This window comes from Triturus cristatus, chromosome 4_1 (assembly GCF_964204655.1).
Source record: "Triturus cristatus chromosome 4_1, aTriCri1.1, whole genome shotgun sequence".
Classification (NCBI taxonomy): domain Eukaryota; kingdom Metazoa; phylum Chordata; class Amphibia; order Caudata; family Salamandridae; genus Triturus; species Triturus cristatus.
This window is the reverse complement of record NC_140585.1, coordinates 1,247,467,020-1,248,620,452: the sequence shown is the minus strand read 5'-3', so window position 1 is coordinate 1,248,620,452 and position 1,153,433 is coordinate 1,247,467,020. Positions and strand designations below refer to the sequence as shown.

General features: G+C 45.9%; 2 protein-coding genes and 1 long non-coding RNA gene across 5 annotated transcripts; 2 read left to right on the top strand and 1 right to left on the bottom strand.

Moving 5' to 3' along the window:
* The first annotated feature begins 83,725 nt into the window (after window positions 1–83,725).
* Window positions 83,726–115,727, top strand: LOC146856514 (cell division cycle-associated protein 7-like). Of its 3 annotated transcripts, none has more exons than XM_085654677.1 (9): window positions 83,726–83,869; window positions 84,850–84,972; window positions 85,870–86,178; window positions 87,626–87,706; window positions 92,120–92,290; window positions 92,597–92,740; window positions 93,295–93,442; window positions 113,778–113,914; window positions 115,263–115,727. In XM_085654677.1, exons 1-8 carry the CDS (start codon window positions 83,846–83,848, stop codon window positions 113,810–113,812), a joined length of 1,035 nt encoding a protein of 344 aa, XP_085510803.1. In that variant the 5' UTR covers window positions 83,726–83,845; the 3' UTR covers window positions 113,813–113,914; window positions 115,263–115,727. The 3 variants fall into 3 exon arrangements, with proteins under 3 accessions (XP_085510803.1, XP_085510805.1, XP_085510804.1); XM_085654678.1 differs by having other exon boundaries at window positions 83,829–83,869; window positions 84,853–84,972; XM_085654679.1 differs by lacking the exon at window positions 84,850–84,972 and having other exon boundaries at window positions 83,821–83,869.
* A 235,343-nt stretch (window positions 115,728–351,070) lies between these two features.
* SP1 (Sp1 transcription factor) lies at window positions 351,071–443,755 on the bottom strand. The gene is made up of 6 exons (XM_085654676.1): window positions 443,622–443,755; window positions 433,166–433,344; window positions 430,260–431,718; window positions 398,276–398,438; window positions 385,379–385,578; window positions 351,071–351,669 (listed from the first exon to the last, which is right to left on the bottom strand). Exons 1-6 carry the CDS (start codon window positions 443,626–443,628, stop codon window positions 351,359–351,361), a joined length of 2,319 nt encoding a protein of 772 aa, XP_085510802.1. The 5' UTR covers window positions 443,629–443,755; the 3' UTR covers window positions 351,071–351,358.
* Window positions 443,756–444,130: 375 nt separating this feature from the next.
* On the top strand, window positions 444,131–1,085,333 carry LOC146856512 (uncharacterized). Its single transcript, XR_014981504.1, has 7 exons — window positions 444,131–444,485; window positions 502,547–502,594; window positions 563,666–563,736; window positions 788,352–788,395; window positions 867,125–867,175; window positions 1,081,731–1,081,792; window positions 1,085,233–1,085,333. It is a non-coding gene; the product is annotated as an uncharacterized LOC146856512 (long non-coding RNA).
* The last annotated feature ends 68,100 nt before the right edge of the window (window positions 1,085,334–1,153,433 follow it).

The window sequence follows — 1,153,433 nt, the reverse complement described above, 5'->3', positions numbered from 1 at the left end:
TTCCCTAGGCCTAGGCCTATCCTATTTCCGTGACAGTGGTCCTTATACCACTTACTTAGTATATGGTTTGCGTGGCCCCTAGGGCCTAACTGTATTACTTACCTGTGTGACTTAATGTATGCTTGAATAAGACTGTGTTGTACTTACCTCGAATCTCATAAAGAGTGCTGAGGGTTTGACTAGAATAAATACACTTTATTTTATATATATATATATCTGTTGTGGTGTCCTTTCATTTGGTATTCAAGGGGTTACAAATGGTATAACAGCTGGCTTCACATGCCATTCAGAGTTTAGCCTAAGACTGCTCTTGTCCATGCTACCACTAGGATAGCTGGTCTATAAGGTTGACTTTACAACCAATCACCATAAGGGTTGTTTGGACTGATACAGGGTGTACACTAGAATTAGTGACATCATATATCTGGCCAACTTCTCACAGGGATGATTAAGGATGGAGGCTTGTACCTCTGGCTTAAATCCGGATATTCTTAGCCAAGCATGGCGACGGAGGAGGACGCTAGTATTAATGGCCCTGGAAGCTGTGTCTGCTGCATCTAAGGCACAGCGTATAGAGGTGTTAGTGATTGTCTTACCCTCTTGAATTAATTCATTGGCCCTAGTTTTATATTTTTCAGGGAGGTGGTGTATTATGTTTTCCAATTCATCATAATGTGCCCTATCATATCTGGTCAATAGTACTTGGGTGTTGGCGATACGCCATATATTGGCTGCCTGTGACGCAGTGCGCTTTCCTGATGCGTCCAGTAGCTTTGACTCTTTGTCAGGTGGTGGTGCTTCGCCTGACGCCTGGGAATTTGTTCTTTTTCGTGCAGTGGAAACCACTAGGGAATCTAGTGGCGCTGGCCCTTTGATATAGGCGGGATCTGTGGGGGCAGCTTTGTATTTTTTTTTCTATGCGTAGGTTAATGACCCTGGCCCTAACTGGGTCTTTAAAAACCTCTGGCGCATGCTTTACCACCCCCTTAAGCATAGGTAGTATGGAGGTAGACCTATGTGTGGTATCAAATGTGTCGAGGAGGAAATCCTCCTCCACTGGGTCAGTGTGCAACTCTACCCCGTGATAGTGTGCCGCCCTTTGAAGTAGATGGTGGAACCCTAATGAGTCTTCCGGTGGAGATGGCCTGGAAGGGTAAAGGTCATCTTGGGGGACGTCGGGGATATCTGGGTTATTGTAGTCGTCCCATGGGTCTGGGGATCCTGTAGGGGTGGGGTCTTGGGGCACATCCCCTATATCGTGATATGGGTCCCCCTGATCATCATCATCTGGAGACGGGGTCGGAGAGCGATGAGGTGGGGGTGGAGAGGGCGGAGGGGGGTGAGGTGGAGAGGGTGGAGGAGGTGGGGAAGGTATTCTGAAAGGAGAGGTAGCAGAGTCCTTCTTCTTTGGAGGTGGAGGCGGAGCTGGTTTGTCCAAATGTCTCTTTTTGGAAGAGAGTGCCAAATGTCCAGTTTTTGGATCCTTGGTGAGAGTCTTTTGCAAGGGATCCGGTGTAAATAGTTCCTGTGAAAGTGTTTGGTCCGTCGGCGTCAAAGACGTCAGGGCCGATGTCTTTTTAGGCTTTTCTGTGCTAGTGTGCTTAGCACCGGATTTGGGAAGCTCCGATTTCTTGGTCGGCGCCGAGATGGACTTCGGCTTGGAAGTGTCGGTGCCGAGGGCCTTATGGGGTTTGGTCGTTACCGAAGATTGGTCGGTACGGAAGCGCTGGGTTTCGACCCCGAGGGCTTCGGTGTGGAGCTCGGTGTCGAGGTAGAGGCCGGTTTCTTTTTCGGTGCCGAAGTGTGTTTCTCTGCACCGCTGCAGGCTGGCTCGAGCCCAAGCCGCCGGAAGGCTTATTTGGCTTCTTCACCGGACCCGAAGGTGGGGTGTGTGAAGCAGTGTCTCTGGTCTTGCCTAGGCCCGGAGGCGAAGGCGTGACCGAAGCCTTTTTGGGTGTTGGCGCGGGTGTGGGGGGGTATATTACTCACGACCCTCTGCGCCGGAGTGATGTCCTCCACATCTGAGTCGTCGACCTCGGAAGCACTGACGAGGTCCTCTTCGGTGCGCTGCTGTCCCGGATCTTCGATGTCGTCTCCGAAGATATCGACTGGAACAGAGGTCGAGGAGTGTGTCATGTTTCATCTGGCTCGTCGGTCCCGAATAGTCTTTTTCGTTCTGAAAGACTTACAGGCCGGACAGTCTTGAGCCTCGTGTTCAGGGGAGAGGCAGCAGTTGCATACCTCATGAAGATCGGTGTGGGGGAATTTGGACCCACATCGAGGGCACTTCTTGAATGGAGTTCTTTCCATCAGCCGGGACCGGAGCCTGGGTAGGCCCGAAGGCCGCCGTCGACGACTGGAACCGAAGATTTGTCGATGAGAAGGTGCGTTGATTGAGGAGATCGCGATCGAAACAATACCGCGATGTGAGGTGAGGATTCCACTTCGATCGTCGAACTGGAAAATGTTCGGAACCGGAGCGCGAAGATTACATCCGAGCCCGATGGCGGAAAAAAACAATCTGAGGATGGAGCCGAAGCCCATGCGCAATACGATCCAAAGGAGGAGTCACCGACCTCGTGACTTCCAAAGACTTTCCAAGAGGAAAAACAAACTGCAAACATCCAGGCCCAACACCAGATGGCGATCTATGCAAAAGTGTGTAATCTGCAGCTCATATGCCTCGAACACTTAAGACTGTCATTTCCCAAGGCCTTAAGGTTACAGCACAGGTACAGCAAGTTCAGCAGGACTCAGCACATTCTGCAGGCTACTATTGAGTAAGCCTGGGCAGAGTTCGCAGAGTTCCACTAAGTGCAAAAAAAACTCAGCCGTGCTACACGGAGCTCTGCGAGCGGCGGAGTGCGTTAGATAAAATGCTGTATACGATGATTTTCAGTGCCGGTGTTTGTTCGCACTGTGCAATCATCGTGCACGGCACCATGAACAGCGCAAGCGAGCGCTGCTTCCTTTCTGCTGCTCGAGTAGATTTTTTATGCGAGATGCAGCTTTCTCAATGCAGACAGTTTCTCAACGCGAGCGATCGGGAGAATACCACTCACAATGAGAAATCTGACCGCCCACATTGAGAAATCTCGCAGGAAGGTTGATTTTCCACACTCGGTCTCGCCAACTTGACATTGACGATTGTGAACGAGGACAAATCTCGCCAGATGGTGGATTTTCCTCACTCGCCAACTTGGCGTTGATGAGCGCGAGTGAGGAAAAAAAACTCAGTGAGCTCCGCATAACACGGAGTGCGGGAAAACTCTGCAAACTCCACGAGCAGAGCAGAGTTCACAGCCCAGGGTTACTATTGAGTGTCAGAAAATGAAACCTGAAACAAGATGGATTCCACAACATTTGAGAAGTCTGAAAAAATCAGTCCATTAAACCTTGATGATCCAATAACAATGGACTATTGCTGTTAAGGGAGTAGTCCAGGCCAGAGCTTTCTTAATCAAATAAGATAATATGAAATCCACTTTGGCCGAATTTGTTTTAAACACTTTTGGTTAATTATTGTAATGTAATCGCCACTGAACTAAAAATCCTTTAAACATAAGAGGTTCTCCTGTAAAATTTCTGAGTAGGTGCCATTTCTCCCAATCCTTGGAACTGTAACAAGTGATGTAGTAGAAAGCACTGCAGGGCAATTGTAGTAAATATTCCAAGTGGATATTCTTTCCTACTGCCAGGTTTGAAGATGTTATTTAACAAGAAAGAACTTTCTTGCCACGCAATCTTTAGATCTTCTAGAATTGTTTTTAATGGCTTGAACCATAGCTGATCGTGGATTAATGTCAGAATCCATGTCTCACAGGCCGGCCTTGCAAACTGTCTCAACTCTGCTACCTGGGTACACTTGAGACAGGTTCTGATGATATTCCACCAATCTTCTGTCTTGGTGGCAGTGTCAGTGAGCATGGTTGTAGAGACCACAGCCTGATCTTCTCAGGGGAAAATTAGATTAAGGGATTTGGGACAGGGAGAAAACAACACCCTGCTGTGGCACCTCGTCTACTGGATGCAGTGTGGAGATCAGTCATTAACGGAAATTCAATTGAATGACTTACAGTATAGGTGCAAGATTGTTTTGAGGCATAAGGTAGAATTAAATAAAGGATGCAGATAGTTTTCATAGATTGTTTATATTAAACAGTGAACAGACTTACCCCATGCTTCTGGTAAGTGGCAGATAACAAAACCGGAAAAAATACTGGAAGCCCCTCTCCGGGTTTGGGAGAACAGAAGATAGTAATGTGAACAGCAGGGTGTTAATAACAGGTTATTCTCAAGATAAGGCAAAGCCACGCAGTCCTAAAGAGAAGAAATATGAACAGGGAGGGGGAAATCAATGTACAAGAAACACTAATGGTGGATAAACTGAGAGCAGAAACTTTGCAATACTGTAAGTTGTGAGCCACTGAAGATTTCCCGCTGCCTCTATTTAAAGTCACCCAAAAATAATTGCCTTATCCTGTTTATGGTTAGAGTATCTCTGTTTGGTTCTTTGATTTAGGTTGTAATGACAACATTTCCCTATCAATCATAGCCTCCACAAGCCCATCTGCCACCTTCTCGAACCTGGCCCAGGTCTTGGTCTACATGTCTCATTTTTCTGTGCTTTTCTCACATGAATACAGTTACTGGTAATCGTTTCTCTCTTGCTGCTAACCTGGCTAATCTTGAGAACTCTGTTTCACAGTTTCCTGACAGTAGCTCCGTTTCGTCACTGGGTGCACGGATCTTAGTGTGTAGACAGCATTGACTATCTTTATTCCCCTTCCGTGGACTCCTGCCTTGAGAATACCTCTTTCTTTTCTTAATCAGCAACTGGTGTGCCTGGGTTGGCTTATGACTTTTGGTGTGGGGCGCATGGGATATAATACAGGGACAGAGTGTGATGAGAAACTGCAGGACTTTAGTGAATAGCACATTCTTGCTCTCCATCCCCATCAAGGCACCCTGCCTTCCAACTCGACTGCTGGCTGGCTCGCCTCACAGCCATCTGAGTGCAGTGATAGTGTAACAGCTGAGACCAGCAGGAGGAGCCCAAACAACTCAGAGGAGTTGTGGATTAGGCTTTGTTGTCCAAGGGGCAGCAACGGGTATGGAGAGATCAGATATGCAACATGGCCTGGAAAGCGCTGCCTCTTTGTCTAAACGGGCTCTCCGTACTTCTCAAGGTTCGCACTGGCACACTCTTCGGAGTATCTGTGCGTGCTACAAATTTAAATAACATAACATAACATAAGAGAGTAAGTATGTGTTAGTATCTGTATGAATAAGTGAGGTGGTATGTGTATAACTGTATAGTGTGTAAATTGCAGTATGATTGAGCAACAAACAGGGTAAGGAAAACAAACGCACTTTTTAACGCAGGTTTGAGCATCTCTTCCTGGAATATCCCCGGAAAAACACAGGAGAAATTAGCCTTAATTATTGAAGACCGACCTGGGATTGTGGCCTTACAAGAAACTTGGTCAACAACAACTTTTGACCAACAAGACTATTACGTATATGATATCCCTGCAGTGCAGGTTGTACGGGGTCATGCGAAAGGCGGGATAGCAATTCTTCTTAATGAAGACTTTAAGTGGGACCAAGAAATTATCCCAATACATTCAAAGAACTTTCAATGTACTAAGGTCAAATTTGGGATTGACCCACTAGAAGCTTTGAAAGATCTCCTCATCTTTTATGTCTATATCCCCCCCCCACATCCCCCCCCCGGGTCAAAAATGGATGCACTAGCATCAGAAATATTCGAGGGAATCAAAAAGGCAGTAGACGGACAAGGCTATCCGTCAGTCTTCATAATGGGCGACCTCAATGGAAAAATATTGAACGATTTACTCGAAAAATGGGCAAACTGTGAAAAAGAAGAAGCCCTTGCAATTCCCACTCCTCTATTCCCCAAAGACAACAAAGCTGACAAAAGAGGTAAAATCTTGCTAGATTGACTCCCAATGCTAAACGGAGTAATACTAAATGGCAACGTAGGAGATATTCTGGCAACATCCACAAGACAAGGGAACTTCAGCTCCTCAACTCTGGACTATATGATCTGTAGCTTGGATCTGTTCGGTTCTGTTTCATACCTTAAAATTAATTTCGCACCGGGAAGTGACCATGCAATTCTTCAATTAGCTACAGAGTGGAAAACACAACTTACATCCTCAGGCCACATTATGTACTCTCAAAGTACAGTCTTAGTGAACTAGGCCCAAGGACGGATATTGTGGAATTCAAGGACACTCAATAAAATTATTAACGCAATTGAGATGGATCAACCATTACAGACAATGCACTCTACAAACCCGATAACAAACTTTGAAGTAGTCATCAAACATTTGGTACAATCTTTGCAGGAAAATCTGAAGAAACAGGGGCCAAGAGTGAAACAAAACAAAAGATGTAACTCAGACACTAATGCAACGGAATTATATAAATTAATAAGGTTGCAATTCCTCCAATACTCTGTATTAAAACAACTAGAAATCAACAACTTAAAAAAACAGCGCAGGAGAGAAAAAGAAAAAACGGAAAGAAAGTAAGGATAAAAACTGGATCGACATACAGTTAGCAGCAAAACAGAATAACCAACGTGCATACTGGAATGTAATCGCCAAGAAATAGGCACAAAAAAATCACTACAAGCTATCCCAGTACCCCCTACAGAATGGGAAACATACTTAACCAATTTATATAAATTAAATAACAGTTCAGAAAGTACGAACGGAATCGCAAGTAATCCTGGAGTAAATACTTTAGATAATGGAGCTCCATCTTCCTCTCTAATTGAGCTATATATAAAAAAGGCAAGAACGTCAGGAGCAAAGGGTCCGGATCAAATTCCAATTAAGGTCCTCCAAAACAATCCCAAAGAATAGAGTAAGTTCTTAGCTCCCCTCTTTCGCCATATCTTTGACACAGGGGAAATTCCAAAATCTTGGAAGGGGAGCATTGTAATCCCAATACATAAGAAGGGCTCAAGGTTGCTACCCGGCAACTACAGGCAGATAGCTCTCCTGGACGCAACAGGAAAGATTTTTGCCGTAGCAGTACTAGAACATCTTAAAGACTGAGCATTTTCATCAGGTCTAATTCCTTTATATCAAGCCGGGTTCAGACCAAAACACCTGATCACTGATAACATTGCAGTGTTGCAAACAATAATCGATAAATATGTACCTTAAAATCTCAGGCCATGTACGCTGCTTTCGTTGACTTTACGACTGCATTTGATAGGGTGGACAGAGGAACACTCTGGAGAAAACTGCGTAAAATGGGTATCCCGGAGAACCTACTTAACGTAATAACATCACTATACTCCGGAACTTGGTGTCAAGTCTAAATGGGGAGGGAGAAGGGTCTCACAAGCCCAATACCTACACCAAACGGCCTCAAACAAGAATGCTTTCTCGCTCCTTTACTGTTTTCCCTATATCTCAGTGATCTGCCCGAAAATTTCAAACAAATCTGCAACTTTCCACCTAAAATTGCCTATCATAAAATCCACACCATGATGTATGCAGACGATGTAGTCATCTTAGATCTAACTCTATTTGGCCTACAAAGGAATCTGCAAACACTCTATAAAATACATGGAAGAAAATTACTTAATACCGAACACCACAAAAACAAAAATAGTTCCATTTTCGGGAAGGAAACAGTGTGTCAACTACAACTGGACTCTAGGGGGAAAAAGGCTGGAAGTGTCAAACGAATATACCTACTTAGGGAGAATCTTTTCTAAATCCCTGCAACACTTGCTTCATATACAGAATCTGAACCAGAAAGTCGACGTACATGTGGGAGCACTTGTACTATTATATGCCTCGACCGGTCAAAGGCATTTTTCCTCTCTTCTTCAGGTATACAGTGCTAAGATCCCACCAGTACTATCATACTCTCTTGAATACATTCCACTAAGTCAACGGAAACATCTGGACCTCAAAGAAGGGAAAGTCCTCCGGAAACTCACAAAGATGTCTCAAGCTGTACGGTTACAAGCTCTCCGCCGACATTTGAACAAGGATCGCCGAAATATGTATTTTGTAGGAACGTCTCAATTGCTTTTAAATTATCAAATGTTAATATTAATTTGTTGAAATCTTGGACTCCTGCCCAGTTGAAGCTCTTTTTAAAACATGTAACACCAAGGTTAAGCTTTGAACTTGACTTTCAGCATTGTTCCAAATTGTCACTGTATAAAAAATATGCTGAAACAATTGTTTATAAGAAAATACAGCAGTATATCTATTTTAACTTAAAGCACGGTGTCAGGCTATCGATTATATCACTCCGGCTCGGCATTCTTCCTCTAAAATCTTTTACCTATAAGTGGCTCCCAAAAGAAAAAACTAGTATTTACTGCAACTTATGTAATGACGGGGAGCAAGATCTGGAATACATGTTATTTGCTTGCCCAAATGGGACAGTTGAACAAGCAAGATAAAGGTTAATACAACCAATTCACACAAACTGTAAAATTAATTTGGTTCAGAACTTGATCTCGCTTTGTAAGATACCGCCAAATAAATTTGTATGTTACAATTTATTTACATTTTTTAAATCTTTTTTAACTTTGTATTAGAACAACTTTTATTATCTTAATGCAATATTTTAAAGGAAACTCTTATGTATTAAATATTTGTTGTTCTCAGTAGAGAACTAAATCAAATAAAATAAACTTGTGTATGAGTGCATATATCAGCGGCTGTATTGATGAGTGACTGCATGTATGAGTGACTATGGGTGAGTGGGGGTGTTATATTCCATATAGGTACCCTAAATAGGAGCGGGTAACACTGCAACCTTTCACCTATATCCTTCCCTACATTACATACATAATGGTTCATGGGGACTGACCTTTTACCTAGATACAACACTGCATTCAGAACACAAGTTTTTCCCTGGTTCGATACTCATACATTATGCATGAGGCTTTTTGGAAGCACAGCAGGACTCACAGGATGAACATCTCCTATATAATATCTATGTTAAAGTTCAAGCCCGACGTCATCCTTTAAGCCGACACAGTAACACAGCAAGGTAGGACACTGGGGAGACCTGTGGGTAAATATACTTCTTGTCTTGCTTAGAGAGACAGAGGAGACCGTGACTTCCCGGCTGACACACTGACCAGAAACGCTGAGGTTCCTGCATGCAGATGCACCAGCTAGAAGTGGTCTAACATCCCTCGCGGGGTGTCCAACTCAAGACCAGGACGGGGTCCCACATTCTCTAATTCTCAGGTAATGCGGTGGACTAGACCTTAGAGGGATTCTTGGCATAACACATACACAGATGCTAGGTACCTTTAGGTACATCTAGTTAGGGAGGCATCTTAGGAGTACTCACTTTATCATGTATTCTATGTACTTGTATATATTCATGATTACTGCAAAATGGTAGAACTGTACCATCCTTTTACTTTCATAGTATTGCTAACCATATATCTCTGCTGTCTAATAGTTGTTGCAGCTTATATATTCTACATTAGAATAACAGCTGTTCAATAAATACTTATTGAAACGCGCATACTGTTTATTCTGTGTATCTCTGAGACGAACTTAGTGAGCACGAGTGACTGAGCGAAAAGTAGTACATTGTTTCCACGATCCTGAGGGATCAGGGTTGTCATGTACTCAGGCTGCCAGAAACCATTCTCTCCCCAATAAGAGGAGATTATAGTCGCACTGTGAGCTAGCTAATGCAAACAGGCTAACGTATCCGGTGGGGGTGCACGGAATCAGTCTGCACCAAACCCACAGTTTATGTTATCCGAAACGCGCAGATCCTGTATAGGATATATAGGAACTACACAACAGATGTGTGTGTAGACCTATGAATCATTGAGTGGGTTTTTACTAACTGGTATTGGTGTATCTATGGTTTTGAGAACAGTAGTCTGTATTTTAGAGTAGGAGTATGAAAGGTTATATATTAGGGTATGAGGAGGTGCATCAGATATTAAGTGGATGATGTCATCAGTGATGTCATTTGAGATGTCATCAGTGATGTCACTGACCATGTCATGAGTGATGTAATATGTGACATCATCAGGAGTGCATTGCAGGGGCACGAGTTAAAGGCTGAATTTCTCTGGCTTTGTACGAGTGAAATGTCAGCCTAACTATGACGCCCCTGAAACCTGTAGTTTTTTCAGTGAATTTCTAAGGTTTCTAAAATGCTAATTCCTGACTATAACGTCCCTGAAACCTGTGTTTTTTTCAGTGAATTTCTAAGGTATTTCAAATGCTAATTACTAACTATAATGTCCCTGAAAGCTGTGGTTTTTTTCAGTTAATTTCAAAGGTTTTTTAAATGCTAATTTCTAACTATAATGTCCCTGAAACCTATGGGTTTTTCAGTGAATTTCTATGGTTTTTTAAATGCTAATTTCTAACTATAAAGTCCCTGAAACCTGAGTTTTTTTCAGTGAATTTCTATGTTTTTTAATCTAGCAGTCATGTTTGCAGAGTGGTGGAGAAAGGGGGCTGGGCCCCTAACCAGCGCTCAGGAATTCCGCTGCGTAGGACTTTCAGGAGGTACCAGTGGGGCTTCTTGGCCCCCAAAGTCCCTCAGGAGTAAAGTGGACTTCATCCCCCAACCCGTAGTGTGCCAGGAGGCGCGTTTGCAGAGTGGTGGGAAAAGGGGGCATGGCCTCCGAAGACCTCTTAGCAATCCCACTGTGTGAGACTTACTGGAGGTAACAGGAGCTGTCCTTTTGGGCCAACCACCCCTCCTATTACCTCCTGTAAGTCCCACACAGCAGCATTGGTAAGTTCTCATAGCAGGCCGTGCCCCCTTTGCCCACCAGTCTGCAAACAAGCTCCCTGGCGCGCTCTTGAATGGCGATTGAAAACCCTTGCCTCCTGAGGTTACTTGGGGCCAACTAGCCCACCTGATACCTCCAGAAAGCCCAAGATAGTGGGATTGCTGAGAGGTGGACACAGGCCATGCCCCCTTTCTCCACCACCAGGGATGTGGAATTCCTATAGCCTGACGCCCGGTACATATTGTTTGGGGTCAAGGGCAACACATTTTCATGTGTATTTTGTCCTTGGGACATGTAGGCCCAACCCCCTACAGCACAAATCCTTTGGATGGCAGTTTACAGTTACACATTATAGATCAGGGAAAGGCATTGCCTGCATTTAAGGTAATATTTGTGTCCATGTGTTAATGCTGTTCAAACTTGTACTTATGGTTCATTAATGCAAAGCCTTTATTATTAGGTTGAGCGCTATAAGTAAATGTTGTAAGGTCAGACTGCACTGCTAACAGTGGTTCCAGTAAAAAAGCGTGTACACACGTTTTCAATGTCTAGCAATATGAGGCTATGTATACTGCTCCCAGAATGCTCTGTCATAGATGTAAATATTTGCAGAAGCTTGAAAGCAAGATTGATGATGTTTTGCTTTCAAAATAAAATGTTCAAAAAAAAGTGCAAAAAGATTTTGCTATACTATTGTAAAATTGTAGGTACCATTTCTTTGCAACAGCATTTAGTAAAATGTGTTGATGTATACTAACATTTTCCAAAAATATTCATAATGGAAAATCAGTGTGACCAGTTTTAATAAGATTATAGGAAACACAATTAAACAAGCATTGGTAAAGCCAGTAGGTCTGAAATTGTTGGTCAGCCTTTTGGTTTTGTCACCGCATGACTTGTTTTGACATGGTTTTTGTAAAATCTTATTGGTGTGGGAGCTGCTGGGCATCACGATTATAACAAACATTGGCAAAAACAAAATTAATTCTGGTCTCAAAAAGCACACATTGCTACAGTAGTTGCTTTTGAGCAAAACAAGTGTTGATATGTTCGTTGTGAAGAACAGAATGTGGTCACTCATAGTGAAGCAGAGAAATGGAGATAGAGAATTTTAATAAACACAAACGGTCATGTTTAATGCCAAGCCTAATTAGGGGCCCAATTATTAAATAAAGTCTCAAAAGTGCACCCATGTCCTTGCATTAAGAGCAGATATACTACTTTTGTGAATTTACACAAATTTACACAAGTAGGCCAAGACATAGTACTCCTAGAAAATATCTGTGAATTGCATTTCAGCATGAGCAAATATCCAGGTGTAGGTTTGCTCATGCAAAAATCTGAGTGTTTGCAAGTTCACTTTCCCTCCAACCACTTTTCGAAATCCTGGAAGAAGTTTTAGGTCTGCCATTGTCAGGAGCAAATTTCCAACCTTTCTCAGTATGGGAAAAGATTAGAGAAGAGTTGGTGAAAACCCTTAAAACATGTAAGTTAGTAGGTTTGGACAGACTCAAATTATGCTTCTCTTACTTTACTGCAAAAAAAACAGCAGCCGATCATGTTACAGTAAAACACACCAAAAACTTAATTTCTCTTGTACTGCCCTTTGATATCATCACCCGTTCTACCTATCAGGGCCTGTGAAGGCCTATAATACCTGCAGTCCCTATTGTCCTTTCTATTTCTTTGCTGCTCTAGCAGTCATACTATAAGTTTACTGTGATAATTATCTTGCTTGTACATATAGTATTGTTTCATGTGTAATATTTGAATATGTATTCATTTGTATGGTTTCACACTGCGGCAGCACGTAGGCAAGCGCACGATCCGGCGAGCCGTGCTCCCAATGGCTGACGCAGCACTGTGGTTATTTCATTAGGTGCTTCATTAGCGCATTGCTTGTTTTTCCCTTTATAGATAGGTGAATAGCAGCATGGCCGCTTCCTGACGAGACCGGCGTCTTGCTTTTAAACCTGGCGTGGAGTAGGAGCGAAGAGATAGAGGATGCACCAGTGCTCTGTTCCAGTGCGTGCAGTCCTTTCAATGGAGGGTGACCAATCGCACATGCACGAGGCGCCCACAGTTTTTTCTGCACTACAGCTTGGCTCAGTATTGAATACAGAGCTCAGCACTTACCGACATAGCTCCCGCTATGCCCTCCTGGGGCTGTGATAAACTTTAAGAGCTGTGCTCTAGTGGTTACAGGCTGCTCCCTCCACCGATATCCCTCCACCGATATCCGGCTGGAGTGTATTTGAAAGTACTTGTCAAGTAGTACTTCTTAGCCTGTCTGGGATGCCCCCTCTCTCTCTCTTCCAACCTTTTGCTTATTGAAGCTTTCTGCTTTCCTGTCATGGCAGGATTTTATCAAGGTGAGTATGAAAGATATGAGAACTATGAAGATCCAAATTATTATCTCCTGGAGGGGCAGTTGGTATAAACTATTGACAGCTGCATTCAAAAGTCTGTGAATAAAGCCTTGCAGGTCACTTTGCAACCAATTAGAAGGCCTTTGAAGCACTATGGACGCCGAGAAATGAGTAGAGACAACCTAGGACCCAGTACATTCTCCAACTTGTCTACTTCTAACACAAGTAAGCCGTCCTGACCGCACAAGAAGGCCCTAGATAAATTAGCTAAGGACGCTCACCTCGACCAAAGCTATGGAGCCTGTGAACTTCATAGTTCCTCTGGCGCTGCTGCACCTCCGGATGCTCATCAAGATGATGCATCATCTCTATCTTCTAAGTTTGATCTCTCTCAAGATAAGTCCCCTCCTCAAGCGCAGAAGCGCAAACGCAAGACTTGAATCCTTGATCTGCAGGGTTCCCAGGACAGACTACTGGATTTTGACCCAGAGGAAATTGTTCAACTGAGGTCAAGGGAGTGGTGTCCCTCTTCTGGGGTGGCCGCATATGGCCAGTCCAGGTTGTGCAAGGTGTGCAAGAAGAAAGTCATAGCCTAATTACGCACATAATTCCCTCGTCCTTCCCTGCCGTGGAAGGTTGCTGACATGCCAGAAATAGATCAGCGGTCTTTATGAAGAAGTTCTCCAAAGATCCTAAGAAGGTCATCGACTGTGCTTGGTGCGGCTATCAGGACAAGGTCCTTGATTGATCCAAGCCACTGGCCAAGATCCTTGAGATGGCAGTCCAAGCTAAGGAGGCAGGATCTCCAATGGAGCTTTATACACTTATAGGTTGGACCCAGATAGCAATATGTTCTTTGGGCAATGTCAACTGTGAGATCTCCTAAGAGAGACGGCATTCCATTCTAATGCGCATTGATCCTAAACTTGCCGAATTGGCTCCGTTGGAAGCAGGTCCTCTGGCAAACGGGAAACTATTCGGAGAAAGTTTTGTTAAAGATCTACGAAATTTTGTGGCAACCTTTTCAACTCTGGACAAGCTCAGTCTTCGCTTAAAAAGGTTTTTCACACTAGCCTTTTCACCAAGGCTGAACGCTATAGAGGTCGAGCATCAGGCCGGGTATATGGCCAGGCCTCCTACAGACGTTCTCATCCCAGATGCAGAAGAGGATGGAATAACGCCAAGGATCAAAGCAACTGCTATCCTTCCAGATCCAGTTATGGTCGAGGCAGATTCCACAGAACCAACTAGCGAAGTGGAACAGCTGGGAACGCAGACTCCTCGTTTTCAGGTACCCAATATTTCCTTCCCAATTGGTGCCTGATTACAGCCAACCCTTGGATATTAAGAGACCGGGCAGGGGTTAAGGCTGGAGTTTTATGGAAAACAGATTCAGCACGTGCCTCCAGTGTTCTTTCCAACAAAAAGGCCACTTCATCAGTGCGGAGATTGTAGAGCTCTTGCATAATGAGCCGATCGTATTGACACACCCTCACCCCAAATTTTTGTCAGCACAATTTTTCTGGTGCAAAAGAAAAGGTGTGGTAGCAGATTGGTTCTGAATCTCAAACAATTCAATACTTGGGTCGTCTATGGCCATTTCAGAATGGAGGTCTTCCACCTGTTGAGGGACTTTCCACAGGAGGATTGGCTAGTCAGACTCGACCTGAAATATGCATATCTGACGGTTACTATTTTCTTACCGCACAGTTGATTTCTTCAATTCCACTGGGATGAGCATTGGTAAGAATTTGTCGCCCTTCCATTTCAGTTTTCTTCGGCCCCTTCGTGTTTCGTCAAATTAATGAGACCAGTTGTAGAATCCTCAGGCTTTAAGGTTAATAATTTACCTAGACGATCTGATCATAATGTCTCTGGATCAGGGCAAGGTCCTGCACCATCTACACCGTGACGATTCAGTTGTTGAAAGATTTGGGATTCCTCATCAATGTCCCGAAATCGAGTCTGATCGCCTCTTAATCTCTAGAATATCTGTGTTTTCAGTAGAATCGATTCAAGCCCGTCTGAAGCTTCCTACTCAAAAGATTCTGCTGATCATGAGGGAGCTGAGGTGGGCTCTCTCGTCTACAGCGGCCTCTTTAAGAGTCCAAGCGAGGGTTGTAGGGCTATTAGCATGGTCCATTCAGGTGATTTTTCCCAGTCCCCTACATTATCGGGCCCTTCAAACCTTAAAGATTCTCCATCTGCGAAAGGGTTTATTGTACTCGAAACAGATCTCCCTATCGGAGGAGGCCAGGGTAGAGATGACTTGGTGGCTGGATCATACGGAGGCCTGAACGGCACAGTAATTTCTGGCAGTGTTCCAGATATCATTATGGAATCAGACGCCAGCAGATGGTGCTGCGTAGCCAGATGTAGCCATGTTTCTACAGGTGGCCATTGGTCTCCGAAGGAGTTGCAACTACACATCATCTGCCTAGAACCTTTGACCGGGTAATTTGCAATGAAGACGTTATCTCTTCACAAGACTCAATGCTGTATTCTCCTGCAAACTGACAATACCTCTGTTGTGAGATACATAAAAAAAACTGGGGGGTACCTGGTCCCGACTCCTATCAGAGATTGCCAAAAGATTTTGGCACTTCTGTCTTTAACACAAGATATCAGTGGTAGCAGAATATATCCCAGGGAAGATGAATGTGTTGGAAGATTGAAATTTCTACTTCCTGAGAGACTCGAGCAACTGGAAGATGCATCCAAGAGTTTCTCGGGGTCTCAATCAGCAATGGTGTCCATGTGTCACAGACCTTTCTGCCTATCATCTGAACGGCCAGCTCCCGATCTTTTCAGCTGGAGGTCAGAACCCCTAGCGGTGAGCTTGGATGCGTTCCTCCAGGACTGGCAGAGGAACAGTCATTATGCCTTTGCCCCTTTCATCATGAATCTAAGAGTCATTTCTCAGATGAGATGCTTGTTGTCAGAAATGGTTTAGTAACCCTATTTTGGAGAGCTCAGCCCTGGTTCCCTTTGTTGCTGGAAATGTCATGTCAGAATCTAATTCGTATTACTGTCTTCCAGGACCATCTCATTGACCCCTTAAGATCTCTTCATCATCTAATTCTGTCAAGGCAGCTGGCTCTGATGGCTTGGGGGGTTTCGGGAGACGCTGGCAAAAGCCAAGTATTTTGAAGCCAGCTTCCTTTTATCTCAAACAATCTTGAGCTCTCAGCACTCACAATGTGCGTCAACATGGAAACAATGAGTTTGTTGGTGCGATGAACAGGGAGTGGATCCCATGGGAGCAGAATTGCACCTGAATATTAATTTCCTTTCGCAGTTGGCATATCAAGGATTGGCTTATAGGTCATTCAATACTTTTTGCTCTGCTATGTATGTGGGCCATCATCCATTAGATGGTAAACTGGTAGCTTTGTTCAGCGTGACTTCATACATCAATCGGACTCAACACAACCACCAGCCCACCTACCTTTGCCCAGCAGGGCCTGGAGTTGTACGTCTTAAACAGGGTCTGTATTTACACATGCACCACTCTTTAAGCGTGCTGCTGATGCCCCGTGCAGAGGTGGTTACCAGAGGCAATCATGCCTCCTTTTACATAGTACACTCGGGAGAGCGAGGAGCATGATTACACGCCGATTGCCAAGTAGATGTCAAAAGGGACACCAACCCAGGCACCAGTGTCTAATATAATAATCCATTTATTTTATTCTTACCCAGTGTATAATAAGGGCGATGGTGTCCCTAGGACCATTTCTTCAGTGTCTTCACAGGCTATCACTTATACTGAACTGGTTCACCCAGTAAATATTGCCCCAGGCATGCAGGACTTGCATAATTCATATATGGAGGAAGAATCTGGGATTTACCTCCTGATTGATGACAACTTCTGCGACTTCATGGATGCCTCTATACAGAGGGCAGTCTCTGAGGCAATGGCACTTTTGGAGCAAAAGCTCCTCAATATCACTGGGAGGTGTCTGCAACCCATACCTATGAGGAAAGAACCCAAAGGATCTTTCATCCTTGTACCTACAGGCCAGCCACAGGCACCACAGAAGTCAAAGAAGAAGTGCACCCACGACCCAGGGGTTGATCTGAATGCCTTTGACAGGCTGAGATGTGCTTTATTGGATCACAATACTCTGTCTGACCCTGTGGAAATTCCCCCTCAGCCAGTGCTCCCCAAAAAGCCTATCATAAGCCCGGCAGCATCTCCTGCATCCCCCACACCAGACACCAATGATTTTCCCAACTTGAATGGGGCTACGGAGCCTGACACACTCTGGTGTCCTTCTTTAGACCCCAAGCCATCTGACAGCAGCAAGAGCACAGAGGATTTAGACTCTAACATGCTCAACCCTGAAGACCTGGAGATAGAATCTGATGCCAGCAGCATTGGTTTGGGAGGGCACGATGTGGAGAATTTTACACAGGAGGAAAATGATCCGAACAGGAGAGTGTTCTGCATATAATTTGTCTAGAGCTGATGGCCGGTTCATTTGCAATGAAATGAAGGATGAGAGAGACAGCTCAATGCTGCTTCCTCCTCAAGATGGACAACGTGGCAGCAGTTCGATACATCAACCATCTGGGAGGGATTCAGTCGAAAAACCCCTATCGGACTTAGATTGGAGCTTTTGGGAGTATTGCCTCGAGAACCAGATCTCGGTCATGGCAGAACACCTTCCGGGCTCAACCTTCTAAGTGGCAGATTGGCAATCAAGGTACCTGCGGGCTCTCAGCTTATGGAAATTGAATCCTTCAGTGCTCCAGTCTATAGAATCCAGATGGGGCCCCTTCTCTGTGGACCTGTTTGCGTCCCGGATGGACCACTAAGTGGCCAGGTATTTCAGTTGGAGTGGGGATCCGACAGAGACAGCAACGGATGCCTTCCAAGAAAACTGGGCAGTGGAGACACAATATGCTTTTCCGCCATTCTTCATGATAATGGAGGACCCAAGTCAGGACACAACGAGCAAAGGTGGTGGTTATACCCCCTTTTGGAGGTCTCAAGTGTGGTTTCCAGTTCTGATGGAACTTTCTTGGGATTTTCCAATACATCTACCCTTCTTTCCAACTCTCCTCAAGGGAATCCCTGCTATCTGGTTCTAGAGGGTTCACTGCAGCTTATGGCGTGGAGTATTACCGGGGACGATGGCACATCCATTTCACACCAGGCTGCAGACTTACTCTCCAAAGCATTGGCAAGCGGCACAATCAAGAGGTATAGATAGGCCTGGTCTAAATGGATGGGTGGTGTCAGAGACACTTGGATCCTGTGGGGATGGGACTTGTCAATATCATGAACTTCCTAGCCACTTTGTGAAACGAAGGCTTTCATTACAGGTCGGTGAATTCCTTCCGTTCGGCTATCTCTGCGGGGTATCAGGTAGCCTGTGCAGATAGGGTCGGGAAAAAAGGGGGGGGCATTGCTATAATACACAGATCTCAGTTCATGGTGAGGACCGAGCTGGTGACAGTACTGGAGGCGCAGAGGCGATGACCTTTAGCATCAAAAGCAATAACACATTACTTTTTCCAGGGCTCCTTATTTACAGACCCCCTGGGGCGCGGCCCCCGTTCAGCCTTGCACTTCAGACCTTTCTTGAGTCATGCCTTGATACCTCGGCGTTCACAATCTTAGGGGACTTCTACTTCCATCTAGAAGCTAATAATGATATGGAAACAGTAACATTGATGGACAATCTTGCAGGAAATGGGCTGAAACAGATAGTATTGGGGTCCATTCACTCAGCTGGCCACATCTTAGTTGGCACACGAATAACCAGGATATAGCTCTGACAAGTGTAATACCCATACCTTGGTCAGACCATCATGTAATACTTTTTAACATTGCTAACCCTAGAACTAGTAGAGGTCAGAGGAACAGACCGCTTTTGGTCAAGTTCCGCCGTTGGAAACATATCCAACAAAATCAATTGGCAGCTTCCTTGGCAGTTAATCTCCCTAACACTAGGCTTGATACTGATGTTGCGGCAATCAATTTTGATCACTGGATCAGGTCATCTATAGATCAACTTGTCTCTGAAATAACCAAGCAGCCCAATAAGAACCAAGTATCAGCACCTTGGTATGGGGCCGAGCTCAGACACATAAAAGCCAAATGTAGGCATCTTGAGCGGCTTTGGAGGACAGACTATAGTGGAAAACACAAAAAAGTCTATAACTTGGCCCGGGAGGAATATAAGGAAGCCATTAAACTTGCAAAAGTGACCTATTATACAACAAAAATTTATGACGCCAAAAACTCCTCGAAGGAGCTTTTTAAAACAGTCGCAGCCCTATCTAAACGCCCACAGGATAGCCATTTTAAACCGGACCAAAACTTTGTGGACAAAATCGCTTCCTTCTTTCAAAATAAAGTACAGGCAGTCTATGACGAACAGAAGACTGTGACAATGGCTAGGGCTAACTATGATGATCCCCTGGCGGATAACTCCCCTCAGAGTAGCCTATCAGAGTTCTCTGTTTTAGCGGCAGAGAAAGTCAATGACTTATTACTCTCAACAAAATCTGGCTCACCCTTGTCCTCCATCAATTCTGCACCTGGTATCTGACCAAATCAGCATACATATTACCCCTCTCTTGAACGGGGTAATTAGCACTGGTGTTTACCTGCAGTTATGGAAAAAGGTTTGCATTAGGCCTATCATCAAGAAATCCACCCTGGATCCCTCTGAGGTAAAGAATTACCGCCCGATATCTTGTCTTCCTTTACTATCCAAAATTCTGGAAAAGGCTTTTAACGTAGAACTTATGAACTACCTGGATGACAGCCTACTTCTTGAATCCTCCCAACATGGCTTTAGAGCAAGACATTCCCCCGAATCAGCCTTGATAATGGCGACAGATGAAATCCGTAAATTGGTGGACGAGGGTAGCAGAGCGGTCCTCATCCTGCTTGACCGATCGGCCGTATTCGACACCATTAACCACACGGTGTTGGTGCAGCGGCTGAAGGCAGTAGGTATCAGAGGGACGGCTCTGGCACTCTTGTCATCTTTTTTGGCATCTAGGGAACAACTGATCCACTGGGAGGGACTGAAGTCTGCAAACCTGTGCCTTCCTTGTGGAGTTCCACAGGGGTCGGCTCTGTCGCCAACGCTTTTTAACATCTATGTTACCCCTCTTGCCAGATTAATCAAACAGTACTGCTTTAATCTGGTGTCATATGCGGACGACACCCAGATAGTGGTGTCGGTCTCGCAGAGGGTGGACACTATAGCGACCCAGTTCCATAGCTGTCTTACTGCAGCTATGGCTTGGATGAACGCAAACTTCCTCAAACTCAATACTGAGACTGAGGTTATTGAGTTTGGGAAGGGCCCCTCAGTTTGGAATCAACTTTGGTGGCCTGCGGAGGCTGGGAGTTGTCTAACCCCGGTGACCTAGGCTTTAAATCTGACTGTGAATTAAAGCTCGGGAAGCAAATCAATCAAGCAACCTCTGCCTGTTTTTTCACTTTCAAAGTTCTGCGCAAAATCCGGCCGTTCATCCAATTTACTCTAAGGAAAACGGTAATTGGAGCCCTTGTACTTTCCCGAATCGTTTATGGGAATGCGCTATACTTAGGTATAGACAAAGGTCAAACTGCCAAACTACAATCCCTTCAGAATGCGGCTGCCTGTGTGCTGCTTGCTCTTCTCAAATACCATCCCACGTCTACCAGCATCAGACAGCTCCACTGGCTCACCATCCCGGAAAGAGTGAAATTTAAAGCCCTCTGTCTAGTGCACAAGGCGCTATACGGAGGTGGTGCCTTGGACATCCGAAAGCTATTCTCTTGGTACAATCCTCCTCGAAGTTTGAGATCCGCCAACACAGTGCTGGTACGGGTGCCCAGAATAAAAAAGGCTAGATGGGGTGGTAAGAGCTTCTCCCATCAAGCTGCTAAGCTGTGGAACTCCCTTCCTTCACAGCTGAGACTGCAGCCCAACAGGACTATCTTCAGGAAACAGGTTAAGATCTGGTTGTTTCCGAAGTGCTCTTAAATAAATAAACATCTGGACTAGTATGAACCTATCTTAGTGCCAAGACTCCGCGGCAATCGAGCGCTCTATAAATGCATCAGTCAGTCGGTATCCCCCGACTGAGAGCCCTCCTGTCGGAGAGCATCCACTAGTCCAGAAATTACTCTGCAGTATCTTCCTATCACTTCCTCCAAAAACTGAGATACTCGGTCTTGTGGGATGTTAACAAGGTGCTCAATTTGTTTATTTCCTGGCCACAGAACAAGTATAATTCTCAAAAACAATTGTCAGTCAAATTGGCATCTCTCTGTGGTTTGACCTCTTGCAGAAGAGTGTCTGATTTCCAGGCACTAGATATCACTGGACGAGTGTTTACTCTGGAGAGAACGACATTCCATATTTCGAGACAAACGAGAACTAAGTCTTGTATAGTCTCATATCCAGCTTTTCCGGAATTTTCGAAGTGTTGTGTGATGAGATGTATCAAGGCTCACATATCTATGAAGGTGAACGGCAACTCCTTATTGCTCTCAAGAAACCACACCAAGGTGTGTCTTCTCCTACCATCGCCAGATGGGTTAGATAGGTCATGCAAGAAGTGAGCACTACCACAAAGATGTTTGCTGCACACTCTACCACGATGGCTTCTAAAGTCCCTGGGGGCATGCTTGGAAGACATTATGAACGCAGCAGATTGGTCCTCAGACTCAACGTTGCTACTTTAAAAAGCTTCCTAGTGTTTCAGCTTTGATGGCAGATAAACTTTGAACTAGCATAATCCTCACCTCCGGTCCTGACACAGAACATAACATTTCCTAGCTTTCGTAACTGAAAGTTTCAATTCTATTAAGGACACGTAGGCGAGGATAATCCTGCCCGGTTTTGAGGATCCTATCTTTCGTAATGGAAAGTTTACATTTTAAGAACACGGAGGCAACGATTATTCCACCCGGTGTCGAGGATCGACAGGTCCCCCGTGTTGATGATGAAGTCTGCACGTTAAGTAAGTAATACCTTTATCATTGCAAGTTCTTGTATTACAATACATGCAAGTTTTGGTACATGATGTGTGAATATGGTTTATCATGTTACGTCGTCACAAATGCTTTCCTAAGTACTACGGAGATTATCTCAATGCTGTCTATTGTTCACAAGGACCAATTTGAACAAACATGAATAGAGGTGGACTGTCCGGCAAGATGTTGCACGAAGTAAGAGCAGGGGGGATCGGCACGGCTCGCGGGTGAGGGGGGTTGGGTTTGCGGGGAAGGGGGGATGTGGGATCTTGAAAAAAAAACTTACCTTGACGCCGCGGGGTCCTGCGTCTTCTCTCCTGCTAACCTGTGTCCGACTCAAGGACAGAACAGGAAGCAGTCAGGCTCCCACCCCTAAGTTAATCACTGTTAGTGGTCTGAGCACCGTGACACAGCACTCAGCCAGAGACTGGATAGGGTGGGCATGTTCTCCATGCAGGCTGTAATGCAGGTTGCATGGAAAACAGGGGAGTGCGCATGACTGCTTTGGGCGGCCTTAGCAGAGGAGCCGCCACTGAGTAAGAGGTGGAGACAGCATGGACAGAGGACTACGAAAGGAGTTTTGCACCCTGATCGGATGAACTGCAGTGACATTTTTCCAAACTGTTCATGGGATTTGTAGTTTTTAAAAATAATATTATAACATGGCTGCGGTGAATAAAAAGTGAAGAAAGTAAAGCACTCCATGTCCTTAATAGAATTTACACTTTCTGTTACGAAAACTAGGAAATGTTATATTCTTGCTGATTAGACACCTCCCTTGGTTTATGCATGTCAGAATTGTGTAGTGACCATAGACCATTATAGTATGTGGCTCAGCTGTTCAGTGATATGTAAGTCAGTGATTTCTCAGATAGAAGTAGATTACTGCTGTAGATCTAGTGGGAAATTCATATCTATCTTTGAGAAAAGTTCTTACTGAATGAATATGTGTCACTAAAACCCAAATTAGGTCCTCAGGCCTATTTAGAGTGGATGTCACTACTCAATATTACATGACTTTTGGTTAAATTTCCTTTTGGAATCCTGACATCAATCACTTCAACAAAATGGAGAGAAGCATACTCCTCCTGGATGACCTGCAATATTTGCACTTTTGAATAACAGACAGATATTTATCATCATATTCCTTTATTTTGGCTCATAAAAACATAACATGCAACAGCATACAATCATATATAAATAAAACAAATGTAATCAAATAGATATATTTCCATTTAAAAAATATAAAAAATGAATATAAAGTATTTAAAACAACCTTCAGCAGTCTTAACTCTTGTATATCAAAATCGCAGGGAAACGCTAGAGAAATACAATCGTCTTTTCTTAACCATGGAGTTTCTTTGACCTAACATGCCATATAGCAAATAGGAATATACCAACTTAGAAAACAACAGGGCCACTGGTGTTTGCGCAGCATATTCTCAGTGCTGTGTGACTGGTTCTAAAGCCATAAGCATGCAGAGTGGTTTAATCCAAAGGACATGTTGCTTTCTGTAGGCTGTGCAAAAGAACATAGTCACTTTCTTTTCATTTTCCTGCCTGAGGGGTGTGGGATTCTTATAGCTCAACTTCCAGGACATATTATTTGGGGTCAATAACAACAAGCTTTCATGTTTATATTGTCCTTGGGACAAGTAGGCCCAACAACCTGCAGCACAACCCCTTTGGCTGCCAATTTATACTACCACTACATGAATCTGGAAAGAGCATTGTTTGTGGTTAAGGTAATTTGTGAACGCTGTTCGAACTTGTATTTATAGTTCATTAATGCAAAGCCTTTATTATTAGGGTGAGCGCTCTAATGAAATGTTGTAAGCTTGGACTGCACTGCTGACAGCAGCCCCAGAATTTAAGGCTAAGTATAATGCTCCCAGAATGCTCTCTGATTAGATGCAAATATTTGCAGAAGTTTGAAAGCAGGATTGATGAGTGAGTCTTTGCTTTCAAAGTAAATGTTCACAAAAAAATGAAACTAGGAAAAAAGGTTTAGCTAAGCTACTGTGAAAGTTTAAGTACCATTTCTTTGAAATATCACCTAATAAAATGTGAAGATCCATGCTAGCATTTGCAAAAATATTCATAAGGCAAATCAGTGCAACCAGTTTATTAATATGGGAAACATGAAAATAAACATTCTTTAGCAAAGCCACAACGTCTGACATTGATGATAAGCCTTTTGGTATTCTCAATGCGTGTCTTGTTTTGACATGGTTTTTGTAAAACTTTATTTTTGTGGGAGCTGCTAGGCCTCACAATTATAACAAGCATTGCCGAAAGGCAATAAAATGTATTTGCTCTCAAAAACCACACCTTGCCACACTAGTCCCTGGCACAGAACAAACTACTTTGTGTGCAGACATGCTCCTTGGGAAAGAGAAGAATGCTGTTACTTACAGTGAAGCCAGTCTATAGGTAGGTAGGTAAAGAGAGACAGAATTGTAATTTAAACAAAAAGCCCTTTGTTGACTCAAGACCTTATAAGGGGCCAAATTCTTAAATACGTGACAAAAGTGCACCCATTATGTATCCCCTTCCGCTTGTGCAGAATTACAGATTTCATGAATTCACAATAATTTACAGAAGTAGAGCAGGAAATAGTACTACTAGAAAATATTTGTGAACTGCATTTTAGCACAAGCAAATATGCATGGGTAGATTTTCTCGTGTGAAAATCTGTTGAACGTTTACAAGTTCACTTTTCCTCCAACCACTTTTTTCCCAACCGTAGAAAAAGTTTTACTTCTGCGCTCGTCAGGAGTCAATTCCAACTTTTCTTAAAGAAGAGCTGGTGAAAACCCCTAAAACATGCAAGTTATTAGATTTGCACAGACACCAAAGCGTATTCCAATCCTGGAACTTTTGGTTAACGCTACCTTCAGCTCCAGGATGTAGACCTGTGGGAAGGTAGCAAAAAGCGGGAATTACTAGAATTCACACCCTAATATATGTATGAACCCTGGGATAAGCAGAGAGGCTATAATCAGATCTCTTTTTAATGAGAATGCTGCCATAATTTATCGCTGCACTACGAGGTACCAAAGGGACATGGGGATTTTTATAAAAGCCAAGTAGATTTATGAAACAACCTGTCACATGGACAAGTAGATATTTTATTAAAATCCACACCCCTGCTGCATATTCGATCCTTCGCAAAAAAGGCTTGTTCCTATTTTCAAAATATTCAGTACTAGAAATGGAAGTCAACTTTCCCATTTAAATCAGTGCTGGGTGTGTCTGTAGCTTCGTCTTTTTATCAACTGATTGCTTCTTTGACTTGTATATGTATTAAACTTCCTGATACAAAAAATCTTTAAAAAAAGGTAAAATGTTAAATAAGGTAAATTTTATTCTCTTACATTGGTACAGACAACAGTAAAGGAATTGAATTGCATAAATAAAATGCCCACCCAGGTTACATAATGCATCATTGAGCTTATGACTAACAAGGTAACATTCCAATATGAAACAGGAAGAATGGATAATTGGAAGGAACTAACGAAGGAAACATGACTGGAAGTCAAGTGACAAGTTCTCCATGATTTATCTAAATTACATCAGCGTGCAAACTGTATATCACAGGGCATAACACCAAGCCTGGTCATGTTCCTACTGCAAGTCCTGGTCAGGGTCTCTGTCCCCTGGTTAATAAAAAATAAAGTCTAAACACAAATCTTATTACAAACACAATAAGTCAGTCTGGAGTTTTCTACCTGTCGCTCCTGCTCCAGGAAAAGACAATTCAGCCAGCACACGAAAGTCATCTGACTCAGAGTCCATTCCTTTGGAAAGGTCGGTACATCTGAGATTCCCTGGACTATCCTCAACTTCAAAGCAGGTAGAAGGCTGAGAAGGAGGCAATGCTACAACTTTGCCAGACAAGTTAGAGTCCTACAGGAGTGCCTTCTAGCCCAGTCCGAATTCCACCTGTGGTAGCTTCCCTGCTACTTCCTGAATGACCCTCTTGGGCCTCCACCCGCCCCACCACCGAGGAAACAAACCTTGCCTCCACTCCCTTGTTGAAAGTCACGCATGTTCCAGACCTGACCCCGACACTGATCTCAGATACAGAGCACGACTTCAGTTGGAGCTCAATAAATGTTTCAAGACTCTCTGGCAGTGCCTCTTCCTCCGTGCCAATCTCTTTGAACCCTTAGGGCCTTAATCACCTCAGATTCCAATGCCACCCAGGGCCCTCAGAATGTTCAATATGATTTGAATTATGAGGAGGTGACAATTAGTTGACCCCTCACTATATTGATGATACTGTATTTAGACCTTAAAAATGCTTGTGGTTAGTTGATTCTCCAGAAATGGAATTAGATTATCCACTGGAGACTCTCACCAATTAAAGCACCTTTTCTGTTGTAGCAGAATGTAAGGCAGAAGAGGTGTTGGGACTGCAATTGCTAATTTTTTTGGGGGTGGGGGGTAGTAGTGATAATCTGCTTACAGACGTTTTGCAATATGAGCCTTCAACTTCAGAGCCTTGCTCCCTTTCAATGAGGCCCTGACGGGCACTCTAACTGCGGTGAGCTCGAAGCCTTGCTTATCGTCACTGGTAAGTCACCCATCACTATACGGCTGCTCCGGGTAACCCAGCATTCTTGATTCAGTACCAAACACAAGAAAGACTCATAGTGCAGGCTTCGGCCAAAAAAGTAAAGTCCAATGCCTTTCCTACTGCCGCACCAAACAATCAAAGCGCATTGAGGCTCTTGGAAGAGGATTTTCACATCCACCACGTTCACACTATCATTTCTGAAAGCAGTCTGCCTGTTAGGTCAATACACATTCTCTCTGGGATATATTGAGCGAGATCATGCTCACCCTCCCTGAGGCGTTTTGATATTCCTCCACACAACTGTCCGCGAAGGACAATAAGTGGCCAAATATATTTTGTGGGCCGGCAGGGTACCAAAGTCTGGCCAAATGGCAACAGTGAGAGTCCAAGAGAAGGAGATGGGCAACAGATGCTACTCCTGTTACACCTTGGTTCCCTAAAAGGACGGTGGTCTCAGACAGATTTTGGACCTTCCAATCCTGAACACCTTCCTGCGGGACAAATTCAAGACAATAACTCCGACTCATGTCCTCCCTGTCCTAGATCCTGGGTCTTAAATAGAATCCTTGGACTTGTATGACATATAATTTCATGTACTCAACATGCAGTCCCATAGTTCTTTCTGGACATTTGTTGAGAGGTGAATAAGTACTTTCAGTTACTCGTCCTGCCCCTCAGCCTACCCTGTCACCACCCCCTTCCCCTTCCCCGTTATTAACAAAGGTGATGAAGGTGGTCACAGCCCTCTGTCACAGGTCGAGTGAGAGTGTGCTATACCTCGAAGACTGGCTATTTTAGGTAGGGTTAATTGAGTCAGTCACAGACCACCTGCAGATTACCCTTTTGCTCCTGTCTTCCCTGGAGTTTCCAAATCAAAGAGCAGAAATGTCACCTTCCACCAGGGCAGACGGTTCCCTCTCTAGGAGGTGATTTGGTCATGGGGTTATTCAAAGTGTTTCCCGCTACTGTAGTGAGTCTTGCAAATTCAGGACATGATAGGATGTTTCCAGCTTGACCCTGTGCTCCGGCCTGTGTAGTTCTGATGCTTATTTTATCCTGACCATGTGTATCCTGCTCATGCCCCATGCCTGATGGTACAAGCAGGATCTGCAGTGGAACCTTCACCTTCAATGGACCGAGCATTCAGGGTGCCTCCCATACAACATTCATGTGTCAGGCAAGGTGGACAGCAACACTCAATCGTGGATGAAGCATTCCAATCTGACATGCTGCAGGTCGTTCTCCCTACTCTATCTAGAGTTCCCAATTCTGACGGATGCATTAGCTCTGAGTTGGGGAGATCTCTCAGGGAGATCACATGGAAGAGTTCGAGACAAAAGGCATCTTGTCTCTGCTGGAACAGAAGCACTACATCAATATTCAGGAGCTGTGTGCCATTGTGCTAGCTCTCAAGGCCTTGCTGCTTTACACCAAACCCTGTGCTACTTCTGACAGACAAGGCCACCATGTGGTACAGTAGCAAACAGCGCGCTGGGGGCAGTGCTTAATTGGAGCCGGTGGTTGCCGATGGAGGGCACTGACACTTTTTTTCCTGCATCATTTTTGTACTTAGCACACCAGAGGAAAATTATTTAGATCGTAAAGACGGAGGAAGAGTAAGGCGGCAAAACCGTCACCAGAGGAGAAAGCTGGAACCTGCAGGAGTGAGATAAAGGGGGATGGAGTGTCTCATAGAGGATTAAAGGAGCATGAAGTGGTTTTAAAATGACCAGCTATGGTATTCTGTGCGCCAACGTGCATTTGCCGTGGCCGTTGGAGCTGAATTTCGGGCACCGGCACTCTTTCTGTCACAAATTAAGCATTAATTGGGGATTTTGTGTGCTGTTCTAGGAGACGCTGAGGCTGTGATACTGGCTGAACCTTCAAGGAATTTCCTTGACTTTCAACAATCTGGCAGTGTCTTTAAAAGCCAAGGGAACAAGCACAGAAAACATCATCTCGTCGACAATAAGTGGTGTCTTTACCCGAATGGTAGTACAAGGCGTAGTTCCCCACGAGGACTTGTACTTGATAGATCTTTTCAATATCTCTGAGAATGCTTGCTGTCAAGTCTTTTGCACTCTAGAGTTTCCACCTTACGACTCACTGGGTTCCTCCTTCTGTGAGACTCCACTCTATTTTAAGCATTCCTGTCTCAGCTGCTTTCTCCAACTGCAGATTCCTCACCTTATAAATTACCTTAGACGCCAAACTGGAGCAAAGTGATAACACTCAATAGTTCAATCCAATTTTATACTGGATCAAAAGAATAAGAAATAGGAGTGGAATAACGAGGTGTAAAGATAATAAAATGGAATATAATATAAAATAATACAACAAATACCATCTCTTGAGGCGAACATGGCAGCCGGCTAAGAGGTCCGGTCGGGAGCTCCTGAGCTCTCTAGGCAGACTCAACTGCAAAAGAGAATGAGCACTTTGTTTGGATGAGGAAAATCCTAGGTTAATACTCGTAAAACTGTAATTGGGCAGAGAACTTACCAAATATCAGGAGGCGCCTCCATGCAGGATTGGAATCGAGCAGATCCCTGCTTTGGGCGCCAGGAGAGTTCCTCGGGGCTGCATAGCCACAACGGCTGTGTGTGGGCAGAGGCAGCAGCGGAGCTGCAGTGGAGCCGGCGAGCTGCCCCCCGGGTCTCCTTCCGGGGTACTTTAGGAAGCTGTGACAATTACAGGCTAGACAGGATAGCCCTGCAGTTCGATCTAGCAGCTGGGAGGTGCGAAAGCCAGGAACCACACGCATGACTCGGGTAAGCGGCCGAGGAGGGGGTAGGAAAACTACACAGGCCCCCCACAGCTTCGTCAACACTTGGTAAAGAAAACAAGCATTTGCAATGCAATAGGTCTCGCATTTACGGGAGTTTGAGCTATTGGCATTGTAAATGACAATGCCTTTTTTTATGTTTTGGGTTTTAAAACATAAATACAGGCATTGTCATTACTAATAGCATAAACTCTCGCAAACGCGAGACCTATTGCATTGCAAATGCTTGTTTATGTTTGATCTGCTTAACTGGGACGTTGTTCTGATAATGAATTTGCTCCTCCTCTCCAGCTTTACATCGGAAGTAGGAGTACATTTGTAGCTTTCTGAAAAGCTGTCAAGCGGGGGCTCGAGTGGGCAGACTGTCACTCTTCGAGGGAAGGATGGTTGTGAGGAATGTGCGCTGCTGTTTCTCTGTTCACACAGCTCTCCATTGCTTGCTCTCAAAGCCCAATAAGGACTATGATTGAGGGGTGCATATTCTGCTTGCTCATGTTGTACCTAAACAGGACGTCCTAGATGGAGCAACAGATCTTTGACTAAACAATAAGCTCTTCAAAACAAGCCCAAAGAAGGGGGACGGCGGAGATTTCAAAAATGACAATTAAAATAATGTAAGCGTTAGTAACGGCTATAAGTCTGCCTTTTTAATCAAAGGATTTATTATAGATAAGAGAGTTTGCGCATGTGAGTGCCTTTGGGGAAATGTGTGAACGGCTGTGCAAATCTATTATTGGGTGTGCATAGATGGATATATGAGCAAGTCACTCATGGAAGGATGGTTGAATAGATAGTTGAGTATTTGCAAGAGTAAATGAGGTACAAGTATACGAGTGCATGAATGAATGAAAGGGTGGCTGAGTGCATGGACAAGCGAGTGAATATAAATGAGTGCTACCTGGGTAGATTAGTGAATTATTAGGAGAACGCATAGATCACGGACTGGTGAATGTATGGAGTGATTACTAAGTATGCGAAAATCAATGGATGAATAATTTAGTGAGTGCATGGATGGACAAGAGCGCAAGTAGAGGAGACTGGATGGTTATATATGAGTTAGTGAGTGAATGGACATATTTACAAGGATGAATGAGTGGGTGGATGAATGACTGGATGGATTACTCGATGCATAAGGTTATCCTGAGTTGTTGCAGTTTGTGGCAGAGGAAGCTACACGGTTGGTAGGATATGTAAGACGGGACAATCCAGACCAAATAACACAAGTAAAAGAGCACAGCAAGCTATTCAGAGGCTGTGTATGTGCCCCTAACACACTTTGGACCCAGCTTCATCTCTGTCACATGAACTATTGCGATGCCAACCACCTCTCATTAAGGGTTAGACTGGGTCATAACATTATTTGATCACATGTTCACTCAAACTGTAACCTCTTGACAGAGCGCACATAATTGTCACATGTGCAACTGTAATTACCATACACCGGCGGCTATCAAAATACCACCAAATTCAAGAAAAGGAAATACTGTATTTACAGGACGGGGAGTGGGGGTGGGGGGTTGTAGACAGCACAGTGAAGGGGTGATGCTAGGAAATTAATGGAGAAAGTAAAAATAGCGTAGAAGAGGAAGGATGTATGAGATCTTACCAATATTTAGTATTGTCAGAACTGAAACAATTTTAATTATGTTTAATCACATCAAAATCATTGTTTTTACTCACGGATCCTTTCATTTTTTGTGTGGAGTTTTACATAGCGCGAACTAGACACAAAGGTATCAGAGCACTTTACATGAGCACCAGTTATGTTACAGACTGATTTGAACTGCTAACCAGCATTGGCAACGCGAGTAGGTCTGGCTTGTTTGAATCGCATGTTCTGTGTGATAGGTCTGTATGCAATTGCACAATTCACAGAGGAGTGACTTAAACACTCGAAATTGTTACTGGAAGTGTGTCATTTCACATTAGAATGTCACTCATAACTGAAACCATAGAAACAATAACAAATAGGAATTAAAAAGCCAGTCTGGGAGAAGTCTGGTCTCCAGCTCTGCCCTTGCTGTCCTAGGCTTACTGTCCTATATGCCCCAGGCACGAGCATCTGTTGTGTTCTGGACACATCTGTGCACCTCAATGGCATAACATAGCCCCCCTCCTCCACCCGCCAGACCCTGGCCTAAAACCTCTTGACTGAGTCCGGAGGGGGCCCCTCCTGGTACTTTGCAGAGTGTGGGGCGTGGCTCAAGTTTTGTTACATCACGGGTGCGCCTCAAGCGCGTGCAAGGCTCCGGCACTGAAGGCGCGCGTGACATGCCTCCAGTGTGTTTGCGTGTAGCGGGTCTAAATGCACAGTTTATGTGCAAGCTGTGTGTTTATTTGTGTGTGCGCCTCTTTATGTGGCAAGGCGCCCCTTCTACTTGTATATATGGTGCGCTACGAGCCCGTGCTGGTTTGTGAAGAATTCCATCTAAGGCTGTTGAGATAATTCAGTGGCATTCATGCCACCGGATATGCCTGCAGGTCACCGGTTCCAATTCCAGGTAGATAAAAGAAGTGTGCCTAAAAGCTATTCACGTTATGATATGTGCTACATACACAGCAATTATTGAAATGAAACGCAGGGGTGCATCCTTGTGTTATATTTTAACTAGTATTTTGTATGAGTACTCGTGACCCAACAGCATGGTAGTGTTGATCGCTCATAATTTACTAACAAAAGCAAATGATATTAATGCATGTTCTAATTAAGATTGAAGTAGGTTGTCACGCTGCAAAGGAATGACTGAAGAGTTGTTGTTCAATTACACAGTCGCTCATGAAATATTTAAGTTACAAGCAGGAAGTGAGATAAGGGAGGGGGTGGCAAATGGTGTGCACTTTCGCGGCCACTTTGATGTTCTCAGTGGCCGCACGGCTCACTGAGAACATCAAAGCAGCCGCGAAAGTGATAAGCAGGCTACCAAATGGTGCGCGCGCCCGGTGCACGTGCACTGTAGTTGGCGGCCTGAAAGCACTGGTTTGCACTTCCAAATCCCCCTTTTACAAAAGCTCTCACGAGAGCAGCGCTAAAGCGCTGGCTCAGGCGAGACCTAAAAAGGCCAGGAAACATACATTCTCACTAGATTTAGACCAAGACCATAGCGAAAAACCCGGCATTAGTTACAGCTTGAGAAATAGGAATTTTACTGCAGGAAACATAGTATCAGAAAATACATGCAGAATCCCTGTTATTGTACCTGAAGTTAATAACCATGTGGGGAAACTGGGAGCGCCAAACCAGAACTTGGAAATACCCTCTATACTGGCACGAGGCAAGCAAGTAGGAACAAAAATAAAATTGATTGGGAATCTCTTCCAGTAAGCACCAAAGGCAACCTGTCTAAGTTTAAATATTAAAAGTTGACAAGCTGGGCGAAGAACTTGGGGAAAAATGAGACTGGAAATATTGAATTGGAAGAAAAACTACAAGGAGGCATAATACAAAAGAGAGAGGTACCAATGTGGTACTGGACATTGACGCTGGCTGGGGATGAGGATTTCACATTGCTTACAGAGCTATGGGGGAGGGACCTACCGACGCAGGATGTACAAGACCTATGGCAAGTATCGATGTCAGGGTTATGGTACCCAATTAAATCGGCACCTCTCTGAAAAAATCATTTATTCACAGTGCATAGAGCATACTGGACTCCAACAAAGTTAACAAAAATGAACAATCAAGAAGTGAAGGGCGATGGTGTCCCTAGGACCATTTGTTCACTGTCTTCACAGGCTATCACTTGTACTGAACTGGTTCACCCAGTATAAATTGCCCCAAGCATGCAGAACTTGCATGATTCATATATGGAGGAAGAATCTGGGACTTACCTCCCGATCGATGACGACTTCTGCGAGTTCATGGATGCCTCTATACAGAGGGCAGTTTATGGGGCAATGGCAACCTTGGAAAAAAAGCTCCTCAATATCACTGCAAGGTGCCTGCAACCCCTCACTCTGAGGGAAGAACCCAAAGGATCTTCCACCCTTGTATCTACAGGCCATCCAGAGGCACCACAGAAGTCAAAGAAGAAGTGCACCCAGGAACAAGGGGTCGATCTGAATGCCTTCAACACGCTGAAATTTGCTTTTTGGATCATAATACTCTGTCCGACCACGTGGAAATTGCCCCCCAGCCAATATTCTCCAAAAAGCCTATCATAAGCCTACCCCACGCCAGACGGCAATGATTCCCCCAACTTGGATGGGGATACGGAGCCAGACAGATCCTGGTGTTCTTCTTCAGACCCCAAGCCATCTGACAGCAGGAAGAGCACACTGGATTTAGACTCCAACATGCTCCACCCAGAAGACCTGGTGATAGAATCTGATTCCAGCAGCTTTGGTTGTGGCGCACGATGTGGAGTGCTCTGCATATCATTTGTCTAGAGCTGATGGTTGGTTCGTTCGCAATAAAATGTTGGATGAGAGAGAAAGCTCAATGCTGCGTCCTCCTCAAGAGGGACAAGGTGGCAGCAGTTCGATACATCAACCATCTGGGAGCGATTTGGTCCAAACTCCTATCAGATGTAGCTTAGAGCTTTTGGGAGTATTGCCTCGAGAACCCAATCAAAGCTTTATTTCGACATGAAATGTCATAAAAGCACAAAAGTACATAAAACACAATTTCATAAAAATACATTTTAAAAACATGTTATATAAAAAGAGAATCTGATTAATTTTTATACAATAAATATTTAAAAATGTATTAAACTTTAGCAGCTTTGAGGATAAATAGAATGATCAACTGGAGCTAGTTAGCCTCTGCCTAATCAGCCATGCCCAGCCTAAAAATGTGGCCACCCCGCAAACTATAGTAGTATATGTGTCCGTTTTGAGGATTCTCAGAGCGGCAAGGTGATCCCTTGTTCCCAACTGCAAACAAACGGGCCTAAGCCATTTCATTCTTGGTTGCGCATATGCTGGGCAAACGAAGAAAAAGTGGGAGACATTTTCAATAACACCCAAGCAAGTTAGACAATTCGGGGGAGTCTTGTGCGGGGGGTTCCACTTGCTAGTGCGATCGCGAAGGGGAAGAGTCCCAAACCTGAACTGAATGAAAAGCGATCTATCCTTGGGCTTCGTAATGAGGTCCAGATAGGGTTCTAGGAAGGGCATAGGTTTGTGCTGACGGAATGCCTCTGTCAATCTGCCAATATTTGGGTCTCTTGACTAGGGGTGGGCGGAATTTGCGTAATCGCGTTACGCAAATCTCCGCGAAACGGTAAAAAATCTCCGCGAACACGCAGAAATTCTGCGAACATGCGGAATTGCTTGTTCACGATGCTTTTTTCCTGTTCACAATCCCTGTTTGCGTGCTCGGGGAGAAATATCTCGCGAACACGCATTTTGAGAACGCGAACAAGCAAAAAATTTCGCTAAGTCGCGGAAAGCAGAATTTTGGGCAATTTCGCGTTCTCCGCGGAACGCGAAATTACCCAAATTCCGCAAATTCCGCGAGCGGAATGGAATTTACCGCCCAGGCCTACTCTTGACTCCAGTGCATCGACCCATGCCCAAAAGGCTTTTTTAGTTTCCTCCTTAGATAATTGTGCCCCCAAATCCCGGTCAGATGCGAGGCCTGTTGCGACCAGAAGCTTCTTGATGTTCGTAAGCCACTCAATTTTGGGAGCTCCTCGCAAATTCATAACCTCCCTTAGGCCGTCGGCACAGTTAGAAAGCTCAGGGGTACGCCAAAGCCGCGCCCAGTATAACAGAGGACGGAGAGTGACTAGATCTCTGATAGAGCACCTACCAAGATCGCTCAGTAATGGTTTCGTCGGTGTACCCCTTGGGAGCGATGCAAGGTCTCTAAAGAATCTATTTTCACTGGACACGTGGGCATCTACACAGCAGAAACCCCATAGTTCCGCGCCGTAAAGAGCACTGCCTACCGCCTTTGCAGCGTATATGTCCAAGAATAGAGCAATGGGTTTAGTAGTGGAGGCGCGGAATTCCTTTCCCAGGGCTCCAACTACCCGTCTATGGTTTAACACCATTTTATCGATATGGGGCTGCCACTTGAGTCTGTCAGAGATTCTAATCCCCAAATAATCGAACTCCTTGACACGCTCAAGTGGTTTCCCGTCCAAAGTCGGGGTGGATCTGAAAGATCTGGTTGGGTTAAAATAGAGGAGTTTGGTTTTGGAGGAATTGATAACAAGGCCTCTCAGCTCACAAAACAGAGAGAAGCGATCTAAAAGCTTCTGCAATCCTGCTGGTGTTTTTGATATTAGGAGCGTGTCATCCGCGAAAAGAAGGGCAGGGACTTTGTCACCTGCCAATGTCGGGACATCAGCTTCGACTTCGAGCAGATAAGAGACTATGCCGTTCACAAACAATGTGAAGAGCGTAGGTGCCAATACGCAACCTTGGCGAACCCCTCTATTCACCGTGATTTTGTCAGTTTTTTGTTCCTGAGACCCCCATCTGATGCGAGCAAAGTTATCTTCGTGCATCCGAATAAGAAGGTTTAGGATATATGGTGGGATCCCCATCTCCTCCAAGATCAGCCACAGGCGATCACGGGGAACCAGATCAAAGGCGGTCTTAAGATCGATAAACGCCAGGTAAAATGCGCCCTTACCAATAGTGACCACCTTCCAGTAAAGAAGCACTAGCCTAAAAGCCTGGTCAATTGTACTGGTGCAGGCCCTAAAGCCTGCCTGGAACTTTGTCATGATGCCGTTTTCGTCCACCCAGGAGTGGATCCTCTCCAGGAGAACCCTGCCGACCAATTTCTGTCCAGAATCTATGAGACTGATTGGGCGGTAGTTAGCTGGGTCCCCCTTAGAGCCCTTCTTGAAAATGGGAATTACTTCAGCTCCCTTCCATGATTCGGGTACTGGTGAGCCTTCCAACAGAGCATTAATAAAAATCGCAAAATACGCAGCCCGTCCATCAATGTTGGCTTTGTATAGGTCACCCGGGATACCATCTGGGCCCGGGGCCTTTGCAGATACAATTTTATTAATGGCGATCTCAACCTCTTTCTTCTCAATCCTAGAGAATAAAAAGTGATCTGGACGTGTGGCTATGGACCCCATTCGGGTGCAAGGGTCGTCCATTTGCTCCACTCCTACATATAGATTCCTAAAATGGTCAAACCATTCCCTATCCGTAATATGGTTGGGAATTTGGTCCTGGTCATAGTTAGTGGATCTTCTTACTATGGACCAAAAGAGCTCGCCGTTTTTTGAATGGCTCGCAGATTTTAAACAATCCCAACGCTGCTCTTCCTAGTCCCTCTTGGCAGAAGCAAGGGCCTGTCTATAATGCAGCCTCGCTTGCCTGACCTCTCCTGGGTTGTTAGATTTGATAGCGAGGACCAGGCTGTTTTTTTTTAATCTGCAACCCTTGTTGAACCACTTGTTTTCTGGCTTGACACTTGGTTTACATTTTTTCCTGTGATCAAGAAACAGAATAGCATTCGAGTCCATGGTTTCCTCAAAAACTTAAGTATGGCCAGCCGTGTCCCTAGATGCTATGGAGAGCCTGGCGGTCTGGTCTGCAAGGATTTTCTCCAAAGTAACTAGTTTAGTATTACACAGAATAAATTTAGGCCATTTGAGGAACCTGTTACAATTAGAGGGCAAGAGTGCCTTAGTTGTCATTTGCGCTCCGGATGAGGGGGTTTGCTCTTGTCTGTGCCACATCTCCCGCATACTGAGGGACAAAGGGTTATGGTCACTGTTGATTGATGGTATTACAATCATGTCGACAACAAGTTTCCATCCCCTCCTGTCGACCAATATGTAATCAATTCTGCTTTGGCAAGAGACCCTATTAAAAGTATTTGCACCCACTGGGTCAGAAACTGTACGTCCATTAGCAGCTCTTAGCCCGAATTCTAATGCTAGAGCATTTATTTGAATTACGACCGGGGACCATCTTTTTACAGGGTTAAGAGATAGTGAGGGAATGCCCCATCTAGTGTCCTCATCATGTGTTCCCAAGATATCGTCTATAGCAAGCGGTTCAAATGAACAATTGAGATCGCCAGCGACGAGTAGAAGAGAATCAGGGGGACAAATAGAGAGCATGCCTGAAAGGGCTGTAATAGTAGAGGATTTGGAGCCCCCTTGGGTTCCTCGGGCATAAACATTAAAAAGTTCCCATGTGTAGTCGCTCTTGGTACCTTTGATGGTAAGTTACATTATATCTGGCGTAGAGCAGCTATTAAGGGTAATCCTGAGGTTAAGTTCTGCCCTAACCCATACCATGAGTCCACCAGAGGGGCGACCGCGGCCAATTGAGGTAGCTGGTACAAAGAAACAACAAAACCCCGGCTTGTACAATGGCTCAAGGCTCCAGGTTTCCTGGAACATGCATAAATCATGTTCCTCGATGAAATCACTCCAGTCTGGGAGAGTGAGCTTGCTGCATAGACCTGCCACGTTCCAGGAAACAAGCTTGAAGTGACTAGAGAGATTTTACCGGGAAATTAAAGCACTTGGAGGGTGGTCTTGATGATAATCAGTGCTAATAATGGGCCTCTGGGGTGAAATTGTCAAAGTAGTTGGTTCTAAACCCGGGTGTTCTGATGGTATAATAAATTCGAATGTGCAGCGACCTGAGGGGGACGGGGAACTACTTAATGTACCTACATTACCCTGCAGTCAATCAACAGCCTCTAGGCTACTGTATCGATTTTCCATAGGGATGAAATCTAGTGGCGGTGAAGGTATGGGCCAGCCCCCTTGCGAAAGACCCCTACTGTTCCGGTGAACGAGCGTCCACGCATCCGTGAAGTGACCAGGGGGATAAAAATAGGTCAGGGGGAGGGCTCTGATGGATACTCCTGAACTGGGATGTCTCCAGTTACAGATGTATTCAACAGTTTTGGGGTCATTAAAATTTATTAGGATACAGTCCCCCCTTATGTTCTTTGCCAAGTGGCCTACCCATGGGACCCTTCTTACCATAAGTATTTTACTACTTTTGTGCATTGGCAGTGGTCTATTTTTGTTAAGCCAATGTACCACCCTGTTCCTCAAGGTTGTGGGGGACTCAGCTTCGTTTTTGCCCAATTCGGGGACCCCTGTTAAAATTACCACAAATGGGGAAGATTCTGGTGGCAAGTTAGGGATATTTGCCCCACTTGAAGTCCTAGGTGTAGATATCCTAACATCCTCTTTAGGCTGGAATGTGCTATGCTGTGTAGATTTCCTATGATCGGGAACTAGTATAGGCTCGTTAGTTACTGCTGGTGCCTGGCGTTCAGTGGGGACTGCTGGTTGAACATGAGGGACCATCGGGTCTTTTTCTAATCTTACATTGACCGGTGTTTTCGGAGCCCCAGATTGAAAAATATTAATCGAAGTGTCAGTCAATACCCCAAGACCACGTTCAATCCTAAGTAAGTGTTTTTCAATCTTGTGGATTCTGTCCCCCACAGGACGAAGAAGAAGCCTGATTGCGTCATATATATCATGTATATTCAATAGGTCTGAAGCCCTTCCCTCAACCACTTCGCTTGTCCCCCCAGTAACATCCTGACACACCATTCTGGTTGATAATAAGTGGGGTGGGGGAGCAACTTTATCTGCCAATGCCGCCAATAAAGGCTGCTCAGGGGCAGCAGGAGGTTTTTTCGTTTTTCCTGTGTGGCTTGCTGGATTTTGCTTTCTTTTGCTGGTCTTGCCCTTCCCACCATTAATGGGGGAACACCCTTGTTTATTTTTGGGGATTGCCCCAGGGTTTCTCTCTCGCAGCTGCCTAGTGCCAGACTCTGGGGCTATACTAAAAGGAGTCGGCAACAAACGAGGAGAAATTAACAAAGAGTCAAAGGCCATGGACTGATCTTCCAAGGGGGCAGCAGCAACTGTTCCACTGAGTGGCAAGTCCTGGCCCGTAAGATCCACATCAGAGCCCGTAGTAGCGACAAGATTAAAAGTTTGCTGTACAGGGGAACGCACGTTGGCAAGATGGCCCATGGAGGACCTCCTGGCTGCCGCAAGGTCCTGCGAAACACGGCATTCCAGGAGCATGATTTCTTGGTCAATAACACAGTTAACCTTTGAGACAAATTGGTCCATGGTTCCAGTGAGGTGTACATTAGCCACTCTGCCTTTAATATCTTTTGGTGGCATGATAGAGGCCAGGGGGTTGGTTAAAGAGGGACCAAACACAGCAAAAGTGATAAACAATAACCATCCAAATATACAACCTCAGAAAACAGTATTCCTCGTAAAAAAGCTGATGTAGTAAACCGGTCAACAGTACCTTAGCGCGTATGATGAGAGTGCAACGAAAGGGGGATTGCCCAGTCCAGTCCGCTCCGGGCAAGGACGGGCCCGCCCTTGGCCCGGGCGCTGCCCGCGCGCTGCGGTGGCACCCGGCGGCTTTTATGATGTTCCAGCACGCCCAGGTGACGTCACCCGCAGCGCCGGTTGCAGGGGATGCTGGATGGTGAAGTTCCTGAGTGCCGTTCCCCTCACGGCGTTGGAACACAAGGAAACGAGCAGAATTCCCTGGTGGCGAAGCCGTTCCCCTCACGGCGTTGTAAGAAGAGACAAGAAGCAGGACTCCCCCGCTTTTGGAACCGTTCCCCTCACGGCAGGTAAGTAACTGTACGAGTGTCACAACTCAGACAGATGCTATTTACACACATCCCATGGGGCGGGGTGCAGGGCACCGGGGCATTGTCAATAGATCTAAGCCTCTGGAAGGCCAGGCAGGGTTGGGGCAGAGTCACCCACGTGCTATGCAAAATAGCTCAGATAGACCAGATCTCGGTCATGGCAGAACACCTTCTGGGCTAAGCCTACCAAGTGGCCGTTTGGCAATGAAGGTGCTCATGGGATCTCAGCTTATGGAAATTGAATCCCTCTGTGTTCCAGGCGATAGAATCCAAATGGTGCCCCTTCTCTGTGGACCTGTTTACGTCCCGGTTGGACCACTAAGTGGTGGGGTATTTCAGTTGGAGCCCGGATCACACGGAGGCAGCAACAGATGCCTTCCAAGAAAACTGGGCAGTGGAAACAGGATATGCTTTTCCGCCATTCTTCATGATAATGTGGGACCCAAGTCAGAAGACAACGAGCGAAGGTGGTGGTAATAACTCCCTTTAGGAGGTCTCAAGTGTGGTTACCAGTTCTGATGGAACTTTCTTAGGGTTTTTCAATTCGTCTACCCCTGTTTCCAACTCTCCTCAAGGGAAACCCCGCTTTCTGGTTCCAGAGGGTTAATGCAGCTTATGAAGTGGAGGATTACCGGAGACCCTGCATTTCACACCAGGTTGCAGACTTACTCCCCAAAGCATTGGCAAGAAGCACAATCAAGATATATAGATCTGCCTGGTCCAAATGCATGGGTTGGTATCAGATTCACTTGGATCATGTGGGGATGGAACTTGTCAATATCATGAATTTCTTAGCCACTTTGTGAACCGACAGCTTGCATTACAGGTCGGTAAATTACTTCTGGTCTGCAATCTCTGCGGGGTATCCCCCGACTTAGGTTGCAAAAGGTATTGGGACCCCCACTATACAAATTACTTTACAAAAGGTCAGGGAGAAGAGAGCAAGCGACAATAAACAATCCAAAGAATAAAGCTCCCTCACGACCTAGACATTATTTCCTATACTATCAAACTCTTAATTTTTTACATAAAAAGAAAATGGGCGATTGAATAAAAAATTCTACTTACCAATACAATTTTATTTCTTTACTTTTATTTATTCTTTTTTTTATATATATTGTTCTTTTTTCATCATTATTCATTTATAGCGTTATCAAAATTATACATTTCTATTATTTACAATAAATCTCTAATACAAAAATATTTTTCTAAATAAACCCAGGTAGAGAAAAAAATATTATCATACACAACACTCATTCATACATCCACACTCCAAACACATCTCATAAATCCTAATTGTCACATTTAGGTTGGTTACAGTCTCTATGACCCTAAAAAGGGATACTACTGAATTAGTAGGATTAAAGAGGACTTGGTCGACGCGTTTTGGTGGCATAAAAAAACGTGGAAGCCACCTTCATCAGGACCCGCCACTTATCACATCAATACTTCTCAAACCCTGGGATTTCTGGATGAAAGTCTGATACTGGTATTAAGGACTTCCTGATATTACGTAAAGCAGCCACAATAGTACCATGTATGAGAATATGCCTGTGTCCCACAGATAACACCTATTTTCTTTCCAAGTGTATAGAAGTCCCTGTCCATTCACTAATTGGTTACACATGTATTCCGTATGCCTCTATATTATATCCTTTTCTGGAGTCACAATAAAATTCTTGTCTCCTAAATATCGATGGTCAACTCTGTTGCCCCCATACACGACCACGGGTAAATTACAAAGGCTTCAAAACTCTTCGCAATAACACTTCTCTAATCGGCGTGTCCGTCCTCCATTTACGTGCCTCAATCAAAAGGTATCTCCGCAAAAAATCCCACAATTTAGGGCCAACCTATGGGAGAGCATCCACTTGTCTGGAAATTACGCTGCAGTATCTGCCTATCACTTCCTCTAAAAAATCTTGTGGGATTTTAACAAGGTGCTCAATTTGTTTATTTCCTGTCCACAGAACAAGTATCTTTCTTGAAAACTATTGTCAGCCAAATTGGCATCTCTCTTAGGTTTGATCTCTTACAGAAGAGTGTCTGATGTCCGAGCACTAGACATCACTGGACGAGTCTTTACTCCAGAGAGAATTACATTCCAAATTTTGAGACAAACGAAAACTTAGTCTTGTATAGACACATATCCGGATTTTTCAGAATTTTTCGAAGTTGTGTGAAATGAGGTGTATCAATACTTACAAATCTATGAAGGAAGATCTTCATTCCCTAGGTGAACGGCAACTCCTTATTGTTCTCAAGAAACCACACTGGGGTGTGTCTTCTCCTACCATCACCAGCCAGATGGGTTAGATAGGTAATGCAAGAAGTGGACACTACCACAAAGATGTTTGCTGCACTCTCTACCAGAGGAGCCATGGCCTTTAAAGATTTCCCCTGGGGTCATGCTTGGAAGACATTATGAACGCAGAAGATTGGTCATCAGATTCGTTGTTAAAGTGTTTCTACTTTAAACAACTTCCTAATGTGGCAACTTTGATGGCAGATACATTTTGGACTAGCATAATCCTCACCTCTTTTCCTGACACAGAACATAACACTTCCTAGCTTTCGTGTTATTCTGCCCGGTTTTCAGGATCCTAGCTTTTGTAATGGGAAGTTTAAATTTTAGGGACACGGAGGCGTATTGATGATGGAATCTGTACTTTACATAAATAATACCTTTATCGTTGCAAATTCTTGAATTACAATGCAAGTTTTGGTAAATGATGTGTAAATATGGTTTATCACGTTACATCATCACAAATGCTTTCCTAAGTACTACGGACATTGTGTCAATGTTGTATATTGTTCACGAGGACCGATTCAAAGAAACAGGAATAGAGAAGGACTGTCCGGCAAGATGTTGCACGAAGTAGGAGGAGAAGACAACATGGGCAGAGGACTAGGAAGGGAGATTTACACCCTGATTGGATGAACTGTAGTGCACTTTTTCGAGAGTGTTCATGGGATTTGTAGTGTTTAAAAATTATGTTATAACATGGCTGAGATGAATAAACAGTGAAGGAAAAAAAGCACTTGGTGTGCTCAGTTGAATTTACACTTTCCGCTACGAAAACTTTAAAATGTTATCGTCTTGTAGATTAGACACCTCCCTTGGTTTATCCATGTCAGAATTGTGTAGTGCCATAGACCATTATAGTGTGTGGTTCTGCAGTTCAGTGATATATAAGTCAGTGATTTCTCAAATAAAAGTAGATTCATATCTATCTTTGAGAAAAGTTCTTACTGGTTGAATATTTGACATTAAACCCCGAATTGGGTCGTCTGGCCTATTTAGAATGGATGTCACTACCCAATATTAAATGACCTTTGGTAAAATTCCCTTTTAGAATTCTGACATCAAACACGTCAACAAAATGGAGGGTAGCATACTCCTCATGGATGATCTGCAATTTTTGCACTTTTGAAAAAGAGCCAGATATTCATCATCATATTCCTTTATTTTGGCTCATAAAAACCAACCATAAAATGCAACAGCATACAATCCTATATAAATAAAACACATGTAATCAAATAGATATATTTCCATTTAAAAATGATACAAATTAATATAAAGTATTTAAAACGACCTTCAGCAGTCTCACCTCTGGTATATTAAAATCTAAGGGCAAAGCTAGAGAAATACAATCGCCATTTCTTAACCATGGATTTTCGTACACCTCACATGCCATATAGCTGATAGGAATTTACAAACTGAGAAAACAACAAGGCCACTGGTGATTTTTCAGCATATTCTTCGTGCTGTGTGACGGTTCCTAAAGCCTATCAGTTTGCACAGTGGTTTAATCCAACCGGCATGTTGCTTTATGTAGGCTGTGCAAAAGAAAAAAGTCACTTTCTTTTTCCTGCCTCAGAGGTGTGGGATTCCTATAACGCAACTTCCAAGACATAATATTTGGTGTCAAGGACATTTGTTCATGATTTTTTTGTCCTTGGTACAAGTAGGCCCAACTCCCTGCAGCAAAACCGCTTTGGCTGCTAAGTTATTGTACCACTTTATGAATCTGTGAATGGCATTGTTTGTGGTTAAGGTAATATTTGTGCCCACGTGTGAATGCTGTTCGAACTCGTGTTTACAGTTCACATTAATGCAAAGCCTTTACTATTAGGATGAGCGCTTTAATGAAATGTTGTAAGCTTAGACTGCACTGCTGACAGCAGCCCCAGTATAAAAATGTGCACACACGTTTGAAACGTTTAACAATATGAGGCCACGTATAATGCTCTCAGAATGCTCTTTGATTAAATGCAAATATCTGCAGAAGCTTCAAAGAAGGATTGATGAGTCTTTGAAATCAAATGTTCACAAAAAAATGCAACTAGGAAAAAAGGTTTTGCTAAAATACTGTGAAAGTTTAAGTACCATTTCTTTGACATATCATCTAGTAAAATGGGTTGATCCATGCTAGCCTTTGCAAAAAATATTTATAATGCAAATCAGTGCAACCAATTTATTATTATGGGACACATGAAAATAAACAATCTTTAGCAAAGCCAATACGTTTGAAATTGATGATAAGCCTTTTGGTTTTGTCAATGTGTGTCTTGTTTTGACATGGTTTTTGTAAAATGTATTGTTGTGGGAGCTGCTAGGCCTCACCATTATAACAAGCATTGGCAAAAGGCAATAACATTTCTTTGCTCTCAAAAAGCACACCTTGCCACACTACTCTCTGGCACAGAACAAAACTACTTTATGTGCCGATATGCTCTTTGTGAAAGAGCAGAATGCTGCCACTCACAGAGAAGGCAGTCTACAGATAGGTAGGTAAAGAGAGAACTAAAACAAAAGGTCTTTGTTCACTAAAGACCTAATCAGGGGCCAAATTCTTAAATAAGTGCCAAAAGTGCACCCATTGTGTATGCCCTTCCGTTTGTAAAGATTTACAGATTTCATGAATTCACAATAATTTACAGAAGTAGGCCAGGAAATCGTACTACTAGAAAATATTTGTGAACTGCATTTTAGCGCGAGCAAATATGCATGTGTAGATTTTCTCATGTGAAAATCTGTTGAACGATTACAAGTTCACTTTTCCTCCAAACCACTTTTTTTCCCAACCGTGGAAGTTTTACTTCTGCGCTCGTCAGGAATAAATTCCAACCGTTTTCAAAGAAGAGCTGGTGAAAACCCCTAAACCATGCAAGTTATTAGGTTTGCACAGACACCAAACTGCCTTCCAACCCTGGAACTATTGGTTAACGTTACCTTCAGCTCCAGGATGTAGATCTGTCGGAAGGTGGCAAAGAGCAAGAATTGCTAGAATTCACTCCCTACTATTGTATGAACCCTGGCATAAGCAGAGAGGCTATTATCAGATCTCTTATATGAGACTGCTGCCATAATTTATCGCTGCACTATGAGGTACCAAAGGGACAAGTGGATTTTCTTAAAGGACAAGTAGATTTATGAAGCAACCTGTCACATAGACAAGTATATATTTTATTAAAATCCACACCCCTGCTGCCTATTCGATCTTCCGCAAAAAAAGGCTTGTTTCTATTTTCAAACCATTCAGTACTAGAAATGGAAGTCAACTTTCCTATTTAAATTCGTGTTGGGCGTGTCTGTAGCTTTTTCTTTTTATAAACTGATGGCTTCTTTGTCTTGTATAAATATTAAACTTCCTGATGCAAAAAATCTTTAAAACAGGTAACATTTTAAATAAAATACATTTTTATCTCTTACATCAATACAGACAACAGTAAAGGAATTGCATGGATAGAATGCTCACCCAGGTTACATAATTCAGCGTGGAGTTTAGGACTAACAAGGTAACATTCCAATATGAAACAGGAAGAAAGACTGGATAACTGGAAGGAACTAACGAAGAAAAAAAATATAAAGGAACATTTGTGATGGAGACTTTCAAGTGCAGATTCCTCACTTTTTTAATTCGCCTAGGCGCAAGCCGGGATCCTGAAGCTATTTCCAGCAATTCTTTCCATTTGCTGATAGGTGGCACCATCAGACTCCTCAATGGACTTGTGCCGTTTCTGGAAGTGATGATGCAGACCCACTTAAGGGGGCCACCCATGTGCGCTGACATTCGTTTTTTTAATGCCTTTTGATGTGATTCCAAAGCTTTGCTTCTGAACTTTGTTGATTCTTTACCAACTTCCTAAAATGTTTTTGGGGGTAACTGTGTTAGGGCTGTTACTTCTAAAGACTACAGGCTTCAAACTGTGTCACACCAGTATTTTGTTTTTAAAACAGATTTTATTGAACAGTTTTCAAAAACATCTCAGCAATTCAGCAATGCTCAATATGGCACTTATTATGCACTCATTGACAGCGCATCTGGTATGCGCTCATCCGAGTGCTGCATAGGCATAACTCATGTTGCGTCTCAATCCCCTGTTCCGCCCCCCCCCCCCTCCCCTCCCTGCGAGTCCTTGAGTCACAGTGTGTTCTGGGTGCGGGGGTGTACCTATGACTAACCTAGGCTCGCTCTCAGTGCATCATCCTGCTAACCCAATATGTATGGGTATGGGGTCTGTTGAAAATGGGAACCACCTGGGCCTTATGGCTGCTGGCTATGCTCCAATGTCAGGTACAAGGCCCTACTGATTTCCCCCTCTCTGTCTTCCTGAGTCCCTTCCCCTGGACGCTCCAGGTCATGCATGAGGACCTCCCAGGCTCTGGCCACCTCCACCTTTCGCAATCTCCTTTTGCCCTCTCTAATCAGTACTCATCCTTCAGGTCCCGCCCATTTCAGAAGTTCTTTTCTCCAAATGACTAGGCTAGGGCCTCTTGGAGTTTACCAGCTTCTGGTTATTTCACGATTTGCTAGCACAAAGGCCAGGTCCTGGAATTTACAAGTAACTTTAGTTTTAGCTGTATGGGGAAACCATCCCAACAAGCAGTGTGCCGGTAAGCAGGGGATCTCATTATCAATTACCTCACTCACCACCAGTACCACCCCTTCTCAATATTCTCGCAGGTGGGGGCAGGACCAAAACATGTGTATAATATGGGCTCGTGTTTCCCCGCAACACGGGCAGGCGCCTCCTCCACCTGGAAGGAGCGATGTATTCGCTCGGGAGTCAGATAGGCCCTGTGGAGAACATTGTAGTTTATCAATTTGAAATGCGAACTTCTGGATATCTTGGGAATACCGATCAAGATATTGTCCCAGTCCTTCTCAGGGATTGGTGTGTCTAAGTCTTCTTCCCACTGTAGTCGGAGTGCCACCAGCGGGCATAGCCCGTCCGCCCGATGCGCTCTCTAGAAACACGATATTGCCTTGATGCCTCATGACGATAGGGCTATGTAGTAACAGCCCTGTTGCTGCGGGGGGTCAGTGGATCCTGTCCTCCAGTGCCTGCGGATGGCCACCCTAACAGCATTGTGTAATAAGAAATGTCCCCCAGGCAGGTCGAACTCCGTTCGGAACCCCTCGAACGGCAGCAACTCATTATCTCTATACAGGTCACCCATTTTAGTCGCCCCGACCTCCATCCACACGTCTAGGTCCTGCCAGTTGCCTCTGTGTGGGAGGGCGTGTAGCATGGTCATCGGGATGTCTGGCGAACCTTATTGCACCTGTAAGAAGCGGATGTCAGTCATGGAGCCGCATGACATCTATCTTTAGTGTCGCTGATTTAAGCACGACTGGAAGTCAGGTGACAAATTCTCCATGATTTATCCAAATGGCAATAGGGAGCAAACAGTATCATTGGGCATAACAACAAGCTGTTCTGCTTGGGTTTTCGGATCAGATAGAACCCGCTCATCAGAGCCTCACTAACCCAGCCAGAACGTTACCCCCTCCCTAGAACCTATTTACAATCCTGCAACCACATATATCTACCACCTAAGGACAGGGGATTCCTACTATGCATACTGTTAGACCTGTCAGCCCTTTGGGTGGTCCCTCCTCATCATTATTTATTTTGTCCCACTTTTGCCTCAAACCCTGTTTGAATTTTTCCTTTTTGGGAACCACCAGACTTTTTCGTGTTGCTGCAGATTCAGGGAGCCATTTTAGCTACCCCTGAAACTTCTGTCTGAGGGCCTGGAGCACAAAATGGTGGCCACCTGTGACATCACCAGCATCCACTGGAACCTACCAGCACCTTCCAGAACATTCCAGAACCCTGTGACAGTTGGAGGCGGTTTAGAATGTTGGGAAGCTAAGAGAGAGAGTTGGCAGTTGGAGCTGGCAGTTGGCACCTGACTGGTGAGGAGTGAGCAGCAAAAACGTGAAGGAGGAAGGAGTGAAGCAGCAGGGGTGGAAACTTGTGCCTGGAGTGGGGTCCATAAACCCACCCTTGATACTAGTCCCTACTGACGGAGCCCAGCCTAGAGCCCTGTGTGGGAAGAAGTCAGAAAAACCATCCTGAGGACCTGGACAGCAGGAACAGGCCTTAGAAACAAGAGAACAGCAAGATCCTGACCTGGAAGCTGGTTTCCCTGGAGTCCGACGTCGAGTAGCCTAAGACCTGGAGCCCGAGGTGGAGAAGCGGCGCTGACTGGAAAAGCAGACGTCGTACCCGGAGCCGCCAGAGGTCGAGAGAGGGCGCCGTCAGAGGTCGTGAGGAATACCAGAGGTCGAGGAGGAAGTCACCCGAGGTCGAGTGAACGGCGTCATCGGAGGAGTGAAGTCCGCCCTCCGGAGTCGTCGGAGACCGAGGTGAAGGGTAACGGAGGTCGGGAGTGAGGATCGCACACCGGAGTCGCCGGAACCTGTGAGAATCGTGCCGGAGGTCGGGAGTGGAGGTCGCACTCCGGAGTCGCCGGAAACCTGTGAGGAGCACCGGAGGTCGGGAGTGAGGATCGCACTCCGGAGCCGCCGGAAGTCGACATCGAGGCAAGGCCGGCCGACGTCATCGAAGCCGAGGTCGCCATCGGACCGGAGCCGCCCGAAGTCGACATCGAGTAAGACTGCCCGACGCCATCGAATCGGAGGTCGAGATCGAACCGAGGCCGCTGACATCGAGACCGGAGCCGCCTGCCGGCGTCGTCAAAGAACTGACATTGTGCCGAGGCCGCCGACATCGAGCTGGAACCGCCTCACGGCATCGACACGACTCCAGCGGCGTCGGAGCATCAGAAAAAGGGCAGTAAGTGGAGTAGAGGGCGCCTAAGGCCCTGTGGAGACCTGAGAGACTGCTCTAAGGGGCTAGGGAGGTGCTGGAACCAACCTGACTGTGCCAGGGGTGAACTGGGACTAATCTAGAGAAGTTGTGTGGAGAGAGAGAGCCAGGTCTCTGGTATTTCCCCCCTTTATCTACCTCAGTTTAGGCCTCAGCCTTGACCAAGCCAGGGAGTAGACACCCCCAAGCCTTCCACATCCCCACAAGCTGTGCCTGGGCCAAATCAGCCCTTAGGAATTCAAAAGTGATCTGAATCCATGAGTGTCACTGTCAGCTTTTAAGTATTTATTAGGGGCACTGTATTTATTGTATTTAACCTATTTATTGTTCCACTGTATTTATTGGTCCACAGTATTTATTGATGCACAATATTTATTGGTTACAGTATTTATTGCCTCAGAATATTTAATTGCCTGTCTGTATTGCACTTTTATTTATGCCTTCAGTATTTATGATCACCCCTATTTATTGAATCATTAAGCCAGTATTTATTTGTCCTGCACTTTCTAAAAAGTTTGTATATTGTGATTGTTATTTATTTTCTCCAATCAGCAACTAAGAGAAAAAGCAGATAAAGAGAGTTATTTTCATAATTTTTACGGTGTAGAGTCGTTTTTGGAACGGATGCACGCATGGTTATTGTTTGGGTATGTTGTATGCTTAGCACGGAGCCTGATTCTTGACCACTCGAGCCAAGCTACCACAGTGTGTCCGGAAGACCACCACCACCCCTTCTAGTGTGGGAGTGGGTTTTCCAACACATACCAAGACCTCTTATAATCGGCGGCCTCGCGATCCCATACGGATCCAGACCTCTCTGCCCATACGACAGTATCACAAGTGGCGGCCTCGCGATTCCATACGAATCCAGACCTCTCTACCCAGACGGCAGTCTCAGCACAATCGGCGGCCTCGCGATCCCATACGGATCCAGACCTCTCTGCCCATATGACAGTATCACAAGTGGCGGCCTCGCGGTCCCATACGAACCCGGACCTCTCTACCCAGACGGCAGTCTCAGCACAATCGGCGGCCTCGCGATCCCATACGGATCCAGACCTCTCTGCCCATACGACAGTATCACAAGTGGCGGCCTCGCGGTCCCATACAAACCCAGACCTCTCTACCCAGACGGCAGTCTCAGCACAATCGGCGGCCTCGCGATCCCATACGGATCCAGACCTCTCTGCCCATACGACAGTATCACAAGTGGCGGCCTCGCGGTCCCATACGAACCCAGACCTCTCTACCCAGACGGCAGTCTCAGCACAATCGGCGGCCTCGCGATCCCATACGGATCCAGACCTCTCTGCCCATACGACAGTATCACAAGTGGCGGCCTCGTGGTCCCATACGAACCCAGACCTCTCTACCCAGACGGCAGTCTCAGCACAATCGGCGGCCTCGCGATCCCTTATGAATCCAGACCTCTCTGCCCATACAACAGTATCACAAGTGGCGGCCTCGCGATCCTATACGAATCCAGACCTCTCTACCTAGACGGCAGTCTCATACGACAGTTCATCCTATGATCACCATAACATACAAAAAGGGAATCAGTCTCACTATTCATCAGATCACACAAGGATTGCCAGTTCGAGCATAGCCTGTTCTCAGGTTCGAGGGGCTCCTCTTTCCCTTATTCAGTTACCACTTACCTGATCAGGGTTAACATCTGTTCATGTAGCCGCAGCTGACTAGAAGAATAGGCTACCCTCTTATACAAGAACACGCAGCACATGTTGGTTCACTACAAACTGGATACTTTATTACTCATTACATACACAATCACATAACATTACGATATAACACATAACCTGCAAAGAAAAGTGAAAGATTAAGTTGTAAACTCTAATAAGAAAGGGTCGACATCACCTTAGTAGTATGTAGCCTGCACTCAATGGTCATCTAGGTTCCCTTCTCGTCTGTGCCTCGGCTCGCCTGGAATCACCCTTCTCCGAGTCACTGGGACCTCTTCCTTATCGGCTACTCTCTCCTCTCTGGCTATTCTGCTAGGAAAGCATCTGTCTCTCGGTTCTTCTCCGCCTTCAAGATGGCGTCTGTCTTCCCTGGAATAAGTAGTAGCTTTACTGCTAACGGCTAGATGCCGCCTACGGACTCAACATGTAACTGCCTCAGACTTTCACTAATATAGAGGTGCGTTTCCTCATGGAAAATTCCGGCCTGTAACCTGCCGCCCACCAAATTCTTGTACCTCCCCGTACCAAGGACACGTTCCCAGCCGGCCGGCCTGATGTAGTGTCTTCGGCATGAAGAAAAATACAATCCTTCGATAAGGGCCGGCCTGAACCGGTTCTCTCCAAGCGAATAACACCTCATAACTAAAACATTACGTTTGACCTAGAAGCATCCCAAGCTGCCGGAGCAGAAAGAAAGATGGAGTCTCTCCCGTTTGAGGCCTACCAGGCCTGGATTCAGCACAGCTCCGTGAAATACCCTCACTACAGGACAGGTTATCCCTAATACTAACGAATCTATCCCCTAGGCTATGTGTGCAAGCCCTGATCTATGGGGAAGAGCACAGAATCATGTTGAAGTGCCTAGTAAATAGGCTCCATTCACTACTCTAACCCTTAGACTTGAATGATAAGAGACTGAAGTCACATTACATTATTGTTCCTCACAAGAAGGCCGGGAAAATCGAGCAGAACACAAGCCTGGCCATGTTCCTACTGCAAGTCCTGGTCAGGGTCTCTATCCACTGGTTAAGATACGATAAAGTCAAAACACAAATCTTAGTACAAACACAATAAGTCAGTCTGGAGTTTTCTCCCTGTCGCTCCTGCTCCAGGAAAAGACCATTCCGTCAGCACACAAAAGCCATCTGACTCCGAGTCCATTCCATAGGAGAAGCAGGTGCAACCGAGATTTCCTGGACTATCCTTAACTCCACAGCAGGTAGATGTCTGGAAGGAGGCAATGCTACAGCTTTGCCAGACAAGTTAGAGTCCCACAAGAATGACTTCCGGCCCAGTCCGAATTCCACCTGTGCAACTTCCCTGCAACTTCCTAAAAGACCCTGTTAGGCCTCCACCCGCCCCACCACCGAGGAAACAAACCTTGCTTCCACTCCCTTGTTGAAGGTGTTGCAGGTTCCAGACCTGACCCTGACCTCAGATACAGAGCATTACTTCAGTTGGAGCTCGATAAATATTTCAAGACTCTCCCGCAGTGCCTCATCCTCTGTGCCAATCTCTTTGAACACTTAGGGCCTTATTCACCTCAGATTTCGATGCCACCCAGGGCCTTCAGAATATTCAACATAATTTGGATTATGAGGAGGACACAATTAGTTGACCCCTCATTATATTGATGATAGACTGTATTTAGATATTAAAAATGCTTGTGATTAGTTAAATCTCCAGAGATTGAATTAGATCCTCCACTGGAGACTCCCACCAAGGAAAGCACATTTTTTGTTGTAGCAGAATGTAAGGCAGCAGAGGTGTTGGGACTGCAATTGCAAATTGGGGGAGGGGGGGGGGCGGTAGTAATGATAATGAAAATTTGCCTAGCTGTTGTGCTGGTAAATTTCAATTCTATTAAGGATACAGAGGCGAGTATTATGCCTTCTTCCTTCGCTTTATTTTAACAGCAGCCTATTTCCAACAACACAATAACCACCTACATTTCCCATGAACAATAGAGAAACAAAGTTCCAACAGGAGTCCTTCCTCACTGTCCGCACTCCAGCCAGCCAGCATAGTCCCTTCACGCTGCTTCCTCTTTCTCTATCTTCGCGCAAACCATTTCTTGTCGGTTTTCACACTTCTTGTTTGGAACCATAATTTCCTGCAAAATAGGTAGTGTCAGAGGACTGTGCTGGAACCAATTGCAGTAAAACACCAGCAAACAACACTATATGAAGAACTTCAACAACTCATTACCACTTTCTAAAGACCCATGAATGGCTTACTTACAATAGAACGGGGAGGGTCCACATCTTCAGAGGTCATTGGGCGGGCTAATTCTCACCTCCGTGTAGAATTGAAACTTACCAGCACAACAGCTAGGCAAATTTTCATTCTAAGTCAGGACTCAGATTATGCCAGTTTCCAAGCTTGTCGACTACTAGCCTTGCCGACTCCAGTACTGGTTTGAAATAAAACCTCTAAAAGGTGGAGTCAGAGGACCAATCGGCTGCGGGCATCAGATCTCCCAAGCGTGCACCTAACAAAAAAGCCTCGAAGGCCATCGCTCCTCTCGCCGAGTGAACACCAAACTGCTATGTATCGATCCCCGCCTCCTGCATCACCCAACGCACCCATCTTGCGATGGTCAGGGATAAGACTGCTCTGTACGGTTTACGTAGCGCAATGAGCAGTTTCTTCTCACCCAAAGGGCGAGTTTCCTCAGTCAATTCCTCATAAGCACAGAGGCACTGCACTACACACAGTTTAGGGGAATCCGGAAACGCTGCGTATGAAATGACCCTGGCATTACTCTTGGTCCTTGTACTTACCGTGAACGATACCCCTTCCGGGGAAAACACTCTGGCTGACATGTTCAAAGCCCTCACGTCTGAGACGCGTCTGCACGAGACCAGGCATAACAGCATTGCCAAGTTGGCCGTTACTTCCTTACGGGACAGAAACCTATTTGGTCGCCAAGAAAGAAAAAGATTCAACACCTGATTCACGTTCCCAAAGGACGGAGTTTCGAGGTTCCGGAGGGAGAGAGAGGTGAATCCCTCTGAGGAGCCGGCAAACCAAAGGGTGTTCACCAACCGGACAGTCCTGCACCATAATGTGACCAGCTGGAATCACGGACCGGGAGGTATTGATTGCCCTATAGGCCAGACCATCCTCCGCCAGACTCGCCAGAAAATTTAGGACGTGGACTACATCTGCCCCCACGGGCTCGACACTCCGTCGCACACACCAACGACGCCATCTGTGCCAGGCTGACCGGTATCTCTTGGTCGTGCTGTCTGCCCATGCCTTGGTGAGCAAGCCCTCAGCTTTTCCCAAAAGGCCTGGGAGCGACCAGCGACGCCGAAGAGCCGTCAGACCATCATCTGCAACTGTCCTTCCACTACCAGCCGATAGGGAACGAGATCGGAATTGAGGAGACTGTGAGAAAAGTGCGGGAGTCGGATTGGAAAATCCCAAGAAAGTTCCAGTAGAACCGGAAACCAGACTTGAGACCTCCACCAGAGTGTGATCAACACGACCTCCACCTGCTGGCGGCGAGGCAACGCGGACACTCGCATGATCATGGAGAATGGAGGGAAGGCATAGCCGTGCTCCCGCAGCCAGTCCTGGAGAAACGCATCCGTCACCGCCGCCTGCGGATCTGGCTGCCAACTGAAGTATTTTGGTAACTCATGATCTAGTCGTGATGCAAAAAGGTCTGTTAAGAAGGGGCCCCATTTCTCTGACAACTGAGAAAAGACCTGAGGGTACAGCTTCCACACGCTGGCATCCGGGAGGTGACGAGAGTGCCAGTCGGCCACTTCGTATTACCATCCCGGAAGGTACTCCGCCGTCACTGAGATCTGGTTGTCTAGGCAGAAGTGCCAAAAGTCCCTGGCTAGGTTCGCCACCATCCTGGATCTGGTGCCACCTAGATGTTATCCATCCTGAGAAGGACGCACGATTGTACCCTGTCTTTCGTCCAGAATTGCACCGCAAACAACCCTACCAGCAGCTCCAGGCAGTTGATGTGCAATGACTGTTCGTGAGTGGACCAGGCTCCACCCGTGAAGAACTCTCCGCACCTTGCTCCCCAACCAGAGCGACTGGCGTCGGATTCGATGACAATATCCAGAGCGGAACCAAATATGGCCTGACCATTCCACGCCTCCATGTTAGTGAGCCACCATTCCATCTCGTCCCTCACATTGTCCGTCAGAGGTATCGACTGGGAGGAGTTCAAACCCTTCCTGAGGTGATGCGCCTTCAGTCGCTGCATGGCACGGTAGTGCAAAGGCCCCGGAAAAATGTCCTCTATTGAAGAGAGAAGACCTACGAGACATGCCAGTTGGGGCAAGGAAATCTGCGTCTTCGCCAAGGTCTGGCTCAGTTTGTGCCTGATCTTAGCCATCTTCCTGACGGGGAGACTCAGATTGGAAGACACAGAGTCCACATTTAAGCCTGAAAGGGTTACAGACTGGACCGGAACCAACAGGGACTTTTTCTAGTTTATGACAAACCCCAGTCCCTGGAGAAGGTCGACCGCGGTCTTCAACTGGTTGGACAGCCTCCTGGTGGACTGATCCAGAAAGAGCATGTCATGCAAGTAGACGATCATTCGAACACCCTGCGTGCGCAGAAACTCCACCGCCGGTCTGAGAACCTCTGTGAAGCACCACGGAGCGGAGGATAGCCCGAAAAGGAGCGTGGTGAACTCGAAAACCTGCCCTTCCCACATGAACTGCAGAAAAGGCCGATGAGGGGGGAAAATAGGGACCGCCAGGTACGCGTCCTTCAGGTCGAGCTGGATCATCCAGTCGAGTGGTCTCAGCACATCTCTGAGGAGAAGTATCCTCCCCATTTTGAAGTGGCGGTAAACCACCCACTCATTGAAACTTTTCAAGTTGATGACTGGCCGCCATCGACCTTGTCGACTAAGAAAAGATTGCTGATGAAACCGCCAGGATGCTCCACTGGGAGGCAAATTTCCCCTTTGTTGAGGAGGGCGGAGACCTCTTCGCGTACCAGCTCGGTATCGCGTTGCGAGAAGGAGATGTGACGGGCCGGGTTAGCTGACGTGGACGGCCATGAAACTCCAACCTGAAGCCCTGCACCGTCTGCAGCACCCAAGCATCGCTCGAGAGGGAAACCCAAGCCGGGTAAAAAACAGCGCCACGCGCCCCCCCCACCTGCAAGCTCGCCAAGGGTATTACACTCACCTCTTCCAGCACCCTGTTGCTGGCCTCTTTGGCCTCCACAGCCACGGAACTTCTGCCCTCTGGTGGGATAGAAATTGTTAAAGCGGGTATTGTCTTGATATTGTCCTCGCCCGGAGCCTTGCCCCCTGTCAGAGTTGGAGAAGCGCCCGGTCGTGTGGCCCCCTACCACGACCGGCCCCTTGGAAAACCCGGGGAGTAAAAACCTTCCCGATATTCGACTGGGCTCTGTCAAGTGAGGCGAAAGTCGCCACAAACTATCCTAACTCTTTGACGAATGGGTGGTCAAATAAGCCCCCCGGGCCACAGCGCCTGAGTCCGAGGAAACCAGGTCACCTAACTTGGGGTCCACCTTAATTGGGAGCGACCACCTTCTCTCCGTGGAGAGCGCGCAATTCGCGTTCCCAATAAACACTATTGTGCACTGCGCCGAGCTCGAGAGAACCTCCGGGGAGATAAGGGCACCAGACACCTAGGCCTCTTCGGCCATGTCAAGAATTCTGGTGACAAGTCCCACTGCATCTAGCAGTTTGTCCTGGCACGTACACCAGGACCGACCCATGCGCTTTTTAGGGTCCAGTACGAATTTTGCTAGGAATGTTGCCATCTTGGGATCTATTTCGGGTGTTAGAGCAACCTTTCCGTCCAAACTGGGGCGGGGACACTCCGCCCGAAGGCAGTTGCGAGCGCCCTTGTCCATTGGTTTGCGCAGACAGCCTGCCACATACTGGGCCACTTTATCCCCGGGAACCCACTCCATAGACCTGGGGGGACAATGTCATCCGGGTCCAACATATCAGAGGCCCCACCTGAGGCAGGAGTGGGCGTCGGGAGCCAAGACCTAGAGGAACCCGCTTCCTCGTCCGTGTGCCCGGGGTAGACACCATTATCAAAGGGGTCAGGGGAAGCGGTGAACGGAGGCGTTGAGGTGCAGTCCGTGGGGGGCACCGGGTCAGGCTGCGGGGGCACCTGCACCAAGACAGCCTGTTTCAGACTGGCAAAAGCATCTACATCCACCCCTTGAGGACATGGTTTCTTAGCAGGGGGAGAACCAGAAGACTGAGGCGCAGGAGGGGACTTAGGGGTAACTGGCACGGGAGCAGCCCACTTGGCGCACTCTTTCGCTATCTGCGCTGACAGGCGTTGCTCCAAAGGATCCATGGCTTGGTTGACAGCCCTGTAGATGGAGTCATCCACTGCCTGGTAAAAGTCATCATCCTAGGGGAGGTACGCCAAGGGATCCTCCTACTGGTACTGATCTTGCGTCGACTGCATAGTCTTAGGTAAGTATATAGGTGTAGTACAGATAAGTAAATTAGGAGCACATGCAGCTTGGTGTTGAAAGCACTACTTTAAAGGCACTACAGGTGCTCTGTTTACAAGCTGGGAGGAAGCCCAGACAAATAAGGGTGGCCAAGGGCACACAATTAATGGGCAGAGCCCTAGGGACACAACAGCAAGGCAAGGCTGAGCTCTCACCGGGAAGCACTCGGCAGGACTCTAATGCTAGTGCCTGACTCGTGCTGCCCATAGAGAGTGCACTATGCCCCCTGGCGGCGGGAGGACCACACCGCACCTCGCAGGGAATCAGTCACGTAAGGTACGTTTGAAAACGTCCTGCGACTAAAGGGAATCTGTGCAAACAGAAAAATATACAAAGCGCTAGCAAACGCCACCAAATTAGCCAACTAACAACCCCAATAACAGGAGAATAAAGAAAAATCAAAGTATCTCCTGCTGAGCAGCAAAGAAAGAGGAAGAGGAAACAGCGTGAAGGGACTATGCTGGCTGGCTGGAGTGTGGACAGCGAGGAAGGACTCCTGTTGGAATTTGTTTCCCTATTGTTCATGGGAAATGTAGTTGGTTATTGTGTTGTTGGAAATATGCTGCTGTTAAAATAAAGTGAAGGAAGAAGGCATAATCTGAGCCTCCGGTCCTGACATAGAATCTGCTCACAGACGTTTTGCAAAGTGGGCCTTCAACTTCAGAGCCTTGCTCAATGAAGCCCTGACGGACAGGACACTCTAACTGCAGTGAGCTTGAATCCTTGCTTATCGTCACTGGTAAGTCACCCATCACTATGCGGCTTCTCCGGGTGACCCAGCATTCTTGAATCAGCATCCAACACAAGAAAGCCTCATAGTGAAGGCTTCGGCCAAAAAGAGTAAACCCAAATGCCTCTCCTACTGCCACACCCACTAATCAAAGTATATTGAGGCTCTTGAAAGAGGAGTTTCACATCCACCTCTTTCACACGGTCATTTCTGAAAGCAGTCTGCCTGTTAGGTCAATACACATTCTCTCTGGGATATAGTGAGCGAGATCATGCCCACCGCCCCTGAGGAGTTTTGAAATACCTTCACACAACAGTCCACGAAGGACAGAAAGTGGCCAAATATATTTAGTGGGACGGAAGGGTACCAAAATCTGGCCAAATGGAAACAGTGAGAGTCCAAGAGAAGGAGATGGGCAACAGATGCTACTCCTGTTACTTCGCGGTTCCCAAAAAGGACGGTGGTCTCAGACAGATTTTGGACCTACTAATCTTGAACACCTTCCTTCAGGACAAATTCAAGACACTAACTCTGACCCATGTCCTCCCTGCCCTAGATCCTGGGTCTTAAATAGAATCCTTGGACTTGTATGACATATAATTTCATGCACCCAACATGCAGTCCCATAGTTCTTTCTGGACATTTGTTGCGAGGTGAAGAAGTACTTTCAGTTCACGGTCCTGCACCTCAGCCTACCCTGTTGCCACCCCCTTCCCCTCCCCCATTATTAACAGAGATATTGGAGGTGGTCAGGGCCCACTGTCATAGTTCAAGTGAACGTGTGCTATACCTCGATGACTGGCTATTTTGTGCAGGGTTAATAGAGTCAGTCACAGACCACCTGCAGATTACCTTCTTGCTCCTGTCTTCCCTAGAGTTCCAAAATCAAAAAGCAGAAATGTCACCTTCCACCAGTCCAGAAGGATCCCACTACAGAAGGTGTTTTGGCCATGGGGTTTTTCAAAGTGTTTCCCACCTCTGTAGTGAGTCTTGGAAATTCAGAACATGATAGGAAATTTCCAGCTTGACCCTATGCTCTAGCCTACATGGTTCTGATGCATCTTTTCTCCTGACCATGTGTATCCTGCTGATGCCCCATGCCTGTTGGCACAAGCAGGATTGGCAGTGGAACCTCCGCTTTCAATGGGCTCAGCATTCTAGGTACCTCCCACACAACATTTATGTGTCAGGCAAGGCGGACAGCGACATTCAATCGCAGAGGAAGCATTCCAATCTGACAGGCCGTTCTCCCTACTCTATCTAGAGTTTACAATTGTGATGGATGCATTGGTTCTGATTTGGGGAGATCACATAGAAGGGTTAGTTGAAAGGCCTCTTGTCTATACTGGACAGAAGCCCCACATCAATATTCAGGAGCTGTGTGCCAATGTGCTGGATCTCAAGGCCTTGCTGCTTTACACCAAATCCTGTGCTAGTTCCGACAGACAAGGCTACCATGTGCTACAGCAGCAAACAGTGCGCTAGGGGCAGAGCTTAATTTGAGCCGGTGGTTGCTGATGGAGGGCACAGGCACTTATTTTTGGGGACTGGCACATTTTTTTACTGCATCATTTTTTATACTTCGCACAACAGAGGAAACTTATATAGATCGTAACGACGGAGGAAGAGTAAGACGTAAAAACCGTCACTAAAGGAGAAAGCTGGAACCTGCAGTTGTGAGATAAAGGGGGAGGGAGTGTCTCATAGAGGATTAAAGGGGTATGAGGTGGGACCAGCTATGGTATTCTGTGTGCCAACGTGTATTTGCCGTGGCCACTGGAGCAGAATTTCGGGCACCGGCACTCTTTCTGTCACAAATTAGGCACTTATGGGGGATTTTGTGTGCTGTTCTAGGAGACACTGAGGCTGTGGTAGTGGCTGAACCTTCAAGGAATTTCCTTCACTTTCACCATTTGACAGGGTCTCTAAAAGCCAGGGGGACAAGCTCAGAAAACATAATTTCCTCGACAACAAGTGGTGTCTTCACCCAAATGGTAGGACAAGGCGTAGTTCCCCACTGGCGTTTGCACTTGATAGATCTTTTCACTATCTCTGAGAATGCTCGCTGTCAAGTCTTTTAATCTCCAGAATTTCCACCTTACGACTCACTGGGTTCCTCCTTCTGTGAGACTCTAGTCTCTTTTAAGCATTCCTGTTTCTGCTGCTTTTTCCAACTGCATATTTCTCACCTTATGAATGACCTCAGATGCCAAACAGGAGCGAAGTGATATCACTCAATTGTTCAACCTAATTTGATACTGGATCAAAAGAACAAGAAATAGGAGGGGAATTCCGAGGAGTAAAGATAATAAAAAGGAATATAATATCAAATAATACAACAAATACCATCTCTTCAGGAGAACATGACGGCCGGCTAAGAGGTCCGGTCGGGAGGTCTCGAGCTCTCTAGGCAGACTCAACAGCGAAATAGAATGAGAGCTTTGTTTGGATGAGGTCAATCCTAGGTTAGTTGCATAAATACTTGTAAAAGTGTAATTGGGCAGAGAACTTACCAAATATCGGGAGGCGGCTCCTTGCAGGATTGGAATCGAGTGGACCCTTGCTTTGGGCGCCGGGAGAGTTCTCGGGGCTGCATAGCCACGACAGCTGTGTGTTGGCAGAGGCAGCAGAGGAGCTGCGGTGGAGCTGGCGAGCTGCCACCCGCGTGTTCTTTCGGGGTCCTTCAGGAAGCTGTGACAATTACAGACCAGACACCAGCAGCCCTGCAGTTCAGTCTAGAGGCTGGGAGGGGCGAAAGCGAGGAACCACGCGCATGACATGGGTAAATGGCTGGGGAGGGGTAGGAAAACTACACAGGCCACCCACAGCTCCGTCAACACTTGGTAAAGAAAAAAAGGGCAGGAAACATACATTGTCACCAGATTTAGACCAAGGCCATAGCGAAAAACGGGGCATTAGTTACTGCTCGAGAAACAGGTATTTTACTGCAGGAAACCTAGTATCAGAAAACACACGTAGAATGCCTGTTATTGAGCCTGTAGTTAATAACCATTTGGGGAAACGGGGGGCCAAACCAGAACTTGGAAATACTCTATATCGGCAAAAGGCAAGCAAGTAGGAAAAAAACAAAGAAATTACACCCTCCCTACGTTCCTTTTTCAAAGTCCAAGCCAAACAGGATTCATAAAGCACACCCGTCAGGGGCTCACAGAAAGAGTGAAGAAACAGTCCAATAACTGACGCAGACATGCAGAAGAACGACGAAATTTTGACAGGAGATTGCTGTCAGTTATAGATTTCAATCCTTAGCATTAGAAGAACCAGAGGGGACATTACCACTACAAGGGGAAGTACCACAAAGAGAGCTTCAAGATGAGGCACAACTTCTAACACAAGAACAAAGAGCACCTAGAAATTGAGAAATTTATTGAAACCTTAATCGCAGAGATGAGGGTAAACTTCGCTACATCTGAGAAGAACCATAGAAAAATACAGAGGCACTTGAAGCAAAAATCAATAGTCCAATGGATCGGGTATCAGTGGTAGAAACCTCCCTAGATAAAAATGGGAGAGAAGTAGAAGCAGGTCAAGAAGAATTACAGACCCTGAAAACAAATGAGAAGGACCTAAGAGACAACATTGAAACATTAGAAAACAACACAAGAAGGAATAATCTGAGGATCCTAAATGTTCCGGAGGAAATGGAAGGTAAAAATGTCAAACAGCTTTGTGATTAAGTTACTGAGAGAGTCTATCCCTTTGTTAGAGATAACAGTACTAGAAGACATACTAAGGGTGCATTGAGACCGTGACGTCTACGTTCGTTAGTTTGCACTACGGGTAAAACAGTATAAAAAGACTTGTCCTTTGTGCGAACATTCAGGAAGAACTGCGTTCCAGGGAGATATGGAAGATAACAAGGGCTAGGACAAACAGCACACTTGCTAGGGGGAAGAAACTTGATGAATTTGATGGCGGTTAATATACTGACATGGAATGTTAACAGCTTTAGAGTTAAAAGCAGAAAGCAAAAGGTCCTGGGATATTTAAAAGTGGTGAATAGTGAAATCATAATTCTTCAAGAAACTTACTTATTGAGGGCGGAGGGGGACGAAATTATGAAGAAGCAAATATGGGTGGACACTTCTCTCTGCACTAACCAAGCGTGCTGTGTTGAAGGAGTGGCTATTCTATTTAAAAAGCCTGTCAAGGTGTTGGTAGTGGAGGCGATTGCAGATCCAAAGGGAAGATGGGTTATAGTCAAGGTTAAAATGTTTGGTAAAATGTATATTTTGTCAGGATATTATGGTCTGAACTTAGATGATCCCGCACCACTACATTCCCTATACAGCCGACTACAAGACACCACGGCTCTTATAATCTTGGGTTGAGACTTTCACTTGCTAATAGAACCTAAGGAGGATATGTTTTCCTCCAGGAAAACATCTAATGTACCAAATATGAGTATGTGGCTGAAAAGATAAATGGAAGACCTAGGGTTGGTGAATGTTTTGGAAAAATAAAGGGTTTAAAGAGAACAAGTTCACATTTAAAAATAAAAATTATTACCTACCTATGCATTCGTCTGACCTCTTCCATTGCTAGGACGGCCGCTCTTAATTACTCCCTGTTGTTGGAGCAGACGACCAAGGCACTGGCGGCCTGATCGCGTCTCAAGTTGGCATGGTATGGCAGGTTAGCGGCGGTGAAGATGACGGTGTTACAGCGCATCCTCTATATCTTCCAAATGCTTTTTTGGAGCCCGCCGCGAGGCACGCTTCGCAAACTCCAGGGACTTCTTAATAGGTTCTTGCGGGATAATAAGAAACCACGTCTCGCGTTTGCGCATGTGACCTCCCCGAAGGCGCAGGGAGGGCTCGGCTTTCCGATCGTGAGCGCCTATTATCAGGCAACGTGTCTTCGCTTCATCACGGAATGGAACAGGCCTCTTTCCAGCAAGCACTGGAATTTTATGGATCAGACAGTGGCCGGTCGGAACATATGGCGGGAACTGTGGCTTCCGCGTCGGCACAGAGCGTGGGGGATATGCTCTTCTCCGACTCTTAAAGTTTGGGATCGATTTGCAGGCCCGAAAGGGTGGACGACTTTCCCTTCCCCTCTGTCCCCCATAGCAGATAACCCCGACTTTCCACCAGGTTGCGCATCCCAGATCTTCCAACGATGGCGGGAGGAAGGTTGCAAATGGGTGGGTGCCCTGTTCGATCTCGGGGGTGTGATTCCCTTTCCTCAGCTGCGTAGGTAATATGATTTGCTTGAGTCATCGTCATGCCTTTCACTACTCGCAGGTTGTACATTGGGTTACGCGGCCGGAGAATTTCGCGCTAATGTCTCGCCCCCTGACGTCCTTCGAAAAATGGCTGGGGTGTAAAACGGACGATCGCAAACTCATCTCTGAACTTTATGCCCTGATCACTTCACAAGCGAAGAGACACCGCACAAAAGCACAGGTCCGATGGGAAACTGACCTGGGGAGGCCCTTGTCGCACAAAGAGTGGGAACACATTTTTTACAGGGCGCACCATACTGCTTCCAACACAGCAGGGGTGGAATCTGCCTATAAGGTGGTTACTCACTGGTATTATACTCCAGTGCGCATTAAGAGTTGGGACAGCTCCAAGTCAGACCTCTGCTGGCGGGGGGGTGGTCTTGTTGGCACTTTGGTGCATCTACTTCGGCGCTGCCTCAAACTAGTGCACTATTGGACAGCAATAATTGATGATATTGATGCAGCATTCCAGATTACTCTGCCATGTATTCCCGAGCACACCTTGTTAGGTCTCCCCCATCCTAAGTTTTTTCCGCTAAAATCACTAAAGGGTAAGCAAATAGCCATGGCATTGCTGGCAGCGCGACAGGTGCTTTTAGCACATTGGGGATCGCTAACGATTCCAGACTCTCGAGACTGGATTCAGAAACTTTGGCAACTCTTAGCTATGGAGCGGTTATCACTGAGCGTAGATGGGAAGGGCAAGGACTTTGCAAAACTGTGGGCTCCCTTTTTGCAGATCCTTACCAAAGATATGAGAGAAGTCACGTGCCCGAAATATCTGCAAATTTTGCGTCTCATACCTTTAGAACCGCCAGGTGCATCCATGAATTGACTTGCTAGTTGTCTGACCAATGTATGGAGACACGAATGAAGGCTTTACCAGATCCGAACTGATGCGGAGGGAGGGTGGGTTGTGGGTTTGTTTCTTTGTTACTGTTTTTTTATATATAAAAGTGGCACTCTCACTTTGTGCCTTACTGGGTCACTATGGCATACTTTCATTGCGAGGTCGTCCTCAGGGATTGTAGACCTATAGATACGCTGTGTCCTCAGCAGTTTTCGCTCTGCCGGCGCTAGGATGTAGGCAGTTAAGCTGTGTATTTGCTTTCTTGTGGCCACGTAATAAAAATGATTGATTCTAAAAATAAAAATTATGTCCACGCTTCTAGAATAGACTTCTTTTCAGTAGATACAGGGTTAAGCAAAAATTTAAAAAACGTGGAACATACATTCTGGAGGTCATAGTCAGAAACAAATAGGAAGCGAATAAGCTTCACACCAAGAATATGGGGAAGGAAGCAGTAAACTCTTAGTCTGGAAACTAAAGACTGAGCAAAATAGAAATAGAATTTTGGCTTTTCGAATAGAGGGCCAACTTAATGTTACTACAGACGACCTAGAGATTGTGAAAGCCTTTACTCATTTTTTCCAAAACTTATACTCAGAAGATGTAGAGGTCTCAGAAGAACAAATTAATTGTTATTTGAAGAATTTAGATACCCCAACATTAAAACAGGAATATAGAGACTAAATTATGAAATAGCTTTAGAAGAAGTGATAAGATGTGATAATGAAACTAAAAAGAGGGAAAGCGGGGGCATGGCTAAGTTAAATGGCTGACTGGTCGTAATCCGTGTCAGCTCCGGACCCCCTTGGCCGCTTACACCTATTTCTGCCACGGACGGAGGGATAGATCTTGCATGCAAACAGCGGACGCATATCTGCGCTGATCTGGAGCGCAACGCCCGGTTCCGAAGTCGATGATTAGACCCGGAGCGGCCGAGTGAAGTGAGGAGGCCGCGTTCAGGTGAGCTCAGTAAAATGGCACCCTGGTGAGGTGACATCTGCGGCCTGTCTGTGCGGGCTGCTACGGGTCAGTTCGCTTGCTCAAAGATGTGTGAGATGAACCGAAATGGTTCCCCTCTCGGCAGTGAGCTCCCGTCTGGCATGAGCCCCGCGTGAGAGACAACTACGGACACCAGGGACGACCCGCTGCCTCCCAGACGCAAGCTACCGGTATGCGGTGACGCAGGGCTAAGACCGGGTGCTGCACATGAATGCGGGGGTTGATGCCACGCTGATTCCTGACTGTCCATGCCGCGAGGACTAACGGCGGCAGACTCAAGACGCCACAAAACGGGTCAGTTCTCCCCATTTTTTCTTTTCTGCTTTCTGTTGATTACCAACCCAGGGGACCTTAAGATGGCGCGGTCACGGTGACATGTTTGAAACCTGGGCCCGGTGTCATCAGCGAGTACCGCAGTAAGGCTCCGATTTTCAACTTATGTTCTGCCCCTCCTGAGGCCCACACCAAACCGCGCCACCTGCACTTGTTCACGGCTCCGGCGTTTGCACCGGGTTCAACCCCGCGTCAGGAACCTTTGAGATCGGCGGCGACAACCTGCGGAGGGTTCACGGCAGCTTCAGGCATCGCTCTGCCCTTATGCCACCCAAAATGGCACCAAACAAAATCTCCCAATACTTTACGTCGGTGGGTAAGCCCGCCCCGAGCCCGACCTAGAACAGGCGACAAGAATGGACCCCACCAGAGAGGACCTTTTAGCCTCCCTGAGATATTTCAAAACGGAGCTCTGCCAGGAAATAAAACGCGACCTACATGCCTCGATGGATCAACTTAAGGCCGACCTAACGGAGAAAATGGCGTCGCTACGCCATGATGTGGATGCGGTGGGATCACGAGTGCTGGAAGTGGAAGAACAGATGCAAACCCAGGATGCTCGTTTCACTAAAATGCACTAATCACAGCAAAACCTCCAGGCACAGCTGCACCACGTGATATTGAAGACAGAAGACCTGGAAAATAGGGCCCGGAGGGAAAACGTACGCATTCGAGACCTGGAACAGGGCGCGGAGGGTCCTGATCTCGAGGCGTTTGTGATTGGTCTCCTCGCAGACATCCTGGCACCCCGCCAACTGAAGGGGAAGCTCGACCGCGTCCACAGAGAAGGGCCCCTGCTGACGGGGGAGCGGCGCAGGACACGTGATGTTTTGGTAAAACTGCACTCGTTCAAAACAAGTGGCCATCCTCTCCGCTGCACGGAAGAAAGAAGAAACCTCCTTCCAGGGCTACAAATGCACGCTCTTTCAGGACCTGGCACCCTAAACTCTGGCGCGCAGGCAGTCATTTCAGCCTGTCACTACCAAACTATGTGAAGAAGGGATCCGTTATCGTTGGACATTTCCTTTTGGTCTCGCTTTTGATTACAATAATAAGCTGCAAAATGTCACGGAACTTCGGGAGTACCTCCGCCTTTTGGGCCTACCATATATTGAGACTGACGAGGCCTTACGACAAATGAATGATCCGAGCCAACATAGGAAAGGGACTCGATCATGGCAGACAGTAACTAAGAACAAACAACAAGCTAAGTGACTCTGAACTGGGAACTGTAGAACTTGACTGGGTACACCAGGAAGGCGCCTGAAGGCCCGCAGTGCCAACACGCTGAAGGTCACGAGCCGGTTGTTGCTGTTCAGTCCATACTTCGCTGTAGGACATTGAATACCTAAGCATGGAAGTTTTAAGACAGTACTGACATCGCTGATTGTTCTTTCCGTTCCTTTAGTATGGCGACCAGGGGGTACGGGCCTTGCTCGTTTCGCCAATAATTGCTGTACTCTCTTTACGGGAATGTCTTGCTGGGAGCCCGTTGGCTCCTGTTCTGCTTGGGTTTTCGGATCAGATAGAACCCGCTCATCAGAGCCTCACTAACCCAGCCAGAACGTTACCCCCTCCCTCTCCCTAGGGCCTATTTACAATAGGTAACCACATATATCTACCACCTAAGGACAGGGAATTCCTACTATACATACCAAGACCTCTTATAATCGGCGGCCTCGCGATCCCATACGGATCCAGACCTCTCTACCCAGACGGCAGTCTCAGCACAAGTGGCGGCCTCGCGATCCCATACGAATCCAGACCTCTCTACCCAGACGGCAGTCTCAGCACAAGTGGCTGCCTCGCGATCCCATACGAATCCAGACCTCTCTACCCAGACGGCAGTCTCAGCACAAGTGGCGGCCTCGCGATCCCATACGAATCCAGACCTCTCTACCCAGACGGCAGTCTCAGCACAAGTGGCGGCCTCGCGATCCCATACGAATCCAGACCTCTCTACCCAGACGGCAGTCTCAGCACAAGTGGCGGCCTCGCGATCCCATACGAATCCAGACCTCTCTACCCAGACGGCAGTCTCAGCACAAGTGGCGGCCTCGCGATCCCATACGAATCCAGACCTCTCTACCCAGACGGCAGTCTCAGCACAAGTGGCGGCCTCGCGATCCCATACGAATCCAGACCTCTCTACCCAGACGACAGTTCATACGACAGTTCATCCTATGATCACCATAACATACAAAAAGGGAATCAGTCTCACTATTCATCAGATCACACAAGGACTGCCAGTTCGAGCATAGCCTGTTCTCAGGTTCGAGGGGCTCCTCTTTCCCTTATTCAGTTACCACTTACCTGATCAGGGTTAACATCTGTTCATGTAGCCGCAGCTGACTAGAAGAATAGGCTACCCTCTCATACAAGAACACGCAGCACATGTTGGTTCACTACAAACTGGGTACTTTATTACTCATTACATACGCAATCACATAACATTACAATATAACACATAACCTGCAAAGAAAAGTGAAAGATTAAGTTGTGCACTCTAATAAGAAAGGGTCGACATCACCTTAGTAGTGTGTAGCCTGCACTCAGTGGTCATCTAGGTTCCCTTCTCGTCTGTGCCTCGGCTCGCCTGGAAGTCACACCTCCGCAGTCACGGATACACGTCTGCACCACTATGCGCTGTTCCCTTCACCCTTCTCCGAGTCACTGGGACCTCTTCCTTATCGGCTACTCTCTCCTCTCTGGCTATTCTGCTAGGAGAGTATCTGTCTCTCGGTTTTTCTCCGCCTCCAAGATGGCGTCTGTCTTCCCTGGAATAAGTAGTAGCTTTACTGCTAACGGCTAGATGCCGCCTACGGACTGAACATGTAACTGCTTCAGACTTTCACTAATATAGAGGTGCGTTTCCTCATGGAAAATTCCGGCCCGTAACCTGCCGCCCACCAAATTCTTGTACCTCCCCGTACCAAGGACACGTTCCCAGCCGGCCGGCCTGATGTAGTGTCTTCGGCATGAAGAAAAATACAATCCTTCGATAAGGGCCGGCCTGAACCGGTTCTCTCCAAGCGAATAACACCTCATAACTAAAACATTACATTTGACCTAGAAGCATCCCAAGCTGCCGGAGCAGAAAGAAAGATGGAGTCTCTCCCGTTTGAGGCCTACCAGGCCTGAATTCAGCACGGCTCCATGAAATACCCTCACTACAGGACAGGTTATCCCTAATACTAACAAATCTATCCCCTAGGCTATGTGTGCAAGCCCTGATCTATGGGGAAGAGCACAGGATCATGTCGAAGTGCCTAGTAAATAGGCTCCATTCACTACTCTAACCCTTAGACTTGAATGGTAAGAGACTGAAGTCACAATAAATCACCTTTCCTCACAAGAAGGCCGGGAAAATCGAGCAGAACAGCTCCTCAGCATCATTTTGTTGGAGGTTTGTGCTGTTGGATGGGGGGTGGGGTTCCCGGTGGTGGTGTAGGGTAGGCAGACACAAATACTCAGGAGGGGTGGGCCTAATTCACAAAAGAGGGGGTCTGGGCTCTTTCAGGGCTGGACGCCAAGACGGGAGGTTACTGGCTCGGGTGGGGGTTGTGCGAGTGGGTGGAGAGGGTTAGATCCGTGTAAATGGTATATATTGCGTCATGGAACGTCAAAGGTTTAAATTCGCCCCAAAAACGCCAAAAAGTATGGAAATACCTCAATGACCACCAGTTTGATGTGGTTGCACTCCAAGAAACACACCTCAAGAAATCCGAAGAAGCAAGGCTGCGCCACAAATCATACCCACTGATCTATAGGTCTTCAGAGGGCACCAAGCACAATGGGGTTACCATGCTTTTACGCAGCACAGCCAGATCCCAGCCTGAGGCTCTCAAAACTGATCGGGAGGGCAGAGTCGTGACGGTAAAGGGGAGACTCAGGGGTAAGCTTTGCACATTCATTTCCCTCTATGCCCCCAACTCGGGACAGTCATCTTTCCTGTCTACCACTCTCGACATGATAGGAGACTTCGCGGATGGGTCAGTTTTTCTTCTAGGGGATTTTAACTCAGCATGGCAGGCAGTCCTAGACAGCTCCCACACACCCCAGGCTACACCCAAAGGTTTTTCTAAAGGGGTTAAACAGAAAATGTCTCGACTCTTGGTGCACACTCAATCCTACTACCAAGGACTTCACCTAGTACTCTCACATCCACCACTCCTACTCCAGGATAGAATACATTTTTATCAGTCAGGCCCTGGTCGGCTTCCTGCGGACAGCCCAGATACTACCCCTTTCGATCTCAGACCATAGCCTAATCTCTGCTAGTCTGACTTGGGATGGAAACAGGCCGGACACGGCGCGCTGGTACTTCCCGGGCACGCTCCTTCGAGATAAAACCCTTTGCACCGAATTGCGAACCACTTCACGCTCAACTCACCTCAAGCTACCTCCCCACAAAACAATTGGGACGCCTTCAAAGCGGTGGTGCGGGGCAAATGCATACAACTCAATGCAGCTCTGAACCAACAGAGAGCGAAGGAGCGAGAAGCGCTGGATGGGGAACTGGAGCTGGTGGAAAAAGCACACAAGACCACCCCCACGCGAGCACTTCAGCGGCAACTCACAGCGCTTAGAGGCAAATTGCGCGCTATCTACAATAACAGAGCGGAGTTCACTCTGCTGAAAATGAGGCAATCAGCATACGCCCAGGGGGATAAAGTGGGGAGACACTTAGCGCGTCAACTCCGTGAGAAGAGGGAACGAGATTTCATCGGGCTATACTGGACGGGGATGGCCACATCACACACGCAGATGATCGCAAAGCCAATATCTTTGGCAAGTTTTATGGGGAACTTTACTCAGGCACCCCGCCCGACATAGCCCTGCAACAACAATACTTGGGACACAGTCGATCTTCCACATCTCTCTCCAATGACCCTAGATGACCCCATCACCGATACGGAGGTCAGACTCGCCATTGCCAAACTTAAGCTCCACAAAGCCCCGACGGGCTTACAGCACACTTTTATGTTTTATGTCGGAGCTGGTTCCACATCTTGTCATGCTTTTTAATGCAATTGCGTCCGATGTTAGGGTCTCGGACTCCATAGCCGAAGCAGTAATCTCAATGTGCCTCGTATAGGCCAATAACCCTACTCAACTTAGACGCAAAATTATACTCTGCAATCTTAGTGGCCAGGCTGAATGATCTGATGCCCATACTAATCCACGCTGATCAATCCGGCTTTATAACGGGGCGACAAACCCACGACAACATCCGTCGCACCGTACACCTAAATGAGAAGGTCTCTAAATTTAACATCCCGGCAATACTAGTGGGCCAAGAGGCCAAGAAAGCCTTCGACAGGGTGGATTGGTCATTCCTCTTCTTGACTATGCGGTGTCATGGTTCCCGGCTCGCGCAGCGCGTTACCTCTTCTGCGCATGCGGGATCGGGTAATGGTACAGGGCACGCAGCAAGCGGTTCGCGGTCTAGCCTTCCGACCGGAACCACTGCTGCGTCAACCTAGCGCTTCCGGGGGACGCCGCATAAACTGCAGCGGTTCCCGCCGAACAGCGCTTCGAATTGACGCTGCCACGGTTCCCGACGCCTCGACTTTCCAGGTTGGTGTGCATCAGGCGATGGTGTATACGCTCCGCTGAGCGTCTTTGGGCCATCACCGCATCTGAGCATTCTGGGCCTATTTCCAACTCGCGCTGGTGCGCGTCCGACTCTCTGCAGGCTCCACACAGGAGCGCCTGAACACTCAGGGGGCGCCTTGCTAACACCGTGCCAGAACACTTCAGGGGGCACCTACAGACACGTGCTGGAGCGCATACAGATTATTCACAGACAGCGCGCTGAAGAGCTTTGATTTCCATTACACCGCGCAGGCGCGCTTGCCTTTCTTTTTGCCACACAGGAGCACCTGTTACTCTCCACAGCGCCTGAACACTTCAGGGGGCACATACGAACACCGCACTGGAGCGCTTTATTTTTCCCTTTACGCCGCGCAGGAGCGCTTGCCTTTCTTTTTGCCACACAGGAGCACCTGTTACTCTCCACAGCGCCTGAACACTTCAGGGGGCACATACGAACACCGCGCTGGAGCGCTTTATTTTTCCCTTTACACCGCACAGGAGCGCTTGCTTTTCTTTTCTTCCAGCAGAGTGCTGTGTGGTACTTATGCTTTGGCGCTAGGACATCAGTTATTAATCCTCCTGTTTTCCGTGGAAGGAAGCACAGCGCGCAGGAGCGCCTATCGTTGTGGTTGCTTCCTTTTCTAGCTGTCTGTCACCAGGTAATTATCCGAGCCTGGGGCGCCTAAGAGGTAACATAGATAGGGGGGGTTGCGCGTCCCTGGTCTAACTGGTCTCCTTGTCTTCTCGTTTCCAGAGGCAAACACTAGGCGATTAGAGTCCCGGGTGATTCCTTCCACACCTCATTCTATTTCCTTTGGCTGCCTTGCCCTATCCTTCTCCATCGCCGTTGGTGTCTTTTCCCTGCTGGGGTGAGGCGGGTACGGGGGCGAGAGCTCATGTCGTCTCTGCGAGAAAACTCCGCAAGCCACAGGTGAGCCTTGTGGGGTACTAGACATGCGGAAATTCAGCTTCGGTGATAAATTCCTTCATATGGCTCGTGCGTACTATTATGTCCCGAAGTCGCGCGTGCTGGTCAATGAATGCTTGTCTCTCCCATTTGCCCTTAGCAGGGGCACTAGACAGGGCTGTGCGCTTTCCCCCCTATTATTTACCCTCAGTATCGAACCCCTGGCCGAGAGATTTCAGGCCAATGAGGAGATCTGGGGAATCCGCTTCGGTGGCACGGACCACAAAGCATCCCTCTTTGCGGATGATATCTTACTTACCCTCCAGGACCCTGCCTCCTCCCTTCAGGCAGTACAGGAAGAGCTGGCCCGTTTTGAACTAGCAGCGGGCTTTAAAGTTAACCTTACCAAATCCTCCATCCTCAACCTCACACTCTCTGATTCAGAAGCAGCGAGACTCAGGAGCCAAACACCCTTCCAATAGGAGACACTCTCCCTCCTCTACCTGGGCGTCTATCTTACGCCTAAAATTGGGGACCTTTATACAGCTAACTATCCCGCCCTAGTGTCACAGACGCAACAAGATTTTAAGAGATGGAAACCGCTCTACATTTCTTGGCTCGGGCGCATAAACGTCGTCAAAATGATAGTCATGCCGAAATTTTTATATCTCTTTCAGGCTCTCCCCATCAAGCTTCCCTGGGATTTATTGTCTTGTTTACGCTCATTGACCACCAATTTTATTTGGCAAGGAGGGAGGGCTCGTCTACCATTTCATGTGCTGCGACGACTGAAGAAGGAGGGGGGCGTGGCCCTACCAGACTTCACACTATACTATCAAGCAGCACAATTACGGGTAATATTGGAATGGTCTGCAAGGGAATCCGAGAAACACTAGCTCCATATGGACCGGGCCATAGTGGGCCGCTCTATCTGGGATGTCCTCTGGAAGCCCAAGAAAGACAGGCCGGCAAATGCCTATCTTAGCACCCCCACACGCACCACTCTTGTCGTTTGGGACCACATTACCAGAAGATGGGGATGGACCACGTTCCCCTCCCCGTACACACCACTACACTTTAACCCGGCCTTCCCCCCAGCCTTACACAAAGGGCCATTTGCTTGCTGGAAGGAGGGTGGTTGCCTTAAGCTCTCAGATCTCTTCCACAACTTTGATATACTGACGTTTGACAGCTGTAAAAGAGAATTCCAGATCCCTCACAGCGAACACTATCACTACCTCCAGATTAAACATTGGGCCACGCAACCACATATCCGGGGGGCAGCCACTAGGGGACTGACGGCCTTGGAGAGACTGGTACCGAAGGCAGGTAATATGAAGGGGGCCATTTCTTCCCTATACGCTCTGTTATTGAGTACCATACAGGCTACCCGAGCGCGCTACATGTATTTCTGGGAACAGGTGCTAGGTCGGACATCACAGGAGAAGAGTGGAAACATGTTTGGGGGGACATTTCCAGCCACAATCACTCCGTTGCACTGCGCGAGGCCCATTACAAGACACTTCTAGACTGGTACCTATACCCCACTAAATTCAAACGAATTTTCCCTGACACCTCAGATCTCTGCTGGCGGGGCTGTGGTATGCAAGGGGACTTCCGCCACATCTGGTGGGATTGCCCTAGCATTTGGCCTTTCTGGGAAGAAAGTCTCTCTCATATTAAAGAAATTCTAGGATACCCCATCTCGACGACCATAGAGGGGGCTCTATTGGGTATCAGAGATCCCGGGATGGCACATCAAACAAGAGCCGATAAGGCAATCATGTGGGCTGGACTGGGAGCGGCAAAACTTACAATCGCGGCTGCTTGGAAAAAGAAAGACGCTCCAGCCGTATCCCTATGGCACTCCTGTCTATGGAGGATACTCTACATAGAGCGTATGGCTGATATCTTCCGGGATGACTATAAGAATTTTGAATATAAATGGGGCCCATTGGTTACCTACCTGTCCCGAGGCCTGCCATCAGCGGTTTGTCCACCCTCTATAAGGGCTATGCACCTCTTCCAATTCTAAGCCCCATCAGGGGAACCAGGTAGACATACGCATTCCCCGTAGACTGGTCGAGTCCATCCTTATCTAGACGCCCACCCACAAAGCCTTCATACCACAAAACTCCTCACTATGCGGAAACCACCACCACCACTGGGGTTGGGGGGGAGGGAGGGCTTTTGGAGGTATGGGGGGGTTAGTTTATGGTTTCTTGTTCTTACGTAAGGGTGTTCCCTTGCGAATTGTGGACCTAAAATGAGCATCTTCTTTGCGGTAATATGGGGGGCGTGCATGGACCCTGAGATATTAAGCAACTGGACTGCAAATGGCTACCTTTTCTGTCCTGTGGCGTGCATGCTTACAACCCCAGTGTTGTTACACTTGACTCTGATGTTATCTAATAAAAACGAATTTTGAAAGAAAGAGGGAAAGCAGCCGGTCCGGATGCACTTCCAAACGAGTTTTAGATCTCCCTAAAGATATTACTGGGCACCTATTTTAACTAAAATGCTGAATGTAGTCTTTCTAGCAGAACAAGACTTACCAAATCATGGGATGAAGAAACCATTAGTATAATACTGAAACCGGGGAAAGACTTGAAGTGCTGTGAGTCATACAGACCAATATCGCTACTGAACAGCGATTACAAAATATATACTCAGAAACTGGCTAGAAGGCTGGGAAAGGTGATAGGTCAGTTGGTACATGGGGACGAAAAAGGCTTTATTAGAGGAAGACAACTGCATGAACCGATCTATGAACTGATCGGGGCAATAGATGTAGCTACTCAAGAGAAAATTCCCATCAGTGTTTACCTTCGACACGGCAAAAGATTTTGATATGGTCAACTGGCTTTTTATTGCACAAAGCTATTATTCATTAAGATTCAGGGGAGGAATTTTCAGAGGCAGTGAAGTCTATGTATAAGAACCCAACGGCTAAGATACTGGTCAATGGTAACCTCACTGAGGAGATACGCATTAAAGAGGCACCTGTCAAGGATGCCCACTATAACCGTTGCTCTCCAATGTATATATTGAACCCCTAGCCAGCGTAAGTAGAGCTACCCGACATATCATTGCTTTTGAGTTTCAGGCTTGGCAGAAAAATGTGGCCCTATAAGAAGATGATTTAATAATTTTTACAAGTAATTTAATAGTTTTGCTCCCAATGATAATAGATGCTTTGAAAAAAAATTGGGAAGTATCAGGATATCAAGTTAATCAACAGAAAACTGAAATTATGGAGTGGAACTCCCACAGCTATAATTCCTCAGTAAAGGATAAGATAGGATACTTAGGAGTTTTGTTGTTGAAAGACAATGATGAAATAGCCCAAGCGAATTTTAACATTAGGATGACGGAGACGAGGAAACAATTAAAAGTGTGGAGTGGCCTCCCACTCTCATTCATGGGGAGCTCTAATATGCTAAAGATGTCAATACTACCAAAATGTACTTATATCTTTAATACCATACCTCTAGAATTCAAGCTGGGCCTCAAGAGGAGCAGGAATAGCATGGAAGAAGCTAAGAAGGAAAAAATGACAAGGGGGGATTGCTAGTCTGGATTTTTATAAATATTGTCTGGCATTCCAGTTTAAAAATGTTAGACAATTACTCATGGAACGCTCTGCCTACGAACCATACCATCAAGAGGGAAGTTTCTTTCTTTATGAGTTTGGTCACCCTAAATACTTTAAAAACGGAGGCTGAAGATGCTATTTTCTGCTTATAAATTATAGTATTAAATTAGGAGACCTTTAAAAATACCATATTACAGTACCTACGCCCCAATATGGGACTCACCAGGAACTCCAGAATGTCAGAGAGATAAACAGTTGACTCCCTTGAAGGAGGCGGGAATTATAAAGTGGGGGCAGCTGGCGGAAGGAAATACTGTCATTGATTGGGAATCCCTGCCAGTAAGCACCAACGGCAACCTGTCTAAGTTTAAATATTAAAAGTTCACAAGCTGGGTTAAGAATTTGGGGAAAGATGAGACTGGAAACATCGAATTAGAGGAAAAGCTACAAGCAGGCTTAATACAAAAGAAAGAGGTATCAAAGTGGTACTGGACATTGACGTTGGTTGGGGATGAGGATTTCACATTGCCTACAGAGCTATGGGGTAGAGACCTGCCGACGCAGGATGTACAAGACCTATGGCAAGTATTGATGTCAGCGTTATGGTACACAATTAAATCTGCACCTCTCAGAAAAAATCTTTTATTCACAATGCATAGAGCATACTGGACTCCAAAAAAAGTTAACAAAGTCACGAGGTGAAGAGCTGCCCGAAAAGCGGAGAAGAAAGTGCAAACGACATTCACATGTTTCGGCAGTGTCCCCAACACCAGGCATTCTGGCACAATGTGGGTAAGATCCTTAAGGAAGTGATGAGTCAAGATATTGAGATAAGCATAGAATTTGTTAGTTTCGGGGTTATTAGTAAAAATGCTACGTTACCTACCCTAAATAACAGACAGAAAAGTTTTATCGGCTTGGAGGGAGGTAAACATAAAATGGATACTTAACAGTCCTCCAACCCTCTAGGAATGGCTAGCATCGATCCAAAGTGTTAAAAATTGGATCGTAGTAGAGCGTAAAATGAAAGAACTGTTTTTTGGGACATATGGTAACAGAAATATAAATAAGGGATTAACTAAGCATTTGGGGTAGTTACAGGGTGGGACGTCCAATGATTATGTACTTCCGCAATTGCATGGCATAATTCAAGGGAACTACTGTGGAGGCTCCATAAGTAGATCTCCCACTAAATTAATGGAACAGAAGGAAGGGCCCCCACAAGAAATAAGATCTAGGGGAAGATCCAAGATGGTAAAGTTGGAAAAAAGGGACCCTTGAATCTTCTTACCTGTTTATTGCACAAATGAGGACAAATTAAAAAATAATACCATCTCTCAATACACATTATTGAACGTTGGTTATTGAGACTGTATACCTTCTTTGTATAATGGCTGGTGTAAATTTGCTTACTTGTGAAACGTGAAACGTCTGTAATAGAATGTAATTCTTTTGTTATTATTCAAAGTCATTCTTTACACAACCACAGCAGCTGTGGATTAGTGAAGTAATATTTTTATAGACTTACTTTACTGTAGTTGTTGAATATGGTAATGTGATTTGATGTTTTGCAATATGGTTTTGATGAACTGGACCCAAAATAAAATGTAATTGCCTAACAAGGGATTATTCATTGCATGCATTGCATTGCAAATTATTGCATTTTAAAGCAGAAATCACTTCCATTGATCTGATGAAATTTCATTTTTTTTTACATTCTTTCCACAGAACAGACCCACGACTGAAATAACTCATTAGACCACTTCATATACATATAGCAGATATGCTTAAGCTGGTTGCAGCTTCATACCAACCTGTACTTGCCAATGAAAAACAACATATAACTGGATATATTAAGCAGAACACTCCACGTGTATCTAGAAAAGCTCCACTGTGCTATATAAATGGGTATGAAATGGCTTTTCTAACCAATCTAACACTCCTGTTCTCCGAACTCTTCTAAAGAAAAGCATTGTGCCTGACACAAGCATCAGAAAATTCGGCCGCCCAGCAAGATTTATTTTTTATCCGCCTAAAATCAATCTGAATCCAACAATAACCTTAACTGAAAGAAACATCAAAGTTTCTATTAAGCTCTACTCTTCCAGAGGGAGGAGAAATAGCACTTGCATTGTTTCTCCATCACTCTTTCATGCGTGATATATGTCTGAAGAAAGAGCTGTAACTTTTTTCTGTGAAAGTAAGCTATTTATCTAGAAAAGGGATGTCCCAATGAAAGCAAGAATGTTTAAAGGCACTTAGTTGACCATATGCCCAAATAAACTAGTGAGACAGAAAAGTATTCTGCATGGTAATGGAAGTGCACCAATGCCTTGAGTGCCTACCTGTACTGATGTCTGGCACCCTAATGCTGATTTGTGATACCCTCATAGTGGTGGAAGGCCACTGCATTCACCAGGAGTTAAGCAGCACTAGCACAGTGGTGGCAGCATACTGTGTAGTGATCAGTAGTAGTGAACAGGTCCTTTAACCTATATCACTGGAACAAGGCCTACAGGCTCACTCAGGTGAACGTTCCGCTGCTGTGTGCCTAACTCACCCTTGACCTACATTGGTTTGGTACGTAGCACTGCGCAACAAAGAGGTGGTGTATCTGCGCTCAGTGCATGTGTGCCTGGGAAAAGTACAATACAGGGATAATGCAGTACCAAGCAGTGCATGCATGGTGAATACATGTGCTGGAGGTATATAAGTTGGTACAGTACCTGAAGGATGTAGTGCTGCCCAATGCATGTATGATAAATGCATATGCTGGGTGTATGTGTACCTATGAGTGATAAGATACAGGAAGGATGCAGTGTGTGAACGATACATGCATGTGCTAGATTGATATGTTTCTATGAGAACAGTACATAAAAGATCCAGTGCTGGGGAGTGCATGCATGTTAAATGCATATGTTGGATGTATGTGGGCACATGAGTGGTAGGGTACGTGGAGGATACAGTACTGCGCAGTGCGTGTATGCTGTATTTATGCAATGAGCGTAAACATGCCTGTAAATGGTACAATAACTAGAGGGCCTTAAGTTCCATTTTAGAAGGCCCAGGCCTGCAGGGTAAAACATGAATAAGGAGGTAGAAGACCCCCCCGACAGATTTGTGCATTTCTTCATTACTGTAACCTGGGTGGGACACACACTGGAAAGGAGAGAGCGAATCGTCCCACTGTACACTTCATAGGGTGTTCTTTGATTCAGTGAGAGATCACAAGAAATGGGCCTAGGCACATATCAGGAAGAAGATAAGGCTTTTAAGGGAATCCTAAAGACCCGGTCTGGGGGACCTGGGAAAACCTTTTGATGCACTTATCACTATTTCCAACCTGCAGGTGTGATTTCTAGTCACTTCAATGGGCTGTATCGTGGGACTATAAGCTTTGGAGACACTCCTGGTGTGACAGACAGCTTTACAACAGGAAGAGGGAGCAGGGGAGTGGCCACTTCAAAAGAAGCAGAAGCCAAACATAAAACTTCAAGGACTCAGACCCTAAATCAAATTTTATGTTGGGAAATGAGCTATAAGAAGGGGAGTTTGAGACCCCAAAAACTGTCATCTGCCAAGTAGCAAGACGGGCTGTGTGAGGAGGTAAATCTTTGCAAGACTTCTGCACGTGACCAGGTCTGGGGGCCAAAGTGCCCTAGTCTCCATGGTGGTTGAGAGGACATCACCCAGGGAATCCAAGACCACCTGCCCTGGAGAACCAGCTCCTACCTGCTTGCCAAGACCAGTTGCACTGTGAGGGAGAGGAGAGCACTGGAGGGAGCGAAGTCTAGTCGGGAGCCCTGTTGAGTGGACTCTGAGTGAGGAAATGTCTGCTGCACCGATTGGGTCGTAGCCCGTGTGCAGGACCAATTCAGCAACCCATGTTTTCCTAGAAAAGGGCTGTCGTGTATTTAGCTGTGTCAAGTTGCGCCTCTCTGGCCGTAGCCTGTGCACAGGAGTGAGACGGCAATCCCCTATTGCCGTCTCACTCCTGTGCACAGGCACAGGAGTGAGACCCCAAGACTGCTGTAGCTCTGTACGGTAGTGAGGCGCGAACCCGTATGCCAGGAGAGGCCGCTGTAGAGAATCAAACCTACTGACTGGGTCGGAGCCCATGGACAGCGAGTTTGTGGTGACCTCATATGTTAAAGGCCGAAACTTACAGGCCGTCATCGGGAGCACTAAGGACTGCGACTAGTTCTGCAACCTCGCCAGAGAAATGAGGACGCCATGGGAGCTTCTGCGCACCATCCCCCAATTGAGGGACGCAAGGCAGGATAGTCATAACCATCTCCCATCTGGAGAGAAACTAATACTCACCCCACAGAAGAAACCGCAGAATGCCTCTGACTGCTTCAGGAGCGTGAAAGAGACTGCACCGGCTGAGTACAGCTGCCTGAGCTTAGTGCACCAACCTACCTGAACTTGGCTGAAGACATTGTGAGCACCTATGAACGGGGCGCACTCAGGAACTCCACATGCTTCACACATGTTGGTGTGGGTAAGACTGGTTTCGGGCCAGTCAGCCTCCGGGGGAACTTGCTGCTAATTTAGCATGATAGCGCTGGAACACTATTGACTTTAAGTTAGTCTTAGTGGACCATTGAGTCTCAGACTACTAGTGGGGTATGACTTGGATTTTACCAATAGTGAATGGGGAATACCCACAATTGCTAACGTGTGGAGCGGGACAGGAAACTGCCAAAGAAACACTAGGGGACAAAATTCAGGGAAGGACTGTGTAATTGCTTGTGGGTATTGTTATTTTCCATTGAGTGGGCAGTGTTAGAATATAAAAACTTCTATTTTTTTCCATAAAAGTAAGTATTTGGCTGGACATTTATTTAGTGCTGCTGCTGCGCACATTTTGAGTTGTGAGCCTGTGTTCACTATCCTGTATTCACACACCCTCCCCAACCCTCAAGGAAGCCTTGGACTGCTTGGACCACACTTACCCTGAGAGTCACATGCAGAAGGAGTACTTCGCCCAGATACTCAGAAGCTTAGTAAGTCAAGCCCAGTCCATCAAGAGTAAAAGGCCTCATCCCCATGGTTGAAACCAGTAGGCCCTGCGTGCCCCACGGGCCTCTCAAAGGGGTTCTGACACAAGCACAATACTCAAGTGTAAGGTTGGAGCATTTCGAATCCCCTTCTAATTTATAAAGGCTCCAACAGCCCAGATATAGAGCTTATTTTTATTTTTATTGAGCATGAATAAAGCGCCTATGCAGCCTACATGCTATTCAAATCAGTGTTGTTTGTGGACGAGCTAAAGTGGGGCTTGAGATCCCTGAGCACACCATGCAGTTGCATGAAGTAGCTCTTTTCCCTTACAGAAAGGATCAGACAAAGGGACAGCAGTGCATCTAGTGACCACAATATGGTGTTCAGTCGGGTACCCTTAGGGAACAAAAGTCTAGTCACCAACATATGCATGTGTTTACACTGATGGCCAGAAAAGGCTATAGACTGTTTACAGGGTACAAGTTAAACCAGGTGTCTCCTACTAGTCGATCACGGGCCACCAGTAGCTCCTAGACACCTCCAAAGTAGCTTGCAGCCTTGAATTAATTTTTAAATAATCACAGGGTCAGAGTTTTCTTTTAACATTAATGGAAGCCTGTGTTTACTTTACATTGTCATCAGGCTGTGGATAGCAGAGCCTGCTAATGCACAGTGCTCAGTTAGATTTATAGGCATGGCTGGGTCACAGAGGAGAAAACTGGAGTATTTAACTCTTATATAGAAGTCCTTGTCGTGTGAGAACAAAATTATGTTTCCGGATGCTTTTAAATGGGAAAAAACTATAATGAAAAGTTACTTTAATGATTAACTCTTCATGTTAATATTTTCCCATTTCAATGTGTCAAATTTACAAGCAGCAAGCCTTTTGCTCCCAGTGGTCAGTAGACGCTGTGACATATTTACAACTAAATGAGTCATCTTTCTATGAAACATTAAGTATTAATGTCTTCCTCCATCTAAATTAAGCCAAATATGCCTTAATGTTTATTAAGCCTATTTATTCACTTAAAAGTCATGCAATTTAAAAGAAATGTATTTTTCTGTGATAAATACGGCACCATGTCTACAGGCCACTGGAAGCAAGATAATTGGTGTTTGTAAATGTGACACTTCCATAAGGGAGAGCATTTAAATGATGAGTTTTATGGAATCCATATAAACAAAGTTAATTCTTCAGTTTAATTTTCTCAATACAGTGCCATATTTATAAGTGCACAATACAACCATTATTTAAAGTTGGAGAAAGATTTTCCATATTCTGAACATTTATTCAGAAAATGTTTCTGCAATTTAAATTTCTTTGGTTTGTGTTATCCACGTAACAGTGCCACATAAGGCAACATGTATGTCCTGTGCCACAAGTAAATACGACACATTCTCCCAGTCACCTGTACACATAGTTTCATTCATACCCACACATGTTCATACATCCCCAAAGGCCTCACTCTCACTGGCACACAAGCCAGCACTGTTATAGTGCCCTCTCGTTATACTATTTTGTTCAAACCATAGCATCTGGCTTGATGGACTTTAGGCCTAAAGTCAATAAGCTGGGAGTGAGGGTGTCTCGTAACAATGCGCAAGTAGCTTAGCCTTCAGTAGCTCACTGTGATTTTCACTGATCAGAAGTAGAAGCAGTTCTCACTAAAGAAAAATGTGGAGACCCCCAGGTTAAACCACAGATAGCTGAATTATGTTAGTTTTTCCTGACTGGGTACCAAGCATTAAAAGAAAAAAACAAAAGCAATGGATAACGAATTTGAGGACCATATTCTTCAAAATGTCAACCATCCTTCAAGGGCCATGTATTTTGCTTTTGGTCATGAGTAACTTGCACCAAAATGAACTTACCATTTGAACTCCAAAAGTTTTGTGTACTATCTGGTTTTGTTAACATTCATAACATGATCCATCTCTCCTTCCACCCCTTTGTCCATTTTTCTCCACTTAAATGTATTTTGCATAGTTCTTCCATTTCCTTCTTTTGAAACTTCTGCCTTACATTTAAGCCCCGCCACCTGGTTTCTCACATTTTTTCTAATTTCCTGTTTAATGTTCTCTCGCATATGTCACTGTTACCTTCGTCACTCGCTTTCTTTTGTTCTGTTACTTGTTCCTCAATTTGTGTTCCTCAATTTGTGTCCCATTTCATTTTACACACATCCTTCTGGCATAGATTGTTGGTGTATTCCATGATCTCTAGTACATTTTAATAATGAAATAAACAGTACGACAAATCACAGGGTGCAAATAAAAATAGGAGCGTCTCATGCATAGAGCTTTGAAACTTGAGAGTTCTGGTTGTCACTTTTTACTCAGCCTCTTTCAATTCCTTGCTGCCTCATTTCCTTTTCATACTTCGGTTTGCTAACGAGCGCTTTTGTGTCCCTACCCATAGTTTGGTTGTCATGTGTCTTTATTAGACAGCCACTTATGCCTGTAACTTACTGCTCATGCCTCCCTCACACGTTTACAATTTCCAGGGTCGCGATGTGACAGAAAATAGGCCCGGGCACCAAAATGAAAGTGCCCCTATTAATAAATTAGACAGCTAAAAAAAAGTGATCTATGTTTGCAAGCGTGGGCAGTTTTGAACTTGCATAAACCCTCCTGTATGAGTGTTTTTTAAAGTATGAAATACTTCATGGAATTGACCTACCTGCAGCCAACGTCTCACACTAAAGGGCTCTTCCCTCTACCTCGGTATTTTCCACACAATGTACCGTTGTCTGAACAAGCACCCAAAAGCAAACTATAGTACATTACCCACCAATAGAAAAAATGTATCTCTGTCGAATCTTTTCTTTGATATTCAGCCGCTCCCTTAAGATCCCCAACAGGTATTTCGCACGTCGACATCACAAGCCCGGCGGCGGCGCTAACAGAGTCATCCACCAATAGCGGCCCACTTCTAACGCGTGGGCGCGATTACGTAGTCTCCAACTATCGTCGCATGTACAGGGTCCACGACGAAAAACGTGCTGCGTCCGCCATCTTGCATTAAAGAGCAGGTGCAGGTAATCGGTGCGCGGCTTTGCGCGCGTCTTCTGCTTCCGCTGAAGCTGTTGACGTCAGCTGCTATGGTATAAAAACGAGCTTGCGAGACCTGCCCCTCTCGTGTAAGAACAAATACGGGCTTCGAAATGGGGCCAATTGTTCAAGTGAAGGTGTGTTTTAATCTCAAAGTTTTGCGTTGCAAAAGTACGTTTAGCAAGCGGTCTCTATAGTTAGCTAATGAATACAAACGAGACGCTAATGTAGTTGTTTATTTTAAGTAATTCCTAGTTTGCTTTTTGTGCCTGGTTTCGGAGTTGTCTATAAAAACGTGTCCCTCGACTATAATGTTTGCAAATCGATTTTAAAATTACATGATTATATTGACCAAATGGTCCAATTAATTGAAGGCTTCAAGCATGGCTTCAAACCTGGTGTCTTTTTACGTGTGATTTGTATGCAAGAAATTTGCTATTTTAAGTGACTCTCCAACACCGGTGCAAATAAACTGCACACAAGGGACCTTCAGAGCAAAGTCCTCCTTTTGATCCTACCTACGCTTTCCTCCTAATGTCCTAGCTCATGTGTTCACCTTTGTGGCACGACACCAACTGACTTTACCTTTATCTTCGCTTTACTACATCATTTCTTCATATCGTCTCCTTTGAGTACTTACTTTAGTTCCCCGCCGCCGCCCACATGCCTCCTTTTGTCATTTAAATAGTTCTTCTCATTTATCAGACCTCTATTTTCTAGAGCAACTATTCAATGCCGTTCTGGATTTCTAGAGTAAATTAACTTGCTTGAATGTCTATAATGACAGTTACTCGTTGCCAGTACCTTTCCTCTGTACGGACTTGGTGGTTGTAGTAAAATGTTCTGTCATCTCACTTTTGAGTGTCCCGGATCAGTTGAGTAGAGTTGGACTTTAAGAGAGCGAGAATAATTAACTGCAACCAGCAGCTGTTAGTGGGGCTGTGTAAGTAGCAGATCCACCAATGCTTGGAAAAAAACGCAGGGCAAAGTATTTGTCTTTCCTTAATTTCACCTGACTAAACTAGCGTAGTTCAGCTGCATTTTCTTGATGGACAAAGCCTAGCTTTCTACGCAAGGAAGGGGATTCATTAATTCATTTTTCCCTGTCCTTTCCCAGAAGGAGAGCTTTGACAATGAGGCTTCAGCTGCCCTCAGCTGGGTTTTCATGGATGACTCCGATGATGAACGCAACAGGACATTTTTGGGGTTTTCGGCAGATGACTTGACTGGTCTTGAAAAGGTAACGTGGTGGTTAAGTTAGGGTATTGTGCGTGCTACAATATGGAGTAATACTACTTATCTTTAATTTATTTTTAATTGCTTGGGATTTTCAGGTGGCAGTAAATTATGTGCTGGTGTGAACTATTGACTTCTTTGTTTTGTACCTTGTCTATTGCTGTATTGAGTACGAGTTCACTTGGTAAGACATCATTTATAATCGGTCCGTGGCCTGACAAAAGGAGTGGGCAGTTAAATTCAGCCTGGTAACTCACCATGATTTACTTAAACATCCATAAGAATACAAAAAGGGCTATGTTTCTTATTTTGGCACGTTTCCCTTTCACTTATGCTTTTATCTTCATGGAGGCATAAGACCGTAGATGCATCAAAAGGTTTTTATACTTGGTCTCACTAATGATAGGCTTTTGACAGTAGTCATCAAGTGTCCAAATTAAAATACATTTTATACAGTAAATATTTGATTAAAAGTGACAATGGAGCTGAAAAGACTGTCACATTTGTAACAGGAGAGATTGATTATTCATATTATATCCTTTCTTCAGTTAAATTGGCTCCTTAATTAAATTAAACATTGAAAACAGGAAATTTAACTCGTTTGTGCTGAGCTGCTGGTTGGAGGGGCGGCGGAGTCGGATCAAGATATGCCAGTTAAAAGAAAAGGAACGGTCGTCACACCTAAAACCTAATATTTGAAACCTTTACACCATTGGTGTTTAAAGTGGGCAACCGTTACGCTCCTCTTCAGTACAGCAAGGAAGAGGCAACCCTGATTGCTAAAGTGTATGTGATTTAAAAAAAAAAAAAAAAAAAAAAAAAAAAATTGTCACTAATCAACCGCTATAACCAGGTCTTTCACCTTCTACAGTTTACACTTATGTTTATTTATTTTTTTTAGTGTTTGGAGCCAGACTTCAGGAGCATGAATCTCTCCGAATCCAATGAGGAAGACCAAGTGACTGCACCGAAGCAGGAGTCCAGAAACGGTTCCAAATATTCTCTCCGGGTTGTTTTCAAGGTGCCAAAGAAGTCCAAGCGTAGTAACAGCGACGAAGAAGAAAACGCCAGACAAACTGCACTTCCTCAGTCAAGCTCAGTCACACCATCCATAGAAACAAGTGCACCTGAAAGCTCCGATTCGGAGGAAGAAAATAGCGTTAACTTCCTTGAGAAGAGGGAGAAGAATATCCAAGCTAATAAAGCTATGGTATCCTATTTGATACTCATTCCTCTTTTTGTTTTTTTTCACTTCTGTTATGTCATCATCCACCAGTAGTCTATACTTCTTGTAGTTCGTGATTAGCAAATATTTATTTCAGTGGGAAGGTTGGATGACCGATCATCATGGCTCCGTGTTTAAATTGGTGTAAAGGCCCCTTTATTGCACTCTGGGAATCCCTTGGGCAATATTATCACTTTCACAATGGATTTAGACCGTCCGTTACTATAGTGAGCACTGAGTATCCATGGAAATGTGTTGGAAGATGTGAGGATGTGTATCCGGGTTTCCGGTTTCTTGTTATATACGATTGATATGCCTACTATTCCATCCTACAGGCATGTGTATGTTTGAGTCTAAATTACCTAGGTACATTTTCCTGTTGGCTTTTTGGGTATAAATGCAGGTGTTACTTTGAAGAAGTGTGATACCTGTAGGAGTTACTCATAGCAACAAATGTTATTGGGTAGGTGTAGTTCAAGTTTGACCATTCTGGGGGTAAGATGGGTAATTCCTGCAGTCTGTGGTGGAAATATTTAGTTATTAAAGATGGTTGGAAGAAGGCTGCTGGGTTGTTTAGAGTATCTGGTGCCATTATTCACCCACTCTCCCCAATGGTATTCCTTTCTTGGGTTCTTGCCTTCTCTTCATGGCTGGAAGCGGGGCATCCAAGAGGACTACAGAGAATTGTTTGTCTGAGCAACTGGTTGAGATTCTATAAAGGGACTCAACCTCTCCACACACACTTAAACACAAGTACACTGGTAAGACTGGAGCAGCCCTGTATTTGAAAGGTGTGTGGCACCCACCTGAAGTTAGAATTACTGTCTCTTATTCGGTGCTATGACTGTAGCCAGGTCTTGTTAGCATCTCAGTGAATTAAGTCCTAGTTACATCAGGGTTGGCATGCTGTAGTGATGCAGAAAGGAATACCCCTTGGGGTATGTTTTTTATTTAAAGGATTAATTTCTTAAGGACACAAGGGAATATGAACTTTTTCACCCGGCCAGTGAGAAAATGAACATCACGAACTTAATACTTTTTTTCATCTGTCATGCCCCACCTGCGCTACAGTTAAGATTGCCATTTCCAGATCCCTCTGTTCTCTTACTGACTAATGATTACTTTGAATGAACCTGTAGAGGATAAAACCACATTTTAATAGCGTTAAAACTTACGTTTTAAGGGGTTTATCTCCCTCCCACCTTTAGCCTCAAGGTGTTGTATAAAAGGTATGTTGGTGGATATCCTTTTTTAAATTTTTTTTATGCATTGACTGCTAAAGTGTTTTTGTTTTAGTTAGGACTTTGAATATGTATTTGTTGGAGGGAGTTGTGACCCAGTTTAATAGACCGGAAAGGGATCTATTCCCTTCTGATAGTCTTCCCATTGTGGTTCCTATGCTATCTTTTAACAGGCTTCTTGTTCTTCATAGCTATCTAAACTCATGGCGGATTTAGAAAAACTACCAGGGCACCTGATTCCCAAGGATGCGGATCTTCGCGGTAGTGGCAAGGTGAGTCATGGTGCATGCAATGTACCACAATGTGGACAATTGGATGTGGGAAGAAGGTTGAGCTCTTGTTGTTAAGTCACCCTTCTACATGTCATTGCAGTTGAAGATGCTTGGTATAAATAGTGAATGCTCAAATTAGTCCTTGTTTGTTTAAATGTGCCCTTTTGGCATCTAAGCCGTCCAGCATGCTGCTTGTACCAAGCCCTCAAATGTTTGGCTAGTCTTAAAAATGGGGATGTTAATAATGTATCGGAGTAGTGTCTAATCGAGCTTTTGTTGCTCTACATAGCTGAGGTATTGGTTTACAGCAGCTAGCAGATGCTCTGCCCATACCTGTAAACGTTTAGCACTATAGACATTAATGTGTGTGTTGGTTTGAGTATTGTAGTGTTATCGTTTGCTGGAAAGTGGATTCTCTTTTCCCTTCCACCTGCAACCATCTAACAGTTGCTTCTCGGAAACATTTTTTTTTTTTTTTTTTTTGTTAAATGGAACATTGGAAATCAGTGCAACACAGCTCCACAATTGCACCATAAATTAGCACAGGATATTAGTTGGGTAGGTAAAGTCGGAAGCCGCCTGGACCAGTGGCTCTGGATCTTAAATTCACATTTGTTCAATTTCTCTATACAGACTTGGCCACATGAGCTCTCATTGTTTTTCAGACTGTGCAGAAATGTAGTAGATGATAACCTTGCACAATTAGCTTCCTAATTTTTGTTTTCCAGGAAGGTTGTAGGTAGAACTAGCAGGAAACATTGGTTTATCTGTACAGAGATGACAAAAGTTTGAAATCTTTTTGACTGATGGAAGTGGCGTTTTGTCTGGTGCACAAAGCCCAGTGGTCAGCCAAGCAAATGCTGTCCAAAGGGCTTTGATTATCTGGGTTTGTGTTTAACAATGGATGGGGATGTCTGCAACAGCCACAGTGACCAGCGTGAGCTTGCAACTTGGAAGTAAAAAGACTCTGCCTGAAGTCATTCTTGTTGTGGTCCTGCCCAACTGCTGCTTCCCTTTCCCATAGGAAGTGCACGCCCTGCCCCTTGCTACCACAGCAAGTGTTCTTGCTGATACCGCTCTAGAACCTTCCCTGCCTGTCTACCCAGCAATATGTTCCCTGCATGCAGACTTTGTTACCTAATTAAGATAAGTGTCTTTGCTTTTTTTTGTTTCAGGGGTGAGCATGCAAATACTGTGGCTGCCACCCTGCTCTCGGCTTCCCTCCTGGGTCTCGTTGGGCCCACCCATTCTTAGGATAGAACACCTGGACAAATGGGGTCTTACTGTCCGCTTCAATCAACACTTCCCTTACCACCCCCGTGTTCATCTTGCATTCTTTTAGCAGAATCTAGTATAATAATCCTTTTATTAAGAGTATCTGAGGAAAGAATGGGGCCTAGCCACTAACCTGCCACAGGACCACGGCAAACCTAGCTGTGACCAACTGGGTTTAACCAGTTTAATTACCACCTAAGCTCCACCCTGGGACCCCAGCCAATCCAAGGCTGACTATATCCTGTTGACTGGGTGTGAGTTTGCTTGGTTCTGATGCTCCGTCCATCACCACCCCCTTGTGTACTGCTATATCATGGACCATGCCACTCACCCAAAGCAACCCGGGGGTGGGCATTCTTAAGGACACCACCCCAGAAGCCCACATTGTTAGGCAGCTATAAGTAGAGGTGTATTTTAAAACCATATTACCGGTAGGTGATGGCGTAGTGGCTGAATTGTCACCTTTGAAACCATAAGACCTGGGTACTGTTTATTTTTTTTTTGTTTGTTTGTTTTGCCACTGGATTAGTGTAAATATGGTAATCCCAGCTAAGTGCTCTATTTTTAACTGGTCATTTGTGGTCTGCATATGTAATCTAGCAACTATGGAGTTTCTTTTATAAGGGCACTACCACAATTAATATTTTGGTTTATCTAGAGCAAACATTGCTCCATAACTCTCCCCACCCATCCAAGGGGTCTATTATGATGTAGGGCGGATCGCCTGCGTGGTGGTGGCGATCCGCCCTACATTATACCCCGCCTGCCACCCATTTTCCCCCTGCCATATTAGTGTGGCGTGGGGGACCCCGGCAGACGGAAAGACCATCCGCCGGTTTTCCGCCAGTTGACCAGGCGGAAAAGGGGCTGGATATGGTGGCGGTGTCTGCTAGACGGCCCCATCCATATTGGAATGGGGAGCGCTGCAGGGCTTTCCATGGCAGAGACCCCGCCATGAAAAGCCAGGAGGATTTTGCTTTCGGGGGTCCGTTGCCGTTTTATGTCTGCCACTGTCAGGAGTAAATTTCCAACATTTTTCAGTATGGGAAAAGATTAGAAAAGAGTTGGTGAAAAACCTTAACATGCAAGTTAGTAGGCTTGCACAGACTCAAAAGGGCATTCCAACCCTTGAACTATTGGTTACCACTATCTTCAGCCCCAGTATATAGACCTGCAGAAACGTACCAACTCAAGGGAATTGCTAGTATTCAAACCCTTCTATGGTACGAGCCCTGGCATAATTAGAGAGGCTTTATCAGAACTCTTACTTGAGATTGCTGCCTTAATTTGTCGCCGCATTACATGGCACAAAAGGGACAAATGGATTTTGTTACAGGACAAGTAGATTTATGAAGCATCCGGCCCCATGGACAAGTAGATATTTTATTAAATTCCACACCCCTGCGGTGGCATCCTAATGGCCGGTGTGGGAGTGCCGCACCACTAGCAGCCGATCCCAGCACCGCTAGGGTGTCCGCCTGCCATCCTAATCGGCCTCCAAGACATTTAGAAAAAATAAAGCTTCATATCGTAGTTGCAGCACATACAATGCAGTAAATCGCTTGAATAAAAGTAGCATTTCTCTTTGGAAAGTCTTATGTATTCACAATTAATTTTAACTTAGTCTAGGACCATTTAGTTCGACCAGTGCACGTAATGTAAACATTCCTGACCATATTGCGCCTTGCACTTTTGAGAACCTCCCTTGCTTCTGTCTATTTATGCAGGTCTGCAAGTTGTCAGGCCTTGCACCTTCTGCATTTGTAGCAGCTTTAGACAAAAAAAAGATTACCACTCCATTTTCTGTGGCCATCCCCTTTGTGTCTTCTAAATCGAGGGTTAAATTGTTCTTGTCATAACTAACCAGTTATAAACTGACTATCGCTTACTGATCCACGCCCTGGAGCGCTATATGAATTACTCCAAGTCTTTTCTAGTACACACATCAGTGGCTGTCTCCCAGTTTACTCTATCCTACTATTGTGCTACTGAGATGGATGTCACCATTCGTTTAATGAACAATGACTCATCGGAATTGTAGTTCAGTAATTATTCCTTTTCGAGCACATATTTTGCCTAGGAATGGTCGGTTGAAAAGGTGGTTCTATTAAATACCCGCTAGTTTCCTTCATCGGTGCCTCCTTGTGCTCGATTATAGTTAGTGTATGGGACTAATAGATGGCAGGTTTCAGTGACTTCGACCAAAGCACATTGTTACAAAATGACATCCACAACGTCAATTGGATCCAGTCATTTCATAGCAAATACTCCATTTTGCGTTGTGTACCTAAATATTTGTGTCCTACCTTTCTAATCTATTTTAGGCTGCTGTCTGATAAAGGGTGGGTGAGCATCTTGGAGGAAATAATTTAGAGCTCAGCAGGGCAACGTTGCTTCCAGTCACTACACTTATTTTCATAATTTGAAGTGCCCAGTTAATGCCTTGCTTATTTCTGTAGAATTTCAGTCTCAGTGACTGTTGGCAGTCGTATCTAGTGGTGACCCCCGGCCATCCTCCTCTTGCCCTCTTTAGCCTGACTGCTGTTGGAGTTCTTCTCAATATGCTTGAAATCTGTACATGAAGTTGTAGTTTTAATGAAACTGCCTGCTATGTGGCAAAGATTTCCCCACCCCTCATGTGCCAGTCCATCATAGGATGGTTGGCAAAACTTCTAGCGATAAGATAATTCGTGTGGAGCATTGTTTTTAATCTCTTAACCTAGGATGAATGCAAGTGCATGGTAGTGGTATGTGTTAAATGTGCAATGTAAAGACGTGCGTGGTGAAGGAAGGCATGGTAATGTCATACAACCCATTCCAAAACACCTTCACCATGCATTCCACTACGACTCACTTATATTTATTCACATTACAAAGGGAAACAGCCTTTACTCCGTTTTTGTGACCCATCGTCCTAGCCCATCTGGTAGAGCAAAATAGTGTTGTATAGAATTCTATTTATTTTTAGACTGTATTTTAGTTTTCTATTATGAGGTAAGTATGGAATGTTCCTTTGTGAACTCAATCCAGTTTCCTGCAGTTATTGTGTGAATGTCTGAATAAGGAGGGGGCTACAATTCTTGGTAATCTTTGCAAGGTCATGTTCTGTTTCTTAGGGACCATGGTTATCTGTTTCAGAAACCTAGACGCCCACCTAGAGCCTCGATGGCCAATCAAGAAGTGCGGAAGAACCCAGAGCGTGCTAGTAGGCGCCAGACCAGATCAATGGGTGGAGTTGAGCCATTGTCTCCTGAAAAGGACCAGAAGCAGCGGCTCATGAAGAGTCTGGAGTATGATCTACTGGAAGAGGTATTTACTACAAAATAATAATAGATGGGCATTGGGCAGGGGAAGTGAAAAATTAAGTTTTAAGCCCCCTGGAAGGGTGACTTTAGAAATGAGACCGTCCTAAACTACAACAGATTGTCCTTGGATTAGTTGGGCAGTTCAGTGTACATAAATGGACAACCCATTACTTCTCAACATTTTTGATCACAATTCACATGCATGCTCATTTGGATATAGGCAAATGCAGATTATTTTTTTTATGTAGTTGAGAATGGAAAGATCCCCTTTAGAAAACTGAAGTGTGATTTCCGTCCTGTCTTTCAACAGGAAGAAGCACCAAAGAAGAGAAGATCTATTAGGCCTAGTGCTCTGACTATACCACACGTGGTGAGGCCAGTGTCGGAAATTACAGAAGAAGAGCTAGATAATATTGCTTCTTCAGTACGGGACAAAATCTACCACAGCGTTCATGTAAGTAAATGCAGCCCATTTCATTCTTCAAGTGTACTTGCACCCATCACAGGGTCTATATGGTGTACCTGGTTCAAGGGAGTAAAGTCCTGAATTTTGACTTGAGGCAGATGAGCAGTCCATGTTGGGTTTTGGTTTGCATCTACAGGTAGACTTTGAATTGAGTCCCAAATGGGTAGAATCAATTATATTTGATTCAATCTTTGACAACTTTAATTGTTATCTGCTCTTGTAACAAAAATTTTGCACCCTTGAGAATTTGAGCATCTGGTAGATTTTTCATGATGTGGTGGTTAATGGAGGAAAAGACAATTGAACAAGCACAGTGACAGAATTGAGTCGAAGTAGCACTGGGCTGGCTGGTTAATTGCTGTTTGTGCTTTCTCCTCTCAAACCCCCCTCCCCCCGAATTATTTTTCTGTGCAGCATCCTGTCTGGTCAATTTTCATTTTGTTCTTACAAGATGGAACGAGGTGTAGTGTCTGCCTTCTCATTTGATTTGGTGTCGCTCACCAGGTTCCTTTTGTCTTGTTTTGGTCCCTCCTGTCCTGTAGGGTTCCACCTGCCATCAGTGCCGGCAGAAGACCACCGACACCAAAACCAACTGTAGGAACAAAGAATGTCTGGGCTTGCGTGGTCAGTTCTGCGCACCTTGCTTGCGTAATCGTTATGGTGAAGAGGTGCGGGATGCTCCTCAATCCAGTGAGTATTTACTGCTCTTAAATTTTCTACTCAAATTTAGGCCCAGTGTTCCACCTTTAGGATCAAGTAATTAAGCAATTATACCAATGACACTTGCACAGGATGCAGCTCCTGTCAGTTCAATGTGCGCAACCAGCTTTTATCCAAATTGTGAAGTTTCCAGTTTTGGGACACAAAGGGTACTGGAATGGCTTTTTGTAACAGAGTATAGAACTCCTTTTTACACCATTGACTAGTGAGCATGGATGCAGTCCTGGCTACCTATTTGTGATTCTGTCCTCTTATTCCCTTGTACTTTAGCAGTTGGTCAGTAGTGACCTGCTAAAGAGGCAAATCCTCCAGTGAGGCCGGATTCATGTAGCGTGTTAATCTATCTGCATAACAATACACTTAAGGGGAGCCTGTTGATATAGCTGGTGTTTATCCTTAAAATTCTGGCATGGACCTAGTCTTCATGAATCTGTGTTGAGCATGTCTGTTAAGTTCTTGTTTAGAATGTTGTTGCTGACATTTCCGTAGTGGTATGACTAGCATGATGTAGTCAATGATGCTGTTCTAGATGTGGGTACAAATGACTTAGCTGGATGTGCATGAATAAGCATTCCTGCATTTGATTATGGGCGACTCCTGTGTTGGTATAAAATTCAGTGGCATTTGAAGAGTGCAACTGTACTGTGAAGCTGCAGTGTGGTTGAGCTTGTACTAGTGCCATTCTAGTGGCTGTTTTAATGACTGTCAGTGCTGCTATAACTGGGTCTTTCTGATGCTTTAGAAGTCCCCGGAGAGAGATTGTGAATGGGCCCCAAAATTCTCTATCCCACTGTAGTGGGAGGCACCTGCCAGTGTGGTGGTAGAGAGTTATATAGCTATTGGAAGCCTACACAGCTATGTTGTGTGTACTCGTTATGCTAGCTGAGCTTGGTATTGCTATACAGGCTATTGCTAACTGCTTCTAAATGTAGCTGTAAAGCTCTGAGGGTCCCTGCTTTGCTTGCTGAATGCTATGTTTGTACACATGTGGCATTTGTATTGCACTTTACCCTTACTGTATACCCCCTTACTTTAAAGTGCACTATGGGAGAATGTCTGAGTAGGTACTTGGTGTTAATAGTGTAGCTTAAGAGCAGTACGTTTGCTGTGTGATTTGAAGTTGTGCTCCACACTTGTAGCTATTTTTAAGCATGCCATAAATCTGGAAGCTAGCTCATTTGCCTATACTTCCATACTTGTATTCTGGCGACTTGGTGAGGGGTTTCTCCAGTTAATTGGATGTGTGGGCTGGCCACCTGGTTTGAATAGTTTGACGAAGATAGGAAGTCTCCATTCTGCTAAGGGTAACAAAGAGTGGCAGGGTTCCACCCAGGGATATCACTGTATTGGTTCATTCAGGAGCTGGTATCTCGAAATTCATAGGGAAGTCCTAAGATCCAATGGGGAAATACTTTTTTTCTTACAAGTATGAGGTGGTCTGTAGTCTTCATTCAGCAGTTGTGGAAGCCAACCAAGTAGGGCTGTGGGAGGTCCACCTAGTAGAGGCAAATGCTGCAAACCCATTAAATCAACCAGCACTGCTTAACCACAGGACACTAGGGTCCATCCTGCGTCTGCATCATCCACTCAGGTGAGCTGCTGAATAAAGAGCACAAAAGAATACGTATCTCAGAAATAGTGTTGAAAGAATGCGATTATCTTTTGGAACGATTGGTGGTAGGTGTATAGGTCTAAGGAAAGCGTAAGGGGGACGGTAAGGGCAGGGTGCTGGCCTTAAACGCAAACACGGAAGGTGCCACCTATCCACTCTGGAATGGAAGGTTAATTAAGGAGTAAAGGGATGGGTATGCTTTACTCAAGATGGTGGTGCTGAAGGAGGGCTTTGGGATGGAAAGTAGGTGAGAGATGGGACCCATGTGCTCTGGATCAAGAAGCCAGTCCAGAGTGGTGGTATTCCATGTGAAAATACAAAGGCAGAAAACTGAAAACTAGCAACAAACTAAACAAAATAGTAATGAAAGCAAAATGATTATAGGATTCAAACAAAACAAACCTGTGGGACAGGCTGCTCAGGATTTCAGGCAAGCATTTAGGCCCACATTACAAAGTGCCCAGTGGCATCTTAGTATTACAGAAGGACCCATAGACACTTGTGCAGGCCCTGCTTTAATAGCTTGTGCTGAAACGTGTAGCGTTGTACCTGTCTCAGGGATTGTTGCCCCCCCTCAATTTGCTTTGGGACACAACCCCATGCAATTAATCTGAAATGGGAAGCACTGCCTTTTTGCACCCAACACATCCTGTGCTCTTGTAAATTGGGTCAGTTCACACTATGTATTAGATCCCCCTAGTGTGTATACCATATTTACTGTATTGGTTGTGTTGTACTGAGTGCCAGTGTTACTTGTGAGTAAAGTGGTTTATTATATGGTGTGGTTGTGCAACCGAACTGTAATAAAGGTACAATTCCATATCCAGCCATGTCAGGTTCGTTGGATAATAGTAATAGTTTGCATAGTTAATTAAAACCATTGCAATACAAACATTAAAACTTGCGTCTACATGCAAAGACAGGTTTGTTTGATAAAGCTTGGCAGCTCTGAGCCACAGCTACTCTGGAAAAGGCTACGGTTTTACAAAGGAGCAAGTTTAAAGCATCTAGAAGTATCAAAACGGGTGAATAATAAGAAAATGTGATGAAATAAAAATGTGACACCAGTTAACCATGTAACTGCTATTTCCAAAATGGGAACATATGGAGCTTAGAAGCAGTGGTTATTTGTACAACTTTGAATATGTGGGTACCTATACCAGCATGTGAATTAGAAGGCATTTTTGAAAATTACTTTTTTTTTACACACGGTCTTGTATTCGGAAGGCAGAAATGCATAGAAAGTCAATTGGCAATAACACTTGTTCTACTATTCTTTATTCCCCCTAACTCTCCTGATAAATGGTACCCCACCTGTGTGGGTGGGCGTAGTGCCCATGACCGTACATGGGATTGCTGAGCTGAAATGCATTTCCCACCACCCCACTTTTTCCCAGGTCTCCTGATTAAAACTGGTACCTCACTTGTGTGGGTGGGCCAAGTACCCGTGGCAGAAAAGGGCCCCAAACATTGTGTAGACATCAAAATTGCCATTTACAAAACTACCTGGTTTTGCAAGGGGGCACCTAGGTTTTGTCCCAGGCTCGGCGGCCGTCTAAGGAAACCTACCAAGACATTTCTGGAAACTAGACACCCAGTAGTCCGGGGAGGTATTGCTTGCATGGATCCCCCAAAGTTTTACTACTCGGAATCCCCCTGTAAACCTCCCCATTTAGCAAAACAAATCATATTTCTGTCTGGGATCACCACAGAACCACACATTTCCTACCAACCAGCGTTCCCCCTTGGGTCTCCCGAATAAAATTATACCTCACTTGTGTGTGTAGGCCACGTGTCTGCGACTGAGGAGCCAAAAACATAGGTATTGAGGGGATAGCGCACAGAATGCTAAGCGCTGTGTGTTTGTGTATATGTATGCTAAATACATTTTGAGGCACTTCTGCATTGGACACCGGCACAAGTGAGATCCTTGTTTTCGGAAGGCCAAGGGGAATGCTGTGTGGTAGGACATTCGTCTCCACCCCCCTGTCTAGGTTTCAGAAATGTCTTGGTCTGGTAGGTTTCCCGAGATGGCAGCTGAGCCAGGGACCAAAGCTCAGGTGACCCCGACCCCCCCCCCCCCCCCTTGCAAAACCAGGTCATTTTGTGATGGGTCTCATTAATGTCTCCGCAATAAGTTTTGGGTCTTTACCTGCTGCGGGTACCTGGCCCACCCACACAAGTGAGGTATCATTTTTATCAAAGACCTGGGGTAATGCTGGGTAGTATGACACTTTTCAGCTCTGTGACCCCACCACTTTCCCACTCAAATGTGAGAAATGGTTTTATTTTACCTAAAGTTGAGGGTTGCAGGGGATTCTGGGTTATAAACCCATGAGACATGCAAGTCATGCACCCCTGTACTCCGTTGTCTCCTAGTCAAAAATGTGAAGGTTTACCTAGGTGACAACTGAGCCTGAGCTAGGGCACAACATCCCCAGCTACCCATATTGACAAAGTTCTTACAAAATGCCATATTACTGCCACAAATATAAATCAGGCGCTAATTTGATGAAGGTAATCCACCACTGGTATTAGTTGGTTTTAGCAGCTCCAGAAACGCTAGCTTCTAAGCACAAATACTTATCATCAAAGTATATAAATATTGAATCCAGTCCTGCTTAAGGTGAGCCATAAAGCCACTTCAGGGCACCAACTGCTTTATGGTCCATTCACGCACAAGACTTCTATACCGCCAGCCACGGGTCCAATCAGACAGATCACTTGCACGCGCATAAACAAAGATACCGCCACAATGCAAGGGCCCATCGCATTCATACGCCAGAAGACTTAATGAGTTTGATTACATTTTACCACCTGTCAAGTGTCTGCCTCCTTCCTGAACATTACCAAACGCATGCCGAGTGAACCTTTACTAATGGCTCCCATGACAGCAACATGAGGCTCAGGATGACCGTTCTTTCATGTTCCTTTAGCGCACTCACTGTGCTAAATCCAACTCCTTCCAGTTTGTGGATGCCAGTTGGGGGGGGGGGGGGCAGAGTATGCAGCAAATCCTTTCCTCGAGTTGATCAAGCATATCTACCTTTGAAACTGAGGCGAACATGCTGGAAATTTTCCAAAGCTTTCTAAAGAGAACATCAAACTATGAAGAACGGTAGAATGTGAAACACGTTGTAGGAGAGTGGCATCAACTGCATAGTTGCCCCCAACTTTTTGCTGATGTTTTGACTGTTTTCTGACTCTAGCCAGGCTGTGGCCCTGCTATCCAGGACCCCAGCCTATCTGCTTCCTCTCTAAACTGATGTGAGGACCCTAGGTACATACCCATTGGATACTGAGGACACCCTATCAGCCCCTTGTAGATGGTACCCAGGGCACGGGTCCCTCAGAGGCCTACCAGGGGCTGCAGCACTTATTGTGCCACCCCTGGGACAGCCATACAAACTGACACCACCAGACCACTATTGTAGTCTGGGTAAGGTGGTGCTTGCACCCCTTACAGGGATATAGGTATCCTGTATCCAACTTAATACAACACATATATCCTCATAGGTCACCCCTAAGGCAGGCCTTGCTAATCCTACAAAGCAGGGTGCTGAGATGTGAGGGGGAACCCCTACCTGAGTAGGGCCCCTCTGCAACCTTCGTAAAACTATTGCTGGGTTGTTTGTAGTGCAGCCATACTCTTAACCGCCTTATAAGTAATCGCGATAGCGTGATAACGAGAGTGGCTGCACAGACCATGTCGTGTTAACATGTAGGAATCATACCCCCAATCCAGCCATGGGAGTGAGGGCATGATTCTCCCCTGCTAGAGGGGCGATATGGGAAAAGCGGCAGAATTTAGACACCAATTTAAAAGTGCACACGTAGTACAAAATGGATGCTACCCGCCACCCCCACGACTCTGGCTGCCTGTTGCTGGGCAGAACTCCAGCCACAGCAGCTGGACAATAGGGATCTTGTTGCAGGGAGGTGCTCCCACCTCCCCAGACAGACTATGTGGATTGGAACTGGGTGGGTGCACCATAGGATGTCTTTCAGACTTGCACGTAGGCTTCTCCAGTGCCTACTTCTGCATACACCGCCTCAAACCGGTTCAGGGGCATCCTGTCCCCTGCCCAGGCGGGAAAACACACAAAGGGGAGCGGGTGTAGCCACCATTTCCCGCCTGAACTCATTGGTGGGCTCTGATTTAGACACTCCCCTAATCCTTGGATAAAGGTGAATTCAGGGGCCCCAGAGCCTCAGATTAATCTTGGCCTTCACAGACTTGAACCTTCGACTTGCTGTCGCACATCTGAAAGAAGAAATCTCCCTTGGGGTAAAGGAGTTACCCCCCTGCTTGGCAGGCACCTGAAACACTGCAAGTGACCCGGTTGGAACTCCGCGGCTCCTACGGACATCGAAGACTTCTGCCTACCTTGAGGTGGGTTTCCAAGCATCCCAGAGGCCAGTGAGTGTGCACAGCAAAGCTCAGCACTGTGGGTGCGGAGATCCCCAATACCCCAGGACACCAGCCATCTCTTACACAGCACACGACCCCGAGCAGTGGGGAAGTTGTGCTTTGGCCCATTGAGCCAACCTCTCAGCATCATCTGTGCCAATGATCAACGCCCTAGCCCGCTCCGGCGACAGTGGGCGCATCTTTACGCACGCCAAATTGCTGCCTCCCGCGGTCCCTTGTCTCTCGTCTGGTGGGCCCTAGCGGAGGTCAATCTTCACTTTAAAGGGCTCCCCTGGTTGCTCCAGGCCTGCTCTACAGTCTCTCAGACTTCGTGGGTCTGCACCGTAGCTGTTTTGTAATCCTTGCGTAGGTTGCGGTTGCCAAGGCTTAGTGGATCCAATCCGGACACTAACACCGCAGCGGCATTCATCCTTCGTGGGACAGTCGCCCTCCAGAAGCTGGCCTTCCTTGAAGCCTCCTGGACCCCGTGGCTGACGATCCAAGCTACCCATCCTCTACTTGGAAGCACCTGACATTGAAGGGCTCTTTCTCCTGAGCCCCCTGGTCACTGTGCCGTGACCCAGACTCTGTCCCCTCTGCTTTCAGGTCCTTACCTTCAAGATCTACATCTTCAAAATGCACGACATCGATGCTTCACGCCAGCAGCAGTTCTTCACCCTTTTCCATTGAAAACGAGATCGCGACCCGACCTCAAACAACCTATGCACCCGGCTTCCCTGGGGCAGGTAAAAGTGGTACCTCTGTACTGTCGTGGGTGTGGGCCCTCCAAGAGCTTAACTCTAAGCTGCTGAACTTGAACTCCTGCTAGTGTTTTAATTCATGCAATTTCCAACCGCAACATTCTCCATAGGGTTTAATAGAGATCCCGACAGTAGTTTATACCACTGCCTGCGTCTCCCGTGGGCCCCCTTCCTCACTACCTTGGGTGGTTTCGTAAGGGGCCAGCGACCCTAAGTGCCCTAGGCACGGTCTGTAGAACTGTCGTGGTTCTTATACCACTTTCTTAATATATGGTTTGGTCCCCCCCGGGGCCCTATGATTCCAGTGCTATTTATTGTAACTATCAATGCTTGTTTGAATTGTATCTTTACCTCCAGTTTCATAAAGAGACTAGTGGGATTATTCTTAGAATATATACATATATTTTATATATATATATACCTGTGTGGACTACTCTTTCATTTGGAATACTCTTTCATTTGGTTATTTATGGTAAAACAATAAGCTTAACACTCCTTCAAGACTTAGCCTGAAGGCTGCTCTCCACAGCTACCACTAGGATAGTTTTCGTTAAAGGTTGTCTTTAACCTATCACCTTAAGAGTCGAATTGGACTGGTCAAGGTGTCCCCTATAACTAGTGGACCGCATATGCCAGGCCAACTTCTCACACAGGTAGTCCGACAGCGTAGCATATGTCCAATCCGTTATGTGCAGTGACTGTAATGCGCTTATCGTACAGCAAACTGAACATCTAAGTTCTGACGGAGGAGGAACATGGCAAGCAGGTCATTGACCCATATTCACTATAGTAAAATTGATGCGAGTGTGGCACCAATGGCTTTGAATCCATGGGTGAAGATAGTCATCACGTATCTGTACTGCCTTCTACCTATGTAATAATCCTGGGAAAGCACACCTACTGTAAGCTGTTCTTACCCATGTGTATCTGTCCTCATCACAATATTGACAAATCTTAATTGTCAAGCGAACCTATACTAATGCCTTCCATCCCCAGCTACTTGAAGCTCCAACGTTTGTCACGCCCCATCAAGGCATTACTGTGCTAAATCAAACTTCTTCCAGTTTGTGGATGTAAGTTGGGGTGTCGGAGCATGCGGCAAAGCCATTTCTCAAACTGAGCGAGCACATCTACCTTTGAAAATAAGGCAAACCTGCTAGGGTATATTGCCTACGTTCCCTAAGGTAAAAAGCCAAACAAATGTCCTGTGGGACTCATTCACTGACACTTTTTTGCTTTGACAGCATAAACTCAATTACTAACTTGCATCATACACTGTTTTTGTGAGAGGGTACAGGACACGATCTTGTATGATTGTTTTCACGCCTTTAACTAAAGATGTGAGTCTTCTCACAAGATATTGTCCTTTATCCCTTTTCAATAACATGGTTATGATACAAGTTAATTGAGTTTGCACACTTTCAAAACAAGTAGTCATGTTGGTGAATAAGTCCCATTTGGATATTTTGACTTGATACGCTTACTACGGTTGTCAATGGCAATTGAGTTGGTCCTTGTGTAGTATGCATAAGTTCCCTAACAATCATTACAAAATCCAGTCAAACCTTCAACATTTTGCCAAACAGGGTACTCCGTGACAACGTGGTGCATGTTCTGTCCACTAGTATGTGTAGTGTGGGGACTATAATGCACTTGTCAACTGGTGAACAGAACTACTTCGTTCTGAAAGCAGATTATGGTGTCAGTCCATAATTTCCTGAAGTAGAGGAACGAATATTCTGTGGCTGCTTGCCTAGCAAAGGAGTGGCCCACAGACAGTACAGTAGGTATCATTCACACCAATTGAAAGGTTTACTTATTGGCACTTACACCTCAGTCAATTTCCCAGTACTTTGCTCTAGTATGATACAACATAAAGCAAGTAGGTTAACAGGAGGCAGGCTTATTTGGGCACTGGGGACAGTTAACGCGCGCCTCCTGCCTCTTGCATTGCATCGAGCACACTTTACAATGCACTGGTCACTCCTTTTTGGGTGTTGCAGGAATTATATCAGCAGTGTCGCACCTGCTGCCTTGCCACGTCCTCGAACATATGAAGTGGAGGCTACTGCTTCTGTAGCAGTGAGACTTTTAATTGCAGACAAAGTCAAGGAAAGAAATGAGTCTTCCTGTGGTGGTCTGACAATAAACAACATGCGCATTGTGTTGCCATCTGGATCAGGTGAGTAAACAGTTTCTTACCAAGTGGATTTTATGACTCGCATTGTATGGCTGAAGAACCTGGTCGTTTTTGTCTCTTCCACCCATATACTTGTTGTAATCAAGTATACAGGTGGGGGGGGCGGCAGAGTGCTCTCATGAATTGTAGTGCGCACGTAGACGTCACGCCAATCTGAGAATTTGACTGCTAGTAGTTCATTGGAACGCAACGCAGTGCTCTGGGATTTCTGGAGCTTCTTTCAAACAAGCTCCTGCGGAAATCCTTTGTGGCAACAGCAAATTGTACCGCAGGCACCGTGCCAGCTTTGGAGAGTTCAGAGCTGCTCTACTCCTGTATAGAAATTATAACCTTTGTGAAGGAGTGGGTGGACACACTCCCATACAATCTTTCCTGTTACCCCCAGCATGTGAGGGCAACCTACAGGGTTTAGGGTTTTCCTTCTCTGTATACACACTCAAGCTGTACACATATCCAGTTGAGCTCTTACACAGCATGTACAGCTTGATGCCATAGCAAGCTTGTTTGCTCGGAATGTACTGCCTAAACAGCAGCTGCCCTTTATACAAGATCAAGGACTCCTCGATGGCTATATTCTTGCCAGGACTATAAACCTCTGGAAACCTGGTAGACCAATGTTCCACAACAGGCTGAATTTTGAACAACCTGTCATGGTCTGGATGGTCCCAAGGCAATGCAGCAGAATTGTCATTTAAATGCAGCATGCGCTGCTCTAGTAAACAATCTCTGCTCATGTATGGTGCAAAAAGGGGGGGTTTAACCAAACCATGCAAGTAGACCAGTAGGACAGCAAGGTTGGTTTATGCACTACCCCCACTTTGAGCGTGAGGCCCAAAAATATCTTCAGCTCCCCTAATGAAGTGGGAGTCCACTTTTGTGTCCTAGAATGAGGCACGAGAGTGCCTCCAAGCGCCCTCAAATTGTTCAGAAAACACATTCGTTTGCTGCATAATTTCATCAAGGAAGTCAACATCCAAAAAGATGGGCGTAGTCAATTGGCAAACAATTAGCCGTATCGACTTTACATCCATCATCTCCAGTGAGAGGCTGAATTTGGGGCTGATCTAAATTGGGAGGCTGCCAAGCGGGCTCGGTGTGTGCTTACCGCCACATATGCCTGCTCTCTGGGTAGGTTTAACCTGCTACTGGCCTCCCACTGCTTACTGTGCTTGCAAAAGGACAGCACGACTGACCTGGTCTCCTTCAGAATCGCTGGAAGATTAGTCATCGGTTGGAACTGCGGCGACAATCACTCCCAGATTCTGCTTCATTGTTCTCTCCCTCAAAAGCTGTCTCTGATCCTGCCTCAGAGCTGGACTCCAGAACCAGTTTTAGGGTCTGGGTAGCATCCATCCAATGATACACAATCTCTACTAGTGCCTATAAACCTTCCTTTGTAAAACACTATCCTACATACATGGCAGATGGGTTGTTTTCATGGTGTAGGTGGGTGTGTGATGTGTGCAACAGTCCGGAATGACCGTCACCTTGCCTTTCCAAAATCAGCAGGCTCTCCAAAAACATTGAGACACAAGACTACAGTAGTACTTCACCTTGCCACATTCCCATTGCAGCCTTTAGCGCTGGTGGCAGCCAGTGCGACAATCATTTTGGTGCCCCCCTTCCCATGATGTCCAATAAACATCTGTTATTCAGCGCCAAGATGCCTATGGGTGAATGTGTTTTACAAATTAACACTATGACCTCCTTGGATTCCCTCACTACCATCCAGCAAATGTGCCCCTCATCTCTCCATAGCCCCTCGCTCGCTTACATTTCATTTGTTTCAAAGCGTTTCTAATGCCTGGCTTTACTAATCCACTTAGTTATCCACATAATACAGATCTGTTCTTTCCAGCTTGCCCTCTGTGTTACTTTATGGCGTCCAACCGGCACTAGACAATAATCCGATATCTCTGTAGCAGGAACATAATCACAAGCATTCTGTTGACATTTTCTATTGCTGTTTGTGTGTTTATATAACATTTGGTGAGATCCCTTTCTACATATATAAACAAGTGATTAGTGTAGGTTTCCTTGGGGGCCAATAGCTGCCCCCAGGGAAATGGTTTGTGTGTATATTGTATCAACCAGTATACAAAAGGATACGGCGGCACTACTTGGTGAGTTTCAAAGTTTTTATTTAGCACTCAAGAGTGACTGTCGACTCATTTCGATCGCTCCCAGCAAACTTGTTCACAACAGTGTGCGCCATCTTGTGAGCAGTTAAATAACAATAGATAAACCTGGAAAACAGCTTGAAATTACATCACAGTATTTTCATATTTTCAAAACTAGTTGATATATGTGTAATAGAACCTTCAGCCTTGTATACAATATGATATAGTACATAAATCTTGTTAATTTAATCCCGTATGGAAATAAAATCCTCTGTATTGATTATCAAAAGACTCGCTAGATAGCACCTTTTCTAATTAACAAGACTGTAATAAATATCCACTATCTTAAAGTAGACCAAATGTTCAAACTCACTCTGCAAATTAGCTCTGTCTAACCATATTGAAATTTATCAAACAGCAAGTGCCTAGTGACTCTAAGTGATTACCCTGCTCACTTCCAAAAAGCGCAGCGCTATAAAAATAAATGTCATTAAATCCGAATATTCGAAAACGAGAACAGGTTGCACAACCATTCAATATAGCGAATGTAGGTCTCATTAAATAAAGGCTTAAATACCACATCATAGCCTGGTTTTAAATACCTGCATATGTGAGGTTAATTCTAAGCTTAATAGCAAGTTTCCAACAGGCAAATGGACAAAGCAACTCTTAATTTCACATCCCAATGTAATGCTGGATAAATAATCATAAATAATATATCTAGTGACCCCTAGAGCAGAACACAAGATGAATACGTAATATCCTCTAACAGACAGGTGTAAGGTTCTTCATCCATGTTAAAACCCATTGATTCTTTGCTGACTAATTCCAAAATTAATCAGGATTCAAGTTTGCGTAAATCTGTCACCTCCTTTTTCTCTTGGACTTGTCACACAACTGTTTCTTAGTTTTGAGGAGTTACTATGATGGTGGTAAGTGTCAGGCAATATGACAACTCAGGTCTTTGTTGTTAATTGCTCTGATATGTTGCAATATCGTCATATGTACTGGCAAAGTGGTACTTCCCACATGCATTTTCTCACAGGGACTATTGAGGACATGTACATCTGAGTTTGTTATGTCAAATTGCCTCTTAGCTTCCCTTTTTAAAGGGGGTCACTATCGTGGAGCAATTCTGACCGTTTTTCCAGGCCTTACATTTAGTGCATTTTCTGAAGCCTTCCTGTCTGGCTAACACCAAGTTATAAGTCTAGTACTTGTATTGTATTCGCTCCTAACTAGGTAATCTCTCATAGATTTTGGTTTCCTATTTATCATTGGTCTTTTAGGTATGCATTGGCTAGTGACTGGGGCTTCCCTTAATAGATGCCAATGTTTCTGCATAGCTTGTCGCACTTTCTGATATTCCTGATTTTATGAACCTATGCATGTGTGTGGTCCTCTTTAAGCTGGTTTTTGGAAGGGTTAAATATGGCTTTTTCTCTATCTATTCCGCGAGTCCTTTTACTTGCAGCATTTAATACTGCGTTGGAATACCCTTGTTGTTTAAATCCGAATAACATACCCTTTTCTGTTTTTTTCATATGCCACCTGTGCTACATGCCCTTTTGGCTCTATATAATTCCCCAAATGGAATACTCCTAATCCGAGGAGCGGGATGGAAGCTCTCTGCATGTACTATGGTGTTCCCTGCGGTGGGTTTCCTAAATATAGAGGTTTCCAGTCCTTCCAATCCAACAGGAATCTTTACATCTGGGAAGTCTACATGTACTGAGCTTATTTTAGCTGTACATTTAAGGTTGAGGTCCTTTTCATTAAGCTCCATCGCCAATTATTTAGCTCCCTTTCTCTGCCCTGCCACAGCACAAAGGCCATCTATGTACCTCCGCCACAAGATGGTATGTTGTAACCAATGTTCTATAGTATACCCAGAGCACCTGCTCCTCCCACCAGCCCATGTGTAAACAAGCATAACTGCAGACGAAGCAGGTGCCCATGGCTATCTCTCTGTTGCTGGTACAACTGGTTTGCAAAGATGTTTTTGGTGAGACACCACTCGATCATTTCTAGGAGCATATGATCTATAGCATACCCTGATGGTCTCATGCGTAATGAGTGTTGCACAGATCTTGCGCTATTCCTATGGTGTGTGCTTGTATACAATGTTGACACGTTTAGTCTTCAGAAGCATATTGGTATCACATTTGACATCACAAACATGTTTCAAAAAGTCAGGTATTCTTAATATGATAAAGTGCGAACTATCTAGTTTAACCCCTTGCATGCCCGCCCCTTTCCCCGCCCAGTGCCGCGCCTTCCATTAGCGGGCGGAGTTCATGACGAGCTGGACTCGTCATGGGCACAGCGCCACCGCAGCCCATGACGAGTCCAGCTCGTCATGGGCACTGAAGGGGTTAAGAAGTATCAGTTTATCTAGATTCGTTCTCAAAGGCTATTCTGGGCTGCAATTATTGGTCTACCTGGTGGTCTTTTTGTGAACTTTGGGTACCATATAAAGTAGGTTAATAGCCCTTTCCAAAAATCTAATCTGTCTGTAAAGTCTTCCTTGACTAAAATGTTATCTTCCATGTTTACAGGAATATAACAATCCCAGTCACTCAATAGTGCCATAGATTCATTCACATACATCGCATGGTCCCACAGTACTATATTGCCCCATTTATCTGAAGGTTTCATAATCACATTGTCCATATTCGATTTTCTCTATGGTTTGAAAAATCTTTCTCTGGTTAAATTGGTCCTGATTGCGTTTGGTGGTTTTAATATGTTGCAGTTCTGAGATTTTCTGAAAACTCCTCTAAATTGTCTCTTGCCATATCAGGAATGTATCTGTCTAAAGGGAGTAATGCCTCTCCTTCAATAGGGGGTTGTGGTCCAATATGAACTAAAAGATTTGTGTAGCTTATTCAGTAACCATTCCACCTTCTTGCAAGGACAGAAGATTTTCCAATACCCACGTCCGCTACTGATGGATCACTGATTCTTGATTCTGCTTAGGTCCTGTCTGCTCTTCCCATTGTAGAAGGAGATCGTTCTTTTAATGTGTGTACTTTAGTCAATTTTAGCTTCCTTATGAATTTATAAAGATCAATTCTGGTTCCAGAATAATCAGTTTTTATGGCAATAAGGAAGTCCTAATTCAAGAGCTTTTTTATATTCTTTTCAGTAAGCACAGCAGAGCTCAATTGTATAACTGTTTCGTCGTTCGTGTCTATTTGCTTTTCTCTGGATTCCGTGTGGTTTTCTCTGTAATTTCTTCTCGTGCTCAATCTTCGCCCCTGGCCACCCCTCCTTTGTTTACTCCTCTGGGTCTTCTCGCCCTCTCGTTGCTTTGAAATATTTGCGTTTGGTCCTCTTGTAAAAAAAAAAAAAAAAAAAAACTGAGCTCATCTGATATAGTGAACCTGGGTGTCACTCTCTCAACGTTGGATCTTCAGTTTCTATTCTAGATCCTGTATTAGAACTGAATTCACTGCCGGACTGGTCTTGATGTGATTTTATTTGTCTTGTACCCTCTGCCATCTCAATCAAAGCGTTTCGCAAATTTATGTATTTGCCCTCTCTGATAATCCAGGTGATCACTTAAAAAATAAATGTAGTCGCTTTTCTTTCTTTAATTCTTAACTTCTATTTATATAAATATTCTTTCCGCTCTCCTTTGAGTTTATTCTTTCTTGAGGGGCGTCCTTCTCTAGTAGTGTTCAGCTTTTTTTTTTTTTTTTTTGCACAGCCTCCTTTTATATTTCAGCATATTTAATAAAAGCAGAATCCTGCCCATCGAACTTTGTGCATGTGTTCAGCTCCCTCTTTGAGGAGATCTGGGTGAGGATTCTCATATGTTGGTGCGATCGTAATACGCAAGCCCCTAGGTACGACTTGCACATACTGCTCCAATGATGCTCTTTCTCACCAGCGTAATTTTTTTTAAATATTTCCAAAATATTCAAATGTATTCCTAAATCGTTGCAAATTGGAATTGCAGCATTTCCTTCGGTTCTATCAATTTCTGTGAACCGTTTCAGGGCTACCTGTTCTCTAGCAGCACACTCCTCTTCACTCCTACTTTGTTCAAATGTATTCACCTCGTCCAGCGCTACTAGTGTATGCAGTTCGCCTGCCGACGTCTACTGGAAGCGCTGACCAGGCTCCCACTTCTGCGAATTTGCCACTTACCTGGTAGAGGAGATCCCAAGCCTCGGGTGTCCTCAAACTCCTGCCTTAAGAATCCGCTCTCTTTGATGTTCAGGCAGTGTGATGCCAATACGCGGGGGTGCACGCCTGCCTTTTAACTACTTGTAGAACAGAGCAGCTTGCTGACATGCTTCCTGATCGTAGGTGGTGCCGTCCCGTAACAGCTTGCTGCCACACCTCTCAAATGTAGAGTTTGGATCAACTAGTATACAAAGGGATACAGTGGCACTCCTTGGTGAGTTTCAAAGTTTTTATTTAGCGCTCAGGAGTGAATGATATGTACATACAGAGAGAAGGTCCCTATCTGGCACTCACCCTCGGGATAGAAAAAAAATCTCAACTCTGCAGCAGTACCACACTCGAGTCTTTCAAGTTACTTGAAAGACTCCTAGTTCTTTCAGTTTCTTCATTTCAGAACTGAAGCATTTTCAATATGCTATGCAACAAAGTCCTAGTTGTTGCTTATTTATTTTTATGCGTCTAACAAGCACTGACTAAGCCAACAATACTGGCTTGTAGGTGTATTGTTGCTTGTTGTATTATACCTGAATGCCATGGCTAAAGTAGCAAAATACCAGTCTGGCAGAAAACTTAGCTAAGCACAGATTTTCAGCTTGTGTTAGCAACACCACTTTGAGACCCCCCAGCTTCTTTCATCACACGCAAAACCCTGATGCAGATTGAGGGGGAGGATGTGTGTGTGTTTGTCTCTCACCTGTGGCTGTCCTCTGCTCTGGTGGGGAAAACTGATGTCCGCCTCTCGACTGGCTGATGTCAAATAGGCGGGAGGGGGGTTAATAGAAGGTTGTATTTCTCGTTAAATGGGAAACCATGGCAAATTCACTGGAGGATTCCGGAGATATGATTTTTCAAAGAAAATAAATCCCTATTTTTCAGTAGTGCAATAAATATTTGTAATCTGAGTCATGGTGTAGGGTTGGCCACGACCAGTTGAATGGCTAGAAGGTCACTCTTGGGGGGGGGGGGGGGGGGGGGGCAATTCAATCGGGGGGCCAATCTGGTCCAGCCGAACAGTTGCCTCTTGGTTAAGTTGTCTCCAGTCCTATTCCAGGTCCTGTGGGAGAACCCACGAAGTCTATTTAGTGGTTCTGATGCAAGAGATGCAGCATGCTGAAAATGCTTAAGGAAGCTGTCTGGGGTCTTCTGCTAATCACAAACCGCATTAAGGAATTATCCCCGCATGGACGAAATAGCCTGTATCTCCAAGAACAGGGGAACTAATAAACAGTGAGGACGTCCTATCTATTGCCGGTCCTCGAACAGGTCTCATTTGCACCTGCTTTAGATTGAAAGAAAAGGGACAACATGCGGGCCACAGTTTAAATGCCAACAAAAAGATCACGACAAACGGACAACAGTAGCCGGGCCAATTGAACAGACCAGGAATAGTGTCCTATATCTTAGACAAGCCGTAGCAGAATTATACGAGCAAAAACGATTATATAACAGCGAAGAATGAAGGTGGAATACTAATTCCCAATACAAAAGAAGTACCGCCCAGTCATCTATAGTGGGTTGCGTTAATAAGGATAAAAGAAACATACTCAGCTGGAATTTAAAATCCAACACTGAATGAGAGAAAAACATCGATCACTGGTCTTGCTAAAGATAGCGGCACTAATTCAGCCCATCGAAACACATCGACGCATAGGACAAACACAATCCAAAGAAACGGATATCCACTTGTAGTGATAAATGGGTTTAGATCTCACAAATGTTTAATCCCCAGAGCTGTCTAAATTGGATGTGTAGCATATGACAAAGTGTAGTGTCTTTTTATGTTGCATTCTGTTATGCGGGTTCATAATAGGGTTATGTATTTTATTAGATCATTTGACTTGTTTATGAGCATGCAAGAATTGTAATTCCGTCTCATGCTCTTTTGTATGTATTTGCGAGTCACTACATGTTTTGTGATATTAGACTCCGTGTGTAGATTAGAGTGAAAATAGGGACCAATACAAACTGTTCTTAAATGTGATGAAATGTGATGAAACACATATCTTTTTATAAAATAAATGTAAATGGCTTTTTAATTTGACTGTGTGCAATGTGATTATCTTTAGACATCTAGATTGCATTAACATATGTGTTCAAGGGACTGCTAGTTGTTACTGTCTTCTGCTTCTGGCCACCCCTTTGTCCTTTAACACAGGGGTGGTGACTTTAGCATCAATGTGTCTGGTCCACAAAATGAATCCAGGTCCAATCCATCACTACAGTTTTGACTAGTCTCTTGTTTACAGTGAAATGTAACCGTTCCCTTTTAACTTGCAGCACCTTCCATGCTTGGTGACCATACTAGATAGACTCAAACTCCTGGGTCCAGCAGACTCTGGTTCAACTTTTGAGGGTCAGGACTCTTGTCTCCCAGGCTGCACCTTGATGTCCAGGGGTGATTAAGCTTCTTCGTACTGGGTTGTTAAGGTTGGAGGCTTCTCAGCTTTCATGGCCATGTGGCTGTATCAGCGAGCCAGCCGAGGGACTCTTGGGGTCACATTCTCTGTATGGCCCTCATGGGCAACTGTTCCACGAGCAGGGCACCACAGGCGCAGACTTTTCTTTTCTAGTCCAAGGTGGAGTCCAGGGGACAAAAGGGGGTGACGATGGACGGAGCATCAGAACCAATCAAACACTCACACCCAGTCAACAGATCTGGGTTTGATCCATCACCGTTCTTTAGCCCACTCTGCCACCCCAGTTCAGACATGGCCATATGTAAATTAGTCTGACCCTGTGCCTCATGGGAACAGTCCAGCCCGAACTGCCAAGCCATGCCTTCCCTGGACCGGAAACAAGCTTCCTAGGACCGGTTTCTGGCATTTCAGCCGTCTTCAGCCAGGCTTGCTTGAATCCAGTGGCAAAGTGAGCAAGGGACTCACGTCTGAGCATACCAGGGGACAGCAGGTCAGTCTGTACTTCGGTCCTTAGTGCAGATGTGGTCTGAGTGCCATTTTTATGCCCACAACTAGCTAAGAGGGATGTGACGATTAACAATACAATGGGCTACCTGGGTTCCTCCGACCTGATGTCAACTTCAATGTGAAGTGACATTTGGCTATCTGAGATTGCCCTATTCTGCCCAATCCAGAGGGGGGGGTTACACTCTAGCAGACCATGAGAAACAGTCACCAGAGGTGCCAGTCTCTACTAAAAGGAAGGCAGGCCCTTACATGTGACTATTTTTGCCCTTCAAAAGCATCTTTCCCTTTGACGCTCGCTTTTTGAGCTCACATTTCCTCTAGCCATCCTGCCGAGATGTCGTGCCTTCTTCTGCAGGTCCTTTGTTTGTCTTGAGTCTCTCACGTCTCCCCGGGATGGGAAGTAGGCTCTCGGACAGTGGCTACTAGAGACCTAGGCAACTTAAATTTAGGCAATAGTTACATTAAATTCTTCTTTATGCACAGGTAAACTGAATTGTATGATCCTAATTTTTTTTTCCTTTTAATTGCTCCTTGACCTGGTGAGACGTGTAATGGGCCTTTTGGGAAATTTTGAATAAAATATATATAATCTACTTTTAGTAACAACATGTCTGGTTTAATGCAATGATTTGTTCAATAACTTGAAGTTCTTTGGTCCCATTTAAAAGTTTGCACTGTTAAGTTGTTGGAATGTAAATCCATACTTCAATGGGATTACTGGCCTTTCCACAGTGAAAACAATGCAGGGTTTTTGTCAGGACATGTAAAGTTATTACTACACATGTCCTTTTTAATCTAATGCACCTTTCCCTTAGGAGTCAGTAGGCCTGCCTTAGGTGTAACTTAACATTAATGAGATTTGTGCTTTGCCGTGGGTTTAAATGGCAAAGTAGAGTCAGCAGTTTAAAACTGCTCTGCCAGCTGGCATTGGAGGGTTGGGAGTAATGCTTTGCTACGTCACAATCGTGGTGACACTAAGTGCTGAAATCCAAAAGGGACACTTAACTTACAGGCCCTGTGGTACCATACACTAGGGGCTTATAAGTAAGTTAATTTGAGAATTGTGGGTAAACCAATAAGACGTACACATATTAATGATCAGAGCACTGGCACTAAGGCATGTCTGGCAGGACTGTGCACCTGCAGAGTCTCAAATCCAGCAGCATCAATTCAAAGGTTTGGGTTCGTCATGGTAAAAAGAGGCATTTCCTTACTCTACTTGTGTTTCGATGCACCGTATTGATGACTCTTGCACTGGTATGCAGACTAGTGCTAAATGCTTCCATGTTGAAATCTGGCTGTGTACCTAATTCCATTGGGTTTAGTTTGGCCTGTTTATATATTAGGGAGGCTTTAACTTTATAACTTCCAGCTAAAGGAGGTTCAAAATAGAGTTAGTTGTGAATGTAGTTGATTAGGGGCATGTATCCACTGTTAAGGGATGGCATGGTCTTGGAGGGCAGCAGGCAACTGTACATGTCATATCTCCATCCTCACATGTTGGATGTACATGTTAAGTACTTTAACAATAAGAGCTCAAATGGGTACAAATGAAGAAAAAATTGCATTGGGGGTGAGCTGGGAGGTATGAAATGGTCTTGAGTGAGTGGAAGGTTTTAGAGGTTAGTTTCTGAATTTCACCGCTGATTGAATAAGTCTGACATGCTGAGACATCCCCATCCTGGCAGGGAACTTACTTAACAGTGCTTGCACCACTAGACTTTAAATGTAGTGACAATCTAGACTTGTTTTTTCAAGTTCAGCGTACACCATGCAACAAACTTCAATTAAAGTGTATTTTGGGCTAGAGATTGAGCTAGTGTTAACTTTCAAGAAATGAAAGCTGTGCATGGGACGTAATTTGGTTTAAATGCTGCATAACACATTGGGAGGAGCAGAGTGATGGGTGTAAAGCATGTCATGAACTGCTTGTTCTGGTCTTTGATTTGCTCAACAGAATGTATTAATTGAATGCATATCACTTAAGTGGCTTAAGAATTGCCGCTTGTATTAAATGTGTAAAAATACAGTGTTAAAATCTGTCCTGCTTGTGGGGACTGATGAAGATATGCTTTTTATGCAGGATTGGCAGTGCCCACCCTGTCGTGGAATATGTAACTGCAGCTTTTGTCGCCAGCGTGATGGCCGCTGTGCCACAGGCATACTTTTCCCTCTGGCACGGTACCACGGCTTCAAGGATGTTCACTCCTACCTGAAGAGGTGAGATGAAATTTAGCTTAAGGTTTGGGTTACTGGAAAGGTAATGGGACCCTCCAGCATAACTTGCGAGCAAAGATTGACAACACCCCTCTTATCCTAAACTTTAAAGTATAGATGTGTATATTGTGACCTGACCCAGTACTGTGCCTCTGATAACAGATTTTGGTGCAGGGAGGACTGCAGCAAATAAAGCCCCTTGGCCTCCTGCACGGCTCCATGTTTTCCTCTACCAGTTAGAACGGTGAGGCCAATACATGACCACCTGGACTTGGTTGTCTTTTATTTATTCATTTGTAGAGCGCATGGTTACACCAACCAGTGTGTCCCTGCGCTACGACAGACTCTGAAAGATGCGACTGCAAGTTGCACAACCTGTCTTTTGAAAGCACCTGTACTCCCCATTGCTAAACATACCAAGAACCAGGTCCTTCTGCTTTCTTTTGCCAGTGCTTCATTGTTCTTTGATACCTCATTCTCCACCAATCCAGAGATTCAATTTCATGTAATATGGCAGCCTATATGAAAATCCCAATGTGTCTAGACTGGAAAACATCAGTGCACACTAATACCAACCAATGTTAGCTCATTCCTGTAGAAAAGTAGTGGGGCGATCAGATGGGCACTCCAGAATGCCCTTGGGCACAACCACAAAGCTCTCAGTTGTGGTCTGTTATAAACCGTGATTGTAACGTGCCATGATTAAGAGTTATGGAGTTGAGACTGAAGGTCGCGACGTTACTCACGCTGGCTGGCAGTATGTGAAAATAAATAAAACATAACAAATTAAATGGGGGGGGCTTACTGAATTCAGTCCTCTCTGGTCCGGCAGTTTGGCAGCAAGGGGGTCTCTGAGCCAAATCCCCAAACCAATCCAGATGCTGCTAACCAGCATGACCAGCACTAGGATAGGCTGGAGTAGGCTGACTCGCCACTCCTACAGGCTTTGGAGGCCTGTGCCTGCTCTCCACCCAGCCATTTTAGACCACTCTGGTGGAGAGGTATAAAGAGCGCACGTCCAGCTGGCTGTTGCAAGACAGCCGGCCAAAGTGACATGCTCACTTTAAATTTTTGGTGTGCACCACTCCTTTTCCCCCTGCTGCCAGTCTACAGTGCTGGCTCCAACCCAACACTTAGGTCGGGGCTGGCCGGCTGCAGCGAAAAATAAACTGTTTTATTTTTCATGTTTGCTGTGCTGGCAGGAGGGAGGACAATGCTCCTGCTCCCTTGTGGACTCACCGCTTCTTATCCCAACCCATGGTCCTATGATCCGGAAACGAGGGCAAGTCACAAAGGGTGGGGGACTGATAACTTTCTTTAACATTTTTTTTTTGTTTTCCTTCTGTTTCAGCTTACGGGATAAAGTAGATTCTGATTGAGGAAATTCCTGGATCTCCATCATACTTCATGACGCGAACTAACCTGCTACAGTGCGATTCAGGCCAACTCAACGAGATGATCCTTTTTCGATTTATACCATTTTTTTATGTTGGACTAAATTACTGAACTGGTCTTTGACAGAGGAGTGAAGTGCAAAACTTATTTTCTCTGCACAGAAAGTGAGGCCTTCCAGAAATCCATAGGATGGTGACTTCTTGTTGGAATCACAAATTGCAACACAAGCATTATGGCCTGACATTGCAGCATCTGAGAGATGTTGAATGTTGATAGTGAGTAGGGTTACTGCTGGGTACATGTTGGGACCAGCCTGTCTTAGACTAGACCAGCTTTTATAGCACTTTCAAGTTTTTAGTGTAACATTTTTAATGTCCAGTTTTTAGTGCTGCACATTGATAATAAAGATGTGTTGAATGTGCTTGATATTTCCTTGGACTGTTGATTAGTCAGTATACATTTTTTTTAATAGCCCACTTTCAATGGATATTTTCAATTGCTCTTTGTCTTGGTCAAAGTGGTAACCTGTTTAGTCCTTTTGCTGAGGACCCAAAAAATTAAGTACTAGATAACACATGTGGCGTAGACCAAACTGTCCAGGCTTGCCAATTTACTTGAATAATGATTTTAAAATTAGGATAGAGCTGGTTTAGCTTCCATATACAATTAAGAGTTAAACACACAGGGGTAACCCTATAACCCAAGGAACCTGGGCTTCATCAATATATAAGAACAATGGTTCCGTAGGGAAGGCAAATTATTTACAATTGGAATAAATCAATTAAAGAAAATTAAACAAAACAACACAGCAAACGATGATCTAGCAAGTAATTAATAATTAAACAATAAATAATAATTCAAAAAACGAAATAATTTATTTTTTGTTTTTCAAGTGAATTTCCAATCATTCATCAACTCCTTTGAATATGTACAAAAAATCAAAAAGGCTGTATATACACTGATATTTACAAGAAAGCGACGCAGTGACAAAGTGAATAAGGTGACTTGATGTGATAGTGAAACAGTGAATATTTACAATATATGTATGTGATTATCAATAAAATACATAGAAAGTTTTTGCAAAGATTTTTTGCAAAAAAAGTCCTCAGCTGAATTCTGGATAGATAGTAATCCTTGTAAGGCACTGGTCCTAATTTTTCGTGTATACAAGGAGTTCCAATTAGTACTGGACTGTGGAACCGTCAACGTTTCGACCCTATACCGCCAGTTGTTCTATACAATCATAACGGGTCTTCTTCAGGACATGGGTGGTGTATAACAGCCTACATAAAATAAATATATATGGATCAGTATCTTTGCTGTGTTACAGGTGTAAAAACAGGGAAGGAAAGAATTTTCCCAACAACTCACCTAATTGTAGGTGATATGGCAAGTGTCCAGCAGTGTGACGTAGTTGCCGCTCAATTTCAGTCAGAAGAGACTACCTAATGACATGTGTGCACATTAGTAAGCACAACATAAATGTAGAGTTCAATTATATCACATTAGGGGCGTGTAAACATAATTTACCAGTGTTGTAGAAGATCTAGGTTCGTCTTCGTCTAGTTATTTGGTTATTTTCTTCTTAATGAGCCAGGTTTGAATCACTAAGGACATAAACGCAGATAAGGGTACTCAGAATGATGACCGGATTGCTTAAAAAAGGTAGTAAAGGAGATTCGTGGCCCACATAATGGCTCACCTGACTTCCAGGTAGATACTCTGCGTTGCGGGAGGCACGGTTATCAGGATGCGATTTCAACTAGAAAAAACCATACATAACCCACATTAAATATCACTGACCTCATGTGGTCTGTAGATATTTCAAAAACATGGTCTGTCCTAATTCCTTGCTTGGGTAAAATACAATGTGAACCTATTGGAGAGAGGTGATTCAACCCAATCGGTGCATACGCGAACTAGGTAGTGTATAATCAATCCTAAAAACATTTCTGAAGGTTCTGGCGATGAAACAACACAATCGATACATAAGAGCACGTGTCAGTGTATAATCAATCATACAGCCATATCTACCGGTTCTGGCTACTCTATATCACATAAACAGATTGGTCATCATTAAAAGATAACTACTCTGCGCGTCACACGCAACTCCTGAAGATTGTTGCTAACTTATGTTGTAGTCTCGGGCAGTCCGTCCGGAGCTAGTCACCGGCTCGAATCCGGAGCGTGTAGCAGCTAAATAGTAGCTGTTCATAGTTATAGAGACAGGGCTCTCTAACGGACCAAACGGTCTAGTTTGGGGAATGCTAAACTTGTTGGAATAATTAAATCAGATGGAGTACTCCAAATCCACTTCTAATCCAAATAGAGTATTTGTGTAATCAACCATAAAAAATATTACTAAGGGTTCTAGCGAGCGGTGCATGAGGCAGTGTAAACGCAATCATATAAACATTTCTGAAGCGTCTTGCTACTCAATATCCCATAAGCTTAACAGCCGTGATTTCGACGATAACTACTAACTGCTTAACAAGCGTCCCACAACTATCCTTAGAAATCGCTCATACCTGATGTGTAAATATATTCTTAATCTCGGGCAGTCAGTCCGGAGCACGCCACCAGCTCGAATGTAGAGCGTGCAGCAGCTAAATAGTTGCTGATCATGGAAGTAGAAACAGGACTATCGCAAAGACCAATCGGTCGAGTTAAAAAAGCCACATTAGTTAAAGTGTTAGGCTACATGGGAATTAGGTCAGACAGGGACATGATACGATTAATCAAACTTGTGCTTATAGTCAGACCAAAGTGTTTACACAGAAAACATGCTTCCACAAAAACATGCTACAGATTGGCAACATTAACAAAAATCAGCTTACGAGCATTTCATTACAGCGTTCATAAGTTTGTCAATGAAAAAATCAAAAAAACATCTTTTTACATGCTTGGACAAAATCATTGATCGAACCAACAATACAATAGATTTTCTGAAAAAAACATCGCATTGCTATTATGATAGCTGTTCTAGATAGTGCACACAGTAGTAGATCATAAGTATCCCTCAACCAATTCGAATGGACCAGTTTTAGTATAATGTAAAAGCATATAGTAGTATCATCAAGATGGTTGCTATATATAGTGTATTGCATTTGGAGCACACGTGACGTACTTATATGAGGATTCTTCAACTTTGCGTCACACCTTGGTGACTGACAAACCAATGGCGGTCATGGTATATGACTTATAAAGTATTATCAATAGACTAACATGCTCATCACAGCTAGCATGTCACTAAGATGGTTTCGACCTTGCCGTGTAAAGTATGTTCTATATGGAATAACCATAGTATGAAGATGGTGTCATTAAATATGTATTTTTCAATTGTACTTCGAATCTTTAGAAAAGGACTAAAAATCAGTACAATAATCATGACATGAAACTATGAATAGTTCTCAAAGAACCCACAAGTTTAACATGGACAGGCGAAGTGGCAATCTATAATTACCTAAAGCACAACATTCCAAGTTGTTTATTAGTCTCCTCATTTTCGTTGAGCCCTGTCTTTACAGAATCCAGAGAGTGGATCCATCTGCACTCCTTATAATTGAGCATGGAATGAATGTTACCACCCCTCGGATGCAGCCGCACCCTCTCAATTACCGTCCATCTCATACTGTCTGGTGGATGGTTGAGGCTTAGGAAATGGTCCACTAGGGGTGCCCCCAGTGTTCTGCATTTAATCCTGCTCATATGTTGCAAGATTCTACACTTGATTTTTTGTGTAGTTTGCCCTACATATACTTTATCGCATGGGCAGTAAATAGCATAAATAACGTTGTTACTATTACAATTCGTAAATGTAGGTCGCGTGTAGCTTTTTGTACCATACACAAACACCATGCCCTCTATCGATGAGACACAAGCCTTACAGTTTCCGCATTTTTTATGGCCCAAAATCGGTGGCAATGATAGTTGCGAGCGTAAGTCTGGTTTGGGGGGACTATGAAGGTAGGCACTAACCACTGTATCTTTTACACTCTTGCCACGTTTAAACGCAAATAATGGTAATTCTGTAGTCCCAATTTCTGTAGCTACCAGATTCCAATATTTAACAATTGTTTTTTTGATGGATTGGCTGTCTGGGTTAAAGGTGGTGACACAAACCATTCTATCACTCGTCTTTTCACTTTTTTTAGGCTCTAATAGAGTCTCTCGTGGGCAGTACCAGGCTCTTTTTTTGGCACGTTTCAAGAGGGTGCTAGGGTAACCTCTGTCTCTTAGCCTTTTAGTTAGAACTGTCGCTTCAGCAAAGTAATCTGTTCTCTGTGTGCAATTCCGACGCAGTCTCAGGAACTGCCCATAGGGCAGATTGTCACGGAGACTACGGGGATGGTTGGAGTTATAGCTGAGGAGAGCATTTCTCTCAATCGGTTTTCTATACAGTCCTGTATAGAGTACCCCCTCAGTCGTTTTCACATTGAGATCTAGGAAGCTTATAGTTTCACTGTTTTCACTCATTGTAAATTTGATGTCGTTGGATCTTCCATTTAGCCATTCGAAGAATGACTTAAGGGTCGTAATTGGACCGGTCCAGATCATAAAGACATCATCAATATATCTTTTCCATATACTGATGCTGTCTCTGTACGGATTATTCTCACCATATAGAAAGGCCCACTCAAAATGATTCATGTACAGATTTGCCAGGGACGGCGCATAGCTCGCGCCCATAGCAACGCCCTTGCATTGAAAAAAGTATTGGTTTTGGAACACAAAGTAATTTTTTGTCATTGCAATGTCCAACATTGCTATTAAAAAGTCAGTGGGGATTCTATGGGGAGTAGGTCTTGTATCAAGTACCTCTTGTACGACGGCAAGTGCCTCTTGTTGTGGGATGCTCGTGTACAAAGAGGACACATCAAGGGTTACCAAGAGTTGTTTCTCCTTATCAAATGGATGATCCTCTATGAACTGGATCATTTGAGTTGAATCCCGGACATAGGATTTGGTGGCAATCACAAATGGCTGCAGGAAGTAGTCAATGTATCGGTTTAAAGGTTCCAATATGGAGCCACAACCCGATACAATTGGGCGTCCTGGTGGTTTATCAAGATTCTTATGGACCTTAGGTAGAGTATAAATTGTTGGAATTCTCGGGTTAGTTTGGGTGAGAAATTTAGACTCTGGGATACTCAGAAAACCTGACTCAAGTGCCTGTACCAGTAAAGAGTCAATCAGAATTTTAATTTCGGAAGTAGGATCTTTTGTGATTGGTTGATAACTATCCCGGTCATTGAGTTGTCTTAGGATCTCGTCTATGTAATCACTTCGATTTTGTATTACAATTGAACCCCCTTTATCTGCAGCTTTAATAATTATTTGGTCGTTGTTCTTTAGGGACTGTAGGGCCAATTTTTCACTCAGTGGGATGTTATAAGGGACAAATCTAGGCTTGTCCAATGTGGACAACACTTCATGTGTAACAATTTGTTCAAAAGCTACAATTTTCTGGCTCATAGTCTGTATAGCAGGTGTAAAAGCCGAATCAGGTTTAAAAGATGTTGCTGCAATAGATCGAACACAAGGTTCTCTTTGTGCAAAAAAGTACTTTAAGCGGACCTTTCTGAAAAACTGCATCAATTCAAGTTTTACCATAAAGGGATCGGTTCTCTGAGTAGGCACAAAAGATAGCCCTTTTGAAAGAATATTATTTTCTTCTTGCGATAAAGCATATTTAGAAAGATTAATGATAGGATTGCTCTCATTTGCCGCCACCGGTTCCCTTTGGATACTATTAGGAGTCAGATCGTCTCGGATGTTGTCATCTCCGGAAGAAACATTTGTCAATAGCAAGGTCAAATTAGAATTCTCAGTAATTACAGAGTCGGACGTTGTATTAGGGGGGAGTCGGTGTTACCATCGATATGTCTGGCGTCTTGTTGAAATTTCCCCATGGTTCCCCTGGTCGTAGAATCTCACTTGTTGGTTGCCTCTTTGGGGTGGGGGATTCTGATTTCCCCTCTGGGTGTAGGCCTGTTGATTCCCGCCCCTGCCGCGATACCAACCTCTCTGCCTTTGAAAACCCCTCCCTCTGTTGGAACTCCATGGTGCGTCCCCTAAAAAAGACTGTTGTTGAGGACCTTGTGGTCTTGGTGTTGTACTTGTCGAAGCTTGCTCACTTTCTCCTTCAGAATTACTTCCAAAGGAGGAATTGGACAAGTTGGTAAACCTTCGTGGTCCCTGTCTGCTACGGTTTGTGTAGAAACCTTGATTATCCTGCTGGTAATAATCGTCTGAGATATAAGGATATGTTATCTTTTTATCATAATTTTGTATATCCTTCTGTAATTTGTCTGACTTTCTCTGTAATGTGAAGGTATGAAATTCGGCAAGTGTTTTCTCAGCCTTTTCCAAAGCTTCTTTGGCGTTTGTTAAAGTATTGTCACTCACTATTTCCCTTTTGAGATCATTAATTTCTTGGATAAGTTTTTTTGAGTATTCCAAAGCAGTTTCAACTCCAAGTACCATCCAGTATCTGGAGCAGTTATTAGAAATGAAACTAAAACCTTCTCTAAATTTAGGAATGTCAATGAAAATGGCGGGTTCGTTTCGGACTTGGAGACCTTTGGGGATAATATTGGCCTGTAGATATTTAGTCAGAAAATGTCCATGCAATCGAGTTCGTACTAACTTCTTTTCCAAGCGTTCTAATTTTGTCAATTTATCATTTAATGTTGTGTTAATAGCTGATAATTCTACTCCAAAAGCATTTGATACTCCTTGTTCAGCTATAAGTTTCGCTATGTATTCTTCAGTATATGAAAGAGTATCTGACATATTTTATTCAAAATGAATTTGTAGAAGAAAAACCCTCGCAAGCCAGCGCTTGCACAGGACAAGAGTTAAACACACAGGGGTAACCCTATAACCCAAGGAACCTGGGCTTCATCAATATATAAGAACAATGGTTCCGTAGGGAAGGCAAATTATTTACAATTGGAATAAATCAATTAAAGAAAATTAAACAAAACAACACAGCAAACGATGATCTAGCAAGTAATTAATAATTAAACAATAAATAATAATTCAAAAAACGAAATAATTTATTTTTTGTTTTTCAAGTGAATTTCCAATCATTCATCAACTCCTTTGAATATGTACAAAAAATCAAAAAGGCTGTATATACACTGATATTTACAAGAAAGCGACGCAGTGACAAAGTGAATAAGGTGACTTGATGTGATAGTGAAACAGTGAATATTTACAATATATGTATGTGATTATCAATAAAATACATAGAAAGTTTTTGCAAAGATTTTTTGCAAAAAAAGTCCTCAGCTGAATTCTGGATAGATAGTAATCCTTGTAAGGCACTGGTCCTAATTTTTCGTGTATACAAGGAGTTCCAATTAGTACTGGACTGTGGAACCGTCAACGTTTCGACCCTATACCGCCAGTTGTTCTATACAATCATAACGGGTCTTCTTCAGGACATGGGTGGTGTATAACAGCCTACATAAAATAAATATATATGGATCAGTATCTTTGCTGTGTTACAGGTGTAAAAACAGGGAAGGAAAGAATTTTCCCAACAACTCACCTAATTGTAGGTGATATGGCAAGTGTCCAGCAGTGTGACGTAGTTGCCGCTCAATTTCAGTCAGAAGAGACTACCTAATGACATGTGTGCACATTAGTAAGCACAACATAAATGTAGAGTTCAATTATATCACATTAGGGGCGTGTAAACATAATTTACCAGTGTTGTAGAAGATCTAGGTTCGTCTTCGTCTAGTTATTTGGTTATTTTCTTCTTAATGAGCCAGGTTTGAATCACTAAGGACATAAACGCAGATAAGGGTACTCAGAATGATGACCGGATTGCTTAAAAAAGGTAGTAAAGGAGATTCGTGGCCCACATAATGGCTCACCTGACTTCCAGGTAGATACTCTGCGTTGCGGGAGGCACGGTTATCAGGATGCGATTTCAACTAGAAAAAACCATACATAACCCACATTAAATATCACTGACCTCATGTGGTCTGTAGATATTTCAAAAACATGGTCTGTCCTAATTCCTTGCTTGGGTAAAATACAATGTGAACCTATTGGAGAGAGGTGATTCAACCCAATCGGTGCATACGCGAACTAGGTAGTGTATAATCAATCCTAAAAACATTTCTGAAGGTTCTGGCGATGAAACAACACAATCGATACATAAGAGCACGTGTCAGTGTATAATCAATCATACAGCCATATCTACCGGTTCTGGCTACTCTATATCACATAAACAGATTGGTCATCATTAAAAGATAACTACTCTGCGCGTCACACGCAACTCCTGAAGATTGTTGCTAACTTATGTTGTAGTCTCGGGCAGTCCGTCCGGAGCTAGTCACCGGCTCGAATCCGGAGCGTGTAGCAGCTAAATAGTAGCTGTTCATAGTTATAGAGACAGGGCTCTCTAACGGACCAAACGGTCTAGTTTGGGGAATGCTAAACTTGTTGGAATAATTAAATCAGATGGAGTACTCCAAATCCACTTCTAATCCAAATAGAGTATTTGTGTAATCAACCATAAAAAATATTACTAAGGGTTCTAGCGAGCGGTGCATGAGGCAGTGTAAACGCAATCATATAAACATTTCTGAAGCGTCTTGCTACTCAATATCCCATAAGCTTAACAGCCGTGATTTCGACGATAACTACTAACTGCTTAACAAGCGTCCCACAACTATCCTTAGAAATCGCTCATACCTGATGTGTAAATATATTCTTAATCTCGGGCAGTCAGTCCGGAGCACGCCACCAGCTCGAATGTAGAGCGTGCAGCAGCTAAATAGTTGCTGATCATGGAAGTAGAAACAGGACTATCGCAAAGACCAATCGGTCGAGTTAAAAAAGCCACATTAGTTAAAGTGTTAGGCTACATGGGGATTAGGTCAGACAGGGACATGATACGATTAATCAAACTTGTGCTTATAGTCAGACCAAAGTGTTTACACAGAAAACATGCTTCCACAAAAACATGCTACAGATTGGCAACATTAACAAAAATCAGCTTACGAGCATTTCATTACAGCGTTCATAAGTTTGTCAATGAAAAAATCAAAAAAACATCTTTTTACATGCTTGGACAAAATCATTGATCGAACCAACAATACAATAGATTTTCTGAAAAAAACATCGCATTGCTATTATGATAGCTGTTCTAGATAGTGCACACAGTAGTAGATCATAAGTATCCCTCAACCAATTCGAATGGACCAGTTTTAGTATAATGTAAAAGCATATAGTAGTATCATCAAGATGGTTGCTATATATAGTGTATTGCATTTGGAGCACACGTGACGTACTTATATGAGGATTCTTCAACTTTGCGTCACACCTTGGTGACTGACAAACCAATGGCGGTCATGGTATATGACTTATAAAGTATTATCAATAGACTAACATGCTCATCACAGCTAGCATGTCACTAAGATGGTTTCGACCTTGCCGTGTAAAGTATGTTCTATATGGAATAACCATAGTATGAAGATGGTGTCATTAAATATGTATTTTTCAATTGTACTTCGAATCTTTAGAAAAGGACTAAAAATCAGTACAATAATCATGACATGAAACTATGAATAGTTCTCAAAGAACCCACAAGTTTAACATGGACAGGCGAAGTGGCAATCTATAATTACCTAAAGCACAACATTCCAAGTTGTTTATTAGTCTCCTCATTTTCGTTGAGCCCTGTCTTTACAGAATCCAGAGAGTGGATCCATCTGCACTCCTTATAATTGAGCATGGAATGAATGTTACCACCCCTCGGATGCAGCCGCACCCTCTCAATTACCGTCCATCTCATACTGTCTGGTGGATGGTTGAGGCTTAGGAAATGGTCCACTAGGGGTGCCCCCAGTGTTCTGCATTTAATCCTGCTCATATGTTGCAAGATTCTACACTTGATTTTTTGTGTAGTTTGCCCTACATATACTTTATCGCATGGGCAGTAAATAGCATAAATAACGTTGTTACTATTACAATTCGTAAATGTAGGTCGCGTGTAGCTTTTTGTACCATACACAAACACCATGCCCTCTATCGATGAGACACAAGCCTTACAGTTTCCGCATTTTTTATGGCCCAAAATCGGTGGCAATGATAGTTGCGAGCGTAAGTCTGGTTTGGGGGGACTATGAAGGTAGGCACTAACCACTGTATCTTTTACACTCTTGCCACGTTTAAACGCAAATAATGGTAATTCTGTAGTCCCAATTTCTGTAGCTACCAGATTCCAATATTTAACAATTGTTTTTTTGATGGATTGGCTGTCTGGGTTAAAGGTGGTGACACAAACCATTCTATCACTCGTCTTTTCACTTTTTTTAGGCTCTAATAGAGTCTCTCGTGGGCAGTACCAGGCTCTTTTTTTGGCACGTTTCAAGAGGGTGCTAGGGTAACCTCTGTCTCTTAGCCTTTTAGTTAGAACTGTCGCTTCAGCAAAGTAATCTGTTCTCTGTGTGCAATTCCGACGCAGTCTCAGGAACTGCCCATAGGGCAGATTGTCACGGAGACTACGGGGATGGTTGGAGTTATAGCTGAGGAGAGCATTTCTCTCAATCGGTTTTCTATACAGTCCTGTATAGAGTACCCCCTCAGTCGTTTTCACATTGAGATCTAGGAAGCTTATAGTTTCACTGTTTTCACTCATTGTAAATTTGATGTCGTTGGATCTTCCATTTAGCCATTCGAAGAATGACTTAAGGGTCGTAATTGGACCGGTCCAGATCATAAAGACATCATCAATATATCTTTTCCATATACTGATGCTGTCTCTGTACGGATTATTCTCACCATATAGAAAGGCCCACTCAAAATGATTCATGTACAGATTTGCCAGGGACGGCGCATAGCTCGCGCCCATAGCAACGCCCTTGCATTGAAAAAAGTATTGGTTTTGGAACACAAAGTAATTTTTTGTCATTGCAATGTCCAACATTGCTATTAAAAAGTCAGTGGGGATTCTATGGGGAGTAGGTCTTGTATCAAGTACCTCTTGTACGACGGCAAGTGCCTCTTGTTGTGGGATGCTCGTGTACAAAGAGGACACATCAAGGGTTACCAAGAGTTGTTTCTCCTTATCAAATGGATGATCCTCTATGAACTGGATCATTTGAGTTGAATCCCGGACATAGGATTTGGTGGCAATCACAAATGGCTGCAGGAAGTAGTCAATGTATCGGTTTAAAGGTTCCAATATGGAGCCACAACCCGATACAATTGGGCGTCCTGGTGGTTTATCAAGATTCTTATGGACCTTAGGTAGAGTATAAATTGTTGGAATTCTCGGGTTAGTTTGGGTGAGAAATTTAGACTCTGGGATACTCAGAAAACCTGACTCAAGTGCCTGTACCAGTAAAGAGTCAATCAGAATTTTAATTTCGGAAGTAGGATCTTTTGTGATTGGTTGATAACTATCCCGGTCATTGAGTTGTCTTAGGATCTCGTCTATGTAATCACTTCGATTTTGTATTACAATTGAACCCCCTTTATCTGCAGCTTTAATAATTATTTGGTCGTTGTTCTTTAGGGACTGTAGGGCCAATTTTTCACTCAGTGGGATGTTATAAGGGACAAATCTAGGCTTGTCCAATGTGGACAACACTTCATGTGTAACAATTTGTTCAAAAGCTACAATTTTCTGGCTCATAGTCTGTATAGCAGGTGTAAAAGCCGAATCAGGTTTAAAAGATGTTGCTGCAATAGATCGAACACAAGGTTCTCTTTGTGCAAAAAAGTACTTTAAGCGGACCTTTCTGAAAAACTGCATCAATTCAAGTTTTACCATAAAGGGATCGGTTCTCTGAGTAGGCACAAAAGATAGCCCTTTTGAAAGAATATTATTTTCTTCTTGCGATAAAGCATATTTAGAAAGATTAATGATAGGATTGCTCTCATTTGCCGCCACCGGTTCCCTTTGGATACTATTAGGAGTCAGATCGTCTCGGATGTTGTCATCTCCGGAAGAAACATTTGTCAATAGCAAGGTCAAATTAGAATTCTCAGTAATTACAGAGTCGGACGTTGTATTAGGGGGAGTCGGTGTTACCATCGATATGTCTGGCGTCTTGTTGAAATTTCCCCATGGTTCCCCTGGTCGTAGAATCTCACTTGTTGGTTGCCTCTTTGGGGTGGGGGATTCTGATTTCCCCTCTGGGTGTAGGCCTGTTGATTCCCGCCCCTGCCGCGATACCAACCTCTCTGCCTTTGAAAACCCCTCCCTCTGTTGGAACTCCATGGTGCGTCCCCTAAAAAAGACTGTTGTTGAGGACCTTGTGGTCTTGGTGTTGTACTTGTCGAAGCTTGCTCACTTTCTCCTTCAGAATTACTTCCAAAGGAGGAATTGGACAAGTTGGTAAACCTTCGTGGTCCCTGTCTGCTACGGTTTGTGTAGAAACCTTGATTATCCTGCTGGTAATAATCGTCTGAGATATAAGGATATGTTATCTTTTTATCATAATTTTGTATATCCTTCTGTAATTTGTCTGACTTTCTCTGTAATGTGAAGGTATGAAATTCGGCAAGTGTTTTCTCAGCCTTTTCCAAAGCTTCTTTGGCGTTTGTTAAAGTATTGTCACTCACTATTTCCCTTTTGAGATCATTAATTTCTTGGATAAGTTTTTTTGAGTATTCCAAAGCAGTTTCAACTCCAAGTACCATCCAGTATCTGGAGCAGTTATTAGAAATGAAACTAAAACCTTCTCTAAATTTAGGAATGTCAATGAAAATGGCGGGTTCGTTTCGGACTTGGAGACCTTTGGGGATAATATTGGCCTGTAGATATTTAGTCAGAAAATGTCCATGCAATCGAGTTCGTACTAACTTCTTTTCCAAGCGTTCTAATTTTGTCAATTTATCATTTAATGTTGTGTTAATAGCTGATAATTCTACTCCAAAAGCATTTGATACTCCTTGTTCAGCTATAAGTTTCGCTATGTATTCTTCAGTATATGAAAGAGTATCTGACATATTTTATTCAAAATGAATTTGTAGAAGAAAAACCCTCGCAAGCCAGCGCTTGCACAGGACAAGAGTTAAACACACAGGGGTAACCCTATAACCCAAGGAACCTGGGCTTCATCAATATATAAGAACAATGGTTCCGTAGGGAAGGCAAATTATTTACAATTGGAATAAATCAATTAAAGAAAATTAAACAAAACAACACAGCAAACGATGATCTAGCAAGTAATTAATAATTAAACAATAAATAATAATTCAAAAAACGAAATAATTTATTTTTTGTTTTTCAAGTGAATTTCCAATCATTCATCAACTCCTTTGAATATGTACAAAAAATCAAAAAGGCTGTATATACACTGATATTTACAAGAAAGCGACGCAGTGACAAAGTGAATAAGGTGACTTGATGTGATAGTGAAACAGTGAATATTTACAATATATGTATGTGATTATCAATAAAATACATAGAAAGTTTTTGCAAAGATTTTTTGCAAAAAAAGTCCTCAGCTGAATTCTGGATAGATAGTAATCCTTGTAAGGCACTGGTCCTAATTTTTCGTGTATACAAGGAGTTCCAATTAGTACTGGACTGTGGAACCGTCAACGTTTCGACCCTATACCGCCAGTTGTTCTATACAATCATAACGGGTCTTCTTCAGGACATGGGTGGTGTATAACAGCCTACATAAAATAAATATATATGGATCAGTATCTTTGCTGTGTTACAGGTGTAAAAACAGGGAAGGAAAGAATTTTCCCAACAACTCACCTAATTGTAGGTGATATGGCAAGTGTCCAGCAGTGTGACGTAGTTGCCGCTCAATTTCAGTCAGAAGAGACTACCTAATGACATGTGTGCACATTAGTAAGCACAACATAAATGTAGAGTTCAATTATATCACATTAGGGGCGTGTAAACATAATTTACCAGTGTTGTAGAAGATCTAGGTTCGTCTTCGTCTAGTTATTTGGTTATTTTCTTCTTAATGAGCCAGGTTTGAATCACTAAGGACATAAACGCAGATAAGGGTACTCAGAATGATGACCGGATTGCTTAAAAAAGGTAGTAAAGGAGATTCGTGGCCCACATAATGGCTCACCTGACTTCCAGGTAGATACTCTGCGTTGCGGGAGGCACGGTTATCAGGATGCGATTTCAACTAGAAAAAACCATACATAACCCACATTAAATATCACTGACCTCATGTGGTCTGTAGATATTTCAAAAACATGGTCTGTCCTAATTCCTTGCTTGGGTAAAATACAATGTGAACCTATTGGAGAGAGGTGATTCAACCCAATCGGTGCATACGCGAACTAGGTAGTGTATAATCAATCCTAAAAACATTTCTGAAGGTTCTGGCGATGAAACAACACAATCGATACATAAGAGCACGTGTCAGTGTATAATCAATCATACAGCCATATCTACCGGTTCTGGCTACTCTATATCACATAAACAGATTGGTCATCATTAAAAGATAACTACTCTGCGCGTCACACGCAACTCCTGAAGATTGTTGCTAACTTATGTTGTAGTCTCGGGCAGTCCGTCCGGAGCTAGTCACCGGCTCGAATCCGGAGCGTGTAGCAGCTAAATAGTAGCTGTTCATAGTTATAGAGACAGGGCTCTCTAACGGACCAAACGGTCTAGTTTGGGGAATGCTAAACTTGTTGGAATAATTAAATCAGATGGATCAATGATTTTGTCCAAGCATGTAAAAAGATGTTTTTTTGATTTTTTCATTGACAAACTTATGAACGCTGTAATGAAATGCTCGTAAGCTGATTTTTGTTAATGTTGCCAATCTGTAGCATGTTTTTGTGGAAGCATGTTTTCTGTGTAAACACTTTGGTCTGACTATAAGCACAAGTTTGATTAATCGTATCATGTCCCTGTCTGACCTAATTCCCATGTAGCCTAACACTTTAACTAATGTGGCTTTTTTAACTCGACCGATTGGTCTTTGCGATAGTCCTGTTTCTACTTCCATGATCAGCAACTATTTAGCTGCTGCACGCTCTACATTCGAGCTGGTGGCGTGCTCCGGACTGACTGCCCGAGATTAAGAATATATTTACACATCAGGTATGAGCGATTTCTAAGGATAGTTGTGGGACGCTTGTTAAGCAGTTAGTAGTTATCGTCGAAATCACGGCTGTTAAGCTTATGGGATATTGAGTAGCAAGACGCTTCAGAAATGTTTATATGATTGCGTTTACACTGCCTCATGCACCGCTCGCTAGAACCCTTAGTAATATTTTTTATGGTTGATTACACAAATACTCTATTTGGATTAGAAGTGGATTTGGAGTACTCCATCTGATTTAATTATTCCAACAAGTTTAGCATTCCCCAAACTAGACCGTTTGGTCCGTTAGAGAGCCCTGTCTCTATAACTATGAACAGCTACTATTTAGCTGCTACACGCTCCGGATTCGAGCCGGTGACTAGCTCCGGACGGACTGCCCGAGACTACAACATAAGTTAGCAACAATCTTCAGGAGTTGCGTGTGACGCGCAGAGTAGTTATCTTTTAATGATGACCAATCTGTTTATGTGATATAGAGTAGCCAGAACCGGTAGATATGGCTGTATGATTGATTATACACTGACACGTGCTCTTATGTATCGATTGTGTTGTTTCATCGCCAGAACCTTCAGAAATGTTTTTAGGATTGATTATACACTACCTAGTTCGCGTATGCACCGATTGGGTTGAATCACCTCTCTCCAATAGGTTCACATTGTATTTTACCCAAGCAAGGAATTAGGACAGACCATGTTTTTGAAATATCTACAGACCACATGAGGTCAGTGATATTTAATGTGGGTTATGTATGGTTTTTTCTAGTTGAAATCGCATCCTGATAACCGTGCCTCCCGCAACGCAGAGTATCTACCTGGAAGTCAGGTGAGCCATTATGTGGGCCACGAATCTCCTTTACTACCTTTTTTAAGCAATCCGGTCATCATTCTGAGTACCCTTATCTGCGTTTATGTCCTTAGTGATTCAAACCTGGCTCATTAAGAAGAAAATAACCAAATAACTAGACGAAGACGAACCTAGATCTTCTACAACACTGGTAAATTATGTTTACACGCCCCTAATGTGATATAATTGAACTCTACATTTATGTTGTGCTTACTAATGTGCACACATGTCATTAGGTAGTCTCTTCTGACTGAAATTGAGCGGCAACTACGTCACACTGCTGGACACTTGCCATATCACCTACAATTAGGTGAGTTGTTGGGAAAATTCTTTCCTTCCCTGTTTTTACACCTGTAACACAGCAAAGATACTGATCCATATATATTTATTTTATGTAGGCTGTTATACACCACCCATGTCCTGAAGAAGACCCGTTATGATTGTATAGAACAACTGGCGGTATAGGGTCGAAACGTTGACGGTTCCACAGTCCAGTACTAATTGGAACTCCTTGTATACACGAAAAATTAGGACCAGTGCCTTACAAGGATTACTATCTATCCAGAATTCAGCTGAGGACTTTTTTTGCAAAAAATCTTTGCAAAAACTTTCTATGTATTTTATTGATAATCACATACATATATTGTAAATATTCACTGTTTCACTATCACATCAAGTCACCTTATTCACTTTGTCACTGCGTCGCTTTCTTGTAAATATCAGTGTATATACAGCCTTTTTGATTTTTTGTACATATTCAAAGGAGTTGATGAATGATTGGAAATTCACTTGAAAAACAAAAAATAAATTATTTCGTTTTTTGAATTATTATTTATTGTTTAATTATTAATTACTTGCTAGATCATCGTTTGCTGTGTTGTTTTGTTTAATTTTCTTTAATTGATTTATTCCAATTGTAAATAATTTGCCTTCCCTACGGAACCATTGTTCTTATATATTGATGAAGCCCAGGTTCCTTGGGTTATAGGGTTACCCCTGTGTGTTTAACTCTTGTCCTGTGCAAGCGCTGGCTTGCGAGGGTTTTTCTTCTACAAATTCATTTTGAATAAAATATGTCAGATACTCTTTCATATACTGAAGAATACATAGCGAAACTTATAGCTGAACAAGGAGTATCAAATGCTTTTGGAGTAGAATTATCAGCTATTAACACAACATTAAATGATAAATTGACAAAATTAGAACGCTTGGAAAAGAAGTTAGTACGAACTCGATTGCATGGACATTTTCTGACTAAATATCTACAGGCCAATATTATCCCCAAAGGTCTCCAAGTCCGAAACGAACCCGCCATTTTCATTGACATTCCTAAATTTAGAGAAGGTTTTAGTTTCATTTCTAATAACTGCTCCAGATACTGGATGGTACTTGGAGTTGAAACTGCTTTGGAATACTCAAAAAAACTTATCCAAGAAATTAATGATCTCAAAAGGGAAATAGTGAGTGACAATACTTTAACAAACGCCAAAGAAGCTTTGGAAAAGGCTGAGAAAACACTTGCCGAATTTCATACCTTCACATTACAGAGAAAGTCAGACAAATTACAGAAGGATATACAAAATTATGATAAAAAGATAACATATCCTTATATCTCAGACGATTATTACCAGCAGGATAATCAAGGTTTCTACACAAACCGTAGCAGACAGGGACCACGAAGGTTTACCAACTTGTCCAATTCCTCCTTTGGAAGTAATTCTGAAGGAGAAAGTGAGCAAGCTTCGACAAGTACAACACCAAGACCACAAGGTCCTCAACAACAGTCTTTTTTAGGGGACGCACCATGGAGTTCCAACAGAGGGAGGGGTTTTCAAAGGCAGAGAGGTTGGTATCGCGGCAGGGGCGGGAATCAACAGGCCTACACCCAGAGGGGAAATCAGAATCCCCCACCCCAAAGAGGCAACCAACAAGTGAGATTCTACGACCAGGGGAACCATGGGGAAATTTCAACAAGACGCCAGACATATCGATGGTAACACCGACTCCCCCTAATACAACGTCCGACTCTGTAATTACTGAGAATTCTAATTTGACCTTGCTATTGACAAATGTTTCTTCCGGAGATGACAACATCCGAGACGATCTGACTCCTAATAGTATCCAAAGGGAACCGGTGGCGGCAAATGAGAGCAATCCTATCATTAATCTTTCTAAATATGCTTTATCGCAAGAAGAAAATAATATTCTTTCAAAAGGGCTATCTTTTGTGCCTACTCAGAGAACCGATCCCTTTATGGTAAAACTTGAATTGATGCAGTTTTTCAGAAAGGTCCGCTTAAAGTACTTTTTTGCACAAAGAGAACCTTGTGTTCGATCTATTGCAGCAACATCTTTTAAACCTGATTCGGCTTTTACACCTGCTATACAGACTATGAGCCAGAAAATTGTAGCTTTTGAACAAATTGTTACACATGAAGTGTTGTCCACATTGGACAAGCCTAGATTTGTCCCTTATAACATCCCACTGAGTGAAAAATTGGCCCTACAGTCCCTAAAGAACAACGACCAAATAATTATTAAAGCTGCAGATAAAGGGGGTTCAATTGTAATACAAAATCGAAGTGATTACATAGACGAGATCCTAAGACAACTCAATGACCGGGATAGTTATCAACCAATCACAAAAGATCCTACTTCCGAAATTAAAATTCTGATTGACTCTTTACTGGTACAGGCACTTGAGTCAGGTTTTCTGAGTATCCCAGAGTCTAAATTTCTCACCCAAACTAACCCGAGAATTCCAACAATTTATACTCTACCTAAGGTCCATAAGAATCTTGATAAACCACCAGGACGCCCAATTGTATCGGGTTGTGGCTCCATATTGGAACCTTTAAACCGATACATTGACTACTTCCTGCAGCCATTTGTGATTGCCACCAAATCCTATGTCCGGGATTCAACTCAAATGATCCAGTTCATAGAGGATCATCCATTTGATAAGGAGAAACAACTCTTGGTAACCCTTGATGTGTCCTCTTTGTACACGAGCATCCCACAACAAGAGGCACTTGCCGTCGTACAAGAGGTACTTGATACAAGACCTACTCCCCATAGAATCCCCACTGACTTTTTAATAGCAATGTTGGACATTGCAATGACAAAAAATTACTTTGTGTTCCAAAACCAATACTTTTTTCAATGCAAGGGCGTTGCTATGGGCGCGAGCTATGCGCCGTCCCTGGCAAATCTGTACATGAATCATTTTGAGTGGGCCTTTCTATATGGTGAGAATAATCCGTACAGAGACAGCATCAGTATATGGAAAAGATATATTGATGATGTCTTTATGATCTGGACCGGTCCAATTACGACCCTTAAGTCATTCTTCGAATGGCTAAATGGAAGATCCAACGACATCAAATTTACAATGAGTGAAAACAGTGAAACTATAAGCTTCCTAGATCTCAATGTGAAAACGACTGAGGGGGTACTCTATACAGGACTGTATAGAAAACCGATTGAGAGAAATGCTCTCCTCAGCTATAACTCCAACCATCCCCGTAGTCTCCGTGACAATCTGCCCTATGGGCAGTTCCTGAGACTGCGTCGGAATTGCACACAGAGAACAGATTACTTTGCTGAAGCGACAGTTCTAACTAAAAGGCTAAGAGACAGAGGTTACCCTAGCACCCTCTTGAAACGTGCCAAAAAAAGAGCCTGGTACTGCCCACGAGAGACTCTATTAGAGCCTAAAAAAAGTGAAAAGACGAGTGATAGAATGGTTTGTGTCACCACCTTTAACCCAGACAGCCAATCCATCAAAAAAACAATTGTTAAATATTGGAATCTGGTAGCTACAGAAATTGGGACTACAGAATTACCATTATTTGCGTTTAAACGTGGCAAGAGTGTAAAAGATACAGTGGTTAGTGCCTACCTTCATAGTCCCCCCAAACCAGACTTACGCTCGCAACTATCATTGCCACCGATTTTGGGCCATAAAAAATGCGGAAACTGTAAGGCTTGTGTCTCATCGATAGAGGGCATGGTGTTTGTGTATGGTACAAAAAGCTACACGCGACCTACATTTACGAATTGTAATAGTAACAACGTTATTTATGCTATTTACTGCCCATGCGATAAAGTATATGTAGGGCAAACTACACAAAAAATCAAGTGTAGAATCTTGCAACATATGAGCAGGATTAAATGCAGAACACTGGGGGCACCCCTAGTGGACCATTTCCTAAGCCTCAACCATCCACCAGACAGTATGAGATGGACGGTAATTGAGAGGGTGCGGCTGCATCCGAGGGGTGGTAACATTCATTCCATGCTCAATTATAAGGAGTGCAGATGGATCCACTCTCTGGATTCTGTAAAGACAGGGCTCAACGAAAATGAGGAGACTAATAAACAACTTGGAATGTTGTGCTTTAGGTAATTATAGATTGCCACTTCGCCTGTCCATGTTAAACTTGTGGGTTCTTTGAGAACTATTCATAGTTTCATGTCATGATTATTGTACTGATTTTTAGTCCTTTTCTAAAGATTCGAAGTACAATTGAAAAATACATATTTAATGACACCATCTTCATACTATGGTTATTCCATATAGAACATACTTTACACGGCAAGGTCGAAACCATCTTAGTGACATGCTAGCTGTGATGAGCATGTTAGTCTATTGATAATACTTTATAAGTCATATACCATGACCGCCATTGGTTTGTCAGTCACCAAGGTGTGACGCAAAGTTGAAGAATCCTCATATAAGTACGTCACGTGTGCTCCAAATGCAATACACTATATATAGCAACCATCTTGATGATACTACTATATGCTTTTACATTATACTAAAACTGGTCCATTCGAATTGGTTGAGGGATACTTATGATCTACTACTGTGTGCACTATCTAGAACAGCTATCATAATAGCAATGCGATGTTTTTTTCAGAAAATCTATTGTATTGTTGGTTCGATCAATGATTTTGTCCAAGCATGTAAAAAGATGTTTTTTTGATTTTTTCATTGACAAACTTATGAACGCTGTAATGAAATGCTCGTAAGCTGATTTTTGTTAATGTTGCCAATCTGTAGCATGTTTTTGTGGAAGCATGTTTTCTGTGTAAACACTTTGGTCTGACTATAAGCACAAGTTTGATTAATCGTATCATGTCCCTGTCTGACCTAATTCCCATGTAGCCTAACACTTTAACTAATGTGGCTTTTTTAACTCGACCGATTGGTCTTTGCGATAGTCCTGTTTCTACTTCCATGATCAGCAACTATTTAGCTGCTGCACGCTCTACATTCGAGCTGGTGGCGTGCTCCGGACTGACTGCCCGAGATTAAGAATATATTTACACATCAGGTATGAGCGATTTCTAAGGATAGTTGTGGGACGCTTGTTAAGCAGTTAGTAGTTATCGTCGAAATCACGGCTGTTAAGCTTATGGGATATTGAGTAGCAAGACGCTTCAGAAATGTTTATATGATTGCGTTTACACTGCCTCATGCACCGCTCGCTAGAACCCTTAGTAATATTTTTTATGGTTGATTACACAAATACTCTATTTGGATTAGAAGTGGATTTGGAGTACTCCATCTGATTTAATTATTCCAACAAGTTTAGCATTCCCCAAACTAGACCGTTTGGTCCGTTAGAGAGCCCTGTCTCTATAACTATGAACAGCTACTATTTAGCTGCTACACGCTCCGGATTCGAGCCGGTGACTAGCTCCGGACGGACTGCCCGAGACTACAACATAAGTTAGCAACAATCTTCAGGAGTTGCGTGTGACGCGCAGAGTAGTTATCTTTTAATGATGACCAATCTGTTTATGTGATATAGAGTAGCCAGAACCGGTAGATATGGCTGTATGATTGATTATACACTGACACGTGCTCTTATGTATCGATTGTGTTGTTTCATCGCCAGAACCTTCAGAAATGTTTTTAGGATTGATTATACACTACCTAGTTCGCGTATGCACCGATTGGGTTGAATCACCTCTCTCCAATAGGTTCACATTGTATTTTACCCAAGCAAGGAATTAGGACAGACCATGTTTTTGAAATATCTACAGACCACATGAGGTCAGTGATATTTAATGTGGGTTATGTATGGTTTTTTCTAGTTGAAATCGCATCCTGATAACCGTGCCTCCCGCAACGCAGAGTATCTACCTGGAAGTCAGGTGAGCCATTATGTGGGCCACGAATCTCCTTTACTACCTTTTTTAAGCAATCCGGTCATCATTCTGAGTACCCTTATCTGCGTTTATGTCCTTAGTGATTCAAACCTGGCTCATTAAGAAGAAAATAACCAAATAACTAGACGAAGACGAACCTAGATCTTCTACAACACTGGTAAATTATGTTTACACGCCCCTAATGTGATATAATTGAACTCTACATTTATGTTGTGCTTACTAATGTGCACACATGTCATTAGGTAGTCTCTTCTGACTGAAATTGAGCGGCAACTACGTCACACTGCTGGACACTTGCCATATCACCTACAATTAGGTGAGTTGTTGGGAAAATTCTTTCCTTCCCTGTTTTTACACCTGTAACACAGCAAAGATACTGATCCATATATATTTATTTTATGTAGGCTGTTATACACCACCCATGTCCTGAAGAAGACCCGTTATGATTGTATAGAACAACTGGCGGTATAGGGTCGAAACGTTGACGGTTCCACAGTCCAGTACTAATTGGAACTCCTTGTATACACGAAAAATTAGGACCAGTGCCTTACAAGGATTACTATCTATCCAGAATTCAGCTGAGGACTTTTTTTGCAAAAAATCTTTGCAAAAACTTTCTATGTATTTTATTGATAATCACATACATATATTGTAAATATTCACTGTTTCACTATCACATCAAGTCACCTTATTCACTTTGTCACTGCGTCGCTTTCTTGTAAATATCAGTGTATATACAGCCTTTTTGATTTTTTGTACATATTCAAAGGAGTTGATGAATGATTGGAAATTCACTTGAAAAACAAAAAATAAATTATTTCGTTTTTTGAATTATTATTTATTGTTTAATTATTAATTACTTGCTAGATCATCGTTTGCTGTGTTGTTTTGTTTAATTTTCTTTAATTGATTTATTCCAATTGTAAATAATTTGCCTTCCCTACGGAACCATTGTTCTTATATATCCATATACAATTAAGGCAGCACCCTCTCATCTAGTACAGTCTTGCCTTCTGTACAGAGGAAACACAAACTATCTACTGATCAGCTGCAACACCGAAGATCTGAAGCTTTTACTGGCACTATATAACCTGTAGGTGTGTACTATTAGACATCCAGAGCAGAGACCTACCATTACAGATGTTTCTACTAGTCGGAATCTGATGCATGGTCCACTGAACATATTCTTTCACAGCTTCCACTCATGTTTTATCCGATACCGTAACCTTTTCACCAAGTGTCTGATTACAAAGCTTCTATTGAGGACTTTGAATATTTTTTTCCTAGACTTCAAGAATTTGTTCTAATGGTTATCAAGCAGTGTTCAACAAGAACATTATCGAACTGCCTGTGTACAAGATGGGCACATTGTCTAAGTCTAGTTACATTCTAAGGCAACAAAGTTCAACCATGATCCTAAACCAGTTAGCCTTGCATTGTAACCTGCTTTGCAACAACTGACTTCAAACCCTCTAGTGCAGAGGTTGTGGTTCACTTACAAGCATATAGGCTCCCTGTGCAAGTGATGTAATTGGTGTTGATGCAGTGCAAGGGACAAGATTTACATATTCTCCTTATGTCAGATTCTTATTCACAACAGCTCATTCATACTCATTCATTTGGTGAGGCCCATAACACCAACACACGTCATTCAACCAAATTCATTCAAATCTGTACACAGTATAATAAGGCGCTGGACATGTGGGTACCTTATTACCTATCAGGATTAATTTGCTTTACATTATATACACAATATAAATATCTTCAGAATCCTGACCTTAACATCAAGACACTCCACCACTTGGTCGATGGACCAATTAGTTGGACTGGTTGATGGTGAATTAGAACCAGCAAAGACACAAAGCCCAGGAAACATTTTGATATTTTCTGTAATTTAAGAACCACAAACTCCTTTCTTAGTTCAAAAGCTTATTCATCTCATCAATTAAACTCTTAAGTTGTCATTTATTATCTGAAGTTCGTTGTCAGTAAATTTATTCAAGAAAATTATTAACATTCAGAAGTTAGTCTTGGAAATTTAGGAAAATACATTGAATCATTACCAATTTGGAGATTAAGAAAGTTCAAATCAAACTGGGAGTGATCAGCATTCTCAAATGAAGGCTCCCTCGAACAGACAGTCCAGTCCTCACCAAAGGATAAAACCGGCATACAAAATACAGGATACAGCGTAGAAAGGTTTAGAATTTCAGCGAAGTCCAAACATCAATCCGGAGCATGGACCCATTCCACACTCAGACTGATAGCATAGAATTTAGGAAACCCAAAGAAATAACCCTAAAATATAGGCGACCGCGACCCAATGAAAGAACCGAACGCTGCGGCAACCAACCCTTCCTACTCCTCCAATTCTGACGACCCCAATGATTGAGAGGGTTTTATATATCCTTTCGTTGCATTACTTCATTTTAGATCTAGAATCATTAGGGCAGACCAAATGTTCTGATTGGACAGTTCTGGGTTATCAGTAGTTTGAAATTTTCCCAGTGTTAACTGGTTCTCCATAATGACTTTTCACAAAGTTCTCAAATTGACATTTTCTGTTTCATTCCAAGGTAGGGGAACAGTAACCATTTTTCTTCTCAAGGTAAAAAGTCACACGGATAGGTCTTCTCTTTGTCTCTTCCTTGATTCTCATTTGGTCATCCCTTGGCTGGCGGTCAAGTCCTGACTTTTGACCTTGACAGGGAACACTATGTCAGGAGTTCAGGCTACCTCGTGACTTCAAGAGCTATCTGGGCATGCGCAGAAGTCATAACGTGCACATGGTAGCATCTGCTTCAGAGAACGCCATCTTGGGTACTGTGGCCTAGTAGGTCCGAATGCCAACTTAAGCAAAAATAGACATGACAGTAATTAAAATATAGAAATGAGAAGTTCTGATGTTCAAACCCATACTAATCCCAATATATATTAGTATTTTCCTAGCTGTAGCAACAATTAAAGCAATGATACCTACCATTTGATAATTTTAAAGCCCAATCACAAAGCAACATAAATCATGCAATTTAACTATTTCACTATAATCTAAGGTTAGTTTGTGTACCATAGTTAATCAGTTAATTATTCTGCCATGCAATTTAGTCCCACGTATATTTCATGTTTATCAAGGTGCAAAGGTTGATTAGTAAATTTCCACTGCAAATATGTTTAAATTAATTTTACAATGATCACGTAATTAATTTCATGCAAATTAGAGGAGGTATACAAAATTTGTTTTACCTGCTCCATCAGTGTGCACATATAAAAAAATCCCTGTCTGGCTCTGGTTGACGAAGAAAGTACATAGTGGTTGTCAAAAGTTACTGGGCCACACTAGGAAGCAAAAGCTGGGCATACACGTTTGTATTACAGTATTAAATATTTGTGCCATCATGCAATGATTGTGTGGGAGGCAGCTCCACCTCCTATCAATGCGTCTCTTGGCCAATAACTGCTGTTTGCTCTCAAGGGCAATCCTACCCATCTAAGTTGCTTAAAAGCAGAGTGGAGGATGTAATACAAAAAGCTCCGCTGTTTTGTCTCTAGTTTTGCAGAGTCCTTGTTTCAAAAAGTACCAGTCTTGATGAGAGTTAAACCAGCGAAGTAAGTTCCTTAGTAGTGAGTTGGACTCCATTGCATGGGGTTGTCCACAAGCGGGAAATGTGAGTACAGCTGCAGCAAGTTGGAGTATTTTATAATCTAGTTCTCTTTGTTACGTTTCATTTTTAATTGTTTCTCAGCCACATATTTACACATTTCAACCCTATCTCTGTGATCTGAGACCTATTGCAATGCCCCACCCCCTCAACAATCTGGTGACAGCCAGTCTTCCATGGAGTAACTCTGTGTAACTCAAAGTCCACTGTACGAGCAATAAATCCATGCCTATTCAAATACTTGTATAAGAATAAGTATTTTATTTCTAACTCTACACATTCAAAGGAATAACATTCATGAGCAGTAACACAATCCCCTTGAGGGTGGGGCTCTAGTAGTTGGGGAAAATCCCTGTTCCACCTTCTCGTATACCTTGATAGGGGTTATTACCCAGTCACTGGTGGCCGCATTCTGGGAATCCTCACTAGTAGGCCATACTCTGGTGTTGCTTTTTTTTTTTACTCCTTACTAATTGGTCAAGAGTTTCTATGGTGCACAGCACCACTAGCTGTGCGACCCCCGTGATCCCAAATGTCCAGTTCTAGTCTTTACTGCTTCAGTGTTATGGAAGCATTCAGCAGTGCTGCGAGTGCACCCTCTGAGGGTGCTCCAGAGTCCCCATCCTGCTTGTCCAAGTCTGGCTTCCCGTACTTCACATGGCGGCAAGCGCAGGCGCTCTCCTTTCAGCAGTACTGCCAGTTCATTCCAGCAATCGGAGCTGCTCCCACTCAAAACACTAGGTAAGTCACTCTTCCCCTCACAGTGGGGGTATTGGGGAATTAGATCTGATGGCTCTTGACTAGAGCCCAGCAAGGGTGCAACATCTTCGGCGGCGTCCTTTTGATCCTCGGAAGGGGGCGGGTGAAATCTGTCCGGGGCAGGTCTCGGTGTGCAGTTTTAACCCACTGGTCACAGCTGTAATCTTTCTGTAAAGGCAACAACCTGAATACTTGGCTACAGTGGTACTGGCATCTCTTGGCATGCAGGGTTGTCTTGATGCACTCCGTTTTGGAGCAGACTCTTCCAGTTAAAGTGCCCTCACCATGGCTGCCCTATACTGTCCTATGTGGTTGCCAATAAAATGTAACACAAGCCTTGATGCTTTTGCCACTATGTTCAACTGTGGCCCCCGCTGGCATACAAGGTCACCGCAACGAGGTTGTGCGGGCTTGACTTAAATGGTGATCCTTAGACAGCAGCCTTTTCCTGGCATACGGGGGTTGCTTGACCGTTAATGCACATGAGTAATGACTCGGTCAGTGCACAACCATTCTTGTCACTCAGTCATCACCAAGAGGCTCCCCACTAGAGGGAGGTTCCTTTGCCTCCATTCCATCAGCAGGCAGGCCTGGGCTTCCCAAAATGTAACAGTGTCCTCCTTTTAATATACTGTTGAAGTTGCACTTGCAGTCAGTGTACTTTCACAGGACACATACACTCTTGTACTGTTACCACCAGGCTCTGTGCCACTACAGACACGCATACGTTCAGCACACATTCAGCCAGCGCACACTTGTCAGTACTGCAGCTTTTCTGTTTTGTACCAGGCTGTGCTATTTGCAAACACACACTGCCAGCACCCACTCACAACACATCACCCTTTATGTAGTGTACTTCATGTGAGAAGTTGGCCTGGCATATGCTGTCCACTAGTTATAGTGGGCACCTTGCACCAGTCCAAACAACCCTTATTGATGGTAGGTTTAAAGACAACCTTTATTGAAAGCTATCCAAGTGGGAGCTATGGCGAGCAGCCTTCAGGCAAAGTCTTGAAGGAGTGTAAAGCAGCTTGGTTTACTAGATTATAACCTCTTCAATTACTAAATGAAAGAGCCACACAGGGTATATATTTATTTCTAAACACTCTCTACTAATCCCTTTATGAGATTAGAGAGTCAAGCACACAATAATACAGTTCTAAAACGAAAGTAAATAGTAAAATATACAATGGGCCCTAGGGGCGGACTAAACCATATATTAAAGTGGTATAAGAACCACGACTTGACTAGACGCAGTGCCTAGAGCACGTAGAATTGCTGGGACCCCCCCCAGGAACCACCCAAGGTAGTGACACAGGAGACCCACGGACGTGTGCAGTGTGAGAACACAGCTGCGAGCCCCGTACTATTCTATGGGAAAGTCACGGTTGGAATTTTAGAAGTTAAGGACACTTAGGAGAGGACTTTGAGCAAACCCCTTTAGACTTGGGGTGTTCTAGGGCTAGCACCCACGGGAGCACCGATGTACTCTAGTCACCCCACTCAGGAAAGCCGGGTGCATAGGTATCAAATGGTGTTGGGAATCGTTGATTTCAATGGCAATCTGCTGCAAAGTGCTGCTGTCAGGAAGGAGAGAAGTGTCCGGTGTGATCCAAACTTGGATCGAAGAACAGAAGAACCTGAAAGCAGAGGGGACAGTCTGGGTCACTTACCAGTGACCAGGGGCACGATAGACAAATGCCCACCAATGTTGGGTGTTTCAGGTGCGAAGAGGTGAAGCTTGACTCCGCAGCCACGCGGACCAGGAGGCGTCGACTACAACCAGAAGCTGGATTCGAGCTGTCCCATGAAGGATGTCGAGTGCTGTGGAGTTGGTGCCCAGATTGGATCCAACAAGCCTTTGCAACAGCAACCCGTGCAGGAAGAGAGAAGATGCTTCTAGGTGGACCGGCAATATCCTGGGGATTCCCCAAGTGATGGAGAGTCAGGGCACGTCTGGAGCAGCCAGGTAAGCCCAATTAAAGTTGCCTTCACAAGGACCCACCAGTCGATGGACCAGGGATCGCGAAGGAACCTCAAGAGAACGCAAAGGGCCAGCTCACGGAACACTTGTGGAGTGTAGGCTGGCAATCTCCCGTGCAAATGCTGCTCGGGGTCAGGGCTACAAGTAACCCAAAGCTCTGCTGTAGGAGTCGTTTGAAAGCTGAGGCTTCTGCAAATGGTCGCGGTGTCCAGGGTTTCGGGTTGCACGGTCTTCCACGTGGGATACAGGCTTCAGAACTGCTGATTGCACAGATCGACCTCAGACCACGGAAACCCACCTCCTGTGTTGCAGAATTCTTCGAAGTCCAGCGGGAGCTTTGGAGATGCAAACCAGACAGATGCGTCTTTGGTGCCTGCCAAGCAGGGGAGTAACTCCTTTACTCCAAGGGAGATAATTCAGTCATCTAGTTCAGGGTAGATAGTTGAAGTTACAGGAGTCAGTATCGGTTTTGTCCAGGTGTAATCTAAAGTCCTGTAGCCAGGGGTTCCTTTCTTATACCCAAGGAAGGGGTTGAACAAACTCTTGGGACCCACCTATGGGAGGGTCAGGAAAGAGGGGTGTCTACACCCATTTCCTTTGTCCAGTTTCGCGCCAGAGCAGGGGCTGGTTGCCCCTGCAACCAGTTTGAACTGGACTATGCACAGGGGCACCAAATGTGCCCCCAGTGCTGAACTTCAAAGCACTCTTGGAGTGCACCCACCCAGCCCCAATACACTAAAGCCTGTCTGGGAGGTGGTGACCCCTCCCTGTGACAGGAAACTTTTGTCCAGGCCTCCCCTGCCGGAGTTTCATCCAGAAGCAGGAGGGCAGACTTGTCTGTGGCTGGCTGCATCCATTTTGTGATGCCAGGGCTCTGTTAGCTGGTACTCAGTATACCGGTGCTGTCATGTCTCTCCCTCTAGAAGGGTGGGATCATACACTCACACCAGTTACCCAGTTTCCAGCTTCAAGGTTGACTGCTCTAGCTGTTAGGTGACATCCTCTTCCTTTCCACACCCTTTCCCTCAACTGGCCACTCTAAATCTGAGTTAGAGCTGCCTGGAGGTAGAACCAAAAAAGGCATTGTGCAGGTCAGATGGCTACCGTGACTGTAACTTCCGGTCAAGAAACAGTACACCTAACTCATCATCGCAGTGACTCGTGCTGTGGCACTCTTCCATTTTTCTTTCTGCATAATCTTGGGATCTTTAGCTGCAGACCATGAACCAGAGCCAATAGCACTGCACAATCATCTCTAAGAACAGAGGGCCTCTTATGAGGTCCGTATGCTTCCGTTGCATCACTTTTTGTGACGCTGCAGTGGTGTAAAAAAAAAAAATCACACTGTGCCATATTTGCAGAGAAACACATCTATGCAGATGCGTCACTTTGTAAACCCCTCTGCTACATTATACCCGCAACAGGTATAATGTATGCAGGGTAGGCGTTTGTAACGGAGTGGGTGTCCATATGACTGCCAAACACCAGTGAAACTAGAATATGGTACTATACTAGTTTCTTTATTTATAATTGTAACAGTTCAAATAAACTTTGGTACTCCTCTGGTAGGGGTTGCTCCTTTTTCCTGCAGAAGTCTCTCAGACAAGGGGAGGGGGGGGGGGAGAAAGAAGTCAGGCCTGGTTCTACCGAATTTCCGAGGTCCCGGTATTGATGAATTATGAAACCCAAAACAAACCAATACAAGAGGGTCAGTAAGGAAGTGAAAACACTTCCTGGTGTAGGGTAGCAGGAGTGAGGGATGAAATCACCAAAACCTCCAACACCGTGCGAGCCCTATTTGTGACCTCCCTTGCATTCACCGGCCTCCCCTACCCGGGAAATCCCTGCAGTTTCGCCCGTACCTTGCTAAGCCAGCCTCCTCCTGGAGGGCGGCGGGGCAGAACGCAGTCTTGTTGGCCTCCTTGCTTGACTTCTTTGTTTGGGGCAGCGTCTCTCTCTCCCTCTTCAGTTCTTCCGGTCTCTGCAACCGCCACGCTTCGGCTTATTCTCTCAGTCCAGAATCGGCTCCTCCATACGTCCGGGTGCTCTTGCTTCTTGTTCCATCTGGTGTTTGCACTGATAGAGCGGCTGTAGGAAACATCAAAGGCCACTCCTCCGGGGACTCCTCCAATGAGTTTCCCTTAAAAGGCTCCACACTAGCCTTATTTTCATAGAAAGTGAAGTCCGTAAATCGGAATGCCACGTAGAAAACCGGTGGCCAAGCAGTTCCCTGGTCTTCCGTGGATTCCTGACTGCGTTCCTGCGCACAAAAGGCTTGTAGAAGGGTTGCAGTGGAATCTGAGATTTCACTGCAACACTTCCACGGCCCCACTGCGTCAAATCCTTAGTAAGGGGTGTTGCAGGCCTTTTCACATGGGGTTTGCCCGCATGTGAATTGACACAATGCTGGAGTTGCCTCTGCTTCCGGACATACTCCAGCAATGCGCTAGTTTTGCGCCGACAGATACGTCAGGATTTCTAACATCGATCTTATCGACAGTAAATACACGCATCCATGGTGTTGTAAGGAGGGCGCACTGAAAAGCGTTGCATCGCTGTTTTACCGCAGCAATACAACACTTTTCATAAATGAGGCTCAGAATTCAACCATAGAAATACTTCACAAAAACACCACTCCACTGCAGATCCTATAATCGGTACTAATCTCCATCCAGAGCACAAGCCTCAGGTGGGAGGACGACCATAAGGAGGAAGTGGACCCTTTGCAAGAGGCACTAATGCACAGTGGGACCAGACGACATACTCCCAGAAGTCAGTGCCAAATGCCGAAATAACGGGAAGCGTTTCTCTCCAGAGAACTCTTGCGAGCTCCAACCTCCTCCAGCCATTAAGCCTGCATGGCTTTCTGCCCACTCCGATCTCCCCAGCCCATCCTGCAAAAACACCCCCACAAAGTCAGAGGTCAACCATTTGACAGTGTTGCTCTCGACACATCTCAAACACCTGCCAATGTTCTAGCCTGCAACTGTAAACCACTTAGCACGTGGTACATGACCCCCTGCTAACACCTGTGCCACTGAATCTTATTTTAAATGAGCACGTGCGCACAGCCCTTCCTGGGGACCGGTTCTCGAGACTCCGGAGCTGTGTGGCTACGTGCAGTACAGACATTCGTGAAATTGGTCGCTACGTGCAAGGAAACAGCGCGCAGTTGCTAAGATCCCAAAGATGGACGTGTGGTATGCAGATACCAGGAATGCATAGGCATTCTTTAGGCTATGGTCAATTTTCCAAAGGAATGTACCCGCAAATTCCGTCCAGAAAAAGCTGACTGTACCCAAAGTTTACGGTAATGCAAGCCATACTAGATACCTGCAGGCCGCTTTCTCCTTTTTCTGGTGCCAGAAACTTAAACATCAAAATGTTCAGTCTGCAGGTCATTTCATCTGCATCTAACAGTAATGTCTCAGACGGTTTGCTAGTCACAAAAGACAATTTTGCTTGAACTTTTCCCACACAGGGTTTCGTCATCTACACGGTGTTCCTTGGTCCAATTAATATGACAACTAAGGGCTCTCTTGGGGTCCAGTGACCCCTCTCGCATAGGGATGCGCAGAGAAGAAAGCAGGCTGCATGATCAACTGCTTTCAAGTAGAGGCGATCCTACCTTTTACAAAATGATGCCCGAGTCAGAAGCAGCAGCTTGTCCAGAAAGAAGGCAGTATATGGTTTATGATGGTTAACTGGCAGCGCCCCAAGTTTACTGACACTGCACGTGGGAGTAATTAAGTTGAGAAAGTCAAAAAAATTGAAGGCCCCAATGTGGCATACATAACAAATGGTGCAGGAGAAATTATTTGTAAGCCCTTTCAATAAACGCATCACAACTGGTGACTTCAATAAAGAGCGAAATTCCAACGAATGTAGAAAGGCCATAGGGCAGGTGTGTAACCTTTAATCTACCCACAGCAAAGCCTTGATGGGCCAAAGATAGGACACATAGCAGTACATAAGACAATTTAGCCTGCAATGGAACAACGTGACGGTCTTCACTCAAGTGCAAAAAGAACTATTGATGGACAGAATGCAGAACAATGTCATACATTCACCCCAGTACAGTGATCTAGGCCTAAATCCATCGTTTTTTTGCTCATCATGCCGTTCCAGTTTGGATCCAGCCATATGCAAATCAGTCTTGACCCTGTGCTCAATGGAAACAGTCCAGCCAGAACTGCCAAGCCAGGTCCTCCCTGGACTGGAAACAAGCATCCTAGGACCGGTTTCAGGGTTTCACCCCTCTTCAGCCAGGATAGCTTGATTCCAGTGGCATGGAGAGCACAGGACTTATGTCTGAGCATACCCGTCCCACTCGGGGTGACAAATGCAAAAAGAACTATTGAGGCACAGGGACAGACTGATTTGCATATGGCGATGTCTGAACTGGGGTGGTGGAGTGAGCTAAAGAATGATGATGGATTAAACCCAGATCAGTTGACTGGGGGTGAGTGTTTGATTTGCTCTAACGCTCCATCCATCATCCCCTTTGGTATCGCTTTGTTTGCCCTAAGTTGGTTTTTTAACTTTTACGGCGGGAGAGACTCATAAGCTGGGACTCACCCACAGTAAACTCATGATAAAATGGACTGCATGTGGATTTCACCGGTGTCTACCTTGTGAGATAAGGCCGCTGCACTGCAGCCAGAGTAAGGGGCACCGGACTGGTTACATGTGGACACGTGTGTGCACCCATGTAAGGGCTGCACGGGGGAGATTCCTATTGTGCACAGCCCAGGAGCTGGTACAGATAGAATGGTGTGGAAGGGAAGATGCTGAGTTGGGTGATTACATGGAATAGGCTTTATAATGTGGGGAGACACATGTAAGGGATAATCGGTGTACTTTACTGTTTCACTGAAGGAACACACCATTATTCTACTATGGAGACAGAGAGCACATGGGGTAGTTTCAGTTCCCTAGGGCCTGCAAACTTCAGAAGCGCACCAAAGTACAATGTAAGTTGTGTAAAAAGAATGATTCTGCAGAGTCCAAAGCTATATCTGTACTGAGTATGGGTCATCCAGAAATGTCCCATTCCTCTAAATCGGCTCATAACCAGAGCCCGGCCCATTGTGACCCTGCCAAGCTAAATGAATTACCTTCCTCCCAAAGCTGTAGTATCGGAGGGCTAGCCCTTCGCTGCAAGGGCGAAGGTCTTCTCTCCAGGAGGAAGTGATGGGGTGAATCTGCAGGGTATCAGTCAGCAGCTGTCACTTGGCACCAGGCCTCGCACGGGCCATGAAGTCACCAGTGGGGAAGGAGGCTTTTCAGAGACCATGTGGCATGAGACCCCTGGACGACGCCATCATGAAGTATCCTAGTGGCCTGTGCAGGAAGGAGGGATTAGGGGCAGAGGGATGATGTGTGACTGCAGGATAGGGCAGAATTGCATTCCTGTCAGACCGCTCCAATTTCTCATAAAAGGTCTTGCACAGGAAGAGGAGCTCTCTCTGAGGTGTGGTCTTGCTGAGAAAGACTTGTGGTGGAGACTGGCGCCATGGGCAGTTGGAAGGAGGAACCCCCTGACTGCCCCAGCACTCTGGACTACGCCTTTGAGGGAATCCAGGGCCATTGAGAAGAAGCCTGGGCATCTGTGCAAGGAGAAGAGAGGCCCAGAAGGAGCGCCAGGTGAAAGTTGGGCGCAAGGAGCCAGTGAAGACCGCTCCTTGCTGAGTTCACCCTCTTGGAGGACAGGAAGGCAACAAAAAGTGCTTTAGATGCTTAGGGCTGGCCACCAGCAGCAAGAAGAGGCTTCGATTGTCAAATTTGGCCCCACGGGGGCTGAGATAGGCCCCCCAGAAGGTAGGTGACGATTGACCTTTCCGGGGACCGACGACAAAGCGCGCCCCTAGGGCTGCCCCTAGAAGTTGATGCCGGGGGGCACTGTCGCGCCCCACCCCCCCATGAAGGTGCCTACCGTGCCTAGGCTCTCAATCCTGGGACCCCGTGAAGTAAAGTCAGAGAGAGCGGTTCCGGGAGCCCTGGACCCCATCTCTGGGCCCTGCCGAAGAGGAAGCCGGGAAGCGCCATCGCGCTCCCCTTGAAAGTGAGTGGGGCTCAGGACCGATTCCTGGGCCCCAGGTGTCGGTGGCAAGGAGAGGGCCGTCATACTCTCCCTGCAGCAAGAGGAAGGAGGGCACTGTGCTGTCACACTCCCCCCCCCCCCCCCGAATCCCTGACCGACCGGCTGCAGCCTCTGTGTCCAGAATGAAGATCCTGCTCCCACGGCAGGAGGCACGGGTGCGGGCCAGGCAGGGAGTAGGTGAGAGCAGCCGGGGTGGGCTCCCTGAGCTGCTCTCCACCATACCTAGATGTGGGGTGCTCGGGTGGGACTAAGCACTAGGGGAAACTGAAAAGTGGCGAGAGGCCACCAACGAAGGCAGCACATCTCTCCCTGGAGCAGCGGGAGAGCCACGCTGCTCGAATATTCACAAGCTGAGGGAAAGCGCCCCATTATGCCTTGCAGGGCAGTGAAAATCAGCTTGATTTCAGTGTATGGTGAGCCTAGAAGATAGGGTCACCACCATTTGAATGCCCAGGTGCTGGGGGAGCTGCAGGAGCAACGCAGACTCCTTCAGACAAAAAGTGGAAAGTCCCTATCCGTAGTCACTGGAGACTTGAAAGATTTAACCCCTCAAGGATTCAGCCATGTTTTAAAGCTTACCTAATGCAAGAACTTTTGTTCTACAGTTTGGTGTTGATGTTTAGGACTGCACGGAGGCGTGAAAAGCAGAACGTAGATTGTCTTCATGGAGATGTTCCCTAGAGGTGTAAAGGTGCAATTGCACAGGTGGTGCATTTACATAATGTTGTTCCTTTTGGGCACTGGAAGTTGCATGCAACATGTGAAGTAATAAGTCATTTTGTTAATAAGTTGCCAGGCATCCTAGCCAGGGTGCCTGGTTGTAAATGCATAATAATGTGATTATAAATGTGATGCCTTTTAGGGGCTGTGATTGACTTGCATTGATCATGTTACCAAATTTGATAAGTACTTGTCATTCCAAGTGATGCTTAGACATGTATTCTTGCTACTGCGTTAGTTGAGCAACCAGACTGTCAGCCACTGTGATTTAAGTGTTTATACTGTAGGGTCAGTTTGAGATGCTCTCAGTCAGGATTATGTGTCACTATGGCAGATGTTCCCATTATAAATGCTTGTGGAAATAATGGAGTGGCACGCCACTGGGGTGGTGCCAGTGGGAAGGGCTCTCACTCCAGGGTATGGTCAACCAGTTGTATTTGGGGGCAAGATGATGTTCACACATGTGAGTGGTGGTACTAGATCCCCCCCCTCCTAGCGGGAGGGGGGGGAATGTTTACACAATGTCAAGAAGTATTTCCAACAGCTTATGTATATTTGTAAATTAAGGCATGGTATTGAGTAGTGTGTGTGTGTGTAATAGATGTACTCTTCCTTTTTATAAAGAAAAGTACAGACTGGACAATCAATTATTGAGTGTTACGTCAGCGTACCTATAAATGACTGTTACTAGCCCATGCCACCTCCCTTGAGAAAGCTTTAGACTGCTCTGCTACTCTCTGAGAGTCAAGCGATACAATGGGGTGTTTGGTTCCCAGTAAAGGACAAATGTAGACCCATTATTTGTGCAGGCCTCACAACTAATGCCTCATTTTCCAACATTGGTGTCTAGCGGCAGGAAACAGAGTATCCCATTCTTGTACACATTGATAGCATTTTATATGTCCAGGTTTGCCTGTTACCTATTTAGTAATGAGCAAATGATAGAGCACAAGGCCCTGAGAAAGGTTCAAAGGTTTGCTTATTTGAACTAAAAGTATGGGAAAGGAAAGCCCCAGCCCACATATGTCATGTGAAGATATTATGGTTAAATGGTAAACTGTATTGATATGACGGAGTTATGTTGATTAGAAGGTGATGGCGGGGTGGTGCTTTCCAGGAAATTATTGCATAGAAGGGTTCAAAGGGTACAGTATGGCTTTGAACACAACACTACAGACACTACACCTGCATGTGGGGGTGTCTTCTCAAAAGGTATAGGGACAGCAACTGATACCCACATCACAGATTGGGGTGTAGGGGTGGATCGGACTTTGGACTTTAGGGGGATAGGAGAGTTAGGGGGTCCTGGGAAATTCCCACGCTTTTCAAGGACAGGGTAGGTTTCCACAGAAGGGGTCCCAGCTAACCTTCCCCCGCTAAAATTTGTCTTGCCATTGGTGCAGGCCAAAACCTCTGGAAGGGTGGGGCAGGAGGTCGCTTGACCCCGGGTATTGACACCCCCGAGCTTCCCATGGTGGGGAACCAGAGAAAAAATTCCCGCGGCGGGAGGAGGGTGCCGGAGAGTTTTGTGTTCAGCAGGGCCCCCAGGTTAACTGGTGGGGAGGGTGAGCAACCCAGGGGTGGCCCATTGAATTGGGTGGCCCCAAAGGAGAGTAGTTCTTGAGCTAGGATGTGCAGTGGTAGCCCCTAGGTACTCTAGGTGGGCTAGGTAACTGACCCTGAGGAGATCTGAGAGGGGGTGATAGACTCCCTAGATTCCAGGTGAAGGGTTTATGGGGGACCCTGAGGTGTCAGGGTAGGGTAGGTTGTTACCAAAAGGAAGCAAAAGGATATCATCCTGGAGCTTGTGTTGTGAATCTGAGGTAGTGGCTGGGGCCATGCATGGCAGAGTGACCAGTCAGGTAGGTAATGGGGGGGTCGGACCCCAGGACTGGGAGCATGGGGTTGTCCTCCCAGCTGGTTGCAGAAGGCAGACATATGCATGGTATATATATATATATATATTACCTACTGGCGGTCGCCAGTAGGTAGTTATAGTTAGGACCCTGTTTCCAAAGGAAATCCGCAACATTCTATTTGGAATAACTTTGGCGCCGGTCGACGAATCCTCGCGAAATTTTCAAAATAGGTGGGGCGCTACGCTCCGCTCCTACCCTGAAAGTCTCGGGGGGATTCGTCAAGCGGGGGCTGAGAAAATAGGGGGGTCCCAAAACGCGTTTTTCCCATGCATTTTTCCATAGGACCTTTAGACACAGCTACAGCCCGAACGGCTGAACAGAGTTACTTGAAATTTGGCAGAGAGGTAGTCCTCAGGTCAAGGAAGTGCCTTTTGTAGGTCTGGTGTTAATCTGTTCAGTAGTTCCTGAGAAAATAGCATTTAAATCAATATATATATCTGTGGCAGCTTACGGTGCGCTTACCGTGCGCTTACGGTAAGCTTACCGTACGCGTACGGTGACGTGCGCGAGCGCGATTCTGATTGGCTGTGAGATCTTAGTAAACATTCGAATCGGTCGAAACCCGGAAGCGGCGGCCGCCATTTTCTCTCTCGCAGTCTGAGGGGGGGGAGGAAAAACAAAGGGAAAAAACATGTAAAGGGGCTGTTTAGACAGCTCATAACCACCTAGCCTTGATGAAGGTGTCCCCAAAGAACCCCCAAGGGCAAAGAGTAAAACAAATCGCCGATTAGGCGTACGGAAAAAAAAATAAAAAAAATAAAAATTATCCACACTCTCTCTACCCCGTGTGCAAATGGTGCCCGAAGGTCACCATTTGTACACGGCATATATAACAAATGAAAAAGTAAAAGTTTACCTTGCACAACGAAGCGCATAATATGCCCTCCATGTGCGCACGGTGCGCGAAGCGCATCGTGCGTACATGGCCCATCCATGGCCCACTTAACTGCGTAAAGTGGGCGCGCGGTGCGCAAAGCGTTAAGTGGGCGCGCACGCCATGAATGGCGTAAAGTAACTTAGCATTTAAAAAACCGTACAAATTCAATGAAAAAACCATAGGTTTCACACACGTTATAGTTAGGAATTAGCATTTAAAAAACCTTGCAAATTCACTGAAAAAACCATAGGTTTCACACATGTTCTAGTTAGCTGGACATTTTACTGATAAAAAACCTATGAAATTCCCCCGTTATAGTTAGTGCAGGCAACTATAACTCACGCAACCGCAATCCTCTGCTGATGACATATGTGTCTTTATGAAAAAAAAATATTTGTAATATATGTATAGCTAAAATTTAATGGAAGAAGACATGGGCAAATAAGTGTCTAAATACAGTATTAGCATCAGCAGAGGATTGCGGTTGCGTGAGTTATAGTTGCCTGCACTAACTATAACGGGGGAATTTCATAGGTTTTTTATCAGTAAAATGTCCAGCTAACTATAACATGTGTGAAACCTATGGTTTTTTCAGTGAATATATATATATATATATATATATATATGACAGGCGGGCCCATCTTAAAGTGTAAGGACCCCATACTTCAGAAGGGGGTGGTGGAGGCCAAGCAGGGATCGTGAGTGTCCCTGAAAAGTCTCCCAAGGTGCTGCAGGAACAGCAAGGAGGGCTCTGAGAGGTGGGACTGGGTGAAGCTGACTCAGGGCTCATGGGCTCTCTAAGGGTACTCCGGGAGGAAAGAGCGTCTCTCAGAGGTAAGGGTGCATAGGCCCTGTTCTCGCAGCGGAGAACAAGGAAAGGGTCTAGGTTCCTGGGGTAGTTTCCGTGGGGAGCTATCAATGGAGGGAATGAGCTGCAGGAGGTCTGACGAGGCATCCTCAGTGTCCCCCCCCCCCCCCGGCACTGCCAGTGTGGTGATGAGGCCGGTCTGAGGTCATATCATGGAGCCAGACCAGGGGCCAAAGGTGCTTCTCTGTAAGGGAGAAGCATGAGCGGGCTGAGCTATCTTTAGGGAAGACACTCATCCCGGAAGGGTGGTGGCAGCTAAATGACCCCAGCTACAGGCTGAGGATGAGGGTCCAGAGAGATTGCATATTTAGAGTGTGGGGACCCCAAGAGAAGGAGGGTACTGGGTAGAATAATCTCCAGAAGCGGGCCAGCTAGTGACCCAGAAGAGGCACTGTTCCCTTCTCCAGAGAGGTGGTAGGCATAGTGTTGCGTGGGCAAGGGAAGGCCTAGTTAGGCTCAGTCCATGTAGACCGTGAGTGACCTAGATGCATCTAACCTAGAGCCAGGAGGGTTCCTAGGGCAGTCTTGAGATCCCTGTAATGAGTGGAGGACTCATGGCTGGAAGAAGTAGGTGGTCTGAGCGATTAACTGGTGAGTAGAGGGGTCTGGTCAGAGCCCCTTGTCACTGGTTATCACTGACTAAGGGAAGAGTACCCATGCATAGTGGCCATTTCTTCCTTGTAGGAATCAGCTGGGCGCAGCGTGTGTGAAAAGATGGTTCTGACCATCTGAGCCACCCTGATTTTTCGCTTTTTGAAAACCTGATTTTTGAGCTTTTACTGTGGGAGAGCCTCATATGCTGGGACTCACCCACAGTAAACTCATGATAAAATGGACTGCATGTGGATTTTACCAGTGTTCGCCTTGTGAGATAAGGCCGCTGCGCTGCAGCCAGGGTAAGGGGCACCGAACTGGATACATATGGACAAGTGTGCACACGTGTTTGCACCCGTGTAAGAGCTGCCCGGTGGAGATTCCTGTTGTGCGCAGCCCAGGAGCTGCTACAGATAGAATGGTGTGGAAGGTATTATGCCAAGTTGGGTAGTGACATGGAATAGGCCTTTAAATGTGGGGAGACACATGTAAGGGATAGTCAATATGCTTTACTGTTACACTGTAGGAACACACCACTATTCCCCTATGGGGACAGAGACCACATGGGGTAGTTTCAGTTCCCTAGGGCCAACAAACTCCAGACACGCACCAAAATACACTGTAAGTTGTGTAAATAAGAGTTATTCTGCTGAGTCTAAAGCCATATATGTACTGCTTATGGGTCATCCAGAAATCTCATATTCCTGTGAATCAGCTCAAAACCAGAGCCCGGCCAGGGTTGACCCTGCCAGGCTGGATTAATTACCTTCCTCCCTTGAAAGGATGAACTCACTTTTTTGTTCCCCCGGCACGATGCGGTGGAGCGAACATGTATGTAAGAATATCTGTAACTAGCATGATGGTTTATGTAAAGATGATTCTGTATCGAATAGCAACTGGCTTGTTGTTTATGCAGTTTAAAGCATTGTTTTAAAATGCCAATAAATACAATTAAAAAAAATTACCTTCCTCCCTAAGCTGTAGCATCAGAGGCCTAGCCTTTCACTGCAAGCATTTCCAAGGGCGAAGGTCTTCTCTGCAGGAGGGAGAAATGGGGTGAAGATGCAGGGTATCAATCAGCAGCAGTCACCCGGTGCCAGGCAAGAAGTCAACAGGGGGGGAAGGGGGCTTTCAGAGACCATGTGGCATGAGACCCCTGGACATCGCCATCTTGAAGTATCCCAGAGGCCTGTGAAGGAAGGAGGTATCAGGAGCAGATAGGTGATGTGTCACCAGGATAGGGCAGAATTGCATTTTGCCAGCCCCCTCCAATTTCTCTTAAAAGGTCTTGCACAGGAAGAGGAGCTCTCTCTGAGGTGTGGTCTTGCTGAGGAAGAGTGGTGCTGGAGATTGGCGCCATAGGCAGTTGGAAGGAGGAACCCCCTGACTGCCCCGGGACTCTGGACTGCACCTTTGAGGGAGTCCAGGGCCAGTGAGAAGAAGCCTGGACCTATACGCAAGGAGAAGAGAAGCCCAGAAGGAGAGCCAGGTGAAAGTCAGGCGCAGGGAGCCAGTGAAGACAGCTCCTTGCTGAGTTCACTCTCTTGGAGGCCAGGAAGGCGACAAAAAGTGCTTCAGGTGGCTAGGGCTCATCCCCAGGAGCGAGAAGAGGCCAAGATTGTCAAAATTGGCTCCACAGGGGCTGAGATAGGCCACCAGAAGGCAGGTACTGCTGATCTTTCTGGGGACCGAAGAATAAGCGTATGGGGCTCCGCCGCCGGCCTTTGATGTGCCCCCGCGGTGGGTCTGTTCCCGGGGACTGCCTCCAGATGAAGGTGATGCCGGGGAGAACCGTCGCGCCCCCCATGAAAGTGACTACGGGGCTCAGGCTCTTTTTCCTGAGCCCCCACAAAGTAAAGTCGGGGAGCGCCGTTGCGCTCAACGTGAAATGGTTTCCAGGGACCCTAGGATCCTACCCTGGGCCCAACAAAAAAAGAAGCCGGGACTGCTGTCGCGACTCCCGTGAAGCGACTCCAGGGTCCGGGGACCCCATCTCCGGGCCCTGCCGAAGAGGAAGCCGGGGAGCATGACGGTGAAGGTGGGTGGGTTCCAGGACCATTTCTTGGACCCCGGGTGTAGGTTGCAAGGTGGGGGAAGTGCCATCACACTATCCGCAGCAAGAGGAAGGAGGGCAGAGGGCCGTCGCACTCCCCCTAAGAGGGGGGGGAGTGCTGTAACACTCCGTCGAGGCCCGCCTGACCGGCTGCAGCCTTCATGTCCAGAATGTGGAGCCGGCTCCCGCGGCAGCATGCGAGGGTGCTGGCCAGGTGGGGAGCTGGCGAGAGCAGCCAGGGGTGGGCTCCCCAAGCTGCTCTCCACCTTACCTGGATGCGGGGGCCCGGGTGGGACCGGGTCCCCGAAGAAACGGAGAAGTGGCGAGAGGCCACCAAAGAAGGCAGCGTGGCTCTTCCCGAGCAGTGGAAGAGCCACTGCTCGGATATTCACGAGCTGGGGGAAGGCGCTCCCTAATGCCTTGCAGGGCAGTGAAAATTTGCTTGATTTCAGTGTGTGGTGACCCCAGGAAGATGGGGTCACCACCATATGAATGCCTGGGTGCAGGGGGAGCTGTAGGAGTAACACAGACTCCCTCAGCCCAAAAGTGGAAAGTCCCCATCCTAAGTCACTGGAGACTTGAAAGACATACCCCTCTAGAGTACAGCCTTATTAAAGCTTACCTAATGTTAGAACTTTTGTTCTATAGTTTTGTGCTGATGTTTAGGACTGCACAGAGGGGTGAAAGACAGAATATGGATTGTTTTTGTGAAGACGTCCCGTAAAGGTGCAATTGCACAGGTCGTGCATTTGCATAATGTTGTTCCTTATGGTAACTGGAAGTCACATGCAATATGTGAAATAATAAGTATCTTGGAAGTAAGTTGCCAAGCATCTTAGCCAGGGTGCCTGGTTGGAATTGCATAATAATGTGATTATAAATGTGATTCCTTTTAGGGGCTGTGACTGACTTGGATTGATCATGTTACCAAATATGATAAGTACCTGTCATTCCAAGTGATGCTTAGACATGTATTCTTGCTACTGCGTTAGTTGAACAACCAGACTGTGATTTAAGTGTGTATACTGTATGGTCAGTTTGAGATGCTCTCAGTCAGGATTATGTGTCACTATGGCAGATGTTCCCATTATAAATGCTTGTGGAAATAATGGGGTGGGCCGCCACTGGGGTGGTGCCAGTGGGAAGGGCTCTCACTCCAGGTTATGGTCAACCAGTTGTATTTGGAGGCAAGATGATGTTCACAAATGTGAGTGGTGGTACTAGATCCCCCCTCCTTGCTGGAGGGTTGGGAATGTTTACGCAATGTCAAGAAGTATTTCCAGCAACCTATGTATATTTGTAAATTAAGGCATAGTATTGAGTAGTGTGTGTGTAATAAATGTACCCTTCCTTTTTATAATAAAAAGTACAGACTGGACAATCAATTATTGAGTGTTATTTCTGCGTAACTGTAAATGGCGATTACTACCCCTACTACAAACCACGTCCCTTGAGTAAGCCTTAGGCTACTCTGCAACGCTACCCTCTGAGAGTCACGCGACCCCCAGCGAATAAATAGGATTGAAACACCGTCGACCAATTTACTAGCGCAAACGTACGGCACACAATTATGGTTCACATAAATGTCTAAACTATGACCAATCACTGTAAATAATAATTTCTGTTGAACCATATTTTTCTGTATATATCTTTTCATCACCTTGTCACATTGCGCCCTTCGCTGTTCTCACACTTGTTCTGTCACTTGTTTCACGAGCACAATAGTGCACCAAGTCCTCCTTGGGTTGCCCTTGCAATGTATGCCCACTATCCTTGTATAAATTGTTATTCTAAATATATGATGCCAAGAGCACTTTTGAAAAACTTACTATGAGTCTCCCTCTTTCCTTCCTGTAATATTTTCTACAAACATGTTTATTTGCCTTTTTAATTGATACCGGTTGAGACATTGTTGTTTAATTTTTACCCTTGGAGAGTCAAGCGCTACAATGGGGTGTTTGGTTCCCAGTGAAGGACGAATGTAGACCCTTTATTTGTGCAGGCCACACAACTAATGCCTCGTTTTCCAACAGTGCCCATATGACGTCCTTCACAGTTTGTGATGTCCAGCCCAGTACGTAGAATGTATTCTGTCATGTCCTGTCCGCCAAAGACTGTTTCTAAGAAATAATTCGATAAGAAATTTAGAAACTGTTCAGAGAGGGCAGGCAAGATCTTGTTCACCATAATCCCAGAGGGCATGAGTGTATCTCCCCAAATTGACGATTGCATTTAGACATCTGGTGGAGGAAAACATGCTCTTGCCAAGTCCATGCCAGTTCTTTGATTCTTGTCAGTGAATGAAGATCCTGAGGGTCAGCACAATGTTCATTTTTAACTACCTTTCAGCACCTCCAATTCTGATTGCAATAACAGCACAGAATATTGGAGTGGCTAGGTGAGGGAAAGATTTGGGGATGGGAAGGGGGTCTGCTTCTTCTCTTTAACCCCTTCGCCGCGGCAGGAATTCCGCTGCGGCGCTGGGGGGGGGGTTTGGGGGCACAGCGGCGGCGCCGTGCTCATGACGGAACCACTCCGTCATGAGTCATGGGCGAGCTGTGCTCATGACGGAGTGGTTCCGTCATGACTCCGCCCACGGCGCTAATCGCCCGCACAGGCGGGGAATTAGCGCCGCGTGGGCGGAGCGGCTGCCAACGGCCGCAGCATGACGGAACCACTCCGTCATGAGCACACGGCGCCCGTGGCTCATGACGGAGTGGTTCCGTCATGAGCACGGAACGGGTTAAAATGCAACTCATATTATATTGTGTAACAATATCACCCTTTACTTATCCTTGCCTTTCTAATTTAGGGCAACACTAACGATCAGCAAATAACTGAACACATGACACATCGGTCAGTTTGTGGTTAACTTTTCATCAAACAGAATGTTAATGTTCACATAATGACTTGTATAGAACAATTACATACCGCAAAACCACCTCTGGAATCTTGCAGTGGTTCTATTTTGTAAAATTGTTTTCCTCAGCACCCTGTTAGAGAAGCAGTCACAGATGCTTTCAACTCAAATGACAACCTGTTACGGGAGCAGTAACAAAATAATGCTTCCTTTTACAAAATGCTGGTTTCTGATTTTCCTTGAAACAGTGTTCCTGTCACAATTGTGGGTAAAAACAAATCTGTCTTTTTCTTATCAGACTTTCTCACTTTTAGGTCTGTCCTTCAAAGACAAAATTATCCTAATCAAGTCTCTTTGCAGGATCCTATACAAAGAACATGCACTGCATCAAAATAACATCTCTTTTCTTTGACCTTACCTGTGCAACATTAGCAAACTAGTGTTCTCTTACTTCCTTTAGCAGTAGATTGGCACATATATGCCTTTATCAGATTAATCTATCAGGATTGTGGCTTTCTACATCAGAAGACAAAAATCATGAACCTCATGGACCTGCCTCCTTTGTTTAGTGAGTGATGGGCGTGCTGCTTCTATACAACTATATTGCTGAAAACAATATTAAAAACAACAATATTCTTAAGAATGATATTACTTATTTTAAAAAAAACAGTATTCTTGACAACCATATTTTTGCATCACGATATTTTTGAATTACAATTTCTTTCCCAGATTTCTGTCTCCCAATATTTTAAACTCGATACTTTGACTTTAATACTAGCTGGACACTGGCTAGAACTGCCACATCTGTAACACACATCCGATTTCTCCTTTCTTTTAGTAAAAGCTGATATATTGGCGTGAGAATTTTACCTGCTCACACTACACACATTCTCCACACAACTCCCATTCTTATTATTATTCTGCACAGACAATATCCACTTCTCAGATTGTTCCAAGTCTTTCGCTGTGATAATAGCAGCTTAGCATCCCCCATTCATCACAACTGTTCCAGAACTTTTCTACTCTTTACATGTACAATTAGCTGATCCCTAATCATTTCATTGGTTACGGGTCCAAAATTCTAAGTCATAGAAAATGCTCTTATTGTTGTGAGAAACTTATAGAAAGATTTCCCTTACTTTTGGCTCTTTTATAAAATTTAAACCTAGTGAACTCAATAATAGACATAGGTTTAAATCGGTATTCCATTCTTCGTAAGCATCAATATCTCCTTGTCCATTCGAAGGTATTACTTGTGACAAAGATCTGAAAACCTACAGATTATTAAGAGTGTAATAAAATGTTTTCTTCATTTCCGCACCCATCCATTTTCTGTCTTTGGCTTACATGTATGTGATAAACTCATCCTCCCATCGCACCCAAGGAATGGGAGGTTTACTTTTTAGAAATTTTTCTATAACTGCATGATACATTAAGGCCCTGATAATGATGTCGGGCGAACTCACGTCTGCCCGACACCATTCTGGAATGGGAACCGGCTGACCTCAGTGCGGTCAGAAACATCGATTTTCCTATGGGAGCTTGTGGGGCCGGCGGAAAATGCCCGCAGCATAACCTCCCATAGAAAAATAAATGTTTCCAAACATCCCTGCACCGTGTGGCAGGCACCTCACAGTGCCTGCCACACGGTGCAGGGGTGTTGAGGGGGGCACCATATGTGCCCCCCAGGGCAGTATGCGGAGGCCACGGAGGGATGGGGGCCCTGCTAGGGTACCAAAGACACTTTTCAACAGCAGTTCCATGTCAGAAAGGCTGACATAGAAGTGCTATTGGGAAGTGGCATCATAATCCTGATTGCAGAAACGCCATCCTCAAGGGATTATGAGGTCTTTCCAACCAGCCAACGGGCTCCTTGAGCGCATCGGATTCCCGTCCGGTTTAAACTCCGACCACCATTATTGTAATACGGCGGTCGGACTTTAAACCTACAATGTCGGTTGGAAAGCCTCCAACCAGCGGTCGGAGGCTTTTTGACCAACATTGTAATAAGGCCCTACCTAACTTCAACAATAGAGGCACTTACGCACAGAGGAATCACAACATCTGAAGTTTAAAATTATGGCAGTAAGTCTCAGAACAAGGAAAAAAAGGCAATAGTGACCAGAATTGTCAGAATCACCACAATTACTAGTGTACCAATCCTGTGTTAGTTCAAAGTTAGTAAACTACAGTGCTCCCATACCGTTCCACTCAGACTGTCCTAGTAGATTCGTAGTAACCTGTTGCCAAGCAATGCATCTGCAGGCCAAAACAAAGCACCTGTGTGACTTGTTGTATGGCAACACCATGTTGCCAATAGTTGCCTGGTTGTGTGTCTCCTCAAAATGACGTATTGAATTCACTGCGCATGCGTCCAACACTTCTCGTGCAGAATAAAGACAGTGTGTAGGTGACCAGCACGTGCCCCCTTTCTGAGCATGTATCGGAAATGTTGGGACACCTTTGCTGGCTGACTGAAAACAGCACGCGTCCACTTTCAAGGTGCACCGTAAAGGCACATTGGTCTCTGCAGCATGTGGATTTCAAAGAGTGCAGTAAGGGCACAAAATCATAGATACCTACATCTGAATTAATGCTTGGAACCAAAACTGTCAGCTAAACACTGTTTAGAGACAAAAGCTCTGTTGTTGAATCCAAACCAAAGCTACCAATGATGCAAACTTTATAGAAATTCAAAATAGGTTCCTGACAGATCATACCAAGTACTATAATCAAAAACACAAGACATTACAGAAAGCAGAATAAATGGCAACAAGTCAGTCAGTCATTTGCCGTATAAAACCACGAAGTTCAGAATAAAATGCAAATAATGAAGTGAGTATAATTCAGCTCAGTAAACAAATCATAATTCAGAGATCAAACTGACAGTGGTGCCTTCTAAAGATCAGGGGAGAGTGAGCCCAACATTCTCTGGGTATGCTACATGTTATAGGGCGAAATAAGGCTAATACATTTGATGTGAATGTTTAAAGGCATAGAAATCCCACCCACTTATGTTAAAGAAAAAAACAATATAGTTTAAAATCACAGTTGTCAGCACTATCTCACAGATTCATGCAATGGCGTTCCCATTCCTGGTGCTCCTGTGACACCTTAATATTCACAACAAACTGCTACAAATCAAGGTTAAGTCCTCATAAGAATCACATTGACATTGGGAAAGATATGCTATGCTAACACAGCCCGATGTACAAATTCACCCCCGCTGTGGTGGCCCTTGGGTGCATCAGGAAGCATTTGTCAAATTACTTTGAATCATGGTTGGATCCCCGACACCAAAAACAGATGTCATGCAGGTCAGAAACTAACATCTGCTTCCTAGAGGTGCAGCACAGTTTGAAAGCTGTGATCATTGGATGAGGCATCCATAAGCAACTACCACAGAAAAATGTTTTGGAAATCAGTAAAGAACCATGGGGGAAAAAAACGTATGTCCGTGCATAGGGGTTGCCCCTACATACAGCTCTATGCTGTCCCTTTAAGAGGCGGATGAGAAGCAAAGTCTGATGGTGCAAATTATTGGCACGGAGAAGCGATTATTGGACAAGTTTCTAGATCCAGTCTGTCACCAGGGGAAATTCAAAAGGTGAGAAATCTAAGGTTAGAATTATCTATCAGAATGGGTCATTTCCCTGGCACTTGTAATAATGGTCCTAGTGGTAACCAAAAAAACAGACACAAAAAGACAGCCATGCCTGAAGGTGAACACAAAAAGATTTTAAAAACAAAAAAGTTCTGTGGTTCCGGGCCCAATAGTACACGGTAGAAGCATTCCAAGCACGAGCATATGCAGTTGACACATTCTCTAAAAACTAATGTGCTTCTTTTCTGATGTAGCTTGCTTGTAGCCCCCCCATTCTCGATAGTGCACCATATAGTGCCGATATCGGCAACCCTCCCCTACAGAATAATAAGTGGCTACTTAGCACACAAATCAAATAAATCACACAACTAATGGTAAATGGCTACGTAGCACACACTTAATCAAATAAATCACACAGTACATGGTTTGGTGGAAAACAGTTTACTTCAGGTTTATTCCACAAAATAAATATGCCAACATGGTGGGTTAACTCACGGGCAATCCAATGGCAGGCAGCGATGAGAAACCTAAGCTGCCTCCCACCTGATGAGCCAAACGGCACAGTGGGCCAATCCAATTAGGTGCTACAATTTTATTTGGGGAGTTTTTTTCCCTTAAATACTGTGGACCACAAGTCCAGGATTATTGCTCACGTCTTTTCAGGGGTGGAGGGTCACGAGGCAAGCTTCCTGTTGTTCAGGCTTGCAACTGCACAAGGGACTAACGGGGCGCCGTCGCTTACACCCCAGGGCCCTGCCATAAAGACTCCTAGGGGTTTGTCATAGAGCACCCCTGCTGTGCTCCCTGAGATGGTACCTTTGTGTACCAAACTGCATACGGATCGCCTTGTAACTCCACCTGCAATACAAATAAACAATTAATATGCTCAGAACATGAAGCCAATTCTGCTGCCGGCATGCTGGATATGGGATAGGGTGGGTGACAGCATGGCCAGCGGGCAAACAAAGAGGGTGGCAACTGTGTGGGGCAGGTATAAGTACCTGTCCCAGCCCGCCAGGCGCCAGTCATGACGCGGAGTGAGCACAGAAAGTGAGGGGCTTCCCGGGGGTCCTGCAGACTAGCCTGATGGTGTGCCTGCTAGAATGTGGCACTAAGGGGCCTCCCTCTTAGGAGGGCACACTGTGTGCTGTGGGCAGCCACATAGTGCCGGATATAGGCAACCCTACCCTACAAAATGTAAATGGCTACTTAGGTTTCTGGGCTGGGGGGTCGGAGGTAGTTTTCTGGGTTGGGCGTCGGAGGTAGTTTTCTGGGTGTGGGGGGGTCAGGGGTCGTTTTCTGGGCTGGATAAGGGGTCGGGGTACTTTTCTGGGCTGGGGGTTAGGGGCTAGTGCTGGAGCAGAGTTTTCTGTTGAAAATTTATTGGGTTTTTAAGCTCCAGTTTTGTCTATATGATGAGACTTAAAATACTAATTCGTAATCATTAATTATTGGTTTTGTGTGAAAGCTTTGATTAATCAACCTGACTAACAAGGAAAACTACACGTGGGAATGCATATATGTTGCTTAATAATAATGTGCAGGTTTAATTAAATGAATGTTGCTAAGTGCTGTTTGTTTAAAGCACAAAAACGCTTTTGAAATAACGTGTATTAATGCTTTATTGTGTTGCAAAAGGCTAGATAATTACATACATATAAGGGTATTAGTGGGGTTAACACTGTTCAATCACTATGCTGTGGTAACGTTGTTTTTGTCTCTTTTAATTAAGATGGTCCGTTTTGGCCTGTGATAAAATGGCTGCCGTTTACAGCCTGTGCTCGAGTGAAAATGAGATGACGAGAGGCCTTGTTGAAAGTCACCTGACTATGGCTTCTGCTGGAGTTTTGAAAGTTTCCGTGATGACAGTGACTCCAGGCAAGCGTCCAAATAACCTTGGAGGACAAGAGAGCCACAATGAACTTTGTGATTACAGTGGTGGTTCCGAGGAAATGTGTGCGCGAAAGTAACATTTGCAAAACTCGAGTTTCCTTCTTCCGTCTTTTTATTTTTGTGATTTTTCTGAGCGGAGATTTTCCAAATGTAGCGATGCTACATCCTTTCCTGTTCGCTCTGCTCAGTGGTTCAACGGATATTCAGAACATTTTATGTTGCGTTATTTTTGAAAGATTTGCTATAAGTATTGTTAGCCTAGAGAGGGTCTAAGGCCACTTCTTCCCAAACCTGCGTTGGTGAGGATCTATGCTGTGAGGACGGCGACTCGGGAGACTTTACTGAGGGACCTGTCCTGACCCCTTATGACATTTAGCTAGACTAGGTAATTATGAGAATAATGATTTTGCTTTTGATTGACTTTCATTTGAACTAATTTAGATAAAATATCATTTATGAATTACTGTGTTGGTGATTATTTCTTGTCGATTATTGAGTACTCTATTGTGATTATTGTTGTTTAAATCATGACTCAGGACGGTATCAAACTGATCACATTGGCCTTACTGTAGATACAGGGTGTTTAGGAGTTTTCTCTCCCCAGGTTCAGTGCTGATAGAGTAATCGAGCGTATGTTAGTGAAATGGGCCCAAGCGTGTGATGAGTGTGTGTGCGTGTGTCTGTGAAATTACTCTATCCGTGGAAGTAGGGAGAATTTGTATGCCCTGATCTGCACCAATTTCCTGGTAGCAGAATTTGATGGTTTTGATTATTGTCTTGATCTGATTAGATTGCTTGTACATTGGCTTTTTGATTCATTGATTATTGATTGATGTTGGTATATGTACTAATACTATATGTTGGAGTCGTTGTATTGAGTTTTATGTAGTGCTTCTGGAACTTGGGAGCTGGTAGCAGTTCCGTAGTAGGGCAGAGGGAAGTATATACTGCTCTCGGGAAAGACGGGATTGTTGGTCCTGTACGTATGCAGGAGAAACGTGTGACCATTGAAGTTGCACGTCACATTGTCTGGGTTCGGAATCAGTGACATCGTCGTGTGTTACTATTAGGGATATATTTCTGGTATAAAAGAAGTGTGGATGGTAGCGAAGGTTATCTGTGAAACTCTGGTCTTAAGTCCCAGGGATCCGTAAGGTTCGCCGTTAAAGCTTATCGCGGGAGAAGTAATAGGTATTCTCTGAGCTTGTTTGAAGGACTGGGCAGAGGTATACACTGCTTGGTTAACGTGTGTTATAATTCTGTAGTAGGGCAGACTGTTCGCTGTTCTCGGAAAAAGCAGAATTCTGTGTGTATATACTACATTTTTCTTGTATGAATGTGCGTGAATGTATGAGCATTTAGTTGATTTTAAGACTCTTTGGAGCAGTCCTAGAGGAAACAGTTAATGAATGCATGAAAGAAGGGCAGAGTAGAGGGATGTGCTACTGTGTCAACGAGAGTATTAATTCCGTACTGGAGCAGAAGTGAGTGCTGTTTCAGGGAAAGACGGGATTCTTGTGAAATAGATTTTCTTTACTATTCTGTGGTTAGCGAAGCAGACAATGGAGATGTTTATATGTTGTAACTAATAGATTTTGTAGAATTTGACACGAAGTCTACTGAGAAGTTTTGTAAAGGAGGGGTAGACGAGTGACAGGAGACAGGAGCAGGAGCGACTGCAGCGACTGCTGACGTCAAACAGACCGCGCTCTGATTGGATATTGGATCAGAACAGTGTTCGCGCTGGGATTGGTGCGTTGGTGTGAGCCGCGCAAGGATTGGAAGGGGTACAAGGTGACGTAGACGCTCCAGGATTGGTGCGTTGGTGTGAGTCGCGCTGTTATTGGATGAAAAATCGAACTGTACAGTTGTATTACGGAAAGGGATTAGAAAGTTTTGGTAAACGCTAAAATGTATTACCAAGAAGAGAAAAAGAAGAAATCCTTGTTCGGTAAATTAAAAAGGTGGTTCGACAAGGATAAGAATGTTAAAACAAGAGAAGGTGAATTGTTACCTCCAACGAAAACGCCTGCATCCTTCATGGCTGCGAAATATGGGTATCATACCTGTATATGGTTGGACAATTGGGTTAGGTACACTAGAGAGGATGGTGTTTTGGCTTTCCCGGAACATGGTTCTTTTAATATGGCCGTGTTGAGAAATTTACGGGAAAAGATGTTGTGTCTTGACCCAAGACCAAGGCCGACAGAGTTTGAGGCGCTGGTGGAATGGGAAGATGAAGTACATGAGCGAGAAAAACAGAGGTCTGGAGGCAATTATAGGTACATGTTCGGGAGGAAATATGATCGTGAAACTCATCATGATCGAATGAGGAGATGGCGAGATGCTAGTATGTCAGAGGGATTATATCCTATGAGAACAGTTGACGAGAAGGAAGAAAGGAAGGGTACGGAAAGGGTTCCTGAGGCAGAAGTGAAAAGACATAGAGTTAATGATTATGAGGATGAGGTCTTGGATGACATGATTTACAAGAGACCACCTCCATATAGACCAGAACCCGAAGAGAGCACACCAGTTGTTTCTCCGATAAGAGATACATTGCGTATCATTGAGACAGAAGTTGTGACACCTGATTTAAGAAGTGGTAATCCTTTCAGGGAAAAAGAGAGAGAGAATCGATGTGGTGACGAGAATACGAGAGAATTAGCCAGAACTACATCGGAGCTGACTGAAAAGATTAGAGAGCTGACAAAGAATCTAGAAGCTGTTACGGTGCCTGTAACCATAGGTCCGGTTATGCCTATTTTTGATAAGCAGAGGACGGGTGAAAATGGTTTGGTGGTTCCATATGTTGGGAATAAGATAACAAGTTTGGCTGGTCCCTCAGGAGACTCAGGAAAAAGGACAGAAAGTAGTGATTTGAGACAATCCAGACATGACACATGTAGTGGAGGATTAGAGGTACAGTCTAATTCGAGATTGGATACTAGTGATACTAGTTGTTCAGGGATGCCAATTTTAGAACCACAGAGGATGCCAGAAAAAGTGGTTCCAGTGAGAAAAACTACTGAAATAACAGCTGAAGATTTGAATGATTGGATGAGAGTCCTTCAAAAGAGGGATAAAGATTCACAGGCAATTGATGTGGCCAGGTTACACATAGAATTAGAGGAGCTTGTTGTAGGGACAATTCCTACAGACATTCTAAAAAACCATCATGATGGAGAATTATTATTCATGTGCAAGAACATCACCTGGAGAGCTAAAAATACACATGACAGGTTAAGAGCAATAGCGAATGAACAAGGAGTTGACATTGATAAGGTGAAAGCATTGCAGAAGTCTTACAGGATGGATTTCACGGACAAAGATATTGAAAATCTGAATGGTGCTGGTAGAACAGGACAGATTAAGGAAATGATTGCATTGTTGCGAAAATGGGGTGATGTAGAAAAGTGGAAGGATAGGTGGTATAAGAAAAGGGAAGAATCAGTGGACAGGACTTATTCAGCATTTCCTGTGAGAGAAAAAGAGAAAACAGTGAATGCTTATCCTATGAGAGAAATACCTGGAGGAGGATATGTACATGTTCCATGGACCAGACAGGATATTTTATCATTTACGAATGATTTCCCTCGACTGAGAGAAAAGCCTGTCGAGTGGTATAGGCAGGTAGACAGGTTTGTGAAATTGTCAAAAGTGCTGTGGATTGACCTGAATAGTCTGTTTGATATAATTGTTCCAGCAGACTTGTGGGCTGAGTGTAAAATAGTTGTAAGTTGGCCTACTGAGGAATATCCAAGAGATCAGAGAACAGGAGCACCAGATTCAGAGGTAATGAGGAAGTATGATCAGGTGATTGTATACCTGAAAAGTAAAGTACCTCCAAAAGAGACAGACTGGGTTAAGATAGATCGAACACATCAGGAAGCAAAAGAATCAGTTCATGCTTTTTATGAGAGGATGATACTGGCTTTTAAACAATTCAGTGGGGATGAGCACCTGGGTGACAAGGATTTGAGTCATTTTGTATACAGATTTGTATATGGCCTGAGACCTGAAATTAGTGAGAGAATTCGGGAGCATACAGTGGACTGGCAGAGTAAGAAAATAGATGAGATTCTGAGACATGCAAAGTACTTCAGTGATGAAATTGAAGCAAAACAGAGAAAGCTGAAAGAAAAGGCAATGTGGGCACAAGTGAAGGTTGCGGAAAGACAAGAAGCACAGTTGGTGGAACAGGCAAATAATCCAGGGAATAGGCCCAGATATGCAGGAAAAGGAAAGGGGAATCTTGAGGAAGCTAAGAAAAAGTTCCCTTGTCACAACTGTGGCCAATTGGGACATTGGAGATCCGAGTGTACCAATCCACCATTAGCGAATAACGAGAGTAAACCCTTAAATCAACAGGTGCAGAACGAGGGGAATAATCAACAGCAGCAACAACAGAAGGTTGTGAGACAGCAGAGCCAAGAGCCAAAACCGCCCTTGCCGCAGAATAGAGGGTCACAAAAGTACAATCAGGATTCAGGATTCTACAATGATGAGCAGGTAAACAAACTGTTGTATTCTATCTATTGCATATTTCTATGTCTGCCTTTACCCACTCAATGCCTTTCTAGTGGAATGCTTCAGCACTGTGATGTACTACGGAATGTTGGGTGCTGATTGAAGATAAGCCACAGTTATGATGGGGCTGAGCTGCCTGCTGGCTGCTCCTGGTGGGGCTTATTCCAGGATACTTAACATCTTACAATAAATCCTCTTGAAATACCTCAACCTGTCTGGACTACATTACTACATCTTTTTGGCGACGAGGATGGGATCGTCGCCAAAAAGATGTAGTAATGTAGTTCCTGAATCCTGATTGTACTTTCCAGGATACTTAACATCTTACAATAAATCCTCTTGAAATACCTCAACCTGTCTGGACTACATTACTACACAAACCAAGGCGTTCTAACCAGGTACAACAGTATTTGTTAAAGAATGAAGGGAGTGAGTCTGAAGGTGATTATTGACGGTGCCGAGGAGAGGAGGAAGAGTGTGTTGTATTCTATGCTCAAGTCTGTAATGTAGGTAGTTGTTGTTATTATATTGCAAGTCCCGTTTGGCCGTGTTGTCAGTTTTATGCATATATCTCTGTAACATTGCAGATTTGGGATTTTCGTTCTACTTGTGCTGAGACCATCATCTTTATTCACAATTTTGTATTGGAATGGTGTAAGAACGTACCCTTGTTTTCCAATCAACTTGTTGATGTCCGCGCAGTCCGCGCGCCGATGTTTGGATTCAAAACTGGCTCTGCGTCTTCTCGAGGATCGCCATTCTGTTGCATCCGCGCATGCGCATGCGTATCCTAGCACTCGCACACGCGCGTGAATGCACATGTGCGTCAAGTAGTGTCTCGGTATGGAACATGAGCACGATCTCCATTGTCACGGCAGCTACGTCATCCGCATTTCTCGTCAGTGATTCTAAAGGATTTCCTGCTCAACGAGTGCTCTGTTTCCGTGGAAACCATTCTTGTTCGACTTCGGCTGTCAAGATCTACGAAGCAGGAAGAGTTTTGCCAACCACATATTTTTTTTTTTTTTTTTTTCCTCTTTTGCCAACCAGCAGATTTTCTTTGCAATAACAATATAGCACTTTGGGTGATATCGATTTTTTTTTAGGAAGGGTTAGTTATAGACAATTTTGATCTAAAACTGATTTATAAAGAGGTTCATTAACCAGAAGTTCTTCAACCAATCTTTTGGCTCAGAGGAGGATTTTGCTATCTTCAAAGCTGTGGATTGTTTTTTTTGTGTGTTTAATTTTCAAACAATTTTGTTTGCATTAGAGATATCTTTGTGGAGTATTTTACACTTTGTTCAAAGGGTTATACATTGTGATTTTTCACATTATTTATTTCACATTTGTTTTATTTCGATTGTTTCTTCCTAGTTCTAGTCATGTCATCCGTGCAGTCAATTAATGCACCTCCTGCATTTTTAGAAAGTCCAGGGGATCCTCCTGTTAAGTGGGATGTTTGGTTTGACGCTTTCGAAACCTATTTGGGTGCTATCGTGGCACTTAGATACCGTCCAGAAAGGAAAAAATATCTCCTTTTACATTCTCTTGGGTTCGAGGGTAGGTCACTCTTTAAGCATCTACCTGACTTGGCAGACAATGGTGTAGAATTAGATGAGTACCAAGTAACTGTATCAAAACTTAAGATTCGTTTTGACAAACAACCCAGTTTGATTGTACTTAGGCACAAGTTCTTCAAGAGAAAGCAAGCGGAAAATGAGGATGTTGATGCTTATATTTCTGTTCTTAGAAAGTTAGCTGCAGTGTGTGTATTTGAGAATTTTACTGAACAACTCATTCGTGATCAGTTTGTGTGCCATGGGAAAGATAAACAGATTAGACAAAAATTACTGTCAATGGACAATCCTACACTTGATGAAACGATAAAGGTGGCGAAGAGTATTGAGACTTCCCAAGTTTCGTTAAAAGAACTTGAGGACAAACCTCCTGACACTATAAATTTTGTGGGGGGGATGAAGAAAGACAAGAGCAAATTTAGTAAAAGTCTCAATAAGAAATTTTCTAATAGCAAACCTAATGTACCTATACCAAGCAATGTTTGTTTGCGTTGTGGTTATGCGTCACATGCTAAAGGGGGAAATTGTCCAGCTGTCAGTGCTGTTTGTAATTTTTGTAAGAAAGTGGGACATTTTGCGACTGTGTGTCTAAAGAAAAAATTTCAGAAGAAACCTGTAGCTTGTGTGGTAGAATCTGCTGATGAATCTGAAGGAGAAGTTGTGTCTGTTGTTCATCAGGTAGGTTCTGGTGAAGAAACATCTATTCCCCTCACTGGTGATCCCTCATGTTGTGTCGATCCTGTGGTGGAAATAGTTGTAGGAGATAAGAAAATCAATCTTTTGGTGGATTCTGGTGCCAGAATCACCATGATAACTCAGAAGTTATTTCATGAGACTTGGGGTAGTAGGGAATTGTTTCCCCCTGATCGCTCTCCAGTTTCTTATGAAGGACGGAAAATCGAATTGTTAGGCTTTATGGAGGATTTTTTAAGCTTCGAGGGAAGGAAGATCAGAGGAAAAATCTATGTAGCTGTCAAGGGTTTGAACATCTTGGGGTGGTTTCACCAGGGTCTTTTTGGTATGATTCTGAGACCAGGAACGAAAGAACAGGTCATGTTAGTCACCTGTGAAGAGGAATGCTCTAAGTGGAAAAATGATTTCCCTACTGTGTTCTGTAACGACCTGGGTAAAATTACTGGATTCAAACACAAAATAATTGTAAAAGAACGAGCTATTCCGATCAAACACAAGCTCAGAGGTGTTCCGTTTAGTATACGAGAAGATCTTAACAAAGAACTTAAATCTCTATGTGATAAAGGAATCATTGAACCCACAGAGTCTTCTCTCTGGTTGTCACCTTTGGTGGTTGCAAGGAAAAGGGATGGACAGTTGCGTGTGTGTGTGGACCTCAGGTCTCTCAACAAAGAGATCTGGGTTGACTCCCATCCTTTGCCTAGAATATCAGATTTGTTCACATCCATCAAAGGGGCTGCTGTATTTTCGAAATTAGACTTGGCTAGCGCCTATCATCAAATTGAGTTGCACCCTGATTCTTGTGCGCTAACAGCTTTTGTGTCTCCTCTGGGTACGTTTCAGTATCGAAGGATGCCATTTGGTCTGGCCTCTGCGGCGTCAGTCTTCCAGAGGGTTATGCAAAATATGTTAAAAGATGTCGAAGGCGTCATTGTGTTCCAGGACGATGTTCTTATCTATGCCAAGGACAACGAATCACATGATGTCATTGTCAGACGGGTTCTTGAAATATTCAAGGAGCGTGGTGTTGTATTGAAGTCTGAGAAGTGTAAATTTTCGTGTAAGGAAATAGAATATCTGGGACATATGTTATCTCATGAGGGTGTTAAGCCCAGACAAGGTTTGATTGATGCAATTTTGGAAGCGCCTGTTCCTAAGGACAAAACTGGTGTCAAGTCTTTGTTAGGTCTTCTAGAGTACTATTCGAGATTCATTCCGAACTATGCGTCTATAGTCAGGCCTATTAGTAGTCTACTTATGGGGTCGAGAAAGTTTTTGTGGTGTACAGAATGTGACCAGGCGTTTAAGGAAGTTAAGAATATTTTGAAAAACAGTGAGGCTCTTACTCCTTTTGATCCTAATCTTCCTAGCTGCATAACTGTAGATGCCAGTTTGGCAGGGTTAGGGGCAATACTTACTCAACAGGATGGTTGTGTGGAAAATACTGTGGCGTTTGCTTCTAGAGTGCTCAGAAGTGCTGAAACACAGTATTCTGTTATCGAGAAGGAATTGTTGGCCTGTTTGTGGGCTATAGACAAATATCGACCATATGTTTGGGGAAGGCGTTTCTACCTTTTTACAGATCACAAGCCATTAGTTTCTATTTTGTCTTCAGGTCCGAGTAAGTGCTGTACTCCTAGGATTACTAGAATGGTTAGTAAACTTCTGCAGTATCAATTTGAAGTTTTCCACATTTCTGGGGGAAAAAACACCAGGGCAGACTTTTTGTCTCGTTTTCCTCAGAGTAGTGGAAATAGTGAAGGAACCAGTTTTCTAGATTTGAATGATGAAGATAAGGAAGACTGTTTTGTAGCTTCATTAGATATTCCGGTTCTGGCTGTTGGTTCTGAATCTGATTGGAGGAGTGCTTTGTTAGAGGATTCTATTCTGCAAGAGGTATGCAGACTTTCAAGAGTTGGGTGGCCCAAGGAAAAATCTTTGCCCACAAATCTTCAAGCTTATTGGAAGGTTGAATCAGAGATATCTGTGGAAGATGGCTTGTTGATGAGAGGCGACAAACTTATTCCACCACATTCTTTGAGGCCCAAGATTATCAAAGAAGCGCATGAGGGACATCTAGGAATCACTCTCACTAAAAGACGTATACGTCAGGATTTTTGGTGGCCCAGTATGGATGTTGAAATTTCAACATCAGTTGAAAGCTGTGTCGTGTGTCGTACATCGGAGAAAACTATGAAAGTCATCACACCTCCTTTGCACCCTATTGAGTGTCCGTCTGGGCCTTGGGTTAAAATAGGGATTGACATTATGGGTCCTTATGAAATACTTCCTTTAGGGTTGAAGTACATTTTGGTAGTCATGGACTATACTTCAAAATGGCCAGAAATCAAAGTAGTCAGAGATGTTACCTCTTCTAGTGTTGTCAAGTTCCTAAAGGAAATATTTTTAAGGGAAGGGTTTCCACAGTATCTTGTGTCTGATAATGGGACGCAATTTCTTAGTGATGAATTTCAGTCTTTTCTAAAGCTCAGCTCTATTAAACATTTCAGGAGCTCACTCTATCACCCGCAAACGAATGGTCTTGTGGAGAGAATGAACAGGTTGTGGGTGAGTGTATCAAATGGGCTGTGAGTGGTAATCACGATGTATATAAGTCCCTTGAGAGTATGTTATGGTTTTATAGGACCACGCCTCATTCTTCGACAAAAGTTTCTCCTTTTGAGATACTTAGGGGTAGGAAGGCAAATACCAGTTTCAGACCAGGGTGGATGAGTAAATGGGTAGAATCTTTGTGTAATGTGGAGGGCATCATGGAAACGGTCAAAATCAACTCTGATATGGCTCAGAGTAAAGAAAAATCATGGTTTGACAGGAAAAGGGGTGTGAAATTTGTTGCTCTGTCTGTTGGGGATTTTGTACGCATCAAGAATCCAGTGCACACTAAGAAGGGGCATTGTAAATTTGGAAATCCTGTCAGAGTCACTCGCATTTATAATAATGCTGCCCAGGTTGAAGGGGGTTATTGGTGGAATTTATCCAGGTTGATCAAAACAAGATCTCGTCCAACATCAAATTCTACAAATGGAGAGGACAGTTCTTCCAAGCTGTCTGTGGGTCTGAGTAGGAAAAGTTCGAGGGTTCGTGTTGTTCCCCACAGGTTTCGTGATTGAAGATATGTCACTATGCATGCTATTATATAATATTGTTGCCAATGTGTTTTGGAGTTTAGGAGGTATGTGACATTATTTGTCATGACATATTGTTAAATGCTTTGTAATTTTTAGTTATAGGTCTTAGTCTGTAATGTAGGTAGTTGTTGTTATTATATTGTTCCCTTTCTTAGGAGAAAAGGAGGTATGTTGTATTCTATGCTCAATGATAATTGTCTTAAGTTTCATCTTCAGCCAGCTGAATGTGTATGTGATGTCATAAGCTGATGTCACAGGTGGAATGTGATGTGTGGCTTAGCAGACTGGCTGAAGATGAAGGTGGTTGGCAGTTCAAGAGCTGTGTAGTCTTATCAAATAAATCTACTTCAATTCAACTGTTCCAGAGTCAATTACTACAGAGTGCATACTTGGTGCAACTCTAGAAATAGACCAGGCAGGACCATTTGTAGATGGGAAAATAAATGAAGAAAGTGTTACTTTTTTAGTAGACACAGGTGCGACAAGATCAACTGTCAGGTCAGCAGATATTAGAAATCTTCCTCTCTCGGATGAAGCAATCCAAGTAGTGGGTGTAGCCAATACACAAATCAAGACACGTCTTACTGAACCAGTAAGGGTAAGAATAGGGAAATTTTCAGACATGCACAGATTTGTGGTCTGTAACACTAGTCCAGTGAACTTGTTAGGCAGGGACCTGCTATGGAAGATGAATTGTACAATTTTTTGTACTCCGGATGGAATAGCTTTTGAAACACAAGATGAGGATGTTTTGTACCGAATGACTCTAGATAATAGAGAGAGTGAAATAGTTGGTGCATATGCTGTGTTTAATCCGGAGGATTTGCCTCAAGAGCTGAGAGACACAGTGAAAAAGACAGTTTGGGATTTTACTGGAGAGGATGTGGGATTGATGAATAATGTAGATCCTGTGAAAATCTCAGTGAAAGAGGGAATTACTTATCCTAATATCCCTCAGTAAAAAATGACACCAGAAATAATTGAAGGAATAACTCCTATAATTGAGAAAATGATTCAGCAAGGAGTTTTGAGAGAACTACTGAGTAGCCCGTGTAATTCACCGATAATGGGGCTAAAGAAGCCTAATGGGAAGTTCAGGATTGTACAAGATTTGAGAAAAATTAACAAAATTGTGGTGGCATGTTGTCCCATTGTGCCAAATCCGTCAGTGATTTTGTATCAGATTCCACATGATGCTGAGTGGTACACAGTGATTGATTTGTGTCATGCTTTCTTTTCAATTCCATTGCATCATGACAGCCAGCCGATTTTTGCATTTAGGTTTGGCCAGCGTATTTTAGCATGGTGTCGAATCCCACAGGGGTACACAGAGAGTCCTTCGATATTCAATCAGTTATTGAAAAAATCATTGGAGAGTTTGATCATGCCTGAAAACTCAGTACTAGTGCAGTATATTGATGACCTACTTGTGGCATCAAAGACACGTGAAGCTTGTGAAGTAGATACTATAGCTTTACTGAATCATCTGGCAGATGGAGGGTTAAAAGTATCTCCAGCCAAATTGCAATTTTGCAAGAAAGAGGTGCATTATCTTGGACACAATATTGAAAAGGGTCTGAGAAAGGTGACTGATGACAGGATCAAAATTATCAGGGGAATGAAGGCCCCAAGGACCCAGAGGGAAGTGAGGATGTTTCTGGGGATGGTGGGTTATTGTCGTCAGTGGATTAGTAACTTCTCCCTGATAGCAAGACCACTGATTAAGCTGACAAAGAGTGAGGTAAAAGACCCATTGGAATTAGATGGAGAACAAATGGCAGCATTTGAGGAGCTGAAGAGCAGAATGTGTGAAGCCCCTGCTTTGGGTATGCCAGACTATGAAAAAGAGTTTGAGTTGTACTGCAGTGAGAGGAATGGATGTGCACTTTCAGTGTTAATCCAGAAGCATGGACAACTGAGGAGGCCTATTGCGTACTTCTCATCGACACTTGACCCTGTGGCTGTAGGTTTACCAGGTTGTTTGAAATCTGTAGCTGCAACATGCAGAAGTCTGGAACAGAGTGAGGGAATCATAATGGGATATCCTGTAAGGGTATTCATACCTCATAATGTGGCAATTCTTTTGACAAGAAGTAGAACTCAGTACATGTCACATAGTCGGCTGACTAAATATGAAAAAGTCATTCTGGGAGCATCAAATGTGACTCTTGAGAGATGTGTGAACGTGAATCCAGCAACATTGTTGCCAGATACTGAAAATGTGGGTGTGAAGACAGAAGATGATCACAATTGTTTGGATATGCTTGATTACTGTACAAAACCGAGACCAGACATAAGAGATCTTCCATTGCCTGAGAGTGATCATGTGCTGTTTGTGGATGGATCATGTCTGAGGAATGATGATGGTGTGCTGAGTGCAGCATATGCAGTGTGCAAGGTTTCAGAAGTTATGGGAGCTTCACCATTGAAAGGAGTGAAATCTGCACAAGTTGCTGAATTGGTGGCATTGACGAAAGCTTGCAAAATTGGGAAAGATCTGAGAGTGACTGTGATGACTGATAGTCAGTATGGATTTGGAGTTGTGCATGATTTTGGCCAGCTTTGGCTACAAAGAGGTTTCTTGACGTCGAGTGGGACTCCAATAAAGAATGCTGAAGTGATTGGAAAATTACTTGAGGCGATACAGCTGCCTAAAGAATTAGCAGTTGTAAAATGTGCTGCTCATGGACAAGGAGATGATTTTGTAACACTTGGAAATCGTTTTGCAAACGACATTGCACAGTATTGTGCGAAAAATAATCACTCGATTAATAGGGAACGAGAAGGGGAAATGTCTTTTTGTTCTGTGATGTTTACTAATGTCCTAGAGACGTGGGATGAGGTGAAACAGTTGCAGGATGAGGCAGGAAAGGAAGAAAAGAAAGACTGGATCAAGGCAGGTTGTGCCCCAAGAGAAACAGATCATGTTTGGGTCTATAGAGATGGTAGACCAGTCATGCCTAACTCTATGTTGTCAACAATGGCAAGGATGTATCATGGCCAGGGACATTTGGGAAGGGATCAGGTCTTTTAAACAGACTTGGTACAATGCAAAGTTCAGGATGATTGCAGAGAGCATCTGTCAAAGATGTTTGATTTGCCAGCAATTTAACACTGGGAAAAAGACAGTGGTGAGTCTGGGAACGATAGGTAGAGAAGGTGGTCCTTTTACGAGAATGCAGATTGATTTCATTGAAATGCCCCAAGTGAACAGATTGAGGTATGTTCTAGTGGTAGTCTGTTTGTTCTCGAGGTGGGTGGAGGCCTATCCGACTAGGAGAAATGATGGGATAACAGTGGCAAAGTTACTGTTAAGAGAGTTGATTCCTAGGTACGGGTTTCCAGTAACGATTGAGTCTGATAGAGGTGGACACTTCTATAATGAGCTCATGAGTTTGATTTGTGAAGCATTGAGCATACAGCAGAAGCTACATTGTGCATACAGACCAGAGGCTTCTGGCGTGGTGGAGCAGATGAATGGCACGATCAAGAACAGGATTGGTAAGATGTGTTTAGCCACTGGAATGAAATGGCCTGATGTCTTGCCTCTAGTGCTAATGACTATTAGATCTACTCCAGATAGAACTACTGGTTTAAGTCCACATGAGATTTTGATGGGACGTGCAATGCGCCATGCATTTGTACCTGTCAATAAGTTGATGACAATAACTGATGACATGATTTTGGATTACTGTAAAGGCCTGGCTGACGCAGTTCATTCTGTGTTTCACCAGGTTGGAGGAGACGCTACCACACTTGAGAAGAAGCAAGCTCATGATCTGAGTCCAGGGGACTGGGTGAGGATTAAAGTGCACAGAAGAAGAAATTGCTTGGTTCCAAGGTGGGGAAGGCCAAGACAAGTTATTCTGACTACGACAACTGCAGTGAAGTGTGCTGGTGTGAAAAACTGGGTACATGCAAGTCATACTCTGAGAGTTCCAAACCCAAAAGATGGGACTGGTAAGGAGTATTTTGAAGAGTCAGATTCCAGTGATGATGAAGAAACAGAACCAGTGAGAAAGAATCGGAATTCTGAAAGAACTGAAGGAGAAAGAGAGTTAGGTGATTCTTTCTTTCCAGGAGAAGCTTCAAGAGAAACATTGAGAGTCTCAGAAGGAAGATCAGATTCTGTAAGAGAGCCTGAAGTTCCAACAAGCAGTGGAGTAGAAAGAAGAGAAAAGAGCAGTTCCACAGAGACTACTCCTGAATCAGATGAGGAGATTGAAAAACCACTTGATATTATACCTGAAGAAGCAGGGTCAGAAGAAGATAGAGAGGGACAGATTGCGGAAGACCCCCGAGGAGGTGTAGGGAACATTCTTGATAAGCTAGGTGAAGGGACAAGTAGACAGCAAGAAGATTGCGTGTTGGAGACCCGAGGAGGGACAGAAATAGGGAAGTCTCAAACAGTGGTGGAAAAGACTGTGGAGCGAAAGAAAACTGCTGAAGAACAAGAGGCATTTGAAACAGAATCGGATGAAAGTGAGAATGAGAAATCAGAGGGTCGAGTTCTGAGAAAGAGAACTTGGATTGGAGAAAGAAATAATAAAGAAACAAGACCAAAAAAGGTTATAAGAGGAGATCTTTGGCCGAACAACAGAGTAAAGAGGCTGAGATACAGATTGACACGAGCAAATACCTCGAAAGCTGAACAAGTGAATGAGGTGTCGAGTCAGAATCCAGCAAAAGGTGAAAAAAGAAAAGAGTCGAAAGAACCAGAGAAGATCAAAAGGATAAGAAAACTTAACCAGAAGTATAGGTCGCCGGAATGGACGTACGTGGCACTGTCTGAAGGTGAAGAGGCAGAAAGTCAAGGAAATCCAGAGGAGACCGTACGAGAAGTGGTTGAGGAAGATACAGGTGAAATCCTGAAAGTAATCTTGACTGACATTGGAGAAAAGTCGGATACTGAGGATGATGTTGGAGATTTAATACAATTTGATGTTGAAGAAGATGAAGTAAAGAGTGATGAGTATCCAAATTGAGTGAACAGAAGAAATCACTTGGAGAAAAGTGAAAAGAAGAAAGACTGAAAATTAGTTGTTTGAAGTAATCCAGAGTTCTAGAAATTCCAGTAGTGGAGTAGTAGAGGCTAAGTCAAAAGACACGGTCAAAGTAGTAAAATGGCTAACATAGAGAATAACCAAAGTAGATGTGCCTTCTTAAAAAGATGGTGTGGAATGTGCTGCTGCTGTACTGGAATATTAATGCTACTATGGGGTGTATTAGCTTTATTAGTTACATTTAGAGTTACAATAGGTACATTTGAGACACAATAATACAAAAAAGGGTCTGTCGGTCTATGTGTTGAACAAGGTCAACAAAGAGATAGATGTAGATGTAAAGCATGAGAGAGAAAAACCTTAGAGTGCTAATTGGTTGTAGAGGATTTCCATCAATAACCAGTGATTGGTAGGTGTCATCATCTGGATATCCGACCTTCCCACCACTATAAACCACTCCAAGCAGGAGTATTATGTGTGGTATCGGTGTCAACCAGAGCACTTGGATAAAGCCCGGGAAGGGGGAAGAAAAGAAGACAGCGAAGTCACTGGCTTAGGCAGGATGTGCAGGTATATACCGAAAAATGATATATGAACAGTGCAGTGCAAAAAAGTGAAAAGGTTAAAAAAGGATTTAGAGGAAGAAGGTAGTTTAATACAAGATATTCCTACTAATCCTTAGTTAAAAAATGGTGCAGAAACAGCTTTTAACAAATAGGCTGTATGACAATATGGTCAACATGTTTCAGCCTGCTTGACCCCATGGTCAAATGGCTTTCGTCAGGACCTTGTAATCTATTAATTGCTACTGCAACAATAAAGTGTGAAAGAAACAATAAGTGTTTAAAATACAACCTTTTGTGGTGTATAACTTCTTCGAGCACTCAGTCTATATGAATTTATCTGTGCAAACACAAAAAAACCAGAAAGAACACAATGTAAGGTTTAGGCATTAAACATACTCTCTCAGGATGAAATAGTAAGTCTTAGGCCAGGCTCATAGCATTATCTTAAAGTGCTTACCTGGTTAGCACGAGAAGTAAGCCTCACCTCACCCGGAACTGACTCAGGTTTTGAGGAGGCCCCGCCCTATAGAAAATATGGGGGGAAGTAGAGAGACTGTTAAACCACAACGGTGGTGAGCTCTCAATTTTTAACAAAAATTAGGACCGTGTAACATAGTCCTTTTTCACGCTCTGTTAAAAGATCTGTTGTAATTTTCCCAAGCTCGCAGATATGGCAACCCAGAAGGTACAGTGTCGAATGTATGTCTGAAAGTCTGTAGAAATCGATATGAAACCGTAAACGCTCTAGCTCTACAGCTGTCAGGTTTAAAAGTTATGACATGCGATATGCGGTTTATAAATAGATCAGAGTTAAGCCAGTCCATTAGTAGTCTGGCATTAAAACGGAACACGCAGCAGTATGGATACAAAAGAAAAGAAAAGAAAAGGTCCGTTACCCTACCTCTCCGTCGGTACCTCGGAGTAGGTCTGAGCCGTATGGGAGGTAACTAGGAAACCGGATCTTCGATGTTAAAAAGACATTGAGATTCGTGGAATCGCATTCCCATTGGGCGGCCGGTGGCCAATCAATGTCGTGGTTATTACTTTCATTGTTGTTACACACGGAACCTCCAATCTATGTCCGGTTACGCTTAGAACTACAGAATGACGTCAGCGCACCAGGGAATTGTAGTTCCATCGGCAGAAAATATTAACTTTATCGATCTAGCTCGTGTGAAACGCGCAAATCACAAATCCAATGGGCATGCCAGATAAGAGCCACAAAATGTATATATACTGATAAATATATATATTAAGAGAACTGGGATCAACAGTGACAACATAGCCACAGTATGTACATGTTGCAAATGTGTAACTAGATGTCCAAAGATGAAGTTCTTGTAACTGCTTAAGGTTGCTCTTAATGACCAATGTGCGCAAGGGTGTGTGTTAGACATCGCGGAAGCTACTTATGTGCAAGGGGAGCTCTATAAAGATGTATGGCAATACGCTATGTTGATTACCCAATCTATGTGGAAAGAGAGACAAATACAGATAGCTCATGCACTATAGAGCCCAGTTGTGTCTCACAGTGAGACCCAAGGAATGTCATCATTTAAACCTTCTAGATCGCTGTGAATTCTAAAAACCCATCGTTGCTCTTTCAGAAACAAAAAGCGAGATATATCGCTGACATGAGATGGGATAAAAGGTTTTTCTAGAACTGTCCACCAGAAATCATTGGCTTGATGATTGGCCTCTTCGAAGTGGCGTGTAAGTCTCGTGTTAGTTTTTTTGCACCTGAAGGTGCTCTTATGCTCTAGCATGCGTAGTCTGACTTTCCGAGTGGTCATACCCACGTATCGGAGTTTGCAAGGACATTCAATCAAGTAAATTAAGTTCTCACTATTACAATTAGTGAAGATCCTTTGTTCCCACGGTGTTTTAGTACCTATGTCTAAAGATTTGGAATGTCTAGTTTGTGGGCATACTGAGCATGTTCCACATGGGTGGTGTACCAGTACCGCTGGTAAGTCCCACAGAGTGCCAATAGGACGTGGTCTCTCTTCTTGAGGTCTTGTGTGGACCAATTTGTCTCTGAAGTTACTTCCTCTCTTTAGGGAAAATAGGGGTGACTGTATCTTTTCTTTGCATGAGTTGAGGAGACGCCAGTGTTTCTTCACACATTTCTGAATCCCGTTGGTTAGGGTACTGAAGGTGTGGACAAAAGTTAACCGTTCTAACGGTGGTTTTGTGTAGGGAGGTTCAATTAATGCCTCTCTGTTGTTGTAAGAGGCCCGTTTGAAAGCTTTTTTAATCAGGGATTTCGGATATTTCTTCTCAATTAGTTGTTCTGTAAGATTTTTCGCATGTATCTGGTACTTATCAGATGTGGAGCAGTTGCGTCTTACACGCAGAAATTGTCCGTAAGGGAGATTGTCTCGAAGTGATTTCGGGTGTTGGCTATCATATCGGAGAAGGGAATTGCGAGACATCGGTTTTTTGTAAAGTTCACTTTCTAATCCAGTTGGAGTGCTAAAGATGGATAGATCTAAAAAAGCCAATCTTTCTTTGTGTGCTTCCACTGTGAACCTCAAAAAATTATTTCTGGTGTTCAGCCAGTGAAGAAAGGGAGAGATAGATGACAAATCTCCACGCCAAACTACAAAGATGTCATCAATGTAGCGCTTCCATAATCTGATGGAATCAAGGAAGGGGTTGTCGTGATTGAGCACGTGTGTCTGTTCGAAAGAATGCACATAAAGATTGGCTAGACTTGGAGCAAAAATGCTTCCCATGCTGGTCCCGGAGACTTGCAGGTATACAGTATCCTCGAATTTGAAAAAATTCTCTTTCATAGCCAAATGTGCAAGCGTCATAATAAAGTGTACTGGAGTGATGGAATCCAAGGGCGTATTGTTCAGGATGGAGAAGATGGTTTCAAGTGTCTCATCCTGAGGGATAGATGTATATAATGATTCTACATCAAATGATACTAAAACGTCTTTATCAATATAAAAATCTACTGTAGGTAGTAAGCGTAGGACGTCTTTAGTATCTTGTAGGTATGTTGGCATATCCTTAACCAGAGGCCGCAGGAAATGGTCCACAAAAGTGGACAAAGGTTCTAGTAGTGACCCTTGGCCCGATATAATGGGTCTTCCTGGTGGTGGACGTTGAGTTTTGTGAACTTTGGGTAAAGTATAAAAATATGGCATCACAGGATGGGGAGTATGCAGGAATGATGCTTCTTGTGAAGTGATCCAGCCGTTCGCTGACGCTTCTTCCACTGCTTCGGTGATGGCTCTTTGGATTCTCTTTGTTGGGTCCTGTTGGAGAGGTTGATAAAATCTCCTATCTGCCAGTTGTCTCATACATTCTTGACGATATATTTCAGTGTCCTGAATGACGACTAGGGCGGGGCCTCCTCAAAACCTGAGTCAGTTCCGGGTGAGGTGAGGCTTACTTCTCGTGCTAACCAGGTAAGCACTTTAAGATAATGCTATGAGCCTGGCCTAAGACTTACTATTTCATCCTGAGAGAGTATGTTTAATGCCTAAACCTTACATTGTGTTCTTTCTGGTTTTTTTGTGTTTGCACAGATAAATTCATATAGACTGAGTGCTCGAAGAAGTTATACACCACAAAAGGTTGTATTTTAAACACTTATTGTTTCTTTCACACTTTATTGTTGCAGTAGCAATTAATAGATTACAAGGTCCTGACGAAAGCAATTTGACCATGGGGTCAAGCAGGCTGAAACATGTTGACCATATTGTCATACAGCCTATTTGTTAAAAGCTGTTTCTGCACCATTTTTTAACTAAGGATTAGTAGGAATATCTTGTATTAAACTACCTTCTTCCTCTAAATCCTTTTTTAACCTTTTCACTTTTTTGCACTGCACTGTTCATATATCATTTTTCGGTATATACCTGCACATCCTGCCTGCACATCCTGCCTAAGCCAGTGACTTCGCTGTCTTCTTTTCTTCCCCCTTCCCGGGCTTTATCCAAGTGCTCTGGTTGACACCGATACCACACATAATACTCCTGCTTGGAGTGGTTTATAGTGGTGGGAAGGTCGGATATCCAGATGATGACACCTACCAATCACTGGTTATTGATGGAAATCCTCTACAACCAATTAGCACTCTAAGGTTTTTCTCTCTCATGCTTTACATCTACATCTATCTCTTTGTTGACCTTGTTCAACACATAGACCGACAGACCCTTTTTTGTATTATTGACTACTGAATAGGGGATTGAGTCTGTCCAGGTCTTTAAACATTCCCTTGGACCCTTCCTCATTTGTGTTTTGACATTTGAGACACACACAGAGAATGTGACTAATGTAGAGAAGAGTTCACAAAAGGTAGTTCCAACTAGAATTAGTAATGCTTACATACATAAAGATAGGTCAATTAATGATTTTTCTAGTAATGTTTTTTCAAAATTGCTGTATGAATACGTGAAGACAATGGAAGTTAGGGATTGCTACGTATGTATGCAGTTACCTGCATCCGTTTCAGAGGGTGTTACTTATCACCATTTACCAGCTACGTATGGAATTTCATGTAGTGTATTGAGTAGTGTTTTTTATTTGTTAGGGAAAATAGATTATGAGATGTCTAACAAAGATAATATTTTTGGGCAATTGCCTATGAACAAAAAGCTGAATCCAGCTAAAGAAGCTAATATTTTTGATGAGATTTTTATTGAAAAAGAAGAATTAACATTAGATTACATTTTTAAGAACAATTTAACTTGCAGTTTGAAAGAAGAGGAGAAGGCTTTCCTAAATATGGTGGAGGAAAGGAGAATGAGCATGCATGAGAAAGCAGGGAAATATAAAATGAGTGAGACAATTTGGGACATTGAGATGGGGAAAGAATTGAGAAATGGGGCTAGTCCAACTTTAGCTCTAGATGCACCACAGAAGGGTAAGCTATGCATTACAAGAAAGAGATCTCAATATGATACATATTTTGTTGGGACTAGTGAGTGTCATGATACATACTTCATTGCAACAGGATGGGGTTTCAAGGGAGGAGAAGATCCAGTTTTCCCAGGAGTGTATTATGTTTGTGGGAACAAGGCTTATTACAGGTTGCCTGACCATTGGTATGGCACGTGTTATGTGGGCCTGGTTTTTCCAAAGATCTTTCATATAGATAGAATAGAAGATGTAGAACATATTAATTTACTAACACGTTTTAAGAGAGAAACTTGGTCTGAAATTGTCGGTGATATTTTTGGAGCTTTAATTCCAGCAGTGGGAATTTCTTTGAATGCATATGGGATTCGGAAACTGTCAACAGTGGTGGATCGCTTATCGACAAGTACCGCTGGAGGGTTTCTTTTGGTGAATACGGAGATGATTGCCGTACGTGCCATGTCTATGCAAAATCGACTTGCCCTTGATATTCTTTTGGCCAAGGAGGGTGGGGTCTGTGGAATGCTGAAAGTTCAACATTGTTGCACTTACATTCCTGACGAAAGCAAAGACCTGAAGGTCTATATCAAAAATATTACTGATTTGCATGAAGAATTAGTACCACTGGAAGCTGAGAGTATTTGGACCAAAATAGCTAATAAAATAGTTGCTGTTAAGAGTTTTATTGCAAAAATAGGTAGTACTATTATAGGTAAGATATTGTTTCCTTTGACTTGTGTAATTGTTGCTTTATTGATACTAAGATTGGTGTGTTTGTGTTGTAAAAACAGGGGAGGGAAAAAGAAATTAATCAAAAGAAATATTGAAAAGAGAAATAAAAGGTCAAAAAGAGAACCACAAGAAATAGAATTAGAAGAATTGAGGGAGAGTGTTTACTTGGAAACGAAGAGGGATGATGAAAGGGAGTCTGGTGTGTAGTGTTGTGAAAAGAGAAAAAGACATTTTCAATTTCTCCTAAAATGGGACAAATTTTTTTTTTTTGGGTTGTTTATTTGGTGATAATATCACCAAAGGGGGGATTGCTGGAGCAGAGTTTTCTGTTGAAAATTTATTGGGTTTTTAAGCTCCAGTTTTGTCTATATGATGAGACTTAAAATACTAATTCGTAATCATTAATTATTGGTTTTGTGTGAAAGCTTTGATTTATCAACCTGACTAACAAGGAAAACTACACGTGGGAATGCATATATGTTGCTTAATAATAATGTGTAGGTTTAATTAAATGAATGTTGCTAAGTGCTGTTTGTTTAAAGCACAAAAACGCTTTTGAAATAACGTGTATTAATGCTTTATTGTGTTGCAAAAGGCTAGATAATTACATACACATAAGGGTATTAGTGGGGTTAACACTGTTCAATCACTATGCTGTGGTAACGTTGTTTTTGTCTCTTTTAATTAAGATGGTCCGTTTTGGCCTGTGATAAAATGGCTGCCGTTTACAGCCTGTGCTCGAGTGAAAATGAGATGACGAGAGGCCTTGTTGAAAGTCACCTGACTATGGCTTCTGCTGGAGTTTTGAAAGTTTCCGTGATGACAGTGACTCCAGGCAAGCGTCCAAATAACCTTGGAGGACAAGAGAGCCACAATGAACTTTGTGATTACAGTGGTGGTTCCAAGGAAATGTGTGCGCGAAAGTAACATTTGCAAAACTCGAGTTTCCTTCTTCCGTCTTTTTATTTTTGTGATTTTTCTGAGCGGAGATTTTCCAAATGTAGCGATGCTACATCCTTTCCTGCTCGCTCTGCTCAGTGGTTCAACGGATATTCAGAACATTTTATGTTGCGTTATTTTTTAAAGATTTGCTATAAGTATTGTTAGCCTAGAGAGGGTCTAAGGCCACTTCTTCCCAAACCTGCGTTGGTGAGGATCTATGCTGTGAGGACGGCGACTCGGGAGACTTTACTGAGGGACCTGTCCTGACCCCTTTATGACATTTAGCTAGACTAGGTAATTATGAGAATAATGATTTTGCTTTTGATTGACTTTCATTTGAACTAATTTAGATAAAATATCATTTATGAACGACTGTGTTGGTGATTATTTCTTGTCGATTATTGAGTACTCTATTGTGATTATTGTTGTTTAAATCATGACTCAGGACGGTATCAAACTGATCACATTGGCCTTACTGTAGATACAGGGTGTTTAGGAGTTTTCTCTCCCCAGGTTCAGTGCTGATAGAGTAATCGAGCGTATGTTAGTGAAATGGGCCCAAGCGTGTGATGAGTGTGTGTGCGTGTGTCTGTGAAATTACTCTATCCGTGGAAGTAGGGAGAATTTGTATGCCCTGATCTGCACCACTAGTTTTCAGGGTTGGGGTAGTTTTCTGGGCTGAGGGGGTTCTGGGCTAGTTTTTAGGGCTGGGTGTGTCGGAGGTCGTTTTTCAAGGCTGGGGTGTTTCGGGCTAGTTTTCAGGGTTAGCGGGTTGGAGGTAAATTCAGGGCTGGGGGGGTCGGGGCTAGTTTTCAGAGTAGGGTGTGTGGACAGAGGTCATTTTCAGGGCTGAGAGGATTGGGCTAGTTTTTAGGGCGGGGGTTGGAGGTAGTTTTCAGGGCTAGGGGGTCGGGGTAGTTTCAGGGCTGGGGAGGATCAGAGTAGTTTTCAGGGCTTGGGGACGGTTGGGTAATTTTTTTAATTAGGAGTTAGCGTATTAGGTCTAAGGGCAATGGAAGAGGTAGGGTCGTTTTAGGGACAGCGCAGGGGATGGGAGGGGGTCGGGATAGTGTTTGTTAAGGGAAAGGGTTTTAGGCCTCAAGGCAGGGGAATGGGTAGTCAGGGTAGTTTTTAGGGCTTAGGGGTAGTTTTTAGGGCTCAGGGGGGTCGGGTAGTTTTTCAAAATAGGGGTTTGGGTTTTAGACATAAGGGCAGTGGAAGGGGTTGGGGTAGTTGTAGGGAGAGCGCAAAGGGGTGGGAGGGGGTCGAGGGAGTATTTAAGGGAGGGGGTTGAGGTATTTGGACTGCAGGGCAGGGAGGGGCGCAGGGGGGGTTTTTTACTTAGGGCGGGGGAGGGGGTCGCGACCTTAGCCATGCATACCCCTTTACCATTCATGCCTTTAACACAAAATTAAGTGGTAAAGGCATGCGTGGTAAAGGAACGCGTGGTTAAGACGCATTCGTGGTTTAGGCTGTGTGGTAGAGGTATGCGTGGTTTATCCAGTATTGCCTCTATCATACAACCCACAGTTACCAGTCCTTCTAGCCGGACCAAGTCCCTATCCACCTCTGCCTGGTGTATCCAGTGCCTATCGGAGTACCCTGTGTGTTTTCACTAATGAGGCCATGCCCTATTTAACCAAAGCCCCTCTGCTTGGTGAGCTTGCACATTGCTCTATTTGCCCATCTATGGGAATGTTCGATTGCCTCCCTGGACCTGTCTTCATGCCATACCTTGTGTGAGATTATCTCGCCAAACAGCATCAAGGGACCGCCATATCTCGCAGTGCTCCATAAATTGCTGGTTTCACCCAAAGCAAACTTATTGCATTGATTAGCGAACACAGCGCCCCAAGTGAGGTGAGGTCATTGCCACCCAGGTGAATTTCTAAACTGTGGGGTGGGGATCCGCCCCAGCAAGTTTCTGCAGCAGCTTTGTGACCTAACTGTGCTGAGGCATGCTGGGGGAACCCCGCCCTGCTGTCTGAGTGCGAGACGGAGCCTCAAAGTGTCATAAGCATATGTGTTAATAAGTTATCACTTGGGGTCAACACCATTCAGTTATCTTTACCCACTTACTGCTGTTTGCTGCTTCATCGGTGGACCCCTAGGGACCAGTTTGGAACTACTGTTCTCTTCTATAACCCCAGTTCTGAGTGATATACCCTATGGTGCCCTGTGTGCAAAGTTGTGCCTTTCTGATTAGGGATTGGCTATGCCCTGTGTTTACCCCACACAGCCCAGGCCCCGAGTTTGGGGTTCAGTGGTAACCATGTGCATCCTGGCATACAACCAATGCGAATTACAAAAATGTGAGGTGGGGACCCCTCTTCCCCCCATTAGTTTCTGCTCAATTTTGGTGTTCCCCTCCAAGGGCATGGTTATATTATTAATAAGTTATTGTTTGTGATCAACACAATTCAATTATCTTTACCCACTTACCATCCATTTGTAAGACAGTACAGCACTAGCAGCAAACAGGACCCCTTGGGGAGGATAATTAATTTCCATGCCTTGGGGAGAGTAGGGTATTTTGCCAAATTGTACCAATGCATCCCTCAGGCTAGAGGCCTAGTCCTCCCCAACCCTGGCCATTTGTTAACATGTCCTCAGGGGCTGGGGCTGGTCATGCCCTTTCATGGATGCCCAGTGTTCCTCTACTGCCTAACCCAAGGCAAGGGTGGACCTGAAAACATGGGTGTTTCCCAAGGTCCCCATGAATGCACCCCTAGCACTCTGCTTCATTTCATGTTTTCATTGCCTGGAAACCCACCCCAGTCTAACTATGGTCTTTAAATACTGTGTTGCCGTGCTGGTGTGCCTACCCTAGCGTGGTAGGCTCAGCAATTCTGATACATATATTGCTAGGAGACAGACTAGCAGAAAAGCTTGTGCTGGGAAAAACGTTGGGTAAATATATGCCCAAATCATAACTGCCCTCTCCTAAATTATGAAAATGTGAAATGTTTTCAATAAACTTTGTCAGCCAATGTCCTCTAAACCTGTTCTCAAAACCTTGAGAACCCTGACCCTCTTTCCAGTGCAACCATCGTACACACCACCTGGCTGTACTGGCCATGATGCAGACGGTCTCTAACTTTAATTAGAACATTGGAATGTTGGTAGCTTCATTGAAAACAATGGAGCGCTCCGGGCTTATAATGGCTGGTATAAGCCCGGAGCTCCAACATTCCAATATGTCTTTGTTCACAGCTCTGGCTGTGAACAAAGGCTTCAGGGAGCATGAGGGGATTTGAATCCCCTCGCGCTCCCTGAAGGCTTCGTTTTATTTGTTGGAACATTCTGCCCTCTAGTGGCAGAATGTTCTAATAGCGTTATAGCCCTTCGTAGCAGGGCTATACCGGCTTTTAAAGTCCCTCTGCTTTGTTAAAGTCCCTCGCCTTCGGCTCGGGCCTTTAACGCTGCTGTGGGCCTTTAATAGCCGGTATAGCCCGCTACGGCGGGCTATAAGGCTATAGTGAAGCGTCCAGTGACAAGCACTCTTGTTTAACTGTTTTTAGGGACAGCACATTTTCCACTGATTAATCATTAAGTTTGCCTCGCACACCATTTTATTGATGCAATTCTGTTGAAACAATATTGTTCGTACTCTAGTTTCAGCGGATATTTGTCTTTTGTGCATCACCAAGTAAATTGCCTTGTTTTGTATTGACTGTACTAAGATCTTTGCAGTATATTTACATTGTCTTTTCTTTCTCTGACTGCACCATGAAAGGAGTTTGCAAGCACCAATCTCAGTATTAAAATGAATAAAAAATGTAATTTGTCTGGTGGCATTGCCTCACATTTGACCTCTGCCTTTAAAGTGCAGCACTCGTGCTCAGTCAAATACAGAGTTTAAAGGTATCTTTTATTAGCTCGGACATCCATGCCCCATCCTTTATTGATCCTATTACCTGGAAGGTGTGGTACATCCCACAGCCAGTAAACTTATGGTTGTGAACAGAAACGTGTTGTTTTATGTGAAACCCAAGCTGTTGTAGCAATCTCCTCCTGCAAATTACGCCTGGACACATTATTCGCTAGCATGCCTAATTTGTGCCCCTTGGGCTGGTTACTATTTGCCCTGACACTTTCTGATAACCAGCCGTCTCCTGTTTCTCTCAACCTGAACCTCCTTAGTATAACCCCCTACCCAAAAATAGGGGAACATGGGGGCATATTATCAAGAAACTGCGTTAAAATTATCGCTGCTTTAGCGGCAGAAAACTGCAGCTAAAGCGACGATAATGGGCATGATAATATGCCCTTGAGAATTCCCATAGAAGCCCATGTTCTGGTGTCAACATGGGCTTCTATTAGAATTCTCTGCGGCATATTATCAAGCCCATTATCGCCGCTTTAGTGGCAGTTTTCTGCCGCTAAAGCGGCGATAATTTTAACGCCGTGCTTGATAATATGCCCCTTGGTGTCCTCCAACTAATTCGTACTCTTAACAGCTAAATGAGCCCTGCTCACCCTTCAGTAAGGTTATGCGCGTTAAAGACAGCACTGTTCATATTGGGGACCCTTAAAGTAGGAGCCAGCCGACCTGTTGGGAGAACACTATGCTACTGCACCAACACTACATGGCCCATAGCATGACCATGTGTATCCATGAGATGGCACATGTTAAAGGCTTTCCTCTATGTGTCAGATCACGAGCTGGGGTCAGGGCAGGAACAGCGTGATGAGGCCAGGATAGGCATGGAATTTTATTAGCTGAAGAAGCTCTTCTTGCCGAAAGGATAAGTTGGGAAACCCTTTGCCCCTGTATCACATGTCCATTGTACACCTCCTGCCTTAAGCTTATTCCTTCATGGGGGCATTGGACTTCTGGATTTGTAACCCTATCTTACCAGACCTCTAGCATTGGAACCCCATGGATCCTGTGACTGGTTGGCACAGTGGTTTGATCTGCACTGTGGTGACTATGTAACAGTGGGGATGGGCAGGGGGCAGCCATTCCACATGAAAACCAATCATGTGCCCATAGTTCCTTCTTGTGACCCCTAACTGCTAGCTGGGCCAACCCATATGCTCCTTGTCCATTGTAATTATAGTAATTCACAGTGTAGACCACAGCAGGTGCCTTTTGCCGGACTGTGTGACAGTGTTCACATGTATGGCACTTTAACCCCATCTGCCCCCTAATTGGGGGCTAATCCCACACTATGTGCGACCCAGCTATGACCCTGGTTGATTAATCTAGAATTTAGCCAAGTTCAACTTGTTTGTTCCGGAATTATTCGTGCTTCACATGTACCAGTTATTAGTTCAAAGCAAGGAACCTCGTTTCTCAGCATCGTATACCATATCAAGGCTCCAGTTAATATAAAGTGTGTGCAAATGTGATCTGAGCACTAACACAGTGCCACGTGCGTTCTGACCTTCTGTACCGCTGTAAACACCAAGGGCCTCATTTATGAGAAGTGACGCATCGCTGCGTGAAAGCAGCGATGCGTCACTTCTCAGTGCGCCCTACTTGCAACATGATGGATGCGTCATATTTACTGTATGACGCGTCATGTCGCAAGGTGTTACAGATACATCAGTATTTCGGACATATCTGTAGGCGCAAAAGTGACGCATTGCTGGAGTGTTTCACAAAAGTGACGCAACTCCAGCAATGTGTCATTTCACATGGGGCCACGTGAAAGGGCCTGTGTCAGTCTTACGCCTGCTGTGAGACAGGTGTAAGATATTGACGCATTTGCACCCTAGAAGTGACACCGTGAAAACTCGTAGTTTTCACTGCATCACTTCTATAAAGCTTACTTACGTGGGAACGCCCACCCTGCATACATTATACCTGACGCAGGTATAATGTAGCGTAGGGGTTTACAAAGTGACGCATCTGCTTAGATGCGTCACTTTGTAAATAGCAGCAGGAGGCAAAACTTACGCAAGGCCTCATAAATAAGGCCCCAGGTGTTAAAGTTACTTGATTTATTATTACTGATCATGGAGAAAGATGAATTAGCCTTCCGTATTAAAATATGTGACCTGCGCTCAAAGGCAGGCCAAAGCAGTGAACGTTTAAGTATTTGAATGATATTACCAACTGTTAAGCCTATGTATAGCCCTCAGGACTCCCTGAAGTCCTAAATATGTTTTCAAAAGATCATATCAGAATAAAAATAACATAGTTTAAACAAGGTGAACCAGCATATATCTTTATATGATGCTGCCCTTTGACTGACATCCATTCTGAGCAGTCACCAAGACAGGAGTGCGTGTGGGGGCCCCATGTGCTGCTTTGTCTAGCGTTTGGAACTTAGTACTAGTAGTGTTCAGTTAAGCATGGAGTGATTGAATATTGGAGGAAAATTATCTGGTAAAGGGTGTTGATCCCTCTGCATTGACTGCAGCACACTACTGAATTAAAGTATCCTGTAGAAAGGAACTATTTCGCACAGGCAGTCTTAAGCGAGGGACGGTCAAAATAGTCATTTTGCTTCCGAATTTTGAGTCTCCACCCTGGCTCTTGCCCAATGGTATGTATTGCTGGACCACGGCCTGTAGTATAACGCAGTGATGTATGCCGCCTTGAGACGACTGAAGTCTGCCCCACAACATAAACCTGATTGCTAGAGGCAAAACTACTCACAGGAGACCCCTGCACGTTTGCAATTTACTTGTGAGACATTGCAGTCCCCCTGACCAAAAATACCCGTCATTTGTTATGGTTTTAAGATTTTGTCGAGGGCCGGATAAGATACATAGGGACCATCGGGAAACCGGCATTAACACAGGGATGACCTGCCGGCCCCAGCCAGGGAACGGCTCCTCGGGAAAAGCACTTGGAGGCATATTATCAGGGCTGTTGACATAATTATCGCAGCTTTTGCGGCAGTTTTCGGCCGAAAAGCGCCGATAATTATATCACATTATTTTCAAGGACACGCTAGCGCGTGTTTCCTTGTATCAACTCATGTTTTGTTCACTCCTCACTTTGCATCTCTAATGAGATGCAAAGGAGGCGTGCCTGACAAAACATCATGGGAAAATATCGCTACCCCAGCTTTGTGATATCATCAACGAGGGGTAGCGATAATTTAAATCCCGTTAACTATGCCTTAACGCAAGAATTTAACGTCTGTTAAATTCCTGACTAAGGCATAGCTAACATGGGAGGTGGATTATGGTGATGCGACCACAGGGTCGTATCACCAAGGCTATCTCCGTTTTGGGTGCAACATTGCTGGTTTTCCAACGATATTGGCCAATTTCCCTGGAATATTATCGCCCTGGAGCAATGTGTTGTTAATAACGCGTTACCAGGGTGATAAATTCCTGCGATAGACGGCGATAAATAAACAAGCGCTGAGCGCGCTTTGCGTTTATTTATCGCCGTCCTGATAAATATGCCCCTTAGATAGAAAGTATTATATAATAACATGCTGCGTTACGAAGAACAACTCATTCTCGCCGCCTTCTTATTGAAGTGTGAAGTTGTTATTTCTCCTGGCAAAGAACAACTGCCAGCTCCAGTGCCAACAGACAGGCCCCATTCTATCCTCTGGTGTGATTCTCATCTGTAAGGGCTGAATGCCGCGCTAGAAAGGTACATGGTGAGCAGCTCACTGTGCAAACTCTTGAGTTCCCTAAAACCCCCAGTCCGCAAGCAGACGATGTGCTCAGGAGCACAACATAAGGACCAGCCGGAAATATCAATCATCAGAGTTAGCCATGGAAGTGTCCACCCGTCCATTTAGAAGAGGAAAGTGGGGTACTTAAAATGTAAATATGTAACCAGGAGAATGTATTTCCAATTGACTTCTATTGAAGTAGTGAGCTGGTCACAGAGAGCTGGTCCCTGAATGCTCAAAATAATGGATTTTTTTATGTTAACATATCTCCCATCTTTAGCACCTACCCTCACAAACCTCGTCTCGTACCATACCATTAAATGTGGCAACCACTGGTTGCCCGAGTGAGTCCTCACACCGTTCAGCAGTTACTGCCACGCATGGTGGTCGAAGGATCAAACCACTGTTTTAACTCAAAGTATAACTGGGACATCTGCACTGAAAAACCGCCTTAAAGGGGCTTGTGACAACAAATGAATAAAACCCTGCCTCTGAGCTACAGCTCTTGGGCTGAAAAAGTTCTGCTCGGCTTGCCCGTCACACCCTAAAGGGTGGCACCCGCCTACCCGGGTCTGACCCGCAACCATGGCGGTACGAACAATCGCTTATATGGTGACCGACCAGCCCGGTATGCAGTGCCTACATCTTTTCATTACAAGTCACATGGGAGCCAGGGCACCTGATGGGGCTGCGAGCCACCCAGCACACTGCTCAATTGCACCCCCACACTATCAAACAGCCGATCAGAACAGTCTCTACCTTGTTCGACCAATACCTGCAAACTCCCATGGGGCCAGAAGAGGCATGTGGACACTTGTCTGTTGGTGCAGCTCTCTTTAGGGATTTGTGCAGCAGCTGTTGTGTATATTGTAGTTGAAATTGCATTTATATATAGAGCTTACTACCCCCGACAAGGCGTCAAAGCACTTTTTTGGCGAGTAGCACGCTACTACAGAACCCGAAAAGGATTAGTGGTGAATTAGTATAGGGAAATATGAAACTAATTTGAACGGTGGACATGTTAGTCTGTTATTTGGCTTGAAAAGGATAGTGGAGGGATAAAAGAGGGAAGGGTTTGCAATGGTATAGTGCTTGCTACTCCTGATAAGTGTTAAAGCGCTTTTCAGTGGGTAGAACGCTACTGCGAAACTCAAACAGGATTAGTGGGGAAATTAGTATAGAGAAATATGAAATTAATTTCAGCGGTGGACATGCAAGTTTGTTATTTGTATTGAAAAAGGATAGTGGAGGGATAGAAGAGGGAAGTGTTTGCATTTACATTGCGCTTGCTACTCCTGACGAGGTGTTTAGGCGCTTTTTGGCAGGTAGCATTCTACTCCGGAACCGAAAAAGGATTAGTGGTGAATTACTATAGGGAAATATGAAATTAATTATTTGATCAGTGGACATGTAAGTCTGTTATTTGGATTAAAAAAGGATAGTGGAAAGCTTTGTAGAGTCTTTGTATTAGAGTGTCATGGTCAACCGTGTCAAAAGCAGCTGAGAGGTCCAAGAGAAGTAGTGCAGCAACCCTGTTTCGGTTAACTGTGTTCTTAAGGTTTCCCAGAAGGCAACGAGAGCAGATTCTGTTCCTCTTCCTGGACAGAATCTTGTTTGGAAGTCTGAAAATATGGAATTATCTTCAATGAATTGTAACATCTGGGGGAATGCTACTCTTTTTATCAGTTTGCACAGGAAAGGTCCATTTGAAATTGGTCTGTAGTTGTCGGAAGTGGGTCCATGTTTGTTTTCTTTAGTAATGGGCGTATGTATGACTTTTTAGATCTTCTAGAAATATTCCGATAGTTAAGGAATTGTTGATAATTCTTCTTACTGGTGTGACAGCAGAAGTCGTTGGAAGAATTTTTTGGAAGGTTTGTGGTGGACACGGGTCAGAAGGTTTTACGTCAGGCCTGCTTGCTTTGACCAGGTCCATAAATTCATTGTGTGACATTTTTTGGAAGGAATGGAGACGTTGAGTTAGTGTACTCTTGGATTGTTGTTGTGGAAAAGGGTCGGTGCTGGTGGTTTTTCTTTGTTTTAAATAGGAGTCCAGCATGTCTGCTTTGGTTGTGTAATGATTTGCCAGTTTTGGCTGTGAATTCTTGAGTACTTGGATATATATAACAAACCTACCACTACCATGGTGTAGCTTGCTAATATCACCCTGGACTCTAGGTTTAACAGAGTGGTGTGTGGGGATGTAACAGACATTTTCATCTGGATGCCCGTCGTAGGTTCCCTTACCTCACCACCTTAAACGTGATTTAAAGCGAAGCTAAATGTCAAACAGCCTCCCCATATCCAGTTAATAGCCAAGTTACAGTTCAGTTATAATGGTGATCCCATAATGCGGTTCTAACCTGTAAATAAATAGGCTGGCTGGCTAATATGGCCGCCAGCTGACACGAAGTAAGCATGCATGAAAGGGGAGTGTCCCCCAGGTCATTTAGCTGTAAATGAATAAAAATAATTATTTCATAGGAAAGTACTCAACCACTTTCCTTAACAGGATGCTTCCTCCCTTTTTGGGTTCAACTTTATCGCACTGAGCTAGTGAATGAAACAAGGTGCTGCTGGGCTATATTCTGGCTATACTCCTTGACCGGATACTGTATTTCTGCCAAAGAACAATTTCACCATTATACAATTTAAAACTTTTACTTTTGTAGTTGCCCTGAATTTGAAAATGCACATGCCACCTGAGACCCCGAGGCTCGAACCCTTAACCTTGAAAACGAGAACCTCAGCCTACAGCCTTACCCGTGCTACAAAAGTTTATGTTTAGCATTTGAGCCGAGGTACACCTTCAGAGAATTGCAGGAGAAAACTCGGAGAAATACGAGAAAACAACAAAACTGAGGGACAGTGCCTTCCGGCGGCCATGACACCTCAAGGCACCCTAGAGAACAGCTAGACGAACAAGAGGTGCTCTTGCCCGTATATCATAAGGAAACTTCCCTTTCCGCAATTCTGAAACTCGTCCTCACCAGGCGACATACGAGAAAACAACAACACTGAGGGACTGCCAGCCGGTGGCTTCAACACGTCATGGCACCCTAGAGCATAGCTAGACGAACAGAGGTGCTCGTGCGAGGAAACTTCCCTTACCGCAATTCTGAAACTCGTCCTCACCCGGTGAGATACGAGAAAAGAACAAAACTGAGGGACAGCGCCACCCGGTGGCCTCAACACCTCATGGCCACCTAGAAGATAGACGAACAGAGGTGCTCCTCCGAGAAAACTTCCCTTACTGCAATCCTATTACAGGACCGGAGGCTTCTCTTTTGTTTGTTTTTTTGCTACTCACAGCAGCCAATTAAAACGTTTTGTATGCAAATAAAAACTACATTTCCCATGATGCTTAGTTACACATCACATCCTGCATGACCCTATAAGAGCCACCATATCCTGTTGCTGAGCCTCTTTCTTTGCTGCTCACGCAGGAGTTAAGTTGATTGCACGTTTACTTCAACTTTCATTGCAATTGTTTCCCGCTGCGATTGTTGATATTATGCTAATGAGGTGATCGCGCGTCGTGCGCTAAGTTTCTTTGAAGGCCTGCGTGGGCTGTGTGCATTTAAATCTCCCACTAGGAGCTTTGTAGACTTGCTTTCACGGCCGCTCGGGCTAAATTGATTTCACGCTTCCGCTGGGAGCAAGGGGTACCGTGCAGCTCTCGTCAACGTTTGAAGGTTGAATTGCTTGGGCTCTCCTCGCGCTTACCGCATCAGGCTTCCCTAATCTGCCAGGCGGACTTTAATTGAGAGCATCACTCGCTCCGACGTGCGTAGCCCATTTGGGCTACTTTTTAGTAGCCTTTGGGCTATGCACGCGCCCCCCATTCACTCCGGGGCTCATTAGCCTCGAGAAATTTCGCTGCACAAGATGCCTGATTTGGCTGCAAGAGTCGTCTGGCCCTGGAGTGAGCACACACTCCTTAAAACATTGGATTTTGCTCTCTCTACCCCCAGTGGGCTGCAATAACTTTTATACAGCACCTGATGAGGAGCTAGGTACCGGGGGCAGATTTACAAGCCCCATGCCCCACATTTACACCACCGCTGCGTCACTTCTGTGACGCAGTGGCAGCGTAAACCTTGCGCCTTATTTACAACGTGACGCATCTAGGGAGATGCGTCACGTTGTAAAGCTGTGCGCCACATGAAACCTGCGTTCGGTTTCATGTGGGCGTTCCGGCGCAGGGTCCAGGGTGGGCGTTCCGTCACAGGAACGCCTCGTAAAAGTGACGCAGTGAAATCTACAAGATTTCACTGAGTCACTTTTACGTCCATGCTGCGTCAAAACCCTGCGCCTGCTTGAAGTGACACAGCTTCTCAGGCATAGGGCACTGCTGAGCATTGCTGGAGCCGCGTCGCGCTTGCGACACGACTCCAGCAATGCACCACCCATACGCCACAGGATGCGACACGCATCACCCTATCCTTGCGACAGGCAATTCCCTCCCTGCGCCACCAAAAATGCGCTGCATTTACAATGCGGCGCATTTGTGGTGACGCAGGGAGGGAATTGCGTGTCGCATCTTTTCTGGCGCATCCCTGCTGATTTGCAGAGATGCGCCAGAACTCGTAAATCTGCCCCCTGGTTTTTTGTTGCGTTCCGTGGGTTGGCTCCCCCTTTTACTCCTCACAGTTTAATATATATATACCAACTGTACATCATCGATGACTGGGTTAGGTATGAGGAGGATGGTCTATATCAGGAAGAAGTGCAAGCAACTTCTCTAGAGGACAATATTGTTGAGGCTCTGGACGCCTCCGTCCAAGAGTCTGTCAACCGGGCCATTGAAAAGGCAGTACCTGGTACTGTGCAGCAAGCTTTGGCTGCTGCGTTGAAACCCATTACTAAACAGTTGGAGAAGTTTGGCAAGCGGCATGGGTTTACGGCCAACCCTCAGAAGGATGAAGCACCTGGCGAGCCTAAAGCCAAGTCATGGCCCCATTTCGGTGCTCTGGCAACACTACCTAAATCTTCTACCCCACCCATCATGGAAGATAAGGCTAAGCGTCAGGAGCGTAGAGACACTGATACTGATAGGGATACTACAGGGACAGACACCTCCGAGGAGGAGGCTCCTCCCAGGAAACGGTCACGGAAAGCAAAAAGTGTTGAGCAAGACCTGTCCCAGACCTTAAATACCCCCTGTTGGAGCCGGCCACGTGGCGTGGTCCTGTTCCCCCTCGCTCAGCTGCACGAGGTCCCATGCACCTCGGGGCTCCTCCATCTTGGATTACACGTCACTCCACGTGACCACCTCCGTGACCCTGCTCTCCCCGGCCTCGGTCCCAGCGAGGCCCGACATCGAGGCGCCCACCCCTGGCCCGGGGGATACCACGTGAGCCCTTTCCACTCCCGGCGGAGGGCCGTATCGATGGGACCCCCAACCGTCCTTCCACACCTAGGTGCGACCGCCCCACAGCTCTCTGGGGCCTGGCGCCTCTCCTGCTGGGCGTCTGGCCACGCCCTACCCGGCCGCTCCGCCCTCCTGGGCGCAAGGGTCCGGACATCAAAGGGCTCACGACCTATATCTGGGGCGACTCGACAACAAGAGGACAGTTGTATCCTGGAGTCAAGAGCCCTGCTGATCGGATCGCGGTTGACCCTACGGAGAAAGACTCTTCCTGAAACTGCCTGCTGAGCCCTGCTGACGACGTCGCGGCTCCATCGTGCTTACAAGACCTTCACAAACCTTTTGGGGCCCTGCTGACGCCGTGGCGGCCCGACCTTGTTGCAACAGACCATCAGAGCCCAGCTGACCTCGTCGCGGCTCGACCGAAGCGGAACTACCACCCGAGCCCTGCTGACGCCGTCGCGGCTCCCCATGTCCGAGCCGCTCTGAGACAGCACCCGAGGTCTGGCGCAGAGCCCTCCCGTACCGGGTTGGTACTAAGACTGTCCCGCTACCCCATTCCCTCCAAGACATTGAGACTCTTACGGGATCCCTCGATCCCACTGTACATATTGAACGTGCGCCTTTGTTTATATAAAAGAACCAAGATAAGCAACTGATACCGAGTCCTGTGTGGTGGTGTTACTGGGCCTAGTACGATTATAGGAGAAGACCCTCTACTAGGAGGCTTCTCAGCGGCGCTCGGCTATAACTTGGCGGCGGGAAGGTGCCGGAGTAGTCCCTCCGACTCCCCGGTGGTCCTCCCTCCAACATTTGGTGGCCAGCGACGGGATCCGAGCCAGACGCAATCGTACAAGCAAGTAACGCACCCACTACCTAACCATGGACGGACAAGAAGCAACCGTGGCCGCAACCTTCCAGCTGGAAAAACTGGAGGAATACACCCACAAAGAACTAAAACAATTCTGCAAAGACAAAGGGATCCCAACCACAGGATTGGGCACCAAGGAAGAAATGCAGAAAGCCCTGAAAGCCTGGGCCGAAGCCGAGGCCACTCCACCCCGCACCGAAGGGACCTCGGCCCGGGACGAAAACCTGCCGACCACAACCCCGACAGATGGGGGGCAAGGTATCCCCGAAGCCCGCCTATCCCACGAGGAAATACGAGAACGGGAGAGGGTCCGGGCACACGAAATGGACCTCGCACGACTCCGGCTGGACGGCGAGCTCCAGCTGGCGGAGAAGAAAATAGCCCTGGAGCAACTACGGCTGCAAGAGGAAATCGAGGAGAAGAAACGGCATCGGGAGCTCAAAGAGAGACGGCTAACCCTCGAGCACGAGAGGAGCCTCAAAGAACTCGAACTGAAATCCAAAACGGGGGAGACCAGCACCCCCGGGGCCCGGGACGCCCTGCCACTGACCGAGCCAAAGGTCCATATCCCCAAGGATGTCGTCAAAGAGTACTACAAGAACGACGACATCCAGCAGTGGTTCCGAGCCTACGAGGAAGCCATGATCTCCCATCGAGTACCCCGGAAGGATTGGGGTGCCGGCCTATGGGGGAGGTTCCTCAGCGAGGGCCGTGATACCCTGCTGCAACTCCCCGACGCAGTGATGACCTCCTACGATCACATGAAGGAAGCCCTACTCACCCGCTACGGACTATCAGCCGAGATGTACCGGCAGCGCTTCCGGGACTGCAAGAAGCTCCCCGGTACCACCTGGGTCGAGTACGTGGACTTCTTCAGCCGGGCTTTTGAAGGGTGGATAAAAGGGAGCAAGGTCTCCTCGTACAATGAGCTGTTCGACCTCATTGTCTGGGAGCACCTCGCCAACAACTGCTTTGTAGAACTAAGGCAACACCTCCTGGACAGTAAGTTGACCGAGCCCCGGAAGCTCGCCGCCGAAGCAGACCGATGGGTCAACACAAGGGTCCCCCGGAACCCCGTGGGGGACTACCAACGGAGTACCCCGGGACCCCCTCGCCAGCGGGGCGGAGGAGGGGGGTCCCACCGCAGCCGAGACTTCCCGGCCGGACCGCCCAGAAGCCCGCCACGAGGCCAAGCCGCCAACCACACGTCCCCGACCCTGGGCCGAAGGGGGACCGCCATCGCCCGACCAGGACCCCGACCACCAGTGACCTGCTTCGGCTGCCAGCAGACCGGCCACTATGCGAGCGACCCGGCTTGCCCCGTGAACCGACGAAACGGGACCGCTGGGCCCCCTCCCCGACAAATAGCCGCCGCTGCCCTGGGGGAAGGAGAAGAAGAGGAGGAAAACCGCGAGGACGGGTCCCCCGAGTGGGAACCGGCTGCCATGTCGCTCGTCTGCCTGGGCTCCCGAGAAATGGTGCCCCGAGCGGCCATCCCGAGCAACACCCAGAAGTACCAGCAGTGGGTCACCATCAACGGACAACGGGCCGAAGCCCTCCGGGACACTGGGGCTAGCGTGACCGCTGTCCGCTGCCACCTAGTGACCCCCGAACAAATCCTGCCACATGTCCTATGCCCGGTCCGGACCGCGGACAACACCGAAAGTATGTGCCGGATGGCCAGGATCCCCTTCGAGTGGGGAGGAGTGTCCGGCACCCTAAAAGTGACTGTCCGCGACGACGCCCCCGTGGACTGCCTCCTGGGGAATGACCTAGAGAGCTCCCCCTGGGCCCAGGTGGAACGCCGAGAGCATCTGGGGATGCTAGGGCTGCCTGAGTGGGCCTGCGCCACCACCCGGTCCATGACCGCCCAACCCGCCGCTGCCGCGGCCACCGACCAGCCTACGGGCCCAGAACTATCACCCCCCTCCGGCACGGAGGAACCCGACGATGAGGCCGGGCCGTCCGAACTGTCTCCCGACGAGGCCGCCTCCCTCAGCGAGATCCCCGAGCTGGCTCAGTGGTGCCACGATGGGGGCCCCACCCGCGAACAGTTCCATCAGGAACAGAAGGCCTGCCTGTCCCTCGAGGGGGCCCGACAGCAAGCGGCCGCCCAGGCCTCGGGGGACCCCACGGGAACCCACTGGGTCTATTGGGACAATGATTTACTATACAGCGAGCAGAAAGTCGCCGAGCTGGGAGCCGGCCGGGTGTTGGTGGTTCCCCTCCGGTTCCGGGAGTTCCTTCTGAACCTGGCGCATGACGTGCCCCTCGCCGGACACCTCGGGAGGGACAAGACTTACAGCCGTCTAGTGACCCATTTCTATTGGCCCCGAATGCGGAGAGACGTGGACCACCACTGCCGGTCCTGCCAGACCTGCCAGGCTAGCGGGAAGACTGGGGGTCGAGTTAAAGCCCCCCTCCAACGATTTCCAGCCGTCCACACCCCGTTCGAACGAGTGGGGATCGACATCGTGGGGCCCCTCGACCCCCGAACCGCCCTAGGACACCGCTTCATCCTGGTACTGGTCGACCACGCCACCCGATACCCGGAGGCCATCCCCCTCCGCACCGTGACAGCTCCTGTGGTGGGCCGGGCCCTGATGGGCATCTTCTCCAGGGTGGGGTTCCCCCGAGAAGTGGTGAGCGACAGGGGTACGAACTTTATTTCAAAATACATGAAATCCCTCTGGCAACAATGTGGGGTCACCTACAGATACAATACCCCTTACCACCCCCAGGGGAACGGACTGGTCGAGCGGTTCAACAGGACCCTAAAAGGGATGATCCGAGGTCTGGAAGAGCCCCTGCGGAGGAGGTGGGATGTCCTGCTGCCCTGCCTCCTGTTTGCCTATCGAGAGGTACCGCAGAAATCCCTGGGCTTCAGCCCCTTCGAACTGTTGTATGGGCACCCCGTCCGAGGGCCCCTCAGCCTGGTCAAGGAGGGCTGGGAGGCGAACGTCCCAGATGCCCCCCCCGACGTCTACCGGTACCTCCTGACCCTGCGGAACCAAACTCGGAAGTTCCGGGCCCTGGCAGAAGCCAACCTCGAAGCCAGCCAAGAAGACATGAAGCGCTGGTATGACGCAAACGCCTCGACCATCGAGTTCGAGCCAGGCCAGCAAGTCTGGGTCATGTCACCCGTGGACCCCTGCGCCCTGCAGGACAAGTGGACCGGGCCCTTCAAGGTGGTTGAGGGGAAGAGCCCCGTCACCTACCTAGTCGACATGGAGTCCCCGAGGAACCCCCTCCGGGTCCTGCACGCCAACCGGCTCAAGCCCCACTTTGCCCGCACTGAACTAAACCTGCTGCTGGCTACTGATGATGGGGGCGAAAGCGACTCCGAGCCCCTGCCCGACCTCCTGGGGTCCTCGAGCCAAGACGGTTCCTTAGAGGGAGTCCACCTCTCCGACACGCTGACCCCGGAACAGCGCCATGACTGCCGGAGGCTGCTGCAACCCTTCGCTGCCCTCTTCTCTCTCACGCCCGGGGTGACCCCCTGGTGCGTACACGACGTGGATACCGGGGACAGCCCCACTGTGCGACATCGCGCCTACAGGGTACCCGACCGAGTCCGGGCCTGCATACAGACCGAGGTCGCCAAGATGCTCGCCCTCGGAGTCAGTGAGCCCTCCGACAGCCCGTGGGCCAGCCCGGTGGTCTTGGTGCCGAAGGCCGCCGCCCCCGGTACTTCTCCGGAACTCCGATTTTGTGTAGACTACCGGAGCCTGAACGCAGTCACCAAGACCGACGCCCACCCCCTGCCCCGGGCAGACGAGCTGATCGATCGCTTAGGGGCCGCCCGCTACCTAAGCACCTTTGATCTCACCGCTGGGTACTGGCAGATCAAACTCACTCCCGGCGCCCAGGAACGATCCGCCTTTTCCACCCCCGATGGGCACTACCACTTTCGGGTGATGCCCTTCCGTATGAAGAACGCCCCAGCGACCTTTCAGAGGCTGGTAAACAAGGTCCTGGCCGGGCTAGAGACCTTCAGCGCGGCCTACCTCGACGACATTGCAGTCTTCAGCGACCATTGGGCCGCGCACTTGGGACACCTCGGCAAAGTCCTGGCCGCTCTCCAAAGGGCCGGGCTCACAATTAAGGCCAGCAAATGCCAGATCGGTCAAGGATCTGTGACCTATCTGGGCCACCAGGTGGGGAGTGGCCAGGTAGCGCCCCTCCAGTTGAAGGTCGATGCCATCCGGGCGTGGGAGCCCCCCGCAACACAGACCGCTGTCCGGGCCTTCTTAGGCCTCACAGGCTACTACCGGCGATTCATTAAGGATTATGGCAGCATTGTGGGCCCCCTTACGGAGCTCACTTCCAAGAAACAGCCCAAGGTGGTGCACTGGATGCCCCGCTGCCAGACCGCTTTTGAAGCCCTCAAGGCGGCCATGTGTGCTGCCCCGGTGCTACAGGCCCCTGACTACAGCAAGGAATTTGTGGTGCAGACCGACGCATCTGAGTACGGGGTCGGGGCGGTCCTCTCCCAGACGGACGCCGAGGGCCTCGACCGACCTGTGGCCTTTATCAGCCGCCGACTGCTGCCACGAGAACAGAGGTGGAGCACCATCGAGCGGGAGGCCTTCGCTGTGGTATGGGCTCTCAAGAAGCTCCGGCCCTACCTTTTCGGCACCCACTTCAGGGTCCAGACTGACCACCGGCCCTTGCGGTGGCTCATGCAAATGCGGGGCGAGAACCCCAAACTGTTGGAGCCGGCCACGTGGTGTGGTCCTGTTCCCCCCTCGCTCAGCTGCACGAGGTCCCATGCACCTCGGGGCTCCTCCATCTTGGATTACACGTCACTCCACGTGACCACCTCCGTGACCCTGCTCTCCCCGGCCTCGGTCCCAGCGAGGCCCGACATCGAGGCGCCCACCCCTGGCCCGGGGGATACCACGTGAGCCCTTTCCACTCCCGGCGGAGGGCCGTATCGATGGGACCCCCAACCGTCCTTCCACACCTAGGTGCGACCACCCCACAGCTCTCTGGGGCCTGGCGCCTCTCCTGCTGGGCGTCTGGCCGCGCCCTACCCGGCCTCTCCGCCCTCCTGGGCGCAAGGGTCCGGACATCAAAGGGCTCACGACCTATATCTGGGGCGACTCGACAACAAGAGGACAGTTGTATCCTGGAGTTAAGAGCCCTGCTGATCGGATCGCGGCTGACCCTACGGAGAAAGACTCTTCCTGAAACTGCCTGCTGAGCCCTGCTGACGACGTCGCCGCTCCATCGTGCTTACAAGACCTTCACGAACCTTTTGGGGCCCGACCTTGTTGCAACAGACCATCAGAGCCCAGCTGACCTCGTCGCGGCTCGACCGAAGAGGACCTACCACCCGAGCCCTGCTGACGCCGTCGCGGCTCCCCATGTCCGAGCCGCTCTGAGACAGCACCCGAGGTCTGAAGCAGAGCCCTCCCGTACCGGGTTGGTACTAAGACTGTCCCGCTACCCCATTCCCTCCAAGACATTGAGACTCTTACGGGATCCCTCGATCATATTGAACGTGCGCCTTTGTTTATATAAAAGAACCAAGATAAGCAACTGATACCGAGTCCTGTGTGGTGGTGTTACTGGGCCTAGTACGATTATAGGAGAAGACACTCTACTAGGAGGCTTCTCAGCGGCGCTCGGCTATAACTTGGTGGCGGGAAGGTGCCGGAGTAGTCCCTCCGACTCCCCGGTGGTCCTCCCTCCAACACCCCCTTTACTTTTAATCCGGCCGACATTGTATACCCTAGGTCGTCAGATTGGGCTCCGGACCCTGAAGTGGCAGCATATCTCCACGACAACCTGCGCAAGAGCTTCGATAAAGACGTGCGTAACAGGTTGCGTTCCGAGTGCCCTAGGCCTGATATTCCGGATAAGTTGGCGGATACGCAAGACATAGACGTAAGCCTCCTTACCTTACTAAAGAAATTCGCTAAAGACCCGAAGAAGGGAATTGATTGTGCCTGGCGCGGCTGCCAGGACAAACTTCTGGATGTGGCGGGGCCACTAGCCAAAATGTTAGAAATGGCCCTGGAAGCGAAGGAGCCTGGTGCTCCCGTAGAGCCCGATGTCCTGGCTGGGTGGACCCATAGGGCAATCTGCTTGTTGGGAAACGCCAATTGTGCTATTTCCACTGAGAGGCGAAAGTCGCTCCTCATGAGAATGGATTCTAACTTGACGGAGCTAGCTGCGGCAGAACCAGGTCCTCTGGCAGAGGGTAACCTCTTCGGTGACCGCTTCGTGAAAGACGTCTCCAAATATGTAGCTACATTCATGTCCCTTGACAAGGCCCAATCGGGCATCAAATGAGTTTTCCAGGCTGGCCTTTTTAACCAGGCCAGGCGAGGCAGAGGATGCTCGCCAGGCCGCCAGTACCATCAAGGTCCTCAACGAGGAGACTATGGCCGTGGTCGAGGTGAGTGGGACTCCACTCGTGGGGGAACTTTCTATCCCACCCGACAGCGCTTCAACAGAAAGTGCTTCAACAGAGGCGGACATCGAACTGGCTTCCAAGCTCCAGAGTCTGCAGGTAAGAGCTTCCGACACCTTTCTGTTAACCTTGGAGGGTCGTATACAGTTTTTCTATCACAATTGGGCTCTGATTTCACAGGATGCGTGGGTCCTACAGACAATTCGGGGGTTTCACCTAGATTTTTACCAGACTCCCTTTCAGGACATTCCACCCCAGCAACACTCTTTTTCCCAACTAAAGTGCGATTTTATAGATGCAGAACTCGACGCATTGCTGCAGAAACATGCAATTGCATATTGCGACAATGGTCCTGGCGGTTTTTGAAGCAATATGTTTTTGGTTCAGAAGAAAGTTAGAGGTCACAGATTGGTACTGAATCTAAGGGAATTCAACAATTTCATGACCTACAACCATTTCAAGATGGAGGGTATCCATCTCTTGACAGATCTGCTGAAGGAAGTGGAATGGATGGTCTGGTTGGATCTGAAAGACGCAAACCTGTCGATCCCTATATTTCCTCCTCACTGCCGTTTTCTACAGTTTCAGTCGCAGAACCGGTGGTTCGAATATTTGGTCCTTTCTTTCGGACATTGCTCGGCGCCGTGGTGCTTCGCCAAGGTGATGAAACCGGTGATAGCACACTTACGGGAACAGGGCGTCCGCATGATAGTGTATCTGGACGATATACTCATCATGGCTCAAACTCCAACTTTAGCTGCACATCATTTGCGCATGACCATGTCTATTCTTCAAAACTTCGGGTTTGTGATCAACGAACCCAAATCAGCTCTGTCCTGCTCAGACTATGGACTTTTTGGGGTTCGTCATAAATTCACAGACAGTCCAGTTGAGTCTTCCCCACTCCAAACTGAAAGATATCAAGAAGGAGCTTTCCACACTGCTGTCCAAACAGACGGTTTCATTGCGGGTGATTGCCAGAATAGTGGGTCTTCTGGTGTTCTCGATACAAGCGATATTTCCGGGCCCTCTTCACTACCGGGCCCTTCTGAGATTGAAGATTCAACACCTTCGGAAGGGTCTGTTCTACACAGACCGGGTTCCACTTTCCAACGAAGTGGGAGAGGAGATACAATGGTGGCTGGGCCACGTGGATGTGTGGAACGAAAGAGCCATCTTCGGCTCTCAACCAGAGGTTGTCATAGAGTTGGGCGCCAGCCGTTGGGGCAGGGGGGCGCGCTGCGGAGATATTTCCACCGGAGGTCGGTGGTCCCTGCGCGAACTCGAGCTGCATATCAATTGCCTGGAACTGTTAGCAGGGTCGTTCGCGATGCAGACACTCTCTCCCAAACAGGTCTCCTGCTGTATCCTTCTGCGGATGGACAATATATTCGCATTGAGGTATATCAACAAGTTGGGAGGCACGAGGTCATCGTTACTAGCAGAGATTGCGAAGGACTTCTGGCATTACTGCCTGCGTCATCCGATTTCGGTCATAGCGGAATACCTTCCGGGACAATCCAACATAGTAGCAGATTGGAACTCACAGTACCTCAAAGATTACAGCGACTGGCAACTCCAGCCCCAGATATTCAGTTGGTTGCAAGCGGCGTGGGGCACATGATTCCACACTGAATCGTCATCTGCAGATGTTTTTCAGCTGGAGGCCGGATCCGTTAGCAAGAGCAACGGATGAGTTTTCTCAGGACTGGTCCAAAGGTCTGAACTATGCCTTTCCCGCCTTCATCTTGATTCCGAGGGTGACCACACACGAAACACGCAGCGAGCGGAGGTAATTCTGATAACCCCACTGTGGAAGTTGCAGCCCTGGTTCCCAATACTATTGGAGATGAGCTGCGACTTCCCCAGGATGATTCCGTGGTCTTCGACGATGCTCCAGGGCCCTCATGGAGAGGTGCATCCGATGGTAGTGTCGGGCAGTTGTCCCTGATAGCCTGGAGGCTTTCAGGCAACAATGGGAAATGCCAGGGTTTTGGGACAAGGCTGCAGCCTTCATTAACCAGGCCTGGGCTCCTTCCACCAGGACGTGATATTCTTCAGCCTGGAAGGGCTGGGTTCGTTGGTGCGTGGAACAACATGTGGATCCCGTGGGGGACGAATTATCCCATGTTGTGAACTTCTTATCAGAAAAAGAGCCCGAGGGATTGGCGTACCGTTCCATTAATAACTTTAGGTCCACCATTTCCGCTGGTCATTCCCAAATAGATGGCAAACCTGTGGGTATGCACCCGGTCATTTGTAAATTGTTAAAAGGTATCCGCGTTGCGAATCCTCCCAAACCTAAATATTCTTCGTTGTGGGACGTTTCCTTAGTTCTTTCCTTATTTGATAGATGGCCAGATAATAGTTTGTTAACTAGGAAACAACTGTCATCCAAACTTGCTATGTTGCTATGTCTATCTGCCTGTCGATGTTCATCCGACGTCAAAGCTCTGGATCTTACAGGTAGAGTTTTTACTCCGAAAGGAGTTTCTTTTAATATTACTGCCATAACTAAAACATTCTCAGAAAGTGTTGATTATCATGCCTTTCCTTCTAATGCTAAGTTATGTGTGTTTCAATGCCTTAGGGACTATGAAGATTGTACTTAAACTATACGACCGAATGGTTCAGTTCAGTTGTTAATTGCGTTACATACACCTCATAAACCTGTGTCTGCAGCAACCGTAGCCAGATGGTTAACATCAGTCATGCAAGAAGCTGGTATTGATACCCAGATGTTTGGGGCACATTCTGTTCGTGGTGCCATGGCATCAAAGACTTTTATGTTGGGTTATACCATTCAAGATATTATGCGATCTGCTGACTGGTCTTCTGAGTCTACCTTTAAACAATTTTATTATAAACCGATGGGTGATATAGCTTCAGTTGTGTTTGATAAGCGTTAAACTAGCATAATCAGAAGCCTCCGGTCCTGTAATAGAATAAAAAATTAGCTAGCATTCGCACCAAGAATTTTCAATTCTATTAAGGACACGGAGGCAAGGATTATCCCACCCGGTTATATTACAATGTTTGTAATATTTGCCCATCCGTATCTTTTAAAGTCTGTTGTAGCACAAATTACGGGTCTCTATGTTTCATTCCTTTCAGGTTCCGAGAAGAAGATGGACTAGAGGTTCTTCTGGTTAAGACGAAGTTTGATTTCCAGTTTGGTTCTGGTTTCTTCCACGTTGGAGGATGGTTGTTTGGACTTAAGTTAATATTATGGACTAAATTGTTCGAGCAAAGAAAGAGGCTCAGCAACAGGATATGGGGGATCTTATGGGGTCATGCAGGATGTGATGTATAACTGAGCATCATGGGAAATGTAGTTTTTATTTGCATACAAAATGTTTTCATTGGCTGCTGTGAGTAGCAAATAAAAAAGAAAGAGAAGCATGATCCTCGCCTCCGTGTCCTTAATAGAATTGTAAATTCTTGGCGCGAATGCTAGCTAATTTTTTATTCTGAAACTCGTCCTCACCCGGCGAGATACGAGAAAACAACAAAAATGAGGCATAGTGCCACCCGGTGGCCTTAACACCTCATGGCACCCTAGAGGACAGCTGGGCAAACAAGAGGCGCTCTACCATAAGGAAACTTCCTTTACCGCAATTCTGAAACTCGTCCTCACCCGGCCAGGGACCGGTCTAACATTCTCACTTTCCGGAGTATCCTGGCGTTGGCCTGATATTTCAAAGGCCATTACATTCAGGTAACTTGTGACCTCCCTCCAAAGCTCCGGCTGATGGTGTGAGCAAAACTCGACCGTCCTTGCCAGTGAGTCAGATTAGTGCCCATATAGGCAACACCCCCCACCAAATGCCAAATAGCATGCATGATGGTTTAAATAAATCCACAACACAATTTTTGGTTGGGAATATATTGATGCAGGTTTATTTCATACAAAAGTATGCAACATGGTGGGTTATCTTACGGCATGTCCGGCAGCAAACAGGGCGCCAGAAAGGCAGGGGGAGGTATAAGTACCTTCCTCAACCCTCTGTGTGCCGGAAATGATGCGGCCCGCGCATCGGGCTGTGGGACTCCTCCCTTAGGTCCCTAAGGGGTGAAGGTGTGCCTAAGCCCTTTTAGGTGACCACGCATGAGCCGCGGGCAGCCACATTTCATCTGAATAGTGAACAGACCGTCCCACTTGGGAAGAAGCCGCAAACTCGCAGGTACTCAACCACATTTTCTGCAGCTCATCGGTCCGAGCGGTAGCGCTCACTGCAGAGCCCCAAATGTATTTCAAAATATCCTTCCATGTGTGCCGGGGTGGCGCCTAGGTCCCCGTCGGCGCTGCCAGCTCCTACAATTATCATGACCCACATTCTTCTTTCCAATGAACCAGGCCCCTACGCATAGGGTTAAATCTGAGAGAGCTGCGCCCTGGATTTGGCAGGCACTACCCACTCTTTGGCCAGGACTTAATGTCACCGCCACTGCACAGCTATTTTGGTGAGCCCAAGTAGCTCCTGGACCTCTGATGGCAGCTCCTTGAAGACGTATGGTGTGGGGTTGGTTGTGATGCAGGATAGCCACCCGCCCATCACCCCCAAACAAAGGGTGCACGGAAACATCCCACATCATAGGCAGGGTGCATGGAAACCTCCCCTTCTCAGCCCAGATACGGGGTGCATGGGAACCGCAACACCAGACCCGTAATTAAAGGAAGGGCTCTTAAGAAACCTCCACGCTGCACCAACAGATACAGGGTACATGGAAACATTCACAATGTACCCACTCAGAAAGGATGTATGGCAACCTTTGCATCCATCCCCCTCACACACGGTGGATGGAAAACTTCCCCACACACTCGCATGGAGTGCATGAAAAATTGCAGGAACGAACAGGGAGTGTGGGAAACTTTGTCTCACGCAACACGGACCAGGTGGCAGATTTACAACTTCTGGCGCATCCCTGCATATCAGCAGGGATGCGCCAATAAAGATGCGTCACGCCAAACTACCCGTGCGCCACAATGGATGCGCCGCATTTACAATGCGGCCCGCCGTGGCGCATGGATAGGCAGATACGTGACATATCTGCCGGCGTAAGGTTGGCGCAGTGCGAGAGTCGTGTCGCGGGCGTGATGCAACTCCAGCACTGTTCCAACCCGGCCTATCTCCAACATGCTGCGTCACGCCTTACGCCTGCTTCAAGCAGGCGCAAGGTTTTGACGCAGCAGTGTCAGAAAGGTGACTGAGTGAAATCTTGTAGATTTCACTGCGTCACTTTTCCGAGGCTTTCCTCTTAAGGAATGCCCACACTGTGACAGAACGCCCACATGAAACCTGACGCAGGTTTCATGTGGCGCAGTGCTTTATAACATGACGCATCTGCCTAGATGCGTCACGTAAATAAGTTGCAACGTGGCGCATGGTTTACGCCGCCGCTGCGTCACAAAAGGGACGCAACAGCGGCGTAAAAGTATCGCAAGGGGCTTGTGAATCTGCCCCATAGTGTTTTGAAAGCTTCTTTTTGACGAAAAGAGATGTACACAAGGTGCATGGAAACCTCGTGCACAGAGAGTAGGTAGGGGCTGAGGGCCGCTCTCCCACATACGTAATGCCTGGAAACAGCCCCCCCTACATATCCACACAAGGTGCATGCACACATCTCGTCGTGCCTGAATTGGAGGCAAGAAAAAAACGCCTTAAAGGATGGGCACACCTAGGGGTGAACATTACTGAGCCAAATCCTACACTTTTGGGTTCATTAATTTCCTCTCGGCTACGTAACATAGCGCAAAACTTTGAAGCAGTAGTCAAGAAATTAGACATCTGCTGGACTCAAACCCATGCTGACTAAGAAGAGCCTGCTCAATTTGTTCTACCACCACCCACGCCCGGCCATGCGTGCTCCTGAAAAGCCAGGAGGCCTTTATCATAACGTGTTTCCGTCTGGGCTCGAAGGGGGAGGCCTGAGGCTTCCAACTCACCAGAATTAATGACGAATAGATCTGCCTCCGGGCTCGATCACAACGCAATACCGGCGAACTAGGAGCAGGGTGGACAGCGGGAAAACACAAATAATGGTCCTAGTGGTAACCAAAGAAAAGGCACGAAAACACAGCTATGCCTGAAGGTGAACACAAAAAGTTTGAAAAAAACCAAGGGGCATATCTACAAGGCAGTGATAAAAAAATATGGTCGCGTTTGCGGCCGTTTTCGGGCGAAAAGTGGCGATAATTTTATCGCTATATCAGCAAGGTCACGCTATAGCGTGAATCCTTGCCTTAGCGCCTGTCTTCTGAACGCCCAGCTTCGCATCTCTAATGAGATGCAAAGTGGGCGTTCCTTCCCGAAATAACTGGAGAAATGTCGCTAAACGACATTTCTCCAATTCTCAAGGGAATCGCTAACAAGCACAGCGATAAGAAAAGTAGCGCAAACCATGGTTATCGCTACTTTCCTTACGCCTGCTTTAGTTCTGACTTAGCCATGTAATCCAATGGGAGGTGGATTACATGGCTAAGACCACCCTGCCCTATCAGCAAGGTATTGCCGGTCACAGTGCAATTATCGCTGGATTTCCAGCGATAATCACACTGTTTTCCAGCTAACGCTTTCATTTCTATCGGATTGGAGATAAGCATTGCTGATAGCACGCTATCTCCGTGATAGAAAGCAGTGATAGCCGGCGATAATTATCCTAGCGCTAAGTGCGCTTAGCGATAATTATCGCCGGCCCTTGCTGATATGCCCCTAAAATGTTTTGTGGTTCCGGGCCCAATAGTACAAGGCAGAAGCATTCCAACATGTGGATATGCAGTTGACACAATGGGGCATATGTACCAGCCCCTATTGCCACCACAATGTCACTTTTACTGACGTTGTGGTGGCGATAGGGGCTGCGCCTTATGTACAAGGCAGCGTTAAGCCACTTAATGTGGCTTAACGCTGCATTGTACATAAGCCCCCTTTCACGCTATGGTTAGCGTGCAAGGGGCGTGCAGTGGGTATTGCGGTGGGCGTTCCACCGCAACACCCTTTAATTTTGATGCTGCCCCCTATGTACAAGGGTGGTGTACATAGGAGGCAGCGCCAAAATTAAGAAATGCTTATTTCTCCTCGTTTTTCTTTTTCCATGTGTGATGCCTTGTGCAGCACACATGGAAAAAGTAAAATGGTTTGTTTACGTACAGGAAGGTGTCCCTTTTTGTACATAAACAAACCTTTAAAAAAAATGTCATTTTGTCGCTTTCATGTGTGCTGCATGAAGCATTACACATGAAAGTGACAGAATGGCATTTTAGGATTGTTTATGTGCAGGAAGGGACACTTTCCTACACATTTAAATAACCCTCCCCTGCATGCAGACACCTTTGCACTATGGTGCAAGGGTACCTGCTTTGGCGCTAAGTTGCTAAACTTAGCGCCATCGCAGGGGGAAAGGCAAAGCTGCAACACATTCTTGTAAATATGGTGCAGCTTTGCGTTTCAGAAGTGGCGGAGCGCGGCGTTACGCCAAGGAGGCTAACGCCACGCTCTGCCACTTCCTTGTACATATCCCCCAAAGTTCTTCTTTCCAGTTTATCTTGCAACTTGTTAACCTCGTGTCCTCGAAAGGGCAGCATGTTGTTCAAGTAAGCACCTAGGGGCAGATTTACAAGCCCCTTTCGCCTCACCGGTGCTTTGCTTTTTGTGACACATCAGCAGCACATTTTGCAGCCCCATATTTACAAGTGCAAAAACAACAATTGATGGACAGAATGCAGAACACTGTCATACAATCACCCCAGTACAGAGATCTGGGCCTAAATCCATTGTTTATTTGCTCACCATGCCATTCCAGTTTGAACTCAGCCATATGCAAATCAGTCTTGACCCTGTGCCCAATGGGAACAGTCCAGCCCGAACTGCCAGGCCAGGTCTTCCCTGGACTGGAAACAAGCATCCTAGGACCGGTTTCAGGGTTTCACCCCTCACCATCTCACTCACTTTCGGTGCAAACATGAAATGTTCATTTTGAAGTTGTTTGTGAGTCTAAGACAGGATGGTTTGGCCTTACTGTAGTGTGCAAATAAAACTGAGAAAGATGTACTACCTATGGATTTTTTCCTGTATGCAGGAGTTTTGTGCTGAGGTGACAATCTTGAGCGGATATTCTTTTGTTGTATGTATTTGGTGATTTTATTTCTGAGAAAAAGTGGTCCTGTTCCATGTATTGTTTTGTGGGTGATACAAAGCAGCTTGAATGTGGATCTTCTTGCAACTGATAACCAGTGTAGGGCCATCAAGGCAGGGGAGATGTGGGCTTATGACTTTACATGTAGGAGTAGTCTGGCCGCAGAGTTCTGAATTCATTGTAGTTTTTTCATAGTTGATCAAAATAATCAGTGGTAGAGGCTATTGGCGTAATTAAGTTTAGGCAGTACAAGAGAGATAGTAGCCTGGAATGTGTGTAGAAATCCTAGGTGTGGGAAGACGCATTGGAGAGTGTTCATGGTAATGAAGCTTGACCTTGCTAACTTGGGTATTCATTAATAATTTGGAATCCATAGTAATTCCAAGGTTTCTTAGTTCCTTCGAGTTGGTCCCAGATCGTCAGGGCAAGCGCATAGTGGGTCATAATTTTTGCGATCGCCACATGTGAGTATTTCAGTTTTGGAATCATTTAATTTGAGGTGGCTCCATGACACCCACTGATCAACGGCTCTGAGGCAACTGGAGATTTGATTTTCGAATGTTTATTTGGCTTTCCAGTTTAAGAAGCATTTGTGTGCCATCTGCATAGGTATGTTATGTTATGTTATATGTGGATTTATAACGCGCTCCGATAGTCAAGACTGTCCTGGCGTGGGTACGAAACTGAATCAGAGTGGTAAAAGGAGTCAGCTATTCATGGATTTGAAAGAGGTGAGTTTTAAGCAGTTTTTTAAAATTGATCAGATTGGGAGAGTGTCTGAGAGCGTCTGGCAGCGCGTTCCACATTTGAGCTCCCTTTACCGTCAGAGATTGTCCACCCAGGCTAACTCTTTTAAATCTGGGGACGACCACCTGCTTTCTGGAGGTAGATCGCAGCTGACGGGTCGGGAGGTAGAGAGTGAATCTTTTGGCTAGATAGGAAGGGCACGGTCCATTGAGGGCTTTATAAACGAGGACCAAAGTTTTAAAGCGCACTCTTTGGGCCACAGGAAGCCAGTGAAGCTCCTTCAACTGTTTGCAAACGCTGAGTCTCCTTGAGATGTTAAAAATGAGTCTCACCGTTGCATTCTGGACTACCTGTAGCTTTCTGATCAGGTAGTCAGGTGCCCCTATATAAAGGGCGTTTGAGTAGTCCAGACGGGAGAGCACCAGAGCTCTGGCTACCGTTTCTTTGGCCATTTGAGGAAGAAGGGGAAAGAATTTGCGAAGAGTGGTCAGGGTTCCAAAACACGTCCCCGCCAGTCGCGAGATCTGGTCGCGAAAACATAAGTCTGCTCCAAACCAGATACCCAGGTTCTTGGCTATCCCACTCTCTCCCGTTGGGCATGTTGATTCACTGGGCCAAATAGACTCCTTAAAGTCAGTGGGAAATTGGCCATAGAGCAGAATTTCTGTTTTATCCTCGTTGCATTTGAGGCAAGCTCTAGCTAGCCAGGCAAATACAGAGGATAGACATTGGCGTACTCCAGAGGTGCACAAGTTCTCCTTTTTCCAGGTGACGAGAAGCTGGGTGTCATCGGCGTAAGCCATAATCTTAGCACCCCAGTTCTCTGCCAGCCGGATCAAAGGAGTTAAATAAATGTTAAATAAAAGGGGACTTAAGGTCGACCCTTGGGGTACTCCAGTTTCTACCCTTCGATTAGAGGAGTGATAGGGAGGTAACCAAATCTGTTGGGTCCGGTCAGATAGGAAAGACCTGATCCATTCCAATGCCGTGCCCGAGATGCCAATGTCCTCCAGCCTAGATAGAAGCTGGAGGTGGGGCACAGTGTCGAACGCGGCAGAGAGGTCCAAAAGAATAAGGGCCGCTCTGCCGCCTCCGTCAAGGCATTCCCTGATGGCCTCTGCCATCTCCACCAATGCAGTTTCAGTACTAAAAGAGGTGCGGAAGCCTGATTGGGCCGGATGTAGAGCCTCAGAAGATTCCACGAATCTCTCAAGTTGCCGGAATGCAGCCTTCTCGCAAACTTTAGCAAGGGCTGGCAGGAGGGATATAGGCCTATAGTTAGAGGTGATCGATGGATCTGCGGAGGGTTTTTTTATCAGAGGGAGAAGTTTGGCTTGTTTCCACTTGGAGGGCAAAATTCCTGAAGTTAGGGATTCATTGACCAGGGCAGTGACCATAGGGGTAATTACTTCGGCTACTCCATTTAGGACCCTCGCAGGGCAAGGATCTATAGGTGACCCTGACTTCAGAGTTTTTAATATGGTCATAACATCTATATTTTCGACCTGAGTAAATTTGGTCATCTCTGCTTTAGCCTTAGTTACTTGGGAAAGTGAAGGAGGAGGTGGTTGGTAAATTAAGGCTAGATGAGATTGCGAGGCAAGTGGCTGGTCAGGGATATTCAGACTGTCTTGAATTTTTTGAATTTTCTCGATGAAAAAAGTGGATAGTTGCTCACACCAGTCTGTGGAGGGCGGAACTGAAGTCTTCTCTGCTACCGGGGCAGTAAAGCTTTTAACTATGGAGAAAATTTCTCGACTGTTGTTTTTAGCTTTTTGAATTCTAGACGCGTAGAATTCCCCTTTAGCTGTTTTTTTTTTTTTTTTTTTTTTTTTTGAAAAAGTTTTATTGAGCAATAATTCGGTTACAAGTACGGGCCTACAACCACCCGGGCCGGCCGCTAGGTACAGAAGGAAATCTACCCTTTAGCTGTTTTAATCGCTGCGTAGTAACTTTTTTGGGCTACACGGATTTCCGATTTAGCAATAGGACGATAGTTCTTTCTCCATATTCGCTCTAACGCCTTACATCCTATTTTTAAGATTTTTAATTGTTCAGTATACCAGGGGGAAGTGGGGGTGATCCTATGGTTGTTTTTACCTTTGCTTTTTGGTAATGACCTAATGGAGGAGTCTATCCAGGATGAGAAGTTGTCTACAGCTTCATCCAAATTTTGTGCTTTCATTGGGGTGGAGTGGGTGAGGGCCTCCACTAGATCCGGAATATTAATTCTTCTAGGGCGTTCCCCAGGCTTGGGTGTGGATGACACACGGATGTTGTTTATGAACCAGGAGAAGTGAACAGGAAAGTGGTCTGACCATGTAATGGGGTAGGGTGGATCAGCAGAGATGTTAAAGTTAGAGTATACTAAATCTAAACAATGACCCCCTTCATGAGTGGCAGATTGCACCTGTTGAGCCATCTGAGCCAAACTACAGATTTCTTTCAGCTCTTTAACTCCAGGGGCAAAGCTCGTGTCCATATGTAGGTTAAAATCTCCCAGCATTAGGAAGTGTGGGAATCTGAATGCACGTTGGATGGCGATCTCCTCCAGGGATTTGATAAAATTGCCTAGAGGACCCGGTGGGCGATAGATCAATAGTCCCCCCAGAGTAAATTGGGGGGATAGTGCTAGGGAGAATTCCATAGCTTCTCCATCCTCAATCCTTCCTGTGCATTCTATCCTCAGAGTCCACAGGTGAGCTGAAATTCATTAATCATTGCAGGTAATGACTTCATATAAATGTTGAATGCTGTTTTCCACTCACCCCCTGAGCAAATCTAGATCAAGTGATAGACTCCTCTTAGGTCTAATTTCGTGAAGATCTTCACTCCTTGAACGGCTTACAGAATGAGTGGTAAGGGGTAATGGTCCTTGTCAGTAACCAGATTTAAACTTCTGTACTCTATGCAAGGCTGGAGTTCAAGTGTTCCCTTCTCAGGTACGAAAATTTTGGATTTTAAGGCAGAAGACTTGACCTGAACTATCAGACCATTTACCAAATTAGCATCAGGGTATTCCCTTGGGGCTTGAGGTTCAGACAAGAAAAATAAATTGCCCATAAGGAACACCGGTGTCAGGTAGGATGTCAATGGCGCAGTCAAAAGGACGGTGGGGAGGTAGCTCTTTAGTTACTGAATCTTGAAATACATCCGGAAGCGAAATGGTTACTTACCAGAAGGAGTAGGTTTGCAGCCTGAATAGCTTTCCAAATTTACATGATGTGCATCTACCCTGCCATCCAGCAGCCAGGCCCGGGATCTCATCCCGTCCCCGTCCCTTTCCGCTTTTTTTTGGGAGTGTGTGCATCATAGACCACCACCCGGTGGCAAATCTATTCCCTGCGTGATGCCAGACTGCGCATTGCCAGACTGTTCCCCGGAAGCCCCCGCAAGATGTCACCATCCTCAGAGGCTCTTCTATCCTGGTATCTGTTCTCTTTGGAAATTTCCTTGTTTTGAAATGTTGCTCACCTCGCTGATTTTCTATACCCCCATTTACGGGGAGGCGGCGAATCACATGTGAACAGAGAAACATCCTCAGGCTTGGAATTACTCCTACTGGTAAGTAACCATTTGGTTTTGCAGCATGAATCCTTTTCTGAAGGCACATGTTTTGCATCTGATAACATAGCAGTGTTTGATTTCCTGGGAAGGATGGGTTGTAATGTGGACGAGTTGGCAAACAGATGTTGGAGCACTCTCTGTCCTACCTGTGATTCCTTGTTTATCTGGATGTCAACACAGTAGTGTTTTGTAAAGGTGTGTGGTTATGATCAAGTTCTGGCCATGCAGATGTGGCCAATGGGTAAGTTCACTAGGAATGCAAGGTTTGCACCCTTCTTCCTGGTTGTGTGCCCTGGGGCATGTGGTTAATTTGTTTCCTATCTTTGTATAGCATGTTTGTGTAGTTTCCACTATCCATTGTGTGATCATTCCCTTATTAAAGGTTAACTTTTGCTTGCCCTGGCAAAGGACACAGTGGGGCATATTATCAAGCCAGGCGTTAAAATTATCGCCGCTTTGGCGGCAGAAAACTGCCGCTAAAACGGCGATAATGGGCTTGATAATATGCTCAATGGAATTCCATTTGAAGCCCATGTTAGATGTCCTTCACATCCTTTACCTTTAGCTGTGTTTTGGGGGGTATTTCAGTGATGCAGATCTAAGCCCCTGCAATGCAAAAGTCGGTGTGTCTAGAATTGAGTACCCCAAGATTTCTTTATTCTGTGCTAAGATTTTGGCCCAGAATGGGCGGATCCTCGGGCAGTCCCACCAGATGTGGTGAAAATCGTCCAGAAGGCCACATCCCCTCCAGCACCTATCCCACATATTTGGAAATTGGTACCACTTTTTACTGATCTCCCTCCTCGCCAAGAGAATCAACTAAAAAATCAACTTATGTTGTAATACCAAGGGGATCACAACTCCAGCCTCTTGCTGAGCTAAGCCAAACATGATCATAGCAGGTTTTACTTCCATTGTTATTCCCAGGGTGTTAAACATTGTCTTTTACACATTTTACCAATAACTTTCCAATCTCGGGCAACTGGCGAACATGTGGACATCGTCCGCATCTCGAGCACCACACCTTCTGCATCTGGCATCCTCCTTTCCTATAGTCTTAGCCAGCTTCAGTGGGGTGCAATAGGCTCTGTGGAGGGTGAAGAAGTAATTTCTCCTTAGTAAAGCAAATTTAATCACAGAATAAAGCATGTTCATTGATACTTGTAATAATTCCTCCAACTCCATACTCGGCAAGTATCTGTCCCAGACGTGGTGTGGGGGTTTCATGTTGTCCTCCACTGCCTTTGGGAGATACTGATACCAGTATGACTCTTCCTTGCCTTAAGTTACCGAAGGTCCTTTTCTATAGGGCTTGTCACTATCTCAGTCCACCCCTTAGTTCTAAGCCACACATTCATCTGACTTTGAACCTGGCAAGTGCCCCATTTGTCAACTTCATCCAAAGGTCCCAGGATAGGACCCTACCTCGTTCGATCAGCTAACCCCAAATAATTATACCGCATTCCCTCAGGGGTTTCGCTAAACGGTCCAACAAGCATTCTGGGGTCCCTGGTGGGTCCCATACTGGTGAAAACCTGCTGTAGTACGGATCCCTGACCCATACTACACTTTAGCAGCTGCCTGCAAGCATTTTAACCGTACCTTCTTGAAGCATTTAGGAACCCAGCGCTTATATGAAAAGCCTTCCTCGCGTAGGTCAGTTAAAATAGCAATGTACATAAGACCCACTGGCGACTTAACCGGGCCAAGTAGAAGCACCCGGAAAGGCTGAGCAGTACATTAGAAAATCTGGAAGCCCTAAACCTCCTTTCTCCACTTTCCTTCTCAACTTTTTCCAAGAGAGTCTTATTCCTTTACTTGCCCAGACTAAGGAGGCAATTTTACCCTGTCTTTTAATAAGGGTTTTCTTGTCAAAGTTCGATGAAATGTTGTCAAACATAAATTTGGGTAGAATAGACCTCTTAATCAAATGTATCAATCCATGTAAAATGAAGGGAAGATTCTGCCATCTCTTCATAGTTTTATCTACCTAATTGCAGACTTTCTCCATATTTACTAATGGGGTATTCTCTGGATCCTGCGTTATATTTAGCCCAGGTATCTTACCTCCCTTGTACTTTTTATACGCTCACAGCTCTGGTTCCACAACATTATCTCTGTTTTTGACTCATTGACCTCATAACCGGATAGCTCATCAAAGCGTCTCACTTCGGACATTAACTGCATGATAGTAGATGCAGCATCTGAGGTATAAACCATTAAATCATCAGCATATAGAGCAATTGTTCTAGAAAATATGCCTATCATAAAGGGTTTTATTCCCCTGTTCAATCTCAAGCTTTGAGCATGAGGCTCGATATACAGATCAAAAAGAATGGGCGAGAGGGGACAGCCACGCCTATTTTAACTGGTGCAGTAAGATTATTATTAACCTAATCTGCTCTTTTTAATTCTCTATGAAGAGAAAAAAATGAGGACCGAAGCCATAGTTTCAGAGGCAATTGACTCAATTTCCATATTAAACTCCAATTGTGCACTATTAATCTATTCACTTGACCGGACAAACCTTCAATCAGTTAGGAAAGCAAGTCAGTATAGAGGCGTAATCATGTAGCCGCGTTTACCGAATTACCCCCTGCCATCACAGTTTTGACCTCACGTCCGAGGTAAGGAGTGGACATGGTCGAAAATCTTTCTTGCACCTGACTCGGTACTGTATTTTTCTCCCAAGGCCGATGTTGATGCAGCAGGGAGAGTTGCACTGGTTTACTGCGGCGGGTGTGCTCTATGAGCTGCGAGCCTCACAGCGTGACCTGCTTCGACGTGGTGCTGGTATATGCAGTGTCTGCAGGGCAAGTACAGCAGTCGTGGCTTGGGAGACTGCAAGGATCCAGCAGCTCTGCAGACAAGAACACAAGCATCTAGAGCCCTGAGGGAGCCTTGACCACTGGCCGGGAAAAATGGATAAACTTGCTTCTGGAACCAAACAAACAAGTATAAATAAAAACTTGGGAGCTATAAGGACAGTAGAAGAGTGGCTGAGACTGTGGGTGAGGTAAGCGCTACACCTTAAGGTCCACACACCCTTCTTAGTAGAAGCAGGTTCTGTGGGTCCCGGGGGCAGGGAGAAGCATATTAAACAGGTCAAGCCACGGATTAGTGCACAACCTCCCAAAAAACGTACAAACAAGTGTTCAGGGAGAGAATAAGCGATGTAAGCACTAAGGGCACCAGAGTCACGCCATCCCTGAGGTCCTTCTTTAAAGTGAAACTAGATTCTATGACTCACTAGAGGACCCAAAGGGAATGGCGATAAGAATTTGAAACAGAATAAGAGCATGGAGGCTAGAGGCTGAGAGGAGACAACAGTAGGCTACTAGCTTGGTAGCTAGTTGAATACACCCTATATACCGGTCGCAAATCAATTTATCCCTCTTGCGATGGCGAACTCAACATCGGATGAAGGGGATGGGAATGTAACAGACTTGGTGCATCTGGTAGAGAGGGTGGTTGTCTCATCTCCGAAACCAAAAGCTGGTAGCAGTAAACTTAATGGTTGGGAGTCAGTGCAGGACATGTTTGGTCAGTTACCACGAGAGATCAAAGATCGCTTTTCAATCTCTGAGGCGAATCAGAGGGAGTTCCAAGTGACTTGTTAAAGCCTGAAGGATAAAACAGTGGGCTTATCTCAGCACACGGAGGCACTAAAGAACAAAGTTCAGAACCTTCGTTTGACTGTCTATGAAAACACACAAGCGGCAGCTCGGTTGAAAAAAAAAAGAGCTGACAAACAAGCTGGAGAGGACATAGAAAACTCAAGGAGAAATAATATCAGAATCTTGGATGTGACTGAAGGTGCGGAAAGAGCTGATGTAAGGCTTTTTATGATAAATATTTGAACAAAACCATTCTCACAGGAAATCTCTTCTATTGAGCTCGGGCAGAAATCCAAAGGGTCCATAGAGACCAATTAGACTAAACCCAGGGCAGAAGAAACCCTGGAAAATATTAGTAAATTTCCTGTCACATTCAGTCAAAATACTGGGTTTACCTTAAAGGAAAAATCCATTCAGGCTCTGGGGGTCACTTTCAAGATCAGGTCTGATAACTCACGAGCCACAGAAGACAGACAGTGGGAACTGGACAAACGTATGGAGGACATAAGGAAAATGGGTGTTGACTGAACCATATCACCAGGTGCAAAGAGATCTACTTGATGGTAATGACTGATAAGCCGTCATAACAACTTTACTACTAACTGTCAGGGGCTGTGTCATATAGAAAGTGGTTTCCAATTGCAGAACGTGTCAGGCCACAGTCAGCCACTGCAACGGCTTCCCTTGCTTATCTGCCAGGCATCACCTATGCCGCAATCTTCACCAGACAGTGGGAAATCGTTTGATTAGTCTCTCAGTGAGTACAGGGGAAATGTGAAAGGAAGGCCGATTAAACATAGCTACTTTTCCCATCCGCTCCCCGCCTGCAGCACCGCAGGACTTTATGCTCTTGTCTGGATCTTGCACTTGTGCTATAGGCACCACAAACAGGTCCGCACCCCAGTCCTCTGCACCCTGTCCCTGAAAGAGCAGCACAGTAACACAGTTTTCAGTTCAGCTAGGTGCCTGCCCCAAACAAGCATTTCACTTGCCTGTCTCTGCTGGGGATCATGGAGGGGGTTCCATGAGACACATGTGAATCACACAGTCCAACTACGTGGCCTTTCGGATCTGCAGTTATCTACAGAGAGCAGTCGTAGAACTTCTGCGCATGCCTGCCTAGTGATACAGTCGCCCACATCAGCTTCTGCCCACCCACTGATTTTTCCACTAGAATCTGGTTAATAAATCATGTTGGGAATCATGCAAGCAACATCACTGTGAATATCCCTGTGTCTGTTTTTCAGAAATGTCCGGGGTTGGTAGGCTCTACAGGGTGCTGTCTGACACAAGCCTAAATAATGCAGACTTACTGCACGGAATCTCCCCCATCAAAAACATTTCTAGGTGGCTAGTGTGTGGATTCCCATTCAAACCCATAGATAACCCACATGTCTGATAACCTTACACTCGGAAGATGCAGAGAAACAAAATTGGGTGTAATAATGTCTTGGCAGGGATATGTTTCCGTATGAGGAAAACTGAAGGTGACTACTATGGGGCATATTAACAAGGGCTTTATCTCCGCTTTTTTGGCTTTAAAAGCCAAAGAAGCGGAGATAAAAATATCGCCCTATCAACAACAGGGTGCTAACATGCAAAATAGCATGTTAGCACCCTTTTTCACTACGCTTCACTTTGCATCTCTAATGAGATGCAAAGTGGGCGTTCCAGAGCAAAATAATAGGAGAAATGTCGCTAAGCGACATTTCTCCTATTATCAAGCTTAACGCTAACCCTGTTAGAGACAAAAAAAGCAGCTGATTTTTTACGTCTGCTAATTTTCAGACTTAGCCATGTAATCCAATGGGAGGTGGATTACATGGCTAAGTCCACCATGGGCTATCAACAAGGATATCCCTATCCTTGTAGTATTATCGCTGCATTACCAGCGATAACCTCTCAAAATGCCACTATCGCTGGATTTATTATCGCCTAGGCGGTTAGCGTTGTTAATAATGCGATAACCAGGCGATATTATCCAGCGATAGAGGGCGTTAAAAAAATTAACGCTAAGCACCCTTAGCGTTAATTTTCCCTGTTCCTTGTTAATATGCCCCTATATTTTTTGGAGAGAAGCTGAAAATGTGACCAAAGTTTTGTTCAGCACATTGTTCCAGCAAACCAATCCAGACGAGGGCACCCGATGACAGAAACGTGTGGCCAAAAGACAACTTGAACCAGCATTTCACTTGCTCAGTTTTTTCATATATCCAAAATAAACTGGATCAAGTTTATTGCCGTGGGCATTTTAGAGCCAAAGAAAACCAGTAAATGCCTTGCACGCCCATGCTTAGGAGACAATGAAGAATGAACTTGTGGGATATGTTCCTACCAGGAATGCTTGAAAGAAGTACCTTATGTTGGAAATAAATTGCTAAAAAGTTGACAAGCCTGATGTTTAACATGTTCTATTAGCCATCCAGTCAGTGCAAGAGAGCTTTGGCTTGCACCAAAAGATTCTACGTCATGCAGAACAAGAAATATGATGGGGCAGATCTACAAGAAACTAACGCAGCGCGGTGCCGCAAGTCATTTTGCTGCGCCACGCTGCTCTAGTTTTGAAGCACAGGGATGCAACATATTTACAACAATAGGTCGCATCTCTGTGCTTCCCCCTGCGCTGGCACACAAACTGCTGCCATGCACAGGTGCAGGCACCCTTGCACCATGGTGCAAGGATGCCTGCATCGTGGGGACCTTCATGCACAAAAACAATCAATGTAGGTGATTTCTTCTTCCAATGTGTGCTGTAGAATGCAGCATGCACTGAAAGAGTAAATAAACGAGGAGAAATTAAAACATTTCTCCTCGTTGCACCTCGATACGCCACACATTCTGAACCATTTCCAGATTTACGATTTCTCGTAAATCTGGAAATGCATCAGTGGACATGGGTGTAGCATGGGAACACCCACAGCAACACCCATATCACTCCCCTAACACTCAAAGTGTTGCGTGAACAGGAGCGATATTTACAAGCCTAGGTTAAGTCACGCAGGGTGACTTTACCTGTTCTTGTAAATATCACTTAGCAGGCTGCGCCACTGGTGCGTCACGCAACGTGATGCACCGGCGGCGCAAGGGGCTTGTTAATCTGCCCCTTCATTTCTGCTAGATATAACTGCAGATTCCTTATACTTAGAATATCCTAGGTGCCAGACAAGATCCAGAGATTTCCAACAGGAGTACTCCCTGTGCACCGGAAGGTGATGTCTTATGGCTTCAAATGACCTTCGTAACACACTGGATGTAACGGAATGGAGTTGGATATAAGGGCCACCAATGCACACTGGTGTCAGTTTTTTTCTTTCTGCACTTTCTGACATGGATCCAGAGCTCCGCTCCCAACTTTTGTTGTTCTTATGACTCCAAAATTTGGCCCGATTTAAAACCTCATTTTGGTATAGTATATACAGAGCCAGCTTCCTACATCCACTGGCAGAACATATCAAGGAGTGTCACCCTACAGTAACAGAATTCAAATTCCATAGGGTACAGAGAATAGGAAAGGACCCCGGGGGGGGGGGAAGTGACTTAGTCTGAGACTCTGCTAAAGAGAAACAAGATAGATCAATAAGCTAAGGTTGGTGGAGATGGGGCTGAATGTTGAAAATGTGATGCATTACTTTCTGTAGGTCCTTTTGGTCGTAAATTATTTTGGTATGACGTGTTAACATATGTGATCAGTCCACATTTTTAGGGATGGGGATGACTGGATTCCACTGACATTCTAAGTCCTGTTGAGGCTAGGGTGAGTTCAGAACTAGGGATTCTGTAATCACATAGGTATTATCCTTGTCTGGGACATATGGGAATACATATTTGCATTTATTTGTTCAGCTTTGGACATCTAATATGGAATATTCATACATCATGACTTTTATATAGGTATTTTTATATGAGTAACAGGCCTTTGAATATGGGACATTTTACCCAATTGGGTTATGCTTAGAACTGCTCTGCTACAAATCAATGTAGTTGGTGAACATACTGGGTAATTTGGGAATACCAAAATGGGTACTCAACACCTTATTTTAAATAAAGTTGCTGGGCAGTTATCCGATCAATATGTGACTTTAGCGGTTTACTCTCTGGTCTGCTCATTGTGGGAACATATTCTCTATTTAATTTTATTTCTGAAATGATATTTTACCAATTCAAAACCTGTAATATGTAGTAATCAAGCCCACATCCATGAAGTAGTTTCAGGTAGATTTATTGAAGATAGTTACAAGATGTAGGTTAGTTGTAAATAAGCCCCACCAGGAGCAGCCAGCCAGGCTCTCAGCCCATCTCCAACTGTAAGTTCCCACTCCCAACATTCCATCTTGCATCATACAGGCAGCATTCCACTGGCACATCATGAACCATAACAAACCAGGATACTACATATCCTCCTTTCTTCCAAAGAAAAACAGAAAAGAAAACTGTAACAGGTGAAGTGTAAAGAAGAAAAGCAGGAACAAGATGGAGAAGCTAGATGCACGAAAAATAGAACCAAACGAAGACAAGAAAGGCAGTGAGAGAAATAAGAAAACGTGGTTGGCAAAGTAAACTCAAAACCATTACCCCTCCTCCTTTCCATACACAAAGAGAAGAATGAAACAGAAAAAGGGACGAATGAAGAATAGAAAAAGAAACCATTAATGACTGTCCTCTGCATACCCACTGGCCAGGTAGAGATACAAGAAGGCAGCTCACATCAGGAGGAAACAAGACGACAGAGGAGAAAGGAATGCAAATACTCATTCTCCCCTGTCAAAAGCATGAAGAAAGAAATTACAAATAGAAAAATACAACTAGGCTAAAAAACTAGAACAATTGAAACGCCCAGAGTAACGTAACCCATGCACTATGGCGACTTAAACCAAAACACCCGCTAAGGGTAAAGACATTTGCTGATGCATGGGCAACCTCGAGTAGAGGTATGAATATGTGCACTGTTGAAAAAAAAACATGACCAACACTAGACACCTTAGGAAAGGTAAAACGTGCACTGCAGAGAAGGCAATAGACATATAATGTGATGTCCACCTACGGACGCACCTCGACTGGAGGTAAAAATGCCATGCACAGGATAATGGGGAATGACCCCACAACACACCTCCAGAGAGGTCAAGAGATTGTGCATAAAAAAATGCGGGACACACGTCCGCGCGACGCACCTCGACTGGAGGCAAATTGAAATGCACATGACAATGGGACAAAACCCCAAAACACACCTCGCAGAGAGGTCATTAGATGAGCATGTGCGAGTGGGACAGTAGTCCACACATAACATTGTGTACATGAGGAGGGACACTGTACACTATAATAAAGGTGAAAACACCTTGAGGAACAGACCTCGTTTGGGGAACAAAAACGTTATGCACAAATGTACAATCACCTCGTAAGGAGGTAATGACAATGTGTACCCCACACTGTGACCGAAATAGTCACGACGCCCTATAAAAATAAAAACTTAAGAACTTGCACCTCCAGAGAGGTCAAAATGTATGAGTATGCACATCAAAAAACAAAAAAAACCACACCTCACGGAGAGGTCAGACACACCTCACAGGTGAGTCAAAAGACATCGTGCATAACAGAAATAGGGTTAAACAGTGTGAACCGTAAAATGAAACGAAACACTGACAGAAATACATTTAGACTTTCGTGGTTGAACACAAATATTGAATGGTGAGATATTGACCATGGAAATGTGACTAGATGGCATCGTATGCCAAGACAGAGGAAATATACCAAAACAAGGTTTCACCATTTTTTAAAACAAATGTTCACCGCTCCAAAGGAAAGAATTCCACCTCCAATGCAAACAAGTCACTGTTGTTAAATGAAAGTCACCTGTGCTTGTGCTCCGTCAAACCTTCCAAGAAAGTTCTGCTCGTAACCTTCATTCAAAAAAAACAAAGAAAGCATGTAATTGTTGCTCCCACGGCGACTCCGCTGACAAAGTAAGCTAGAATTAACTTTATTGGCAACCCAGAGAAAGTGTGAAAAAACGTGGTTGGCAAAATGACACTCCGTGTAAGAGGAAATCATGTAGACGATTCCATACCCCAAGATGGCGCCACGCTATACCACGTCGTGCAGGGTGGTTCACGGCACGTCAGTGCCTCCAAACGCCGATGGACAAAACACGGAGCTTCCAAGAACGTCACAAGAGGCTCGTGAGCTGAACCACGCGACACCCTGGATCAGGTAAGGTGCGCAAGCACAAATTTAAATTTGAGATAGAGCGCAATTGTCAATTTTTAAGAGGCTTGAGAGAGAAAAAAACAACCATGCCATTGAACAAAATAAAACTTTACCAAGCCTACAACGTCATTCTCCTTTTGTGCAACAGGTCGGAAAGCTTTAAACTGGTCCTCAAAACAAGCCGCAAACAGTTGAAAATTGTAGAACAAACAATTGAACACTTGACTAACGCAGCACATGTAAATTGTGGGACACTTCCAGGATTACAGAGACTCCAGTGCTCACGAGGGTGCCTGTTTTCACATAAAGCCATTTACTGTTACTTGCCATTCACTGTTGCCAAATCAGAAAACATGACGCAGGTTCATGTGAAGATTACGCAAATGCAGCGCTAACGAAATGTCACACATTCGAATAAAATGAACTCCATGTTGACAGTCATAAGTAACAGCGCACTTTGCTCTGAATATTGAAAAGCACTGATAGCCTTAGATTACCATCATACTTGTTGCGCAAAAAAAACGTTAAGCATGTATTTCAGGTAGTTGTATATGTAGGTAGGCTTACCCTCTGAAGGCACAGCACAGGAAAACAGCGTTGAAGAGTGTCAGGCTTACCCTCTCTTGAGGGCACAGCACCTGACACAGGCGTTGTAGAGTGTCAGGCTTGGGCTGCAACTGAACAGACGCTGTAGGTACAGCAAACAGAGACTTGAGCTGCAGTTGAGACCGGAACTGGCACTGTAGCGTAAAGGGCGACCGTTGTAGAGGTCACTGGTGGGGCTGATGTTTGCCAGTAGTAGAGTAACCGCAGCAATAATTACAAGAGTTGCAGTAGCTTGAGAGTAGGTACTCCAGACTTGAAGATGAAGGTTTCAGAGGTAGCAGACGCAGGTTCTTTAGTTCAACTCGTCGCCAATAAATTGTAGTAATCAAGCCCACATCCATGAAGTAGTTTCAGGTAGATTTATTGAAGATAGTTACAAGATGTAGGTTAGTTGTAAATAAGCCCCACCAGGAGCAGCCAGCCAGGCGCTCAGCCCATCTCCAACTGTAAGTTCCCACTCCCAACATTCCATCTTGCATCATTCAGGCAGCATTCCACTGGCACATCATGAACCATAACAAACCAGGATACTACATAATACTGTGCCTTTTATCATTTTTACAGTTCGGCATGGACAGCACTGTGCTAGTCCTATGCTTATAGACTTTGCTGTAGAAATGGCAAAAAACTTAGGGGCATATTTTCAAGAAATCTTTCGCCACTTTAGCGGCACATATCGCCGAAAAAGCGGCAATTTTTTTATCGCACTATCAACAAGAACACGCTAACATCCTTTAGCGCTTGTTTTCTTGAGATAGCTGCCGGTTTTTTTTTTGCTTTGCATGTCAGCGATATTTATCGCTAATGACATGCAAAGTGGGCGTTCCTCACCAATACTACATGAAAACAGTCGGAAACACAACTTCACACTATTAACAGTGCGGCACCGGACCCGCAAAGCGATTAAAAAAGCCAAGCTAACCGCGGTTATCGCAGGAATTTAACACCTGTTTAAAAGTTGACTTAACCATCTTTTGTATTGGAGGTGGATTGTGTGGTTAAGTTCACACTTGTCTATTAGCAAGCTTTTCATTAGAGCTTACTAATTATCGCTTAGTTTCTCACGCTATTGCTGCTTATCGCCGTCTATCGCTGGATTTGACTTCACCTCTGATCAAAGCGTATATATAACTATACATATATAACTATAACTATCTAATCCTCGCGAAATTTTCAAAAACTAATGGGGCGGTCCGCTCAGCTCCCACCCTGAAAGTCTCGGGGTGATTCGTCAAGCGGGGGCCGAGAAAAAGGGGGGGTCCCAAAACGCGTTGTCCCCATGCATTTTTCCATAGGACCTTTAGTCGCAGCTACAGCCCGAACGGCTGAACAGAATTACGTGAAATTTGGCAGAGAGGTAGCCATAAGGTCAAGGAAGTGCCTTTTGCAGGTCTGGTGTAAATCTGTTCAGTATTTCCTGAGAAAATAGCATTTAAAAGCATATCAATATCTATACGCGCGCACCGTGCGCGCACGGTGCGCGCACCCTGCCGTGCGCGAGCGCAATTCTGATTGGTTGTTAGATGTCGGTAAACATTCGAATCGGTCGAAACCAGGAAGTGTCGGCTGCCATTTTGTCTCTCGCAGTCTGAGGGGGTGAAAAAAAAAGGTGGAGAACGTGAAAAGGGGGCAGAGTGGACAGTTCCTGACCCCCTAGCCTTGGTCAGGGGGTCACAGAAGGACCCCCAAGGGAGAAAAAAACAATTTTTATTTTTAAAAAAATCGCGGGGTGCGTGCACCGCGCGCGCACGGCACGCACTGCGAACCGTGGGGGCTCGGTGCGCGAAGCGCACCGAGCGCCCACAGCGCGTGCACGGTGCGCGCACCTCGCGATTTTTAAAAAAAAAATTATAATTCACGGTGCACGCACCGTTAAAAACCTGGAAAAAAAACCATTAATAAATAAATAACTTAGCATTTAAAAAAAACGTTCAAATTCACTGAAAAAACCATAGGTTTCACACATGTTATAGTTAGCTGGACATTTCACTCGTAAAAAACCAATGAAATTCCCCCGTTATAGTTAGTGCAGGCAACTATAACTCACGCGACCGCAATCCTCTGCTGATGACGTCAGATATTACATCACTGATGACATATGTGTCTTTATGAAAAATAAATATTTGTAATATATGTATAGCTAAAGATTAATGGAAGAAGACATGGGTAAATAAGTGTCTAAATACAGTGATGTAATATCTGACGTCATCAGCAGAGGATTGCGGTCGCGTGAGTTATCGTTGCCTGCACTAACTATAACGGGGGAATTTCATTGGTTTTTTACGAGTGAAATGTCCAGCTAACTATAACATGTGTGAAACCTATGGTTTTTTTAAGTGAATATATATATATATATATATATATATCCAACATGGACAGGATCCCAAATTTAAGGTGAGGCCACACGAAGATCAAATCAGCTCAGTTCTTTATTGAAAGTTTGCCGGCAAGCCCTTCTGAAGGCACATCATCCGTAAATCTGCCGCCAGACGCGTTTCAGGAATCACCTTTCTTCAGTGGCGTAAGTCTATGACAGCGCTGCTGTTCGTGCACCATAACTTAAATACCTGCCTCAGTGGGCGTGGCTACTTTGCCTTTTGGTTAATGTAGTGCGCAGAAATTCATTCCCAGTGGAAGCGCCGTTAAAAAGTTAAACTCGATCCTGGATGTAACATCCTTCAGGGGACCTGCCCCGCTTTATAACAGTCAATACGAGCGGAAGCCTCCACCAACCTGCCTCGGTTTCAAGCTTCACTTCGTTCCGTTTATCGCCGCACCAGGGTAGTGCAGGCGCGGACCCGCTGTATAGCGCTGGGCTTCACCTCACGACCGGGAAACGGCCGTTATTATATCCAACATGGACAGGATCCCAAATTTAAGGTGAGGCCACACGAAGATCAAATCAGCTCAGTTCTTTATTGAAAGTTTGCCGGCAAGCCCTTCTGAAGGCACATCATCCGTAAATCTGCCGCCAGACGCGTTTCAGGAATCACCTTTCTTCAGTGGCGTAAGTCTATGACAGCGCTGCTGTTCGTGCACCATAACTTAAATACCTGCCTCAGTGGGCGTGGCTACTTTGCCTTTTGGTTACTGTAGTGCGCAGAAATTCATTCCCAGTGGAAGCGCCGTTAAAAAGTTAAACTTGATCCTGGATGTAACATCCTTCAGGGGACCTGCCCCGCTTTATAACAGTCAATACGAGCGGAAGCCTCCACCAACCTGCCTCGGTTTCAAGCTTCACTTCGTTCCGTTTATCGCCGCACCAGGGTAGTGCAGGCGCGGACCCGCTGTATAGCGCTGGGCTTCACCTCACGACCGGGAAACGGCCGTTATTATATCCAACATGGACAGGATCCCAAATTTAAGGTGAGGCCACACGAAGATCAAATCAGCTCAGTTCTTTATTGAAAGTTTGCCGGCAAGCCCTTCTGAAGGCACATCATCCGTAAATCTGCCGCCAGACGCGTTTCAGGAATCACCTTTCTTCAGTGGCGTAAGTCTATGACAGCGCTGCTGTTCGTGCACCATAACTTAAATACCTGCCTCAGTGGGCGTGGCTACTTTGCCTTTTGGTTAATGTAGTGCGCAGAAATTCATTCCCAGTGGAAGCGCCGTTAAAAAGTTAAACTTGATCCTGGATGTAACATCCTTCAGGGGACCTGCCCCGCTTTATAACAGTCAATACGAGCGGAAGCCTCCACCAACCTGCCTCGGTTTCAAGCTTCACTTCGTTCCGTTTATCGCCGCACCAGGGTAGTGCAGGCGCGGACCCGCTGTATAGCGCTGGGCTTCACCTCACGACCGGGAAACGGCCGTTATTATATCCAACATGGACAGGATCCCAAATTTAAGGTGAGGCCACACGAAGATCAAATCAGCTCAGTTCTTTATTGAAAGTTTGCCGGCAAGCCCTTCTGAAGGCACATCATCCGTAAATCTGCCGCCAGACGCGTTTCAGGAATCACCTTTCTTCAGTGGCGTAAGTCTATGACAGCGCTGCTGTTCGTGCACCATAACTTAAATACCTGCCTCAGTGGGCGTGGCTACTTTGCCTTTTGGTTAATGTAGTGCGCAGAAATTCATTCCCAGTGGAAGCGCCGTTAAAAAGTTAAACTTGATCCTGGATGTAACATCCTTCAGGGGACCTGCCCCGCTTTATAACAGTCAATACGAGCGGAAGCCTCCACCAACCTGCCTCGGTTTCAAGCTTCACTTCGTTCCGTTTATCGCCGCACCAGGGTAGTGCAGGCGCGGACCCGCTGTATAGCGCTGGGCTTCACCTCACGACCGGGAAACGGCCGTTATTATATCCAACATGGACAGGATCCCAAATTTAAGGTGAGGCCACACGAAGATCAAATCAGCTCAGTTCTTTATTGAAAGTTTGCCGGCAAGCCCTTCTGAAGGCACATCATCCGTAAATCTGCCGCCAGACGCGTTTCAGGAATCACCTTTCTTCAGTGGCGTAAGTCTATGACAGCGCTGCTGTTCGTGCACCATAACTTAAATACCTGCCTCAGTGGGCGTGGCTACTTTGCCTTTTGGTTAATGTAGTGCGCAGAAATTCATTCCCAGTGGAAGCGCCGTTAAAAAGTTAAACTTGATCCTGGATGTAACATCCTTCAGGGGACCTGCCCCGCTTTATAACAGTCAATACGAGCGGAAGCCTCCACCAACCTGCCTCGGTTTCAAGCTTCACTTCGTTCCGTTTATCGCCGCACCAGGGTAGTGCAGGCGCGGACCCGCTGTATAGCGCTGGGCTTCACCTCACGACCGGGAAACGGCCGTTATTATATCCAACATGGACAGGATCCCAAATTTAAGGTGAGGCCACACGAAGATCAAATCAGCTCAGTTCTTTATTGAAAGTTTGCCGGCAAGCCCTTCTGAAGGCACATCATCCGTAAATCTGCCGCCAGACGCGTTTCAGGAATCACCTTTCTTCAGTGGCGTAAGTCTATGACAGCGCTGCTGTTCGTGCACCATAACTTAAATACCTGCCTCAGTGGGCGTGGCTACTTTGCCTTTTGGTTAATGTAGTGCGCAGAAATTCATTCCCAGTGGAAGCGCCGTTAAAAAGTTAAACTTGATCCTGGATGTAACATCCTTCAGGGGACCTGCCCCGCTTTATAACAGTCAATACGAGCGGAAGCCTCCACCAACCTGCCTCGGTTTCAAGCTTCACTTCGTTCCGTTTATCGCCGCACCAGGGTAGTGCAGGCGCGGACCCGCTGTATAGCGCTGGGCTTCACCTCACGACCGGGAAACGGCCGTTATTATATCCAACATGGACAGGATCCATATATATATATATATATATATATATATATATATTATCTACTGGCGGTCGCCAGTAGATAGTTATAGTTAGGACCGTGTTTCCATAGGAAATCCGCAACATTCTATTTGGAATAACTTTGGCGCCGATTGACGAATCCTCGCAAAATTTTCAAAATAGGTGGGGCGCTCCGCTCCGCTCCTTCCATGAAAGTCTCGGGGGGATTCGTCAAGCGGGGGCTGAGAAAAAGGGGGGTCCCAAAATGCGTTCTCCCCATGCATTTTTCCATAGGACCTTTAGTCCAAGCTACAGCCCGAACGGCTCAACAGAATTACTTGAAATTTGGCAGAGAGGTAGTCCTCAGTTCAGGGATGTGCCTTTTGCAGGTCTGGTGTAAATCTGTTCATTAGTTCCTGAGAAAATTGCAGTTAAAAGCATATATATATCTATAGGCGCGCACCGTGCGCGTACGGTAAGCTTACCGTACGCGCACGGTGACGTGCGCAATTCTGATTGGTTGTTAGATGTCAGTAAACATTCGAATCGGTCGAAATCAGGAAGTGTCGGCCGCCATTTTGTCTCTCGCAGTCCGAGGCAATGAAAAACAAAGGGGGAAAACGTGAGAAGGGGGCAGGATGGACAGGTCCGCCCCCCTTTGTCAGGGGGTCACTGGAGGACCCCCAAGGGTAAAAAAAGATATATATTTTTTTGCATAAAATTGCGGGGTGCGCGCACCGTACGCGCACGGCACGAACAACGGTACGCGCACGGTGAAAAAAAATAAAAAAATAAAAATAATACATAACTTAGCATTTCAAAAACCGTACAAATTCACTGAAAAAACCATAGGTTTCACACACGTTATAGTTAGGAATTAGCATTTAAAAAACCTTGCAAATTCACTTAAAAAACCATAGGTTTCACACATGTTATAGTTAGCTGGACATTTCACTCGTGAAAAACCATTGAAATTCCCCCGTTATAGTTAGTGCAGGCAACTATAACTCACGCGACCGCAATCCTCTGCTGATGATGTCAGATAATACATCACTGATGACATATGTGTCTTTCTGAAAAAAAAATATTTGTAATATATGTATAGCTAAAAATTAATGGAAGAAGACATGGGTAAATAAGTGTCTAAATACAGTGATGTAATATCTGACATCATCAGCAGAGGATTGCGGTCGCGTGAGTTATAGTTGCCTGCACTAACTATAACGGGGGAATTTCAATGGTTTTTCACGAGTGAAATGTCCAGCTAACTATAACATGTGTGAAACCTATGGTTTTTTAAGTGAATATATATATATATATATATATATATATATATATATATATATATATATGCAAAAAGAATGTCTATTTTATTGTGCTTTCAGCCCCATTTTGGAGATGTAACACGCTGGCTGGGCTGATGTTAGAGTGGTACTGAATGATTCGATAAAAGAAAACTTTGGATGGAAACACCATTTCATGGCTCCTACTCTATTGGATGTTTGAAGAACTGTATTTTACATGGGATAGGGTTCTCAAGAAAGTGCTTCAATATCAACTTCTTGAACTTTCTACAAAAATATTTTTTTGAACTCCTTGAGACCCTCCATTTTTGTATAGGGTTTGTTTATTAGGTATGGTCTGGGGGCAGTAAGGCCATGGAGAGGTTGAGTAATGTACTTGTTGCCTATGTGCAATTACACCTATGCGGCTGTTCTTCTGCCAATACTGCTCTTTCCAGTGATTTCCATTTATTGTCATAAGCACTAAATAGAGTAACAAGCCCATCCCTACTAAGAGTAGTGGAGAAGACAGAGGATCAACTAAGGTAGCCTTTAAGCAAATAGATTTCTGAGGTTATTGCTACAAGGAAAGCTGTCTTCCAAAAACGGTGTTGCAGGGAGGCTTTGTGAATAGGTTCAAAGGGATCCTGCATAAGACATGAAAAGTACTATGTTAAGCTCCCAGGGAGCGGAAGGATGCCTAATGGGAGGGAAAGCCTTCTACCTTTCTAAAAAAATCCTTTATCACTGGGATTTAAAAAAAGAGGTTTGTGGAGTATATTTTCTGTTGACAGTAAGTGCTGCCAGGTGAACTTTTATAGAAGAGAATTGAAAGCCAGATTTAGCCAAGTGTAGTAGGTATGGAAGAATGACATCTTTTTGGCAAGTAGTAGGATCCATGTTCTTGGAGGAACACCAAATGCAAAATCCCTTCCACTTGAAGGCATATGCGCAATGGGTGGAAGGAAGCTTAGCCTCCGTGAAGATCACCATGCACTCTTGTGGTAGGTTCAAATTTCCGTACTGCACTAGCTCAGGAGCCATGCAGCCAAATTCAAGGAAGAGAGATTGGGGTGAACTATCTGGCCCCTGAATTTCGTTAGCAGGTCTAGTCTGCATGGGAGCTCGAGATATGGGCACTGTGACCGGTGAAGCAGGTCTGTGAACCACCATTGACATGGCCACTCTGAGCTATGAGGATCATCTTGGCTCTCGACTGGGGCAGCTTGATTAGGACTGTTGGGATCAGGGGAATCGGTGGAAAGGCGTAATGAAATTTGCCAGACCAGTCGATCCATAGGGCATTGCCCAGTGTCTCTGGATGGTATTACCTTGAGACGAAGCCGCAGCATTTTTTATTATCTGCAGTGGTGAAAAAGTTGATGGTTGGGGTGCCTCACATTTGGAAGATACTTTGTATGAAATCGTCGTGCAAGACCCTTTTTTTTTCTAGAAGTCTGCTGAGAGCATCTGTCTGAATATTATGGACACCTGGGAGGTGAGTTGCCGTGAACTTCAGGTTCCTGACCAACAGCCACCTGCATATAGTCTGGGCCTCTAGTGATAAAGCTCTGGAACTCGCCCTCCCAACCCCCCAGCTTGTTTAGATAGTCATGGTGGTTGTATTGCTTGTCTAAAAAAGCAGAGCCGTGTTTGTGAATGATGGGTGAAAGGCCTTTAGCCCAAGATGAACTGTGCAGAGCTCTAGGAGATTGATGTGATAAGTCATCTCTCTCTGCGATCATGTGCCCTGAATCTGGAGGTGATACATGTGGGCTCCCATCCTAGTAGTGATGCACCAGTCACTATGGTCTGAGAGGGGACATATTGGTGAAACGGCATCCCTTGCAGGAGATTGGCTGGAAAGCACCACCAATTCAGGGACTCTTTTGCATGTATAGTCAGCTTGATCTTGTCCAACTGTTAGTTGGTCCCACTGGTCCTCAAGACATTCTTGGAGAGGCCACATGTGGAGGCGAGCATTTGGGGTGAGGAAAATGCATGAGGCCATCGAGCCGAGAAGAGATGATACTGCCCACGCATGAGAGTGTGACATTTCCGAAGGATCGATAAGAGTCGCTCCTCCAAAGGACACACTTTTGCCTGTCTGGTGTTGATGGAGGCACCCAAGTAATGCAAAGTCTGAACTGGAGTTAGCATGGACCTTTTGAGGTTGACATGAAGCCCCAACCGTTGAAGGAAATCGCAGGTCCAGTTGAAATGAAGTTGAGCTTCCTGAGAAGTTGATGCCTTTATGAGTTAATCGTCTAGGTATGGGTAGATGAAGGTTTGGTGCTTTCTAAGATGGGCTACCACCACTGCCATGCACTTTGAGAATGTTCTTTGTGCTGAATTTAGGCCAAATGGAACTTCTGTGTACTGATAATGGTTCTGCCCCACTATGAACCTTAAAAACTTTGAGTGATTTCTGGCGGTCAGAATATGAAAGCATGCATTTTGAAGGTCAAATCACCCTGGTGCATTTGGGGATAGTTTTGATGTAATGTCAGCATCCAGAACTTCTCTTGCCGAATCCACTTGTTGGCTATTTTGAGATCGAGTAAGGGTCTGAATTTGTTTTTGTCTTTCTTTTTCATCAGGGAGTACCTGGAATAAATGCCTGCCCCCTGTTGTCTGTGGGGAACGGCTTCCACTGCCTTCTTTTGTAAGAGGGTGTTGACTTCTGACCGTACCAATGTGAGATGGACATTGGACGGTTTTGGAGGAATCAATGGTGACGGAGTGGTGAACCTGAGACAATATCCATTTTGCACAGTATTCAGAACCCAGGCGTCTTTTGTGATGTTTTGCCACTCTGCCAGATAATGAGAAACGCTTTCCCCTACCGGAGTGGTTAACGGAAGAGGGGGAAGAAAAGACTCATGGCCTGGACGCTGTTGCCTGTTTGCCTGTTTGCCTCATTGAGCAGGCTGCTGGGTAGAGCATCCTCTCATCTGTTTTTGCTGTTCCTGGTACGATCTTTGCTGTTGTTGCTGAAATCTACCTGTGTACCTTCTGAGGGGGTTTTCAACCATTTCACAATAACAACAACATTGATAGGGTCTGAACGATTTTTTCAGTTCTTTTGGTCTCTCTAGACACACTGCTTTTAGATTCTCCATTTCGCTTTTCATTCTTGCCATTTCATCATCAGCATGACTTTCAAAGAGTGTGGAACCTGAGAATGGCAAGTTCTGTATGCGTTGTTGATACTCAGGCTTGAGGGATGTCAACCGGAGCCAAGCATGTCTCCTTAATGCCAATCTGTGACAGTATGCATGTGCTCCTAGCATGGAACAATTTACTGAAGCGCTAATCACCTGATTAGATACCACTGCTCCCTCGCTGACTATCTACATGAAGTCTTCTCTCTTGGAAAATGTTCAGCGGAATGCTGGATGGAGTCCCTGAGGGCTCTGTCATATCTGCCCAAGAGAGCTGTTGCACTCGCTGCCTTCATTGATGCTGCTGCAGTGCTGCAGACTTTGCAGCCTGCAGAGTCCAGTTGCATACTCTCTTTATCTGGAGGAGCAGATGATGGAGAAGTGGAGTGGTACTTCTTAGCAGCTAATATTACTACAGAGTCTGGTGGCGGATCAGAGCAGAGGAACAGGGGGTCTTGGTCCGGAGGCAGGTATTTCTTTAGTAGCCTCGATGGAACAGACTTAAGAATGGCTGGTGTAAAAAAACTGCTACATGACAGTTCTAGGAGGCCAGGGACCAGTGGTAGTAGAGATCTTGAAGTTGTATGTTGGTATGGTGTCTGAAATATCACAGATGTGGAAAGTGTTGGAACTGACATTTGTATATTCAGTTTGGTTGCTCCTTGTACCAGGCCCTCTTGGAAGGTTGTAATGTCATCTGTAGTGGTAAATATTTAAATTACCTGTACTATTTTTATGCGGTAAAGTCTAGTAAGAATAACTCAGTCAAAATAAGAGGCAGAATCTGTGGTATTAGAGGTTCTGAAAAGGGCTTTATTCCTTACAAAGGAATCATAGTTCGAACTAGGCAATCTTATTCCATCACCACGAAGGTTCAGGAAGGGATAGGCAATACATTATTGACAAGTAACAATATATATATGAAAAGCATTGCATTAAGACAGATGCAGGAGGCGTAACAGCTGATAATACAGATAAGAATACACATACGTAATGAGAATGGGCGTAATAACAGGCGTATACTAGAAACGTCATTTAAAATGATGTCACAAGTGGGTGGATCCATAAGAGAATCCTGCAGTGTCAGCAGAAATGTTTGGCAGAGATGCGCGCGCAGCCGCATAACGTGTGATTGACGTGCAACTAGAGGGTGAAGGGGAATTGACATTTAGCTCTACATGCGGAGACAAAAGTCTGGGGGGTCAGGTCAACTTAATCCCAAATCGTATCTAATATCTTTGTTTAAAGAACTGTTTTATCCAAAAGGAAAGGTCTCTCGGGCAGAATCTATTCTATACTGACTGTTAGTGCATGTACAAGCGTCTATGTGTCTACACGAGATGCGAGGGGGCAGGAATCTTCCATGGTAACAGGGGCTATGAATTACTTGCATAAAGACAGCGAGGCCAAGCTCTTTGCTCGGTAGCTGGAAGGATGTTTACCTAAACTACTAGACAGGAATGCATTGGATGAGGAGCGGAGCAGATAACTTGAAGGCTGAATACAGTTTTTGGCAGGCAACAGGCCGCGTCAGGCACCGTTAGCCGCGCAGGGAGTAGGACAAAGTTCATGGATACAGATGCAGGTCCAAGCTGGAGCATTTTAGAGGCAGAAGTAGGAAAAGGCTTGATGGTAGAATTCAGGGCCTGCTCGCCTGAACTGTAAAACGTGAAAAGTGAACCATATAAAGTCAGTGGCCAATCATATTTAGGAATGGAATATTCGACCCATTCATGGCGGAGCACAAAGAAAACATGTTGACGTTGGACGCACATGTATTTGCGTCTTCATAGCTGGAACCGGAGGGAACATACATGTACTTGTAGCATGTACATGGAGCCGTTGGGGTCTAAGATAGGGGACACAATTGACCATAAAAATTCATATTTCCTCAAGAGATAGGAGGCGGTGGAGAGTCTGATAATGTTAGAGAATATTCTCCTGTAGACATGAGGAAGTATCTGTATGTCTACAGTGAGATCTTTTTTTTTTATATATATAAAAACTTTTATTGGGTTTTAACAGCCCCATAGTGGCTAACAAAAATAGTCACATGTAGAATAGTTAGCATCACATAAACAAAGTACAATCAGCGAATCAGAGCATCTACATAAATAAGTGAGTCAGCGCTCTGTGGGCCTCCCTAGAGTTGGAACAAGGAGATGGCAAGTCAAAGGTGCAACCACTTTCCCCACACACGGCCATGCTTATGGGGACAGGCCCTTGCCTCAAACACTACTCTTTCTTGCTGGGCACACCAGTCTACACAACGGCGCCACTTTGCGACAGTCGGGGAAATGGGATTCATCCACCGTGCCACGATGACGCGCTTGGCTTTAAGGAAGGCCGTATCTAGGAAGGCTTTTTTAGCCCTGGTGCCCCCCACACCCTCCATTATACCCAAAAGGATCAGGTTGGGAGAGAGGGGTATTGTCCACCCCAGTACCTCTGACAGTTCGCTTGCTATAGCGGCCCAGTATGTTTGCATTGAAGCACAGGCCCAAACCATGTGTAAGAAAACTGCAGGTGTAGCTGCGCATCTTGGGCAGGAGGCGTCAGGGCGGAGACTGGCCCTGTGTAGAAGTGCAGGGGTTAGATATGCCATATGAAGATAGTAGGTTTGTATTAGCCTCAGTTGGGAGAATATAGTGAGCTGAAGGGGGCCATCAGGGTGTCGCGCCAGTCTGCTTCATCTAGGGGGCCCACCCAACCCTCCCACTGGGTCTGTAGATGATGGAGGGAACCAGCTGAATTCATGACAAGGGTGCAATAGATTTGCGAAATACCAGTGCACCCCAGGTTACCCATTAGGATTTTGGCTTTGAGGGGGTTAAACTTGGGGAGGAGCTCTGTGTCATGCATGTGGGCATTGACAGCGTGTCTGATCTGGAGATATTTGTAAAACTGGGAACGGGTGAGGGTGTCTGATTCTTGGAGATTGTCAAAGGAGCATATGAGTGTTCCTGACCACACGTCCCCAAGATTGAGAGATCCCAATGATATCCCATGGTCTGAAACCTGTAAGCGTTGTCACCTCCGTCAGCCAGGTGCCGTGCCATAGCGGGGTTTGTTGCGAGAGCTTACCGTCCCAATGAACATTTATTTATTTATAAAGTTTTATATAGCGCGAACAAGATACCGAAGGATATCAGAGCGCTTTACACTATGATGGAAGGAAGAACATAAATGCAATATCAACATCAGGTAGAGAGAAAAAAAAACATGAATGGTCGCAGAATGCAGGACAATTGCGCCCAGGAGGGTAATACAATAGACAGGTTTAAGCGGGCAACGAGGGGGGGGTCACAGTGTGCAGTAAAGAGGATCCGTAACAAATGGAGGTACCATGATAGTAGGAACATTGTCAACGAGCAAATGATCCTATCCCTCTTAGGGTAAGAATTTGTTCATTAGGAATCGTTTGGCTTCCAATTTGAAAGCCGTCATTGAAGATATTCTATTAGATTGGAGTGAGTGAGAGAGACTGGAGTTAGGGTATGTATAATCTGGATCATGGAGAAAAAAAATACAGATCTGTTTCCAGGTCTGTGCATCAATAATAAATACCACATTTGCATATACTTTATGGTGCTTGGAGGGTTGCAACCTACGATGGAGTCTCATATACGTCATTAAGGGTGAGGTAGTAGAGTCAGATAGGAGTTGGAAGTATATCATATGAGGTCAATGCTGTAGCCCTAGGTAAAATCTCATCTTCTCAGTCATGAAAATAATCTCCCGCGCAACCGAAACACCCCAGCTCACACAGACAACCACACAAACACACCACCAGAACATGACACCACCACCACCACCACCAAAGGGCCAAGCGCCCAACACACAAAAGTACAAATACTCCACTCAAAAACAACCAAACATGTGGTCACACATAGAAAACACCTCCATCGAGCATTCAAAAACAAAAGATTCCCCGACATCACACACAGCAATCAATACAAGAGAAAAGTAAAAAAACACCAACAAATCAGCGCAACATTGGGAGAACAAGCAAGAAACAATCCCTCTAGTCAAAAACAAGGCAAAAATGCCAGACCAAGATAACCCGTCCACACATCTAGATTCCATACAGACAAGCCAACAGCCACAGCAAATGTCCACACATTCCAAGAGACGCCCTTCCCAGCGAGCACCGACGCGCCTCGGCGGGCACCGTCGCCTGACCGCCACCCTCCCCAGGACAAGAAACGACATCTCCCAGACACAAACACGAATCCCCTCCACAACCCCGCACAGACCGACCTCCCCCCCAGCCGGACACCTCGGGGGCTCCAAAGAGAAAACACTCTCCAACTCCAGAGGCACGCCAGGCTAGGGGTACCACCCGTGTGACCATGGTCAAATGAGAGGGGATCGGGCACCGTATAGCATTGGCTATAGAGCAGGGAAACCGAGCTGCGCAAGTTCAAGCTTGTAGGCCAGATCTGACCACCCCTTTTATACCAATCATGCATGACAAGGAGCTGGGAGGCTTGATGATAGAGGAACAGGTTAGACATGCCCAGTCTGCCATCGTATGAGCCTCGTTGGCAGTGGGCTAGTGTGAGACGTGGCCTCGTGCGCCGCCATAGGAAGGTACGTGCCTCACTCTCCAGCTTGCAGAACCAGGACCTCGGGATCTGAAGAGGGATGTTAAGAAGAACATAAAGAAGGCGGGGCAAGATCATCATTTTGTATAAGGCAATCAGGCCGATCACATTAAGAGGGAGACTCTGCCAGTTAGTTAGGTACACTCTCGTCTTCTGGGTCAGTGGCTGTATGTTCAGGGCCCAGGTGAGTTTAGGGTGTAGCGCCACCCATATGCCCAAGTATTTAAAGTTTAACCTACGGAGGGGAATGTTCGACTGCCAGTCAAAACAGTCCCTTGACTGGGCCAGGGGGACCGTCACTGATTTGGCTGGGTTGATCTTAATCTCAGAGGCCCATCCGAAAGCCTCAAGGAAGTGCAGACAGTGGGGGCTGCTTTGCGCTGGATCCGCCTAGTACAAAAGGACGTCATCTGCGTAGAGGGGGATGCGGTCCTCGTGATTGGCGTATCACCTCCACCCCTCCCAGTTTGCATCATTGTGAATGAGCCGCACCAGGAGCTCCATCGCTAACACAAAAAGAAGGGGAGACAGGGGTCAGCCCTGCCTCGTGCTACGCCTAATAGGGAAGGGGTTCCGAGAGGATCCCGTTTACACACACTCGAGCCAAGGGATTGGAGTAGAGCACATCAACCATATCACAGAAGCGCAGACAGAGACCGGTACCAACCAGCACCTTGCATAGGTATTCCCAGTCCACCGTATCAAATGCCTTATCAGAGTCGACCAGGAGTAAGGCTAGGTCATGCGGCAAGGAGTGACGATGGACTAAGGCCATGTGGAGCTGTCGACTACAGTGTTGTGTGTTTCTGCCCGGCATGAAGATGAATTGGTCCAGGTGGATGAGCGCTGGCAGCACCTTTCTCAGCTTGTTTGCAAGGACGGTGGCAAAAACTTAGACTTTGCAGTTGAGTAAGGAGATGGGGTGGTAGTGTGTGCATGAGGTTGAGGGGGGCTACGTTGTTGGGATAACCACTATAGTGGCAGAGTCCAGGTCCTTTGGGAAAGAGCCAATGTGGCACACCTCTTCAAAAGGGCGAGGAGGTGGGGGAGCAGTAAGTCTCGATTTTTCAGGAGGTACGCCAAGGGGAATCCATCCGGGCCTGGGGTCTTCCCTGGGTGTAGCCCCGAGAGGGTCTCTTGGACCTCCTTTATCATGATTGGGTCATCCAGGAGTTGGGCTTCCTCCCAGGGGAGGGACCATGCCCAAAAGGCGGTCACTGGCCTCCTGGTCTCTGCCGCTCGGCACCGAGTACAGTTCCTCGTACTAACGAGCAAAGGACCGTGCAATGTCTGGCAGAGCCTGGTGCACCTGGCCCATTTCGTCCCTGAACTCTGGGACTATTCTAGTGGCCTGCTGATGAGAAGCCAATCAGTACGGCATTTTCCCATTCTCATCACCCCATCCATAGACATTGGCCGTTGTTGCGCGCCAGAGTAGTTTGGCAGCTTCTAGAGAGTGCAGGCGTATGTCCTCCCAGACGAGGCACAGCTGGCTGGAAGTAGCTTACCCTGGGTCAGAAAGAAGGTGCCGCTCCAGGTGGATGGCTTGGGCTTCCAATTATATAATAAGGGAGAGACGCTCACGCTCCTTAGTCTGGACCAAGTGTTTCACGAGTCCACTTACTCATGGCCCAGAGGGTGCTCACACGGGCCACTGATCCAGAGTTGTGGACGAAGTAGGATTGAAGCTCGGTTCTTAAACCTTGGAGAAAGGTTGGAAATACCAGGCATTAACGCGCCGCTTGGGTCGAGGTGTTTTGAGGCATTGCCCCAGTTTCAGGAGCACAGGTGAGTGTTCCGAGACCCCTCTGGGCAGTATTTTGACATGACTCAGGGATTGGCAGTCAGCTGCTTGGAGTAGGACTAGGTCGATACGTGAGTCTGTGTGATGGGAACCCGAGGTGTGTATGTGCTGCCAGAGTGTCGGGTGCCATGTTCTCCAAGCGTCGCAGAGGCCCCAGGAGGACAGCCAATCAGTAAAGAGCTTGGTCCCGGGGCATCTAGAAGCAGTGGGTCCGGTGCAGTCGAGTGTCGGTCTAGGTACGCGTTAAAGTCCCCACCCAGTACGGTAAGGCCCTGTGGGGGGCATATATGGACAAACCTATCACCCGTCTACCACCCGTCCCTCCAGAGTGCCCTAAAGTGATGTGAACCACCCTTGGGGGTCACAAGATATTCAAGAAACGACCAGGGGAAAGAAATGGCGCAGGAGAATGGCGATCCCCCTTGCTCCCTGTGTGAACCCCGTGTGAAAGACCCTATCATAGCCTTGCGGGACAGGAAGGGGCAGCGCTCACCTTGTAGGTGGGTTTCTTGCAGGAGGAAGACCTCTTGTAAGTGACGGTGGGCAAATGGGAAGACCGCCTAGCACTTGATCTGGTCCAGAAGACCGTTAACATTCCACGATAACACCTTGAATGTGGTGAGTGCAGGCATGTGGGCGTCGAAGGCAGACAGCATGCCACGCTGGAGGCCGTGGGGGCCAGGGCACTGATGCAGAAGGTCTCAGGGTGGTCCCAGGAAAGCCTAGTGTTGCGTGGTCGCGGTTGCCAGAGGGAATACTGAATGTGCTTGTATCTAGGGGAAGGAAGAGTATCTTGAACAGTCAATAAAAACAAAACCCCACTCCTCAACTCCCACCCCAGCCCATACTTCTACCCCAGAAGCATCTGTTACCCTAGAAAAACGAAACAAGAGAGTCATCATGAGCTTGTTTTGACGAGTCCACAATACGGGTGCGGTGAGCCAAAGCAGGTTTCGGATAATTAATGCCAGCTGCCACTGTCGAGTTGGTTAGTGCTTGGACTGAGCGGCAAGAAAAGGCGTTGATTGTGTCCTGTGGGCGCCGAGGCCCGCGGGCCCATGTCAGGCATTGAGCTCCTGGTCCAAGGTCGGTCTAAGTATCGACAGCGGGACAAGTCCGAATCTGGCGCTTAGGCCAAGGAGGTTTTCAGGGAGGAAGGCAGGAGGTACATGTCGCCTTCACGGTTGTCCTGGTCACCTGTCAAGTGATCCATAGGTGGAGATCTTTCAGTTTGGGGTGCTGGTGAGAGAGAGCCTGGGAGAGAGGCCGAGTGAGTTCCACCACCCTGCCTCCAAGCGTGGTGGCTTCGCCTCTGGATCAGGTCTGGGAACGAGTGACAAGGCCCGATACCTGCCCTTGGGTGCCGGTGCAGAGAGAGGGGTGCTCCCACAGCGGCCTTTCTTCTGTTAGCCACTGCCAGGTTTCATCGGGTGTGTCAAAAGAAAATGGGTTTATTTTGGAAATGACCCGGAGTCTGGTTGGGAAAAGGAGATGATATTGCAGACCCATGTTCTGAAGCTTCTACTTGATGTCTTGGAAGGATCACCTACGTTGCTGGACCTCTTTGGTGTAGTCTGGGAATATCAGGACATTATTGCACTCATATTGGGTCAGGTCAGGGGCACGCCTCACCCAGGACTGCATCCTGGTCTTGGAAATTCAGGATGTGAGCGATGATCGGTCTTGAGGCAGCACCGGGATGTGGCCTCGGTGCCAGTGAGTGGTGCGCTTTCTCCACAGCAAACCAGGAAGACAAGCGCTCTGCGGGCATCCAGGTCTTGAGAAACTTTTCAATGATGCCCGCCATTTGCTGCTGGGACCTATTTCTGACAGATTCTGTAACCCCCATGATGCGGAAATTGTTGCGCTGCGCGTGGTTCTCTGCATCTTCGGCTTGCAGTTCCGCTGAGAGTGACAGGAGTGATTATACCTGGGATTTGAGAGTTGAAACTTCGACTTCGACTGCGGAGATCCGGGACTCCGTCTCTGTGATCCTGGTTATGGCGTTGCGGAGGTACTGATGGAGCAAAGTGACGTCCATCTTCACTTCTCTGACTCTCGCCTCCACCGCTGCCTGGGAGGTTTGGATCGCTTGTAGGATGACTGCGAGATCATTGGCCGGGGCCGCAGCTTTGTCCGAGTCTGTAGGGCCTGAGGGAGGACCTCCAGAGCGGGTGGTGTAGTCGTCAATCAGCATCTGCATGGAAGCTGCGCGTGCGGCTCTGTCTTTATCCATGGCTCTGCTGCCCATGGGCCTCAGCTGTACCCGATCTTGGGTTCGAGTTACAAAGTCCGGCAGGGACACCATCCACAAAGTGGGGGGTCAGTGAGGGGCCCTCGCGTGCAGCAGGGGCCGCTTCTATTGGTAGCGTTCTCACCCGCCTCGGGTGCCAGGGAGGAGACAAGGGGGATGGCAGGTGGCGGGCACCTCTTGTAGTAGTGGGCCTCGCACCAGGTCAGGCAGCACAAAGGGCAATGAGCCTGTGGAAAGAAACTGATTTCATGCCATGGGACCACCCGTTAGTTAGGAGGGATGTGGGGCTCCGGCACCTCCAAGACGGGGGCTGCATCTTCAAATAAGCACTCATAAGTGCGATGAAGCCTGGGGGTCCGGGGGCCCGGAGGATAAGTTATCCGGTGAGGGCAGAAGGCACGAGCAGTGGGTCAACTGCCAGGTGGGCCCAGAGTCCATACAGAGGGGGGATCTCCCCAGTTCCCATGCCTTTGGTCAGTTCTCCTCTTGGCAGCCTGTTCCTTGCGGTCTGGTGAGCGGCGCAGGCCCGGGGACTGACCCTGCACCGATCCGTGCAGAGGATCAAAGGCAGCAGTTTCTAGTTGGGGGCGCCAGTGTACCCAGACACCACTCCCGCGTATCAGGCCAGGCAGGCCCCTCCTCCCCCAGGCGCCGCAGTGGGCCCACCAGCACAGCCGTGCAGGCCCCCAGGGAGGCGTCCCCAGTCAACAGTGGGGGTGGCGGGACCAGGCAGTGCGTCAAGCTGGGCCCAGCAGTCAGCCCCACAGATGGGATGGTATTTCAGTCCCCAGCCCTGCACCGATCAGTGCACAGAGGCTGGATACAGTGTTCTCTTTGGGGGGAGGCATATAAATAGCAGATTCAGGAGGGGTCTAGAACCGGTCCACGAACCCTGAAATTGTCCTCTGGATCAGGCCGGGCCTCCACCCCTACACCCCAAATCTCCTCACCGTCTGTGCAAGGGGGAGAGAAAGCAGTCGCCAGCCGTCTCACGCGGGTGGGCCCCTTGGGCAGTCCCAGGCATCAGGGCCGCCGGTTCGTCACGGCCACTGTTGCGTGGGCCCGCCGGGGCAGTGGGCAGCCCCACCCGCAGGCTGGCCTCCGGCAGGATCAGCAGCGGTCCAGCAATACTCGCGGGGGTTCCAACGATGCCCCAATATATTCCTGCTCTGTGTGCGGCCCTGCTCTGGGCGGCAGTGGCCTAGTCGATTGGAGGCAGGCCTTCTGCTGTGTCCCAGGCCCCGCCTCTCACCCTCGAAGTTGCCGGGATCCTGGGCTGCCAGGAGGTCATTGGTTGCTCCAGAAGTGTCTGCGGGTGCTCCCCCTGAGGGCCCGCCGATGTAGGCGAGAGAGGTGCAGCCAACATATGGGATGCATGGAGAATCGGGTTGGCTCACGGCGGAGCTCTCGATTCAGGCAACCGCCATGCTGGTCGTCCTGGCCACGCCCCATCTGCAGTGAGATCTTTACCTGGATCTTGTATGGTGTGACCTATGTCATGGATGGCCTTAAGATGTTGATGAGCACCTAAAACTATGATGTGTATGATGGCGAGAGCAGTGGTGCGTTCGAGAGCGCAACCTATTCTTCAGAGCTGGACTTTCTCTAGGTGGAACTGGCGCCACTGGAGGAGATGGAGAAACTGGTTGAAGTGGCAAATTTGGTTGCGGAGTTGAAGGTAATGCTGCTGGAGAAGAAGGAGATAGAAATGATGGTACCACATTGGGAGAGAGCGAATATGTTCTTGAATATTGAGAGTTTGGAAATGAATAAATTACTCTTATTTTCCTTGTCTCCTGTTCTTTCAACGTTGAGAAACTCATTGACATCTCACTATGACGTTTTAAAGTAATTTCACTCCTTGACCTCCCTCGATGTCAAGCCACTCCTCCCTGACGACGAAGCACTCCTCAACGCCGAATGCAGTCTTTGAGTCAATGGAGTATGGCCTTTCGACGTCGACTGGATTGCCTTAACGATGACCAAAGTAACTTTGTCGATCCAGTTCTCGACGACAAACAAATCTGAGTTGTACCTTGCATCGACGTTGATCCTCTCGATGCCCACCAGGACCGATGTCGTTTTTGTCCAGAAAACATATTTTCAGACCTCCCACGTCCTCTAGAGGTTGAAGAAAGAACCCTGGTGGAAGACTGACCTTCCCTTCACTCTGAGGTCCCCACTTCAGGCTGTGTTTGCTTAAATCGTCTCTCTTCAGGCCCCTGAAGGCGAATTTTCTCCTTTTCATGTAAGGTGCGCCACAAAAAGTTGCTGCACTGATGACATGTGTCAGGATCATGAGACGGTGGAAGGCAGATGATACAGACTTCATAAGGGCTGGTTTGGCCTTCTTCCTTCCACATTTTGGGCACTTGTCAAACAATAAAGGCATTTTATTTAACATACACTTCACATTTCTGTCAGAAAAGGGCAGGGAGAGACGAAAAACTTTGAATAAAGATGTTGTCACGAATATGTACTGGAGAATTTATGAGAAAAAGCCTAAAAAGGCCATGCTCAATGCTCCAGGTTCCTGTCAGCAAGAGCCGAAAAAATTAACTAAGGCAACTGCCACCTGCTGAGTATGTTGGGATACTGGTGGTATCTGGGTTCCTAAAGGCACAGACTCTATTTTTAACCATATAATGACAGCCTATGAGGCTAAACTGTCCTCCTCTCCTTCCTCTCTATCAAAACAAGCATTGGCATAGCCAATAGGTCTCACTTTTGGGACCTTATAAGTATTTAGTTATGCAGCACAATATCAGTGGGGCAACAACATTAACTGTTGCATGGTTAAACACATATAAGGTCCCAAAGGCACGGCCTATTGGCTATGCCAATGCTTGTTGTTTAATGTTGGTTTGGTGTGTAAGCACTTGGAAGAAATTTGAAAGGCGCAAGGGTGGAATTTGTATAGAGAGCGGTAGTGCTGTGGAATAGTGAGCATATGTGCACGTTTTGTTAGTTGTGTTACTCCTGCTTTGATTGGGTGGAGTACCATCGACCCAGAGGAAGTAAGAAATCTTCAGGAATAAAATTAAGTTTGAAGGTCCCGCAATGCTCATGGAAAAGCTAGATGTTCGGATAGTTCAACACTTGTCTGATTTAAAAAAAAGATATCAAAGATTTGACAAGGCTGGTGTGTTTCGAGTTGGACAATAAATGGAACAACTGTGGCGTCACTGATTGAGTCATCGCATCTGTAGAGAATGTGTTCTGTTGATGGTTAGGTGATTAAGCATGGTCTGTGGGGTTCCAGTCAAATAGGGGAATACCTGATATTAGACTGTATTATCACGTATAAAGCTCGTGAGTGTATATTTTTTCCATTTTGCTCGTCAACAATAAAACTTTAAGAAGACAATTAAATGATTATGCAACAAGTTCTAGGAGCTAAAGTAACATTTGCTATACTTTATAATGCAAATTTCCAAGGACTTATGTCATCATACAGCGCAATGAGGCCTCAGGGCGAGCTCCTTTATAAAGTCACGAACCAAAGAGGTGACTTGCAATATATCTGTGTAACTTCCGGCAGAGGACATTTAGGGGCATATCAGCAACACCCGGCGATAATTATCGCTCAGCGCTCTTAGCGTGAGGATAACTATCGCCGGGTAACGTGGATTTTTATCGCTGAGATAGCGTGCTATTAGCAACGCTTATCTCCTCAGCGATAAAAATCCTCACGCTAACTGCCTAACGTGAGATTATCGCTGGAAACCCAGCGATAATCTCACGCAATGTGGCGTTAGCTTGCTGATAGGGACTCACAAACTTAGCCATGATATCCACCTTCCATAGGATATCATGGCTAAGTCAGTCCTGAAGCAGGCGTAAGGAAAGTAGCGATAACAGGGGTTATCGCTACTTTTACTGACGCTATGCTTCATAGCGTGGGGCTTGATGATAGGAGAAATGTCGCTTTGCAACATTTCTCCTGTCATGTTAGGTCAGGAACGCCCACTTTGCATCTCATTAGAGATGCAAAGCTGGACGTTAGGAATCCTGACGCTAAAGCAAGGTTTCACGCGTTAGCGTGGCCTTGCTAATTAGGCGATAAAATTATCACCGCTTTTCGGCCGAAAACGGCCGCAAAAGCGGCGATAATTTTTTATCGCCTGCTTGTAAATATGCCCCTTTATTCTTTATTCTACATGGCCAGGCCTTCCACCTTTCCCCAACCCTCTTTGACATTTTTATTTTCTTGTTCCTTCTCATACTAGAAATATTATGACTATAATAGATTTAAAGAAAAAACGTCACATTTGTACTGTGAAAAGAATCACAGCACTGTGCAGCACAAAATTGGGGGCAAAATACATTTTAACTAGTTTACAGTAAATCACTTTTAAAAGTGGTTGTAGAGCAGAATATGTCGTGACATGGGGATGGATTATGGGTTTTGCGCAAGGAACTCCAACAGTGCAATAAATAAACGTGCTTCCATGAGTATTACTTTGAGCCAGTGACTGAACATATTCAGGGAAAATAGCTCAGAAACGAAGTACAACGGTAGTTGTTCATTTGTTACTTAAACAGCAGTTGTAATTCTGCTCAGTAGCCTGCCTTCCACATTGACTGTTGGCTCTGACAGCAGACAGTGTGAAGTCACAAATCGAATGTAATAACTTATTATAGTATATTTTAAGTATAATTTTTTTCTGACTACAGGTGGTGTCACAACAAGGCTGTAATTAGAAAAGATGGGACATATCTATGAAGTAATTGCATATTTACACATTTCATAAATGTATTTCTGGCTACCAAGGAGAAATCGAAGTCCTGGCTCAATGAAAGACACATGGGCATTTTCTCCAGCAAGAGAGCTCTGCAATCGGCTTTAGCCAGTGGAATTTGATAAGTATGTTGTCAGATTTGTTTATAATTGTGTGGCATGTAATAGCAAATGTGGTAAAGACGAGGGGGCATATTATCAAGCACGGCGGTAAAATTATTACCGCTTTAGCGGCGATAATGGGCTTGATAATATGCCGAAGAGAATTCCAATAGAAGCCCATGTTGACAGCAGAACATGGGCTTCTATGGGAATTCTCAAGGGCATATTCTCATGCCCATTATCGCCGCTTTAGCTGTTAAAGCGGCGATAATTTTAACGCCGTTTCTTGATAATATGCCCCCATGTTGTTCTAATACGTGTTGAACCGCTAAAGGGTCTTTGGTAAAAACTGACCTTGTTTGTTTGGACTGGTAAGTACAGCGTGCCATGGATGAAAGTGGGGGGGGTGAGGTAAAATTAAATATGGTAGCAGTGAAGTGAAGGGATACTGAGGATGGGGAGGGACACAGGTGCGATTGGAAAAGGAAATAGCATAAACAAGGGAAAAGGGCTAGTAGTGTGGGAGAAAGAAGGTAGGAAGGAATGGTATTGAGGAGAGAGGATGACAAACCAAAGAGAAGGAAAACATAATATCCGCAAGGTTTTATCCACTGATCCCCCCCCCCCCAACCACATTATCACTCTGCTCTTTTAGAGCACAAGAGTGAAAATGAAGGGCCTAGTGCTTACAGACGGGTAGAAAGATTGAGAGAGTAAGGAAATATCAGTGAGAAGTAACTCCCTTGGAGACACTGTCATTGGAAGAAGACAGCAGTTATTTAATTGTTTTGTGTGCCTCGTCATCCTCCTGGCTCATGCTCAGCTACTGAGTACCTACCTAATGTCGAGAGCAGACCTAGTTTGATCAAATGAGAAGCACAGTCATCTCATCTGGGAGATGCGTCACGGTGTAAAGCCCTGCACCACATGTAGGTGTTCCTGCGCAGGGGGGGGGGGGGCATTCCGGCGCAGGAACGCCTCCTAAAAGTGGCTGAGTGAAATCTACAAGATTTCACTCAGTCACTTTTAGACCCATGCTGCGTCAAATCCCTGCGCCTGCCTGAAGCAGGCATAAGGATTGACGCAGCATTAACAACATAGGGCCCCCCAGAGCATTGCTGAAGCTGCGCAACTCCAGCAATGCGCCACTTTTACGGCACAGATGCGTCATGCATCTGTGCCGTTTTTGCCCCATGGTGCGCCACATTGTAAATGCGGCGCATCCATGGTGGCGGAGCTGAGGCGCACAATAACTGGCGCATCCCTGCTGACATGCAGGGATGCGCCAGTTATTGTAAATATGCCCCATAGAATTTACAGCTTGTAAGGCTTTTGATACTCAGTAGCTAGAATGGAAAATTAACGACACAGGTACTATCACTGCCAAAACAAAGCAGGGCATCTATGGGTAACCAGATTGAATAACAGAGCCAAAGGTTTGTGAGAGGTGATGAAGTGAAGTCCGGCACGATATAACAGATTGCAGTAGACTATCAAATACACATTATTCGGCTATACGTATTTATTAAAGAAAATATGTTCTTCAAATACAGTATAAAGTCATTCAGGGGTCAAAAATATACAAACTGGGTGTGTAAATGGAGGGAGATTCATTTGAAAGTGGCTGGAAGCGGGCATTCCCTAAAATCCGCAGCTGCCCTGCCTGCCCACCTCATAATTAGCTCACCTCATTTAGACGCAGGAAGCCGCTTGATTTCTGACATTGGAGTCTCAGCCAGCTCAGCTGTCGAAAACCCCTTGCTAGCAACTTGTTTGCCTCAGGTCCGGCGGGCGAACAGCATCCGGAGGCTCGCCCATGCTTCCCTCTGAGCACCTGCTGTGAAAGTCATAGTTGCCAGAAACAGGAAAGAGCAAAAGTGACCCCATACTCAAGATGTAAATGACCAGCTTGTGAGGGTCATTGATTTTTGTTATACAGAAAAAAAGCCAACCAGGCTGCAATAAAATTGTGCTCCAGCCACTACATCATTTTCTGCCAAAATGCTTGCGCCCCCTCGCGGGCTCCTGGGGTACTTGCAGCAGGCCGTATTATTCTCTGGTGATGTTTTGAATTTTCTCTACTTGCCGGATTAATTTGACAAATGTTTGTTATCTCTCTCAGATCAGCCCCAAATTAAGTCGTTCTTTTACGCAGATAAAAAATAATAAATCCGTAAAATTAGACTTTGAACGCTCATGATTTTAGTTTTAACTGTGCGCATTAGCAATGGCGGGGGAGGGGAGGCGGAAAGGCTCGGACAGCGGAGTGCGGGCGGGGGGAGGGCATTTCCCTTGCGGGAGCGAGCAGCAACACGCGATAATTGCTGACACATGGCACCACTGCTCGCTCCCGCAAGGGAATCGCCAAACGTGCACGCGTTGCCATTGAAAGCAATGCAATGCGTGCACGTTTTGGGGCCAAATGCGAATCGATTTCAAGAAGTCTCATCCTATGCAGCACATGCGCGCTGCGTAGGCGAGACCTAAAAAGGGTTTCTGAGGGTGATTTATGCTGTTTGCTTAAACATCATGAAAGTATACGCAAAAACCTTTTTCTGGTCCTTTTTTGACTTCATGCTGAAGAATTGGGCCATTGTAGCCTGTCTAAAGTCTGCATAATCTGTCTCTTTCTTAAGTGTCTTTGCAGGCCTTTCTGAAGAACAGTGAAAGTCCACACTTAAGATATATATTGAAGAAATACTCAGGGGTCCCCACACGTGGGGGGTACTATTTAGTGCTTATAACTATAAATGGCAATCCTCAACAATAGAAGAAATATTCTGTTAGCAAGATGTTTGATTATATTATGTAGACATTGCATTTTGCATGCAGTTTATTTCACCTTCATTTTATATTCAATCTTATTTCATTTTAATTTATTTCACCTTATTTGCTTTTAATTTTAGTCAGTTTTTGGGTTGCTGTTGGGGGAGATGTGTGGGACATGACCAGAATGTTAGAGAGGGAAGGAGAGAATGTTGGTGGAGAATGAGAATGTTGTGGGGATTCTATGTGCGGAGTTGAGCTGGTGGCAGTGGGTGAGCTGGAGGCAAGCTGGCAACGTTCCTTTCTTGGCATGTACTTGTCTACTTAATGAAATATAATTCTTGGAAGACTTGCCTGTTCCATACTCTCATTTGCTGCTTTTCCAAAAATAACATTCTTCTTTTCTTCTTCTGTCCCCCACATCACGGATCCCGGGCTGTTTCAGATGCTGAACTTCTACATAGAGCCATCTGGTCTGAAAATCAATTAGTCCAAGTCTCTCTTAGTTCCAGATGTAGGGTGACAGAGGGAGCACTGGTTGGTAATCTAGTCTCCCCGTTCGCAAGCTCAGCTTTTCGTATCTGGAACTCCATATCACCCTGGAGCTAAGTCTGACTTGGAGTCTTAACCTGACACTTCTGCTGGATTAGAGAATGATAGATTTCCACAGATTCCAACATCCCGCTTAATAATAAACTCAGTAGGATAGCACATTTTAGGATAATGGTGCTGCCGCAAATCCTTTATGTCTTGCAGAGTTTTCCACTGGTCCACATATGATGGCAGGATGGGCATGCCGGACCTCCAGCTGTACTATTGCACAACTCAAATCCTGGTCCTGAATGACTGAGATGGCAGGATCCTACATTCTGAGCCGAGATTGCCCTGGTGACCCAAGATAAGATATTGGGGTTGATGTATGGGTCTCCCATTCCGCTCCCAGAGATTGTTAGGGCAGTGCTTGTGGCTTAGAGGGTAAACCGAGGCAATCACTGCATTGGGCGGGAATGTCGGCTTACCCCAGAGACCCCCCTCCAATGTGGTGCAACTTCTGACTTAACCAATGAGTAACACTTGAAGGATTTGGTAAATTATATCTAATCAGGCTCTTAAAGCTCTACATAGAGTCTCTACCAGAAATAGCGTTATCAAAGGTAAGTAACTTCTGGCTGCAGATTCCTCACCTTTTGAGTAGACACCAAACCAGTACCTATTTAGAGGTGGTTCTGTGGATGGACGCAAACCAGTAGGTCTTCCAGGACCAAGTACGCAAAATACCTCTCTGTGGACTTGACTGTCCAGACAATAATGCTCCTTGAGCGTATGGAGAAACACCCACGTAGCCACCTAGCAAATGTCTAGGACAGGGACTTCACATGCTAAAGCAGCTGTAGCGGTTTTGGCCCGCGTAGAATGAGCACACACTCCTTCACAAGGCTGCTTTTTTTGCCAGTGTGTAACAGATCTTAATGCAGAGTGCAATCCAGCTGCATCTTCTGCACTGCCTTGCCTTTTTTCCCCCCAGACAACTCAACAAAGAGCTACTCATTCACCTCATGTTCTTTTAGGACAATTTTATGTAAAAGCTCAGGACACTCTTGTAGTCTCTCCTCCTCCTTACAGCCATGAGGCAGAGCATAGAACGCAGGAAGGGGGATGGTTTGACTGATGCAGAACGGCATCACAACTTTTGGGAAGAAGGGAGCTTGTGTCCACAGAAACAGTTTGTCTGGAAAGAAGGTGGTGTACTGCGGGTTGACACACAGCGAAAAGCTCACTAACCTGCCATGCCAATGTAATGGCAACAAGGAACACTTGAGGGTAAGAAGCCATAAAAGGCAGCTGTGAAGTAGCTCAAAAGGAGTGCACATCAGAAACGTAATGGCAAAGTTAAGGTCCCAAGGTGGCATGACAAAGGGAGGGGGAGGAAACAAGTGTTTTATCCTTTTTATAAAACATAACAACCGGATACTTAAACAAAGAGGGCTGCTCCAACAACCGCAAAAAGAAAGGAACTGAATGGTACCCTTTAACTGCCCAGACCAAAGCCTTGCAGGGCCAGGAAAAAACACAAATAACAAAATGTCAGATAACTTCGCTTAGAGTGGATCTATCTACCTGGTACGTACCAAGCCTCAAACCTGTCGACCAGAGTATATAGTTTTAGTCGAGGTGCACCTGGCTACCAAGATGACATCAACCACCTCCGGAGGAAGCTCGAATGTGTTCAACTGTCGCTGCTCAATCTCCAAGCATGAAAATGGAAATTGCAAAAGCTCTGGTGCAGAACCTACCACTGCTGCTGCGACAATAAACTATGTGTGGGAGGTGGATCCCCTTCTCCCGACTCTGGTCACATTTAGCTTTCAAAACCGAACGATTTTGTTCATCTTGTTTTTGTAATTAAATCCCACCTTACTCAGTTGTAACACTTTACTCCTGTTCAAAACCTTGCCCAATGCAATTCGGGTTGTGGACCCTTCTTCAGGGGAAATGAATTGAAAATCCAAATAATAAGATCATTATAATGTCAGCTCAAAACATCCTTTTCACATTCCGGTAAGCCGATGTGCACGCAAAAGTGCAATGCAGTTTTCCCATATGTCACACAATGATATGTTGCTAAAATGTTAATTGATATGTGTCTATTTGCGAATCGAACTGCATTTCTGTGTTTAGCCCGATGTGTTTTTTAATGTGAAACCACCCTTTACCTGTGTTTAAGCAAAGAACGTGCAGAACCGACAACGTTCAATAAAACTAACAAAACACCCATTTCGTTTCTATATCACCATGACCGTACAGCCGTACTCTACGGTGCATAAATGCCTAAATACTGTATGCTCCATTGAGGAGCCCCATGGCTACATTGTGCACACGGTGTGATCAAACGTGAACCCTATGTCTCAGCATGCTACTTTGTTCACACTTACCCATTTATTCCGTGAGTTGCTGCGTGTCTCGCAAACCGTGAGCAGTTAGTGCAAGAAGGTGACTTCTGTTCTGTGATCTGCTGAGTACATGTGTATGTATGCGTCTGGCATGAGCCACGTCCTCGCGCAACGTGTGTTAGTGCCACCTTCTTAAATGTGTATTTTGCATTTGTTCTGAATGGTTGCTTGCAATATGTGCCTTTATTTAAGGTGGCAACTTGAGCCTCCTTTAAAGGAACCTGTGAAATGTTGATCACTAAACGTTTGTCTTGCTGTGTAGGTTTCTCTTCTCTTCTCTTTTTCTTGATCTGTTTCTTTGGCTCCTCCTAGTTTTTCTGTGTTTTTGATTGGTTGGTTGTTAACTGCTGGGCTTATGGCTAAAAAAAATAAATCCGCCTTGGATGTCTTCTGTCTTCCACCGCTAGTTGATGGTTGTGAGGGCAGTGCTGTATGTTTTGACATTGGTGGTCTATTCGGCGCAGCATAAGAATCTGAGACTGCTTTCTTCCAAAGATTCTGTGTTAGGGTGTTTTTGCCACCTTTTCTGTGTGTATACCTCTGCCCATATATAGACTTCATTGAGTTTGTAGTTGATTGTGTCTCTGCGGAATTCTTTAATTTTGCGTTCGTGTACTACCTTTGGGTAGGTGTCAATCTTTTTGTTAAGATCTTCCAAAACATTTTTCCATTCCTTATCTGTATGTTTCTTGGATAGCTCTTACTTGACATGATGAAATTCATCCTCTAGCGCTTTAAGTATTTTAGAGAGTGCGGCGCCCCCCCTCCCCCGGCCTTTCGGTGTTGGGGGTGTGTCGCGGGGCGATGACGCGCGCGGCGCGCCCCCAACACCGATAGGTTGATGCCTCCCCCGTGACCCGGAAGCAGCCATTTGGCTTCCGGGGCAGGGGGGCGGGACGACCGGGGTGCAGGCCCCCAGTGCGACGTGCAGCCCCCTTTCTAAGGCGCGGGGGGCGCCCTCTTGCTCCTGGCTCGCTCCCCGCGTCTTCCGTGTGCCCCACGCTCGGGGCGGATTAATTATTTCCCCACCCACCAGCCCTAAAAACAAGCTACTAAACAATGCTAGTCAGGGGTGCTAGTAAGTTTGACATAGGCCTTTTTCCCGTTGAAAGGTAGGATTGGTTGTGGTTAGTTAGGAAGGTTGTCTGCACTTAGGCTGTTATTAAACAAGGTTGTGGGTACCTAGGCCTTTTTCCCGTTATATAGCTGTGATTATGTTGTCATTAAAAAGGTAATATTGTGTGTACTTAGGCCTTTTTTCCCATTAGCACAGCATGCTTCGTATCTATATTGTTGGTTTTAGTTTAGTGTAGTTGTCCTTTAGCGAGTTCTTTTTTCTAGGTTCATCGTCATATTTATTAGGGTTGGTCAGGCGGTAAGGTCATGATCGGTGAGCAGCAATTTAAGGTCCTAAGGGGGGCGTCACCATCCACGGAGGGGTCGGCCCAGGGGGAGGGGCCACTGGTCCCTCCTAGAACTTCAGGGGCAGGAATATCCGCTAGCTGCTAAAAATGCGGGGGAGGGAGTCACGCTTTCCTTAGGCTGGTAGCCACCCCGCACATACACCATGACGTCAGCATACGATGCAAAGTGTAAGGGCCCTCCTTGTTGGTTAAATGGAGTTCACGATGCCGACGGGGTAGGCGGTCCCCTGTCGCGCATGCGCACCTCTAGGTAAGGGCGTGGTTAGTAGGACTTGACACCGGTTAGCGACCTTGCCATCCGGCCAGATATGTTAGAATGCAAAATTCAGGCAGTACTTTTAGAGAGTAAGATGAGATCCAATGAGCATTTATTGAGTATTAGATACAAATTTTCCATAAACTTTTTATGAGATACACACAGCATAGGTTTTAGAGCTATGGGTAGACCCCTTGGGATTCTTTTGACCTTGTGATATTGGATTCATGTTGTGGTGTGTAGACTTTGATTCACTTCTCTTCTTGATATATATTGCAGCTGTTTTAATAACTGTGTGGTTGTGCGTGTTTGGGAAGTGAATTGTCTGACATCCTACTCACCCCTGAGGGTCTCAAGGCGCTTAGGGGGGGTCCGCAGATCTGTTTAGCCGAAGAGCCAGGTCTTGAGGGTCTTCCTGATGGTATTCAGGGATGGGGCGTGCCTGATGTTTGCCGGTAGTTCGTTCCAGGTCTTGGCTGCAATGGGAGAGAAGGATCTTCTGCCTGCTCTGGCTCTGTGGATGCACGGGGTTTCGGCCAGTGCGAGGTTGGAAGATCGGAGGTTTCTTTTGGGTACGTGGAAGTTGATTCTGTCGTTGAGGTATTTGGGTCTGTTGTTGTGTAGGCATTTGTAGGTGTGAGTGAGGATTTTGAAAGTGACTCTTTTCTCCATGGGGAGCCAGTGGAGACTTCGTAGGTGTTGACTGATGTGTTCGTGTCAGGGGATGCCGAGGACGAGTCTGACGGCAGTGTTCTGTATTGTCTGGAGTTTGCAGAGTAGGGACTTGTTGATGCCGACGTAGAGTGCGTTTCCATAGTCTAGTCTGCTGAGGATGAGCGCGTGGGTGACTGTCTTCCTTGACTCAGGGGGGATCCACTTGAAGGTCTTGCGGAGGGTGTTGAAGCAGCTGGAGGTGAGGGCGTTGACCTGTTGGTTCATGGTGAGTGATGAGTCGAGTACGATGCCGAGGTTCTTGGCATGGTCTGACGGGGTAGGTGGGCTTCCGAGGGTGGTCAGCCACCAGGTGCTGTCCCATGCAAAAGGGGTGGTGACGAGGACTTCTGTCTTCTCGGCGTTGAGGGTCAGGCAGCTGTTGGTCATCCGGTCTGCGACGTCTTGCATTCCTTTCTGGAAGTTGTGTTTGGCAGTGGTGGGGTCTTTGGTGAGGGAGAGGATGAGCGGGGTGTCAACAGCATAGGATACGATGTGGAGGTCGTGTTGTCGGACGATGGCTTGGAGGGGGTTGAAGAGGGTGGGGCTCAGAGGAGTACAATAATGTTTCTGCTCTGTTTGCAGTTAGTTGAACAATTTCTTCTAAAGACAATCTATTCTATCTTCCAGCAGTGTGACAGCAGATCCTCCTGGGGGGGCTGCCTGATCGGCGGACAGATGCTCAAACCCAGGAGTTCTTGACACCCTAGTCTCTGGACCCAATCTGGAGCCAATAAGTGTCTTGGACTCTGTCTGTGCTAGTCGCCTTGAGAACTCGGGCAGGAGTGGAATCTGCAGAAAGGCATTCAGGAATCAGGGGTTCCATTCACGGCAGAATGCATCTCTATACTAGAGACCCCTTGGAAACCCCAACACGCAGAAGTGCTGACATTGCAAGTTTTTGGCGGTGGTGAAGAGATCAAGCCAAGGTTCCCCCATTTGCAGAAGAGATCAAGCCAAGGGTCTCCACCATTCGTGGAAGAGACCTTGCACCACCTCTGGATGTAACTGCCACTCATGATATTCCAAGACTGCTAGGTGGTTAAACACCAGAAGATTCCTTAGTAGTTCAGCCATTTCCAGAGACGTATGGCCTCCTAGTATACGGTTCATAACCCACCCGCTACATTTTGGTGGTGGTGTCTGCAAGCACCTAATCAGTCTCCGGTTGATCGATGGAAGTAAGGCTTTCAAAGCCAAACGGATAGCCCTCAGCTCCAGAAGGTTAATATAGATCTGGGCCGAAAACCGGAGGCCTTTCGTCTCCATCTCTCCCAGATGGCCGTCCCAAGCCAGAAGCAATGAATCAGTCAATAACTGTCAGCTCTGGGTGGGGCAGGGAGAGGGGTCTGCGGAGGCCCAATCGGGTCCATTTACCACTAATGTAGATCTTCTGCAGTCTCCTCCAAAATCTGAACATGGTCAGAGAGATGCCCTTCATTTGGAGTCCACCGAGACTTCAGATTCCACTGCAGAGCCTACTTATGCTTCCTTGTGTACTTGACCAGCGGGATGCAGGAGGCTATCAGTCCCAGCAGTCTCTGAGTTTACCTTACTGAAAACCAGAATAGAGGCTGGACTTTTTCCCAGTTGAAAAAACATGTGGGCTCAATGATCGGTTAAAAAGGTAAAGGTGGCCATCAATTTACGCATGTTAAAGGCGGATATTATTTGTATGCGAGACGCATATAGAGAATGCACATGTGGTAAATAAAATATTACGCTCTCAGAATTTTTCAGAATATCAATAGGATCATGCATAAAGCAAGAGGCTGAGTCTGTGGTATCAGGTTCTAAAAGGGCTTTATTCCAATAACTCGAGTCAAAGGGAGAATATTACCATCACCAAAAAAGGATCTGGAAAGGGACTCAAAAGTATTCTCAATATTCTCAAAACATTATTCACAGAGTACAGTATATATACATTTCTCAATTGTACGTAAGCAAAAGAGCAAGAGAGAATGAGATAAGAGCATGTGGGCGTGTAAGTAGGCGTGAAGGTGGGCGTCCATGTGGGCGTCCACTTGATGATAATGGGTAATTTGTCATGTGTGGGTGGATACCTGGAGGGGGTTGCGTGATCTGCTGGAATTGTACTGGAACTTTGCCTTACTTGTGCTCAACTCGAGCATGACGTGTAACTGACGTGGGGAGGGTTGCTATGCAACCGAACAAGTCTGGAAGTGAGGCCTTCAGTTAGTGAGGCCTTCAGTGTCAAGACGACCAGCACATCTTGTATTATCTGATATCCGATGTCTGGAGCAGGGACTGATTTGTGACATAGGTTGCTCATCACCAAGAGCCGATGTGGCATCTATTTCTTCATTTACTTCATTTACTGCAGAAGCCTTACATGGGGGCTATGGGCTTTTTACTGACGTGAGCTTTGCAATCTCACAAAGAGAGACAGTAGGGCTGGGCTCCCTCCTTGCAGATGGGCGCGTTCATTCCTCCTTCACCAGGCAAGAATGTGGTTTCAGTAAGAGTAAGCAGATAACCGTGCTCAATACTATCTCGGTACCTTGTGACAGGGCCCCTTTGGCTGAGGCCCAAGTGTGCAAGGCCAAGGATACGTAGCTGTAGCTTTCAGAGCGTTCTGAGGCATGAAAACCTCTTTTTGGCTCTGGCTGAGCCATAAACATGAGCTTCATGAAAATGCAGGAAAACATGATGAAAAACGTGTAGGCCTCAATACAGATTTGTCGTTTCTCTCATGGGAGACTGGATGATGGCAGGCCACGTTATAGCATAAGCATCATGATAGAAAGGCCATGGAGGGGAAATACATAGGTTACATGTATGTGCACATAAGCGTTCGGGGGGGCACATGGGGACACATAGGCCTCATAGATTTTTATTTTCCTCATTCCCTCCTTGTACCTTAGTGAACCCCCTATGTAACGTCTATGTTCATGAGACAGTCGATCTGTTCTTGCAGCATTATTTTTCCATTTTCAATGCTTTGTAAATAGGGATGTGGAACACATGCAGTAGCACACAGGCCACAAATGGCCGGGCCACACTGCAGACATAGGCAACAACTGAATATCATTAATAGTATCAACCCACAGACGGTCAACACTTTCCATCCCCAAGCCGATATTAATCCCCAGAGCCAACCGGACCATGTCCACGTGCCTGGGTCTTGATGTATGTTTTGGGCAATCTTGTGGAGCCTTGTTATTGCTTTGTATTCTTTGGCATCACCGTTGATGGATGTCATTAAGGCAAACCATGCTCCGCAAGAACCATTATGGGAGAACGGAAAAGGAGAAAGAGGCAACACTCCCTTTACCTTCTGATACGGGGGAAATCGGCCACAGACCCAGCAGTCTGTAGCATTGCTAGTCTGATGTGAATGGTGCAGCATCTGAATAAAGGTATCGTTGCGTAAGGCAAGTCGATATGATAGCTCATGGGATGGCAGATCACTAAATGTGTGCTTTATGGTATCATTAGTGGAGGAGTATAAGAGTGAGGCAATAGGAGGAAAAATAGCATGTAGTATTAAGCTGATACATATTATCGTGATGCACATCTTGCTCTTTTTTATCAATATTATTGTCCAAGATCTTATGCAAGCCAGAATACATGTTCAACCGCTTCACCACCTAGTGGACTTAATTGATCAAACGGGTTCTGACTTTTTAGATCTAAGTTTAGCTTTGTGGAAACTGCTGGGGAGTCTCCTCTAGAAAATGGTGTTCAAAATCCAAATTCAAAGTCTTTTTCCTTTGTAAAAGAGTGGTGAAGGTGCAACCATCCTTTCTGCCCTTTGACTTTAACGGCCGTCCCCGTGGTCCAGAGCACTGACTTTGGCGCCTTCCATCCAGGAGCGATGGAGTATTCTTTGACCTGGGTGTTGTCAGGGAAGGCGGCAGCAACCTGCGAACAACAAGAGAGTAGTGCAGACATCAAGGAAGCCAGGTAATCTGTCAGCATCAGTAATCTTTTAGGCATTGGAGTGCCCCACATATTTGGTGGTCTACCAAAGACCACTTCATAGGGAGATAAGCCTGTTCTAGAATGAGCTACCATTCGCATGTAAAAGAGGGCAACCGGCAGGGCTACCATCCAATCTACACCTTTGTCTGCGCAAATTTTTAATGTCTGTTTATGTCTTTCTACAAGGCCTGCTGCTTCAGGATGTCGCACACAATGGAATTTCCAGGTATACCCTAACAGAAGGGACACCTGCTTCATTAGTACCAGGACATATTTGTAACCTCTACATCTGTTTATTTGGATATAATCCATTTGGAGCACTTCAAAAGGGTGGTCAGGTGGATGGAATCCACCTTGTTCCATCGGAATGCCTTTACCTGGATTGAATTGGCAACAGATCATACATGTTCTGACCTTTTGTTTCGCTGCTGCACGCAGGTGCTTGTTGAACCATATATTCTGTAAGCTATCTATCATTGCTTTCTCTCCTAAGTGTGCAGGACTATGTGCGGTATTTATAATCACTTGTACCATCGAATCAGGAAGAAACCATGTGGATTTGCCCTTATTCATCCAACCCTGATCAGTCAGTACCCCTCCTTGTTCCGACCATTTCTTTAATTCATCTATAGTAGCATGTGTCTGTATGTCTTGTACATCCTTGGAAGGATCCCTAACTGTCATGGCTTTGGACACTTATTGAACCTGTAACTTTGTCATGTCTAGTGGGGTCTGAGCTGTCTGTTTAGCTGTTCGGTCTGCCAGATCATTGCCTTGGGAAATGGTATCTGTGGCTCTAGTATGTGCTTTACATTTTAGGATAGCTATGGCTGTTGGTAAATGTATTGCTTCCAGTAGGGCTTGAATATGGGGGCCATGCTGTATCTTGGCCCCATGAGAGGTCAAGAAACCTCTTTCTCGCCAGAGAATCGGTGTAAATGTTTACTCTCAGGTGCTTAGCTCTTATGCACGCTTGTGTCAGGGCGATGAGCTCTGCTGCTTGTGCTGACAATATGTCTATTCTTTTAGTCTCTATTATTACAGTATCAGTAGTCACTGCATATGCTGCCACTAATTCTCCCGCCCCTGTCCTCATGCATGAGCCGTCAACATATAGTGTTAGGTCGGGGTCTGGGAGTGCAACGTCTGTCAAGTCTTGTCTTGGTTTAGTCACGGTATGTATTACTTCAACACAGTCGTGTGGTGAAACGCTTTCTGTACTGGAGGGCAAAAGGGTAGCAGGATTCAGTATGTTGCATCGTCTGATCTCTATGTGTGGTTGAAATAACGTTGGCTCATAGCCTGTCAGTCTAGCTACAGTCAGGTGTTGTGTTTGTGTCCGGTTCAAGAGAACCTCTACTGCGTGTGGTACTTGTACTGTCAGAGGGTGGCCCAGCACTATCGAGTCACTTTGTCTTATGGCTAAGGCCGTTGCTGCAACTGATTTTAGGCACGCAGGCAAAGCCTGTGCTACTGGGTCTAATGTACTAGAAAAATAAGCACAGGGCTCGTGTTTTCCTGCATGATCTTGTGTTAGGACAGATAGTGCTGTTCCATCCCGCTCTGTCACAAAAAGCATAAACGATTTGTTGTAATCAGGGTTTGCTAAAACTGGTGCTTGACATAAAGCTCTCTTTAATTCTTCAAATGCCACAGTGTGTTCTTGTGTCCAAGGGAGGACTTTAGTAGAAACTGCCTCCTGTGTCGTCAACTGTATTAGTACTGTAATAAAACATGAGAAAAAGGGGAAAGCACCATACCTATTTCCTCGGCTTAATTTCTAAGGGGGCTAATTTCTAAGGGGCTTAATTTCTTAAGGGGCTAGCGGGAAGCGAAACTCCTCAGGGGCCAGCAGAAAGCCAATATTCTCCTCCTTCCCCCCCTTTTTGACAGGAGGAAATCTGAAACAGATTTCACTGCTGTCAAACACTATCAAACCCTGTGTCTTGTCAACACTATTAATCCCTGTGTGTAGCTACTGGGCGTAAGCAAAATTATAGGAGATACACAGCGTATTTGAAACGGCGAGAAATCCTTCAAATTAATATACAAACCTCATTGTGTTAGCTCATAAGCTGGCCAAATGACATCTCATATGCAAATGTCCCTATTACATGAACCTACACCAACCTGAAGTCAATATTAATGCTAGGAGGCCCTAATAGGAATGCTAAATTACCTAAATATTCGGAAAACCAAGTTTAAGAACAGTTGTTAATGTTGATAATTAATAATTCATCTGCTAAAGAAATCAGTAATTCTGCAATAATTTCCACCTATACAATAAACAGCCTAATTTAAAAACAAGTCAACTTTTGGGGCCACCACTTACAAGAATGAGCTTACTAAAGCAAACTTTAAAAAGGAAATCCTGTCAGATATTTTCTCATTACCCTAAATACCGAGCCTCATTTGTCACTCTGGGGTGGCAGTCCTTATTTAAAACAGGCCTTTCAAGAGGTAAGATGCGAGTGCACAGATCATAATGGTTCCTTAATGTCCAATCTGGAAACATATGACCGAGGCTGCCTGTCTATAAGAGAAAGGCAGTCATGTGATACATATTTAAGTCTTGCATAACTATTTACTTTTATTTCATTCATCTCCAACACCAATTAGACATACACTGATAACGTGTTGTCTGCTATTTTGACAGCATGATAAAGGTAATATCATGTCTGTGAAATTTAGTAATTGTGAACAAGTTCCAGCCAAGCGCTGTGCAAAGGTCGCCGTCGTCACGACTATCTCGGTACTGCACAGGAGAACTTTGTATTAAACGCTAAACAGACTGGTCAATACAACACAAAAACAAAACATATATAAAATACATATGCCAAGCCATCAGTATACCAAGCACAGAAAGCATAGACAATTACACTAACATATATAAATGAGCAGCGATGCGCAATTATAGTACCTACAGCTCAGAGGCGAACACTCTGGCCTGCTTAATTTGTCAGGCTTATAATCAATAACTTATTTACCTGCCCTATACACCCCCATCTGAAATCACCGTGTCAAGTCTGACACACAGAATCAGCAATAATAATCAAAAACGAAGAACACACGAACCTGTTTGTTTTCTTTTATAAAAACAGAATCAGCAATAATAATCAAAAACGAAGAACACACGAACCTGTTTGTTTTCTTTTATAAAAATGAGCTATGCATCTTCGTCAACACAATGTACCCTAATGTCCCAGACGAAGACGCACCTCTCATCTCTCCTCACAGACTTTTAACCACTGGATCATTTATCCAATGCAACTGGTGGCAGCTTGTGGCCACAATTCAAAAATGTCTGAATTTGAAAATCGTTTTTATATAGGCACATAGCCCTTAAAATTCCAAGCAAGAGCAACATTTTATTTTCCGGCCAGAAGCAATATAACAATTGCTAAAAAATAAAACAAATCTTCTCCATAGACATTTCCTCGGGGCACTGGTTTAGCACAGAATAGACCAAGGGAATCTTTCTCAACTTACATTTCTCAGCTGCCCTGTCTTATCAGAGAAGCTAAAAATAGCCCCTCAGCGCGGCCTGAGCCTGGGCTGCCAGCCAACTTTTTTGTTGTTCCGGCTGCAGGCATTACACAGATGCGATGTCAGAGAAGCTTTCTAAGCAGTGCCTCTGTTCTGCTCCTCTCACCGGCCCCCACCTACACTGGCGACGTGCGCGCTTGAAGTCCGTCACGGCTATGGAAGGGGGCAAAACTGGACCTTCATCTCCGGCGTGTGGGGAAAGAGATTAAACTGTTCGGGCGCCATTATGTGGTAAATAAAATATTACGCTCTCAGAATTTTTCAGAATATCAATAGGATCATGCATAAAGCAAGAGGCTGAGTCTGTGGTATCAGGTTCTAAAAGGGCTTTATTCCAATAACTCGAGTCAAAGGGAGAATATTACCATCACCAAAAAAGGATCTGGAAAGGGACTCAAAAGTATTCTCAATATTCTCAAAACATTATTCACAGAGTACAGTATATATACATTTCTCAATTGTACGTAAGCAAAAGAGCAAGAGAGAATGAGATAAGAGCATGTGGGCGTGTAAGTAGGCGTGAAGGTGGGCGTCCATGTGGGCGTCCACTTGATGATAATGGGTAATTTGTCATGTGTGGGTGGATACCTGGAGGGGGTTGCGTGATCTGCTGGAATTGTACTGGAACTTTGCCTTACTTGTGCTCAACTCGAGCATGACGTGTAACTGACGTGGGGAGGGTTGCTATGCAACCGAACAAGTCTGGAAGTGAGGCCTTCAGTTAGTGAGGCCTTCAGTGTCAAGACGACCAGCACATCTTGTATTATCTGATATCCGATGTCTGGAGCAGGGACTGATTTGTGACATAGGTTGCTCATCACCAAGAGCCGATGTGGCATCTATTTCTTCATTTACTTCATTTACTGCAGAAGCCTTACATGGGGGCTATGGGCTTTTTACTGACGTGAGCTTTGCAATCTCACAAAGAGAGACAGTAGGGCTGGGCTCCCTCCTTGCAGATGGGCGCGTTCATTCCTCCTTCACCAGGCAAGAATGTGGTTTCAGTAAGAGTAAGCAGATAACCGTGCTCAATACTGTCTCGGTACCTTGTGACAGGGCCCCTTTGGCTGAGGCCCAAGTGTGCAAGGCCAAGGATACGTAGCTGTAGCTTTCAGAGCGTTCTGAGGCATGAAAACCTCTTTTTGGCTCTGGCTGAGCCATAAACATGAGCTTCATGAAAATGCAGGAAAACATGATGAAAAACGTGTAGGCCTCAATACAGATTTGTCGTTTCTCTCATGGGAGACTGGATGATGGCAGGCCACGTTATAGCATAAGCATCATGATAGAAAGGCCATGGAGGGGAAATACATAGGTTACATGTATGTGCACATAAGCGTTCGGGGGGGCACATGGGGACACATAGGCCTCATAGATTTTTATTTTCCTCACACAGCGAAACATTTTAGGTGGTTTGGGCTTCCAAATTATTTGAAGTACTACTCAAGGGACACACACTCGGGGTGTTGCTATCTTGACAAGAAAAGGGGTTTATAACTTTCCTTGGTCAAGTACAGATAAGTTTGTCCGTTGGGCCATTATACAATGCTGTCCCCCCTCAGGTTCCTTTACACTTTGTTCTATTTATGGGCCAGTATTGGACAATCCAACAGTTTTTAACTGGTTACATAATGAACTAGGGCTATGGCCTCTGCCACTTATTGTATACGGGGACCTTAATATTAAGTTAGCCAGTGGGGTGATCAAAACAGACTAAAATTTACCAAGGTAGAAAACCGAAGGTTTATGTTATATCTTGGTACAGTGTGTTTCTTCCTATTTGCTTCTCCATCAGTGGAACACTGGGTGATGATGTCATGTGGAATGTTGATCTGTGAAACACACAGTTGGAGATGGGCTGAGCGCCTGGCTGGCTGCTCCTGGTGGGGCTCTTTAAGGGCTCTTCTCTGGCTCTTCACTGTCTTAACTCTGGCTCTACACTGGCTGTATACCTGATCCTGTAACTAACCTGAATAAATCATCTGAATCATACCTACCAGTGTGGACTTGATTACTACATATTTTTGGCGACGAATTTAAACTAAGAACCTGCTTCTGCTACCTCTGTAACCTTCAATTTCAAGTCTACAAGTCTGGAGTACCTACTATCAAGCTAAAGCAACTCAAGGAACTACAGCTGCGTTTATTCAAATACCTGGCACATCATAGCCCCACCAGTGACCTCTACAACGGTCGCCCTCAACTCTACAGTGCCAGTTCCGGTCTCTACTGCGGCTCAAGTCTCTGTTTGCTGTACCTACAGCGTCTGTTTAGTTGAAGATCTAGCCTGACACTCTTCAAAACTTCTGTCAGGTGCTGTGCCCTCAAGAGAGGGTAAGCCTGTGTTCTGCTGTGCCCTCAGGTGAGGGTAAGCCCAACGCCTGTGTTTTGTGCTGTGCCTTCAAAGGGTAAGCATGTGCTGTGCTGTGCTCTCGACAGAGAGGGTAATCCTGACTCTCTACAAGTTTTTTTTCATGTTCTGTGCCTTCAAAAATGGATTTTGCGCAACCAGAATTTTCAGTGCCAGCAAGAAGCGGTTGTCCTTCATACAAGCTTCCCCTTGCTACTGCTTTCCCACACGTGATTTGTATTTACATTTCAAAGGGGTTGAAAGTAAAGGAAAAATGAGGCATCGCTTGGAACAAGACATAGGGAGTTCCTTTTATCTCTAATCAGTATGCGTCCGCAGGTAATGCTGCCTTCCACGATATCGTTTGGGACATGTCACTAGTTCAAAACGCCTTGATTTTGCTGCGCAGAGTGTACAACTTTAACTATATGCCTGTCAACTTTGTCATAGCTAATCTTTACTATAATAACGCTGCCCAGACAAAACTACACCGACTTCTTCAACCAATCTGTGACGGTGGTAGGAAGTATGAGGTCAGGTCACAAAACGGGTGTCGAAATGGAAGCGCGAGCATTTCTTTAGCGTGCGCACTTACCTTTCTGATGCGCCTCCCACGGAGCCCTTGTGACATCTTGTCTTCCTGAGGGGATGTTGGAGAGCACTTGCAAGCCGGGAGCCATCCGATGCAACGTGATCGATGTGCCGCCATTTTATGTCTGGCGATTTTCTTCAGATTGTAATACATTTGCTGGTGCTCTATTCCAGCATTATGCCAACTACGTTTTAAATAAAGCTTATTGAAGCTTTACTCTGTCAAGGGAGCGCCGTCGTGGGATTGAGATTGCTGTTTTACTTTGGACTTGTAGGTACTTTTCTTTTCCGTTGACTCATATATAGACGCTCTGCAGCATTTAGATTTTCGCTTGGATTTACAAATATTTGTTTGGATGAGATAATTTTTTTTTTTTTTGTTTCAAGGTTGCTCATGTGCATAAAATATTGGCAGTGACTCGTTTTTTGAAGATAGCGTTTTTACTCGAGTGCAGCGTTGTATTGCTAAACATTGTGAAATCTTCTTTTCATTTATTCATTTGTCAATGTTCTGAGTTGCGCTGCCATCTAGTGACGTTTTCTCACATTGTGAGTTTGAAGGTCCATGGGCAATATTCTAGCATTCTGTTTTTGTATGTAATCTTGAGGGTTTAGTCTATTACAGTTTACAGTCTTTCACTTCATACAAGGTCGTGTTTTTTTTGTTACACAGTATGTGTTGTAGTTAGCTTGATGTTTTCTAAAACTACTCAGTGTCCTTTTAATTGTGTGACGAGTCAATCTCCAGAATCAGTTATGTTGTGTTTTCGTTACATGTGAGCAGTGGTCACACAGTGCACATTTTGTGTGGCAGTAGTTTTTTTTAACTTACAACACAGTGCACAATCGTGCACAATCTATGTACCTCTCCGTGAGGTGTGTTTTGGGGTTTGTCCCACTTTTGTGTCCACATTAGTTGACCTCTAGTCGAGGTGCGTCGCACGGACGTGTGTCCCGTGTTTCTAGGCACAGTTTCTTGACCTCTCCGGAGGTGTGTTGTGGGGTTTCTCCCCACTATCCTGTGCATGTTATCTTTGTCCTGTGTGTAAATCGCCCTGCGTCTCATGTTTGGACTATGTGTAATCCGCCCAGCGTCTCATGTCTTTTGTTACGTATGAGTCGCCCTGCGCTGCATTTGTTTTTTTTGTGTGTAAGCCGCCCTGCGCCTCACGTTATAGTTGTGTATAAGTCGCCCTGTGCTTCATGTTAGTATAAGCCGCCCTGCGCTTCATGTTATGTATGTATAAGTCGCCCTGCGCTTCATGTTTTTTTTTCTCTTTTGTGTGTAAGCCGCCCTGCGCATCACGTTACTGTTAATGTAAGTCGCCTTGCGCTTTAACTTCATGTTCACTGGGTGCTAAGATCTTTCTTTGTTGTTTTACCCAGTGCTGTTAAAAAAATGTTTTGTTATCTTTAATTCTACCACAGGGAAGCATGATTAATCTTACGCATTCTTCGTCTTCTCTGTCATGTTGTTCTTACTGATGTGATTGCTCTCTCGCACACCCACCTGGCCAGTTGGAGTGCAGAGGGAGTACTCATTGACGTTTTCTTTTCTCATTTGTAGAAAGGAGGATGGGAAACAAGTTAGGTTATTTGTTTCTTTAAGACCTTTGCTTGTTTTCTGTTTCCTTATGAACTTTGCTTGTTTTCTCTTTTTCTACCTTCGCTCTGTTCGCCCTTGTATCCTTCTATTTAGTTTGGTTCTTCTGAGCTCTTTATCTGATTCTTTATTTCTTTGTTTGGTTATTCGTTTGGAAGGAAGGAGGATATGTTATATCTTGGTACAGTGTGTTTCTTCCTATTTATTTCTCCATCAGTGGAACACTGGGTGATGATGTCATGTGGAATGTTGATCTGTGAAACACACAGTTGGAGATGGGCTGAGCGCCTGGCTGGCTGCTCCTGGTGGGGCTCTTTAAGGGCTCTTCTCTGGCTCTACACTGGCTGTATACCTGATCCTGTAACTAACCTGAATAAATCATCTGAATCATACCTACCAGTGTGGACTTGATTACTACATATTTATAGGTCCCTGGATAATTTAGGGGTAAATCATGGGTTGGTGGATGTAATGGTGGGGGCAGGGGGGTAGCAACTGTTCCAGCTTTACTTTCTTTTCTGCTCCTCATAGGGTGCATGTAAGGTTGATTTTTTTTTATTTCAGAAGAGTTGGTGCCAATCTCACAATTTTTTTAATTTCCTAGGGTTATTTCAGACCACAATCCACTGGTACTTGAGGTTATAATGACTTTTTCATCTACGGTGGGCTGTAGCTGGTCTTTTGGGCACTTCTGCTAGATCTAGAATATGTGAAACATATGCAGGGCTGAATCTCAGAGTTTATGGCAAAAAACCTTGGTAGTGCCCCAGCTGGAGTCTTCAAGGCTAGTCTGCAAGGTGAGACCTTGATGTATAGCGTAGAGCGACAGACAAAAGAAAAACTACAGATGTTAGACCTTTACGCGCCTTTGGCAAAAGCAGAGGCCCAATTGGTTGACTTGGTATCAACGGTGCAAGAGACAGAGACTGTCCTGCTGGAAGTGGCTGTTGCCAGAGTTGCAATCACCGATATTTCTGCAAAAAGCCACAGATAAATATATGGTTTGGTGAGAAAGGTTTTATACGTATAATGAGAGGGTAGGGCAGTTTTTGGCAAGCAGAATAAGACCACTATTTTGGAGCAGATTAAGGAAATTTGTGACCCATTGTTGGGTTTAAAATCAGACTCAGCAGGAATACGGATGGCCTTTCATCGATTTTACCAACAGATACATTCTAAGGAAGCGGACGAAATAAGCAATGGTATAGAAGGGTATTTGGCCTCACGTCTTGGAGACATTCTGAAGGTGGAAGATAGGGATTGGTTAGAGCAACCCATCTCAGAAGAAGAGGTAGGACTGGCTATCACTAATATAAAATCAGGGAAGGCCAAGGGGAAGGATCTTAAATTAGGAGAATTTTATAAAACCCTCTCTGCTATACTTAAAGGCTAAATCGGGGGACTATTTCAGCAGGTCCAGACTTGGGCTATGGCTAACATTATTGTTTTTCAAAAGAAAAATAAGCCACCTCAAGAACGAAGTTCATACTGGCCAATCACACTCATGAATAGTGATTCTAAGATTTACTCAAAAATCCTGGCGGTTCAGCTAGGGGCTGTTATCAGCCGGCTTGTCTCTCCAGTTCAGCATGGATTCATTCCGGGAAGGGGGATTACCGATCATATTCGCTGGGTTTGATGTGACTGGAACAGAACAAGACCCTATGGCATTAATACTTTTGGATGCGAAAAAAGCATTAAATAGGGTCTCCTGGTCGTATCTATGGGAGGTCCTCTATCAAAACCCTCGGGCTAAGATTTCATTGATGAGGGGGGGGGGGGGTTATTCTGAACTAGTGAATATACAACGGGGTACCAGGCAAGGTAGCCCTTGCTCCCCCTATTGTTTGCTCTGTATATCGATCCCCTTATCAGGCAAATTCAGTATAATCTGGCAATTTGTCAATAGACTCTCTTGGGGGAAGGCAAAAATTCCTGCTTATGCCGACAATTTGTCTATTGTCACCCCTGATCCTAGAAGCGCCCTTTTAGAAATTGAAAAGGAAGCTAGGAGATTTGGCAGTTTCTCAGGACATTTGTTGAATCAGGAAAAGACACAAGTGGTCATTAATAAGGAAACTGTATTTGTGGATAGACAGATGGCAGAGGCTTCGGTTTACCCAGGCGTCACTACCAAGGCAAATGTTGGAAACATTGTGGAATGCAACTTGTCCCCTCTGATACATAAAAGTAAGATGGATTTTTGGAGAAGGAACAATTTAAGACTTTCTTTGATAGAGCAGGCTAACATGATCAAATTGATGTTCCTGCCCAAAATGTTATATTTTTTTCAGGCCATTCCCCTTCAGGTGGGAAAAAAGTGGTTCAAGGAACTGGATGGGATGCTAACATGATTACTTTGGGCATATGCTAAACCTAGGAGGGCGTTAAAATGTATGACCCTTACCAGAGAACGAGGCGGATTGACAGTCTCACATCTTAAATTATTCTATTGGGCCTCAAAAATACAACAACTGGCCACCCGTTTGTAAGTGAAGGAGTTAGGGTCGGGGGTATAATAACTCCAATCGATATATGAACTATTACTTGGGGAAAAGCTTGGCGGGTGTCTTTTTCGTCAAGTTGAGTTTGGTTATTACAAGAGAGTATGGTTTAAGAGACTGGAGGCTGCATTCCATATATGGGCAAAGGCTTCGGAAAAGAGTGGGTATTGGACTCTAACTTTTATACACCTATCCATTGTAACCCTATCTTACCCATAATTTTTGGGGATTCAAGAGTTAATAGGTGGTTAATACGTGAGCCACATAGATTGGGGGACTTTGTTTCAACAGGCGCGGTAAATACATTTGAGGTTATACAGCAGAAATGTAAGCTTGATCACAATGCATTTTTTTAATACTTACAGATTCGGGACTTTTTGAATAAAAAAGGAGGAGGGGCTGATAGTGTTTTTTAAGGTAGAAATTGTTGAGATGATTATTGGTGGGGAATACTTCAATTGGAACACAAAATCATGTTTTGAACATCCTGATGCAGGACGATACGGATAAACATGCAAAAGGATGGGAAGATAAGATAAATGCACAAGCTAATGACTTGGCTAATTCTCTTGATGGGGCCCAATCTTATTTAATATTCCCTCATTTACAGGCTCAACATTTTAAAACCTGCTTTAATTTGTTTTTAACCCCAGGGAAAATAGCAAAGGGGGGGGGGGGATAACGGGCACAAGGTGCCCTAGATGTAGTGAGTATGGGGAAGATATGGTACATATGCTGGCTGGATGCCCATTGTTGGGGGGGTCTTGAAGATGAAATTACAGAGTTCCTGGTAATGGATTGGGTGTGCAAATGGCTTTATCCCCATTTGGTGCTTTTAGGGGTTCATAATGAAGTAGTACCTATTAAAGCTCAGCCTTTTATGTTTGTCAGAATGGCAGTATTGAGGCCATATTTAACAACAGCCTGTCTTGATCCTATCCCCCGCCACATACACACACACATCATTTCATCAATGGTTTGTGTTTCTTTTGGCTATTTATAATTTGGAAAAAGCATTGTATTTATTGAAAGGCAAGAATGCCTGTTAACCCCTTGCATGCTTCTGACGGAACCACGCCGTCATGAGCCACGGGCGCCGTGAGCTCATGATGGAGTGGTCCGTCATGCTGCAGCCGTTTGCGGCCGCTCTACCCACGCGGCGCTGATTCCCCGCCTGTGCGGGCGATTAGCGCAAGTGGGTGGAGTCATGACGGAACCACGCCGTTATGAGCACAGCTCGCCCGTGACTCATGACGGCGTGGTTCCGTCATGAGCATGGCGGCGCCGCAAACACCCCAAACCCCCCCAGCGCTGCGGCAGAATTCACGCCGCAGCGAAGGGGTTAAACAAATGGCTAAAGTATGGCCCCCCCTGAGTGACTGGAATTTCTTAAGAACTGCTGGGGAATAATCTGATACATTTTTTGTATAGGCAATTGTGCTCTAGCAAGGGGTGGTGTCTAAGGTGCTAATTCTGTATTTATTGATAACTGCACGTGCTACTTTATGTCTGGTTTTTGTGTAAAATTTGTGGGGTTTTTCTTTTGTTCTTTTTCTCCTTTTTCCCTGATTTTATGCATGTTTAAACCACTGCTATTGGATTTTCGTGCCATAAATTATGGAATATGTCTGCTTGACAGGGGATGTTATTATTTAAAAATGCAATAAAAATATAATATTTAAAAAAAGCATGAAACTGAACCTAGTCCACAATGGCTCAGATGAATGGGAGTGTATGAGAAGGAGTCAGGTGTGACTTTGGCATCTGGATAGTAAACCCAAAAGATGACAGGATGTTCACTCTAGTTTGGAGGTGGGTGACAACTACCTGGGGCAAGCCTGCCTTCATAACCAGTCATTGAGGAGAGACCTCTGAAGGTGTGTTGCCACCATCGCCATCATTTTTGCCAACACCAGCACAGCAAACTGAAAATGCTCCTTTCCACCATGAACTGCAGGTAGCGCTGATGGGCCTGCAGGACGGGCAAATGGAAATAGGCATCCTGCATGTCCAACGCCACCATCCAGTCTCCAATGTCGAAAGCAGATGAGAGCTGGGCCATGGTGCCCATTTTGAATGTCTCCTGCCAGAGGAAAGCACCGAGAAGATGGAGGTCTAAAATAAGACGAAGGCCTCCAGTCTTTCTTGCAGCCACAGTGGCCACAAGGGCTTGCACTTCCTGGCACAAAATGGAGAGATGGTCCTCAGCCAGTCAGGGGAGGAGACCATGGAAGGTGCAGCAGAGATGTGCCCTGACCATGGACCCACCTGTCTGATGGTATGGCTTGTATGTAATTCGTAACATGGTCTTCCATCCTGGTTCCTGGGATATCCACAGGTGGGGTGGCTCGTTCACCATCCTTGATCCATGTGGTGCCTTTGGGGTCCTTTGAGAAAGGACCTAGAATTGTAAAATTCCAAGCGTGAATTACCCTGTGTTATCCTAGGGGCGTTTGACCTGGTGTAACTACACTGCATATGGGCGCCTTGGGATCCCCGGCTGCCTTGGGTGGTTCAGTGTTTCTCCTGGGGTCCTTCATCCTTGGGTACTAGTCCCGTTTTGGTACTTACCTCAAATTCCACTATTTTAGAATATGGTGTCCCCCGCCAGTTAGTCCCTTTGTATTTTTCTATGCTGCTTACACCTCTTCCTATAGTATTTCTTGTGTTTAGTTGATATCTCCAGACAGGAGATATATCAAGTTAGGGTCTGGTATGTACTAATAAATACGAAATATGTTTATACTCGCCTGGTGTGGGTTTTTTGTGAATGAAAAGCTTGCTGACTGTCTAAAGTGGTATATGTACTTGCATTAAACCCTCCTGAATAAGCTTCAGCTGCTCTCTACAGCTACTCCTTGAGAGCTCTGGTTTTCAGGGACTTACCTCAAATTCCACTATTTTAGAATATGGTGTCCCCCGCCAGTTGGTCCCCTTGTGTTTTCCTATGCTGCTTACACCTCTTCCTATAGTATTTCTTGTGTTTAGTTGATATCTCCAGACAGGAGATATATCAAGTTAGTGTCTGGTATCTACTAATAAATACGAAATATGTTTATACTCAGGGACCTAAACATTATCACTAAAGGGTTGCCTGGACTCACTGCCTCACCATAGATGGACACTATATACTGAGATAGCCTCCCACATTGAAGGTGTAGCATTTAGAATAAAGACTTGCATGTACTATACCACTTTTTCATTAGCAAGGTTTCGGTAAGAAACCACTTACTACCTTTGGTAACTACACAATACTTGTTAGGTAAGACATTTATAAACTTTTATGGTAGCTTTCAAGGGTCTAGACTAACCATTTCTCCAACCTAGTTTTTTTTTAAAGTCTAGGTACAGTGCTCCTAGGTTCCAGGAACTTAGGACCCTGTGAAAAGCTAGATAACTTAGGATGAACCCTGAAAAATGGTGTATCATCCTCCAAAATTCCTGTAGGGTGTCTTATTGGCAATGTTTGGAGACCTCAGCATGGGCTGAAGTTGAGTTGAGGACTGATGCAGCCATACTTGCAATCTCTGAGAATGGGTTTGTGATGACTAGAGCACAGACCAAGAAACCGGGAGACCAAGGAGCAACGGATGCTGAAATAATAGCCAAGACTGCTACTAGCAAGAGAGTTAGGAAGGGTAAAAAGTTATCCTTCCCCCAGATTTCATGTGAGGATCAGTCTTCTCAGGAAGATGATCCTGGCCCTTGTGCGGGAACTGCCTCAGAGGATCTTGGGCCTACTAACTAGGAGCATGGGGACCCTCAAAGGAGAAAGTGAGTATGGAACAGAAATCCTGTCCCTCTCTTGAGGGCCTCAGGTAGCATGCTGAGGCAGGGGGTGTCAGTGGGACCCACAAGGTCTACTGGGAGGATGGACTACTTTAGTCTGAGGATAAAGACCCTAAACCAGGAGGTTGTTTATATCTTAGAAGTTTAGGGAGTTCCTCTTGGCCCTAGCACATGATAAGGCTTTCCTGTTTTCAGTTTCTATTTTTGAAGAATTCAGGTGGGGGTTTTTCAGTGTTTTCCAGTGATTTCAATACCTAAAAAAAAAAAAGTGGTCATCAGTGGTTACGCATTTTCGCACCATTAAAAACAACAGAAATGTTGTTTATGGAACTTTTTGCTTTTATTATTGCTTGCTTCCTGCACTGATAATGCATGGTATATAGACAGTGTTCATACCATGTATATGAAGTCCAAATACATTTTTAGAAATCAAACTCACTGTGGTACACCATACAATACTTCTTCAGTGAGTCTTTGGGCACACGGGCTCACTCTTTCCTTCCCATGTACATTTTTATCTGTGAAAAGGCACTCTCAATATTGGCACTTGATACGGTCAAAGCTAAAACACCCAGTACACAAATTAAAGTAATAGTCAGCTCTTGGTTTTATTCTTTGCTCTGTTCCTTTCATAAAGTTGAAATCATGAACCCTCTTATCTCTTTGCAGCTGGGCCACTGCAGTGCTCAGCATCTTGGTCTTACAGATTGTCCCCCTTGTTCTCTGCAGCTGGTCCAAAACTCGGGGGCCAGAATGGTGTTAGGTCAGGCTAGACAAAACCATGCAACTCCTATCTTATCTTCACACCACTGGCTCCCTATTAAGCAATGAGTGATTTTCAAACCCTCATGCTTGGTACATAAAACCTTAAATGTAATGTTGCACACTTCACTCAGATTGGGAGTAACTAGTACCACAACTCGTGAGCTCTCAGGTCATAAAATCACTGTATCTTTCTAATCTCAATAGTGGGGACAGCAGTGATAAGTGGCTGGGCCTTCTCAGTGATGGCAACCACTCACTGGTGTAAGACCAAGTTTCTGAACCTTCCTAAAGCACAAAAGGGCCTGCTTTCTCTTTTTAAGAGTAACATTTTTTTTTACCTCTTAGGACCATGATACAGCGCTCGACAAATACCTAAACACAAATACATATTAGAGCCTCTTATTGGTGTCTTACAAAACAGTGAATTCAATTACTTCAAAACAGGCTTTTATAAATATATTTGAAAGCAATAGTATTTTGAAACCAAATATAAATATGACGGCCTCTGTAAAGTGCAGGCAGAAAATGAGCTGCCAAGGGGAGACTAGGTGCCTTTTATCTACTGCCACATTTCATGTTTGTTCTAGGAAGATTCAGGATTCGTGTTCTCTTAATATTTAATGGTTGATGGGGGAAAATATTTGAAGTGGAAGGAATATTGTGGCAGCAAGACTGATGCTTTCCATGGTCTCTTCACAGAGAAATCACTTCTACTGCATGATATAAGAATAATTTTTCTTGCCCATCCAACCCTTGCTCTATTTTGAATGAACACGGCCCCAGTAACAATGCAAAGCACCCTGCCTGCCCATTCCATTATTAGCCTCTTTCAGTAGCGTGCAGTTTGAATGCCCAAGCCATCTTTGCTGTAATAATAGCCATATAGCATTACCATTCAGCACCTGCTTCACTTTGGCGCTTACATATTTCACATTGAAGGTATTCAGATTGTTCCTCATTCACTAAACATGCATCTATTCCTTGAATTTCCTTTTTTGTAAAGCACATTAATCAAGCGTATTATATCAGTGCAGTCACAAAGCAAAACAAAAGCCAAATGTACGACCATTTTTTGCTGTCGCAAATGGTAAATCGGCCCGTTTGTGACCACAAAAAGGGTGGTGGTATTTACAAACACTATTTTGTGATTCTGTGACTCGCAAATTAGTGTTTGCAAGTGACTAATAGGAAGAGGTATGCCAAGGGCGTGCCCTCCTAATAGTGAGTTAGAATGGTATGTACAATTGTTTTGCGACCGCATTCGCATTTTACCACCTACAAAGCCACTCTCAAACAGGAAGGGGTCCCCAGAGGACCCCTTCCCCTTTGTGAATGGATGCAAAAATATTTTTTAAGAGCAGGCAGTGTCATTTACAATGACAATGCCTTTTATTTATGTTTTGGGTTTTAAAAGATACATAAAAGGGCCTTCTCAACCACTTGTTAGATGGTAAATATCAGAAGAAGAGACCGGCATGCGACGTCTTCAAAGTAATGATAAATAGTGCAGTGAAGAAGATGTGTAAGTGTTGTAAATTACATAGACACAAAGTGTGAAGTGAGAGTTACATATGATCCGAGCTATAAACACTAACAAAGCGCTCCAACACCTTTCGCTCTGTGATTACATGGTGCGGCTGCGGAAGAAGAGCGGGGGGGGGCTATTTCCTGCCCTCTCCGTGATTTGAGTGTGCAGTGTGGCATTGCGTAATGTCATTGCTATCTTTAGCCTAATAAAAAACACTCCAGTTGTAGTAGGGCCCTGGCTTCACCTCCTGGTGCAGGGCAGGCTGTGCTTTATGGCAGGCATGGATATGGCAGGCATGGATGGAGGGATGGTCTCTGCTGCAGCTCCGGCCTCGTACAGTGCGAATGCTAATACTAGTGAGCGAGAGGCGCTGATATGTTGCTGGTGGTGGTGGTAGCATTGGTGGTCGTACTGGTATTGGTAGTGGGATATTGGTGTTGGCACTGGTATTGGTGGTGGTACTGGTATTGGTGGTGGTGGCAGTACTGGTAGTGGTATTGGTGGTAGTTATGGTGGTGGTGGTATTGGTGGTGGCAGTGGTATTGGTGGTGGTGGTGGTGGTAGTATTGGATTGGTGGTGGGGTAGTGGTGGTCGCATTGGTAGTATTGGCGGTATTAGTGGTGGTATTGACATTGGCGGTGGTATTAGTGGTGGTATTGGTGGTGGTAATGATGGTATAAGTGATGGTATAAGTGGTGGTACTGGCAGTGGTGTTGGTGGTAGTATTAGTGGTATTGGTGGCGGTGGTATTGGTGGTGGTGGCGGCAATATTGGATTGGTGGTAGTGGTAATGGTGGTAGTGGTAATTGGCATTGTGGTGGTGGTATTAGTGGGGGTATTGGTGGTGGTATTGGCACTGATAGTGGTATTAATGGTGGTATTGGTGGAGGTGGTTTTGGTGGAGGTGTTGGCAGTATTGGTGGAGGTGTTGGCGGTATTGGTGGAAGTGGTGGTATTAGTGGTGATGTATTGGTGGCGGTGGTATTGGTGGAGGTGTTGGTGGAAGTGGTGGTGATGTATTGGTGGCGATGGTATGTGTGGCAGTGGTATTTGTGGTGGTGATATTGGATTGGATTGGTGGTATTGGTTTTGGGGGTGGTGGTATTGGCCTTGGTGGTGGTGATGGTGGTGGTAGTGATGGTATTGGCAGTGGTGGTATTGGCGGTGGTATTGATGGTGGTTATGGCGGTGGTATTGATGGTGTTGGTGGCGGTGGTATTGGTAGTGTTGGCGGTATTGGTGGTGGTATTGGTGGTGGTATTGGTGGAGGTGGTGGTATTGATGGTGGTGGTATTAGTGGTGGTATTGGATTGGTGGTGGTGCTGTTGGTGGGGAAATTGGTGGTGGTGGTATTGGTTTTAGTGGTGTTGGTATTGGTGGTGGCATTGGAGGTGTTGGCGGTATTGGTGGTGTTATTGGTGTAGGTGTGGATGAGGTATTAGTGGTGGTATTGGTGGGGGTGGTGATGGTGGTATTGGCAGTGGTGTATTGGATTGGTGGTGGTGGTGGGATTGGTAGTGGTGGTACTGGCGGTATTAGTGGTGGTATTTGCATTGGCGCTGGTATTGGTGGTGGTATTGGCGGTGGTATTAGTGTTGGTGGTATTGGCAGTGGTATTAGTGTTGGTGGTATTGGCAGTGGTATTCATGATGGTGGTAGTATTGGTGTGGTGGTATGTGTGGTGGTAGTGGTATTGGTGGCAGTGGTATTGCTGGTGGCAGTGGTATTGGTGCTGGTAGTGGTATTGGTTTCTGGTATTGGTGATGGTGGTATTAGTGGTGGTATTGGTGGTGGTGGGATTGGTGGAGGTGATGACGCTATTGATGGTGGTGGTATTGGTTGTGGTGGTATTGGCGGCGGTGGTGGTATTGGCAGTGGTATTGGTGGTATTGGTAGTATTGGTGATGGTAATGGTATTAGTGTGGGTGGTATTGCCGGTGGTAGTGGTATTGGTGGGGGAATTGGTGGTGGTATTAGTGGTAGTATTGGATTGGTGGTGGTGGTGGTATTGGTGGCGGTGTATTGATGGTGGTATTAGTGGTGGTGCTATTGGTGGTGTTGGTGGTGACGTATTGGTGGTGGCATTGGTGGTGGTATTGGTGGTGGTAGTGGTGGTGGTGGTGTTGGCAGTATTGGTGGAGGTGGTGGTATTAGTGGTGGTGTTGGATTGGTAGTATTAGTGGTAGTGGTATTAGTGGTGGTATTGGTGGTGGTATTGATGGTGTTGGTGGCGGTGGTATTGGTGGAGGTGATTGTATTGATGGTGGTATGGTATTGGTAGTATTGGTGGTTGGTATTGGTGGTGGTGGTATTGGCATTGGTGGTGGTATTGGTGATGGTGGTGGTAATGGTTGTACTGGTGGTGTTAATAAAACAGGCTTTTGAAATCAACCCATCAGGTGTCTTTAGTACAGATGACATGTAACACAGATGTGCTGTCAGCTTCAGCCCATTAGCACAGGATTATGTGCTAACTGGAATTCACATGACTTAATTCGCTAATCATTTCTAAATCCATTTTACGGGGGGGGCATAGAAACAGACACAAGATAATGCTGGGTTAAAGTGATTGAAAGCAGGCGCCTCTGTTAGGGGGCGACGATGCTGCTTATAAAACCACAAGCAGTTTCAGCTGAAACAGCGCATGTCCGGCCGGCAGTAAGAGAGACTCAATAAAGTAAATAGTGCTTACAGAATAAATAACAGGTCCTGTGTAACAACCGAAGTAAAAGGGTCAGTCGCCATGGAAGGGTACAAATGAAGACAAGGCCGTACTGAGGAGGGACTAACAAGCCTATTAACGAATCCGAAGGCAGCATTTACGAAAGACAATGACACAAGCCAATCAAAAATATGGGAGGAGAGTGGGCGCGGATTCTCTCCCATACTCTACCACAGCAGTCACACAGAGCAAGCAGTGCATGCGCGCTGCCGATAGGCTCGACCTAAAAATGGAACTGAAACATTTAATTTTAATTTTTTAAATACATCCTGTTTTCCTTAAAGGAAAACAGGATGCCTTTAAAAAAAAAAATTAAAAACTGCTTTATTGAAAAAGCAGTCACAGACATGGTGGTCTACTGTCCCAGCAGGCAACCATTCCTGCAATTTCTGGCCATTCCTTTCCTAAGGGGTCGCAAATTGCGACGTGCCTCGTGAATATTGATCATTTGAGACCCCATTTGGAATAGCAAACAGTGTATGTTACACTGCAGTACATTCCATTTTGCGGGTCACAATTTGCGACTCACAAAATGGAAAGGTCATATATCTGGTCCCAAGTCTGCAGCTGTGTTCCCAGTTTGGAGGTACTAATAGTTGTAATACCGTTTGCACACCATAGCAGGTCAGTTTTTGGACGCCACTAGTTCTTCAGTGATAAAAGTGAATTATGTACGAAAACAGTCTTTTAGCCTCTCTCAGAGCACTGTTCTATTGGCTCATTTTTCTAGAGTTAAGACCTATTGTGAAAAATGTGTGCAAAGGTCATCAGTGAAAGCTATTTCCATTCATCCTGTAACACACACAAAGTGAAAAAATGGGCACACAAATCATCTCTGCACGATTTTTCACTTTTGGACCCAGGGCTGGCTTTTGGCATGGCATGGGCGAGCTGGGCAGTGGCGTCACTCTTCAGAGGGGTAAAAATAACAATTTGAATAATTGGGGGGAGGATGTGGTCCGCCGGCTATATTGCCAACTTTGGTGCTGGAAACCAAGATTTGAGCCTCAGGGTCGCGTCCACATCCTGTGATTCTGGGCAAATCACTTGGGGGCATATTATCAAGACTGGCGATAAAATTATTGCCGCTTTAGCGACAGAAAACTGCCGCTAAAGCGGCGATAATGGGTTTGATAATATGCTCTATGGAATTCCAATTGAAGCCCATGTTAGATGTGAAGGACATCTAACCTGAGCTTCAATTGGAATTCCATAGAGCATATTATCAAGCCCATTATCGCCGTTTTAGCGGCAGTTTTCTGCCGCTAAAGCGGCGATAATTTTATCGCCTGGCTTGATAATATGCCCCTTGATCTCCCCCTGCCTGAATGTGTCCTTGTGCAACGTAACCGGTGCTCATGTAAAGCGCTCCAATACCTTCGGGTCGAGTTCGCGCTATATAAATATGCATACACACACAACAACAAAAAAATACAACCAACAACGCCCCCTACCTTGGCTCGAGTGATTCTGTTTTCAACCGTTCTCAACCTGCTGCAATAAATGCATTCTAGCACCCATTCAGCCCACTACCTTGCCGTCCCATCTACCCCTCACCCTCTGCTGCCACTGACCTGTGAAAAGGGCCGTCTGCCGCATTTTTTCATTAGCAGGGTCAGCATATTTCTTCCCGCCAAAGGAGCGATTGGAGCAAGAGCCGCCATTGTGTGCACCTCTTAAATAAGGCCCTTAGTGAGTTTCTGATGTCTTAAATAAAAGCCCCCTATTAGAAACATAATGACTGTATAGTGAGGAACACTGTAAATATGTGATCCTGCTGCTGCGCCGGTTTTCACAAAATTAATATGCTGCATTTGCCATATAATTTAGCATCTGCTGCACTATAATTTGCAGTTTAAAAAAAATGTTTTTTCTTTCTAGTTTCATCAGATAAAAAAAATAAAACACGCCAAAATTGGGGCCACGTGGCGGTAAATCCTTTGCATAGGTCCAATGGTTGTGCACTTTTCAGTTATTGCTTGCTGCTTTACAGAGTTTTGCAAAAACAACAGTTGATGGACAGAATGCAGAACAATGTCATACATTCACCCCAGTACAGAGATCTGGGCCTAAATTCATCGTTTTTTTGCTCACCATGCCGTTCCAGTTTGAACCCAGCCATATGCAAATCAGTCTTGACCCTGTGCCTCATGGGTACAGTCCAGCCCGAACTGCCTAGCCAGGTCCTCCCTGGACTGGAATCAAGCATCCTAGGACAGATTTCGGGGTTTCACCCCTCTTCAGCCAGGATAGCTTGATTCCAGTGGTTGGAGAGCACGGGACCCACGTCGGGGCAAACCCCTCCCACTCGGGGTGACAAATGCAAAAACAACAGTTGATGGACAGAATGCAGAACAATGTCATACATTCACCCAGTACAGAGATCTGGGCCTAAATCCATCGTTTTTTTGCTCACCATTTACAGAGTTAAGCAAGTACTAATACGGTAAAATATTTGCTCATATCATAATGTGTGTTCAAATACGAAAATAAAGAAAAAAAACACTACCGAAAGTGCCACTGTCAGCCACATTGTTTGATCAAAATGTGAGCATTTGAGGACAGTTCCCATGTTAAGAGAGACCCTGATTGTTTGCAACAATGTTCGCCTTAATGACAACAGTGACCTTCAGAAAAGATTTCTAATGAAGATTTAGTAATCCGATTTCAAATGTGTTACTGGATGATAGCAGCCGCTCAAATACAGCGATGAGGAAGGAACATGCGGGTGAATTTGCCAGCATTATGCCTTATTAGTGAACAGGTCAAAAGGACATGGAAGGAGAGTGTGTTATCTTCAAATTTGAGATGCCTGCTTTAGACTCTCGGGTGGGGGGAAAAGACTCCGAAGGCTCAGTCACCCACAATCCTACCTGCTGGGAGGTGGGGCCACTACAGGCTGACTGGGCACCATAAAACACATTGCATGAGCCCGAGACACCTGTTATGGACACTCAGTTCCGTTTTGTACTGCTTTGGCTCCCTCAAGTGTCCAAGCAGGGTAACAAGAGTGAAAAAACTGTGAAACTCGGTTTAAATCAGATCAGCTGATTTACAGCTGGTAGTGTACTGTCAGATATAATCGGGTTTAACAGATTTCCGGACAGCCTACACAGGATATACGCTTTTCTGAGCATCTTGGGCAAAGTAAGACTTGGGACAGGCTTGTCCCACACTTTCACTGGCTCCACATGTCTGAAGATACCAAGGAGTTATGTAGCTTCTGTGTCACTTGCCAAGCGAGTGGTAAATTAGATGGCACTACAAAGGCCACCTTAATCCCACTGCCAGTGGTTGGGGTTCCCTTTGAAAGGGTAGGGATTGACATTGCTGGTCCCTAGAACCCCCAACAGCATCTGGGAACAGTTATATCCTGGTTGTGGTGGAGCCACTAGATGCCCAGACACTATTTCCCTTAGGTCCACTATAGCTCCAGCAGTGGCCAAGGCCCTCTTAGGAATCTTTTCCAGAGTGGACTTTCTTAAAGAGGTGAGACTGAGGTGAAAACTTCTAGTCTGGCTACCTGACAGCTATGTGAAATGAGTGTGGTGTCCACTATAAGTTCACTCCACCCTACCATCCACAAGGTAATAGGTTTGATTCAACAAAACCAATTAAAGGTATGATTATGGGACTATCCGACAAGCTAAGGAGGAGCCAATTTGAACTTCTATTTAGACATCCAGTTAGGGGTCCCCTTGCACTAGGGAAGGAGGGGTGGGTGAAACCGCTCAAACCTGCTAAGCAAGACTTTGTGGACTATGTGCTAGGCCTGCATTCACACATGACTGAGTACATGAAGGCCCTTAAAAACCTGGGGGTCAGCCAAAAACTTCAGAAGTTGTGGCATGACCAAAAGGTTTTCCTGACTATTTACCAGCCGGGGAAAGTATGGGTCTTTGAGCCTGCACCCAAGAGCACTCCAAGACAAGTGGAATAGACCTATATCATGCCGAAGAAGAAAGGTGAGGTCACATTTAGTGGACCTGGGTACTCCTAGAAGCCGATATAACAGACTAGTGTGCAGTACCTAAATTTGAGTGGGAGTGTTCAGGTCTGTGATAAAGTGCTCTCACACGATGTCATCATTAGGCCTGCTCCTTGTCGGGCCGGTGCTGCAATGCCTGATGGGCACCAGCGAAGGGGCTCTCTAGGGGCTCTTAATCGGAGATCTTTTATTGATGAAGCCGTAAGGTGCATGTTGGTGTGTGGACTAGGTAGTGCAGTGAATGCGAGGTGGTGTTTAAAATAGGTCTAGAGCAGACCTATAGTCTAAATTTTATTCCAGGGGTGCACTAACCTAAATAAAAACAGGCAGCCTTTTCTGGATGCAACGGTCCTAAAGGGCAGGTGTGGTGTGGAAGGTCGACATGTTTCTTGCCTAAGGTGGCCCCTAATGTGTCTAGTGGCAATTCATCAGGACCAAGAGTAAATAGAAAAATGTCCTCAACTCTGACACTACTGGTTCTGGTAGTGACGCAATGGAGTAGTAACCAGCTTTACATGTGAACACCAGGTCTGATTGACCTAGGCACCTTACAGCTTAATCAACAAAAGATCTCCGCTAAAGAGCCCCTTCACGGGTGCCCGTCGGGCATTGCAGCACCGGCCCGACGAGGAGCAGGCCCAATGATGAAGCATGACATCCCTTGGTGTATGAGGGCACTTTATCACAGACCTGAACACTCCCATCCACACTTAGGAACTGCACACTAATCTGTTATATCAGTTTATGTCTGGGAGTACGTGTGCAGGACCCTGATAAAAAAACTCCTGGTTCCTCTTGTTTGGAGTACTCCTAGAAGCCCCCACGGAATGCTTTGTGTGAACAGCCTGAAGCCTTACTACGACAGGGCTGACATGATCTGGCTCATTGCTATGGATGAGGGACAAGAGGAAGATAGTGACCCTCTCCCTGATCTCCTCTTACACAGATGGTTCAGTTGATTGAGTAGTCTTTGCAGACAGCCTCCTTGACCAACAACAGTCTCAGACTATGGCTCAGTCAGACTACTTGGTGTGCGCATGAGGTGGACACAGGTGACAGTCTGCCTGTTAAGAGTAAATCTATAGACAGCCGGACCAAGTCAGGGATTGGATCAGGACAGAGGTCCAAAAGATGCTGGTGTTAGGGGTCATTCAGTCCCCAGATGGCCCCTAGGCTAGCCCAGTAGTCATTGTGCCAAAACCTCACTCCAGGGCAGAAAGAGAGAAATTAGGTTTTGTGTAGACTACAGAGGCCTCAATGCAGTCACTAACACTGCTGCCCATCCTATTCCCAGTGCTGATGAATTGATAGATACTCTGGCTTCCGCCAAATATTTCAGCACCTTTGATCTGACTGCAGGCTATTGCCAGACCAGACTCACAAATGTTGCAAAACCTAATACCGCATTTCCAACCCCTGGAGGACACTTCCAGTTTACTGTAATGCCCTTTGGTTTGATAAATGCACCTGCTAGATTTCAGAGGATGGTAAATCAAATTCGGTCAGGTTTGGAATAGTTCCAATCAATCAGAAGGTATTGTATAACGCGCCTTGTCATCCGGGCGGGGAGGGGGGGGGGGGGGTGTTTGTCTCCAGGCACTAGGGGGTTGTGCGAGCCTCAGTCTAAAAAGCCAGGTCTTGAGCTGCTTCCTGAAGTCCTTCAGAGAATCGGCGGTGCTAAGGTGGAAGGGGGGAGGAGAAGGAGAGTCCTCCACATCAGCTGCAGGTAATGTGGGGGATGAGGGCCAAAGGGAGGGTGGAAAATCAGAGATTCCTAGTCGGTCATTGAAATGTTAGGCGGTTGTTGATGTAGGAAGGTCCGGACTTGTGGAGTGCTTTGTGGGCATGAGTGAGGAGCTTGAAGAGGCATCTCTCGTGGGTGAGCAGCCAGTGGAGAGTTCTGAGGTGGAGGGTGAAGCTGGTCTTTTTGGGGAGGTAGCGGACGTTGTACCGCCAAGTTCTGGATGGTCTGGAAGAGATTCAGGAGTTTTTTGGTGGTTTCGGCATAGAGTGCGTTTTCGTAGTCAAGACAGCTGGCAATGAGGGCCTGGGTGACTGTCTTCCTGGTGGAGACTGGGATCCATTGGAAGATCTTGCGGAGTCTGCGGAGGGTGAGGAAGCATTAGGAGAAGACAGCGTTCATCTGTTGTTTCATGGTCAGGTAGGCGTCCAGGATGATTCAGAGGTTGCATGTTTTGCTGGTGGGAGGGGTTGAGTGCAGCGGGCCACCATATGTCGTCCCATGGGAGGGCTACTTTCTGAAGAGGACCTCTGTACTATCCAAGCTGAGCTTGAGGAAGTTGGTCTTCATCCATGTGGCGATGTTAGTCATGGTGGTGTAGGAAGTTAGCCCTTGTGGAGCCAGCATTTTCTGTGAGGGATAAGACAAGCTCAGTGTCATTAGCGTAGGAGATGATGTTGAGTCCGTGGGTGCGGGTGATGGCTGCTAGAGGTGTCATGTAGGTGTTGAAGAGGGTGGGGCTGAGGGAGGGTCCTTGGGGTGCACCGCATAGGATGTCTTTGGGTGTGGAGAAGGATGGTAAGTAGATCCTATGGGTTCAGCCAGAGAGGAAGGAAGAGATCTAGTTGAGTGAGTTGCCCTGGATGCCGATGTGGTGGAGTATGGTGATCAGAGTGTGGTGGGAGACGATGTAGACGGCTGCTGAATGGTCGAGGAGGATGAAGGCTGCTTCTTCTGCCTTGGTCAAGAAGGAATCTGCTGTCAGTTGCTGCAATCAGGGCGGTCTTGATGCTGTGGTTTGGTCGGAAGCTGGATTGGGAAGGGTCGAGTAGGTTGTTGGTCTCGAAGAACTCCATGAGCTGGTAGTTGATGGCTTTTTCCAAGACTTTGGTGGGGAAGGGAAGTAGTGAGAGCGGGCGTTAGTTTGTGAGTCTTATGGGGTTAGCACAGGGTTTCTTCAGGAAGGGGTTGACCTCTGCATGCTTCCAGATGTTTGATACGGTGGCTATGGTGGTGGTATTGTTGAGGAGTTCGGTGAGGGGGCGTGCAATGACTTCTCTTTCTACTTTGTAGATGTGGTGCGGGCAGGGGTCCGTGGGAGATCCAGAGTGTATGGAGTTCATGATAGAGATGGTGTCTTCAGTGGAGAGCTGATTACATTGGATGGTCCTGGGGCGGTGGAAGGGCAGGCAAGGATACTGAGGTGGTTGAGGCCAGTGGGTTGGGGGTCGAAGTTGCAGTAGATGTCTGCAATTTTTTGCGATTAAAGTAGTCTGCCAGGTCATCACAGAGGGCTTGGGAGGGGCGGATTGTGATCTTGGTGGCAGAGGGGCAGGAGAATTCTCTGATGAGTGCTGAAGAGTTTCTTGGTGCGGTTGGCGCTTGCCTCGGTGCGGGTGTTGAAGGCTTCTTTCTTGGTCTCTCCAAGATGGGTAGTAGTTGTGGAGGGTGGATCTGTAGGAGTAGAGGTTAGTGAAGGACAATGTGTCTCTAATGTCTTGCAGTAACGCTTGAGTGCCAGTAGTTCCAGGGTGAAGCAGCTGGGCTGTTTGGGGTGTCTGTTGTGATTGTGTTCTTCGGGTGGGAGGGAGGGGTGGTGTCAGCAGCCAATGAGATTTGGCTGGAGAAGTTCTGGACATCGTGTTCGAGTGAGTTCGAAGGGGCGGGTTTTGTTGCTTTTAGGGTGGTGGTCCAGAGGGGTTATGTAGCCTTTCCAAATTGTGGAGCACGTGGGTCGGGTGACTTGTTGAAGGAATTTATGGACCGTCGATAATGAAAGCCAGTAAGTGCCAGATAGGGCAGAGTAAGCTGTATATTTGGGCCACCTGGTAGGAGGAGACCAAGTTCATCCATTCAAGAACAAAATCCAAACCACTGTGGATTGAGTTGCTCCCACTACCCAAACTCAGATCAGAGCTTTTCTGGACCTGACTGGGTACTACAGAAGATTTGCTCTGGGGTTTAGGACCATTATGACTCCCCCTTAATTACCTTACCTCTAAGAAGATGCCTGGGAAGGTGACTTGAACAGCTAGCTAGCCATGTGCTCAGCTCCAATTCTGCAGAGTCCCGACTACTCCAAACAATTTACTGTCCAGACAGCGGCCTCTGAGATAGGAATAGGAGCAGTGTTGTTAGTACTTTATGAGAAGGCCAGGATCAACCAGTAGCTTTTATCAGCAGGTTGACCCCAAGAGAGGAACGTTGGTCCGCTATTGAGAGGGAGGCCGTTGTTGTGGTCTGGGCCTTGAAGTTGAGGCCATACCCGTTTGGCACTCACATAATAATTCAGTCCCTCTTATGGCTAAATCAGATGAAGTGTGACAGCTCCAAACTTTTGAGGTGGTCCAATTCCCTACAGGGAATGGATTTTCCAGTGGAACATAGACCTGGGAGTAACCACGCTAATGCAGATGGACTTTCCAGATATTTTCACTTAAAAAATGAAGACTCAACTGGGCAAAATTAGACTTATCTTCTTTCGTTTGGGAGGGGGTTATGTCGGAAAGTAGGACCTTTCTGGCATAAATACCCCCACTTTTTGCCTGGTGTCAGTGTGTTTTGACTATAGTTCACTGGGATCCTGCTAATCAGGACCCCCAGTGTGAGCTCTCTTCTCTAAAATTCTCTGGTTATGTACTTTGTACACTCCACAATTGGCATACTGGTGTACTATACTGGGGTACCCTAGGTCATTGGAACATCAGGGGTCTTCTATGGGCTGCAGGATGTATTACGCCACCCATTGAAGCCCATGAAAACTGTGTCTGCAGAGCTGGCATTGCAGTCTGCATGAAATGGTGCTTGCACCTTTTCCTTTGGACATAAGTTTTCCCTTATATCCTGGTCACTGCACTTTTAACCTACAAGTCACCCTTAAGGTATGCCCTACAGGCAGGGTGCCTGGTTCCAAGTGTGTGCGTACCCCTGCACGAGCAGTCACCCCTGCAAAGCCAGGACTCCATTTGCTAGGATTTGTAAGTGCGGGACAGCCATTATAAGGTATGTAGTGGACACTGGCAAGTCGAGATGTCCAGCTACCTAATAGCTGCCCTGAACCTGGTCATGTTTGCTATCATACATGTGGGAATCATGCAACTACACAGATTCTTGTGTTAGTTGCATACTACCATGTACTGGGGGGGCTCCATAGAGTACCCCCACCATCAATACCTACCTGTGCATCCTTACAGGGTCTGCCTGCTAGCCCGCGCTGCTGACCCTGGACAGTGTTCTGCCCCTCTGCTGATGACCTTCACTCGTGCAGGGAAAACTGAACAAAGAATTTCCTGCGAAGGAGAAGTGTTACCACCTCTCCATTAGAATTGGGTATGGTGCGGACACTTCCTTCCGAGCACCACTAGACTGCATTGAAGGGCACATTTGGTGCCCTCCATGCATCAACCAGTTTTGCCCAGTTCAGGAGTACTTGACTCCCGCTCTGGCGCAAAAAACACACAAGGGACATGGGAGTGGTGCCCAGAGATCCTCAGGTGGCCACTGGATTCTGGTCTGGATCTTGGTCCCTGGGATTATCTGACTGGCTAGGACAGCTGAGTAGTGCCCCTGACTCCCTCAGATAGGTGGTCACCAGAGAAGAGGTCCTTTCCCAATTTAGGGTTACTTAAGGGCTCCCCTGAGGGTGGGTCCTTAGATTCGTCCCGACAACAACTTCTAGCAACTATGTGGCCATGCATCCTTCGATACACCAAGGAGTCAGCCTGATTCCCAGCCAGAAGGAGTCCAAGAAGCCCCAGCCCCCAGCACTGCAAAGCTCCAAGAACGACGTCCTGCCTGCATCTTCTGTATCGTGGGCCTTCATCTCCTGTGTGCTGTTGAGGTTTCCTTGCAACTCCCTGTGCCTGCTGCCAGACGGCCCTCAAGGGGCTCCATCGATTCCTGCTAGCTCTCCTGCGTGCTGGGGGCCGGCCCTCACGTACCCTTGCTGGGTTAGTCCCACAGACCTTGCTGGTCTGCAGCTCAGCATCTTCTCCTGCAAACCGCTGTTTGCGTTTGCCAAGGCTTGTTGGTGGTAATCGGCCACTGACCTTCATGCACTCATCGACCTGGGTGGCACAGCTCGTGGATGGCTCCTGTATAGTCGCATGGGCTGCACAGCTACTGCTTCATTCTCACTGTACTACAGCAAGAACCTCCAACCAGGGCTGGTATTATGCTCCTGTGCCTTCGGGTCACCTCCAGGTGGTTTGGACAATGTTTCCTCTGCTCGCGGGTTCGTCTGAATTCCAAGTCCTGGTTCCACCAGCCAGGTTCACGAGAAACTGTAGCTGCTGATCTTCCATGTCCCTCCATTGGCATCTATGAGCGTTTCCGACTCCACTTCACCCCTATCCACCTGGGCTCCCTGGTGTAGGCATCCTGGTTCCTGGGGTATCCATGGTTGGGGTGGCTCTCCCACCTTCCTTGATCCAAGTGGTTTCTTCGGGGGTCCTTTTGGCAGGGTCCTAGAACTGTAAAATTCATACTGCGACTTACCCAGTGTTATCCTATGGACGTTTGACCCGGTGTAACTAGTTTGCACCCAGTCACCTTGAGGTCCCGGACTACTCCACTAGGGTGTTCCCGGGTTTCCCCTGGGGTACTTACCTCATACTCCACTATTTTATATATGGTCTGCCCCCCGGTTGGGCCCTATGTTTTTCTATTCTACTTACTTCTTTCTACAGTATTTCTTGTGTGCAGTTGATATCCCTGGCGTATTTACCGCACATTCCACTATTTTAGTATGGTTTGCCCCCCCCTCCCCGGTTGGGCCCTATATGTTTTTTGGGGCTACATGTTCCTAAAGTTTTTCTTGTGTGTAGCTGATATTTCTAGGCAGAAGATGTACCAAGTGTCTAGTGTGTACTAATAAATACAAAGTATTTTTATACTCACCTGGTGTGGTTATTTCTTGTATGAAAGACTTACTGACTGAATATAGTGGTATATGCACTTGCTTTACACACCTCCTAAATAAGCCTTAGCTGTTCTGCACAGCTACCCCTTGAGATCCTAAACACTATCACTAAGGGTTGCCTGGACAGCGCCTCACCATCAGTGGACCATCAGTGGACACTATATTTGGAGCCAGCCTCCTATAATGCAGGGTTGCCCGCGCAAGGCGACAGCATGTCGCAGTCTGATGACTGGGGGGCCAGGGTAAGGTTTGACTCAAGCCCTCAACAAGGTATCAGTATGTGTCGGATTTCCACTCAAAGGTGGTCTGCCTCGTTTGGAGGTCTTCTGTCAATACATTAGTCTTGGCCTCCAAGGTGGGATTGTTGGAGATCGAGGACTATCCTCTCCCTAAGCATTACCATGGCACAGGAAGTGGATTCCTCAGTGGTTGGACCGGGGTTGAGAGAAGGAAAGTTACAGGAATCAAGTCCAGTAGCCTCTTGCAAGTCATCATACCAACTGTTGTCTTGATAGAGCCGAGTGAACTCATCACCAGCATCTTAATCAAGCCTGTGCTGAAAAGGGAGAGGAAGGTGGGTTTCTCTTGTGGAGGCAGTAGATTAAGTGGGGGAGGGGGAAGACAGCACCTCAATGGTTGCCTTGTGTGGCCGACGTCAGACCACCACTAACTCGGAAAGTACTATGGGTAACTCTTCTCCTGGCCTTTATGGATTCGGCACATGTCTACATTTAAATGACTAGCATGGACCATGGTACCGGAGGCAGGGTCAGGATAAAAACCAGAGGTATTGTAACAGGCTTGGCAGATACAACTGGCACAGAGGGTGAACTCACCAGCAATACTCCAGGTGGAAAGCCTCTAAGCTCCAAGGGGGAAATGAAGATTCAGAGCACGGTCGCGCGGAACTCTTTGTTCTGTTGTGGAGTGGCAGATGGCCTCGGATGAGGATCGAAAGAGGTAAACTGCTGACATTCAATCTCCAAGCATGGAGCTACACATTGTACAGGCCCTTTTATGCAGTATCCTGCCCTGCTGCTGCAACAGAAGAACTGCCAGAAGTTGCAGCTTGATCAGATGACAGATGCTCATGCCCAGGAGTCCTCGGTATTACACCCTTATGGTCCAATTCGGTGCCATTAGGATGACTTGGGGCCCGTCATTCCTGATTATCTTCAGAACTCTGGGCAGAAGCAGCAGAGTCGGAAAGGCGTACAGGAATCCAAAAGCTCCTCTCTAGATGGAAAGGAGTCTCCAAGCAAAAAGTGGATTGGAAACTCCAGTGCGCAAAAGTGCTGCACTACACATTCTCAGCAGTGGCGGACAGATTGAGCCAGACTTCTCTTACTATTCATGGAAAACACCCTTTACCACCCCTGGGTAGACCTGCCATTCGTAAAAAAGTTAACGGTCTACGGCAGAGTTGGTCTGCCATGGCATTTAAAGACCACCAGAGAAATTCCTTGGCAGTCCAGCAACTTCCAGAGACAGAGCTCGTGTCACAGGGCCCAAAACCTCACTCTGCCCTCCTTGTTGTAGTACCACAGAGCAGTAATGTTGTTTATGAGCATCTGCACCAGCATTCCTCTGGTGGTAGGCAAGAAGGCCTGCAGCACCAATCGAATTACTTTCAACTCCAACAAAATGATTTGAAGTAGAGTCTCTGCCAAAGATAGGAGACCTCTGATCTCCACCTCTCCCAGATAGCCTCCCAACCCACAATGTGATGCATCTGTTGCCACTGCCAAATCTGGCTGAGGCAGGGAGAGGGGTTCACATTACCCAATCATAGACCAGTTGCCACCGCAACAGATCTTTTGCAGTCAACTCAAAAATCTGGATACAATCAGTGTCCTGTGATGCTGTACCTACTGGGTCTTGAGGTCCTTCTGCAAAGCCTTCCTGTACTATCGGACACACATTACATGTAGAATGCAGGAGGCCAACAATCCCCAAACAGACAGTCATCCGCAATGAGACCCAGAATAGAGACTAAAAAATCTAGATCATAACATGGATGTCCTAGACTCTCTACTCCAGGGGAAAGGCTTGAAATATTATTGTATGCAGAATGACTTCTATGAAAGGGAGAGCCTGTGAAGGAGTCAGTTGGGAGTTTAGCACGTTGGTAGTTAACACCAACATTATGATGAGGTTTTTATTTGGCTGTAGAAGGTGGGTTAGCTCCAGACACTCATCAACCACCTTCAGTCATAAAGAAATGAAAAAGACTGGTACCCTCTAAAGGTGTGCTACAACAACCTCCATCACTTTTCCTGAACACTCGAGGATACTGGTGAGGGCAAAAGGGAGCAGTACCAAGTGAGAATGCCCCAGGCCCACTGTGAACTGCAGGTAGTGCCTACAGTGCAGAGCTATGGAAATAAGCATCCTGCAGGTAAAAATGCCAACATCCAGTCTCCAGGGTTCAGAGCAGACAGGACCTAGGCTAGCATAAACATTCTGAATTTGTGCTTCCTTATGAAGTCATTGAGGGCAGAGATCTAAAATAGGACTAAGGACCAAGTCCTATTTTAGATCTCTGCCCTCAATGACTTCATAAGGAAGCACAAATTTAGAACAAGGAGTAACAATCAGTTCCTACTTTGGAGGCAGGAACCCTTACTATGGCCTTTTTGGCCAAAAGGGTCTGCACTTCCTGTAGCAAGACAGACAGGTGGTCCTCCGTCAGCTGTCTTGATAGTGGTTGAAAGTGCAGGGGAGGGGACTAGAGGAAAATAGCAGGGTGTAACCCCGTTATACAATTTGGAGGACCAACTTGTCAATTAATTGCCTGAAATATTGGATCCGGTCTCCAACTGTGTGGGTATGTGCAGACAAGTACATGCTAAAGCAGTTTTGCAGACGTGAAAGGGTCTGCTGGGCCGACGAAGGGGTATGGCACTGGTAAAAATGAAAATCTTGAACATTGCCATGGAATAAGTCAAATTACTGGGTGAAATAACTTATGGAGTCATAATAACGCAAGGAAAATGCTGCAACCCTGGTTTCTTTAAAGCATTTCAGACCTGAATCTGCTTTGTCGTCAAAGAGGTAAGTGCCATCAAATGGCATGTCCATAAAGGATGCATGGACAGTGTGAGAAGTTGGCCTGGCATATGCTGTCCTCTAGTTATAGGGGATACCTTGTACTAGTCCAATTCGACTCTTATGGTGATAGGTTAAAGACAACCTTTAAAGAAAGCTATCATAGTGGTAGCTGTGGAGAGCAGCCTTCAGGCTAATTCTTGAAGGAGTGTTAAGCTTATTGTTTTACCATAGATAACCTCTTGAATAACCAAATGAAAGAGCAGTCCACACAGGTATATATATCTAAAATATATGTATTTATTCTAGGAATAACCCCACTAGTCTCTTTATGAGGCTAGAGGTGAAGATGCAATTCAAACAAGCATTGATAGTTACAATAAATAGCACTGGAATCACAGGGCCCCAGGGGGTGACCAAACCATATATCAAAAAAGTGGTATGAGAACCACGACAATTCTACAGACAATGCCTAGGGCATTTAGGGTCGCTGGCCCCTTGTGAAACCAAAAACCAAAGGAAATGATGGACGGAGTGTTGAACATTGCAAGCACTCACCCCCAGTCAACTGATCTGGGTTTAATCCATCACCGTTCTTTAGCCCACTCTGCTACCCCAGGTGAGACATGGCCATATGCAAATCAGTCTGACCCTGTGCCTCATGGGAACAGTCCAGCCCGAATTGCCAAGCCATGTCTTCCCTGGACCGGAAACAAGCTTCCTAGGACCGGTTTCTGGCATTTCAGCCGTCTTCAGCCAGGCTTGCTTGAATCCAGTGGCAAAGTGAGCAAGGGACTCACGTCTGAGCATACCCTGCCAATTTATGGCGAACAAAGCAAAAACCAAAGGAAATGATGGACGGAGTGTTGAACATTGCAAGCACTCACCCCAAGTCAACTGATCTGGGTTTAATCTATCACCGCTCTTTAGCCCACTCTGCCACCCCAGTTCAGACATGGCCATATGCAAATCAGTCTGACCCTGTGCCTCATGGGAACAGTCCAGCATGAACTGCCAAGCCATGTCTTCCCTGGACCGGAAACAAGCTTCCTAGGACCGGTTTCTGGCATTTCAGCCGTCTTCAGCTAGGCTTGCTTGAATCCAGTGGCAAAGTGAGCAAGGGACTCACGTCTGAGCATACCATCACCACCCCCTTTTGTACCGCTTTGTTCGCCATAAGTTGGCAGGGTATGCTCAGACGTGAGTCCCTTGCTCACTTTGCCACCAGATTCAAGCAAGCCTGGCTGAAGACGGATGAAATGCCAGAAACCGGTCCTAGGAAGCTTGTTTCCGGTCCAGGGAAGGCATGGCTTGGCAGTTCGGGCTGAACTGTTCCCATGAGGCACAGGGTCAGACTGATTTGCATATGGCCATGTCTGAACTGGGGTGGCAGAGTGGGCTACAGAACGGTGATGGCTCAAACCCAGATCTGTTGACTGGGTGGGAGTGTTGGATTGGTTCTGATGCTCCGTCCATCACCACCCCCTTTTGTACTGCTTTGTTCGCCATAAGTTGGCAGGGTATGCCCAGACGTGAGTACCTTGCTCACTTTGCCACTGGATTCAAGCAAGCCTGGCTGAAGACGGCTGAAATGCCAGAAACCGGTCCTAGGAAGCTGGTTTCCGGTCCAGGGAAGGCATGGCTTGGCAGTTCGGGCTGGACTGTTCCCATGAGGCACAGGGACAGACTGATTTGCATATGGCCATGTCTGAACTGGGGTGGCAGAGTGGGCTAAAGAACGGTGATGGATCAAACCCAGATCTGTTGACTGGGTGGGAGTGTTTGATTGGTTCTGATGCTCCGTCCATCACCACCCCCTTTTGTACCCCCTTGTGAAACCACCCAAGGTAGTGAGGAAGGGGACCCACGGGAGACGCGTGCAGTGGCTAAAGCTACTGTCGGGATCTCTATTAAAGCCTATGGAGAATGTCGCAGTTGAATTTTACAAGTTTAAAAACACTTCTAGCAGGAGTTCAAGTTCAATACTTTAGAGTTTAGCTTTTGAAGGGCCCACACCCACGAGAGTACCGAGGTACCACTGTTACCTGCCCCAGGGAAGCCGGGTGCATGGGTTGTTTTCGATGTCGGGTCGCGGGCTGATTTTCAATGGCAAAACGTGAAGAACTGCTGCTAGCCAGAAGCGTCGTCTTTGTCGTGAAGAATGAAAATGTAGATTTTGTAGAGAAGGACCTGAAAGCAGAGGGGACAGAGTCTGGGTCACGGCACAGTGACCAGGGGGCTCAAGAGAAGGAGCCCTTCAATGTCGGGTGCTTCCAGATGGAAGAGGTGTAGCTTGGATCGTCAGCCACGGGGTCCAGGAGGCTTCAAGGAAGGCCAGCTTCTGGAGGGCGACTGTCCCACGAAGGATGAGGGTCGCTGCGGTGTTAGTGTCCGGATTGGATCCACTAAGCCTTGGCAACCGCAACCCACGCAAGAAACACAAAACTGCAACTGGTGCAGACCCACGAGGTCTGAGCGAGGTCTCCAGCGAGGAGACTGAAGAGCAGGCCTGGAGCAACCAGGGGAACTCTTGGAATCGAAGATTGACCTCCGCTAGAGCCCACAAGTCGAGAGACAAGGGACCGCGGGAGGCAGCAATTTGGCGTGCGTAAAGATGCGCCCATGGGTCGCCGGAGCGGGGTAGGGTGTCGGTTTTTGGCACAGATGATGCTGAGAGGTTGGCTCAATAATGGGCCAAAGCACAACTTCCCACTCGTCGGGGTCGGGTGCTGTGCAAGAGGTGGCCGGTGTCCTGGGGTATTGGGGATCTCGGCACCCACGGGGTCCACGGTGCTGAGCTTTGCTGTGCACACTCACTGGCCTCTGGGATGCTTGGAAACCCACCTCAAGGTAGGAAAGAGTCGTCGATGTCCGTAGGAGCAGCGAGGTTCTAACTGGGTCACTTGCAGTGTTTCAGGTGCCTGCCAAGCAGGGGGGTAACTCCTTTACCCCAAGGGAGATTTCTTCAGTCAGCTGTGCGGCAGCAATTCGAAGTTCAAGTCTGTGAAGTTCAAGAATAATCTGAGGCTCTGGGGACCCAGTATTCACCTTTATCCAAAGATTAGGGGAGTGTCCAGATCAGAGCCCACCAATGAGAGGTCAGGCGGGAAAAGGGTGGCCACACCCTCTCCCCTTTGTGTGTTTCCCGCCAGGGCAGGGGACAGGATGCCCCTGAACCGGTTCCAGGCGGTGTATGCAGAATGTAGGCACTGGGGAAGCCTACGTGCAACTCTGAAAGGCATCCTATGGTGCACCCACCCAGTTCCAATCCACATAGTCTGTCTGGGGAGGTAGGAACACCTCCCTGCAACAGGAACCCTATTGTCCAGCTGCCGTGGCTGGAGTTCTGCCCAGCAACAGGCAGCCAGAGTCGTGTGGGTGGCGGGTTGCATCCATTTTGTACTACGTGTGCACTTTTAAATTGGTGTCTAAATTCTGCCGCTTTTCCCATATCGCCCCTCTAGCAGGGGGGAATCATGCCCTCAGTCCTATGGCTGGATTGGGGGTATGATTCCTACATGTTTGACACCAAACACGATATGGTTCTGTGTCGCCATTCTCAAGTTATCACGCTATTGCGATTTACTCATAATGCGGTTAAGAGTATATGTTATGGCCACACTACAAACAACCCAGCAATAGTTTTACGAAGGTTGCAGAGGGGCCCTACCCAGGTAGGGGTCCCCCCTCACACACATCTCAGCACCCTGCCTTGTAGGATTAGCAAGGCCTGCTTTAGGGGTGACCTATGAGGATATATGTGTTGTATTAAGGGGGATACAGGATACCTATATCCCTGTAAGGAGTGCAAGCACCACCTTACCCAGACTACAGTAGTGGTCTGGTGGTGTAATCTGGTATGGCTGTCCCAGGGGTGGCACAATAAGTGCTGCAGCCCCTGGTAGGCCTCTGAGGGGCCCATGCCCTGGGTACCTAGGGTACCATATACAAGGGGCTGATAGGGTGTCCTCAGTATCCAATTGGAAGGTACTCACATCAGTTTTAGGGAGGAAGCAGATAGGCTGGGGTCCTGGATAGCAGGATCCCAGCCAGACTAGACAAAAACCATCCGAATACCAGGCAAAAAGTTGGGGGCAACCATATAGTCAGATTCCACCTTCCTACAGACAGCCCTTGAGAAGCCCATAGGTCTCATGAAAGCAGGACGTACAATTGCCATACATGTACCAATCACCCTGCCTAGGCAGTCAGTCATGTCCACACCAGACACGATTACAAATTGTTGCATTGCTACCATCCTAAATAGCTTGATTTAGGGACACCTGCAGGTCATCTGCAACTGCGTTTTAAAATTGTGCCACCATGTCCCACAGGGAATTGGTGTAACAGCCTAGAAGACAAATGGTATTTACTGAGCACAGAGTAAGGCTGCGTTCTGTTGGAAGACAGTTAAGGCCTTGGTCGAGGTGGATTCCCCTCAGAGTCAGATACCATAATAGGCTCCAAATCATTCCTGACACTAAAACAAAGGGAACCCGTGCAGAGGGCGGCACTGCAGTCAGTGCTGCACCAGATAAGGATTCGAAGGTCACACAATGCAACACCATCAGAAATCTGACTGAAGGCTCCTGCAGATCCTTCAGGACCTAAGATGCGCTAGAGGAAAATGGTAAAGTGACAAAATGTGCAGGATGGACTCCCTGAAGGCCTCTACTCGCTGCAACATTGTGGACAAAAAGGAAATTCGTGGCCCTTTGGGACAAGACCCAGAATTGATGAAGATCAAGAGAGAAAGGCGGACGCGAAAACTTTCACTCAATTTGGAGCTAGAGAGCGGCAGAAGGGGCACAGTCTCACTTGGACTTTTTGGGCTTCTTCAACTTACCCAAAGATTTTAACTGTGAGTTGAATCAGCAGTGGGAACAAATTTAGAAACAGGAACAGAATCTTCCATTCCATTTGGACCAGTCATGGTGTGGTGTGTGAGTTTTTAGCGACATTCAAAATCGCCTCACTGTCCCGTAAAGCCTTCGGATTTTTCTGAGATCAGTCATTGCAGGTCTTGGAACTGTACTCGGTTTGCAGGCAGCATAAGCATAATTCGGACATCAGACATCTAGAAATTTAGAAACAAGCATTTGCAATGCAATAGGGCTCGCTTTTGCAATATTTTGAGCTATTGCCATTGTAAATGACAATGTATTTTATTTAGGAGTTAAACCTGCAATAATAAAAGGCTATGGGCCATATTGTCAAGGAACGGTGATAACATTATCGCCGCTTTAGCGGCAGGAAACTGCCGCTAAAGCGGCGATAATGGGCTTGATAATATGCCCTTGTTTAATTCCCATAGAAGCCCAGGTTCCCACCAGGAATTCACAAGGGTATATATTATCAAGCCCATTATCACCGCTTCAGCGCTAAATGTTATCGCCATTCCTTGATAATATGGCCCATTGTTATTTACAATACCAATAGGTCAAGGTATGCAAAAATGCAAGACCTACTGCATTACAGAGAGCGCGGTGTCCCTTAAGTTTGACACTGCACTCAACATTAAAGTTAAAAAAAAAAAACTGAAACGTCCCTGAAGCAGGCGCCGCGCTCAGTTTACAAGTTTTGAAAACAAGAAGTGAAGGCCATTGTACCATGAGTGCTGAGACGTGGGGGCAGCCACTTTTAAAGATAAGGCTCGCATAGCCCTCCATACGAGAAGCAGCAGCCATTGTCCCAAGAGTGCTGTGCGCGCGCTGCAAATACAAGAAGTAGCCGCCATCATTCCCATTATTCATTAAACAAAATAGTGCACACCATCTTATAAAGCAGACCATGTAACAAGACAAGTAAAAAGTCCAGTTCTTTTGGGAGGTAACAAATGCAGACAAGGCGGTACCAATGAGGGACTAACAAGCCTAGTCACAAATGAAAAGCAACCATTTAAGCAAGTAAAGTAACAAGAGCCAATTAAAAAGATAGGCAGAGCTTGTATGCCATACCTCAATACAGCATGCTGCAGAGCAGCGCAAGCGCTGCCCAGGCTGGACCTAAAAAGGTCTAAGAAGACCAAGGAATAGCTCAAAATCTGTCTGAGATGCAGTGCGAAAGATACCGACTTCAATACACAGGTGTGACGTTTACATGCGGTGCAGCTGGTCACTTCTGGGTCAGAAGACGTAGGTGCGGAGTCCCACAATGCTACCTACCGACATGCAGAGGCACAGCTTTAAAGTTTACGGATGCAGTCTTACACTTGGGGAATATCCACAAAGTGAGGAATATGCAGTTCCAACAGAAAAGGTTTGATATGCTGAAAAGTACAGTCCTTATCCTACTTCGCTAGCGGACAACCCATGCATTCCGCTTACAGTGGAACACAAAGTGTGTCCCACTCAGTCATTTAGAGGTTACCAAAATTAAGAGTTCTAATTCTCAATGGAACGTTCGTAACTATGGAACAACTCTATGCATTGGGAGATATTTCCAGTTTAAATCTCTCTATATTTGAGATTATGAGCTATATTACAGGCCTACTACACTAACACACCCAAACAAGGTGCCCTTAGTGGACTGTCATTCCCCATCCCAGGAGAACAGTGTCTAGTCTCAATACTGCTGCACCCACCTCTTGAGTTTCCTCTCTATGCAGCTACACGAGCAATAGTGATTATATTTTTCACAGATGGGATATCTATCAACAACAGCTGTTGGCATGTATACTCCAGATTACTTCAGCAAACAAGCTACTGTTATCGAGTTACATTCTAGAGCTCTAGAGTTTCTTTGCCTCTTTAAGAACAAGTTACGTACATTCAATAGCATTGTATCTGGTAGAGACTATCTAGCCGCAGATTCCTTACCTTAGAATTATCTCCAGCCATCAGACAGGATCCAGAACTCTTTCGTGAACAGTATCCCTGCACGCCGGTAGGTGGTGTAGTTTGGCTCTGCACGGTGTCATACTCATCCATGCCGGAAGTGACATGCACAGTGCCTTTATAGGTGCAACCCCAGCACGCTGACGTCAGTTTCTTTTTGCAACTTTACACACTAGGAGCGCAGAGCCACAAAGAACACTGACCACTGATGTGTAAAACTAGGGCCCTGAAAGGGGAACAGCATTCTCAGAGCAGGAAGGAGTGGTAGGTAGGTTGGTAAGAAATGTGCCTTTACCAGATAAGGCACTTCTAAGGTGTAACCTGTTCATCTGATACAGACTTCTAGCTGCAGATTCCTTACCTTAAAATAGTTACCCAAGCAATACCTCGTTGGAGGTGGGTCTGCAAAATAATTTCACACCAACAAGTTCTGCAGAACTGAGTAGGTTAAGTGATCATTCCGGCAGACTTGAGTGTCCAGACAGTAGTGCTTAAAGGGGTGCAGAAAGGCCCACGCTGCAGCCTGGCAGATTTCCAGGACTTGAACCCTTCATGCTAAGGCAGTGGTCGCAGCCTCTGCCCAGCTGAAATGAACACGCAAACTCTGGGGGTTACTTCTTGGCCAATGTGCAACAGATTTTAATGCAGAGCACGAACCATCAGGATATGGTCCGTTTCTGTACAGCTTACCCCTGCTTAGCTCAGACATTCCCCCCAAAAAGTTGGTCATGTACCTGGAACTCTTGTGCGATCAAGGTAGATGACCATGCTCTTTTTGGTTCCAGTCAATAGAGTAGCTTCTCTTCCTTAGAGGGATACAGAGAAGCACAAAATGTAGGCAGAGAGATGAACAACTTTCGGCAGGAAGGAAGCTCTGGTGCAAAGAACCATCTTGTCTGGCAAAAAGTTCAGGTATGGAGACGTAGATGAGAAAGCCTGAAGCTCACAGACCCTCAGAGTAGAAGTTATTGCCAATAGGAAGGCCACCTTGATGGTAAGGAGCCTAAGAAGAAAGTTGTGGAGCGCAGAACAGAAGGGTGAGCACTGAGGCATGAGAAAGGGTGAAGGTGGGAACGCGTTGTAGACCTTTCAAAAACCTTTTTACAATAGGGAATTTGAACAGGAAAGGCTGATCTAGCAACCGCAGAAGTGTAGAGATGGCAGAAATATAGCATTTCAAGGTACCCAAAGAAGAGCTCTGCTTGGCAAGAGAAAGAATAAACAGAAGGACCTGAAAAAGTGGAGCACAAAGGAGGTCAACCCGTTTTTCCTGCACCCATGCCACTAACTTGCCCCAACGGTAGGTGCATACCTACTTGGTGGAGGGACACCTCGCTGTCAAGATGGCATTACAGACTTCAGGTAAAAGGTCGGAAGCTGTCAACTGATGCTGCTCAATCTCCACACATGAATGCTGCAACAGAAGATTCCTCCGAATGGTCAGACTGATTGGAGGACCGATGACAATGCTCAACAACTCGGTATATCAAACTCTCTAAGCTCAGTCGCGAGCCACAAGGATAGCCTGGGCTAGGTCATTGCTCATGTTCTTGAGAACTCTGGGCAGGAGTGGTATGGGCGGGTAGGAGTACAGGAGGCCCGAGTTCCATTCAAGACAACAAAGCGGCTCGGAGCAAGAGCCGCCTTGGAACTCCAGTGCGTAAAACTACTGACATTGCGAGTTCTCAGCGGTGGTGAACAGTTCTAAACAAGGCTCTACCCACTTCTGAAAGAGACCTTGCAATACCTCAGGATGGAAACACCACTAGTGATACGCTAGGCATCTTCTACTAAGTTCATTCACCCTGCCAATCAGAGAGCCTGCCAGGTGACATGACGTTCCAGTGATGTCCAAAGACACAGGGTCTCTTGACAAAGTCTATGGCCCCACCTGCCCAGTTTGTCGCAGTATCACATGACAGGGGTGTTGTCCATGAACATCTGCACTAGTCTTCTCTTGATGGAAGGTCGAAAGGCCTTCAATGTCAGCCAGATCGCCTGGATCTTCATTAGGTTAATGTGGAGTCCATATTCCACCAAGACCAGAGGCTTCTGATCTCTACCTCTCCCAGATGGCCACCACATCCCAGGAGTGATGCATCAGTCACCACTTTGAGATCTAGTTGGCAAAGTGAGAGGGGTCTGCTGCTGACCAAATCGCAGTACGTTTAACACCACTCCAGACTTTTTCCAGTTCCCTCCGAGATCAGTATGATGGACGAGAGATTCCCGTGATGCAGTGCACACTGGAACTTCAGGTCTCACTGCAGAGCCCGCATATGCCAGTGGGTATGTACCAAATGCGGGATGCAGGAGGCCATGAGGCTCAGCAGCCTCAGAGTTTGTGTCATCGAAACCCAGGATAGAGGCTGTAGTATTTGTATTATACCCTGAATATCCTGGACTCGCTGTTGGGGATGAACGAACCTGAAACTGCACTGTGTCCAGAACAGCTATGATGAAAGGGAGCATCTGAGAGGAAGTCAGGCGTGACTTCGGCACACTGAAATTGAAACCCATGAAGTGAAGTAGGTCCGCCATATTCTGACAGTGAGAGATGATTCCCTGGAGCGAGCCTGCTTTCAACAGTCAATTGTCGAGATAGAGGGAAGATTGGCACCCCTGATCTCCACAGATAAGCTGAAACCACCGCCATCACCTTGGTGAGCACTCGAGAGGCACTGGTAAGGCCAAAAGGGAGCACGGCAAAGTGCTCGTGGCCTACCTTGAACTGCAGGTAATGCCTGTGATCAGGCAGGCCGAGATGTGAAAATGTGACCTGCAAGTCCAACGGGACCTTCTAGTCTCCCAGGTCTAGGACAGATAAGACCTTGAGCAACCGTGAGTATTTTGAATTTCTCCTTCTCAAGCAAGAAAGTGAGAGGGCACAGGTCTAGGATAGGACAAAGGCCTCCAGACTTTTTGGAAACCAGAAAGTAGCGGGGATAACAATCACAACTTACTTCTGCCGTTGGAGCCCTCTCTATGGCTCCCTTGGCCAGTAGAGCTGCTACCTTCTACCGGAGTAAGGAGATATGGTCCTCCGTCAGCCTGTCGCAAGCGTGTGGCATGGGTAGAGGCGTAGTAATGAAGGGGAGGTAGTAGCACCTTCAGACAATCTGAAGAACCCAGTGGTCTGATGTTATCGACTTCCAGTTTGCAGGTGATGGCGTATCCTGCCTATCACTGGTTGCCCACGGGGTCTGTGGGTACCACATCCTTGGCCACGCAGAGGCTGGGAAGCCTGCGTGCCATGGTGGCTGGGTGAGTAAAGACACGGCTGGAAGCCCCTTCCGTGGCTACGAATGGCACACTGGGGTTGGCGGGGGCCATGGAAAGGCCCATGGATCTGGCCGTAGCTCTGCTATTCTTGAAGCGCTCCAGCCCTGAGTCTGCCTCGTCTCTGAAGAGACAGGAGCCATTAAACCGCATGTCCATAGGCAAAGCTTAGACATCCCCTGAAAAGTCAATCATCCTCAGCAATGCATGGCACCGTGAGGCTATTGACAAAACCACTCTGCCAAGCAAGATGGTCTTGACCAGCCCACACTGGATTGTGAACTTCACAGTATCACTCCCATAGCTCGGAAGAGTATGTGCTGGGCCTCCTCCAGGATCATGGGCAGCACGTGTGCAAACTAATCCCAAAGTGCATAGGAGTAACAGCGCAAAAGGCACCTGGTGTTAATGGGCCACAGTACCAGGTTGGTGGAAGAAAACATTGTCTTTCCTAAGGTGTCCAGCCTCTTGGATTCCCGATCTGGTGGGGTGGTAGGGAATGCTAACCATAAACAAAAGAGGGAGTGAAGAGGTACGATAAGCTGTGGACCCCGCATCCTCTATATATATACACTGCAAAAAACAAACAGAAAGTCCACCCTTCATACATAGAAAATACTGTCCTTCCAGGGATTGTTCTAAACCAAGTGTGAGAAATCAGTATGTTTTCCTAAAGATGTATAGGAAAACAACATGTTTTGTTAAATTAACCCTCACCTTCCAAAAGTTCCCTTGGTGGCATGCTTCTTCAGCAGGTTCTTCCCGCCCCACTACGGGAGGGGCCATGCTAAAACCGACAGATACGTGGGAGCACTTATTAGTGAGGTGATTCTATGTGTAGGTGTGAGAGTGGAATGGTCAGAATTAATGTTCTTTATAATTTTTTGGTTTGGCAAGCGGTAGTGCAATGTCTTTGTGCACACTATTCTGAGATGTGTGCGCAAATGGAACTTACCAGGAGCCATATTGCCAGCACCCCTAGCGTGATCAGGTAAAAGAACAGTTTACATTTCTTTTTTTTTTACACAAATAAACTAAATTGCAAATTATGTCTTTAAATGTTATTATTCAAACGGTATTGTTGAAAGGCAAATAGGTAGTGGTGAGCTTTGCTAAATTTTAACATGCTCCTTTCCTAATTCACTGTAGCTTATCCCCTACCCAGGCTTCTTTCCGCCGACAACCCCAGAGTGCAGGTTCAGCTTCTCATGCTCTTCTCTGAATAGCCCTCTACACTCTCTACCAACCGAGTACTATGGGCAGCACCTCCAGGCTCCCAACTCAACCCTAGATGCCATGCTTAATTTGTAAAATAAAAAAAAAAGGAAAATGCTACTTACCAGTATGCTTCTGTTCTTGGCATGTAGAGCTGCAGAGTTGCACACTGTGCATAGATCGTCATCTGGTATTGGGCTCGGATGCTTGCACCAGGTCTTGGAAGAGTCTTTTGTAGTCACGAGCTAGGGGACTCGTCCCTTGGACGATAGTGCGCATGGGCATCAACTCCATCCTCAGATTGTTTTTCGCCATGATGGGAAATGATGGAGTTAGTAAGAAATAAAGAGAGGTCCATGTGAATGTATCTAATTAAGATAAAACTGGAACAGATACCAGGTTCCGGGGAGGCGGGTGAGCGTGTACAACTCTGCGGCTCTACATGCCATGAACAGATGCATACTGGTAAGTAGCATTTTCCCTTCGAGGCATATGAGCTGCAGATTGTACACTGTACATAGACTGTACAGCAGTGGTTACCTGGATCTGTTGCAGTGGTTTGAAAAAGTGTATAAGAACAGCTTGGCATACAGAAGCCCTTCGCTTAGCCTGCACGTCAACACAATAGTGTTTGGTGAAGGTGTGTGGTGTAGACCATGTTGCTGCTTTACAGATGTCATATAAGGGAATGTTCCCTAAGAATCCCATGGATGCCCCTAGTTGGTGTGTTGAGTGCGCTCTAGGGGGAATTGTTAATGTGCGTTTAGCCTTTTGGCAGCATATTTGAATTAATTTGACTATCCACCTAGCGATCCAGCTTTGGAGATGGGGTTACCTTTATGAGGTGGTGAGAAGGCTACAAACAGCTGTTTTGTCTTTCTAAAGGGCTTAGTCCCGTCAATGTAATAAAGTAGGGCTCTTTTGACGTCCAGTGTGTGAAGAGCACTCTCTGCTACAGAGTCTGGGTTTTGGAAAAACACCGGTAACTCAAATGATTGGTTCAGATGAAGAGCAGAGATTACTTTGGGAAGGAATTTTGGATTTGTTCTAAGAACCACCCTGTTACGATGCATTTATAAGAAAGGTTCTTGTATGGTTAAAGCCTGGATCTCACTTACCCTCCTGAGAGAGGTAATCGTGACAAGGAAAGCTACTTTCCATGTGAGGAACTGCAGTTCACATTTGTGTAGCGGTTCAAATGCGGGACCCATGAGGCTGGTAAGAACAATGTTTAAATTCCACACCGGAGAGGGTGGCAGTCTGGGGGGGAATTATCACTTTAAGGCCCTCCATTAAGGCTTTAATTGCAGGTACTCTAAATAGTGACAAGTGTTGTCTGTTTTGTAAAAAAGCGGCAAGTGTCACTAGATGCAATCTTATGGATGAATATGCTACATTACACCTTTGTAAGTGTAGCAAGTAGCAAATGATGTCCTGGATTGAAGCATCCAGCGTATCGATTTTATTGTTATTGCAGTAGATGACAAATCTTTTCCATTTTGCTGCATAGCAAGCTCTAGTAGTAGGGCGTCTGGCTTCTTTAAGGATGTTCACACAGTCCGGTGGAAGGTTAAGGTAACTGAATTCTAGGACTTCAGGAGCCAGATCGCTAGATTCAGTTGACCTAGATCGGGGTGCCTTATCTCTCCATGGTTCTGCGTTAGCAACCTTGGGGAGAGACGGCTGAGGATACCTGGCGGCGAAGGTTGGGCATTTTGTATTTGCGTCTGTGGGGAACAGATCAAGGTCTGGTTGACCCCACATTTGAAAAATGGTTGAAGAACTTGAGGATGAAGTTCCCATTTGTCTATCTGCTGTGTCTGTCGACTTAGCAGATCTGCAATCTGATTGTGAACTCCTGGAAAATGTTCTGCTAGAAGGTATATGTTTTGTGGAATGGCCCATCTCCATATGCTTTGTGCCAGCTGAGACAGCTGCAAAGAATGTATGCCTCCTTGTTTTTGTATGTAATACATGGCGGTCATATTGTCAGTTCGGACTAGGACAGTCTTGTGATGTAGATGTACTTGGAATGATTTTAATGCTAGAAATATTGCCAGTAATTCTAAGTGATTGATGTGGAGCACTTTTTGTTTGAGTGGTCCACTTGCCTTGAATTGTGTGGTTTAGGAGATGGGCTCCCCAGCCAGTGAGTGATGCGTCTGCTGTTAGCACTATCTGTGGAACCGGCTCTAGGAACGGCCGCCCTTTGGAAAGGTTTTGTGTGTTCCACCACTGCAGAGAGCGATGTGTGCGGCTGTCCACCAACACCAGATCTGTAAGTTGCCCTTATGCCTGGTTCCACTGACGTGCTAGGCATTCTTGTAAGGGGCGCTTCTGAAGTCTTGCGTGAGGTACGATAAAAATGCAAGAGGCCATCATTCCTATGATTTGCATGAATACCCTTGCTGGGAGGGAATGCTGTGGCTGAAATTTGGTGATTAGGGTTTGTATACTGGTTATCCTGGCTGGATTGGGATATGCCAGAGCTCTGGAGGTGTTTAATGTGGCCCCTAGATACTGATGTATGTGGGAGGGCTGAAGATGCGACTTGGTGTAGTTTACTGGGAATCCCAAGTTGTGTAGTAGCTGGATGGTTTGAGGAGTGTGATGAACACACTGGTTGAATGACTTGGCTTTTATCAGCCAGTCGTCGAGGTTTGGAAACACATGGATTTGTCGTCTTCTCAAGTGTGCTGCTACTACGGCAAGGCACTTTGTGAACACCCCGTACACTATGAATCTTAGATATTTCCTGTGAGCAGGGTGTATGGGAATGTGGAAGTAGGCATCCTTGAGATCTAGTGTGGCAAGGAAGTCGCCTGGTTGAAGTAGTGGGAGGACCTGTTGAAGAGTGATCATGTGAAAATGATCTGACTGTATGTAGAGATTGAGAGGTCTGAGGTAGAGTATTGGCCTTAGGGTGCCGTCCTTCTTGGGGATTAGGAAATACAGCACGTAAACCTCTGTTCCTTGATGCTGTAAGGGAACTAGTTCTATTGCCTGCTTTTGAAGCAGTGAGAGAACCTCCTGTTTTAAGAGCGTGAGATGTTCCGTGGACATTGGATGCTGTTTGGGTGGTATGGTGGGTGGGGCTGCTGTAAGTTCCAGGCAGTAACCATACTGGATAATTTGTCTTACCCACTTGTCTGTGGTGATGGAAGTCCAGACAGGTACGAACTGTGGTAAGTCTCCCTCCGATCAGGGTGGAATGGTCTGGAGGGAAGTCACTGCTTATTAGTGGGGGAGGTGCAAGTGTTGTTGTTACCTCAGCCTCTCCCTTTGTTTGTATTTCCCCTGTATACACCTCTAAAATATCCTGTTGGGGGATGTTTGCGTGGTGTTTTTTGTAGGAAGAAGAGGCGGTGTCTGCTCCGATGTTTTTGGATGCTGCTCTATAGAAGGAGCGACAAAAGGAACCACGAGTGGATGGAGACTGTAATGCCCCCATGGTTTTAGCAGTCTCTGTGTCCATTTTCATTTTTTCTAGAGTGGTGTCTACAGCTGGTCCAAAAAGTTGTTCTTGGTTGAACGGCTAATTGAGGATAGTTGTTTGTACCTCCTGTTTGAAGCCAGAGATGCGTAACCAGGCATGTCGTCTGAGTAACACGCTAGAGTTAATGGACCTAGAGGCGGTGTCAGCTGCGTCAAGGGCACACTTGATTGATGCATTGGTTATTAATTTGCCCTCCTGAATTCAATCATTTGCCTTGGTCTTATATTGATCAGGTAAATGTTGCACTAGGGTTTCCAGTTGGTCATAGTGAGCCCTATCATACCTAGTACGTAATGCCTGTGTGTTGGCTATCCACCAGTGATTAGCTGCCTGGGCAGCAACTCGCTTGCCGGAAGCATCTAACAACTTAGACTCTTGAACCAGAGGTGGCGCATCACCGGAGGTCTGAGAGTTGGCACATTTCCTAGCATTAGTGACCACTAGTGAATTTAAAGGTAGTTGACCCTTGATGTAGGTGGGATCATTGGGAGCGGGTTTATATTTTTTGTCAATCCTGGGATTGAGAATTCTAGCCCTAACAGGATCTTTGAATATGTCGAGGGCATGTTTAATGACACCCTTTAACATTGGCAGGGTTTGTACTGTCTTTTGTGACTGTTCAAATGTGTCTAGAAGAAAGTCCTCATCTGCAGCGTCAGAATGCATCTGAACACCATGGTAGAGAGCAGCTCTATATACAAGCTGACCAAAGCCAATATTGTCATCTGGGGGAGATGGTTTTGTTGGATATGCATGGGGATCAGGGAAGTCTGGAGGATCTATTGGGTCATCATAATCGTCCCAATCGTCCTGTGGTACGTCTTTGTCGTCATCAGGGTCAGTGAAAGGGTCATTGTTGCCTCCCCCATCCCTTAAATCATCATCATGCTGTGGTGGTGAGTTTGGTGGAAGTATAGGAGAATGTGGAGGAGAGACAGGCTTAGGAGGAAGAACAGGAGAAAAGGGTAGTATAGGTGAAGTGGCACAGTCTTTTCTCTTTACAGGCACTAGAGGAATGCCTGGTGTGTCCAGTTTCCTCTTCTTGTGTGGAACAGCAGCCAGATGTCCTGTTTTGGGGTCTATGTGGAGAGTTTGTTCCGGATCGATAGGATCATTCCGAAAAAGTCTTCCTCTTCGGTAACTGCTTTCGGCGCAGATTTCCTTCGGGTCCGAGCGAGGTTTGGAATTCGGCTACGAGGCCTTGGGAGGTGATTCGGGGTCCTTCAGCTTGGTTGTGGAGGCGGAAATCTTTCGGTTCCGAATGTTTTGGTTTCGGATCTGATGTCTTTTCTTTTGGCATCGAAGTGATGTCTTTTTGGGAGTAGGCTGCATGCCTGACTTCGGAGTCGATGGTGCCTGCGAAACAGCGAGAGGCTATTTGCTCGGTCCCGAGCTACCCGAAGGTTTGACCCTTTTCTTGGGAACGGGACTATGGGCGGGGTTTCTGAAGCTTGTTTTCAGTCGCGACTGGGGCCAGCAGGCAAAGTCTTGACCAGGGCCTTCTTTTTTTCCAGGTGGAGTTGGGGTAGGGGCAATTGTACTCACTCGTTGACCAGGAGTGATGTGGTCGTCTGCTTCAGACATGATTTCCAGGTCCTCAGAATCCTCCTCTGGGACATCGGGCCTTCATCGAAGATGTCCACCGGTACCGGAGCTAATCGCTGCGCCATGATGTGTCGTCAGGCCCGGCGATCACAGGTGTTTTTTTTAGATCTAAAAGAGGTGCAGGCTTGGCAATTGTTCTCGTTGTACTCGAGCGAGAGACACAGGTTACAGACCTTGTGGTGGTCACTGTGTGGAAATTTAGCTCCACACTGGGGGCATTTTTTAAATGGAGTCCTATCCATTAGCTGTAGGCCCGAACGGCGTTGATAGGCCCAGCAGCCAGGCTCGACGACTGGAATAGAGTAGTTGAGGTGCGCGTCGAAGATCACGCAATCGTAAACAAATACGTCGAGTTTTAGATAGTTTGTGCGCGGAAAAGGTTTGAAGAATATGGTGCCGAACCGGAGCGCAGAAGTTACATTCGAACCCGATGGCGGAAAAAAAATCTGCGGATGGAGTTGATGCCCATGCGCACTACCGTCCAAGGGAGGAGTCACCTATCTCGTGACTACAAAAGACTCTTCCTAGACAACAAGGTGCAAGCATCCGAGCCCAACACCAGATGGCGATCTATGCAGTGTACATTCTGCAGCTCATATGCCTCGAACAAATATATATACATCTATATAGTGATGTGAGGAGAATCCTTAGGGGGCTACACATTCTAACAGCCCCCAGTTATGACCCAGAAATGATGGAGTGGGCAGACAAATCTGGAATCCTCCAGGAAGTTGGTGACTATTTTAGTCAGATATGCTGAAAAGGACCATATTGAATTACAGGAGGAAATTGATACCCTCAACAATGAACTAAATGCAATGGGGCAAAATGATGAATTGACCAAATTAAACGACGAAATGATCAAAAGACTGATAAAGGAAGAGTAAAAGATACGGGAAAGAAAAGCATTCAAATTTCACAGAGACCGAACCGATTATGAATGCGGGCGTATATTTACCTTTGCCAAGAAATTGGACTTATTAAAAGCATCCAAATACAGCGGAATTCAAGGGGCGAAATCTGACAATGCAAGCGGAAGAATACAACCAGTCTACATCAAACTCGGATCTCAGTTCGGCCATGGAGAGTGAGAATGAACTAGATCCCCGCAGCCAAATACCAGCAAGAATATTGCTGGTTTGATTAAGTAGATTTTTTATGTCTGGAACACAGGCAGACCCTGCTCCCCAGAAACCAAGTAAAACCACAAGGAAAAATCCAACCACAAGGAAAAATCCAACCACAAAGCACCGGGAGAGGTGAGCAGCCAAGCGAAGACACGCCCAGAAAGAGGACAGCAGACACGCCGAAACTGGCGACGATAGAACCATCTAATAGTCAAACGATAATAAATCTGGCAAAGGTTGACTTGAACAAAGCCGAGGCGCAACTGCTATCTCTGGGAATCTCATATTGTCCCAAGAGTTCATTCAACTATGAATCGACCACAATGGACATTTAAAAAAGTGGACGCAGGCTCAAACTAAAAAATTATTTTCTCCAGCAAAACAAACCTAATGACATTTCAACTGATAGCCAGCCTGATCAATCTCCTTGTTCACGTCCACCAATTGACCTTACAGCATCAGACATGAAAGCATGACCTCTATACACAATGGAAACAGTGCCTCCTCGTGCAACAAGGGGGATTGCAATATGGAAACGCCACCCTTCAGACCCAGCTCCACCTTTACTCCAATCACACCGCGGGATGCCATTGACATTTTTCAAGAGCAAGTTGTGACTGGAATCAAGAAACTAAATCATAAAGTGCAAAGACTGTCAAGACAAAAGATCAACAAAAGGGATTTACAGTACCATCTACTAATGACCATACTCAAATAAAAAACTGAGTTGGTCATTCACAACTCCGACAAAGGGGGCAATTTGGTTCTGTGGAATAAAGCAGTCTACGTAAAGGAAGCAATGAGTCCGCTTTTGGACAGGGAATGCTACCGCAACCCTCAAAACCATAAACAACACTTACCACATGAGATTAGTAGCATGGAAAAATGCGGGGCTGCTCACGCAACAGGAATATAAGTATCTGTGGAATGACAATCCTGTGACACCTATCATGTACTTCATTCCCAAAATCCATAAAGAACCCCAGGAAGGCCCATTATATCAGCCCAGAACAGTCTTCTGGAGAGAACTTCAGTATGTTGATTATTTTCTCCAGGGATATGTTCAGCAACTTCCCTAATACATCTGGGACACTGGGGACTTCCTGTCGAAAATACAGAACTGTGAGCGGGGAACTGATTATTTTTTAATCACTTTAGATGGGACATCATTATACACATCCATCAACCACCAGGATTGTTTGAGGGCATTGACATTTTATCTAGACAGGAGATTGCCCAAGTTTGCACCTCACGGCGAAATGCTAATTGATATGGTCAAACTTTGTCTGTGAAACAACATCTTTATTTTTCAGAATACGCTCTTCCAACAACGGGCGTAACTATGGGGGCAAGCTTCTCCCCCAAGGACGCCTGTCTACACATGGGATGGTGGGAGGAGCTGGTCCTATGCGAGGAATATGAGGCAACTTTTACTAACAATATCAAATTGTGGCTGAGGTTTATTGATAATCTCTTTATTATCTGGCAGGGGACCCAGTCAGAAGCAGAGAGATTCATCGGAAATGTAATCATCAATAGCCTTAACTTGCAATTCACAGCCACTCTGAGTAACCAAACTGTCAACTTTCTGGATGTACAGGTCTACATCAGGGAGGGCAAACTTGCTACAAAATTGCACCAGAAAGCAACTGCTGGTAATCCTGTTTTGCATGCCAGGTGCCGTCACCGGCAACATCTGATACAGAGTATACCATACGGTGAGATGCTCTGACTCAAGCGCATTTGCAGTTGTGAGGATGACCTAGTAGCAGCACAGCTAGCCAGTCAGAATAGGTTTCTAGCAAGAGGGTATTCCAAAAAGGTGATCAGGCAGCTATGGCCAAAAGCAATGCAATTAACAGGGACACCCTACTAGCGTTGCCACCAGATTCAGATAGGTCCAGAGCTGAAAATGAAAATACCCGGCAAGAAAAACCTGATACCTTTAGAATCATCTTAGGCTTCAGTGCTAAGGCCATCAAAAACATTATCAATAGAAATTGGCCTTTGGCCCTGAGCGATCCAATTATAGGTAATTTGTTACCTACTCGAGCAGCTGTAACATATAGCAAAGCGGCACCATTCAGCGACCGAAAAAGGCCCATCAACAAACCTCTGACATGCAAGTCAGAATTTGTGGTCTATGTGCTGGAGTGCCCTTGTGGCCTACGTTATGTAGGCAGTACCATTCTTCAAGGACACAAGAGGATACTCCAGCACATTAGAGCCATTAAAAATAGGGACCAATCCTACCCGGTTGCACAACATTTTAATGACACCCACAGGGCAGACCGAAAGGACCTAAAATATTTTTTAACTGATACCGTGCCACCAAACAAAAGAAGTGGAAACAGGGGGGAAAAGCCCTCAGGAGACTGGAAACAGGGTACATTTTGGAGTTGGATTCCAAGCAACCAGGGGGCCTCAATGCCACTGAGGAATTGTATACCTGCCTTTAGTTGATGAGGGGCAGAGATAACAACTATAGGTCCTCTAGCATCAAGAACAGTAAGGCAAAATAAGACCGCACTATGTCCCCAGTTATTAACATCACAGTTTTTAGCTTCTTTAACACAGAGGTGAAATATGCACAGGGCACTTTGTTTTGAATAACCTATGCACTAGCACCTTTTCTCTAAGTCGTAAGGTTTACATAGCCAGTTGTTTAAAATGTATATGCACCAGCACTTCTTTGAATACCCAAAACTTAATGGGGGGCCAGTTCTTTATTGCTGATAACAGGTTTTAGCAATTGACAAACATTTATGGTTTTACTGTCAAAAAATCCCATGGGGATTTTTTTTTTTTTTTTTTTTTTTTAAGGTATTCATACCGTGACTCAGGTTCAACCAAATATTTTATATATAATGTTTATATATATATTTTGTGAACTGCACCATTTTGTCTACAACTTTATATATTCTTATCACTGTTTTAACATTTGCTGTGTGGTTATTCCTTGTGGGGGAAACAACATCTGTACATTTTAAAGTATGAGTAGCATTTTGACAACTTTAAATATTTATATTTTTATCAAGGTTTATGGTGTTACAGTCTTTCAAATTTAAGAAAGGAATGTTAGGGTATTTAAACCTGGATGCAATGTAACCTTCAACCTATGGTCATTAAAGAACAGTATTTCTTCTATATCAATTAAGCCTTACGCACAAATGCATTTGTCACTTTAAATGAGTTTTAAAAAAAATGGTTTAAAAGCTATACTCCAACTGTGAGGCTCGTCATGTGATCAAGGCCCCACGGGGTTGAAACCCGTCATGGCTGCGATTTGTGAGAGTGGAAAATAAAACTCACTTTCTGCACAATTTGGTGGTCTGGGCTCTGGTTCTTCGAGTAACTACAGAAAAGAGCAGGAATTGTTATATACACACACACCTATGTATCCACATTTTTAAGGGTACCCTGACCACTTCTCCTACTGACACAGACTAACACAGGTAACCCGCCATGAAAAGGCAGGCAGAAAGGGCATTTGTGGACCCGTAGCAGCCCCCCCCGCCCCCTTGCCCTAAGCTGTGGGTTGTGGAGGGCACCCTACATATCCCTGCACCATGTGGCAGGCACCACATGGTGCCTGCCACGGAGTGCAAGGACATGTAATGTATGGATAAGTTACTTACCTGTAATCCTAGTTCTCTTCCAGGGGTATCCTCAAAGTCATAAGCACTGAATATTCCCACCCATGTGCGGGGACCCCGGAAATAATAAAAATTATATATGGAAAACATATATACAGCTCTATATATATATACATATATCTATCATTTTTTCTCATACCAATGCAGCTCCCATCTAGGTGACTAAACAATGTAATAACACACAAAGCTGTATTTGCAAATATATATAAAAACACAAGAGGGCAAGTAGCACTTGAACTCTGTTCTTAATGAGTAAAACCTCATGAAGGAAAAACACTGAAAATAAAGCAGACATTGTTAGCCTACAGGCTGCATTGTAAACCAATAAGCACAGAACATGAAAGCATTTTCCTACAACAACTGGCACCATGCCTTTAAGGCAGCCATGACCCCTAGCTTCCCATCATGCCTCAGGGGTGACCGTTAGGTCAGTTGTTCTTTGCGTAGCCCTGAAGAACAGAGCCCAAAGATATTCTTTAACAATTAATACAATCTCATTTGCCTGGGGCAGAGGGTGGGTTGCATATGACTTTGATGAGGATACCCCTGGAAGACAACTAGGATTACAGGTAAATATCTTATCCTTCTCTTCCAGGGGATCCTCATCAATAGTCATAAGCGCTGAATAGAATAGCAAGCTCACCCTGCAGGCAAATGAGAGAAAGAGAGACCCCAACATACAACAACAGCCGCAATCAGCCGTTGAACAGATTCCTCAAGGAGGCCTGGCCTACTTGGGTGTCTGAATCTAGATAATAGTGCCTCGTAAATGTATGGACGGACCTCCAAGTCGCCACCTTACAGATTTCAGATATAGGCATGTTATGCACAAAAGCAGTCGTAGTCGCTTTTCCTCTGGTAGAATGCGCCTTAGGAGTAGATCCAAGAGGCTTCTGTGCTAAATGATAAGCTAGCTTTATACATGAAACTATCCATCTGGAGATGGACCGCTTTCAAGCTGGAAAACCTGTTCTGATCGACCCATAGTTAACAAATAGTTGATCAGATTTTCTCGCGGACTTGGACCTATTCAGGTAGAATTTTAAAACTCTTTTCAGGTCCTGAGAGTGCAAAGCCCTCTCAGCTGGAGTGGAGGGATTAGGGGGAAAAAATGGGCAGAGAGATGATCTGATTTACATGAAAATCTGACACCACTTTGGGGAGGAAAGAAGGATGAGTCCTCAATACGACCCTATTAAGATGGAAGACGGTATAAAGTTCCTTAGAGCAGAGGGCCTGTATTTTGCTCACTCTGCGAGCTGACGTGATCGCTACCAAGAAAGCTGCCTTACAAGAAAGTTGCTGTAAGGTTGCTTTGTGTATGGGTTCGAAAGGTGGACCCATCAATTTTGATAGCACCGGGTTCAGTTCCCAGGGTGGTGAAGGAGGCCGGACCGGAAGATGGACCTTCTTCTGACCCTGCAAAAAATCTTTAACAACCTATAACCAATGTTCCCTCTAATTTCTTTCCTCTGTGTGCGGCAGTGGAGGGTCTCTGTGCGCTGCAACCATGGCTATGTGCGCCAGGAACCACACCGCGCGTGTGCGCGGCACCAAATGTCACTCAGAACATTTACTTTAATAAGTGAAAAGATGGTGCATTTTCACACATACAGTGCCACAATAAGTGTCTTAAGGGCAGTTTCCAAATTGGATAAACACGCCATGACATGAATTGGTTACACAGGCAAGTACACTTCAAGTTTAGAAAAGCACAAGACTTAAACGGTGGTACCATCATAATATTTGCAAAAATAGAAAAATCCTAATGGGAAGGTTGGTGCTGCATCTCGCGACTAACTTTCCATTGTTTGGTTTTAGTTCACAGCCTGGGGCTCCTGCTCCTGCCAAGGCTGGACTGGAAACTTAAAGCTGCTCTGGCAAATGTTGGCAGACTAGTCCCTATACAGTGCAAACCAAGTGAGTCCGACCACTACAAAGGGGGCATTGGAGGCCTCTCCCCCAAGAAAGTTTTGGGGGAAATTGTGCATTTTACAACAAATTTGTCATTATATATTGAATTGAAATGATGACATTACTATGCACCAGCATACCACAATCTCTTGTCAATCTTCATTGATTCCCTCACTACTACCCTCCAACAGTGCCTCTCATCTCTCCAAAGCCCTACTGTCACGTCTTTAATTTGTTTTATAGCACCTTTCATACCACTGTAGGGTGTCAGAGCACTTTACATCCCACACATACAGAGAGAAAGAATCATACGTCTGTAAATCAGTGACTAGAAAATGTTACATAAGGCAAAGGGGACTACAAGGTGTAGGATTCACAAGTCATCCATACTAGTAGGCATTTTGTAAGAGTGCTTGGTCTGGAGAGCACAAACTCAGGATTCAGAACATAACACAGGGGTTCGCATTGACTTTACTAATAAGGATTTATTTCTAACCAAACAAACCTTTTTAGCAGCATCGGGTTAATGAAAGACTGTGAAAAAGCATAACTTACTAACTTGCACCACGCGTTTGCTTGCTGCTCTTTGATGTCACTTCATAGCTGACTGTGCTAAATGCGATTGGAACTTGTGAACTGCATAATAACAAAAGAGTCTCTGTAGCAAAAGTAGGAACTGACTGAGCTATGCACAAAACAATATACTGTTTTTAAAAAAATGCGTGGTACACATTTTTTGCAGCAGGCATATTAACAATCTGGGCTTCCTGAGATGACTCAAAGCTGCCACTGGACAAATGTCATTCATACTGGTAGGCATTTTTAAAGAGTGCTTGTCTGGAAAAGCACAAATTCAGGATTCGGAACATAACAGTGGTTAGCATTGACTTTCACAATAAATATGAATTTCCACCCAAACATCAGCAGCATCAGGATAATGAAAGACAGGGAAAAACATAAATTACTAATTTGTACCATGCAATGTGTAAGCAGATCTTTGATGACAGTTTTTAGGTCACTGTGCTAGATTATGATTGTCTCTTATGAGCTGCAGAGTAACAAAATAATCTTATGAGCTGCAGAGTAACAAAAGAATCTATGTGACAAAAGCAAGGTAATACGAGGGGGAAATAGCCGTGCAAACCAATGTAAACAAAAACAGGTCAATAGATACGAATAGGTAGCGTTGAGTACCAAAACCGCAGAGCATCAGGGGGCACAAACTAGGAAGTGGGGAATGCAGACTGAGGTACAACTACAGGCTTTGGAATATGTCAATATGTCTGTGCCACACTGCAGAGACCAATCCCAGGACTGCTGTGCAGGGAAGGTTTGACTGCTTTCTTGAAGGAATCTTTGAGGTACAGTTTTAATGTATTTACGCCATGGATTATGAAAGCGCGGGCCCCACTAGGCTGATCTTAGGGGAAACCTGTTAATGCTGGTCATCATATTGGAAGTCATGGCCTTACCAAATTTAAAGGTGGTTATAGGAGGGAATTTCCATCAGGTAACCAAGAACAATCTGAAGTTCACGAACTGTACAGTTAATCTCTCCTCCTGGGTATTGCTGGCGCTATGCCAAGTGATAAATTCTGCCACTGCACCACTCATATCAACTTATTCGCATTATTTGCAGAACCCAGTTAAAGGCATTGATTAGTGTTTGGGATTAGTGTTCTCACTACGTTAAAAAGAAAATAGCAAAATTCCTGCTGCGATTGGAAGTTTGCTTGACTATCTGCCCACGTCAACTGCATGGCTCAAGTCAGCTCCTTCTTGTCTACGCCATCGCTTGGCTCAATATTAATCATTCAAGTGCAGCATAAGTTGTACTGAAGGCTCAAGTGAGGAAGGTGTATATTTTAATTTCTCACCTTTGGTATTTAAGGCACCTTTGAAACTTTTTTTGTTGTTGAGAAACTATGCTTATTTGAGGCATTTTGTTCAAATTTGTACGTGTTCATAGTCACGCTCAATGGGAGACACTACGAATGAGAGGCACATACATGGGGGTGAGAAATACAGCCACGGAGACACCTAGCTTGGCAGACACAAGGAAGGAGATTGGAGACTCACACACTAGCTGTCCCAAGCCGCCACAAGCCCCCACCCCCCCCAAGCCGCTACAAGCCCCCCACCCCCCCAAGCCGCCACAAGCTCCCCACCCCCCCAAACCGCCACAAGCCCTCCACCCCCCCCAAGCCGCCACAAGCCCTCAAGCCCCTACAAGCCCCCTTACCTGCACTCTCCACGACTCCTGGCCGGCACCGCTGAAAAAAGTGCCTGATTTTCGCGCCGCTCGCTTCTTAAAGCGGCGGCGCGGCCGGCGCCTCTCTGCCGGGAAGTCCTGGAATCGTTGTGCGCGCTCCACATCCGGGAGTGCGCGGTGACGTCGGGGAAGGTGCACGCGCGCGCCTTAAAGGGAACGTAGCCTATAACTGAAAGAAAGACAGTTGAGAAGGTGAACGCCTATATGCAGTGATAGCTACTAAGTGCACCTTAATGGAAGGAAACTTCAAGCCTGCTTTCGCCAGATAAAGCAGGTATGGAAGGATGACCTCTTCCTGTCCTTTGGTTGGGTTACAATTGTTTTGAACACACCACATATGAAATCGTTTCAACTTGCACGCATATGAGTGTCTAGTCGACAGCCTTTGTGCTTCCTTTAAAATGGACATGCAGTCCTGTGGCAGTCCTAAATGGCCATACTGGAGGAATTCAGGAGCCATGCTACCAAGTTCAGTGAGGGAAGGTTGGGGTGATGAATCATCCAGTTCATCTTGGACAGCAGGTCCGGTCTGCACGGCAGCCTCCTGGGAGGGCACTCTGACAGGTGCAGAAGGCATGGGTACCAGCATTGCCTCAGCTAGTCCGGGACAATCAGTATCATCCTCGTGTGGGAATGAGACAACTTGGTCACCACCTTTGGAATGAGAAGAAGGGGTGGAAAGGCATACACAAATGCCCCAGACCAGTCTATCAAAAGGGCATTCCCTTTCGATCCTGGCCGGTAGAACCTTGAGGCGAAGTCTTGGCATTTTGTATTTTCATCGTCCTTTTGTATTTTCATCGTCCGCAAAGAGGTCGATGGTGGGGCTACCCCAAGCCTGGAATAGGTCTTCTACGACTTCGTCGTTGAGCACCCAGTCTTGTCTGTCTTCGAAGTGACGACTGAGAGCATCCGCTCGCGTTCTGTTCGCCCGGCAGGTGGACTGCTGTGATCGATAGGTTCCGTGCCAGGAGCAAATACCAAAGAGTTTGAGCTTCCAGCGACAATATGCAGGAACGAGTTCCCCCCGGTTTGTTCAGGTAGTACATAGTGGTGGTATTGTCCATCTGTACTAAGATTGAACTTGCCTGAATCAAAGGGAGGAAAACCTTCAGGGCCAGGTGAACCACTCAGTTCCAGCATGTTGATGTGATAGGATCCCTCTTTTGGAGACCATAGACCTTGCATCTGGAAGGATCCCATGTGGGCTCCCCAGCCCTGGAGGGAAGCGTCCGTGATCAGTGTTTGAGAGGGAGGTGCTTGGTGAAAAGGTATCCCGACTTGCATATTCTCCTTCTTCATCCACCATGGGATGGAAGCTCTTGCTGCATTTGAGACTGATCTTGTCGTCCCAGCGAGCTGTTTGCTGGTCCCACTTGTCCTCCAGATCCTGCTGAAGAGGACGCATTCGTAGTCTGGCATAAGGGACCAGGAAGATGCAGGATGCCATCGACCCTAACAGGGAGGCAATCCGACGAACCGACAGCCTTTCGTTGTCCAGAACAAGCTTGCATTTCTGTATGGTGGAATACTGTCTCTCCTCCGAAGGAAACACTTTTCCTACCTCGGAGTCTACTAGAGCGCCTAGATAATGGATTCTCTGCGTTGGTTGTGGAGTCGATTTCTCGAAGTTCACGTGAAGGCCCAGCCGGTGACAAAGCTCTAGGCATTGCAGGAAATTACTCCTCACGCTGCGCGGTGAGGGACCCTTCAACAGCCAGTCATCTAAGTATGGGTACACGAAGATGCCTTTGCGGCGTAGTGCGGCTGCCACAACCGCCATGCACTTCGTGAACACTCGGGGAGCTGACTTCAACCCAAAGGGTAGTACCTCGCAATACTTCTCCCCCCCCACTGGAGTGGTGAACGGTGACGGGGAAGTGGGCACTCAGTGCTTGGTCTGCGTCTTGGCAGAACTGTTAGTTTGACGCTGGTTTCCTCTTCCTCTGGAGGAACGCCTGCCCTGATATTGAGATCTTTGTTGACCTTGCTGATCCTGATTTTTCTGCCAATGAGGGGTTTGAACCCTCTGTTGGGAGGATCATCGACTGTAAGGCCTGAATCTTTTGTGGAATTCCTTCTTTTCTAGAGCCACAGCGTTTAGTGTGCCCAGCTCTGTTTTCATGGATGACATCTCATTTGTGTGAGCCCCGAACGGAGATGATCCGGAGAAGGGAAGATTCAGGATGCACGACTGCGCTTCTGGTTTGAGCACTGTGAGACGGAGCCAAGATGTTCGTCTAGCGCATATTCAATGCGCATAGGCATGCGCCGAAAGAGTAGCTCCATCAGCTGCAGCGCTGATAACTTGGTTAGCCACCAAGCTACCCTCCTGCAAGATCTCCTCAAAGTCCTTGCGGTCGACCTGTGGCAACTTCTCTGTGAATCGTTGTAGAGAGTCCCACAGAGACCCGTCATAACGGCCCAAGAGAGCCGATGCACTTGAGACCTTGACCATCGAGGCGGCTGTGCCACAAACCTTCCTTCCCCACGAATCCTGCATTTTCTGTCTGGTGGAACAGCAGAGGAGGAAGCAATAGCATGAGTATTTTATGCTGCTGCAATTATTGCAGAATCTGGAGGGGAAATCAGATCTGAGGAAGAGTGGCTCTTTGAGGCCCGGTACCAAAGCCTACATGCTTCCCTTTGGTGTAAGGTCTCAAAAATCACAGAGGACTTACTCTGACGAGTAGGCATAGGAATGCCCAGCTTTGTTGCTCCTATGCCAAGTATGTCCTGAAAGATGGTAACGTCATCCACTGGACAGACCCTCGACGGTGGACTGTCAGTGAGTAGTCTCTGTGGGACGTGCGAGTAGAAGAGTGTGAGAAGTTGGCCTGGTATATGATGCTCACTAGTTAAAGTGATCACCTTGTACCATGCCAAGCAACCCTTATGGTGTGGTTGTAAGTCAACCTTTTCGGACTAGCTGCCCTAGTGGTAGCGTAGGCTAAGCAGTCTTTGAGGCTAAACTTGTGAAACGTGTTAAGCAGGCTGTTTTACCAAATATATCCCCCCCCTTTATACCAATGAAAGGACACCCCACAGATATATATTGAAAATATATATGTATTTATTTCTCAAAGTATCCCCTAGACTCTTTATGAGCACAGGAGCACAAATCGTTAAACAAGAATACGTTAGAATACACAGAAGTTGCACTTTATATGGATAGGCCCTGGTGGCCGCTCGAACCATATACTAAAATAGTGGTATAAGTACCACGAACAGAAAAGGGAAAAGGCCTAGGGCCTCTAGAATCGCTGGGCCTACAAGGAGCTAACTTTAGTTAGTGACCAGGAGGTCCACGGGTTGCGTGTGCAGAGCAAATAGTCACACGCGGGCTCCCATAGGTTTTCAATGGGTGCGTAAAAGTTACAAAGTTACTGCAAAAAGGATCTTCCGGATGGACTATGCAACTCAAGATTGGAAACACAGACACTAGAGATGATACTCTACACTTGGGCACCGGAGTGCCAGCTTTACCTCACCCACAGGAAGCGGGTGCATAGGTCTCGAAGTGCGTCGGGTTTCTTCTATCTGTTCAATGGAGCCTGAAGACAAAGATGCTGCAGGCGGTCAGTCCGGAAGAGATGCGGTGGATCCCAGAGTGGATCGGAGTTGTAGAAGACCTGTAAGCAGAGGGGACAGTGTTCACAGTCACTAGCCAGTGACCAGCGTGGCACCAGGTGGGTACCAGGCGATGTCAGCTGCAAACAGGAGGAAAGGTGCAGCTTGTCTCTGCAGCCACGTGGTCCCTGAAGGTCGACGACGTCCAGGAGTCGGTTCACGAGCTGTCCCACGCAGGCTCTCGCTGTCGGCGGTGCCGGCGACTTGATCGAAGCAAACAAGCCTTGGCAAAAGCAATTGTTGTGGAAAACGAAATAAGCTGATGGTTCTGACCAGCAAGGTCAGAGGGACTGCTCCTTTGGAGGGGAGCAAGGGCCAGTCTGGAGCAACCAGACCAGCGGTGTAGTTCTTGAAGTTCGTCGCCAAGATGGCCACTAGCCAACGGGCCAGCAACCGGTTAGGCGCGTCGAGTGGCAAAATGCAGAGGGGCCCCACGCAGATCGTGGAGAGGCTGGAGGGCTCACCTTTGGTGCAGATGCTGCTCGGGTGTTGGGCTTCTCAGGACCCAAAGCACAACTTGGAGGGGGCCTCGGTTGTTGCACTTGCAGCTTGTCGTGGTCTTTTCAAGATGGCTGGCTCCACGTGTCTCGGTGCCTCCACGGGTTCCTTCTTTTCAGGGACTGTGGATCGGGCGGTGAGAGGTCTGGAGGTCCAGGTCTTGTCAGTCTCTGGGCTCGGGCTCCGGCGGGAGGCGGCGGCAAAGCAGACGTTGATTCGCTGGATGGCGCTTGCGTTAGCAAGGTGGTCACTCCCTGACCACAGGGGAGATTGGCTTCAGTCCTCTGTGCGGCAGAGCGTCGAAGTTCCCGTCTTCTTCTTGTAGTTAAGTTGATTCCAGGATGTCTAAAGTCTTAGGACACAGCTCCTACCTTTATTCGGATTCTAGGGGCCGGACTACCTGCTAGGTCCCTCCCTAAGGGTGGGACCAGGAAGGGGGGTGGGTACACCCCCAATCCTTTGTCCAGCTCGCCCCAGGTCCAGGGCTGGTGTGCCCCAGGACCGGTTTGCACCGAGGCTCCTTGTGAGCCTCAGGCATGTCTGGTTTCTTTCAAGCCCTACCTGACCAATACACAAAATCCTGTCTGGGGTGGTGCACGCACCTCCCCTGGCAGAAAACCCTTTGTCCACACCTCCCAAGCTGGAAGGACTCCCAGCAGCAGGAGGGCAGACTTGTGTCTGTGGTGGCAGCATCCATTTTGTGGAGCTGAGGCTATGTCTGATTTTACCCGGGTTTCAGGCACTGTACATGTCGTGTCCCTCTAGAAGGGTGGAATGCTAACCCCGTCGCCAGAATTGGCGAGGGGTTAGTATTCCAATTCGTATGACACCTTACTCGACATGTTTTGATAAAGCCAAACGAAAGATAGCATTTAACCGCGAGGTTCATAATGCACTTAAGAGTATATGGTATGACGATATCTGGAAACAGTAGAAGGAAGTGGTTCCGACCACTGCAGACAGGCTCAGCTCATGCCAGAGCACCATCTCACATGGAACCAAGCTCTCTGCCTTCAGGATTGTCAAGGCCTGCTGTAGGAGTGGCTGATAGGTTACCATGTGTTCCATTTAAGGTTAGGTATAGGTACACTACACCTAAGTAAGAGGTGGTTACACCAACTTACCCCAGCTGAGTGATCAGCCAGTTGTGTCAAATTTGTTAGGCCAGGCCAGGGGTGGCACAATACATGCTTCAGCCCCTGGTAGGCCTTAGATACACCAATGCCCTGGGTACCTAGTGTACACTGGTACAGGGGCTCACAGGGTGATCCACTTCCAATTGGTTATGCACCTAGGGTGCATAGTGTAAATTTAGTAGAGAGAACAGCAGGCTGGGGGTCTGATTGGCAGGCCCACAGCCTCAATATGTCAAAAACCAGTGAGGCAAAAAGCAAAAATTTGGGGTGACCATAGGATAGCAGACCCTACTCTCCTACAAAGAGGATGAAGAAGTCGGGGATCTGCGTCTCCTCCTGCTACTTCTACATCTAGATCCCCTTCTGGGTGAGTGCACAGGAGTGCGACTGCGAGTTCTGACTCTTGCAGGAGTACGTTCCCTGTCCTCAGCCTGTACCAGTCGAGCCAACGGAGATCTATGAAGAGGGCTCGAGTAATGCTGCGCCCCGGTGTCTGGAGCCGTGGCCCAGTGATGCAAGGGTCTGGTCCATCGTGGTGAAAGATGGATGGAAGGAAGGTGATCTTCACCTCTCTCGCCTTTCAGGAGACCGTGTAGGGGGAGGAGAATTCCTGCGTAGACCTGGTCGGAGAATCTTGGTGTCCTCTGGACACTGGACTGCCGGACGTCGAGATAACCACCTCCGGAGACCTTGACGTGGAGCCTCTGTGAGAACTGGGAGAACCTGTTCTAGATGTCGGCGTTGGTGAAGAGGATACACTCACTGGACGTGAGGCCTCTTTAGACTGGTGTCTCGACTTAGACCTGGAACGCCGCTTAGATGGAGGGCTCAATCTTGTAGTCGATCAGTGTCTCGACGTCGACCGGCGGTGTGCTGCAGTCGACAGAGAACGCTGTCTTGACGCCGAAGATCTTTGCTGTGACGTCAACGGAGATTTCTGCCTCAACGTCGACGATGGGAGTGTGGTGTATCAACGTCGAAGGTCTTTGGGTTTACTTCGACGGAGACTTATGCCTCGACGTCGAAGATCTCTGGACTGATCTCAACAGAGACCTGTGCCGCAACCTCGATCGCCGTTGACGAGGCGCCGACAGAGTGATGTGCCTCGGCGTTGAATGCCCAGCCGGCGCCGACTTGTCCCTAGACACTGAATGTCGCCTGGTTGATGGCACCGGGCGGACCGGTTACCTTAGTCGACGTGGATTGCTTTGCCGATGTCTTCGACGACAATTTCTTCTTCTGCGGCAGCTTCGACGTCTATCCCGACGCCGATGGAGAACAGGTCAGGACCTTGCCTCTCGACGTCAACCGAGTTCTTTTTCTGCTGCCTCACTGGAGACCTACCTCTTTCAGAGAGGCCATAACCGCGAATTCTCTCCCCGTCTTTGATGGTCCTTCTCGACAGCTTCTTACAATGATGGCAGTTGGAAGAAGAGTGAGACTCGGGGAGGCAGAGAATACACATGGGGTGTGTGTCTGATCTGGCCTTCTTGCCAAAGGCAGAGCAAGGATCAAATAAAGAAGGCATTCTTGAAGAAAAGAAACCTTTTATGGAACCCAAAAAAGGTATCACTCTCACTCTAAAGGCAAAAAGACGTCGAGTGAGAGTACAAAAAGTTGAAAATGATCAGTTATTTTTTGAAAGAAAGCCAAAAAAAGGAAGAGCTGTGAATCCAGGGTCCTGACTGAAGGAGTCGGAAAGAACAACTGACCGGTCACCCCTGAGGCATGATGGGAAGCTAGGGGTCATGGCTGCCTTAAAGGCATGGTGCCAGTTCTTGTAGGAAAAGGCTTTCAATTTCTGTGCTATTGGTTTACAATGCAGCCTGTAGGCTAACAATGTCTGCTTTATTTGCAGTTTTTTATTCATGAGTTTTTACTCATTAAAAACAGAGTTTAAGTGCTACTTGTGTTTTTATACACATTCGCAAATGCAGCTTTGTGTGTGTTATTACATTGTTTAGCTTCCTAGATGGGAGCTGCATTGGTATGAGAAAACATTATATATGCATATATTCCCACAATGCACAGTTCTCATTCGAGCTTCACACTGGTGGGTGTGCAATATGAAAAAGGCGAAGTGGGTTCAGCGTTTGACCACACCGTCTCCGTTCAAGCCTCTGAAGAGAAGCATATGGAGATTCGAAATGCGTCAGGCAATTCCATTACGGAGCGGCTTCTACAAGCGGATCCTCGTCCCTGCATATCATAAATAAAGCTGCTGATCGAGTGCACTATGCTGTGCATTATTCCGCGGTCTCGTGGTTGGGTCCGGTATCGTAGTCTTTCTTTTTTCTTTGCTTTTTTGTAGCCCAGGTGGGGGTCGACGTTCCACCATTTGGTGTACATCTCGTGACGTCGGCATGCTTCCTGCAGAAGCTCCCACCTTGGGGCGCCATCTTAGGATTCTTTTTTTTTTGTGTGTTCTGTTTGTGAATCCTAGGCAATTTTATTGTTTTCTCCTTAATTATATCTTTTTACACACTTCCCTTAAGTCTCTGCTTGAACCCAGAAAGATCCTCAAGCTGCAAAACTACACCGACAGATAAGAAACTATTCGTTTTGCAGCATGAATCTTTCTGGATTCACTATGCTGTGCATAAACTTTGTAGCGGTTTGTCATCTTTGTGGCGGCTGGGTGGAAGAGGAGCGTTGGTCGTAGAATATATGTTGAAGCACCTTCTATCCTACCTGTGCTTCCTTTTTCATTTGTATATCCACGCAGTAGTGCTTAGTGAACGTGTGCACTGAAGCCCATGTTGCCGCCAGGAATATGTCTTGAATGGGTGTGCCACCAGGCAAATGTCTTGAATGGGTGTGTTAGCCAGAAAGGCAATTGTTGCTCCTTTCTTCCTTGTGGAGTGGGCCCGTGCCCCTTCCGATAGTTCTTGCCCTGCCTGTTTGTGGCAGAATTGTATCGTCAGTGCGATCCATCGAGCGATGATGCTTTGTTACTGGTCTACCCAGGAAGCTGGATGCAAAGGACACAAAAAACTGATTCGTTTTCCTGTGCTCCTTGGTTCTCTCGATGTAGTGCATCACCGCCCTTCTTGCGTCTAGAGTGTGTAGTGCCCTTTCTGCGCTTGTGGCTGGGTTCGGAAAGAAGCTCGGTATTTGCATTATCTGGTTCATATGGAATGCAGAGACCACCTTCGGCATGAAGTGTGGGTCCGTTCTCATTACGACCCTGTCCTTGTGTATTTGGATGTAAGGTTCTTGCAGCGTTAGTGCTTGCAGCTCGCTTACTCTGCGCAGCGAGGTTATTGCCACCAGAACGACTGTCTTCATTGTCAGCATTTGTAGTGAGGCCTTGTGGATGGGCTCAAAGGGTGCCTTCACAAGTTCCGTAAGGAGTATGTTGAGGTTCCATGCCGGCAGCGGCATCCTCTTTGGTGGCGCTATCCTTTTCGCCCCTTCTAGGAATCTTTTTACTACTCATGATGTAAAGAAACATTCCCCCCATCTCACCTCGTGTGTAAGCTACAATCGCTGCTAGGTGTACCCTTAGCGAGGATGAACCTCCTCCATTTTTCCCCATAGCATTTTCGTGTCGTTGGTCTCCTTGCCTCCCGGAGCACTCGCATGGTGCTTCGTGGTAGCTTAAGGTGTGCGAACTCTAGGTCTTCAGGAGCCATGCCGCTAGGCTGAGGCTCTCTGGCTCTGGGAGTAGAACTTCTCCGTTTTGCATGGAGAGTAAGTCTTTCCTTTTGGTGAACATGTGGGGTGGCTAGGATCAGTGTCATGTTGCTGGTCCTGCACTTGTTGAGTACCCTGGGTATCAGTGGTATTGGGGGAAAAGCGTAGGCATTTCCCTGGGATGGTTGCCTGGATGCGAAGTTTTGGCATTTTGCATTCAGGTGTGTTGCAAACAGGTCTATTGTCGGTGTACCCCACCTTCTGATTAGCCTTTGCGTTTCCTGTCCATTGAGCTCCCATTCGTGGGATGCTGAAGTCTGCCTGCTGAGCCAGTCTGCTTCCACATTGTACTTCCCTGGAAGGTGTATGGCCAGCATGTCTATTTTGAGTGGGATGGCCCATCTTCAAATTTCCTGTGCCAGGTTGGATAGAGGGAATGATTGGGTTCCTCCCTGCTTGTTGATGTAGAACATCGTTGTCGTGTTGTCTGTTTGTATCAACACCTTCTGGTTGTACAGTTTTTTTCTGGAAGGCCTTCAGGGCTAGGAATACGGTCTTCAATTCCAGGTAGTTGATGTGTCTGACCGCATCTGCTGGGAGTCCACAGACCCCCTCACTCTGAGCTTGTTCATATGTGCTCCACATCCTATCTGGGATGCGTCTGTGGTGATGGTCACCGTTGGGCTTGGTGGTGTCAAGGGCTTCCCTATTGTTATGTTCTCCTTGTTCCACCATGCTCTCTCTTCTTGCACTGCGTACGTTACAACCACTAGACCCTCCCAACTTTCGGTTGCTTGTGACCATTGTTGTTGCAGCCATTCCTGAAATGGTCTCATGGGTAGGCGTACATTGGGGACTAGGTGAATGCATGACACCATCATCCCCATGATCTTGCTTGCTGTCCTCACTGTCAGAGCTCGCCCCTTCTGGTAGAGGCGCGTCTCCCTCGGCAGGGCCATTGTGCTCTTGTCGCTGGGGATCACCGTTTTCTGCATGGTGTTGATCTGTGCCCCCAGGAAGATCTTCACCTGTTCCGGTTCCATTGAGGATTTCCCCCAGTGTATGGAGAATCCCAGCTTCGTTAGCATCCTTGTGACCGGCTGTGCGTGTTCCTCGAATGTCTTGCTTGAACTTGCTTTTATTAGCCAGTCGTCGAGATAAGGGTATACATGAATCCCTTCCCTTCGCAGGTACACCTCCACTGCCGCCAGGCATTTTGTGAATACCCTTGGTGCGGCTTTAGTCCGAATGCCATGGTTGTGAACTGGTAGTGTTCTTTGTTCGAAAATCTCAACAGATGTTTGTGCTGCCTGTTCATTGGTATGTGCAGGTAGGCATCTTTGAGGTCCACGGTGGACACGAAGTCTCCATCTCTCATCTGAGGGAGTACCTCTTGTAGGGACGTCATTTTGAATTTTTGTGTCCTTATGTTGTTTAAGAACCGTAGATCCAGGATGGGTCTTAGTGTTTTGTCCACCTTTGGTACCAGGAAGTAGTTTGAGTACACTCCCTTGTTCCTTTCTTTGAATGGTACTAGTTCTATGGCCTCCTTTAGGAGTAGTGCTGGTGCTTCCTCTCTGAGGAGCACTAGCTCCTGCCCTGAGTGTCCCCTTCTCTTTGGTTTTCTGTTTGGTGGTTTCCTTTCCAACTCTATGCAGTATCCAAACTGTATGATGTTGCGTATCCATTTGTCTGTTATCTTCTTCCACTCCTGGAAGAAACGTCTGTCTGCCGCCTACTGGTGTTGAGTGTTCGTTGGCGTTTCGTCTGTGTAACCCTCTCTTGTTGACTTTTTTGTGCTCTACCCTCGGAGGGATCTTGTGGGTGAGCACGCTTAGCCGGGCGGAGTCACTTTGAGGCGGGTTGTTCTCCCACTTTCCGTCTTTGCCCTCGTCCGTTCCCCCTACTGCGAAAGGACTGGCCCCGAGGCTGGTACTGCCAAGTTGGTTTCTGCTGCCCCTGCTGGCCGTGATTGTCGCCCTGGTGACCTTGCTAGAATGGCTGGTGTGACGTTCCCGGCTGGTTTCCACCCCTTCCGTATGGCCTCCGTGTCGGACTAGCTCTTCTCATCTCTCTGAATTGCAGGGCCCCCATGGACCTTGCTGTTTTGTTATCTTTCTTGAGTTGGGTGAGTTTTTCATCCACCGGGGTTCCGAACAGCATCTCCCCGTTGAAGGGGGTGTTCAGGATGTTGTTCTGGACTTCTGGCTTGAAGTCTGAGATCCTGAGCCAGGCCTGCCTTCTTTCCGTTATTCCTATTGCCATCAACCTGCCTGATGTTTCGGCTCCATCTAAAACCGTTTTAAGGCAAGAATTCGCAATATTCTTCCCTTCCTCCACCTGGTGTGATGCTCTTTGCTGGTATTGTTCGGGGAGGTGCTCGATTAGCTGCCCCATTTCGTCCCAATGTTGGTATTGGTGTCTGTTTAGTAGGGCACGGGAGTTCGCCATGCACCAGTGCATTGCCGCGTTTCTTTCGATCTTCTTCTCAGTCAGGTCCATCCTCCTGCTTTCCTTGACTGGTGGTGGGCCAGAGGTTGCCAGGACATTAGCCCTTTTCCTGGCCGTTGACGCAATGATGGAGTCCGCTGTGACGGATCCCTTGTTGTAGGGAGGGTCCTGGGAGGAGTGTTTATACTTCTCCGTCCTAGGTGTGATGGACTTGCATGCTGCTGGGTCCCTGAACACCTCCTTCCCCTGGTCCATGACACTTTGGAGCATGGGGAGGAACTGGCTGAATGGGGAGCAGCGTTGAGTAAAAAGTCTGCTTTAGGCTTTTCTTCCTCCAGCTTGACCCCAAAAGCTGCTGCAGCGCTTTTGATGACCATATTGTAGGCCCCGATGTCATCGGGCGGCGAAGGCCTTGAAGGGTAAGTCTCCACAGGCTCCTCCGGGTTTTCGGCATCGAGGTCCTGCCACTCCAGGTCCTGTGTTGTCAACGGCGCCGAGCTGTAGTTTGTTCGTTGGTCATCATCTTCTTCCTCATAGTATAGGTCCTCCTCTTCTTCTCCGGGAGTTATCGACGGTTCTTCAGTGAACTCCTCCTGTTCCTCGACGTCTACGATGGCCGACGGTGGTTTCATCAGAATCGTGTATCTTTTCATTTTTTCGTCGAACTCCTTTCTTTGTAGGATGCTCTCCATTTCTGCCTCGAGCCTCCTCTTCTTTCTTTCCAAGTCAGTGGCCTGTTCGGCGTCGAGCGCGGGTCTTTTCGCCAGAGCCGGCGTCGACGAGACCTTCTCTTTTGAAGCAGAGCGCGCCAGTTCTTGGCCTTGCTTTGACGACCTTGGCTTTTCGCCGGTCTTCGCCACCTGGGAGTCCTTTTCGAAGGATCCGCCGGGCCGTTCGTCCTTGGATGCAGCTGCAGGCGTCGACATTTTCGGCACCGGTGCTCCTTTCGAGGGCTTCGACTGATTTTCGAGAGTCTGGCTCAGGCTTTCAGGGCCCTGTCGCGGGTTTAGTGTTCGATGTCTCTCCTACCTTATCAGACGTTTTCTTATCGGTCTCTGCGACCGTGAAGTCACCTGGTCCCTCGGCGACGTGGTCTTCGTCGGTGGAGAGGCCCAATTCGTACAGCGACGGGGTCTGTCCCTTGCCCTGCATGTTGTAATTGGCTCTCCTCTGTCTCTCTCTAACCCGGGGTGTCTTCGGTGTGAAGGCAGAACAGGCGTTGCAGTCTTTGCTCTCGTGGTCGACTGGCAGGCAAAGGTTGCAGACCGGGTGTTGGTCCTTCTGCGTGTATTTATGGTGGCCGTTATGGCAGAATTTAAAAGGGTGTCTTGTCCATTCCTGCGCTCAGTGTCCCTGAGTGCGCATTCTCCGTTGGACGTCGAAGATCTCGAGGTTCTCCTCCTTCGTCGTCCCAGCTTGTCGATCTTGTTCTCTGTAGTCTTCCTCAGCTTCTTCTCGATGAAACTCGTGCTTCTTCTGGTCTTCCCAAAAAACTCTGGAGCTTCACGGTGACGATCCAGTCCCAACGGCGGAAAAAAGAATCTGAAGATGGCCCCAACGTGGGATCTTCCGCAGGAAGCGTGCCGACGTCACGAGAGGTACACCAAATGGTGGGACGTCGACGCCCACCTGGGCTACACCAAAAAAAATTAAAAAAAATTTAAGAAGGAAGAAAGACTACGATTCCGGACCCAATCACCAGACCGCGGAATAATGCACAGCAAAGTGAATCCAGAAAGATTAACGCTGCAGAACCCCTTTTTGCATTGCATGTGCTGCAGCCAGCAGCACCCGTCGAAATGCAAAAGATGGGCATTGCGACCACCGTGGTGGCAGTCGCATCGTAATGCCTCTGTAGGGACCGCCGACAACCTGTTGGGTGGTCCCATTTACCCGCCCACCATCCTAATCAGCCCCTTAAGCACCCCATGCCTATTAACAATGAATGTTGACCTTGTGTAATGTAACTGGTGCACAGGTAAATTGCTCCAATTCCTTCGGGTTTGTTCCTGCTATATAAAAACTGCTGCAAAGTGCACAAGGGGTTAAAGGGAAGGCTGAAACAAGGAAAATCAAATATGTACCCATTTACTACTTAATTTGTACAAAGTGACATCAGAAAACCTGAATTAATCGTGGCTTCCCCACTTAAAATGTGTGATCTCAGGCAAATATTTTATTTTAGCGAAACTCTTTTTTTCTTCATTATCACATAAGAAAGCACTTCCAAATTTGTGAGTTCAGAAAAACAGTTGTTAAAAAAACCTATGCTTGATATAATAGAACACAATATTGCTTTATAATAACCTGGGGCACAGACAAAGTTTTCATGAAAATTGTCTTGCCTCTTAGTTCACTCATGGTTCATATTTAAAGTAGGTCTTAACGCAGTGCTATAATGTGCTGTATTAATGACAAAGTTTCCATATGTTAAAGAAATAAACTGAGTTTTGTAGAGATATTATCATATGTACATGATGTTTGGTGTAGAGTTTGCCTGTTACATATTTTCAGGGGTTGGCTCTTGGACAAGCACTCCCATTTAATTTGTTAGTTTGCCGACTTTGGGACTTAATGACATCTCATTTAAATAAAAAAAAATGTGTGAATGGAAATCTCACTGTAGGGTGCAGTGAAATGGAAAGAAATCAGCAATCGTTGGCAGACCTCTCAGTGCATACAACCACAAAAACAGCATTAATGTAAAAGTTTTGTACAGGTGGGCAAGCTTAAAAATTAACGGGGAGAGTCCGTGCTGTAGTGAAGATCGTGATCTACATATGTACAATGCTAAGTTAGCATAACCGCGTTAGATGTTAGAAAGCCATCTTGCCGCTTTTGCACACGACACTGTAGTCACATGTTATTAAATTGAGAAATGCTTACTCGACTTTGCTTCACATGAGAGCTGTCTGGTGTTAACATCCCAAACAGTGAGCAGCGACCTTGGTCTGTACACAGTGTATAGAAACAGTCTGGGTCGCTAGACGGTGCATGTTGAGTTCAGGTTGATCGGCCCACTAGTTTAGCCATAACACGCACGCAGCTGCAAATACCTGAAAGTCGAGTGCTTTTAATATTGCAGTGTTACATGTTTTCATTACATTCGGAAGAAGAGCGTTCCTAGGAGCAGAGCATAGCTGATCCTGCGATGTGAACTCTCTGAGCTGATCTTTACGGTATGGGGTTCCCCATTCAAGCCTAGAGACCTTCTATTCGTCTAATAATAGTATTAGTGTTTTAGAGAAAGGAAGGTGGCTTAGATCCACTGTCATTTTAGTATGATTACTCCTTTCATTTTCTATGGTATTGTAACTATGCGGATGGTTTTGATTTTAATAGTTTGTCTGCTGATGTTAGCCAAACTGCTGCATCTTAGGACACGAGGTTTATAAAATAAACTCTTTAAACTTTTACTGTGTCTCTGTTTATTCTGTTGTGGACTGGTACGAGAATAATTACGAAAAGGTATTTCTGATTCCCACCATTCCTGAGAAATATACTAAGTCGCTTGTTCTGGGTTGTCTATACATTGGGACCGCCGAGCTAAACCTCGGATAACGAATGGGACACTAATGCTGGCCGGATAAGGGGTTCTGGGTTCTGAGGTGGGTTTTTGGTACACCGCAATTCACTGAGGGCCTGGGTTCCTGCGCATAGTTCTGCGCATAAGCAGAATCCCTGCAACAGTGCCCAAGATCAGCCCTGAATATATTTAAAAGCATCCATTAGCATCTGTGAATGGGTGATGTCCATCGTGTTTATCTGTGTTCTGATCTGTTGGCAATAAAAGTTAAATGCTGCTAAACATGATGGAGATTACCCCATACACAGATGCAAATGATTGCACATCAGGTTAAAATAGCCTTGCTTGTTTTGGTTTCTCCTCTGCCGATTTCTCCACTTAGACCTTAAAGGTCTCTCCTTTGAAATGCGCGCTACAATGTGCCCCCCGCGCGGAGTTGGAGTGCTGCGCGCGCAGCCGCCAAGGCGAGCGCCTTAGAGGGATCAATGGTCTGAATCTAATGTAGCGAGTTAAAAAAATACCTGGCTGCGTGGAAACTAAATTTTAATACTCCCTGTAGCTGGTATTAGTAAAAAGGAAGAAGGAGGAATGTATGCTAGGATGAGCTGTTCCCTCCCTGGTCTACATGTTTCGCAGCCTTCCCCTAGGCTTCTTCTTCATGACCAAAGCGATTGATCCCTCCTACCACTCTAGAGAAAACCTATGTGGTCTGCCTGATCAATGTCAAGGTCTAATGTGCATATTATAAGCAGGGATGTGGAATTCCTACAGCCCGACGCCCAGGACATATTGTTTGGGGTCAAGGGCAACAAGTTTTAATGTGCATTTTGTCCTTGGGACAAGCAGGCCCAACCCCCTGCAGCACAAACCCTTTGGCTGCTAGTTTTGCAGTGCCCCATTAAGGATCAGGGAAGGGCACTGCCTGCAGTTAAGTTAATATTTGTGTGCATATGTTAATGCTGTTCAAACTTGTATTTATGGTTCATTAATTGAAAGCCTTTATTATTAGGGTGAGCGCTCTCAGTAAATGAAAAGTTCTGACTGCACTACTGACATTGGTTCCAGTATAAAAATGTGTACAAACGGTTTCAAAGTTTAGCAATATGAGGCTTTGTATAATGCTCCCAGAATGCTCTCTGATTAGATGCAAATATTTGCAGAAGCTTGAAAGCAAGATTAATGATTCTTTGCTTTCAATATAAAATTTTACTAAAAAATGAAAGTAGGAAACATTTGTTTTTGCTAAACTACTGTAAAATTTCAGGTGCCATTTCTTTGCAGCATCATTTAGTAAAATGTGTTGATGCATGCTAGTATTTCCCCAAAATATTCATATTAGAAAATCAGTGTAACCAGTTTCAATAAGATTTTGGGAAACAAAAATAAACAAGCATTGGCAAAGCCAATAGGACTGAAATGGTGGTCAGCTTTTTAGTTTTGGCAATGCGTGACTTGTTTTGGCATGGTTTTTGTAAAACCTTATTGATGTGAGAGCTGCCGGACCCTCGCCATTATAACAAACATTGGTAAAAGCAAAAATAGTTTTTGGTCTCAAAAAAGCACACACTGCCACATTAGTTACTGGCACTGAACAAAACTAATTTGTGTGCCGATATGCTCCTTGTGAAAGAGCAGAACGCTGTCGCTCATCGTGAAGCCAGCTAAGACTGAGAGAGAGAGAGAGAATTTTAATAAACACAAACGGTCATGGTTAACGCCAGACCAAATTAGGGGCCCAGTTATTAAAGAAAGTCTCAAAAGTGCACCCTTGGTATATGTCCTTGCATTAAGGGCAGCAATATGGCTTTCGTGAATTCACAAGAATTTACAGCAGTAGGGCAAGAGATAGTACTCCTAGAAAATATTTGTGAACTGCATTTTAGCCTGAGCAAATATGCATGTGTAGATTTGCTCATGAGAAAACCTGAGTGTTTGCAAGTTTATTTTCCCTCCAACCACTTTTTTCCCCATTTCTGGAAGGTTTACTTCTGCCATTGTCAGGAGTAAATTTCCAACATTTCTCAGTATTGGAAAAGATTAGAGAAGAGTTGTTGAAAACCCTTAAAACATGCAAGTTAGTAGGTTAGCACAGACTCAAAAGGACATTCAAACCTTGGAACTATTGTTTACCACTACCTTCAGTCCCAGTATGTAGATATGCGGAAACGTAGCAACATAAAGGGATTGCTAGTATTCAAACACTACTATGGTATGAGCCCTGGCATAATCAGAGAGGCTATATAAGAGCTCTTATACAATGAGATTGCTGCCATAATTTGTCGCCTCACAACATGGCACCAAAGGGACAAGTGGATTTTGTTACAGGACAAGTAGATTTATGAAGCAACCTGCCCCATGGACAAGTAGATATTTTAATAAATTCCACACCCCTGTATAAGCATGCGTCCATACAATACTTAATTTGGTACGTTCCGGAGAACAATATTGTTGGTGCCTAGCTAAGGCCCCATGAGCTTAAATACAGAAGGGGAGGAGCGCTTGTAGTCAAACAATCATCAAAGCTGCTCTCTCACCCAGGCAATGCCTACCCGTGGCTCTAATGAACCACGGTATTTTTTAACTCAAAACATTAGATTCTGACTCCTCCACTCTCACACCAACACATAGAATCACCTCACTAATAAGTGCTCCCATGTCTCAGATGGTTGTAGCATGTCCCGCAGCCACCAAGGGACCTTTTGGTGGGTGAGGGGTATTTTACACCTATACACCCCTAGGAAAACATACTGATTGCTCACACTTGGTTTAGAACAATCCATGGAAGAACAGTATTTTCTATGTATGAAGGGTGGACTTTCTGTGGTAGGGAATGCGCCAGGATTTAAATGGGAAGTGGAGGCTTCGACCACCAAGCTAACCGGGGTAGGGTGTTTCACGAAGAAACTGGGGTCCCCCCAGAGAGGGGCGATGGCGGCAGGCTATTCTCCTTTTCACAGGAGCCCATGTGCAAGGCTTGGATCAAGCCCTAAGCAGGAAGCCTGTGAGGGCTACATTAAATGGGAGAAAAAGTTTTGAGAGGGCCACTCCTGGCTGAAGCACTTCTGTCAAGACGTCAGTCTTGACCCCCCTGTCCCCCTCCCTCCCCCCGCTGAGGGCAGCCCTTCTCACCACCATGACAGTACCTGGAGAAGTGTCTATTCCGATGGCATCTGCCAAGGCCTCACCCAAGTCTAGGTTGAGATCCAAGGGCTGGTATTTTTCAGGGTCTAGTGGCCTCTCCAAAATCGTCCCTGAGCCTAGCCTACAAGAATAGCACTCAAGCTCCAGGGTATAGCTCCAGTAGGCACCAGAGGCAGAAAACACCCATCCAGTTCCCTGAGTCTGGGATGAGAATAGTGAAGATGCCAGAAGCGTTGCCTTCGGGACCAGCATTGGATACGGTCAAGGTGGTGCGACTGGCTCTAGGTCGGGATCCATACGTGCATCCAAGGGGCCTGACTAGCACTGGGGACTGCCCGCCCATGGGGAACCAGTAGAGGCCCCTCCTGAACCTGCTGGGCCCATAGGTGTACCAGCTGGGAAGGGCCGCTCAAATACAAGGTGCATAGCTTCATAAAATCTGCTGAGTTTGACTGGGATCACTCCAGCTCCCGGAAACTCGGGGAGGCGTGGAAAAGGCCCAGGCACAGGCTCTACCGTGAAGCAGGCCTTGAATGATGCCGGATGACTTTGACGGACTGGGTAAAGTCCAAGTTCTCTTCAACTTCTTGCTTTTCTTCTTTTTGAGGGACTTGCTGGAAGAAAACTTCGAGCGCAACCAAGATCTACATCTCTGCAACCGATCCTGGGACCTGCCCCACGACAGTGATCGAGACAGTCGCGGTGTCGCACATCAAGTGGCAAGGAGCTTGCAAGATTGTCCATCAAGGCCTTGGTGTTCATGGCGCGGCAATCGAAAGATCATGGCGGCATGGTTGCACTCAAGATACCAGAGGCAGACTAGGTGGGGGTCAGTCACAGACGTCTGTGGTGACAGGCAACGCAAGCTTAAAACTAGACTTCCTAGTTGACATCCCTGCCACACCAGGAGAAAAAGTCTCAAAAATCTTTGACAAAACATCAAAAAAGCACAGTCAAAAAGTGAATAATGTGGTAGCTCTCGCTGGATCTGTGCTGGCACAGAAAGAAAATAACAGATGTCGGCGCACTGGGGTGGCACCTATATAGGCACCACGCATGCCACTCAAGGCAGAATACTCCAACTACCGGCACGCAGGTGTACTGCTAACAAAACATTTCAACATCCTGTTTGACGCCTGGGGATAATTCTAAGGTATGGATTCTGCAGTTAGAATGTTTTATCAAAGAGCCGACATTTTTTTTTTTTTTTAATACACCAGGCTAACTGCCCAAGGAAACGTTCTTTAAAAAACAGGTTTGACCAGCAATTCTGCTAAACACAGTTTGATTTGGTCTAATTTTGTTATTTAGTTGTTTTTTTAGTCCTATGAAAGTAAAAAGAAATTAAAAATAAAATGTTTACTCTACGCGGGTATTTTAAGTGATGACAGGGCAGGGATTTCTTCTCAGTTGTAACAGATTTCTATTAAATTGCAAATGAGTACAGCTATTTAATACTGAAGATTCCGTGATTTAGAAACACTTATAGCCAAAGGTCCCATAGAGCACACCTCACAACCATCTACTGTAAAATATAAAAATGGATTGGATCTGGAAACATTTTCATACCACGAGATTATTTTATGCAGCTGAAAGAAAAAAGACAATACAGTGGGGGAAAAAACCCACAAACACAAAGCTGCAATTTCAGATCACCAATGAATACGGCATATTCAAACATCACTTGCTTTAGACAAGCTTAAGAATACTCAACCTAATGCAACAGAGGCCATTTTACTTAAAAAATTTAATTGGTTTACAAAGGAGCTACAAACTACATGTAAAGTAATCTTTGTACAAAAATGGCATCAGTGTTAAAAATGAGATTGACATTATTACATTGGTGACAGAATTAAAAGAAGCACATGACATTATTACAAGATAAAACAGCCTTTTACATGTATACAATCAAATTATTGCCAAATGCTATAAGATTAAGATCTGTTAAGTTTATCCAGGCACTGTTGAGACGAGCAAGTATCTGCAAAAGGGACTTTGTTAGCCCTTTAATCGAAGGCCCTATATCTAGCACCAGAAAGAAGACTGGAATTTACCGGCAATTTGTGAGCTAGCATGGCAAGTGACAGTGGGCCTTTCATTACAGCATTAGATGGGTAATAGGAATTATGCCTTCCCTTTATGGTAGAGAATCCCTTTCTGCTCAGTCCACAATGGAAAAACATGTTGCACGATTAGCTGGGATTTCCATGCATCCAGAAAATGCCACTTCAGCAAGCGTCATTTCAAAGTCAAATATGGAGTCTTCAATATTAACGAAGCAAGATCGGATAACTCAATAAGACCGACCAACAGGTTTATTGATCAAAAAGCAAAGGTAAAGTTCTGGCACTGGTGATATCAATTTGAACATTTTCATAACAGGGTGAAACAGTTTTAAAGTAAACTAGCTATAGATCCGCAGATATCCAGGGAAAGCTATAACCATGCCATTGTTTTTAACTGGTCTAAGGCAGGGCCCATTATTCCTTTGCCTCCCCCAAACATCGAGCCAAAACGGTCTTACTCTTTCACACATTCTAGGACAAGCCAGTTTTCGACCAGGGTCCATTCTTTTCTACCAAAGTCCATGTGAAGGGTTCTAAAGTAGCTGGAAGGGGAACTTAACTGCAAGTTTATATTGATTAGCCATAACGGGCAAAAGAAATCCAAACATTTGCTAAACTTCTTCACAGCATGGCCCCTTGGAAACAACATAATTCTTAAATAAGCACAACCGTAGACTATGCAAAGGACAGCAAACTTCTAAACTGTACCTCTACAGAAAAGAAAAAGTACCACTGCCTTTCATCAGTGGGCCACGAACGACTGCTGCATGACATATTGTAAATTGTCAGCTGACGACAATGATCTTTTACAGTTAACTCCTGAGAGTTTAGAAGTCATGATTAAAATATTATAAAACACACGCTTTCTGCCAATAATACAAACAGGAAGCAAATCTCTTCATTACAGAGTGGTCATTTGGGGGGGGGGGGGGGGGTTTGTTGGGGTCTGAAAGAATTCTAGTTTAATGGTATGGAAGGAAGCCTCTCAAAGAGTTTACATGCATGCTGTACATGTGAATTGCTGAGCAAGAGCAGCAGATTTTATAACCATTAAAAAAAAAAGATGCTTTGCTTACAACCTTCCTTGGCTAGCCATAGTTAAAGATGTAGGGCCTTATTTAGAGTTTGACGGAGAGGATACTTCATGCCCCATCCACCATATTAAAAGTGCATTATAGCCCATGGCACAGGTGGATACATCAATCATTTCTTGATGGGGCACCCTATCCACCAAACTCTAAATTAGGCCCTTAGTCGTCATTATCACCATGTGTCAAAATATCCCCACTCTCAGGACCCTGTCAATTGCACAATCAACCCCAGTCATTCATACAATAGCCTTGACCAAATGAACCCCCCCACCGCACCCCTCCCTTACACTCCCCAGCAAGGCAAGCTACCAAACCAACATTTCTGAGATGGACAACCTTTTTCAAATTGGTAAGGAAGTGGTACACAGAAGCCTAAATTAGGATTTGAAGCTAGTAAATATGTCAAATTAATTTAGATGACAAAAAGGGCCATGCAATTTAGAGTACAACAGTATGGCCGCATAAAATTCTGGACCTCATTCAAACAGGCAACCGCTTGCTTGAACCTAGTTGCAACGCACTGCTGCATTGCCAACTCCATGAACTAGAAATGGTTCAGTCTCTGGCAATCAGACCTCTAGAAGCAATTATTTTGCATTTTTTTTAGTTTGAGCAAGCAAACATTAGCAAGCATCTTTGTGGAGGCTGATATCACTGAAATTAACAGATTCCATTTAATCCAGGAACTGTCTAAACTGAAAACAACAAAATACAAAGCAGTCTTGTTTGAGGATGCACACCAGGAAATTTACAAAAACACTAATTTGGGTGCATAAGCCATCTGCAATCAGAATAGCAGTATAAAAACAACCCCATGTGAAGTAAAATATATAAACCCGAGGTTAGAGGATTGTAAAAATATTTTCCAAGCATGCTGGAATTTGGTGCATCAACATGTATTTCAGCATTTAAACCAATTCAGTTTCTTTAGAAAACAGCAAGTCTGCTGTATCATGCTCTGAATGTGCAGCGTGGTTACACGTTTCATTATTTCAAAGTTGTCATACAGACATTATCATTTAACAGTGGCTTTAAATCAAACCAAGCCATAAGTAATCTTTTGTGGTACACATTTTTCAAAGCAGAACTTTACATTTTCATGTAGCCTATTCTTGTTTTGGAACAAAGTACAATACTTGTGCTAAAGAAATCTCAAGCAGCCGAGTCCCTAAATGAATTCATTGTAAGCCTCTAGTAGAGAGGAGGCATATTGCAGTTGGGGTGGCACCACCGAAAACTGTTCCTAAAATGGAGGGTGGAAAGCCAGTTTTGTTCAGACCCAGATTACCAATTTCTACTGTTAAAACAAATCGGAAAATGTAATGTTCAATAATTGCCACCCCTTTTCTGCCGCAATTAATGTCGATCACTCCAAACTGAAACTTGTCTGTTGTAAGTTTTCTTTAAACAACTCTATTTCTCGGCTGACTGCTACCGAGTATTGGCTTCAATGAAGGACCGGCCATTGAAATAAAGTGCTCTCATCTCAACATATCCCCTGCTTGATGTCCTGGAAGTGACTGTGCCACAGTCCCTTAAGCAAACCTGTCAAAAAGCTCTGAACAATCTGATTGATCATATAAGCAAGTGCTTTAAAATAAGAGTCTGAGATCAAAATAACTACATTTCATATGTCCCATTCCATTTCCCATGAATGGGCAAGGAAATGCAGATTCCCAAATACAAAAGTAATTCTCACCATAATAAAAGTAGATGTATGGCACCAGAAGGGAATAAAAATAAATAAAAGTCCATAATCCTCAACTTACTGTGCCTGATCAGTCCGAGAATCCACTGACAGCTTATGTAAAGAGATGGAATTATAGAAGCACATAAGGAAGAAAATAAAAACAAAACTGCCTTTAAAGTCTTACTATAGAGGAGGGGGAAGCTTGTAGGAACTTTTCTTTTAATAATGGATACAAAATAAGTAATTAAAATACTTTTTACATTAACCTTTCATGCTCTTCTAGGTTACCCAGACTTTTTGAATCTTCTGCCGATGTGTGCATGTCACAACACAACGTAACCGCTCATGCTTGGGTACAATAACTGACCCGGCTGAAACAAATTAGTCTCCAAAGTATAAACAACAAACTCTGGCTTGGTGGAGAGACCAATCGCTACAAAATCTCTCTGCTTCGGCCGAAGACAGGGGATCTGTAAGGCGTTGGCTCAATATAGTTAGTAACACAAAGATCGTGATTGGTCAGCTGCCAATTTACTTGTATCAATGAGCAAGACCAGTGTGACATTCACTTTTCGAACAGGCATGTGACTTTGAAGAACTAATTCAACATCTTCAGTCTTGGGAAGGGGGGGGGGGGGGCGTCGGGGTGTCAATACAGGAAGTAGTACAAAGGTTTCCTACTCAATGCAATTTTGTTTCTTAAAACTTTAAAAACTTTTAAAGTGACAAATCACCTTCCATTTTAATCCATAATTTTTGGTACAAAAGTTATAGCGGCAGTCACACAAATTCACACAGTTTACGGTTTTGGGTAGAAAAAGGTACAAAATATACATATATATAAATATATGTGTGTTAGCATACATACTCTGTACATATAAAACTGACAAATCACGATGTGATTTTCGATGATGTATACAAGATTTAAACGCATTAACCTGATAAATCTGAGTGCAAAAAAATCAGCCAACCTGCCTGCCATCATCCCAGATAGAAATCCTTACACATTGTGCCTTGTGTTGAGTTTGACTCACTCGTAATGGCCATACCCAAGCACAAAAGGGTGTTTAGGGTGCTGAACAAGCTGTGACATACCAGACAGAAACATTTTGCTTTCAGTGTACACAATAGACAACGTCCGAAGATGCACTGTCCATCGCAAACATCCAATGCCATCAATGTGTGCTGCAGCTGCTGTACCACAGGTCGCTTCAAAATGGATGGCTTCAATGATTTAACATTTAAAAAAAAAAAAAAAAAAAAATATTTCAATTGTGCCCTGATGGCCCAAAATCAAAATACCTTGCAGCCTGTCAAGCAATAACTATCAGTGTTAGAATAAAAGACTAAACATGTTCAACAAATATGGTGCCCTTCAATACTATATTAAAATCACTCCCCCAAGATTAAAGTCTTTAACAAATGGACATTTTGAAACCTGAACTTCCTACACATACAACTGTGTTTGGGCGCCTCAGATTGATCTGAGCATCCGTCTGCCACAACGTCCTCATAAAATGAACAGTCCCAAAAGAAGATACAAAATAGTAAAACAGTGTGGACATGTAAGTGAGATTAGTCAGAAGCCGCCAAACGCTGGAGGGATTTCATACATAATTACAATCTTGTGAAAAGAACGAAACCAGATGATCAAACAACAAATAAATTTAAACTGCAACGTCAAAAAAACAGCACTATCAGTCGAAGACACTTTGAAAGAAAAGCTGCATTTTCCAGAGGCTTCTCCGACAACTCCGCTCTCCCATACCCGATTTCCTCACCACAGTTCCAGCAATTTGACTGTATAGACATGAACTCCCATCAGAACCCTTTTCTCAAGGCTTGTGAAGCTTCAGCTGAAAGTACACATTTTTGGTTCAACGAGGCAATGCTCTGCCACTTAGTTTTTACCGCTGCCATTAAACAAAGTTGCAATTTCAGAGGAGGTCCAAACTGACAGTCCTAGAAAAATCGAGGTTAGTTACATGAGCACAAGAAGTGTGCACTAGAAAAGCAACTGCTTCTTCATCCTATACAACATTAATCAAAATCTGCTTACATGGGCTCTATGTAAGGTGTCATATACGTGGGCAGGCTGCCAGCAAAAAACTCTGGAAACTGGAATTAAATATAACAAGGGAATTTTGCCACTCACGACCCCTCATCCCGTTTAGAACTGAATGCAGCATAGGTTTGGATGCAATATAGGGGAGGCCCATAATGTCTATAACAAATATTTAACAAGTATACATTTTCATAAAAATGCTATTAATATATAAAAATAATATTTCGAAAAACAAATGCACAATGCAAGGCAGTTAATCAAATAACATAATCCCATATAGCAGAGCCCTGGAGCACAAACTCATTCTTACTTAACACACCTCCTCAGCAACTTTGTGTATTTTTCAGTCTGTGTTTTTCAGTTATTTTAAATGTTCAGAGTCGTCCAGTAAGGAAAAGTGGGGTAGAATCTAAATAAATCGGACAGATTCTATACGCTACACTTTCACAGCAGAATTGTATTTTCTTTTCTGGTTAATTGATTGATGTGTTTGGCTGGCAAGATACCACCAATAACATAGCGAGCCTTAGGACAAGTGGTATAAATGAACTGCAAAATGGCTTCAAAAAATAATAGTTGTCAAATTTGAGATCTGCAGTGATTTCATAAGTTAATGTAACCAACCCAGGACTGGTCATGCAGAAAGTTACCAATTGTAAACCAAAATTCTTCCTATTAAATCATTAATTAAAAACAATTAATTAGAGCTACACGTGGCAGTTTGAGGAAAGAATTGTAGTGATTAAGAACACATGAGGCACTTTGAATTTTAGAGGATCACGCAAGAGGAGATTTTTCAGACGCACTCAAAAATGCTGTGAAGAAGCAGAGAGCTCGGCAGGAAAGTGCTGCATGTTGAAAGATTTGTAACTGCTCAGCTTCTTACACCTCTTTTACAAGGCTCGAGAAAGATCTTCCCCTACCCTCAGATGTGAAGATTAGCTAGCAACCAGTGTCCTCAAACAAATTAAATTACCCCGATTGGGATCCACCTTTTCCACATTAGAGCCATCATTTTTTTTAAACTAAGAGTCAAAGTTGTACTCCTGGCATGTGCACTGCTAAAATCGACAAAGCACATAAGCTGAAGGCAACTATTCCAACAAAAAAAAGAAAGACAAACCACTTCTGGTGAATATAAATTCAAAAAGGACACTGCTTAAAGGATTTAGATCTTCAAAAATTATGTGACGGTAGTTGCTCGCTCTAGTTACGTTGTGCCAGCGTTAAACCTACAGGGCAAATTCTGCTATGATGAAAAGTACCTTCTAAGCAAAGCTGGAAAAAAAAAAAAGGGTGGAAAGAGTTTACAGTGAATTCTTAAGCGCACCAACAACCGCAGATTTACAAACAAAATGTATTTTGTTTGCTAGCAGTCCCAGCAAAAAAGTGAGAAACCTAAAACGCAATTAAAAGCAGGAACAATAATATGAATGTGTGTAAAATAACATACAAAAAAAATATAGCATTCTCATGAAACCTTGGTCAGTCAGAGCCCGCCCACGCGCCATATAGTCAAAGATAAGGCTCTCTAAGGCGACCAAAACACTTTGGTCTTAAGCACTGCTTTCTTTTTCTTTTTTTCCCCAATGAACTCAATTTATAATTTTATATTTTTTATATATAGATATATATATATAGAATCTGTTTTTAGTTAAAAAGTATTGCATTGATAATATACATTTATCAAGGCATGATGGCTTTAGGTATACCTTAAAATGGGCGTGGGGGCAGAATAAGGAGGTCAACAACAAACATCAGCTCTTGCTTGCAGGCACTGTACCCACCACAAAGGTTTGTCATAATGTTCAAACCAGAAGGGCAAGGTCAGAACGTCTGGCAAATGCGCATCCTGACCTGTACCCTTTGCTGTCATTTGGACCACACTACCCCATTTCCACCACCACTTTTGAATATAGTTCCACAAGTCAATCAAGCCCTCAGAATCCGTTGCCACTTATGTTGATGGAGAGGTCAGCCACCTGCATGACGTTGATACCGCTATTAGCCAGTCGAGCAATGCCCTCGGGCGAGATAGCCTCCATGGCCACCATGCCTGAAGTGATGAGAGTCTGAGGGGTGGGAGTAGATGGTGTGCTGCAGTCGGAACCGGTATCCATAGGGACATTGGTCATAGTCACGGTGCTATTGGGCGAAACCTTCTTGTTTTGGTGCGTTTTGATGTGCTTGGATAGGTGATCGCTCCTCATAAAACGCTTTGGGCATTCTGGACATGCAAATTTCTTCTCCCCTAGATGAAAAAAGCAAGTATTAACAAGACTGATACAAGATTGCACAGTAAAGAAACTGACAAGAGACCTACACTGTTGGCCAGTTTCTTAATGATGTATCACAAGTTGGCTAAATGCATGAAACCCATCAAATATTTCAAAGCTCAGATCCGGTTTTTACTATTGGAGTCATACCATTGTAGCATCACAAACTACTGCATAGATTTAAACAGATGGGGGACCATGGATGTATAATTGTTTTATATTTTGTCACTAAGTTCTAACAATGCATCATACCATGATACGAACGAGAGAGAGAGCATGGCTAGTGGGTCCAGTCCAGTAGTCTGCTTGTATGGCCGCAACTGAGGATACAAGTATAGGCCTATCCCTATGGCCTGAAAATATTTTTAAAATATGGTACCCACCCCACCACCCCTGCAGTTGAGGGGGGCCAGAGGCAGGGCTCTGTGGCCACCACCCTGCTGTACACAGCCAAATGGCATGTGTAGTAGGAGCAGTTGACTGAATATAATTTTATTTAAACTGACAAATTCACTAAGAAAGAAAAAACGTTTACAGGTACCTAGTTGGGTATAGTAATAAGACCTTACTTTATTTTTTAAAAAACTTACAGAAAAAACCCAAAGGTTAAACTGTTGATATAATCTGGAGTTGAAAAAAGATAAAAGCTGTTTATGATAATTTTAAAAATATACCAATCTAAAAATTTCTATTTATACTTTACTGAGCTAAATTTATCTTGAACACACGCCATGCACTGCATATACCCTCACATATTAGATCTTTCATGATCTATTAAATTACATCATTGATGACATCTCAAATCACATCCTACAATTATTGCTACACTGCCCTACAAAATTTGTGGATTTAAAGCAATTGAGCACGCTACACTCATGGCCATTTTTATATTCATCCTAATGGGATTACCCTCTTAAAGACTTGACACTAGCCACAAATGTAAGTCAAGAGGATTATGGTACACATTTGCCACTGAAAAGACACCTTCTGCATGGCCTTATGGACAACCCTCCGTAGTTAATTAAAATACACTACACACATTACCAAAACACTGAGTTAAACTACCTCCAAGTGGGATACCTCTACATTGTACATTTTTAAGCCATCTGCAATGCTTCAAAATCTTCAGCAACCACAATAGTAGAAAATAAGTGAACCAATGTTCTAAGGCTCATCTATTGGTTGTGTCTCGGTTTTCTAATTCTACGAGAGATGGATGGAGCTTCTTGGCTCCCAGAGTCTGGAATCTGCTCCCCTTGCATATTCGTCCACTGTCTTCTCTAGATGTTTTTAGGTGCTCATCGATGACCTGCCTTTTTTTTTTTAGAAGGGCTTTTGGCTCTGCCTCAGTTTCTTCCGGGGTTTTTCCCATCTCTCCTTTGAGCGGTAGCGCCATGATAACTTCAGGTGATCGTTGTGTGCTTTATAAATTCCACTACCATAAACCAATGTTACTTAGAGCAACTATACTAATAAATGCATACGGACCGGTTACTAAAGTGCAAAGGTCAAATTCGATATTACCACAGTTTACTAATATCAACATAAAAATACTGTTTGATGCATCACAGACTGACTGCAACACTTACTTTAAACTGAGGAAAAAAGTGAACACACACTACCATGAAAATTATAAATAAGACAATGAATATAGTACTATTTGTGTGAATATGTGGCATTTAGTGACGTTGAGCTTTGAGGCGTTCTTCCTTCGGATATAAATTTTATGAGGTCGTAAGCTTTGCATTTGATATTTGAGTTATGGGATGAGTGGCTGGTGTATGAATTATGGTTTGAGGAGCCAACCATAACTATTGCTTTTTAACTGCTTTACGATTTCTATTTGGCTTTTAAAATTAATCTCTAGTTTTTTTTTTCTAACAATAAGTTCCCATAACCAATTCTAACATCAACTTCACTAGTACGGTTTGCATTTTTTATGATTTTTTTTTTACTTCATACAAACTTGAACCTGTGTGGGTGGCATAATCCCACCGAACATAATTTTGCGGCGCCTCAAGCCCACCCTATTACAGAATGCCAAACCATGCAGGCCACAAGTCCTGTTCTAAACCAATAGCAGTTGGGAGGGAAGTGGGGATGCTCCCTGCGTGCCATTATGACTTGAAATCCGACAAATCTGTCTCAAACTATTTCTGCAAAATATCCTCTCGGGTGTTCTGTTAAAAAGGAAACAAGCATCTGTGCTTCTTCCTACAGATCACCGGAGTAATATGCCAACAGGCATATGGGATTGCATTAACAATAAGCCGGGAACCTAGATTCTATGTCAGGACCGGAGGCGCGGATTATGCTGTAACTTCCTTTATTCCTACAGCCAGCAGTATTCAACTCCAACAATAACAAAAAACTAGCACTCCCAAGGTGCTTGGGTAGTTCATAGTGTCCACCAATCAGCATGCCCAGTCATCCCCGAAGGCGTGTGCTTCCCGGGTCAACTCCTCTTTCTTTCCTGCTGCCACGCAGTTAAGTTGATTTCTCTTTCTCTCACACGATTATTGTATTAATGTTTGTGTTTTACAGAGCTTTCATGTTTACTACTTGACGATTGCTGCCTGTGGGTTTTTGCCAGTCTTAACGTGCATAGGAGAGCTTCTCCGTCTCGCGCCCGTGTGTTTCTTCTCGCGCCGCATTTTCATGTGGCGGACGCGGTGAGGGGACAGGGCCTTGCCTATAGAACGATTAACTCTTATCGTTCAGCGATTTTGGCATGGCATATGCCGGTCCAGGGTCATCCCGTGGGGGAGCATCCAATGGTTTGTAAGTTGCTGAGAGGCATTCGCTTGTCGCTCCCTCCAGAACCCAGATATTCTTCTCTTTGGGACGTTAACAAGGTCCTTCGTCTGTTCAAGTCCTGGCAGGCCAATAGATACCTGTCCAGGAAAGAATTGTCAGCAAAATTGGCGATGCTTTTATGCCTGGTTTCATGTCGCAGAGTCTCAGATGTTAGAGCTCTGGACATTTCGGGTACAGTGTATACACCTCAAGGAGTTACCTTCCACATTGTCAGGAGGACGAAGTCGGACTCTAGGATCATTTCATATCCAGCTTTCGATCATTCCCCTAAGCTCTGCATAGTTAGGTGTCTTAAGGAATATGAGTCCATGACTGAAGAGACTTGCCCTCCAGGCGCACGTCAGTTGTTGCTTTCATTACGTAAGCCCTTCAAAGCTGTCTCACCACCAACGATAGCTCGTTGGATCAGATGGGTGATGCAAGAGGCGGGCATAAATGTCTCGCAGTTTGGAGCCCATTCTGTGCGAGGTGCTATGGCGTCAAAGGCCTTCTCCCTGGGTGCCAGGTTGGAGGATATCTTGAACGCAGCAGACTGGTCATCGGATTCGATGTTTAAGAGGTTCTACTTTAAGCCAGTCATGGATATGGCCTCGCTGGTGGTGGATAAGCTTTGAACAAGCATAATCCTCGCCTCCGGTCCTGACATAGAATGAAAAATTTCCTAGTAACCATGACGGAAAGTTTCAATTCTATGAAGGATGCGGAGGCGAGGATTATTGCCACCCAGAGCTCTGGAGACCTCCTGTTCCCGCCCGGAAAATGGATTTAGTAGCTTGCCTTTCCTTGGGTGAGCGGGGCCTCGTATGGTATAAGTATTCTCTTTTTAATGGTTTCAATAGCATGCCTTCAGTCATCCTGCTTCTGTGGTTTTGAATGGTTGTTTATCTCGCACTGGAGAACATAGTCATGGGCCTCTGGTTCTTTCTTTCAGGATCTGATGGAGTCAAGAACGAGTGACGAGTTGGACATTAATTCTGGGCGCTGTCTCGAAAGAGGAGTTGACCCGGGAAGCACACGCCTTCGGGGGTGACGGGGCATGCTGATTGGTGGACACTATGAACTACCCAAGCACCTTGGGAGTGCTAGTTTTTTGTTATTGTTGGAGTTGAATACTGCTGGCTGTAGGAATAAAGGAAGTTACAGCATAATCCTCGCCTCCGCGTCCTTAATAGAATTGAAACTTTCCGTCATGGTTACTAGGAAATTTTTCATTACAACTTCTTTCCTACATTCTTGAGCTACAGAGGCTGTCAATGAGGAGGTAAAAAGGCCTGCATTTATTCTTGGAAAAACAAGGGTTTATAGACGATCAGGTAGCAGATGAGAGGGCAGAAATTTCAAGTCACCTGGAGGCAGACGAAAACTATCATGAAGTAAACAGTGGGTGATTTGCACAGAATTTGGCCCAACTCAAAAAGACATGGTCTTCTAGCAGTGCTGCATTAAAATGCAATAGCGGCTCAGTGTAGAGCAACATGATTGGAGGTTCCCTGATAAAATGTTTGCCGCATGACTGACCTTCTGAAAATAAGTCCTTCACTGAAGTTTAAGAAAAGTGCAAAGGATGCCCAAGATTGGTCACCCGCATGAGTGCCACCGTATCAGAGCTATACAGGACATTCATTAGCACCAACGAAACAATAAACACCATAGTATTCTGCGGCAAAAGGGAGACAACTTAAGTAAATCAGTCAGCGCCAGCTGCATCAGTAGGGGTTGAAAGGCGCCGGCATACAGGCCTCCGGCACAGGCAGAGAAGCAGGTCCCACTGACCCCATGGCGCACAGATGCACACTAGAGTGAGCTGGCGGAGGTCAGAACTTAACCAGCAAAGCAGAGGTGGAAGCTGGCACTTAACTGGTGCCGGGCTGCTTACTATTGAAGCAGGATACTGTTCAGAGAGGTCAACCGCCCAACCAAAAGACCTGCCCCATGACTGGGGTAATTTAGAGAGGAAGAAGAGTCCTCCATTTGATACATCCCAATCCTTATACATGCATAATTACTATGGAACGAAGCTGCCCCTCCATGTTTTCCCAGGTTTGGACCGGATGGGGGCTAACGCCATTGTGGCTTCTGGACAAGAAAGAAGAGAACTCCCAATACTTTTAATGTAGAAAGCAAAGACAGGCAGTAGACTGGAGGAGTGTGCAGCATGCAAATTCCTACTGGGGTGGAGATATGGAAAGGCACTGGGAGGGCCTGAATAGGATTTGAGAGTCATTAAGTAAACATTTATGAAAGCCTGCCTTCTTTGTAGGGGACTCTGTCCCAACAGCACAGCAAACTATTTTCTGGAACAACTTGCAGAAGGGGAAGGGAAAGTAAGGAAGGGTTTGCAGGATTGTGGACTGTGTTTGCCACGATCACTATCTCTTTTTCACAGTTCAATTGGCCCACTTTCCAGCTCAATCTGCGTTCCCAGTGGCAAGATCCCTGTCCCACCAGATTGATTATTGCGGCCCAAGAAGGTCTCTGAAAGTAAAAGGGAACCCTGGCCCAGCTGAATTCTATTGAAAGAAAGGTAGGACTCCAGCCCAAGGTAGTAATTGAAGTCAAAGGAGGACTATGAGCGTTTTTGACCTGCATGAGAGTAAAGTAGGACTCAAATCCAGCTATGCATGGGAACGGCCATCTTAGAAGGGTTTTTATCATTCACAGGCAAGTCGTACTGCGATCTCACTCTGCCACCATCTCGCGCACGGATTTATCTATCACCATTTAGGCTAGGATTATTCTGCCCACTATTCGTCAATATAAATTCTACGGCGGAAGCCGATGACTTATCCCTTCAAATACATAATGCCACTTGATTAGTGCACATATCATACCAAGTTTTAACTTGCTCCTTGGTCTCCCCCCTCACCATGGCGCTAACCATAACCAGCCCTATCGATGACCTTCTCTCACCGGTGGGTCACTATACCTTTAAGATTACTTACCCTCCTAACCTATCGAAAAAAAACACTAAGAACTTCAAACATAACCTTCTCAAGAGGCACCTGGAAACACTTGTATCTGATTCACACATATGCACGTCTAAAGGCAAAGTTGTTAACGACCTAATCTTCTGTACGAACTCAAGAGCCCAATGGAGAAAAGCCTTTACATCCATGCTCAGTGACAAATCAAGAAAGAAAACCCTTCATAGTTTTAGACTATCCATTATTCCCTCGCCAATCTTCGAAGGTGACCTCACCATTTCCTTATACAACAATGGGCTCACTCTTATTCAATCATCGGATCAAAACCTAGAACAATTTGACAAAGCTTTAAGAGAATTAAAAATGTGATGGCTAACATTGTAACTTCTCTGTCACAAGAACAATACCAACTCTAACAACTTCAGTGAAACCCCAATGCGTTGCCACCGACACTACCTCCTACATGACATCTTCCTCCCCTACCAGATATCAGGCTGACCCCACACAATGCACTAGCGGAGTTTCCTCTGGGGTCAATCCAAGCCTGCGTACAGCCTCTAAAATATGCTCATTCCACAACTCATTGAACCGCCCTGAACCCTCTAAACATTTGACTGGGAAACATCACTCTATAGTTTGCATTAACAACAATCTAGGGAACTTTTGGGGGCCCCCACCCTCCAATATAAAATTGCCCACAGGCAAATCCCTCTTCTGCAATTCTCCCACCAACACACGTCTCATCAGATCTACAACCCATGTCACCCCCCCCCCCCCATCCCAAATTCAACACCCATGATCCGTCAATTGCAGGTCAACTCCCCCCATTTCATCTTTCCTCTCTTATGAGGATTCCTCTATTACCTCTTCCTCTTTACCTTCCAATGGATCTCATTATCAACCTACCACCATAACTCCCTTACACACGATAAACCCTCGTTCAGTGGGGATAAGCTGTATGACATCAAGAATGATCTTAAAGTAGTTAAAGAAAGCATTCAGATCTTATTGCACATCTTTTTGACAATGGAAAAACTGGGGATCTCAGTTTGAGTTTGTGACCAATCAACAGAACCTCTCCTCTATGCTCAATTACTTCCAAAGGGAAATCTTGGCCAGGGATAACTTAGGGAATACTCACGGGAAATCTCGCCCATACGCTAACAATCACTTCAGACCTAATAGGGTTACCGATCACTTGACTGATACAGACATTAACTCTCTATAACTATCCTACAATTCAGTCCATACTGTATCTGCTCCTTCTACTTTCAATATACAAACTATTACCTCCAATCCTTTTAGAGAACCCAGTGTTAACATCAGATCTATGAACAAGGAAAATGAACTTACGGTCCAAACCGAACACTTCGAAAGCGTTGTCACCAAATCTCACATCAAATCGATGCTTTTTAATTGCAGATCAGCAGTAAGACACGCAGCTGATATTGCAGACATGATCCTCTCACATGATCTAGACCTCCTGTTCCGAACTGAAACTGGGCTCAAGGAAACCTCTACACCAAACCTGGACATTCTAGTTCCCCCGGACTACAAGATAATTAGAATGGAGAGACTAGTTAAACTGGAGGTGGCGTGGCTTGCATCCATCCATCGATCTAATCTCTACTTGAGACAGTTAGTCGGCTCTGGTGTCCTCATACGAACACCTGGAACCCAAAATCTGTAACAATGATAAAATAATATGTACACTCCACACTACCACCCCTGAAGTTAACCCTGTGTTCATTGAACAAATGATGGAGACCAGATCAGTGAAAGCGGACCAATCTCACAACCATATCTTCCTTGGGGATTTCAACCTGCATTGGAACAATGAAAATGATCCATTAGTAAACACCTTCAAGACCTTCCTATACGACCTGAATCTTATCCAAATCTGCAAAAAGCCTACGCATATCAAAGGTTCCACCCTAGATCTCATCATAGTCAAAGATAACGTAATTCAGCCTGATGAGATAGCACTTTGACTGGTCAGATCACCTCAATCTCATTTTGCATAATGGAAAAAATACTGATCAGACAAGGTCAACCTCGAAAAAACAAACAATGGTCTAGAGATCTGAGAAACTTGAACATAAATGATCTTACCAATATGAGTAATATTCTTCTTCAGCTGCCTCACAACATGACAAACTTGGACGATCTCATTAACCGCTACACTCATTCCATGACGGATATCTTCAACGCACTTGCTCCTCCACATCTCAAAAGAATCCCTACCAAGCATTCTAAACATTGGTTCAACAGCTCCCTTAACGAGGAACGACTTAATCTTCGGCTCGCTGAAGATCATGGAGAACTTCTTCCCTAGCTAACCTCAAACTACTTAGGAAGACTTAAAATGCCTATAACAAACATATATGCAGCGCTAGATCTGATCACTTTACATCGCAACTTGACAAAACCAAAAATAGAACTAAAAAACTATTAGAGATCCCCAAACAACAAATCGAACCAACACTCTAATAAACTAATCACAAAGACTCAATCCCAAGTAGTGAGGAATTCTCAGCCCATTTTATTGAAAAAACAAGAAAGATCGAATTAGATCTGCAACTCTTAACCGACTTGCAAAATCAAGCTCTTTACTCTTCGGCCTCTGGTTCACCATCGATGAGCTTTCCTATGATCACTCCAGTTGCCTTTACTCAAAAAAATGATGCTTTGTGGAATACTTTCAGACTTCCGGTTGATCCTGAGCTGCTTAACATATTAGCTACATTAAAACCATCAAATCACCTCAACGATCCGATGTCCACCAAACTCTTTAAAGAGCTTACCTCATCTATTTTACATGAATCCCTCACGCAAGGCCTCATTCCAGATTGCCACAAGATTGGTCAAGTCATCTGCATACCAAAGAAACCTAAGGCAGATTTATCTGAGCCTAACTACAGACCTACTTCTACTATCATGACTAGCCAAATTACTCGAGAAATATGTACATACTAAACTCTGCAATAACATTGATCATTTTCAACTTCTTGACCAATACAAGTCTGGGTTCAGATCAGGTCACAGTACAGAAACCGCCTTAACTCACATTGTAGACGATGTCCTAAATCTACTAGCCTAGAATGAACCTTGCCTACTTATACTGTTGGATCCCTCCTCAGCAACTGATACAGAAATCAGTTTGCAGAGCAGGGAGTATAGGTAAGAAATCAGCGACTAGATAGTCTTGACCAGATAAGGGATTACTGAAGGTAGGTAACTTGATCAACTGATAGACTTCTACCGACAGATTCCTTACTTTAGAAAAGATACCCAAGCACTACCTCCCCAGAGGTGGATCTGCTAACAGATTAGACCAAAATGTCCAGCAAGACCAAACATGGAAAATGCCCATCACAACAGACCTGACTGTCTAAACAATAATGTTTGGTGAACATGTGTAGTGACCCACGTTCCTGCCTGACAGATGTCCAAGACAGGAACTCCTCAAGCTAACACTGTCGTCGCTGTCTTTGCTCTGGTGAAATGTGCTTACAAGCCCTCAGTGGGTTGCTTTTTGACCAATTTATAGGAGATTTTTATACAGAGCACTTCCCATCATGAGATGGTTCTCTTCTGCACATCCTCACGCCCCCCCCCCCCCCTACAACTTACCAAATGAAGAGTTGCTTGTCCACCTGTAATTCTTTGGTACAATCAAGTTAGAACAACAAAGTTGCTTTTGGGTGTAGATAGTAGAGTCTCTTCTCTTCTTTAGAAGGGTGAGGCACAGCAAAGAAGGTAGGCAAGCAGACATTGTGGTCTACATGAAAGGGTGCTGCTGCAACCTACAGAAGAAGCGAGCAAGGATCATGAGAACCAGTTTTTCAGGGTAGAGTGTTGTGTAAGGAGGGTGCACAGAGAGTGCTTAAAGTTTGCAGATGCTCCTGGCCAACATTATTGCTATCAGAATAGCAGTTTGATGGCGAGTAGGCAAATTGGGCAATTGTGCAGGGGTTCGATGGGTGTGCACATGAGAAATGTTAAGACCAGATTCAGTTCCGATTTGGGACTGCTGAATTGTCCTTGAGTGAACACGTGTTGAAGTCCATTAAAAACAGGTACAGGTTACTTAACAGAGAATGTGTGTCCCAGACAGTGTACAAAATAGAGCGTTGCCGGGCCAGAGAAAGAACAAACATCAAAACTTGGTAGAGGGGTGCAGGAAGAGGAGCAATAACCTTGGATGCACACCATGTCACAAAGTGGTCTTCTTGAGAACTCTGGACACAAGTGATATTGAGGGAAAGGCATACAGAAGGCTTGAGCTCCACTTAAGACGAAATGCGTCTCAGAGTGAGAGCTACCTTGAAAACTTCAGCGCTCAGAACTGCGGACACTGCATTCTTGTTGGTGGTGAAAAGATCTAACCAAGGCTCTCCCACGTCTTGAAAGAGACCATGCACCACTTTGGTGTGGAGACACCATTCGTAATCCGCTAGGCATCGACAGCAGAGTTTGTCTGCTCTGGTGCTCAGAGAGCCAGTCGGGTGATGAACCACCAGGGAAATGCAGTGGCGCTCCAGCCATGTCCAGAGGCGCAGTGCTTCTTGGTAAAGGGTCCACCACCCTACCCACCCTGCTTTTGCAATACTTGTTGGCGATGTTCTCGTTCATGAACACCTTAACCAGCATTCCCCTGATGGAAGGAAGAAAGGCTTTGATGCCAAATGGATTGCTCGAAGCTCAACAAGGTGATGTGCAGCCAAGACTTCACCAGAGATCAGAGTCCTCTGATCTCTGCCTCTCCCAAATGGCTGCCTCAACCCAAAATTGATGAATCTGTTTCTAGAGTCGGCTCTGGTTTGGGAAGGTAGAAGTGTCTGCCATTGACTCAATCTTGATGCATATGCTATCACTGCAGATCTTTTACAGTTCCCTCCGAGATCTGGACTAGGTTGGAGAGATTCCACTGAAGCAGTGCCCACTGGAATTTTGGGTCTCACTACAGCCCGCATGTGGCAATGGGCAGGTGTCACTAACAGGATTCAGGATACAGGAGGCCCAACAGCCTCATTCAGTCTCACCAAAATCCAGGACAGAGGCTGAAAACACCAGAATCATAGCCAGATTATCTTATTTGCGAGGGTAAGCCCGAAACTGCACCTTGTCCAGAACAGCTCCGACGAAAAAGAGCATCTGAGAGGAAGTCAGGAATGACTTTGGAACTTTATAGTGAACCCCCAGCAAGTGCAGGAGGTCCACCGTAGTCTGGAGATGGAAGAAGACTGTCTACGGCGACTGCGCATTCAACAGCCAGTCATCTTGGTAGGGGAAGTCTGCAACCCCTGACCTCTACAGATGTGCTGCAACCACCATCATAGTGAACATCTGAGGAGCGCCAGTAAGGCCAAAGGGGAGCACAGCGAACTGAAAGTGCTCTTGGCCCCTCGTGAAATGCTGGTACTACCTGAGAGTAGGCAGGATGGGGATGTGGAAATATGCGTCCTGTAAGTCTAACGCTACCTCCAGGAGCAAGGGCAGATAGAACCCGAGCTACCGTAAGCATCTTGAACCTCTTTTGTGGAAGAGAGTGAGAAGGTCTAGAAAAGAACGGAGGCCTTCATCCTTTTTGGGCACCATAAAGTAGCAGAAATAGCAACCACAACCACTTTTGATGCTTGAACCCTCTTGATGGCCCTTTTGCCACAAGGACCAACACTCAGCCAGTCGCAAGTGGGTGGCATGGGTGGTTGGATGCAGAAAGAAGATGAAGTAGCCTCTATGGACCATTTGTAAAATCCACTTGTCCAATGTTATGGATGCCAGTGGGGCAAATTATGGTAGATCCTGCCCCCACTCGTCGGCTGTGTTTTGTATAACTTCTAACTAAATGGGTCTTGAGGCTGCAGGACTGGCTCGACCTCTGGCTGGTGTGGCCACATGGGAAACGAGTTTACAACCACAAAAAGGCTGGGAAGCCGGTTGACTTGCTGGCTGGGCAAGTAAGGATACAGTTGGTAGCCCCTACTGTAGCCACAGAAAGAGCAAAAGCCAGAATGGGGTTGGCAGGGACAATGGAGAGCCTCAAAGACTTGGCCGTAGCTTTTGGTCTTTAAAGCATTCCAGGGCCAGAGTCAGCCTTTTCACCAAAAAGGCCATGTCCATGAGGGAAGAGTGAACATTATCTGAAAATACAGTGGTTCAACACAGAAGATGCAATTGCTCTGCCCAGTGAGTTGGTCGTATCCAGTCCAAATCGGATGGTGAACTTTGCTGCATCTCATCCTTTTGAAATGGCTTGGGTGTGTATGGCTCGGGCCTCCTACGAGACCATAGCCAGCACTTGCACAACAGAGTACCACACAGTTGTGTGTCATCGACCCAAAAGGCAGATGGTTTTTACCAATCACAGTGCTAGGCTGACAGAAAAGAATATCCTCTTGCCAAAGGCAGCCAGCCTTTTGGGTTTCCTATCCGGTGGAGTGGTAAGAAATGCGCCCTGGTTGATCCTGGAGGTGGCGGCTTAGACCACCAACCTCTCAGGGTAGGATGCTGGGTGAGGAAACGGGTGTCCAGGAGTGGGGCGATGGTGGTGGGCAATTGTCCTGTGCACAAGAGCCCTTGTGCAGGGCAGGACTAAATTCAGGACGTCTGTAAAGAAAGGTCTTTTTGTATGGTCACCATCAAGACTCACAAGTGCACCGCGGCCTGCTGATCTGGCCTCAGTGCCCCAGACCCTAAAGTGTATGTTGAATTGGCAGTACTCAATTGAAAATTCCCTAGTATATGGTACCCTGGTACCCAGGGCATGCAAGTTAGAGGGGTACACCAGTGCTTGCGGCAATGGTTGTGCCAACTTGGAGGTTCCTCAAGTAAAATGAGTTTCCCATTTTGCCACTACAGACTAGCACAGCAGTCATGCACTGCTAGACCACCTTTGCCATTGAAAGCAACAGCAAAGCCACAACTTCCCCATGTACATCTGTGTAACTCACCCCGCTGGCAGGCTTACAGAGTCCTAAGACAGGAGGCACCATGACAGGGCAGGACATACAGTTATAATCTCACTATAGGGGTTCTAGAGGGAGGAATTATTACCATCTATGGTACCACTTCATATAATCTATACTCACAAAAGGCAACCGGATGGTGTACCCGAACAACTCAACCAAAAAGAGAGGATAGGGAGAGAGGGACAGATGCACTCATGTGTTAAGACGAGAAACGAGAACCCTGGAGTGAGGGTTCTAGTCTTAACACATGAGTGTGTCTGTCCTTCTCTCCCTCTCCTTAGCTTTTTGGTCAAGTTGTTCGGATACACAGGACATAGTTGACATGTCCCGACAGTAAAAACACAAAACCATTTTTAGGTCTCGCCTGGCGTTAGCAGCGCGCATGAGCTGCTCTCACCATGCGAGGGCTTCTTGGAATCGATAAGATTCCAGAAATCGTGTCGCTGCTCCGCCTCCAATTTTGATTGGTGCGTGCCGTATTGTGTCATGGTTGATGCAAAACACAGTGTAATGATTGCCCCGGAGGCAATCATTACACTGAGGGTTGCCACCCTGTCCGCTTTTGGCCCAGTCCACCGGAATTGGATCGTTTACTTGCGGAGGGACACTGCCTCCTTCAATTACTCTGTAAGCACTATTTGCTCAAGTCCTCCTGCTCTCTTCTCGGTGCACGCGTTCCATAAAACTGCTGTTACCCACCACGTCTGCCCTGCTGCCGACTCCCAGCGTGGCGCGTTGGCTGTCCTGTAGAAGGCAAAGAGTTTGCATTTCTGAGCCCCCTGCATGCTTTCTATTGTTGTTTGTACCTGTAATCTTTATTGTTGCCGGTTTGACTACCTGCGCTATCATTGCCTTTTTTTGTACCCTGCTCTCTTTTGTGGCCTGTTTTTGAACCCACGCTCTCTATTGTTGCCTGTTTCGGTACCCGTGCTCTTTCGTTGCCTGTTTATGTTAAATACAAAAATAAAGGACCCCCTGAAAATTCTAGCAGTTCCTAGGACAGGGAAATAATTCTGACTGAAGTAACATTCCTAAGCAACTAGGGACCATATGCAAATAAAGTCCTATACATGAGGGGATAGTTTCCACATAAGCTCAGTGTACTACAGAGATCAGTTAAAAATATATCATTTGATTCATATAAAATTAAAAAATCTGACAAACAGCCATGATGAAGCATAAATAGCATGACATACAGTATAACAATACACACACTGAAATAATCAGTTTAGACACAACCATAGGACAAATGACCAAACAATATCAAAAGAAAGATATATATTCAAGGGGTCAGAACCACGTGTGGCCGGGATTTTGTAGAGATTTGTAATTTTCTCTACGCGCGATTCGGCGTACCGGAAAACCTTCAGGAAGAGCCACAAAAATATCAAATTAAAATAAGTGCAGTAATTGTACATTAGATATGGATAAACATAGAAGGACAATTCTGCCAAAGATGCTAGGTTTGCGTGATATGTAGACCCCTTGTCGATAATGGGTACTGCGACACAGATGGATAAATCTGAGAGTTTCGCAAGAGGTTACGTAGGTTTGGAAAAACGTTCTGTGGTGAAACTTGAGCCCAAGTCCCTTTACCAACAGAGCTTCAGGACAAAGACTCGCTTCACGAGTAGCTTAGGTTAGCTGTTGATCTTAACACAATTGTAGAAGATGAATGTCGCGGGAATGGAGTAGCGGTAAGCTACGTAGGTGAAAAACAATTCACTTTGCCGCGTTTGATTATCATCAAGAGTAGCATCCGCATGATCATCTGCCTGTTTTTGTACCAGCCCTCCCTATTGTTGTCTATCGATGTCTGTTTATGTGCCTGCGCGCGCTCTCTTTCGTTGCCTGTTTCTGTACCCGTGCTCTGTCATTGCCTCTTTTTATACCAGCGCTCTTTATCGTTCGTCGGTTTTTGTACCGCCCTTCTCCAGGCTCGTATAAGTGTGGGAGGCAGACTGTACTCCATTTGCGCCTACTGTGGTCGGTTCCAAGCGCGCGTCTTGCGTCTGCCATCCTCCTTCCCGGCGTATGAGCAAACAACAACGCATCCTCTGCAGTGACAAGGTGCCCAAATAGCTGGCTTACGTGCCAAGAGACGCCACGTTCAAGCCTTGGGAACAAGTCTCTGTGCCGAGGGCGGGTTCCAGTCAGCGTGCTGCATGATGCAATATTTATAGTATGTGAACGCGCAGGGAAAGAGTTCCCCGGCTGCATCCGGCAGGAGGGCGTCCTGGACAGCAATGACTGCCTCCCTCATGCAGTGCTGGGCGCAGCTGTTCTTTATGCAAACAAAAGAAAGGGCACCTCTTGCCCTGTCCTTACAGAAATGGCGTTTGAGGTCTCCATTGATACCGTGAAAAATAATGATTTCAAAGAGCACGGGTTAGTAACGCAGGGGTTTCCTTTCTTACATTGTCTTAATCGTTAAACATTATGTCCAATAATCACACTGGATTTATTTTGTGCTCATTAGGAAACCGCAGTACCTATTTTTGTTTCCATTGTTATAAAATGCGCAGTAGTGTGGAACATTATTGCAAATAATGTGCCTCTGTGTGGACATGCTGTTCGCGCTCTCCCAGCATCCAGAAAACATTTCATCTTTTTCTGAACCTTAAGAACTGATGTGTAACCCCCAACCCCTCTCTCCGAGTTTCCTCCCACACAAGGGTAGTCCAAAGTGCGTTCCGCCCAGGAAGCTTTGCTTCTATACCGAAAAAAAGATTATGATAACCCTTGTGCACGTGGGCGGTCCTGCAGGGGCTGCGTGGACCATGAGAACTGGTTCATACCGCATTCCAGACAAGCCTGGTCATTTTACAACCAGAACCTGTGCTTTCATTTTAAGAGCAAAAGTTTATTATATTTTCACTGGGAGAAAAAAAAACGAGATCAATGCACCGGGAATTTTTTTTTATATTGTGATTAAGAGGGTGCCTCATTTAAAAGCTTTTAAGGATTTGTGGAATTAGTATTTTCCACGTAAAGTGGTTAAAAAGATTAAAGCCGGATTAAAAAAATATGGGTGCATGCAAAAAACTTGTACGAGAATGTCAGGTGGAAATAGAGCAGGAGGAAGAACAAGGTTAGTTATTAAGTGCAAGCACTTGTCTAAGACATTGCTTTCCCGCCACACAGAGGTTTAAGTGTGTGTATTCCTTTGCTGAATCATGCATATTTTAACGCTGGGGAGCTCTCAGTTTAGAACGAGCATTGAAAAAGCAATAGGTCTCGCCTTTGATTAAGTTAAAGCCATTTGCTTTGCTATACAATACCATTAGCAAAGCAAATGGCTTTAACTTAATAAAAGGCGAGACCTATTGCATTTTCAATGCTTGTTTAATGTTGAAAGACTTGGTTGCCCAATTGGCAAGTACAGGATTACATGCTCAGTTATGAACTGTGCTAACTCCTGAACATGTGACCAATGTGGGCACTCCAAGGTATCAAACTCCTCGCTACATTACGCCCGACTTGTATCTCAAGTCAAAAATAATGCAACATGTTGCATTAACCAAGCTTTTACAGAAATGCACCTTGTTGCTTTAAAATTCCTGTGCAACACCAGACACCCATCAAGCCTGTTCCAAGAGGCAGCTTTCTGCCCGCCGGGAGACATGCCAACGACCCTCGGTAAGGAGCACAATGTGAAATTGCTGGTCAGGGAGGTGGTACCACCCTCTTGCAGGAAGTAACTTTGGTGTTCGCCCCAAACATCAGGCTTCACAGCAGAAACCGCCATTCGAAGGGCAGATGTGTCACAACAGGGAGGAGGGCTGCCCCATTGTTTAGACAAATATTCTGTCCAAGAAAGCAGAGGGGAGAAACCAGTTGCCGAATCGGTTTCCCCTGGGGCTTGTAGCCCTGAAGTAGCTACAACCCAGGGGTAGGCTAGGGAGGTCCGGACAACAAAAGACGAGGTCTGCACAACAAGAGAGGGGTCTTGCTATCTTGGGAGTGGGCAGAATGGTGCACCCAAGGATATCGCAAACAGGAAAAAGATAGAAAGAAGTGCCCATCTTCCCTTGACGATATACACACCAAAAACAAGAGTGAGTACCTTATTTACCTTCAGCCCATTAGAATATCTAATTTACAGCAATGGAGAGGGGAACCTCCAGGGTTTTTAGAAGAACCCTCACTCACCAACCTAATTGGTGACATGTCATTATTAAGTTCACCTCCTGGAAGCAGAGTGCATGTAAGGTGTGCTTTGACGCCGGATTACAGCGGAGTTGGTTGCTTTTAGAGTTTAAGTGAAATGAAGGTGCAAATGACTTACAAAACAGACTCAAGGTTACAAAACCCCAAAATTATTTTAATCTTGTTGATCTCGAGCAAGTTTGGATACTTTTGAGATGTCAATGATCACATGTACCCCTTACCATGGTCAACATGTTATAGCCATTCATGACAAATATGCCCAAGTGAGTCAATATGGCTTTTGTTAGGACCATAGAATCGTACTCATGTGCACCAAGACATCCATAGGTGAGCCTGGGTTTAAACTCAGTGTTATGGAAACACCTTGTTAGACTTCGCATCTTTTAGCGTGTTTCCTTGTCTTTTTCCTTTCGGATTTCCCGGATTTGACTCTTGTTTTGCTGGTTTAGTGTCTCTGCACCCTTTGTCACTGCTGTGGCACAGTACTACTGCGAAGTACCGCAGTAGTGCGAGCTGAATCTACACATTACAATTAGCTGTCAGAGTCCTGGTTAATGCAATTAAAACAAGCATTTGCAATGCAATAGGTCTCGTATTTGCAAGAGTTTGAGCTATTGACATTGTGAATGACAATGCCTTTTATTTAGGAGTTTTAAAAACCTGCAAGCAGTGCGTAAACATGCACTTTGCACTTACAGTTGTTGCTTACGAGAAGCAAGGCTGGCAGTAACTGCGCCTCTTTTACTGCCAGCCTGGCTTACCGTAAGGAAGGACTATAAGTGCAAAGTGTGCGTTTATGCACCGCTTGCAGGTTTTCAAAACACATAAAGGGCATTGTTATTTACAATGCTAATAGCTCAAACTGCCGCAAATGTGAGACCTAGCGCATTGCAAATGCTTGTTTAATGCCACAGCCAAGTTGTTGCCCAAGTGTTTTTTTTAAATCTTCTTTCAATTTGACATGTAACTAGTTTTGATGGCCCTCCGCTGGAAATGGTGGAGTGGAGGATAAAAGTCAATATCTAAACACCGTCCACCAGGACCCCAAGAGCAAAGGATTTGGCTTGATCAGGAACTTATGGTGGTGCAAATTATTTCTGATCCACAAAGCAAGAAATACTGAGGCAGATCACCAGGAGTCTGGGTCTCCGACCTTGGAATGACGAACTATAGTGAGACAGCAGGGCCTGGCTACCTCCAGATCAGAGAACTTTCTACCACAGAACTTCATAACTTCATAGATGTGGGGGATTCCGTCGCAGAGTTGGAGTCAAACGGCATAGGGGTACATGCTCCATTTCGGGTTGTGCTATATCATTCATCCTAGTTGCCTAAAGCGGCTGAGAGGCAATGTTGCTCCACTGTTATGTACTGAAATAAATGCGTTCTCTTCAGCCTGCTCTACCTTTGGCTGAGGTTCTACAGTGACGTCATTGGTCCAAACCGGCTATTTCAGTCTATGAGGCTGCACAGTGCTTGGGCCGTGGCATCGGACAGGTGATAGTTTCCCCTCTGAAAATGAAAACGTTAATAAAAGGACAGTGCTCTGAAATACTTTTTTCCCACTGTATTATTCTTAAAAATTGAGATTCTCGATTGCAGCTAAGGAAAAAACAACACAGTTGGGTGGAAGGTTCACAAAAGTCTTAGCCGCATGTATTTGCTGAGACCGCATGCTAGTCCAACGTTTTTTGCCTGCTACACCACTTCAGAGACTAGCTATATGCAAATCAGCCTGTATTCTGCAGCAATAGAAACAATCCTGCCAGAAACACCAAGCCAGATAACCTCCGAACTGGAACACATGCGACTCAAGGCTGGTTTGATGCTATTGGCCAACATGCTACAGGATTACAGGTTAACAATGGGCCTATTTTATTTATTTATTTTAGGATCATTGGTTGTTGATGCAGTAGTAGTAGTAGTATGAACTGTTGGAAACATCCAACTATGAACAAATGGATCTGTGGCATTTTTAATGGCGGGGTCTGTGGAAGTTCAAAATACATTTAATAATAATAATGTAAAATACTTCAGAGGTTGGTTTACAAGTCTGACCTCACTGGTTTGTCGGCAAGCGGGTGAAGATGGAAGCATGGAGGTTGGGTCGAGCAGAGATATCGGATTACCAGTGTTTCTTTCCTGGTGCATGGGTTTATCCTCCTGCAGCCATTGGTGGAAGTTGCTTCGAGGGAAGGGAGTAATCACACCGTCCTGAGCTCAAGTGGGTTGTAAACTATCTGTCATCTGATACGCCTGTCCAAGGCTTGATGAAAAGGCCAGCTGGGGCCGTAACGGTCTTTCATTGCACCTCTCCAACAGCTGCCGAGAACACCCCTCTGCTTTGTACAATATGTCTCGCAAGTACGAGAGTTTGAGCTATTGGCATTGTAAATGACAATGCCTTTTATTTAGGTGTTGTTTTTAAAACCGATAAATAAATGGCAATGTCATTTGTAATGCCAAAAGCTTAAACTCTGGCAAATGCGAGACTTTTGCACTAAAAATGCTTGTTTTATAAGTGGTTCATACTTCCCAGATACCTATATCTGGCAAAATGATGTGTGTATATGTATCATAGTTTCTTTAAAATATTTTGTTGAATTAAGGAAGGTAAATGCTACTTACCAGTATGCATCTGTTCTTGGCATGTAGAGCTGCTGCAGTCACATTATTGCATTAGATCGCCGCCTAGTGTTGGGTCCGGATGTTGCACGTTGTTGTCTTGGAAGAGTCTTCGAGATCTCACTAGATAGGTGACTCCTCCCCTGGACTACAGTGCGCATAGACAGCTCCTCCATCGTCAGATTGTTTTTTCGCCATTGTGGCAAAGATGGAGGATAGTAATAGAAAGAAAAGGTGTCCATGTAAATGTATCTAAATAAGATAGTACTGCAACTGTGCCCGGCACCAGGGAGGACGGTGGGCATGTGACTGCAGCAGCTCTACATGCCAAGAACAGATGCATACTGGTAAGTAGCATTTACCGTTTGAGGCATATGAGCTGCTGCAGTCACATTATTGCATAGACTGTATAGCAGTTCCTCCTCTAGTGGTGGTTACCGGTGGCAGTTGCAGTAGTTTGGAAAAGTGTTTTAAGGACAGCCTGACCTACAGAAGCTTGTTGTTTGGCTTGCACATCAACACAGTAGTGTTTAGTGAAGGTATGTATGGTAGACCATGTAGCTGCCTTACAAATGTGTTCTAAGGGGATATTCCCTAGAAAAGCCATGGATGCCCCCATTTTGCGCGTGGAATGTGCTCTTGGGGGAATAGTTAATGTGCGTTTAGCTTTTTGATAACATATTTGTATGCACTTAACTATCCATCTGGCTATTCCTGCCTTTGAGATAGGGTTACCTTTGTGAGGTTGACAGAAACTGTTTTGTCTTTCGAAATGGTTTAGTTCTGTCTATGTAGTAGAGCAGGGCCCTTCTGACATCCAGTGTGTGGAGTGCCCTTTCCGCTACGGACTGTGGTTTTTGAAAAAAAGACAGGTAACTCAATTGATTGGTTAATGTGAAAGCTAGTTATGACCTTTGGTAGGAATTTAGGGTTTGTCCTGAGAACTGCCTTATTTTGGTGTATTTGCATGAAAGGTTCTTGAATTGTGAGTGCCTGCAATTCACTCACTCTTCTGAGCGAAGTCATTGCTATTAGGAAGGCCACCTTCCATGTCAGGAACTGTAATTTGCAAGAATGTAGAGGCTCAAAGGGTGGGCCCATAAGTCTCGTAAGTACGATGTTAAGATTCCAGACTGGGGAAGGTGGAGCTCTTGGAGGGATTACTCTTTTGAGCCCTTCCATAAACGCCTTAATAGGTGGTATGCGGAAGAGACATGTGTTGTCTGTTCTGGAGGTATGCTGCAATAGCAGCTAGGTGTAATCTTATAGATGAATATGCTAGATTACATCTTTGTAAGTGTAGCAGATAACAAATTATGTTTTGGACAGAAGCGTCCAGAGGATTGATTTGGTTATTTTGGCAGTAAATAACAAATCTTTTCCATTTGTTTGCATAACAGGCTCTGGTAGTGGGACGTCTTGCCTCTTTGATGATATTCATACAATCAGGAGGCAGATTAAGGTATCCGAACTCTAAGACTTCAGGAGCCAGATTGCTAGGTTCATTTGATTGGGGTCTGGGTGTTGTATCTCTCCATGGTTCTGTGTGAGTTGTTTTGGAGAGAGGCGTAGTCGTTGATGAGGGACGACAGAGTTCTAGGAGTGTTGTGTACCATGGTTGTCGTGCCCACGTGGGAGCAACCAGGATCATCGTAAGTGTTTGTTGCTTTAGTTTGCATACCACTAATGGAATGAGTGGGGTTGGCGGAAAAGCGTATGCAAATCTGCCTAACCAGTTCATCCATATCGCATTGCCCTTCGACTGCGGGGTGGGAACCTGGCGGCGAAAGATGGGCATTTTGCGTTTTCTTTTGTGGCGAACAGATCTATGTCTGGGTGTCCCGATGCTTGGAAGAATGGGAGTAGGACTTCCGGGTGAAGTTCCCATTCGTGGATCTGTTGACTGTGTCTGCTCAAGAGGTCTGCAATCTGGTTGTTCACTCCTGGGAGATGTTCTGCTAGAAGATGGATGTTTTGTGGAATGGCCCATCTCCATATGCTTTGCGCTAGGCGTGAAAGCTGAAGAGAGTGTGTCCCCCCCCCTGTTTCTGTATGTAGAACATTGCTGTCATATTGTCCGTTCGGACTAGGACAGTCTTGTTGGCTATGTGTTTTTGAAAGGCTTTCATTGCCTGAAAAATTGCTAGTAATTCTAGGTAGTTTATGTGGTGTATCTTTTGGTGCGGTGTCCATAGACCTTGCACTGTATGCTGAAGTAGATGGGCTCCCCACCCTGTGAGTGATGCGTCTGTTGTCAACACTACCTGTGGAACTGGCTCTTGGAACAGTCGCCCTTTTGAAAGGTTGTGTGTGTTCCACCACTGCAGAGAGCGATGGGTACGACTGTCTACCAACACTAGGTCCTTTAGTTTCCCGTGAGCCTGGTTCCATTGTGTTGCTAGGCATTCTTGTATGGGACGCATTTGTAGCCGAGCATGTGGGACTATGAATATGCAAGATGCCATCATGCCTATGAGTTGCATAAACACTTGCTGTCAAGAGAGTCTGAGGATGGAATTTTTGGATCATTGCTTGAATGTTCTGTATCCTGGCTGGAGCTGAGTAAGCCTTTGCTACTGTGGAGTCTATAGTTGCTCCCAGATACTGCTGTATATGGGAGGGTTGTAGATGGGATTTTGGGTAGTTGAGGGAAAATCCCAGATTGTGTAATAGATGGATTGTGGTCACAGTGTGCTGCAGACATTGGTGATGTGATTTGGCCTTTATCAGCCAATCGTCTAGATATGGAAACACATGAATATGTTGTCTCCGTAGATGTGCTGCCACTACTGCTAAGCATTTTGTGAACACCCTTGGTGCTGTTGTTACCCCGAAGGGTAGGACTTTGAATTGGTAGTACTGTCCCTGCACTACGAATCTGAGATATTTCCTGTGCGCAGGATGAATGGGTATATGAAAGTATGCGTCTTTGAGATCTAGCGTGGCGAGAAAATCGCCTTGCTGTAGTAGTGGTAGTACTTGTTGAAGTGTGATCATGTGAAAATGATCTGAGTGTATGTAGTGATTGAGGGGACGAAGGTCGAGAATGGGCCTGAGGGAGCAGTCTTTTTTGGGGATTAGGAAATGGGGGATAAACTCCTTTTCCTTGTTGCTGCAGGGGAACTGGTTCTTTAGCGTGCTTTTGTAGCACTGCTAAGACCTCTTGTTGCAATAGTATGGTATGTTCCTCTGACATTGGTCTGTGTTTGGGTGGTATGTTGGGTGGGGTAGATGTAAGTTCCAGACAGTAACCAGAATGGATAATTTGCTTCACCCACCTGTCTGTTGTGATGGATTCCCAGACAGGTAGGAACTGTGATAATCTGCCTCCGACTGGTGTTAAGTGGTCCGGAGGCAGGTGTAGGAGGTCACTGTTTGGGAGTGGTGGAGGTACGGTTGTGGTTACCTCTACCTCTGCCTTTAGTATTGTTTCCTCTATATCCTCCTCTATATCCTCCTCTGCCTTTTTGAAACGTGTTTTGAGAGGTAGTTTGGAAAGTTTGAGAGGTTGGCGTGTTATTCCCTCTCCCTGAACCTCTATAGGAGGATCTACGAAAGGAGCGTTTGGATTGGTAAGACTGTAGTGCTCCCATAGATTTAGCGGTGTCAGTGTCCTTTTTCATTTTGTCTAGTAGGACATCTGTTTCAGGCCCGAACAGGAAATTGTGGTTAAGGGGTTGATTGAGAATAGTGGTTAGCACATCAGGTTTGAAACCTGATATGTGAAGCCAGGCGTGTCTTCTTAACATTACGCTTGTATTGACTGTTCTAGAGGCTGTGTCAGCCTCATCTAGAGCACACTTTATCGAGGCGTTAGTAATGAACTTTCCTTCTTGGATAAGATCAGTTGCCTGTTGTTTATATGGGTCAGGGAGATGTTGTAGTAGCTCCTCTAGTTTGTCATAGTGTGCTCTGTCATATCTAGCTAACAATGCTTGTGTGTTAGCTATTCTCCAGGTGTTGGCTGCTTGTGAAGCCACCCTTTTCCCTGAGGCCTCCAGTAGTTTGGACTCTTTTTCTGGTGGTGCAGCATCGCCAGTGGTTTGCGAGTTTGCCCTCTTTCGTGCATTGGCAACTACTAAAGAGTCTAGCTGTAGTTGACCCTTGATGTATGTAGGGTCGGAGGGTGCTGCTCTATATTTCTTTCCCAGTCTAGGGTTGAGTATCCTAGCCCTAATGGGGTCTTTGAATATTTCTGGTGCATGTTTTAAAACTCCTTTGAGCATGGGTAAAGTGCGGGCACTTCTTTCTGTGGTTGGGAAGGTGTCCAGCAAGAAATCCTCTTCCAGAGGGTCAGCATGCATATCTACCCCGTGGAAACTAGCAGCCCTGTCCACTAACTGATGAAATGCAATGGTGTCATCAGGAGGGGATGGTTTTGAAGGGTATGGTGTGGGGTCCAGAAGAGGTGTGTTATCTGGTGAATATGGGTGTCCCCATGTGTCCAGGTTGGGATTTGGGCCATCAGGATCGTCATAAGGGTCCTGTGGATCATTATCTGTGTCGTCATCTGGGTCCCCAACAGGCTGGTGAGGCATGGGGGGTGTGTATGGCACATAAGGTAGAATAGGAGAGAGAGGAGGAGGGGTGACAGGCCTAATAGGAGAAGTAGCAATGTCCTTCCTTTTTAGAGGAATAGGAGAGGGTAATGCAGGATGAATTTTCCTCTTGTGGAGCACCACATGACCTGTGTTAGGGTCTATGATGATTCTTTTCTGTTTTGGATCGACAGGATCCGGAAAAAACAGCTCCTCCTCTGTATTTGGTGGTTTCGGCACCGAAGATTTGTGGTGTTTTTTACTGGGAGTCGAAGGGTTTGTAGGTTTCGGCTTCGACCTATCTGGCTCGGGAACCTTCTTTTTGGTCGCTTCGGGAGTTTTCTGGACTTGACGTCCTTTCTCGGGTGGACCATTTTCTTGTGTTCAATCTGTTTTTTAGGCTCGGTGACCTTTTTGGAGTAGTTAGTCTTTTTCGGGTTGATTAACTTTTTCGGGTCGATATTTTTCTTGGGATCGACCTTTTTCGACTCGAGAAGCTTCGGCTCGACGTTTTTGGGAACGATCGATTCTTTCGGCGCCGGAGCCGGATGGGTTTGTCTCGGCGCCGAAGGCATTTTGGGTGTTGGGAGATACGGTTTGCTCGGTCCAGAGCTAACGGAAGGCTTTTCTGTTATCTTCGGAGCCGGGCCCGAGGGTGGGGCTTCCGAAGGGATGTTTCGATCGTGACGAAGGCCTTGTGGCGATGTCTTGACCGGAGCCTTATGTGGGGTGATTGGGACAGGGGCATCGGTACTCACGTGCTGCCCCGATGGGATAGGGTCATCTGAGTCCGATTCTTCGACTGTGACGAGCTGTAGATCATCCGAGTCCTCGGCATCCGAGGGGTCGTCGAAGATATCGTCCGGTGCCGCTGCTTGCTGATGCATCGCTTGTCGATGGGCCCTTCGGTTCCTGATTGTCTTTTTGGAACGGAAGAGTGCGCAGGCTGAGCAGTCTTCTTCTCTATGCTCCGGAGATAGGCATCTGTTGCACACCGGGTGATGATCCGTGTGTGGGTATTTAGCACCACACTGGGGGCATTTTTTTAAGGGGGTCCTTTCCATGGGCCCGAGGCCCGAGTGGCGTCGATAGGCCCGGAGGCCTGCGTCGATGGAAATATGAGAAAATAAAGTCTCGTAAAGTTCTAGGGTATCGTTCGGAGAGTAATCTGGTCGAGATACTTGGATTTGCCGTGAAGAAAGTTGAAAACTTCGGAGTCGAAGTTGGCGTCGCAGGAGTACATCCGAACCCGATGGCGTAAAAAAACAATCTGACGATGGAGGAGCTGTCCATGCGCACTGTAGTCCAGGGGAGGAGTCACCTATCTTGTGAGATCTCGAAGACTCTTCCAAGACAACAACGTGCAACATCCGGACCCAACACTAGGCGGCGATCTAATGCAATAATGTGACTGCAGCAGCTCATATGCCTCGAACTGTACTTTTTATCTCTTGTGAATCAGTGAATATGGAGAAAGCTGTAGCATGTTTATAGTCCACTAACTCCTGTGGTCCTAACTTTTAATTGGAAAAATACATTTTAAAATTACAATATTCACATGTATTCATTTTGAAATTCCAATCTGTGGATTTCTAATACTGGTTTCGGCAAATAAAGTAATGTGATTTTGGGCAAACTGATGAATCTGTAAATTCTAATTCCAAATGCTGGTAATGGAACAATGAATTGCAGTGTGTGGTTTAGGAATGACGCACCCCTCCGCTCACCTGGAGCGCACACTCAACCATCTCATTGGGATCAAACCAGTTACTTGCGCTTAGCATCTTGAATTTTTGGTAACTTTTCCCAAGGTCTTCTTCTTTAACACCCTCCGCATGGTTGCCCCTGGACACCTATGAGACACACTATCCTTTTTAGTAAGAGGGTAGAGGAATAGCAAAAAGTCTCACGATTGCTGCCTTATATTCTCATCTCCCTCAAATAATTTCCAAACATACTTTCCTTTCGTATTAGACCCACCAGAAATGGCTCTTTAGAACAGATTATAGGTAACGAAAGTGAATGCCTGAGTTTTAATTAATGTACCAATATTGATGGAAGTTCATTTAATTTCCTGCAATTTAAATTAGACTGGAATGTCAAACACCAGTTTTGTCATGTTTCCAGAATCCCTTATAGTTATATGCCAAACCAATTTCAATAGATTGCGGCACCCTATTTTCGATCTTTTAGAGCAGTAGAACGGGGTCTTAGGAGAACAATCAGTGCCTCAATTAATAGTTTCTCTGTGGTGAGAAGCTAAAAGAGTTGACTGACCGGTAAGGTGAGAGAAAGGGCAACAACTATAGCTGGCAAGTGGCCACTTTATTTTTTTAAACCCATGGGCATTTTTCATTCCGACTCATAGTTGTACTTCCTCCATGACACCCACCAGCATTACGAGAACCAAAAATACTCTTTTAAATCACAGAAAGCAGCTAAAAGGTGGCCACAGTGATACCATATTTTGTAAATATTTAAGGTGTTAGACTGCAATGGATGGGGGAAAAATAGATTAGGGACCAGTTTCTTCCCCAACCTTCAACTCCACAATTGCACAAGCTACTATTTGTGACGAGTGTGGACTGCTCCATATGTATCGATGCAACGTGATCTACTGTAATTTGTAACACTACAGTCAGTACCGGTTATTGAGCCAAAAGCACCGCAAGCTGGGATTTTGAGCATATCTTTTACACAGACCTCCACGTGGAACAACGGTCTACAAAATGCACCATGAAGCTGGCTAAAAATTGAGAAATGGCTAAAATGGCCAAAAGGAATATGCTACTTACCAGTATGCATCTGTTCTTGGCATGTAGAGCTGCAGATCTATACACTGTGCATAGATCGCCATCTGGTGTTGGGCCCGGATGTTTGCAGTTTGTTTTTCTTCTTGGACAATCTTTGGAAGTCACGAGTTCGGTGACTCCTCCTTTGGTCCGTACTGCGCATGGGCTTCGGCTCCATCCTCAGATTGTTTTTCGCCAGCAGGGAAAAGATGGAGCGTAGTGATAATAGTAAAGAAACCCATGTGTGTTGTATCTAAATAAGATAGACTGGAATGGATACAGGTAGCCGGGGAGGCGGGTGGGCGTGTATAGATCTGCAGCTCTACATGCCAAGAGCAGATGCATACTGGTAAGTAGCATATTCCGTTCGAGGCATATGAGCTGCAGATTATACACTGTGCATAGATTATATAGCAGTACCCAACCCTAGCGGCGACCACCGGTATCCATTGCAGTGGTTTGAAACAGTGTCTTTAGTACAGCCTGGCCCACACTAGCTTGTTGTTTGGAGTGCACGTCTACACAGTAATGTTTTGTGAAGGTGTGCGGTGTTGACCATGTGGCTGCTTTGCAGATGTCATCTAAGGGTATGTTCCCTAGAAAAGCCATAGAAGCCCCTATCTTTCTTGTAGAGTGGGCTTTAGGTGGAACAGATAATGTTCTTTTTGCTTTGTGATAGCAAATTTGTATGCACTTTACAATCCACCTAGCTACTCCTGATTTTGAGATGGGGTTGCCTTTATGCGGTGGAGAGAAGGAGACAAACAACTGTTTAGTCTTTCTGAAAGGTTGCGTTCTTTGTATGTAGTAAAGTAAAGCCCTTTTAACATCAAGTGTATGTAGAGCCCTTTCCGCAACAGATTGAGGTTGCGAGAAAAAAACCGGTAATTCCACCGATTGATTGAGATGGAAGGGGGAAATGACCTTGGGCAGAAATTTTGGATTTGTGCGAAGTATCACCTTGCTGTGATGCATCTGTAGAAAGGGTTCTTGTATAGTGAACGCTTGCATCTCACTAACCCTTCTAAGGGAAGTGATAGCTACGAGGAAAGCTGTTTTCCAAGTAAGGAACTGTAGCTCACATTTATGCATGTGTTCGAAAGGCGGACCCATCAGCCTTGTAAGAACTACGTTTAGATTCCACACAGGTGAGGGTGGTGCCCTGGGCGGAATTACTCTTTTAAGGCCTTCCATGAAGGCTTTAATAGCAGGCACTCTGAAAAGTGATAAATGCTGTCTGTTTTGCAGGTAAGCAGCAATTGCTGCTAGGTGTAGACGGATGGATGAGTATGCCAGGTTACACCTTTGAAGATGGAGCAGATAGCATATAATGTGCTGTATGGAGACATCTAAAGGGTTGATTGTATTGTTACGGCAGTAAACAACAAATCTCTTCCACTTTGCGGCATAGCATGCTCGAGTGGTAGGACGTCTGGCTTCCCTGATAATGTTCATGCAATCAGGGGGAAGGTTAAGGTATCCAAATTCTAAGATTTCAGGAGCCAGATCGCAAGGTTGAGCTGAGTCCGGGTGCCGGATTTCTCCATGGTTCTGGGTTAGGAGGCATGGGGGCAGGTGCAGTTTTTGGTGTGGTACCACTGGGAGCTGTAGTAGTGTGGTGTACCACGGCTGCCTGGCCCATGTTGGAGCTACCAGAATGAGTGTGAGGGAGTGCTGTTGTAGCTTCCTTACCACTAATGGAATTAGCGGGAGAGGTGGAAAGGCGTATGCAAATTTGCCTGACCAGTTCATCCATATCGCATTGCCTTTGGACAATAGGTGTGGGTATCTGGCGGCGAAGCTTGGGCATTTTTTGTTTTCGTGGGTGGCGAAGAGGTCTACCTGAGGATGCCCCCACTTGTGAAAGAATGGGTGAAGAACTTGTGGATGCAGTTCCCATTCGTGCATTTGCTGGGTTTGTCTGCTGAGCAGATCTGCCATGGTGTTTTGTATCGCTGGGACGTGTTGTGCCAGGAGAAAGATCTTTTGTGGAATTGCCCATCTCCATATGCTCTGTGCCAACCGAGAGAGCTGGGGAGAGTGTGTCCCCCCCCCCTGTTTTTGAATGTAGTACATTGCAGTCATATTGTCTGTGCGAATGAGGACTGCTTTGGCTGAGATTTGTTTCTGAAACGATTTCAGGGCTAGAAAGATCGCCAATAACTCCAGATGGTTGATGTGGAGTAACCTTTGTTGTGGCGTCCATACACCTTGTACTGTGAGGTGTAATAGGTGCGCTCCCCAGCCGGAGAGCGATGCGTCCGTTGTTAGAATCACCTGAGGAACCGGGTCCAGGAACGGTCGCCCTTTGGAAAGGTTTGTGGTGTTCCACCACTGCAGAGAGCGATGGGTGCGACCGTCCACCAACACCAGATCCGTCAGCTGTCCCTGGACCTGGTTCCACTGGCGTGCTAGGCACTCTTGGAGTGGACGCATGTGGAGTCTTGCATGAGGCACTATGAAGATGCAAGATGCCATCATCCCTATTAGCTTCATAAACACTCTTGCCGGGAGAGAGTGCTGAAGAATGAATCTTTGGCGCAAGGCTTGGATGCTTGCGATTCTGGCTGAATTGGGATAGGCTATATAGCTTTTGAGGTGTCTATAGTGGCACCGAGGTATTGCTTTGTGTGAGACGGTATCAGCTGGGACTTTTGGTGGTTCACCGTGAAACCTAGCTGGTGGAGTATTTGGATGGCAGTGTTTGTATGTTGCACACACTGGTTGTAGGACGCTGCTTTTATTAGCCAGTCGTCCAAGTAAGGGAAGACGTGAATGTGTTGTCTTCTGAGGTGTGCCGCCACTACTGCTAGGCATTTGGTAAACACTCGTGGTGCGGTTGTGACCCCGAAGGGGAGAACCTTGAACTGATAATGTTGGCCGTCCACCACAAATCTGAGGTACTTTTTGTGAGAAGGGTGTATTGGAATATGAAAGTATGCGTCTTTCAAGTCCAGTGTAGTGAGAAAGTCGCCCTGGCAGAGGAGTGGGAGAACTTGTTGGAGAGTTACCATGTGAAAATGGTCTGAATGGATGTATGCATTTAGAGGCCGGAGGTCTAGAATGAGCCGTAGGGTCTCGTCTCTCTTTGGTATCAGAAAGTACAGAGAGTAGACCCCTAAATTTTGCTGATTGACGGGGACCTGCTCTATAGCTTGTTTTTGCAGGAGGGAGATAACCTCTTGTTTCAGCAGTGTGGTATGTTCTTGTGACATTGTACGGTGCCTGGGTGGAATATTTGGGGGAGTAGATGTTAGTTCGAGACAGTACCCTGACCGAATAATTTGGGTCACCCATTTGTCTGATGTTATGGTCTCCCAGGTTTGAAAAAAGTCTTGTAGTCTGCCCCCGACTGGAGTGGAATGGTCTGGGGGGAGCGGGGGAAAGTCATTGCGTGGGCGGTGTGGCAGAACGGGCGGTGTTGGTTTTGCCCCTGCCTTTATTATTGTTCCCTCTATATCCACCTCTTTGATAGCCCTTTGTGAAGGTAGTCTGAGGAGGGGACTTGTAGGACGTAGAGGCGTTATCAGCAGAGTAACCCCTGCCAGTGCCTCGAAAGGAGGAACGGCGAAAGGAGCGTCTAGGAGTGTGGGATTGTAATGCCCCCATAGACTTCGCCGTATCTGTATCCTTCATTTTTTCCAGGGCTTCGTCTACTTTTGGGCCAAATAAGTGTTGTTGGTCAAAAGGGTGGTTTAATATAGATGCTTGGACCTCCGGCTTAAAGCCGGAGATTCTGAGCCAGGCGTGGCGGCGAAGCAGAACACTGGTGTTTATAGCCCTGGAAGCTGTGTCTGCTGCGTCAAGGGCACATTTAATAGAGGTGTTGGTAATGAGCTTTCCCTCTTGTATCAGTTCATGAGCCTTATTTTTATATTTCTCTGGGAGGTGTTGCATGATAGCCTCCAGCTCATCATAGTGCGCTCTGTCGTAGCGTGCCAGCAGCGCTTGCGTGTTGGCGATGCGCCACATATTGGCAGCTTGCGAGGCAGTGCGTTTGCCTGACGCATCTAAGAGCTTGGACTCCTTCTCGGGTGGTGGAGCCTCACCTGATGACTGAGAATTGGATCGCTTCCTAGCTGTGGATACCACTAATGAGTCTAAGGGAGCAGGTCCTTTAATATAGGCAGGATCTGTGGGGGCTGCCTTATATTTCTTCTCTATTCTGGGGTTTAAGACCCTAGCCCTGACTGGGTCCTTGAAAACCTCTGCCGCATGTTTGGTCACCCCTTTAAGCATGGGTAATATGGCAGTAGATTTATCTGCGATGTCAAAAGTGTCAAGTAGGAAGTCTTCCTCAACTGGATCACTGTGTAACTCCACCCCATGATAATGTGCCGCCCGTTGTAACAAGTGGTGGAACCCCAGGGAGTCCTCCGGTGGAGATGGCCTGGATGGATAAAGATCATCCTGAGGCACATCTGGGACATGGTAATCCTCCCATGGGTCTGGTGTTCCCGGAGGAGTGGGGTCCTGTGGGGCATCTGTTGGATCATAATATGGATCCCCTTGGTCATCCGGGTCTGGAGACGGGGTTGGAGAGCGATGAGGCAAGGGTGGAGAAGGTGGAGGCGGAGATGGGGGGAGGTAGAGGTGGTGGGGAGGGTACTCTGAAGGGGGATGTGGCAGAGTCCTTCCGTTTTGGAAGTGGAGGAGGAGCTGGCTTGTCTAAATGTCTTTTCTTGGAAGACAGTCAAATGTCCAGTCTTTGGATCCTTTGTTAAAGTCTTTTGACGAGGATCTGGCGTGAATAGCTCCTCCGGCACCGATTCCTCTTTCGGTGCCGATGTTTTCGGAGCAGACGGCTTCGTTGGTTTATCCGTGCCATGCTTTTTCGGGGCCTCCGATTTTTTGTACTGTGCAGAGGCAGGCTTCGGCACGGGAGCGTCTGTGCCGAGGGATTTATTTTTGGTCGGCACCGAGAGGCCAGGTTTCGACACCGATGGCTTCGGAACGGAGCTTGGTGTGGTTTTCTTCAGTGCCGAAGGGTGTTTTTCGGCGCCGCTAGTAGGCTGGCTCGAGCCCGAGCCGCCGGGAGGCTTATGATGCCTCTTCACCGGGCCCGAAGGTGGGGTGATGGAAGCGGTATGCTTGGTTTTCCCTAGGCCCGGAGGCGAAGGTGTAACCGGAGTCTCTTTCGGTATGGGCGCGGGAGTGGGAGGGGGTAGAGTACTCACGACGCTCTGCGCCGGTGTGATCTCCTCCACGTCGGAGTCGTCGGCCTCGGAAGCGCTGACGACATCGTCCTCCTGTTCGGTGTGCTGCTGTCCCGAAGCTCCGGTGTCTTCTCCGAAGAGGTCAGGTGGAGCCGAAGTCGATGAGTGCGCCATGGTGCGTCGAGCTCGTCGATCCCGAATAGTCTTTTTCGATCTAAAAGACTTGCAGGTGGGGCAGTCTTGGGCCTCGTGTTCGGGAGAGAGGCAGAGGTTGCACACCTGATGTAGATCGGTGTGGGGAAATTTAGACCCACATTTTGGGCACTTCTTGAAGGGAGTCCTTTCCATCGGCCGAGACCGGAGTCGAGATAGGCCCGAAGGCCGCTGCCGATGCCTGGAATCGAGGAAGTGCCGAAGAGAGAGAAGATGATTTCGTCTGAAGAATCTCGATGGACGAGGATTTTTCGTCGAAGGTAGAACTGGAAGGGTTCGAAGCCGGAGCACGAAGTATTACATCCGAGCCAGATGGCGGAAAAAAACAATCTGAGCATGGAGCCGAAGCCCATGCGCAGTACGGACCGAAGGAGGAGTCACCGAACTCGTGACTTCCAAAGATTGTCCAAGAAGAAAAACAAACTGCAAACTACCGGGCCAAACACCAGATGGCGATCTATGCACAGTGTATAATCTGCAGCTCATATGCCTCGAACATACATTTCAGTGTCACTTTTCAAAGACGTGTCTTCCATGGGATTACAAAATGTGTGTAACCTGTTAGGCGAGCTGGAGGGTCGAGATCGTGCATGGTTTTGAGCTAGAGAGTAATCCTGCCAGCCCGGGGGTATAATGTGCTTGCGTAGTGGGAGGAACATTTGGGCAGCACTTGGGGAAGGACAACTGTGGGAGAGGCTAGCCTACGAGCTGCTCCCTATGCATGTTGCCGGTAGGAAGGGTTTTGAGAAGTGAATAACCTTTTGGAAACTGTGTTCTGTGGTGATTGAACACAAGTTTACCTACAATACTTCCATACCACCAACCCCCGCAAATGATCTCACCTAGCAACACAGACACTATGGATCGTGGAGGGGGCGTGGACAGTTCCGGAACACAACCATACCTCACAAGTCTGTATCTTAAAAATACAATCTCTGCTACCCCGCTTTCTAAGCCAGCCAACTTCAACGTAACTAAATAAAATAAAAAAATAAGCACAGCACACTATACTGAAAGCGGACGCATTGTTAAATGAAATAAAGAAAGAAACGCAGCCACTATAGTTGAAGGGACCGTAATTAGAAAATAAAATAGGCGGGCGGCGTGCTGCGACTAGTGGGTGGTATAGGGGCAAATCAAACAAAATGGTGCTCACAGCCAAGATAAAGCAGAGCGTGTAACAAGACAAGTAAAATGTCCAATTGTTATGGTAGGTAACAAATGCAGATGAGACCGTACCAAGGAGGGACTAACAAACCTAATAACGACTCAGAAGCCTGCGTTTAAGGACAATGACTCAATCCAATTAAAAATATGGGCGGTCGCACCGCCACTGAAAAGTTATACTGTTACTATCAACAGAATAAAGTGTCAAAAGAATGTTAGCTGGATGGAGACTCAGAAGTGAACAGCAAGATTTCAAACCTTGCCTGTGCCAAAACCTATTTTTATTGGCAACAGTATAATTGACTTACCAGTATGTGTACGCTTGTGTCGTTGCAGCTCGTCACTGCGCGTGAAGCGCTTCCCACAGTATTGCCAAGTGCATACAAAGGGGCGTTCGCCCGTGTGCCACCGCAAGTGAGCCCGCAAGTGGGAGGTTTTCCCATACACCTTGCCACATCCAGTTATGTGGCAGATGTGCTGCTTCTTTTTGCCAGGATCGCCAGACATCCTGAAAAGGTACAGAGAAAGAGGTAAAGTTATCACCAAGTAGTTCAATTCCAGATACTAAAGCAGACACAAATCTATTGTAGATGGGAGGGTTCTGTGCTGCCTCTCAAAAACAAAACAAGCCACACAGGACTGATCCAAGAAAACACTTGCATTTCAACAAATTATCTAAATCCTTTATTTGTAGATTGCTGGCATTCATGAATCCATTTAACAATAAGAGTGACCTTTGGAAGTGGGATGTATTGGTTTTCAAGAGAAATTTTACATCAGCAGTTAAGGGCTTGCTGTGGTTTAACCCCTTCAGTGCCACGCCCTTTCCCCGCCCTGTGCCGGGCGTTACATTAGCGGGAGGGGTTCATGACGAGATAGTCTCGTCATGGGCACAGCGCAACCGTGCTCCATGACGAGACTATCTCGTCATGGGCACTGAAGAGGTTAAGGAAACACATTATGTCTGGATGGCGAGGATGACAATGAATTAACCTCAAAACCATTTGGAGATGGGCAACTACCAGCATCTACTTATTGTTCATAAAATAATGAGTAGATGCTGGTGAAGACATAATACGTTTATTAGGATGTGCATATCTGAAGGTAACATTCTGCTAAATTATGTTCTTAAAGTAGTGTTTAAAAATGCCTATCTACAGCAAGATTTTTTGTTTTATCTCCTGTTGCGAAGGAGGAAAAGGGAAATAAAAATGGCACTTACCCTACAAGCATCTTTGATTCATGTAGTGCTGTAGATTCACATGCTGTACATACTCAAACATCTACTGTTGGCTCGGACGTGTGAAACTTGTTTTTCTTCTAAGTAATCTTATTGAGTCATAATTGCTCCTATTGGTGGTAATGCACATGGGCATTGGCTCCATTGTTAGAAGGCTTTTCCGCACAACGGGTGAGGGTGGGAATGCAGCGAGGAGATACAGAAGAGGACTATCCAGGAATAAAAGGAAGAACGTAAAAGTCTGCAACAGCCAAAGGCATCTGGGAAGGAGGGTGGGTGTATGTGAATCTACAGCTTTAAATGCCACAAGCAGATGCTTACAGGGTAATATTTTCTCATTGTGCCACAAGTAGCAGTAGATACACATGCTGTGCATAGACTGTAAAGCAGTTCTCCCCAAAGCGGCGGCTAGCCAGGATGTTTCAGGATTGGGAAAGTGCGTGTAGCACAGCCTGGCCACGTTAGCTTGCTGGCATGCTAAGACTTCTGCACAGTAATGTTTGGTGTAGGTGTGTGGAGTAGACAAGGTAGCTGTTTTGTTTGTCAGCCATGGGGAAGTCACCCCCCAAAAAAAGTCATGGAGGCCTCTTTCTTGCAGGTAGAGTGAGGTCTGGGAGAGGCAGACAAAGGCCTCTAGGCTTTGTCTTCTCAGGTTTCTAAACATTTGCCCAAACAGCTTGCAATGCCCGATTTGGAAAGAGTATGGCCTTTGCGTTGCTTTGAGAAAAAAATTAAAAGCTGCTGTGTCTTACAAAAGGGTTACGTTCTATAAACGTAATACATGTGGGCTCGTTTAAATTCTAGGGAATGGAGAGCCCTTTCTGCAACTGACTATAGAGAAGGGAATAACACTGGGAGTTCAATAGTTTGGTTGCGATGATACTAAGCAACCACCTAGGGGAGAAATTTTGTCTGCAGGACTACCCTATCCTTTGAATTTGGAAGAAACGTTCAAGGGATAAAGCCTAAACCTCACTCACATGCGTGAGGGAGGGAATGGCCAGTAGGAAGGCTACCTGCAAGGAGAGCAAAAGCAAGGAACAAGTGTGGAGTGGCTCAAATTGAGAAACAAACAGTCTTTTGAGAACTATTTTAAGGTTCCAGACAGTGGCAGGTGGCACCATGAGTGGAATGACTCGTTTGAGTCCCTCCGTAAAAGCATTGGGAACAGGGACTGTGAATAGTGAGGTGTGTTCCCTATTAGCACAGCTAAGAAGTCTGATGGAAGGGTAGGTGAGTCCTAACTGTTGGACGTAAACAGGTAACAAACAAGGTCTTGAACTATTGCTGCAAGAGAGAAATGTGCCTCGGCAAGCAGTAGAAGACAAACTGTTTACTTTTTGAGGTGTAGCAGGCTTGCGTGCCTCCTTTAAGATGGTCATGCACTCTGGAGAGAGACTGAAGTAACCAAACTTTAAGACAAAAGGAGTCAAACTAAGATTGGTAAGCTTCTTGTGTGGCACAACGGACAATTCGAGGAGGTTGGTGAATCAGGGCTGCTTGCCACAAGTGGGAGTCACCCGGATGAGGTTGACGGACGTTTGCCAGGTCTCAAAAACAGAATAAGTGGGAGCAGCGTAAAAGTGTAGGCAAATGTCCACAACTAGTTCCTATGTAGTGCATTGCCCATGGACTATGGGTAGCTGGAGGCAAAGCGTGGGTGGTTTGAGTTTTCAGTGGTAGCAAAGAGATCTACACCATTAAAGTATGGGAGTGCGACTTCCAGATGGAGTTCCCACTCATGAACTTATTGCTGCATCCTGCTGAGCAGATCTACAAAGTCGCTATCTACTCCTGGAAGGTACTCTGTCAGTAGATGGATCCTGTGGTGGCATACCCACTGCCAAATGCCCTGAGCTAGCGCTGACAACTACAGCTAGTGTCCCGCCTGTGTTTCTGGAGGTATTACATGGCGGACAGTACGACACACCAACACCTTATCACCAAATTATATGCTGCATCACAGGACATGGAGAGGCGGGAAGGCATTGGCAAAATGGAATACTGGGTTGGTACAGCCCATGCGGGAAGAAGACTGGGAATACTGTTGTGAACAGAAAGCAACCCAGACATCAAATAGTAACTTACATTTCAAATTTCTCCACCAAACGTATTATACCCCTATGCAATTATTTAAATATGGGTTAAATAGTGACCAACTGTGTCTGGTGTGTGGCTGGGGAGGCTGATTTTATGCATTTGGTTTGGTGCTGCCCATGAGTAAGGCAATTTTGGGAGCAGGTCACAGAAACCTTATCTGAAATGGTGGGAGAGCAAGTGTTGTGTGAGCCAGCAGCCTGCTCACTGGGATTATAAAAGGACTTCAGGTCACTAAGCCCAATATTGGAAAAACGCAGAGTAGCATTAAATTGGGCAAGTAAATCTCATCCAACAAAGACAGCATGGCTGGCTGATATGGCACATTGCAAGAAACAACTTGAACTGTATGCCGAGGAACAACCAATTGCACCTAGACCAAAAACTATTGGGGGCCACTGATGGCTTATCTGCAATCAAACATTGGGAATGGTCGGTAGGGCGTCGAATAGACAACACTAAAGTGCCAGAATTTCCGATATATACAATATCTGAACTCATTAATTGCACTAAACATGTATGTGCTGTCAATTGCAAGACCTATATATATACACTCCCTTTCTCTTCTGTTTTTCTATTTAGAGGAAGAAAGGGGGGGCGGGGAAACAGGGAGTGAATCTAGACACAATTATGTAATGGTAAGGATAATGGGCGGGGTACTGTGGTTATGTTGATTAAACGTATGCTCTGTGCATTATGATGTACTGAAAAGACATCTAAAAAATAAATAAATAAATAAATAAATAAATAAATAAATAAAGGTGTAGGGTCAACAATCTGAACCTCTTGGAAAATATATTTGATAACAAACACAGGTCTAATACAGGAAGACATTGGATTGACTATTTCTGGTAATCTGAAATACCCACGTACACCCCTTTGTTGCTGGTTGTGGTGGGGGGGAATGCCTACTACTGCTGGGAGGTCTTCAGGGGTGATTATTTTTGGGGGGTACCTCCACTGGTATGGTTGCTTTGGCCTCATTTTTGGTGTGTTTGCTAGGACCATTTTAGATATTGCACACTCTGCTGGGAGAGAAAAAACAAGCATTGAAAATGCAATAGGTCTCGCCTTTGATTAAGTTAAATAAAGCCATTTGCTTTGCTAATGGTATTGTATAGCAAAGCAAATGGCTTTAACTTAATCAAAGGCAAGACCTATTGCATTTTTAATGGCATAGCCAATAGGTCTCGCCTTCGGGACCTTATAAGTGTTTAGCCATGCAACGGTTGGTGTTGTAGAACCAAGGATATTGTGCTGCATAACTAAATATTTATAAGGGGCCGAAGGCGAGACCTATTGGCTATGTTTTTCAATAGTGAAGGCAGTAATCCTGGTTATTGGCAGGGTGAATGTGCATGCCAAGCAGCATTTGCTGCTGCTTTTGGGCCAGTCCAGACCTGGTTGCATCTTTTTGTTATTCTGGTGGGGAGAAGGGTTTACATTACTGATCAGGTGACATTTGTGTCAAGAGGGTGGCGCTCTGTGTCACATGACACTAAGTACTATAATGTGACCTATCCGTAGCTGCTTCCCGTTGTGCGCTTCATGCGAACTGTAACACCGTGAATCCTGACTTGTTAATCCTAAATACTTGAGCTGCCGTCGCCCTTCATTTCTTTCAACTTTCCCTTTAGATTTATTTATTTCTGAATGGTGAAAATTTCTAGGACATACAGATAAGCTAGAAAGAACCATCACGGAGGCCGCAGTTACTAGCGGTACATGATAGCGATAGTTGGAAACAAAATCTATAGGGGCAGAAAAACGTATTTTGATATAATGACCCGCCACCCATGTATACTGTTTATTCTCGCTTTATATTGGGGGTTTTGCCAATGGACCAGCACTCCAGGCTGTGACAAGGTGTTGTTGCCACATCTGGTCAGTGCCAGATTGACACCAGAACAATAGAAATATCTGCCCATGAGATATTTCTTACATCAGCTAATTAACTATAAAGCACTATAGCACGGACACTAGAATTAAGTGGCAGTGAAGAATAGAGTTGACATAATTATGCAGCAAGGAAAGTCGAATATGTAACATAATGTGGCACAATATGTAGCAGTAATATTTCAGTTTTTTGACAGTTTAACAACTACTAAAAGTGTATGAGCAAAGCCGCACCTCATTAGTACCAGTTTAACACCTGAATGCAGCAATCGTCAACTGAAAGCTGACCAGTTAACCCTTGCAGAGGGTTTGCCACTTCGCCGAACCACATATGACCCCTTTTGTTTAGTAAGTGTCTACACTGGTCTATGAATACCCTTGTCTACACTGTGTGCTACAAAGTGTGAAGGGTACAATGGGAACGGTACACAACACAGAAGGCCTACCTAATGAAGGTAAGAGCCGTGGGTTAGAGGGAGCCAAATCTTGCAAACCTTTAATGCAGTTTCGAGCTTAGCAACAGTTTCTGAAAGGAAGATTCTAGAGTCCTCACTGTGAGTAATGCCGAGCGCAGACTTCGGAGATACGATCAGTGTTTATTTATTCAACGGTAGCTGCCTTTCATTCAAAAGGCTGATTGCGACGGATTGTGCATAGCTTGTACATTACAGTACGTGTCAAGTGTGTGCGTGGTGTGCTCACTACAGAATGTGCCAACAGTGCGCCTATGACTACCGATGTTGTTGACACGTAGTTGTTGAACAGCTGCAGGCTTGCATTTAAAACAGAATTATTGTATTTTTTGGTGGTCGGTGCCCCTCCTCACATGCCTGACATACTCAGATCAGCTGTGAGGAAATTAGGCACCCTCCCTTGTTCACCTCACAGCACTGTGCCTGCTCCTGTAGCATACGACATAGCGCCAAGAGGAGTAAGACATCCAGGGGATTTTCAGTATGCTGAGAAAGCGTGTGGCCGGGGACAGAGGAGAGGTACACATAGGAATAGGTGTGTGGCTCTGGAGGTGTACAGAGTCGGAGGCTGCAAGTGAGTGTTTCAAAGCTCAGAGGGTGCGCGTCGAAGCACTGCCCTCTGTGGGGTCTGCATGTGAAACAGCTGGGAGACACGATCAGGGTTTATTTATTCAACGGTAGCTGCCTTTACTTCAGAAGACTGAGCATGACGGATTGTGCGTAGTTTGTACATTACAGTAAGTATGAAGTGTGCCTCTCGGGTTTAAACAAGCATCGGCATACAAATAGAACATGGTGACCAGTACGGGGTTGTTTGCTCTCCCCCACGCCCCAGTGACACACTCAGGAGTGAGACCCTCAGTAATGACACACCCAGTAGTGATACATACAGGAGTGATAACCTCAGGAGAGACACAGGACTGAAACTTAAGAGTGACACGCCCAGGAGTGACACACTCTGGAGTGTAAGTACAGGGGCCCCTGTCCCTGCAGGCTGGACTCATTAAAATGTGGCCTAACGGTTAGAGCATATGACCTCGAAGCTGGGTAACAAGGTTCGAGTCTCTGCGGCTCAACCTCGTGATTCTGGGCAAATCACTTCTTCTCCCCGCGCCTAATAAAACATGGATGTGCCAGTCTGGAATAGCTGGTGCTCCTGTAAAGCGCCCTTATACCTCCAGGTTGAATTCGAGCTATATAAAACTGCGAAACAAAAAACAGGACTCTGCGGATCTTACACGCCCGGAAATTGCTTGTACTGTCTCCACGCAATGAAGCTAGAGATGTTTAGGAACGACTGCTGTGGCACAAAATGCCATGAAGGTGCTGGTGTGTGGCATAGAAGGACTCCCTGCAGATAAATCACAGACTTAGCGCGTGACAGTAAGAAAATAACAAGCGCTCGCCATGACGTTTTCGGCCTCGCCTGCTAAAAGGTTTCTTGTCTTTATGGGGCCATGTGTTTGGCCTCATAAAGAAGATAAGAAACCTTTTACACCAGCAGGAAGTCAGACGAGCCAGTCCAACTGGGACGGCTCTAAAAGAGAAAAGTGTACGTCACTGGAAGCTCTTTTCCAATGGCTGGCCACCGTTTAGCATAAACGGTGACGCCAGCCAATGGAAAAGAGGGGTGGGGCTTAAACCCCGCTAGTGAAAGCTACTCAAAAACATAAAATCTCGCCAGCGAGACTGCGCATGTCTGCGCAGCCTACGCTAGCCGAGACCTAAAATACAATGCTATTTGGGTCTGTATTGTTTTAAAAAAATGCATTTTTTTCTTCCAGGTCAACCACTTTCAGGGCACAGCTTCATTTTTCCTCTGTATGCTGGCAAATAGAGCTTTACCGAGAAAGGGAGGCCTGCTATTTCGAATTGTGACTCATATTTTACAGAAGATAGCCTCAGCTAAATTCTTCCTCAGGGAGATGCTGTTACACTATTCTGTAGTAAACCCAAAGATGATGGACGGAGCGCCTAAACTTTTCAGACACTCACCCCTAGTCACAGATTTGGGTTGAACCCATCATCATTCTTTAGCTCACTTCGCCACCCCAGTTCAGACCTAGTCATATATAAATCAGTCTGGACGTTGTTCCTCATGGGAACAGTCCAGCCCAAACTGCCAAGCCAGGTCTTCCCTGGAACGGAAACAAGCATCCTGGTTTCAGGGTAGCTCCCCTCATCAGCCAGGCTAGCTTGAATCCACTCCCCCTGCTGTAAGTCACTAGAAAATGATAATCATGGTACCTAGAGGACTGGGACTGAAATGGGTTCCCTAGGGAGCCCTCACCAAGGCCATGCAAACTGCCACTGCAGCCTGCATGCCTTGGTGTAGAGAAAAACGACACCAAGTTGACATGGCACATAGCCAGTGCTGCTTGACATGGCGCACAGGCAAAGACATAATTAAGTCATCCCTCTAGCAGGCCTTACAAGTCCTAAGGCAGGGTGTCCTATACCGGAGGTGTGGGCATAACTGCCTGAGCAGATATGCCCCTACAATATTTAAGTATATTCTTAATATTGTAAGAGCCAGGGAAGTCAGAGGGCACATGTGCTGGAAACCCAACAACTCGACTACCCCAGCACCATGATGGCTTCACTGAACCCAGGAGTGTTTGGTACCAAACAACTCCTTAATAAACCCACATGGATACCAGTGTTTTAATAAATTCATGTCCCCAGAGGGCACCTTGGAGGTGCCCCCTGAAAATCTACCAACCCTGGTGTGGTCTCTGACTGGCTTTAGGCAGCCTGCCACCACTAGGCATGTTTCTGGACCTCCTGGGGTGAGAGTCCTTGCTCTCTGAGGCCAGAAACAAAGCCTCCCCCAGGTAGGCACAGTGTGAGAGGGAAGCTTCAAAAGTCTTGCCGCATCTATGATACAAACCCAGCCTCTGCTGCTAGCAGCAGAAGGCAGCCCCGGTTGAAACCCCAATTTTTAGCGGGAGAACCGGTGGAAAAACTGAGAATAGGATGTATGCCCCCCCCCACCCCCCACTCCACTCCTCAGGTGTTGGAGGCGAAATGAAGAACATTTTTCAGAGCCCACCATCTTGTAGATGGTGGGATTTATCCAATCAGGGCTAGGACCTTGACCCTCCCACAGAAGGGTGGCATAATAGAGGGTGTAGACACCCCAGGTAAGGGACCCATTGGTCCCCACTGGTCACTCTCCAGTAACACCCCTGAATCTAGTATTTAGGTGCATCACACAGACCCTGAAGTCGGATACCAGACTACCTACGAAGCCCAGACACCGTACAGCCCCAACAGCAAGAAAGGACCACTGACTGACTCAGCACAGCCCTGCAGGCCTGTCTGCTGCCTTTCACACCTGCTAATAATGCAGATTTGTCCTGCAGGCCCAGCAGCCTCCAAAACCCTGGGAGGACTGCCTGCCTTCAATAAAGACTCTGAATCTTTCATGGACAGCGGACCTGTCCAAGCAGAAACCAACTTTATAACCAAAAAGCTTTGTCCTGAGGAACAGCAAAACTGCCCCCAGACTCCCCTCTGCATCAGACACTCGCGGCCTGAGTCCAAGTGACCCACCAGTTCTGTGAAGGTTCCCAATCGATTCTAAAACATAGTCCTCCATGGGCAGACACCTGCCGGACTGTTTATTAATGCCTGCAGCCTCATTCCAAAGACTCCCCATGACCGCGACCTGCTCCGATAAGACTTTCCCGATGCCAAAGGACACGCCTGCTCCAGAACATTCTGGGCCTTGCGGAGCTCGACCAATGATGTACCTATGTCCCCAAGCATCACTAGTTATCTGGACAGCAGTGAGCTTTCTTCTTCTGGACTTCCTTCTTCTGGGCTTTATGCCAGAGCCTGCCGCCCGTTTCTGAAACCGATCTCCTCCATTGGCTTGCACTGGCCAGCCGATGCTGTGATGGCACCCTGTACCTGGACGCCCCTGTGCTGCTGGTAGTGCAGTGTTGGTACTAATTTGAACCTTGCCTGGTGTTGACCTGAAATCCAGAAGACTGGATTTGTAAGTTGTGTACTTACCTGCAAAACTGCATTCTTGTTTTCCTCCCATAGGATAACACTGCTGAACTGAAAAATTTCATTAAGTGTCCTCTTTTTAAAGTGTTAAGTATTTTTATTGAAAAACGTACCCAACTTTGAACGTACATCTTGATCTTAAAATAAATCTAGAAAGAATCCTATTTTTCAAAAATTGGTGTGGATCTCCTTTTTTAGTCATGTGTCATTTATCAATGACTGTGTGCATAGCATATGTCTTACAGTCCTGTGTTAGGCCTAAGGCTGCTTGACCACACTACCACAAATGGAGCACTTTGGGTTTGAATTGAGCCCTGTATACTTCGGGCAGAATCTCAGGACTCTTTACACGATATAACCAATGATTGCTATATCACATACAGTCCCAGCTCCCTATACAGACTCTTCATTTTAGGCCGAGGCAGCAAGGAGCTAGACATGCGCTACTTGTGATGGCTCCTGGCTGCCCAAGCTGAACTCAGCTCAGCAAAGGTCCTCGAAGCCCTCCTCTTGTGACAAGGGGAAGATAGCAAAGGTCCTCGAGGCCCTCCCCTTGTGACTAGGGGAAGATTCACTCATTGTTTTGGACCTGGGCACTTCAGTTTTAAGCCCTTTAGTACCCTGGGCAAAATGTCAATCAGTGACACCTCATCAGAGTAGAGCGAGGCCAGCAGTCGTACTGGCCCTATTCCACTCCGACGATGGTAGGACTTGTCAATGAGGAAAGACAGCAGTCTCAACCCTCCTGGGACCTCTGAGGCTTGGAACTGCTGCCTTCCCTCACTGACTTACCTATGGTCAACCAATGAGAAAAGGCAGCAGTGCCAACCCTCCTGGGACCTCCGAAGCAGAGCTGCAGGTAAATGTGCGCATGTTTGAATATTTAGTAATGAGTGCTGTTAATGGATTTGAGTGTGTGAATTCTTGGGTGTGTGTATGTGTGCGTGTCCTGTCCATCCCCCTCCTAAAATTACCGGCCGTGCCAGGGTGTTTAATGTTGCCTCACAGAATGCATCAGAGGACGGCTTAAAGGGTAAAAATAATGACGAGAAGATAACCCCTGGGAGTTCAGGACAAGGAAAACCCTTGCATTGCTCAAAACAACGTAAACTAAATTACCATCATACAAAAGCTTATGACAGGAGCGCAGAGTGAGGTCCTGCCTTCTGGAGAAGGTATATAAAACAAACATTTGCAATGCAAACGGTCTCGTCTTTAGGACCATATATGTATTTAGCTATGCAGCACCTTAGCCTGGGTGGTGAAACATCTACTGTTTTTCAACATGGATGGAAAGTAAGCACCAAACTGTGTGACATGCCAGGTATAGGAACACATGGAGAGAAATATTGCCTTTTAGCAGGAAATGGTATAGTCCAAAGCTCTATTTTAATAGAATATCAGGGCGTTCGGAGCTTATATCGCTGAAAATACATGATTTGAAAAAAATATTGTTTATGGGTGCTCGTGGAAGAGAAGTAGTATGGACTGGAATCTAGAGAATGCTAAAGTGATTAGCTAGAGTTCCTAATCAGAAAGCAATACACCTGCTAAACAAGCACCCCGGGGCACAAATGTGAATGCAAGGTCTATCAAAAGGACACTCTTTCCCTAAGCCAGCTATTTCTGTAATTCTGCAGTTAGGTTTTTATTTGTGTGCACGCTTGTGTGCATGTCTGTGAGACTGCATGGGTGTTAGAGGGTATGTGAAGGGTGAGAGTGAATGCCTACGGACCTGAATTAGGAACACCACTTTTTTGTTGCACATGCGTACGATGTCAGGCATCGTGCGCATGTGAGACAAAGAGTGCGAATTCACCCACCAATCACACCGCAAACCAGCATTGAAAATGCAATATAATGCGGACTTACCCGAGACCTATTGCATTCTAAATGGGAGTGGCGACATGAAAGAAAGCATGAAGGGGGGGGAGCCGTGGTTGTGGTACAAGAAGTTACGGACTGCGGGAGGGAACGGAGAGAGACAGGGAAACAAAACGGTTTTACAAGTAGAGGGGCTGATAGACTTGGAAGAGCAAAAATGACGCCATGGCTGTCAGGAGGCGAGACTAAGAAGGCACAAACCAATCAAAATGCGGAATTTAGAATTGCAGCCAATCAAATTTATGGCAGAAATAAAAATACTGTATACAGCATCTCTTGAAGAGACAGCACATGCGCTACCTAGGCGAGACCTAAAAAGTGGAGATTAGAGCCAATGCTGATCAGCAGACTATGCATGTGATGATCAAAAATATGCACTTTTAAGATACAAACAGCTTACCAGTCCTCTTGCTGGTCTCGGTTCACCGATAAACAGCGAATTTTAAAAGACAGATGCAATAGAAAAATATTTGCTTTTGGATTTCTTCAACTTATCGAAGCTAGAAATATCAAGTCTGTAGTGTAGCTAGAGAATTAACAAATAAACTGCGAGAACTGACAGTGTGGGCCAGGCAGAAGATTAGTTTGTCGTGATTGGATTGCTTAATAGCCAGCATGTCAGATGTCTAAGTAACATATGAAAGATATCGCCTTTAAACACACGCCTCAGCATGCATCTTTGGTGCAGCCTGATAAAAGGCTTTAACGAGGATTGAATCTACATCTTGCTCAACTGGATATCCAATACTTGGCCCCAGGTGGCACGGTTTCATTAATTGCAAGAACTCCTGACCCACTCTGAACATGAGCATTAGTAGTCGTTGGTAAAAGATAACCCCCGGCCACTTCATTTGAGATTCCTTTGTATCTTATCTTGGTCCTGAGGAAGGTGGTTTAAATGCAGACCCACCGAAACGCGCGTTGATCATTCTATATGTGGAGAGTTCCTTTAGAGACAGACACCAGAGGCTTCCGACGAGTGTGATTTACATCACCAAAAACTACAGTCCGTCTCCACTAGATTTTTATTGGATCTCCCTAATATCCGAATCTTTTATTGTATGTGTAGGTGCGAATGAGTAGGTCTGAATGGTGAGAGAGACTTGTTGATGGTGAATGTGGGGTTATTCATTTATTACTCACTGATTTGTATAATAGTTTGATTTATAAATTGCTTTGGTGGTTACCTAGTTTGCACATAATGTACATATGAAATAATTCAAATGCCAACTTATGACTCCAGGGATTAAATGATATGTGACTATTGCACATCCAAGTATTTGTGATTATACAGCTGTCTAAATGTATGTGTCTTTTAAAGTAATTGCACAATGACAAAACAATTTTTTTTTAAAAGCCCAAAATAATTTTGTATAAAGAAAAATTAAATAAAAAAATATTTTTGTGATCAATTGTGTTGTATGACAGTGATATTAGGGTTGTGGTAGTTTTGAGCCGCATATGGCCATACCAAAAGTGATATAGGTCAGCCCAGAGGTTATTTTTGTTCGTTTTTTGGTCTTTGGTCCCCCTCTTAGACCTCAAAGTAACTAGGAGGTGCCTTTCTCTTATTGTTGGTGTAGCTAGAGAATACCTACCGTCCTTCATTATCCTTGCAGTATGGGCAGGTGCAGGCTTCTCTTCGCATCCTTCGGCCTAAAGGCTGCGTGTCTGGGCTGGCCTCCCCATCATCCATCCCAGGATCATCCTGTATGACATCTCCTCCGGCACTATGGATAGTCATCTGGGAATTATGATCCCCTATGTGGGGGAGAAAAACGTTTGCTTGAGTTGATGACACAGTTATACACTTTCCATGAACATAATGCCTTAAACCTTCAGAGATATGGTTTCCAAAGAGGACGAATACCAGTTTGTAATCCTACTGCTCCATCATGGGTATTTTCCACAATTAATTTTGTTTCTTCTAATTATAAAATACCTATGGAAAGGCATTCTGCAAAATGCCGCTTGTTTCAGCCTCCTTGACCTAATTATTCTCTTCTCTTATTAGAATATCCCATCAGTTACATTGACATTATGATTCAGGTTCCTATGCTGTGCTTGAAAGAACAAAATCCATAAAATATCCCACCCACCATCAAATGTTCCAGTTTAAACTCTTTGCCTTCTAGAACACCTTTAAGGCTACACGCACAAGAGCACAAAATCAAAGCCTTACACAATTTAAGACACTGTCGAAAATTACTTCCAATCTGATTAGGTATACTACTGGAGTTGTCATACGAAAAGAGGCTCTGTTTTATTAAAAATTACACCTATTGTTACATCTACAATACTAATGAATGTCAAAGTATGCTGACCCAGTATCCATTTAGAATTAAACTGCTCCTAGCTGCATTATTTCCAAGCTCCTATATGCCGTATTTTTCCAAGTTGGATGACCCGGGAAGTGAACAAACCCAATGCCATGCAGCTTGTCCACTACCCTTTTAATCATTTTTTACGATCTTGAAAACATAAACAGTCCAAAATGGTGAGAGGAAGTGAGGAAAGGCTGACTGGGGACTTATGGAATAATCTATATGATGCACCCAAACCCATCGACTGATCGGCAGGTAGTAAAATAACAAAAAGGTATCTGATAATACATATGGGAGCTTTACTTTCGATCTTGTTGGGGACAAGCAAATAAAAACTTTAGAGGTTACTGACAGAAGACAGATTGTTTGGAATGGTCTCCGTCAATCAATGGGATTTCAGGTGTGAGGAAGGTAGTGTCTGAAGGCGGTCTGATGCCTCTTGTCTTGTGGTGTTGTCTATCAAGGGGACCACAACTGTTATCCTGATTGATCCTTTATCACAAACATGCTTTAGCCAAGAGTTGTATGCATCAGCGCAATGGGAGTGTGGCTGGGAATGATGCCAATGTCACTAACTCAGATACTAAGGAGTCAAAACAACAAGGCAGTTCAATTGTTTTCAAGCGACCCTTTTTTAAACACAACTGGCCACCCTGATCAACAAAAAAAGGATAGCAAGAAAGGCAACTACTTTGGCATTCAAAAACAAACAAAACAGTTCACAGTTAGCATGATGCATAGGTACAGGAAACGTATATGCAAGTCAGCAGTGACAGAAAAAGTTTCCATCTTCAATGTGAAAAAAATAGACCGAGGCTACAGGCGTGCTACTGAACCTATACATGATTAAGCGTTGTATTAAGTACAAACGGTTATTTCCTCACTGCATCCTGTAAGTGGAAAATTACAGTAACGGGAGTTGCAATGAAATGGGCGGCACAAGGCAATGACTTGCGCTTGTAGCATGGAAAGCCCGCGAGCAAGCACCGACTCAGCCATGTGGGCGTTTAACTGGAACACCTCAGATATCTCAAAGTAGTACAGCCCAGCCCCGGGGAAAAAAAAAAAAAGATATTTGTGGATCAGCGATGTCGCTGCACTCAGACAATGGTGCCAGTGCTCCGTACAAAATACGAATCCGAATTCTACCAGGAAGAAAAAACACAGATAAGAACTAACACTTCCCGAGATGCAGTTATTTAACGGGTGCCTTTCAGTTAGACGGTATATGTTTTAACATCACATGAGGAAAACATCACGTGAGGAAAAACGCATAGGTCTGAAAGGTAAAAACTTAACCCCTACACATCGGTCAAACATGCTCGACGTGAAGGCGTTTCACAAGAATTAGGCCTTCTTTGGGGGCATAAAACAAACCGCCCCTCTTCAATTTATTTGTCCTATACATAACGTATCCATTCACTTGAAGATAACAAGTGTTTCTAATACCAGTCAATGAGCGGTTGTGAATGTATACATTTTCACAAAGGATTAAAGGCTGAAATTCATAGCGAGACAGAGGGATACATTTTATGTGTTTTTCCACATGCTTCTTGGAGAAGTACACAGCTTAGACCTCAGATAGTCTTAGACAAACTAAATACACCAACTTAAAGCACAAGGTTAAAAACAACTTCAGAATAGACAAAAGCCCAATCCAGGAGTTTTTACCCCAATAAATGCCAAAGTAAGAGTAATATCCCAAAATGGCTCAGAGCCTTTACAGCCGGAGTCTTTAATGCTACTAAAATTCTGACAAAAATGCAACGTATTTTGAGTTTTCACAATCAAAAAAGTGTGTCTAATAGAAGAGACTTGTCCAGGGCGCCTTTCAGGTCATGACGTTCTATTTTCGAACTTCATTTAAAACACCAAATGTATTTATTTCTTGGACATGAAGCTGCTCTCAAGCAAGCTAATGTTCTGGTGGAACTACCATCGGCTGTGGGGGAATATACGAGACCAGCCCCCTGCACCTCATACCGGTTCACTGTTCTCCACCGCGGCTAAGTTACCCGAGCACACGTTGTGGAATAGACGGCGGGAGTTTGGTTGCCAAGGTCACCACTGCGAGCTGGACTGTCGCCTGTACCACCCAATGCTGCACCTGCACGGGGCGGAACTTCCATCGGGTACGCCCGCATACAGCTATAGTGACGTTTTCAGATACTTGCCTGCCACACAGACAACCGTTATGTTCATTAGCTTTCTGTTTTAGTATTTAAAGCTACTTTTGATGTCTAGCCAATGGGATTTTTTCACACAATTTGCTGAAGAGCCTGCATGCCATCAAGCTCTAAAAATTTCCCTACGCACCCTATACGCAAGGCAACCTCATGTCCCAACACACTTTTATATTACTACTCCAACTTCAGTGGCGCTTGCCATAGTCCTGTGTAACTGACCTATTTCGGAAATAAGGCATGGATAGCTCTGCCATCTTGAACCTGTCACTAGGAACTATAAAGAGGGCCACTGGAATATGTGGTTGTAGAGTTTTTTTGCATAATTATGGATGTGCTGCATTTGTCACATAATGTGTATCTGCTGCATAATCTGCAGATTTTAACAAAAAATATATTTCTGGACCAACCGGTTCAAAAGTTACTAAAAAAGCAAGATACATGTGTTCCCACGCAAAAGAAGGTCATTTACAAAGGTGGACTGTTCACCTTTTAGTTGCTTATTGCAATATTTGTCTGTTAAACTGGATAGCTATATTGGTCTGTAAAACTGGTACAAATTAGATGCAACCTATGCCCAAACAGTGTTTACATGTCTAAAAATGAACAAATAATGGAGCCAAGCCATCACAAAAAGTAGTGCATTATGCTGCATAATTTGCATTTTCTTGCCGCATAATTTAGTCAAACCTGCCACATAATTAGAGCAAAGGATCCAAGGCTTAGTGCCTCAGTCTATTATCAAGCCACTTGGAGACCTGCTGTTCCACTCCCTCATCAAGTGCACAAATGTTTGCCAGTAAGACTTAATATGGCTTCCATCCTGTCCACCCCAACGAACAAGTGGATCAAGCAGCATTTTTTCCCCACTGAAAGAAGCGCTGCCTGCCGCGCTACCAACCGTCTGCTTGTCATGTGCCTGCCCTTTACAAAATAAACTTTTAAATTAGATTTCAGCGTAGGCAAAGTCTCATATTGCCTGTAACAAATACATTGCGAGATGCGGATATCTATCTACTCTGCCCTTCTTGGTTCAAATACCGTAATGTTAAACCGCAACTACCAACTCTATTGCTGTGCTTTTTCTATTTCCTCTCCATTAGGGCAAGCAAACAGGTCACTGTAGGGAAGCAAAGGGCTTCATCTCCCAATTCCTCTTTCGTAACCCTGATTAGTCAAGACATAAGTGATGATTAGAATATTCAACTTTTCGGTATCATCACATGAAAGCAATATAGCAACAGTGAAAACTGCAGCTAATTGGCAAGTCTGATCTCAGTGCATAAAACTGACAAGTAGCACCTGGCTATAGAATACACAAAACTGTAACGGGCAAAAACCACCCCACCAAACAAAGCAGGCAAGACGCATTATCAACCCGTCAGCAAGCACAAAACTACATAATAAATGCAAGTAATACCATATAGCACTACACACAAAACCTCTCATCAAATTGGTCCCCAAATAAGTAGAATACCTTGTCAAAAAGGAAAGAAAACTCAACATATGAAACAAGCAAGCACTATCACATCACTTCAGACCAGAAATATGATACAAAACCTCTGAAAAGGTCAATACTGTGTCAACCAACAAGAAGTCATACCATTTTAAACAAGCATTGGCAAAGCCAATAGGTATCGCCTATGCAAGAGCTATTAGCTTTGCCAATGTGTTTTAGCCATGTTGTTCACCAGCATGGCTGTTACTCAGCATGGCAAAAATGTAGTGGCGTAGAGTGTGGCGTGTCAGAGTTAAGTGGTGAACAGTGAAGTGGAAGGCAGTGGAGTGGCAGTGTGTGTCGTGGAGTGGCACACAGAGGAGTCACACACAGTGGCGTACAGTGGAGTGGATTGGTGTAGGGCATTGCAGGTATAGTGGCATAGAGTTCAGTGGTGGTTCAGAGTAGAGTGCATTGACGTAGAGCGCAGTGGCGGTGCAGAGGAGAGCGCATCACCAAAAAGGCAAGCTCAAACAAAGGGCACACCCATTAAATTTGCTTGCACATCACTCAAAAACTAGGTTAACTGCAATGAAGCCTGGCAGCAAACGGACTGGATCTCACTTCCAAATCCACTATGTCCAGGCCAGGAGTTGAGAATTTGTTTTTACTACATCTTAACTATCGAACAACTTCCACAAAAAGTAGTCTGGAAGATTTAAAATGAATTTGCACTATATCCCACAAGGTGTGATATAAAGAGCCAGAAAGCAATTGGCGTTTAGTGCTAAAGGAGAGGCTTCCCGAAGAGAAGACCGTCTCCATCACCTCAATCGTCTGACCGCCTATCCGGCAGAGTAGTAGGGTAGGCATCAGGGATCTACTTGGAGGACAAGGAAGCTTGTACAACAAAGCTTTGACTAAGTGATAACCCATCAAAAATTTTGGGTCTCAGGTGTTGGGTGATGGAGGTAGGCGACTTAGCAGGTGACCACTGGAGCAGAGGCTGGTTTATTCAATGTCACTAAAATGGGGTCTAATGGTGCCTCCCTCAGGAGGAACAATGACTCAACTGCCATACAGGCAGACTGCACTATCTGTGCAGACATTGGCCATCTTCTCCTCTACAGGTATGGCAGCTCTAAAAGCCTTGCAAAAGATAGGTGTTAACAAGGTAACTTCTTTGGGAGGCTCTGAGGTACATAATAGTACAAGTGGTGCGTGTAGGCTGCTGACATTCTGCAGGGCCAGACAGTCAACAGTATATATACACACCAGTAGGGAAACGAATATGGCCTGCCTCACTGCAGTCTTCATTGTGGTTTTAATCAGGATCGACAATATGGAACCAAAGCAAACAGCTCCACACTGTGAGGCAGAGGCATGTTTCTCCGTCATTTGCTGAGCTTTAGGACAGGATCTGACCAGAATGGCCTTAATCTATGGAAAGTTAACTATAACTATTAAGTGGACCTCAATTTGGTGCTGGTGGAATACAGCCAGGCATTTATCAGAAGAAAGTGGTCAGCCAGCACCATAACAGAGACAGGATGTTCTGAAGTGGGTGAACTAATGGGGGATGATGGAGCTGGTAGAACCATAGTCAGGTGCCCCATGGGCTCATAGGGCCTTGCAGGCACATAACAGAGAACTGGAGGGAAGCAGAAGAGAGAGAGCATCATCTAGGTGAAGGTTGCGATCTGCTTGGGGTCTATGCCAGGGGTTCAGAACTCTGAAGTGGAACATGAGGGTCTTGTGCCAGACACAACGTAACTGGAGCCAGTGTGATTTTCATCTGGCTCAGACATTATGTAACTCAGTCCTAATATTGAAAAAGTCCAGTCTTTCAGAAGGAACAGGACAGCACCCCTATTTTTGATTATTAACATCAGCATTTTCGAACTACAAAACTGTTCAAACAATATCACGCTGTTTTTATTCTTAGGACGAAAGGTTAACACTTAAGAACAACAGTTTATATCGATTAAGAACAACAGTTTATATGGATTAACAATGACAACCCATATATACAGTTGACCAAGACGTAAGCAATGCATCAATTTCTTAGATGCAACTGCTCAGTCAAATGTTGGCATACTTCTTGCTACAGTAAACCTACAATGGCAAGCACTGCCTCGTATCTACTAATGCAAGAATTTCCATTAGGCCTACTCAAAGGCCTCCTTATTTTGGACCATGGCTTTAAATAGGCTGAACAGCAAATTACACTTTCACAGATCACCTGCAGACTGGTTAATGAAGCGGGGTTACCTGGGTGGGCAACACTTTCCCTATCCATTAGGTACATTCTTAATTTCATTTGGGTATGCAATTCCTATGCCTGAAACTCTGTTATAAGAACTTTTCACTCAACAGAAATCAATTTATGATTTACTCTTTATGAAGATCCACATAACTTGTTGCCTTCAAGGATTCAATACAGTCTTTCAAACTAAGCCAATTACTAAATCTGCCACTGAGGCGACTCAAGACCTTTCTTTAGAAAACTACAGCAGCCTTTAACTTTTCCATTGATGTGTGCGTTGCTTTTTTTTATTTTTTATTACCGCAATCTTTGCAGGTTTGCCCACCCTAGCACCTATACTGGATTATGTAGCGCTCGTAAGAGCCACGAATTTTTTATAATACACTTGTGCTCCGTTTCCGTCTCGTGTTTTCATTTTTCTGCATTTAATAGTTGGTCGTGTAATTGTGCCACTTGGAAAGTTAAATTTCGCCCTACTCTATATTCCATATGATAATTTCTAACTTTTGTACATGCTCATTTCTTATTCAATTTTCATGAGCAAATTGTGTTGAAATGTAACGGTCCCAAAAACAAAAGTTGAAGACTTAGTCAGGTTCTCGCACCTGGATGCATGCTACAATAAGACTCCACAGCGCTGGTAATGTAAGCCGCCAGTAATGGCAAACGGAAACAAAGACACTCTGGCAGAGTTTGGATGCACTTCAGTGGAAGCCATTTATACAGTGTGGTCTGCACACATTGCGTCTGAAAAGCCTGCTTTTGAACTAAGTTGGGTTGGGTTCTACATCGGGAACGGAAAAAAAGGCAATGGGGGTTACACGATGCTGAAATGTTATGGGTAAAAAGGTCAAACTTATTGGTTTTGCCAATGATTGTTCTGTAAGCTCACCTGGCATCTGCACAACCCTCTACTTAGCTTCCAAGCAGATGGATGCAAAAAAGAACAAGCACTGGTAAAGCTAAACGATCTAGGTTTATTGTGGATGAGCCACTGTGAAGTGTGCCAGCAAAAGCAGACAAAAAGGTACGGTTGTAAAGTAGTTCTCCCATGCAGTCCAATGCAAATACTGCTAAGGAGATCCCAGGGAATGCCCAAAAGATTTAGGGAATTCGGTGAGAAATACTCCACTGCTATGATCATGGACTCGATTAACGAAGTCTCAAGCCTATAGCTGAAAAAGGCCAGTCGAAGAAACAGTTTGGCTGAAAGGGAGAGACTCACAGCCCACTATTTGTACACTCTAAGTAATAGGTCATACATCTGTTCTGACAAAACTAAGACCTAAAAAGGGGTAGAGCCTAACTCACAGATAGAAAATATTGATTTCGTCTTTTAAGTATGGCTTCACTATAAATACATGCTTCAAAACCACACACCCGAAAGTCAGGATAAAATATTTACTTTTATGTACAATAAACACGGACAGCGTATTTTAAACGAAGGACTGTGCTTGGAACTGACTGCCAACGACACTTGGAGGGGAAAACAAATATTAAAATACCACATTCTCTGAAAACGAAGGAGTGACGTGCCTAGTATTTAGGGCAGCGTGAACAACCGTGTTAATAGATGCTTACGTTACAGGCCGTTCTTCATAGAAAGGAGGAGGAAATAGCTGTGTGTTCTTGCAGAGAATACCAAACCCGTAAAACTGGAAATACTGCTTGCGCACAAAATGTGTACCTCATATAAGGCACTCAAAAGCATAACATGTAGCATGCTGATCACCTACACTGCAAGAGACATTCACAATACACAGGAAACAGTAACGTAAAATAGCAGAAAGATGACAAACCAGAAAAAAAAAGCAAAGACGTCAAGGGATATTATTTTCTCTACGATTTAGAAGACCTTAAAGTATGCGTTTTTCAAATGTGGCTCATTTCGTTAAGCACACATTCTCTAGGTTTTGAGGAGAAGGATTAGATTGAAAAGTGACTTGTTTTTGCTGGCAATAGAGATCCTGGATGATTTGCAGCAGAGTTTTAACCTCTTCTATGCCCATGACGAGACTATCTCGTCATGGACCCCGCCCGCTAATACAATGCCCAGCACAGGAGGGGGAAAGGGCGGGGCACTGAAGGGGTTAAATAAAGGCTTTATCTGTTTTATTTAAATTATTATTTGCTAAGCGCTTCATATGTCCAGCCATGTAACAGGTTTATCACAATAGCATGTTCCACTATCTAAGAGTGCTGGGTTTTACATGGAACAAGCGTATTATGTGTTAGCTATGTCTAGTAGCACCATGAACATGCATTGGCATAGCCAATAGGTCTCGCCTTTGGGACCTTGTAAGTGTTTAGCCATGCGCCAAAGAAATTGTGCTGCATAAATAAATACTTATAAGGTCCCAAAAGCGAGACCTATTGGCTATGCCAATGCTTGTTCTATGAAAACAAATAGATGCTTGTTTCTATTTCTTTAGCTATAATCGCGGCACCGGCGCTTTATTTTCAACATTATAAGTAAAGCGCCGGTGCCGCGATTATACCAATGGTAAAGAAATAGAAACAAGCATCTATTTATTTACTTTTGCTATAATCGCGGCACCGGCGCTTTATTTTTAACATTAAAAGTAAAGCGCCAATGCCCGATTATAGCAAAAGTAAAGAAATTGAAACAAGCATCTATTTCTTTACAAAGAAAAAAGCTGGGGGGAAAAAATGCTACCGCCGGCCACAGCCTGCAGTGCAAGCGCGCGCCCGCGCACATGCACTGCATGCTGTAGCCGGCAGTAGCATTTTTTGAAGCCCTCCTTACTTAAGGTCTCCGCCAGACCAGCGCAAGCGCTGGGTCAGGCTCGACCTAAAAATTAGTACTCGTTGGCCTGAAACCTCTCTTTATGGTACAGGAAGTTTCCAGGCAGAATTTTGTACTAAATGTAATTCACGACCGAATACTGTTGGCAAAGGTGAAAAAAGCCAATACTTGTAAGGGGGAGAGGGGGCGGTGGGAGGGCATCCTCAAGGGAGAACACCGGTTCCCGAAACCAGGAGTCTGCACATGGGAGGGGTTTGACACTCATCCGCAGACAGTTAGCAGCGGGTCATATTCCCCCACATCAGACAAGCATCAAGGGCTAACAGCACTGGCTACACTTCCAACACTGAAGCGCCAAGAGTTTTTTTTTCTTGAAAGCGTTCTAGTACTGGAGTAACTGTTAGGTTTATGGAATAATCGAAGCTCATTCATTCAACATTATTATTTGATCGGTTATTATCTTGTAGAAAGCATAATCTTGCAACTGAAAGTCTTCTACAGATGTTTTATTGGCTATTCCAAGGTAAAAAGATTTAAATTACGTAATAACTTTGCACATTCGTAAGATGACTCTGATTCATCACAAAAATAGCCAAGGGGCTTTGAGGAAGAATCATAAGGGCCACATTATGTAAAACAGCATTTATCTCCTTTTTCGGCCCACCAGCATACTTGATTTTACTGAATTCATTGATTTGCAATAGTAAGAATGCGAAAATAACAATCCTAGAGTATTAGTTCTTACTGACAACTCATTGTCGTACAAGAAAAATTATTTGTGGTTGGCATCATCACGTCCTCGTTCTTAGACCACCATGATGAACTAAGGAGGGCGGGAACATACCAGCGACCAGTGTGCAACTGCCCCAGTGGCTGCCTGGTGACACTGGCTAAACAGGTCACGGACTGTAGTTCCCTTGGGATCCTTTGACTACAGGAAGTACACTTCTCTTCCAGGGGATACTCATCAATAGTCATCAGCAATGAATAAACCCCGCCCACGTGCGGGATCCCGGAGCATATATAAAAATATACATGTGTATGTTTAGACAAACAAGTAGAGAACTTCCAAAACATACATATATACATACATAAATATGCAGCCTAATGCACTTCCAATAGGCTAATATGCCATCATATGGATTTTTTTTTTAGAAAAAGAAAATAATCTCTAACAAACACTGCAACAGAGTACATATACTGTAATAGTGTTCCACCACAGCCCTTTATTTTCAGAAAAAAGGCAAGTAATAGCACACAATTAGCTCATAAGCTGCATAACAGAAAAAATGTCACAGTAATAAAAACACTGGCACCTTGCCTTTAAGGATTCCAAGAACCTGGACACCGTGCCTTTAAGACCTGCAGGAGATCCCATCATGCACCACAGGTTCTTGCATTCAACATTTTTGACTGCTGGTAGCTGTTCACATTGTTTTTCTGACTAATTAACAACTTTTTTTCTGTCAGAAATGCCAGCTTTATTCAATAAAGGTCCTTCCTGTGGGAAGAAGATGGCAAAATCGTACTCACACAGTGTGCATCAAGGGTTTACCAGCTTCACACAACCCTGAGAAATGTTATTATTGCCAACATTTCTCCAAGAGGACTCTCCGTGACAGGGAGAAAATTAAACTTCATGCCTTGCTGGAGAGAGGAAAGAGTCATTCCAAAAGTGGCCTTGGGAGCACTCCTGCTCACAAAGAGCCCTCCTCTCAAGAAGAACGCAGAAAACAGCAAGGATCTGTCACCCAGGGTCAAAAAAGAAGCAGATCCCTGAATGTTCGCCTTCGAGATCAACGTCGAGAAAGCAGGCAAGGCATTCGTCACCGGCGAGGGACAGATCGCCGTAGAGACGGCAAGAGCCTCCGCCACCGAGAAGTAAGTCGACGTCGGGGTGAGCTACTTCGGGCTCGAAGAATGCTGGTCACGAACGACCTCAGTCGACGGCGATGCACTTATCTAGATATCGGTCGCCCTCGCAAAAGTTGGCATCGAGAGGTTCGGTGGCGAAGACTCTGCCGCAAGCCTATAGGCTGACGGCATCAAAATCACAGACGAAGTCGTCGACGTCTGAGAAAGACCATCGACGGTCGATGTTTAAGACGCATTCCCGGTCCAGAGGACGGTTGACGTCGAAAAGACAGTCCGAGAGGACTCCATCGCGGAGGAGAGTGTCCTAAAGCATCTCACCACAGGGGCGGTCGACGGCAAAGGCGGCGCAATCGGTGTCATCAGCGAGACATCGCTCGACGTCAAGAGACAAAGAGCTTGCCTTGGCTTCAGAAGAAGTGCCAAAAGGACCACGATCGACGTCGAGGGAAGCCTCATCATCCCCTGGAATTCATATCATCCAGGTTACACCGGAGGGATCTCCGGTTGAAGGTGAAAAAAGACCGCTCCGGTCAATCTTTCTCCAAGATGGTTGCAAAGCGTATGACACTGGAAGGGTCCCGGTGCTGAAACCAGTCACAGAGGTCCGGGCTCGGATTTCTCCAGAACATAATCTCCCTTTAGTCTCTCTGGTGGACCTCCTCCTACTGCATCCACAAGAAGCAGGACCCCGAGAAGAGCTAGGTCTCCATCAGTCCGTCGCTCATGTTCTCGTCACTCTCCTACCCCGAAAAAGAGACAAAGGTCACCATTTTGGTCCACTTCTACAAAGTCGTCTATAAGAGACTATTCTCCGACTGTCTGCAATGCCACCATCCAGAGTTTCCCCGACCAACGACAGAGGGACTTTTAATGAGGTCCTATGCAGAGGTGCCACCAAGCTGAAGATTAGTATGTCAGCACAGACAGCATCTACATCGGTCATTTCTGATACATCGCATCATAGATCTGCAAGACCTTTGTTACCCTTAGTCACAGGTCTTTTAGAACCAGCGATGCAGACTTCTCACTCCTGCAACAGTTGGTTCAGTGCCTTCTAATATTTCCAAGAAATACAAAGCACCAGATCAAGATCCACTTTTCCTACGATCGGACCCTCCTCCAGACTCTGTCATTGTGGCAGCAGCCAGGAAGGCACATTCTGCTATGTCCTCTTCTTCAGTTCCTCCAGAGAAGGACAGTAAAAACATGGATTCTCTGGGCAAAAGGATGTGTAACACTTCGGCGGCAGTGATTAAGCTGGCCAGTGTTTCCGCTCTCTTAGGAAGGTACGACAGATCGCTCTGGGATTCCCCGTCATGATTCACTGAGAAACTACCAAAGGAAGATCAACAGGACATCCAGGAAATCCTGCAAGAAGGTGGCTTGGTAGCGAATCAGGCGATTAGTGCAGCGGCAGATTCATCCGAACTAGCTGCACATGGATATTCCCACTGCACCTGTTCGAGGCGCTCAGCCTGGTTGCGTCTCACTGGCCTTAAACTGGACACTCAACGGAGGATTGTGAATCTTCCATTTAATGGCTCCTCGCTGTTCGGATCTCATGCAGACGATGAAATGTCCAAAATGAAGACGGAGCTGGTCACGGGTTAGAGACGCAGAAGGAATTCTGAAGAAGGTTCCGTCCCTACGACCGGCATTCCTTTCAGCAGAGGGTTCAAACCACTCCGTGGTCTACCCAGCAGCAACATCAGCCCAGGTCACAATACCATAAGAGGAGACCTGGTAGAGAAAGGGGACCTACGAGACAGCCGGCGTCCACATCAAAGCCACCAGCAAAACAATGAGCAATGGCTTCCTCCATGCCCATTAGCCCCTCCGGTGGGAGGAAGTATCTCGTGTCACCTAGCAGAGTAGAAGACAATCACAAACGACAAGTGGGTTCTGAATATTGTGCAGAATGGCTATTTGCTCAGATTCAAATCCCCACCTCCACCAATTCCTCCATGAGGCAAATGCTTCTAAAATCACCTCTTTTTGCAGGAGGAGGTGAACAGTCTTAAACTAATAAATGCCATAGAAACCGTTCCTGTTCAACATCAAGGGCACGGTTTATATTCCCGTTATTTTCTGGTGCAGAAAAGAGGTCCCACCACAGAATACAGACCAATACTCGACTTGAGATTATTGAACAGATTCATCCGCAAAGAGAAATTTCGAATGCTAGCCCTGCACCAAATCTTCCCTCACCTACATCAAGGAGATTGGGTGTGTGCTATAGACTTGCATGACGCCTACTTCCATGTTCCGGTGTCTAAGAAACATTGAAAGTTTCTGCGTTTTCAAGTGGCTCACCAGCATTTCCAATTCAGGGTTCTCCAGTTTGGGCTCAAATCAGCCCCCTGGACTTTTTCAAAATGCATGGCAGTGGTGGCAGCATTTCTTTGCAAACGAAGGATATTTATTTACCCTTATCTGGAAGACTGGCTCCTGAAGAGCTCGTCACCATCTCTGTTTCAGAATCATCTATCATACTGTCTCCATCTACTGGACAAATTGGGCCTACAGGTCAACTTCAAAAAGTCGATCTTCAATCCGACCCAGAAAATCCACGACCTGGGTGCGTCACTGGATACCGTAAAGGCAGAGTGTGTCCTTCGGAGGAGAGGTTATCCTCAGTCAAAGAGAAATGTCGCAATCTCCTCATCTCTCAATACCCCACAGCCAAACAAGTTTCATCGCTTCTGGGGGCATTGACGTCATGCATCTTCATCTTACCGAACGCCAGACTGAACATGCGTCCTCTGCAGCAATCTGTGGAGGACCAGTGGATGCAGACATCAGGTCTCTGCGAAGACCGTGTGTCTCATTGGCCATGGATTCCATCAGATGGTGAATGAAGCGTTCTCACCTCCTGAAAGGAGTTCCATTTCACCAGGACCCTCCTACTCAGGCAATCGTCACGGATGCTTCCCTGAAGGGCTGGGGAGGTGCAAGGCCTTTGGTCAAAGGCAGAGCGAGGATATCACATCAACCTGTTGGAGCGGAGAGCTGTTCATCTAGCCCTCAAGTCACTTTTTCCTTCTCTCCAGTCCATCTCCCTGTTGGTTCAAACAGTGTTAGATTTGGAGGTCTCTAGTTGGCAGAGGTAGGTACCTTTGTCCAAATAGGGGCCCTTGCGTCTTGTCAGGGTAAGGGGGTACACTCCTAAAATAACCCCTGCTCACCCCCTTGGTAGCTTGGCACGAGCAGACAGGCTCATCTCAGAGGCAGTGTGTAAAGCATTTGTGAACACATACAGTAATCAAGTGACAACACTACAGATGGACACCACACAAGTTTTATATAAAAAAAGAAGTATTTTTTTATATAGACCTCACACTAAAAACATTAAAAATCCACAATACTGCACTTAAAGTGGTAGAATTAGCTTAGTTCTCTTTAGATGTTAAAATGCGACACTGAGTTCAATGTACCTTTGGAATGCGTAACGCTATACAACGAAAGTGCTGCAGGGAAGGCAATGCGTCGGTTCCTTACACGCAGGAACGGCGTCTGTTTCTTACTGCGCTTCCGCGGTGATGAGGCCCGCAACGCCGTGATGCGGTGAAGATCCGGTGCAATGAGACAAAGATGACGTCTTCTTCTTGATGCGACACGATGCGTGCACGCCCGTGCGGCGACTCAACAATACTTCTGAGCTGCAACAGGCCCTGCAACGCGCTTCTCGGTGACGTGAGACGCTTCGGCGAGGCGACAACTGCAGCGTCAACACCCTTGTTCAGTGATGCGACGACAGCGGCTGCGACACGCTTCTTCGTGATTCGCGCTTCCAGCTCCTTGCAACACACAGTCCCTCTGAAATCCCAACACAACTGCAGGCACTTCCGAAGAACTCTTGGGGAGCTGGTGGTTGAAGTCTGTTGTCCCTGAAACTTCAGCAGGAGGCAAGCTCTTTCTCAAGCCCTTGGAGATCCTTCACAAGTTGAATGAAGTACACACAAAGATCCTTTCTCCTCTCTTTGGCAGTCAAGGCAACAACTCCAGGCCAATCCCTCAAACTTAGGGATAGTCTCTCCTCAGTCTCTCTGGTTCCTCTCCTCAGCAAAGGTTTCTTCTTGTTTCTCCAAAAGTGATCTAAAGTTTTTGGGTCCCAATATTTATACTCAGTTTTTCTTTGTTTTCTGAAGGCAGAGAGGCCTTTGCCTAGTCCAAACCAGTTCTGGTCAGTCCTGGAGCACTTTGCTGAGAAGGCTCCTTCTTTCCTTTCACAGTGCAGGCCAGGGACATCCGACGCACCACATTCGGTGGAGCCAGCATTGTGGAGGGAAGGCACAGCCCTATTCAGGTCTCAGGTGCAACTCCTCCCACCCATCTACATGCAGATCTTTCTATTCAGCCCTGTGCTGACTCACCCTGTCTCCTGGAATCCCCCAGTCTCTGCCTCTCAAACTCCAGACAAGGAATACACAACCTAGCAGAGGCAGGCCTGGATGGTTAGACAAGAAAATACCTACTTTCTAAAAGTGGTATTTTCAAACACAATGTTAAAACCAACTTCACTAAAAGATGCTTTTATCATTCTGAGTTCAGGCATACTAAACTCGAATTTCTACCTAGTTCCCGGAGTCAGTTATGATTATAGGATGTAATAATCAAACTGCCCATTCTGGCCAATGGGAAACAGGTAGCCTTGCAATAGTGAAAAACAAATATGGCTGTAATTCACTATTAGGACATGCACCCTGCCCTTGGGCCGACCATAGGGGTGTCTGATATGAAGAAAAGGGAAGGTTTAGGGACTGGCAAGTGGGTGCCCAGTCAGCATCACAGTACCAGACTGCACATAGGCTCTGCAATGGCAGACCTGAGACACTTTTTACAGGCTGCTTCTGTGGGTGACACAACCAGTGCTGCAAGCCCACCAGCAGCATTTGGTTTACAAGCCCTGGGCACTCCTGGTGCACTGTACTAGGGTATGACAGGTAAACCCAACTGGCCAATCATGGAATCACTAATCCATATATCAATTTACAATAGGCAGAGCATATGCACTTTAGCACTGATCAGCAGTGGTAAAGTGCCCAGAGTAAAAAAAAAAACACCAGGTCAGAAAAAATACAGGAGGAACGCAAAAAGTTCAAGGATGACCCTGCATAAAGGGCCAAGTCCAACAAACAGACACCACCACAATGTATTATTTGAACAAACATGAGGGCACCAGGTCGAGACCTCTCTCTCTGGAAGCGTAGACCATCCGGAAATGGCTTCTAGCTAGAAATCTAAGCATAGTGGCCATTCACCTTCCAAGAACTCAAAACGTTCAGGCAGATGACCTAAGCCGGGTTTTCGGCGAAGCTCATGACTGGGTGCTAAACGACGAGGTCACACAGGACATCTTCCAACAATGGGGAGTGCCAGACAGCGATCTGCTTGCAGACGCAGCAAACGCCAAATGCCCAGGCCTCGCATCCAGGTTTCACCAACCATGTTCCCGGGGCAATGCCCTTTTGATAAAATGGTCTCAGACATTACTGTACGCCTTATCACCAATTCCGTTGATTCCTGCAGTAATAAACAAATTCTACAGGACCAACACCAGAATGATCCTGATAGCTCCGGAGTGGCCTAGTCAGTGGTGGTACCTGGACCTTCTTCAGCTGTCAGAGGTTCCACACAGGAGGTTACCATGCCACCCGGACTTGCTGTCCAAGGACAAAGAGAAAGTGTTTCATCCCAATCTCTCTTCCCGGAGATTAAAGGCATGGCCCCTGGAGTCCTTCAATACGGACATTTAGACTTCCCTCCGGAATGTATGAACATTCTCAAGGAAGCCAAGAGACCTTCCACCAGGAAATCCTACACTTTCAATTGGAAGCGTTTTTATTTATGGTGCATGAACAATGGTCATGATCCAGTCCGGGGGCAAGAGCAGGTGACCTTGCCATATTTGCTACATTTGGCCGAATCTGGTCTACAGTTCTCCTTCATAAAGGTTAATTTAGCAGCTATCACTGCTTACAGAAAGTCTCCGACACAGGTTTCCTTTTACCAAATCCCTGTAGTCAAAGATTTTCTTGAGGGGATTAAGAAAAAAAAAAAAAGAAGGTTTACCCACCGATTAGCTCTCCAGCTCCACCATGGGAGTTTAACATAGTTCTGGCCAAATTGATATGTGCTCCTTTTGAGCTTGTCATGGAAAGCTGCTTTCCTAGTTGCCATCACCTCTGCACACAGGGTCAGCAAGATCCAGGCCTTGTGTTGTGAAGAACCTTATACTGTTTTTCACGCAGAGTTGTGTTTAGAACCCATCAAAGCTTTGTGCCTAAGGTGGTGTCGGATTTCCATATCAATCAGATCATCACTCTACCCACGTTTTTCCCCCAATCCCTCAACTCCTCCAGAGAGGTCCCTTCAGAGTGTTCTGAAGTTCTATCTGGACAAAACCTGGGCTTGAGAAAATCAGACCGGCTGTTTGTAAACTATGGTTCCGTAAATGCTGGTTCTGCGGCTTCCAAAAGATCGATTTCTAGGTAGATTGTCTCTCGTCTCCCTTCTGCTACCAACTGGCCAACAAAACCCTTCCAGGCAAACCTAAGGCGCAATCTACCAGAGAAAAAGCCTCTACCACGGCTCTCCTCAGGAATGCACCTGTTGCGGCTTAGGCAATTTGAGACAAAAGACTTCCAATTTGAGGTACCGGATTTCTGTTATAATCAGTTCATAGAAACATTATATTCATTATACACATTTAGATACAAGGAGCCCTTTATGTAAAAGCCCAGAGGACAAACTGATTGAAAGCCCTTGGGGTTGCCAACAAAATTAAATTCACTGGAGTAATATCCCATGAAAGTTTACAGACCATTCTTGTGCAAAGAGGCATAATGTCGGAGCTGGACAGGTAATCAGCTTCTACTCGTGGAGATGATCTGGCCTACAGAGAGCAGAGCAAAACTTAATTTAGTATATCTGAAATTGTGTTACAAGAGTCCATGCAAGCATCACGAAAGAGGACCCCAAGCAGGTCTATTTAATGACTCAGACGGGTATATGAAAAGTAGTCTCAGCCTATTTAGTGGAGGAGAAAGGAATTCTTAATCTATATAGACCACAAAAACAGTGGTTACCATATTTTAACTCATCCTTGAGAAAACTCAGGAAACTAAATACTCAACTTCCTAAATCTTTACAGACCACAAAGAAAGCTCATTATGGCATATAAACTGAAGTGAGCAGACAAAAAAAAAAAAAAAAAGTAGCTTACTGCGATTTACATTCTTGCTGACCAGTATGGTAGGGACTAAATTCTACATGTTTCACATCTCAGGCCCCTAGAGGAAATCAGAGGCTTTATTTTTATCACTAAAATAGAAGTTAATTAAATACAGCACTAACTGTGAAACGCGTCACCCTTTTTATTACAGGATCTCCCAGCCTACCTCATTTTGGAACAAATATATTATGAGACGCACGTAGAAGGGGGGTGTGGTCTGGCGCCAATGGAGTAGAGAGCTTTGTGCCGCGCACCTGCCAGCGATCCCCCCCCATCCGGTGCCATCCTGACACAATAAAGGGGCCCTGAAGCGGATTAAACAACAGCTGGACTCCCACAGAGCGGTGGGCACACAGTCTGACTTCGGGGGCCAACAAAGAGCAGCAAGGTGTTAAAAAACACTGCTAAGTAGAACTGCAAGAGAAGGCAAGATGGCGCCCGCAGCAGCATGGTGACCCAGACACGGAGTCCCAGAGGCAGGGCGAATGCCAAATCTGGACGTACAGGTGAAAAGCACTAAGCGACTTGGAGCCCTTGAAAAATAAGAGTGCAGGGAGAGCACTGGGAGTTCCCCAGCCGAAGAGGAGGCCGCCGGAACTGCAATTGGAGCCCAACAGCAGAATCCCCTGGAAGAAATACACAGGCGTGGAGGCTGTCGGCTTGGTGAGAGGCCGCTACAAGAGTTAGCTCCTTGGAGGTAGCAACTGTGCTTCGCTGGGAGAGGAAGCTTGCACACTAGGGGGCCAGGACCTGCATTAGGACGATGAGCCTGGCCTCCGCATGACGAAGCAGCGAAGATGGCGGCAGAGACCAACAAACCAGCGGGTAAGTGTTGAATGCAGCAGACACCTAACTGAGCTACGGGGAGCGCCGTCAGAGCTCTTCCGAGGTTTGAAGACCTATGTGAGGCTGGTAAGCGAGCGGGGCCCAGGAACACTGCAAAGGAGGTGAGCCAGACATTAGGTCGGCCTCCTTGCCGGTGGAACAACCAAAAAAATGTGAAGTCTGAACCACTTCTCTGCAGGCAGCAAAGAGAGCAATAAGCAATGGGGAGTGAGGTAAGCCCCACAAACAAGCCCCTGAATCACCGCACAGAGGCATAGCCTATTGATACCTGGGGATGGCTGAGGGGCGAAGAACGGAGGAGAGGGGCCAGGTCAACCCCCACATCCCTCTGGCATAAAGAAGCATTCGGGGATGCTACACTTTGGCGGGGGTCCTCCGGGACAACGGAAATAAATGCACCCGTTACCTACTCAACGGAAATAGATGCACCCGTCACCTACTCAGGCCTGGGCATCTGAGCAGGCAGAGCAGGTCGGGAAGAGGCAGGAAGCTTAACAAGAAAGGCCTGAACACTAGGTAAGGAGCCACCATGGTAAAGGTGTCCAAAAGACGAGACCCAGAGCAGCAGGAACAGGAGGGAGATGACCCCAGGGGTCCTGCATCTAAGACAAACAGCCGCAACACCAGGATAGAAGCTCCAGAGGATCCCTCCCTGCATGACATACTCCAAGTCATCGAGACCTCAAGAGGGGCGGTGGAAACAAAAATTGACACCCTTAGAGAGAACCTGGGACTGCTGAGAGCGGATCATAGGAAATTTGCAGAACGGGTCACAGCAACCGAAAGATGTCCACGACATGAAACCCCAGCTGGCCACAACAACAAATAGACTAGTCAACATGGAGAAGCGGTGCATGCTTTGGAACTTAGTGCGGAAGACGGCTAAACCAGAGCAAGGCGCAACAATTTACGAATCGTTGGTCTGCCGGAAAAGATTAAGGGAGATAACATGGTAGCATACCTAGAAATTTGGATCTGCATCAGTGTGGCGGAAGAAGACTTTCTTCATACTTTGCCCTGGAGCGAGCACAGAGTTCCAGTGAGAGCTCCTCTACCTGGACGACCTCCATGGCCGGTGGTGGCACAGCTGCTATTTTACAAGGACGGAGACCATGTGCTGGGTCAGGCTCGATTGAAGGGTCAACTCATAGTGGACAATAGTACTGTCAGAATATTCAGACATAACATAACAAGCGGGACTGAGTAGGCTCGGGACCAAGGCTTGCTATTCGAATAATTTGTGCACCAAGGAGGAGGGTCTGGGGCACTGCTCTTCTCCGATTTGAGCGTCTGACCTGTCCCTACTTGAACTTTAGTCACTATCAGTAGACGCACACAAGTGCATAGTTTGGATGGGGGGGGGGGGGGGGGGGAGAAGAGATTCTCACTACTCGGGGGGCAGGGGGAGGGGGTGGGGTCTTTATAAAGTATTAAGTTGGGGACACTGTGGGGAGCCTTGGGGAGACCATATGACATTGAATGATGACCACACCTGCAAGTCTCACCTCTCGGGAAGGCATGGGGACGAGGAATGAAGAGGGGGAGGGGAAAAAGGACACCATGAGCAGTAGAATGACAACCTATTGCCTTGGAATATCCGGGGTATGCACTCCAAGCAGAAGCAGCAAAATATTCCCACACCTGAACAGATGTGGGGTTCACATTGCCTTGCTGCAGGAGACCCACAACCTGGCTTCAGAGGGCATTGCACTACACCGTAGATGGAGAGATCAGGCATACTATACCTCACATACTAAGCATTCGCTAGGGGGGGGGGGGGGGGCTGATATGGGTGGGGTTCAATTTCAGCACACGGGGCACAGGGTCGACCCGGAGGTCCAATACCTTATAGTCACGGGCAAATAAGATGCACAGGATGTGACAGTCAATATATACAGACCAAACACTGACCGAGGAGCCTTCCTGGAGGGGGTGAATGGCATCCTAGCACCTTACATGAGACGTTTACATCCACTAGACAAGAATTCTTCACACCTTCCTGTGCTCACCCGACATGCATACTCTAATGCAAGGGGTGGAGTACCAGACACATACGATATGGGGCCATAACCCAATTGTTAGACCTGGCACCATTGGCGTGGGTCTCCCTTCCACTTTTTGCTGGTCTAGATACTTTGGGCATTTTGCCAGTGCTCCTTTTTGTAAATTGATGTAATGGGTAGTGATTCCGTGATTGGCTGACTTGATTTACTTGTCAGACCCTAGTACAGTGCACTGTGTGCGCCCAGGGGCCTGTAAATCAAATACTGCTACAGAAACAGCCTGTAAAATGTGACTCAGGCCTGCCATTGCAGAGCCTGTGTGCAGTCTGGGACTGCCATGTCGGCTTGACAAGTGCACACACTTGCCAGTCCCTAAACCTTCCCTTTTCTACATATTAGTCACCCCTAAGGTAGGCCCATGGTACCCCTGTGGGCAGGGTGCATTGTATGTGAAAGGTAGGACATGCCCCGATGTGTGCGGCATTTCCAGATAGTGAAATACTGCCAATTTCGTTTTCACTATTGCAAGGCTATCTGTTCCCATAGGCCAGAATGGGCAGTTAGTTTATAACATCTTATAAAGATAACTGGCCCTAGGAACAAGATAGGAAAATAAAGTTTAGTATGCCTGAACTCAGAACGTTAAAGTGCATCTTTTGGTGAGGGTGATTTTTACATTCTGTGTTTGAAAATACCACTTTTAGAAAGTGGGTATTTTCTTGTCTAACCATCCAGTATGCCTCTGCTAGGTTTGTGTATTGCATGTCTGGATTGTAAGTGACAGGAGCTGGGAGAGGGCTGTGGCTCCAGAAGTCTGATGAGTCAGGGCTGGGCTAAATGGGATTGAATTTAGAGTAGGGGAGGAGATTCTTTCACCTGAATGGACCTGGTCTGCCTCCAACAATGCTGTTTCCACCTCCTGCCAGGAAGCTGCACCAGTGAGACAGAACTGGTTTTGGCTAGGTACAGACACTCTCTGCCTTTGTATGTCTAAAAAGAGGGGCCCAGACCCCAGACTTTTCGATCACATCAGTGAATCAAGAGGAACCTTTACAACGGAGCAGAGCCGGATACGCGGAGGAGGAATACTGCCCCTGTGCCATTTGCTGTCTGGGGTGGCCTGCAGTGGCTGCTTGCTGCCAAGGAAAGGAGAAGAAGGATTTCGCCGATTGCTTTGTCACCTGCTTGAAGATCGAAGCAATGAGAAGAAGAGGGTCGCATCTGCACCCATTTCCGGCGCATCACCAAGTCATAGGGAAGAAGCGTGCCGCATCCGCACTTGGTTCCGACGCCTCGCCGAACAACCAGGAAGAAGTGCGCTGCATCCACACCGGGACCCGACGCATCGCTGAGAAAACCGCCGCAGCACCTGCCGCGCGGCTGTAAACATGCATGCATCGTACCGGACCGCCGCATCAAGTCACCATTTTGTCGCATCGGACCGTATCGAGGCGCCATCTTGACGCATTGTAACTGGAATGCAGTAAGAAACTGACGCAACCCTCCTCTCCGGTAAAGAACGACGCATCACCTCCCCTGCGCTGCAGTAAGGAACGGACGCATCACCTCCCCCGAAGCAAGGAACGGACGCATCACCTAACCAGACGCAACGAGAAGAGTGCAGCATCGGCACTTGGTTCCGACGCCTCGCAGAGCAACCAGGAAGAAGCACGCTGCATCCACACCAGGAATAGACGCATCGCCGAGAAGACCGCCGCAGCACCTGCCGTGCGGCTGCACACGTGAACGCATCGTACCGGACCGTCGCATCGTGCCACCATTTTGTTGCATCACACTGGATCATCGCATCATAGAGGCGCCATCTTGTCTCATCGTAACAGGAATGCAGTAAGAAACCGACACATCACATCCTCTCCGGTAAGAAACCGACACATCACCTCCCCTACGCTGCAGTAAGGAACCGACGCATCACCTTCCCTGCGACCCTTTTGTTTGTTTTGCGAGGCGCATCTAAGGTACTTTGTTGAAAAAGTGTTGCATTTACAATTTGCATTGAACTGAACTATTTCTACCATTTGAAAGTCTTATTTTTAATACTGTATTGTGAATTTTTGTTGTTTGGTCTTGTTTTGGTTTAGATAAAGCTTATTTATTTATTTTTTTAAACTGGTGTGGTGTCCATTTGTAGTGCTTTCACTGTGTTCTAAATGTTTCCACACTGCCTCAGAGATAAGCCGGTCTGCTTGTGCCAAGCTACCAAGGGGGTGAGCAGGGGTTATTTTAGGAATGTACCCCCTTACCCTGACTAGATGCAAGGGCCCATATTTGGACAAAGTTACCTACCTCTGCCAACTAGAGATCCCCATTTCTAACAGCAATACTTATTAGGCTAAAATGGGGAGTGCAAACCAACCCATCCCTACTTGGCGCCTTAAACAGGAGGCAGTGGAGGACCAGGTTTTTCTTCAGGAGACTAGAGAACACAATATCCAACTTCACTGACAATGCTCACTCCACTGACTCCAGATTGACTGAGTGGGAAGCCATTAAGCCTGTGATCAGAGGAAGGTGCATGGCGACATCCATGAGGTGCAGGCGGAACTGGAAAGGGCGGCGGCCTTGCGGGCGGTTGAGTCTGTGTCCGGCTCGCCTGGCCCGCTGGTGCGGGCTGCGGAGGGGACTTCCGCGGAGGAATCAGCGGAGAGTGGAACGGATGACTCTTCGACCAGCAGTACAAGACTTCCGGTGGTCACGCCGCAGAGTGTGGACGACATAGTCTGACTTAGGGCTGAATCAGGTTTGGAATGGGTTGGGTCCCTTGCTGCAGTGCACTGGATCATATGCGAGTTGGGAGGCTTTTGGGAGGGTGGTTTTTCTCTAGGCGGTTGATGGCTGGCTGATCGGGGTGTCCACCCTGGGCCAACTTTGTCCACCCTTACCTCTGAAGTAGTCGGAGGGATGCGCAATCAGTTACAGGATGTTTGGATGGGTACTAGTTTGGAGGTAACTGTCCTTGGGAGGGGGGTTGGGGAGTTATGGGATGTTTTTCGGGGTTTCCGGCATGACTGCAGTGAGCTGACCTTGAGACACTGGATGTATTACAAAACATGGGTACACTGAATGACCTAAAGTGCATAACGTGGAATGTACGGGGCTTGCATATCATGAGTAGACGACATAAGATTCACGCATACCTGATCAGGCGGGGGGTGCATGTGGCGTTCCTCCAAGAGACACATATTGCGGGTGGCGAGGGATTGGCGCTCCGCCGCAGATGGAGGGGGCAAGTGTACCACACCTCCTTTTCGGCATTTGCACGGGGAGTGCTGGTGTGGATCAGGGCTGGTGTCCCCTTCCAGATGGCGCAACAGATCGTGGACCCGGAGGGGCGGTATGTGCTAGTGCAGGGCAGGCTAGATGGGCGGGACCTTACCCTGGGTAGTATTTACGCCCCAAATACTGGGCAACAGGCCTTCTTTGATTCACTATCCAGTAGGCTTTCCTCGTTCTTGGCTGGCCCACTCATGCTTGGGGGTGATTTTAACTCGGTGACAGATGTTGCGCTTGACAGGTCCCACCCGCCGCTTTTGATAGCGCCGTCTGTTGGGGCAGCCAGGGCCCGCGGTGCATGGCAGGCCAATTGGGGGTTGGTGGATACTTGGAGGGAGCGCCACCCGGATGAGAGGGATTACTCCTTTTTCTCCCCGATTCATGACTTGCATGTGCGGTTGGATGCAGTGCTTTGTTCCCCTGACATACACGTGGCAGTCCAGAACAGCGAATATTTGTCCAGAACCTTGACAGATCATAATCCCCTGTTGAGGCTGCGTTGGGCCCCGCGGCGTCCGCCCGTGTCTGCGTGGCGGCTCAATCCGGAGCTGTTGGACGATCCGGTCTATCGCGATGCGATCGGCGAGGGGGTGTCTCGGTACTTCCGGGAGAATGAGGGCACTGCCTCCACACTGGCGGTGGAATGGGACGCCTTCAAGGTGGTAGCGAGGGGGCTCTGTATTGCGCAGAAAATAGGGGTGCGGAGGGACCTCCTTAAGGACATTGACGCCGCTGACCAGCGCCTGCGCGTCCTAGAGTGTGATCGTCCAGAACACCCGGAGAGGCAGGGGGACCTATTGGAGGCCCGCGAGGCGGTGGCGGTGGAGAGGCTACGTTCTTACGACCATAAGCGATATCTGGCCAGAGCTCATGCGGAGCGAGATAAGTCTGGTGCGTTGTTGGCGTGGCTTGCGAATCCCTTGAAGCAGTCGGGCCCTATATTAGCGCTGACGGGCCCAACAGGGGAATTGTGTTATACCCAGCAAGGTATAAACGCCATATTCGCTGGCTACTACGAGACACTGTATACCAGTAGAGTAGCCTTAGACGACAACCGGCTGGAGCATTTCCTGGTTGGTGGCGATTTGCCAGCCCACAACAAAGGGGAGGCGGACATCTTGGGCCAGGAGGTTACGCTTGGGGAGGTCCGAGGGGCGATTAAGCATATGGCACGGAAAAAGTCCCCCGGAGTGGATGGGCACCCTATTGAATTTTACGCGGCCTATGCTGATGTCTTGGCGCCTCGGCTGGTATCCCTCTATAATCAGTCACGGGCTGCGGGCAGGCTCCCTGCTACGATGCGGGAGACGCTGATTGTGCCTTTGTTGAAGCCTGGGAAGTCCCCCTCTGATGTGGCCGCATACCGCCCGCTGGCAATGCTCACCGCCGATTATAAGATCCTAAGTCGGATATTGGCCTCTCGACTTCTGCCCTACATGACTCGGCTGGTGCACGGAGATCAAGCAGGGTTCATCCCCAGGCGTGATACGGCCGGTAATGTACGGCGTCTCCTACGTGTGCTAGAGGCTATGTCGAATAGTTCGCAAACTGCCACCATTTTCTCGGTCGACATGGAAAAGGCCTTTGACAGCTTGGAATGGCCGTATTTGTACCGGGTTCTGCGTGCCTTTGGCCTGGGGGATCGCTTTGTGTCTTGGACGGAGCTGTTATACAGGGGATCCACGGCCCGAACTAGAACGGGGGGGGACTGGTGTCCCCCCCGTGCGCGGTGGGCAGGGGAACGCACCAAGGGTGCCCCTTATCGCCACTGCTGTTCGCGCTAGCCATTGAGCCGCTGGCGGCTCAGGCCCGAAGGGGAGGTTGGTTCGAGGGCCTCCAGGTGAACGATGATACCCACTATATCGCGTTATATGCGGATGACCTCCTCCTCTTTTTAAGCAATACCCAGGGTGATCTGGAGGGAGACAAGAGATTGCTGGGTTGTCTGGAGGGCTTGGCAGGCCTGAAGGTGAATTGGGCTAAGTCGTGCCTCTTCCCCCGCTTCCAGAAAGGCGGGAGGCCCCTGCTCTACGGAGGGGGTCAGCTGGGAATATACTTGCATAACATATTTAGGGACGCGCATTTATCATGACCGCGCGGACCTAGTGGAGGGTAACGTCGGCAGTGCGGTGCGTGGCCTTCGAGGTACTATGGACTTCTGGCAGACGCTGCCACTCTCCCTGATGGGACGAGTGGCTCTTCTCAAGATGGTGGCACTCCCTCGGCTGCTATATTACTTCAGGACGCTGCCAGTCTGTGTCCCAGCGTTAACGTTTAAATGGCTCCAGCAGATGATCACGGGGTTCTTATGGAACTCTGGCAGACGTCGGGTAGCTTTGCACAAGCTGATGAGACCGCGGGGGGAGGGCGGCCTGGCGGTACTCGATCTAGAGACTTATTACTTAGCTGCTCAATTGCAGTGGCTGACCCAGGCCGTGGCTCAAGAGTTCAGGGGAAATCGGCGAGGGGGCGGATTCCGGCCCCTATCCTGGCAAAGATAATCCTGCAGCAGCCGCTCCGCGTGGGGGATTTGCCTGCTGAGGTACAGACTTTTCGGCAGTGTTGGTCCAGGAGTCAGCAGAGAGCGCGGATCGCCCGTCCTTATGCGCCCGAGATACCTCTATTGATGTGCCAGCAGCTTCCGCATGGGGGCAACTGGGCGGCGTTGTCGGGATGGTGCGACGCGGGGTTGATGACGATAGGGGATCTATACGAGGATGGCGTGCTTCTGCCTTATGACTCTGTTCATGAGCGTTATGGACTGCCATGTGGGGATTACCTGCTTCACTCGGCCCTGGTGTCGGCTATTCAGCGTCGGTGGCGGAGAGGCTTGTCGGAGCCACAGACCTCCATTTCTTGCCAGTATATGGTATTGGCGACGGGCACACTCAAAGCGGTTACGTGTTTATATCGGCAGATGACGACGGAAAGACTGACCCCTCTTGACAGGTTAAAGCAGCGCTGGGAGGAGGATCTTGAACGGGTTATTCCCGATAGAGTGTGGGCCGAATTGCTAGAGCGCCCTTGGAAATGTTCTAGGAATGCTCGTTTTCAGCAGATTCAATTCTTTATTTTGCACCGAGCTTATCTTACCCCAGCTAAGATTCAGAGTTATTTCCATACTCTCACGGCGCCCTGCCCCCGCTGTCGGGTGGAGGGTGCTGACCTCTGCCACATGCTTTGGGGTTGCCCTCAGATTAGGGACTACTGGCGGGGTGTGTGGACATTGTTATGCACTATCACGGACAGGGAGATTGACTTTGTTATCAGCCCGAGCTTATTGCATTGGTTCCCCCACACCTCTAAGAATAAACTGACTAGTAAATTTATTGACCTAGGGCTGGTATTAGCCAAGCGGGAAATAACTGCTAACTGGAAGTTGCAACGAGGACCACGTTTGCAGAAGTGGAGGGCAGAATTTACTCGGTGGGCAGACTGCGAGGCGGTCCTTCGAACGCAGTCGGCTACCCGGGCTCATAGTGATAGGGTGTTGGAGTCGGCCCGAGCTTGGGGTGTATTGGTGGAACTCTTGAAAGTTGCTGACCCTGTTGGGGATGGGGCCTCTGATGCAGAGGTCGGGCAGGCTCCGGCCTCCCCTGCATCTGACTAGGGAGGAGCTTTGGGATTAGGAAATAGCACAACTGGGTGGTCGGTGGTCCTGGGTTGGGAAGGTCAGGGATGTAGAGTCCAAGACTTGAGTGTCTTGCCATGTATCCTGTCAAGCAGTCATGCCGGTGTGGGGGGGGGGGGGGTATAGGGGGGGGGGGGGGGGGGGGAGGGTCGTAGCATGGGGTAGTTTGAATCTTGTTTGGTTGCTCCAATTACACGGGGGTACCTCCTGCATGGGGACTCCGCGCTCTGCGAGTACATGGTATGCCTACGGGTGGACGCCGGGTGGTGGGCTTCTAAGGATTATCCTGCAAGGTTGCTGGGGGGGCAACGCTTTACCCCATATACTGCGGGCTCATAAATGGGACGTTTATATGATGGGAGTAGTATATTGACATGCCCAGGCAAGGGATAGTTGTTGATTGTACTGCTTTTTGAGTGTTTAAATGCAAATAAAAATATTTACCCCCCCAAAAAATGGCGACATCCATGAGGGTACAGCGGTCATTAATTACAGATGTGGAAAGGGCAGACCGAGTATTGAGAGACAGAGACAACGCCCGGAGCTCCGCCAGAAACTCTTGGATGCGAAGGGGGAAGTAGCAGCCCAGGAAGAACGATTGTGATGTTTCGACTATGAAACATACATGGATCGTAACCATGCGGAGAGGGATAAAGTGGGCAGACTAATGTCCTGGCTGGCCAACCCGGCCCGTAGAGGTAAATATATATTTGAAGTGGCTGACCGAACAGGACACCCCCTGTAAAGGCAGGCTGAGTTAAACAATAGGTTCCTCAAATATTATAAACGCTTGTGTAAGAGGTCAGGGATCCGAGAGGGAAAGAACACAGGAATTCCTGGACCGGCTTCCCACCCACACACCGACGATGAGGCGGATCAACTGGGAGCTGAAAACGAGGTTAGGGCAGCGATTAGACGACTAGCCAGAGGCAAGACCCTGGTAACAGATTCTGAAGCAATCCACACTTATTACAATACAAATACACTAAACCAAAGATGTGGCACCCGTACATGGTAGGACCATACCCCACTAGGCCCTATGGAGTTCTATGCCACCTATATGGAAGAACTGGCCCCCTGGCTGGTGGAGCTGTACACAGTGGCCGGGGAGGAGGAAATCCTGCCAAAGACCACCCGAGAGGCACTGGTGATTCCACTGAATAAAAGTATACCACTCGCCGTTAGACATCCAGGAAGGGAACATAGGAGGGTCGTTGCGGTCATGAGAGGACAACATGGCCTTCTGAGGGAAACTCCCTATATCCGTGGCAGGAAGGATCGCTCTGTTAAAAATGGTAGCCCTCCCCAGACTATTGTACTTTTTTTTTAACCACATTATCTGTCTGGGTACCCAGAGCATGGTTTCGAGAGCTTGATTCATGCCTTTCGTCCTTTATATGGGGACTGGAAGACGCAGGATTTCTCAACAATGATCTTACTCCTGACAAGTTTGTAGCTGCCCGAATGTTATGCTCATACCGTCAGAAAATATTAAAACTGGTTTAGGTCATTTTTGAACAATCAAAACAATGAGCAAACTTGATGAATTTCAATCTTTACACTGGTTACCGATTTGCAGAGGAACCAAAGGCTTTCAGCCATGGACTTCCATGTTGATGACACCCACCTTTATTTTTGTATGCAAATAAGCAAGAACTGTTACAAAACTGACATCTTACGCCATGCAAAGTCCATCTCGAGCAAAGGACAGATGGCTCAAACAATGCAAATCCAACGCTAACGCCATTATACTGAAAAACATCAAAATGGCAAGGCAGCCACAATTATCCCTGAAAAGTCTTTCCTTAAATACACTTTCAACCAGAGAGAAAACATGGGTAATCATCTATTGCCAATGAGGTGGAAGTGTCAGCTCTCCTACTCCCCAGAGGACACAATAGCTCTGATTTCAAAGCACAAACTGGAGAAGAGTATGTAATGAATGAGTTTCTGACCACAGAGAGGAAGGAACGGCCACATGAGAAATATGAAGGATTCTGATGTCAGAGAACTGGAGTCACAGGTAAGTAACTAATTTCTTTACCAACACTGGATCTTTCATATATTCACATGTTTGAATCAGAATACTAAGCAGTAAATAATCACAAAACTCTTTAAAATATAGCAATAAGTAGTCAAACCTTTACAGCAACTAAGTCGATTGACACTTTATATTTAACTAATAAGGTTACATGTATATTTCAATATAAGCCCTATCAGCAGAAAGTGTGCTTCCTGCTCAGTGTCCAGGACTGACATTACAAAGTCCAGATGCACCCACCAGAAGACACACAATACCGCACATGATCATAGGATTTGAAACCATGGGATGCTGTGTACAGAACAATTATGACGTAGCACTTGTGGCAAAGGTATCAAGGATTCTGAAGCAATCCACACTTATTACAACACAAATACACTAAACCAAAGATGTGGCACCCGTACATGGTAGGACCATACTCCACTAGGCCCTTTATCTACTACTAAATCCTTAATTAGAAAGTGGTACAAAGTTTAAACAAATGAAGAGAGCTTTTTAGCTTCTGGCAATGGTAAGAAAAATGGGATACCGGGATCTAAAGGTGAAGTCAGGACAAGAACTCCGCTCTTGGAACTTCTGTCAACTTGACCACTACATCATATCTCAACCATGCAAAACCAAGCCTCTCCAATTGGTATCCTTCTCAGAGTATTCTTCATACCTTTTGAGTTGAACACAAAATCCTGGGACACAGAGGGATGCAGTGGTTGGCTTCTGTTCAATGACTTTTCGTGGCGGTCCAGAGAATAGCTACAATACTCCATACCAAAAATGTTTTTGTATCTTTTTCTCACAAAGATAATTCTGCCAAAGGAATTACCTGGAAAATCACACACCTGATCAAATCCAGAGGATGAACTCCAAACCACCTTATCAATGGATTCAGGCAGTGGTGGCAGAGGAACGTACCGTTAAAATTTCTTCCCCAAGAGAGGTCATGCCAGGTGCCAAGGGATTGTACACTGAAGACCACTCATTTTTAACCAGAATCCTCTGTAGGGGCCAAATACTTCAAGATGAGAGACTGATAACAGACATGTGACTCTGGGTAAGAAGCATCACAGAGGAAGTATATAGCACTCAAGTATTCATAAAGGTTTTTACAGAATGTAATAGGCTTTGAGATAGGTGGTACAAAGTTCAAATACCCCCATTTAAAGGTCTGCCGTCAAAAATATAATGTCTTAGAAGTTCCAGCATTTACATCAACGGACTCCAGAAAAGAAGTAAAAAATGCATTCCATCAGTGGTAGATTAGCAGAACATCGCCAAAGGTGCAGAAAGCAACAATCTTGCTAGACTCGGACGACCTACCCCTTTTGCGAGTGCTACCAGAGTCTTGCTGTTGACCTATCAAAATATATGGGCGTCTTAAAAGTTGGATGGGAGGCCAAAATAGTGTGCTACCAGATGACAATTGCGATGGTGGATGTACAGACTTTTATGTGTGCCAATACCGGCTGAATAGATTAGTGAATTAATCATGGCTGTGCCGGACTGGATTAACAGAAAACCGTAACACTTTCACTGGGAGATCACTTTTTGCAACACTTCTCAACTGAAAGGACTCAACTGCATATTAGCATCTATAGGATTCGAAAGTGCTTAAAGGAAAAGCAAGAGCTTCAGGAATTGTAATGGCAAAATGAATGTCTAGCTCCACAAGTTTGACATTCCTCTTACCTGTGGCATTTGTGATGGTGAGCGGCATCCCCTGCAGCTGGTGGACCTGGATCCCAGAAGCTCCCAGGGAACCCAGACTGATGGCCTGCAGGCCGGGAATGGAGGACAACTGTGCTGGATTCAGGGTAACTGTGCCAGCAGGCATGGTTGAGAGTGTCTGGGTGCTCCCGGCCTGGCCCAGTGACATGCCCTGCATTGGGGTAAGGGTGATGGTCTGGGTCTGTGGATTTTGGACCTGGAGATTCTGCAGCTGAATGGTCTGCCAAGTCACCTGTCCATTGGGCCCCACTGTGGGTGTTCGGATAATGATGGGGCCAGAATTGGAGAGTGCCTGAAATGGAAAGTTCTGAAGGGCATCCTGTGAGATTGCCTGGGTTGTGAATGTCTGGCCTGATAGCTGAGCCGCTTGGAGGGTCTGTATGGTGTTTCCCCCTTGAAGGAGCTGGGGCTGAATGAGAATCTGTTGCTGCTGCTGCTGCTGCTGCTGCTGCTCTGCGTCTTTCTGCAGGCTCTGCTGGAGCGCCAGACTGGCCTGTTGTATCTGTATGGCGTCGCTGACTAAATTTTGTAGACTACCAGACCTCTGAGGGGTCTGGACCTGGGTGTTTGAGCCTGTGGTGGTACTGCTGCTGGTAGTAAAATTCATACTGCTGCTGCTGGTGCTGGCAAAGCTATTGGCATTAGTGAAGTAGGTGCCAGAGTTGGCCTGTGATGTTAGCTGGGAAGAGCTTATGGCAGACCCAGATGTTGCAGGCTGGGAGCTGCTGTCCTGAGAGCTGCTGTTGTTTATCGTAACTGCGTTTGAACTGGGTGCCAAGGTTGCTGCCCCCATACTGTTCACAGGCAGTAGCGTGATATTCCCATTTAAAGATAGGGGGAGATTAGCCAAATATTGGGCCTGTCCTGAGAGAACATTGTTGGTGAGGTTAACTCCTTGAATAGGAACACCTTGCTGAAGTATATTTGGCATGGCAGCGATAAGGTTACCTGCTCCGGCTCGATTAGTTGTTATGATCTGCTGGTTATTTCCAGGGACGATTTGAAACTGACCCGATGCATCCTGCTGCACGTTTAGCTGTGTTGGGCCTGTGGTAAACTGTAGTTGCTGCCCGTCAACAGTCTGGAACTGTGGGATCACTTGGTATTGAATATTGGACATCATTCCGGGTAGACCAGCCAGCATTTGCTGGTTCTGCAGATTGGGTGCAGCTGTAACCACAAACTGCCCAGGTGCCATTGTACGGTTCTTTGAAGCAGAATCTCCAGAGCCTTCTTTAGAAGCAGTTGTCCCACCAGTTGTGGAGATGATCTGCCAGCTGCCATTGGCTGTCTGGGTGATCTGTGCATTTGACAATTCGAGCTCTTGGGAGCCCTGCTGCCCCTGGCCAGCGGTTCCATTTGGAGACTCAATCCTGCTGCACGTAGCGGCCAGCAGCGCCAAAGGCGACGGCTGGGAGTCCTATAAACCAAAGGAAAAGTACAAAGATTAGAGCATGGCAAAAATGGCCTAATCCACTGGGCATTCTACAAACCTTGCAAGGATCAAGAAATTAGAGAAGCAATGAATCAGACCAGCACACCACAACTGGAAGGGTCTAGGTGATCCATCAGACGGTGGCAGGACCAACATCGGCAGTTTCACTGCAGCCAGTACACACCAGGCTGTTGCAGGCGAGTCCTCCCTATAAAATCTGGTTTCCTGACCTAGTCTTCCCCATTTCGTTACAAGCACCAAAGCCAACCACATCTCTGGCAGTATCCACTTTCCCCACTGAGTGCAGATGGTGCAAGAGGAATCTAAAAGGTGAGAGCCACTGAAAGCTCAAGCCATATTTTACTGTGCTTCTTTTATCTTTTTTGTATTTGAGCACTCTGAAATACGTGAGATCAGGCGGTGTGCTATTTCAGCATCTTGTGTGCCCGATTTAAATAGACTAAAACTTTGCCCTTGTAAGAATCTATGCCATATAATCGGGTGCACGTAACAATTCATTTGTCTCTTAATTCACTAATTAAATTGTTCTCATCGGTGGCGGGAAGGCTGAATATTATTTTTTTTTTACTTTCCCTTTTAATAAATGCCTCTCAGTGCAGGGATATCATGATTAAATAGCCAAAACACTTCTCCCTGTTAAAGAAATACACATTTTAGAATTTTAAACAGCCTATAATATATTTTATATGGTATCTGTTGTACAGTTGACGGGCCACACAATTTCAGGGCTCAACTGTAACCCGAGCTCAGTCAGATCCTCTGCTTGGCTCCGTTCTCCCTGTTAATTTTCTGGCTCGTTCACATCTAGAAGCAGGTGCTTGCGACTGCCAGTGTGGGCATACACAAATACATGGTATCTTACATGCACGCATTTCAAAAAATGACAGTGGCATCACATGGCATGCTAAATACAGAAAGACAACACTAAAGAGTGATATATTGGCAAATAATACTACGGTGAACATAATGAAACTAATATGCAGCACCTGCCTTTTTGTAAAATTAAGGGCAACAACTCATTTAACAACTGTCTTTTGGCTGAACTATCAGCTCGAAAGTGAGAGACACAGATAATGCAAGTTGTTGTATTTGATCAGATCTGATCATTTGGAGAACAAGGCAAGCCACTTTGCATCACAGTGCGATACCCTAAAATGCACACATTATCGAAATTAACAAGTTTCTTCAAAAGTAACATCAAACCGATCTTGCCTTAGAACTAGTAAGAAATGTCTAAGAGCAAACCAAAACCCAAGGCACATCATAGGGGTCTCTGGGACGGCTGACATTACGTAGGAGGCAATTTCAGTGTCAAATGGTCTCTGTAACAATCACCCAAGACTTGAGAAGCTGTGGGATGCTAAAACGTGGCCTGATTCTCCCCCCCCCCCAACAGCAGCATGCTACTCACCTGTCCTCTGGGTTGGCTTTGCTGCTGAGCCTGGTTCTGTTGTGGATTCTGCTGCTGCTGGTTGTTCTGCTGCTGTTGGTTCTGCTGCTGGCTCGGCTGGCTCTGACTCTGCTGGAAGCGCTCAGTCTTCACAACGGACATGTCTTCCGAATTGTCCTGGTCAGAAAAGAGATATATATCTAGAAATAGGAACAATATGGAAAACATGAAAGAAACATTAATAAATCAAAATTTAGAAAGAGGCTAAAATAAAATGGTCACGCAGTAGGAAACATCTGGAAACAACCACATTTTAACTGCTGAATCTGAATGTGGAAACAAAATGGCAAACGGTGGACAATGTTGTATTTAACTAAAACAAAGAACATATATATTCCATTCGAAATTACCTACCCAGCACAGCAGAAGTGAGAAATTGAAATTCACATAAAACCAGTTCCAGTGATAGAGGGTCGTTGAAGTGAATACCCTGACAATATAGATGAATCCACTTCCAGCTTTGAGTCTTGGTGTAGTTACAATATCTGCTCCCCACACTGCCAACATCTCCAATTCCCGTTAACATTCTATCCCCACCTATTACATACACATTCCAAACTAACATTTGCTAATAACATTCTATATAGAATACACCAACATACCTCAACACAACACATCTTACCCTTTTATAACACCAAACAAAATTGTAAAAAATCCCAAATGTTGCAAGGAAATACCATATGAGTTGTAATACAATTCAATGAGAATAAAGTTAAATCTTACATTAACACTATACATGCATAGTAATACAGTTCCTAAAGAGAGAACAATAAATTGTCACATAAAGAAAAAACAAACTATGAAATAAAAATCCTTAAGGTAATTCATTAATAGTACTCTACAACCACTTCTACTCATGCTACCATACTCATTCCTCTTTCCTTTCTTCGTCCACATCTACATCATGCCATCCATTCAGTTCTTCCCTTTCTCAAATGTCCCTGTTCTCAATATCTTGATAAACATCCTCTTCCAACCACAACCAACTTCTTCCTTGAACCTTTCCATGAACATCTTTCGCCTGATCATTGAACATAGATCCACCTTTGAATTTAGATATTCTACTCATATGACACACCCTACCATCACTTAATTTGACAGAATTTCAAAGCACAGCTACAATTCTTAACGGAACTGACCCCCCCCCCCCCACTTCCTGTTACATCCAGGTTTCCTCATCGGAAACAATAGTCCAACTTTAGATCTATGTTTTTTGTTGAAAACCTTCTTATAAATAGCCATTGTCTGTAGTTATCTTCTTAGGCAGCCCTTCTCTCTGAAAAATCTCATCCCTGAATCTTACCACGGCCTGTCCATCTGCTCTCCCGACAAATTGAATTTCTGGCCATTTAGAAAAATAATCCACAGTAGTCAACAGAAAAGTATTAAACCCATCTTCATTCAAAACCCGTCCCTTAATATCCAACCCAATGACTTCCCAAGCCAACCAAATCACTTTATTCAGCTTTTGGAAAAAACAAACAGAAACAATGGAGGCTTACACAAAACCTGGAACTTATCCGCAATGCTACAATCCAAACATTCTCTCACCACCCTTTCAATGTTACTAGCTCTACTGGCCACCAATAGTATTCCTTAACTCTTCTTTTACTCTTGACGATTCCTAGATGACCTTCATGGCAAAGACCTACAATACAGTACATCGTCACACTAGGTGGGACCACTTTTGTCCCTCTCATCAAGATATTGCCAACCACCAATAACTCATCCGGAAATTCCCAGAAACTGAAAAACATCTAATCCAACGAACTATTCACCAGCCAACCTTCCACAACACACTTCACAAATTAATTCAACATTTAATACTCCATCATAGCATCACACCACTCGCTCATTTATTGCCACTCCACCCGTAGACTCCGTCTAAGCTATACTGAACTCTTCCTAATCATCCTGTGACACCTCCTTCAATGGCATTCCGCCACTTTGTTTTTAACTCCTAGCATATATTGTAATGTATAATTAAAATCAAACAAACAATCTTAGACATGAGCTACTCTAGGAGTGAGAGGCCTTTAACAGTTTTTCAAAAGTAAGCAATTTGTCAGGATTTATGTTCACAGCAGACCAAAATCTCAAAACCCCATATGAACTGACAGAACCTTCCCAAACCCCACACCACAGCAAGATTTCCTTCTTCAACCACTGAATAGCGTTCCTCAGCAAGAGTCAATGCTCTGGACGTATAGGCACCCTTTGTGACAACACTGCACCCAGGCCTTTACAACTCGCTTCAGTAGTCACAACACACTTCAATTTTGGATCAAAACCGCGAAGCACTTTAGCAGAACATAGTTCTCATTAGATTTGTTCAAATTGATTGCAAAAGTTCATTCCACTTAAACTCAACTTTGTTCTTCAAAAGTTGTCTCAGATTGAAAGTCTTTTCAGCAAAATTCCTGACGAACTTCGAATAAATTTCAAATAGTCCTAAAAAGGACCTTAATTTTTATTTTTTAGTTGATGTGGGTGCATTCTTAAGCACTTCCACTAACTCCATTTTAGGTTTAAAACCTTCCTTGGCAATTGCATGCCCAACATAATTTAAAGATTGTACAGCAAATCTCAATTTCGGGGCTTCAGCCGTTAACCCACATTTTTTAATTTCCTACAGACTTCTCTCTCCCTCTAATGCTCTTGCCTTTTACCTCCCATGACTAATGTATTGTCCTGGAAGAACAAGGTCCCCTTGTTTCTTTCAAGCAAATGAACCATTCATTAAGGAGAGCATTCGAAACCTCTTCTATATACTTATATGTGTATGTACTTTGTGGGCTCTGGAGATCAGCCCTAGGACTGGTCTGCTTCCGCTTAGGGACTTTCTGTTCAACTGCCTCTATTTAACTGTTTTGATAGAAAACGATCAGCAGAGGTCAGTAAAATACCGTTATCACTTTTGCATTCTCTAGATTCCAGCCCATAGAAATTGTCTTCCATGAGTACCCGTAGACAATATATTTTTTTTCAAATCTTGTATTCTCAGTGAGATTAAAAACAGAGCTTTGGACTATACCATTTCCCGCTGAAAGGCAAAATTTCTGTCCATGTGTTCCCATACCTGGTGTGTCACGCAGTTTGGTGCTTACTTTCCCTCCATGCTAAAGAACAGTAGATGTTTCAGCACCTAGGCTAATGTGCTGCATAGCTAAAAATATTTACGGTCCGATAGACAAGACAGATTACATTGCAAATGCTTGTTTTTGAAAGAAGGACGCCCGAGGCTAGCCTAGATGGTATGCTGACGAAACATAACCAACCCATAGGTGTCATGAATGCAGTCAAAACTTACTCTCGTGGTGCAATGGAACTTGAAGGTATGCAGAGGAAAGATCTATTGCCGCAAATCACTGCATATCTTAGGTCAGTGACAACATTTTATTTTTAGGAGAGGAAATCTCTCTATGATAATATTCCTGTTCAAAGCCCTCAAATCTACACATAACCGTATTTTACCATTAGGTTGTCTTGCCACCACCAATGGCGTAATCCATTCAGCCCCCTCCACGCGCTCACTAATACCAGCACTCAACAGTTTAACAAATTCATTTCATCTCTCACAAGAGATGGCATCTATTTTTTTTTTTATTGTTTTATGGCAAAATCCTTTTAACATTTACATTTTTCCTAAAAATACCTGTGAATACTCTTTGGGCACGTTTCCATATCATCCATTATCAAACATTGTTCCATGCTATTGGGATTCAAATAATAACAAGTTCCCTTTGGTCCATCCATCCCAAAATACATGGACCCTCCTTGGCCACATACAATTTCCTGTAGCCTTCCTATTTTCAAATTCAAACGTAAGTATTCTGAATCTCAACATGGGAATACATTCCCTAATTAACGTTTCTGGGGAGATATCAGGGAGAGGGTGTTCATGTTCTAATTTCCCTACAAACTTCTCCTTCCAAACACTCTCATTCACAATAGTGAATGGGGATCCAGAGTCTGCCACAATCCGCAATTAGATTTCACCCAACTTTTTTTCTTGTATCAATTGACAACAGGTACACATTTTCTTCACATCACCATTCACACAAAGAACACAAGCTTTCAACGTATTTCTGCAATCATCTTCTGAACTACTAGAGTTATCTTCTGATGATTTCCAAATGGATTCCTTAACCAATTTAACCAGGACATCACAATACCTCTTACACACTCTCGCGAAATGTCCTTTAATGCCACACGCTGCACACTTCTGATTAATTGCTGGGCAGGTTTTACTATAAGCAAGACGGTTTAAACTGCCACAACGATAACACTTTCTTCCTTCTGAGTTAGATTTGCCAAATCCCTTCTGCTCATCTTTCACCTTATCTGTATTCCAATTGGTGGCCGTAGCACTTTTCAAAACGTTGGTTCTGCACAATTCTACTAACCACACACTTCCCTTTTAACAGTTGTTCCAAGGCAGCTTTTGCACTGCGGTTAGTAATTTCAGTTGTTTGCAAGGCAGAAATTACTTGCACTCAACTGCAAGTCACAATGAGGCCATAGCCTTTCTTGTAGCAATTGGTTATTCACATGCATTATAATTTGGTCCCTTATGAATTTGTCATGTAGTGACCCAAATCTACACATTATAGCTAATTTCTTCAGTGCAGAAACATTAATCAATGGGCTCACTTTTCTGGTTTCCTCTAGAAAAAATTAAACCTATCAAGTTCAATTCAAACACACAAAGACTAGTACTCATCCAAGTCTGCTACAGCATTCTTAAAAACATCTCACCCTGCAGACGTTCTTGTTTTTTTATTAATCCTGTTATACACCTTCAGTACATGCGTCCCCAATGATTGTGCTCTGAGTTGGGGTGGCCACATGAGGACGGGGTCACAGCTAAGTGTTTACAAAGGTTATGGGGAGTTGCAGGAGTTGTGCAGTCTCCCCCAACATGAAGTGAAGTCCCCTCTAAGTCTCTGGGAGACTTGAAAGAAACAACCCCTCAAGGGCTCAGCTTTGCAACAACAGCATCCTGTGGCTGGAACTTTTGTTCTTCAGCTGGGGGTGAGTTAGGGACTGCACCAAGGTATGAAGGGACGAGCTGGGGATGTCTGGAGAAGTGCATCCCCTGGGGGTGACGGGGTGCAATTGCACGAGAAGTGCATTTACCAATGTTATTTCTTTTGAAGGACTGACAGTCTTGTGTGTAATGTGAAGTGATAAGCAATATGGGGTTATGTCGGGACATTACTGCTGGGGTGTCTGACTGTATATGCTTAATCCTGTGATTATAACTGTGATGCCTTTCAGGGGCTTTAATTGCAATGCAGTATAATGGTTATCAGCTATAAGTACTGTCATTTTAAGTGAGGCTTAAACATGTATTCTTGCTGCTGTGTTAAGTGAAGAACAACCCAGACTGTTAGTCCCCAAGATGTAGGAGGTGTATACTGTATGGTCAGTATGAGATGCTGAGTCAGGGTTATGTGTCAACATGGCAGGTGTGCCCATTTTAAAAAGCTTGTTGATATAAAGGGGGTGGGTCGCCAGTGGGATGGAGCCAGTGGGCAAGGCCCTCACTCCAGGTTATGTTCAACCCACTGCATTAGGGGGCAAGATGATGTGCATACATGGAAGTGGTGGTACTGAACCCCACCTCCCTGAGGGAGGGGTGGAAATGTTATGCAATGTCACAAAGTAATTCCAACAGCTTATGTATATTTGTAAATTGGTGCATAGTATTGAGTAGTGTGTGTGTGTTTAATAAATGTACTCTTCCTTTTATAAAGCAAAGTACAGACTCGGCAATCAATTTTTGAGTGTTATTTCTACGTACTGGTAAATGGCGATTAATACCCCACACCACCTCCCTTGAATAAGCCATAGACTGCTCTGCAACGCTACCCTCTTAGAGTCCAGCACTACAATGGGGTGTTTGGCTCCCAGTGAAGGACAAATGTAGTCATGGTATTTGTGCAGGCCTCACCGATACTACCTCGTTTTACAACAGGCGCACCCTCTCCTCTTGTCTTATTTGAACCACAACTAACGAAAGGAAGATAAATGTATATAAAAATAATAAATGAATAAATAAAAAGAGAATGAGAGACATCAAGTATCTAACAGAGCGTGTATATGCCGGGTTTTGCGCCTTCCGAGTAGGGTTGTGCCAAGAGTCATGTGTGCATAGCGGGTATGAGATGCTCTTCCTGTGTTGTGTGAGGGCATACAAGCAATGAGGTGTCGTGTATCTGGAGTTTTGTCTATGGATCACTGTGATGGAATGTGGGGTCATTACTGAACTTGACAGCTGTGACTTACGACGTCTTGCATGCACAGCCCGCCCATTCTTACCCAGACTACTTGTTAGGCATCCACCTCCGCCTGCTGCGTAGGAGGCGTATGTGGCGTAGCATTAGCTTGTATGAGGGTTTTTAAAAGTTCATCCCAGGCCTGCGCGATGGGGAATTTGCGCAGCCCTGCCGTTTCCTCCCTATGCAGAATAATGCTCTCCGCCTGCGCCCAGACCTCTAGGGATTTCAACCAATGGGGTGCCCCTGGACGGTCTTTATGTTTCCATCTCTTGGTTATCAATCGTTTAGCGGTTATTAGGCCTAAGTCTTGGAACCTAGATCTCACTTTGTTTTCTTTTGATCGTTTGTACAGTCCCAATACGCACACCTCCCACGTGTTCGGTATCTCGGTGCCAGTGCTGCTTATGAGTGTTTCTGTTACTTTGTGCCAATAGGACATGAGTGATGGGCAGAACCACAGCATATGTAGCAGGTCAGCCCCTATGCAATGGCATCTTGGGCAATCAGAGGTAGTAACGTTAAAATAGTTATTTATCTTATGTAGTATGAATGTTTGTATGAGTTTAAATCGTGAGTTGCGTGGTACGTGTGTGGCACTAGCTAAGATACCCCATTCTTTGTCAGTCCAGGGCCTTCCCCTGTCTTCAGTCTTCAGTCCAGCGCGTACGGAGTCGTTGTGGTAGTTTTAATACATGCGTGAGTAGGGCCTGCACCAGCCAGTGAACCACATGCGCCCCCTCCCCCATCACATACAGATATTGTATAAGCTGATGCATCGGCGGCTCAGTAGTCAAATCTGCCCGCGTTAGTGTCAGCGTTCGTATGATGGCTGCATGCAGGAGGAACTGGCCCAACGGCAATCCTGTATCCGCCGACAAGGCTGCAAAAGGCAGCAGGGCACCACCCTCGAATAAGTCTCCTAGTGTCTCCACTCCTGCAGTGGTCCAGGGCGTTAGTACTGTGTCTGTTACAGTATCCCTGCCTCTGGGTGTCCCAGTAAGTGGAAGTATTGGGGCGTAGGGAATTACGTCTTTTGTGAGTTGAAGGCTCCTTCGATAGCATCTATGGGCTAATTCTATATGTATCTGTGTCGGACGAGGAAGTTTCGCCAATGGATGAAATAGACTATAGATCTGAGTCTATGTCCATGACGCGGTGGCAGTGTCCGTTAGGTTCTTGCCACTTAGCCATTTAGCTACCCATTGTAGCTGTGCCGCTAAGTAGTATAATTCTGAATGGGGAACTGCTAAGCCCCCATTCTCCGGCGGTGCATATAACTTCTGCAATGCTATCCTGGGCCGTCCCGCATTCCAGATTAGACCCCGTATTAATCCCTCTAGCTCCCTAAACATTTGCACCGGAACATACACTGGGAGGTCTGCAAAGTAATACAACAGCCTCGGCAGTATTATCATCTTGGTTAGAGTGATACGGCCCATGACATTTAGCGGCCTTATGGAGGAGACCGCTCATACCAGGTTACCCGCCAGTGTGTCCACCGGTGACCTGTAAATATATATGCCGAGGTATCTGAACGTGTTCGGGTACCAAGCAAGCATAGTCCCGTTAACAACTATGTCCGTCGCGGCTACACTCTCGTGAAAAGGATAGCCTCCCGATTTAGTCCAATTTACCCCAAGGCCGGACACCGCCTCGAAGTTACGGAATATCTCAGATATGGCCGGCGGTATAGCATGCAAGTCTCGTACATATATCAGCAAATCATCCGCATATAGAGACACCGTATGCAAACCATCATCTAGGGAGACAACCCCAGTCTGTGCCGCTCTCCCTGAGCATAGCTGCCAACGGCTCCTTGGCAAGAGAGAAAAGTAGCGGTGATAAAGGGCATCCCTGCCTAGTGCCACGCCTGACCCCGATCGCGTCAGATATGAGTTTACCTGTGCGGACTCGTACCATGGGTCGCTGGTATAGTAATTCCACCAGCTGGAGGTACCCGTCCCCTAGTTCATATTTACGTAGCACTGCCGCTAGATAGGGCCATTCCAATGAATCGAAGGCTTTTTCTAAATCCAGCACTAAGCAGCCCGACCGTGGCCAGTCCCTCGTTGCATACTTCTGAACTCTGAATAATCTGCGGTGCCATCCACGGTTGTTGCCTCCGAAAGACTATAGCATATTCAAAACGCTGCAGCCAAATCAATTTATGGGTGATGCAAATGTAAGGCATGTGTCTGACACATACTCAAGAATACACAATGTTTTCTGCCACTGCGAGGAGGACCCATTTTCAAAGTTGTCTGCGCTATGTAATGTGTTTTTTCTGCTCACACACAAGTGTTTGGCAAAAAAAAAAAGTCTAAACTTGAGAAAATGTGATGGCCCCCAAATGTTAACTCCAATGGAATGACTTAGAATTTTACCTTTCAGAGACTGATGAAGTGACCATCATATTTTTGGGTAACAGCTATTTCCTGAAGTTACACACGAGTAAAATGTTTGCTGTGTGTGCCACACCCCACGTTAAATATAAATAAAATTATTCTGAAAATAAAGAGTTGTATACCCATTTTAACAGTAAAACCCTTGGGAATGACGTGCAGTGTATTTTTTTTTAACAAAGTCAGGCATTAAACCTGAAACGTGCCCATTGGGGATTGTGCCTAGACACAAGAATAATAGATTTATTGACCTCACCATATTATAACTAGAGACTGACGGTGATGAGTTGGACCTCCTTACTAAAGGAGGTGGTCAAAACGGTAGATGTGAACACACGGAACAGACTGTAATGGCGGAGGTATTTAAGGTTGAGTAAAAAGAACGGGAAAAAAATTGACGCCATGGTACCAAAATGAAGAAAAGGGAATGGTTTCATTACTCACAACTTAGATCTGACATAACTATATCAACGCATTACAGCATAATACCTACACAGACGTCATTTAAAGGCTGCAAATAGTTCCGTTAGCAACCGTAAACATCTTATTTAATGTACATTGTTAAGACGTTTAACTACATAAATCTTTCATTTTCACATTTTAGTATGACTACTGAGTATTGGCAAATATAAAACTGCGCCCAATGTCTGTGTGAGTGCTCCTGTGAGAACCTCTCGTTTATGTGAGTAATATAGACACGAGAAGCAATATGCAGCCTACCAAAAACAATTTACGTTTGTCGGGATACGCATTCATTAGAATGGAAAAAAAGGCAGTCTTTGCAATGCAGTACACGATAACACGTTATTATTTCGTTTCAGCAAAGCCGATATATATAGAAACAAACAAGAATCTAAACACACTCGAGCCCCAAATTCAATTATGGTGAGGTCGTATGGTGAAGTGGTCTCTAAATAACATATATACTCACACAATAATAGTAACTGCTATATACTTTATTATGAGATTCTTGAAAACAACACTAACCATGTAATGTAATACTGCGTAGTAAAGTGCAATTCTATAGTAGGTCCTAGGCTTATTTGTGGTTCAAATCTATGGTTAACAAGAACACTACAGCTTGTGGCAATAAGATTCACAACTCCTTAGGCTTCCCGAGTACGGGTTTACCCCCCCCCCCCCGCCGCAATTCTGTAATATGATAACAAAAGCGCACCGTAGGATAATATACACTAACAAGTGCGAGAGAAATACTGTAGTAATGTAGATACACATCTGCGCTTGAGCGAATGTTCACGTTTAAATATGTAACAAATTAAATTAATTTTCCATGTGTTCACACTATTACAAGTACCAAGTCACTTGATGTTCACTGATTTCCATTTCAGGAAGTCAGCGACTGATACTGTTTGGGCGGTGGGAGGTTATTGAGGGGCTGCAGCTCTGCTCTCTCCTCCCCTGACCCGCCCGCTCCCCCAGAAAGGGCGGGAGACACCGCCTCCGGGGGGCGGATGAGGGGCGATCAGCGGCGGGGCGGAGGGAGGGGCTGTGAGAAGGTGCTTTCCCCCAACCCCCCTTCGAATCCCTGTGGGCAGGGCTGGAAGGAACACCGGGGGCCGGCACGGCCTCCCCTCTGTTTCCTCCCGCCGCCCTGTCTGAAGCTGCGGCCTCCACCCCTCAGCCCGCCTCAACATGCCTGAACTCTCACATCTAACAGCGAGCCCTTCCCTCCTTTTTCCCCAACGCCCACCCAACTAATAATTTTCTTACCGCTCATATTCTGGGGTGACCGGGACGCGAGCGCTCACTCAAACCAAAAGCCCGCGTACCCAACATCCACCGATCTCGTGCTGACGAGGCAAGCAAGCAACCTAACCTAGCTGGAGGGGAAGGGGACTCGACAGTGTAGGGGTGGGACTAGCCAACGTGACAACCTAGTGGACCACTCCCAGTTGGCTATGGGAGGCTCCAAAGCCCGCCTTCTTTGACTGGCAGAGGAAGGGTTGGCCAATCGACTAGAGAGAGGGCCCCGCCCTGTAGGGGGAGGGTATGTTTAGAAGGAGGAATGTGGTGTGGTGAGAGACGCCACAGTTTTTTTTATTTTATCCCGCCCATTTATTTTAGCGTTTCCTTTTGCGTGGCATTGCATTGTACCAATCGTAGCACGAGCGGCGTTGATAGACGGGGGAGCGACCCATAGGAGTGGTGAAAGGGTGGGGTAACCCAGGATGGAAGGCAGGTTGGGTGTGGGTGAGGGGGTGAGATGGGTTGGGCGCGATGGTTCTGGGGGAGGGAATGGCGGTCGTGGCGCCATTATTTTCAATTCAAAGAGTTTATAAGGAGGTAGTCAGGAGCGCTTTGAAGTTACTTCGCTTACCTGGGATCAGCGTCTTCCGTAGCCCATTATATCCATGTACTGAAAGCCAGATCCAACCACCGTCCCATCCAGGAAAACGCATAAAACTTGGCTGATATGCTATCTGAAAAATACAACCAAAACTAAAATGAGCGCAAAATCATCTCTTTAGGTCGTTTGGCGGCGGGCATTCCCTGAAATGACGGATCAAAGTCGGCCAGTTCTTTCCCAAAATGGCTGCCACTATCAATGTTCGACAGATTCCTCAGCAAGACAAGGTGCTCGCAACAGTGATGACCGTGTTTGTTTGCTCCTAGAACACAGACTCACTGAATGTGTTTTTCAAGTTTAATTGTACCTCTTTATTTCGTTCTAGTTCCCATCGCAAGGAGTTTCATACATCAGGGTTGGTGTGTTAAAAAAGCAATATCTGTGGTCGGGTATTGCAAGTCATAAATGAGTTCGTTCCTGAGTTCCTATATTGGTCTCGATTTATGTTTTTTTTTTTTTTTTCTACTTCAAAATATTTTTATTGAGTTTTATGATAGGAGATATTCACGCAATAAGTACAATGTGGGTATCTTGTATACTTTGTATAACGCTTTTAACAAGTAATAAGATAATTGTTTATAAGGTAAACATGTTTGAAGCATTGTTGTTGGTTATGTATACAGTGAGATTCGAAAGTAAGAAGAGGGGAATAATGAGGCGAGCCACACTATTGGGTTTCAGGTAGTTGTGGTATGAACTTTGTGTTGGTCATTTTGGGGTTTCACCTCACATTCGTATGTTAGAGGTTGTTAACGTTAAGAACAGTCTTTATGTTGAGGCATGGATTTTAGCTATCTATGGGGGCTTTACTGTTTGGCTATACAGATGAAGGTTATTCCATAGTCAGTGTGTCCATTGGATGTTAAAATTCGTTTTGAATGCTGTGCTGTTTGCACTTCTGGCGAAGCAGACCCATTCCCACCACGTGTGTGTGTGTGGGGGGGGGGGGATAGATTCTCAAATGATTTCCAAGCGCATAGTATGTTTAATCCCTATGGTTAGTATAAGTGTAGCAGAAAGGGTTTATTTGCGTTTAATTCTTCAGTAGGTGTAAGGGACAATGACCCCAGGGTCACCACATAGTTGTTGAGGGTAATTTTGGTGTGTAATGGTATATTTATGTTGGTTTCGGTTTCCGGCCAGAACTCCTGGATCATTTTACAGTTGAAAAGTATATGCTTAAGAGATGGAGCATCGTGTCCACAGTTTACATTGAGACCAGCTGGTAGATATTTTGTTTTTTTTAAGGAAAAATTTCTTCAATTTTTCCATTAATTTTTCGCTATGGTGGGGGAGGGGCTATTGTAGGGTTATTTTCAGCACTGTTTGAATTTAATGTTTTGTCAATTCTGTCTGCAGCTTGCAGTAGGGCACAGCATTTTATTAGAAGGTTGATGAGATTTGTGTTTTCCTTTACTCTGAGCAACCACCAGTTTTAGAAAGCTGCACAAGCATGCTGTTTAGGTTGTGGGCACATTGTAGCTCACTAAAGATTTTAGGTATTGGAGATGTCCTAAGTCTTTGATGCATATTGTCTTTTTCTGCATTATTCGACCACACCGGGAACTTATATTTTGTATTACCCCATAGAGAGGCAAACTCTGATACTTGAATCTTGATAGGAAGTTTTTTTGTCAAGTATTTTAAGAGCCAAAAGAGTGTCTGATAATGGGAGTGGGTGGTGAATTCTGAGTTTTTATTAGTGTAGATCGGGAAGAGAATTGTTTTGTTTGGTCTTCTATATGTGAATGCAGAGGTCTGCCTTGGGCTACTTGGTGTAACAACCCCAAAGACCGTATTACTTAAAAGGGTGTCTGGTATTTAGAGAAGTTTGGGAGGCTAATTTCGCCTTCGGACTTGTATAAATTGAGTTTACTCAGAGAAGTCCTACTTCTCTTGCTCTTCCACATGAAGCCAGGTATCTGACCGTGTAAAGAAGTTGATTGAGAGTTGGAGGCAGAGCATGAAAGGTAGCAAAGTCTATTTGATGGGCAATCATCATTTTGATGCATTCAAACGTGGGCAAAGCCAAAGTCCCTATCTAGTGTTGCTCTCATAATTGTCTGGTGACAGCTGCGCTCTCAAGCCAGACCATAACCAGTCTGGGTGTGGTGAATCAGTAGGGGGTGCACTTTTTCCAGTCTCTGTGCCTGGATTTTCATGTAGATCTTAAAGTTTACATTTAATATGGAAATATGTTAGTTGTTTTTAACCTCTCAGGGGTCTGTCCCATCTTTGTATTACTGCAAATGTGGCTTCAGATGCTGATTTTTCCTGATTGAGGTAGTAGACTGTCTTTTGAGCTTTTGTAAAAGCTCACCAGGAACCATCCAGTGCCGTAGAGGTGGATAGCTGTACATCTGTTAGATCCCCCTATTAACCGCATCTAGTATTATGACTTTTACATAATGGTGTATATAAACTAGTTGAAGTCAATGTAAAGAAGTAATGCATAAAAAGTAAAACCTGCATAATAATGCAGTAATGTATAGCAATGTTTAAGGTAGCTAGCTGTACATAACAACTCTGAACAATAAGATTAACTATAGGGTGGGCCTATAAGCAATGTCCAAGAAATAGCTTGGCTACATCCTATGCTAATGAGAACATACTACAGCCAGTCGTAGTCCAATGGCACCTTTAGTATTTTTACCCATGAAGCGCATGAAGATAGGGCAGACAGCTTATGTATTTATAGTTTGTAGGAGTTGTAACAGCCGTTTTGTTGATGTTGCTATGGTCAATGGGCGTAACCAGATTGCCTGAATAATTGAAGAGTGAGTTCAAATAGTCGATAAGCAAGGTATTGTCAGTAAGGCAAGCAGTACATTAGGCATGGTGCGTTTGATATGCTTGAACAGTATGTGGTTAATGCGAGTAAGGTTATTACGAGAAGAGTACAGTATAAAAGCCAGCTGTCTGACAGTATATGGAAGTAACGAAGACAAGCTTGCAAGGCACACATTGCACGTTCATTTTGGTGTGTGATAGGTTATCAAGAAAGGAATCCAGTTGCGTGGGTTAGTCAAATGTTTTTTCTGTTGACAAATTATCACTTTCAAAGGGAAAGGATGTGTTCAACGCTTTCATCTTGTTCCTCAGGGCTCAGAATCCTTTCCTATGTGTTATAGTTTCTATAGCATAGTCCTGTGAGAGCCATATCTTGTGTCCTCTCGAGATGGCAGAGTTTATTTTCCTCATTTGGTCTAGGATCACCTCTGTATGAGGATAACACAGGATCTGAAGATCATTGGTGGGAGGACTTTAAATGATCCATCATTTGATTGTTACTCCATGGGTTCTCTCAAATTTAAAGTCTTAAAGTTGACATTCCAAACTAGAGGTATCCAATGTTCTAGGAAGGATGCACAGGAACCTGCTCCTTTTTCTACGTTCTCAGGTAGACTAAAAATTCTAACGTTGCTTCTCCTGTTTGTTCTCAAAATCCGTAGTTTCCTTTTATAAGTTTGCCACTTTCTTTGCTTGTTGCTTTCTTTAGTTGGATAGAACATGGATCCTCAACTTTATTCATTCTGCTTTTTCCATTCCATTCTGCTTGACCTATTTAGGAACTTTTTCATGAGACCTTTCATTTCTAGCTGCAGAAGATCAGTGTTTGTTTTGGTGGATCTTGTAGGCAGGATAGTCAGTTAAGTTTAAGATCGGATCTAGATTAGTGGATGAATCCTATCTATTGATAGGAAAGTCAGGTGCAGGAGGTTCTGATGTTTTCTTTTGGCTCACTCCTTGCTTTTTAATATCTTTGGGGTCTCTTTCTTTGTCTTTTTCGTCTGTCATTTTCTTGGCTTTTGGGTGAGTAAAAGAAATGTATCCAATATTTTTATATACTTAAGACAAAAACAATAAAATTCTCCAATGCAGTACTTTAAAAATCTTCAGTTATCAAAATAACCTTGAAAAACAGTTCCTTGAAGTCGATAGCTCCCTCTGGGGCTATCACGGCGTCGTGAGCAAACAAATCCAAACAGTTCTGGCTGACCGCGGTGTCGCTGGCCAGCTACGCTGTCAGGAAGACTCGCAAAACAGTACCTTTAGAAATGCAGGGTGTCGGCGACCTCTCGTTGAGCTTCTAAAAGCATGGTGTCCGCAGGTGTCGGTTCTGGAGGTCGGTGCAGGAGTTGTCGGGCCCTTGAAGTCGCACACGTTGCAGATCAAACTCCTCGCAGGTGAATTCAGGAGCGCTGGCGTCGGCAGGCGTTGGGTGCAGCAGTGTGGCGTGCGGTGCCCTCAGGTCGCCTAAGAACAGTGCCATGAGTGTGCAGAGGGAGTTATGAGTCAAGTAAAGGCTGAAGACTTTGTCCAGGAGTGTGATATTGGAGAGCTGCCACGTTAGTGCAAGTAGGCAATGGGAATGGTGTGGCTGTGCAGGCTGACTGCATAATGGTCAACCTTTTGAATCTCTAAGAGTGTGATACCAAGTAGTTTTGAAGATTGCACAATTCCCTTGAACTCAAAGGAGTTAAAACTTTTTGGACAGTGATGGGGGCTTTTTCAGAGCAGAAAATCTAATTTAAATCCATAGATTTCATTTCTCTTGTTTGGAGGGTGAATAGGAGTTCAAGGTGCGTGACTCCCACCAATTGAAGGCAGGTTGGAATATATGCTACGGTAGCAGGGAAACCACTGTCTGGTGTTAAGTTAGCCAGTGAACTATCCCACGGGAATCGTTCTGTTTATTCAAAGAGAATTACCAGTACCACATAAAATAGTTCTGTAAAAGAACTATCATATGGCAGAAGAAAAGCCGCTGGAGCGTAATCCATACCGACAAGCCAAAAGGGAAGTTCAATGAGTAAAAATAGATGTTGTTAGGATGACAAAAAGGACACTTTCACAGGCTTTTGCGACACTTTCCTAAGGGTTCAAGCACTTAAATCCTCATGAAACAGTGTGTTAAAGGATATTAAAGAATAGTCCAGAAATTTTATTTTTATATATCATTAGATTCTCGCCGATTTTGTAATGGTAACATGGTAGTGTTCACAGACCCCAACGATTTGGCTCCTTTTGCAAATTTGATAAAAAATAAATAAAAATAAAAAGCATAGTCTACCCAGTGGGAAAATAAAAAGCAGAACAATACAATGGATGGCTTTTAGTATGCTCTGGTTCACCATCAGTGTCCTTGACTCTCATTTGATTTACCAGCTGCCAACATGATGAATGGGGTTGAAAGGGTACTGGGCCATACAATGTAATCTTAGTCAAGTTGTTATAGATTTTTCCCCATTGGTTGTATGGACCTTTGTTTGCTGACGTGAAGCATTGAAAGGGAGAACACATCACCAATAGATGTTTAACTTGTGAAGCCAATGTGACTCCACAATAAGGACCAGGAATTGATGCATATGGATTAAGGGTTTTATTTGGATTACAAATCAATGATATATATACACAAACCAAAAATAAGTACAGCAATACAGTACGTAAGATGAAATGCCTCAGTAGCCTGCAACAGATTGAGATACAGAATTCTGATGGCCACAACAGTCCAAAAATAAATTAAAGCAAACAGGTGTTCCATAAAGACACTTCCGCTCTCTCTTCAAAATGTCGGTTAAATATAGGATCATCTATCAAGGGTCTCTAATTCGGAAGCATAGAATGTTTCAGCATGATCAGACTTTAGTAGAAATCTTTGGAAAAAAAGTAATGTGTTTTGCATAAGGCTTCACACTCTAAAGAATATAGCAAGCAGAGAGGTCTGCACCTCTCGAAGTCTAAAGGGAATCTCTAGTGACCTTGTGTGAACCTGTACCTAAAAGTAACGAGATTCTGAAATATCCTTATATCCTACCACACCATCAGAGACCAATCAAACCATAGCGTGAGAGCATCTGGAACATTGCTCCAGTTTCCCAAAGCAGCTAGCTAGGACTGTGATTCTCAACCACGAACATCTTGCTGTCCGGGTACATGATGAACAGAACGCCTCGTTTAACCTTTGTTTCTCCATGTTTATTGCCCTCCAGGCATCTCATCAGCAGTCTAAAACAGACAATGAGCTTTCTCTAACTAACGAAATGATAAACCTGCAAGAAAAAGAACATCGCTGCCAAAGCAAAATGCATTTTAAATGATATCGGTTGTCGGGCTAACTTTATTTAAGCATTTAATGTGGACATTTTTTTTATATATATATTAAGCAGAAGTTGGTAACTGCTCAAAATGTGATTTAAAGAAGTCAAAATCACATATATTTCCAAATGGTTAGAATAATATAACAAAGTCCACACACAACAAGCCAATGACTCTCGGTATGTTGAGGTTAAAAATTAAACTATGAACAGTAATAAGAAGATGGTAAATGCGAATGAAGTTCTAGTTACTGTTTTTAATGGCTTGATCCCACGGAATTTCTTCATTGAGCCCTATTGTTGCTGTACCCAGAGTAAAAATCCAGAAAACTTCTCTTAACTTCCTAGTTTTCTCTGTGGTGGAACCCTGTTTCGGATACATTTTCTCCAGGATATACCATTGTATAGCTTCGGGCGCATGATTATGTTCCACATAATGTTGCACCATAGGTGCTTGGAGTTTCCTGGTGCGTATTGCTGAACGATGTTCTATAAGTCTGGTGTTAAAGCTTCTCCCTGTTTCCCCTACATATCCTAAGCGACAAGGACAGATAAGTAAATAAACCACATCTGTAGTTTTACAGTTGTTCAAACTCTTGGGTGATATTAATTGCCCATTGAAATTGAATGTAGGTGATTCAATGGCTGTGTCACAAGATTTGCAAGTGGAACATTTGAAGTTACCTACCACTGCTTTATTGCTTTCAATATTTGTTTGTAAAAAAGTACCTGTGTGTTTAATCCTTGAATTGACCACATGATCTTTTATACTTTTATTGCGTCTGAAAGCAAAAAGAGGTTTAGGAATAGCCCTGTCAATATTTAAGATTTGCCAACTTTGATAGACTGCCTGATGTATTCTATCATTAAGCATGGAATGTCTCGTAACAAAGACCAAAGAGGGATCCTTTTTGGCTTTGGTGTTAAATAGTAAATGCTGCCTATCAAAAAAAACGAGCTCTTTTGTATGAATCTCGTACAATTTTTTTAAGATAGCCTCTGGCCAGAAACATATTTTTCATGATTGATTGATCTTTCATCATAATCTTTTATGTTTGTACAATTACGCCTCAGGCGTAAGAACTCTCCAAAGGGTATGCTATTCTTTTGAATAGCCGGGTGGAAACTGTCATAGTGTAAAAGAGTATTTCTTGCTGTAGGCTTGATATACAAGTCCACTACAAGATTACCCTTATCATGTTTAATCAGAATATCTAAATATTCCACCTTTTCAGTACTTATACTGTGTGTAAAATGTATATTATCATCGCAGAGGTTAATCCACTCGATAAATTCCCACAGTTTGTCTTGTGTGTCTGTCCAAATGAAAAAGACATCATCTATGAATCGCGACCAATTGGTCACTGATTCATAGAAGGGTGCCATTTCATTGAATACAAATTTTTTCTCGAAAAGGGACATATAGATATTGGCCACCGTGGGGGCACAAGATGCCCCCATGCTGACGCCTTGTTGTTGTTTGAATAGCTGATTATTAAATTCAAACACATTGTCTTCTAGAACCACTTTTAGGAATTCTAGAACAAAGATAGTGGGACATTTAATGTTGTAAGCGTTGATGAACCAATGGACCGCTGATAAAGCACCTTCAATGGGGATGTTACTGTAAAGGGCTTCTATGTCCATGGTTACTAGAAAATGTGCATCAGGACAAAAAGGTGTATTCTCGACTAAATTGATAATATGTCGAGTATCTTGGACAAATGCTGGTGTTCTCGATACATGCGTACATAGTAAGGCATCTACATACTTAGCCAGTGGTTCAGTAACTGACCCAATTGTAGTGACTATGGGTCTAAGTGGAGGATCTAAGGCATTTTTGTGTACGTTAGGTATGCCATAGATACTGGCCATTTTGGGTTTCTCTTGATTAAGGAATAACCATTCCTTTTCACAGATATCTCCATCTTTCAGAGCTTTGTTGGTTAATCTCTGTATTTTTTTTATTATGTTAGATGCGGGGTCTCTAGTGATTGAACAATAAAAACGAGTATCTCCAAGCATGTGTTCCATTTTGGAGATGTAGGTGGATGTATCGTAAACAACAATGCCTCCTCCCTTGTCACATGCTTTAATGGTTCTATGTGGGTATGTTTCAGATCCTGCAAAGCTGTGTATTCATCTTGACTAAGGTTAAAAGGGGTCTTTTGCACATGCTTAGTAATATTAATGATCTTGTTATAAACCACTTGTTCGAACACTGCCACTTCAGGTGGCAGTTGTTCGACAGTGGGAGTGAACTGAGATGGTGGTGCCAGACCAGATGCATTAATGATTTCTAAATGTGTGTCTTTATTAGTGAAAAAAACCTATAGTCTGATCTTTCTGAAAAAGGCCTTTAAGTCTCTGAACAACTCAAACTTATTTAAGCCTGAGTGGGGGGCAAAAGTTAATCCTTCAAGAGTGGTCAAGAGCACATACCTCTGCCCCATACAACCCCAAGCCAAGGACTATTTTCCCTTTGTAAGCTTTCATTAGGGGTGTGAGGGCCAAACCTCCTTGGTTTGAATTAAATTTAACCAGGCATCCAGCTTGTTGCATGGACCTCTGCTTAACACAACCCATATGAATATCGCATTTTAGGTTCCCATTGAAGGACAGCCCTAAATATTTATAAAAATTCACAACTGCCACCTCCCGTGCAGATACCTTTTGAAATTTATTTACTTTTGTCCCCAAAAATCAACACCTTGGGTTCCTCCAAATTGATTTTATGCAAATTTTGTATTCTATATGTTCCCAAGGAGTCTAGTTTTCTTTGCAGACAAATGCGGGTGTAGTCCAGCAGAACTAAATCATCGCATCGGAGGGAATATGCTGTTTCCTAACTTTGGGGGTGAATGAATGTGATAATTCTATGACTGCTGGAAGGTCTGCCAAAAATAAACGAAATAGTAGAGGAGCTAATGTACATACTTGACGAAGATCATTCAAAATTGGATTTTTTTTGTGATAGTCTGCCATATTTATCTAGCTCGACCTGTACCCAGTTGTTCGTATGTAGTGCTTGAAATGCACTGAAGAGGTCATTTGGGAGCTTCCAGGTCACAAGTTTCCCCCTTAGAAGACCCCTGTCCACTCTTTCGAAGGCTGTTCGAAAATCAATAAAGCAACAGCACCACCTTTGATTAACTTCCAGGGCCTTATGTATGATGGAGTGGTTAATGGTAGAGTGGCCCTCCTGAAAGCCCCTTTGCTCAATCAGTATAATCTTCTGCTCATAAGCCCATTCATCTAGCTGCAAGAGTAGGATATTTGAGAATATCTTCACTGAGATGTCCAAAAGACTAATCTATATTGTGAAGTGTTCGAACCATTCCCCTTTTTCAGGATGAGTTTCACTATTGAGCCCTTCCAAGAGAGGAGATAGTCACCCGTTGAGACTATCCAGCAAATCAGAAGGGAAAGCACCCTTACCCACCAGGCGCTATGGAATTAATTAGCACTGCCGGAATATTATCCGGACCTGCAGCTCTTGATAGTTTAATCCGCTCAATTACCACCTTTACTTCTTTCATTGAAAACCAGGAAGGAGGCAGTGTTGTAGAGGCTATACAGTTAACATTAGATAACATTGGTGAGGTACCATATAGACCCAATGAGGCCTAGAGAATTAGTTTACTTTTGACTGAACTCTTGTTGATTTCCCCCAATTTTATAACCTTAATCATATCATCCCACTTATTATGATAATACAAGACTTTTTCTCTTTAACCAGCTGTCAATACAGGCTCTTTATCCTTTACAGCTTTTGATTTGAATCACCTTCTGGAAACTGCCTAACTTGTTTGGATGCCTTTCCCACCGACTTTTTATTTGCTGACATGCAAGGTCGAACCAACCTTTCCCCTTAACATGACTAGATGATTGTGGCCCATATTATTTATGTCTACACATATGCAATCCAGCACATTGGACAAGATCTCATTGAACCACACAATTCTGTTCTCTTGGCCCCAAGAAAAAAACCTTACTGTTAGCTGTCAGTTGATACGCGGCCAGAATCTGAAGATGAGTTGGGTCAAAGCGAGTAGTAAGCCTCTGAGGGAATGAAACCCTCATGGTCGGTACCTTCTCTACAGCAACAGGTTCCTGAAAATGTAGGCTGGCTGCCGTAGCCCAGTGATCACTCCGCCTCCCCCTCCTCCTCCCCCCCCCCCTCCCCATATTTTGCCACTTTAGGATCTAAAAAAAGACCGAACTGCCTAACTGGGTTACACATATAATCTATCGGGCCTTCCCTATAACCCTGCCAAAACGTGGCAGCTGCGGGGCTGTCATCTTTAAAACAACCATTCAGACATATCAGGCTGTTATTCGTCAGCCATTGGCTTAGTGCCTTGTCCTCCCACTGTATTGAATCAGGGAGGAAGGAGGCTAAAGGACCACCATAACAGTCCAGTACAACTTCCAACTGGGTATCTATCTGACCTGCCTACAATCGAGCAATAAAATATCCAGCCATCACTATTCTAGCTTCAGGAAATCTCCCTAAAATATCCTGTAAGGATTGTTTGAGAGGATCCAGCCAGACCTTTATTCTATGGTATTCTTCTCTATTAATGTATCCATTTATCAATATGAAGCACCTAGAAATATTGTTCAGACCAAGTTATACTGTGGAGAGCTGCATACTGCTGGACAGATTGATTACCTCCAATGGTTTGGTAATTACCGTGGTGGATATTAGGGTTCATACCCCAGCCAAGGCTCTACCCTTACCTCATTTGGAGCCTTTACTGTTTAGAACTACGAAGCCTTCTATTGTTTTATCCTCTCTCAGCCAAGATTCCTAAAGGAACACCACATGGTAGGGCTTTTATCTTTCCTCCAAGTCATCACACTTTCCTGAAACGCTCATACTGAATGTTCCAACTCAAGACTCAGATTGGGAGAAGATTCCTCCCTCTATGGCTCATGAGGCCAATCCTCCCATTTCTAACCATGCGGAAGCTGCATCGGGGGACATATCTATTTATCTGCTCCCGATCTGGAAGGCCCCCCTGCTCCATCAGTCTATCATTTGTAAATACCACCCTCAAATTGTTAGAGGCCTGACCAACTTGCCTCGACTTGTAACCTTTCTTCAGGATAAGGAAAAGTCTGCTCCCACTGAATAGGAACCAGCCGCCCATGCATATTTAAATCAGGGATTGAACCATACACCTTAGGCTTGTCTCCGATGGAACGCCTATCTTCTAAACCAGTCTTGGCTAAGTTCACTTCTGCTTTTGCTACCAATAGTGCAATGCAGCGGGGGAAAAAACCCCACTTTGGATAGCTCTTTTCCCTGCACTCTACATGATCCCCACTGAAACTAAATCACCTGAGGATGTCTCAATAAGCAAAGGAATTTTTTGGAACAGGCTCTTTTTTAAAAAAAATATTTTTATTTGCATTTAAACAAGAAATACATAACTCGTGAGTGTGAGATAACCAGGCATCAATATACATTGACAATCGCTGATAGAACAGATTGTGACCCCCCCCCCCCCCCCCCCCCCCTCCCCCCTTCCAAGCAAGGACAGGGCTTCCCAACATATAATTACATAGGCACATATACTGGAAGATCCCCCAATAACTGGCAACATATCTGTCGACAATGCAGGCAGTAGAACAGTCAAGGCGCAATTCCCGGTTCCCCACCCGACAGGCTCAATCCCTTCTCCCCCAATTCAATCTCCAAGCCATAGTACCGTAACCAGGGAGTCCATATTTTACGGAATTTTCGAGGACATCCCCTCGCTATATATGTTGTTTTCTCCGTCACCATATACAAATTTAAACAGTTCCTCCATTCCTGTATGGTAGGGATTTGGGAAACACCCCACTAGTGAGCTATGTCTCCTTTGGCAACTACCAATCCCAAATTGACCAAGAGAAGCTTATATCGTGGAACAGGCTCAGTATTTTTGACCGATTCAGGGGACACTTTTATTTTGTTGCTTTTTTCCCTCTGCGAATTATACAAACAGGACATGAGAACTGGGATCTTGGATAGGTTGATTATCTAAGGTAATAATAGTTTAACTAGAGATTCTTTTAGGTCCTGAAGGATTAATGTCCTTTTCTCTGATTGTTGTTAGGTTGGCTTTGCGTGCTGCTGCACCTACCTTTATTGGCTGGTGGATCTTAACTGTCCGGCTGCTGCCTTGTGTTTTTGCCACAGCCCGAGTGGTAAAATCTAAGTCTGGTGATCTACCACTGTAAGTTAGGTGGGAGCTCCGGTCCTGGTATAACCTGGGCCCCTTTCGTTATGAGAGCACTGTCCTTGCCTTTGGTCTTACACTTTTCCTCCTTCCCCCTTTGGCTCTAAAGATCTTACTACTCTTTTTATCCTTCCAAACCTCTTAGAGAGGTAATAGCTTGAGGAAAACTGGGGGGGGGGGACCAGACCAAAAATATGCTTCATTTTCCTTACCAACATTGGGCATTTTGAAATGTATACACAGGGAACGCCTCCCGCAATGCAATTAGTTGGCTTTTGTCCCAAGACTGCCTCTGGATGAAGTACTTTGGGTTCCGTTTCCACCCCTGCAACCAACACGCCCTTGTTGGAATTACATAGCGCAGTCAAAATGTCTTTCAGATATTTAGAGTGTACCTCTTGGTTTGAGTGAACAGTCACTAGAGTCTCTAGAATACCCTGTAGTGTATATGATGAGCCAGTAAGCTGGATGTCAGTGGACCCTCCCAGATGGTCTTGGGTTACGTTGGACACAAGCGGCTGAAAGTCCTTCTGAAGCAGTGAACCGCTCTGGTCCCGCAAAGCCCCATTTTATACTGAAGGCTCCGGGCCCTTCAAACACCAAAGGTGTCAGTGAAATATTAAGGCAGACTGAAGACGAAGGTCTGGGGCCCCTATCCTGAGTGGCCGGTAGGGAGACATCCGAGATATCCTGTGGCTGACCCTTTTTGATCTACACTAGGGGACCCCTCTTCTTCTCGACCTTGGATTACAGGCGGCTGGCTGACCATACTCGATGGAGAGGGAGAACTGATTCTGAAATGTTTGGTGACAAATTTCCTTTAGGGTTGTTGGGCCCTGGACTTGCCCTCTTTTGCTTTAGCCATTTGTTTTTAGCAATCTGCACTTGTGCTGGCGTGTAGACACGTCCACCCTCATATGGAGGGATATTTAAATCATGGAGTAGCGCAGACGCGCATTTGTGAATCCGTGTGACCTACCTCATTCTTTTATTTCCTTGTAGGCATCGGGTGTATTAGTCACTCTGCCAGTTTCCAGGCGTTGCCTGGCTCCTCTCAAATGCTGGGCTCCATTTGTGAAGGGTCAGTGCCCACAGTTGTATTATTTTATGTGGGAAGCCTCTGTAGGGAAAGCAGGGTTGGTGGGCCCTGGATTTGCCCCCTTATGGTTTAGCCATTTGGTTTTAGCTGTCTGCACTCGCTCTGGCGTGTAGACACGCCGATCGTCATATGGAGGGATATTTAAATCGTGGAGTAGCGCTGGCACTCCAAAAGCAAGCCCGTCTGCACCCGGATTATGCAGAGCGCCGGAACCCCTGCTGGTTTCCATCCAGATCCAATTATTAATATCAGATATTCAGGTAAGGAGCTACTAGCCCTTAAGGGATGTACCCCCAGATGTTCCTGCTTTAATATGCTCTCCCTCTGGCCAGGAAACAGCGCCAGCTGTAAGCTATGTGGACTTTTTCTTGTTGCCCCTTCGCCACTGTTAGGCTTTTCCACTTCCCACCCTGACCTCACTTCACACAATCCCCACCCTTGTGCCTTCCATAATGCCCGCTTGAAATGGCTGTCGTAGTTGAAACACACCAACCTAACATTATGTTCATTACGAAATCATGTTCTAATTGTTCCTCTATCTTATGACTGCCATTCCCCCGGGATACACCATGTTCAGATTAGATGGACCCCTTAAAAGAGGAGGTGGGCTTGGAATTATTTACAGGATTAGGGTAAGATTCACAGCCATGCCTAATGAAGACTGTGAAGCCCTAATATTTTGGTTTGAAGTGACTAAAAATAAATCCTTTATAGGTTTGCATATCTGTCGCCCACCCAGCCCCAAAAGTAGCTTTCTTAACTCCATCTGCACCTTCCTTAAAGACAAAATCTGTAACACAGACTTCACAATCCTTGGGGACCTAAACTTTCATCTGGACTCCCTAGAAGATAAAGACACCATGGCCCTTTTGAAAACCATGAATGACTTCGGGCTCTCTCAGCTAGTACAAAACGTTATCCACATAGCAGGCCATACACTGGATGCCATTTTTACCAACAACAAATTGCTTACTGGGTTAGATGTTCTACCTCTTTCATGGTCCCACCGCTCTGCTATCGTTGTCGATTTAATAGGCCCCAAAGAAACTAGACACAAATAAGCAACAAGGTGTGATCTATTATCGAGCATGGAGTAACAGACTACAGTCAACTACAACAACAACTCAATGAAGATCTGCCTCCCCCCTCACATGACCCTGAGAAGGCCACGCAGAACTAATCAAAAAGGTTAGACACTGCCGTTTCCCAACTATCCCCTACTGAGCACATTAAACAAAGTAGAAATAAACCCATGGCACCTTGGTATTCCGAGGCCCTTTGGCTAGAAAAACAAAACTGTAGACTACAAGAGAGGAAATGGAGACTCCGCTGTGAAGCCCATGAGAAGGCAATGTATAGACTCTCTCTGTCAAAATAAAAAGGCCTGCTGACCTAAGAAAAACCAGCATATGTCACTTCCCGAATTGAATCCTCAAAAAAATAATGGATCTGTTTCAAGTTATATAAAGACCTCACCAAACTACCCGTAGCCAAAGGAACTATTAGAAGTCGAGCCTTTTGCAATAACATCGCCCAACACTTCAGGAATAAGGTAGACCAAATGTATAACCTATTTAGTGCCACTTTGAATAAGTACCTTATGTTGCAATCAGAGGACGGCACTGGTAATAAGATACAAAACGTCTCATCCTTGGTGTGTATGGCCATTTTCAGCCCAGTTTCTACAACACAGGGTGAGTATCTTTATTCAGATCATGAAATCTGGATCTCCGAATCATCCTTTCCTCTCTCCCCCTCCCCTTCTGTGCTTAAACAAATACCGGAACTAATACCTAAGATTCTGGCGAACATCTTTAAATCGATGTTATACACAGGCATTTTGCCTTTTTGTGGAAGAAAGCATCTATTCTTCCCCTCCTGAAAAAACCTAACCTTCACTCGGATGCCCCCTCTAATTACCAACCCATCTCCAGAGTTCCCAGCCAAGATCTTAGAAAAAATCATGTTCATTCAACTAACACAGTTCATTAAAGGTAACAATCTATTGGGCCCGACTCAGTTTGGCTTCAGATCAGAACACAGCACCTAGACAGCACTCATTAAAGCTACGGATGAACTTAAAACCATCCTTGATGGAGGAGGCAACACGGCTCTGATTCTCCTTGACCTATCTGCGCCCTTCGACACCATAGATCATTCAATACTATACTGTCGTCTGGAGACCATAAGCATAAAAAGTACATCCTTGGAGCTACTTAACTCGTTCCTAAATTATAAGGAAAACACGGTGATGCTAGATAGCTTCAGCTCCAACTTCTTTTTCCCACGTGGGGTACCGACGGGGTCCTCACTTAGCCCCAACCTTTTTAACTTGTACATATCAGAACTTGTCCTGCTGATTCAGTCTTTGGTTTTTCACTCACCTCTTATGCAGATGACAAACCAATTGTGTTATCTGCTTTTTACGAGGTTAAGTACACTAGCTCTCAGCTTCATAACTGCATGAGGGAAATCGGCTCCTGGATGGACGGGCACTGGCTTAAGCCAAACTTGGATAAGACCGAGGTTACCTTCTTCTGAAACAATCCTCACTTCTGGACTCCTAGCTGGTCATCTGAAATGGGCCCGCTCCCATTGACAACTTCCAAAGTCAAGAGTCTGGGAGTGATTCTTGATGATGAACTAAACCTCAGTAAACAAGTCAATGTCCTTATATCTTCCTCCTGTAATGCTCTAAGAACCATTAAAAAAGATTCTCCAATACATACCTATTCTAGGAAAACAGTCGTATCCACCCTCATTCTTAAATTGACTACTATAATGGCCTATACATCAGTCTGCAGAAACAATACATTAACAAACTGCAGGCCCTACAAAACTCTGCCTCCAGATTACTTCTTAAACATTATTCAGTCTTCCAAGCCATCAAGGATCTGCACTGGCTTACTGTCAGGAATTCATGGAAGAATGTCTGAGGTCTGTTGCATCTAGTGCAGTTTTAGTTTGTCCGCATCCCTTCAATTTCGCAAGCACTTTTGTGAAAAGTGAGGCATTTTCACAAAAGTGCAGATTTTTTTATTTTATTGCAAGTCATGAAATGCTGGAGGGTCTGATAAAGACATATACAACTCATAAAAGATAAGTGCATTGGTAAACATGAGAAAGTATGAAAAATGCAATTAGCTGCCTTGTATAGGTAAAACAATAATACTTCATTATACTAATCTCTGGAGACTATTACATTCTTGGAATCTACTACGTGGATATAGACTTTCAGGAGGGGTACTGTAGGAAAGTGCCCCTTTTTGCATGGTCACCTCCCACTTTTTGCCTGACACATGATGCACTTTTATGTGGTGTGCCTTGGGTCCCTGACAATCCGGTTCCCAGAGCCTGTGTTCTTTGCCAAAGCTGTACCTTTGTACCTACAATTGGCACACCTCTGGTCACAGGTAAGCCCCTTGTAAAAGGTACCATGGGTACCAAGGGCACTGTGATCAGTGAAGGCCTCCAAGGTCTGCAGCACCTATTGTGCCACCCCTAGAGGCCCTGTACCTTAATACCCACACACTGCCATTGCAGGCTGTGTGTTTTGGTGCAGAGAAAAGTGAAGAGTTGACATGGCACACATTCCTGTGTGCTCTGCCTGCAACCCACTGCCTGGGTACTAGGTAAGTCACCCATCTAGCAGGGTGCACTAGCCCCCACCTGAGGATAAAGTGGCATGAGCCCTGTACCCCTACGGTGTCTAAGTCCATTCTTAGACATTGTCAGTGTAGTAAAGCCACAAAGAGTATATGGTCTGGGAGTTGATCATTACGAACCCCACAGCTCCATAGTCGCTTTACTAAAACCTGGGAAGTTTGGTGGCAAACTTTTCAGCACATTAAACCCACACTGATGCCAGTGTGGGATTTAATGTAAGATGCACACAGAGGGCTACTTAGAGATGCCCCTTGAAAAATGACCAGCCTGGAGTGGTTCCTGAATGGCTGCCCTCCATTTGCCACCACCAGACAGGTTTCTGGACCCCTGGGTCCGCTCTCTGGCCTCAGAAACAAAGCCCATCATGGGCAGAGGTGTCATGCCTCCTCCCCCAGGATGGGTTGAGTCCACAAGAGGGGGTGCTTCAAAGGTCTGCCGCCTTTGTAAGCTGTCCCTGCCTTTTGCTGGCCAGGAGAATGAGTGGGGAAACTGATCTAGGATGAGAGGTGTGCCCACCTCACCCCTCGTTGGGGAGGTGAAGTGAAGCCCACATCTCAGTCCCCTCCATCTTGGACAAGAGGGGACCCAACCAATTAGGGAGAGCCTCATGCCCACCTCCTACTAAAGGGTGGCATAATAGAGGGTCTACCCACCCCATGGAAGGGACCCATTAGTCCCAACCCGCAAACCCCTAAATTTAGTATTTAGGGGCAACCCTGAACCTTGCCTCCTCAGATTTGAGGAAGAAAGAAGAAGGACTGAAGAGCCGTGCTGACTTACGAAGAAGAGGACGACTACTGCTTTGGCCCCAGCCCTACCGGCCTGTGTCGACTTCAACCTGCCTACAGCGAGAACCCCTGCGAGTCCAGCCAGCAACCTTCATTGCCGAGGACCTGCCCTGATAGACTGTCTCCAGTGAGCAACAGATTTGCTGATGCCCAGACTTATCCACAGAATCCAGGCGGCTCCACGATTCTGAACCCAACGCCCACGGCCTGAGTTAGAGTAGCCCAACACCACGAGGTCTCCCCAGCAATCCTGACCTGGGATCTGGCGATCCCTGACCTCCCTGAAGCTTCATGACGACACCTGCAGCCTCAACCTGAAGGGTCCACCTAACCGCAATCGGAGCTGGTAGGAAGAACCCGACGCCAAAAGACACCCCTGCACGCAACACCCTATGGCCTTGGGTGGCCCAACCGACCGTGTCTAGGCATCCCCCAAAACCCAGCTTACCTCTCCATTCTGTTGGTCGCCTTCAGGAAGTCTCCCTGCCCGAGCCTGCAGGATCTTTGCCGAACCGAAGATCTCCATTGACATCCTCTGGGTCACAGACGTCGCCTTTGCATTCTGCACCCGGCCACCTCTGTGCTGATTATTGCCCCCTGCAGTGCTGATCTTGACCCCAGTAGCTTTTCTCCCACAGCCAAGTGGCCTGCTCATGAACAGTCCCTGACTGAAGGCCCCCTTAGCCACTTTGGCTTACATTGGGCCCTTGCACTTTGCACCCGGCCTCCTCAGTGCCACTGGTGGTGCAGATTGAGTGCCTATCTAGACCTTGGGAAACCTTGGTCCTACCCCCCAAAACTCCCACTCGTAAGTCGATTACTTACTTGTGAAATCGATAACCATTTTTCTTCCATAGGAACCAATGTTACCAGTTTTTGTTCCTAAAATGTTCAGTTGAACTGATGATTTTGTATGGAGAAAAAGTTAATACATTGCAAATTCTAAAATGTCTTTCTTACTGTGAGCTCCCTGGTGTGGTATCTAGGCATACCACCCCAAGTAGTAGTTGTAATCTAAAGTATTCGAAAAGTAATTACTGTGTGATTTAAATTGCTTTTTGAACCAGTACCATCCTGTAACGGTTGGAAATTCAAACACAACTGCATTTCCTTGTAAATCTTTGCGTTTGAGAGTATATTTTACTTTCCTGTGCCAAGTCCTGCTTGGTTCTAAAAAAAAAAGCATAAGTATACCTTTTTTTTATACTTAACTAATTAGTCTGGATTCAGTCTCTGAATGGGTGCCATCAGTCTTGATTGAGTGAATGCAATAAATGATTAACACACCCTCTGGATAAGCCTAACTGCTCGCCCACACTACCATAAAGAGAGCTGGTAGTACTTACCTAATTTAGCCTCTGCTATACTTCTGGGGATTCCCTGGACTCTGCATACTATGCCTTACTTTGGTATAGTGTACACATAGCCTCAGCATCCTACAGCCACAGTGTCCAGAATAAAAAGATTCCTCATGGCTTTAAATCTTTTTGTTTCCTCAGTAGCCCTACTGGGAATAAATATTCAAAATAATCACAGTCTGGGTGGATGTGTCAGCCTTCAATGCCCTTAATGCTTCTTGATGGTGCCTGAACCCTAGACGGTTACATAGTGGACTGATCCATTTGCTTCTTAGCTTTGCATAAGCGGGACAAAAAAACAGGATGTGGCCGACATTTTCATTAGTGGACGAATGGTACATAGGGCAGATGCCAATAGGGTGACAACCCTGCCTGCTTTCCATTGATAGTTAAAAGACCCTATTTCAAGCGTGTTGTATTGACATTTTAAATACTGGGACTTGGCCTGTTGAGGTTGGGTGATATCCAGGAAATCTTCGACGTGATGATTGTCCTTGTAAGTCAAGAACTGGGCTGATAGTCTTCCCTCAGTAGAATTTCATTGGAGGCAAGCTATAGTATATTCCCAATAAAGAGATTTCAATTCCTTTTACGAAGATTGATTTAAAGAGCCTGGATCAGACCAAAGCCTCCCACAATCCAGCCTTAGAATCAATAAATGAACGTGTTTGAACCAAGGAAAAGTAATGTTCTTATCAAAAACCAATAGTTCAGGCACCACCTTTCTATATGGCATAAGCTCCTCTACAGTTCGGATCTTTATCTAGTAAAGTTAAGGTCTTAAAACAGTAATATGTTCCACTCTTAAGTGCTACATCGAGGAACAAGGGGGATACTCTTGGGGAGGGAAAGGAGTGAGCAAACAAGCTTATTTTTGCTCAGGGTAAGTGATTCACTGTTTGCATAGCCCCAGATTTCAGCACTGTGTAAGGCTGCAGGTTGATCCTTTACCTTGTACACGTATATAGCAGGGAGTAGAGCTCGTGTTGATGGTGCCTGGTGTTTATTAGAAATAACCGTAGCTTGGTGCTGGAGCACTGCCCTATGCTTTTCGATATGAGGAGTCCACGATACCCTGCAATCCAACATGAAGCCTAACTAATCAAATTAAATACACTCTCCAATTTCCTCTGTTCCAAAGATTTAACTCCTCTAATGGCCTGTTTACCATACATTTTGTCTTGGAAGCAATACTCTCCAGACCCTTGTTTTTAAACAAAACATTAAAATTGTTCAATAAATGTTGCAGGCCTATTGCAGTCTGTGAAATGAAGAGTATAATCTGCAAATAAAAGTGAAGGGACACAGACCCCTTCTAATTTAGGAGTCTTAATACTGCCTTTAAGTAGGGCACTTATGACATTGTTAACATAGAGGGTGAAAGGTGTGGGAGCTAACACACACCCCTGTCTCACCCCTCTGCGTATAGGGATGCAGTCTGTTATTTGCGCCTCTGGGCCCCATGGAACTTGGGCGTATTTGTCAGTATGTAATCTTTAGTTGGAAGAGTAGGCCATGCCATGAGGGACCCCTGTCTTCTTAAGGGATGCCCACAACAGTTCCCTAAATCGAAGGCGGCCCTAAGGTCTACAAAGGCTATATACAGGTGACCATCCCCCAGCTTAGTACATTTCCAGACAATAAGGATAAGCCCCAGGACTTGGTCTATGGTGTTTACTCTAGAACTAAACCCTGCCTGGTAGGGGTTTAAGATCCCTATGGTGTCAATACAATTTGTACGTTTATTTAGAATCTGTCTTGCATATTGTCTAAAAGCCTTATTGATCTATCGTCGCCTGGATTCATGCAGTCCGCTTTCTTGTAGATGGGAATTATCTCTGCACCTTTCCAGGTGTCTGGTATCAGAGCACCTGAGGCTATGGAGTTGCACAATCGGTTGAAATAATGGACCCAAATTGTTAAATCATGGCGTAATAGCTCTCCTGGAATTTTGTCAGGCCCAAGGGCCTTGCCCAGTTAGACAGCTACTTTGGCTGCCTTGGTCTCCTCAAGGGTAAGGTAGGGATCTGATTAAATGAACTGTAATGGTGAGTTGTAGGGTGTACAATGGTCATCTGAGCTATTTTCGTACAATTTGGTAAATTCTTCCTTCAAAACACCTGGATTCAGATAGCATTCAATCTGTGTCTGAGTTTTTGCTCCTGTGAGCTATGATTTTCCCAAAGGTCCTGTTGTCTCCCGACCCTGCTGCCTTCACTAAGTCGCTCTAGGTGGAATCATCCCAAGTACTTTGGGCTAACATTAGTACTTTTATACTGGGCTCTGGCTAGACGTACCTCAGCAGGAGCTTTAGTTTTCAGTACTTTTACAGGACTCTTTTTCTAGCACTGATACAGTCCCTTGTGTACTAAGGATTGGTATACGTGCAATTTAGTCTAGATGAACGTGGTTTCCTTGAAGGGGCATTAGTTTGAATTATTTTTAAGATACCAGACAGTTTATTATGTAAGTAAGCTATGTGGATTTCAATGTTTCAATGGGTGAGAGATGAATAGAGGGAGCCAAGGCCATATAGAATAATTTAAAGATTTCATTTAAAGTCTGTATTTCCCAAAATCAACTGCCATTTAATAGACCTGCGATCATTACCCAAGATTGGCACCATGATTGAAGCTTCAGGGACAAATCTATCTTTAATTGGGGATCCTGAGACCTTTAGATGTAATGGGTAGTGGTCACTATCTTCCGTGTCATCTATTCTGAAGTCAACCATTTTATCCCACATAGTGACCCCAAATAAGAAGTCATCGATTTTTGTTCTGGGTGAACCTCTCTTGAAGGTAGGCACACCTTGTTTGTCAGAATTAGTCTTGCCATTGCTTGCCCTCAATTCATTTGTCGTTGTAAAGGGGGCAACATGCGTGGCTACCACTGTACACAGAACATAGGATTTGGTACTAAGGGAGGGTTTACCCCAACTCTCTTAATTCTCCTGTGTAACCAGGTCAAAGCTATATATGTGGGCTCAAAAGTAATGTGTAGATCTCCACCAATAAAAATCATACTTAGTTTTAATATTATTAAAGTAACGTTGCAAAATAATTAGAGGTGGGGATAGCATGTTCCTGTGCCTTTGCCTAAGGCAAACATTAAAAAGATACATATTGTACCCCTGTAGCATATGAATTTTTACCTCTAAAATGTCGGGGGATTCATGCTCAAAGACTCTATCCGAAGATGTAACTCTATTTTGGCCCAGCTGATAACACCTCCCAAAGCCCCACCACATACAGAAAGAATGATACTAGCAAAGAAAGTTGTGTAGCCAGATTTAAATTAGGGGGTAATTGGCCACATTTCTTGAAACACGCACAATTCATATTGCTCATTGTATTCCAACCAATCAGAGTCCAACAATTTGGGCTTGAGCCCAGCGATGCTCCATGAAAGTATATTAAGAGTCCAGGAGAAGTTCGCTTGAGAGGTAGAGTCTCTGATTCTATGTGGCTATTGCATGACTTCTAAGCTGTATTCAGATCATTAGCTGTTCTACTTGTTGCTTAGTGATATCCAAACTTGGAAGTACATCTGGGGCATGGTGCGATGTGTCCTAATGACCCTCATATTGAAATGACTTTCCAGGGGCCATGTTTGCAATGTTCAAACACGTTCAATCTTGGCCGTCCAGGAGAGATAGGGCTTTGAAGGTGATTTTAACGGGGACATTGTAAAACTGCTGATGAGCATTGGCAGTCTGCCGAGTTTGCATCCCTAGAAGGACTAGGAAAACCAGTTGACCTATAGAAGTACCCTAAGGGAAGCGCCTTGATTTTGCTTGATGGAGTCCTCTTAGCCAGGTCCTGTAGTAGCAACTCAGTGGTCCGAGGACTCTTGAAGGTAATTAACAAGCAGTCCCCAGTAGTGGCTTTAGGGACCTGAGTCCAACTAGAGGTAATTTTAGGCCAAAAATAGTTATGTTTCTCAAGGCCATATAATATTCGCTAGAGTTAAGGGATAGCACAAGGACATCCTTAAGGATAATTAATGCATTCTGGGTGGAGTTGGGGGTAGCTAGTATGTAGTGTACCAAGATGGCCAAATGGGTTATTCCTACCACTATCGTCTACTATTTGTGCCCTCGTAGAATTGAAAACTTTCCCACCAAATTGCCCCCGATAGTCCGGGTATGTAAAGTTTTGGGCGTGCGACACAGTTGGGATGCAGTCAATTGAACATTCTTTGCCTGTGGCTGCTGCACTATTGGCTGAGGTGACTTTTTAGCAGGGTAGGAATTAACTCCTGTTGGTGGCATTGAGGTTTTTTAGGACCTCTAATTTGAATCCCACCGAATCAAGGCAGGCTAATAAGGGATACAATTCTGATTTTAATATGTGCCTAAATTTCTCAAGGCAGCCATGCATTGTGGGCCAGGAATAGGGATCTCCTGCTCCCATCAGAAGGCAAAGGAGAAATACAAGGATCTTTACACTTGAGAAGCATCTCAGGTGGCGATTTAGGTTGTGTGGGGTCAGATGCTTTAACTGCCTTGCCAGTGGGCTTGGTATGGGTCGCCCTCTTGGTTTTGTGTTGGTCATAGAGAAGGCTAGGGCAAGGACTACCCTTATCACCCACTACAGCAGATACTCTGCTGTGAACCTCTAAGGGAGCGTTCGAAGAGAAATTAGAAGTAGGGGCTGGGGCAGGGCAAGGATCCAAGATAACCACTAAAGGACCAGCCAGTATGGAAGGTGCGGAATGGGAGGAAGGACTTAAATGCAATGATAATCTTCTATCAGAGCAATTTCCGTGCTCACTACCCCTTTAGCCCTTTCCAACATGCGTTCTATGGAAGTATACAATGTGTGCGGCGTTTGAAAGGGGTTCACTCAAGCTAATTTCTTGTAGACCATCGTAAAATTTGGAAACGTTGCACCACTTTGAGGCAAATGTATGTTGTAAAACTGGCACTACTATAGCTCTCAAAACAAAGGTTTAAGCAATAGATCCCAATGGTGAAAGAGTTCCATTGTTCCACTGGGGCCAAGAGGAGTGGCCCAGCCGTCTTTTGGTCTATGATGGGCCTGTCTTGACCCTGGTGCATCCTGTGCTGCGGGAATCTGCAGGCACTTATGAAGCATGTTGTTTGTAGCCCGGCCCTCCTGGGCATAAGAAAAGCTGGTGGATGAAATCACACCTCAGTCAGGACCACCACAGTTAGTGCGGGTAGGGAAAGCCGCTTTCTGGATCACTCGTGCTGCAGGAAGTTCCTGGTGTTTTTGAAGCGCGTTGTATGTAGCTGCCCCTCCTGGGTACGAGAAAAGCTAAGGGACTAGGTCCCACCCCAGCCAAGACTATTCGAATAATGCAGGTGAATGGGGAGAGGGAAAACCGCCTTTCTGATCGCCCAAAGAGATGAAAATGCTGTAGGGATCGCAAGGGCACATTTTGATACAGTTAGGTTTTGTTTCCAAAGGACCTACTGGTTGCAACTGAAAACATTGTATTGTTAGTCCTTTTCCTGACTGATCACCTTTTGAGAAATATTTGGAGAATCCAAGGACAAGGTAATCTGGAGATGACATAACAGGCTAAAAAAGACTCTAGTTCGATTTCAAGTGCATCACTGGGGTTTAGATTCTAGATCTGCTGACCTGCAATTTGTAGGTCGTTGTTCAAGTTCTCTTTGAACCACTCAACCTGCTCTTCTACTTTTTGCTGGACCCTTTCTCAGACAGTTAATACCATGTCTGTGGTATAGTGGACAGGCAGTGCTAGAATTTATTACTAGCTCCAGTTCAGTTTGGGGGGCTGATGGGCATTGTCTTTGGAATAGGTATTGCTCAGGGCCTCTGGAGTTATGCAGCAGGGTAGGGCCAAATTATGCAGCAGGGTTGAATAAATTATGTGGCAAGAAAAGGCAAATTATGCAGCACATTTCATGACATTACTTCATTATTTTGTCATTTTTACACTTGTTTACACTGTCTGACAATTGGTTGCACCTAAATATTATCAGTTTCACACCAAAATATAGAAATGAGCAATAGAAAAACGAACTTTCCAAGGGCCCTCCGCTGCAACACACATCGCTGCAGTTTTTGTAATTTTTAAAATGTTTGAACTAGATGCAAAATCTTTTTTTATGTTTTTTGCTAAAATCTGCAGGTTATGCAGCAGGTGATGGACCATGTTTTAAATACAGTAAATCTAAAATTACGTGAAAAACGCAGCAGCCACACCCTCGCATATTTCCAGTGGCCCTGGTATTGGTTCGTTAAACAAGTCCTCTTAGGCAGTATTTCTTCCAAGCCTCTTTCCAACTGAAGGAAAGTAAACCACCAGTAGTCTGACTTCCTGAAAGTATCTGCACATCAGCATATTTAGGATTGTTTCATGCTGTCAGAATTTTATTTTTGCAAATTGGCTAAGGGTTTTATAGTACTGCCTTGGCACCCACTCACTAGTAAAAGTGGAATCTGTGTGAAGCCCCTGCCCCCACTGCCGACTTCAGCTTACTCTTTATCCACCAATAGATGTCTGGAGAGCTGAATGCCTCCTCCATGTCATATGATATTTAATAGCTAGGGGGCCAATTAGAAAATATTTGTTGTACCTTGCAATGAAACTCATTCCAATGATTGTTAGAATGTGTTCTGCTTAGGACCTTGTTGCATGAAAAATTGATGCAAGTTTACGGCAGTGTCCCATGAGAATCTGACTGCTGCCAAGATGCCCATTAAAGGGATCATTCTCAATACTGCGTAGCTGACGAAAATCTAATGTGGCTGTAGAATCACATGATGGCTGTGCACATTTAAAAGCATTACCATAGGCAAAAGCTGTAGCATCTTGATGATGCGTTTTGATGCCATTTGCTAGCTTAACCATCTCTGAGAATAATGACATTGAATTTACTATTTTGCTCTATAGTTTTAAAAAAAACAGAAACAGTTTTGGACTCAAGTCAAGTCAAAATAACTTTATCCGGTGCCATGACCACAAAAGTTTGACAGACAAACATTGCAAGTTAAAATTTACATATCCTTATTATTAAAATCACATGTTAAACATCATCAACCATAAAATTTCATGTAAGTTAAAAATGACATAGTAAAAAAAAATTTCCTTCCTATTTGTGTGCTATAATTCATAACGTTTTCGAATAGCCATTGCAACTTTTATCAAATTTGACACCGCAAAACAAATAGCAGAACTAGCCAATGATTGCAGATATTGGAACCCTTCAACACATGTACCTGGCTGAATATCCTTTAAAAGTGGTGCCAAAAACTTTCCCCTTGGTTCCTTGTAAAGCGAGCAAAATAGGATAAAGTGCAATGTGCTCTGGGTTGCCATGTTGTCACAAGGACAAGAGATCAGATTATCGGGCCACCCAGATTGTCTTGGAAATGCCACTAGAAAGTGCAGAGTGCCTAAACAAAATCTGGTTAAAAAGAAGCGTTTCTGTATATTAATAGTGAAGGTTAAATAAAATTGCTGTTTTGCCATGAACAGGCAAATGGGACCTGTTACCTCAGATTGCATATGGCGCGCGGTTGCCCAGAAGTGATGCGCCTCTTTTATGATCGCCTTAGCGTTTGTGTGGATACTCGTCGGATTGTCAAAATACTCTCCTAAGCACATCTCAAAAACCATTCCCTTACAAATCGGAGCCAGGGAATCGACAGTGCCTTGTCCAAGTTGATACAATCTTCAATCACCTCCTTAGAAAATATCAATTCCTCCGACAGAGCAAGGGGGCAATGTCAATACGGGCCTCTACGTATTCCATCCCCAGTTCGCAATGACAAAAAAGTGTAGGGGCGCTATTTGGCGTCATCAGTAATCTTTTTTATAAACTTATTTTCCATAACTTGTAGAAGGCGACTTTTATGGTGGCCCCAAACACCTGCCCCGTAAGAAACAACCGACAAACATTTTGCTTTAGATAGAGTAACTAACTCAGTCACCGGCTTGTGGCCTAGCTTACAGGCAAAGTGGAAAAGCCCCTCCACAACCCTGCATTGGACTCTCTTGTCCTTGCTTTTTTCCAAAGCTTCTAAACATGACTTCTGGATAGAGAATCCATGGCTATCCCTATTTATATTTCTTTGATTATTTCATACTTTTATACAACGTGTTATCCCTGTAAAGCAATCTGATACCCGAACGGGCCACGTTCGCGCTCTATAAAATACTAAATAAAATGGCTGAAACATGTAACAAAGTCTTGCTGTGTCGGTTTTTGGTTCTGCAAATGTAATAGCAAATTACCAGCCTTTGTATTTACTCTAAAAGGTGAGCCAATCCTTCAACTTCTAGTCTTCATGGTGCACTCCACATGCTATTACTATGCCATTCTGGTTCTCTCACCTTCCCAACTGGTTGGAAATTGGCTTCAACATAGACAGTATTGGAGAAAGTGTGCCTAGAGACCCAGCGTGCCCAACTTCTAACTCGTTAAGTTAAGCCAATCTAAGTTATCCAACTTAGATGCCAACCTGGGAATATTCCATAATGCTAGATGAATACAAGGAGCCTGTTGATACTTTACTTCCCCTGTTATTGGCTCAGCTCAGGTCTTTTCATATGCATTTTAGGCTCTGACCGCCATGTGGAAATATCCTGACCAGAAACCCTTCTCCCTCCAACTTCTTTAGATGTTTGTAAATTGTGTAGATCGTGTGTAACGAAGAGAAAGAATTGTTGGTGGGTTTGTTATAAGCGATGGCTTGCACACTGTTATCCCCATTTATATTGACTGTTTACCTCCATCTTTCACAGTCTATCAAGCGATAGAAGGAGCCCAGTGGCACCAATTTGATCTTATTGCATCAGGAGTTCAGGGAATTGAATCTAACAAATTAATATAGCTGAGAAGGTCTTCAAAGTTGATCACTACAAAATTCCTTCCTCTGTTTTCTGCCAACGGCCCACCCTTAATACTCTTCTGTCCAAAACAATATCCATTTCTAATTTTGTCTCAGGCCCATCCTTCTAGCTACTTTACTTTTCATCTCCTGTCAATCTTCCTTTTGACTGGAGCGTATTAATTTGAACACTGCCACAATAGACAATTTCGGCTGGTGGGTAATTGTAAAATAGGGCCAACATTAGGAGTGGGTGGAACTTGCGGAATTTGACTCTGCTGAATTCCACGGAGTACCGTTAAAACTCCTCAAAATTCCAAGGAGTTCTGCCCTAAGGCAGAAATAGGCATGTCACTCTGCTTGCATGTGATTTAGCATCTGGAGCGTGTTTTGCACTTAAAACAAATCAGCGCAAACGGCACCATATGGCGTGCTTGAGGGCGCAACTACTCAAGTTGATTTTGCTGCCACTAAAATAGATTTTCTGCTCGAGTGGTAGCCTTCTGACCACAAATAGTTGTGACTGCCTGTGTTAGAAAAATCTCGCCGGAGGTCCTCCCAGTGACCGGAAATCATGTTAAGGATGCCAAATTTTACCCACCAACTTATGGTACTGGAGCCGTGCTAAAGAAATATTTCCGCCACGTGGCGATTGGTGGAATTTGCCCAGTACTCCGCCTTCCAAGAGTACCAGAGAGTCGCCAAAATTCTGCGGATGCCCTATTTATTCATTCCGCCACATAACTGCATCTGTAGATTCTGGAACTTGATACTACTGTCAAACCCTACCCTTTCTAAACACATTTTTTTAGCTTCTGTGGGATAACCTCCTTTGCTACTTTTGTTGTGTTATTACAGCCAATAGCATATATATATATATATATATATATATATATATATATATATATATAATTAGCTGGCAATGGGGGCTAAATATGGATAATGTCTTGCCTGATCTATTTGTAAGGTGGAGCGTTATGCACACAGGGGTTGGTGCTTACCCTATTTGCTGTAATGTCTGTGTCAAACCTCTTATCAACTGTTGGCATCCCATTAGGGCCAGATGATGGAGGGGAGAGAGGCTCAGCGTTATATTGCATTGATGAATGTGAACCCCCCCCCCTTCAATCAGTCAAATTTAATTAATTATCACCCCATAGTTCTGTTTAGAAACTGATTATAGATGACGTTGTTGCCTTGCTTTCCTTACCCCAATAGTATGTGATAATTTCCTTTTACACATTTTAATAAGTGTTTTTTCTTGTTCTGCTTGTCCATGTAATTAGTCCTCCAAACACCACACCAAGAGTGGTGGCCCAGCCTCCTCCGGGCTCAGACTGGTCTGTCTTTGCCCAGGTACGTTGTCTGGTTTTAAAGACCACTAGCCCCTCCTTTTTCTGAGGGCAATGTGTGATTGTGGTAGAGACAGTTTGTGCCACCTTACATCACCAATGTACTCCTAGGTGCTGTGCAGCAGATGCGTTGGCTAGTTTTAAAGCCTGCTAACCCCTTCTCCTATATGCGAGGGCAGTGCGAGATTGTGATAGATGTAGACCCTGGCTCTTTACAGCACCACTTTCCTCAGTTGCCAGGTCCCATTCCAGCTGTCAACATGGAGAGTCTATTTACCGATATGTTGTGCTTTTAAGTGCTGTAGGTGTTACATGCAACTTTGAGCACATTACATGTGATCATTTACTTAGGGACCAAGTGATGATGAGAATCTTGACTAAAAAAATAAGTGAAAGATTGTGGTCTTGGAATGAAACTAAACTTAAAGCTGCACTTGAAGGTGCCAGGAGTATTTAACTAATGGAAAAGTATCTTCATAGATAAAGAAAAGACTTGTGTATGTAGGAAGGTGAGCAAAGAGTTAATTGTGGAAGGTGTATGATATGTGTGGGAGATGGTACATGTGAATTGAAGAAGTATAAAGGTTTTCCTAGGTGTGTTTGGTTGTTAAGTTAGTAAATGTGATGGTTGATTAGTTTGCTTGACGCCCTATAATAGGTGAGGATTTGTTTAGGAGGTTGTGGCCTAACAGAACTTTTACGTATGGAAGTAAGAACGGGGAGAGTATATGGGTCACAACATTAAAATGGTGGAGTATTTTTTCCATATTTGAAATTTAAAAGAGGAGAATGTGTGGCAAGGTGTACATTACTGTGAAGGGTGCAACACGTTGAGGTTTGGCACATCAAGAGGAGTTAGTTTTCAGTTTGGACTACAGAGCAAATCCACCAGTATATGTGGTTAATGGTGATGTGAGAAAGAGAAGTGATTATAACCCAAACTAAGAAATTCCCAAGTTATTTTTAAGGGTGGGCGGTGGACTCCGCCCCATCGGCGGAGTTTTTACTACTCCGCACTTCGCTTGACGTACGGAGTTCTGCCAAAAAACTCCACAGAGCTCTGGCGGAGTGGAGTTTGCTGGCACGCTGCTGCTGCTTGCCCCTAAGGGCGCTGGCTTTGATGTCCCGAGCAGGAGTGTGCTGACACCAGACACGGGTCCTATAGAAATGTGGCCACGACGGACAGCTTAAACAAGCATTAACAATGCAATAGGTCTCGCATTTGATTAAGTTAAAGCCATTTGCTTTGCTATACAATACCATTAGCAAAGCAAATGGCTTTAACTTAATCAAAGGCGAGACCTATTGCATTGTCAATGCTTTTTTTTCTTCAACTGGGAAACGGGGGGGATTGTTTTCTATGCTTGCTGGAGGGTCCGTGGCACACTTGCCCCACTACTAGTCCTCAGTGTGACATATGATAAGTCGAATACTATACTCAGGGCCACTGGAATTTAGCAGGAGGTGAAAACCAAATTATGTGTTAGGGCTGACAATTATGCAACAAGAACAAAATCAAATTATGTGGCCTAATGCATGACATTCTGTTAGTATTTCCTCATTATTTTGAAATTGTTACATATGCTAACACTATCTGGGCAAAGGTTTTATCTCATTAGTACCACGTCGACGCCCAAAAACAGAAATAAGCAACAGAAAGGTGAACAGTCCACCTTTGTAGATGTCCTTTCTTTGCGTGGTAAGAAGTGCTGCCACTTTTTAGTAGCTTTTGAACTGTCCCTGCTAGTGTTACCGACGCCTCAGCCCCCGTGTGCACCGCTACAGAGGCGAAGCCAAAACACGACCAGGGCCGGACTTGAGGCACTTTTTACCCTGGCAAATTAGTCAAACTGGCTTACGGATGCGCCTTCCCGCGAAGGTCCGCGGCCTTGTGCTGTGCACGGAGACGCTTTAAGCCTTAAAGCCCTCTGTGCCCATGCCTTAAAGTTTATGGCATGGGCACAGAGGGCAATTGCCCACCTTCCAAGCCCCCCCCCCCCCCCCCAAATATTCCAATTGTATTTGTGTGACCGTGATACGTTTTATCATTGTTTAGTTTTGTTTGAAATCATATGGACTTAAAGTGGTTATAAAAGTCCAGATTTGCTCCGGATCGGAAACCCTAGAATGTTTTTCCAGGGACCTCAAAATTCTAAAGTGACACTCCTCACACAGACCTAAACGTACAAGCTTTTGCACCTCGCGCCCCCCCCCCCACCGATTGTGGACTATTGGGTCCACTGTAGGGACCTGTGTGCCACCTAATGGTCACAGGTTCAGATCCCGACAGCCCCTCTCAGCCTTTAATCCTTCTGGAGGTCGATAAAATGAGCACATCTGAGGTGGGTAACAATAAACATCTATTATTCAGGACCAAGACACCCTTAGGTGAACGTGCGCTTTACAAACACACGTTATGCTACAACATCCCCGAGCGCAACACGGTCTGAAACTGACAGGTCCATCATACGTGTCACTGCAGTATGATGGTATGGAAGCTTCTTAAGGATAGGTACATGACGTTTTACCCATTGGTAACCACCTGACAGATTTGATTTTGCGCACCAGACCGATTAACCCATAGGCAGAAGCTACAAGATTTATTAAGGGGGGGGCTCGAAATGAGAACGCGGCAGGGGCTGACCTTTCCAATTCCGTGCAGAACGCGGGTGTCCCGTGTTTTAATTCCCCGCCTCAGAGGAGAAGGAATGCAGTACAGGTCTGTTCAATCTGGGACGCAGCAGATGCCAGTCAGGGCAGCGCTTGTGGGGGGTCCAACTCCCCTGGGCCCCCCAAATCACACACCGCTGGAGAGACCCTGTTGTGGGATAGAAATCCAATATCCTAGCTTTTAATAAAGTGAGCTGTGGGGGAGGGGTGCTCAATCACACACAGCTTGCGCTCCCCGCCCCCGTTCAGAACTGTGCCAGACCTTTCCGCAAAGTCCCTCTAAAAAAATATAGCAAAAGTTTTCAATAACCATGTGTAGTGTTCTGTATTAATATAAGTACTTATTTTCCCCAAAAAACTTATACAATAAAAGCATGTTCTTAAAACAATAATCTCCGACACTTGAAGCACATCAGATCGTGCATTGATAGTTCTCGAGCATCGCCTTCAAGTTGGACTCTTAAGGGATGAGGCGCTTCTAATCACGGCAAACGAATCTGTACACATAGACAGGAGGCCAGCGTGTGCCTTGAATCCTGCAGACAGTGCCTGCCTTCATGGCCAATCCACCACAGCCTTAGCTTGTCACGGGAGGCCGTGCGAGAAACTGTGAGGCGTGCCATGCACTTGCTCGATCACAAGGTGTGATCCTGGGCAAGAACAGCTGGGAGTGCTTAGCTATAAGCACACCGCTACTGGTTTGCAACACTATTTCACAAGTAGGCAATCCCCATTCTGCAGCACTATGCTAGTGCCCTGTGCAGGGTGTGTGATGTGCACTTCATGCCCACATGCAGTGTACCTGCACGCAAGTTATGTGGTTGAGGCATACGACGCAAAACTGGAGCGAACTCCGAGCGGCCCTGCCACGCTGGTGGACTCCGCTGTAAGTAAGTTGGCGCGGTACCCCCTGCAAGAGATGGTGCCAAGCCATGCCAGGCTCCGTGGGCACTCTAGGTTGAACACGCTGTAAAAGCCTCAGGTGACTGGATGTTTAAGGCTTCCTCTGGAGTTCTCGGGGACCCTGCTCTCTGTGGGGTACCAGCAAGCGCACTGGTTGTATGACACACCCCTCCATAGCGCCTCGCCACCCCCACCAGTAACTGTAGCTTATACGGCAGAAGTTGAACAAGCCATATGCCCTGCCTGGCCCTTGTAATTCGGTGCACTACTGCGGTCTGGGGTCCTGAATGCCACGGCATGACAGCTGAATGTATCACACATGCCCTGGTACCCGTGCCCCCCTCAGCCCACCCTCTACCGTGCACCCCATCCCTATATGCCCCTTATCTGGTACCCATGCCCTCGCGCCTGTATGTTGCCTCCCAGCCCTCCCACCCCCCCCCCCCACACACACACACACTGCGCCCTCTTACCTTGGCATTGCCAAAGTACACCAGCGTGGCCAGGCCCCAGTTGAGCACAGTGAGGAGCAAGTTCATGATTCCGGGACTAGACCCAGGAAGAAAATCCAACCCCGGGAAGGAAGGGCGAGAGCAAAGAAAGGCGATCCGGCCCGAGGGCAGAGGGAGGCGCAGCAGCCTCCCCGGAGCGAACCCCAAACTCCTGGCCGATCCTGGGCAGGCAGGAGGCCAAGCACCGCCGGACCTCCCTCTAGTCCCTCCGGAGGAAGGGGCCCTCCATGGCCCCGGAGAGCAAAGGACACTGAAACACCAGAGGTCATCCCACCGAAGCCATGCTCCCGGCACACGTGATCCGCGCACTTAAAGCGATGCGACTTGTAACAGACTGATCCCAAAAAGTTAGCAGAAACAAACAAAAAGTTTTCAATCCATTTTCGCTCTGCAATTTGGGTTTCTTTATTTTTGGCGCCCCCGATCCTCAGTGAAGCCGGACACAGATCTATCTGTTTCGATCTCTCCGCAGATCCAAATAAATTAATAAATAAATATGAGCGGGTTCGAGCTGCGAACACTGGTTCGCTTCCCCTTGTGGTCTGATCTTAGAGGAACTAAACAAAGCACGTTGCACGTAAAAAAAAAGAAGCAAGTCACATTTAAAACAAGCGCTCGCATCTCTTGTCTTTATGGGGCCATGTGTTTAAAACACATGGCCCCATAAAGATAAGAAACCTTTTACTTCAGCCGGAAAGCGGACGAGCCTGTCCAAGTAGGCCGGCCGAAAAATGGAAAAGTCTACGTCACAAAGTGCTCTTTCCCAATGTCTGGCCACCGTTTAGCATAAACGGTGATGCCGGCCAATGGGAAAGAGGGGCGGGGCTTGAAGACCTTTACAGAATTCCCTCTAAATCATTCAATCTTGCCAGTGAGACTGCGCATGTGCGCAGCCACGCCAGCCAAGACCGAAAAAGGACTCCCATAGAGCCTTTTGCAGGCATCTGTCTTACTCTGCAGGATTTACTGTCACTATTCACCAGACTTTCAGACGCTGTGTAGGCTGGAGGGGAAAAGGAGGATGAATAATCGAAGAGCCTGTTTGTGCAAGACACTCAAGCATTGGCTTGGCTGTGTGAACAAAGAAGAGACCCGCCCTTCTGGAAGTTTGTCAGGCGCTGGGCGGGGCACCAATGCGGATCCCAGGTGTCTACATCCGAGAGCTGGAGCTACCAGAGAGGGGCTGAGGAAGGAGAGAGGGGGCAGGAAGTGCTGCTGTTGTGCCGTCCACTGCCTGAGCCCGTGCACCTAGCGCTGCTGCTAGAATCTCAAAATGGCTCTTGAGTCTAATGCAAAACCTGCTGGTTGGCATCGCTCCCCCGAGTCATTTAATGAATAACTTAAAATGCCCATGCTGCAAATAATATGCTCTCACATGTTTCAAACGTGCCTGGGTGATGGGCAGCACATTGAAATTGTAGCCCTTTTCAGCGCGACTTCACTTTTGCTGACCTTTGCGCCTTTTTTATGCAATTTGTTTGAAGTGTTGTTAATAAATGACTCCGCAAGTGTTCCATGAAAACTAAGGCACTTTGTTGAATCGCGTAGGCAATATGTGCAAATTGCATGTTTTCACACATTCAATATAATTTCTCTGTATAGGCTATGGCACAACAGCCCACAAGTGTGAGGGGATCTCTGCCGCTGAACTGGATGGTGGGCGATCAGTACTCCACCTGGTTGCATAACTGCGAAATTTAGCGTAGTTTCTTGGTAACTCCGTTGAATTCCGTGGAGTGAAACTCCGCGAGCTCCGCCCACCCTTAGTTATTTTATGGGAAATTGAGAAATCTACATGGATTCAAATATAAAATGAAGTTAGTGGAGATTAATATTCCTGCCTGACAGCTTATGCTTTTAACTTTAGTGGAAAAAATAAGAGATTTTGAAAGATTGGTGTGTCGAGGACATCATAGACCTGTGGAGTGTTCATACTGGGTGTCTTTTACATTATTTTCCCTTATGAGTTCAAGCGAATTTAGATTTTGTGTGGACCTAAGATCCCTAAATGATGCCATTTGGATTTAAATGTATCCTCTAATTAATTTACAAGAATTACTAGCTTCTGTTCATGGGGATAGTGTGTTTTCTATAATAACCCTCACCAGTACCTATCATCAAAGTAAATTAGTATTTCAGTATTAAAAAAATCCCATCCGGTTGTAGCTAGTGCAATAGCAGTATTCTAGAGAGTGCAGTCCCATGTTTTGGAAGGACTACCAGGAGTGAGTGTTTGAAGATAACATTCTTGTTTATGGGGAGAATAAAAGGATTCATGATGAGGATTTGAGAGGGATTTTGATCGCTTTGGAAATGGTAGGTTTAAATAATAAATGTTCTAACTGCAAGTTTGGGCAACAAGAGGTACAATATTTAGGTCACACAATCTCAAGCATTGGTATTCAACTGAAAAAGACCATGTTGATGCAATTCTTAAAGCACAGGATACAATATCGAAGAAGCAACTTGTGTTATTTCTGGCACTAAGTGAATTTTATGCAAGGTTGTTGTAGGCAAACGAGGTAGAGCCTCTCAAAGAGTTGTTAAAAAATGTCACATTTTCATGGACTTAGTAGCAGATAGAATACTTTGATTTAATCAAAGGTGAGGTTGCACGTGCTCCATGTTTGAATTTATTTGTTATTTAGAACAGGAATGTCCTGCATGTGGATGCAATGACTTATGACCTCTGTGCTGAGTTGTTACGAATGCAGGGTGATTAAGAGTCAGTGGAATCCTATGAATCCCAGCCATTTAGCGTTCTGCCAAAATAAACTATTTAGTAATTGAGTAAGAGTTAACTGGCATGTACAAGGGCTGCTGAGCATATTAGAATGTATGTTTGAGGACCTACAATCACTCAAAGAATTACTTCTACGCTCCATATTAATAGGTTGACTGCAGGAAAAGGAAGTTAAGATTTGCTATGTTCGCTTCAAAATTACAGGCATACCTTGCGTGATGTCCAGTATGTGCCAGGGAAATTGTGTTGTGGCTGATGGACAGTCAAAAATTCCAGTGATTGGAAACAAAGAGGATTTTGATGTAGAGTTTGACGTTGCTTTCACATATAATGTTATGTATGGTAATGTAGATCTAAATGACGAAGTAATATCAGAAGACAAATGGAAGACCGGGATGGATAAAAAATGTGGCGCTAAGGAGAGTTAAGGAGTACTTACAAAAAGGATTGTCAAGGGAAACAACTTGAGGTGTCATTGTCCTTATGAGAAATTGGATTATTACTTGGTGTGAGTGACTGTACATTTTAAGGAATAATTGCAACATCCTGTCAGGTTGAACACTCAAAGTAACAAAATTAACCTTAGCTCCACCCTCTGGTAGCTTTGAGCTATGGCATAGAGCAGACAGGCTTAGCATAAGGCAATGTGTAAAGTATTTATCCAGTTTCAAAACAAAAATAAGTCAAAATAGCAAATAATAAAAATACCAAATCGAAATAGAAAAACATTTTTATAAACAATATGACACCAAAAGGGCATATTCATTTTTAAAGTTTTAACTTCAACTAGCATCAATAAGCGCTAAGGTCCAGTGACAGTCTATGGTTGTAATAGACGGGGACCTCCGCGCAATTTCAGGCTGACCGTGAAGGAGTGCATGTCCGATATACCAACCATGTTTGTCCCAATTAAATATTTTTACTGTTTGCTTAGTCTTAAGTCCTAACATTTCAGTGTGTCTAGAGCAGCTCCTCTGGGTCACCTCTAATGCTCTCAGGACCTCACTGGTTGCACTTGGAGGCCAGTGCTCTCTCCAGCAGAGGCCATCAGCAAGGCCCCATCCAGGTCCAGTTACTACTGGTCAGTTGGGCACTCTAGGGAAAACCCTCTTGCAGATTGTTGTGCCCCTGTAACCACACAGGAGGTCAGACAACAAACACTTGGAGATCCCTTGTTTTTCATGGGTGCAAGTGAGAGCAGCTCCAGTCGTTTTTGGTTCTTCTGCAGGTCCATAAAATGCTCTGGGGAAGGCCGGGTGAAGGTCCAGCTTTATAGGGTTCACCAGTGTTTTGGTGGGGGAATACCCTAAAACACCCCTACTTCCTCCAATGATGTAAAGTTTCTCAGACCCTGAACTGCCTACTTTTGCAGTAGTTCCTTTTTGCTTTACTGCAAACAGACCCAAAAAGCAATGTGTCGGGGCAAATCGAAGATGGTACAGGTCTTCATCCAAATTAAACTTGGGCTCCGAGGCTGTGGATTTGAGTGGGGAGTGTACTGTGGTAATATTAGTGTCTTTCCACATCAAACACTAAAATCCAGTTGAAGTAGGCACTGTACCCACAACCAACCCAGAGATAGAAGTCTGGTAGGAAAAAAGCAGGGCTTTTCAGTTACCAGACGGGTTACAGAAGATCTGTCTTAGTATCCTGTTCTCCCCCTTTCAAGTGCATCCCAAGTGTTAAATGTGGCTCAAGCATTATTTGACAGCATGATGTCACAGGATGCCCCAACCCCAAGGAATATTCTGTGGAGGTGAAAGGAGTCCCCTCTACCCATTCAGGTAAGCCTATTGTTTGCTTCTGGAGGCATTTAACCTATTTCACACTTATTCCTTAGATGGGGTTCGGACAGAAAGCTGACAGAGGCTTATGCTATTTAGCCTTCTAACAATTTAGGCGGGTAAAGGGAAACTCCCTAAAAGTTATTTTTCCTTAATATTTATTAAAAAAACAGACCACCATTTAATTGAATTTTAATATTTTACAATAATGGTTATTTTTTTCTACCTGTTCACATTTCCACAATTCCAATATGTACTCTGGTTTTCTACATAGGACAGCTACGCCTGCCACAGTGAAAATAGCTTTTTGGGCCTTGTCACTTTAGGGACACAATTGGGTGACTTAGTAATATTTGTAATGGGTGTTTTTACGTGTCAAAATGGGTTATTTTAGCAGCTCGTACTGCAGGTTTTACACTATAGCAGTCTGGCTACATAGGGTAGGCCTGAATATATGTCTGTATTGTCACTAAATTGGATTGTACAATAAGTGTTTCAGTCCACAAGTGGCATTTAACTTCTAGGCATTGGGTGCGCTTTCTTCACCATATACTAGGAACTTGCAGGCAAGTTAAATATGCCAATTGAGCCTTGTTTAAAGGGGTAGTATGATCAGTATACTACTTAGTGGTGGTAAAGTGCATAGAGTTCTACGCCAGCAAAAATATGGGGTTCAGCAAGCTAGAGAAATATTTTATTTTTGACCAGGCATTGATGCAATGATTAATCGATGGATAGGGAAGTAGTGGTAAGTCTGCCAAGGCTTTCAGTGTACCTGTTGCGTTGGTGGAGTAGCCATAAGGCCAGTAGTGGAAACTAGTGATTGATCTGATGGGGCCATTTCATATACATCCTCAGAAAGAGTCATAGACGCTTGTTGCTGGAGATTGGGGTGGTTGTAATTGTAACCACTTATGTTGTGATTGGATATTTGGAAGATGTTTTCTATAGGCAAGGGTTATTGGAAGAAATTGTTTTGGACTATGGTGTTAAACATTTTAGCGTAGCATTTTATCACCCAGAAGCAAAAGGCCACATAGAGTGACTCAATAGAGTGGTAAGAACCAATTAAATTAGCTCTTAAATCAGGGATATGTCATAGAAAATCCTTACTTGCAACCTTATTGTCCTATCGAACAACTCCAAGCCGCTCCAAATTCTGTAAGGTAAGACACCTTTAGAATTTTTGAAGAGGTGTAAACCAGTGACCAAATTGATTCTTTGGTGATTAATTGATAGACAAAATCAGAGGAATTTGGGGTCATCAAAGGAAGATGTTGAAATTAGAGAGAAAGTAAAACAGTATCAAAAGACGTCTTATATGAATTGTAAATGTAGAGTTGTTGGAAACTGGTGTATTGTTGTTGGACTGTATGTGAGATTGAAGAAGCCAGGGCTTGTTGAGAAAGGATTAGCCTGTTGGTCTGAATCAGACAAAGCAGTAGGGGTGATGCGTTATTGTTGAAAAGTGGATTATTGGTATTGGTAAATGTCCAACTACCACTGGCAATGAGGCCACTAACACAGTCTAGGGCTCAGAATAGGTCCCAGGAAATTATTCCCATGTTCAACCCTTGGTAGCTTGGCTGTGAGCAGGGAGGCATAACTTCAAAGACAGGTATTTAACCCCTTCGACGCGCATGACGGAACGGTTCCGTCATGCACGTCGGTTGCGCTGTGCGCATGACGGAACCGTTCCGTCATGGCCCCGCCCGCGCACGGAACCTTCAGCGTGGCGCGGAAATCCGCGCCGCGCTGAAGGGGTTAAAGCATTTAAAAACACAAATGCAGTAAATAATTAAGACGCAACACACAATAAAAATCGAACACCAATTTATAAAAATAGAAATATGACACCAAAACGAAAAAAATCCAATGTAGGAAAACCAGAGATATGAATTTTTAAATATGAAAACTTTCTAGTGCCAAATGCGATGCAGCACACACAACGAACTTCGTTTTATTTATTTATATGTTTACTTACCTCTAATCAGCCATAATCCGTAGTTTACTACCCCCCACCACGGGCCGCTACTGCCAGATTGCCTTTCTGTGAGGGTCCAGTCACCCTCTGGAGCTTTTTTGGTTCACTAAATTTCACCAAACTTTCCCAAATTCCTGGAACTTCTTCCCGAAGTTCCTCTTGAGGGTCCAAAGTGTTCAAAGCACAATCCAAGGGTCTGGAATCTCCAAGATGGTCCTTGAGAGGTTGGGCCCACAATTACCACAATGCACCTGTACAACAAACTTAAAAGTCCACTGGATACCCTCCAGGCAGGGGACTTGGTGGAGTTGAGGCAGGTGCACTCTGTTAACCTGTAGCATGCAGTGAGTCCAGTCTTTAATCCTTTTGAAGCAAGGCACATCCAAAGGGCTGTAGTTCCTGATAATGCAGAAGGCATAGTCAGTCAGAATGCCGTGCCTTATGGTGCAAATCAAGTTTCCAGCTTGGCAAGCCTTCTTCTTAGTTTCAAGCAGCAGATCTGAGATGCTCTGCCCCTCTCAAATACTTATTCAGTGTTCTCTGTGGTCAAGCAGGAGGGTACTCATGTCCAATGTGCTGCAAGGCACCACCCCAGAGCATGACCACTTCCTACAAAGTGTGGCATAATCTCCCAGAAAGCACTCTTTCTCCAAAATTCAACATGTGTGAAATCTCAACAGAACCGCAACAACTAGCTACACCAAACTCCATTGTGGCTCATTTCTATTGCTCTTCTCCCCCTGGCATCTGCAAATCCCTTCCTTAAACCTGCCATCTGGTTGGGTCATGGAGGAGGGGGTAGATGGAACTGCTCTCTTCTGTCTGTCCCATCCTCCCTTTGAAGCTGATGCTTTACGAACCCTTCTCGCTGCTCTGGCATTCCTGTGGAGCAGAGCTCATTCTAACAGATAGCCCCTCTTCAGGGTGAGCCACTTAACACTTCATCAAAGCAGCCTGGCTAATCCTGTTAACTCTGACCAATCAGAGGAGACCACAGGAAGGCAAACTTTTATCTTGCAGACAATAAAGTCTTATAACTACTTTTCTGTACACATTAGGATAAATTCAACAATAGCATATTGTTGGATGTATCAACACCATTCTCCTAAGTCCTTGAATTATATTTTTGTTTAGTTCCTATCAATATTTATGCATTCATAAACTATTGCAATGTTATCCTTTGTGGCTAGGCATCTACAATGGGGAAACTGCAGTGTGCAATTTCTCCAGCATCAGGGCATATAATACATCTCTTATAAAGGCACTGCTTATAGTTACATGACCCCCCCCCCCCCCACCCCTGGAACACCTAGGTGAGACTTTAGTGGTCCTGAATATGTACAGGTAGTGTAGATCCTCACTTCACAGTGCCCCTAGCACCAAAGTTGATTTTGTGAAGCACTTTTCTACAGCGAGTGACATGAAATGTGCAATTTCTATATCCCCATGGCATACAAAACATCATTTATAAGGACGCTTCTTATAGTGACTTAACCCTCACCACTGGGACAGCTAGGGTAGGCCCTGGGGGTACCTAATATGCCAAAATATTTTAGAATATAAATTTTTAAGTGCCCCTATCACCAAAGTCGAGTTTGAGCACAGTTTACATTTAAAAGCAGCCCTACAACACACGGCTGCTTTTAAAATGACCTTAGGCTCTCAGCAGTGCACAAATGCAAGTACAAAAAGGGCTTCTGGCCTCTAAACTGCCATGGCCTAATATATACTACGAACTTCAAGGTAGTTTCAAGCCCCCTGCCTTCTGTATCAGGGCCTTATAGCGTAAGTCATGCCAATTATAAGTGTACCTTAATATATAGTGTACCGTAATGTATGTAGGTGTTTTCACTGTATTCTCAATGTGTTTTCACCATAGCACTGGTCCTGGACCTGCCTGGCAGAGCTCAGGATGCAGTCAGTCAGTCGCCATCAGTACCAGTCAGCAAAAACTGGTAATGCACAGGGCACAGAGAATGACTCTCCAACAGTTATGCTGTCAGTATGGAAGATACTTAGGTATACAATTCACCCAGGATATCTGATCTGTTTGTCATAGTATTTGTGGAAAGGAGCGAGTCGTGGTATGGGAAGGAGTTGATGTTGAATGAGAGGATGGAGGGATTTTTGTGGATAATAATAAAAGGACAGTAGGCGCTTGCAAAATAGTGGAGGGGTCCTAACAAACTGAATTATTAGATAATTGTCAGAGTTCCGTAGCGGAAGAGTGGATGCAGCTTTCCTTACTTTGATTGTTATGGATGATTGCTGGGTACTGTCCATGTTCTTGATTTATTTTTATTTTTTTACTCATCGACTGGAGGTGAGAGAGACAGTGCACAAGAATGTAAAGTAGCCATGAGATTAGATGACTTGGTGGTTAAATTCGGTGATTTGGATATGGGACTATTACGTTTTTTTCGTGTTCATTGGTTTTGTTTGATGTAAGGGAGGTGTGTGGTATGTAAATGTAGTCTGCGGTTGAGTGTGGAGTTTCAGATGTGGTGGTGAATGGAATGGTTAAGCGGAATGTAGAATGTATATGTATGGTGATGGACGGATGAGGTAGCAGAGAGATGGGAGAAAGATAGGTTCTGCATTCTTCTGTTGCTGTGGTTAACTGTCTTTTTGAATGAACCTTCAAGCTGTCCATGCTGACCTGCCTCTGTGTTTGAGGGAGGTTCCCACACACTCTTTGTCTTGCAGCATTCAAAGAGTTTAATCTTTTTTCCCCCCAAAGAACTTTGAATTCTGCCTCTAAAACACAAGTTCTCTATATCAATTTCTCTGTGAGCATATGAGACTTGTGTGGTGCCTTCCGATCTGTCTTCCAGTTTCGATTGTACTGCCCAGCCCTCTTATATTTCTGTTTTGTTTATTCTGTGCCTCTGACTTGGATTTTTTAGGTCCCCATTTTCTCTCATGGATTCTATCTACTCTCTCCTCTATCTCTACAGTGAACTATGCTGCTCCCTTTTTAGGTGTCGCCTGAGCCAGCGCATGCGCTGCTCTGGCGAGACATTTAGTAAGTGGGCTTTGAAAAGTCCGACCACATGCTTTTGCTTGTGGCCTAGAGCTTGTGGTTTCGATCACAGGCGCCATCTGGCATTCCTGTCTCGTCATGGCTCATTAAGCGCATCGCTCGCAGGCACCCTTACAGCCCGCGATCGTGTCAATGCTTGTTTTACTTTTGCAGCAATCGCGCCACCCTGGACATCCCGGCTTGGTTAAAACACAGTTCATCATAAAGTTTGAATATTATATTTTATTTCCCCACAAAATGCTAAACATGTTTTCACATTTCGGATGTAGTTCAGATAGACGATCCCAAGATTCTCTTTGCATACATTTCCATGTTTGCATAAACACACGTTTGATACGTTTTGATATTGTTCGTAGAGTATTCTTCTTTTTGGACAGCGTGCTTCTAAACTCTCTTTAAAAAAACATTCACGCATTTTAACTACTTTATACAAGTGTTGTGATCGCAAATTAGAAACCATTAGGGTGCTACACAACTTCTCATTGCGTTGGAAGGTCGTGAAAGGTATCCCTGTAGACAGTTCACTGAGCCGCCTATTTAAGTGGTGACGTCTGGAATGTTTATGCGTCTTCAGAAAACACGCACTTCTGCTGTTTGGACCTACCTTGTCAAAGGTACGTCTCTACGCTGTGTTCGTAAATCTTTTAGCAGACCCTTCCTTTACTTTCACGGAGATGGCGAACAACAAAGAAACGGTCAAATATGCGTCCTCCTCTTACACAAATGCTTCTTCCACGACGCACGGGCGAGGCTCGAGCGGTTTATCTGCGTGTCATTCAGTGGTGCCCTTCCCTTTGTGACATTTGTGTGTTGACGGAAGCCGCACCTTTCTGCGGCTGCTACAGAGAATATGGTGGACAGACCACCAACAGCAAGGGTCTGCAGGCTCTGACAACCAGGAACACCCCATGGGAGAAATTCCCTGAGCAAACACATCAAATGTTCTGATCGTTAAAGAGAATCCAATTTTTATTTCATGTTGGCGCACTGGTTCTCGTAATGAGAACGCGCGAGCATTAATAAAGTTACGCACCTTTTGTGAAACCATGAAAAGTGCAATGGGAACTGTATGCCAAAGGAACAAGCATTGGCATAGCCAATAGGTCTCGCCTTTGGGACCTTATAAGTGTTTAGCCAAAGGCGAGACCTATATTCTCATCATTATCAGCATTAAACATGCACATTAAATAATCACAGGAAAGTCTGTTTTTTTTACCCCGTGCTTCATTGGGATAACAAAAACATGACGCCTTGCTTGTGATGTTTCATAGCTGTATTTAAGGTTCTTGCTCCATAAACCCCAATAAAACCTTTCATGCCTGTGCAGCCGGATTTCCTGTTTCTGTGACTGCCAATCTTGGCATGCAGTTGGCACCTTTACCTTGTTTTACTTATTTCTGTATGTTCGTAATAAGCACTCACACGTGTGTGTGAAAAACAGATGACATTGTCAGACGAAGACACACATTATCGACAGTGTGAAAAAAACGAAAGTGGACATTTGTTCTGGTTTACTGTTTTTTATGAGACTGTCTATAAATTTCCCTTCATCAGCTCCACACAGAGTACAACTTAATCCGAAATTAATGTAATAATTCTTTTGTCACATTTCAAGGCTACTAATTGTATATACGGACATAGCTATTTGAATGTACTCGTAGTACTGTCGTGCATGCAATGCATTATGGGTAGGGTGGATTTACCATATCTTCTGGAGGGTGAAGTACCATATGTGACCAAAAGAGGTCCCCTTTTGGCCACATATGGGACTGCACCCTGCAACATGGCGAGGTAAAAAATATTATTTATAATGCCAATAGCTCCAACTTTGTAGACATGCAGTGAGTGCTGCTACCTTGCTCACTAGGGACCTCTAGGAGCAGTTTGTGGTACTGCACCTAGACATGCAGTGTTGTTGCCTTGCTCACTAGGGACCTTTAGGAGCAGCTTGCGGTACTGCACTGAAACATGCATTGCTAGTACCTTGCCCACTAGGGACCTCTGGGAGCAGCTTGCGGTACTGTACCTAGACATGCAGTGCTGGTGCCTTGCTCACTAGAGACCTCTAGGAGCAGCTTGCGGTACTGCACCTAGACATGCAGTGCTGGTGCCTTGCTCACTACGGGCCACTAGGAGCAGCTTGTGGTACTACACCGAGACATGCAGTGCTGATGCCTTGCTCACTGGGGACCTCTAGTTGCAGTTTGCGGTACTGCACCTAGACATGCAGTGCTGGTGTCTTGCTCACTAGAGACCTCTAGGAGCGGCTTGCGGTACTGCACTGAGACCTACAATGCTGTTTCCTGGCTCACTACGCGAGCATTTACAATGCACTAGGTCTCGCATTACTGAAAGTATGAGGTATTGGCGTTGCATTATTATTTGCAACTCCAATACCTCAAACTAGCAGTAATGTGAGACCTATTGCATTGCAAATGCTTGTTTTTCTGTAGCCTTGGTCATCTTTGCCATGAAGTAGCTCACATCCCTTTATTTGGTGAATCATTGTCTGCTGATGAATTGACTGTGCTGTGGGCATGTGTATTGCCTCTGATGTTTACCTGTTTTACATTTAATATTTTCCTATTTCTTTAATCTGTTTGTGTTCATATCTCTGTCGCGTGCACTTGCCTGCTCTTTCTTAAAGTGCTGTAATGTACTCAAGCTATGATCTCGGTATAGAAAACCGCACAAATAAAATATTCAAGCGACATAGGGCCATTTTCGTACCACAGATGAGTGCTCCTGCCTTAGAATAACACTAAAGAGGTTCTGCACAACCAGGTATATCAGGGACTTAAATCTCCAAGGAAGCTTTACAGGCCCTGCAACAACTCTCTTCCACCTAGGGTTTCAGCAGTTTTTTTAATCCTTGCTACTACTATTTGCTTGGCTGTACTAAGCAAACTAAAAAAGAAATCAAACCATGTTGCTGGTGGATTGAAGCTACACAGTAAAATAAAAGGAAGGTGTTTACAAATAGTGGCATTGCTTGCGAAGACATGCCCATCTGTGGAAATTCCTTTTCCAGATCACCACAAAAGCTCAAACTAATAGGCAAAGTTGTTGCACTGTGTTCATGGTAATAGGTGTGTGTCACCAACAGACTGCTTGTATTCAAATTCTCAGTAGACCATAGACAATTAATTTAAAACATCCTGTCTCTAAATTCTTTACCCCTCACCCATGGCATTACTAAAAGAGGAGAATGCCATATAACAAAAGCTGGAAAAGATTTGGTATAGAAATACTTACAGGCCAAATACATTTATATACAATAACTGCTATTTATTTACTAGAATAGCAAAAAAATGAATATCTGTTAGAGAAAATTTTAACAGCAGATTCCTTACCTTAGAATATTCTCTAGGAGTCGGACTGGATCTGGAAATTTTATGAGCAGTACCCCTATACGTCAGAATGTGGGGTCGTTTGGCTGCATTGTCCATGCAGGATGTGATGTTTGCGGTGCCTGTATAAGTGCAGCCTCAGCGCACTGACATCAGTACTTTTCTTTCTGCGCCAGTCAGTGCAGACCTGGAGATAGGTACTGCCAGTCAATTTTTGACTGATTTTATTTGGACTTTTTATCGAGGCTATTTTTAAGAGATTACTTCTCCTGGTGTGCTAGGGATGCCCCCTCAGAAACCTACATGTTTCAAGCCATGTGATGCCTGTCACAGGCAGATATCTGTGATAATCCCACATTTGTTTGTGGTGCTTGGAGCTGGATCACAACTTCAAGACCTATGAGGACTACCGCACCATTAACCTGAAGATGCTGAGGGAAGATTCCCTGAAGCTCCCCGATGTCTGACAATCCTGTGCGATGAAGGTCCCGGGATCGCTCGCGGAGCAGCTCTCATTGTCAGGCGAGTCCCACAAACATTCTTAGACTTCTCTGCGCTGGTCCAAGTCATTGGACGAGAAGTGGGAATGTCGGAACTCTAGCTCCCCCCTGTTGTGGAGCCTGTGCCTGTGCCTGACCTTGAGTCCACTCCACGCTTCCCAGAGTTTACAGGAGTCAAACTCTGTGACTCAGAAGCCAAAGCGACACCTGCGCAACAAAAAAACAAACTGTGAGGCCATGCTTCTCATATTTAAGCGGCCTGACCCTTAGCATTGCCTTTGTTCCCGATGGGTTCTGGAGGGGGTCTCTGCTGGATTTCTGCCAGCAGGTCCACCCTCGGTGCCAGACGGGCACTGTGAAACTGTGGAACTGATGCTGGATCCAGATCTGCTCCATACGCGACTTTCCCTGGAGCCCGCTCAAGTGCTGGTGTTCATGGTGCCAACGTTCATGGTGGCAGCACCATTGTAATTTCTGACTCTAGTACGGAGCCCAATGGGCGTGGCCCGATGCTGATTACCATGCCGAATGTCCCCATGCCCTAAAAGTCTAAGCTAGTGCCTTTTTCCTTTGAAAGGCCAGGAATGAGAGACGACTGGGAGGGGTCTGAGGGCACTTTTGGATACCGTCACCCCCTTGAGGAACCAGAGGATAACTATTATGAGGCGACTTCCGCTTCCTGTGCTCAACGCCGAGAGGCTGCAGTGGCTGTGTCACTGGAGCCGTGGAGTCTGTACCGCTGGGAAAATAGCCGGTATAACCGGGAAAAGGTTTTATCTTTGTGCTTGCGGACTGAGTGACGGTGCGCTGCAGTCATTTGCTGTCATCCATCCCGCTACTCCCGTTGCCCTAAAGAAAGCCACTGTGAGCACCAGGCTTGCCAGGCGTTGATTATCCAGAGGCCAGTACTATCCTGCTACCCTTAGGAGGAAGATAGTTCATTTTGGTAAGGGCATGGAAGGAGCAGAGCCTAGGCAGCATATGTGAGCTTATGTAAGGGGGGGGGGGGAGTACCGCCAGGGCGCTATACGGAGAGTGCGATCAAGGCGACGGCTGATAATTACCACCTGTTCCCTTCGCTGCAGCTGCTGCCTTCTGGCCGAAACTGTGACCGCCCTGCAACAAGACAATGACAAATAATTGTATTTGATTCAGGCCCCAACTGAGGTCAACAAATACAATTACATAAAAAAGATGTTAGATTATATTTTTAAAAACAATTAAAAAAAACTCTTTATAAGAAAAGACAGGTAATAATGGTTTGTGGTCCGTACAAACAACCTACAATAGTTACAACTATTAGATTTGTGTACTTTTTCTTTAAAATAACTTTAAGAAACTCTTTAAAAACTTAAACAAGTTGTAGCAAACAAATTCATTAGGGGAAGACTTACACACTGTGATTAGAACTTGAGCTAAAATAGTGTTGTGTCTTAACCGGTTTGGCTTTATGAATCGACGCCGACCCTCTACCAATATCGGATTAGGACAAATTAGTAATACGTGGTAGAGATCATGTGATTCACCGTTGCACAAGTCACATTTGCCTAGAGATTTATTTGGGTCGTCCCATCTGGCGCAATATGTTTTTAAAGGGGGAATACCCAATCGCAGAAGAAGGGTACAGCACCTTACACTGTGCTCTAACTGGAACTGTAGATAATGTTCGGGGGTTTTAAATACTAGGTTTTCCGAAAATGTTTTGTAATGCTTTAATTAGATAAAATATTCTTTGTCCATTTCATAACTTATTCTCGGCGTCATATGTTTTAAAAAGAGCTTCAGATGCGCTGGAGACCAGGCCTGCAAGTTTGGGTGGGGTATTCTGGTCTGCCTTGATGGTTGTAGCGACCGAATTAGACTGAGTCAGGGTGGCTGTGTAGTGGGGGTCAGGAGGCATACAAAGTGAGCCAGTTCCGGCGTCATAAGAACGCTTAAGCACCTGAGCCCGCTGAAAATCACCGTTGCCAACCATTGCACAAGAGCTATTTCTCACTGCTTGCTCCCATCCCAACCATTCGTGACTGACCGCAAACTGGTTCCTGGCTCGTACCAAAGAGCACAGGAAAGCCTAGGAAAGAGAAGAAGGGGTACAGAAAGTCAGAGTCTGCCAGTAATTTTTTCACCCAGCCGCAACCCCACCCGCATTCAACTGCAGAAGTACAGTCGGGCCAAAGGGAGGGTGAAGGAGCACTGACGCAGGAGCTCGTGCTGAACCTCTGAATCAAGTGCTGGAGTAGGAGCTGCTGTTGTTTGAGCAGAGGGGCGGAACACAAGCTCCAGCCATCTCTACAGCTGATCCCTTTCCCGCCAGGAGGCACTTGTTAAAAGCCCACTGGGATGCGCCCGGGCCAAAAGCAGGCCCTTTGTGCCCGACCACGGCCCTGAATTCTGAACTACTGAGCTACGGTTAGAAGATTCTGACACATTCATTACTAAGCGGCGCTATATTTTCGTAGCATTACCTTTAAGCATGGGAAAACCGAAGCTAGCATCCAACCCTGTGGGTAATGGAAATATAACCACTAGAGTAAGTGCCCCCATAACTAATTATTTAATAACTGCGATGGGACTAATTAATAATGAAATCATCAACTCAGAGGAGCGCTTAGCTGCCACAAAGACAGCCTTAAATGCAGCAATGAATGATAGCAGATCTGATATAGCAGCTCTGGAGTTCGGATTAAATACTGATAACCCTCCAAAGGATGCAACGCCGACCCGGCACAATACCAAAAAGGCGCCATGTGAATCAACCTTGCCATTAGCGATATCAGTCTTCTCAAATAGCACAGATTTGATATCTCCACCCGCTTAGAAGAGCAAAGAACCTCCGAACATGACAGCAATTGAATTTATCACACAGACAAAAAAGTCGAACCCTAAAAAATTGTCAAGGGGAATAGAGGGCACCACAACTTCTAACCATCCACAAAACTTGCAAACTATATAAAAAACGACATGGGAAAATTGATTCCATAGAAAAGAGATTACTGTCGGAGATTAATACTATTAAAAGCGATGTTGCCCAGATTGCAAAACTGATTACAGAGTCATTATCATCTGATAAAACCCTTAGTGCAACCCATTCCAAAGTGTTAACTAGCGGCTCTGCTGTTGGACACAGTCAACATGCAGCCATCAATGTCCCTATACTAGATCCAGCAGCCGCTCTCCAAGTGAAAGAGATCACAGACGGGCACAACCGGCCCCCTGCTTCCTCTATTAAAGATAAGGCTAAAACAACACCTAATAATACTTACATGGATAAATATACAACTACTTCCAGGCCAATAAGAAATTTCCAGGAGCCTTTATATTTACCACCCCGGGCAACTCCATAAACATTTGTTCTGAAAAACATGTCACAGATGATAGATAGGGCTAAAGAAACATGGGAAATATCTGAAGAACAAAGTTGCCTACTGGTTCACTAAGAACTGTCATTGCAGCTCAAACTCCCTTTTCCAGAGTATCATCATGGTAAGAAGAGTAAGCTGGGTAGGAGATTCCTTAAACCGCTGCCAAGGGGACTGAGTTGTCGTAACCTTTCGCTCTCCAGAGATGGTAAAAGCATTAATCACCGAACTTTCTTATAGATGTAAAATGCTCTGAATCATCAAGACTACATTATCATTGCTGTTCCATTGGGGTATTTTTAAAAACCTGGCACAGAGCAATCTACTTATCTCGATAATGGGCCCATACCAGCTGATTGGCATACCCCCCTTTCACTGTCAAATAGATTCCTGCCCCTTAGATGATGTAGCGACCTTGATTGACTACAAAAGGACGTAGATCACAAAATTCTCATTGACCAAGGCATAAAAAATGACGGAAAGCTCACACAAGCCCAAAACAATCAAGAATCCGACCTAAATAAGTCCTCACCATATTCAAACCTGATTGTTGTTACATGGAATATTCCTGATATAAAAAAACAAGATGAATGAGGAAGTGTGGCTTGAATCCATTAAAAACTGTCAAATAGTCTTTTTACAAGAAACCTGGCATGATGACACCTTTCACATTGATGGATTCTCTACGGTTACTACTCCAGCAATCCCCTCCAGGAATGGAAGGGCCACAGGAGCACTTGCCACCTTGGTTTCAGTTACATCTCCCCTGTTTTTAAAAAAAGCCTATACTAACTAGCAGTTTTTACAATTTTTTGTGTTCCAAACCATTGAAAAACAGTGTATACTAACGATACATTTTTACAACAATGTATTTGATAACTCAAGAAACAGGGTAGTAATGACCCTAGAGAAGGAGTTAGACATATTTGCTAAACACATCAGGAATGACTGTTTCTTTATTTGGACTGGTGACTTTGACTGTAAGAAATGTGACATTCTGGAAGGGGAACATTGTGGTTACAGGGATGAATACGGCAAAACCTACTCCCATTTTCCACATAACTTGTTTAGAGAAACAATTAATAGTGTAATGCATAAATATAACCTAGAATTATTGGAGCAGTCCACTGTTGAAGGACAAGCAATGGTACCATCTTATGTTGGCCACAGTCAATCCTCGATCGTTGATCACATATTGATCTCAAAAACTGGACGAGAGCAAATAGTAAAACTTGAGGTGATAGAAAACCTTTTTAGTGATCACCACCCACTTTTCTCTAACCTTTAGACTCGATACGATGCCCCAGGAGGGGGTATGTCTAGCTGCCAATATTAAAACGCTAGGAGAGAATGGTATCAGCATCTAATGGGCAGGCGTTTATCCAACCTCTTTTCAAGATAAAATAGTACATGAAAGACAACACGATTTCGATATCTGTAAGAAGGGATACTCCACTGATTTACATATTATCAGGTCTTTTTGCATCATTACCTCTGCATTTTCAGGAGGCCTAAAAATTAAGAACAAAAAGATCATAAACCATAGAATTAGTTGGTTTGATCAACAATGTACCAAAGCCAACCAGGCCTTAAAAAGTGCCCTAAAGGCTAAACCAAGAGATGATGAATTGATAAACCTGAGGAAGTCATATAAACGGACCTTAAATATAAGGTGGAAAGAAATACATGGGGAAAAACTAGTGCATGCTGCTGATACACGGGATGCTACTTTATTTTGGAAAACAATTAACCACCCCTATTTTAAAGTTCAGTCCAGAGTGAAAATCGAGACCCTGGTACAGTCTTCAGATTTGCTAAAGCATTTTGGACAGATATTTAACCCAAATAATGAAAATGTATTATTTTTAGATAAGAGATTTTATAACCATAGCCTCTCCTAATTTGACTCCTATCACTTTAGATGAGGTTAAAGCTGCCCTAGATAGATGTGTAAATGGGAAGGCGCCCTGTCCTGTTCCTAACGCAAATCCCTCATATGTCGCACATAAAGAGCTGGCAGCTCCTTAAATTGTTGAATATATCAGCGTAGCGGCTCTTACTGTTTTGTATGGGATCTGAAGTAAAGCTGGAACTAAATTAACCCAAGATATTGTAAAGGATTGCCTTGCCCTTGAGTACAGTAAAAGAATCCCATAGTTGATTTATATTAATAACCTTTTAAATGAGTGCGCCGAACATTTTGACTTTAACAACCCCACACAAATCCTTGGTTACAGCAAAAAAGATGTGAAAACTGGGCTCATAGAATCAAGAGAACTGTTAAGAGAAATTGATGCACAGATGACCAGGGCTTATTGTGAAAGGCCAATTGCGTCGGACACACACCGATATTTACTCCAGGTAACTAATTTAAAATATAGGTTTTACCTCACTAGGCTGAGAATGGGTACCATCTTTTGTTAGCTTTTCGAACTATGGGCAAGTGGAATCGAAAGCTTCCAAGGTACCCCTGTGACGGGAAATCGTATCAGACAACCCAACATTTTATCCTTTTCTGTAATTTTTAAGAGATATTAGAAAGAGCGTTTTACTACCATTATTTTTTAATGAACATTTTTATTTTTATAAACCTGCTTTTCATTTTAGGAAATGAAAAGCATTTGTCCTTTAGGAATGTTATTCTCTTCCTGTATATCTTGATAATACTTTTATTTAGTGTCCCATGTGTAAATTACTCTATGTATATATCCCTCCTGGCACTGATTAACTATTGTACTTTGCCAATTTACCTCTAGAATAATTTTAACGTTTCTATGTGTTTTATTGTATTGACTAATTGATGGAGTATGAGGAGAATATCTTATTTTTAGAATGCTTTTATGGTTGTACTTTTTTTACCGAAGAACGGTGAATTGAATTGAACTAGTATGGGGAACTGTTGGATGCCAGTGGTTTGGACACGTCACCAGATGTTGGTTTGATCTTTCCTTCCATCGTGGCCATGGAGAAGGGCAGTTGAGGTCCTGGACCTTCAGCTACCCTCAGTGGCAGTCAAGACGAATGTCTGGATGGAGGTGCTTCAGCCGAGAGTTGCCTCTCCGAGCCCTTACTCGCATTCAATGAAGCCCTTACAGATGTACTATTTGGGGCCTAGTACAAGCCTGTACAGGCGCCACTGTGCACAGGACAGCTGCACGTCACTGTCACCCCACCCCTGGGGACCCCAGTTTCCTTACCCAGCACCCCACCCTAGAAAGCTTAGTAGGCCAAGTCTCCACCTCCTGTGTTAACCCTGGTGCGTTTCCTACCGCTCCACCGGATAGGGAATCCAAAAGCCTGGATACCTCTGGAAAGAGGATATTTTCTTTCACCAGCCTAGCACTGCAGTCTGTGAATACCGCGTGCCTTTTTTGACGATACACCCACACTGTGTGGGCAAGTGCTGCCTATGGTTTTGGAGGAGGCTCGAACCATATGCACTCAAACAATTGTAAATGGATGAGATGCAGCAAAGTTCATTATCAGATGTAGACTGGACACAAACGGCTCACTGGGCAGAGCGATTGCATCGTTGGTGGCCCTTAAGACTCCATATCTTTTTGAGAACCATTGACTTTTTAGGGATTGTCCAAGCTTCGATTTTGTACATGCCCTCTGATGGCTCCTACCTTTTTGGCGAAAAGGGAGACTCCATGCAGAAGAGCTTTAAAGACAGCATAGCTACGACCAGGTCTTTAGGTCTATCCATGGACACCAGCCAACTCCAGTCTGCCTTTCGTGGCTACAGAAGGGTCTACCAACAACATTCTTTCATGCCCAGCCACCAAGGCCAACAGGCTTCCCAGCCTTTTTGTGGCCATGGATGAGGTTCCCACAAACCATGTGGGACAACCAGCCAGTGGTTGGGCCAGTCCATCACCCCCTAGAAGCCGCAGTCTCAATAACGCTTTAATTTACCCATATACCAACACGGGCACCCAGTGGGGGACAGGATCTGCCATCACCTATCCCACTAGCAGTCCGCCCAAAGAAGCTACTCCATTCTCTTCTTGGAAAACTCCACATCCACACCACCCACTTACAATTGGCTGACTGAGGACCACCTCTCCTTACTCCGTCAAGAACTGTAGGCCCTTTTGGCCAAAGGGGCCATTGAGTGGGGGATGGCAAAAGGAGTACGTTTTGTTTGCTATTACTGCTACCTTTCGGGTATCCAAAAAGGACAGAGGGCTTCGTCCTATTTTAAACCTGTACTTCTTCCTGAAGAAAGAGAAATTCAAAATGCTCACTTAAACACAGATCCTGTCTGCACTGGACCCTGGAGACTGGGCTGAAGTGTTAGGCTTGCAGGATGCATATTTCCACATCTCCATTCTGCCTACTCACAGATGTTACCTGTGGTTCATACTGGGCCAAGAGTTCTTTCAGTTCGCCCTGCTCCCATTCGGCCTTGCTAGGGCCTTTCTGGTGTCCACCAAGGTGATGTCAATGGTAGCAGCCCATCTGTAGAGGTCAGTGTTTCCGGTCTTCCCAAACCTCAATGATTGGCTGTGGAAGGCAGGTTTGCACCAGGCAGTTGTCGCCCACTGACAGAATTTGGCAGATCTCCTGTATTCTCTAGGGTTCACAATCAACGTGCCAAAGTCACACCCATCTCCCTCTAAGATGCTCCCTTCTATTGATGCTGTTCTGGACAAAGTGATGTTCCAGGCCTATCCTCCCAAACACAGAGTCCACAATATTCAGGCTATGATTTTGAGGCCTCTAGCCTGGATTTTGGTGAGATGGACTCTGAATCTCATGGCCTACATCCTGCTAGTGACACATCACTAGGCATATTCGGACTCTACAGTGGGACCTGAAGTTCCAGTGGGCCCAGCATCAGTGGAATCTCTTGGATCTGGTCCAGATCTGAGAGGGATCTGCAAAAGATCTGCAGTGGTGGCAGATCAACTGCGATTGGGTCAGCTGTAGACCCCTCTCACTTCCCCAACCTAGGTTGAAAGTAGTGACGGATGCGTCACTTCTGGGCTGGGGTGGCATGGAATAGGTGGTGATCAGTGGCCTCTGATCTTTGTTGGAGTCCAGTCTTCCCATCAACTTTTTGGGCGATCTGATTGGCATTGAAAGCATTTTTGCCTTCCATCGGGGGAAGGCTGGTACAGGTGTTCACGGACAACACCACCGCCAACTGGTACTGCAAAAACAGGATGGGGTGAGGTCATGGACCCTTTGCCAGGAGGCCCCTGTGCCTCTAGACATGGCTAGAATGCCTGGGCATTTCCCTGGTGGTTCAACATGTGGCAGGCTTTCTGTGCACCAGAGCGGTCGTGCAATGTCAGCAGTTAAGGGAGCTGGAGTTTCCAAGGCAGCTCTCGCTCTGAGACGCTTTTTGTCTCGAGTGGAGCTTCTAATTCTCAAGTAACCGGTTCCCTCCAAGACCATTCATCATGCCGCAATGGGACCTTGATCTGCTCTTAACAATTCTCATGTGTGTGTTCCCTTCGAACAACTGCCCACTCTGCCTACTCACCTTAAAAATGGCTTAACATCGACCTGGAGGGTCCACAAACTGCAAACAGTTTAGTTGCACCCCCCAAACAACATTCTACCCAAGCAAACTAGTTCTAAGAACATGTTACTTTCTCCTACCAAAGGTTGCAACACCTTATCATGTAGGCCAAAACCATACCTCCACCAACTGGTCCCAAAAAGTGCATTGCCGTTCTACCTTGATCGCACTAGAGACTTCTGGGTGAACTATCAGCTGTTCATTGGGTATGTCGGAGTGAAAAAGGGTAAGGCTGTGCAGAAATTAACCATCTTACTATGAATAGTACTCTGCATAAACATCTGCTACCCATTGACCAAAAAGCAACCCTCAGGGGAGGGCTTGCGTGCCCATTCCACCAGAGCCAAGGCTGCAACCATTGAGATACCTCGCGGAGACACTATTCTTGACATCTAATATTCAGCCGTGTGGGCGTCATTGCACATGTTCAACAAACATTGCTGCCTGAACAGTCAGGTCTGTTGTGATGGCAATTTTTTCTGTTCGGTCCTGTAGGACTTTATCGTCTAATTTGCTTGCAGACCCACCTTCAGGGAGGTATTACTTGGCTTTCTATTCTAGGGTAAGGAATCTGTCTTTAGAAGTCGCTATCAAGTTACTTACCTTCGGAAAAACCTTGTCTGGTAAAGACTCTATCTAGCCGAAGGTTCCTTATGGACACTCCCATCCCCAACCGCTCTGCAAACTGATTTCATTGTAGGATCACCCTTCTGAGGCCCTTTGCACTACACACCAGTGCATCATCATTCTTCGTGGCTCTGTTCATCTGACGTGGAAAGTGGCAAAAAGAAAGTGATGTCAGTGCGATGGGGTGGAGCCTACATAGGCACAGTGTACGTTCCATCTGGTGCAGACGACACTGACGCGGAGCCAAGCGACACCACCTACTGGTGCACAAGGGTACTGCTTGAAAAATGTCCTGATCCAATCTAACAACTATTGTAAGGAATCTGCGACTAGGGAGTCTCTAGAAGTTAAGGAGTTACCAAAGGTAATTAACTTGTTCATTATTCCCAAAGAATTCTCACAAGCAACATATCAAAGAAATACTCTGGACTGTGAATGTGCTTTATTGTTCCAATCTGTGAAGGAAAGATGTCTTTCCATCCCATGACCAGGTGGATAATGTATCAGACTCTTTCACTGACAAAGCCAAGAAAATTAGAGATGAGCTAAATAGCAACCAATCCGATCCTTGCCCAGAAAACCTTATTGGGAAATAACCAACATTTTCCCAGTTTGCAGAATTCAAACTTTTAACTATTGAAAAGTATGAAGTCTAATCGACAACAGCCATCCCTGCTTCTTCGTATGACCAATATCCTGCTCTTTTTCGGAAGTCAAAAGGCACAAGATGCATATTTAGAGAAATTCTTAGTTCTTCTTTGGCATGTTGGCATGTCCCAGAAAATGTTACATGGCTTGTCCCCTGCTTAAGCCAATATTAGAACCAAATGTAACTAAAGACCTACTCACTCTTATCTTTCTCTTAAAAAAGGCTTGAAAAATGTCAATTCACAAGTGCAAATTTTTGTTGAATCTAAACACTTTACATATTATTCAAGCACGTTTCAAACCCAGCAGGTATATGGAATTAGTGGTCCCTGCAGTTACTGGTGACTTTCACCTGATGGTGTACAAAGGCAGATAAGGAGTCCTAATACTCTTGGACCTCTCCTCTGCCTTCAGCACCATCTAGCATTCCATCTTTCTTCATTGTTTGTTACTGGCCGTTTCGGTTTGGTAGATCTCAGCATATCAAAACCCCTAACATGGTGCGTTTTACGGGGCACCATAGTTTCTCTTTTGTTTTTTAATCTGTACAGTTCACCTCTCGCCCATTTGTTGCAAAAATTTAAACCAAAAATGTATTGCTGCGTTGATGATACCTTACTTAATTCCAGATTCCCTAAGCTCACTAACAAATTTAACTCTACTCGATAGACCGTCTCGACAATTATACAAAACTGGATGGACAAAAGCTATTTGAAATGAAATCCGTCAAGAATTGAAATCCTTCTGTCTACCAAGTGTCCAAACTGTTCAATGTTCTTAATCCTTCATCTGTGATCCCTTACCCTGAGTCGGTCACCTCCATGTGGGACTGTCCTTGACTTCCGACTTACTGTGGAACCATAAATTGCATTATTGACACAATCCTGTTTTTATCAGCTTAAAATTTCTCTGAACACTTCATTTTTTAAATGTTTTTCCCTACAATATTTTAGCTGCCAATACTTTTATTTCATCAAGACTAGATTTTGGCAACTCATTCTATTTAGGTCACCCAAAACAATTGTATTTTGCCTACAGTGTATCCAAGATGAACTGGAGTGAGATATGTTCAACCTCAGACAATGTTATCACATGTCTCACTAGCTGCAACAACTGCACTACCTTCCACTTCACAAAATGAATTAGATGTAAATCTGCCTGCATGCTTCACAAAGTTTGCTGTGGTAACAAACCTTTATTTTCTTCCCAGAAGTCCAGGAAGCCTTCTCCCAGATCATCCAATATCTGCAACTTCAAGGTAAAAAAAAAAACTATGTAAACTTGATAAATGGGGATGCACATCTTCTCAGATCCAAGATGCCAACCTGTAGAACTCCTTTTCCCATGTGCCAAAGATGGAGCCCAATCACCCTAAATTTGGAAAATTCCTCAAAACTTGGCTGTTTGTCCTGCAGTCCATCTCTGACAAGCATTACATTTCTTCGATCTTAGCCAACTGCCAAGAGACTCTATATAAGGAGTGAATATGCATGATATAAGATATCCAAAATAAATAAATAAACTAACCATATTAGTGTTTTGCTGTTCTAACTAAAGAGGCGTTTTCCTCTCTTGTCTAAAGATCTTTCGATGTACTACTTTTCACTTGGCTGTGCTTGATATTCCTTGGCGTTTCCATCTTTGGCTCTTCCTCTCCTATATCACCTCAAATATTTTTGATTAGTGTTCATGTTTTGATACTTACTGTAATTAATGTTTACACACAGTGCTTTTACCTCTTCATCAGCTATTGCTATAAGGCACACTGCCACTTCCTCAATGGTATCATAGGTGAGACTGTTCACACTGGATCAAAGAATGCACCGAAAAGCACTGATTACATGTTGAAATAAATGTTATCCCAGGCAATATTTGATGTTTTGGCTGGGCAATGCAAATATACGTTAATAAATCGTCACCCAAAATGCCCCTCAACCAGTGAATCAACACACTGCTCAAGAGAAAACCTAAAAAAACTAACATGGACACCTGTGCACACTGCGTCAGAAACAGAATGTGATTGTCCTCTTTCCTGTAAGAGGTTTGATTCTGCTTCTGGTTTAGGACTCCTTAAAAACGTCTACCTTTAGATTTTTAAAAATTATATTGCCCATGTCTTCGTATTGGAGAGATCAGCACCTTAATGGCCGAGATCACTCTAAAGTCTCAAATTCTGTAAACTCTTGGTAATGAAGCCCTGATTTTGGTTGTAATCATACCTGTTGGAAATCCACCTTTTATAACATAACGTGTATTTGTAAAGTGCACATTCACCTTGACGGGGATCCTGGTGCTTAATAACAGATTTTTATTGTTGCCAAATTCAATGATACTCATTTTATCGACCTCAAAAGGATAAAAGGCTGAGTGGACTCACCGGGATTTGAACCTGTGACCATGAGGTCAAACACAGGACTAAGCCACCAGACGCGGCATGCGTGGTCACCCCAGATTTGATTCCTTTTACTGGACCCTATGCTTTTTTGGCTTTAGAGTTCTCTGCACTTTTCCTGTGCTAACCAGTAGTAAAGTACATGTGCTCCCACCTTTAAACATTGTGGAATTGGCATACTCCTAATTGGTACATTTAACTTGGCTATAGGTCCCTTATATGGAATACAAAATGCACCCAGGGCCTGGAAGTTAAATGCCACTAGTATTCTGCTGCACATATTGTGCCATCTACAACAATGGCAGTGCAAACCTGGATTCAGGCTTGCCATTGTAGCCTGACGGTTGCAGCTTAAAAACTGCAATTCGACCTGTCAAACTCTTTTGACAGGTCAAAACCTTCCTTTTAAATATTATTAAATTACCCCTAAGCAGGCCTTGATACCCACTAGGCAGGGTGCATGGTATTTAAAAGTAATTTGTGTAGAAATGTTATATTTGCATGTCCTTACAGTGGCTAGCATTCAAAATGTATTTTTCACTGTGGCAAACCTGGCTATTCTATGTAGAGAAGGAGAGTACATATTAAAATACTAACATTGTAAAATGAACTTAAAAAATACCCTTTATTTACTTGCTTGAACTGCCAGAAGGTTAAATAGCATAATGATCTGCCAGCTCCCTGCCAGTGAATAATCTTTGAATAGATGTGAAATGCCTCCCAAGAGTAAACAATAGGCTGACCTGTGTAGGTGAATATTTACATGTTAGAAAATAAAACAGCATGACTAGGCCCCAGTCGGCTTGCATTGACAGCTATTCACATTTGAAGAATAAGAGTACACATTTATGAGAGTGAGTCTTTGTCTGTGCTTGTGTGTTTTTCATTACAGGAGAACCATCTAAAATAAAACCTTAACTGTGGTGTTTGTATGAGCATACAATGTTATATTTATGTTATCTTGTGAAGCAATGCTCAGGATGTTTTTTCCTTTTCTATCTTTCCAAGGTTGCCTCGGATGTCCTGTGTATGCCATTCATTAGCTGAACAAACCATTGTATCGCTGTGTTATATACAATTTTCAGTTAGCTACCTTAATTATTTCTGCATAGCTTAACCAATGACATGCATTAGAAAGTAGGTGTCTAGAAGTATCTTGCTTACTAAAATATTGATTGGTTTACGTGTTTGCAACATTGATACTTACACCGTTAAGTCATATCATACCATGAAATGCGTGTGACTTCTGTACCCTGAAAGGTAAAGCTGTCTTATTAGGGAGATGAGACAGACTCTTTGTTTGTCTGTTTATTGATTCAAACAAAATCAATGTCCTGAGTAATATTCGTATTTGCACCATCAATAAGTCCACAGTGGTCTTCTTCAGTGTTCTTCTCAATTTATTTTTCAAATCAGATGAGTATTTCAATTTTCATATTCTGTGTTTCCACAACTGATAGCCACACAAAGCCAACGCGTGTTTAGTCTTATATGGGCTTTCACCCAAGACTTCCTCAGGGCACGGTCACTTATTATCCAAATGAATTAGAAACCGGGATGTCTGCTATAAAAGAGCTGCAGCACTTACAACAATCTAAGTTAAAACCCAAAAAGAAATATCATTCTTTTAGAAGCCATTCCAAACGTTCCAGCAGCGACAATCGTATCAGTATGTTGCAGACACGTTAAATATACAGTGTTCGTAAAAAGAAGAAAAGAACGCCGACTTCTAAGACCGAGTACTCTCCGTGAGATGGACAATTATTTTCTTCTTTTTACAAACACTGTATATTTAACGTGTTTGCAACATACTGATAAGATTGTCGCTGCTGGAACGTTTGGAAGGGCTTCTAAAAGAATGATATTTCTTTTTGGGTTTTAACTTAGATTGTTGTAAGTGCTGTAGCTCTCCTATAGCAGACATCCCGGTTTCTAATTCATTTGGATAATAAGTGACCGGCCCTGAGGAAGTCTTGGGTGAAAGCCCATATAAGACGAAACACATGTTGGCTTTGTGTGGCTATCAGTTGTGGAAACAAAGAATATGAAAATTGAAATACTCATCTGAAATAAATTGAGAAGAACCCTGAAGAAGACCACTATGGACTTATTGATGGTGCAAATACGAATATTGCGCAGGACATTGATTTTGTTTGACATTTTATGCGTGTGTTGACATTGTCTACACCCATCGAACAACGTCAGGTGGTCGTTGTTCGATGTCCTTAGGAGCAGTCTAATGAATGATGGGTTTTGATTTATACCAAGGTAAGCCATATTGCGCAATCTAAACCCCACCACCTGTTCATCCCTGGTTTTTGTTTATTGATTCATACTTATAGCTTTTACACTTGATTAGAGAGCAATCTTTGTGACTGTTTACTGATTTGTATTTGTTTTTTCCTTGGGTTTTCCTCAAAGGCTGACCATATGTTAGTCCTCTTGCAGAATTATACTTTGCTTATTTTAATAAGCTGACTCCCTAATGGACTGACTAATTACTTTTTACTTTCTGTAATGATCATATTTTTGAATAATCCCATGCGGTTTTAACCTGAAATCTTGTCACATGCAGGTCAATCAGCCATGGACTGAGCCTTACGAAGCCTCAGACCGTTCTGATCCTGCTAATTGACCCTCTTAATTAGTTAATTAGAGTGTTGACACCTGAATGGCTATGGATGACTCCACTGATCTCTGCAGAATATGCAGGGTGAGACTACGTGACCGCAGTTGGACCGGATCTGTAGTCACACTTGCTTCAACGGTCTGACTTCCATTTAACCTAGGTTGCCATCTGCTGTCCCTGCATCTGTGGCCCACCTTTTACCGAATCAGATCGTGTTGTCCTTACAACACTTGTATGAGGGTTACTTTACCTTGGTTGGAATCATTTATTTACCGGAAGATCCCATTAAAATACTGAAGGTTGAAGTAACTTGGTGAACTAGGGCAATCTGGTGTGGTAGCATCAACACTTGCTTGATTGTGTAGGGGGTGCACTAATTAAATCAAGGCTAGATGCCAGCTGGAAACATCAAATGTCAAATTGATATAACTAATCTGAAAGAGACCGTAGTTATAGATTCCTTACCTTAGAATTACCCCTAGGCATCAGACTGTATCCGGAGACATTTTTTCGTAGCTGTACCCCTGTGCGTCGGTAGGTGGCGTTGGTCGACTCTGTCGCCAGGATGACATCGCAGTGTCTACTTAGCCGCTGCCCCTGCGTGCTGACGTCACTTCTTTCTTTTTCTACACCAGCCAGCGCAGATCCGGAGGGAGCGTGCCCCTTTGTAAGCCTCATCTTCAAAAGGCGCATTCCCTACTGCTCCCCCAGATAGGGAATCCAAGAAGCTGGACCATCTTGGGAAGAAGATGTTTTTTTCCGCCAGCTTAGTACTGTGGTCGGTAATACACACACAGTGTGGGATAAGATTGCGCAAGTGATACCACAGTGCCAGGAAGAGGCCCAGGCCATGCTCACCTGCAGTGTTGCTGGGGGTCGAGACGCAACTAAGTTCACCATCTGGTGTGGGCTGGATATCGCCGACTTGCTGGGTGGGACGGTTTCCACATCGGTAGCCCTGCGGCACTATGCCTGGCTGAGAACGTCTGGCTTCTCTGGGATGTCCAACCCACACTTTTTGACATGCCCTTTGATGGCCGTCACCTGTTTGGTGACAGGCCGGACAACGCTCTTGAGCGCTGCAAAAACTCTATGGCCATGGCCAGATCTTTGGGACTTGCAGCAGATTCTCACCCCAAACAGTCTGCCTTTCGCGGCTACGGAAGGGGTGCCCCACCATGTTCTGCCCAGAGCCACAGGAACTCGCAAGGTAGTCAACGCGCTCCAAGGACTCTAGGGCCACGGCCAGATCTTTGGGCATCGCAGCAGCTTATCGCCCCATGCATTCTGCCTTTCGTAGCCACGAAAGGGGTGCCCCTCCACGTTCCGCTCAGAGCCACAGGGCCATGCAAGCTACCCAGCCTATGCGTGGCCGGGGACGTGGGACCCAGCGTTGTGGGTAGGGGGGCCAGCGGGTGGCACAGTCCTCAAATGCCCCCCCCTGCAGCAGCCTCCAAACCTTCCTAGTCCGACTTTTCAGGGCCACCAGTTGCCATTGGGCGGCAGGATCCGCCATTACCTCCTTTACTGGCACAACATCACTTCGGACAGGTGGGTTTTGCAAATAATCCGAAGTGGCTACTCCCTCCCCTTCGAGACTGCCCCTCCCTCTATACCACCAACACTCCATTGCATGTCGGAGGATCACTTGGCCCTTCTCTGTCAGAAACGTACAGCTCTATTGGCCAAGGGAGCTGTCAAACGAGTCCTTGTGCCAGAAGTAGGTTTGTGGTTGCTACTCCTACTACTTCCTGGTACCCAAGAAGGACAAAGGCCTGCGTCCTATCTTAGACCTCAGGGACGTCGACTGCTTCCTCAGGAAGGAGAAGTTCAAAATGTTAACCTTGGCTCAGGTCTTGTCTGCCCTCGACTCTGGAGACTGGATGGTAGCGTTGGACTTGCAGGACGCTAATTTTCACATCCCCATCTTGCAAGCCACCAGCGTTACCTACGGTTCACGGTAGGCCACGAGTATTTTCAGCTTACCGTGCTCCCCTTTGGCCTTACCAGGGCCCCTTGGGTGTTCATGAGAGTGATGGTGGTGGTCGCAGCTCATCTACGCAGATCAGGGGTTCCAGTCTCGACGACGGTCTGTTGAAGGCGGGCTCTCCCCAGGCTGTTGTCTCCCACCTCCAGACTACGGAGGACCTCCTGCATTAGTTCGGGTTCACTATCAACGTGCCGAAGTCGCACCTGATTCCCTCTCAAAAAGCTCCTTTTCATCGGGCAGTTCTGGATACAGCGCAGTTTCGGGCCTATCCTTCCGAGCAGCGAGTCCGGGATATTCGGGCTATGATACCGATGTTTCAGCCTCTATCCTGGATTTCAGTGAGAATAACTCTGAGGCTGCTGGGCCTCATGGCTTCCTGCATCCTGCTGGTAGCTCATGCCAGATGGCATATGCGGGCTCTGCAGGACCTGAAGTTCCAGTGGGTGCAGCATCAGGGCAATCTTTTCGATGTCGTCCAGATCTCGGAGGGGACTGCGAGTCAGTTGCAGTGGTGGCAAACGAACAGTGATTGGGTCGACAGCAGATTCCTCTCCCTTCCTCAACCAGAGTTCACAGTGTCAACGGATGCGTCACTCCTGGGATGGAGGGACACATGGGAGAGGTGTAGATCACGGGGTCTCTGGTCTCCGGCGGAGTCCGAGAGCCACATCAACCTTTTGGAGCTCCTGGCAATCCGTCTCGCACTGAAGGCATTCCTTCCTTCTGTCAAAGGAAGAGTAGTGCAGGTATTCACGGACAACACCACCGTCAGGTGGTACTGCAACAAACAGACCGGGGTGGGGTACTGGACCCTATGTCAAGAGGCTCTTCGCCTTTGGACATGCCTAGAATGTCAGGGCATATTCCTGGTGGTTCAACATCTGGCGGGTTCCCTGACCGCCAGGGTGGACGAACTCAGCCGCTGGTGCATGGTGGATCACGAATGGTGTCTTCACTCATAGGTTGTACAAGGTCTCTTTCTGCAGTGGGGAGAGCCTGTTTAGATCTATTTGCCACCTAAGAGAACGCGCAATGTTGGAGTTTCCAAAGCCGCAGTCGCCTTTCGTCGTGAGTGGAATGGCGGCCTCCTGTACGCCTTTCTGCCTGTACCACTTCTACCCAGAGTGCTGAAGAAGACCAAGCGCGACCGGGCCCAAGTCCTTCTAGAGCATGGCCCTGGTTCCTCCGATCAGACTGCCTCCTAGGGAGGGTCTCCTGTCACAGCAGCAGGGGACGGTTCTCCACCCGAACTCGTCCAGCCTCCTCCTTCCGTGGAGATTGAGCGGCGACAGTTGACAACTTTCGACCTTCGTCCCGAAGTCTGTAACGTCATCTTGGCAGCTAGGCGTCCCTCCACTAAGACGGTATACGCCTGTAGATGGAACACATTTGTGGCATGGTGCACAGCAAAGGCTGTGGATCTGCCCCCCTTTCAGAGGTTCTCCTCTTCATTCTTTCTTTGGCCCAGCAGGGCTCTGTTCTGGACACTCTTAAAGGCTATCTTTCTGCCATTTTGACCTTTCTTCGTCTTCCTGATCAGCATTCTCTTTTTAAGTACCATATTGTAAACAGATTTCTGAAAGACATTACTCATCTCTTTCCTCCTTCTCCTTTCGTAATGCCCGTGGGACTTGAATCTTGTACTTACTTATCTTGTATGTGCTCCCTTTGAGCCACTACATAATTTTCCAATTCGTCTTCTTTGTTTAACCCCTTCGCTGCGGCGCGAATTCCGCCGCAGCGCTGGGGGGGTTTGGGGGCAGCACGGTGGCGCGGTGCTCATGACGGAACCGCGCCGTCATGAGTCACGGGCGAGCTGTGCTCATGACGGCGTGGTTCCGTCACGACTCCGCCCACTCTCTAATTCGCCCGCACAGGCGGGGAATTCGAGCCGCGTGGGAGGAGCGGCCGCTCCATGACGGAACCACGCCGTCATGAGCACACGCCGCCCGTGGCTCATGACGGCGTGGTTCCGTCAAGGGCACACAAGGGGTTAATAACTGCTTTCCTGCTTGCCATCACCTCTGCTCTCAGGGTGAGTGAGCTTCAGGCACTGTCGTCCAAGCCTCCCTTTCTTACTGTTCATCCGGACAAAGTGGTCCTTCGCACTAGGCTGCCTTTTTTGCCCAAAGTGGTTACCTCTTTCCACATAGGCCAGACCATCACATTGCCCACCTTATTCCTGCCTCCGCTCCCTTCCAAAGAGGAGGAGAGACTCCACCATCTGGACCCAAAACATGCACTGTCCTTCTACCTTGAACGCACTAAAGAATTCTGGGTGGACGATCAACTCTTCGTGGGTTATGTGGGTGCCGAGAAAGGTCAGGCCGTGAACAAACATACCATCTCTCGATGGGTTGTCCTATGCATCAAGATCTGTTATTCTTTGCCAAAAAAGGAACCTCCAGTAGGACTGTGTGCACACTACCAGGACGACGACAGCCACTACTGCTTTGGGATATGGCGTTCCGCTGTTTGACATCTGCCAGTCAGCCAAGTGGGCATCCCTGCACACGTTCACTAGACCTTACTGCCTGGACAGCCAAGTCCGGAGAGACGGCTTCTTGGGCCGTTCTGTTCTCCAGGACTTTCTGTGTTGAACTAATTTTGCAGACTCACCACTGAGATTGGAATTGCTGAGGTATCTATTCTGAGGTAAGGAATCTATAACTACAGTCTCTTTCAGAGGAACAAGGTACTTACCTTCGATAACGATGTATCTGTAAGAGACGTATGTAGTTATTAATTCCTTACCGCCCCACCCATCCTACCCATTTTAAAAACTGACTTCTAGGTAAGGGGACTCCCTTCTAGGGCCCTAGTTATGTGCACCAGTGGTCAGTGTCTTGCATGGCTCTGCTCTTCTGGCGCGGAAAGACGTGTCAGAACTGACATCAGCACGCAGAAGTGGCGTCTAAGTAGACACAGCAACGTCATCCCGGCGACAACGACAACGGACTGACGCAGAGTCGACCGACGCCACCTACCAATGAGCAGGGGTACTGCTAGAAAACAAATTCTCCAGATCCGGTCTGACGACTGGGGGTAATTCTAAGGTATGGAATCTATAACTACATATGTCTCTTACAGATACATCGTTACCAAAGGTAAGTAACTTGTTCTTCAGTTCCTTACCTCAATGACAAACCCTTGTCATTGACATTCTTTCCAAAACCAATTAACCAAGGGAGAGGAAAATACTACATTTTTATAGACTGCCAGTTTGCTCGCAGGATCCAGAGAAGAGAACCAAGCACTCCCTGCCTCTGTAAATAATTAGTTGCAAGTGCAGTCTCCCAGTGGCCCGTATTGCTAATTGAAAATGTGGTTCTTTGGTTCTAGGAAAGGAGGAGCAAAGAAGCAGCAAGTGAACATTTTCCTCACCTCTAAGTAGGAAGCCCTTCTAATGCTTATTGGTTCTTCCTCTTTCCCAGGAGTCCAGGCTCCATTCCAGGCCAGCCCTGGGAGAAACGAGAACTTTACGGGCAGCAGTTCCATTTAGCCGAGTGTAAAGGATTAGCAAGATTATAAAGGCCGGGAGTGTTTATTTCTCGTCTTTCACTATTTTATTTTATAGTAGGTATATTCTAGTTCCAGAAAAATGATTCCTCCTTTTTCTGATCTTCTAAGGTCTGGAAAATGTGCTGTTCTCTCTCTTGCACCAACGGTGCTTGTCCCTCGGGGGAATAAGATAAAGCGCCAGGTAAGTGTTTTGTTTCTTTCCTGTGTCTCACTTTTTTAGGGAAAAGGAGTGCGGAAAGTTCACCCAACGTACGGTACCTCCACCAGTGGTACGTGTGTCCCAGTTGCGAGTTGTACTGGTGACCTAATATTGCATGCTTTTCTCCTCTTTTCCCCCTTAGTAGGACTCGCTTGCAACTTCCTCCCTCCTCCCCGCTAGGGCACGTATACGGATGTGTACCTGAGAGAGCCACGCTCCTCCAGGAACATGGTGGGACACTTAATGGTACCGTTGGCTTTCTTTGGGTTCCCCGGGCCCTGCAGGCGACTGCGTCTAGCATCTCTCAGCTCCTCCAGAAAGGGTTGGGCGGGTCGTCTCCACGGCGTTCCTCCGATGGCGGCTTTCTCTCTCCGGTCCACCAGAGAGGGTTGGGTGGGTCTTCTCCATGGTGTTCCTCCGATGCGGCTTCCCCTCTCCACTCTGGCGGTGCTCTCTTCTCCCAAGGCTTCCAGAACATGAATCCTCCCGGCTCAGGATATCATTGGCTCATGCATCTCCCTGACGTCATCAGTGAAGTAATCAAGGAAGTTCTCTTCCTTAAAGGTCCGTGTCCTTCATTGGAAGAATCGTTCTCGAGGAAGTTGGAATGTGCTCTGTGTGGCTGTGAATAAAGGAGAGAAGTGATATAACGAGGTAATCCACCTTCTTCCTCCTCCTCCTCCTTCTCAAGTAAGTCATGAGGTGAGCCCTTAACTTCCTGACACTGAGTTTTAACAACTTGCCCCTCATACGAGTTTTTCCCAGACGGTCCCATCTGTGGCAACGAAGAGAGGACTCTTGCACAGTGAGCTTCTGTAGTAGGGGATCTCTGTGTATAGTCCTAATCTATGAATAGTCCCGCCCATGTGCGGGAACCCCGGAGCAATCAAAATATCTCTTAAGCTGTCCTGCATTTGCAAACCTGCAAAGACACTTGAGAGACAGACAAAATAATACAGCCTAATAACAATATGGCTGCACTGGCCAGCACTTCATCTGAAGTGAACACAAAAGCCAAAATAAAGTCTAAATGTCATTTTTATTCACATCTGACATGTTCCTTTATTGTATCACACTCCCTTCACCAAAATCCCTTTAAACAATAGAGAGGAAGGGGTGGACAGACAAGCCCTATAGGCTGTCATTATGTGTCTGCTAAAAGGATACCGTGCCTTTAAGAAACTCTCCAGAGACCCCCGGTATCCCAGGATGCACAGCCAAAGCAAGTTACTTTCAGTTCTTTTTTCCGGCTCCTGCTAACAGGACCCGGGAGCATTGAGCTCTACCCTTTTGGGTGGATATTTTGGATAAAAGTTGATTTTTTGAAGATAATAGTTTGTTCATTCGACGTCTAGAGCCTTTCTCTGCTGCATCCTGTAGTTTGGTGCAGTTTGCCCACTCTTAGCATGGCTTTATTTGATAAATGCCCTGAGTGTGGGAGGAAAATGGCGGACCCACATGATGTCTGTATTCTCTGCTTATCATCTTCACATGTCCCTGCTACGTGTGACATCTGCAAGACCTTCTCCAAGAGGACCCTGAGGGACAGAGAGAAGATCCTCCTCCAGGGACAGGAGAAGCAGAGAACAGGTGGGACTTCTGGGCATGGAGGATCTCCTTCCCCATCCTCTGCCCATGCTTCAGCCACTGGAGGGACCTCCGGGCAGAAAAAGGAGCAGAAACGACACCTGCCGGCCGGAAGACCCCGTTCGACGTCGAGGACGACGACGGCGAAAGGTACAGCTCCGGTGTGTTTGCCGTCAATCCAGGGCTCTGGATCTCGGCGTTCTCGACGTTCGACGTCGAGAGAGGGGCCGGCGAGACCTCGGACTAGGTCGCCGTCGAAGGCTTCACAGTCGACGTCGACACCCCATCGACGTCGTACTGAGCCCCGCAGACAGCGCCGCTCGCCTCCTTCGCCATCGACTCATGGCTCGACGTCGACGGACGTCGAGCCGAAGGAGATCGCCGTCGAAGGAGATCGCCGTCGAGTCGAAGGAGATCGCCGTCGAGGCGAAGGAGATCGCCGTCGACGTCGAGAGGTTCGCCGTCGAGACGAAGGCGCTCGACGTCGAGGAGAGGCAGGGGACGCCGTTCGACGTCGAGGGGACGCCGTTTGCGTTCAACGGCGAGGAGAAGCCGTACGAGATCGACGCACGGTTCGACGTCGAGGACGAGATCACCTGGTAACACTTCTTCAGTGATTACGATATCCAGTCGTGGATCTAGGAGAGGAGGACGCTCTCCCTCGTTCACTTCGGCCTCTTCACGGGGTGGACCCGCAAAGAAGAGAAGGGTGGACGGAAGTCCGGACAGGGCTAGTCCGGGTTCTCCTGCAAGGATTGATTGACGGGGAGAGTCTCCAATGGACCCCCTACCACTGCCTCAGAAGCCTCCTACGCCTCCTCCTCCTCCATCTGACCCCCGGCTCCCGGTGGCACCTCCTAAGCGACCTCCGCTGCCACCGCCTCCGGTGCCACAGCTCCCGCCTTCTCCTCGGCGACAAGTGGCTCCTAAGAGACTGAGCTCACGCTCTAGATCGCGCCGACGGTCACGGAGCAGACACAGATCGTCCACTCAAAGGCATGGACGATGGAGGTATAGATCTCGGTCCAGAGGCACGAGGTATTCGGACTCTTCTGGCACTGGACGGCTTTCCCCCACGTTATCGGAAACACCGCCTACTAGAATCTCGCCAGTGGATGATATTGCCACTTTCCAAGATGTTCTGATGAGAGGGGCGGCAAAATTGGGAATCTCAGTGGCAGTACCTGTTCCCCCTACCTCTGTGATATTCGAGACATTACACAAGGCGCATCTATCGCGCCCCCTCCTCCCTTTGGTTCCAGGTCTGGAGGAACCAGCCATGGAGGTCTTCTTGACACCGGCCGTGGTGAAGTCTGCTCCCTCACGGTTGCAAAAGAAGTACAGGGCCCCTGATTCAGACCCGGCGTTCCTCAGGGTGGACCCTCCCCGGACTCTGTCATTGTGGTTGCGGCTAGGAAGCAACATGCCACGTCGCCCTCTTCCACAGCTCCTCCAGATAAGGAGAGTCGCAAAATGGACTCCTTGGGGAGGAGGATGTGCTCTACGTCGGCCACGACTATGAAGGCTGCTAGCGCCTCCGCTCTGCTGGGTCGCTATGACCGATCATCATGGGACTCCCTGCAACAGTTTGCTGACTCCCTGCCTAGGGATAAACGGGAAGACTTCCAGGAGGTGTTGAATGAGGGCATGATGGTCTCCAACCAGATCATCAGTGCAGCGGGGGATGTGTCATTGCTGGCGGCCCATGGGTACTGTCATGGAGTACACATGAGGAGACATTCCTGGCTGAGACTTACCTCTCTAAAGCCTGAAGCTCAGCAAAAGATTGCTAACTTACCTTTCTCTGGCATGACATTGTTCGGGTCTCATGCGGATGACGAAATGGCCCGCATGAAGGCCGAAGCAGAAACCCTGAAGGCCGTGGGGTTGGAAAAACCCAAGGAACAGAAGAGATCATTCCGTTCCTATGGCAGGCGTTATTCTAAAGAACGCGGCCAAGGGCGTCAGTCTGGTCAACAACAGCAACCCCAGCAACAACAACCGTTCCCGAGGCAGTCCTTCCAAAAGCGCCAGAGGGGCAGAGGACAGCATCAATCCTCGTCGGGGAACAAAGGCCCGGCCGGGTCGAAGCCCTGAAAGGTCACTTCCCCCTCATCCGTTACCCGCTCCGGTGGGGGGAAGTATTCAATACTACCTGGCAGAGTGGAGAACAATAACTCAGGACAAGTGGGTGCTGAATATTGTTTGCAATGGGTACAGTCTTCGTTTCACCAGCCCGCCTCCACAGATCCCACCAGTGCGCTCTTCCTACATGGTGCGAGAGCTCCAGTGGGAGGCGGACATTCTGTTAAAGAAGAAGGCGATAGAGACTGTTCCTTTGAGGCAAAAAGGAAAAGGTCTTTACTCAAGGTTCTTTCTCGTCAGAAAAAAGGACAAGAACGAGTTCAGGTATATTCTAGATCTGCGTCAAGCAAACAAGTGGATCCGCAGAGAAAAGTTCTGTATAAGTTAATGGTTCCGGGCAACGGCGGACACGGAGACCGCACTACCTTCTGTTGTTCCCTTGGTAATACTTAGTAATCAAAAGTCAAGAAATGCGTGCACAGAAACAAAACTCCAGCACTTGCCGTTGAGGAGTGCTAACTGCTTACGCAGACAAATGTAGAAACAGTTTGGTGGAGTGGTGCACTGCTTATTAAAATCTCGAAAATAGTCAAAGAGTCAAATATGCCTTAGTAGGTGCCTTTTATTTTCAAAGAAGATTAGCCAGCCAACGCGTTTCGTTCATAAAATGAACTTCTTCAGGGCTGTAATTGACAATAAAAACACATAAATGGTGCGCACTCAACACATAACCGTATACACAATTGTACGTGTGTACAGTAGGGTGACACAGAAGTGAGTATGGAGTCTGAAAAAAGCAATCCTAAGTAGGAAGAGTAAGTGTAGGGAAGGGGAAGGCGTGAACTAGTGAACAAGTCACAAGTGTATGATAAAGAAAGGAAGGGGAGGGTTGGGGGGGGTTTGTAGGGAAGGAAGGACGATAAGGGAAATAACCAAAGAAGATGGTGAAAAATAAAGTAGTGACGACGTAAATGAAAACATGACATTAAAAATATATTCAAATTAAACTCTAAGTTCAACGAACAAAGGACATAAAAACAGCGAAATCAGGAGAAAAACATGACCAGATACAGATAACAATGTTCAGTGACAATCAACCAAAAAAATTTAAATCTTAGTCTATAAAGAATAGTAATGGTAATATGTGAAACATGAAAAAAACGAACGAATTACATAAACACACGTATGTTGAAATATAAATAGAGTTATGCTCCCTATTCACTTGTTGCTTAGAACATATTGTAATTGTTTATTTATAAACAAATACTTACTAATGTAAAGAAAAAGAGATTTTGACACTAGATTAGTGAAAATAGTAAGCATTATTAAAAATTGGTGTTAATATTCCTGACATAAATAAGCTAAGAGGTTGGCCCACAATTTGTATAAATGTACATAAACTAGGAAATAGGAGACAATACATCCATAGTCACACAAGTAAAAATGTATACAGTCCTACTCGGACAGCCCATGTGGGGTATAGATCACACTGTGGCCCTTGCTGTCAGCAGTTAAAAGTCCGCAAACACCGGTACTAAATCCCCAGAACAATGAAAAAGACGACTTAAAGTACATACCAAAGTAAAGGCGCTCTTGTCACACTGGGTTCGAATACACCTAGGTCTAGATGGGCACAGGGTCACGCACAGGCCACCGTAATAAGGGCCTGAATGCACTATGTGCTACAAAAATAAAAGATAACAGTAATCACATATAAGTGAAAAGAATATAAGTATTTTATGAATAATGTAGTTTTCCACGAACGCACAGAGGGGAGCAGGTATGCAACATAAAAATCTAACAAAGTAAAATACTAATTAAATAACTAAATAAGGGGCGTGTGAGCCAAATAAGCATTAGAATCTACTTAAAGTAGAGGCGGAAGGGAACGGGCCTTAGTGTGGTTCAAAATAAGGACTGGAAGGACATATATCATAGTGAAAAAAACACAATAGTCTGAACAATTAATATATAATGCGACTAGTCGAGTAAAAAGATGCACTACGTATTTAGAAAGTTTTAGAAACAGCAGTCAAAATGGTAAGGTGCGGGCCTTGGTGTAATCTAAATAAGCATAAAAATAACAACTATAATAATTAAAGGCACAATACTCTAGACAAATAATGTGTACTTCTGGTAATTACGCATTTGAAAAAGTTTATGACACAACAGTAAAAGCGGGCCTTATAGAAATCTAAATAAACATTCAATATAACACCAAAGAAAAAGAAGGGTCAAAAGAACACTAATCAAGGCAAATGGTATGCACTCCTGGTACATACGTCAAAAAGTGAGTTTAGCATGATAAGTAAATCAAAGGGGAGATGTCTCGCTAAAATAACCGGGAGCTTAAGACTCAACCTTAGTGTGCAATGATAATGCTCAAAACTAAAAGGAACCCGTTTAGTTTGGAAAAGTCGGAGGTTTGTAAACAAAGAGAAAACATATAAGCAATTACGTCAAATGGAAAAAGACGCACACGTCATGAAAAAGGAGATTAAGATAAAACCTTGCGATGCTTCAGCGCATGTGTCTGCGACCGAAAGCGGCATGGTTAAGTGGGACGGAGCATACCTGTACGCCGAAATAACGAGGAATTGTTCCTTCCGGGAATATCAAAGTGGGTGCTCCAAGCGAAGAGGCGCGGGAGAATAAATAGCTAAAAGGCGAGCACGTTAGCACGTCTCTACGCGGGGAGGTTCCAAAAACGCGTAGAGTGATGCAAGCCAGAGGAAATGATGTATCTAAGACTCTGGGATCCACAAAACAAGTGGAGGCAGAGTCAGTACTAGTGGAAACATCCCGTCGGGATAAACATCAAAGCCCTGTGTAACCAAAGCAGCCAGTGAAGGCAGAGTCAGAACCAGTAGAAACACCCCCTCGGGATAGATAACAAATGTTCGTATAAATAAAGCGGCCAGGGATGGCAGAATCAGCGTAAAACGTAGCGCTTTCAAACAATTAAACACTGAAACGGTCAAGGGTCGATGTGTAATAATAAAAATACATAAAAAAATTGTCAATGTCCATAAAAATGGACTAAGTTCGTATAAGGGGAAGATGGGGTAAACAGGGTCTAATGTTACACCCAAACAATGAAATGTTTAAGAAAAATAGGAAAAACATATTATGAAGGTAAATATACTTTAGAATTAAATAACGACAAGTAAGGGAGGATTGAAAAAACCACGACCGAATAAAAAGCATAAATAAAAAGAAATAAAGAGCGAATTTGTTTGGAAAGAAAATTAAGTAAGCAAAGATAAGCAATAAAAAATAATAAATAAAGGTAAAAAAATATATAAACAAGGAACAATAATGGTTAAATAGGAAAATCCCAGATGTACAAAAATTAGATCATGGACGATTATGCCTATAACATTATAAAATCAGGATTTTTGCATGAAAGAAAGAATGACATGTATAACAATATAAATCAATATTATTTAGTTACAAAAAATAATGAAACTCGTGGTCGGAGTTATGTCCCCTGTTTACCGCGTCAAGCCTACATATCCATTTGCATTCAGTTCTTCTGAGTGACAATTCCCTATTGCCACCCCTGTTGTTCTGTGGGATATGATCTATCCCTAAGAAACCAAATTTGATGGGTCCTGGGTGTGTAGTACGGTAATGTTCTGTCATGGGGTAACGATCATCATTGTTGATGAGCGCTCTGCGGTGTTCTTGAATCCTGGTTTTGAGGTTGCGAGCTGTACTTCCTACATAGATGATGCCACATGGACATTCTAAGATGTAAACAACGAATTGCGTGTTGCAAGTGATATGATGTTTGATGTGGTATGTGCGACTTGAATTGTACTTGAAATGTTTGCTTTTGTTGAGTCCCAGGCAACATACATTACAATTGGTGCACGTGAAAAACCCTTCAGGAGGATGTGGCAACCAGGTAGAGGTGTTGGCATTCTTTGTGGTGACATAACTGGGGCATAATGAGTTTCTAAGCGTTCGCCCTCTCCTGAAAATCAGCGATGGATGGTCACTAATGATGGTGCGTAGAGTGGGAATTTCGACCAACAGATGCCAGTGTTTTCGGAATGCCTTAAATATCCTGTCACTGTGTGAAGTGTAGTTGGTGAAAAAGGATACCCTTTGTTTGCTGTATTTGCTTTCAGATGCAGGTGCCTTGTGTTTATTCTTGGTGATCAATGTCTCTGCCCTGGGTAAAGTGAGTACTCGTTGTTCAGCCTTATCTACAGTTTTCTTATCATAACCTCTGGATGTGAAACGTGCCTTGATGTCGGCAATATTGCTTTTGAAAGTCCCTTCCTCACTGCATATACGACGTGCTCGTACCATTTCACCATAAGGGATATTAGCAATTACAGATTTAGCATGAGCACTTTGTGCGTGTAGGACACTATTACATGATGTAGGTTTGCGGTACAGGGAACTATGGATGATACCTTCTTTTATGAAAAAATGAATATCCAGAAACTCAATTTGTGTAGGATGACTCTGCATAGTGAGTTGGACATTGTAGGGGTTCTCATTCAAATACTGTAAATAATCCAGCAAGTGTGTTTTGTTTCCTGACCAAATACAGATGATATCATCTATGTACCTCCCCCAGAAGACGATGTGTTGGGTCCAGGGGGAGGCACATTTTGCCCATGCGTGTTCCTTCTCGTACCAACCCATGAAGAGTCCCGCGTACGAGGGCGCGAATCTAGAACCCATCGCGGTCCCTCGTAATTGGTGGTACCATCTTTCATTATGTTTGAAAAAGTTGTTGGTGAGAATAAGCTCAATCATGTCCATAATCATGTTGTTGTATGAATAGTGTTCTGCCCCTTCAGTGTCTAGGTAATGACGAGTAGCAAGCATGCCGTATTGTTTGTCGATACACGTGTATAATCCGACTACATCCAGAGTGACAAAGCTAAGTTCTTCAGACCAAATGAAACCGTCCAGTTTGCCCAGGACGTCATTACTATCTTTCAGGTACGAAGGCAAGTTTGTAACATGTTTTTGGAGTGTGAGGTCAACGAATTGGGATAGCTTCTCCGTAGGGGAGCCTACCCCGGAGATGATGGGTCTACCGGGTGGAAAAGGGCCCCCTTTGTGTACCTTGGGCAGAATGTAGATGCATGGAAAGCGTGCGTTGTTGACATGTAGATATCTAAATTCTTGATCGGTTAATAGACATTCTTCTTTCCATACCAGAAGTTTGCTGTTGATTATAGTTTGTAGTGTGTCAGAAGGATTATATGGGATGGCTTCATAACAAAGGGGGTCATCTAGCTGTCTCAAGATTTCCCCCATGTAATCCTTTGTATTCATGACAACAACATTTCCCCCCTTGTCTGCCTCTCTAATGACGATGTTTGTGTCCTGTTGGAGTCTCAAAAGTGCCTCTCTCTCTCTGTTCGTGTGAGGTTGGGGGATGGGTGTTGTGAAAATTTGTTAGGGGTTTCCAATTTCCTAAGTTCCTGTGTAATCAGATTACTGAATATGTCAATATTAGCATGAGAGCCCCCTGGGGGGATAAACTTGGATTTGCATCTGAGGCCAGTGTCCCTGCTGTAGTCTTCTTGGATGTTGAGATCATCAAGGATGTCCTGTATGCTGCGTGTTTCATCCGATTCTAGGGCTAAGAGTGTTTGTACCCCCCGTATGTCCCCGATAGTACGATCTGATATTGTACTCGGTGTACTATTGACAACACGTTTGTTTTGTTGCTGTGAAAAAAATTCTTTTAATTTAAGCGATCTAATAAATTTATACAGGTCAATGTGCACATTGACTAGGTCACCCTGTTGTGTGGGACAGAAACCCAAACCCATTTTCAACACATTCAATTCGTGTTCATCAAGCGTTCTATTGGAAAGATTGATGATCTGTAACTCAGAGTTAGGAGGATTCAGCGACGTGAGTCCAGACACTCCCCCCGTGGTGGGAGCCTCAGGCAACCCTGTGGTGTGGATGATCACTTGGTTTTCTTGGAGCGAAGGGACATTGCATGATTGTCTGTTCTTCCTCCCTGTCCTACCACCTCGTCTGGTTTTCTTGTATTTCTTGTATGTTGTCTGTCGCCTATGCGTAGTCTCTCCATTTCTCTCTGGAAGTTGGATGAACCCTCTTCTAAAGGGATGGATTGTTGTCCCGTACTGGATGTAGAACTTGCATTAGATGCCAGTGAGCTGTTGCTGGCAGATTTGGTGTCCAAGCTAGATTCTCTCGTTCTTTTTCTGTCCTCGCTGTTTGTAGTGTTATCATATTTTTTGGCGAAAGTATAAATTCTACCGTCTCTGTAGTCACGGTCATCCCTCCTGATTTTTGTCATTTTCTTGTCCCTCAGGTATTGCTGGTGTTCATCAATCACTTTATTGAGTATTGCATAATTTTTCTCCACCAGGTCATGACAGTTCATGGAGGCAATTTGTTTTTCAATCTCCTCAATTTCCGCCTGTAGTTTCTGGCCTTTCTCGGTGGCGTGTTTCACAAGAATCTTCATCATAATGAAAGATGATTGTTTGAGGTTGTGCTCCCATTCTTCCAGTAGGCTTCCACTAAGATCCTCAAATGTTGGAAAAATGAGGATTCTGAGGCCTCTGGGAATTTTGTCATTATCCATGTATTGCTGGAGTGTCCTTCCGTCCCACCAGCGGGCAAGTTCCTGTTTTTTGATTCTTTCCAGGCGTATAAAACAAGATTTTAATCCGGAGTCGGAATGTTCCGTGGAAGGTGCAGATGGTGCTGCACTGAACCCCTTCCCAAAGAGGTCTTGTGCTATTTCTTCACGTCGGTCAATCAATTTTGACATTTTCTGTGGGATGGTCCGGTGTGCAGGTCGGTCCAACGAATATAAGTTAATGGTTCCGGGCAACGGCGGACACGGAGACCGCACTACCTTCTGTTGTTCCCTTGGTAATACTTAGTAATCAAAAGTCAAGAAATGCGTGCACAGAAACAAAACTCCAGCACTTGCCGTTGAGGAGTGCTAACTGCTTACGCAGACAAATGTAGAAACAGTTTGGTGGAGTGGTGCACTGCTTATTAAAATCTCGAAAATAGTCAAAGAGTCAAATATGCCTTAGTAGGTGCCTTTTATTTTCAAAGAAGATTAGCCAGCCAACGCGTTTCGTTCATAAAATGAACTTCTTCAGGGCTGTAATTGACAATAAAAACACATAAATGGTGCGCACTCAACACATAACCGTATACACAATTGTACGTGTGTACAGTAGGGTGACACAGAAGTGAGTATGGAGTCTGAAAAAAGCAATCCTAAGTAGGAAGAGTAAGTGTAGGGAAGGGGAAGGCGTGAACTAGTGAACAAGTCACAAGTGTATGATAAAGAAAGGAAGGGGAGGGTTGGGGGGGGTTTGTAGGGAAGGAAGGACGATAAGGGAAATAACCAAAGAAGATGGTGAAAAATAAAGTAGTGACGACGTAAATGAAAACATGACATTAAAAATATATTCAAATTAAACTCTAAGTTCAACGAACAAAGGACATAAAAACAGCGAAATCAGGAGAAAAACATGACCAGATACAGATAACAATGTTCAGTGACAATCAACCAAAAAAATTTAAATCTTAGTCTATAAAGAATAGTAATGGTAATATGTGAAACATGAAAAAAACGAACGAATTACATAAACACACGTATGTTGAAATATAAATAGTTATGCTCCCTATTCACTTGTTGCTTAGAACATATTGTAATTGTTTATTTATAAACAAATACTTACTAATGTAAAGAAAAAGAGATTTTGACACTAGATTAGTGAAAATAGTAAGCATTATTAAAAATTGGTGTTAATATTCCTGACATAAATAAGCTAAGAGGTTGGCCCACAATTTGTATAAATGTACATAAACTAGGAAATAGGAGACAATACATCCATAGTCACACAAGTAAAAATGTATACAGTCCTACTCGGACAGCCCATGTGGGGTATAGATCACACTGTGGCCCTTGCTGTCAGCAGTTAAAAGTCCGCAAACACCGGTACTAAATCCCCAGAACAATGAAAAAGACGACTTAAAGTACATACCAAAGTAAAGGCGCTCTTGTCACACTGGGTTCGAATACACCTAGGTCTAGATGGGCACAGGGTCACGCACAGGCCACCGTAATAAGGGCCTGAATGCACTATGTGCTACAAAAATAAAAGATAACAGTAATCACATATAAGTGAAAAGAATATAAGTATTTTATGAATAATGTAGTTTTCTACGAACGCACAGAGGGGAGCAGGTATGCAACATAAAAATCTAACAAAGTAAAATACTAATTAAATAACTAAATAAGGGGCGTGTGAGCCAAATAAGCATTAGAATCTACTTAAAGTAGAGGCGGAAGGGAACGGGCCTTAGTGTGGTTCAAAATAAGGACTGGAAGGACATATATCATAGTGAAAAAAACACAATAGTCTGAACAATTAATATATAATGCGACTAGTCGAGTAAAAAGATGCACTACGTATTTAGAAAGTTTTAGAAACAGCAGTCAAAATGGTAAGGTGCGGGCCTTGGTGTAATCTAAATAAGCATAAAAATAACAACTATAATAATTAAAGGCACAATACTCTAGACAAATAATGTGTACTTCTGGTAATTACGCATTTGAAAAAGTTTATGACACAACAGTAAAAGCGGGCCTTATAGAAATCTAAATAAACATTCAATATAACACCAAAGAAAAAGAAGGGTCAAAAGAACACTAATCAAGGCAAATGGTATGCACTCCTGGTACATACGTCAAAAAGTGAGTTTAGCATGATAAGTAAATCAAAGGGGAGATGTCTCGCTAAAATAACCGGGAGCTTAAGACTCAACCTATGCTCAAAACTAAAAGGAACCCGTTTAGTTTGGAAAAGTCGGAGGTTTGTAAACAAAGAGAAAACATATAAGCAATTACGTCAAATGGAAAAAGACGCACACGTCATGAAAAAGGAGATTAAGATAAAACCCTTCCCTACACTTACTCTTCCTACTTAGGATTGCTTTTTTCAGACTCCATACTCACTTCTGTGTCACCCTACTGTACACACGTACAATTGTGTATACGGTTATGTGTTGAGTGCGCACCATTTATGTGTTTTTATTGTCAATTACAGCCCTGAAGAAGTTCATTTTATGAACGAAACGCGTTGGCTGGCTAATCTTCTTTGAAAATAAAAGGCACCTACTAAGGCATATTTGACTCTTTGACTATTTTCGAGATTTTAATAAAAAGTTCTGTATGTTGTCCCTGCATCAGATTTACCCTCAATTGCATCGAGGAGACTGGCTGTGCGCCATAGATCTGCAGGACGCTTACTTTCATGTGCCGATCGCACAAAAGCATCGCAAGTTCCTGAGGTTTCTGGTAGGCAACAACCATTACCAGTATACAGTACTCCCGTTTGGTCTGAAGTCTGCACCAAGGACGTTCTCCAAGTGCATGGCAGTGGTGGCGGCACACTCGCGGAAGAACAAAGTGTTTGTGTATCCATATCTGGACGATTGGCTGATCAAAGCTTCCACGTACCAGGAAGCCCCGTGTCATTTCAACAGGACAGCTGCCTTGCTTCATCGCCTGGGACAGCACATCAACATGACGAAGTCAGTGCCGATCCCTGTGCAGTGTCTCCAGTACCTGGGGGCCTCAGTCAATACTTTGAACGCAAGCGTGTGTCCTTCGGAGGAGAGACGCTTATCTATCCGTTGGAAGGCCCTGCACCTCCTCTCAGCCCACTCTCCTACAGTGAGGACGGTGTCCTCTTTACTGGGGTCGATGGCTTCATGCATCTTTTTCACCCCCAATGCCCGTCTGCATATGAGGCCTTTGCAGGAATGTCTGGAGGATCAATGGGACCAGAGGCGGGGGCGTTGGGAGGACAAGATTCATCTGTCCCAACACGCTCTACAGTCTCTGAAATGGTGGTGCTCCTCAGAGAATGTCTGCAAGGGGACTCCCTTTCACACGGATATTCCGGTCCAGACCATAGTGACCGATGCGTCTCTCCAGGGCTGGGGAGCGCATTCGGGCCCTCTTCAGATTCAGGGGATATGGTCACAGACGGAGATGACTTACCACATCAACTTTTTGGAACTCAGAGCGGTACACTTGGCCCTGAAGGCGTTCCATCCCTCCTTCAAGACGAACTCCCTGCTGGTTCAGACGGACAATACTACTACCATGTATTATCTCAACAAGCAGGGGGGCTCCAGTTCACGCACGCTGTCTCGGGAGGCACAGACGATCTGGAATTGGCTGGTGGCCAGGAACCTAACGATCACGGCAACCCATCTGCCGGGAGTGCAGAATGCCCAAGCCGATGCGCTCAGCAGGCTCGTTCAAGAAAATCACGAGTGGGTGCTAAACGACGACGTCTTCGCAGAGTGGGGCACTCCGGATATCGATCTGCTCGCTACGGCAGAAAAAAGCAAATGCCGCGACTTCGCGTCCAGGTACTACCAACCAGGGACGCTGGGGAATGCACTATGGATCAGCTGGTCGAACAGCTTTCTCTACGCCTTTCCACCCATTCCCATGATTCCGGCGGTGCTGATCAAGCTGTCGCAATCCAGAGCCAGGATGATCCTGGTTGCTCCGGAGTGGCCGAGGCAATGGTGGTTCACCGACCTTCTTCACCGGTCTGTTCTCCCACACGGCGCCTGCCGTGTCGGCCGGACCTTCTCACGAAATTCGGAGGACAGATGGTTCACCCCAATCTCTCGTCCTTGAGTTTGGCAGCATGGCTCCTGAGCTAGTACAGTATGGACACTTGAACCTACCTCAGGACTGTATGGAGATCTTAAAAGAGGCGAAGAGACCGTCTACGAGGACTTCTTACGCCTATAAGTGGAAGAGATTCTGCTTATGGTGCACGGCAAAGGACATTGACCCTACATCCTGTAAGGAGGATGTTATTCTGCCTTATCTGCTGCAGTTAGCTCAATCTGGGCTTAACTTTCAGTCTATTAAAGTTAATCTCGCAGCTTTGACTGCGTATAGAAAAGGCCCTTCCCAAACCTCCTTTTTTCGAATCCCTGTGATTAAAGATTTTTTGGAGGGTTTGCGTAAGGTGTTTCCCCCTGTTAGACGACCCTCTCCACCATGGGAATTGAACGTGGGGTTGTCCAGATTAATGAGGGAGCCTTTTGAGCCTATTCATAAGGCTTCTTTGCAGCATTTGTCCTGGAAGGCTGCCTTCCTGGTGGCCATTACATCGGCCAGGAGAGTAAGTGAGATTCAGGCTCTGTGTTGTCAAGAGCCGTATACTGTATTCCATGCTTCTAAAGTGGTAATGCGTACTCATCCTAAGTTTTTACCTAAAGTGATATCTGATTTCCATGTGAATCAAATGATAACTTTGCCTACATTTTTTCAGCATCCCTCTTCTCCGGCGGAGAGGTCTCTGCATTCACTAGATGTGCGTAGAGTGTTGAAATTCTATCTAGATAAGACAAAAGACATCCGCAGGTCGGATCAACTGTTTGTAAATTATGGTTCGGTAAGAACTGGTCTAGCTACCTCAAAACAGTCCATCTCCAGGTGGATTGTGTCCTGTATTCAGCTCTGTTATCAGAAAGCTAATAAGATGTTAGGGGGTAAGCCTACAGCGCATTCGACTAGGGGCAAAGCAGCGACTACAGCTTTGCTTAGGAATGTTCCAATCGCTGACATTTGTAAGGCTGCCATCTGGAAGTCGGTCCATACGTTTACAAAGCATTACTGCCTGGACTCTGATGCTAGGGCAGATGCGCAGGTTGGACAGGCGTCGCTGAGGAATTTGTTTGCACAGTAATTTGTTGGTGTTCGGTTTTTACTCCACCGCTGTTATTGGTTGGGATGGGCTTGCCATTCTATTCATAGATTATGACTATACACAGAGATCCCCTACTACAGAAGGAGTAGTTTCTTACCTGTAACTCCAGTTCTGTAGTAGGGGTATCTCTGTTACAGTCATAAGCGACCCTCCCGCCTCCCCGGTGGAGTAAACCGACGGTATCAGGCCTGTGGTTATACACCTTCAAAAAGAACTGAAAGTAACTTGGTTTGGCTGTGCATCCTGGGATACCGGGGTCTCTGGAGAGTTTCTTAAAGGCACGGTATCCTTTTAGCAGACACATAATGACAGCCTATAGGGCTTGTCTGTCCACCCCTTCCTCTCTATTGTTTAAAGGGATTTTGGTGAAGGGAGTGTGATACAATAAAGGAACATGTCAGATGTGAATAAAAATTACATTTAAACTTTATTTTGGCTTTTGTGTTCACTTCAGATGAAGTGCTGGCCAGTGCAGCCATATTGTTATTAGGCTGTATTATTTTGTCTGTCTCTTAAGTGTCTTTGCAGGTTTGCAAATGCAGGACAGCTTAAGAGCTATTTTGATTGCTCCGGGGTCCCCGCACACGGGCGGGACTATTCATAGATTCATAGATTATTACTATAACAGAGATACCCCTACTACAGAACTGGAGTTACAGGTAAGAAACTACTCCTTCTTGCACATTTGACTCTTTAATGCGCCATGCTATGCCACTATCAGTTTCATAAAAAATCTGATTTGGCTGCAGTTTTGCATTGAAGCAAGACAGTTGCAAGAATCCCCATTTCCCAGAGGGTATACCATCCAGTTTTGTGAATATCTGGATTTTGATATCTGCAAGGGCTTATCCAGCTGATTAGAAATCATATTCCATATGCTCATGTAAATAGCATGCCTTATCCCTGCCATTGTACCTTATTTTCGTGTGATAGGTGTAGCACCAGTCCGACATTAGTTTCACATTAGAAGGTATGCATTATTAATAAACAGAGTGACAATGTTGGTGATCACCATGCTGAAATCACACATTATAGGTAGTAACAGGTTGAATGTGATTCTTACTCCAAGGCACAGTTATAGTTATCATTACATCAAAGAACCTTCTGTTTTGTATGCACATTTTTAGGTCTCGCCTGACCCAGCGCATGCGCTGGTCTGGCAAGACATTTTGTGAGGGCTCCAGAAAGTGCTACCAGGCCAGCCTAGACCTACAGTGCATGTGCCCGGGCGCGCGCGTCGCGCTTTACCGTGATTACTTTCACTTTCACAGCCGCTTTGATGTTTGATCGCAATCACTTTCGCGGCCGCTTTGATATTCTCCGTGAGGCTTCATTAGATTGCAGCAGTTAAAACAAGCATTGCCATAGCCAATAGGTCTCGCTTTTGGGACCTTATAAGTGTTTAGTTATGCAACTGTTGCATGGTTAAACACTTATAAGGTCCCAAAGGCGAGACCTATTGGCTATGCCAATGCTTGTTTTTATAGGAAGTGGTTCAAAGAATCATTCCTTTCCACACTTTTGGGTTCCTAGGGGAGACGCTCATTCCCCTAGGCGCATAGCTTCTTCATCATCCTTTTGATAGGTTGTTGCGTCCTCCCACTGCTCACTTTTATAGGGAACTACTTTTTTCTTTTATGTTAAGCACTCCATGAAAGTGCACGCGCTTTTTTCCAGCTTTCTCCCAGCTCCTTCCCCTGCTGGTTTCACACTGAAATCTCTGCCCCCATCACGCCAGGACACTTGAAGCTCCTTGAGAAAGACACAGCCCACTCAAACAAATCCCCCACTGATTGTTTTAGCTAAATTACTCAATCTCAAGGAAAACAAAGGATTTATATTCCAAGTTCTAGGTGTTACAGTTCAGAGGGAAAAAACAACAAACTATTTACGAAGATAGAGGTCATGGCGTTATACTAACGTCCATTGCCAAATGCACCTTTTTGTATTAAAAATGTTTCTATTTCTCTCAGTTGATAACTTAACGCCTCTCTTAAATATTCCTTGCTTCATTACAGTACAGTGAAGTAATGAAAACCAGTCGTTCCAGCAGCAAAGCATCCTCTTAGTCAGTTTCCAAATCTCTTGTTTCATAATTGTCCAGTCTCAAAATGTAAAGCATTTTAAACGTTAGAAATGCAGTGTATGTCCAGTGTAACGGAGGGAACAGTGTTGTCTGCCTTAACTTTTTTTCTAATTGACCCTTTGCTGGAGTTTTCTGTTCACAGTAAGGGAGTTTTGAGTCTCCTTGAAACAGTTTGGTGCTTCTCCCCCCACCCTGCAAGCCTCAGAGGTGCTGAAAATAAAAAATAAAACAGCTGTGAACAAGCACCCCAAGCCATATAAAAGGTCCACCATTGTTTTATTATTTTGACGAGGCATCAGCATAATTTGCATTGAAGCAACGGGTTTCAAGCATAGGCACAATACAGCCAGTGTATCTTGAGTACTAAATAACCACAAATTAAGCCTAACCCTTTTCCCGCAGTTGATGTGGTACACTTGGTGTCCTACCCTGGCACCATATGTACCACATCACCTGTGGACAAACGGCTCACAAGTGACCATGTTTCCATGGGAGGAGCATGCTTTCAGATAAAAGGATCTGGTGACTTACTCCCACATCCAGTTTAACAGATACTCCCCTTTCATATACACACACAATCTGCAGCTTATTTTTTATATAAAGGGAGTGCTTGCTCAATTTATTGCACAAGCAGATACGTGGTTTGGGTGTATGTCCACCTCAAAAGGTAGGATCCCCACTGGTCCCTGACTTCTAAGCAACTACACATTGTACACCTAAGATCCGATTCACAGAGAGCCTTCACATTCGTGGCGGAGGCTCCGCAGTCGTGGCAGGATCTCCACACTCGTGGCAGGATCTCTGCATTGAGAAACCGCAGGGCAGAGATCCCGCCACGAGTGCGGAGACTCTTTGCGACTCAGGCCCGAAATTGCAGGCTCACCTGCTGAGTTCATATAGCTGAAAAACCAAAACTTGAAGTCCCAGAATCCACACTGCTGTTGCTGGAAATAGATGGGCTTGATGACGGTAAACATTATGATATAGCATGACAAACGGCCTTTTGACAGTCATGGTGTTGTCTTATTGACATCCCATCCCCAACTGCCAATCCGTGTTCACTCTGAACCAGAACAAAAGCAACCCAAGACTGGTTTTGACCTATTTGGGCCTCTACAGTCGTTCGCTGGCGCAAAGGGGGGCAAGATTTGGCCATCTGGACAAATATCCGCAAATGTGTGGAGCAGGGGTCTCCAACCAGTAGCTCGGGAGCTACTGGTAGCTCACCAGCACCCTCAAAGTAGCTCTCAGAGGTGAAGCCAAACCAAGCTGATCTCAGAGATTCTGTGTATATTAAAGAAGGCAGCACTGCTCATTTCATTACCCATAAGAGTTACAGACATCCAATCCAATGGCAGGGTCTCTTGATAACACTCAAACACAAACTGTGTTGGCCAATCAATCAATCGGGGATTTATAGAGCGCACTACTGAGGGTCTCAAGGCGCTGGGGGGGGGTGCATTTGGGCAGCTCCGGTCATTCGAGAAGCCAGGTCTTGAGGCTCTTCCTGAATGCTTGCTGTGTGGGGCTTCTGATGCGGAGGGGGAGTTTGTTCCAGGTCTTGGCCGCGATGTAGGAGCAGGATCTGCCTCCTGTCCTGGCTCTGTGGATGCGGGGGATTTCAGCCAAGGCCTGGTCAGGGGAGCGGAAATTTCTCTTGGGGACGTAGAAGGAGATTATTTTGTTGAGGTATTGGGGTCTGGTGTTGTGGAGGGCTTTGTAGGTATGTGAGAGCAGCTTGAAGGTCACTCTTTTTTCGACGGGGAGCCAGTGGAGTTCTCGTAGTTGCTGGGTGATGTAGTCTTGCCGTGGGATGCTAGAATTGCTGAGCAGGACGCACCATTGCGGTGGTCAAAAGATTGGTGGCCAGGGGATCTAGGTGATCCCCCGGAGCCAAAGACCGTAGTCAAGAACCTCAGCATACGCCTAGACCAGGCACTGACCATTAAAAAGCACTCTGCTATCACAGCTGTTTCCATGTACTTGGTTTATTACGGCAAATCTTCCCCTTCCTTACCTTGTCCACATGGAAAACTCTCATCCAGGCACTGGTACTAAGCCGCTTAGACTACTGTAACGCCCTTTTGGTCTCAGCTAATGAGTCTTCGCTGAGCAGATTACAGGTGGTCCAAAACACCGCGGCGCGCCTTGTCTCGAATGCTATCCCTAGAACTGCCTCTCTTCCTCTCCTACAACAACTCCACTGGCTCCCGGTACGTAAAGGAACCACATTTAAAATCTGTTGTATTGTACACAAGGCCTTGAACGGCAAAGGCCCCAGCTATCTTGCTAGGAAATTTAACCACTACATACCCACTTGGTCTCTCTGATCGGGAACTAAATCTCTGCTTCTTGTACCACGGTTCAAAACATTGCGACTGGGAGGGAAAGCTTTCTTTCACCTAGCATCTCTCTACTGGAACCAGCTTCCTATTCATCTGCGGCACAATGCCCTAATCACCTTCAATTCTGAAGGCTCCTCAAAACTGCATTATTTTAACCTGCCCCCCTTCATGGCCTACTCATGCACCTCCATAGCGCAGAGATACCCCTTCGAGGGTGATTCAGGCGCTTTACAAATAAAATAAATAAATAATTAAATAAGATCCGAGGAGGAGTCTGGCTGCGGCGTTCTGGACGGTCTGGAGTTTGTGGAGCAGAGATTGGTTGATTCCGGCGTAGAGGGCATTCCCATAGTCCAGTCTGCTGGTGAGGAGTGCATGGGTGATAGATTCCGGGGGGAATCCCTTTGAAGGACTTGCGGAGTATGTGGAGGGTGTTGAAGCATGTGGAGGTAACATGAACCATCTACCTCCACTTTAAATCTACCTAAGACGGAGATTGGCCATGTTATACACCCTGCTCTATCAGTCACACCGTGTGTGACATCAAAGAATAGTGGGAGCAGTAACCAGGGCTGACCCACCAAAGTGTGTGACTGCAAGAACTAGAGTGAAAATGTGCTAGTTGGGTGAATGATCAACCAAAGAGCTGAGGGAAGAGAGTATGCATCCAGGGTAAAGAAAATTAGAAGCATCACATTCATTTTTGTGTGGGTGTGTGACATTGTGTCCTTCCCTAATAAACAGTGTTGATTCCTTAAAGCTACACCTAGTGTCAAGGACTGCCAAATGTGTATGCTGGTCCCCATCATAAGAGTATTATCTCTGACGCATGGTATAATTGTGCCATAGCAATAATATTTTCCTCCTTGACTATTTTGGGCATACAAGTCTAGTAATTACATTCTTGCTGCTATCACTGACATATTAAGACCATGACTGGCCTGAATTTGTTCATGAGAGGCCTTTTTACATGGCGGTACTCAATGAAAACGAAAAGCTGATGTTTAGGGACTGTGTATTTTCTAACAATGCAAACTGATTTGATTTTTAAAGGAATAAATATGCTTTTTCAGAAAAGGTTTACTTCTGGAAAATTGATTTGATTGCTCAAAGTGGAAAGTGGTTTTGATAGAAAAATATGTGTATTTTCAAAAACTAATATGCTAATGAAGACAAAATATTGCAATTCTAAAACACATTCAAAGTTGTTAGCTGAATGATAATTCAATTTCAGTTGGGAAGACTTACTGCTGTGGTAATACCCATTGTGGCATACAGCATTTGATGATTCAAATTTTACTTGATTGCAAGCATTTAATATTGATAAACGTTTTCCTAGCATTCTGCTGATAACTTCACCTGGAATGTTTGGGTGGTTACTACTGATAATTGTGCTTAGGGTGGTCATAGTGTGATGTTAATACATATCATAAGCATTTTACAAATGCTGTATGCCACAATGGGTATTACCACAGCAATTAAGTCTTCCCAACTGAAATTGAATTATCATTCAGCTAACAACTTTGAATGTGTTTTAGAATTGCAATATTTTGTCTTCATTAGCATATTAGTTTTTGAAAATACACATATTTTTCTATCAAAACCACTTTCCACTTTGAGCAATCAAATCAATTTTCCAGAAGTAAACCTTTTCTGAAAAAGCATATTTATTCCTTTAAAAATCAAATCAGTTTGCATTGTTAGAAAATACACAGTCCCTAAACATCAGCTTTTCGTTTTCATTGAGTACCGCCATGTAAAAAGGCCTCTCATGAACAAATGCAGGCCAGTCATGGTCTTAATATGTCAGTGATGGCAGCAAGAATGTAATTACTAGACTTGTATGCCCAAAATAGTCAAGGATGACAATATTATTGCTATGGCACAATTATACCACGCGTCAGAGATAATACTCTTATGATGGGGACCAGCATACATATTTGGCAGTCCTTGACACTAGGTGTAGCTTTAAGGAATCAACACTGTTTATTAGGGAAGGACACAATGTCACACACCCACACAAAAATGAATGTGATGCTTCTAATTTTCTTTACCCTGGATGCATACTCTCTTCCCTCAGCTCTTTGGTTGATCATTCACCCAACTAGCACATTTTCACTCTAGTTCTTGCAGTCACACACTTTGGTGGGTCAGCCCTGGTTACTGCTCCCACTATTCTTTGATGTCACACACGGTGTGACTGATAGAGCAGGGTGTATAACATGGCCAATCTCCATCTTAGGTAGATTTAAAGTGGAGGTAGATGGTTCATGTTGCCTCCACATGCTATAACACCCTCCACATACTCCGCAAGTCCTTCAAAGGGATCCCCCCCGGAATCTATCACCCATGCACTCCTCACCAGCAGACTGGACTATGGGAATGCCCTCTACGCCGGAATCAACCAATCTCTGCTCCACAAACTCCAGACCGTCCAGAACGCCGCAGCCAGACTCCTCCTCGGATCTTATTTAATGATTTATTTATTTTATTTGTAAAGCGCCTGAATCACCCTCGAAGGGGTATCTCTGCGCTATGGAGGTGCATGAGTAGGCCATGAAGGGGGGCAGGTTAAAATAATGCAGTTTTGAGGAGCCTTCGGAATTGAAGGTGATTAGGGCATTGTACCGCAGATGAATAGGAAGCTGGTTCCAGTAGAGAGATGCTAGGTGAAAGAAAGCTTTCCCTCCCAGTCGCAATGTTTTGAACCGTGGTACAAGAAGCAGAGATTTAGTTCCTGATCAGAGAGACCAAGTGGGTATGTAGTGGTTAAATTTCCTTGCAAGATAGCTGGGGCCTTTGCCGTTCAAGGCCTTGTGTACAATACAACAGATTTTAAATTTGGTTCCTTTACGTACCGGGAGCCAGTGGAGTTGTTGTAGGAGAGGAAGAGAGGCAGTTCTAGGGATAGCATTCGAGACAAGGCGCGCCGCGGTGTTTTGGACCACCTGTAATCTGCTCAGCGAAGGCTCATTAGCTGAGACCAAAAGGGCGTTACAGTAGTCTAAGCGGCTTAGTACCAGTGCGTGGATGAGAGTTTTCCATGTGGACATGGTAAGGAAGGGGAAGATTTGCCGTAATAAACCAAGTACATGGAAACAGCTGTGATAGCAGAGTGCTTTTTAATGGTCAGTGCCTGGTCTAGGCGTATGCTGAGGTTCTTGGCTACGGTCTTTGGCTCCGGGGGATCACCTAGATCCCCTGGCCACCAATCTTTTGACCACCGCAATGGTGCGTCCTGCTCAGCAATTCTAGCATCCCACGGCAAGACTAAATCACCCAGCAACTACGAGAACTCCACTGGCTCCCCGTCGAAAAAAGAGTGACCTTCAAGCTGCTCTCACATACCTACAAAGCCCTCCACAACACCAGACCCCAATACCTCAACAAAATAATCTCCTTCTACGTCCCCAAGAGAAATCTCCGCTCCCCTGACCAGGCCTTGGCTGAAATCCCCCGCATCCACAGAGCCAGGAGAGGAGGCAGATCCTGCTCCTACATCGCGGCCAAGACCTGGAACAAACTCCCCCTCCGCATCAGAAGCCCCACACAGCAAGCATTCAGGAAGAGCCTCAAGACCTGGCTTCTCGAATGACCGGAGCTGCCCAAATGCATCCCCCCCCAGCGCCTTGAGACCCTCAGTAGTGTGCTCTATAAATCCCCGATTGATTGATTGGCCAACACATTGTGTGTTTGAGTGTTATCAAGAGACCCTGCCATTGGATTGGATGTCTGTAACTCTTACGGGTAATGAAACGAGCAGTGCTGCCTTCTTTAATATACACAGAATCTCTGAGATCAGCTTGGTTTGGCTTCACCTCTGAGAGCTACTTTGAGGGTGCTGGTGAGCTACCAGTAGCTCCCGAGCTACTGGTTGGTGACCCCTGATCTAGTCAAACGCCTTTGTGGTGTCCAGAAGGGCAGCTACTGCAGTGAGCTGGGGGTCCGATGAATGCATGAGGGCAAACATTGTGAACAGATTATGTGCTGTTGAAAGGCTCTGCACTAACTTCAACTGGTCTGGACGGACTATGTCTGGTAACAGCGGGAGCAAACGGTTCACTACTAGCTTAAAGTGGACTTTAAGGGGTGGTAAGGCTAACCTTCTGTTAAAGCTACAGGGACACTCCTGTTAAGGCAACAGGGACACAACTAATTCCAAGAGGCCTTTTCCTGCACCTGCCTAGCTGACCAGTGGCACCCTGGACTGGGCTTTCCTGCCATCCTCGGAGTTTCCTAATGAGTTCCCTAAGGACCCTGGGGCTTTAGAAGTGTATTTCTGTTGTGGATTGGGACTAAAAGGACTACAGTCGGAAGGTAAAATCTGTGACCAGGATTTATCGGTTAAGTGTATATGACCTATACTCCAACACAGTGGTCGTCAATTGTGCCTAGGTTCTGTTCTACGGTGACTATTGGATTACCTTTGACACTTTGTGCTTCTTGGTGGTATTTCTACTGAAAACATTTAAAGTTCATATCTCCAGTTCCCCTTATTACATTTTTCTCATTTTGTTTATTACATGTTACTCTATTTTTCTCATTCACTTTGAGACTTTTAATGTTTTGCATTTTGACTTTATTACTGGTTTGGTACTGCATAAATATTGTACACCTTGCCTCTTGGTTAATTAGGCTTGTCTGCTCTGTGCTATTGCTACCAGGAGGTTTAGTTTAGCTTTATTTAGTGACTGTAGTGGTTCTCCCAGACAAGAATTGTGATTATTACTTTAGATGGGTATCCAATCCCTCAACTATAAAACCTACTTATCCAGTTAGAGGATGTTAAGATGATGGAACAGGCCAATGCGATACCTCAGGTCTCTAGACGGCCCCACATTGTTTACCAGTCTAAACTTGGAAGAGGTGGAGAGCTCTTGTATGGGTAGGGCAGGTTCACTGGGGCAAACCTCTCGTGCCATTGAAATAGTGATGGTGCTACTTTTTTCTCCCATTCCACCACTAGGGCTAGTATAGCTGCATCGAGACACAACCAGAGTATGGCCCTGACACCTTTGGTTTGGTGCTCAAGATATAATCTCGTAAACCTAGTAATGCAAAGTCTGGATTGTCCAGAATCGGGTACCCCAGAAGAGTTGACTTTTTTAACTGCTCTGATGAATTCGCTGGGTTTGTGTGGGGGTTGAGGAAGGAGTGGGTAGTATTTTCCTTTGTGCGTCTTTGTGGTGTTTCGTCCTCTCTGTTTGTTTGCAGAGGAGTTAGCTTCCTGTTGGCCATTTTGGTTAGGCCGTGCCATCCGGACCTTAGGGCTCTAGTAGGCCAGTACATGTCCAAACCAAAGAACCTATCGATCTATCAAGGGTGGGGCGATGCGCAGTCGTGCCTTACTATTACTGGTGATTTCTTCTTTATGGAACCAATTCTAGTGTGTGTTTTTAAAACTTTTTAAACTTTTGTTGTAGAGGTAACTTTTTTAACTGTTCTGATTAATCTGCTATGTTTGTGTGGGGGGGGGTTGGGGAAGGAGTGGGCAATTATTTTCATCTGGACAGTTTTTGCTGTGTTTCTTCCTCAGCATTTGTTTGCAGAGTGCTACTCTTCCTGTCGCCCATTTTTCTTAGGCTGTGCCATCCGTAAGTTAGAGCTGTAGTGGGCTGGTACATGTCACAACCAAGGAGCACAACGATCTATAAAAATCAGGTGGATTCGCCACTAGTGCGCCAAAGGCAAACCCGTCGATTCTGGTCGTTTAAACAGACAGGTTGACCACTATTCCGCCTCTCAGTGGCTGACTTTGCGCCACGTAGTAAGTGTGCTCATTCCATTGACATAGGGGAGGGGTACTCCGTTTGTAAGCACTGCAGCTTTACTATCAGCCCGGTTGTTAGGGATGGATCTGAAATGGAGGGAAGCAGATCAACGCGTTTCAGCATGTTTAGCATTAATTAACGTTCATTGTTCGTCATCACTCTGACATTTCAGATTTAATCACTGAGTACTCACCTGATGTCATGTTCCTCACAGAAAAATTGCTTAATCAGTCCACTCATGCAGAGGTGGCACTAGCTCTTCCTACTGGTTAATTCGTTGAAAGGTGTGATAGAACTACAGGCAGGGGGTTGCATTTCTATTATTTAGAAAGATCACTTCACTTGCTGACTAAATGTATTTATTGTTCTGGAGTGCGAAAACGCTTTTGTTTCAGATTCAGTTTCACTTTTTCATGCATATTGATCTGTAGACCTCCTGGTCCAGAGAAATGTTTTAGGGAAGCTACATTTCCCCTGTAGTGTTGAAACTGGCTAATTTTAATATCATAGGTGACCTCAATTTAAACTTCGGACAGACCAACTTCAGTCAAGTAAATAATTTAACCAATGATGTCGAATCCATTCAATTGACTAAACTAGTGACAGGTCCCACACACAAGGGACGGCATTTGTTGGACCTGATCTTTTGCAACTAATCTGCCCATTATATGGTCATGGTAAAATTAATAGGCCCAAGTGTTCCGCGTAAGGCGGAACCTAAAACTTAAACTGGGAGGCACTTGCACAAATTTGATAACGAGAGGTTTGGTAAACTGATTAAGGATAGCATTCCTAAATGTGACTCTAATATCGAGACAGCTGTTCAGAAGATGAACTGCTGATCAGTATCCACCCTGGATGATCTCATTCTTGTGCGAACAGGTAAGTAGAAAAAGAGGTCTTCTGCTTTCTGGTGCGACACAAAACTGATTAAGAAAAAAGAAGTGCTGTAAGGTGCTTGAATGCACTTGGAGAAAATCTTACAATGCTATGACTAAAAAACATTATATGAGGGTCAATAAAGTCTATCATAAAATGGTCAAAGAGGACCATGCTGATTTTTATGCTGATAAAATTGAGAAAAGCAGTAATCCCTCCAAAGAAATCTATGCCATAGTACAAAGCCTGAAGCAAACTCACGTTTTGTTGATGCACCTCATGATAAATGTGACAAGCTTGCAGACTACTTTATTGAAAAAGTAAACAACCTTTATGTACACTTTCCTGGCTGTAACCTCAATTCTGATGCTGGATGTCCTTTTCCAAAGATGAATGGGCTCGTGGAGTTTGAATTGCTGGAAGGCATTTCTCTTGGATCCTAGTCTTAAAGTGAAGGAGATTCTCATTCCCATATTTGTCTAGCTAATCCCTCTGGCCTCTGCTGTGGTGCCTTTTGCGTGGAAACACCCCAAAATCATTCTAAAAAAAGTTACGTTAGATCAGGCCATGCCTGAAAATTATCGCACCATCTCATTCTAACCTTTTCTGGCTAAAGTGCTGGAGAAACGTGAATAATCTTTTGCTGGACTTCTTGGAAAAGCATCAGCTGCTAGACCCATCACGGAATGAGTTTAAACCAGCCGATACCACAGAATCTGCCCTTCTTAAGGTGACTGAGGCCCTGCGACAAACTGCTGATGAGGAAGGCTCTGCAACGCCGGTTTCATTTGGTTTCAGTGCCTCTTTTAATATGGTGCCCCATGAGGTGCTCCTTCAGCGATTACACGAAAATGGGGTCCGAAGCAAAGGATGGTCCTGGTTTGCCTCTTTTTAAAATGACCGATCCTTTCACGTGATGTCTCCACGCTTTACATCTACTAAGTGAAACTTAGATTATGGCATCCCTCAGGGCTGTGCCCTAAGTCCCACCCTCTTTAATATTAATGTAAAGCCATTGGCTGATGTGGTGAAACCTTTTGGGGATTTCTCTGGTATCCCACCCGAATGGTACCAAACGTATTATATCGTTTTCTTCATCTGTAGATGGGGCTGTCTATTTTCAGAACTGTACGATAGCCGTTGCCGATTGGATGCATTTTAACTGTTTGAAGTTGGAATGCCAACAAAACAGTGTCTTGTTAGGTAAACACTTACAAGAGATCACTATTGGTCCAGTGTTTTGGGGTTCCCTCCTTAGCCCAAAGCTGTTGTGAAAAATCTGGGTGTTTGGTTTGTTGACTTGTTATCTTTCGAGCCACAAGTCAGAGCGCTAACTGCTGTCTGCTTTGGCATCCTCAGAAGCCTTAAAACTATAATTAACTTCATCCATGCCAAGGTTCAGAGGATGATCATCCAGTCCCTAATCATCTCTCACCTTGACTACTGTAACATACTGCATTTGGGTGCCAAGAGGTTTGCAAAAAATAAGCTGCAAATTGTTCATAACACTGCTGTGAGATAACTTTTCCATCTGCCAAAATTATGCTCAATCTCAAAGCTGCTTTGTAAGGTGCACTGGATTCTGAAAGAGAAGTGCATTCAGTTCAAGGCGGTGTGTGTAGTTCATCGGATTTTTACCAAGAAGGATGCATCTAGTCTCTTGACCTTACTTCAGCCCTAAAACCCTATTAGGTCTCTCTGATCAGCTGGCTCAAATCTGGTGGGGGCACCTCGCATCAATCTGGCTAGGAAGGGATTGTGATTGTATTTGGGGCAAAATTTCAGCAGGCAACGGGCAATAATGGTCATTGTTGGCAAATTCCCGTGTAATCTCGGTCCCATATTTATCTTGGTCCATTACCACAATGTCCCTGCCCTAATCAGCTGTTTAATAATGAGGGTGTAGTTAGATTTTAAAGCAAATAAAGCCTGTTTTTCAGAATATGAGAGATTGAAAGGTATATACTCAAAACTCTGTCTGACCTATATTACTTGGTTCTTTAAATCACTGTTTTGTCTACAAATGTGAATAGTCAATTCCTAGAATGTTTTATACATGCAAAAGGTTTGGTCCATCTTGTGAAACGCCGCCATCCTGCCAGCCGCAGCCCAGAGCTAACAGGGGACCACAACCTCCAGGGTCCTTTGCGCCGATGGGAGGCGCCAACACTTTGCTTCGCCCCAGGAGGCGCTTTTAAGGGCTTGCGGGCTCCCGCAGCGCGGGAGTCCATTTTGTGAAACGCCGCCATCCTGCCAGCCGCAGCCCAGAGCTAACAGGGGACCACAACCTCCAGGGTCCCTAGCACCGGTGGGAGGCGCCAACACTTTGCTTCGCCCCAGGAGGCGCTTTTAAGGGCTTGCGGGCTCCCGCAGCGCGGGAGTCGGTCTTGTGAAACGCCGCCATCCTGCCAGCCACAGCCCGGAGCTAACAGGGGACCACAACCTCCAGGGTCCTTAGCGCCGGTGGGAGGCGCCAACACTTTGCATTGCGCCAGGAGGCGCTTTTAAGGTCTCGCGGGCTCCCGCAGCACGGGACGTGCGACGGCGTGCCTGGGCGGGCCCGTTAGCGGCCGGAAGAAGCCGGGCTTGGCCACCCCTCTTAGGTTTTCAAGGAGAGATCCGAGGACTTCAGGAACTTGCATAAATAAATTACAAGGTCAGTGTTTCCAGCTCCAGACACATTACTGCCTTGGGCATCACTCCGACTTGACTGCAAGCATGGGTAGGCGAATTAGCGTGGGGAAATCTCATGCGGTACAAACGCAACTGACTTCCTCCCTCCAACCAACTTCCATAGACAGAGTGTTACAGAGAGCCATTGGGGTAGTTGCCACAGAGATTGAATTAACTGAAAGACGACTGTCTCTTATTCCTGATCTAGTCCAACCCATTAGCCTCCATGACGAAACAGGATCTTCATTGTCTATCGCCCAGGAACCCCAAATCTCCCCCCCCCCCCCCCCCTCCCCAAGGACCCGTGCAGCAGGCAATGTGGATGAGCCATATCCAGAAGGTGCTCGCCCAGAAAAAAAAGATCAGTACCGCTGCACCATTGGATCCAAAACGTACAATACAAACCATGGACCATGTGATGTCTGGTGATTTGGAGAAGGCCGGACTGGAAACACCACCCCAGGCAGGCTTGGAACAGCCAGCCTGGGTTACGGACGTGGTGGTGGACATACAGGTTCAAGTAAGGACTATTGTGAAGGACAAGTTAAGAAATTTGTGGGAACGGGTTGACAAGCTCACCAAATTAGTTAACTATGGGTGGACAGGACAGAGGCAGCTCTGAGGGAAAAAGAACCGGTTAATCCTGTGAACCTAAAATTGGCCCCCCCAAGAACTAATCCTGAACCCCTATTAACAGTTAACACGCCCACCTCCAGCATGGCAACTCACTCTAACCAGGAGGGCGAGGGTAAACGTTTGAATAATTTAGAGGGGCTAGGAAAAGCAAACCGTACTCATTACCAGGGACATAAACGGGGGGCACAGATAGGAAGAAATAATGACCCATTCGTAGCAAGGGCACAAGCAAGCAACTCTCCTCGTGAGAGGCCCAGAAAAAAGAGTGTCTCATACGAGGGAAGTTAAGACCCAGGGCTAGCTCTACTGCACATAAATCTTCCCCGGCCTCAACCCCTTATGTAGTTATATTAGCGGCTGTCCCTGAGCTGAAAAAGGGGAGTAGAGAATCATATTTTGATCTAAGAAACAAATGCTCACACTGGTTAGCCAACTACAAACAATTCTCACATAGAGATATAAGCAAAATTCTTATGATTCGCAGGGTGGGTTGGGTGGGCTGGAGACCGAAAGATATCTCGTGCCAAACTCAAGAGGGCTGGTCAGACAAGGAACCTCAGGAGCTCCAGTACCCTACTACTCAACACCATGAAAATACGTAAACAAAAAACTGCTACATGGTCCTTCGCCGGAAATGCACCCAAAATCTGGAACGCCATTCCAGTCGTTATTAGGACTATCCCGTCCTTAACAAAATTAAAAAAACAACTGAAAGTCCTTTTCCTCAACCGCTCCCTCCCGAATAGATAGCTGCCATCAAAACGCTATTCCGTGCTCGTTGTCTCTTCCTGACATTGTAGCTCTAAGACTTTCCTCCTCCCTGCTATTCGACCCCCAACTGCTCCACCCCCCTTAATTGGTTCAACCCCAAGACAGCGTGCACTTTATGAGGTTATCTCAGGACTCACGGACTACCTCAATGCTGCTCAGCCCATTTGGATTTCCGAACCTATTATGTAGAATCCTGCTTTATTGTATCAACCCCAAGACAACGTGCACTCTATGAGGTTATCTCAGGTCTCACATACTACCTCAATGCTGCTCAGCACACTTGGACTGCCAAACTTATATGTAGAATACTGCTTATTGTATGAATCTTGCTCAAAAACTGTTGTGAAGCGCTCCGATACCCTCGGGTCAGGCTAGCGCTATATAAAACTCCTTAATAAATAAATAAAGGAAATCTCTGGTGATTGCGTTGTGATAAATTTCAGAAACACAATGATTGTGGAATCCCTTTTAGACCGCTTTCATCACAGGGATAGGGGGGGCATTATATCAAATTCCATTGGCCGCACACTGCTCGTCACACCAGCAAATTGCCCCAAAGAACTGTGGACAATGTAGTGGCGTCGGCGAGTACGCCTATGCCACAATGTGTAAAAAAGAGTATGTACTGCGTATATCCATCCCTGGACACGTGTTTCGAGGTAATTGCCTCTCGTCAGCAGGGAGCAGGTAAGAGTAAGGGGTACCGCGTGGACTGCCAAAATATAAAAGCAGGTCAAATACCTTTCATGGCGCGCAGGTGCTGGACCAGGACTCGTCAGCCCAATGACTCGAGGGAGTCGTATTATATCAAATTCCATTGGCCGCACACTGCTCGTCACACCAGCAAATTGCCCCAAAGAACTGTGGACAATGTAGTGGCGTCGGCGAGTACGCCTATGCCACAATGTGTAAAAAAGAGTATGTACTGCGTATTTCCATCCCTGGACACGTGTTTCGAGGTAATTGCCTCTCGTCAGCAGGGAGCAGGTAAGAGTAAGGGGTGCCGCGTGGACTGCCAAAATATAATAGCAGGTCAAATACCTTTCATGGTGCGCAGGTGCTGGACCAGGACTCGTCAGCCCAATGACTCGAGGGAGTCGTATTATATCAAATTCCATTGGCCGCACACTGCTCGTCACACCAGCAAATTGCCCCAAAGAACTGTGGACAATGAAGTGGCGTCGGCGAGTACGCCTATGCCACAATGTGTAAAAAAGAGTATGTACTGCGTATATCCATCCCTGGACACGTGTTTCGAGGTAATTGCCTCTCGTCAGCAGGGAGCAGGTAAGAGTAAGGGGTGCCGCGTGGGCTGCCAAAATATAAAAGCAGGTCAAATACCTTTCATGGCGCGCAGGTGCTGGACCAGGACTCGTCAGCCCAATGACTCGAGGGAGTCGTATTATATCAAATTCCATTGGCCGCACACTGCTCGTCACACCAGCAAATTGCCCCAAAGAACTGTGGACAATGTAGTGGGGTCGGCGAGTACGCCTATGCCACAATGTGTAAAAAAGAGTATGTACTGCGTATATCCATCCCTGGACACGTGTTTCGAGGTAATTGCCTCTCGTCAGCAGGGAGCAGGTAAGAGTAAGGGGTGCCGCGTGGACTGCCAAAATATAAAAGCATGTCAAATACCTTTCATGGCGCGCAGGTGCTGGACCAGGACTCGTCAGCCCAATGACTCAAGGGAGTCGTATTATATCAAATTCCATTGGCCGCACACTGCTCGTCACACCAGCAAATTGCCCCAAAGAACTGTGGACAATGTAGTGGCGTCGGCGAGTACGCCTATGCCACAATGTGTAAAAAAGAGTATGTACTGCGTATATCCATCCCTGGACACGTGTTTCGAGGTAATTGCCTCTCGTCAGCAGGGAGCAGGTAAGAGTAAGGGGTGCCGCGTGGACTGCCAAAATATAAAAGCAGGTCAAATACCTTTCATGGCGCGCAGGTGCTGGACCAGGACTCGTCAGCCCAATGACTCGAGGGAGTCGTATTATATCAAATTCCATTGGCCGCACACTGCTCGTCACACCAGCAAATTGCCCCAAAGAACTGTGGACAATGTAGTGGCGTCGGCGAGTACGCCTATGCCACAATGTGTAAAAAAGAGTATGTACTGCGTATATCCATGCCTGGACACGTGTTTCGAGGTAATTGCCTCTCGTCAGCAGGGAGCAGGTAAGAGTAAGGGGTGCCGCGTGGACTGCCAAAATATAAAAGCAGGTCAAATACCTTTCATGGCGCGCAGGTGCTGGACCAGGACTCGTCAGCCCAATGACTCGAGGGAGTCGTATTATATCAAATTCCATTGGCCGCACACTGCTCGTCACACCAGCAAATTGCCCCAAAGAACTGTGGACAATGTAGTGGCGTCGGCGAGTACGCCTATGCCACAATGTGTAAAAAAGAGTATGTACTGCGTATATCCATCCCTGGACACGTGTTTCGAGGTAATTGCCTCTCGTCAGCAGGGAGCAGGTAAGAGTAAGGGGTGCCGCGTGGACTGCCAAAATATAAAAGCAGGTCAAATACCTTTCATGGCGCGCAGGTGCTGGACCAGGACTCGTCAGCCCAATGACTCGAGGGAGTCGTATTATATCAAATTCCATTGGCCGCACTCTGCTCGTCACACCAGCAAATTGCCCCAAAGAACTGTGGACAATGTAGTGGCGTCGGCGAGTACGCCTATGCCACAATGTGTAAAAAAGAGTATGTACTGCGTATATCCATCCCTGGACACGTGTTTCGAGGTAATTGCCTCTCGTCAGCAGGGAGCAGGTAAGAGTAAGGGGTGCCGCGTGGACTGCCAAAATATAAAAGCAGGTCAAATACCTTTCATGGCGCGCAGGTGCTGGACCAGGACTCGTCAGCCTAATGACTCGAGGGAGTCGTATTATATCAAATTCCATTGGCCGCACACTGCTCGTCACACCAGCAAATTGCCCCAAAGAACTGAGGACAATGTAGTGGCGTCGGCGAGTACGCCTATGCCACAATGTGTAAAAAAGAGTATGTACTGCGTATATCCATCCCTGGACACGTGTTTCGAGGTAATTGCCTCTCGTCAGCAGGGAGCAGGTAAGAGTAAGGGGTGCCGCGTGGACTGCCAAAATATAAAAGCAGGTCAAATACCTTTCATGGCGCGCAGGTGCTGGACCAGGACTCGTCAGCCCAATGACTCGAGGGAGTCGTATTATATCAAATTCCATTGGCCGCACACTGCTCGTCACACCAGCAAATTGCCCCAAAGAACTGTGGACAATGTAGTGGCGTCGGCGAGTACGCCTATGCCACAATGTGTAAAAAAGAGTATGTACTGCGTATTTCCATCCCTGGACACGTGTTTCGAGGTAATTGCCTCTCGTCAGCAGGGAGCAGGTAAGAGTAAGGGGTGCCGCGTGGACTGCCAAAATATAAAAGCAGGTCAAATACCTTTCATGGCGCGCAGGTGCTGGACCAGGACTCGTCAGCCCAATGACTCGAGGGAGTCGTATTATATCAAATTCCATTGGCCGCACACTGCTCGTCACACCAGCAAATTGCCCCAAAGAACTGTGGACAATGTAGTGGCGTCGGCGAGTACGCCTATGCCACAATGTGTAAAAAAGAGTATGTACTGCGTATATCCATCCCTGGACACGTGTTTCGAGGTAATTGCCTCTCGTCAGCAGGGAGCAGGTAAGAGTAAGGGGTGCCGCGTGGACTGCCAAAATATAAAAGCAGGTCAAATACCTTTCATGGCGCGCAGGTGCTGGACTAGGACTCGTCAGCCCAATGACTCGAGGGAGTCGTATTATATCAAATTCCATTGGCCGCACACTGCTCGTCACACCAGCAAATTGCCCCAAAGAACTGTGGACAATGTAGTGGCGTCGGCGAGTACGCCTATGCCACAATGTGTAAAAAAGAGTATGTACTGCGTATATCCATCCCTGGACACGTGTTTCGAGGTAATTGCCTCTCGTCAGCAGGGAGCAGGTAAGAGTAAGGGGTGCCGCGTGGACTGCCAAAATATAAAAGCAGGTCAAATACCTTTCATGGCGCGCAGGTGCTGGACCAGGACTCGTCAGCCCAATGACTCGAGGGAGTCGTATTATATCAAATTCCATTGGCCGCACACTGCTCGTCACACCAGCAAATTGCCCCAAAGAACTGTGGACAATGTAGTGGCGTCGTCGAGTACGCCTATGCCACAATGTGTAAAAAAGAGTATGTACTGCGTATATCCATCCCTGGACACGTGTTTCGAGGTAATTGCCTCTCGTCAGCAGGGAGCAGGTAAGAGTAAGGGGTGCCGCGTGGACTGCCAAAATATAAAAGCAGGTCAAATACCTTTCATGGCGCGCAGGTGCTGGACCAGGACTCGTCAGCCCAATGACTCGAGGGAGTCGTATTATATCAAATTCCATTGGCCGCACACTGCTCGTCACACCAGCAAATGGCATTATAGTGACATACTCGTGCCATAGGCGTACTCACCGTTGCTACTACATTATCAAGAGTTCTATGGGGCTATTTGCTGGTATGACGAGCAGTGTGCGACCTACTTTGTTTATGTATTTAAGCTCCCTCGAGCGATTTGGGCTGACGAGCCTTGGTTCCGCACCTGCGCGCCGTAAGAGGTATTTTACCTTTAATATTTTGGCAGTCTACTTGGCACCCCACACACCTACCTGCTCCCTGCTGACGAGAGGCAATTACCTCGAAACACGTGTCCAGGGATGGCATTATAGTGACATACTCGTGGCATAGGCGTACTCACCGTTGCTACTACATTATCAAGAGTTCTATGGGGCTATTTGCTGGTATGACGAGCAGTGTGCAACCTACTTTGTTTATGTATTTAAGCTCCCTCGAGCGATTTGGGCTGACGAGCCTTGGTTCCGCACCTGTGCGCCGTAAGAGGTATTTTACCTTTAATATTTTGGCAGTCTACTTGGCACCCCACACACCTACCTGCTCCCTGCTGACGAGAGGCAATTACCTCGAAACACGTGTCCAGGGATGGCATTATAGTGACATACTCGTGGCATAGGCGTACTCACCGTTGCTACTACATTATCAAGAGTTCTATGGGGCTATTTGCTGGTATGACGAGCAGTGTGCGACCTACTTTGTTTATGTATTTAAGCTCCCTCGAGCGATTTGGGCTGACGAGCCTTGGTTCCGCACCTGTGCGCCGTAAGAGGTATTTTACCTTTAATATTTTGGCAGTCTACTTGGCAGCCCACACACCTACCTGCTCCCTGCTGACGAGAGGCAATTACCTCGAAACACGTGTCCAGGGATGGCATTATAGTGACATACTCGTGGCATAGGCGTACTCACCGTTGCTACTACATTATCAAGAGTTCTATGGGGCTATTTGCTGGTATGACGAGCAGTGTGCGACCTACTTTGTTTATAGGGGGGGCATTAGTTCATCGCCACTAGGCTGCTTCTATCCCCTTGGCCTTATCCCACCTGTAAGAAAAAGAAATGGTAAACTGGGGGGGGGGTGGCCGCAGGAAAATCATTTCTTCCCATTAGGACAGGGTCAACCATCCCCCTTATTTTACAACTATTCGGTATCAAATAGATTCAGTCCCCTTGAGTCAGTAGATTGACTTACGAGCGCTGAGCCCCCACAAGTAAAATCTAATTATCATAGAGAGGCTGTGCCCCAGTTAAGGGAGACCGCACAGAGGAGAGGCTTTCTGAAGCAGAATGAGGTGTCGGGCCTGGAAAACGAGGGTGGAAAGCATAGACCAGTTAGGGGTAAACAGAAGATAGCCACTACTAGCCCATCGACCCTTGATCCTTTACATCAGGATATGCAGACCTCCAATCTAGAACTGAGGGATGTAGTAAATCCCTCATTTACAAGGGCTCACATGATCCAACCATAAGAACAAGATCAGTGCAGCCGATGGAATGCTGCCAATCCCCTATGGGCACTCAAGAGAATCACGACACAAATCCCCCCACACTAACAAACCAAGCGGGCTCTCCCAGCCTGCAACTTCTCTCCTGGAACATAGCTGGACTACTCTCTAAATAGTATAGTCCAGAATGGGGACTCTTTATGGAGCAACATGAGATTTGTATGTTCCAAGAAACATGGGCCAGGGATGAAATACATAGAATGGGCTATGCGTCATTTAGCATCCCAGCTACTTATCCAGGGAAGGGTAGACCTTCTGGAGGGTTGTGTACCTGGGTCGGAGTAAATCTGGGCTGTGAAGCAAAACCACTAGAGAGCTCTTCACGTGACATCCTTTGTGTTCTTCTATCCTTCCATACAAAAATAAGCATAGTCTTAATTAATGTATATTCTCGACCAGTACCCCGAGGGCAAGAGTCTACTACTTTTGAACAGCTAACTACCTTTCTCTCAACCATCCCTGCAAACTTTGGGGTAATCATTGGCGGAGATTTCAACTGCTAGTTCGAACCCCTGAATGGCCTGGTTCCGGGCACTCAGTGAGGAGGACCGATACTGGTCCATTCCAGAGCCCAATATCCCTCCAACAAGGGTATGGACCCCGCTGGCATTGCAGATATGCACCCTTACATTAAACTTCTCACTGAGAACTTGTAACGGACGCACCACATCTGATACCCCAGGGAATTACACCTTTAACAAACCGGGGCATACTTCCATTATTGAGTTCTTTATGGTAGATACAAAATCATGGCATAGAGTGAAAGATGTTAAAATCAGCCCCCGCTATGATAGCGACCATAATGCTCTCATTTTAGAAAAAACGCCATATGTCAGGAATGCATCTGATAATTTGCCAGCACCAGACTCCAACCTGATTCAGTCCATTGGAGGGAGGAGAGTCCGCTGGGGCGAATTTTCTCAATCAGAAGAAAAATTGGCCATGCTTTACCACCAAATTATTCCACATCTCATGGTTGCAAACCAAGCCGCAGAGACAAAGGACATTCCTAATTCCCACTTAATAATTTTAAAAAATCATCAAGACCTGTTTGCTTCTATGGCCGTTTCTTTTCTCAAAACAAAAACCCTAGGGCGAATAATAAACACCAACACTCGTGGATTAACGCAAGCTGTCATGCAGCTAAAACTGGCCTTATCTCTGCTATTAACAGCAATGTTAGGCCAGAGATTAAAGAAGTAAGGGCAAAATATAAGAACGCTATAGCTAAGGCCAAAAGAAGTTGGGAATCCCAAAAATGGAACGACCTTAGAAGTGCTTTAAACAATCATGACCTGAGGACCTTTTGGAATATCATTAACTCAGGGTCTCAGGATGGTAAATAGGCCATAGAACCCAATATTGGTGAAGAAGCATGGAAGGCCCATTTTGAATCATTATACACAAGAGTCGAGGATGGTGACGGGCTAGCGATCAGACGATTACTGCCCCCTGGCCCGGCATCTGTAGATATCCTCTTAATTTCTCTGAGAGAGGTCACCAACGCCCTAGGTATGATAAAAACGGCCAAAGCCGCAGGGTTGGATAAGATTCCTGGAGACCTCTTTCACTCTGAGCCGACTGTTTGGGCTCCTTATCTGTCCTTCCTGTTTAATGCTATTCTACAAGGCATGGCGATTCCCACCACCTGGGCTGGGGTCGAAATAATACCAATTTATAATAAGGGCTCCCTACTTTTGCCTGTCAATTATCGCCCGATTAGCCTGATAGATGTAAGCCAAAAAATATTTGTCCGTGTCCTACTTGTGCGTCTCCAGAATTGGATGGAGGAACATAACATCCTTACCCCCCTCCAAGCCGGATTTAGAGCAAGGACGTCAACAACTGATCAAATATTTAGGCTACAAATGATACACTGGAAAACCGTTTGAATAGAGGGTGGCAGCCCCTACCTTATATTTGTAGACCTTAAATCTGCTTTCAATCTGGTACCGAGGGACAAACTTTGGGCAATTTTACTAGAAATGGGAGTCCCAGAGTATCTTTGCTATCAGTTAAAAGGCTTACATGAAGGTAATTTTTCCCAAATTAGATATGGAAAAAATGGCGAACTTTCATCCCCCCTGCCCCGTAGCGAGAGGTGTCTGGCAAGGCTGCGTCCTGGCCCGACTACGTTCTGCCTCTTTATTAATGGCTTAATAGATGCATTGAATGCTGGGAAAAATATCGATTCCCCCAGGCTGGCAAAACGCAAAATACCAGCCCTGATGTTTGCAGACGACACCCTCCTGCTTGCGAAATCCCCTATGGGAATACAGAGGACCCTCAACAACTTTAGTGCCTTCTGCAAACAGCTGGGACTGGAAATTAACCTCCAAAAAACAAAGTACATGCCCTTCAATGTAGGTAACACCACTCGCCCAAATCCTTGCCTGGGTGGAAGCCCTCTAGAGAGGGTAATCATCTTTGAATATCTGGGAATTACTTTGACAGAGAGAATAGACTCGGGTGCCCAAATCAGTAAAGCAAGCTTGAAACTAACCCAGACAACGGGGGGTATTTTAAAATTATATAGCACTTACTCTGAAAAATTGGTGAGTCCTGTGGTGGAAATTTACAAAGTCCAGGCCAGGAGTGCTGCCCTATATGGAGCAGAATTATGGCGGCATTGCCCATCTGGCTCATTATCATGCACTGAGAATTTATTCGCTAGACAACTTATGGGACTCCCTTCTAGCACACCTTTAACACCTGTCCGCATGGATCTTGGGATTAGGCCCATTGCGGATGAAGTTGCTCTTAGACCCTTATTATATTGGCGTCGCCTTTGGTGCACCCCTGAACAAGCCCCATACAGGGAAGAACTGATTGAAGTCATGGGGCTGCGAGATGCAGGCAAGCTGACATGGTTGTTGTACATCCAGAAAACATGTGAGGGCCTGGGCAGAGGTAGTCTGTGGACCAAAGCAGAAGAAATCTCCTCAATGACTTCCAGAAAGGCCCTGGTAGAGAGTTATAGAGATCACAAACTCACCCAGCTCGAGAGGAGGCCTTCAGCGGGTCGATTGACTGCTGAATTTCTGGAAGTAAAAAATAGATACACTCTAGAATCTGTGTGGGACGACATACAACCATTCCTCGCCATGAAGCTTTATTTACAATTTAGATATGGAGTCCTTCCGCTGCGTTCATTCACAAAAAAATGGGAGGGCTCCACTAACGGGGAGTGCCCTGCGTGCAATAACACAGATGAGACTGAGCTTTCTGTGGTATTTTTATGCCAGGCCTATAGGAGGGTAAGGTCGCAATGGTTACTTCAACTTTGTAGGAACCTGGGGTCTAGACCCTGTCACGATGTGCACAGGATATTAAAATCTGATACACATATGCCCATTGTGTTTTCAATTTCACGCCTTTTTATTTACCATGTGGTGCACCCGTAGAGTCTTCCTAAAAAAGATTGCTAATAGGAATGACAATAGTCTATGATTCCTTCTGTCTTAACCTCTTCAGTGCCCATGACGAGATAGTCTCGTCATGGAGCACGGTCGCGCTGTGCCCATGACGAGACTATCTCGTCATGAACCCCACCCACTAATAAAACGCCCGGCACAGGAGGGGGAAAGGGCGTGGCACAGAAGGGGTTAATCTCCTTATTGTTGATTCTTGTACACACTGCATTTCCTTGTTTATGTATAAATGACTGAACCTTTTTTTTAAAGACCAACACTCGTCCATACTAAATGTTATACCAATCGTTGCCCCTTAAGGTTTCGGCTCTAGCTAATCTCTATGCTGCTATGTGGGGGCAAATATGATGGCTGAGTAAATGTATTGCCCTTCTGTTTATTTGTTATTATCTTATGTGTATCGTAATTTTAAACTGTACATAATGGAGCAAAACGTCCCTTCGAAATAGCCTTTTAATGTACATTGCACAAGCACTTTATTCCCTGTTTATAAAGATGGGTGATGTGTGGAAAAGCTGCCTCAGAATGAGGAATACTGATCTTCTTTTTTACTCTTTTTTTTAATCATACATCTTATTGTATTGTAAACTTGTATTTTAATTGTGCTTTTATGGCCAAGTGTGCCAAAATAAAGTTTTATGAACTGAACTGAACTGTTTGATCATTTACATTGAAATGATTGTAATTAATCTATCAATAAAGAATTACTTACAGTGGGGTCCCCAGATTCCAGTAATTATTAAGTGGGGATCCTAAGAAGTAAAAAGGATAAGAATTGATTAGAACCCAAGTAATTTCTACGCTTTGTACACCCTCCCTGGTGTATTTTACATACTAGGACACCAAACAGGGCCGTTTTATGAGACATGTATTATAAAGGGTAAATTTAAATTTGTCTTCTCTTGATGTTACACTCCTCTGTGCTTTGATATTTTTCATTTTGTTCTATAGGAGTAATTTGGCTTAATTGTAACATTTTTCATGTAATCCACATAGGTTTAAATTTTGTATTACTATGTTTAGCCTACAATTTGTTTTGCCTTTCTTGATAAATGTATTGGTATTGACATTCCGAAACAGCTCACTTTGTATTGATTTAATACATGATGTAATTACACATGAAATTTACTGAATTCATGGTTCTACCTATATAATTACATGGCTCGCTGTTTTAGATTGTAAGGCCCCATTTAGTAGGTTAGCGTGTTTTCATGTATGGCTCATGTTACTTTCACTTAATTATTTACTTTTCATTTTTATTCTGCCTTTTGATAAATTGTTCAATGTGGACTGCATTGAAGAATTTATTTTCACGTTTTTAAGCGGAAATTCTTTTACCAATAATTCTGTTTCTAAACTGCAGTTCTTTTAAATATCTTGGTACACAATCGAGTCTTCTTTCACGTATTCCATGTTGCACGTCACGTTGTCCGCCATGCTTTTTCCTGTTCGGGGCCTTGTTGGATCAACAAAACTTGTTGTGCTTCTCCCCTCTGCACAGGTTGTTCTGTAAGAGGAAGTGAGTTCCCTACAGGTATGCTTGACCCCTTTGCACATTATTAGTGTATCCGCCTCTATAAGATTGCTTTAATCTGAGCACGTTTCCTATTTCTACTTGCCTGCTTATATTTTCTTGACGTTTCCCAGCATGGAACCATTTACGGAGGCCTTTCTGGCCCAAAAAGTGTAACTATTAGACTTGCTCATCGAATGATGTATTGCTCTATTGGGGGAATTCTATATTTATTTTCTGCCCCCTGCTCGCCTGTTTTTTAATCTGACCGGTACAGACGTTCGTGCAGCCACCCGTCAGTGTACATATGTCCCTCACTGCAGTGTGACACTGTTACAACACTGAGTCGATGTACTTGTAAAGTTGCTTTATTAACCTGAGCCTGAGGAGATACACCACCAGCGATGCAGCCAGCCGGCCAGCCTCCAGTCTCCACCTGTCCTTGCTTAGAACCCTGCTCACAGGTAGACCACCAAAATTCCTGGCATGAGCTGCCCATGCGCCTTCTTAAAGGGACAAGAAGAACAGAACCACAACAGACACTGGTTGTGCACCATCTCACTTTTTACTTGCACTCCCCCAAAAGTTTGCAATTTGCTAATCTTTTTTCCTATTTCTCCTTACAGCGTCCCTGGAACGTATACATGTACCAAAAGAAATGGCTTTTTTTCTGTTTTCTTGTCATATATATTTATATTTACCCTTTTGACCAACTTTTTAAAAAATTTGGCCTGTAGACAGCAATCATATTGGTAGTTCTTTTTTTGTCCCGGTGATGACCTGTTAAATTGCAGAAGGTCGAAATGCCGTCGACCCTTAGCCAGCTGAAAAAGCAATTTATTGTGCAATGATAAATTACTGAAACTTTGGAATTTATTTACATATAAGCACATTATTTGATCATGTTTCTTTTCACCGTTATCTTGTTTTTATGTGTTTCACTTTGCAACATTCACTTGATTTCCACGAGCACTGTGTATTCACTTTACACACTGAGCTTTTTTATAATTCATACTTGATGCTGCTCTTAATTTTAAAAAATCACTTGAATACATCTACTTCTGGATTGTGTTTGACTATATCTCCTCTCTCTCTTCATTTTTCTGTTTTGTAATTCAGTTATGTATACAATACAAGGCTTCGCAGTATTGTAAGACTAACCAGTTTGGTTTCTTTTCTATTGACGCCCTTAGGGACATTGTTGCATGATACAGATATTACAGAGGTCCCTATTGGGCGTATCAGTAACTTCTGTTGTGTATACCTGCTGGCCCACTATTAGCATTTAATTTATAGGCCCTGAGTATGTGATCTACCACTTTACCAGGGACGTATGATTAAAGTAATCAGGTGTAGGTCCATTTTAATATGTTTTAGGAAGTGAGCACAAGCACTTTAGCAATGGTTAGCAGTGGTAAAGTGCACAGAGTCCTAAGGCCAACCAAAACAAATTCTGAAAAATAGAAGGGTGAATGTAGCAAGACCACCCTAAGGCCGAAAGGTCTAATGTGCTCCCACGCCCAGTAGAAAGTGGAGAGAACTACCTAACCTTCTGGGAGTTCTTATCACTAAGGCCGAAAGAACCTGAACAGACCATCAGCATTGGAGTGGTCTGACCCAGGACAGGTCCACCGTAAAGCCTATTCCCTGTAGGGAGATGGACCACCTCAACAGTTTGGGATTATCACCCATTTGCGTGAGCCATATAAAGGGTTTGTGTTCTGTTTGAACTTGGAAGTGAGTCCCAAACAGGTATAGTTTCTGCTACTTCAGTGCCCAGACCACAGAAAAGGCTTCCCTGTCAGTAGCACTAAATCTCCGTTCCCTGGGAACTAACTTTTTACTGATGAAGCTAACATTTGGCTAGGCCCTCCTGATTTAACTGTGATAACAGCCCTATGCGATGGTCTGAGACATCAGTTTGTACAATAAATAAATTCCTGCAAAAATCAAAGGGGAAGGGGCCTCTCTCCCTAAGCCTCATTGAGGCCTAGGTTAAAATAAAATTGGGTGGGGCACATGTCCCCCCTCCCTAGTTCATTTAAGGCCCTGGGGACCCCATCCCAGAGGCCAATTCTTTGAAAAACAGGGAAGGGGCGCTCAGGCACCCTTCTTGAGCCTGTATAGGTACCAAGGATCTCATCTCCCAGACACAAAATAATTAGTATTCGGGTAGAGGGAGCACAACCCCTCCCCCCTCCACACACACACAGGCCCAAGGACTGATATTAAAGTAAAACGGAGGGGGCGTGCAGCCCCCAGTCCCCGAGCCCGTAAAGACCCTGGGGTACCCCATCTGACGGGGCCAGCTCAATTACTGTCCCAGGGATCCCACTCCCAGAATACTGTAGTTTCCTTACCCGCAAGAGCACGGGTAGAGAAACGCGTCTGATCCCACCTGGTAGGAGCATTTTGAAAGCACTCGCTGAGTGGGAGTGGACATACCTTCCCTGCTCTCAAGAACGCAGGCTGGGAAAGCATGTCTGCTCCCAATCAGGGGGAACTTTAAAAATGCTCCTGCCAGGTTGGAGCAGACTTTTGTTTCGGGCAGGTAAACTCACATTGCTCCCACCTAGAGGAAGTAAACAAAACAGCTGCTCCTGCCCCCACAGCATCCAGGATGGGTGCGTGCAGGTAGCCGGCTGGGGCTGTGCAGTCACTAAGGCTAACCCCACTGCATCCAACATACTGGTGAGAGCCTTGGGATGGGCATCGGGGCACCCACCCAGAAGCACCTCAGGACCCGGGGGATGGGGTCAGGGGGGCCCAAAGTGGCTCAGGGAGTGTGTGCCCTCTACCCTTAGAAAAGTTGGTGTTTCCCAGGCTCGATGTGGCTTGGGGAGGGAAGCTACTCCAATGGGGTTCGGCGCAGGCCCTTTGACCAGTCCCACTCCGATGGCCTGTGTTGCATGGGGTTCAATGCCGGACTGGCCGTATCTGGCTTTTACCCAGGAGGCTGGAAGGGTGAGGGCCCACTTTTGTTACTGGGGGCTGGTTTTGTAGCAGTGCAGCAGTTTCAAAAGCATTGCAGAGTTCCTTGGAAGAGAATCTCAAAGATGTATAGTCTCTGGTTCCTTAGTGCCAACAGTTTTCAGGTAACAATAAAAGTGCCAAGACAAGATAACTCTGGTGATTAATGTACCTGCTGGAGAGAGAGGGATCGGAGTTTTGTCTAGTGGGAGTTTTGAGTCATCGAAGCTAGCGCAGAGGGTTAAAATGCCTTCTGCAAAGAGCACGTACTATGCAGATCACAGAACAGTATTTTATGTGCATAAGTCAGTGGGTTACTGCTCTTGTCACAGAGACCATTTTGTTAGTGTTCAGTTCATAAATTTTAATAGTAATCTAGGTTTGAAATTTATGTTTTTTGGACCCAGTCTTTCATTATTCAAATTTTTCTAAAAAGGGGTTTATTTGGGTGGAAATAAATTCTTATTTGTAAAGTCAATCCCAACCACTGTGTTATGTTCTAATTCCTGAAATTGCGCTCACCCAGCCCAAGCACTCTTAAAAAAAATGCCTACCAGCATGGATGACATGTGAATCCTACACCTTGTAGTCCCTTTTGCTATATGTAAAAAAATATATATACTGATTTACACATGTATTATTCATTGTCTCTGTATGTGGATGAGATGTAAACTGCTCCGACACCCTACACTGGTATGAGTGGTGCTATAAAACAAAAGAAATACATGTGAGAGAGGGGCTCTGGAGAGATGAGGGCCACTGTTGGAGGGTGATAGTGAGGGAATTATTGAAGATCCCAAATAAAGATTGCTTTATCCTGTTGCACTGTAAGTCATCCTTAACTATGCTTTAAAAACAAATACAATTGAATACATAATGAAAAACGTGTTGTAGAATGCACCATTTTTGCCATTTTTCCCCACATTATCTTGGGAGGATAACCCCCCAAGCTACCTTGTAGTGGTCAGGCTTGTGTATGTTACAGCCTGTGAAAACTACCATGGTAGAGACCTTGTTCTCACAGGGAGATATCTACCATCCTGGATAATTGAGGAACTAGCTAGTGCTAGTTCCTGATATTAATTGAAGATTCGTTGAGTGTGAGCTACCTAGGGGACAGTTACAGATTGCTTGAGGGTTACCAACTAGTTTAAATTGAGCTTTCCTGTTTTTCTGGTCTTGATGTACCTCCCCTTTGTATTGTACTGCAGCATTTTTATGGCACTTGCTACAACTATGTGGGACGGTGAAGCACTTGCCTACATGAGTAGTGTGCTACACCATTTAGGGGGAGTGGTTGAAAGGATTTTGTTTTTGTGTTGATCCTGTGTGGAAAGTGTTTCCATATCGTGCGGGATGACCACTGTAGTGTGGTTATTGTTTTATGGGACGCAGCGCGTAGCATGATTAAGTGTAAGAGATAGACGCATAGGTTTTCAATATGCTGTTAGCTTTGAACCAGCTCCTAGATACTCTCCAGTTATTAGTGCACTATACAAATCAACATTACATAACAGGTCTGTTCATTGTTTTCCATATGATATAGAGCGCTTAGCTCGTTACTGCACTGGGTTGTCCAATCTAATATTTTGTGTATAGGTGTTGCTCTGAGATGGCATGGTTGGAGAGAGCGGGAGAGATCCATACGGATAGGCATTTTTATTATCATCCCATACCTGAGTGTCTCTGTGAGATGTGAGAAGTGGTCAGGTTGTATAGATATTCAGGATCTGCAGTGAATAGACTATATTAAAGTCCACCAAAACTGTCCAATAATGTGTGAAAGATCTCACAGTTATCCCATACCTGCTCATTTGGCGATGTTTGGCTTTTGGCTGTACAGTGCTGGTGTAATCAACCCTTATAGCAGATATGCATTATGTGAATTTAATAGGTATAAGTTACAATTTGTTGCTAATCGCTGTGTAATATGGTATTGGGTTTGTTGTGGGCCATAATAATTATGTATGAAAGTACATAACTGTATAATACGGCAGTGACCCATAGGCGAGCGCTTTTTTGCTTACTTGTATAATAAAAGTTGTTTGCTGGTTGAGTTGTTTGCAATTCATGGGTTGTAAGCTTAGGATTGCGCTTGAGGGTATGACTGTTTTATGGGCTCTGCTGCCTGTCTGACCAATGTCTCTCTCTCTCTCTTTCTCTCGCTCCCACTCTCTCTCTTCCCCCCTCTCCTCCCCCCTCTTCCCCCCCTCCTCCCCCTCTCTCTCAACATTCTCACAAATCTCCCTAAATAATTGTCCTCACTCTGTAAACACTTTTGCCATGCTGATAATTGTGTGTATTATCTGACTAACCTGATGCCCTCTATTGCATGCCCCTAATTAGATGATTGTTTTTGAATTATTATATCTTCTCTGTTCCATTTCAAATTAAATGGTCAAAGATTTGTTTCTAATCCTAAAAAGACTTAATTTATGATGTGGTATATTTACGCATGTGTTATCAAAAAGATTAATACATCATTTCACCACTCCTGGCATAGGATTATTTTTTTTGCCTTGACTTTTATCATTTTTCATCAGTTTTTTGCACCTTCAAGTTAACACGATGACATTTTGGTCCCATTCTACTGCAAACTGGAGCTTGTCCATGTAGCTGCCAAGCTAGCTGTTGTCATGTCAAGGTACTACGAAGAGCTCATCTAACACACCAAGAGTGCCCCATACCTCTATTTGGCCCCGCTAAGGTAGCTTATGTTAGTCTGTGGTCCAATGTAGAGCCCATCCTTCATATCCGGGACATTTCTTCCATGTTCATAGCACGCATGTCCCATGCAGCTCCGGTAGTCACTGTACTGTCTTTGCCATCAACTTTGTCAGTCTGGTTCCCTGCCGCACTGCGATTGTCCACTTCACCACACTTACAGCCCTGTCTGCTTCCAAGGACAGCGCTTCTTTTATGCTGTGTGCATTCTTTGCCCCATCCTCCACCACCCAAAGCATCCAACACTAGACCATGATGACCTCGCCAACTTCCGACCTATCACTCTCCCACCATTCCTCAGCAACATCATTTAATAAAAAGTCTATGTACATCTCCAAGATCCTATCAGTGCTTACCACCTCCTGCATAACAAAGAGTCTGGCTTCACATCACCCTGCAGCATGGAGACTACTACCATACACATTGTAGACTATGCTCTCAAGACCACAGATGAAGATAACCCTTTCCTCCTGACTTTGCAGGTCCTCCCAGCTGCCTTCCAGAAAGTCAACCAACGTTACCCTCGTATGCACCCTGTAGTTGCGAATGGGATTCACTAGCAATGTCCTTCACTCGTTCTCCTATCTTTCCAACAATTTGTTCTTACGGCACAACCAGGTCTCAAAGGATGGTTGTCACCTGCAGAGTCCCCAGGTTTCCATACTGTCTCCTACTACAAAGCAGATTGTTGAAGAGAGGATATCCCCACAAGATAATCAGAAACAGCACTGACAAGTGCTAGGTATAATCCTAGAGAAGAACTATTAAACCCCAGACCAGACAAATCGGATGAGAAATGAGTTTGTCACAACTTTTTGCTCACACACAAATAAAACAAAGTCCTCGATAAAGAAACATTGGCATCTGCCAAAGGATCAAGATGGACTTGCGGAGATGCCTATATTTGCATTCAAACGAGGAAAGAGCTTTAAGGATCACCTTGTACATGCTTCACATTTGCACACACAGATCACCATCCTGAATGATTCATGGGTCCTGAAACCCTTCATAGGCCATTATGCGTGTGGCAATTGTGTAGTGAGCAAATTTACACAAATTAACTAACAGTTTGTTTACAATTATATAAATATTGAACTGAGTCACCTTTCTAATTGAAATACATCAGATGTGATTTATTGTATATGGTGCCCGAAATCACATCTACATTGGTCAGCAGAGGAATGACGTACTTATGTGTCATCAGCAAGAGACTGAAATTGTCCTTCAAGAGACTCTCATAACGTTTACATTATGAGATCACGGATGTGAATTTTATTGAGACCTCTGTAGAAAGAAAAGATTCCATGTTGTTCTTGAGATAAATCATTGGCGATATTTTTTAATACGGAGTTGTTGTGTACATTGTATTGAATAATAACGGATGAGTAACTGTGACCAGATGTTTTTCCTCCATCCAGTGACACCCTCCCCCAGAACACAAGAACTGATTGATAAAAATAGAATATCCCTAAATGGTAACATTATTCCCCGCTGGCTCCCTATTGATTATTATATACCTCCAAGTGATTCTTCACTGCCATAAACTTAATTTGTCTTTTTTTCAAATATCATTATTTACAACTCTCCTTTTCTCATACACATCCCACGATGGAATCGTCAGGCTATATTTAGGACTCTGACCATTATAGTGGTTAGCGGTCTAGACTTCCGTCACTGTCTCTGCTGAGACAGTGACAGTCGTGTGGCATAGCGCATGTGCTCTTGTCTCCACCAGGAACAGACCTATTTAGTATAGTGGGCATTTGGCCTGCGCTGCAATACAAACCCAGACACCGACAAGTTATCTAACTGCGCTGTCCCTTACACTACTGTTCATCAACCGGCAACCACATTTCTTATTTGAGTACTCTTGCCAAGAGAGGGTGGGTTTAATATTACTTAACTTTATTTTTTCTTTTAAATAGTCAACTTGCTAATTACTTGATAAGATTGTTATACCTTGCTCAGGTACTTGTCACCCACGCAGTGAGTACACATTATTCTCATCACGCTTTTCACCTTTTTGGACCATAGCGTTGGTATTACCTGGCCAATGTAGGTATAAGTATACAAATACCTACACAAATCTAATGATATTCCAGACCACCGCACTTAATTATCATTATTCTTTTAAGATGTCCCATGCATCCCTTTGTCCTGATGAGACCCCTGTCTCACATTGAGGATAGAAACGTCATTGACATATATAACAAAGAAATTGGATATTGGCCTAATAGTTGTCTATTAACCTTGTTGTCCATTAACCTTTTTGTTTGTTAAAACACACAAAAATGAAACGGTGGCTATACCTCACCATCACTTATCTTGCGACACACTCGGCTGTGGTTTTCTTTGTCACTGGGACACACTGCACTTTTGGAAAGAAATTAACTGTGACATGAAGAGTTTATGCAATAGCGCGAACTAGACCCGAGACATCGGGTTCAGAGCGCTTTACATGACCACCAGTTTCGTTACAGATGGACACATTCATTTTTGTTAGGCATGGGGAGATTAAGTGATTTGCCCACAATCACAGGATGTTGAGCGTCATTGTTGAGACTCGAACCCGGTTCTCCAGCTTCGAGGCCGACCGCTCTAGCTGTAAGGTTACATCTTCTCCTCAATGTACGCATTGATTGCGTACAGTCAATTTGGCTGATAAATGATCTGAATGATAATGAGACCACTGTGATTGAGGAAGAATCAATTAACTTTTAGCAGAGCTCATTTAAGTAAGATTGTTTGTAAGGCTTGGACCTGGCTGTTAAGTAACAGCGGTGTGTCCAAGAGATGGGAAGATTACAAAGTAATGGAGCAGAAGTTGAATGTGTCGCTGGTGGAGGGGTCTTTCTGACATCCATGCTGCATGCGTTAATCTTGTTACTTGCCCATGAGGGGTTCCTTGAAAATGCTTGCCTCTGCTGCTTTCTGAAGTGGAGGATTTGGGGTGCTTGTCAGATCAGTTTCAGGGTACCATTCCACATGGGTGATATGTTGCAGATGATAGCTTGTTTTAGGTGTTTTTCCTTCTGGCTCTTCGGACAACTGGAGATCTTGATGTTGTCCCCCACGGTGCGCGATATATTGAAGTTAAATGGCACGAGCGTTCTTCAGGGTCATGCAGGATGACAGGGAACCCACTGAATCATAGGTGTGATGTGGTCATACCTTCTCTGTTCCCTTGTACTTCTAACCCTTGCAGAGGTGATGCTTTTATTGGTGCCAGGTGGACGTCTGAAATGCTGGTGAGAAGGACGGTCAGCTGCCCAGAGCTTGTATGGCAGTTCTAAAGTATGTCTTCAATAGGGTTAAAGCTGCTGCCATGCAGTCTGGTTCTTCTAAGACTTAAGTGATGTTGGTTTTGATGCTAATGCTGCCTTTGACGTGGGAACTAAGACACTTTGTGTAGTCGAAGCTGAGGAGTGAAGACATCCAGGCCGGTTGCTGTCAGCTATTGTACTTGAGCTTGTTTATCGCTTGCAATCGGGACTAACTTTGTTCTTCTGGTAGGCTTCAGTGGAGGTGAGGCATTCTTTCAAGCTAGTGACTCTACTTTTCAATAATACCCTCAAGTAGAGCTTTGTGTGGACCTTGTCGTGGTGGGTCTGGCTATTCTTTACAGCCAGCAGTTGCAAGACTAATGATCGGATGGAGGAAGGTGGGATTACACAGGTCATGAAGATGTGCTCTAGTCTTGAGGTATTCATTTGGACAAGCTGGTATCTCTGGGTTAAGTAGGAGGTGAGCATCTGTACTCCTTCTTCGCTGGCTTCGTAGTCGATTGAACTCTTCAAATAATCTGCGGTGTTTAGCGCAGAGAGGCAGGCGTCATCCTATGTGACTGTGTGCCAGATTTCGACATTGGTGCAAAAAAGAGAAACTAAGTCAGGCAAATGGTTGTAGGGCATGTTTTGTGTGCACTATGATGTATTAAGATTTTTCTGTTCAGTGTTATTGGCAATTAAAACCAGATGATAGTAACAAGTGCAAAAGGCAAGAACGTGCCAATAACACTCAGCTCAAAATTGGTGTAGCATTGAAAAAAGCTGAAAAAAATTCCTCCTAGATTCAGGAAGTTACTAAAAACTGCTCTCTAATGTCTAGTGCTGTACGCTTTTAGCCATTAAAGTTTTTGTCATTAATCATACTTTATTATGCGATTGTCGCACCGTGAAGCTAGGCATGTGTGATTAGTAAATAACATAACATGAAAACTGTTGGCCTCCTTGTTAGGTCTCGCCTGTGACAGTAAATGTCATGCATGCGCTCTTGCCTCTGAGAGAAATTGTATACAAGGGGTTTGCTGTCTACCCTTTGCTTACTATTTGTTGGCTTTATTGTCGCTCTTATTTGCTGGCTTCTAATTGGCCGGAGCCCTGCTGACCTCAATTCTTCTTCTTTCAGCTAGAGCATGGATCAAGTACTGATTGCATCAACTTGATTGCTGTCCTTCCACTGATCACACTGTGATTGAGGTACTATTTTTTTTCTTCTTCCCAGGTTGTCTTTATCAGTGTTGTTTTACACCCCCCACCGTTGTCTGTGTTGCTCCTTCCCTCCCACCTCCATGTCTGTATCGATTCTTCCCCTCCCATTCCCCTTATCCATGTTGCTTCTTCCCTTCCTACCACCCACCCTCCTAACGTCATGTTCATGTCTCAAGCGATTGTTGTAGAAATGCTTTATGCACACAGATATGACATCATTAGAGGCTCACTTCATCCATGTGATTCCTTACAGACATAGTCTTGTTATGAAACCGAAACTGCACGAATTCTTGAAAAACATCGACCCAATTTTGAAATTCATAACTCTAAGTTGGTGGAAGCCTATTTGAACCACTTATTCCCTCCCTTGCCGTTTGGCAGCAGGACATGATGAGCTCTTGTTGTTTCAGACCTCCTATTAACACCTCCAACAGAGCATTTTTTTGGGTTTAACTCACTGGGGATTTCGTTTCTAACGCGCAGGAGATTTCAAATTTGTAGGTATTTATTTTCAGCACAGTTTGCTTGGAAAGACTTAAGTTTACAGTGTGCATATTCTGTACATCTGTGCCCATGCATTGAGCATTGCTCACTAGGGTTGCAGGTCTTTCCAATCCAGTAGATTTTGAGGTTTTACTTTTAATAAATCCCAATTTAATCCACTTTGGTAAAGGGAGGCATCTTCCTCAGAGTGAAGCTTCCAATATAGTGTTTATGGTCAGGGGTGGAGTTGATTCCTTTGGAGGGCTAGCTTTGTGACAAACAATAGCAAGCCCAATAAATCAGGAGAAATTGTTTTGTTTGTTTTGAGCACAAATTTGCGTTTCTGGAAGATTGTGAATGTGTAAGAGTTTGAAACACTGTTTGTTACACAATGGAATGTAAATCATAAATTTTTTAAAGTTTTGCCTGCAACTGCATGCGCTCTCGCTTACAAGGGGTATTCTTTTCTACAAAGGACTTGGAGCCCACCCACTGCTTACCATTGGTGGGCTTCATTGTCATTCACTTGCTGCCTCCTAATTCGGCAGCGTGTGCTGGCTTCACTTCCTCTTCTTTGGTCTGGAGCACGGACCAAGTACTGATTGCTTCACCTTGATTAGGGTCCTTCCGTTGCTGGCGCTGTGATAAAGGTACTATTTTTCTTTTTTTCTTCTTCCCTCCAGTCCTACCCCAAACCCTCCATTGTCTGTGTTGTTTCTTCCCTACCACCACATTCTCCCAGTGTCCATGGTGCTTCTTCTGTGATACCTCCCCACCTTCCTGTTGTACTGTTTCCCCTCAAGCAAAAAAATAGGTCTATGACACAGGCAGCGCCAGGGCCGGCTTTAGTGCTGGTGGCGCCCTGTGCGACAATGTTTGTTGGCGCCCCCCCAATGACCACATCAACCACAGATTCTCTCACTAGCACCCTTTAAGAGTGACCAAGTCACCATAACCACACTTTCTCAGATGCATTGAATTAGTTATATAGCGCCACTCATACCAGTGCAGGGTGTCCGTGCACTTTGCATCACACACACATTACACAGAGACAATCTTCATACGTGTGTAAATCAGTGTATAGGAAATGTTACATAAGCCTAAGGACTAAAAGTGTAGGAGTCGCATGTCATCCATACAGGTAGGCAGTATAGTTCAAGAGTGCTTGGTGTGGAGAAGCACAAACTCAGAGTCGAAAAAGAAACAGCATAGTTGGGAGTTTTCTTTAATAGTAAGAATCGATTCCTAGCCAAATTAACCCTTTTTGCAACATTAATCAATGTTCTAATAATGTATACTTTGCAGTGTGTATGCAGTGCTAGGATGAAAGTTAATAGCTCACTTTCCTATATTAGGACTTTAAGTTCTAAATTGCAAGCAACAAAAGGATGTCTTTTTTGAAAGCAGTGACCTGCTGATCTGTTTACATCATACACACTCTGTAATCTACCTGGAACACGTTCTTTGCAGCAGGCATATTAACCCTCTGCACTAACTTTACCTAAGTCAAAACCTCAACTATACAAAATGCTGATCTCTCTCCAGGAAGATAATTAATCACACGAGTTATCTTGACATTTATGTGATGCCTGGTAATTGCTGGGGGGAAGAAACGCTGCAGCAGGTGCTTCAAAAGCATAATAAACTTTCAAACACGGCGCCCCCAGGAAGCCAGCACCCGGTGCGGTGGCACCGGTCACACCGCCCTTAAGCCGGCCCTGGGCAGCGCTGCCTGCGTTACAGCGCTTTTTTTTCAACTTCGCACTTCTTAGCACTTTTTGTAACAACTTTTACAACTTATTATTTTTTTAAATAACCATGCTGCACAGCAACCACGCTGCTGCTCTACACCTTGGCTGAAAGACATTGGCAAAGCCATTAGCTCGAACATAGACGAGACCTGTTGGCGTTGCCAGTGCTTGTTTCTTTTTAAACTTTATCCGATTTCTAAACCTACGTGTTTTGTCCTCATGGCCGCATTGCTCAAGAAACACAACGTCAACAGCTCAATGTCCCCCAAGTCTCTGCAGCGTTGATCTCACGGTCAACGCAAGAATCTTACAACAAGGAAGCGTCAGTCCTCACCAGCACTCTCCCGAGCGTGTGTCCCCCACGGTACTAAGGAACTCGCTGCATGAACTCTCCAGCGGGCACCCTCTCTACCCGTGCGACCTCGAGACTGCTGCCTGCGCCGCTCAGAAGTCAGAACATGCTACATGCTATGATGTTATCAGTGCGTGCTGGTCAGTTTCTCTGTCAGGGAAGCAACATCTTCCTGTTCTCGGATTCGTCTGCTTGCGAGACGAATGGGTTCGGATCTCCTGCCGCCTTGATCATCTCTTCAAATCACGGGCGCTTTATCGTACCCATCTGTGAAGTGCGACAACCAGTGTTACCTGTTCGAAATACATGTCCGCAGCGTGGTCGCTGTCTCTTTAAGGAGAGAGCCTTCAGAAGGAAGCGCAAGGGGGAGGGGGCGCAGGGATCAGTGGGTGAATGAAAACAATGCCATGCGGCCTGCCGCCCACTCCCCCGATCCTCCCACTGCTGAAAGCCACGCCGGGGGCGGGCAAGGGGTGGCTCTTTGGGGACGAGCCCCCGAACACGGGGCGAGACCAGGGGAACACCCATCTGTGGGGGGGTGGGGTTGAGGGTGTGCCCCTCGCTGAACCTGCCCTCAGACGGCCCCTTTGCAGATCACCGTCAGCTGTGGTGATTGTGAATGCTGACCCACGAAATGACCAGAATCCTCCCTCGGACTGGATGACGGCCAGTGCCTGTGAAGTCGGACGTGTATTTACCTCTAAGCGCCGTGTCCTTGCGTAATTGAACTGGTGCTCATAGAAGGCGCTCCGGTACCTTCGGGTCGAGTACGCGCTATTAAAACTGCAGAGAGAAAAAAACGCTGCAAACCCTGGCAGATGCGAGACAGTTTATTTCATTTTGTATTGATTTATTTAATGCAATTTTATATAGCGCGGACTTTACCCAAAGGAGTCAGCGCTTCACAATAGAACCAAGTAAGTGACACGAGGAAATGTACATACTTACACGTTGCAGATACTGTAATAGCAAAGGTGTGCACGTAAACTCCGTAGTGTTCTATGTTGCGATCCTCCCCGAGTCCTTCCTGCGGCATTTATTGATGGAGCAAAGCAACATAAATATGAACAGCGAACAATGACCTTCACAAACATCTCCTTAATCCCCCCCTTCCCGCATTCGGTAACATATTGTATAAGGTGCCACGGTAAAGCTCTTTGATGACATCCTGGAGTGACCACGTGACTTGTGACCCAATGATATCAAGGGATGTGAATGGAGCGTTGATTCGAACCCCTGCAAGATTGCGAAGATCAAAGCGTGCCTAGCTGCCTCTATACGATCAATTAGGAACCCCCAGGCCATTTCGTGGCGGGCCCCCAGCCCTGGCCATTCGAGGAGCCGGGGTATTATTGCAGAGTTCATTCCCTGCACACCTCTGTGCAGGCGGGCAACTAGAGCCACATTTCGGGGAGGGCTGAAGAAGATTTCGGGGGGGCTAAGTCTTCCAGCCATAGGCAGAGTGGCTGTAAGAAGGGGTGAAAACGCAACAAGAGCCTCATTAACGAGTAAATGGCCTTTTAAAGACCTGTGAAGTACTCGGGTCCGGCTGCAATTAGACGGACGCCAGCCCGCGAGGCTGTCTCAGCCGAGGGGGAGAGGGGGGGGGGGGGGGGTCTGAAGCCCGGTGAGCCCAATGGGTGTTGCGCGCCTGCCTCTGTGCGATCACCATAGGAAGAACAGCCTCATGTGCGCAAACAGAGGAAGCCTCGCACCCACAGGCACAACATTCAAACCCAAGTATTGCTTTGAATGTGTAGCCACGGTGTCGGGTGCCACTATTTTTTTGTTGCAGATTTATATAGCGTGACCTGAAGGTATCGGAGCGCTTTCCATGAGCACCGGTTACGTTACACAAGGACACATTCATTTTTGGGAGGCGCGGGGAGATTACGTGATTTTGCCCAGAACCAGCTTCACAGTCGGCGGATGTAGCCGCGAGGGTACATCCTCTCCCATCTTAAATCGGATATCACCATATGCCCAATTAAAACATCAAATGCCCTTAAGGCTTACATTCCGTTCTGAAAAAACGTTACTCCCGGAACCCATACATTGGGTTCAAGGTATGGCGACAAAAAAGGTTTAAAGTCTTGAGGGGCGAAGTGAATGGAAAGTAGTCTGACAGTCAACTTATACATTTATTTAACAAAAAAAAACTCTGCCACAGAGAAATTGACAGCAAGGAGAATCGCGACAGTAAATCTGTTCTGCCTTAATTGGTCGCAGCTGCCCCATTTTTAAATATTTTATGGGGGTTAAGGCACCTGTTGCAGAGAGCTTTTGTGTGTTCCATAAATCTCAGGAATAATAATAAGGGTAAGATAACTGATGGTTAATGCACTTTCTTGAGAGATCTGTTTTGTCTTTACACAGTTTTATTCTCATAAAATAACATAGAGGGTTAATTTGTGTCCTGCAAAGCATATGTGTAACATGCAGATGACAGATTTCGATTTAATGTAGATAAATAAGTGGGTTACTGTTTTAGACCCAGATCCTTTTAGTACCTGGAGTTCATAAATTCAATCCTTCTAACGTAGCACAGGGAGCTATGAATCGGCATCAAGCATCTGCATGGAAACTACAAGTTATGTCTTTAGAACCTTATTGGGTTTTTTCTCAGTATATTTCTTGTTATTGTAAGGCTGTTAAAAAGGTTTGCTCTGGGTAGTAATACAGTCTTAGTACAGAAAACCACAAGCACTGCATGATAAAATATTAAAACCTGACTTTTTGTTTCTCCCTGCCATGCTCTTTTAACATATCCCTATCGGTAAAAAAGATTTTTGACTTCTACACCTTGAAACTTTAATTGTCTTATGTAATATACTGTACATTGATTTACACACTTGTATGATTTATTGTGAATGTATAATGTGTGCCTGTGATGTATAGCGCTCAGACATCCCACATTTGGAGTAGCGCTATAAAACAATTAAAGAAATAAAAAAAAAGCACTATTTAAAATGTTACTTGTGTGGATACATCTGACATTCTTACTTTGCATGCATATCTCTTATAGACAGGGATTAAACAAAGTCAAAAGCTTTACGCAAAATCATAAATTCTCTTAAGTACATGTGAAATAAGCTGTTTGCCTTTGTTTCCCCTCAATTGCATTGCATCTAGGTGTCACGCTCCATATAGCTCCCTGCCAGGATTATGCTTGAACCAAAGGGGGGATGATGGGCCTTTATTTTGGCCTTTATTTTTGGCCCAGCAGGAATTTAAAATAAGAAAGCCCACTCGCCATTTGTACATTGCTGCTCCAAACATAGAGTAGACAACGTGCGGGCGCTGCTGAATGCAAAATTTCCTAGCTATCATGACGGAAAGTTTCAATTCTATTGAAGACTCGGAGGCGAGGATTATGTTTATCTCTTGAATTTATTATTGCTCAGCAGCCTTAGAAACAACAAACAGTAAGACTACATATCCCATGAGTCTTAAACAAAGAAGTGATCATAGAGGCAGTCCCATATAAACAGAGTCCCGGGAAATCACTTCCTCTTTCTTCGGGCGAACTACATGATTCCACGTGCCCTAATAGCCCTGTTTCTGTTCGGATCCTGCAAAGAAAGGAATAGCGTCAGATCATGGAAAACCAACGGCATCCCTGCAATCAAACATTAGACAATCCAAACAAGCGGAATAACTAAATCACATGACAAAAGTATCACCAGCAAACCACCATACTTGAAAGGAAAGATACTTATCCAACTTGAAGTACACTCGCATATCCCGAAAGGAAAGATACTGATCTAACTTGAAGTAGACTCGCAGGAGGGTAAGAGTAAGACAATACACTGGGTGGGATAATCCTCACCTCAGAGTCCTTAATAGAATTGAAACTTTCCGTCATGATAGCTAGGAAATTTTTCATTCTATGACAGGACCGGAGGCTTCGGATTATGCTGGTTCAAAGCTGATCGACGACCATAGAAGCCATGCCCAGGATGGGTTTAAAATAGAAATTTTTGAAGGTGGAATCCGAGGCCTAGTCTGCCGCTTTAAGGATGTCCTCCAGGTGCCCTCCAAGGGCAAAGGCTTTAGATGCCATGGCTCTCCTTGTCGAGTGGGCCCCAAAGGCCGAGGAATCGACCCCCGCTTCTTGGATAACCCACCGAACCCAGTGGGCAATTGTGGCGGCCGTTACAGCTTTGAAAGGTTTCTTAAGAGAAATAAAAAGTTGTGATACTCCGGGAGGTCTGTATTCCTCCGTCATCATCTTGTACGCCCCGACAGTGGACAACACACAATTTGGGATCGCCCAGGAAGGCCAGATAGTGCACCACTCTGGTGTTAGACTTAGTACGCTGCGCCATAGGGAACTACATCCCATCTGGTGTGAAGAGCCGCGCCGACAACTCCACTGCGCGTACATCTGAGACCCGCTTGCAGGATATCAGACAGAGCAGCATCGCCAACTTGCTGGAGAGTTCCTTCCAGGAAAGATAATGATTGTTTTGCCAGGACTGCAAGAAACCGAGTACAATTTTAATGTCCCACAGAGAGGAGTACTTAGGGCGAGGAGGAAACCAAATACGTATACCTCTCAGCAATCTGCAAACTAAAGGATGTTCTCCCACTGGAACTCCGTAAATGGGTTGGTTGCCCGCCGAAATGGCCGTTCTACTCGCGTTGATGATCGATCGGTAGGCTAATCCCTGATCCACCAATTCCGAGAGATAGTTGACCACGTGAATCACATCTGCCCCCACGGGATCCAAACCCTGTCGCACACACCAGCAGAGCCATTTACGCCAGGAGGAACGGTAACGTTTGACCGTAGAATCTGCCCAAGCCTTCCTGATAAGGGAGGAAGCCCAATCCCAAAGGCCAGGGACTTCCCAATGTCCCCTGTAATCCTCCAGCTCATGAGGCGGCGGGTGCCTTCTTAAATTAGAGGATGTAAGTTGCCTTGAGCATCTGTCAGGAGATAAGGAGTCTTGGGAAGTAGGTTTGGAGAATCCATAGAAAGTTCCAGAAGAACTGCATACCAGACTTGAGATTTCCAATGCGGTGTCACAAGGCCTACCTCAGCTTTCTGCCTCCTTATGAGAGCCGGGAGCCTGGGGATCATGGCGAACGGTGGGAAGGCATACCCGCGGAACGGAGTCCAGTCCTGTAAAAAGGCATCTGTCGCTTCTGGTAGAGGGTCCGGGCGCCAGATGAAAAAACGAGGGAGCTGAAAATCGAGACGGGACGCAAAGAGACCCACCTGACACGGTCCCCAATGAGACATCAGACTGCACAAGACCACCGGAACCAGTTTCCAAGCACTGTAGTCCTGTAGATGTCTGGAAAACCAGTCCGCCATCTGATTCAGCGAGCCCGGAAGATACTCTGCGGTGACCAATAGATTGTGGCTCAGGCAGTGCTCCCAGAATTCCTTTGCCAGGTCCGCTAGGAGCTTCGATCGAGTGCCCCCAGGCGATTGATATATCTTACCGCCAAGATATTGTCCATCTTCAGGAGGATGGCGTATGAGACCTTGTCGGCCACCAGGCTGCGAATCGCGAAGGATCCGGCTAGGAGCTCTAAACAATTTATGTGCAACGATCGCTCGTGCTCGGACCAATGTCCACCGGTAGTAACGTGTCCACAGAAGGTGCCCCAACCTAGGCGACTGTCGTCGGACTCGATCATCCGGTCCGGGGAGGATCCAAAGATGGCTCTCCCATTCCACCCTTGCATGTGCACGAGCCACCAAAGGAGCTCTGAGCGGGCCTCCTGCAAGAGAGAGATCTCTTGCGAGTAGGAGAGCCCGCGATGCAGGTGTTGTGTCTTCAAACGCTGCAAGACCCGGTAGTGTAAGGGGCCAGGAAAGATTGCCTGGATCGAAGAGGAAAGAAGCCCGACAATGCAGTCGAGATGGCGTAACAAGAATCTCTCTTTCTCCGAGGTCCGCCGCAGCTCTCTGCGAATCAAACGCATTTTCTGTTGGGGCAAACAGAGGCATTACCAGACCGTATCGACCTCGAAGCCCAAGAAGGTCAACTGTTGGAGTGGGAGTGTAGCCCAGGAATTTACTGATCCAGTATTTAGCTCAAAGTATTCCCCTATGGCCACTCGACGTTCCGCTCTGAATACATCGTTCATCAAAGGCTGCCTAGGAAATCTCCACTGCCTCTCACACTCCTCAGCCCTAGGGACACAAACCTGTAACACCACAGGGGAGTGGTCGGAATACGTTTCGGGAAGATGTTAGGATGACTTATACCAGGTGGTCAAATTAGGAGAAAGAAGCCAATAATCTAGTCTGGTCCACATATCCTATTGTGCCGAATAATAGGAATATGCGGCAGCTGCCGGGTTGCGCTGACGCCACACATCGACCAGACCCACCGTGTCACACAAGTCGAGCAGTGCAAGGCGTGGTCGAGGTTTGGTATCCGGTGAATTGGAAGTGCTGTTATGCGTGGGGTCTAGCAGTATGTTTAAGCCCCCCCCCCATGCATACATACCATGCGTCTAGTTGTAGGAACTGTGCGTGCAGGTCATGGAAGTACTCTGGGTTATCTACGTTTGGAGTGTATATACTGACGAATGCCATACAGTGATCCATTAGCTGACCCACTACTATAGTGTAGCACCCCCCTCTCTGTCGTTGTGTGCTTTGGAAAATTGAAAAGGCAAACGCTTGTGGCTCAATACCGCGGTGCGTTTTGTGTAGGTGTTGTAATTTGCAAAATAGCGATGCGGGCTCCAACCCGAAGCAAAGTTGGTGGAGCCTGCCTTAGGCAGGTGAGTTTCCTGCAAAAATTCAATGTCAGTTCCATGGCGCTGTAGATAGTGCAAAATCTGCTTCCCTTGTCTAACATTATTGAGTCCCTTAACGTTCCAAGTGGTCAGTGTCAGGTCTGAAAATGCGGACAATCTACCCCATGCAACAGGTAAACCAGGTATCAGTGGTTGCTTTTGTGCGTCACAGCTAGAGCTCAACATGGTGCAATGAGTAATCTGAAATAAAAACCGTGATAACCGGTGATTACGATCAACCGCCCACCTCCCCTCACCCATCCCTGCGTGACCCTATGCAGGGAAAACCCTCATAGGACGAGCAGTAACATTCATCATGTAAACACCCTAGATGATTAAGAAGGATAAAAACAAGATGCATTACAAATTTTGGGACAAACTTAATGTGCTAACCACACAGGGTATGGCAACGCCACACCAGATACCCAATTTTGCAGTGATTCCATTGTGATAACTTCACAAAAATTAGTTGGGTAGCAAACGAGGAAACTACTGACCATTTTGAACTTAGTAGGGGAGTCAGGCAGGGCTGTGTCCTTGTCCTCACCTTATTTCTTCTTTTTATCAATGGTTGCGTCGATTTCCTAATGGGCTGTGACAATGATTGCCCGGCGCTTGGGGGTACTTAAAATTCCAGCGCTATTGTTTTTATATGACACGCTACTGATTTCGAAAACCCCAATTGATATTAAGACTCTCCTCCTCAGGTTTCATTCATTCTGCGTCTCCTCTGGCCTGACTACAAACGTATCTAAAACTAGATTTATGGCAATAAACCCTCATAGGGGCTTTAGAGGGCCATTAACTGTAGAGGGGCAGGAATTGGAGAGAGTTCTCGAATTTGACTATCTCGGAATCCGGCTTTCTACCACCAACTCCTGGGACAGTCAAGTCTTAGAAGAGTTCTCTTAGGATAAACCATAGGGCCGCTGCTATTCTGAGACTTGCTGACAAGACCTCTTTTCACCCTGCCCCTCCACTTCTCGAAGTTTGATGAGCCCAAGCAGTAGCAGCTTCCACCTATGGCGCAGAACTTTGGGAGCATAGTAGTAAAATAAGTGCGCTAGGTACAGGTGAAAACAAATCTTTTGAGGACGGCCCTTAAACTACTGCAGAGCACTCCTTTGATCTTCAGGCAGGACCTTGGTATCCGCCCTATAACTTCCCTGGTGCAACTGAAACCCCTACTTTATTGGCTACGCCTTTGGTCTGTTCCCAGGCTGTCTCGCTACAGGGCAGGTTTGAGCGACATCCTTAGTAAACAAAAAAGTAGGACTTTGGTACCATGGCTGAGCTACATTTACATTAAAGCAGACCTTTTACTTATTGTGGATGCAAGAGCTCTGGGAAGACCTTTCCGCCATCACATCTTTCTCAATTAAAAAATTGAAGTCTCTTTATTGGGGCATGAGGAGATGAAGCTGATCAATCAGCCAAATCTGGGGTCCTTTAGGGACCGATTTATAGGGTTTAAGCCCTTTTCGACTCTTGAGGCCTTTATGGACCATAATAACCTTCCCCCCACCAAAGCACTTTATATAAGGTTTAGATTGGGCACTCTCCCCCTCGCTTCATTTAGCTCTAAATGGACATGTTGTTCGGGGGGGGGGGGGGGTAGCCTCTACCCAGCATGTAATGGGTGTGAGAAAACTGACGATCATCTGTGGTTCTTCTATACCTTTTTACTTGAAACAGCGTAAAAGCGGGATTATTCCCCTTCTACGTTCGTTAGGAATCCGTCAGTTTAGGGTTGCCCTGAGAATCTGTAAAGCTGACACCTCGCCCAGTATCATGTTTTTGATCGACAAGTTTTTAGAGAGTGTTTGGCCGATCCAGAGAAAAGTCACCTCACACTAATCACCAGGGCTGAGGGAAAGTTTTTGCCACACAACTATGCTGAATTGAACCATTCCTTTTGTATGTAGAGTGTTTTAATTGTAGTATATATGTTACTTTTATCTGTGATTTAAAAAAAATGGAGAAATATTCTCTTCTATGGTTTTTTATTTCTAGTTTTATTATGGTTTTAAAATGTAAGGTATATGTCCTGCTGTCACTTAAGGGAGCCATATAATTTTCATAGCTCCCTTTTAAAAAAAAACATTGTGCTTTGTTATTAATTGTACTCTTAGTGGTCTCATGTAAAGTTTGGTCCTTTTAAAAAGGAAATAGCTAGGCTATTACATTTATGGCCTAGTACCATTGTTGCCTACGTTAGTTTACATACTGCTTTACTGTAGTACCGTGGGACTCCTACTTCGACGACGGTGAATGATTCAAATATGTGAATCTATGAAAGATACCAATACTGGATAATTGCAGTTACAAGAAAGTAACTTAGTTTCATTTCCTTCCATTCAAGTACTGTAGAGCTTTGTGCGGGGTATAGCTACCACTGGTGCAGTTGCTCCAGTGCCCATTGTACCCTGATAATTATGGTAGTTTAATGACTCAACAAGAGTAAAAGGGGCCATATTCCTTGCTTGCATCAGGGCTCATGGTATCCTTGCTATGTTACTGACCTTTTGTACCCAAGGATAATTGAATCTGTAAAGGTACACTTTCAAGTCCTTTTCCCTGCCCTGTCTTACCTCAAAAGTCTTTTCTCTCCTGATGTTGAAGAGGTGCCATGTTGATGTATTCCTGAGTATACTGCTGCTATGGCTTTACAGGTGTACTGCATTGCTCTACCTACACCAGGATAGAGAAAATCATGACTTCTTTTTTCACTTGACCCTCAACCCTTTTAGCAAATACTTGGGGAGTGTCATTGAGTTTTTTCCGAGTAGGGAGACCACCTAGCGTAATAGAAAATTCTAGGCTGCAACTGTATAAATTCAGGACAAAGGGTCAACATTCAGGGTAAAAAAGTGTAATTTTACAGATGTATCAGATTGTCGAGCAAGAATATAAATGTAAATAAATAGACTGATGCAAATATGCTGACGCAAGGATGAGTCAATGTTCTTTGTTTTGAATAACACATAGAAGTTCCGAGCAAATGTACTAGATTTATGTAAATATTAAAAACTAGTGAACAGATGTACACTAAGGAAAATTTGACAGCCAGCATCAGGCAATGAGGCACAGTTGTGGCACAATTCTACCCCTTACCATGCATGATAGTATCTAAAGCAGTGCTCTGTTGATTAACTTGGACTTCCACCACATAGACAGTAGTATTGCTACTTCTAGATGAAGAGAGGGAGTGAAATATTGAGTATGTTGTTATATCAAAATTGAGGAAACGTGCGTGTGTATTTCTCAATGATTGTTTCTGAGACAATTAGTGTACGTTATCAGCCAAACTCCCCTCAATACAATTTGCTCCATCTTTGCATCCATCTTCCTTGGCTCAATATCTGGTAGTAGCTTCAAGGTGTAGAGCTATATGCATTCATATGTGTTGGGACCACGTGATGACCTTTGATTACTATTGTTTTAATTGACTCTGTGTTTTGATTTACTCTATCTTGAATGTACAACATCATTTTTTGTGCACTTGCATTTGGCCTTGTGATTTCATTTTGTGTCTCCTTGTAACCTCAAAGTAGGAGTGTTTCACAGAGTAGAACAAACTTGCCTGGAACAGAACGTGTGGGATGTGCATTTGAAAGCTTGGGAGAGAGAAATGTGTGGAATGAGCTTCTCTGTCTCGGAGTACAGTGGTGCATGTAGTGGTGCTCAAATGTGCATTAGGTTGTACATTGTGAAATTAAGTTTTACCTATGGGCTTCATACCCTGAGCTCCATCCTGAATTCTGACTCTGTCCGGCTTGAGTTCTGCACACACACAAGCAGGTCCCCAGGTTACTCACGGTTATTTAAGTTATTCATGTTCAAGATTGTTTTCCTCTTTGAGGGTGTTTTTGTACTCGTTGAGATATTTTCTACTTTCTTGAGCCGGTGCAAGATAAGGGGGCTGGAACATTAGCATGGGCATGAGGAGAATGCGTGAGGACTCCTTTGCCTTGCTTACATGGAGCCTAGCCAGCACCAGTAAGTTTCCTTGCTGTAGAGGATGTCTTCTCAAACTCCTCATTCATTGAGAATATTATAACAACTGGGGTTTCTTGGCTTGAAAACCGGATTTGTCCTGAGAGGTGGATGCATCTGCACAATGCTGCATTTCCTGACTTGAGGAGTCTTTTGACCCCAGGACTGTATTTTGGAATCCCCCAGTCTTGTGAGGTGCTAAGATGAAGATATTGCAGCCGGTGAGGTATTTTCTCAGATCATTGGTACTGAGATATGTGTTTTTGGTCTATGTGCACACTCTGCGTACACATGCTCTTTAAATTTGAGTCTTTCATTTGACAGCGTTTATTTCTTACATTTGAGTCTTGCATTTAACAGTGCTTATTTCTTGAACTGGACGTCCATTATTATTATTTGACTTGTGAGTGTTCCATTATTATTTGCTTGTGTTCTATTTCATTGCATTTTACTTGTGAATGTTCCATTATTATTATCTGCTTAGGTTTTACTCCCTTGCATATCACTTGTGAATGTTTCATTATTATGTAACTTGTAGGTGTTTATTATCTGCATGTGTTTTACCATCATTATCTTCTTGTGTTTTTTTTTTACTTTGCTTGCACACACACACACACACACACACACACACACACACACACACACATATACTGAAAAAAAAACAGGTTTCATGGACGTTATCGTTAGAAATTTATGGAAAAACACAGGTTACAGAAACGTTATCGTTAGACTGACATTTCACTTGTACAAAACCTGTGAAATTCTGCCGTTATAGTTAGCTGAGCTAACTATAACTCGAGCCCCAGAATGCACTGCTGATGAGGTTACATATTACATCACTCCTGACGTCGTCAGTGACATCATCGATAACATCTCAAATGACATCACTGTCCTTTTCCGTGACTTTGTAATGTTTTTTTAAATGCTAATTCCTAACTATCACATCCCTTTAACCTTTCTTTTTTTCAGTGAATTTCTAAGGTTTTTTCTCTAGCATTCACGTTTGCAGAGTGGTGGAGAAAAGGGACTGGGCCTCCAACCAGCTCTCAGGAATTCTGCTGCGTAGGACTTACAGTAGCTACCTGGAGGGCTTGTTGGCCCCCAATGTCCCTCTGGAGTAAAGTGGACTTCATTCCCCAACCAGTAGTGCACCAGGAGGTGTGTTTTCAGAGTGGTGTAGTATGGGGGCGTGGCCTCAGAAGACCTCTTAGCAATCCTGCTTGGTGGGACTTACTGGAGGTAACAAGAGGGATAGTTGGCCCCAAGGACATCTTATGGGTCAGTGACCCCTCATGTTACCTCCAGTAAGTCCCACACAGCAGGATTGATGAGTTCTGATAGGCCACCCCCCTTTCTCCGACAGTCTGCAAACATGCCTCCTGGCGCGCTCTTGGTTGGTGATGAAGTCCCCTTTGGTGCGGGGGGTCCTTAGGGGCCAACTAGCCTACCTGTTATCTCCAGCAAGCCCCACACAGTGGGATTGCTGAGAGGTGGTCAGAGGCCACACCTCCTTTCTCCATTGGAAAAAGTGGTGTGGCTTCCAACCACCTCTCAGCAATCCCACTATGTGGGGCTTACTGGAGGTAACAGGTAGACTAGTTGGCCCCTAAGGACCCTCAGGAGCAGAGGTGACTTTATATCCCAACCACGAGCGCACCAGTAGGCGCGTTTGCAGAGTAGTGGAGAAAGGGGGCGGGGCCTCCGACAAGTTGCCAACTTCCTATTTTTTTGTGTGCATTTTAGGAAGGGAGGCTGTGTGCCTCCCCCTTTCCTATATCCTTTTGGGCCCTGGGGACCGCATCCTCCGAGGCGAGGCCTTTCTTTTTATTTTTAGTTAGAAAGGGGAGGGGGGCTGTGTGGCCTGCTCCCCAGGCAGATTTCGTTCTCTCGGGCCCCATCCCCCCGGGGCATGGCTATTTTTGGGGGGATTTTCAAGGTGGGGGCCCTCTCTCAGGCAATTTTCGGCTCCGGGGACCCCATCCCCGAGGCCAGGCCATTTCTTTTTTGTTTTTCTAAATATCTTATTTTAAGGAGGGGGAGCTGCGTGGCCCCCAAGACCGATTTCGACCCCAGGGACCCCATCCACCAGGGTCCGGCCATTTTATTTTTTTAAATTAAAAAAGGGAGGGGGCTCTCGCCTACCCCCTCCCCCCCTCCCCAGGGCCATTTTCATCCCCAGGGACCCCATCCCCATGGGGCATAGACAGCTGGTTGGGGACTGCAGGGGGAGCCGGAAGGCCCCTGCGGTCCCGGCCAGCTCCTGGCTCCTGCTGGAGCCAGCATGGGTTTTTACCCCCAGGGAGCTGCTGACATGCAGCTTCCTGAGGGTAAAAAGCTAATTGTGCTTGCTTTGAACAAGCAAGAGCAAATTGCTCTAGCTTGTTCAAAGGGAGCACACTGTTTACAGTGGGATGGCGGGAGAAGTGCTCTCGGCATCCCATAGCAAACTGCAATGTCTCGGTGGTGGCACCCCAGGACATTGCTAGAGCTAGCCCTGGGGGGTGGCACTCCCCAGGGCCATTTATGGCTTTGAGGGGCCGCGCAGCCCCCCTCCCATATCCAAAGTATCTCAGAGGAGGTGGAGGTCCCCGGGTCTGAGTGGGGGAGGGCTGGAGCCCCCCCCCCACATTATTTTAAACATAACCCTGGGGAGGTGGCACGTTATCCCCCCGCACTTCAATGTATAAGCCATGGGTAGGTGACAGTCCCTGAGGTTGGGGTGGCCCATCTAGGCTCCCACATCTCTATTTATCATTGCCCCCGGGACCTGGCCCACCTGGTGGCCTAAAGGAAATGAAGTGCGGGAGCCCGCGCTCCGTTTTAAAAAAAAATGTTCGTCCGGATTCGTGGATCTATAGCGAATCCGCTAATTGTTTTTTAAAATAATTGTTGGGCCCCTGGAGGTTCTTGTGGGACCCCATGAGCTGGCCTAGGGGGTCAGGGCGTTTCTATCCTGACCCCTTTTGTTGTTTTTTCAGACATTGGGCTTATGCCAAAAAATCGAGGGTGTACTTATTCAGAAGTGTATGGAGCGATAGTCAGGAAGGGGACTGCCCCAGCCCTACTTACTGTGTGAGAGGAAGGAGGGTTTGACTCCACTACCAAGAATCAAGAACTCAAAGTATGGCTAGAATCCTCAAATGATTTCCCAGAGCCAGCAGAGATAATTGCAGACAAAACTTTGTCATCAGATCCAAAGCAGAAAAAGGAGCACTTGTGCTTTCTGAAAAACTTTGCTGTCGGGAAGAATGATACTTGTTTCTTTCTTAGATCACACTATGAAGTGTTGGTGCCTAGGATATCCTTCCCCGGCATGTGGGTGCCTGTGTCTGAGTAGGGCCGTGAGGGTGCGGGAGCCCCCAACCCCGAAGTGACCACCTGACAGCACAGACTGACGCCTTGGCTGAAGCACCTTCACACTGAAACCAATAACAGGATATAGCACCGCACCTTTAAATGTGCACAATGAGACTGACTCTGAAAATGAAATATGTGTCCAACTTGATGTAAAATGATGATTCCAAGAGTACTTCTGAATGACAAATGTGAACGGATATTGTTTTAATTATAGCAGGAGGGCTGTGTACATTCACAAAGTTGGGACTGATTGAGGCATTGCATACCCAGAGTGTTTCAAGAGAAACTGTTCAGTTTGATGACCATGATTTTGAGATTCATTTATTAGTTCAAGCAAAGTATATAACTTTAGGTGCTTCAATAGTAGAAGTTCCAGGATTAACTATTTATAACACTAGGAGCAGTAATAAGTTAACATGCTTGATTTTATGTCAGGACTGGAGGCGAGGATTATGCTGTAAATTTCTTTATTCCTCCTTCCAGCAGTCTTTAACTTTTTTAACTTTTATAACAAAAAACTAGCACTCCCATGGTGCTTCACAGAGGTCATACACATTCCACCAATAGGCAGTCTCCACTATCCCTGAGGGCGTGTGCTTCGTGTGCCAACTCCTCTTTCTTTCATGCTGCCAGCAGTTAAGTTGTTTTTCCTTTTACTCGTCAGAGTTGTGAGGAAATTGGTGTTTAATATTGTTTGTGTGCGCGCTTACTGAGAAAATAATGCAGCGCTAGTAGTAAACGTTCCCCCTGCGCTTAGTGTGTGGTGGGAACGTGACTTGATTATTGTGATATTGTTGCCCTATATTTAATTGTGTTTCCAATTGTATTTAGTGCACGGCACAGTGCGGTTTCTCCTTGCGCTTTGACAGGTTGCGTTTTTCCATTTTGTTTTCATTCTGGGGCCTCGGGAGCATTGTCGGAGGTCTGCTCGCGGCCCCCTGGAGCCAGGCTAGCAGTGCAGTGCGCGTCGGGACGGCGGGGGGGCGCCTGACTCAACTCGTTGATCCCAGCCGCTCTGTGAGGTGGGATTGGCGAGTTCAGTCACGGAGCCCGCGTTTCTTTCCTGACGCGTACCGGAGCCTGTGGAGTCTGGAAGCCCTGGCACCCACCGGAGTGTGGGTCCATATATAAAGTGCTCACAGCTTGACGCCCACATCCTAGCGGGTCGGTATTAATGTCGTAGGGCGCACAAGGCACGGTCAGTGCGAGGAAGCTGTGGGAGGGCGGACCCAGACTAACGTGACACCCGGCAGATTAAGGGTGAGTGGCCCCCATCCAGAGCTTTCCGGCTAGCCGCTTGGTAGTCCAAATAATTCAGTGATTCCCTCACTTTTCAAAATTCTGCCATAAAATCAGGTAGTTGCCTGCTAGTGCACAGAGCGCTTTCAAATGAAGAAAAAAGGGGGGGGGTTAACACATATATTTAAGTGTATTTATTTTGTCTCAGCCACCCTCGTGCCTTACCTTTTCCCTCGGTCACGGAGGAGGATTAGGCAGAGGAAAAATCCCTGCAGGTTCTTCCCCTCAATGATGAGTTTTGTGATGCAGGTGATGCATCCATTCATCAGGCAGTGGCAGAGGCTAAGGGAAAATTTGAGCGCCGCATAATGCAAATAGCTTATGCTTGCCAGGCCGAGAGACCCCAACGCGCCGAGAAGAGCAAAAGCACCTTGAACATGGACGTAGGTGCATTTGAACGGTTGAAGAGGGCCTTCTTAGAAAGGCCAGTGATAGGAAGGCAGGATACCACCCCAGTCTTCCCAGAGATCCCAGAGTTCGGACAGGATGAGGAAGAAAAGTCCTTGGGGGACTCTGCAGATGAGGCAGGCCCCTCTAGACCCTGGCGCTCCATAGTGTCCCCTTCAGGCACACCCAAGGAAATGGAGGAACTCTCCGACATGTTGGTCCCGGAGGATTTGATACACCCACGATCCTCGGAGTGGACGCCCTCTCCAAAGGTCTTGGCGTTCATTGCAGGAAGGCTGCGGAAACCTCTGGAAAAAGAGGTACGGGCTTGCCTCAGAGCAGAGTGCCCTCGCCCGTCCCTTCCGGGCAAAGTAGCAACCACACCAGAGGTCGACCAAAAAATTGCCACCTTTTTACAAAAATATGTAAGGGACCCAAAGAAGGGAATAGATAGATCCTGGAAATCCTGCCAGGATAAACTCCTGGACTTAACAGGACCCATTACTAAAATACTAGAAGTGGCGGAAGAGGCCAAACTGGAAGGTAACCCTTTGTCCCAGGAGAGAATTTCCAATTGGGCACAACGTGCGATAATTTTTTGGGGGAACGCTAATTGCGCCCTCTCTACAGAGAGGCGACGCTCTTTTCTCCTTAAAGTGGATCCCATGATTGGGGACCTGGCCTCTTCGGAGGCGGGCACAGTAGCGCAGGGTTGACTCTTTGAAGACCCATTAATCAAAGAGTTGATGAAATTCGTCTCCACGTTTATGTCCTTAGATAAGGCGCAGTCATTGATTAAAAAGGTTTTCCACCTTAGAGTTTTTGTCGGGGCCGGTCGTGGCAGAGGGCGCTCGACACAAGACCCTCCAAGGGGCAGCAAGAAAGCCACAGACTCCGGCAATTCTTCCAATCCGGAAGCGGCTACAGAGGCCGAGGAGGCAGAGGAGCAGCCAGAGGCCAGCCCTTGGCCACATAAGGTGAACCTTTCTCCTTTTCACCAACTCAAGGTGGGGGGCAAGTTGGTGTTTTTCGAAGAGAATTGCAGGTCCATTACCTCAGATGCCTGGGTACTTCAAACCATCAAAGGTTTCCAGATAGAGTTTTACGGCACTCCCGTTCAGGACATCTGGCCCAGATCGCTGATTTTTGCACAGGACCAAGCCTCGCTAATAGACAAGGAGGTAGCGGACCTGTTGCACAAAGGAGTGATTGTGCCTTCCCACTTGCACCCCAAAGGTTGTCTCAGCAACATTTTCCTCGTAGACAAGGCGGACGGTGGTAATAAACCTGAAAGAATTCAACCAGTGGCTAGTATACCGCCACTTCAAAATGGAAGCAATCCATCTTTTGCTGGACCTCCTGCAGCCCAACGATTGGATGGTCCGTTTGGACCTGAAGGACACCTACTTAGCGGTACCCGTTTTTCCACCACACAGGCGTTTCCTGCAGTTTCAATGAAGGAAGCAGGTTTACGAGTTTGCAACTCTTCCTTTCGGCCTCTCATCGGGCCCGTGGTGTTTCACAAAGGTTCTCAAACAGATGGTGGAGACACTACGTGCCAGGGGTTCGCGACTCATCATCTATTTGGATGATATCTTGCTCTTAGAGCAATGTCCTTTGCACCTCTCGAGCCATCTGCGGGAAACAGTGGACCTCCTCCAGAATCTGGGTTTTAAGATAAACGACAAAACCTCTCTAACGACCCCATCCAGACAGATGACATTCTTGGGGTTTACCATAGATTTGGTGGCCTGAACTCTGAGTCTTACAGCGAGGAAGATTACCAAGATCCGCAGGGAACTGAGTAGGATGTTAGCTCGCTCCTCCACTTCACTGAGGCAGATAGCTCGGTTGGTGAGTCTTTTCGCCTCTGCGATTCAAGCAATCTTCCCTGGACTGCTCCATTACAGGGCGTTACAACGTTTGAAGGCCTCTCACCTTCGTAAGGGCCTTCAATACTCGGACCTGGTCCCCATTACAGAGTAGGTCCGCATGGAGATGATGTGGTGGCTAGACCATATGGAAGCCTGGAACGGCAGGGCCATTTTCGGTTGCGATCCAGACTTGGTAATAGAGTCGGACGCCAGCAAGTCGGGCTGCGGAGCCTATTGTGGGGACTCCTTTACAGGAGGAAAGTGGTCTGTCGAAGAAGGCCAGCTCCACATCAATTGCCTAGAATTGATGGCGGGCTCCTTCGCGATGCAGTGCTGGACGAAGGACAAAGTGTCCTGCAGTGTGCTGTTGAAGATGGACAATATCTCGGCAGTGCGTTACATCAACCACCTAGGAGGTACGAAGTCCAAGGCTTTAGCAGATTTTGCCAAAGACCTTTGGACGTTTTGCCTTTCCAACAACATCTCGGTGAAGGCGAAATATCTCCCGGGAGTTTCCAACGTAGTGGCAGATTGATGCTCCAGGAGTTGGTCGGACAGGAGTTTGTTGTAGCTGTACCCACAGATTTTTCAGATACTACACGACACGCAGGGTCCATTTTCAGTAGATCTTTTCGCGTCCAGGTTAGATCACCAGCTACCGAAATTATTCCGCTGGAAGCCGGATCCTCTTGCGGCCACGACGGACGCTTTTCTCCAGAATTGGTCTGTGGAAGCGAGATATGCCTTTTCCCCCAATCGCGATGATGAGACTCACGACACATGTCCGCAGACAGCAGGCGAGGGTGGTATTGATCACACCGTATTGGCGGTCGCAAGTGTGGTTTCCAGTTCTTCTGGAACTTTCCTGGGATTCTCCAGTCCTTCTACCCTTTGATCCTCTCCTTCTGAGGGATCCTCAGGGCCATCCCCATCCCCATCCGCTAGTCCAACAAGGGAGAATGCCATTAGTGGCCTGGCGGATTTCAGGCATCGCTGGAGAGTCTCTGGCCTTTCGAATGAGGCTCAAAAGCTGCACGAATAAAAGATAGAGATCAGCTTGGTCCAGGTGGGTCAGTTGGTGGATTCAGAATAATCAGGATCCCATGGGGTGCGAAGTGGTAGCAGTTATGAACTTCCTGGCATCCTTAGTGGTTCAGGGACTGGCGTACCGCACAATTAATTCCTATAGGTCGGCGATTTCAGCGGGCCATATGCCGATCCAGGGTCATCCAATTGGGAAGCACCCAATGGTCTGCAACTTGTTGAGGGGAATACGCCTCACACTCCCTCCAGAACCCAGATATTCTTCGCTTTGGGATGTTAATAAGGTGTTGCACTTGTCCCAATCTTGGCAGCCCAATAAGTATTTGTCCCATAAAGAGCTATCGGCGAAACTGGCGATGCTCTTGTGCCTGATCTCTTGCAGAAGAGTGCCGAACGTTAGGGCACTGGACATTTCAGGATGAGTTTTCCCTCCGCAGGGAATTACATTCCACATTGTCCGCAGGACTAAGTCAGACTCTAGAGTGATATCTTATCCGGCTTTGGATAGTTCCCCCAAGCTGTGTGTGGTCTGATGCCTCAAAGAGTACAAGAGTATGGCGGAGGAAGCCCACCCCCCTGGGGAGTATCAATTGTTGATTTCCTTAAGGAAGCCCTTCAAAGCGGTTACGCAACCAACTATAGCCCGTTGGATCCGATGGGTGATGCAAGAGGCAAGAGGCAGGCATAAACGTCTTGCAGTTCTGAGCCCATTCGGTTCGAGGAGCCATGGCTTCAAAAGCTTTCTCCCTGGGGGCCAGGTTGAAAGACATTTTGAACGCTGCAGACTGGTCATCAGACTCTATGTTCAAGAGGTTCTATTTTAAACCAGCCGTGGATATGGTGTCGCTGGTGGTGGATAAGCTTTGAACGAGCATAATCCAAACATAGAATGAAAAATTTCCTAGTAAGCATGACAGAAAGTTTCAATTCTATTAAGGACACTGAGGCGAGAATTATTCCCGCCCAGGGCTGCAAAGGTCTCCATTTTCCCACCCAGTATTGACAAAGGAATGTACCCGTCAGGGTGGAAGCCTGCCGTATGGTATAAGTATATGTTTTAAAGTTATTTACGATGTAGTTAAAGGTGACTTAGTCTATTATCGTTCATTTTGAGATGTTCTCACATTATGTTAAAAAGTAAAGTTGAGATGGCTTTTGATGGTACCGATATCAGAGTCATTGGTTGATGTTGATCTGTTTCAGGTTCCGAAGGTTCCAAGAATGACTGACAAGACGCGAGGTTTCAGTGTTCGCAGTCAAGAAAGAGGAGTTGGCACAGGAAGGACACACCCTCGGGGATAGTGGGGACTGCCTATTGGTGGACTGTGTATGACCTCTCTGAAGCAACATGGGAGTGCTAGTTTTTTGTAATAAAAGTTAAAAAAGTTAAAGACTGCTGGAAGGAGGAATAAAGAAAGTTACAGCATAATCCTCGCCTCCGTGTCCTTAATAGAATTGAAACTTACCGTCATGCTTACTAGGAAGTTTTTCATTCTGTTTGTGTATTAATCACACATTTATTTATGTAGCTCAGTTATTATTGGATATACATGAGCTGTTTTAAATGAAGTAATAAGTTACATGATTTTATAATGTCACTGTTTTAACGTGTGCCTAATCTTGTATACATGCTTACACTTAAAAAGTTGATTTTAGATATTTATGTTATGATAGTCAAAGGTCATAGTGTGGACATGTAGTGCTATACACCCTCAAATGTATTGGGACCACAGGATGACCTTTGGCTACCATTGTTTTAGTTTACTCTATCTTAAATGTATGACATCATTTTTTGTGCACTTGCATTTTGCCATGGGATTTTATTTCACGTCTCCTTGTAGCTTCAGAGTAGGAGCGTTTCACACAGTAGAACGAACTTGCCTGGAACAGAACATGTGGGATGTTTGTTTGAAAGCAAGAGAGATTAATGTGTGGAATGTGCTTCTCTGTCTCGGAGTATAGTGCTGCAGGCAGTGGTGCACAAACGTGCATTAGGTTGTATATTGTGAAATTAATTTTTACCTATGGGCTTTAACGTGCCCTAAAATCCATATTGAATTCTGACTCTGTCTGGCTTGAGTTCCCCACACACAGAAGCAGACCCCCAGGTTACTCACAGTTATTTATGTTATTCACGCTCAAGATTGTTTTTCTCTTTGTGGGTGTTTTTTGTTCTCTTTGAGATGTTTTCTACTTTCTCGAGCTGGTGCAAGATAAGGGGACTGGAACATGTAGCGTGAGGAAAATGCATGAGGACTCCTTTGCCTTGGAATGCTTGCATGGAGCCTGGCCAGCACCAGTACGTTTCCTTGCTGTAGAGGATGTCTTCTCCAAAACTCCTCATGCATTGATTATTAAAAATGGGGGTTTCTTGGCTCAAAAACTGAATTTTTCCTGAGAAGTGGACGCATCTGCTCAGTCCTGCATTTCCTGACTTGAGGAGTCTCTTGACCCCAGGACTGTAATTTGGAACCCCCCAGTCTTGTGTGGGCTCAGATGAAGATATTGCAGCTGGTGAGGTATTTTCTCTGATCATTGGTATTGAGTTATGTGTTTTTGGTCAGTGTGCACATTCTGTGTATACTTGCTCTTTACATTTGAGTCTTTCATTTGACAGGGTTTATTTCTTATATTTGAGTCTGGCATTTAACCATGCTCATTTCTTGTATTGGACGACCATTATTATTATTTGACTTGTGAGTGTTCCATTATTATTTGCTTGAGTTCTATTGCCTTGCATTTTACATGTGAATGTTTAATTATTATCTGTCTTTATTCTGAAAACTGTCTCTTGATGTGCCTCATTTGGTGAGGGTGGGGCCCTTTTCCAGGTGTTTTTTTTACCTTACTGGATGCCTCTGCTAGGTAGTGCTGAATTTCTTTTATTTGGGAGTGTAAAGCAGAACACAGTGTCTTGTACTAGCACTGCCAAAGCCAACAAGTTTGACATTCACACTTGATTACTGACAAAAGCAACACAAACCTTTATTGCAGTACAAACCAACTACAATAGCTTTACTTTGTGATTACAGTACATGGTGTATACTTTTCAGGTGTAAAATATGCCCTTGTGCATTCCCCAAAATGCCGTAGGTTGCACCCAAACAGGCAAAAAAGTAAGACTAAATTACTCTTGTGGTCACATCAAAGACTTGATTGACAGTGTCTCATCTCAATTGCTTTAACTTTCTGATGCAAAGAAGCTACTGGCTGAAGAAGGCTGAGCCAAATGCAGGTCCAGCCTAAAAACATAAATGAGATGCAAGCAAGGAGCACATACATCAGTGTCAGAAATCCAACACATGGTCATCATACTAGAGATGTGCCGAATCAGCTCACCACCATGCACTCTTCTGTGCACCATTACCCACTGCACCAAGTACCCTGACCAATGGCATGATGCACTACCTCTTGCACAACAGTGCACCGTCACTTTTAGCACATTCAACTACATTCTAAGGCATATTGCACCACCACCTTCGGAACAGTGTGCCACAACTCACAGTGTATTGTACCACCACCAATAGCATAGTGCACCATCACATACAGCACAATGCACTATTACCACAGAACAATTCACCAACAGTCTCAGCAGCACAGTGAACTCCAACCTTCAGTACACTACACTATTACCCTCAGAACAGTGAACCACAATCTGTGGCACAGTGTACCACACACCGAAGCCACAGAGCACACTATGACACCGCAAAACTCTTCTTCTAGTTGTCCTCCGTTTTGAAGAAACTGTTCAGGTAATGCATTTGAAAAGCATAGTTGCTCTTTTGTTGGTGCTGTGCCCTCAAAATTACCTTCAGTTGGTATCCACCCTTCACTTTTGCACAACCCTAAAGCATATCACGTACTTTTCTGTGAATCCTATATGTATGTTTTGGTTGAAAAATGTGCCTAAGGCTGCCACCAATAAACAACTCTACCATATCAACGAAGATTTAACCATCAACACATTTTGGAGAGGTGAACATCAAAATGGCAATTTTCAGCATTGTTTATAATGTGTTCATAACTGCTTGATATCCGGGCATGGGGGGAGAGTTTTGTCTCTTCAGGGTTGATCTTAAATCTCCAGTCATGAAGGAGCTGAACCATAGAGGACATTTTGCACCAATGTAGGTGCTTTTCAATGGATTTCCTCAACTGGCAGATAGTCCACGTTTTGCAAAATAGGTGATATTTGCAGTCTCCTCAAAATTCAGACTACTGCCCTAACTGGAAATTTGAAGTACCCTTTATTACCTCAAGTTGGACTTTGAGATCATGGAATATTATCTCCTTGTCTGGGATAAAGTCTTATTGAGCACCTGGGGGAGAAGTCTCAGCACAGAGACCAGTAAGTAAAAAGATAAAGAACCCAAACTAGCAGCACACCTTTGCAATCTCTGGTGGAACATTGGTGGTGGTGCTTGTGGAGCAATAACAGGGGCAGGCTGTCTCTTGTCCACTGGTCTTACCTTGGTAGGCCTGGGACAGGGGCCAGATCAAGTTGTCTCCTCATAGGGCACTTGGCTCCTCAGAAGAACAAAGGCCAAAAACAAGTCCAGGGCATCCCAGGAAAAGAGCCCTTCAATCTGCCAAAGGTGGCTTGGATGCCTTAAAGTAAAGACCAGCTTGCACTTACAGGGCGACTGAGAAGAGAACACTTTGTCTGAATAGTGCTAGCTTTGGCTGTTGATATATAAGCCACCCAGATCTATCCATCCAAGTACCCGCCCACCCTTCCATCAATATACCAACCAAGATCCATCCCTCTACCTGCCTGTTCATACATCCACCCACCCATCCACCAAGGTCCATCTATTTACCCAGATCTACCCATCACCCACCCATTCATCTACTCATCATCCACCCATTCATCTACCATCCATGCACCCACCAAGATCATCCATGCACCCAGATCTATCCATCCTGTCATGCCCATATCCATCCTTATTTCCATTCATGCACATCAAGATCCATCTATCCATGCATCCATCTGCCCATTCAGCCACCACCCAGTAGCCATCCATTTAAACAGATCAATCTAAATGCACATCTGTCCATCAGTCCACCCAAGCACCTATCTTTCTATCAATCCACCCAAGCACCCATTGCGTAGCCATCATCTATCCTCCATGCACCCAAAGAACCATCCACCCTGATCCATCCATCATCCAATCATCCTTCCATCGTTCATTCCATCCATTCATCCACCAAGGTCCATCAAATTACCCAAATCCATCCTCCTGACCAGTGCAAACATCTATTCAGCCATACTCCCATTTGCATCCTCTTCATTCACGCCCACTCACTCTCTCCATATATATCTCCATCTACCCCCACCCCTGTCCGTCCCGCCGGTCATTAATCCGTAAATGTATTACCCTAGACAGTGGTAATAGAAACATCAACACGATCAAGTTAAATGAAAACTTACTATGTAAATTAAAAAGAGCTGTAATTGGAGACATCTGGAGCTTGCCAGATGCCTACACATGGAACAAAATGTAGGTGCTACATATGTTTGCCAAGAAATTAGGTTCCCCCTCCCCTCCCAGTTGGTGTGCTGCTTAACATATATATATATATATATATATATATATATATATATATATATATATATATTACCTACTGGCGGTCGCCAGTAGGTAGTTATAGTTAGGACCACGTTTCCATAGGAAATCCGCAACATTCTATTTTGAATAACTTTGGCGCCGGTTGACGAATCCTCGCGAATCTTTCAAAATAGGTGGGGCGCTACGCTCCGCTCCTACCCTGAAAGTCTCGGGGGGATTCGTCAAGCGGGGGCTGAGATAAAAGGGGGGTCCCAAAACGCGTTTTTCCCATGCATTTTTCCATAGGACCTTTAGACACAGCTACAGCCCGAACGGCTGAACAGAATTACTTGAAATTTGGCAGAGAGGTAGTCCTCAGGTCAAGGAAGTGCCTTTTGTAGGTTTGGTGTAAATCTGTTCAGTAGATTCTGAGAAAATAGCCTTTAAATCAATATATATCTGAGCCAGCTTACGGTGCGCTTACGGTACGCTTACCGTACGCGTACGGTGGCGTGCGCGAGCGCGATTCTGATTGGCCCTTAGATCTTAGTAAACATTCGAATCGGTCGAAACCAGGAAGCGGCGGCCGCCATTTTCTCTCTCGCACTCTGAGGGGGGAGCTGATAAACAAATGCCAAAAACATATAAAGGGGCTGTTTAGACAGCGCCCATGCACATAACCATGTTAGTTGAGTCTTCAAAGATCCCCCAAGGCAAAAAACGGTAATTTTTTATTTTTCGAAAATTTCGCCGATTACGCTTACCGTACGCGTACGGTAAAAAATTATTTAAAAAAAAAAACCCACTCTCTCCACCCCGTGTGCAAATGGTGGCCGAAGGCCACCATTTGTGCATGGCATATAAGAGCACAGCATTTCCCCAAAAAATTTCAACAGATTACCTATCACAAGGAAGCGCATAATATGTCCTCCATGTGCGCACGGTGCGCGAAGCGCATCGTGCGTACATGGCCCATCTAGCGTAACGTGGGCACGCGGTGCGCGTAGCGCACCGCGTGCCCACCGTGCGTGCACGGCACTAACTGCGTAAAGTGGGCGCGCGGTGCGCGAAGCGCACCGCGTGCTCACTCGCGCACCGTGCGCGCACGGAACGAACTGCGTTAAGTGGGCGCGCACGCCACGAATGGCGTAAAGTAACTTAGCATTTAAAAAACCGTACAAATTCACTGAAAAAACCATAGGTTTCACACACGTTATAGTTAGGAATTAGCATTTAAAAAACCTTGCAAATTCACTGAAAAAACCATAGGTTTCACACATGTTATAGTTAGCGGAAATTTTACTGATAAAAAACCAATGAAATTCCCCCGTTATAGTTAGTGCAGGAAACTATAACTCACGCGACCGCAATCTTCTGCTGATGACATATGTGTCTTTATGAAAAAAAAATATTTGTAATATATGTATAGCTAAAAATTTATGGAAGAAGACCTGGGCAAATAAGTGTCTAAATACACTATTAGCATCAGCAGAGGATTGCGGTCGCGTGAGTTATAGTTTCCTGCACTAACTATAACGGGGGAATTTCATTGGTTTTTTATCAGTAAAATTTCCGCTAACTATAACATGTGTGAAACCTATGGTTTTTTCAGTGAATATATATATAGATATATATATGGCTAGATGCATTACAGCAGCCACCTATGGAGCAGGGTTTTAGGGAACACAAGCCCTCTTAGTTACAGGTTGCTGAAAATAAATTTGTATGGAAACTTTTATGCTTACCCAGGTCCGTACCTGCATTCATCTGCCATGAAGAGTTTGGCTTTGTTCATGTAAGAGCTCTAGTTTTGCTAGCTCCATTACTGTTGTGGATATCAGTTTGGAGCCACCCGTAAGCTGTCTTGACCAGGATCGTAACCAATGACTGCATGAAATTAGACAAGGCAAGCAGTATTGACTGGCTGGAATATGTCAAGACTTAACTGTCTATTATAGGGAGGCATGAACTTTTTAACAACCCCTCGTGTGTCTCTAGGCAGACGAAAAGCCTGGTTAAGAGAGAATTTTTAGACCATATGATGAAGAAAAGAGAGGAGGTGGATTCTAGCAAACGTTTAGTTAGAGCATATGACATGTTAGTATCAACCAGAACTGTGGAACTATATCTCCTCACTATTCTGAGTTCCCACAGTTACTATATGGTTAGATTTCGCCTCAACGTGGCACATCTATTAGTTGCTTATCCATCTACAGCTAGATGTGAACAGGATCTCATAGCCTGTCCTTGTGATTCAGTCTTTGCTCAATCGCAGTTGCATTTTGTTCTTCTTTTGTGGGCTATACAAAAGGATCAGGAAGGCATTGCTCATCCCCTTGCTGAGGTCCCTGAAGATAAAGTAGTGCAGGCCTGCTCTGCTGTATCTACAGTTACTACAAACAGACATGGTCTGCTTTACAGTTTATAGGTATATTTAATCGTCTGTTAGAGTAGGGAAACTGGTGTGAAAATATTTGCCAGTCGTCATCATATACTGGTCCACCAGGGCCCACTCATGTATCTGGTTTTCCTCACTATTTTGGATTTGGGAGTTATGCATACCATGGCGAAAACTGTGTACGTGTGATGGTGGAACAAATGTGTGGTTTGGTGTGTCGTTCACCAGGTTGACACCCTCAAGGCCAATCTCTTATGCTCTGTTATGTTATGTTGTTATGTTAAAACCATTCATAAAGCGCTTGGCTACTCAACAGAGTGTCCCGGCGCAGGCAGAGGGAGGACAGACACAAGGCTTTGCCCAGCAAGGCCTTGTTGTGGGCACAGTTAATGGTTGTCTTTCGGCCCGCTTGGCCTTCTTACGGTGGCCTGATCAGCCCTCCTTGTTTAAATCACCAGTTGTGATGCAATTTTTTAAAAAGGGCTACGACACGTTTCCCTCTTTCTCTGCTTGTGATGCTCAAATAGAATCTTAATCTTGTCCTTACTTATTTAATGTGTACTCCATTTAAGCCACTCCACTGATATCCTTTGCAAGCCCACTAAACCAGGGCCAAAGCTGCTTCTACTGAGTTGGCTCGCAGAGTCCCTTTCCCAGACATCTGCAAGGCAGCTACCTGGGCGTACCGCCATACGTTCACAATGCACTATTGACTGGACAGTCAAAACCGTTGGGGTGAGTAATTTGCCTGCTCGTACTCCTAAATGCCTTTTGGGAATACCGAAAGTCGTAAAGCCAGGATTTTGTCCCAGTTTAGGAGTAGTAAAGTTAGGAATCCTAAGTTTACTACTCCTAAATGCCTTTTGTGAATATCGAAAGTCATAAAGTTAGGATTTTGTCTCAGATTACTTTTGTGAATAGGGCCCCATGTTGACATCCACTGGCAGAACTCCATGATCACTCATGTTTGTAGGCAGTACCTTGAAATGCGTACATGCACCAAAGAGTTGATAGGATACCACCATATAGTCAATCAGTGATGTGAGAAGTTGGCCTGGCATATGCTGTCCACTAGTTATACTGGGCACCTTGCACCAGTCCAAACAACCCTTATTGATGATAGGTTTATAGACAACCTATATTGAAAGCTATCCTAGTGGTAGCTATGGAGAGCAGCCTTCATTCAGGCTAAGTCTTAAAGGAGTGTAAAGCAGCTTGGTTTACCAGATTATAACCTCTTGAATTACTAAATGAAAGGAGAACCAGACAAGGTATATATATAAAATATATGTATTTATTTCTAAACACTCTCTACTAACCTCTTTATGAAGTTAGAGAGCAAGGCACACAATAATACAGTTCTAAAATGACAGTAAATAGCACAATATACAATGGGCCCTAGGGGCGGACCAACCATATATTACATATATTAAGAAAGAGGTATAAGAACCACAACTTGACTAGATACAGTGCCTAGAGCATGTAGAATTGCTGGGACCCCAAGGAACCACCCAAGGTAGTGACACAGGAGACCCACGGGGGACGCTTGCAGTGTGAGAACACAGGCGCGAGGCCCGTACTATTCTATGGGAAAGTTGCGGTTGGAATTTTAGAAGTTAAAGACACTTAGGAGAGGACTTTGAGCAAACCCCTTTAGACTTAGGGGGTACTAGGGCCAGCACCCACGGGAGCACCGAAGTAATCGAGTTACCTCACCCAGGGAAGCCGGGTGCATAGGTGTTGAATGGTGTCGGGAATCGCCGTTGAGTTCAATGGCGATCTGCTGCAAAGTGCTGCTGTCGGGAAGGAGAGAAGTGTCCGGTGTGATCCAAGCCTGGATCGAACATCAGAAGAACCTGAAAGCAGAGGGGAGAGAGTCTGGGTCACTTGCCAGTGACCAGGGGCACGATCGACGAATGCCCACCGATGTCGGGTGTTTCAGGTGCGAAGAGGTGAAGCTTGACTCTGCAGCCACGAGGACCAGGAGGCATCGATGACGACCAGGAGCTGGATTTGAGATGTCCCACGAAGGATGTCGAGTGCTGTGGTGCCGGTGCCCGGATTGGACCCAACAATCCTTGGCAACAGCAACACACGCAGGAAGAGAAAAGATGCTTCGGTGTGGACCTGCAAGGTCCTGGGGACTCCCCAAGGAATGGGGAGTCAGGGCACGTCTGGAGCAACCCGATAAGCCCAATTAGAAATAAAGTTGCCTTCACAGAGACCCACCAGTCGACGGACAAGGGATCGCGAAGGGACCTCGAGAGAAAACAGAAAGGGCCAGCTCACGGAACACTCGTGGAGTGTTAGCGGGTAATCTTCAGTGCAAATGCTGCTCGGGTCAGGGCTACAAGTAACTCAAAGCTCAGCTGCAGCAGTCGCTGGAAAGCTGATGCTTCTGTAAATGGTCGCGGTGTCCAGGGGTTCGGGTTGCACGGTCTTCCACGAGGGATACAGGCCTTAGAATTGCTGAGCGCACAGATCGACCTCCGAGACCACGGAAACCCACCTCCTGTGTTGCAAAATTCTTCAGAGTCCGGCGGGAGCTTTGGAGATGCAAACCGGACAGATGCGTCTTTGGTGCCTGCCTTGCAGGGTAGTAACTCCTTTACCCCAAGGGAGATTCTTCAGTCATCTAGTTCAATGTAGATCGTCGAAGTTCCAAGATTCAGTGTCAGAGATTCGTCCAGGTGTAATCTAGAGTCCTGTAGTCAGGGGTTCCTTCTTTATACCCAAGGAAAGGGTTGGACATACTCTGGGGACCCACCTATGGGAGGGTCTGGATAGAGGGGTGGCTACACCCATTTCCTTTGTCCATTTTCGCGCCAGAGCAGGGGCTGGTAGCCCCTGCAACCGGTTTCAACTGGACTATGCATAGGGACACCAAATGTGCCCCCAGTGCTCTTGGAGTGCACCCACCCAGCCCCAATACTCTAAAGCCTGTCTGAGAGGTGTTGACACCTCCCTGTGACAGAAACCTATTCTCCAGGCCTCCCCTGCCGGTGTTTCGTCCAGAAGCAGGAGGGCAGACTCGTGTCTGTGGCTGACAACATCCATTTTGTGATGCTAGGGCTCTGTTAGCTGGTACCGGGTATACCGGTGCTGTCATGTCTCTCCCTCTAGAAGGGTGGGATCATACTCCCACACCGGTTACTGGTGTGGGGGTTTGATTCCAAGGTGTTTGACACCAAACACGACATGTTTCCGTGCTGCCATCCCAAAGTTAGCATTTACAGTTTGGTTTTAAAGCATTTAAGAGTATATGGTTTGGCTGCATCACAAACAACCCCGGAATAAAGGTTCTGAAGGCTGCAGAGGGGCTCTGCTCATGCATGGGCAGCCTCTAACATAAAACCCAGCACCCTGCCTTCAGGATTGGTAAGGCCTGCCATAGGGGTGACTGATAGGTTTATATGTGCATTGATATGGAGAGATATAGTGACCCTATTTCTCAGTAAGGGGTGCATGCACCACCTTACACAGGCTGCTGTAGCAGTCCTGGTGTGTCATTTTGGATGGCTTCCCAGGGGTGGCATAATACATGTTGCAGCCTCTGGTAGGCCTCTGGGGTACCTATACCCTGGGTACATAGTATACCATATACTAGGGACTTATAAGGGTACCCCAGAATCCAATCCGGAGTGTACCTAAAGTACTGGTCATCAATTTAAAGGGAAAAGCAGATATTCTGGGGTCCTGAATAGCAGGATCCCAGCCAAACTAAGTCAAAAACCAGCAAAACACCAGGAAAAAAGTGGGGGCAACCATGCAGTCAGATTCCACCTTCCTACAAGTGAGTGCCCGCGTGGACCATGAAAGATGAAAGAGGCAAGAGAATCATCTGGGAATCTGCCATTCAACAGCACAAAATCACACATTCTCAGATTATTCAGGAAAGAGAAGCCCCACCTGATCTAATTTGGCCAGGCAGTAAGGATTCAGGAAGGGGCCATACGTCCTCCAACTCAGGGTTAGAAAAAGCCATAGAGGAACAGTTTGAGATTTTAGTGTTAAAAGTACCCACTATCAGTATCAAGGTGCATTCTTCGGAGATACTTGTCTTATGCACAAAGGAAAAGATTGATTCAACCATTAAATCACTTGCTCTCCCTGGAGGAATGTATACATTTACCAAAAAAAGGGACGCAGGCTGACCTCATGTACTATTACCCAACCTAAGTTTCAAACCCATGCAAAACTTGGAGGGATGGATAAAAACCTCAGGATTCCAATTTATAGTGCAGTTGAGTAAAATAGCTAGGCCACCACTTGCATGGCCTTTAGTTGGAGGTTTTGCTACACAACAAAATACAAAAAAGTTCTCTAAATTGAAATACACGCAGCTCCATGTTTAATGCAGACAAATTATTTGTGGATCATAACCTAATAGGGAGTTTAATTTAACATTAGAATTTCCAACACCCACTATGTTCCAAGACAATATTTTTCCCAGTGGACTACCTCTGCAGCATGGGGAGTTTTGTGTTTTCTTTTAAACCATTCAGCGAACCTGCTACCCAGCTCCACTGGGCTATCTCTTCATCCCCCATGGGTTTGATGGCTCTTAGAACCTCAGGTCCTGTGACGTTAATCTCTCTTTTTCCTGAGGAGCTACCCACCGAGATTTTAATGTCTTTAGGATTTAGGACACTCCTTGTTTTGGAAAACATACTACCTAACTCCTGGCGGTCTTTCCTGTGGGTCTCAAGTGGGGCCACCAAATAGTACACATGATGGAACACATCTAGCCCTATTTTTCTAAAATAATCGGCGTTAGCCAACACTAGCATTGCAATTATCCCTGAACTAAATGCGACTCTAGTGTTTGGGGGACCACTACTAAAGTCTAGATAGACCAGCTCAATATCTTTGCTTATTACTAATCTTAAATCCTCTATTTCCGATAACAGCTGCAACAGTGAGCGTCTGTTGAATAAAGTGATTGGGTATCAAACAGGAAAGCAAAGATCAGAATTTTAGTTGCATGCCCAGAACTCTGTCCAGAACATGATTTATCCCTTAATCTTAGATTGGTTGGACCCTAACACTGACATCTGCCTTGTGCATGAAGCAAGGACGGGTCCCCCTTCCAGAAACCTTCCTTGGCCAGGATCAATCTGTACTGGGAGAATACCCAGGTCAAGAAAGGTGGAGGGGACAGTATCCACTTCCTGACCTAAATCTGGCACAGCAGCTTAGGTTTGTGCTGTTAAGTTCACTGAGTTGTGGTCTTTACTAATTCATCTGTGCACCACATCCGGATCAATATGTACTTTTAAGTTCTCTCAGATATTTTCTACTCCCCCTCATTACATTTGGGAATCACACTGTCTTCTGGCCCTTCCAACTCCCCTAATCCCTTACATGAAAGGCCAACTACCCTAGAAACGGGAGGGGGAGGATTTATTTGCAAACGTCCCAAATATTGGCCATCGTCAGAGACTAGGGGCCTGGAATCATTCCTACTTTGAGCCGGGTTTGAGATGTCAGACTCCAAAGGTACCATAGGAAACCTAAATGTTTTATGCTTGCGTTTGGAATGCGGCAAATCCAATTCTTCTTCTTCCTCTGACCTTTTAATCTATTATATTCTTTCGGAGGGGCACCCTCCCCAGAGGGAACAGCATCTAAACTACCCATGGGGCAATTTACGTGAAGGGGGTCGGTTAATGTTTCAGTAGTGCAAGACATGTTAGAGTTCCCTTTTTTAAAGATGGGGTGCACCCGTGATGAATTTATAGGTGCGGATACGTTTGCGTTGCCCCCGGGACTGAGGTGCGAAGTATTCCCTGTCTGTTGTTTTTAGGGGCGAAGCTTACCGTGAAACTACCCCTTAACGGTGAAGCAGTGGGGTCCCCCTTATCTTCCGGAACCTCAACCTGGATTCCAAAATCAGAAACGCCTATGCATATCTGGCATGCTTGGGATTTTACTACAGTGCCCTTTTCAGGCTTACTTATATTGGGATTAACACAAGTGAGCTTCTGAACCCCCATTAAAATGGAGAAAGGATATCCAGTATATGATCAGAATTCACAGTGGTTTTCTCCAACAGAGATAAAATTGACAAGAGAATCCTCTCTAAAATATAAAATATCTCAGGATTGCTTCTCCCCCCAATCTACAATCCGCTACATTTAATATTTGCGAAACATTGTGAGCCACTTTATCAGGCGACGCCTCTGACGCCTCCAGGTTTGACAAATCTAATGAATGCACACGGGACACAGTAGAAGGGGTGCTACTGTACAGGTTTGGCATATGGGAGCAACTGGCATGGGTATCCAATGACAGTCTCTGAGTTACCTCCCTGGTGACTTGCGTTTTCTGGTTGGCCTCCAAAACGTTATTTTTTTTACAGCAGTATGGCAATGTCTGGCATGGTGTAACCCTCCAAATTCCCAGGTTCAAGGCTGCAGTCTACAGTCTGAGGCATATGTAGAAACATTTTAAGGAAGAGATGGCCTGAAGATTGCTCAGCATTACTCAAGGGGCTAGATTTATCAACCAAGGATACCGGCCCCGCCAGTACAGGCAACCCCTTTTCAACAGAATTTATTTTGTACTGAACCTCAACATTTTCCACAGGCATATCTGTTTCCATCTCAGTATCTTCCACCACCAAAGGTAAAACACTTCCATCAGGGGCCTGTGTTAATGGAGATATTGGGGTTACTCCGTCGGTATTCTGATAGAAAAACTTGGGAAAATGTGGAACAGTCAGCTCAGACAGGGCGGGGCGAGTACCCACCTTGTCCTCACAAGCTACACCGGAGGCCACTCCCTGAGCCATATCCTTTACCACTGTGCCCTATACTGTGTCCCTCACGCCCCTCAAGAGCATCAACATCACAGAAGGATAGGATTTCAAGTGTGAAAGGTGACCCTGGGGTTTCCTTCGCCTGATGGTAGTGAGTAACTTGAGGGGACAAGTGTAATCAGAGGTGCGACTAGCTGGCCCTAAAATGGACCCTGACGATCCTGCAGATGATCCCGAGGGAGCAATAGAGCACCCTGAATGCAGTCACCTGGAGGGCATCACCAGCAAGTGATTTTAGTTCGTGGACTGCAAACCACCGAAGCTGCGGCTGTCTGGCTGAGCACTGCTGACTGTACTGATTATATTGATTATGCTTATTAAGCTGGCTAATCTTGTATCTTGTTTTAGCCTGCCAGGCTCAAACCAAATATGGCGCGGTAACTAGCTCCCCTGGACCACAGGACTACTGGTCTACTCAAAACAGCACACTCTAAGCCAAAAGAGACGTGAAAGTCCACAAGATACAATCATTAAGCAGAGTCACGGAGGATGTTCATCCACTCCTATTAGTAGTCAGCCAGCCAAATCAGATCACCACTCGGCTGATACTGCTAAGCTCAATCCTGATAAGATGGTGGCACAGAGAGCATAGGGATGCGGGGGAGGGCAATGCAAACCTCTTCGCAGGCCAAGCCGCGCCAGCCTACCGCCGACCACCTCCGCGCATGCGGGAGAAAGCGTGGCACTAGGCTGTCACACCCGATGTCACCCACTCTCACCGGCTCTCATGCTTGGGGTTAGGCTCAGGCTTTCAGGCTCAGAACAAATGGAGGACAAATGGAGAACTCCTCTGTTCTCAGGAAGCCAATCCCCTCTGCCTGTCATGCAGGTGCTACTTTCAGTTTTTCACAGTCTCACTAGAGCCCACTAGAGTCCAGTGGCAATATGGTAGTAAATGGCAGTATATGTCTTAACAAAGATTAACAGATTAAAAGGAGGTTGGGGTTTAGGCTTGAGTTTGAGGAGGGCGCTGGCAAAAAAAAAGCAGCAATACTGCCTTCTTACCACTTCTCTCCCTCCTCATTGTGATTGGACCTCGCCGCCTCACTGCCTGTCTCCTGGCCGTCTCCCGGACGTCTCTTGCGTCTCCTCCACCGCAGCAATCCAAACAATACTGCTAGATTTCCGATTCAATTTAATGTGGTGGAGCAGGAGTAATTCGAGCTCCAGCCCACTCTCTGTGTCTCCTCTGTGGCTGGTGATATATATATATATATATATATATATATCACGGATTCGCATGTGAGTTATGGAAGTCAACTCACTCGGGTTGAAATGTGCTTTTAATGCGAGCAACACCAAAACCCACTGGCGTAACACAAATGCAGCACTACAAATACCAGAAGGCACTGCACTTTGCAGGGAGTGTAGGCGGGACATCCCTCTTTAAAAATGTGACAGGTGACTGCATCGTTTGGCTGTTGGACTCTAGCAAGGTCTGTGAACAAGGGCGTGGCAGCCCGAAATGCGTAAGGCCACCGAGTACGGATTTCTTCATCATGGTGTTTCTGCTGTAATCCTCATTAAAAGTCTGTACCCTACCTGGAAGTGCGATTCTATTTCAGGGCAATTTGTTTGTTGGATGTGTACGGCTAGTCCAGCCGGGAATTGTGCCGCCGCAAGAGACAGCGGATCTGAGGTGACTACGAGCGACTGTCACATTCGGACTGGTGGGGTGGGAAGGAAGGATTTAGCATTGGCAGCAAATTTGCATGTGAGTTATGGAAGTCAACCCACTGGGGTAGAAATTTGCTTATAATGCAAGCGACACCAAAACCCACTGAGGTAACACAAACGCAGCACTACAAATACCAGAAGGCACTGCACTTTGCAGGGAGTGTAGGCGGGACATCCCCCTTTAAAAATGTGACAGGTGACTGCATCGTTTGGCTGTTGGACTCTAGCAAGGTCTGTGAACAAGGGCGTGGTAGCCCGAAATGCGTAAGGCCACCGAGTACGGATTTCTTGCATCTCCTCACACTCTAATATAACCGTTAATACACCCACTGTAAAATACAGACAACCATTTTCAAAATCGTTAACACACCAATGCCAGTTACTACATATGCACTCACTAATTGCTAGGTCTACACACACATCTACTCATTCATCCATACAATCACTCATACATGCAGGCACTCATAAATACAACACTGTCTTATACACTCATACATCTATACAGACAATCACACTCCGCCACTCATCTATGCAGTTACTCACACACCTACTTAGTCATGCAGAGAATCTATCACAGTCCCATTTACTCACCTATACAATTATACACGCACAAACTCACTTATTCATACAGATACTAACACATACTTACTCTATTATATAATCCGTGATACAGGTACACACTCATCTATACAACCAGTCTCAAAATCACCAACTATCATGTAGAGTCCTTTATATACTTCAACTCTCAAATACACTGCCTTGTACATATGTAGTTACTTGGACATGTACCACTGAGACATCCATTCACTCACCAACACACCGATACACACACTCACGCACCCATACAGGTGTTTCCACATGCACTGTTGAACCCATTGAATCAACCACTCACTGTGGGCGCTCGGTGCGCTTCTCGCATCGAGCACCCACGTTTCGCCGTGCGCGCACCCCGCGATATTTTTTTTATTTTTTAAAAATGTGTTTTTTTCGCTCTTGGGGGTCCTTCTGTGACCCCCTCACCAAGGCTAGGGGGTCAGGAACTGTCCACTCTGCCCCCTTTTCACGTTCTCCACGTTTTTTCTTCACCCCCTCAGACTGCGAGAGACAAAATGGCAGCCAACACTTCCTGTTTGCGACCGATTCGAATGTTTACCGACATCTAACAACCAATCAGAATTGCGCTCGCGCACGGCAGGGTGCGCGCACAGTGCGCACACGGTGCGCGCGTATAGATATCGATATGCTTTTAAATGCTATTTTCTCAGGAAATACTGAACAGATTTACACCAGACCTGCAAAAGGCACTTCCTTGACCTTATGGCTACCTCTCTGCCAAATTTCACGTAATTCTGTTCAGCCGTTCGGGCTGTAGCTGCGACTAAAGGTCCTATGGAAAAATGCATGGGGAAAACGCGTTTTGGGACCCCCCTTTTTCTCGGCCCCCGCTTGACGAATCACCCCGAGACTTTCAGGGTAGGAGCTGAACAGAGCGCCCCATTAGTTTTGAAAATATCGCGAGGATTCGTCAACCGGCGCCAAAGTTATTCAAAATAGAATTTTGAGATTTCCTATGGAAACTAGGTTGTAACTATAGCTATCTACTGGCGACCGCCAGTAGATAATATATATATATATATATATATATATATATATATATATATATATATATATAATCTACTGGCGGTTGCCAGTAGATAGTTATAGTTAGGACCGTGTTTCCATAGGAAATCCGCAACATTCTATTTGGAATAACTTTGGCGCCGGTTGACGAATCCTCGCGAAATTTTCAAAATAGGTGGGGCGCTCCGCTCCGCTCCTACCCTGAAAGTCTCGGGGGGGATTCGTCAAGCAGGGGCTGAGAAAAAAGGGGGGTCCCAATTCGCGTTTTCCCCATGCAATTTTCCATAGGGACCTTTAGTCCAAGGTACAGCCCGAACGGCTGAACAGAATAACTTTAAATTTGGCAAAGAGGTAGTCCTCAGGTCAGGGATGTGCCTTTTGCAGGTCTGGTGTAAATCTGTTAAGTAGTTCCTGAGAAAATCAAAAGTAAAATCATAGATATATGTGGGCGGAGCCTAACCACACATCTCATCCTGAGATCTGATTGGCTGTCAGCACTTCATCCAAGAAGTGTTGGCAGCCATCTTGGGACCAATATACATGATAGCACCTCATTGAAAAGCATTGCAGTTAATAGAAGGTTTTAAGACTTTAGTTACATTATAAATCATTTGTTGATGGTACCATACTCATTTTAGGAATTGTGGTATGTTCTAAGGTGATTTCACCATGTGAAAAAGCCTTCTGCTGGGATATCATGATTGAGAGAAAAATATTTTCTCATGCTTTTCCCACAGAGGTTTGGAAGGTGATCTATAAGCTAAACTGAGAGCTTATTTTCTGTAAATTCACATTATCTTTCTCAGTCATGTGAGAATGAAGTCTGACATTCTCAGTAAAACATGTACATCCAACAAGGGCAGAGACTGTCAGTTGATTCCTTTGTGTTCTACTGCAGCTTCCCAGAGTGTTCCAAAGAACAACTAGAGCGCTAACAGTCCTACTTATGATAAACGTATGGCACACCTGAAGCCATCTTGCTTGGAATAAAGTGGTAACTCTTAAAACATTTAATTTAAAAAGGAACAAAATGAGGGGGTTCATTTTTCCATAAAAAGTATGATTAGTGCTGCAGAAAAAAAAATTAGGGCACATTTTGAGTGACTTCTCAAATCCTCTTCTATTTCATTAAAAAATTCTGACTTGCAGACTGAAACATGCACTTTCAATACCAGCAGCAGTTTTCCCTGGTGAGCAGTAGCTTTACTACAGTGATCTAATGAGCAAAAAGAGTGCTAACATTCTGAATTTATGGCAAATGTGTGACACATCTGAATGCCTTCTTGATGGAATCAAAGTAAAAAACTGAAAGTATTTCCTACTGAGGAGACTGCAGTAAATGAGGAAATTAGGAAACTTCATAACAAATAAGTCTCCCAAGATGGCCACCGGAGACAAAAGAGTCCTAATGTAGCCCAAAATCACCCAGATGTAGCCCAAATATATCCCAATGACAGAAGTGTGCAAAACACTTATTATTTTGTGTTTTTGCAGTGTTATATAGTGCAGACTTGTCAGGTATTGGAGTGCTTTACATGAGCATTGGTTACATCACACAAGAACAAATTAATTTTGGTTGTAGACATGGGGAGACTAAGTGATTTGACCAGAATCACAGAATGTCGAGCTGAAGCAGAAACTCCAACCTGGTTCCCCAGTTGCAAAGTCTGCAGTTCTGGAAGTAACCCCACATCCTCTCCCCTAAGTGCAACATTTAATCAAGTGGTCAACTGGATAAAAAAACATAAAGATAACAAATAATTTAAAAGTGCTTTGTCGCTATTTGAAAACTCAGAAAATATGTCCTTATTTTAGTCTTTTAGAGCACTAACCATAATTTTGATGCCAATAAGACCCTCTCATATATGTAATTTCTAAAGGAAATGCTCTAGGTATTACAGTTTTGATTACATCAAGATGACGTCAGGCGTTCCACACTTTTGTAATAAATATAGAATGTTAGCAATCTAGTTGTTCATTAGGATACTGTTGAGAGGCAGAGGCCAGGGGCACGGACTCTGAAAATTGAAGGCAGGTAGGAGGGTGCAAAGGCAACAATTTAACCACACTGGGCAGGCAGGAAGGGCCGTGGCAGCACAACAGACTATGGAGGGCAGTGGAAAGGGGGGCAGGGGCAACAAACCAACAATACAGGACTTGCAAGAGAGGCTGTGGCAATGTAATAGACCATTGTGGGCAGAAGGAAGAGGCAATGGTAGTACAACCATACATGCCAACAGACCCGATTCAGCCAGGAAACGTCCAATGTTTTTAAGCTCAAATGGGCTTTATTTGATTTGTCTCCTGTCTACAATCTCCTCTTTTTCAATGTAACTCACAGGGGAAAATCAATACCCCAGTTTTTTTTCAAAATCTCCCTCTTACCAAGCTCAAAATGTTCGCAAGTATGGTACATTGGATCATGGAAGGAAATGGGGTAGGGACATGGACTTGGATAACAGAGGACAGGAGGGACATGGAGAGGTGCACCAAACTGACCCTGCAGGGCAGGCATCAGGGTTTGCAGCAGCACAATACACCACACAGGGCATGCGGGACGGGAGTGCAGCACAACAATTCATAGAAAGCAAGAGGGAGGGGACAGGACCATGCACATGGACAACAGAGAACAGAGGGGCAAGAGGCAATGGTAGCTAGCTGACCATAATGGACAGACAGGAGAGAAAGCTGCAGCATAACAGACCATAAAGGGCAGGAGGGACGGATCAGGGGCATTACAATGGAACAGACAAGCCAGGAGGGAGGGAGTAGGGGTCTTCACATGTAAACAGAGGGCTGGGGGCAAGGGGGCAGGGCAGGAGCAGCAAGATAGCCATGGAGGTCAGGCAGGATGGGCACTAGAAGCAAGACACACCATGAAGAGCAACAGTGAGACTGTGATGGCATACACACAGACCATGGAGGGAAGGTGGGAGGGGGTCAGGGGCAGCTAACTGACCACACAGGGAAGGTGGGAGGGGCCATGGCAGCACAGAAGACCATGCATGGCAAGTGGGAGGGTTAGTGGCAGCACAATGGCTATGATGGGCAAGAAGGAGGGTGCAGGGGCATGCACAAAGGACGATGGAGGATAGAAGGGAGGGTCAGGACCTGTGCACAGACAAAGTTCAGGGGAGGGGCCTCACAACAGACCGCACGGGGCAGGCAGGAGGAGCAGTTGCAGCACAACAGACCAGGGAGGGCAGAAGGGTGTGGCAGTACAATGGACCATGTAGGACAGGAGGAAGAGGATAGGGGCATGGCATGTGGACAGGCAGGGTGGAGGTGGCAGGGACAGGTTACAGTCATCTGACAATGCTAGGCAGGTGGGAGGGGAGTGGCAGCTCAACAGAACACTCAGAGTAGATAGGAGTGGCAGGTCCATGGAACATGGTGGGCAAAAAGGATGGAGCAGGGGCATGCACAAAGACATCGGAGGGCAGGGGGAAGGAGAATAGGGGCAGCAAGCTAAGCACAGAGTTTAAGCAGGAGGTCAATGATGGGGCATAGAATTGGGCAATGGAGGTCAGGAGGAGTGGACTGGTACATCATACTAAATTGAGGGCAGTGGCAGTACATCAGACCATGCATGGCAGGAGGGAGGAGGCTAGTCCATGGATTCACACAACAGAGGATAGGGAGGAGGGGGATGGGGCAGCAAGCTAACTGTTCAGAGAAGGCGGGTATTAGGAACTTTATTGTTTTTAAAACGTGTGTCTGTGCGAACTACTTAAGATATGAACAAGTATGCAGCATAATCTCACTTTTATTCAGGAAGAAGAGGGCGTTTGTGACTGTGACTCTGGGCTCACTTGGCAGAAACACCCCCTGACCCTCCACCCCCTATCGCAAAATGTAATGCCCGTGAAAAGGGTAGGTGAACACAGTGTTATATAGAACATAGTCCTGAGAGCACGATTGAAAATTAAAACTAGATATAGTGTATGGTATAAACTATGCACCAAAAAGTGTGATATAAGATGAACCGGGCGTGAAATATAATATGCAATACATTGTGCGCAATGACAGATTCATTGGAGAGCCCGAGATAGCACAGGCACTAGCGCATGCTATGCGATATGCGCCTTGGAGTGTAATATGCACAGGGCAGTGTTGTGTAACCTAACTAGTCTCTAAAGTTGTAATATAAAATATGTGCTGGGGAGTGTAACGTTGCATATGCACTGTGACAAAGATATGGATCCCAGATTGTAATATGTATGGCATAGCACTGTGCGTTATAACATAGGCATCGAGGAAGGCACGTTAGATGGGGCAATATAACCCGTGCGAAGACAAGTGTGGCATGACACATTCACAGGGTGGTGTTACAGTGCACATGGCTAGAGAGTGTCATAGCATATGCACTAGCTGGTGGAATACAACATAGAGGTGCGTGGCACTCGGCAGGCAATGGTGGGTGTAACACAGCATTGGGCTCTGCCAGGAGCGCGCTGTGACTCTCAAGTGATGTTCGTTCCCTTTCCAGAGAGTAAAATAAAAAGTATTACACATCCGGCAGTGGATGTGTGTTTTATTAACCGTGAGGGGGGTTTCTTGCATAGTTTTGGTCGAATTCTTGACGAATCCCCTTTGAATGGCTTGGTGTGCATGTGTATTAAATGTGCCCGTCAATAGCTACCCATGTTTGTATAAATAAACGACAAGGTTGTCTACCGGGATTAGGCACGGTAGGGCATCAGACATGTCAGAGCTTCACTAGTGGCGTAAATACATTCCACGTGGATTCATTGTATGCATAGTCGCCTTTTAATGAATATCACGCAAATCGTCATGGTGATAGGTACGTACGGTTTGTCCAGCATGTCCTAGGTGTGTCTATAAATATATATATTTTTTTAAAATAATAAAAAACAGTGGCCGGCCCTGGGGATTGGGGTCAAAAAAATATAATTAGGAGACAGGCCCTTGGGGATGGGGTCATCAGGGCCAATAAATTAGAATAAGAAGGGGAACCACACAGCCCCCCTTCTTAAAAAATTAAAATAAATAAAAGACTGGCATCGTGCCGGAGGCCACGCCCCCTCCTTGCAGCACTCTGCAAACGAGCCCCCTGGCGAGTTGTAAGTTGGGGAATTAATTCCTCTTCAATACTGAGGGTCCCTGTGGGCCAACTAGCCCAACAGGCATCTCCAGTATGCGCCAGGGAGCTGCGCTGCAGAGAGGTGTTCTGAGGACAAGCCCCTTTTTACACCTCTCTGCAACGCAGCTCTGTGGCGCTTACTGGAGGTACCTAGTGGTTTAGTTTGACCCTAGGGACCCTTAGGATTCAAGGGGACTTAATCTCTCAACTTAGAACAGCCACAGGGCGTGTTTACACAGTGGTGAAGGGAGGAGACGGGGCCTGAGGTGACGTGTGCAAACACGCACTATGGCACGTTTTAAATTGGGGATATAATTTCCCTTCAATACTGAGGGCCCCTGGGGGCTAACTTGCCCACCAAGTGCTTCCAGTAAGCGCCACTGAGCTGCATTACAGAGAGGTGGTCCAGGCCGTGCCACTTTTTACACCTCTCTGCAACGCAGCTCTGTGGCACTTACTGGAGGTACCTAGTGGGCTAGTTGGACCCTAGGGACTCTCAGGATTCAAATGAACTTAATCTCCCAACTAAAAACGGACACAGGGCGTGTTTACACAGTGGTGAAGGGAGGGGACGGGGCCTGAGTTAACGTGTGCAAAAACGCCCTATGGCCTGTTTTAAGAGGTAGTTTTAACCCACCTGCCCTATTATATACTAGGGGCTTACAGAGGAGGTCATGCTAATCACAGGGGGACCCCAACGCATAATGTTCCCTAGTGTATGTAGGTGTTTTCACTGTATTCTAAGTGTCTTTTAACATAGCACTGGCTCTAGGACTGGTTAGTCAGACTCAGTTACCACCAGTATCTGTCTGAAAAAGTTGAGGGTACAGGATGATTTTGCAACAAGGATTCTTTCTGCTCTTCTTTTTGTTCTTTCTGCATGTTATCCTTCTTCCTGCACTTTTCTTCGTCTTTGATGACTTCTGTTGCTTCTTTCTGCACTTCTTTTTTTTCTTTCTGTGCATTTTTTCTTCTTTCTTCACATGTCCTATTTCTGTAGGCATAGTTAGAAATTAGCATTTAAAAAACCTTTGAAATTCACAGAAAAAACCATAGGTTTCAGGCACGTTATAGTTAGGAATTAGCATTTATAAAACCTCAGAAATTCACTGAAAAAACCATAGGTTTCAGGGGTGTTATAGTTAGCTGGACTTTTCACTTGTACAAAACCATTGAAATTCCCCCGTTATAGTTAGTTCAGCTAACTATAACTCGCGCGCCCGCAATGCACTGCTGATGACGTCACATATTACATCACTCATGACATGGTCAGTGACATCACTCATGACATCACTGATGACATCTCAAATGACATCACTGATGACATCATCCTTGTGATAGAGTGGCAGACCTCCTCTCACCCTAATATAACCTAGGATACACACATTCAAAAATAGAGACTAAAATGTTCAAAACAATGGACATACCAATACCAGTTACAACAACCTCTTCAGTAATTCTAAGATCCACATACACATCCACTCATTCACCAACAGTCCTATATAGTCACTCATACATGTACTCACTCATCATATGTACTCATACACCTATACATCCTGTTACACAATGCCACTCAAATTTCAAAGCTTTATTTGATTATTAAAAAACAATCATAAAAGCATACATTGTTAAAATACAGAATAAAATACAGAACATGCATCAGATATTACAGTAAACGAAGCAACTTAAATGGCATCAAGTATGTCGGCCATACAATCTAATGTTTATAGAAAAACCACGGTTAGAACACCAGGCTTTTCCTATGGGAGACAGCTTTTAATATAAAGGTAGCGGTAAAAAAGCAAATGTCCAACATATCAAGACCAAATAACAATTTCATCGCTTGGGCAGTAGTGAACACAGAGTATTTCTTAAAAACAGGTTTGAGATAGTAAAGACGAAGATGCAGATAAAAAGGGCAAATAAGCATAAAGTGCAATGTGCTTTGCTTAGTTGAGCCGTCACAAGGGCAAGGTGTTGGGCTATAAATTTTCATCTGTGGAAAGGCCACCAGGTTATGGGCAATGCCTAATCTCAACCTAGTGAGAACAAACTGGTGAGATTGTTTGGTAATGGCTTTTAAATACATAGGCAAGCCCGAGACAACCGACATGTTAGAGTGGTAAAAAACATGGGTTGACGATAGGCTACATTGAACACTACGCAGGTTAGATTTGGTCCCTAGAAAAACGTTTTTAAGCTCCTTTTTAGGTATAGTGACGGCGCTCTGGGGCTCATCAAAAATGTCAGGATTAAAAATTTCCCTGTAGGAAGATGAGACATAATTTAACCAGGGGATCTTACGGACATTGTCCAACCGAAGACAGTCTAAAATGATTTGCCTGGTAAATCCTGTCTCATCCTTAGCCCAAATTGACCTCCAAGCCATAAGAGGTCTCAATCCCGTTAGATCTGTAAGATAATCAAGGCCCACCTCTCTATGACTTAGTTCAGTAGATGTCGAGGAGGGAAGGCAAAGGAGTCTTTTAAGGAACTGGTTCTCTGTAACTTGTAGATCCCTGTGTTTACAGTAGCCCCATATACCTGAACCGTATAAGGCAATAGATACACATCTATGCCTATAGATGTTTAACATGTCAGGGATGCGACGACTGCCTAATTTGGATGCAAAGCGGAATACTCGAGAGGAGCTTTTGCCCATCTTGGCATTCACATTTAAAATCTCAGGTGCCCAAGTTCCTCTATTATTAAAAGTTATGCCAAGATAACAGAATTTGTCCACTACCTCAATTCTATGATTATTAAAATGAAATGGTTTAGAACGTTTCATCCGTTTCCCGCAGGCCATAATGAAGGTCTTAGAGTTATTTATTTTTAGTTTTCTCCCCTTGATAAAGTCGTAAAAATAATTCATAAGGTTTTGGAGTCCATTCGGAGTACGCGAGAGTAGAACCGTGTCATGTGCATATAGCAGGACCGGGACAGGGTGACCACCAACCTGTGGGGAATCTGCATGTACCCTCTTCAATTCGGACTCCATGGAGTTTATAAAAAGGGAGAAAAGCAACGGGGCCAACACACAGCCTTGCCACTCATCCATAGAGTTACTCACACACATAGTCACTCATCCTAATAAAGAATCAAACATACATTTACTTGCATATACAGTTATACACACACCACCACACTTACTTCTACGGAAACGTACACATACTTAGTCTTTTAAACAATCACTTATAGAAACACATACTTATTCATACAGGAACTCTTTCAATCTCTCACTCTCACATATACTCACTTATATACACCAATAGTCACATATACTAGTTTAAAACATATGTAGTTACTCATAAAGACACTATTGAGACAGTCATTCACTCACTAACACACCCATACACACACTCATCCACCCATACAGTCCTGCACACATGCTGTCTTCAACACATACAAACAGTGAGTCACTCATTCATGCACCTATGCACTACGTAATACCCCCACCGAACCATGCAGACACTCAGACTGATACTCAAAAAAACCAACTAATAACCTATATAGACACCCATGTAGCTACTCACCAACCCATGCAGCCACTTATACACAAAGTGAGAGACTGATACAGATATTTACATATTTAAACATTACTCACTAAGCCATGTATTCACTATGATGCACTTAATCAGTCAGTTACACAATCAATTTTTCATAAACAAATCATCCATTTAGACACTTATATACCCATTTATTCTTCCATCATTGTTTAGATATACATATATAAAACATATTTAATTTTCTGAAAAACAGACATTCACTGGATGATGTCATCAGTGATGTCATTTGAGATGTCATCAGTGATGTCATGAGTGATGTCACTGACCATGTCATGAGTGATGTAATATGTGACGTCATCAGCAGTGCATTGCGGGCGTGCGAGTTATAGTTAGCTGAACTAACTATAACGGGGGAATTTCAATGGTTTTGTACAAGTGAAAAGTCCAGCTAACTATAACACCCCTGAAACATATGATTTTTTCAGTGAATTTCTGAGGTTTTTTTAATGCTAATTCCTAACTATAACGTGCCTGAAACCTATGTTTTTTTCTGTGAATATATATATATGTATATATATAAAATCCCAAACCTTCTGACAACTATGATCTCTCAAGCATCTTTCTCAATCTTTCACCTCTAATTTTTAGCCATACCACCCAGCTAACAAGCCCATACGACTACTACTACAAAAACAATACACTACCTTCCCTTTTTTAATTCCACTCATATCATTCAATCTCCTCCACAAACTCTCCTAAACACATAGGAAATCAAAAGCACAATCCTAACACAACTAATGCTCAAGGAAAAGCAAAACAAAAAATGTGTTCTAACCTACTAACTTTGAGTACCCGAGTAGTGTGCTACTCGCCGAAAGTGGCGCTTCAATGCCTCGCCAGGGGTTGTAAGCGCTATTTAAACATTTACAGTTCATAATATTATATCTGAGGATCTTTTTCAACAACTTGCCTTTTGAGTGTATTCGGCAATATTTCATTTTCAGAACTGCTCGTTCTGACTGCCATCTTGTGGACAGTGAGAGATGGCAGTCTGGGGAGGATCATTTTCAGCAACTTGCTTTGAGAACATATATTTAGATCGCTTTTTCTTTTCTGCAGTTTTATATATGGTAAATTGGACTAAAAGCTGTTGGAGCACTTTACAAGAGTAAAGGTTACATTACGCAATGACGCATTATTTTTTTGTTTGTTTAGGCACAGGAACAATAAGTGATTTGCCCAGAAACACAGAATGTTGAGCTGACGCCGTGGCAGCTCTGACCTTTAAGCCACATCATCTCCCATACTTATTTCAACAGTTTGCCATAAGTACACATTTTAAAAAAAACTTTTATTAACTTTTCATAATCATATTCAACACTTGCGTTGTAAATACAGGCATTGTAAATGAATATACCATGTGAAAAATGCATTGTAAAAGCATGTCATTGAAAATGATCTGTAGTAAATGTAAAATACTTGTGCGAGTTATCAGACATTAGTTAGAAGACTATTACTACGCCTGTATTTACAACACATTTTTTACGGACATGTATAACGCATTTTGTGTTATTTATTTTAAAATACATTGACATTGCATACTAATTACAACGCTTATGCGTTGGCTCATTTGTATCGAACAAGAACAGAAGCCACATTCTTATCCAGAGTGGCTAGGTTTTGTGATGGTGAGTGATCCTCATTGGTGTCGAAGTATAAAAGGGCTGGGAAAGAGAAGCACCTGTGATGTTCTTGTGGTTTCAGATCAAGAAGACCACAGATTTGCCAGAAGGGGTGTATGTCCTCTTGTTCATCAGTTTATCCATGAAAGATATGCTAATTGAGGACTTGGGGGCTCATTACGAACGCGCGCCATCGAAGCGGGATTGAGACCGGCTCACAAGGAATCAGCAGTCCCACCCACCGTGTTTTGATCAGACCACCATGTAGGCGGTCGTAAAATGCCTTTTTATACTGTGGCTTGTAAGGGCTGCAGCACAAGCAACAGTAGAAAAAGGCATTTTTCAAACATCCATGCACCGTGTGCCAGGCATGGATGTTTGGGGGGGCACCACATGTGCCCCCATGGACACTTAGCTGTGGCCCATGGGGAATAGAATCCCTGCTTGGGGCCTCCAAATTTCCTTTCTGACAGCCTTTTCATGGCAGTGGGTTTTCCATGAAAAGGCTTTAGAAAATAAATGGACATCGTGATTCTGACGGTGGTGCCTGAGCGGGCGCCGCCTCCATTCAGGATCACGATTTCGGCCATTGCACCGTCTGGATCAGCAAATGCTGGCAGAGACAGGGGTTCATCCCCCTTATAAGACAACCCTGTGACGTGCCTTTCAGTCCTGAAGGCAGGGCGCTTGGCTATGCGTGTGAGGGTGCCCCTGCATGAGCAGGACACCCCTACAAAGCCCCAGAGTTGATTCTCCTGGCTTTGTAAGTGCGGTCAGCCATTTTAATACATATAGTGTACATCAGTCATTACGAGATGTCAAACTATATAGTGGCTGCACCAAACCCAGTCATGTTTGGTATCAAACATGTTGGAATAATACCCCAACACCAATTCCAGTGTTGGAAGTATGATCCCATGTACTGGGGGCCTCCCTTGGGGTACCTCCCTGTAGTCCCAGATACAGCCGTTCAGGGTCTGACAGCAAGCTAGCCAACCACAGACATGATTCTTCCCTCTTGCTGCTGAGCCAAGCTCGAGCAGGGGAAGGTAGAACAATACGTTGTGGGGATGCATTGCTGCCACTGCTGGGGGCCTCACATGCCGCATTTGCCTGGCTCCAACACCCTGGTGGGACTCCCTGTCCCAGGGTGCAGCTGCTTGCTGACAGTGAGGGGGAGGCGTGGTTACCACGCTTAAAGCACTGCCTCTCCCCCCGCGGCGCGGGACGTGTGCGGGCTGCACCCGGGTGAAGCCTGAGCCAAGGGAAGCCTGAGCCAAGAGTGGGCCCGTCCACGCCTGTCACAGCCCAGAAGAGGCTGGGGTGGGCCACCGCCAGAAATTTCACCCTAGACGATCATTGTCTATCAATCTCCATAAGATAATGTGCGCCACTTTAAAGTTACCCAAAGACAAAACAGAACTTCTTTATCCCGCACTGGTTAGTTGCCCCTCTCCCCACCTCAACCGGCCACTGGGGTGGCATGGGGAAGAGGAAAGTAATCGAGGAAGGGCTGGGAGGCACTCAGTAGAAAAAAATGAAAAAGAGAGCTCGGATCTCGAGCCATGTGGCAGGGGCTGGCGTGTTGGACCGTATAGACAATCTATTGACTGAGTGTGAGGAGCTGTTGGACCCACCTGCTGCCCCTAGCGCTCCCAAGCCTAATGCCTCATGCCCTCTCCCCAGCCCAACCAAACACCGGGTGTATTCAGAGCATGTTTAAAAAGATATCCACCAGGAAACAACTCTCAGAAGCTAACAATACTTCATTCAAGACCTTGCCCAGTGCCGACTGTACTCCACTTATGACTATAGCTGACTTCCCATGTAGTAACAGATTTTCAGCTCTTGCAGATCCATCGAATCTCTGGTCAATACTGCAATGCCAGGGGATCGGGCGGCCAAGGAGGATACAGAGGTGGATAGGGTAGAAAACATTCATCGGGAAAGTGGTGGAAGGTTGGTGGACCAAGAATCCTTAACACCCAAAATAGACCTTTGCAGGGAAATCCTCACTTTGAAAACATTTGTAGAGACCTCAACTGGGCTTATCCGCAAATTGCTGGATAGATTAGACAGCTGGAGTAGCACTGATAGGCTGCTTGTTGCCGAATCCCTGAGGACAGATGCCAATATGAAACAACCTCTTCAACCAATATGCACTGCTCCACCTGCTTCCCCCACATCACAGACTAACAATACAGGACAGCATAGCCTCGACCGTCATATTACACCACCACACCCACCATGTCTGGAGGGAGGTAGGGGGCCCAAGGTGGGACAAAGACCATACACGAGAGCACCGGCTCAGCGAACACTTCCCCTTAGGGAGAAGGGGGGGGAAGTTATTCAACCAACCAAGACCCCCTCTAATCTGCCTAGTCGTTATAGTCACGTAATCCATATGACAAATGTACCAAAAGTTGGCGAATTCGCCAAACACGAGAATGAAGAGTCCATCAAGAACAAATCTATACACTGGATTAATCAGGCAAGAGGGTGTCGGTCCGTGATAAGGGATGACATCCTGAGAGCTAGAAGGTGCGTCCTGACCAATAGCCCTACAAAGCCAATAGCACTTACACTAGCCGATGAAAGCCTAGTATATAATTTAATTGGTCTAGAAACTAGGACTTGCCCTCCACCCACATCGAACATACAACTCAAGCTGCAGATGGTCAATAATGTTGCCAAGCTTATGCCTAAAACAATCCCGATAAGAACATCTTGGTCCTCGCCATTGGCACAATATGACTGACTGCAACTAGGTTCCTCACTCAATCATGCCACATCTAGTACCTTTGTTCTTGTCTCCAACATAGCCCCTCCAATATCTGAGGGAAGGCTATTAGAATGGACTGAATTAGAATCCTCTAATCCCACCCCACAGTGACAATCAGGTGAGGGAGACGCCAATCTTGCGGTATTCACTGGCACTGACATCTGCAATTTTACCACAGTCCAGGAAGCTGAGTTTCATGACATTCCGGATACCCACGATCAAATAAAGCCCATAGGGCCGTGCCAGTTCAAAATAGCTTCATGGAACGTGGCTAGAATAGGAAGCAAGCAATACCTACCCCAATGGATTGAGTTTATAAACTCGCACGACATCTGTATACTCCAGGAAACATGGAGCTTAGTACCCATTTTTGTCCCAGGTTTTCGTGAACTTCTACAAGCCTGTGGTAGTGTCAAAACAGGGCCGCCCATCAGGAGGCTTGCTAATCTTGATTAGAATTAAATTAACTTGCGATAGCAAAGAGCTTCCCACTGAAAGCCCAGATATTCTTGCGCTTAGGTTAAGGGGTAGATCAGGCAAGAGCATAGATATCTACAATGTCTATGCAAGAGGAACAGGAGGGGGGCAAATCTCCCACCCTACTAAACTTAGACGAGCTGCTGGATGCAGTCTGGGCTGTGCACCCCCTAATCATAGGTGGTGATTTTAATGTAACCTTTGAGCCTCTTGATAGGGAAGACATCCACAACGTTAATGTGGAGGATAAACTGTGGTCAGTACCATCTCTTTACTTACCTCCCATAAAGAAGTGGTCACACTCAGCCCTACAAATGAACGCACTAACATTAGAATATAGGTTGTGGGCTACGAATGGTAGAACCCCCTCAGACAGAGGAGGGGGGGATGACCTTTATTGGGCCAACAGGCGCCAGCCGCATAGATTATATTCTTGTAGACCTCACATTATGGCCAACTGTTATTGACATGGCCATAACCAAAAATTATGACGGTGACCATAACCTGTTAAGTCTGACGCTAGAGTTCCCCTGGGGCGGAAATGGTAGTTTAGCTAAAAACGAATTATGCACTAAGGAGGTGGTACCTTCGAATGATAAGTGTCACCTTAAATCGCCAAAGGTTATGAGGGATGAGTGTAAACTTAACATTATAAAAAGGGAGCTTAAGGCACACCTGGTCATGATTCGATCCCCACCAGACGAACTGAGTTCATTGGTGAACATTAGTGCCATGCATGCTAAGTTTTTTGCCCAACTAGCCCACAACGTTCTTGCCCCCTCCCATAACCCTAGATCAAAACAGAGTGAAGCTAACATGGTGGACTCTTGGTTCACACGAGAATGTAGGTCCCTAAGGAGTAGATTGAATACTGCCATCAGACTTAAGAACATACCCCTGACACGTGACCTAAGGAGACTATAAACTATCCCAAGTAAGGGCAAATTGAGAGTGGGACGAGAAGAAGTGGTCTGATCTGGGGAGGCTTGTTACCAATCAGATATTAGGAGATTCTGGGCAACTATGAAAATTCACCACCCCTAGCTAAAAATATCTTGGCCAATATATGGGTTGAGCACTTTGGTGCGTTATATAAGAATATTCCTTGCCTTGATTCAGGGTTACCTCCTCTTGATTTATCTCATTCTACTCCAAGTCTTACATTCTCTAAGGAAGAAATATTGGCTTCCATAGAGGCGATTGTTCCTGCCAAAGCATCCAGCCCGGATGGGATTCCGGGCGACCTCTTCAGCTTGGAAAAGGACAATTGGGCTTCATACATAATGGCACTTTCCAATGATATGCCTGGGGGGGGGGGGCTTATTCTGGCATCCTGGAAGGGAGCTGAAGTGATCCCGATCTTCAAAAAGCGAGACAGTAGCAATCCAGCCAATTATCGGCCCATTAGCTTGATTGATTGTGTGCAAAAAGTTTTCTGTCGCATCCTCCTACTGAGGATCCAAATTTGGATGGCTGATAACTATATTCTGTCCCCACTACAAACTGGATTCTGCCAGAAAACGGGAACAATCGATCAGGTTTTCCGCCTTCTATTACTTTACTTGAAGGTGGTAACACTGGGCAAGGGGAGTCACTATCTAGCATTTATAGATTCAAAATCAGTGTTTGACCTCGTGCCCAGGGGCAAGCTTTGGCAGGTTCTTAAGGAGAGGGGGATGCCTATAGAAATCCTGTCCATACTCACAAACCTCCATGCAGAGAATTTTGCCATGGTAAGATGGGGCGGCCAGGGACAAGTCACAGATACTGTCAAAATCCTGTGTGGGGTCCATCGGGGTGCGTCTTGGCCCCAACCTTGTTCTCGCTATATATCAAACAAGTGGTTGAATTCCTAGCAGCAGTGCCAGCTGATGTAAATTCATTAGGGAAACAGAAAATTGCAACCCTGCTCTTTGCAGACGACACTCTCCTCATCTCCAAAACACCCATGGGAATGCAAATTCTATTAAACCGTTTGAAGACCTTCTGTGATGAGAGGGGTCTTGTAATAATTACTTCAAAAAACAAATTGATGATGCTGAACCCCCACAAATCCTTCAAGAGGTGTGTAACTTTAAACAAAATCCCCCTAGAGAGAGTGGGTACCGTTGAATACTTGGGCATCAAATTGTCAGAAGGGATGGCCTGGAAACAGCACCTAAAGAAGTCCCATCTTAAGTTTCTAAAGATTACTGGGGATCTAAGGAGAGAAGACTGCCGCTGATGCACAAAATCAGTTGCACCAGCCCTTGAGCTATTTAAAATGAAGGCTGTGAGCAGTGCCCTCTACGGGGCAGAGCTCTGGGGCTTTGAAAAACTGCGACATAATAGCGACTGAGAATAACTTTCTCAGGAACTTAGTGTTCCTTCCATCTAGCTCCCCACTCTGCCCCCTAAAACTGGATATGGGCTAAAACCAGTCAAGGACATAGTGAAACTTCGCCCGCTTCTATTCTGGCATAGGACTGTATCCACACCAGAATTGTCTCCGTACGCAGCTGCTTTAGACGAGTTTTGCTCACTGGACACATCAAACAAAATAGGATGGATTAAAAACTTTGGAAACCTCATCACCGGTATTTAGCTAAAGGGGCTAAGGGGGGACAGTATCAACTGCCCAGCACCATTTACCAAGAAACAAATTAAAGCATTGTATTAGGACTGGATAGTGCAGATTGAATCAAGGGTTAGTAAGCAGGGCAGATTAACCGAGGAATTCATAGAATTCAAACCAAGTTTCTCCCTAGAAGGCTACTTTGACCTTATCAAGGTGCCTGTTGATAGAAAGCTATACACACAATTTAGGCACGGCTCCTTGCTGGTAAATTAATTCACAACTCTTTTTTTTATATATCTTTTCTTATTAAGAATTCACAACTCTTGGTCATGTAACGCTGTGCAGACCAAAGGTTGTCACTGTTGCTCTGCCTCGACTGAATCAATTATACATGTCTTCTTTGCTTGCCCACCATACTCTAGGCCTAGGGCAAAACGTTAACCTCTGTTTGCAAGAAGCTTTGAACCCGCGATTCTGGAGCAGCCTTGCGCATACTAAAATAAGACACAAGACCACTATTGGTGTGCGCAACCGTGAAGTTCCTGGGCCACATGTGGGGAATACGAAAGAAGGCCCTACGCTCAACCCTGATTCTACCCTAACATGCCCAGATCTTGATGGTGGGAGACCTGCGTTTGAACACGATGGTATCATATCATTGAGCGAATCACTGGTGTAGGAAGGTGGATATCTGACTATGGTTACCCCCAAATTTTTGCCTAGTGTCTAGCTGGTTTTTCGACTTAGTTGGCCTGAGATCCTGCCATTCAGGCTCTCAGGCTATCTGCTCTCTCTGTAAAATGGACTCCATGTACCCTAGGTACATACCCAATTGGTTGGATCACCCTGTCAGCCCCTGTACCAGTGTACACTAGGTACCCAGGGCATTGGTGTATCCAAGGCCTGCCAGGGGCTGAAGCATGTATTATGCCACCCCAGGCTTGGCCTAACAATCTGACACAACTGGCTGATCACTCAGCTGGGGTAAGTTGGTGTAATCACCTCTTACTTAGGTGTAGTATACCTATACCTAAACTTAAATGGGACACCTGGTAACCTATAAGTCACTCCTATGGCAGGCCTTAACAATCCTGAAGGCAGAGTGCTTGGTTCCATGTGAGATGGTGCTCTGGCATGAGCTGAGCCTGTCTGCAGTGGTCGGAACAACTTCCTTCTACTGTTTCCAGATATCGTCATACCATATACTCTTAAGTGCATTATGAACCTCGCGGTTAAATGCTATCTTTGGTTTGGCTTTATCAAAACATGTCGAGTAAGGTGTCATACGAATTGGAATACTAACCCCTCGCCAATTCTGGCGACGGGGTTAGCATTCCACCCTTCTAGAGGGACACGACATGTACAGTGCCTGAAACCCGGGTAAAATCAGACATAGCCTCAGCTCCACAAAATGGATGCTGCCACCACAGACACAAGTCTGCCCTCCCGCTGCTGGGAGTCCTTCCAGCTTGGGAGGTGTGGACAAAGGGTTTCCTGCCAGGGGAGGTGCGAGCACCACCCCAGACAGGATTTTGTGTATTGGTCAGGTAGGGCTTGAAAGAAACCAGACATGCCTGTGGCTCACAAGGAGCCTCGGGGCATATGCCAGTTCAAACCGGTCCTGGGGCACACCAGTCCCGGGCCTGGGGCGAGCTGGACAAAGGATTGGGGGTGTAACCACCCCCCTTCCTGGTCCCACCCATAGGGAGGGACCTAGCAGGTAGTCCGGCCCCTAGAATCCGAATAAAGGTAGGAGCTGTGTCCTAAGACTTTAGACATCCTGGAATCAACTTGAAACTAAGAAGAAGACGGGAACTTCGACATTCTGCTGCACAGAAGACTGAAGAAAATCTCCCCTGTGGTCAGGGAGTGACCACCTTGCTAACGCAAGCACCATCCAGCGAATCACCGTCTGCTTTGCCGCCGCCTCCCGCCGGAGCCCGAGCCCAGAGACTGACAAGACCTGGACCTCCAGACCTCTCACCGCCCGATCCACAGTCCCTGCAAAGAGGAGACCCGTGGAGGCACCGAGACACGTGGAGCCAGCCATCTTGGAACGACTACGACAAGCTGACCAGTGCAACAACCGAGGCTCCCTCCAAGTTGTGCTTTGGGTCCTGAGAAGCCCAACCCTCGAGCAGCATCTGCACCAAAGGTGAGCCCTCCAGCATCTCCACGATCTGCGTGGGGCCCTTCTGCATTTTGCCACTCGACGCGCCTAACCGGTTGCTGGCCCGCTGGCTAGTGGCCATCTTGGCGACGAAATCTACAACAAACACCGCTGGTCTGGTTGCTCCAGACTGGCCCTTGCTCCCCTCCAAAGGAGCAATCCCTCTGACCTTGCTGGTCAGAACCAACAGCTGATTTCCGAATCCTCCTACAATTGCTTTTGCCAAGGCTTGTTTGCTTCGATCAAGTCGCCGACACCGCCGACAGCGAGAGCCTGCGTGGGACAGCTCGTGAGCCGACTCCTGGACGTCGTCGACCTTCAGGGACCACGTGGCTGCGGAGACAAGCTACCCCTCATCACCTGTTTGCACCCGACATCGCCTGGTACCCATCTGGTGCCACGCTGGTCACTGGCTAGTGACTGTGAACACTGTCCCCTCTGCTTACAGGTCTTCAACATCTCCGATCCACTCTTGGATCCACTGCATCTCTTCCCGACCGACCGCCTGCAGCATCTTTGTCCCAGGCTCAACGGAACAGATAGAAGAAACCCGACGCACTTTGAGGCCTATGCACCCGCTTCCTGTGGGTGAGGTAAAGCTGGTACTCCGGTGCCCATGTGTAGTAATACATCTCTAGTGCCTGTGTTCCAAATCTTAAGTTCCTAGGTCATCCGGAAGATTCCTTTTGCAGTAACTTTGTACTTTTTACGCACCCATTGAAACCTATGGGAGCACGCGTGTGACTATTTGCTCTGCACACGCCACCCGTGGACCTCCTGGTCACTAACTGACGTTAGCTCCTTGTAGGCCCAGCGATTCTAGAGGCCCTAGGCCTTTTCCCTTTTCTGTTCGTGGTACTTATACCACTATTTTAGTATATGGTTCGAGTGGCCACCAGGGCCTATCCATATAAAGTGCAACTTCTGTGTATTCTGTGATAATCTTGTTTGACGATTTGTGCTCCTGTGCTCATAAAGAGACTAGGGGTAACTTTGATAAATAAATACATATATATTTTGAATATATATCTGTGTGGTGTCCTTTCATTGGTATAAAAGGGGGTTGCATTTGGTAAAACAGCTGGCTTAACACGCTTCACGAGTTTAGCCTCAAAGACTGCTTAGCCTACGCTACCACTAGGGCAGCTAGTCCGAAAAGGTTGACTTACAACCACACCATAAGGGTTGCTTGGCATGGTACAAGGTGATCACTTTAACTAGTGAGCATCATATACCAGGCCAACTTCTCACATTGGTGAGCAGCGGTTGGATTTGAGCTTGCTGTGTTTTACCATTGTAATCTCTTGGTTACCAATTGAAAGATCACATAGGTACCTGTAGGTACATATAAAACAAGATTAGATATACTTAAGTTCTACTGAACTTAGTTGTTGTAGAGCAAAGGGAGTAGCACACCCTGACTACAACTACTAGATAGGTTTAGTAGGTAAACCCAAGTGTAGGTAGATTGCAACACATCCACCCACACTTAAGAGCAATGGCTGGGGCAGAGGGGTCCACTGTACCCATCTCTGTTGAGAGTGACCCCCCGAGGGCACCATCCATCTATGCTACCCTTAATCAGAATGAGCTCAGGCATTTGGCAACTCTTAGAGGCCTTAAACAGCCCAAGAACCCAAACTCTGCTGAGCTCAGAGAGCTCTTACAGAATGATGAGAATCAGAGAGCACTCAAGAAAGCTTCCCAGTTAGCCCCCTTAGGGACAGGAACAGGAGGCCCCCCTTCTGAAGATGCCACTGAAGTACCCCTTCCCAATAGTCACCCCTTAGATGGGATGCCTACCACAGAGGATGAGAGTGAAAAGGATACTGACAGTAGTGAGGATGAAGGGAGAACTAGCCCAGTGCCAAGTGTTATACTTGGCCCAGCTAAACCAAGGCTATTGGGGACTGACAGTGGGTTCAACCCACTGGATCTCCCCAGTGGACTTAACACAGGGCTGGGAAGGCAAAGGAATCGCTCAGGTGACTCCAATGCTTCCCATTGCTCTAGAGGCTCTCAAGGTCACTCCAGGAGAAGGATGACCACCCCTCAGAGGAGGGAACATGAGGCCAGAATGCAGGAAGCCCAGCTGAGGATCAGGAAGCAGGAGCTAGAAGTAGCCCTGATGGAAGAAAAACTGAGCAAGGCTAGGCAGCATAGAGAGAGTGGGTCTATACCCACTGGTGGCAGCAATGTCCCTAGGGACAAAGATAGGGTCTTTGACAATAGGAACCTGTCCAAGATTGTGCCCCCCTACAAAAGTGGGGATGACATCCACAAATGGATGACTGCTCTTGAGAGAGCCTGCAAAGTGCAGCAGGTTCCTGAAGACCAGTGGGCAGCAATCTTATGGCTCTCCTTTGAGGGGAGAGGCAGAGATAGACTCCTCACTGTTAGAGAAGAGGATGTCAGAAATTACAGAGTCCTGAAGAGTGTCCTAGTTGATGGGTTAGGCTTAACCACTGAACAGTACAGGTTAATGTTCAGAGACACCCAGAAGACACAGACTCAGGACTGGTCTGAATATGTGGAATGTGCCACTAAGGCTTTGGAGGGTTGGTTGCTGGGAAGTAAGGTGTCTGATTATACAGGATTGTACAATTTGATGATGAGAGAGCAGATTTTAAGTAATTGTCAAAACCAGCTTCTCCATCAACACCTGGTAGACTCAGATTTGACCTCTCCCCAAGAATTGGGAAAGAGGGCAGATAAATGGGTCAGGACCAGGATCAGGCCTAAAAACCAGGGTGGTGACCAAAAGAAAGATACCACCAAGCCTCAAGAGAAGGGTGGGGATAAAGAAAAAGAGAAACCTTCCTCAGGGCCCCAAAACTCCACACAGGGTGGTGGGTCCCAAGCTCCCTCCTCTACCACAGCTAAAAAGCCCTACTGCCATGAGTGTAAAACTCCTGGGCATTGGAAAACTGACAGCGGTTGCCCAAGGGCTAAAAACAAAACTGTTCCTCCAATTACTCCTGTCACACCACCTATTACTGTCAGCAGTAATCCCCCAGGTGGTGGGAGTGCCCCCAGAAATCTGGGTGGGTTTACTTGGGGAACACAGGGGGACCCTGGCTTAGCCAATTCCCCTACAGCAACCACTCTTGTCTGTGATGGTGGCATGGGGTTTGCCAACTTCACTGCCTGTCCCAACACTTTGGGTAGGTACAGACAGGAGCCCTACATCAATGGTACAAAAGCTGAGGCCTACAGAGACACTGGGGCTAGCATCACAATGGTGGCCCATTGGCTAGTTCCCTCTGAGCAGCTTTTGCCCGGTTTCTCCTACCAGGTGACTAACATTGATGGCAAACAGAACAGTCATCCCATGGCAGAGGTATGTCTCAGCTGGGGAGGGGTCACTGGCCCTAAAAGGGTAGCAGTGTCCCCAACCTTGCCTGTAGACTGCTTACTGGGGAATGACTTAGAACTCTCAGCTTGGGCTGGAGTTGAACAAGACACCCATTCTAAAATGGTAGGCCTTTCACAAAAGGGTAGGGGGGTTGTGCCATTCACAACCCCTGTCCAAATAGATTTCCTCCCTGAAAAGGTTGGAAGGGCAGTGGTAGCCACAGCCCAGGCACAGACAGACTTCCCTGTAGGGACTGGCAGAGCTGTGACAGTCACAGCTCAAACACAAACTGAGTGCCCCCCTGAAAAGGTTGGCAAGGCTGTAATGGTCTCAGCCTATACTCAGACTGACATAGGTGTAGTGAAGCCTGAAACAATGGATCACTCCACACAAACTGAGAGTAGTGGGGAGGAAGAAAAGTCTCCCTCTCCCCAGACATTAGGAAAAGGTCAGCCTCCTCAGGGATCTGACCTCACCCCTTGTGAAGGAACTGCCCCAGAGGTAGCCAGGCCTGGCCTGGCAGAGCCTCTGATGTCAGTGGCCCCTTCCAAGGTGGGATCCAGTCTGGTGCAGGTAGCCTGCCTCTCTCTACCCTGCCTCAGTCAGCCCAGGGCTGCAGAGGTCAGGGAGGCCAGTGGACCCCCAGAGGGCCCCTGTCCACAAGAACCCCCCCATCAAAAGAATGAGGATTGCCTGGCTAGTAGCCCTAGTCAGGTGATGGGTAAAAACATTCCTGAGGGATCTCCTTTACAGGTAGTTAGGGACCTCCCCCAGGGGGATTCTGTTGGGCACAGGCAAACATGGGACCTTGGGGCCCCAAACCTGACCTGTCCCTCCAGTAAGCCCACAAAAGGGACCCAGCCTCCAGCTTTAGGTAGCCAGAGGCTGACCCTGAGAGCACAGTGCAACTCAGTTAAAGAAAGAAAGGCATCCATGGTGGAGGATGATTGGAGGAAGCTGAGGCCTCACTTTGAGGACACTCACTTCAGTACTCCATCTCAACACCAGCCTTTTACTTTGCCAAGACACACCACAGGTAGAGATTCCCTATGGTGGAGACCCTCTGATACCCTTAGGGTGAGGGATTGCTTAGTGGACCATGAGACAGGGGGTAACCATGCCAGTGCTGGTTCCTCCTTATATGGCCACTTGGGCAATATAGGCTTACCTGGTCAAGGTCAGCCTTATCTCCCTTCGTTTGGGGGGGGGTTGTGTAGGAAGGTGGATATCTGACTATGGTTACCCCCAAATTTTTGCCTAGTGTCTAGCTGGTTTTTCGACTTAGTTGGCCTGAGATCCTGCCATTCAGGCTCTCAGGCTATCTGCTCTCTCTGTAAAATGGACTCCATGTACCCTAGGTACATACCCAATTGGTTGGATCACCCTGTCAGCCCCTGTACCAGTGTACACTAGGTACCCAGGGCATTGGTGTATCCAAGGCCTGCCAGGGGCTGAAGCATGTATTATGCCACCCCAGGCTTGGCCTAACAATCTGACACAACTGGCTGATCACTCAGCTGGGGTAAGTTGGTGTAATCACCTCTTACTTAGGTGTAGTATACCTATACCTAAACTTAAATGGGACACCTGGTAACCTATAAGTCACTCCTATGGCAGGCCTTAACAATCCTGAAGGCAGAGTGCTTGGTTCCATGTGAGATGGTGCTCTGGCATGAGCTGAGCCTGTCTGCAGTGGTCGGAACAACTTCCTTCTACTGTTTCCAGATATCGTCATACCATATACTCTTAAGTGCATTATGAACCTCGCGGTTAAATGCTATCTTTGGTTTGGCTTTATCAAAACATGTCGAGTAAGGTGTCATACGAATTGGAATACTAACCCCTCGCCAATTCTGGCGACGGGGTTAGCATTCCACCCTTCTAGAGGGACACGACATGTACAGTGCCTGAAACCCGGGTAAAATCAGACATAGCCTCAGCTCCACAAAATGGATGCTGCCACCACAGACACAAGTCTGCCCTCCCGCTGCTGGGAGTCCTTCCAGCTTGGGAGGTGTGGACAAAGGGTTTCCTGCCAGGGGAGGTGCGAGCACCACCCCAGACAGGATTTTGTGTATTGGTCAGGTAGGGCTTGAAAGAAACCAGACATGCCTGTGGCTCACAAGGAGCCTCGGGGCATATGCCAGTTCAAACCGGTCCTGGGGCACACCAGTCCCGGGCCTGGGGCGAGCTGGACAAAGGATTGGGGGTGTAACCACCCCCCTTCCTGGTCCCACCCATAGGGAGGGACCTAGCAGGTAGTCCGGCCCCTAGAATCCGAATAAAGGTAGGAGCTGTGTCCTAAGACTTTAGACATCCTGGAATCAACTTGAAACTAAGAAGAAGACGGGAACTTCGACATTCTGCTGCACAGAAGACTGAAGAAAATCTCCCCTGTGGTCAGGGAGTGACCACCTTGCTAACGCAAGCACCATCCAGCGAATCACCGTCTGCTTTGCCGCCGCCTCCCGCCGGAGCCCGAGCCCAGAGACTGACAAGACCTGGACCTCCAGACCTCTCACCGCCCGATCCACAGTCCCTGCAAAGAGGAGACCCGTGGAGGCACCGAGACACGTGGAGCCAGCCATCTTGGAACGACTACGACAAGCTGACCAGTGCAACAACCGAGGCTCCCTCCAAGTTGTGCTTTGGGTCCTGAGAAGCCCAACCCTCGAGCAGCATCTGCACCAAAGGTGAGCCCTCCAGCATCTCCACGATCTGCGTGGGGCCCTTCTGCATTTTGCCACTCGACGCGCCTAACCGGTTGCTGGCCCGCTGGCTAGTGGCCATCTTGGCGACGAAATCTACAACAAACACCGCTGGTCTGGTTGCTCCAGACTGGCCCTTGCTCCCCTCCAAAGGAGCAATCCCTCTGACCTTGCTGGTCAGAACCAACAGCTGATTTCCGAATCCTCCTACAATTGCTTTTGCCAAGGCTTGTTTGCTTCGATCAAGTCGCCGACACCGCCGACAGCGAGAGCCTGCGTGGGACAGCTCGTGAGCCGACTCCTGGACGTCGTCGACCTTCAGGGACCACGTGGCTGCGGAGACAAGCTACCCCTCATCACCTGTTTGCACCCGACATCGCCTGGTACCCATCTGGTGCCACGCTGGTCACTGGCTAGTGACTGTGAACACTGTCCCCTCTGCTTACAGGTCTTCAACATCTCCGATCCACTCTTGGATCCACTGCATCTCTTCCCGACCGACCGCCTGCAGCATCTTTGTCCCAGGCTCAACGGAACAGATAGAAGAAACCCGACGCACTTTGAGGCCTATGCACCCGCTTCCTGTGGGTGAGGTAAAGCTGGTACTCCGGTGCCCATGTGTAGTAATACATCTCTAGTGCCTGTGTTCCAAATCTTAAGTTCCTAGGTCATCCGGAAGATTCCTTTTGCAGTAACTTTGTACTTTTTACGCACCCATTGAAACCTATGGGAGCACGCGTGTGACTATTTGCTCTGCACACGCCACCCGTGGACCTCCTGGTCACTAACTGACGTTAGCTCCTTGTAGGCCCAGCGATTCTAGAGGCCCTAGGCCTTTTCCCTTTTCTGTTCGTGGTACTTATACCACTATTTTAGTATATGGTTCGAGTGGCCACCAGGGCCTATCCATATAAAGTGCAACTTCTGTGTATTCTGTGATAATCTTGTTTGACGATTTGTGCTCCTGTGCTCATAAAGAGACTAGGGGTAACTTTGATAAATAAATACATATATATTTTGAATATATATCTGTGTGGTGTCCTTTCATTGGTATAAAAGGGGGTTGCATTTGGTAAAACAGCTGGCTTAACACGCTTCACGAGTTTAGCCTCAAAGACTGCTTAGCCTACGCTACCACTAGGGCAGCTAGTCCGAAAAGGTTGACTTACAACCACACCATAAGGGTTGCTTGGCATGGTACAAGGTGATCACTTTAACTAGTGAGCATCATATACCAGGCCAACTTCTCACAACTGGGCACTGACCTTATGTCCCCTCATGCTAATGAAAGTACTATTTTAATAGTTTGACTACCACTTTTTAGCGACACAGCCCCAAATAGATGTTTTATTCATGCACTTAGCAGCTTGAACTGTTTACTTGCCATTACATACTATAACTACTGTGCTGTTTTTAAGGCTTATGTATATAATGAAGAACTGTTGTGCTTTTATGCTACAATTTTTTTTAACTTTTTAAATTCATTTGGCTGTATATATGTATCCGTACTTTTATGGTCTGACGACCGAATAAAGTTTATTATTGGTTGAAATACGTTTCCTGTCGCAAGGAGGTGTGACCACCTCCTCCCTAGACATGACTTAGTGTAATGGGCTGGGGCGCTTGCCAGCTTTACCGGAGTGCTTTGAAGAGCACATTAGGTGCCCTCCTTGCATACTCCAGTTTGAACAAGTACAGGGAGCCTTGGCTCCAGCTCTGGCGCAAAACTGGACAAAGGACATGGGAGTATCCTCCCCTCTGTCCAGCCCCTCCTCTGGGAGGGTCCCATGAGCCGTCCTAACCCCTTTTCAGGTGTATTTAGGGATTACCTGTGTGTGGGTCCTCAGATTCGTCATGGGACAAGAGTCAAGCCTGAAACCATGTCACTTTTCAACCGTCTGGCCACTTGGACTTCGCCTGGAACTGAGACTGCATCAAGGAAGACTCCTGCTGCTTCTGGTCTCGCTGTTCTCACTGATCTTCCAGGATCTTCAACAGACTTGTGGGCATAAAGGACACCCAAACTAATCTCCCTTGGAGTGAAGGAGACACTTCCCTGCATCTGCAGGAACTGCAACAAAGTCCCAAGGACTTCAAAAGGCTCAGCAACACAGCCGGTGGTTATGCCACTCCCTCGAGGCCTGACCTGTCCCCTCTGCAATTTTTCATGCCAGTATCCCTCGTCGGAACCGCTGGGACCAAACCCCTGTGCACCTTGTCGACTTTCCATTGCCATTGCCAAGGATTGTTGGCTTTGCACTACAAGAAGCTTCAACCTCCAGCATCGCTTCCTGCCAAGTACATCGTCTTCACTGTATCCTCTGCACCATGGGCCTTCCTTCTTGGTGAGCTGCTAAGCGACTCCTGTGCCTTCACCCTGTGGGTCCTCTTGAGGGTTTTCTTCTGCTTCAGTGGGCTCCCCTGCTTGCTCTGGACCTGCTCTGACTCCCCTGCTTGTGGTGAGTCCCATGGATTTTGCTGGTGCCAACGTTGCTCCTTCTTCGCTTCCCACGCCTGTTGCAGCTGCCAAGGCTTGTTGATGCTCCTGCCAGACACTGACCCCCTGGTTCTCCACTTCCAATGTGGGACAGTTCATGCACGGCTTCTGGTCTTCCACAGCATCTCGTGGACCTCACAGCTGCAGCGACAAGGTCACCGTCAACACTTCTGAACCATCCGACATCGGTGGGCATTGCTCTTCATTACTTCCTGGTCACCTCTGAGTGGCATAGACTCTGTCCCCTCTGCTTGCAGGTTCTTCCTAGAATCCACCCTTGGATTCCTCCTGACTCTTGCACAGTCTTCTCCAGTGACATCTTTCCTGAAGTCCTCCATTGTGATCTACGGCGGTTTCTGACGTCACTTCGCACCTATGCACCCGGCTTCCCTGGTGTAGGTATCCTGGTTCCTGGGATATCCACGGGTGGGGTGACTCTCCAACCTTCTGTTTATCACAGGGTTTCTCAGGGTCCACTGGGAAGGGTCCTTCTTCTTAAAAACTGCAACTTCCCCGTTGACTTCCATTGGACGCGCGGCTGTGTTTCCACTCTGCACACAGCCTCTGTGGGGGTTCCTGGGTACTTATATTGGGTGGTTCCTTGAGTCCCCAGCTCCTCTGAGTGTCCTGGTCTAAGTCCCAACTTTGGTCACACTTCGCATTCCACTTTTTAGTATACGGTTTGGTCTCCCCCTGGAGACGACTGTATTTTGTGCTTACTTATCTATTGCAATTTAAGTATTAGTGTGTATTTGCATTGATATCTCTGGGTAGGAGATATACCAATGTTTTGGTGAGTGTTGTGCAATAAATAGACATATTTGTATATGTACACTGTGTGGTTCTTTTTCATTTAACCTACACTACAGTATTAGAACTGGTAAAACAAGCTGCTTAACACTCCTGGATAAGCCTGAAGGCTTCCTTCCACAGATTTCTATGGTTGTCTAAGACCACCAAAATCACCATAAGGGTTGCTTGGATTGGTGCAAGGTACTTCACTTAAAAAAGTGTGCAACATATACTAAGCCAGCCTCCTACAGTAATTAAGTCTCATAAAATGGTTCATAAAATGCTACTATTCATTTTTTTCTTCCAATTAGTCACTGATTGCTCTAGAAAAAAATACCTCAATCATTGTAAAATTAGTGATCTTGCCACAGAGATTGGTATAAATGTAAACCTTCCTTTTAGGCATATTAAAACTTGTAAATGAAGCGAAATGCAGAATCGAATTAAATACGGGTCTGGTCAAATGTTATTACTGGTACTTTAACTAATAATTTAAAAACCTGGGTCCAAAAAGATTGTAATTTAGGACAGCACCCTAATATATGACACCAGTCACCCATAGAGTTATTTTGACATCGGAAAATATTTGGAGAAGAGTTAGGATAGAACTTGGACTTTTGGTAAGGTGTCCATCTTGGTTAAAATGTCATGCGTAGAACGTTGGTGCCATGAAAAGTTTCATTATGGATAGAAGATAGTTCAGTCAGCGAGACTCGGGGAGTGGCAGGGAATGTTGGCACTAAATTAGTAACTGATAGTACTACCGATAGAAATAGCGAGAAATCTATGTCAGATCTTATAAATATTCTCGATGAGCACCTTAAATCATTCACTGCTCCTTTATTGGTCACCTTGAGGCGCATTGAGGAGCGGCTGAATATAATTGAGTCACACCTCACTCCTAAGGCTTCTATTCCTGGCCCCAGTACCCGGGCAATTAACTCTCTTAGTTCAGTCACTGCCTCGGTCAATAACTTGCTGGATACTATAATTACTGTACCCCAACAACCAGTACTTCACGGTACCACCTCGGCCACTGGTGTAAACCCACCACCCCTAGCTTTAAATCCCACGGGTACAACTCAAGGGGCGGTTTCGGGTTCTCAGAATATTGAAGGGATGCCCGGCTTTTTAGCTAATTATGACAAGAGGGACTCCCTACACTTACCTGTTGAGGCTTGTCCATACACTATTATTTTAGCTAATGTCCCAAAATTGGAAGGGGATAAAAGAGAACACTGGACTTCCCTGAAAAATAAGGCCATCCACTTCTTATCTAATAAAACTGTCTTGGGACAACATCTTGCCAACAATTTTATGATGATCAGAAGGGTCCCGTGGGTGGGCAGGACAAACAAGAGTCTGATGGATGATTGCATTGTCGTAAGTTTCAGATCTCCAAGGTTGGTTGAGGATATACTGAAACAGGCGGGGACAGTGAGAATTCAGACGGATTTTGTTAACGTCCTTCCCTTGGGCTACTTTTATCCTCCATTTCATGCTGGGCCGTTATTTAGTGACCCCACTAGGGGTATTGGTTTAAACAACTATGCTGTCCCTATTTCTAACAGATTTGATGCTCTTTCAAACCTAGATGATAATGAATGACTAGGGACATTGGTAGAGCGCAATACTCTAGATAGTTGGGTAGCTGGCTGTGATGAAAACATATTGCAGCCATTGGATGACAGTCATGCCGCATCTACGTCTGGTTTATTGGGCAATCTATTTAGATTGGTCAGTTGGAATATAGCTGGCCTGAAAAACAAAATTGATGACCCAGCTTGGCGAACACTTATAGGATTAGGACACATTATTAGTCTACAAGAAACATGGGACATATAGAATACCCTGTCCATTGATGGGTACAGGAGTTTTTTTGTTCCAGCTGTACCATCAAATGCGGGGAGGGCAAAGGGTGGGCTGGCTACTCTAATCTCCGCTAGTATACCGGGTCAACAGACCCAAATAGATACAGGTTCACGGAATAGTTTGGCTGTACAAATCTCCCTGGTAGAGGGAGGTGTTCTTTTAATCGTAAATTTTTACAATTCTTTTGATAGTCACCACAATTGATCATCTCTTAGCTTTAACACGCTTTTTGGCGGCTTACAAGGACACTAACCAAAATGACTGTTTTATTATAATTTTGGGTGATTTTAATATCCACGGCTGTCCAGACAATTGTTTGTCTTTTGATCCTCTAGGTTCGTCTGCACAAGGTGATGCTCATTTTGAGCATTCTGCTCAGGGAGGCTGTCTTGAGTCAATCTTAGCAGATTATGGTCTTATACTCCCTCCTTTGACGTCTGAGGAAATTCCTACTTTTAAAGGGAATGGCAAACATTCTGTCATTGATTACATTTTTATTAGCTTTGCACTTGGTGATATGATTCACGGTTATAAGGCGATTTGGTCACATGTCAGTGACCATAACCCTGTGGTCCTTAGCATTTCGGACACTTTTATCATCCCTACTAAAACTTTGGGCAGGACGGACAAATCTAATATCCGCCCCTCTGATCAGAATCGCAGGATTAGATGGAACAAAATAATTCCGGAGGACTTTCATTCTAATCTAAAAAGGAAGGTGGGTCCTGAGATAAATACTTGTTTGGATTAGGACGCCGGTAATAAGGAAGTACTAGAGGCTTACTCGGCAATCTGTTCCCAAATCTCTGCGGACCTTAGTTGCCCAGCCAAGGGTAATGATAATATCGATTTAGGTTGGTTTGATAGAAATTGCTCTTTGGCTAACAGAAGGCTGAAGGCTGCTCTATGTTGTAAACCTATCAATAGGCCGATTATTGCTATGCTTAGGAAAGAATATGACAAAGCCTTGAAAACGAGAAAGCAAAAGATTAGAGAGGATGCATGGGTTGAATTAGCTTCCGTGGATGTTCTTAGAAATAGTGCAAAATTCTGGTCTGTGGTGAATAAACCTTATTTTCGCGACGCTTGTAACGGCCAATTAGATTGTGGCATAGGGGAAGACTTGTGGTGTACCCATTTTAAGTCAGTCTATGAAGGGGTAAGAAACGGGGCGTTGACCCCGTCGTCCCCTATTGTAAACCAATATACTTTATCGGTTACTAAGACCGAGGTAGTCGAGGCCATTGAAAAGATGACAAGTAATAAGGCCCCGGGCCCGGATGGTGTTCCGGTTGACCTTTATAAATCTGACCTTGAGACCTGGTCTGTGGTTTTAATGAATGTTTTTAATAGGGTTTGTGTTTCAGGCATCCCGGACACCTGGTCCGAATCCGTGATTATACCCATCTTTAAAAAAGGTTGCAGGGGGGACCCCAGTTGTTACCGCCCTATCTCCCTTATTGATTCTGCAGTCAAAGTCCTAGGGCGTGTAGTTTTGGGGAAACTAACAGCGTGGCTGGAGGTTAACGAGACCCTTTCTTGCTTACAATATGGGTTCAGAGCAGGCCGAGGTACTATAGATCAAAGTCTGAACCTATATTTATTAATAGGCAAATACACTATTGCCAAAAAAGGGAAGTTATATCTTGCCTTTATGGACCTGTCCTCGGCATTTGACCGAATGAATCGGTCAAAGCTGTGGGATTTGCTCCTTAAGTGCGGCATTGATGAAAACATTGTATTTTTCCTGGCTGACTTACATAGGGATCTCTCCGCCACCGTCAGATACGATCGCCTGGGTAATTGTACTGGTAGGATTGGAATTTCGAACGGTGTTAGACAGGGCTGTATTTTAGCCCCCCTGCTTTTTACTTTATATATTAATGATTTAGGTGCTGTTTTAACTAGGTCGTGCAAGGACATTCCAAGAGCTGGCAAGTTTTCTATTCCGGCACTATTATATGCCGATGATGCCGCCTTGTTAGCACGTACACCTGTGGGTTTGCAACACTTGCTGGACTCATTTGCAAATTTTATGAAAGCACTTGATCTTAGTGTGAATTTTTCTAAATCACATGTCATGATTATGGGTTGTAAAGCAAAAAAAGTTAAGACCTTGTACTGCGAAGGGCATGTTTTATCCCGCGTTAGTAGATTTCCCTATTTGGGGTTATCTTTGATGATAAGTTCAATTGGTCTCCGCAATTGGCAGCTAAGCGCAATGTATTTGTTAGGTCCACTTTAGCTGTCTTGGACTTTGCTCGCAAATTGGGGGTGAAGCCCATACAGGCCATTTTGAACATTTATGTTGCTAAATGCCTTTCTATAGCAATGTATGGGGCTGATTTATGGGGAATTAAAGATGTTAAAATTCTTCAAATAGTTGAAGATAAATTCTTAAAATCCATCTTATGTTTACCTCAGTCAACCCCTGCTTTTATTGTTCATCAGGAATGCGGGATGGATTATTTAGTGGACCGTATTGCTCTAGCTCCATTGTTAAAGTGGATCACAATTTGGTTAAACCCTGATTTGGAATTAAATCATGTGATTTTAAAGGATTGCTTATCTCTTGAGTATGGCAGCTCCATTCCTTGGATAAATTATGTTAAGAACTTATCCAGAGAATTAGGTCGTCCAGAATTATTCGATCTACCTGGCAACTTAACTAAGGGGGACCTAAAATGGGTGAAAGCTGAATATAAACAGCGGATAATTTTAGAAAGAGAAGACAAGGAGCTACTTAAACCTTCAGTCAGGGCTCATCAGTTGGTAATTACTTCCAACAGTATTGAACCCTACCTGGTCACTGTTAACAATATGAACCATCGTTTTTTATTGACCAAGTTTAGACTGAACAAATTCCATCTTTTGCTCACCGATTCCCCAGGGTGGTATCGGGAGAGGGATTTGGGAATCTGTTCTTGTGACGGATTTTCCATCAAAGACACAGTGCACTTTGTCTTCTTCTGTAAACACCTGTCTCCTATTCGCAAAAAATTTATTATCCCCATTATTAAGGACAAAGGATTTAGGCAGGTTAAACCTGCCCTTTTATATTTACAATTGCTGGGATCCACGTGGGAGATTTTTAATATTGCCAATTTTTTAGCAATCTCAATGAGATTAAGGAAGAAAATTTCTTGGATATAATAATTATTTGGGTAACTCATGAATTGAAACCAAATGTCTTGTAAGCCTTTTTAACTCAATTGTAGTGTTTATTGTTAATGTTATTTATATTGTATGTTTTTCATATTTATATGCTTTTATGGTTTTTGTTATGAACCGAATAAAGTAATTTTGACTGACTGACTGACTGACTGACTGATAGTTCCTTTAATGTTTTTGCAGTGAGTTCAATCCTTTAATGCCTATCGCATTTGGATACGCTCCAAAATTGCATCTTTGTTCATTTGTGAATGACTATAAACCCCTTTGCCAATGCCAAGAATAGGATTCTCGAATAAGGATTTTGCTGTCATGTGAGATGTGGTCTAGTTCTACTGAGATAAGATGTTAGGAAACTTTTATCTATTGGTAAGAAATAAAGTAAATAGATATTGTTAATGAAATAAATCCTGTATTTCCTCCCAAAGTTTAATTATCCCAGTATTTGAAAAATCTCCACTCTGTTTAGCGTCAGAAATGTCCCACCTTTTTTAGTATCACTGTTTCAGTCTTTAAACCCATATTTTGTATTTGTCATAGAGTACTAGATTAATGTATTGCTGATACATTATATTGTGCTAAAAAATATTTTGGGGAGCCCTATCATTTGCACAGACTTGTATTGTTTCATTTTGGGATATTTTGGATTTATCATAGAATAATCAAAACCTTTAATCTGAGTTTAATGGAAGTTCAGATGCATTAAGAAGGCAGCCAGATAGTATATCCTGAACATTGGAAGGGCAGGGTTTCCGTTTTAAGAGTCGAGATGAATTTTGGCTAAATTAATACAAGGTCTTTGTCCTTTCCATATAAATTCGGTAACTAAGCTATTGAATTGATTTTAAAAATCCTCTCTAGTTTACAAGCTACATTGGAGAATAAAAATAAAATTAGCGGGAGAACAGGCATGTAAATCATGGAGACACGGCCAGCTGTTGTTAAAGGAACCTTTTGCTTCTTCTCAAATATAGATGTTACTTTGTTCTTCATTCTTGTACCGTTCAAGTCATAAGAGAGTGGTGTATAATATATATAACGAGATATCTGATTGGACAATGTTGATCATATTCAGCTCCTAGATTAGGAGAGAGCTTGCTTGCTGTGGTGTTAAGGCATGCAGTGGAGGTATTAGAATTATAGCTTCCATCTATTGAAGTTATGGGTAACATATTGACAGAAGTGTTGCAACCTGGGCGGGCTTTGTCTGAGTCTTTATTGCCCTTCAATGAATCCCTGACCTCTTGACACTGCACCCTATGGCAGAAAGTCTACCAGGGGGCTGACGCAGCACCCGATGCCTGCCGACGCCAGCGCTCCTGACTTCAACCGCGAGGAGTTCGATCTGCGACGTGTGTGACTGCAAGGGCCCGACGACTCCTGCACCGACTTTCGAACCTACGCCGGCTCATCGGAGTTCAACGGGAGATCGCCGACGCCCTACATTTCTAAAGGTACTGTTTTGCGTGTCTTCCCGACACCGTAGCTGGTCCACGATGCCGCAGTCAGCCAGAACAGTTTGGATTTGTTGTTGACGACGCCGTGGTAGCCCCGGATGGAGCTACCAGCTTAAAGGAATTGTATTTTTCAAGTATTCTTCCAAAGTATACCTCTTTAAGTACTGTATTGTTAATCTTTTTGTTTTGGTCTTGTTTTAAGTATATGAAATATTGGATATTTTTCTTAAACCTGTGTGGTGTCCGTTTGTAGTGTTTTCAATGTTTTACTGTTGGTTATGTGCAAATGCTTTACACACTGGGTTAGATTTGGGGGTCTCTAGTTGGAAGAGGTAGGTACCTTTGTCCAAGTAGGGGCCCTTGTGTCTAGTCAGGGTAAGGGGGTACACTCCTAAAATTACCCCTGCTCACCCCCTTGGCACGAGCAGACAGGCTTATTTCAGAGGCACTACAGATGGACACCACACAAGTTTTATATCAAAAATAAGTATTCTCTATAGAATAAGACCACAAACGACAAAGATCCACAATACTTTACTTAAAATGGTAGAATTAGCTTAGTTCTCTTTAGATGTTAAAATGCGACACTTTAAGTTCAATGTATCTTAAGATGCGTAACACTATACAACAAAAGTGTTGCAGGGAAGGTGATGCGTCGGTTCCTTACACACAAGAACGGTGATGCGTCGGTTCCCTACTGCTGCGTAGGGAATGCGTCGGTTCTTCTCTGCGAGGGGAGGTGCTGCGTCGGTTTCTTACTGCGCTTCCGTGGCGATACGGCACACAACGCCATGACGCGATGAAGATCCGGTGCAACACGATGCAGACCGCATCTCGGTGATGCGGCGGCATCTGATGCGACGTCGATCCTCTTCTCCGGTGATGAGAGCCGCTTCGGCAACGATGCGAGCCGCGACAGGCCCTGCGACACGCTTCCCGGTGATGCGGCGGCATCTGATGCGACGCCGATCCTCTTCTCCGGCGATGCGAGGCGCTTTGGTGGCCCTGCGATGACTCAATGGTTCTTCTGGGCCGCGACAGGCCCTGCAACACGCTTCCCGCTGATGCGGCGGTGTCTGCTGCGACATTAATCCTTTTCTCCGGCGATGCGAGGCGCTTTCTCGTTGTGAAGCGACAGCGGCAGTTCGGCGAAACGCTTCTTGCTCGTGAGTCACGCTTCCAGCTCCTTGCGACATGCAGTCCCTCAGAAAGCCTTGCAAAACAGCAGGCACTTCCAAAGAACTCTTGGGGAGCTGGTTGGTGAAGTCTGTTGTCCCTGAGACTTCAGCAGGAGGCAAGCTCTTTTCTCAAACCCTTGGAGATCCTTCACAAGTTGATTAAAAGTAAACACAAAGTTCCTTTCTCCTCTCTTTGGCAGTCAGGCAACCACTGCAGGCCAATCCCTCAAGCTTAGGGATAGTCTCTCCTCAGTCTCTCTGGTTCCTCTCCTCAGCAAAGGTTTCTTCTTGTTTCCCAAAGTGATCTAAAGTTCTTGGGTTTGGGTCCCAATATTTATACTCAGTTTCTCTTTGTTCTCTGGAGGCAGAGAGGCCTTTGCCTAGTCCAAACCAGTTCTGGTCAGTCCTGGAGCGCTTTGTTGACAAGACTCCTTCTTTCCTTTCAGAGTGCAGGGCAAAGATATCAGACGCTCCACAGGAGGTGGAGCCAGCATTGTGGAGGGAAGGCACAGCCCTATTCAGGTCCCAGGTGCAACTCCTCCCACCCATCTACATGCAGATCTCTCTATTCAGCCGTGTGCTGACTCACCCTGTCTCCTGGAATCCCCCAGCCCCTGTCACTCAAACTCCAGACAAGGAATACACAACCTAGCAGATCCAGGCTTGGATGGTTAGACAAGAAAATATCTACTTTATAAAAGTGGTATTTTCAAACACAGAATGTTAAAACCAACTTCACTAAAAGGGGCATTTTATCATTTGGAGTTCAGGCATGCTAAACTCGAATTTCTACCTAGTTCCCTGAGTCAGTTAGCATTATAAGATGTAATAATCAAGCTTCCCATTCCGGCCTATGGGGAACAGGTAGCCTTGCAACAGTGAAAAACGAAAATGGCAGTAATTCACTATCAGGACATACCACACACACCAGGGCATGTCCTACCTTATACTTACAATGAACCCTGCCCTTGGGCCTACCATAGGGGTGACTAATATGCAGAAAAGGGATGGTGTAGGGACTGGCAAGTGGGTGCACTTGCCCAGTCAGCATGGCAGTACCAGACTGCACACAGGCTCTGCAATGGCAAGCCTTAGACACACTTTAACAGGCTGCTTCTGTGGGTGGCACAACCAGTGCTGCAAGCCCACTAGCAGCATTTGGATTACCAGCCCTGGGCACTCCTGGTGCACTGTACTAGGGCCTGACAAGTAAACCAAATCAGCTAATCATGGAATAACTAATCCATACATCAATTTACAATAGGGAGCACTTGCACTGTGGCACTGGATAGCAGTGGCACAGTGCCCAAAGCATCTAACACCAGCAAAAATACATGAGGCAACAGCAAAAAATGGAAGGGAGACCCACGCCAAGGTTCCAGGTCTAACAAGTGTCCCCTCCAGCTGAAATGTGGGGAGAACTACCCTACCTCCTGGGAGATCTCATCACTAAGGCGGAAAAATCTGGACAGACCATCAGCATTGGCGTGCTCTGTACCAGGGCGGTGTTCCACCGTGAAATCCATCCCCTGTAGGGAAATGGACCACCTCAACAGCTTTGGAATCTCACCCCTCATCTGCATCAACCATCTGAGGGGCCTGTGGTCTGTCTGAACCCGGAAGTGAGTCCCAAACAGGTATGGTCTCAACTTCTACAGTGCCCAGACCACAGAAAATGTCTCGCGCTCAATCGCACTCCACGTCTGTTCACGTGGAAGTAACCTCCTACTGATGAAGGCTACGGGTTGATCAAGGCCCTCCTCATTCATCTGTGACAAAACAGCCCCCACACCATGCTCTGAAGCGTCTGTCTGAATGATAAACTCTCCGGAGAAGTTGGGTGCCAGGAGCATGGGCAGTCTTCAGGGCCTCAAAAGCTTTCTGACAGGTGTCAGTCCAAATCACTTTCTTGGGCTGCTTCCTGAAAGTCAGCTCTGTCAAGGGTGCAACAATGCTGCCATACCCCTTGACAAACCTCCTGTAATAGCCAGTGAGTCCTAAAACGGCTCACACCTCTGTCTGGGTGTCGTGATCTGTTAGTAGCACAAGATAAGAAAATGTCACTAACCTTGAGTATCGGCCAGCGGGGACGATGACCGAGGAGGAGCCCCCCACCTCCCCTGAGCACAACCTCCCACAGAGTATACAAAACACTACTGTGCAAGGGAGCACCCCTGGGAAAAGGGAAGTGGAGACAATAAAAAAACACTGCTGTTCCGAATGTTGCTCGTGCCCCTATGCCTGCTTCTAGGGTTTTGGAAGTCGTCAATACTCTTCCCCGTGGCACCCGTTGCAGCAGACTTTGGGACCAAGACCACTGGGCTGGCCCAAGGACTGTCAGAAGACTCAATCACCCCCAACGCAAGCATCTTGGAGACCTCCTCCTTAATGCAAGCCCTCACCCTGTAAGTTTTGTGCTTCACAGGAGGACTATCTCCAGTGTCCACATCATGGATGCACCAATCAGTGACACTGGGTATCAGGGAGAACAGATCAGAGACCTGTTCCAGCAACTGGCGGCAGACATTCTGTTGCTCAGGGGTCAGGGTGGAAGAGAGGTTGACACTATCCACTGACCCATCTTGCTCTGTCGCTGACAGGAGGTCAGGAAGAGGCTCAGTCTCCTCCTCCATTCCAGCATCGGTGTCGCTAAAAGCATGCCCACTTCGGACCTCTCCAAGTGGGGCTTCAGGCGGTTGACATGCAGGACCCGCAAGGGATTCCTGGGAGACCGCAAGTCCACCAAGTAGGTAACAGGACTCTTGCGCTCCACCACCTCAAATGGTCCGGTCCACTTATCCTGGAGCGTACAAGACTCCACGGGGGCCACGACCCACACTTTCTGGCCAGGCTGAAGCTCTATCAGAGTGGCATTCTGGTCGTACCACCGCTTCATCTCCTCCCGGCTAGCTTCCAGATTTGCCTCAGCGAGTTGCCTGAAACGCCTAGTCTGGTTCCTGAAGGCCAGCATGTAGCTATATGCATCCTGGGGAGGTTTCCTGGGAGTTTGCTCCCAGCCTTCCTTGATCAGACTCAGAGGTCCTCTCACTGGGTGTCCATTGACAAGCTCAAAGCAACTGAACCCTGTGGCACCTAACGGTATGCAAACAGCAGGCATGGTAAGAGGACGTCCCACTTATGCCTCATAGGTTCCTCAAGACCCATAATCATGCCTTTTAGGGTTCGGTTGAACCTTTCAACCAACCCATTTCCTTGGGGGTGGTAAGGAGTGGTAAACTTGTAGGTTACCCCACACTCCTGCCACAGGGACTTCATATACTTGGAAATGAAGTTTGTACTTCGGTCAGACACTACCTCTCGAGGGAATCCCACTTGGGAGAAAATTCCAATCAGTGCCCGTCCCACCACGGGGGCCGTCACTGTCCTCAGAGGTATGGCTTCCGGGTACCGTGTGGCATGGTCCACCAAGACCAGGATGAACCTGTTGCCTGTGGCTGTCTTGGGGTCCATTGGCCCCACAATGTCAATACCCAGCCATTCAAGGGGGGTGCTGATCACAGGGAATGGCTGGAGAGGAGCCTTTTGCTTCCTCCCACTCTTTCCACTTGCCTGGCAAGTCTGACATGTCCTGCAATGAGTGTCTGAACTCTTACGCATTTGGGGCCAATAAAAGTGGGTGACTAGCCTCTCAAAGGTCTTGTTCTGCCCCAAATGTCTTGCCAATGGCACCTCATGAACCAGCCCCAGTAGGAAGGCTCTGAAGCACTGGGGTACCACCAGCACACGGGCTGACCCAGGCTCAGCAACCTTAGGCTCACTATACAGGAGACCATTCTCCCAGTAGATCCAATGTGATCCAGACTGATCACCTGCTCCCTGGCTTGCAGCCTGCTGCCGCAAACCCACAAGAGAAGAGCATTCTTTCTGCTCCTTGCAGAACTCTTCCCTGGAGGGTCCTCCTTCTTGCTGCCAATGGGTCAGCTCAGACATGTCCCCCAGTTCAGCTACCTGTTCCCCGGTAGCCTCCAGGGCATCCCCCCTCAGGGTCTACCTCCTCCTGGGCCGTGGGAACTTCGGGGGCCGGTTTCCCGTGCCCCCTGCCTCTTCTCTTTAAGGCAGGCACCTGGGCCTCCCTCTCAGGCTCCAGGTTCTCTTGAGAACCCTTACTGGCTGCCATGGACCGTGTGGTGATACACGCCCAGTCAGGCAGACCCAACATCTCCAAATGAGCACTCCGCTCCACGTTCGCCCATGGTGAGCTCTCCAAATCGTTCCCTAACAAACAGTCAACAGGCATGGCGGGCCTCACAGCTACTTGAAGAGTACCAGAGATGCCCTCCCCACTCAAAAGGAACCTGAGCCACCTTGCAGTGGCTTTCTGTGTTGTCAGCGGCAACAACTGGATAGAATGCATTGGGGACAACCTGCTCTTGAGACACCAGGTGACACTTGACAGCTGTCACACTGGCTCCTGTGTCTCTAAGAGCCTCCACTCTATGGCTATTGATGGTCACCCACTGCCTGTACTTCTTAGTGTTATCAGTCAGTTGGGTCCTGGGGACCACCTCACAGTCTCCTAAAGAGACAAGGGACATCTCTGCTGGCCCCCACCCACCTTGGACACTCCTCCCCTCCCCCAGGGCTACACTCGCCATCTGCCGGGGTGGAGCACCAGTGGGGGCTGTCTTTCCAAACTGTGGGCACCGGGGATCATTAGACTTATGGCCCATTTCTCCATACTTGTAGCACTTCAGGGGTCCCTTAGGAACAGGGTTCTGTCGGGGCCCCGTGCTTCTTCTCAGGGGGAGGCTGGGAACCTTTCCCTTGGTTCCCTTGGGAACTACTTTGGGGCCCTTTATGGAACTCCCTCTGTTTACCCTTGTCCCCCCCACTCTTCTGCTGGGGACCCTGCCCACTCTTGGCAAAGTCTCCCACGTGACCCTTGTGGACCCGGGTGCTCACCCAGCGGTCCGCCTCCTCAGCAATCTTCCTAGGATTAGTCAGTCTACTATCAATCAGGTGCTGGTGTAGCTCTGGAAAACAATTACTTGACAAGTGCTCCCATGCAATTAAATCAAAGAGCCCCTCAAAATCATTCACTTTGCTACCCTTCACCCAAGCATCCAATGTTCTGCAAATGAAAGTTGCATATTCTACCCAGGTACTTGACTCCACCTTCTTGAAGTTTCTAAACCTTTGTCTATACAATTCAGGATTCCACCCATACCTGGACATCAATGCTTCCTTCATGTGGCTATAAGAATTATGGCTTTCAGAGGGCAAGTCTAACAGTGTATCCCGCCCCTCAGTAAGGAACCGCCCCCACAACCCCGCTCCCCAATCCTTCTCAGGGACCCGGTGGGAAAACATGGCTACCTCATAGGCCTTAAACCACTGCCCAATGTCATCATTCTTGTAAAACTCTTTCACCACATCTTTGGGAATATACACTCTAGCTTCAACAGGCATTGACGGTGTGCTGCCACCAGAGGGAGTAATCTCTAAGCTCCTGGCTTTCAATTCCAACTCCCTCAAACTTTTCTCATGATCCAACTGCATTCTCTTTTCCTCTAGGGCCAATTTCCTATTTTCTAACTTCAGTTGCCCACTCAACTTGAGCTTGGCCAGCTCCATTTCATGCATCCTACATCTCTCCCTGTCCTCCAACTCTTCTGGGGGACAGGCCTTAGGCAGAAACACTGCTACCCAATGGGGAAGTTGCTCTCCTCCCCCCTGGACCCAATGGCCCACCCAGTTTCTCCTCTGCATTCTCAACCCCTTCCACATCCTCAGGGGTACTCCTTGCTGCAACCCAGGCCCTCAGCGCCTTCTGGTACTCATCCTTCTTGGAGAGACCGGTCATTGCAAATTTGAATCTCCTGCAAAAGTGCTTCAGCTGCTTGACATTGTAGCATTCCAGTTTCTCCTCTTCCCAATCATAATCAACAGATGCTATGGATGCTGCTTTACTCATAGTGGTTAAACTTGTCAGTTCTTGGCAAAAATAGAAAATCCCAGAAAACAAATCTACCAAAAAGTATGTGGTTGCGTTTGGTCTGCACTCACTAGTAGTGTTCACCAATCACTGTACATGAGTCACAAATGCAAGTCCAAAATCCTCACCGCTGACCACCAATGTTAGATTTGGGGGTCTCTAGTTGGCAGAGGTAGGTACCTTTGTCCAAGTAGGGGCCCTTGTGTCTAGTCAGGGTGAGGGGATACACTCCTAAATTAACCCCTGCTCACCCCCTTGGTAGCTTGGCACGAGCAGACAGGCTTATCTCAGAGGCAGTGTGTGAAGCATTTGTGAACACATACAGTAATCAAGTGACAACACTACAGATGGACACCAGTCCAAAATCCTCACCGCTGACCACCAATGTTAGATTTGGGGGTCTCTAGTTGGCAGAGGTAGGTACCTTTGTCCAAGTAGGGGCCCTTGTGTCTAGTCAGGGTGAGGGGATACACTCCTAAAATAACCCCTGCTCACCCCCTTGGTAGCTTGGCACGAGCAGACAGGCTTATCTCAGAGGCAGTGTGTGAAGCATTCGTGAACACATACAGTAATCAAGTGACAACACTACAGATGGACACCACACAAGTTTTATATCAAAAATAAGTATTCTTTATATAGACTTATCACAAGACCACAAACGACAAAAATCCACAATACGGTACTTAAAATGGTAGAATAAGCTTAGATCTCTTTAGATGTTAAAATGCGACAGTTTGAGTTCAATGTACCTTAAGATTCGTACTGCTATACAACGAAAGTGTTGCAGTGAAGGTGATGCGTCGGTTCCTTACACGCAAGAACAGTGATGCGTCGGGTCCCTACTGCTGCGTAGGGGATGCGTTGGTTCTTCTCTGCGAGGTGAGGTGATGCGCCGGTTTCTTACTGCGCTTCCGTGGCGATGCGGCACGCAACGCCGTGATGCGATGAAGATCCAGTGCAATGAAACAAAGATGGGGTCTTCTTCTTGATGCGACATGATGCGGACCGCAACAGGCCCTGCGACACGCTTCCCGGTGATGCGGCGGCGTCTGATACGATGTCGAACCTCTTCTCCGGCGATGCGAGATGCTTCGGCAACGATGCGAGCCGCGACAGGCCCTGCGACACACTTCCCGGTGATGTGGCGGCGTCTGCTGCGTCGTCGATCCTTTTCCCTGGTGATGCAAGATGCTTCGACAACGATGCGAGCCACGACAGGCCCTGCGACTCGCTTCCTGGTGATGCGGTGGCATCTGATGCGACGTCGATCCTCTTCTCCGGCGATGTGAGGCGCTTTGGTGGCCCTGCGATGACTCAATGGTTCTTCTGGGCCGCGACAGGCCCTGCGACACGCTTCCCGGTGATGCGGCGGCGTCTGATGCGATGTCGATCCTCTTCTCCGGCGATGCGAGATGCTTCGGCAACGATGCGAGCCGCGACAGGCCCTGCGACACGCTTCCCGGTGATGTGGCGGCGTCTGCTGCGTCTTCGATCCTTTTCCCTGGTGATGCAAGATCCTTCGACAACGATGTGAGCCACGACAGGCCCTGCGACTCGCTTCCTGGTGATGCGGCGGCATCTGATGCAACGTCGATCCTCTTCTCCGGCGATGTGAGGCGCTTTGGTGGCCCTGCGATGACTCAATGGTTCTTCTGGGCCGCGACAGGCCCTGCGACACGCTTCCCGGTGATGCGGCGGCATCTGCTGCGACGTCGATCCTCTTCTCCGGCGATGCGAGGCGCTTTCTCGTTGTGAAGCGACAGCGGCAGTTTGGCGACACGCTTCTTGCTCGTGAGTCGCGCTTCCAGCTCCTTGCGACCCGCAGTCCCTCAGAAAGCCTTGCAAAACAGCAGGCACTTCCAAAGAACTCTTAGGGAGCTGGTTGGTGAAGTCTGTTGTCCCTTGCTCACTTTGCCACTGGATTCAAGCAAGCCTGGCTGAAGACGGCTGAAATGCCAGAAACCGGTCCTAGGAAGCTTGTTTCCGGTCCAGGGAAGGCATGGCTTGGCAGTTCGGGCTGGACTGTTCCCATGAGGCACAGGGTCAGACTGATTTGCATATGGCCATGTCTGAAGTTGGGTGGCAGAGTGGGCTAAAGAACGGGGATGGATCAAACCCAGATCTGTTGACTGGGTGTGAGTGTTTGATTGGTTCTTATGCTCCGTCCATCACCACCCCCTTTTGTACCGCTTTGTTCGCCATAAGTTGGTAGGGTATGCTCAGACGTTGAGTCCCTTGCTCACTTTGCCACTGGATTCAAGCAAGCCTGGCTGAAGACGGCTGAAATGACAGAAACCGGTCCTAGGAAGCTTGTTTCCGGTCCAGGGAAGGCATGGCTTGGCAGTTCGGGCTGGACTGTTCCCATGAGGCACAGGGTCAGACTGATTTGCATATGGCCATGTCTGAACTGGGGTGGCAGAGTGGGCTAAAGAACGGTGATGGATCAAACCCAGATCTGTTGACTGGGTGTGAGTGTTTGATTGGTTCTTATGCTCCGTCCATCACCACCCCCTTTTGTCCCTGAGACTTCAGCAGGAGGCAAGCTCTTTTCTCAAACCCTTGGAGATCCTTCACAAGTTGATTAAAAGTAAACACAAAGTTCCTTTCTCCTCTCTTTGGCAGTCAGGCAACCACTGCAGGCCAATCCCTCAAGCTTAGGGATAGTCTCTCCTCAGTCTTTCTGGTTCCTCTCCTCAGCAAAGGTTTCTTCTTGTTTCCCAAAGTGATCTAAAGTTCTTGGGTTTGGGTCCCAATATTTATACTCAGTTTCTCTTTGTTCTCTGGAGGCAGAGAGGCCTTTGCCTAGTCCAAACCAGTTCTGGTCAGTCCTGGAGCACTTTGTTGACAAGACTCCTTCCTTCCTTTCAGAGTGCAGGGCAGAGACATCAGACGCACCACAGGAGGTGGAGCCAGCGTTGTGGAGGGAAGGCACAGCCCTATTCAGGTCCCAGGTGCAACTCCTCCCACCCATCTACATGCAGATCTCTCTATTCAGCCGTGTGCTGACTCACTCTGTCTCCTGGAATCCCCCAGCCCCTGTCACTCAAACTCCAGAAAAGGAATACATAACCTAGCAGAGGCAGGCTTGGATGGTTAGACAAGAAAATACCTACTTTCTAAAAGTGGTATTTTCAAACACAGAATGTTAAAACTAACTTCACTAAAAGAGGCATTTTATCATTCGGAGTTCAGGTATGCTAAACTCGAATTTCTACCTAGTTCCCTGAGTCGGTTAGGATTATAAGATGTAATCATCAAACTGCCCATTACGGTCTATGGGGAACAGGTAGCCTTGCAATAGTGAAAAACGAAAATGGCTGTAATTCACTATCAGGACATGCCACACACACCAGGGCATGTCCTACCTTATACTTACAATGCACCCTGCCCTTGGGTTTACCATAGGGGTGACTAATATGCAGAAAAGGGAAGGTTTAGGGACTGGCAAGTGGGTGCACTTGCCCAGTCAGCATGGCAGTACCGGACTGCACACAGGCTCTGCAATGGCAAGCCTTAGACACACTTTAACAGGCTGCTTCTATGGGTGGCACAACAAGTTCTGCAAGACCACTAGCAGCATTTGGATTACCAGCCCTGGGCACTCCTGGTGCACTGTACTAGGGTCTGACAAGTAAACCAAATCAGCTAACCATGGAATCACTAATCCGTACATCGTACACGAGGCAACAGTAAAAAATGGAAGGGAGACCCACGCCAAGGTGCCAGGTCTAACACACTGCATCTGAGATAAGTCTTACTGCTCGTGCCAAGCTACCAAGGTGGTGAGCAGGAGTTATTTTAGGAGTGTAACTCCCTATTCCTGACTAGAAGGAAGGGTCCCTACTTGAACAAAGGTGCAAACCATTGCCAACTAGAGACCCCCATTTCTAACATGCATCTATTCTTAAAGTGAGGAATCTGCAGTTAGAGGTATATATTAGAAGAAGTCACTTACCTTCGGCAGCGCTCTTTTTGGCGGTGCTGTATCTAATCGCTAATTGCTCATGGCCCTCCCTACTCTCACTTTACATTTTTAAAGGGCCCAAACTAGAGATCTGCACACTGGTTATTGATTATTGTTGGGCTAAGACGTGTCCAAAAGTGTGAAGAGAGTCAAGAAAGAAACTGACGTCGATGTGAATGGCAGGAGCTTATATTCAATTCCATCATCAGTTCCAGGACAGAACAAAGTCAACGTAGAGCCACATGGTGCCACCTACTGGTGTGCTGGAGCAATGCTGTTTAAATCTTCTGGATCCGGCCTGGCTCTTAGGGATGGCCTAAAGATGAGCCATCTGCTGTTAAATATGGTCTTCCCCAGTAAGGGAGTTGCCAAAGAATAATACCAGGTTTTATTTTTTTAGACCACCTGGGAATTGTTTTGTATTTGGTGACATTATTGTGATCATGAATGTTGTATGAAGTGATCTTAAATATGCTTTGTTAGAATTGTTATTAAATATGCTGCTTAAATGAGAAAAGAGGCTTATTTGGTTTCTACCATTTTATTTCTGTCCCACTTTGTTGTGCCCCTCCCACCTTGCTGTGATCCCACCATATAGGGGCCCCCTATAGGGCCCCCTGTCTAGAGCCCCAGAAAGCTAACCTTTACTATTATGGTACCAATTTTTCGTACCAGAGCTCTCAATCGAATTGCCCCATGCTGTAACTTTTAATCAAAACCTCCATCTCACCATGGTCTAACCTAACAAGCAACATTTTAAACATTTTAGTGAACATTAATGCATACCTTTAAGGAATTAATAGAAACAGACTTTGTCTAGTTGCATAGTAGCCCAACTAAATGAAATGTTAATCCTTGTTATTTCGGACTAATTTGTTCTAAAAAGCCTTGAGTATCTCTGCTAATACGAAATATATTAAACTTTCCCTTATACATTAGTTTCAGTTTTGCTTGTCAAAAAATGATAGCAGTGACCCCTGTTGCTGTAAGGGAATCATGTTTTTAAATGTTTTTGTCTTTGAGCTGATTCAACAGTCATGTTGGACAAAGTGCGAATTTCAAAGATATTATATCCTGAAACAGAGGAAATGATGATGTCTTTGCTTAGTTATGGTTCTTTAAAACTAAAGTCCTCAGAATTCACCAAGATTGTCCACAGATACTTACATACATAATTTTTCATCAGGTCTTTGATTAGTTTTGGCATCCCCAATTCTTCGTCTTTGCCTTCTGGAATCCCAATGAATTGGAGATTGGATTGCCAGGAGTAAATTTCGAGTTCCTCTTGCCTCATTTTTAGGTTTTGCTTTTTCTGTGCGTGTTAAATCAGTTGTATTCAGCATATCTTAAACAGGGCTTACATCCCGCCTTCACTTCTGGTTGGTCATGTTGCTTGCCACTTTACTTTTCCTCCATTTCTATTGGTTGTAGTGTTTTATTTCATGTTTTCCCTTCTTTGTTACTCTTATCAGTATCCTGTGGCCCAATTACTCATTCTCATCCTCTTTGGTGGGTGGAACTGTTTTCTTTTGCTAAGGCTGCAGAGCGTTTACTGCTTACATTTTGTTATCTTTTCCTGGCTGCACGCATTTAGTGCCTGCTTCTAACACCATTTATCTTGTCCTGTCAGCATGCATTTCTTTTTACATTTTTCCCTCCGACACCTGTTTTTTACATTCTTTCCTCCAATACCTTGGAACTAATTATTTAGCATCACTGCATGTCCGAGACTCTTCTGTTGCTGAGATGAAATGTTCTCTGTAAGGCTCAGTATTGCTCACTGACGCTTTGCTCACGATATATTAATTACATAACACAAATAACAAATCGGAACATCCCATGGCCCCCGTTACCCCTCCCACCTCCCACTACCCAGCGCTCGACTGAGGCACACTTACTGCTTCTGCAGGACTTCATCCAGCACCTCCTGCTGGTCCACCAGCATCCGCAGAAGGTGCTTCATTTCTCACTGGTAACGCGCTGCCTTCCCTGTGAAATCCTCTTCCTGCTCAGTGAGCCTGTTCTGTATCAATTCCACCTTTAGAGACGCTCTCAGCTAGTACATCTGCGGGAGAGAAGGTGTGTGAGCAGCGAGTGCCCATGGCTGACTGCGCATGCGCATGGGCGAGTGGAAAACACTGGCTCACCATGCATGGTAAGCGGCGGCTCCCTCATGCCGTGCTGAAAGTCGGGTACATTTTAATGCCTCAAATATGAATCACTTCCTTTTTATGGCACGTCCTACTATAAGTGTAGATATTAGACTATATAACGTTTCCCAGCTTAAAAACCATGTCATGAAAGGCAGAGTTGGCCTTATTGAGAATTCGTACCTCCTGTGATCTGCAGATCACAGGAAGTGTTGGCGCTGAGCTTTCACTCACTGAGCCGTATTACCGGCGATCGGTTCAACATAATCTCCACCATGCTTTTATATATTGTGCCGGACATGTGCGAAAGCAGAACAATCGGGCTGCATATTTTATTTGAAAATAAGTGCAATTCACATGAGGAATTTGCTCAATTTACTGAATAAGGCTGGTTGATCTAATGTGATAACAAACAACTCAAGTCCATTAAAGCCCACAATATCCGTTAAGTTAGCTTCCCAAGGATTAGTTGCTAACAGAATACATCCATGATCACTTTGGACACGTGATATGATGAATGGCTAATTTCACGCACCAATGACTTCTATATTATTCAGAACATGTCGACATGCTTACCTCTGTAGACAATTGACAGTATATCAAACCAATAGCTATGGGAAATTCCAAATACTAGCAATAAGCCATTTGCTCAAGAGTCTGTCATAAGCTGCTCTGCTGTGCTGTTGCCAAGCCAGTGAGCGGGTTAGATTTGTTTCCCTGTTGATGTATGAACAACTGGAGAACAAAGAAAGTGTAAACTACCAGGAGGCGATCACTAAAGGATAAAGAAAGGCGACTGTGACTGCGGACTCGGACTCCACAGTTAACGTACACTGGTGTTTAGTGAACCAACTCCTCCCCCGAAATAAAGAGGCTTCAGAGGGCAAACTAGTTTAACTAGTTATGTTTTCTTTGCTCATCCACCATCAACAGTTTGCTGCAGAACTTGCCACCGGAGTCCATTAAGGCCGGTGTGAGCTCCTAAACGAATGCGCAATGCCTGTATGCACACACTCACTTAAAAACTCTATACCAGTAGGAACATGCGAGAGCCTCGTCTAGAATGTCGGCATGCGGTATACAGCTTACAAGTCAACGTGTGATGATAGGTATGGATGTTAATGTCCAAAAACAATACAGAGACTTTGTATATACTGCAATTGTAATATCATGACTTTGTAATGCATGTTATTGGAAGGAAATAAATCCACCATGAACCTCACAGTGGTGGGAAAGTTTATGGCATTTTTATCATTTGGAAGTTGCTATCTATTATGGAAGAAAAGGGCTAATGTACTAGAAAGATTTTATGAGGTATGGGGCCCTATGAAAGGAGGGGGAAATTGATGGTTATGTTAAATATGAGGGAATGGAATTTACTATTGCAGAGGATTTTGGTATTTAATTTAATCAGATTGTAGAATTACTTATTTATGATGTATTCTGTGCTCTTCTTTAAATAAAAAAGTAGTATGAACCTGAGTCCATGTATGGCAGTACTACATAGTGCTTTAAGTGGGATGAATAAGGTGGGCAGGGTCTCTCAGGGGGCATTGATCTAACACTAACAAGGGCCCTTTACAAACAATGTGGCCTATGTAACTATGAGTGTGGCTTAAGACAAGTGCACTGGAATGTTGTGCTCAACAAGTTCTTAAACGGAGCCATACTGGAGAAAGTGTAACTAACTTCAGCTAGCACCAAGAAACCCTTTTTTTTTTATCACACCTACGTGGAACGTATGCTATAAAACACTTAACAAGCTACATGAAAATTTACCTAACAAAATACTTTTACATAATTAACATTTACTGACTGTTTTCTGGTACGCCTACCTTAGAGCAGGCGTACAAGAAAACAGCCTAAGTAATGTTCCAGGCTATATTTTCAGGATTACCACTAACTACCCATATGAGTTCCATTTGGTTTAACTGTATGTAAATTAAGTGCATGTCTGTATTTTAAAAAGCTGCATGATATGGCAGGATTGGTCTGGCACAGAGAATAGGCCCAGGCACCAAAATAAAAGTGCACCCCATTAGCAAAGCAGTTAGCTTAAAAAGTAACCCACATGCAAATTCAGGTAGTTTTGAACTTACATGCTGTAAAGTTGTTATAAAAGGCATGGAAGATTGCATGCATTTGTGCCTGCTGCAGGCCCTATTTGTGGCACTATCATTAAAAGTAAAGCCCGCAAAAAAAGCTCCAAACACTGACCTGTCAGACTACCCCTTCTGATACTCCCAGATGTCCTATAGACCAGTCTGACCCGGGCCTCCTGGAACTACGTTTGACATCTCCTGCCTTAGAGTATCCTTACTTTGCAGAAGCAGACGAAAAGAAGTAATGCAATGAAGAGAGAACCTGAATTGAGAATGAGAAACAGAAGAGGAATAAGGTAGAAACCAACAGCAAGTTTCACAGAGAAGTGTGTGAAAATCCCAGTGTAAAGATGTTCTAATTCTGCTTCACCCTCTGTTATGAACTGTCCCTCTTAGATCTGGGCTCCCCGGTTTCCTGCTGCTACACCTTACTGGCAGGACCTACATCCGGTGGCAGATTTACCTTCTCCGGACCACTTTCATTGTGTTCTTGTCCCCTATCGTGATGTGGTGCAGAGGGCTGTAGGACCCTGCACATGAACAAAGCCAGCCACCGGACACCACTTCCGGTCAGGAAAGGGGATGGCACATTAGTTGGGAAACGGAGACCAGTGAAGACGTGCCTACGAGCACGAGGCGGAAGCTACCAGTACAGAAAGAGAAAACCCCTACCTGTGTCCTGGTGTTCCTTGGGGTCAGGGGCATCACCATGACACGACATCTGGCGACACGAAGGTGGGATTACAAATTGCCACCAGACGTGCGTGCTTGTGTCCTCTGCGACTTGTCAACGGAAACGGAGCCAGGAGCCCACCCTGGTCCACATGCCAGGATGGAATCCAGCAACATCGGGAGCCCACCCTGGCCGCATCGAGCGCGGTAAGAGGCCCCAGCGAAAACCTGCCAACAAGCGGTGCACACGACTGTGCCTGTAGCTGCCCGCTGATCAAAGAGAAAGCCCTGAGCTCCCGCGTAGATTTCGAGTCGAAATCTCACGCGATCTCGGCTGCCATCTTTAAGTCAGGCAAAATCAGACAAGCATTGAGGAAGGCCCGGCGGTCGTTTTAAAGTCAGGCAAAGATAAGAAATAGGAAATCTTGCTCTCACCAGACCTCGGCGGTCATCTTTAAGTCAGGCTAAAGTGCCAATAAACATTGGGGAAGGCCCGGCGGCCATTTTGAAGTCAGGCAAGCCTATAGAAAATGTAGAAATAAAAACATAATAAAGGCAAATCAAAGGAAATAAAGAGCGAATGAAGAGAAAATTGCAGAAATAAAGAAAGGCAAACAGAGTAAGGAGGAGCAGGCCTGCGCTACAACAATAATGACAGAGGAAGGCAATGACAGCAACACCGCAAATGCAATTTTCCGCAGACCACTACCTTTTAGCCTGTCGGACCCACAGACGAAAGGCATTCGCTGGGAGAGATGGGTTAGACAATTCTAACGCTACATGCATGCCACATGCAAGGGGTACACAGACCAGCAAAACTTCGTGGGCGATGAGGTTAAAGACCTGTTGGTAACATTTCCCCCAGAACAGATTTCAACATACAAAGGGCTGATGAAGTGCCTCACTGAAAAATTTGACCCTCAAAGAAATATGGATTTACAGAGATACACCTTTAACACCACATGCCGACTGGTAGAGGAGTCCCTTGATGACTTAGCAACCAGACTGTGCAAACTGGTCACACTGCGAATTCGATAAATTGAAAAATGAGCAGGCCATACAACAGCACATCATCGAAGGCTGTCAGTCAGTGGAGTTCCATGCCCGAATACTAAAATAACTTTATACACTGGAGAAAATACTAACAATGGCCCAGGAAGAGGTCAGAGCCACAGCACATGCCAGGCTAATTGAAAATTGGAAAGCAACGATGGTGGAACAGGCCAATCACATGGCTGGGAATGCCAGAAAAAGTGACAAAACACTGCCGCCCCAGAAGCTGAAACAAGAAAGAACATGCTATCGCTGTGGGATCGAATTCCCCGGTGCCTGCCCAACGATGGGTCACAAGTTCCGGAAATGCAACAGGGAAAACCACTTTGCGAGCACCTGCATGAGTGGGCAATTCAAAAGTGAGCGAGGGAGACCAGCAAGACAATAGACAGCGGCAAGCAGATACGCACAGCACATGGATATGCAAGACCGCAGTCCATCAGCTGAGTTGGATGGAGCAAATCCGCAAGAGGCAGCAGAACGGCTGTATCTGATGTCAGACGTATCAACAGAAGGTCGTACAGAGCACATCCAACTAGTGGACAAACAACTGATAAAGAAAACAGCGACTGTGAAGATTGAGGTAAGAAATCACAGCACAAGCTTTGTTCGAGACAGTGGAGCTACATGCAACATCATGTATATGTCAGAATATGAAAAGATGAGACAGAAACCGCTGCTATCACCGTCCACTGTTGATGTCTTCACATGGGGCTCCAAGAAACCAGTGCTGAACATGGGAAAGTTCATAGAGACACTGGCATACAAAGAAAGGTCTATAAAAGAGGAAGTACATTTGTTACGCGGAGACATCTCAGCACCGTGTCTACTGAGCAACGTCACCGCGCAGGTTATGGGTCTTCTACCCATGACGTATCACATGTCATAACGACAGAACACAGAAGAGTGCCCATACACCTGCAACCACAAGTGGAAGAGGAGATAAAAAGCCTACTGGTGCAAAACATCATAGAGCTGGTGGATGGACCAACCCCATGGTTATCTCCGATAGTTGCAGTACCCAAGAAGAGCACATCAAAAATTAGCATTTTTTACGTTGACAAGAGAATCCCAAACAAGGCAATTGAGAGGGAAAGACACCCTGGACCTCATCTAAATGACATGATCAGCTGTCTCACTGGAGCATGCAGATTTTCAAAGTTAGACTTATCCAAAGGGTACCATCATCTGGAGCTTGGTCCACAATCATGATACATAACAACTTTCACCACTCACATGGGTCTTTTTTGCTACAAGTGACTCAGCTTCGAAATATCCTCGGCGGCAGAAATATTTAAAGAAATAGTAAGACAGGTGATCTGGCAAGTAAAGAACCGCTTAAATTACAGCGATTATATCTTGATATTCGGACGCTCAGATGAGGAGAACAACAAGACCCTACGAGAGGTCTGCAGCCAATTGGAATAAACTAGCCTGACCCTAAATGAGGACAATTGTGAGCTGGGCAAGGGAGAACTAGTGTTCTTTGGACACCTACTTTCAAAAAAAGGAATGAGGCCAGATCCCAGCAAAGTGGAAACACTGAAAAAAGCAAGACTTCCAGCAGATGTTGCAGAAGTGAGGTAGTTTCTTGGACTAGCGAGCTACTGTGCTCGATAAACAAAGGACTTTGCCACAGTGAGCACCCCACTTTGGGAACTAACGAAGCAAGGCCAGAAATTTCTCTGAACTGATGAATGCGACAGGGCATTTGAGACCATCAGACACGCAGTCACAGCAATGGATCACCTCGCATACTTCAACCCATCCCTATGAACCGAGCTCAATGTTGACGCGAGCCCGGTGGGGCTAGGAGCAATTCTAGCGCAACACACACCCAGAAGAAACTCGCCCAGGCAATTTGTTGCATATGCAAGAAAGAGTTATCGGACATAGAAAGGACATACTCGCAACCAGAGAAGGAAAGCTTAGCAGTATTATGGGCGTGTGAACACTACCACATGTTCATATATGGGAAACCTTTCATCACTGTAACTGACCACCAAGCACTGGTAACAATATATGAAAACCCTAATGCAAAAATACCACAGTACATTGAGAGGTGGGGACTAAGACTCTTGGACTATGACTTCAAGATAGTGCATAAACCTGGAAAGGAACACAACCCAGCTGACTACATGTCACGGCATCCTCTTCCACGGGTACCAGAGATCACCTCCATGGTGGAAGAGTACCTAAACTTTGTGTTAAGACAAAACACCCCGCTCCAATAACACTTGAGCAGCTGGAGCGAGATACAACAAGTGATGCAGCTCTGCAAGCAGTCAAAACAACACAACAGCAAAGGTGGAGGTATGTGAATAACAACAGCCCCATGGGAGAAGGAGTAAGAAGGGAGGAAATGCTAACGTTCAAACACATACAAGAAAAGATATCGGAAACAGAAAAAGGAGTTCTAGTAAGAAGAACGAGAATAATAATACCAAAAACGCTACGGCGGCAGACGGTGAATTTAGCGCATGAGTCCCAGAGAGGCATAGTAGCAACAAAGAAGATGCTACGGGAAAGAGTATGGTTCCCAGGCTGGATCGACTGGTGAAAAACACAATAATGGACTGTCATCTATGCCAAATAAAGGTAAGGCCAGCAAAGCCAGAACAACTACACATACCCAACCTTCCCAGGGCAGTGTGGACAACACTGGCAGCTGATTTCTATGGGCCACTGGACACTGGCAACTACTTGCTAGTAGTAATTTATGAATACTCCAGGTTCCCCATAGTACGAAAAGTCTCATCAACATCAGCCACAGCAACGTTGGCGATATCTGATGACATATTTGCAGTGGGACTCACCACAAATAATGACGACAGAGAATGGTCCACCCTTCTCGGGGGAGGAGTTTCGAAGATTCATGGCATATCTGGGCATCGACCACAGGAAGGTAACGCCTCTGTGACCATAAGCAAACGTCATGGTGGAAAGATTCATGGGAAACATCAAGAAAGCAGTCCAACGTGCCAAACTGGCACAGATTTCTGTGGGCCAGGCACTCTGTCAAATACTAAAAGACTACTGAAACACCCCTCACAGTTCTACGGGAAGATGCCCAGCAGAACTGGTGTTGGGAAGAACAAGCAGGACGAGATTGCCCCAGCTGGATTCAAACGCGCCACCAGAGCGCAACTGCAAAGCCGCAAGAGATCAAGAGGCAAAGGGAAAAATGAAACAATATGCAGACGCACGGCGGCATGCATTTCCATCAAAGCTGAAGCAAGGGGACTCAGTGCTGGTGCGTCAACCACAAGCAAGGAAATCAGACAGCATTTTCTCAAGTGAACCGCTAACAATAACAAATGTCAAGGGGCCCATGATAACAGCTGCATCAGGCCCCAACCGGATCACCAGAAATAGCTTGCATTTCAAGGGGCTAAGGACATCAGATGAGGATGAAGGAGAGGCCGCTCTCAACAGCAACGCAAAACAAGCCAATGAGGAAGTCATGGACAGCATGGAAGGGACATCACACAGTGGTGAGAGAAGAGACCTAGTGGATGGGATACCGAACGAAGGCACTGAAGTGTCTTGCCCAAAAAGAGTGAGCAGAAGGCCAAAGAGACATATTGAGGAAATATAGTGGTGGGGGCAGCTAACACAAACCACCACCAGCAAAGCAAACAAGGACGATCAGACCATAGCAGGATAATGATGGCAGTGTTTCTGTCTGTCCCATGTCTGCCAGTGTGTTATCTTATCTCTCTCTCTCCCTCTCTCTCTTTCTTTCTTTTCTTTACACAAAAGGGGGAGATATCGTAATGTGGTGCAGAGGGCACTAGGATCCTGCACACGAACTAAGGGAGGGGCCAGCTACCGGACAGGAAGGGGGATGGGGCATTAGTTGGGAAACGGAGACCAGAGAAGATGCGCCTACGAGCACGAGGCAGAAGCTACCAATAAAGAAAGAGAAAACCCCTACCTGTGTCCTGGTGTTCCTTGGGGTCAGGGGCACCACCACGACACGACATCCGCGTGGCACGAATGCTGGGTTTTAACTAGTCCCTTTGGTAATTGTGCTTTTATTTTTCCTACTCTAAATGCTGGAGGCACAGGTATAAGGATGCAAAGGAAGCAGCAGAAATGGATTCAAAGCTCACCATTGTACATCCGACAAATGAAAACATCTAGGCGCTTACCCAACCTTGCATCATCAACCATCACCAGCAAGGATCAAGATGTCCCTTAGTTCGATGATGTCCCGTTGTGTTGTAAACCTATTGTGACCTCATTCAGTGGATGCACCTTAAATGGTTTCTTTTTTACACCTTCTACAAAGTGGAATATGCAATGTATTTGGTTTTATGAAAAATAAAGGGACACCCTTTTAACTGATACTCAGCTGGATATTCCTAAGATGATAAACTGTTCTCATTTTACTCTTCTCAAAAAGATAAAAACAGAGTCAGGCCCTCTGGCGTGTGAAGCTGTTACGATGATCTCTGCAGGAGAAGTGTTATCCCCCTGGGCTGGATTCTCATAGAGGAGATCTTGTGTCAACTACCTGCTGAATGGGCTGAGCCAAATATATTGCAAGAACACAGCAGTACCGAGGTTTCAGCACACACTTTAAGTTAGAAAAGATATTGTTAGGGATATAGTGTGTATGTGTCAATACTGTGCTGATATATATCAGCCCACACTGCATATCCAGATAGAAGTGCACTGCGAGAGCTATGCATATGTGGTAGTAGTGTGAAAGCAGCCTGGAGGCACAGTGGGAAGGTTCTGTCGATGCCTCATTCTCAGGCTAAATGTGCTTTTTAAAAAGTCTTTGGTTGTCTCAGTACTCGTGCCTAAAGCAGTATAGGATGAGTGTACTCTAGATCTTTCAGTGCCTGTAAATTAATTAGCTAATGATGAGCGTCAGGGTTAAGTTGGATTGTATGAACAAACTTGGGGGCTGATTACGATGTCGGTCGGAGTTGCCTCCGACCAACACTGTCTCGGTGCGGGAACCGTCCAACCATAGGTCGGCAGTTCCACACACCAAATTACAATGTGACCGCACATGGTGTAGTTGCAAACTCCCATTTATCTATGGGAGCTTGCGCTGCGGGCGGAAACCACCCGCAGCACAAGCTCCTATTGAGAAATGGGAGTTTGTGAAAATTCCTGCACTGTGTGACAGGCACCTCACGGTGCCTGCCCCATGGTGCAGGGATTTTCAGAGGGGCATCATAGGTGCCCCCTAGGCCCGTAAGAGGAGGGCCAGGGCAAAGGGGGCCCTGCTAAGGGCCCCCAAAGTTGCTTTCTGACCACCTTTCCATGTCAGAAAGGCCAACATGGAAAGGCTGTCAGCAACCGACGTCATGATCCCAATGGCGGAAACACCATCTTTAAGGGATTATGAGGCCAATTAGACTTGGCAACTGGCTCCTTGAGCCCATCGGAACTGCAGTGGATCCCCTGGCCGGTTTAAACTCCGACCACCATCATTGTAATATGGCAGTCGGACTTTAAACCTACTATGTCAGTCGAAAAGCCTCTTAATCAGGCCCATGATGTCATTGCACACATTACATGTCAGAAGAGAGGTGCACCGGATAAAGTCAATAAAAGTACTAAACCTGAGTTGGGACTTCTTTGTTTAGAAAGGCATTGTAAGACCTTCATGGTCCACCACTATCCGAGTAGAATAGTGCTGCAGGTCCAAAGAGGTGCATCGTGAGAGCCCTTTCAATGTCTCAGTGTAGGGATACCGGTGTATGGTGTATGTCAGAAAAGATGTGAATTGTGTGAGCTTGGTGTGCGCATAGTAGGCCAGGATAGAGGTCTTTGACTGTCTTAAACATAAATATCAGTACATGGTGCAACACAAAAGACAGGGGCATTGAGAACGCTTCTTCACATTTATGCTCCCATAGAAGTTTACTCTCCAGGTAACTACCCCTAGTTCTGCTCCGTAACGCCCACCAATATTGCATGGTATGACATCTCAGTATCACCGTCTGCCAAATTTGGAGCCCTAGCTCAGGCAGCACCTAGGGAGACATAGCAAACCTATATATTTTTAAAACTAGACACATAGGGAAATCCAAGGTTGGGTGACTTGCATGGCTCCCACCAGCTTTTGTTACCCAGAATCCCTTGCAAACTCCAAACTTTGAATAAAAATACACATTTTCCTCACATTTCTGTGATGGAAAGTATGGGAATCTGTAGGGGTCCACAAACTTCCTTCCACCCAACATTTCCTCAAGTCTCTTGATAACAATGGTACCTCACTTGTGTGGCTAGCCCTAGTGCCCGTGACAGGAAAGGGCCCAAAATGCAACATGGGCACATCACATTTTTCCACACAAAATTGACCCTTTTTTGCAAAGGGGATAGCTGTAGATTTTAGGCCCTAGCTCAGCCAGCACCTAGGGAAACCTAGCAAACCTGCACATTTTCTAAAACTAGACACCTGAGGGAATCCAGGGTGGGGTGACCTGCATGGCTCTCACCAGGTTTTGTTTTTACCCAGAATGGCTTGCAAACCTCAAACTTTGACTAACAGAACACATTTTCCTTACATTTCTGTGATGGAATTGTCCGGAAAGAGCCCAAAACTCAACATGGACACATCACATTTTCCCCTAAAATCTGATCCTTTAATTGCAGTGTGGGTAGCTTTGGATTTGGGGACCTAGCCTAGCTGGCACCTAGGGAAACCTATCAAACCTAGACACCCAGGGGAATCGAGGGTAGGGTGACTTGTGTACCCTTCCCAGGTTTTCTTACCCAGAAGCCTTTGCAAACCTCAAACTTTTGCTAAAATCGCTTATTTTCCTAACATTTCTGCACAGGAAAGTTCCAGAATCTATGGGGATCCACAAATTTCATCCCACCCAGGGTTCCTGCATGTCTTCCGAACAACTGTATCCTACTTGTGTGGATGGGCCAAGAGACTACCACACAAAAGGCCCTAAAGATCTGCGTGAAGATATCAGCTATAGGGATAGCTGCTGTATTTGGGACCTTGTTGGACCACCACCCATGGAAACATCTCAACCACAGACAGGGGAGACAGCCTTTACAACAAAACTATTACAACGCATTCCATTACATCGCATGTCATTGCAATGAAAAAGGTGTGCAGCATTGGGTAGAAGGTGTTGGATTTAACTCCAACACCTTCCCTACTGTTGCACACACTGGAGTTGGAATAGAAAATTAATCTATTCCAACTTCCAGCGGCCCTCCGACAGAAAGTCGGAGTAAAAGTTTGCGTTGCAACAGCATGCGATGTAATAGCATACGTTGTAACGTCACCTATTCAGACAGTTATGAAAACTAGACACCCAGGGGATTCCACAGTTGTGTGCTTTGAGTGAATCCCACAAGGCTGTCTTACCCACAGTGCCTTGAAATCCTCCTTAAATTTCTGTGATGTAAACTTACAGAATGAGAAGGAATCCACAAACATCTTACCACCAATCGCTCTAGTGCTGCTGCCACTTGGCCGGGCTTCAAAGAGCTGTTATTATTGGAAAGCGCGTGGCCAGGAGGCAGGTGCAGTTTACTGTTGCAGGGCTATCTCAGAAAACAAACAGTGTGTTCCCTCTGACAGCAGATGTCCAGGGTGCCTTTGACCCCCACCAAGTGCACCGCCATTGTACACTCCGCTCTCTGTCTGCCTATTATGCAACCGTCATGCCTACATGATGCTGTCACATATTCACGACTGCGCCAAGTTAAGAAAATTAAATTTACTAATCGATCTAACATTGCCCAACAAATCCCTGAGATTGTTTAACTGCAGGTCCTAAGTTACAGACCCTTTTGTTAAAGCCAAATTCGGAGTCGATTGGCTGGCCTGTAAAACATGTGAATTGAATTGCTCATGTGAATCGTTGTACATGGAGTCAATTTAACTCAAATGTCAAATGGAATCAGGGTTGGACAGGGATTGAATCGAACACGTTCTGCTAACACTGGCTCGGGATTACCTCAGGTGGCATTTCATATTTGATTCAACCCACCCAAAAAAGGTTCTTAAAGTTTACCGTGCTCAAGATTTAATTCAACCAAAAAGAAAACTTGTATTTATTATGATGCTTCCAATTAAAGAAAGGAGTACCGGTGGGCGGTGGGAAGGTATGTTGGAGGAGCATTTGTGAAACATGAAGCTGAACTGAGGGATTTATTTAAGGCAGGGATACTTCATCTTTACAACGTCACAAGGATACTTCATCTTTACAACGTCACAAGACTGTTGTTCCAAAACATGTCACAAGACTGCTGTTCATGGCATTGCGAGCCTGCTCATTGCTGCATCTTGAGACTACTCCTTAATGAGCATTGAGACTGCTTTCCAAGGGGTTATAAAACTGTCCTCTGGGACACCCAGCCCCCCCCCCCCGCTCAGTCGGCATATGGCTACTTCTCAGGTCATTGTAAGACTCTCCTCCGAGACTGAATAAGACTGCTCTCCAAAGTCTCATGATACTGCAATGCAAGTCGCCTTGAAACCTCTTCACACCATCATTAGACTGTCCTCCTAGGGGCCGTAAGACTGCTCTTGGACAATGTTCTACAAGTCACCACAAGGCAGCTCTTCAAGCCAGTATGAGACTGCTCTTGAAGTCACAAGACTGCTCTTCAATTCAATACAAAACTGCTCTCCCAAGCTCCATAGCACATACCTTAATGTTATCAGGAGAGTGTCCTCCGAGACTTCAAGCAGCTGTCCTCCTCACCAGCATAAGACTGCTCAGCTCATAAAGTGAGCGCTATCCAAGTCAATATAAGACTGGCCTTCAAGTGCTCTCCGTGTCAGTGAGAGACTTCTCTAAAAGGTGGCGCGAAAGCGCTCTGCACGTTAAGCTGCTTTCAGAGATGTCTCGGCGAGACAGCGTGTTTACCGCCGCCCTGCGCGGTGTACAGAGGCCTCTGTCTTCTCTTCAGCCGGTCGACCTCACAGCCCCTTCGCTGCTTTAGTAAACTGCAGCCTACAGTAGGGAAGGCGTCATAGCCGTTACGCACTGAATCTTTCGATCATGTATAATTTACTGGCACTCTGGGCTGTTTTTTTGCAAATGAAAGAGAAGTAATGCTGTCATTCCGAAGCTTTTTCATCTCTCGCGTAGACGTTGCCTTCCACACATGAAAGAGCCTCTGTCAATTGGGGTGAATTAGATGCAGAAAAGTAAAATATGTGTCCTTGTGTAGCGCAACTGGTGTTCATGTAAAGCGTTCTAATACCTGATACCTTCGGGTGAAGTTCGCGCTATAACAAGGCCGAGTGACAAAGCTTCTGATAAGAAGCTTAGTTGCCATGACAATGGAAAGCTTGAAGCTTAGTTACCATGACAATGGAAAGCTTGACACAAAATACGGTCGGACTGTCCACTGTCCGTACGTACACGCGCATGCTGTTAGCTTTGGACAAATGGCGAGAGCAGCCATCTTTGTCCATCCCTACGTGTGCATGTAAGCCTTTGAGAGAAATGATTGCAAAAGGCACTCGCATGGCGAGATTAGCGCATGCGCTGCTATCGCCAGGCGAGACCTAAAAAGGGAGTATTGCTCAATCATTACTTCCCATAGGCTAGCTTCTTCGTCACTCTCATTTCTTTTGTTTTCATTCCTCTGCTGCAGCTGGTTTCAATGCTCGGATTTAAAAGGATTTCAGTTTGATTTCTTTAGATTCAACACACACACCACGCTTGTTTAATCTACCATTCCATCTTAGATAAAAAAAAATGTTTTAATGGGCTGGAGTTATTTTCAATTTGGTATCTTAAAGACGAGCAGTAAACTCTCAACATGTGGCTGGCTGTCAGCTGCTAAATGTATTGAAAACCCGTTATCTGACACTGAAACTTGGCACGAACCAGTAGCGGGTGTATATGTTTCACCCAAATAAGGCTGGAATTTGGAATCCAGAGACAAGTAACAGAAAGGCAGGGAGCTTTCTTAAAGAGTTGGCACAAAATAAGAGCTGGTGAAAGAGGGTCCTTGAACAACCAACTTTGGCTAGAGTTGTCCCGCACTGGAAAACAATCAGTTAATGTTTACCTACAGAACTCTTTGCAGGCCCTTGGCCTGGCAGATGCCTGGAGCACCCCAATGGGCCATTTGGCTTTTAAAAAATTAGTAACCAAATCGACAAGGCTCACATCGGCTATAGAGGACAAGAAATCGGTTTCCAAGAGAGCTCACGGCTGGGCCGTGCTTAACAACTATGATGCTCTAAAACCCCAGCCTTACCTTAAGGTCGGAATCAAGCTTGAGACCAAAGAAACATTTCTAAAGTTACGGCTGGGAGTGGGACAGATTCGATCCGTTCCTGCCACCGGGGGAAAGAAGAAGGCCCGATCACTTGTGCCGCCTGTGTGCGAATGATACTGAGACTTTGATTCATATTATATGCACTTGTAAGAAGTTAGACGACATACGGAAAAGTCTGTTAAAACCACTATTTAAGCAGTTTTATCTAATGTAACCTTTTTTGATATCAACATACAATGTATTGAATGTTATGTTATGTTATGTTATCATGATTTGTAGAGCACACAGCTGCCCCAGCAAAGGGGCGTCCCGGCGCTATAGTAGACAAGGAACCAGACAACAAACAGTACCAGGAGACGATACAGCTACTCTAGACATCCAAAGGAAAAAGGAAGGTTTTTATAGCCTTCCTTAAGGCTGTCAATTCCTCGATAGCACGGATATGAACAGGGAGAGAATTCCATAGCTTGGCAGCAAGTACTCTGAAGGAGCGACCACCTGCTCTAGCCCTCTTAAAACACGGGACTGTAACCAGATGAAGCCCTGAAGATCTTAGAGACCGCGCTGGTATGTACGGCGAGATAAAATGCTCCAGAATCTGAGGGGAAGAGTACTTCAAAATTTTAAAAGAAAGACAAAGAGATTTGAACTGGATCCTCTGAGCCACAGGGAGCCAATTAAGTTTATGAATAGTTTTTCTGGCCGAGCAGAATCTTGGCAACCCAACCAGAACCCTAGCAGCAGCGTTTTGAACACGTTGGAATCTTGAGAGTTCGGCCAGATTTTCAGAATGGGTCTGACTCTACGAAGAGTCCCAAAACAAATGGCAGCAGTTTTCTTAGTGTGGGAGACAAAGCTGAGTTTTGAGTCCAACCAAACCCCTAGGTTTTTAACCTCGGTGACAAGAAGAGGAGTTGGACCAAGCTCAGACGGCCACCAATTGTCGCCCCAAAGGTGACTCTGACTACCAACAATGAGAACCTCAGTTTTTTTGGAATTCAATTGTAGGCAGTGATCAGTCATCCAGCGGGCCACTGAGCTGATACCCTCACAAAATTTGGCAGCCTCGAGGTTGGATGCCCCACTTATTGCAACCGCCAGCTGCGTGTCATCGGCGTAGGACACCATAGTCAGGTTCCAACGTTTGGCGACAGCAGCCAGCGGTTGCACATAAAGATTGAAAAGAGTGGGGCTGAGAGCCGACCCCTGTTGGACACCTTGAGCAATAGGGTAGGGTTTAGATTTAAAAGGAGGAGTAACAACCCTAAATGTACGGCCAGATAAAAATGATCGAAACCAATCAAGTGCAATATTATCGACACCAGCCTCAACCAGGCGCTTCAATAGGATAGTGTGGGAGACGGTGTCGAACGTGGCACTGAGATCTAAAAGCACCAGTGCCGCCGTTCGACCAGAGTCAACCAAAGATCGGTTTTAATTAATCATGCATAATTAAAAAAAATTACTAAATTTGCTAATCAGTAGCGGGTGTAAGGCAGGTAAAAATCGAACAGAAAGTTAGCCACAAAGCAAGCACGATGCACGTATGATTGGCTGTTTAATTTTTTATTCACATTGTACTTTTGCATTATGAACATCATTCATGTTAAAGTTTCACCTGCCACAGGCTACCTTCCGTATAATGTGTTTATTTGTAACATGTATTCGCTTTTTGGCACACATTCTGTGAGATGTCGGGGGTGTCACCACACATGCTGTCACCACACTTCCGGGTGGTGACTATCAGCAGGGCCCTGGGCTGTACAAATAAGAAATCTCAGTCGTTGGAGGTGTGTAGTTTAGGGCAACTGAGTCAGTGGATTACAAGAGCACCAACGTCTACTGTACATTTTTGGTCACATATAACTGTATAAACTTATAATATTTGCTTTGCATCTCCATGGGTGGGTGTATAATGTTTGGGAGGTGGGAGCTCGAAGAAGGATCACAGGAAGAATAATGCTGGATTTGAGCCAATCAGATAGCCCATTCAGTTAAATGCGAACCTCGGACGCAGGCTGTGATTTGGTGGAAAAAGGTTTGAATCCTGGCAGGAAAAACTCAGCCTTCCAGTCTTTTGAGGCCAGTAAACTGAGTTAATTAAATTAGGTGATAGTAAGACTTGCTGTCAATGGCACTTGTAAATGTCAAAGTGTGTTATGAGGTGCAATAAAAAAAAAGCAAGGTTTGTGTCTGGATTGTGCCAATATCTCCCAAAAGTCACTTGCATCTTTTAAGAGAAATAGTCCAGGAAAAAGCACTGCATTTAAACTTGATCGAAGGATGCCAAAAATCAAAATTGAATGAATGAGATTGGTAGCAGCATCATAGATGTAAAAACGTATCACTGCCAGTAAGAACAATGATTTTTCAGGCAATCAAGCTTTTGGCCATAAATTAATTCAGGGCCACTGGAATTATGTGTCTGTGAATGCAGTGTTTTCTTCCTCGTTATGGATTTGTTTTAATAGGCACATAATCCAAATTCTGCTGTATAATTTGCAGAGCCTCCACCGCTCCCCCACCCAGCAGAAAATGTTTCTACGTCGAACAGATCAAAAGTTACTGGAAAGATCTAGAACCAAGTTCAATGGCATTGTATTCCAGAAGCAAAGGTTAAATGATGACCTTTAACGTGTTGATTGCTGTGTTAGGGTTTTAAACTGGTGCTCATGAGGTGCAACTGTGCCCAGTCAGGATTGACACATGTTGAAACTATGAAATATATTTTAATTGCTCGGTGAGTTTGTGCTTGGCATGTGATTTTCTACATTGTACAAAGCCAAACTTGGGCTTCGCTGCTGTGCCTGCTCGTGTCCATCCCATCTTCACTATTTTTTATCTCACAGGGTCAGTGGGATACACTTTTTAGGTCTCGCCTCAGACAGCGAATGTGCGGTCGCATGCAAGATTTTTTTGCTGATTTAAACGTTGGCAAATCCAAAAGGTCTGGCGTACGCGGCTGATATGCAGCATGGCTGAAAGTAAAAAAATAAAAAAAAAGTGGTATGACGTGGCAACTGCTCACCGGACCATAGTGCTTCTTTTCCCTTTACTTTCAGCCATATGGCATGGTTAAAACACATCGACAAAGCCAATAGCTCACACATAGGCGCGACCTCTTGGCTTTTCCAGTGATTGTTTTATTAAACTTCCGCGACTTACTCTTCAAAATTACTAGGCTTCGCTAGGTAGGACGCTACCGCCATCCAGTGGAATTTTGTTTTATTTACAGTTTCATATCTAGCACGACTCGAGCTCCAGATTACAAAATGTTTTATTAGCCATATTCGAGCTCATTCTACTTCTTCTTCCCCTCCCATTTTTACTCTGTTTAACTGTCTCCCTTTGAATTAAAAGATTTGCTTGGTTGATGGCGTAATTAACAAGCAAACAGTGACAAGAAACTTACCGTGAAATTGATCAGCCACAAATAGGGCAACACAGTGCTTTAAAATGGGAAAAATAAGTGTAGGTACTCATCAAATTGAGCTAGGGGCTTGGCTAATGGGCGGGGTTAGAGGCGGGGCGAGACATGATGACGCAAAGACATTCCTATCAAGTATTCATTTTGCCCTTGCATTTCCCTTGATAGAAGTTTCAAACATCCCATACATGCAGATTAACAGCTGCATATGATAATAAAGAGTGGTGTGAAAACCTGATGGGAGAAGGCCTTATAGCATTATGTAAGGAGCTTTTACATGAATGCAGTCAAGCCATCAGCTGCACTATTCAGGCTGTTAATCAGTGTGCCTCAGAACAAAAGAGAGTTTGGAAGAGCAGCATTAATAATGAGGAGAACACCAGTTGCAGGACACACAAAACATGTGAGAAAAGTATCACTATAAACAAGACGTGTTAACACATTACACAAAATAAAGGCCTCACACAATATGTTAGGGGTTCCTTGTTTTGCAATATTTGCAGCTTCTTACTGTCACACTGTTCCTACTTGGTTGTATTTGGCACAATAGTTATATATACCCACAGAAACAAGCAGACATGCACACACAAAAGCATTCCACTAATTTATTTGAAACTACCTCCTAAGAGTGTCCTGATTCTCTTCCTCTCTAAACTCGCTTTCTCTCTCATATTTAAACATACACAGCAGCAGGCAAACACACACACAAGCAGACAACTACTCGCCAAAAAGGTTAACTTGGGATTATTCCTGTGTTACTGCACAGTAAGCGACAGTGTGAATGTGATTGACAGAGCAGGGCCTGACTGGGCCCTACTCTATCAAACACTGTGGGACGTGTCATTTCTAACAGGACGTGTCATTTCTAACACATGGACATCCCTTGCAAAACACAAATGAGCCGCTGCTGAATGGTTAAGCAGTGAATCAGCTAATAGCCAGAGAGGCTCTTTAGCTGTCAGAATGCCGTAGAGATCTGCTCCACTCTGACTGCCTCGAGCTCAGCAGCACTAGCACCAATGAGCTTACCTTTCATGAGTACCGGCACGCTCCTTGGCAGTGGAGAAATGCTGGTACTCTGATCGGTAAAAATAAGAAGTGCCGGTACTCAGTACCTGTGAGTACCGGCCCATTTAAAACACTGGGGTAACAGTTAGAAAGATGCAGAGCGCAATGAACGAAAACAACCATGCATCTTAACCCCTTCGCTGCCAGGCCTTTTCCCCCTCCTGTGCCAGGCCTTTTTTTGGCTATTTGGGGTAGGGCGCGCTTAGGCCCCTGTAACTTTTTGACCGCATTAGGTAGCCACGCCAAATTTGCCTCCTTTTCTTCCAACATCATGGGGATTCTAAAGGTACTCAGGGTTTGTGGATTCCCCTGGAGGGGTCACAGAAAAGAGCCAAAATACAGCAAAATTTTGGTTTTTTTTGGAAAAATTGGAAAAACGGGCTGCAAATGAAAGCATCTGGGTTTTTCCCTGCAAATGTTATCAAAAAAGGGTTTGTGGGGTTGAAATCACCATTTTCCCAGCTTTTCGGGGATACTTGACTTTTGTCAGAAACCCAACATTTTTTACACAGTTTTGGCATTTTTCTGGGACATAGCCTATTTTTGCTATTTTTTGTGCTTTTGACCTCCTTCCAGTTAGTGGCAGAAATGGGTACAAAAGCAATAGTGGATCCTGGAAAGCTATACATTTTCGAAAAGAAGACAACATTCTGAATTCAGCAAGGGGTCATTTGTGTAGATCCATCAAGGTTTTTTTATAGAAACAAACAGTTAAATGTAGGATAAATTGAAATTTAATTGAAAAAAACAGCCTTTTGTGTCAACGTTTTCACCTGTAACTTCTTCTAATTATGACAGCTCTTTGAAAGCAATATACCGTTGCATCCGCTGGACATTACTGGTTGTGGGGATATATAGGACTTGTAGGTTCACCAAGAACCAGACGAACACAGAGCCAAAAACTGAGTAGTAACTTGCAATGGTTTTTTATTATGTACCGGGTATATAGTAATTATTCTGTAAAAAAGTGTACATGGAAAAATCGGTATGAAAGACACCTATGTATTTCTGAAATGGGAACAAAATATAGAGTTTAGAAACAGTAGATATTTGCACATTTCTGAAATTGAGAATACTCATACTAGCATGAGAATTATCAGTCATTTTTTAGAATGACTTCTTTTGTACACAATATCTTTCATTTGGAAAGCAGAAATGCATGGAAAGTCAATAGATAATAACAGTTCCTTTACAAATCTGAATTACCCTAAGTCTCCCGATAAAAATGGTACCTCACTTGTGTGGGTAGGCATAGTGCCCACGACAGGAAACGGCGCAAAACGCAACGTGGTCACACCACATTTTCACAATGCAAAATTACCCTTTTTTTGCAAAGTGCCTAGCTCTAGTTTTTGAACCCTAGCTCTGCGGGCACCTTGGGAAACCTAGCAAACCTATACATTTTTGAAAACTAGACACCCAGGGGAATCCAGGATGGGGTGACTTGACTGCCTCCCACCAGGGTCTGTTACCCAGAATCCCTTGCAAACCTAAAATATTGTCAAAAAAAACACACTTTCCACACATTTCTGTTGTGGAAAGTTCCGGAATCTGCGTGGATCCACAAATTTCCACCCACCCCGAGTTCCCCAAAGTCTTACGAGAAAAATGGTACCTCACTTGTGTGGGTCGGCCTAGTGCCCGCGACAGGAAACGGTGCAAAACGCAAGGTGGTCACACCTCAATTTTGCAGTGAAAAATGACCCCTTTTTGGCGAAGTGACTAGCTGTAGTTTTTGAACCCTAGCCCTGCCGGCACCTAGGGAAACCTAGCAAACCTATACATTTTTGAAAACTAGACACCCAGGGGAATCCAGGATGGGGTGACTTGACTGCCTCCCACCATGGTCTGTTACCCAGAATCCCTTGCAAACGTAAAAAAATGACAAAAAAAACACATTTTCCCAACATTTCTGGGATGGAAAGTTCTGGAATCTGCGTGGATCCACAAACTTCCACTCACCCCGCGTTCCCCAAAGTCCTACGAGAAAAATGGTACCTCACTTGTGCGGGTCGGCCTAGTGCCCGCGACAGGAAACGGCGCAAAACGCAACGTGGTCACACCTCAATTTTGCAGTGAAAAATGACCCCTTTTTGGCAAAGTGACTAGCTGTAGTTTTTGAACCCTAGCCCTGCTGGCACCTAGGGAAACCTAGCAAACCTATACATTTTTAAAAACTAGACACCCAGGGGAATCCAGGATGGGGTGACTTGACTGCCTCCCACCATGGTCTGTTACCCAGAATCCCTTGCAAACGTAAAAAAATAACAAAAAAACCACATTTTCCCCACATTTCTGGGATGGAAAGTTCTGGAATCTGCATGGATCCACAAATTTCCACCCACCCCACGTTCCCCAAAGTCCTACGAGAAAAATGGTACCTCACTTCTGCGGGTCGGCCTAGTGCCCGCGACAGGAAACGGCGCAAAACGCAACGTGGTCACACCTCCATTTTGCAGTGAAAAATGACCCTTTTTTGGCAAAGTGACTAGCTGTAGTTTTTTAACCCTAGCCCTGCCGGCACCTAGGGAAACCTAGCAAACCTATACATTTTTGAAAACTAGACACCCAGGGGAATCTAGGATGGGGTGACTTGACTGCCTCCCACCATGGTCTGTTACCCAGAATCCCTTGCAAACGTAAAAAAATGACAAAAAAAACACATTTTCCCCACATTTCTGGGATGGAAAGTTCTGGAATCTACGTGGATCCACAAATTTCCACCCACCCCGCGTTCCCCAAAGTCCTACGAGAAAAATGGTACCTCACTTGTGCGGGTCGGCCTAGTGCCCGCGACAGGAAACGGCGCAAAACGCAACGTGGTCACACCTCCATTTTGCAGTGAAAAATGACCCTTTTTTGGCAAAGTGACTAGCTGTAGTTTTTGAACCCTAGCCCTGCCGGCACCTAGGGAAACCTAGCAAACCTATACATTTTTGAAAACTAGACACCCAGGGGAATCTAGGATGGGGTGACTTGACTGCCTCCCACCATGGTCTGTTACCCAGAATCCCTTGCAAACGTAAACAAATGACAAAAAAAACACATTTTCCTCACATTTCTGGGATGGAAAGTTCTGGAATCTACGTGGATCCACAAATTTCCACCCACCCCGCGTTCCCCAAAGTCCTACGAGAAAAATGGTACCTCACTTGTGCGGGTCGGCCTAGTGCCCGCGACAGGAAACGGCGCAAAACGCAACGTGGTCACACCTCCATTTTGCAGTGAAAAATGACCCTTTTTTGGCAAAGTGACTAGCTGTAGTTTTTGAACCCTAGCCCTGCCGGCACCTAGGGAAACCCAGCAAACCTATACATTTTTGAAAACTAGACAACCAGGGGAATCCAGGATGGGGTGACTTGACTGCCTCCCACCATGGTCTGTTACCCAGAATCCCTTGCAAACGTAAACAAATGACAAAAAAAACACATTTTCCCCACATTTCTGGGATGGAAAGTTCTGGAATCTGCGTGGATCCACAAATTTCCACCCACCCCGCGTTCCCCAAAGTCCTACGAGAAAAATGGTACCTCACTTGTGCGGGTCGGCCTAGTGCCCGTGACAGGAAACAGCGCAAAACGCAACGTGGTCACACCTCCATTTTGCAGTGAAAAATGACCCTTTTTTGGCAAAGTGACTAGCTGTAGTTTTTGAACCCTAGCCCTGCCGGCACCTAGGGAAACCTAGCAAACCTATACATTTTTAAAAACTAGACACCCAGGGAAATCCAGGATGGGGTGACTTGACTGCCTCCCACCATGGTCTGTTACCCAGAATCCCTTGCAAACGTAAAAAAATGACAAAAAAAACACATTTTCCCCACATTTCTGGGATGGAAAGTTCTGGAATCTGCATGGATCCACAAATTTCCACCCACCCCGCGTTCCCCAAAGTCCTTCGAGAAAAATGGTACCTCACTTGTGCGGGTCGGCCTAGTGCCCGCGACAGGAAACGGCGCAAAACGCAACGTGGTCACACCTCCATTTTGCAGTGAAAAATGACCCTTTTTTGGCAAAGTGACTAGCTGTAGTTTTTGTTTTGAACCCTAGCCCTGCCGGCACCTAGGGAAACCTAGCAAACCTATACATTTTGGAAAACTAGACACCCAGGGGAATCCAGGATGGGGTGACTTGACTGCCTCCCACCATGGTCTGTTACCCAGAATCCCTTGCAAACGTAAAAAAATGACACAAAAAACACATTTTCCCCACATTTCTGGGATGGAAAGTTCTGGAATCTGCGTGGATCCACAAATTTCCACCCACCCCGCGTTCCCCAAAGTCCTACGAGAAAAATGGTACCTCACTTGTGCGGGTCGGCCTAGTGCCCGCGACAGGAAACGGCGCAAAACGCAACGTGGTCACACCTCCATTTTGCAGTGAAAAATGACCCTTTTTTGGCAAAGTGACTAGCTGTAGTTTTTGAACCCTAGCCCTGCCGGCACCTAGGGAAACCTAGCAAACCTATACATTTTTGAAAACTAGACACCCAGGGGAATCCAGGATGGGGTGACTTGTCTGCCTCCCACCATGGTCTGTTACCCAGAATCCCTTACAAACGTAAATAAATGACAAAAAAAACACATTTTCCCCACATTTCTGGGATGGAAAGTGCTGGAATCTGCGTGGATCCACAAATTTCCACCCACCCCGCGTTCCCCAAAGTCCTACGAGAAAAATGGTACCTCACTTGTGCGGGTCGGCCTAGTGCCCGCGACAGGAAACGGCGCAAAACGCAACGTGGTCACACCTCCATTTTTCAGTGAAAAATGACCCTTTTTTGGCAAAGTGACTAGCTGTAGTTTTTGAACCCTAGCCCTGCCGGCACCTAGGGAAACCTAGCAAACCTATACATTTTTGAAAACTAGACACCCAGGGGAATCCAGGATGGGGTGACTTGACTGCCTCCCACCATGGTCTGTTACCCAGAATCCCTTGCAAACGTAAAAAAATGACAAAAAAACCACATTTTCCCCACATTTCTGGGATGGAAAGTTCTGGAATCTGCGTGGATCCACAAATTTCCACCCACCCCACGTTCCCCAAAGTCCTACGAGAAAAATGGTACCTCACTTGTGCGGGTCGGCCTAGTGCCCGCGACAGGAAACGGCGCAAAACGCAACGTGGTCACACCTCCATTTTGCAGTGAAAAATGACCCTTTTTTGGCAAAGTGACTAGCTGTAGCTTTTGAACCCTAGCCCTGCCGGCACCTAGGGAAACCTAGCAAACCTATACATTTTTGAAAACTAGACACCCAGGGGAATCCAGGATAGGGTGACTTGTCTGCCTCCCACCATGGTCTGTTACCCAGAATCCCTTGCAAACGTAAAAAAATGACAAAAAAAACACATTTTCCCCACATTTCTGGGATGGAAAGTTCTGGAATCTGCGTGGATCCACAAATTTCCACCCACCCCGCGTTCCCCAAAGTCCTACGAGAAAAATGGTACCTTACTTGTGCGGGTCGGCCTAGTGCCCGCTACAGGAAACGGCGCAAAACGCAACGTGGTCACACCTCCATTTTTCAGTGAAAAATGACCCTTTTTTGGCAAAGTGACTAGCTGTAGTTTTTGAACCCTAGCCCTGCCGGCACCTAGGGAAACCTAGCAAACCTATACATTTTTGAAAACTAGACACCCAGGGGAATCCAGGATGGGGTGACTTGACTGCCTCCCACCATGGTCTGTTACCCAGAATCCCTTGCAAACGTAAAAAAATGACAAAAAAAACACATTTTCCCCACATTTCTGGGATGGAAAGTTCTGGAATCTGCGTGGATCCACAAATTTCCACCCACCCCGCGTTCCCCAAAGTCCTACGAGAAAAATGGTACCTCACTTGTGCGGGTCTGCCTAGTGCCCGCGACAGGAAACGGCGCAAAACGCAACGTGGTCACACCTCCATTTTGCAGTGAAAAATGACCCTTTTTTGGCAAAGTGACTAGCTGTAGTTTTTGAACCCTAGCCCTGCCGGCACCTAGGGAAACCTAGCAAACCGATACATTTTTGAAAACTAGACACCCAGGGGAATCCAGGATGGGGTGACTTGACTGCCTCCCACCATGGTCTGTTACCCAGAATCCCTTGCAAACGTAAAAAAATGACAAAAAAAAACCATATTCCCCACATTTCTGGGATGGAAAGTTCTGGAATCTGCGTGGATCCACAAATTTCCACCCACCCCGCGTTCCCCAAAGTCCTACGAGAACAATGGTACCTCACTTGTGCGGGTCGGCCTAGTGCCCGCGACAGGAAACGGCGCAAAACGCAACGTGGTCACACCTCCATTTTGCAGTGAAAAATGACCCTTTTTTGGCAAAGTGACTAGCTGTAGTTTTTGAACCCTAGCCCTGCCGGCACCTAGGGAAACCTACCAAACCCAGACATTTCTGAAAACTAGACACCCGGCGGCTTCCAGGGAGGTATGGCTTGCGTGGATCCCGCAACGTTTCCTTACCCAGAATTCCCTGCAAACCTCAATTTTAGCTGAAAAAAATCACTTTTTTCACACATTTTGGGGTGGGAAAGTAGTGGCATCGCCGGGCTCACACAAATTTACCACCACCCAGCGTTCCCCCAGGTCTCCCGGTAAAAATGGTGCCTCACTTGTGTGGGAGGCCCAAGTACCCGCGGCAGGCAAGGGCCCAAAACGCAGTGAGGCGACATCAAAATGGCCTGTCGCAAAACCACCTGGTTTTGCAAGGGGGGTCACTTAGGTTTTTGGCCCGGTGCTCGGCGGCCATCTAGGGAAACCTACCAAACCCACACATTTCTGAAAACTAGACACCCGGCGGCTTCCAGGGAGGTATGGCTTGCGTGGATCCCCCAACGTTTCCTTACCCAGAATCCCCTGCAAACCTCAATTTTTGCTGAAAAAATCACTTTTTTCACACATTTTGGGGTGGGAAAGTAGTGGCATCACCGGGCTCACACAAATTTACCACCACCCAGAGTTCCCCCGGGTCTCCCGGTAAAAATGGTGCCTCACTTGTGTGGGAGGCCCAAGTACCCGCGGCAGGCAAGGGCCCAAAACGCAGTGAGGCGACATCAAAATGGCCTGTCGCAAAACCACCTGGTTTTGCAAGGGGGGTCACTTAGGTTTTTGGCCCGGTGCTCGGCGGCCATCTAGGGAAACCTACCAAACCCACGCATTTCTGAAAACTAGACACCCGGCGGCTTCCAGGGAGGTATGGCTTGCGTGGATCCCCCAACGTTTCCTTACCCAGAATCCCCTGCAAACCTCAATTTTTGCTGAAAAAATCCCTTTTTTCTCACATTTTGGGGTGGGAAAGTAGTGGCATCACCGGGCTCACACAAATTTCACACCTCCCAGCGTTCCCCTGGGTCTCCCGGTAAAAATGGTGCCTCACTTGTGTGGGAGGCCCAAGTACCCGCGGCAGGCAAGGCCCCAAAACGTAGTGATGCGACATCAACATTGCCTATCCCAAATGTCGCATCAGTACGTTTTGGGCCCTTGCCTGCCGCGGGTACTTGGGCCTCCCACACAAGTGAGGCACCATTTTTACCGGGAGACCTGGGGGAACGCTGGGTGGTGGTAAATTTGTGTGAGCCCGGTGATGCCACTACTTTCCCACCCCAAAATGTGTGAAAAAAGTGATTTTTTCAGCAAAAATTGAGGTTTGCAGGGGATTCTGGGTAAGGAAACGTTGGGGGATCCACGCAAGCCATACCTCCCTGGAAGCCGCCGGGTGTCTAGTTTTCAGAAATGCGTGGGTTTGGTAGGTTTCCCTAGATGGCCGCCGAGCACCGGGCCAAAAACCTAAGTGACCCCCCTTGCAAAACCAGGTGGTTTTGCGACAGGCCATTTTGATGTCGCCTCACTACGTTTTGGGCCCTTGCCTGCCGCGGGTACTTGGGCCTCCCACACAAGTGAGGCACCATTTTTACCGGGAGACCTGGGGGAACGCTGGGTGGTGGTAAATATGTGTGAGCCCGGTGATGCCACTACTTTCCCACCCCAAAATGTGTGAAAAAAGTGATTTTTTCAGCAAAAATTGAGGTTTGCAGGGGATTCTGGGTAAGGAAACGTTGGGGGATCCACGCAAGCCACACCTCCCTGGAAGCCGCCGGGTGTCTAGTTTTCAGAAATGCGTGGGTTTGGTAGGTGTCCCTAGATGGCCGCTGAGCACCGGGCCAAAAATCTAAGTGACCCCCTTTGCAAAACCAGGTGGTTTTGCGACAGGCCATTTTGATGTCGCCTCACTGCGTTTTGGGCCCTTGCCTGCCGCGGGTACTTGGGCCTCCCACACAAGTGAGGCACCATTTTTACCGGGAGACCTCGAGGAACGCTGGGTGGTGGTAAATTTGTGTGAGCCCGGTGATGCCACTACTTTCCCTCCCCAAAATGTGTGAAAAAAGTGATTTTTTCAGCAAAATTGAGGTTTGCAGGGGATTCTGGGTAAGGAAACGTTGGGGGATCCACGCAAGCCATACCTCCCTGGAAGCCGCCGGGTGTCTAGTTTTCAGAAATGCGTGGGTTTGGTAGGTTTCCCTAGATGGCCGCCGAGCACCGGGCCAAAAACCTAAGTGACCCCCCTTGCAAAACCAGGTGGTTTTGCGACAGGCCATTTTGATGTCGCCTCACTGCGTTTTGGGCCCTTGCCTGCCGCGGGTACTTGGGCCTCCCACACAAGTGAGGCACCATTTTTACCGGGAGACCTGGGAGAACGCAGGGTGGTGGTAAATTTGTGTGAGCCCGGTGATGCCACTACTTTCCCACCCCAAAATGTGTGAAAAAAGTGATTTTTTCAGCAAAAATTGAGGTTTGCAGGGGATTCTGGGTAAGGAAACGTTGGGGGATCCACGCAAGCCATACCTCCCTGGAAGCCGCCGGGTGTCTAGTTTTCAGAAATGCGTGGGTTTGGTAGGTTTCCCTAGATGGCCTCCGAGCACCGGGCCAAAAACCTAAGTGCCCCCCTTGCAAAACCAGGTGGTTTTGCGATAGGCCATTTTGATGTCGCCTCACTGCGATTTGGGCCCTTGCCTGCCGCAGGTACTTGGGCCTCCCACACAAGTGAGGCACCATTTTTACCGGGAGACCTGGGGGAACGCTGGGTGGTGGTAAATTTGTGTGAGCCCGGTGATGCCACTACTTTCCCACCCCAAAATGTGTGAAAAAAGTGATTTTTTCAGCTAAAATTGAGGTTTGCAGGGGATTCTGGGTAAGGAAACGTTGGGGGATCCACGCAAGCCATACCTCCCTGGAAGCCCCCGAGTGTCTAGTTTTCAGAAATGTATGGGTTTGGTTGGTTTCCCTAGATGGCCGCCGAGCACGGGCCAAAAAGACAGTTGACCCCCTTGCAAATCAGAACGTTTTGACATTTTTTCTACAACGTGAGAATTTTGGCACAATATTGCATGGACAATGTGACCGATATTTTGAGGTTTGCAGGACATTGAGGATAAAAAACCTTTTTGGAATTCACAAGAGAGACATCACCATGAACTCCCATGGGTTTACGACAATATCTACAGTCGGTGGGTTATTTTTACATGGAACATACACCTTGGCAGAGAAACTAAAAAGACAAAGAATCCTGCACAGCCACCTATTCCTCAAACGCACACACATACTGGTTGGATTTGGCACGAGGGCGAGTGATGGTTCAGTATATTAAATTTTATTAACAAGAGATTTCACAAAAATGAAATGCACTGTCAATAATTCAATGGAGAAAAAACTGAACCAATGACTCACAGCTCGTGAGCTGTAAAGCCACGGCAAGGCACCAACCGCTTTACAGGCCATTCACACACCTTTCATACGTGATACACACAAGACCATTCGCACCATCAGGCACAAAAACAACACATTACAAAATTCACAAAAGGGACAAGGTACACCCTGCTTCAGAAAGGCAAATATTACTGCACAGCCATCTAATCCTCAAGCACATACACATACTGGTTGGATTTGGCACGAGAGTGAGTGATGGTTCAGAATATACAATTGTATTAGCAAGTGATTTCACAAAAATGAAATGCACTGTTAATAATTGAAAGGGCGAGAAACTGAACCATTGACTCACAGCTCGTGAGCTGTAAAGCCATGACAAGGCACCAACCTCTTTACAGGCCATTCATACACCTTTCATACGCGTGAGACATACAAAACCATTCATACCGCCAGCCGCGGGCCCATCACATAACAAAACTCACACCAGCACACAGCGCCATTCAAGGGCCCATCACTTTCACACACCCGCATTCCTGACACAGCAACTACACAAGCAGATGGATTGCGTGGAGTGGCACTCAGCTAGCAGTGTGTGTAGTGACCAGCAGCAAGTCACTACTCACACAGCCAGCCGAGCGCCAGTCCACGCACACCGCTAGCCGAGCACCAGTCCACGCACACCGCCAGCCAAGCGCCAGTCCACGCACACCGCCAGCCAAGCACCAGTCCACACACACCGCCAGCCAAGCACCAGTCCACACACACCGCCAGCCAAGCACCAGTCCACGCACACCGCCAGCCAAGCACCAGTCCACGCACACCGCCAGCCAAGCACCAGTCCACGCACACCACCAGCCAAGCACCAGTCCATGCACACCGCCAGCCAAGCACCATTCCACGTACACCGCCAAAGAAGTGCCAGACCACACACACTGCCAACACATTTAGGATTTTTTTAGACAAAAATAAAAACACAAACAAATCACAAATAGATACAAATCTACAAACACAAAATCAGAAACTAAACACATTGCACTAACGCCAACCTTGAAACAGAATCAAATTTTTCAAAGAATACAAACCAATCAGTTAACTTTACCACTCATGATTGCTCCTAAAAATTCTTTTGTGTATGGTACGCTCTAAAACAAGCAGGGACACACAGCCCAGGTTTAGATGGACAGTCGGAGCAGTACATACGAGACTCCTTCCGCTTATCTCTTCGCCAACAGACTCTACATCTCCTAGTGGGAAAATCTTTTGCCGGTGTGGGAGGGATGAAATCAGGAAAGTGGCGATCTTTCAATCGAACCACATCCTCCACCACTCCAAATCTAGGAACACTTGCCTGTTCCACAACAACAAGGCTAGCTATCACAGAGTGCTGAAACTGAAGAAATGACAACTTTGACGCAGGAGAACACTCCTTGAACACAATAAAAGCATTGAACATTGCTAATTCGAAGAAATGGATGGCCAACTTCTTATACCAAACATAAGCCTTCCGAATAGCAGAGTAAGGTTCCAACCTCTGATCTACTCTGTCAACACCACCCATGTGCTTATTGTAGTCTAGAATGCACACAGGTTTGCGCACTTCAGCAACCTGACCCCAAACAGCCACAGGTGAAGTACTCTCATCATGGATGGTAGTCAGCATGTACACATCCCTCCTGTCCACAAATTTTACAGCTAGTAGTTCATCACTACGCAAGGAACTGCACTGCCCCCTCTGAAGTTTTTTGCAAACAAGCTCTTTCGGATAAGCTTTACGGTTAGAGCGGATTGTGCCACATGCAAAAGTGTCCACTTTATACAATTCCATAAATAATTGCACAGCAGTATAGAAGTTATCAAGGTACAAATGGTGGCCTCTGTTAAACAGTCTCCTAGCAAGATCCCACACAATTTTCTCTGCAACTCCAAAAGTGGACGGACAACCTGGGGGGTCAATAGCAGAATCTCTACCAGTGTACACACGAAAATTAAAAACATATCCTGTCCTACTCTCAGACAACATATACAGCTTAATTCCATAGCGTGCCCTCTTGCTAGGGATGTACTGCCTAAAAACCAAACGGCCCTTGAACAAGACCAAAGACTCATCAATAGATATTTCTTTCCCTGGAGTATAGATCTCAGAAAATCGATCCACAAAGTGATCAAGAACGGGCCGAATCTTAAAAAGACGGTCACAGTCAGGGTGATCTCGTGGCAACGCCATAGAATTATCAACAAAATGCAGCATACGTAGCAAAAGTAAATACCGATTACGAGTCATAACTGCAGGAAATATGGCAGTTGCCAACAAGGGGCTAGTAGACCAATATGAAGCCAAGGTTGGCTTCCTTACCACACCCATCAATAAAGTCAAACCCAAAAACTTCTTAATCTCTTCCAGATATGTGGGAGTCCACCGGGTAGCTCTAGACTGGGGCCTAAGTTTGTCGCTGTTGTTCCTCAAAAACTGTTCAGCATACAAATTCGTCTGCTCAACAATCTCACCCAAAAATACATCATCCATAAACAACTGAAAAAACTGTATAGGCAAAAAGTTTTCACAATTCACTGTACACCCTGCATCACCGCGAAAGGCAGGCAACACCGGCTGCACCATGTTTGGATCAACCCAAAGTCCAGCACTTCCAGTAGGAAGCCTAGCAGCCTCAGACTGCAATCCAGATGCCTCTTGCACCATCGGCACAGCAGTTTCCTCCTCTAAGACAGGCACTTCATCCGCACTGAGAGTTGCTTCATCCACACCAAGAGTACCTTCATCTGCACTGAGAGTACCTTCATCATCCGATGATTCCATGTTGAGTGAAAACTCACTGCCAGAATCTTCCCCTCCCTCCTCTCCCTCAGACGCACTGTCAGTCTCATAATCATGCTCAGAGGAAGATTCAAGAAGCATACCGACCACCTGTTGAGCAGTCATTCTACGGCTAGCCATATTGCTTACTAATAAAGGTAACTTGTCAACAACAACAAACTCTTTGTAAAATAAGTAATAAGCAAAAAGCACCTTTATCAAAAACTCAAATATACTCCAAAACAATACCACTCACTTGCCAGAGGCAGCTAAACTACTCACCACCACCAACTCTGTACAGAAACAGTATGGATCAACAATATCCCACTAAAAAAGAAAGAGAAAAGCAATTACACATAAGACTATGCAAAACACATCGCAAAGAATTTCATGCTCAAACCACTAACTAAATATGCTGCCATTATGACATCACTTACAAAAAAATTCATTCAGACATTATATTATTACTCATTTGGTGTAAATACAACAACAAAAAATTTCTTACCAACACAATGCAACTACACAAAACTGCAGAACAGCCACCGTCGAAAAGCTTTAGACTAGAATAAAAAGAAGAAAAACAACTTTATTGTAACATATGCATATAATGCTCTAGACCATCACGTACTACGCAAAATGTATTGCTTGACCCTCCCACTTTCAAAAAGGAAAGATCGATGGCCCAATCCTTTACAAGCAACGCGGCGAGAATCTGGAACTGAGCCTCAGCTCCGGACCACCCCCTCCCTCTTCCCAGTCCTTCAAAACTAACCTCAAAGTTCTCCTCCTGCAAAGACACTTCCAAACTTAATTCACACCCTCTCTATTGTGTGAAGGAAGTCTTTACATTATAGGAAATTCTGTTCTCCATGCCCGTAGAAGTGCCTACCCAGTGTGTTCCTGTGTTTTGCGTGTCTGCCATTTATTGCACTTTTATACGTCTACTTGTACTTTGTACTCTTTTGTAAGTTGACACCACTACAGTACACCTGCTTGTGCTAAGACATCAAGCCTTCTAAGGTCTAGTGGGGCCTTCTACGGTGTAGCATGGGAATGTGCTCCCTCAGTACAGTGGTGTGGTGGACTGGTCATGAATGCTGAACCCGGTTCCCCATTTCCAAATTCAACAGCTCCGGCCATAGTGCCACATCCCCACTGAACGCCATACTTGCCCACTGAGAGAAACTCGCACTGCCTTCAGCTATAACCTAATTGTGCTCGCTATAAACACTTGGATGTGGCTCAATTCAAATTATGCACTTGATAAGAGTAATACACTGCCTAAAAAAAAAAAAAAAACACTCCTAGGGAATGCAAAGCATGTGCAATGTAAGCAGAAACAACATGGTTACCTAAACGATCTCTCACTAACTATTCAGAAATCAGCGAGTGGTTTCACCGGAAAAGTTATGGACCTGACTAGAGGGCCCTGAAGGGAACCGTTTCACTGTCCATTGCTTACATCCTTACAAAACATAAGCAGTATGGTAGGCCACATCCATAAAAACAGAACCATGGTGCACATTGTGTTTTCCAATGCACCCATCAACCAGGTATTGCAGTACCTCCAGAAATGGTACTCTCTCCCACCCTGGAAACAACAATGCTGTTCAAAGTTAGACGAGAAAACGAAAGTAGCACTTCACTGGCAAACTCTGATGCTGGTGTACTTGGATGCAAATAAAAACAATCTGGCCACTTTGCAACCCCTCTGTCTTACTTTATTTCGCCCCCCCTGGGAACAACAATACTGTTCAAAGGAAGACGAGAAAACGAAAGTAGCACTTCACTGGCAAACTCTGATGCTGGTGTACTTGGATGCAAATAAAATCAATCTGGCCACTTTGCAACCCCTCTGTCTTACTTTATTTTGCCCCCCCTGGGAACAACAATGCTGCTCAAAGTTAGACGAGAAAACAAAAGAAGCACTTCACTGGCAAACTCTGATGCTGGTGTACTTGGATGCAAATAAAATCAATCTGGCCACTTTGCAACCCCTCTGTCTTACTTTATTTCGCCCCCCCTGGGAACAACAATGCTGCTCAAAGGAAGGCCCTGAAGGGAACCGTTTCACTGTCCATTGCTTACATCCTTACAAAACATAAGCAGTATGGTAGACCACATCCAGAAAAACAGAACCATGGTGCACATTGTGTTTTCCAATTCACCCATCAACCAGGTATTGCAGTACCTCCAGAAATGGTACACTCTCCCACCCTGGAAACAACAATGCTGTTCAAAGGAAGATGAGAAAACGAAAGTAGCAATACACTGGCAAACTCTGATGCTGGTGTACTTGGATGCAAATAAAATCAATCTGGCCACTTTGCAACCCCTCTGTCTTACTTTATTTCGCCCCCCCTGGGAACAACAATGCTGTTCAAAGTTAGATGAGAAAACAAAAGAAGCACTTCACTGGCAAACTCTGATGCTGGTGTACTTGGATGCAAGTAAAATCAATCTGGCCACTTTGCAACCCCTCTGTCTTACTTTATTTCGCCCCCCCTGGGAACAACAATGCTGCTCAAAGGAAGGCCCTGAAGGGAACCGTTTCACTGTCCATTGCTTACATCCTTACAAAACATAAGCAGTATGGTAGACCACATCCAGAAAAACAGAACCATGGTGCACATTGTGTTTTCCAATTCACCCATCAACCAGGTATTGCAGTACCTCCAGAAATGGTACACTCTCCCACCCTGGAAACAACAATGCTGTTCAAAGGAAGACAAGAAAACGAAAGTAGCAATACACTGGCAAACTCTGATGCTGGTGTACTTGGATGCAAATGAAATCAATCTGGCCACTTTGCAAACCCTCTGTCTTACTTTATTTCGCCCCCCCCCCTGGGAACAACAATGCTGCTCAAAGTTAGACGAGAAAACGAAAGTCGCACTGCACTGGCAAACTCTGATGCTGGTGTACTTGGAAGCAAATAAAATCAATCTGGCCACTTTGCAACCCCTCTGTCTCACTTTATTTCGCCCCCCCCTGGGAACAACAATGCTCTTCAACGTTACACGAGTAAACGAAAGTAGCACTTCACTGGCAAACTCTGTGATGCTGGTGTATTTGTATACTAAAAAAAAACAGGGCACTTTGCAACCCCTCTGACTTATTTTGTTTCACCTCCCACCCCCCTACCAGCACCCACCGATCACAAGATGTAAAAGAAATCAATCTGGCCACTTTGCAATCCCTCTGTCTAACTTTATTTTGCCCCCGGGGAACAACAATGCTGTTCAAAGGAAGACCAGAAAACGAAAGTAGCACTTCACTGGAAAACTATGTGATGCTGGTGTACTTGGATGCACATAAAATCAATCTGGCCACTTTGCAACCCCTCTGTCTTACTTTCTTTCGCCCCCCCTTGGTACAACAATACTGTTCAAAGTTACACGAAAAAACGAAAGTCGCACTGCACTGGCAAACTCTGATGCTGGTGTATTTGGATGCAAATAAAATCAATCTGGCCACTTTGCAACCCCTATGGCTGACTTTATTTCGCCCCCCACCCCCATCCCACGCTAGCAGCACCCATGACGCAGAAAACGAGAGAAAAACGAAAACGAGCGGTTTTTTTTCACATCAATTTCATCAACAAGCGCCTGCACTTGGACGATCTAAGCGTATGGACAAAGCGGAGCCTACAAAAAAACATTTCTACCCCCCCAGCATTGTGCCCCCACCCTACCTAACCCACCGAAGCAATAATACCCCCTCCCCAGCCCCAAAACTGACCTCTACTCTCCGACGCGCAGGAAGCAAATGGCTTCCTGCGCCTCGGAGAGCAAAGGGGAAGCCTCCGGTGACGTCAGCGCGGCTCGCGCGCTGACGTCATTGATGACGCGGGCGGGGGGGCGGGGGGAGGCAGGGGAAGGTCTTCCCCTGCCTCCCCAGTAAAAAAAAAAATCGCCGAATCACGGGGGGAGCGCCAGCGCTTCCCCCAAGGGTGGGTCCCATGACGAGCTGGACTCGTCATGGGCACAGCGCTACTGTGCTCCATGACGAGTCCAGCTCGTCATGGGCACAGAAGGGGTTAAATTAATATAATGCCTAATAATTAACCAAAATTATTGTAATAAATGATTTTATCAGTTTTATGAATGCTAATGTCAAAGCCAATAGGTGTGGCTTTGACAAGCTGATGTGATCGTTACATTTTATATTTTTTTATTGTAAGCATGTCATAAAGAAAGTATGTTGCTGTCTAAACATTGTGGTCATATTCCTGCAATGAAAATTAAATGAAAAACATATAAAAGTTTATTAAGAGTATGGGTTATTCTTAGCAGGCAGGCGTGCTTAGAACCACAATACAGAAAAAGCACTAATCGCCGCCACAGAAGACATCTACATGACCGTTGAAAAAGAACACATGGCAGCTCTTATTCTCCTGGACCTCTCTGCAGCATTTGACACAGTTCCACACCCCATCTGCATCATGTGCCTTCACAAAAATGTCATCCAAGGACTGTCTCTCCATGTTATCTTTTCCTTCTTAACGGATAGAACACAAGCTGTCAGTCTGGCACCTCACTACTCAGAAGCCTGCAAACTCATCTGTGGGGTGCCTCTAAGTTTATTGCTTTACAGAAAATGCTAACTTTAAGAAATCATTAGATCTGGCACAGACTCTCGCCAGCCTCGTGTGATCTAAACATCATAAAGAATCCATACATATATGCATTCATAGAAGGCTTTCAGTCATCCCTCTTCATCTATCAGTCTTTTCAACCGTCATTCTCATTTTCCATAACCACAGCATACAGCATTGGGCAGGGGATCAGCCTTCTACAGGTATGGGCTGCCTGAACAACACACCTGCACTTTTGCACTTCAGTTACAGGGTTGGTAAACCAAAACTTTAGTTTGCCACTTTTTCCCCTTTCTCTTCTTTATCCTTTTTTTGATTTTGAATCATCCCTGTGTGTTTATATGGGTCTTCAGATTACTGTAATTCAAAACCGTTTTCATTATGACTAACAGCATTAGATTTTCTACTGGTCTGCATTAAAACTGAAAAGGGTTTCTATAACATGGTATGGTATGTGTATTTATAAAGTGCACCTCCCCTATTCCTTTCCTCTCTCCCCTGAATTTCTCTCCCCTTGCCTGCTTTTTCCCTATGCCTGAGCCATGCTTCCTTAACTCATAAATATATATGTAAATATGTAATATATAATTGTCCAAGCCTAATCGCTGTTAAATGTGATCCTGAGTGAATTTACTATTTGTATATAAAGAACTCTAACCACTAGTATATGTAGTAGGCCTTTGTACTTACTACCATTCCTATGTGATTTTAGAGTTTATCCGTTTGTATCTCTTCCTTGAGTGACTTTACAACTTGTACATTTGCAATTTTTTTCTATTTATATCTTCTCCTTGAGTGACTTTACAACTTGTACATTTGCAATTTTTTCTGTTTGTATCTCTTATGTAACTCATGTAATCTAAAGTCCTTATGTAACGCAACTGGTTCTTTTGTAAAGCGCTCTGACACCTTCGGGTAATGTTTGTGCTATATAAAACTGCATTAAATAAATGAGGCACATGCACTCATCCTTCAGCGCGGGATGGGCCCTGGCCCAGACGTGCCTGTCTAAGGCCATCAGTGGCGGCAGGAGGCAGGGCCGCCCCACCCCCACTTCGATTTACCATCTTGCTGTGAAGCACCATAAACATCAGGAACAGAAAAACAGTGACGGCACAACAGGGTAAGGAGAATGCCAGATGCACAAACAATGCGATCTTTTTAACTAATGCAAAGGGGGCAATTAAGGAAACCTGCTGTGAAGGAGAGGTCAGTAAATACCCAACGGGCTGCCTCTGAAACTGCTATGACAGGTACCCAAGCCACCACCCATGACCGGTGTATTAACGTTACATCAGCTGGTAATTGCATGCCAGGTGAAGGTAATCCATGTGTAGTAGTAGTAAAAATACTTTATTCGGTATCCATGTACCATCAAAGTGTGCATATACAGGGTAATAAAATAAATACATCAAAATACATTTTTAAAACACCTCACATGGCTCATGCTTGTAGTAAAAAAAAAAGAGCAAATGCTATTAAGAAATCATTCCTGCAATCACTTGTGTACAAAACAAGAGTGAAAAATTCGAGCAAGTATTATACGCAAAGCAGGCAGCGGACAGCATAAAAAGTCCAGAGGATTTTTTTATTTTTTATGTATATAAAATAGATATAGTTAAAATTAGTTAATAATTAAAAGATACCTTGATCACTGGCAGTCACGATCTGTGATCTACCACGTTACTGGTAACAAGAACAATTGCGGGAGTGATATCGCTCTTTAAAATTCTAAAAGCCACTACATTTCTAGTCACCTCCAGGTTGCAGCATAAAGGAATAATCTATTTCCGGCACGGGGCTTGATAGCCAGGAGAGAAGAATAGTATGTGTATCTCATCTTCTTTTTCCAGGCCACACAGCAGACAAGTACTAAAACCTGAGACCTTATTCCATTTGTTAGTAAAGAACCTCAGAGGTAAAGTGCCAATTCGAAAGCGAATATACAGACTTTTCCCTAAAGAGGAGGAGACAAAATCTATAAATTCCTCAAAGTATGGAAATGATTTGATATCTAAAAATCTATTTGACAATGTGCCAATTGACTGGTCATTGGTATAGCCATCTTGAATATAAGTCCAGTAACTGGATTTTAAGGTGTTAAGATCAGCTTTGTAAATTTGTTCTGGATTCGCCAATAGCCTTTGAAGACCCAGTTTGCTTAACCAGTCAGAACGAATTTAACCCAGGTCATGGATTTAGCACCTCTTGCAGCAAGCAAGTCGACAAGGCAATCTCTGAACTCCCTTAGCTCAGGTGTAACCCATAACCGAACCCAGTAGAAAAGTGGTCTAAGAGCAGCCAGATCTGCAATTCTTTTTAATCCTAAATCAAAAAATAGGAGGTTTAACGGTGTACTATTAGGAACAGAAACCAGCTGTCTGACAAGTTTGTTTTCTGCAATGGTAAGTGGAGAAACAATAATACAACCCCAATTCTCAGCACCATAAAGGGCGGCCCCTTGCGCCCTGCCACGATATACTTCCAGGGCTGGTGAGACTGCACAAGAGCTTGTTTGCCTATGCAACCTGTTAATGGAATTTGCTTTGTGCTCGACTAATAGCATGCTTTCACTTAATTGGTCTTTCCACTTTAAGTTCTCCATTACTTTGACTCCTAGGTAGTCAAAACTCCTCACCCCCTCTAGGGCTTCTCCACCAACTCGTATGATGGAATTTCTGACCACTCCCTTCCCAAACACCATGGTGCCAATTACGATCCGGTAGAAAAATTCCCCGTGCGACTCGTATCCGGTCTTTTTACCGTACGAATCGTACAAGTGCCGTACCAACTGGCAATCACGATTCGCATGGTAAAAAGTCCATACGAACCGCATTTGGAATCATTCCCCACACGTCCTCGGGTCGGAAAATGTGTCCGACACGTCCTCGGACGATTTACCGTACAAACGTGAAAAGTCAAGTCCGACCGAGAAATCACGATCCCACCCGTGCGTCCGAACTCACAACCGTATGGTAAAAACACCGTCCGCACCGAACTCCCATTGCAACCATGGAGACATGTGCCCGCATACGCGCCAATCACTCCCCCCAGCACCCATACGTTCGAGTCGTACTCCCCGTTAATGTACACCCCCCCTGTATGTACACCCGTGTACGTGTCGAACCCCCACCCGTGTATGTACACCCCAGTACGTTCGAGTCCTACCCCCACCCCTGTACGAGTCGTACCACCGTCTAAGTACACCCCAGTACGTTCGAGTCGTACCCCCACCCCTGTACGTGTCGTACCACCGTCTATATACACCCCAGTACGTTCGAGTCGTACCCCCACCCCCGTACGTGTCGTACCACCGTCTATGTACACCCCCCCACCCCAGTACGTGTCGTACCACCGTGTACCCCCACCCCTGTACGTGTCGTACCACCGTGTACCCACACCCCTGTACGTTCGAGTCCTACCCCCATCCCTGTACGTGTCATACCCCCGTGTACCTACACCCCAGTACGTTCGAGTCGTACCCCCACCCCTGTACGTGTCGTACCACCGTGTACCCACACCCCTGTACGTTCGAGTCCTACCCCCACCCCTGTACGTGTCATACCCCCGTGTACCTACACCCCAGTACGTTCGAGTCCTACCCCCACCCCTGTACGTGTCGTACCACCGTGTACCCACACCCCTGTACGTTCGAGTCGTACCCCCACCCCTGTACGTGTCGTACCACCATGTACCTACACCCCAGTACGTTCGAGTCCTACCCCCACCCCTGTACGTGTCGTACCCCCGTGTACCTACACCCCAGTATGTTCCAGTCGGACCCCTACCCCTGTACGTGTCGTACCCCCGTGTACCTACACCCCAGTACGTTCGAGTCCTACCCCCACCCCTGTACGTGTCATACCCCCGTGTACCTACACCCCAGTACGTTCGAGTCCTACCCCCACCCCTGTACGTGTCGTACCACCGTGTACCCACACCCCTGTACGTTCGAGTCGTACCCCCACCCCTGTACGTGTCGTACCACCGTGTACCTACACCCCAGTACGTTCGAGTCCTACCCCCACCCCTGTACGTGTCGTACCCCCGTGTACCTACACCCCAGTACGTTTGAGTCGTACCCCCACCCCTGTACGTGTCGTACCCCTGTGTACCTACACCCCAGTACGTTCGAGTCCTACCCCCACCCCTGTACGTGTCGTACCCCCGTGTACCTACACCCCAGTACGTTCGAGTCCTACCCCCACCCCTGTACGTGTCATACCCCCGTGTACCTACACCCCAGTACGTTCGAGTCCTACCCCCACCCCTGTACGTGTCTTACCCCCGTGTACCCACACCCCTGTACGTTCGAGTCGTACCCCCACCCCTGTACGTGTCGTACCACCGTGTACCCACACCCCTGTACGTTCGAGTCGTACCCCCACCCCTGTACGTGTCGTACCCCCGTGTACCTACACCCCAGTATGTTCCAGTCGTACCCCCACCCCTGTACGTGTCGTACCCCCGTGTACCCACACCCCAGTACGTTCCAGTCGTACCCCCACCCCTGTACATGTCGTACCACCGTCTATGTACACCCCAGTACGTTCGTGTCCTACCCCCACCCCTGTACGTGTCGTACCACCGTCTATGTACACCCCAGTACGTTCCAGTCGCACCCCCACCACAACCTCCTAAGTACGGAGCGCACCCCATGCCCCAACATCACAACCGCATGTACGAGTCGTACCAAGCCACACACAAGGACAGCACCGTACAACCAAATGGCCCATCTACACACCGTACACACGCTCAAAACGCACGTACACAACCAGGACAAAACAAAACAACACAAGAATACACTATTCGAATGGCACAAAGCCACTAAACATGGCCAACAAACACTAAAAAAACACATACACTGACCTGCAACTGCCAAATACAAACAGAGGCCCTAAACACCACCACTCCTTATAACACACCCACCCAAAGTTCAAACACAGCCACACCCACCAATGGACCAATAAAAAGGGCCCACACACACAAACCATGAGCCTTTGCAACAGACTCACTGCTGCCAGACACCACAGACAACTTACAGCACCTTACTACAAGCTTCACCACACCTTACACTTGCACACCTTCACACAACCACCTTCACAAACACACCCTCATCACATTCACACACACACACACCTGCACAACCACACCCACAACCATCCACACCCCCCCACCATCCACACACACCCCCCACCATCCACACCCACACCCCTCACCATGCCCACTACCAAGAATCCAAAGTTCAGTAACCGAGAGTTGGAGGTTCTTGTCGATGAAATCCTCAGAGTCGAGCCACAGCTCTTTGGAACATTGGTCAGAAACACCAGCATGGCAGCAAAAACAGCCATGTGGCAGACCATCATCGATGCTGTGAATGCTGTTGGGGACACCAGAAGGACCAGGCAGGAATGCCAATCCAGGTGGTACGATCTGCGGAGGAGGGTCCGAGCCAAGATGCAGGAGGAACACAACCAGGCCAACGCCACTGGAGGAGGGCCCTCCCGCAGACCCGTACACTACCAGTCCTGGGAGGAGAGGGTGATGGCCATACTGCCGGTGGAGGCAGTGGACGGATTAGAAGGACTCCGAGACCCGGGTGAGTACACAAACAACGCACCTCACATGGGGGGAACGTCATCCACAACCAAAATCACTAACAGGCACGCAACCACCCCAAGCCATCGCATGACTCAACCACACTCCATGAACACGCACATGCCACTGCTGCCACCATGCCCCATGCACCCAGCTGGACAATGTCAAGTCACAGGCCACAGAAGACACCAACACATGACACGGTAACCCGGATGGCGGGAGGGTGGGCCCCAAAAATCACATAGTGCAACTCAGAAGCAGACAACAATGCCCTCTGCCCATATGGCCTAGGTCACAGCCAGACAAACACTGTGTCCCCACACAGGAAAGACTCGCCAGCAAATGGCGGACGCCTTGCATCAACACATGGGGGTGAAGGCACTGTTTTGCACATGACAGCAGCTGATGAACAGCCAACATTGTGAAAGAGTGGCAGCACACACCACCACAGCAGCAGCGCACACACAGACACTACACCCAATGGGTGCCTGGAGATCAGAAACAAACTCACTTAAACAAGCCAAGGGCCATTCAAAGATCTGCTAACAGTGTGTGCCCAGGAAGCTGGCCTGAGGTGACAGAGGGTGACACACAGAGGGAGGGAGAGGGAGACAGAGAGGGAGGGAGACACAGGAAGACGGACAGAGGGAGGAGGCTGACACAGAGGGAGGGAAAGGGGGACAGAGAGGGAGGGAGAGGGGGACAGAGAGGGAGGGAGACACAGGGACACGGACAGAGGGAGGAGGCTGACACACGGAGGGAGGGAGAGGGGGACAGAGAGGGAGCGAGACGGACAGAGGGAGGAGGCTGACACACGGAGGGAGGGAGAGGGGGACAGAGAGGGAGGGAGAGGGGGACAGAGAGGGAGCGAGAGGGGGACAGAGAGGGAGGGAGAGGGGGACAGAGAGGGAGCGAGACACAGGGAGAGCAAATCAGCCGTGTGGCGTGTGCGAATGTCTGCTCGTCAGCAGGTAGACTGCGTGCATATAGACAAGGGTGGCCAGTGCCAGAACCCCCCCTCTTCCCCATGGCAAAACACAGGGCCATGTCACAACCTGTTCACGAGCACAACGACAGCTACCTGCATCATATAAGTGTGTGGATCCACTCCATGTGCACATGTACAGTGCTACACGGAAGGCGCCAATGCATGGCTCGCCACACCTGCCCACTCCACTGCTGACTGCAGTCACACTTGATGCAGCAAGTAAGACCGTGCCACACATAGTTAAAGGGGCCAAAGTGGTGCCCAAGGGACACACCCATGCACAAGTGCACTGTGAGTGGAATGCAAGACAGATCCTAATTCCAAGAGGAAATGTCCCAACTTTGAAACTGATGAAACATGGATGTTGCATGGACCAAAATTAACATTGTCTCTCTCACACACAGGTCAACGTCGTGGTTCACCCCCCAACACTGGGGGGGAAGACTCACAGGACCCGGATCTGCAGGAGCCCGATCCCAGCGGCAGCGACCACTCTCACCACTCTGTGGACGACCCCGACCGACCTGGCCCCTCTGGTGTCCAACCACCTGCAGCACCTGCGTCAGGTACAACTGTGCCAACCACCACCCCCACTCCTGCCACATCCCAGGAGACACCCAGGATCCCTGCCCCAACACCACAATGCAGCCAGGCTGGCCAGGAGGGACACGGTGTCCCGGGCACCCAGGAGGAGGCAGGCGACAACGCCAATGCCACCCCTCAGGGGTCCCGGAGACCCGATGTGCCCACAAGGGCAGGGCAGGCCAGGTGCAAGTGGGCAGGGGTGGTGGGAGTGGAGGACGGCGGAGGCGCGAGCCTGACCAGTTGGCTGGGGAACCGGTATTTGCCCATGTCCGTAACATCATGGACACATACCGGCAGGACACCACGGGCATGGCCCAGGTTGTGTCCACCCTCAATGAGATCAAGGGGACCCTCGATGAGATAAAGACCCAGCAGGCCCAGCAACATGCCTGTCTACTGCAACACCAACGGAGAATGGAGGACAGACAGGCCGAGCAAGTGACGGCATTCCAGGGGATTCACGATACACTCCGTCGGATGGCCGACAACATGGCCGACCCTCCCTGTGCCAGAAGGCGGAGAACATCACCACCCACAGGGAGGGATCAGGAGGAGGAGGAGGAAACATCCGATGGAGCATCCCAGACGTCGTCACGGCCTGCTTCTGAGGGTCCCCGCAGGAGGGCGGGTCGTCCACGGAAAAGACCGTGAGGGTCGGCGCAACATCACCATCTCCCAGGACACCTGGCCTGGCACCTGGCCCACTGGAGCAACAGCATCACAGCATCAAGAGACATTCTCTGCCACATGGCCCTGCTGGTCACTGTCTGACCAATGTTGACAAAGACTGTGGCATGGACTATGAGGATTTCCAATGGCAAGGACACCAACTCCCCTACTGAACTTTGGATTCCAAACTCCCGGAAAGCCCCTCATGTCATACCCCCCCCCCCCCCCACCCCCCCACAAAAATAAAAAATCACACCATGAAGAGAAGATGCCTGCTGGTTGCATTATTACCTTACATGTGTCTTGTAAAGTCTAAACATGCCTGAGTTATCTTTTGACTTCAACCATCCACACCCTGGGGCCTGAGTCTGGCACAGGACACACGGGTCACAGTGTATTAGGCAAGACAGACATGGAGCACCATACACACCCGTGATGGGCCCAACCAGCTGAGGGGGTGGCCGCACAACCGTGCCGACAGACACATTGAGTACAGCAACAGTCATGCGCAGAGGTCAGGGATCATGTGGAGTGTCCTGGGGGGCACCCAGGTATGTGTAGACAGGTGGCAGAACCATGTCCTGCAAGCTTGAGTCCGGTGGATGCAGAGAATGGGGGCCTGGCCAACGTTGGATGCATGGGGATGGCACATGTCACAATACCCACACAGTCATGGACATCATGCCCACTACACAGTCTCAGCCCCCACACACAGCTTGCATCTTGCTACTCGACACATTGACACATAGCCACAATCAGGGAATACCATGCCAGACATGCTGGATGCACCGTGGCAACACACCAGCATTGACTGAGAAGAGGCACCTTGGAGGCATAGGGACACCTTTATTAGTCATGTTTTCGGGAGTGCAGAGGCAACTTGAAGTACACATGAACACATCTTGTGGAGTAACATGTGGGTCCAAAACTGGCACCCCCCTTCTGCAGCACAAATGCGTGTTAGCCATGGAAGTGGCACACAAGCGTCGGCTAACAGCTAAACACCCACAGCTGCTCACGGAGAGCCTGCCATACACCATAGATCCGCTGATGTGGAAGTCCCACACCATGTCAAGCCAATGCTAACCGTATGTGTCCGAGGGCAGTGTCACACACATTGATGCCATCATCACAATCCACTATCCCATCACTGATGACTGTCAACCAGTCAGACCATCTATTCAGGTGTACACAGCTGCATGTCGTGTCCCATGCTGATGCTACATGGCTGCAGAGGAACCAAACATCGACAGGGGCAGTGTGCATACATCGTGAACAACTGCCACACCCAATACACCCCTGATGCATCCCTTACCCTATGGAGACTTCCAAACGTGTCCGTGCCTGTAACGCTGAGTCAGCCCACGATGACGTGTCCATGAGGAATAGCAGTGCCACAACAATGCAACCAGCAGACGGCATGCGCAAGTACCTGGGGAAGAGAGACACACAAGAAGTCAGCCACAAAAAGCACAGCCACTTGCATGTGCATGTACTCGACACATGTAAGGATGACAACATGCTAGGTCACAATTATGACTGGGGAAATACAACCATCACTGCCACCATCACTCCAGTGACACACCCACACACACCTCTGACTCACGTGCCATACATGCAGGTGGACACACACATCACAACACATGCCACACGGGGACAAATGCGTGCACACTCAGACACTGGTACTCACCACTAAGCAAAGAAGTCGCGTATGAGCCGAGTCCGTATGTCCTCCTGCGGCTCCACATCACTAGCCCCATTGCCAAGGCCTTCGTCCTCCACGGGTGGATGGTCCTCGTCATGTTGATCCAGGATGAGTGGCACAGCTTTCTCAACTGCCATGTTGTGCAGCATACAGCAGACCATGAAGATTTTGCAGACCTTCGCAGGGGCATATGGGAGGGCGCCGCCGGTCTTGTGGAGGCACCGAAAGCGGCTCTTCAGCAGGCCAAACGTCCTCTCTATCACTCGCCTTGTCCGGCCATGGGCGGTGTTGTAGCGGAGCTGGGCCGGCGTGATGGGGTTGCGGAGAGGTGTGAGCAGCCATGGCATGTTGGGATAGCCTGCGTCCCCTACATGGGAAGCACATGGACATCGTTAGAACTGGTGAAGCGGTCGTGCTGGTAGGCAATGCAAAATACAGGACTGACAGACTTTACCCACCAACAACACATGCTCTTTCGTTGCGCAGCTACATCATCATTTCAGGCATCCTGCTACATCTCATGATGTAGGCATTGTGTGCTGATCCTGGAAAACGAGCACAGACATGTGAAATCAACATGTTGGACTGACACACCACAAGGGCATTGATGGAGTGGTAGTGCTTCCGATTGCGGTACGCTACCTCCCGTGCGTGTGGTGGTAGCAAAGCTACATGTGTCCCATCTATGGACCCAATGACATGGGGCATCCCTCCCAGGGCATAGAATCCACGCTTGACCGCAGTCAACTGTTCAGGGGTTGGGAACTTGATGAAGTCATCCAGGTGAATCAACATGGCCTCTAAGAAATCATGCAGCACACGGCAGAACATGCTCTGGGACATGCCACCAACATGAGCTATGGTATATTGAAAGGTACCCGTGGCAAGAAAATGTAGGGCTGCCATTACCTTCAGCTGGGGTGTCAGTGCCGTAGGATACCTGTGCTGCGGTTCCAGGTGTGGTGCCAGTCTCGCCGTCAACTCCAGAATCAACCGTCGTGGGAAGCGGTAGCACCGGATCCGATCATTCTCCCGCATGTCAGCCAAGTCCGGCATTGCTCGGGGAAGAGGCGGCGCTCTGCAGTAATTTGGAAGTCACAAGGAAGAGTGAGTGCACCACAACAACAATTTATATGTACAGAGCACATGTTAATCTGTCAATACACATATGCTACATAGGGAGTCACGTATGTGCTACATGCCCAGGACACGTATGGCTGCCAGGTGACACTCCTACCAAGACCCAGCTACACACGGAGATTGAGAACCTCCCCATGCCATGCCATGGGAATAGCTGTGTCCCAGTGCAAGTGAACAGCCAGATGCAACACAGGAGTGACATACGCCCACACATCAGCAGAAGTAGGATGCCGATTGCAGAGACTGGTAGCGGAACACTAGAGCCACAGGTCACGTGACATTACACTAGGACAGCCCACACACCTTGCCATGAAGGTGCACATGTCATGACTCACCACACAATCATTGTGAGGATGCAGACATGTCCTTGTCACGCTACTCCGTGTCCCATGCATACATGTGCACCTCACATCCGATACCACATGTGGCATGGTGAGCGGAACAGTGTGCAATGTCAATCTACACACAGACACATGTTGGTTGCTGCAACAGCTGCAGCTTTTGAGGGTGCTCCAACATCAACCTGATGGGAAACCCCCACACATACATGACATAGTCACATTGTGCACCGTGGGTAGTGACAAGGCAGGTGTGGTAACCCCTGTACCGGGCATCAGGGGACACTTCCGTGTGTTGGTGTCCGTGCCATGCCAGTGACGCTCACCCCAAGGGTGCAGTACGACATGCACACATGTCAAAGGAGTCAAGGTCATGCCTGGCACACATTGCACCGTCACACAGTACACCTGTACACATCTCATCATACATCTGGTGCCTTCTCCACTCAGGAGTAATGTTCCACATCACAGCCTGTCACACCTGTGCCCCACACATGTAGTAATGCACAGACGATGGCTTGATGTCCATCCATGGACAAGTATGCCCATCCATGGACAGGTATGTCCGCCCTATTCCTACCTGTGTGCCGCCTATCACCACTGTGATGTGTAAAAACCGCCGTACTGCTGCTAAGAGGGCCTGTGTACGTTCCCAAATCACTATGGGAGTGCTGCCGTATCTGTACCCATCGTGATGGCGAGCGTACAGGCATTTGTACGGTCCGTACCACTACGAGTACGCATACGCGAGGACACCCATAGTGATAGGGCCGTACGCACGCATTTACGCTCACTATCAGTATGGGTCTGCTCGCGTATGCGTACTCGTAGTGGTACGGGCCGTACACTCGCATGTACGCTCACTATCACTACGAGTACGCATACGCGAGCAGACCCATACTGATAGTGAGCGTAGATGCGTGTGTACGGCCCGTACCACTACGAGTACGCATACGCGAGGACACCCATAATGATAGTGAACGTAGGCACGCGTGTACGGGCCGTTGCAATGCATTTGGGGTGCCCTAGGGCCCCGAAACGCACCGTACCTGTGTGTGACGCTCAAAATTACATAGGGGACAAGTATTAACGCCTACATGCATGCTGGTTGTCATGGAGACCAAGTTCAAATTTCGAAATTGTTCTGGAAGGTGCACAGCAGAAGTCAGTTGGAATTCTTCTACTTTGTTGCAATGTGTTTGTGGGGCTGACATCATGCAGGAGAATGAAACCGATAGAGAACCCACAGACTGCTAGGTTTGAAGGATTGGAGGAAACATAGGATGCAAATGTGAGTGACCAATCACTCTGTACTCCTGTGCATGAGATGGGCCAGCAAGGCAGATATAAGGCAGCCAGGTCCCATGAGGGTGCACTTGCCTGCACATCTCTGTATTCCACGACCCAGCTGCTGCTACTGATTCCCTGGAACCATGTCAAGGGCTGTGGAGAGGTCACAGCCATTTACCCTGGAGGAGAACATGGCTTTGGTGGATGTGATCCTCCCACAGTACCCCATGCTGTATGGGCGACCAGGTTATCAGGTGAGTGCAGTGTCCACTGCCACAGACTGTGTCCCTTTTTTGTGACTGTGACTTCTGCAATTGTGTCCAGGTGTGACACACATGCTATGTACTGTAGGGGGGGTCCCAAGGGGGGGGAATGCCTGATGTCTCCCAGCAGTGCCCTGAGACGGGAGGGGTGGGGGCCTATCACTCCCAGCAGTGCCCTGAGACAGGAGGGGTGGGGGCCTATCACTCCCAGCAGTGCCCTGAGACAGGAGGGGTGGGTGCAGAGTCCTCCCAGCAGTGCCCTGAGACAGGAGGGGTGGGGGCCTATCACTCCCAGCAGTGCCCTGAGACAGGAGGGGTGGGTGCAGAGTCCTCCCAGCAGTGCCCTGAGACAGGAGGGGTGGGGGCCTATCACTCCCAGCAGTGCCCTGAGACAGGAGGGGTGGGTGCAGAGTCCTCCCAGCAGTGCCCTGAGACAGGAGGGGTGGGTGCAGAGTCCTCCCAGCAGTGCCCTGAGACAGGAGGGGTGGGGGCCTATCACTCCCAGCAGTGCCCTGAGACAGGAGGGGTGGGGGCCTATCACTCCCAGCAGTGCCCTGAGACAGGAGGGGTGGGTGTGATGCACAGTGTGAGGCTGGATCTTTGATTGTGTCGTTGCCCTCATTCCACCTGTGTCCTTTCAATGGCACGTACTGCTTTTGCCCTTCCCCAGAGGATCATGTCCCTATGACAAAGGTGCAATGCGTTGGATGCATACTAGGCCTTGTTGTGAACAGCGAATGTGTTCTAATCTGTGTCCCTGTGACATGTGCCAGGTGTATTGATGTAGTGTCACTTGTCCATCCTCACAGGTAGACGCCTCTGCCAAGGAGCAGATATGGCTGGACGCCGTCAGCGCCGTGAGGAGTGCGGAAGGTCGGAGGTGGCGCATGTCCCAGGTGAGGAAACGCTGGCAGGATATCCGGTGCTGGACGCGGAGGATCGCACGGGTCCTGCTGGGGGACTCACCTAAGAGCCTCAAGAACCGCGGACGCCGCCGTCTCTCCCACATCCAGAAACGTGTGCTGGCGGTGGTCTTTCCTGACTTGGACAGGCGTCTACAGGACATGCAGCAGCCGGAAGGGGGTAGGTACATGTGTGTGTTTGTTGTGTTTCACCAGCATTTGTAAGTGCAATGTTCCATGGATACACTTCCAGGGTTTATGGTGCTGTGCTGATCCTATTCCCCACAGACTTGCTGTGCTCTCCTGCCTCCCTTCCCCTCCTTGCAATGTGTTCCCTGGTCTGTGTGTGGAGTCGCTCCATCACAAGGTCATGTAGCCTGACACCTTCTCCAAGTGTACAATGCCTGCAGCATAATGTGTGGGGGTGGTGTGTAACAGGATTTGGGACCTTGCCTCTGCCCTGTACATTTCTGGACTTGTGGGTTCCATGTCAGTTGGCACTAATGCTGAGTCCAGACATGGGAGTTAGTCTCTCAAGTGTGAGGCCTTACAGTACGCATGTCCTATGTGGTGGCCTGTGACATGATGTGCATGAGTGTGCGTTACGCATAGTGCAGGGATGTTAGCGTGTGTTGCAGTCATTCCCATTCAGGAGCATGGAGTTGTGTGGCCACTACTGTCCCCAGGGGCATTTTTTCCTAGGTATCATGTGTGTAATCCGAATATGTCGACAATCTCTGTGTCTACAGCATAGGTTGTGCTCTGTGCCATTGTCCCCTGGCACCATGTATATTGACGTGCGATGTATTACAAGTGTCCACTGTACAGCCTGACCTGATTTTCCAAGTACATACTCACGGTGGCCATTGCCTGTGTGTCTTGTAGCAATCATCTGATGATGCCCATTTGTACATGATTCTTTGGACAGGCGCACCTTGGGTATTTGGTGTGCAACCTTGATTTGTTGCATCCCATGTGTATTTCACCCAGACTAAGAGATGTACGTGCTTCCTGTGTCTCCATAGATTTGTCTCATGTAGGGGGGGGGTGGTGCGGGCATGTCCGACATGTCAAGACCTGATATCTCCTTGCTAGGACTGGCCAGTGTGTCATGTTTGTCTGGACATACACTCAAGGTGCAGTGTGCCAGTCAGGGTGGGCATGTTATCAGTATTACCTATGCTGCATGTGCCTCTTGTTCCTGCCTATGGTCCCTGCTCATCCCTATTTGCTGCCACGCTGTGTGGTGCTGATGCAGTGCTGGATTGTCCCCAGGGCCTTGCTCCTCAGTCAAAATTCCATATCATCTCATTTGCTAGTGTGTCATGCTCTCCATAGTTATTCCATGGCATGGTGGGTCGAAGAACTGTGTCTTGCATGCCCTACATATGTACCTTGTTTTATAGATGTAACTCTTCCTTTGTATCAGGGTATGCACTGTAACCTACGTAGATTTGACTCATGTGACATATGTATACAGGTGTATGATTACTTTCTGTCTCTTCACCCTGCCCACAGCATCGTCGGGGGACACGGAGGGAGACATGGACACAGACGGCGCGGAGGGACGGAGCACCAGTGCCAGTGGTGACATCGGGGCTGGCACATCGAGTGGGACTGAGGCGGTGGAGAGTGAACCCGGGGACCTGTCGACTGGCACAACAGAGTATGAAGCCGACGGGTCCGAGGAGGATCACTCCGAGTGGGCGGTGGCTGCACCACCATCTGACAGCAGCCCTACATCTGGCACCGCTCCCTCCATTGGCATCAGCCGCCTCCCACGTACTCGTGTCCCTTCCCAGCGTGCCCGGTCCCCACATGTCTCCTTCCTGCCAGGCACCGCACCCCCTGCCCCTGTCTCCACTGCTGCCGCCAATGCTGAGTCTGTGGACATCCAGCGGCAGTTGCAGATTGGTCAGACTGCGATCCTTAATGTCCTCCATGGCCACAGCCAGGTCCTCAACAACATGGAGGCATACTTGGAGGGCATTCATTCATCGCAGGCTGACCAACGCAACTTGCTGAGGTCCATAGACTCCACACTGACTGCAGCAGTGGGTCTCCTGCAGCGCTACGTCCCACCCCCTACCCCTGCTCCTTCCACAATTCCCACTCCCATGCCTGTCCCACATACACCCAGACGTAAGCATGCACCCACCACAACAGACACAGGCACCACACCAGCAGGGAAGGTCCGCCGCACACCTCCTGACACGCACACACAGGGTGCAGTAGGCACACCCACTGGGTCGGGGGGCAAACGTGTGACACGCAGCCAGAGTGGGAGTCCGCATTCCACCCAATCCACTCCCTCCAAATCCCCTCCCCTCAGCTCTCCTGGCCACATCTCCCCCAAAGACTCGTTCATGGCCGCTCTGTCCCTGAGCCCCACAGTGACGCCACCACGCAAGCGGTCAAGGAAGTCCTCGGTCAGGGTGCTTGAGTCCCCCCCCCTGTCCACATCCTCCCCCAGTGGCGCTGCGACCCATCCCTCTGACCCCCCCCCTCCTTGGGGCCTGTGGTTCCTTCGGATGCAGGGGAGTCCCTGGAGGACCTTGCCAAGGTGTGCAGTGAGATCCTAGAATCCACCTTTGGCCCTGCCCCACCCCCTGTGTTGGAGTCCTCCATCCCTGCACCCAATTCGCCTACCCTTTGCCCTCCTGTCCCTGCGGTGCCTGTTCCTTCCCCCCCACATGATGCCCTCACCCCTGTGGAAGACGACGACTCGTAACTGTGCAGGCAAGCTAGGGGACACGCATCCCACTGTGTCCCCCATCCAGCTCGGACTCCTGGACTGCCCTATGGCCTTTGTTATTATTGGACTTACGTCATACTAGTTTTTTGCTCATGCTGAATGAAGCTATTTATTTTTTGCCCTTGGAACACTCCTGCATTGCTGGCATTGCTGTTGGTGGGGCTGCTACATGGTTGTGGGTGTTGGTCATGTGTTGGGTGTGTGGGAAATGTAGTGGTGTGCTGCTCATAGGGGGGACCCTGGGATCAGTGTGCCTCACACGGTGTTAGCTACCTTTCTCCATTCATGTAAGCAGTTGCTGCATGTTGCAATTGTCCCAAGGTGTTTTCCTTACTCTGTGTACCCTGACTTCTTCCCTGCAGGGTGTTCCCAATATTTAGTGCAGAGCTGTGAGTACATTAGCTGGGTGTGTGACGGACTCCTTCTCCTTTGCACATGCATGCTGAGCCATTCTCCAGCTGCATCATTCGTGGCATCCTTGGTAGTCATTGTACTTGTGTATGTGGACTATTGACATGACTTCATGTGTAAATGTTTTCTTTTTGGCCCTATGCATGCGTATACTTCCATCCTCGCACACATGTGGTACATGTACTGCAGGGTCTTTGTGCACCTGACTGACATTTGTGGGCATGGTATATGTGACTACTCCACCCTTTGCGTTCCATGGGCACTGCTGGGAGTGATAGGCCCCCACCCCTCCTGTCTCAGGGCACTGCTGGGAGGACTCTGCACCCACCCCTCCTGTCTCAGGGCACTGCTGGGAGGACTCTGCACACACCCCTCCTGTCTCAGGGCACTGCTGGGAGTGATAGGCCCCCACCCCTCCTGTCTCAGGGCACTGCTGGGAGGACTCTGCACCCACCTCTCCAATTTCACAATATGTACGCTCATGACATGCACGGATGTGGGTACGCTCCATGCATTCGAGGTGAGGCTACGGGTCGTACTTACACTGTTGGGGTGGGGGTACGCCCCATACGTACGCGGGTGTGGGTACGGGTCGTACTTACACTGTTGGGGTGGGGGTACGCTCCATACGTACGCGGCTGAGGGTACGTGTGATACTTACACTGTTGGGGTGGGGGTACGCTCCATGCATTCGAGGTGAGGGTACGGGTCGTACTTACACTGTTGGGGTGGGGGTACGCCCCATACGTACGCGGGTGTGGGTACGGGTCGTACTTACACTGTTGGGGTGGGGGTACGCCCCATACGTACGCGGCTGAGGGTACGTGTCGTACTTACACTGTTGGGGTGGGGATACGCTCCATGCATTCGAGGTGAGGGTAGGGGTCGTACTTACACTGTTGGGGTGGGGGTACGCTCCATACGTACGCGGCTGAGGGTACGTGTGGTACTTACACTGTTGGGGTGGGGGTACGCTCCATGCTTTCGAGGTGAGGGTACGGGCCGTACTTACACTGTTGGGGTGGGGGTACGCTCCATACGTACGCGGGTGTGGGTACGGGTCCTACCTACACTGTTGGGGTGGGGGTACGCTCCATACGTACGCGGGTGTGGGTACGGGTCGTATTTACACTGTTGGGGTGGGGGTACGCTCCATGCATACGGGGTGGGGGTACGGTCCGTACATGTCCGTCCCCACGCTATGTGATGCTTGTGCGGCCCGTACCCAGGCCTTTACCACGTGGGTACGAGCCGTCCCGCCATTGTTGGGGTGACGTGGGTGTGGGCGTGGTACGACTCGTAACCACGCTCTTCAGGCGTGGGTACGGGACGTACATGTCTGGTTGTGTTGCTGGTTCGCGTCGTGACGGACTTCCGTTGTGGCGGTCGCTGGCTTAGCTGGACACGCCCCCACCCCCTCGTAGTGACCAGGGCCTGGGAGTCAGGTATGTCCAGGGCATGTGTGCTGTGTAACTTTGGTGGGGGGTTTGTGGCCTGCCCTGGTCCTGCCACCCCCCCCACCCCCCTTTCCCCCCTCCCTTAGTTGTTCTGACCTTCTGCGGCGTCTGCGTCGGAACCTGTAGAGGAGGTCGACTGCTATGAGGGCCGGGATGACACATAGGTTCGGGTCCATGTCTGTCCGTCTCGTACGGGTCCTCCTTGTTCGCGTCGTCCTGTGTGTCCGTCGCGTACTGGTCCTCCTTGTTCGCGTCGTCCTGTGTGTCCGTCGCGTACTGGTCCTCCTTGTTCGCCTGTGTGTCCGTCGCGTACTGGTCCTCCTTGTTCGCGTCGTCCTGTCTGTCCGTCGCGTACTGGTGGTCCTTGTTCGCGTCGTCCTGATTTCCCGGCAGTTTTTGACAGCCGGAAAATATTCACCGTGCGGGATGACGTCGGTGCGAATCGTAATTCCTGGTTCGTGAATGGCAGGCTGCGAGCGTCCCGACGTCAGGTCGGCGCTTTCTCGGATCGCATTTGTAGGTTTATTTTGTTCGGTCGGGTTTTTTTACGAATCGTACGGAAATGGTGTTCCCGTGCGATTCGTAATTCCATGTTTGTATTTTTTTACGACCGGGTACGCGTCGGACGGAGAATATGCTCCGTCCGACGGTTCGTACCCGGTTTTTACAGGATCGTAATTGGCACCCATATATTCTGTCTTATTAACATTGAGCTCCAAGCCCCTTGACACACAATAGTCAGTAAATTTGTCAACAAGGAGCTGAAGCCTCATCGGTGACTTACAAATGAGAAGGGAGTCATCTACAAATAAGAGGATCGGTACCTTATTGCTCTTCTGAACAGGGGAATCATTTCTGCAGTTCATCAGAATATTAACCACGTCAACGCTACGTTGTTGCAGCATTACCTTTGTGTCCGCTGCTTTCTGTGCCACCGGATTTGGAACACACAGGGTGGCGCAGAGCCGCATATAGCTGGACCACATTGTAGGCAAAGGCAACATGAGAAGAGAATAGTCAAAGTCGCTCCGACAAAGGTAAGAATCTTCCATCCCCATGTAGACAGTAGTCCCCCAAACCATCCCATCAGAGACCAATTCCCTTCATCCTGGTGAACGGACTCAGCGATCTTATGTAGCTTAGAGATGGCTTGGTATACTGTAGGGGCGTTGTCTGGAATAAAAATGCAGCAGCTAGATCCGATCAATCTGCATACGCCCCCACGGTCAGCAAGGATGATATCTAATACCATCCTGTTCTGAAGCGTGACAAGGCGATCAGCAGCGAGTTCTGCAGTGATGTTACTCAAAGCTCCAGCTGTGTCATTGACAGTGGCTTCTACAACTCGAATTAGTTGTCTTATGTCTCTACTGTTAGCTATTGAGCCCCAGAATGGAAGGAGTCCTTTCAAGACATCCCCGACTTCTTGTCCTGACGTATCCTGGCCACCCCTCTTTTCTGTAAATGATGCTTGGCATCTGCTATATATGTAGGGGGCAACAACCAAGCGATATAACAAGTGCCTCTCCAATTACCAGGTAGAGAAGTGTAAGCCTTATTTCCACACACAAAGTATGTATTGCGTGAGGGAACCATGCGAGGCCAATCTGTCCCATTCAATGTCACAATATGTTGGCAATTGCTTGTACCTTTATATTCTAACCCTCCTTTCCTAATACAGAATGGTGCTTGTCCAGGTACCACTAAAAACGTTTGTCCTTTTCGAGAGTTTCTATTAGAGGGCAGAAAATACAAATCCGTAGATTTGGTTTGGCGATCAGCATATTCTGACTTCTCACTATCCGTCCCATATATCCTTTTTCTGTCTCGCCAACATAAATGGTATAGATGTACTCCCAAGCTCCTTACTTCTCGAGTATCCCCATCTCCAGAAAATACCCAACTGGCGCTCAATTTCCACCATGCACTACAAGAGCCATTAAATGAAAAAGGAAGGGTAATGTATGGCATTCCAGTATTCACCGAACTTGGCAAAAGACCACAAACCCAACAGTTCCTCGCATTAGTGGCCAATTGATGTTGGTGTAGCATGGAAACAAATGTGTTGTTGCGGAATTCACTCCTTCTTGACTCAACATGAGGTGGTAGAGTGCCATGTGTATGCATTTCAACCGTAACTTTGGGAGTAGGTTGTGTAAAAACTACGTGTATTCCCCATCCTATACAAGACAAGATAATACATATCAAAATCAATATTATTAAAACCACTATAAAACGATTATGCAATAATTTACAATGCTTTGTGCTCCTTGTTTGTATTTTGTCCATTCCCTTGTTAGCAGTCATTTCCAGCTCTAAATATTGCCCGTGACGGGAGGTTGCTTCACTCAGCTGTGATTGTCTGCAGTTCTTTATACTTTCCTACAAGTCCCACAGGCCTAGAGCCACATCTTGGGTCACAATTCTGAGACTTACGATCACGGCCCTGCAATCATGTGGAAATCGGGATAAAGACAAAGTCAATGAAGCACTATTGAGGTATTTTGTTCAGTCTGGGCCTCAAATCGTACCTCTGGGAACCAGGTACAGTTTGTTCTTGGAAAAGGAGATGTGGTTTAGTAGTGTCCAATTTCACTGCCGGTGGTATAGCTGTCTGGAGGACCTCGTCGTCGTCTTGTCCTGCTCCGGCAAAGTCTAGGCGCGCATCGCTGAATAGTCCAAATCTTGGTACTCTTCCGGTTTCAGAGTCACTAACTCGTTTATGAACCCATTGATCATAAGGCAATAGTAGGGGCACTTTCTTGCAATGTACCCCATGTACCCAGTTCTTTTTGCCGACCACCTTTACTGCAGTACGCGTCGTCAGTAGCACCTGACGAGGTTCTCTCCAGCGAGGTTCCAAGTTCTTTGACCTCTGGAAGTTTTTGACACAGACCCAGTCTCCCGGCTGTATGGTGTGACCAGGATCCGTTGAAGCCTGGGGCAAAGTATCTTGTACCTGTTGGTGAAGGGCACGTAACTTAGTGGTTAGATCATGTAAATAGTCAATTAACAATGGATGCTCTATCTCTGAGTATTTCTTTGACCTTGGGACTCCCCAAACATTTGCAGGGCGTCCAAAGACAACCTCATAAGGACTAAGTCCCATACGGGAATGGGTGGTTGTTCTGGTGGATAAGAGAGCCAAGGGCAAGGCATCAGGCCAGGCAAGACCCGTGCTGGCTTGTATTTTCACCAGTTTAAGCTTAAGGGTGCCATTATAGCATTCCACCAAACCTGCTGACTGAGGATGGTTTGCTGCGTGGAATTTTTGCTGAATGCCAAGGCCTGTACATACTTTCTGCATGATCTGACCCACAAATTCACTTCCGTTGTCACTCCTAATAATTCTCGGTAACCCAAATCTTGGCAGAAACTCCTTCAAACGGACTTTTGCCGTGGATAGAGCATTATTATCTTTCAGGGGATAGGCCTCTACCCATCGGGAGAAGGCACATACCACAACAAGAACGTACTTCAGATTGTTACATCGTTCCATGTGGATGTAATCTATTTGTAAAACCTCAAAAGGGTAAGTTGGGGGAGCAAAGTGTCCTGCTGGTGTTGGTGTTCTCTTCCCTGGGTTATGCATCAAGCATACAATACAACACTTAACCAGATTGTCCGCACATTTAGGGATCAACACATTCTTCCATACCGGAGCCAGAAGCTTGCATATACCTTTAGCGCTAATATGGGCTGGACCATGTGCCATGGTAACTACTGGGAGTACATAAGCATCTGGTAACAACCAGCGTTGATGTTCTGACAAGTCTGTCCAGCACCCTGTCACATCCAATCTTCCTATACTTTCTTTCCACATACTCAATTCTTTCTCTGTGGCTTCTGCCTGGATAGTTTTCACACTGTCCACAGTATTCTCACACATCCCTCCTTGTGCAACCCATCTAGCAGAGCCCACAAAATACATGCGGCTTGTAGTGTCTCTAGCTGTCTCTTTCGCTATGTGGTCTGCGAAAGCATTTCCTTGACCTACATCATCAGTGATCTTCTTATGTGCACTACACTTCACAATCGCTATCTGAGTGGGCAAGGTGAGTGATTCAAGGAGGTCATTTACCAATTGGCCATGCTGTATCTTAGTGCCATGGGATGTGAAAAACCCTCTTTCTTTCCACAGGCGGCCAAAACTATGGGCCACTCCAAATGCATACTGACTATCAGTATACACATTCACCCTTTTTCCTTCAGCCAACACACAAGCTCTAGTCATTGCTATCAATTCAGCTGCCTGGGCTGAGTTATATATAATACGCGCTGTTTCTACAACAATGTATAAGGTAGTGACTGCATAGGCTGAGGTCGTTTCACCATTGGGAAGCTTAAAACAAGAACCGTCCACCCATAAGGTCCCATCCGGGTCCGGGAGTGGAGTATCCTTTAAATCAACTCTGCCTTTTGTCTCTTCCTCCGTGCGGAGGAAGCAGTCGTGTTGCTCCTGAGTGTCATTTTCTACTGGAATTGACAGCAATGTTGCTGGGTTCAAGGTATTACATCGCTTAATGTGTATGTGGCTAGCCAAGAGCGTCAATTCGTACCCCGAAAGGCGTGCACTCGTGAGATGTTGGGTCTTTGTTCTATTTAGGAGGGTGTCTACAGCATGCGGTACCATGACCATAGGGGTATTATCTAATACCAATCCAGCAGACTGGCGAATGGAAACTGCCGCTGCTGCTGTAGCCCTCAAACAGCTAGGTAATGCCTTGGCCACTGGATCTAACGTGGCCGAAAAATAGGCACAGGGGCGTTGCTTGTCCCCAAATCGTTGCGTTAAAACTGATAACGCGCAACCTTCTTTCTCATGAACATAGAGTGTGAAAGGCGTACTGTAATCAGGAGTACCTAACACAGGGGCAGAGCACAAGGCAGTGCGTAAATCAGTGAAACTTTTCTGACATTCCGCAGACCATGGAAGCGGGTGTGGTGTATCTTTAAGAGTGAGTGCCAACAAGGGTTTTGCCAGGAGGGAAAAATTGGGGATCCATTGTCTACAATAAGAGGTAATACCTAAAAAGGCACGCACCTCTTTTTGCGTACATGGAATAGGCATTTGGGCAATTGCTTGGATACGTTCTAGGGTCAATCGCCGTCCCTCCTTTGACAAGAGATGACCTACGTAGGTAACCTCTTGGCAGCAATATTGCAATTTTGATGGTGAAACCTTGTGGTTGTGGTCAGATAAATGGCGTAACAGTGAAATGGTAGCCTTTTTACAAGTGTCTTCAGAATCTGCTGCAACAAACAGGTCATCCACATATTGAATGAGAGTGGCCCCTTGTGGTAAACACAAAGTATCGAGCTGTGATTTCAATGCTTGACTATAAATGGAGGGGCTCTCGCAATAGCCTTGAGGAGCTCGCTTGAATCGGAAGCTTCGGCCTGCTAAGGAGAAGCCAAAAATATCCCTACTTTCCTCAGCAATGGGAATGCTGAAGAAAGCATTTTTGAGGTCAATGACGGAAAACCAGGAAGCTGGTATCATTGTCAACAGGGCATTAATATCCGGGACAACAGGGAATTGAGGTATCACAATCTTGTTGACCTCTCTGAGATCAATCACAAAACGATAGACAGGTGGCTGAAAGGGGTTGGTTCGTTTAAAAACAGGCAGAACAGGGCTATTGCATACATTTCCCCTAGTCTCTTCGACCACATCGTTTTGTACCAAATCATGAACTATAGTCAAAAGAGCTTTTTCGCCGTCACTGGAAATTTTATACTGTGGAATGCGAGGAAATTTAGTATTAGGCTTGAGTGTTACAATGTAGGGAGGAATCCGCAGGAGGCCCACATCATTCGGGCCGGTGGCCCAGAGGGTGGCTGGAAGAGATTGTAATTCAGGGGGAAGCTGATCTTTAGACAAGTACATCGGTGAGGTCAATTTCTTACCTAAGGTAAGACGTACACCAGAAGGGGAACAGTGTAATGTTGCATACAATCTCTTCAATAAATCCAAGCCCAACAAATTTTCACCACAACCAGTTGTTAAAAGGAGCGGGGCCTCCAATTTGTAAGGACCTATTGAAATGGGCAAAGGGCATGAAACGGGGTTCTGAACTGGGGCGCCAGAAAAACCTACAGAAACATTTGTACAGCCAGACAAAGGTGCCCCAGGGAGTTTAGAGTGATTCATAGAGCTCTTTGTTGCACCAGTGTCTAATAGGAATGGCTCTGTAACACTTAGTGCTTCCACGTCAACATAAGGCCCGCTTTGGTCCACTGGAACTGATACTACTCCCTTACTTTGTCCATGGCTGTCCTAGCTAGGTTGGGAATTCTGGCTCTCATCTCCAGTATAGTAATCACTGTTGTAATAGTTGGTAGACTGAACATTTTGCTGATCAAAATAATTCGTGGAGTTTCCAGGGGGCATGGAACGTTGGTTATTAGGCGGCGTACTTCATCCTCTACCTCTTGGTGCTGACTGATCACCACCCTGGCCTCGTGACGCGAGAATACCGCTTGTGCGCTGTAACAAAACCGGGCAATTATACTTTAAATGGCCTTCTTCTTTACAGTAAGCGCATTGATTTTGGCCCAGTGGGGGTCGGGGAATGAAAGGCCCAGACCTCTGCAACTGTCCCTGGAATTGTGGAGACGGCTGATATTCACGTTGGGCAGGGCGAGGAGGATAAGCTTGTTGTAAAAGAACTTTTGTTTTCAACTCTTTGGTATTTTTATCAAGTTTCTCTCTTTCCTCTTTATCCCTATTTTCATAATACTGGGCAGTAGCCAATATCTGGGCCGAAGAGGAGACCGCCCACGCACTTTCGGAATTCTTCAACTTATTAGATATTTCCAGAACCAAATTTGACACAAATTTGTCTACAAACAATCGTTGGCCACCTTCCGTGCTCATATCCTGACCACTATGATCGATGAACGTCTCCTCGAAACGAGTGAAGAAATCAGAGACGTTTTCATCCGCTTTCTGCTTACAAGCTGCTAACTTATCCCAATTAACTCGCAGAGGGGGCATCATAGTTTTCAGTAAGGTAATGATCCTAGCTGGGAGTTCTGTAATTAGAGCCTCAGGTTTGGCACCACCCACTTGGAGTCTGTCCGCGGCGAGTATGGCAGCCCAATCACCCCCCAGTTCCCCCACATGGTCCTCCTTCCGAATCCTAGCCCATAACGGTTGTGGGACCACATTACCCATTAGCATGTCTATATCGGCCAAATTCATAATACATGCATCGACAGTTTGGGACAACTCTTTGTAGTACCCAGCAGGATTTTTACGCGGGTCCGGTAACGACTGTTTAAGGGCCAATACCTCAGATCGTTTCCACGGAACGTGTACCCACACGCGTTGAAAGTGAGCAGGTAATAGGATTAGCACCCTGAGCTGCAACCTCCTCTCTCCACACTGGGGGAACCTCTCGCATGGGATAGTGTTTTAATTTTCGCCTGACGGAGGAATCGCGTTTTGGCAAGGACCGGCAGGCAAGCATCATTCTAAAAGTGACAAGCGTTCCTACCGCGTCCTCAACCTCTGCGCCCACAATCAGCCCTTTATCAAACTCGGCCTGTACATCGAGCAGGCCCTGAGGGGCTCGTCCCAATCCCATATGCTCCCACTCTTGACTTAAAATGTTACACATAGTATCAAAAACATATCTCTACGTTGGTGCCTCCCACTGCTGAAAGGTGACCATAATATCTTGCACACTATACTGGGGGCCATTCGTGATCCACCTTCGGGCTTGAAGATCTAGCACTTCCCGTTCCTCCGGACCTGGGAGCTGACTACGAGTTTGTCTACGAGGAGGAACAGGGGTCATTTGAAATGTCCCAAAGAGAGGGGACAAAAGGCCAGAAACGGTATCGATCATTCGCCTCCGAGCAGAGGGAGAATTTGTCATTAGGACAGGAGACAGAATATTAGGCGGGGCAGAAGAGGAAGTAATATTTACGGAGGGAGCCGAAGGTAAGGGAGAGCTCGGCAATGCCGGAGAAAGCTGTGGTGGGGGTGCAGGAACCGGTTGGGGAGCGACAGGTGGGACAACAGGCGGAACAGGCGGGGCAGGTGCTAACAATAAAGGTGCATTCGCTCCGGGGGCAGGCGGTAATCCAAAAGGTACATTAGCTCCCTGCGCATAGGGCGAGGGTAATATCAACAGATGGGACATTAAAGGATCCTTCTCAGGGTCCACATTTTTCTCCGTAGGGGAAGTTGGCAACACTGGATATCATTTATCTACCGCCATACGATCTTGCCTATCTGAGACCTCAATCGCATGATCGGTTTCATTATTTTTAAACTGTTGCGCAGCTTGCAAAATAGACATATCCCTCCTATCTCTTTTAGCTTGTTTTATTTCTTTCTATTTGGCCTCCTTACGCCATAGGCGAAAAGAGTCAAACATAGCCGGCCGGGCTTTTCGTTTAAACAAATTGTTCTCCAAATTATCTAAAATATTGAGCTCAAAACTGCCGTTCTGTGGCCATCGTAAAACACCATCTTTCCTAGTATAGCGAACCCATGCTTCATTAAAAGCTATGGGGCCAATACCATGTTTAGAATATTCTTCATAAGTGGGAGTTCCGGCCGGAGGAATTGGACAAGAGTCCTCCAGTCGGGAAGCCCTATCGCGATAACAACAAAACCATTTTCCAAACTTACTGAAACTAGGCATCGCTACCACAATAGTTTCTTTACAAACTTCAAGGGGTTAATTAGTCACTTTATAGTACAAAAACTGCACTCACCCCTCGGTTTCGGCTTTTGCAAAAGTCGAACAAAGACAAAGCAAAGACAAAGGAGTGGCCACTATACTTAACTTAACCAGATGTTTCCGTACGCCAACAGAGGTCCGTCTGATGTCTTGTGATTCAAATTACCAAAGGGAGCCAAAGCGTGGCCGCAGTCAGGGCAGCAGGTCTTTGCAGCCGTTGGAAGGGAGAAGCCACACGGTAAAAGACCTTCGGTCCACTTACGACATGCAGGGGTCGATCACGTGGTGCGCGTCCTCCGGAATTTCCTTGCGGGGCTCCTCACGATCCTCGGGCTGGAGCCACGACCTCTGAAGCGTCCTCAGAGAGAGCACCAAATTGAAGAACCGGGCTCATTAAGCCTGGCGGCGCAGGGTACCCCTGAAATCTTCTATGTTCGCCTTCCAAATTACAGAGACACGGAACACTCTGTCTGGCATAGGAACTTCAATTTATTAGCTGCAGCTAGGTACAGTAGTCCTAGAAGTACATCAGTGGTAGGTTCTCAGGAGACTGCCACTTCAATCCGTGGATATGGGGTATTGCCACCTGTGGCGGACCCAGTAGGCAGCACATTTCCTTCTAAACAAGACTACAAGGAAGCCTTTATGGATATGGCTAAAACAAAGTGGATGTCATCAGTCCAGAACACATCCCTAACGGGAAAATTTCTGGAGCATAAGCAGGACACACAGTTTGAGGCTTATTGGAACCTCTTAACTAAACCTTGCGACAGAAAACTGTTCCATCAGTTTAGGCATGGCGCACTGCCGGTAAAATCATTTGTCTCTAAATGGCATGACACAACAGACTTTAATTGCCCGTCATGCCAATCCACAGATGAGTCAATCCCTCACATCCTGTTTGTATGTTCAGCATATAAACGTCCCAGAGACCGCTGGCTTAAGCCGATCTGCCAGAATCTGGGCACCAGATCTAGCCAACAAGCACTACGCATTCTTAGGACTAACACAAATGAACACTTAGTAATAGCTATAGCTAAGTTCCTGAGTTGGTCGTGGGGCATTCGATCAAATAATTTGCAAAAACAATGTGAACTCAGTGGCAGTTCTATTTAACAGATATGCTCATTTTTACAACTTCTTTAGCTATCTGGTCATCAGTTGACGTGTGAAAATGTATGACCCCAGCTGTATCGCATTGTGTATATGAACCAAGATCATGGACTGGTGTTTGGAAAAGAGATAGAGTCACGGATCTGTGCTCCCATAAATGTTAATTAATGTTATACTATCGCTTTTTTATACATTTTATTTTTTTATGTATTTTAGATTTTATAGCAATCTGTAATTTGTACTATTGATCTGTGTAGGATGTATTGTACTGTTTTGTGTGTCTTTTATGATTGCAAAAATCGAAATAAAGACTAAAATAAGAAAATAAGATATCGACAGTTCATGTATGGTATGTCCAGTTTTTAGGTCTCGCGAGCCAAAGGCTCGAAGAGACATTTTATATCTGGGCTTTTCAAAGTGCTGCCGTGGCCTAAAGCTACAGTGCACGTGAACGTGCACGCGCGCAGCGCCATGTGTCTTTCCTCCGTAGCGAGGCTCCTCTGTTGCTGGCATTCCCCCCTCCCTTCTCACCCAGCCCTTCTTGTCACCTCGGCTTGTTGATTAAATTCACTTTCGCGGCCGCTTTGATGTTTACCGCGATCACTTTCGCATGTAGTTCTTTCCCTCGTGTGCCTCTCCCCTCGTACCATGCTGCTCTTTCCTCATGTCTATCTCCCTCAGCACTCTGGTCACCCTAGCTCAGTGTCAGGCCACCCAGCGCATGACAAGGCAGTGACCGCAGCTACGAAGGCAGACAAACCAGCCAGCAGATATGTGCTACGGACCAGTGCACTGCCACAGCTGCTGTCGTTCTGACGTCTAATGTGCAATCGAATGTTGAGCCGACTCCCTGGTGTGGCACCACATGCCCTGCGGCCAGCTGCAGCAGTGTGAAGGGGCATCTGCAGTGTACACATGTATGTTTCGTTCTTTTCTATTTTTATGCGTGTTGTTGCTTGTTTTTTTACTGCCTTCTCGACCCCTGAGGTGGGGGCAGCAGGGCATTGCCATGCGTTGCAGCTGCTGCCTTCTGCTCCACATAGATGACATCCGAGCCCGTGAGATGAAGGAACGGCTGCTGCGTACCTGAACATTAAGTGGGTGACCACCATCAAGCGAGCTCCGCTCAGCCCCCCTCAAGAGTAAACAAACGTGATGTTGGGGGGAGGTGTTGTGTTCATTAAGCAGGCTGCGGGGGAGGGGAAGCTACCACTTTACAGACACTGCACCCGGCATGTCCCGGACAATGCTGGCTGGCGCTCTCTGACATGGCTTGCGTGGGTTGATGACTTCCTTTGTAAACTCCTGGCTTGTGAGGGGGGAGTTGGGAGTTGGGTTCAAGACCATTTTACCAGTCTGAAAATGCTGCGTATTTTACGAGGAGAACACGGTGTGTTTATTTCCCACGGTCTCCGAAGTCGCATCTAGGCGCTGCGCGCTTCCATTCTGCAGGGCTGTTAGGGGGCGCTGTATAGCGTGCCTTCACTGTTTGCTGTCCGCCTTCTCGAGGAGTATCTCTCTCCATCCTTACATATATCCCAGATATCACCCCCACCCGTTGTCAGAAGCTGATTGTTCCAAAGTCTACGGGTCCCAATTTACACGTTTCCCTTCACACGTACTGACTAATTTGTGCCCCGGCCCTCTCGCTTCTAAAGGGAGTACTGCCCCCCTCTCGCCAGTGACTCGGCCACGCCCACTTCCTAATATGCCACAAGCCTTTCTCCCACTGAAGCGTGTGCTCTTCCTTTGACACCCCACCCCCACTCTGACATGTTCCAAGTGTTCGCCCCTCCCCACAAAACAGCACCAGGACCGCTAATCGAGGGAGTTGCAAAAATGCAGACTCTGGTCGACACCTTGTCCCCTCCAAGGTGACACTATGGGGCCTTATGAAGGGCTCAGGGTCTCGTGTCAGTGTAGGTACCAAGATACTCCAGGAGGGTAGCCCAGGATGCCGGGTACCCAGAGAATGTAACCAGAGATGCCTCCCTACCGAGGGGATGTAACCTTAGACGCCTTTTCTCAAGGGGAAAGTACTGAGACGCCTGTCTGTGAAGGGAATGTAACTGTAGCGCCTGCCTACAAAGGAAATGTCAGCCTAGATGACTGCCTACCAAAGCATTGTTAATGTAGACGCCTGGATGCCCTGAAAGTACCACCCCAGATGTCTTAAAACAAGGGAATGTCTGTGGAATGTAACCATACAAGTGTACACAGTGGAATGACCAGATGATGTAACCTCCACAATCAGGAAATGTTGGTGTGTAGTACATAGCTGTATTTATCCGGATACGCTTGCAGTGTGACTGCCGATGGCAAGGTTCAGCATGACTCGGTGAGTTAATCGCTCTCCTCTGATATCTTATGCAACCTGCAGGACACGAGTTCAAATCCTGGAAAAAAAACTAGTTAATGAGTAATTTAAATGTGTACTTGAAAGACATATCGTGACACAAGCCCGTAGCATGAGACGCTCTGAAAATATAGATGAAACCGATTTTCCACCCACAAAAGTGCTCCTTAAGGAATGGCTACTGAAAATGACACGTTGCAGCCATCATTTTTGACTTGATTGTGGCCCCTGTTTTTTTTACTGTGATCTTGGGAACCAACTGGCTGCAAAAACATAACCCACAGATTAATTACTCCACAACAGCATTTCATTTAACAGACCGCTTTATTAGTGAGTTAATGTTTGCAAAGGACGGGTCTGCTCAAAGAACAACCTCTGTCATGTTTGACTGTGAAAACAGACTCAAACCTCTCAAATCCCGAAGTCTTACAGAAATGATCTTTTTTTAAATGATAAAGCCCCATATAGGGCCCAATTCACAAAGGTAAACTGAACACATCAACTGATATATTCCTTTTTCTTTTATCAAGAATACATGGCTGCATTTCCAACTACTGCACTCCAGCACTGACTGACTGACTGTCTATCCCAGACCTAATTTCACAATTTCTCTCTCTCCTCCTTATTCCCTCATTCCTCCCTTCCTTATTGGCCTCCGTAATCCCCCTTACTACTTTCCTTCCTTCGTTCCTAACCCTCCCTCCTTTTCCCATTCTTAATTACTTCAACCATCTCTTCCCCCTTCCTCGATTCTTCCGCCCCTCAAACCCTTCCTTCCTATTTACTTCCAGTGCCCCTTCTGCCTATCACCCTCTCTGCCTCCCTATCTTTCTTCATTACCTCCTTTCCTCCTTTCTTCTTGCCCATCTTAATCCTTCTCTTCACTCCTTAAACATATACCAGCCTTATTTCCTCAAACCTTATTTCAACTTCACTTATTCCAGTCATTCATATCGTCAGTCCTTTTTAGATCACAACAGTAAAAAACAGACACCGGCGTCATTTCATGTGGTAATGCTTGCATGTGCCTACAAAAGAATGTGGCCATTCTTGTTTATTATAACTTTTCAACATGCTTCACAGCAGTCACGCTGCTCTACTACATAGCCTAACGAGCATTGGCATAGCCAATAGGTCTCGCCTTTGGGACCTTATAAGTGTTTAGCCATGCAACAGTTGATGTTGTTGCACCAAGGATATTGTGCTGGATAACCAAACACTTATAAGGTCCCAAAGGCGAGACCTATTGGCTATGCCAATGCTTGTTATATGATGTGAACAGTTCGTATGTGGCATGGTCAGGTTTTATATAATGTGAATAATTTGTGTGTGGAATGGTCAGGTCTTATAGGATGGGAACAGTTTGTATGCGGCACCGTCTGTTCTAAATGCTGCGGGCAATTCACATATCACATATTCAGTTCTTATCTGATAAGGGGTGATCATACATGATGCATGCGAGTAAGAGGTCTCCGAGAGTTGAACCCTCGGCCTTACAATGATCTCAATTTCACTGGTTAGAATACCGACACGATAGACTTGGCCGCCCATCCTTCTAGAGTTGGTAATTCTATTCCATTGGGCAATAGTAACATCTTTGATTTACAGCGTTATTGCTCACGTGCTCTGGACTGTTCACTTTTGGCATGATCAATTTTTTATATGGCACTGTCAGTTCTTATATTTACGGCTCGCACACGGCACTGGAAGCTCTTTTGGGATATAGATACTTTGCGAATGCAATGGGCAGTTCATGCACGAGGAACAGTTCCTATGAGCGCCGGCAGTTATCCTCTGGGGGTCGGGGGGCAGTTTGGGGTTGCTTTTAAATTGCGGGACGTGTTTCATGTGCTGGAGACATCTCGTCTCGAATATATTCCGATCTTATGTCGATAACAGTTCTGATGTTACCTTCTCTCACGCCGAGAGTCAGCGCCGAAACTGTCCTCCCACTTCTGGGCCTCGGGTCCCAGGTTCTCAACCTGCTGCGCGTTCGGCCGAAGTGAACTCCGTCCGAACAGACTTCGGACAGCGCTGGGACTGTCCCCCTCCGTCCGTGTTTCTACAGTATGCTCCTGACTCCTACAATCTCGAATCCGTGTCTACGTGGTTCGTGTGTTTCCTTTTTTTCTTTACTGAAGTTTGATTTAAAGCGCCTAGTTTCTCTTATCGGTTATTTCAAAGCACTCGCAGCAGGAAAAGAAATACTAGCTATTTGTTGTGCACACCTGCCTGCCCTGCTCTCAGTGCGTGCCTTCTGTAGACTCAGGCACTCCGAGGAGAGGGGCTGTGGGTCTCTCTCCTCATCCTGCTGTCAGCAGCTGCAGGTAAGGGGGTCCACCCTCTCATGTGGTAAGCAGAGTGCAGTGTGGTATAGCTCCTCACTTGGTCCGCCAGCTACAGCGCCCTAGCAGTCCCGTGCATGCTTCCGTAGGTGCCTGTGTGGTGGGGTGGGGTCTTGGCTTCGTAGTGTCTCACACAAGCGCGTGAGTTATAGCGCCTGACCAAGACCATGCAAGTGTGTGTGAATGCGTGTGTATGTGAGGGGTGTATGGTTTCTCACTTTGAAGCACAGGTGACGTTCACAGAGAGTCCGAGCAATGCAGAGCGTGTGCGTTGGGTGTAGGGTGGTTTCTCATACTTGTGCACGAGTGACTGAGTGTGAGCAAAAAGGCAATGTGCGTGGGGTGGTGTTAGAATGAGTTCAGACAGCCAGGCGGGTAGTTCCCTGCGGGCCGGAATACCAGACTTGGGCCTCGTAGCCTCCCACTGAAGTGCACAGTGAAGGAAAGAGTGTGTGGGGGGGAGGGGCGTATATAGGAATATATACCTAATGGATAGTGGTGGAGTGAGTAAATTAAGTGCTCACCACCCCTCCATTCTGCATAGCGGTCAACATGTTTCTGCCGGTTCAAAGCTTAATCTCCAGCATACCGCAGGACAAGTTGTATCCCTATGCCCTTTTTCCAAAACCCCTCTCACTACCCACTATAGTGGGTTATACTCCACCTGTAAGTCTGGAGTGTTTTTGTATCTTTGCTCTTCCAATAGGAACTGAAAGGTAAAAGACAAAACAATAAAAACAATTGTTTTCACATCAAATACAAAGACAAAATTATTAAATGTGTGCTCTCAAACAACAATTGTTTTCACATCAAATACAAAGACAAAATTATTAAATGTGTGCTCTCAAACAATCCCAAACAGTTGCAAACCACCCAATTGGTGTGACCAGAATCTTTCATACGTGGTGTGAAATCCACCATCATAAATCAGTGGGCAATCAATGGCCCTCCTAATGGTATATACATGTCACGTAATCTGTGATTTATATCCATTTAAACTGAAAATATACTTCACAATAGAAGCGACGTGCTGAATAAAAAGAGAGAAGACACACTCCAACACTCCAACATGATGTAAAAGATATAGAAGCGTCACTCCCCATATCTTAATCATAGATTTTTAGTTCAGGTACACTCATTCTAGGTCGTACGATGTCCAGCCTTCCCCACTTCTCACCAGAGTTTATTAAGCAAGTCGCTAGAAATGGCACTGGAGTAGAGAGCGACCCTCTGTAGTCACACACTGCGGGAGGGAAATCACAAGATGTTCAATTCTTTGTTTGATTCCCACTCCAAACAATATATACCCTAATGAGCCGATGTTCTCCCCTAATGTTGTAGCCAAAAGTTTCATCAGGTAAGTTTTACACGTATTATATCTAGCCAGTATCCAAAGTCACATACCACTCTCACCATTTACACCACCCGTTTAAATGAGGAATATTACCATAAGTGAGGCTGAGTACCTAAATCACCCCCAAGAAGGAGAATAACTTATCCTTCAATCGACAGCCTTCTCTAACGAGACAATCTTACAAATAGGTGTAACATGATACTCTACCCCCCCCCCCCCCCAATATCTGGCCAAATATTCCTTACTTCGTCAAGAGTGGTACGCCGCCTGCGAAATACGTCTCTCCTGGTGCCGCGTAGGTGCCACAGGCTTCCGTAACCCTCGTAATATCTCTGCCTCTATCTCATCACGTGATGCTAGCGAGTGACGGAGCACGCAACACGTAAGGAACTACACCGCTGAACTCTCAATACCGTCAAGGCTATGCATACACTACACACAGGGAACGACACACCCATCCACATTACGTACAGATTCCCCGTGTTGCTAATCACTCTATGATCTCGCATTTGGACCAAAGTTTGCCCAAACGTGCAAACCCAATTCCAGGCAAGAAGGGGGTATATTAATCTCAAAAGTGTGTCTCAATATTCACCAATATATTCCAGGCAAGGCAAATGTGTCTCAATATTCACCAATATCCCAGAGTTAGTAATCATATGTGAGATGTCAATACCTAATAAAATAACATCAATGGCATCCTCCAAAAAGGCCCTATAATTCAGAGGGTAATTATAGGCTATCATTACAGATTTCCTTGGAACTCCTGGTTAACCCGAGGTCAAATAGAGAACTCTTATCTCAATATTCCTCAACTACCTCTACCAATAAGAACTATAGTAAATGGAGCGAGACCTACGGGTACCAATTCATTTTCATTTTCTCCCTAGTGCTGACCACGGTATATCATCATTGAGTCCAGATACATGAATCTTCATACAGTATACCCACTTCTGCTCCCATACAAAAAGGGCTTGTGAAGTGTCTCTCATTGATGGTCTAAAGGCAGGTTAATCCAACACTGTCCAGTATATATCCTGTGTTGTATGCCCTTTCTCAGCAAAATGTAATGTGAGGCGTGTGTTGGTCCTAGAACATCTGATATTGCTCCTATGCTCCATAATCCTCACCTTCACCTTTCTACAATTCATCCCAATGTAAATCAAATTACACGGACACTTGATCATGTAGATCACATTGGACGAGTTACAGTTCATATGTACTCGCTGTTGCCAAAGGTATTTCAGACCCACATCTACCTCTTTTGTGTTCTTGGTCAGAGAGCAGACATCACATGACCCACACCGTGTGTGTCCCGTGACAGGTGTTAAGTGTCCACCCACCCAAGGAGCCCCCCGGGCGCAGTTCTGTGGGCGAGAATGTACTAGTTGGTCCTTAATATTTTGACCCCTCCTAAATGCAAAAAGGGGTTTCTCAAGCTTAAGGCCGCTCGAGTTCAAAATACGCCAATGTTTTAAGATGATACGTTTCATGGCTGTAGAAGATGTATTAAACGTAGTAACACAAACAGTGTTGTTTTTTGTTGGTCTTTCTACTTTGGTCAGTAATGCCTCACTAGGGTAATTCCATGCTCGCTTCCGAGCCCTCCTGACTATTTGCTTCGGATAACCTCTGTCATCCAATTTTTCTGCTAAGCGAGCTGCCTCTGCCTTGAATTCATCCGGTTCTGAACAGTTCCTGTGAAGCCGCAGGAACTGACCCACCGGTAGATTTTCCCGCAAAGCTCTAGGATGGAAACTCCCAAAATGCAGGAGTCCATTCTTACCCGTAGATTTGTGATAGACTTTAGTTGACAGTTTACCCTCCATCGGAGAGATAACCAAATCCAAAAAGGGGAGACTATCCTTAGTGATAGTATTGGTGAAGTGTAAAAAATGATTTTGTACATTTAAACATTGCATAAACTCATTTATAGATGCCTCATTACCCCTCCAAACAAGGAGGACGTCATCTATAAACCGTTTCCAGACGCGTATGTTGTCAGTCCATGGATTTTCAGAGCCAAAGATGTATTTTTGCTCAAAGGCGGCCACATAAAGACCCGCTAGACTCGGTGCAAAAGCACTACCCATAGAAGTACCATGGGTTTGCAAATAAAGCACTCCATTGAACTCAAAAAAGTTCCTAGTAAGAGCTAAATCCACCAGATGTAAAATAAATGGTCTTGGGGTCTGATATTGCCAATCCAAATCAAACAAAAGCTCCTCAATCATTCTTAAAGTTTCTAGTTGCGGAATATTGGTATATAGGGATTCTATGTCCAATCCCACCAAAAATTCCTCTTCAGGATTGAAGGCCATGTCACTCAAAAGATGGACTACTTCAGTAGTATCTTTGAGGTATGCCCTCCTACTCTGAACCAAAGGTTTAAAGAAAAATCACAAAACTGTGACAAGGGCTCTAGTATGGATCCTATACCCGCCACAATAGGTCTTCCTGGTGGTGGTCTAGTTCCTTTATGTACTTTAGGTAGAGTATAGAATTCTGGTATAAAATGGTCTTTTTTAAATAAAAAACCAGCCTCATGTTCTGTTATCCAGTCATTACTCAGGGCTTCCTCTATGACTTTCATATCTGCCATAAGTGGCCACAGTCTCACGTCTAGGATAACAAAATCAATGACACTCGTATGATTGCCTCTTCAGAAGGTGGGGACTCGATCAGGGTCAGAGGTAGTGCGTCCATTACATGCCCTCAGCCCTCTGGCAACTGTTAAGAAACCTAGTTTAAATCCAGTGGCTGTAAAATTAACTCGGGGTTTCCCAGCTAATACTTGAATACCCCATTGGTCATCTTCCTCTTCTGTGACCTCATTGATGTAAGAAGGGGGTTCATAGGATGTATTAAAATCTCCAGTCAATATAAAACCATTGCGGACTGGAAACTTGTTACATGCTTGGCCGGACCGCGGCGGCCCTACCAAGCATATTACAGCCTCTATACTGCTGCAACACTGCCAGGGAACCGTGCCCCCATGAGTCTGGCAGTTCGTCGACCGCCAGACTCGTTATAGAACCCCAAATGTATCCCTTATGGGTCTTAGTGCCTTAGATGTATACTCTTGTGGTTGGTTAGGGCTTAAGATTCTATGGGCCAGATGCACACTCGCAAACAGGAGATCAGCCTGTTTGCGACCGCAAAAAGGGTAATGGCATGTACAAACGCTATTTTGCAAGTCACTGACTCGCAAAATAGCATTCGCGACTCTCGCTATTAGGAAGTGTATCCCTTCCTAATAGCGAAACTCACTGCTATGTACTATTGTTTTGCGACTGCATTTGAGGCCGCAAAACACTCGCAGTTTACCACCTACTTCAAGTAGGTGGTAAACCACTCGCAAATGGGAAGGGGTCCCAGGAGTGTGTGAGAAAATATTTTTTAAGAGCAGGCAGTGGTCCTAGGGACCACTGCCTATCCTTAAAAAATGAAACTGAAAAGTTTCATTTTTCTTTTTTAAATGCATTCCTTTTTCCTTTAAGGAAAATGTGCTGCAATAAAAAAAATACTTTATTTAAAAAGCAGACCCAGACATGGTGGCCAGCTGACCCCAGCAGCCCACCATCCCTGGGAGTGCGTGTCATTCCCAATGGGGTCGCAGATTGCCCTTGCCTCATGTATATTGATGAGGCATGCAATTTGCAACCCCATTGGGAATCGCTAACAGTGTCTGTGACACTGTTGTACATTGCATTTTGCGAGTCATAAAATGTAAGGGTCGTACATCTGGCCCCAGGTGCCTGTTCTATATCTCGGCGTTAAGGGCTGTCAGAGGCTGCCTCTAATGCCACCTACCGGATTTAGATGGGCAGAACTAGAGGTCAGTTTTCTCTTCTGTCACTGTCAGGAAAACCATGGCTGTAAGGGGCGATGAAAACTATAAATTGCTCCCCTCGCCATGAGAGAGAACTCTATGGGGTGGAGAGCATTGTCTTTATTATTTAAAAAAAATGCCACTTCTGGATTTTCTTTTTTAAAATAAGAAAGGAATCTACTTGCCCATCCATGACGGAACAGTGCATCAAATTGCAAAAAGCATTAAAGGAACCTCTGTGATGGCAGTTACTGGCAATGCTTTAGGAAATGACCACCACTTGGTGGTAATTTCATATTTTGGCACGCAAAGGTGCAGTCAAGGCGACTGAGTAAATTATTCCGCCTAGACTGCCAAACCTCCATTTGCCAAATTATAAATAAGCCCCTAAAACAAGATAAAACCTTTGACCAGGGTGAACCTGGTCTGTGTGTCCGACCTGCAGTCCATCGCTGCAATTGCGACTAGGTCCCAGCCTATGACGACTATTGACTATCAATGGTGCTTTGTGCATTTTTTGCTAGATTTTCCCTTAAATCGTTAAAAACTCATGTCTCGGATTCCTTATTCGATTTTTGTAATTTTGGTGTAATTTTGTTTATTAACCCCTTCAGCGCTGCGCGGATTCCCCCGCGGTGCTGAAGGGTTCGAGCGCGGGCGGGGCCATGACGGAACGGTTCCGTCATGAGCACAGCTCAACCGATGCTCATGACGGAATCGTTCCGTCATGAGCATGGAAGGGGTTAAATGTTATTCTGTTTTTACAATTTGGTTTGTGATTTTCATTGTTTTGTCTTTTGACTTTATTACTGTTTTGGTACTGCAAAAATACTTCACATTGTGCCCTAAATTAAGATATTCTGCTGTACGCCATAGCTACCTGGAAGCGGAGTGCACGTTAATTAAGTGGCATTGAGGGTTCACCCTGACACGGGTAGTTATTGGTCCTTGAGCTGGGTAGTCACCCTCCCCAGATAATAATCAGTTTTCTTACACTGCGCATTCTAACTCCAAGAATAAAGTACAGTATGTTACAGGAGGTGTGCATATTTAGTCTTGTTTTCTTCTGAGTGCAGCATTGTTGCCGCAATGAGCAGGAAAACAGCTATGTGCACATATAGGTGTGTTTCTCCTCAGTTCACTGCACTCAGAAGAACACCAGCATGTGCACACTTCTTATAATAAAGGTGTGCCTCTTTTATTCTGGTTATGCCATTTACGTTTTAAAATATCTCTTCAATTTTGAGTTTACTTTGGGTCCACTGTCCGGGCCTCTGAGGCCACCTCTTTCCATAAAAAGAAAAGAGTCTTACAAAAAAGTACTGTGCACCACAAATGTGCAATGTAAGTGTCTTTCTATTAGGCACTTTAATATTCAAGCCTTTAAAAGAAGTAACACTTTGCGATTTTTCTGTGCTATAAATGCATTTGTGAAGTAACTACTGCCTTGAGAACAGTGTATCTGGTGTAGTCCTTCCCAAGTGTAATAAATACTGTCTGGGCAGTAATGCCCGTTTAATAGCTGAATAAAAGAATCAAAAGCTGAAATGTCTCCAGTTAACTTTTGACAAGTGTCTGCCACTACATGGCATGAACAGTGCCATATTTCCTTTGTTAACGTTTGATCCATTTGAGCCAAAATATTTTTTGTTAAAATCTGTAAATTAGGCAACTGATGGTAGAATAAGTGAGCAGTGCAGTAAATCCATTACTAAGCGGAAATGCGAAACGCCTTTATCACATAAATCCATACCTTTAACGTATAATAGAGGACTGGAGGTTAAATTGCGAAATTGCTTTCTTTGAGATTAGTTGAGTGAGAGAAGTATGCAAGTGTAATGTCTAAGGAACAGAATCTGATTTCTTATAGGTGTTGAGCGAAACAAATATTATTTTGCACAAAGAGAACTTGAGGTAGACCTTTTCTGTAACAACTATCTGATCCATTTAAATGCCCTCTTTCTGAATGAAACTCCTCATTGATTTCATAGTAAAGCCTTCCTTTGCACGTCAGAGTGATTTATTGCATGTCACTGCAAATGTCCTTAGTGACCACAATCCACTATCTTTGGAATTAAATATTAATGATGTCTTTAGGCCTAACCATATGTCTGCAATCTCTAATTCAAACATAGTCCCTATTAAACAGGGAACACGTTTGAGATGGGATGTTATTACTTCTAGTGATTTTCTTGAGAAACTGTATCACAGCAATTTGGAGGACTTTAATATTTGCGTAGCAATAGAATCTAAACCAGGGGATATTCTTGGTGCCTTTGAGAGAATAACCAGCCAGATTATGGATAATCTAATCCTCGTTGGGAAACCAAGACCTAAGAAGCATAAAAACTGGTTTGATCAGGCATGTAGTAGCGCGCACTCCACTCTCTTACTGGCCCTAAAAGATGGTGCTAAAGATATCAGCAGGATTGTGGAGGCAAGAAGATCCTTCAAAAAAACACTAAAGGCAAGGAAAATTTGTCTAAAAAATATGGCGTGGGAAGAATTGTCAGACGCTAGTGTTTTAAAAAGTAGCTCCCAATTCTGGAAAGTAATTAACAGCCCACTTTTTAATGAAATGGAAAATACTATTAATGATTGTCTTATTACCCCAGACAAATGGGTGTCTCACTTTAGTGGGCTTTATTCTGAGATTCCTGACCAGAATCCAGTAAATTTTGGGGATATTAATCAGTCATCGAAAATTAACTTTACTGAGGCTGAAGTCCGGGACGCCATTGAATCGATGGCAAAGGGCAAAGCACCCGGCCCCGATGGTGTCCCCGCAGATCTGTACAAGGCAGATTCAAATTACTGGGCGAAACTTTTAACCTTAGTTTTTAACGCGGCAGCAAAGGAGGGTGTTCCCCGTTCTTGGGGTAAGGCCGTGATAGTACCAATATTTTAAAAAGGTGCTAGAGAGGATCCGGCATGCTATCGGCCTATTTCTCTTCTGGATTCTGCGATGAAAATAATGGGTAAAGTTGTCCTAGCAAGGTTAACATCATGGCTGGAGGACAACTCCATTATTTCGGACCTCCAGTATGGTTTCAGAAAGGGAAGGAGCACGGTGGGTCAATGCCTTAATCTGCATCTCATTATTGGGAAGTATACGATTGCGAAGCAGGGGGTCTTACACTTAGCATTCATGGACCTATCTACTGCTTTTGATTTGGTTAATCGTCAAAAATTATGGGCATCCCTGGCAGCTATGGGTCTTGACCCTGTGCTGATTTCCTTTTTAGCACTTATACATGAAGACACTACTGCGGCGGTCCTTTATAATAAGGACGGGAATCTATCTGATGCCTGGCAGGTGAAGCGTGGGGTAAGACAGGGATGCATTCTTGCCCCCCTGCTTTTCTCACTTTATATTAATAACCTGGGGGAAGTTTTGTCCTTATCTTGTAAAGACATACCAAGAGCAGGTACTAAGTTGATTCCCACTTTGTTGTATGCGGATGACACGGTCTTACTGGCAAGAACTGCGAGAGGCCTTCAAGCCCTTTTAAATGGTTTTAACGATTTTATGGTCTCCGTGGACTTAGTAATACATTTTAAAAAATCACATTCAATGACAATAGGAGATGGAGCTGCAAAAAAGGTTAAATTCTTCTGCAATGAGCAGGAGCTTACCAAAGTCCAGACCTTTCCATATTTGGGGGTCACCTTTGATGACAGAGGATCATGGGTCGCGCAACGCGCATAGAAACAGAATATTCTCGCTAGGGCAACAGGAGCATTGTTGGGTTTTGCAAAACGGCTGGGCTGCAAGCCCTTGCCCGCGATTTTGAAGATATATAATGCTAAGTGCGTGCCTATGGCCCTGTATGGCAGTGAGGTCTGGGGCTATACGTCGTCAGTGGAGATTCAATTAACTGAGAATGCCTTTTTTCGGAAACTTTTGTCATTGCCTGTTTCTACTTCAATTTTTAATATCCATGAAGATTTGGGGGCTGAGTACCTAGTGGATCAGATTTCCGTCGCACCATTAATGGGTTGGTTAAGGGTTTGGGTGCAGCACCCACCAAGCCTAAACCAGCTCATTATACAAGATTGTCTGGCCCTTGACAAAGCCATGTGTATTCCTTGGCTACGATATATTAAATCGAAGATGGAGATTCTTGGCTGCTTAGAATTATTTGAGAGACCATGTGAGCTGTCTAAATTAGAAATAAAAGACTTAAAGTCTCAGTTCATGTGCAGGGCAAAGTTGTTGAGAGAAGGCGAGGAAGTGTGTAAACCGTCCGTTAGGAGATTTGTCATGTTAAGTATGGGCAATGAGATTCAGCCATACTTGACCTATATAAATAATCCTTTTCACTTGTTCTTATTGATTAGGTTTAAACATGGCATGTTACCTTGGCTCCTAGCACACCCGAAGGGCTTTTTTAAAGAGGGCACCTTGGGCCCCTGTGATAATGCCTCCGAACAAAATACGCTGCATATGATTTTTTTCTGTAAATTTTACACCCTGTTACGTAAGAAATTTATTTGCCCCATTTTTAAGAACTGTCACTTTGAGCAAGTAAGGCCCGCATTGGTATTCCTGCAAATGCTGGGTTCTCCTTTTGTCTGTTTCGGAGTTGCCAGCTATCTTTCGGGGGCTATTAGAAGTAGAAATCGAATGTAGTTTAATATATCCTAGTCCTATTTTTCAGTATGTTTGACAGTCCGAGACCGGGCCTTTTTACCTTTTTCTCTTGAAACCATGAAATAGTTTTATAAATTTTGGCCTGCCTTACTTTTTAATGTCAATATTCGCCAATTATTTGTTCAAACACGTTCTTATGTATATTTGTGAACTGCGCATTGTTTGAAACTCCTTTGTTAATTATTTTCAAATGTAACTATTTGCAAATGAAATTTTGTGTATGCTTTGATGGTTTTAATTATTAACCGAATAAAGCTATTGTTGACTGACTGACTGACTGGCATGGAATATTTTTTCGGTAAGAAAAAGAAACAGATGCTGCTAGTTGAGCACATGCTTGTTGCTTTTAATTTTTTTGGTCTACTCAATGTCAGCTTTATTTGTGATGCATATACACATATTTGTGTCGCATATACATGGATACAGGGTTTTTGGCCAAAACCTCTTAATCCATTGGTCTATTCAGCTGTCATTAACATTCTGCTTCTGCCTTTCACAGCTTACAGCTTGGGGCAACCGGTCACCCACTTCAGCCCATGCTTCATTTGGGCTTTGATTTATGGTATATTTTCCTGATCACGTGGTCATCCACTTAAAAAGAAGTGTACTTCAGTACCAGGGAGGGTGGGCTCATACTTTACTGTGCCATTGCTTTTTTATGTCCATTCCTTATTATTTTTTTTACTTTTTTAGTCACCTTTATGTACTTAACCTATTGTTTCAGTTTACAATAATTCAGCAAATAGTTCCTTTTCTTTGCACCAGTTATAATCAACATTCATATTTTCCTGTGATTTGCTTTAAAACTAAAAAGTATTTGTATACCTGTTATAAGTACACCCTCTTGCTAGGACGCACCATTACAGTTCTATTAAAACTACATACAACAGTTACTTATTTAAAAAAAAGAAGTTTTTATTGAAAGCATCCGGCAGACCGCCGCGTTTCGGTGGCGAAATAGTTTCTTTTTTTTCTTGTCTTTATTTTGCAGCATAAGCTTACACCAAAACCATTTTAACCATTGCACTAGCTTGCCAAGGACAAACCTGAACGATTTGCTAATGCTTGTTTCCATGGAGTTGTAAAAAGCCAAGACACATATAACTAATTTGAAATCAGACATACAGGTATCAACGTAGACGCCACATGTATGTATAGGACAGTAAAATAATTGAAAAGAATGCATGTAGTGTTAGCTTTTTAGGTCTCGCCTAGACAGCGCCTGTGCTGTCTCTTCGAGACATGCTGTATTCAGGTATGAACTTGAAGCTCTGCCCATTTTCCACCCATCTTTTCAATTGGCTCCTTTTACTCTCCTTTCTAAATGGTTGCTTTTGATTCGGCAATAGGCTTAGTAGTCCCTCCTTAGTACCGCCTTTTCTACTTTTGTTACCTCCCATGAGGACTGGCTCTTTTACTTGTGTTGTTACTCGGAATGTTTTAATTACAAACGGTGAGCGCTATTTTCTTAAAGGACTTTCTTCTATTGCAGACACAACATGCTTTCCTGGAACCGTTTGTGTATTTTAATCAGCTGGGTGGTGCTTTATCTTATCTTATGTCTTTTGCTTCAAGAATGGGCCATTAACGCTGCTCATAAAATAATAAATAATTTTTTTTAAAGCACTGTGCTTTTAAGACGTGCGTGAGGTACCTTCAGGTTCAAGAACGGCAGCCACTCATTTATTTTGCTATGCGCAGCGTGCCAAAATCAATTAACACATGTGAACAATGGTCCTTTACTTGTCCCTCCCCCACACAAGGTGGAGTAGGGCCGGAGTTAGCTGGGATTCTCCCTCCCCCAACCCAGGAGAATAACGGACGCTCACATTCATCTCCGACCTTCCTCCCAATCGAACGGTGGAAAAATGCAGAAGCTCCTTATCTGTAATGGGGAAAGCGTCTTGGTCCTGGATTGGCTGTGGGACCTCTTGACAGTGAATTGGCTGCAGACGTTCCTGTCCATCGTTCATTTGCTATAGGAACTTGGAGACAGTGCAGTGGTTTACAATTGGTCGGGAAACCGCCTTTTATTGTCTGCGATGTCTCAAACTCTGCACATGCTACAACTTAAAAAACAAGCATTTGCAATGCAATAGGTCTTGCATTTGTGTGAGTTTGAACTATTGGCATTGTAAATGACAATGCCTTTTATTTTTCATAAGCAAAAACTAGAAGTACAAAGTGCATGTTTATGCACGCTTGCTGGTTTTCAAAACACATAAATAAGAGGCATTGTCATTTACAATGCCAATAGCTCAAACTCTCGCAAATGAGAGACCTATTGCATTGCAAATGCTTGTTTCATATTGGTACCTTAAAAATTGTAGGCTGTTGTAGGGTTGCTAGCTTGCTTGATGTGAACCAGACAGGCTTCAGGAACCCTGTTTTCAACAAGTGGGTGAACAACTGTTCAGTACGGTACACAAAGCAGTTGCTGTCCATTGAGTGATCCAACATACCTAATTATTATGTGCAATAAAGAAACAATTATATCCCACTGCAGTGCAACATATGTATGATTATACAAAGGTTAAAATGTGCAGGCGGACAGGACTGTGTTGTTAGCTTGAGATAATTATTCCAAAGACAGCCTTGATTGGATAAACTTGAGAACTTATCTTTCATTTACCAGCAAAAGTGGGTTGATTCTCTCAACAAATGAGCTAAAGTGTAAGCAGACCTGAAATGTATATCTATATGTATATCCCTTCATCAGATATTTAATCCCCTTTGTATCCTGTGCATCTGTCCATCCCGCTGTCCCTCTTTAAGTTTGTCGTCCACCTCTGAATGTGTTCGTCTGTGTACAAGAGTGCCTTCCCCTTGTCTTGGATTTTCATGGCCTACCATGTTTCTTAACCTGTAAGGCCTGTATTCTTTATTCCTCATGCAGATTGTACCTGTTTCACCTTTCAACCTCTTCCCATATTTTGCTTCCCTCCTTTCCTCTCCTATTCCTCTGTTACCTCTATTTCCTCATCTTTGCCGCTAGACCCTAAAGTCAGCTGCTCACCGGTCATCCCTTGCTCTTTGAGAGGTGTTACCTCTGCTTCACAGGCACTACATAGGGAGTCATTACATCGCTGTAGTTAAATCGGGAGGCTTTACCTCACAGGGAAGTTTTCAGTTTTTTCTTTTGCAGACCTTTACTTTGAAGGTAAGCTACTTTAAAGTGCTCCAACCTCAACTAGACATATATACCATAGATCTATGTATATTGATAAGGATATTTCACTCATGTAACTCAGTAACAGACAATTAAATTAAAATTAATTTGCATTAAACCATTTAAAACAAATTATGTTTTAAAGTTATATATGGTTAGTAATGGGTTTTTAAGTACCGGGAGGCATAGTGCATAAGGGTAGTAAGGGGTTTTACCAGCTCAGGGGTGAGTAGTCATTAGGTGTTGTATTTAAGGCTAGTAAGGAGTTTTTAGGATTCAAGGATGGGTACTGTAAGAAACAGGGTTATTAGTTGAGATGGGTGGAAGCCCCACTCAAATAATAAACACAATCGTTCAGAGTGAACCTGTACTTAACCCCCTGGTAGCTTGGCACAGAAGTATCAAAGCAATCAGGCTTAACTTGGAGGCAATGTGCAAAGTATTTATGCAGAACTCAAGCAGTAATAAAGTGAAAACACAACAGAAGAAAACTTCCAAACCAATTTAGAAAAATAGAGTTAATTGTAATAAATAAAATGACGCCAGAATGACAAAAATCCAATCAGTAGAACCGGAGATATGAGTTTTTGAACTTTTCAGGCAAAATATTGCCAAAAAGCACAGTGTGTTGGTTGTTGTTATCTGATTGTGCTGGACTGGGGTAAATTACAAATTCCAGCCAGCCACGATGGAGTGCAGGTCGGATATAGGAACTAGGTTTGTCCTGCTCAAGAGTTACCTTCTCAAGCCTGCCCAAGGAGTTGCTGTTCACATTGATGGTAGCCGCAAGGAGGTCGTTGTCAGCGTGTGGAAGAGTTTGGTCGGTCGTCGCTGGAGCTTCGCGATGGCAGTCAATGCGGGCTGTTACTGTCAGCGCGAACAGCATGATTTGCTGGAGCTTCATGCCAGTTGTCTCAGATGATTACTTTCAGCGCAAATAGCAGGTTCTGTCTGAGTATTGCGTAAGCGGTCATTTCTCTGTGCGAAATGTCACTTCGCGATCGTGAGGAGCCCAAAACATCTGTATCTTCACGTTCAGTTCAGGAGGAGTACTCTTTGATTCGAGCCAAGGGACCATGACCTGTGGGGCACCTCTTGGGATCAGAACTCACTCCAGCAGTGACCAGCAGCAAGGCTCAGGCAGATCCATCCTAGTCCCGTTGGCGCTGGTCAGCTAGACACTTCTGGAGAGCCGAGGGTCAAGGTAAGACGGTGCAATCTTCTTTCTTTAGACAGCAGGGCAGTCATTGTTCTGAAGCTTCCACAGATCCAGGAGTGTTCTGATGAGAGGTTCTGAAGGTGCCACTTTTATACCTGGTGCCAGCCTTTGTGTGTGGGAATTCCCTGGCCAACCTCAAAAACTAGTTTTGGTCAGTTCTGTCCCCTTCCCCTCGACCAGACTCCTAACTGTCTAGGGTGACAAAGGCAAATTCAGGCCTAGTGTGTGCTGCAGGCATGGCCCTCTGAAGTGCAATCAGGGCTGCTTACAGAGCCTTCCCTGCTATCCTGTCAAGAACACCCACTCCCCTCACACCTAGGCCTCCTTTGTCCCCAAGTATGGAAAGAATACACAACCCACAACTGGAGAGCCATTCACAGTCATGTGACCGTGGACACTGATAGAAAGGCACATTTGGTTTAGACAAAAATATGCCAACTTTATAAAAGTTACATTTGCAGAATAGTAACAGCATTTCTGTATCTGATCCCAAACTGAAGTTATCACTTATTAAGTATAATAAGGTAACCCAGTGTTAGTCAATGGGAAAGATAGCATTACAACAGTGAAAAACGATTTTAGGTTTTTTCAGTGACCGTGGACACTGATAGAAAGGAACACTTGGTTTAGACAAAAATATGCCAACTTTATAAAAGTGACATTTGCAGAATAGTAACAGCATTTCTGTATCTGGTCCTAAACTGAAGTTATTACTTATTAAGTATAATAAGGTAACCCAGTGTTAGTCAATGGGAAAGATAGCATTACAACAGTGAAAAAAGATTTTAGGTTTTTTCACTGCCAAGCAATATAAACTTAATCCCACATGTCCCACTTTTTAATACCATGCTCCCTGCCCTGAGAGTGGTAAAGCCTACCTTAGGGGTGACCTAGGAGTATTTAAAATTAAAGTTTAAACTTAGCAAAAGGTTTATTTTTCTAGGTCAAAATTGCAGTTTGAAACTGCACTACAGGCTGTAGTGGCAGGCTGGAGACATGTTTTACGGTGCTACTTTGGTCAGTGACACAATGAGTGCAGTCTACTAGTAGCATTTAATTTATGTTATATTAGAAAATCTGTAGAGCACAACCTATACCCAAGGGTGTCTTGGCACAAGCTTGGCCGAGAGAGTATATGAAGAAGGAGGGAACTAAAGATTGAAAAGCCAGGTTTTACAGGCCCTACATACATTTAGTCCCGTTTACCAGGGACTTATAAGTAAATTAAATATGCTGATAAGGTGTAGGCCAATTTTACTATGTTTAGGGAGAGTGCACAAGTACTTTACCACAGTTTGGTAAGAATAAAGTGCGCTGAGTCATAATGTGAACAAAAACAAGTTCAGTAAAAATAGGGAGTGAAGGCAAAAAGTCTAGGGCAATACCATGCCAAGTATGTGAGGTCTAACAGGTAATGTTTATGGGTAGAAAGGAGTTTTTAGAACTCAAGGACGGGTTGTAGATGTAGGAAGTATTGCGTTTTTAGGACTCAGTGACTGGTAGTTTACAGGGGTAGTAATGATTTTTAGGGTTCAGGGATTAGTAATAATATTAAGGATAGTAAGGAGGTTTAAGAGCTCAGGCATGGATAGTGTGTTGGGGTCACAGGAGTTTTTAGGGTTTAGAGAGGGTAATGTATAGGCGTAAGAAGTCGTTTTAAGGCCCAGGGATGAGTAGTGTATATGGGTAGTAAGGAGTTTTTATGGCATAGGGATTGGTTTTGTGTGATTTCGTTAGAAAGTTTAAAGCTCAGGGATGGGTAGTGTAGTGTGGAAGGATCGTGAGATTGTTGTGCTTAGGGATCAGCAGTGTTTAGGGATAATAAGTAATTTTTAGAGCTCAGGAATGGGTAGCCTAAAGGGATACTCTGGAATTTTAGGTTCCCAGAGATGGCTACGTATAAGATAGTAAGGGGTACTTAGGGTTATTGAAGTGGTAGTTTAAAATATTACATTGACATTAAATTAAATTAACAGTCATTAATTTACTTTTGAGCATGTATAATTAATAAAAGATATAATTACATTTAAATGAAGTAATGACATTAAATTACATTTAAAATAGAATTAAAACTGCAATGTAGTGTCTCCGGGTGTGATAACCTGCGAAGTTTCAACCAGCATTCCTGTGAGACAATCCTAGAGTGACCTAAAGCACTCTACAAGCAACCAGCATAAGTTGCCTATTGGTCTGTGTGCATGGGTGGCTGCATGTCATGTCCATTCCTCTCAACCTTTTGAGTATCCAGTGAAGGTGAGATTAAGGGGTTCTGATGAGAGATTCCATTGAAATCAATGGAGATGAACCCATCAGGATGAGAAATATTTCAGGACGGGTGGTCCCACTGAAGTGTTAGGGAGTTATTTCCCTTGATTTGAGGTGGAGGATAGGTTTACACCTTAAGGAGAAGGTGAGTTGAGAGTTGTGCATGTGATCTGTAAGTTTAGATGCTTGCAAGTCTGTGTGCATGGGTGTCTTGTGGGTGGTCTGCGGGCTATGTAGGCGTGTTGATCTGCGTATGCCTGGATGTGAATTCACAACCCGAGCACACACTTGATTCATAAATATTAAATCAACATTTATGACACTTACATAAATATTAAATCAACATTTATGACACCTTTTTTATCATTAAATTCTCTTAGTCTTTATTCTCTTCTTTTGTTGTCCAGCCTGTCTATTTTGCTCCGTCTCCATAAGTGTGTGTATTTGTGCCCTATTTCAGTGGTTGTGTGGATAATGTGTAGTTGTGGTGTGGGCGTGACCAGACACCTTAATTTTTCCTCACTGATTGAGAGAAGGGCCGATTAATATAAGGGCTAGTAGGAATAAAACCTGCCTTCTTTTGGGCTTCGCTTGTCGTTACCTTTCGCGCGCCGTCTGCCAGCTGAAAAGCAGCCGGTGTGAAGGGGGGGGGGGGGCGGCTTGGCGTGGCGATGCTTCTTGTGCGATCCCCGTGCTGTTTCCAGACGGCGGTCACTCGTTAATCCATCCCACGTGGCACTGCCCACATCAAAGCGCGCGCCCTCTGGCCCCCCACGCTGACGGCGCAGGCAGGGAGCTGTCCAGACCATAGCCGCACGGCCTGGGAGTCAGAAAACATATGGGCACAGGCAGGCGGCTGAAAACCTGGACAGCACACCCACCACGTTCCCAATTCCGCGGAACGCTTCTGTCCAACAGAGGGAAAGACATGTATTTTCCGGCCATTCGCAAAGGGCGGACTACTACCGTACTACGTCTACCAAGTGACCGGTAAATGGCACTACAAGCCAACGCCTCCTTAAAGCCGGCAGGGCATGCGTCCATTCGGGCATGTTGTGGTACTCATCCTATTTACCGCCCCTCCCAGCCCTATTGGTCTTTCAAGGGTACTTACCGGCTTGTGAGAAATTGCCGATTTGGGTGAGCATATCTATTGCCAGCTACTGGTCTCTTGAGGTCCATAATCGTCTACCCCTCTGAAGACATGTGGATGGTCATTCACTGCATTCATTCAGCCCTGAAGAGGGTCTGTTAGCAACCCCATGCCTGCCAAACGGAATGTCAGATATTTGTCCAACACAGGTTGCCTGGACACTTGTGTTGTCTGCCCCAAGTAGCAAGCTGGCACGGTTAGCTGTTCTGTAATGTATTCCTGACGTGGTTCATATTGCCTTGCTTCTAGTTCAATATTAACATACTGTCACAAGTTCACAGCATACAATGCTGCCTTCTGCAGGGGCGAATGTGTGTCTTTGTACTGAAATGGCAAAATGCATAGACTCACTTTGAACTGTGGTCTTTATTTTCATTCCTTGTCCTTGATTGTTGCCAAAGTTCTGAGAGTCCGAAGTACGCTGGAGGAAGCCTCACTGGGACAGACCAGCCTTTGTACCTAAAACCCCCCAGCTGAGTCTGGGTTGCTGTTGGTGGCTTCTCTAAAAAGTAACACAACATCCTCTTGTACATAAAAGGAGGCCTGGAGAACCATGGTCAGCTAAGGGCTCTGTCTTTGGCACAAGTTGACCGATACATTTCCCCTGGTTGACGCACAGAACGAGTACAAGTTCATGCTCAACCTGAACAGGTAAGCTTAGGAACAGAAGCTGTTGATGTCTGGAGATCTCGTTGACAATACTTCGAAAACCATACACTTCTTCCTCGCCATGGGTTAGTAGTCATTGCTCATGTCCCTGGACCTGAAGCTGGAGGTGCACAAAACAGTCACTGATTTCCCATTTCATAGGAAAAGCCTGTTCAATGGATAATTCCATCAGCAGCACAAGATACGCGTTTCACAGTCATGGCAAAATCTCAGGGCACCATCCATCTGGGACCGTCAAAACATTCTCCTCACTAGGAGCAGGCAGAGGGCCAGATGTATGACCGCAAAGGGGAAATCGGACGGTTTGCGACCGCAAAATTGGTCTGCCCCATGTACAACCCTATTTTGCAAGTCGGTAAGCTATTACCGACTCGCAAAATAGAGTTTACGACTCGCTATTAGGAAGGGTAGTGCCAAGGGCGTCCCTTCCTAATAGTGACTCGCACTCGGTTGCAAAATACTCACAGTTTACCACCTACTTCAAGTAGGTGGTAAGCCACTCGCAAGCTAGAAGGAGTACCCAGGGGACCCTGTCTCCTTTGTGAGTATATGCAAAAATATTTTTCAAGAGCAGGCAGTGGTCACAGGGCCCACTGCCTGCTCTTAAAAAATGAAAAGGAAACGTTTCAGTTTTCTTTTTTAAATGCATCCTGTTTTCCTTTAAAGAAAACGGGCTGCATTTAAAAAACACAAAACTGCTTTATTAAAAAAGTAGTCGCAAACATGGTGGTCTGCTGACCCTAGCAGGCCACCATTCCTGTGAGTGCTGGCCATTTCTAATGGGGTCGTAAATAGCACCTGCCTCATGAATATTAATGAGGCAGGCAATTTGCATTAGGAATTGCTAACAGTGTCTGAGACACTGTTGTAAAATTGCATTTTGCGAGTCACATATTGCGAGTCGCAAAGCGGTGCAATTTGCGAGTTACAAAATGCAAGGGTCCTACATCTGGCCCATAGTCCTAATGGTCGTATGAGGCTTTGGAGTCCTTTTGTTCTAAGAAACTAGCTGGAGCTTCCTCCCCCTCAGGAAACAGATAATAGGAGAGGCAGCGTGTAGGTTGCCATTTTAACTCAGATGATCTTTTTAGGTTTCAGTTACAGTTTTTGCTGCCATTTGGAGACTAGTTGGTACTAAAACCTGTACTAAGATTGGACTTTGGGTCAGCCCTTTGCTCAAGATTTGATGGCTTTGGCTTTGTGTCTGTCTGACTTCTTTGCTACTGATTCCCCTTTATTGTTGAGTCTATTCCTCCTAGTAGCATTTCGGTCTCACTGTGTTTTTACTGGGTGATGTATCCTTCCACTGCTGATATCAAACTTTACTTTGCAGTCTATGGGGGCACTTTTTTCTCTCCCTTTCTATTTCCATGCTACCCTTGCCTCCCTCTTTTAGGCCTCACCTAACTCTTTAGTAAACCCTTTTTTACCTCTTACTAGTTGCTTGCTAACTTTTCAATGCCTGCCACGCTATCTGCGAGTGGCCATTTTGTAATATTGTTCATGACAATTTCAAGATTGACACCCACATGTGCAAATGCACACTCATGCGTGATGGACATCTTGAAATACCTTTTGTTTTATTTTAACAAACCCCATTCAAAGACACCATCTCGGGATGCAGGTGCATCCAAGGAAGCCATCTGTGCATTCAATTTGCTAAAACATAACAAAACGCATTCAAAGATGGACGTTATGGAGACGCGCGTGCATTTGTGGTTTATAATGTTTTAATGGGTGATTGGGGGGGGGAGCCGACTACAGGGAGGTCTGTTGCTCGTAATAATTTGGGGAATGGAGCAGTCCCAATGACCGCTCCGATATTGGGCTGTGCTTGGGTAACTATGTAGCCCAGATATAGAAAGGGGACATTTTGAATGAACAACCACCATTTTATCGTGGTACACAGTGGCTGGTATCAGTGAATATAGAAAGTTTTTGCCCACCCTCCCACACCTAAGATTCAGCTGTAGGGTTTATTTTCTGGTTCGGATTTGGTTTGTCTGTTGGGTTGACTTTATATTGGAATAGGTGTGCAGGGGGGGGAAAGCAAATATTGGGTGTCGCTTTGAGGCAGGTGCATAGCCGTTTGCAAATTTAATTGATATGGTTTAGCCAAGTTTATTGTTGTTGACAGTGGCAATCCAGGCTGAAGGGGAATGGGTAGACAAGATCACACCTGACTAGGTAGAAAGTTTAAGTTTCATTAGGAAGTTAGGTCAGTTACAGGTTACTAGTTGCTGTAAAAATGCAGGGGAGGTTAAAGGTCCCAACCGATGAGAATCAGCCCAGGAGGATGTACAGAATTGTAGGTTTAAGCTTTATGGGGGAGGAGAGACTTTTTATAGGTGGAGGGTAGTTAACTATTTTTGTACAGTGTGGTGGTAGTTTTGTACGGCACAGACCCAGGTTTATAATTGTGATGTGCACCTGTTTCAATAAAAAGCGTCCTTTTTCACACTATTTCGGGGTCAGTGGTTTGTGCTGCCTCCCATATTCCCCAATGCATTGCGTAATATTTTAAGAGACGAAATTCCATGATTACGGAATTGGGCACATTTGCGGTGACTTTATAGGACTTTAAAAAGAAGCATTGGCAAAACCAATAGGTTTCACCACTTAGAGCCCGTTGCCTTTGCTAATGCTTGCTTGTTGTGCATCATGTAATGACTTAAGACCGTCCTTGATGCCACCTTCCTCGGGTTTAGGTTCCTTTGTGCAGAGAGTTAGATAGCTGTTTTCGTCCTCTTCAGGCAGTCCAGATGTAATTGCACCAGAAACGCTTGTTTATTCGCAGCAGGACTCAGTCTCAGGGGTTTTTCTTTCTTTGTAGGTGAGGATGCGACAGAGATCCTGGTCTCCCTGTTAGTTGTATTGTTGAACCTGTCAGGCTTTATGGTGGGGTGAGTGAACCCTGGCGAGGTTCCTATCACCTGCTTTTCGCCAGGGGGATGTTTCTTAGGCACTGACCCACTTTCTGCAGTTGAGTAGTTGCTCCTCGGGCTGTGAAGGCGGTTTGTCGAAAGGTCTTGATGGAGTTTCTGTGAAGCTGTGCAGACAGCAGGGCTACGATTGCTGTTGAGTGTACTTCTTTGGACAGTGTTGGTAGGTTTAAGGTAGTGGTTGGGAGTTGGGGTAAGAGACAGGTGGCTGGAAGGTTTTGGTAGGGTTACTACTAACCTTTTCAGGTCACTAAAAAGGGAGTACAAACATGAGAAGGTCATTGTTCTCTTCTTGGATAAGGATGTTGCCATTTTAATAGACTGAGATAGTAGCTCCCGCTTTGAGTAAGGGGGGGGGGGGGGTGATATTATACGCTTGGGGCCATTGGGGGATGTAGTGTGAGGCTTTGACTGTCCTGAGGAAGTAAAATGCATTCCGCCATTTAGCTGTGTGTCTTGTGAGGAAGATTAGGGCGATCTTATTTTGATTTTGCATTTTATGTCTAATGCTTGCTATTTCTTCCTGTGCCAAATGCCTCGTCTTTGTAACTTCATGGTATAGTGTGGGTCATCGCTCGATGCAGAGCAACTTCCTGACCCGCCGGTTAAGGGTAATGTAGCTGTGTTCTGTGGTTTATTCTGTCGGGGAGTGGACCAAGGCGGCATTATGGCGATAAGCTCATCCTTCAGCTACGTGGCGTTCACCTTTCACAGGCACTGGCTTCTTTTTTTCTACACCACCTCTTGAATTGTGTGCGTGGTCTCATGTCTGTTACCTCATAGCAGATTGTGATTGGATATTCCAGAAGAGTTGGTGGAAGCAAGTTGAAGAGGGAGTTCCCGCTAAATGATCCCCGCTATTCGTAGCCCTCGCTTTCCACTTTAGGGAAAGGCAGGGCGGGGGTTGCTCACCTCTTTCGTCATCACCTAAGGAGATGCTCAGAGGCGTCATCTCCTAAGGCGACAGACAGCCAGGCCTCTAATCCTGCTCGTCTCTCATTCACCAACCAAAATGTGATTGTACAGAGACGGGATGTGTAAACTGTTTGTGTGTCTGAAGGTGGGGCAGCTCCTGGGAGGGCTTGTGTGTAATCAGTCAAACCACACATGCTGCGTCTGGGAGAAGGGGCGACGGAGTGGGCGTGAGCTGGGAGACGTGGAACTGGCAGACAAGTGAGCTTTGGGAAATTGGTTGGAGGGAGATTGTTGTTAGAACCGACTTTACACATGTTAGTCAGCCGAGAACACATCTCCAATCCTTAATATCTTTGTGAGATTACTGTAAGTAGCTATTATAGCATAACATGTGTATTTGTAAAGCGCACGTTCACCACTACGGGTATCTTGGCGCTGAATAACAGATGTTTATTGTTACCCAACTCAATGATACTCATTTTATCGATCTCAGATGGATGAAAGGCTGAGTGGACCCACCGGGATTTGAACCTGTGACCATGAGGTTGAACACAGGCCCCTCCAGTAGACGCATTAGTCCACTGAGCCACCAGACCCGGCTTATTCAATATTCCATGACCTCACTCAGCTCGTGAGCTCCCTCCTTTAGTGCCCTATCAGTTCTACGGGCCCACTGCAGCTTTCTCCAGCATAGCCTTTCAGCAGAGCAGAGTGAGCGATCCCAGAGTGCCTTCACTGTGCCATAAGGGGTATACAACCTTTACAACGCAACTTTTACAACGCACTACACTTACAACGCATTTTTTACAACGCAACATCCACTACAACGCATTCCATTACAACGCAGGACACTACAACGCATTTTTAAAAACTACCTTTACAACGCATTCCATTACAACGCATACTACCTTTACAACGCATACCATTACAACGCATAATATTACATTAAAACCCCTACACTATCCAACACTTACCCTACTGTTGCACCCCCTGGAGTTAGAATAGTAATTTTTACCCCTATACTATCCAACACTTACCCTACTGTTGCACCCCCTGGAGTTAGAATAGTAATTTTTACCCCTATACTATCCAACACTTACCCTACTGTTGCACCCCCTGGAGTTAGAATAGTAATTTTTACCCCTATACTATCCAACACTTACCCTACTGTTGCATCCCCTGGAGTTAGAATAGTAATTTTTACCCCAATACTATCCAACACTTGCCCTACTGTTGCACCCCCTGGAGTTAGAATAGTAATTTTTACCCCTATACTATCCAACACTTGCCCTACTGTTGCACCCCCTGGAGTTAGAATTGTATTTTTTACCCCTATACTATCCAACACTTGCCCTACTGTTGCACCCCCTGGAGTTAGAATAGTAATTTTTACCCCTATACTATCCAACACTTGCCCTACTGTTGCACCCCCTGGAGTTAGAATAGTAATTTTTACCCCTATACTATCCAACACTTGCCCTACTGTTGCACCCCCTGGAGTTAGAATAGTAATTTTTACCCCTATACTATCCAACACTTGCCCTACTGTTGCACCCCCTGGAGTTAGAATAGTAATTTTTACCCCTATACTATCCAACACTTGCCCTACTGTTGCACCCCCTGGAGTTAGAATAGTAATTTTTACCCCTATACTATCCAACACTTACCCTACTGTTGCACCCCCTGGAGTTAGAATAGTAATTTTTACCCCTATACTATCCAACACTTACCCTACTGTTGCACCCCCTGGAGTTAGAATAGTAATTTGTACCCCTATACTATCCAACACTTACCCTACTGTTGCACCCCCTGGAGTAAGAATAGTAATTTTTACCCCTATACTATCCAATACTTACCTTAAATCCAATGTAATATTATGCGTTGTAATGGTATGCGTTGTAAAGGTAGTATGCGTTGTAATGGAATGCGTTGTAAAGGTAGTTTTTAAAAATGCGTTGTAGTGTCCTGCGTTGTAATGGAATGCGTTGTAGTGGATTTTGCGTTGTAAAAAATGCGTTGTAAGTGCATGCGTTGTAAAAGTGTGCGTTGTAACGACATACATCCGCCATAAGGCACCAGTTGCGTGTACTCTGGCATTATTGTGCCATTGCCAAAGACCAGAGTGATGCACGCCTCCTCCAAAAGTGCATTGGTAGTGCAATGGGACAACTGGACTGTGTGCTTCCTCCAGCAGATGCCTTTATGTGCATTAGGATCCCAACAGCGGTTGCCCTGCCATAGAGGAAGGGGCACCAGCAGTGAGCACTCTTCGAGTAGTGCCCTATTAGTGGTTCAGGAAGCGACATTGATTGATAGTGTGCACATTGTACTTTCAGCTACCTAGACCTAAAGAAGACACAAGGTTTTTTGGTGGTGTGCTGCTTACATTGGTCACAGGTTTGCGGGCAGACTGTAACATTCATAGTCCCCTGCAACTCTTCCCACACAACTATTCCACTAAATCAGCCGGGCCCACTCTCTTGGTTAGAGGCATGGACTCTCTTTTTTCACTAACCTTTTTTGATTTCATTTTATTGGGCATCAATCTGGTCAAATGCAGGGGCGGCTCCTCTGCAATGGCACACGAGCGTCGCCCCACTGGCTCAGAGCCAGCAGCCGAAAAATAAAACAATATTTTATCATTGTTTTATTTTTCAGCTGCAGGTTTAGCCAGCGTGTGTAAGGAGGGGTGGGACCGGGGTCATGGGAGGGGGAGTAGGACTGGTTGATGCACTTCTAAGTGTGCATGTGTGTTTAGCCGGCCGTCCTAGGCCGGCCAAACACACATGTGCACTTAATGTTCTCCAACCTAGCTGTATCGCACTGCCGGGTTGGAGAAACAGCACAGACTCCCTGTGCCTGAGTGAGAGTTAAACCAGACTGCTCAGGCCAATCCACGTGCTGCTCTCATAGCATGAGAGCAGCTTGTGGATTGCACAGGGAGTCTGTGATGCTGTCCCAGTGTCTGCTGGAACCAGGAAGCACAGGAATACTGAGGCACGAGGCAACCATCGGCTTAAGGTAAGACTCCATTTTAAAAATCATTATTACCTCCCCCGCTCCCCCTCCACTCGACTACCACTTTTTATTTGTGGCAGCCGCCACTGGTCAAACATATATCCTATTACACTCTAAAACAATCTACCTCACTCCAATCTACCCCACTCCACATCAGTCTACTCCACTTCACCATAATCAACCTCAGTTCATTCTACCCCACTCCAATGTACCTCACCCCAAATTCCCCCGTTCCACTCCACTACCCCAATCTATCCCACTCTATCTCACTCTACCCCAATCTACCCAACTTTACCCCACCTCATTTCAATCTACCCCACCCTAACTCAGTCTACCCCACACCACTCCAATCTACCCTACTCCACCCCAAACTACCCTACTCCAATCTACCCAATCCAATCATCTCAACTCCAATCTACCCCACCCTAACCCAATCTACCCCACCCCAACCCAATCTACACCACACCGCGCTATCCAACTCCAAGACGGCTGAAATGCCAGAAACCGGTCCTAAGAAGCTTGTTTCCGGTCCAGGGAAGACATGGCTTGGCAGTTCGGGCTGGACTGTTCCCATGAGGCACAGGGTCAGACTGATTTGCAAATGGCCATGTCTGAACTGGGGTGGCAGAGTGGGCTAAAGAACGGTGATGGATTAAACCCAGATCAGTTGACTGGGGGTGAGTGCTTGCAATGTTCAACACTCCGTCCATCATTTCCTTTGGTTTTTGATTTTTCTTGGTGCCATTGGTGCATGATAGGTCTTGGATTGACCGTGGAAATACGGTCACACATTCTCTTTATTGCAGCTCACCTCGGGTCTCCGGATTGCAGAGTGATCCACTTAGATTTTAGGGTCTAGTCCTGCAACATCTCACAGGCGATGTCACTTAAGCTTCCACTCCAGTCATGTCCGGCCAGGGTGTGAGCTGAATACGCTTGAGTCTGTGAGGGTAGCTGGTGGCGCATCATTTAGTGGAAGGGAATTTCCTCCGTTTATGGCAGCTGTGATGGCGTAGGTGCAGTTTAAGTTGGGCTGTGTAACTAGCATCTAGTTCGCTCCTTTGACCAGCACCTCCACCAGGATGTTGTTGCTGTTCTTCTGGTAGCCTGGGTGTGAAATTCTGCTCCGCTCGCGTAGTTTTTCCCACTCCGCCTAAGCGCAAAGTTTATCCTCGCTCGCACTAGCCAACATAGGCAGACTTCCTCCAGCAGGGATACCGTCCATACTGTCTCTCAGCAGGCCAGGCACACTCCTTACCAAGCACACCCACAGCTCCTCTCCAGCTCCTCTCCAGCAAGTAGATGTAGACTTCTCTGTGTGATATCCCCAACACCTCTGGGAGACTGGCTGTCAGCGACACCAGCCCTGGGTCTCAGACGTTTTTCTGGATTGGGCATCAGATGGTTTTCAGGCACTCTGTGGAGTGTCACCTATGCTGATCAATAAGAAATTATGGAACCATTTATGTCTGGTCCACTCCTACTCTTATAATACTTTTCCAGCCATGACTTGTTATTTCCCTTGCTCCGATCTAGAACAGGTTTGAGGCAGTTCTATTACTTGTGTATTTCTCCTCTCCAGAGCAAGCATAGTCTTTGTCTTCAGGTGAGGGTTCAACAGCTTTGGGCTGATGAAGTGATGGTTCAGTAGCATTTGGCTTATAAGGCGAGTCTCCGAGGGGAGCACCCACAACACCAGCACAAAGAAGAATTCAGCTGTCACATTTGACAGCAATTCGCATTTTGGGTGCATCTTTTCTAGGGGGAACAAAAGGCTGCTAGCCAGGGGCGTAACACAGGCCTCTGCAGCCCCCGCGGTGTGGGGGGCCCCGAGCTGCAGGGAGCCCCCTCACCACAATACTTAGGGCCAAGAGCTCCGGATTAAATCCAGAGGGATGGCCCCTTCGTGTACGTGGCAGGGGGGCCCCCTCAACTTTCGTTACGCCACTGCTAGGTGTGAGCTTTCTAGGACAGGATGCCCTGAAAAGTTCATCCTGTCCACCATCTCCCCCACCCTCTATCCAAACTAATGGGAGTGCTCCAGGAAGGACATAAAGCAGGACCCCTCCAAATGTAATTTCTGCACGTCTATTGGGGGCCCATCAACATCATCCCTCACCTCAGAGTCTACGGCTTTCCAACCCCCATCTTGTACAGCATTCTGTCTGTGGCAGTCCACAATGGGTCCTGCCGCCTGATACTCAAGGTCCACAGCTCACAGCTGTACTGGTCCACACAAGCGTGCATTATTTTCATACATATGCACAAGGCATGCACATGGAATGCCACTACATAACTTGAACAGAACTTTAGGTGCAGGTCTGAAGGCTACTCACCAGCGCAGGGAGTAGGGAAAAAGGCCTTCCCTTTATGTATGTTTCCCAAACACATTGCTACCACTGCCAAGCTTATGTCAGACGTCACAAGGACAGATATCCCATGTTCAAGTAAACTACGCTTGGCTGAACCCTCCAGACGACAGAGACCCGTATAATGGGTACCATTCTCAACACCTGGGTCCCAACACACGTGCATGATTGTTGCACTTGGGGGCACAAAAACTGACTACAATTCGGTAACTGAGGGCAGGGGTGCACACTCACACAGGGGACATTCAGATTCCAAAACTCACATTAGCCTTATATGTCTGAAAACACCTGAATGACATTTTACCAAACTAAAGGAACAAAAATCAACTCTGCTATAATATTTGGTGTCCATTCTTTCAGCCACTTCAAACACAGAGATAATTCCTAGGGCAAATTCCTTTCGATTGGTTCACAAAAAAAATGATGTTTTTGCGATGCTGTGTACAACTATTGCACTGTTTGTCCGTTCTGTGCAAAATTTGACACGGCTCAGATGTCTTCCGAAATATTTTTCAACTAATTTGGTGTAGATTTATTAGAGGGGAAAAGTAAAAAAAAAGTGGATATCCTCTGAAGCGAGCGGTCAAACTTAATTACAGAGATGCGACTTCATCTGTGTAACATAAATATACATGTATGTTCCTGTTGTGGGTACGGCCGGGTGCATATAGGCTGCTCTGGGGTTATTAGTTTAGAAGTTTAGCTTTCCTTTATCTCACAAACGCATTAAGTCCCCTTTATACTATCAAGAGTTTTTGCTTGGGCCCTGGAAATTGCCAATCCAATATGCACTTGTACGGGTCAAATGGTCCAAACTTTTTTATCGGGCAGGCTCTACTTCGTCTATTGATTTTATAGTGTTTTCTGTTTCCTCGAGTAGTCAAGAATTTTGAGGTGAGGATGACTGAATTTAGCGATCATGTCGTAATATATTTTTCATTTAATTGGTGTTTCCTTAAAAAAGTGGGAGTTAAATATGCACCCAAACCATCCTTAACTAGCAAAAATGGTTATATTTTAAAATGGGAGAAAATTGAGCCTAACCTAATGTTGTCTAAAATCGTGTCCTCCCCTTACCTGGAGATTTGTTTATGTTTAGACTTATCAACCAATGGTATTCAATTTGAGGAAGGACTTAGTAAAATTCTAATTTCTATAAGGGATTTATTAACTCGTCAAATTTCCCGAAGTAATTTTCCCCCCCTCCAAGTGGTTTGAGAAAAACTGTTCACAAGCCTCAGCGGATCTACGCAAAGCACTTAAATTGTGACCCAGAGACCAAAACCTTATCAGAAATCTTTGGTCTATGTATAAATCTGGAAGGCAGGAGATATGTATAAATCTGGAAGGCAGGAGAGAAAAAGGCGTAAGCCTGTGAGAATTTGAGATCAGCCTCATTATCCAAAGACAGTAAGACTTTCTGGAAAGTGGTCAATACCCCTTTCTTACAGAGGGAAAGTGAGCCATCACTGGACTCCATATAGACCAGGATACCTGGTTAAACCATTTTCAGAACATATTTCAGAATCAGTCAGATAGCACTGTGGAGGTTCCGGCATCGTACTCCTGTGCTCCTCCAGTGTTGGAGTTCTCTATAGATGAAGTAGATCTTGTGCTGTCCCAATCGCCTGCATCAAAGGCTGCTGGTCCAGACCGGGTCCCATTGGACGTCTTTCTTACTAATAAACCTTTGTGGGCCCCGGTCTTGACCACAGCTTTCAACGCTATAGCTAAAGTTGGTCCCTTGCCATCTTGGAGACAATGTCTGATAATTCCAATTTATAAGAAGTGGAATGGTGCAGATCCTGCTAATTACCGCCCAATCTCCCTACTGGACAGCACGGACAAATTAATGGGCAGACTGTTATTAAATAGGTTGGAGGAGTGGGCAAGGGAGAACAATGTTCTTGCGGAAGCTCAATATGGTTTTAGGAAGGGGAGGGGGACAATAGACCAATGCCTCAACCTTGCCTTAATCACAGCCAAATATGTTACCGCAAAGAAAGGACAGTTATATATGGCGTTTATGGATGTATCCGCTGCCTTTGACTGCATGGCCCACAGTAAACTGTGCGACATTATGGAATCAATGGGCATGGATCCTTCCATAACTCTTTTTATTAGAGAATTTTATAGTCAAGCAGAGGCTGTAATCCGGTATGGGGAAACATGGAGACTTCTTGAAACCCTTCAGGATCGAAAAGGGGGTGAGACAGGGCTGCGTCCTTGCTCCCTTTCTTTTCTCCTAATATACGAACAAGTTAACTGAGGTGTTGAGTGAAAAATGTAAGGACGTCCCAGTGGCAGTCTCATTATCCTTGACCGTCATGCTTTACGCAGATGATGCGGTTTTACTGGCCAGAACTCTAATAGCCCTACAGCTTTCTTTTGAGTTATTCTCGGCCTACATGGCAGAGCTAGGCTTATATGTTAATAAAACGAAGTCCTATGTGTTCGCTGTAGGCAGGTATTAGATGAAAAAATTAATGCAACTCCGTATAGATGGCAGACATTTGGAGAGAGCGGAGAATTTTATGTACTTGGGCATTCTTTTTAATAAAAAACTAAATTGGCTTGAAATGACCAGAAACAGAGTGAATCAGATGACTGAAAGCATAGCTGGCCTTTGGAAGTTTGCCATAAACTTAGGGAATTAACCAATCAAAGAAATGCTAGAAATTTACTCAGCAAAAACGTTTTCCTAGGGACCTATGGTGCAACAATCTGGGGCATAGCCCAAGTTGACTCCCTACAAGTTATAGAGGATACATTTAAAAAAGATTATAGGCTATTCCGAGTTTATGCCCAAACATTTTAGTCCACAAGGAACTAAGTTTCCTGTTTATAACTGATACTTTAAACATGGCTCCGCTGATAGCGTGGCTATCGATTTGGAAAAGGGAAATGGTCCGCTTAAATCAAACTATGTTAAAGGATATTCTGTCTTTGGACCGAGCTTCCTCGATTACCTGGCTGGCCTATGTGACGCAGTCTTTTAGTGAGTTGGATCTAGAGATTTTCTTTGAATCAACGCCCCAGTGTATATCTTTTTCTAAAACCAGATTAAAAGAACTTTTTATTGCCAAATATACCCTAAATAGATGGCAAACAAATCAAACCAAAATCTCAGTCATTACTTACCGAACATCACCTACTTTGACAACTGAGCATCTATCTTATCTTTCATTTGTTACCAATACCAGACACCGTTTTGTACTGCTGAGATTCAGATTGAATTATATTCCTTTAATGATTGGGTATCCTGCACAAGTTTATTCGGTAAACCAGTTGACCTTATGTCCCTGTGACAGGTTTTCCAACTAATATATTTCTCATCTTCTATTCTTCTGCTCATTTTAGAAGGCTGAGAGGAAAAAAAGATGTATCCCACTATTGAGGAAACATAGCTTATGCTCGCACAATCAGGCTCTCGAAGTATTACGACTACTGGAAACACCATACATATGTTTTATGACTGCGTCCTTTTTATTAGCTGTTTTAAAGATTAGAAAGGTGAATATCATACCATAAGAGCTTGTATTTTATTTGTTTGTAACTGTCTGTGCATACTAAAAGTTTTGTTGAACTTTGCATTGGTACACCCATTGTAATGTCCTGTTTAATCTTTATAGACCCCAGATTAGTATAATTTTTTTATTGTTATCGGCTGTTTTTTACATTTACAGACAGTTTTTCTCTTTCTTAACTATATTTTTTCTGGTACTATAAATGGATTTCTAAATCAGTTAGTTATTGTAGACAAACTGTTTGGATGAGAAGATGTTTTTACCGGATGCATACTATTTATGATTTTATGTACATTTTTATGCATTTACCTAAATGATAAAAAAAAGTTGATTCATTGATTGAGATCGGTACATATTTCTACCAGGCTTTACTGTCTAGACTCAGACACTCAGACAGATACTCAAGTAGGACAGGCTTCTTTTTGGATAATTGTGACAACTGCTATTAAATGTTTTTGTCTGCATGTTTGTGGAAAGGGCTTATTATTTTATTCAATGCTTATGACTATTGATGAGGATCACCTAGAAGAGAAGGATACATTGCTTTCCTATAATCATAATTATCTTCTAGGGGAATCCTCATCACAGTCATAAGTAACCCTTATACCTCCCTGGATGAATTTTATTTTCATCCTCTTACATATCCTTTGGATTCCATCTCACCATAAAAAAGACCTGACCTAACTGTCACCTGTGAGGTATGATGGGATAAAGGAGGTCCTGTGAGGTCTTAAAAGCATGGTACCTAGTGGCGTAGCAAGGTTAGGTGGTACCTGGTGCGGGGAATTTCTCATCACCCCCGGCTTGACAAAATGGCAAAAATATGTGTTTAAAACATATATTTTTGCCATTTTGTCATTCCCCTCAGTAATGACACCTGGGGCGGCCATCACCCCCCTTCCTACGCCACTGAGGGTACCAGTTTTTGTCTGTTATGCTTTGAATGCAACCTATTTCCTTTTGAAATAAAGGCAGTGAAATCATTTTTTGTCCTTTTTTCGTTTTATGACAGAAATATCTTGGAAATTGTTAGGTGATTCAAAATGAAAACTCAGTGTAATTTAAGACTTTTTTAGCCTCTGTTATAGGCTGCAGATATATATATATATATATATATATATATATATATTATCTACTGGCGGTCGCCAGTAGATAGTTATAGTTAGGACCGTGTTTCCATAGGAAATCCGCAACATTCTATTTGGAATAACTTTGGCGCCGATTGACGAATCCTCGCGAAATTTTCAAAATAGGTGGGGCGCTCCGCTCCTTCCGTGAAAGTCTCGGGGGGATTCGTCAAGCGGGGGCTGAGAAAAAGGGGGGGGTCCCAAAACGCGTTTTCCCCATGCATTTTTCCATAGGACCTTTAGTCCAAGCTACAGCCCGAACGGCTGAACAGAATTACTTGAAATTTGGCAGAGAGGTAGTCCTCAGGTCAGGGATGTGCCTTTTGCAGGTCTGGTGTAAATCTGTTCAGTATTTCCTGAGAAAATAGCATTTAAATCAATATATATCTATAAGCGCGCACCGTGCGCGTACGGTAAGACTTACCGCACGCGCACGCTGCCGTGCGCGATCGCGATTCTGATTGGTTGTTAGATCTTAGTAAACATTCGAATCGGTCGAAACCAGGAAGTGTCGGCCGCCATTTTGTCTCTCGCAGTCTGAGGGGGTGAAAAACAAAGGTGGAGAACGTGAAAAGGGGGCATGGTGGACAGTTCCTGACCCCCTAGCCTTTGTCAGGGGGTCCCAGAAGGACCCCCAAGGGCCAAAATTTCCTTTAATTTTTTTGCGAAAAATCGCGGAGTACGCATAGCGTGCGCGTACGGTGGAAACGGAAAAATTCCGCCAACTGCGTAACGTGGGCGCGCACGGTGAAAAACCTTAAAAAAAAACAAAAAAAACCCCATAACTTAGCATTTAAAAAACCGTACAAAATCACTGAAAAAACCATAGGTTTCACACACGTTATAGTTAGGAATTAGCATTTAAAAAACCTTGCAAATTCACTTAAAAAACCATAGGTTTCACACATGTTATAGTTAGCTGGACATTTCACTCGTGAAAAACCATTGAAATTCCCCCGTTATAGTTAGTGCAGGCAACTATAACTCACGAGACCGCAATCCTCTGCTGATGACGTCAGATATTACATCACTGATGACATATGTGTCTTTCTGAAAAAAAAATATTTGTAATATATGTATAGCTAAAAATTAATGGAAGAAGACATGGGTAAATAAGTGTCTAAATACAGTGATGTAATATCTGACATCATCAGCAGAGGATTGCGGTCGCGTGAGTTATAGTTGCCTGCACTAACTATAACGGGGGAATTTCAATGGTTTTTCACGAGTGAAATGTCCAGCTAACTATACCATGTGTGAAACCTATGGTTTTTTAAGTGAATATATATATATATATATATATATATATATATATATATATATATATATATATATATATATATATATATATATATATATATATATATAAAAATTAACTGAAAAAACCATAGATTTCAGGGGTGTTATAGTTAGCTGGACATTTCACTCGTACAAAACAATTGAAATTCCTTAGTTATAGTTAGTTCTGCTAACTATAACTCGCGCGCTCGCAATCCACTGCTGATGATTTCACCTATTACATCACTCATGACATCACTGATGACATCTCAAATGACATCAATGATGACATCACTGATGACATCATCCACGTGATAGTCTGACACACCTCCTCACACTCTAATATAACCTTTGATACATGTCCTCTAAAATACAGACTACTATTTTCGAAACCATAGACACACCAAAACCATATACTAGATACCCATCCACTGATTCCTATCCATATATTGTGAGCAAGACATACACTCATACAGTCACTCATGCATGCTGTCACTCATGATTACATCAGTATAATATCCACTCATACACCTATACATACATTCACACAGTGCTACTGATCCATAGAGTTACTCACACATCTACTCAATCATGCCAAAAACCAATCACACACCCATGTACTCACCTATGCAGATATATACACACCACCTGACTTATTTATAAATACACGACTTCCCTTATTTATATAGATATTACCACATACTTACTCTCTTATACAATCACTAATACAAGTACACATTCATGTATGTAGACACTCTTGCAATCACTCTCTCACGTATAGTCAATTATACACCCTAACACTCACATATACTGTCTAAAAACATATATAGTTACTCATATATATACAACTGAGACATCAATTCACTAATCAACACACCTGTACACACAGTCAGCTACCCACACAGCCCTTCCGAGATGCACTTTTGAATCTATACAACCAGTAAATCAGCCATTCAGACATGTATGCATAGAGTCTGACACCCCACATCCACCCACATAGACACTCAGACTCCCATACAGATACTCATACAATCAATCAATAACCCATATAGACACTGATGTAGCTACTCAGTAACCCATACACCTGCTTACACACCAACTGAGAGACTAATAGAGACATTCACTCAGTTTAGTCACTAACCCGTGCATTCAGTAACATACGTTCAATCAGTGACTTATACAGTCAGTCATGCATCTACTAAATAATCCATTCAGGCACTTCTACATCCACTCATTCTTCAATAGACCTTGGCATAGATATATATGAAAAATATTTAAACTTTACAGAAACACACATTCATTGGATGATGTCATCAGTGATGTCATTTGAGATGTCATCAGGGATGTCATGAGTGATGTCACTGACCATGTCATGAGTGAGGTAATATGTGACGTCATAACCAGTGCATTGCGGGCGCGCGAGTAATAGTTAGCTGAACTAACTATAGCGGGCAAATGTCTCTGGTTTTATATGAGTCAAATGTCCAAGTAACTATAACGTGCCTGAAACCTATGTTTTTTTCAGTGAACTTCTAAGGTTTTTTAAATGCTAATATTGTCAAGCCCCTGTCGCCCCGGGAACGTAACTATTTTTTACATTCCCATGGCGATAGGGCCAGCGCCCATTTTCTTAAGGCAGCGTTAATCCATTTAACGTGCCTTAAAGCCACGTTAAGTGGCTTAACACTGCCTTGAGAATAGGGCCCATTTCACGCTAAATTTAGCGTGAAACGGGGGCGTGGAGTGGATGTTGCGGTGGGCGTACCGCTGCAACACCCATTGAATTCGACACTGCCACCTATTATCACGGGTGGCGATAAAAGGTGGCAGCGCCAAACTTAAGATCAGAAAAATCCTGGTCTTAAGGTGGCCAAACGAGGAGAAATGCTTAATTTCTCCTCGTTTTTGGGTCTCGCCTGACCCAGCACATGCGCTGATCTGGTGAGACTTATTGAGAGGGCAACAAAAAGTGCTACCAGGCCAGCCTAGAGCTACAGTGCATGTGCGCGGGCGCGCTTTACCGCGATTACTTTCACTTTCGCAGCCGCATGGCCGCTTTGATGTTTAATCGTGATCGGGATCACTTTCACTTTCACGGACGCTTTGCATAGCCAATAGGTGTCGCTTTTCGGACCTTGTAAGTATTTAGTTATGCAACTGTTGCATGGCTAAACACTTATAAGGACCCAAAGGCGAGACCTATTGGCTATGCCAATGCTTGTTGCTATTTCCATGTGTGCTGCCTTGTGCAGCACACATGGAAATAGCAAAATGCCATGGTTTGTTTATGTGCAGGAAGGTGTCCCTTCCTGTACATAAATGTAGTGTCGCGGTCTAGTGGACGCGCGCACTACGGAGTGACGTAGAGGCGCGTAGCGGCCGTTCGGACGCTACAGCGCATGCGCGAGGCATAGCGCGCGAACGAGGGACGCGATCGGAGCGTGTTGCCCGGCGCTCTCTCCACAGGTGCTCTAGAAGTTATAATAAAAGGTTTCCAGCACATAGAACGTCTCCAGTGAATCTGTGGGGGTGAGCAACACATACCTGGCACATAGCAACATTACAGTGGCGACGAGACTGGGACAAGAAGAACCCCAGGTGCAACAGGCGGAAGGTGTCCCCCTAACCTGCATCAGAGAGAAGCCCACCAGAAGAGACACCACCATACGCGGTGAGAGACCGGAGAGACTAAGAGCAGACACCTACATACCGGGAGAGCGCGGCAGAGGCAGATTGAATCCGGAGAGTGGCACGTGGGCAACGAAGGAGCCAGCCACGTGGTAGGGGATATCGCGGACGGACGGCGGAGCCGCAGAAGAGATCCTGGCGGAGTCAGGGGACGACGGAGCAGCCGGCTCGAACGCAGTCCCAGGTACCCGAAGCAGGGGAGCGGGGACGGACGCACCAGGTAGCCCAAGGAAGCAAGTGGACGCCAAAATGAGTGCACAGTCAGCGACCCTGACGACGCCGATACCTTTCCTACCACGCCCGGGAGAACCCATAATGAAGTGGGAAGACTGGAGGGAGTACTTCAGAAACTACCTGGAAGCGCTAGAAGATGAGAACGAGGAGGCGTTCTCTAGCGCCAGGAGGAAGAGGATACTTCTACACAACCTAGGACCAGAAGGGATACGGGTGTTTCAAAATCTCACACCGATCACCAGACCAGTAGGGGACACAGACGTGTTCACCCACGCCATAGAAGATTTAGACAACCACTACCGACCAGCAGTGTGCACCTCCATCGACCGCTATAACTTCCAGCAGAGGAAGCAAGAAGCGGGAGAATCCGTGGATGACTACGTGGCGGCACTGCGGAAGCTGGCGATGACGTGCAGGTATGGCGGACTGCAGGACGAATTCATCAAGGACCAGATCGTCATGCACACGACGAGCAAGTCAGTACAGGACAAACTATGGGCGAATGGAGATGCGACGCTGAACGAAGTGATCGCCATAGTGAAGAGAGCGGAGCTAACAAAACGCTGTGCGGAAGCAGCCAAAAGAGAACAGGCCCCCAGACTCACAGTCAACAAAGTAGACGACGCGGACCACCAGGCGCGGGGGAAACAAACGACGGGGGAGTACAGAGGAGCGGCCACAGGGAAACCAAGACCCGGACCGACATGGAAACAGGGCAAAGGCGAGGCCATGAAATGCTACAGGTGCGGCAGCTCGAACCATGCCGCGCATGACAAACGGTGTCCCGCATTCAGAGCCAAGTGCGCGTTCTGCGGCCTAGTCGGCCATTACGAAAAGGTTTGCCGCAGGAAAGGAAGACAGCAGGCGGTGAAGTTCGTGGCACAGGACGAGGGGGAAGAAGCAGAAGGCCGTGAAGAAGACGAGGAAGTCCTGTGTATTGAAGACCAAGTACTGGGCATAGAGGAGAGAAGATCGCGCAAACCCCAATGCGACATGATAGTAGGAGGCATACCCATCACCATCGTGGCGGACTCAGGATCTCCTTACACGATCATTCAACGTTCAGTATGGAGCGAGAAGTTCAGACCCACGTGGGGCGCACACCTAGAACCCCCCGACATTCGACCTGTCACCTACACAGGGGACCCAATCCCGATGGTAGGGTTCAAGACAATGAAGTTCCAGTTCAAGGAGCGGAGTGCGATCTGCAAGCTGTACGTCGCGGAGAAAGGACCGTCAGTCCTGGGCTGGATGGACCAAGGAGTGTTGGGAATACAGCTGAACGCAGGAGGGGACACCCAAGTGCTGGCGACGCTGGACGGAGAGGAGTCGACGGCAGGAAAATGGCGGAGCGGGCACCCGAAGGTCTTCGGCGGGAAGATAGGGAGGCTGGAGAGGTTCTCCCACAAAATCGTCCTCAAAGACAACGCCCGGCCAGTTGCGCACAAGGTACGGAACATCCCGATTGCCGTTCGGGAAGCGGTGCAACAGGAGCTCCTCCGGCTGGAAGAAGGAGGAATCATCGAGCCCATTGACAGTGCGGAGTGGTTGGCTCCCTTGGTGGTGGCCATGAAACCGTCAGGCAAAGTGCGCCTCTGTGTGGACCTCAGGGAGTTGAACAAGTGCATAGTGGTGGAGAGGTTCCCCTTGCCACGCATTGAGGAAATGTTGGCCCGCACGAAAGGAGTGAAATGGTTCTCCACCATAGACTTGCAATCGGCGTACCATCAAGTAGCACTACATCCGACAAGCAAAAAGTTGACATCGTTCATCACGCCGTTCGGCTGCTACCAATTCTGCCGCATGCCCTTTGGTCTCGCCTCGGCAGCGGCGGTGTTCCAGAAGCTAATGGCCCGCCTATTCAAGGACATTGAGGGAGTGCAATACTTTCAGGACGACATCTTAGTGATGGGGACGGAGCTGGAGGACCACGACAGGAAACTGTCGGCAGTATTGAAGATCCTGGAAGAGAAGGGCCTCACAGCAGAGTGGGAGAAGTGCCATTTTGGGATGACATCTGTCACCTACCTGGGACACGAGATAGGGGCACAAGGAATAACGCCGAAGAGAGGGAACGTAAAGGCCATCTGCGAAGCACCGCCACCCACATCCAAGGAGGAAGTACGGTCGTTTCTAGGGATGGCAGAGTACTACAGCAAATTCGTCCACCACTTTGCCACGAAAACCCACCACATGAGGCAGCTCACGAGGGACAAGACGGCGTTCAGATGGACGGAGGAGACGCAAGAGGAGTTCGACACAGTAAAACGGGAGATTGGCGGAGCGATCCCGCTGCAAGGATTCGATCCCCAGGGGCAGTCGATATTGATGACAGACGCGAGTGAAAAGGGGCTGGGAGCCGTGCTCATGCAGGAAAGACCAGAAGGCGGAACGGAGACGATCAGCTTCGCGTCCCGGACGCTGACAGCATCGGAACAAAAGTTCAGCGTGATAGAAAAAGAGATGCTAGCGGTAGTGTGGGCCATGGCGAAGTACCGTCAGTTCCTGTGGGGGACCAGATTCCAGGTGAAGACAGATCACAAGCCTCTCGTGAAAGTACTGACATCAGATGGCCATGCCAGTGCCACGCCCCGGATAGCGAAAATGACACTGAAACTCCTGGAGTACAGGTACGACGTGGAGTACATCCCGGGCTCCAGGAACAAAATAGCGGACTACCTCAGCAGGGCATCCGCGATGGACAGCGCTTCCAACGACAGGGAAGACGACGACGAGATGGTGGCTCTGACGGACGATCCGGAAAAAGCCATCAGCAGGCAGGACTGGAAGAATGCGTATGAGGCGGATGCCGACATGGAGGAAATCAAGGCGTGCATTGTGCGGGGATGGCCGGACAGGAGGAGACAAGGATCAAAAATCAGGCAGTTCTACGAAGTCAGAGAAGAGCTGTCGGTGGGCAACGATGGAGTATTCGTCTACAGGGGTGACAGGGTGGTGCCGCCGGAGAACATCGTACCCACCCTGCTAGCCATACTTCACGAAGGCCACCTGGGAATAGTGAAGACAAAGGCCAGGACAAAACAAACTTACTGGTGGCCAGGGATGGACACGCATGTTGAGAGGCACGTGAAGGACTGCGCGCAGTGCCTAGGGGCGGACAAGACTCTCAAACCGATGAGACCACCCTTAGGGAAATTCACTAACCCCAGCAACCCGTGGGAAGAGGTAGCAGTAGACATCCTGGGACCAATACTGGACGACCAAGGCATCCCCAAATATCTATGTGTACTAGTGGATAAATACTCGAAATGGCCAGAAGTGCACATCAACGAGGTCATGGACACGGACGAGATACTACGCTTCCTCAAGGCGATGTTCCTTCGGGAAGGCATACCCAGGAGCATTATCAGCGACAATGGCCCCCAGTTCATCTCCGACAAGTGGGTTACATTTGCGAACAGGAATGGCATAATACTCAAACACACCTCGATATACCACCCATCCAGCAATGGACAAGTAGAGAGGTTTAACAGGGTGCTGATGGGCTCCATACAGGCGGCCATCACAAGAGGTAAAGACTGGGAGAAGGAGGTGCTCAGCACGGTATGGGCGTACCGCATCACCCCCACGGGTACGGGGTACAGCCCCTTCCAGATCTTACGGGGACGGCAACCCTTTACCAAAGACAATGTGGCGTGGCAGGAGAAGACCATCACCAGCAAATGGTCTCCAGCAGTGGTGCAGCACAACCTGCAGAAGGCACAACGCATCTACACGGAACACTACAACCGCCACAAGAGGACAAAAGAAACGGCGTTGGAAAAAGGGGAGTGGGTCAGAGTGAAGCTGGCTGTCCTTAAGCGGAAAGGAGAAAGCAAGTACTCCCCACCCCTCAGAGTAGAAGAAGTGTATGACCGGGCGGCACTGCTCAGTGATGGTAACGTGTGGTCACACGAGCGCATGGCAAAATGCAATAAGATCCTACAGTGGCCCCGAGAGTGCACGGAAGGGGAAACCCCGGCAGAAGGGGTGATAAAGGACACAGACTCATCCGAAGGTGGCCCCGGAGAGGACATGGGCGGCGAGCAAGAGAGAGAGAGAGACAACTCAGGGAGAAGACCCTTGGGGGATACCACGAGAGAAGATGGCGAGGTAAAAGATAAAGAGAGTCCGGGCACTCCGAAAGGTACCGACGGAGGCCTGGTCACAGAGGGAAGCCGAGAAGGACATTCCACTCCGGTAAGACACACCCGGGGGGGAAGAGCAGTGGTGAGACCATCCAAGTTCAGAGACTTTGAAATGGACTGACCTCCGGGTCGGGGACTTTGTGTGAGTGGTATGAAAAGGGGGAGATATGTAGTGTCGCGGTCTAGTGGACGCGCGCACTACGGAGTGACGTAGAGGCGCGTAGCGGCCGTTCGGACGCTACAGCGCATGCGCGAGGCATAGCGCGCGAACGAGGGACGCGATCGGAGCGTGTTGCCCGGCGCTCTCTCCACAGGTGCTCTAGAAGTTATAATAAAAGGTTTCCAGCACATAGAACGTCTCCAGTGAATCTGTGGGGGTGAGCAACACATACCTGGCACATAGCAACATTACAATAAACAAACCTTTTAAAAAAATGCCGTTTTGTAACTTACATGTGTGCCGCATTTAAGGTTTATGTGCAGGAAGGGACACCTTCCTGTACATAAACAAACCTCCCTGCTTGCAGAGTGCAAGGGTGCCTGCGTTGGCGTTAAGTCGTGAGACTTAGCGCCGTCGCAGGGGAAAACGCCAGGCTGCACCACATTCTAACGCCTCTCACCGCCACTTCCTCGTGAATATGCCTGCTCATAGTTCAGTGTTTCCATCCAGCCCCATGGCTCTTCCTGTGGCTAGTGGGATGTGGTGGTCCGGTAGCATGTAGGAGAGAAACGGGTCTGTCTGTGACAGGCTTGTCGACCTCATTAAAATATAGCAAGAGTAACGTGGCAGTCCCATCCATCTCTCACAGTTTTGATAACTTTCGACGATTTATTGAGTCACAGAAACACGCATCATAATGGAAAGCCCCTGCAACGTCACCATGACCCGAAGAGCAGGCCGTGGGCCAAGTCACGTTCTGCATCGCCCCTGTCCGGCTCCACGGGACTCAACGGTGCGGTGATAGCCCGGATTGTGTACCGCCACTCGGTTCCAATTCTTAACACTCAAGGCTTCCAGGCTAAGAGTTATTCATAATCTCCCTCCAATGCCTAACCCCGTCCAGGCGGCGAGCACTCCCTCCCCGCTCCCCCCTGGTTGTTGCCATCGCTGCGCGCTTTTCCCTTAATCAGCACTTGACCACTTCTTGGTGCCTGAAAAGGTCGCAGTTTTATTTTTTACAACAAGCATTTTGTAACAGGAAATCTTCATATTTCAAATTTCAACATTCATGGTCTTACCATAGTCCTTCAACGACCATGTTTCACTTCTATTTATTGTTCATTATTTTCTCTATTCACATTCTGGACCCCAGCCGCCCCAATAGCCCGGGAGGGGAGGGAGGGGCCCCAATCCCTGGGTTTCGATTCACGGGTCTAGGCTTCAACTTGCTACCGATTTGTAGGGTGTCCCTTTCTGGGCATGCCCGGGCTGCAAGTGCCGTCCCGCTCGTCCTGTATCCTTTCGGGGCCCTCCCTTCTCCCAGGGGTCTCTGCCGTTTGGCATCCCAAGGACCTTACTTGAGCATCTACTCTATTTTCTTGCGGCTGGGTCCTTGTCATCTTCTCCGTCTGTACCCCTGCCGTGAGGCATCCCCGGGGTCCTGCGGGAGTGTCATCTCTGTTCTTTCTCTGGCGGCACGCCGCCCAATGGCTCCCCCAGTGCCCCTGGCGTGAGGCATCCAAGGACACTGTGTGAGCCTTTCATCTATCTCCTAGTACTTTCGTTCTCTACTAGGTTCCTCGTGTCAGCTCCGCTACCCTTCCCCCCCTACGGCTGCGACGCCCGTATCCTTAGGTGTGGGTGGGTGGGCTTTTTCTTCTTCTTCTTGGCGAGGGGGAGCCTTGTGATTGACTTTCCCGGGCCGTTGGCCCCTTTTAATCTCCCCCTTGCCTACCTTTCTCACCCCCTGATTGGTGGGGGGAGCTTCCTTTGTTTGTGGGCCTATCCTGCCCTCCCCGGTTTAGCCGGGTTTTCCTGATTGCGGGGGCGTGGCATGGAGGGGTCCCGCCGCCGGCCGGCGTTTTACCCTAGGCCTCTATTGGGTCCGGCTTTGCCTTCCCCGGCCTGGGTCCTAACCCCGTCCAGGCGGCGAGCACTCCCTCCCCGCTCCCCCCTGGTTGTTGCCATCGCTGCGCGCTTTTCCCTTAATCAGCACTTGACCACTTCTTGGTGCCTGAAAAGGTCGCAGTTTTATTTTTTACAACAAGCATTTTGTAACAGGAAATCTTCATATTTCAAATTTCAACATTCATGGTCTTACCATAGTCCTTCAACGACCATGTTTCACTTCTATTTATTGTTCATTATTTTCTCTATTCACATTCTGGACCCCAGCCGCCCCAATAGCCCGGGAGGGGAGGGAGGGGCCCCAATCCCTGGGTTTCGATTCACGGGTCTAGGCTTCAACTTGCTACCGATTTGTAGGGTGTCCCTTTCTGGGCATGCCCGGGCTGCAAGTGCCGTCCCGCTCGTCCTGTATCCTTTCGGGGCCCTCCCTTCTCCCAGGGGTCTCTGCCGTTTGGCATCCCAAGGACCTTACTTGAGCATCTACTCTATTTTCTTGCGGCTGGGTCCTTGTCATCTTCTCCGTCTGTACCCCTGCCGTGAGGCATCCCCGGGGTCCTGCGGGAGTGTCATCTCTGTTCTTTCTCTGGCGGCACGCCGCCCAATGGCTCCCCCAGTGCCCCTGGCGTGAGGCATCCAAGGACACTGTGTGAGCCTTTCATCTATCTCCTAGTACTTTCGTTCTCTACTAGGTTCCTCGTGTCAGCTCCGCCACGCTCCCTACGGTTTTTCGATCGGAGGGAGCTCCCCCCTTAGCTCGGCCTAACCTCGCTACCTACTCGCCACCTCCTAGCACGAATCTGCCCACGATGTATCGCGTGAACTTGTCTCTTCCTGTCTCCGTGTGGTATAACCCCCTCATTGAGACGTTGCCCTGGCTACTACCAGTTTTATGCCCCCGCGCTGCCTGACATCCCCGCTTTGTCCCTGATGGTGTTCAGCTCTCGTCAGGCTTTTTACCTATGCCCTCTGGCTTCGCCTCCTCTAACTATGCTTGCTGCGTGGCGCAGGTATGCTGGGCTAACTGATCGTAATTGCCGTTGGGGAGATTGGGGGGAGCCCTCCCCTAGCCTAAACGCGGCTTCCCCAGGGTCTTAACTTGACCATCGCCCTGACCGCGGGTAGCTTTGCACTGCCCTGTCCGGGTTTTGCTCTTTTCGAAACTTATGATATTTAATATGACCGCAACAATTGGGTTGGCCTGCGCACCTCAGGGACACATCACTATCATCTTGTGTCTGCCCCACTGTTGCTGCTACCGCCGCTATGCGTATATTTATTTATTTCTTTTATTTATTTATTTATTTATTTATTTATTTTGCTCTGTTTTTTCTTACCAACTCGCCTTGTACCTGCAAGGATTTGCAACTCACAGATCTTTGTTTAGTCTGGAAAGTGCTAGCACCTCCGCTGGCCACTATACATCTGGTTTGTTCTAGCTAAGGGAGGTCTCCCAGGAGCCAACTCTCCCTGTGTACTTCGTGTAATTGCGTTTATCTCTGCTAGTTGAGCAACTTAATCTGGTGGTACCGGTTGAGTCTTTTCTGCCCGGTAATCTGAAAGGTACTGGGACCTGTGGGGTGGTCGGGCCATTTGTCGTGGCTGTGCTAAACCAGCATGGGATTTGCTGTCAAGCTTCCCATCTCAGGTGCTTGAGGCTGGCCTTGATAAGCCGGCCAGGTCTTAGTTTACGATCGCATTCCTGGCGCCTCTAAACTTGCATCTGCCAGGGGATGTTTGTCCCCAATCTACCAAAAACCCGCTCCCGTCAGACGAATAACTCCTTGTCATCACACAGCTTCAAGTGGGCTCAAGTGGGTTCAACGGTTAAAGCCACCTCCGCATGCCCGAACCCTGTCCCGTCTATTAAGTCCCGTGGAAACTACATGCTCTGCCCGGAGACCCGCAAGTTGCCAACGCTTCATCCGTTCGGCCACTCCTCACCCCCCCTTTTTTAACTCATCCCTTGCGCCTCGTGAACCCGTAGTGCGCATGTGTACTGCTGAGGGGGCGTAGGAGACCTCCCCTCATGGTTCGACCAATATTTGGCCTCAAAGTCAATTCCCTGCCCTCGAAATCGCCATGTGCGCGTTAATCGCCTTAAGCGCGGATCTTTCTCACTGGGAGATTCGACGGCCCTACCCTGATTCCTCCGCACCAAATACGACAGGGGGTGTACTCCCTGTTCTTTCAAACTCCCAAAAAGAACAGCACACTCCGACCAATCCACGCCCTCTCGGGTCTTTTAGCAGATCCATTTTTTCAGACCTTCTACAGACCTTTTAAAGCTGACTACTCTACCAGTCGCCTATTCCAGTGCTGTGCCTTGGGAATAATATGATGGCTCTCTATCTCAAGGACACCTACCCCTGCCTTGCTTTCTGCACAGCACATTACCAGTACCTCGAGTTTGCGGTAATTGAACCTCAATACTAGTTCGACTCACTACTAGCTCGGATTGCTACCCTTCGGGGAACAGAATAACCCCATGGATATTCACACAATATTTTGCGGTGGTTTTACCACGTTTGCATTGCAACCACCACTCCTGCCTTTCAGCAAACATTAGGTAGCTGTTCTCCTGCACTCCTGTATGCTGCTTGTCCCTATTGAAGCAGCCTGTTCTTGGTTGTTGTGTGAATCATTCCATCTGACATGGTGGGAATTATTTTTTTTTTTTTTTTTTTTTTTATTTTTTTTTTGATATCAGCAGCCAGCCTGTCGGGGAAATCTCCTTCCGACGAAAAATTGTCCTACATGGGAGGCGGCGTTGTCTTCGCCTCATGCTCCGAACCGTGACTGGCCTCGAATGAGATAATGCAACACTTTCGCCCAGTGATTTTTGTGTCGCCATGCAAACACTCTGACACTTGCAATCCTCAGAACCGGGCGACGCCCTCGGTCTTGCACCTTGGTTGTAAACCCCTCATTAAGCCGCGAAATTCACATTTCAGGGGGGACCGTGTTCGCGCCGTGTTTGCAGGTCTATTAGGCCTTTACCGCACCTGCTGCAGTGTTTCTTCCCGCCGGCAATTCCCCGGCCTCGCGTAACTGGCCAGAAACTCGTGCGATTAATTATCTCCCTGGAGGGAGCTCGGTGTTTGCACGGTTGAGGTTCTGACTTAGTGAAGTTAGTGCGGGGTTACTATCCCTGCTGCAATGAACGTGTACCAAGCGGAGTGCAGACCGCATATGATGTAAACCGCACAGCAGATTACTACTTCCGCAAGAGGCATCCTTATGCTACTTGCAATTTATAACTTAAAATCCCACTACAGTGAGCTGTCATCCCCTCCCCGAACTGCATATACACCGCTAAATATACATTATTAGAACCTCCATCAATGTTGCAAGAGGGGTCAATTTGGCTATACATCCAGTCCTAATTTCAGGGAAAAAACTCCCCACTAAGCTGTTTCCTTTCGACTCCGCATGCGTGCTTCGCCACACCAGGCGCTCCGTCCCTATACTGCCTCCCAGTCTGAATGACCTGTGACTTCTACACTTTCCGTCCTTTGGCTTATGATCATTTCCTATACACGGATTTATCCCTTCGCTTGGTTGACTCTGCATCATGCGTGTGTGATGCCAGGTGCCCGGACCCCCACACTGCTGTGGAGGCCCTATATAACTAATTCAATGCCCCTGCGAGCGTGTGGTTATGGTGGCTTGGTCGCTGTTAAGGGTGCTAGTACGCGAGTGCGTGGTGGAGTAGGGGCGTGGGCGGCAACATTGCTGCACAGGGCGCCCCAGCACTAAAGGCCGGCCCTGCTTTCTTCCCAACTGCCGCGGCGTTTTGTCCCGCCGGCAATTACCAGGCCGCACATGATTGTCAAGAAAACTCGTTTGATTAATTCTCCTCATGGAGCGAGCTCACCGCTTTCTAAAGTTGAGGTTTCGACTCAGGTGAAGTTAATGTCCTATTACTTACCGGTAATCTTCATTACTCCGGGTCCCGTAGTCCTCGACACCGTCAGTGACAAATGAGATTTACTATCTCAATGACAGACAAAAGAACGAAGGAATGCTGGACCTACCCCTCCCCCTCCCACTGGGAGTACTTAAGGAGTACCGTCCCAGCATTCCTCCTGAAATACCAAGCCCCAATGAAGGCCGGCAGACAGGGAGGGAGGGAGGGAAGTCATGACGGTGTCGAGGACTACGGGACCCGGAGTAATGAAGATTACCGGTAAGTAATAGGACATTACCCCCAGGTCCCTCCGTCCTCGACACCGTCAGTGACAAATGAGAAATACCAAAGCAAACCCCGGCATTCATACCAGAAAACACAACAAACCACCAGGATAGCAAACAAACCCAGAGATTTATTGGAAACAAAGTAGAAAAAAACATTTAGGAGCGAACAGAGCTCAACACCCCCAAAGCAAAACCTCCATCATCCCCCAACAGATTGAGGAGGCGATAATGCCTGATAAAAGTATTGGAAGAGGCCCACGTGGCAGCCCTACAAATCTCAGAGAGAGGGACACCCTGAACCTCCGCCCAAGAAGCAGCCACCCCTCTCGTAGAACGACCCTGAACCCCCAAAGGAGGAGGAGAACCAGACAGAGAGTAGGCCAAGGAAATGACTTGCTTCAGCCAACGGCCGATGGACACAGAAGAAGCCTTACTCCCAAGCGAAGCCGCACCAAAGGAGACAAAAAGGGAGTCCGACTTGCGAAAAACCGCCGTACGGTCCAGATAAATGCGCAAAGCCCTGCACACATCCAACAAAGACCACTGGGGACCCCCAGGAGAATCCAAAACAGAGCCCAGGGCAGGTAAGACCAACTCCTGACACCTGTGAAACTGCGAAGAAACCTTCGGCACAAAAGAAGAATCCAGTCGGAGCACCACACCCTCCTCCGTGAATGAAAGAAAAGGAGGCCGCGCCATCAAGGCACCCAACTCCCCAAGACGACGAGCAGAGGTGACAGCCACCAGGAAAACCACCTTGAGAGTGAGAAATTTTAAATCCACCACATCCAAAGGCTCAAAAGGAGGACCGATCAAAACCCGAAGGACCAAAGGCAAATCCCACAGGGGAAAAGAAGGACGAGGAACAGGCCGAGAAACAGAAAAACTGCGGAGAAGACGAGAAACCAAGTCCTCAATATCCGAAAGATTCCCCCACGGGGAACGAAAAGCCCGAACAGCGGCCCACTGGGCCCGCAGAGTAGACACAGCCAAACCCTTCTCGAAACCCTCCCACAAAAATTGAAGGACAACCTGCAAGGAACAGAACAAAGGGGAGACCCCCAACGCCGAACACCAACGATCAAAATTACCCCAATGCCTATCATAAGCCTTAAGGGTAGAAGGCCGCCGGGAACGCTGAAGAGCCACCGCTAAATGTTCTGGGAAACCGCGCCGTCTCCAACCCTGCCTCTCAACTTCCACACCGACAACCGCAACCGGAGAAGCGACAGGCACGGGGAAGATCGAAGCGGAGACGGAGACAGGGGAAGAAACCAGGGACCCTGCACCGCCAAAAGACGCACCGTCGGAAACCAAGACCTCCGAGGCCAAACGGCAGGACCGCCACCACCACCCGATCCTCCTGACACAAACGGGCCAGAAACCTGGGAACCAGAGCCAGGGGGGGGAAGGCATAGAGGAGACGCGAAGGCCACGGGAGAGACAGAGCGTCCACCCCCCAGCAACCCTCCTGCAGAAACCGGGAGCAGAACCGAGGGAGCTGAGCATTGTGCCGGGAGGCAAAGAGGTCCAGAAAGGGACGCCCAAACCTCCCGCACACAAGCCGAAACGCAACCGGGGTGAGAGACAACTCCAGAGAATCCGGAAAGCACCGACTCAGGGCAACCGCCACAAAGTTGTCCACTCCCCGAAGATGAACCGCCGTCAGAGACAGCAGATGGCCCTCCGCCCAACAAAACAGGGGCACCACTATCGCATTCAAGGAAGCCGAACGAATCCCCCCTTGATGATTCAGATAAGCCACCGTTACCATAATGTCGGACCGCACCAACACGTTCCGACCGAGCAACAGATCCCGAAAACCCATCACAGCTCGGGACACCGCCGTGAGCTCTCTCCAGTTGGACGACCGGCGGCTCTCCAGGAGGGACCAACGACCCTGAAGGGAACGAGACCCCAAGGTCGCCCCCCAACCCAAGGCGCTGGCATCCGACGTCAAGACCAGAGAAGGAGCAGACTGCAGGGGCAGACCCGAAGACAGATGATCCCTCACAGACCACCAAAGAAGAACCGGGAGGACCACCGGAGACACAGGAATAAGAACATCCAAGTCGCGGGACAGGGGATCCCAGAGAGACAGGAGGTACACCCAAAGGGGGCGCAGATGAAAACGTGCCCAGGCCACCGTAAAAACTGTCGCCGCCATCAGACCCATAAGACGCAACCAAAGGCGTACCGGAAAAGCACCCCCCACCCGGAAACGACGAGCAAGGGACACCAACGTCACAACCCGAGGCTCGGGGAGGAACACACGGTTCAGATCCGAACGGAAGCGGGCCCCAATGAAAACCATGTCCTGCGACGGCGTCAGCTGACATTTGGGCAAGTTGATCAGAAACCCATGGGCCCGCAACGCCGAGCACACCACTTCCCTGGCCTCCAGCAACAGGACCCGAGATGGAGCATGGATCAACCAGTCGTCTAAATAGGGGTACACCATCACCCCTTGGAGATGAAGCCACGCGACCAAAGGCGCCACCACCTTCGTAAACACCCGCGGCGCCGACCGGAGACCGAAGGGCAATACCATGAACTGGTAATGACGCCCCTGAACACAAAACCGCAGAAACCTGCGGGACCGAGGATGGACCGAGACATGATAATACGCATCCTGAAGATCGAGGGTACACATGAAGTGACCTGGCAGCACCAACGGAATCACCCTCTGCAAGGTCTCCATGCGGAAAGGAATCTTGGCCACCCATTTGTTCATCACCCGCAGATCCAAAATCAAGCGGAAACCCCCCGTGTTCTTTGGAACCAGAAAGACCAGGGAATAGAAACCCAACCCCGTCTCCAACGGGGGAACCTCCTGAATGGCACCCTTCCGAAGAAGGTCCAGAATCCCGAGAGAAAGATGAGACCGCTTCACACGACTCGAAGGCCAAGGAGTTGGCCGAACACCCGAGTCTGGAGGAGTAGCCGTAAACTCCAGAACATAACCCTGGCGAATCACGTCCAACACCCAGACGTCGGAACAAGACTGAACCCAGGCATCCAGGAAGAAGCGCAGCCGCCCTCCAACCAACAACCCGGGAACCACCGCCAAAGAGTCAGGAACGTGGCTTGGCAGGAGGAGGGGACTTAGCCTTACGGTCCCGACCACGGCCAGAAGCAAACCTACCCTGGCCTCTCACAAACTGCCTACGAGAAGTAGGGCGAAAGAAAGATTTGGGTTTAGAAGTGACAGGAGCAGTAGAGGAGACTTTAAAAGAAGAAGAATGCTTCTTTTCCTTAAATAACTTGTGCAATTTCGCCTCCAACTCCCCCCCAAACAACATTGTACCCTGAAAGGGCAACCTCAAAGCGCATGCTTTCTGCGCAGAGTCCGTCTTCCAGTCCTTAAGGACAAGACTGCGACGGGCAGCCACACAAGCCCCCCCGGACAGAGCAGAAGCACGCACAACGTCAAAGGAGACATCAGACAGCAGCTCCACCTGACGCTCAATCTGCTCAAGCAAACCAGAACAGTCCGTGGCATTATCCATCGACTGATAGAGAGACTTCAGGTCAGACAACAGGGACTGCGACACATAAGTCCCGTAGATGCCCGCCCTCAAGGCCAGGTGGGAACCAGAATACACCTTACGGAGCGCCACATCCGCCTTCATGTCAACCGGATCTTTCAGCACAGCGTCCTCAGCAAGGGAAGTACGCCCCACCAAACTCGCCACAAAAGAATCAATAGGAATCGAATCAGGCAGTTCAGTAGCCATATCCTGCAGAGGATAGAGTTTCGCCATGAATCGCGGAATCAGGATGCGATCAGGATCAGCCCACTCGCGTTTCAAAACATCTTTGATGAAGGGATGGACAGGCACATCGACAGTGGCAGCACTCTGAAACTGTCGCAACAAAGGGCCCCTAGAGGTACTAGGCGCGTCCCCGTCAGGGAACCCCATGTTCTCCTTAACATGCTGCAAAATACCAGCCATAGCATCCTTGTCCACATATTTCCCTTTCAACTCTTCATCCCCCAACCACGCAGACTCATCGCCACTGGAGTCCGAAGAAACAGGAGCAGGGCACTTGCGACGGGATCCAACATCCCCCATCTCCGTCAAGGTTTCCCTGATCAAGCGCTTAATATGCGCATCAGCACCAGCATCACGGCGCCTGGACCTGGCAGGGGAGGGAGACCTGGAAGCACTAGAAGAAGAGGAAGACCTCTCCCTGTGATGACGCTTTCTGGAATGTTTCCCCATCGCCAACAACACACCAACCACCGCCAAAACACAAGGAAATAACAACCGCTATGCGGTACTCACCCCCTCAGCTCGTTTTAACGAGCCACCTCCAGCCGGGAACCTCGAGGCGCCTGACTTCCGTCCTCAAAGCCCTAAACCGGAAGTCAGGCAAGACGAAAACCCGGAAGAGGAAGGAGCCACAACCAATCGGAGCAGCTCGGCCGCGCCCCCTAGCAAGCCCGGCAGGCCAGGAGGGGCGGCCATCGGGCAAGGAGAAAGCCAACGCGGTATTACACCGCCGCGAGGCCCAGAGACATGAAGAAGCCCGCGCCACTCCCCCCAAGCCCGGCAGGGGGGGAGAGGACATCCACGGAGGTCCGCCGGAACCTGGAATGAGAACCAGCAGCCCCCAAGTAAGTCCAGAAGAAGGCAGGAGCGTCCAGCTCCTGCCGCGTCCACACTGTCAGTAAGACAGAAAAAAGAACAGGAGGAATGCTGGGACGGTACTCCTTAAGTACTCCCAGTGGGAGGGGGAGGGGTAGGTCCAGCATTCCTTCGTTCTTTTGTCTGTCATTGAGATAGTAAATCTCATTTGTCACTGACGGTGTCGAGGACGGAGGGACCTGGGGGTAATGCAGGGGTTTACTATGCCTGCTGCAAAGACGTGTCCCGAGTATATTACAGACTGCATATGCTTGGGTTTTATAATTTAACGCGCAATTGTCTCTAACACTCGTGTGACTTAGGCGAAGTGAGTGCCTGCCGCCAAAAACGTGTACCCAGTAGATTACCGCCTGCCTATGCCGTAAAACGACCAGAGACATCAACCAACAGAGACATCATCTGCTCCTTGTAATTTACAACTTAACGTTCCACTATCGACTAGTGAGCCCTTAACTTTCATTCCGTAACTGCATGTAACCCGCCAACTATACGTTACTAGAACCTTCCTTACTGTTACTTTGGTTAGCCCTAGCTTGGCGTAGCCCCGCTTCTTACCTCTTTCGCTTACTTTTGCTTCTGGGCTCGCCATGGGGGCACCGCCGCCCGCACCAGTCTTCCGCCTTTCGGGGGCACCGTCGCCCGCACCGACCCTCGCGTGGTTCGTGTCCTGCCGTGATGTTTTGCCAGTTGCTCGCCCGAAGTCGCCAGTCGCTGCTCCTGTTGCTCCGGGCACCGCCGTATTGGCTCCAAGTGCCCGTGAGTCCTGCATCTGTGGTGGACCCTGCCCGTCCCTCGACGACAGATGGGGCGGGGGGTGATCGCCGCGTTCTTTCCCTTCTGACAAAAAGGCGCGAAATGTCACGTAGCGTCCTTGCGTCCTCTTCTCCGGTCGGGTTGGCTTCCCCGGCCTTACTGCAATGGCGCGAAACCCACGATGCCGCTGATCCCATCCTTCTTCCAGACCTTATGCAGGGGTCGTGGGGACCTGCTGCAGTGCATCCAAAGGTTCGACGGAGCCGTGGAGCTGTGCTTCTGGCTTCGCGATTCCCTGCGAGGCTCTCTGGACACCTCACTTTGTTTCAGCCGCTGCCGGTGAAGGGCAGCCCGATGTCCCTGCCTCCTTCGCTCGGAACGTGCCGGCCGGCGCGGAGGCTCTCTGCAGTCCCCCTCGCGTGGGGGCGCGGCCCGTCGGCCGGAAAGTCGCCTGGAGCCTGCCGGGGTCCTTTGTCCTGCTGGTGTTGGGCGCGAAAGCCCGATGATCTCCGCAGGTACTCCAGCCGATTTTTTCTTCTTCTTCTTGGCGAGGGGGAGCCTTGTGATTGACTTTCCCGGGCCGTTGGCCCCTTTTAATCTCCCCCTTGCCTACCTTTCTCACCCCCTGATTGGTGGGGGGAGCTTCCTTTGTTTGTGGGCCTATCCTGCCCTCCCCGGTTTAGCCGGGTTTTCCTGATTGCGGGGGCGTGGCATGGAGGGGTCCCGCCGCCGGCCGGCGTTTTACCCTAGGCCTCTATTGGGTCCGGCTTTGCCTTCCCCGGCCTGGGTCCTTTCTGGCAGTCTTTTGGCAGATTGTCCGCTGTTATTTCACCTTTTGTATTCCCTGACAAAAAAAGAGTTTAGATTTAGTATTGAGCGGATGATAGCGCTTGGGCCACTGATGAATGAATCTACGTAGTATTAATATATTACATTGAAGGCGACCACCTTGATTCATGTGCACTTGTGAAGTGACGGCGGGTGTCATAACATGTTACTCCAGCAGAGGTCACTGCATCACCTGTGGTCAAAAAGAGTCTTGCAGGGGAGGTTGAAACATAAGGACTTTGCATTTATTTAAGGCTTTGCAATCCTTATTGATCACCGATAGTGCTCAAGTCAATAACATCGAGGGGAAGAAAAACTGTGCCGATTCGGTTCAAAGGCTGTGATGACCTTCACGTTAGAACTGTTCTGCACGTCAGAGGCTGTACCCTGACCTTTGCGCCTGTTTTTATCGAACTCAGGTGGTATACGTCGCTCTCACTACTTGGTTACTCTACAAATCTCCACCCCGTGTTTTGTTTCCGATCTCTACTGTCTGCTGGTCCTGCACTAAAAAGGAATTACTAAATGCGTGCATGCCACCCCTCTGCGCATGTGTGTAGGATGATGATGAAGCACAATAAATTGTACATTTTATTTGCATTTTTATAAGGCATTTCATATAATGGGTACCTCCCTCCTCGGAGCAATAGAGCACTTTATGGAGAACATGTTTCTGTAATAGGAGAAACACTTGCACGTTACGCTTACAAAACGACCGGCACTTAACTATTTTCTACCCTCTGTCTACGTATTATTTGCCTTACATTGCGCCATAATGGTCTGGATTGCTGTCTAGCCGAAGATATCAAACAAGAAAATGTAGACAGGCATTCCTTGGCTACATAAATGCCTATAGCTATTAAATCATTGAGCTTAAAATATTATTTGTATTTTTATAATTTGTCATCTTAGAGTTAATTGTACATTTTAAATGTACAGGCTGTGTTTAAAATTGTGCTGGTAATTGTTATGGCTTATTATGGCTGACAATGAAGGTTTGATTTGACGACTGTCATAGAAGAGTAGGAGCATCGCGAACATACTGTACATACAAAAGTATGGTGGTACGTGGGGTTCAAATGAGACTCGGTTACGGAAAACGAAATGGGTTGGAGTTTTATGTGTTTGAAAACATATAACTGGGACAACAACAGACAGCCCACATACAAGGTATACTCACAAGAACTTGTGCTAAACATTACCAAAAAATGTTAACGCAACTTTACACATCGCAGCCTCTCGCGAGAAAATAACCCTGTGTCAACGTGGAATTCACAACAAGGCGGCCCCATGCAATAGTTTGCCGAAACCGCGGCCAATGCCCGTGATACAACCACCTCGACGGAGATAAAAACACAAACCCCAACACGAAAAAACCTGCGATGGGCCAAAGCGCAATGAGGAAATCAGCACTAAGCAGCGCCAGGCCTGCAACACACACCTGGCAGGTGGGAAAAATCACCATAATAGTAGAAACAAGCATTTGCAATGCAATGGTCTCGGCATTGTTAAAGTTAGAGCTATTGGCATTGTTCATGACATTATTTTTGTTTATGTTCTTAAAACATTTAAAGAAACGGCACTGTTATTTACAATGTCAATAGCTTAATCACTCTCAAATGTGAGACCTATTGCATTTGCACCCACACAAAGCCACCCACACACACAGAGCCCCCCACAGAGCCACTCACATAGAGCAACCCACACACAAATAGAGCCACCCACAGAGCCACCTACACACACACACACGCAGTAGCCCACTGACCTATTTACATTATGTGCACTTTGTGTTCTGCATGGTACATGTTCTTTGCTGCAGGCACATTAACCCTATGTGCTACCTTTCCAGGAGTCAAAACTTCCACTAGACAAAACTCCGATCTCTCTCTAGGAAGAACATTAAACACCAGAGTCATCATGACATACAGTATACTGTATTTCAGCAATCTGGCACCCCCTAGTTAAAGTCTCACCTTGCTCTTAACAGTCACATGGAAAGCCTGCAAGGTTTGCACCCTAATAATAGGTCTCCCACCCTCTGAAACTCGACAGCCCTTTATTTGAGACCGGAATTAATTTTCCGTTAATACTCCTTTCACAGACGTCTTCTGTTCGTACTCACGGGAGAGCGTTGATTTTATTTTAGGTCTGGCTTGAGGGCAACTGTCACCCGACCTTTTAACCAATCATTTTCAACATCTTACACCACTCCTAGATTTTCCAACAACCGTACTACAAGTCCCACAGTGCACAGCCCCAAATACCAGCTTCCCAATGCTTTACGGGGAGGTCGAAAAAAACCTCAAAACGACTGTGCAGACCCCATTCAAAACATGTAGGTAAGGCTACACCACACCCAGGTCGACATGGTATTAAAGTTCCTCTTGCGTGATTGCTCCCGTGACAGCCCTTTTTGGACGCTGAAACATACAACCGCATCTCACTTACCTTCTTGTTCTGTTGCTGGGCTCAATGGAACACTCGCAGGGAGCCCCACGCAACACTGCTTGGCCCGGGAGTGCGCGAGCACTGCCCCGCTGGGGTTTTATAACAGAGAAGGGACGCCACTACTGAGAATCCCAGCCGTAAGCCTCGCGCTGCAGACGACTGCGTCATGTGACCGAGCTCCCTCGGTACACACTGCGTGACCCAGTCCAGGCTTGCTGTAGCCGGGTGGTGGGAGGAGTTAGGTATAGTGATGGGTTAGGCTAGTCAGCTGACCTCTGTTCAAAGTGTTCTGTGGTTTGCGGGATTTTCCAGATCTGATGTTATTTATTTATTTATTTGTGGGTGTTTATATAGTGCATACTTTACTCGAAGGTGTCACAGCGATTTACAATATAACCAGTTACATTACATAGGACTGGACGCCTCCTTACAATATACCCAGTTGCATTACATAAGGACTGCATATTTAAATACAGCTGTTCAAGGATCAAGTTAATAAGAATAACAAGCACACCACTGCCTTTCTCCGAGGCGAAGCAGAAATGCCTCGGAGAAAGGCAGCGGCGGTTTCGAATTCGGGGGCGTGTTTTTCTTTTCTCTCCTCTTGCCATTGGCTGGAGGAGATAATGAGAAAAGTAGCAAAAAATACGCCCCCGAATCCGAAAAGGATGGGGCCTGTTCGGAGAGACAAACCTCTTCTCCAATGGCTGGCCAGCATTCAAGAGGCCAGCCAATGGAGAAGAGGGGCGGGTTCAAGCCTCTCTTCTCCAAGTCATTAAATCTCGCGAGCGAGACTGCGCAAGCGCAGCCTTCGCTAGCTGAGACCTAAAAACACCCAAACACAAACTGACCAACACCCAAGCACCATGGAGGCAGCCGGAACAGGCGCAGTGGACGAGCGCAACCCCACAAGCACCCCGGACGACCAGCCTGGGACCTCGGGGACAGGGAAGGGCAAGGACAAGAAGAGGAAGACGAAGTTCAGTCCGCATGCGAACAGGATTATAGTCACGGAGGTGATGGAACACCATCAACAACTGTTCGTCACCTCCAACGTGTCATTGGGCACGAAAATGAAATATGGCGGGACATCCTAGACAAGGTGAATGCCGTCGGAGAGCACAAGAGGACAATGGACGAGGTCAAGAGGCGATGGCATGACATCAAGCGAAAGACCAAGGAGAAACTTGCAGCCAACCAGAAGGCAGCAATGGAGACTGGCGGTGGGGGCCCAGCGCCACAGCTCGTCCTGGATGATATGGAGGAGCTGGTGTTGACAGTCATCAGTGTGGATACTGTGGCTGGAGTCAGGGGACCGGACACTGCTCGACAGGACACAACACAACCGCAACAGGGTGAGTGCCACCAGGTACTGGGGGGACGGGTGGAGATGGCCACGATGGCACACATGCACAATCAAGCAGAGTACAGTGCACACCCTTCAATGACTCTGTGTCATCGCCCAGATCTAAAGACTATCACAATGTACAATGCCATGCTGTCTGAATGTCAACATGTACCATGCGGCTACATACATGTGGACACATTGCAATGCACCATCTCCCCTTCACATTGCAGGGCCACCGTCAACACCCCCTGCAGAGCAGGCCCAGCCACTCTTCACTGATGATGAGGAGGACAACCCCAGCATCGACGCACAAGCCCTCCTATACATCATTTACATCATCCGCGAATTACCTCCAGAATCAGGGCTCCCAGCTGCATCGAGGAGACCCCACCCACCACCCAAACCACCCAGCAGGAGGCACCAATGGCCCCGACAGTCTACCAAGATCCCCAGGAACAACACACGGCCTTCCAACGCCGTGTGCTTGAGGGCCAGAGGGAGACGGCTGAGCAGTTGCGGGTGGGGTTCGACCTCATGGCTACCAAACTGGACGCCATCCTTGGGCGTCTAGGCCCACTCTATGGTCTCCAACGAGCCCTGACTGACATCGCTGGAGTCATGCCGCGGAGAAAAGAACACCTGTCTGCTCAGAGGGGCTCCAGCGATACCAGCCGTGATCTGGCACACATGCAGAGGCTCATGGAGGACATGGTGCGGATGGAGGCGGAAAGGATGGCAGCCACCGCTGCACACCAGCGAAATGTAGCTGGGATCTACCATGCCCTGCAGATCCTCATCATGGCATTGCTGCCACAAGGCGTGGCGATGATGAATGCTGCCCCCACACCATCCACATCTCCACCCCCTGGTGTGCCGTTGCCTCACAGTGTGGCAGACGTATACACTCTGGCACCTGATGTGTCAGTGGTACACTGTGCCTCAGCCGGTACTGCAACACCCACAAGTGGGGCAGAGCACACATCCGGGGACGAGGACGTGGATGGGTTTGTGATCAGAAGGAGGCACTAGCATTCATTTCCGCCACCTGGCCTGTTTCTGCTTGGTGCCGTACATGGCCCCATGACCTTCCACTGACCCCCGATACACTACGATGCACTCACCTTGGACAGCGACATGGACTGCCATATCCTGTTTGATGACCAATGACACGGCGAGCAGACTGCGGACTGTACCCTTCCTCTCCCGCAGTACTTGTCATCCCCGAATGGACTCTGGCTGGCCCTCCACGGGCACATATTGTGTGGTGTGCTTGACATGGGCCTGTACCGCTCCAGTTGCAATACTCCACTGGATGTGCAATAAACATCCAGTAACACACTGCTGTGTTATGTCTTTCATCATTCATGTATGAATGTGTGGATGAATGTAGGGACAGTGATTTTTCCTTGTGTCAATGATGCTCATCCTGTGGGATGCCAGTCAGAGGGTGCTACATTGCCTATTGTGTTCCGGGTGCCGTGGACACTACAACAGGGACACACGCATCAGTCACTTCCATGTCCGGACATGGACTGAACCACGCCCAAAGGCCACGAGTCATTGTTGCAAGCCCTGCGCTGGTCCGGCGTACGGTAGGCCAGACCACTCCGTTTAGGCTCTGAGGGGGGCCCTCATTGCTACCCGTCGCAGGCGTACTCGCTGGTGGTGTGGAGGTCACTGATCTAGTTGTCAGCATGTCACAGCCACTCCCTGAGGGCAGGTTTGCACACACACCACATCCATCCGGCACAGGCCGCACAGGCCATGTGACTCTGCCAACATAAGGGGCCGACAACGTCACATTCCCCTCTGTCAGTGGTGACAGAATGACAGACGCTCCACGGTTCTAAATCATAAAGGGCTCATGAGTTGTTGCGCACAGGGTTAGTGGCACCCAAGGCCTTGCAGCCGTCACAGGCCTACCACCACGTGGCGCTGACGGGTTGCACAGGGTTAGTGGCACCCGAGGCCTTGCGGCCGGCACAGGCACCCCGCAACGGAACGGTGACTTTGGGTGACCTGAGGTAGAGGCACCTTAAGTGCTGAGCAGGTGTTCAGCCTGCGATGATGCCCAGCGGTCCAGACAGCTCAGGTTTTGTGTGCCCTGCTGGACCACAGTGTAGGCCAGAGCCAGCGGGCAGCTCGGGCCTACCGCCACATGGCGTCGCTTCCGGGATCACAGCGTTAGTGGCACCTATTGGGCTGAGCGGGTGTGCAGCCTGCGATGAGGCCGGATGCACTGGTATGTCCTCTGCCATGGAGTAATCAAGACCCATCACCAAACGTAAGACCTGGTGGCCTGCGGAGCGGGGCTGCATGATGTGGATGGTGCCATGTCCGTGGGCCCCGGGCTTGTGGCTTGCAGCGGCACGTGGTGGGACCTCTTGTCTGCACGCCGGTGCCGGAGGGTGAGCAGTGTGGCCTGGGTGCGCAGGGGCGGCACTCTCTCTCTCTCTCTCTCTCTCCCTCTCTTCTTCTCTCTCTGTCTCTCTCCCCCTATCTTCTTATCACTCTCTCCCTCTCTTCTTATCTCTCTCTCCCCCTCTCTTCTTATCCCTGTCCCCCCTCTCTTCTTCTCTCTCACTCCCCCTCTCTTCTTCTCTCTCTCTCCCCCCTCTATTCTCTCTCTCCCACTCTTCTCTCTCTCTCCCTCTCTTCTTATCTCTCTCTCTCTCTCTCTTCTTATCTCTCCCCCCTCTCTTTTTATCTCTCTCTCCCCATCTCTTCTTATCTCTCTCACTCCCTCTCTTTCGCTCTCTCTTTCCTTCGCTCTCTCTATGTCCTTTGATGTGCGCAGGACACACCTTCTCATCTTGATTTTTGTTTTGCAGGCTGTGACCTACAGATTGTCCCGAGGGGAGCCGCCATGTGTCTTCATTTCAGTTCTGTGTGCATTTTAATAAAGTTTCATTTGTTGCTTCGAAAGTGAATGTGTGATGCTCATTTTTGTGGCGACACATGCATGTCACCAGTTGTCATTGTGCAACATTATGCGGATTATTTTGTATATGTTTAGGTGTAGCTGATGTGGCATGTCTTTGGTCGGGGGGGTGCCGGGGAGGGGGGGGTCCTGGGGGTGGTGGCGGCGAGTGTTGTTGCCCTTTCGGCCCAGGTGCATCTGTTCTTCAGGCTGTCGTCCGACTTTGCACCAGGTCAGAGCAGGTGTTAGTTTCCTGGTGCTAATGCGCCTTATCACCTGTTTTGTGTTCTTATCGCAGATCTGGCTGGTCGTTGAAAATGTTGTGGAGTGGTGTTGTCGTGGCTTTTGGCACGGGAACGCCTACTCTGCATCTCATCAGCGATAGTTGCGGGGGTCATCTGTGGCGATGTTTTTTGCGGCTGCTATCTCGGGTAAACTGGTGCTGTGGCATGTTAACACCAGCTTGTGATTGTGGCGACAAGTTTATCGCTACTTTGGCTGTGATAAAGTACCGTTAACTCGGCGATAGCTCCTTGTGAATATGCCCCACAGTGTTTACATTACACATATATACATTTTGAAGCATTGGATCATTTGGGTCAGATACATTAAAAATCAAATTTATAATTACCAAATTAGCGCTTGTAAAACTACCCAGCCTGACACAAGATGTCACAGAATCCACAGACAACTGTTATAGAAAGCGAACAGCACATAATGAAACAAGGACAGCTATTGTACATTAAGCTTACATTGTTTTTGCCAACCCGCATGGGAGGCTAAACCCCATGAAGATTGGCTAATTTGCTGAATCATGCCAAACAAAGAACCCGAAAGCTGCAATTGAGCAATCAAAAATCCAAGGGACGATAAAACACATGCTACTGCTAACAACACTTTAAAACTCTGACCCAGCGCATTACAACTTCATCCACCCAAAAAGCGCACGGCAGACTCTAAATACAAAAGAATCCACAAATGAACAATAGAAACAAGGGGGTAGTGTGACCTCAATAGATACGCCTGGAACTTGCAGCTAGCACCAGCTACTTGCTTTAGTCCACTGCTGTAGCTCAGAAGCGTTCTTGTGGATGACCAGGGAAGTGGCTAGCACATTCACTTCACTGTACGTTCACATTCACTTCACTGTACCTTCACATTCACTTCACTGTACGTGCACATTCGCTTCACTCTACGTGGTCGGTAGAGCAGGCTGCGGCGGAAGCATTGGATGTTAAACATCACTTAATTGGTAAAGAAATAAGTGCAATAGCCTCAAGTTTTCCTTAGGAGTCCGCTGCTGGTGTTACCCCAATGCCTTGGTTGCTGAATATCAAGTCTGCCTAGTTTTGAATGCACCTCATGCCACCAACCTACCTCAGCATCTGTTGGTTTGTAATGCAAAACTACCCTTCCAAATTGTTAATTGGCTCCTGCCATGAAACAGCCAACTCAAACACAGGTAGAGTCGCGTCACAAATGTAAAAACTTCAAAACAGGAAGTGTGCCCTATTGTGAGAGCTGGGTACAAAGCCACCCAGGGTACATCACGTTTTCCTTCTACGCCAAGCACTTACAATGCCCCACTGTTTCCACAGGGGATAGTGGACACCTTTGAAGTCATGGTTAATGAAATCCTACCACAATCCTACAACCAGGACACAGAGGAAGTACAATAGGGAACACGTCCATATGTTATGATCCACCAAGCAACCCATTGCAGAGGCAAAAGATGTCTGTGCCTCCATCATGGATTCTGTCAAAGCCAAGGGCACTTGCTAAAGGCACAATGACTTGCAGCAGGTCATGCTGTGCAATATGGCCATGATAAGTGCTGAGGTCCACAGTGCCATATTGCTATGTCTTCTGCTCCTGTTTCATAATTTCCATTGGCCTGTTATGATTACTCTGGTCAGGAAAACTATGTCCCCAGTCCCTTAAGATGGACTTCACAGTAATATGGTATATAACTCCCCAGGAGAGGAATTGAGTCTGCTGGAGATGAGGTCCACACCAGATGTTCCTCCTTCAAGCGTGGGTGAGTGCTAAAGCCGTGATACGGCCCATGATATGGCTTGCGGCTGGTTGTAGCTGGTTATGGATTATGGATATGGATGTAGAACATTTTCCGTAACTATTTTTGGAAGACTCCCTAGTAGCACTACTAGGTAAAATCTGTTCAGTCTTTCATGGCCGTGATCTGTCACTTCCCCCAAGTACGAGAGTTATGCAGAAACCTGTTGTTTCTACATGTAGAGCTAAGTGCCCTGACTCGGGAGACATCGTACAAATATGATAAGCCAAACCAGGTAGGTTTAACAAGGAAGACGATGTGTAACTCTGGTAAGGGTCTCCCTTTTGCACCCTGCTTGCTCCTGCACTGCACCTCATCCCCCCTACAGACCAGTGTTTCATTGTGCTGTGTCTAATTGTGATCCATAAAGTCTTCAATGGAGCAAAGAACAGCTCTTTGTATTTAACCCACACCCAACCCCTGCCTCAGTGCTCACACTGCTTGTATGTACTTAGCAGTCTGACCACACAGGTTGCATTGTTTTGGACTGTTCCCCAAATAGCATAACCCTTGCTTCTAGTATGAAAACATCTATGATGTGCCCCCTTTGCCAGGCTGGTCGCTATTCCCTGATGCTGGAGGGTCTCCCCAGCTTCAGGACCTTGGTCGCATCAGAGCTTTTTCTGGTGTTCAGAACTGCAAGAAGATAACAACTTGTCATCTTGCTCTGTGGGTTCCACATGCCCAACACCCAGGTAAGATAGAACCGACTAAAACCTGAAGACTTGAACTGAGTGGCTAGCCGCGGGAGCATTACAAACAACCCAATTTTGCCCTGTCTCGTTCTGGTGTGCATGCATTAAATATGTGGGTTTTTAGCTAAAATAAGTCAGATTTATCCCGCCTGGCCGACATTCTGTTTATTATGTGCTATTATATTTTCACTGAACAGTTACACGTGTATTTAGCTAAGGTACTATTTCTATTTAAAAACGTTATCACTGAATGAGTTGTCCACCGGAGGTGTCTTACTATAGTGTTAGCTTTATCAGATTTCCTGAAACTACATTAACCTTCAAGGGTAACACGCTACTGCTCGTCTTCACTAACCCTTCAGATTTAAAGCTGGTTCTTGTCTATGGGCTGTAATGGTCCAGCATGCTGCTGACACATTGCATAAAGCATCGCCAGCGAGCCACTTTTCACGTAAGGACTCAATTCCCGCTTGCACCTATACTCGTAAGATTAGCCAAAGCAAATAGTACAAGTTGAACAGTTTTAAACTGCACCGTTGTAACTGAATTTGAACCGAACAGTTTTAATCTGCACCGTCGCTATTGAATTTGAGCACCAAACAGTTTTTGACTGCGCCGATTAGAACATTTAGGGCCTCATGTAGGTGGCATACACTTTACCGATTCTAAAATACCGAATCATACCGTATCGGTATTTAATAATCGGTAAAGTGTATGTAGGTAAAAATTCGGTAAATGTTACCGAATCGGAGTGAGTCGGTAATTACCGAATCGGTATTTACCGATTCGGTAATGAGGCATACCTTCCCATTGATGGGAAGGTATGCCTCATTACCGAATCGGTAAATACCGATTCGGTAATGGGGGGAACACATGCAAGGGTGGCAGGGTGTCACAATGACACCCTGTTGCACCCCTGAAACGGCCATGTGTGCACATATGGCACACATACATGCTGTCTGCCACATTGCACACTTGTAGGCGCTTTGAAATGCATTTCCACATCCATTCTTCATTTACCACCAACTATTAGTTGGTGGTAAATACCGACTCTAAACATCACCCACACACTCCCCCTACATCTCATTTCTGTATTCGGAATTTACCGAATCGGTAAAATTACCGAACCGGTAATTTTACCAATTCGGTAAATTCCGAATACAGAAATTGTCCCCCTACATACCAAAAGCCTAAATACCGGTCGGTAACGGTATAATTACCGAAAATCGGCCGTTACCGACCGGTATTTGGCTACCTACATGAGGCCCTTTGTTTATACTGTCACTTGTACTGTGAAACTGAATCTGCACTAAGGGCTACAAAGTTTTGGCACTTTAGTAAGGCAGAAACAAAGTACTTACAGTTACCTGAAGGGCGGGGGAACGAAAATCTGACACGTAGCTCTAGTGCGAAACTGGAAGTCACCTGTAGCAGCGCTGAGGGAGGAGCCACGTTACAGTACAAAAACGGGGCCGCTGTGCGGCAGTGCCGCTGGCGTGCCTAAGGCAAGCGCGTCTGCGCCCAAACGGGCCCAGGGGCCAGAAACCCTGGCCCTTTCATATTAATAGGAAAAAAACCCTCTCCTACTCCATAGATAAGCTCCTTGACTTGGCAAGTGAGCATAAAACCATGTGCCCTATGAAATCATCCCCTGTTGAGTTGGAGGGACCATTCACTTGCCTTGACTGTAAATGGGGAAGTCAAGAGGTTCACTTTACACCCATAAAGACAGATATAAACCATCACTCCAGTATCCTAACCCCGAATTGCATTTGCTTAATTCTAGATCACTCCAAAAACATAGCATTGAGATCTGGGAAACACTTGATGACCTAAGCCCAGATTTGGCTTTTGTCGCAGAAACTTGGCTTGACGACAATAACACGCCTGACATTGTCTCTGCCCTACTACTCGGCTATAAAATTTTAAAACGGAAAGGGCAAAAAAGGCGGGGGTACAGCCAACTTATTTAAAGAACACCTCTCCTGCACTACCATTACAACGACCCAAAGAGGCACACTCGAGATCTTAGCTTTCTCAGTTTCTGAGGGAGATCACCTACTGCTGGGAGGGGCAGTTGTCTAGAACCCCTCTGGCTTTTATCCCGATCTAAGCACTAAGAAACTCTCACTACTTCTCCCCCTCTGCCTAAAACAAAACCAGTTCCTGGTTATAGGAGACTATAATCTCCACTATGAAAACACTGCTAATCCAGGGGTTAGTCACCTGGAAAGTGATATGGCAATAATGCAACTAACGCAATGGATCTCTGAACCAACCCACGTAGCCGGACATACCTTAGATCTACTGTTCTCCAATGTAAAAAAATATTAACATTCATGAGGTAAAATAGATCACTTTTTAATCTCCTTTTCAGTTAGCCTACCAAACAAGCAATCTAAGACTGTAACAACACATCAGTCAGGTGAAAGAGCCTGGAATTTAGTCACCTGGGAATCATTCTCCACTCATTTCATCCACTATGATCCCGCCACACTCCACTGCAAATCTGCTCACACATCAGCTGCACACTTACAACAAGAGATCGAGAAATCACTTAAACATTGCGCCCCCAAACGTAATAGAAAGTCAGTCAACAAACCCCAATCAGAACAAGCATTGGCATAGCCAATAGGTCTCGCTTTTGGGACCTTATAAGTATTTAGTTATGCAACTGTTGCATGGCTAAACACTTTTAAGGTCCCAAAGGCGAGACCTATTGGCTATGCCAATGCTTGTTACAACTTCTGGTCTGTGCACATTGCTTAGGGCTACAGGAGTTTAAAAACTGAAAACTGGAACATCCCATAAACACAGCCGCAGCACTGCAGTTTTGAATAGAACCAAGGTGCACAGAATAACGTAAAAGGTGGTGCGCATGAACATAGAAAAAAGACAACGATGCACAAAGGGGTTTTAAGCGCAATACAATCTGGGGTAACTGCATTTCTTTCTACTTGGCCCATAGTGCAGAAGAAAACAAATTCATGCATCCACTTAATTTACGTGATTGTTATAAGGGGAGGGGATGTGGTCCGTCGGCTAGACTGCCCACTTTGGTGCTGGAAACCAGGTTAAGAAGAGCCTCGGGGTCGCGTCCACATCCTGTGATTCTGGGCAAATCACTTAATCTCCCAGTGCCTGGATGTGTAATGTAAATACGGTGCTCGTGTAAAGCGCTCCAATACCTTCGGATCGAGTTTGCGCTATATAAATATGCAACAAAAAAAAAAAGCCAGCGACATCACCTGTACGTCCATTCTTTGCAGAGATGTCACGCGCATGTAATGTGGTGTTATGTTGCGCTACGTGTTTTAACGCATAATTCACTCGTGATTCGGGCCGCAGGCAGCGTCACGGACGCAAGTCTGAACCTATCCGGGTTGCTTTCCCGTCTGATGAAATTAGGCAGCTCCTTACGCGGGGTGACCGCGGTCAGTCAGTAGCATTTGTCATCAGTGTCTGACTGATGCAAGCCTGCGGGAGCTTTGCATAGAGGAAAGAGGCGGGGGGAGTGGGTGGGGTTGGTGAGGATCAGGGGCGGGAGAAAGTGCTCAGAGACTCCCACAAGAGCGGACTTGTTTGTCTCCCCTTTTCTGCTACGTGCCGAAGCTGCAGTCGCTCCGCATTCCCATAGACACCCCCCGCCACCCATGAGAAGTTAGGGGGAGGTGCACTAAACCTATAACCGGTTAGAACAGGGGAGGGGAGCGGCATCAGTACATTTGTTGAACCAGAGTTTTTCACCACCACCTCACAAAGAGAAGAAAAATACAAATAGACTAAAACAATGCGTCTGCCTCCCCGGGGTCAAGCGTTGATCCCTCGCCTGTGTTGAAATGGCCAATTGTAACAATAAACGAACATAGATTGTGCAGCCTCCAGGTGCACAAAAAGTGTGTGACTGCGAGCCCCCTTCGCCAGCTCCAGACCGTCGGACGTGACTTGGTATCAGCCCGCAGCCTGTCCACAGGCAACGGGGTCACCAGAATGATTGTCTTGTGCATTCAGCATCAATGAGAACAAACATCGAATATGGGCTGCCGCTGGCTCCCTGAGCTGCACATGTCTTTTCGTCCACAGATGATTTCGCGAATGTAGAGAGGTTGGGACATCTTAGCACTGTCTTTCGCCGGTGACCCCAGCCCCAGTGATTATATTTACGTGACCCACTTGAAATAGAAGAGAATGTTGTTGCCTTACGGCCAGAGCTGCCAACTTTAGAGCTGGGGAACCAGGTTCAAGCCTCGGCGTAGGCTCAACCTTCTGTGATTCTGGGCAAATCACTTACTCTCCCGTGCCTACCAAAACATGAATGTATCCTTCTGTAATGTAAAACTGGTGCTCGTGTAAAGTGCTCTGATACCTTCGGGTGAGTTCGCACTATATAAAACTGCAACAAACCAAAACAAGCCCGGCGGAGCGTGGCGCGCGCATTCCAGGCGGGGGAGCGGACCCTTTGAAGTGCTCCGAAAAGCGGATTGCATGGCGGCACGATGCGCGTGATTGTGCGCGTGCTCGCCATGCAATCCGCTTTTCGGAGCACTTTTAAATGCCCCTTACTATAGTCTCGCTTTGCTATCGCTTACGCGATAGCAAGGCGAGACCTAAAAATGGTATACATTAGACCTAAAGTTAAAGAAAAGAATGTGCTGATCCTTGGAGCATAAATGGAGACTCTCCAAAGACAGCGTAGACAGACAAAACTATCTAGTCGAACTGAAAAACTGCCATTATGCCATAAAACATGTCAAAACAAACTACTATACAAAAATAATTGAAGATAATAGCAGTTCTTCCAAAGAACTTTACAAAGTTATACGAGAACTTTGCAAACCAACCAGTTTGGCACAAACTATGGCTCCCACAATGGAGAATTGTGAGCTGATTAACATTTTTTCACCGATAAAGTGACGCATATCTACGCGTCCTTCGACAATACCCCTGAAGATGCAATTATTGACTGGGAAATTTTGGCTCCCAGTCTCTCAGCACAAGTCCACCTCGACACTTTAGCTCCCTTCACAGAGGAACAAGTAGCTAAAGCTATGATGGTGGTCAAGGCAGGATCGCCACTTGATCCCTGCCCACATTTTATCTTTTCACAATTAGGGTCAGTTTTATACCCCTATATCACTAAAATCTTTAGAGTCAGCCTCTTTTCCTGATCTATGGAAAACAAACAGTGGTCTTTCCACTACTAAAGAAAGCTGGCCTTGAAGTCCACGATCCAGCAAACTATCGCCCAATATCCCAACTGCCATACCTATCTAAAGTCCTGGAACGCATAGTCAATAAACAACTTACCACCTTCCTCGAATCTAATATTTACTCGACCCCTCTCAGACTGGCTTCAGAGCCAACAACAGTACCGAGGCCACTCTATTAGCCATATCTGACAACATCAGACTAGTTGTTGATGAAGGAAGAGCCGAAGCATTAATCCTTCTGGACCTTACGGCGGCTTTCGACACTGTTTCCCACACTAACCTACTACGAATCCTGCATGAAAAAGGGATTTGCTGTAAAGCTCTGGTTGAAAGATCGAACCCAAACAATCCAAATGCGATCTTGTTCCTCCACTGCTAAAAACATTAAATATGGGGTTCCACAGGGAGCCACTCTGAGCCCCACCCTTTTTAATGTATACGTCTCATCCTTGGCGGACATCTGCAGGAAATGGAGCTTTGACATCTGCTCATACGCCGATGACACGCAATTAGTGATTCCCCTTGCAAATAGCTGACCAACGCTGACACTAGGAACAACTTATTAAACTGCCTCTCAGAACTTGCAGGGTGGACGTCCAGGCATTGCCTAAAATTAAATGCAGAAAAGTCTGAGGTCCTACTTTTTGGGGGTGCCAATACAATCTGGGACAACAGCTGCTGACCGCAGACATTGGGCACCGCCCCGGTACCAAAACAGGCTGCAATAAATTTGGGCATCATGTTTGATGATACCCTATCTATGCAGGATCAAGTACGTACTTTCTGTGGAAAAGGCTTTGCCACACTAAAACTCTTTAGGAGACTTTTCCCTTGGATCCCTCTGAATTGCAGAAAAATGGTGACACAGGTCTTGCTTATGAGCAGGCTTGACTACGGCAATGCTCTTTATGTTGGCATGGCCGACTATCTCTTCTCCCGTCTCCAGGTGGTTCAGAACGCCACGCCAAACTAATCTGCAACAAAACGAAATATAGTTCAGTCTCCCACTGCCTAAAAGAGCTACACTGGCTACCAGTGCGCCAAAGAGCCAGTTTCAAGCTCCTCTGGTTTACACATAGAACCCTGCACAAAAGAGGCCCATACATCTTACATGACAAAATAGAATTTCATGTCCCATCACGTAACTTGAGATTGCGCCATCTGGCCTTTGCTTCAGTAAAACGTATGACCAAGGTGAAAATGGCGATCGATCTTTCTCTAAAGCAGCCGCGGTCCTTTGGAACAACCTCCCACTTGACCTACGTCTAACAGACGACTATTTACTGAAAACCACTCTTTTCCCTAGATACTGACCCTGCTGATGCTTAATCCTAGAGTAAACTGCACTGCATTACACTCAGCCCTAGCGGCGTGATGTCCCTCGGGATGATTGATGCGCTTTACAAACACCCAAATACAAATACGTTGTGCTGACAGTGTGTCAAGGGCGTACTAGAATGGCTAACCACACAGGAGCAGAATGACGCTAACTCCCAATGCCCTTCTCAGAACTCCCCCCACTAGGTTTCTTTTAATTCCACCTTCGCAGATAAGTACTGAGGGGGGGAAAGGGGATGGGACAGAGAAGAGACAGCTCCAAAACACAGCAGTTCTGCACGGACTTCCTTCCTCTCTTGTAGTTTCAGCTGTAAACATTACATTAGTCAGATGTGCTTAGCTTCCTTAACTTACTTGTATTCAGTATTTAAGATAACTGATCTCACCAGGAAGTGGTTTTGGGCTTGCCTCTCTTCTTACTTCTCTCTAGTGTTGAATATGTTTTCAGAGAAGCCTTCACTCTAATCTCCTGTTCTTATCTTCACAGGAATTCTACATTAATCACTGCTCTGCGGAAAGTGAGAAAACAAGGTAAGTGAATATCTTTTTCGGTGTACTGTAAAGGTTTGTTTTTTCCTTCCCTGTGGAATACTCACTAGATAAGTTTAAGAGTTGTTTGTCAAATGGAGTCTGAATGGTTGAGTAGTTCCTTAATTGTTGCCTTTTTCCTATCAGGAATGTTTCAACTGTTATTCTTATTTCGGGTGGGAAAGATGGTGTCTTATTACGCTTATGTTTTCCCAGCCAATTGAGTAGGTAAAGGCCACTAGTTTAGAAGCGGAACTAACAAGACGCCCGCTATCTCCTAGTTGCCTTCTTGATTATTATGCAAAGCGAATAATTAGTGCTCGCGTTCGCTTGATCTTTTGTTAATGCGTCTTTGAAAGAGAAGAGACGTGTCTATATTTATTGCCGGCAAGATTTCCTGTCACCGCGTTTATCGCGCGTAAGAAGGAATGCGTGCGTGCGTCTCAATTTCTTTTCCTTCAGAACAAGCGGCACGAAGAAACAGTGACCGCTTGTTCTTTAAATTCAAACTGCTATAATCACAAGTGGGAAGTGTTATGAACGTGGCGAGATGAATTAATTCGCCCGCGTTCTCTCAATAGACTTATTCTTCAGCTTTTAAACAGTTTCACTTTTGCTTAAGAATTGTGTTTAATTAGTATTTTTCCCACACGTATTTATTTCAGCAGTTAAGGGAAGATTATCCTAATTCAGATTTATCTCTCAAAACGAGTTTTGTTAAATAATGCTCTTAGTGGATACTTAAGTTATTCTTTGACCTTTCACACTAACCTTAGTCTGTAATACCGACGAAGCTAACCTCGAGAATTCCGTCACTACCCTGACTAGCTTTCTCGACGCAAGAAACAGGTGCTGCTCCTGAAGAATCTTCGGTGAAGTGCGCCATAGAATGTTAGTGCACACCTCACCAACTGTCATTCACTACAAGACTAGACTGCTAAACAGCAATATGCTGTTGCAGTAAGTTGGCGGCCATGTTGGAGTTTCTACGGTGCCAACTAGCACTCCAACTCAAGGGATCAACTGCTCTTTTTGTTTGTAATGAAAGAATAGAAGCTACGGAGGAAGAAGGAGGAGGAAACCTCCTGTGATTCCTGACACAGTGCTGAATTCATCACCAATGTATTGTTTGTGACTGCAAATGTACTGTCCTATGGTACCTTCCATGTGATGCAAATATCTCTTATTATGTCTTACTGACATTCATGCAATGATGTCCACTCACACTATTTTAGGTCATTGTAGACACCTGGCGATTATGTAGGTCACGTTGCCTGTGTGAAATGATGCACTATCTTTAACTGTGAAAAGGAAATAAATTGGTGCGTGACTCCATTCACTATTCTACCCTGGAATGATTGACCATTGTTCCTCTCTGTGCCCTCATCAGTGTCCTGCTCTGTATTTAGATCCCCCAGTTTGCCTTGTTCCACACCTCCTGCATGTCCTCCTAATCACCTATACCTATAGTCAATAGATGGTAAGTCAGAATTTCATATACAGAAATGTCTGTTTGACCTAAATATTTTGTCCTAAATATGCGTAATAGAAAATATGGGCCCTCTAGGTGTACATTCTCTCTCTTTTTTTATAACGCCAACAGTCTGAGTTATACACACACACACACACACACACATATAGATAGATAGAGAGATGGATGGATGGATGGATAGACTCCAGTATTGGAACTTTCATGGATTCACATGCTTGACTCTTTCCCCGTCGTGGAGATGGGAGTCCCCGGTATATCAAAATAGCAATTCATAGTTAACATAAACTAGAAAATAGGCCTAGGCCCATTTTAGTTTTGTAACATATCTCAATTGTTTTGTAAAAGAGACCAAACATAGGCTTCGGCCAATCAGAACACCCTACCCTCTAGAACACCCCTGAGAGAACCTCAGACCTTCAGTTTTCTACTGCATGTTGTGCTAGGAAGTCTCCACTGAGCTCTGCTCAGTTTTGTCATTCAATCCTACTACTACAGGGTATTTTAGAAACCGTTTCTTAATCCTACTCTAACCAATTTAGTACTGATTGTACCATCTTATTCAATGTACAATTCCTTTCTCTTGATTTGATGATGTCTGACAAGGAGAAGAAGAGTCTCTTCAGAGCCTGTGCCACCTTCTCCAAGAAAATACTTCATACTGATGACCCTCACAGCAACTGCATCTATTCCTGTATCACAACCACAAGGCGAAAGAATGCAAGGTACGTCATACCTTTTCTACCAAGACATTAAGAGATTGTGAGGAGCGCCTTCTTATTTGGCTTCAAAAGCCAGTAAAGAATTACTTTCAAGTGGCGTCTGTGATGAGGCGTCTTCTTCGTCATCCAGAAGATCTCACAAGAGGGAAAGATCACCTCACACTCACTCATCATGTGAAAGCTCTAAAAAAGCCTCCTAAAAGACCACTCATGGGTCTTAGAGGCATAGTCCATCTAAATTTCTTCATGGAAATGCAAAGGAGAGAAAAAGACAATGCTCAGGGGACAGTAAAAAAAAAAAGGCAAGTTCTGAGCCGCCTTTGACACCTCTTCGGTGCAGGCATGCTTTTCAAAAGCCTTCATCTGTCCCCCCTGCGGATAAACCGTCGATGAAGACTTTGCCGTTGACGAAAACATTGTCGACGACAACACCAACAACAGAAAAATCTTCATTTTTGTTGGCACGGCGCGATATCCTCCATTCTTCAGCGTCCAAAGCCAGGGAGCTGTCATTGACACGTTCTGCACCACCGCCGACATCATCACTGATTGCACCATCATTGTCAAGAGCTTCACAGTCATCGCTGATCATTATACCGCCAACGTCCTCATAGTCGATGGTAACAACGACGACTGCATCAACAATGACGACGGTATCTTTTCCTCCTATTCCCTATTACCTGATATATGATTTGAATTGACCTTTTATTTGGGATTACGGTTATAAGTTTTATCTCTGTTATTTACAAGCGCGGTCAGCACAGGTAAGAGCGGTGGGGCGGGTGTTGGTGAGACGACAGACGACGGGATAGGTCAAATTAAATTTAAAAAATATATAAAACCACTTACCTTGCGCTCGCCAATACTGGAGTAAGAAAATAAGTTACTTACCTGTAACTATATTTCTCAATTATTGGAATCTTTCATAGATTCACATGTGACTGACCCTCCTTCCCCGAGAAGCTCGCCTCTCGGACATTTGCAGGTGTAGATTTTGCACAAGTCCTAGGAAAAACAGATGGTCTGAGGTTCTCTAAGGAGTATTCTAGAGGGTAGGGTGTTTTGATTGGCTAAAGCATATGTTTGGTCTGTTTTACAAAACAATTGAGAAATGTTCCAAAAGTAAAATGGGCCGAGGCCTATTTTCTAGTTTATGTTAACCTTGCATTGCTATTATAATATACCGGAGACTCCCATCTCGATGACAGGGAATGATTCAAGCATGTGAATCTATGAAAGATTCCAAAAGAGAGAGAGAGAGAGAGAGAGAGAGAGAGAGAGTGAGAGAGAGAGAGAGAGAGTGTGTGTGTATATAATATATGGTAGAGATTTTCTCCTACAGGCACAGGTAGAAAACTAAAGAGAGAAGAAAACGTAACATCACAGAGAACATAACATCACAGAGATGAAGGTCAGTGTGAGTTGCATGTGGTAGGCTTTCTGCCATTGCCTTGAACATCATGTCATGTCACTTGGCCACTCCCCAGGCATCGGGATCCATGGAGAGAGTCAGAATGCGGTTCAATCATGAGCTTCTTTGCAAAGGGCCCTGCACTCTGTGCATCATCAAAATATGAGCTTTTTTTGCAGTGAAATTATCTTGAGTTGTGCTGGATACATAATGGCCTCCTGTTATAGTTTGCATTTGATGGGCAGATATTCCTGCTGGGCCTCTAACACTGCCTTTGTGAAGTCAAGGTAGATGAGATGGAGTTACACCTTCATGTGGTAAACTTCGCTTTTTCTGTGCCAACTTGAAAACTTTGTTGTGGTCTTTGAAATTTACCAGTATGGAATGAAGCAGTCGCGAGTCACCCTTGGCATAGGACTAAGACCCATTAAGTGGTTAGCTCTCTCTACTGCGAACATGCAAGAGAAGCTGTCAACACCGAATATGGCAGCTGGCAGGCTTTCTATGTAACCCTCAACTTTACCTGTGTTCATCGATTCCAGGATGCCAACAGTGTCAAATTGTTGCGCTTGGATTGTGCTTCTGAGCAGTCATTCTTTGCTTTAATAACGTGTAAGGCCTTCTCCATGGTGAGCATTTTTACGTTATTGATCGCAGTGTTGTCTTCGATAGTGGATGTACTTGTCTCTGCCTTGCCTTACTAGCTATCTCCTTTCGTTTTCTTCTTGTCTACAGGGTCCGTCAACAAATCTGTGTTACTGTCAATTGAGGCAAGACGTTTTTGCGTGTTAAGTAGTGGGGCTGTGACATTTATGACTTTTGTCTTTTCAGTGCGACATTTCAACGCCGTGCGCATCTATTGTTTTAGGTACTGGGTCAAATCAAATGTTATTTAGGTTTTGTTTAACATCATGCTTGCCATCTCTGAGGCTTGTCTGGTTGATGCCCTCCCTTTCTCCGGTGCCACTAACAAGCCTGAAGGCCAATGATGACAACACCTAGCAGGACTGTTGAGGTCTCAATATTTCTACCCTTACAATGGACTTGCGGCCAATTCCCATTCCTTTGGCCGCCGTGGCCAGCAAGCAGACCTCTCGTCGGGATGAGTGGGCTAGGCGGGGGCACTGCCCCCTTGCCACTTAGAATGTTTAGGTGCTGTCTGCATCTTCTGCAGCACGCCATACCTCAGTTCAGCAGAGGGAAGGCCACCAGTGCAGGGATGAATAGTACTCTTTTTTAAGCTCTCCCACCTACTGCCCTAAAATTTTGGCATATATGCTCCAGGCTGCTGCACTCCCGTCCCTTGTCCGTCCTTCTTGATCTGTGCTCCCGTTCACCTACTAATCTAAACTGCTTAGACGAAGCACGAAGCTGAACAGCCCAAACAAAGCGTGTCTGGGTTCAAGCCCCAGACTAGCACCAATCACTCACCTAGACCAGTGTACCGGGCCCCAGAGGTCTAGAAGGCCATACCAACAGCATTGGGACCACCGTTCTAGGAGTGAACGCCAGCTGCCCGTTGCCTCATGTTGACCTCACTCACAGTCCAAGCAGACATGTTGTCAGATCTCGCATGTGGATGGGCGCGCTGAGGTAGGGGTTGCGGCCTTCAGTGCTCGTTATACAATTTGCACGCTCACTCTCTGCAAGGTGTCGGTCGAAGATCACGTGCAACCAGGGGCCCATTTATTTATATCCTCGAACCAAGCCCGGTCACAAGGGTTGGTGCACAGCTACAAAGTATTGTAGCGGCCGGATGGCCCTCTACATCCCTCCTTCCCTTCAGATAGAAGGTAGCCGGAAATGTGAAAAGAAAGAGGAAAGAAACATCAGAACAAAAGTAACAACACAACCAACATCATGATGTTGCAGTCTTTGGCGGGCGTTCACCCAGGCTCCGTGCTTCAACACATAAAGTCTCTCGACTTCTGTCTGGGCGCCGGGTTGGGTCGGAGCAGGTACTGTTGACTTCTGGAGGGCCTTTCACCAGTGTCGACAGCCATACTTTCTGGGGATTTCTCCTACACTCCGCCTGTGGCGGTTCGCTCGGGCTTTCCCTTTGGGCACTTGTCCCTCCTTCTCCAGAAATCAGTGCCAGACTCACACACAGGTCTCCTGCCGGTTCCCTGAGCACATTCATTGGTTCATTGTCTTCTTCTGGGGATACCCCACTAGGTCGCAGGGCTCCTGGAGCTTCTTTGAACCAGGATACGTTCCGCACTATCGTGTGGCAGCCTCGTCGAGCCGTAACCATGGTGCCCTCCACTTGGGTGACTGCCCACGCCTCTGGTTCATATGACGTGCGAAACTTCCAGCCGGGGTGCAGATCTCTGAGGACCACTTGGGACCCAACACACACAGTCGGAGTTCTCTGCTCACTGTTGCCTTCACATTCGTGGCTCTCCGTTCTCCAGACTTGGCGGCGTCCAGTCGGGGTCTTCGGGGATGAGGTCTCTTGGGGAGCGCTTCAACAGGAGTGTGGCCAGGGCGTACCCAGTTGTGGAGTGGGGTGTCTGCCGATAGGCGAGCAGGAACTGGTGTTGGCATGCTTCCGGATCTTGTTGCTGATCCACACCAATTCGAAGGGCTCTGTTGAGCGTCCTCATGAATCGCTTGACCTCACCGTTGGCTTGAGGCCATTGAGGTGTGATGCGGTGGCGCCTAATGACTCGACGTTCTAGGAAATCGTGGAAGTCCTGACCCTGGAACAGAGGCCCATTGTCTGATTTTATTTGCTCTGGCACTCCAAACATGTCGAAGATCTTCTCCAGTGTCGGTTGGACCTGTGCAAACGCCGTGGACGATATCACCTACACCACCGAAAGTGTTCATGACGACCATGGTATGCCGCCTGTCCGGGAAACTCCCAAAGTTGACACTGATTTCTGTGATTACCAGTGCGGGGAGGGGTCTCCACCGGTGATTGTGCATGGATGACACTTCCTGACTTCTTCGTCCAACAGGTTGTCCATGCCAGGGAACCACACCCAGAGTTTAGCCTTTGTCTTGGCGTTGACCTGATGACCTTGATGAGCCAGCACGACCATTCGTTGGTTCAGAACCGTTGGCACGATGATTCCCTGTCTTCTTAGGATCAGTCCGGACCCACTGACTCTGAGTTTGTTTCGTACTCTCCACACTTGGTGCCGGGAATTCTGTTCTTCTGCCGTAAGCAGAGAGAGAGAGACCGTCCAGAAAGCGATGCCACTGCCCCTTTTCCAGGGCCTCCTTGATTCTCTTCAAGGTATTATCGGCCTCCGTAGCCCTGGAGAGGTCTTCTTTGGTTACTGCCAGGGGGCAGGCGTTGTCTTCGATCATGCAGATGAAGGCTTCTGTGCTTGCAGCGTCACCCGGGATTGGTTCTCCCACCTTTGTTGTGGGGTGCCTTGACAGAAAGTCGGATGGGTTGTCAGCACCGGGTCGGTATAACAGATGGAATGAGTACGCCTGGAGCTGGACTTCCCACCTCTCGATCCCTAGGAGCATCAGGCGCGTGGACCCTCTAAACAGCAATATGAGGGGCTTGTGGTCCGTTATCACCCAAAATGGGTGACCACACAGGTACAGGTGGAAAAGCTGGCATGCCCACCTTATGGCTAGAGCCTCTCGCTCTATCTGCGTGTATCTTGTTTCTGTGGGGGACAGCACGTGGCTGGCATATGCCACTGGGACACAGGTCCCTTTAGTGTCTTCCTGCAGAAGGACCGCTTCGAGCCCCACCGGGCTGGCGTCGACTATGATCTCTGTCTTCCTTTTTGGGTGAAAGTACGCCATCGTTGTTTAGTCTAGGAACGCTTTCTTGATGCCTTGAAATGTTGCTTCCTCTCAGGGCGTCCACTCCCAGGGTGTTCCAGTCTTTGCCAACTGCCGGAGTGGTTCGGACACAGTGGCGAGGCTCAGAAGGAACCGACCACAATATGTCACCATCCTGAGGAAGCTTCTTTTCTCCGTGGGATTCTGCGGCACTGGGGCACTCCTGATGGCTCTAAGCCCATCTCTCAAGACATAGCCGAAGAAATCTATCGACCCCTGGTAAAAAAGGCACTTCTTGTGGAGGGTGAGCCCACAGTCGGCCAGCCTCTGCAATGTAGCTCTCAGTCGGGCATGGTGCTTCTCTAGGCTCTATGAATATATCAGGATGTCATCACTTAAGTTGATCACGCCTACGAGGCCGGAGAGGGCTTCCTTGATGGCGTTCTGTAATACCTCCACCGCGGATGACGCCCCGAAGCTGAGTCGGGTGTACCTTTGGATCCCTATATGCGTGGAGAAGGTGGTAATGTAGCGGCTCTCCGGCGCTTACTCCAACTGATGGTATCCAGAGTTCAGGTCGAGTTTCGAGAACCATTGTGCGCCTATCAAGTACTCCACAATATCATCCATTGTCGGGGTGACGTGCCTCTCTCTGCGAATGGCCTGATTCAGGAGCCTCATATCTACGCACAGCTGGATCGCACCTGGCTGCTTCGGCTTGGGCGCCACCACCAGCGTTGACACCCATGGAGTAGGTCCCGATACTTTCTCTATTACACCCAAATCCTCCAGGTTTTGCAGTTCTTGTTCCACTAGGGGGTGGGGCAGGAAAGGTATGCGCCGATGTCGGAGTGCCCGCAGTTGGACCGCCGGGTCAATGTGCATTTTCACTTGGCGCCCTCGGAGCTTGCCCAGCCCTTAGAAGAGTTGCGGAAACTCACTCATCATGTCCTCGACATGGTTTTCGTGGACCTGCTTGGTGAAGAAAACCAGCTCCAAATCTTCTTCCTTTTGGCAGCTCAGTAGCGTTCCTTTTTTTCCTTCGGTTATGTGGAATTTGGTTTTCACAGTGTATTTGGAATTCCAAACCTCGACCTCCATCATCCCTCCCAGTGGTATCAGTTCTGTGCCTCCATATGTGTAGATTTTGGCGGTACTTTGTGTTAACCTCGGTTTGGGTGGCAACCTTTCGTACTGGTTTGAGTCCATTACATTGATAGATGCCCTGGTGTCAATTAGGTCTTGTACCGAGGTTCTGTTGACCTTGATGCTGCACATTGGGGCAGACGTCCCTTGCGACCCGACCTCCCTGCGAAGGAGATGACAAACGTGTCATAGTCATCCTCATAGTAGGCGGTAGCGCCTTGCTCAGGTCTTCCCGTTCATCCAGTCGGAAGTTTCGAAGGATCGTCGACCGTCCTCTCGATGCACCGGTGCGAGAGCTTCCTCCGCTACTGCGGCAGACGCTGGCAAAGTGGTTGGCCTTGCCGCACTTCAAGCATGTCTGTCCTCTTGCGGGGTACCTGTCTTGTTCTTTGTGATCAAATCCGCAGTGCTCACACTTTATGCCGGGTCGGCTTCCAGTGTTCCGCCTCTTGCTCGGTGGAGGTCGCCTCTGCACGACCTCCACGGTCCCTTCTTTCACGTGCACCACTTTCTGCGTCGACGCGGCCGGAGTGTTCCTGATTCGAACTGCGTCCATCTCCTGGGCCCGCTTGTCTAACAGTTCGTAGGAGCGAGCCAGGACGAGAATCTCATTGAGTGAAATTCCTGGTTGCCGGAGCATCTGGCGTCGCAGGGCAATGGATTTGCACCCCTGTATGATTTGCGCCCTGCTCGTAGACGGGGTTCATCTGCGGGTCGAAGTATCGGTCCAGGGCCGCAATGGCTGCGTCATATTCGTGCTCCACCCCCGTGTCCGGTAGTGTCTCAAACAGCTCGTTGAGCTCGTCACCCCCAAAGTGCATTAGCAGGGAGCGCTTCACTGTCCCATTGGTCTCTCGGGTCCCTGTGAAGTACTGATTAAGGCTGCCTTCCCAGAGCTTCCATTTGGGTGCAGCGGTGGCAGGGTCTGCGAGCTGGCTGAATGGCGTTATCGGCGTCACTGACGTGTGAGAGTATGGTGCTATTGGCTCTTGCGCCTGTTGCTGGTTAGGCGGGGGATCTCCCATGACGGGCCTGGGGCGCCGTTCCACCTACTACTGCTACCTTGACGCGCATGGCGTGTGTGTTGGTGCAGCTCTTTTTTTTCTTCTTTCAGGGCGCGGTGCCTCCTTTGACTTGTGCCCCCACAGTGCCTCGAATGTGGCTCTGCCTGACCTTCCTCTGATGGAGGGGCCTGTGAGTTGCCCTGGGCTGCCTTGTCCCCAGTGACTCTCCTGTAGGACCTTCCCTACTGTCTTTCTCAGTGTTCTTCTTATATTCCGTTATATTTTTCTGCACCCTTTTTCTTTTTTTTCATTGCATAGGTATGCAGGCTTGGCCGCGCTTGGTCAACCTTAGGCGCTCAGCCGCTGATTAGGCTGTCTTGCCTTGCACTCCCTCCTGTGTCAGGCCTCATGCGCCATTCCCCCGGGGAGCTCCACGTGCATGGCCTCTAGGCCCGCCCTCGCGTAGAGAGACACGCACGGCAGTCCTAGAGCTCAATGCTGGGCCGACTTTGACATCACCTCTAGCCGTCTTTGCTGGAGCTGCTCACACGCCACTGCGAGCAGAGTGGCTCACTGCTGCCTGCGATGACCCACCGCTCTGATGCCTGATCGCCGGGGAATGCGGGCTGCACAGCTGATGGCACGGGGTCGTTGGCAGATTCCCCAGTCAGATGATGTCACACCCGGTCTGCTGGGTAGTGGTCTCGTGACTTGGGGAGACGCGTGGTCGTTTCACCTTCTCGGTGCCAGTGTGGAAGGACGCACCTAGGTAGGGTTTGCGGCCTTCAGTACGCGTTATACAAATTGCATGCTCTCTCTCAGCTAGGTGTCGGCTGAAAGCCACGTGGGGCCAGGGGCCCATTTATTAATATCTATGGGCCAAGCCAGGTCACGAGGGTTAGTGCACAGCTACAAAGTATTGTAGCAGCCGAATGGCCCTCTACACCACAGGCCTCAGTGGTGCAGCAATTCGGGAAAAGGGCGAAATGAATGCTGCTGGCAGGGCAGATGATCTACCTCGCTTGTTCTGGATATGTTGTTATATTGATAGGTGCAGATGATTATTCATTCTAGTCTATTTTGGTGCAGGATTGTGGCGGATGTTGCTCCCCACTACAAGGATCCTCTTTGTAGTGTAAGCCAGACATTATAGCACCTCAATGATCCAATATTTTTCTAGGTGATATTTGGGACACAATGGGGGATATGTACAAGGAAGTGGCGGAGAGCGGCGTTAGCTTCAATGGCTTAACGCCTCTCTCTGCCACTTCTGAAACGCAAGGCTGCACCATATTTACAAGAATGTGGTGCAGCCTTGCGTTTCCCCCTGCGATGGCGCTAAGTTTAGCAACTTAGCACCAACACAGGCATTCTTGCACAAGAGTGTCTGCGTGCAGGGGAGGATTTTTATGTGTACGAAGGTGTCAAATGCCATTTTGTCTCTTTCATGTGTGCTGCTTCATGCACACATATGAAAGGGACAGAATGGCATTTTCTTTTAAAGATTGTTTATGTAGAGGAAGGGACACCTTCCTACGCATAAACAAACCATGGCATTTTACTTTTTCCATGTGTGCTGCACAAGACAGCACACATGGAAAAAACTAAAACGAGGAGAAATAATGCATTTCTCCTCGTTTCACTAACTTAAGACCAGGATTTACCTGATCTTAATTTTGGCGCTGCCTCCTATGTACACCACCCTTGTACATAGAGGGCAGCATAAAAAACAATGGGTGTTTCCGTGGAATGACCACTGCAACACCCACTGCCCACCCCTTTCACTCTACACATAGCGTGAAAGGAGGCCTTATGTACAAGGCAGCGTTAAGCCACAAAAAGTGGCTTAACGCTGCCTTTTAAATAAGGCGCAGCCCCTATTGCCACCACAACGTCGGTAAAAGTGACGCTGTAGTGGCGATAGGGGCTTGTACATACGCCCCAATATGTTTTTCACAACAATATTCTGGTACCACACCTAGCCAATATATCTATCCTCTTCAAGCATCTGCTTGTCCTGCTAATGGTCCTACCGTTGAAGTTCTTCATGGTGTCGTAGTGTGAGATGACATAACAAATATTATATTTGGGGAAAGTGGAGGAGGAGTAGCCGAGTTTCACTTCTTCTGCTACAGCTTCGTGGGAGAAGGAACAAGGGGGAAGGAAGGGGAGGCGTTAACAATACAATTCAACATAAACCCCAGCCTCAGTTCATTAGAAGCCAACCGAATCCGTCTTCAACAGAAATTCTGCCCTAGTACTACATGTGAAAATGCTGTACCACACAAGAGACCATCAAATATGTATGTGTGTGTATGTATATACATACATATATATATTGAACAGTGGCAGACGCCACTGTGCAGTTATAGTTCTGTCAGACTTTCCATAGAAAGAGTGTTTTTTTGTTTTGTTGATAACTTTGAGAACAAGCATTTACAATGCAATGGTCTCGGCATTGTTAAAGTTAAAGCTATTGGCATTGCGCATGACATTATTTTTGTTTTTGTTTTTGTTTTTAAAACATTTAAAGAAACGGCATTGTTATTTACAATGCTCAAGCCCATCAACTTCTTTGATAACAGTGAACTGGCATTTTAACCATATTAATGTTTCTCTAAGTCCCCTCTACCTTGTTTAGTGGTATTTCATTGAATTCCTGTTCTCAAGGCACAGTCTCACCTGATCCAACCTTAGTCATGAAGGTAAATGTACGTTGGGTAGACCTTCAGTTAAAAGTATGCACTGTAGTGTAAAAGGTTGCACTAAGTTCCTCATACCTTACCCTCGAACCTCTGAGAACTGCATCCGGGTTCCCGCTCAATGTCTCACATTACCAAATAGCACAGGAAAGTGCAACTTTTACACAGTTCAAGATTCCAAACTCTAAAACTACTTATCAAATCAAATTCGAACGCCCAATAGGAAAATTCTTAGAGGGTATCTCATTCTAAAATCCACCCGTTTCTGCAAAATTATAGTGCACCAGGGAACGCTGCATCGAGAGATGCAGTGGCACTTTGTTCTCCAAGCTCCAGCACCAACTGGCCCCCTGTTGGTGAGACGGTCATCTCACTCCCCCGATGCTAGTAGTCTTACCTGGCGCACTCCGCACGCTCCCTGTGCGTGTTGTAATTAACGGTCATGACCTTCCCTGAGCTCTTGAAGACTATCTTGCCCTCCTGCAGGTAGTCTAGGGTGCGGCGGATCAGGAAGCGCCCCTTCATCGGCATCTTGGAGGGTAGCAGGCAGCAGAACCGGAGGAGAGAAAACAACCCGGTACTCACATCTGCTGGAGGTACCAGCAGCATGCGGCCGCGGAGCTTCCTGGGAAGTGTAGTCCGAACGCAGTAGCAGTGACCCGGAAGTAACTTCTAGCTTGTATACGGACGTGAGTATAGGAGAGAAAAGACTAGAGCGCATTTCCATGTCAAAGCAGAGCAGAGCTAGAGAGTGTGAATGAGAAGCTTCGTGCTTCAGGAATAGAAAACAGTGAAATTCACTGCATTTCCAAAAGCAGTATGTTGTGCGAACCGAGTAAAACAAGTTGAGCACCGGATGAAACAAGTCCTGACCACCGCTTTCAACACTTGCTTCCCATACTGGCCCGGCTTGCATTTCGTTTTAAGAACATAAAATGACGTATGGATGTACTAAGGTTGCCCATTTAAGACAGATCAAAATCAGTACATTATGTTTACAAACATTCGAGAAAACCGTAACGCTTACTGGACCCACAATCCGCTCACAATTATTACATGCTGAAATAGCTGACCATAATCACGCAGAGCACGAGACGCAGATCTAAACACGCACTTTGATTTTCACGCTTTTCTTTTTTTTTTTTTTGAAAAACCTTTATTACAATTTCGGAGAGATACAAGTATGGGCCTACAACCAACAGGCCGGCCGCTAAAACGCAGTGTAAACCTAGGCACAGCTTAACATTCACATCGATGAAGCAACAAAAAAGTTACTGGAGTGCTAATCATCGCAGTCGGCCGCAGCCGCAGTCCATAAACAAGCGAGAAAGGTTTCATATTTTGAGAAACGAAAAACATCAAACACACAAGGCAGAGGAAGTTAATGGCAGTAACATGTGCTCCTCGTATCGAAGGAGTAAACCAACCCGGGTAGACAGAGGGGGAGGGGGGCAAGGCAGAAGAAACAAATTCGCATGTCGCAGGAGCATACAGGAATGCGCAGGCTAGGGAGACAGAGCGGCATCCATCTCACGCGTCTGGGGCGGGGCGCAAATACCTCCACGATAGGAGTTCCAGGGACCCCACACCTTAATCCACTTCCCAGGCTTGCCTCTCGCCACATACACCGTTTTCTCTCTGAACATACACCAGTCCATGTGTTCTTTCCACTCGGAGACCGTTGGTGGCCTCTGGGAGCCCCACAATTGTGCAATGTCACGCTTCGCTACCATATAGCCCAGAGTCACCCATTGCGTCTGGGTCACATTGTAATCAGTCGGCTCCCAGACATTCAACAAACATCTTCGTGCCTCCGGCAACAAGGCAACGTGCGTGACTTCTTCTAACACCGCATGCACTCTGCACCAAAACCGAGTCACCTCCGGACACTCCCACAGGATATGGAGGAAAGTCCCCAGTAGTCCACAGCCTCGCTTACATAAACCATCCACCGAATACCCCATACGCATCAAACCAGGCCCCGTGACGTACACTCTATGGAGTATCTTAAGCTGGACGAACCGCAATCGGGCCGGGATAGCCACCTCTTTCGGGGAGGCCACCGCTGACACCCAATCCTCGTCGTCCAGTTCTAAACCATCGGCAATCCATGTCTCCCGCAATGAGGCCAGCAAACCCATTCGATCATTGATAAGCTTCTTATAAATCAGCGAAATGGTGCTATCCGGCACATAGCCGTCCAATACTCTGTCTTCCAACGGGGAATGCTCCGGAATAGCCGCCACGTCCGAGAACACGGAACACAAGGCATGATGAACCTGAGCATACCGATAGTATTCCCTATCATTCAACTGATATTCAGTTTTCAGCATGTCGAACGTCTTAAATTTCCCTTTCGTCCAGAGATCCCCTACCGTGCTGATACCAATCGTATCCCACTTCTCAAAGCCTTTCGTAGTATACAGATAACCCAAACGCTGGGACGCGTACAATGGCGTAGCCCGAGTCAAGCGATCCCTCCACCCCATCGCCGCATTTGCTGCATGCCACACCTGCACCGCGACCCACGTAGGGCCCGTCAACCGCGCATCAAGGGACCCCGAGTATAGTGCTCGATTATAGTCTCCGCCTGGCAGTAGCAATTTGTCCATCTCAAAAGCCGGGTTCAAAGCAGGTCCATACATCCCGTGATTGACGGCAGCCAACTGGGAGGCCCAGTAATATCGCTTAATGTCAGGGAGGGCGACCCCCCCATCATACCACGGTAGGGTTAGTTTGGCAAGAGCAATTCGCGGCCGCCCGTCCCAAAACAATCGACGCTGGAGACACTCCACCTCCCGAAAATAGCGGGCCGGCACTACGTCCATAGTGTTCTGCAGGGCGTACAAAAAGCGTGGCAGCGACATCATTTTGAACAATGCTGCCCGGCCGAGCGGCGAGAGCTGCAGCCGCCGCCAACCCGCCACATCCGCCCTTAGGCGCTGAAGGGGGGGGAGAAGATTCCGTTCATACCGGGCCACCGGGTCCAGGGTTATGAAAATTCCCAAATACGTGAACCCCGACTTCGCAATCTGGATAGGGCACCCCCGCGGAAGGGGGGGGCCTCCCCGGAAAGAACGTATACACAAGACTTAGCCCAGTTAATGACCAATCCGGAATTGCGACCAAAGGAGCTCAACACATCCACCAATACAATGAGCGATTTGCGCGGAGATGCAAGATACAAGAGGATATCGTCCGCATATAGGGAGACACGATCCTCGTATTCCGGCGTCCATCGAAGGCCACGCATCGAGGGGTGCCACCGCAACCACTCCGCAAGGGGCTCCAAACAAAGCGCAAAGAGAAGAGGCGACAGCGGACATCCCTGTCGGGTGCCCCTACCCAAAACAAAGGCAGCCGACACCCGTCCGTTGACCACCACCTGTGCCTGTGGGTTGTCATAAAGCAATTTCACCCAACCGATAAACCCCGGGCCAAACCCAAACTTCGCCAATGCTGCCCAGATGTACGGCCATTCCAAGGTGTCAAACGCCATGGTAGCGTCCAAGGACGCCAAGATGGCCGGCTCACGAATGAATGGCGCGCGAGCAAGGACGCCATGCAGTCGCCGCAGGTTCAAAGCGGTATTGCGATGGGGTATAAAACCGGATTGATCCTGATGAATCAGGTCGCCCACAACCCGGATCAGACGATTGGCCAGTACCTTGGCGAGGATTTTGGGCTCCGCGTTTAACAAAGAGATAGGCCTGTAAGAAGTACACCGATCCCGCGGCTTCCCTTCCTTATGGATAACAACAATAGTAGCAAGACGTTGGTCAGAAGGGAGGGAGCCCGCCGCCTGAGCCTTAAGGAACATGTCCCGGAGATACGGCGCAATCGCATCTGGGCGCAACTTATATAATTCGATGGGAAGTCCGTTAGGACACATTGCCTTACCCGAGGCAATAGAGCGAATGGCCAAAGCAATCTCATCTGGCGACAGGGCCGCATCCATCAATACTTTATCCTCATCAGATAGGGAAGGCAGAGTAATGTCTCGAAGCAGCAGTCAAGAGTCTTCCTCCGATCGCTCTGAGACCGGAGAGTAGACCCCGTGAAAATACTCCGCAAAGCAATCAACAATATCACCGGGGTCCGTCACACGCACACCGTCCACCCTCTCAACCTCCGGTACCACTCGACTCGCTCTCTCCTTCTTATCCAACCACGCAATCAACTTCCCGGCCTTATCACCCATATCGTACAAACGCCCCTGTTGCTCCCTGCTCATACTCCTAGCAGATTCAGTAACCAGCGCCTTATAGTCGGCCTGCTTAAGCTCCAGCACATGCAATCTGTCATCCGTAACACCTTGCTCCAAATCACTCTCCAACTCGGTGATTTCATTTTCTAGCCGAACAACCTCCTGCGCCTCGCATTTTTTGGTGTGGGAAATGAGAGATAGGGCCTGGCCCCGGAGCACCGTCTTAAAGGCCTACCAAAGGGAGATGGCGGAAGACACCGACCCCACGTTGTCATTAAAATAGTGTTCCAGAGACTTAACCAGGTCTGCACGAATCGTGGGGTTTCGTAGGTACCAGGGGTTGATCGGCGCCACCCTCCCCTCCGCCCCCAGGGCGATATCTAGGTGTAACAAAAGGGGGGAGTGATCAGATATACCGCGTGCCAAATGTCGCACCTCCCCGATCATCCCCGCTTGGGCCGCAGGCACTAGCATATAGTCAAGCCTCGAAAGACTACCGTGGGCCCCGGAGTGGAAGGTATGTTGCGCTTGTCCAGGGTGTTTCAACCGCCAGCAATCTATTAGTCCCAGGGTATCCAGAAAGCCCCCCAGCCAGTTCTGGGCCCGAGGGAGGTCCCTAGGGGGGTGTCGATCCTCAACTCCGGAAACCACAGCGTTAAAGTCCCCCCCCAGGACCAACACCCCCCCCCCGGGAGCCCAAGCAGCAGGCGCCCCAAATCAGCATAGGTGGCCGTCTGCAGGCCCGGCGGCACGTAGACCGTGACCAGCGAAATCAACTTACCCTCCCACCTCCCCACCAGCGCAGTGTAGCGCCCTCTGTCGTCGTGGAGCACCTCATCCACCACCAACGGGAGAGAGGTCCTGACTAAAATGCCCACTACCCTCGAGCCAGAGGTGAAACCAGAATGGGCCAGAAGGCGATATCCTCGTCTGTTCATGGCATGGAAAGAGTTCCCTATGAGGTGCGTTTCCTGCAAGAACACAATGTCAGGCGAAATACGTTTCAAGAACTGCAGGACTACCCCCCGCTTTATCCTGTCCCCCAGCCCATTCACATTCCAGAAAAGAAGTCTCAGCCCCCTACCCCCCATCCCTCCCAGCACAAACTATCCCCCTCCCGGGGAGCACAATCATAATAGCACAGCAAAAATTATTTCCCCGCCTTGTGAAACAAACAAACAAACCCCAACCCCACCCCATCAACCCCAACAAAACTCCCCCCTCCCTGCACCCCTGCGTGAGCCCGAACAGCCCCCCCAACATGCAGTGTGCCTGTCGCCCCAATATGAAATTCACTACAAAAAGGACAAAAAAAAACCCAGAAGGAGGAAAGGGCCCCAGCAAGCCCCCCGCAACCTCCAAATACCACGGGGCAAAGCGTTACAAACTGGAGTCCAGTGCAGCCACAGGTGCAAAACGTTACCAGTACAGTCCATCGCCAGGATCACAGTTCCATTCCTACTCCGTCAAACCCTCTCCGCTCTCCGCCATCCGACCCTCCCGATCCCGACTCTTGGGCAGGGCATCCAGCTACTCTCCCACCGCCTCCGGCCGGGGGAAGAAGTGTGAGCGACCATCTAACTCGACCCGCAGCCTAGCCGGGAATAGCATCGCATACTTGAACTCCATGTCTCTCAAGCGCCGTTTGATGGCCGAGAATCCCATCCGTTGCTTTTGAACCGCTTGCGTAAAGTCTGGGTAAAAGCTAACATTAGAGTTCTCAAATTGTAATGGCCCAGCCACCCTCGACGCCTGCAGGATAGCGTCTCTATCCCGAAAATTAAAAAGTCGGGTAATGATAGGCCGCGGGGGGGGCACCCACCTTAGGCGCACCCCCTGGAATCCTGTGGGCCCGTTCCACAGCGAAGAACTTGCTCAGCCCTTTGGGTGCTAGATGACTCACCACTAGATCCTCCACAAAAAGATCCACAGCAGACTCCTCCGACTGTTCGGGCACGCCGATAATGCGGACGTTATTCCGCCTGGCCCTGCTTTCGGAGTCCTCAAGGCGACGATCAGTCAGGTCGCTGGCGAGCTGCAACCTCCGCACCGTCGTCTGCAAAGCGGCCACATCTACCGTTAGGCTCGACGCCGCTTGAGTCAATGAGTCGACCCGGTCATTGGTTTTCGACAGGTCCGCTCTGACCAAGGTGACATCAATCAGCACCGAGTCCAATTTGTTAGCCAGAGTATCCAATTGCTGGTTAACAGTCACCTTCATCTCCTCAATGGCCCCCATGACATCCAGCAGAGTCAATTCGGATGATGCGCCCGAGGCCTCCTTGGGCGGGTCAGGCGATTTACGTGATCCACTAGGGGATCCCTTTGGCTGCGCATAGCGGTCCATATTGTTGGCCTGGGAATAGGCTCCCCTCCGGGTAGATTTGGGTTTCAGTTTGTCGCCGTCCACTCTCGTCGTCATCGTCAGCGATCAGCAAGGTCAGCACCCTCCAGCAACCGGAGGAAGGCCAGGAGATCCGGGCCGCTAACTGAAATAGGCCCGTTTACAGTTCAAGGCTAGGCTTTGCACTCCGTCCTCGGCGCAGCTCTCCCAATGTCCCCACATCAGTTTCGGCAGATCAACTCGAAACCGAAAGTGAAAGCACGGGGTCCGGGGCAGGCCCAGCCTGGCATGCCGCTGTTGTTCACTTCGCAGCCGGGCACCCCACCAACCCGAGTTCGGAACCAAGGCCGGAGAAGGCCGCAAACTTCAGATCGCCAGAAAAACCGGTTCCCGGAGTCCAATTTCGATTTGGAAAACGAGTGGCACCTTAGCGCAAGATCATAAACAAAAGCCCGTCGAAAAAATCAGGATTATGACAGGATAGACGTGGGAGGTTGCGGAGGCCCTCGGGAGCCACAAGCCTACGCGGCCATCTTGGTTGCGCGCTAGGCTCCTCCCCCCACGCTTTTCTTTAAAAGTGACAGTAACCGCATTCAGCTATAGAGCTGGACGAGTCGTCACAGGGGCGACTCCGACAGACTATAGGTTTGTAGGAGCGGAGTCATTTCACATATGAGTGAACACATGCACGGAAGGCCGGGTGGCTGGCAAAGTCTGTCTGTGATGTTTTGCACTGTCATTCAATCGGGACGACTCCGTTTTAGTTTTCATTGTCAGATGTTGGACTTTGAATTCAATGACAAACCGTGAGTGGTCAATGCGCCCCCTCCCCCTGTGGCTGCAACCACACAGCACAGTGGCACGGCCAGCCGACCTTGTCCTCACATTCGCTCTCGAGCAAACAGGCGTGACAAGGAGGGGGTGCGAGGTAGCAAGGGGAGGAGCTCTCTGCTACTGAGAAGAGTGTTGCAGGCTGTGTGGGTGTGAAAGTCTAGTGGTGTTTGTTTTGGGTCATTGGGCAGCGTGTGGGCCTCCTGGGACACTGTATTAGAGTGGTATCGTTGATGTCTGACAGTGAAGAAGCCCCAGCGTTTGGAGGCACTAAGGTGGGAGAAGAGTTGTTTTGAGATGCTGGAATGTCCATTTTCTTTGAACGTTGGGTGAATGGTACAGTATCTGGGGTAGGGCGACGGTGTGAGTTTTATGGGGTACATGGATGCACGTGGGGTCAAATTTGTGGATGTAGAAACAATAGCCTTTAGGGGTTCTGTGATGTCAGTGCTTGGGTTGCGTGGCAGTGTCTGCAGATCTAGCTGGTGTGATATGGTGCCGTTATGCTTGGGGTGGTAGTGCCGTTGGCTGTGGTGGGGTTCTACGATTAGGGCGGTGTGATGGTGAGGTTTGGGCTGCTAGGGTGGGTTGCTGCATGCGGTGATGATGCCCCTGCGTGCATTGTCAATGAACCCCCACCCCTTACTGCCACAGCATTTGGGGTTCTGTGCCGGCGATCCTGCATGATGCTGGACGTTGGAAAGCAGAAGGGGTTAAAACATGGGTATGGTCCCTGGCACAATGCAGGAGGTCTCTGCCGACACTCGCCGGAGAAAAACATAAGCAGTGAAAAAGGAGAAGTAGAGTTGGCTTACCCCAAATAGCACCCCAGTGTGACCTCCTGCTTTTACCCCAGATCGATATTAAGCACAACCCTACCTGCATCCAAGGCTCATCCGTGCTGCTGCTTGTTCCACCGGTAACGCCCAACACTATCCTGGCCAGCCGCCTGTTTGGTGGCGGAGGCGCCGCCGGTCTCCGTGCTGCCTGCAGCTGAGCTCCGTCTGCACCGCACCCCCTGCCCTGGGGTCCGCCCAGGCTCTCTCTGTCCCGCCCTTGCAGCAGTGGCACCGCCTCCTCAGCCACGTGCTCCGCCCCCAAGCGTCTTCTCAGCCAACGCGTTTTCTCTGTCCCTGCCCAACATGGTGGCTACTTGACTGTTCAAAAAGCGCATTTCCCCGTTTAAAATAAAGGGAAACTATTATTTTACTTAGGAACGGTGCGTAATTTGCTGTCATAAAAGCAATACACACAATTGTTATTTTCTTTGAAAAGCAGAAGTGCTTATCGTAAACCAAGCAGATGCTATTTCTTTTTTTGAAGCACCACTTTCAAATCAACGGTATACACTGTTTTTGAAGATGGCTACACTACTGTCCGTATTTGTTCCCTGCTGTTATTGCCTTTTGTGTGTATTCTTGCACAGCTGCACACATCTTCTCCCATCGCCGCTCAATGGATGCTGCGTACCAGCCCCTTTGACGTAATTACCGCGCACAAAAGCCCACACCGCAGTGAATTCCCTGCGCTTTAAAGCCCCCCCCCCCCCCCCCCCAAGCAGCAGAAACGTTCAGTCTGGTGCTTCACAAAACAAACGCATGTGCAAGCAAGCCTATAAGTTAAATGATGGCTTAGACACGCTGAGGCTGGATTCCTATGTTTACATCTTTAAGAAATGAATCTAGTCGGTCCCTATGTTAGCTATGCCTATATGGCAGCTTTCTTTGAGTACAGCCTGGTAAGGATTGCTGCTGCCTGTGCCTGGAAACAGGGTGCATTAGAAACACATGAGCCTGGCAAAGGCTCGGTACAACTCGTTAACTGAACGCGAAACTGACTGGCCATAGCCGTGAGTGTTCAGCTACTTTATGTGCCACTGTGCCTTGTAGGCATGCGCGATTAGTTTCCTGCATCATTCGACGAAACAAGCACATCTGGCAATACATCAATTACTAAACCCAAACACAACCACTGCACTGTTGTCAATAAAAACTTCCAGAGAATCAGTAAAGGGAAGAAACAGAAAAGAGAAACAAATTCAAGAGGAGACATTAGGAGAGCGGGAGAGGCCGGCGCGCTGTAACAGCACCACTGCCCTACAGACTGATAATGCAGCGTCTTATCTGTGCTCTGCACACAGGCCGAGGGTGTTGATACGGGCATGGTGGAACAGGCTGGTAGGCATCATGTATGTCTGCATTTCGCTCAAAACTCAGAGCAGGGTCCCCGAGATGGGGGAGGAGAGGCGTAATAGGTGAGGCGAGGCAGCTTATCAGGACGCAGCAGCTCCTAGCAGCGAAAATCTCTTCCTGAAAACAAACTTCTATTAATCAGTCAGTGATAACTTTATTTCGGTCGAATGACCATAAAAGTGCACAAACGTACATCAACAATTACAATAACACAATAAGACAATAAATAAGCATATAAAGTTAAAAAGTATTAAAAAAGAATTAAACTTCAAGTTATCAATATAGGAATATTTAAGTTAAAAAAGTTTATCTCCTACGCCACATACTGTACAAAAAGCGGGATACGGCAAAGACAATGTTAGGATGAGTATCATAGGTTAATGACCTGCAAGCCTGCTTAAAATGGCGAAATCCCAGATTCCTGCAAATAGGGATCAGCCAACATTTCCTGATTGCATGATAAGCCGGACAAAAAAATAATACATGTGCGACAGACTCTGTTTTATAATTACAAGCAGGACAACTTTCCTGGTTTTGAGTCTGCCACATAGACGAAAAGGACCTAACCGGTAGGGTACCAAATCTTAACTGAATGTACAATTTTCGAGCAAGTGGGGGTTCTATTTGATCCATGAATTCCTCTAGAATGGGATCCTGCTTAACCATGAGGAAATCTAAGGACAACCTACCCAAAGCTGAGGAGCTCGAGAAGGAAGAAAAGTTTTTCGTGGATATCAGGGAAGAAAGCTTTTTCCCAGATATGCCAGGGCAACTTGCCTCCGGATTTGCCCACAATTCCGGGAGTCCTAATTGAATGCAACCTTCATTAATATGTTTAAGCCAAGGGATCTTTTTACATTTGAGAGCAGGCCAAATCTCTGCAAATTCTGATCTATACGAGGTCAGTTCAGGCACTGACCATAGCCTCTTCCAATACAGAATTGGTCTCGCACTGATGATCTCCTCTATTGGGACTAACCCAAGATCAAGCCTAAGGGGGATCAGCGGAGTGCTAGAAGGAAGCCCTAAAAGTGATCTTAGAAAAGACTGCTCAGCCTTAAGGAGAGACATTGTCTGCTTGTGCCCCCAGAGTTCAGCCCCATAAATTGTGGCCACTCTTGCCTGTCGACAGTAAATGTCAAGGGCAGGTGAGACAGGTTTAAAAGTTGATTTTTTAAATACTTTATTTAAACCCCCAGCCAATTGAGTGAGTTTGAGCGTTGACTTAGCAATCTGGGAGTTCCAGCTAAAGTTCTCCATTAAGGTAACGCCCAAATAAACGAAAGTTTTAACCCTTTCAAGTGGAGTATCAAATAAAGATGGATTTGGATGCACCCGCTTAGGTTGGTTAAAAATCATGTACTTTGTTTTCCCCAGATTTATTTCAAGTCCCCTTAACTCACAAAACTCAGCAAAACCATTCAGTGTATTTTGTATGCCTGAGGACGTTTTGGACAATAACAGAGTATCGTCTGCAAACATCAATGCGGACACTCGACCTGATACCAATGTAGGGGCGTCATTATCTACCACACGGTTCAGATGGTCAATAAGACCATTAATATAAAGGCTGAATAGTGTCGGGGCCAGGACACACCCTTGGCGAACGCCTTTTTGGACGGGAAAGCGATCAGTAAGCTCGCCATGCTTTCCACACCTTACTTGGGCAAAATTATTATCGTGGAGCCTAATTAGGACGGCCAATAAGTAAGGCGGAAGGCCCAGTTCGGCCAGTACTTGCCACAGTTTGGCTCGAGGAACTAGATCGAATGCTGCCCGCAGGTCCACAAACACTAGGTAGAGGCTGCCACCCTCAACCAAGGCTGTTTTCCAGTACAAGACCTGCAGGCGAAAAATCTGATCTAGAGTAGAGGTACCAGCCCTAAAGCCTCCCTGAAATGTGGAAAGTATCCCATTCTCCTCGATCCATCCCAGGACCCTGTCCAAAAGAACCCTCCCCATTAATTTTTGTGAGGTATCAATAAGGCTAATAGGCCTATAATTGGAGGGGGTTAATGGACAGCCCTTTTTGAAGACGGGTACTATTTCTGCCCCGAGCCAGGTATAAGGTACTTTACCCCCCTGTAGAATGCGATTAAACAGGACGGCCAAATAGGGTGCCCATATCTTTGGTTGAGCCCTAAAAAGGTCCCCTGGTAGTTTATCCAAGCCTGGAGCCTTATTTGGGGGCATTTTTTCGATTGCTGTTTCCACCTCAACCAAAGTGAAAAGTTCAGATGGGGCATAGCACTCTGGGGCTGGTAGGAAGTCTGAGGTATCAACAGACAGACTATCAAGGTCACTCGCACCATAGAGATCACTAAAATGACATTCCCAAATAGAGGCAGCAATATTAGGGACAGGGGCTTGAGAATGCCCACTAACTCCAGTTGCAACAATAGTCCAAAAGGATTTTACGTCCTTACAACTGAGCGCATGGCCCAGCTCTTCCCACAGTACAGCCTCCCCTTCCTTCTTAGCATCGCTGATTGCCTTTTTGTACAGGGAACGATTTGCACTAATAACTTCCCTGTCCTTGGTTTTTATTGCAATCAGCAAGTCCTTTTTGGCTGTGCGGCAGGTTTTATTGTACCACCTAGCTGTTAAGGCCCGGGACTGTTTAACCCTTTTTACTGGGTACAAGGTGTCCTTTAGTGCGACAATCAGTTTGCTATGTATATCGGTGGGGCTACCCAGAGGCCCAACTCTCCCCATCTCTTCTATGAATGGAATTATTAGTCCGTACAGTTCCGCCAGCTTACTGATGGACATTTGGAGTTCTGGCCACTTTACTCTCCTTCTGCAATTTGTGATTGTCAATGGATCAATCACCAAATTATCACCCGGGGCAGGATTTTTAAGTCCAAAACTCCCCGGTTTAAGGGTCAAGACTAGAGCGTTGTGGTCACTATCGGACCTCTCAATGACAACAAATTCATGGAGCCTATCCCAATGTCTGGCTTCAATAAAAATGTAGTCAATTATTGAGGTATGATTTGCTCTATTAAACGTTACTTTACCAGGTCTGTCTGGCATCACCCTACCATTGCATGCTCACAATGATGCGGCTAAGGAGAGTGACTGCAATTGCAAGACAAGGGGGGTCCATGCCTTGACCAAAGGAGCCAGTGGCTCAGGAATGTTCCATAATGCATCTACTTCATCACAATCTCCCGTATTTGAGTCCAAGAGAGGCTCAAAGTGGCAGTTAAAGTCCCCACCCAGGATTAGCACAGTAGTGGAGTCAAGTGACTGTAAGAGTTTAGACACTACAATGATAGCCTTTGATTCAAGGCCCTTCTTAATAGGTCTTGAATAGACATTTATCAAGGCAATACTTGGGCCATTCACTACGTCCAATAATACAAGTTGTACATCCCGGGAATCTGTTGTGATATCCTTCGCCTTAACCCCCAAATGGGAGCCAACCCATATGGACAACCCTCCCGAGGGCCTTCCCCTACCACTCTTACATGCTAAAATATCAAATGTTACAAAACCCGGAGCCGCACTCTCTTTAAGCATCCAGGTTTCTTGCAGCATGCAGATGTCAAAGGAAGAGACGAATGTGCCCCACTCAGGGTTGGGGAGTTTATTCTTGAGGCCTGCCACATTCCATGAGATGATTTTGACCCCTTCGACATTGGGAGTTTGCTTAGTTATTTGGAGATCCAATAAGCCGGTGGAATTGTCCGGGGTGGAGGAGCCAGCGTCCACCCCCTGTTTAGTTACGCATTTTAAAGGGGAACATGGAGTAAAGGGAGGGGCAATTGGTTCTGAGATCAAGAAGCTCTTCGACGGGCTTTGTCGTTCAGTTTGTCCAAGATTACCATTTTGCAATGGCCCGAGGTGTATTAATGGGTCAGCCTGGATTGCGACAAGGGGGAGTTTTGTCGTGAATCTCATCTGTCAATCGCAACCATCAAGGTTCGAGAGAACCTCAAATCGGTTCGAAACTTCCAGTGGCGTGAACGGGATCAGATGGTCCAGCCTCCCAATACGATTCCCATAGTTCCATGGTAGTGCGGTGTCCCACCTTGAAGTGCTATCAAGGATCAATGTTTTGGGATTACTTTCGAACCTTTCATACACTTTTTTATGAAATGGACGAGAATTAGTCGCAAAAGAAGAGAAAGGAACCCCAGGGTATCTTGCTCTACTCCCTTGGTTTCTAGGGTAAAAGAAGGTTAACTCCAGGGGAGTAATGGAAGTGCCAAATGTCTCTGCAGGCCAATTAAGAATATGTCTTACGGCCGCGGGGTCCCTAAAATTAATAAGAATTAAATCCCCCTTAGTATCCTTCCTCCTGCTTCCCAACCAATCCAATCGGCGAACATGGAGAATTTCGCCATTTATGGTATGGGGGAGTGGACGATTTTGACTCAGCCACTGTACAGTCTTGTTTTTAAGCTGGGAAAATCCCTCCCTCTTCCCGTCAGGCAATTTAGGGACTCCTGCCAACACTACCACATAAGGAACTGCTTCAGGAGGTAATTCGACCTGAGGCTTGCTACAATTTGTGCCCCTGGCAATACTGGGACTCGTACACTCACCTAAGCCCACATTTTTTCCATCTCGTTTATCTCCAGCCCTCTGAGTTTCATTTGGGACTAGCACGGCCAGATGTCCGGTAGATTTAGGAGTTAATTGAGACAGCTCTTTTGGGCCAGTAGCCGTCACACTAGCGCTAGCTGGGCCTTCTCCTACAACATGGGAATAATTTGGTTACAGCGGGGGGGCGGTCCAACATCACTTTATCTCTAGTGTGTCCCGTTTTGTTGCTGATAGCCAATTCTATATTCCCCAATCTTTCCTCAACCCTCTTTAGCCTCTCAATGATAGGTAAAATAAAGGACCTTATAAGGTGCTCAATACTTTCCAGAGGGTCATTTAATTGTATTTTCTTAAGAGAACAATGTTGGGGCGTACCTGCTTCCACCAGGTTTGGTACAATATTCAAAACAGCCTTTGGGGTTTGTACAGGTAACGTAGGGGCTTTAGGAATAGTGGCAACAGGTTTGATAGTGATCGTATCACTTCTCCCAAAGTCAGTGTATCTAATTCTAGATCTACATGCGTCTCCACCCTTCTTTCTCCTTTTCTTGGGTGGGGGGCCGGGGACTTTAGGCTGTAATACGTTTCTAGTCTTCCTTTTAGTAGATTCTTTATGTGACAGGGGAGAGATTGGTATCACTTCTGTTCCCGGCATTAAATGTGTAGAGTCCAAGGAATTGGGTGGGAAAGATGGAGGAGATAATTCCCGAAGGAGTGCAGGGACACCATCTATTGAAAACAAATCATCGCTGGAGGGGTTTACAGCCAACTGAGTATCTTGTTGTGAAGAATCAATAAGAGACTTTTTCTTCAGACACTCAATTGACTGGCGGCGCTCAGCCCTGCGCTCAGCCAATATATCCTCCCTCTCTAGTTCCATAGTGACCCTGCTAAAGTATCGGTCCAGTGTGCCCTTAGCCAGACCACCAGGCTTTATAGATGACAAGGACTCTTGATTCTCAGCCATAGTGTCTTACATAAGCAAGCGATCACTACAGAAGAAAAGGAGAGGAAGAAATAACCCCAGGCGAAGAAGAACACACACTATGGCAATCAAAATGAGTCCCAATCAAAATCATTGGCCCACAACAGGCCTATCTCCGTCCCATAACAATCCACAGAGGGTGACAGAGTGTATCCTACTAATCAGATATTACTGATATTGTCAGGGTAGGTCCAATGTCACAAAGAAGGAGGGCAATATGCAGGTAAATAAAATGGCAGGGCAGGCAGGTGCTTTCAACACTTACAGGTTTGTAGAGGTGAGGCGAATGTCAGAGGGTATGCCCAGCCCGGCCTTGATCGGTCCTTGACGGGCAAGGACGGGCCCGCCCTTGGCCCAGGCTTCGCCCGGGCGCGGCCCGCGCGCGTCCCGCGCAGCGAGGCGAGTTGTGGCCTCAAGTAGTGCCCTGGCGCTGCCCGATGACAACAAGGGCACGCGCCAGGCGCTATGGATGCTGGGAGGTGTAGTTGCTGGCCGTTCCCCTCACGGCAATGATGGTAGCAGGAGAGTACGTTGCAGGTAAGAAAACCTGAAGGTCTCCCAAACGCTGGCCGTTCCCCTCACGGCGATCTCACGAATAGAGGCAAGAGGCTTAAAGAGTATGCGCGCGTCCCTTCTATTAATATGTGTGGCCAGTTAACACCCAGAGCAGCAGCCGAACACGGGAGCCGACAGCAGGGGGAGAGGACGCCATTAACACCACCGCCTTTCTCCGAGGTGAAGCAGAAATGCCTCGTAGAAACGCAGTGGCGTTTTCGGATTCGGGGGTGTGCTTTTTCTTTCTCTCCTCTTGCCATTGGCTGGAATGTTTACATTCCAGAGGAGAGAAAGAATCGAAAAAACACGCCCCCGAATCCGAAAAGGACGGGGCTTGTTTGGAGAGACAAACCTCTTCTCCAATGGCTGACCAGCATTTAAGAGGCCAGCCAATGGAGAAGAGTTAAAAATAAGGGGCGTGTTAAAGCCCCACTCCAAAACATTAAATCTCGGAGCGAGACTGCGCAAGCGCAGCCTTCAAGCCGAGACCTAATGAATGCCTGTCCTTATGTAACGTAACTGGTGCTATGTAAAGCGCTCTGATACCCGATTCGGGTCAAGTTCCCGCTATATAAAACTGCACAAAAAAAAAGAATGCAAACGAGACCAGTTTCAGGCCTAAATGGGCCAGTCCAGCTGGAAGAGTTAGGCCATGCCCCATGTGAACAGGGACACCTTTCTGCCTTATTGTGTGTGACCTGTGAGCTGAGGCTTGAATCAATATGGGGAATTAAAACGCTTATCAGGCGAGTTACTCAGCACTAAATACTGGAAGTTATGCAGTTTCTAACTGCTTCTAATTTTAATACATACAACAACTCAGCGCGGAGACAGTGACTTGTGCAGGATCACACAGTGTGTTACAACTGGTAAGCGGGGCTCTGATAACACAGCCGCTAGGGCACATTCCATGACAGGGCACATTCCATGCCAGGGCACGTCGTAGCCTCTGCTCTGCAGCACCCTTTCTCCACGAACAGCAGTCAGGAGTTGGTGCCCTTCCGTGCCCATGTATCGCCCAAGTACTAAAGCGTGTGCCAATTAGAGAAGCATTTCCGGTTGTATATCCGCGCAGGACGCCAAAACCACATCCTATTTTGTTTGATCCAGTTCGACGTGTTTGTGTTCGCTCCTCCAGTTCTCCGTCTCCCGGTGAGCCCAGGAAGAGAGGGTTCCCATGAGCCGCTGAACAAGATTGGGCTCCCAAGCCTGGGGGCAGGGATGCGTTGGCACAGGGAAGCAGATCCGTTCTTGTGAAATGCCAAAATGTGTGTAAATCTGGAACAGATGCACAGATGGGGAGCTCATGGGAAAACAAACGCCAGGCCCGCCGCTGAGGGGGCCTTCGCAAGATTGCTCTGTCCCCCCCCAAACAGGAATCTTAAATGTATATATTTCCTTAGTATTTTATACAAAGCGCTGCGTGTCGCCTTTCAGTCGCTTCAGTGCATCAAGTGATTTGACAGAATATTTGAGGGAGATGCTAGGTGAGACCCTGCTTGGTGCTAGTCTTCCGCCCCTCCCCACCCACCCACCCCCCCCGCATATGTTTTTAAATCTCAGTTCTTTGTTAAAAAAAATTCAAAAGTACATAAACATTGAATAACTTTCACAAATAAGTTCGAAAACAGAAAAAAAACGTTATGTTCATGAATAAGATATGCAATAAAGTAAACGATGGAGAAGAGGGCGAAAGGGGGGAAAAAAAGACATCAAAGAGCAAAAAATAAATGTAGGAACATAATCACGGTCTAATCGTGCCACCCCTCTCCCTATTCCGCAGGGGTTCAGTGGAAGACAAGTCTGAACAGTTGGGGTCTGTGGCATTTCCGGAAGCGCTCAGTCAGTCGGCCCCCGGCCTCTCAGTGACCGCCCTTACGGTGTGCTCGAAGTGCCGAGGGGGTCAGCTGTGCACACACAACGTGCTGAGTCCTGCTCGGTGCTCGGAGAGGGCACGGCGTCTGTAGGGAGCCTGGCCGCTGCTCAAGAATGCTTTGTGCGGATAACATTAAACGCGAGTCCCGTGCTGGACGCCACGGCGAAAGGGACATTAATATCACTAACTTTTAGAGCGCTTTCACCGAAGCGCTATACAAAGCTACAAAATAATCGAGTGGCACACGAGTTATGTGAGCACCACTGCCCTACAGACTGATAATGCAGCGTCTTATCTGTGCTCTGCACACAGGCCGAGGGTGTCGATACGGGCATGGTGGAACAGGCTGGTAGGCATCATGTATGTCTGCATTTCGCTCAAAACTCAGAGCAGGGTCCCCAAGATGGGGGAGGAGAGGCGTAATAGGTGAGGCGAGGCAGCTTATCAGGACGCAGCAGCTCCTAGCAGCGAAAATCTTTTCCTGAAAACAAACTTCTATTAATATGTGTGGCCAGTTAACACCCAGAGCAGCAGCCGAACACGGGAGCCGACAGCAGGGGGAGAGGACGCCATTAACACCACCGTCTTTCTCCGAGGTGAAGCAGAAATGCCTCGGAGAAACGCAGTGGCGTTTTCGGATTCGGGGGCGTGTTTTTTCTTTCTCTCCTCTTGCCATTGGCTGGAATGTTTACATTCCAGAAGAGAGAAAGAATCGAAAAAACACGCCCCCGAATCCGAAAAGGACGGGGCTTGTTTGGAGAGACAAACCTCTTCTCCAATGGCTGACCAGCATTTAAGAGGCCAGCCAATGGAGAAGAGGTAAAAAAAAGGGGCGGGTTAAAGCCCCACTCCAAAACATTAAATCTCGGAGCGAGACTGCGCAAGCGCAGCCTTCGAGCCGAGACCTAAAAAGGAGGGGATGGGTGCCAAAATGCAGTTTCCACCCGCATTTCCCATAGCAAAAATTAGACAATGTTACAGCCAAAACAGCTGAACAATATTACACCAAATTTTGGCAGAAAACAAGGTAATAGAAAGCTTGTTTTGGCGATGTGGTGTCATTCTGTTCAGTTGGTTTAGAGAAATAAAAGTTTAAAATGTATTTATATCTAACTCTTGCCAGAGTCCTGCCGTACCACACAGTAAAATAGAAATGCTTGGTTGAGTCTGTGGTAGTGCCAGCCATGTAATTGGTGGCTGCAACACGAAGAAAACTTTGCAATTTCCATTACAGGACATGGGGATCCTGCAACTGAATGATAGAATTTATGCTAAGGGGCAGGGTAGGGCTACCCTGACCCCCTTGTGGTTATGGGCAGTGTCCTAGAGGAACTACTCCAAGGGGGACAATAAAAAAAAATATATATTTTCAATGGTCAGTCACGCGGGACTCCCTCAAGAGTACCTTTGGACTGGATTTGTTTTTTAAGTGCTCTTAGGTGGTAAAGCGCATATCCTAAGCCCTGCACAGAAGGCCTCATACAGAGCCCACTCCTTTCATTCATCAACACCTCATTAGGTGTTCACGCCCCTACTACAAACATCCTTTGCCCTGTACAAGCTATAGGCGATCCCTTGGGCGCAATGAATGAGATGTGAGTGCACAGGCTGTTACAACACACAGTCTATGCCTTGTACAGAGGTCTTCAAGTAGAGCCAGATGTCTACACCCACTTTAATGGCAAAAACCCTATTATGAACTCACTAAGGTGGGAAGGAGCCTGCTAGGCACACCCTAAGTCCTGTACAGAAGACCACATGGAGAGCCCACTCCTTTCAGTCAGCCACACCCCATTAGGTATTCATGTCCCTACTACGCATACCTTTCACCCTGTACTAGGATATATGTGTGTAGTTAATTTCTCGAGTGAAGTGAATGAGATACGAGAGCACAGGCCTCTATAACACACAGCCTACGCCTTGTAGCAAAGTCTCTGAGCAGAGCCCATTCCCCCCAGACATCCACATTCCATAAGGTGGCAATAAATCTACACACACCCTCACTAAGGTGTCAAAGCACCTACTATGCACATCCTAGTCCTGTACAGAAAACCTCACAGACAGCCCACTCCTGTCAGACATCCGCGTCCCATTAGGTGATAAAGGTTTTATTATGCACTTGATCATTAAGGTGACAAAGTACCTGCTACACATACCCTAAGCCCTGTACGGAAAATCTCATGGAGAGCCCACTCCTTTCAGACATCCATGCCCCATTAGGTGTCCACATCCCTACTATGGACACTCTAGACCTTATATAATCACACACACACTTTCACAGTCACACACCCACAAAACATAGACACACTGACATAAACACATGCACCCACATGTGCCCATAGACATAGAGACACACACTCAGCTACAGTCACAACCACACACTGTCACACTTACTCCTACACACACATTCACATACTCACACATATACACACACACTTTGGCATACAATAAGAGCACACAGACAGTTTTCACACTCACACATACACCCACTTTTACACACATGCGCACACACTTTACAATACCGCAAAAATACACACACAGTCTTATGCACATACACTTTCATACTCACACATATACACTCTCACATTCACACATACATAAACATACACTCACACAGTCTCACACACACATATTCTTTGACATAAGCACAGACTCACGTACATACACACATTCACATAGATTCACACTCACAGACATACACTCTTACACAGCTACATGACAAACAACATGATATTGTTATTTTTTTAAACAAGTAGAGGTGGCTCTAAGAAGAACTTTTAAAAAATGTTTGTGTTTTTTTAAAGAGTTTTTAAGGGTGAAAAAAGAGCACATGATCTTGGATCTGTACAAAAAAAAAATACTGGTGTGGGTGGCACGTGTGTTCCTCCACTAGTTTTCTTCATAATGAAACTCCCATGTTATAGTTGGGTAAAAATATCACTCAAATTCTGGCGTTTTAAACTAAAAAATACTGAAAGTTGCCATTATAGTTTAATGAGCTAACTATAAGTTGCGCCCCCAACATGCACTGCTTATGGCCCCCACATATTACATCACTCATGATGTTCAATGGCATCATTGATTATATCACTCATGACATATTTGATGACATAATTGATGACTTCACTGATGACATCACTGATAACACCACCCAATGAGTGTGACAGTTTGCTCTGCGCTTACCACACTGGAAGGTATTGAGTAAGTTGCATGAAGAGCAATATACTTGGCATCCTAACGTGTCTTGCTTGTCACGAAGGAGTGGGCTCTGTAGTAGGGATTTGGGCACCTAATGGAGTTTGGGTGTCTGAAGGGAGTAGGCTTTGTTGTGGGTTTTGGACTCCTGCATCAAGGTTCTTGACCACAGCTCCTACAGGCTCTGCCACTCCAGTCGTGGGCTCAAAGGTTTGAATAAACCACTTCTTCTGGATACCGTCTGATTCTGAGCTTTATTTGGTAATGAACAGGCGGGTGGCACAGCTGCTGGCTCATACACCCGCCCGTTGAGGCAGGACCGAATCAAGGGAGCCGATGGGGCCACCAGGTTTGGCGGCCTCCTCCACAGCTGCCAACAAAAACTGTATTTGGATGCCCTTTATTTTTTTTAAAGCACCCAAGACCATCTTTATAAGAGTAAAAAATCAAGAAAGCTGAAAGTTCCTACTGAGGAGAGACTCTGACCATAGGGCCATGGAGCCAGCCTAAAAAAATATTATACTGTTTTGTGGTGCCCCATCAAAAGCAGGGGCACCATTATTGTACAAACAAGTGTTTTGGAAGCTTCCAAAAGTGCAGCAGCCCCCACAGGAGCCATATCTGAAAATGTCTTATGGCACCCTAAGTCCCCATAGGATCCTGGCAGAGGTTGTCAATTGTTTTAGTTATTTCTAGAGTTTGAGATTTTAATCTTATAATTGTAGGGTGCAGTGGTCTTCTTTTTTAGCATAAATATGCTTTTCAGCATGAAGAAAAGTAAAGAAAAAACGCATGCACTCAGTTTATTGAATATTCAGAAGCTTTATTGGCAAATGCGAAAATGAACAATGAATCACCACTTTTATAAATGAATTTCATAGTAATATGTTACCACCCTGAGTAGTTTTACTTAAAGTTTGATTTGTTTATTATTGTGTTGGCACCTTGACAAAGCCATTAGTTCTTACTTTTAATGACTACACCCTATTATCTCTTGTGCAGCCTAGTCAGAAGTGGGATCTGGGGTTCAGGGCCTATCCAATGGCCAAGTCATATGCTAAGTTTTCCCGCACAGTACTCCCCCACCCCCTCCCCCCAAGTTAGGCACAGGGTCAGGCCTGAGGCCAGGCCCTTCGCACTAACCCTTCTGTGCAAGGCCATGCGCAGTGGCGAATGGGCAGCCACTGCAGGTTCACACAAGGCCTGGCTGCAGTAAAGCACAACAAATTTTCTAAATCACTATGAAACACAGTTATGGTTCTGCCTCAAACCTGTCAAATCACTGACATTCTCCATTTATGGTTAGCAACGCACACAACACACACAATAACTCCCTCCATTAGTATGGTGCCATGTTATCTTGATTGCTCTTTTGTTTGTGTGTGTACCTTTACTAAAGGGTCAAACACTCACTTGTGGAGAGGTCTGCGTGCGCTCCCTGCCTCCTACGGACAGCTGCTGTGGGCTTTCTGTTGTCGCTGTCTCCCTCCCGCCGCCGCGCCTGGTGTCATCGCGGCCGCGGTCGGAAGGGGGACTACATCTCCCGGCAACCTCTGCTGACAAGGGGAGGAAGTTCCCGCCCACCACCCGCCACCTGCGCCTGAAGGCGCTACAAATTTCAGCTTCAACTCCGCATCGCGGGTCCGCGCGCGAGCCGCGCCGGGCTGAGCCCGGGCAGAGGGCGGGCCGTCTGTGGCCATCAGGGGCAGACAGAGGCAGGGCAGGGCCACCCCCCTTTCGGCCCACACTATTGAACCTCTGTATTGGCCTCGTCACTTAATTTCAGCCATGTATACAGATTATTAAGGACAGTGGCTACAGTTGCCAACACAACGGTTATCATTTATCACAAAGTCTGTAACCCGCCTTCTCGTTCGGATCCGGCAACACCACCCCCTACGAAGAGAAGTGAGGTGAGTGTATACCGTCATCATGGGGAAACGTGCTACTACAGCTTCTGGCCAGGGTCCCAGATGTCTCCCTATTATCACGTCTACCCTGGAAAACATGTTAGAAAACGTTTTCATGTTGGTCACTTCCGAAATCGAGGACACGGAACGGAGACTATCTTTGGGTCAAACTACACTGCCGTCTCCAATGTCCCGTGGTATTGTTGCTACTGACCCCACAACCCCTGTGCCTTTAACACCTAATATAATAGTTGTTAACCCCACCGATCATGGAAATCCATCTGGGGTTACAGAGGCCAATGAGGCCATTATTCCCACTGTCGAAATAGCTGATTCTCAGCCGGAAATGGAAGATGCCCCCCTTATTGTTAAACCGGCTTCAAACAACAAGCCCTCTGGGGGGAAAAGGAAGAATGGTAATATTAAAGCACCTACTGCTAAAAGAAAACAACCCCCTCGCAACATTAAAAGCCAACCGACTCCCCAGAGTATGTGGTCACGAGGGAAAACTACCGCAAATGTGGAACTTGCCAGTGCAAATATACACTCACATGGCCTAACCAACAGCACCGCTGATGTTACCATAATTGCAGTTGAAACGAACTCCATATGTACACAAACTGAGTTAATAACTGCTAATAGCATGTTGGGAAGGCCTACTGAGAACCTAATTGACACTATTGTGGACTCTACTTTTAAACAATTGAAAAGTCTAATGGACAAACAGTTTAATCTTATTTTTAAACGCCTGGATAGGTTGGAGAGCCTAGTAAAGAAAGAAGATACCAAGAGGAAAGGGACCACGATTATTGATCAAATAAGGGGTGAACGTTTACTAAAGGATATGGAGGCTATCAACAAGGGCACTCAAGGTGGCTGTGGCAAATGTATCACAACCAGCGTAGATAATGTACGCGATAAATGTAATGGCAACAAGGAGAGCTTGCCCCACAGCCCCCTAATGAGTAATCTGGCCAGTTCATCACCCCTGTTAAAAGCTCCTGTGACCAACGAACCCTCCCGTCATAACCCATCCCTAGGGGCCGTCCCTCCCACCCCCCTTGAGACAGTACCCCCAAACTCAATGTCACATACCAATCATGAGCCCACTCCCCTTACCCGGTCTAAAAAACATGCTGTTGCGGTACTTAATTTGCCGCCAGAAGCATGTCCTTATGTTTTAATTTTAGCCGGAGTACCACCTTTGCAGGAAAATCAAAATGAGTCTTGGGTTCAACTTAAGAACAAATGTATTGATTGGCTATGTAAGTTTAAGGGGATGGGCATGGAGATTGCTAATGAAATTTTGATGGTGAGACGGGTAGGCTGGGTTGGACCCTCGACAAAAAACATCACAGGTGACTGCATAGTCGTGAATTTTAGGTACCCTCCCCTGGTAAAAAGCATATTAAAACACAACTTCATTCATTCCAGCATTGCAACTGCTATAACTTCTCTACCACTAGGCTTCTTTTATAGACCACCCCAAATTAATCGTCATCCCGCTACTTCGATATATCCCGTACACAATCGGTTCAATGTCCTGACTGATTTAGAGGGTCAGGATTGACTCCCGGGTAAACTTCTAAATACTGCAGTCCAGCCTTGGGAGGCACTAACAGCTAACCTGCCCATGGACAAAACCATCCTAACCAAGAACACTCGAACAGTTCGCCCGGCAGAGCATCCTCCCTCTAATTCTGTCATTTGCGAACCCATGTCTCCCGATCAACAATTAAAAATTTTAAGCTGGAACATCGCAGGCCTAAAATCAAAATTGAACATAGTAGAGTGGACACAAATGGTCAGCAGTTTCGATGTTTTGATGTTTCAGGAGACATGGAGTACTACTAGCTTGTTATTTGAGGGTTTTGCATGCTTTAATAGTACTGCTTCTACTCCTGATGCTGGCAGACCCAGCGGGGGCCTATCCACATGGATAAAAATCACCGCAGGTAGTAGCATTAAACCTCTGGAAACAAATGACAGTCATTTTCAGGCTATAATATATTCGAATGGGATCACGATATGTTTCATAAATTTTTATAATAATGATTTTAAATCACTGCCAAATAGGAATTTTATCTCTTTATTTGATTTTATTGATGACATGATAGAGGGTAATGGGCCCAGGAAACTGGATGGAATTTGTTTAGGGGGCGATTTTAATGCTCATTTGTATAAAAGACCGCACAACATTACAGCCTCATCTCCCACGATAATTCCTTGCAAAAGAGGGGAAGAATTGCTTAACCATTTATCCTCTAGGGATTTAACCAATGTCATGGAAAAAGCTGGTGGCATACCCGATAACGAGCAACCGCCTACTTTCATAGGCCGTGGTTGCTCATCAATCATTGATTACGTTTTTATATCATCGGCCCTTGAGAATTGCCTAGTTAAGGCTGAGGTCCTACCAACTAGTTACAGCGACCACAACCCCATATTGACAATTATCAAATTTGTCACTAAAACTATCAAACGAAAAGAAATAGGGGCTAGGGATCTGGCCGTATCCACCGATAAACTTAGAGTAATCTGGAAAGGAATAAATAATAAAGCATTACACGCGCAAATTATAAAACTCTATCCTTCAATGGTGGAAACGTGCCTGTCCAGCGACTCCCAAGACATAGAGATTGTCGAGGCCTTTATCGGGTTGTGCTCTGCCATTAAAAAGGAAATCTCAAAACCTATTAGGCAACAGAGCAAGAATAAAGGATGGTTCGATGGGTCCTGTTCACGGGCAAATCGGGACCTCCGCAAGGCATTGGCCGAAAAACCTCGGAATATTACGCTGGTTTCGGCCTTGAGAAATCGTTATAAAAAAGTAATCAAACTACGTACAGATGAGATTCTGAAGGAGAGGTGGGACTCACTGGCACGTACTGCCGCGCTCAAAGATGTAACAGGGTTCTGGGGCGAGGTAAAAGCTCTGAGGTCCATGGGATCCAATTTAACCCCCATTAACTGTAATATACCAAGTAAATCATGGGAGGAGCATTTTGCAAAAATATATGCAGCCCCTGTAACAACTATCGCTCTCTCTTGCCCTGTACCAAAGGTTGATCTATCTATCCTTGAGGTGGAAGATGCCATTATCCAAAGCGCAGGGAACAAAGCCCCAGGCCCTGATGGTTTATCCATCGACCTAATTAAATCCGAACTAGACTTTTGGTCCCCCCTGCTTTGTAATGTTTTTAACAAACTGTCCAACACCAAAATCCCAGAAACTTGGTCAAGCAGCATCATCGTACCTATCTTTAAGAAGGACGATAGATTAAACCCTAGCTGTTACCGCCCTATATCTTTAATAGATAATACATTGAAAATTCTGGGCAGGGTGATTTTTAATAAAATCAGACTTTGGGCAGAGGAAAATCAAATTTTACATTCCTGCCAGCTGGGATTCAGAAGTTAATTGGGAACTGTAGAACAGTGTCTGAATTTAAATCTCATATTAGACAAGTACACCATTGCTAAGAAAGTCCCTTTGTACTTGGGCTTTATGGACTTATCATCAGCGTTCGATTTTGTTAATCGTTCAAAACTATGGGAGATTCTCCTAAATTACGGATTAGATGAGTCACTTGTTTATTTCCTGGCACATCTGCATAGAGACCTCAAAGCTCGCGTTAGGATAAACAATGATGGAGAGGTCTCCGGGGATATTTTAATTGGTAGGGGGGTCAGACAAGGTTGTGTCTTGGCCCCCCTACTTTTTATTCTTTATATAAACGAATTAAATAAATCCCTGTCTAAATCCACATGCGATGTGCCGAAAATTAATGGCAACTTACTCCCAGTATTGTTATACGCAGATGACGCGGTCCTGATGGGCCGCACACCTAAAGCACTACGCACTTTAATTATGGGCTTTGTCTCCTTCATGGCTGGTTTGGACTTATGCACTAACTTTAAAAAGTCATATATCATGTCGTGCGGTCCAACTAAATATCGCATCAATCATATAGCCTCAGGAGAGAACATCCGAAAAAGCACCAGCACTTTTCCGTACCTGGGCCTGATTGTTTCAGACACTGGCTCATGGGCCGCACACGTAGCGCATGGCAGAAATAAACTCGCAAAGGCAGTCAATTCTATTATTAGCTTACAACAGCCAAAGAGAGCTGAGGTTATGATGCCCCTAATACAGATCTACAAATCTCAATGCCTACCTACCGCAACATACGGCGCTGAGGTGTGGGGGTACACTAATAGTAGTGGCATCCAAAGAGAAGAAAATAGATTCTGTAGAAAGATTTTGGGGGCTCAAATTTCATCACCCACCTACATATGCCATAAAGAGCTAAACTTGTATTACGTTGAGGATTTTATCAAGTCTCGGCCAGCTTTGTTCTGGCTGAAGATATGGCAAAATCCGGCTGCAATTTTAACACAGGAAATAATCAATGACTGCCTCAAATGTGACAGGGGCAGTTCTATACCGTGGCTTAACGCTGTAAAAGAAAGTTTAGCCAGTGTAGAACTGGAACACATCTTTTTTGACCGTTCAAACACAGAGGGCGTGAATATTAAGACATTGAGAGAGGCATTATTTGACTCATACCGAAGGGAAAGAGAACGTTCAGAGTTCCTTAAATCTTCAATAATCAGATATACTTCCATCTCGCCTAGCCCAGGTTATAAGAAAGATACACTACAGGAATATCTTAAAAAGAGTATCGGAAGATGGAATAGGAGCCTGCTCTTTCGCCTTAGGGATGGAAGTATAAAATACTCCCTTTGCTTCCCTCTTGGTTTTAACAAAAATTTAGAGCATTTACTCTGCCCATGTGGGAACGGTCAAAAACAAACAATTCTACACTTCCTTCTTTTCTGTAACTTTTATAATAGTTACACTAAACAGTATTTTATTCCTCATTTTAAGTCACTTGCTATCACTGACCATAAAATGGCATATAACGAAATACTACGGTTAGGAAGTGATATGATGATTTTTAGAGTAAGTTCTTTTTTATATTCCGCGGTTCGCTCACGAAAAACAATGGATATCTTATAGTTTGTATTACACCTGCTATTCCTGTTATTCAATTTATTGCTTACAGCTTGCTCATTTGCACATGGCTATAGTTAGACTGTTGTATGCATAGTGTGTACACTGAAATTGTGAGCACCTTATTGCTAGTTTGCACAACTTTATGATATTGACAAGATGCCTTGGCTATATAAGCGAATTTACTTGCACTTTATTGCTACCCTGCACTTTCTGCCCATGTTTTAACAGTATTATTATGAAATTGATCATGTTTTTATTCTTGTTCTATGTTTGTATTTTTATCTTATTGGTGGTGATGATTTGTACTTTTATGGATATTTTATCCGAATAAAGACCATTTGACTTGACTTTACTAAATTGGAGTTTTGAACATGGTGTGTGGCGTGAGTTGTGGCATTTGTTTTCTACCTTGCTCAACCTAGCTTGCAAATTTCAGTGGTTTGAGTTTGAGCCAGAACCATAGCTTGCTTTTAAACAGTTTTTTCAGTGAATTTATAGATAAATATATATTTTATGCCATTTCAGTGAATACAAGCATTGGTAAAGCCTATAGGTTTGGTGCTCTTTTCTAGCCTTTGTCACTGCTTGTTATGTTTTGCCACGGTTTTTGTAAAACGTTATTTTTGGGAGAGCTGCTGAAACCTCTCCAACACAAGTAAAAACCAAAAATATTGTTTGGTCACGAAAAGCACACAGTAGTCCTATATTGCCACAGTAGGGAACTACTTTGTGTGCAGATGTGCTCCTTCTTAAACAACAGATTGTTCTTTCTCACAAGGAAGTGAGCTAATGGCTGAAGTAGGCCGACCAACTGCCCTGTGCTGTGGGTGAAAGAAAAATGTAAATGACGCAACAACTCGTCAATGTATGAAGAGGGCTGGCTGAAACACCAATAAGTAATAATATTATGGCCATCATGTTACTAAAATCAAAGGCCCTGGACTACAACAGACCTAAAAAAAAATGGCCCAATAATATGTTATTTGGAACAACTGTACTAATAAACACACATTTAGTACACATGTATTACTAAGGTGAAAAGGTGAAATTAAAACTTTCATGAGAAGTACTCTTTTTACTGCCTCACAGATTCCATGTCACAATTGCATTATGCATGAAAACAACTCTTCTTTTAGTAATAAAGCCTCTTCAGTGCCATTTATTAGCATTGTTGAGAGAGGGGGAGGGCACAATGACCCACTCGAGACTTCTGGTCTCATAAGTTATGGCCCTTCCCTACACTCAACTAAGGTGGTAAATATAATATTTCACTCTTTGCATCTGCATCTATAGTATATATCTAGTAAATGAGTAAGCCTTTTAAGTGAATGTTTGCCAGTGGTTTTAAAGCTCTTTTTTTTTTTTTTACAGAAAAGAGGTCTTCACTGTGAGTTATCTTCTGTAATTCACAGGGCGGACTTCATTTGTAGGAAATGTAGGTTACCTAAACAAATAAAAAAAAAGTTAAATGGATGGTTAACACAGCATTTCTTCATTCTTTCGGTGTTGGTAAAAATGCTTTCACAATGACAGTGCTGCTCCCAGTGCATTAATCAGCACTTGACAAGTTCACCCTTGAAAGCCTTTGCTTGATGCCAGCATCTTCCAATGAATCATCCCTAGTGTCTAAAAATAAAGTTAAATACAGTGTCACTACCGCACTTTATTTTTCCAGTTTTCAGTTTTGTTCAACCTGCTCTACAGCTTCAATGTACTACGAAGAAAAGACAATTTTAGAATAAGTTCTTAATTTCCTTTCAATGCTGCTTCATATTTAATATTTTAGTTATAATAATACACAGAGTTACACAAGTAACTATAACTTGCGCCCTCGCCATGCACAATGTTTTTATCAATTATGTAATTTCATACGTCATCAGTGATGTTATCAATGATGTTATAGAACATGTCACGAGTGATGTAATATATGAGGTAATAAGCAGTGCATGGCAAAGGTGCAAGGTATAGTTACTTTAAATACCCATAACTGGTGTATTTTAGTGATATTTTTAGTTTACAATGTTATGCTTAAACCAAAATTTTCACCTCACCAGAACATCACTTTATCCTTTGTTTTTTTGCAGAGAATTTTGCAGTTTTTTTTAAAGCAAAATAGGATATTATTTCCATACCTTACTATAACGTCATTAAACCTTTGTTTTTTCAGTGAATTTCTATGACTTTTTGAGATATAGAAATATTTATTAGCATATGTAACTATACCCCCTGTGCACAGCCTTCGATTAGCTGTGCCTATCCTTTACACATTGCCTCTGAGGAAAAGCCTGACTGCCCAGTGCAAAACTACCCAAGGGTGAGCACAGGTTATACTGCGAATGTAACTACCCGCCCTTGATGGGAGTGGTAGGTTCTGCCTGGCTGGGGGCATCCCTTTAGCCAACCTGAAAGTGGTCGTTCCAACAGATACCTATAAATGAATGGGAAAAAATATAAATATTTCACGCGGCGGAGGAGCCATGTAGGAGACGGATCTCAGGATAAGATCTGATTGGCAGAAACCCCATCAACAAAGATGTGATGGCAGCCATTTAGGACTCTGGGACTAAGCTTTTTCTCTGACCAGCAGTGCAATGTGTTACACAGACCAGTGCTACACAGACCAAATCTTAAACAACATGATTTTGTCATGGTGTTTACATTCCTTGAAGAACACAGTGCTTGATTAGCAATGTAGACTTAAAAAAAGAAAGCATCTAATTATGTTCTCCAACAGCACCAGGCAGTTTTGCACAAAGCTAAGTAATTATATGCAGAGGCATAACGCATGACCATGCAGCTTCTGCAGGGGGGGTTCTTCCCAGGCGTCATGATCCATGTGACACCTATAGACATTTACTCAATCTCCTCTGTACATGTGAAACAACCGCTCTTGGGAACCTGTTTTCATGGAACTGAAAGTATAAAAAAAAGTGGGCCATTATTGTTTTAATGCTGTTGGTGTCTCCTTGCGAATAACAAACACCACCTGAACTGAAAGGGGTCAAAAGGGGTAACTTTCTCATGCTGCGTCTGTTTTGGGATGGACGGCTCCACTGCTCCTTGCTTCTTGTGTTGTGTCCCTGGCTGTAATGTTTGAGTGGAAAGCTTGCATTGCTCCTTGCTTACTGTACTGCATCTGTTTTGTAATGGAGGTGCTTCCCAATCTGTGTCTGTATTGTGAGGAAGGCTTGCACTCCTCCATTCATCCCTTCTTGCATCAGTTTTGTGATGGAAGCTTGTACTGCTTCTTGCTTCCTGTGCTGCATGCATCTGTTTTGGAGGGATGCTCGTGCTGCTTCTGTCAGTCACTCAGTCAAACAAGCATTGGCATAGCCAATAGGTCTCGCCTTTGGGACCTTATAAGTGTTTAGCCATGCAACAGTTGCATAATTAAATACTTATAAGGTCCCAAAAGCGAGACCTATTGGCTATGCAAAGCGGCCGTGCAGCCGCGAAAGTGATGGCGATCACGATCAAACATCAAAGCGGCCGGAAAAGTGAAAGTAATCGCGGTAAAGCGCAGCGCGCGCGCCAGCGCACATGCACTGTAGCTCTAGGCTGGCCTGGTAGCAGTTTTTGGAGCCCTCTCAATAAGTCTCGCCAGACCAGCGCATGCGCTGGGTCAGGCGAGACCTAAAAACCAAGAACTTAAAAACCACACCCATACAAAAGCAGCAAAATGCGATTAACAAAGTGCATTATTAAGACCCATATCTATTTGTCATTCTCAGCGCACAACAAACAAAATTAACCAATGCAATACAAAGTTCCATATTACTCAGTTTTTGCAAAAAGATAAACGCCTCTCTGTGAGAACGTATCTTAGATCTGTGCAGAATTGCGGTCCAAAAATACTTCTGGGTAAGGAAATATAAGTGCCAAAAAAGAATAAAGTGCATGATGCGTTGTTTAGAGGTATTATCACAAGGGCAACTTGGCATAATACTATTCCGGTCAACATCCCTGGAGAAGGCCACTAGTAAATGTAAGGTGTTAAAATGAAACCTAGTCATATAAAAACTACAGTTTAAATTAAAAATTGATGTTAGATAAAATTCACATCCTGGCGATGTTTTAATCGGATTGTAATTAGTGGAACTACCCAGTTTGTCAAAATTTGCCTGATGAAGGTAGCCTGCCTTTTTTCTAAATGCCGCTTTCACCTGGGCCATTGCATCGCACTTAATGTTTGATGGATTAAAAAATAACTCAGGGAAACCTAAGTCCCTAAAGCCCTCCTTAATGTAATTAATCCACGGGATCGCCTGGGCATGATCCAAGTGAGACAATCTTCCAATATATCTTTTGAGAGTGTGGATCCTAGTTTACCCCAGATTCTAATCCAGAGTAAGAGGGGGTCCAACTTGATCCTGTCCTCTAAAGGAGGCAAGCCAACCTCAGAATGACACATAAATGAAGGAGCCGATTGAGGGATTGTCACAAGCCGGTGTAAAAAATGTTCTCGATCCTCTTCTAAGGACCTGGACCCATGTACCTCGAAACTCTGGCACCGTAGGTTTCTACAGCAATACAGTTACTTTTTTATATGGTGACATTTCATGCACCGGCTTGTGCCCTAGTCGGCACGCAAAAGTGAAAACTGACTCTGCATCTCTTTGGCATTGCGTTACCCTGCTAATAAAGAGTGTGCCAACTCATATTTTATTCCATAGGGATACCAAGATAATTAAAAGTTTTCATCCTACAAATTTCCGACCTTCCCAGAAAAACACACCTGGTTTTAGTGTTTTTAGGGCCAATGCATATAGCAAAAGATTTGCTACTATTAGTTTTAAGTTTGAACCCTCCCTATAAAATCATAAAAAGCATGTAAAAGAAGTTGTAATCCATTAGCGGTTCTGGAAATTAAAAACGCATCATCGGCATACAGTAAAACAGGGAGGGCGCTAGATTTCACCATAGGCATATCATTCCCTGCTTTACTCAAGTGCAGCTCTACATCATTAATATAGATGATTAAAAATAATAAAGGGGGCATCATGCATCCCTGTCTAATACCTTGCACGGATTTGATAGCAGGGGAAAGTTCCACCTCGTGACCATACCTCACCCTAATCAGACAGTCCTAATGCATCCTCTGCAATAAACCAATTATAGCCTGAGCGTAGCCATAATGCCCCACAAATTGGACCTGTTGGCCAAGACAAAGGCAGAGGAGATGTCTATAAACGCTAGGTGAATGATGAACCCTCCCTGCTTTGACATACTTGCTAGTTTGCCAGTTATCTGTATAGCGCCAGGAGGCTCCTTTGGGAGCGACAGTTTGCGCTCTATAAATGCCCCATTTCATTTCATGAACAACTGAAGGCTCAGGCATTGTTCCACTGTACCCACCCCGGGGCGAAACCCTTATTGCACTTTAAAAAGATCCTGATTTTCTTCCAGCCAACCCTCAAGGCTAGTGGCAATAATTCACCGTAAAATGTTAAGAGAGCTATCTAAGAGAGAAATTGGGCGATACCAGCAAGGGGAGTGTGTATCCCCTTTCTTAACAAGCATTTGCAATGCAACAGGTCTCACATTTGTTAGAGTTAGAGCTATTGGCATTGTAATTACAATATCTTCTTAATATGTTTTTGTTTGTACTGTAATGAATTCATGTAAAGCGACATAGCTGCAGCACTTTGTAGTGGACTAAGTATGTGGATTTACAATTGGTATGTAAGAATTACTGGTGGTGGCGAGAGGAGTAGGTAGCAGAAGTGTGCACTGTCTAGAGGATTTGGAATGAATAGTTGACTTTTGAGAGAAGCAGCTGCAGCAATACCTAGAGAAGCAATAATGTGGAATTACAGTAGGACCAGAGAAGCAGCTGTAGTACTGTCTAGAGGTGTAAGAAGTAGAAATTTCTTTGGAGTACAGTAGTGTAAAGTGCCGAGATGTGCTAAAACGGAAGCGCCATAAAAATGTAAGAAGTCACATACAGGAGAATAAAGGGTCGCGGGCTGTTAAAGCGAAAGCACCATGAAAGTCTAAGAAGTTAGATATGGAACAATAAAGCGCCTCTGGTTGGTAAAGTGAATGCACATGGAGATCCAAGAAGTCACATACCAGACAGTGAATGCAAAAGCGACCAGGAACTAACAGACAGATGTGGCCTCTGGCTGTTTCCCCCTGGTTGGTATTGGGCGCATGCAGTCATGTGGCAGAGCACTTTACGCACACACAAGTACATCCCTCTGTACATTGCTGCCTGTAAAACATTACAGAAGCGACCAGTAACGACTGGGTAGATGTCTGTTTCCCTATGCGTAGTATGAGATGTATTGTATGTATATATGCTATAGTGCAAATATCACTGCAAATTTAGAGAGCGCTGTATATAGATAGGTGAGGGAGAACACCAGCCATAACTGCACCATGAGTTGACTCGATACAATGTCTGGTGCTGTTAAAGCGAAAGCGCTATAAAGATCTAAGAAGCCACACACCCAAAATGAAGCGCCGCGGTTTGGTAAAGTGAAAGCGGCAAGAAGATCTAAGAGGCTCCTACAAAAAAGCTAATTGCCACGATTTGTGTTAAAATGGAAGCGCCATGAAAATGGAAGAAGTCACACACCGTAGAATAAAGGGCCGCGGTTTGTGAAAGTGAAAGTGCCATGAAAATCTAAAAAGGCACATATCGAAGAATTAAACGCCGAAGTCTGTTAAACTAAATGCGCCACGGAGATCTAACAAGTCACATACCAGACAATAAACGCTACGGTTTGTTAATGTAAAAGAGCTGTGAAAATCTGAGAACTCCCATATGGAAAATCACAGCGCCGCTGTTTGTTAAAGTGAATGCGGCATGGAGATCTACAAACCCACATACCAAACAATGAAGACAGCGGCTTGTTAAAGCGAAAGCGCCGTGAAAATCTAAGAAGTACCATATCGAAGAATGTTGCGCCTCTGTTTGTCAAAGTGAAAGCGCCATAAAGATCTAAGAAGTTACATAACACACAATAAATGCCACGCATTGGTAAAGTGAAAATGCCGTGAAGTGTAAGAAGTCACATACCGGAAAATGCAGCGTAGCTGCCATTGTCCTGAACAGTGTGTGTCTAAAATAGTACTGAACCAACATATAAATGCCACCATGTTACGCCGCGAGTGCACAATCCAGTCCAGATGGGCGAGCCAAAAAGGAGACAGGGAGGGAACAAACAAGCCTCACTTCAAATAGAAAGCAAGCGTTTAGCATAAAGTGTGATGCGCGCCAATAAAAAGCATGGGCAGAGCTTCAACTCCACTTCCAAAATCGCCTCGATTGCAATAGATCTCGCAGAGCGAGCAGCGCATGCGCTGCAACACTAGGCGAGACCTAAAAATGGGCACAACCAAGACAAAATGGGGGTCCCTTTAATAAAAGCTTTAAAAACATTGGCTAAAATTGGAGCCTAAAGTTCAGTATTCTCTTTAGAAAGGTCTAAAGGGTCCCCATCTGAACCTGGGGCTTTCCCTGTGGTGCTCCTGTTGAGGGCTACTATTATGCCCATTACCAAGCTGTAATCACTGAGATTGGAAAACAACTCCAGGTTGCCAAAAGCTACTTCACAGTGCTCTAACATAGGCTCGGAGTTGCCAGATTTAAAAATGCTATCCTTTTGGGCCACCCAAACCTGAACTGGTATAACCATACCCACTGAGGGATTTCCATACCCTGAGAAAAATGGATGATTAAGGACCTTTCAGAATAGTGCGGAATCCTTTGTGTGAGAAGCTTTTTCCAATCCCCCTACGCTTCTGCTGTTAACTTTGACCTCCTAGCCTCCAGGATAGATTTGTAGCTTCTCCTAGCACTCAGTACATCACCTTTAGAGCGTGGATTGGAGGAGAGGGCCTCCTGTGGGCCAAAGTGCAGACATGTTTAAACCAGCCAAAAGGTGACCCTCTTTTCGGAGCTTTATTCTGCCTCAACCCCTTATCTATGGATATACACAAGGTCGTAAAAGCATTAGAGATAATTTCTGATATAGGTTCCCTATTCTCCATCACTAGCTTTCTCAAAAAAGCCACCCTTTCCTATTTTACCCTCACATCCTTTTTACTTGAGTGAAAGGGAGCCAAACTCTCCTGCATCCCTAAAGCTCCCGACCAGTGAAAGTCTAGCAATACATTTAGGGGGTTGAGATCACTAATTTCAGGAGACTGACGCATCATAGTCTAATATGAAATTAGGTAGATCACGGGAAATCATAATAAAATCAATCTCACTGCCCTTTCAAGCACCATTATACGTAGGGGTAAAGGGGCTCCCAGTGCCTATAGTCTTTAGCTCCTGTCTTTCTGTACATCATCTGTTTTTATTAGGCTATTCAGCTGGAAGAGGAGTTACTCGACCCCTTTGTTGGAGTAATTTCCAGGGTGGGAACAGGTCAGATCAGAGTCTGAGAATGGCGAAAGCCATAACTGTATGTGGGTCTTCCCAAATTTCTAGGGCAATGCTCACTTCCCACCCCTGGAGTGGCATTTATGGATGTGGAGATCTCTGCACTTGTGTGAATGGGCTAACGGCCTGCCAGGAATACCTTTGTGGGTGCTTACTGGGTGGAAAAAGATACATTTGGGTGTAAACATATGTGTAGTGGTGCATTAAAAATGCACTTTTCATCACCATAAAGGAAACTCTGCTGCTTTTGATATGTTTTTAGCCTTGTATCTATGTATTATGTAAATGAATTTGTAGAGTGCATATCTATCTAGAAAGCAGCAGAGAACTGAATATGGGGGTGTATGTCCTGAGTGCAGTCATTTACAATGAGGTGTTCCTTCTTGTTTGCAGTTCTCAGTTTCCACCATCTTGATGTTCTGGTTTCTCGTGTGGCGCTGTATGAACAAAGTGGTTACATTTGCACCAATATATATGCAGGCTGCTATTCTGCTAGACTTGTACCTGGGGTAACTGGTCTTGCTGATGATATGGGCTTGGAAGTGGGAATCACATTAGCAGCTGGTGATCTTTGAAAGGGCTGTGGTGTAATGCTTGACCTGATTTCCAGCGAGAAAGTGAAGTGAGCAAGCCCTACTTTTCTAGAGGGTTCAGGGGGTTGTGTTGTCCCTAAGAACACGCTGAAAGAAATGGGGTAAAATAGCGTATTGTAAACCACATACATGTAACTTTTCTTGAAAACCATAGTTTATGAATGGGCAGTCAGCAAACATTCAAGTACTTTGATGGTGTGCCCAGTCAATGAACCCAGATGCTATTCAGGAGTTGACCCCTTCTGTTTTTCAAAATGTGCCGTGAGTGCTCCCCGTATGTCGGTAATTTTTATATTGTATCAAGGGCAGCATTTTGTTATAGATGCCTCTGATATGCTACTCGTGGCTCCTTATGCCAAGAAATACATACTTTATGCCATTGCAAGAATGTTGCCATTGACTGCATCCATATACCATAGTTGACCCCATGACAAAAATGAACTCTAGTATTTTAGGGCCAGTCAGTATTTGTCTTCATTGTCATTTTTCCTATAAGCCGTGGTTGTTCACCCTAATGCCAAGAATTATGTCCAGTTAGTAAGGGCTTACATTGTACCATGATTGTCCCTTATGGCAAGAATTACCTCCTGTGTGCTGGGAGCTCAGTATTTTGCCACGGGTATCGTAGGATGCTTCTTGTTCTAAGAATTACCTCCAATATGCCAGTGCCAGCATTTTGCCAAGCGTTCCCTTTATGCCAGGAATTCCATTTAATGTGACAGCATTTTGCCACGTGCGCCTCCGACAGCCAAGAATGACCTCCAGTGCGCCAGGGCCAATGGCAGACTCAAGCGAAACAAACTCATACACACTTTCTCATGCATGCTCCCTTACATTCACTCGCTCATTCGCATTCTTACCCTCTCACACTGTCCCTCCCTCATACTTTCTCCCACTGTATTACACACATTCTCACTCACTGTCACTCGCCCTCACTCTTACATTCACCCCTCTCACTCACTGCTCTATGTGTGTACACAGAGATCCCTACATTTCAACAAAGAATGCACCTCTTGAGCACTTGCAAGTATGTGCCCCAGGGCCCACTAGAATACAGTCACTATTCCATCAGTGAGTTTGCTTTCAGAAGTTAGACAAGAATCTTAGAAAAGTAACCCTATTGCGAAAAAAGGGCATTCCCAACATCTCTCAAAAGTGGTCTTTGGGCCATTGGTTATCAAAGGTTGGCTTTCTTGTCAGTCTTATTTGCTTGCTTCTTATTCAGTAGCTTTCCTTCCTCTTCTTGTGGCCTACCCTGGAGAAAGGCGTGTTTACCATCCTTTTCACTGGATGATGTATCTTTCCACAGCTCCACATCAGGTAACTAAGTATTTCCTTTTCTCTAAGCCCTCCATGGGAGTGCATTTGTTTTATGCTCTCACCCCATTTGCTGTTTCCTCCTCACTTTCCTTCTTCCTTCACTGTCCCTGTTACCCTCCACTCCTCTCCGAGCTGCTCTGTAAACGCACAGCAGCAGGTATTTTGTTGGGAAAGTTTGATCAAAGAGCAGACTTTATCGGGCTGGTTTCGTTTTATCTCCTTTGCTCTGAACATGTTGCATCAAAGTCCAGGTCTTTGCATACAATGGCAGCATTAATGGCGCTGGGGAGGACCAGGCTGCTGCACTCCATCTCTGCTAGTAATGATGTCTCGTCTGCCAGTGACCCATAATCCAGCTCTTGGGCTACTGCAAAGCACCAATTGGCCTGAGAATTTGTTCCGGTTCAAAGTCATGTGGTAAGCAAATTAGGCTTTTGCAGGCGTTTTCTGATAAACTCAGACACTTCATTATTTCCGGCCTCAGACAGTTCTTATGTTTTTTGCGTACCTGCAACTAGACCTCAGTGTTCTTTTCAGTCTGGATTACGTGAAACAGGCCTTTTAAATTCTGTTCAGAGAGCCCTGTATGCAAATAAACCACAGTGTTTATAAAGCTTTCAAATATTGAATCCAGTATTCAGTTTTCAGATATCTTGATATGTGTTTGCTGTTCCTCATGTATTTTTTAATTTTTTCCTTTTTCTTTTAAACAATCCTTTACAAACGCGAACTGGCCTATAGCTTGCCACTTACATCATAAAGGTGAGAACCCTTGGCTTTGGCAGTGCTTGTTTTTAGTCTACCCATACATGGCTGTGAGCTGTTTACAAACTGTTTGTAGCTGTGCTGTGTGTGTGGCAGTGAGCCGTTCAAATGTGTTCCTCTGGGATTGCTTCCATGCGGTGTATCTTGTGTCAGTGAGAAAGCTTGCATGGCAAAGTGAGCTGTCTCAAATGCAGTGGAATCCCCTCTCTGTACTCTGTTTTGCCAGATAAGGGAACCAGGGTACAGGGATGCAATGGCTGCAATTTGCTGAATAGGGAGCCTGGATTCTAATAGAGGTCTCCTGGACCCCATTGCTACTAGGCTACACCTTATGCATAGGACAGATTTTCTTTTATCAGTAGCACATGGGTGTCACCGCACCAGGGGGCATATGTATCAAACGATTTTTTAATCGCAAACGCTGCGATTCGCAAAATAACAGCGTTTGCGATTAAAAAATCGGTAATTGGGATGTATGAGCCAAATCCCATCGCAAAATTAAGGAATTGCTAATTTAGCGATTTATTAATTTTGCGTAAGCATTTAAGACATCGCAAATTGCGATGTCTTAAATGATATGTAAAAAGCACCCAAGTTGTGCGAATTATCCTTGAGAAATCGCAAATTACCACCAACTTCCAGTTGGTGGTAATTTGCGATTTCCTTTAAAAATGCACTTTTTTGAATTTTACGAAGTGCCACGTGGCGCTCATACATGCCCTTAGGGCATGTATGTGCGCCATATGCACACACATGCTCATTTCAGGGGTGCATCAGGGTGTCATCATGACACCCTTGCACCTTTGAAATGATTCTCAAATTGCGATTAGCAAATTGCGATTTGCTATTTGAGAATTACTTCCCATTCATTCCTATGGGTCTCCTGGCCCATAGAAATGAATGGGCAGGTATTCCTTAATTGCGATTTCGCAATTTGCTAATCGCAATTAAGGAATTTTAAGAAATCGCAAAAAATGTGCAATTTTTTAAATACATCCCGTTTTGCAATTCTCAAATAGCGATTCTTTAAAAATTGCTATTTGAGAATCGCAAATGGTGATGTTGATACATATGCCCCCAGGTGTTCTATAAAAAAGTACAATGCAAACAGGAAAAACGAAAGAGAGGAAAGCATGTTGTTGATCTAGGGGTTGCTGCAGTGAGTATGACACGTTAGTCTTCATTTATTTTTGAATGGATTTCACTTGTATCTGCATTTCCTCCATAAAATAACCCCTCCAAGGCACTTTTTTAAGGGCTGCATTTGTTTATGTATTTGTGAGGTCTGGGTCACCCAAAGTTAGCCCATAAACCCCTATTGTGTAAATTACTTTTTGTTGTGCCCTGCTGTCACCATGGGCATGTGACCTGGCATTCCTGATGGTATCTCGCGTGTGGATTACACGAGTTGCAATACTTGAACACAACGGGGGGCAGGGTGATTATATATGGGGGTCCCCGCGACTGTACCTTGCAGGGGAGCTCTTTAAGGTTTTTTTACACCACTGATTATGCTTTCCATGCACTCCAGCTAGACTTTATCATTCACTTTCTTTCACTACGAGCAATTAAATAAACCATTTAGTCTATTTTCGTAATAAAAGGCGTTGGTGAGCAGCTTAGCACAGCTTCAAGGTGACACTTATTTGTACTAACAGGAATAGCAGTTCATTATTGATTTCTTGCATGTTTAATCAATTATTTTAATTTTTTTCGGTTCTGAGTTCATTTTCTTAACAACAGTAGCAAGAAGTATGTTATTTTTGTAATCTTTCACTTTCAATATCATGACGCGGCGTTTAATTCGTGAAAGGGCACAGTGCTGGACTTGTAATGGAGACTTCAAAAGATCACTCCAGATTTGCCACCCAACAGTGCCAGTTTAGTATTCCAGGGCTCTCAGCACATATCCAACGCTTTTCACGTCTAATGCTTTTTTATTGTCTGCCAGAACAGTATCAAATAGACTACACCAAATCTGCTTCTTAACCTTTGCAAGCCTTATTTTATTATTTTTTTCACAATTCAGGCCATCACTTTTTATCTGGTTCTTTCAAGCCAGAATGTATCACTACACATATTTTAGTTTCATTCACTTGGAGAAATAAAACAAACTAATGTGTCCGCTTCAATGACAGAACCTAGTCGTTGATAAATGTGTGCAATCTGTAATCAGCAGTAATCCAAAGGGCAGATCTTCCTGCTGCCCATCCGATGCCCAGGGTAGACAGCATAGGACTGTCTCACCTAGCACTTGGTTGCCTTGATAGTTAGATTTGACCTCTGTATCCTGACTAGTACCTGTTCTAGGAATGGGAGCATGTCAACTGGTCTGGTCTACTTAATGCAGTTACAGCTAAAGAGCAAGAGCTGTTTTGGCTCGTTATGACCCATAATAGTAAGGCAAGAACCACTAAGCCTTATATACAAATGATGGCAACTCGTTGGGTGCAATACTTCTCTGCCCTATATTACGAGGGAGGGGTCACGTTGTATGTCGGTTACTCTACAGGTACTTATAAAACCACAATCCTGAAGTCTTACACCTCTCAGGAGGTCCTCTTAGTGATTAAAAAAAATGGGGGGGGGGGGGAGGCCCTTGTCACGCTATGATTTTGGATGACTTGTATAAATCTGAGTCTGTGCTCTGGGGGAATTACATTCTGTTAATTAGTAATGCAATTTTAAGCGGAGCACCATTTCCATAATGGTAGTTAAGTGCGGAAATAATGTATTTGCATTAAAGAGAATCCAGGCATTACACTACAAATTATCATCCAATAGGTTTACTTGACAGCCTTCAAATAATATTTGCTAGAGTAATTCTGTCCAGGCTGGATTCCTGGGCTGAGCCAAAGATTGTCCTCTTCCACAGTCAAGCTGGCCTAAGGAAAAAGATTTGTACCATGGATCAGGCATTCAGGCTCTATTTCCTTAAAGAAAAACATATAACACTTAAGGCAGAGACAATATATTTGGTATTTGTTGACCTTCTGTGTGCCTCTGATATTATCCTCAGATGTCACATTTTTGGGAAAAACGTTCTTTTAGCCTTATTAAATATTTGAATAAAACTTCATCAAGAGAACTATGCTACTTTTTCGTGGGGACCTGGCGATGCTAATTTCAAGTCTATTTCTGTAAACAAAGGGATTCACAACAGTTTCTCACTTGCACCTTTTCTCTTCTACTTATATATCAGTAAGGTAGTACATTTTGTGCGTAAGCGAGCTTTCGATGCACCTGATTTGGGCGTTTCCAAAATCTCCATATTACATTTCTCAGACAATGCATTAATGGGTTCAAAGACAACTCAGGGTTTACAGATTCTTACAGACAAATTTGTGGAATCCTGTGGACTAAAAGGTCTAGCTATCAAAACCTTAAAAACTAAGATGTTGGGTTTTAAGCTCTACAGTAGATTCAAGAATGACTTCGGGTTGAATGGCCACCACTTGAGAGAGTCCATATTTTGAATATCTCGGGCTTGAATTCATAAGGTCAAGAATTATCATGGCCCACTGGTCAGGCACAACCGCATGCTTAGTAAAACGTCTAAGTGGGTAAATGTTTCTTTCTGGTCATAGAAGTACAGAAAGCCCATAATGAAACATTAAACTGCACTGAAATGTGTTTTATCTGTAAACGAGAATGGCTTTTTGAAACAGCTTAAAGAGTTGCCTTGAAGTACATCTACTAATCCGCGACTGATTGACCTGGGCTTGACTTGTGTTTTAGCTTTGGCTAAAATTAGACCCCTTATGCATTGAACTAGAGTCTAGGGGACACCTGAACTCAACCACAATAGAGAATTTCTGTGTGAGGTGTTGGGTCACCTCAGGGTAAATATTGCTTGCTTGGTTTAAACATGTCTGGAACCGTGCAGAGGAAATAGGCTTTTTAGAGCTACCGTCCAGCCCTGATTCTATATCCTCTAGCACGGAAGCAAAGGTAAAAAATATGAGGAGAAAAGTGTAAGAGGGTACTTTCATATATACATATTTGCCAAAGAATTCCACACCTAAGTTCGAATTTTTCTAATGGATACTTCAAATTGTAGATTCACCTTTAGAATATCCCAAGGCACAAGACTGGATCTAGAAGATTTTTAAACACAGCTTCCATCAGCCGTTAGGTGGCGTTGTATAGCTCTGGATCGACTCCCCTCCCCTGAAGTGATGGCTGGAGCTGCATATTGTTGCTACTTAAGTGCGCTGATGCAAGCGCCTTTCTTCCTGTACCTTCACGCATGAATCTGGGTTAGCTCCAACTTTTTCTTTGCAGTTGACAAGCATTTTACTTTTCAAAATGTATTCCAGTGTACAAGGAAATACTTCCACTACTAAAACCAGAGGGTTTACGCCTTGTAGGGACTGTTGCAAATAAATGTCTTTGAGAGATCCCCATGATGTGTGCCCTTGGTGTCTGGGTTTTGGCCATGACTCCAAGTCGTGCAGTGAGTGCACCCTTATGAACCCGATGACAATCCATGACTCTGAAGCCAAATCGTATGTCGCCAAGCACCACAGAAAGTGGCGTAAGGCCCACTCACGCTCAAAGTCGAGGACACCGATTTGTCACACCAGTCCAGAATCGCCACTCTCTGTCTGAGAAGTGGCGAGGACGACAAGGTGCCCCCCAGTCTCACTCCTATTCCCCTAACAAGGTATTGTTTCCGCACTGATCCCGATGCACCGTAAATTCCCAGGTCTGTCGATGATGCCACAACAGATTAAGGTGTTCAGGCAGGTCAATTTCTGCATCGTCTGTACCATACTGGTTTCCTCCAGCATTCCTCTATGCTCCACAGATCCGCATATGCCTCCATTTGAGTTACCACAGGAGAATCCACCCTTGGCACCGTCTGTGTCTCCTGAACCCACTTCAGGTTCAGCTCCAACTTCAAAGCCAGCTCCATGTCCAGCACCACCACCCATGCTGCTTCCTGCCACATTGATTCCAGTGCCGCTGATAGAGGAGGATGTCGAGCCTATTGTTCTGTCACTCTCCAAATCGAATCCATCTCGACCTTGGCAAAAGCCATGTTCTGGCATAGTTTTGACATGCCAGGGCCCAACATACTCTGACTCATATAAGGCACTGCCTTTGCTCAGTAACTGACCTCCAGTGCTCCAACATCTCTTTGAATTGGACTCTAACCAGAGCTAACCAGCTTTTGATGATAATGGCGATGATGGACACGGTGGGGATGAATTCTCCCTGCAATATGATGATGACAGTTTTTATCTGGACATACAAGAGGCCAAGGAGATGGACACTTACCCTGATATGGGACTGGATTCTCCCCTGGGCCTTCACCTGAAGAATCAACCTCATTCTCTGTGGTCATCGGACAGGTGGCTGGAGTACTAAATTTGCTTTCAGTTGAGGTAAAAAGCAGTGTCCTCACAGAATTGCTATAGCCTGGACAAACCCTCTCTGAACCAGTACTGCCTTTCATTGAATCCCTGACTAACTACTTCATTGGCACTTGTGCTAAACCCTTCATATGCCCACCTGTGAACAGACAGGTGGCACATCGTTTCAGACCTCCTCTGGGTCACCGTGCCATTCTGACTTTCAGCACTCTACTCCAGAGAGACTGGTACTGCAGGCCTCCACAGTAGAGAGAACTCCAAATCTTTTCTGACTGACCGCCCCATCCGGACAGAGAGTAAAAAAAATTGAGACATTTGGGAAGAAGATGTTCTTTTCCACTAGTTTTGCCCTCATATCAGTCAACGCCAGCTGTTTGCTGAGATGGTCCTCCCATGCAATATGGGACATGGTTATGGAGATCTTGCCAGCAGTCCCAGAGAAATTTCACGCCATCTTGGAACAGTGCATTCAGGATGGCCAAGATGCAGCCAAGTATGTCATGCGGTCAGGCCTGGACGCAACCAACTATTTAGGCAGAATGGTCATCACTAGCTTGGTACTCCAGCACTATGCATGGATGAGATCCACTGCCTTTTCGGGGAACATTCAAGCGGCACTAATGAATATGCATTTCAATGGGACTTGCCTTTTTGGCAAGAAGGCTGAGTTTGCCCTTGAGCGGGCTGTCAACACCCAAAAAGAAGTAACCATCAACAAATTTGCCCATTTCGAGGAATCGCTAGGAGCTTCGCCTACTAGCAGCATCAAGGCTGTCCTCCCCAACAGGCAGCTAAGTTCTTTCAGGGTCGGGGATCCAGCAGATGTCACATTCCCCATCTCCTCAGGCAGTGGCCTTCAAGCTGCTTTAGTTTGCACTTAGTAGCACACAACCAGGCCTAGCACACAACCAGGCCGTGGGAGGCAGGAGCACGATCAGTAATTTTCTCTACAGACAGCAAGCTCTAACATCCGACATGTGGGCCCTGTAGATAGTCCAATGAGGCTAAGTCCTGATTCCATTCTATACCGCTGCATCTCCCACCCCCATCAGAGTGTATTTTTGATTGGAAGACCATTTGTCCATTTTGCTGCATGAGGCTCAGGCTCTTTTGGACAAAGAAGCTGTAGATAGTGTTCTAGCCTTGGAGATCAGACCTGGGTGCTCATTCTTTATGTCCTTGTGCAGAAAAAGAGCAGAGGTGTCTATCCTATTTTAAACCTTTAACCTCTCAATTTCTTCCTGCGGAAGGATACATTCAAAATGCTCATGAAGAGCCAGGTTCTAGCTGATCTGGACCTGAAGTACACCTATTTCCATATCCCCATTCTGCAGGCCCACAGGCGCTACCTGTGGTTCAAGGTGGGCCACAAGCATTTTCAGTTTGCTGTTCTCCCCTTTGGCCTCACCAGTGCACCTCGGGTGTTCACAAAAGTGATGGCAGTGGTCGCAGCGTACCTTCGAATGTTGGTGGTCCCAGTCTTCCCATATCTCAACGACTGATTTTTGAAGCAGGCTTGCCACAGTCCATCATGAACCACCTCCAGACGATGGCAAGCTTCCTTACATCGGTGGTGTTCATGATCAACGTGCCAAAGTCACACTTGATTCCTTCGCAGAGGCTTTCTTTCTTTGGAGCCATCCTGGATTAAGTGCACTGTTGGGCCTTCCCTTAGGACCAACAACTCCAGGACATTTGGGCTCTGATTCCAATGTTTCAGCCTCAAGCCCAGGATGGCTCAGAGGCATCTTGAACTGCTGACCTCCTTCATCCTGCTCATGGAACATGCCAGATGCCACATGCAGGCTCTGTTGTCTTAGTGGGCTCAGAACCAACTTTCAGATTCCATCCAGGTGTTTGGGGCGACTGCAAAAGATCTGCAGTGGTGGCAGCTTGACTGCCATTTGACCAGCTGCAGACCCCTCTTCCTACGTCACCCAGAGCTGACAGTGATGACAGACATGTGTCTGCTGTGTTAGTGGAGGTCATCTGGGAGAGGTGGAGATCAAAATACTTTGGTCTCCAGCAGAGACCTGCCCCCACATTAACTTACTGGAGTTGTGTGCTATTCACATGGCACTGAATGCCTTCCTGCCGTCCGTCAATGGAAGGCTGGTTCAGGTCCTCACAGACAACAGCACCAACATGTGGTACAGCAACAAGCAGTATGGGCTAGGATCCTGCGTTCTGTGCCAGGAGGCCCTACACCAATGGACCTGGCTGAATTATCAGGGCATTTCCCTGTTAGTACACCAGCTGGCAGGGTCTTAAAATGTCAGGGTAGACTAACTCAGTCCAGCAGATCATGAATGGCAGCTTCACCCAGGGATAGCACAGGGTGTCTTATAGAAATGGTTAGAACCCTGTCTCAATCTGTTCACCACTGCTTAGAACTCCCAGTGTCAACACTTTTGAGCACTGGAGTTTCTAAGAAGACTCTCTCAGAGATGCATTCCAACTAGAGTGGAGAGAAAGCAGCAGGAAGGCATACAGGACTCCTGTATGCCTTCCTGCTGCTTTCTCTCCTGCCCTGCTTTCTATAGAAGATCAGGAATGCCTGGGCCCAAGACATCCTAGTGCCTCCAAATTGGGCTAGGAGAGTTCAGTACCCAGAACGTTTGGCCATGAGCATCTGACCTCTGATCAGGCGGCCCCTTCAGGAGGATCTCCTGTTGAAGCAGCAGAGCATGACCCTGCACCCAGCCCACGCAATCTACCCCTACATGTGTAGAGATTGAGCAGAGGCAGCTGACTGCATTCGATCTCTCTCCTGAAGTTGTGAATGTAATCATGGAAGCCAAGCTTCCTTCTCCAAGGTCTATTTACGCCGAGTGATGGGACAGGTTTGAGGCTTGGTGTGGCACCTGTAACATGGACCCATTGCAAGCCTGTTGGATGTTTTGTCTATGGATCAGCAAGGAGTTGAAATGTGTATTTTTAAAGGTTACCAGTCAGCCATTACAGCCTATTTGTGCTTGCCAAACAAGCCATCCTTGTTCAAGTAATCTGTTGTAATGTGTTTTTTTAATAACACATTTTATTGAGTTTAGTTTATTTGACAACAACATTAAAAAGACTACCAGATCCGAGCCACGCAGGTTGCAAATAAAGCGCCTGAAAGTTTATAAAAGAGATGCAGAGTTACACATTGCAATAAACATGGCAAACATTGCTGAAGCAGTGGCAGGTAAAGGCTGTACATCAGAAAATGTTCCCAGTCTCATGCAATAAACCCCATGTTCTCATCCATACCCCCCATGTTCGGTCATACTTCTGGGGGACACCAGTACATTATGCACCAGTTTTTCAAGTGCCACGCAGGAGTCCATGTCGCGGGCCCACTTGTTTATGGATGGTGCATGCACATCTCTCCAATGCCTGGCAAGGTCTCCCTTGGTCACCATATACACTGTGGCAATCAAGGAGCGGACGGCTCTGGAGTCACCCACCGATTTCATAATACCCAAGAAAACTATCTTGAGGTCAAGCACTAAGGAAAATCCCACCACCCACCTGTTGACGACCGTCCAGTATGCTTGCACCTCTGGACAAGTCCAAATAGTATGGTAAAGGGTACTTGGAGTAAACCCACACTGCAGACACTCTGGGTCACAGGCCCGACCCATACGACAAAGTCAATCAGGGGAGTATGGAACTAACGGAACTGAATCAATTGTAGGCTCATCCTTGAATCCATCTTTGCCTCCATCCATTCACCATCCTCAGTGGCCTCACATCCTCATCCCACTGAGCCCTCAGCATCCCCAGAGGGTCAGGCGTGTTGATAGCAAGAGTCATATGAAGTCGAGAGATGCCTCCCCCACCCAGCTCATCAGTTACAAGTTTACATTCAATCGGGTTAAATTTTGGGCGTGCCATCAGCCTATCCATATAGCAAGTCAAAGCATGTCGCAGCTTAAGGTTGCAGTAAAACTGGGAGGAGTGGAAGCTTAATTCCTCCTATAATTCCGGAAAAGATCGTATATATCCATCTCTCCAGACATCTCCCAATGTGGAGATAACGATCTGATCCCAAAGCCAAAATCCTACCAACCTTGCTGTCTCAGTCAGCCACGTCCAGTGCCAGAGGGGGTGAGCCCCCGTAAGAGTGCCATACCCTTTAGAATAGCATAGCGCCAAATACCAACAACGAATGGGGACCTGCTTAATTGGCGGGATGGAGCGCGGAAGCTCACGGATGTAAAATAGGGAAGAGCAGACCATAGGGGTGGAGGAGAGCTCATTCAAACCGGTAAGCCGGATCACCCCTATCTGCCCGATACTAGCAATCAATGTTGACCAATGCAAGGCCCAGTAATATAGCTGAATGTCAGCCTACCCTAAGCCTGCATCTAATGGGGAGGAGCAGCGCTGCACAAAAGATACCCTGGGGCTGAGTGTCTTCCCAGCCCACAGAAAAGTAGTGACATGCGGCTACAGTTCAGTAAAGAATGGGGGTAAAATGAGGTAAGGATAATTCTGTAGCAGAAAAAGGAAGTGGGGTAGAGCCACCATCTTGAAAAGGGCCTCACGGCCTGCATCGAGGGAATGAGCTTAGACCACTTGTTCATGTCTTTCCATGCTCAAACAACCAAGGGGGCAATATTAAGATCCCAATACCTGGGTCAAGTAATGGCAACTTTCCTGCCCAAATAACGGAAACAATCCCCCACAATCCATAACCGAGAATTCACCTGGTCCCCAGACACCTCCGCCCAAATGGGCATAAGTGTAGATTGGTTCCAATTAAGCCTGAGGCCTGAGGCATCCCCATACATCTCTAGAAGTTCCATGAGGCGCAGGAGGGTAGAACTGGGATCCTGGATATAAAGAAGCATATAATCCATGTACAACAAAACCCTGTCTTCCACCATGCCCCCCAGTCAAAATCACACACCCTGGAATCTATCCAGATGAGCTCTGCCAGGGTCTCCATAACCAGAGCAAACTGTAATGCACACAGGTGTAAACCGTGTTGGGTGCCCCTCTCAACCGGGAACCCTGGAACCAGGGGCCGAAACCCATCTTGTGAAGGACCGCGAAAAGATAGGGCCAGTGTACCGTGTCAAACGCCCACTCTATGTCCACCAGAAGGAGCACCGTATCCCCCCCGTTTCCCCCAAATGGGCCAGTGCCACACGCAAATGCCGTAAGCAATGGCGGATGCTCCTGCGGGCATGAACTGTTCTGCTCTTTTAGACAATCGAATGGATCCCTGCTGCCAAACACCTTAGCCGGGATCGTAACTTCTGGATTAATGATAGATATGGGTGTATAAGACCCACAGCCCTCTGGGGCTTTATCCGGCTTCAGAAGTACTGTGATAGTTGCCTCTCTCAGATCATGTGGGGGAGTCCCACTGAGGAGTGTCCCTCATATAATTCCAACAAGTTTGGGATCAATGAAGCCATGTAGCGTTTATATAACTCCAACAGAAACCCATTAGGGCCTGGGGCTCTGCCAGAGGGCTTGTCAGAGATCGTGTGCTGGAGTTATTCAGCAGAGAGCAGCTCATCTAAGTCCCTACTCTCCGAGACCGACAGCTTTTGCACCGGCAAATCAAGAATCAAGGGCAACTCCTGCTGTTTGGAGGGGGGCTCCCGGGTGGCATACAGTACCTTGAAATGAGAAGCGAAGCCTTATGCCAAGCAAGAGCCCTAGTAATAATCTCACCCTCCCCTGACCTTAGCTTGGCTATCATGATGCAAGGACGGTCTACCGTTGTCAACCACTAAATCAGATTGCCCGCCTTATTCCCCATCTAGTATACCCGACCCAGAGTATGAAGCCGGCTCAAATTCGCAGACTCCAATATATTTATGGCGGAGTACTAGACGCACCTGCCTCAGGCTGCGCTGCTCCGCCTACATTGGGGGAGTGCCAGTGGCACCCTCTAATTCCGAGATCTTGTGATGGGTTTACTTAATGGTTTGGTTCACATGTTTCCGCTGAAGATCTTTGTCTTGACACAGTGGGACCTTTATTTGATCCTTACTTTTCTTATGTGTACCCTATTGGAGCTGTTACACAGCTGTCCTCCACATCTCCTGACCCTGAAGATGCTCTTTCTCATCACTATCACCTCAGCTCGTCCCTTGAGTGCAGCCGTCCTACACCACTTTCTTTGAGGAAAAACTGGTACTGAGGTTGCGACTCCCTTTCACAGCCAGTTCTTCACACTTCTGGCGTTCTTTAATCCAACTCATCCCTCAAAAGAGGAGGAGGGACTTCATCGTATGGACCCCAAAAGAGCACTGAGCTTTTTTTTCATTGATCGCACCAATGATCATTTGGTAGGCAATCCGCTCTTTGTGTGGTTCTCTCGGGCACAGAAAGGCAAGGCGGTGAGAAATAGGATCTTATCCAGGTGAATAGTCCTCTGCATTAAGATCTGCTATACACTGGCCAAGAAGCAGCCCCCTGAAGGATTGAGGAATTTGCCACAGCTAAGGCTGTTACCACTGCGCAGCACACAAATTGCCTGTCTTAAATATTTGTCGAGCTGCAATGTGGGCTGCAGTACACATATTCAGAAAGCACTATTGCCTTTACAACCAGGTCTGATGGGAAGGGCATTATGGCTATTCAGTCCTGAAGGACATTTTGGTCTGAGTCCTTCTACAGACCCAGCACTGTGGGAGGTACTGCTTTGGCATCTAAAATAAATGTGAGGAATCTGTGATTATAAGTATCCATCAGAAAAACATGTTTCTTACCTTCAGTCGTGCTCTTTCTGGTGAATACTCTAACAGGATATTCCTCACAACCTTTCTACCTTCATTTTTGCATGTTATCCTTTTGTTGTTTGGTTGACTAGACAATGGAATCATAGCTTACAGTTGCCCCTAATATCTGTAATGTCCATTTATATTGGATAATTATTTATTCCTTTATTTTTCAGCTGTGGCTTTATAGCAAGAGCATGGAAAATGTATTTTAACCTCTTGATTTTTTTAAAATGTTGTTACGTTTTTATGGATTGTACCAGAAATAAATGTATCCCTGACTGCTGACTGCTTTCTTCTAGTTGCTTCAATTGGTTCTCCCACAAATTAGTAAACACAAAAATATTGTCTTGAACTCTTCTAGGTCTGAGAGAACTTAGTTCACTGGGTGCTTAAAAGTGTCTGGTGCTTTTTTGAGCAACAAAAGCATGACCCTAGGATGGTTCAGACTCTCTGGCATTGAAACTTGTGTCTTCATTTTGGCACTAGGGCGATCTTCGAATACCCAATGGTCAGATAAAAGGTAATCGAGAAGCAGGCAGGACCCAGTCTGTGCACCAGCTGATCACTTCAAAGGATCAGGTGCGCATTGCTCTTTATCACCTCATTGAGGATCATAAAGTTCACACAATAGCATAGATCTTTTTATCCTTGCTTCGAAAAAAACACACTTAGGCTGGCTCATGCTCTACATGATCACGTGATCGCACTCAGGTCCACCATCTTGGCAAGTTGTGCCTTAATGCATTCCTGGAACCAGTCTGACATTGTATACACCCTGCCTCCTGTGTCTATGCCGTACATTGAAAAGAGATGGGGAAATTATCCCCGAACCACTCTGCATTCTTGGATTCACACAAAAGGATCTAGGATAAAGTACATCACTTATCTATTTACTGGGAAATATATTTACATTTGGTGCGTCGACCAACAGAGAACCAGACCCTTTTGATTCTCTTTGTTGTGAAAGAACCTTCCACAACAGACAATTATAAGAATATATATGTGGTCCGCACACACAATTAAAGACAGTCCGTTCATTCAATGATGATTCACACTGATGTATGTTCCTTCAATCTTTATTTTCTTATTACACTTCGCAGTAGCCAACGCGTTTCGTCCTTTTGAAGGACTTCTTCAGGGCTCCTCACTCCATGTATCTGTTCCACTGAGTCTCCTTTCCTCTTACAATAACAGTGAAATCAAATCCCCCTTCTGTAGTACTATGTATGATGATCTATTTCTGTATTTTATGAATGGAGTGTCACAATACACTTTGGAGATTACGTACTGGTGCAGAAGGAATGGGTCTATACTGACCATACATCGTTTTCCGTCTAGTGTACGCCGGTTTTTGAAACCTTTCAGGCTGAGGACGACGCAAGACTGATGAAACTAAGGACTTGCTCAGTACCCTGAGGACCGTGAGATATCGATCAGGGGTGAGAATCTAATAGGGAATCCAAGAGAACTCCGTTCATAAAATACAGAAATAGATCATCATACATAGTACTACAGAAGGGGGATTTGATTTCACTGTTGTCGTAACAGGAAAGGAGACTCAGTGGAACAGATACATGGAGTGAGGAGCCCTGAAGAAGTCCTTCATAAGGATGAAACGCGTTGGCTACTGCGAAGTGTAATAAGAAAATAAAGATTGAAGGAATATACATCAGTGTGAATCATCATTGAATGAACGGACTGTCTTTAATTGTGTGTGTGGACAACATATATATTTTTATAACACTCTGCATTCTTCTTGATGTTCAGAGGCAAGTTGTATGCCTTCCACAGAGCCATCCTTCCCATCACTGTGCAACAAGTCAAGTAGTGGGAAGCTGATCTCCTCAACCTCCTCTATCATTGAGAGGCTGTTTAATGTAAAATCTCTAAGGAGGAATGGCTTCAGCCAGATCACATGGAATACTCACCCGGTTCCTGTGTGGCACCTGTGTTTATCTGGTAGTTCACTTCTGAGATGACTTACACTACCTTGCATGGCCCACACCATGTATTTTCTATGGCACATTGACTTCAACACAAACATCTTCGGGACCCTCAGCATTGGTTTCCAGTCATACCATTTCTTCATCTACTCCTGACGTAGCTGATTATTTTATTTTTTGCCTGACCCTAGCATTGTGCCATCAGCCTCCTGAGGTTAGTCACATAGTCCATTACATCCTTCTGTGGTGATTCAGAAGTACCTTCCCAACCTTGCCTGATGAGGATGAGTGAGCCACGTACCTGCTGCCCAAACAGAAGCTAAGAGGGATTGATCCGAGCTCCCTTCTGTGGAATTTTCCTGTAGGCAAAATAATGTAAAATTGTATTAAATTATAAAAAATACATACAAATATGATTAAATATTAATTATTTTTAAAACTATTTGTAAAAATAGTGCATATTTATGATTTAATTTAACATATTTTGACAGCCTATTTTGAATTTAAAAAATCAGGTAACAATAAATGTCATTGATGATAAGGATGAGTCAGCCACATACTGCCCAAACAGGAGCTAAGAGGGATTGATCCGAACTCCCTTCTGTGGAATTTTCCTTAGGCAAACGAGGCATGACAGGACAAGATCCCTTTTTCTCCTGAGGCTCTCTTGCAGAGTTTCCATCAAGCTGTAAAAGGCCTTGTTAAACAGTTTCACCAACCCATTTGTCTCTGATAGTATGGGCCGATCCACAGTGGTAACATATTTAAAATGAGTTATCACTTTTTGGTATTCACAAACACTGAATGTAAGTTACTACTAAAAAAAAGAAAATAATGCAGGTAGGGTATGAAAATAAAAGCTCATAGTAAATAATGTGAAATTGTATTAAATTATTAAAAAGACATAACAATATGAATAAATATTGATTAAAACATATTTGTAAAAAAATAGGTCATATTTATTATTTAATTTAACATATTTTGACAGCCTATTTTGAATTTAAAAAATCATGTAACAATACATTTCATTGATTCCTGCTTCTAGCACAAAGCCCATGGTATTTGAATGGATATGCTTCAGAGCAGAACTTCTGTGTCCCTTTTCTCGTTGTCCAAAGCTGCTAAGCTAGCCACTCTTGGGTATCTCACCCACATGTAAAATACTACATACAGTCGGAGCAGCTGCTATAGGATCTTCTTTTATAACGCCAATCCTTGTGGTACCTACAACAAATCACCACTTTACACGTGGATGAAACGTCCTATCATTCCCTGTCCTTTTGCTCTGGCCCATAGCCTCCGGTTTTGAGCCAGTCTGTGAAGAGATCTTTTCCTCCTTGGCTTAGAACTGTGCTGCTTTAGTCCTTTGTTTGCCCTGTTAGCTAACCTCTTGTGAATCGACACTGAAAGTTGAATGCAAAATATGACCGATATTGCCTAAATGAGGAAGAGAACTGCTACTTGAGTCTATATGTTGATAGTAATTGTCTAAAAAAACTGACAACACTGTGCCTATACCCCTCACACACACCAATGCAATGTAACATAAGTCCTGGTTTCACATGGAATGCCATCTGCTCTTTTGCTCAATCCAAACCTCAGAAACAGTCATTCAAAGCCTGTTTTCTAAAATCTATTTCAAAACTCCCAAGCAATTCCACAATATCGTTGCCTTCCACCTACATGGGTACAAGCTCTTATGAAGCCCTTACCATCTACCCTGCAGAGTTGAAGGTGGAATAATTTCCCAGAAGTAGCTTTCTCTACCTCAGTCTTGAGTTCCTTCCTTTCTAAGGCTATGATCTCACTCAAAAATTCTGTCTTATTTTCTTTCCCTTTCTTTCTGTTTTCTTTTCTTGCCTTTCTGTTTTCTTTCCCTCTCCTTGCCTTTCTGTTTTCTTTCCCTCTCCTTGCTCCCCTTCTTTTCCCCTCCCAGGCCAATGCGTTCTCCCTCCTCTGCTTCCTTTCCTCATGTTCCTGGCAATCTAAACCTCAGCTTCTCTAACTCAAACTCTCTGGCTTTCTAATCTTAATTAGCCTTAACGTTCTGAAGGGCCCACTGCAAGTTCAGGGTGTCTGCTAGTCTCAACCCCTACAAGCGAACAACTCCTGAAGTCAATCACAATGGCACCAGAGAATTCAGAGGTGCAGACTTTCATTGGCAAGCAACATAAAGCAAATTTGGGGCTAGATTTGAGGTGTGCCTGAGGAGAACCTTTGCTAAGGGGCTAAATCAGCCTGATTCCACAACATGTACCCTCCCCTTAATCCATCACAGTTTCTTCAATGCCACCCAGTTTCTCTGTATGATGTCTAAAATGGCTCACAAAGATGTTCCTGCCCTTGAGTCTGGTAGCCCATCGTCATCTCTCCAAACACATATTTTTTAACTGATCTAAGGACAGGGTTTCCAGAGATACTTCTGCCATCCTATTATTTACCAATCTGATGTACTTGGAATGATGCATTCATGATAAACATATTCATCTACTACATATAGCTGAACTGGAAACTACATATCCCATACTACTTGCCGACAATTATTAGAACCTCTTATGGGGATTTGGCACAGGGCAAGCAGTGTTTACTTGGCCTCAACTCTAGTGGTTGGGGCTGTTTACCAATGGTGTCTTGGATTCCATCCTAGTTTGGCACTGCAAACTATGCCACGTACACTGAAATAACATTTGAGTCTCTGTAGCGAGGACGAACTACCCAAGGCTTCTCAGGAAGGTAGCATGGGGTTGAAACTCAGAGCTCAAGCAATCAAATAACATAAATAATGAGAGAATGTTCAGTCTAGTGCTTCTTTTTTTAAAGAAAAGAGAAATGCTTTAATCACACCAGAACATAATATGGACATAAAGAAGAAGGAGCAATACTGGGATGCACTTTGTGTGATCGCCGGAGTTCACAACACAGGGAAACAGATGTCTTACACTTAAGTGTAGGCTCAATGTTGCAAAGTGGAGCAGCTCTCTTATAATCTGTTGGACTCTAATCCTTTAATGGCATTTCTTGTATGCAGGCTGCATTTATCATTCAAAGTCTCTCTAAAATCTGTTTTACCAATTCAAAGTCGATGACTGTGCCAAATCTTGTTCATAAAAAGTGTAATTTTCTAGTGATTAGCTGTTAATGTTAGCTGAATTGACTGATACATTTTTGAACACTTGCACAATATTCTCTTTGTATTGGAGGTGCAAATGACTGTCAAATATATTTGGATTGGTTGCTGCTACCAGCTCATATAAAAGCAGTAGAATAATTTTGAAGCAATCTCTCCTAGTTGAGGTAGATTCTTTTTTAGTGTTTCTGAAGAGACAGTCATACTTCTCTGATGTTGTTCCAAACTTCCTGATCCTCGTTGCCCTCTTTCACATACTTTTTTTGTGGGCTTAGTGAAAAATTAATGTAAGAAATCAGGTTATTGGTTGAGGGGGGTGGAAGCCCCACTCAGGCAACAAACACAATCCTTATCAGGGTGAACCACAAAAGTCACTAATTTAACCCATGCTTAACCCTCTGTAGGTTGGCAAAAAGTAGTCAAGCTTAACTTAGAGGCAAAGGGTAAAGTATTTATGCAGCACACAAACAGTAATAAAGTGAAAGCACAAGATAAGTACATTTCAGTTGAACTGGAGAGATGCAATTTTAAAGTTTTAGGTAAGCATAGCGCCTAAAAGCATGTTCCAGATGGTCACGCTGGAGCTTCACGTTGGCGGTCACCATAGGCTGTCATTGCTGTATTGCGAAGGGCAGATCTGAGTTGCCAATTGTCGCTGGTGGTTGCTTTAGTGCAAACAGTCAGGTTCACTGGAGCTTCGCGTTGGCAGTAGACAAGGGGTGGAAGAGTCTGAGCCAGAACACACCTATTCATGGTCATGAAGAACCCTAAACTTCAGGATTTCACCTTGTTCACAGGAGGAGCGTAACTGATGCCAGGCAAGGGCTCTGTAACTCAGACAGGAGGTCAGCAACTGACCCTTGAAGTCACCTAGGTTAGCCTGGGATGAAGGGAGCAGATCTAGTATTCCTTCTCAGAGAAGAGGGCAGTCTTCAAGCGGCAGGGCAACCCTATGGTGGTCAAGGCAGTCCTCAAACAGCAGGGCACTCCTCTGGTAGCAGCAGGACAGTCCTCTGTGGAGCAAGATAGTCCCTCTTTTGTAATGACCACAGGTCCTGGAGTGTAGTGATGAGTGGCTATGGAGGTTCAATATTTATATCTGGTGCCGCCTTTGAAGTGGGGGTATTCCCTATACCACCCCACATCTGGTTCTGGAAAGTTCTTTCTTTTCCCTGTCAAAGCTTCAAGAAGTCTTGATTGACAAAAGACTAGTGTCAGGTTCATTTGTGTGTACTGGAGGCAAAGCCCTTTGAATGTAATCAGGCCTCTGTACAATTCCACCACCAACCGTCCTGGCAGGATTGCCCAGCCTGTCCATGCCTAACCCCCTTTGTGTCACTTTCTGGAAGGAATACACAAACCTCAACAGCAGAGCACAATCATGTAACCCAAGACACTAGCAGATCGCATAAATGATTAGAACACGAAAATGGAAACTTTTTAAAAGTGACATTTTCAGATTTGTGACATAAAATCTAACTTTACCATTAAAGAGGGTTTTCAGTTACAATTTATTTGAATGCATACCCATATCTCTAGCTACTCCCAATCTAAAGTTATGAATTATTAAATGTAATAATGTAACCCAGTGTTAGTCTTTGGGAGAGATATGCCTTACAATAGTGAAAAAGGACGTTTGGGCTTTTTCTCTACTAGGATATGTAAAACTGAAACCCACATGTCCTGCTTTTTAACTACCATGCACCCAGCCCTATGAGCCTTCAGGGCATAAATTAGGGGTGACTTATAAGTATTTAAAAGGAAGGTTCAGGCCTTGGCAATAGGTTTATTTTTCCATGTCGAATCAGCAGTTTAAAGCTGTTCACAGGCTGCATTGACAGGCTGGAGACATGTTTAAAAAGGCTACTTTAGTGGGTGTCACAACGGGTACTGCATGCCCACTGGTAGCATTTACTTTCCAGGACTTGGGTATATGTGGCAATACTTAACTTGTGACTTACAAGTAAATTAAATGTGCCAATTAGTTGTAGTACAATTTTACCTTATTTTAGAGAGAGAACACAAGGTTAGCACTGGTTAGCAATGGTAACGTTCTAATGCCAACAAAAACAGGGACAGCAACAGAAAGCAAAAATGTGGGTAAGTCCCTGCAAAAAGTGCCAGGTCCAACAGTTAAAAATAATGTAATTTCTTTCTAAAGATGAAAGATTGCAAACCAATATAAAATGGAATTGTCCACATTTAATGCTTTCCTCAAACTTTCAGAAATGTGGAGATAGAACCAACATCACGAGTTATTGCTTACTTGTACTTCAGTTGATGGTCAGATCGGTTTCCAGGTAGCCAGTCTCGAGCAGCTTCTCCTCCTCAAGTTAGACCTTTTGCTTCATTGTGGTGTCTTCAATCTCCATATCTGTGCTCTTAAAGGTGAAATGCATCTGGTCATTCTGAGTATCATGCTTAATGGCTGCGGTAATAATGAGCTGGTGGTAGTCAGGTTGTAAATGAGCTAAGATGGCATTAACAGAATGCACAGATACTGCAGGTTGCAGAGGGTGGATCTACTGGGGATCTTATCGCCTACTAGCCCTCCCCATACTTTGGTGATGGCTGTGGTATTTTTCCTGTGGTACTTTTAGAGGCCGTTAAGCTGATCCTGTTTTTTAGTTTTCAGCAACCAGGCAGTGCATGCTGTTTGGTTGGTAAACATTTATTGTGGGTTTACCAAAACTTACAGTGGGCTTAAAGCCCGCCCATTGCTTGCTATTGATTGGCTTTATGGTCACTCTCAATTGCTTACTTCTTATTGAATGGCTTGCTTGTCCATCATGTATTTATCTCTCCCCTTGAGCACAACCTCTTTACCATGCTCGCGTTTAGTAAACTACTTTTTTCTCTTTCAGTCCTCCAAAGGACTGAATGTGTTTTCTAGCTCTTTCCACCATGTTGTGTTATGTTATGTGCTGTGACCCTCCTTCATCTATTTTGTTCTCTCGCATGCTGTTTTATCTCTCATGTGCTTCACCCCTCGCATGCACCCTGTAGCTATCTCCCTCGTGTGCAGTTACCTCTCTAAAGTGCACTGCATGTTGCCCTTTGCCTTATGTGTTGTTCTCACCCCCCCTCTGTATTGTTTTTATTTCCTTCCCTCCACCACATGTTGCTTCACCCTCACCTGCCCTTCCGTTGCTTTCTCTCCCCTCGCAGGCATTTACGTTTTTAGAAGGACTGGCAGCTGCCATTTGCTGCTGGGTGCTCCGCTACACAAAAAGTGCTTCTACGTAAATGCACACCTACAGAATGACGCAAGTGTCCACAGTGGCTGAGTAATTATACACTTGTCTTTCTTGTTTTATTTTTGCAGACGCTGCACGCCTTCTGCAAACATAATTGGCAAATCCAACAGCTCCTCAAAGCGAGAGCTACTGGCTTTGCCAAAGCTTGTTCATTCTTCCAGGTGGACACAGCTTTATTTGTTGGCACTTTGATTATCAGGAGTGCATTCGCTATGAGTTGATGTCAACAGTATCAGGAGTGCATTCTCTAGGAGTGTGGTAAATGTTTTTCATGGCTAGTTGGACTTGTTCAGTCAACTATTACTTATCAGGACTTTACTCATCCTTTATCTCGTGTGACTGAGATCTTGAGAAAACCCCTAGCCACCGATGACCGTTGTTGGTTGGCTGGAAGAGCTCTTCTTCTCCTTATAAATAACTTTATATAGTGCTGTAGCCTAGTCAGGTTCTAAAAGTGGTAGTATTGTGCATCAGTCAAGTATTAATGTAGGAGGTTATACATATTTGAAACTCAAATACAGTATAACACACAGTAATAGGACTCAATAATGGCTGTTTTCCAGTCATAGCTATAGAGGTAAACGAGTATTGATCTTTACTTTTAATTAAAAACATTTAAATGTGTTAACAAATGCGATAAACATAAAACGTTGAGGGTCTTAGGAGTCCTTTTGGCTGGAACATGATCTCAAAAGTATCATGATTAATCATCCGTAACTGGAAAACTTGTGTTTTTTCATTGCTAAGTACTTTTCATTGCGTTTACCGCTTTTCAAATATCACCACTGTAACCAGTACTCCATTGTTATATGCCTACTGAAAACCCAATGAAATCTGTTTAAAAAAGTAAAAAGATGAATGAGGGCATATTGCAATTCACAATTGTGCCCAGATATGTCAGTTAGCATTAATAAGGGAGGTTCTACCACAAACCTCTGATCTTATGATATACCCAGGCTATTGTTCAAATCCACTTGCAGCCCGGAATTCAAGCTGGAAAGTGCAGCGGGCCTGGAACATGTTTGCATAGATCTACCACAACCCAATAACACCCTACCCAACAGTGAACTGTATCCCAACTGACAACTTGAGGTACTTCTGTTTGTCAGACAGTGAAAAAGACAGCCTCTATATTGTTCGGTAGTCCAGGAGATAGGAATACTTGCTTGTGCCCCACTCAGGCTGGGGAAAGGGTGATCACAAAGAAAGGGTGGTTAAGGGGCGCACCAACAAGTACAGGGCTTTCTTGATTCCAGCACTCCCTTGACCCTCTGCTGAGGCAGCTGTTCAGGGACAGACAGCTAGGCTGCAGATCCTTATTGCTGCTGGGCAATCGCTCGTACCCTTGTTGTCCTTTCCATAGGTCTCTGTCTGCTAATCTTTTCACCTCTCCTAGGCACTACAGCAGGCAGTTAATCTTCAAGACAGGAAGCATCAGCAACTTCCCATCTCTAGTGCCCGTGGCTTAGTCTTGGTAATAAGGAGAGCAGCAAATCCAAGTCCAGACTAGTCCAGACTAGTACAGAATTGCTTCAAAAGTCCAAAGTGAGTGCTATTACTTTGCTCTGGTAGCCACTTATTATTCAGTTCTGGAGGAAAAATGATGAGACACCAAAGCAACAACAAGGTGACACCTTCAGAAATACGTGGCACATCTTCTCTGACGTTGACACACTATAGGCGATGAGGAAAGTACGAAATGGTTAGAAGGAGGTGTATTCGAGAGACACAGTCCAGACATCTTAATTGTGGCCCCTCCTGTTTCAGGGCTGCACCAGGCACGACTCAGAACCAAAGGCCACAGTTGACCAAAGAAATTTGTTTAAGGTAGGCAAAAGTAAGACACCATCAGAATGAGTAAGCTATCAGGGGTAGCCCTAGCAGACTGCAAACCAGAAACTAGAGAATAGTGAAACTATTGTCGGGTTCCCAAGGTACCGGCCCCACCGGGCAGCTCCAGAGACAGGGAACCCGGATTCATGATCACCATTATGCAGGTAACCTCCAGCTTGTGCACCAACCGTTGTGTTCTTACAGAAAACACCATTCATACCGCAGTCTCTTTTCTTAAGTAGATGTAGTCCAAATCAAGGGACAAGTGTGTGAAAATCGGTGACAATATTTCACATTTCTGTGGGAAAAGGAGATTAAATCTATGGTTAGGAAATCGTTTTGATGCTTCATAGATCAGTGCCTCAAATAATGAGAATATAACTTCATGCTGTACTCATTACAATAATTTTCCAGATGTTTAAGAAAATAAACTAGTTACGGTCCATGTTCCCCTTGCGAGCATCACTGTTCTGCTGCCTTCTTAAAGAAGAAGTCAACGTATCTGTCTCTCTCATGCCTTTCCACCACCAAACATCTCTAATCAGCGTTTCTGTGTTCTTATTTCTTTCTGTGTCTGCATGTCGGTACACGTAACAGAACACACATGTTTGATGTAAAGAATGATGGAGTATGCAGAATACTATTTCAAGATGGTGGCCTGTTTTTGACGCTTGCAGCAGTGGTGCCTGGCACACTGCATAAGAAAGTTGTGGTCTAGTAGCAATGGCAGCAGAGCTGCTGGTACTCTCATTACTCAATTAGGACTAGTCTGCATTTTCAGGTGAGCCGCTAGGGGATGAACTAAAGGAAGTATCTCATGAGGTTGATTTTGGAAAATGTCCCTCTCTGAAGGGTCACTCCAAACTGTTTGCCTTCCTCCTCCTCTTTTTTCTGATCTTTAAGAATCTGACCACTTTACCACTGCTAACCAGTGCTAAAGTGCATTTGCTTTCTCCTCTAAACATGGTAACATTGGCTCATACCCAATTGGCATATTTAATGTACTTATAAGTCCCTAGTAAAGTGCACTACATGTGCCCAGGGCCTATAAATTAAATGCTACTAGTGGGCCTGCAGTACTGATTGTCCCACCCACTTAAGTAGCCCCTTAACCATGTCTCAGGACTGCCACAGCAGAGCCTGTCTGTGCAGTTTTAAACTGCAATGCCGACCTAGCACGTTAACCCTCTTGCCAGGCCCAAAACTTCCTTTTTAAAACATATAAGTAACCCCTAAGGTAGGCCCTGAACAACCCAAGGGCAGGGTGCAGTGCATTTAAAAAGTAGGACATGTACTTTTAAGTTTTGCATGTCCTGGTAGTGAAAAACACCCCAATTCGTTTTTCACTAGTGTGAGGCCTGCTAATATCATAGGTTAACATTGCAAATTCCTTATTACACTTTAAGCTGTAATTCCTCATTGAGAAGGAGTAGCTCTGTCATGTTTTATATCATTGGAATTATAATGCTAAAACCTCTTTGCTGATAGAGTTAGATTTAACATTACTATTTTAGAGATGCCACTTTTAGAAAATTGTGTAAACAAACAAAGTGTCTATTTGCCAAATGTTGTACCAATTCAAACATAGAGAACCAAGACTCTCATTTTCAATGGCCCTTGTGATTTATTTCACTTTTCTTTTATATGAATTCCAAACTTTTATTGGAACATCTCTACATCTGTCTTTTTGAAGAGCAAACCTTTTTTTGCAAAAAGTTCAAATATACATTTCAAACTCATTAAATCAATACAAACACAAATAATGACAAAAACATTAACTTTTTTCCATTCAATTCGGGGGAAAAAGCAGTGAAGTTGACCTTTCTTAGACCAGTTCTTCATTTAAACAAAATCACACCTGGAGGAAATATCTTTTTTTGTTAATAACACAATGTGTCCTGCCGGAGTTGGCTACCGGGGGTCGCTAACTCTGGATGTTTCTACTAAAGGAATAGGCACACTGCCATATCTCCCAAACAATATTGGTTTGTTGCGAGTGTTCTTCCCCAAGAAGTTGGGCTTCCCCCAGAGGATGGGCTGGCACGTTTCAAACCCTCTGTGATTAAAGGGGTTCTCCTCAGGACCGACCGGGACTTGGTCAGTTCTGTGAAAAGTAATAAGGGACAGTGAATTAAAACTACGAACTTAATTGTTACCCTCTCATTAATGACCATATTAAGTTTCATGGCTATAAAGTACCTGGGTTCCTCCTCATGTTTAATCAAGTGCAGTGGCAATTTCTTATTCCAATCTGTGATGAATATTCACTAATTGACACTCGACCCTGGGCGCTTCAGGGCTTAAAACTGAAACGCCCAGGTGCGAGGCTATCAGTGACGTTCCCCCTCATCACTGAGGGGAGGGCCTCAGGGACCTTTGCTGAGCTGAGGACGTCACACCCACAGGAGCTGTGACTTCCTCAGCCCAGCAAAGTTCAACTCAGGCAGCCAGGAGCTTGCACATTTAGCAAATGTCTGGCTCCTGGATGCCTGACCTGAAAATGAACAGTGTCTATCAGGATGAACAATGGTCAGCCTGACAGACAATGTTTGTGAGGGGCAAAAGGTGGAGGGGTGTGGCCCCTCAGCCCCAAGGGTAAAATGGACAGCTACATGAGGGTATTGGTCTCACTGGGGAGGTCTGAGGAGGGTGCATCCACCATGCCGGACAACGCAGCGCTCCTGCTGGCAATCCAATCCTCAAAGGAGGCCATGGAAGGGAGAATTGGGGAAGAGCACTCTGAATTCACCCTGTTCTGAAAAGACCTTCACAACGTCTCAGAGAGGGTCACAACAGCAGAAAATAAAATAGAATCTCAGAGGAGGAGGACATGACCCAGAGTCTTCACAAAGAAGAGATGGAGCTCAGCTCCACAATGAAGGTAATGGTCTGGAGAGTAAACAATGCAGAAAACGAAGCGAGGAGAAACAATTTTCGCTTTGTGGGCTTCAAAGGTGGTCGAAGGATCTAACATGGGTGCCTTTCTGGATGGATGGCTGAGAGCCTCTCTCCCCCTAGAACTATTCTCATTCTGCTTTGTCATAGAGTGATCCCACAGAGCGCTGAGTGCAAAACCTCCTGCAGGGACACCTCCACGGCCGGTGATCGCCCGCTTTCTGAATTTTCAAGATAGAGACATGATACCGAGGGAAGTGCACCATATAGGAGAGATCCACCACGAAAATTCTAAAATTATGGTGTTCCCAGACTATACCTGGGAGGTTCAGAGGCAGACGCGTACCTTTGACTCTGTCAAAACGAAGCTAAGTGCCCTTCAATATAATATATGTTATTATTCCTGGTGAGGCCCAAGGTCCTCTACGATGGTAAGGCACTCTTCTTTCAGTCACCTGAAGAGGCCTGGGCCTTGCTGGTGGAGTGTCCGCCTCGGAGGGTGGAAAGAGGTGGACACGCGCGCCAGTGTGCCTCCTTGGCAGAGTGGGCGAGACCCCAGGTCCAATGATTGGGGAGGAGATGATGAAATGGTGCTATGGCTCTGTGACAAGGACAAACATTCGAACTCTCATCAGACACTGAGGGTGAAATGAATCGGATAACAAAAAAGACTAAGCACGATAAGACACAGAGGGTTGTTACATCAGACTTGTCAGAGAGGAATCAGTCATCAGACTCTGATGGAGGCCACCCACTGTTGGTGGAAATTTCAAATATGGAACAAGATTCTATGGGCAAGAAATCCGCAGAACCAGGCGTGAATATGGTACAAGATGGCCAGGGCAGTTGAACTGAGATGTTGAGCCATGGCCAAGCCGTTGGAAATGACCTGTTTTCCATCACCCCCCAGGAGAGTCTCAGTATTAACTGGGTGTAAGGTCTTCATTTTCTTTTTTCTCTCGGTATCAGTTTTGTTTACTAGAAGTTATTCAGGGTTCCTGAGTAAAGGTGGGTGGTGGACTACAGATTTCCCATATTCTCTTCATGCAAGGTTTGGATCAACTAATATGATTCAGGGCAATGGGGAGATACTGGGGGGTAGGATGGTAGGATGGGTTGGAGTGGGGAAATGTTAAGTTTTGTTATTCTTATTATTGCCTGCATTATTGACAGCGGAAGAACACAGGCACGAATTCCATTTACTAGAAACATTGAACAACACTCTGCCTTACTAGCACCACTCCTCATGAGATGGCACATCCCGGGCAGCTTGACGATTCTCCTCTCATGGTATTGACTTGGAACGTCAGTGGCCTTGGTTATAAAATCAACCGGGCCTGGATACCCACTACATTTAGCGGTTGCGGCCTGATGTGGTTCTCCTTCTAGAGATATATTTGCAAGGAATACACTGTAGATTCCTGGGTAGGGGAGCATACACCCCACTGGCACTTGCAGGATTTACCAGCAGGGCTCAGGGTGGCAATATTGGTGAGGAAACGTTTCCCCTTTCAAGTATCCAAAACCTGGATAGATCCCAATAGTAGATATGTGGGGGGTGTATGGTTACCGGGGACAGACCTAAATAACCCTCATGAGTGTATATGCCCCACCCCGGCTGCAAGCACCAAATATTCGGCCCTGCCCAAAATAACAGACATTCTTTTGGAATCTACCTCTACACTACATGTGGTGGTTGGACTTTAATGACGTCATCACCACAAATCTCAACCATTCTAGGACCCAGACAACCTCTTCAGGCAATAGCACCAGCACAGTTTGCGGACAGACTGGGCCTACATGATGTGTGGCGCACTCTACACCATTCTGACAGGACTTATTCTTATTTTTCCCACAGGGTCTAATCAAGGCTAGATTATGTCTTTGTGCTGGGGGGAGAAGTGGAGGAGGTGACACAGGCCGACTACATGGCAAGGGGTCTTTTGGACCACTTTGCCCTCTTAGTCAGCATGGGACGACTGAGGGGCCGGAGGACTACTGAATTGAAGTTAAATGCTTGGGACCAAAAGGACCGGGAAGCGGCGAGGGGGTCTACGGATCGATACGAAATTGTATTTTACTGAGAATTAAAACTCAGTGGCTTCTAAAATTGTGCTGTGGGAGGCATTTAAGACTGTGCTTCAGGATAGAGCTGAAAACTAAATCTCACAGAAAAAAAGAAGAAACTAACGGAGCTCAAGAAGCTGGAGAACAAGATTTTACAACTCGAGGGTTGTAGGATTGGCTATTGATCCCCTAGTTTTGAGGCAGATAGCAGCGCGGCAGGCAGAATATAGGGACTTGGCACAGGAGAAGCCCATACAGCAGATAATGGCCACTCTGCACCACCTGTGCAAAACAGGGGACAAGGAGGGTAGACTCTTGATGTGGCTGGGTCACAGGGAGCAGGAGGCCCGATGGGTGCACATCATTGTCAATCAGGCAGGGGTCAAATGTGTGTGATCTTGCTTAGATAATTTAATGCAAAATCAGACTACTTTAGGTTTTAACTTATTGTCTTTTATTTCACAATCTTCAAAAGAACACACAAAGTAAAGAAACAGGAGTCCAAGATTAACAAGCGTCTTCTTTTCTTCTGCAGGGCCCTTGGAGTTCCTGTCCACTCGTATCCTCCACAGACAGAAGAAGTCAGGTAAGTCACTGTTAAAATTGTCTCAGTCATGTATGTTAGAGTAGTGATCTTTATAAGTCTTCTCTATGAAGATAGTGAGGTTAATGGGAGGGTGTTACAAAAGGTAAGGACCAGTGATCAAGTTGAGTGAAAAGGAAAAAAAAAGCTGAAAATAATACAAAACGGATTCAACCCAGATAAGGTAGAATTCTCTTTTACCTTGGTAGTATTGACTTCAACCAGAGTAGTGTCGCAAGTAGTATTGCCTTCAACCCAATTAGAGTTGCAAGTAGTATTGCCTTCAACCCAGCTTCCTCCCCTCCTACCCACTTCTCTCTCAGTCTTGTCCACCTCCCGCTTGCGGCTTTTCTCTCCCGCTTACAGGCTCTACTTAGGAGCCTCTCACGCACCTGGCTGAGCCACGTTCCTCCTGGATGTGGCTAGGAGCGGAGCCCGACTGGCAAACAGGATACACCTTCTCTCCACCAAATGCTGCAGAGTTTCTCCTGGTCTTGGGTTCATCCCGCTTTGGCTCCTCCGGTTCTTTACAACCTGGGTCTGAGATCTGAGCTGGATACTCTCTGTAGAGGCCTTGAGTGCGTAAATGATGGACACACACGCTCTGTAACTTTGTACCGGCCGGAAGGTCTCGAGCAACCCCGGCCCCTTTATTTAAGCTCTCTGGCCACGTCTGGCCAGAGAGTGATACATAATGTGGGGTTGCTTCCGGGGCAGTTAGCCCCTCGGGTGATCTTGTAGACTAGACCACTACATCCCATCCCAAATCAGTTCTTTAATCAGGAACACTTAACAACAGTTAACACACAAAATCAGCAAGTCTTTGGCTTGGTCTGGGATTAGGTCTGAGGTTGTATCGCTGCTGTCGACCACTCTGGTTCTCTTGTCGGCTAGTCATTTCTGGCCTGCCAGCCGAGGTTCTGGGGACGGAGCTTGCAGCTGGTGCCGATGCTGCAGGACTCTGGGAGAGGTCATCAACGGAGCTGGGTTCTGTTTCTTCACTCGTGGCGCCTCCGCTTATTGATTCTTCTGCGTCCTGCGCCCCAACATCCTCCCCGGGACTCTCTTGAACCAGGAGATGTTTTGGGTTACTACCTCCCCATTTTGCTCGGCAGTGATGGCAGTTCCCCGGGCTGTCCTCACAGTCCACAATCCTGATTCATAGGGGGTGCGGAATTTCCCTCCGCTCCGACGGTTCCTTATTAGGACGGTACATCCCGGTGTCAGCGCTCGGGTGCATGCTCTCCTCCGCTAACTGGCTTTCCCGTTGGTCTGCGACCTCCTCGCTTGGGTCTTCGCTGGGTCATACGGCTTCTGTTCCCAATTGTCAGCCATGGGAAAAGTGTCCCGTCGAGGTCCTGCCAGCATCAACGACCACGGGGACCTTTTGCGTTGTGCAGTGAGGGGTACTGCGATACTCCCGCAGGAATTTCTGGAGAGTTGTTTCTGGGTCCGTTTGTTCGGCCACTGCTATGCGCAGAATTTTGTTCACTGTCCGCATGAAGCGTTCTGCCTCCCCATTGGCTTGGGGCCACTGAGGAGTAATGCGGTGATCTTTTACACCTAACCGGGGTAGGAAGTCCTTGACTTCACTGCCTTGAAACGGAGGGCCGTTGTCTGTCTTGACTACGTGTGGCAACCCAAAAAGTGCAGATGTCTTGTCTAAGACTGGCTGTAGATGGTTAAATGCAGTGGATGGCAGGATTTCCACACTAGGATATTTGGTATAGCTGTCAACCAAGACCGCCGTGACTCGCCCATCCGGGAAGCTCCCGAAATCGAGGCTCACCCATGACCAGAGCGACGGAGCAGGATCTTCAGTTATCACGGGAGCTGGTGCTTCTGGATTTACAGTGATTTGACAAGCTCTGCAGTTTCGCACGACGGTGTCTACTGCTTCTTCTAGACCCGGGAACCACACCTTTTCTCTCATTGTGGATTTCATTTTTCCTGTGCCTTGATGGCCTTCGTGTGCTAACACGGTTGTTCGCTCTTGGAGGCTTTGTGGAATGACGATGCGTGACCCTCTTAGTATCACGCCACTCTCAGCAGCGCTGAGTTCATCTTGGACTCTCCACATTTTTCCTAGCCGCGTCCGGTCCGGCTCGTTCCACCCCTGGATGTCCTGGAGAAAACCTTCCCACGATCCTTTAAGCAGTGCGTCTGTTATTCTTTTGAGGATCATGTCAAGTGTCCATGTGGGCTTTGATTGCTTCTATGGAGAGTGCTCGTGGGCACGACCACTGAGAGATCATGTTGACACACTCTTCCGTCCTGATTTCTTGCTCAGAGTCTCCCTCTGCGAGACATGCCGGATGACGCAACAGGAAATCGGCAGGGTTCTTCGCGCCTGGCCTGTACACCAGTTCCATCTGATGCTGTTGGAGTTGGATCGCCCATCGCTCAATTCTGGGTGGCAGGTGTGGTGCAGTACCTTTGAATAGTGGGAGAAGTGGTTGATGATCTGTTACGACCCTGAACGGATGTCCACTGACATATAGATGGAAGTGGTTGCATTACCATTTGATAGTAAGTGCCTCCCGCTCAATCTGAGAGTAACAGATTTCGGTTGCATTCAGTGCTTTGCTCGCAAATGCCAGCGCCACCCAGGTCCCTGGTTAGGTTTCACGAGTTAGCAGGGCTCCTAGACCCACTGGACTGGCGTCTACTATTAGTTCCGTTTGCCGAGTTGTGTTGAAGTATGCCATGGTTGTGCTTTCCAGTAGAGCCGTCTTCACTTTGCGGAAAGCTTCTTCTTCTGCATGGGACCATCGCCAGACGTTCTCTTTCTTGGTTAGGTTTCGTAGTGGTTCAGAGATGGTGGCGAGGTTCGAAATGAATCTTCCGCAATATGTTGCCATGCCTAAGAAACTCCTGACTTCCGACGCCATTGTGGGAGCGGGAGCGAGCTGAATTGCTTGCGATTTTCTGGGGTCCACCTTCACGCCATCCTGACTGAATACGTATCCAAAGAACTCGATGTTTTTTTTGAAGAATTGGCATTTTTCCTTGTGTAAGGTCACTCCGTGCTCTGCGAGATGCATTTGGGTGGCTCTGAGCTGCCGGTGATGGTCTTCTATGGTCGCTGAGTGTATTAGAATGTCATCACTGACGTTGATGACACCTTGCAGTCCTAACAAGACTTCTCTTAAAGCGTTTTGGAATATCTCTGCGGCTGATGATATCCCGAAGTTTAGTCTCTTGTAGCGTCGAAGCCCTAGATGTGTGGAAAACGTGGTTATGTACCTGCTTTCTTCTGCTAGCTTCAATTGGTGGTACCCAGCATTTAAGTCCAGTTTCGAAAACCACTGGGACCCGTTGAGGTCGGCCAGGATGTCATCAACTGTTGGTGTCAGGTGCCTCTCTCTCCTTATTGCTTGGTTGGGCATCCTCATATCAATGCAGATTCGGATCTTCCCTGGTTGTCTTGGTTTTTCGGCGATTACCATGGGAGATACCCAGGGAGTCGGTCCTGTTACCTTCTCAATCACACCCTGCTGCTCAAGTTTCAGGAGTTCTTGTTCCACTAGTGGCCTTAGGTGAAATGGTATGCGACGATGTCGTAGGGCGACGGGCTTCACCGCTGTGTCGATATGCAGTTTCACTGGCGGCCGCTTCATGCTCCCTAGACCTTCAAATAGTTGTGGGAATAGCTCCAGAATGTCTTCTGTTTGAAGTGACTTCACTGCATTTGCAAATGTGACCAGGCTCAGATCTTCGGCGGTATGACTCCCGACCAGTATATCTGCTTCCCTGTCGACCACGTGGAATGTGGTCGTAACTTCATGGTTTTCCGACTTGACTTGTACGGACATTTTTCCTTTCAGCGGAAGCGGTGTCTGACTTCCATATGTGAGGATTCTGACTTTGGAAGGTGTTAGCGCTGGTTTTGGGTTTAGTTTCTTGTAGTGTTGACACCCCATGACTTTCACAGATGCCCCGGTATCGATAAGGGCTGTAACGGGTGATCCTGCGATCTCAATGGCGCATGTTGGTTGTGGTCGTCGTCTTCGTTTGAGATCGCTCGCACAGGATATGAGGTAGCACTCTCCCTCCTCATCTGTGAATGAGTCTTCCAGACATTGTCTGCGGTGTGCCGCTGTCGGTGTTCTCGAGGTGGCAGGTTCTTCCATTGTGAGATGTCTTACTGCTCTGGATGGTGGTCTTCGCCCTGGTGTTCCTCTGTTTCACGTACCTCCTCGGCATACACTCGCAAAATGGTTGGGGATTCCACATTTTGCACAGGTTTTTCCTATTGTTGGGCATTCTTCCTGTGGGTGTTCCTCTTTTCCACAGTATCCGCACTGCGGCAGTCGCAAGCTTCTAGTGGGCCATCTTCCTCGCCCACCGAGAGTCGGCGTCCGGATGGCATCTGCTCACTCTGTCTTGACTGTCACTGTTTGGTCCGCCGGTCGATTAAGTGCGGCTTCCATGGCGGTCGCTCGGACGTCTGATAGCTCATGTGAGCGTGCCAGAATCAGTATATCTTCTGGGGAAATGCGTGGTTGTCGAAGAATGAGGGACTGCAGGGTCTTGTTGCGGCAGCCTTGGACTGCCTGAGCTCTGACCTCCTTGGCCTGGTCGTCTTCGGGACACGTGCTGGCTAGCTCTCTTAAGCGCGCATGAAACGTGTCCATGGACTCCCCTTCTCTTTGGCGGGATTGTCTGAGCTTAAAGCGTTCATAATCGGGATTGACTTGAGGGTCAAAATGGGTGTTCAGGGCCCTGACTGCTGCGTTATAATCAGTAACTGCTCCTGTGTTTGGGAGGTGCGCAAAGAGCTTGTATATTTCATCACCTGCGAAGTGAAGCAGAAGTGACCGTTTGACAGCACCATCTGTTTCCCTTGTTGCTATAAAGTAGTTGTCGAGCCGGCCAATCCACACTTTCCACCTGGGTGACGCAGTGGCGGGATCGATGAGTTCGCTGAAGGGAGGGTGTGTGCTAACTTGGGAGTGCGGATGAGGTGGTGGTGCTGCTGGAGCTACAGGTGGTGGTGCTGCTGCTGCAGCTTGGTCAACCATGGTGAGCTTAGGTTATGTCAAAAGAATGGCCTTCTTCCACGTGATTCACCTGGCGTGGTAAGTGTGGTTGCGAGCTTGAAATATGCTAGTGTTTCCCTTGTTTTGCTGGTGTGTGCTGTAGCCTCTTTTCCTGGGCAATTGGATGTGCCAGTGCTTGTTGGATCTTCCTTGCTGTGTTGCCCCACTTGGTGTTTGGTTTTGCCAGTGTGTGTTGTGTCAATAGACCTATGGCAGTTGGATTTGCCAGTGCTTGTTTGCTGTTCCCACTGTGCAGGCTGCCGTGTGCTGGGGCGGTGTCAGCTGTACAGAGATCGAGAGAGGGAGAGCGCTCTCAACGCGCCTCTGATTCCGGCAGTCAGACCTGGTGGCGCTCAGCTTATAGCACGCATGCGCGTGCAGTCAATAGCAGCGCAGGCTCGACCGGATTCCTGCCGGGAGCACCAGCGCGCTATACTCAGGTGACGGAGTTCAGCAGGCAGGCAGGCGCCGGTAAGTTGTGCAGGTAATGGGATGCGGTTGGCGGGCGGGCGCTGATATTTTCTGCGTGTACTACATTCACCGCTCACTGCCGGGTGATAGTCACGCGCCGACACCGGTTTACGGGACCACAGCCACACTCGTGTCTTCGCTGTTTTCAGGCGCGCTGGCAACAGGGTTTTTCTTTTTCCATTGGCCGGTTGCGGCCAACCGGACCGGGTTGCTGTCTTGTGGGGATTCTGGGATCCCACGCTCGTCGCCAGTGTAGAGGCCTTGCGTGCGTAAATGATGGACACACACGCTCTGTAACTGTGTAGCGGCCGGAAGGTCTCGAGCGACCCCGTCCCCTTTATTTAAGCTCTCTGGCCACGCCTGGCCAGAGAGTGATACATAGTGTGGGGTTGCTTCCGGGGCAGTTAGCCCCTCGGGTGATCGTGTAGACTAGACCGCTAAACTCTCCTCTTGTCAGGATGCTCAGTGATGTGCTCTCCAATTCTCCATCCTCCTCTCCTCTCGCGGTCTCCTCATCTCCTCTTTTTGACACGCTGACATCCCACAGAAGTTCCAGTTTCTTCCGGATTGCCTGACTTCCGGCCTCATTGGAGTAGCCCTGTAACAGAAGAAGGGCGCAGTCAGTTCCAGGGAGGTAAATCGCCTCACTTTCAGTCCCAGGTTCGTAACACTGTGACGCAGATGTCTTAATCGTAAACGAATTTACTTGGTATTATTATGAACAGTTCTATGCGGCCAGGCTGCTTCACGACTCTCATGCCATTGTGACATATCTGGCCCTCGATTTCCACCCGGTACTGGACGCGCAGGCACGAAAGCTGCTGGATGAGGAACTCACGCTGGATGAGATCGAGGCTGCTATAGCCAAACTAAAAAGAGGGAAACTCTAGTTACCATTATAGAACTCCCCAAAGAAGGGAAACCCGGAGACCGGTGCAACTTAATGTTGAGACAAAACTACTAGCTACTATCCTGCCCACATATCTCCTACAGGTCATTACACCCTTAATCCACTGCGATCAGTTGGGATTTATACCCAGCAGGTCTACACGCCACAATCTGAGATGCACGCAAAATATGCTGACTGTCCAGTCCCGACTTGCTCCACATATCTTCCTCTCTTTAGACACGGAAAAGGCGTTTGATGCTGTTCACTGACCTTTTTCTGGAAGAGACGTTACATAAATCTGGTTTTGGCCCTCAATTTCGGAAAAGAGTGGCAGTGCTGTACTGAAACCAAGTGGCGACAGTTATTGTAAATGGGAAGGTATCCACGGAACTCCCAATAGGCAGAGGAACCAGGCAGGGCTCTCCCTATCCCCAATTTTGTTTGCCCTCGCGGTAGAATCTTTAGCATATGAGGTGAGATTGCACAAAGGAGTGTGAGGATTTCAAATCTCATCTACTGACGAGACAGTGGAGAAAGTATCCCTATATGCTGATAATATGCTTCTTTACATAACTTGACCACTATCCCGGTTCTATTCCAGGTATTAGGGAATTATGGAGCCCACTTGGGGTATAGGATTAACTGGAACAAATCAGTGCTCTATACCCAGCAAGGTTCACTAGACACACTGCCGCTGCCTCAGGGCCTCCGAGTAGCTGAAGATGGATTGAAATACCTAGAAATATTCATGACTTTATAATAGGAACTCTGGCCCAGCAAAAATCTCGGATGGGTGCTGACAAATTTTCAGGCAGATGTTGACAGATGAAGGGGACTCGCCCTCTCATTGATGGGATGAGTGGCCCTCTTTTAAAATGATCAGTCTCTCAAAGTAGTGTGCTACTGCAGGTCAGTCAGTGTAAGCTTCCTTCTAAACATGGATCAAGTGTTGTACCAAGGCTTTAAAGACATGGAACAAGTGTGGTATTGGCGGGCCAGTCAGTGCAAGTTTCCTTCACAGACATAAAACCAGTGTGGTATTGCAGGGCTGATGCGAGCTTCCTTCTAAAACATGGAACAAGTGTGGCACTGGGCAGAACCATTTAACGCCTCTCTTAGATACGATGAACGAGCAGCATTACAGATTTGGTACAAGTGTAAAGAACAGCAGTGGGGTGTATGAGTGCAAGCTTGACTCACACACAGTCAGAACTAGAACAAGGCAAACTGGACATAAGGCCCTGACTCCCCTTCTAACCATTATGCTAGTCTCAGTCTGTCCCACTAGCTAGCTATGGTGTGTGAGTTTGAAAAGCTATCCCCTTCAGGTGGTGGAAAACCGTCTTTATAGTTGACTGCTGCAACTACTGCCTGCCAGCTCACACTATTATTGTAATGAGAGCTAGGCCTCCTTTATTTGGAGGACCTCATTAAACTGGCCCAGTTTAATTATGGCTCTTAATTTGGACGAACCCCGAGGCAAATGGAAATGGGGCCATCATCAAGGATTGCTTATTGTTAGATAAGGGGTCATATATTCCATGGATTGCTTATGTTGACTCTACTTTAAAATATCTTAGATACCCAGAGTTGTTTTATTTGCCCTCACTTATTTGTAAAGAGGATAAAAAAGCAGTGAAAGCTCTATTTATGGGAACAGACGGGACAAAAAGGAGCATACCGAATGCCTCAAAAGTTACTGTGTGGAATTATCTTAGTTTAAAAGAAATGGATGGTATGGAGCCCTACTAATCATGGATGATGGGAAGGTGGTAAAAGTCACTTTTATTTTGTATCAGGGGGAACAGTTCATCATTTGCTAAGCTTTCCTGTGAGCTTTATCAATACCTTACCCCAGGCCCCTGCCCTTGTGATAGTTCCTCTGAGAAACCCCACTGCTTCGCTTCCTTTTCTTTTGTGAATTTGATGTCACTATCGCTAAACAGTTTTTAATACCATTATTAAAGAAATACAGTTTGGTTCAGGTAAGGGTGGCTCTTCAGTATCTGCAACTGCTTGGAAATGAGGAGTTTTGCCATAGAGTAGGCTCTTTTTTTTAATTAGCTGTTCATTCAAGGAAAATAATGAATTAGTTAATTTCTTAATTAATGTTTTTTTGCCATTTATATATAATTATAGATTATTGATTATGTATTGTGTTATTTTTTGCTTTGATGCATAGTTTGGTATTGCGAAAAAATAATTGATTGATTGACTCACATGCATAGCAAAATATCAACACACAAAACACGTACAGCACCGGACAGGAGTACACATTTTCCTCACACCCATAGAACACAAACCAATCTGGTCAGAAACATCACAAGCTTCCCTCGCATGCACAGACCATGGACAGCATCCGCAGCAGCGGTCTAAGCCTGTGTGTACACACACACAAACACAAGGTATAGCATTTGCAGGAATGTAAGTTCCCCTCACACACAACACGGGTACAAGATAGGCATTAACAGTGAAGCTGTGATATCTTCACATACAAAAGAGGTATCACACTTCAGTAGCATCTAAGCTTATTTCAGGCACAGAATACTCAGTATAGAGGTGGGTGAGCCACTGAAGGCTCGAGCCATATGCTAGGCTCTGATTCAGCTTGAGATCCTCTTGAGCCCATAATGAGTTGAGTGTTCTTGTGGCTTCTGCCTGCTACCCATGCTTGAACCTCATGCACCAAGAATGAAAGATGTCGCATTAAACCTTGATGTCAAACAGGAGCAAGAAAGGGATACCAATCTGAACTGCATAATGGGAGACCAGAAAACCTGGAATCAATCCTGGCTTGGCCACTTGACCAAACTGTGTGATTCTAGCCAATTATTTAATGTTATTGAGCCTCTATTGTTTCATTACTGTATTTGGGAAAACCTTGAAATATGTGAGGATGTGTGCTGTACACAAATCTCTCTTGTGTTTGACTTAATGGACTATAATGTTCCTACTTGTAAAATAAGAATATAGTCCACTTATAGGGTGCACATGAGAACTGATTTGCCCCTTAGTTGACTAACAGCATTGTCGTAGGGGTATGAATGTTTCTAGCTTTATGTTTAAAAACGATCTCTAATAATGAATACCTCTCAATGCAGTCATATAATCTAATGTGCTAAGGTTAAACACTTGCCAAAGAAATATACTTTTTGAAATATGAAAACATTTTATCATAATTGTACATAATATTTTTTGTATAATTTCCATGCCAAATGTTCTCAAAGATCAGATCGTGCCTGGGCTCGTAGAGCCAAGACAGGCTCTTAGAGTCAAAATAGACCCTTAACTCTTTGTTGGCTCGCCCACCTCTATTGCAGTAGTGTGTATAAAGGCTACTTGTGTTTCACTTCTCTCGATATCTGATTCTGGGGAGCCATATCCTGTTTTCCAAGATCCTGGCTGGTTTCCACGGGTCTCACAAAAATAACTATTTCTGCTTCTGATTTTATTAAGGAAGAATGGTGCATTGGCGACCCCAAGGAGTTGTTTAGAATTACCTATGCATTTGTTTAAAGTAAAATGAAACAAACAACCCTAAAAACATTCATTTTCCCAGTTCCAGCTCTCTGTCCTCACTAAGTTATGTTATTTTACTAACTGTCATTGTCTGCCCTCCACTCGTAAGTTTGAATGCAGTGATTACTGTGACTGTCTTGCCTTCAGAAGCCACATAGCTGCATAGGCATAACTTCATCGACATCTAATGGCGTCAGACAGCCAGGGTCGAATGGCGCACTCTGCATTTACAAAAGAGTGCACTGCTTGGCCATTCAGTGTATGAGCAGAGGCCTTCATAGAGCCCCGCAGGTCATTCAGTAGATTCTGCTGCTCAGAGTCTGACTTCTGCATCTGAAGGAATCAGATGAAACTAACAACAAGCTCCCAGTGCTGTAATAGGAGTGGTGCTGGAACAATTTTCAGACTGGTGGTGCAGCCATCAATGTAATATCATTTAACTCATAGGGATTCATAAAAAATCCCAGCATCACACAAAGCACTAGTGACGTAAATAAGCCACACTCATTTAGTAGGAGAGTGGCAGTCGTGTAGTATGTACCTGGTGTTGCATTTTGGAGCCCACCGTCACAAATATATCACTAAAGCATGGTGTGGTAGCCACAGTCATTTAAAGACAGCACTGTTTCCATTGTAATGACCACTAAATATGCACAGACATACAATTTTAATTATAAAACTATATTGCACACAAATGATAATGTGTGGAGATTGGGTTTCAGCGAATATTTATCATTTGCGCATCACCAAGTAAAGTGTCTTGGTTTGTTATGATGCCAATAAAATCTTTGTTTCCAGCGTTCTCTAGAATCAGGAAAAAAGCACTTCATTTTTGCTTTCCTGTTTATTTATTTTGAAATATTTCTACAGTTCTTTTATAGGATCTTTTCACACTGGTGACGTTTCCCCATAGTTCACTTTACAAAATCCTCACACTTTGCACTAAGCGAATGTAAAGTAAAAATGTGTCTCCATTTCAAAAGAATAAGCAGCAGTTTGTCAGAATAGTAGACCTTTGACGTCAATTCACCGAAATGCCAGGGGTAGCAGAAGTGACATCACATGCCCTTTGACCTCCACTTTCACTCGTATACACATACACACAAATTCACACATATACACTCTCTCATACATAAACACACTCTCAACCGCAAGCATGCACACAACATACATTTAAAAGCTTTTGTTACTTACCTCAGATGCCATGCAAGGGCATATTCTTGCTTATTGTACTCCATTGTTATGACACTGTTAGTGAATAATATATTACATTTATTTACTATTAGTGTAATATGTCATTGACAGAAAATAAAGAGAGTGGAGCCCCAGCTGCCCTTGTGTTCATGGCACTGGATTTGCCACCTCTGAGCCCTGGGGTCGCAAAGGCAGTGCTAGGGGTATCAAGGCAAGCCAGCTGCGACCCCTGGCGACCCCTAAATGACATCCATGGATTAGTCTGAAAATTTACTTCTCTCTTTGAACGCACAGCAAAGGTGACACAAAAAAATATCTAAATTTAAAGTCCTCTTCAGAAAGGTTATTTAGTTGCCCTCTCAGGGCTCGAGGGGTTGTTGTTATTGGGCCCCTCCCACCTCTGGGCATTGCACCAACTGCAGCACTGATAGCTACAAGCCTGGTGTACTTGCTCTGCCAAGCCTACAACTCAGCTGAACTGCTGTTATATGGAATGAGCTCCTCGGTGGTGCTTGCGTTGCTGCTAGACTTTATTGATATCGGCCACCGGCGTCCCACGTTCTTGGCTTGGCCAGTACTACTTCCTTTCTGATATTTGACTCACTTTCTCTCTGACCGAAAATAAAGCAGGCTATCCTAATTCTGAGGCATTTTACAAATTGTGAATATCTCATAAATATCTGCGAAATGTTAAATATTTGTGGGGGGGTCTATAACATTTGCAGGAAACTGTTTTCTGCAAATTAATTTGGACCCCGGATTTTGACTGTCCAATCTGTAAAATGCGTAAGCACAATAACACAACTTACCTCACAACCCACACCTCTGGGGCCAATGTTCTGTATTTTTATAAAGTGTACTGTTGCACCAGTATGAACTCTAAGTGCTGTCACTTAGCTCTTGGAAAGCATTATAGAATGGGGTGCTTGCATCAGTGCATTTTGGCTGCGCCCCCTTCTCGGAACAACTCTGAATTAATTTGACAGTTTCTGCTCATTTTCTCATTCACACCCTCTGAAACTAAGGGGGCGGGGGGTTATTGACAACTCTCCTTCAGTGGTGGCTGCCTCTGAATGGGGGTGTTGGGAGGGGGATAGGGGTGGCGCATGAAAAAAAAACGACTTACCTTCCCTGCTGCACGCCGCTCCAGCAGCCGCACGCCTCTCCTCGGTCTGCTGGCAGCACCGGAAGCACCCAGACTTCCGGACTCTCCCAGCGAATCACGACGCTGCCTGATCAGCGTTGTAATTGGTCTGAGCGGCCTGTTTGGCTGCCCAGGCAGTGCCTGGGGAGGCTGGGCATGTTCTCCATGGGGCTGTGCAACACAGCCCCATGGAGAACATGCCAAGTGCCCATGACGGTTTTACCGGCCCTAGACGGCCGGTCATGCCTTCATGCGCATGAAGGGAGGGAGTGCAAACCACTCCTGCTCCCTCTGCAGTGAGCCAACCCCGCCCCGTCCGACCTGGCTGGAGACCAGAAATATAGAATGATAATAACTTCTTGCTATTATCATTTTCGTTTTCTTTTGCACTGCTCAAGGAGCAGTGGTGCGACGCTCCTCTGATTTAGCGGAGGAGCCGCCACTGCTCTCTTTCTTGGCCAGCCTACATCTGGGCTCAATTCTGTGTCAAAGTTTCTCAGCAGCACCAGAGAATCAGAAAAACTATTGGCTTGAACAAGCCTGCTGCATGTGGTGCAGTGCACTGCTGTCTCATATTTTGGGCCTGTGTATACGGAGTGTGCAGTTTAATGCACTCCAGGTCTTTCTCTGTGAAGAACAGGGATTACAAATCAGCTGGCCCTAGGCTGTGATCGTACCAGCCCAGCCGCTGCTCCACATGGATAGCGCAGTCATGAAGGGAGCATATCATGCTGCTGTGCACTCCACTTTGACATGTTGCCTACCCTTGTGGCCTACTCTGGACCCACAAGCAGTCTCCAGCTTGACTGTACAAGAAAAGCATGAAGACTAGTGATATGACCAAGTCGTCTACCTACAATGTGCGGTGTAGTTTGTCTGTCATCAGCATTCAGGCATATGATGCTGATAGGTGCTTTTGTTTACTGCACTGTGATTGCACCAGTCTGGCAGTAGATCCAAAAGAATGATGCTGTCATAGAGTTAACACACAACATCAAACTTTACTGCGCAGAAAGTGGTACATGCTGCCTACAGGCAAAGGCATGTGCTGGCTGGACCTATGCACTTTAAAATGTTAAACGATTACTGAATCTAACCAGAATCTAATTGGTATTTTTCTTTAACCCTCACTATCACTCAGGTGTGGACCAGAAAGGCTGGGTATCCTGGACTGGCAAAAAAACAAAAGTTAACAAACTGGTTATTAAAACATTCTATAAAGTGTAGGACGGTCACAAAAACCCAGTGGTGGGGCCCATAGAAAGGTAAGGGCCTTGGGTTCAAGCCCACTTTGCCCATGCCTTAAAACGTCTCTGGTGGAGAGTTGGGTGATGTGTGTGATAGTCAGAGAAGTGTTCCTGTCATGTTGCAACAGGCTTGATGCTGCTTAAAGCATAAGGAATGACTGCAAAGTAGTGTCTAATGAAGTACTAAGACCATGCTTAACTGGACAGGCACAGAAAAGAAGATGGCCATGCAGAAGTGCAAGCGTTCAGAGGTAGGAACTAACAGGCACATGCATCAAGCCAAAATGTGCTCGCAAAATTAGCGATTAGCAATTTGCGAGCGCATTTTACCGTTTCCCAATGCATCAACCAAATAACCAAAAATCGCAATAATACCGACTCGCTAATATTGGCAAACAAGAAATAGCGAATCCTTATCAGCGACAATAAGAAAAGCGTGAGCAAATAAAGAATCGCATAAATTAATCGCTAATCGATGCATCAAAAATCGCAAATAGCGGGGGAGGAGCCTAGCGCTTGACCAAGATGGCCGCGTGAGCCTTGAGCTCCCGCGACCCTCGCGCCCTCCTGCAATTATCCTGTCCTAAATCCTGTTTTTCATGCACGGAATCCTGCAGATGAGTCACAGCTGGGGCGATTGACGTTGTCCGGGCTAAGATCGCCCACCGGGAACCGAAGTTGTGCATGGCGGAAGATTGCGGCCTACCTCCGAAGGATGCCAGGGGCTCACGTTGGCAGGATGCCCGGCCACTAATTGAACAACAGCGGCCTGGGGAGGTGTGAGCTGGCGGACGGGTCCCGCTGCACTTTCACTTTCGCTTTCTCGCCCTTTGCTTGCTCTGGCCCGGGAGTGCTTCATGCCGATCCCCTGATATCTGGAAGACCTGCACTCGACCCTGGCTGGCTGTTGAAGTTCTGGTTGACCCTGTTTCCTCTGGCTGAGCGAGGGACGTCCTTTTGTAACTGACCGCCCTGCTGTTCGAGATGTCGGCCAAATCGGAGGTGGACAAGCCAAAGTCTAAGGCTACCAGGCGGGGAGGCTATACCCAATCCAACAATATGGATCGCTATGCCCAGCAGAAGGGGTCGCCTGGTGGATCGGGACAGTCGCTGGAAGCACAGAAGGCCGATCCATCCCCAGCATCGGAGTTATCATTGCAGGATATCAAGGGGGCGATTGAGGGGATGCAATCATCTATTGGGCGACAGTTCGAGGCCCTGGCGCACAAGGTGGACATGATTTTGGTTGATGTCAACTTGATTCGCGCGGACCTGGGCAAAACCAATGAGCGGGTCAAGTCCCTGGATCTCAAGACCACTGGCCTCGCGGATGATGTCTCGGAACTCCAGGTTGAGGTTCGTAAGTTACGGACCGCGAATGACCTCTCCGCCCGCCGGCTCGAAGATTTTGAAGGTCGGGCCCGGCGCAACAATGTGCGCCTTATTGGGGTCCCGGAAACTTCGGAGGAGCTCTCCGTGGATTTACTCGTCGAGGACTTGGTGGTGAACCATCTTGCGCCTAAGGGCCTCGGCAAGTTTTTTGCGGTTGAGCGGGCTCACCGCGTGCCTGGCGGAAGGCCTAAGGTGGGAGCCCCCCCGCGACCGATTGTCGCCCGGATCTTTAATTTTCGAGACCGAGACGCTATCCTGCAAGCATCGAGGGTGACAGGCCCGGTGCCTTTTCAGAATGCCTCTGTGAGCTTTTATCCTGATTTCACCCAGCTGGTGCAGAAGAAAGGCAGAGTTTCCTGGGGGTGAAGAGGCGGCTTAGGGAGATGGACCTGAAATATGCCATGCTTTTCCCCGCCAGGCTACGTGTGGTGTATGAGGATCGGACTTTCTTCTTTGAATCGCCGGACATGGCAATGGACTGGTTGGATGCGCTCCCTCGGCGACACCCCGGCGGGGACCGCGTGGTTGGAGCGGAAGGCGACCGGGATGGACAGGAGTGATACCTCCGGTGTCGGTCTGTTTTGACTCAGCCCCGGACAGTGACTAACACCCTACTGCAGTAATGGGAGGGCGGCGGGGGGAAGATAGGAGCTCTTTCCTCCCTTGGGGTACTTTTTGTAGATTTGTTTTTGATAGGGCGACAGGCACACTGCAAGTTGGGGGGGCTTTGCAAGCTGACGCAGGGGTGCAGGGAGGGGGGGGGGATTTGGGACTTTGGGGTTGTTGTTGGGGTTTTTTTTTCTTGCAAGGCGTAGTAATTGTTGTCAGTATTGTCCGATTGTGGTTCTCCGGGGGGGGTGGAGGTCTCTTTGTGTTCGGGGATGGGGGTAGGGGCTTGAACATAATTCGCTGGAATGTTAATGGCTTAGGGGATCGTATTAAACGGGGGATAGTCCTACAATTCTTGAAACGGACCTCGCCAGATGTGGTCCTCTTGCAGGAGACCCACCTTATAGGGAATACGTGTTATGCACTTAATAGAAAGGGTTATAAATTCATTGCTCACTCGGGGTTCTCCTCGGGCTCCAGGGGTGCGGGCATACTTGTTAGAGCTTCCCTACCATTTGAGGTTGACTCCACCATTACTGATGATAGGGGGCGCTTTGTGGCTGTGGCGGGGAGGTGGGAGGGCAGAACGTTGGTATTGGTTTCTGTTTATGTCCCTCCTGCCCTGCAGGCCTCCACGTTTGCTGATCTGGGCAAGGCCTTGTTGGAACTCCCTGAAGGGATGCTGGTGGTGGGAGGAGACTTCAATGCGGTTGGATCTGGATCGCTCGATAGGTACCCGCCCAGGGACACCGGGGGGGCTCAGAAGTGGCTTCCCGACTTTATAGATACTTTTGGCCTGGTAGACTGCTGGAGGCTACGTCACCCCACTCAGAGACAATATACCTTTCACTCCGGGGCCCACGGTAGTCTCTCTCGGATTGATTACTTGCTCACTCTGGCTGCGCACGCCTCATTGGTATCTGAGGCTAGGCACATGGCACGGGGTATATCCGATCACTCGCCGGTGTGGGCCCGTCTGGATATTGGCCGGGTAGTGGGGGGCAGGGTGGCTCCCATTAACCCCTGGTACTTTCGTGACCCCAAGCTGCGCAGTGCGTTGCTGGAGGCAGTTGATCACTATTTTCAGGATAATCAGGGTTCAGTTGAATCTGCGGTGTCCTTGTGGGAAGCGTTTAAGACCGTATTGAGAGGGGAGGCCCTTTCCTTGGTAGTGGCCGCCAAGCGGCGGAGAGAAGCCGAGGTGGCACAAGTTGAGGAGGAGATTGCGGCTTTGGACGTGGCCTTGGAGGAGGAGGTTGCAGCGGCCACACTGCATAATTTGAGCTTGAAGCAATTGGAATACAGGGATCTGGTGACGAACGCTGCCAAGACCCTCAATAGGGAGCAGCAGGGTCGATTGTACGATGTCGGTGATAAGGCCGGGAAACTGTTGGCGTGGTTGGATAAAAAAGAGCGTGTTAATCGAGTGGTGCCGGAGTTGTCGATGGATGGGGGAGAGGTTGTCACTGACCCCGACGGTATAGTCCAGTGTTTCTCGGACTATTTTCGTACGGTATACACCTCGGTTTCGGACAGGCCGACTGAGGACTCGTGCGACCTTCTGCGTGATATTGCTCTGCCCTGCCTTGCTGCCATAGATAGGGATGACCTCGATGGAGATATAACTGTTGACGAAGTGGCGTGTGCTATCCGCGCGTTGCGCTCGGGTAAGGCCTCGGGCCCAAATGGTTTGCCGATTGAGTTGTATAAGCTTCGTCGGGATAAGTTGGCTCCTCACCTGCGCGCCATGTTCGTGGAGGCGCGGGTGAATGGGTTTCTTCCGCTCGATCAACGACTGGCGACGATTGTGGTAATACACAAAGACGGTAAGCCCCGGGATAAGTGTGGTTCCTATCGGCCGATATCACTTCTCAACGCCGAGCCGAAAATCCTTGCCAAGATCCTTGCTAACCGCCTGGTCCGGGTGCTTGGAGATTTGATCCACCCGGACCAGTCGGGCTTTATCCCGCACCGAAACACTGCACTGAATCTTAGACGCCTCCATGGCGTGATTGCTAGGACGGGCACGATCCGAGAGCCGGCCATTGTGGCGGCCCTCGATGCCACGATGGCTTTCGATACGGTGGAGTGGGCATACCTGTGGGCTGTGCTAGCCAAGTTCGGCTTCGGGCCTGGCTTTGTAGGCTGGGTGAGGTTGCTTTATGAGGGGCCCCTTGCTAGCGTCGTGGTGAACGGGCGGGCGTCGACACCGTTCGAGCTCGGGAGGGGCACCCGGCAGGGCTGTCCCCTGTCGCCGTTGTTGTTTGCCCTTGCTCTTGAACCGCTGGCGGCGTGGATACGATGGCACCCGGATATACGTGGGATTCGTTGGTCGCCTGACCACGAGGACCGTATTTCGCTGTACGCCGACGATATTCTGTTATACCTCGCCTCACCCAAGAAATCTCTCATAGTGGTTTGTGACGTCTTGACTTCCTTCGGTAGGAACTCTGGTCTTGTTATTAATTGGGGAAAGTCATACTTGTATGTCCTGTGTGGTGATGTCCCGCCTGTCCCGCGAAACTGCTCGATCCAGATCGCCCGGCAGGGCTTTTTGTATTTAGGGATCTATATTTCCACTGACCCCACTTTACGATACGAGAAAAACTTACTCCCTCCCTTGGCACGTTTGCGGCGGGACGTGGCGGGCTGGCGGCGGTTGCCGCTTTCCCTCCTCGGCCGCGCCGCCCTGTTTAAAATGATGTCTCTTCCCCGTTTCCTCTATGCCTTGCAGAATACCCTTGAATTGGTCCCGGCCAGTTATTTCCGAGAGGTCGAAAGCCTCCAGCGCGCGCTATTGTGGGAAGGGCGACCGCGCATAGCGATTGCTAAGTTGGCGCTTCCGTGGTATGACGGGGGTATCGCGCTTCCAGACATTCGACGCTATTATTGGGCCACTCAGTTGAGCGCGATTAACCATGGTGTCTATGGTCCGGCGTTGAGCCCCGGCTACGCCATGGACCGGTGGTTGCTGCGCGGGGGTAATTACCACAGAGCGCTGTACTCGAAGTCGTTGGACTTAACCCTTACGGGGCCCACCAGGGCGGCCGTGCACGTGTGGAAGGTGGCGACGGATTCATTGGGCTGGAAGGGTAAGCTTACCCTTGCCACCCCGTTGTTTGACTCCGATATTCTGGGAAAGCTTTGGCATACAAAAGGGTTTGAGAAATGGGACCTGATCGGTATATCCAGGGTTGGAGACCTTTTGGTTAAGGGTAGGGTGAAGTCATTCGGGGAGCTGCAGAAGGAATATGAGCTAAGGAGCACGGAGTTCTTCCGATACGCTCAAGTGTGTCACGCCTTGCGGTCAGTCCTTGTAGAGGGGGAGAAGGTGCCTGAGTCCTCTCCGTTGGAGGACCGGATCCTGGACGGCCACATGCCAGAGAGTACGATCTCTCTCATTTATAAGAAACTAATTAATGTTCGGGCAGATCTTCTTCTAGGGTTGCGCGATCAATGGACTAGGGATGGCCTCGAATTAGATGATGAGGATTGGCAGTATGCAGTTTCTTCTCCCAAAGAGGTCGCGATCCCTGCGCGCCTGCGGCTGGTGCAGCTTAAAATACTCCATAGAGTTTACGTGACAGGGCCTAGGCTGGTCCATATGGGTTTCTCTGAGGAGGGCTTATGTAAGAGAGGCTGTGGTATGGTGGGCACCTTCCTAAATATTATTTGGGAATGCGGTGCAATCATGGAGTTCTGGAAGCAAATCCACGATGTGATGGGGGAGGTGACGGGCATCGCCATGCAGCCGGAGGCGCGGTGTTGTCTCCTGAATGTTTGGGGTCCTACTGACCACGATGCGGCACAGACTCAGTGGGTGACCCTAGGGAACATGGTAGCTAAGCGCGACGTCACATCGCTCGCCTGTGGGGCTCCACTAGGCCTCCTACATTGACAGCGTGGATGGAAAACATGGATTGGAGCATGTTTAGGGAGAAGACAGTGTATTGTGCTCGAGGGCGCCCCCGGAAATGGCACACCGGATGGGGGCGATGGAACCAGTATAGAGGGGGCATATGCCTGCCCCCAGACCCGGACCCGCCTGAGGAACAGCTCTCCCCTTAGCATTCTTTCCGGCTTTGTATTTTTTGCTGGTATGTGTTTGCCTTCTTGAGTCTCTGCCTTCCCCTCCTTCCCTTACTATAGACCAGTGTCTGATGGACGAAATGGGGCTCGCTCCCCCTGAGGGGAACCCTTTCTGTGCATTAAGTACTTATCGCCTTGCTTGTGTTTAGGTTTGGGTTAGTGTTTATTTAAAACAGAACCTTTTGACTCTCCTATAAGTGAAATGTGGACGCTTGCTTGTGTTGTGTTACTAAAGCTGCCGTACCTCCGGGTTGTCGGCTGAATAGCTGTGTCCCTGACTCAAAAGAATAAAGGTTTAAAAAAAAAAAAAAAAAAATCGCAAATAGCGATTTTCTCGAAATTCGCTATTTAGCAAGTACAGATTAAGGGGAATCAGAAGCAGGTGGTAAAAAAAAAAAAATTCACTACAGCTGATAAGCTGGTGAGGGCTATTTAAACTGACCAATGAGGCCATAGAGGCCGGACACTATGGCGGCACTCTACGTGTTCGCGAGGAGGATGAGGATCCATGCAGCAGGCCAGGGCAGAAGGAGAATCCAGGAGAGGATATTCCACCTGCGCATCACTCTGTTGGGACAAACTGATGAGGACATATATGATAAGTACAGGATTAACGCTGCTATGATACCTTACTTCATAGCTGAATTAGAACCACTAATGCAGCGCCAGACACGTAGGACCCATGCTATCCCTACCCATGTCCAGGTGTTATGTTGCCTGCACCTACTTGCATCAGGAAGTTTCCAGGGGGTAGTGGCAGTAGCGGGAGGGGTATCACAAAGCTCCCTCTCACGTTTCTTTATATCCTTCCTGGCTGCCATGATGACTCTGATCCACAACCACGTCACCTTCCCCACAGCCCCAAGGGAATTGAACCTAACAAAACTCGATTTATATCGATTAGCCCAGTTCCCTAATGTGATAGGATGCATAGATTGCACCCACGTAGCCATATGTCCACCAGCAGTCAATGAGTATATCTTCCGTAACCGGAAATCATATCACTCCATCAATGTCCAAGCAGTGTGCAATGGGAAAAACATCATAACCGACATCGTAGCGCAATATCCTGGGAGCACCCATGATTCATACATCTTCCGACACATTGGCATACACACACGCCTGCTCAGGGGGGAATTTGGCGAAGGACACCTGCTAGGTAAGACAATATACTTATGCACACTAATTCATTCTGAAATGGCAATGCATACCTGACACTAACACATTGCATACTACCCTGTAGGTGACAGTGCATACGCCGTGAGGAACTATATCATGACTCCATACTTGAACCCAGGCTCCCCACAAGAGCAGCGGTACAATGCAGCACACACCAGGACACGTAATGTGATTGAACAGACATTTGGATCGCTCAAGAGTCGCTTCCGCATCCTGCACAAAACTGGTGGTGCGATGCTGTACCAGCCGGAAACCTGCTGTAGGATAGTGGCAGCATGTGCAATGTTGCACAACATAGCTACCAGGAGACGCATACCCATAGATGCGTACGACACTGAGGACAACCAGCCCCCTGTACACCCACGACACCCGCATACTGCAAGCTCAGCGGAGGGGCAGAGGATACGTGCAGACCTCACCCAACATTACTTCAGAGGTACGTAATCATGAGACAAAAACTAGCAATCTTGACCTGCACAGCTTTTATTAGCACATGACCAGGTACTGTTGTGTGGCTAAACATAGACGTAGCTTAAGGGTACATTCACTGCATGTACCAAGGCACAAATCAAATAAGGATTCGGACTTCATTCACAGTCCCTATGTATGTCCTGAACATGGTTACGCCACCATGGCTAATTGTCCGGAGGTATGTTTGTGCTCAACGCTTCCTCCCACGCACACCGAGACGTCTTTCGCCTGCATCGGCATCCCAACCTATGGGTCCAAGTGTAGGTGTTGAACGACGTGTACTACACCTCCTGCCAGTGCTGACTGGCGCTGACATGCTGCTCAGGCTGGATGCCCCCTCACTCCCCTCATCTCCAGTGACATTGCTGAGGCCACCAGCACCAGCCTGGAGCTGTTCGACAGCAGTGGTAACTTGGCCAAGGGCCCTGGCCACATCCCCACAACAATGCCCCATGTCAATCTGCATTGCCACCGACTTCCGTGACAGCAGTGCAGTAGCATTGCACAACTTATTGTTTGATCTGGTATAGCCAGCCAAGCGCGCCATGAATTGGCGATGCCTCCTCCTCTCGGTGTTGTGTCCCTCCTGCATCACACGCACGAGCTCCTGCAATGTGGCGTTAGTGTGCCTGTTGCCTTCCACAACTGCTCAGTTCACTCACGCGATCTGCCATGACTGAAAAGTTCTTGTTCTTTTTCGTCATTTGCAGGTTGATGGCTCCCATGTGTTGTGCTTGCAGGCGATGCACCCTCATCATCTGCGACTCCACACCTCCCCAGACATTTGGAGTTGCTTCCTCCTGTGCTGCTATGTGGCCCCTTGACCTGCGTCTTCGCGTCATCCGGACCTGTGTCTGAGGTGTGGTGGTGGTGGTCCTCACACTAGGCAGGCTTGGTGCAGGTGCCCTTTCAGGTTCCGGATTGCTCTCCATTGGCTGAAGAGGAGGGACTGTGGGCCTGCGTCTTTGGGGTGCCTGGGATGTGCTTGGAGGTGTGACAGGTATGGCAACGGCAGTCTCTGCAGTGGTCTGTGTGCTCTCCCTGCATTCACTGTCATCAGTGTCTACTCCTTCTGCACCTGTGGTGTGAAACAGTGCAAGATTAATTTTTGTTTGTGCTAATGTTTAGCAACATTAAAAATTTGTTAGCTCTTAAGTTCTCACAGTCTGTAATCACTGTCTGTAATGCATTTTTGGAACTATGGCCACACAATGTGGTATTTGACTCCCTATTTGGTTCAGGGGACTACAAATCCCATGATGCATTAGTATCTCTATGTGAAATGTGGCCTGGGGTTGATTACAGCTGATTGGCTTTTTATTACTGTATGGGAGCAATTAGTATTTACATTGATGGGTATATTATAGTGCCTCTTACCTTGTGTACTGCAGGCCGCGCCGGATGTATCCAGCTGCGTCACTCCCACTGCAGCTTCTGGCAGGATTGTGCCCTCCACCAGGTCCTCCTGGGCTGTGTTGTCTGGGACTGCTGAGGGTCCTCCTCCAGTGCTCTTCGCCTCCTTCAGCCTCTATGCTATTCTCTCCTTGGCACGGCTCCGCAGGTCAGACCACCTGTTTTTTTAACTCTTCGATGCTGCGGTGTGTCACACCCACAGCATTGACTTTGGTTTTGATCCGGTTCCAGATCCTTCTTTTTTCAGCCTCTGGAACTTTTAGTGAGAGCTTCCCAAAGAGCTTATCATGGCTCTTTACCACCTCTTCAATGAGGTACTCTAGTTCCCTCTCACTAAATTTGATCTTTCGTTTTCTGGCCCCTACCCCTCTTCTGCTGATGTGTGGGCCATTTCTGGTATTAGCAGTTGTCTGGATACAATGTATTCCTTTGCACAGCTCTCCACGAGCACTTTGCTTCCTGCTCTCACTTCCTCTGGGCACAGACTGCAGCATGGGAAGAGTAACTTCCTGGTTGTGAGGTCATCAGCCTGCTCCCAATGCGACTCGGTAAAACAGCGATCTCGCTATTTGCGAGTTCGCTATTTGTGTGTTTCTCGGCATTAGCGATTTTTTTAGGTTTAATCGCTATTATGTTTAGCGATTATTAGCGAATCGGTATTTATTCGCTATCTGCTTCATGCATAGGAAATAGCGATTCCTTATTTGCGATTCCTTAAAAATCACAATTAAGGACTCGCTATTTCTAAGCTTGATGCATGTGCCTGTATGTGACTGTGTATGTGTGTGTGTGTGTTTATGTGTGTATAGGCTCCATGGATGATCATCAGAGGCATGCTCCGATAGTGGCACAGTGAGCCAGATGCATAGCTAATCTGATAAACCTATAGTACTATAATACTTAACAGTATTTGGTGCTTTGAACAGCATTCCATGATCTGAGCAATTAACAGATGTAATTATATGTATGTGTTTGGGAACAAGAACGCCTTGATGTTCATGTTTTTAATACTCCTATTGTCGCCCAGACGGGAGTTCTAGTCGTTTGATAGCTGAATTGAGAATGCTAAGCCTCCAAGTCATGTTTTATTTTGTTATGTAGTCTAGCTTCTGTTTACTATGCATTTTGGCATCAAGACTCTCTATCTTTCTGGGGCAGTTAAAGATGCATCTTTCGGTAGAGTTGGAGAGGTGTGCGTCTGTAGAATGGCTTATGTAGGAAGAGTTGGATGTGATTCATGAGGTCCTGCTGTGTGGCCTGGCCACGTCACAGCTAATATCACAGGGATGCTATGAGTGCCCGTGTTCATAGGGGTGTGTTCAATTAATGGAGTGTGCCTCAGACAACAATATTGTTTGTGGCAAATCAATGAATCGTCTCATGATGGGTGTGCTACCCACCAAATTCAGGGGATGATGGTGTAATGCGGGAAGAATTTCACACATCAATATAATTAATCTGTGGGATCCACCCCAAAGCAGTGATAGTTCAACCAAAGATGAATATTAACGCCACAGCAATGTGTCTGTGGGGCCCACCCAGGAAAAGTCATAGATGTCGCAGTAATGGGTGCATAAGGTCCACCTAGAAGATGTAGTGGGCCAATTCAGTAACAGCATATGTCACAACAATAGGTCTTTTGCCACTTTGTAGGACCCACTCCTGTGGGCCACACCTTCATAGGTGTGGCCCACAGAAGTGGGTCCTACAAAGTGGCAAAAGAAGAGAATGGACATCAAAGGGCAGTGTTGTGAAAAAAGGATTTAAGGAATAGAGAAGTTGAGCGAGAGATGTAGGGGAGGGGTTAAGGAAAGAATGGAAGGAATGTGACAGTGGATCTGGCCCTTCCTGGCACCAAGAGACCCAAACAAGAACAAATACTACAGGAAGATTACTTTAATCTCCCTGTGCTTCACCGAGATACCCAACAGGAAACCATTAGATGACAAGTTAAGAAAGTGCGAGTGAGGCTGAAGAGAGATTGTCACAAGACAGTGTGTTGTATGGGAAGGGGGTGAGACTGTGGGAAGGGGTAGGGTGTAACGCCTTAGTCAAGAAGTGAAAGAACAGTGGCATGGTTTTGCCAGTAAGCCCAATACTAAATCAACAAAAACATTGTAGTGCTACCTTTTATCATAATGTGAATCTGTGTTTGTACAAAATATCGTGTTTTTAATATTGTGATTAAAAAATATTGTGTCAAAAATATTGTTGCTTCAGAAATATTGTGTCACCGAATATCCTTCTTAAGAACATAATTTTATCATTCTTTTGGTAATATTGTTTTAAATAATATTATTTTATTTAATACTGTAAATATAGTTTTAAAATATTGTTTTTGTAATTTAATATATATTAGCTACAATATAATTTTAGATGTTAATATTGTTGCTATAGTATTTAACATTTTTATTATAATTTGTAATTGAGTTATTAAGTTATAATATAGTCCCTGGTTGTTTGGTTTGTAGTGGAATAGATTGGAAAGTAATTTAAAGAATAATTTATTTATAGTTATTGTTAATTATTGTATTGTAAATTTAATTTATAATTTATTTATAATTATTTAAATTGTTTATTAGTGTTTTTATATACTTAAGTTTCATTTGTTATTTTTAATGTATATTTAAATTATTAAAGGTTATGGTTAAATTTGAATTATTATTTTCATTGTATGTTATGTTCCGAATGCTCTCTATGACTGCATGCCCCTTGGGTTTTGTATTTCTGGCAATAAGTATATGTATTGCTTTGTAATGTTGGAAAATGTTAAATAAATTAATTTAAACAAATATATTTTTATTGTAGCTTGGTGGTTTTTGTTGGGGATTAGGGCAGGAAGTTTAGTAAATTAATAATAATGTTATATTAATGCTAAGTAACTTTTCTTTGAAATCTCTTTTATTAACTTCACAAACAAGCAATGACTTATAACATCTACGTTGGCAATGAAAGCATCAAGAGAGGAGGCTGCAAATGTATTGATTTCTAACACATCAGGGATGATATCCATCAATGTTACAAGAACCACAGGGCCCTGTCCATGCTTCCTGGCCAATAGGAATTAATATCATCTGTGGAGAAACAGTTAAGCTAGAGATAATGTAGTGGCAATTAATAAAGCATCTTCCTCCATCAAGGACTGCTCTTAACAAAAAGACTATGAAAAAGAAAACCAAGAACTGGAGGGGGTGGGTAGTATGGGGATTATGGGGGGGGTCAATTCCCACGATAATATATTAAGAAGTACTCCCCAACCCTGACCATGTAAGGCCCCCATGCCAATAAAGAGGGGGGGGAGGAGAAGGAAGAGCATCCGGGGCGCGGTGTCTCCTCTATCTGTTCTGCCTCACTCTGATAAGTCCTCCCCTCTTGGGAGCAAAGCATCTTCACATGATTGAAGAGCCCGTAGGCGGGGGAAACGGATCGAGAATGTTCTCATTTGGATACATTTTGCACATGGGGTTGCCAGATACATGTGAATTTGGCATCAGTGTGTGCATCGCAGTTGGAGAGGAGCTCCATCACCATTATGTGCTAGAGGCGAGTGAGCCACACAGAAGACGGGGGGTCAGGGTTTTTTTCCAATGCAGTGCAATCATCTGTTTTGCTGCTCCTAGCATGTGAAGTATCAAACGCCAATCCAAGTGGGTCATGGCTTTGAGAGATTGAGGTCGGAGTCCCAGAACCACGACCCCAGGAGTATTCGGGATAGGAAAACCTGTTACGTCTTTGATATGGCTCAACACCTTTTTCCAAAAGATCGTCAATAGCGGGCATGACAACCATATCTGAATAAACAAACCTGTGTCCGCCCTGCATTGCCAGCACAGGGCCATAGAGGTGGGAAACATTTTCTGGAGGCGAAGGGGGGTGTAGTACCAATGTGTCATTACTTTGTAAGCCGACTCTTGTTGTGTGATACTTTTGAAAGTGTTGGGAATGTCTCTCCACAACTGCTCCCAGTGTTCAGAAGGGGCATCTTCTGTAATATCTATGTGCCACTTCCGTTGATAAGGGTGAAGAGACAGCGGGCGACAGTGTTGCAGACCCTGTAAGTTCGGGAAATCAAGCCCCGCGAACCATCAAAGGATCGTACTAGCGACTCAAGTGGCTCAAAGTGTATTTTCGGGGGGTATGTAACCAGTGCGGAATTTGGTGATATTGAAAATGTGCCATAGCAGGGAGATGAAAATCTTGTCTACAGTGGTAAGATGTTTTAAAGCCTCTACCACAAAGAGGTCAGCTAACATACAACATTCCCCGGCCACCCAGGCTTAAAAAGAGTTAGGTTGTAGGGTCAGGGGGAACCCAGGGTTGCTGGCAAGGGGCGTGTTAAGGGAGGGGAAGGAGGTAAGCCCACGGCTTATCGCTACTTTATCCCATATCTCCAGGACCCTTCTAGTTGGGGTGGCGATACAGGTGCTGCAAGGATGTGCTCTTTTTGTCCTGTCCCCATGAAACCAATGTTTCTCGCTTTTGCGAACCACCCACTCCGAGACAAAGTGCAGATGTGACGCCCAGTAGTAAACAAGGAGGTTGGGGCAGGCAAGACCCCCTCAATCTTTTGGGGATATTAGGAGATTGTGGGAGAATCTTGGTCTTCCCTTGCCCCCAGATAAAAGAGTTGACCTCACTCTGAAGGCTCAGAATGCCCATTGGGGGATGGGGGTCAGAAGTGCCTGGAAGAGATACAATATCTTGGGCAAGATAGACATCTTCACTGCATTAAGGCGGCCAAGCCACGATATGGGGAGCGATTTCCATCTACTGAGGTCCTCCCTAACGGAGCATCTGCACTCTGGCCAGTTTGTTTGGGTCCAAGAATCCAGTGTGGCTGTAAGATTAAGGCCCAGGTATCAGATAGATTGATAGGCCCACTGAAACGGGGAGTAACGGGGAGTGCACACTTAATCTCCTGGGTGAAAGGGTGAGGTTTAATGTCTGCGATTTGTTAATGTTAATTTTTAGCCCCGAAATACATTCAAATTGGAAAAGTATGTTAAGCAAAGCGGGAAGGGAACTCTGAGGGTCGGTATGAGTCAGAAGCAGGTTGTCTGCAAAGAGAGCAACCTTATGCTCGATTCCCACAAATGGAATGCCCTTATTTGCTACCGACTGGCGTATTGTAATCGCTAGAGGCTCTATAGCCAGGGCAGAGAGCAAAGGGGACAAGGGGCATACCTGGCGGGTTCCCCTGTGAATCTGGGTCGGGGGCTAGTATGCCATTAACTCTCATTTATGCCAAAGGTGACATATGCAGGGCCATAATGTGAGACGTCATAACTGGTCCCAGTCCTATCCTTCACAGGACCGCTCTGAAGAAAGTCCAATCAACCCTGTCAAACGCTTTCTCAGCGTCAAGGAAAAGCAAACATGCTAGGATATTACGCCCATGGACCTTTTCCACCAGGTGGGCTATCTGCCTGATGTTTGGCGCCCCCTGTCTTTGGTGAATGAGGCCTGGTCTGGATCAACCAAGCCAGGAAGGAATGGGGCTAGGCAATGGGCCAAAATGTTGGTGTATATTTTGACATCGACATTAAGGAGAGAGATGGGGCAGAAAGAGGGATAAGAGCTATTTCCACCCAATCCATAGTAGGGGTCACACTGGCCGTGTCGGCAAAGGAATTGAATAGTCTAAGCATCGGGCTTGCATCTGGGGGAGAAAAAGGCAATAGAAAGAGATCGTGAGGCCATCGGGCCTGGAGATTTACTTAGCGGGAAGCTTTTTAATGCTTTTTGAAGTTCTTCTAGGGTAATCAAATCCTCCAATTGCTGGACATGGGACGGATCAAGGGATGCCCAGGTGCACGAGGCAAGGAATGGATTGATCTTTGTCTGGACAACTTCGCCCTCGTCGTAGAGGGACGAGAAAAAGTTGCAGAAAGCCTGTTGTTTGCCTGCTTCCGATGTGACCCATTGTCCTTTACTGCTCTCGACCCTGGAGATATGGTTTCAGGAGATGCACATACGAAGCCGACGAGCCATTAAAGAGCCCACCTTGTTACCCCCTTCATAAAACTTTTGTTTCAGGGCAAGGAGATAGTGTTCAGCTTTATTTTCACGGATTGCTTTTAATTGGCCCCGGAGTGAATCTAGACGTTTTTGGCGCTGTCTAGAGGTTGTTGCATGTTGCTGTCCCTCCAATGCCTTAATATCACGGGAGAGGTTGGCCTCGACCAGGTGAGATTCTCGTGGTCGGACAATTGAAATTGGAGTAATAATGCCTCGGGTGGTAGCCATAAACATATCCCAAAGTATGTGGTCACTAGTGTCTGGAAGGTCATTTGTTTCAAAATACATTTAGATTGCCTGATGTATTTCAGCTACGTTTACCTGATCCCATAAGATGTGTGGGGGGGAGCCTCCAACGGAGTATGGAGCGGACGTCCCACCTAGGCCCACCAGGGTGCTCTCTAGATGGGCATGGTCCAAGACTGATATATCAGATATAATCTCAGACTCCAGCGAGTGAATAAGTGATTGGGATAAAAAGAAATGATCTACACAGGAGTAAGATCGATGAACATGAGAATAGAAAGTATAATCTCTTGCTTCTGGTTCTGCATAGCTCCATGTATCGAGAAGGCTCAAGGCCATAAAATCCTACTTGAGAGCTGCGGACATAGCCCTAGTACCTTGGAAGGAAGATGTACTGCGATCCAAGCATGGGTCCCAAACTAAATAAAAATTCCCCCCCCCCCCCCCCAAGAAGAATCGGGCCCGCCTCTCGAGAAACCAATTCCTTTAAGAGGTTCCTAATGTATATGACTTGGGACTGGTTATTAGGAGCATAAATGTTAATCAGTGTAAGGGGTCTGATATTAATAAATACCTTGAGCTTCAGATAACGTCCCTCCTTGTCTCAGACCATCTGAACTTCCTGTATATGTATGCCCAGTTTAAGGAGAATGGCCACCCCGCTGTTTTAGATGTTGAAGAGGCCCACGCTTGGCCAGGGTATTTAGGGTGTGCCATGCACTTTGTATCTGCCTGTAGAAGATGAGTTTCCTGTAGGAAAATAATATCCGGGTCTAGGATCAGGAGGTTGAGCCAGACCTGCTGCCGTTTATTAGGGTCATTTAGCCCTTTAGCATTGAGAGAAAGGCATTTAGTCTGTGCCATGGTTATATATGTGTGGAGGAGGAGGCCATCCAAGATAGTATCTCACCTCCCTACCCCCCTGGGCGTCCCTGTGAAGTGTAGAGTATGGAGGGAGGCATGTCCACAAGGTATCTTTCTTGTTAGGGAAACAGGGCAATAAGGTTTATTGGGTTCCTCCCCCCACCAGAGAACTCACAAGGTGAAAAGGGGAAAGAAGGAGAGGGAAAAAAATAAACAAACCAAACAAAAAAACGGCCAACCGGGCCACATGAGCCCATTCCAGTCCTGGAGAAGCCCATTGGTGTGGACCAGGGCGACTCTGAGGAAGTCCCCCCCTTATACAGACCAAGTGAATGGCAGGGGGTGTCATCAGGATCGTGTGATTGGTAGCGGCTACTCCGTCCAGCTGCTGGCCCGCTGTATAGTTGCTGGGAAGAAGACCAAATTCCCCCCAAGAGACTCAGGGTTCCCCTATTACGTAACCATGTCTGGAGGTGGGTTGACCAAGAGTCGAGGGCCTCCTCGGCCGGATAGTTATATCCACATATCAAACAAACAATCCGGAGGGACCATCAACGTAGAAGGCTAGGTACTGATCACACCCAGTCCAGGGGCCTGGAGCACTCTAAGGATTATGACCCCTTGTTCAAGATGCAGTCGGGGAGGGGGACCCAGAGGCTGGCTGGGAGTGAGCCAGGGACTGCTTACCGCCCATGGACTCGAGGTGGTGTTTAATGTCCTGTTTGGCCTGCTGTGAGACGTCGCTTGACCTCCGAGCCCGGACCCAAGGGGGAGGCACAGTGGACCACTCCGGGCGAACAGAGGCCCCAGAGTTTTGGCTGGATGGTCGAGAATCCAACTGAAGCTGGAGCAGCTTCCTTTAAGGACCTGGGAGTTCTGCGCTTACCCTCCCATGTAAAGTCAAGGCAAAGGGGTGACTCCACAGGTATTTAATTTTTAGGTCACTCAGTTTGTCTGTGACCGGTTTATATTCTCTGCGTCACACAGGGTTACTGGGGCTAGATCCTGAAAAATGTGTATGCAGTGCCCTCCGTAGGATAGGTCAGTCTTGTCCCTAGTTGAACGAAGAATTGCCTCTTTCACCGTAAAGAAGTGCACTCAGGTTAAGATATCAGGGATCAAATTTGGATTACCACGGGGAGCTGCCACTCGGTGTGCTTTATCCAATGCAGGAGGTGAGGCGTCCTCATCGCCCCTGATCTCCCCTAGGAGTACCACCGTGTACTTGATTATGTCCTGGTCCTCTGCACCCCTAGGGATTCCTCTGATACGTAGGCCATTCCTCCGGCTCCTATTTTCCAAATCTTTCTGTTTGATCTGGAATTCAATATGCTGTTCTTCAAGCGTTGACATGCGGCGCCAAAGTTCCTCCTGGTCTTCCGTCTGCGTGTCGAGTGTTCATTCAAGGTCGTCAACTCTAGTTCCAATTTCCGCCACATTGCGCCGAATATCTTGCAAACATGGCTTGAACTTGGATTTGAGTGAGCCAATTTCTGCCTTTATCTCCTGGAGGAAATTGGTCATGAAGGCTTGTGTGAGGGGGCTCGCCTTGGGCCCCTCTGGGGATGCTGCCATCGTGGGGGCCTGCTAAACCACGGCAGCGGAGGGTGGTTTCGCCCAGAGAGATGTTACTGTTGCTTCCTTAGAGGCACCAGGCGCAGTGTCTTTTCCCCCCTTTGTGCGGGGCATGCTTCTACAAGGATTCCCCTTAGTCAGTGTGGCCCATTCCCAGGGTTGAATTCCGGGTTGTCAATCCAGTGCAGTAGATTCTCCCCGAGGTCCCACAGTCCAGAGCTACAGAAAGAGGATTCAAAGGGAGTCAGCAGATCCAAGAGCCTGGTGTTCCACCTCCTTCCATGGGGAACTCTCCAGGTCATTGCCAAGCAGACAGTCACATTGACTCCTGACAGATGTCACACTGGCCCCTGTGTCTCTCAGAGCCTCCCACTCTTCCCATTGATGGTCCCCCACTGCCTGTATTTTTTAAAGTGTTCTCAGGCAGATACGATCCCTGGACCATCTCTCTGTCTCCTAATGAGACATGGGTCATAACTGCTGGCTCTCCAACCTCACTAGGAACCAACTCCTCCCCCAACGCTACACTCTCTAACCCTGGGGACAGTGCACCAGTGGGTGCTGGTGGTGCCTTGGGGCACTTGGGATCATTCGCCAGGTGGCCCTCCTGATTACATCAATAACACCTGTGGGGACCCCTGTTATCCTGCCTAGCTGATTAGAACTGGGGGGCTGGGAATATTTACCCTGGGTATTGTTTTGGAGCCCTTGAGAGAACTTCCTTTTGATTACCCTTGTCCCCCCACTCTTCTGCTGGGGACCCTGCCCCCCTTTGGCTGGGTTACCCACATACCCCTTGTGAACCTTGGTACTAGTCCAGCGGTCCGCTTCCTGGGGTCAGTCAGCTTGTTATACATTAGATGCTGGTGCAGCTCTAGAACACAAAGACTATTCAAGTGCTCCTATGCAATTAAGTCATACAGCCCCTTGTAGTCAGTTACCTTGCTGCCCATTACCCAACCATCCAGTTCTCTGCCATAAAGGTTCACACACTCCACCCACATATTGGAATCAAGCGTTTTGAAGTTTTTAAACTTTTCCCTGTACTGCTCAGGTGTGAGCCCTTACCTGAGACATAAAGCATCCTATATAGTGGAATAGGTCAGATAACCCGCCTCCTCCAAAGGTGTCAGGGTGTTCCTCCCAGTGACCTCAAAGTGTTTCCACAGGCCCGCATCTCAATGCTTCTCAGGGACCTCATTCATTCTCAGTGCTACCTCATAATACACAAACCTTGCATAAATATATTCACCCTTCTGGTGATTTTGCACTAGGTTCTTGGGAATGTAAACTTTACCCCCTTGCACTGGCTATACGCTGCCACCATCTGACCTGGACTCTACTTGCTTAGCTTTAATGTCCAGGTCCCTCATGCTCAACTCATGAGCCAAAAGCAATTTCTTTTCCTCCAAATCATGAGTGTTCTTGCTCTTCTCTGCCATCTTTTCTTTCTCTATTTCCAATTGTTTCATCTTGAGCCTCATGACTTCTAACTCATGATCTCTAACCCTTTGGTTCTCCTCCAGTTCCTCTGGAGAAAAATTTCTAGAGGAATGATTGCTACCAGCCCTAGAGGCTGTTCTCCCAACAGGCAGATCCTGTGCTCTGAAACCATCCCCTGATGCATCCTCATCCACCTCTCCATCACCTATCTCCCCAGCCTCTCCGGCCTCCCATCAGGCCCTTAAGGTCTTCTGTAGCTCCTCCTTCCTGGAGCTGCTCTTCGTGGGACATCCAAAGTCTTTGCAAAATTGTTTGATCTAATCTACTCTGTAGGTATGCAACATTTCAATATCAAACTCCAATTCTGCAGCCTCAGCTGCAGGTTTACTTGGTGCGTGGATACTTTAGGGATCAAGCAAAAATAAGCCAAAAACAAAACACAGGATGAGGTTTTGTAGTGGTCTGCACTAAACTAGTGATGTACACCAATCATTGTGGGTCAAGTACAAATACAGGTTCAAATCCCGCCATTGACCACCAATTTTAGAAATGGGGGTCTCTAGTTGGCAGAGGTAGGTACCTTTGTCCAAATAGGGACCCTTGCTTCTAGTCAGGGTAAGGGGAACACACACTTTAGATAACCCCTGCTCACCCCCTTGGTATCTTGGCACGAGCAGACAGGCTTATCGCAAAGGCAATGTGTAAATTATGTGTACCAACACACACAGTAACACAGTGCAAACACCACAAAAGGACACCACACCAGTTTAGAAAAATAAAATATCTCTATATAAACTAAACAAGATCAAAACGACAAAAATCCAACATACACAGTTACAAATATAACTTTCAAAAGGTTTCAAGAACTTGTACCATAGAAAACTATGGTTGCGTGACTTTTACACAGAGTAGTTGCGTCAAAATTCACATAGGCCAAACAGCTGCAGAGTTGGACACAAAGAGATGCGTCATCTCCTGAGACCTTGTGGAGGCGATGCGACAGTTCCGCTGCATGCAGAGGAAGGGTTGCGTCAAATCCAGTCTGTATAGGGAGTGATGCATCGATTCTTCGTGACGGTTCTGGTCCGCAGTTGATGCATCGGGAAAACTTGGCACACAGGTGCGATGCGTGGAAATCAGGGATGCATCAGTGATCGATGCAACGGCGTTGAGCAACACTGCCTGGGTTTTCTTCAGCCTTCAGCCGCGATCCCTCGATGCATCGATTCTTGTAGCAGCAACAGGCATTACGTCGGTTTTCGCAGTGGCACAGCGATGCATGGAAAGTCTTCTCGGGCCTTGGAGATGCGTTGGAAAAAGAGCCGCAAGAAGAGCAATGCGTCGTTTTTTGCAGTTCTTCAAGTTTCTTCTTTCTTCCAGTTCCCAAACAGCAGCAACAAGCTCCAGAGGTCCAAAACTGGCACAGACACCTCTTGGCAGGTCCGAACTCACAGCAGCAGAGTTCAGGGGAGCTGGGGGTGAAGTATTAGTGTCCCTGAGACTTCAGAACAGGAGGCCAGCACACACAGGCCCTTCGAGATCTCCTTCAAGCAGGGGACACAGCACACAGCAAAGTCCTTCTCCTTTCCTTGGCAGAAACAGCAAATGCAGGCCAACCCCACACAGCACACATCAAAGGGGTAGTACTACTCCTTAGTCTCTCTATCTCTTCTTCTTGGCAAAGGGTCCTCTCGAATTCCAGAAATGATCTCAAGTTCTGGGGTCTGAGACCCAATACATATACATAAAAATCCTTTGTTTTCTGGTGGCAGAGAAGCCCTGTGCCCAGTCAAAACCAGTTCTGTCCTCTCTGGTGCAGCTTCCTGGCAGGAGGTGGAGACAGCATTGTGGAAGGCAGACCAGGCCCATTCAGGTGAAAGGAAATCACCTCCCCCTACTCTAAATGCAGCCCAGGTCTATTCAGCCCAGCCCTGACTCATCCAGACTCTCTGGAGCCACTGCACATCCCCAGCCCCTGTCACTCCGAAGCTAGACAGCCAATACACATCCTAGCAGATGCACACTGTATGGCTAAGCAAGAAAATACCTACTTTCTAAAAGTGGTATTTTCAAACACAGAATGTAAAAATCACCCTTACTAAACGATGCATTTTAAAATTCTGAGTTCAGGCATACTAAATGTTATATTCCTACCTTGTTCCCAGGAGTGATTATGCTTATAAGATGTTATAAGCAAACTCCCCATTCTATCCTATAGGAACAGATAGCCTTGCAATAGTGAAAATCAAAATTGGCAGTATTTCACTATCAGTACATGCCACACACACCAGGGCATGTCACCTTTCACATACTCTGCACCCTGCCCACAGGGGTACCTTGGGCCTACCTTAGGGGTGACTAACATGTAAGAGAAGGGAAGGTTAGGCCTTGGCAAGTGGGCGCACTTGCCAGGTCAACATGGCAGTTTAAAACTGTGCGCAGACACTGCAGTGGCAGGCCTGAGATACCTTTTCAGGGCTACTCGTGTGGGTGTCACAATCGGTGCTGCAGGCCAACTAGTAGCATTTGACTTACAGGCCCTGGCACACGTAGTGCACATTACTAGTGGCTTACTGGTAAATCAAATATGCCAATCAGGGAGACCCAATCATAATTAAAGCTCCCAGTTTTCCTTTTTTACTGATTTTTACAGAAAAATACAGACAGAATTTTTTTTATTTTCTGTCTGTATTTATTTTTAAAAGCGGAAAAATACAGAAAATGATGCTTCTTGTGGGTGACTCTACATGCTGTCTTTCATGCTTTCCAGAACAACAGCTGAGCAGATAGACAGCATGGGAAGTTAAAAAACAGGTTCAGATTTCCCTAATTACAGGCCTATGTTTACATATATGTGTATTATAATGCTGATATTTACCTGTGGGTGTAATGTTTCGCTATATTTAGCTGCTTAATTTGCTAAAATGCAACAGATAGCAACATATGACTTCATCTGTTTCAGTGAAATAAATGTGGAAATATACCATTTTACAACTCCATTTATTCTCAAAACACAAAATAAATATGGATAAATACCTATAGGATGACCAAAAAATAAATATGGATAAATACAGAGGGAAATGTTAAAAAAATAAATACCATAAAAGTGGGAGCCCTAATCATAATACCAATTTACACAGGGAGCACTTGCACTTTGACACTGATCAGCAGTGGTAAAGTGCCCAAAGCATCTAAGCCAGCAAAAAACGAAATCCAGCACAGCATCAAAAATACAGGAGGTATAGGCAAAAAGTCAGGGGAAATCATGCCAAGGATGCCACGTCTAACACCATGTCATCAGAGAGAAGTAACAAGTGTTGTTTCACCTGAGACAATGTTGAGGTTTTTAGCCAATCTAGGCATAACTTCCCAACACTGTAAGTCATTACCACCCGAGTGTTGTGTATGCGCGTTTCTTAGGTCGGGAATACTGATCCTAAACCCTTTGGTGTTACCCAGAAAATGTGCATGACATCCGTTAGTATCTAATGGCCACACTAACCTTCCCCCCTGATTTGTCCCTGAAGAATTATATGAACCATTGGAAAGCATGGTGTCTAATATTTCCCCGTGTAATTTGTGAACCGTTGCTAGTTCACAAAACGTGCAAATGTGGGAATGTTTGGTGTATTTAAGTCTTTATCTTAGTCAGGCCAAGACATGATGTCTACTGCACAGTTTTGTTCAGGAAAACCAGTTGATGTGGTATCTGGCATTCTCTAAATAATGCCTCATTCCCTTGAACCTGCCAATCTGAAGTTCCCCAAATAGATTTTAAATCAACAGTGTCTCTCCAAAAGTCAAACCCTTGTGTGGACAAATGGGAGAGAAAAGATGCTGAATATATCAGCTTTGTAACAGTGATCATAGTTTTCTTTGCTGGCGATGGTGTGAGTCTATAATAATAAGACCCTTGGTCTGCTGTATTGTGACCAGAAAAGTATGCAAACCTTTGTGCAATTGTTTTTTAACCACCCGTCGGTGGTGTAGGGCAGTGGTCCCATCGTATGTAATGAAATACTGCACGTGGAGTATTTGCTTTATACAAGAAGTGGGGACCATAATGTTTTAAACAGGACATTTTATCATAAAGTTATGCCATCATACATATCATCAGCGTTAAAAACAGTGGAATATTCTAGATCTTCTAGCATTTCATGCACTGTATCAATGTCCCAATCATCAGAGATAGTACTAGCAGTGATAATATCATTCAATGAAATGCAAAATACATCTGGTATTTGCAAACATTTAGTTGGACCAAATATATCATACAATACCCTATCCCAAACAATTCCATAAGGAACAAGAACAGCTGAAATGTTCACCAGGGAAAGGTCTCTTCGTGCTTGGTGTGTTGAAGAAAGTGGTGTTAAAACCAAGTTTACCAGTTGCACAGCAGAGCGTTCCAGGAGATAATGTCCATTTAGAAGCAGGAAAAAAACCAATTCAAAGGACGAGGACAAGTAATAAAATAGTAATCCACAGGTATAGCCATGGAGGAACAAAGTATGTCTTCAGCTAAAGGTAGAATACATGCAATCTACCATGTAAGGGAGGAGGCGGAGGTGGGTCAGACAAATCCGAAGAAAAGTCGACAAAGTAGCCTGAGGGTGTTTGATCTATTTTTGACAGCTCTGAAGGCTGTGAAGAACTGGTAGTTGATTTGAATTATGGTACTTTGACGTAAACACCATCCGTGTTAGGTTTCAGAATTGAAATCTGTGTTTCCATACAATTTAATTGTATGGTAGTTGTTTATGTAGCAGGTAGAAGTGCCACTTCATTATGAGCTATCTCCAGCCGCGGAGCAGAAACTTCAGCGCTGGTAGAAGCTTCCAATGGTAGTGAGAGGAGACAGGTAACTACCCAGGAGCCCGCGTGGTCTACCGTGTAGAACCAGCTACATAATGTGGTTTGACTAGATCTATTTACATAAATCTCTTGTTTTTGCAGCCAGCAAGGGGTGGTAAAAGTACAGTTCTGGTACCTTCAACCCCCAGGACAGGTACAGGTGCTCTGTAAGCTGGGCCAACTTCTTTCTTGTCCATGATCTTCTCCCGGACCAGGTCGCCAAACTTGGGGATCCAACCAGGAGTTGCTGGTGCTTCGTTCACTTCACCAGTGGTGGTACGTTTTACCTAGATTTTACGCTGTGCATCCTGGAATCTGTTCATTTCTTGTAAAACATCCAAGCGTTCATTGATGTCAAATGGTGTTTCAGGTGCCACTGTACTGGGACTGTCGAGGTCTGGTACCCATAACTTAATCCCAAACAGGATCTCATATGGAGTCCGACCACCCAGGGCAGATTGTTGAGGGCGCTCTGAACTCCATATAGAGGATGTACCCAACCACGCTCTGAACCTAGTATCCTAGATGTAACAGACTGCTTTTATCCTGGTTCTTCCTCTCTACCACCACATTCCTCTAAGGATGATAGGGGAGGAGTACCACACGTTCACACCCAATTTTCCCAAGGTGTTCATTTCTTGTAAAACATCCAAGCATTCATTGATGTCAAATGGTGTTTCAGGTGCCACTGTACTGGGACTGTCAAAGTCTGGTACCCACAGCTTAATCCCAAACAGGATCTCATATGGAGTCCGACCACCCAGGGCAGATTGTTGAGGGCTATCTGGACTCCATATAGAGGATATACCCAACCACACCATGAACCTAGTATCCTAGCTGTAACAGACTGCTTTTGTCCTGGTTCTTCCTCTCTACCACCACATTGCTCTAAGGATGATAGGGGAGGAGTACCACACGTTCACACCCAGTTTTCTCAAGGTGTGTTTTTTAAGCCTTAGTAGCAAACGTCGGACCCTGATCCGAATGGGTTGTGCCAAATGTGAATGTCCCAATCAAGACTTGCAGTTCAGGCTTCAGCTGATCGCTGAGACCAAACCCATAGGAATGAAGAGCAGGAGTTCCCTGCAACCAAGATGTATTTGTAAGCCCCATCTGATTGTAAGGGGCTGCAGTGGTCCAGATAAACACAAGCGAGTGGCTTGTTTGAGGTCAATAGAGGTATCTGTGGTGGACGAGCTACAGTGGATCCCTTCATCTGCTGGCAGATCACACATTTAAGGACAAAGTCCCGGGTCTGTTTATTTAGACCTTGCCACCAATAGCATTACTACAATAGTGAAATTGAAGCTGCCACCACTGCATGTGCAGATGCTAGGCTCTCATGTGCTACTAGTACTAAATTTAACCTGCAATCTGAATTTGGTATCACTCCATCCCCTACTCCGGGAACATGAGCAGTTGGTATTCTATGCCCACTTAACTGGTAGGAGTAGTTTGCTGGAAGGCCGTTCGGCAAGTGGGTGTCATCAAATGCAGTGTTGACAGCCGTCATAATGTCTCTATCTATCCTTATTCTGAAATAAGTACTCGCAGCGACAGCAGCAGTTTGCACTGTTGCTTTTGAGGTTTCATCAGCCAAGGAATTCCCTGCAACGGGTATTCCTACACGCTTGTGAGTCAAGGTTTGAATCACAAGTCTGTGTTAGCATTTTTTCAGCTTAGCCACTTGTCCCCCAAGCGCTTTGTGCATTATGGTGTACCCTTTGGAATCTCTGAATCCATTCTGGCTCCAGTAGTGTAGATACTCATTGTAAGACTGGAAACAATAATACGAATCACACACTACAAGTGTGGGGAATCCGGGATCTGTATTCTCTAGTGCCAGAATTAGAGCTCTGAGTTCGACCAGCTGCGCTGTGCAATCACCCGCGTTGGAATTCACCATCCTGCATTGTGCAGTTAACGGCGCACGCTGCTGAGAATTATTGTTTTGTCCCTATGGCCGGCTGTGTGGAAACATCAGTATAGATAATGTATTCATACTGATCAAGAGGCACAACTTAATTAGTCAGAAGGTATTCATTTTTTTATTGCAGGTATGCTTGTGTCTGTAGTATAGCGTCAAATCTGTTGTCTACATCTGTTGCAGTGAGAGAGTTGCCCCACTGTATCCATCTTGGATGTAATGCTTTTGCGTTGGGAATGCTTGCTGTCGTGACAGCCTCTAAGGTTGGCACCGGAGTCACTACAATTATTCGTTTCACCTAAGCCAGTGCTCTCAAACCCACCACAGCGGTCTGTACCACCGTCAGAATCTTTTCTGTCAATGCAAACTGCATCTCAGCATTGGTGTATAAATGTGATTTATATGCAATTGGTACAGTCTCTCCAGGCTGTCCGGAAATCGGTTAAAACCGACTCTGCTCGACAGTACCCTACCGGATGAAAATTAGCTGACCCCGTTTAAACCGAGTGTCACTGATTTTCATTGCTGTTGCACCACTTGGCCACTTGATGGAGCCTAAGCATTAGAAGCAAAGCTCCAATTTAGGCTCGACATCAAAGCAGTTTGGAACGTGTGTCACCCCCATTAAATTCGGGGAGACACATTGGTTGGCAAGGTTGGTGGGTGGGGCCAGGTCCCGTTGAAAATGCTGTCCGGACTTTGTCTGGCCCCACACACCGCAGCACACTTCAAACCGCCACGACGACCAGACGACGACCGCCAGTGCTCCAAGTGCTCCAAGGCCCAGCAGGTAAGTGGAAAGTGCGTGTTTTGTCGAATTGTAACATTGCTACAGAAACAGCACTGTCACTGTAGCAGCAGAGAGGCTCTGATAGCTTTGATGCCCCCATACCTTTGTGCAAGCAGGGGTTGAATAGCAGAGGGAGGACAGGGTTGACCTATTTGTATCTTAATGTGTGTGGAGGGCAAGGAGTTAACTAACTGCAGCCTCCCCCCTGCCCGCACACCTGCCCAAGTCAGGACGAGCAGTCCGACACGCACATTCGAACCTGGTTCTCGTGTTGTAAAGTGCAGATTCAAAGCCCACGCTTGGGTAGAATGAAGTATAACCATATACAATTCCGAGGGCTTCAGATGAATCATTCTGTAATGACAAGTATCTTGTTTAAGAGTACGAGTTTCTTGGTGCACTCGATGTGTCTACGGCCTGCGATTCAGCAGTTCTGAGCAAAGTCAGAGAGCTTGGGGGTTAATAGCTTTTCATTTTTACGGTTAAATGGATAGAAAGCCTCGGCAAGTTCTTCTAACACAAGGTAGGCCCAGGAGTAACAACTCAGTGCCGGATTATTATTAATTTTTAAGGGGGGAGGGTGTTATATAGCGCAAACAAGACCCGGAGGTATCAGAGCGCTTTACATGAGCGCCAGTTGCGTTACAACCTCTTCTGACATTGAACACCCATATTCTACACTATGTGAATAATTGAAGATATACATGGCTCGTCTCTCTGAGAAGTAACTGCGTGTCCCACTGTTTAGTGCAACACAGAGTGCAGGGGGCGAAGACAGACAAGAGAATGGGGAGCCGAGGTGTGAATGGCCAAAGGGCCAGAGCAACACTAGGCCCCCTGCCTGGCTCACGTGGGGGGGAGAGAAGCTGTTGTGTTCTGGCGTCTGTCTTACTGCAGCCGTACCCGAGTACTTCACAGGTCTGTAAATGACCATTTACTTAACAAGGTTTTCTTATTTTTCACCCCTTCTTAGAGCCCCTGCATCTCCGTTCTGCCGATTGCTGGAAGAATCTCCCCCCCCCCCCCCCCCCCCCGAAATTTGCCTGTAGTTGTGCCTCTGGGAGCTATGAAAGTATATTTACGCCACTGGTACTTATTACTGTAGAACTCTATATGAATGTTTCATCCTGGACACATATGGATTCAACATTCCCCTTTCATTAAGCTGAACATTCTCTTGACAGTAGGTTACCTGCCCTGCATCTTTATATACACAGCATTTCTTTGCAAGTTTATAAAGCGGGAAATTGGTCTAAGGGCTTTCGACCACCAAGTATTACTCACTTTTAGGCACGCTGGAGGTTAGCTAATTTGCATACATCAGAACCAAATTCTTTTTTAAAGCATGATGGTTAAAAAGCATTTAGGGTACAGATTTTTAAAGTTTTAAATCAAAAGCACTTAGAATGAAACTGCAATTTGCCAGTTTTCGTGAATGTTCCTGTTAGAGCCCTGATGGCTGAAGGTTTTGCTTCAAGGTCAGCTATTGGAACAAACACATTTTCAAGACTTTCCAATCCTTAGTCAATTCAAGGCCAAGAGGACAAGGGAGAGAGTCCCAGAGCGAGGAATCTGAGCCACATTGTGCCCATCTTTGAAACTAATTTTTCATGTGTGATTGGACTGAGAGTCTCATTTGGGTGGCTGGTTAGTGTGAGAAGTTGGCCTGATATATGATGTCACTAATTCTAGTGTACACCTTGTATCAGTCCAAACAACCCTTATGGTGATTGGTTGTAAAGTCAACCTTATAGACCAGCTATCCTAGTGGTAGCATGGACAAGAGCAGTCTTAGGCTAAACTCTGTATGGCATGTGAAGCCAGCTGTTATACCATATGTAATCCCTTGAATACCAAATGAAAGGACACCACAACAGATATATATAAAAATAGAATGTATTTATTCTAGTCAAACCCTCAGCACTCTTTATGAGATTCGAGGTAATTACAACACAGTCTTATTTAAGCATACATTAAGTCACACAGGTAAGTAATACAGTTAGGCCCTAGGGGCCACGCAAACCATATACTAAGTAAGTGGTATAAGAACCACTGTCACGAACACAGGATAGGCCTAGGCCTAGGGAATCGCTGGGGCTACACTATACTACCAAAGGTTAGGAAGTGGGAGGCCCACGGGATTCAGGTGCAGAGTGGAAACACTCACGCGTAATGCGTAAAAGTCGATAGAAATAGAAGTTATTAGAATTTAACAGTTTTAGGACACTTCTGGAGTAGCTAGGAAGTCGAGACTTGGAAACTAGACCCTAGGATAGTCAATACCCTTGTGAGCACCGGAGTACTCAAGTTACCTAGCCCACGGGCTGCGGGTGCATAGGTGTGAACTTGCGTCGGGTTTCGTTGTTGACTCCTATGGATGCCTGAAGGAAAGTTGCTGACAGGCAGTCAGTGAAGAGTGTCCGGTGGATCCCAAGGATGGAATCAAGAAGGAAGGATACCTGCAAGCAGAAGGGACAGAGTCTAGGTCACCAGCCAGGAGCCGGGAAGGAACCAGGAAGGAACCAGGCGATGTCGTGAAGATGCAGGTGAAGAGGTGAAGCTTGTCGCAGCAGCCACGGATACCAGGAGGCGTCGAGGAGGACCAGGACCAGGAGGTGAGCTGTCCCACGAAGGCTCTTGCTGTCGGCGGCGTCGATGTTGAGTTAGGACCCAACAAGCCTTGGCAAGCGGAACCCACGCAGAATGGAGGACTTGCTTCTGGTGCAGACCAGGAAGGTCTGGGGTGATTCTCTTTCACAGATGAGCGGGTGCCAATCTGGAGGAGCCGGACCAGCAAGATGAAAACAAAGTTTTGTCATCGCAGAGGTCACTAGCCAACGGGCCAGCAACCGGACAACACGTCGAGCAACTCAGGTGCAGAAGGGCCCCACGCAGAACACGTGAAGTGTGGGGAGCTGATCTTCTTTGCAGATTGTGCTCGGGAGTGGGGCTTCTCAATTCCCCAAGCACAGCCTCGAGGAAGCCTCAGAAGTCACGCTAGTCAGGTACTAGCCACTTTTCCCAAGTCGCCGGTCCCACGTCCCTCGTCGCCTCCACGGGTCTCAGCTTCGCTGTAGATGTGGATCTGGGTCAGAGGTGTCTGGAAGTCTCGGCGCTGGTCAGTCTCTGCAGTCGTCCCTCGTAGGATCAGTTGCAAAGCAAGCAGCGGTCGCTGGATGGTGCCTGGTTGCCCAGGGTGGTCACTCCTTGGCCACAAGGGAGATTTCTTCAGTCTTCTTCCTGAGGTCGAATGTCGAAGGTCCACAGTTTCTGTTCAAGTTGCAGATTCAGGTTAATCTAATTCTGCAGGTCTCAGCTACCTTCTAATATACTAGGCTAGTGGGCTGGGCTACCTGCAAGGTCCCTCCAATGGGTGGGACCAGGAAGGGGGGTGGCTACACCCCCTTTCCTTTGTCCAGTTTCGCGCCAGAGCTGGGGCTGGAGTGCCCCAGCACCGGTTTGAACTGGACTATGCATGGAGCACCTTGTGTGCCCCAGGCATGTCTCATTCCTTACAGCCCTCCCTGCCCCAATACACTAAAGTCTGTCTGGGGAGGTGCTAGCACCTCCCCAAGCAGGAAACCTATTGTCCAGGCCTCCCTGGCTGGGAGGGCTCCCAGCTGCAGGAGGTCAGACTCGTGTCTGTGGCAGCAGCATCCATTTTGTGATGCTGAGGCTTTGGTCAGAGTTAAACAGCAAAGTAAGATTTTAACATGTCTCTCCCTCTAGAAGGGAGGAATAATATCCTCATTACCAGAAATGGTAAGGTGGTATTATTCCAAAGTGTTAGACACCTTACACGACATGTTTTGATAAAGCCAAACCATAGTTACCATAACCGTTTAAGATTATAAGGCACTTGTGAGGTGGAGAGTCTACAGCGCCGCCTGTTCTGGGACGGGAGGCCGCGTATAGCCCTGGCGAAGTTGACGCTCCCGTGGTATGACGGGGGGATTGCCCTCCCGGACATTAAGCGGTATTACTGGGCCTCCCAGCTAGCTGCAATTAATCACGGCCTCTATGGGCCCGCCTTGAACCCGGCATTTGAAATGGACAAGATGCTCCTGCCCGGTGGCGACTACAATCGAGCACTCTACTCTGGCGCGCCGGATCCCCGCTTGACGGGGCCCACGCGTGTCATGGTGCGGGTGTGGCACGCGGCCAATGCAGCTATGGGGTGGAAGGACCGTTTGACCCGGGCGTCGCCGTTGTATGCGCCTCAGCGGTTGGGCTCCCTGTGGACCTCGAAGGGCTTCGAGAAGTGGGACACGATTGGCATCAGTAAAGTGGGGGACCTCTGGACGAGAGGGGGATTTAAAACATTCGAGATGCTGCAGACGGAGTTTCAGCTGCAGGGCAGTGAATACTTTCGGTACTTGCAGGTCCGTCATGCGCTGGGCTCCGTCTTCCCAGACGCCGCCTCCATCCCGGAGTCTTCCCCCCTGGAGGATAGAGTGCTGGATGGCCACGTTCCGGATAGCACGATCTCCCTCATTTACAAAAAATTGATTAATGACCGCTCGGGCCTGCTGACCGGCCTCCGTGAGGCTTGGGTTGCCGACGGGCTGGAGTTGGACGACGAAGACTGGATTTCCGCGGTGGCCTCTCCGAAGGAGGTGGCCATACCGGCTCGCCTTCGCTTCGTCCAGCTTAAGATACTCCACCGGGTTTACATGACGGGGCCAAGGCTTCTGCGTATGGGTTATGCTGAGGATGGGTTGTGTAGGCGTGGGTGTGGTGCTTTGGCGACTTTTTTGCATATTTTGTGGGAATGCCCGAAGGTGGAGCGATTCTGGCGTGGTGTGCATGAGGTCCTGCGTCTGGTTACGCATGTCGCACTGTTGCCTGAAGCGAGGAGATGCTTGCTGAATGTGTGGGAACCAACTGATTACTCGGTTCCGCAGACGCGATGGGTGACTCTGGGATATATGATAGCTAAGCGTGACATCGCTCAACTGTGGGGATCCCAGCGGCCCCCGGCGGTGTCGGCCTGGAAAGAACATATGGACTGGTGCATGTTCCGAGAAAAGGTGGTGTATGTGGCGAGGGGCAAGCCTGGGGCGTGGGTGAAAATATGGGGCCCCTGGAACGCCTACCGCGGGGGTATTTGCGAGCCACCACTGCTGCCTGCTGCCTCACCGGCTCCGTCCCCCTAGTTGACCCCCTCCCCCAGCCCCGGGCATAGAGTTCCCCCAGTCCTGGACTTGTTTCCCTTCCCCCTCTTCAGATTCCTGCGGATGGTCGGGGTCCCTTATTCGAGGAGCACGTGTGGTTACCTTCGATTGCGGGTTGCCTTGCGGGTGTGTGTTTTTTTATGTTGTTACGTGTGTATAAAATGAAACCGTATTGTGGGCTTAGAGTCATGTGGCTTACGTCGTTGATGTCTCCTGATTTGCTTCTCTGTAACGCCAAGTGCCCTTTTGTAAGTTTGTCAGGTGCTCCTGTCACTCTAGCGGCCGGCCGGAAGGTTGTAGGCCCATACTTGTATATACTTGAGATTGCAATAAACGGTTGCAACAAAAAAAAAAAAAAAAAAAAAAAAAAAAGATTATAAGGCACTTTAAGAGTATAAGGTAGGCGATATCATAGAACAGCTATAAGGACATGGTTCCGAAAGCTGCAGACAGGCTCAGCTCATGCTAGAGCACCATCTCACATGTTACCAAGCACTCTGCCTCCAGGATTGTTAAGGCCTGCCATAGGAGTGGTTCACAGGTACACATGTGTCTATTTTAAGGGTAGATATAGGTATACTATATCTAAGCAAGGGGTGATTACACAACCTTGCCCCAGCTGAGTGATCAGCCAGTTATGTCTGATTGGAAGGCCAGGCCAGGGGTGGCATAATACATGCTGCAGCCCCTGAGAGGCCTAGGGTACACCTATGCCCTGGGTACCTAGGGTACACTGTACAGGGTCCAATAAGGTGACCCTTACCAATTGGGTATGTACCTAGGGTACATGGAGTCCATTTTAAAGAGAGAGCAGACAGCCTGAGACCCTGAATGGCAGGATCTCAGGCCAACTAAGTCGAAAAACCAGCTAGACACTAGGCAAAAAGTTGGGGATAACCAAAGTCAGATATCCACCTTCCTACACAACCCCCCCCCAAACGAAAGGAGATAAGGCTGTCCTTGACCAGGTAAGCCTATATTGCCTAAGTGGCCATATAAGGAAGAACCAGCACTGGCATGGTGACCCCCTGTCTCATGGTCCACTAAGCAATCCCTCACCCTAAAGGTATCATAGGGTCTCCACCATAGGGAATCTCTACCTTTGGTGTGTCTTTGCAAAGCAAAAGGCTGGTGTTGAGATGGAGTACTGAAGTGAGTGTCCTCAAAGTGAGGCCTCAGCTTCCTCCAATCATCCTCCACCATGGATGCCTTTCTTTCTTTAACTGAGTTGCACTGTGCTCTCAGGGTCAGCCTCTGGCTACCAAAAGCTGGACGCTGGGTCCCTTTTGTGGGCTTACTGGAGGGACAGGTCAGGTTTGGGGCCCTAAGGTCCAATGTTTGCCTTTGCCCAACAGAATCCCTCTGGGGGAGGTCCCTAACTACCTGTAAAGGAGATCCCTCAGGAATGTTTTTAACCATCACCTGGCTAGGGCTACTAGCCAGGCAATCCTCATTCTTTTGATGGGGTGGGTTCTTGTGGACAGGGGCCCTCTTGGGGTCCACTGGCCTCCCTGACCTCTGCAGCCCTGGGCTGACTAAGGCAGGGTATAGAGAGGCAAGCTACCTGCACCAGACTGGGTCCCACCTTGGAAGGGTCCACTGACATCAGAGGCTCTGCCAGGCCAGGCCTGGCTACCTCTGGGGCAGTTCGTTCATAGGGGGTGAGGTCAGATCCCTGAGGAGGCTGACCTTTGCCTAATGTCTGGGGAGAGGGAGACTTTTCTTCCTCCCCACTACTCTTTGTTTGTGTGGAGTGATCCATAGTTTCAGGCTTCACTACACCTATGTCAGTCTGAGTATCGGCTGCGACCATTACAGCCTTGCCAACCTTTCCAGGGAGGCACTCAGTTTGGGTTTGAGCTGTGGCTGTCACAGCTCTGCCAATCTCTACAGGGAAGTCTGTCTTTGCCTGGGCTGTGGCTACCACTACCCTTCCAACCTTTTCAGGGAGGAAATCGACTTGGACAGGGGTTGTGGCTGGCACAACCCCACTACCCTTTTGTGAAAAGCCTACCATTTTAGAATGGGTGTCTTGTTCAACTCCAGCCCAAGCTGAGAGCTCCAAGTCATTCCCCAGTAAGCAGTCTACAGGCAAGGTTGGGGACACTGCCACCCTCTTAGGGCCAGTGACACCTCCCCAGCTGAGACATACCTCTGCCATGGGATGACTGTTCTGTTTGCCATCAATGTTAGTTACCTGGTATGAGAAACCAGGCAAAAGCTGCTCAGAAGGAACTAGTCTGTGAGTCACCATAGTGATGCTAGCTCCAGTGTCTCTGTAGGCCTCAGCTTTTCTACCATTGACGTAGGGCTCCTGTCTGTACCTACCCAAAGTGTTGGGGCAGGCAGTGAAGTTGGCAAACCCCATGCCACCATCACAGACAAGAGTAGCTGCTGTAGGGGACTTGGCTAAGCCAGGGTCCACCTGTGTTCCCCAAGAAAACCTAACCAAATTTTTGGGGGCACTCCCACCAACTGGGGGATTACTGCTGACAGTAATAGGTGGTGTTACCGGAGTAATTGGAGGAACAGGTTTGTTTTTAGCCTTTGGGCAACTGCTGTCAGTTTTCCAATGCCCAGGAATTTTACATTCATGGCAGTAAGGCTTTTTAACTGTGGTAGAGGAGGGAGCTTGGGACCCACCACCCTGTGTGGAGTTTTGGGGCCCTGAGGAAGATTTCTCTTGTTTTATGCCCACCCTTCTCTTGAGGCTTGGTGGTATCTTTCTTTTGGTCACCACCCTGATTTTTAGGCCTAATCCTGGTCCTGACCCATTTATCTGCCCTCTTTCCCAATTCTTGGGGAGAGGTCAAATCTGAGTCTACCAGGTGTTGATGGAGAAGCAGGTTTTGACAATTATTAAGGATCTGCTCCCTCATAATCAAGTTGTACAATCCTGTATAGTCCTGCACCTTGCTGCCAGTTAACCAACCTTCCAAAGCCTTAGTGGCACAATCCACAAAATCAGACCAGCCCTGTGGCTGTGTCTTCTGGGTGTCTCTGAACAACAACCTATATTGCCCAGTGGTTAAGCCAAACCCATCTATCAGAGCACTCTTCAGGACTTTGTAATTGTCAGCATCCTCATCACTAACTGTGAGGAGCTTGTCTCTACCTTTGTCAGAAAAGGAGAGCCACAAGATAGCTGCCCACTGACTCTGGGGTACCTGCTGTACTTTGCAGGCCCTCTCCAAAGCAGTCATCCACTTGTGGATGGCATCCCCATTCTGATATGGGGGGACTATCTTGCTTAGGTTTCTATGGTCATAAGACCTATCCCTATCTTTAGGAATGTTGCTGCCACCAGTGGGTCCTAACCCACTTAACTTTTTCTCTCTGGCCAGAGCAAGTCTCTCTTTGGCAAGGGCAAGTTCTTCCCTTTCAATCCTCAGATTGACTTCCCTCATTCTGGCCTGATGCTCTTTTCTCTCTGGAGAAGTCATTCCCCTGTGAGAAGAGGCATTGGAGCTATTAGAGACATGGGAGTGGATAGATTCCCTTGAAGGGGATCTTCCTCTCCTGCTTCTCTGGTTAAGTCTACTTGAGGGTCTGAATGGGGGGACCCCAGTCAGACTCCCATGTAGGCTTAAGTTAGCCTGGCTAAGTCTCCCAACTTGGACCTGGCTGTCTACCTCATCTTCTGAATTCCCATCTGACTCATCTGTAGTGGGTAGACCCTCACCTGTACCTAGGGTACTAACCTGGGAGGCCCTATGAGCATCATACTCCTCTAGGATCTCCACTAGCTGAATGAGGGTAGGGTTTGAACCCTGTTTTAATTTTCTGGAGGTACACAATTGTCTCATCTCCTGAAAAGTTAGGGTATCATATCTAGAGGGGATCTTTCTAGGATCTACCCCTCCTGAGAGAGAATCAACTTGATCTCCTCTCAGAGACATGATCTAGTGAGGGTGTGGTGTGTGCACCTACCTACACTAGTTGTATCTACTAAACCTCTCTAGTAGGTGTAGTCAGGGTGTGCTAAGCCCTTCAACCTACAACTACTAAGTCCAGTAGGACTTAAGTATTTATAATCTATGTTATATGTACCTAACAATATCTATGTGATCTTTCAATTTAGTATCTCAAGATTACAATGGTATTACAACAGCAAGCAAGATCCCAACCGCTGCTCACCAATGTGAGTAGTTGGCCTGATATATGATGTCACTAATTCTAGTGTACACCTTGCATCATTCCAAACAACCCTTATGGTGATTGGTTGTAAAGTCAACCTTATAGACCAGCTATCCTAGTGGTAACATGGACAAGAGCAGTCTTAGGCTAAACTCTGTATGGCATGCGAAGCCAGCTGTTATACCATATGTAATCCCTTGAATACCAAATGAAAGGACACCACAACAGATATATATCAAAACAGAATGTATTTATTCTAGTCAAACCCTCAGCACTCTTTATGAGATTCGAGGTAAGTACAACACAGTCTTATTTAAGCATACATTAAGTCACACAGGTAAGTAATACAGTTAGGCCCTAGGGGCCACGCAAACCATATACTAAGTAAGTGGTATAAGAACCACTGTCACGAACACAGGATAGGCCTAGGCCTAGGGAATCGCTGGGGCTACACTATACTACCAAAGGTTAGGAAGTGGGAGGCCCACGGGATTCAGGTGCAGAGTGGAAACACTCACGCGTAATGCGTAAAAGTCGATAGAAATAGAAGTTATTAGAATTTAACAGTTTTAGGACACTTCTGGAGTAGCTAGGAAGTCGAGACTTGGAAACTAGACCCTAGGATAGTCAATACCCTTGTGAGCACCGGAGTACTCAAGTTACCTAGCCCACGGGCTGCGGGTGCATAGGTGTGAACTTGCGTCGGGTTTCGTCGTTGACTCCTATGGATGCCTGAAGGAAAGTTGCTGACAGGCAGTCAGTGAAGAGTGTCCGGTGGATCCCAAGGATGGAATCAAGAAGGAAGGATACCTGCAAGCAGAAGGGACAGAGTCTAGGTCACCAGCCAGGAGCCGGGAAGGAACCAGGAAGGAACCAGGCGATGTCGTGAAGATGCAGGTGAAGAGGTGAAGCTTGTCACAGCAGCCACGGGTACCAGGAGGCGTCGAGGATGACCAGGACCAGGATGTGAGCTGTCCCACGAAGGCTCTTGCTGTCGGCGGCGTCGATGTCGAGTTAGGACCCAACAAGACTTGGCAAGCGGAACCCACGCAGAATGGAGGACTTGCTTCTGGTGCAGACCAGGAAGGTCTAGGGTGCTTCTCTTTCACAGAGGAGCGGGTGCCAGTCTGGAGGAGCCGGACCAGCAAGATGAAAACAAAGGTGTGTCGTCGCAGAGGTCACTAGCCAACGGGCCAGCAACCGGACAACACGTCGAACAACTCAGGTGCAGAAGGGCCCCACGCAGAACACGTGAAGTGTGGGGAGCTGATCTTCTTTGCAGATGGTGCTCGGGAGTGGGGCTTCTCAATTCCCCAAGCACAGCCTCGAGGAAGCCTCAGAAGTCGCGCTAGTCAGGTACTAGCCACTTTTCCCAAGTCGCCGGTCCCACGTCCCTCGTCGCCTCCACGGGTCTCAGCTTCGCTGTAGATGTGGATCTGGGTCAGAGGTGTCTGGAAGTCTCGGCGCTGGTCAGTCTCTGCAGTCGTCCCTCGTAGGATCAGTCGCAAAGCAAGCAGCGGTCGCTGGATGGTGCCTGGTTGCCCAGGGTGGTCACTCCTTGGCCACAAGGGAGATTTCTTCAGTCTTCTTCCTGAGGTCGAATGTCGAAGGTCCACAGTTTCTGTTCAAGTTGCAGATTCAGGTTAATCTAATTCTGCAGGGCTCAGCTACCTTCTAATATACTAGGCTAGTGGGCTGGGCTACCTGCAAGGTCCCTCCTATGGGTGGGACCAGGAAGGGGGGTGGCTACACCCCCTTTCCTTTGTCCAGTTTCGCGCCAGAGCTGTCTCATTCCTTTCAGCCCTCCCTGCCCCAATACACTAAAGTCTGTCTGGGGAGGTGCTAGCACCTCCCCAAGCAGGAAACCTATTGTCCAGGCCTCCCTGGCTGGGAGGGCTCCCAGCTGCAGGAGGTCAGACTCGTGTCTGTGGCAGCAGCATCCATTTTGTGATGCTGAGGCTTTGGTCAGAGTTAAACAGCAAAGTAAGATTTTAACATGTCTCTCCCTCTAGAAGGGAGGAATAATATCCTCATTACCAGAAATGGTAAGGGGGTATTATTCCAAAGTGTTAGACACCTTACACGACATGTTTTGATAAAGCCAAACCATAGTTACCATAACCGTTTAAGATTATAAGGCACTTTAAGAGTATATGGTAGGCGATATCATAGAACAGCTATAAGGACATGGTTCCGAAAGCTGCAGACAGGCTCAGCTCATGCTAGAGCACCATCTCACATGTTACCAAGCACTCTGCCTCCAGGATTGTTAAGGCCTGCCATAGGAGTGGCTCACAGGTACACATGTGTCTATTTTAAGGGTAGATATAGGTATACTATATCTAAGCAAGGGGTGATTACACGACCTTGCCCCAGCTGAGTGATCAGCCAGTTGTGTCTGATTGGAAGGCCAGGCCAGGGGTGGCATAATACATGCTGCAGCCCCTGGGAGGCCTAGGGTACACCTATGCCCTGGGTACCTAGGGTACACAGGGTCCAATAAGGTGACCCTTACCAATTGGGTATGTACCTAGGGTACATGGAGTCCATTTTAAAGAGAGAGCAGACAGCCTGAGACCCTGAATGGCAGGATCTCAGGCCAACTAAGTCGAAAAACCAGCTAGACACTAGGCAAAAAGTTGGGGGCAACCATAGTCAGATATCCACCTACCTACAGTTTGACTTTTTGTTTGGTGTCATCAGGCTTTAAAGATAAAATGGATTCTTATGCTATGCCTCAAATATGTGTCCTTCAATTTCACTAATTGGTTGGCATCCTGTTTAGTGGCATCATTATTTTATCAACAGTACGCAACCGGTTTATAAGTGTTTTTTTATGATCTAGTTTGCGCAGAAAACATGCCCCACAGAATAAAGACAGCAGAAGATTATGTGCTGGAAAACAAAGATTTCATGGTTGAAGAAGTGCGTGGGCAAAAGATGTTAATTTGCAGGTTTTGCACAGTGACTGTCCCAATAGTAACTGTGAAGACTGCAAGTCGAATTGCTGAACATCTTGTCACCAAGACCCACTTGAAATTGAAAGAGCCACCTAATAGCGACAGCCTATGCCAGATGTCTCTTGCTGAGACAATGACACGCTTCAAAAGAAAACGTGGGGAAGGAAAGGATGTGACTCATGAATTTGTACGTGCCCTAGTGCAATCTGGAACCAGCTTACACCAAGCCGATGGACCGATTGGGAATCTATTCTGCAAGCGTGCACCAGCATGCAAAACATTACCAAAAGCAACACAAATGTATGACAAATACCTACCAGAGGTGTTCCTTGCAGATTTTGAACATATTTCAGAGTTACTCCAAGGTGATGTATAGATCTCTGTTACCATTGATGAAACTCCAGAGATGCGTAGCGACCCAGCAGTGGCAGTGCTAATCACATTTTGGCATGCAAAAAATGGATGGTACAGACGTACCATCATGGCTGATCTACATGTACTGGAAACATGCAATGCAGTGTCACTTGGAATACTGCTGCCGAGAGTTCTTACCAAGTTTAACAAAGATTGGAGTGATATTGTTTGTATTTGCAGCGATTCAGCTACGTATATGAAAAAGTTATGTGATGACCTGTCAAAAGCAATACCTGAGCTGAAGTGTTTCCCTGTAAGAGATCCTTTCCACTTGCTAGATGGTATGCTGAAAGCATCTCTACAATCTTCTGAGCTAATGAAGAATGCTATTGATTTTGTAGTCCATTCAGGTGCTCTGTTTCGTTATGCGCGGGAACTAAAACGCAAATATTTCTCATTTTGTGTGGCAGCAAAGAAAGAGTCATCCCAACCGTGTCATTTAGTCGGTGGTTCTCAGTCCTAGAGGCTGTGAATGCAATATTATCTATGTGGCGACCGTTTACTGAATTTCTGCTTAGTGATGATGCAAAAGGCAAGAAATGTGAGGATCTTCGGGTGCATATTGATAGTGGTGTCAAAACAAGTACACAGTACTGCATTCTTAGATTTTTACAGGAAAACATGACTGGTGTAGTGGACATAATCAAAAAACTTGAGTCAGAAAACACCCTTGTCTACCAAGTGTTAAGCATAATTGGTGTAGATGTCAAACATCTCCTCGAGAGTAGGCTAGGCGACACTTTTAGTGACTTTGGCACTGCAACATGTTCCCTGTTAGAATGCTTGCCACTTGGTAAGCAAAGAAGTGTTGAGGACCAATTCAGGAAATTTTATTTTACAATGCATGAGAAATGGCTAGCTAAGATGCATAGAAATGTTCCTTCACCAACCATGGCATTTGAAGTCAATGAAGCCTCACTTTGGTACTCTGCACAAGTGTTAGATCCCTTCCGTAAAGGGGAATTTTCTCCAGACTTTGAAAAGTACAGCTTCATTTTTGACCGCTTCAATACCTCTGAGTTCCAACAAACAATTGATGGACGGAATGCTGACAATGCAGACATTCTCCCCCAGTCAAGAGATCTGGGTTAAATCCATCGTTCTTTTACCCACTACGCCACCCCAGTTCAGACATGGCCATATGCAAATCAGTCTTGACCCTGTGCCTCATGGGAACAGTCCAGCCCGAACTGCCAAGCCATGTCTAACCCCGGACCGGAATCATGATAGCCAGAAACCGGTCCTAGGATGCTTGATTCCGGTCCAGGGAAGACATGGCTTGGCAGTTCGGGCTGGACTGTTCCCATGAGGCACAGGGTCAAGATTGATTTGCATATGGCCATGTCTGAACTGGGGTGGCGTAGTGGGCAAAAGAACGATGGATTTAACCCAGATCTCTTGACTGGGGGAGAATGTCTGCATTGTCGGCATTCCGTCCATCATTTGTTTGTTGGAACGTCAATACCTCTGAGGGCATATGCACCCAGTTCAACGCATATGTTGCAGAACCTGACCCAGAGAATGTCAACCTTGAGGTGCAACAGTATTGGCATGGAAAGCTACATCAGTGGCCAGAGTTGGCAAATTGTGTACTGGCTGTTTTGGCGTTGCCAGTCTCAAGTGCCAATGTCGAGAGGGCCTGTTCACAAATAAAAGTGTACATGGGAAGGAAAGAGAGAGCGCGAATGACCAAAGACTCACGGAAGATATTGTATGGTGTACTACAATAAATTTGACTTGTAAAAATGTATTTGGGCCTCGTATACACTGTACATAGACTGTCTATATACCATGCATCAATTAAGAAAGCAAGCAATAATAAAAGCAAAGAGTTCCATAAACACCGGTAAAGCACCGTTTCAGTTTTTTTATGGCGTGTAAATGAGTAACCACTGAAAAGCACTGTTTTTTTTAGGTATTGAAAACACTGAAAAAACACCACCAGAATTTACCAAAAATAGAAACTGAAAACAAGAAAGCCTAAGTGTCTCCTTCACTGAACGTAACATAGGTATATCATGATGCACCCGCAATGATACGGATCACCAGTTTTGTTGTGTTTACACATGTGTGTAAGTGTTTTGAAGCTAGCATGTCAGCTTGTACTGAACGTAAAATCTGTGTGTGTTCAGTTGTCCAGAGTGTGCTTGTAAAGTCTGGGATGAGTCAAGTTGTAGAGTGGTTTAACCTGTCCGCGTTATCTGGAATGTAAGTCCTGGTAAAATGTAGGAATCCCAATATGGATTGAAGTTTCTTCAATGTGTTTGGTGGCTGTAAGAGTGCACATTTCTCTAAAAAGTGTGTCGCAAGGCTTTTGCCTTCACTTGACAGCTTATATCCCAGGAATAGGACATTGAGGTGGGCTATTTTTGATTCCTTAAAATTACATTTGTAGCCCATGTGAGCAAATCCCAGAACTATGTGATCTACTCTTGTCAAGTGTGCAGTAAGGTCATCATCCATCAAATATATGTCATCGACATAGGACAATGCCTGGTCACCAAATTCTTGCAGAAGTTGTGCGACCCTTGTGTTGAGAACCACCCGGACTATTCTTATACCCTTGAGGTAATTGACAGAACTGTTTTTGAGAACTGAGAGCGCCAAATGCTGTCAAATACCTGTTTTCAGGCACTATATTGTGGCAGAAAAATCAATTTGAGATATTTTGTGTTGTTTTGTATTTCTTTTGCACTATGTTATTCATTTGTGCCGCGTTATGCACGTTTTGTACAGCAAATGTTTGTGTTGCTGTGTTCAGTGTCTGTAATCCAATACTAGATGATATGAATGCTCAGGTTTCCTTAATGAAAACAAAGTATTATTCATAGGAGAGGTGCAACTTTCTATTACACCCTGGTATTCAAGTTGTGTGAGGACCTCTCTAACTTGTTTTTTAGCCTTATTTATTCTTTGAGGTTGTGGGATTGACCTCACTGGTATCACAGGATAAAGGAAACCGTCATCCCACTCCTTGGCGTATGAATATTTCACTGAGTCTGGAACGAAATCAGAGAAGGCAGGTCAAATTACTATTTCTTCCTCTGGGCAATCTATCACAAATTCAGGTTGCCAATCCCTTTTGGCCAAGAAAATGTCATAGCCGAATGACAAGTTCTCCAAAAAGAGAACGTTAATATATGTCGGTACGTCCCCCTCCAATTGGAATTGCATCTCGTACAAACAGTGTGGGAAATCGTATCCGGTGTTTTCTCCTGGATATACTCACTCAACGCTACTGCCACCTGACAATCCAACCGGTTCTGGCGAACTATCGTGACTTCTGCCGCGCTGTCCAGCATTGTCAGCGCCCATTCCCAGCTCAGAAGTGGTGTCTTCAATAGCCGTGGCATGCTTTACTTTTGGTGCAGCTACCTTCTTCTTTTTGAACTGAGGTTTTGACTTTTTATGTTTACCTTCCTTTTCTATTATTTTGGCAGAAGACTGTTGTGAGTCCTTCTTTGGGTTCACGTACTCCTCTGATCTGTGCTCTGACCATCCACCTCTCTCTGAGCGTTTTTCGGGCGAATCCTGAAAGGAACTAAAAGAACATGTATCAGTATCCTAATACCTGTCAGGTGTTTTAATATTATAATTTCATGCAGATTATAATGCTTTTCAGTGCCTTCTTGTTGAGGAGCTCAGCCCCGCGACTTAGTCTTTTCTTTATGGTTCTTATTATGCCACTTCTTTTTAGAAGATTCGGGTGCATGCTTTGTTTTATCCTTTTCAGAATTACTCTTGATCTGTAGTTTACTAGGTCTGACTCCTAAATTATCTCTGCCCATCTATCTTCAATAAAATACGGTAATTTATGCTCCTGTCCTCTCGAAGTCGGATCCCTAAAACGTTTGCGTATAGCCAACGCTGCTGTTTCCCCTTTAACGTTACTTAACACAATGGCGGATACTGCGGAAAAATTGCCCAACAGTTTTATCCCCAAATCCAGGGCAAGGGCTGCCCCATGCTCATTCTGGATCTGTTTAAGCACCTCTGGCAAAACAGCTAATGAGGGTGTACTGTGTATTCTGGTATATACTGCAGCGAAAGCTGTACCCCAAATAGTACAGTCTTCTACTGGGGGAGCCATCCTCATTGGCAAGCAAATTGTAAGAATACTGTGTTTTTCCTGGGGTGTCGTATGGGGAAACACTGCTTCAAGCTGACTTTTTTTGTGTGCAGTCCAGAACGGAATTTCCTTCTGTCTGGCAGAAACTTTACCTATGACAGCACTGATCGTTGCCGACTTATGCCCAGTGTAACCAATTGTAGTTGTGCAGCTTGAGCATTCTTCACAGGATTTACTGTCATTTTTCGCATGATAGACTTCTATATATTCTGACGAGACTGTGATATAATCTATGTAATTGGGGTGCAGTCATATTAGCTATGTTTGGATGTCGTGTGTAGCCGGCTAAGACTGGCCATGTTGCTCTCTTATTACTAAGGGGACCTAGTCTAACCTCTTCTGTAGTGTACAGTAGGGCGCCTTTAAACCAATTTTGATGTTCTTGGCAAGTTAATGGTATTCCTAAAGCTGGGTAAGCTAGGTAGTTATTTGGAACATCACTTGCAGTGTAAATGTGAAACAACCTTGATCAGCCATTTGTTACTGGGAGTGTAACCCATGAGTAGAATACCTCTGTGCTAAATGCTTTGTGAGCCTCAACCACGAAGATAACCTCAAGTACGAGATCATGTTGGAGCACTTTCTGAGTAACTACATGTCTGCAGTTTCAGGTATGTTTAGTGCTGCAGGGTCAGCAATAAGAATATGTTGAATTCAGAGAGGGTGCCACTACAGGTAGATCTTTGAAAGCTTCAAACTTGAACAACCTGTAGCCAATAGATAGGGTTAACCTGCTCAGCTGATGAGCATATGTTCCCTAACACCAAGGACGTCTCATGTTAATAGGTGAGTAGGGGCCTTTGGGTACACAAGAGAACACTACTGAGGTGATCCATTGAATAAGAGCCCAAACTAGAACATCGGCAGCGCCATGTCATATGGCTTGTACCTCTCCCATAAAACTGTGTGTTTGTTGGACAACATAAACATCTGGATGGTTCCAGACTGATTGCGTGCTCATCCTCAGGATATGTTGGCCTTTATCTCACTAGCTCACAGTGGACCATCTGCACCCCTAACCTCACAGGGTAACAAATGTGTGTGCAACCTCAGAACATGATAAATCCGATCCTCGAAGGAAATTAAGGTAACAGATCTAGAACCCTTTTGTTTGGTTACTAGTGCGTACCCAAAGAAATGCTCTGCAAGGCATGTCAATATTTATTGAAGCATTTACATTCTTGTATAAAATACATATGCTTCAATAGTCAGTAGAATGAAACAGAATGGCGTAATTACCATTATGAGAATATATGAACAATTCCACCATTGTGCTATGACAGTGAATATAAGTGGGCATATAAGTACTGTATTATAATGTACTCCTTCTTAGAGCTTCCTAACCTAGTTGCCCTAGGGTGGGTGATCTGCCAAATCCCTGTCACGTGGTTTAACTCCCCATTACCTGTGAATAAGTGTCATCAGGATACCTGTCTTGGTCGGGAGCTGGACATCCCTCTTCGCAGGTGTAAACAGGAGTCAGCAGGGCTGGAGTTCCACCATGCAGCACCCTCGCAATGACAGCAAAATGCTCCTGTTTAAAGAAGGGTATGCTGTTCCTTACTGGCCTGTTTTAAACTCACTTACACTACATCTACACGACTAGGCCCCTTACCCCCACTGCACTAAATGGCAGGGACAAAAGATCTCTGATAAAGAGCCCCATTTATGGAAGCCCGTCGGGCATTGAGGTGCCGGCCCGACGCGGAGCAAGCCCATATGATGAAGCATGACACCTAGCTTCCTGGGTGTGTGAGGGTTCTAGTCCAGAAGAGGGATCTCTCCCTCTCTCCCTTTCACCTTGAATTACAGGACTCACACTGTGATCCTGCATATAGAACCTAGTTCACTTTTCCTTATATGTCTTGTTCACCCTAAGGAACTGCATACCCTTCTTTAAACATTGTCCTGGGCATGTATGCTGGACTTTGAAAAAAAGCCCCTATATCCCTTCTCTTGTTGATCATCAGCAAAATGCTCCTCTCCCTTAAAGAAGGAAGCCATTCTGTATATATAATTAAAAACACCCATGCTGCAATGCCGAAACCCCAGTCTGACAGCTATTGTTTATTCTATTGTGATAGCGTCTTCGCCTACTGGACAACAATATGCAACAACATTTGCGCAAGTGAACTTTATCCCTTGTATTGAATGTTAAAGGTGTCGTGATACTGTGCTTATGAAGTGGAAATTCAAGCAATGCAGTTTCAGATAATGTTATCCTGCACAGACATGCAAGCAAATGTATGTCAAAATTCAGTGTGTAAAAAAAAGGCAACTTAAGAAACATGAGTATGTGAAATGATGGTGTTTCTACCCGGGCGTATTCCAACCATGTGACATTATGCAGAGCACTTAACATCTGTCTTTAATTTTTAGGCCCACACTCATGGCTAGAAATAAACTAGCATATTTAGGCCATTTTAACCCCTTCAGCGCTGCGCGGATTCCCCCGCGGTGCTGAAGGGTTCGAGCGCGGGCAGGGCCATGACGGAACGGTTCCGTCATGAGCACAGCTCAACCGATGCTCATGACGGAATCGTTCCGTCATGAGCATGGAAGGGGTTAAGAAGCACGGCTGACATGTTTCATTGCCACCCCAACCTTACTGGAAATCTTATCAGGGCATGAGTATCATTTTTCACTCATGTGTACACCGGACCTGCATATCAAGAGGAAATAAGACGTTGGACAGACAACATCAACAAATACATGTGATTCAAATCATGATTCAAGTCACCCATCTCCCTACTTCAAGCTAATAGGGAGATACTTACAATCTGGACATGTCAGTGACATCACTGATGACATCTCAAATGACATACTGATGACATCACCCAGTAAAGTAAACTTCAATATACTTCATAAAAGACTATTTAGATTTTTTTTAAGTATGAGACACGTGGGAGACGCACCGCACAGAGCTCACTGTAACCTTATCAACTACATTCACTTATCACCTAAGAGACAGTTCTCAGTGGATAGTCCTGTCCCTTCTGAGCCACTAATCCAAACACTTAAGAGCAAAGTAATACCTTTACCCGTATAGGCTGGCCTATTGCAAACCACAACAACGCTATTCGTGAACTTGGAAAGAAGTTTTACTACAAATGTCAGATTTACACAAACCACAACATACAACCAGTAGAGAGGTGTTAGCAGACAGGCCACTGTGTCACAACCCACTAGTCAAAGTATTCTTTTTTTTTTTTTACTCTTCTTTTTAAAGTTTGCAACATACATATAGCACGAATCATGCATTTATCGTTAGGTTACAGTTACATAAGAGAAAAGAAAACAAAGAAAAATATGGGTTAATAGGTATCAGTTTGGTGTTCAATATGTTTTAGAATGTTTTAATCAGCATTACTCGGAGTCAGGACCATGAAGTCAACCATTTTCCGCCCTGGTCACCTTGGGTGCCCTCCAATCCCAATTGTCACCTCAAGTACCTCTATAATCTCTCCAAGGTCCCCATACTTTTCCCCACTTTTTTGGACACCCGTGCCCTTTATATATCACTTGTTCTGCATTTTGGCACCAATCCATGTCTGACATCCATTCTCGTGATGTTGGAAGTTCTGGCAACATTTCTCTCTGCTACCTCTAGGGCTAAGGTGACCAATATATGGTGATATCTTGATCTAGGCTCATCACCAGACATATTCAGTAATATATCTTTTGAATTCATTTGAACATTTTCAGATAGGATTCAGGCCAGTACTCCCATGATTTGTTCCCAGAAGGACTGTGGCTTCCTGGCCGCATCTCTGCAAGCACATTGATGACAGTGTTTGTCCTATTCTGAACAGGCGGGTCTGGGAGTAGTAGGATCGATGCACATTCCATAGTTGGATCAAACAGAACTTAGTTCTAATGGTATTGGCTACCTCTCTGGGGCTTTGCATTGCCTCGACCCATTCCTCATCATCTATGTCCCTGATATTTTCTGACCATTTCTGACGCAGTGATGTCATCACATTTGTGGAATTATGTAATAGTTTCTTATAGGTCAATGATATAACCTTACTAGGCATAGTGACTGCTATGAGTCTGTCCTCTAAGGGGTACAGATCCGGCAATGAGTCTCCCTCCCTTACGTGGCACTTCAGCCCATGGCCCAATTGTATATACCTAAATCTTTCCTTTTCAGATTGTTCATATTCTCATTAAAGATCTGTGAATGATATTATAGCCTGCCCTCTCCAAATGTCTCCTAAATGTTCTATCCTGAGTGTCTCCCAGTGTTTAAATCCCTTCAGTCTTCTCCCCTCTCTCAGTAAGTGGCTGCGCCACAATGGGGCCTTTTTCGGTCAGTCTATTGCGCCAACCCAGGTACCATGTTGCCTTCCGCCAGGCTCTGATCACCAAGCAAGTGTGCTCGGGGACAGTGTATTCCTTTCTCCTTTGATATAGAATATTTTCGACATTTTCGTTTCCCATCGCTAGAGTATCTTCTCTATGTGCGGGCTCCTGCTGAGCTGCGAATACCCAGTCATTAATTACCATGAGCTGCATTGCCCAATAATAGAGTTGGGCATCTGGGATCCCCAAGCATCCATCATACACACCCCTCTGTAGTTTAAGTAAAGCTATTCGATGGGCCAACCCTTGCCACAACAACGTACGCACCTCCTGTTCTATCTTCAACAACTCTGGTGTTATACAAAACGGCGTGTTTTGCCATACTTAGAGAAGATGCTGGATGGTCTTCATTTTATATAGTTCAGCTCTCCCCGACAATGTGGGTGGCAGAGTGTGCCAGTGGGTCACATCTTCATGTAATCGATCTATCTGGGGGTGCATATTTAATCCGAGAAACGTTTGCGGGTCCCTGGTAATGTGGATACCCAGGTATCAGAACGCGCCCTCCACGATCGGAGCCCCACCGTCTGACTGCAGTCGGGTAATCCCCCCCCGAAAGTGGGAAGATCAACGATTTAGACCAGTTTATCCGATATCCTGAATGGTCACCAAACTCTGCAAATATCAGGAACAACCTACTCACTGAGTAGCATACAGTAGGACATCGTCAGCATACAGTGATATGCTGTCTTCCCACCCGCCGGGCATAGGTATTCCCCTAGTCAGATGGTCTCTGCATATCCATTCCACAAGCGGTTCCAGCGCCAGTGAGAAGATCATCAGCGATAGGGGGCAGCCTCGAAGCGCTACCCTGCCCAAGGGGAACACTCGAGAGGTTACTCCGTTGACCCGTACTTGGGCCAAAGGTTTCTGGTATAGTACTCGGACCCACTTGCAGAAGTTTGGTCCAAAGCCCATCCTAGGTAGTACAGCACAGATATATTTCCATAATATACTGTTGAAAGCCACCGTAGTGTCAAGCGCCATCACCACTGCTTTATCTAAAAAAGGGGGCTCAGTTTGGCTCAGGACCCCGAATAGGCATTGGGGATTCAGTCGGGTGTTACGATGGGACATGAAGCCCTACTGGTCTAGGTGTATTATTTTTGTGATAAACCCTCTCAGTGTTGTCGAGAGCACCATGGCAAGCACTTTGGCCTCCACCTTTAGGAGGGAAATTGGGCAGTGTGAGCTACACTGGGAAGGGGGCTTGCCCACTTTATGATTGGTGATTATCGTGGCAATCCACTGGTCCCTTGGCAGCCCACCCTCCTCTCTGGCCTTTTGAAACATGGCCAACATTGGTTTGGCCACCTTAGTTGCGCATATCTTAAATAACTCAAGAGGGAGGCCGCTGGGACCCGTTGCTTTGTAGCCCTCTTATCACCCCAACTGCTTCTTCTTCTGTCATGTCTGATTCTAATCCTTCTCAGTCCTCTTGCGTCAGTGTCTGTATGTGGAGGGAGTGTACAAGTTCTGTGCTGTCTAGTTCCGAATATGGATCTGGAGGGAGCAGATAGGGCCTCATAGTAGAAGGCGAACACCTCCACTATTTCCATATTTGTTTTTTGAGCTGTTCCGTCAGTGTCCCTAATTTCCAGTACCCAGGTTATTTCTCTGTCTTGGTGCTCCAGCCAGGCCAGGAGTTTACCAGTCTTGTCACAAATGTCGTATAAACGATGCTGGGTCGCCAGGGCGTGCACTCTCGCTCTGTTTTCTGCAAGAGCATGAAGGTCATCTGGCTTCAGGTGCAGCTGATGAGTTACTCCCTCTGATCCGGTTAATATTCTCCCAAAAGTACGCATGGGGAGCGGTCAGTCCCCTGATTCTCTTCGAAGTATAGGTGGTACCTTTTCTAATTTTATCTTTCATTGCCCTCTCTTGGAGATACCAAGTATCAATCTGGGAATCGATGGTCTATTCACTGGGGGCCCTTGTAGGTGCACTCCTACTGGAGAGTGGTCCGAGATGCCTCTCACGTGGATTGTTGCATCACAGAACCATCTGGCCGATGTAGTATGTGTCATTAAGTAGTCTAGTCGAGTGTAGTGGTGAGGAGAAATGTGTGAACTGTCTAACTGCGGGTCAATTGGTCCGATGTCCTCTGCAAAGGATGAGTATGCCCCTCTTCTCCCAGTCTGGCCCGCCCCACTCATTTTGTCTAGGGCTGTATCCATTATATCATATACGCCCCCCCCCCCCCCCCCCAACACCAATGTGCCAACTGGTAAGGCCAATAGTGCTGCATCCACTTCTGGCAGAGTTCCTGTATGTAGTCGTGGTGGGACATAGAGGAAGCATAGATTCAAAGTCTCACCCTCCCAAGTACCTGTCACCGTCACAAATCTACCCTGCAGGTCTTTCTAGGTACGTTGCACTGTGAAAGGGATTGTATTCTTTAGCAGTATTCCTACCCTCCGTGAGTCCGTCGTATACCCAGAGTGAGCTATCAGTATGTACCCAAACCTATCAAGGGCCCTGTAACTTGTGCCCTCAAGATGTGTCTCTTGGAGTAATATGACGCCTGGAGCCTGCCTTCGTACGTACTGTAGGACCAATTTTGGGGCCCAATCTATTGACGTTCCATGCCCAAATATGAAAGTTTCTAATCAGTGTTCGGCTCATTGTATTGAGTGGAATGATTGTATAGGTCCATTTGCATTACTGCTCCCGACAATGGCACTCCATGGATCTGAACCATTCTGATAACCTTTGCAACCCCAGCAAAGCATTTCTGTAATAATGCATCAATTGTCAAAACATAGATTCTTTTTAATAAAACATACCTTAGAACATCTCCAACCACCCCCCTCCCTGCTACCCTGCCTAGCAAGCTAAAACGTGCCCCCTCCAACTTGCAGAATGCCTGTCTCCCAATAGAAAACATACAAACCAAGTGCAGGGACGGGCAGCACATGCCAGCCCAAGATCAAATTGTCTAAATAAGCAAGCATCAAATCTCCTCCAACCAGGAACTTATTGCAACGACTCCCGGTCAACGTCTTACTCCGGGAAGTTTCACCACTGCTTTGATTCCCCCTCTCTATAGTCTGGACACTCCCAGGTCTTATTCATTTAGAAAACAGTCATAGAAGGCACAATAGCGGTAGAGTTACAGAATTGTAGATTAGCTAATACTTCTTAGCATGAGTTTCTCACTGTTCTGGCCCCTGATCTGGGGGTCGGCGGTCGTCAAGCTGGTCATCATTTCGGCAGATATTTCCCCCTACGAGCCTTCGGATCTTTTTGTTCTTAGATACTTTCCGATGGGCTGGTCTTCATCCCTCCGCTCATTCTCAGGCTCCCTCTCGGGTATAAAAATGCCACGTCTTTTCCTCGCTGAGGATCCTCAATCTGGCCGGATAGAGCATCATATATTTGATGTATTTTCCCAGGAAGGCTTGTTTCACTGCTTTAAAGCTTCTTCTTTGAACTTTTAGGGTGAAGTCTTTCAGATGTTTGGTCCATGATTGGAGACCATTTCTCTGGGATTCTGCCGTCTTCAATGTTTCTGACATCTGCCCTAGGGAGGTTTATGTCCGTAGTGCCCATGTCCAATATAGGTTCCAGTGTGTCTCCTAAGTCTCGTATTGCTGCCATTATTTCTCTCAGTGTGGGCTCCCCCTCCTGTTGTGTGGGGGGCCCACATCAGTACTCATCAAGGGGGACGTATCTCCTTAGGCCACCATTAACACAGTGTATTTGTCCAACTTGTTTGATTGCATTAGTTTGGTCCCGCGGTTCCTGACCATTGCCCCAATATCCTTTCTTCCGGTCAGTCCCTCCAGCACCATTATTCCCCGTCACCCGTTAATGCTGTGTTTAGTGTAGGCTTCCGTTCTCCTCAGCCAGCGCTACCCTCTCTCTATGGCCAGCTGCACTGGGTGGGAACAGGGGAAATACTCAGTCCATCCCCCTTCTTCGTGGATTCAGATCTATCCTGGCAGCCAAGATATTTCATGAGAGCCAGTTGGCTCAGTACAACCATCCATGGAAGGGCCCAGGGGATGTGTGTGTCTCTCGCCCCTCTCCACCAGGATCCTCACCACAAGGGCCTAGGGCCCACTCTCCTCAGCGGCCACCAAGGCCCCGGGACGAACGTTGGTCTTCACGCGACTCCCGGTCGCATGGGGGCAGAGTCACACTTCTGGGCAATCTGCAGCGCCAAAGAGCCAAGCCTTAAATATGCAGGGGGCGGCATGGGGAGAACACCTCAAGGAGTGATACTATTCGTAGCCTGGGGGAGGGGGCCGGCAGACTCCCACATATTCTGGGAATCAGGCCTCGGTAGTCTCTCCGGCCTGATCTCCTCTCACCTCTTTTGTGTACGATTATGTAGTACTGTGTTTCATTTGTGATTCATTACTGTTTCTTTAAGTGACATGATTCTAGATTAGAACGAGGATAGGTCATACATGTTAGATTCGGTTTAAGGCAGTTAGCGATTGGCTTCCACCTGTGTATGTCGTTCTTGTGATTACTCCTACTACCAGCATACTATTTTATGTATATTTAAATTATTAAATCAACTTGGATTGTAAACCACGTTTACCGGAGTTCTTGTGGAAACTAAACTACTACAATTTGGTACCAGGAGTGGGGTCCGACTTCAATCTCTGGAGGATTTTTGTGGTTTCCATGGTGACAGTATCAAGAAAGTTTTATCGGACCATTTTAAAGGAGACTGGTATGTTCGGAAGTTTTGAATTTTAAGAATTCGTCTGCTGTGTCCACACTTTTCAGCAGATTGGTGGTTCCTTGATCTGTTCTACTACTACGCACAAGGATCGCAAGCTAGTTTTTGATCTCTGGAGTGCGAGAGGACCAAGCGAGGCAAGTTGGAGTAAATAACAAATTATTTTTAAGTTTGCTGAGTTATACTGACTTAAATGAGGGTCTGTTGCTGACTAGCATTGTTTGAATGTTCAACGAGCGACGCTGCGTACCTCGAGGCTGTATTCTCAAGACGACACGAGGTGGTGGTTCCGACTCCAGTGTTCAGCGTTCGGTCCATGCGTTCTGTTTTCTTTCCTTTCCTCCTCGTTGCCGCATTGCATCCTGGGAGACGTCGTGACATCTTACTGTACACACACGACGGCGGCCATCTTAAGTTGGGGAAAGACTTTGTTTATATGCTGCGCAACTTCGTGATCATCAGTTACTTCGAATCACAGCCTCAACGAAACGCCGCGGTGAAGACATCGATCAATTACGCGTTCACAGGCATGGCAAAAAAGTAAAGGTACAATGTTCCTGCTAGTGTGACACACGGTGATTCACACACCTTATCTTCTTATTTTTGGCAGAGAGAATTTAGCGAAGTACTGATAGACCGAACCCATTCAGCACTCATTAATTTCATTAATTCTGAAATTGCTTGACATTTATTTTTTTGAACAACAATTTTTATTTGCAAACCAGTCAAAGGAAACTAAGACAATCTCTTTACTTTAAACAGGAGAGACAAGGTTTTACTCCTTCATTTCATATGGCTTCAAGTCAGGGCGTCATCCAGCCAGCACCATTTTTATTAAAACCAGGTAAACCTGAACTTAAATGGGCAGAATGGCTTAGAGACTTTGAAAATTACCTGACAGCCATTGATGCAGACAAATACTCGCCAGAAAGGAAATTAGCCTTATTAGTTAATCATTTGGGCACAGCAGGCAGAAGAGTTTTTGATAACTTGCCGAGACATCCTGCTCCCACTTCGGAAGACATAGTGTGGAATGTTTATGTTGAAGAGAAGTTACGTATGGCCAAACAGTATTCTGATACCTCGAGTGTGTTATTGGAAAGATTTAATTTTGCAATGTGTAAGCAGTCTTGTGAAGAATCGGTAGAAGATTATATAGCAACCTTGAGAGTGTTAGCTGAAAAATTTGAATTTGGTGCTGATATTGATACTTACATTAGAGATCAATTTGTATTTCATTGTTTCTCAAAGAAGTTTCAAGAACGGTTACTTACCTCGGGCAATCCGAGTTTGGCCGAAACAATTGACATAGAAAAAAGCATTGAGAGGTCGATTGTTACGTCCAAAGTGTTGTCTAGTCAATCTAACCAAACATTAACCTTTCCTACACAGACGAATGTGCAATCTCCATGTTCTTCAAACATGAGTTTGTTCTCTGATGACAGTGCTGTATGTGCTATTAACAACAGGCAAACATATTACAGGAATAGGAATTACAAAAACCAATCTCCAAGAGATCAATTAGTTTGTTTTCGGTGTGGTTCAAGAAGCCACATAGGGAACAATCCTAGTTGTCCTGCGTTAGGGAAAAAATGCACTAAATGTCAGAAGGTTGGCCACTTTCAAGGAGCCTGTAGAAGTAACATGAATGCTAATTTAAGAAAAGTTAAAGTATCTAGCATTTCATTGAAGGGTCAAGAGGTACAAGATTGCACTTCACAATTTGCAAATGTCGTGGTCACCATTGAAGTGCCAGAGTCTTTGGGTAAACAGATTAAAGGTCCTTTAGTTGACATGATTATTGATGGGAAAACAATTTTAACAATGGCCGATTCTGGAGCTCCGGTTACCATTCTTGCAGATAGCACATTCTATAAGTTTTGGCAGATTGAAATGCCACTGATAGCTCCTGACATCAACCCAAAAGCCTTCGGGGAGGAAGATATAGATCTTCTAGGTTACTTTTGGGATAAAGTAGAGTGTCTTGGCAGAGCTGTTAAGACAAAGATCTACGTAGCCATCAGAGGAAGAGACATTATAGGTTGGAAAGATCTTGCCCTCCTGGGCATAATATTACGCCCTGGACAAGATCCCCCTGTAGTACTTGGTGATATTCCCTCCAACATTGTAGCAAGTATTCAATCTGACATAAAGGTAGAAAACATTATACGTTTTTTCCCAAATGTATTCAAGAACACAGTGGGGGTAGTAAAAGGATACGAACACACCATAATGTTGAAAAAGAACGCAACACCAATAATACACAAAGTCAGACCTGTACCACTTACTGTTACAGAAGATTTAAAAACTTTACTGAACAATTTACAAACTGAAGGCATAATATCCCCTATCAACTCCTCAGAATGGATTTCTCCGGTTGTTTTACGGAAAAAAAGTAATGGGGACCTTAGGTTGTGTGTAGACTTAAGATCTTTAAACCAAAACATACTGGTAGATTGCCATCCTCTGCCCCTCATACAAGAGATGCTAGCAAAAATAGGGAAATCAAAGTTTTTTCCACCATCGATTTACACTCTGCCTATCACCAAATTAAACTTTCCAAATATTGTCAAGCTCTCACTGCATTCGTGACTCCTTTTGGAGCTTATGAATATTTAAGATTGCCATTTGGGCTGGCATCAGCCGCAAGCATATTCCAAAAACTAATGGACGACCTATTTGGTGATATCCCACAGGTACAGGCGTACCAGGATGACGTAATAATCCTGAGAGTGAAGAGAAACACATAACAATTCTAAAACAAGTATTATCTATTTTACAAGACAAAGGTATGACAGTCAAAGCAAACAAAGTTACAAAATCCTCTGTATTTTTAGGAAACAGAGGTTGGTGGAATAAAAATAATGTTGTGAAGGTTTCTCACAAACAACTTGAGATTTTCAATAAGATGTATGCGAACAGATGTGATGAAGAGGATGATGGTTTTCTCTTTGGTCCTGATTTGGCTAACAATCTTAATGCAGATAATGTCATTGTCAACCCTGCTTTAGATTCAACAGTAAGTTCTCCAAGTCGATCTTCCATCGCCTTGGATGTGGTACCTATGCGGGATCATCGCATTTGTAAGATTCCGATAAAATGTAATGATTATGTCTTATATTGATTACTATCACAATTTCTTTTGTTTTGCTATATGGGGGGAGGGTATGTAGTACTGTGTTTCATTTGTGATTCATTACTGTTTCTTTAAGTGACATGATTCTAGATTAGAACGAGGATAGGTCATACATGTTAGATTCGGTTTAAGGCAGTTAGCGATTGGCTTCCACCTGTGTATGTCGTTCTTGTGATTACTCCTACTACCAGCATACTATTTTATGTATATTTAAATTATTAAATCAACTTGGATTGTAAACCACGTTTACCGGAGTTCTTGTGGAAACTAAACTACTACAAATGTCCCGCACACTAGCTCCCGCCGAGCGCCAAACAGCCTCTCTGCCCCCGCTCGCCGCCTCCTCGAAGCCCCGAATGCTGGGAGAGCTTGGACGCTCCGTCCAATCCCCGCCTCCCTCCGCAGCGGCTGCGGAGGAGCAATGTCGCATCCCCACTCAACCAGCAGAGCTGAGGGTCCGGCCACAAGCAATGGATAGGAGAAGGGATCCTCCGGCGGGACGTCTGCGGCGAGTGGGGAGGAATTGGAGAGGATCCGTGGGCGGTCTTTCCCCATATGGCCAATCTTGTTCTCGCGACTCAGGCCTCAGTTGAACTTCCCGGCTTGGTTGCCTCTCACCTTGTACTGTTAGACGTTCTGTCCCCCAGACCCCCGAAATCCAGAAGTGTCTCTCTCCAGCCGATCTCACCTCTCCAGTTTCAACTGCATGGCCAACTCGGTTGCGGCACTCGTCTCTTGCCTCAATCACTCAGGCCTTTCTCGTGTCATGCGGCCCACTGGGCGACGCAGGCCACTCCGTCCCCATGAGATCTCAGCCCATTGTCAGAAGGGGATCGATTGGGCTCTGCTTCCTTCCAGTATCGCATCAGGGTCTTACTGTCACTTTGCAGGTTGGATGATGACGGATTAGTAAAGATTATTTGTCGGGCTGTTGAGCTCTCTAAGGGGCATATTATCAAGACAGGCGATAAAATTATCGCCGCTTTAGCTGCAGTTTTCTGCCGCTAAAACTGCGATAATGGGCTTGATAATATGCTCTATGAAATTCCAATTGAAGCTCAGGTTAGATGTCCTTCACATCTAACACGGGCTTCAATTGGAATTCCATAGAGCATATTATCAAGCCCATTATCGCCGTTATAGCGGCAGAAAACTGCCGCTAAAGCGGCGATAATTTTATCGCCTGTCTTGATAATATGCCCCCTAGTGTGTAGCCATCTTGCGTGGCGGTTAGCCACGCCCCCCCTAGTCAAATTATTCTTCATTCTCCTGGACAAATGTGTGCGCATTGAGTTGAGTTTGTTGTAAATGTCTACTACACTGAGCCATCACCCTAGAGAAAGGATTTAGCAAACAGATTACTTTATTGCAATCTACTACTACAGTCATTCATTATAAGGAGAGAAGTCTAAGGAAACTGGTCAGTATGTCATAAAACAGAACTATACTCCGTCATCACTTTGGAGTTAAGTCTCAATGAACAGCTTAGACTCCTACAAAGCATTACCATACACATACATCAGCAGGTGACATGTGTCAGTGTAAAGGCTAGATCATTGATAAATAGTACACCCGCTTTAAAAAACTGGATTATAGATCAGGTGACATATGTTAGAAATAGTATCACTAATTGGTAGTACAGAAAGAATACTAATTTAACTTTTGCAGTAGCTTAGATTATATATTTAAGTCTCAAAAATGTTTACGAAACACACTCACTGGATGATGTCATCAGTGGTGTCATTTGAGATGTCATCAGTGATGTTATCATTGATATCACTGACAATGTAATAATAACTTGCACACTGGCCATGCATTGCTTGTACCCTCACATATCACATTACTCTTGACATGTTCAATGGCTGAATTGATTACAACCCTAATGACGTCTGAAATTACATCAATGAAAACACTGTGCATGGCTAGGGTGCGAGTTATAGTTAATTTAGGGCATGAGTTACAGATAAAATAATACAAATTATTTCGAGGTCAAGAAAAAAGTGTTTTAGGAACAGAAATTCATCCGATATCTGTTCAATTTGACAATGTCTTATTTAAGTGCTACATTTTATGACTGGTGCACGTGTCGCTTCTTCAGGGCCAAGGAAGCAATTATTTTTTAAACTGGAGAGAGTTATGATTAAGTTCTAAGTGATTGGAGATCCACCTTTGAAACGGTATTTAGAAAATTAAATGATCGCAAGGGATCTACAGATAAATCTTTTTCCTTCTTCTGAAGATACCGCAGAAGAGATGGGTGAGAGTTGGTATTCTAAGTTGCAGGTGACACCTTTTGATTTAAAGCAAGTGCTTGATAATCAAGCTGAAGTATTATCTTTAAGTTACCAGTCAAGATTATGGAGCTCGAAAAAGAGATTGAGGGTTTAAAATGTGAGGAGCTGTCTGCTAAAAAATTATGAAATCGTAGATGATATTTTAGATAAATATCAAGAAGAAATAAGAAATAAAAACGATCTAAACTAGAACTAGGTATACCAGATTATAGGCCAGGACTCATCTATTCTTATGCAAAGAAATGCAACTCTGTGATCAATTAAGTACCAATTGAAGCCTCCAACCTGCAACCAGTGTCATAATGGACTGCGAGACATCTTCTAACTTCTCTTTTTCTGCAAGGAGTTAGTTATCTGATAAATCTTGCTATGAATCTGCTAACTTGGTAACAGTGAAAAGAACGGAAAGAATCTTGGGGCATATTAACAAGCGGCAGCGATAATTATCGCTGGCCGCGCCACGCGAGTTTCCCTATTGCTGGCTATCGCTGGAATTCATCCCCAAGCTAGCGCTGTATTTACAATGCTTAGTGCACTGGCGATAAAAATTCCAGCGATAGCAGGGAAATGTCCCAACATCGCTGGAAAACCAGCGATGTTCCCTGCAAAACAGCGATGACCTTGCTGATACGACCCTGTGGTCGTAACCCCACATTCCACCTCCCATGCAAAGTATGCCTAACACTGGATTTTAGCCGACGTTAAAATCCAGCGTTAATGGCCGGTTAGCGATATTTTCCCATGTAGTCTATTGAGGCACGCCTACTTTGCATCTCATTAACGATGCAATGCAAAGCGGGTGCTAAATCACGAAAACCCGCACTAGTGTGTCCTTGCTAATATTGCGATAAAATTATCGCCGGTTTTCGGCCGAAAACGGACGCTAAAGCGGCGATAATTTTATCTCCCCCTCTTGTTAATATGCCCCGTTGACTATTTCAAGTTCATTGGGGTTACTATCAGATGAGGAATATCAGTATTTGAACATCGAATTTCCTAGAATAAAAGTGATCCACTTTCTCCCAAAGGTACATAAATCATTGGAGAACCCACAAGGAAGACCGATAGTTTCAAGTAACGGGTGTTTGTGGGACTCTGATCTGACCCTTTCCCATCCCGGAAATTACACCAGCAGAGGGGTAGCTTCCAAGCCCTGGCCTGCTAAAGCACCAACCTGGGGCCTGGTCAGAGCTTTTAAACACAGACAGGCAATGGCCTGCCCGGGCCGACAGTACCCATCCCGGGCACTTTGCAACACAATGGGCTGGAAAATAGAGCTTATGGATAAAGGTCCTGGGCCAGCCAGAACTCTGATCTGAGGCCTGGTTAGAGCTTCTTAACCCGAGCAAGCAGTGGAGGTCTTCATGGGCCTGCGAGACAAAGTCCAAATAAAAACACACAAAGAGCACCTTTGAGATATGAAGCAACTGGGCAGAAAATTCACAGTGCAGTCACGAATTAATACAATGAAGGCAGGATGTCGCAGAAGACCACCTAATAAGAACTTATGTCTCCACACACGTCAGTAATACCGTCTCCAGAGGTGCACCCCTCACCAGTGGGATACATGCAATATCACTACAACCGGCAGTGTCCTTGATCACCTAACGCTCCTACATTTATTTAATGGTTATACATATTTTGAAGCTATTGCTGGCGAAATCCCAGTTATCTACTATGTTTCAAGAATTTCTAACACACACTGTTAGACTCCTCTTATTGGAGGTCATATAGACAGTACTTCCTCACTGAAACTAAGGGTCTTTCTATTTCTGAAAAGAAACATGTTCTGAGAAATTTGACAAATTATTGATTTGTGTGTGATTTCTGAAGTTTAAGATGTTGACACTACCGCATATTGGAAGCACTTGGAATCACTGTGACTGGTTGAGTTTAGTCGACCTACAAGATGCATTTTCCCCACACATAACAGTACCTCAGCTTTCCTGTCACTGGTGCAAGACTTCTGGCTTCAGATGTTTTATTCTTAAAGGTTTCTCCTTGTAGGAACCCATTACAGGAAATGATTGTGCACATCTTGGCTCTTGGTTTCAGATCCTCTACACCTTGATGTTTTCTGTGGGCATAGGCAAGTCGGATTGGATTCCATCTAAAAAAGATTCAAGTCATAGGAGCCATTCTGGGCACAATCACTTCAAGAGTTGATTTCGTCATCCAGGGCATGACGACTCTGTTCCCCTCACAACTATATGCTGCCTGATGGTTTCAGAGGTATTTTGGCATCCTGGGGCCCTATTATAGATAGGGAGCACTTTCTCTGTTTGCACCACGGCACACCTTAAAAAAGGTGCGCTTAGCACCAATTTGCCTCTGGCAGTGTTGGTTCTCTAAATTCTATATCTACGTCGAGCAATGTATTTCAATTCTCTTAACTAAAGGATAAGCTGACAGAAATCATGGGAGCAATCTCTTTCACCCACCTTAAGTTACTTAACTAGATTGGTTGTTTCTGGAAGAACTGACGTTTCCCCACCTAGGTGTCAGGATTCGAGGGCAAACACATAGCATACTTTAGGGCTGGAAATGGTGGAAACTAGGTCTGTCAAAACTCATAAGATCGGGAACTGCATGAAATTACATACTTCCTGGTTTTATGGTCAAGTCCGGCTTAACTGTGGCAGACTCTTATTTATGATCATTCCGGGCTCAGAGTCTTCTCCTAGCAATGTGTTGTTAATTGCAGCGTCTCTCACCGTTGGTACCAGTGTGCACTTGTATATGTTTCCTAGTTCCTTTTGCCTCTCTACTTTTTGTTGGTGTGTCTGTGTCTTGTAGTTCTATATTGCTAGTGTGTTTAGGGGCAGTGTACTGGGGCTTATGCTGGATTCCTGGTTACTCTGAGGCTCAGTTTACTAACCTCCACCACCAAAAGCTTATATTTTATCTGTGATTACAGATTTTCTCTGGTTCAATATACTCAACTGTCCTTCTCTGTTTTCCATCCAATGAGACTAAACTATCTCTGTCCCTTGACAGAGACAATTCAATCTTTGAGAGAGCAACAGTCCTATTTTTCTCTCTCTCCTATTTCCTGTCTCTCCCCCAAATTCCTATCACCAGCAGCATGTCTATCTCTGTAAGCTGTGTTGATATCCAGGGACGGTAGTGGTTTTCAGCAGGTGTTCATCCTTTGACCCTGACACTAGGTCTATTCTTGGTAAACCTTACAGAATGTATCTTCAATAGCCCTGCACAGGGGCTGTGGTCTTGTAGCTGTGCCTAATGGTGTTCTGTGAATGAGGATGGTTACTGGAAATCTGACAACAAATGGTGGGTTCCTGACCACCCACTTCTCAATTTTCTCATTCTATTTAGAGGTGGAAAAAAACTGTTGTTTCTAATGCCAGAGCCACAGCCGGCTCCTACTATTTAGAAACATCTTGTAACGGGGGTAACCAATGCAGCAGTGCCAGCTCCATGGCATTAGAGGGCCCACCTTGTTTAACAAGGACTTCTGGTGATGCTTTTTCCTTGCACATGATCCCCATGCAAGGCAAGGCAGAAATTGGCAGGAAAAAATTAATGATGTCCCAAATGCAAATGGAGAAAGCACCCAGTGCATCATGGACATAGATTTTTTGTTTTTATGATACAAACTCAAGCTTTGGAGATTTGCTTATGAAAAAAAAAATTCAATGTCTGGCTGCCATGAAATGATGAACCAGTTGGCAGTGCAGATTCACCCAAGTGTTCCTGAGGTGTCAGCAGACCACATTTTTTGGCAATATGCTCTCAATTTTCTCAGTGGGCTGGCTGCTGCGGTGCTGACAGAGGCAGGACTACCACATCCTCATTGGTTTGACAGACAGTCTGACAATGTCTAAATTAGCAACTGAAACAAGAATCATTAACCCTGGGTAACTATGTCATGTGTTTTCCTAAATACATAGTTCAATCAAGTATGCACATTGATGCAAATAAGATATGCCTGGTGTGGAATTGTACCTATAGCTACAATCGTGGGTAATTCATTGCGAGCTCTTAGTCGGCTACTAAATGTCATCCCATTGCCCTTTTTTAGGTCTCGCTGAGCCCAGCGCATGCGCTGGCTCGGAGAGACATTTTGGAGGTGAGTTTTCAAAGTGCTGCTGGCTGGCCTAGAGCTGGCGTTCACGCGCGAACCGCTAGCCTTCAGCAGCACTTTGAAAACTCGTGCTTTAGCGCGTCATCGCGATCACTTTCGCTTTCAGAGCGATCGCGATGACTTTCGCTTTTACAGCCACACGGCGTTACTTTTACTGCCGCGCGGCCAATGCTTTAGCTATAGCTATAAAGCAATACACTATTTTGAGTATGTATTTTTCCATTTTTCCAACCACCAGCAGTTTTTGAGAATCTGCTTTTTTTGTTCATTAGATTTTGTGTTCCAAACAAAGGCACGGTGAGAAAAATGAAAATCTAAATGTTGTATTATTTTCCACTGCGAACCTTGCAATCTCGGTTTCTTTCCCATGAACGTGCCCCTTAAGGTCCCTCTACAGCCAGCCATGAAGAATACCAGCGGGTTCTGTTTTAGGAAGCTTCCTAGAATAGTATGCACAGTTTACATTGGTGTACAGCAGCAGGGGTAGACGTTTTGCTTAGAGATAAGCGTGTCATTTTCCTGGCAATGTTAGAATATTTTTGTGATTTGCAAACCGTTCAATATAATTCGAGAACTTTAATATGGGATAACTGTGCAAGTCACATAATTATCCAATCTCATCCCAATTTTTAACCACTTGAAACTTGTACTTTCACATGACGGGAGTTTCGAGTAGCCCATTTCTTACTTAGTCTGTTCTGATTATGTTAATTTTTATAGCACCATTTTTTGCTTTCATGTGCATTTGAAAGCCAGCCATCTGCGTAGAGATACAAATTGTCCCCTCCTTTTTGGATCGCCCCATGATGCTCTAGTACTGTGTATTTCTAGCAATGCATTATCTTACAGAAATGAGGAAGTCTGTAATGCATTGCTGAGAATCATGCATTTACTGATCTCTAGGTGTGGCTGACCACGCAAGTTGCTACTTTTGTTTTTCATCTTTCACATTAGCTCCACCCACATCTTCAGACAGTTTCTAAGCTCCACTATCATTTTCCATTTCACAGAAATGGGAACATCAATGCATGACCCACAGAAAGTTTCTAGAAGTTGACGTGGGAGAATGCTGATCATCTAATTTATCAGAGGTGCGATAGTTAGTTTCAGGTTTTCTGCTCTGTCCACCAGAAAGTTATTTTTCCAAAGTCGTCTATTTAATGACTTAACAGTTAAAAGCTTTAATGCAAAAATGCTGAAAAGTATCAATAATGTACTCTCTGATCTGGTTTACTTTGGGGAGGAGGTAACCCATCTAATTCAATAAATGATTTGAACGTGCAATATATCATCATAATGATATGGCTGCACGATTCACCAAAGCAGACCCAATTCAAGATACTGAGAATGAAACTCCAAGGCACATGTTTTGATCCAGGGCAACTTCTTCAATTGACTATGACAAGCTCCCTGTCATGTTCAGTAAGGGGCAAAATTAACTGGTATCATTGCACACCAGCCGCCTTTTAATGAATATAACGTAACTGGGAAGCAACAATTAATGTAGGGATGATTTATTTTATGTTTTCTTCCAAGGTGTGAGCACATGTATTGAAATCATGCTTCGAAAATAAATGGAGACAGTAATATGCCGCTAATTCTGTGTCTTTTTTGGGTTTACGCTACATATGATCACGGTGGCTTAAATTAATGGACCCATTTGAAAATGTCAAGATGAAATAGAGTTAAAGGGAAAGTATTTTTTCATAAAAGCATGCTGTATAAACAACTTAGCCTGGGTCTTTCACAACCTTAAGCTTTTCACAGAATCTTTAATTTCAATTGGGAAAGGGGGATTTCAAGAGTCTTGGGCTAGTTATTTAATTGAAAAAAGACTGGAGGTGTGGTCAATACATAATTTGCATATACTTTCACCAGATGGACCCATGTGGCCTAGCTTGTAACATGGAATGTCTCTTGTAACATATACCGTTGTGTCTAAAGCTTTGATAAAAATAACAGAAGGTATGGGTAAAAAGGCCATCTCTCTCTAAATATTTTAATAATCACTGTAAGGAGATTGCATCTGCTGATATATCACTAATTTTGGCAATATAATGCTTAAATTGTTTTACTTATAATTGGCTTGAATCTAGCCATTCCATTAAAACCCACACACTCAGTTCCAGTTTCCAATATCAAACGCTTTCTTTGCAATTGTTAACAATGCATGCAAAGATTATTTTTAACTTATTGCTGTGCGTATGGAAGTGAGAAATTGTGAAATATTTAACATTATGAGTTTACCACTATTGAAGCCATATGGATTAAATGGGTTAGCACTGAATGCACCCAGTAAGCTATTGTTTACAACAGCGTCAGATCTCTGTTGTCCTTGAGTAAACAGCTTCTTTGAAATATGACAGAGGTACTTCTTTCTTCTTGGAAGAGGTTAAGTAAGGTGGATTTGGTTTGTTGTTTAAAGAGTGTGTATCTTATAACTGGCAAACCATTGATGCCCCCACCTACTTATCTTGATCACTTTGCCTCAAGTTTGGCATTTCCAAATCTTGCATAATAGCTTGTAATAGTTTTATTTAGAAGGTGAATAGCTGTGTTTATAATGTGGAGTAATACGCTTGGAAATATTCATATTCCTTCCTTAGATTCTAGTATGCTCTTAAATGCTGTATGTTGTTAGTCTTGGCCCTTTCTGCAGGGTCATCCCTAATTTTTTTACCTTTCTCCTGGCCATTTTTAGGTCTCTCTGAGCACAGCGCATGCGCTGGCTCGGAGAGACATTTTGGAGGTGAGTTTTCAAAGTGCTGCTGGCTGGCCTAGCGCTTGCGTTCACGCGCGAACCGCTAGCCTTCAGCAGCACTTTGAAAACTCGTGCTTTAGCGCGTCATCTCGATCGCGATCACTTTCACTTTCAGAGCAATCGCGATCGCAATGACTTTAGATTTTACGGCCGCGCGGCATTACTTTTACTGCTGCGCAGCCAATGATTTCGCTTTTCTCTCTACTTTCCGTTGCTCTCTCGCTTGCTGTTTCTGCCCCCCTTCTGTTTGTCTTTCCCTGTTGTCTCTCCTTTTGCTCCCCCACTTCTGTTCCTCTGCCTTTCCCTCTAATCCACCCCCGTTTTTTTTGTCTGTTGCAGTTTTTATGTGGCGCAACCTCAACTTGAAGGTATTGGAGCGCTTTACCTAAGCACCGGTTTAATTACGCAAGGACACATTCATTTTTGGTAGGAAGGGGGAGATTAAGTGATTTGCCCAGAATCACAGGCTAATGAGCCGACGCCGAGACTCAAATCTGTATGCCCAGTTCCAAAACCAGCTGTTCTGTCATTATGCCACATCTTCGCTCACCTTATCTCTTCTTTCACCGCCCCACAGTCTGCTTTTTCCCTATCCTATGTAAATAAATTCCGAGAGCTCGTCTCCACTGCTGTTCCTGTCTTTCCTGTTACTGTAGTTTCCCTGGTGTCCCATCCCTCCGCGCCGCCTAGCTCTGCTGTTTCTCACACCCTCCCTTTGCTGCTTCTCGACCCATCCTCTCTGTTGATTTGCCCTGTCCTGCTGTTGCTCTTCCTTTTGCGCCCGTCACCTGCTCTGTCTCTCCTCTAGTGTAACCCTTTAATGTTCAATATATCTTTCACTCTTCCTCCATCTGCTGCCCCCACACTTTTCTCTTTCTCTCTCCCTTCTGTTTATATCTCTCTGCCCTAATGACTCTCCCTGCTGTTATCATCTATCGCTCCTATTAGTGTTTCAGTCTCTTCCCTCCCCCAGAATTCTCTGTCTGTTTTTGTCTTCGATTTCCTATGGTTGATTCCCACTACCCCTCCTTGCTGTTTCTCTTTCCCATGCTGTTGTTATGTTTGCCCGGATGCTCTTTATCTTTCTTGCGTCATTCCTCCCCACCCCTCCTTTCAGTGGGCTTCCTCACTCCTCATTACTAACTATTTTCAACCCGCTCCTCTGTACAGCTCCCACCCCTTGCTAAAGTCCATCTTCCTCTCCCCACAGTCCACTCATCCCTCTTTGCTTTCCCCAGATTTCACTTCTATCTACCCATCTCTATATGCTGTCCACCTATTCTTCTCTGTTGTCCATTTACCCACTGTACAGTCAGCTCATGCATTTCTACTGTCCACCTATCCTAACCTATAGTCCACCCACCTCTCACTACTGTCCATCCATTCCTCTCTTCTGTTCTCAGACCACTCTACTTTCCACCCATATCTTCTGAAACATCCACTAGTTCCTCTCTGGCATCCACCCATACCACTTTACTAACACAAACTTCTCTTCAAGTCTACCCATCTCTCTATGCTGTACACCTATTCGTCTATGGCAGCTACCCATACCATTTTACTTCCCCAAACCTCTTTTCTGTCCACCTATCTCTCTATGCTGTCCACATACTCCTCTCTATTGTCCACTCACCCTTCTGTACGGTCATCCATACACTGCTAAAGCCCATCCAGCAGATTCTACAGTAGACACATCTCTCTCTGTTGTCTACCCACACATCTCTTCTCTCCTTTGAGGCCCCTACGTCTTTCTACCCTTTTGCTGCCTTTCTCGTTTGCTCCTCCAACCCTCTCCACTTCGCCGCCCTTACTTTATTCTCTCCTGTTCTGCTTACCTCTCTCCGCTCATTTGTACTTTGTGTCCTCCTTATTAGTTTCTTAACTTTTTCATCCCACCCTTCATTGGTTCTCACTTTACTCCATTCACAATACCAATCTACTTTGTTGCATCGCTTCACTATGCATCATTCTACCCTCCTGCATTTATTTCCTGTCTCTCTCTTGTCTATCTCTTTCTGTCTGCCTCTACGCTCGATTGCCTCTCTTTTCTCTACTCCTTGCATCTCTCCCATTATTTTTATGACTCCGTACCTTTCCTTTGCCTCCCTTCTTCTGGGCGTCCCTCTCTGTACACCGTTCTGTATCGCTTTCTACCCTTCTTTAAATTAAATCGCTCCCTGTTGACCTGTTTATTCATCCTCCCCAGTGCCTGTCTTCAGTGTCTACCCAGGTTCTCCCATTAATGGCCCCTCCCAAGCCTGTGAATCTCACCCTCTTCTGCTTCTCTTACTCACACTGTTGTTTCTCCTCCCTACCAGATGTTTGGCTTATTCTTTCATTTTCCTTACTCAAAGGTGATCTTATCCCCTGCTGTTTCTCTTACGCATCCCGATGTCTCATTTACTTTCTTATTTTTCATACTCTTTAAAGGGGATCTTCCACCCACCGGTTTCTCGTGCTCTCTCGCAGCTAGATTGTTTGCTTATTCTCTCATTTTCTTTACTCAAAGGTGATTGTACCCCTACCTCCTGTTGTTTTGCTTATTATCTTTTAATACTTTGCCGACTCTCGCTGCCCCCTCTACCAGTATCTTTGTAGTGCCTATATCTGCCTTTTCGTTATTTTCGTGCCCGTCTTCACCATTTTCTGTACTTCTTCCTTGCTTTCTCCGCAAGGCCTTTCATCTTCTATTTCGCGACCTTTCCCTTCGTGTTTTCGCTCACCTCTTCTCTGCCATCAGCCTACTAACGCTTTCCCCTCATTCCCTCCACGTGTCCCTCTTCACCATTGGCTCTCACCCTCTCACTTGGCAGGGTTTTCACTTCACAGCTAACACACACAGCATTTGTTTCCTGCACATGCACTCCCCTCTCCCTTCACATTCGCAGATGTATCTCATCCACGGGCTGAATTAGACTCGGAGACAGCTTTATTGTCCCTACATGTTTCAACAAAATGGGTCCTTCCCCTTTGGTCTCTGTGTTTTCACCCATGGGGCTCGTTGCTTTTTTCCCCGTTGTTTCTCTATTGTTGTTGTTTGCTCCGTCATTGTTGTAGCTTTGGCATTGCTTGCGTCGTCATTAACTGCCCCAATGTTGTTTGCCCCTTCGACCCCCCTCAGGCGATGGAACCTGCAACTTAACATGCGCCTTCCTCCCACATTGCTTGCACTGAACCCCACACGCTCTTGCTTACACCTCCCAATCTCTAATGCCATTCCACGTCCTTGCCCCACTCCTGCATATGTAGCTTGTTATAAGTTAAGTTAGGACAGTACTTGAGTTACCTTTTAAAGTTGTCTTTTTGCACTGTGTTCATAATGGCCAATGGAGACTGCACGGAGTTAGACATGAATGAAACGTTCCACAAAGTATTTAGAATCCACTTTGTATTATGCGCTCGCTATCCAACGAGTCTCAGTGGAACTCGCTTTCATAGTAAATGGTTGACATTGCACCTTTTTGTTAATTTACTTTCTCTGATCTGTAGTTGCAGGCAGGGTTTTCACTTCACAGCTAACACACACAGCATTTGTTTCCTGCCCATGCACTCCCCCCTCCCTTCACGTTCGCAGATGTATCTCATCCACGGGCGGAATAAGACTCGGAGACAGCTTTATGTTTTCAACAAAATGGGTCCTTCTCCGTTGGTCTCTGTGTTTTCACCCATGATCTAATTTAAGAAACCTTTCTCACCACTTATCGATGGCACACACAGCGCTGTTGAGGGTTCATTAAATAACAAAAGGTGAATGGCTTATTCAGTTCAGTGTCTGCATCCCGCATGCAAGAGCCCAAGTCCGGACAAAAAGGATACAAGAAGAAACAAGCATTGGCATAGCCAATAGGTCTCGCCTTTGGGACCTTATAAGTGTTTAGCCATGCAACAGTTGATGTTGTTGCACCAAGGACATTGTACTGCATAACTAAATACTTATAAGGTTCCAAAGGCGAGACCTATTGGCTATGCCAATACTTGTTACCCTTTCAGTTGGTTGGAAGTTACACGTTTCGATGGAATATGCTTTGTTCATTCATGCCTTATCCATCAACTGTCAGGGCCAGTGTCTTCCTGCAAATGTAGGCTTCTTTTATGGAAATTGGCACCCATGTTAAACATTAACTCCTTAGAATACATTTTAATTCAGCTCCTATGTGTACTGTACATAATTTGCACTTTGGCACAAGGTGGTCTTTTGTGCCCGCTATAACTTTGTACTAAAGGCACTTACCAATCCCATTCCATCAACTTTTTTGAGTAATTAATACCTCTTTTTTTTTTGTTTGAATTAGCTTTATTACGTTTTAGTTAACAATACAGACGTACACAGGATACTTCACTTTTTTGTATCAGCCATTTGGTTGGTTCATTAATGGTGAGTATATAATTGCAACACCACTGCGAACAGGATGGGTCCATGTCCCTATCAGTCACGCGCATCTGCTATGTGTGCGTGTCTCACACACCGACCATCAATGTCAACTGTAGATCCTCAATATCTAAGTATATAATGTGTATCAACCCTGTAATTGCCAACTGCGTAGAGGTCTGTTAACAAGGGAGGCGGGTAATAATGAAACGGGACAGCATAAAACATAACAGGTGATTGTGTGATATGAAGCTCTTCCTGGTCCCCTTGATCGATGTGACCCCTTTGCTGTCATTGGTAAGAGGAATCTGGTGTGCGCCCCAATGTCAGCTTTAAGTATTGCGCGACAGTGACCGCCAGCCATTAACTCAGAACCACTTCCCCGTCAGTGTCTATCCCCTCTCCAGTGTGTGTTCTGAGGCATTGTTGTCCGCCAAGGGCAGTATGTCTTTAAGAGTGCTGTGAATGTTTTGCAGCTCGATCAATTTCACTTCCCAGCTTGTAGCAAGTGGAGTCTTTTTTACAAATACCCAGTGTGTCCTCTCAGCGTAGTGCAACACTCTCTGCTATAGCCCATATCAGCATGGAGAGCCTCCACAACAATATGTGAAGGGGCTCAGAGGCGTTCCATCTCCTGGTGATCAGCCTCTTAGCCACTGCAATTCCTAGATCTAGGAAACAAGATGTCACTTTATGTTTTTGGCTTCTACAGTAGAGGTGTAGAATATAGATCTTCCACTCAAAGGGAAGGGTGCGTTCCGTGCATTGGGAAAGGGCGCTTGCTACCTCCCTCCTGCATTCCTGTAGGCTGGGGCACTCCCCCAACATGTGCAGAAGGTCTGCGTCTGTAAGGTGGAAGCGGGCCACTGGTAAAGCAGGTGCGTATGGCGTCACACTCCGGGTGATATACAGGCTCCTGCGATAAAATCTGTATGTCACATTAAGCAGCAGTGACTCGTCTCGTCTTCCCTCGAGGGTAAAACAGCCTAGACAGGGCAGTTGTGTGGTTGCTGTATCACAGACATGGCAATCAGCCAGCCACCTTGCTACCCACTGCAATTGTGCCGCTAGGTAATACTGTTCCATATTTGGTGCTGCCAGGCCTTCTTGGTCTGTGGGCAAGTAGAGTTTCTTTATCACCAACCAATGTCACGAGCTACCCCATATAAAGTCTCTGATTGTCTTCTTGAGGGTAAGAAAAAGAGGTGGAGGAATGTATAGAGGTAGGTTTGTGAAATAGTATAGGAACCACAAAAGAATCACCATCTTTGTGAGGGCCAGCCGGCCTGTTACTGACAGTGGGAACGTGCCCCAGAAAGATATTTGAAAGAAGAAGGCAGTCAATGCTCTGCCCAGGTTGCCATCCAGCAGGTCCGTCTGCTACCTATATATTTGAATACCCAGGTAACGGAAGGTGTCAACTTTCCATTGCACACATACCCCATTAAGTATATACATCGGGTCCCGGCATGTCTCATTGAAAGGATATAAACATGACTTTGCAGTGTTAACTCTCAGCCCCGACAAAAGGGTGAAGTCTCCTAAAGTATGTGCTAGTCGCATAGAGATTGATTGGAGATTTCTAATGTACATCGGGAGGTCGTCTGCATACAGTGAGATCCTGTGCGTGCCATCCCCTAGTGGGATGTCCCAGTCCGCTCTGGCATTGATTGCCTCCGCTAGTGGCTCTATGGCTCACCAGAAGTGGAGCAGGGACAGCGGGCATCCCTACCTGATCCCTCTTCTCAACAAAATTGGCTCAGATATATATGGGCCCGCTCTTAACCGTGTCGTCGGTTCACTGTACAGCAGCCTAACCATACAGATGAACATGTCGCCAAGCTCATATCGAGGTAGGGCGCCTGTAGGAGAGTGGAATCTGTCTAATGGTTGCCCCAAACTTTTTGCCTGGTATTTAAGTGGTTTTTGACTAGTCTGGCTGGGATCCTGTTATCCAGGACCCCAGCCTATCTGCTTTCTCCCTAAAACTGTTGTGAGTACTCTAGGTACAAACATAATTGGATGCTGGGCATGCCCTACCAGTCCCTGGTAGATGGTACCCTAGGTACCCAGGGCATGGGTCCCCCAGTAGGCCTACCAGGGCTGCAGCACTTATTGTGCCACCCTGGGACAGCCACCCAAACTGACACCACCAGGCCACTACTGTAGCCTGGGTAAGGTGGTGCTAGCACCCCTTACAGGGATGTAGGTACCCTATGTCCCATACCATACAACACATATACTCTCATAGGTCACCCCTATGGCAGGCCCTGGTAATCCTACAGGGCTGGGTGCTGAGGTATGTGTGAGGGGGGACCCCTACGTGAGTAGGACCTCCCTGCAACCTTCGTAAAACCGTTACTGGGTTGTTTGTAGTGTAGCCATACCATATACTCTTACCGCATTATAAGTTATTGCGTCATCGCTGTAACTTGGGACTGGCTACACAGAACCATATCGTGTTTGGTGTCAAACATGAAGGAATCATACCCCCAGTCCAGCCATGGGCATGGGGGCACGATTCCCCCTTGCTAGGAGGGTGATATGGGAAAAGCGGTAGATTTTAGACACCAATTTAAAAGTGCACGTGTACCACAAAATGGCTACTGTTCGCCACCTACACGACTCTGGCTGGCTGTTGCTGGGGAAAATCCCAGCCTCGCCAGCTGGACAATAGGGCTCCTGTGGCAGGGAGGTGCCAGCACCTCCCCAGACAGGATAATGTGGATTGGAACAGGGTGGGTGCACCAAATGTCCATTCAGAGTTGCACGTAGGCAGCTGCAGAGCCCCCATTCTGCATACACCGCCTGGAACCGGTTCAGGGGCATCCTGCCCCTCGCCCAGGCGGGAAACTCACAAAGGGGAGTGGGTGTAGCCACCCTTTCCCGCCTCTACTCTGATTGGCAGGCTCTATTTTGGACCATCCCCTAATCTTGGGGATATATGGGAATAACTTTGCCCTAGAGCCTCAGATTCGTACAGGACTTCACAGAACTGACCTTCGACGAGCTGCTGCCCAGCTGACTGAAGAAATCTCCCTTGGGATAAAGGAGTTATCCCCCTGCTTGGCAGGCACCTAAAAGACTACAAGATACCCGGTTGGAACTTCGTTGCTCTCACGACCTTCGACGCCTTCCAGCAACCTCGAGGTGGGTCTCCAGTGCATCCCAGCGTCCTGTGAGCGTGCCCAGCAAGTCTGAGCACCCTGGACCACGTGGGTGTCGAGATCCCCGCATACCCCGAGACACCGGCCACCTCTTGTCCAGCACACGACCCCGACCAGTGGGGAAGTTGTGCTTTGGCCCATTCTTGAGCCAACCTTCAAGCAGCATTTGTGCCGACCCTCAGCTCCCTGGCCCGCTCCGGTGGCCCGTGGGAGCCCTTTTACGCACTCCATTTTGCTGCCTTCCGCGGTCCCTTGTCTCTCGACTTGTGGGCCCTGACGGAGGACAATCTTCTTTTCTAAGAGTTCCCCTGGTTGCTCCAGGCCTGCTCTACGCTCCCTGCAAAGGAGAGCACCCTCAGACCACGTGGGTCTGCACCAGCAGCTGCTTTGTTCATCTTGCGTGGGTTGCGGTTGCCAATGCTTAGTGGATCCAATCGGGACACTAACACCGCAGCGACCCTCAGCCGACGTGGGACAGTCGCCCTCCAGAAGCTGGCCTTCCTTGAAGCCTCCCGGAGCCCGTGACTGCAGAGCCCAGCTGTACCTTCCACACCTGAAGCACCCGACATCCACGAGCTCCTTCCTGTGAGCTCCCTGGTCACTGTGCTGTGACCCAGACTCTGTCCCCTCTGCTTTCAGGTTCATCTTTGTCTTTTCTTCAACTTCAATCTTCACGACTTCAGCGACACTTCCAGCTAGCAGCAGTTTGGACTCCTTTTCCATAGAAAATCAGCCCGCGACCCGACACCAGAATCGACCTATGCACCCGGCTTCCCTGGGGCAGGTAACAGTGGTACTTCGGTACTTCCGTGGTGGTGGGCCCTCCAAAGCCTTAAGTCTCAAGCCTTAACTTTGTACTGTTGTTAGAAGTGTCCTTAAACCTTAATTATTCAACCGCGACATTCTCCATAGGCTAACATTGCGATCCCGACAGCAACTTCTCGCACTGCACACGCCTCCCGTGGGTCCCCTTCCTCTTAACTGTGGGTGGATTCTTAAGGGGCCAGCGATCCTGAATGCCCTAGGCATTGCCTGTAGAATTGTCGTGGTTCTTATACCACTATTTTAGTATATGGTTTGGTCCCCCCCTGGGGCCCATTGATTTCTGTGCTATTTATTGTGTTTAGAAATGCTTGTTTGAATGGTAACTTTGCCACTAGCCACATAAAGTGACTGTGGGATTCTGTCTAGAATAAATACATATATTTTATATATATACCTGTGTGGGCTACTCTTTCATTTGGTTATTCAAGAGGTTATTATGGTAAAACAATAAGCTTAACACTCCTTCAAGACTTAGCCTGAAGGCTGCTCTCCACAGCTACCACTAGGATAGCTTTCTTTAAAGGTTGTCTTAAACCTACCATCAATAGGAGTCGAATTGGACTGGTGCAAGGTGTCCCTATAACTAGGAACAGCATATGCCAGGCCAACTTCTCACATTGGTGTGCAGCGGTGGGATTCAAGCTTGCCATTGTTTTACCAGGTAACAAATTGAATTTCTAAAGTGAAAGCCACAAGGTACCAAAGGTACATATAAATTCAAGCTAGAATACAATAAGTTCTACTGAACTTGGAGTTGTGTGTAGAGGGTTTAGCACACCTTGACTACAACTCAAGAGAGGGTTCAGTAGGCCACACTTAGTGTAGGTAGATACATCACTACACTAAACATGTCTTCAGGTGGCACTAAGGCTATGGAAGGACCCCAGAGGGTCCCAGTAGATAAGTATGATAATTTCACCTTTGCAGAGCTCAGGGAAATGTGCACCCTTAGGGGACTGAAGACAGAAAGAGGTGCCAACACAAAACGTCTCAAGGAGATCCTGCTCATAGCAGACTTTATGGAGTCCATAGGATCCAGAGGGACGGACAGAGTGGGTGGGCACCCCTCAGAAGAGGACACTCCCAGAGTGGAATCTGAAGAGGAACAGGAAGAGGATGAAAATCCTGACCTGGAAGAAACAGACCACTCACAGCATGGAGGTGATGGCTCAAGAGGCACTCCCTCCACCCTTAAAAGGAGGGTGGTGGATCCAAGAAGGAACAGATCCCCCTCAGTGGGATCCAACCATTCTAGGAGATCCAAAGGGTCCTCTGCCTCTTCTCAGAGAAGAGAATCCTCTCATGAGAGGAAATGCAGACTGATCAAATTTGAGCAGGCTAAGCTTGAGCTTAAAAGAGAACAGTTAGCATTGGACAGGGAAACCCTGGAGCTTCAGAAAGCTTCAAGAAAGTGGGGTCTAGAGATCCCTGGTGGCAGTAAGGAAACCCCTAGAGTTAGAGAGAAAGTCCCTGACAATAGGAACCTCCACAAGATTGTGCCCCCCTATCAGAATGGGGATGATATCCACAAATGGATATCTGCTCTTGAAAGGGCCTGTAGAGTACAGAGGGTCCCAGTAGAGCAGTGGGCAGCAATCCTGTGGCTCTCCTTTTCAGATAAAGGAAGAGACAAGCTCCTCTCTGTAAGAGAAGAGGATGCTGATGATTATTATATCCTGAAAGATGCTTTAATAGATGGGTTTGGCTTAACCACTGATCAGTACAGACTTAAGTTCAGAGACACCCAGAAAGCACAAAATCAGGATTGGGTAGACTTTGTGGATTGTGCAACCAAGGCACTGGAAGGTTGGTTAAATGGCAGTAAAGTTAATGACTATCAAGGATTGTATAATCTCATTATGAGGGAGCAGATTCTTAATAATTGTCAGAACCAACTTTTACACCAGCACCTGGTGGACTCTGATCTGACCTCTCCCCAAGAATTGGGAAAGAAGGCAGACAAATGGGTCAGAACCAGGATCAGGCCTAAGAACCAAGTTGGTGACCAGAAGAAGGATTCCACTAAGCCCAAAGAGAAAGGTGGGGATGATAAACAAGAAAAGTCCTCTGAAGGGCCCCAACAAACCAGTGCTGGGGGTGGGTCCCAAAATCCTTCCTCTAATATCAAGAAACCCTATTGCCATGTATGTAAGAAACCTGGCCACTGGAAAACTGACTCCAGCTGTCCTAAGAATGGCAATAAAGAGAGTGTTCCTCCAAAACCTGCTCCAACACCTCCTGTTACTACTAGTAGTAATCCCCCAGGTGGTGGGAGTGCACCCAAAAACTTAGTTGGGTTCTCTTTGGGGACACCAGTGGACTCTGGCCTAGCCAGGTCCCCTGCTTTAGCAACTATGGTCTGTGATGGTGGCATGGGGTTTGCCAACTTTACCATGAGCCCCAGTATTCTGGGCAGGTACAGACAAGAACCAATGATCAATGGTCAGAAGGCTGTGGCCTATAAGGACACAGGGGCCAGTGTCACCATGGTGACCAAGAGGCTAGTGCCCCTAGATCAGCTTTTACCTGGGTTTAGCTACCAGGTGACCAACATAGATGGAATCAGGACAGATCATCCCATGGCAGTGATAAATCTCAGCTGGGGAGGGGTCACTGGCCCCAAGAGAGTGGCAGTGTCCCCAAACTTGCCTGTAGATTGTCTACTGGGGAATGATCTAGAAATCTCAGCCTGGGCTGAGGTTGACCACAAGGCCCATTTGAAAATGGTAGGAATCCCTGAGAAAGTGGATGAGACCCTGAGGGCCTCACCTCCACCCCAGGAGAAAATAGAAAGAGTGAAGCCTGAAACTATGGATCACTCTACCCAAACAGAGAGCATAGGGGAAGAGGAACAGTCCTCCCCCCACCAGACTACAGGTAAGGGTCAAGTTTCTCAGGGAACTGATCCTGCCCCTTGGGAAGTAACTGCCCCAGAAGTGGACAGGCCTGACCTGCCCACCTCTCTGATGGCAGGGGATCCTTCCAAGGTGGTACCCAGTCTGGAGCAGGTATCCTGCCCCTCTCTACCCTGCCTCAGTCAGCCCAGGGCTGCAGAGGTCAGGGAGGTCAGTGGACCCTTATTGGGCCCCTGTCCAGAGGAACCCCCTCATCAACAGATTAGGGACACCAGCAGAGTAGTTTCAGCCAGGTGAATATTCCTCTACAAACTGAGGGATCCCCCTTACCCCTAGGTATCGGCACCCCTCAAATGGATGTTGTTGAGCACAGGGAAACCTGGGGCCTAGCTGCCCCAAACCTTCCAGTGCCCTCCACTATTCCAGCCAAAGGGATCCAACCCCCAGCTGTAGGCAGCCAGAGGTTGACCCTTAGGGCCAGATATGACACCGTCATGGGCAGAAAGGCTTCCATAGTGGCCAGTGATCTGAGGAGGTTGAGACCAACCCAAGTAGGGTCTCACTTCCAGACTCAGACACCCCACCAGCCCACCTCTGACCCAAAAACCAATACAGGTAATTTCCCTAGACTTTGGAGAAACTCTAGAACCCCTTGGGGTAGGATTTCCCAAGTGGACCATGACACAGGGAGCAACCATGTTAGTACAGGTTCTTCCTTATATGGCCACTCAGGAAATAAAGGCTTATCTGGACAAGGTTAGCCTTATCTCCTTTCGTTTGGGGGGGGGTTATGTAGGAGAGTGGAATCTGTCTAATGGTTGCCCCCAACTTTTTGCCTGGTATTTAAGTGGTTTTTGACTAGTCTGGCTGGGATCCTGCTATCCAGGACCCCAGCCTATCTGCTTTCTCCCTAAAACTGTTGTGAGTACTCTAGGTACAAACATAATTGGATGCTGGGCATGCCCTACCAGTCCCTAGTAGATGGTACCCTAGGTACCCAGGGCATGGGTCCCCCAGTAGGCCTACCAGGGCTGCAGCACTTATTGTGCCACCCTGGGACAGCCACCCAAACTGACACCACCAGGCCACTACTGTAGCCTGGGTAAGGTGGTGCTAGCACCCCTTACAGGGATGTAGGTACCCTATGTCCCATACCATACAACACATATACTCTCATAGGTCACCCCTATGGCAGGCCCTGGTAATCCTACAGGGCTGGGTGCTGAGGTATGTGTGAGGGGGGACCCCTACGTGAGTAGGACCTCCCTGCAACCTTCGTAAAACCGTTACTGGGTTGTTTGTAGTGTAGCCATACCATATACTCTTACCGCATTATAAGTTATTGCGTCATCGCTGTAACTTGGGACTGGCTACACAGAACCATATCGTGTTTGGTGTCAAACATGAAGGAATCATACCCCCAGTCCAGCCATGGGCATGGGGGCACGATTCCCCCTTGCTAGGAGGGTGATATGGGAAAAGCGGTAGATTTTAGACACCAATTTAAAAGTGCACGTGTACCACAAAATGGCTACTGTTCGCCACCTACACGACTCTGGCTGGCTGTTGCTGGGGAAAATCCCAGCCTCGCCAGCTGGACAATAGGGCTCCTGTGGCAGGGAGGTGCCAGCACCTCCCCAGACAGGATAATGTGGATTGGAACAGGGTGGGTGCACCAAATGTCCATTCAGAGTTGCACGTAGGCAGCTGCAGAGCCCCCATTCTGCATACACCGCCTGGAACCGGTTCAGGGGCATCCTGCCCCTCGCCCAGGCGGGAAACTCACAAAGGGGAGTGGGTGTAGCCACCCTTTCCCGCCTCTACTCTGATTGGCAGGCTCTATTTTGGACCATCCCCTAATCTTGGGGATATATGGGAATAACTTTGCCCTAGAGCCTCAGATTCGTACAGGACTTCACAGAACTGACCTTCGACGAGCTGCTGCCCAGCTGACTGAAGAAATCTCCCTTGGGATAAAGGAGTTATCCCCCTGCTTGGCAGGCACCTAAAAGACTACAAGATACCCGGTTGGAACTTCGTTGCTCTCACGACCTTCGACGCCTTCCAGCAACCTCGAGGTGGGTCTCCAGTGCATCCCAGCGTCCTGTGAGCGTGCCCAGCAAGTCTGAGCACCCTGGACCACGTGGGTGTCGAGATCCCCGCATACCCCGAGACACCGGCCACCTCTTGTCCAGCACACGACCCCGACCAGTGGGGAAGTTGTGCTTTGGCCCATTCTTGAGCCAACCTTCAAGCAGCATTTGTGCCGACCCTCAGCTCCCTGGCCCGCTCCGGTGGCCCGTGGGAGCCCTTTTACGCACTCCATTTTGCTGCCTTCCGCGGTCCCTTGTCTCTCGACTTGTGGGCCCTGACGGAGGACAATCTTCTTTTCTAAGAGTTCCCCTGGTTGCTCCAGGCCTGCTCTACGCTCCCTGCAAAGGAGAGCACCCTCAGACCACGTGGGTCTGCACCAGCAGCTGCTTTGTTCATCTTGCGTGGGTTGCGGTTGCCAATGCTTAGTGGATCCAATCGGGACACTAACACCGCAGCGACCCTCAGCCGACGTGGGACAGTCGCCCTCCAGAAGCTGGCCTTCCTTGAAGCCTCCCGGAGCCCGTGACTGCAGAGCCCAGCTGTACCTTCCACACCTGAAGCACCCGACATCCACGAGCTCCTTCCTGTGAGCTCCCTGGTCACTGTGCTGTGACCCAGACTCTGTCCCCTCTGCTTTCAGGTTCATCTTTGTCTTTTCTTCAACTTCAATCTTCACGACTTCAGCGACACTTCCAGCTAGCAGCAGTTTGGACTCCTTTTCCATAGAAAATCAGCCCGCGACCCGACACCAGAATCGACCTATGCACCCGGCTTCCCTGGGGCAGGTAACAGTGGTACTTCGGTACTTCCGTGGTGGTGGGCCCTCCAAAGCCTTAAGTCTCAAGCCTTAACTTTGTACTGTTGTTAGAAGTGTCCTTAAACCTTAATTATTCAACCGCGACATTCTCCATAGGCTAACATTGCGATCCCGACAGCAACTTCTCGCACTGCACACGCCTCCCGTGGGTCCCCTTCCTCTTAACTGTGGGTGGATTCTTAAGGGGCCAGCGATCCTGAATGCCCTAGGCATTGCCTGTAGAATTGTCGTGGTTCTTATACCACTATTTTAGTATATGGTTTGGTCCCCCCCTGGGGCCCATTGATTTCTGTGCTATTTATTGTGTTTAGAAATGCTTGTTTGAATGGTAACTTTGCCACTAGCCACATAAAGTGACTGTGGGATTCTGTCTAGAATAAATACATATATTTTATATATATACCTGTGTGGGCTACTCTTTCATTTGGTTATTCAAGAGGTTATTATGGTAAAACAATAAGCTTAACACTCCTTCAAGACTTAGCCTGAAGGCTGCTCTCCACAGCTACCACTAGGATAGCTTTCTTTAAAGGTTGTCTTAAACCTACCATCAATAGGAGTCGAATTGGACTGGTGCAAGGTGTCCCTATAACTAGGAACAGCATATGCCAGGCCAACTTCTCACAGCGCCAAATAGAAACTCCCATTCCAGGGAGTCAAAGACCTTTTCCAGGTCTAAAATTAGACATCCCGAATGTGGCCAGTGGGACGCGGAATATGTGGCGACTCTGAAGAAGCGCCTCAGGTTTAAGGAGGTGCTTAGAGAAGACACAAACTCAGTTTGATCCGCATGGACGAGGGCCGGTCCGGTCTGCTAGAATCTTCACCAGTACCTTATAGTCTGCATTTAGGAGGGCTAGTGGTCTATAGGAGCCCAGGTATGCATGGTCCCAGAAAGGTATCAGCAGTGGCACTAGGCTTGCCTAGCGCATTGACGAGGGGAGTCACTACTCCGCCAGTGCCGAAGTGTAAAGGGTGTGCAGGCGCGGAACCAATGTTGCAGTATGTGCCTTATAATTAACCCTGGGCGTAGTGGGGCTACGTGAAGCATCGCGTAGTGTGGCCAAATCTATGCACACTCGCGCACTCCGCGTAGCCCCACTACGCGCCGCCCGCCTCCTGCCCTCATTTTAAAATAACTTAAAGTATTTAAAAGTAAGAAAATGCCTTACCTGAGGTGCGACGTCCCAGGGCTCCCTCTTCCTGGTTCAGCGGCAACTTCTTCCTCACAAATGCGCATGCGCGGGCGTCCGCGCATGCGCATTTCTCATGAGAAATGCGCATGTGTGGGCATCCGCGCATGCGCATTTGTGAGGAAGAAGTTGCCGCTGAACCAGGAAGAGGGAGCCCCGGGACGCCGCAACTCAGGTAAGGCATTTTCTTACTTTTAAATACTTTAAGTTATTTTAAAATGAGGGGAGGCGGGTGTCGGGCAGCTCTGCTCCGCCGTGGCGTGTGCGTAGCGCTGCCTGCTACGCCTACATTCGTGGACCACGAAGCAGGCAGCACCACGTACACTCCGCGGGCGGAGCGGAGCACTACGCCCACCCTTACTTATAATATTCATCCAGGTGCCCATCTGGCCGGGCAGTTTTTCCTGTCGCCAGTTCTGCAACCGCGTCACAGATTTAATCAGGGGAATTTGGATCGCCTAATGTCTCACGTTGTTGAGGGGTTGCCTTGGGCAGGCATACTGGGTCTTGGAAGGCGCATAGCCACTGCTCGTCACACTTCCCTGAGGACTGGTAGAGTGATGCATAATGGCGAGTCATTGCTGCTTGTATTTCATGTTGTGTATATAACATGTGCCCCATGTTGTCTAGCAGAGTGCATATAGGTTAGCGGGATTAGGAAAGTAGGATCTGCTTTCATGGGCACCCCCCACTTTTTGCTGGTGTCATTCTGTTTTTCTGACTAGTCTGACCGAGATCCTGCTAATCAGAACCCCAGTCACTGTGCTCTCTCTCTAAATTGGACTATGGTAAGTACTTTGGTATCTTCCTAATTGGCTACTGGTATATCCTTCTAAGTCCCTAGTATATGGTACTAAGGTACCCAGGGTGTAGGTACTCCAGGAGTCTCCCATGGGCAGCAGCATGTATTATGCCACCCATGAGAGACCACTCAAACTGTGACTACAGGCCTGCCATTGCAACCTGTGTGAGCTGGTGCTAGTACCACTCACAACAGATATGAGTTTCCTTATATCTGAGGTCACTGCTCTAAAAACCTTGTCAGGCTCTGCGCCGCGCTGACCCTGACGAGAAGGAGGAAGAGTGGACAATACCTTACATGCCTGAACCTCTGATTTGTTTCCAGCCCCCCTGCCCGACCAAAGAAGTGTTTTTCACAGCAGAAGATGACCCCGTTTTCACATGCTATGAACCCTTTAAATCTCAGCTGCCTGACGGTGTTGTGTGGATGAGCAACGCCCCCTAGGGCCGTTCAAGATCGGATCAGGAAGGGGAAGGCGTCAGCCACAGCGAAACGACGAGGAGCCTCACGTCAGAGTGGAAGACAGTGTGCTGTGCCCCGAGTGGAGAAAGCGGTGCGGAGCAGCTCCAAGAAGGAAGGAACACCGAACGCGCTCCAGGGAAGCTGGAGTCCAGCCCGAGACACCGACGCAGACACCAGGAGGCCAACGATCCCGTGAGCCACCCAGCCGCATTCCAGGAGGAGTGTGGCTTGTACAGGTGCGTGCCCGGTTCCTATGGAGTGGGAGGCGGGTAGAGGAACAGACCCAGTCTTTTAAAGGGGGGAACACATTGACGTTCTCACCTGTGCACTGTTAAGGGCTCTTAACTATTTGGTTTATCCACACGCGGGTGAAGGCTTCTTCTATACCGCCGTTCTGATTACCTGCATGTCGTGTGTGCTTCCCCCACTCCCTTCCCTCTACAGACAGGCATAGTCATGCTTGACGCTGATACCCCTGTCTCTTTTCTTTTTTTTGTTTTATGCCCTGAACGTTTGGCGTCTGGCTGAGAGAAAGTTCCAGGAAAAGCAGATATTCCCGAAGAACAGAGGGAGGACATTTATGTTTTCTATTTCATATACAACAATAAAATCATGCAATAAAAACAAAAGACAATAATCAGTCTTGTATTTCCTGTACCCCGCAACAAACCTATAAGTCACCCCTAGGGTAGGCCTTTCAATCCTGAAGGCAGGGTGCTTGGTTATAAGTGTGAGGTGCCCTGCATTAGCAGGACACCCCCTACAAAACTAGGAGTCGATTCTCCCAGCTTTGTAAGTGCAATCAGCCATTTTATACATATATTTGACATCAAGTCAATTACTAGACGTCTAACTATATATAGGCTGCACCAAAACCGCCATGTTTGGTATCAAACATGTTGGAATCCTACTCCAACACAGATTCCAGTGTTGAATGTAGGGTCCCATGTACTGGGGGGCTCGCCTAGGGAGCCCCTCTGTGTTCCCGGTACCAGCCTTTTCAGGGTCTAACAGTAAGCTAGTGCCGCTGCCGACTACAGACACGATTCTGCCATCCTACTGCTGAGCTGGGCTCAAGCAGGGAAAGGTAGAACAATAGGTTTCCTGTCACAGGGAGGTGTAACCACCTCCAAGACAGGACTTAGTATATTGGGCTGGCGTGGGGGTGCTTGCCAGTGCCAATAGAGTGCTTTAAAGGGCACATTTTGCTCCAGCTCTGGCACAAAACTGGACAAAGGAGTTGGGAGTATCCTCCCCTCTGTCCAGCCCCTCCTCCGGGAGGGATCCCTGAATCGTCCCAACCCTTTCCCTAGAGTAGTTAAGGGCTTACCTGTGGGTAGCTCTTCAGATTTGTCGTAGGACAAGATTCCGACCCGAAACCACTTCATCTTCAACCGTCTGGGCACGTTGGACTTTGTTGACCTTCGCTTTGGGAACGGAAGACTGCATCTGGAAGACTCCTTCTGCTCTGCATCTCGTCGTCCTGCCAGTCTAATGCGTTGTCTGTGCCTGTGCTCCATACAGGTTCTTCTCCAGGCCTGTGGACATCAAAGGCACCCAAAGGAATCTCCCTTGGAGTGAAGGAGTCACTCCCCTGCATCTGCAGACACTGCAACTAAGCTGACTGGTCTGCTGATCCTGACGTCCTACGGACTCCGAAAGGCTCAGCAACACAGGTGGTAGTTCTGCAACTCCCTCAAGGCCTGCACTGTCTTCAAGTTTGAAGCCAGTATCCCTCGTTGGAACCACTGGACCAGTACCCCTGTGCAGTGTGTCAATTTGCCGTTGCCAAGGCTTGTTGATGCTCGTCTCCGAGATCTTCGGGTTCGAAGAAGCTCCTGCCTCCAGGATCTTCCTTGTCTGTTGCTGCTGCCAAGGCTTTTTGGTGCTTCCGCCGGACACCAACCCCCTTCCCACGTGGGACAGCTCATGAAAGGCTCTTGGTCTTCCACAGCGTCGCCTAGAACTCAAAGCTGCAGCAGCAAGGGCACCGTCAACTCTCCTGCATCTTCGTTCTTCAGTGGTCATTGGTCTTCCGGGCCTCCTGCTCACTCCAGAGTGGCATAGACTCTGTCCCCTCTGCTTGCAGGTACTCCTCTTCAAGAATCCCCCCTTGGATTTCTCCGGACTCTTTGACCTTCTTCACCAACGGCATCTTCACTGAAGTCCTCCATTGTGGTCGGTCTACGGTGGTTTCCGACGTCACTTCACACCTATGCACCCGGCTTCCCTTGTGTAGGTATCCTGGTTCTGGGGATATCCACAGGTGGGGTAACTCTCCAACCTTCCATCATCCACTCTGTTTCTTCAGGGTCCTCTGGGAAGGGTCCTTCTTCTTGAAAACTGCAACCGCAACTTCCCCATTGACTTGTATTTAGCATGCAGTCATGTTTCCAGTCTGCACACGTCCTGGGTACTTACCTTGGGTCCCCAGCTCTTCTCAGTCTTCTGGGTCCAGTCTCGACTTCGGTCACGGTTCGCATTTCACTTTTTTAGTAAATGGTTTGCTCTCCCCCTGGTGACCACTGTGTATTTGTGCTACTTTCCTGTTCTACTGTTTAAGTATTGTGTATAGTGTGATTATATCTACGAGTAGGAGATATCTCAATGTGTTAGTGAGTGTTTATAATAAAGACATATTTTTATAACTACACTGTGTGGTTCTTCTTCACTTAACTTACACTATAAGATTAGTACTGGTAAAACAAGCTGCTTTACACTCCTTCTGGACTAAGCCTGAAGGCTGCTTTCCACAGCTACCACTCAGAGAGCTTTCTATGGTTGTCTAAGACCACTAAAATCACCATAAGGGTTGCCTCCTACATTGGAGTGCAGCGTTTGGGATGTAAGCCTGCACTGTTTTACCAGCTAATCTAGGTGTGGATTAATTGAAAAACCATCACTAGCATTAGGCACATATTATATTTTTTAGACAAGTAAGTTCTACTGAAATTTTAGATTGGTTGTTAAGGGTATAGCACAACCCTTTCTCCAATCTTAGGACATTTAGTTTCAACTAGGGTAGGTAGGTGCAACACCACACTATACCTAGACACCATGTCTTTACTTATGGAACTCAATGGGTCCTAGTTTACTATATAAAGTGGTCTTAAGTTCCGGGAACTAAGGACCCTGTGTATCTCTAGGAGGTAAAAGACAGGTAGTAACCACCACTAAGCATCTCTTAGAGCTGCTTATCCTAGATGACAACCATAATCCTGATAGGTCAGAGGAATAGGACAAAGTTGGTAGGTATGCTCCAGAAGATGGGTCAAGAGGGGTTACCCCTAGTGACCCTAAAACTGAGCATGACCAGGAGTAGTCTGATGACTCCACCTTGGTGAAATCTGATCCCCCAGGGAACAGTACAGATGAGACAGAGGGTGTCCTTAGAGGTAGGACCACCTATGTCCCTCCTGGGAGGGTGCAGAGGATACAGGGGAGATCTAGGCCCTCCCCTGCGAATTCCAATGCTTCTGGGAACTCCATAGGGACCTCCATCTCTAACAAGAGGGAGGACTCTTTAGAGAGGAATACCACCCGATAAAACTTGAGCGAGTTAGACTCAAGCTCAGGCAAGTACAGTTGGCCCTTGATAAAGATACCCTGGAATTCCAGAGGGCTGGGAAGAATTTGGGACTAGAGTCCCATGGTGGCAGCACTAGTGTCCCTAGAGTCAGGAAAATTCCTTTGATACTAGGAACCTGAGCAGGATAGTCCCTCCTTACCAGGAGGGGTATGCTATCCATAAATGGATCACTGCTTTTGCAAGGCCCGTAAAGCTCAGAAGGTCACTCAACAGCAGTGGGCAGCTGTCCTGTGGCTCTCCTTTGCTAACAAAGGTAGAGACAAGCTCCTCACTGTTAGAGAAGAGGATGCTGACAACTACTCGGTTTTGAAGAGTGCCCCCAAAGATGAGTTTGGCTTAACCACTGAACAGTACAGGGTTAAGTTCAGGGATACTCAGAAGGCACACACTTAAAGACTGGGTTGATTTTATAGACAATACTATTAAGGCTGGCTTCATGGCAGTCCCTAGTATATGGTACTAAGGTACCCAAGGCATAGGTACACCAGGGGTCTCCCATGCGCTGCAGCATGTATTGTGCCACCCATGAGAGACCACTCATACTGTGACTACAGGCCTGCCATTGCAGCCTGTGTGAGCTGGTGCTAGTACTACTCACAACGTGCAAGACGTACAATGTAGAGGTTAGCAATGGACAAGGAGGGCGAGGACGAGGAAGGAGAGCGGCTATGGCGAGGAGGAGGCAGCCACAGCAGGTAAGTGCCTTTTTTTAAAAATTATAATTAATTAGGGATGGGGGAGGGAGCAAAGCCGAGTTCCACTGAGTTTTTTTCCAACTCTGTGGAACTCCACGTAGAGGCACTACGCCAGCTCCACCCGGCCTTAGTTATAAGTGTGAGGGTGCCCTGCATGAGCAGGACACCCCCTACAAACCTAGGAGTCAATTCTCCTGGCTTTGTAAGTGCAGTCAGCCATTTTATACATATAGTGGACATCAAGTCAATTACTCCGAAAGGCTCAGCAACACAGTTGGTGGTTATGCAACTCCCTAGAGGCCTGCTCTGTCTTCTCTGCAAGTTTGAAGCCAGTATCTCTCGTCGGAACCAATGGAGCAGTACCCCTGTGCACCGCGTCAACTTGCAGTTGTCAAGGCTTGTTGACTCTCTTCTCCAGAGATCTTCGGGCTCCAAGAAGCTCCAGCCTCCAGCATCTCCTGCTACCAAGATCTTCTCCTCACCGCATCCTCTACACCGTGGGCCTGCATTCGTGCTGAGCTGCACGAGGTCCTCTTGCAACTCCTGTGCCTCTTGAGGGTCTTCTTTGGCTCCAGTGGGCTCCCCTGCTTGCTCGGGCCTGCACTGACTCTCCTGTGGTTGGTGAGTCCTTTGGACCTTGCTGGTCCCGACACTGCACCTTCTTCATTTTCCTCGTCTGTTGCTGCTGCCAAGGCTTGTTTGTACTCCCCCTGGACACCGACCCCCTGGCTCTCGACTTCCGACGTGGGACAGCTCGTGAACAGCTCCTGGTCTTCCACAGCATCGCCTGGTCCTCATAGCTGCAGCGACAAGGGCACCGTCCACTCCTGCATCTTCGTTCATCGGTGGTCAGTGGTCACCCAGGCCTCCTGGTCACTCCTGAGTGGCATAGACTCTGTACCCTGTTCTTGCAGGTACTCCTCTTCATGAATCCACCCTTGGATTCCACCGGACTCTTTGAGCTTCTACGCCAGTGGAGAGGAGGAAAAATCATTAGCCAATTATACGTTACCATTACAGTCGCCCATGTTACTGAAGGATCACAGACTCCAGATCCAAAGTTAGTAAGTTTATTACAAAGCCAAGAAAAGTTGAACATACAAACACCTCAAAACAAGGGCGTTAAAGTACATGGGCACTATTACAAAGCCAAATCTAGACGGTGCACCATGCACAATACAACCAATTCCAATATCAGCACGCAGAAGATAACTGCGCCAACATCAATAGCTCTCTTCATTGGAGGTTCGGAAGTGAAAAGCATTAATCTGTCCCTACACTACCACTATTGTGACATCCCTATTTAGCATTTCCCAGGCAAATTCCAGAAAAGGTGTCAGCATGTGAAGGCTTCCTAAGAAGTGCACTCATGTTGAATGGGTCAAGTAGCATAAATCTGCAGAGCTTGTTGTAAGATGCTCAAGGCACAGCAGAAGTCCCCGGTCTCTGTCCCTAACCCAAACACAAAATCGTAGGTCACTCCCCTCATCACATCACGGGATCACCCCATCCAGCTAGACAACTCCTTGAAGGTAACTTTCCATGCAGCAACGTTGCTCCCAGGATCTTGCTCGATGACCTTGATTCCCAGGCCTTCTCCGGTGAGAAAGAACACCATCCCACATTATCAGTATCGCTTGTTCAAATGTATCTTCTCTTCCCTAACCCTAACTCCTAAAACAAAGGGATTATTCTGACTAACAAGGATGAATCTTTCCACCTGCAACAGAAATTTGAGAAAGACAAATTCCACATGCACATGAATTCTAATAGCAACCCTTAACAAAAGAGCGAACAGGGAGAAATACACATCTAGGCCTACCGAATTCGGTCAACATAAGAACAATACATAACCCTTAGGGAACACACGCATATATAAATCGTTAAATGTGACACATTACATGAACACATTATTATTGAAAACGTTCATTAGTTAGGAATGCACTTTTACACGTTGAAACTTCATCTAAACACAAGTAACTGCAACGTTAATTCTTCATCTTAAAGGAAAGAAATGTTTAACACTTCCCCTTGCATGTTACTACAATACACAATCTAATAACCAAATGTTAACACGACCAAGGATTATATTTGGGTGCGAACTACCCATGATTATAATGCACTCCTACAAATGAAAGAACAAAATCGCGCTCTATCAGTCCCCCCTCTGATGACTAGTATCATCATAATCATTTTCATCTCTCTGTAGAAAGAACCGACCTAAACAGAAGTTGTAGCCAGGCTTCCATGTCAAAACTTTTCTAGGTTCTTGAGATTCTAATAGTGACTGTCCTGCAGTCTCTCCATTCTCCTCTCCCGCTGTCTAAGAGAATTATCAACCTGTCTTGATTTATGCCACTTATAAGCTCTTATCGCTTCCTGCAATAGGATGGCACAAATCACAGCTATTATGATTGGCTTCAAGATATAACCAAGAAACCCCTTACCAAGATTTGCAAACCAACTTCCAATATTTCCAAATCCTTTACCAACTTTATCCCAAATTCCCTCTGTTGCCAAATCATGTATCTCATGGTGTATCTCAGTAATGTTACTTATATACTTCCTCAGATCCTTACTATGATCTGGGATATAAGTGCCGCACTGTTGAACCCTCAGCATTTTACAGGCTCTGCGTCCCTTTGCTAACAACACATCTAAAGCAAGACAGTTTTGCATCACCATAGCTCTTATCGAGGCCATCTCTCCATCCACAAGTGACAAAGACTGAGCTGTATTTGCTGACAACCTACCCACAATAGTTGATAACCTTCTAATCTTAACGTCGTTGAAAACAACTCCCAAACTTGGTATCATTGCTCCAAACACATCTCCAATAATCTCTCCTACAGTTGTACCACGCTTCTCTCTAGAGTACGGCTTTTCTTCTAAAGGTCCCAAATCATCCATGTGATATATCTTGGGGAACATAACAGCCACATAACACATGCCATACCAATTCCGTGGCAATCAAACACATGCATTTCTCCCACACACAAAGTACACTTTCGGCACCACTTGTTCGGCAACCTTAAGAATTTCTTTGCAGTGGCTTTAAATCATGAAAATGTGATCACACACACTCTGTCCCACAACGATTTTATCATAATATGTTTGTACCTGTCTGATGCAAAGCTTCCATCACTGCTCTAAATCTAAAGCTATTGGACCATAACTCCCTTTAGCCTTGTGTGCTAACTCCTCCTTGGTCCGCTCAAATTTTCCCTCTCTATTGTTAAGCTTAACTGCTAATTGCCTATGTCTATCTTCTACCTGATCTACTAAGTTCTTTTCTATGTCAGTCAACATACATGTCAAATTAAGTCTATGTGCATAAGCCGTGTCTAATGTAACCAAAGGTATGAAGTACTTCCGCATCCTCTCCTCTTGCTTATAGTGATCATACTTATTCAGGTGCTTGTAAGCTGAAACTTCTGTAAGCACCACATCGTAATTCGAGAAATAGTATTTATAATGACCCTTATCATAGAACATGCTAAGCAATAAGCTACAAGTGATACCTTATGTCAGAGGAAGGTGGTGGTATCTGATACCCTCCTCAACCGACGCGGGTATCTGCAGACACCCATAATCTCTCACATCCATTGTATTTACATACTCATACAACAGCTTTGCATAAGCATTCAACGTATAATCACCTTCTGACAAATCTACATGCAACAAGCGACTAGCTTGATCAATCATAGCATTATCAGCTCCTAATGTACCCTCTTTTGTGCCAGAAGTGGTAGGTGTGGATGTCCCTTCTACTCCCACCCCATCAACTCTACTTTGTGAGAACTTTTATCGGACATGATAATAACTACTGCTATAACTATGATCACTCCTACAAGTGTACCTATTACACACTTTGCTCTATGGTCCTAATTTCCAGACTTCATCTTTAAACGAGTCAGGTTGCCACAGCAAGAGGATCAATGAAATGTCTCTTTCTCTGCCTCTCACTGCTGGTCAACAAAGTTCCTACACAGTTCCTTGAAGTGGTGGAAACAGTCTTCAATGTGTTGCACAATTATTTACACAGTTCAAAGACTTCCCTAGCCCTCTTTCTTCTCTACGGAAAGATCCCTAATTTTCTTATTCTTCCACTCAGGCCTAGGTTATCTTCTTTTGAAAACTTTTATATACAATTCACAGTTCAGTTGACATCCCTTATAAGATCAGAGCCAATTTTGCCAATGATAGGCTGGAAAAGTTCAAGGCGGAATGCTGCAATCTCTTGAGCTGGTAGCTGATACCCAAAAGTCAGAAACTGAAGATCTTGCAAAATCAGGCTTCGCAAGCCGCTCAATCTTAGAGGATCTGGAATATTCAATGTCAAAACTCCATTAGCTTCTACTTCAGGGACTAACAGTTCAATCTCAATTGTCAGTACTGAAGCTCTGTGCATCACTCTTCCGGATCTCAGCCTCCCGGACCTTACTGTTCCTGGCATCTGTAATCAGATAAGTCCACTCCGGGGCAGCGTATCTCTAGCAGGGTATTCTTAATCTCCTCAACCTTCTCAAGCCTTCTTGTACTTGCTCTGTGTCACTCAGTTCTGATTCAGACGTTTCAGATATGAGAGCAAGGTCTCTTTCAGGTGCAAGTCTCAAGTTCTGCCTCTTCTAACTCACAGGTCAGGATTCTCTTGTGATTTCTGCTCTCCTCCTTTGCACTCAACCACTTCCCACACTAGTCTTTTCAGCTGAGTCTGACTCTATACAACGTTACCGTCTCCCTCAGAGTCAATACCTGGGCTTTGTGTAGTGTGACTCCCCTTAGCTCAACCTGGTGGGTAACCAGCCTCGTCAGGAACCCCTACAGCTTGGCTTGCCCTCTCCAGTGGCCTTGCAACTACGTCTGGATTTTCTTCGGGAAGAGGAGCTGTTTCTTCTGAGGGTCCTGAAACTCTGCGGGTAAGAGGCATGAATCCAGTTCGGGAAGCCTCCGCATTTCACAGCTGTGTTCAGCACCAAAATCACCTGGTACGGACCCCGCCAACGGGCATCAAGACAGTTCTTTCTCACATGCTTCGGGTCCAATATCCAGTCACCTGGACACAGGTCATGACAGAGGTCCTTCGAGGTTGGTGTGGTCGCAACTTCAACCTGGCGAGACACAGAATGGACCACGTCGCCAGTCCCTTGGAATAATCAAGGATTAAATCACCGGTGATGTGTATCAATGCTGTGGATGGGCCCGCTGGCAAGCGCATCTTCCTCCCCAACAATATTTCATGTGGCGGGAATACTGTTCTCCTATCTGGAATGCTATGCAAGTTCATTAGCACCAAAGGCAACGCATCACGCCAATTCAAAGACGTTGAAGAGCACACTTTCGCCATTCTCATCTTGAGAGTCCCATTTATCTGCTCCACCATGCCAGACACCTCCGGTCTGTAACTACAGTGCATTCTCTGATCAACTTGTAAAGTGTTAAACAACAGCTTCATAATTTCAATGTGGAAATGGGTTCCTCTATCCGACTCCAATAAAGTTGGAAATCCGAAGCGTGGAATAAGTTCCCAAAGTAACAGCTAAGCTACTGGGAGACTATCACACCTTTTACTTGGATATGTCTCTAACCATCGTGAAAAGACACACGCCACAAACAAATGTACCTCAGCCCATTGCACCTAGGCATCTCTATGAATTCAAGCTGGATTCTGTTGAAAGGACACCCTGACTTCCCAATGTGACTCAAAGCAACCACTGTTTGCTTTCCAGCTTTCATCTGTTGACACATAACACACCTTTGGCACACCGCTTCAGCAAACACACAACACCTTGGCTTAAACCATGTTTGCCTGAACACTAGCACCATGGCATCTCTCCCAATGTGAATTGCTCCATGAATATGCCTCGCCATAGGGCTCAGTCAACAATCTGGCAACACTGCTCTCCAATCTGTTGAAACCAAAATGCCATAATCTCTTTTCTCACAACCTGCTTTGATCCAACCAGCTTCCTCTTGGTCTGACACTTCTCCCTGCAGACGCTTGACCTCATCCCAAGGGTCCGCTATGACTAACATCATGCTGAGCTCGGTTCTGTCTCCTGAATAATCCCTATTGAAAATGCAACCATGTACGGCACAAAAGCGTGCAATTTCATCCGCATAACTGTTGCCCATGGTAGTGAAATCCTCCCCCTTACCATGAGCAGCACATTTTAACACAGCCACTTCCCTTGGTTGTTGCAAAGCTTCCAACAGCTGTCTCACATATTCCCCATTTCTGATAGGAGATCCTGATGACGTTAAGAACCCTTTCTGTGACCATAGATGTCTGAAATAATGAACACTGAATCTGTACTGGCGGCTGTTGCTGTAGATTTTGACTCAGATTTGATCAGAAACAAGGCATGCACGTGCCAAAGGAATAACTTCAAATACTTGTGCGGAGTGTACGCTCCGGTAAAAAAGCAGCTTCCACAACTCCAGAAATGGTGCAGACAGCAAACGCTGCTCTCAGATAACCCGCATTCTCTCTTAGACATGAACCATAAACAAAAAGGCCTTGGTCTGACTCAGGCAGAGGTTCATCAACAATGTCAGGTCTCGGTTTGGTACAAAATTCAGTCACATCCAGACAGTCATGGTCCTCACAATCTTCCACTTCAACATTTGGAATTGGCATCAAAGTAGCATGATTTAACACAGAACGTCTTTTCAAGGTCACGTTCTCTGAGGACAGAATAACCTGCTCATCACGGGTGAGCCTGTTATTGGTCAAATGCTGTGTTTTGGTTCTTGTCATCAGAAGCTCAACTGAGTGTGGAACATAGACAGTAAGAGGATGACCCATCACAATGCTTTCACACCTTTCAATGCTGACACTGGTTGCCGCAACGGATCTGAGACATCCGGGCAACGCTGAAGCTACAGGGTATAATGTAGCTGAGAAATAGGCCACTGGTCTACAGACACCCCCATGTGTCTGGGTGAGCACAGACAGTGCACAACCCTCCCACTCATAGCAAATTAGCGAAAACGCTTTGTTGTAATCAGGCATTCCTAGAGCAGGACCACGCATAGGCTTTCTCTCAGCTCCAAGAAGGCAAAAAAACAGTTGTCCCATGTGTAGAAGAGTAGGATCTGCTTCACATGGGTACCCCCACTTTTTACTGGTGTTTCACTGTTTTTCGACCTTAGTGTGGCTGTGGCCCTGCTAATTAGGACTACAACCTAGCTGCTTCCTCTATAAAATGGTTTGCATGTACATTAGGTACATATCTAATTGGATTCTGCAGTGCCTTATAAGCCCATAGTATATGGTATACTATGTACCTAGGGCATAGGTACCTCAGAGGCCTACCAGGGGCTGAAGCATGTATTATGCCCCCCCTGGGAAGCACTCCAAAATGGCACCACAGGTCTGCTACAGCAGCCTGGGTAAGGGTGTGCTTGCACCCCTTACAGTGGTATAGGCTGCCTATATCACTACCATTGCACACAGATAAAAAACCTATAAGTCACTCCTATGGCAGGCCTTAACAATCCTGAAGGCAGGGTGCTTGGTTTTTATGTGAGAGGGTGCCCCTGCATGAGCAGAGCCCCTCTGCAGCGTTCGGAGTATCTCCTCTGATGTTGTTTGTTGTGCAGCCTGACCATATACTCTTAAGTGCATTATAACCTCGCGGTAAATGCTAACTTTGGGATGGCTGCACGGAAACATGTCGTGTTTGGTGTCAAACGCTTTGGAATACTGTCCCACCCCCCGCCAGTTCTGGCGGCGGGGGTAGCATTCCACCCTTCTAGAGGGAGAGACATGTTCACACTGGTCTAACCCGGTAGGACTTTCTTGAGCTCTGGCATCACAAAATGGATGCCTCTGCCACAGACACGGGTCTGGCCTCCTGCTGCTGACCGAAACTTCGGCAGGGGAGGCCTGGACAATAGGTTTCCTGTCGAAGGGAGGTGTAACCACCTCCCCAGACAGGCAGATGTGTATTGGGGCTGGGCGGGAGCACTCTCTGGTGCTTTGAAGTCCTGCACTGGGGGCACATTTGGTGTCCCTGTGCATAGTCCAGGTCAGACGGGTTGCAGGGGCTACCTGCCCCTGCTCTGGTGCGAAACTGGACAAAGGAAATGGGTGTAACCACCCCTCTTTCCAAACCCTTCCATATGTGGGTCCCTAGAGTATGTCCAACTACCCAAACTTAGTATAAGTATGGGAACCCAGTCCTAGAGACTTTAGATGACCCTGGACGAAACTCTGCAATATATATCCTGGACCTTCAACTTTCTATTTGGACTAGAAGACGGAAGAAATCTCTCTCCCTTGGGGTCAAGGAGTGACTCCCCTGCTTGGCAGGCACCAAAGAAAGTTGCGGTCTGCAATTCCGAATCTCCCGCTGGACACCGAAGTCTCTGCATCACCAGAGGTGGATTTTCTGACTTCCCCGAGGCTACCCTGAGTCCACAGCAAAGCTGAGGCCCGTGGCTATCGGGTGACGAGGAACCGTGACCCCTGGACAACGCGTCCTATTGCTGGTACATCGACTTCTTGTGAATTCCTGAAGTTCTGCTTTGGGCTCCGAGTAGCCCCCGCCTTGAGCACAGACTGCACCAAAGATCTCTCGCCTCCACTCCACGAGTGACCCGTGGGCCAGGTTCCAGTGCGATCGCTCGAGGCTCCTTCGCGATCTCTAGCCCGTTGGCTAGTGGGTCCCCACGAAGGTGACTCCTCTTCTGATTGGGCTTTCCTGGTTGCTCCAGACGTGTCCTAACTTACCCTCGCTGGGTGAGTCCCTCGGACCTTGCTGGTCTGCACCGACGTCCTTCTTCTCTTTCCACGAGACTTGCCGTTGCCAAGGCTTGTTGGGTCCAATCTGGTAGCCACACCGCAGCACTCGACAGACTTCGTGGGACAGCTCGAATCCCGCTCGTGGACTTCGTCACGCCTCCTGGACCTCGTGGCTGAAGAGTCAAGGCACCCGTCAACTCACCTGAAGCAGCCGACATCTGTGGGCATTGGTCCATCCTGCCCTCGGTCACTGGCTAGTGACCTAGACTCTGTCCCCTCTGCTTTCAGGCTCCTTCCATCCTAGATCCAGGCTTGGATCTCTTCGGACACTTCTCTTCACGGCAGCTGCAGTTCTTTTCAGGCTTCCATTGCAATCGATAACGCGACCCGACACCAAAAGACACCTATGCACCCGGCTTCCCTGGGTGAGGTAACTCGAGTACTCCGGTGCTCCCGTGGGTGCTAGCCCAAGAACTTCTTAAGTCCAAAAGGGTTTGGTCCTGACTCGATTCTAAGTGTCCCTAATCTTTAAATTTCCAACCACGATATTGCCCATAGAAGCTAACGGGAACCCACAGTTGTGTTTACACACTGCACATGGCCCCCGTGGGTCCCCTGTGTCACTACCTTGGGTGGTTCCTTGGGGTCCCAGTGATTCTACAGGCTCTAGGCCTTGTGTCTAGTTCAGTTGTGGTTCTTATACCACTTTATTAGTATATGGTTTGGTACGACCCCAGGGGCCAAACGTGTATTTATGCTATTACTGTTGATTGCTAACTTGTAACTTAAGTACTTCGAACTCCAGTCTCATAAAGAGACTAGAGGGGTGTGTTTTATCCTAAATACATATATTTTAAATATATACCTGGTGTGGTTGTCCTTTCATTTGATCATTCAAGAGATTATAGACTGGTAAAACAAGCTGCTTTACATTCCTTCAAGACTTAACCTGAAGGCTGCTCTCCATAGCTACCACTAGGATAGCTTTCAATAAAGGTTGTCTTAAACCAATTCACCATAAGGGGTTGTTTGAACTGATACAAGGTGCCCACTAGAACTAGTGGACAGCATATATCAGGCCACCTTCTCACATTGGTGTGCAGTGGGTGGGATTCCAGCTTGCTATTGTTTTACCAGATAACTCAATTGAATTGATCAACTGAAAACCACTAAAGGTACCTTAGGTACATATAATATCAGGTTTAGCTACAGTAAGTTCTACTGAACTTAGAGTTGTGTGCCAAGGGATAGCACACCCTTTCTACAACTCAAGAGAGTTTAGTAGGCCCCACTAGTGTAGGTAGTGCAATACACCACACCACATTAGTAATGTCTAACCAGGCAGGAACCAGTGGGTCCCTGCCAGGAGCCGGTGAGCTCCTTCCCTATAAATATGAGGATCTCTCCTTTGCTCAGCTTAGGGCCTTATGTTTCATTAGGAAGCTGAAGACAGGCAAAAGCCCATCCACCCAGCATCTCATAAAGATACTTAAGCTGGATGATATCTCAGGGCCTAGTGGGCCTGATGGGGTAGGCAGTGTGGGTGGGCAGCAAGTGAGGGTGGGCCTAGGGGTGGCAATTCCCCTGACCCTACCTCTAATGCTGACCAGACTGATGACAATGATCAGAATCTGGTGAACCCAGCTCTCCTGGATGAGGATGAGGAGGATGACATTAATGCTCCTTCCTTTATTCCTCCAGGTAGATTTGAAAGTAGGGCTAGAAGGGATAGATCTCAGGGGGATCTGTCCAGTCTAACTCCTCTATAGGGACCTCTGTCTCTTCTCACAGAGGGAGGGAAACCTCCCAGGAGAGGAGAGAGAGACTGCTGAAGTATGAGCAAGACAAGTTCAACCTCTGAAAGCAGCAGATGGCCTTAGATAGGGAAGCCCTAGAGCTCTACAGAGCTATTAAAAAGGAGGGACTAGAGTCCCTTGGTGGCAGCAATTTCCCTAGAGATAGGGGGAGGTCTTATGACCATAGACAACTAAGTAAGTTTGTCCCTCCCTACCAGAGTGGGAATGACATCCACAAATGGATAACTGCCTTGGAGAGGGCCTGTAAAGTACAGAAGGTCCCTCACGGTCAGTGGGCAGCAATCTTATGGCTCTCCTTTGCAGATAAAGGTGGAGATAAGCTCCTCACTATAAGAGAAGAGGATGCTGATGATTACCAGGTCTTGAAAAGTTCACTAGTAGATGGGTTTGGCCTAACCACTGAACAATACAGGTTAAAGTTCAGAGACACCCAAAAAGCACAAAATCAAGACTGGGTTGACTTTGTTGACTGTGCTGCTAAGGCTCTGGAAGGTTGGTTATTGGGCAGTAAAGTGTGTGACTTCATAGGATTGTACAATCTGATAATGAGGGAGCAGATTCTTAATAACTGTCAAAATCAGCTGTTGCACCAGTACCTGGTAGACTCTGATCTGACCTCTCCCCAAGAATTGGGAAAGAAGGCAGACAAATGGGTCAGAACCAGGGTGAGGCAGAAGGTACAGAACCAAGGTGGTGACCCAAAGAAGCAAGATTCCAAGAACTCTGATAAGGGTGGGGACAAGGGCAAAGACCAGAAGTCTTCTCAAGGGCCCCAAAAATCTTCATCTAATGGGGAGTCACAGTCAAGTAAGGGTAAAGGCCAAAAGAAACCTTGGTGCAAAATCTGTAAGCAGAAAACTCACTGGACCATTGACTGCACCAAGTCCAAAGAAAATACTCCAGCCCCCACCAATGCCCCTAAGGCACCTGCTCCCCCTAGTGCAGTTACAATTGGTGGTGGGAATACACAGAATAAGGGTGTAGTAGGGTTGACCCAGGGTTCTGAGATGGACTCTGGCCTAGTCAGAGTTCCAACTCAGGTTGTGCTTGTCAGTGATGGGGGCATGGATATGTCCCCCTTTGTGAGTCCCAGAAACCTTGGCAAATACAGACAGCAGCCTTTAATAAATGGAGTAGAAGCTTGGGCATTCAGGGACACAGGAGCAAGTGTCACAATGGTGACAAAAGATCTTGTGGATCCTGGGCAGATTATACTTGGTGAAATGTACCAATTGACCAATGCTAGCAATGTCAGAACAGACCATTCTCTGGCAGTTGTTAACTTCTTCTGGGGAGGGGTAACTGGCCTTAAGAAGGTTGTGGTAAGTGCAGACCTACCAGTACAGTGCTTGCTTGGCAATGATCTAGAGACTTCAGCTTGGGCTGAAGTGGAGCTCAGGACACATGCAGAAATGTTAGGGATCCCTGCACATGTCTTGGCTGTGACTAGGTCACAGGCCAAAATGTCTACAACTGGACAGGCCCTGGATTCGGGAATAATGGACTAGGTGCCTCCCAAGAGGAGGAGCAGTAGGGTTAAGGCAGAGCCTTCCCATCTGACTTAGAATGCTGATCAGTCTCCTCAGGGAGATGATCTCGAGCCTGAAGAAGGAACTGTCCCAGAGGAGCTTGAACCTGACCAGGTTGAGTTCTTGGGGACAGGGGGCCCTTCCAGGTCTGATCTGAGCCAGGAGCAGAAAACCTGCTCCTCTCTTGAACCCCTCAGACAGCAAGCTGCTGATGAGGCTGCTGGAAATGCTAGTGGCACCCGTAAAGTTTTTTGGGATGATGGACTCCTATACTCAGAGAGTAGAGACCCCAAGCCTGGTGCATCCAGGAGGTTGGTTATACCTCTGAAGTTTAGGGGTTTCCCATTGACACTAGCCCATGATATTCCCCTAGCAGAGCACCTAGGCCAGAACAAGACTTGGGACAGAATTGTCCATCATTTTCACTGGCCCCACATGTCTGAAGACACAAAGAAGTTTTGTCGCTCCTGTGTAACCTGCCAAGCCAGTGGCAAAGCAGGTGGCACTACAAAGGCCCCCCTGATACCACTACCTGTGGTGGGGGTGCCCTTTGAAAGGGTAGGGATTGACATTGTTGGTCCCATGGATCCCCAAACAGCATCTGGGCACATATTTATACTGGTGGTGGTGGATCATGCCATCAGGTACCCAGAGGCAATTCCCCTAAGGACCACTACAGCACCTGTGGTGGCAAGAGCCCTCTTGAGTGTGTTCTCAAGAGTAGGCTTTCCTAAGGAGGTAGTATCTGACAGGGGTGCAAACTTCATGTCGACTAACTTGACTGCTATGTGGAAGGAGTGTGGAGTGAACTACAAATTCACCACACCCTATCACCCACAATGCAGTGGTTTAGTTAAGAGATTCAACAAAACCTTAAAGGGCATGATTAAAGGACTCCCAGAGAAGCTTAGGCGAAAATGGGACCTACTCTTGACCTGCCTTTTATTTGCATACAGGGAGGTGCCTCAAAAGGGGGTTGGTTACAGCCCATTTGAACTTTTGTTTGGTCACCCTGTCAGGGGTCCATTGTGTTTGGTGAAGGAAGCCCCCAAAGCAAGACATAGTGGACTATGTACTTGGTCTCTGCTCCAGGATGGCTGAGTACATGAAAAAGGCAAACAAAAACCTTGAGGCTAGCCAGGAACTGCAAAAAGCCTGGCATGACCAAAAGGCTGTACTGACTGTTTACCAGCCCGGACAGAAAGTGTGGGTGTTGGAGCCTGTGGCCCCAGCAGCCCTCCAGGACAAATAGAGTGGCCCCCATACAATTGTTGAACAGAAAGGGGAGGTTACCTACTTGGTAGACCTTGGAACTCCTAGGAGTCCCCACAGGGTACTTCATGTCAACAGACTAAAACCATATGTTGACAGGGCAGACATGGGCTTGCTCATGGCTACTGATGAAGGACAGGAGGAAGCGAGTGACCCACTCCCTGACCTGCTTTCTCAGAACCATGATGATGGGTCAGTTGATGGTATAGCCTTGGCAGGCAGCCTCACTGCCCAGCAGCAAACTGACTGCAGAAACCTTCTCAGCCAGTTTAGACATATGATTTCTCTGACTCCAAGTCAGACCACCTGGTGCACTCATGAAGTGGACACTGGGGACAGTCTACCTGTGAAGAATAAGATCTACCGGCAACCTGACCATGTCAGGGACTGTATAAGGACTGTAGTCCAATAGATGTTGGATCTGGGTGTGATTGAACCCTCAGTTAGCCCTTGGGCTAGTCCAGTAGTCCTGGTACCTATACCTCACACCAGTGGTGGAAAAAGAGAGATGATGTTTTGTGTAGACTACCGGGGTCTCAATGCAGTCACTAGGACTGATGCCCATCCCATCCCCAGGGCAGATGAGCTAATAGATACTTTGGCCTCAGCCAAGTTTCTAAGCACATTTGACCTGACAGCTGGCTACTGGCAGATCAGACTAGCTGATGATGCAAAGCCAAAGATAGCATTTTCTACCCCTAGTGGACACTATAAGTTTGTTGTAATGCCCTTTGGTTTGAAGAATGCACCTGCCACTTTCCAAAGGTTGGTGAATCAAGTCCTTACAGGCCTGGAAGACTTTAGTGCAGCATATCTAGATGATATTGCTGTCTTTAGCTCCACCTGAGAGGATCACCTGGTCCACCTGAGGAATGTTTTGGGGGCCGTGCAAAAAGCAGGCCTCACTATCAAAGCTAATAAGTGCCAGATAGGGCAGAGTCAGGTTGTGTACCTGGGCCACCTTGTAGGTGGATGCCAGGTTCAACCATTACAGAGCAAAATCCAGACCATAATGGACTGGGTTACTCCAACTACCCAGACTCAGGTGAGAGCCTTCTTAGTCCTGACTGGGTACTATAGGAGATTTGTCAAGGGGTACATATCAATAGTGACACCCCTGAATGACTTAACTTCTAAAAAGATGCCCAAAAAGGTTCAGTGGACAGCTAGCTGTCAAAAGGCATTTGATGACCTGAAGCAGGCCATGTGCACTGCTCCCATTCTGCAGAGTCCTGACTACTCCAAGAAGTTCATTGTACAAACAGATGCATCTGAATTGGGGGTAGGGGATGTACTGTTAAAATTGAATGATGAAGGTCCGGATCAGCCAGTAGCTTTCATAAGCAGAAGGCTGACCCCTAGAGAGAAACGTTGGTCAGCCATTGAGAGGGAGGCCTTTGCTGTGGTTTGGGCTCTGAAGAAGTTGAGGCCGTACTTGTTTGGTACTCACTTCCTTGTTCAGACAGACCAGAAGCCCCTCTTATGGCTAAAACAAATGCAGGGTGAAAACCCCAAACTACTTCGGTGGTCCATTTCCCTACAGGGGATGGTCTTTACAGTGGAACACAGACCTGGGAGTAACCATGCCAATGCAGATGGACTCTAGGTATTTCCACTTAGAACATGAAGACTCAACTGGTCAAGGTTAGTTTAATGTCCCTGCATTTGGGGGGGGGGGGGGGGTTGTGTAGGAGAGTAGGATCTGCTTCACATGGGTACCCCCACTTTTTGCTGGTGTTTCACAGTTTTTCGACCTTAGTCTGGCTGTGGCCCTGCTAATCAGGACCACAGCCTAGCTGCTACCTCTCTAAAATGGTTTGCATGTACATTAGGTACATATCTAATTGGATTCTGGAGTGCCTTATAAGCCCCTAGTATATGGTATACTATGTACCTAGGGCATAGGTACATCAGAGGCCTACCAGGGGCTGAAGCATATATTATGTCACCCCTGGGAGCACTCCAAAATGGCACCACAGGTCTACTACTGCAGCCTGGGTAAGGGTGTGCTTGCACCCCTTACAGTGGTATAGGCTACGTATATCACTACCATTGCACACACATATAAAACCTATAAGTCACTCCTATGGCAGGCCTTAACAATCCTGAAGGCAGAGTGCTTGGTTTTTATGTGAGAGGGTGCCCCTGCATGAGCAGAAACCCTCTGCAGCATTCGGAGTATCTCCTCTGATGCTGTTTGTGATGCAGCCTGACCATATACTCTTAAGTGCATTATAACCTCGAGGTAAATGATAACTTTGGGATGGCTGCACGGAAACATGTTGTGTTTGGTGTCAAACGCTTTGGAATACTACCCCCCCCCCCCCCGCCAGCTCTGGCGGCGGGGATAGCATTCCACCCTTCTAGAGGGAGAGACATGTTCACACTGGTCTAACCCGGTAGGACTTTCTTGAGCCCTGGCATCACAAAATGGATGCCTCTGCCACAGACACGGGTCTGGCCTCCTGCTGCTGACCGAAACTCCGGCAGGGGAGGCCTGGACAATAGGTTTCCTGTCGAAGGGAGGTGTAACCACCTCCCCAGACAGGCAGATGTGCAATGGGGCTGGGCGGGAGCACTCTCTGGTGCTTTGAAGTCCTGCACTGGGGGCACATTTGGTGTCCCTGTGCATAGTCCAGCTCAAACCGGTTGCAAGGGCTACCTGCCCCTGCTCTGGCGCGAAACTGGACAAAGGAAATGGGTGTAACCACCCCTCTTTCCAAATCCTCCGATAGGTGGGTCCCTAGAGTATGTCCAACCCCCAAACTTAGTATAAGCATGGGAACCCATTCCTAGAGACTTTAGATTACCCTGGACGAAACTCTGCAATATATATCCTGGACCTTCGACTTTCTGTTTCGACTAGAAGAGGGAAGAAATCTCCCTTGGGGTCAAGGAGTGACTTCCCTGCTTGGTAGGCACCAAAGAAGCAACTGTCCGGTCTGCAATTCCGAAGCTCCCGCTGGACGCCGAAGTCTCTACATCACCAGAGGTGGATTTCCTGACTTCCCCGAGGCTACCCTGTGTCCACAGCAAAGCTGAGGCCCGTGGCTATCGTGGGTGACGAGGAACCGTGACCCCTGGACAACGCGTACTATTGCTGGTACATCGACTTCTTGTGAATTCCTGAAGTTCTGCTTTGGGCTCCGAGTAGCCCCAGCCTTGAGCACAGACTGCACCGAAGATATCTGGCCACTCCACGAGTGACCCGTGGGCTAGGTTCCAGTGCGACCGCTCGAGGCTCCTTCGCGATTGCTAGCCCGTTGGCTAGTGGGTCCCCATGAAGGCGACTCATCTTCTGCTTGGGCTTTCCTGGTTGCTCCAGACGTGCCCTAAATTACACTCGCTGGGGGAGTCCCTCAGACTTTGCTGGTCTGCACCGACGTCCTTCTTCTCTTTCCACGAGACTTGCCGTTGCCAAGGCTTGTTGGGTCCAATCTGGTAGCCACACCGCAGCACTCGACAGACTCCGTGGGACAGCTCGAATCCGGCTCGTGGACTTCGTCGACGCCTCCTGGACCTCGTGGCTGAAGAGTCAAGGCATCCGTCAACTCACCTGAAGCACCCAACATCTGTGGCCATTGGTCTAGCCTGCACTCGGTCACTGGCTTGTGACCTAGACTCTGTCCCCTCTGCTTTCAGGTTCCTTCCAACCTAGATCCAGGCTTGGATCTCTTTTGACACTTCACTTCACGGCAGCAGTAGTTCTTTGCAGGCTTCCATTGCAATCGACGACGCGACGCGACACCAAAAGACACCTATGCACCCGGCTTCCCTGGGTGAGGTAACTCGAGTACTCCGGTGCTCCCGTGGGTGCTAGCCCTAGAACTTCTTAAGTCCAAAAGGGTTTGGTCCTGACTCGATTCTAAGTGTCCCTAATCTTTAAATTTCCAACCTCGACATTGACTATAGAAGCTAACGGGAACCCACAGTTGCGTTTATACACTGTACACGGCCCCCGTGGGTCCCCTATGTCACTACCTTGGGTGGTTCCTTGGGGTCCCAGCAATTCTACAGGCTCTAGGCCTTGTGTCTAGTTCAGTCGTGGTTCTTATACCACTTTATTAGTATATGGTTTGGTACGCCCCTAGGGCCCAAACGTGTATTTGTGCTATTACTGTTGATTGCTAGCTTGTAACTTAAGTTCTTCGAACTCCTGTCTCATAAAGAGACTAGAGGGGTGTGTTTTATCCTAAATGCATATATTTTAAATATATACCTGGTGTGGTTGTCCCTTCATTTGATCATTCAAGAGATTATAGACTGGTAAAACAAGCTTCTTTACATTCCTTCAAGACTTAGCCTGAAGGCTGCTCGCCATAGCTACCACTAGGATAGCTTTCAATAAAGGTTGTCTTTAACCAATTCACCATAAGGGGTTGTTTGGACTGATTCAAGGTGCCCACTAGAACTAGTGGACAGCATATATCAGGCCACCTTCTCACATTCCCATGGTACTGGATCACTCACATCCTTATGCATCAATCTCTGTGAAGGCTTCCCCTTTAATGAAAAGTTGGGAAACAACCGTCGGCAGTAACCAACCATTCCCAAGAACATCTGGAGTTCCTTTTGCGTAGTAGGCGCATTCATTTTCATGATCGCCTCAATGCGGTCTGGTGACACTTCTCTCTTGCCTTTCTCAATGCGATGACCCAAATACTGGACTTCAGGCAAACAGTACTGAACTTTGCTCGGAGATACATTGTGTCCATTTCTGCCAGGTGGTTTAAAAGAGCAATGGTATCAACCCTACAAGCTTCCTCAGTCTCTGAGGCAATCAGGAGGTCATAAATGTACTGCATGAGTACTGAACTCTGCAGAAGTACTAGACTCTCAAGGGTCTTCTTCAGGATCTGATTAACAATTGATGGACTCTCAGTACACCCTTGTGGGATACAACACCACGTTAACACACAATTTTCCAGCCGGAAAGCGTACAAGAATTGGCTTTCCTCGTGTAAGGGTATCGAGAAAAATGGTTGGCATAGGTCAATCACAGTGAAACCATTCAGCCTCACAAGGGATTTGAAATAGGATCACAGATGGATTCGGTACCACAGGACAACATGAAACCACAATTGTGTTGATGTTTCGCAGTTCCTGCACGATCCTGTACTTCCCACTCAGCTTCTGCAACCCGATTATAGGTGAATTGCACAGGCTTCCTATGATCTGTTTCAGAATGCCTTACACGATCATTGACTCAATCACAGGTATAATTCCTGCCACCGTTTCCGGGGTCAGGTTGTACTGGGGCGTTCTCGGAAAATCAGCATTTGGCTTGATCTGTATCTTTACTGGCTCAACCCCACGAATCAATCCTGTCTCTTCTCCCATGAAGTCCCACACCACTGGAGAGACAGCGTCTCTCAAATCATATGGCAGGTCGTCCACCGTTAGCACGTGGACATCTTCACACAGAGATTCTGGTTCGCCAGTTTGAATGCAATGTCATCATCTTTAGTCTGCAATACTACTCCTTTGGGCATGCAATAGATGGCACAATTGAGCTTACACAAGAGGTCACGTCCCAAAAAACAAACTGAACTCGAGTCGCACACCACAAACTGGTGTTGATCCTGAAATGTTCCTATTCTCACAGGTATCTCATCTGTCAACGGATTCGTCATTCTCCTAATAGCGACTCCTACAACTTGGATCGATTGTCTCGAGAGGGGTAGGTTTGGGACAACTGCAGACCTCACAGTAGAATGGGTAGAACCAGTATCAATCAAGAATTTAATGGGATGACCGTCCACATACGGTCCCCTCTGGTCTACCTCCAAGACTGCTCCAAGGGGTCACGGTGTAGACCTGCGCGGCTCTGCAATACTTCTGGGCGGGCATAAGGTTCTGTTTGGGGCGGGTACTGGCTTGGCGCATTCCCCACGACCCCCGTTTGGTACTCCTACACAGTACCGAGGACATAGGGGGGAACAGATTTAAAAGGCATTTATTGTTTCTTGGGCTTACATTAGCGAAACGCGACATCGCACAACATTGGAAGGCAACACTCCCACCCAGTCTTGGTCCCTGGAAGAAGGCAATGGATAGGTGCCTGTCTGCTGAAGTTGCAGAGTTTCAGGCCAGGGGATGTCTGCAAAAACACAAAAAAATCTGGGCAAAATGGGCAGCGTATCGAGGCATAGACTTGTCACTCCTAGGGTCAGGGGCTCCCTCAGATCCAATCGATAGGCTGGTAGTGTGCATTTCACCGATATGATACGAGATGTTTTGTAGAGGTAAAAGTGGCAAAATTGCAATATGACTGTCTGTAATGCACTAATGGGGTATGGTGCGTGGTTGGGGAAGGGGGGGTTTCGGGTCTGCCGTTTTGCAGACTCTATTGGGGATAATATGGTGCCTCGCTACTATACATTGTATTCATACATGTTTGATGCTCACTGGGCTTGCCCATATGGTACCTTAAAAACCAATAAACTTTGTTGTTAAAAAAAACACTGCTCCAAGGGTACAGTCTTCCTCCCCCATCAGTCACCATCATTGTAGCGGGTCTGGATCAAACCAATCTAGAGTTTCGATGAAGGGCATCTTTTTCAGATGGGACGCTCTGTTGCCCTGTGTAATTCTCGGAGGTTGGAGTACCTGTACTTGCTTATACAGACCCCCCCCGCCCCCCATTGACAGATCTGGTTCTTGTCACAGTATTTATAACATCAGGTGCTTGCACAATCCTCTCATCCTGGAACTGATTTTCTTGATTTGCTTGCCACTCGCGCTTCCAATGCCCGATTTTGTGACAATAATGACAAACAGTGGTCTTCTTTAGAGTACCAACATCCAATCCAGTCTTGGGATCTATTTCTCTCCCTCTTCCCTGTCTCACATGAGTTGATGCGTTCTGGGTCCCTCCATGACTATTTCAATGCTTTCGACTCAAAGTTCCTCCACTTGTCTGTGCTTGTTCTACCCTATCTGCGTACCTTATCTGGACCAGCAACAGTTTATCCTTTATCTTCCTCTGCTTAGAATCCACCTCATCACTACTGATCTAGCATACCACAGGATTTCATCCACTGATGAATTTTGCCAGCAGATCAATTGCTGTTGGATCATAAAGCTAATGTCTGGTCTCAGTCCCAACACAAACTTGGAAACAAACTGTCCCATATCCTTAGGGTCTAGAGTATCCAATCCACTGTACTGCTTAAAGGCTTGCAAGAGTGTTTCTTAATAACCATGTACTGATTCCTTAGGCTCTTGGGTGGTTTGATCTATCTTAACTCAATTTATATCCTGTGGGGCAATCTTAGACTGTAACCATGTGATTACCTGCTCAAATTCTTTCCTGACCAAAGGTGAAGGATCATGTGTTATGGGGTCTCTGTCTGGTTCAGCAGACAGCCAATCAACAGCGATTTTACAAGCAGACCACAAATCACAAGGGACCTCAATATCAAATAGCGTGTTCAAATCAATCCACAACACCCTTGAGATCTTCCCAAAGCGATCAACTTGTTTGTACCATTCAGTAGGTTTTTCCCTCAGCCGAGGAAAATATTTGTAAATGCTGCCAAATCACCCTTGCTCGAAGACACATGCACATACCCTCCGCTTGGTACCTCTCGCAATGGGTAAGCCTCTACTCCTCTTTTCCTTCCTCCCAGAGGCGGCGTATCTCCTATCCCTTTCCTGACACTTTTTTTCTTTGACCATCTTTCTACCCACTTGTCAAGAATGCTCCGTGCGCGTATCCCTACAACCAATTCTCAAATGTGTGTTTTCAAACCTGTGACCCTTTTCTCTTCCAATTCCTGGTCACTATAATTTAACCTATTACTTCCCTGTAGCATTTTCATTTTGGACAAATGCACATCATACGTCTGGGCCAATTCTGTCAGTTTCTCATGCGCTCGCTTTGCCTTGCGAGTAACATCCTTCGCCACATACAGCAGCTCATCCTGCTCATAAAGTTCTATCCTTTCCAAAGGTAGGCTTCCGATGATTATCTCGTCTGCCTCTGCTTTCAGCCTCACTACATCTAACAATTTGGCCTTCACTACAGCCTTGATTGTTCCCTGACTCAACATGCTACTCTGTCTTTCTCTTTCTCTGCTCTGATTCCTCTGGCGATTTCCTGCTACTGTAGTCTGCGAGACAAGCTGATTTCTGGAAACCTCAGATCAGTACCTACTTCTGATATCCTTCCCATGGGTCCTCTAACTGGAGCTTCCCACATCCTCAAATGTGAATCGGAATTTACTAGTGACACTGATCATATTGTAGTAGACCCAGCTCGCACCTTCGAAGGGTCAGTGGTTGCTGCTAAGGGGGTGCTACCTTCCACGAGCACCAAAAATGGATCATTTTCCTCTGAGCTGACCGTCTCCCCCACCCCTGTCTGTGGCTGACAACTGCTTTCCCCTAAACTTGGGTCATACACTGAAACTACAGATCCAATGGTGACCGGTACCGTAAGGGCTTCTGGTAACCGCATAGCAGCACTGACTCCACTCATCTCTGCACTTCTAAGAGCCGGCATCCCTATTCCTTCTGCCCTTGTTAAAATCTTCCCCACTACTCTTGCACTAGGGTCTGTCTATGGTACTACCATTCTTTCTGTGCTCGCTGCATTTGCTGATTCTCGTCTTCCTTCTTCCGAATTTGAATTGTATGGTAGAGGACGCTCTTCTAATAATCTATCTAACAAGCTATCATCAGTGTCGCTCTTATCATCTCAATTCCTGTTCCGAGCGTCTCCTGCATTCACTAATAGTGGATACAACCTCTCTCCCTCAATGGTGTCCACTCTCCACCTCTTTCCACCTCACAGCGTTTCACCCTCCTTCGCAATCTCACCTTACGCATTCACTCTCACAATCATAGAAACAAGTAATTGTCTGCCTTACTAAAAGATTTATTGAATTCACTCACTCAAGAACATTCATGCACCGTGACCTCGACCTGCACTGGCCACTCGAATCGCTGTAGTCCATCTCTGCGCACAAGGCTTTCCACCCGATTCTAACAAATCCACTCACACAAAGTTCCCTGTCTCAGGCAGGTTGTCGATAGCGCTTCACGACTTCCCAACAAACCAACGGCCAGACAATTACAACAAATCTGGGTTTTCTACACCACAAATATATCCCGGGATCTTAGGCTACTCTTGAGCCCGATGAACAAAACAAAACTCACGGACCACGCGCGACTGGCCCGAAACCACATTCACTCGATCCTCATCCCAACTCCGCACGACATCACACAATCAAATCATTCCTGCAATCTAACAGACAACACATCCCTATTCATACTCAGTCCACCATTCACAGCTGTTCTCACCACACCGCCAAAGTCCGTCGTTCTCCGTTCTCAATCATTGGGCTCTCTTTCTTTGGGGCTCTATGGGTCTAAATCTTTCTAGAATTTTCTAGTTTCTCCCCTCACTTCAAGAGGCAACCATCCTACTCTGCTACCAACTGAATGAGCAGGGTGCCACGTTCTAAACTTACTCTGGAACCCCTGGTCGATGACTCATTGTTGCCTGCTTGAAAGTGTGGCGGGGAGAAAAAATAATTGGGCAATTATACATTACAATTACAGTCGCCCATGTTACTGAAAGACCACAGACTCCAAAGTTAGTAAGTTTATTACAATGCCATGAAAAGTTGAACATACAAACACCTCAAAACGAGGGTGTAAAAGTACATGGGCAAAATACAAAGCTAAATCAACGAGCGAAATTTAAACGGTGAGCATGCACAATACAACCACTTCCAATATTAGTACCCAGCAGATAACTACGCCGACATCAATAGCTCTCTTCATTGGAGGTTGGTAATTAATATTTATTTTTTTATTTTTTTATTAGAACAGAAAAATAAACAAAACAAGAACAAAGAGACAAGCCATATCAAATCCAATCAAAAGCATAGGTGATAGATAACTACAAACAATACCAGGACAAAGAATTTGATAGATCATAATTAATGGCAGCTACAAAACCCTCTCCGTAATAAATTCATAATAGATGTAATCTAAGGAATATGAAACATCATTCTCAATGTTCAACATTATAAAATGTCTGATACTCTGAGGTACTCCCTTAAATGTATCCATTTTTTAATAGGTGACAGCTATAATCTAAAATAGCGAGATTATAATGGGAAACATTCCTATTTAAAGTGCGTACGACAACAATACCTCCAATCACTTGAAAAGTGCAATGTGCGGGTGTTTTTTAACGAATACAAGAGGATCACATATTATTTAAAGTGCATTGTGCAATTTAACAAGAATTATGTATAAACATTCCTAGGAAGCGCATAGATCTTATAATCATCTTTCTTCTGCAAATCCATTAGAAGAGAAATTTTTTCAAATACCTCTAAATCTTACAGTTGCTCCTATACGTTTGGCATAGGCCTCCTCAAATCTCCAGGTCCTGGACATTTTATTAAACCAGTGCTCAATACTGGATTGTTTATCAGTTCTCCAATTTTGAAGGCAAGTGACCTGGCGACTGCAATAGAGATTAATATAAAATACTGCTGGTATTTTGTTAAACATTTCACCTCTCCTGAGGAACCGAATAGGACCAACATAGTTGATGGCTCAATTGTCAAGGACAAAATACAAGAGATCTCGGCAAAAACCCCTTCCCAGAATTGCTGTAAATTATTCCATTCACAGAATATATGGACCCATCCACCATCGCCCTGTTTGTTACATCTAAAACATTGATTCCGGGTAGTTTGAAACATTTTAGACAATCTCTGGGGTGTATGATATAACAACCATCTAGATAAGAAGTTCATTTTCTTGTAATTAGCTCTTCTAAGTGCTTTATTCGCTAACTCGTTGAGCTGTTTCCATTCTTTGACATTGAAATAGCAACCCGTCTCTGAATACATTTTTTGGAGCTCTTTCTTCAAAATCTCTTCAAAATGGGCCTTTTGATGAAGTAGCCGATACCAACAACCGACCCCAACCATTTTATTTTCCATCTACTTAGCGATTTGACGTACCGTCCCACCCATCATTGAATAATTCGTTTTAAGAAAATTAACTAACTGTAGAAAACTCAGAGAATAAATGTTTCATAGTTTAAAAAATCCCCGAGCTGGGCAAAGCCTAGTTCTTACCAAACCTGATAAAGCCCTCTAGACAATATAAGGCCTCCTACTTCACAATCCTGTATAGGGGTGTATTCATGGAATGCTGGGATATCTCGTGATTTAAAGAATAACTGAGTTCTTTCAGCTAATGTCAGTATCACCTTATATCTTGTTTTTTTAGGGAGTTTTGCCAGACTTAAAAAAAACGGGGAGTCTTATAGCACTTTCCTTCAGCATTTGTATTAACAAAAAATTATTGAAAACTGACTTTTCCTCATCTAGTTTGGGAAAGTAAGTTAGCTAAAGAAGCCTGATAATAAGTTAAAAAGTGTGGGAGTGCCAATCCTCATGATCATCCAATTGTAATGTAGCTATCTTAACAATGTATTATTCCACACAAACTTCCTGATTATTTGATCTAACTCCTTAAAATAATAATTAGGAATTTTCAAAGGGAGGTTAATAAAAAGAAACAAAAACAGTGGGAGCACTGACATTCTAACCATAGAGATCCTTCCTATTAATGATAATAGGAGCAAAGACCATTTATCTAATAACTTTTTCACTTTCGTGAGCATACTATTGTAATTCAAGCAGAACAATTCTCTCTGTCCCCTGTTCTTGCAGGTACTCTTCTTCAAGAATCCACCCTTGGATTCCACCGGACTCTTTGACCTTCTACGCCAGTGGAGGGGAGGAAAAATCATTAGCCAATTATACGTTACCATTACAGTCGCCCATGTTACTGAAGGATCACAGACTCCAGATCCAAAGTTAGTAAGTTTATTACAAAGCCAAGAAAAGTTGAACATACAAACACCTCAAAACAAGGGTGTTAAAGTAAATGGGCACTATTACAAACCCAAATCTCCGACTGAAATTTAGACGGTGCACCATGCACAATACAACCAATTCCAATATCAGATAACTGCGTCAACATCAATAGCTCTCTTCATTGGAGGTTGGTAGAGGAAAGGATTAGTCTGTCCCTACACTACCACTATTGTGACATCCATGCTTAGCATTTCCCAGGCAAGTTCCAGAAAAGGTGTCATCACTTGAAGGCTTCCTAAGAAGTGCACTCACATTGAATGAGTCAAGTAGGATAAAGCTACAGAGCTTGTTGTAAGATGCTCTCTCCTCTCAAGGTACGGCAGAAGTCCCCAGACTCTGTCCCTAACCACAACACAAAATCGTAGGTCACGCCCCACATCACGCGATCACCCCATCATGCTAGACACCTCCCCGTAGGTAACTTTCCATGCAGCAACGGTGCTCCCATGCTCTTGCTCGATGACCTTGATTCCCAGGCCTCCTCTGGTGAGAAAGAACACCATCCCTCATTATCAGTATCGCTTGTTCGAATGTATCTTCTCTTCCCTAAGCCTAACTTCTAAAACAAAAGCGTTATTCTAACTAACAAGGATGAATTTTTCCACCTGCAATAGAAATGTGAGAAAGACAAATTCCACATGCACATGAATTCTAATAGCAAACCTTGACAAAAGAGCGAAGAGGGAGAAATACACGTTTAGGCCTACCGAAATCGGTCAACATAAGAACAATACATAAGTTTTAGGTAACACACGCATATATAAATCGTTAAATTTGACATGTTACATGAACACATTAATAATGAAAACGTTCATTAGTTAGGTATGTATTTTTACACGTTGACACTTCATCTAAACACAAGTAACTGCAACGTTAATTCTTTATCTTACAGGAAAGCAATGCTTAACACTTCACCTTGCACGTTATTACAATACACAATCTAATAACCAAATGTTAACACAACAAACGATTATATGTGGGTGCGAACTACCCTTGATTATAATGCACCCCTACAAATGAAAGAGCAAAATCGCGCTCTGTCACTTGAGTCCCCAGCTCTTCTCAGTCTTCTGGGTTCAGTCTCGACTTCAGTTGCGGTTCGCTTTCCACTTTATTAGTATATGGTTTGGTTTCTCCCTGGAGACCCCGTGTATTTGTTCTACTTACCTGTTTTACTGTTGAAGTATTATTGTGTGTATTGTGATTATATCTCCGGGTAGGAGATATCTCAATGTGTTAATGAGTGTTTATAATAAAGACATATTTTTATAACTACACTGTGTGGTTCTTTTTCACTTAACCTACACTATATGATTAGTACTGGTAAAACAGGCTGCTCTACAATCCTTCTGGACTAAGCCTGGAGGCTGCTCTCCACAGCTACCACTTAGAGAGCTTTCTATGGTTGTCTAAGACCACTAAACTCACCATAAGGGTCATCTGGATCAGTGCAGGGTGCTTCACTTAAATAAGTGTGCACCATATACTTAGCCAGCCTCCTACAGCGGGCCTGTTACTGGAGCAGGAGCCATGCAAGCATCCATCCTACCCTGTCTGATGTTGCATGTGTGCGTGCAGAATGTGCTGCATAATTCTGACATCTAAGCCTCTCCAATATGTCTACATGTTGAGCGCGCAACTTGTCTAAGCGCTGTGTATCTTCTGTATCTGCAGCCATGCTGGTCTCATGCTGCAGCAGCTGGGGCATTATTTTGCTAAGTGCTTCGCTTAGTTGCTTGCGAATATTCCAGGTGAGCCCTAGACAATGCCCCCCTGTAGTTACTTTAAAGGCGTCCGACTCTAGTAGCGCATCACCTGCGGAGCTGTCGTTTACCTCAAAGTATTCCATGATTGCAGCCCCCGAGGAGGAACGGAATGCCTGGTCTTTCAGTGCCAGTGGTTGAAGGTGCCAGATGGGGACAGGTGCTGGGCCTGCCTCCCATTTAAGGTGCAAAAGCTGTGGGTTGCCCTGTTGAGTAATTATTATTACTGATAGGTTCTTGTTCAGCATAGACACAACTCAGGGATTCCAGTTATCTAAACAGCTCCTTTCTGCACCAGGTGATAAAGATGCTGGATTACCTTCTGAATCTTTCAATGCCACTTTTGCCCAGGACATCTTCTGTCAATATTTGTGCTCATTCTTCCACTGCAGTAGCAGCATTTGCTGTGCTTTCCAGACATTCCGCATCTCTATAAGAGAGATCTGCAGGCCATCTGTGTCAAACGCATTTTGTTGGGGTTACTTTTTTTAAGCTTCCGCTCAAAGTTATGATCAATTTGATCAAGAAGGACCAACTAATGTGTTCACTAAAGGCCATGGGCTGCCCAGTAGACACAGTTCTCTTTTTTCCTCTATTTTTGTTTGGCTCCTATTGCCGGAGAATTTTGCATCCTAGTGCGCCTTTCTAAGAAAGTGAGAATGCTGCTAACTGCAAAAATGTTGAATCCTATTTTGTGTGTTCCAGCAGTGGATGGAACTGGGGGACAGAGCGTGGATTCAGACGATGCCAGCTGTGAGTGGTTCATGTAAACACCAGTTTATTTGGTTTTCTGTGACTTTAATAAAGAATGCACTTTTGTACTATCATATGGAAGCCACTTCATTACAGGAATCTGAATATTCTTTAAGAACAGGAGTGGAAGCTAGGATGTAGGAGTTTGATCAATTTCCTTATAGGGAGGCTGATTCATGTCTGGTACAAAGCCCTTGCATGGCCTCAGTATCACCGCCCCCCACAACTCCCCTGCGACAGGTAAAGATATCACTCTTGTTGGCTTCTATGTGAGAGACAAGTGATAATGCTCAGCCTTGCAGGGGGGTCTTGGGTGTGGCAGCTTAGCTCACCTATGGGTGCTTACAGGCAGCATATCGTTTGGGTATACAGCTTTCAGAACTCTCTGACCCCGCCACCAGGCGACAAGGTCCCCATTGGTTGGGCATTGGAAGGAATCGAGTCTCTCGTGGATGTGGTGGGCTCATAAAATGATACAGGAAAGGGTTACGGCGGTGCAGGTTAGGAAGGAAAATAGGGGCAGCTTGTAATAAAAGTGTTTTAGGAACAAAGGACCCAAAGGAAAATGTCTTACCTACTCCAGCAGGGTCTATGCTCCTCAGGAGAGAGACTAGAAGTAACAGAGCTATCATAAATGTAATATTACCCTTTAATTGCCCAAAAACCAGTATTGCCAGCAAGCGTGTGTGGACTAGTGCAGGTCCAAAATGATCAGTACTAAAGACTGCAAATAGATGTGTAAAATGATCTTTCCCTAAAATATTCCTCTAGAGCTCAGGCATCCAGATGGAATGAAACATGCGTTGTTTGGAGCCGAGAGCGCGTAAATCAGTTTACATTCCTAGGTCAATGTGGGGCACGTCGCCCACTGAGCTCTTGGCTGGGCCGCCACCAGTGGGCTGCTTGGCAGGTCCTGCTGGGTTAGAGGGATGGCGAAGCTGCTGATCCTGGCTGCTCGCTGACGCTAGTGGCGGGCGCGGCAACGCCGGCAGGCTCCGCGACGTGACTCCCTGCAATTCTGGTCGGAACCACAGAAATGCGGCCCTCGCCTGCCAGGGACGTAGGGTTCCTTCCTCGCTCACTCCGTCCCCTTAAAAAGAAACACCCGATTCTTCGGAGGCCGGTGAGTTATCGTGCATGAGGCGGGAGAAAAAGGAGTGCTTGGAAGAAGCGCGGAAGGTCAGAAGACGGTAGCGACGTGGCAGGAAGTCAGTCACCGAGAGTGAATGAATGCTGGGTTGTGGAAATACGCAACACAGCCAGAAGTGATATAAACACACACAGGCGTGTTTGGAAGAAAAGAGGGAACGAGGACATATAACAGGAAAAGGGAAAACTGCAGAGGTCAACAATGCGTTAACGAGAAGGCGAAGATAACACTAATAGTTTGGAAAAACAAACATTGGTAACGTGCAGTAGGGGGTTCTCATCTCAGAAGCAAGGCATCGGCAGCTGTCTCGGAGCAAAATGATTACTACTTTTGTTTAACCTTCAAGCGAACTCACCAATAATTATATTACTGTCCAGAGGCAGGATCGCTTAAAACGTCAGTCTCTCGCCCAGAGACAAAGTCTCCCAAATATGTTAAGTAGCCACAGATCACTTTCAGGCACGAGTAGTAAAAAAAAAAGTACGCTGCAGTTTGATTAGCATTCGCAGTGCGCCCTGACGAGACAAATACAGTAGCCATATAACTTGATATCACGATCCCATCTGACCAGACATACAACTCAATAATGGGCTTGCGCATCATTCCAGTTGTTCCCCTTTCAGCACACTCCTCTGAAGTATCTCTGTTGGACATTTGGTCCAGTACTGGCTGTGCAACCGGAACCAAACTACACCCGACTGAAGAGCCCCAATCAGGGCGAAACTGGTCTTGGTTTGCTTGTGTTCTGGTCCAGGGAGGTCCTGGCCTGGCAGTTTGGGTTATTTATTTATTCCTTGCTTTCTATAGCGCGAACATGACCCAGAAGTGGGTGTCAGAGCACTTCACAGTACAAAAGCAATCAATTTATGTAGTTATACATGAACTTAAGTGGACTACCACTTTTAAATGATCCTTCTAAAATTCAAATAGCTCTTACGATTCATACACATACTGATTATTACATGATGTTAATTCTTGATACAATATTACATGATCAGACAAATACTCCATGAGGCTGTTTAGCTGAACATGTCAGTCAATGATAGCGACTTGGAGTACGATGTCCCGAAATTCCAATGTCAAAAATGGCGGGACTATAATCCTGTAACATGTATCCTACAGGAGCAACCCATAGACGAAGAACGAGAGATTGATTGTTGGATTAAAAAAAACCCTAGCTGTGACCGCTGATAGTTATGGGAGGAATTTGCTCATAAAGGAAGAACTTATTGAATAAGGTGGTGGACATGATTCTTCTAATGTACGGTGGAAGCGAATTCCAGATTCTTGGAGCAGCTCCAAAGAAATATCTATCATATGTTCTCTTATTGCGGAAGAATGCAGGTTTTAGTAAAAGATCCCCTGTTAGAGATAGGGGTCTCCAGTTGGCAATGGGTTGCACCTTTGTCCAATTAGGGACTCTTCTTCCTAGTCAGGGTAAGGGAGTTAGATTCCTAAAATAACCCCTGCTCACCCCCTTGGTAGCTTGGCATGAGTAGACAGGCTTATCTCAGAGGCAGTGTGTAAAGCATTTTCACATAACCAACAGTAATACAGTGAAAACACTATAAAAGGACACCACACCAGTTTAGAAAAATATCCAATATTTTTATATATCGAAAAAAGACCAAAACGACAAAAATCCAACATACAAAACTTTAAAAATATGCACTTTGCACGAATACTTTAAAAACCGTAGGCCGACACGTTGGTATAGGCCGGCCGTGGCAACCGTTGCAGTTGCGATGCGAAACGTAGTGGTGTGGCGTGCGGTGCCCTCAAGTCACGGTGCAGGCAGCGGCTCGGTGACGATCGTCCAGCAGCGTCGGTGAGACCAGGGCTGCGGTGCGGAGTGAAGGAGGTGCTCGTTGTGGTGCTGACAGATCACGGTGCAGGCCACAGAGCCGGTTACGGGGAGCTAGCGTCGGTTGGTCTGGACTGCGGTGTGGGACAGGGCGGTGCATCATGAGACTTAAGAGCAGTGCCTCCAATCCACGATGCGGTCACGGAAGTTGCAGTCAGCATGCAGTAACAGCATCAGTGAGACTAGGATGGCAAGGCGGTGTGGAGTGCGGTGCCCACAGGTCACGGTGCAAGCAGCAGCTCGGTGGCAGCGGCGGCGGTTGTCGTCGTAGGTGAGACAAGGGTTGCAGTGGGAGATGCGGACGGTGCTCTCCGCGGTGCCTTCAGAACACAGAGCCAGCGACGGAGTTGGTTGTTTTCCCCCCTCTGTGGCAACTGGAACCACGGTTCCAGAGGCGGTACCCAGAGGTTGGTGAAGTCTTTACGGTCCCTGAGACTTCAGAATAGGAGGCAAGCTTTACTTCAAGCCCTTGGAGATACTCAGCACAAGTAAAGAAAGTTCAGTCAACTCCTTTCACTGCCCAAGGCATAAGTAGCAACTGCAGGCCAACCCAACAAAGCAACAACACAGCAAAGGGACAGTACTCCTCCTGGCAGCAATACCAGCTCTTCTTAGCAGGTTCCTTGATTCCAGCAAGTTCTTTGAAGTCTTTTATCTCCCTGAGACTTCCATCAGGAGGCAAGCTCTACTTCAAGCCCTTGAAGGAAACTCTAACAGCAGGATGATGAAATTACAATCCAGTCCTTTCCCTGCCCAAGAAAGAAGCAGCAAGCAGCAGTCCAACACAGCAGAGCACGCAGCAAAATGGCAGTTCCTCCTGACAGCTTTTCTAGCTCTTCTTCCTGGCATGGACCCCACTTTTTATAGCACACGTTCATTTGTTCTCTGGTGGCAGAGAAGCTCTTTGCCAAGACAAAACCAGTTCTGTCCTCTCTGGTGCAGCTTTCTGGCAGGAGGTGGAGACAGCATTGGCCAAGGCAGACAGGGCCTATTCAGGTGCAAGGGAAATCTCCTCCCACCATTCTAAATGCAGACCAGGCCTATTCAGGTGCTAGTGAAAACTCCCTCCACTACTCTGAATGCAGCCCAGGTCTATTCAGTCCAGCCCCGACTCATTCAGGAAAGGTAGGACACACATCACCGCCCCCCCATGGTGGCCATCTGAGAGAATGCACCTCCCCAACCCCTGTCACTCCAAAGCCAGACAGTCAATACACAAACCAGCAGAGGCACATAGAATGGCTGAGCAAGAAAATACATACTTTCTAAAAGTGGTATTTTCAAACACAGAACATAAAAATCACCTTTACTAAAAGATGCATTTTCACATTCTGAGTCCAGGCATACAAAACTCAAATTCCCCATCTAGTCCCAATGGAAAGTTATGCTTATAAGTTGTTATAAGTAAAACACCCATTCTTTCCTATGGGACAGATAGCCTTGCAGTGGTGAAAAACTAAATACACTGTAATTCACCACCAGGACATTTCACACAAACCAGTGTATGTCCTACCTTTAACACAGACAGCACCCTACCCACAGGGGTACCTTGGGCCTACCTTAGGGGTGACTTATGTGTACAAAATGGAAGATTAGGGCCTGGTAAGTGGGTGCACTTGCCAGGTCGACATGGCAGTTACAAACTGCACGCAGACCCTGCAGTGGCAGGTCTGAGATACCTTTTCAGGGCTACTTCTGTGGGTGGCACAATCAGTGCTGCAAGCCCACTAGTATCATTTGATTTACAGGTTAGTAAATACTATACAATATAATACCGTTTATACTCTCAGTGCACTTTACTAGGGACTTACCAGTAAATCAGATATGCCAATCATGGAAACACCAATCCCTAACACAATTTACTTGGAGAGCGTATTCACTTTAGCACTGAATAGCAGTCCTAAAACCAACAAAAACAGGGTCAAAAACAGGTGGCCAAAAAGCAAAACGTCCTGGGGTAAACCCGCTGAAAAAGCCAAGTGTTACAACCCCAGTGCTCCAAGAGAATCTGCTGCCTCTTGATAACGTAATTTTCTGGGCCAGGTAAAGTGGTGTTTTGTAGTGCAGCGCTTTGTGAGTGATACATGCCATCTTTAGATGGATTCATGCTTTGTATGGAAGCCAATTGATCTCTTTCAGATGTGGTGTGATGTGGTCAAATTTCCTCGATCCTGTTATGAGTCTAGCTGCTGCACTGAAGCAGGCTTTTAGGAGAGCTGTTGAAATCGTGGGGAGACCTGAAAGAGTTGTGAAGCCGTACTCAATCCTCGAGATGACCAAATCCTGGACTGACGTTTTAAGGTCAGCTGTATCGATGAATGGTTTCAGTTTTCTAAGTTAGCTCAGATGGAAGCATGCATTTTTTGCCATCGTGTTGATGTGTGATCGCATGTTTAAAGCCTTGTCCAGCGTAATTTCTAGGGATTTGGTTGAGTCCACTAAGATCGAATGTAGCAGGGTCATGACTGATTTGTATATGGTTTGGTCCAAACTGAGGTGGCATGGTGTGCAAAATAATTCTATTTATTGTATTGCAGCATTTTTTATAACGCTTACTACCCTTATGTGGAGCGCTGAAGTGCTTGAGTGCATGTGTAGCATGCTACACAATGTAGAGTGAGTGGTTGAAGGATGGTTTTTTGTTTTGATCCAATGTTTGAATTGGTTATATGTTGTGCATGATGACTACAGAGGTGTGATTATCATGTTGTGGAATGCAGCCTATAGCAGTGTGTTGGATGATGAAACCTAAGAGACAAACACACAGTTTTATAGTTTTCAGTATGCAGTAAGCTTTGAACAGCTCCGCAGGCCCCTGTATGGTATTTCATACGATATAGTATGCTTAGATGTTTACTGCACTGGGTTGTCCAATCCGAGAGTGTGTGTATGGTTGTAGTCCTAAGTTGGCATAGTTGGAAGGAGAGAGAAGTGGAGGGATCTGTTGGGATGGACATTTTTTATTATCATTCCAAATCTGAGTGGCTATATGACAAACATTCAGATTGTATAGATATTTGAGGACCTGCAGTGAAAGAACTACATTAAAGTCCTAGAAAACCGTCCAGTAACTCTTCAGTTATTCCACGCCTGTTTATTAGGCAAAGTTTGGTGTTTTGGCTGTACAGTGCTGGAATGCACAACCCTCATAGCAGATAAATGAATTTAATAGGTATAAGTTACAGTTTGTTGCTGACTATTATGTATTATCGTTTTAGTATTATTGTTATATGTGGAAGAACATAACTATTTAATGTCATGGCAAACCATAGGTCTGCCCTTTTTTACTTACCTGCATAATGTACCAGTTTGCTGGTTGAGTTGTTTGCAGTTCGTGGGTTCTAAGCTGAGTCTTGTGCTTGAGGGTGTGACTGTTTTCTGAGCTCTGTTGCCAGGATGCAAAGGGTGCAGTTACTTAGGAAATAGCCAAGTTTTCAACTGTCTTCGGAAGTGTGTATGCTCCTGAGTGCTTCTAATGCTGGCTGGTATTGAGTTCCAGAGCTTGATGGTTTGTACTAAGAAAGCAGTGCCTCCTACCGATTTCTTTTGGTATGGTGGTAAGCGGTGCAAGATTGGAGCACATTATTCTGTTTGGTTTGTATTGCTGAATTTAATTTGTAGGTATAGCGGTCCTTTTCCTTTAGAGACTCTGTGGCAATGCAAATTGCCTTGTCCATTTCCCTTCTAGCTATAGGTAGCCAGTGGAGTAATTTGATTGCAGGAGTGGAGTCATGAATGCTATTGGGTGAAGGCGGAGAAGAACCCTTGTGGCAAAATGTTGGATGAGTAGTATTTTTTGTATAATGAAGGCAGGTGTGCCAAGGGATAGGCTTTTAGCATAGTCAAGCTTGGAAATTACAAGTATGAGGATGGTATGCAAGGTATGAGAAAATGTTACGTAGTGTTTTCATTGTGTTTAATGAACTCTTTGTGACATTGTTAGCATGAAATAATGAGGATAGGTCTAAATCCATGGTTACTCCTAGCTTTTTAATTTGTCTTGATGTTGTCAGAGAGGCTTCAAGTTCCTTAAGCCATATGGCGGTAGGCAGGTAGTTTTGCCATTGTCCGCTTGCTGCCATAATCTGTGTCTTTGCACTATGGAACTTTAAATGGTTATTAATCATCCACGTGTTTATGGCACAAAGACAGCCATCAAGTTTTGAATTGTAGAGGTCTTCAGGCAGTGCTTAATTTGTAAAATATGAAGTCCAGGTGCTCAAATGTTTGTCGGAGGCCTCACCTACTTTCCCTCGGCCGGCTCCACCCACTTCTTCCACTGGCTCCCACAATTAATCATACGTATGTAAATCAGCAAATAGGAAATGTTACATAAGCTAAGCCCAGAGGACTACAAGGTGTTGGAGTGACATGTCATCCATATGGGAAGGCAGTACAGTTTAAGACTGCTTGTTCTGGAGAAGCACAAGCTCTGAATTGAAAATGGAACACCATAATTGGAGGTTCTCTCAAATATTAAAAATTGATTTCTACCAAAATTAACCCTTTTTGCAACATTAATCTATGCTCTAACCTATACTTTGCACGGTGCATGCAGTTCTTTGACAACAGTTAACAATTCACTATTCTAAATTAGGATTTTTAACATATTAACTGCAACAAAAGGATGTCTCTTAGAAAAGCACTGACCTATTTACATTATGTGCACTTTTGATCTGCATGGAACACATTCTTTACAGCAGGCATATTAACCCTCTGTGCTACCTACGGATGAGTCAAAACCTCTACTAGACTCAACTCCCATCGCTCTCCATGAAGAATATTAATCATGGAGTTATCTTGACATCTTTATTGTTGCTTGGAAATTACTGGAGGCAAGGATCTGAAACACTGCGCTCCCTGAAGCCAGCACCCAGTTTGGTGATACCGGTCGTACTACCCTAGAGCCGGCCATGAAACCAACTAAATACTGGGGGTCACAGTATTACCTCACCCTGGCACAGAGAGGGTGCAACACTGCCAGTAAACCCAAATTCCCCTCAACAGCAGGCACTGCGTGTGTAGATAGTTTTGTGTAAGGACTGCGATGAGGACAAGGGCAGAAATAACTAGAAAATATGCCCACGGTGTTTTGATGAAACCAGCAGCATTCACAGGGACTCGCTCCAGAGACTGGTTTGGCTGCTGGCACAACAGGTATTTCGAACTACATCACACATGAAAAAAAGTAAATACAGAGTCAATTCTGCATAGGGCGTGTGCCACTGCCAGTGCCAGCAAACAAATACAGCTGAGCTAAGGGGTGTGTGCGTTGTGTCATGCTCTCACTACGGAGGTGCCATGTGCTCACTAGAATGTAAAGCATCACTCAACTACCAGCGGGTGAAGGATGCACTCCGTACCCCACAACAGCAACCACACCACTGCACAAACAACCTGAGCCACGAGCGCGATGTTTGATGACGTCGAAAATAAACTTTCAACAGGAGCACTGGGGAGGATAGGTATTAAAATACCAAAGTATATGCGAAAGAGATAAAAACGCATGGAAAAACAGCATTTCATGCAAGACAACTATGTCAACGATTAGACAGAAAGGGGTTAAGGCCATAAGACAAGGCCCTGCCCTCCTTCCAGCCACCAGGCCCGGAGCATTGCACACGGTGCCGGCGGCATGATTGCTCGTACTCGAAGTCTGTTTAACAAACGGTGACTGTCACACCACACTCAATAAAAAGCAGCGTTGGTGTGGGTACTTACTGGCTTACTGGTGGCACTGCCTTTATTAAGCCTGCTGCTGCACACACACTGCTGCACAACACACTGGCTGTTTTAAAAACTACAATACATGCTGCTGAACTGTCGGTGACTTGTGCAGTGCATTGGTGCAGGCGTTGGAATTTTGAAAAAAAGGTTAAACACACGCACGATGCTGCCGTCCCTACCTCACAGAACTATATCATGTCCAATGAGTGGCCTGCCCACCGGCAACACGGAACTGAAGGCAACCACGAATATGGATTTAGTATCGGCTCAGCACAGCAGCACTCTTCACCAGGGACTCGGGAGACTGTGATAGAGAGTGAACTACACTGCAGTGAGTCAATCATATAATGTAACATATCACGCGCAGTTGAGTCCTTCATGTGAGTTGGCAGTGGCCCTCTGTTGTAGACCCGGCACTGAAAATTAAGTGCTGGTGCTAAGCCCCGGAAAGCACCGGCACAAATTAAGCGCTGTCTTCAGGGCTATCCATTTTTTAAATGATTTAGTTGTCATTTCATTTGCATAGTTGTAACAGGTGAGGTTGTATGATTTAATCATATTTGAGTATGTAGATATTGAATAACGTAGGGGGTATGATGGATCCCTGAGGAAAGGCATAGTGTTGTGTGTGAGGATGTGATATCAAAGGGGGTAAGTAGGCTATACTTTGTCTGTGAGATAAGAAGCAATCCATTTTAAAGCATTTTCACGGATTGAATGAATGAGTAGTTTTATATAGCGCAACTTTCACTCCATGGAGCATCTTGGCGCTTTGCGGAGAAAGGACATCTGAAAGTCCGTAGAGGAGAGAAAGCTAAGTTACAACAGCAGAAGCAGAAATTAAATAAGAGATAGCACAATATGGTCTGGGGTGGCGAAAATCCAGGTTTTTAAGAGCTTCCTGAAGGTGAGTTCAGTTTGTGTGTGTCCAAGCTGAGTGGGCAGGGAATTGCAGGCTTTGGTCCCTAGGACATCGATTGCCTTACCCCCTCTATATTTCAGTTTGAAAGTGAGGGCTGCTAAAAAATTCTCAGAGGATGACCGCAAAGTGTGTTGGGTGGCATATGGCCTGATTCTGGACCTTAGGTATCCTGGTCCAGTTGCCCTTGTGGCTTTGTAAATGATGGTCAAGATTTTAAAAAAGAATCGTCTTATGGACAGGCAGCCAGTGAAGAATTCTAAGTGCTGTTGCTGAGGGGGAGCCTTTAGGCCATTTGAGTACCAGCCTCGCTGCAGCGTTCTGGACAACCTGCAAGACCGTCTTTTTTGTTCCTTCGTATAGACTATTACAGTAGGCCAAACGTGATAAAATTAAGGCTGCTGCAACAGTTTTCCTAGTAGGTGCCGGGAGAAGGTCAAAGAATTTTCTGAGAGTTTTTATTGTTTGGAAACACGTGCCTGCCAGAGCAAGAGCTTGCTTGTGGAAAGATAATGGGGGTCAAAATTGATTCCCAAATTTCTCACCGTGTTCACTTTGTTGGGAGGTGGGGCCGAATTTGAGGGCCACCATTGGTTGGGCATAAATACATTGGATTCCGATATTGTAAAGTATTATCAGCTGCATTTGGTAGTGGACAGTGTCAAATGCAGCTGATAAATCCAGAAGTAATAAGTACATTATTACATTTTTGTACACTGGGAGTTTTAGATCATCCAAGATTGATATGATGGCTGACTCTGTGCCATCATATCATGCCATAATGTCTGGTTAGAGTTGAGTAAACACTGTTTTCTCGAGAAGTTTTCCTAAGTGTGGTCCATTTGAAATGGGCCTGTAGTTTGCTGGATCAGGTTGGTTGGGTTTTGCTGAGATCAGAGCTGATGTAGGAGGTTTTGTACTCAGGTGGGAATGAAACTAGTTCAAGGGACTTGCTGAGTAGGCATCTGGCTACCTCTCCTGCTCAGGATTAGCAAAGGACATCTCTTAAGATTCTTGGCCGTGGTGGGTCTGATGGTGATCCTGATGGTATGGCTGCAATGATAATATTGAGGAAATCCTTTTGTGACAGGGTATTGATGATATACATACGTGGATGGTTATTGTTTTTTCTTTCTGTGGTGGTTAGGTCATACATTGTTGTGGTGTTGTCTGCATTCTCCTTCAGGTAATTTTCAAGTTTTGTAATTTTTTCGATCTATTTTTTGCAGATTTTGTCACAGAAGTCTTGTGATTGTAATGTTTCTGTGTTTAGGTACTCTGTATAGTGGAATTCTGTTTTATGGAGTTCTATGGACGGGCAGTCTTATTCAGCTATGCACTTGCAGTGTTAGCGTCGTTTTGCGGTTCTGATGGCTGTTTTGTTAGTTCTGTTATAGTACCATAGTTTGCTTTTGTCTGTTTCATCTCCTGATTTTCTTCATTTGTGTTGCAGTTTGTTGAGTTATGTTTTCATTCTTTTGATGTCATTAACTCATATGCTGTTCTTTTTGTGGTCAACTCTGGATGCGTTTTTTGTTGGTATCTGTTTGTCCAGTGCAGTAGGGCTCCAGTTGAAGAGGGTGTGTATGACTGGCTGCATGTTTATTGGGTCTTTTTCAAGGTGGGTGTTAGGATGCTGGATTTTCCATTGTCTGTAGGAGTGTTTGCTGTTGGTGGTTTTAGTTGTCTTCAAAGTGTTGGTATTGATAGATGTGTGTATTGTGAAGGTGAGGATGCTGTGGTTGCTCCAGCTTATGGGGTAGTTGTCTGTAACTGTGACTTGCCCTAAGAGTGACAACATGATATCTAGTTTGTTTCCTGTGCAGTCAGTTAGACCAAAAACGATTAGTTGTTGGTTAAAAGCTTCACAGTTGGTGTGATAGCTGTAGTTGTTGTTCGGTTTTCCTTGCCAAACCATATGTTGAGGTCTCGTAGATTGTATATGTTTTGGTGGTTCAGATGGGTGTGATTACTGTATCAAGTAGGACATCTTTTAGTTTGGCAGTGCTGCGTGGTGGTCTATATATTAAGAGGAAGCAACAGTTAATAGTTGGAGTGGGGTGACTTCTTATCATCGAGAATTAACAGCTGTTCACAGTGAGATTTTCAATCATTTGTAGTGTTTTATCGATGACAGCTAAGCCTCCTCTAATTTTGTCAATACAATTTTTGTTAGCGATGTAAAAATTAGGAGGAATAGCTTCATGGCATGTGGGTGCAGAATCTTTTCTGAGCCATGTTTTTGTAATGAAGGTGAGGTCTGGAGTTGTTTCTGGGAGTAAAGATGCTAAAGCGATTTTTGTTCATGAATCTCGCGCTGAAGAGTAGTCATTGTAGTTGTTGTGTTTCTTTTTTCGCCATGTCCTGTAGTAAGGGTGGAGGTGGAGGGGTAGGGTATTTTGATGTTGCTGGTTTGGGGGTGAATTGGGCTTGTGGCTGTTGTTTGAGTTGGAAGGGAAATTGTTTAGTTACAGAAATGTGTAGTTTGAAATGTGTGTGTGTGTTTATTATTTGAAACTTCTGTGCAGCCCCGGGCCGTGCAGGTAACAGTGGTGGGGCCGGGTGGGGGGGATTTTGAGGGGCGATGCTGAGGGAAAATTAAATGAATAATACATTTTCCCTCATCATCGTCCGTCGGAATCCCCCCCACCCGGCCCCACCGCCCCACCACTGTTACATGCACGGACCACGGCTGCCTATGTGTTGTCTGGTGATTTGTGCAGAGTGGGGTTGTGGTGGGAAGGTACCATCAGGAAACCTTTTGATTGTATGTTTGCACCTTGCTTTGATTATATGTTTCCATCTGGCAAATGACATTGTGATTGTAGGTTGTGATTAATCAATTGTTGTGCTGTTTGTGATAGGTTGTGTGGTGGTATGATTTTTTTTTTGTTTTGGAAATGTTTGATGGTTGATGGAGAGATTTATTAGTAGTTAAAGTTAGTCAGTGTTTGTATTTGATGGGTGAGTTGTAGAATAGGTGGAGTTTTAGGGATTATTAGTTGATAAATTCATTGTAAAAAGTGGTTGCTTAACTGAAATTCTTATGGTGGAAATGCTGAGTTTCAGGCCCTAGGCACTTTCCAGGCCCTAACAGGCCTAAACAGGCAACACCCTTAACTGTTGCCCTTTACCTGGAAGCCCTAGGGTTAAACAGCTCTAGTTATCAGGGGACCCTGGGCCAATGGAAACCCTAAGCCCAATCAATCAGAGCCTTATCCCTAAACCCTTCAACGAATGGGAACCCTAGCTCTAGGAACCAATGACAGCCCTAGCCCTATCAGCCAAGCAGAAACCAAACCTTAAGCCCTAGATCCAATTGGCTCCCCAGGGCTAGGGTTTCAATAAACCCCCTAGCCCTATCAGCAATCAGAACTCAAACCCTAAGCCCTAGCTCCAATTTAAAACATGGCCCTTGGCGCCAATTAACATCTTAGCCCTATCAGCCAATCAAAACAATATTCAAAGAGAATGTGACCTTGGACTTAAGGAGAAGTGCAAGTACTAAGGAGGGGAAAGGCCTGCTCAGGTGACTATGGCCCTGTCACTTAACCAGGACTGGCATGCAGAGGGGAGAGAGATGTTCTTCAGCTCACAAGCTCCTTGAATGCAGACTGGCCCAATACACACTTTGCAGTTCCTGTTCAACTCTGCAGGTAAGGCCCGAATGTTAAACCACTAAATAATGCTTTTCTTGCACTTACATTTTTTTTGTTTTACCTCCCCAAAACGAGTGCTACATACTCCCAAACATAAGTTAAACCACAAAAACAGATTACGCAGTCTCTACAGACTCATGTTAGGGTAATTTTGTTTTGCCTTTTTTTATTGTATTTTGAGTAGCGGTGGACGGTGAACTCTGCTCCGCCAGCAGAGTTTGCAGAGTTTTGTCAACTATGCGTTCGGCTGAGAGCGCGGAGTTCGGCAAAAAACTCTGATTCCGCCGCGTGGCAGAGTTTGCCCCAGCAGCCCACCCCTAAAGCTTTGTGGCAACGCTCTTGTTGATTTCTAAGACATTGTCTCATAGACGATCAAAAAAGCACAGAATGCAAGTGATACTGTATTAAAGCAAAAGTGAAAACAAAACTCGTTTTGACAGAAAGGGTAAGGAACTTTGCCATCGCAACAGCTCTCTATGGTCCAAGGCTCATCACATGGTGAGAGCTTCTATGACACCTTCGCACGAGGGCAAGCACAGGAGGCGTGGCATTTTCAGGCAGGCTGGGTGCCGTTAGTGCTTTGAGAGAATGCATGTATAGACCGGGCCCGTTTCCATTAGGAAGGGACAATGAGGGCATCGCTATGAACCGGCAATGACCCAGCAGTTTGCTCAAGAGGTGCCAGAGGATGTCTTCCAATTTGGGGCTCCTTCTCTCGCTCTTCAGTGCCACGCCATTGCGTCTCATGCTCACCGGAAAGGCTAGTGACATTAGGTATGGGCAAAGGAGTGTTTGCATGCATAGAGTGTCTGTGTGCATAGTGTGTATTCTGTCTGTACTGTGAACAGTCCCAAGTCCTGGTGTAAATAGTCTTATGCTTGCCAGTACCACTCGCTATCCCTGCAGTATGAATCCGCCGGACTTCCGTTTCTGCATGCAGAATGCCAAGGCGGTGCCTGGTGTGTAGCCTGAGGTGCATATCCACCGCCGCAGTACTCCACTCACCTCAACTGCTGCTGTACGTGGAAGAGCTCGACTCCCCAGTACCCGCCAACCAACCATTGAGGAAGCTCGAGTCCAGCGCGGAGCATCTCTCTACTTTAACATAAACAAAGCTGGAGGCTGGACTGTTTAGCAAACCAGGGCGGAGCGTAACTCCACGGAATTCCTCGTTGTGCAACTCCACGAACTCCGCCCACCCCTAATTTTAAGGGGGGGACTTGACCTTTAGTAACCTGGTACAGTTTAGGTTAAATAAGGAAAGAAATGTAATAGCCATGCTCAGAGAAAAACAACAGATTTAAGGTGAAATTGCCCAGCAGGAAGTACCTGGTCTCACCACCTTTCTTTTAGGCTTGCTCTCTGGACTGTTCCAGGCTCACAGAAGCTGGGGGTAGAAAACGGAGTTGGCTACCTCGGGGTTCATTCCTCACAATTAAGGGGCTGTGCAAGGTGTGAGAGGAGGAGGAAGGCCTGCTCAGGTGACTCTGGCCCATTCACTTAACCAGAAACTTTCGAGAAGAGGGGCAGGGAGATGCTCCTCAGTTAAAAATGTCCTTGGATATAGACTGGCTCAATACACACTTTGCAGTTCCTGGTCTTTTTTCTACCACCTCATCACAAGTGCTACTCAGACACCCAAATACAATTTAAACTGCAAAAACAGATTAAGCAGTCTCAACACACTCAGGTTAGGGCTTTGGGTTATTTTTGTCTTTTTTGATGGTATTTTAAGGGGGGGCTTGGCCTTTAGTAGCCTTTGGTATTTTGTTTGCCTTCTTTGATAGTATTTTAGGGGATGGAGTCTCGGCTTTGGTAACCTTAGTACAGTTTAGGGAAAATAAGAAAATAATTTTAAGCAGCTTTGCACAGACAGAAACAGCAGATTTAGAGTGAAATTGCACAGCAGAAAATACCTGCCCTTACCTCCTTTCCTTTGGTATTGTTCTCTGGGCTGTTCTGGACGCACAAATGTTGGGGGTACAAAATGGAGCTGGTTAATTGGGTTTCCATCCCTAAACTTAAGGAGCTGCACAAGGTGTGAGAGGAGAAGGAAGGCATCCTCTTGTGACACTGGCTCAATCACTTAACCAGATGATGGACTGGGATGCGTCCAAGTAATTAACAGTGGCTGAGATGAATTCAAGCATTTCATCGACCACTTCTTTGTATACATCAAGGGAGAGGGAAAAAAGTTCACTATATCTTGCCGTGTCTCAAATATGAGTACATCTGAGCCCTAGAGTCACCTAGAGGCGACTCTGTTCACAGTACACATTTTACATGAGTAATATGCTGCGCAAAAAACTAAAGAAAAAAAACAATAAAAAGAAACACTACCCATACATTCCTCCCATCATCTTTTGTGTTTTAGATGTAATACCTAAGTGACCATGGGTATGCCGAGACATGGGTCCCTTGCTAAGTGTGCCCCCGGGAGCATGCTACACCCGACAGAAGAGGCCAAATAAGACCAAAACTTGTATACAGTTACTTGTGCCTCAGTTCGGAGAGGACCTGGCTTGGCAGTTGAGGCAAGACTGTCATCTATTGGAGCAGGACCAGGACCGATTTGCATAGGGCTGGGTTTAATCTGAGATGGCATGATGGGCCAAAGAACGATGGGTTGAAATGCTACTCTTCGTGATTGCTAGTTGTTAGACTCATTGCAAGCATTCCTCCCATCACCTTTTTTGTGTTTAATGTAACATACCTCTGAATGACGCAGACGATTTTTCTTTTATATGTTGTTTATTATCAGATATGGTGGGCACCGTTTGCATTGGCAAATAAAAGAAAAATTAGCACATTTGGAATACATAACGGCAGCAAATGACAGTTGCTTGCCCTCCAAAAAAAACACTTTGAGTGGAAGGGGAGCAACGGAGGGGACGAGTGAAGGAGAAGCAATTGCGTGGGGGTGGGTAATTTAAGATGGGGAAGCAGCAGACAAGAGATTGCAGCAAAACACATGCACTCTCATGAAGTGCTTAATGTAAAAGAAAAAAGTAGTTCCTAAAATGTGAGGAGTGGAAGGATACAAGTCAGCCAATCAACAGGATGGTAAAGAAGCTGTTTCCCAGCAAGGGACGACTACAAGAAGGGAAGGCAAGCCATCGAATTAGATGCGAGCAACTGAGGATGACAATAACGCCAACCAGTGGTAAGAGATGGGTAGGCCCAAGCACATTGCCTTTTAGGTTATACTCCAAATTAGGCTTATGTCTACAGACAGATAAAGGTTGTTTGGTATGCATCCTCAGCTTATTGGAGAGACATTATTACCACTCTGAAGCCTAAATAGAGAATTGAAAGTGTGCATGAGGACCACTAACTCCTGTAGCCATTTCAAAATGCAAAGGGGTCCTTCTCAGAGATGGGTAAAGCAGACCACATTGAGACTCTCGGTGAGACCACATTGAAAATCTATGCAAACGCATGCAAGGATTACACAGGCTATTAGCCTTGGTGGTAGTGCACAAGATCGTGTCCATGTTCACTCTGTACTTTGACTTCCCCCATATTATTGGGAATATATAGCTCTACTGCAATAACCTCCTGATGCTGGCTCCTGGTCTACGGATAGCATTAATAGTGGAAGCTCCTGCCACTTGGTGCATGTAGAACTGACAGGGTAGAGCTGGAAGAATGTCATCCTGTTGGAGTCCTACAGTTCGAACTGTGCTACCGAGGCAGAGTCTCACACTACTAGAGTTTCAAAGCACCAGCTTTACCCTTCTGGAACAGACTCACAATTATTGGATTTCTCTGGAAAAAAATCTTACTAACTCTAAATCTTTCATCTTAAAGAAGCCATTTAAAGCATTTTCAGCATTTTCCCCAACATATGTCACCATGCCTTCTTTTTTGTGTGAAGTGCCACCCTCCAGCCCCCCCTCCCTCATTGGGGAAAAGGCATAAGGCTGTGAGGGAAGCTGGAGGACCTCTAGTCGAAGGAAGGAAAAGATGAAAATCACAAGACAGACAGGGAAGAAACTGCTTTCCCTGTGACTTCACCCTTTATCACTAAAGACTCACAAAGAGGGAGATCTCGGGAAACAAAAGTCAGAAAGGAGAAGAGAAAACAACATACTCGCCAACATTCCTGTTCGACACCAATTATTTTGATTTTGGCAAAAGGTACTGCGCCATCTTGTTCACCTTAGAGGACACCTTCAATCTGGATGTTGATATTGAAGCACGTCATTGCTTGACAGTAGACACAACTTCAAAGTCGAAATGCTTTACGTCTTTTATTCTGAAGTCAGCACCTCACTCGGCATTGCACCATTTGACATCTCTGTTCCAGTCAATGTCACATAATTCAACTTTAAGTCATCATTCAATGTTGCTTAGATTGAGAAAAAGCTAAGACTGTCTCCCTTGCCCCATCAGTCATTTTTCAATTTCAGCAGAAAACATGTTGAAGGTCCCACTGCTGCCTAGTGAGCTTTCTCTTATTTTGGTTCCAAATCCTGTATTGGTGCCTAGACAGACATCTGATGCAAATTAGGAAGAGACCATATACACCTAGGCTGTCACTGGTTCTGATCATTCAGCGGTGATTTCACCTCCATCCAATCTCCTTCTCCAGCGTAGGAAATAGCCCTGGATCAGGCTCCTCAAAAAGGTAGGCGCAAAAGATTTCTCACTTATTAACCTACGAGATCACCTCACCACTTGGATGATAATGACACCTTTTAGACCTATAATCCGACATCCGTGAAAAGCTCTCCTTCAAGGATCTCCTGGTTAATGACATCACAACATTCCAAGATGTTTTGGTTTGAGGAGCCACTAAATTGATTATCCCATTGAAGGCTCCACAGTCAGCTGGCTCTGGCTGCTTCTGATCCCAGTCCTGCTAGAACTAGAGGAAAAAGGTTCCTGGCTGCAGCTGCATTTAATGTGGTAACTCTTCGGTTACTGAAGAAATCTATACCTCCCAAGTAAGAACCTGCCTGTCCTAGGGTAGATCTTAACCCTGAATCTGTTTGAAGATGACATGCCACATACCAAGAATGCAAGTCCCTTCCAATTGAGAGAGTAAAAGGATGAATGCAGCAGGGAAACAAAAGTATGCCCCTGTGGCAAGGCTTTTAAAAAACTGCCAGTGCAACTGCCCCTTTTTCACATAAGCGATGTGCATTTTCGGATAGTCTACAGGCGTTTGCAGGTGATCTGACAAAGGAATGCCAACAAGATTTTGAAATGGTAGGTCAAGGAGAACTTCTCTTTTGGAATTAGGTCATCAATGCTTCTGTTGATTCCGCAGAGGTGTCAGCTTCAAACTCCTGCCATGGTATAACTCTGCAGTGATCCTACTGGTTACATATTACAGACACTCAAATGAAGATCCTCTACCTTCCCTTTTCATCTCTGGTCTCCTTGGACATCAAGTTAGTACTTCTTTCATACTCTCATGGAGCAAGACGGAATGTATGGTTTTCGACAGATCTAACAATTCAGGGATGCTGAGGCTTGCAGTGGATGGAGCAGTCATACAGAAAGTGTGGGAATATAAATGCCTAGGCATCAGGTTAAATAAAAACTGATGTAGAATTGCAGGGTTAAGGGAGTTACGACAAGTACAAGTGATGGCTAAACCTGCTGAAATCTGTTTTGAGAGTACAATGAAAAATGTATCTTTGTAACTTACCACACCTCAAGGGGCAGTCGATTTTTTCATACTCAGAAAAAGAATTTATAGATTCATTTTTTTAGTTTTTGTTTAAATCTGTTTATTGATTTTTACATTTTTAATAAAGGTAACAATTGCATGTGAGAACATTTACCACAGTAAAAATCAGGGTTAAGATACATTCTTAACCATTTGCCATCAGTACATTGCAAAATCTGTTTTATATCGAGTACACAGTCTGTGACACGCAGGTTGTGTGCATTCAACATCTACTATTTTAAGAAGGCAGTGACAACATCTCCACTCCAATCATTATCACATATTGTGTAGAGTTACAGCAAATACAATGGAGTACGAATGAGGTAACTGCGGCGTTTCGCAATAGTCCTTCCAGTGAATTCACCTTGGGGTCTGTATAGATGAGATAACAAATAACGAAGACAAAAATAGTGACCAGCCATGTAATCCTATCCCCCTGTCCCAGCACATGTGTACATTTCATTTCCTTGTGATTCCAGCACCCATCATCTCCCATCTGTGGTGCACACGCCTGCGCAGACACTTATGTGATCAATATGTGTTCATGGAGTACCACGGCACATCGCATCTGCGAGCCAGCAGGCTATCCACTGCAATTGAGCAGCCAGATAGAAAAAGAATTTATAGATTCATTTGAGAACATTGAGAATAAGAGTATAGTGCATGAAGTGGGTGAGGTGTTCATTGAAGCAATAATGTTGGATATTAAATATGATCTGTTAAATCTTAAAAACAGGGTGATAGTCACAAAACCGATATGACATGCTCCTAGACTATTTGGTCGGAAAATGGACACCTGCATATTAGACTGAGAAAAGGAAGGTGGTGGTATGTTTTGATAAATCATACCTTCCGTAAAGCGGCTGCTTTAAGAGTTATTAAGATCAGCTAAGTTGATTCCATGGACAAAGTACTGATGGCGACCGTGGCTTTAGAGCAACAAGTTGCCTAGCCAGTATAAATAGAATGCGTGCAATGGTAGATCTTTGAACTCAAAAAGATATATGTGGCAGGAAAACAGGACTGACGTCTATAAAGAGGTTCAAAATCAGGACATGGCACGTTACATTTAACGGATTGAAGAATTCATGCTCACATGCCTCGCAAACCATCTGAACAGCTGAGTAAGTGGTGATGAAAGTGACAATAGTGAGGATTGGAGAATTGCTGCTGGGCAAGGATGTCATCTTCTCAGACTCACTGTCCTAGCAGGTGATAGAATCTTGGGAAAGAGTAGAAGATTTATGATTCTGAACAAAGGGCGATGGATTCCCAGTCACTGTGGGATCCTAGGAAATGAGCTAGTAGTTGTGCAACATGTACGATAACAGACTGGACACGCTCCTACTTTGAAGTAATAACGAGACGTGTATTGATAAAAACGTAGTTGAAGGAAGTATGACTGAAAAGTTGAGACAAGTGACAAAAAGGAAGATGACCGTAGGAAAAATGACAAAAGGAGTCCCATAGAGCAGGATCGAAGAGAAGGAGAAGAAAAACAACCCTGAACAGAGAACAGGATGCACAAGATAAAAGGACTTATGTACATTAATCTTAAACATGAGTCTAGGGTCTGTGGCCAATGTAGTGTTATTGAGACTTTGAAGATTTTCCATGTATAAAGCATATGGTTGAGTGGTAGCTCATGAGGTCAGATTAAAGGGATTAAGATTATGATGGTCTCTTTGAAAGACATCGGAGTCAGAGGTGGGAGATTCAGCATGAGATGGTACATGCTCCTATAATTTGTAAGAAGACACAGGGCAATGGCAAGAATTTTCAAAAGGAAGAAGCTGGTTGAAAGGATAATATCATTGAAAGAGTTCGGAGGTGCCTGTCACTGAGCGTGATGGACTATGATCACTGCTCCAAATGAGTCAGTGTAACCTATCAACAAGCATTTGCAATGCAATAGTTCTTGCATTTATGAGAGCTGGAGCTATTAGCATTGTAAATGACAATTCCTTTTATTTATGTGTTAATAAAAGGCATTGTCATTTACAATGCCAATTGCTTAAACTCTCGCAAATGCGAGACCTATAACATTGCAAATGTGTCCTATGAAAATAAAAAAAAGCGTTAGGTTGCAGGCAGGAAAAAGCTATTTGAGGCTGTAATTAAAGCCTACCGAGCAACAACACACGTAACAGGGGGTGTCACCCAGTGGAAGCTCCTCGGGGGAGTGCGGTGGGGAGGGGGGTAGTAAACTCCAGCATACAGCCGAACAGAGTTAAGTAAACAAATAAATAAATAAAATGAATTACATTGCGCGCGCTGCATCCCCATTGGCGATGCAGCGTGCGCAATGTAATTCGTTTTTTTAAATTTTTTTTTACTTAACTCTGTTCGGACGTATGCCGGAGTTTACTACCCCCCCCACCCTGCCCCTCGCCCGCCTTGCAGCACTCCTTCGAGAAGCCACCACTGGTGTCACCATCAGAGGTTGCAAAATGAGACAAGGCGGTACTAAGGAGGAACTACTAAGCCTTTTGACCAATAAACATCTACAGTTTACAGTGGACAATGAAAGGAAAGGAAAGAAGAGGATACCACATTAATCACACTTTTAAACAAACAAAAGTCAAAATGAAGTAAAAATACTAAAAACAGAATGTGGTCCAGAGGCGTCACCAAAAACTTTTAAATTGCTTATGCGGCCAGGTGCTATAATTAAAGTTTCTTTTGAGTCCCTGGAGATTATTTTCTTACGGGGCGAGAGCAAGAGAACAACAGTTCAGTACATGAGACAGTGTTTCTCAGTGATTTTAATAGGCAACCGAATGTTATAAATGTATCCGGAGTCATATGTTGTGTCTGACCTTGGGCCTAATCCCCACATTGCCCCAGTGTTTTTGAGAAGGCAGATTTATGGGTTTGAGCCCAGGTGGCAAAGAACTTGTCAAACATCTCCAAAACCAAAAGAGCCATACCCAAAAAATAACTGGAATTCCCAACCAACAAAAATTCGGTTTCTGTTAACCAAAGAAACTGGACCCAGAGTCCTATATTATCAGTTTCCGATTGTCAACGTTGAACTACTCGTATGCCTAAGTGACTTTTGGACAAACGTATTCAGCAATTCAAGTAAAGTGCAGTATTGCTATGCAAAGCAGCACCATCTCCCCTTCATAAGCTGTCACCATGCTAAACCCTCCCCAATTAGCATGTCTTTTTATAGATTTTCTTAAAAACCTGTTTCAAACGAAAATACACATGGGTGACAAGCACCACTCCACAAATCCACCTTACATTACATTACATGACAGAAATGAAACTCTATTAACAGGTGCACAACTTTCTCTTGAAAATATTGACAAGCATTGGCATAGCCAATAGGTCTCGCCTTTGGGACCATATAAGTGTTTAGCCATGCAGTACACAAGCTGTGAGTTTACAGACATCAGAAAGTAAACAGAGCAACCGGTCACATTCCGTGTAATAGCGGTAGTTGCGCTGGACAATTTTTTAAGCGTGTGTGCTTTGAACTTTGTTATAAATTGATTAAAAAAATAATTATGAAATATCTCAGCCTGTTCTAAGGCTAAGGTAATTTGTCTCCATGAGGGCATTGGTAGCTTCCAAAGATGGCGCCTGTTAAAGGCAGTGGTGCACTATATTTCTGTCCTTGATGCAGAAGTATAGTCTCTTGGAATCAGGTCGCCCCCTAAATTATTCTGCAGACGTGAAGTTGAACAGCCATGTATCTAAATTGTTAATACTAGGCCTTCCAATTTCCTGCTTAGCCCACACATGCCTTGCTTTAAAAGGACTGAGAGCTCCACTAGACCACAGAGTTTTGACTCGAATCGGTGGCCTGCAGCGTAAACACATGTTTCAACAGCAGGTATTATTCATGTATATTACATCTCCTTATGTGGTTTTAAAAAGGCCAATACATGATCAAAATAGTGAAACCTGTAACTTTTACTTTCAGACTCATAAGCCTGCTGATGGGGAGTTGTGTCCATGCTGTAGATAGTGTAACACCTGTGATGTACTGGCAGAAGACCCTATCTCCATAGCACTTAACCAGCCCCAGTGGTCCATTATGTTTCAAGTCGATAGGAGCGAAAAGAATATTCACTTATCATGGGAGGTCTCCCATTCACGATGCCTCTGCATCTTCGATGACGGTACACTATTACAGAATCCTCGACCTTAAGGACAAGGCCCAGGTCCCCTGGCACATGCTTGTTGGTACGGAGTCCTACAGTCTTTGGAAAGTGGGAGTCATGGATAGAGTAAGGGGGAAGAGATCTGCTGCCCACTGAGTCCTGTGATCTCAAAGGGGTGAGAGCCCTGTGGTGTCATGGCAATGTGAGCCCTGGTACATAGTATGCAGTCTCAGGAGAAGAGTCCCCTGGAGGTATGCGCTTCTCTGGTGTCTCAAATTAGTTGAGCCTTGGGTATGTAGCTCCTCTTGCAGGGAGGGGGAGCACCTTGACACAGGACTGCGACTATGACTTGGTGCAAAAGCATGCAACCATTACTCTTCTGTCGAGCACTTATAATCATGGCCTGCAGGACACAACTCATGGCTGTACACCCATTCTTCCAGTGGCCTTGAAGCTGAGATGGTGTAGTTGCCTGAGGCCTTGATTTTGTGGTGTGAGCACAGGAAGCCCGTAGGGAAGTTTGCCGAGTAGACGAATGCTGCTAACAGGTCTGCAGTCTGGTGTGTACTAGCAGCTGTGCAGGGTGCGGCAGCACTTTACCTGTTCTCTGTGTTGAACTGTGATCTCCAAACTGACAGGGGCCATTCGGGCCTCTTGAAAAAGAAAGAGGAACTGAGATGAGAAAAGAATGGCAGATAGGGGAGCAAAGGGCGACACTCGAGAGGGACATCCACTATCACCTGTCCTTGGGGTGCTTATGTCCATCTTAGCAACTAGAATCCTGCGGCGTCCAAAAGGAGTGACCCCAGCTCATCTCTATACAGAACCAAGCTCTCCTTCACTGGAGGGGTGTGACATCGCCTCCAAGTGTGTAAAAGAGATGCCACAGCATCGTAGACAAATTATGAGAGTATCTTAAGTAATGTGTACACTGCAGGGGCCTATATGAAACAAGAAAACACCTTCAAGCCCCTCTACCCTACCCCAAAAATTGAGGATACTTCAGAATGCTTGGCTGGTAAGGCTCTGGCAAATGGAACTTTTGAGCAGTAGTGGTTCGAAGCACTACACAAACAAACCCCGTAGTTGTCATTCTTAGCTGACACGCTGCTGTTTCCGACATTTCGACGCACATCGCATCTGCCCACCCTCCCCGTGTGTTTGTGTTATGTGTTTGTTGACATGTGCACAAACCGTAAGCAAAACACATCAAAATGACGTTCATTGCAGCTTTACAGGTATAACAGTAGGTTATTTGACAGAGTTGCGCATTTACCATACCTTAAAAGCTGCTTTCATGAGTGCAATCCAATGTAATCTCTCGATGTCGCCATGATTCATATTTCATAGCAGCCACTGATCAGAGGCGCTCTGTAGATAAATATGGAACTAAGATGCTTGGATACTGGTAAATACAGATGAACACTATGAGAACTAATGAAAAAACGCATTCCTCATGGCTCAGTACACACATCTGTATACGTCATGTTATGGATCAAGGCTACATCATGATATGCAATCCGAATGATGAGTCAGTACTTCTCTAATTACTGCAGAGGAGAGCTCCTTCCCTGCTTTTGTTGTCACATATGTCTTCGAGAAAATGTGTTTGGCTTCCTGGGGGCTGCGAGTGTCTGACCTGACACATGCTCTTTCTCAAAAGTGAATGCTCGAAGGCCATAGAAACACTAGCTCAAAGGAGAGAGCAGAAGCGGGAGAGGCGTTTAGCAGGGGAGTGGCTAAATAATTAGAAAGAGACACAGGACAAACAAGCAACACCAGCATGTCTCAAGCAACGAAGGGGGAGGGGGTTTGCAAGCAAAACCAGGAATTCATCTAACTTTGAAGTCAGAGAAAGACGCGCTGTAAACAGCGTCTGAAATTTGACCTGAATTTTATTTGAATGCACAGCAAATGTGAACTAAATATAAGATTTACAGTCCTGTTTACAACAAGCGGTCTTCACTTTTCAAGCACTCGCACTCGTGCTTGTGGCGGCATCCACCTTGCGTGAGCGAGCAGTGGCGCGCTATTTGTAATTAACGTGGCCGCGCCTCTGCTCGCTCCCGCAAGGTGGATGCCGCCACAAGCACGAGTACTTGAAAAGTGAAGACCGATTGCTAAAGGCCCTCTCCTAGAGCAGCGCATGCATGCTGCCTAGGCGAGACCTAAAAAAAATGACCTTGAAAAAAGATACAAGATGTTAACTTACAGATGCCAAGCTAGTTATTTTTAAATCCTTGCTTAGCAGTGCTAAGCATGAGAGTGAGGCTAAAGATGTGATAATACAGTTTAAGCTCTCTTAACCAGCACCCCTGCTTATCTTGCAGACAAGATCACCATCTCTGGTGGATCTAAGCACACCTGCAGGCAGGACACCATCAGATTTCAGATTAAGTAGTGTGGGGAAAAAAGACAAGTAGGCAGGCCTTTACCTTTTAGGCACCCAGGATCTGGCACAACATTCTTTTATCCATGGGAACAGCTCCAACGCTTCTCCAGTTTAGGAAAGAGTTGAAGACTCACTCTTTAAAGAACACTACATCACAGTGTATTAACCGTCGACACAATCCAGCTTCCTCTCCCCTGACTCATTGACTTTATGCTTGTATTTGACATTGTACCACATTCCATTGACTTCTGACTTGGTTCATGCCACAGAAGTACAACATTCATACGTACTAGCTATACACAACATGTGCAAACAAAATGGCAACAAGTGAATCAACATGGCTTATTCTATTACGGTGATTTCGGAGCAATTTTGCGCACTTTCTCACAATTTATGGCGACTGCAGATCTGATGGTTCAGGGACAGGGAAAACGGACATTGATCAAGGGCCATTTACTCTAGCTGGTCCAAAGCTCAGTATTCCAACATAGGAACTATTGTTGCTTTGATTGGACTTATAACCTGTAGTAAATTCCCTGATGGGAGCAAACTTTAGGTGCCCATATTTCAAAAATGGCTAGTCAGTGCTGACACTTTTTTTCAGTGGCAGGAGCCTGGGGCAATTACTTGATCCACTGGTTCTCCCAATTATTCTTCCATCAGTCTCTCCATGGCCTAGCCTGTCTCCATTATGTATGAGGATATACTTTGGATGCATTTCCTAATCAGCCAAGCTTTGTATTGTGCTGACTCAGCATCAAAAATATGGAGCACCTTCTCCACAGATTCTCAAATTCACTAACAGGTCAAATGAATTTGAATGGGGCAAAATTGTATATTTTTTTTACAGTGCTAGAACTGTCTTTCTACAAGCTCGGACACCACTGAGATGACATTTCTGTGAAAAGCTCATACTACTGGAACCCTACAATACAGAGACATGGCAATGCTAAATGGAGCTCATATTGCTGAGGCACAACAGCTCTGACATGGTATTGCTTGAACGTGCTAACTCCAGGATCAGACTGTGCCTTTAGTGGGGTGGGCCAAATGCTGCTTACACAACAAGCCGTGCATTAGCCTGCTGAAATTAATGGCAATCCACCGCTTTGGTGCACTGCTGGAAGGTAGCTCATGCTTTTGGAGGTAGCTCATGCTATTGCAGTGCTGCAGTACTCTTAAAAAGTTTTGTCAAACCAACAGTGGTGGCTTGCCTATTAAAGCATTTGAGCACCGCTCCGCCTTTTACCTCACAAGAGGACTCTGAAGTCATGCAGTATTGCTTTTGTTGCACAATTCCAAAGCCCTAAAGAGTGACCGAGGAAAAAATACAAACTGTCTGATAGGCCAGCACTCCATTCATTCTACTAGTGTTGTTATCTGTCACCTCAGTCCCACTACCTTTCTTCATATGCATTATTACTGTGTATGTTTGTGAGATTCATTTAGTTTCAGCTGTCTCAAATGTTCTTCACTCATTTTCTTGTGGCAGTCTGCTTCAGCAATGAAGTGGTTCATCACTATAACATTTAGAATATGTAGCCATGCTGATGTACCCTTTCTTAGTGACCACAAGATAATTCCTTTTGTGTTGGCCTATTATCTATAACCCCATTGGGATTTACAGCAATTTACAGCCGTGTCCCTTCTCCTGCTTTATCCCTTTCCTGGGGCCAGTTAGAAATGCAGGTGACAGGACAGTGATCCAAAAATGTGATAAGGCTGGGATCTACCTCATGCACCTTTGAAATCAGCCTTTTTTCTAACGTTACATAGCTCTTGTGTGCAGCAAAGTAGAGCAAGTAGCATTTTCCCAATGAATGCGTTTAGTGACACCCATCGATCAACTGCAGGTCTTTCCACTGTATTTTCCCTTCCTATTGAAATGGCTGGTGTTTTCCAAATCCATTTTATGTTATGTCTTCTGTGCTGAGCTTTAAGTCCCCTTCTACTACGAGAGGATGTAGGAAAGCCACATTTTTGCCCTGATTACCCACATGTTTTGACTGATGCTGGTGGTTACTGACTCTGAAAGTGCCCTGGGCTTTGCTAACCATGGCCAGGACCAGTGCTCTGTCCTCTAAAGATATCTGATAGTTGGTATAATTCTAATTGGCCAAGACAGCCTACCTATAAGTCCCTCGTATATGGTAGGGCATGTAGGGTTAGCGACCTCTGTGGACTTAATGCACTTAAGTGTGCATTGCTATGGTGTCTGTTGTCATTTTAAAGCCAAATAAAACTATGCCCAAATTTGACATTGGAATTAAAAGTACTTCCAAAGTCCAGAGGTACCTTTTTATAACTTATCAGTCACCCCTGAGGTCTGGCCTAGGTGTCCCAATGGAAGGGTGCATTGGTATAAAAGCAGGGACAATATTAAGTATGTTTTATATGCCCTGGTAGGGAAAACAACCGAAGGCATTTTCCCCTATTGTAGTGCTGCTAGCTCCAAAAGCTAACATGGGAAGGCTATATTTAACTTAATTAAGTCCAACTTTTGATGGAGCTAGCTAGAAATATCATTCAAAGTATCAAAATAATGGTTATAATAAATCCAACAACTTGCCAAAGTCAGATTTATTGTAACTATTACAGGAAAGTAGTTTTACAACGGACTATCCTAAGGTTATCTCAAGTAGCCCTGTAGCAGCTTCTTCTGATTGGCCAGGCTTTGACAGCCCAAGCCAAGCTGCTCTCTGAGTATTTGTGAAGAGGCCTGGAGCTGAAACAATACAGCCATTTGGTAGGAGAAGCTTTGTTTCCATGAGATGCCAGGGATAGGAAGGGGGCTGGGGAGATTAGCTGACTTCAAAGGCAGTTGAACAGTTGTCACAGGACACAGACCAGCCCCCACCACCTTGATCCACAGCCATATGGGAGCCCTCCCTAGTTAGATTCGGAGAGGGGCTGGAACAGCAGTGTAGTGAGTTGTTAGCCAAAACTTTGACTGGGTTACACAGGTATACTCATCAAGGATAAATGTTCTCCATTTTGGTTTTTGGAGGACATTGCTTTCTGGGTCAAAAAATTCCACACTTCACAGGAAGTGGTCACAGCAGAGTGAAGTAACTGTACTCCTATTGGTTGAGGTGTACCCCTCTTGCCAGCCCATACTTGAGGATACATATGGGAGAGCTGCAGGAGCTCCTCAGAACATTGCTGGATCAAAAAAAAAATGAGGACTGTCCTGTTGAACTTTTGGACTGCGCCACAGAAAGCTTGCACTCAAAAGGACTGTACCTGCTGCATTCTCAAAGCTCCACAAAGAAAGGACTGTGCCTGACTCAAAGGAAAAGGCGTGGACTTCTTGATCAGCAACAGGTACACCAGGACTGGAAGAAGTCACCTACAAGCCAAAAGAGAGGATCACTACAGCTGACCAGTTGCAACTGGATTTTTCCTGGACCGTGCAGGCGCATTGTGGGAGATTGAGTCTTGTCCCCCAAGAGGCCATCCAAAGTCTCTGAACCCTTAGCGCGTGTTATTGGATGCTTCTGTCCCCAAAAGAACCAACAAGCATCAAGATCGGAAAGTTTGTAAACTTTCTACAAACTTTTGCTGAAAAGCTCCAAGAGAAAACTGGCTCGTCGTCGAGAGTCCAGCCGCCGACGTCAAACTACGAACTGACATGACTGTGCTGGCTTCTCCTGCAAAAAACTCCAAAGCTCTTTGCTGTCAACGCCAAGGACAAAGACTTCTGAGGGCTCACCGAGGCATGGCGCTGTAGCAGGCCGCCATCATCAAATATAAATCTGGATCTGAGGAACCTGAGGACTCAATGTCGAGAAAAAAGCTCCAAGAAAACGACTAAGCCTGGAGGTAAACTTTTGACCAGGATTTAGCCCTCAACCTATATGACCAGTGCTCCATTGTGGTCGGCCTAAAACTTTGACTTTCTCTCTGTCCAGTACAATTAGATAGCCGTGAGTGACGCTTTAAGCTTTTTGGCACTAGACTGCACAATTTTTTATTTAATCTTTAATCTCTGGTTCCCTACATTGGATTCTTGTAATTTCAGTGTAATTTTAAAGATTAAAATATTCTCTATCTTTTTTTAACAATATATTTCTATTGAATTTTCATTGTACATACCGGGCCTTGACCCGAAGGATATATTTGGAGAACAATATGTGTCATTACAAACATAAAAATGTAACCCCTGCAGAAACCGCAGGTACAACAACAAAAACATTGCGCAGTTAGTCTCAGTCACCACAAGTCTATTATTGTCTAATAGGATAATAAGAGCTATGGTTTTATAGTGTAGTCTAGGTTGCTCCATGACCAATATTAGGGGAGCCTGTCTTATCAGGGGTCTGCAGATGGAAGGGTAGGTAGCTCTATGCCCCGGTAGATTGCCCAACGTGACCATATTTTCCTGTGCTTCTGGGGGCAGCCTCGGGCTTAGAACACTGCGATCTCTGCACTCATACAATCATCAATGGCCTTTTTCCACCGGCCAATCGTCGGGAGGGACTCACTCTTCTACAGCTGGGCGATATCGCGTTTAGAAAATATTCTCTATTTTTATACATTGGTGGTGTTGTTTTTTTGTGCTGTGTATTTTAATTATTTATTGTTTTGGTGATTTTAAATGCTTTGCACATACTTGTCTCCTAAGATAAGCCTGACTGCTTGTTTGCCAAGCTACCAAGGGTTGAGTAAAAATTTGTTTATTTAGGCGTGACTGGACCTATTAGTAATTGTGGTATTATTATTAACTGATGGTGAATAGCCCCACCTACTAATAATCCACTTTCCTGCAGAGGGCTCTTCACTCAGTTCACCAGGAGTTTTAAAACAGACCTGCAGGAAGGACTACTGACCCTGTTAGAGCCAGGGTTGCATCCCGCTATGCTATAGTACCTGTATCATGACCCATCTGCTTCGGTATCCCTTTAGCTGACTGTAACAGAGAGGATTATGTTCTTACGTACCAGGATTCCAACTACTATGATGATGAGGACGGGAGGAGATTTGTGTCAGATAAGTACACATCAGCTCACAACATTGCAGGCTCGCACAAGATTTCCAGTCATTTGAGTGACCCCTTAAATTATATGTTGAAAACGTAAACCCTGTTTGGGTGGCAGGGGTTTTCTCGCTTCACCAATTACTGCTAAACCCTTCCCCATTTACCATACCTAGCTTCTATCACATGTTTTTATTGAATCAAATGCATGGGCCTTCGCACCCCCTTTCCTTAATCCCACTCTCTAGTTAAATAAACATTTTCATCCAAAATAGGGCCTTAAACTACCTATTAGGCTTGGCACTTCATTTCTCTCTTCACTTTTTAATGTTCAGGATTTTGTTAGGAGAGCTTCAGCTGGGCCTTCTTAAGCAGCTGACTACTTCTTCTCTGGGCCCAAGATCTTGTTAGTCTCCATTATGGATTTTTTGGCACATTTTCACCCCTGTTAGCTAAACAGGATCCTGAACATATGGCCCCTCTGTACTTCTCCTTACACTCCTGTAGGAAGTCAGTGATCATCCAAAATGCCCTCCTCTTCTGCAAAGTGACCTGTGAAAGATCTTGGAAAACTTGCCTGGTGACCCCATTACATGAGATTCCCACACCATTACACACCCTAATTCCTTCTCTTCAAAGTGAAGGATGAAAGCCAGAATGCCCATTGGTGTCTCACTCTTGCTGGATCCAGATGCTACTCTGTATGCCCTGTCGATGTGTATCGACCCCACCTTCCACCTTCACCCTGAGAGCGTTGATAAGATCCTGCATGTGCCTTTTCCTGTCCTTCCCATGAGTCCCCTTTGCACTATGCCAATGTGGATGTTGTTCCTTTGTGAACAGTTCTTCAAATCTTCCTGTTCTCCTGTAGGATCATGCTTTGGTTCTCTCGGAATAGTGGCCGAACCCTGAACTCTTCATGATACAGAGGTCTTCCATCCACCATCTTGCCGTTAAATGCAACCTGCCTCCCAGCCCTGTTACATCTTAATAAATCTCTATAGCCTCCTTCAGGAAGCTGTTCAGTTCATCTCAAATCAAGCCTGTCTGCCTTAATATCTAGAAAGTGCTGCTTCATGAAGCTCTTGGTTCCAGTTTTTGCTGCTTCTTCTTGAGTTGGCCCATGAGGAAGCTGTTTGCCTTGTTGCTGTGCTTTTTGCTCTGCTTCAGGTGTTTGGGTGCCTGCTCTTTCTTTCGTGCTTTGATGTGCTCCAAGTGACCTTTGATGTTCAGTTCCTTTTTTCCCCTTGTGCTTTGCCATGGTCAGCACTCCACTTTCCGCTATGGACGAGGATTAGGTTCAGAAGGCCACCTGAGGGTGGACGGCGGTGGTCCACTTTGACTGAAAATCAGAACTTCTGTTTGATTGTAATTTAGTTTCAGGCAATTTGCCTCCATCCAATCCAAGACTCCTCTAAGGCACTCTTTCAAATTGTAAAAAGCTGCCTCTGATTTGGCTTCGAAGGAAAAGAGCAGTTGAGTGTCGTCTGCATACAATACTACCTTAACACACGAGGGTTCAATAAGATCCATCAAGAGGAAAAGGTAAAGATTGGACTCAGGGCAGATCCCTGTGGGACTTCATAGAGCAGTGGTTGGGTGATGAAGATAAAGGGTGTCAAATACACCTGTTGGGATCTGCCCTCAAGGAAGGATTTGACCCATGAAAGAGCCTTGCCCTGAATGCCAAGGTGACTAAGAATGTTCAACAAGATGGAATGTGACACCGTGTAGAAGGCCGTCGACAAGTCAAGAAGTAGCACCATGATAAGTGTGCTCTTATCCAGATTCTCCCTTATAAACTCCGCCACCTCCTGGAGAGCTGTCTCCATGCTATATCCTGCAGGGAAACCCAAATGAGAGTCGTGGAGGATGAAATTGGCCTCCACAAAAGTGAACAGTTGTTGATTAGCCAATTTCTCCAAGATATGGGCCTGGAATTACTCAGAACACCTGTGTCAGCATGCAGCTTTTTAAGGAGCGGCAGAAGGGATGCCTTTTTCCAACGTGTGGGAAAAAAAACAGACGTTAGCGAGGCATTCCAGATTTTATTAAGAGGAAGGTTAAAGTGCTGGGCCATAAGCCTGAAGATATGCTGGGGCAAGCGCCATCAGAGGAGCCGGCCTTACACTTTATTATCTCATTTAGGGAGCATTCTTCTGAAATAGGGGCAAGTTCTGAGAAGGATGACATGGGACAGGGGTGTGTGTGGGGGATAGCATTGACAAAAACTTAACTGGAAGTTAAAACCTTCTTCGGTGTCTGCGGAGAGGAGGAGTATAGATATTGAATCTTCTCATCAAAGAAGACCAAACGTTTTTTGCAGAGTTCGGCTGAGGGGATAATAGCACTTTTAGCCCCTTCAGGGGAGACCACGGAATTCCTTATTTTGAACATTTACCTGGAAGAATAAGCCACTGTCTCGATATGATGGGAAAAGTATTCTTTCATTGCATTGCGTGTTTTCTTATGGAAGCTACTAAGTGGCTCTTTATAAACAAGCATTTACAATGCAATGGTCTCGGCAATATTATAGGTAGAGCTATTGGTTTTGCTCATTATTTTTTTATTATTTTTGTATCCCTAAATAAATGGCATTGTCGTTTCTATTGGCATTAGCTTTTTTTGCATATGTGATACCTATTGCATTAGCAGAGAGAGAGTGAGGTATTGAAATAGAGAGTGAGGTAGTGAGAGAGAGTGAGGTAGATAGAGAGTGAGGTAGTGAGATAGAGAGTGAGGTAGATAGAGAGTGAGGTAGTGAGAGAGTGAGGTAGTGAAAGAGTGAGGTAGTGAAAGAGTGAGTGTAGGAGAGTAGGGTCTGCTATCCTATGGTCACCCCAAATTTTTGCTTTTTGCTTCACTGGTTTTTGACATATTGAGGCTGTGGGCCTGCTAATCAGACCCCCAGCCTGCTGTTCTCTCTAACTAAATTGACACTATGCACCCTAGGTGCATAACCAATTGGAAGTGGATCACCCTGTGAGCCCCTGTACCAGTGTACACTAGGTACCCAGGGCATTGGTGTATCTAAGGCCTACCAGGGGCTGAAGCATGTATTATGCCACCCCTGGCCTGGCCTAACAAATTTGACACAACTGGCTGATCACTCAGCTGGGGTAAGTTGGTGTAACCACCTCTTACTTAGGTGTAGTATACTTATACCTAACCTTAAATGGGACCCATGTTAACCTATAAGTCACTCCTATGGCAGGCCTTGACAATCTTGAAGGCAGAGTGCTTGGTTCCATGTGAGATGGTGCTCTGGCATGAGCTGAGCCTGTCTGCAGTGGTCGGAACCACTTCCTTCTACTGTTTCCAGATATCGTCATACCATATACTCTTAAGTGCATTATGAACCTCGCGGTTAAATGCTATCTTTGGTTTGGCTTTATCAAAACATGTCGAGTAAGGTGTCATACGAATTGGAATACTAACCCCTCGCCAATTCTGGCGACGGGGTTAGCATTCCACCCTTCTAGAGGGACACGACATGTACAGTACCTAAAACCCGGGTAAAATCATACATAGCCTCGGGTCCACAAAATGGATGCTGCCACCACCGACACAAGTCTGCCCTCCTGCTGCTGGGAGTCCTTCCAGCTTGGGAGACGTGGACAAAGGGTTTCCTGCCAGGGGAGGTGCGAGCACCACCCCAGACAGGATTTTGTGTATTGGTCAGGTAGGGCTTGAAAGAAACCAGACATGCCTGAGGCTCACAAGGAGCCTTGGTGCATATGCCAGTTCAATCCGGTCCTGGGGCACACCTGCCCTGGACCTGGGGTGAGCTGGACAAAGGATTGGGGCTGTAACCACCCCCCTTCCTGGTCCCACCCTTAGGGAGGGACCTAGCAGGTAGTCCGGCCCCTAGAATCCGCTTAAAGGTAGGAGCTGTGTCCTAAGACTTCAGACATCCTGGAATCAACTTAACCACAAGAAGAAGACGGGAACTTCGACGCTCTGCTGCACAGAGGACTGAAGGAAATCTCCCCTATGGTCAGGGAGTGACCATCTTGCTAACGCAAGCACCAACCAGCTATTGAACGTCTGCTTTGCCGCCGCCTCCTGCCGGAGCCCGAGCCCAGAGCCCGACAAGACCTGGACCTCCAGACCTCTCACCGCCCGATCCACAGTCCCTGCAAAGAAGGAACCCGTGGAGGCACCGAGACACGTGGAGCCAGCCATCTTGGAAGACCGACGACAAGCTGCAAGCGCAACAACAGAGGCTCCCTCCAAGTTGTGCTTTGGGTCCTGAGAAGCCCAACCATCGAGCAGCATCTGCACCAAAGGTGAGCCCTCCAGCATCTCCACGATCTGCGTGGGGCCCCTCTGCACTTTGCACCTCGACGCGCCTGCCCGGTCCCTGGCCCGTTGGCTAGTGGCCATTTTGGCGACGAAACTTGAAATCAACGACGCTGGTCTGGTTGCTCCAGACTGGCCCTAGCTGCTCCCCAAAAGAGCAGCCCCTCTGACCTTGCTGGTCAGAACAATCAGCTTCCATCTCTTTCCACGACTCCTGCCTTTGCCAAGGCTTGTTTGCTTCTTTCGAGTCGCCGACACCGCCGACAGCGAGAGCCTGCGTGGGACAGCTCGTGAACCGACTCCTGGACGTCGTCGACCTTCAGGGACCACGTGGCTGCGGAGACAAGCTACCCCTCATCACCTGTTTGCACCCGACATCGCCTGGTACCTACCTGGTGCCACACCGGTCACTGGCTAGTGACTGTGAACACTGTCCCCTCTGCTTTCAGGTCTTCTACAACTCCGATCCACCCTTGGATCCAACGCATCTCTTCTGGACTGACCGCCTGCAGCATCTTTGTCATCAGGCTCCATTGAATCGATAGAAGAAACCCGACGCACTTCGAGACCTATGCACCCGCTTCCTGTGGGTGAGGTAAAGCTGGCACTCCGGTGCCCCAGTGTAGAGAATCATCTCTAGTGTCTGTATTTCTAACCTTGAGATCGTAGTCCAACCAGAAGACCCTTTCTGCAGTAACTTTTTAACTTTTACGCACCCATTGAAAACCTATGGGAGCACGCGTGTGACTTTCCTCACTGCACACGCAACCCGTGGACCTCCTGGTCACTAACTAAAGTTAGCTCCTTGTAGGCCCAGCGATTCTAGAGGCCCCAGGCCTTTTCCCTTTCCTGTTCGTGGTACTTATACCACTATTTTAGTATATGGTTTGAGTGGCCACCAGGGCCCATCCATATAAAGTGCAACTTCTGTATATTATAACATTGTCTTGTTTAACGATTTGTGCTCCTGTGCTCATAAAGAGTCTAGGGGTTACTTTGAGAAATAAATACATATATATTTTGAATATATATCTGTGTGGTGTCCTTTCATTAGTATAAAAGGGGGTTACATTTGGTAAAACAGCCTGCTTAACACGCTTTAACGAGTTTAGCCTCAAAGACTGCTTAGCCTACGCTACCACTAGGGCAGCTAGTCCGAAAAGGTTGACTTACAACCACACCATAAGGGTTGCTTGGCATGGTACAAAGTGGTCACTTTAATTAGTGAACATCATATACCAGGCCAACTTCTCACATTGGTGAGCAGCGGTTGGATTTGAGCTTGTTGTGTTTTACCATTGTAATCTCTTGGTTACCAATTGAAAGATCACATAGGTACCTGTAGGTACATATAAAACAAGATAGATATACTTAAGTTCTACTGAACTTAGTTGTTGTAGAGCAAAGGGAGTAGCACACCCTGACTACAACTACTAGATAGGTTTAGTAGGTAAACCCAAGTGTAGGTAGATTGCAACACATCCACCCACACTTAAGAGCAATGGAGGGGGCAGAGGGGTCCAAGGTACCCATCTCTGTCGAGAGTGACCCCCAGAGGGCACCAACTCTCTTTGCTACCCTAAATCAAAATGAGCTCAGGCAGTTGGCAAATATCAGGGGCCTTAAACAGCCCAAGAATCCTACTTCTGCTGAACTCAGGGAGCTTTTACAAGCTGATGAAGATCAAAAAGCTCTCAAGAAAGCCTCCCAGTTAGGCCCCTTAGGGACTAGAACAGGAGGCCCCCCTTCAGAAGATGCTACTGAGGTACCCCTTTCCAATAGTCACCCCTTAGATGAGATTCATACTACAGAGGATGAAAGTGAGAAGGGTACTGATACAGAAGGTAGTGAGGATGAAGGGAGAACTAGCCTAGTGCCAAGTGTTATACGTGGCCCAGCTAACCTAAGGCTATTGGGGACTGACAATGGGATCATCCCATTGGATCTCCCCAGTGGACTTAACCAGGGGCTTGGGAGGCAAAGGAATCACTCAGGTGAATCTAATGCTTCTCATACCTCTAGAGGCTCTCAAGGTCACTCCAGGAGAAGGATGACCACCCCTCAGAGGAGAGAACATGAGGCCAGAATGCAGGAAGCCCAGCTGAGGATCCAGAAGCAGGAGCTAGAGGTAGCCCTGATGGAAGAAAAACTGAACAAGGCTAGGCAACCTAAAGAGAGTGGGTCTATACCCACTGGTGGCAGCATTGTCCCTAAGGACAAAGATAGGGTCTTTGACAATAGGAACCTGTCCAAGGTTGTGCCCCCCTACAAAAGTGGGGATGACATCCACAAATGGATGACTGCTCTTTAGAGAGCCTGCAAAGTGCAGCAGGTTCCTGAAGACCAGTGGGCAGCAATCTTATGGCTCTCCTTTGAAGGAAGAGGCAGAGATAGACTCCTCACAGTTAGGGAGGAGGATGTCAGAAATTACAGAGTCCTGAAGAGTGTCCTAGTTGATGGGTTAGGCTTAACCACTGAACAGTACAGGTTAATGTTCAGAGACACCCAGAAGACACAGACTCAGGACTGGTCTGAATACATTGAATGTGCCACTAAGGCTTTGGAGGGTTGGTTGCTGGGAAGTAAGGTATCTGATTATACAGGATTGTACAATTTGATGATGAGAGAACAGATTTTAAATAACTGTCAGAACCAGCAACTGCATCAACACTTGGTTGACTCAGATGTGACCTCTCCCCAAGAATTGGGAAAGAAGGCAGACAAATGGGTCAGAACCAGGGTTAAGCAAAAGAACCAGAACCAGGGCCAAGGGGGTGATCAGAAGAAAACAGACCAGAAGGGTGGAGATCAGAAATCTAAAGACCAGAAGTCTTCAACAGGGCCCCAAACTAGTACTAACGAGGGTGGGTCCCAGCCTAAAGGGAAGAAGAAAGAAGGTCCAAAGAAACCCTGGTGCAAACATTGCAAGAATACAACTCACTGGACTAGTGATTGTAGGAAGGGTGGAGCCCCCAACACTGTTGCCCCTAAGGCACCTGCTCCCAGTACTACTGTTAGCAGTGTTGGTCCCCAGACAAAGGGTGTAGTGGGAATCACTATGGGTACTGAAGGAGATTCTGACTTAGACAGAACCCTGACACAGGCAGTCTTGATCTGTGATGGAGACATGGATTTGTCCCTGACTGTGAGCCCCAGTAACCTGGGCAAGTACAGACAGACTCCTTTAATTAATGAAAAAGTGGCTCAAGCCTACAGGGACACATGTGCCAGTGTCACTATGGTGACACCAGGCTTTGTGGATCCTGGACAGTACATACCAGGTGAGAATTACCTGGTGACCAATGCCAGCAATGCCACTACTTCACATAGTGTGGCAGTTGTTAACTTCTCATGGGGAGGGGTAACTGGCCTCAAAAGGGTTGTGGTTAGTGCAGACCTCCCAGTAGAATGTTTGTTGGGCAATGACCTAGAGAGTTCTCTATGGTCAGAAGTGGAGTACAGGACACATGCAGAGATGTTAGGTATATCACCACATGTCCTTGCTGTGACCAGGTCACAGGCCAAAAAGTGCCTTACTGAACCACAGGTCTTGGATCCTGGAACAATGGACCAAGCACCTACCAAGAAGAAGAACAGGAGGGTTAAGGCTGTGCCTTCCCCCTGCCTCAAAGTGATGATCAGCCTTCCCAGGAAGATGATCTAGAGGACCCTGAAGGAACTGTCCCTGAAGAGCTTGAACCTGATCAGGTAGAGTTTCTGGGGACAGGGGGACCTTCCAGGGCTGACTTGGGGCAGGCTCAGTTAACCTGTCCATCTCTTGAACCCCTCAGACAGCTGGCTGCTGCTGAGGCTGCTGGAAATGCTCAAGGTACCCATAAAGTGTATTGGGATGAAGGGCTCCTTTATTCAGAGGCTAGAGACCCAAAACCTGGTGCAACCAGGAGGTTGGTTATACCTCTGCAATTTAGGGGCTTCCTTCTTACCTTGGCCCATGATATTCCTCTAGCAGGACACTTAGGCCAGAACAAGACTTGGGACAGGCTTGTCCCTCACTTTCACTGGCCTCACATGAATGAAGATACAAAGGAGTTTTGTCGCTCCTGTGTGACCTGCCAAGCCAGTGGCAAATCAGGTGGCACAACAAAGGTCCCCCTAATACCACTACCTGTGGTGGGGGTCCCCTTTGAAAGAGTGGGAATAGATATAGTGGGTCCCATGGATCCTCCCACTGCATCTGGGCACAGGTTTATACTGGTGGTAGTGGATCATGCCACCAGGTATCCAGAGGCAATTCCCCTTAGGACCACTACAGCTCCTGTTGTGGCCAGGGCCCTGCTGGGAGTATTCTCCAGAGTGGGGTTTCCTAAGGAGGTGGTTTCTGACAGAGGTACCAACTTCATGTCAGGATACTTGACAGCTATGTGGAAGGAATGTGGTGTCAACTACAAGTTCACCACTCCTTATCACCCACAATGCAATGGGCTTGTTGAGAGATTCAACAAGACCCTAAAGGGTATGATCAAAGGGTTACCTGAAAAGCTCAGGCGAAGATGGGACATCCTTCTACCCTGCCTTCTGTTTGCTTACAGAGAGGTCCCACAAAAGGGGGTTGGCTACAGCCCCTTTGAATTGTTGTTTGGGCACCCTGTAAGAGGTCCACTGTGTTTAGTGAAGGAAGGATGGGAGTTACCTCTCAAAAAGCCTAAGCAAGACATAGTGGACTATGTACTTGGTCTCCGCTCCAGGATGGCTGAGTATATGGAGAAGGCATCCAAAAACCTTGAGGCAAGCCAGGCCTTAAAGAAAGCTTGGCATGACCAAACGGCTGTCTTGGTTGAGTTTCAGCCAGGACAGAAGGTATGGGTGTTGGAGCCAGTGGCCCCAGCAGCACTCCAAGACAAATGGTCTGGACCCCATACAATCCTGGAAAAGAAGGGAGAGGTCACCTACTTGGTGGACCTAGGAACTCCCAGGAGTCCCCACAGGGTACTCCATGTTAACAGGTTAAAAGCATATGTTGACAGGGCAGACATGGGCTTGCTCATGGCTACAGATGAGGGACAGGAGGAAGAGAGTGACCCTCTCCCAGACCTGTTGTCTCAGAACCCTGAAGATGGCTCAGTTGAAGGAGTGACCCTTGGAGGCAACCTCACTGATCATCAGCAGATGGAATGTAGACAGGTTCTACAATCATTTCAACACATGTTTTCCTTGATACCTAGTCAAACTGACTGGTGTACCCATGTGGTGGACACTGGTGACAGTCTGCCTGTAAAGAACAAACTTTACAGACAACCTGACCACGTCAGGGACTGTATAAAGGCTGAGGTACACAAAATGCTGGAACTGGGTGTCATTGAACCCTCAGAGAGCCCCTGGGCTAGCCCAGTGGTTCTGGTCCCCAAACCTCACACCAAAGATGGCAAGAGAGAGATGAGGTTCTGTGTGGATTACAGAGGACTCAATGCTGTCACTAGGACAGATGCACATCCTATTCCAAGGGCAGATGAGCTCATAGACAAACTAGCTTCTGCTAAGTTTTTGAGCACATTTGACTTGACAGCTGGCTATCGGCAAATCAGATTAGCTGAGGAGTCTAAGGCCAAAACAGCATTCTCAACCCCAGGTGGGCATTATCAATTTTTGGTGATGCCCTTTGGTCTGAAGAATGCACCTGCCACCTTCCAAAGGTTGGTGAATCAAGTCCTTACTGGGTTGGATGACTTTTGTGCAGCATATCTTGATGACATTGCTGTCTTTAGCTCCACCTGGGAGGATCACCTGAACCACCTGAAGAAGGTACTTGAGGCTCTGCAAAAGGCAGGCCTCACTATCAAGGCTACTAAGTGCCAGATAGGGCAGAGTAAGGTTCTGTACTTAGGTCACCTTGTAGGTGGAGGCCAAGTTCAACCACTGGAGAGTAAGATACAATCCATCAAGGACTGGTCCCCTCCAACCTCCCAGACTCAAGTTCGAGCTTTCTTGGGCTTGACTGGGTACTACAGGAAGTTTGTTAAGAACTATGGGTCCATTGTGACTCCTCTTAATGATCTGACATCCAAGAAGATGCCCAAAAAGGTTCAGTGGACAGTAAGCTGTCAAAAGGCATTTGATGACCTGAAGAAGGCCATGTGCTCTGCACCTATCCTGAAAAGTCCTGACTACTCCAAAGAGTTTATTGTCCAAACAGATGCTTCTGAGTTGGGTGTGGGAGCTGTGCTGTCACAACTTAATGTAGATGGTCAAGACCAACCCATTGCTTTTATTAGCAGAAGGTTGACCCCCAGAGAGAAGAATTGGTCAGCTATTGAGAGGGAGGCCTTTGCTGTGGTGTGGGCCCTGAAGAAGCTGAGGCCATACTTGTTTGGCACTCACTTCAAGATTCAGACCGACCATAAGCCCCTCTTGTGGCTAAATCAGATGAAGGGTGAAAACCCCAAACTGCTTAGGTGGTCCATTTCCCTACAGGGTATGGACTTTACAGTGGAGCACCGGCCAGGTACAGACCATGGGAATGCAGATGGTCTCTCCAGGTACTTCCACTTAGGACATGAAGACGAGACTGGTCAAGGCTAGTTTAATGTCCCTGCGTTTGGGGGGGGGGTTGTGTAGGAGAGTAGGGTCTGCTATCCTATGGTCACCCCAAATTTTTGCTTTTTGCTTCACTGGTACTTGACATATTGAGGCTGTGGGCCTGCTAATCAGACCCCCAGCCTGCTGTTCTCTCTAACTAAATTGACACTATGCACCCTAGGTGCATAACCAATTGGAAGTGGATCACCCTGTGAGCCCCTGTACCAGTGTACACTAGGTACCCAGGGCATTGGTGTATCTAAGGCCTACCAGGGGCTGAAGCATGTATTATGCCACCCCTGGCCTGGCCTAACAAATTTGACACAACTGGCTGATCACTCAGCTGGGGTAAGTTGGTGTAACCACCTCTTACTTAGGTGTAGTATACCTATACCTAACCTTAAATGGGACCCATGTTAACCTATAAGTCACTCCTATGGCAGGCCTTGACAATCCTGAAGGCAGAGTGCTTGGTTCCATGTGAGATGGTGCTCTGGCATGAGCTGAGCCTGTCTGCAGTGGTCGGAACCACTCCCTTCTACTGTTTCCAGATATCGTCATACCATATACTCTTAAGTGCATTATGAACCTCGCGGTTAAATGCTATCTTTGGTTTGGCTTTATCAAAACATGTCGAGTAAGGTGTCATACGAATTGGAATACTAACCCCTCGCCAATTCTGGCGACGGGGTTAGCATTCCACCCTTCTAGAGGGACACGACATGTACAGTACCTGAAACCCGGGTAAAATCATACATAGCCTCTGGTCCACAAAATGGATGCTGCCACCACCGACACAAGTCTGCCCTCCTGCTGCTGGGAGTCCTTCCAGCTTGGGAGACGTGGACAAAGGGTTTCCTGCCAGGGGAGGTGCGAGCACCACCCCAGACAGGATTTTGTGTATTGGTCAGGTAGGGCTTGAAAGAAACCAGACATGCCTGAGGCTCACAAGGAGCCTCGGTGCATATGCCAGTTCAATCCGGTCCTGGGGCACACCAGCCCTGGACCTGGGGCGAGCTGGACAAAGGATTGGGGGTGTAACCACCCCCCTTCCTGGTCCCACCCTTAGGGAGGGACCTAGCAGGTAGTCCGGCCCCTAGAATCCGCTTAAAGGTAGGAGCTGTGTCCTAAGACTTCAGACATCCTGGAATCAACTTAACCACAAGAAGAAGACGGGAACTTCGACGCTCTGCTGCATAGAGGACTGAAGGAAATCTCCCCTATGGTCAGGGAGTGACCATCTTGCTAACGCAAGCACCAACCAGCTATTGAACGTCTGCTTTGCCGCCGCCTCCTGCCGGAGTCCGAGCCCAGAGCCCGACAAGACCTGGACCTCCAGACCTCTCACCGCCCGATCCACAGTCCCTGCAAAGAAGGAACCCGTGGAGGCACCGAGACACGTGGAGCCAGCCATCTTGGAAGACCGACGACAAGCTGCAAGCGCAACAACAGAGGCTCCCTCCAAGTTGTGCTTTGGGTCCTGAGAAGCCCAACCATCGAGCAGCATCTGCACCAAAGGTGAGCCCTCCAGCATCTCCACGATCTGCGTGGGGCCCCTCTGCACTTTGCACCTCGACGCGCCTGCCCGGTCCCTGGCCCGTTGGCTAGTGGCCATTTTGGCGACGAAACTTGAAATCAACGATGCTGGTCTGGTTGCTCCAGACTGGCCCTAGCTGCTCCCCAAAAGAGCAGCCCCTCTGACCTTGCTGGTCAGAACAATCAGCTTCCATCTCTTTCCACGACTCCTGCCTTTGCCAAGGCTTGTTTGCTTCTTTCGAGTCGCCGACACCGCCGACAGCGAGAGCCTGCGTGGGACAGCTCGTGAACCGACTCCTGGACGTCGTCGACCTTCAGGGACCACGTGGCTGCGGAGACAAGCTACCCCTCATCACCTGTTTGCACCCGACATCGCCTGGTACCTACCTGGTGCCACACCGGTCACTGGCTAGTGACTGTGAACACTGTCCCCTCTGCTTTCAGGTCTTCTACAACTCCGATCCACCCTTGGATCCAACGCATCTCTTCTGGACCGACCGCCTGCAGCATCTTTGTCATCAGGCTCCATTGAATCGATAGAAGAAACCCGACGCACTTCGAGACCTATGCACCCGCTTCCTGTGGGTGAGGTAAAGCTGGCACTCCGGTGCCCCAGTGTAGAGAATCATCTCTAGTATCTGTGTTTCGAATCTTGAGATCGTAGTCCAACCAGAAGACCCTTTCTGCAGTAACTTTTTAACTTTTACGCACCCATTGAAAACCTATGGGAGCACGCGTGTGACTTTCCTCACTGCACACGCAACCCGTGGACCTCCTGGTCACTAACTAAAGTTAGCTCCTTGTAGGCCCAGCGATTCTAGAGGCCCTAGGCCTTTTCCCTTTCCTGTTCGTGGTACTTATACCACTATTTTAGTATATGGTTTGAGTGGCCACCAGGGCCCATCCATATAAAGTGCAACTTCTGTATATTATAACATTGTCTTGTTTAACGATTTGTGCTCCTGTGCTCATAAAGAGTCTAGGGGTTACTTTGAGAAATAAATACATATATATTTTGAATATATATCTGTGTGGTGTCCTTTCATTGGTATAAAAGGGGGTTACATTTGGTAAAACAGCCTGCTTAACACGCTTTAACGAGTTTAGCCTCAAAGACTGCTTAGCCTACGCTACCACTAGGGTAGCTAGTCCGAAAAGGTTGACTTACAACCACACCATAAGGGTTGCTTGACATGGTACAAGGTGGTCACTTTAATTAGTGAACATCATATACCAGGCCAACTTCTCACAGTGAGGTAGTGAGGGAGAGGGATGTTGTGAGGTAGTGATATATAAGCATAGAGTGATGTTGTGATGTAGTGAGATAGAGAGAGAGGTAGTGAAAGTGAGTTAGTGAGATAGAAGTAGTGAGGTAGTGAGATAGAGAGTGATTGAGGTAGTGAGTGAGAGAGTGAAGTTGTGAGGTTGTGAGCTAGAGAGTGAGGTAGTGATGTTTTGAGAGAGAGAAGTTGTGAGGTAGTGAGATAGAGTGGAGTAGTGAGGTAGAGAGAGTTATGTAGTGAGAAAGAGTGAGGTAGTGAAACAGTGAGGTAGTGAGGGAGAGGGATGTTGTGAGGAAGTGAGATGGTCGGTGGTTGAGATAAGTAATGACTGGCTGATACTGGCCTTCATTCTTGAGGGGTCCGTTGGTGGCTGGATTGTAGCCCACATAGGGAGCTGTGATGTAACAGGGCTTCAGAGACAGGTTTTGAAAGTAAAGTAGTGTCACTTCTCGTGAATATATCAGGACGTTCACGGGACACAACTGACTCATCTCATAAAATAGTTAACTATGGTAGGATATTGTTAGCATGGTCTTTAAGGCTTCCGTACTTGAATTGGGACAGCTACAGGAACTTCTCTGCACAATGAAGTAGTACTGGCGGATCTCAAAAGGACTCCTGTGTGTCAGATGAGAGGGACTGGCCTGTATCAGCTGTAATCGAACACTTTCTGTCGGACAGTGTACACACGCCTATGGATCATTTGAATACTTTTCATGGGACAGCCGCTGCAATTCTCAGCTTTTTTCTAATAGTTTTAAGGGACTGTGCAGATTTTTATCAGCAGGTATCAAATGAACTCTACAGTGGTGGCGCTTCTTTACAGGATTCCTGTTGTGTGATGGCACTGGCACTTATCAAATGAAATCATGGCACATCTCAAAAGTATTCTGTTACTTTTAAAGTGACATCACTGCCACACTACTCGGCGCTGGCACTTCTCAGCAAAATCCAAACACTTTTCATGGGACAGCCGTACCACACTGCTAAACATGACACTACTCAGCAAGATTCTAGCACTTATAATGGGACAGTAGTATCATGCTGCTCAGCAGTGACACTTCTTAGCAAGATTCTAACACTTTTAATGGGCCAGCAGTAACACACTGCTCAGCATGGCATTTCTCGGCAAGATTCTAACACATTCGATGGGCCAACAGTACCACACTGCTCAGCACTGGCACTTCTCAGCAAGATTCTAAAACTTTTGACGGGACAGCACTACCACACTGGCACTTCTCACCAAAATTCTAACCGTTTTAATTGAACAGCGCTATCACACTGCTCAGCAAGATTCTAACACTTTTCATGGGCCAGCAGTACCACGCTGCTCAGCACTGTCACTTCTCAGCAAGCTTCTAATTATTTTATTAAAGTGACAGGAATCGATACTCTCCACAGGATTATAATGTTTTCAGTGAGCCAGTACTCACTCGTAATTCTGTGCTCTGTTGCAGTATTTGTCAAAGTTAGTGTGCTGGCACAACTGAGCAAGATGCGAGAACCTTTAAAAGCCTTATCCACAGGATGGCTTTGATTTCACAGGGTAGAGGCGGCACTTCTGGCAGGGGCTCCAGACAAGTTGTAAAGCGGTATCAGCGACCCTGTAAAAGTCCAGAGCATTGAATTTGCCTTCTCAAAAACTGTGGGCCTGAGAAGCACGGGTTCCAATCCAGCAGGGCACATCCAGCCATTTTTCCTTCGCAGGTATACAAGTCCCTTCCAGGATGCTGTTTCCATCAGTGCTCTTTGGTAGATTTGACATGTTCTTGTTGGTGCCTCACAGGCCGGCCTGCTTCCAGGGCTTACAGAAATGTTGATGTTTGTTGTGGACACTATATGACTGGCAGTACATCAGGGCAGACGAGAAGGAGAACATGTGTAAAATGGGCGTTAAGGAACATGGTTTGAAAAGGGCAGCTTCTCACACTGGACAGTATGAGTGCAGCCTGGATAAAGCCAGAGACTAGATAGGACTCTAGGTTCGGGGGTAACCGACAAGAGGGTATGAGAAGAACAGAGTGGTGGTGTTTTCCAATCGTCACTTCAAGTGATTTTTGGCTAATCTCCCTGCCTACACCACTTCAGGCTGATGTGTTTCCCTAAACAGTGTGATATTTTTAGACATTTCCTGTGTTTACGCGAGCTGCAAACACACCTCAAATTGCACTAAACATCTACATCACCACACCCAGAGGCCTCTCCGTCAGTGGCTGTAATGGCGAGCTTTGGAAGTCTTAGCTATTCCGAAGAGAAGGCAAGTAACGCACTAACTAACACGGGCCTCGGTAGATTCCATGCCAAGGCCTGTTCGATGAACTGTTTCATGCAGTGGTGAGAACGCTTCCTTCCAATAATGTTTAAATCCCTGAAGAACCGTACACAGACATGCAAGGCCCGCATCTGCCAAGCAGGCCCGGACTGGCAATGTCGGGCACCGGGCAATCCCCCGGTAGGCTGCCAGGGGTGGGGGCCGGTTTTTTGGTAGGGGGCCGGTTTTTAGGTAGGGGGCCGATTTTTAGGTCCGACGCGCGGACGCGACGACGGCGTTTGTCGCACACATCACTGTTCACACACACTCTCAGGCTCTCTTCTCTGCCTGGACAGCGCCGCCGCATTCGCCTGCAAATTCAATCATTTATTAATCACCTGCATTAATATTGGGGGGTGGGTTGTCGGGTCGCGCTCGCGCGCTCTGCGCAGTCGCAGAAATCTCCGTCGGCGCCAGCCCCCGCGTGTGCGCGGTCTCAGTTCACCCACCTTGTGGTGACATGCGCATTGGGGTTCCAACAAAAGGTGCGCGTGACTCGTGACCCCGACCCGAGCATTCCAGAACAACAGCCAGCTGAGCCACTAAAAAGACAGGGAACGTACAGGCACCCCATAATTTATTTCTAGTACCGAGAGTCCGGGACTGTCCATCCGTCGTCGGAGTAGTGTGGCAGTGATGTCACTTTAAAAGTAACAGAATACTTTTATTATCACCAAACATGCAAAATTGTCACTTCTGTGGGCCGGGCCGAGGGGCCGGGAAGGAATCGCTGCGCAGAACCGGCCGGGCCGGGGGAAAGGCCTATACCCTTTGTTAATCCCGCCGGGATTAACAAAGGGTATAGGCCTTTCCCCCGGCCCGGCCGGTTCTGCGCAGCGGCAGCACTAGCGCCCTGGGCGGCTCCTGACTACTTACCAGGACGGTTCTTGTTTTGTCTTTACGATCCTGCTGGCTGCTGCAGAGCAACCATTTGTCTGTTGTTGGTAGTTTTTAAATGCAGATAAACTGAATTGTATGGGAATAGCTCAGTAGGTTACGCCTTTGTCACAGATATCCTTGTGTTACTTGCAGTTCAGAAGTTGCTATCATAACATAAGACAGTGACCTATGAACGGTCATCAAAGAACTGCGTGCAAACTTCGCTTTTTTGTGTTGTGATGTAGTTAGAACTTCTCCATTCTTTCATTATTCTAATGTTACTAAAAAGAGTTTTGGCAGTTATACATTTTTATTAGTAAAGCCAACCCTGACCACTGGAGTACTCTTTAAATCCTGAGTTTGTGCTTCTCCCGACCAAACCCCCATAAAATATATTACCCACCAGAATGGATGAATTGATTTCTACACCTTGTAATCCTCATTAGTTTGTGACATTTCGTGTAAACCGATTTATTGTCTCTGTATAATGTGTGCTATGTAAAGTACTGTGACACCCTACCCTACACTCATATGAGTAGTGCAATACAACGAATGGAATGGATATGAGAGAGGGGCAACGGAGACATGAGGGGCACTAGTGGAGGGTGGCAGTGAGGGAATACCAGGAAGAGGTCATGGGGTGGGGGGGAGCTACGGGGAGATGAAGGGTGTGGGTGGCAGTGAGGGAGTCAGAGGAGGAGGTCACGGGGTGGGGGGAACTACAGAGAGCTGAGGGGCACTAGTGGAGAGTGGCAGCGAGGAAAGCCGAGGAGGAGGTCATGGGGTGGGGCGTGGGGGGAACTATGGACAGATGAGGGGCGCTGGTGGAGGGAGCAGTGAGGGAATCTGAGGAGGAGGTCATGGGGTGTTGGAGCTACAGAGAGATGAGAGGTACTGGTGGAGGGTGGTAGTTAGGGTGTGAGGAAGAGGCCATGAGGGGGAGTGACTACGGAGAGATGAAGAGCACTGTTGGAGGGTGGTTGGTAAGTTATCTACAGAGAAAGAGGTCAAAAAAGAGGTTAAAAAGACTTTTGTACCAGCACTAAAGCCGGCCCTGTCATGACCTTTCTGTTTGTGTTCATTTAATTAACAGTCAGGTGATTAGTACAACTTGTTGAGCATACTTTAACATGCAGGCTGATTACATTTACTGCTATATTCAATGTTTCAAGTTTGAAGGTGATTTTACTTTTGTTTTTTACTGGGAATAATGAAAGTGGAGCCGGATGGTGCCTGATATGGGGCTGGGTCCCAAGGTCAGCTGTGAGATAAGGTGCAATGGAGAGGGGTGGTAGAAAAGTGGATAATCAAGTCTGTAAGGGAGTGCGCTGCACAGTCATGGGTCAGGTGGAGGTAGTAATGAAGAGGGTTTCTCCCTGCAGGGTCGCACAGAGGGAGCCCGAGTAGAGTCACTTGCTAGATACTCCCACCTTAGAAACCTCCTCTTCCCATCAAAGGGACATTACATGGAAGAAAAGCACTTTTGTAGAGTGATAACATTTAGAAAGAGTGTGTTTTACTGTACCTTGTAAGACTAAGGAGAGATAAAAGTAGGGCCCAGAAGCAGGCCTGGCTAGATATATAAGTGATAAATCGGGCCAGCAGTGGCCCACCCGAATGTACGTTTGGCCCACCCAAAGAAAAATTCCTGGAGCCGGGCCTGCTACCTACACCCCCCTTTTGCAGGCAACCCTTTGGTTCCTCCTTCCACCGGAGGAGTCCACTGCTGCCGGAGCGAGGTGGTGGTGGTGGGTGGGTGGCTGCCTGCCTGTGCCTGCCTGTGCCTGCGAGAGTCTGGCTATGCTAGTGCAGCACTGTGGATATGTGTGACTGTGCTCCCATTGGTGGCGCTGTTGTGCTGCTTGACTCTTGGGGGGCTGTAACTGGGGCGAAGGTTGGGGTCAGCAAGTCTGCTTAAAATATATTTTTCAGCACAAGCCCCAACTTGGGGCTTGTGCTGAAAAATATATTTGAAGCAGACAACAGGGTTTTCTAGAGTTTATTTATGTAAAAAAAAATTTTAACAAGACTGAGTCCTTTTGTTTTGTTTTCCACTGGCCACTGCCTGGTGTTGCCACTGGGCTCTGGCACTTGCGCCGCTTAGGCTAACGTGGGGGGCCTTTTTTAGCTCATGTTCAGGACAAAGGCTTTGTCCTGAACATGAAAGATAAGTCTGTTTTTTGGGAAGGAGTCCGAGCCATGTGGATTACCGAGTTTAACAGAACATACTGCCAACACGTGGCAGTCAGCCTGGTCGGCGCCGCATTCAATCCTTACATCAGGGTGGTTGTTGTAGTGTAGTCCGCATTGTTTCCTGAATTAGGTTAGATGTTTCAATTCGGTGTCAAATTATTGTGTGGTGCACATGGATTTTTCTTGTATCCAGATGTCATTGTGATTGTGCAGTCAGTATTCACGCTAAATAACCGATGTACAGTCAGTATTCACGCTAAATATCCGATGTAGTGTGCTGAGAGACAGCGCATCTTAACCGGCTGCTAACACGGTGCCTGATTTTGTATTCGCTGTAGGAAGTGTGCTTCGTATTCAAGGCACACAACGACAAGATGATGAGCTGCGCACAATATTTACATGCCTTTACTTATCTCAGTAATTTCAGCATCGCATCGACAATATCGGCGAGTGACCTCAACATAGAAGAGGGCATTGCATTGAAACACAGACATAGGCAAGTCAAAGGTGGCAGCTGCTTTTCTTTAAAGATGGTGTTTATTTTAGGGCCACACCCTTGCAGCAACATTCTCCTCTCGCTACCATTATGGGGATACATTAAATAAAAACAGTACTAGACAAATCACATCTCTCGGGAGAGCAGCATTTTATTAAAGCACTCCAAAGTGTGCCCCTCGTGCACGTTCTTATTAATAAAGTTTTCACCAACTAATGCGAACAGAATTTGAAGCTAGCCTACAAGAAGTGTCTTATGGGCTCCAGGATCATTCGCGATTCTGATATAGGATTGTAATTTAACATCTTATGGTGCAGGTTATAGAGTAAAGGGCTTAGCGCTGCTACCATCTTCTTCAATGTAACTTTTGACCTCTAATGGGTCTTTGTACCCTTGTATCAGTTCCATCTGTTGAAGGTCGCCCTCGGTGCGTTCCCTATGCGCTGGCTCAGTTGCTTCATGAATCATGACCTATATTTTGTTTAATTTTCCGGATTTCAGGCCGGATTTCACAAGAGAGGAGTTTGCGCTGGTAAAATGCGCACTTGCGCGTTCAGTGCTAGTGTCTCTTTTGAAAGTCGCCTCCTGCTGCTAGGGACTGCTCTTTTGCTGTGTGAGGAAACCGAAACGGCCCCAATCAGTTCCGCTTGGCTAGCGAGTTAGCACTTGGCAGCCATGTGCCAAACAACACTCTCCCTCCTGACCCTGGCGCACATAAACAGACACACACTCAGGGAGGCGGTGACGTGCTGGTGGGTGCAGTGAGGGAGGTTGGGGGGGGGGCAGGGTGTGACTATACCAGCAAGTTAAAGCCGAAATTGGTCGCTTCAGTGTTGAAGGGGAGGAAAGAAGTAATACCTTTCCAGGAAAGGTATTACTTCTTTGTCATGATGAAACCAATTGCTATTGGACACTTCTCCAAGTAGCCGGGATCGCGCACTTCTATACGGTGCAGCTTTTTATGCGGTTGTACATTCTGAAGCAGCGCATTGATTCAACAAGATAATCTCAGACCTCCCCCAAAACAGTGGCTTCTATTTCCGCGCTGTGTTCTTTATCTCGCAAGTACTGTTACCTCGCTGAGGCCGGCAATCAAATATGTAATCACACAAATATGCGAAATCTATAGCAATTTTACACTGATTCACTTCATGTGGCCTGCCACTACAAAATTATATAAATAGAACATCATGCTGCAGTAAGGAGGAGAGCCTGAGGCCAGATCACATTCATCACTTAAGAGGCATTGATTGGCACAGGTACCCTACAGTAGCAGAAATCACGCAGTCTCGTAGAAATAACACCGGCCTTCCGCATTGAAGTTTCTACCTAACTTTACAAAACATTCCCATTACAGTTTGCATTGCATTGCCTGCTCAACAATCTCGTTGCTATCTCTGAATAATTGTAATACTGATCTGTTGAGAATGGGACCAGATTTACCATACCACACTAAATGTCCACCACTGTGACCCCCCCCCCCCCCATGGCTCAAGATCACTAAATTGTACTGATAAAGGAGATAATTGTATGTTATGGTTACAAGGCCAGTGTCATATGTTGAAATCCCCCCGTGATGCAATTAAAGCCAGGAAATGCTGGAGAGGAGGGAAAGGAAAGGGGGAAATAATGGAAATTTGGGGGGAGAAACTTGGAGGAGATAACGAGAAAGACGTCCTGTTCACTCATAAGCTTGATAAAGGATCCATTTTGCCCTTTAGGAGCAGGTCCATTTTCACCATAGTACCCCCTAGTAATGGTTGCTCACTGCGCTTGCTCGATACACACCATGTGGGGGCTGGTCTCACTTTTACTTCTCTCTGATTTACTACTTGTGCCTATTTTTGGTGCTCTCTGAAAGAATGTCTATGGGTACATATGACTGGGTGGGTAACCTGGTGCTCTTGAAGGTCATCATCTACTATTTACTGTTGTTTGAAAGTTGATACAATTGAATATGTAATGAAAAATGTGCTGTAAAATTCACAATTTTGGTAGGTTGTCTTTCAAAATTTTCTTGGGGGGAGAACCCCCCCTAACCCCCCTAATAGCGGTTGGGCTGGCTCGCTGCGCTCGCTCGCTACGCGCTGGACGGGGGCTGGTCTGCCAATTTTGATGGGGGCTGGTCTGCCAAATTTTGCCAGGGCTGATTTCAGTTCCCAGTCCGGCCCTGCTGCCAAGTGGGTCCATCTCACGTGTGGCATGCTCGACCAATCCTAGCTTCCAGCAAAGAGCCCGTGCCATTATGGGAGCAGAAGGCAAATACATATTTTAGCAAGAGTGCAATGAGAAATCCTCTGATGTACACTGGTAGCAGAGAGGCATGGCCGGCTAGCTGTGTGACACATGAAATTAGGTTACATGGCAGCTAACATATTTTTCACCTAAAGTGTCCCGGCTTTCTGTTTGAACAAAGCCTGTAATTTTTTCTTGTGGGAATTTACCTAATGTAATCCCTTATCCCCGGCCCAGAAACTTTTGAATGCTTAGAAAAAGATCAACCCCCGTGCATTTGCAGATCCGCGCACGTTTTGTGGGGACAAATTGAAACAAAGATTTTTACTTCTGATCAAGAGACACCAGCCTGGGCTCAGTTCTGGGAAAGTCTCTGTGAGTCCGCCTCCTTTATATATAAGTCTCAGAACAAGATGGCGCGCTTCTCCTCCACCCCTAGATGCCCTGGGTAGAAAGATTCCGTGTCCGACCAAACACTTCCATTGAAAAGAATCACATTATTTCTGCTGGATTCAACGCTAAGGATTCCAAATGGCGTGTCACTCTTTCCAAGTGGGGAGCACCTTTACAGCAACTGTATGTTCATTTCAGTCAGACAGCGGATACTGGACAATTGTTGACACACACGACGCTTTAGGTAGCGGTCGATGCATTCCAATGCCGATTTGAAGGGCTGCAAATAACAGGTGTGCGTTTTCCTATTCCAAACAGTGCTGCACTTATTTTCACATGCAGGAAAGTGCGTTCTGAAAAGGGTATTTTCTCCTGAATTGTGGTAAATGCAGGCTAGATTGGGCCACAAAAACTGGCGGAGCCAAAACCGTCCTCAATTAATTAAGTCCCGGATGACAATACAAGGAAACAATGGCGCTGACTAAACAAGGCGAAGCTGGAGACCGCACAGGGGCAGACAGGGAAGCACGGGAAGGCTGGATGGGCCGTGGCTCCGACTGAGAGTGCACATTCGCACCCGTGCCGTCTCGAGAGTGCACATTCGCACCCGTGCCGTCTCTTTTGAGGATTCTAAAAGCGGTTCTTGTCATGATTTCTTGCAAAAATCCGATCTGAATGAGCCATGTGCTTTTATAACGCGTGGAACACCTGCGCATCCGCAGTGGGACACATTCGTCGCCTCACATCCCTTAGCAGTATGAAAACCAGAGCCTGGGAAGGTGAACCCCCTCTGAACACACACAGAACCTCCAGGCCAATCTGCCATTCGGACCTTTCCACCCTACCGCCCTACGCGCTCTTCAACTCAGTCTACAAATCTAAACCATGTCTGAAGTCAGGATTGATTAAAGTGATAATAGTGAACAGCAAACAACACAGCCACTCCTCGTTCCCTACTTGTGTAAGGGGTCCTGGGGTCACACGAAGAACGTGATACATAAAGTAGTAACACTCTCAGCAGGTGAGATGGTACCCTGCATTGAGTGCCTGTTGTTGATGTGTGTATTAAGCCCACAGGAGCGGCCCCAGCAATCTCTCCTTGGTGGATGTAGTGTGCACTGAAGTGTGGTACTAGTAACGCGCTTATTCTATCGACAACGGGCAGTTCAAGTTGCAGTATGTGCTATATAAAAATGACTAATGTAGTTTGCGGTATTTTTATGAAAACGCGCACAATAGTTTACACTGCTGTTACCAAATTTACTGAAGAAAAAAATACATGAATACATGGTTAATTGCTAAACAAAGGATCATATCTGCCTCGTTTGCTCACTTACCTTCCCCTCATACACGAGATTGTTTTCCAGGCCACGAAACGTCCGTCTGTCCGCTCTTCACGAAGGCGGGAAATGGCAGCAGTTAAGGGTTAGGGGTGAACGGAAACAGAAGGAAGTAAAGGGAGAGGTAAAGTGAAGACAAGCGGAGTGCTTCATGCAGTGCCGGGAGGGTAATGGGCACGTGTTTCGAATGCTGTCTTTGATCTGTTTCTAAGCGCTACTTATTTTGGAACACCAGAGAGCTAAATTACATGGAGAGCTAGTGATTTGATAAAGATCACATGGTTTGGTACAATATGGTTGAGCTGCGATTAGAATCGATTTGAGACCTGCTGGTGCCACAACTCGCAAGTCAACAACTGCCAGTGGCGGGCCACTGTGTGGCTGTCTTTTTGGTGCAGTGCTCGCCCACGAGTAAACACCACACCTTTGCTTGCCTCGTCCACGCGTGAATCTCTGCTACAATTAGCTCCGGAGGCACAAGGGGGAAAGCCGTCCAAAGCATGGTGCGGTTCCCTGCTCGTCGAACTGGAGCCTGCCCCGGCAGCGCCGCCACCAGCACAACTACACGGCAAATGGCAAAAAAATGGCGGATGGAAGCTTCGAAACTTTTTCGGATTCGGAGGCGTGTTCCTGCTGTTCTAAAAGGGCGTGGCTAAAAAGTGGAAAGAACAGCACGGAACACGCCCCCGACTCTGAAAAAGACGGAGCCTATTTGGAGGGACGGCTCTCTCCTCCAATGGCTGGCCTCCGTTTAGGAAGCCAGCCAATGGAGGAGAGGCAAAAAGAGAGGCGGGCTAAGGAGCCACTCTAGGAAACATTAAATCTCCGACTTCCGGTTCTGCCTTCGGCAGACCGGATAGTCCTCGACCTAAAAATCATATCATTGGGGCCATATGATTTCTTCCAATTGTGCACTAATGTTTTACACAGGCTTTTCTCAGCCCTTAGGGTCGGGGAATACCAGGGTGCAGAAGGCCCCGATCTTTTTGCCACATACTTTTATAAAGGTACAAGATGGTCTATTGAATTAGTGATCCAATTATCAAACCGAGAAATGTCAGAGTTAACTAATCCCTAAAAGATTGTTGTAGAGGAGGTGAGGGACTGAGCAAAAGATACCTCCAACAGATTCTGCCATGCAAATGGAATACTAAAGTGATCATACAAGATCAATACTCCGGTTGGTTGGCCTGCATGCTAGGTACATTAATGAAAATCAGGTCTAGCATATGGCCAGCACAATGAGTAGAGTCTTGGACATGTTGGGTAAGGTTCAAACCAGCCAATGCTTGAATGAGCTAGGTGGTTACGGCAGAAGTGGGATCATCTACATGGACATTAAAATCTCCTAGGATGGTCAAATTAGCATATTGAAGAGAATATTGTGCGATGCTGTCAAATAGTGCAGTAAAGCAGCTACTAAGGCAGTTGGGAGGCGAATACATCAGCAGGCCAGAAAAGGAGAAGGAGGGAGTGAGTTTACAGCTGAAGACAAGACCCTCAATGTTTCTACACTGGTTTAGTGGTATAGTGAATACTTCAGATGTGTTCCTGAAAATAATAGCCACTCCCTCGGCTTACGGCCAAGATATGTTTACCGCCAAGATACGATAACCTGGTGGAATTGCCACGGCTAGGTCCGGGTTAGTGCTGTCCTTCTCCATGTTTCCGTGAGGAATGCAAAGTCCCATGTGTAGTCGGACAGGAAGAGGAACATTTCGGACGAATGTTTGGGTACGGACCTACAGTTGCTACGGCAGGCCTTATAGCCCACTGGGTTTTGCAGTAAAGCTGGTACTGTGTTAAGTGGCAATAAAGGTGCGCCAGCACCATAAGTAATCTGCCTTAGCTCAGTTGTATCATTGTTATTTAAGATTAAGCCACACGACTCACAGGAGTAAGCACTCTTAACCTTACCGTACAGAGAAAATACATTCTGAGGGTAGCAAGGGATGGTGTATAAGGCAAAGAGAGCCTCTCTGGAATATCTGCTGCCCTGATAGATGGAAAATTGGACAGCATGGCTGGCCTCAGACCGGTCGAGGGTGGGCACCGGCAGGGTCTTACCTATATGGGGAGAGAAGGATCCTGGCAGGCCTAGCCGCCAGAGCACTGACCCAAAATAGTGCTTCTAAGTGCACGAGAAAAGGAGGATGTGTGTTCAAAGCTGATATTTTTGGATTGATCGCTTCTATTGACTAGGACCCTAGATTGTAAGAGTGGTATAACCCCATGGTTGTTTGAATCTTTACATTCTCATTAACTCGTATAATCTGTCTACCTCTGCTGTGCACTGTGGTAGATTGGCAAATTTGTGAATTTTCTTTCTTTTGCACCCTGCTCTGTCCAGGGTAACTTAGTCATAAAATATGATTGAGAAAGTATTTGGAAGACATGTTGGAGGTGTGAAAGGAGATCCCGTGTAGAGATTTTGATGGCCGCTGTGAAAACTTATTGACCATATGAAAGTTTTTTTTCCCTGAATTGCCTCTATCACACAGGGCTTTTTAGACGTTTTTGTGGCTAAAACATGCACAGTTTTGGAACCATTTTCTGTAAGATTTCATGAGGCTGATGAACTTGCAACATTGCTTGGTTGTAATGGGTATGCTCCAGCACCACGAAAGTTGTAGAATATTACATGTGTGCCTTTTACGAAAATATGTTTTTTTATTTTTTTACAGCTGTAAGTGAAAACTGCTGTAAAATGTACTATTTGGCCCAATTTTTCATATTTTTCTGTCGAGGAAAACCCTTATAAGCCCCCCTGGAGGAAGCTGGGCTTGCTTCCTTCATTACTCTCTGCAATTCCTGAATGACGTCCCACCACTTTACATTAAAAGATCCCATACCGCCAATGGAAACGAATCTAGCACTTCTGCCTCCTCAGGTCTGAAGTTTCACGAAAGGGTGTAAAACGTGCCAGCGACGGAAATGAGTAAAGGAAATTGGTGTCATGGGGAAATAACTGTGACCTGAGCTCTGCTTGCCTAGGGCTCCCGGGGCTGTTGCGTTGAGCTGGCGGGAGCGTGCTGCCTGTCAGCAGCCATCACTTAATTGCAGGATTCCTGGAATCTGACAGGCGCTCTGATATTAGCGCACTGCCGAGGCAGCTCGCTACCATGGCACGTGGCAGAGAGCTGAGACAGCACTGCCGCAGCTGTAAGGTCTGGCTTCAACGTGCAGGAATTAATACCGGTACTGGCAGGGCTTTAAGTGGGCCGGATCTCACCGGTGCCGAGCACCGGCAGTTTTTTAAAGGGTACCTCGAAACGGGTCTCTATCGGGCTCTGTTTTGTGCCCTGGCACAAGCGGTCCGTTTTTGTGACAGCAGGCACGTGCGCGTGCTCACACTGCTCACTTCTCACTAGTGGAGATGTTAGGGCATGACGTCATGCCAGGCGAGCGTTGTAGGGTAAGGGACATCCTTTAAAGAGAGTCGTTTTCTCTCTGGATTTCTCTTCTCGTTTTGAAACTCAGTATCTTGGTGTCACCAGGGCTGTAAGTGAAAGCTTTTTCAATATTATATACAAGCCATAGTTGCTGCTTATTTATCTTATGCAACTAATAACCATTGACAAATCCAATAGTTCTGCCTTGTTGTAAGTATGATGTTACTTGTTGTATCATATATCTGGATGCAATGACAGTAACTGCAAAATAAAGTCGGTGGCACGCCGATGCTAAGCACAGGTTTTTAGCTTACGTGTTTTTAAGCCACACCCTTAATTACATTCGCCACCCCCCTTTGAGAGACCCCCCCCAGTTTTTTCATCCCATTTAAAGCCCTGAGTACTGGTAATGCGTCTGGTGTCGTGCTTCTGCGTCACAGTGCATTGATGTGCACCACGACGTTAGTGTAGGGTGACCAGATCTTGAAAACCAAAAACCGTGACATTTTGCAAAAATAGAAGGACTACAATTTTACATCAACAGAGCGGCGCTGAATGACAGCTGTTATCAGCATAGAAACACAGAAGAGGCACTAAGAAATTAAATAGAGTGTAATTCATAAAAACAGTATCCTACACCTGCTAATTAAATTGCTTACTTATAACAGCTGCTTAATAGCACTGATTTCAAAAACCCTCTCACTGGTTTCAGTTGACCCCTTTAAAAACTGGGACATGAGCCAAAATTGCCAAAATCCGCCGGGACAGCTGGTGGAAAACCAGGACTGTCCCAGCAAATCCAGGATGCCTGGTCATCCTACGTTAGTGGGCTATACCACATTTGTGCACAATATCTCTACATGCTAATTTCTAACAAATTATCGACTGACCAATAAGAAAATCTGGGCCTTTCCCTACAAGTCATTTTCTCTGACAGGCGTGTAGTGCGATTGATCCTAAGCAGGACAGGTGTCGTGTTTTTTACCTGTACATCACAAGCACTTCTACCGAAAGTAATGATAGACATAATAGCCCTTTTTAGCATGATTTTTTAGGCTGCCTTACAGACAATTTTAGCTGTTGTGCTAGCCTTGTGTTTCCAAAATAAACAATTTTATATATATATATATATATCTATATATATCTATATATATATATATATATATATATATATATATATATATATATATATATATATATATATATATATATATATATATATATATATATATATATATATATGTCGTTTGATGAATCTTCATGAAATTTTCCAAACTAATTCTTTGTTCATAACAGCTCCTATGTGGGAAGTTTGGGGGTGATTCGTCAAGGGGGGGGGGCAGAGAAAAGAGGGGTCCCAAAACGTGTTTTCTCCATGTTAATTTCTATAGGAAACTTTAGATAAGGCTACAGGTCAAACGGGTGAACGGAATTACCCCAAATTTGGCAGGGAGAAGGGTCTTGGTCTAGAAAGCACGCTTTTGTTTATTTGGTGTAAATCCGTTCAGTAGTTTTGGAGAAATATCGAAATTTACAGATATCGATATTTGGGAATTCTGCCATCTGATTGGCTGAGGCGTTACGAGCATGAGCTTGCTGCTTATTGGTTGTGAGCGCTGCGAGCGGTTGCAACTAGGAAGTGTTGGCCGCCATTTTGTGATTCCATTGAAGCGAGTAAGGGGGAAAAAGGGCGAAAAGAGTAGGAAACAGGAGGTTAGGAGCACTGTAACCTCTGTGGGAAAGTGCGAAGTAGTCACACCTACCGGTCTGAAAGTGCGGTGTTGCTCAGAGTGACATGGTGCTGAGGTGAGATGGTGCTACAGTCGGGTATGAAACCTAGAGCCTAAACCGGGAGGTCATTGCTATAAAGTGATGTGCTCTAGTGTTTGTAGGATACCTGTGGTAGTAGTGTTAGTAGGCGTTTATACCATACAGGGAGTGGGAAGTGAACTACCGAGCTCTACCGTGCGTTTATACTATACCGGAAGTGGGAAGCAAAGTACTACGCTTACCGGCGTGAAGACTCGGGGATCAAACCAAGCTGATTGTTGTAAAGTGATGGGCTGTGGGCGCTGTAGCATACTGACCACTGTAGTATAACTGTAAGTAGTGTTAGTATGCGTTTATACTATACAGGGAGTGGGAAGCAAACTACTCACCCCTACTGGTCTGAAGACTCGGGGGATTAAACCGTGAGCTAATTGCTGTAAAGTGATGTGCTCTGTGTACTATTTCAATGTAAGTCATAGTACAATGTTAGTATGTAATGATACTATAATGTAAGTATGCAATGTTAGAATGTAGGGCTGTCATGAGGGGAATCTTGGGGAGTTTGTACACGGTGCTGGAGAAGATGGAGGCCTTGGTGTCTGATCCTGTTGGTGGCTGTTTAAGCTGTCTTCTTTTCCTGCAATAAATCTACTTATCGGATCCACTGCTGTCTTCCTGTTCACTATATAAATTTGGCGGAGAGCGGGAGAAGGTGAAAAGAAGGCAGCACTCACCAAGATTTTGCGCTTTCTTGCGTTGTGCTGAAGACCCGTTTTCTTGGTAAATCTGTTTCTACTCATCCCAGGGTCGTGTGGTGAAGACCTGTTTTCTTGGTGAATCTGTCTCTACTCATCCCAGGGTCGTCGGCTGATCGAACTATGTGATCCTACCTCTGGTAGGATTTATATTTTTTGATTTTGGGCTTCGTCTGCCTCTTCACTACACTCTGGTTGCTGTACCACACGTGTGCAAGTAGTGTTAGTATGCGTTTATACTAATTCTGTAGTTATGCATTAAACAAACCATTATGGTCCATTGGAGCGCCACCTTCCAGGCGCAGGTCATACAATGTCCCGGGGTGTGCAAGCGCGGGACATTTATGTTTGCTATTACAGGGCAGGAGCATTGCTTGCACCCTGTGATAGTAAATTCTTGTTTGCCTCGTTGAAGCGAGAGGAGGAAAACCTCGTATGGTTTCAATAAAGCAGAACTGGATGGTAAAAATGGAGAAAAAAAAAATGAAGCGGGGTCTCACCCATTCATTTAAATGAGCACACTGGTGGGTAATGTTCCGTGGCCAATCCTATTATTATATTGCGGGGTCTCTGCAGCACTGGGGATTTTAATCTCACATGTAAATTAGGCGCGGGAGGGCACAGAGACGTTTCGCAGACTAGGGGATCGACACCTCCCTGGGTATTGTTTACGAATTGTTCGGGGGACTTCGAGGCCTACTCAAGACTGGGGATCGGCAACCTTCGGGGCTTTATTTAAATATGCAGGGTGGGCCTCGCCAGTCCTTGAAGCCTCGGTGGCCCTAGGCAGTGCCTTATTGGTTCTGAAATCACACGGGCAGTACTCATGGTGTTATAAAGTGATACACTCATAGAACGCTTGCCGTTGTACAATTACCCAGGCTTCATTTATGTAGTAGTCTGTTGGTTTATATTTGGTAGGTGCACCGGGAAATTAAACATAATTTCCCTTATAACCTACTATCAACCACCGATTTTCACAATAAACTACAGACAAGTGTTGTCAGAAAAAGACGACCCATACACTCAGTTATTTATTGGTAAAAAAAATAACTTTTATTAACACAGCACAAATAAATAGAAATGTAACTTTATTAGAACAACAGTAAAACATGAAAGAAGTGGGTGGGACTCCTCCGGAAGCAGCGTACAAAACCTGCAAGACAAAAAAGAAACATAAGTATGTGTGCCATGTCTAAGAGAAAAAGAAAGGTAGTGAGAATGAATGGAGGAAAGTGAGAATGGGACAGAGAGTGAGTGGGTGGAAGGGAGAAGGGGAGGGAGAGTGAAAAGAACAGAGGGAGGAGGAGACAGAGGGCCGGCCTACTGCACCCAGCCCTCACTGTTCACCTCCCGTGTCTGGGACGCTGGGATCCGCGAGAAAGAGTGCGGTCCAGCAAGTCCTTAAAATGAAACAGAGATATGAATGAGGCCAGAGATTACATTATTATCTATGGCAACATCGCTTGCCTGCACCTGTGCACCCAGGCTGCTGTACCCCAGACCCTTTCTCCTCTCTGTGCTCAGTTAAAGCTCCTGTGTGCCGAGGCTTGACTGTTCACCTGCCACAACCGGTGTGTCCAAGGACGAGCCGGTGCGAGCTCCAACTCCGGGGTGCCGCTATCAGGGTGGCCCAGCAGGTCTCCGGTCGAGGACGGTGTCTTGATACCACGGTGGAAGGCGTCAGAATGCCCAGGGCATCATCACGGGGTGAGCACCCGCTCCACCCATTTTGGCTCCACTAACCCAGTGTTTGAAAAGGGAGAAAAAATATAATGTTGGAAATGTCTTGAGGTAAATGAAGGTTTCTTTCAACGTTAATAGAGAACTCCAGTTGAGTGCATCCTTCCTTCTTGAAGTACGATCTTCGAACTGTTAGTGGTAATCGTAGTTCAAAGAAGAGTTGGAGTGCACGAGAATACACAAGGTTAAATAATAATATGTTATGCCAACGTTCGCATACAAAGGAACAGAGCGCATGCTAGAAGTATAATGTGCATTTGTAATGCAGTGGCGCAAGCCTGTGTACATGTACACTTAGTAATCAGCTCACTACAGTGCCCCAAAAGCCAACGCCACGTGTCTGTAGGGCAACGCTGCCCGCTGGCTCAGGCCTACAGTACGGTCCAGCAGGTCCTTAAAATGAGACAGAGATGTCACTGAATGAGGTCAGAGATCACATCGGTACGCAGGGTAACATCGGTTGTTCGCACCTTTGCACACAGGCTGATGCCCCCACCCCTCCCGCAGCACTGCGCTCAACATGTGTCTGTAGAGCAGCGCTGCCCGCTGGCTCAGGCCTACAGTACGGTCCAGAAGGTCCTTAAAATGAGACAGACGTGACTGAATGAGGTCAGAGAACACATTATTAAGCAGGGCACCCAGGCTGATGCACCCACCCCTCCCGCAGAATCGCGCTCAATTGCAGCCCCTGTGCACCCAGGCCCCACTGCTCACCTGCTGTCATTGTTGTGTGTCCAAACACGACGGGCAGCAGTGTTCACAATTCAGGTGCAGTGTTGATTGCGACGATGGTGTACGCCTCATGGATCCCTTTTTTATATTGCGCATTGTGATATGCAAGGTGGATGCGGCCATATCACCTGAGGCAGTGTAGAAGAACTGGGACATGTGGCATCGTCGTTATCCTATTTATACGTACGCAAAGTGGGCTGGGCTTGCGTATGCCAGGCGAGCGTAGGGGTGTGAATAATAGTTCCGGGGACCTGGGCGTTGTTCAGTTCCTGCCTGGCCAGGAAGTGTACTTATGTGTGTTTCTGTTGCAGTTTTGATGTCGCAGAATGCGCAATTTACATTAATGTAGCATGTACCGGGAGGGCGGCAACTATCGCTAATGAGATGCTGTTCGAAAACATTGAATGGCCAACATCACATGTCGTTGTCAAGGTTGTGGATATGCGCAGACACTCATGTCAATGGTGTGCGGTATTATTGAAAGTGTTGCTATCGCGAAGCGCACACATGTGAATGTACTCGGATGGAGGGAGGATCAGCAGTGAGGCTACGTCATAAATAGTGATAACGTTCATTATAGTTAAGCAATGCATGCCAAACGTGAATCTGAAAGTCTCACATATGACACACTACTATACTGGTAAAGCCTGACTACAGAGAATACAGCAATACAAATGTACACATTACTGTTTACTGTGTGTCACATGTGATCTAGGATGTGCACTCTGCCCGTGGCTGATGATACCCCTTCGGGCTGCAATGCCCAGGCCGAAAGGCAGCACAATAATGTGCACACACACACACCAGGGGCATTGTGTAACACACATTTGATTTTTGATGTAACGTTTGAGATGCATGGCTATCACACGTGGAAGGCTAATGTACAGACCATGAATATTGATCAAGATGATCGTTGCATGTTGTGTGTAGTAGAAGATATGTGTACACAGCAAAAAACTTTTTTTTAAAAAGCTCTCTAAGCAGAAGGGGCGTGTCTCATCAAACGCTGTAGAGAGAATGACTAAAATGGGTGGGGTCCTCCAACTGTTACAATGGGAAATGTTATGAACGAATCAAATGCTTTTTTTTAAGGTCACATGGCAATCGCGAGGACGCAAGGAGGCCGCACTCGACAAGATTTTGAGAAAATATATTTATCATAATATAAGTTTATTACAGTTAGAAATATATAAATGTTTAAAATATTTTAGATTACCGCTTGCTCTCATATACAGTTTAAAGTTATTTAGATATAGTTTTGAGACATAAAATAAAACCAAGGGAATGGCGTACCTGGTGCGACACCATATATCTATGACGTAACACAGGGCCAGGCAGCGTGCACTCATCGCATATGCAACGCGAAGCGGGCATGACCCCATACGTACATGACATAACGCGTGGCTTGGTACTGCATACCCGTCTGATACCTATGTAGCAGCTGGCGCGAACTCATATGTATATGATGTTACGCGGGACGCGGTGCAACAAATTCGTCGGATACGAAATGCAATCCTTTACGAGTTTAGCAATATGGCGGCTAGGATTCACGTGGTGATGGAGCTTGGTACACCACCGGTATGGGAGTGCAGTTTTCTCCCCCAAAAAAATAAAAAGATATACATATTTTTGGGGGAAGATATAAAACATTACTTAATTTTTTAAGTTAAAAGAAAAGAAGTATAATAGAGTTCCAAAATATTACAAAAAAAATAGAAAAAATATAGGTTTTATAAACATTAAAATATGAAATTAACATCTAAAAAACCTTCACAATACACTGAAAAACCATAGGTTTTACAGACGTTATAGTTATAAATTAGCATTTAAAAAACCTTTGAAATTCACTAAAAAAACATAGGTTTCAGGGACGTTATAGTTAGTTGGACATTTGACTCATAGAAATTCGCCTGTTAGTTGAGCTAACTATAACTCGCGCGCCCGCAATGCACTGCTGATGATGTCACATATTACATCACTCATGACATGGTCAGTGACTTCACTGATGACATCTCAAATGACATCACTGATGACATCCCTGAGGACATCATCCATGTGATAATCTGATGCACATACTGATGCCCTAATATAAACTTTGATACACCCATTCTAAAATGCAGACTACAATTTTTCAAACTATACACACAACAATGCCATATACTACATACCACTCACTGTTTCCTAGGTCTACACACACATCCAGTCACTTATACATGTAGTTACTCATCAATACTATAGTATATTATGCACTCATACATCTATACATGCAGTCACACTCCGCAGAGTTAGTCACACACCTAGTCAGTAATGCAAAGAATCAATCACATATCCATTTACTCATGTAAACAGTTATACACACCAAGTCCGTTATTTATAGACATATCATATCACTTATTTATAGAGATACTAACACATATTTACTGTCTTATACAATTACTGATACAAGCAGACACTCATTTATACACGAACTCTTCAAATAACTTACTCTCATGTATAGTCATATGTATATATATATATATATAGATGATTACTTACTAGTTACTATAGACGTGTCAACACTATATACAAGCATCAGACATGCAGATGGCCTGAGAGCAGTGGGGCATTTTCTTGATACTAGATCAATCAAACACTGGGCTCATACCCAGATGTTAATTAGGATGGTTGAAAAATGTCTGAACAGTAACTTTTTTCTCTTTGAAGGGCAACTCTTCCACCAAACATGCGGTACTGCGATGGGCACCTGCTTCGCCACCAGCTATGTGAATTTGCATATGGGCTGGTGGGAGGAGCAGGTGATCCGAGTACAGTATCACAATGAATGGGATAACCACATAATGCATTGGAGTCGATTCATTGACGACCTTTTTTTAGTGTGGAGGGGTTCTGAGGAAGAAATTAAACTGTTTCTAGCCCAAATTCAAAGTAATGAACTCAATTTGAAATTTACAAGTGAAATCAGCAAAGTAAGTGTAAATTTCCTTGATTTAACAGTTTATATTTCAGATGGAAAAGTTGAAACAAAACTGTTCAGAAAACCTACCTCCGGTAACACTCTGTTGCACGCTCATAGTTTCCATCCAGTAAACGTAAAGAGAAGTATTCCTTATGGAGAGAGCCTAAGAGTGAGGCGTAATTGCAGTGCACCAGAAGAGTGCAGGAGGCAGTTGGATACGTTGACCAAGAGATTCAAAAGTAGGGGTTATCCAGATACTTGGATAGACAATGGGGTAAACAAATCATTGAAAAAGAAAAGAGAGGAAATCCTGTTTGATGCGAACAAGAGGACAAATAATAGTGATGAAAACCAATGCAGATTCATCCCTACTTTTAGTAGGCAACATGATGATGTAAGACAAATCTTGAATAAACATTGGCACATAATAAAAAATGATCCACTGCTTGGGAAACAAGCTGCTAGGAGACCGCAGATTACTTTTCGAAAGGCCAAATCTTTTAAACAATCACTAGAAAGTAATGTAATGAAAAATCAACCAGCCAAGACAACCTTGCTAAGCAATAAGCAAGGTTTCATAAAGTGCACTAAATGCAAGGCGTATTTGCATGGAACAAACACGTCACAATACAGAGTAGGCCTTACAAAAGAGATGAGGAAGATCAAAGGCCGATATACATGCAAAACAGATCATGCAATCTACGTACTGCAGTGCCCTTGTGGCCTGCGCTACGTGGGCAGCACAATTCTGGAAGTGCATAAGCGGGTATTGCAGCATTTAAGGGCGATTAAAAATGGGGACAGGTTATACCCGGTAGCCCGGCACTTCGAGCAAGTACATAACAAAGACACCAAGGGACTAACTTACTTTGTGATTGACTCGGTAAAAGCAGATGTAAGGAGAGGCAATAGAGTCAAGAAACTGCGTAGACTTGAGTCTCGATACATTATAGAGTTGAATTCTAAACAGCCAGAAGGCCTAAATATGGAAGAAGATTTACATACTCATTTATAGTTGGTAATAGTCAAGCGTTGTCTCAGAGAAATGTTTTTAGCAGGAGTAAGGTATAACAATACAACAGACTCAGATTAACAACTTGATTTGAACAGATGAAGTAGTTGTTACAAGTTAGATTTAAGCCCACTGGGGCATGACTATTTGGATATGATGTCAGCCCACTTGTGCGTGATTGTTGGGCAAATAAGAGCATTGCGTGTATTTAATATGTGGAGCCGAGATTCATTAGATCACATAGAAGATATAATCTCACTTGAGTATAAGATAACATAATGTGCTGGTGTCAGTTAGGCTCACTTGAGCTATATAGATGAAGCACTAATATGTGAATTATGTATTCGAGATGGCATAAAGAAATTGACGTATGCTTTCCCCAGTAGAATGATGATATTTGTTGTTCCACACGCGATATTGATAAAGTTCACCGAGCTTGAATCAAAAAAACGCATCAAAAAATGCTACTGCAATAAGATTGTAAATATATGAAATATATTGCCCATGAAAAATAAATGATATAACATTGTACAACTAAGGACGATGTCTTAGAAAATATTATGTAAAAATATTAGGTAAGAGTATGTTTTCAAAAACTACGAGTCTGTTTTTTATGTCATTTAGAGTTGTAGTAATGATTTGCTCGTGTTGCACTTTAAAAAATGGCCGCGTTTTTTAAACTTGTACCAGTGAGCAAGACTGCTTGGCAGTCGAAACGCGTTTGGTGGCGGCAGAAGAATAAATGCTTAAAATCCACACACGGCGTCGTCATCGTTCTTTGAAATATTTACATGACTCGTCCCGAGGAGTCACAAATCGACGACGCAGCTCTTGTTCTGGAGTGGCAGAAAATACTTGAGGAAAACGAGGGAATATATATATATATATATATATATATATATATATATATATATCTAAAGCAAATGAAGATTTTTAAATCATTTGGGTGTTGATTTTAATGACAGTCTATATACTTTTTCGCAGAATGCAGTTTGTGTTAATTTGGGATATGATGAAGTGGACTATTTACACTTTAAACACAACCTTGTGGTAAAGTTTTTAACAAGATAATGAACAAATAAGATTTAGCTCTCTCATCCGATTTTGTCCCTACAATAGGTAGAACATTTGTGACTTTTACAAAGAAAGGCAATGGAAGTATGATTGATTATATCATTATTTCGAAATCTGTGGGTCCCAAGGTATCTAAGTTTACCATCATACAGAATTGTATATGTTTTTTTTTTGTTTGTTTTTAAAATTTTTGAAGTCCTCATAATACCAACAAAAGGAGCTCTTGATGGGGTTCCTCCAATCTATCCAAGACAAGTATAACTGTGACTGGCCCTTGGGGTAAGGCATATGGAGCGAAGGGAGATCTATCCCCTCAAGATATTACCATTCCCTGTTCCCTTCTCCTGTTCACAATTCATGGAAGACCCAATGTTACTTAGGAGGACAGGACCAATGGTACCTTGGCTAAATCATAGGACCAAGTTTTTCCTTTTCTCTCCAATCCGACAGAGCAGCCCAGATCTTATTTTCACTCTTCTGATCGCAAGCCACATCTAATTCACTTGTATGGATAATGCTCTTTAAGCAATCAGCAAAATTTGGGGGAGTTTCAGATTTCCATACTCTACATATTTCCCTCCTCATGAGGATTACCACATAAAACACAAACTTGGCAGCCAATGTATTCATAGCATAACCATATGGTAGACCAAAAAAAATCATATCAGTCCAATATGGCTTGATTCTTGGACATTCCATAAACATGTGAATATCATCGGCTGCAGGATATTTACACCGAGCACAGGTGTATTCCTTTCCCGTAGCCTTGGATAATTTTTTGGGCGACCAATACACTCTATAGGCAGTATAGAGGTGATTCCTCCTGAGTGCGGCGGGTTTAACTATTGCCTGCAACATAGAAAAAGAATCCGACCATATTTTAAAAAATTCATTTTCTCCACCTCTAGCTACTTTGCCCCAGAGTCTTCTAGTCTCAAGTTCCACATCCTCGCCAGCTTCCAAGAGGGCCCAATACCAAAAGGAAACTTCTCTTTTCAATATACTCATTTTGGAAACTAAAAGCCTTCCAGTTTGTATCGTGTTTGCCCCAAATCTGTGTTTTCCACCAAGAGGACAGCTGAAAAAACTTAAACCTGGTCAATGTCGGGGGCGTGGCCAGGCGCCAACGAAGATGGCTGCTTAGGTCCCGAGCTCCGCCGAGCTAACTTTGCTGCCAGTGATCATCCGCTCCATTATCCGGGCTGCACGCATCGGAGACCCTGCGCCACACTCCCGAAGGGTGGCGCGACCGCTGGAGACCAGGAGCGGCGCTCAAAAAGCGAAGGGACGCTCGGCGGCGCTGGCTGCTGCTGTCGCGGCGGCATCGGCGAGCGGCTGGAACCGGTGGCGCGGGCTCACCGCCAATCGAGGCCCCGGCGTGCGGCCTACCTCGTATGCGGAGCTGGCGAGGAACGGATCGCGGAGGGCAGCTGTCGAGCTGCTGTGAACTGCGGAGGATCTCCGGCACTTTGCTGTGGAGGGCACCGGTGCCGCTGACGACCGGCAGGGGCGGACTGCGTATGAGGAACTGAGCCCTGGGCCTGTATCCTGGCATGCGGGTGAGTCCGGGGTAAAGAAGGGGCTGCATACCCACGGAGATATCCTTCCCGGTTGGAGCGGTGGGGAGAGTGCGGCGGCCCTACCAGTGGATCACCGCGGGGCAAGGCTGCGGGAGAGGCAGCGATCGACGGCGACGAAGCAGCTTGGCGGGTGCGGCCTGCCCGGGGGTGTGACGAGCCCGGACCAGCATTCAATCGCCCAGTGGCTTGGGGGACCCCGAGTGTGGCTCCCGCCCGGTGGATGGTGTAAGCGGAGGGTGTGAGGGATCGACGGCAGGAGTGGTGCGGACGCTGCTGATCCTCCCGAGCGCAGGTTTACAGCCGGAGGGGCGGCGACGGGGTGCTGTCCCGAGAGGCGAGGAGGTGACAACGTGGGCCAGGAGTCCTTACCGGCGACTGCGCTGAGTGACGTCCTTGGCGAGGCGGCAGACGGCGGTCGCCATGCGCCCAAAGGTGGGGAAGCCCACGCAGACTAACAAGCTGGACAAGTATTTGGTGCCCACTGGCCCGACGCTCTCTGGGGTACCGATGGACGCTAATGCAGAGAAGACGGAGCCCTCCCTAACCTCCATTATGGCCGCCATACAGACCTTGGGCACTAATCTTGAGACCAAAGTAGATAAGATCGAGGTCAACCTTCTGCGTGCGGACCTCGGCAAAACCACGGAGAGGTCCAAAGCAAATGAGACGAACATTACGGCCCTGCAGGCCTCGGAGAAGCGACTTGAGGGCCGCATCAACGAGCTCGTCTTCCAACACCGCCAAATGGCACTGCGGCTCGAGGATCAAGAGGGGAGGGCGCGGCGCAGCAACATCCGCGTTGTAGGTGTGCCGGAGGGAATGGAGGAGGACAGCGTGGAGCTCTTTCTCGAGGACCTCATTCTCCAACACCTGAAGCCCGGGAGGCTTTCGAAGCACTTCACAGTTGAGCGCGCTCACCGAGCCCCGATCCCCAGGCCCAGACCGGGGGCCCCGCCCAGGACAATTATCGCCAAGATCCTGAACTACCGGGACCGGGACGCTATCCTTCAGGAGGCCAGGCGGCGGGGGGATCTTCAGCGCGAAGGGGCCACTATCAGATTCTTCCCAGATTTCACGCTCCGAGTGCAGCAAGAGCGCCGCTCGTTCCTGGGCATCAAGGCGGCGCTCAGGGACCGCGGTATCAAATACATGATGTTTTTCCCCGGCAAGCTGAAAATCATCGCGGAGGGCAAGTCGTACTTCTTCACTTTGCCGGCTGCGGTCCAGGAGTGGCTCGACGTGGCGCAGACAGAGGATCGCAGTAGGCGCGAACGTGACCGCCCGCTGCGGGTGGTGGAGGCGCCTCCTGGATTGGCGGCGGATGGACTGGGGAGAGCAAAGCAGAGCCAAGGGTCGTGGCGGTCCAGATCGAACAGCCCCCGCTGGGACTCTCCCCCGGACACGGCGAAGCGCTAAGCCTTTCGCCCACGGCCTCAGGCCGCAACGAACAGTAATGTATTTGATATGCGCTGGGGTTCCAAAGACTATGGTGGGACTCTGGGGAGGGAGTGGTTGCTCTCCCGCCAATTGACATTGAGGGGGTCCCTTGATTGCCTTGCATGCTTGATGGGGTAACAGTTTGGGTAGCACAGTGGTGGCGGCGGCTGGAGTGGGTGCTGGCCTCAGTTCTCCCCCACATAGTTTCTCCGGGGAGGGTGGCTACTCTCTCCGGGTTGGGATGGGCGACAGGCGCTCTGCTAATTGGGGAAGTGGGTAGTTTAAGACCTACGGAGCAGGGGGCAGGGCGGGGGGTGGGGGGGCTCATTTGGGGAAATGTTACAGCTGGTGCACTCGTGTTGCTGCAACTGTCAGGTGTCGATTCATTGGATTCGGTCCGACTTATGCTATGTATAGCTGTTGGGGGGGTGGGGAGGAGGGTGGGGAAGTTGCAAGTTTGTTTTGGTCACACACTGATGGGCGACAAGGGGTGGCGGGCAGCGCCGGTGCTTGGAGACGGACAGGGTTCTACAGCAGGGACTATGGCTAGCGGGGGGGGGGGTACAGCCTTAAGATCCTTAGCTGGAATGTCAACGGGCTGGGGAATGGGCTTAAATGCACTATTGTCCTGCAGTTCATTAAACGCCACCTCCCTGATATAGTGTTTCTGCAGGAAACACACTTGATGGGGAATACGTGCCAGGCCCTCAATAGATGGGGATACACCCTAGCGGTTCACTCCGGCTTCACCTCTGGATCACGGGGAGTGGGGATCCTGGTTCGCCGTTCCCTGCCCCTGCACATTGACCACACTGAGCTGGACCCCCTTGGCCGATTTGCGGGTCTGTCGGGGAGGTGGGCGGGTCGACAGGTTAACTTTGTCTCCATATATATCCCTCCCGGCCTGCAGACACAGGCATACGTGGACTTGGGGAAACTCCTGCTCTCCCTCCCTGATGGACAGTTGCTCATAGGGGGGGACTTTAATGCCGTGGCCTCCGGCACCCTAGACAGGCACCCGCCCAGGGACACGCCCCCGGGGCAAAGGTGGTTGGCGGATTTCATCGACGCCTTCGGGCTCACGGACGCCTGGCGGCTGCTGCACCCTGCGAGTAGGCACTTCACATTTCACTCTGGTCCACATCGCTCTTTCTCCCGCCTGGACTACGTCCTGACCTCCATGCGGCCGGACATGCTCATCTGAGAGGCCTCCCTCCTGGCGCGGGGTATCTCTGACCATTCACCAGTATACATACAGATCGCGCTAGGGGGTGGCCGGGAGGGATGCGTCTCCCCAATACTCGCTTGGCGTCTCAAGAATGAGGACCTGCGGAAAAAACTAACCAGCGCCATTGAGCGCTATTTCGAGCTCAACATTGGGTCGACGGGCTCCGCGGTAACCCTGTGGGAAGCTTTCAAGGCGGTGATGCGGGGGGAGGCAATTTCGGCCATTGCCGGCGGCCGTAAAGAACGAGAGGCGCAGATCGCCTCGGTCGAGACGAACCTGCGAGCGTTGGAAGAGGCAGCATGTGAGGATATGGAGCCAGGGGTGCAACATCGGCTGCGACTCAAAACCGCAGAGTATAAAGAGCTGGTCACGCTCGCTGCCCAGACGGCCATTCAGCATAAGGTGGGCAAGCTGTACGACCAGGGAGATAAGGCAGGCAAACTTATTGCATGGCTGGACAAAAAGCAGCGGGCCACGACGGTGGTGCCGGTGATCACGACAATGTCGGGCGCTACGCTCACGGAGCCTACAGAAATTGTTGAGGAATTTGCGGGACACTTCCGGCGGGTTTACAGCAGGGGGTCAGACCGGCCAGAGGAGGACTCAGATGCCTTGCTGGCGGACATTCGCATGCCCTGTCTGTCGGAGGCCGACCGGGACGCCCTGGAGGCCCCCCTCGCCGCGTCCGAATTGGAGCGTGCGATTGTGGACCTTAACCCGGGGAAAGCGCTAGGCCCCAATGGTTTGCCTATCGAGCTTTACAAGTTAAAGCCGGATGTCCTTAGCGTGCATCTCCTCCAAATGTTCGAGGAGAGCGCAGCGGCGGGGATATTGCCACGCGACCAGCGCCTGGCTACCATAGTGGCCATTCCAAAAGAAGGGAAGCCAAGAGATGCCTGCTCCTCGTACAGGCCGATCTCTCTGCTGAACGCAGAGCCGAAAATTCTTGCTAAGACCCTTGCGAACAGGCTCCACTCGGTCCTCCCCAAGCTGGTCCACCCGGACCAATCCGGCTTCATGCCCCACCGTAACACGGCGCTTAACATCCGCCGCCTGCACGGGGTGCTGGGAAGGTGTCCCACGATTCAGGAAGACGCGGTGGTGGTGTCGCTGGACGCCACCATGGCATTCGACACCCTCGAGTGGCCATACATGATGGCCGTACTCCAAAAATTGGGATTTGGCCCGTGTTTCGTTGCATGGGTCCGCCTTCTATATTCGGAGCCACTGGCCCAGGTGGTAATTAACGGTAGGGTGTCTGGGGTGTTTGGCCTCGAACGGGGCACCAGACAGGGATGCCCGCTCTCCCCCCTCCTATTCGCGCTCTCACTTGAACCGTTGGCGTCTTGGATCCGGCAGGCCAGCTGCATAACGGGGCTGCGGTGGGCGGAGGGCTGGGAAGACAAGATTTCGCTATATGCAGACGATATCTTTCTCTACCTCTCACACCCGCGGAGATCTATTCTGGCGGCAATAGATATCTTTGTCAGTTTTGGGAAGAACTCCGGATTCCGCATCAACTGGGCTAAGTCGGTCCTCTATGTTCTCCACGGCGGCCCTCCCCGGCTTCCTGACGGCTGCCCGCTTGTAGTGGCGGAAGAGGGCTTTCGATACCTCGGAGTGTTTATCACACGGGACAGGACTCTCCGGTTTGAAAAGAACCTCATGCCACCGCTCCAACGGTTCCAGCGTGATTCGACCTCGTGGCAGCAGCTGCCGCTGTCGCTGCTGGGTCGTGCGGCCCTTTTTAAAATGATGGCGCTCCCTAGATTTTTGTACGCCGCTCTCCAAAACCACCCGGACCTGGTGCCTGCCTCGTACTTTGCGGCGGTGGAGGCGGCGCAGCGGACCCTCCTGTGGTCGGGTACACCCAGAATAGCGTTACGAAAACTTACGCTGGGGTGGTATGACGGGGGGATAGCCCTCCTGGATATTCGTAAGTACTATTGGGCCGCTCACCTCTCGGCGATAAATCAGGGGACGTATTGCGACGGTAACGACCCAGGGTACGCGATGGATAGATGGTTGCTCCCGGGGGGGAACTTCGAGGTTGCGCTGTACTCCAGACCGGGCAGACTCCACCTCACGGGGCCTACGAAGCATTCGGTTCAAATATGGCACGCCGCGCATAGGGCGCTGGGATGGTCTAACACGCTTACCCTGGCCACACCCCTGTGGGCATCGGAGAGGCTAGGTAGCCTGCGTCACACAAAGGGGTTTCGTAGCTGGGATCTTATTGGGATCTCCCGGGTGGGGGACCTTTGGGGGCCGGAGGGGGTCAGATCCTTCGCCTATCTCCAGGGCACTTACGACCTGGCGCGCACGGAATATTTTAGGTATCTACAGGTCTATCACTCCCTCCAAGCTAATATCCCCTCGGGCACTAGACCCCCGCAGGCCTCCCCGCTTGAGGACAGATTACTGGATGGCCACATGCCAGAGCATGCCATCTCGCTCACATACAAGAAATTGATTAACAATCCCCCTGATCCTCTCGACTCCCTGAAAGAGAAGTGGATGGCGGATGGCCTTGAGATTGATGACGAGGAGTGGACCATCGCTTTGGCATCTCCTAGGGAAGTAGCGATATCGGCTAGACTCCGTCTGGTGCAGCTTAAAATACTGCACAGGGTATACGTCTCCTGCACCAGGCTACAGGCGATGGGGAGGGGAGGGGAGGGACTGTGTCGGCGGGGGTGCGGAGAGAGGGGCTCCTTCTTCCATGTTTTGTGGGAATGCCCAAGGGTGCAGCAGTATTGGAGGCGAGTGGTGTCCTGCATGGGTGAGGTATGGGAGTCTCCTATTCGCACTGAGGCCAAGAGGTGTTTGCTTAACATTTGGGAGCCTACGGACTTGCCCTAACGAGGGAGACTCTGGGTTACGCTGGGGCAAATGGTTGCAAAGCGGAACATTGCCCGTCTGTGGGGGGCATCGACTCCACCTAAACTGGCGGTATATACGGCGCGAGGGTGTCCACGGAAGTGGGGGGAGGTGTGGTCACTGTGGAACACCTTCCGAGGGGACATAGTTGAGCCTCCGCAAGCCCGGCTGTCTGGCCTGGAGATTCCGGTCTAATCAATGGCTGGTGCCCGACCTCAAGTATATTGGTTTAGTCTTCCTGCTGTCTCTGTAAGTTCCCGGTGCTGTGACACCCCAGAAGTGATTGCACTGTTAAGACCAGTCTTTTGTGACCTGATTTTGTTATGTTTTTAAAAAACAATAAAAAGATTTTACAAAAAAAAAAACCTGGTCAATGTCCCACAAGTTAAACTACTTAACGCCTCCCTGGTTAGTAACTTCGAATCCACTTGAAGGTCTCCCCAGAATCTTATACCTGCCCTCTTTAACGGTTGACAAAGTTGATCCTGGAGGCATTCCGGTGTACCTGGAGAGTCCCAGATTGGGGCCTGTGCTGCAAAGTATGGAATTCTCATTCTTCTCCTGATTTGTACCCAAGTCTTTAATGCTGCTCCCAGTATCTTTAATCTGACTTTCTTGTAGAAATTTGGATCTCCATACTTATAAAGAAAAAACTCCTGTCCATGCTCTACATCCTTTAACATTGCCTCAAACAATAGACCTAATGATGAAGAGTCCGTTTTATTGGCCAATATTCTTAAATTTTTGAAATGGAAAGCATAGCAATAAAAGAGTAAATCAGGTAGCGCTAATCCACCAACTTTAAGAACTCGTCTTAACTTTTTCCACGCTATCCTGGGGCTTTTTGTGGCCCAGATGAAGGAACCGATTTTCCCTTGTAATTTAGCAATATCCTCTACCTTAAAAGATAATGGAATAGAGTTAAATAAGAAGGTAATCTTTGGCAAGATTATAATTTTTACCAGGTTAACCCTCCCGTAGATGTTTAAACGGAGGTTAGCCCACCGTGTAAGTAAACCTGCCACCTCTTTAGAAACCCTCTTCCAATTAACTTTGGGAATATCTTCTAGATTTTGAACTAAATTTATGCCCAGATATCTCATTTGGCTCTTAGTTCCTAGACTACCTTTAACTTGATTCCATTCCGTTATTTCTGTCTTTTCTTTATTTATTTTATAGCCTGAAACTGCTCCGAACGCTACAGCCTTATCAAACAGCCTAGGTAAGGCTTTTACAGGGTTTAATGTAAACATAAGCAAATCATCCGCATAGAGGGCCAGTTTTAACTCTAACTCCCCAATTTTAAAAGGAAGAATGCTTGAATCTACCCTAAGCCAGCATACAAACGGCTCGACATATAAATTGAACAGGAGGGGTGACAGGGGGCATCCCTGCCTAGTACCTCTTGTAATATTAAACCAGTCTGTCAGTGCACCATTCACTAAAATTTTAGCTTTCGGGTTGAAATACAGAGACTTCACAGCCTGAACAAAAATTTTAGGAAAGCCAAACTTATATAATGTCTCCCAAAGATATGCCCAATTTACCTGATCGAAAGCCTTTGCGGCATCTATTGCAACTATTGTAAGGGGGAGCTTCTTTACTTCCGCTATATCAATTGCACCCATTACCTGGAAAGTGAGCTCATTTAGTTGCCTCCCCGGTATGAATCCTCTCTGGTCAGGATGGACTATAGTCTTGATATATTTAGCTAGTCTTGTTGATAAGATGCCTGCAAAGATCTTCTGATCAGAATTTAACAGGGATAGTGGCCTGTAGGACTCATTCTTCTGAGGATCCTTATTGGGTTTTATAATCAGGGACACCGTCGCCTCAGCCCAAGAACGTGGGGTACATTCCCCTTCGAGATATATTTTATTAAAAAGATTTTTTAAGACTGGTACCACCTTATCTAACATTCCTAAATATACCTCGATAGGAAGCCCATCGGGGCCAGCTACTTTACCCCTGGCCAATTTTAGGTCTTGCATGACCCAGCGCATGCGCTGGTCTGGCGAGACTTATTGAGAGGGCTCCAAAAAGTGCTACCAGGCCAGCCTAGAGCTACAGTGCATGTGCGCGGGCGCGCGCGCCGTGCTTTACCGCGATTACTTTCACTTTCGCAGCCGCACGGCCGCTTTGCATAGCCAATAGGTCTCGCTTTTGGGACCTTATAAGTATTTAGTTATGCAACTGTTGCATAGCTAAACACTTATAAGGTCCCAAAGGCGAGACCTATTGGCTATGCCAATGCTTGTTTTACATTGTGCCCTGACCTCCTCCTCTGTTATATTTGCTTGCAGAAATAATTTATGCTCTTGAGTCAACTGAGGGAGAGTTATTTGATTTAACCATGCCTTAGCTCTCTCAGGGCCTGATTCAATATCCTCCTTATATAAATCATTCATAAAAGATCTTGCCTCTTCCCGAATTTCACCCTCATCGAATAATAGAACCCCTGTCTTTCTATGGGTTAAGATCTTTATCCAACTCCTTGCCCTGTCTGCCCTAGCCTTCCATGCGAAGATGGAGCTACATTTCTCGCCATACGCGAAATGCTGGAGCATACTAACTTTCTACCTGTTAATAAGTTTCTTATCCAGATTGGCCTGATATTCTGCCTGTAAACCTTCCAACTCTTTTTCCAAGCATAGGATCGAATCCTGGGACACCAGGGACGCCTTCTGTAAGTTCAACTCTTTTTCCTTTATCTTCTTCATCAGCTCCTCTTCTCCTTTTTTTATACTTTTCCTCTTATTAATCATACTGGAGGAAAGTAACCCTCTTAAATAGGCTTTAAAAGCCTCCCAAACTATGTGGACATTTGCTGTACCGATGTTAAACTTAAAGTAGTCGTCGATTTTTCCCCCCAAATCCAACATCAATGACTCCTCCAATAGTGTGGTCCTATCGAGCGTCCACCTTCTCTGGGGTTCTTTTTGCTTAAACCCCAAACTCATCTCTACAGCTGAATGATCTGATAGGATTGCAGGAATATGCAGTATTGACTCAACTGCCGATAACAACCCCTGATCCACAAGAAAATAGTCTATTCTTGAGTGGTGTTTATGCCTCTTACTATAGAAGTTGAAGTCCCTATCTTTCCCCTTCTTACATCTCCAAATGTCAAGCAGATTGAAATCCTATTTCATATTTTTTAGTGCTATAAACGTTCTTATTGGGGTATTATACTTTACTTTAGAAGTACGATCTAGCTCCTTATTTAATATTAAATTAAAATCTCCCCCTATTATAATCAGTGCAGTGATATTCAAGAGACTGGGCTCTAACTTCAAGAGTGCTCCTGGGTTGTCATTGTTTGGCCCATAATATACTGCACAAGCCAGTTGCATTCCCTTTACCGTCAGGGTGGCCAACAGCCATCTCCCTGACTGATCCGTATCATATTTTACAACTTCTATACCTGCATTGGCTTTAATGATCAAGGCAACTCCCCTAGTGCTTCCCCTTTGCTCAGAGCATAGCACATCCTGTATCCATCTAACCTTACTGAAGCCCAGTCTATCATGGGCCTCTAGATGAGTTTCCTCTAAAAAACAGATATGGGCCTCACTATTCTTAAGGAATTCAATCACCCGAGACATCTTCATCCTACCCCTCAACCCATTTACATTCCAAGTTATTAACTTGACCTTATTTGACATAACCATTATCAGACGTCCCTGAGCTCCTTCTCCTTTTTGTTTTGCAGCTCTGACACTTTAAAGCTCATATGAGGACTATTTTATTTTTTATTTTTTCCCCCTTGCTCCCAACACCCTGTGCACCCTCCCTTTTCCCCACCCATGAGGAACCCCCATATCATTCCCTTGGCGATAAAAAAAACGCCTCTTTGGGACCCTCCCTTAGCCATTGAGGCAAAACAAAAAAACAAAAAAGAAAAAGATCACGCTTTTATTTATATATATATATATATATATATATATTTTTTTTTTACTAGGGCGAAAAAGGACTTTAAACTCAGATTTTTCCAGATTCTTATATACCCCTCTTCCTTTTTTTTTTCCTTTCCTTCCCACTTTCCATTTTTTTTTCTCTTTTCTCTTTCTTATCCTCCTCTCCTTTTTCCCCACTCTTCCTTCGTCCTTCCCACCCCAACCTCAGAGTACCTTTCCTGGGGTGGCTTACTTCTTAATTTGAATCAAAAAAGTATCTACTTCCTCTACGGAACTAAAATTGTATGTTTTATTTTTCCACATGACCTTCAGTAGGGCTGGAAATTTCATTTGGACCTGGGCGCCCTGACTTCTCAACTCGGGCATCCTAGATCCAAGATCCCATTGTCTTTGTGCTGTTCGCTTGCCCAGATCGGATCTAATTTGATAGTTCACTGATTCAAACTGAAGTGCCTGATTTTTTAGGGCTCTCCCCAGAACCAACTCTTTAATCGCGTAGGTTTGAAAGTTAATTAAGATCCTTCTGGGGGCTTTCCTACCCGGGTGCAGCTTGAAGGGATCTCTGTGGACTCTCTGGATTTCTTTATCGAGGTCTATGTCCAATCTATCATTTAAAATTCCTTCTCTTAAGAGTTCACATATGAACGCCTTAATATCTCCTCCCTCTGCACCCTCCGGTATCTTAAGGACTCTTAAGTTGTTTCTTCTAGCCTGCATTTCCAACCTCTCCAAGTCCTCTTGTAGAGATTTGTTCTGGGCTTTTAAGTCCACTAAATCTTTGGTGTTTTCTTGCACAACCTTTGAGAGGGACTTAACTTCTGATTCAAGAATTTCAGTTCATAAAGCGATATCGTCCATTTTCCCTTTCTAATAGCACACATTTCTCATGTATTCCTTTCTGATTGGCCTCGGAAATCTCACCCTTTGTGAATAGATCACCCCTTAAACTTAAAATCATTAATTCTAGTTGTGACCCTCCTGTAGTTTTACCCCTACTAGAAATGTCAGCACTTTGCCTGACCGAGGAGAGATTTCCATCTGGTATAAGCGCCGTTGGTGTTAACTGTATACTTGAGGGCAGATCCAGCATACCAGGGAGCTGAGCTGTTCTACAGGACTGAACCATTGTGGAGGACAAACCCGTTGTAGACAGGGTATTTTCAACCCTAGGTAACTCTGTCATAGTATCTAGGCAGACCTCCCTCTCCACTCCAATATCTGTCGTTAATACAGCAAACCGATTTTCCAATAGGAGGGGAGAAGAGCCCTGCTGAATACCTGGCAGGTGCCCTTTGGATACAGCCACCTGCTCCATTATTTTAAAGTAGGATTTCAGAGAAGGAGTCGTCTTAACCAGTGGGCGATATAACATAGCGTCTCTCCCTTTTTTGTTTGTATCAACAGTTTTTACTGTTGTTTTTTTTTTTTCTTGGGGTTATTGGGAGCACTCCCTCAAAAGACCCGTCCTCCACAACCAGTTTTTCCTTGTTTTTAACTCCAGATGTGAACGCAGCGGGTATCTATTTTTGAGGGGGAGGAGCCGACCCCCTTTATCGTGCTGAATAGGCAGAAGGTCACTGACCCCCACCAGAGGTTCTTGAAGAAGTTTCCCTAAAATAGTCACTGGTAAAGTACTAACCCCCCGACTTTCTGCTTCTTTTGTGGATCGAAGAACAAGGGGAGCATCAGGAGGATCTAAACAGGAGGAAAAGGACTTCTTTTCCATCGATTTCCCCCCACACACCCATCTTACCGCCTCTTGCGCAGGCACTGGGCTAGATGAAGTCTGTGTCCAGAGACCTTCCTCACTTGGATACTGCCGGAATATTATGCTGGCTCTACCTTCCGCTGCCCCGTATCCAATCCGGACGACAGCTGCCTGCGCCCTCCGCCAGAGCCTCATTCGGCGTCCTCCAAACCCGCCGTAGACCGTTAATGCGTCATGCCCCATACGTCGTCAGCGCGTCCAAATCTCCAGGTAACACTCCGACAGCTTGACTCCACCCGCAGTGCACAATGCACAGAGAGTCCAGTGATAGAGAAGGAAAAAACGGGAGTATTTCAAGGTTAGAGGGTATTAGACTAAAATATACATTATCTATTTACCCCGCAAAAATCGTATATACAGGTGATTTCATTTCCACTGCCATACGCCGATGTTTTGCCTCACAGCGTCGGGAGCTCCCGCGACTGGCGTCAGCCCGCCGCCATGTTCCTCCCGGAATTGTATAAGTGACCACAATCCTTGGCTATTTCACTGGATCTAGATCATACCCAACTTCAATTTAAACACTCTTTCCCACAAATAGAGGTTCGCAGGAATAAGGGTACTCTGCAGAAATGGGCCAACATTGACTCCTATTATTTATTATCTGAGTAGGTGGGCAAGAATAGGACAGATATTATGGTTTGTCTGGGTAATACGGCCCAGGTACTTAGGTCTTATAACACAATTTGTAGAGCAGTAACTCAGCTGATGACAGTTCCACTATCATCAAGAGAGCAATCATAATATGGCTTGTTATTTTGTCCACCAGAAGCTAATGGGGGCGATTAAAAAAATCCCTCCAGGTGGCGGAGGAAGTTAAGCTATGCAGAGCCAGATACAAACAGGCAATCATGGCGAGGAAGAACGCTATTAGGCAGGATACCTGGGTGAAGTTAAGTGAGGCTAATAGACGGAATGATATGTGCCTTTTCTGGAAAATTGTTAAAAGCACCATTCTTTAGTGATACAATGCTAAAATGGATGCTACCTTACCTTCTCATTTATGGGATGATCATTTTACTAAGATGTATGAATGCCCCACAATGAATAATGTTAGAGGTGTGTCTCCCTCTGAAATCGATATGGGTAATACAGGTATATTAGCATATACCCTGAGGATGTAATTAGCGCCAATGAATGGAGCCCAAGGAATAAGGCCCCAGGACTAAATGGGGTTCCTTCAGATCTTTTTAAAAATAATGCTGATTTGCGGGCATCTCTACTAGTTAATGTTTTGATGAGTTCCATTTTTGTAGGACCCCCGAAATCCCGGTAAAATGTCGATTATTGTTCCCATTTTTAAAAAGGACAGTTTGGACCCCAGAAGTTATCGTCCAATATCCCTGATTGATTCTACAACGAAGGAGTTGGGCAGAGTCCTGTTAGATTGCTTGGAGGCATGGGCCATGGAAAAATCCATCTTGTCCGATTCCAGTATGGGTATAGAGAGGGGCTGGGCACTATTCACCAGAGTCTGACCCTTTACCTTATAATAAATAAATACACCAGGGTAAAGAAGGGCTGTGTCTATTTGGCCTTTATAGATGCTCATCCTTTAATTATAAATATCAAACAAGGTTATGGGGTATGCTGTTAGCAAAGGGGGTTAAGCCCCCTATAGTGAACTTTCTAAGACAACGTATTTGTGGTGTGACAGCATGTATCAGATATGAGCCCAATGATGAGTGCACTTCTCCAATCAAATTCTGGAGGGGGATTAGGCAAGGGTGTGTGTTGGCCCCTTTTCTCTTTTGCTTCTATATTAATAAGCTTGTCGAACAATTTTTATTAAGGGTAGGGGCTGACACTCTGAAGGAACGGAACCAGCTAACTCCCATTATTGTTATATTACAATGATTGTGTTTTAATGGCAAGATATGAGGTAGGCTTACAGAAGTTATTAGATAACTTCACTTTGTTTATGATCCAACTAAACCTGTCCTCCAACGTGTTAAAATCATATTCTATTGTCTGTGGTTTGTTGAAGAATTAGCCGAAATCCCATTTTGTCAAAGAGATCACACTTTCATATGCCTGGATCTTTACAGATTTGAGGGTACCATTTGATAATAAAGGTACTTGGATACATTTAGTGAAAATATGGAATTGCCAGTTCGACCAGTCTACTGCTGCAATTATTAATTGTACTGCAAAATTGGGTTCTATATCCTTAGATGCGACGATTAGCATCTATAAAGCCAGATGTACTTCTGTGGCCACCAATGGTGCAGGCATTTGGGGAACATGTGATGTAACTTCTTTTCAGGTTAGCAAAAATAACTTCTTGAAAAGATTATTGTCTGTTCCAACTAGTTCATCAACATATGTATGTCATCCTCTGAATTGGTGTCCCGTACCTTGAGGACTATGTGAAGTTATCTCCCCTGATGCTTTGGCTGTCTGTGTAGTCAACGAGAGAAACCAGTCTCAATCGACGTGTGATCTCAGATTACTTACGGCATAAAAATGCACATAATATCCCTTGGTTGTCTTATTTTATTGGGGCTGTCTAAACTTTCTGACTATCCTGAAATTATAAATTTCTCAGAATTTTCAGCCAGGTTTATGAGGAAAAAATAACAGTTAGACTGCAGTAAGAAGAGTGTGTCTAGATATCTACTTTTATCGACTACAAGTTGTGTGGAACCTTGCTTATATTTAACACCCAATCCCCATCACAGGTTTTATTTGATAAGTTTTTGTCTTAACACATGCATCTTTTGGTCTTTTATCCAAGAGATGTGTATAGAGAAGCAGATCTCGCTCTGTACTGTGAATGAGACTCAACCAAATCTATGTTATATTTTTTCCTGTTTTGCAAGCTTTATACAGTTCCTAGGAAATTGTTTTTAATTCCTCTATTAATGTCTACATAAGAAAATGTAGACCTGCCCTATTACACTTACAATTACTCCAGTCCGAATTTGTATGTACAATGATTTTACACATTTGTTTTGGCTGCAGTAACATTAAGAAATATGGTGGGAAAATGACAGGAGGTTGTGATACCCTGAAATATGAATGGATCTTTATTTTCTGCATTGTGTTTTATTGCAAGTTGCTTTGATGACTAAAGATCTTTTTTGAGGTGGATAAGTTTGAATAATTGTAATAGGAATTAATTGTGACCGGCTGTTAACAGTGGTAGTCTATAAATCTTCCTTTTTATGTATGTATTTTAGCTATATTTTTTATTTTTATCGTCCCTTGTATATTGCTAGCTGCTAATATTTTTAGTTTCCTTAGGCAAGTACAAAAAGCTTTATAATGTGCTGATAATAATTGGAAAAATTGTAATTCCTATTCTTCTTCACACTTTTGCACCTTATTCTACAATAGTGGTTTTTGTCCTTGGATTTTGTTTGTAACTTGTTGTGGATGTGATGGATACTGTCTTGTGATGTTCATTGTATATTTCTTCCTTTTTATGTGTTAACTTTTAGTATTAAACTTTTTATGTAATTTGTATATTTGTGTGTGTTCCTGTATGGTTATTTAAACCAAATTAATTAGATTGATTGACTGACTAACTGGTATCTTTGGCTGGCAGAATTACCAGTTCAACTCTGGTGGTCTCGAATGATGCCCTATGTCTGCTGCTATTGAACACAGATGTAGTCTAGATACTGTTAATGTTTACTTTAGGTTTTAGCATTTTTTAAAAAGTTAAATTGCTGAAACAATAGAAGATCTGTGTACAGATTACCCATTATGAAATCAACCAAGGTAGTTAAAAATGTAAAGCCTTGTCCCCTGGGCCAGTTCAGCAGGTGAACATAATAGTTATGAAATATGCATTCTACAATACAAGGAGAATAGTTACAAAGTTATTTTATGTTGGTACCTTGCTGCAGTCAGATTCTGGGCTGTGTTTGGCTCATCAAATGTATAGAAACCAAATGTGAGCAAATGCCACATAGTGCATAGAACCTCGTTAGAAATTTCTGAAATGGCAATAGTGCCAGAAGATAGTGTAGTGGGACAAAAGGATTTTTCCGAAAAATACTTCTATCCACCTTCCTCATGGTGGTGTCTAATAACGAACCTGCTTCAAGAATCCCAAAGTAATAAGGGTCATAGGACATCCCATGACAGCAGACAGTTTGGAAGGATGAGGAGTATACATGGACAATCTGAAGACACTAAGAAAATGGCTATCCAAAGAAAGATAACACCATGCCAGCATACCACAACTGAGAACTGTTCCTTTAGTTCTCAAATCTAATTTGATTCACCTTCATACGGACCACACTACACTCATTAATATCTACAAAATCACATTTGCAACAAACGAAAATTAAAAATAACAAGGAACTCCGCCAGGATTCCCGATCATTAACCCAATCAGATTTTCCTTAAGCTAGATTTGTCAAGGGCAGTTATGCATGCCTGTTCTCTAATTTCAGTATTCTCCAAAGTGAGCATCAAGTTGAAGCAGTGTAAAACATCAGCATTACTCACAGCACCAGAGTAGCTTCATCAATGGTAGTTTCCATACCTCCCCAGCTATTAATTCAGCCACACATGAAATATATGCACAAGGATGCCTGGCAAGATCTTCTACCACTGAACTTGACTGTTTGGCTCATAGTACATGAAATACAGCCATTTGAACTTTCCAAGTGAAAGTATGACTTAGGACAATGGGTTCTAACCTGTGAAAACCCTTACAGGCACATGCATCATCATAGGGTTTTGCGATTCCTTAATAGCGATTATTAAGGAATCGCAATTAAGGAATAGCAAAACCCTATGCATGTAGGAATCGCTAAAGAAATAGCGATTCCCACAAATTCCTTAATTGCGATTAGCAAATTGCGATTCGCAATTAAGGAATGTCTTCCCATTCATTCCTATGGGCCTCCAGGCCCATAGGAATGAATCAGAGATTGCGGGAGCAATTTGCGAGTACCAGTAGGTACTCGCAAATTGCTCCCGCAATTTCGATGGTGCAAGGGTGTCAAAATGACACCCTATTGCACCCATGTATGTTCACTCTGCACAAATGTTGCATACACACATGCTCTAAGGGCATGTGTGTGGGCAACATGTAACTTAGAAAAATGCAAAGAAGTGCTTTTTTCAAAGTTTTCGCAAATTACCATGAGGTCCAGCCTCATGGTAATTTGCTCACGCTAATAGCGAAATCGCTATTTTTTAAACTGTAATGCATTGCATTTAAGGAATCTCAATTAGGGATTCCTTAAATGCAATCGCTATTTAAGGAATCCCAATTTTGAGATTCCTTAAATAGCGATTTTTGCATTTGGGATGATGCATCCCAAATGCAAAAATACCGGGAGCAAAGGGTCAGATTCTGAGAATCTGCCCGTTTGCGACCGGTATTTTGCTTGATGCATGTGCCTGTTAGTTCTTTAGTTACCCCTCCTTCTAGTATGTGTATCGCTTCTCTTTGGTGAATCTCCCTACTGAAATTTCACACACTGTAAGCTCTGTTCGAATTGGATTATGAGCTCCAACCTATAAAACCCACCTTTAATATAAAGCCAACTGCATGTGGTCAGCTAGTGTTAGAGGATCTGGGTAGGTTGCAGGGAACATTTATGAAGAGCGACCGGGCATTGTATATGTTCCATGTGTGAATTATGATGAGTGAGGTGTGTATCTGTTGTGCTTTACAATATGTGGCAGAAATCTCTTTTGGAGACCCTGTATTTAAATGGTACACAAAATGGTGGCTGGAGAGAGCATGCCAGACAGAGAGTGAATGGACTGTCTCTACCTTTTCCCTGCTTCACTGTTCACCGTAGGTGTTTCAGCAGACAGTGTTGTGTAGCAGCTTAGTATGAAGACCTATCTATCTTTTGTTTTAGGTTCCTCTTTTATGAAATACCATCTCCCCCTCACTTCCTGCTGATATTCCTCAGGAAAGAACCTAATCTACACAGCTTTTGAAAACGTTTGAAAACATGGTTATACTGTTCCATTTAACCCCTTCGCTGCGGCGCTAATTCCGCCGCGGCGCTGGGGGGGTGCGGGGTGAGCGCGGCGCCGCCATGCTTGTGACAGAACCATGCCATCATGAGTCACGGGCGAGCTGTGCTCATGACCGCGTGGTTCCGTCATGACTCCGCCCACACTCTATTTCGCCCGCACAGGCGGGGAATCAGTGCCGCATGGGAGGAGTGGCCGCAGCATGACGGAACCACGCCGTCATGAGCACACGCCGCCCGTGGCTCATGACGGCGTGGTTCCGTCATGAGCACGCAAGGGGTTAATTTAGTTCATCATTTCTCTCCGCTATTTAACTAGCCCCAGAAGTTAAGCTATATTTTGTGTTTTTGTAGTGCCAATCTATGCCACGTGGGCGAATGCCTGCACTCTATAAATACACCATAAATAAGTAAATAAATTAATTTTGAGTGACAAAGACTTTTGCCTGGCGGGTCTGGGGCAAAAATACAAAAACCAGATCCAGAAATGTATCCCTGGAATCCACATTCCTAAACGTAAGGACAAGTGCTTAGAAGGAACCCACTGTCATGAGCCACCTACCTGGATCCCAGGTGATTCCAATGGGGTGGCACCGCTAATTCCTGAATCCTCTCGGGACTTGCCCTCGGTTTACAGAAGAAGACACAGCTCCGGTGGCAAATCACAGGGGGAAGAGGGTTGAGATGGAAAGAGTGTGTGAAGTCAAAATGATGCTATGGCTCGTCTACTCAACCACAGCACTGCAGCAGGCATTCACACCAGTCTGATGAATGGTACCGGCAGATATGTTATCTATAAACAAACATATAATAAGGCTTTAGTCTTGTATTAACTATATCTTTTAAGATATGACCTCATGAAAGCTTTTTATCTCCCAGCCAAACTTTAGTTTTGTTGTCAGTTGTTTTTAGATAGTCCATAGAGGTTCCTTCATCAAAGTTTCACAACTGTAGTGAGTATAATTCCAGCATCAAACCCACAAGCTATTTTGGGCGGAGTTAGCATCACCCAAGTCCTTTCTGTCAGAGCCCTGCCAATAGAATGTACAAGTTGAACAAAAACACTGGTTATCTTGTCTGCCAGCATGATGTTGCGACTGAGCTAAGTGCATAGCAAAATCAAGTCTGTTAATGCATCTCTCCTTTTCTTCTTGTTTTTCCATTCAGGTGCAAGACTAATGCGGGGTGTCCTTTGCAGTGAAGTCGAGGTGGAAGGAACAAGGGAGCTGGTAAAACAGTTTGATGGCCAAAAGTTCTCTTTCTGCCACCGTATAGTATTGCTCCGCTGGTAGACGTTTTTTGGAATAAAAGACTATGGTATGCATGGGGCCTGTTCTTGGGTTCTTTAGAGATAAAATTCCTCCTATGGCTACCTGCAAAGCATCAGCTTTGACGTAATAGAGCTGGTCTGGATTTGGATGCTGAAGGATGGGTGCAGTGGTGAATTTAGTTTTTAACTGTTGCAATGCCTGATTGGCTTCTGGAGACCATGTGAATGATTGCTCCTTTTTACCAGCTGTGTTATGGGCGCCACTATCTCTGAAAAGTGAGGGATGAAACAATTATATAAATTGGCGAAGCCGAGTACCTGTTGAATTTCCTCGACGTTTGTTGGAGTTGGCCAATTGGTAGTGTTTTCTACCTTTTTGAGGTCCATAGTGATGCCTGTCAGAGATAAGGCATACACCAGGAACTCTACAGACTGTACATGGAAAGAACATTTGTCTAGTTTAGCAAAGAGAGTGTTTTCTCTACGGCACTGCAAGATGGCGCATACATGCTATACATTTTCTTGTTCTGAGTTTGAGTAAATCAGAATGTAGTCTATGTAGACCATTGCACAAACATACAAAAACTCCCTCAAGACCTCTTTAATGAAATATTGAAGGGCTTCTGGAGCATTACATAGCCCGAAGGGCATAACAGTATACTCAAACAACCCGCACTTAGTCCTAAAGGCGGTTTTCCATTCATCGCTTCTCTCACGCGGATTAGGTGTTAAACGCCCTGTTAATCTAGTTTGATGTAAATGCGGGAATTTCTGACCTGGGGGAAGTAGTACCGGAATTAACTGGAGAGGATAGTGGTTCTTAATAGTCAACTTATTGACAGCCCTGTAATCCACACAAGCCCTCAACTCCCCATTCTTCTTGGGTACAAAGAAGAGTGGGAAAGACACTGGCATTGTGGAGTGGCATATAAAACCCAACTCTAGTTGTTCATCCAGATATTTGTGTAGAGATTGGGATTCAGGTTCTGTTAACGCATAGACTCTTCTGCAGGGCAGCATTGCCCCCGGGAGGAAATCTATCCGGCAATCCAAGGCTCTGTGTGGGGGTAGTTGGGTGGCTTTCACAGGGTCAAAAACATCTAGTATTCTTTCGGTAGTTAAAGATTTTCTGTTCCTTGGACCAAGGCACCACACAGAGGTATTCCCACCTCCGGAGCCTCTTGGTAGCAGGTAGTAGTGCAGAAGGGTGAGTCCAAGGTTACGGTACGGTGTACCCAATTGATGTTTGGATTATGGTGTTCTATCCAAGGTACTCCCCAAATTACCCCAAAGGTGGGAGTGTCTATTAGATCAAAGACAAGTCTTTCAGTATGCCCATTATCGCACACTAGCGTTAGAGCCTCTGTCTGAAAGCAAATTTGACCAGAATACAACTCCGAACCATCTACTTCTCGCACAGGTTCAGGGTTTTCTTTGGGAGCTTTTTTGAGCCCGAGTTTGGCAGCTAGGGTCAAATCAAAGAAATTGCCTCTGGCCCTTGAGTCAATAAGCATGCATATTTGTGTCTCCTCTGTGGAGTTGAGATTACTGTGACTCAGGTAGTTGAATGCCGCAGGATTCGTGTTCCTAAATTGGTTGATATTGTGAGATCTGTAAGGCTACTCTCAATGAGACGATCTCCCTTCTGGTCGAGAACCTTAATTTTGCCTGTTCTTGATCAACCTCTACACTAGCCACAGCCTTAGTCATTTTTGCTTTTGAAGAACACTCCCTAATGAAATTACCAGCTTTGCCACAATAAAGACAAAGGTTTAATTTGCGGCGACGTTCCTTTTCCTCATTAGATAGTGGACCCTTTATACCTCCAATCTGCATAGGTTCCGCATCAAGAAACTTACTGTCTGAGTCTTTCTTCTCGGTTTTGAGAACAATTACTCTGGAGTCACTGCGATATTGGTCACCCTTTCGCTCGCCCAATTGATGATCTACTTAACCACATGATCAATAAGTTCTGCACAATCGACGGGCAGATCAATGATATGCAAAAGGGAATCTTTAAGGTCATCTCTTAACCCTCGATAAAATAAGGGTGTTCTTATCGATTGCGGCCAGCGTGTTTCCGCAACCAGTTGATTGAAAGTAGTGATATAGGTCATCAGGTCCTTCGAGCCTTGTTGTAGGTTTGATATCTCATTGTCACTTGCTTGGATAAAAACATGTTTTAAAAATAACTTAGTCCTGGCAGCCTTTAAAGCAGAATAGTTGTACAAAAGGGGATTGTTTGCTTCTGTTAGAGGAATTGCACACTTAGCGTATCCCCCCCAAGTGAGAAATTGCAAACGCTACTTTAGCAGCGTCATTGGGGAACACCTGAAGTTTACATAGTAAATGTATTTGCCATTGACTCATAAAGGCTGCAAATTTAGTACTGTCACCATGACAGTGTTCAGGAGATGCTAAGGGCATAGGACTGGGTGTAGAGACAGATACATACAGATTCTGGTCAGTAGTTGTAAATGCCCCTCTCTGAAATGGTTCTCCAAACACAGGCTGGCTCAAGACTGGGCCACTATGTTTGGGTTTAGTATCCCTCCAGTGCGTGTAATGTGTCCTCTCTCCGTGCAACTATTCCCTAAGTGTTACATTTTTTGCTTTTAACCTATTCAGATCTAGTTGCAGCTGCTTAATTAACTCAGGTAGATTGTTAGCATCATTGAGGTCCTCGGATAAGACACGTGCTAAATCGTCTGTGAATATTTGGTCATGATTGGTCATGGCACCGCTCGAAAGGAATGTTAAGTGTTGTGGCTTAGACTTCTGTCATAAGCGACCTACCTGTATCCCAGGTGATTCCAATGGGGCGGCAACGCTAGTTTCCGAATGCTCTTGGGACTTGCCTTCGGTATACTGAAGGAGGGACTGCTCTGGTGGCATATCCCAGGGGGAAGGTGGCTGGATGGAGAGAGCGTATGGAGTCAAAAAGATGCTGTTGCTCGTCTACTCAACCACAACACTGAAGCAGGCATTCACACCAGTCTGATGAATGGTACCGGCAGATATGTTAACTATAAACAAACAAATAACACGGCTTTAGTCTAGTATTAGCTATATCTTTTAAGGTATCACCTCATGAAATCTTTTTATCTCCCAACCAACCTTTAGTTTTGGTGTCAGTTGTTTTAGATAGTCCATAGAGGTTTCTTCATCAAAGTTTCAAAACTGTAGTGAGTATTATTCCAGCATCAAACCCACAAGCTATTTTGGGCGGAGTTAGCGTCACCCAAGTCCTTTCTGTCAGAGCCCTGCCAATAGAATGTACAAGTTGAACAAAAACACTGGTTATCTTGTCTGCCAGCATGATGTTGCAACTGAGCTAAGTGCGTAGCGAAATCAAGTCTGTTAATGCATCTCTCCTTTTCTTCTTGTTTTTCCATCCAGGTGCAAGACTGATGTGGGCCGTCCTTTGCGGTAAGGTGGAAGTGTAAGGAACAAGGGATCAGGCAATACAGAGTCCTGGAAGCCGGGAAACAGGCAAGTGGCAGGTGAAGAGCTTAAGCATAGGGGAGGAGTGTGGACGGTCTTTAAAAAGGACTGCTTTAGAACTTTCATAAAGGTCACATTCTAATTTTTTGTAACAAGGAACAGGTGTATAAAATTAACTTGGTGAGGCTGCCTTCTAGAAGATGTTTTTTTGAATGTTCACAAAAGATGCGTTCTAATTGCTTATAGAAAGGAAGAGGTGCAGATGATTAATTTGATTAGGCTGTTTTCTAGAATGTGTTTTATAATGTTCTCAAAGGTTGTGTTCTAATTGTTTATAGCAAGAAACAGGTGCAGGGGATTAATTTGATGAGGGCTGTCTTCCGGAAGGTTCTTGTTGAGGTCATCTATGGCAGTTGCTTGATGCTTATTTGGTGGATTTTCTGGATATTTTCATCGTGCATGAAACCTGCCCTTGCATATGCATGGTAAAACATTTGTAAAAACTACTAAGCCTTTTCAAACAACACCAGCTACAGCTAGCTATTACCAACAGCATGTCATATGATCAAAAGTCAGGATACAAGACGTTTGTTCATTCATAGGTGTTGGGAGGAATAATATGAGTTACGCTGTATATAGTGATAGTCAAGAGTGGTGAGCTGTGGCAGGAATCCTGACACCCACATCAGAGTGCCAGTATTCTCAATGACCGGTGCTAGGACCCGCTTTGAAATACAAGTGGGTATTGTTTGAGTTCTAAAGTAATGCTTATCTGCTGCTGGCTGCATTACAAGGTGGATAACCTGGGCAAGATCTCTGCAAGGAATTATGTAGACTGCCTGGAGAAGTAAGAGATGCCTGCTGAAGGCAGGGAATTGCTGAACTGCATCCCCAGAGGAGATACCTGCCTTGTGGAAGTACCAGCCAGTTGCCTGGTGGCAAAGGAGCTGTGCAAGGGACTTGGATCCTAACCTTGCTGAAAGATATATGTTTCGTGAGTGAAGAAGCTCTACTCATTGTGGAAAAGAGGGCTAGTAATGTACCCTGCAGGAGGGCACTGTCTAGAAAAGGAAACATCAGTGAATGAATGACAAATACCTGATATCAGCCTGTTTTCAAGCTCAGGAGGCCCTTAGAATGTGGACCATTACTTTCCAAAGGCCTCCTGACCTTGGCCCTCCTCTACAAAAGCTGTTTAGGTATTAAAATGAGAGGATAACGAAACGGAAGACTGTTTTCATTTTATGTTTTGAGAGGCAAGCTGTCATGAAACGTGACATTAGGACGACCTTTCCTTATTTATGTGGCTAAATCTCGTTTACATTTGCCCTAGTGGTAAATGTTGGAGAATGAGATCTCCAGGACTTCCTGTAATGGTGCCAGCAATGTGCAAGCTGGTGTTTGGATTTTGCTCTGAGAGAAGAATTTGCTCAGTGATGGTGAGTCTTGGTTCTTGATTTCATGCCTGCATCAAGAGAGGTTTTGATGATGGGTCAGCAATGATAAATCTAGAATTCCATTATCTGTGTTACCTTCCTGGTGGGAGACTGTACCCATGAGAACTCAAGTTCAAGGTAGACATCAGCACTGTGGACTTGCGGGTCCATTCAGCAGACAAATGAAGAAAGGCTGTTGAACCAAGATGTTTTGACGTTGAATGATGCCTCAACAACATAGACTGCTTTGACGTTGTATGCTCATGTTTCTTCAACAATAAATTCCTCTGTAACACCCACTCAGCCCTCAGTGGTGGCTGTTTTGAAACTGTACCTAGTCTCAATGTCTTGTATAACCTTGTTGAGTGGAAACAGCATCAAAGTGGTATCTATCTTCGATCTCCTTTTAGAGGGGTCCTAAAAAATGGTGCTTGGAGCTTTGGTTAAATTGCACCCTTCTTCTTGCTTGCCTGAATTACCTGAGAGAGAATCCAAGTATGTGCATTTATCTTTCTTAAAGACTAGGAGTCAGATCTTCTCTCTTTCCTTTAAGGTATGTTTGGAAATCTTCAGTCAGCACTGGCACTTCTCAGGACGATCAGTCTCCAGAAGACAACAAGGCACAGGCCAAACAAATGGCACTTCACAAAAAGCAATGGCATTTCTGTGGAAATGAAAATATTTTTAGTCAGACAGTGGCAGGAAAACACTCTAACCTCTAAGGTTAACACCTTTAACCCTTTCACTGCTGGGGTGTGTGTGCATTCTGTTCTGGAGCATTTTACCAAAAAACATCATTAGGTTGTTTAAACATATGCACATCATTGGTCTCTCTTTACATCCATACAAATGATATGTGTTTTCAGTCTATTCAGGACTATATTGTTGAAAACCCTGCATCAGTAGTATCAAGTATCAAATAAGCTTTATTCGATTACCACAAACCATCAAAGCATACAGATAAAAATTGTTACAGCATTAGAAATATAAAATACAATACATACAAAAAGAAAGATAAAAGTACATTAAAAAATCCTTAAGAATGTTCTCACATATGTGTAAATCTGATAACACTGGTTTATTATACCAGAAATAATTATTCTGCTAAAACTGCATCAATACAATTCTAATGGGGGGGTCAGTATATCCTAGAGCACGGTTACTCATAGTACGGCCCGCGGGCCGCCAGCGGCCCGGCAAGCCTTCCTCGGCGGCCCGCGGACCTTGCAGACATCCTACATGTGTTTTTTAAAAAAATTAAATAGTGTAAACACTGCCGGTTGCAGCAGCCCGGACGCTGAGACTCTGCCCTGTGGGGGCCGGGGGATTCCAGTGATTGTCAAAGTGGAGATGCAGGTGCCTAAGAGGTGAAATACAACAAAGCTTTATTAACATGTAAATGGTCTTTTAAAGACCTGTGAAGTACTCGGGTGTGGCTGTGTGTGAGTGCTGGGAAGCTGTCTCAGGGCGGCTGTGTGTGCGCGCTGGGAAGCTGTCTCAGCCCAGGCTGAGGGCTGACACACACACGGGTGAGATGACAGAGGGTGACGGAGAGAGGGAGAGGGAGACAGAGGGAGAGGGAGGGAGACAGAGGGAGGGGGAGAGACAGGGAGAGAGACAGGGAGAGATAGAGGGAGGGAGGGAGACAGAGAGAGAGAGAGACGGAGGGAGGGAGACAGAGGGAGGGAGACGAAGGGAGGGAGATGGAGGGGGACGGAAGGAGGGAGAGGGAGGGAGGGAGGGAGAGAGAGGGAGGGAGGGAGACGGAGGGAGAGAGGGAGGGAGATGGAGGGAGACAAAGGGAGAGGTAGGGAGATGGAGGGAGGGAGGGAGACGGAGGGAGACAGACGGAGGGAGAGGGAGGGAGGGAGATAGAGGGAGACAGGGAGGGAGAGAGACAGGGAGGGAGGGAGACGGAGGGAGGGAGACGGAGGCAGGGAGACGTACGGAGGGAGAGGGAGGGAGAGGGAGACAGAGGGAGAGAGACAGAGGGAGAGGGAGGGAAACAGAGGGAGAGAGACAGAGGGAGGGAGAGAGACAGAGGGAGAGAGACAGAGGGAGAGAGACAGAGGGAGAGAGACAGAGGGAGACGGAGGGAGGGAGATGGAGGGAGGGAGATGGAGGGAGACAGAGGGAGGGAGGGGGACGGAGGGAGGGAGAGGGAGACAGAGGGAGAGGGAGGGAGACAGAGGGAGGGAGAGGGAGGGAGACAGAGGGAGTGGGAGAGGGAGAGAGAGAGAGATCTGTGTATGCTGGGTCTGGTGGCTCAGTGGACGAAGGCCTCTGCTGCAGGGACCTGTGTTCAACCTCATGGTCACAATTTTTTTTTGCTTTAGCCCTGCCCCTCCCCCTCCGACCTCGCCCCCACTGGTGCGGCCCTCGGCCACAAACCACACTGTAAATTTGGCCCCCGAGAGAAAGTTTGTGAGTACCCATGTCCTAGAGTAAACTTTATAAGCAAGAATCAATACAATAAGGAAATATGCTGTATCTGTTACAAAGGAACACAAAACCCCCAACTGTTAAAATGTTATCTATTTTTGGTTCAGACATGTTGCCCAATTCACATACAATAAAGAAAGGGGTAAATAATATGTATTCCCTCTCAACTAGTCCGGTACATTAGAACGCTTGTACCAAATATTGCTAAAAACTGAGAAAACTATTACTTCTAACGTGTCCGTTTTTTAAATCCTCTATGAAGTTTTTATAAGAATTGGCTTTTAAATTCAAACAGACTGGGCGTATCCACTTCCTGCGGGGGCAAAGTATTCTGGGCAGAAAAACAAAACGTGTTCAGGCTACCCCGCAGGCAGGAATCATATCCGAATTTTTCTCTCCTGTCCACTTGTTCGTAAAAAACATTTACGGTAAGCTACCCAGGTGAAATCTTACATACAGGCTTTTAGCAAGGGGAGAAGCAAGTGTGTCAAAATATACTTCAAACTTTGGGCTAGGCTAGGTAAAAAGGCCCAATGTCTAGTTTTAAGTACGGCACCCTCAGACTTTCTAATGTTTTCAGAACTATCCCACAGTCTGCTCAGGCCCAATTTCCTGCAACAGGTTGAGATATATTGTAGCGGGGGGGTTTAGAGGCACCATTTGCCTTCATTAGGTCCCTCAACTCACCTCTATACTCCATTAATTCTAGGGTAGACCAAGTGTGTACCCAGAACATCAGTGGTTTAAAGTATGCCATATCTGCAATATGTTTGCTACCCAAGTCCATAAAAAGTGGAAATCGAGGAGTGCTAGTGAAAACACAAATAAGAGATATACTAAATTTATTCTCCTGCAAAGTCAACTGCCGAATATCAACTTACTCCCAAACTTCAGGGCTATAAAGAGCAGCCCTCAATGCTTTGACACGATTTACCTCCAAAGCTGGGGATAAAGATCTGGACTTGGTCAGCTTGTGCATTCTGAATACAGCTTTGGATCTTTGTACCTAGAGAAGGGTTCTTTTTCTAAGCTGAGGTGCCCAGTTAAGTTTATCTGTCAATTTAACACCTAAATAATCAGTGCAATAGGCTCTTCCTAGGGGCTCATCGGCAACTTTCACAATACTGTTTCTATTAGGTCCTTTTGCAAAAAAACATATATTTAGTTTTTGGATGCATTTATTTTCAACCCCCTAGAAACACAAAAATTAAACAATTTATTCATTACATTTTGGAGGTTGGTGGGAGTTTTCGCTATAAGCAAGGAATCATCGGCAAAAAGTAATATAGGAATCTTCCTTCCATTCAGTACAAGATAGTCATTATTACAATCCTGATGTTCCTTGACAACGTCATTTATACATAAAGTAAATAATGTTAGTGCTAAAACGCATCCTTGGCATACCCCACGTAAGATTGGAATTTTCTCTATCAGTTCTCCTTGTTTTCCTCATTGTACCTGAGCGTAAATATTTACGTGCAGGCTTGCAATTAAGTTAATCAGGTTGGCAGGGGCTCCCATCTCAATTAGCACTTTCCACAAAAGCCTCTACGGAACTAAATCATAGGCAGCACGTAAATCAATAAATTCCACTTATAGTTTTTGGTTGCCGATCAATGCATATTTCCAGTACAATAATGTAAATCTAAATACTTGATCTGACTGGCTAGCTTTGGTGTGAAAGCCCGATTGAAGAGGGGACAGGATTTGATTAGTGTCCAACTACTTTTGCAATTTGTCGAGCAGTTGCCTTGCAGACATTTTTTGCAGATTATCAATAAGATTGATTGGCCGATAGTTGGATGGGATTCAGGCATCCCCTTTTTTTTAAAACAGGGATTAACTCCACTCCCGTCCAGGTATCTGGAATCATGCCCCCAGCCACAATTTCATTGGATAAAAGATTAACATAACATTTCCAAATTAAGGGTTCGGATTTGTAGAGGTCACCTGGTATATGATCTGGGCCAGGAGCATTAGCTGCTTTTAAGCGGCTGATGGCAGAGGATCAGGCAGGCTAAATACTAAATCGGCTTCATGTGTAGAGTGTGTATTATCATTGGAACCACACTTCTGGTTCTTGCAGTGAAGCAGGGATGGGATAATTTCCTCTGCATATAATGTTGTAAAATGTTGGACACATTTCTCTGGTTCAGTACGATATGTGTTTTTCTTGACAGTGTCTAGGCACCCATGAGAAATGATATGTCAGAATGCACTGTTAACGTTGGTTTTGAACAGCCAGCCGCAAGTCTTTCCAGTTCGCATTCGCCCATTCCCTCTTGGCCTTATCCAATGCACATGTATGTATAGCTGTGGCGGTCCTCACTAATATTAGCACTATTACATTCATTAACTGCTGTTTTTAACTGTGATTTTGCAAGTTTACACTCTGCATTGTACCACTGGGGAGCCTTTGTTGTTTGAAATCTTTCTGAAAAACATTAAATAATTTGTTAGAAATATTTTTGTGAATGTCTAAGATTGGAACTGGAACTACCAAATTTCCTTCAAAAGGGGAAGCGAAATGCATGTACCATTTATACATTTCTGAATGCAAAATGTCATTAGCCAACACTCGAGGCCAGGAAACCCTTCTTGAGTTGTTAGCTAAAATGGGTTCTGGAATTCCGGTAACACACCCAGACAGCTCTCTGAAGAGAACATCTCCTCTTAGGGTTAGGAAACTTGAATTGTGGTTACTGTCAAATCTGGATACAATTGCCATGTCACTGAGCAGTGACCAGATTCTTACATTAAGTATTATGTAATCTATGACACTTGAGTAAAAGCCTCTTTTAAATGTGGGCGATCTATCAGGATCCGATTGAGTCCGCCCATCGATGCTACCTGTAATGCAGCACTAGAAAAAGAACACTGAGGCCTACCAGTAAAGCCCGGTATATTCCATATCTCGTCTTCAAACAATACATTAAGCGAGAGGGAGAGTTTGAAAGAAACATTTAAACTCCCCGCAACCACAATGTTTGCTCGCTGTTAATAAAACTCAATCTTTTCATCCAGGAGGGCCATAACAGGAGAATCCTCTCTAATAGAAACTGGCCTGGCGTAGACATTGAACAATACCACGACTAACCCAGAGGGTAACTTGAACTGGACTCCCATTAAATCTAAGCAGTACATTTTTATCTGAATGTGAGCGCAGGTGATAGTATGTTTCACCAAAATCAGTAATCTTCTCATTGCCCGTCCAGCTTTTTTCAGGGGCGTCGCTTCAACGTTGTACGTGGTGTAATCATTTATAAATATTATATCTATAGCGCAAGTTTCTTGAAAAATACAAACATCCCCCCCCACACACACACACAAAGAGCAGCTGATCATTGGCGGTAAATTTAGAGCTAATCCCTGCCAGGTTCCATGAAATCAGCTATAGCTCTTTTTGATCACCAATATGTGCTGGAATACTGGAGTCCTCTGGCCCTGAAACAGTTGGGGATATGTATGTAAGTAAGTAAGTTTATTGTGCATGATTAATTAAAACCTTTGCAACGATACAACAATGTTAAAATTCATTTAAACAACTTCTTAAAATGACACTGTTCAATTGTATTCATCAGAAGGTGTTAAGGTGCAAATGCATAAAGGTCGGACAAACAGTTTGTAGTAGTTCTTAATCGAATGGATTACAATGTACTTGGATTTCTAGAACGGTAAACAATTTGTAGTTGACCCGATCTGGGTGGCAGCTTTACAAAATCAGGATAAAACTTAAAGTCCTTCTTTAAGCGTTGTATAAGATTACACAATTTGGTTCCGAGTTTGTCGACAGTTTGTAAGGTGCTTATGCCTCATAGTCCAGTAAGATAGCGAAAGTTACTTAGGTTGAACTAGTCTTCAAAGTGCTTGTGCTTCCCTGACTAAAACCCAGTTGTGGGCGGCCTAAACCGCACTCTTGAACTTTGTTTGCAATTGCACAGGTAAAGTAAAAAAAAAATATTTTACGTTTTTTGGGTGTCTTTCCCAAGGTGGAGCTAGTTCTGGCTTTGATTGACTAAAGGCAAGCTGTTCGCTTCCGCGTTATATCGTTATTACTTTGACGCAGAAGGTCCATAGGTGTAACTTTGGATATTTCAAGCTGCCGTCAGTCCACGCACAGCATGCTCTTGTGCCTTTTTACCACTAGGTCAAAAAACTTTGTAAGCCGGCAGTTTAGTTGTGTCTCGGCAGGGTTGAAGCACAGTTTTACTGCCTGCCTGCAGGTTTGAATACCGTGCTGCTTAAAAAATGGGCGTAGTAGGCTTTGCCTAATGTCCTTTAGGTTGGGACAAATGCAGACTACATGAATGATAAGCGGCAGAACTGAGAGCTGTCTTTCCTTTCCCAGGGTGGCAGATGAGGGGTGATCGGGATTGCACCGAGGCGTAACTTTAAAAACTTTTCTTTCGTCTTTATTTTGACTCCGGTTTTAAGATAAGATTGTGGTTGCAATGTTCCGTAGTCATTAAGCGTTATCCAGCCATGTGCCCTTTTGGCAAGTGCCTCCTTATCCTCAATGGCGGATATAATTCATGTTGATTTTTTCACGATTGTTTTAAAAGATGAAAGGTTGGTAGGGGTACCCCAAAGGTCTGACAGTCCCAATACATTGAGGGAGTCAAACAAGTAGTCCTTGGCAGAGGATTTTCTGTGGCGGAGTAGCTCATCCCAGAGATTGGAGTTTAAGGATCCAACCTCTGCGCTGAGAATCTTGTGCCAGCTGATTACGTACGCACTCCTTTTTCCCAGCATTTGTTTTTGTAGGACGAATTCCAGCCGTATTCATGCTGGTGACGTGTATTTTGGCAGGTGAATGATAGATCTATAGGAGTTGGCTATCACTGTATCCAGGACTACAGCGTCCTTTCCTTGAAGGGATTCACTCCCGTATGTAAGAGTCGGCTGCAGCTGTGCACGCAGTACCTGTAGCAAGGGGTCAAGTGTTAAGTCGGGCAGTTTGTTCTTTATTGATTTTATCGCCAGATACGTCGCAGTTCTCTTCCCCCGCAGGGACTCCAGTTGAGGTTTGAACATGTTTTTGTGGTCCATAAGTATTCCCAAGTATTTATAGCTGGTTGCCAAGTCCAACTTTTGTCCATTTAGATGCCCGTTGATCTTTTTCTTTTTTAAGTAATTTACTGCCATGATCTTAGTTTTTTTTTAAGTTTATTTGCAGGGAGTTCCTTTCTGAGAAGGTATAGGTTACGTTTAAAAGATGTTGAAGGCCAATGGGGGTACGGCTTATCAATACCAAATCGTCTGCGTACAGCAAATTTGACAGTTGGGGATATGGATGTACCAGGAGGGGTAACATTAATCATACCTAGACAGGCATCTCGGTCAAGACCTTCATAGTTGCCAGCAAGAAATCATTCATTAGTGGGGTTATCTGGCTATAGATATACCCCCTCATTAATTATCCCTTTAATGTCAGATAGCGGTACGTGCCCTTCTCCTTCAGCATTTATCATGGGAGTAAAAGTTATTGATTTTCCTACATCATACTCTACTCACTCTTCCTCAGAGCTCCTACTTCTCACATTCTCTTCATCACATGCCCTAGAAGAGTGGTGAAGATCCGATATAGAGTCATTATGCGACAGTGGGACAGTCTTTTTCCTCTTAAAAATCTCTGGGACACTTCTCTTGGATCTTTTTTCTTGGATTGGAGAAGCCAGTAGTTGGGCAAGGCATGAGAACCTTGCTGACCTGAAGGATTCAATATCCCATTCACCTCATCCATGATTCCATCTATCCGATCCATAACACAATTAGCAACCTCTGATCGTATACCTTTTTTTGCAGTAGGTGGACCCAGAACTACCTCCAAGGTCTTTCGCTTCCCATAGTTTCTCAAACAAGAATATGCACTCAAAGTGGCAATATAATGACACCCACACCTTGGCTTTGATGATCTCAAAGTATAGGGTAGTACCAGGCAGCGAATGACAAGCAGGACACAGAACCTGTAAGCGAGATGTTCGGGGGTGGCCCAGGCTCGGCCATACATGGACAGGCGCAGACGGTCCCACCCTTGGCCTGGGGTTTGCCCGGGCGCTGCCCAGGCGTGTCTGTGCTCGTCCTGTGCCGCGGGACAGCAGTGCGCTTTTCTAGTGCTTGGAATGGCAGCAAGTGAATGCAGGCACGGGCTCCAGCTGGGATGAAGTGACTTGTGGTCCCCTGCTTCTGCCGACTGCAGCTGCTCTCCCCTCTTCCGTCTCGGGTGTCAACAATGAAGGGAGAGTGGCGGTCCCCTCACAGAAATCCTAACATTGGCCCAGGTGAGTCTCAAATACGTGGCATCAATATATTTTTGCAGCCGGAGATATTTTCAATTTCAAACAAATTTGCTAAATATTTTATTTTATTTCTCAAATGAACAAACGTAAACCCTGGAATACTAAACAAAGAAATGTTTCCCAGAATGTTTGGAGTTCAGTAATACATAAAATTTGTCAGTTTTCCTAGCAAATATAGTCAGCACAGTAAATTTTGCATTATAAGCACTGATCACTAAATTGGGACAGAATAGGGGGAGCGCTAGGTGGCGCCAACCAAGATGGCCGCACCGATGTGAGGCTCCTGATGCTTGACCCCTCGCATCCGATCTCCATCCGTGTCTCGCTGTCCTAGAAGCGATCCGAAGGTCGCCATCCGCAGCGGGGCTGCTGCGCCACACTCGGTGCTGTTTCCAGGCGATTTCCTGCACCCAAGGCTGAGATCTGGTGCCCATTCGCCGCGCCGGCGTGAGGGACGCGGCCGGCTGGTTCTGAGGCCGGCATTGTGCGCTACACGAGTCCCGTGGCGCCCTGGGAGGAGTGAAGGCCGTGTAGCCGGCGGCGGCTTGCCGCCCATCGCGGGATCCCGAGGGGGCGAACCCCTGTCCTCCACGGACCACCAGTGCGCTGGAGAGGGTGACGGTTGGTGGGGCGCCCCCGGAGCTGGCACGGGGCGGAGGCCCGGGACCTGCTGTGGCCCTCCAGCGAGGGCGGACCGGACCGAGTGGCGCAGGCCTGTGTGGGCGGCCGCATCTGGCCTTGCTGGGACTGGCACCCATTTCTCCTCTGCACCGCCGGCTGGGGGCTCACGCCGGTGAGGGACGACGACCCCCCCCTGGTCTCCCCCGCCCTGTCTCGTGTGTCGGGCGGGGGAGCCTCTGTCCAGGCGACCGGCCGGGCGGCGGCATCCTGATGGCCCCCGAGAGTGGACGCAACGCGAGGCGTGAAGGTGCTTTGTGGGCACGGGCGGAGGCGGCCGGCGTGGGAGCTCGAGTCTGGCCTTGCTGACGGTGGAGCCCATCCTCACCCTGTACCACCGGCTGGGAGTTGCCGCCAGCAAGAGGGGGGCGCCCCATTCCCTCTGGATTTCGCCCAGCCTGACCGGACGGTGAGCCTCCATTTCTGCTGCCGGCCGGGCGGTGACGTCCCGGGCCTACCCCTGGAGAGGTCCTGCTGTCGGTCCGGGACCGGAGGCGAGTGTGGGGTGGTCCCACTGCACGTGACGAGCCTGCAGGCCCAGCGCGGGCGACAGTGGTGCGGCGGACCTGGGACTACGCCTCAACTGGCGACGACTACGAGTGTGGGTCGCGGCAGGGCGGCCGTTGTGAGGTGAGAGGGCGGCCCGGCCCGGGTCGGAGCGGGGAAGTGGCGTACCCGACGGACTCCTGGCCTCCCCCCGCTAGGGGACAGACGTGCCTCTATCCTTCCTCTCTCCCCAACCCTTCGGTCCTTGGCCCTGCACCGGACGGCTACTTGACTGACGGGCGTGACCGGTAGGCGGTCCACCGTACCAAGCTTAGGGACCGGCGCATACATCCCGGACGCCGCCATGGTCAAGGACAGAGGCACCAAGCCGGCGACCACATCCCACCAAACCAAAATCAACCAATTTACGAACCTGGACCCGCCGGGTGCGGGCGGAGAGGCGGCGTCGACTCCAAACAAAGACCTAGCCGTCATCTTGCAGGCCATCAGCGCCTCCCGCTCGTCTCTGGAGGGGATGGTCGGGGAGGTGAAGATGGACGTTACACTCTTGCGGCAGGACCTCCGCAAAGCCACGGCCCGCATCACGGAGACGGAGTCGCGGATCTCGATGGCGGAGGATGACATCCGGGAGCTTACGACCCATTCCAAGGAACTGCATCGGCGGGCAGAGGACGCCGAAAACCGGGCCCGCCGCAACAACCTTCGCCTGGTGGGCTTTCCGGAGGGGGTCGAGTCTGGCCGAAGCGATGACTTCCTGGACGCTTGGTTCAAATCTTGGATGCCGGCGGCCAGCTTGTCAGCCTGGTTCGTGGTGGAGAGAGCACACCGGTCATTGGCGGCCAAACCTCCGGTGGGGGCCCCCCCGCGCCCCTTCCTTTTGCGGATCCTCAACTTCAGGGACAGAGACGCTATTCTGCGGGAGGCGCGAGTGAGAGCCCCCTTGTCCTTTAACAGCCACACCATCATGATCTTCCCTGATTACACCCGGGAGGTCCAGGAACAACGCCGTTCTTACACGGAGGTGAAACAAAAGATGCGCTCCATGGGCCTCAGCTAGCAACTTCAGTTCCCGGCCCGCCTCCGCGTTGTTTTCCAGGGCAAGACTCTATTTTTTGACACTCCCCGGGCGGCATGGACCTGGCTCACCGAAGAAAGACCTTTGCGCCAGCCCGGGCGTGTGTCGCCCGTCAAACTGCCTCAGGACCAAGATGCAGCCAGGCTTCCGCGACTCACGATGCAGGAGGCGCACACAATCCCGGCGGCGCCGAGGCGCGGCGGCGGCTGGGCCACGATCCGCGAGTGTGTCGGGGTGGGGAGCGAGAGACTCCTCCGCCTCACCCGGGACGTCATCTCATGCAGCTGGGGGATCTCAACGCCACCCATCGCCCCTGCCGGATCCATCTCCGACCCCCCTCAACACGCATATAGACCTCTCCGACCTCTCCCGCAGCCCCGCCATGTGACTTTTCTTCATGCTCTGCTTTGACAGGGGGGGTCGACGACCTGGTCCCGCTGCGGGGGCAGCAGACTCAGCGGTCTCCCGCTCTTTTGTAGTAACCTAGGACAGAACACTTACATCCGTACTTCAGGAGGGGTCCACCACGCTCTTTACACCCGGGCGCTTCTGCTTGGGGCCTTATAGTTGTCAGTTAAAGTTAGGGCGACAGATGCTTCCTTTCTCGAAGTGTAGGGTGGGGGGTGGGGGGTCAGGGGTGGGTGTTAGTTGGTTGTTCCTCCTTGGGAGGGTGTTCTTTTTAGGTTGGGTTTGCTTCTTACTGGGCCTGTCACACAGCAGCACACTGCGAGTGCCACCACGTGGCTCCACACAGACACTGGCACGCGCTCCGCTGGTGCTCGCTCTCCGCTATCCTTCATTGGCTTCCCCCAGCGTGGGATTCGTCCTCCCCCTGGGGATCGCATGCTCCCCGTCCCCTCCCTGAGCGCCCGCACCGTTCGGTGTCCTCCCGGCGCCCCCCTGGTCGTTCCACCCCCCGCACGACTCGCTTCCACTGCTTCCATGGATGACCTAGCCCCCAAGGCCCAGCTGCGCATCCTGTCCTGGAACGTGAATGGCCTGTTGGATAGGCTCAAGCGCACCGCAGTCCTTAAATATGCCCAGCGCACAGGGGTAGACGTGCTCATGCTTCAAGAAACCCACCTCCTCGGTGAGCACTGTCCCTTTCTGGCGCGCTACGGGTATGATCGGGTGTGGCACTCTGGGTTCTCCCGCGGCTCCCGCGGGTTGGCCATCCTGCTGTGCCGCTCCCTCCCCTTTGTCCTTACACAAGCGACCCATGACCCTCACGGAACGGGGATTGCCTTCTGCGGCACACTCGAGGGAAGGCCGATCAGCTGTCTGTCGCTCTATGCGCCACCCTCCGGACTGTCGCAGGCTTTAGCTCACGCTGCATCTCTGCTGGCAACCTTCCCTCTAGGTACTGCTGTGCTTGGAGGGGATTTCAATGCCGTCTCGGCCCCTCAGCTGGACTCGTCGGGACCGATTTCAGACTACCGCGCTGCGCGAGCAAGGCAACTGGCGGGTTGGGAGGAGGCTCAGGGCCTATGCGACGCATGGAGGACTTGGCATCCACACACACGTCAATACACCCACACCTCGGCCGCCCATCACTCCCACGCGCGTATTGACGCGATTTTCGTCCCCCCCATGGGGATCTCAGATCACTCTCCGGTCCTCCTGAGTCTGGGCCCTCCACCCCGTACGGCCCGTCAGATGTGGCGCTTTAATGCTTGGTTACTCCAGGACAAGATGCTTCGTAAGGCGGTGGGAACCGAGCTGACCCAGTACTATTGCACCAACGAGGGTTCGGTCTCCTCGGCGGGCACCCTTTGGGAGGCCTGCAAGGCAACCATTAGAGGCGCTGCCAGGGCGCACGTGGTGCGGCAACGCCAGACGCAGCTGCAGCAGCTCACCGCCTGTGAGGCCCGGGCGCTGCGGCTGGAGCAATCTCTCTCTGAGCTCGGTGACCCAGCCGGGGAGCGGCAGCTGCGGCTCCTTCGCGAGGAGATTCGTCAACGATCACTTGAAGCGGCCAAGCTTCTCTGGCAGTCTTCGCTAGCGAGAGTGTACGGATGGGGCGATAAGAATGGCGCGTTGCTACATCGCCTGGCCACCTATCCCAGGACGTCGCGCATCATTCCGGCGATTGCCGACTCCGACGGCGTGCTCCAGTCTTCTTCCATGGCGATAGCGGAAGCATTCGCCCAGTTTTATTCTCAGCTCTACCGGGCCCGGGCACCGGATCTTTCCCTGGCCACTCTGCTCGCGACTAGTAACGTGCGACTCACCCGGCTTAGGCCGGGTGAATGGGAGAGCCTGGAGGCCCCCATTTCCCTTGAAGAAATTGGGGAAGCGATAGGGCGTATGTCCGTTGGGAAGACCCCGGGACCCGACGGCTTCCCTCAGGAATTCTATGCCGCCTATAAAGATAGCCTGGTCCCGAGGTTGCGAGATCTCTATGTAGAGGCGATTAAGAACGGCTCATTCCCCCCGGAAGCCGACATGGCCACGATTGTGGTTCTGCCCAAGTCTACGCCGCCGCCCACTGACAGAGCGGCTTACCGGCCGATCTCTCTTATTAACACCGACATGAAGCTCTACGCGGCTGTCCTGGCCCAAAGGCTCCGGCCCTTTTTATCGAGCCTGGTCCATCCGGACCAATGTGGCTTTATGCCCGATCGGGGCACTCGCCATTGCCTACGCCGCCTCCACGTGGCCCTGGCTCACCGCCACCGTTTAACTCCATACCTCGCTCTCCTGCTTGCCAATTTCAAAAAAGCTTTCGACTCGGTGGGGTGGGCCTACTTGTTTGACGTCCTGACCCACATGGGTTTCGGCCCTAAGTTCTTGGGAATGGTGCGGGTCCTCTACGGACGCCCCGCGCCAGTGTATTGGTCAACGGGGCACTGTCGGGGCCATTTCGGATCGGCCGGGGGACACGGCAGGGATGCGCGCTGTCGCCCCTTCTCTTCGCGCTCGCGATGAAGCCCCTTGCTGCCCTGGTCAGAACTGACCCTCTCCTTCAGGGCTGGGAGTGGCCGGGCCTAGAGGCTGACAAAATCGCCCTCTATGCGGACGACGTCCTGCTGTACCTTGGAAATCCGATGCGCTCCGGACCTCGTGCAATGTACATCTTGGGCCGCTTTGGCCGAGCATCTGGTCTGTATTTAAACTCACGGAAATCGGTTCTGGTGCCCTTGCACTCCTCCCGGGAATGTTTCGAATGGCAGGATACTATTCCCCTCCGCCGGTTGTCCTTTAAATATCTGGGCATCTGGCTCTCCCTTCTCCCGGAACTGAGCTGGGCGCTTAACGTGACCCCCCTGGTTAAGAAAGCCAAGGCGGACCTGGCGAGATGGCAATCACTCCCCCTCAATCCGCTGGGGAGAGTGGCCCTCTACAAAATGATGATTCTTCCCCGGTTCCTATATGTGCTGCAAAACACTCCCCTATCCTTTCCAAGACCTTGGTTTCGTGAGCTTGACGGGATGGCGACAAGATTTCTTTGGGGTGAGGCCGCGGTTGGCTCTATCGTTATGCCGCCTGCCCACCTTTGATGGGGGTTTGGGCATGTCCAATCTCTACCTCTACTACCTGACCACCCGCCTCCTGGTCGTTCACGACTGGTTTTGGGGGGGGGTGATCCGACCCGGCCTACAGGGTGGAACTGGGGGACCTGGGTTTCTCCTGTATTCAGGACCGCCTGTATGGTGCCTCCATCCCCGCCTCCTGCCCGGATATTACCAAAGCAATATTCCTGGCCTGGCGAGCGGCGCTCCGCCACACCCGATGGACTGGGAAGCTGGCCCGCGTCACTCCCCTGTGGCATGGGACATGGTTGCGGGAGGTTGCGGAGCTAGAGGGCTTTAAATCATGGGATCTACTTGGCATTTCCCAGCTGGGAGATGTCTGGCGAGGGGGGCGTATGTGCTCCTATCCAGAGCTGCAGGCGCGCTTCTCCCTCCACTCCTCCCAATTCTATAAATACCTCCAAATACGCCATGCCATACGCACCTACACCCCACTGGACGTTAGACTGCCGGACCACAGCCCCCCGGAGGCTCACGTCATGATGGGTAACCTGGGGAGGGGGGGCGTTTCCAGGATCTACCGCTCTCTCATCAACAGCACCCCTACATCCCTGGAAGGCCTTAAGGAACGATGGGAGGGGGGGGTGGGTCCCTTGGATGAGGCCGACTGGCGGGATGCCCTTATGGCCCCCCGACTGGTGACGGCCTCCGCCAAATTGCTGCTTATCCAAATTTACTACTTGCACAACGCTTATCTCACACCGGCTCGACTACGCCGCGCGGGCCTCTCCGCCGACGCAGCTTGTCCCCGTTGTGGCTCCGAGCCGGCCGACTTCATTCACATGGTGTGGTCCTGCCCGGAACTGGGGGGGTACTGGAGGGGCATAGAAACCGAACTCACAGAGGTCCTGGGGTGGGAGGTGCCACATGACCCTAAACACAACCTACTGGGCATCACTGACGGCCTGGATGGCACACGCCCGGAGAAGTTATTCCTCATGACGGCCTTAATGGTAGCGAAGCGAGACATTGCAGCGGCGTGGAAGCAGCCGCAACCGCCGAGCTTGGCCAAGTGGAGCACCGGGGTGGAATGGTGTGCGACGCAGGAACGAACTCTTTACCAGGCACGGGGTTGCCCCAAGAAGTATCGAAAGGTCTGGGGGAAATGGCTGGGCAACATACCATGAAAGGGCTGTTTGGAGGAGGAGGGGGGTGTTTCGGGGGGAGGGCGGGACTATGGTGCGTTTCATGCTGTATTGCTGTGTGGTGGTGGTTCGAAGGGCCCGAAAGTTTCTTATGTTGTACAACCCAAAAACAATAAAAACTTGTTTATCAAAAAAAAATTGGGACAGAATATCTGTCAGTGATGCATGATTAATTTGATGATAAATTTCAAACTTTGAACTTTATGGAAAATATAACAAAAATATATTTCTCATTATGTATGCTCTAAGGAATTTGTTGGTGCAAGCTAGACCTCCCCTGCCCTGCCTGGTTGGCTGGTAAAATACAGTGAACATGACGTCTGCCAGAGTTTCAGCATTTTTCCCAAAACATATTAATTCCCTTCAGTCTCCTTCACACAGAAACATATCCCTGCCAAGACTCGATCTCCAGCTTGGTTCCTCTGTGTCTCCTAAGTGCAGTGGTTGGAAGCGCGCATGTATTTTCTCTGAGTTCAGAGGGCCACAAACGATAGGTTATGGAAATTGGAGAAATAAATGCAAGGAAAATGCCAGATTAAGCAACATGTCTTTTGGTTGCTAGGCTGAAGAGAAATAAATCACAACCTTCACTTTTTAACGTCTGCACTTGCAAAGGTGTCTATTGATGAGTGCCAAATCTACCTCACCCTGACTGACTGACCAGGGCAATAAACAAAATGTTTGTCAGACTTGTAAAAAAAATTGCAAAACTAAGAATTGCCTCTAGTCTCCCTCACACAGGAAAGAACAACCTAATTCCAAGCTTTATCTTGTGCTTTCCAGAGTCGCTCTTTGGCCTTTCCTGTACCAGGCAGTGCCCTTGTGGGTTACTGTTTTAATTGGGAGAAGGGTGAAAATGCAGGATGATAGGACATTTGCTATTGGAATTCTCTATATGTTTGGCTTCCTATTTTATGCTAGTTTACACCCAAAAATATTTTTGAAAAAAAAACTCCCTCAGAATCTCCTGCCACTATAGGCAATCCAGAATTCGGAGTGATACGAATGTGCGCTGCTGTGAAACTCAAATATGTTTAGGTACGCTTCACAACCACATAGCCTTAACCCTGATTTCTATTCAGTGGACGTTTCATCAAGTGATGCATGCTTGGTACAAACTGGAAAAACAAGATAAACCGCGACACAATTACTGTTAGATGTAAGGGTACATTATTTTTGAGGATCTGCTTTTTCTGAGCAAAAATGTATAGGTAAAATGTTTGTGACCCATTGCCCTTTTCCCTATAATTTTTTAACCCAGCAAGGAGCAAGACATAGTTTGTACTGTTTCTTTAACTAGAAAATAGCCAAACAGCACCTGGCTCCTTGATGGGGCATAGACACAGTGATGAAATGCACGCATTGGAACTCTGCTGCACCCTCGCTAGTCCACGTTCATATAAATAGCCTAAATAAAGTAAGCAAGTAGGGCTGAAATGCTTTGACCAAAAAGTAAGTCGTTGTTTTTTAGAAATAGTTATTGTGTGTGTCCTAGTGTTTAGTGCCCATAGAAGCACCGCGAGGCCACATTAATGACAATACCGTGCTGTAACAATCTCTGTGACATAACCTACCGTCTTCTTGCCACAAATCACTTTTACTTCGCCATCAAAAATGGTTCGCTACATTTTGTGTTCAATTGCCATATATTTCGGCGCTTGTGTATTCCACAGTTCAGTCTGAAACATGTAGGGACCTTAACCAATAAAACGACAGAGGTTATTTATTGTGGGGTTTTTGTGATTCTTGTTGCCGGTCCTACGGCAGGCTAACATTTCAGGAGCTGGTAGCCAGCGCGTCCTGGTTGGAAAAGCATCCTGGCCGCGCCTTATGCAGAGGGCGGGCCATTTTACCCGGGGTGGCTGGGTGAGTATCCGAATCTGTTTGTTATGTGCGTAGTTGAGACAGGATGGCTCAAGAGATGCGTCTCCCAAGAATGAACCGGGTGTACATTTGAAGGTGCGCACCTTTTAGTGACAACAAACTCTCACAAGACGCTTCGTGACAATATCGTGAGACGGTTGACGCAGACTAAGAAGAGCAAAAAACGGTGAAAGTAGATAAATAAACAAACGCTCGCTGTTTTAGCCTTTCAGCTCGTGGCGAGGACTTCCCTCATTCTAAAACGCCACCGCTTGGAAAGACTCTCCTTAAAGAGCTCGGAACGCGTGGCTGCACGTCCAAACGTGCAGGGGGTGTGGCTTTCCACAGTGAAGAGGAAAGTTCCGGGGTTCAGCCCAACATTAGATCAAGCGCACCAGCTCATCTCCGGCGTCTCCTCGTATTTATTTTATGTAGTAAACGTCCTGCTCTTCCTCGCTATTGATGAGTGACAGGATCGGGGCGCGGGGAAGGAGGCTGAGAGAGAGACAGTCTCCTGGGAAAGGCCGGAGACAGAGCGCAGGACTGGGTCTCCCCTCAAAGTATGCGTGGCACGCTCCAGTGCCCTGTCTCCACCGCGCGCTTATTTGTCTTGCGTCTCCGCAGCCCCGCACAGAGACATGTTTCTTCGGAGGCCTTCGTGACAGACCGAAACACGTATCTGTGCAACACGTGTAGCAACCAGACACAAACAGCTCCTTCCAATGTGGACAGCACACGTCTCTCTCCCTGAGCTCTGGGGAGTTAATACCGATTCACCCCGTCTCAGAAAGAGATAAATGTCTTATGTGCTGTGGCAGGACCGGAATGGAAACCAGAAGCCGCCGTGGCAAAAACATTCATTCTAGCCCAACGCTGCAACATGCCAAGGAGCAAACCAACGCATCTCTCCGGAAGGTGTTTAAAAAACAAAAAACTATACCAAGCGGTAAATGTAACTTTACAGTTTTTAACGATATTCGGGTAAAGAGTTTGTGCATGCTATTCTGAAGGAAAGATAATTCAATATCCGAAAATAAATATCAGGGTCTCTCATTGTACCCTGGAACACAGGGGCCTAATCACAAAGGTAAATGTGGTCATATGCGAATGTAGTGTAGAATTTAGTGTGTTTTACTAGGCCTGGGCTAAAATTCCGTTCTGCTCGTGGAAATTGCGATAATTTGACATTTTTGCGTTCCACGGAGAGCGCGAAAATGTAAAAATTTCCGCAATCCGCATTTTACCGGAAATTTTTTGCTTGCTCGCGCTGTAAAATAATACATTCTCGCGTGCGCGCGATCGCCTTACCTGAATCCCCGCGTTCGCCGACAAGTTTTTCCAATTCGGTCGCCTTCTCCACGAGATGTTGGATTGTTGGTAGCCATTTGCGCTGTCTCGCGACAGTTCGCGCCCGCAGTAACGTCATTCGTCGCGCGATCACGTCTTTCTTCTCGCGATCATGCACCGCAAGACAAGTGAAAACAAGATGGCCGCGCCCGCGAGCAACCGCATGGGTAAGTTGGCGAGCCGCGACCACGCAGAAAATACCGCGAACGGGCAGGGAAAAAACTTCCGCATCTTCGCGATATTTCCGCGTGTTTGCGGAGATTTTTAACATTTTCGCGATAATTTGAGAAAGTGAATTTCGCAAATTGCGCCCACCTCTATTTTTAACACCTCTTTGGCAGGTGCAAATCCATTTACAGGACGGAGATTTGTTCCACGAGTAAGGATATCTCTGCAGGCACAAATCCAAGTCAAGGGGTGGGAGGTGCCCATGGCTATGGTAAATTTATGACCCTTTCCATGGTGGAAAGGGGATGGACCGTAGTTTGGAAATGCACTCAAACCTACTTGTTTGTGGTGTTCCAGAACTTCCAAGGTAAAACATCTTGTAACGCCCACGTCAGAGTGGCATGTACGGCTGTGGAGCTCTCTGTGGTCATGTTGGCTGTTGAATGGATACACACCTACCAGGAATCCCTTTGTGAATTCCTGGCCAGCATAAACAAGCATTTGCAATGCAATAGGTCTCGCATTTATACGAGTTTGAGCTATTGGCATTGTAAATGACAATGCCTTTTATTTATGTTTTAAAAACCCACACATAAATAAAAGGCATTGCCATTTACAGTGCCAATAGCTCAAACTCTTAACAACTGCGAGACCTATTGCATTGCAAATGCTTGTTCATCATAGGATTCGCGAAATCTGTGCACGTGTGGCTATCCCCCGGCGGGAGCGAGCAAGGACACCATATGTTTGTAATTAACTTGCAAACATATGGTGCCCCTGCTCGTTCCCACAAGGGAAACATGCGCAGGCTTCATCCCGTTTAGGCAGCTGCTTCTGCGCCTCTAAGCGCTAAGGGTTACAATGCTAGAGAGGCACGTAGCAAGGGTCACATTGAAACATCAGAAACCCAAAACGTGGGATACTTAAAATTCGATATAAGATCATATGCAGACTTCAATTCCACAGAATACAGGCAGGTGATTCGTGTTGAGAGGGAAATGAAAAAAGATGCGCCCAGAAAATGAATGACTGCGGCCTGGCTCGTTACGGTCACATAACCATGGCCGGGCACCCAGTTCCGTGCGCTCGTCATGTATCCCCGTTGCACGAGAGTGCTTTCATACAGCACAAGAGCAAATCAAACAACAAAATCTGAAACACATAACAAAATACACGGCCCTGAAAGGGTACACTTCTTAAATTACAAAAACGTTGACACCTTTTATGTATGTTTTTTTGTGGGCTTGATGTAGAATAAACTGTAAGAGGGCGAGAAAATGAGGGGGGAATAGGGAATCCGTCAATTGTAAATGTTACTACCTACTTTAGAGGAGCAGTATCGTTACAGAAGTGGACGCACAACCCCCCCCCCCCCCCCCCAAATGCGCGATGATTCAGCTACTCAAGGCTTCCAAGCACACCAACAGCCACTGTACGGAGCGCCCTTCCCAGGAACGCAGCAGAGCTCGGATGGACACAGAGCCAAGTGCAGGGATAGGAAGCGCACCGCGCAGCCAATTAAGAAAAGTCCCCGCTTTGCTGAATATGGCCACCACCCAACGACCTTAGTCAAGAAACTGAGCGTCCCCGTTTGTGTATTTTAGTGTGTCTTCAAGCTGCTGACAGTGAATATGTACGATTGGTTCAGGCACGCACTGAATATGGGTAAACTGATTGCGCTGCATCTCGCTGCTCGTGAACATGTAAATATAAAACTAAAATGTATTAATAAGGAAAAACCTACTTGGTCAAGCCGACGCTATACAAATACACACCAGTCAGGTGGGCAATGCAATGACATTCTATAGTCTAACTATAGTCATTCTATAGTGTGGTCTAACAAGCGCGCACTGAAGCTGACGGAGTGGGAGGGGGAGTGGGGGCGGGCACGCAGGCTGCCAAATGGTGCGATGAATAGTGAAAGCGAAGCTGACGGAGTGGGAGGGGGAGTGGGGGCGGGCACGCAGGCTGCCAAATGGTGCGATGAATAGTGAAAGCAAACAAGTGGTTGCAGGACTCCAAATGGTGCGCGCGCCTGGACGGGTCACATGCACTGTAGTTGGAGGCCTGCAAAGCCACTGTTTGCACTTCCAAAACGCGCTTACTATAAGTCTCGCCAGAGCCAGCGCTAAAGCGCTGGTCAGGCGAGACCTAAAAAGGTGACTTTGGTCGTAAAGGTAACTTTAGCAGAGAATTTAACCTTGTGAATAGGCCTGCTTGTTTCTAACTGTTATTAGAATATTGGAATGCTGAGTGCTAAATTGAAGACAATGTAATGGGCTTCTACTGGCCGGTAGAAGCCCAGAGAGCAACACTCCAATGTTTTTTTCACTTCACAGCTGTTGCTGTGCACAAATGGCTCTCAGAGCCTGAGGGGATTTAAACCCCTCTCGGCACCGAGAGGCCTTTGTTTTTTACAAATTAAAACATTCTGCCCTCTAGGGGCGGAATGTTCTAATAACCTTAGAGCCCTACAAAAAAAACCAATGTATTTACCTATATGCTTTAGTGATTGCTTATGTACTGTGAAAATGCACCTCCACATGTGTGCCTTAACATTAGATGACAGATTTGTATTAATAACTCGTGATTTCATTTTGGTACCCGTTTGAAGCCCAGTAAAGCCTTAGTATTATTGTACACGTGCATGAGTTCCTGTTTTGTCATTTCATGTTGTATAATTCACATTTTAGCTGAACCGTTCTAGTAAGCCTTGTTCTGAAGTCGGTACATCGAAGCGGGGATTTCAGAAAGCAGTAGAGTCTACTCTTGTTGGCGTTACGTGTATCTCTTCTTTCAAGGTCTTATATTCTTCCACGGGAAGAGTCACACTTGCTTATTAGTGCCTGTTGGTAGGTTTCGATTTTCACGTGTTCTAGCTTCCATTCACTTCCATTAAGAAATAGTGTATAAATGTTGTACCAAAATGTATGTATTTTTGCATTTTATGCTCCAAGTGATAGATTGTGAAGCTCTGGGTAGTTGGTCAGGTAATTGCCTTGCCTATTTTGAATGCTTGCTGGCTGTTTTTGCATTAAACACGTTTGACTTCTATGCACTAAAAAAAAAAAAAGAAAAAAAAACCTTAGAGCCCTACGTAGCAGGCTCTACCTGCTCTACCGGCCCTTAAAGGCCTGCTTCCCTGTTAAAAGCCCTTGCCTTCGGCTCGGGCCTTTAACGCTGGTGCGTGCCTCTAATGGCCGGTAGAGTCCGCAACGTCGGGCGCTAAGGCTATAAAATAATTTTGTTCCCAGTACCAAAGTGGAAGCACACTTGGGAAATATTTGCGTGTAGAAGCAGTGCCCATCTGATACAGAGTACCCCACTGAAACATTGGTCTTCAAAAATGCTATGCAATAAGAAATACCACCCGTTATAATACAAGGCAATGCCTATGGAAAAGTCTGTGTGGAGAATTATAATGCAATCAGTAGTGGCTCTGTTTTTTAATAGTCTGCCATCATATAGAATACATATCCAGGGGCAGATTTACAAGTAACTGACGCATCTGCATAGATGAGTCAGTTTCCTTGCGATGGCGCCGAATGTCCTACCGCCACTATGGATGCGCTGTATTTACAATACAGTGCTCTATGGCGCAAGGATTAACAGATGCGTCAGAAATTCGGACCCATCTAGTGGCGCAAAAAGTAACACATTGCTGGTGTTGCTCATGAAAGTGACGCAATTCCAGCAATGCGCCACAATAGACGGGTGAGTCCCATTCAAAAAGCCATGAGTCAATCCTTATGCCTGGTCTGAGCAGGCTTAGGGATTTTGATGCAGTGAAGGCGTAGAGTGACGCAGTAAAATCTTGTGGATTTCACTGTGTCAGTTCTACATAGCTTTTTGCATGGGAACGCCCACCCTGCATACATTATACCTGACGCAGGTATAATGTATGCAGGGCTTTACAACGTGACGCATCTCCATAGATGCGTCACGTTGTAAATGGGCCGTAACGTTTACGCCGTGGCTGCATCACAAAAATGATGCAACGGCGACGCAAATGTCACTCAAGGGGCTTATAAATCTGCCCCATCCAGTGTTTATTTCAGTGCTACTGAAATCTAGGAGAGTGCAGCCAACTATAGTAGGATGCTATTTGTGTGTCACAGGATGATGAAAACCTGATAGTAGACCAACATGCAAGCTGTGCTGCAGAAACGTGCCAAAATGCTGTTCAAAATATCGGCCTATTCAAATTGATCACTGATGCTGAAAGGATGTACAACGGAACAACCTATGCCTTTACCACACATATGCCTTTACCACACATGCCTATACAGCGAAATGGTTAGTATATGTGTGTGTGTGTGTGTGTATATATATATATATATAATTACCACTCCAACATGCATTCCACGCACTCAAGAGATACGGACAACTTAGTGAGCTTGTTGCCAATGTAGCGCTTTATTTTTCAGTTTTAGGTGCAGTTGATCATGACGCGTTTCGGCCAACGCAGTGGCCTTGGTCACATGATCGCGTTACGTATTTGTGATTCTTTTATTGGATATTGAACTTGTTATGTGACACCAGTGACTGCAGCATACTAGAAATAGATGACATACTATGGCACGGGTGATTGCAAACTATAAACCAAATTATATATTGAACTATTGCACAATTATGGAAAATAGTAATAGCCATTCCACAGCTATCTAAACATATATAAAACATGTCTATAGATTTATAGGTAGTATAAATATATCCCCATATAAAAAGCAAGTAATATATAAAATGCACAAATGCAGTTATTACGATGCTCAAATGGTAGATAAAATCAATACTAAAATGTACTGAGCTGTTCTAAAAGGATGTAAAATTTGTAAACAATCAACCTCAGAGCCATTAAAAAATTGTTTTCAAATATATAAGTCAATTAAATAACATGTGCAAATACTGTAATGTAAACATGTTTATATAAAATTCATTGACTTAAAAAAAGGTTTAAGAATCGTTCCTGCAGACGTCTCATCTAAAGTGCAGTGCAAAGGTGTAAAGTGCAAAGCGTAGTGCAAATATATTTGGTGTCTAAAGTGCAAATATAAACATTAGTGATAAAATACAAATATAACTGGCAGACTGAGGAACCACTTGGTAATCAATATATATATTCAGATATTCATTACGTGTATAGACTCATATTCTAAAGAGTAAGGGAGCCCCCTTATACTAAAGTACATATATGAATTAAATGCCTCTAAGTTATATCATCATAAATCTTGTGCTTAGCTTCACTAATAGATTTAGGGTACGTGGACAATAGGCGGTAGTGATGGTAAATAGGCCATAGGTCAGTAATGACTAGCATAGGGCTACGGGTAGCTACAGATAATTATGTAAATCCTCACATAAATTAAGGCCCTGAGGAGACTTGGTATCGAGTTCATCTATGTATTTGGTTTTTAGTTGTCGAGCCACAGGGTATGCAGGGTCTGAATTTACAATAGCTCGGAGATGTTGCAATATCCGTGCATCGACCTGTAGCTTAGTACTTCCATGTAACGTAACCCACAGTTACATTGTAACACATAAATAGCATAATCTGTTTGACTTGTGTAATTACCTTTTAGTTTAATTTGTGTATTAGAGAAGGCCGTGGAATACGTGGTAGTATTAACTCCAAATTTGCATGCACAACATGTGCTGCACTTATAAAAACCTTTTCCGGGTGATAGCCAGCTAGTTGTATTGTCACATTCTGGGCTGGTCTTCACTAGGTCATCACGCATGGAATAAGCCTTACGGAAAGTATAATTGGGTCTCTTAGGCAAAATTTACTTCAGAGTGGCGTCAGTCAGCACGATGGGCCATTGTGTATTAATAATGGCTTTAATAGCATTAGCCTGACTGCTATAGGTAGTAATAAGCCTGCACTGAGCAGCCTCTGAGTCATTTGTTACAGTGTTCTCAGATGAGATATGATGTGCAGGGGATTCTGCTTTTGATTCTCTATTCTTGCTGCATAACAGCAGCTGTCTATTTTTGCTGTTTGCTTTTTTTAGGGCTTTATCCAATTTAACCTGATTGTAGCCTCTTTCAATGAATCTCTGTTTGGCTGCGCTTTGGAACTACATGCTCGCCGAATGTGTAAGAACTCACCATAAGGTATGCTAGTGATAGTATGCTGTGGATGGAATCTATTTGCATGTAATAATGTGTTTCCAGCAGTGGGTTTCCTATAAAGACATGTTTCGATAGTGCCCTCTTTGATGTAAACAGTGATATCCCAAAAGTTAGTAGTTTGTGGGTCGTTATGTGCGGTGAAATTCAAATTCATATTATTGTAGTTAATATTATTTACAACGTTTTCAGCCTGGACCTTAGTTCCCTTCCAAATTATAAAAACATCTTCTATATATCGCCACCATTGTACTACATGGTTAGCCCTAGCGAAATGATGGTCTGCTTGTAGGACATGTTCCTCCCACTAGCCAACGTGAAGACAGGCTAGCTGGAGGAGAAGCATGCCCCCATAGCTACTCCCTGTAATTGTTGAAAAAACTTTCCATCAAATGTAAAGACATTGTTACACAGGCACCATTTAATCATTTTAAGTAAAATGATGTTGTGATTATACATAGACATTGGCCTCCTTTTCAAAAAGAAATCGACTGCCTTTAATCCGTCTTCATGCCTGATGCTGGTGTAAAGGGCAGTTATGTTCATGGTGAGGAACATATAATCGGTGGACCATGTTTGTGTACTCAATTTGGCAAGGAAATCTTTGGTGTCTCGTATATACGTAGGGAGGCTGGTAACATGTTCCTGTAAATAATAGTCAACATATCTGCTAGTGCATTCAAAAATACTATTTTTTGCAGAAATTATAGGTCTTCCTGGAATTGGGCTGACCCCTTTATGGACCTTGGGAACGAAGTAGATCGTAGGTGTTGTAGGGAATTCGATATTTAAAAAACTGAATTCGTCTTTTGATATCAAACCGTCCCTTTTCCAAGAGGAAAGGTCATCTTTATAATTTTTACTGATCTTTTTGATATCCATTGCACTTATTTTTTGGTAACATTCTGGGTCGTTGAGATGCCGGTATGTATTCGCTTTGTAGTCATCTTTGCCCTGTAGTACAATATTTACGCCTTTGTCGGATTTGTTTATGACCACTGCCGAGTTGTTTTTGAGTTTGGCCATAAGTTGAAAGTACTATGTTGTGCGGTGGTTAGCAGATTTTTCATTTCTTTTCGAATTTTGATAGAGATTTTTCATTTCATCAGTAACTTTATCATGAAATATATCCACCGCATCTGGGGCATAACCGGCACAAAAGTGGATAGTGCTTTGAATGGGGTCTGCCCAGGCGCCGAGATGTTAACCCCTTCCTTATTTGCTATAGACTGAATGCTAAATTCTGGTATGTTGACATCATTTTGCTCCTCTCGTAGTGCGTGTAACGTGGTTAGTAAAGGCATTTCGCCAGCTGTAAGTCCAATTTTAGGCACCTGTGTAGATGGTTCCTTTGCATTAGATCCATATTTTTTTATTGTAAAAATCTTTGTTAATTTGAGCTTTCGAATGAATTTATATACATCGACAAGAGTTTCACTGTAATTGAAATTACTTTCTGGGCAATAGCTTAATCCCAAGGCCAGTAGTTGCTTTTCTGCCAAATTTAGTTTGATGTTCATGAGGTTAGTTATAGTTTTGTCAATTGTGCTTAGCGACGTTGCCAAAATTTCTTTTGGAGCCCCCTTCCTTTGGAGCCTGAGGCATTTGCGCCTTTCGCGTATTCGGATGTTTCTTTTTTGTTTGATGCTGCATTTGCATTCCGCGGTCGTAATATTTGTTTCCGCTGTTCCCTGATAAAATCCATTTCTTCAGCATATGTTAAGGGACCCATTCCTGATCTTACATTAGATGCAGAATCGCTACATCTTTCAGACTCTGTATCACTGGGAATTGTGCTAGCATCTGATGTAGTGGCATACGTTTCATTGTGGATATTGGGATTTGCTTGTCTAATTGCAGGGTTAAACGATTTTTGCTTTTTGATTGAATTGTATTTTCGCGCGAAAGTGAACACTTGTCCCTGTTCGTAATAATTTTTACAGCGTGCGAATTTGTATGCCTTTCTATTTTTAATTACATCTTCTTGTTTCTTCAGGTGTTCTTTCATTTCCTTAATGCTTTTTTCAATGGACTCCTTGTTACTGGGATTTGTGAGTTTGTCCAAGTCTTTATATATACGAGCAATGTCTGTTATATTAGTATCGCGGTCTATTTAAGCATATTTTATATGTAAACATACTATCCGCATCGACGCCTTGAGATTGCTTTCCGCCCATTCCTTAAGTAGCAGTGGATTTGGGCTCTCGAAGCTGGGGGTGAGCATAGTACGAAGGCCTCTTCGTGATACTTCTCCAAAGATGTGCCTTCCCACCATTTGGTGAGTTCGCTCCTGCTGTTTTTTCAAGCAATTTTAATAAACCTTTCACATCCGTACTTTGATCTGAGTCGATTGTGTTCCGATTGCTATTTTCATTCACTTAGTAAATTAGTAAACTGCTCCTCTGCTGCCATTTCTCTCTCCAGTAACGCCTCGTCCGACATTACACCTGTGTTATAACTGTTTATTTAGGAGCGCGTTGAAAGAAACTTCATCAATGTTCCAACAGGCAAACACGTCCGCACCTCGCCACCTGCAGTAAATGACCTTGTAACTTCCCGACTTACTGTATGTGTCTCGGCGTCCCGACAAGTCCTTCGACCCATGTAATCAACCTCCGATGCTACATGCGTGGTAAAAGAGTTTTATCGGTCGTGCAGGGGGCTGACCATGATAAGCTTCCGGAGAGCAAAAATCCTTAGTGGCTTGAAGAATGGTCAGCCGTCTTCAGGGTGAGGGGTCCGTAGCAGGAATGCAAGCCAACTTCCCAGGTAATCTCGAATTATCACTCCAACGTGCATTCCACGCACTCAAGAGATACGGACAACTTAGTGAGCTTGTTGCCAATGTAGCGTTCTATTTTTCAGTTTTAGATGCAGTCGATCATAACGCGTTTCGGCCAACGCAGGGGCCTTGGTCACATGATCGCGTTACGTGTTTGTGATTCTTTTATTGGATATTGAACTTGTCATGTGACACCATTGACTGCAGCATACTAGAAATAGACAACATACTATGGCACGGGTGATTGCAAACTATTAACCAAGTTATATATTGAACTATTGCACAATTATGGCAAATAGTAATAGCCGTTCCGCATCTATCGAAACATATATATAAAACATTTCTATAGATTCATAAGTAGTATAAATATATCCCCATATAAAAAGCTAGTAATATATAAAATGCACACATGCAGTTATTACAGATGCTCAAATGGTAGATAAATGCAATACTAAAACGCATGGAGCTGTTCTAAAAGGATATAAAATTTGTAAACAATCACCTCAGAGCCATTACATTTTTTTATCAAATATATAAGTCAATTAAATAACATGTGCAAATACTGTAATGTAAACATTGTTATATAAAATTCATTGACTTAAAAAAATGTTTAAGAATCATTCCTGTATACATCTCATCTAAAGTGCAGTGCTAAGGTGTAAAGTGCAAAGCTTAGTGCAAATATATTCGGTGTCTAAAGTGCAAATATATATATATTACCTACTGGCGGTCGCCAGTAGGTAGTTATAGTTAGGACCACGTTTCCATAGGAAAACCTCAACATTCTATTTTGAATAACTTTGGCGCCGGTCGACGAATCCTCGCGAATTTCTCAAAATAGGTGGGGCGCTACGCTCCGCTCCTACCCTGAAAGTCTCGGGGGGGGATCCGTCAAGCGGGGGCTGAGATAAAAGGGGGGTCCCAAAACGCGTTTTTCCCATGCATTTTTCCATAGGACCTTTAGAACAAGCTACAGCCCGAACGGCTGAACAGAATTACTCAAAATTTGGCAGAGAGGTAGTCCCTAGGTCAAGGAAGTGCCTTTTGTAGGTTTGGTGTAAATCTGTTCAGTAGATTCTGAGAAAATAGCCTTTAAATCAATATATATATCTGAGCCCGCTTACGGTACGCTTACCGTACGCTTACGGTAAGCGTACGGTGGCGTGCGCGAGCGCGATTCTGATTGGCTCTTAGATCTTAGTAAACATTCGAATCGGCCGAAACCAGGAAGCGGCGGCCGCCATTTTGTGTATTTCACTCTGAAAAAAAAGAGTGAAAACAAGGAAAGGGGGCAATGAGGAGAGTTACAGACCCCCTAACATTTGTAAGGGGGTCAAAGAAGGACAGAAAAGTACAAAAAAAACATTTATTGATTTTAAAAAAAATCACGGGGTACGCGTACGGTAAGCTTACGGTAAGCGTACGGTAGAAAAAAAAAAAAAAAAAAAATGAAAATCAGATTTAAGTGTTTAGATATTAGGGGGCTCTAAAAAGAGCCGTTGTGTTTATGAAATGATTTTTTAGTGGTACCTACAAGTAAGTACCGATGCAGAGTCTAAGGTTCAAGAGGAAGACTCTGTTCCCTTCATCATTGAAGTGCACACCATCTCCTCTATAAATGTCTTGCATGTCATAACGCAAGTTGTTGTGGTAAATGGCACCCATACCATAGTCACGGAGGAAAGCAGAAACAGATTTGTTGACGTGCTTTCTTGCTTTGTCATCGCACCGCGTGCCCACCGTGCGTGCACGGCACTAACTGCGTAAAGTGGGCGCGCGGTGCGCGAAGCGCACCGCGTGCTCACTGTGCGCGCACGGTGCGCGAAGCGCACCGTGCGCGCACGGAACGAACTGCGTTAAGTGGGCGCGCACGCCACGAATGGCGTAAAGTAACTTAGCATTTAAAAAACCGTACAAATTCACTGAAAAAACCATAGGTTTCACACACGTTATAGTTAGGAATTAGCATTTAAAAAACCTTGCAAATTCACTGAAAAAACCATAGGTTACACACATGTTATAGTTAGCGGAAATTTTACTGATAAAAAACCAATGAAATTCCCCCGTTATAGTTAGTGCAGGCAACTATAACTCACGCGACCGCAATCTTCTGCTGATGACATATGTGTCTTTATGAAAAAAAAATATTTGTAATATATGTATAGCTAAAAATGTATGGAAGAAGACATGGGCAAATAAGTGTCTAAATACAGTATTAGCATCAGCAGAGGATTGCGGTCGCGTGAGTTATAGTTGCCTGCACTAACTATAACGGGGGAATTTCATTGGTTTTTTATCAGTAAAATTTCCGCTAACTATAACATGTGTGTAACCTATGGTTTTTTCAGTGAATGTATATATATATATATATATATATATATATATTTATATATATATATATATATATATATTCCTTTTTCCCAGCGGGTTTGTTTCGGATCCGAGCCCGTTGTCAGTTGGTGCATAAGTGCCGGAAAACCAGAAAAACCGGCAAATCAATGTCAATCCGATTGTATGTAAACAAAAGCACACTCAGAGTCACGGGTATTTCCAAAGTGGCAGTAGTTTAATCTTCGCTACGCGTTTCGACACACAGAGTGTCTTGATCACACGAATCTACGAACATTTCGAAGTGATTTAAATAAAGTTCATTGAAGTGAATTCACACAGAGCATGGTGATAGAAGTGGGACTATCCCTTAGTTAGTCGATTGTGATGTCATAGTGCGGCAGACATATTGGAACGTCCAAAATCAACATTTTTGCAAATTATAGTCATACTTAAGTTGTTTAAGCAAATCGCTTAATAGACACCAAAAGATTAATTGCTTGTATAGTGAAGATACACATACAATATGTACGTATTTACATATTTACAGTATTTACATTTGCGAATGCATTGTTGTACATTTATATCATTTGCATTTATATCCTATTGCAAGGCTAAATAGCCGTTGTTGATCTAGTGATCCTTCTGTGTAACAATATGTAATCGCTACACTGTGGTACACGTTTTCGTTTTGCCTCAGTGTATCATTTACATGCATAGGTATTCGATCGCTCTAGTGGCATGCTAAACAAAGGGTCTGTTATTCGTATATTCTGGCGGTCTAGTGCCAATAGCAGACTATATGTTAAAACGTGAAATTGATTTGGCAATAATCAAGTATTATTTGCAACATCATACGAACTAAGATTGTAATTGCAGGTTACTGTCCCGACTCAATCCATCACACCGTAAAAAGTGAAAAGTAAAAACAAAAAACCAAAGCACAACAACATAACCAATTCTATTTCCAACTTGGATAGAAATTCATAAAATTCTCTTATCTGTGTGCAGTGCAGTCCCGAGCCCGGGGAAGAAAAGGTTAGGGAACCCGTGAGAAGTCAAATACGTAGTGGGCCCCTTCCTTTCCTCCTGTAGAAACACAAATAAGAGATATATAGCCATTACATTCTCGAAGAGAAACAAGGGGACACAAGTATCCAAAAAAAGAAGAAACGAAGACACGAAGACAGCATACTCATAAGACTTCTCACAATACAGTCGTAATATTGGATGGTTATTTTCAATCTATATGGAGGTGAGAGGCTAGTTCCTCATCTAGATTATGACCTCCGGGGAATCTAGTCTCCAACTCAAGTATCCATTTAGACTCCTGTTGTCTCAGTCTGAGGTCTCTATTGCCACCACGTGGGTTAGAGACTATTTGTTCGATGGCAAAGTACCGTAACAAGGAGTTATTGGATTGGTGAAACTCCAAGAAGTGCCTAGCAATTGGGTATTGGACATTAACATTGGTAATTGCACGGAGATGTTCCATCACACGTTTTTTAACCATGCAGATTGTACTACCTACATACCTGCGTTTGCAGGGACATTCAAGTACATAAACAATACAATTGCTGCTGCATGTTAAAAACTGGTTAATTTTCCACTTTTTGTTTCTCCCCGGGATGTCAAATTCTTTCACAGAGTGACTGAATTTGCAGGCTCTGCAATGCCCGCAAGGGAAGAATCCTTTAAGGTCATGGAAATGATGGCTTTTGTGTTCAGTAATATCCCCTCTTACCAATATATCTTTCAAACTTTTACCCCTCTTATAGGTGATCAGTGGTCTTTTTCCTATATCTTTCCCTATAATGGCATCAGTCTGGAGAATTTTCCAATTCTCGGTAAGCAATTTCAGGCTCTGCAATGCCCGCAAGGGAAGAATCCTTTAAGGTCATGGAAATGATGGCTTTTGTGTTCAGTAATATCCCCTCTTACTAATATATCTTTCAAACTTTTACCCCTCTTATAGGTGATCAGTGGTCTTTTTCCTATAGTACGTACTTCTATGAAAAGGAGAGGAGAGGGGGAATTATAACAGCATTTACGACTGATATTACTGAAATAGTAAATAAAAGACCATCTCGAATCGTAACACTGCGCAAAGCCTCACAAATTGGTTGAATACGCACTTCCCAATACCTCCGCGGCAACGTAAGAAATTATACAGTGGCATCAGGAACCGCCCATTGTTGGCGGGGAGTCCGGGTATAACGTGGCAGTAGTTTAGAACGAACTTCAGCAAGAAAACTGACTAAAGAGAAATAATACCAATCAAAGCCATTGTTACAGGTATTAGCCAACCTGAGCATTGTTTGGGGACTGTGAACCAACTATTCAATCCCCAAGGGACTTCAAAGTTCCAATTAGAAACGAATCTTTCAAAGGAAATATGGATGAAGAAAGAGATAGACGTGCTGCTGCACAATCTCTTTTTGCTCGTGCGCCAGGCAAAGGAAAGTTGACTGGAATATCAGATATCAATACTAAGAAGGACAGTGAGTTGAATGTCATATTACGCAAATATGAAAAATTAAAAAAACAAGAAAGTTCAAAATGGTGGGAGGCAACGTCTCTGGAAGACTATATAGAGAAAAAAATGATACCCAGAGGATTGCTCGCTCGCATGAATCTCCGAACCCGCAAATGCTCGATGACTGGGCGAATAATTCTGCAGAAAGCTCTAAAAAAATGATGACGATACTAATCAAGTATGCTTGGGAAGAACGAGAGAACATCATTAAAGAGATAGCAGAAATTGAAGAAAATTTCAAGAAACATACAGATCAAACACTCATACAGGAGTTTAAAAAGGAACTCAAAGGAAGACTAACCAAGTACGAGGACGACATAAAACAACGTAAACAAAGAAAATTACACAGAGACTGTGTTGACTACGAAACAGGACGAATCCTGACGTATAGTCATAAATATGACCATCTATATAATCAAAATACGTTAACTAAAGAATCAGTTACTACTGAAGTAAATGTGGTAACACATCCAGAATTAACAGATTCAGATACAGATGTGTCAATACACACAACAAGCTCTCTGTCCGATGTAGATGTCATAACACACCAGGCTACTTTTTTGGACGAGTTCCGGGTAATGAAGAGGAGTCGACAATCAGGGAAGACAATGACAACGCCTGTTCCACCACAGAGAGGACGGGGGAGAGGCAGAGGAAGAGGAAGAGGCAGAGGCAGGGGCGCAGCAAGCAAAGACGCCTCAAGCGGAAACGTAGAAAGAAAAATGGAGCCCATGGGAACAAGAATGAGAGGCTCAAAATCAACGCTGTAATGGATGCCCAAATGGTAAACAAAACCATAGTAAACCTCTCTGCACGTACTTTGTCCCATTTTGAGAAATCTACTTTATGTCTCGGCCTAACCTTTTGTCCCACAGAACTTTTTAACTATACTAATACGCGTATTGACATTTTTAAATTCATTAGAAAAGTTAAACTAAAAAAATGGCATATTTTGAACAACAGTGAAGGACAACAGAATATGGCCCCTTTATTTGACATTTCCACACATCCAGGATTGACGGTGGGAGATGCTGACACATTGGATGCAATAATAGATCTAGGAGCACCCTACTCTGCTGATGCAGAGGATGTAATAACTAACAAATCAGCTTGTACCCAATTTAAACCCCGCTCAGTATTCTATCCCAATCTACCCCACGATGCTATCGATACATTTCATGATGTTGTGACTAAAGAACTCAAGAAACAGAAACACAAAAACTATAATCCCAGAGGCACACAAAATTTGTCTAACAAACAGTGCGAATTTATTCTGTCTCTATCAAAAGACAAGAATTTGGTCGTACGACCATCAGATAAAGGTGGGAACATTGTCCTCTGGGGTAAAGATCTGTATATTAATGAAGCAAAAGAACAACTCAGTAACAATGAATATTATTGTATATGTGATACTATAGCATATAATGCCAGTATTGCTACAACATGGCAAAGATTAACGGAATGGCAAGAATTGGGTATCATCTCTTGGCAAGAATACTGCTTTCTGAAACGCGATTTTCCAAAATTGCCCATCCTGTATCTTCTCCCTAAACTCCATAAACACCCCACTATTCCACCAGGGAGACCAATTGTGTCCTCCATGGGTAGTGTCAATGAAAATGTATCCAAATATGTGGATCAGTTTTTAAAGGATTATGTCTCAAAGCTACCGTCATTTGTCAAAGACACGAAAGATTTTCTGAACAAATTAGACGGCCTTATATGGAACGAAGACTACCACCTGATTACCCTGGACGTGAACTCATTATATACTATAATAGACCACGTCCAGGGAGTCGATGCCTGCATGCACTTCTTAGGCACTAGAGACATCATCTATCTCGAGCATACACGCATGTTGGCTGACATGATGATGATATGCTTGAAAAATAACATCTTCATGTTTGATGGGATACTCTACAGGCAGGTGCGAGGCACGGCTATGGGAACGTGCTTCGCACCTGGATTTGCAAATCTTTTCCTAGGAAAATGGGAAGAAGAAATTCGTTCAAATCCATCCCTTACGAAATACTTTAAATCAGTGACAGTATGGTTAAGGTATATTGATGATTTGTTTATTGTTTGGAGTGGTGACAAACAAGAAGCTGTGGAGTTCATAAATGAACTCAACACAAATCCATACAACATTAGATTAACATCTAACATCAGCGAAAGGGAGGTGGAGTTCCTAGACACCCATATTGAGGTCATTGATGGGAAACTTGTTACGAGTTTATATAGAAAAGACACAGCTGGGAATAGCCTGCTCCATGCCCTGAGTGGCCACCCAGAACCCTTGAAGTGGAGTATTCCATACGGGGAACTACTCAGGGCAAGGAGGAATTGCAGCACAGACCACAAATTTTCAGAAGAAAAGAACAACATGCTTGAAAGATTTCGACAGAGAGGCTACCCTGAATGGGTTCTCAATAATGCAGTACATAAAATCGAAAATGTAAGTAGAACTAAGGCACTGGAACAAAAAACTAATGACACTGAAAACACAGAAAATAACATCAGACTTGTGACTACATATAACAATAGATCAGGAACTGTGTGCAAATTGCTTACCGAGAATTGGAAAATTCTCCAGACTGATGCCATTATAGGGAAAGATATAGGAAAAAGACCACTGATCACCTATAAGAGGGGTAAAAGTTTGAAAGATATATTGGTAAGAGGGGATATTACTGAACACAAAAGCCATCATTTCCATGACCTTAAAGGATTCTTCCCTTGCGGGCATTGCAGAGCCTGCAAATTCAGTCACTCTGTGAAAGAATTTGACATCCCGGGGAGAAACAAAAAGTGGAAAATTAACCAGTTTTTAACATGCAGCAGCAATTGTATTGTTTATGTACTTGAATGTCCCTGCAAACGCAGGTATGTAGGTAGTACAATCTGCATGGTTAAAAAACGTGTGATGGAACATCTCCGTGCAATTACCAATGTTAATGTCCAATACCCAATTGCTAGGCACTTCTTGGAGTTTCACCAATCCAATAACTCCTTGTTACGGTACTTTGCCATCGAACAAATAGTCTCTAACCCACGTGGTGGCAATAGAGACCTCAGACTGAGACAACAGGAGTCTAAATGGATACTTGAGTTGGAGACTAGATTCCCCGGAGGTCATAATCTAGATGAGGAACTAGCCTCTCACCTCCATATAGATTGAAAATAACCATCCAATATTACGACTGTATTGTGAGAAGTCTTATGAGTATGCTGTCTTCGTGTCTTCGTTTCTTCTTTTTTTGGATACTTGTGTCCCCTTGTTTCTCTTCGAGAATGTAATGGCTATATATCTCTTATTTGTGTTTCTACAGGAGGAAAGGAAGGGGCCCACTACGTATTTGACTTCTCACGGGTTCCCTAACCTTTTCTTCCCCGGGCTCGGGACTGCACTGCACACAGATAAGAGAATTTTATGAATTTCTATCCAAGTTGGAAATAGAATTGGTTATGTTGTTGTGCTTTGGTTTTTTGTTTTTACTTTTCACTTTTTACGGTGTGATGGATTGAGTCGGGACAGTAACCTGCAATTACAATCTTAGTTCGTATGATGTTGCAAATAATACTTGATTATTGCCAAATCAATTTCACGTTTTAACATATAGTCTGCTATTGGCACTAGACCGCCAGAATATACGAATAACAGACCCTTTGTTTAGCATGCCACTAGAGCGATCGAATACCTATGCATGTAAATGATACACTGAGGCAAAACGAAAACGTGTACCACAGTGTAGCGATTACATATTGTTACACAGAAGGATCACTAGATCAACAACGGCTATTTAGCCTTGCAATAGGATATAAATGCAAATGATATAAATGTACAACAATGCATTCGCAAATGTAAATACTGTAAATATGTAAATACGTACATATTGTATGTGTATCTTCACTATACAAGCAATTAATCTTTTGGTGTCTATTAAGCGATTTGCTTAAACAACTTAAGTATGACTATAATTTGCAAAAATGTTGATTTTGGACGTTCCAATATGTCTGCCGCACTATGACATCACAATCGACTAACTAAGGGATAGTCCCACTTCTATCACCATGCTCTGTGTGAATTCACTTCAATGAACTTTATTTAAATCACTTCGAAATGTTCGTAGATTCGTGTGATCAAGACACTCTGTGTGTCGAAACGCGTAGCGAAGATTAAACTACTGCCACTTTGGAAATACCCGTGACTCTGAGTGTGCTTTTGTTTACATACAATCGGATTGACATATATATATATATATATATATATATATATATATATATATATATATATATATATATATATATATATATATATATATATATATATATTAATCCACGAAGTCACTCCTTCTGCAGTTCTAGCCCCCCGTAGGAGGGGTGGCGCGGACCGGCGGAGACAACCGGTAGTCATATGATCCTGAATGGAGTCCCAAACGCGCTCTTGGAGTAATAAATAATTACCAGGGAAACGGATGGTCACATTGACACAGGTAGGTTTATTCACATCATAAACCTGCTGCAACGCGTTTCACCTGCGGACGGGCTTGTTCACACAGCGTGCCAAACACAAATGCCACAATACATTCTGTTCCGTAGAAAAATCATTAACATGGACAAAGGACTTGAGAATACAAGCAGTCTGTAATGGTACGCTAAGTAAGGCGCCATTTTGTAAGGTGTTCTCACTGGTAGTACATATAAGTGATCATCCACTATTATATCCGTTATTCTGTCAGAAAATATCTACCATGAAAGAAAGTGTCCTCCTTGTAATGGTGCTAATCCTTCACTAGTTAGCGGAAAAATCCGCATCAACATCATACTTTGGCATATCTTGCGTTAATACAAACAACGATATATGAATTAATTTCAAGGCATGCGATACTAATTAAACAACAGTATCCGAGGCTGATTATAGCATTGTGCCGTTCATAATGTGTGGTCTCTATTTTTGGGTTTGAACCTTCACATGCTAAGTAGCCGTTTTTTAAAAATAAAACTTTATGTAAGTACGTGAATACAACGTAATCCCTGGGATCGTGTCATGATCGCCTAATAGTGGCAGACACCATTGTAATGCATCTGTTTGGATATAAGCAGTAACATATACCCTAGTTAGTCACCGTCAACTTTGCATGCATATACTTTGATACATAAACAACTTAGTACATGCAATTGTTCATTTAACTTGTTAAAAAGGTCGGACGGTTAAATAAGATTCGCCATATAGTGGCAAAGAGAACATACCGTCTATCTATAGTTCCTCAGTCAATTGATTACGTCAGTAGTACTACGCCAATTCATAGCAAAAACGTCTATTCCATGATATCCTAGAAGGAAAAAGCATCAACCCTACTCTAAAGACTCTATGCAGAACTTTCTTCATGTATACGTGATGCTTTGAGTTATACAAGAAACGTCCAAGGTCACAATCGGGACTATGAATGTGGCATATTGTGTTTACCCTGTTCAAACTAACTTCCTCTAAAACACCCATCAGTGAAAACAAAATAGTAAAAGAAGAAGAATTCGTATAGAAGATAGAGAAAGAAGAGAGCATCTTGGTATGTTTAAATGACAAGAGGTCACATTAGAGGTCAAAATCTCTGGCATGCCTGTTAAATACAGCATAAGACAAAAGTTCATTAATATGTACTCGGAACCTCAAATTACAGTAAATTACTTGATAGTTGTCAAAACCCCAAGGTCTGGAAGGTAAGTGAAGAAAACAAAGGAAATTACATCGTGACTGTGGCGACAATGAAACAGGCAGGATTCTGACCTATAGCAAGAAATATGACTATCTATATGAAACCAATGGGAAGCAATCTGATACCAAACCAACTGAGTCATATTACCAACACACTAATGTAATAACAGACACTAGCGACACTAATACAGACATTTCAGCTACTACCTCATCCTCCGAAAGTCTGCAAGACATGGGAGACATTGCTACGCGTCCAAAGTCAACTTTTTTAGACGAGTATCGCCTCTTGAAGAAGAGCAGACAAGACACGAGATCAACGTCCAGGCCAGACCAGAGAGACGACTCCCCCACACCGAGGGAAAGAGGAAGGAATACCAGAGGAAGAGGAGGAAGAGGAACAGGCAGAGGAAGCATGAAAGACAACACAATGGAGCACATGGGAAAAAGGCAAACTCGCTCCAAGAAGAACTACTAATGGAAGAAAAAATGGTAAATCAAACTATTGTTAATTTAACATCTAAATCTCTTAGTAGTAGAGACAAAAGAACACTTTGCCTTGGGTTATCATTCAGTCCCGCTGTCCCAATGAATTATGTGGACAGTAGGATTGATATTTTCAAATTTTGTAGAAAGCTGAAATTGAAAAAATGGCACAAACTAAAGCCAGTAAAGAGTCGCGATTTCCAACAACTGGAACGATCTGCATATGAATCCAATCTCACGATTGGTGACATTGATGCTATGGTGATTCTTCATGAATTACAGAGTAACCCCGATGGATCACAAATGAGTGCAGATTCTTTACTCATATTGGAGGAGTTGGAGATTAAACATGACAAAGCAGCGTGCAGCCAGTTCAAGCCCAAATCTGTATTCCTGCCCAAGATGAACCACGATAATATTGACACCTTCCAAGACCTTGTAGGTAACGATCTTCTTAAATTCAGGCAAAAAAATTGGCCCAAGAAATTACGGAACTTTGGGTATAATTTGTCACATGCACAAAAAAAAAAGCGATGGAGGAACTGGCCAAAGATGAAAACATTGTAGTGAGACCCGGAGACAAAGGGGGCAACATTGTAATCCTAACTAGAGCAATGTACATCACAAAGGCCTTGAGACAACTCAGCGATAGAACCACATACACTCCGTCCAGCAGGGCAGATTACAATAACAGTATTACCAACATCTGGGAGAAGTTATCCGAATGGAAAGACAAAGGGCTGATTGAATGGGAGGAATATTGTTTCCTTAAAAAAGATTTCCCCATACTGCCAGTAATGTACTTACTCCCGAAAATTCACAAAAGTAGGGAGAATCCACCAGGGAGACCCATCATTTCCTCTAGAGGCTGTGTGTTAGAGAACATTTCACTGTATGTAGATCATTTCTTGAGGGATTTTGTTCATGCTTTACCCTCATTTGTCAGAGATACCAAGGATTTCTTGAGTAAAATAGAGAAATTCGTGTGGAAGAAAGAGTACATCCTGGTTACCCTAGATGTCAACTCCTTATACACAGTGATTGACCATGACCAAGGCCTAGAGGCATGCGCTAGGTTTCTAAAACGTAGGAACATACGCTTTTTGGGTCATACTGCCATGATTCTTGACATGATCAAGTTTTGCTTACGCAATAACTTTTTTATGTTCAATAACGATTTGTACAAGCAAACACTGGGAACCGCGATGGGTACATGCTTTGCACCGAGTTTCGCCAACCTCTTCATGGGAGCATGGGAGGAGGATTTGCACATGAGTTCTACTCTTCGAGATACCCTGACCAAGGTTACACTTTGGTTAAGGTATATCGACGATATTTTCTTCATTTGGCAGGGAGATGAAGAAGAGTTGAGATTCTTCATCGAGACCCTCAACCATAACAACAATCATCTCACTTTTACGAGTACCATCAGTCGCAAGGAAGTCAACTATCTAGACACTCAAGTAAGAGTAGTGAAGAATAAATTACAGACTATTCTTTACCGTAAAAGTACAACAGGAAACACCTTAATTCATGATATGAGTAGTCACCCAGATAATTTGAAATGGAGTATACCGTATGGGGAACTTCTCAGAGCAAAGAGAAATTGCAGCAATCTGAATGATTACCAAAACGAGGAAAGAATAATGGTAAAAAGATTCAGAGAAAGGGGTTATCCACAGTGGGTACTCAAAAGGGCAATGGATAAGATATCTGATGTTGAGAGAAATACGCTTTTAGAGGATAAAACTAAAGAACCCATTAGTGACGACGAAGATTCCAACATTGCACGTATGATTCTAACGTTCAATGGGAATTCTGAACCTGTAAGAAAAATCCTGGCACAAAATTGGAAACTTCTGAAAAGTGACCCCATAATAGGGGAAAGCATACCAGATAGACCAAACATCACATATAGGAGGGGCCGTACTTTCAAAGACTTGCTGATCCATAGTGATTTAACAACAAGTACAGTTTCGAGAAGCATTAACATGCAAGGCTTCTTTCCCTGCGGACACTGCAAGGCGTATGCTAACAGTCGCATGGTGAAGGAATTCTGGAACACCAGTACTAATACAATGGTTAGTATTAACCAGTTTCTAACATGTGACAGTACATTCGTCATATACGTTCTAGAATGCCCATGTAAGTTAACATACGTGGGCAGTACAACACACATGGCGAAAAAACGAATTCTGGAACACATGAGGGCGATTACAAACAAAGACAAACAATATCCGATCGCCCGTCATTTTGAAAGATTCCATTTTTCAGACTGCAAGAAACTCTCCTACTATGGGATAGAACAAATCCTACCAAACAAACGAGGTGGAAATCGCACCCTGCGCCTTAGACAAACAGAATCAAGACACATCATTGGGATGTGCACCAGATTTCCCAACGGACATAATATGGATGAGGAAATGGCGATCCATTTACAGTCTGAATGAATGTTTTGTTGAAAGCACCATCACCTTCACAAACTCTGTGAAGCAGCACATATTACAGACTAAGAATCTCTTAAATAATGTATAGCTTTTGCGATCCTTTTAGATTCTTTTCAGGTTCTTACCAGGTCTACTTTCAGGATGTATGTACAAACGAACTTCCATGTATTAATTGAGATAATACTTTTTTAGACTTCTTTACAGAGTTTTCTAGAGAATTTTTACTGGAAAATGTCTCCAGATGTTTATATAACTGTTTCATAATTTTTGAATTAAGTGACAAACATGTGTAAAATGTAAATACGATATCCTTCTGCTTTTCTCTCACTCCACTTTTCTTTTGTTCTTCTTCTTACGGGAGGAAAGGAAGGGACCATGAATTTCCAAGGGGTCCCTACCCTTTTCTTCACTTACCTTCCAGACCTTGGGGTTTTGACAACTATCAAGTAATTTACTATAATTTGAGGTTCCGAGTACATATTAATGAACTTTTGTCTTATGCTGTATTTAACAGGCATGCCAGAGATTTTGACCTCTAATGTGACCTCTTGTCATTTAAACATACCAAGATGCTCTCTTCTTTCTCTATCTTCTATAAGAATTCTTCTTCTTTTACTATTTTGTTTTCACTGATGGGTGTTTTAGAGGAAGTTAGTTTGAACAGAGTAAACACAATATGCCACATTCATAGTCCCGATTGTGACCTTGGACGTTTCTTGTATAACTCAAAGCATCACGTATACATGAAGAAAGTTCTGCATAGAGTCTTTAGAGTAGGGTTGATGCTTTTTCCTTCTAGGATATCATGGAATAGACGTTTTTGCTATGAATTGGCGTAGTACTACTGACGTAATCAATTGACTGAGGAACTATAGATAGACGGTATGTTCTCTTTGCCACTATATGGCGAATTTTGTTTAACCGTCCGACCTTTTTAACAAGTTAAATGAACAATTGCATGTACTAAGTTGTTTATGTATCAAAGTATATGCATGCAAAGTTGACGGTAACTAACTAGGGTATATGTTACTGCTTATATCCAAACAGATGCATTACAATGGTGTCTGCCACTATTATGCGATCATGACACGATCCCAAGGATTACGTTGTATTCACGTACTTACATAAAGTTTTATTTTAAAAAAAACGGCTACTTAGCATGTGAAGGTTCAAACCCAAAAATAGAGACCACACATTATGAACGGCACAATGCTATAATCAGCCTCGGATACTGTTGTTTAATTAGTATCGCATGCCTTGAAATTAATTCATATATCGTTGTTTGTATTAACGCAAGATATGCCAAAGTATGATGTTGATGCGGATTTTTCCGCTAACTAGTGAAGGATTAGCACCATTACAAGGAGGACACTTTCTTTCATGGTAGATATTTTCTGACAGAATAACGGATATAATAGTGGATGATCACTTATATGTACTACCAGTGAGAACACATTACAAAATTGCTCCTTACTTAGCGTACCATTACAGACTGCTTGTATTCTCAAGTCCTTTGTCCATGTTAATGATTTTTCTACGGAACAGTATGTATTGTGGCATTTGTGTTTGGCACGCTGTGTGAACAAGCCCGTCCGCGGGTGAAACGCGTTGCAGCAGGTTTATGACGTGAATAAACCTACCTGTGTCAATGTGACCATCCGTTTCCCTGGTAATTATTTATTACTCCAAGAGCGCGTTTGGGACTCCATTCAGGATTATATATATATATATATATATATATATATATATATATATATATATATATATATATATATATATATATATATATATATATATATATATATCACTGAAAAAACCATAGGTTTCAGGGGTGTTATAGTTAGCTGGACTTTTCACTGGTACAAAACAATTGAAATTCCCCCGTTATAGTTAGTTCAGCTAACTATAACTCGCGCACCCGCAATGCACTGCTGATGACGTCACATATTACATCACTCATGACATGGTCAGTGACATCACTCATGACATCACTGATGACATCTCAAATGACATCACTGATGACATCATCCAGTGAATGTGTGTTTTTCTGAAAATTAAATATGTTTTATATATGTATATCTCAAGGTGGATGGAAGAATAAATGGGTATATAAGTGTCTAAATGGATGATTTGTTTTTGAAAAATCGATTGTGTAACTGACTGATTAAGTGTATCATAGTGAATACATGGCTTAGTGAGTAATGTTTAAATATGTAAATATATGTATCAGTCTCTCACTTTGTGTATAAGTCAATCAATCAATCATTTGCATTTATAAAGCGCGCTACTCACCCGTGAGGGTCTCAAGGCGCTGGGGGGGGGGGGTCAGTGCTCGAAGAGCCAGGTCTTGAGCTGCCTTCTGAAGGAGAGGTGGTCCTGTGTGGCGCGAAGGTGGCTGGGAAGAGAGTTCCAGGTCTTCGCTGCTAGGTAGGAGAAGGAATTGCCTCCGGCGGTGGTTTTGCGGATGCGAGGTATGACAGCCAGGGCTTGTCCGGTTGAGCGTAGGGTGCGAGGAGGAGTGTAAAAGGAGACTCGGTTGTTGATGAGTTTTGGTCCGAGATTGTGCAGGGCTTTGTGTGCGTGGGTGAGGAGTCTGAAGGTGATCCTCTTGTTGACTGGAAGCCAGTGGAGTTTAATCAGGTGTCCGGAGATGTGGTGGTGGCGAGGTATGTTCAGGATGAGTCGTGCGGCCGCGTTCTGGATTCGTTGAAGTTTTCTCTGCAGTTTGGTGGTGATGCCGGCGTACAGAGTGTTTCCGTAGTCCAAGCGGCTGGTGACGAGGGCGTGAGTTCCGGTCTTCCTGGTGTCGGTGGGGATCCAGCGGAAGATCTTGCGGAGCATGCGGAGGGTGTTGAAGCATGCAGAGGTCACCGAGTTGACCTGTCTGGTCATGGAGAGGGATGAGTCCAGGATGAAGCCGAGGTTGCGTGCGTGGTCGGTGGGTTGGGGAGTGCTGCCTAGGGCGGGGGGCCAGCAGGAGTCGTCCTAGGCAGTGGGTGTGGGGCCGAGGATGAGGACCTCCGTCTTCTCTGAGTTTAGTTTGAGCCGGCTGTCTGTCATCCAGTTCGCCACTTCCTTCATGCCTTCGTGTAGTCTGGTTCTTGCTGCGGTGGGGTTGTTGGTGAGGGATAGGATGAGCTGGGTGTCGTCGGCGTAGGATATGAGGTTGAGTCCGTGTTTTCTTGCGATGTTCGCCAGGGGGGCCATGTAGATGTTGAAGAGGGTGGGGCTGAGGGAGGATCCTTGGGGGACGCCGCAGATGATCTCCGTAGCTGTGGATCTGAAGGGGGGGAGGCGGACTCTCTGAGTTCTTCCGGAGAGGAAGGAGATGATCCAATCCAAGGCCTTGCCTCTGATGCCGGTGTTGCTGAGGCGACGTATCAGGGTACGGTGACAGACCGTGTCGAAGGCTGCGGAGAGGTCCAGGAGTATGAGGGCCACGGTCTCTCCTTTGTCGGTCAGAGATCTGATGTCGTCCATGGCTGCGATGAGGGCGGTCTCGGTGCTGTGGTTAGCTCTGAAGCCGAATTGTGAGGGGTCGAGTGAGTCGTTGGCTTCCAGGGCGGTGGTGAGTTGAGCGTTGACGATTTTCTCAATCACTTTGGCGGGGAACGGTAGGAGCGAGATGGGCCGGAAGTTTTTGAGTTCGGTGGGGTCTGCTGTTGGTTTCTTTAGGAGGGCGTTGAGTTCGGCGTGTTTCCAGCTCTCCGGGAAGGTGGCGGTGGTGAAAGATGTGTTGATGACGTCTCGGAGGTGGGGTGCGATGATGTTGTCGGCTTTGTTGAAAATGTGGTGCGGGCAGGGGTCGGATGGTGATCCTGAGTGGATGGAGTTCATAATGCGGGTGGTTTCCTCGGTGGTGGTTGGGTTCCAGGTGTCGATGGTGGTGTTGTCGTTGGCGGGTTCCGGTGGTGGGTTCGTGTTGGTTGTGGTGAAGCTGTTGTAGATGTCGGTGATCTTGTGGTGAAAGAAAGCTGCGAGGGAGTCGCAGAGGTCCTGTGAGGGGGGGATGGAGTTGTTTTCGGCGTCGGGGTTGGAGAGCTCTTTGACGATGCCAAATAGTTCCTTGCTGTTGTGGGCGTTGTTGTCTAGTCTGTTCTGGCAGGCTGAGGCGGGTGGCGGGAGGGTTGGTGAGTAGCTACATGGGTGTCTATATAGGTTATTAGTTGGTTTTTTGAGTATCAGTCTGAGTGTCTGCATGGTTCGGTGGGGGGTATTACGTAGTGCATAGTTGCATGAATGAGTGACTCACTGTTTGTATGTGTTGAAGACAGCATGTGTGCAGGACTGTATGGGTGGATGAGTGTGTGTATGGGTGTGTTAGTGAGTGAATGACTGTCTCAATAGTGTCTTTATGAGTAACTACATATGTTTTAAACTAGTATATGTGACTATTGGTGTATATAAGTGAGTATATGTGAGAGTGAGAGTTTGAAAGAGTTCCTGTATGAATAAGTATGTGTTTCTATAAGTGATTGTTTAAAAGACTAAGTATGTGTAAGTTTCCGTAGAAGTAAGTGTGGTGGTGTGTGTATAACTGTATATGCAAGTAAATGTATGTTTGATTCTTTATTAGCATGAGTGACTATGTGTGTGAGTAACTCTATGGATGAGTGGCATTGTGTAACAGGATGTATAGGTGTATGAGTACATATGATGAGTGAGTATGTATGAGTGACTGTATAGGACTGTTGGTGAATGAGTGGATGTGTATGTGGATCTTAGAATTACTGAAGAGGTTGTTGTAACTGGTATTGGTATGTCCATTGTTTTGAAAATTGTAGTCTCTATTTTTGAATGTGTGTATCAAAGGTTATATTAGGGTGAGAGGAGGTCTGCCACTCTATCGCAAGGATGATGTCAACAGTGATGTCATCAGTGATGTCACTGACCATGTCATCAGTGATGTAATATGTGACGTCATCAGCAGTGCATTGCGGGCGCGCGAGTTATGGTTAGCTGAACTAACTATAACGGGGGAATTTCAATGGTTTTGTACAAGTGAAAAGTCCAGCTAACTATAACACCCCTGAAACCTATGGTTTTTTCAGTGAATTTCTGAGGTTTTTTAAATGCTAATTCCTAACTATAACGTGCCTGAAACCTATGTTTTTTTCTGTGAATTTCAAAGGTTTTTTAAATGCTAATTTCTAACTATGCCTACAGAGATAGGACATGTGAAGAAAGAAGAAAAGATGCACAGAAAGAAAAAAAAGAAGTGCAGAAAGAAGCAACAGAAGTCCTCAAAGACGAAGAAAAGTGCAGGAAGAAGGATAACGTGCAGAAAGAACAAAAAGAAGAGCAGAAAGAAGCCTTGTTGCAAAATCATCCTGTACCTTCAACTTTTTCAGACGGATACTGGTGGTAACTGAGTCTGACTAACCAGACCTAGAGCCAGTGCTATGTTAAAAGACACTTAGAATACAGTGAAAACACCTACATACACTAGGGAACATTATGCGTTGGGGTCCCCCTGTGATTAGCATGACCTCCTCTGTAAGCCCCTAGTATATAATAGGGCAGGAGGATTAAAACTACCTCTTAAAACAGGCCACAGGGCGTTTTTGCACACGTTAACTCAGGCCCCGTCCCCTCCCTTCACCACTGTGTAAACACGCCCTGTGTCTGTTTTTAGTTGGGAGATTAAGTTCATTTGAATCCTGAGGGTCCCTAGGGTCCTCCAGTAAGTGCCGCAGAGCTGCGTTGCAGAGAGGTGTAAAAAGTGGCACGGCCTGGACCACCTCTCTGCAATGCAGCTCAGTGGCGCTTACTGGAAGCACTTGGTGGGCTAGTTAGCCCCCAGGGGCCCTCAGTATTGAAGGGAAATTATATCCCCAATTTAAAACGTGCCATAGTGCGTGTTTGCACACGTCACCTCAGGCCCCGTCCCCTCCCTTCACCACTGTGTAAACGCGCCCTGTGGCTGTTCTAAGTTGAGAGATTAAGTGCCCTTGAATCCTAAGGGTCCCTAGGGTCACTAGACTACTAGGTACCTCCAGTAAGCGCCACAGAGCTGCGTTGCAGAGAGGTGTAAAAAGGGGCTTGGCCTCAGAACACCTGTCTGCAGCGCAGCTCCCTGGCGCATACTGGAGATGCCTGTTGGGCTAGTTGGCCCTCAGGAACCCTCAGTATTGAAGAGGAATTAATTCCTCAACTTACAACTCGCCAGGGGGCGCGTTTGCAGAGTGCTGCAAGGAGGGGGCGTCGCCTCCGGCACAATGCCAGTCTTCTATTTATTTTAATTTTTTAAGAAGGGGGGCTGTGTGGTTCCCCTTCTTATTCTAATTTATTGGCCCTGATGACCCCATCCCCCAGGGCCTGTCTCCTAATTATATTTTTTTGACCCCAATCCCCAGGGCCGGCCACTGTTTTTTATTATTTTTAAAAAATATATATTTATAGACACACCTAGGACATGCTGGACAAACCATACGTACCTATCACCATGACGATTTGCGTGATATTCATTAAAAGGCGACTATGCATACAATGAATCCACGTGGAATGTATTTACACCACTAGTGAAGCTCTGACATGTCTGATGCCCTACCGTGCCTAATCCCGGTAGACACCCTTGTCGTTTATTTATACAAACATGGGTAGCTATTGACGGGCACATTTAATACACATGCACACCAAGCCATTCAAAGGGGATTCGACAAAAATTCGACCAAAACTATGCAAGAAACCCCCCTCACGATTAATAAAACACACATCCACTGCCGGATGTGTAATACTTTTTATTTTACTCTCTGGAAAGGGGACGAACATCACTTGAGAGTCACAGCGCGCTCCTGGCAGAGCCCAATGCTGTGTTACACCCACCATTGCCTGCTGAGTGCCACACACCTCTGTGTTGTATTCCACTAGCTAGTGCATATGCTATGACACTCTCTAGCCCATGTGCATTGTAACACCACCCCGTGAATATGTCATGCCACACTTGTCTTCGCACGGGTTATATTGCCCCATCTAACTTGCCTTCCTCGATGCCTATGTTATAACGCACAGTGCTATGCCATACATACTACAATCTGGGATCCATATCTTTGTCACAGTGCATATGCAACGTTACACTCCCCAGCACATATTTTATATTACAACTTTAGAGACTAGTTAGGTTACACAACACTGCCCTGTGCATATTACACTCCAAGGCGCATATCGCATAGCACGCGCTAGTGCCTGTGCTATCTCGCGCTCTCCAATGAATCTGTCATTGCGCACAATGTATTGCATATTATATTTCACACCCGGTTCATCTTATATCACACTTTGTGGTGCATAGTTTATACCATACACTATATCTAGTTTTCATTTTCAATCATGCTCTCAGGACTATGTTCTATATAACACTGTGTTCACCTACCCTTTTCACGGGCATTACATTTTGCGATAGGGGGTGGAGGGTCAGGGGGTGTTTCTGCCAAGTGAGCCCGGAGTCACAGTCACAAACGTCCTCTTCTTCCTGAATAAAAGTGAGATTATGCTGCATACTTGTTCATATTTTAAGTAGTTCGCACAGACACACGTTTTAAAAACAATAAAGTTCCTAATACCCGCCTTCTCTGAACAGTTAGCTTGCTGCCCCATCCCCCTCCTCCCTATCCTCTGTTGTGTGAATCCATGGACTAGCCTCCTCCCTCCTGCCATGCATGGTCTGATGTGCTGCCACTGCCCTCAATTTAGTATGATGTACCAGTCCACTCCTCCTGCCCTCCATTGCCCAATTCTATGTCCCATCATTGACCTCCTGCTTAAACTATGTGCTTAGCTTGCTGCCCCTATTCTCCTTCCCCCTGCCCTCTGATGTCTTTGTGCATGCCCCTGCTCCATCCTTTTTGCCCACCATGTTCCATGGACCTGCCACTCCTATCTACTCTGAATGTTCTGTTGAGCTGCCACTCCCCTCCCACCTGCCTAGCATTGTCAGATGACTGTAACCTGTCCCTGCCACCTCCACCCTGCCTGTCCACATGCCATGCCCCTATCCCCTTCCTCCTGTCCTCCATGGTCCATTGTACTGCCACACCCTTCTGCCCTCCCTGGTCTGTTGTGCTGCAACTGCTCCTCCTGCCTGCCCCGAGCGGTCTGTTGTGAGGCCCCTTCCCCTGAACTTTCTTGTCTGTGCACAGGTCCTGACCCTCCCTTCTATCCTCCATTGTCCTTTGTGCATGCCCCTGCACCCTCCTTCTTGCCCATCATAGCCATTGTGCTGCCACTAACCCTCCCCCTTGCCATGCATGGTCTTCTGTGCTGCCATGGCCCCTCCCACCTTCCCTGTGTGGTCAGTTAGCTGCCCCTGACCCCTCCCACCTTCCCTCCATGGTCTGTGTGTATGCCATCACAGTCTCACTGTTGCTCTTCATGGTGTGTCTTGCTTCTAGTGCCCATCCTGCCTGACCTCCATGCCTATCTTGCTGCTCCTGCCCTGCCCCCTTGCCCCCAGCCCTCTGTTTACATGTGCAGACCTCTACTCCCTCCCTCCTGGCTTGTCTGTTCCATTGTAATGCCCCTGATCCGTCCCTCCTGCCCTTTATGGTCTGTTATGCTGCAGCTTTCTCTCCTGTCTGTCCATTATGGTCAGCTAGCTACCATTGCCTCTTGCCCCTCTGTTCTCTGTTGTCCATGTGCATGGTCCTGTCCCCTCCCTCTTGCTTTCTATGGATTGTTGTGCTGCACTCCCGTCCCGCATGCCCTGTGTGGTGTATTGTGCTACTGCAAACCCTGATGCCTGCCCTGCAGGGTCAGTTTGGTGCACCTCTCCATGTCCCTCCTGTCCTCTGTTATCCAAGTCCATGTCCTTACCCCATTTCCTTCCATGATCCAATGTACCATACTTGCGAACATTTTGAACTTGGTAAGAGGGAGATTTTGAAAAAAAACTGGGGTATTGATTTTCCCCTTTGAGTTACATTGAAAAAGAGGAGATTGTAGACAGGAGACAGATCAAATAAAGCCCATTTGAGCTTAAAAACATTGGACGTTTCCTGGCTGAATCGGGTCTGTTGGCATGTATGGTTGTACTACCATTGCCTCTTCCTTCTGCCCACAATGGTCTATTACATTGCCACAGCCTCTCTTGCAAGTCCTGTATTGTTGGTTTGTTGCCCCTGCCCCCCTTTCCACTGCCCTCCATAGTCTGTTGTGCTGCCACGGCCCTTCCTGCCTGCTCAGTGTGGTTAAATTGTTGCCTTTGCACCCTCCTACCTGCCTTCAATTTTCAGAGTCCGTGCCCCTGGCCTCTGCCTCTCAACAGTATCCTAATGAACAACTAGATTGCTAACATTCTATACTTATTACAAAAGTGTGGAACGCCTGACGTCATCTTGATGTAATCAAAACTGTAATACCTAGAGCATTTCCTTTAGAAATTACATATATGAGAGGGTCTTATTGGCATCAAAATTATGGTTAGTGCTCTAAAAGACTAAAATAAGGACATATTTTCTGAGTTTTCAAATAGCGACAAAGCACTTTTAAATTATTTGTTATCTTTATGTTTTTTTATCCAGTTGACCACTTGATTAAATGTTGCACTTTGGGGAGAGGATGTGGTGTTACTTCCAGAACTGCAGACTTTGCAACTGGGGACCAGGTTGGAGTTTCTGCTTCAGCTCGACATTCTGTGATTCTGGTCAAATCACTTAGTCTCCCCATGTCTACAACCAAAATGAATTTGTTCTTGTGTGATGTAACCGATGCTCATGTAAAGCACTCCAATACCTGACAAGTCTGCACTATATAACACTGCAAAAACACAAAATAATAAGTGTTTTGCACACTTCTGTCATTGGGCTATATTTGGGCTACATCTGGGTGATTTTGGGCTACATTTGGGCTCTTTTGTCTCCGGTGGCCATTTTGGGAGATTTATTTGTTATGAAGTTTCCTAATTTCCTCATGTACTGCAGTCTCCTCAGTAGGAAATGCTTTCAGTTTTTTACTTTGATTCCATCATGAAGGTATTCAGATAGGTCACACATTTGCCATAAATTCTGAATGTTAGCACTCTAGTTGCTCATTAGATCACTGTAGTAAAACTACTGTTCACCATGGAAGTCTGCTCCTGGTATTAAAAGTGCATGTTTCAGTCTGCATGTCAGAATTTTTTAATGAAATAGAAGAGGATTTGAGAAGTCACTCAAAATGTGCCCTCATTTTCTTTCTTCAGCATTAATCATAATTTCTATGGCAAAATGAACCCCCTCATTGTGTTCCTTTTTACATTAAATGTTTTAAGTGTTACCAGTTTATTCCAATCAAGATGGCTTCAGGTGTGCCATACGTTTGTCATAATGAAGACAGTAAGCGCTCTAGTTGTTTTTAAGAACACATGGTGAAATCACCTTAGAACATACCACAATTCCTAAAATGAGTATGGTACCATCAACAAATGATTTATAATGTAACGAAAGTCTTAAAACCTTCTATTAACTGCAATGCTTTTTAATGAGGTGCTATCATGTATATTGGTCCCAAGATGGCTGCCAACACTTCTTGGATGAAGTGCTGACAGCCAATCAGATCTCAGGATGAGATGTGTGGTTACTTACTTTTGATTTTCTCAGGAACTACTGAACAGATTGACACCAGACCTGCAAAAGGCACTTCCCTGACCTGAGGACTACCTCTCTACCTCTCTGCCAAATTTCAAGTAATTCTGTTCAGCCGTTCGGGCTGTACCTTGGACTAAAGGTCCCTATGGAAAAATGCATGGGGAAAACGTGTTTTGGGACCCCCATTTTTTCTCAGCCCCCACTTGACGAATCACCCCGAGACTTTCAGGGTAGGAGCGGAGCGGAGCGCCCCACCTATTTTGAAAATTTTGCGAGGATTCGTCAACCGGCGCCAAAGTTATTCCAAATAGAATGTTGCGGATTTCCTATGGAAACACGGTCCTAACTATAACTATCTACTGGCGACCGCCAGTAGATTCTATATATATATATATGTATATACACACACACACACAAACCACCATCCTGAAGTAATCGTAGTCTCGATCACACCAACCAGGTACGGACCACAACGTGGATGTTTAATTTAATTTATTGTTGCAGATTCAAAAAAGTGCAAATGCGAGTGCAAAAATCTCAATACGAGCAAGTGCCCAGCATGACGCGTTTCGACTGCACACAGGCAGTCTTGATCACATGACGCGCTGGACCTATCAGTGCGTATAAATAGTGAAATTCAAACTAAGCACATGATACAATTTACCCAATTGCAGAAGTCAGAAAATTAGCATATATAACCGGTTTTACAGATACTCCCCAAAAGGGTAACACATGTTGAACATAAATGTAAAACATATAGTGTATCGAACAATAATAAAAACATAGTGCTTGTAAATTGTTCTGAATAGAATCTCCAATAACCAGTCCGCAAGAATTCATTTCAAATATTAGAGCCAAAATTACATACACACTTCATAGTGAAGAGTCTCAATTGGTATAAATTACCACGTAGAGTGTATGTAACCACAATCACTGGCCTAATCCTAATTGAAATAATACCTTATACATAAGTCTAATTCCTGTTTACATGGTAAATTGTTGTGTGCAAAATTGTGCAAAAAAGTGATCTAGTGCAAAAGTGCATAATATTAGAATTTCAGTCAAAAAGATGTAAACATATAAATATAGCAGCAGATAATCGATGTCCCTTAAGTAATCTCCTCATCATAAATGATTCAGTCAATTTCATCATGCTTTGTTGTCCTGTCCCAATCTTCCGTTTCAATACCCAGATGTATCTAATGGCAAGAAAAAGGAAAAAATAGATTTATGGATATTTACAAACTAATGCTCATTTACCCAATTAGGACATAGTGTCTCAAACTAATTAGAGTTAGTTTTTAAATAAATTGAAAAAACAAGCTAGCCGGTCAAAGTCCCATGAAATTAAAAACATTCGAGGAAACCTCAAATAAAATCAAGTAAAATCAGGGATGTAAATCATTACTTAATCCTAAAACAAGTCACAGACCATTGTAGATACTCTGAAGATATAAAATTAGCAGCCACCAATATTGAAATGCATTGTTTTTCAATAAAATATATGATAAATAGAATAAAAACTGGATAAGAATCCCCAGGCTTCGAAACCGGCCATAGCCACTATCACAACTTAAAAGATCTAGAAAATTCCAGATAAATATAGTCATAAAAAAGCAGATAAAAGCCATTGGATAGTAAATCTGGGATCTATCATAAGATTTTGAGTGATGTTAAAACCAGTAATTTATTAAAGAAAATTGTGCAAATCATCGCTGTTGTTAAGACCATTTGGCATTTTAGTGTCGAGTAGCATAATAAATTCCGATTCTACTTGTCTCAGTCTTTTTTCTCTGTTGCCTCCTCGAATATTTTTGGGCACTGCGCTAATGACAAAATATTTGAGATCATTAAGATTATTATTATGTACAAGTTTAAAATGTCGTGCCACAGGATAATTAGAATCAGAATTCTCCACTGCTCTAAGATGTTGTAAAATCCTGTTAAAAACTTGCAATTTTGTGCTACCTACATAGAATAAATGACAGGTGCATTCCAAAACATAAATGGCATAATCCGTTCTGCAAGAATAGTGTCCTTGTATTTTGATAGGTTCTCTACCAAAAGCAGTCATATATTCTGTAGTATTTTTGCCAAATTTGCATGCACGACATGAACTGCATTTAAAAAATCCTGATCTCAAAGTGAGCCAAGTATTAGAGAATGTCACTTCAGGACCGTTCCTAACTAATGCATCTCTCATAGATGGAGCTCTTCTAAAAGTTAGACTAGGAAGTTTGGGCAAGATTTGCGACATTGTTATGTCAGACCGAATAATTGGCCAATTTTTATAAAGAATCTTGCGAATCTGTCTCTCCTGTCTGCAAAAGTTAGTAATCAATCTAATATTCTCTACAGATTCAATAACAGTTGTATCAGTGACATTTTCAATCTGGATAATTGTTGGAATTTCAGACTCTTCCAATGTATCACAATTTACACCAATACTATTAGCCTTGTCTTTTGCTTTTGTTAAATCTGTGGCTTTATATCCTCTTTTTAGAAATCTATTGAAAGCCTCTTTCTGACACTCTTCAAGATCCCCCTCATGGCTACAGATATGTTTTATTCTCAAAAATTCACCAAAGGGGATACCTCGTATCAGGTGTTGGGGATGTGAGCTGCTAGCATGTAATACAGAGTTTCCTGCCGTAGGTTTCCTATGTAACCTGGTGTGGATTCTATTTTCTTTTATATTAATTTCCACATCCAGGAATTGTACTTTTTCATTGCTGATATCAGATATAAATTTCAAATTTAAGGCATTGTCATTCAAATCATTTATAAAATCCATAGCTGTCTCTGGTGAACCTTTCCAAATCAAACAAACATCATCAATGAACCTCCACCACTGGAGAACATGTTGGTCAAATATATCTTTATGAGTGCTTTTAAGGACATGCTCCTCCCACCAGCCCACGTGTAAACACACGTAGCTAGGAGAGAAGCATGCCCCCATAGCCACTCCGCGTAGTTGTTGATAAACCTCCTTATTGAAAATTAAGTAATTATGGGTTAAACAAATTTCTACCATCTTGATCAACATCTTATTATGTTCATACATATGAATGCTTCTTTGATCTAAGAAATGGCGAATTGCGTTAATGCCATCCTCGTGATGAATATTAGTGTACAGTGAACTAATGTCCATCACAATTAGTAGATAATCCTCCTCCCATTTCACTGTCCTTAATTTGGTCAAAAAATGTCCGGTATCCCTAATAAATGAAGGTAGATTTTCCACAAATTCATGTAGGAAGTGATCCACGTACTTGGACATAGCCTCAAGTAAACTTTTTTGTGCCGAAATAATCGGTCTTCCAGAAACTGGTGTCAGATTTTTGTGCACCTTAGGGATAAAATATAAGAAAGGAGTCAAAGGATGGTCATTTTTTTAAAAACTGTGCTCATTTTTAGATAGTAGACCAACACGCCTCCACCGTGCCAGTTCACCAAAGACATATTCTTTATTTTGCCTTAGTTCCTGGAAGTTTGCTTTCCTATAACAATTAGTGTCATTTAAATGCAACCCTGCTTCTTCCATGTACATATCTCTTGGCCAGAGAACGATGTTCCCGCCTTTATCGGCTTTGTTAATGATGACTTCAGTGTGCTTTTTAAGTTTGAAATTAGTTTAGTATACTGAATTTCAGAGTGGTTTCTTCGCAAATTTCGTTGTGTAACCTCCCTATTCAATTTTTTCAGATCTTCCACTATGCAATCACTGAAAACATCTATCGAGTCCCTTGGCATCATTGGAATGAAGGTAGATGGAGGTTTAAATGGGCTGGTTGCTGGCATGTTGCATATGATACCTGCCTCTAAAAGATTCTCCTGAGTAGCATTTTCTTGTGAATTGTTTGTTTCTGCCAAAGTTTGAACTGCAAGAAGAGTATTAACATCCGCAGCCTGCAAATTTGAACAAAACCCCTGTACAGTGCTATTCTGTAAGGCAATATTAGCAGCTTTCTTTAGTTGAAAGTGTTTCCTTAATTTCAGCTTTCGGATGAATTTAAAAACGTCAACTCTTGTTTGGGTATATTTAAAACAATTAGTGGGACAAAATGACAAACCCAAAGCCAAAAGTTGTTTTTCTGCGACTAACAATGTAATTTTTTTTTTTTTTATTTTTTTTTTTTTTGAAAATCAGAATACACACTTTTAATATAAATAACAACAAAAAAGAAAAATACAAAAATACAACAAACAAGGCGAAACGACTTATGAAGGGCGGCGAACACCAGCCGGGGGAGTCAACACCCAACCACCCGAGGGCGGTCAATAAAAGAAGACCTGAGAGGGAGGGGGGGGCCACGAGAGAACCAAATCTGTACTCCAAAGTACGAGATACACAAGGAACCCTCAAGGATCAGGGGGACGAGGCAACCCCGGACGTATCCACCAAAGGGGGAGCACAGATAGACCCACGATACGCGTTCCACTGCCCCCAAATTCTACCCCAAGCCCCCGGTTTACCACGAGCCACATACACCGTTTTCTCCCTGAACATGCACCAGTCCATGTTCTCCTTCCAGACGGACACGGTGGGAGGCCGCTGGGAACCCCAAAGCTGTGCAATATCTCTCTTTGCAATCATGTTCCCCAAGGCCGCCCACCGAGCCTGAGCCGCATTGCAGTCATTGGGCTCCCATACATTCAGCACACAACGACGCACCTCCGGCAGCAGAGCGACCCCGGTGACTCGTCTCATAATATCATGCACCCGGCGCCAGTATTCCGCCACCTCGCGGCATTCCCATAGGATATGGAGAAAGGTAGCACTGAGCCCGCAGCCACGCTTACAGAGTCCGTCGTCTGAAAACCCCATCGAGACCAGGCGGGGGCCCGTCACATATACACGATGGAGAATCTTAAGCTGGACCAGGCGGAGACGGGCCGGGATGGCCACCTCCTTAGGGGATGACAGTGCAGTCTGCCAGTCCTCATCGTCCAGCTCCACCCCATCTCCCGTCCATGCCTCCCGAAGACGCACCAAGAGGTCAGCCCGATTGTTTATCAGTTTTTTGTAAATCAGGGAGATAGTACTGTCGGGGACGTGACCATCGAGTATGCGGTCCTCGAGAGGCGAAGAAGAAGGGACCGTGGTCCCCTCCCCAAAGACCGAAAGCAGGGCGTGCCGAACCTGTGCATAACGGAAGAACTCTCTGTCACTAAGCTCATACTCGCGCTGAAGCGCCGCGAAGGATTTAACCGCACCTTTAACCCACAGGTCCCCCACTCTGCTGATGCCGATCGTATCCCAGCGCTCGAAGCCTTTCGTTGTCCAGAGGCTTCCCAAGCGGTCTGGGTCGAATAGAGGAGTGGCGCACGTTAAACGCTCACTCCAGCCCATCGCTACGTTAGCCGCCTTCCATACACGGACCGCAATCCTGGTATAGCCCGTAAGGGCCCTACCAGCAGACCGCGAGTAAAGCGCTCTGTTATAGTTACCGCCGGGGAGCAGGAATTTATCCATCTCATATGCCGGGTTCGAACCAGGAGCGTACGTAGCATGATTAATGGCAGACAGCTGGGAGGCCCAATAGTACCGTCTAATATCAGGAAGCGCGATGCCCCCGTCATACCAGGAAAGAGTCAGCTTGGCCAAAGCGATACGCGATCGCCCGTCCCAAACCAGTCTCCTCTGCAAACTCTCCACCTCCCTAAAGTAGGCCGCAGGAATGACATCGAAGGAGTTCTGGAGTGCATAAAGGAATCTGGGAAGGGACATCATTTTAAACAGCGCCGCGCGACCAAGCGGAGACAAGGGCAGCTTACACCACCGAGCCGTATCTGCCCTCAAACGCCGGAGTGGAGACAGGAGATTCTGCTCATAGCGGACCGCCGGATCCAACGAAACGTACACCCCCAGGTATTTAAAGCCGGACTGAGATATTTGGAGCGGAAGCCGAGGCGGCAAGAGAGGAAGACCACCAGAGATAGGATACACACAAGATTTGGACCAGTTGATTATCAGACCCGAGTTTTTCCCGAAGGAAGTAAGGACATCAAAGAGAACATTGAGCGACTTTCACGGTGAGGTGAGATACAAGAGAATATCATCCGCGTACAATGAAACCCGATCCTCGAAGCCCGGGGCCCACCGGAGCCCTCTAATCGAGGGCTCCCAACGGAGCCAGGCAGCGAGCGGTTCCAGGGCGAGAGCAAAGAGCAGCGGGGACAACGGGCACCCCTGCCTAGTTCCCCTCCCGAGAGCGAAAGGCCGAGAAACCCGCCCATTGACAACCACCTGAGCCATTGGTCCAGCATAAAGGAGCTTCACCCAGCTAAGGAACCCCTCCCCAAAACCAAACTTCGCCAAGACGGCCCAAAGAAATGGCCATTCAATGGTATCAAAGGCCATCGTGGCGTCTAGGGAAACCAATATGGCCGGTTCAGCGAAGTACTCAGCCCTAGCGAGGACGCCGTGCAGACGCCGTAAGTTGAGAGCGGTATTACGATGTGGGATGAAGCCACATTGGTCCGGATGTATCAAGTCACATATAACGCTCAGCAGGCGATTGGCGAGGACCTTAGCAAGGATTTTGGGTTCGGCATTTAGCAGGGAAATAGGCCTATAGGAGGCACAGCGGTCACGTGGCTTACCCTCCTTGGGAATCACCACTATAGTAGCCAGACGCTGGTCGTCAGGAAGGGAACCCCTCTCGAGCGATTCCTGAAACATATGACGGAGGAAAGGCGCGATTTTATCCGGGCGCAACTTATATAGTTCAATCGGCAGACCGTTGGGGCCCATAGCCTTGCCCGAGCGGAGGGAGCGAATCGCAGTAGCTATCTCTTCGACAGACAAAGGGGCATCCATCAGCTCGCGGTCCTCGGCGGATAAGCCGGGCAGGGCAATATCCCGAAGCAGAAGACGAGAGTCGTCCTCATCTCTATCAGACACCGGGGAGTACACTGCACGGAGGTGGTCAGCAAAACACTCAACAATCTCACCAGGCTCAGTCACACACACTCCATCCGACACCCGAAGCTCCGGGACCACACGATTCACTCTCTCCTTCTTGTCCAACCAGGCAATCAGCTTACCCGCCTTGTCTCCGGCGTCATACAACCTACCTTGCTGCTCCCTATACATAGTCTTGGCAGCATCAGTGACGAGAGACTTATATTCAAACTGCTTCAGGCTGAGGGCATGCAGCCCATCCGGGGTGACACCCGCCTCCAAGGCTGCCTCCAGCCCCGATATTTCAGTCTCCAGCGTCACAACCGCCTCTCTCTTAACCCTCTTGGCCTCCACTATCTGGGACAGGGCAGACAATGTAATTTCTGATAGGTTGATTACTGTGTTATCGCCCATTTCATTTGGTACCTGATTTATTTCCTATATATATTATCTACTGGCGGTCGCCAGTAGATAGTTATAGTTAGGACCGTGTTTCCATAGGAAATCTGAAAATTCTATTTTGAATAAATTTGGCGCCGGTTGACGAATCCTCGCGAAATTTTCAAAACTAATGGGGCGCTCCGCTCAGCTCCTACCATGAAAGTCTCGGGGTGATTCGTCAAGGGGGGGCCGAGAAAAAAGGGGGTCCCAAAACGCGTTTTCCCCATGCATTTTTCCATAGGACCTTTAGTCGAAGGTACAGCCCGAACGGCTGAACAGAATTACTTGAAATTTGGCAGGGAGGTAGTCCTCAGGTCAGGGAAGTGCCTTTTGCAGGTCTGGTGTCAATCTGTTCAGTATTTCCTGAGAAAATAGCATTTAAAAGCATATAAATAGCTATACGCACGCACCGTGCGCGCACAGTGCCGTGCGCGAGCGAAATTCTGATTGGTTGATAGATGTCAGTAAACATTCGAATCGGTCGAAATAAGGAAGTGTCGGCCGCCATTTTGTCTGTCGCACTGAAAAGGAAATGGGGACAAAAGGTGGAAAACGTGAAAAGGGGGCAGGGAAGAGAGTTCCTGACCCCCTAGCGCTTGTCAGGGGGTCACAGAAGGACCCCAAGGCGCACGGTGAAAAACCGTTATAGTTAGGAATTAGTATTTAAAAAACCTTGCAAATTCACTTAAAAAACTATAGGTTTCACACAGGTTATAGTTAGGTGGACATTTCACTCGTAAAAAACCAATGAAATTCTCCCGTTATAGTTAGTTCAGATAACTATAACTTGCGCGACCGCCACTCTATCACAAGGATGATGTCATCAGTGATGTCATGAGTGATGCCATTGACCATGTCATGAGTGATGTAATGTGTGACGTCATGAGCAGTGGATTGCGGGCGTGCGAGTTATAGTTATCTGCACTAACTATAACGAGGGAATTTCATTGGTTTTTTACGAGTGAAATGTCCACCTAACTATAACCTGTGTGAAACCTATGGTTTTTTAAGTGAATTTGCAAGGTTTTTTAAATGCTAATTCCTAACTATAACGTGTGTAAAACCTATGGTTTTTTTAAGTGAATATATATATATATATATATATATATATATATATATATATATATATATATATATATATATATATATATATATTCACTGAAAAAACCATAGGTTTCACACATGTTATAGTTAGCGGAAATTTTACTGATAAAAAAACCAATGAAATTCCCCCGTTATAGTTAGTGCAGGAAACTATAACTCACGCGACCGCAATCTTCTGCTGATGACATATGTGTCTTTATGAAAAAAAAATATTTGTAATATATGTATAGCTAAAAATTTATGGAAGAAGACATGGCCAAATAAGTGTCTAAATACAGTATTAGCATCAGCAGAGGATTGCGGTCGCGTGAGTTATAGTTTCCTGCACTAACTATAACGGGGGAATTTCATTGGTTTTTTATCAGTAAAATTTCCGCTAACTATAACATGTGTGAAACCTATGGTTTTTTCAGTGAATTATATATATATATATATATATATATATATATATATATATATATATATATATATATATATATAAAAACACAGGTTGCCCCAAATGAGGATATCGCACTATGAAGGGGTTACGCACACAGCCACCGGTAGCAGACCCTTCAGCCAGCCCTCCAATTCCTGTTGTGTGACTGCCAAACGCGTTTCGAGCATGAATGCTCTTGTTCACTGGCTCTCATCAAATGAAGTATGCAAGGCGGTTTAAAGTGGAACACTGATTTATTTAAACTCATAGTCCCGCCCATGTGGGCGTGGCAGAACCGGGCATGCTGGTCAATGTAGTCGCGCCCATAGTATCTGACACAGTTCCATCCAAAACCCGGTTGGGTACCACTTTGCAAATTGAAGAGTTCACTCAAATGTCTTACCCAAGTGGGCACACGAAAAGAAAGGGCCGCTTCCAAGCTCACCAATGTCAATCCAGCAGCTAGGCCCCCTTCACTCCTAACAGCGCTCAGCATATTGAACGCCTTGGAACCGCAGAGATGGCGGCGGGACATCCTCGCGGCTAGGCTGCCGCTCTACACAAAAACACAGGTTGCCCCAAATGAGGATATCGCACTATGAAGGGGTTACGCACACAGCCACCGGTAGCAGACCCTTCAGCCAGCCCTCCAATTCCTGTTGTGTGACTGCCAACCGCGTTTCGAGCATGAATGCTCTTGTTCACTGGCTCTCATCAAATGAAGTATGCAAGGCGGTTTAAAGTGGAACACTGATTTATTTAAACTCATAGTCCCGCCCATGTGGGCGTGGCAGAACCGGGCATGCTGGTCAATGTAGTCGCGCCCATAGTATCTGACACAGTTCCATCCAAAACCCGGTTGGGTACCACTTTGCAAATTGAAGAGTTCACTCAAATGTCTTACCCAAGTGGGCACACGAAAAGAAAGGGCCACTTCCAAGCTCACCAATGTCAATCCAGCAGCTAGGCCCCCTTCACTCCTAACAGCGCTCAGCATATTGAACGCCTTGGAACCGCAGAGATGGCGGCGGGACATCCTCGCGGCTAGGCTGCCGCTCTACACAAAAACACAGGTTGCCCCAAATGAGGATATCACACTATGAAGGGGTTACGCACACAGCCACCGGTAGCAGACCCTTCAGCCAGCCCTCCAATTCCTGTTGTGTGACTGCCAAACGCGTTTCGAGCATGAATGCTCTTGTTCACTGGCTCTCATCAAATGAAGTATGCAAGGCGGTTTAAAGTGGAACACTGATTTATTTAAACTCATAGTCCCGCCCATGTGGGCGTGGCAGAACCGGGCATGCTGGTCAATGTAGTCGCGCCCATAGTATCTGACACAGTTCCATCCAAAACCCGGTTGGGTACCACTTTGCAAATTGAAGAGTTCACTCAAATGTCTTACCCAAGTGGGCACACGAAAAGAAAGGGCCGCTTCCAAGCTCACCAATGTCAATCCAGCAGCTAGGCCCCCTTCACTCCTAACAGCGCTCAGCATATTGAACTCCTTGGAACCGCAGAGATGGCGGCGGGACATCCTCGCGGCTAGGCTGACGCTCTACACAAAAACACAGGTTGCCCCAAATGAGGATATCGCACTATGAAGGGGTTACGCACACAGCCACCGGTAGCAGACCCTTCAGCCAGCCCTCCAATTCCTGTTGTGTGACTGCCAAACGCGTTTCGAGCATGAATGCTCTTGTTCACTGGCTCTCATCAAATGAAGTATGCAAGGCGGTTTAAAGTGGAACACTGATTTATTTAAACTCATAGCAGTCACACAACAGGAATTGGAGGGCTGGCTGAAGGGTCTGCTACCGGTGGCTGTGTGCGTAACCCCTTCATAGTGCGATATCCTCATTTGGGGCAACCTGTGTTTTTATATATATATATATATATTCACTGAAAAAACCATAGGTTTCACACATGTTATAGTTAGCTGGACATTTTACTGATAAAAAACCAATGAAATTCCCCCGTTATAGTTACTGCAGGCAACTATAACTCACGCGACCGCAATCTTCTGCTGATGACATATGTGTCTTTATGAAAAAAAAATATTTGTAATATATGTAAAGCTAAAATTTAATGGAAGAAGACATGGGCAAATAAGTGTCTAAATACAGTATTAGCATCAGCAGAGGATTGCGGTCGCGTGAGTTATAGTTGCCTGCAGTAACTATAACGGGGGAATTTCATTGGTTTTTTATCAGTAAAATGTCCAGCTAACTATAACATGTGTGAAACCTATGGTTTTTTCAGTGATATATATATACATATACACATATATATATATATATATATACATACATACATATACATATATATACGTACATACACACAATCAATCTGTTACTCCTCGGCATTCGTACCACAGACGGAGACAGACCACAGAATCGTGCTGCAGTTTTCTTCATTGGTGTTTATTCGGTCTGACGCGTTTTGGCTCAGAAGAGCCTTGATCACATGACGATATATATATCTATATTCACTGAAAAAACCATAGGTTTCAGGGGTGTTATAGTTAGCTGGACTTTTCACTTGTACAAAACCATTGAAATTCCCCCGTTATAGTTAGTTCAGCTAACTATAACTCGCGCGCCCGCAATGCACTGCTGATGACGTCACATATTACATCACTCATGACATGGTCAGTGACATCACTCATGACATCACTGATGACATCTCAAATGACATCACTGATGACATCACTGATGACATCATCCAGTGAATGTGTGTGTTTCTGAAAATTAAATATGTTTTATATATGTATATCTCAAGGTCGATGGAAGAATAAATGGGTATATAAGTGTCTAAATGGATGATTTGTTTTTGAAAAATTGATTGTGTAACTGACTGATTAAGTGTTTCATAGTGAATACATGGCTTAGTGAGTAATGTTTAAATATGTAAATATCTGTATCAGTCTCTCACTTTGTGTATAAGTGGCTGCATGGGTTGGTGAGTAGCTACATGGGTGTTTATATAGGTTATTAGTTGGTTTTATGAGTATCAGTCTGAGTGTCTGCATGGTTCGGTGGGGGTATTACGTAGTGCATAGGTGCATGAATGAATGACTCACTCTTTGTATGTGTTGAAGACAGCATGTGTGCAGGACTCTATGGGTGGATGAGTGAGTGTATGGGTGTGTTAGTGAGTGAATGACTGTCTCAATAGTGTCTTTATGAGTAACTACATATGTTTTAAACTAGTATATGTGACTATTGGTGTATATAAGCGAGTATATGTGACAGTGAGAGATTGAAAGAGTTCCTATATGAATAAGTATGTGTTTCTATAAGTGATTGTTTAAAAGACTAAGTATGTGTAAGTTTCCGTAGAAGTAAGTGTGGTGGTGTGTGTATAACTGTATATGTAAGTAAATGTATGTTTGATTCTTTATTAGCATGAGTGACTATGTGTGTGAGTACCTCTATGGATGAGTGGCATTGTGTAACAGGATGTATAGGTGTATGAGTACATATGATGAGTGAGTACATGTATGAGTGACTGTATAGGACTGTTGGTGAATGAGTGGATGTGTATGTGGATCTTAGAATTACTGTATAGGTTGTTGTAACTGGTATTGGTATGTCCATTGTTTTTAAAATTTTAATTTCTATTTTTGAATGTGTGTATCAAAGGTTATATTAGGGGAAGAGGAGGTCTGCCACTCTATCACAAGGATGATGTCATCAGTGATGTCATCAGTGATGTTATTTGAGATGTCATCAGTGATGTCATGAGTGATGTCACTGACCATGTCATGAGTGATGTAATATGTGACGTCATCAGCAGTGCATTGCGGCCGCGCGAGTTATAGTTAGCTGAACTAACTATAACGGGGGAATTTCAATGGTTTTGTACAAGTGAAAAGTCCAGCTAACTATAACACCCCTGAAACCTATGGTTTTTTCAGTGAATTTCTGAGGTTTTTTAAATGCTAATTCCTAACTATAACGTGCCTGAAACCTATGGTTTTTTCTGTGAATTTCAAAGGTTTTTTAAATGCTAATTTCTAACTATGCCTACAGAGATAGGACATGTGAAGAAAGAAGAAAAAATGCACAGAAAGAAACAAAAGAAGTGCAGAAAGAAGCAACAGAAGTCCTCAAATACTAAGATAAGTGCAGGAAGAAGGATAACGTGCAGAAAGAACAAAAAGAAGAGCAGAAAGAAGCCTTGTTGCAAAATCATCCTGTACCCTCAACTTTTTCAGACGGATACTGGTGGTAACTGAGTCTGACTAACCAGTCCTAGAGCCAGTGCTATGTTAAAAGACACTTAGAATACAGTGAAAACACCTACATACACTAGGGAACATTATGCGTTGGGGTCCCCCTGTGATTAGCATGACCTCCTCTGTAAGCCCCTAGTGTATAATAGGGCATGGGGATTAAAACTACCTCTTAAAACAGGCCACAGGGCGTTTTTGCACACGTTAACTCAGGCCTCGTCCCCTCCCTTCACCACTGTGTAAACACGCCCTGTGTCCATTTTTAGTTGGGAGATTAAGTTCATTTGAATCCTGAGGGTCCCTAGGGTCCAACTAGCCCACTAGGTACCTCCAGTAAGTGCCACAGAGCTGCGTTGCAGAGAGGTGTAAAAAGTGGCACGGCCTGGACCACCTCTCTGCAATGCAGCTCAGTGGCGCTTACTGGAAGCACTTGGTGGGCTAGTTAGCCCCCAGGGGCCCTCAGTATTGAAGGGAAATTATATCCCCAATTTAAAACGTGCCATAGTGCGTGTTTGCACACGTCACCTCAGGCCCCGTCCCCTCCCTTCACCACTGTGTAAACGCGCCCTGTGGCTGTTCTAAGTTGAGAGATTAAGTCCCCCTGAATCCTAAGGGTCCCTAGGGTCAAACTAGACCACTAGGTACCTCCAGTAAGCGCCACAGAGCTGCGTTGCAGAGAGGTGTAAAAAGGGGCTTGGCCTCAGAACACCTGGCTGCAGCGCAGCTCCCTGGCGCATACTGGAGATGCCTGTTGGGGGCGCGTTTGCAGAGTGCTGCACGGAGGGGGCATGGCCTCCGGCACGATGCCAGTCTTTTATTTATTTTAGTTTTTTAAGAAGGGGGGCTGTTTGGTTCCCCTTCTTATTCTAATTTATTGGCCCTGATGACCCCATCCCCCAGGGCCAGTCTCCTAATTATATTTTTTTGACCCCAATCCCCAGGGCCGGCCACTGTTTTTTATTATTTTAAAAAAATATATATTTATAGACACACCTAGGACATGCTGGACAAACCGTACGTACCTATCACCATGACGATTTGCGTGATATTCATTAAAAGGCGACTATGCATGCAATGAATCCACGTGGAATGTATTTACACCACTAGTGAAGCTCTGACATGTCTGATGCCCTACCGTGCCTAATCCTGGTAGACACCCTTGTCGTTTATTTATACAAACATGGTTAGCTATTGACGTGCACATTTAATACACATGCACACCAAGCCATTCAAAGGGGATTCGACAAAAATTCGACCAAAACTATGCAAGAAACCCCCCTCACGGTTAATAAAACACACATCCACTGCCGGATGTGTAATACTTTTTATTTTACTCTCTGGAAAGGGGACGAACATCACTTGAGAGTCACAGCGTGCTCCTGACAGAGCCCAATGCTGTGTTACACCCACCATTGCCTGCCGAGTGCCACACACCTCTGTGTTGTATTCCACTAGCTAGTGCATATGCTATGACACTCTCTAGCCCATGTGCACTGTAACACCACCCCGTGAATATGTCATGCCACACTTGTCTTTGCACGGGTTATATTGCCCCATCTAACGTGCCTTTCTCGATGCC

Excerpts from the sequence above, each read along its gene's own strand:
- LOC146856514 (XM_085654677.1), top strand. The coding sequence starts at position 83,846 with ATGGGGCCAATTGTTCAAGTGAAG. Across the intron at positions 87,707-92,119 it reads ATCTTCGCGGTAGTGGCAAG|AAACCTAGACGCCCACCTAG; the intron begins GTGAGTCATGGT and ends TATCTGTTTCAG. Across the intron at positions 93,443-113,777 it reads GCGGGATGCTCCTCAATCCA|GATTGGCAGTGCCCACCCTG; the intron begins GTGAGTATTTAC and ends CTTTTTATGCAG.
- SP1 (XM_085654676.1), bottom strand. Across the intron at positions 385,579-398,275 it reads TGCAAGGATAATGAAGGACG|GATGTCTGGCGATCCTGGCA; the intron begins GTAGGTATTCTC and ends GTACCTTTTCAG. Across the intron at positions 351,670-385,378 it reads ACACAAGCGTACACATACTG|GGGAGAAGAAATTTGCATGT; the intron begins GTAAGTCAATTA and ends TTTTTCATCTAG.